The sequence below is a fragment of the Ambystoma mexicanum genome, chromosome 9 (genome assembly GCF_040938575.1).
Source record: "Ambystoma mexicanum isolate Mex_15411 chromosome 9, UKY_AmexF1_1, whole genome shotgun sequence".
NCBI lineage: Eukaryota > Metazoa > Chordata > Amphibia > Caudata > Ambystomatidae > Ambystoma > Ambystoma mexicanum.
Window position 1 is genome coordinate 559,124,521 of NC_090931.1, and position 1,153,433 is coordinate 560,277,953.

Here is a 1,153,433-nt window from a genome sequence, read left to right on the forward strand (position 1 = left end):
CCCAGGACCTCATCCCAAAAAATCTTTATCTGGGCACATCCCCACCACATGTGCCAATACTCAGCGTTTTCCCCACACCCTCGCCAACATTTTGGAAAGCTGGACAGGGTCATACTACCATCTGTGTAAGAGCTTGATAGCATGTAGCTTGTATTGATTTGAAATAGATGTGTGGGTGGCAGCGTCACATATCGTTTCCCACGTGTCTATACTAATCTGTGCGCCTAGGTCTCTTTCCCATCAGCCTTTGAGCGTTTCTGTGGACCCTCCACACGCAATAATCAACTCTTTATACTGTGCCGATATTAGGCCCTTCATTTCTGTTCTCATATCCAATATCTTCTCAAGGGGAGTGCGGTCTCTCATTAATTTGGGCTTCCATATTGGTTTCGTAAGGATACCTTTTATTTGTATATATTGGAATGTGGACAGAGGGCCTATTCCCAGAGCTTCTGTCAAGTCTGGTAATGTTATAAAGGAGTCTTTTCTTTGTAATTGCCCCACTCTCTCCAAGCCTGCCTCGTACCATGATTGAAATCGTTCTACATTAGGGATGTGGTTATTGATACCAGGAGACCATAAGTGGCTTAGGGGGGGATGGCCATGTGGTGATTTTATGCATGTTTGTGCCCTGTTTCCAGATGTCCCATATGACTCAAAATTGGGTGGCCTTTGGTTCTTATATGAAGCCTTTTCCTGGGGGACCATAGCCATTCAGATATTGTGGCAGGTAATGGTTGTCCATTTGAACCCACTGGATGTCTTTGTGGTTACATAAATGAGGGATCAGTACCCGGAGTTGGGATGCTTCATAGTATTTTCATAGATCTGGGAGTCCTACCCCTCCTTTATCTTTTGGGAGTGTTAGGGAATCATACGGGATTCTCGCTTTCTTCCCTTGCCAGAGGAAATTAAACAATGGTTTTCTTGGTTTCTGTAAAAAAGCTTCTCGGCATCTTAATGGGTAACATTTGGAAATGATATAGAAATCGGGGGAGTCATACCATTTTGATGGCGTCAAGTCGTCCCAGCCAAGATATCGTCCGTTTGTTCCATCTAGTTAGGTCTGCAAGAAACTTTTGAAGGAGAGGGGGGGGGGGAGTTTGCTTCGTAAAGATCGTCTATACGTCTGGTAATCTGTATACCCAGGTATTGTAATCTAGTATGTTCAATCTCAAGACCTAGTGTGGAGAATTTTACCTCATTTTCTTCTTTTTGTCCTTGTAAGGGAAAGAGTATTGATTTATTTTTATTTATTTTGAACCCTGAGAGCCGAACATATTATTCTAGCATTGATAGTGCTCGGGGGATGGATGTCATGGGGTTAGTGATATGCAGGAGTATGTCATCAGCGTAGAGAGCGGCTTTATATTCAGTCGTTACTAGACGAATACCTTCTAGCATGGGGTCTGTTCGCATGGCTTGTGCAAGGGGCTCTAGGGAGAGTGCAAAAAGAATAGCGGAGAGGGGGTATCCCTGACAGGTTCCACGTCCGAGGTTAAACCATCTGGAGTATTCTCCATTCACAAAAATAGATGCTTTGGGGGCCGTGTACACTGAGTGTATTGCTATTCTAAATTTGGGGCCTATACCTACTTTACGTAGCACTGCTTTCAGAAATCCCCATTCTACCCTGTCACAGGCTTTTTCTGCGTCAATCGAAAAGAGGACTAGGTCATTATTTAATGTCTGTGATGTGTGGAGAAGATGAAGGGTCTTACGCATTGTATCTGCTCCCTGTCTCCCTAATATAAACCCAACCTGATCAGAATGTATTAGCTGTGGCATTAATGTTTCCAACCTCGCAGCTAGGACCCTCGTGTATATTTTTGCGTCTAGGTTGAGCAGGGAAATTGCACGGGTGAAGGAATCAGGGGCGTTCCCAGTTTTTATTACTTCATTAAAGAGTTCTTTCATAAATGGCGTGAGTTGTGTGCTAACCGTTTTATAGAATCCCACTGTATAGCCATCCTCCCCCAGGGATTTGCCCAAGGTTAATCTCTTTATTGCGTCTTGGACCTCTTGTTCAGATATAGGGGATTCCAGCTGTTCTGAATCTAGTCTCGGTATTTTGGGCATATTGATCAGGGACAGGTATGAGTCTGTTTGATTGGTCGTGGTTTGTTTCTGAGGAATATAGGCTCTCATAAAAGTTAGCGAAGCATTCTGGAATGGTGGGGTGAGTGTGTGTGTTGTTTTAGGGTCATCTTCAACGATCTCCACCACTTTCAGCTCTGCTCTCGGAGCCTAGCAGCTAGTAGTGCATCCGCCTTATCCCCCTTTTCATAGAAGGTTTGTTTCAACATTCTGAGTTTTCGGATTATTTGTTCATGTTCCAGTAATTTCAATTCTTCCCTCTTACCCTTTGCTTCTTTGATTTTCAGATGGTCAATTCCCCGGCCCTTTTTGATGTCACCTTCTAGTTGACAAATTTCAGATCTTAATCTGTGCTCAATTATATTTCATTCCCTTTTTTTGTTGACCCTTCCCTTATTAAGATCCCTCTCCAAGTGGCTTTCCCCGCTTCCCACACTGTCTGCTTGGGGACTTCAGCAGTGTCGTTTGTTTTGAGGAATTCGGTGATTTCAGTCTCCATTTCAGCCTTGAAGGCTGCATCCTTCCAAAGACTCATTGCAGCACCATTTTCCCCCCTTAGTTGGTAAGTTTCCCATTGGATTTCAGCCAGCACCAGATCATGGTCAGACCGTGTGATCAGAGTTATTTCTGAATGTGTTGTCATGTTGGCGAGTTCTCTGGACAGGTATATGTAATCTATACGAGTGTATGTATTGTGGGGGGCTGAAAAGAATGTATAATCTTGTGCATTGGTGTGCATGTTCCTCCATACATCTATCATATTATATATTTCCATCATCTTTGCCATCTCAGTTGGATCATCTCTTCTCTGACATTGTACGTTCGGATGACCCGGCTTTCTATCTTTGAGTGGGTCCGCCCACTGGTTGAAATCGCCCCCAAGGATAATGTGGCCTGTGGCTTCTAAAAGTATTTTGGGGATTACTTTGCGAAGGAATCTATTTTGTCCTGCATTCGGGGAGTATAATGTTGCGATCGTTAGATTCACCTTGCCTAGGTTGCCAGTTACCAATAATGCTCGACCTTCTACATCTGATCATGCTTTCATCTTGACAAACTCTAATCCTTTTCTGACCAGAATACCTACACCTCCCTTTTTAAGTGGGTCCGTACCCCAGAATTCTGTTCCAACACGCTTTCCTAGGACTCTCCGTTCTATACCCTTCACAAATTTTGTCTCCTATAACAGTACGATGTCCATTTTAGACCTCTGAAATTCTCTGGCCACAAGTGATTGTTTCGTTGGAGAATTGAGCCCCTTCACATTAAGTGTCCCTACCCGTAAAGAGTCCCTCCCTCTTGAGTTAGTCTTTAACGCCATTAAACATTTTTCTGATAGAATGGCTCCTATTGCATGACCGACAGTATAGTTTCATTATAAATTGTGTGCTGCTGCGACTGCTTCGAGTTTCCATGAATGTTGCTTCGACCCTCCTTTTCCCCCCGCCTCCCTCCATCTCCACCCTCCTTCCTCCCATCTCCTGTCGATGGCGTTCGATCGAGCCCGGTTGACAGCACGGGATCTACGTCGAACAACCTGTGGGGACCGTTACGTCACACCTCTTAATCTGCTGTGATATCACAGTTTCAATTGAGCCCTCTTAGTTTCCCTTCCCCCAAAGTCTCATGTTGCGACTACTGGGATTGTCTGTGATTTGACACCTTTTGCAGTTGCATCTTCCACAAAAACTTTACATTTGAGTTCTATCTTACCAGGGATGCAGCTGATCAGTTGTCTGCCTCTGGGGAGAGGTTACCTCTCCTGTATTTCCTTGATCCCTTCACCCGCTTCCTTCTGGGGCCCTGGGTTCGCCATTCTCGATCTTCTCTTTTGGGTTCCTCATGGTTATTTCCTTCACCTTGGGGGCCGAGCAGATCAGAGATGCACGCCCTGATGTCTTTTCCGGTTCTTAGTCTGAATTTGGTTCCATCGTATTCAAATGAGAGAGAGAAGGGGTATCCCAATCTATATCGAATGTTTTTCCCTTTTAGATGTTTTGTGAGAGGCCCGCACATCCGTCTGAGGGCAAGTGTCAGCGCAGAGAGGTCTTGGAATATTGTAATATGGGCACTACCGAACGTAATAGTGTCGCTTTTCCTGGTCATCCTGAGTACTCAGGCTTTGTCTTGAAAGCGATGGAATCGGGCAAGGACCGACCGTGGTCCGCCTCGGTGGCCACCGGCCCTAAGAATTCGTTCGGTTAGAGGCTCATCAATGGCATCATCTGCGACCAAAAGTTTGATGATATCATGGAGTATTTCCTTCAAGTCTGCTTCAGTCTCTCCCTCTTTCGCCAGAATTCCAAAGATACGTATGTTGTTCCGTCTCTCTGTTTTCCAAATCGTCCAACTTGAGCTTAAAATCTTCTTCCCGTTGTTCCGATTCCGTCATCATGTGATCAAGTTGTGCTTCTAAGGTATCTATAGATGCTTGGTTGTTCTCCACTCCTTCAAGTCTATCCTCCATTTTGTCCAGTCTTTGCGTGAGTTTATCTATCTTGCTTCCTATATTGGCGTTCATGTTTTTAATTTCTCCCAGTAGGGCCGCAAGGTCTCCTTTTGTGGCGGCGAGTTCATTCTCTGTGGTTTCACTGGTTGCCATGTTAGGTTTGGAAGCTGCGGGAATGGGGGTGTAGGCAAACGGGGCCAATTTATGTTTCACGTCCATAGGAGGTTTATGGCAAGGCTGGGTAATGGAGCGGAGTGGGGTTTTACTATGTCCAAAAAGGCAGCATTCTATTTGTCGGGTACTCCACCTTGTACTTTTTCGTTCCCTTTGATTCATCGTGTGGTTACTGCGATATGGAACTCTGGGCGTTGTCGGGGTTGCCCTCAGTTTTCAGTGTGTCAGAGAAGTGCACGTTGAGTCTCCCTGTTTCGCGGCCTACATCGTTCGATGGGGGTGCAAGTTCCAGTCAAATGCAAGCAAAAATATTTAGTGTTCGCTTTCCTACCAGCGGAGGGGTGCCTGTGGGGTGTCCGGTATGCCGCTTTATCAAAAGGCTCTACTTCCGAGTCGCTGCCTCAAAGGAGATGCATCCAGAAAGAGCTGGGCCTCCTTTGGTTTTCTGGTACGTTCGAGGCGGGTTGCGGTCTTCAAAACGCTAGGCACCGTGCGTATGAGAACTAATCCGCTTGCTCTCTCTTCGGAAGATCTTGTGTTATTTGTGCTCGAGGGCCACTTCAGGGCCTGTTTTCCGGTTCGGGAGTCGCTCTGTGTCGCACCGCACGTGAAAGTTTCCTGAAGCTTTGCTGGGCCGAGGGGGGCTCGTGTTTCAGGGGTGGTTTCAGGACGAATTCTGATCCGATTTTCTTTGAGATTTCAGTCAAAGGATGAGGGGACCTTCCCATGTCAGTCGCTCAATTGCATCCAAGACGGGGCGTCAAGGGGGGGCTCAATCCACTTAACGGGGCCGCGGCGGCGGAGCTCACGCAGGGACCATGTTCATCTCTGTGCCCCTGTCATGACCACTGCTTCCAAGGAGTCAGGAGCAGCCCAACGCCCTTGGAAGCAGGCTCACAACATTCATTGCAGACGCCAGCAAGTCCCTTTAGGGACCTTTTGTGCCTTGTCCTGGCACCGGTGGTGCCAGGCTCATTGTGGGGACTGGTCCCGGCACAAGAAGCGCCGGGCTCATAGCAAATACAGAAGTGCTTGGGCGGACCTACCTGCAGCAGACCATGCTGCTTCCTTACCGACAAGATGATGTCTTCATCCTCTTCTGGCAGGAACTACTTTTCCTCTGGGTGGGGCTGGCACCACTCCCTAGGACTGGAACTCTTCTGGAAACTGGAACTCTTTTTCTTACCTGGGCGAGGCTGTGGAAGAAGCCGCCTAAGCACTCCTGTGCACTATTTAAACCACACCCGATTGGTGCAACGTGCTTCGCGTTATTCTGCATCAGCAGCAGGACGCTCACCGTGTCAGCTCCAGGGAATCTTCCTTTCCGGCTCCTGTGAACGCGAAATCTCCGGATTTACCTGATGAGAATCCAATCTTCAGTCTTCAGCAGCATCTGCAAAACAACAAAAACACAGATTAGCAAAGTCAAGGTCAGCGCTTCAACTTACCCGATCCACCGGAGTGTTTAAGGTATTTGCCGCATTCTTTCTCCGCCATGGAGCCCTGCAAAGACAAAAGAACATTGGTTAGTAACGTTCTGTTTCTGAACGGCTTACCTGTGCGACGTACGCTCCAAAGTCAGCTCGCACCGCACTCCGCCACCTGCAAGGCAAAAGAGAGGCATTAAGGTGCGTTTAAAGGCCTAGAACAGACTTTCTACTTACGTGCCTTCATATGCTCCATCATCTTGTTCACTCTTCGGCACAAACCTGGGCATCATCTCCAGCGCCTTCATCATTCTCCATCTGAAAGGAAAAGACATTAAGGTGCGCATTAAAGTACTGTGGCATTCATTCTACTTACGTGCCTCCACGAACTTTGGCATTGATTCGCCATCATTTCTTCTCAGTGAACCCTGCAGAAAAGGGACGTTAAAAGAGAACATTAAGGACTTTGATATATGCAAAATACGCTCGTGCAATTAACGGCGGCATCGCTCTCTACTTACCCTCTGCAATCAAGAGGCTGATCCCAAATCCAGTGAAGTAACTGGACCCAGAGCCCCTGCATAAGACGCAGGATGGAGAGCCCGGCATTCACCTAATTAAGACATCTCACCCTCCAAGTCAAGCTTTCGGTGAGAAGGGGGCCAAACCAGGGAGCCAAACGAACCCTACGCCTAACATTGAAGACGGTTTCACCGCCCAGCCAAGACCCGCGCCTCCGAGGGAACCAGGTGAGCGTTACAGCCCCCTGGTGGCCACTCGTCTTCTTTTTTAATGTCCGTTTGTCCCTTGGTGGTCGCTCAGCCATGACTAGCTGATCTCTAAAATTCCGTCCTCTTTTATACGCAATAATGGGCAGTTTTGGGAAAAATTCAAGGAGTTTGGATCCAATTATATGAGCTTCCAGTTCTTCTTTATGAGTCTCGCTATGTGATGACTTTGCCCAGAGTACCAAAAGGGGATATAGGAACAGAATGTCCTTTGACTTTGTTTTTGGGACTAAATCCTTCCTGTCCAAGGTCTGGGCCCTTGCTTTTTCAATAATGTCTTTCGGATATCCCCTTTTTCTGTATTTTTCAGTCGTTTTCAAATTTTCATCTCTTAATTTGTCCTCTGATATGATCCTTCTTAGACAGAGAAATGGACTACACAGTAAATAGTTTTTCAGGTGTTGTGGGTGATGACTTAGGTAATGTAAGGAGTTGTTGGCATCTGTCATCTTATGGTAGATGTTAGTAGTTATTTCATTTCCTCTAATTTCCGGCTCAACATTTAGAGAGTGCAATTTAGGTGTTCCCACTTCCATAGCAAATTTAATCTGCTCGTGGATGGAGTTTAAGTATTGCAAAAATTGGTTCAGACCTGATCGGTCTCCTCTCCAGATGACAAACTTTTCCAGGTAATAATGTGCTCATGCCATCTTTCATCAGAAAGTACAAGAGTTGTTTCTAAATAAAACATAAATAAGTTTGCATAAGCAGGGGCCATGGATGACACCATTGAGGTTCCTGAGGCTTGTAGATGGAACTGTGTTTTATGTCGGAAGTAGTTGTTGACCAATATGACATTGCTTAACTTCAGTATGAATATCTTATTGGCTTCAGAGTTATCATCCCTTAGTAATACCCATTCCAAAGCCTCTAGTCCATCTTGATGTGAAATTGAGGTATACAGACTTTGTACATCAAATGATACTAAAAGATCGGTCTCTTGTATGCATCAACTCCTGTAACAAATTCAAAAAATCTGTAGTGTCCCTGAGGTATGTAGAGGTTGTTTGTACTAATGGTTCTAAGGCTTTGTCTACATATACAGCCAGTGGGTTGAAAATACTGTATGTACCAGCCACTATAGGTGTTAACAGTGGTTTATTGAGATATTTATGTATTTTGCCCATCTACTCTACCTGGAACCTTCTGCAGTGAGTGGACATGCTCTCCCGATCGGAAGGGCGAGTATACCATCCAAACCTCAACAGCTTGATATAGGGAGTGGTATTTGTCGGATGATGTCCTGGAGATGCTCCCGTCGGCTCAGAAACCTGCCATCAAATCCATTTATCCTTGCCGGTGGTGCACATGTTCAACTTGGTGCCAGAAAAAGGATCTGGATCCCTTTACTTGTCCTACACCCTCTTTGTTGGATTTTCTACTTTCTTTGGCCCAGACGGGCCTGCAGGTTGTCACTGTGAAGGGGTACCCTTACTGCTATTTCAATCAGTTTCCACCGCCACAGTTTGTTGTTCCGGCGTGGCATTTAGATTTATTGTTGACATTTGTCATGGGCGCTCTGTGTGAGCCCCTAAATTCACGTTCTTTAAGATTACTCACCCTTAAAGTGATTTTCCTGGTTACCATCACTTCCGCTAGACGGGTGAGTGAGCTCTAGGTGCTTTATTAAACATTCCTATTTTTTTTCCTGCAAAGAGAAGGTAGTGTTGATGTGAGGCCGTTCTTTCCAAAGCTAGTCTTGGATTTTCGATCTCTTAAAAGATCAATGTCCTTTCTTTTTCTCCACCTCATGCTTCCAAGAGAGGAGCGATTCCATCAGTTGGAAACAGTGTAGGCCAGCAGCTACTACATCTCTCGGACGAGAGGTGGCAGGAAAGATGACCACCTTTTTGTGGGTTCTGCTGGTGGCTGTCCTGCAGGGCAATGACAAAACAGACTGACTGCCAAGGTTGATTATACTGTACATTTATAAATGCTGCGATCTAGCTGGTAAGGATATGCGTAAGGGTCTCAGAGCTCATTCGACCAGGGGACTGGCTACCACTGCGAGAGAGTCCCTGTCATGGACATTTGCCAGGCAGCAAAGTGGGCCTTGCTGCTTGGATTCCCAATCAGGGTAAGATGCTCCCTTTGGTAGAGCAGTCGTTCAGAGATTTCTAGTATAGGTTGTGTCCTGGCTCTTCTCTTCCCCCAGATCTCCACACTGCTATGGGAGTCTATCATAGATAGGTTTGGTGTACCTCTATACAGGAGGCTCTTATGAATAAGACTTGCATCCTTAAGCAGGCAATTTGTCAAAAACAAGCACTTAAACCCCCACCCCGCCCAATTGTAGGGCTTCTCCTCCCTTTGACTCTCCACTGTTTACATTTTCCAAGGTCAAGGAACAAGATGTCTCCATTATTAATTCTCTTGAGCTCACTGTCTGCAAAGGGGATTCCTATCCAGCAGCTATTGTAAAGGAGTGTTCTTCTACTTCTGTTGCCACTATCACCAAGTTTATAATGCCTCCATTAGTTCGGCTACAATTCTGTCATCTATCAAACAGGCTTTGATCACCCCGCTTCGCCTCTGGATCCCAATGTGGCTTCCAATTTTCAGTCCATAACCAATGTGCCTTTTCTGTCAAAGATCATTGATAGGGTTGCTTATTTACAGGTTCAGCTTTATCTTGAAAGGCACAATTTGCTTGGCTGTTGGCAGTCAGGATTCAGGGCTGTACATGGCACGGATACAGCCCTGTTAGAGTTTAGGTCTAGCATCCTACAGATCTTGGAAAAGGGTGGGTTGGCCTTGCTCATGCGCTTAGATCTCTCTGCAGCATTTTACCTGTTTGACTGCAACATATTGACTGATACATTGTGTTCTTCAGCTAACTTCATCTGAAGCTGCAAGCTGGGTTCATTTCTTTTTGTCCGAATGCATGGCTAGTATCTTTAGTGAATCTATTGCAGCTGCTTCAGTTAATCTGGAATGCAATGTGCCTCAAGGATCCTGTTCGACCCCTACTCTTTAAAACTTGGTCACTAAACCTCTGACATCCTGGACGATCCTGATGTTCTTTATACTAACTACACCAACAATACACAGGTATTGTTTCAGCTGGCAGGGGATTACAAGCTACTAACATTAAAAAGGTTTATGAGACCATCAACGGTTGGATGGTTTTTAATGGACTGGTGCTCAACGCTGCCAAAACAGAGCTTGCTATTGCTGGCCCAAAATACAGACTAGGTAGACTTCCGCCAGAGTCCAAGGTGTTTACCATTGCTGGCTGCGCTATCCCGATGGCAGCCTTAGGGGTCTACCTTGACGCCACCCTAAATATGAAAGCACAAACCACCTATATTGTCTGTGTAACATTGTACTATCTGAAACTGCACTGACATATTCACCCCTCCTCTTTAAAGAGAATTGTGCTCACCTGGCGCAAGCTATTGTTGGGGCAACACTTGACTATTGTTGTAACCTTTTACATGCCACCTCCCAGGGCAATTTACTTAAAATGCAGAATAGTGCGTTAGGATTGTTAATCAGCTTAAGCATAAGCGTAATTACCACGTCAACGAGGCACGTCATGCTCTTCACTGGCTTCCAGTGATGGAGCGCCTTGCATTCCAAGTCACTATTATTGCCAACAAGTGTCTGCATGGGAGTTCCCCCCCCTCCTACTTGAAAGCCAGACTGACCTTTAAATCCTGCCCTCGCTCACTGCAATTCAATAACACCAATCTGCTGATCACCCCACATGTCAAACTCGAAAGAGCTGGGAGATTGGCCTTCAACTCCACAGCTCCTTGTTCTGGAATAATCTCCCACGACATCCAAGGGAAATATGCTCACTGCCACTCTTTAAGAGGGCTCTTAACACACACACTTCTTCACTTAAACGGCCTCCTGCTTGGTTTAATCTGCCTGACATGTAATGTAAATCTGATCAATGGTACTACCTTTAAGTGTTTTTTGATGGATGCACTTGTGTGTCTGTTGTACTTATTTTGTTTGTTGTTCGTTGGTGATTGTTTTGTGTATGCCTCTTTGTCCATGGGCCTTTGGCACACTATAAATAAGTAAAAATAAGTTGAGGAATCTGCGCGTCGAAGGAATCCATTAGAAGAACAAACGACTTGCCTCTCAGTAATGTTTTCTGAGGGATGTTCCTCCCACAGATTCATTGTCCTCCCAACCTGCCCCTCTTGACAGATTTTCCAAGTCCAAGATTGTGCCCCTTGGTGGGTTTCTCTGGTATTGTGGTTTGTGTGATTTCATGGATGCATCTGTTTTTACATTCCTTTTCTTCTTCAGGGATCTACTCCTAGTGGCCATCTATAGAAGTGATTTTGCTCCGTTCCAAAGTGTGCGAGGACTCTCCTGCCCTGTGTCATTATGTTACATGTACTCTGCCTGGGTTTGTCTAAATCTCTCATCCTCCATGTACAGGAACAGGTAGGTGTACTGCAGCTTCTTGGGGTTTCAGATGGGTGAATGATCGGAATGTGCTTCTGCTAATATTTAAATTTCCAGGAGATACTTAATATGCAGGTCCTGGATGAAGGTGCAATTAAAACAAGAGAAGTTGATTGGGGGGGGAGGGGCAAAATGGCATGGCTGCATATGTTAGAGCTACCGTTCCTCCTCGCTGAATGTGACATTAGACGGCCTTTATCCACCTCATGAATCAGTGATTGTAGGTCCACGGGAGGCCTGGAGGGTCGTACCTGCCTGTGCAGCTGATCGGAAGGAGCGTAGAAGCTGAGGAGGGTGCAAGCCAAGTGAAGGCCTGGCACGCCGGTTGTCTCCAACAAGACCTGGGACTCAATTGCCTGTTGGAGCCCCTCCCCCAGGTTGACAATGGGACTTGTGCTGTGCAGCGGAGTCGCCGTTCGAGGAACCTGCCGAGAGCCTGTCAGTAGGGACACTGGGGGTACAAAGAAGGGACTAGGATCCTCTGGAACCCAGAATCCAGAGGACGGGCCTGGGGAGCAGGGCTGTCAGAAGATGTCGTGAGGCCTGTGGCAAAACATTTGGTGAGGCCCCCTTACAATTTCTTTGCACTGAGCCAGCGGCGGCACCTCTGCAAACAGGAGACTCAAGAAATCTCCCCTTGAGTTTGTGTGCAGGATCCCAAATATGGTTTATTAATACAACTCCAAATCAACTACTGCAAAGTTGGATTTTTCTACTGAAGAAAGGTTTATGCCAGACTAACTTCTGTATCATATGCATAAATATATATAGGGTGGCATGAGCTCTCCACTCCGCCACCTCCAACTCTCTAAGGGTCAGTCACTTTTCCAAGCAAAGACTTGAGGGCAGCTCTCTTTCTTCGGCTGAGGCCTCCCTGCCTCTCTGAAACTTGAGCAGAACCATCTCTGGTTCCAGAAGCAACTCAAGACCTGCCTCTTTGCTTCTGCCTTCTCTCTTCCTCTCCCTTGCTGATCACCTGCCTGATCCATGCACTGGTCACCTGGTTAAGCTCTGAATTCGGGCCCAGGTCCCTGCCTGTCCTGTAGCAATCCCACACTGCCTCTTGGCTCCTCTGCACTTGTGGTCTGTATCTGTAACCCTACAGTCCCCTCTCTTGCACTTATTCGCCACCCATTTGCTGCACTTAGGAGTACCCACACTTGCCACCCGTTGGCTACACTCTTGTTTCTCCTTTGTTCCTGCACTTCTGCATCCTACCCCACCTTTGGCACTTCTCCCCTCCCCCCTTGCCTGCTCTTGCGCGATCTGAATGAAACTAGGCCTAGTAATATCTGTGTTTTCTCCTACTCTTATTTCCCTCTCCTTGCCTTGTCGCGCCTAGAAACACTTGTGTACAGGCACGTTAAAAATGCCATATCATATCATTAAGGAGCACAATGCCCATGTGTGTGCATTAAAACACACATCATACACAGTGACAAATGATTTACAGTGGAGGATGGTACATTTCTGACCTTAAGAGGCTTAAATGTTTGTGCCAATTAGGCAGGATCGACAGAGCACAGTGAGGGATCCAAACGAAACAAGGGTTGCTTGAGGGGGGTTCTCACTCCCAAGAAAATGTTTGAAACATAGGGTTAAAATTATGCATTTTACAGCACTTTCTTTGCAAAATTGAGTAGAAATCCATACAGTTTGCAAATGGTTTTGTATGGAAAAACATGGAAAATCCCAATAGTTGCAAATCACAAACCGTGCACAGGAATATTTTCCAATAAATGTCATGCCGCCTTTCCACGCAAGATATGCTAGTATAAAAATATATTCATGCTGGTTGTTCTCATGTATGTCCATGCAGGCTGCATCAATATATGCCATTATTACCATGTACGCACTCCTAGCCAGTAAAAATGCCATGCCACAGAAAGTATATCCAGGCTGACTGTGTACCATAATTGGCCTGCATTAAATGTGGGCCAATTTAGCCAAGTAGTATGTTTGCTTTAACCTTGATGCATAGTCCTGTGCATCAAGGATAAAGCAAAAAGAGCATTGGCAATGCTAACAGATTGGGCATTCGTGTAGGCATGGGAAAGGCACTTCTGTATTGGCATTAGCTGGCCATTGAAAGTGCCGGTGCAAAATGGTTTGAGTTCCTGAGCAGCTAATATCAGTGCCTGGCAAATGGCTAATACTTATACACAAGCCAAAACTGTAGGCTTTGCCAATGCATGTTTTTAAACAGGACTTCAGCGAAAGACATGCAGGGTGTTTTTAAACAGATTGGCCAAAGGCAGACCTGATTAAGACATTTTTATTACACCATTTCTGTGTTTACAACTCCAATGAAGTCATGAACTCTCAGAAGACTCCTTGCAGGCACATTGAGGGCAAAGTTTGATGGCAAGGCGTGTTTAAAGCTAGCTCAAAGAGTTCCAGTGAGGAGGTGTTTTGGGTGGGGAGAGCAGGAACTGGGTGAGAATTGCCATAGGGATAAGCATGGCCATGAGAAGTCAATGGGTGGGCAAATAACTAAACAACATCTACAAATCCCTCCTCATATGGCATTTCTTCCTATCTGTACTCAATGCCATCATTGGGACGGATCTTCCCAGACCCAGGATCTGGCAAATAATTACTCACCAGATTAGAACTACAGCTCCACAATATGGGAATTCTGTGTACTCTATGTTTATTTTAGAATGCTATGGTGTGCTCATGCTTTGACGATAAATCCACTGAGACGAAGAGGCAAATGTTCATGAGGTGACTAAAATACCTGCCTTACACCCTCCTAATCCTCCCGTCGCTGGGCCCGGCCTCTTACACTGTGGAAGGAGGGATGCCCCAGAAAAAGTCTATTTCCACCACTGTCAGTTTGCTAAAGCAATAGTTTTGGCTTATTGGTGGCACACCTAACAACCCAAACAAAGAGAATGCCAAGCAGTGGCACAACACCATTGAGCAGATCGGGCTCTAGCCCCTTCCTGAAATGTCGGGGTTTGTTGACTCGACCTGGCTCCATGGGTGGCGCCCGCCCCTGGCCACTTTGAGGCAGAAGGCCTCTTTCGATGTGTCGCCAGCCAGTAGCACTCGTTAAGGAGCAGCCTCAGCATCAAACATGCAGAGCACAAAAACATATCCATGCAATATCAACAGACTCACTTTGATAAAGCCAAAGTCTTAACTTCTGGTCTCAGCTTTTAGATGGCCCACCTCTCCAGAGATTAGCATAGCACTATGAAAGTAAACAGCCTCTGAAAAGGGATGAAAGGTACAACTAGTGGCCAAAGGAAAGGTGAAATAGCTTTTCAACTTCCTAGCTGGGCTCAGGGAATTCAGAGGGAAATGGGAGCAAGGCTGGCTGAAGATGTGTCAGGGCTGGTGGGGTCCCATTTCCTTTTGATGTTTGGGGCAACCCTTACTGATTGGAACAATGGTTCAAGGTTCCTGTGGAGTGCTTAAATCAATAATGAACTCAAAATAATGCAGCAAGGAGGTTACAAGCTGCAGATTATCAGTAGGTTTATGTAGCATAAGACTGCCAACATGGGGGCAGCTACTTCGGGGCCCATTTCAACTGTAAAAGGTGAAAGGCCCAGATGCCATCCCTCAGGGGGGAGACCGAAAGTGCAATGGGCTTATTGGCCCCAATCACTATCCGCTTTCAAAACTGTCATCCAGCTCCTGTCGGGTTGACCAACAGAGCTGTAGTCAGATCGAACAGGACAAAAACGTTAAATGGTGTCTTGGCTCCGCTGTTAACATAGGCCCTGCAATCACTAACATAAAACATTTCACTGTTAGCACCTGCATTCGTATCTATACATTTTTAGGTAATTAAAATCGTGATGTGGCGTTAGCACTTGCATGCTAGGGGAGTGATTAGAAGGGGAGTGGTGACACGAGACATCTCATTCTCACAGCAGTCCTTAAGTGTGATGTTTCATAAATGAAGTCGAGAGTTAGCGGTTTGTAACATTGAAGCTTCACCAGAATAATCTCATTCGAATGTGGAAAGATGTTAGATGCCCCCACACAAGTAAGTTTGCCCCTCCCTCACAGCCTCTGATGTTAGCGCCTCTCCCAACATTTGAACAGTTAGTCCCCTCTCCCCGTGACATTTTAGCCTAGGTGCACCTCTGATGCCATGAACCCACCCCTTAATAAAGTGGCCCCGTGGGCGTCTACATTTAGGGGTGGGGCTGAACACAAACTCACATAAAGCACTTTTACCCATACATTCATCCACCAGTTACACAACTCCATACATGCATACATAAAACCAAACAGCATTGACACAAACACCAACATGCATGCATTCATACATACATACAGATATACATACTAATTTAATTTAAATACACATATATTCACATTTAATTTAAAATAAAAATAACTTACCTTACCTCCATGCACCCTTCCAAAAGCATCCACGTAGCCGATACGTAGACATGCTGCCTGACAAGAGAGAACTTGTATGGCAGAATCCTGTGCAGTGCCCTTAGGGACCACTACACACAATTAAGACTACAGGTGGCAATACAACTTTACCTTTGGTACAAGCCTGTACTACTAAGTTATAGTGGTAGCAGTAGCAGACCAGCCAGGCTTATATCAAGAGTATATGAACAGTAGCAGAGATTACACAAAGGGACCACAATTACTGTTACTCAAGCAAACACTGACTCAAGGTTTCAGGTAAAAAAATATAAGTACATTTATTTTTAAACCATCGGTTATAAACACAACACCTCTATTAAACTTTAAACAAAACCACACAATATACTACAACTAACCAATTCACTTTGTACAGTATGTCTCAAGGTAAATACCCTGTGTTTGAATGAACCGGTGTTATGAACAAAAACCGATTCCGAGGATACGGTTGCGATCACTTTGACAGTTCGGTCTACTCAAACACGTATCCGTGAAATGAAATGCTACCGGGGTAAAAAGCACACTTAGCACCCGAGATACCCAGAGGGAGTTGGAGGCAAAAATCACAGGCAATATTTAGGTTAGGCAGACAGTATTGAGAAACACTCAGAAACAGGAGTTCAAAAGTCAAAGGGTCGGAGCCAGGTTTAAGTGACACCGCAGACCTGTGCCGAAGATCACACCGTTAGACAGTTCACGATTCAGCGTAGCCCAAAAAGTACTTGGATATTGTCAATGTTCGGAAGCAAAAGTTATAAGAAGGAGGGAAGACAAGGACTAGCCTTGAGGATGAAGAAAAGGGATTCACCCAGTTTCCTCGAGTAGAATACAGTACCTTATTTCCACGATGCAGCTGGTGCCCTGGCAGTTTTTCCTGTTGGTTTGCGGCAGACCCACGATTCCTGCAGCTTTGTTGTGAAGGAGGACATCTGAAGGGGGTCTGCATCACACAGGGATGAAGCCGGCAGTAGCAACAACGAAAAAGGTGTGCTCCTTAAAAACAGGAGAGGCTCAGCAGGTGGCTATCCGGACCACTACAGCAGTGTGCAGCAATTTCGACCACGGCGGAGATCTCTGGCTGAAGATGATGAGCTGGTTATCCCCACCAGGTTCAAGGGAAGAAGACTCTTGTCTGGATCTCCTCTTGGTCGTCGAAGGGTAGATAGCTTAGGACTGCAGCAGGGCTTCACCGGGACGGGGTAGTTGCAGCAGCCGTCGTTCTCTCCGCTTCTCTTCGGTTCCTTGTAGTTCCAGAGGCGACTGACTTCTAGCCCAAGAGACCTGCCTTTTATGCGCAGAACCCCCATTCACACAGCCTGGCTGTCAATCACACAGCAGGGGGGTTGTCCAGCCAGGACAGCCACCTCAGCCAATCAAGGCAAAGTGCGACTTGGGTTTCCTAGACTACACCCCTTCCCCACATTCAGTCTACCAAGACACCCAGGTGCCAAGAGGAGAGCTTCTCTGCAGAAGACCGCCAAAAGACGGTGAACAAAGAAGGCAAATTAGTTTGCCGTGCAAAGTAAAACACAAGAAGGACTTTAACAAAAAGAAATGGCGAATAAAACCAACCGGAGCCAAAAGAAAGACGATTTGGTCAAGCGGGTTTATGTTCGAGGCTAATATAATAGCCAAGAACAGTACCACGTTTATCTAATATAATTGCGGTAGAAAAGTTAGGGTAGATACCACTGCCACCAGCCAAGTCTAAATGTTAAAAGAGCGAAACAATGCTCAGGGAGGTAAAGACAGAAAAGGGGTACAGATTAGCTCTTTCCAGTACTCCATGTAAGATGGGGTGTACTGGGTCTGTGGTAAAAATTACTATGTAAAGTAAATGGCAACTTTACCTTTCTCTGGGGGACAGTAGTCAGCCCCAGCAAAATGGAGTCAGAGGGAAGTCTTAAACACAACCCTGGGTTACTACACTAAAGGTGCTGTGTAACCCGTACAAGAACAGGGGACCTGGAGTGGTGTGCTCCAGTGCCCATGATCACACAATGAGTAAAAACACATAGGCCAAAACACATGTAAGAGTGGAAAAAGGATGTACACTCTTACCAGATGGAAAAAATAAACTCCAGAAATCCAGCACAGCTGCTGGGGGACTCACTAGGTGAGGGAAATTAGCCCTAGAAGGAGAATTCTCCCTAACAGAACTCCTCTCCCATCAGTCAGCGTGGTCACGCTGAGCAACGTGAACACACTGACTGACAGGAGAGGAGTCCTCTCTTGTCATTCAGCATGTTCACGTTGTCAGCTGAATAACAGGAGGCAGCAGAGCTCACTTCTGAGCACTGCTGTCTCCCATTATTATAGCCAAACGGCTTCGCAACAAACAGCAAAATCATTGCAGGGCAGACAGCGGACAGCACAGTCCCCCGTGTGAATAAAGGACACGGGAGACTGTGCTGCCTTCAATTTAGGAGAGGGGGCCGCAAGGCCTCCCGCAAGCGCGAGGCCCCGGGCATTTTGGCCCTCCTGCACCCCCCTCGTGATGGCCACGCTGGGGAGGGGGGTAACAGGTAGCATCCTCAGAACAAGAGAAGAACAGTGCAAAGGGCCCAGCGGACTGAAGGGAGCCGCTCTGGCAGGTGAAAAAGACTGAGTGTAGAGAATAGCTGACAGAAGACAAGTGGATGAGGACCAGAAGGGCAGAGACATTGAGGCGCATGTAGAGGACTACAGGTCAGTGGGAGAAGTGTTGGGGAGGAAGAACCCCTGAGTTGATTGCTGAGGGGTGGCTCGCTTCAAGGACAGAAAACAAAGAGCGTACTATAGCCCAGGACCTGGATTTGTGTACTTACGAGACCCCTGGATACCTCCTTATTGTGCAGTGTGAAATCGGGGGTTTTGGGGGGTGAGGTTGGTGTTAGCCTTGCTCTATTACCCAAACCGGGGGCAGTTAATCTTTTGTCAACAAGCCTTGGATGGTGTTTTAGCAATGGTTGGGGAACTACTGATTGGAGGTCATTTTAATTTATGGGCAGATCAGGCCTCAGAGAGAAGCTTGTTGACGGAACCACAGCGTGGGGCCACCTTAGAGCACAGAAGAGGATTTTGAAGGATCCTGGTGATCAAATGGATATCAGACATATGGAGGAAGGTTCACCCTCAGAAAAGGGGCTTTACTATTTATTTGATTTTTTTAAATTTTATATATAGAGTATTTATAAGGCGCACTGTACAGCAAAGTGTTTCTAGGTGCCACAAGGCAACAACGAGGGGGAGAGGCGGCAGGGGATGCAAAACAGTAAGGAACAAGTTACTTACCTATAACTGTTGTTCTCCAGCATGGGTCTGACATGGATTCACAAGATCATGAACATTCCCCGTCGTCAGCCTGGGAATCCTTGGTAAAGAAAAAATCAGTTTCGTTTCTGATCTGTCTTATCTTAGTAGTAACCAATCACTGGTCTCTGGGTCATACTGCCCCCAGCCAATGACTGCCCTCTCCCTAAACCCCGCCCCTGGCAGCCATCCTTAGATTTGGTAGCACGTAAAGTGGCAGTATGACCAAGTGAAGAGCCGCAGAGGGGTAGGAGGGAGGGTTTGCATGTGAATCCATGCCAGACCCATGCTGGAGAACAACAGTTACAGGAAAGTAACTTGTTCCTTCTTCAGCATGGGGTCTGGCATGGATTCACATGCTCATGAATATAAGAATACATAGCAGTACACACATGCACAACCACTGGAGGTGGCAAAGGCTCAACATTAAGCATTACATAGACTCAACATTAAGCAACTCTTACCTCCTCACCAGGCCCACCTTCAGGCGAACAGGTTGCGCAGCACTGCTTGGCAGACCCTGGATTCCTCCCTGGAGTCCCGATCGACGCAGTAGAATCTCGTGAAGGTGTGCGTCGACCTCCACGTAGCAGCCCTGCAGATGTCCAGCAGGGGCACACCAGACAAGAACGCTGTAGTAGCAGCGATCGCTCTGGTCGAATGGGCTCTCGGACGGCCGGGCAACGGTGCCGGTGACAGTGCATGATGCAGCCGGAGAGCCATCTGGAAATGGAAGCCTTCCAGAGGGCCTTCCCTTGGTTCACAGGTCCAAAGTTCACAAAAAGCTGTGATGTCTTCCGAAAACTGCTTTTGCGGTCCACGTAGAACTTCACCGCTCTAGCTACATCCAGCGAGTGCAAAGTCCTCTCGGCTGGTGACGAAGGCGACGCAACACCAAGGGCTTGTTGAGGTGGAAGTCCGACGGCACCTTGGGCATGAAGGAGGGGTGCGTCCTCAGCACCACCCTTGTCTCGTGGAAAGTCAAGTATAGAGGCTTGCAGGATAGGGCCTGGATCTCTCCCACTCGTCGTGCGGAGGTGATAGCCACAAGGAACGCTGTCTTCCACGACAGAAATTTCAATGGTGCCGAATGCAGAGGCTCGAATGGCGGCCCCATGAGCCTGGTCAGCACTACTTTGAGCTCCAACGCCGGGGCCGGAGCCTTCAACGGCGGGAATGATCGGAACAGTCCCTTCATAAATTCCTTCACCAGACGATGAGACCACAGGGATGACCGTCCCGTAGCTCTGGTGTATCGGGAAATCACTGCCAGATGTATCTTGCTGGAAGCATGAGCTAGTCCAGCCTTGGCCAGCGACAGCAGGTACGGAAGCACTTCAGGGGCCGTGATCTGCAGCGGGTTAATCTTCTGTGCACAGCACCAGACAGAGAACCTCTTCTACTTGTGTCCATAGCACTTGAGAGTTGAGGACGCCCTGGCCTTTGCAAGCACCTCCTTGCAATCTTCCAGGATATCGTACCCTCCAAACTCTAGCGCTGCAGGAGCCAGGCCTGCAGGTTCAGCGACTCCAGGTCGTGATGAAGGATGGCGCCTCCTCTGGAGAGAAGATCTGCGTCCGTCGACAGCTTGACTGGTGGGGACGCTGACATGTCCAGAAGGTCCGGGAACCAGATCTGTCTCGGCCACGCCGGTGCGACGAGGATCATCCTGCACCGGGACCTCTTGAGCTGGTTGACGAGACGTAGTAGCAACGGCAATGGAGGGAACTCATACAGGAATAGGCCGTCCCAGGGGAACGAGAAAGCATCGCCCATGCTCCTCGGCTGGGGAAACCTGCTGGCGAACTTCTGGCACTTGGAGTTTGTCGCCGTCACAAACAGGTCGATCTGGGATTTGCCCCATCATTGGAAAAGTCGATCCACCTGATCCTGACGCAGCTCAAACTCGTGGCATGAGCGCAGCTCCCTGCTGAGTGAGTCGGCAATGACGTTCTTTATTCCTGTCAGATGGAAGGGCACCAGGAACATCCCCTGGGCGACGGCCCAGTGCCACAGATCCTGGGCCTCCTTGGACAGGGTTAGGGACCTGGTGCCTCTCTACTTCCGGATGTAGAACATTGTGGTGGTGTCGGTGAAGATAGTCACCACCTTGCCCTTGAGAGACGGGAGAAACGACCTGATGGCCCAGAACACTGCTCGGAGTTCCAGGATGTTGATGTGGAGAGAACTCTCCTCCGGGAGCCAAAGGCCTCTCGCATGCAGATCTCCGGTATGCGTTCCCCACCCCTCCAGGGAAGCGTCCGTCGTCACCGGCTCCTGATGCACCGGGGTCTGAAAGTCCTTGCCCACCGCGAGTTGCGCGCGGGCGCCCCACCATCGAATCTCTCGGCGGAAAACCTTGTTGAGCGGGATCCTGTCCTCGAAGCTGCCCGTAGCTTGTATCCAACGGGCGTCGAGGAACTCTTGTAGAAGACGCATCTGTAGCCTGCACAGGCGCACCAGGTAGATGCATGACTACATCATTCAGAGTAGGGACTTGATGGATCTCACCCTGGCCATGTCCGTGGCCAGCAGGCGCTGCACCTTGCCCAAGATGGCCTCTGTCCTTTCCTCCGACGGCGAGGCCAATCGCGCCATTGTATCGAGCTTGGCTCCCAGAAACAGTGCGACCTGCGACGGGACCAGGTGGGATTTCGAGTAGTTGATGGCGAATCCCAGATCTGTGAGCAGTTGGACAGTTGGACAGTCTCGCTGTCTGTTCGACGGCAGTTTTCCTGTCCTTGCACGGATGAGCCAATCGTCCAGGTAGGGGTAGACGTGGATCCCCCGCAGGTGCAGCCGTGCCGCCACTGGTGCGAGGCACTTGGTAAACATCCTGGGTGCCGACTTCAACCCGAATGGCAGGGCCTTGAATTGGTAGTGCCGCCCCTGGACTACGAATCTGAGAAACTTTGTGTCCTTTTAGAAAGGGGATGTGGAAGTAAGCATCCTCCAAGTCTAGCAACGATAGGAAGTTGCCCTCCTCCAGCTGTCCCAGCACGTGCTGGAGGGTGACCATCCTGAACTTTTGTGCCTTGATGTATTTGTTCAACTGCCGCAGGTCCAGGATGGGCGCCAGCCGCCCGTCTTCTTTCTGACAAGGAAGTACCTTGAGTACACTCCGGAGCCTCTTCGGGACGAGCTCGATGGCACCCTTCTTGAGCATCGCCCTTACTTCTAACAGCAGTTGAGGGATGTGATTTTTCCTTCCTGGCCACGGGAGGAATGCGGGGGCACTTCTTTAGAAATTCGAGAGCGTCCCCGTGGGCCAGGGCATCCAGCACCCAACAGTCGGTGGAGATGGACTCCCTCACGCTGATGAACTTCGCCAGCCGGTCTCCCACCGGGGTGCTCAGGTGGGGGCCCGACGCTACGGCCGGTTCAGTCCTGCTTGGAGGCAGCCTTGCCGCCTTGGCCTCCGTGGTGACGACGAGATCCTCCTGACTTGCCGCATCCTCTGTAGGCCTCCTGCGACAAGGAGCGGCTGGCGAGGAGCCGCCACCGGATCCCTTGGAGGCACCTTGTCTGCCTCCGGCGTTCAGAAAGGGCGGCTGTCGTTGCTGCAATACTCCCAAGGCCCGAGCCGTCACTGTGTCGGTCTTGATGCCCTGAAGTGACTCATCCACTGTTTTTCCAAACAGCTTGTTCCCGTCGAAGGGCATGTCCAAAACTCTGGTTTGCACGTCCTGGCGGAAATCAGTTGCCTTGAGCCATCCCTGCCATCGAAGGCAAACACCGTTGCCCAGCGATGTCTGTGGCCACCGTTATGGCGTGGTCCGATGCCACCTCACCTTCCTGCAGGATCTCCAGGACCTCCAACCTCTTGTCGTCCAGTAGGAAGTCCAGCAGGGGGGCGATCTTGTACCACAGCTCCCTGTCGTAGCGGGCCACAATCGCTAGGGCATTGGCCGCCTTAATTGTCGTTGCCGCAGACGAGATGACTCGTCGTCCCATGGCGTCCAGTTTCTTCCCCCCTCGCCGTCGGTTGGGAGGTCGAAGTTGAGGATGACACCCCCGCCGCCGCCTTCTTGGCAGCGCCGAGACGACCGAATCCGGGGTCGGCTGTGCCCTAAGGCATAAAGGGGCAGAATTGGGGACCCGGTACTTCTTCTCGTACCGATCCCTCTTGGCAGGCGTTGTGGACGGGTTCTTCAGGAGAGCAAGTCCCTCCTCCCAGATATCGTCAATCAACAGTACAGCGAGGAGCGTCTTCCTCTTGGCCTTGCACCGCTGATAGAGGAAACCTTCCTTCTTCTGTTCCTCAGGGCAGAGCCGAAAAAGCTCGGATGCCCTGGCAATCATGGTGTGGAAGGAGCCAATTTCATCGGGCGGGGAGGCCCGAGGGAGTGGTGATGGAAGGCCCATCCTGTCGTCACCACTGTTGTCATCCGTCCCCTTCGTGGCCGTATCCGTTCCCGTGTCGTCCCTAGGATCTGGGGAAGGAGATGACGGCTGAACGGGCCGCATGGGCAGGAAAGACGGGGGGGTGAACTCTCCTCCACTTGTTTGGAGGGCTTCCCGACGCCCCCAGTTCTGCTGGGTCATCCGTTGGGATTAGGGGCAATCTCGTCCTTATCTCTGTGCATAAGGTTTGGATTGCCATCAAAATGGCCACTGAGTTGTCCTGAGGCTCGGGCACTGGCTGCGACGGGTGCGATGGTTGCTCCTCCTCCACGGGAGCCTCGTCGGCGCCACCGTCGCTCTCTTCGTCCGCCTCCTCGGGGTTCCCCCCGTGGGACCGGACCTCCTCGATCCTCTTGTTGCGGCTCTTCACGAGTTCAACCAGTTCCTCCTCAGAAGCTGTATCCGTGTCCGTGACGGCCACCGCCCCCCCTTCTTTTTCCACCGAGGTCTTCACGGGGGTCTTATCGATGGGCTGAAAAGAGGATTCCCTCCGTGGCAGCAGGGAAACTCTGGGCCCCGAGGTCGCTTCCACTGGGTTAGCCTCCATAGGCTTCGCCGGGGTCGCTGCGACTCCCTCGATAGAGGCCTTCACCGGGTGAATCAAGGCCTTCACCATCTTGGGCGCGCTTGAGGCCTTCAACTTGGGGGAGGGGTCACCGCCTCACTCCCCCTCGGCTGATCCCTTCGAGATCGACCGGGGCCTCTCCAGAAGGTTAGCCGGGTTCTCGGATTTTCTCTTCCCCAAACCAGAGCGTTGGCTCGTGGTTGATGGCGTCGGTGAAAGTGCGCCCTGCCTGGCAGTCGAGGAGCCCGACTCTTCGACGCTCCCGGTGCCCGCGGTGCTTTGCCTTCTGTTAGGCCCCTGTCGCCGGGGCACCCTCACAGGACTTAGAAGACCACTCGGACTTCTTCTCACCTGCTGGGCCCTTCTCCAACCAGCTGGCGAGGCGAGACCGACGATCCCTCATAGTCCGTTCTGACAGGTTCTTGCAAAACGCACAGTCCTTTTCCACGTGCGTCTTGTCTTCGTTAAGGCAGAGACATCTCAAATGCTCATCCTCCTTGAAAACATTTTGTAATCCGCATCCAGGGCAGTTCCTGAACAGCTTGGATCCAGGTGTCGAGCTTCCCTTGTCCTGGGCCATGTCCACGAGGTAGGCCTCAGATCTTCTGGAATCCTCCAAGAAGCGTAACTCGATGAAAACTTAGCCCTTGAGGGGCGTAGAAAATTCTGAAACCGGCCCCCGTTCATTGGAAGCAGATACGGTGGAGCTTGAGGCTCGATTGACTGAAAAAATGAGATTAAACTCTTGGAAAATCGCAAAACGCAGTAAAAGCTTGAGAGGTATAGCATGAGGACTCCCAATACTTGAACGTGCCGTAAAAATCTGAGGATGGCTGCCAGGGGTGGGGTTTAGGGAGAGGGCAGTCATTGGCTGGGGGGCAGTATGACCCAGAGACCAGTGATTGGTTACTAAGAAAGACAGATCAGAAACGAAACTGATATTGATTTTTTCTTTACCGAGCATTCCCAGCCTGATGACGGGGAATATTCATGAGCATGTGAATCCATGCCGGACCCAATGCTGGAGAACAGTCCTACTAGGCCATGTGGCATTCAGATTGTACAAGTGCAGAAAACAAGAAGTGCAAGGGGCGTGAAGAGGTGGAGAGGATGGTAGGAGGGGCAAAATTCAGGGGCATAGGATGCAGGGAGGTATGGGGGTGTGAAAGGGCCAAGCCTATGGGCCAGGCAAGTGCTCTGGAGGAGGGGGGGCAGTGGGGCAAGTGCAATGGGGATTTCAGGGGAGGACCACCCTCTAAGGGCAAAGGAGTGGGGGTTGACCATACTCAGGCTGTTGTGGGGAATGGGGGGGGCAATCCCATCAGGCTGGTCAAGGACGGGACCCCAGAGGGAAATGACGCTAAGGGTTGCTGGTTGAAGACTGGTCAGGGAGGTCCTGGAGCTCTATAGGACTCATGAGTGAACCAGGTTGCCAGTCGAGGTGGCAGGAGGGGCAGTAGGCAAGAGAGGCGGAAGGCGGTGCAGATGAGAAGGGTTGTGAGAAGCTTCCAGAACTTAAGGCGGTGCAGCTAAAGTCTGAGAGGGACAGGGAGGCCATTCCAGAGAGAGGTACCTGCTGAAGAGCGAGATCTGCCCCCACTCTCTGCTTGGAGAAACATCTGACCTGCGGAGAGATGGAGCTAGAGGACCGAAGGGCTCTAGCAGGGAGGTATTTAGGGAGAGAGAGTTGAATGTAGCCGAGTCCCCCGGCCCCAGACAGCCTTGTAGATGACGCAGAGGGTCTTGAATTTGAACCTTGCAGCCCCCGGGAGCCAAAGGAGAGATTTAAGGGCTGGAGAGAGTTAGTCCATGGGCTTGAGGCCAAGGATAAGTCTCACAGTCCTGTTTTGGATTAGTTGAAGGGGGCGAAGAGTGGATAGAGGTAGGTTGAGGAAGAGGCTGTTGCAGTAGACCAGCCTAGAGAGAACCAGAGCTCTGGAGACCGTTTGTGGGGGAAGTTAAGGAAGGGGAGAATGCCTCTGAGGAGGTTAAGCTGAAGGTGAACCTTCTTGGCAAGGTCCGTGATGTGAGTGCAGAAGTAGAGAGGGGCGTCAAAGATGATACCAAGATGTTTTGCCTCACTAGATGGGGAGGGGACCCAAGGAGGGTGGCCAGAGAGTGGGAGGGAAGCAGGCCGCAGGTGTCCCTGCTCCAATGAGAAGGGTCTCAGTCTGGCTGGCATTAAGACAGAGACCATTAGCCATGCACCATGTCTAAATGGCAGTCAGACAAGAGGAGAAGGAGGTAGAAGGGGGAAGATTGAAGGAGAGCTGAGTGTCATCAGCAGAGCACTGGAAATGAGGAGAGGGGGAAATCAAGTGGAACAGATAAATGTTGAAGAGCCACGGTGATGGGATAGAGCCCCGACGAATGCAGCAGGAAGAGAGTGAGGTGGAGGAGAGGAAGAGGAAGGGGCTAAGTTGCACCTCAGAAGGTCGATTAGAAAGGAAGGTGCTCAACCATTGCAGTGCAAGATCCGAGATACCACGTGTGTCGTGGAGCCGTTTTAACATGGTGGCATGATTGACCATATCAAGAGCAGAGGAGAGATAAAGGCGGATGAGAACAGAAGGAGAGTTGGAATCAAGGTTTGAAAGCAGGCATTCACGGGTGTTAAAGAGTCGGGTTTCTGTGCCTCTGGAGGCTCTGAAGTGAGACTGGTGGTAATGGAGACGGCCAACAGATTCAGTGCGGTGGGTCACTTGGGAGATAACCAACTTTTCAAAGAGTTTGCCCAGGAAGGGGGTAGTGGATATAGGATGGTAGTTAGCTGGGCAGGAGGGGTCAGCAGACAGCTTTTTTAGGAGAGGGTGCACAAGGGAGTCCTAGAGGGAAAGTGGAAAAGCGCCAGTGTCAAAGAAATGGTTACAGAAATCAGACAAGGCAGAAATGGGAGTGGAGATTTTGTCCTTGATGGTTCTGATGGTTCTGGAGGAGCAGGGGAGCACCTGTTTGGAGGAGACATTCATAAAGCAGCTAACTTTAAAGACCTCATCCAGTGTTGTGGGTGAGGAGGAGGAGAGTATAGGGGAGGGAGAGAGGTGGGACAAGGGAGGCCGGGGAGTAGGGGCATAGAGGAGAGTGAGGACAGGATGTCCTGGGTTTTGGTAGTGAAATGGGAGGCCAGCACAGTACAGAGGGCCTGGGATGGGAGAGGAGAGGTGAAGACTGCAATAGGATTGGCGAGTTCCTTACAGATTTTGGCGAGTTCAGCCGTATTGTTGGTGGCCATGGTGTGCCTGGTTGAGTGGGTCAGACCAAAGGGAAGAATAGGGAGGGAAAGAGAATCGCAGAGGTTGCAGAAGAGTACAGTGGTAGCTTCAGAGGAATCAAGATGAATGTTGAAATCACCAAAGGAAGAGAAGCTTGGAGGTAGAGGTAGTGAGATCAGCCCATTCAGAGAGGAAAAGGGAGAGTTGCCAGGGGGCCTGTAGATGGTGGCAAGAATAAGCGAGATGGTAGGAGAGATACCAATGCTGCAGACGAGGGACTCAAAGGAAGAATAGGACTGAATGGGTAGGATGGTAGCAGGGACCCACTCCGGGAAGACCAAGGCCACTCCACCACCTGATCAGTTGGGCCTGGGTTTGGATACAATCTTATAGCCCTCAGGAAGAAGAGTGTCAGGAGAAGTGTTTACTGGCAGAGCGAGCATTGAGAGTGAAGCTGATTTCCCCCTTTGAAGGTTTTCCGAGGAGGTGTACAGGGATGTGGTACATGCATCAGTGGTGAAGAAAGGGCGGGTGAGGTGGCAGAGGGAGAAATGGCAGGAGAAGGAAGGAAATTAAAGAGAGCCGGAAGATGCCTATCAAGAAGGAGGAGGTAAGGCTGAGAGGCCAGGGCCATGACGGTGCCACTTAGATGGACATTAACGATACACCTAGAGGATGAGAAGTGTGCCAAGAGAACTTCCCACCTGGTACCAACATTAAAGGGTGAGGAAAAGAAGGGCCCAAGGATAGAGACCATATGAAGGGTCCATAGGTCTGGGGAAGGGGTAACAAAGAGGATGTCATTAATAGTTTGCCTGGAGAAAGCATTGACCTAGCTGTCCGCTATGGGCAGACCTGGGTTGGAGACCAGGAGCGCTTTCTTAAACTTTTTCTTTCCAGACTTTGAGAGTTAGGATAGATGAAAGAGTAGCAATTAGAATAGATAGGAGAGATGGAGAGTACAATGGTAGCATGGGGGAGGGGAGTGGACAGAAGAATGCACAAGGAAATCACAAGGCGTCCTACAAGCAGATCAGGGAAGACAATTCAGGTGATCAGTAAGTCAGGCGTCAGGGGGATAAGCAATCAAAGTAACAGTAGATAGGCCTCACAATTTAAAGAGCAGCAGTGTCTGCAGAAAGTATTTGCATGTAACTTTCCAAATAAAGGTAAAGGCCTAACATTTGAACCCTGCCAGTACAATTCAAAACTAGATACGACATTCAAAATAAGGGTAACCATTCTAACATTTGAACACCGCAGTAGAATTCAGAACACCTAGATTGGGCTTTCAAAACAAAGGAAAAATCCTAACTTTTTAACACAGTGGTAGAATTCAAAACACCTATGTTTGACTTTCAAAGTAAGGTAAAAATCCTAACATATGACTGCAGCCATTTGTGAAATTCCTAACATTTGAACACAGTCAGTAGAATTCAACACACATAGATTTCACTTTCAAAATGAAGGTAAAAGTAGTGGGCAAACAGTTGAACAGTGCCTGTAGAAGCAAGCTGACTCGCAAAATTAAAGTGAAAAGGCCACAGAAAATTAAACAAAACAAGCAATTTGTCGAGCAGTACATAGATTTCAATTGTTCAGGCCAGTGATGGGTTACAGGCTGAGGTTAAGCGAGTAGTAGATAAAAGAAGAGTATGGAATCACGGCAGTAGAGATACAATCTCGGGAGGATAGCTCAGGGGCAACGTGATGGCCTTGGAAGCAAGACGACGCGGAGCAATGCCGGTTCGATTCATGGATCCACGCTTAGAAACCTCTGGGTATTAAGCGCGTTATAAATAAACACATTTTATATATATATATATATATATACACTTGTTGCTGATTGTACACCAGTCGAATGTGTGGCACTCTCTGCAGCAATTTCAGGATAATAATCAGGATACAGCATACCTCCTTTATTTTATTAATCATTCTGTGGAAATGGTCACAGCAGTCAATTTAAAAACCATAAAAGTATGGCACCAAATGCGGTGGCGTTGACGCGTTTCACGGCTGCCTCGCGCTTGTTCACAACAAATGACCCATTCAAATGTGCTTATTAAAATAACCAGTGAGTGTTAGGATTAGAGATAGACAGAGGACTTGTTTCTCCCATTTTACATTTCGGTCATATTTGACTAGTTACTGATATACATGTCTGGTCCTAGCAGATTTTCTTTAGAAATGCATTGTGCAGTTTTGCCAAGTAAAGATCTTTTGCTCATTCATATTTTCCTTTTTTAGCCCAAATGAGAATCAATATTAAGTGCTTAGTGCCCAACATATTTGTATTTCTGAACCCACCGAGAACCAGTAAGGTACACATTGCTCCATGTTTAAAGTGCATAGACCTAGCAGCATGATTATTCAGTGCATATTAGAACATACTAAAATGCATTCTGTCCCGCGGTATTAATATTGGGCACGTGAAGTTAAATAAATAAGACTCGCAATCACATGTATTGTAACAACAATATATAAAAGTGCATTGTATTTCACATATGTGCCTATTTATCAGCATCATTTTTCCTTATGCATATTCGCACATTATGACTAGCCTAGTGCCCCGCTACACTAGAGCAATGGGCACATAAAGTTATAAAATGATAAATGGTACAGCACCTCTCATATTTTATCATAGCTATACATGTTGTGAAATGCTAAGAGAATAAAGTGCATAGTGCCTGAAATTGTTTTCTGATATGTCACATTTCTATGAAGGCTGTACATATTTTATGTTGCTAGAAGGATAACGTACGTAGTGCTCAATGTTATTCATTTCTGGTATATGCTGGCATGGTCTACCTTTCCTGCTGCATAGATACTTGCATATTTGCCTCGCATATCTCAGCCCGTTTTTGTGCTTGGCGGTAACATTTAAGTGTAATGCTCCATTCATCCTTAAATGCATGCTAGCTGGCTACCAACGATCTTCCAAAGTAATAAGCATCTATCTAAAATTTCTCACAGGACACAAACTAATTGATAGTTTTTTCTCTATGATATCCGCACAGGCACCTTATTGTCAGTAACTATTTGACCTTATCGTCTATCACATTCTCAAATGGACTAAATTAACCAATTAAAATCATGTATACAGAGTGAAAGAAACAACCACCCATAGAAAAAGAATAAAAGTGAAAGCACATAGCAAAACATCATTACCAGAAAGGTATACATCTACATCTTTATTTCTTCATAAGGACACTGATCGAGGACATGCAGAGCGTAACTTAAATTGGTGAGGGAGACAGAATGATTGACACATTTCATTGACCTAGAAAAGTATATAGTTCTTCGTCAATGTTGCGGCCATTTGGATATTTGCTTTCAAAATCCAGAATGCAAGTTTCTTTTTGTCGAAGCACAATATTATATATAATATATACATATGGTGAAACAGGTAGCATGTTGACTGGTAGAAGTTAAAATGATCAGCGCAGGCCAGTGTGTAAAACAGAGTAAGACGGGTCCACCCAGGGATCATATAGAGTGGCAAGGTCAGCAGAAAAGTATCTTGTAAAGCTAGCAGTTCAGCAGAGGTAGGTGGTAGTTAAAGGTCACGCATAGTAGATTGTGCAGGGATAAGTCGGAAAATGATTCCAGAATGTTAAAATATGCAGTAGTCCTTTAGCAATAAAGTCTAGAATTGAAATCTTTGGGTATTGTGGAAACAGTTCAAAAGTTAAGGTTTCTGTAAAAAACATTACGTAAAAGGGGACAAGGTGGATGCATTGTTGGCCTCAAGGATTAGAGCACAAAAGGCAGAGAGGTTGGTGGACAAGATAAGGGATCTCGAGGGAAAGGAATGAGGAACTCCAGAAGGTATCACCAGGAGCTTTGCCAGGTACTACGCAGGATTGTATAACAAAGCGAAATGGGGATGGTGGTGACTCGATATCTTGGGATATTCCCCTTCCGAGCCTGTCCTTCGAGGAAGTGTCTCGCCTAGATTCCCTGATCACCACAGATGAGGTTCAACAGGTGATCAATAGGCTGCCGAATGGTGAGGCTCCCACGGAAGATGGGTTCACTATTGGATTCTATAAAAGGTATGACAGGTCTTTGTAGTCACTCTTAGCCAAACTATTTAAAATTATTCTGGAAACAGGGCTTGCCCCTCCTCCCCCTTCATTTAGTAAAGTATTGATATCGGTGATACCTAAAGAAGGTAGGGACACGACCATGTGTCAGTCTTAACGCCCGATTTCTTTATTAAATGTGATGAAAAAAATCTTTACCCGAACCCTGGCAACTTCCTCGAGGCACTGATGCCCCAACTAGTGCACTCTGAGCAGGTAGGTTTTATCCAAGGTCGTCCGGGGGAAAATACATTTAGGAAAACATTAAATCTAATGGAATCCATAAGAGGGGTTTGGGGAGAGCTGGGGTTATTGGCCTTGGAGGCTGAGAAGGCATTTGACCATGTGGACGGGTGGTTCTTATTGACAGTTTGTAAAAAGTTGGGTTTTGGGGTGGGAATCATGAGAGGCATTCAGGCCTTGTACTTGAACCCCACAGCCCTGGTGGTGGTTAAAGGTAAGGGGTCAACAAGTTTCAAAATTTGCAGAGGGACAAGAAAGGGTTGTCCGTTTTCACTGAGGCGGTTTGCTCTCAATAGAGCTGATGGGTGTAAAAATAAGGAATGACTGGTGGATAATAGGGCTGAAGGTGGAAGGCAAAGAATAGGAGTTGGGGATATATTCAGATATTCTCCTTCACCCGAGTAATTAGTCTACCTTGATCCCGCGGCCTTCCTCGTTGTTAGGCCATAGGGCTCCCTACATGGATTCAAGGTTAATTTAGAAAAATTGATCCTATTCCCTTATAGCAGAGGGCCAGAGATGGATGTTTATGATCTGATATCATTGAAGGTGACAATTCACCATGATGGACTTTAAGGTAACAAAGACTTTGGAGGAGCTCTATTGATGCCAATTACCCTTCTTTACTACTCAGCTTGCATAAGGGGATTGAAACATGGTCCCGACTGACTATCTTGAATGGGTAGATTGAATGCCCTAAAGAGGACTTCACTGTTGAAAAGCCTCTATTTGTTCCAAATCTCCCCACTAGGTTCTTGGATGGTGTCAGAACCGAAACACAAGACTTAAATTCCTCTGGCAAGGGCCAAAACAGGGGGTGGCATATGACACCTTGATTCTGCTGAATGAATATGGCAGGGTGGGATTGCCAGATTATAAGGCAGCTCAGATTTGAGCCATGATCCTGCATTTACGAGGGGACGGGGACAAACAGTGGGTGCAACTGAAGAATCATTGGCTATGGCCGCTGACAAATGAGGAATGGTTGTGGGTTCCAAAGAAGGACCTACAGAAGAGAATTCTGAAACACGGGTGATAGGCTTGTATTGGCCTCTCTGGGGGAAACAAAGTGATACGAAGGGTGTTCCCTCCTGGCCCTACCACTTCAGTCATTTTTGGGACCCTCCTGTGAGGGATGACATAGTGGGCCACCTCCACTTCCAGCCTTAGTTTGAGGCAGGCTTAGAAAGGGTGGGGCCGATATTGAAGGGAGAGAATTCTGTTACAATAGTGGTGTTAAGAGTATTGTCTAGTTATTGGAAAATGATCTATTTTTTATGCATTATGATCTATTTCTATGTATTTGCAGTTGAAGGGTGTCCTTATGGCCAATAAATGGAAACCATACCTTCAAAGAGAACGGACAGGAACTGAAGGCGTCCTTATTTTCGAGTCGTTGTCGGCACCGATGAAAAAGTAGATGGAGAGAAACTGAGAAATAGAGGCTTTGAGCGGAAAAGGTTGGAGCGCTCATATTTGTTGTTTTTCTGAAATGTATCTGTGTAATCAATGTTAAGTATTGACAGTCAATCAGGATTTGTCACAATGGGTGATATTAATCTACTGATGCATTTGTGTAAAACATTGCCAAAACATGTGCCTAAGCTCAAATAGTACAGTGCGGAATGGGTAAAGGGAACAGCACACAAAATGTTCATGCAATCACCACAAGGGGGATCGCTGTCAAGAGCGGTATTGCAACACATGACCACGTACTTGCACGCTGCGTATACAGGGAAGAAATTAGAAAAGAGGTTAGCTATTTTCGAGCTTTGGAAAATGTACCAGGAGGAGCGAGAGAATCCACTGGCTGAGGAGGGGATGGTTTATTTAGTGTAGGGAGTAAGGCGTTGAGCCTTCTTCTACCCGCCCTAAGTGAATGATGGCAGTTCAGAAGATGTAGGATTGCAGCTGTTAAATGAACTAAAAGCAGCGACAGGATATAGTAATCAGATATACGAACCGCCTGCTTACAACAGTGACGATAGTCCAGAAGAGACTAGAAGAAAGGAGGAGATCTTTTAAGATCTTACAGGACAAAGAGAAAAGTGAACAATCGAATGTGACCACAGACATAGAACGAGAGACTAAGAGATGGAAAGGAGAAAAGGATAGAGCTGACAAGGTAACGCTTGTACAGAATGTATGGATGAGTGGACAGATATTGCTCAAGTTCGATGGGAAAAGTATCAAGAAAGTCAGGCAAAGGGAAGATCAACACGAACAGGATAAAAAAGACAGGAAACAAGAAAAGCGACTGAAAGATGAGCATAAGAGAAAGAATCGACAACAACGAGAACATATGCATCAGGAAGAACAGCAAAAGAAGGAAGAAAGGGCAAAGGAAGTATGACAACAGAGCAATCGAAGAACGAGATAGGCAAGAAAGGAAGAGGAGGAAGCGCAGAAATTAAGGGATAAAAGGATACAGAGACAAAGGGAAGAAGAAGAAAGAAGGGCAAACGAAAGGGAGGAGAAAAGATGAAAAGGGAGGAAAGTTAGATGGGAAGTGAGAAATCGAAGATAATTAGATGAAGAAATTGAGTGAAAAAGGGGACAAAGGGAGCGCGATATTGATAGCATTCAGAAAGAGTTAATGGAACGGAGTCCAGAAATATCATGGGGCAATATAGAGGAGTTCCTCCCGTAACAGGGAGAAAAGCCAGGGATATCTAGGGTAGCCCTAGAGAAGAATTTTGACATAGGGAGCATCAGGGATAGGATCGATAAGGCCTATCAAGACTTAAGGGAAAGCAGCAAACCGGGACAGTCCCTGGTCTTCCAATTACGAAGCAAAGAAAGAGACCCAATTAGTCGCGAACACAGAGGCTTCTCCTTAGACAGGCTGACTTTAAATTAGGGTGAAGGGGACGAAAGTCATACCAGGTCATTACCAGGTAGAAGGCGATCAGGAAGGAACAAGTTACTTACCTGTAACTGTTGTTCTCCAGCATGGGTCTGGCATGGATTCACATGCTCATGAATATTCCCCGTCGTCAGGCCGGGAATCCTCGGTATAGAAAAAATCAGTATCAGTTTCGTTTCTGATCTGTCTTTCTCAGTAGTAACCAATCACTGGTCTCTGGGTCATACTGCCCCCAGCCAATGACTGCCCTCTCCCTAAGCCCCGCCCCTGGCAGCCATCCTCAGATTTGGTAGCACGTGAAGTGGCAGTATGACCAAGTGAAGATCCGCAGAGGGGTAGGCGGGAGGGTTCGCATGTGAGTCCATGCCAGACCCATGCTGGAGAACAACAGTTACACGTAAGTAACTTGTTCCTTCTCCAGCATTGGGTCTGGCATGGATTCACATGCTCATGAATATAAGAATACATAGCAGTATACACATGCACAACCAAGGGAGGTGGCAAAAGGCTCAATATCAAGCAATACAACAACTCAACATTAAGCAACTCTTACCACCTCATCAGGCTCACCTTAGGCGAACAGGTTGCGCAGCACTGCCTGGCCGACTCTGGACTCCTCCCTGGAATCCCGGTCGACGCAGTAGAATCTCGTGAAGGTGTGCGTCGACCTCCACCTAGCAGCCCTGCAGATGTCGAGCAGGGGCACACCAGACAGGAACCCCGTAGTAGCAGCGAACGCTCTGGTCGAATGGGCCCTCGGACGGCCTGGCAACGGTCGGTTTGACAACCGGTGACAGTGCATGATGCAGCCAGAGAGCCATCTGGAAATGGAAGTCTTCGAGAGAGCCTTCCCTTGATTCACAGGTCCAAAGTTCACAAACAGCTGTGATGTCTTCCGAAAACTCTTCGTGCGGTCCACATAGAACTTCAGCGCTCTAGCTACATCCAGCGAGTGCAGAGTCCTCTCAGCCGGCAACGAAGGTGACGGGAAGAAAACTGGCAACACCAAGGGCTCGTTGAGGTGGAAGTCCGACGGCACCTTGGGCATGAAGGATGGGTGCATCCTCAGCACCACCCGTGTGTCGTGAAAAGTCAAGTATGGCGGCTTGCAAGACAGGGCCTGGATCTCTCCCACTCGTCGTGCAGAGGTGATGGCCATGAGGAATGCTGTCTTCCACGACAGAAACTTCAACGGCACTGAATGCATAGGCTCGAATGGGGCCCCCATGAGCCTAGTCAGCACCACGTTGAGCTCCCACGCCGGGGCAGGGGCCTTCATCGGCGGGAATGATCAGAACAGTTCTTTCATAAATTCCTTCACCAGTCGATGAGACCACAAGGACGCCCGTCCTGCAGTTTTGGTGTAACGTGAGACGGCAGCCAGATGTACCTTGATGGAAGTGTGAGATAGGCCAGCCTTGGCCAAGGACAATATGTACGGCAATACTTGAGGGGCCGTAATCCGCAGAGGGTTAATCTTCTGTGCACGGCACCAGACAGAGAACCTCTTCCATTTGTGTCCGTAGCACTTGAGAGTTGAGGATGCCCTGGCCTTCGCGAGAACCTCTCTGCAGTCAGCCGGGATGTCGTATCCTCCAAACTCTAGTGCTGCTGGAGCCAGGCCTGCAAGTTCAGCGACTCTGGTTCGTGATGAAGAATGGCGCCTCCTTCTCTTGAGGGAAGATCCGCGTCCGTCAGGCAGCTTGACTAGTGTGTACGTTGACAAGTCCAGAAGGTCCGGGAACCAGATCTGCCTCGGCCACGCCGGTGCGACGAGGATCATCCTGCACCGGGACCTCTTGAGCTGGTTGACGAGCCTGAGTAGCAACGGCAACGGCGGGAATGCATAAAGGAACAGGCCGTCCCAGGGGAATGAGAAAGCATCGCCCATGCTCCTCGGTTGTGGAAACCAGCTGGCGAACCTCCGGCACTTGGAGTTCGCCGCCGTCGCGAAGAGATCGATCTGGGGTTCGCCCCATCGTCGGAAGAGTCGGTCCACTTGATCCTGGCGCAGTTCCCACTCGTGGCACGAGCGCAGCTCTCTGCTGAGTGAGTCGGCGATGGTGTTTTTTATCCCTGCCAGATGAAAGGGTACCAGAAACATCCCTTGGGCGACGGCCCAATGCCACAGATCCTGGGCTTCCTTGGATAGGGCAGGGGATCTGGTTCCGCCCTGCTTCCGAATGTAAAACATTGTGGTGGTGTTGTCAGTGAAGATCCTCACCACCTTGCCTGGACGGAAGGAAGGACCTGAGGGCCCAGAACACTGCACGGAGATCCAAGATGTTGATGTGGAGAGTCTTCTCCTCTGGGAGCCAAAGGCCTCTCGCGTGGAGACCCCCGGTGTGCACTCCCCAACCTTCCAGGAAGGCATCCGTCGTCACCGTCACCTGGTGGGCCGGGGCTAGGAAACCTGTTCCCGCCGTCAGATGAGAGCGGACACCCCACCATCGTATCGCCTGACGGAACGCTTCGTCGAGCGGGATCCTGTCCTAGAAGCTGCCCGTCGTCTGGATCCAGTGGGCGTCGAGGAATTCTTGCAAGGGCCGCATCCGAAGTCTGCAGTGGCGCACCAGATAAATGCAGGAGGACATCATTCCGAGGAGGGACTCGATAGACCTCACTCTGGCCACATCCGTGGCCAGCAGACGTTGCATTTTTCCTAGGATGGTCCTTATCCTTTCCTCCGATGGTGAGGCCCGCCGTGCCACTGTGTCGAGCTAAGCTCCCAGAAACAGGGCGACTTGCGACAGGACCAGGTGGGATTTTGGAAAGTTGATGGAGAACCCCAGATCCGTGGGCAGCTGGACGGTCTTCGCAGTGTGTTCCACGGCGAGCTCCCTTGTCCTTGCCCGTATGAGCCAGTCGTCCAGGTAGGGGTAGACGTGGATCCCCTGCAGGCGCAGCCACCGGTGCTAGGCACTTGGTGAACACCCTCGGCGCCGATTTTAATCCGAACAGGAGGGCCTTGAACTGGTAGTGCCGCCCTTTGACCACGAACCTGAGGAACTTTCGGTGTCTCTTTAGAATAGGGATGTGGAAGTATGCATCCTCCAAGTCCAACGACAACAGGAAATCGCCCTCCTCCAGCTGTCCCAGCACGTGCTGGAGGGTGACCATCCGGAACTTCTGTGCCTTGATGTATTTGCTCAGTCGTCGCAGGTCCAGGAGGGGACGCCATCCTCCTGTCTTCTTTACGAGGAAGTACCTTGAGTAAACTCCGGAGCCCCGAAGCCTCTTTGGGACGAGCTCAATGGCACCTTTCCTGAGCGTCACCCTTACTTCCAACAGCAGTTGAGGGACGTGATTTTCCTTCCTGGCCACGGGAGGAATGCGGGGGCACCTCTTCTGGAACTCGAGGGCGTGCCCCAGGGCCAGGGCGTCCAGCACCCAACGGTCGGTGGAGATGGACTCCCACACGCCGACGAACTTAGTCAGCCGGCCTCCCACCGGGGTGCTTCGGCGGGGGCCCGACCCGACGGTCGGTTCAATCTTGCTTGGAGGCCGCTTTGCCGCCTTGACCACCTTGGCGACGACGGCGGGATCCACCTGACTTGCCACGTCCCCTGTAGGCCTCCTGCGATGAAGATCTTGCCGCTTGGCGGTACGTAGAGGAACTGCTGCCGGCTCCCTTGGAGGCACCCTGTCTGCCTCCAGAGCTCCGAAAGGATGGCCGTCGCTGTTGGAGCACACCCAGTGCACGGGCCGTCTCTGTGTCCGTCTTTATCGCCTGAAGGGACTCATCAACCGCCTTGCCAAAAAGATTGTTCCCATCGAAGGGCATGTCCAAAACCTTGGTCTGTACATCCTGGCGGAAATCCGTCGCCTTGAGCCATTCTCGTCGTCTCAGGCAAACGCTGTTGCCCAACTGACGGAAACCGGTGTCGGCGATGTCCGTAGCCACCGTAATGGCGTGGTCCGAGGGAATCTCACCTTCCTGTAAGATTTCCAGGGCCTCAGCCCTCTTGGCGTCCGGAAGGAAGTCCAACAGAGGGGCGATCTTGAACCACAACTCCCTGTCGTAGCGGGCTACGGTGGCCAGGGCGTTGGCCGCCTTGATGGTCGTCGCTGCAGATGAGATGACCCGTCGTCCCATCGCATCCAGCTTCCTACCCCGCCGCCGAAACGACCAAATCCGGGGTAGGTTGCGCCCTAAGGCACAAGGCGGCAGCGTCGGGGACCCGGTACTTCTTCTCGTACCGGTCCCTCTTCGCAGGAGCCGTGGCAGGGTTCTTGAGGAGGGCGAGCCCCTCATCCCAGGTGTCATCAAGAAGCGATACGGCGAGGACCGTCTTCCTTTTAGCCTCGCGCCGTTGGTAAAGGAACCCTTCCTTCTTTTCTTCGGGGCAGAGCTGGAAGAGCTCGGATGCCCTGGAAATCATAGCATGGAAGGATCCAATCTCGTCGGGCGGGGACGCCCAGGCAGGGGGCGACTGGGGACACATCCCGTCGTCGCCCCCGTCGTCATCCGTACCCGTCGTAGTCGTGTCCATGCCTGTATCATCCCCGTGGGTAGTGGACCGGGGGGAAGGCAGAGAAGGCTGCAGAGGCGGGAGAGGAGGCCTAGGATGCATCCTCCACCTCTTAAGTGGTGGGCTCTCCGAAGGTCCTGGCTCCGGTTCCCCCGTCGGGTCTGGCTCAGGTACCTCCGTCGGGGGAAGGGGCAACCTAATCCTTATCTCCGAGCATAAGGGCTGGATGGCTGACAAAATGGCCGCCGAGGTGTCCTGCGGCGCCGGAAACGACGGGAGCGAGGGCTCTTGCGGAGCCTCGTCTGCGACACCGTCGCCCTCGTCGGGGTCCCTCCCGATGGGCTGGGCCTCCTCCACGACTTGGATGAGCTCCTCTTCAGAGGTCGTGTCTGTATCCACGAGGGCCACCAGCCCCTCCCCCATCCTTTCCAACGAGGACTTCGTGGGGGTCTTCTCGATGGGCCTGAAAGACGACTCCCTCTGCGGTGGCAGGGAGACTCTGGTACCTGAGGGCGCCTCCACTGGTGTAGCCTCCACAGGCTGAGCCAGGGCCGTGGCGACATCCTCAATCGAGGTCTTAGAAGGGTGAATTAAGCCAACGTCACCTTCTGTACGCTTGGGGCCTTCACCTTGGGGGGGAGGGTCCGAGCCTCGCTCCCCCTCTGCCGGAATCTTCGAGATCGACCGGGGCCTCTCCAGAAGCTTCGCCGGGTTCTTGGACTTCCTCTTACCCGAGCCAGATCGTTGGCTCGTGGTTGATGGCGCCGGGGAGGATGCGCCCTGCCTGGCAGCCAAGGAGCCCGACCGTTCGGCGCTCCCGGTGCCCGCGGACTCGCGGTGCTTAGCCTTTTGTTGGGCCCCCGTCGCCGGGGCACCCTCACAGGACTTAGAAGACCGCTCGGACTTCTTTTTCTTCTTCTCGCCTGGCGGGCTCTTACCTTCCAGCCAGTTGGCGAGACGGAGGTGGCGATCTTTCATGGTGCGCTCCGACATGTTCCCACAAAACGCACAGTCCTTTTCCTTGTGCGTCTTGTCCTCATGGAGACAGTAGAGGCATAACGAATGCTCGTCCTCCTTGAAAACGTTCTGAAGCTGGCATCCAGGGCAGGTCCTGAACAGCTTCCCGGGCGTCGAGCTCCCTTTCTCCTGGGCCATGTCCGGGTAGGCCTTGGAACTTCTGGAAACGTCCAAAAGCGTAACTCGACTAAATCTTCACCCTTGAGGGGCGTAGAAACTCCGAAACGGATCCCAGTTGATCAGATGTAGAAACGTTGGAGCTTGAGGCTCTATTTAACCGAAAAAATGAGAAAATCTCCTGAAAAAAAAGCGCAAAAACGCAGCAAAAGCTCGAGAGCTACAGCAAGAGGACTCCCAACACTTGAACGTGCGGTAAAAATCTGAGGATGGCTGCCAGGGGTGGGGCTTAGGGAGAGGGCAGTCATTGGCTGGGGGCAGTATGACCCAGAGACCAGTGATTGGTTACTACTGAGAAAGACAGATCAGAAACGAAACTGATACTGATTTTTTCTATACCGAGAATTCCCGGCCTGACGACGGGGAATATTCATGAGCATGTGAATCCATGCCAGACCCCATGCTGGAGAATCATTGTTCCCACTATGGATAGACAGACAATGGGAGCCGATTGCAGATTTGGGTTCACGCAGTTCACTTTATTGGAGAAAGGACGGGCCAGAACGCAGTATATTCCTTGGCCCCAGATGGATAAAGCTAATTTAAGGTGTAAACTTCCCAGTATAATGGCGGGTGTAGGAAAATGGTTTTATGAGCTAGAGAAAATGACAGGGGGAAATACGTTAGCAATAGGGGACATTAAGGGTCTCTTAGCAGACATTCTTGGGGAAAGGGCTGATGACATTTGGACGACAGCAGGATATTAAAGTGTCACAGCAGAGAACATAACGCACAATGGAGCGCCATTTAACAATTATAGAGCAGATGTCTGTAGAGCGCTCAGGGTACAGTATCCCGACACGTCAGATATGGGTTCAATTATGGCAAGTAAGATGAGAGAAGATGAAGATTCGCTTGCTTACATTCAAAGCATTCATTAACGGTGGACCCCTGAAACGCAGGAACCGTGGGGGAAGACAGTGGCAGTATTCTATCAAATTTTATGTCAAGGTTTGCCAGAACAGGTACAGAGACAGCTCAAGAAACTAGTGGGAATGGAAGCAAAGCCTTGGGCAGAAATACAGTTGACCATAGTGCATCACTGTCGGTTGTTGCAACAGGAAAAATAAGAAGGAAGATGCTAGAAAACTTGAGGAAGCCAAGTTAGTTTAGAGGAATAGTCAAAGTATGCCACAGAAGGGGCGGCATTGACCAGCAGAGAAGGATTGGGAATGCAGAAAGCAGTGGGTAAATCGCAGGCGAATAATCAGAGGAAAGGGTGGTTTTCAGAATAATCAAGGCAGTTTTCAGAATATGCAGAATGCTAATCAGAATGTACAAGGAGGATTCAAACAAGGGGGGCTAGTCAGAAGAGCTCCTCCTGTATGTTTGGCATGTGGGATGACAGGTCACATTGCGCGCACATGTGGAAGCCAAGGCTACCATGCCCCTGGGCTGTTTTGCGCACTTTATAAATGCAAATAAATAAAATATGTACGAATGGGCAATTCTCAAGAGGGGGGACAACTTATCCTCCATCATATAGCTCACAGACTAGGGACGGGTTCGCCCAAGATCAGACAGACAGTGTATCAAACACTAGCACTGCAAATGCAACAGGCATTGCAGCCAGAGCAAGCACCATTGAATCCGCTGCAAGGGCAGTCGCAGCACGCACCCATGCAGATAAAGCAGAATGCAAACACGGGACAGTTATGGACGAGTAGGGGGTGTAGTCCTTTCAGAGGTACAGGGATATGCATGTACCCACAATAGGACAGCTCACAGGGTGACTTGATGTGTTCAGTACTATCAGTGACACCAGACCCCCAAGAGGAACCAAGGGTTGATGTGATGATAGGAGGCAAATCCTTTTCTTTTTTTGTAGACAATACTCGTTCATGTATACGAGAGGGAAAATACCCAATGTCGGGAAATACCATGAATGCTCAAGGTTTCTCTGAATTAGAGTTCTTTTTAATGATTAATTACCAGTCTCTATAGGAGAGTGTGACACGCCCGTTCCATAATTGTATTTCAGGCAGACACCAGTTAACAACCTAGGACGAGATTTAATGACAAAGCTTAATTGACGATTTCTTTTACTGGTGAAGGCATAGGGTGTTCTACTCCAGGGATGCATTATATAAATGTGGGCAAATTTATTTTGGCGTTTACAGGGCAAATGGCTCTGCGAGGAATGTCACTAGAGCCAGAAGTTTTTCTTTATGGGGTACGCATTCCGTTGACATGGCAACCCGGATTAGTATGAAAGATTATGAGAATACCTGATGAATTTTTGTTCAGACCGCAGATACCCATGGACAAAGAGGGGGGCAGACTATTCCCCTAGAGTTAAAAGCAACCATAGTATGAGGGGAATTGGCCATGCTTGAAGGAAGAGATGACTAGGGCAGGCCATGGAGAACAGCGATTGCCATTGGATAAGGGTATAGATTGACTGACGAGGATATGTTTAGGGATAATCCAACAGATGAAGTAATATTCGAGATGAGCGTTACATATTGGATCAGAATAGAAAAAAGATCCCACAGCAAATGCTGATCATGCAGCAGCATCCAGCATTTTTCGATGAAGATTTGGAAAAGGTACCAAACTCTTTATGGACTACAGGCCCCTATGTCATAGAACTATTGAAGAGGGTAGGAGAGGTTAAGATTAAGCTGAAGCCAGGAGCAATTTAACCTCAAGCAAGACAGTACTGCATGTCTCAAGAGGCGGATGAGGGTATTTTTTAAGACTATTTTGGCTCTAATGGAACAGGGTATCTTAGTGACGTCAGTTACTGTGTAATACCGCAGTGTACCCTGTGAAGAAATCGAAGGAAGGGTCGTGGAGATTTATTCAATATATGAGACCGATTATCCAGATTGTAGAGGCAGAGTTTCCTTTAGTTCCATTTCTGGCGACGATAGCATGTAGTATCCCAGCAAAAACATGATATTTCACGGTGGATGACTTGAAAAATGCATTTTTCTCAATCCCGTTGCATAAGGACTCTCAAGACCTGACGTCATTTACGTTTCGACAAACTAAACTGAAGAGCACTTGTTTGCTCCAGGGGAACTGAAGGTCTCCATTGATCTTTATTAGGGTCCTACAGATGGATTTAGGCAATATTGATTTGAAAAGCGTTGTGCTACAGCACGTAGATGATATTTTGGTTTGTAGTATGACAGAAGATGAGTGCAGACAAGACTCGATTTAGTTAATGACTATTCTAGCAGACAAGGGATATACAGTGGATAAAGAAGTTGCAATATCATCAAGAAGAGGTATTGTACATAGGTCAGTTGATGTCACATGAGGGTAAGAGAGTCACATCTGAAAGAGCTGAGGCAATCATGAAAACAGCAAAACCGCACACGATAAAGCAAATGCAGCAGTTTCCGGGATTATGTAACTATGCTAGAGCATGGGTATTTGATTATAGGTCATACACAAGACCCCTTTTGCAGACTCGGAAAAAAGCACAAGCGAATAAGGAAAAAATGGAATGGACTGCAGAAATGGAGAGCGGATTTGAAGAAAGCAATTTGTACAGCTCCAGTTTTAGGAAATCCCAACTACGACGAGGAATTCTTTAATTTTCATACACGAAGGGGACAGTCATGACAGTGGTGCTTACACAGAGGACACTAGGGTACAAACCCCTGGCATATTACAGTGGGATTTTAGATCGAGTTGTGAGAGGGCACTTTCCTTGCGAACAGTCGCTGGCAGCAGGCGCGTTCGCAATAGAGAAGTCTACTAGTATTGTGATGGGGTGTTCTATGACATTGTTTGTTGAGCATGCTTTGTTTGCCATTTTGGAAAAACGTAAAAGTACATTGACATCTCAGAGGGCTTCTGCGTATGAGGTGGTTATATCGAATCCAGCAATTAAAATAGTTAGGTGTAAAATAGTGAACCCTGCCACGGTTGTAGCCGAACCTGTGGTAGAGGGTGAGCATGTGCATCTTTGCGTTAACTACGAGGAATTCTATGATGACATCCCGCAAGTAAAGGAAAATGCGTTGGCAGGGTGGGGGGGTCGCGCTATTGATGGTTCTTCAAAAATTGATCAAACTGATGGCGAAAGGCATTCAGGTGCTGCCGTGGTGAGGCATAGAGCAAACAGGACATTTGAGGTTGTAGCAAGTGCAAGACAACGTCTCACTTTTTAGCACAAGCAGCAGAATTAGTGGCACTTATTGTTGCGCTCGGAAATCATGCAGGGCGGGAAGTAACAGTGTACAGTGACTCCACCTATGTGACATCAACCATGCATGCAGGGTTAGCACGTTGTAAAAGGAGGGGCTACCTCCGAGCGGATGGCACTCCAGTGCAACATTGTCAGGCTTGTAATCCAGTTGGTTGTCCATAGAAGCTGCTGAACCCCCGTAGTCCCTCAGAAATGCAACTCTCTCAACTGATGGATTACAGCAAAACTGGGTGCACCTCAAAGGGAAAAGGGGAATTGGGACAAAATAAAGAGCAGGTCTCAAACTTTGGCTCTCAACCTAAGAAGGAAAGAAGAAACAACAAACCATGGTCACTAACCTTTCTCTATCATAGGAATTCCTTCACCCTCTTTCTCTTTAATCATTTATACCAAACCATACCTGGTTCTCCTCTGCTGAATGCTTAGAGGAGTTAACTATTCTTTAAACGGTGAACAGAGCAAAGTTCTGCAACTAGGACTCTCCAGGACTGGATTAGACTGAAAGGATTTGTTAGTGTCTATAAGCAGAAAGAAAGCTTCCTTACTTTCAGTCCATCTTTTCCATCAAGGAAATGAGTTCACTCTTTGCATAAATAATTTGCCTCCTTATTAATGGTTCCTGTTTTCAATCCAGGCTAATTTGGAGGCTGGAAAAAAATTAATTCTTAAATAGCTGTTGCCAATGCATGAAACACGTGCATGTTAGTCTTTGCACGGTGCCTTTAGAAACGGAAAGATCTGCTCATGCCCCGAAATCACGATATGCATGGAACAAGGGTGCGCTAGCCTTTCACATAGTCTTTTGAAGATAAAGCTCTGCGCATGCTCCGGAACATTTATTTAGTGTCCCAACATAGATATGTTTAGCATCTGCTTCTGTTGTGTGCACCAGTGCAGGCAGTGGAATGCTATGAGATGGTATGGAACCTTACAGGTGATCAGGGTTCCAAGACTGTCAGTTTGGATTCAGAATGGGAGATCTAGCTTGAGAGGATGCTTGTAACTTAGCTCCTGCCTCCCTTTCCCCAACTTGCCCTGTAACCGAAATAAAGCAAGTAACTTTTACATATACCAGCCTCCAGCGTGCTCTATCCTCCAGTATCCCCAATACTACAATATGATACTGCACACGCGCAAGGGGGTTAGTGTCTTGGGTTAGCTCACGCGCTCAGGTAAATGTTAGAAAAACACACGTCATCATTAAAAGGAAATATTTAAATGAACGAGGTGCTCCGTCTCACTCCTTTGATTCCCCTCTGTCATTCATGCGGTACGCGCTCCACAACTTGCCCTACTGTTGTTGACATTTGCGCAGTCAACGAAATATTCACTACTCGTAACGCTGCGAAAAGGCACTGTCAAGCACTTCGTTTATGTAGTACTCTTAAATACGGCAGGGCGGCAACGCGCATTACAAATAGGAAAGTCTCTTACTACGAACGACTCAACACGAGCACATGAAGGTTGCTAAGCAACAGGGAATGAGTTTCAACAGACGCTCGGTAAACATTTGCAGCTCCCATTAAAGGTAGTTCCCAAATCACAATCACATCTGATGAGTTTTCAAGGAAAAAAACTATTGTCAGAATTGTTTACTTTAAGAAAGAAACCTTTTAACTAGCAACTGGTCTGTTATTTACAGTTATGTCAAATAAAAATGAACCCATGAATTCACTTAGCTTATCTTCTTCCACTGAAGATCACTGGAATGATTTTCTGGAACTCCACACTCTCTCCTAGGTCCAAAGTTGACTGGAAGTCCCAGCCTTAATCACAAAACACAAGAGCTCTTGGCCACAGGTCCTTTCTGCTGGACTGCTGACAATGGCCCTCATTACGACCCTTGCGGAAAGCGACTGACCGGAGCGCCACAGCGTAAATAGCGTTTCTGCCATTGCACGAAGGAGCAAAGTGCGGCCCATTCCGACCCATCGGGCACGAGCACCACGCCACGGCGGAAGTGCAAAGTCCGCGATGGCGGAAATGACCCCAAAACGGCCCACACCGCCGCCGTACGGCGCCCTAGGTGCAATACCGCCACCCCTCTTAGCGGTCACCGCAGTGTGCGCCTACCGGAAAGTACGGTGACCGGAAATATACGGAAACGGAAGTTAAAACATGGGGCCGGAACGGGAAACATCCCGGCGTACACCTATAAAACCACTAAAACCACACAACCACTAAAATCACTACCCTGAAACACACCCCAACCCGTCACCCACCCTAGCGAAACCAAGACAAATGGGAAAAGTAGCGAAGAAAGCGTGCGACCGCAAGCGGCAGGTCCACTTCTCCCGCGAGGAACTCACCGTGCTAACAGAGACCCTCCAGGAGAATGCTGCCGTCGTCTTCTCCACGCAAATGACCAGAACGGCACTTTCAAACAAGAAGACCATATGGGCTCTGGTGGCACAGCGGGTAAGTGCGGTGGGGACCGCACCCCGCACCCCACAGCAATGCCGCAAGCGATGGGACGACCTGCGGATACGCGTCCGCAGCATACTCTCTGCCAACCGCAACATTGCCACAGCCACCGGGGGAGGTCCTGAATCACCCATCAAGTTGACCCCCTGGGAAGAAATCTGTGCCTCCACCATCGGAATGGAGAGCATAGAGGGAGTCGGAGGGATGGAGAAAGGAGTGCAGACATCCGAAGATTCAGGTAGGTGTACCAGATAAAACAATGCCAAATCCACACAGTCCATCCATGTGAAGTACCATGCGTCCACATAGTGCAACAGAAACACATGTCCAGGAGAACGGCCACACACATCGGCCTGATAGCGCACGTTAAAACCCACAATAAATACATAAATAATTAAAAACCCCTAATACACGCACTACACGTGCAGCAGGCACACCCTAACTGCAGGCTGCCAAACAACTGCACCCTCACTCCACACACAAATCAAAGCACCTCCAAGGACCCGACCCAAATCACCCTCAGGTACCACCCCAGAGCATGTGATACAATGCCATTCCAATTCCCACAGACCCATCATTAACCCTCGCCCTCCTTTACTCCACCACAGGGTCCGATCCAAACGACGAGCTACAGGACACCCCTACCAGCACACCTGCAAAGAGGGCCAAGACCAACGGCCAGAGACCCTCCACCTCAGCTGCACGCATCAAGACACGGCAGCAGCACAAATCAGGTGGCAGCACAGAGGAGGGAACATCAACAGGCACCCCAGCAGCCAGCATGCCCACAACACCACCACCACAGGTCCCCCCAATGGATGCCACAGAAGGCACTGCCTCTGGTGGCAGCAGCACCATAGGTGACACCCCATTGATGGCAGCATGCTCCGACACAGAAAACGGGGATGTCGAAGTCAGATCCATCCATGACCTGTCCCAATCCCCCTGTCTGTCCCATCCCGTACAACATGAGGATACCACGCAGGGGCACCCACAAGACAACGACTGGCCATCCCCCACAAGCCCTGTGGCAAGGCAACATGAGGACAACAGCCCCTCTGTGACACCCCCGCAAATGGGCATGGCCCAGCAGAGGCAACAGTCCCTCGACAAGTTAATCGTGCAACAGCAGCAAATGGCCACGCTCCTCAAGGACCATGCCGATGAATGTGGGGGCACTAAGGCAGACATAGAAACATCAACTGAGACACTTAGGGCAGAAATGGAGAGAGGCACAGAGACGCTAAGGGCACAAATGGAGAGTAGCACCGAGAGCCTGAGAGTCCAAATGGAGAGAAGCACCGAGAGCCTGAGGGGGGAACTGCATGCGACGTTCAAAGACGTATGTGCCGAACTTGCCGCAGTGCGCCGTGTGCTCACTGAGCTCTCGCAAACCCTTAGGGACATGCATGGACGTGAGCAGGCAGACACATCATCCGTTGCAAGTTCCGTCCAGGGCAGCCCCCAACGTAGATCTGGAAGGAACCTGCGCTCCACAGGCAGGGGTGCCCCTGATACCCGCAGAGGGGGCTTGCAATAGCGACAGCCCACTGACAATGAGCATCTTTGGACACTGGGGTTCGGGGGGGAGGTAGGAGGGTGGAGGGGGTGTGTTGGGCTCACTTGGGTGGCGGGTCGATAGGGTGTTCAACATGACATCACATATGCCATATAAAGTGCACGATCAACCAATGAGATGTGTGGACATTGATTTTTGTGTACTAGGCCATCATAGGCGTACAGTCCATATTGTGCATGTCCCAGACACGCACAGTGCCACGAGTCCCGTGTCCATGTATCAGCCACCAGGCGTGAGTGCTAGAAGCATACATCAATGAGATGCTGACGAATGTCACGGGCCTCCGGTGCCTCGCAGACTCCATGAGGTGCTGCCACATCCCCACCCTCATCATGACCATCATCAGGTGCTTGCAGTTCTGCGTCAGGGGGCATGGGCACATTTCTACGTACGCACATGTTGTGGAGCATGACACATGCCATCACCATCTTTGCAACCTTCTCATGGCGGTACAGGAGTGCCCCGCCAGACCTGCTGAGGCAGCGGAAACGAGTCTTCAGTAGGCCGAATGCCTGTTCAATGACTACACGGGTACGTGAGTGGGCATGGTTGTAGTCCTCCTCATGCTGGTCCCGTGGGTTCCGGACTGGTGTGAGGAGCCATCTCTTCAGTGGATATCCAGCATCACCTGTATGTGGACGAGAAACCTATGATGTGGAATGCCATTGCTACGTACGCACACCCCCCCCCTTCCTGCCAGGTCATTGCCAAATCACATTCCCCACATAATCATGCATGTAATGAGACTCACCGAGTAGCCAGGATCTGTTCCCTGCGTGTCGCTCCATGTAGCGTGGTATTGTAGAGTTCCTCAAGACCATAGAATCATGGGTAGATCCAGGGAATCGGGCACAACAATGTGTAATGATCCTGTTGGAGTCACACACCATTTGTACATTCAGGGAATGAAATTGTTTTCTGTTGCGGTACTGGGCCTCCATTGCATGTGGGACGACCAATTCCACATGGGTGCAGTCGATGGCACCAATGCAACCCGGTATGCCGGCAAGTGCATGGAATCCCACTTTTGTGTTGGTAATTTCCTGCTCCGAGCGTGGTAGAGAGATGTAGTCGTCTGCGTGCTGCAGGAGGGCATCGAGCACTTGCAATAGTGTCCGTGAGAACAGTGGCTGAGAAATGCCATGCAACTGTCCGACTGTGTGCTGGTAGGTGCCTGTGGCCAGGAAGTGGAGTACAGACACCACACCTTCAGTAGGGGTGGGATGGCGGTTGGGCTATCTATCATGCTGACAAGGTCAGCCTGTGTCATGTCCACAATGGCGGCTATGGTGTCCCGGTCCAGACGGTAGAGGGTGTGGATCTGCTCATCAGTGAGGTTGAACGGATGTGCTCGGAGGCGTGGGATTGCGGGCTGCCTGCGTGGTGGTAGTGGCTGTGCTGGCGGCCCTTGCTGGCCCTGCCTTGCCCTCCTCCTCCTCCTGCGTCTCCTTCGTGCGGCCGGTTGCAGTTGGTGTTCGTCTTCTTCTTGGAGTTGGAGTAGTTGCAGTGCTATCAGGTCCCCCAGGGCCAACATCGCGAGTCCTGCCGGTAGCATTTCGGTGTGGTTGTGGGAGGAGACTGGCTGTGCAATTTATGTGTTTTCAGGCTGTATGGCCTCCACCTGTGGTGATTAATTCCACCTGTGCAAGCTGCTCTCCCCTTTGGCCGAGCACGTCCCGCGCACAACGCTGCAAATCTGGGAATGGCATCTTGCTATTGCAATCATGTATTTGTACCCGATGGCCGTGTAACATTGGTTGACATGTTCATTCTGCTGTGGTCCCATTGTTGCACATACTATCTGTGCAGTCGCGAACAGACTTGTGAAGGGTCAGTGGAACGTAGTACTCGAGTAACGGTGGGCCCTCATGCATCACTTTACCGAGTTGCAATGACGGGCGGGGCGTCCCATTTGTGGGTGAAGGCAGTTGACATTTTCACACACAGCCGCACTCGATGGAATAATTAGTGATTTCAAACGGCCACAGATGCCTTTTCGGCGTGATGTTGCAAATGTGGAATTCCAAGGGCGGCGCTTTCGGTTTCCAGCTAGCGGCGAGGAGATGCCCACAGGTCTGACTGCAAATATAACGTTCTGTTGTTCAATGTCCTTGAGACAGGGCCCATGGCGAGGAAGCAATGATTGATATGAATAGTTTGGGATGCGCAATTGCTACGTGGGCGATGAGGCCGGCCGTTCCCAGATACATGTTACTTCACAACACTGGAATTACGGGCTGGGGCACTGTGGATTTTGCAGGCTGCATAACGCACAGACTCAATGGATGTTTCTAATGTTATGTGAGTAATTATTCAGGCGTTTTGATTCCGGGATGAGGGAATGATGAATGGATGCATGGGCAGGTGATTTGATACAGAGTTTGCCATGTACAGGGCTTCTTGGGATCTATCCGCCTCCCCTACGCTATGTGATGCAGGGCTGCCATGGTGGGACCATCGTCTATCTGGCCTTGTTGAGCCCTCCCTGTCTCGACACGCCCTCAGACACTTGTGTCCATGCACATTAACATTCCCATCTGATGGATTCTGTTTTGACAGACGCATGCACAGGTACACTCGTTTGTGATGGTGTTTGCACCTCGATATAGATGGTTAGGAGTCGCAAGTGGTTTTGGGGTGGTGATGATCCTTTGGAGTGGGCTAGCATGCATATGGCTGTGGATTTCGTGTGATCATTGAAGTGAGTTGTTGGAATGTAGTTCTGATGGCCATTCTGTTCTTTTTCTTTTCTTTTGGTTGACAGGTATCTCCTCCCCTTTTGCCACTGCCATCTGTATGCCACTCCTGCAGATGGGTTTTACTCCCGACACCTGCTGCTTCGTGTTAATCAGTGGAGCAGCATTACGATCTTATGGGACGATCGCCAATGGCCCACATGCCCTTACGCTGTACTGGTGGCTCGGAGCAACATTTCGGCCTTTCGGCTGGACTAGTGCCTCCCCATTGGGACGGCCCTGCGGTTCTGTGCGCTTCCATGTTGCCTTTTCGTACGTGAATGTGGCTCTGTGTACCATGAGGGAACAGGACGACACACAAGTAGTGGCTGGTCATTTCTTGCGGATGCAGCCCACAATGGTGATTGGTGTTTAGGAGTTCATGGCCTGATGGCTGTATGGGCTTGGTGACTTTGATGTGCATTAAATTTCTATTCTGATTTGGCCCGTGTAGCGTTTTTCTTTGCAAGTGATGTGGCATATGCCTATTTGGGGGGCGATGTATTGTGAGGAGATCTGCATTGGGTTCCAGCTTCGGAGTTTAGTTGCGTGGTACTGTACTGGGCGCGTTTGCCTACTAAGCCCGTGAGGTCAGGGATGGGGGCTGCCAATATGACAGTTTGAATGTTGTCATGCTCAGGGGCGGGGGATTGGGTTTTGTGTAACAGATGCCGGTCAGCCAGGTGGACTGGTGGAATGATGTGATTCTCGGAATATGGCTGGTCACAGGTGCCTGTGTTTGCGTGCGTTTCTTGGTGGGGGACTGTGGTCATGTCCATTGGGATGGCTTCTGTGTTCGTGCCATCTGTGCCCTGCAGCTCCCATTGGCCCCTCTTGTGTTTCTTTTGTTCGTTGCCATGCATGGGTGACTTGTACATTTCAATGGTTGCATTGTGGCTTCATTGCACCTACGGGGAGTTGTACTTTGTGGGCAGGGAGCGGTGTACAGGCACTCAGTGGGGCCGTTTACGGTTGATTCGCGATGCCGTACTTCTCACCATGGCGGAATGGTACATTACGCCATGCCTGATGGCGTTAGGTACATGTCCGCTAGGGTCGGAATTGGCGTACCGTTGCGCCATGGTGGTGTTTGCGGTTTCGCATGGCGCGCGCGCGCGTGCTTGGTGCAGTTAGCGTTGGCGTTCACTACGGTGTCGCTAATGGCTTCGTACTTTGCGGTGACGGGTCATAGTCGCACCGAGCGCTATTCGATGGCGGTATTGCATTTCCGCCATCGTTTTCCGATTCCCGCAAGGGTCGTAATGAGGGCCAATGAAAGGCAGTTTAGAATGTTCAGAACCTGCCTTTCATCAATTCCACGCCAATCAGGAAGCTTGCTGAAAACCTCCATTTTGGCTTGGGAAGCTCTCAACAATCTGAACAACAAAGTTAAGGCCCAGACCAAAAGCATACAAACACATTCCTACTGCACACCATTCAACCAAGACAACAGAACCTGGCAAACAGGCACCATTATTGGATAGGCTTATCAAGGCACTACAACTCCCAGTAGCTATAGTAAAAGTTAAATGTGCAGCACATACTAAACAAACTGACTTTCTCTCTCACGGGAACAAAGCCGCAGATGTAGAGACCAAGAAGGTTGCATATTCACCAGAGATTTCAAGTTTTGATACTCCAGATGTAAAGGAAAAAGTAGTCACAATTAAGATTGTAAATTAAGGGTTTAATCATTTGTCAAGAACACAGTTAATGGAAGTTCAATGTAGAGCAAGAATTGTGGAAACAGAGGGGGTGCTCCTTGTCCCCCTCTAAAGGATTATGGCGACAGGACAGCACTGGAAAGCTGGTGATGCCTGTAGCCTTGTTAAGGGTACTGCGTGAACAGCTACACTACCCTGCAAATGTAACTAGGGAAAGGCTTGCAGTAGCTATTGCAGAGGACTGGTTTGTACCAAACCAGTTAGAACATGTTGCATTTTATGTAGTAAATTGCATTGTAAGTCAAAAGCTTACCACTGGGCATACACTGCGACCGATTAGAGGAGTGATTCCTCGACCGAACGATCCTTTTCAGCATTTACATATTGACTATGTTGATATGCTGCAAGTATGCAGTGTATATAGGTATATGATAGTGGTGGTGTGTCCCTTTTCTAGGTGGATCGAAGCAGGTCCTTGTACACACCCTGATCACACTTGCACAGCAAATTGTTTTGTATGAGAAGTCTTTCCCAGATGGGGAGTGTGTGAGGTGTTGAGATCCGACAATGGGCCTCATTTTGTTAATGAAGTCTTTGAACAGATTACCTTATTAAGTATAAAACACAAGTTTTTTTCTGCTTTTCACCCGCACGCGAAAGGGATATGAGAGAGACTCAAAGGTCTCCTAAAGGAGAGAATTGCTAAATTGAAATTGACACTGAAGACGGGATGGCTGTATTGCTTGCACCGTGCATTGTATGCCTTGAGGAATCAGCCTGGGTACGACCACCACCTCACACCCCACGAGTTAGTGACAGGGATGCGAATGAGAACGCCTTTGTCTCCTCCATCGTGGAGCAGAAGTGATGCCCAGAAGACTGCAGAAATATTACGAAATGAGTTAAGTCCTTATTTGACATGTATGACCGCTAGTATCTCTGTCATTTCAGATCAACTCAAACACAAGGGGGTTGGTCTCAGGACACAGATGAAGATCATTCAGTAACCAGAACTCGAGAACAACTTCCTGCACCTAGACGATTTATTGGAGATCCAGTCCAGGTACGTAATTTCCCCAGAAAGTGGCACGAGCCACGCTTTTGTGGTCCCTTTATTGTGGAAAACATGACTCCTTCAGTAGTAAAAGTCCAAGAGAGACGCGCATGGATACATTTGAAAGACGTGAAGCCTTACACTGAGGAGACCGACGCACCCCCAACCGTCGATTCGGAAGCAAGACAAGAAGAAGTTGTTCAGCACATGCAGACTCGATCGATGACGAGGAAGGAGGACGCTAAGGTTGCTGACTAAATAAATGCAAGTGTGCATTTGGACTGTGGCTCAGCCCAGACACCCTTTATAGATAGTATAGCAGGAGTGCAAACTCAGTTCTTGAGTCGCAGGAATCTTTCTGAATTGGGCTTCAGACAGTATTGAAGCATGTAATGATTTGTAATGTCTGTCGCCCGCTGTCTCACGAGATTCCTCTCTTCATTCTGAGTTGGCTCGTGAGACAGAGGACGATGGTTGGGAGAGCTTGGTACAGCGGCTGTGTCTGGTGGTCGCTCCGCGCAGGACCGCAAATAAAGAACCTAAATCAGCACTTACTGGGTCCGCCGGTTCCTTACAAAGTACTGCAGATATGCCAAACCTGGAGTTTGAATTTGACGACTGGAAACGTGAGCAGTTTCCAGAACAGTTCTTCACTGAGTTGCTGTTCACATAAATTAATGGTCCTATCTGATGTCGATGTCCATAGGCTCCTTCTTGCTGTTTTTGTTCTTAGAGCTTATCCTGCTCTTGCTGGGCGCAGTACTAATATACATATTTTTCTGCACAATTCTAAAAATGGCCCTGCAATCAGAAGGCAGCGTGTGGCTATAGTTGAACAAATCCTGCAGTTACCTGACCATTTAACAGAGTTGCCCGATTAAAAAGGTTTTTTCCTTCCTTAAAGCAGTATACAGGCACAATGAGGACTGTCGAGAAAGGTCCAGTTTTGGAAAGTGAGCAAGCTCAACGACATATGGAGAATCGTAATTGGTGGAGATGAATGTATTGGTGTACAATATATGCATGCTAAGCATTTATCATTGTTTTTATGACTCTTTTGGTCCATACTGTTCACTTTATTGGTCCAAGCGAGGTAGAAGTCCCTTCCATTCTTCCCACGCCTAGGCCATTTGTGATTATTCCCACACAAAGTGACAGATGTAAGGGCACCCGTTTCTATGACAAGTGTTCCTAGGATTCCCCCTCTAGGAAGGACACTTATTCATATACTTCATGAGCATTGTACACGCACCCTCCTCATTAGAGGGGGACACAGGAAAAGCACAAGGAAAGACAATTATGAATTAATTTAGACAATACAGCACATGTGGGGAATACCATGTGGTATCAGCACATGAAAAAGGTAGGAGAGAGAACCTATAAGGAGAGTTGCTATGTTTGTGCTCTCATACCTTATGCCATGGGGAATTCCAAGATATTCATAGCTATAGAAGTAGCAGTGCAGAATGCTCACTGTCCGAGGCACCTTGCACTCTACCATATAAGAGGTCAGTTCCAGGGTCAAACGGCATCCTTGGTATGGGTGACAGAGAAGACAGCCCCGGAAAAAGATGATTATGTGAAAGATCTAAAGACGAGAGAGACCCCACACCAAAGATCACGTGATAAGATATGAACAGCCTGGAATTAATGGAGCAGGCATCAGATGGGAAGTAAACAAAAAGCTCAATTGTCAAGGAAAGGACCCTGAAGAAATATGAAGATACAAGGAGAGAGGTCAGCTGCAAATTAGAAGTACAGTACTGATTCCCGAGGGATGGGCTGAATGGCTGGTCATGTGCAGAGCAATAGCAGTCTCCGGAAAATGGAAAGGAACTGTGTCGATCGTGGAAGAAAAATGCAAGCATTATTGGCCTAAGATTGCAAAATTGCTGACATGGGTTGATGATAAAGGAGGCCCGTTGCAGATAGTGCCTCTGGCTGGTGCAGAACTGTGCTTCAGAAACAATGGCACAACAAAGATTGGAATGAACCAGCAGTGCAGCAGAATTTTCAATGTACCAGGCATGTATGGAACAGTAGTGATAATGGACCACTACTGGGCTTGTGGATCCAGAGCTTATATGAAGTTGCCCAAAGACTGGGGAGAGCTGTGCTCTATAGTGATCATTCATGTTCCAGTGTTGGTGATTCCAAAGAGTGACTAGAACATTGGGGAGTTTCCAAAAACGGATGTTCATCTAAGGAAGAGGAGATCACTTGAATTTCTCAATCGAACAAAGGGAGTATTACTTTTCAGCTAAATCGATAGAAGCTTTTGAAGCTATCCCGTATGAACACAGGTTATTCAGTCAGACTGCTGCGATATTCACGACTATGTTCATGCCAGGTATCCAGACGATGGCAAATGCAAAGTGGTTACAGATCACTTGCTGCAAGCTCCTGCAGACGATCAACGCTACCATAAAGGGATTAAATGCTATCAAAGACGAATTGAGAGCAATAAGACTGATGACTCTTCAGAATAGATATGTCCTGGACATGATCACAGCAATGGATGGAGGTGTTTGTGCCAAAATCGGAGAATCGTTTTGCACATTCATACCTTCTCACAACGACAAAAATGGGACCTTGACAGAGGCCATAACGCTGCTAACAAACCTGCATATCAAGATGGAAGAATAAGTAGAAGAAATTGCAGACAGCTGGTTTGCGGGAATCTTCTCATGGGTTCTGCAATGGATGGCGGATATTTTCAAGTTTCTTGGAGCATTGTTGGTGATGATCATGTTTGGCTTCTATGTGATCAGAATAATAATCACACAGTGCTAGTAAACGGCAAAGAAAGCAGTAGGAATGAAGATCATGATCAATGTCGAGTCAGGGTTTGGACCCAAAGAGCTGACAGATGAAGAGATCAGAAAGTATATAGAAACAAGCATTCTAACACCTTAGGGAACGAAGTTCCTGTATCCGGGAAACCACAAGAAGTATGTGGGAAGATGGAGCTACGGCAGTCCGAATGGACAATGTAGTCTAATGACCTGGAGCGTTGATGACCATGTAAAATCAGCAGGATCTCTGAAAGGAGTAATGAAGATATGGATTCCAAAGGAGCACTTTTTCAGAAGAGGATGTCTAGATATGGAAACGGGTGAGAGAGCGGTCGATGAATCAACCAGAGGGGTGTTGTGCTCTTACCTGACCCTCGTTGGGGAACACCTCGGACTTACCAGTTCTCGGTCGTTATTGCACAATAAACAGTTGGACTCAGATAGGCAAAACATAAGACTCAGAACAACCAATGAAGAGAATTCTAACAGGCTCGTTATAGGCTGATTATTATACCAGACACAAGTTTAGATATCTCTACATTTCTATATGCTTGTATACTTAGGAATAAGAATATAAGACACCAAGTCCACATGTAGTTAGTTACATTGGAAAATAGAAAGCAACGTACTTCACCATCAGCGCTGTTACTGAAGACACCTTCATCTTGGCCACAACAACACTGCTTAGTCCCACAGCAGGTAGGCAAAGAGATCATGTGCACTAATGGGGTCTGGAGCAGAGCGTCCTCCATTCCAGCAAGACTACTTCACCCGGGGATCTAAATTCAGACTCCTCTCCAGCTTACAAGCCTCTTTATTCTTATGGGGTCTTTTCCCCGCCTCCCTCCATTATGGCTGCCCTCAGCCGAAGAACAGATCATAATTGAAAGTGGCAAAGAGGGGAAAAAGCAAGTCAGAAGTGGAAAAACCCAGCCCTCTTCTCCTCGCATTAATTCTCTGGACTCCTTATCAATGCACCTGCCATGCGCTCTGACTACCTTTTCAGTTCGTCCTTCAGTGGACAATACCGTAACTATTCCCTGCAGTGAGTTTCTTCGAAAACAATCTTTATGTGAACTTGCTCTGCCTTCGCTATGAAGTTGTCTGTGTGTTCTGCTTAGCTCGCAAAACCTGCCAAAGGCCTATGCATTATTAGTCAGATGAAAAGTGATTGTCCAAAATAGCTGCGGACCGACGCCATGTTTTAGCGATTAAGCATTACACTCCACCCCTTGGTCAATCACTTTATATAATCTGCAGGGGGAAGATCAGGAGGCATCCATGATCCTTTCAGCATACTCCATAAATGTGGAATACAAGAAGCGCAACAACAAAGACTTCTTACCATAACAGAAGCACCAAAAATCCAGGCTAAGGCGGCCCGCAGGGCTTCCAGAACCCACGCAAACAATTCTTCCCACCAGCTGCCAGCCCTACTCTGTGTAACTCGGGCTGAAAATTCTTGCCGCCAAGCCCCAAATCCCAATTATAGAGATTGCTTATGCCCCAATACTTCAGCTTCAGAAAGTAAGTGTACCTCCGAATTACAATATGGTGAAAGAGCAGTATAGTAGGTGGCACGTATCGATCGCTTAACTGCAGGCTGCAAAGGGATCATCATTAGACAGAGGAGAGTTAAAGCGCAAGGACCACCTGTAATGTTAGCAGGATTATATGAATAAGTAAAATTACCACAAGAAAACAGACAATCGCAAGAAGTTTTACATGATTTAAGTGACTACCTGCTAAAATAGTAAAATTACAGAACATGTTAGATACATCCATACAAACATTTGTTGGTTTCGCACATAAAAGTTGCTCAATATTTACATCTTTCCCTCCATCCCCAGCTTTCGTTGCTGGCATTTACCAATAAACATCGGGCCACAAGTCATTTGATAGCAAACGTCTGCCGAGGCAATATCATGAGTCAGAATGAGAGTCATATTTTTCAATTTGTGGGAGGTTTCCACACAGAATTGACAATATTCGTATAAAGAGAAAAGACTCCTGATATCAGAATGCTCCACTAAAGAATCGTTATGAAATACTCCAAGTACTTGTAAAACTGCAGTGGGTGTCGGAATGGCTCTCAGGCAAGTCGTAATCAAATTAGCAGAATTATGCACGTCTGCTAAACAGAAATGTGAGATGTTCAAAACCTGCTTCGCCAAATATACCCAAACGTTTTCTGTTTGCTTAACAAAAGCAGAATAACCATGATGTGAAAAGAATGTTGAAATCCGTCTAGCACAACATTTGTGGCAAGGATTTCAGTTCTTCTCCATACCCCCCCCATTCAGTGGGAGAATAGAGACATCTGCCAAATCCTCTGGCATGTTCCCGGACCCTCCCGAAAGGACTCCACCGGGCTGCACAAAGGCACTCAGCATACTCGGGATCTAGAATAACATTATTACTCACGCAATAACATTTGTCAGCAGGAACGCGAGACCATTTCCTTTTCCCTGGTTTCATTACGAGAACTAACTGCTCCTCTCCATCTGCAATTAGTTTGTTTATTATTTATACAGAGCGCCACACCATGAGGTATCTGGAAGCTTTTTAAGACAGCTTAGTATACATATATACATATGAGACAGTACTGATATAGATTGCAATGAATTAAGAGCAATGCAGCAGAGAAATAACAAAAGAATCAAAAGGTTGCTGACGCAGACTAAGTGTACATGAATACATTTGTCAGTGAAGAGGCTATTCGTAATAGTATTAGTTGCAGGCGACCAAGTGTAGGTATAGGGCCAGTGGAGTCTAAATTATAGGCTCAAGCAGTGACAATTACATCCGCTGGAGCAGGCGGCCCATCCGGTTTCTCAACCCATACTTTTGCACCAGGAATCATTACAGCTGATGAGCCAAAACCTTTGTCGCCATTAATAGTCCAGATCATAGGTGGCTCTCCTTTTTGTACTGTGGGTAATTTGACGGCTACCAATATTAATTGGGCCACTCGATACCCTTTATGTCTTTATGTATAGGCAGCATATTCTCACGTTGTTAATCAAAATAACTGATTATGCCCCGATAATCGGCATCCACAATCCCTCCTAATACTTGAATGCCTTTCAAAGCTAATTCCGATCTGGGGGCAATTAAGCCCATATGTTCAGAAGGAATTTGTACTCCAATGCCTGTATCTTCCCTTGCATGCAAATCCACCCCAGCAGACTCAGGAGTATCACGGTAAGGGGCCAGTGCACCGGGAGAAGCTTCCCAGTATATCAATGTTTCCATTGCTCTATTGGGTCTCACTTGCAGGGCTGGGGTCAACATGCGCATCAGCAGAGTTTCACCATTCACAATGGGACGGTTAAATCTGCACTGCTTCTAGCACACATTCTCTCCATCCCTTCAAAGTGCCTTCACCTGTTTTGCATAGTTGTCTTTTCAACAATCCGTTCATTCTCTCAATCAACCCAGAAGCCTCAGGATGGTATGGGACGTGAAAAATCCATTCTATACCTTTTTCTTGACAATAATCCTGGACCATCTTCCCTTTAAAATGGAATCCATTATCACTTTGTATTTGTAAGGGAGCACCATAGTACTAATGTTATTCACTTGCGTAGCTCTTTTACACGGTAACACCACCAAGTAACCTGAATAGGTATCCACGATGGTGCACGCATATTGACAACATCGACTAATGGGCATGGGACCAATGTAATCAATCTGCCAAATTTGTCCAGGTAATTTTCCTCGCTTTAAGGTGCCATGGATAATGTGGGGAATAGGTTGTTGTTTCTAAAGGTATACCAATTCCTCTATCTTGCACCCACTTGATAGTAGCCTTCTCTCAAAGATGTCCACTTTTATGGTGGGCCCATTTTGCAATCCCCTCCAAATCATCTTCCTCATCCCTTGTGTCCATGCTTGCAATTTCTGCACGTTCGTCTGTAACAGAATTGAACCACTGTTCCAATAAATCCATTGCACAATGTGCGTCATATGATATACCATTGTCGTAGTATGTATTAACATTTCGGCAATGTCCTGCCACAATTCTTTTCCCCACACCCCCTTTGCATCAATTTTCCAGCCATTCTTCTGCCAAGTAGGTAACCATACCACCAACCCATTTGCCACGGACCATGAATAAGTGTAAAGATAACATTTACCAGGCATTTCCTGTTTTAAAGCCGGATAAACAGCATAGAGCTCTGCAAACTGACTGCTCTTTCCTTTGCCAGAACATTAACACCTTTCTCAATTTGGGATTGTACGCAACTGCCTTCCAATATCGTTCTGTACCTACATATTCAGCCAAGCCATCCGTGAACCATGCTTGCTCGATTCGGTCATTAATTAATTCACCGTAGGGAATTCCCCATTTAACTGAAGATTCGCCAACTATTGATTCACTTTCCGATAAAAAATCCACTAATGGCACTCCGGCCAACTGCTCATGTAATTTGGCCACTCCACCCTTCCCAGTTTTGGCACGATCTTGTATGTACCATTTCCATTTAATAATACTTGCCTCTGGGGCATGACCTATTCAATCTGTTTTAGGGGAGCTTAATACCCATTGCATAATTGGTATTTCAGGTCTAATCAGTACATCATGACCCATCGTCATCTGCTCTGTATCAATCAATGCCCAAGAACATGCTAACAATTGTTTCTCAAATGGAGTATAACGGTCATCAGCATCAGGTAACTTTCTACTCCAGAATCCTAAAGGCACACGTTGTCTATCCTGTTTCTGCAATAAGCTCCAGTTGGCATATGGATCCTGCACAGACACATTTAGTTCCACTTCTCCGTCCCTTAATGGCCGCAGATCAAGTATTGTCTGGATGGTATCTTTGGCCAGTTGGAACGCTTTCTCTTGTTCTTTACCCCATTCAAAATGCAATATTTTTACGTGTCACTTTGTAGAGGTGTGCTAAAATGTGTCCCAAATGTTGGGCATGTCTCCAGAATCCAAATAGTCCTGTGAACTGCTGAGCTTGTTTTTTCGTTCTCGGGATTGGGAACTCGAGAATCTTTTGATTGGTCTTCTGCAGCATTTTGCGATGTCTATTATGCCATTGTACTCCCAAAAAGATCACTGTCCCAGCCGGACCTTGTGTCTTAGCGTGATTGATTTCCCACCCCTCCCTCCGTAAACCATCTGTGATCAATTCCAGATGCACTCTCATACTGTCTGTTTTTTCCTTTAATTAAAATGTCATCAATATAATGCACAATTTGTGCATCCGGTTTACATGGCATTTTATCTAAATGTGCTGCCACCAGCCGGTGACAGATCGTGGGGCTATGCATATAGCCTATTGGTAGGCGGTTAAAATGATACTGCCTCCCATTCCAGGAAAATGCAAACTGTTCTTGGCATTCCTCCACAATAGGTACAGTGAAGAAAGCGTTCGCTAAATCTAACACTGCATACCAAGTGTCCTCAAATTTCTGTATATTTTCCACAAAAGTGACTATCAGGTACTGCTGGCACTAATGGAGGGGTATATTTGTTCAATTTGCGATAATCAAGTGTCATCCGGTAGATTCCAATCTGGCCTATCAAAAAAACAGATTGTTTGTTCCAGGCCGTGGTTACATGGCGTAATACCCTGGCTTCGACGTATTCCTTAATTGTTTCAGGAATGTCTTTTTGGCCCCTGGATTCGATACTGCTTCATAGATACTGTTTTGGTCGCAATTGGGACCCGTACCGGGGGCATATGCAGCTGTCCCACCATCACGAGTGTACAAGTGATCGCACTCACTCCAAACTGGTATAATTTACCTCCTAATCCTAGGGTTAATCCTTCCAAAATATCAAACCCAATAATGTATTCGGGAAGGGGAACAATCAATACTTGATAAGTATCTCTTTCAAATGACATTTTCATGTCAACTTTAGTCTGGACAGCGGGAGTCTCTTTACCCCCTAATCCTGTAATCATAAAGTGTCTTCCCTTGAATTTAGTGGGATTCCCATGTATCAGGGAGGCTTCCATCCCGGTATCAATTAAGGCTCAGACCTCTTGGATATTCCCTGATTACCAAAATAGTTTGACTTTTACATGAGGCCATCTGTCCACCTTAATATGGGCTGTTAGTACTGGAGTTTGGCCCTCATCCTATTCATACTTGGAGTGCATACATTTGTATTCTCTCTACACCATCGCACTCACCATCTTCCTCAAATCTGCATAAATTGGTAGAGAGGTGGCAGATTCAAACATACTCCCCTCATTATCTTTTCCAGAATGAGGTCCAAACGGATACTCCTGAATGGCCTCTTTCAATTTATACCCTTTTTTCTCCTCAGTCGGTCAATCTGTCGTGATTGAGTATTTACGATTACAACCCTGAGACGCAAATTGTAAGAGAAAAGTTTGCCCCTCATCTCCATTAGCATCACGGAGCGGACCTACACACAAAACCTCTTGTATGTGTACTTCCAGAGTAAAGGGTAAAAATGTAGGGGAATCTGTTGCACCAAGTAAAATACCTGCCGCCCCTCCATCAAACAGTCGAACCATCCATGTCAACAGAGATTCACCCGCTTTGTCTCATAACAGTGAATATCTCCTCAACCTCTTGCTGTGAATAATCTTCCAATGCGGTCATATTCACCACGCTTCCTCCTGGAAGCAATGGGCAACAACCCATCTTTCTGCGCACTATTTGTTTAACCGTTGCCTCCTTCTGAGCAGGACTCGGTATAGGACTACCTTCAGGTTCCGAACTATCGTTGGTACTGGTAGTATCAAATACATCCCCGTCCCATCTATCCATTCCTCCAGAGGCAAGCACCGGTACCAGCTTCTTTGAGTTCACTCTTCCTTGTCTTTTCCTATATTTATAGCGAGCCACTAACTGCCGCTCGCTCAACCACTGCTTGATATTCATCTGCTTTATCATGATACAATTTCATTTGAAGTTGCTGCATTAATGCAATCTGTTTTTCAGCTGCCACATCCTTTTCTAATCTATTCACTTCTGATTGCAACTGCACATTCTGCTGATGCATTTTATGGAAGGCATGCAGCAAGATCCAACCCCTCCTTCCTAGGGCTGAGCACTCTTTCCCTCTCTACACTGGCACTTGCAATAGGCACTTTACCACCTCTTCTGGGCTGGTCTCTCCTATGCTAATATCCCAGGTTTCACTCAGCCCAGCACCAGATGGCCACGTTTTTGCAACCTCATCATATGGACTTTTAGTCCATCCTGGGATAGTTACCTCGGGACAATTTCCGCTTGCGGAACCCCCCCTTTTTCCTAAAAAGGGAACTCATAATCTCAAATGGATGTTTCACGTCCCCAATGAACACCTTTAACACAGACTTATACTTACAAAAAGGGAAGAAAATAAAACACTCTTTTACAAAAAGAAATTGTTATTTAGTAGAGTTTCTTGGCATCCCAATCAGCACAAGAACCCTGCTCACAGGGCCAAAATGTTGTGCTCTTAGCTGACCCTTGTTGGGGAACACGTCAGACTTACCAGTTCCCGGTCGTTATTGCGCTATCCACAGTTGGACTCAGGCAAAAAATAAGACTCAAAACAACCAATTCAGACAATTATAACAGGCTCATTATAAGGCAGTTTATTATACCAGACAAGTTTATATAGCTCTACATTTCTATATGCTTGTATACTTAGGAATAAGAATATAAGACACCAAGTCAACATGTAGTTAGTTACATTGAAAGATAGAAAGAAATTAACTTCACCGTCAGCGCTGTTACTGAAGACACCTTCATCTTGGCTACTACAACACTGCTTAGTCCCACAGCCGGTAGGCAAAGAGATCACGCGCACTAACGGGGTCTGGAGCGGAGCGTCCTCCCTTCCAGCGAGACTACTTCACCCGGGTATCCAAATTCTGACTCCTATCCAGTTTAAAAGCCTCTTTATTCTTATGGGGTATTTTCCCCGCCTCCCTCCATTATGGCAGCCCTCGGCCGAAGAGCAGATCATAAGTGAAAGTGGCAAAGAATGGAAAAAGCCAGTCAGAAGTGGAAAAACCCAGCTCTCTTCTCACATTCATTCCCAAGACCCCTTATCACTGCACCTGCCATGCGCTCCGACTCCCTTTTCAGTTCTTCCTTCAGTGGACAATACCATAACTATTCCCTGCAGTGAGTTTCTTCAACAACAATATTGATTTGACCTTGCTCTGCCTTCGCTAAAAAGTAGACTGCGAGTTCGGCTTCGCTCGCAAAACCTGCCAAAGGCCTATGCAGACTGCGGTTCGACGCCATGTTGTTTTAGCGCATAAGCATTACAAGGTGGAAATGTAGAGCAGGAGCCAAGTGCCTCTACCGGATGTACCGCCCCTGTTTTGCATGTATGTGGGGAACCGGAAATTGCGACATGTAAAACACCAGTAATGATGCCTAAAACACAAAAAGCCTTTGAAACAAGATATCCGTTTAGAAAACCTTTCTTCATGTATCCTCGGAGAGCGGACGGCCTCTTTAGAGAAATCCCAGAAGAAGTGTGAAGATGAATAAAAGAGAAGATTGGTGACGTCACATGAAGCAGAAATGACGCACCCAGAAGAGATGCTAATGAAGGTGGATAGACCTTATAGAATCTTATGGAGAAGTAAAGAATCAAGTAACATTTAATGTGCAGAATGAAGATTGCACAGAGAGTAGTGAAGAAAATTGAAGCCGTTTTCTAATTGTACAGATGCTGAAACACAAGTAGACCAAGTAATCATGAAGGCTGGCTATACGTAGTGAATAGACTGCAGGCGGTGATGCCAATATATATATATATGTGTATAGAATCTGGATGTTCCACATCGTGTTTTAGCAAACTAAGACCCCATGAACAGAAGGGCTCAAAGTGTGGCACAGTAGAAGAAAACAATGGACAATGAAAAAAAAATTGAGAAAACTTGTCTGGCCCAGAGTCAAGGGTTGGGGCAGCCAAGAAACCAGTTATCTATTTGAGAAGATACAATGAAAGTGAGAAGCAAGGCGAGTTCCTGTTGAGGTGTAATGGAAAAACACTAGGAGTGCCAGGTTTTATTCATTTAAATCGTGTTAAATACAAAAGAAAGAGCTCAAACACAGTCTTCTGTCACATGGTCTAGATGAAAATAGACTTTGTGCAAGCTATATCGAGACTTGAAGATAAGACCATGCTGACACTCCCTTCTATTCACAGGTGCAGCGATACTTTGCAAGGCCGAGTTCAAAGACAATCCAAATGGCAGACAGCAGGAGTGATGATGGATGGTGGGCTAATTGGGTGGGCAAGCATGGTCAAGTCCAACCCACAAGCACCTGGGGTACCAGCTTGGGTGCTGCTGGCGATTGGAATATTCCAGGTGGTTACAAGCGTGCCAACCAATCAGAGGGCCAAATAGCAAACGGCCCTATAGTTGGAAAGCCAATGAAACGTGTATTTGATGACAGCGAAGATGACTTGCACTAGGAGTGGGCATAACTGTCCACTTGACCTTAGAGAACCAATCACAATCCTATCCCCCATTGAAAGTATACCTAGATGTTCCCCGTAGACCAACCACAATCCAACTTAGGTTTTCTTATTTGGCCATGTAGTATGACATCAATGATGACAAGTTTTTACTATACAACTGTTTTTTCATGTAAATCGTTGAGACTTGAGCGAACGTCAGTTGATGTCGGTTGTACTCCCCGTTTTAGATAATTGTTAATAAAACAGCTAGGATTTGCCAACTTCCTGAGTCGGTCTTATTATTAGTGTAAGAGGACATTCTGCATCCCCCATCCATCCCATATAGCGCTACCCCGCTTAAAGGGCCTACGGGTTCACTACTGCTATTTCTTTTGATGTAAAAGGGGATATGGCTACTGACTGCATATGACCGGTCCAGAACGACTTAATGCATGCTAGTTTGATGTTTCAGATTTAAGTCCTGTGAAGACAACTGAGGCGGATTGCACAGTTGACCTTGTCAAAAGCTTGAATAGAATGAAAGAACTGATGCCTCTAGTGAGCCTTCTGATGTCATCAGTTACGCCATGAACAGGTTCAGTTCCTCTGGCAGGGTGAAAACTGGGCTCTCTGGTAATGACGGTTGTTTTAAATTAATGGTGGTTGTTGGGACAATGCAGCTCTTTTAAGTGGATTTACTGAGGAGGTGATGGGAGACATAGGATGGACATTTTCGGGATCTGTTGGTACGAGAGTTTTTTTTATTTATTTATTTTTTAAATGAGACTGGACTCCTGCATGTTTAGTGCATTTGGTTGGTACGCTTGCTGTTAGGACAGCTGTGTTGACTAAGGTGCTGAGAACCTCCTATGTGAGGGATCAAAGAAGTCTGTTTCTTTTAGGATGGTGAGGGTCTCCGGTACTGTGGAAAGGATTGGCAAATATGTGTTGGTTAATAGGAGTGAGAGACATCAGGCTTGACGAAAACATTTTATTAGGGCGAATGATCACATCGGGACCTGGGGGAAGGGAAGAGAAGAGTCTCGGGAGGATAGCTCAGGGGCAACGCGCTCACCTTTGAAGCAAGACGATGCAGAGCAACACAGGTTCGATCCCCTGGGCAGCGCTTAGAAAACTCTGGGAATTAAGCAGGTTATAAATAACCAATTAAAATTTAAAAAAGATTTTTTGGTGAATGATGCAGACTTTTTGTGGAGAAGAAAGAAGCTAGCTTGTTAAATAGTTGTGCAATCGTTTGATGGGGTTGGCAAGGGTGTCGATTCCCTGAAAGCCATCGGGCATTGAAAAGTATTCGTGCCAATATGATGCGGTTAACAAAGTAGCATTTTTGGTCAAATATTAGTTTTTTTTTTTTTTTTAGAGTGGAGTTACTTCATTGTTAGAATTACTTTGGACAGTACCAACTGCTCTTTTCTCTCCAGTTGTAAAATGTTTTTTTTCATTTCCAGCAGCTGACATATGCCATTTATGTAAAGAGCGTTTTAAATTAGCGGTTTTATTTTTCACATTTTTTATGCTCTTTAATGGAGCGATGGCATCCAGCCCTGTGCTAAGACGATTTTATAAGTGACAGAACTGATGTACGATATGGAGGAATTGTTGAGAGATTATTGATTTGGGTATAATGTGGATTTTTTGGGCAGAAGAAATATGGAATACTGGAGCATCCTGCTCTCCCTCCTTCCAAACTGGTTGGGATAGCCACCAATGAAGGCTGAATGGGGAAAAAGCTTCTCCAAACGAGGATACTGTCACTAAAAGTATTTTCAGAATGGGGCTCAGAACGTGTAAGCATCCGTCCAGCCCCACCCCCACCATTGTGTCATCAACAGACACTTCCAAGTTCTTGTTTTTCCACCAGTGCATCTGGACATGGCAAGAGCTTCTCTGTGTTCCCTTCTTTGTTAGGGTGTTTCTTTTCGCATTTTTGCTGTCTCCCCTTTCTGAGAGGCGTAATTTCCAATTCGATTGGACATTTCTTTTCTAAAAATTGCCTCCATATCCGTGCATGCAGTTGCCAACAGGGTTTAAGCAGTGTACAATTGCCTGTCTGGTAATGCCCCCTGAATTATTGTTCACGCATCTAAAAGGGTCCTATAAGACGAACCTTGTGATCTATTAAAAACGGCACACGGGCTTGCCCGTGCTTCAGTCTAAAAAAGCTCGGAGGGACCAGCTTTGATGTCTGGTTTTCCTGTGATGTGCAACATGCTGCCAATGGTGCTGAGGAAAATACCACCTCTCTCCGTCTTTAAAAAGAGTCTGAAGACCTTTCTCTTTGAAAAAGGTAAAGACTAAGGAGATTTCGACCTAATCAGCTTCTACCTGGCCATGTATGTATGTCTTGTCTATGTCCTGTCAGCGCTCTGAGGCCTCTGGGTGAGTGGCGCTATATAAAAAATAAATATATTTATATTTACATAGGATAGTAAGCACCGTAACGGCTGACCCTCACAGAGCCTGCGTGAGACCAGGTAGCTGAAAACATGCTCAAGATGGGTCTAGTACCTCAGGCCACCATGGACTCCGTAGAGGGAGGAAAGACTTTTGCAATAAAGCGGTAAGAGGAAGTCTGAAACAGACATGGGGCCTCATTCTAAGTCTTGTGGCCCTGTAATAAGGGTGCCGGTAGCAACGTACCGTCACCCTTTCCTGATCTGCCGGGAGCACCGGTCCCCGCAGCCGTGGTTCTCACGGAAGCATCGGCACAGTTGGCAACGTTGCTGGTGCTTCTGTGTCCCCTTTTCCCATGGAGTCCTAATGGACTCCATGGGAATGGGGACTTAGTTTCCACCGCCTGATATCCTGGGCCACCAGGACTTGCAATGTCCCGGGGGCACCCCGATCTCAGGCAGCGGAACGGTGTCACGAGGTCAGCGGCAAACCCGTCGGTAGCACCAGCAGGTTACCTCCGACCTCGTAATGAGGCCCATATCCTCTTATTCAGCATTTCCTTTCAGTACCAGTGTTAGGATCGCCACATCAGATCCTAAGGGGCCTTTCACCGCCTGTTCAGGAGGTGCATGCACTTGCGATTTACCTCTGTTGGAAAGCACCAAATCGCAAGGCTTGGCCTTTGGTACCCAATGACCATTTCACTCCAGATAAAGCTCAGAGGGAAACGGAAAGGAACAGGCAGAAGTCACTTAGGGTTGCAAGGTCTCTAAGAAGGTGGAGTCCAGCTCCCTTCAGGGACCCAGTTTCACTAAGTCAGCACTGGGGGTTTCCTATGTCCGCCACTTTGGAACATGCAAAGCACAAGCAGGCTAATTCTTGTTCCCCCTTGGACTATCATACGAGGAATGATCATAGGCCTCATTCGGCACAGGCTTCAGTACTGAGTAACATAAGACTCAAACATAGGCGCCAACTCTCCCCTAGAGGGGACGAGTGCTGTATTTTGCCTTCAGAGTCTAAGGTGGCTGATCATTTTGATCCTTTGGATTACTTTACGGTACCACCTTAAGAACTTTTTGGTACTTCTGTGAGGGAAGAGGTTTGGGGTGTACTTCAGTTCTCTTCAGAGGCGGATCTCCCTTGTTCCCCCAATCTTCAGTGCAAAACTTTCCAAACAGCATTCAGGTGCCAAGAACAGTGGTGTTGAACAAATACCAGAATACAATTACACTTCTGGGGCTCCTTCTTTGCCAAGCGCTGATATTCCAGTTTTACTGGACACATCTACATCTCCTATGGCTTCACCAGAAGAGATGCCACCTGTTTCAAGGCCTTCATTCCCCTCTTATGATTTAGTGGATTCCATCACTACTACCGTCATGGAATAAGTCATGTCTGACCAGTTTTCAGAGGTATTTACATTTAAAATTTCTGACAGTGGCTTAACACCTATGGGACATTGTCCCCATGTTCCTCCTCCAGTAGATCCTTCCCATCCTAAATGTTTGTGTGCTGAGGAAGATTTTAACACTTCGGAGAAAGAGGAGGAGATACCAGTCCATTCCTCTAAACAATTTCACCTAGAGATGTCTAAAGCTATGCAAGCTTTGGATCCTCCTTCGCCTCGAAAAACATTGCTGCTGCAGGCAGTTTTTGAGGCTTTCTTATCCCACCAAACAGACAAATCTCTTCTGTAGATGGGCTTTTATTATGGAGCATGCAGTGCAATATTGGTCGAGACCTTATTTTCAGTCTGTAATCACAAATCTTTTGGACTCTAAGTATAAGACCCCAAGGACGAGCATTTTGTTACGCGGAACCTTCCTACTCAATGAGTGGATTCTGCCGCTCTGAGCAATGGCTCTATTCAGAATTCTTCTACAGTTCTTCACAGAGCCTAAATTGTTGGAATCTCAAGGCAAAAAACTGCATCAGAACGCTATATTATCATTCAAGCCAACACTGAAGCAGCTTAATTCAGCCTGATAAAACAGCCAGAATTGGGAGGCTCTGGACAATTTCAGTGATTTATTGCCCCAATGAAGCAGAGGAAAAATTCCCCTTTTGGCTATCTGAGAGTCATGAAACTGTTACAACAGTTACAGATCAAAAAGGATCTCTCTGCTACATCCCAGGCCATCAAATCTTTGCGTAAGCACATGAACCATAAGACCTTCTCTTCACCATAACATGCAAGTAATGGTTCTCCCGTTTGGCAGGAAAACTGTTTTCTCCGTCCGTAGACAATGACCTTCAAATCTGTAAAAGAGGTGCTGTAACTTAAATATCACATAGTACCATTTCTACACTCTCCAAGTCTGGATTTCAACCCCCCCTGCGGCCTTCAAAACTTTTAAAGCGGAATAAGCAGCAAAGGGGAAATCTGTTGGTTCCTCTTCTACCGTAAAAAAAAGAATAGAATTGAAGAACAAAAGCAGCAGTGTCCTCTCCCATCAACCAGGACTGTATCTAAAAGCAGCTCGACTCCTGGTCAGGAGTTCAGGTCCTGCCATACCATGCATCCCCATTGGGAATTAAAGCCTAGCTGAGCTTCACACAAGATCCTTATGTGCTCTCAATCATCAATGAGGGTCTTGATTTAAATCACTCTCTGTTACCATCTTCCTCGCCACCAAAGGTTTAAAGGTCTTCCCCAGTGCTCACCAGGAAATTTTTAATCTTATCCACCTTCTCAGTGCCATAGAAATCATTCCAGATAACAAGAAGTCTGTGTTTCTACTACCTGTACTTTAGTGTTGAAAACAGGGGTTGTCAGATGAATTATAGACCTCTCAGAACCCTCAGAATGAGTTCCTGCCCAGACGCTTTCCACATGCCCACAGACTTTAATGTGTACATAAATTATAAGTATAGCAGAAGTTCATTTATTGGTCAAATAAACTGTTCATAGATTAATTACCATAATGGAGACGTGAGCCTAATCGAAATGAATACGTCAAAACCAGTTAATGATAGTTTAGAAGTATATTTTTTCCAAAAATTGACAGCACTCTCAAGGAAGGTGCCCCATGTGTGATAAGTGAAGACTTCACATTGATAAATGAAAGCTGGATGCAATGCCTTAAATTGAACATTTGTGATTAGGTAGCAAACTTTAGAATGGATTTACATAATCCAGTTTGACTACTTAAAACTGATAGTGAAAAGAAGCTCCACTGTTACAGAAGTAATTGGTCTATAGTGTTGGGTTCAGGCAGATGAATTGATGGATAAATGCACTGTGAAATATTTTAAAGGAATTTTGGTAAAGTTGTGTATGTACTTGTATTTTAGTTATAGCGGTGTGTACGTATTTGATGAATATATTGCTACATGTTTATAACATTGTTTGCATGATGCAAGAAACATTCAAAAGGATATTTTTGAAAGAATGATCTGATTTATTCCATGTTAACAATTGATTTGTTTATAACTCTTGTAACATGGACACTTTTGTAAAGACTGGAGGGGGGAGGCTGTACTCCTGCTCTCTAAAGGGTAGAGGAGACGCACAGAGGACTCCAGCCAAGATTCTTCTCAGGAGGTGATGCAGGCTGGTTCTAAAGTACAGTGTAGTCCCCAAGCACCCACAAAGGAATGTCCACACACTATATTAGTGAAAATACAGTCTTTATATAATTAAGGTTCAAGGTTATATACACAATCACAATAACTCACTTTGTGCTCAGTTAATCTAAAATGGCAAATATATACACAGTTCTATGTGGTACCACAATTACTATCAAATTTCATTAAAGTGCATCAACTGGACTTAGTTTAAATGTCACAAAAATCAAGTAATAAAGAGGACCCACAATAGACATAGGAGGAAAGCAGTTGGTTAGAACAAATGGCAGAATACTGAGCCCCTACCACCAGGAACAGTTCTGTATGAGGATCCCTCCACCTGGGCAACCTGTAATTTAAGATATATCGTACAAGCACAGTCTATATAATGTTCACAAGAGTCTTATTTCCTTCTAAATAGTTGTACAACTCCAATGTACCTGGAATAGCAGAGTTATACTTCTTGAGCGGCTCCCTTTAAAGCAGGAGTCACGGATCGTCGATATCCCACGATAAAAAAGGGGTGAACACTGTGGTTGCGGCATCAGCTTCAGTTTTTGCGGTGCTCGATGATCGGTCAAAAATGTCCTACAAGCTGAGGCATGCGGTGCACCTAGATGACGAGTGTTCGTTGGCTCAAAGATTTAATGAAGAACTTTTGGCAAAGCAAGGTAGTTGAGTCGTCCGGCGTCTCTGCGGTCTTTGGGTGGCGGGAAACCCACTGGCGGATTCTCCTCGGTCGTCGACGGCCTTAACTTACTCCGGCTGACAAAAGCAGTCGACGATGAGGAGCAAAGGAATCCTTGTTTCAATGTTCTTATGCAAAGGAGCACTGCGGTGCCGGTAAGCGACAGCGGTTGTCGACGGCAATGGACTTTAATGTCTGGGCGCTTCGCATCGTGATTCCGTGGCAGTCCCAGTCTCCAACCTTTCCAGGGTCTGACGCCCAGGGAGCTTTGGCAAAGTTCAGCTGGTGCACGATGGTCCCTCGTAGCTCGGGACGAGGTCTCCTAGCCACGTCCCCTTTTGGATCAGTTCCTTGAAGGCACAGCAGCTTTCAGATTAGCGAAGGATAGCAGCAGCAGTTCTACTTCCAGTAGGCTTCAAAGTTAAGCATCAGTTTCAACTTCAGCTTCTGAACGAATTCTGGCAGTGAGAGGCCCCCAGATATACTGTTGATCTCCCATTCACTCTGCTGGGTCACACACAAGCAGCCAATCACTCAGAAGGGCAGTCAAGCAGCCAATCAGCTCACAGTGCATTCAGGCCATTCTTCTCAATCCAGACACTCGCAACACGGGATGTGGATTCAGACAAGTACCCAGCCATTCAGCACTATACACTGCATTCGTACCAGTTTCGGGCAAGGCTGTCTCAGTCATTGTGTCAACCACTAGATACTAGACACCCACAACACAGAATGCGTATTCGTCACACACTCCATTCACCCAGGTCCCACCCCACAGGCGTACCAACAACATACAGTAATTGGGAAGGCTCAAGCCAGTCTGGCCTGGACCTTCCTCACAACACCCTATATGGAACTTCCACCCAACAGCCATTCAGGGGGAAGGGACAGAGTCAAGGCTACCCAGGACTTCAGGAAAAGTAATGTAACAGCCGATAGAAAGCAAGAGGCCACCGGGGCGATCTTGTTTCCTATCAGGAATCCACTGATTCCAATGACAGGGCCTGTGCATCCCAAAATGGAGGACGCTCAGGGCACCTGTCAATTCAGCACAGAGCTGTCACCAGCCTGTACGCTGCTCTGTGGGCCACACACAGGTGCCCAAAAACATACACTAGGAGTACAGGGTCATACTCCTACCCATGGGTGCCAAAAGGGTATCCCAAGGGTCTATTCACCAAACCAAACAAAGGAAGAGCCGCACCACCAGGAGTCCCACATGAACTCCTGCGCGGAAAACAAGTCTGAACACATGATAAAACAATAAAGGACAAGGATTCAGAGGCCCTCTCCCTCTGATGCATTTCCAGCATCACAATTTTAACTTGGAATGTTTCCTTTTTAGCGGCCATTAACTCAGCAAGAACAGTGAGAAAGCTTCTTATATTGCCTTTTAAAAGGACAAGGTGTTTCTTTGGACTGTGCCTTCTTTTGTTCCAAAAGGTACCTTCTGATTTCCACTTGAACCAGGAAATTGTTTGCCGATCTTCCATCCAAGGTCTTACTTTCAGAGACTTCACGCACCTGGAGTGGTTTCTGGCTTTTTGAAGAATGGTAGCCAGGGTGCTACCAGTCTATACAGAACTGGGGGAAGAGTGACCACTAGGGAGGACACCCAAAGCGAAACTCTCACAGGAAAGAAAACCCTTCTCTACGGATCCAACCAGGTGGCAGGAAGCATCTTCTGGAAAATCCAATGAAGGAGGCACCCCTTTGCACAAGCAGGATGCAATGGGTAAGAAATCCAGTGAAGGAGGCGCTCTTGGCAAATCATCTAGAAGCGTGCAAGACAACTAGAGAAGGCAGCAGCAGCTGTGAAGGTAATGATACAAGGAAAGGCAGGCAGTGACAACACAGAGATGATCAAATGAAGAAAGGATGCAACCACCACGAAGGTGAGAAGGAGGCACAGAAGTAAAAATGGAAGAAGAGCAAGCCAGGAAGAGCATCCATATTAGAGGGGCATAACTGAGAGTTGCGACAACTTAGAACACTGATTTGAGATCCACAACAGACTAGCAACAGCAAGCGGATGTGATATCACGCGGCAACGTGGCCGCCATCTTGGAAGGGGCTAATATGTCCTACAGTGGATTCAATGTTGATTGGGGCAGTCAGCCCATCGTCTTCACAGGGGACTATGGCCATGGAACAGGTAGCTCGACGTAACACTTACATTTCCTCAGCAGAGGAAACTGCACAATCTCGACTTTGCAAGAACTGTTCTACATGAACACGACTAAGGGCCTTACTACAAGTTTTACCACTACCGCCACTTGGTCTGGCGAAATTAAAGCCGGAATACAAGTGGTGTTATGGCTGTGTTAGTCCCCATTTATGCAGTCCATAGGACTCCATCGAGATTTTCGGTGGAATTACCGCTGACAATGTTGCCATTTTTTTTGGCAGTAAGGTGGTGGAATTACCATTTTGCTGGAGTTTTTTCTCCACCACCTTAACTCCAAACCCACAGTTCAGTGGTGCGGTAATGTGGCAGTAATGCAGTGGTAACTCTTACCACAGCATTACCACTGTTTTTGCCCACACCGCAGAACTCATAATGAGGCACTAAGTGTTTCCTTCAGGAAATCTGACTTATTAACTTTGGTGGTCTTTCACCTGGAAACAAAGCAGCTAAGGCTACCATTTGTATAGGCGTGTTATAAATGCCATATCATTTGTTACTTGTTCTGCCGTATTTATGTACCCTTGTCTAAGTTTTTGCCACATTTTTCTGGGGTGGTTAGAGGAGACCACCGACACCAGTAGCTGCCATTGAGCGTTTTTCTTAGAAGTTTGCCACCCCTTAACCCAGTTTTTATATCTGTACTGCACTGCTCTCAGCATGGTGTCGTTTTCCTCTTATTACTTCACCGAGTTTCTTAAACATAGCTCTCTTGGCGTCCCTGATCACTTTGTCATATGGGCTGTTTACCAGAACATCTCCAATATGTTTGTGTCTATTAATAGCCCCCCATATTATTGAGCTTCAATTTTAACGATCGCGATTTTCATTCTCTTCCACAACCAGCTCATGTATATATGGGATAGCATTCTTACTCACAAAAATATAATCTACTGTAGCTGTTTTACCCATGCTTTTCCATGTCTTTTCCCCTGGAATATCTCCCTTTACTCTCCCGTTCATCATATGGCAGCCCCACCAGGCAATTCCCTGTTCATTTCAGCTTTTTTGTTCCATTATGCATTTACTCTGTACTTTGGTAGTTTCAGTGATTTCTCTTTTTACAAGCACAAGGTGCATTTAGGTCTACTCCTATAATCACTAATTCGGAGTCCTCATGTGCTTCCAGTTAAATCAACAGAGTAGACATGCGTTCCATAATGCTGTCTACTAGTTCACCGCCTCGGGGTCTCACAAGGATAGCTCAGGGGCAACGTGCTCAAGCAAGAAGACGCAATGCAACACAGGTTCAATCCCCAGGTCCGTGCTTAGAAACCTCTGGGTATTAAGCGCGTTATAAATGACCAATGATATTATACTATATTATGTCATATGTTGATTACAACCCAACGTTTACCTTTTTCCTGGATGGGTAGCCCTTGCTGTTGATATATTAACATCCATACCCCCAGTCTTGATTTTTTCAGCTTTGATGGTATTTTTGACCCCAGTTATTAGACCTCCACTGGGTCGGCCTATTTGACCCTTTTTTGCTACAGCTTGAAACAGCCAATAGCCATCAACAGTACACGGATCATGGACACCAACTCAACTGAATTACAATGTATTCTACTCACCACATAGCCCGTACATTTTAAGGGTTCAACATATTCAAAGTCTTTGGTGTCGAGAATTCTAAAGGGAACTATAGACCTTAGTATAGTCAAGAACTCTGTTCTGTTGATGTGACTTGTCCCCTTATTCATGTTCTTTGTTAGGCAGAATCATGTGCAGTTCCCTTGGGGACCACTGCAAGAAGATTAAGACTACAGGAGTAAGCAGTAAACCCAATTGGTAGCAGTCTGTACCACCCAGATTTACCTGGTAGCTGTGGCTGAGCAGTCAGACTTCTCTCAAAAAGAGTAGAGCAGTATATAGAGGATACACAATAGGGCTAAAAACACAGTAGAGCAAGCAAACACTGACCAGAGCTTTGTATCAAAAGTATATAATTATTTATTTAACACACACTTAAAGAAATACACTAGCACTATAAATCAAAGCAAGTTCAAACAGTCAGAAAAGTATACACACCTCCATTAAGAATTATTAGACAAGTCTAAATCAAAACACCACTATTTGTCAAAACAGATGCAAGCGTGTAACTTAGATGGCACTCCAATAATTAAGTAAAAGGGAGAGAAAAAGGCAAGTCATGAAAATAAAACAGTTTCCAACACTTTTATAAGACCAAAACAAGTTAGTGAAGGCAGAGTCTACTGTAGAGCCAAAGTTCATAGGCCAGGCCCACTTTAAATGGAGCAAGGTGAAATGTGCCCAAGATCACAATGTTTAGAAATGCATTCAAGTCTTTGTAAAAATGTTCAAAAGAGGTTGGGTTGATTCATAAGGTAAAGTTAGAAGGTCTAGGGCCAACCCAGTTGGAAAGCCAAGGATTTAAGGGTCACCTTTAGCAAACCGTAGAAAGGGAGGCCAGTTGGAACACCGTACCTTTAAAGTTGAGGAAGCTCCAGCGGTGGCAGTTGTTCCTGGCAGCGGGTGCAGTTTGTGGTTTCGATCAGGGCAAGAGAAGATCTCGTCGAGGAGGAAACGTGGAGTCCTTGCACTGCCCAGGGAAGAGACCAGCCACGGAGTTCGTCGGTTAAAAGGTGCATTCCTTTGATTCGCGGTCACACTTGCCTATCCGGCTGCCGCAGTGCTTGGCACGGGCGATTCGACCAAGAGACGTCCTGGAAGATGAAATGGCGAACTGGTTGATCCCACCAGCTCAGAGGAAGAAGACTCTTTCAGCAGAAGATCTTCTCTTGTCGTCAGGAAAGTGGTGAGGTTGTTGCCGCAGGGCTCCACCAGTGGTGTCGTCGTTGCAGATGGCTCAGCTTCTCCCCTCTTCGGATTTCTTAGGTCCTGTGGCGACTTCTGAAGTTCCAGTCCCAAAAGCCCTGCTTTTATGCAGAAAAACCCCCATTCAACAGCCTAGCTGTCACTCATACATGCTAAGTGATGAGCCGGGCGGCTCACCACTGGGCCAATCAGAACAGAGTGCGACTTGAGTTGCTAAGGCAACACAGTCCAGGGTGCCCATTCCCCCACCCACACATCCTGTGGAACCCAGACAGAGTGGCACCAGTTGGAGGGCTTCTGTGGAGAAGCCCGCCAAAAAGTGGAACAAAGGGCCCGACCTTGGTTAGAGTTACAGATACGGACACGAACGCCATTTTAGAAGAGAGTTCTGGCAAAAAGACCCAACCAGTGATTTTATATTAAATAAATAAACCGGCGGTATCTTTAACATTGCACCAAAAAGTGGTGCGTTTAAAATCAATGGGAAAATCCCATAGGAAATATTCCGGTGGAATATTTTGCGTGGTAACTACTGCCACCAGCCAGAAACTCGACAAGGGGGGACTGGACAGCCCCCCTTGGAAACAGACCCAGGGGCAATCGAATTAACCCCTTCCAGTACTTCCACAATATGATAGTTTGTACTGGTTCTGTTCACACTTTTGGACTAGTAAAGTCAATTTTGGACTGGTAAAGTCAATTATGACTTTACATGCCCTGGGAGACAGTAGTCAGTCCCAGGGTATGGAGTCTATGTTTGGGGGTCACTATGACACCTCTGTGTTACTGCACTGAGGGTGCTGTGTAACACATACACAAAAACAGATGATACCCTATGGAGTAAAAAAAAAAAAACATAGCCCATAAGCACACAAAAAGTCAAAGACATACTTCAAATCATGCCTAAGGGTGGGAGTAAGAGAGTCTCACCCTTAGCAGGAGAAAAAACAAACCCCAAAAATCCAGCAAAGCTGCTGGGGGACTCACTAGGTTTGGGAAATTAGCCTTATAAGAGAATTCTCCCTAACACTCTTCCGTGTCTTTCTTATCATACATTTTTGCAAGTCAGCTCCCTCTATCAGACTATTTGCGTGCAAAGTTCTTATTGTTGCTTTCACAGGAGTCTTTTTCTTGGGTTGCAAACCCCCCTGTTGCTGTTTTCCATGTGATGGCATGTCCAGAGTTACCTCCTGCAAACACTCTTCCATCGTTTGCTCAACATCATCCTCATTTTGGGTGACAGTATTGCTCGATGTATCATTTATTTGATCATCTTTGATCACCCAACTTGTTAGTGTCCCATGAGATCTCATTTTTGTCTTTTCTTTTTTAGCTGTTTCTTCCTGGGTTTTTTTTAGTGCCTCTTTATATTGGTCATTGAATGTCTCTTCTCTTACAAATTCCGAAAATTCCCCCTTTTTCCCCATGATTATTCTTCTCCGTTTTAACAATCTTTTCTGATTCTGTGTGATATATGCGTTTTCTGCCTCATTTACCTCCTCATCCTCCAGAATCATCGGCTCAGTTCCCGCTAAATGGCATTGGTGGTGATATACACGACTGATACTTTGTGTTTAGTTTTCTGGGCCCCATTTAAGGCACATCTCCTGTGATTTTGTGCATACTCTGCTCCTTATTCCTTTACTCTCTCTCCTTCTTGGGTTTATCCTCTATCACTATTTCCAAGATCTTACCACTCAATTTTAATAACACCTTCATTGCAAATTGGAGGGATGACAGCTGTACATACATTTCATTTCCCAGGCTCACCGACACCAAGGAATCGCTGTTGCTTTTATCTTCCTCACTCTCAAACAGCATGTTAGGTGATCCAGAGAGACTGTGTGCGTTTGTCGTACTAATTGTTATTAGTAATGAGTGGCTCATATTTTTCTGCATTTCTGGCTTATGAACCTGTGCTTGCACTATACAGTGGATATTGTGTGCCTTACATTTCTCAATTGATTTCTGAAGTGAATAACAGATTTCAAGCAGGGAATTATTGTTATCGATTTCTGCCAATGCTGGGTCTGTCACGTCTCCGTCCGTCAGTGTATCTCGCCTCAGGGCATGGTTCCACATCTTGCTCTGTTATGGCCAGCCTTTTCTGGGCATTCTTTTTTTCCATGGCTGGGAAGGAAGAACGAGATAATACAGCCAAGCCCCAGCTGCGTTCCCGTGGTGAGCTGACTTCCAAGGGGGGTACACGCAGGGGAGCAGACTTATGAATTTCCCAGGGGAGGGTCCAAATACAGGAAGTGACAGCACTGGCAGTTATATGACCGCAAATTTGCATGTAGCCGCCAACTTGGTGCAACGGCACGCGTGGTGGCGCGCGCAGAACAGTGGAAACATTGGCTAGCATGCACTGCATATACTAAAGTCAAGAAAGAAGGAGATTTAAGCCTTCAAGTTGCATTCCAATAAGACATCACTGCCCCTACTCCACCGCTCTATAATCGTCCAGCAACACAACTAGGATGAGAGAATGAAATGCTTGCTAAACAGAAGCTACAGCTGCAAGGTGGAGTACCACCACCACCACCAAAAAAAAAAGTTCCCAATTCAAGGGAAACGAGAAGTAAAGATGTTTCCCGTTTAAAAAGTACCAGGCAAGACGTGTGTGGTGCCATAGTTCAGTAAAACATCAACAATTCAAACTTACAATAGTGCTGCTGTAGATTGGCCAGCCACAAGGGACATTTGCTAAGATGTTACCGCTGGGTAACCAGATAGAGTTAGAGATGTACCTTAATCTTAAACCTTTCAGTGGACACATCAGATGTGCTGCTGAAGTATAATGCAATCCTGGCTGAAGTATAATGCAATCAAGTGTGGTTTCAGACTTGGGGGGAAGAGTGTTAACTGCTTTTAACATTGTAGTTTACCAGACATTCTGGTAAAGTAGTGTACAATGTTAAGAAAACAGTTACACAGGCTCACCCTGCACCCAGGTGATGTTTGGGACTGATGGAAGCACTCGCATCTAAATGTTGTAGCCATGGTTGTCTCCATGTTTTAAAAACTCCCACTTTCCGGGTTTTCAACATTCATTTGAAACACCCCTTATTCAAAAAATGAAGGAGTCAGTAAAAAAGCCAATGCTGAAAAGCCTATTTCGCACAAGTAGTAAGACCCAAAGGGTAAGAGCGACTGTATAGCAGACCATTCCAATGTAGGATACTCCAGGATTACCTTCAGTCAAAATTCACCCACTGCAATGTTCCTAAATTCAGATTGCAGAGTAGTGTCCGACTGAACCTCAATCAGCTCTTCCTGGGCATCAAATGGATGATGCACCACCTCCTCTGCCAGAAAAGTCTGCATCACCCAGTCATTAATGCCAGCATTTACTTCAGGGAAGAAAGCTGGACCTTAATGTTGCGAGGTGGCTTGCCCAGCTCCAACTGTTCTTTTGCAAAGGTCTAGCTTTCTCTTCAAGGCAAATGCTTTTTTATTCATTCTTTCCTCTGTGTTCCCATGTCCACAGGAATGCCCCCAAAGGTGGGATTGGGCGTTCCTGGGGTGATGAGTTCTAGTGGTCTTAGTTTCCTTTATAAAATACACAAATCACATAGTATGTCAACCAGACAATGTATCATTGTGTACAGCTTAAAGGGGGCCACCTGACCCAAAGCAGCACACTAGGTGATGTATTTTGGAACAATCAACATTGTAAACACACCTCTAATTTAGATTGTAAAGAGTGCTTGAGCTGCAATTACAAGCACCCAGTTAATAAAGTCCAGACTTAAAACACTTGATCAGCATTCAGTGAGTAAAATAACCTTATAAAAATAAAATGCAGCTTTGCATAAAATTAGAGAATTTTTGGATTATCAGGCACTGGCAAGCGGGCTCGGCTGTTGCTGTGGGAGAAGTGAGACTTGCAATGGCGACAAATTTAAGGTTAATAGCTGCCGTTTATCACAAGATGGCAGGCCAGCATAGATCTTAACCACTGAATGCCCACTGAACAGCTATAAACCCTTCTATGTCAGCAAGAGGCTGATGTAGAGGAACCAGTGTTAGAAAGCAATGAGGTAATTATACTGTACAATAGCACGTGGGAGGTGATGCCCCCCCAAGACTCAGTGAAGGCCCCTTGTGTCAAAAGGTTGAAAAGTCCTGCCGTCTCAGTCCCCACAGTCCTAATTTCTCCCACGCTTAGAGTGGAAGCAGTCTGCGGTACACAGCTTGTAATGCAAATCGCACATTTTAAGCGTCAGGACAAAAAACAGAGAAATGAATACATTGCTGAGGTAAATGAGTTCTGACTGGCAACACTGGTAATACCGTATAGAGCCACATTATCGCACCGCCCAACTATGAGTTTGAGGGCAAAGGTGGAGGAAAATCCTCCAGCAAGAAGCTGGAGGCATTTCCTCCACCATACTGCCCAAAATAGAACAATTTGGGATATTACCACCAGCAAAATTACTACCAGCAGTAACACCGCTGGAATCCACCATGGAGTCCTATGGACTCCAATTAATGGGGACCAACACTGCCTACCACCACTTGTAATCTGGCAGTAATACCACCAGACCAAGTGGCAGTAATGGTAGTACAGTTTGGTGGTATCTCGGCAGATTTACAGGCCACACAGAGACATTACCTCTCTCCATGTTGTCTTTTATTGTAAAGTGGATTACCAGGTGTCAGACCTGTAAGATACCCCTGTCTCCTCAGGTGACTCAGACCCCTACCATTCCATCCTACATAAACTTGATGCCCCCAGGCTGTTGATCTTCTAGTCTACTTTTATTCTACCCATGTAGATCCAGGAACGTCATACTCCGGTTACTTTCATTGATTATTTTACTTCCTGTTCCTTAAAGCCAGGGGTCTTAAACATGCGGCTCTCCAGATGTTTTGGACTACGACTCCTATGATCCATCACCACTGACTATGCTGGCTGGGGCTGATGAGCATCGTAGTCCAACACATCTGCAGAGCTAAAGGTTGCAGAACCCGGCGTCCAAGCAGAGGCCTGGAACTCCATACTGCCACAAGCACCTTATAATTTGACTCTGGCTCTGAAATAGAGACTTTATGCCGGCCCTTTACCAACAAACACTGGTTGTTAATATTATACCTTGGAGCTGCACGCGTTAATAGCACTAGTGCAAGAAACAGACGTTCAGGACGGGCGGTAAAAAGACTTCTGTGGGTCGTTTGCGGCCTATGAGTTCACAGGGTTTGGTTGAGCAGGGAATAGCACACAAGGCATGGAGTTGGGACAGGATGGCAGGTTAGCTGCTGGCAACCTTTCAGGTGGCAACCGTAAACTCATGAAGAGGGAGCGGAGATGTGCAGTGCTTCTTTGCCCCCCTGATTCTCTGATTTGTCAGAGCTACATTTTCAAAGCCTCTCTCTGAATGTAGAATGAGTGCATTCATCTCTCAGTTGACTCGCACAGTTATTGTTCTGTCTGCGTCTTTCATTTGTTATAAAACAGCACCCAAGGTTGGTAGCTCTCAGGGGGTAGGGAGCCTGGGACGCTCCAAGGACAATGAACTGGCAGCCAGGGGGTTTTAGCAATGCGCTACTTTTGTAAACAAAATGAACCCCCCAAAAAATCTTTTTTTTGTGACTGCACCAGTAAATCATCAAGAATCGATGACTGGGAGAGGCTGCAGGAGAGCGATTCACCCTTATTTGTATGGTACAGTAGCACAGATAGGAGAAAGAGGTTGGTTGGCTCTCGACTTATGTTCAGTAGCACACCTGGGAATGGGTAGTTGAACTGGCTTTGGGGTCCCCGTTTCTCTGTGATAGCATACTCTTGAGGGCATACTTTAACATTTAATTGCAACTGCATGTGTATACCAAGTGCTTAATTTGTAAAACAGTAGGTGCCTGTGCCCAAATATGTTCTAGCACTTCTGTGACACTTGGGCAGTTCTACACCACTGCTGCCACCCAGTGTCGGACTGGGACAAGAAATAGGCCAGATCACCCAAAAGAAAGTGGCCCACCCCTCGCCTCAAAAAAGTGGCCCACCCCTCGCCTCAAAAAAGTGGCCCACCCCTCGCCTCATGACACTTGACCTCTGATGATATCACCGAAAGTGATGTAATTTGACCCCACATGAAAGTGACATCCCGGGAAGCGATGAAACACAACCTTTCACCCCTTGACAAAATAGGAAGTGGCATCAAATAGCATTGTTCCTAAGTAAACTACATTACGAAAAATATGGTTATGATTTCACTAAGGTGATATACATTTCATACAAGAATGGATCACCATACGTATCATTAATATCTGTGTGTATAGATCCATATTGTCAAATTACTGTGACTACAAGCAGACGTCCAAGGCCACATGATAATATGGCATTATATAGCACTTACCATTAAGCTCTTTTTTATAGAACAAATATGCATACAATATCACCCAACCTGTGTTGGTACTCATATCGACCCAAGAAGGATGAAAGGTTTTTGAAGAATAAAAAATGAAAAAATAAATTTGAAAAAAATGAATTTTTCCGAAAAAATGTTTTCAAACCGGCCCAAGCATGGGCTGAAACCGGCCCTTATTCCCCAGGGACGATTTCAGCCTGGCCAGGGGCCAATCCACCCTGCTGCCACCACCCATAGTGCGACAGAGGCCGGGCCTTTGTGGGGCCTCGAGGCTCCATTAGGAGCCTATTCATGAAGACAAAAAAAAAAAGAAAACACATTCTTTTGCCGCGATGACCATCATCAAGGCAAAAGGTGGTGTGCTTTTTCTTTTGTCTTTATAAGTAGGCTCCTAATGGAGCCTGAGACCTCACAAAGGCCTGGCCCCTGTTGCACTAAACATGTGTGGCAGGGGCCGTGGATCGGGCTGCTGCTTGTTAATGAAGCAACAGCCGACCCTTTGGTCATTTAACCTCTTTTTTTTTTTTCAAACTGTGGATGCGCGCCCCCCCCCCGGGCATGAGGCTGCGGCCCACCAGAGGGGCGTGCCCCACAGTTTGAATACCGCTGCGCCTAAACCCTCCCCTCCAGGACCATACACCAATGAGTCCTAGAGGGGAGGGCTTAATCGCACATTTTCGTGATTATACCAGGCCGGAGAGAAGTGATGCAGTATCGATGGAAAGGGCCATCGATGCTGCATCACTTCTCTCCGGCCCGGGGGCAGGGGGCTCAGCCCCAACTTGATTTTGCCGGGGGGGGGGGGGGCCTCGGGCCCCGGAGCCCCCTACTCGGCGACCCGCCCCTGGCTACACGCCCTTTTTTTAGATCCTCCCCGGATTGCGGTCTTGTTTTTCTTTTTCAGCAGTTTACTGTGCAAATTGTAATTGTTGGATAGGTAATGGCTCTGTCCCGTAATTCTTGCAAACCGTGTCAGTTAACTGATGATTATGTGATCGCGTGCAGATTTCAAAGCAGGCACTCAGATAAAATGTTCGTGGTGCGTAGCCTTTTCTAGAGGGATAACTGCCACCTGGCGTGCGGGACTAAATGTTTTTACCACACACAGGCATGCCCTAATCCGCAACCGCTAACAGATAATTTACAGATTTTATAAACCGTGTTTTAGGACGGTTGTTAAACGGCGCGCAACCCTTTCTGAAAGGGTGGCTGTCTGCCGGTATTTTAACAGAATATTCTTACCGGTCTCGGGCATCTTCCTAGTCAGCAGCCTTCAACAGGCTGCAGAAGACTGTCCCTGAGGTAGGCGAGTAGTGTCAGGGAGAGCCAGGTTAGGGGGGTGAACAGTTTACAGAGGGATTTCGTCAGTAGTCCACACTGGTCCCAGAAGGCAAACTCAGCGGGTTTGAGACAACCTCTCAGACTTTGCACCATACACCCCTAAATACCAGAGCACTCGTGTGTTTAAGCAAAATCCCCAAAATACAGAAGAAGCCCAACAACACTAACCCACTTGCTCTCTCAACAAGCCGACCACTGGCCCCTATCATCCAAGCGACAGCCGGTCACATCAGCTATCAGCGTCACCAACACTGCAGTTGCTGTAGCAGGTAACATGCTGTCGAGCTCTCTTCGGAGCTTGCTTCCCCCACCGCTGCTCACAGCACACCTCACCGGATGTCGTGGGTGCAGTAGAGAACAAGAGCTGGTCTCCCCCCTGCTGCCAAAGAACAGATCCAGGAAAAGTCTCATAACCCGGTGATCAAATCAGGAGCAGCTCAGGGGCTTGGATTGTAGATTTAGGATCTGCAGCACTTCAGACCTTGGAGCTCTGAAAACTTTGAGGCGATGGCGAAGGGAACCAGCAGGCTAGAGTTTATGCCCACCTGTTTGTCTTGTAATAAAGACAGTTAAAGCCCACTGCAGCATCCTGTCGTCCTTTAAGGCCACAACATAACTGGCGACAAGGATATCAAAAGACCCACGGGCCCACAATGCAAGGCGCCACACCGCCCCCTGCGTTTCTCCCTTCGCCAGGGACCCCAGCAATTCCATGGATGCAGTGGGAGCCCCTTTTCTCCACCTATTTGGAGGCGGTGGGCGGCACGCGATATGCCCCCGTCAGGAAGAGGGCGATGCTACTAAATGCATTGGGGGTTGAAGGTCAGCACATTTTTGCCAGCTTGAAAGCAATACCTGCGGACGACAATGTCTACAAGGAAGCGACTCGTCGCATTGTGAAGAGGTTCACGAATAAGGAGAACGTGGTACTGCACAGGCTGAGGTTCTACACCTGCAAACAGGAAGGGAGCGAACCGTGGACGACTATGTCACCAGGATGAGGGAGCTGGCTTCTCTTTGCGCCTTTGGCGAAAAGACAGAACAAGTTATCTGCGACATGCTCGTCTTTCACACTAACTCTAGGAAAGTCCAGGACAAGTTCATCCAAGAAAAGGAGGTCACCCTCGACAAGGCCATCCAAATTGCCAGAGCAGAGGAAGAAACTTCCAGCAGACGCAAAGAGGCGGGAAGTCACCTGCCCGTGCCCGAACTTGCGGCGCTACAATGGAGAGGGCGCAGAAACAAGCAGTCCCGCGACAGCCCCAGAGACAAAGGCCCCAGGCAAAAGGAGGTGCCGAAATGTTATAGATGCGCCAGCACCAAGCACATGGCGAATGATCGCGACTGCCCCGCTAGGAATAAGGAGTGCTCCTAGTGCAGACGCAATGGTCACGTGGCCCCGGCATGTACATGGCGGGAGAAAACAGTTTCCCGCGTCGATGGCAACTGCGCTTCCAGCGATGATGACGAACTACAGGACAGACCCATGGTCGTCATGGTCAACGCCCCCCATGCCAGGAGGGAAAAGCCCCACTGCACCATTAAAGTGGACGGAATGGAAACACGTGTCATGGCAGATTCAGGACCTGACCTCACTATCCTTCCCATCAACACGTATAAGGAGATGATGGGACGAGCACAAGAAGAGATCAGAACGACCAGGCAAAAACCAACGGTGTTCGGAGGTGCAACCGTCGACCTACTAGGCTACATCAGAGCCCGGATCGACTTCAAAGGGAGGTCTACCTCTACCAAAGTGTACTTCTCACCCAAAGGCCCAGCCGTGCTGGGATGGGACGATCAACACAAACTCAGCATAAAACTAGATCCCAGCACTCCGGAACAGGTACTCGTGGTCTCCTCAGGAGCAGTGCAAAATTATAAGGAGCTTTTCCTGAGGCTGTTTTCCGAGAACCCAGGGAAAGTGAGAAACTTTGTCCACAAGATTCGCCTGAAACCCAACGCGGTCCCGGTGAAACACAAAGTCAGGGCAGTACCTGCCACGGCGAGACCCGCATTGGATGCCCACCTCCGGAAGATGGTCGAAGAAGGCACCATCGAGACCGTGGAGTCTTCAGAGTGGCTGACTCCAGTGGTGTTGGTCAAAAAGAAATCCAGCAACGACCTCAGAATATGCACCGACCTGAGAAGCCTGAATCTAGAGGTAGTCACGGATAGCTTTCCTCTCCCCAGCATCAACGAGATTGTCCTCATGATGAAAGAGGCAGCAATCTTCTCGAAGCTGGACATGCGTGACGCCTATCACCAGATTCCCCTACACAAATCCTCCTGCCCTCTGACAGCGTTCATCACTTCTTTCGGCACCTTTCAATATACCCGCATGCCATTTGGGTTGTCGTCGGCAGCGTCCGCATTCCAGAGGATGATGAACTCTCTACTTAAAGGACTCGCAAATGTTTCTTTCTTTCAAGACGATATTCTAGTAGAAGGAAAAGACAACAAGACCCATGACAAAGCTCTCAGGGCAGTCCTGAGCAAACTTCAAGAGGCGGGCATTCATCTACGCCACGAAAAATGCGTCTTTGGAGTGAGCAAGGTACAATACCTTGGGTACTGCATCTCAAGTGAAGGCGTCAGCCCCAAGAAGAACCTCATGGAAGCCATAACAGAAGCTGATGTCCGATGTCCAGAGAGGAACTATGCTCATTCCTGGGCCTAGCCGAGTACTATGCTAAATTCGTCCCGAGGTTCTCCGAGACCACGTCCCCCATGAAGAAGGGGGCAGCATACTCCTGGGGCCCAGAGCAAAACGAAGCGTTCAGTGAAATCAAAAGGAGAATTCTACACGCGCCATGCCTGAAATCGTTCAACCCTGAATGGGACACCTGCATTACTACAGAGGCCAGCGCATACGGCCTGGGAGCCACCTTGACCCAGAAAAAGGGAGACACTGAAAACATTGTGGCGTTTGCATCAAAAGTGCTATCATCATCGGAGAAGAATTACTCCACCGTTGAGAAAGAAATGTTGGCATGTGCCTGGGCCGTCGACTACTTCAGATCTTATGTTTGGGGCACGAGATTCAGGTTGGTCACCGACCACAAACCCCTCATTCACATGCTGAGCCCGGGCGGCACCAAGACCGCCACCCCAAGCCTGGGCAGGATAGCCGCAAAGCTTCAAGAATATACATACGAGATAGTGCACATTGCGGGTTGGAAAAACGCACAAGCGGACTGCATGTCCAGGCTCCTGAACCAAAACGCCCCTGGTACCACATTCTTGGAAGATGAGTGTGTCGTAGCCTCCATCAGTGACTTGAGGAACGGCGAGTACATGGACCTGAGTGAGCGCCACTGGCAGGAGGAATTCGAGCAGAACGACGGCCTACGGCGCGTAGGTGTCTGGGTTCGCGAAGGGTGGCCCGACGAGAGAGCGGTCTCTGAAGGCCTTCGTCCTTACTGGAAGGTGAACGAGGAAATCACCAGCATGAACGGTCTCATTTTCAGAGGCGATCAAGTCATCCCACCCAGCGGAATCCACAAAGTGATACTGTGCAGAGCACACTCAGGCCATCTGGGGTGCAACATGACCAGACGCAGGATACGCGACGCCTACTGGTGGCCGGGCATGGACCAGGACATACGACAAATGGTCGAAAGGTGCCATGAGTGCACCAACAGTGACAAGCACCGAGCCGTGAGGCAAGCTCCCATGCTGCCCACCGAAGTCCCCAAGGGGGTGTGGCGCAAACTAGGCTTGGATTTCATTGGGCCTTTGGACAAGATGCCCCCAGAACACAAATACGGGATAGTCATGGTCGACTATTTCTCCAAATGGGTCGAAGTTGACTTCACCGCAGACATCACCACAAGCACAGTCATCGAAGCACTCACCGCCGTATTCCAGCGGGAAGGCCTACCAGAAGAACTCGTCACGGACAACGGAGTCCAGCTGGTCTCTCGAGAAATGGAGAAATTCCTCAAACTCAACAACATTCGACAGTGGAGAGCAAGTCTTTACCACCCACAGGCCAATGGCCTGGTTGAGCGGGCAATCCGCTTCATCAAAGGGGCGCTGCAACTGGCGCATGCCTCGGGCCTAGACCCGTACAAGACAGTCAAGGAAGCTGTAGCAGCCCACCGCATCACCCCCAACGCCGTCACAGGTGTTTCGCCATTCCATCTGCTAAGGGGGAGAAGGGCAGCATCCACACTGGTACCATCGTGGCTCCACCAAGTGAGGGCCGATGAAGTGGACATGGAAGACGTAGTTTTCCGTATGCAGCGTAACCAAGAAGCCATGAAGACCCAAGGGGACTTGCGTCGAGCCGCTCGCCACACTGTAGTTAACAAAGGTGACTTAGTAAAGATACGCCTTCCCCACAAAGACACTTCGACTGGCTCCAGATACAGCAGTCCCATAGAAGTCTTGGAGAAAGGGTCAAACCACATTTGCACCAGCAACGGAAGGAAATGGAATCTAGAAAGGGTGGCCATGTACCGCAGGAAAGGATCCATTGAACAGCTACACTGGGAAGCCGGAGAAGATCAAGACCACCAGGAGACCTCTGAAAACTCTCACCTCTCAGAAAGAGACAACTCTGAGTCACACCACGGCAACGAGTTCTCTAGCCCCAACTCTTCAACCCCACTCAGGGAGTCACAGCAAAGAGCAAGACAAGGAGAACCCGAATCACCTGCACCCCCTCAAGAGCGTTCCTGCAGTCCTGCCCCATGTCCAGATGGGAGTAGACCACAGAGAGAGAGGAGACGACCCAGGAAGTTTGCAGACTTTGTCATGGAATGACCATCCATCATTTTTCCCAGTAAAAGAGGTGTGTGGGGACGTCATGCGATCGCGGGAGCATGGTCTCGTGAGATCTGGACATAACGAGATCTCGTGAGCCCGCGCTCTGCGAGACAACGTTCCCGCCAGTGTTGGCGAAGCGCCAGACCAGTCAGGTCTACCGAGAGCGCTGCTCCTGATGAGGAGTCATCGGAACTGAGGCCCTGAAGAGCCTAATGACACCAGCTTCCAAGGCATAAGTCCAAAGCCATAGGAGGCCACATGGGAGCCCTGGAAGCTTGCAGCGTGCCATCTTTGTGCACACCTTGCCCCCAGTGATGTAACTGGCAGGGCCCTGAACTGAACTGTAAGTAGTTCCCCTGTTGCACTCAGCCAAGTTTATGCCCACCTGTTTGTCTTGTAATAAAGACAGTTAAAGCCCACTGCAGCATCCTGTCGTCCTTTAAGGCCACAACACAAAGGCTAATATTCTGCTCAGTGAGTGAGGGTTTCAGTAACCCCTAGCGCCCTGGCGTAAGCAGTATACTTTAGGAGCTCAGACACGAAGCATCCCCTAATAATTTGGTGTTCTCATAAGGGTGAGAGTTCCGGAGAACCCCACAATCACCCTTACATGCTTTTTTTAATCAGGATGTGAGATTTGCAAAACCTTTAAAGCCTGTGCACATTTATTTTATTGCAAAACAAAAGCTGAGCTGTTTTACTGTCCACCTGCCCTTATTTTCGACTTTGACTCTCAATCAAAGGTGCCCCACAGGTGCACCATCTTACTCAGCATTCCCAATAAGCTACTTCCTCCACTCCACTCCCAACAAGTGATTATCGTTCTTTTACGGTTGTATCTGTGTTCTGCATCTAGGTGCTCTGCAGGTGCAATGATGGACTCGCGACACCGGTTTTCTGAAGTGCTGCACTACCTGGTGTTCGTTCTTGTCATTGGGTAGTATATGTAAGGCGCTTTGAGAAAGTCAGCACCCATCCCCCCCCCCCCCCCCCACTGCGTTTCAGAGCGCCGGCCTAGGGTTGAGAGCGCTCTAGGGCTCACACCAATGTATTAGTCTGGGGTTATATGTTGTTTATGGGTTTATTTGTATATATAATTGTGCACGTTTTAGGAACATTACTAAATGTGCATTTTAATATGTCTATTTGCGCACGGGCCCGGAGATGGAGGCCTGCTTGCGGGGGTCCCCAGGCACTGTTTTCAGGGTGCATTTATTCGTGCCCAGAGAGGATGCAAAGGTAGCCGTTTCTGGCTGGTTTTGCTTTGTGTGGCGGCGTATCGGGGCCATTACGGCCGTGACTTGGGTATACGGTTACTTGGCACGAACAATTCCACAAATGCGCACAGCATGCAGAAAAACTTGTGCGCGCAGGCTCGCGCTGAGTCGTGCTCGACGCGCTGGATTTGCGGGATCTGTACGCAATATTTCATGAATCGGGCCCTAAATAGAAATTCAAACCAAGGCACCTATTGCTTTTCTTCCAGAAAACAATTACCGGCGAAAGGCACACTTTGGTGGCCTAAACCATGGAACCTTGAGGTTCATAGTGGCCTGCACGGAAAAGACTTGGGCCAAATGTAAACTCCTAAAAAGGATTTTTTTATTTTGTTGCGTTTCATTAAATCATTCACACGTAAAACAAACTGTCCATTTTCAATGTCGTAACAAACAGAATATAAAACACATCAACATAAAGGCACATTTTTCTACAAGGAAACATTCTAATTGATATGAAGTCCCAAAAGTTTGGAAATGCATCTCACGACTACCTAAAATCCTATGCATATTTTTAATTGTCCGAGAAGAATGACTACCACTTAATATACAAAGCCACATTTGTATGAAAACGTAAGTTTATTGCTTACGAAACGAGGAAAGTATACTTCGCATACGGAGATTAAGTGAGGACATGTGGTAATTAAGTGCTTCCAAGGATTCCACACTCTTCTGATACTTACAGAATCTACAGTTCAGTGACAATCTCTAAAGGCCCCCAAAATCTCCAGTGTGGGAAGTAAACTCAGTTTTAGGCGTAACATTTTTAGTTGGACCTTTCTATTTGGAAATGTCATTAGGTAAGGAAAGACTGAATTTAACGGGTTCTCCAGAACACTAGTGTGTGTAAAAGGTTTGACTTGCATAAGTGTATTGTTACCATCCAATCCGCATGCCAACGTTTTTTGACAAGCCTCAGGTTTTCAGTCAGGTAGCAGAATGGAGAATGTGCTTTTGTGTATTGTGAACAAATGATTGAATGCCTTGGGCTAAATTAAGTGACGCACATGTGAAATGTGTAAACCCGACCCAATTGGTGCCTGGTTACTAATGCGTTGCAGACTTACCTTAGTGACAAGCAGGTAAAGATGAATGTGGAAAAATAAAGACACACACACACACCAGTTGTTATTTTTAAAGCTTTTTATTTAGTACATGTGTGCATTATACTACATTTGCCTGGTAATGGACGGTACTATACCATCTGGGGACAATTGGGATGTTAGCACTCAGGAACAATGGACTGGTCACTCCTGACCATGGACTACCCATGCTTGGCTGAAAAAACGAAGAGGGTAAGAAACTGTTAAAACGGTGAGGAGAAAGGAAGAGTGAGCACGAGAAGCATCTAGCGGCTCCCTGAGGGAGGAGTGGGGGGTGGAGGGGTGAGACATGGCCCCGGGCTGCCCCCAGGGTGTGTACAGACCTTTAGGCAGGGCTGTATATGCCAGGAGTGGCCTGGTGTGGAGACAAACCCGGGACTGCGTTTTCAAGGCAGCCGGTAGAAAGCCCGACCTGTGGGGCCAGCTGGCTCAGAAAAGCAGCAGACACAGGCCACATGATCAGCTATGCCGAGGAGGCCACCACAAACTGTGAACCATCATGGCCTGCCCATTGAGCAGAAATGGGTGGCTGATGAAGATCCAAGCCCTGAGTCACATTGGGGCGGCATCCCAGGTGAAGTAGAAGATATCCACCCAACCCACATAAGCAGGGTGACCCCAGTTCAGGTGGCAGCAGCATGAGAGGCAAGATGCCTGCTGTAGGGCCAGTTGGGGTGGGCATGCAAGAATGTCCCTGGCTGCCGGCAAGATGTGACCTAGGTGAAAATGCCAGTGCTCATGACAGATGCACCTGAACCAGCCAGCGCGCCCATAGAATTGGGGTGCACTCAAGCACAGAGGGAGGAGCAGAAGGGCCACCCACTTTCTCCCTGAGGGGAGCAGTCATACGCAGTCCAGGTGCAGCAGTGATGGTGCGGGGCACCCCTCTTCCAATGGGGCACTACATTGAATAACAGGAGAGTCCGAGCTCCAGTGGAGGTGATTGCAATCACCCCACATGGGCATGGGGCACCACATTTAGGATAATTGACCCAGCAGCACAGCTGTGACAGAGCGGCATCCCCTGGGGCAAGGGGGACCACTCCAATCAAGGACAGTCAAGGCGGTGATGAGGGAGGCAGCACCCCACTGAGAAGCACCAACACGACAGCAGCTCCCTCTGGGCCGGTGGCAGTGATTTGGAGCATGGGGGAGCATGCAGTGGACTAAGGTGTGGCCCTTGGGTGGGAGGAACATCAAGGAAACCAAGGTACTCGGGCCATCTGGGGGTTAAACTGGAACGGAAACGAAGGGATCCCGTTGAGACTGAGAATGGGTACAGGACATGGGCAGACTAAAGCTACCATTATTTTGGAAGGCCTTGCAAACGTACAAATGTGTGTATGTCTCCGGATATATATACATATATATTCACTGACAAAAAACATTGTTAAAGGGACGTTATGGTGAAGTTGCAATACTAAATAGCTATGAAATTCACTGACAAAAAACATTGTTAAAGGGACGATATGCTTCAGTTGCCATCATACAAGGGAATATTATGGACAAAATAAAATAGCACTGCCAGACCTGCACGTGAACCCCTTCCCCATTTCACAGCCCGCCATCCCCTCAAAATCTGTGTAATAGGAGACGTTATGGTGATACCTCAATCCCTTCCTCCCCTCACGACCAACTTGTGCAAATCCCCAATTCCCTGCAATAAGTATCCACTTCTTCTACTCCTTCCATTTCCGAATGGTGTGTATGAATGTGTGCAAGTAAATGTTGATATTTAAATTGTTGCCGAGTGTATATGTGGTATTGGTTTTTAAAAAAATGCTGTTACCACTCAGCGGTGCACATTCCTCGTAGGAATGACTGCAATTAAGCAAAAGGGAGGTGTCCTATGGACACCGCACCTGCCCGGCCTATCCGCAATGACATTGGAGGTATCCTTATGACGCCAGTTCCACCCGCATGTCCGGATCTTGTGCAGCACCTATAATCACGTGTGGGAGCTGACATTTGTTCGCATGTCTAGCTGTTCCTCTGTGTCCTGGTAACAGTGCCACCAGGCAGCATATGCAAACGAATTTTAATTAGTTTGAGCCGCCCACCTACGACCTACAGGTAGCTAGCTATACACAAACATCCCTACACAAACATCCCACCTGCTATACCCTATAAACACCCAGCGTGTCCCAAAATGTTCGGCGCATGTCTGTCGCACTATTAATCAGTACAGAAGTTGCAACGGTGTGTGCGCACAACGTATTCCACCCAAAATGTCCAAGGGAGAACAGTGGCGACGTCACCATGCAACCACACCCTTATTTCAGGGACATGATCCGGACGCTCGGACAGCGGAAAAGTACAATGTTGAACAATGTACAGAGTGTTTTTCAGAAAGTACACGCTTACAAACACCACAATGTGCCACTTTTCTTATGTATACATGTTTTTGAACAATGTAGGCCTGTTTATCGGGCGCAAGTTCTCCACAGCAGCCCTACGAAAGGGCACATCCTAGAGCTGATCCAAAATCTGTTTATAGATTTTCAGAACAGAGTAGCAGGCCACATAAGTTTGACCTCTAATTGATGTTGGACCGAATCTGCTGTGCTACATTGAATTTGCAAGTAATGGCAACCATGCCAGCCCGGCCCACTACGCACAGTAATGGAGAAAAGTATTAACGGCCCTTCCTGTGAACCGCACCCTCATTTGCGATAGTCCCCACTGTCCCATTTCCATGGGTAGCATACTGAAAATGGTAGTATGTGGCATGTGCGTTTCCCCAAGTACGGCCAGGGCCGTGCCCCAATAAAGCAGAAACATTCCTTCTTCCCTTTCCACTTTCTTCTTTCCAGCATTTTATTTTTATTTTATTTTATTTAATATTTATATTGCGCCGGTAGCTCGCGAGCCTCGGGGCGCAGAAACAAGGACACGAGAACGGACGGAACAAATAGTGATTAGACAGAGCAGACGGGACAGTCACATAGAATTAAGCTAACAGGCATATGCCGTGATGGCCGTTTATTTGAAGATATGGGTTTTTACCTGTTTGCGAAAACGCGAGTAGTTGGTTTCCAGTCTAAGGTGGTCTGGTAGGTTGTTGCCGTCATTGGGTACTGTTAAATAGTTCCAAACGCATCCAACAATCACATTGAAGAGATCTCCATGTAACAGTATCAGTTCTGTACAACAGTCATCTGCGTACACACCACACCCAGAAACGTTATTGCACAATCGTTCAGCCTCTACAGTCCCATTACCGTGGCCACCATCCTCAAAATCCCCGGATGTAGCTTTCGTGCTGCGTACGGGTGTGAGGGAATAAATTGTAACCAGGGTAGGAGAGTTTGTTTTTAGTGGCGGCTCTGAGAAGAGGCTTTTCTTTTGGTGCTTCTAGAGAAATCTCTTTTTCGGTTTTTATTTGATTTTGTGTTTTCTTGTGCTCACATTGCTACAGTAAACTCTTCAACAGATCCTGTAGATGGGGAAACAAAACAGCATTACCAATGGGTGACAACGAAATGCCATTTGCATGGAAAAACTCTGCATTTCCACAACTAATGAGGTCATTGTTGCAGAAGAACATTCCACCATCGGACCAAAAATTAGACATGCTTCTGTTGATGAGACACCTTCCAACCTCTGGCTGGGAACATCATGCATTAGCATTGTCCCATACTCTTCTTGGTGCTATGGATGAGAGAAGCACCTGAACAGTGGGAAAAAGCCTATTCACTACATTCAGGAACCTCTTCAGTCGACCGAACAAACCACGTAATCCAAATGCATGCCACTGTAGTGTACAATGACATCAACAGTAGCAAAAGTGGCCAGTTCTCTGCAAAGTGCATGCATATCGGCGAAACTGAAGTTATGGACAGGGCACCACAATGCGTCCACTCCTTCCAAACCGAAATTGCCATCAAAGTGTCTTTCCTGGGCATACTTGTGCAGATCTATCAAAGGCATCACCCAAAGTCAACACAATGCGTTTCTCCATGTCAGCCAGCCTCACTACGCAGAGTAATGTAAAACAGTATGAGCCCCTTCCTGTGAACCACACCCTCAGTACCTGATTGGATAATCGTCACAGTTCCGTTTCCATTGGCCAGCATGGTGAGAAGCGCAGAATGTGGCACGTGCGCTTCCCAAAGTACCACGAGGGCTGCACCCCAGTAAAGCAGGAACTGTCCTTCCCTTTCCACTATTTTTTGTCCACCACTACCTCATTGGGTACTGTTAAATGGTCACACACGCATCCACCAATGCATCCAAAACATTAGCATCTAACACTGTCAGTTCTGCACAACACTTCATATGTACCGTTACACATTCAGCCTGCAAGTGTCGTGTCATTCAAAAGCACGTCGACTAGCAAGTTCAGTAAAATAATGCAAGATTTGTGCATCCACATTCATCCACATGAGCACCCATCACCACAAAATAGAGGTATGAATACTTTTTCTGCAGTATGTTTACAACTCTTTTATAAGTGCCTCTGCGCACGGTATCTGCCACTGAGCGTCTATTACGTTCTTAAAAAGCATACTATTTGTTCTCCCATCCCCTACCATCAAGTGGCACTTCAATGGTATATGCTTGAAACATTTTCATTTACCCATATCTTCCATTGTAATATCGAAACATGAACTCTTCTTTCCTTCCGACAATGCTACGAATTCTTTTCCCCACTAACCCATCTCCTACATAAATTGTAAAAATATGGCACCAAAACCAGCACTGCATGTATCTTACCAACCTAAAGCAAGTTCCCAAAAGATCACTGTCTGCACAGCTGTGGTTCTCTCTAGGCTGGACTATTGCAACAGCCTCTTTTGATATCTGCCTGCTTCTAACTCTCCGTCCCCTGCAACTCATCCGGAATAGGACTGAGCGACTTGTCCTTGGCCTCAAGCCCAGGGATCGTATCTCTCCTGGACTGAAAGGTCTGCACTAGCTCCCAGTGGCTGCGAGGAATAAGGTGAAAACCCTCTGCATTATGCACAAGGCCTTCTGGGCCCTGGGACCTCAATACCTTCAACTCTCACTTCCTGAATATTTACCTGCTCGAGTTCTTCCCTCATCCGCCTCCAACTACCTCAGGATCAGTCGCGTCTGCAAGCAACCATTTGGTGGTAGATCTCTTTCTTCAGCTCGGGCCACCCTCTGCAACAGCCTCTGTGCCTGCCTGAAATTGGAGGAGAACCATCGCCGGTTCCAGAAGCACCTCAAAGCCTTTCTCTTTGCTTCTGCTTTTTCTTCTCCTCTCCCCTGCTGACTTCCTGGCTGAAACTAGTTACCTGGCCACACTCTGATGTCGGGCCCAGGCCACAACCCCCTACCAGTCACACCCCTGCACTGCCTTTCTGGCAAACCTCACACTTGGGGACTGTTTTCTGTAACCCTAACAGTTCCACCACCACCTGATGTCTGCACTTATCCTTGCACTTGCCATCATCGGGCCGTATTTTTACTTATTGTCATGTGTTGTTCTTCCCATGTACTGCACTTTTTCCTCCCCCTCCCCATGCACTTGGGCGATCTAAGTGACACCTGGCCTAGTAGGTTTGTTGTCTCCTTCTCCCCTCTGTTCCTCCTCTCTTGCCTCGTCGCGCCTTGAAAAACCTGTGTACAGGCGCATTATAAATGCCATATCATACAAATTCACATCATTATCATACACACATTGCATTCATAGCAGGATGTCTGCCACTTACCTTGTACACTTCACAGATTTTTTTTCCCACAGTACCCCACTTACTACAAGCTTTTCAAAAATGATCGCACAAAAGCAGCACTGAATGCATGTTAGGAACTTCAAACAAGTACATACAGCGCATGCATACAAACAGCACGCCCGCGCCTTAGCTTGCACACATCCACTATAGCCTTCTGCACTTCTCTGTACAAAGAGACCTTCTGCAACAGTTTTTGTGTACACACCACAACCAGAAACCTTATTGAGCAATGCCTTACCCTCCACAGTCCCATTTCCATGGCTGCCATCCTGAAACTGGCCGGATGTGGCACGTGTAATCCTGAAACTACTGTGGAATCCGCTGAGTTTTCATGCTAGGAGGGCAGGTGGGGGGGGGGTGGAACAGGGTAGGGGACTGGGTCTTTAGTGGTCCCTCTGAAAAGATCTTTTGGGGTTTTTTTGGTGGTTTTTTTGAATGCTTGGAAACAACCTTTTTGGTTTTTTCTCTTTGTATGAGTTTATTTGCTTCTCCTCCATCAATTCCTACTGAATTATGGTCAACGCTTCTTGTGTATGGTCAACGCACAGTGTAAAAGAAAATTGTATTACCAATGGCGTTCAAAGAAATGCCATTTGCATGGAAGCAGTGTATATTTTGCAACTTCATTCTCTCATTGTGGGTGGAGAACATCCCATCAGTGCACATAAATGCAGACATGCTTCTGTTTATAAGACACCGCTCGAGCTCTGGCTGGGGACAAATTACACCGGCATGGTCCCATACTCCTCTTGGTGGAATGGTTGAGAAAACGACCTCGACAGTGGGAAAAATCTGCATCACTGCATTCATCAACTTCTTCAGGTGACGGACCAAACATCCACATGACATGTAACCCAAATGTAGACCTCCATAATGCACCACGACAACTTGAACAGTAGCCACAGAGGCCACATATCTGCAAAGGCGAACCATCCCGCCGAAACTGCACACAGACTGGCCCACAAAACATCCACTCCTTCCAACCCGAAATTAGCAGCAACGCCTCTTTGCATGGCATACCTGTGCAGATTTCGTACAAAGGTATCACCCACGATCAACACTGTGCGTCTCTCCATCTCTACCAACCTCATTACACACAGAGTTTTGGGAAAAAGTAGTACAGCCCCTTCCTGTGAACGACACCCTTCGACACCCGATAATCCCCACAGTTCCATTTGCATGCCCACCATGCTCAGAATGGCAAGATGTGGCACGTGTGCTTTCCCTGCTACAGCGAGGGCTACGCCCCAGTAAAGCAGGGACAGTCCTTCTCCCCTCTCCACTGTATTCCAGCACAATATTCATGCACGCATGCAGCAATCACATCCATGACCTCTGCATCCAACACTATCATTTCTGTGCAGCACTCCATATTTACCGTTGAACACTGAGTACACGTCGCATGTAGTTCCAAAGAACCTCCAGTACAAGGGTCTTGAAAAGAGTCCACGATTTCAGCATCCAAAATCATCCAGAGCGGCACCCATCATGCCTTTGACCATGCACACAAGAGTATACTGCTTGCCCACACCCAGCACAACATAATGGAGCCATGCATGTTAACATGTGGGCAGAAACCACAATACACAAACATATCAGCCAGCAGCACTACCAACCCCAGCACCATAACACAGCGATGCATGGAAACATAACAGTTAGCAGATTGCACAAACATAGCACTGCCTCTGCCACCCCTAACCACTTCTATTCACAAAGTATTGTGTCACTGCCAAACAAACCACACAATCTTCACAACATTGGGCCTCCTCCCAGGAAGCTGCACAAACCAGAGTATCCAAGCACATAGAAGATTCACTTAAACACTACCCTCTTCTATACTGACATTGTTCCAACACTGCAACCACTGGGTACACTGCAGGACTTTTTACTGCACAATATCCAGCCATACACCGAAAACTGTAGGATATTCCAACAATGACCACACGCATGGAACCAACAATATATGCATGACAGCTCACTTCTGGTGATCTATAAAGAGTAAAATGTGCTCCTCAACCATTCTATAAAGGTGACCACCCGTTGAGAGATGCAGTCAAAACTGTATTGCTGCGGTGGGTGTGGTGAAGTCCTTGGCTTTTGGGTGCATGGCCTACGGCCTTTGGCCATGCACCCAATAGTTTAGGCCTTGCCCACACCCACCGCAACGTAATCCAGCCATGCATGCCAGCATGTGACCAAGTACCACAATGCACATACGTACCACAGCCACCGGAACTCCTACCCAACCTCTACACCGTTTTACAGCTATGGATATAAAGATGGAACATTTAGGAGAATCTACAAACTTAAAACAGCAACCAGCACCCCTAACCACTTTCATTCACATACGATGGTGTCACTGCCAACCGAACCAACCAACAATATATGCATGTCAGCTGACTTCTGGTGCTCTATCAAGTCTAAAATGTGCTCCACAACTATTCTGTAAAGGTGACAACCCTCAGAGATGTAGTCTAAACTGCATTGCTGCGGTGGGCTTGGGCAAGGCCTAGACTATTTGGTGCATGGTCTACGGCCTTTAGCCATGCACCCAATAGTCTAGGCCTTGCCCACACCCATTGCAATGTAATGCAGCCATGCATGGCAACATGTGACCAGGTACTACACTCCACACACGTACCACAGCCACCAGTACTGCTACCCAATCTCCACACCGTTATACAGTTATGCATGGAAACATGCAACAGTTAGCAGAATCTACAAACATAACAGCCTCCGGCACCCCTACCCAATTTCATTCACATAGTATGGTGTTACTGCCAACCAAACCAAAAAAATGTTCGCAACCATGGCCCAACTCCCAGCACTCTATTCAGTGCACAAAACCAATACTTCATAGTGCAGTACAGTAGTCAGCACTCTGCACAATGGCCACTACCCAATCCTATGAAATATGCAGTTTACACCTATCCACTTCTATGCACACACTATTTCTATTTTGCACCCAGTTCACACACTGCAGTATCCAAGCACATACTTTTTCTCCTCCTCTCCCCTGCTGACCGCCTGGCTGAAACTGTACTGGTTACCTGGCCACTCTCTGACCTCAGGCCCAGATCCCTTTCCCGCCAGTCACACACACCTGCACTCCCTGCCTGGCAACCCCCGCACCTGGGACTGTTCCTGTATCTCTACACACCACCACCACCACTTGACACCCGATTCCTGCACTTCTGCACTTGCCACCTGCTGGCTGTTACTTTGTGATTACTTTTCCCTGGTACTGCACTGTCCCTTTCCCCTCCCCCCATCCCATGCACTTGCGATCTGAATGACACCTGGCCTAGTAGGATCGTTTTCTGTCCTCCCTTTGTTCCCCCTCCCTTGCATTGTTGCGCATTGAAACACTTGTGTATAGGCGCGTTATAAATCCCATATCATACACCTCAACCCTACCCTCTTCTATCCTGACAGTAGGTCAACACTGCACCCAGTGCGCACACTGCAGAACTGTTCACTCCATTAGCTGCAGCCATGGAGTGAACACTGTAGGATGTGCTAACAATCACCACACCCATGGAATCAACAATGTATGCAATGCTGATGAACCATACACACAAGGCAAAAATGTGAAACCTAATTGCAACCACGGCACATAGTTGTTAGTGCAAGGCCTCCATCCGTGCATCGAATGGGCTACGGGTTTACTACATGCAGCACAGCACACGCTATCTTGCAAAATTAATTTCATATACAATGCACTCCCCTTTTGCAATTCAGCTCCCACGAGTCACCACGGTAAGAGGTCGCCGCACCAGGTCGGCTGTGCACAGACCTTCAAATTGGCACGGTACGCACGGATACTGCAGGCACACCAACGTCTTCTTCCACCTATTGACATATCTCAGATGAACCACTTCTCACTCCCCTACCCTTTCCATCCCTTCTTCCCACCACCACATGGCATAATGTATGTTTTGCAATGCACTCCCCTTCTGCAATCGAGCTGCCACCATTCACCACAGTAAGAGGTCACGGCACGAGCCATCGTGCCCTAATGAAGGCTGCCTGCATTCACCACACATGGTAGTCCCCTGTGCAGGGACTGTCAAATTGGTGCAGTACGCACAGATACTACAGGCACACCACCATCTTCGTCCACCTAATAATCACATATCTCAGATGAACCACTTCTCACTCCCCCACCCTTTCCATCCCTTCTTCCCACCACCACATGGCGTAGAGTATGTTTGTCAGTCCCTTTCGGCGCCGCACTGTCCTCCGATACACCATGGCGGCGTTTCCCCAAAAACTTTAACGCACAGCACGCTTCCCTCCAGCCAACCACCGGCCGTATCCAATGTTTGCCGACATCACAGCGTACTACAAGCCAATGAGACATTTGTCCGCGGAGCGAACAGGGAAATGGGTCCGCAGAGCGGAGCCAGATATCACTAATTCTTTGAGACGTACATTTCAGTTCTTTGCAACAAAAGTACTGGTCGGATTTCCACCAAACACACAAAAGCACGCTTTCGGAACCAAGCCCCCGCTCGTGCCGCAAATTTGGTTAAAATCCATCCAGCCATTTGGGCTGTAGCCGTGCTCAAAGTTTTTGCCCATTCAATCTATGGAAAGAAATTATGTTGGGACCCCCCCCTATAACTTTGCCCCTCCTGCACAAAATCTCACCAAACTTGCTGAAGAAATTCAAAGCGGGCCATATACTTTTCTTGCAAAGAATGGCGAGGATTCCTCCGGGGGGAGCTAAATTATAAGCCTCCCAAAAAGTGGTCTTCCTATGGGTTTAGCAACTTAATCATAATTACACAGGCCGTGAGCAATTTTTTATATATATATATATCAAGTCGAATATGGAATGAAGGGAAGCACCAGGCAATGTTGTCTGCATTTTGTAGTGTTTGAGGAGGGACAGTTATGGTGAAAGATGTGTGTGCGATGGGGTCGGAGAATGTGAGGGGCGGCTTGCTTTAGGCTATCATGGGTGCAAGGTGTCACCTTTGAAGCAGTCTCTTACCTTTCCATGTATGGGTGTGCAACAGAATGGGTAGTGAGTGTGGGGCGCAACCGTGCTCTGGGTGTTCCCCCAAAGGGTTCCCCTTCATCACTCACTTGGGGGTTGGGGTGCTGACACAACAAGTGGACACGTATTAGACACCTACACTAAACCAGGTGACGTGCATAGTAACTGTTCAGCGTGTCAATCTTTATTTGACAGAAAGAGAGACTCCCTTGGAGTATGGCAAATCCACTCAGACCGTAGGTGTGATCATTACTCAAAACACGGGACTGCAGCCTATCTCCTCTTCCTTTCCAGCTGGTCTGGGGTGGAGGGCAGATCCAGTAGTAGTCTGCCTTAGCCTTGAGGCTACACTTTTCCACATGCTGACGGTTAGTGTGTGATGGGGAAAACGTATTATCATGCACCGTCCCCCACACCTCCAAAACGTTAACGTAAATACAAGATAAGGGAGCTCACTTAAATGATTTTAGGCCTTTTCTCCTGACCTGCGTTCAATAGGCCTGAAAACTAGCAACACACTATTACAAGTAGAATAGGGACCAGTGTCTTATTATGTTGATGTTAGAATATAAACGGGTTCAAACACTATAGGTAGTTGTGCCACATTGAGGGAGTTCGTTGCAGCATACAATGGGAAGATCACTGAGAAATATAGGGTGCTGAATACAGTGAGAAGATTACTAAAAGATACATACACAAAGAGACAGTATTCCTGATGAACCATCAATGTAACACTGAGCAAAGGCCCAGCCATAATGCAGCAAAGGCCTTATGTGGAATGGCCCAACCTGCTATTTTAGAGCCACCGCACCGCAGTGCTTTGATTTGTTCAACTTCATGGAAAGCCCTTTCTCGCCTGACAGTATAAGGCAGCCAAGGTTATAGTGGAACCGAGCACTAGATAGTGCTTGACGCAGCATCAAAGATATTGTTCCCATGGCACAAGAACAGATATGTAGAAATTATCTTTGGCCCAAACAGTAATTGAATAAACAGACAGAACCTTGATCGCCAGATGTATGATGCCCCAAGATGAAATATTGTTGAAGCACCTAATTAAGTTGTAAACACAGTGCCCCCTATGGCCAAGTAGTGCCACTACACTCTGTATTAAATATAGTAAAATAAAAAGGAAATATCCCTGGCAGACAGAGCCCCATAAAGATTGTTGTTCATTCCGTGACCCAATTAAAAGATTATGTGCCTTTGTTGGCAGAAAGTATCGAGGCCACAGCTGAAAACAAGAACATTCAAGGTTAGGGAAGCAGCATGGGACAAATGAGGCCCTGGCATGTGAAATGAGATGGGAGTATCCTTTTGTTCATGGAAACAGGGGTTTGATCTCTCTAGTTCCAACAACATTAAATTCAATAATACTTGGACCGTCTAGGATAGTTGCAACTTTGATGCCATCCAATGGCAGAGAAGTATTCTTATCACTGTCAGTATGAAGTGTGCCAAACAGCCAGATCGTGTGGTAGTGATGCTATTGTAATGACGACTATGTTTGAGGGGTTGGGCCTGGGGGGGTTGTAGATAATAGACTAGCCAATGATAGAGGCCAATACACAGGGATCTACAGGTGTTGTGATTAGTGTAGCCAATTATGTTAGAAAATGTCATGTGTTCCGTTTTGTAACTATGCAAATTGTGCGGTTTCGCACTTTATAATCCTGAGCCCGATGTGGGCTCATTGAGGTTTTTGTATTTTGCTTGATTCCCGGCCGTCACTTTGTTAATAAAGTGAATAAAGCTTGCTTTTCTTGCATCTGGTGTACTTCCTTATTTTTGTTAATGGACTGGTTTTGTGGGCATTAATACAAGAGCCACCTCTCTCGATAAGCGGCATACAGGTCTGTTTACCTCCCTAAAATTCGACAAATGCTCCCAACAAAATTGGACAGATAGGCAGGTGTCTACGTTGCGGTTTTGTGTTCATATCAGAGGCATCACCACATGCCACAAGTAGGAGGTCTACGATTTTGTTATCTGATCTGCAGAGGGTTTAGGGAGTAAAAAGTATTTTCAATACCTTTAACGTTGCCATTTATGGTCATTACTGAGCACAAAGAACGTGTTAAAACAAAAAAACTATAATTTTAACATCTAAATGTATTTTTAACTGCCCAGAAATAGCCTAGTTGAAAAGCTGAACTTTTTTATTCCCTCGAAAAATCCTTTTACTCACAACTTTCAAAATGATAAAGTAAAATTGTTCCACCAAAAATCTTTTCTGGAGCCCCGATTAGACTGACCATATATGCCGGTGGCGTTTCCCTGTGCAAAATCTGTAAAGAAAACTTGACGACCTCATTTGTAATTCCCGTCAGGATTGCACTTTGTGGAGGCTTTTTAAGTATGTGTTGGCTTTCATTGTGTTCCTATTCCTGGCATCTAAAAGGCGTACAATAAATTATATGGCTGTGAGAAACTGCTTAAAGCAAGAAATCTAACTGGAGGGAGCTGAAGCTATTGGGGAGCTTTGCAGCTGGTGCTATTATGTGCAAATCGCTGAGCAACAAATGCGTTTCTGGAGTCTAATCTACTTCCGCCAGTTAGTGACAGGTGGACATTACTGCTGAAGCAGGGGAACCTGCTGGGCTGGATTTTCGTATCCTGTGCATATCGTGGGCGCTGTTTTGCTTGGCTCCGCAGAACAGGAGTATGAACCATAGATTATGGGCGCAACTGGAGTATAATCCCGGGTTACCGTCCAAAATGGGATCCTGTGCGCACTTTAAATCGCGCCGGCATGCTTCAAAGGACATAGAAGTGAGGGCTACAAAGAGAAGGTCACCGAGTATAACAAGGACATACCTTCAGTGCAGAGCTTTTCTTCAAATCATTTGTGCACTTTCTAGAACAGGAAAGTTAGTATGGATGATTTACAGGTCTTGTGTGTATGTATTTAACGCAGTTTGTAACCATATCACTAAAGGAGGCATCTTGGCACAGATCTTGCTGCTGAATTTCAATTGACTCGTAATAGAACGATAGATTTAGCGGAGTGGGGTGGCGGATACAGAGAGCAGTGTTACTTTGGTTTGCTACAGCCCAGTTTGGCGATAGCCTTCTGATAGCTCAAATGAATTTGATATGCAGTTTAGTGTTTGGCTTGATTCGAAGTGCCCTCAATGTTGGTAAAAATAAGTGAAACAGACGGAGGTGAAGTGATTTTCCAAAGATCGCCTTTTAATGCTTGCATTAAATGCAATATCCTTATTCCAGAGCCAATGCCATAACCATGCTTTATCTGGTGGCACAAGGTGACAGACATTTAATCACCAAGTGATCTGTCCATAAAGGTGGCAATGGTTTGAAATAATTGCAATCTGGCAATTGTTCATGACCCAAGATGGGATCTTACTCCAATTCGACTGGCAGCTAGCCACTTCATCAAACACACACTCACTGTTGGCTCTACCGATCACTCTTGGCTTAGAGAACACTGATTGAACGAGACTCGTGTGCCAAACTGCATTTCACCCCTCCAGAGCCCTATTGCTTAACAATGTGGGAAAGCTTGCAATTCTGCCACATCGGTTCTAAAACTCCAGGGACGGGTTAATGCACAGTGGTTGATAGTGTGGGGGTCACTGCTGCATACGTCTGGCCTATTCTGGGGTCAGGGGGTTATCATTGATCAATGTCTCACCTTTCACTGACGAGTAACATATGCACATTCCCAGATCACTCACGTCTACTTTGTCGTGAAGATGCTCTTTTACCAATGCAGCACTATTTGAAGTAGTGAACTTTCACCATTCACATTTAAAACGTTAATACGGAGTTAGTTTACAGGATGCGAAGGTCAATTCAGATTGCTTATACATTGCAAAGATGCAGGCAAAGCTATCTGAGAAGCAGCACAGCGACACACTGGGGTGCTCAATGCCGTGCAGGAAAAAAGTGGCAGTAATTCCCTGCACCGCAATACTCCGAGTTTGGCCCTAGAATTAATGATTTACCTCCAGCATCATGCTGGAGGTAAACCCTCCCACTTTCCGGCAGGACAATCGGTGGAACCACTGCCTCTCCAACATTACAATTTATCTCCTCCAGCTACTCTCCACTCTCACAATCGCAATGCCACACGCTCACAAATGCTTGCCATGCCAAAGTGCTACAAATCCTCTCAATATTGCCCACATATACACTCGTTACCAAGCCATCTCCAGCACTTGACCTGTCTTGCAACTTAATTCTTATTAATGCTGCTGACATTGCCCACCTCGTCACCACATATGAACTCAAGGTTATTTTGATCACACAATTGTGGCTCTCCCCACCTCAACCCATGTCTTTGACATCTTCATTCCAAGTGGATAACGCATCAAACATGCTGAATGTATGGTGAAGGAAGATTGAGGCATGTCGGATATCCAAATATCAGACAGGAACTGTACCTTACTCAGCCACACAGCCAATGAACTCTTAGGAGCTTATCTTGTGCCACCTTCCACTGTTGCATAAACAGACTGCTGCATTGCATCTGATCTACACGTGTGGGTCAATCTGCAATGACATTTTCAACCTCGGCATCAGACGCTCTCCACCACCTCATGGATTCCCCAAGTACTAAACCCCACCCACATCAAAGGAAACGTACTCAAGGTAGTCTTCTCAGCATTTCCCTGATGCAATGTCTTGACCCGATCTCTGTTGACTGGACAGACCACACTGCCATCCTTCTCCTTTCATACACCCTCTTGTCCAACAAGTGACAGCATAAGCTCACCATGTCCTTAAGGACTTCGCCTTGAAAATGCTGCAACACGAACTAGCAACTCTAACCAACCCTACCACCCCCAAAGTCAACTTTCAACTCGCACTCAACCATAAAGGAATTGGTTGATTTGCATGCCCCCTTGAAACTACAATGTATTGGGGTTAAATCCACTGCCCTTGGTACACTGAAAAACAAACCCAAAATAAGCAAACCACCCAGGCAGTGGAAAGACTAGTTTAAAATGAGGAGGGAAAAAGACCTCCTCACCGTCCAAATCTCAAGCAAAACCAGCTGAACAAAGCCAAATCTGCACATTACTCATTAACTTTCTCTGCAGCTGCCAAGAGGAGTTGAGCTTTCTTCGCAGCAGTCAAACACTGCTCAATCTAATAATCCCGAGTATACATAAACATACAAAGCCGTTTACTTTTTCATCAACATGATAGATAACCTACAAGAACTAGATGCCTCAAAATCTGTTGCCCCCCTCCATTCTTGTGCCAACATTGCATAATACAAAACTAGACTGCGTAACTAATGCATGGAGTTCGTCACCTCTCCCCAAGGGGGAGCCACTCCCTTTTGGACTAGTGAGGTGAGACTGCTATGCTTAACACCCTGCGAGGGATAGGGTAACTTGCATCCCTCTGGAGGGTACTCCCCTTTATGGGGTCATAATACCCCAGAAAGGAACTTAAGTTTTCATTCCTCCCCCCAGACACCAACACATTTATGGGGTTTGTAGGAACTAAGGTGTATAAAAATACTGTGACCCCTTCAATGTCTGGCTCTGCTTTTTACCCACACGCCACACAGTCCTTGTGGGAAACAGCAGAAAGTTGGGGAGAACAGCATTTTGGAGGAATGTCATCTAAAGGAGCAATCAGGATGGAGAATCCGCAAAACCTGTGGAATTCAAGAATGGCTCAGCACACACGAGAAGTGTGGCCCACAGGAGTGAAAGACCGCCAGACGAGATGTCCTGGGCCACAGTGTTGACTTGGTGAGTGCAGAAAAGACCTGGGGATGCTCACCCAGAACCATCTGACACTGCAACGCGAGGAGGAGCAGCGAACCTTGGCCGACCAAGGACATGCCCAGAGGAAGAGATGCCCACGGTTATCACACAGAGAAATGGCAAAAAGGTAGGCCGCCAACTGAAGCGGAGTCCAGTTGAGCTGTCGCGTAAGTGGCTCAGCGGAAGAGGAAAGCCAGCCTGTCTGCATAAGCCAACTGAGTCGCACCACACATCACAAGCAGGTACAAGGTGGCTCCAGCAGCACAGGAGGTGGGCAGCATGGCCAGAGAGAGAAAGACAGAGCCAAGGTCTGGAGCAGCGAAAGGACAGATAAACCTCAAGGAGGGGACGAGAACATACACCCTGGAGTGGGGAGAGATCAAAGAACCCCCAGATTGGTGAAAGAACCAAGAAACCCCAGGATGGGGAGAAAGACAGGGGAGGCCCCGGAGTGGGGAGAATACAGAGAAGCCCCAGAATTGTGAGAGAGACAGTGGAAAGCCATGGAGTTGGAAAAACACAGTGAACACCAAGAAGGAGGGTGCGGGGAGAGAAGGAGACAAGCCCCATGGTAGAGAAAGTAAACAAGAGTGTGGCAAGCCCTGGAATGTTATGTTATTAATATTTATAGAGTGCTGGTTCGCCCAAAAGCATCCTGGTGCTAAACCAGTGGAGGGACAGCAGTTTTAACAAGCCTAGTACAATAGAGTCTTCAGAGAAGGACGCAAGGTGAGATGATCAGAAATGGCTCGCTGAGAATAAGGGAGAGCATTCCACGCCTTAGCAGCAGCCACTGAAAAAGCTTGACCACCCATACGGGAAAGTCTGACCTGAGGGGGACAAACCAATAAGGCAGACAGAGCGAAGGAACAGAGAAGGAACTTAAGTCGGAAACTTAGCCTGGAGATATTCTGCCCTAAATGTGTAGAAAGCACGGTGGACGATGTACACGGATTTAATGAGAATACGCTTCTCAATAGGCAGCCAATGAAGCTGTTTGAGCAGGGGAGACATAAGCGCTCCAAACGGGGGTTGAAGAATAGACCTGGCAGCAGCATTCTGGAGCATCTGAAAACGATTTATAAGGTAGCGTGGTTGTTTAAAGTAAAGTGAATTTCAGTAGTCAACACTAAGAACGAGAGTTGCCACCACTGGAGCTTGGAATTGCGCTGGGATTAAAGGAAGAACTTTCTGCAGGATTCTCAATTTAAAATGACCAGCCTTACAGACAACCGCAACCTGTTATTCCATCGAAAGAGATGAAGTCATTTTTATTCCCAAATTCTTTACGGAAGCAGACGGCAGAGGAAGGGACCAAGAAAAATTTGTCAAAACTCAGCCGTCCAGAAAGAAAGAGGACTGGAGATTCCGACAACAGGAACCTTTGCTTTGTTGTTTAATGTTAGCCAATTTGCTGCCATCCAGGAGCTCAGGTCCTCAAGGCAACTCCTTAGCCGTGCCGCAGTATGTGATCAAGTGAGATCCAGACGAACCAGGATCTGCGTGTCGTCAGCATGGGAGTAGTACCTGAACCCATGAGATAGAATAAGGCGGAGAGGTGGCCAAATGTAAATATTAAATAATATTGTTGACAGCGCGGATCCCTGTGGGACCCCACACAACAACAGCACCAATTTAGAGTGGAAGGGAGAAAGAGAAACCGACTGGGAGCGATCGGCCAGGAAGGTAGAGAACCAGACCAAAACCTGGCCAGAAAGACCAGCTGCAGATAGCCGAGAGATAAGGGTGGGATATTTTCGCGGATTGTCTCATTCTTAGTGTGAAAGAAAGAGGAGAGTGAATCACAAAGGTCCTGAGAAGGCACCACCTAAGGGCCAACCTTTGTTGGAGAGGAAAGAGTTTGAACCAGATCCTTTGGTTGATTGACAGCATTTTCCACTTTCTGATTAAAAAAAAGATTTATTCGCAGATATAATCACTCTCTGATAGGCTAACAAAGTACGGCGGAAAGCGGCTTTATCTTCAATAGAATCGTTTTCTCGTCACTTCCTCTCAGCTTTTCTACATAACAGTTTAACAGTCCTAAGTTAATCAGAGAACCAGGGCTCAGAAGGATTACGTTTTTGTTTGCCAAGCCGAAGGGGAGCGAACAGGTTAGCAGCTATGGTGAAGGAGGCGTACAGTGTCGTCAAGGAACAGGGGACCTCTTGATCACACTGAGAACGAAAGGAGGCCACTAGCTCATGATTAGAACCCCTATGCCAGCTACGTTTAGGAACAGCAAGTTTAACCGTAGGAAGAATGAGATCCAGCTGAAATAAGGAAAATGGAAGCAGAAAGTGGTCAGACCACACTAATGGACTAGGAGGAGAGACAATAGTGGACAGACTGGGGGCACAGACAAAGTCCAAGATATTTCCCAGCCGATGGGTAGGCTCGGAGATCAACTGAGGAAGACCAAGGTCAGACATCAGGGCCGAAAAATATGCTACCTGACATGCATTTGTTGTATTACCAGAGAGATTAAACTCTCCCACAATCAACAAAATTTGAGTATTTAATCTGAAGCTCCAACGCAAAAGCAAGAACATCAACACAAAAAGGGCGAACCGCACCAGGGGGTCTATAAACTACCAGAATGGTTAACATCGAAGTGGTAGATAAGGAAATACGAGCCAAGAAACACACCATTTAGAGAGAGTGCTCTGGCACAGTACAAGACATTTTGTATTTAGCCTTATGCATAATGGCTACTCTGCCACCGGATGAACTGAGATTCGATTAACATGAACAAACTCATAGTTGGGGGGAAGAGCCTGAACAATAGAGGGCCCGATGTCTCACCCAGCCAGGTCTTGGTCAGGAACAGGCGACCCGGCATGGAATTTGCAACCAGGTCATGACACTCCATGGCGTGAGCCACCAACGAACGAGTATTAAGCAACCTACAATGGAGACCCATTGCCGAGATACCTTTGGCAGCTTTAGGTGATCTATCAAAGCCCACTAATGAGGGAGATGAAGGACAGACCGCGCGTGTCTAAGTGTAAATAACAGGAAGCCAGGCACCTTCCTGCCGCTGCAAGCAGCTGTTACAAGGAAAATAAAACAATAATCCTAGGAGTGTGCCCAGTGCGGGAGTGGGGAGAGAGACTGAGAAAAACTCTGGTGTGGCGAGAGAAACGAGATAACGGAGTGGGTATAAAGAAACCGAAAGGACCCAGAGTGAAAGAAAGCAAAACAGAGGCTAGACTCGCCTAAGGGAGAAAGACTGAGAAGCACCATTCGAAACAAAAACCAAAACAGACCTGGTTGGAGCCCAGGACAGCATCCTGCAGTATACACAAATGTGTGTGGGACTGTAGGTAAGGTCTATGAAAAAGAGACACGGTTGGAGGCCAGAAGCCAGCATTCATCCCTTTCATTGGGCAGGGCCCAAAGTAGGTCTTGGATGTTTTAACAAAGTTACTCACTGTGGTGACTACCTTACTCTTAGTCCATAGTCCCCTTTCCTCCATACTTGTGGGACATTCCGTTCTCCGGGACGGGACCGGAGCACTTTTGTAAAAAAGCATCAAAAAGGGTTTGATTTTGTCCTTTTATTGCAGGGCCACTGCACGTGGCCACAACCCCGCCCTCCTGAGCTCCGCCCCGTGCATTTCCTTTCAGTCCTTTTCCATCGCCAGGTCTGAGACCTTTTAAGCAATAATAGAGGATACTTTTTAGAGGGGACAGCGGGCGGGTGTATGGAGGAAAGGGGACTATGGACTAGGAGTAAGGTAGTCACTACGGTGAGTAACTTTGTTAAACTCCTCGGTCCCGTCCCCTTTCCTCCATACTTGTGGGAGATTCCCAAGCACACATCACAGGTAGTACGGTTGGTTGGAAAACCCCTTTACTGGAATAAGTTCTTAAGAACAGCCTGGCCAAATTGGGCATCAGTCCTGGAGGGTGTCCAGTCAAAGGGTCGACTACAAAGGATCGAATGAATGGTTAAAGGATCGATGCAATTGGGGCGAAAATAAAACGGATTGAATTTATTTTAATTATAATTTTTTGGGGGTTTTCGTTTAGGTAAAAAAAGTGTTTTTTACCACAAAAACGGGGATCGGGGGACTCCCTCCCCCCCAAAAAGATAAAAAAAACGTTTTTTTTTATCCTTTTGTTTTCGGCCCTATTGCATCGATCCTTTGATCATTCGATCCTTTGTAGTCAACCCTTTGACCTATAACCGTCCTGGAGCTCAGGTCTAAGCAGTAATGCTTACAAAAAGCTGATGGGGAAGCCCATGTAGCCGCCTAGGCGATGGACTCCAAGGGGACAATTTTGGAAGACAACAGCAGCCGCTTTGCCACATACAAGATGAGCATGGATGCCTTTCAGAGGCTGAAGGCCTTGAATGCTATATGCTTCTGAAATACATGAGGCAATCCATTGGGAGATAGTTGCTTTGGAAGCTCGTTTCCCTTTTGGGTCCGAATGTGACAGTTGTGAGGAGCTTCTGATTTCACTCGTTCTATCGAGGTAAAATTTCAGGACTCGCCTGATGTCCAAATTGTGTAAAACTCTCTCGGCATCCGATGCCGGGTTAGAAAAGAAGACAGGTAAGGAGATCGATTGGTTTAAATGAAAATCGTTAACCACCTTAGGCAGGAAGGAAGGGTGAGTGCGAAGCCCAACCCTATCCTTGTGGAAAGTGAGGAACAGATATTCCACGGAAAGAGCATGGAGCTCACTTACTCACCTCACCGATTTTACAGCGATCTGAAAGGAAACCTTCCAAGAAAGGTATTTAAGATTGGTAGTGGCCATGGGTGCAAATGGCTTATGGCATAACGCGGAGAGGACCACATTCAAATCCCATTTAGGATGAGGGGTGCGCACCGGCGGAAAGAGATGAAGACCCACAAAATGTATTTTAATGACCGGATTAGTCAATGAAAAAGAACAGCTGTCGTGGACAGGTAGGCCGCAATGGCAGATAAGTTCTGCAAGACAGAACATGAATGCTCGAAGCTGCGAAGTCAGACACAAAGGATAGAACAGTGTCAATCGTAGCGTGCCTGGGGTCAAGTTGTTTAGCTAAGCACCAGTGGCAAAAACAGGGCCGTTTGCTCCTATATTGAGCCCTCGCAGAATGCGCATATTGTCCTCCGACAGATTATACTGCGCTAATGATCTGAATTCAGGCACCAGGCAGCCAAGCTGAATGATTGTGGAGAGGGGTACCATAGCTGGTGATCGCTCTGGTGAAGGTGGTCGGGAATCAGCGGCAATCGACAGGTGCTGAAGTCCCGAAAACCAGAATCTGTCTGGCCACCAAGGAGCTATGAACAGGAGAGTGCAGTTCGATGCACTACTGAGCTTGTAGAGTGACCGATGAATCAGGGGCAATGGAGGAAAAGCATAAGCCTTCATGTTGTGCCACAGGATCTCGAAGGCGTCTCCCAAGGTGGACACGTCGAGGCCGTCCCTGGATGATAAAGAGGCAGTTTCACGTTTGTAGAAGTCGCAAATAGGCCCACTTCATGGAGTGCCCCATTGGCGAAAAATTTAGGAGAGGACATCGCTGTTCATTTCCCACTTGTAACTGGCCACCGACTGACGGCACAATGAGTCTGCAGTTACATTGATGTGAAACGGGATGTGTACAGCCTGGAGCCAGACCTTGTGCTGGATGGCCCAGTCCCAAATTTGCATGGCTAGGTCTACAAGGAGAGGTGACCTGGTGCCACCCTGCTTGTTGATGTAAAACATCGCCACAGAACAGTCTGTGCGTACATGGACTACCTTGTTGGTGATGGATGGTTGAAAAGCTTTGCGTGCCAGGAACATAGCCAGGAGTTCCATATAATTGATATGGAACAGCCTGTCCTGAGGTGAAGGAGGCGTCCAGTGTCGTCAAGGAACAGGGGACCTCTTGATCACACTGAGAACGAAAGGAGGCCACTAGCTCATGATTAGAACCCCTATGCCAGCTACGTTTAGGAACGAATACCTCGAGGTGAGATAGGGTCGCTCCCCATCCCAGAAAGGAGGAGTCCGTGGTCACTGTCAACAAGGCAGGGCTCCTGGAAGGAGGTCCCCACTGAAAGGTTGTTGGTTGAAAACCACCATGGTAGATCTGCCGTCATGCAGGATGGAACTGGGATTATCTTGGAATTCGGGTCAGTTGCCCGAGACCAGCAGCTCCGAAGAGCTAGCGGAGTACGCCTCATCTTCAGACGTGCAAGAGGTTGATCTAGCAGGCAAGAGGCCATGAGACCCAGATGTCTTTGGAACTACCAGGCTGTCATGTGCAAGGACTGGAGGAAGAGCCGACTCGTGGATGATAGGTCTGCAATCCTGTCCGCCATTAGGAACACCTTCGTACTGACCGTATTCCAACAGAAAACCAGGAAAATCGGGTCTTGTGAGACCGTCAGACAATTTCCGCCAATTCATTGATAGCCCAAGATGGAACAGGAGCTGAAGGAGAAACTGAAGATTGGTCAAGGCCGTCTGTGGTCAAGGACTGCGCAGGAGCCAATCGTCCAAATATCGATATATATGAATCCCCTGCAGCCTGAGGAAAGCTGTGATGACTGATATCTTCGTACAGAGAGACACAGCGCCGAGCTGAGACCAAAAGCGAGCACACAGAACTGGAAGTGTTTCTCTCCCAGGGAGAACCGCAGATATTTCCGATGTGGGCTCCAAATCAGAATGTGCATGAAGGCGTCCTGGAGCTCTACTACGCTGAGCAAATCGCCTTTCGAAGAAAGGACTTTGTTTGGCAAGGTGTGATCATCTTGAATTTTTCTTTGGGAAGAGAGAGGTTTAACTGTAAAGATCAAGGATAGTGCACCGGCCAGCCTTGTTGGGTTTGGGCACTGAACGGACGGGAGTAGTAGCCCTCCCCTTGCTCCCCGAGGGGAACAGGCTCCACAGCTCTGAGGTCTAGTATCTGTACCTCGTCTCTGAGAGAAGGTGACCCAGTCTGCTGGAAGGGAGGTGTGAAGCATGGGGGAGGGGCAAGCGGAAGCCCGCCCGAGCGATCGACAAAACCCATCAGTCTTCGGTGATGGTCTGCCATGCCTCTAGATGAGATGAAATTCGCCCCCCCCCCGGAGTCTCTTGCGACTGACAAAAGAGATCATTTGGATGATTTGTTGGCAGGGAGACTACCTGTCCATGAAGAGGAGGCTGCTGTGCGAGAGAAAAACCGGCCACCTTGCCAGGGCCCTCCAACTGGAGCTTCAGATCGGCGCACACAGCGATCCTGAAACCCCCTGAACCCAGAGAAGGACAGAGTTTGGGACCCTGACCTCTGTGTATAAGGGGCTTTAGCTGGAGCTTTCGCCAGGAACGATAAAGACTTGGCGGTCTGAGTACTCGCTTTAGTCTTTGTGAGTTCCTCATCTGTGGAGGAATGGAACAACTCCTTACCATCAAAGGGAAGGTCCAGCACTTTGTCCTGCACTTCCTTTGAGAATTCCGTCGCATGGAGCCACGCTTGGCCGGAAACGTCAACCCCGACCATAAGGCCCCGAGCAGAGGTATCTATGTGGTAAACCGCAGCTTCCAGTAGATCCTGTGCAAAACACTCTGGCGTCCGACAAACCAGCTTTGAAATCTTCTAGCCTATCTGCAGGTAAACATTAGTGGAAATCAGCTGGCTCCCTCCACAGCCTGACATTGGGCGCTGCCAGGATGAGTTTGGTGTTAGCCTGACGAAGTTGGAGCGCCAAATTGGAAAAGACTTTCTTGCCAATGGCATCGACAATTTTGTCCTTCTTGGAGAGGATTTGGGCCTTTGCAGTGGAGGATGTAGAGGTGGGTTTGGACTGGAGGGTGGCTGCTGCCACCACCTTTGACTATGGGAGCAGACAAGCAGACAAGGTTATATCTTCCCAGGTGTGAAGCTTATATCGAACGTCAATCCTCTTGTTGAGATGCAGCCCAGTGTGGGGTTTCTCCCAGACTTTGCGGGCCTCACCCAAGAAGTCCTTCCGGAGGAACAGGCCGGTGCGCTCCTGTGGTAACTGAGTAAAGGCTGCAGAAAGCACCCCTTCCTGTGAAGCGGGGGCCTCGGCATTGGAATATCAAGCAAAGCCATCATATTCAGCACCCGGTTATGAAATGCTCTGATAGAGCGGGGCTGTTCATCGCTGTCCTGTTCAGCCCCAAAAAGGAATCACCCCAGCACCAGTCGTAGTGAAGCTTGAGGTTAGAAGGGTAGACAAAATGGCCGTCGTGGACCGTGGAGGTTGAACCGCCATTTTGTCAACACCTCAGGTGAACTGCGTCAAAGCCAAAGGTGAGGCAACTGTCTCCTCAGGAGAGTCAGGGGTTTTAAGTGATATTTTAGCCTTGAAACAAGGATCCTAGGCCGAGCCGGTACTGGCAGGTCTAGGGTGTTTAATGGACATCCCAGGAACTGCCCCAAAATTATCATCCAATGAAGGAACCTCGGCAGAGCCGGTACTCTATGGCCTGAGGTTTATGACCGCCTTCTTTGCCACTCGAGAGAGAGATGGTATCATCACCACCACCCTGAGCATGGGAAGGTTGAGGAATGTACCTCTCCGACAGGACTCTCAAAGAGCGTCCCTAAACTCTGGCGGTATTGGATTTAGCCCAAGAAGGGGAACCTCGGGGTGGAACCGGGGACGTATAGCTTCCTCAAGAAGGGCCTTGAGACATAACTTGTTGTGGAAAGCTCCAGAAATGGAGACCTCAGGGCGAACCCCGGTATCCAGAGCCACAGAAGAACTGGGCTGAACTTTAGCCCCCAAATGGGGAACCTCGTAACAATGTCCGGTTTGACAGGCCCACTGCAGGAAACCTCGGAGGAACCTTTGTTGTGCCTATTAGGCCCTTTCCAGGGCACCTCAGGGATGCCCCTGGTAACAAAGCTACTCGAGCCTATCCTGGTCCTGGAACACCCCGGGAACGAGTCCCCTGGCTGAGGCACCCTAAAAAGAAAAGAACTTACCAGGCATTTCTTCTTTTTGTCAATGAAGAGCTGGAAATGCGGTGGAGGAACGCGTTGAAACACCTCCTCCCACCGAAGAAGACAGCGTTAGAGTGCCCAGATGGAGAGGGAATCACAATAAAAACAAGAGTCTCAACGATGTTCCAGGCCTAGACACTCCAGCCAAAGAGTGGGGAACCGCCCTCGCGAAATGACATTTGCATAAAAACAGGACACGAATCTCAGACGCTCCGGCATAGACGGAGGACTAGATGACCGTGGAACCGGAGCAGGAAGGAAGGACAAAGGGAATAAAAGAAAAAATTCCTGGTGATGCTAGTGCGTCCAGCCCCGACCGCGCGGAGAAAAGGACTGAAGGGCGATGCGCGGGGTGGAGCTCAGGAGGGCAGGGTTACGGCCACGTGCGGTTGCCATGTGTAAAAATAAAAGGACAACAAAAATAAAATATGTTGATGCTTTTTTACCAAAGGGCCCTGTCCCAAAGGACGGAATGTCCCACAAATATGGAGGAAAGGGGACGGGACGTAGGAGTATATGTTTTCTATTGAGTAGTAGGGAGAGAAAGTAGGTTAGAACTGGATTTCTGGACAAAGGATATTATTTATATTTTGCCATCTTGACACCCTGACAAGCACCCTTTTTGACCTTCATTTGGTCCAAGGTAGTGCTTAGTATTACAGCTTTAGGGAAAGATTAGGTTCCGTCTCCTGATTCTGACTTACCACAACTGCCTTTATTCAATTCCACTCCCCCCCACCTCCTCAACGATTTAACTGGTAACATTGCATCTCATATCTATTGTATACAAAGATGACACCCTCCTGTTACCATCCTAAAGCAAATCAAGGGGGCAGCCTTCACCCTGTCCTCAAAATAGTACATTCCTTACTTTTACAAGGCACCCCCAACAACATGTCCAGCACTCTGTTGTGCTGGAGTAAATTTAATGAAGACAAAATACGATTTACAAAATAAAAACTAAACACGATGCGCTTGGATTGTACCTTTCTAGTGTTAAACTGGAATGAGACTGCTTTAAAAGCACATTTGTATCGTTTTCACTTCTGTAATGTGCACCTCCATTCAGAATATGTAGAAATCGATGTTGTTTCATTTTATAACAGATTTACCAAAAGCACTGTCATTTTCCAAGATAAATAGGCCCTTACTTGCATGTTATTTGACAATAAGGATGAAGTTAAACTGCGCACACTCTTGAAATTTTTCACAGACACCAAACTGGATTGTCAGTGCAGTAAATCATTTGGTTTTAAACAGACTTGCATTACACGTGGGAGTGGAAAAAAAGCTTTACAATTGGCACATGCATCTCAAACAAGGGTTGCTTTCAGTATCAGGAATACCTCCCCTCTCGAGCTCTTTGCCCCTCTAACTCCCTCAGGGTCTGTCGTTTTTCAAAGAAACAAGCTGGGGGTAAATCTCTGTCTTCGGCTGGGGCTTCCCTCTTGAACAGTCTTCCTGCCGCTCTGAAACTCAAGGAGAACAATTTCTGGTTCCGGAAGTACCTCATGACGTTCCTCTTTGCTTCTGCCTTTGCCCCTCGTCTCACCTGCTGATCTGTTCTCTCTCGGCACCGTGCACCTGGCCTACCCTCTGACTTTCGGGTCCAGGTACCTGCTCACTCTGTCACCCCCCCGCACTGTGTCCTGGCAATACCTTGCACTGGGGTCTGTAACCATATAGTTTCCCCCCCCCTGCACTTACCAGACACACCTTGTCTGTTGCCTTAATCCCAGCACTAGCCACTTGCTGGACGCACTACCACTGTTTGTTGCTTTTTATTATTTATTTGTTATGTATCTGTTTTTCCTTTGCTCAGCACTTTACACTTTTCCCTCTCCCATGCACTTGTGCGTTCTCATTGTCACTGGGCCTAGTAACATCTTTGTTTTTGTTCTCCCTTGTTGCCCTCCCTTGTCTTGTCATGCTCTGAAACACTTGCGTACGAGAGCGATACAAATAAAATATCAATAACAAAGTAACACAAATCTATTCTAAGAGTACATGTTGATGAAGCTTGGGAGGTTTTGGAAGCCATGAGTCAGACACCTGGAAGATCAGGGACTGCAAAACCATGTGCTTATCTCAATAATACCGAAGAAATACATCTAAAACATTCAGTTAAAATTGAATTTGTGATGCCCAGGGTATAGCTGGGAATTGGTCAGCTGATGGCAAGGCCTGTTTTCAAAATCTGAGCTTGTAAAAACTTAGTTATACTTAAACTTTGATCTTTGAACTTCTAGCTCAGTCATTAATTCACCATCTGTTTAGCCTAATGGATGGCATCATACCTCAGGGATCAAGTCAGCAGTTCAAGTACATAGCTAAGCTGAAATGTAAGCTCCATGAAAAAGGGAAGAAACAAATCTTATGATCAGTTTCAAATTGTGCTCCAATTTCAAAACACCTTTTCACTTATATCTTTGCAACAATCTAGTCTAAGGTGAAAGCAAAGACCATTCTAGATTCACTGGCCAAACCCACAATATAAGACTAAAATCAACATTGATCAATCATTAATAAAATTATATAATTGTAATAGTTTTGCCATTGTTGATGCCTCAAGTACATGCTCCATATACCTGAATTCAGTATGACTGCAGTTCTGAAAATCCCTATGCCAATAATGGGGAACATTCCCATCAAGATTTATGAACAACATATGGTTTTGGGTCTGAAATTTAACCAAACCATCCCTTTTCACATTTCACATTTCTAAATATGATGGACGCATCATATCAAGGGGTGTTTTTTGCTAGGAGTGTCAATTTAAGGGTCCCCAGTGGGAAAGCCCTACCAATCAAGTGATTCCAAATGACATGATTTGGAAAATAATTACACTCTATTTAAGCTCAAACCCATAGAAAGTAGGGAGATGGGACTGTGGAAGGCATGCAGACAGGGGTCTATGCCTGAATGGATCAGTGCTGAAGTGGGCTAAAGCCTTGGAATGACTGGGGTGGGGGGCATCCATGGACTTTAGACAAAAGGAAGCCTGAAGCATACTTTGCCCTTCAAGTAGGCTCGATTCCCTGAGACTGATTGTAAGCACAGATCAGTGGGCCTAGCTGACTGGGTGAGTGCTGCCTGAAGCTGCGAGATGCCATGCCAATTCTGCACCTTAAAAGAAAAACCCAGAAGTGAGTATAAAAGCCCCAATGCAAAAGATATTTCCTCAAGTATCCTTTATCAGAAGGCTCACTGAAGGGGGTGGCACAGGGTAGGAAGTCACTGAGGGACTGATTTAAACTAGAATGATAGTTTTTTTCTATACAAAGCGTGCATATTAAATTAAAGTTTGTGTTTTCACAGGTGTAGTCAGAGACTGAAGCTGTAAACTGGTATACAATGTTCCATAGCTCTACAGTGGATAATACATTTCAACCTGTGGAAACATGACTTATTAAAAAAGAGATATGCTGAGAAAACTCACATTATAGTGGGGCGAAGGAACAAGTTACTTACCTGTAACTGTTGTTCTCCAGCATGGGACTGGCATGGATTCACATGCTCATGAGAATATTCCCCGTCGTCAGGCTGGGCATCCTCGGTAAAGAAAAAATCAGTTTCGTTTCTGAACCGTCTTTCTACTAGTAACAAATCAATGGTCTCTGGGTCATACTGCCCCCAGCCAATGACTGCCCTCTACCTAAGCCCCTCCTCTGGCAGCCATCTTCAGATTTGGTAGCACGTAACGTGGCAGTAGGACCAAGTGAAGAGCCGCAGACGGGTAGGAGGGAGGGTTTGCATGTGAATCCATGCCAGACCCATGCTGGAGAACAACAGTTACAGGTAAGTAACTTGTTCCTTCTCCAGCATGGGGTCTGGCATGGATTCACATGCTCATGAATATAAGAATACATAGCAGTAAACACATGCACAACTACGGGAGGTCGCAAGGCTCAACATTAAGCAATACAACAACTCAACATTAAGCATCTCTTACCTCCTCACCAGGCTCACCTTAAGCGAACAGGTTGCGCAGCACTGCCTGGCCGACTCTGGACTCATCCCTGGAATCCCAGTCGATGCAGTAGAATCTCGTGAAGGTGTGTGTCGACCTGCAGATAGCAGCCCTGCAGATGTCGAGCAGGGGTACACCAGACAGGAACGCCATGGTAGCAGCGATCGCTGTGGTTGAATGGGCTCTCGGACGGCCGGTTTGCCAACGGTGACAGTGCATGATGCAGCCGGAAAGCCATCTGCAAATAGAAGCCTTCGAGAGGGCCTTCCCTTGGTTCACAGGTCCAAAGTTCACAAACAGCTGTGATGTCATCCGAAAACACTTCGGAGGCCCACGTAGAACTTTAGCGCTCTAGCCACATCCAGCGAGTGCAAAGTCCTTTCAGCCGGCGACGAAGGTGACGGGAAGAAAACAGGTAACACCAAGGGTTCGTTGAGATGGAAGTCCGATGGCACCTTGGGCATGAAGGAGGGGTGCATCATCAGCACCACCCTCGTATCATGAAAAGTCAAGTATGGAGGTTTACAGCAGAGGGCCTGGATCTTTCCCATTCGTCGTGCAGAGGTGATGGCCACAAGAAACGCTGTCTTCCATGACAGGAATTTCAACGCTGCCAAATGCAGAGGCTCGAATGGCGGCCCCATGAGCCTGGACAGCACCACATTGAGCTCCCACGCCGGGGCCGGAGCCTTCACCAGCGGGAATAAACGGAACAGTCCCTTCATAAACTCCTTCACCAGGCGATGGGACCAGAGAGATGATTGCCCCGGGGTCATGGAGTAGAGGGAAATCGCCGCTAGATGGATCTTGATGGAGGCGTGCGCCAGCCCCGCCTTAGCCAGCGACAGTAGGTACGGCAGCACCTGAGGCGCCGTAATCCGCAGAGGGTTAATCTTCCGTGCACGGCACCAGACAGAGAACCTCTTCCATTTGTGTCCATAACACTTGAGTCGAGGGTGCCCTGGCCTTTGCAAGCACCTCCTTGCAGTCTGCCGGGATATCGTACCCTCCAAACTCTAGCACTGCAGGAGCCAGGCCTGCAAGTTCAGCGACGCCGGATCGTGGTGGAGGATGGCGCCTCCTTCTCTAATGAGGAGATCCGCGTCCGTCGGCAGTTTGACTGGGGGGGGGCGCTGACATGTCCAGAAGGTCCGGGAACCAGATCTGCCCCGGCCACACCGGTGCGACGAGGATCATCCTGCACCGGGACCGTTTGAGTTGGCTGATGAGGCGCACCAGCAACGGCAACGGAGGGAACGCATACAGGAACAGGCCGTCCCAGGGGAACGAGAAGGCATCGCCCATGCTCCCCGGCTGGGAAAACCTGCTGGCAAACCTCTGGCACTTGGCGTTCGCCGCCATCTCGAACAGGTCGATCTGGGGATTGCCCCATCGTCGGAAGAGGAGGTCCACTTGATCCCGCCATAGTTCCCACTCGTGCATGAGCTCAGCTCCCTGCTGAGTGCGTCGGCGATGTTTTTTATTTCTGCCAGGTGGAAGGGTACCAGAAACATCCCTTGGGTGACGGCCCAATGCCACAGATCCTGGGCCTCCTTGGATAGGGCTGGGGATCTGGTGCCTCCCTGCTTCCGGATGTAAAACATTGTCGTCGTGTTGTCGGTGAAGATCCTCACCACCTTGCCCTTGAGGGACGGAAGGAATGACCTGAGGGCCCAGAACACAGCTCAGAGCTCCAGGACGTTGATGTGTAGTGACCTCTCCTCCGGTAGCCAAATGCCTCTTGCGTGAAGATCTCCGGAGTGAGCCCCCCATCCCTCCAGGGAGGCGTCTGACGTCACCGTCTCCTGGTGGGCCGGGGTCTGGAAGTCCATACCCGCCGTCAGATGCGCACGGGTGCCCCACCACCGGATCGCTTGACAAAAAGGTCTCGTTGAGTGAGATCCTTTCTTCGAAGTTGCCCGTCGCTTGCATCCAACGGGCGTCAAGGAACTCCTGCAGTGGTCGCATCCGTAGTCTGCAAAGGCGCACGAGGTAAATGCAGGAGGACATCATGCCGAGCAGGGACTTGACAGACCTCACCTTGGCCATGTCCATGGTCGACAGCTGTTGCACCTTGCCTAGGATGGCCTTCGTCCTTTCCTCCGACGGAGACGCTAGTCGCGCCACTGTGTCGAGCTTGGCTCCCAGGAACAGATTTTGTGAAGTTGATTGAAAATCCCAGATCCGTGAGCAGTTGGACGGTCTTCCTTGTGTGTTCGACGGCGTGTTCCCTTGACTCTACCCGGATGAGCTAGTCGTCCAGGTATGGGTAGACGTGGATCCCCTGTAGGCACAGCCGCGCCGCCACTGGTGCTAGGCACTTGGTGATCACCCTGGGCGCGGACTTCAGTCCGAAGGGAAGGGCCTTGAACTGGTAGTGCCGTCCTTGGACTATGAATCACAGAAACTTTCGCTGTTTTCAAGATGAGGATGTGAAAGTACTTGTTTAGACGACGAAGGTCCAGGACGGGTCGGCAATCGCTGGTCTTTTTCCTTACGAAGAAGTACCACGAGTAAACTTCTGAGCCCTGGAGCCTCTTTGGGACGAGTTCGATGGCTCCCTTCTTTAGCATCGCTCGTACCTCCAGTAGTAGTTGTGGGACGTGGTTTTCGTTTCTAGCCACAGGTGGAATACAGGGAACACTTTCTTAGAAATTCTAGTGTGTGCCCGCGGGCCAGGGCATCCAGCACCCAACGGTCGGTGGAGATGGACTCCCACACGCTGACGAAGTTCGCCAGCCAGCCTCCCACCGGGGTGCTCAGGTGGGGGCCCGACGCTACGGCCGGTTAAATCCTGCTTGGCAGCGGCCTTGCTGCCCTGGCCTCCTTGGCGACGAGATCCTCCTTGCTTGCCGCGTCCCCTGTAGGCCTCCTGTGACCAGGAGCGGGCCGCTTGGCGGTACGTCGAGGAGCTGTTGCCGAATCCCTTGGAGGCACCTTGCTTGCCTCCGGAGCCCCGAAAGGACGGCCGTCGTTGCTGAGGAACGCCTAAGGCACGAGCCTTGATGGCTTGCAGCGACTCGTCCACTGCCTTGCCAAACAGGTTGTTCCCTTGGAAGGGCATGTCAAGGACCCTGGTCTGCACGTCTTGATGGAAATCGGTTGCCTTGAGCCAACCGCGCCGGAGATGGCAAACGCCGTTGCCCATCTGGCGGAAGCCAGTGTTGGCAATGTCCGTGGCCACCGTTATGGTGTGGTCCGACGCCACCTCTCCCTCCTGTAGGATATCCAGGGCCTCTGCCCTCTTGTCGTCCGGGAGGAAAACCAGTAGGCGAGCGATCTTAAACCATAGCTCCCTGTCGTAGCGGGCCACAATCGCGAGGGCGTTGCCCGCTTTAATGGTAGTCACCACCGACAAGATGACCCGTTGTCCCATGGCGTCCAGTTTCTTCCCTTCACCGTCCGGTGGAGATGTCGAAGTTGATGCCGTCGCTCCCGCCGCTTTCTCCTTGGCCCCCACTGAGACAACCGAGTCTGGGGTCGGCTGCGCCCTAAGGCACATGGGGGCGAATCCAGTACCCGGTACTACTTCTCGTAACGGTCTCTCTTGGCAGGGGCCGTGGATGGGTTCTTCAGGAGCAACAGCCCCACGTCCCAGATGTCGTTGAGTAACGGGATCGAGAGGACCGTATTCCTTTTGGCTTCCCGTCATTGATAGAGCAAACCTTCCTTCTTCTCTTCCACGGGGCAGAGCTGGAAGAGCTCAGATGCCCTGGGGATCATGGCGTGGAAGGAGCCGATTTCACCGGACGGGGAGGCCCGAGCAGGTGGTGATGGAAGGTCCATCCCGTCATCACCACCGTCGTCGTCACCACCGTCGTCATGCGTCGTAGTTGTCTCTCTTCCCCTACCATCCCTAGGCTCAGGGGATGGGGAAGAAGGCTGTGCGGGCCGAGAGTGGGTGGATGAGTTCTCCTCCGCTTGTTAGGAGGGCTTTCCGACGGTCCAGGCTCCACTGGGTCGTCCATTGGTGGTAAGGGCAACCTTGTCCTTATCTCCATACACAAGGCCTGGATTGCCATCGCCCCCGATTTGTCTTGTGGCCCAGGGACCGGATGCGATGGGCGCGACGGTTCGGGAGTGTAATCCTCCGCCTCCATGTGTTACTCATCGCCACCGCCGTCGCTTTCCTCGTCCGCCTCTTTGGGATCCTTCCCGTGGGACTGGACCTCCTCGAACTTCTTGTTCAGGATCTTCCCAACTCCTGCCAGTTCCTCTTCAGAGGCTGTATCCATGTCCGTGATGGCCACCGCCCCCCCCCCCAACCTCTTTTCCCACCGGGGTTTTCACAGGGTTATTATCGATGGGTTGAAAAGAGGATTCCCTCCGCGGCGGCATGGAAACTCTAGGCCCCAAGGTCGCCTCCACTGGGGTAGCCTCCACAGGCTTTGCCAGGGCCGCCATGGCTCCCTCGATAGAGGCCTTAGACGGGTGAATCAAGGCCTTAACGACCTTGGATGCGCTGAAGGCCTTCACCTTGGGGGGAGGGTCACCGCCTCGCTCCCCCTAGGCTGTCATCGGGATCGACCGGGACTTCTCCCGAAGCTTACCCGGGTTCTCCGCTTTCCTCTTCCCCGAGCCAGAGCGTTGGCTCGTGGTTGATGGTGTCGGTGAAATTGCACCCTGCCTGGCAGCCGAGAAGCCCGACCGTTCGGCGCTCCCAGTGCCCACGAACTCGCGGTGCTTAGCCTTTTGTTGGGCCCCCGTCGCCAGAGAGCCCTCAAAGGACTTAGAAGACCGCTCGGACTTCTTTTTCTCACCTGCAGCTGGGCTATTCCCCTCCAGCCAGTTGGTGAGGTGGGTACGACGATCCCTCATCGTGCGCTTGGACATGTTCTTGCAAAACGCACAGTCCTTCTCCACGTGCGTTTTGTCTTCATGAAGGCAGTAGACACATCGAGAATGTCCATCCTCCTTGAAGACATTCTGCAGTCCACATCCAGGGCAGCTCCTGAAGAGCTTGGGTCCGGGCGTCATGTTTCCTTTTTCCTGGGCCATGTCCACACAGGGTAGGCCTCAACATCTTCCGGAAGCCTCCGTGAAGTGAAACTCGTTGAAAATGTACCCCTTGATGGGCTTAGAAAACTCCAAAACGGGTCCCCGTTGATCGGAAGTAGAAACGGTGGAGCTTGAGGCTCGATTGACCGAAACATTTGATTAAATCTCTTTCAAAATTCGCAAAACGCAGTAAAAGCTCGAGAGTAACAGCACGAGGACTCCCAACACTTGAACGTGCGGTAAAAATATGAAGAGGACTACCAGAGGAGGGGCTTAGGTAGAGGGCAGTCATTGGCGGGGGCAGTATGACACAGAGACCAGTGATTGGTTACTAGTAGAAAGACAGTTCAGAAATGAAATTGAAACTGATTTTATCTTTACCGAGGATTCCCAGCCTGACGGGGAATATTCATGAGCATGTGAATCTATGCCAGACCCCATGCTGGAGAAAGGGAGCTTAGCTGGGCCACTTAAATTCCCTAGAAAATTATCTACTTAATGCAGAATGGCGAGGAACCTGTATTAGATGGACCTAAATTGTGAAGTTATTATACTTTCAGGAATTCATAATTCAATGTTCCTATGTTATGTAAACAAATCAATATTCTGTGTGCTCTAATATTGAAAGTACAGCTTCCATAAACCCAAGCCTATAGCTTCTTACTGCAAGCCACCACAATTTTTATTTTACTTGCATGTCCACGCCGGAAGCAAACAGCAGTATATATATATATATACATATACATACACACTACATAAACATTGGATATTATGTGTATATGTTTGATGTGGGAAACATTCTCTCTAATAAGATGCTCGAAAAAATAAATTGTATTAAATTGTCTATGGTAAATTAGTAGAAGAAATGTTGTGTAAGAAAAGAAGCATACATTCCTCATGATTGCTGAAACGTAGTCCCATCACCAAGTGTTTCCAGCTTTAAAAATGGCAAGATTTACACTTAGTAATAATGCCAGTAGCTTTCAGTTTGGGGGCCATGAAGAACATAGCGAAAGAGCAGAAATGGCAGGATATAAAGAGCATGTTGTTGAAGGGGGGGATTTTCCATAGCATACCCTCTACAACAAATGCTAGAGGCCTGTGACCAACTACCTAATTTACGTCCCCCTATGTCCACAGCGAAGCACAAATTGAGCAAGTTGGATATGAGCCAAATGTGTAGGAGGGAGACAACCCATAACACCAACAATACATACGCAACATCTGCTTCGGAAATTGGGGCCTCTGGGCAAACCAATTGCAAGTTATGAGGGTGGTTATAGACCTCCTGAAAGGGGCCTCAGATTCAAGGACCAAAACACTGAATCCAAGGTTTAACAGTTGACGCCGGGTTACAGAAACTCTACCTAGCCCTTGCCTAATGTAACTCATGGGAATTCTTATAGCCACCTTAACAGGAATGGTAGAGGAATAACTTCCTTGCCTACTAGCTCATTACATCCTGTAAGAAAAGGGTGATAAGGACATTGTTGAGGCTTGTCATTACTTAAGATCATGTCCTTGGATCACAGCAAAGCTTAGGCCAACCAAAAGATCTTCTGAGCTCGATTCGGTAAAGGAGGATACGGAGGCACAGAATTCTCTAGACAAGGCAACTAAGATGCATAAACCCTGCCATTTAGCACCGAAGGTAACCAATCAAAATAAAAGTGGTAATATTAGTAAATAGTATAGTAATCTGAGACTAACTGCAGTGAGGTAAGGGCTCGCCTGTTGCATCAAAGAGGGGCCCTGCATAGAGAGGCAACTCCAATCCTTTACCTTCAAGTTCTGTGTTTCCTCTTCCCCCAGCCAGCGGCAGCTTCGTTGTTATTTTAACCAAAGTGCCAGATCTAAGCTTAGGGAAAAATAAGTTGATGGTTTCTTTAATTTTTAAAGAGCGATTCCAGAACAGGTCTACCCATTTTGCCAAACAACCACATAATTATGCCAATATTCTCAGGAGTTGTGAAGCCTAAAATGCCATGTTCAAAGGCTAATTGTCTGACACAGAGCAAGAGTGATGATGGATGTCAAGCTAATTGGGTGGGAAGCTATGGTCAAGACCAGCATCTGGTGTGCCAGCTTGTGTGCTGCTAGCGAGTGGAATATTCTGGAAGGGTGCAAGGGTGCCAACCAATTATAGAGGACCACATAGCAAAGAGCCCTATAGTTTGAGAACCAATTAATCATTGTGTATTTTGTAATGATGTAGGTGCCCACATGACAGAGACCCAATCACAGTTTCAACCCCCAAAGAATGCATATGTATATGTTCTGTGTTAACCTAACACAGCTCCATTTAAGTTTTACAAGTTGCCAGGTAGTATCACGTCAATGATGATGAATATTTAGTATAGAAGTATGTTTTTTTATTAAATGCATTGAGATTATGCAGTGTGACATCTGCTGATGTTCATTGTGCTCCCCGTTTTAGATACTTGTTATTAAAACAGCGTACACCTTGCCAACTTGAGTCGACCTTATTATTGGGGTTTGAGTAATTTCTGCATCCCCATCCTTCCAATAAGAGCACTACCTCTTCTTAAAGAGCCCCTTTACCAGTGTTCAGCTTTGTCACATAGGCGTAATTAACTGGCAAAGACCAGAATAGATACTCAATGTTTAATCCTGTGCAGTCATAAATAAGTGAACCATAAGAGTCCACAACAAGATCCACTTGGAACTTTTGAGCTGCTTATACAAATTTAATAGCAAAAAAAGGGAAGCAGTGGAGGAGCAATGTGAGCTGCTTAAATGGGCCTTTGCGCACAAAGATTAGAAAAGCTTTTGGAAACTAATAGCAAAATATCTAGTAATTAGTGCTAAAGTAAATGGTTGAGTGGATGCACAGGTAGAAGGGGACTTTTGTTATAGTAATTTTAGTAAACAGAGTCCAAATCGATAATAGGGACAGAGCCTCTGAGACCCAGCTTAAATTGCAGTGTTAATATCACAATGAGCAAGGCTGAAGGAGAAAGGGCTTGATAGGTGCAAAAGAATTGCAAGGCTCCAACGCTGGGTAGGTTACCTATTCAACTGTTTAAAAATGAATGCCAAATGTGGGTGCCTTAACTGTTTAATATGATAAATAAATCTGGATCCATGAAAGCTGGAACCGTGTGGAAATTGCACCGGTTAAGAAGGGGGGATAGTCTGTTAGCATTTAATTATAACTATCTCATGGATTGATTGCCTATCAAATATTTGTGGTAAGATTCTATTGGGTCGTCTAGAGGATTGAGTATATAAAAATCATGTTTTAGATGGGCATTGTGCTTTAAGAAAGGTATGGGGACAACTGACCAAGCATTACATTTATATTTAATTTTAAGTAAGTCTGTACATTTTTGGCATAGAACACTTCATACTACTTGTATAGATTTTACAACAGCATTTGATAGTAGAGACTGCAACATCCTTTGGGATGTTCCATCACAGTTGGGTGCACTTGGCACCAATCAAAGAATTTTTCAGTGGTACAGCAGGTTGCTGTAAGATATCGACAAATGGGGGGAGTGACTAGATAATTTCCAATCACTATCAGCGTTAGGAAGAAATAAGTCTTAGTCCTATTTATTTATATAAATGAATTGGCTATAAGAATATTCAACTTAAATGCTGATACCTTCTATTGGCCAAAGAAAAATTGGCATTTTGCTGTACGCAGTCGATGTGGTCTTGATCTCAAAAACAGCAATTAGTTTGAAAAAACAAATGGCAATTTATTTTTGTAAGGAAAGCAAGCTTCTAGTTAACTTCGACAAATCTCCAATCAGACACGCAATTTTAAATGAAAATTACTCTTCAATGTTAAGATCCTAAAACAAGTAGATTCCTTTGATTATCTAGGAATCAGGTTTAATAGATCCGGAAGTTGGGCGCCCAATAGTAAGAGAAGAGTAATCTGGTGGTCAGTAGGCATTCAGGGGCTCTTTATTTGGTTTGGTAAAAGGGAAACATGCATTGTTCTAGGTGTTTAAAAAACACAAGTAGTTTCCGCAGGTTGGTATGGAGTATCTCAACAAATGCACTATTTTTGGAAACTGGGCTCGGGAATATAGATTTGGAAGCCGGGATTAGACCACTATTATACTGTGTTGGATTACACAAAGAAGAGGGGCTTCATCAGTATAAAGAAGCCTTTTGGGTTGTAATTTTCCATCCTGGAGGTGAAACTTTAAAATGGTTAAAACATTACTAAGGAAACCTGGTTTGGCCTATCTTGCAAACAATCCTTTTGGGACCACCATTAAATTGTGGTCTGATGTTAAGGCAGCTCTGGAATTAAGGCACATGGAGAAAGAAAACGATGATTAACTCTATGCACCAGGTAAGGTTTATGGGCTATCCTAGTGCATAAAGATTCTCCTTTTTCTAAATCATACCCCAAGTTTACATAACCCCCACAGAAAAAAAACACTTTACACTAAGTTTTGTTTTAATGTTTTTTCCAGTTGCTGAATTTAATTCCAGATGGTCAATTGACAACTAAAATATCTGCCAGTTTTGTACTGGACATAATGGACGTTGGGAGAAGGAAACCAGATGTAGTCCCTTTTCCCTTACTGTGGTGTATACTACCGTGAAGGGGAAGGGCCGAAACAGCAAGTGTTTCTGGAGACAGTAAGGGACAAGATGGCAACAGGTCAGTGGCGCTGGGGGTGGTGTGGAGAGGGGAGTGGGTGGGGGAGGTGAAAATGGCAAGGGGCGGAGGCATGGGGGTCACAGGGCACAGAGGGCCTACCTGCCGGGAAGGGCCGAAGTTGGCCTCCCACTTTTGTGAAGGCTCGGAACGCAGTAAATACCATAGTCTGCCTTCTAAGCTTTCCGATTTGCTAGATGGCCCCCTCCCTTGCCGATGCTAATACGGCTGAAACCCACCTTATACTCAGCAATGTGCTGAATATTGTTCTTCTGCAATTAACAAGTCTGTCTCCTCATCAGTGGATTGACTTGCACCACTCCATCTTGTGCACAATATTACCTACACCTTCTGAAGTTGTCTAATGGGACCATACAAACCATCAAATCTAAGGAATAGGTGTATTCTAGTACTTCTAGACTATGCCACAGGTAGGTTTTCTGAGAGACATATTGACTGATCAAGGGAGTACCTTTAGGTCATATTTGATGGCAGAAGTGAAGGGAAACCCTACGCACCTCTGTTTACCATCCACAGACAGATAGTTTAGTAGAGCATTTGAATAAAACCCTAAAGAGCATCCTAAAAAAGGTTCTACAAATGTTAGTGAAGCAGACGGACGCAAATGGGACACAATGATCCCTGGGCCCTTTTTGCCATCAAGAAAAATCCCTTTGCCTCCCTAGGGGTTTAATCTTTTGAGCTCCTTTGTAGACTTGACCCCCGAGATGTACTGGACATGCTCTGGGAGACCTGGAAATAAAGGGAAGAGGCAGCGTTACCCCTGTCCCAAATAGCCCAAACACTTAAAGAGCACATGCCTATCATACTGGACCTAGTCCAAAAACATCTAGGCCAGGCCCAAGAAAGCCAAAAGATCCATTTTGATAAGGCAGCACCACAGTCCTTTTCCATCAGTCAAAAGGTCTTAGTCCTCTTACCCACCTATGAGCACAAACTGCTTTTGCGATGGTATGGACCTTATGAAGAGAGTACAGGTCCCTGTAACTGTGAGGTCGCTCAGCCAATCCAGATCTACCACATCAACATCTTAAAGGAATGGAAGGAGGACCCGGTAGTCTCTTCTGTCCTAATGTCTACCTTGTTATCTGAAGAAATGGCTGAATGTAGTTTGCTCCCCTCTGATCTACCCGAGCAACAAGAAGATATTCAGGACTTACTTGATCAATTCTCAGTTGTCTTCAGTAGTGAACCCTGGCGAAAGGTGTTAAACAAAGCATTTGCACACCCCCAGGCAAAGTGATTAATTTGAGGCCTTATCACATTCTGGAGGCAAGAAAGGAGATAGTCCTCCAGGAGGTGGAGGAAATGCTAAACACAGATATCATTGAACCATCACAGAGTCTGTGGTTATCTCCAATAGTCCTTGTAGTTAAACCAGATACATCTTGGAGGTTTTGTATAGACTTCTGAAAGTTGAATGCTGTGTACCAGTTAGACAACTATCCGATGCCTTGGATCGACAACCTCATCGGCAGGCGGATTGGCTGTTTATATCTCCAAGATAAAGAAAGGGTGGCTTTCTTCACCTCAAAAGAAATATTTCAATTTAAAGTCCTTCCCTTTGGACTTCATGGGGCCCGAGTGACCTTTCAGCGGATGGACCTGATCCTGCAACCCTTTTCCTACTTCTGCAGTGCGTATCTGGACACATGATCCACAGCACAATCTGGAAGAAACACCTGTTTCACTTGTATGAAATCACCTGCGCTTTGAGGCAAGCCGGGTTTACTGCTAATCCCAGAAAGTGTCATCAAGCAGAAAATGGAAATGCAGTAGGTGAGAGTTGCCAGGTATTGGTTGAAAAGACAGGGCAAGAGGTTAGACCACTGGGAAGCACCACAGGTGGAGCTGGAGATAGAAGATGGGAAGAACCCAAGTTGTATCTGGGAGGGTCCATCAGAAAGGAAAGGGGTCAGCCAGGCCACAGCCTGATAACTGATACCTAGGTTGTCACGGAGACGATTGAGCTGGGTGATATGGTTGACCATGTCGAAAGCAGGGGAGAGGTCAAGTAGGATGAGGACAGAGGGAATGTTAGAGGGAATGTTAGAGTCAAGGTTGGAGAGCAGGTCTTGACGCATGTTCAGGAGAGCAGTTTCCGTGCTTCTGGCAGCTCTGAAAACAGATAGGTGATCATGGAGGACTATCTCCATTCTTGCCTCCAGAATTGGATAAGGTGCTCCTTCTATTCCTTTAAGATGTCCCCGCTCCCTCGCTGCCTCCCGGCTTGCTGATTCCCCACCTCCCGCACGCCCACCACGCTCTGATTGGGCCAAAGGACCCCCTTACCCAAGCCATTACTGACCCTCCCAGGGCAGCCCTCTGCCCGTGCAGCCCCAGCGGATAAGGTCCTCAAGGCAAAGGACGGCTCCAACTAGACGGCTCCTGATCGTATCTGCAGGTATCCGCAGGAGAAGCAAGAAGCCAACAATAAGTAAGTGTGGGAAGGGTGGGCCAGAAGCAATTACTTCACGCCATACTACCCAACCACTCATCTAACAAAGCATCACCACTGTAAACTCGTTATATCTAATATATTTTCATTTGGAAACTGTTCTATACATGTGAAAGTTGCATTTAGAAGTGTGCCCAATAGCCTCTCTGTGAATTTGGAAGTGCCCCCAATAGCCTCCCTGTGAATTTGGAAGTGCCCCCAATAGCCCCTCTGTGAAAGTTACATTTCGAGGTGTGCCCAATAGCCTCTCTGTGAATTTAGAAGTGTCCCTGTAGGAATTTGGAAATGAGAAGACCAGTCTTCAACACTTTAGACCTACTGACTTTTATTTACAGAAACAACAAGCTTCTTTAATTCTGGGGAAAATGGGGGACAACATGCCGTTTGCTTTTCTTTCTCAAAAAGGTGAAGATACTGTTCACAAATCATTCTGTTGAGGCTAACAGTGTTCGGGAGTCTTCTCCAGGAGATGAGACTCTATTGCCTTTTATTCTCTGGAAACTGTTTTCCTAGGGATCATTCATCATCAATTCCTTAAAGTCTCGTATTGTCTCTCAAGCCTCCCTATTCATTTCTCTATAGTTCTCCAGAGATGAGGTCTCCAGCTCACACCCTCACTGGTGTTGGTTGTACTCCAGCCTCCTTGGCCCAGCCCCTCCCCTTGTTGGGAAGGTTTCCTGGACAACTGTTAGCATGGTCCTCTGCCTCTCTGTTCATTCAGTCTTCCTCTCATTCACTCGACGCTCACCTTTGTTTCCGGATGACAGAGACCTCCAGCTGGGTCTCAAGTGCCGTTAGGGCCGTCAGCAGCAACTCTCTCACGGCTAACTTCTTCTTTGGGGATAAATGTCTTAGTAAGTCTCTATAAACGGGTTATAACGGGATAGGGCACAACGGGTGCGGGTTATAACAGGATAGGGCACAACGGGTGCAACTTGGACTACTGTTTCCACATGGTCGGACGTCAATAGGCCCACTCATAGGCCACCTCCTCCTCAGGCCCCCGGGCCCTCCTCCAACTCTTCTCTCTAATTCAAAAGACAAACACCAGAGACCTGTATCAGTATGACATCCTTGGAATCTTTCTTGTTCTAGAGCATTACCATTGGTCCAATGGTCTGTCTCTCCCAGGTTGTAGCCTCCCTCCATTATGACCTCATCCCCCAAGGTCTCCCAGGTTTAGCCTCCCTCCATTATGACCTCATCCCCCAAGGTCCGATTGGCTTCTTGCTAGAGGTCTTGTCCTGGCTCTGATCTTCCTTCCTTTCCACCGCCTTGTCACAGTCCCCAATAGCCTCTGTGTGAAAGTTGCATTTAGAAGTGTGCCCAATAGCCCCTCTGTGAATTTAGAAGTATCCCAATAGCCTCTCTGTGAAAGTTGCATTTAGAAGTGTGCCCAATAGCCTCTCTGTGAATTTAGAAGTGTGCCCAATAGCCTCTCTGTGAAAGTTGCATTCAGAGGTGTGCCCAATAGCCTCTCTGTGAAAGTTGCATTCAGAGGTGTGCCCAATAGCCTCCCTGTGAATTTAGAAGTGTGCCCAATAGCCTCTCTGTGAAAAGTTGCATTTAGAAGTGTGCCCAATAGCCTCTCTATGAAAAGCTAAATTCAGAAGTGTGCCCAATAGCCACGTTGTGAAAAGTTGAATTTAGAAGTACATTTAGAAGTTGTATTTAGAAACGTGCCTAACAGCCTCAGTGTGAAAGTTGAATTCGAAGTCTACCCAATAGCTGCTCATTGAAAGTTGAATTTAGAAGTACATCTAGAGGTTGAATTTAGAAGTGTACCAAATATCCTCTCTGTGAAAGCTCAATTTAGAAGTGTGCCCAATAACCTTTCTGTGGAAAGTTGACTCTAGAAATCCACCCAATAGCCTCTCTGTGCAAGCTGAATTTAGAAGTGTGCCCAATAGCCACGTTGTGAAAAGTTGAATTTAGAAGTACATTTAGAAGTGGTATTTAGAAATGTGCCCAATAGCCTCTCTCTGAAAGATGAAGTTGAAGAGTGCCCAATAGCCACTCATTGAAAGTTGAATTTAGAAGTACAATTAGAAGTGGTATTTAGAAATGTGCCCAATAGCCTCTCTCTGAAAGATGAAGTTGAAGAGTGCCCAATAGCCACTCATTGAAAGTTGAATTTAGAAGTACATTTAGAAGTAGAATTTAGAAGTGTACTCAATATCATCTCTGCGAAAGTTGAATCTAGAAGTGTGCCCAATAGCCTCTCTGTGAAAACTGAATTTAGAAGTATGCCCAATAGCCTCTCTGTGAAAAGTTGAATTTAAAAGTATGCCCAATAGCCTCTCTGTGAAAACTGAATTTAGAAGTATGCCCAATAGCCTCTCTGTGAAAACTGAATTCAGAAGTATGCCCAATAGCCTCTCTGTGAAAAGTTGAATTTAGAAGTGTGCTCAATAGCCTCTGTGTGAAAGTTGAATTTAAATGTGTACCCAATAGACTCTCTTTGAAAGTTGAATGTAGAAGTGTGCCCAATAAACTTCTGAGGAAAAGATAAATGTAGAAGGGCGCCCAATAGCCTCTCTGCGAAAGTGGAATCTAGAAATATGCCCAATATCCTAATAGTCTAATACCGTGCCGGGTTGAATCGACTAATCTCCCTAATAACCTCTCTGTGCAAAGTTGATTTAGATTCATGCTTAATACCTTCTCTGTATAAAGCTGAATTGAGAGAAGTGCGCCTATTAGCGTGCCCTAATTGAACTGACTAGTGTCCAGAATAGTCTCTCTGTGCTTAGTTCAATTTAGAAGTGTACACACCACCATTGAGGTTAAGAAGCGTGCCTAAATATCCTAATTAATCCTATTAGTATACCTAAATAGTATATCTGTGTAATGTAGAATCTAGAACTGTGCCTACTAATCTAATACCCCCTCTATACAAAATTGAATCTAGAGGTAGACCTAATATCTCTGTGTACAGTTGAACTTAGAAGTGTACCTAATAGTACCTAATGGCCTAATAACATCTCTGTGTACAACCGAATCTAGAAGTACACCTAATAGTCTAGTATCATCTCTGTGAAAATTGAACTTGGAAGTGTGCCTAAAGCGTGCCCCCACTGAATTCAGAACTACAATTAGAAAGCCCTCCTAAATCCTCCTAAAAGCTCGTACCAAGCATGAGTGCACCAACTCAACCAGCGTTTGTCGGAAACAACCACCGTGGACCTCCCCCACTTCCCGATCTGCCTTCCCTCCCGTCCCCCCCTTCCCAAAACAGCCCACCCTCCTTCGCACTCCCTGCCATTTCCCTCTCCAGACACCAAGCCGGAGGGGCACGATGACGAGCCAACCACCCTAGGACCACTCCTCCCCTGAACCCCAGCACCGACCAGCCAACGTTAACCATGCCCCCTCCCCTCAATATCCTACCTGGCACACCCCACCCGGCAATCATCCACCCCCCGCATTGCCCTCAAACCCCTGCCACCTTCCCCCCCCGACCGCACCCTTTCCCCTCCCTAAAAACTGCATGCCTAGCCCTAGCAAGAACTGAAGCCGCATCCCTCTCCCCCTCTGATCCCCCTAACACTCCAATCGCAACAAAGAAATTAAAGAGGAAACATACCTGGTCTCCCTCAATCTCTCAGCACTCTTCGCCTCCCCTGTCTCGACTCACCACCTCATTCCCCCACTCACCTCCTTCCCCCGTGGCTTTACCCTTCCTGAAACCCCTCTCCCTCGATTTCTCATCAACTGCAACTGAAATTCCTAAACGCCCACAGCCCACCTTCAAATCCCCCGAGCCAGACCGAATCATCCTAACACACACAGCCACTCAACCCTGCCAATACTGCTGCTCGCCCACTATTCCCATCGATCATCTCCCACCCTACCCCTCTCCCTCTCCCTCTCCAGCCTCTCCTCTCTCCGTCACCACCCCCTTCCGATCCAGCTCCGAGACCAACCTCGCCTGCCGATGTGAACTGCATCATATTTAATGCCCGATCCGTAGCAAAAAACAGACATTGCATCTTTGACCTCCTCGCCTCTAAGAAACCAGACCTGGCTTTCATCATCGAGACTTGGTTCTGCAATGACTTCGCCCCAATCGCTAATAAAACCTCCTCCCCCTCTCCCCCCGACTACTCCCTCATCCCATTGAACCGCCCCTCCGGAGGAGAAGTAGCACTCGTCTTCAAGTCTCTCTTCCATGCTTCAATCATCGACAACCAACCTTCCATTCCTTCCTGCGAATCTCTCCTCGTTAAACTATTCCTCTCCCCGTCGCTCTCACACAGCTTCCTAATAATCTACAGGCCCCCTGGCTACGATAGGCAATTTGCAAACAACCTCTGCGACTCTATTGCCACCCTTCAACTAAACTATCCCAACCTCATCCTTCTCGGAGACTTCAACGTATGGCTCGACATCCCCACCAACCCTATGACACTCTCTGGTTGACGGTTTAGACGCAATTAACCTCCATCCCCACATAAATGGCCCAACTCACTATAAAGGACACACTCTTGATGTCAATCTTTAGCTCCAACACCCGGATTCATTTAAACCCCCCCACCCCCATCATCTGGTCCGATCACTTCATTCTCTCGTTCGCCATTCGCTCACCCGACCCCCCCTCCCCATACTCGAATGTGAACCTCTGGATCTACGCAAATGCTGGAAAAAACTAATGATCGTCCCGGACCTAGCCGACGCACTCCTCCAGTCTCCACCACCTACTTGCCAACTCAATAAACTAACCCCTGACGCCTTTGACTCATGGCTCAACGCATCTCTGATGCGGCTCACACCCCCTTGCAAACCATCGACCCGCCGTGGCATCTTCCCCAAATGGTTCACTCCTGAGTTGAAGACCACTAAACAACTATATAAATACCTAGAACGCAAATGGCAGAAAGACAAAACCCAGGAAAGCAGGGCCACCTTGGCCCGATACCTATCAGTACAAGGCTGAAATCCGGAAAGCAAAAAAAGCCCACTACAACTCCCGAATCCTAAACTGCAAAAAGCTGAGCAAAGAACTCCACAAAATCATCTCCGAATTCACCAAACCGGCTTGCACCACGACCGCCCTGACCCCCTCACAATCACTGTGCGACTCACTCTCCCTCCACTTTTACACCACAGCTCTCGAAAGAACAAATACTCTAGCCACCAAACTGACGCTCTTACATCCACCAGGCAATACTCCCCCATACCGACCTGCCCACCAGATGCAACCACTACGCAACCAACGTTCGAATCCTTTAGTCCAATATCACCAGAGCAATTTCTCAAACTTCTATCTGACCGCAAACCAACTGGCTCTCCGCTAGACCCTTGCCCAGCCACAACCCTCAAAGAAATGTTCGCTTCCACCTGTGCAGGACAACACACAAGATCCATCATAAATGCCTCCCTTTCCTCTGGTATCTTTCCCGACGCATTCAAAACGGTTCATATGTCAAACCTCTAATTAAAAAACATTCCCTCGACCATCTCGAGCCCAAAAACTACCGGCCCATCTCAAACACCAGGTTCCTTGCCAAACTCACTTGACCGAACTGCCTACTCCCAAATAAATGCCTTTGTCGAAGCCAACAATCTCCTAGTCCCCGCACAATCAGGTTTCAGAGCTCGACACAGAACTGAAACCACCATAACCTCAATCTGGGATGACCTTAAAATGACAGCAGACTCCGCGGGATGCCCTGCACTAATCCTTCTTGACCTATCCGCCGCCTTTGACACAATCAATCACTCAATCCTCCTAGACCGCCTCCACTCCCTAGGAATTTGTGGAACCGCTCTTAAATGGATAGCTTTATTCCTCAAAGATAGGTACCAAATAACGATACTCTCCACCTATACCTCCCAAGCCGGACCGGTCGGCACGGGAGTCCCACAAGGAGCATGCCTATCCGCCCTCCTGTTCAATCTCTACTTGATTACCCTCCCACCAACAATTCGTTCACACAACATCCTGTGTTATAACTACGCCGACGACACTCAACTAATTCTAAAACTCCTGAACTCAAAACCCAACTCCCGACCTGACCTAGCCTCCTGCCTCCTTGACATAGAACTCTGGATGACCCAAAGCCACCTCTTGTTAAACCCCTCCAAAAACGAAATCATGGTTTGTGGCAACTCCGAACTTCTCCCGCACCCATTACCCTGGCCATCCGTCTTCGGCAACTCACCGACCCCCCTCCAACTCAGTGAAAAATCTTGGATGCACCCTTGACTCTGACCTAACACTCTCGCACCAAGTCAACAACGTCTCAAAGTCCTGCCACTACCACCTCAAAACCCTTAGGCGCATCTTTCCGTATCTCTCCTTTCCCAACAGACTCTCCGCGGTCCAATCAATCGTTATATCAAGACTGGACTACACAAACCCCCTATACCTCGGAATCCACACCTACAAACTGAATAAACTCCAAAGGGCACAAAACGCGGCAGCCAAATTGCTACTTGCGCTCGGCCCAAGAGACCACATCTCCCCAGCCCTTAAAACGCTGCACTGGCTTCCAGTAGCCCGAAGGGTGACTTTCAAAACCTTATGCATCCCCCATCGAGCACTGCATAAAACTGGACCTCAATATCTTCAAGACAAGCTAAAACCCTTTCATCCCCCACGCACCCTAAGATCAAGCTCAGCCGGCCTCCTGGTCATTTTGATGCTGGAAATGTATCGGAGGGACAGGGCCTCCGTATCCTTGTCCTTTACTGCTTTTTATCGTGTGTTATGTCGTGTTTTCCGCGCAAGAGTTCATGGGGGACTCCTGGCGGTGCAGCTCTCTTTTTTTTGGTTTGGTGAACGGACCCGGGGATACCCTTATGGCACCCATGGGTGGGGGTACAACCCTGTGCCCCTAGTGTATGTTTTTGGGCACCTGTGGGTGGCCCACAGAGCAGGGTATGGGCGGGTGGCAGCTCCATGCTGAATTTGACAGGTGCGCCGAGTATCCTCCATTTTGGGATACCCCGGCCCTGCCATTGGGGTCAGTTGATTCCTGATGGAAAACAAGATGGCCCCGCTGGCCTCTTGCTTTCTATTACCCATTACCTTGTTAAAGTCCTGGGGAGCCCTGACTCTGTCCCTTCCCCCTGACTGGCTGTTGGGTGGAAATGCCATATATGGTGTCGTTGTGAAGGCCCGGCCAGACTAGGTGGAGACTCCCCGGTGATGTATGTTGTGGGTACCTCCTGTGGGTGGGACCTGGGTAAATAAGAGTGTGTGACGAATATGCATTCTGTGTTGTGGGTGTCTAGTATCTGGTGGTTGACACAATGACTGAGACAACCGGTATGAATGCAGCTTGGAGTGTTTAATGGCTTGGTACTTGTCCCAATACACAACTTGTTGTGAGCGTCTGGAGAGAAGTGAATGGCCTGAATACCTCGTGTGCCTGATTGGCTGCCTGCCTGCTTGAATGCCCGTAGTCGTGATTGGATGCTTGAGTGTGACCCAGCGGAATGAATGGGATATCAACAGTATATCTGGGGACCTCTCACTGCTAGGAATCGTGTTCAGAAGCTGAAGTCCACTACGACGAGTAACTGGAGTAACTGACGCCCGACCTTGAAACCCCCGCTGGACGAGAAGGAGTGCTGTGGCTCTCACTCGCAATCTGAAGGCTGCTGTGTTTCCAAGGACTGACCCAGAGAGGACCTGGTAAGGCGCCCTCTTCCCGAGCTACAAGGGACCATCGTGCACAGCCGATCTTTGCCAACGCTCCCTGGTAGACAGACCTTTGACAGGCTGCCAACTCGATACGGGGACTGCTGCGGAACTCCAAGGAGAAGCACTCGGACTGTTGTCCGCCACTGTCGACGACCGCCGTCGCCGACCGGAGCCGCCGTGCTCCCGTTTGCCTAAGAACTTCAATTGATCATCGGACGCTCTCGTCTGCATCGTCACCCGCTGGGGAAGGCTCGACCGTCGACACACCGAGGAGCATCCACCGGTGGGTTTCCCGCCACCTAAAGACCACAGAGACGCCGACGACTCAACGCCCTGGCTGGGCCACAGTTCTTCATCAACTCTTTGCGGTCCAGAACTATCGTCACCGAGGTGCCCCGCACGCCTCTTCCTTGCAGGACGCCAACGCTCTGTCGTTGACGAGCACCGCTAGGAACGAAGCTGCCACTTCCCTGCCGTAGTTCAGCCTGTTCACCGTCAGACGTTCGACGACCCGTGACTCCTGCCTTAAAGGGAGGGCACTCAAGAAGGGCCGTCGATTCCCCGACACCGAACGCCAAGTTCCCCGACACCTCTCGACGATCCGTGGCTCCCGCCTGAAAGGGAGACACTCAAGAACGATCGGTCGACGCATCGTCGGAGAACTCTACTCCACCAGGTACATTGGGGGTGGGGGGGGGTAAAACCTTAATAGGAAGAAGTACGACTATCGAACATTATATGGACTGGGCTTGTGCTATATATCTTTATTTACAGATTGCCCAGGTGGGGGGGGATCGCCACACAGCACTGTGCCTAGTGGTAGGGGTCAGTATTCTGCCTATTGTTTCAACCATCTTGCGTTCCTTCCTATCTCTATTGCTGGTTTCCTAGTTATTAATCTGTGTGACATGTTAACTGTACAGTTGATGCACTTTAAAGAGATTTGATAACATTAGTGGTACCAATTTAGAATTGTATATATTTATCATTATTGACTTCCGAGTACAAAGTGCGTTATTGTGAGCGTGTACATATCTTTGAATATTAATTATATAAAGACTGTGTTTTCAGTAATACAGTGTGTGGACATTCCTTTGTGGGGGTTCGGGGATTACACTGTACTTAAGAACCAGCCTGCATCACCTCCTGAGAAGCTAGGCCTTGATTGCTCATCCATTGCTACCTTATAGAGAATCTTGGCTGGGGTCTTCTGTGCCTCTCCTCTACCATATAGAGAGCGGAAGTACAGACACCCCTACCAGGCTTTACAGTCATACCCAAGACAAACTCAGTCAGGTTAGGCGGATCATTATCAGCCTTGGCCCCCACGCTATGGAACTCACTCCCACCCCACATCCACCTAACTGATGATTTAACGTCTTTCTGCAAACTGCTGAAAACCTGGTTCTTCCCCTAAAACCAACCCATACCAAACTAACCCAAACAGACTACCAGCATCTGAATGTCACCAATCCAACAAACTACCTGATGCGAGAAATTGACACCTAGTAACCCCTAATATAAACTAGAAGTACAATCAGAATTAACCAAATTAAATAAGACCAAAGCAATGAAGTGGTTAATAAGAATAAATCATACAGAAACAGTAAAGAGACTTAAACTCCTGAAATGGACAAAGCATGAGGAGTGAACGAAGTGAATGGCGTGGATGAAATAGTTAAAATGGATGAAGCGTGTGGACCAGATGAATGCGCTGAGTGGAAGAATGCACGAGTGGAAGAACAGATGACTACTGCCCTCATTCCAACCCAGGCGTTAAGGGTTTAACGGCGCCGTTGGCGCCGTTAACCCTTAACGCCTGATTTCCACCTTAACGCCTGCTTTTAGCAGGCGTTAAGTACCAAGGCGCTAAGCATCCTTGGCGCTAATTACGGCACCGTAATTTACGGTGCCTTAATTAGCGCCTTCCCCACTCCCATTATGCCCTATGGGGCAAAAATGGGAATGGGGAAGGGTAAATGGGGATTTACCGCCCCACTCACCTTGGAATGGGGCGGTAAATCCGCCATCCACCATGGTGTAAACGGAGTTTACACCATGGTGGTAAAGTAGGGAACTTACCACCTGGGTTGGAATGAGGGCGTATATAGTTCAAATGAGTGTGTAAATCGAATGAGTATGTAGATTGGATGAGTGTATAGAATGGATGATCAGATTGAGCGGTTTGGGTGTGTAGAACGGACGAGTACGTAGAGCGGATAATGCATAGAGCACCTGAGTCTATAGAGCACCTGGGTGTAGAGAGCAGATGAGTGTAGAGAGCAGATGAGTGTAGAGAGCAGATGAGTGTAGAGAGCAGATGAGTGTAGAGAGCAGACGAATAGATAGAACAGGATTACTGCGTACTAGCGAATGACTTTGTAAGGCTGATGAGTGCATATTGCTGTTAAATGCGTGAGTACCGGATGAGCGCAGGGAGCAGATGAGCACGGGACGGATGAGTGCCGGGAGCGGATGAGTGCGGGGAGTGGACGCCCGTGGAGGGCGAATGCGCGCGGAGAGCTGGTGAGTTCGGGGAGCGAGCGAGTGCGGGGAGAACGTGATTGCGTAGGGTGGGTGAATGCATAGAGCAGATGAAGGTATGGTGCATACGAGGGGATAAAGCGGACAAATGCCTAGAGCGGAGGAGTTACATAGACCGGGTGAGTGCGCAGAACGGATAAGCATGTAGAACGGATGAGAGCAGAATGATCGAAAGAGTGCATGTGAAAAAAAGCGTGCGTAGAGGGGGCGGAGCGCATAGAGGGGGTGGAGCGCATAGAGGGGACAAGCACGTAGAGGGGGTGATTGAGCAAAACAGGTGAAAGCATAGTGCGTGTGAGGGCATAAAGAGGACGAGTGCTTGGCGCGAACGGGTGCGAAGAGCGGATGGAATAAGTGAAGTGGAGCGCGTGTGGCAGACAAGAATGCATGCGTGGGGCAGACAAGAGTGCATGCGTGGAGCGGACTGGAGCGCGCGGGGCGGACTGGAGCGCGCGGGGCGGACTGGAGTGCATGAGTGTGTCAAGCGAACCAGAGTGTCTGGAGCAGATTAGGATGCATGGAGTGGATAGGAGTGCATGGAACGGACTGGAGCGCATAGAATTGCGTGACATATATAGTATGGTTTTGAATGCAGAGAACGTTTTGAAAGAGCATATAATCCATCATATCACACCACCACTCTTACTCTCCTCTCTACACCACCACTCAACTAGAACACAGATACTATGACACAATTCGGTATAACTGTTCTCATACCAACATCCGCTGCATACTACACATCATTCTAAGTAAACACTGCTGATTACACCCCCCCCCCCCAGCCAAGCGTTCTCCTCAGGCCTAACGCAGCCACACTCGGTCTGGATAAATCCTGCCAGAACAAACACATACTCCTGATCTCTCAACCACCACACCTACCGCTAAGAAGCAGCTATTACACAAATACCGCACCAGCTGCACACATACCCGGTGCTCACACGCACGTTGACTCTCTACTCTCTACTGATCTGAACTTTCGTTTCGCAAGGGCGTTCAACCTACCAGCGCCTTCAGACCATACCAATAGTATATAAGGCACTATATAAATGCAAAATAACATAACATGTTGATGTGGTAGATCTGGGTTGGGTGAGTGACCTTATAGTTATAGGGACCTGTACACTCTTCATAAGGTACATACCATCGCAAAAGCATTTTGTGCTCATAGGTGGGTAAAGGGACTAACACTTTTTGACTGATGGAAAATTACTGTGGTACTGCCTTATCATAATGGATCTTTTGGCTTTCTTGGGGCTGGCCTAGATGTTTTTGGACTAGGTCCATTACGATAGGCATGTGCTCTTTAAGTGTTAGCGCTATTTGGAACAAGGGTAACGCTGCCTCTTCCCTTTATTTCCAGGTCTCCCGGAGCATGTCCAGTACATCTCGGGGGTCGCATCTGCAAAGGAGCTCAAAAGATGAAACCCCTAGGGAGGCATAGGATTTTTTCCTGATGGCAAAAAGGGCCCAAGGATCATTGTGTCCCATTTGCGTCCATCTGCTTCACTAACATTCGTAGAACCTTTTTTACAATGCTCTAAGGTTTTATTCAAATGCTCTACTAAACCACCTGTCTGTGGATGGTAAACAGAGGTGCGTAGGGTTTTTATATGCAAGATCTCCTTCACTTCTGCCATCAAATAGGACATAAAAGGTACTCCCCCTTGATCGGTCAATATTTTTCTCCCAAAACCTACCTGTGACAGAAGAACAAGTTACTTATCAACTGGTAACATTCTTTTGACTGGATGTTCCTCCAACGTATTCCACATCTTTGACATGTACTGTCCACTGCTGTGCACGTAGAAAACCTTTTCAGCAGAGGGCGTCCTGCGTCAATGACGTTGGGTCGATGTCCCTTGATGGCCTCAGTCGAGGACAACGTCACCAGATGTTATAAATAGGACACACAGCACCCGCAGCCTCAGTTTAAGTTTTTTCCCTCAGAACGTATGGCACCAGTCTCATGCCTGCTTGACTGCACATAGCCTTGCGGAAACGTAAGCTGCAATCGCATAGGAAATTCTCCAGACAGGCAGGCTGGGAGGGCGATGTGGAATACGTTGGAGGAACATCCAGTCGGAAGAACGTTACCAGTTGGTAAGTAACTTGTTCTTTGAATGGATTGTGCCCTCCAACGTATTCCACATCTTTGACAGACTCCCAAAGCAGTACCAGTAAATGAGGCGGGAAAAGAATTTAGAGTACCCAATCAGATTGCGGAGGAACTACCTTTCCAAAGGCCATATCCTGACCACGGATTGTATCCAGGGAGTAATGTTTAACAAAGGCGTGGATTTAAGCCCATGTGGCTGCATCACAAATATTCCTAATCGGAACCCCCCCGCTGGACGGCTGTGGAAGTAGCCACGCCCCTAGTGGAATGAGCTCGCAAGGCTTCATGAGGGTCCTTATCCACCAATCAGTAACACTCCGTAATGGTGAGGATAATCCACCAGGACAAGGTCTGTTTGGTAACAGCCTAGCCCAATCGGTGTCCAGAACATCCTACAAAGAGTTGATCGTCCACTCTGACCCTGGACATCCTAGAAATGTAAAGGCTCAGAGCTCTCCTACAATCCAACCGATGGAGTCGCTCCTCTTCCTTACCAGGATGAGGAGGATAGAAAGATGGAAGAACCACCTTCTGACCCAAATGATATTCAGATACTACCTTAGGTAGAAAAGAGGGACGTACCCTCAGTACAACCCTGTCCTTGTGAAACAAAGTAAAGGGTGGCTTAGATGAAAGTGCCTGCAATTCACTCACTTTGCGAGCGGAAGTAACCGCAACCAGGAACACAGTCTTGAAGGACAGTAATCTCAAAGGACAGGAGTTCAAAGGTTCAAACGGAGCACCCATGAGAAATTTCAAAACCAAATTCAAATCCCAAACCGGCACCTGGAAAGGGGGCGGCGGGAATACATTAGTCAGTCCTTTAAGAAACTGAGAAATCAAAGGAATCTTAAAGTAAGAACATTCCTCAGACGAGCGCTTAAAGATAGACAGCGCCGTGAGGTAACCCTTAATGGTACCAACTTGAAGGCCCCTGTGGGTCAAAGAAAGTAAAAGACAAAACCATAGGAATGGAGCACTGAAAAGGATCAACATTGTGACTTCTGCACCAGTCGCAGAACTTACGCCAATGGCAACGGTACAGGGATTTTGTTGCTCTAACAGACTGATGTGGAGGTTGGACTCCGACGGAGACCAATGACCACTGGCTGTCAAATCATTGGCATGAGCGCCCCCATCCTGTGAGGGAAGCATCCGTCACTACAGTCACCTCCGGCCATGGTTGCCAAAACGGTTCCCCCTCATCAGGTTCCCTTTGTTGGCCTACCACAGAAGATCCTGGGAGATCGAGAGTGGAATCTAAACGGGATCCGACATCTTGCATGAGAACTGATCACTGCATCTTGAGAACCCATTGCAGCGATCGCATCCGCAGCTTGGCCTCTGGCACCAGAAAAATGCAGGATGCCATGAGGCCGAGCAACCTTAAGAATTCGAAAGCCGGGAGACTCTGGGCATGCTGAAACTTTTCCACCATCTGCACAATGTGATGTGCCCTCACCTTGGGAGGCAAGCACTTCCCCAATGACGTGTCCAACACAGCCCCGATGTACAGGAGCTGTTGGGAAGGTGTCAGATGCGACTTCTTGAAATTCAGGGAGAAGCCCAGCCTGTGGAGGGTGCGGCAGATGAGACCGAGGTGATCCAACGCTTGCTCGGGAGAGTGCGCCTTTATCAGCCAGTCGTCCAGGTAGGGGAAGACGTGAATCCCCACCCCCCCCCCTCGCCTGAGGTACGCTGCCACCACCACCATTAACTTTGTGAAGACCCTCGGGCAGAGGTCAGTCCGAATGGCAGGACCCGAAACAGAAAGTGCAAATCGCCAGCCACAAACCTCAGGTACTTTCTGTGCTTGGGTTGAATCTGCACATGAAAGTAAGCATCCTGTCGGTCCAGAGACACCAACCAATCCTGAAGTTGAAGGGCCTGGAGGAATTGAGAAAGAGTATCTTGAACTTGTCCTTCCTGAGAAGTTTGTTCAACCAACGCAAGTCCATGATGGGTCTCAATCCCCCATCTTTCTTCGGAATAGAAAAATAAGGGGAATACTATCTCTTGTTCCTCTCCGCTACAGGTACAAGTTCTATAGCGCCTTTCTCCAGTGGGGTTAGGATTTCCTACGCAAGCTTCAAAGAGAGTTTCCCCGGTGGATTGTTGTGAGGCCGCTGAAGGAAGAACCTTCTGGTATCCAGAACCCACGCATCTGAAATAATGGCTCGCCATTCTTCGAGATGCTGAGACAGTCTGCCCCCAACCGGCGAACCATGGTACATGGCCTCATGACTGTTTGGACGCAGCTGCGGCTGTGCCTGAAGGCAAAGAGGCAGCTATCTGAGCGGCTTTGGAACCACGATTTCCCCGACCACCACAGGTAATTTTTCGCTGGCCCCTTTGACTGGCGGCAACTCTCGTTCTACGAAAAGAGGAGTATTAACGAAAATAACCTCCCCTTCATTGCTGTCCCATAGGACAAAAAGGCGGAGGTTGATGCACAGCTGCGTTTAAAGATTTAGCCGGAGCTTTCAAGGTCTGCAACCTCTCCAGACTCCTGTCAGCCTTGCTGCCAAAGAAATGTGCACCATCAAAAGGGATGTTCAGAAGACTGGCCTGCACATTCGGAGCAAAACCAGACTTCCGCAACCACGCAAAATCTGCATATAATGGTGCTCGCACCCATAGATCGGCTAACAATGTCGGCCGTATCCAAACCCGACTGAAGAGATTCGCACATGGCATCCATGCCGTCTTGCACGAGAGCAAGGAACCCATCCCTTTCTTCCCCCTCGGGAATATGCTCAGCCGCTAAAGAAACAGTTCCACAGTGTGTGTGAGAACCTTGAAAAGGCACAGGTACAGCTGGCCGATTTCAAGGCCATTCTCGCAGCAGAAAACACCTTCCGGGCCCAACCGTCAAAGCGAGTGTCGTCCCGCCTGCCTCGAGGTGGCTGTAGCCGCCTGAACCACCAAACTCTCGGGAGTGGGGTCAGTAGATAAATAGCTGGGGTCGCTAACGGAAGCGCAGTACTTCTTTGTCAAAGATTTATTAACAGCCGGAAGAGATTCCGGGGACTGCCAAGCAGCTGCTACCCTTTTCTGTAAGGTGGTGAGATGAAATGGTAAAACCGGGTCAGAGGACGGACCTTGATCTAAGATGTCCGTTAGATTATCCTGCACAAAGTCTTCAGGAGGACTGGACCAGCCCAGATACTCCGAGACCCTAGCCATGAACCTCCTGTATGAAGACTCTGTATGAGCCCCAGGCTCAGGCCTACCAAATTCCACTTCCGGAGAAGTGTCCAACACACTGGCATCATGGAGGGTCTACCTCAACTCCTCCAACTGACTGTCTCCAGAAAAAAGTGGAGCTTCATCAAGTTCATCAGGGTCCTCAAACTCAGACCTTTCTTCCTCTTCATATATGTCAGCCAGAGGGAGTTGAAACCCAGCCCTGGTGACAGAAGAGGGCCTGGTGTCCAAAACTGGCCTCTCAGACTTCGCCGTAGCCTTCCTAGGAGGATCCACGACATTGGGTACTCCAATGGCAAATTTCGGGCAAAAATACCCAAAGGCGCCAAAGGCTTCAATGCCGAGAGCATCAACTACCTCGACGTCGTGAGCGCGGAAGGCTTCGGCATCGACATCAACACTGGTGCCGATGGTGCCGTGGACTGATAAGATAGCAAAGCGTCAACTTCCGAGCCAGACGGAAACGGCGCCAACCGAGTCGACACCGGAATCGAGCCCTTAGTAGGTTGCAACGGTCTCGCTGGGGACGAGGACCGAGACCTAGAAGCACGTCTCTTTCGAGTCTCCGAAGCCTTGTCCGAATGGGACCTCAAAAGGTTGCCTATGCGAGTCACGGACCCAAGCCTGAAAGTGTGCGATCCACGGTACGAGATCGATCCTGGCCGGCTTCGTTAGAAGGCGCGACCGGACCCGTGCCTGCAATTGAAATATCGCTAACATTTGCTCTTTAAAGGCAGCCCATTCCTCCGGAGTCGAGGACTTCATCAGGCATGCCACTTTCCTCGTGGCTCTCTCTTCCGAGGAGGAAGGGGAAGGCGACTGGTGCCGGCGCTTCGGCGAATGCCGCGAAGAAGAAGAATGGCGGGAACCACTCCGGGACCGAGAACCCCAGGCCTCCACTTGACGCGGAGAGTCACCCCTCGAGTCATCGGTGGACACCCCTTTGGACGTGGATGTCCGGGACTTACTGGGCTTAGAACCACTACCTACCTGGAGCTTCCCCTTGCGCTCCCCGAAGCCCTTGGCAGTCAGCGGCTGGCATTTTGAACAGTTGTCTGTGTCATGCGACTCGCCCAAGCACCACAAACAAATGCGATACAGGTCGGTGATCGACATTTTTGACTTGCAGTCCCGACAGGTCTTGAAGCCAGATCGCGGAGTCGGAGGCGTCAAAGAAAAAGACATCTCAACAAACACACGATGCGCGCCGAGTTTCACGAAGCAACACGTTTGCGGAAAAAAACGGAACTGAGGTTGCGGGCGCCATGCGTCCTATTTATAACATCCAGTGATGTCGCCCTTGACAGAGGCCTTCGAGGGACATCGACCCAATGTCATCGACGCAGGAGGCCCTCTGCTGAAAAAGTTTCCGAAGTGCACAGCTGTGAACATTACATGTCAAAGATGTGAAATACGTTGGAGGACACAATCCATCCATTTGAAAAGGGATTAGGTGTTTAAGAATCTATTGTGAGGTATTATTTTTCAATGGGGAAGGCCTACGGATACTGTGTTGCATAGTCTAGAATTACTAGACTATACTTATTCCTTAGTTTTGATGGTTTGTATGGTCCCATTATATCCCTGGCAATTCTAGAGAATGCTACCTTTATTATAGGGAGTGGGGTGTAGTGGTGTCGACCGTGGAGCCGTTTTCTGGCAAAGGGGATACGCGGCTATGAAGTTCGTAATGTCAGTGTAAACCACTTGCCAATAAAACCTGTTGATAATCTGCCCCTGTATTTCTGCTGTTCCCAAGTGTCCCGAAGTCAAATGGGTAGGCGCCATTTCCAGGATAATCCTCCTATGACGTTGAGGAATCTCCTATGACGTTGAGGATCTGGTCTTGCCTATAAAGAAGAACTTGTTTTAGAAAACAATTGCCTGTCCTTAGATCTTCCTTCCTCTTCGGGCACTACTTTTAAGAAGGCTTCTGTCAGAATAGTATTCACAAAAAAAAAAAAAAAAAAAAGAGTACTGGTACGTCAAGGATTGGCCTATGAACGGTATAAATGAATTAGTACCATATCGGTCCAATACCTGTATAACCTCGTTGGTTGTGTAAAGAACACTACACCCAATTGTATATAACAGAGTCATAACCATTCATGACAATTGAAAACACATTTAATGTGGAAAATACATACATAGAATTAAATCAAACATGTAATTCACATTTTTAACAGTGGATAAAATCTTTCAAACCATATATTAACGAGTTGAACCTATGAGAAATGAAGAGAACAAAATAAAAAATTAAACCAAAAGGAGAAAGGTTTATATCCGGATTTGGTCCGGGTTCTTCAAGAGTTCCTTGTCATTTAGACATACAATTTTTCCTATACAAATAAGAACAGAGAAATACTCCGTGAATTTACTCTGAAAGTCAATGCAATATTTCTAACTGCATTATTGCCGCAGACTGTAAACATCAAATGTGCAAAAAGGAAGATAATTTTTTGTTTCCAATGAATAGTCTTATTAATTGAAAATCAAATCCCAGGCTAAAAGTATTGAAAAGCTGGGATTGGGTCTGCCAACGCATCCGAGGAAGAATAAGAACCCAACACAGCTTCACCACGAAGGAATGTCCTTGCAAATGGAGGACTGAAGACCGGGTTCTAAATCCAAACTGGGTGAGGTGTATAGTGGAGGACCTCCAGTATTCTTTAATCAAAAATGCGTTTCGGCGGCGAGAACTGAGTGGAGAAAATAGAATGTTCACAGTTGGATTGAATGTTCCACCTTCATCAGGGCAATAAGTAGCAAGACCCTGTTTTGAAAAAAAGGAGGAAAGAAAAAAGGAAAAAATACATGCCGGTGTGGAGAGAGTAAAAGAATTAAGTGCTAACAATTAAAATCAAGTGTAGTAAGCTATGAACAATTAAATACAAAAAGAAGTTTCAGGTGTAGGTGGGATGCTTTCATCTCAGTGCAGATCAGAGACCCTGGTCATGTCTGCAAAAAACTACTCAGTGCCATGTAAACTTAACCTATGAACAAGGGGTACTCTGACAACATGCAGATGAGTCCCTGTAGGGTAATGGGAAATAATGGCACATTGTCCCCTTCAACTATAAAGTAACTAGGCCCCAGATGACCATGTACGGTTCCGGTCCAATCCCCCGGTGCAGGAAAACAGAGAGAGGCGGAGAAGGGGTGCTGGAAAATGGGGGTGTCAGGCAGTGGGCTGCTTACTTAAGTAATAGTGCAAAGTGGAACCGCTGTGGAATGGGCAGTTCCCATGTTGCCAATAGGATGGATTGGTTGATGAATGATGCAACCAAAGTGGTCGCGTGAAGGAGCAAAAATCCGTATTCAGGACTGGTGTATATGTCAGAATCCTAAGGAAATGACATATGAAAGAAAACAAGTTATGAAATAGAGGTTGCAAGCCAAAACCGGTTGCTGGAAACTAATGAATATTAAAAAAGGAAATAAATACCTGGCAGAGTGGAGAGTGAAGCTCCAGTGAGCACGAAGAGCCGGCGAGGCTGGAAAGACAGCCGTGTCCTGTGAGCGGGCTGCGTTCGTGAGCTGCACTGACCGATTAGGCAAAAAAATACGAAAAGACGACGTCCGTCGCTATGGCAACGACGTCGCGTTGTGGGGGCTGGAAGCTGGGATTGGTGTCGATAGGTTGGGAGACAACCAATCGGAGGAGCCCTGAAAGGCAGTGCCAGATGGGGAGGTGTGTCTCAGATGGCCAATCTGAGCCCGTCAAGTCAGACTGCTTGGAAGTTCCTCGGGGAGCCCTAACAAAGGAAGGCGGGGAAATGGGAACCCGGTACAGGAAGTGATTAGGGCATTAACGTTAGTGCGCCAAATATGAGAGAAGTGCCTAGACCGGTGTAAGTAAGTGAAGTACACACCCAGAGAATGCTGAGCTATACAGATGTGTGGGGTGCCCAAATGAGTTGGGACCTCCAGACTCGTTGGTGCACAGATGTGATGGGGTGTACATAGAGCGATGTCTAAGGTGAGAGGGACCCCATGTGGAAGAGGGGCTGCACAAGCAGGCTGAGTGCCTAACAAAGGGGGGGGAGGAGAGCCCTGGTGAAAACCGTCAGGTGACGGCTGACTGGCGACAGTACCCGCACAGCTCTGCATTAGACAAGAGCCTGTTGAAGGCCAGGATGGTCAAATTAAAATGGTGATTGTTCGTTCAGGCCGTTTTGCAGGGAATCCAGTCTATAGATCCATCTTTTCTCTAGTTCGAGTCTATTGTGAATATTTGGGCCTTTTTGTATCCTGTCAAGGACCCACCAGAGGATATAATCAGGGGTGTGTTGGTGGGATAAGAAGTGTGAAACCAAAGGGGAAGTGATGTTCTTGCAACGGATCCTGGACCGATGTTCTGATATCCGAGTCGACACTCCGCATGGTTTGTCCCACATAACGGAGGCCACATGGGCACTCAATACAATATACAGCTTTGCTGCTTTTGCAGTTGGATTGGTTGTTCAAAACCCATTGTCTGTCACTGATTTTGAATATTTGAATTTTCCTGGTAAATTTACACACCAAGCATGTCCCGCAGGGATAGTTGCCGGTGACTCTGCGAAGATTCCAAATGCCTGTACGCGGTGGTACTCGTGTAAAAGAGGAATGAACCAGGTGTTCCCTGATATTTCTCGCTCTTTTGAAAGCGAACCGAGGAATGGGTTCGTCCGAGAGCTGTAATCGTACAATGGGCCAATACTTACGGATCACTTTTTTTAAAATCAAAGGTGTTGGGGCCATGTGTGATCACACATGTAAGTCTTTCCTCTTTGGGTTCATTAGTTCCTCCTAATCCTAAGTAATTGACCATACGGAAGGTTCTGTTTAATGTGTTGCGGATGGTCACTCTGGTAATGTAAAAGTGTATTGAGATCAGTAGTTTTCCGGAAAAGGTTGCAAATGAGTTTAATATTAAGACATGAGATTTCAAGGTCCAAAAAAAGTATCCGTGTGGCGCTAAATTCCATAGTGAATTGAATATTATTGTTCCGTGTATTGAGCCAGTCAAAGAATAGTTGGAGCGATGTCTCGTCCCCTCTGTCAGAATAGGACAATTTTGCTGCGCGAAAGCTAGGTCGGGAATTATCCGTCTCTTCTCCAGTGGTTCTTGTGGTTACTGGGGTTATAATAGAAGGGGTTCTTCATCAGCCTCTCCAAAACCTTTCATCCCTCTTTCTGCGAGCTTCTGTTCCAGCACCACTGTAGGTTTAGGAAAGAGGGATGGTTCCAAGATTCCCTGGGCGATTTTCTCCTCAGTTTTCACATGGTAGGTTTGCTTCCAATTATTCTTCATTAATATCTTTGTGTCACCCCTGTAGTCTGGGCCTATTACTTCAGCCATTACGTCCAAGCAGTAGTTCCAGGCTAGACTGGATTTGGATACTAGGTGGATGTAGGCACCCTTGGGAGGTGCCAGAATTAGTCCTGTGGGGGATCAACAGGTGGTCACCTACTTCTATAGAAATATTTCAACTACTGTGCAAATGAAAACCTACAGATTCACTAGTAGCTACAGTGGGACCAGTGGCCTGAATGGTCAGTTTGGAGTATATCAGTGTTCCTCAATTTATATCCGTCGAGTCAGACCCCAAACCTGACACCATATGTAAGGGTGTCGAAGAAGGAAGCTGACACAAAGGTGGCATAGTGGGGCTTATGGAATTTTATTTGTGCATAAAAAGGCCCTCACTATCCCTAATTTCTAAGAGGGGTTTCCCTGCCTCAAAACTAATGCTAAAAAGGGTTAATCAGAATGTCTGTCAAAACAAACTCCACTGTCCTGTGTCACAACCTACTTCTATCCCTCACCCTATAACTAAGGATAATCCAACAGAAGGTTCCTCTTCCAGAATAATGTCTCCTGATGCCGGATAATGTTCAAAGGAATATCCACCTGCAACAAAAATACCGGAGGGAATGACTCCCTTCCCCTGGCTTGCGGGGTTTACACAGTCTTTATACAATTCCACGTCCAGGAGACTGGCTCCCTTCTCCTGGTGTAGATCTATGCAGTTTACAATAAAACCAGGAAGAATAACTCCCTTTCTCTAGCATAACTCCCAGTACAGGACCAGGAGAATGCCTCCCTTCTCCTGGCATGACTTGACAGTTCACAAGGCCAGGGGGAAGGACTCTGTTCCCCTGGTGTCCTTAGAGTATGTTTCCAGAGCGTTGGGCCCTCCTCAGGGAGGAGGACTCCCTTCTCCTGGTGTCTAAAGAGTTCCATCACAATCTTCAGCTTGATGTACACTTTGCTACCACCCAAACCAAGTGGCAAAGTCTCAAATTTTAATATGTTGGTTACTGAGCTTAGTGTCACCACTATGACAAGGAAGCGCTTCTTGCTTGCTCAGTTCCCTTTTAGTCAGGTCCCAGACCCTTCTCTGGTGGTCAGTGGGCTTCTTACTGCCGCTGCAACGAATAAGTTCTCCTGAGATGCTTAGACCAATAGTTAGGGACCTCGACCTATTTTTGGTGGTCAGTGGACTTCGTCGCCACTGCGATGAGGAAGCTCTCGTCGGATGTTGGATTTGGAATTATGGTCTCTGACCCACCTCTGGTGGTCAATGGAATTAATGTTACACTCGGACCTAGCAGCCACACTTCCCTAGCCTCATGGGAAAGGGCTCCCCCTTAGGGAGAAGTGGCAACACCTTGTGAATCGTCACAGAGGGCATCAGTATTTTGGATTCTTAAAATCAAGCCGTTAACATCAATTTAAAAAGTAAGGGGTCGAGAACACCAACCCTGCCGTACTCCATTTATGACAGGGAATGGGTTTGTTCTTTCTCCGCCCTGCCCATGGCTGAGCTATTTTTAAAGAGCTTTCTAATCAGGCCTAAGATTTCACACGGTATGTTTTGGTCATTTAAAACGTTGCATAAAATAGTTTGGTCAACTGAGACGAACACAGACAAAGTATACAAAGACTAGGAAAAGGGTTTCCTTTTTTAGGGTTGCATATTTACCTCGAAAAGTGAATCAACACAAGTCCTGGTCAATTGTACCCAATCCCTATTTAAAGCTGGCTAGGAGTCCGAGATAATTTTCTCATCCTCTGCTCACTTCTCAAGAAAGGATAAAAGCAATTTCCCATAAACCTTAGGCAGACACCGGCAAACGATAGACCCATTATCTCGATTGCTGGCCTATCAACTTTTTGTAGAGAGGCACAATCTCTGCCTGCTGCCAACTAGTAGGTGTTACGGCACACAACACCAAGCCCAGCTTGTTAGTCAGACAACCGGTTCATCCCGCATCGGTATGGGGCAGATGGCGGTTTCCCTGGCGCTTGAGGGAACGTTCTTTAGGTACTTTCTGCCTTCGCTCCCTCTTGTCAGGTGGATTCCCCTGTTACCATGGATACCTGACATCAGGAGCCTAAGTTACCCTAATTGGTTTCCGGCTCTATTTAAGTAGAACGCTTCTAAATATCGGTGCTTCGGATTGAAGTTACACAGATACCCTTAGCGTTTGTTCCTCCTTCAAGCTCCAGCAACGTTCTACTGTTGCTATTCATTTTCCAAAACTGGGGAGACCCCCGGCCGGCCCATAAAGTTGGGGTTTGCTCCGCAGAACTTTAAGACAAGATAGCTGCACCTTTGAGATGGATGGGGGTGCAGGTATATTACTCCAACACCAATCAATAAGGACAACTCAATGGTTTGGCAAAGGGGAGTCCTTTAATGACAAGCACAAAAAATGGGGAAACATGGAAATCAACAGTGATGCGATAGCCCGTCTCGCTTCAACTCCCTCGAACTTCATACAAACAGTAAAATTTATACTCAAAAATCGTCATCGACATGTAACACTCAAAAGTTAACATGCAGTTCTATTGGTTAGGAAAAGGGAACTTTACCATAGGTACTATATCTATATATGGTAATGGAGTGGGCGTCTAAGCCCTTCCTTTTAACATTACTATTGTGGACGTCATTAAGAGTACGACGTCCCATTGGTTCTGCTCTGTATAGGACCCTAGATTATTTGGTCCATGGTGATTGGGTTGGCTTTAACCCCATGCATACATTTCCACTTTACTTAGCAGCACGCATAATGGTCAGCCAGGTGCAGGGTGCCCCAAGATTCACCCGCCCTTCCTTCAATCTATCATTACTTTAGTGGCTATGGGTAAATTAGTTGGCTGTGGTCAGCCTCGAAACTGTCTTGTCAGGAAAATGTATGATCTCTCTGTCTGGGCGGTGGCCAAGCGCAGGTGTGAATCTGTGCTCCTTCTCGCTCGGATGGTCATGTGCTACTCACACCGTGAATCTGCTGAGTTTCCCTCTATTTGTGCATTTAGTTCTTATTCGGCTTGCCACCTGCCTATGCCTCCTTATCTCGACATTCCTGAGATAGGCTATTCTGTTCTTAAGTTTCGATTCCGCAAAGCTACTATTCGCTCCTTATATTGATCTGACCTTGGCTCTTCCTGGCTCACGTTGCCTCTGCTGATTTTCGATTCAGCCATCTCTTCTCATTTTAGCTGGAATACGAATCCTGTCCTGTTTGGCCTCTAGTAACCCTAGTTGATTCTGCTTTTGTGTAAAGTGGACTTGCACTTACATAATGTGCTTCATTGAGGTAGATGTGTATAGGTGGCGCTTGCCGCGGTCTATCTTCTACTAAGCATAGCATGCTGCATTGTTTTCTTAGCTTTCTTGCGGTTTCAAGCATTTGTACAGGCATTAGCTGGTTGAATGGCTTCATCCTGCTTTACATTTTAAGCTTCTTTATATTTCAACATCGTCTCTTCTTCTAGGTTCACGATATCCTTATTCATGACATTTAGTCTCTTGTGTCATCTTTGGGTCGTCTTATCTTCTATCTGCAAGACTGTCCGGGCCTTTGTGACGTCACCATTCGTCTTCAATTAAGGCCTTTGTGGTTTCTTCTGGGACGGTATTTAGGCTATCTTCATTTCGTCCTATTTGTTGGTAGGGTTTTCTCAATGGATACCTTACTGTCCATGGTTTTCTAGGTATCAGTATTTCGATAGGTGGTGTTCTCCTGATAGGCACTGGGCAGAGCCTGACTGCGGCTCTGCTGGTTTATTTGCTCATCATATGTCACATATTTTGTTGTGAACGTTCCTGGTACTTCGAAATGGGCGATGGGAGTGCAGGCTTTTTCTGGGACCTCCTCTACACACATTGACCACTTCTGCTTCCTCCTTCGGATTCATTTTACTTGGTACCTCTGTATTCATCTTTGCCTTATCATCTGGGTTCATTCCTTCTTCATCTTCTTGGTTTGTACATGATGGGTTGAAGAAGTGTCTCTTTGGAGTCCATATTTTTATTACTCCTTTCAGGCTTTTGCTGTTTTTACATGTTCGTCTTTATTCCATGTCATTAATTGGCATTGTCCATTTGAGCTGCAGTAAATCCATTTTCCCTAATAATTTCTGCGTTTCCTGAGGTAAAGAAACTTTGTACCTTCTGGTGCATGCTCGCTGGCCTTCACAAAGTCTCTAATTTCATCATCAGTTAGATCTCTAGGCTTCCATCCTGGCTTGACTTCAATCATGATTTTCATCCCTATGGCTTTCTTTGCAGTTTTCTGGCATTGCGAGATTATTATCTTGATGAAAATCCTAGTAATATCAATAACAGTACTCCCAGAAACTTGAATATGTCTGCCATCCATTGTGGAAGCCATGAAAACAGTGGTTCTGCAGGTTTGTCAGCATACTTATGGCTTCTGTTAGAGTTTCATTTACTTTGTCGTGAGAAGGTATAAATGTGCAACACGATTCTCTGATTTATGCAAATACTCATCCATCCATAGCTGTGATCATGTCAAGGATGTATCTGTTTTGGAGAGTTATCAGTCGGATTGCTCTTTTATCTTCTTTAATCGCATTGAATCCTTTTATGGTTGTGTTGATTGTCTGTAGCAATTCCCATCTAGTTATCTGTAACCATTTAGTATTCACTCCATCTTGGATTCGTGGCATGAAGATCGTTGTGAACACTGATGAGGTGAGGCTGAACAGCCTGTGTTCATATGGGATTGCATGAAATGCTTCTTCTGATTAAGCAGAGAAGTAATTCTCTCTCTTCATTCGGGTTATCAGTTCCACAGAAGATTTCTTCCTCAGGTGAGCATCTGCTTTCGGGAAACTCAATGTTCAGGTCGCTTTTCGGGATCACTAATGCTGGAATGTGGACATTCACTATTGTGCATATGCCTCCCCAGTTTTTCGGCAGTCTGATGAATGCTTTGGGTCCGCATGCCCAATAATGATCCAAAATTACTGCTGTTCCGTGATCCATTCCTGGAGCATCAAAAATGTGTCCACAGTTCTGATTCTCTCCCATCTTCCTTGTGCCATTGTTCCTGAAGCACAATTTCCGGTTTTCTAGTGGCACTATCTGCAAGGGTCCTCCTCGGTCTCCAATCCATGTCAGCAGTTTTGCAAGTTTTGGCCATACTGGTTTGCACAGTCTTTGTGAGTTCTCAATTGCTTCCTTGCAGGCTCCAAGGACCATCCATGCTCGGCATATCACTACTCCTTGCTACCATCCTTTTGGTGAAAGTACTGTTCCCCAAATCTGCATTTGGCCTCCGTTTATCCAAATTTGAGCCTCTTCTGGAGTTTTCCCTTGGACATTCAGTCTCGGGTTCACTTCCCATCTTATTCCCGCTCCTTTAACTTCAGGTTTCCCGTACCTGATCACGTGATTCCTAGTATGAGCTCTATTTCTTGTCTTAATGTCCTGAACATAATCATCTTTCGGGATAAGCTGTTTCAGTTGCCCATATTAATGAGGCGTCACTTCCCATGGACTGGCCTCTGGTCTTGCACATTGCTATGTGTGAGAGACAGTGTGTTGTCGGGACATCAATTTCTACAGCTACGAAGATCTTGGACTTCCCCATGCTGTACGGTAGAAGTGCACAAACAAAGCATTCTCCTTCTGAACTTCGTCTTCCAACTTCTTTCATGTGCTGGTACCAAATATTGTTTCCCAGATGTGCTGTGCTGTCCAGGTAGTCGTTTAGTTCACTGTCATCTTCATGCATGCTTCTCTTGATTCTTAAGGTTTTTCTGTAGTTCGCTATAACTACATCTCTGAATGCCTCTGTATGGCTTTTTCTTGATGGATAAGGTATCCTAGTCCATGTTGCAGATCTCTTCATCTGCGCCATTTGAGTGGACCGGAGTGTGGCAGCTCCTTCCTGGTCCTCATGCATCTTTTTTCTGCTGCATGCAAATGCCCATGCCAACCAGCCTGACACTGGTCCGGTATATGGCTGTATTGTAGACCTGGTACTTGTCCCTTGTGTTAGAACATGTGTGCTTGGCAATACAGTCTCTGCCGTTTTGTTTTTCATTTCCTCTTGTAGTTTCCTCGCTCTGGCTACCTATGGGAATAATGAGTCTACTATCAGTTGTGTCCGTGCAGAGAGTTTCTCTGAGGCGGCTCCTGTTTTCTTAAGAGTTTCTGATATGACTGCTTCTGTTGGTCCTTCTCTTAATTCTTCTTGTTTTCTCACACTATCTTCTGTGAAGGTTTATATGGCAGTCAGTCCCATCTTCTCTGCTGCTTTCGTTTGTGGTTCTGCGGTCATTGATACTAGACCTGTTTTGTGTGCATTCAGTGTGTATCTGCGTGTAGTTGTCAGTGTTTTTTCTTCATTCATTTCATTCCGTCCCTGTCTCCGGCTTTCCTGCTCATTCATTACCATAAGTGTGTGTATATCACTATTAATCGCATTAATTTCAAGTTCATTTACTCTACCGTCAGATCTCCTAGGGACTGGAATGACTATATAAGGTCTGGGTGCTTTTGTGGGTTTCATGCATGCATCATCAGATGGGTGCACTGAAATTGGAACGCTTTGTGCACCAATAAAGAATGCAGTTCTGATCGTTAATGACAGCAAAATAATAATAAATATGATGCATAAGTACATTATGGTTCTATATGTTAGGCGACAGCATTTCCTTCCAGAGAAGCAAGGGTGCCTCTCTGCTTGTGGAAGGACCAGGTTGCTGCTCTGGACCCCCATCTCAATCATTCAACAAATGTCACCGTTATTATTCCTCCACCCAATATTGTCTTTCGAGTTCTGCGTCAAAAGTGTCAGTTGCTTCACAAGTGCCCCCCTCTTGTGAGTGACAAATTGTCTTTTGGTGTAGGATACAGTTCCTTTGTTAGACTATGGGAAAAAAGAAATCGAATTAAGTAATACTTCAGTGAGTCTCTTTAATGTGCATGTTCAAAGTAGGTAAGCTCCCAGTCCACTCCTCGAATCTGCTTCAGTCCCGAGGACATATTGGACACTGTTCAGCATGAAGAAATAGGGAAAATATAACAAGTATAACAAGTGAAGTTCTTGAATCTGCTCCTTCGATCTGTCCCTCAGCGGAAGGCTTTCCTAAAATCTCCTCAGATAATCTCTCTGATGGTTGGAAAGTTACACTTGGAGTACGATTCCATGCAGGAGCATTCCCATCTGTGCAACATTAGCTGGATCTCTGATGAACGGGAGGACGTCAACATCGATAGGTCTCCCCACTAGCTCTGGAAAGTCAGTGACTAGGCGAAAGAGGAAATTGTGTGCCAGTCTGCTGTCTTCTGGTGATAGAGAAATCTGTCCTGTCTTGCTGGGTTCAGGATTATATGTTTTTTCCTTGATGTAAACAATGTCTGCACTGTTCAGTCGCTTGGAGTGCGGCTAAAATGACGATCTTATTTAAAAGATGGTTTAAATGTTCGGTGTTTGCTGAGTCTCGAAGAAACGTTAAGTGTATCTGTCGTTCTTCCGGCAATGGTTGGACAGTCTTCAATTATGTGAAAGAACAGTGTGTTGACAAGCTCATTTATTTCCGCCTGTGTTGGGAAAATTTGATTCTTTCTCGTTGTACTCAGGGAGTATAATAAATTGTTCAGCAATGACAGTAAGCAGTTGTCTTATTTTTTCGTTTTCAGGATCTTGGAGAAAGTCTGACACTTGTGAGCCTCCCCACCAATGACGTGTATGATCTTAGCACTAGGTGAAAATAGGTGACCACGTCCTTTGTGATGACTCTACTGTGGGACACCATAAATGATTACGAATAAGGTCTGTGTGTGGAAGGAATCTGGGTACTGTATTTTCTTCCAATTTATGTGTCCTCGATCCAAATTTGGCATATCCTTTCTAATCAAGGTTTAAGCGTGCCTCAGTCCAAAGTTCAAAAAGTCAACAGACTATGTTGTAGCTTACATGCAATTTTCTTGTTCCCCCTGCAACTAGTTAGTTTTTATGTCCTTACACCCTTTTTTTTGCTTAGAGGAAGTGTCCAAATTAAACCACAACTTTGCAAAAAGTTCTTCGTCTTTACTTTGCTGGTCATGCGTCCTCCTTTGTCATGGATCTCGTCTGCATGTGCTGTGGTTCTTCCCCGTCGCTCGTCGATTCCTCTCGTTGGGGTGCATGCAGGTGGCCTTCTCTGATGTAGGGTTTGATATCACCGAGAAAAATCCATGCTCTCCTGCCCTGTAGCTTCACAGCGGACGGAGTGCAGTACTCTACGATAAAAGGACCGTTGAATCCCGGCTCATCCCACCTCTTCCTTGTATGGTTTTTCATGAAGACGGCGTCTCCAACGAAGATGAGTGGAACACGTAGACCTTGAACTGGGTCTGTATTAGTGTCTCCTTCTGTGTTTTGTGTCGTCGCTGCAGCTAGTCTGAAATTACAGTAAGGCAAGATGTCATCCAGTTCAGATAGTTTTGCATTTCAGACCCTAAAACCTCTCCTCCTGACTGGGCATCACATCTAGCTCTATCTCAGGGTATTAGGGGAGTTCTCATTCTTATTCCTGTGGCTATCTCGTGTGGCGTAAGGTGATGGTCAGAGCCTGGTTGGTCCCGAAGTGCATAGTGCCAGTGGAAGGCAGTGCAACCATCTCCTCCTTCGAGTAAGCTTCAATTTAGCTATTCTCTCCTTCAACAAGCCGTTGAGCTTCTCACAGATCCCATTACCTTGCAGATGATACGCCGACGAGAACGTGTGCTTTATACCAAGCAGCAAGATAATATGCTCAAATATTGAATTAACAAAGTGAGGGCCATTATCTGATCTCATGACTTCGCACACACCCCCCACCTTGGAAACACTTCCCTCACTAAAAACATGGCCGCACAGGTAGAGTTTGGGTGTGTACATGGACCTGCCTCCATCCATCTAGAGAATGGACACCACAACAATTAAGTATCTGCACCCGTTGCATACTTGAATCATGTCGACATAATAGACATTCAAGTGCTGAAAAGGCCCATTTGGCCGGGGGATGACTCCTCTCATGACTTTTAATGTGTGGCCAGCGGTGAATTGTTGGCAGATCATGCAGTTCTTCATAAAGAATACAACATGCTCAGCTAAATTCAGTATGAAACAGTCTTCCACGAGCGTTCCTGCTAGATTCTCCTTTGTCATATGCGTCGGGTAATGTAACTGCTCAAGCACTATTTTTAGTAGGGCTACAGGCATTACTGGTTTACCAGTGCTGTCTTGTCGCCACAAGCTGTCAGAGTGGTTTAAAGAACAACTGCGACGTTTCCACAAGTTCTTCTCTTCCTGTGGTGCCTCCCCTTAGAGTTTCATTAGCTGCGTTTGTCCAAGGCTATTATAGGCTTCAAGTCTTGTTCGTGCAACCAACATTCTTTCATTGGTACAGGCAACTTCCACTTCAATTGTCTCACTTTTGGATGCCATACGCTTGGCTTCCGTGTCTGCTGCTTGGTTTCCTCGTGAGATAAAATCTGTCCCTTTCATGTGGGCGGCACATTTCACGACTGCTATGCCCACTGGGAGCTGTAGTGCCTTAATCAGCCTGTCCAATAAGGCTGCATGCAGCACTGGCATGCCGTCTGCTCGGAGTTAGCCCCTCCTTTTCCATCGCGCTAGTCCTGCGTGCACTGTTGACGTCGCGTAGGCGGAGTCACTGTACAGCGTTACTTCCTGGTCTACGTGATTTTTAATGGCGAGTATCAACGCCAATAATTCTGCAGCCTGTGCTGAGTAATGGGATGGTATTCGTGCACTAACAAGTACTTGAAATTCTCAAATCGCTGTGTGCTTTATCACAGCAACGCCTATGTATCTTTGCCCATCACTTTGGTCGATTCTAGAAGACCCGTCAATAAAGACAATCTCTCCTCCTGCCAAAGCATTTTCTTTTACCCTGGGAATTTCCTCATAGAATTCTTCGTAATTTGCACAGTCATGTATCGGCTCTCCCTCAGTGACGTGCTCTGCTATAAACATGGCTGGGTTCACTATTTTACATGAGACTATTTTTATCGAGGTATTCGATATGATCACTTCATAAGCAGAAGCTCTCCGAGATGTCAATGTGCCTTTCGGTTTCTCTAGAATAGCAAATAATGAGTGCTTGACGTACAATGTCATTGAGCATCCCATTACAATGGTTGTCGCCTTCTCTATGGGGAACGCTGCGGCAGCTAGTCTTTGTTCGCATGTGAAGTGGCCTCTCATTACTGGGTCCAGATTCCCACTGTAATAAGCCTGGGACTTGTACCCCAACAAGCTTCTTTGAGCGAGCACTGCCGTCATGACGCTGCCATTTGAGTGTGAAAACAAGTTAAATTCCTCTGCATAATTGGGGATCCCTAGAACTGGAGCTGTGCAAATAGCTCTCGAGTTCGGCAAACCCTTTTTCCATGGCCTCAGACCATTAGATGTTTTCTTTCGTCACTTGGGCCTTCTTTAGAGTCTGAAGTAAAGGCTTAGTGTAATAGCTGTAGTCGAAGACCCATGCCCTGACATAGTTGCATAGGCCTAGAAAGCTCTGCATCTGCTTTATCACGTGCAGCTTAGCCGTGTTCAATATGGCTTCAGCCCTTTCTGGGGTCACTTGCTTTCCTTCATGCGAGATCAGCTGGCCTATGTACAGCACTTCCTGTTGATAATATTGTAACTTTTCCATGTCAACCTTATATCCTTTCTCAGCCAGTATAGTCAATAGCTGAACAGAATTGTGCCTGTATTGCTCTTCTGTTGTGCTCCAGATTAAGATGTCATCCACATGCTGCAGGACGACACTTTTTAATGCAATATTGCTTAAGTCCATCTGCAGGACTCTGTTGAAAATAGAAGGGGACTCACAGTACCCCTCTGGCAGCCTCGTGCTTTTCAGACGCATTTGTCTTAATGTGAATGACGTCAGATCTTGTGAGTCACGGTGCAGCGGGATTGAGAAAAATGCATTTTTCAAGTCAATCACTGAAATATTTTGCCTCAACCGGTATATTAGAGAGGATTGTAGACGGCTTAGGGACTAGAGGGAACTCGGCCTCAACAATATAATTTATTGGCCTTAGGTCCTGTACTAGCCTCCATGACCACCCTTTACTTTTTTTCACAGGATACACGCTAACATATGACATGGTGACTCTGACGTCACTAACATGCCCTGGTCCTCATGGCGGAAATTGTCTTGAAAATCCCTTCATCTGCCTCTCTGGACATGGGATATTGTTGGGATCTTGGTAGAATTGCTCCTGTTTCAGTTTAATCCTTACTTCTCCAACCCCCTTCAAGAGACCCACGTCATAGGGTCCGGTGGTCCACACTGAGACAGGCACTTTAACTATATTGTCATGAAAATATTCAGGACGTTTTAGTGCCAAAATCATTTTCTGAGGTACTTCTCTTTTAATCATCTTTACCCAAAAGGTGAGACTCACTTCCACCATTGTCTCTCCCATTTCTGCTTGTTCTTCGAACAGATCGTCATCGGTGACTTCAGTCACTTGATATCCTTCTTCAATAGCAATGATCGCACACCATTGTCTGCCCTTGTCATCGTAAACGTCAACCAAGACCGCTTTCCCTCGTATTGCTGCCGTGTGTATCATCAAGGGAAAGACTTGTCCCTTCTCCTCATGCATAGGTATTCTGGGTCTGAACAGGAACTCATCAGGGGTTCATGATCTTGTCCGCAAGGCCTGGCAATCCTGCCATAAGCACACACATGCAATATGTGAAGATTTCTGGCTCTAATGATATGGCCTCATGGCCGTGTGTCCCGAGTATGCTCCAACCATTTTGCATACATTTGAGTAGTGCATTCCTAGAGTGGAACATACTATGCCCTCCTCTGCAAACGAGATTGCCATGTTCAACTTTGTCATTAAGTCTCAATCCAAAATATTTACTGGGGTCTGCCGAGAATATAATAGGAGGTACATTCATTTCGCAATCTCCTTTAGAGACTGGAAGTGCCTTTGTAAAGGGAACTTGACTGGTCGCTCCTGAAACTCTGAGTATCCATGGCCTCCCCGGACAAGGAAAACTTGCCTTCACGTATGCACGAGCGTGTCGCACCCGTGTCAACTAGGAAGGAATATTCTTTATCCCCTATAACGACATCCACCCTGGTTTCCCTGTGAGGGTCTGGTGTCACCGATAGGATAGAACACATCGGGGTTCTCAGTGAGCTGTCCTAGCTTATATATAAATTCGGCCCATTGTGCGCTGGTGGATTTCCCCCATTCCCATTGTTACCCCCCCCATACAGGGTTCTGGGTCTGCCCTGTGTTCATCGTCTGCGATATTGGCAAAGGTGCCTGTTGGGATTGTCCTTGTGGAAAATTCCCCATGTTTTGTGGCTGCACCCCTTGCTGCTTTCCCTGTGCTTGTTGTTGCACCGTGTGATTCTGTGCACCACCCTGCTGTAAAACTGCAGGTGGATTTATTATGCCTGCTCCTGTTCCTTGGCAGTTCTGAATCATGTCTTGGTTTCTGCATGTGCGCGCCAAATGCCCGGTCATTCCACACAGCCAACAAACTGGCGGTGGTCGGATAATTTGCCCATTTGACATATCTTGGCTACCATTTAGCATATTTTGGAAGCCTCCCTGATTGCTCTGCCATTCTCTTCAACTGGGATTATTCTGTTGCAGACTAGCCACCTGCTGCATGCTTGGTGCAGCTGTGCTCGTTATCATAGCTCCCTCAAGAGCATACTTGGACAATTTCTTTTGCACCAACTTTGCTTCCTCACCCTTACGAGTCGCTTCCTTTTTGCTATTCTTTTCTTGTAACAGTCTACAATAATGTGCGATGGTCAACTGTATTTCAGACCAAGGTTTGGCCTCGATTCCCACCAATTTCTTGAGTTGTTTTTGAACCGGCTCTGGCAACCCTTGGCACAATATATGGTAAAACACAGGTATTGATTTCGTCCACAATTCATGCGTTTCGAGCACCCACGCGTCTTGGAAATTCTGTATATAAATCAACGGATCTTCCGACTCCTTCATTTTTCGAGTCATTATAGCTCCCATATCGGAAGTATCGGGATACAGCACTCGTAGCGCTTTCCATACTGCGGTTCTACAATTGTTAAATGGAGCTCTGTCATCCGAGGTATTAATTGTGGTTACATCAGGGTAGCCTGCTTGTGCCCACACATCATCTGCTCTCTCACCATGTATGGCGATCAGGATACCTTTGATGTCCCCTATAGCTAGGGTGTTGCCTCCTGTCATTTTTTGTAACTTGTGTATCCATTTTCCAGCTCCCGATGTCAGCAATGGAAGCTTGTTTTTCAAATTTTCTCGATTCATGTGTGGCCATGGAATATATTGTGATCTTATTCCCCCCTTCTCGAGCAACGGAAATTGGAATGCGTAGTTCTCTCTCTCTTCCCTCATTGTTATATCTATTGCCGGGGTAATATTCCTGCATCGCCGTCTATCTGGCAATGCCCTCAGTCTGTCCACATATGGCGATGAAGACACCCCTCTCTGGCCGTGAGATACTTCTTCATATTGGTCAGGCTGCGTGGCGGACTCTTATGCTCTTGGTGCAGACTCATTAGCGTCTGACCATCTTATTTCCCTTTCCCATGGCAGTCGTCTCATTTTGCCTCCCTTCTCCATGCGCTCTTCCCTTTCGGAGTCGGACATTGTCTGTCCCCAATTCACGCAACTTCTTGTGTCTTCATTGTTTTTATTGATTTCTAATCTATCTAGGGATAGTTCCCTATTCCCACTACTTTCAGGTGACATCCTCAGTGTCATACAACTGAGTGCTTTCCAGGTGCTCGTCTTCCCCCCTCCCCTTGGGGTGTTTGTTCTAGCCCCATTTCACCATCTATTCCATCGATCGTTTCTCTGATGCTTCTGGTGTCGAAGTCATCGTCAATATTTGTCCTGGATGTGCCTGGTACTGAATCTTACGCAGTTAAGAATTCTTCGATGTCTTCACAATCTACAACTGGAGCTGGTTTTTTAACCTCTCTCCCCACATATTCACGATCGCGCGCTCTTTGTCTTCGCTTACGTTCTATATTATCATCATATTCTTTGCGCTTCCTCGCCTCTTCTCTGACCCTATCTTCTTCCTTTTTCTTTTCATTTCTACATTCATCTGCCTTTCGAATTTCCTCATCTCTGTCTCCTTATCCTTTTTTCATGTACCCTTTGCTCTTCTAACCTTTGCTGTTTCTGTCTGTCTTGATCATAGGCTCGCCTTTGTCTTTTCTTCTGATCCTTTCGTCTCTTAACTCCCTTTCCTTCTCCTTCCTCTGTGTCTCATCTAACCACTCCTTTTGCCTCGCGTCATCGATGCATTTCCTATTTGTTTCGGGCAGGACAGGTGGCACGGTAGGCATCTCACACCCCTCTGTGCATACATTAAGTATCCAATCTGTTGGCAGCTCTTCCTCCTTTACCTGTTCGTACATTTTCCACAACTCGAGAACAGCAAGGCGTTTTTCTAACTTGCCTGTATATGTGACATGCAACTATGTCGTTGTGTGCTGTAATACGGCTTTAGATCCATTTTGTGGCCACGGCATAAACATCTTGTGGGTGGTACCTTTAATCAACTCTGTACTTTATTTCTTTAGCTTGGGTGCATGCTTGGCAAATGTTTGCATAAGTGTGCCAATGGAGTTATGTCTTGCATGCTAAAATCTGTTCCCTTTCCTCTTATATAACACTTGTCAATGCTTTCGTGTGGTTTCGTGTTGTTTAAACAGCTTCTAACAATATGAGCGAGCACCAAATATCGCAAGCTCCAATCCGAATTTTCTACAAAATTTTATATCTTCCGATTTGCTCAAAAAACTCAATTCATGTGCGATTTTGTCTCAGCTATCAAATCGCATGAAATTTTTAAATCAGTTCTCACAAAAAAATTCAATACATATGTGTGACGTCACAACAGAGAAACATGTAAGACAGACACTTAACAGACTAGACGGACATCAGCTGGACACAAATATCTCTGCCTCTAATCATTACCCGTTCATGGAGTGTAAACGTAACCCTTTCATAATGTCTTTAAACGTTGTGGTAGCCTAGTCGTTCCCCATTATGTGGGACTCTGGGTACACGTTTCTTCTTGCCGTTATATTAAAGCGAAGGAATAAGGCGAATCCTCTACCCCGATAACCTCTCCCTTCTCAGGTGTCTACCCCGGTAACCGGCTCACAGCAGCACTACTCCATCTAGCATTCCTTGAAAAAGTACACCACTCGTGCATTTTCCATCGATTAAAATGTCCTTTATTCTTTGGTATGGACTTTGAGAAAGCACACCCATGAAAAATTTCAATAACGTGTTTCACCCCAAACTGGGCTTCGTCAGATTGTAACTGACACCATGTTTGCATTGGATTATATTGTGTTCCATCAGTGAAGGCTTTGTACCAGTGTTGGCGAAACGACCACTAGATCGTCCCACTGACCACTTGCCTGAGACCACTGTTTTGCCAACCATTCCTGCATGGGACGCATGTGCAGGCGCGCGTGGGGGACCAGGTAAATACATGACGCCATCATGCCCAGCAAACGCATTGCCTTGCGTACCGTTATTTGGTGACCGGACTGATATTGCGGAATTTGCAGTAGTATATTCCGAATTCTTTCCTCTGAAGGAAATGTCAACCCTTCTTGAGTATCTAGGATTGCTCCTAGGAACTGTTTGGAGGTGCTTGGCACCAAGCTTGACTTTTTCTCGTTGATTGAGAAGCCTAATTCGTGGAGGAGGTCGATAGTCCTTTGAATGTTTGTCCTGCAAATTACTGGGGTTTCCCCCGTTATGAGCCAGTCGTCCAGATAAGGGTACACCGGGATTGCCTCACTGCGTAGGTGTGTAGCCGCCACCGCCAGTACCTTGGTGAATACCCTTGGTGCCGAAGCTATCCCGAAGGGCAGTACCTTGAATTGATAGTGCCGACTGTCCACCTTGAAGCGCAAGTACCTACTGTGGGCTGGGAACATGGAAATATGAAAATAGGCATCTTTCATATCCAAGGTTGCCATGTAATCCCCCTTTTTTAGGAGGGGGATTACCTCTTGTAGCATAGTCATTCGAAACTTTTGGGGCTTGACATACTTGTTGGCAGGCCGTAAATCCAATACTGGGCGCATTGTCAAATCTTTTTTTGACACAAGGAAGTAAGTTGAATAAATACCCATATTCAGCAACCCTACCAATTACCAGAATCCAAATGCTCAAGACCAAATAAAAATGTGCTCTTGGAACACCCGAGGTTTTCTTCATCTAACAGCCCCAGGATCCACGAACATAATAGACTATGACATCATTTGTCTTCAGGAGACATGGCTTCTTCAACCCCCTGTTCTTGACGGTTACGAGATCCACACAGTGTCGGCCAAGAAGGGCCATTTAGGCCGTCCAACAGCGGGTCTGCTCATCGCTATCCGCAGTGGACGGGGCCTAACCGACTCACAAAAAATAAAGGAAAATCACTTTATGATGATGGTAAAACTAAACTGGGTTATAATAGACGAAAAAGCTAACAAAACACTAACGAAGAAATTAATAATCATCACCATCTACTGGAACCCTGCAACCATCGAGTGCGTGAAATTCATCAAAACAATAGAACAAGAACTGGACTGGGTGCAAGTCACACAGCACCCAGATTACGTAGTCTTATGTGGAGACCTAAACATCACTAGCCAACATCGCGAGAAGGCAAAAGAGCTCAAACTGAAAAAACCTCCAATCGATCAGAGATCTATCAAATGGCAAAACCTCATGAAATCCAGATCTTTCGACAACTTGGATCAAGTTTTCCCTGACCCAAACAGACTACCTACATGGGAAGGAGCGAAATCTAATTCCACAATTGACTATATTTTGGTATCACGCCCCTTATTACTACACACCAACTCCTTTAAAGTGATCAAAACAAGGGAAAGCGACCATAACCTTCTCGAAACTACCTGGACCACAAACCCACCGAACATCCACACTATGAGTGCAGAAATTGAACTCAGTGCTCAAGGGACAAGACTCAGGATTACGGAAAAGGCTATAACAACTATTACAACGCTCTATAACGACCGTAGCAAACATCCACACAGGATGGCCGTGGACTACACACCTTTGTTGACCGTCTTTAGAGCCCCACACAGGAACAAAAAGTCAACTGCAGCTGACCAAAAACATACGTACGATATATTGGTCGCCGAAAGAAAAAGAGAGCTGAGAAAAACAAAAAGACAAGCTCGGAAACTCGACCTGCCACGGCCACTATTAAAGAAGCCGTTACAAAGTATAAATCTTGGCTAATGGGCCATCGGCATAAGCTTTACCAACAAGATGCAGAAGACATTCTGAAAGCTATAACAGGAAATTATGCCAGAGACTTTTGGTCCCTCCTCCACTCAACAACGCCAGGCGCCCGACCATGTCAACTGAACGGAATTGGTCAGTCGGACTGGGAAGCTCATTTCAGCACTCTCTTCAAGAGTATCACGACCACAGCTCCTATGATGGAAAACAACGACACCTCTTGGATCTGTTTAGATAACCCTGAAGACATCATAATGCTAATCAAAAAACTAAAACCATCACGTGCTCCTGGCCCTGACGGCATCACAAATTTTGATTTGAAAGCACACCCGGAAGCCTGGGCGCCCTTGTTGAGCCAAATCTTCAGACGCTGCTCCGTCACAAAATCTATACCCCCATCGTGGAAAAGGGCTAACGTGGTACCCATTTACAAGAAGGGAAATAGGTCAGATCCTAGCAGCTATCGTCCTATTGCTCTTCTTGACCCAATAGGAAAGCTGTTTGGGTCTTTACTGCTAAAGCATTTCACTGCTTGGGCCAATGAAGCTCCTTGCCAGGACAACCTACAAACTGGCTTCAAAAAGAATCTGGGGACAAACGGCAACATATTAATACTGAGTGCTCTCAAAAGTAAAATCTTGGAGGGACGTCCACGTCTATTCATCGCCTTTGTCGATCTGACACAGGCGTTCGATAAGGTGGATCGTGACAGATTATGGAAGAAACTGGCTCTATGGAAATGTCCCCCAGACATACTTAATCCTATTAGAGCCCTACATTCTAACACCTCCATGTGGGTACGCCTCAACCAACAAGGACTGTTAACAGAAGAGATAACAGCCAGAGGGGTTAAACAGGGCTGCCCCCTGGCCCCGGCCCTGTTTTGGTCCTATCTAGGCGACTTCCAAGAAACCGAAAAAGAGATTCGAGCTTTTCCCCCTAAACTTGGAGGAGATCAGATTAGTCGACTCCTCTATGCTGACGATTTAATCCTTTTGGACAACACCCCAATAGGCCTGCAACGCCAACTCACAAATTTACAACAATACATGATGGTAAAAAATCTGGAAATTAACCAATCAAAAACAAAAATGATGGTTATTGAGAAATTTGCAAAAAAGAAAGCCACATTATCCCTAAAACTAGGCTCGACTACCATCGAGAAAGTCTCTAGTTTTAAATATCTCGGGGTCATCTTAGATAGCTCGCAAAGAGAAAAAGCGATGAAAGAGGCATTATACGGAAAAACCACAAAATTAGCCACACAAGGAAAAGCTATCGACATCAAATTCGGCAGATTCTCAATCATCCCTGTACGAGACTTTTACAAAAAGAAAGTCATACCATCTTTGACATATGGTGTTGATGCAATGCCGAACCTCCCCCAAGACTTGTGGCAAAGCCTGGAAGCATCTTTTTGGAGAACAGTCCTAGGCCTCTCAAAAACCACTCCGATAACACTAATCAGACGCGAACTCACTCTTTCCTCATTAAAATCAACTATTGATTGTAACACTGTCTTGCTGTACCGGAAATGTATACAGAAAGACGCCCCATACGCTTACAAGTTGATAAGCAAAGAAATTCGTCTCGGCACCTGTCAAATGCTTACTTGCTGGGAAACTAAAATCCTATCCATCCTGGACTCAGTCTTTTGCAGCACGGAGGACCTCATTAGCAACCCAGTCAGAGTCACCGAAAAAATCAAGGAACTGGATTGGATTAACACCACCGAAACTGCTACTCGATACAAACTTACTACTCATCTTCCAGTTTTCTGTAAGAAACTTGATTCTGTTCAACCATATTTGAAACTATTCCCAAACAGATCCGCGCGAAATTACTTCTTAAAAATCCGACTTAACCTTTTGGAAACAAATGAAATCTTAGCGATTAGACACCTATCCGCGACCAGTAGCTGCCGGCTCTGCAAATCTACCACGGCAAAGGAATCCATACGTCATCTTCTTTTGAACTGCCCTGCTACGACAGACATTCGCCGCATTTATTTGAAAGACATTTTCACAAACTTTACCCTGCAAGACGAAGAATCGTGTTGGAACAAACTGATAGACGGTGACAAACAGTCATGGCAGCTCGCAACAACAAACATCATGAACCACATCTTCAACGTGCTTCTTCCGCTGCAGGCTCCATGTAATGTTCCACCAACTTGACCGGCAAATATGCAGGGCAGTTCTAGACGCTCTAGACGTTCTAGAAGTTTTAAGCCTCAGTACTTCGAAATCTTTGTTAAAAAATCTTTTAGATTAAATACAAAAAAAAAAAATAAATAAATAAAATAAAATAAAAATACCCTTGTTTACCTGGTGTCCCGGGACGAGTTCTATCGCGTCCTTTGCTAGCAGATTGGCGATCTCCTCGAGGAGAATCTTCTGATGTTCTAAAGAGTGTACTCTTTGTCGTGGAGGATGGTTCCAGGGACGCTGCAGTAGTTCTATACAGTACCCTGCGGATACTGTTGACAGCACCCATCTGTCTGATATGATCCCTTCACAAGCCTGGGTGAAGTTGGAAATGCGTCACCCGATTGGGGTTGCGTGAGAAGGGACCCTGAACTGAGCGTCACTGCTTTGGTGAAGGCGTGCCGCCTCCTCTACTGGGGCTGCCTCTGCCTTTACCAAGTCCTCTCCTATTACCCCTGCCGTAACCCTGCGTAGACTGTTGGCTGTTGTTCCACTGTGTACCCTGCCCCTGGGAATAGTTTGATCCTCTCTGGGAATTTTGGCCGCGTGGGCGATGAAAATTTCCATTCCCTCTCTGGTTAGGGGGTTTATTGGTTAGTTGGCCAAGGGACTTGAGTGTCTCATATTCGTCCTTGGCATTCTTCAGCGCGTCCTCGACCGCCTTACCAAACAACAGATCGGCTTCCACCGGTTTGTCCAACAATGATGCCTGGGTTTCTGCCTTAAAACCAGACTGCCGTAACCACGCATGTCTCTTGATAACAGTACCTTATGCTATCAATCTGCCTGCGTTGTCCGCGGCGTCAAAAGTTGCTTTTAAAATGCAACCAGCCACGGCTCTACCCTCTGCTGAAATTCGTGCTAACTGGCCCTTTAAGGGTTCTGGTGCAGACGCTATGAGCTTCCGCGACTTCTTCCCACTGATGGCAGTTGTAGCTGGCCAACAGGGTGGTGGAGTTTGCAATCCTTGCCTGATAGGCGGACGTTGAGGCTACTTTCCTGCCGAAACCATATAGTTTTTTGATCTCCTTGTCTGGAGGAGCTTCGGACGATGACAAGGGTGTTCCAGCCCTCTTACGAGTGTTGGTGACAATCAGGTAATCTGGCTTCAGATGTCCTCTTATATAGAGAGGGTCAGACTGGGCTGCCCTGAAAAGTTTTTCAACTCTGGGATTGACTGCTGTGGTGAGGTTCGGGTTCACCAGGGACGGGTCTATTCTTCGCTGAATAGACTTAAGGATAGGGATGGTCCGGGCAACAGGCGTCCTTTCTCCCACTAACTCCTCGGCGAAGTCCCTCTCCTCCTGGATGGACACCGTGGGTGTCAATATGGAAATGTTCTGCTGCTCGTGCGAGAACCTCGTTCAGGAGGGGTTGGTTATCGACAGGGGAGTCGGTAACCGGGGCTTCCTTCTCTACCGGGGAATCTACTCTGTAGGTTTCAGGGTCTTCCTCTTCCTGGTCCTCATCATCCCCATAGTAGCCCGTCCCGGTTTGCTCTTCTACCATGCCAAATTCTTGGTCCTCACCAAAGGAAGTCTCTCCTTGATACTGTGAGTATGGCCGTGAGTATGGTTGTACATCGAAGGGGTCCGAACTTGGGCTTGTCTGTCTGTTTAAGAGGAGTGGAGTGTTGTTTTACAGGTGTGGAAGAGTGCAGTGGCTGCTTCTTCTGCTGTTTTCCCCCCTCCCCGTGAGTGGAAGAGTGTTTTCCCTGTCCCTTTGTGGTTCCGGAGGTTTTCGACGCCCGGCGTCAAGGATCGGGGGTAGAGTCCCTGTCCTTCGAACGTGGGGCCGCGCTGATCTTGTCTGCGGGCTCCGACTCCTGGAGAGCGGCCTGGGGGTGGAAGTCGTCTTCGTCCTCCGACAATCGAACTTCCGTTAGCTTAGGGAGTGAGGCACTCTTGGCAAGAGTGGATGATTGCCTGGAGTCATGCGGCGATCTCGATCTAGAACGCCCAGAGGACACAGATTCGGACCGTTCTCTATGTGCCTCTTTCCGAGAACTCGACGTCGTCGAGTCTCGGTTGGACTTCGTGTGTTTTGTGTGAGTGGTGTGTGAAGCGCTTGTGTCGCCGGGGGTCTTCCCCATAGCTGCCCTGTCGGACGACCTTCCGAGGTCGGGGACTTGCGCTCGGCTGTCTTTAGACGCCGTAATGCCCTAGCCGTCCGAAAGCACGGCGTCGCTGCCATCGCTGAAGGCGCTTTCTGCCGCCATGGCCGCCTGCCTGGCGTGGTGGGCCCAACGCTTCGTCGAACGGTCCATAAGTGTCTTAGGTTTAAACCAACTACACGCTCTGCAGTTCGCCTCGGGGTGGTCCCTCGGCAAGCAAAAATTGCACGTGGCGTGCCTGTCGACCCAAGGGTATTTGCGATTGCACTTGGGGCAGAATTTAAAAGGGGTACCCTCCATACGCACCTTGAGGCAGCAGGCTGGTAAGTGTAGGAAATGTATAAGATGTACCTATATACCAAGAGTGTAGAGTATATGTCCAACCCCCCACTCTCCCTACTTGCAGGGCCGAGGCCAGAGGCCTTCCAAGGCCCGGGCCGAGGCTAGACGCCTTCCGAGGCCCAAATCCGTCGTGCAGCAGCCGACGGTCGAATTCTTCTCCAAGCCGGCGTCGAGTGTCGAAGATCGATGTTGGGGTGGGGAAAGGATGTAAAGTTATCGATATTTTAGCAAAAGTATGGCTAAGGCCAGGGGACTCTCAAAATGCTTCCGACCAGTATGGCGGAAAAAAACAATCTGAGGATCCTAGACGCGTGAGGGATCTTGGGTACAGTGGTGTCACACTAGGGATAGTATTACTGGCACGCCCTGTGTCGATGCCCATTTTCGAGTTTCGAAAAACAAACTAATACTGTGCAGCTTCCACTAGATGTCGGCCTATGCACAGCATGTGATCTAAGCAGATTCAACAAGCCTCATAAGGGATACATTACTCACCGTAATCGTATTTCTGATGCTTAATACTCCGCAGCTTCCACTAGATGTCGGCCTATGCACAGCATGTGATCTAAGATTCCACAAGCCTCAGAAATATATATATATATATCGTCTTCTCAACTCCTAACTATATTTTGTTTTCCCTCCTCCCTCCGTTACCTTTTCCCTTTACTTGTTCGAAGGCATGCACTACTTATCAAAGCATTCCATTTTTTGCTTCACTTACCATTCGTATGGTTCGTCTCCAGACACTCGGGATCACCGCCTGTGTTACCGCCTCCTTCAGTTTTTCGCTCGTACAGCTGCCCGTAGGAATGGGAAGGGATGTGTGGGAAAAACGGGTCCCTTCAGGCCCTTTCTGCAGACTCTTGCTTAAGCTACTATTGTCTACGGGAGCTTCACGGTTTACTCACCGGAATGGCAAAGGATTCGCGATATTGCCGAAGACCTAGAGTTAATTTATGTCAAAGGTCAAAAGGTGTCTTACTTTAGTCAAATAATCGATAGTCGATAACCATCCTCTGCTACCAAGTGTACTGGGGAGACCCCCGGCAGGCCCATAGAGTCGGAGTTTGCTCCACAGTATTTTAAGACGAGATAGCTGCACCTTTGAGATGGATGGGGGTGCAGGTATATTACTGCAACACCAATCAATAAGGACAACTCAATGGTTTGGCAAAGGGGAGTCAGTTTAATGACAAGTACAAAAAAATGGGGAAACATGGAAATCAACAGTGATGCGATAGCCCGTCTCGCTTCAACTGCCTCGAACTTCACACAAACAGTAACATTTATGCTCAAAAATCGTCAACACTCAAAACTTAACATGCAGTTCTATTGGTTAGGAGAAGGTAACTTTACTATAGGTACTATATCTGTATATGGTAACAGAGTGAAAGGATTGGATAAACACAATCAGGTGGGCATCTAAGCCCTTCCTTCTAACATTACTATTGTGGACGTCATTAAGAGTACGACGTCCCATTGGTTCCGCTATCTATAGGACCCTAGATTAATTGGTCGATTGGGTTGGTTTCAACCACATGCATACATTTCCACTTTACTTAGCAGCACGCAGAATGGTCAGCCAGGTGCAGGGTGCCCCAAGATTCACCCGGCCTTCCTTGAATCCATCATTACTTTAGTGGCGATGTGTCAATTAGTTTGCTGTGGTCGGCATCGAAACTGTGTTTTGTCAGGAAAAGTTATGATATCTGTCTGGGCGGTGCCAAACGTATTTGTGAATCCGTGCTCCTTCTCGCTCAGATGGTCATGTGCTACTCACACCGTGAATCTGCAGAGTTTGCCTCAATTTGAGGATTTAGTTCTTATTCTGCTTGCCACCTTCCTACGCCTCCTTATCTAGACCTTCCTGAGATGGGCTATTCTGTTCTTAAGTTTCAATTCCACAAAGCTACTGTTCACGCCTTCTATTGGTCGGACCTTGGCTCTTCCTGGCTCACGTTGCCTCTGCTGAGTTTCGATTCAGCCATCTCTTCTCGGCTTAGCTGGAATATGAATCCTGTCCTGTTTGGCCTCTAGTAAAAAGAGTTGATTCTGCTTTTGTCTAAAGTGGACTCGCACTTATATAATGTGCTTTGTTGAGGTAGATATGTATAGGTGGCACTTACCGCTGTATCTTCTACTAAGCATTGCAAGTCGCACTGTTTTCTTAGCTTTCTTGCGGTTTGAAGCATATGTACAGACATTAGCTGGTTGAATGGCTTCATCCTGCTGTACATTTTAAGCTTCTTTATATTTCAACATTGTCTCTTCTTCTATGTTCACAATATCCTTACTCATGACATTTTGTCTCTTGTGTCATCTTTGGGTCGTCTTATCTTCTATCCGCAAGTCTGTCCGGGCCTTCATGACATCACCATTCATCTTCAATTAAGGCCTTTGTGGTTTCTTCCGGGACGGTATTTAGGCTATTTTCATTTCGTCTCATTTGTTGGTAGGGTTTTCTCAATGGATACCTTACTGTCCATGGTTTTCTAGGTATCAGTATTTCGACAGGTGTTCTCCTGATAGGCCCTGGGCAGAGCTCTACTGCGGCACTCTGCTGGTTTATTTGCTCATCATACGTCAAATATTTTGGTGTGAACGTTCCTGGTACTTTGAAATGGGCGATGGGAGTGCAGGCTTTATCTGGGACCTCCTCTACACTCCTCATTGACATTTAGCGTTGTATTCACCCATGCCAACAATCCTCCAGTTGGTCTGCCTCTCTGGGCTAGGACAGCTGGCTTAAAAAAGTTAGCATATCCTGGCTTCAATGGATTTTTGACTGACCATGTTTCTTGAAAACTATTGGACTTGATCGAAAGAAGCATGCCAGTCTAAATCATAGGTTTTGGGTCTTATCCCTGCTATATTCCAGGATATGATTGTGAAATCATGGCAAGTCTCAGGAATAAACTGCAGACTTTTTGGGGCTGAGGAAATATTAGCAGGGGTTTCAATATGTCAGTCTACGTCGTCTGTGGAAGACTTCACTGTCCGTTCTGAAAGATCATCATTATAATAAGGTGTGTTCAGTTGCAGTGAATTGATACTAAGAGCTGCAGGTCTATGGGATCCAATTTGTTTTAGACTGTGAGCTTCCTCATAGAAGCGTATCCTATTTGAAGTCCTTCTGGAGGAAGTGACCTCTGCTCGATATAGAATAGACATTCGACTGTTTATTTTTAAGTGTTACCTTAATTTTATCCACCTCTGCGGTCCTTTGATCTATTGATCTTTGTACCTCAATAATATATTTGCATATGACTGGCAGACACCCTTTCTTGTGCCATAGCCCGCGAGTGAGTTTATTGGCCGTGGAGACGCAATTTCCTTAGTGCCATGCTTAAGCATGGGAACATTTCTCATAAAGAAGCAATTTCCCCGAGGACAAGTTTGGGTCAGCACCCTGTGTCTAGATGAATTTGGAATTTGGTTCTCATTATTCCTTAGGGAGAAAGGGCGAAGTGTATCTACTTCGTCCTGTGTTTGTGTCCCCCACAGTGGAATGTGTTTTTACTAGATTTAGTTGACCCATGTCTGTCAATTACTTTTAAGAGAGGAAGAATGGATGGTTCTGGTTTCTTATTATTTGGTGGGTAATTCAAGATAAACAGAGTGGGACCCCAGCATGGCCAAACTGAAATTATTTTGGCTTACAGAGGAGTATATGTTTGAACACGGAAGGGGGAGGACTTGAAACTGTTTCAGCTAATTTACCCACTACTTTTATTTTTAGATCTGATATTTTCCAAGATAGATTGGAGATTTCATCAATGAATGTTGTGGATGTATCAGAATGGATGCATCCACACCTAATCTCCGACCCTTTGAAAAGGTGTACAGGGCTAGTTTGTGTGCACTGATCTGCTGTATCGCTATTGGATTTCCTGTGGTGTCTGTAGCTGCCTTCTTTAGTGACCATAACCAGAATGCCTTGGGAAGAGGTGAAAATGTCAAAGTGGTCATACAAGGGTCTTGTAAAATCCTCTGTACCGTCGAAAGTCTTTGACCGACAAATGATTGTGAAGAAGGGAAATGAATCCCGCATTGGTGAAAATCAGTAAGGAACTGTGTTTTGGAAAGTTGGCAAGAGTGAACCCGGTGGAAGGATGCTAACGAGAAGGGGCAAAGTCTAAAGTCCCATAGTGTACTGTTTGGTAAAAGTTGGCGAGAGTGAACATGGCAGAGGGAAGCCGACAACCAAGGGCAAAGCCCGATGAATTGTTTAAAAAGACATTGAAACCCATGAATGCAAGAAAAACACAGTGAACTCAAAGGAGGGAGGCGAACGTCTAAAAGGGGTCCGACCCCAAAGGAAGGAGATCCAGGGGGGTGGGGGGGGCAGTTGTAACCCAAAGTGCATTGAAAAGGAACTTTTCAGTTGTTTTGTGGAATACGATTGGTGAGGGGTCTGCGCCCGGAAGAGGCGGACCCAGGGTTGAAGCAATCACCCAAAGTATATCTGGAACAGAACGTTGTGTTTGTTTGATGAATGCATCAGGCCCTTGATGGCAAGAGACTTATTAAAAAGAAGACTTAACCGTAGAAGAACCTGATCGCAGATACAGAACTGTTGGCTAGTGCTAAGAAGGCTCGAGTGTACTATGCTCCAAAGTCCCACCTTGTCCCATGCTAGAAAACGTGGGGAAGGGAGACCACTGGAAATCACACCCTGACTTATTATTTGTGAACACTTCTTTCTTTATTGAAAACCCTATCGCACACTCTTTCTGTAATTAGTTGCAAGAAATTGGCAATAGGTTTTTCTTAGTACAGGCCCGTTTATTTTAACACAACGCCACAAGGACTGCCTTATTTTCATTTGATGGCCGACGCTTGCACCCATCTTAGGTTAGACATTTTTCCACCCTGCATTTACAGTTTAATAAACACCCTTCAACTGTGATCACTTGTGTCTGTCTTTACTGTTGCCGCCATGAGTTCCTTACAGTACACAGTTAAAACAAGTTAAAAAGTCGGTTAGTTCTCAACGATCGTAAAAACACAATTAATTCTGTACAATAGGAATATATGACAGTTAACTAAAGAGGTGATCTAACATTAGCGAGTATTTAAAGACAGTGACACAGAAACACCCAGTCAGTTAATAGGACAACAAAATCTAGCACTCTGCCCCTTAGAAGTTGTAACGTACATGTGCCTAATGAAGTGTAAAACAGGACCGTACCTCTAACAAATAAATTGATTCCAAAAGCCTAAAAACATGGTTAATGCTACACATTAGGCAAACATATAAAAATCAATGATGTGAAAATAAAACAATTGGGTGTAGAGAATCTAGTGTCAGCTAATAATGGTGAGAAGCCTTAAGGGCACCTCTGACTGGCTAACAGAACGAGCCTGACACGCCGCCACTTCCAGTTTCCTGGTCAGTGGTTCTTGATGGTGGTAAACAATCGGCAAGTAATATATCTGATATGTTATGGGATCAACCACTCCACTGTGACACACCGCTCTGTTTTGATGCACATGCAGTGCACTGAGTTCCGTATAAGGTCCAACATTAGTAAGCATGAATTATGCCACCTTTCTGTGTTCATTATGGACTAAAAACGAAAATGACAAAGTCGATCTTGTGTGTTTATGACGGACCTGATAAGAATAGGAATCCAGTTTCTTGTTTATTTTTCTAGACATCATGGTAGCACTATGTTGCTTACCCTGTTTAATGTCCGCGAGAATTAAAAGCCCATTTTTTGTGTCTACTATAGACCGGACACAAATATACAGCAAGTCAATTTTCTGTGTTCATCACAGACCCGATGCAAATACAAATAAAGTCCTTTGTTTGTGTCAACGCCTTGAAGGTAATAGCCTGTCCGTGATCGACTCACTGTTGTATTGCAACGTGATCTCCCAGAGGAAATATTGGTGAGTTATTCGAAAAAGGCATTTTTAAAGCACCAAACTCATGTATTTACTCCTGTATTTAATATAAAGTTATGAGCATGGACTGTGCGGGCATTAAATATGTGGAGACTAGCTATAATAGCATTATTAAAAAAGACGTTGCGTACGGACCGTCTAATGTCCGGAGATAATATATCAGTAAGTTATATATACTGAGTATATTGTGGCTTCGCCAGTCACATGGTAGGTTTCCTAATGCTATAAACTAATTGCCACATATGTCCCCACTAACTTTACGTGACACGTACTAACAAATAGGCATCAGGTAGGTGAATTCATATTGAAGTTTCACAAATCACATGACACATCTGTTACTTGAAACAGGGTACTAGGACATGGCATAAAATCGTTATATGGGTAACAGAACAACGAGGAGGCTGAACCTAAAAGTAAGGCAATTTCGTTTGTCTGTAGGTATCCCAACATTCGAATACGATTGATGGCGTGTGCATTCAATGAAACCTGGAGGACACTAACCAGTACTTGTGCTGTCAACACAGTAACACACTGAATGTGGGCGAGTTGACATACAGTGCACCTGCACATGCAATAGATTTGCCCAGGCTGGAATGTCTTAAAGAAAAGCTAAAAAAGATACATTAGAATGTTTTTTACATTTTCTGTAGGAAATTGAACATTCAAATACCATTGATGGTGTGTGCATTCTACTAAGGCTGGAGGCAATTAACCAGCATCTGTTCCGTCCACATTGTAATACTCTGTATGTGGGCAAGTCTATACATATTGCATTTGCATGCTTAACAGATCTGCTAAATTTAAAATGCCTCAAAGAAAAAATATATTAGGATGGTTTTGTTCCTATAAGTTTTGAAGTCAGAGGTCGCTTACTAATGTCTGGGGACATCTAAAAGAAAATATGTCACTGCAGAAACAAGTGGATATTGTAAGTTCGACATCATAATTTTTACCTAATTTTTATCAAATGTATATGAGAGGCTGAGTTTAAAGATGCCTCACTAAAGGAAAAAGAGTATTTACATTTTACCCTGTTGATTCACAGGATCTTAACAAGGTTATAGATGCCAGTGGAGGATTTAACCCAACTACCTACTTGCTATGCCTAGAGTTGAAACGTGGGGGTGAGTAGGTCCTTATGTGTTTACTGATAAGAATGACACATGTGACAATACTAGTCACCGCTAATAAGAAATATGGATGACACAAGATCCTGGTGGGTTTTTCTGCATGTTTTTTTTAGATTTAAGATTGGCTTATTCGATTCCAAAAAAAGTAAAAAGGACAGATCAACTATATCTTGCCCTCCGTCCTGAAGAAGGTCTTTAAAGAAGAGAGACAGTAATTTCTGTCATATGTGGACCGAAACACGTGTCGACAAATACATTAACAATCTGGCAAAATAAAAACCAGATGAGATACGACACCTGATAATAAGACTGGGTCATAAATAATTGTTGCAACTGATGGAAATTTCTGTGTAGTATTAGACTATGAATACACAATGTATAATAGGCCAAATTGGTTTTATGGAGAAATGTGTGAATGAGATAGTGTGGGATTGAGTATGGATGCCAGAAATATGAAAGATGTGTTGTTTTAAGCAATACATAAAATGATTTGTGATATGTTTATCAATTAAAATTTGTAACTATTGAATTATTCGTGTCATCCTGATCCACTGGTCCACCTCTTGCTTTAGTTACACCTTTCTCTAGGACAGGGTGTTACGGCACAAGACTACTCTGGGCCAGCACGGAAAGCCCCCTTTGTCGCTCCTCAGTTGCAGCACAGTTTCAGGTTTGGAAGGTTTTTACCCTCCTTAACTTGTACCTTAAATTGCAGCCTGCTTCCACAGCATTTCATTACCACTTCTAAAAAAGTCAAAATCAATAACTCAATCATTAAAAGAATTTAGGAAAAGTGCAATAATTTAGACTAACCACTTGCCAAAGGGAAACCCGTTTGCCCAAGCTTTAATTAAGGTTTATGGATCAGCTACGGTTCATGGTTGTTATTCAAACAGATTAAAAAAGGATTTCATTTCTGCGCTTTAATATAGGACTCTGTACAGGGTCTTATATTGCGTTTTCTGTACTGTGGGACTGGACAGGAGTTAAACATGTATTAGGGGAACTTCGGTGCAACTCTGAAACCATGTGTAAGGAGGCAAGGGAGCTGCACACCTTGATATATGGTGCTTTAAGCTAAAAACTGCATGTCACTTGTACAGCCTATTGCTTTCACTTTGGGTCGTACTGCACCAGCAAATGACATCCATCCTCCTAAACTCCACCCCTGGTGGCCATGTTCAGATTTTGTAGTGCATGTAAAGTGGCAGTAGGAACCAAGAAGAGCCAAGAGGGGAAGGATGGAGGGTTTGCATGTGAATCCATGCAAGACACAAACTGGCGAGCAAGAGTTACAGGTAAGTAACGTGTTCCTTCTTCAGCACGGGGTGTTCGAAGGATCCACATGCTCATGAATACGATTACACAGCAGTCTACACAACCACGAGAGGTGGCAAGGCTCAACAGAAGCAATACACTTACCTCTGGAACGGACTCACCTCATGCACACAGGTTGCGAAGCACCCCTTGCCTGACAATAGACTCATCCCTGGAATCCCTGTAGACACAATCTTGTGAAGGTGTGGGTAGACCTGCACATAGCCACCATGAAGATATCCAGCAGGGGCACAATAGAGAGGAGCACGATCGTCGATGCAATGGCTCTGGTGGAGTGGGCTCTCTGCCGGCCTGGCAACGTCCTGTTGGACAGCTGATGGCAATGGATGACGGAACCGGAGAGCCACCTGTAGAGGGAAGCCTTGGACTGGGCCCTCCCATGCCCCATAGGTCCAAAATTGAAGAAGAGTCGAGCGAAGGTTCTTGTTGCGTGCAAAATAGAACTTCAAAGCACATGCAACATCCAGTGAATGCAAAGATCTTTCCGCAGGTGAAGAAGGGTTTGCAAAGAAAACTGGCAGAACCAAAGGCTTGTTCAAATGAAAGTCCAACGGGACCTTTGGCATTAAGGAAGGATGAGTTCATAGTACCACTTTACATGAGTGGAACAACAAATGTGGAGGCTTACGTGTGATAGCTTGTATTTACCGAACCCTCTTGGCAGAGGTGATAGCCACCAGGAAAGCGGTCTTCCAACAAAGAAACTTAAAGGAGGCCTGCTGCATAGGTTAAAACGGGGCTCCCATCAGTTTTCGATAGCACCACATTCAGATCCCATGCAGGGGCAGGAGTCTCCACCGAAGGGAACGTTCTGAAGAGTCCCTTGAGGAACTCCTTAACAAGCCTTTGAGACCACAGGGAGATCTTGCCCGGAGCACGGGTGTACCGGGATATGGCGGCCAGGTTTACCATAATAGATGCTTGAGCAAAGCCAGTCTTGGCCAGCGAGAACAAGTAAGGAAGAGGCTGCAGCGCAGTTATGTACAGGAGGGAGATCCTCTGTGACTGGCACCACAACGTAAAGCGCTTTCACTTGTTTTTGTAGCAGGCAAGCGTACATGGAGCCCTGGCCCTGGCTAGAATGCTCTGGCATTCTGAAGGCAGTGAGCAGTGTCCAAACTCTAGGGAGCCAGGCTCAGACGCACTAGGTCGTGGTGCAGGATGGACCCTAATTCCCTGGAAGGCAGGTCTGGAAGAGGAGGCAGTTTGATGGCTGGAACGACTGACAGATGGAAAAGATCTCAGTACCAGATCCACCTGGGCCACGCTGTCGCAATAAGGATACACTTGCATTGACATTGTCTGAGTGTGTTGATCACCCATAGCAACAGAGGAAACTGCGGCAATGCGTACAAGAAGAGGCCCTCCCGAGCGAATGAGAAGGCGTACCCCAGACCTCTGGCCCGAGGATACCTGCTGACAAACCTTTGGCACTTGGTGTTGGCCGCTGTCACAAAGAGTTTGATTCGAGGGTGACCCCACTCCTTGAAGAGACGGGGCACTTGTGCTTGCTGGTGTTCCCACTCATGGCAGGACTGCAGCTCCCTGCTGCGAGAGTCTGCAATGGTGTTTTGAATGCCTGCCAGGTAAAATGGGACAAGAAACATCCGTTCAGGTATGGCCCAGTGCCACAGACTCTGTGCCTCCAGAGAGAGAACATGGAGTGCATCCCACTCTGCTTCCCGATGTAAAACATGGTGGTGTTGTCCACGAAGACTCCTACCACCCGCCCCTGGAGCTGAGGCTAAAAAGGCTCGAGAGCCCAGAAGACTGCCCATAGTTCCAGGATGTTGATGTGCAACTCCCTTTCCTCCACAAGCTAGAGACTTCTGGCGTAGGATTGGCCTGTGTGGGTGCCCCAACCTTCCAGAGAGGCGTTGGTCGTGACTCTCTCCTGATACGCTGGGCTCTGAAAGGGAGCACCCTGCGAAAGATGAAGGCGAATGGACCACCCGTGCAGGGCCTGACGGGATTCCCGCTTGAGGGCTATCTTTTCAGTCCACGAGCCTGTAACCTGTTTCCAACTGGTATCCAGGAATTCCTGAAGTGGTCTCATCTTCAGCCTGCAGTGATGAACCAGATGAATACACAAGGACATAAAGAGGGACTTGATGGAGCGGACTGCTGCAATCTTGGCCACCAACAGCTGATGCACTTCCAATGGATGGCCTTTATCCGGTCTTCGGACAGTGTTTCCAGACACGTGACAGTACTGAGGCGTGAACCCAAAAACAGTGCATTCTGGGAGAGCACAGTGCTTGGGATTATTTATGGAGAATCACAGAGTGACTAGGGTCTGGATAGTTTCTGCTGTATGCCGTCCTGCCACGTCGTGAGAGCAGGACTGGATTAGCCAGTCGTCCAGGTGTGGATAGACAGATACCCTGCCGGTGATGAAAAGCTGCTACCGTAGCCAAGCACTTGGTGAAGACCCCGGTGTCTATTTCAGGCCGAAAGGGAGGGCCTTGAATTGGTAGGGCCATCCTTTGAAGATGAATCTGAGGAAATATCACTGTTTTGGATGAGTGGGGATGTGAACATACACGTCCTCCAAATCCAGTGACACAAGGAAATCCCCTCTTTCTAGCTGCTCTTGTTCAGACGTCTTAAGTCCTTAATGGGTCTCCACCCTTCAGACTTTCTCTGAACCAAGTAGTATCTGGAGTATACGCTGGAGGCCCAGAGTCGTAGAGGGACAGGCTCTATTGCCTCTTTCCGCACCATGGCTTGGATTTCCTTGAGGAGCTGGGCCCCATTTTGCTGCTGCCTTGAGATGGGGGGATGCAAGGGCATTTGGCTTGAAACGCCAAGGTGTAACCATGTTGGGTGATATTAAGAATATTTGTCTGTGGAGATATTGCGCCACTGGCTGGCAAAATGAGACAACCAGCCTCCCACCACAATGCGAAAGTGGGGGCACGGGCCCTGGGCCAGGTCAGACTTCCTTGGCTGTTGGCATCCTGGCTGCTGCGGCACGACATTGGGCATCTCCTATGTAGGCTTGCAAACATCCTCTATACGTCTCCTGCATGGTGGATTGAGAGGGCTGATGGTAGGCTGGACTGAGAACCTTAGAGGTTCTGGAGACCTTACTCTAAGTGGAGCGAGATCAATGCTTCCTCATCTGTAGCATGTCCAAAGAACGTGCTGGCTGAGTGCCTGTTTTGATAGCCATGAGAGAATTGTCCACTGCATTGCCCAAGAGGTTCTATCCATCAAACGGCATGAGCACCACCCTAGCCTGCACATCTGGGCCGAAGCTAGCAGCCTTGAGCCAGTCTGGTCAGTGTAAAGCTACTCCATTCTCCATTTGCCAGGATCCAGAGTTCACAACATCCAGGCAGATGGTGACAGCATGGTCTGGGCCAACTCGCCCTCATGGAAGATGACTAGAGCCTCTGCCTTCTTGTCATCTGGGAGGATTTCAAGTAGGGGGCCTAGCTTGTACCAAAGCTCTCTATCGTAAAGAGAGAGAATGGCTAAGGCTTAGGCCTTGATCGTGGACACTGCAGTTGCAGTGATGCGTTTCCCAGCAGCCTCTAACTTCTTCCCATCCTGAACCGGCGGGACTGTACAAGACGAACAAGCGTGTGCCAACATTATTCTTGGTCCGCAGGGACAACCGAGTCTGGTGTGGGATGGGGTCCTGAGGCATTTGGGTAGCATGTCCGAGACCATGTACTTTTCAAAACGCTCTTTTTGGAAGGAGCAAAGTAAGGGTTTCTCATCAACAGGCTGTCTTCCCAGACGTCATCCAGTAGAGTAACAGAGACTGCCGTCTTCCTGGAGGATGTTGAAAGAAAAAATCCTTCCTTCTTTTTCTCCTCTGGGTCGATGTTAAACAGCTTTGCAGCCCAGGAGATCGTGGTTTGAAAGGATCCAATCTCATCCGGAGGAGAGTGTCTGGCTGGGAATTCTGCATCTGGAAGATCGGCATCCGTGGGGATGTAGTAGCTTTACTCTTCCATCCATTGAGAACCATCAGTTTCCGGGTTGCTGTCATGTTTTGGATACATGCCTGTAAGATCAGGCTCCCCCAGGATAGGAGGGCATGGAACAGGTGGCTTCTGTGGAACAGCAGGAGTTGGACGGGGTGGTGTCTGGTGAGGTTGGGAAAGCCTTGGAGGACTTCTAGCCAGCGCTGGGTTGGGAACCACTGGTGGAAGACGTTGCTGAATCTACAAGACCAAAGTATGGAGAGTGGTAAAAATGTCCATTGACATCCCTGGGAGCTGTAGGTGCCAGAACGGGGACATGAGGCCAAGGGCTCAAAGGGCAAGGTGGATGCGCATCCTGCGGAGTTGGCTGCAGATCATTGTCACCATGACCACCTTCTGGGTCCGAAAAGACACCCTCCGGGAAGTCGTCATCTGACAGAGTGGAAGGCAGAACCAATGGAGCAGGGGGTGACACCCTGGGAGGCCTCACTGGAGACAAAGTGAGGAGCTGCGCAGGCCAGGTAGGCCTAGGGAGAAAATGGAGTGCTAGAGGTAAGTTTCTCCATACTGGATTCCCTAGGGAAGGAGACAATCACTTGGGATCATGGTGCTGTAAACTTTGGTGGCGCCGCCCCAGCCGTGGCTGATGGAGGCCTTGGAGGCAGGGCCTCCCTAGACATGGCCGTAGTCACTGTTGAGACTGGCACCGTTGCAGATGCTGTTGACGGGACGAAAACCGGCACTGCTTGGTAGACCATGTCATTGATGGGGTCTTTGGGGTCTTTGTGGACGAAGTCAATGATGATATGGCCGTAGGCAAAGGTGGAGACAAGGATTTGGAATACGAGATCTTATGTAGAGGTATGTAGTATGTTTTTGTTTTAGGTGAGTAAGCAGAATATCTGTGTGTTAGTGAGTTCCTGGACATGTATATCGTGTTCATCTAAATTCTATTCAATGGTAGCCCCCAGCAGAGATCCGAATTGGCACATTTACTGCCCTCAAAGAGTTTGGCGTACAGCAATGGGTAATCTAGTGGCATTTTAGATCATAGCGGGAAGCATTACGAGTTTGCAATTTGTAGATTCCAACCTACGCTGCTTGAAAGTGCACGTAGAATCAAAAACATACATTGTGTGAAAACAGAGCCCTAGATTGGGACATACACTATGTGCAAAGTACTCTTAGGTTTAAAACATACACTTTGTGAGAAGTACACCTAGGTTCAAACAAACATTGTGAAAACAAAACCCCTATATTAAAATGCATGCACTGTGTGAAAAGGCAACCAGATTCGAGACATGCACTGAGTGAAAGTTCATCTAAGTACAGAACATATACTGTGTGAAAACAAAGTTCTAGATTCCAAACATACACTGCGTGCAATATGCATCTGGGTTCGAAACATGCACTGTGCGAGAGATGCATACAGTTTCGAAACATACATTGTGTGAAAAAAATGCACATATGTTCAAAACAAACAGTGTGCGAGAGGATCCAACCATACAGGAGTATAATTCAGCCTGGAATCAGTCATTTGCCAAGTGAAATATATTACCCACCCCCACCTTCTCCCACCGCAACAGTTTGGTCACCCTACTGAATGCTCTAGATGCAATGTAGTAGCAGTGCAGTGGTCAATTTAAGAGCACAGTGTAGATAGCAGGAAGTAGTAATCTAGGAGTTGCAGGGTTTTCCAGAGCACAGTAATGGCTGTGCTCCCCGCCCATAACACCTTACCTGGTGGTTGCTGTAGGGTGCACCGTTGGGCATCCATGGGCGGACAGGGGCAAACGGGGAATAAGGGCTGCCCAAGCCCCTTTGCCTTATGGCTGCCCTGTGAAAGACATCCTAGTAGGGCATTCCTGGTCACATGGTGTCTTTCTGTGGTCTATCGGAGCACTGTTGGGACGGGCATTGAGCTGTAGAGGAGAGGGAACAGGCTCCGAGCACGAAGCGGGAAACCAGTGTTTAAGTGCATTTAAAATGCATTCCAGGCCTGGACGGCCAAGGGGCTTACCGCAAAACGTGTTCCTCTGTGGAGGGCACCATAAAGGGGGTCCTTGAAGTTGCCGGGAGCTAATAAGGCTCTGCAGTTAAACCAGGCATTCCCAGTCGCATGGTGTCTTTCTCCGGCCTATTAGGGCGGGCATTGAGCTGGGGAGGAGGGGGAACTGGTACTGGCCATGGAGCGGAAAACAAGCTTAAATGCATTCCAGGCCCAGATGGCAGAGGCGCTTACCACAAGACGTGTTCCTTTGTAGAGGGTGGCATAAAGGGGGTCCCTGGAGGTGCTGAGTGCCAATACGGTGGACCAGGCATTCCCGGTCACATGGTGTCTTTATCCGGCCTATCCAAGCACTGTTGGGGTGGCAATTGAGCTGGGGAGGAGCAGGAACAGGCTCTGTGCACGGAGCAGGAAACCAGCGTTTAAACGATTTCAAGCCAGGCCTGGATGGCAAAGGCACTTACCGCAAGACATGATACTCTGTAGAGGGCGGCATAAAGGGGGTCCATGTAGTTGCCGAGAGCTAATCAAGTTCTCCAGGTGGACCAGGCATTTGCGGTCACAGTGTCTTTCCCCGGCCTATCGGAGCACCGTTGGGGCGGGCAATGAGCTGGAGTGGCAACAGGCTTTGAGCGGAAAACCATGGTTTGAAATGCAATTCAAATCCATTCCAGGCCCGGATAGCAGAGGCACTTACCGAAAGATATGTTACTCTGTAGAAGGCAGCATAAAGGGGGTCCATGGAGGTGCCAGGCACTAATAAGGCTTTCCAGGTGGACCAGGCATTCCTGGTCACATGGTGCATTTCTCTGGCCTATCGGAACACCATTGGAGTGGGCAATGAGCTAGAGAAAAGGGGGGACAGGCTCCGAGCATGGAGCTGGAAACCAGTGTTTAAATGCATTTAAAATGTATTCCAGGCCTGGATGGCAGAGGCGCTTACTATAAACCGTGTTCCTCTGTAGAGGACGGCATAAAGGGTGTTCTTGGAGGTGCTGGGAGCTAATAAAGTGGACCAGACATTCCTGGTCACTTGGTGTCTTTCTTCAGCCTATCAGAGCAGCGGTGGGGCAGGTATCGAGCTGGGGAGGAGGGGAACAGGGTCCGAGCATGGAGCGGCAAACCAGTGTTTAAATGCATTTACAATGCATTCCAGGCCCGGATGGCAAAGGCGCTTACTGCAAGGCAAGTTCCTCTGTAGAGAATGGCATAAAGGGGGTCCTTAGCAGTGCCAGGAGCTAATAAGGCTCTCCAGGTGGACCCGGTATTGCCGGTCACATGGGGTCTTTCTCTGGCCTATCGTAGATCCTTTGGGGTGGACACTGAGCTGGGGAGGAGGGTAAACAGGCTTCAAGCACAGAGCGGGAAACCAGTGTTTAAATCCATTTAGCTTTTACTGCATCAGGAGAGAGAGGTGTCCATTATCTTTGTGTAAACCTACCTTTGCACCATCTATTTAAGGGTTTGGTAGAACAATTTTCTTTCAGCAAATCCCACCTGTGCCCAGGACTTTGAAAATTCGGTCATTGTGGCAACTGCCCATTAGTAGCTAACCACCAAAAAAGACATGCAGATCTCATCAAATAGGCTGGAGCTGGATTCCTGGATAGTGACAGATATAGTTGGGCAAGCTGCAACACCATGCAAAAGCTGGACTAGACTCTAAAGTGTGGTGGTGAAGCAGTGGCATGTGATGGACAGGAAACCAATAATTTAGATGTCCTGTTGGAATTCAAAAGACTATTGGGAGAAACGTGATGGTATTCTCCCACCTACTGCCTCGGGATCTTCCATTTAGGTGGCCAGTGAAGTGCCATCGCTTTTGGATCCCCGACCCTGGAGGTGGATGTTTGAGGGAGGATCACTTGATTGGAGGGTCAGGAGGGATTGGGAGGAGAATACCCAAGGGTGAGACTTGGTATTCCACCAGTCCCAGTAATACCCCAACCCATTCTCCCTCAGCCTTCATGGGGTATTTTCAATCTCACCCTATCTCCCCCTTCCCATTTCCAACAAATACTGCGACGAGGAGGAGGCAACTAAGAGCAGAAAAGATTACCCATAGAAACATGGGGAAAGTAAGGGAAACCTATTTTAGAAACAACTCAAGTTGTCCCCCTAATAGAGTCATGCAAAGTCAGGTATTTAATAATGATCACTCACACTTGAATCCATTTGACAGTTTTTTCAACTATTAAAAGATTTGGTTTTTCAAAAGGAAGAGAGCGAGCTGGGAATGCTGTCAGGACCCGAGAAGCCAAGGAGCTGAAAGCAACAGGAGTAGAAGCCTGGAGAAGAACGGCATGCTGAGACGCTGGCGTGGCGATTGTGAGGGGCTGCAGCATGGCTAGAGAGCCATGCCTCCAAGGAGCCAGAGTAAGGCAGCATGTTTCCTTCCGGTGGTGTTTTGGAAAATGCTTGTTCCCTTGGGATGTGTGGCAGTCCCAAGAGTGTCTGAGGGTCAGGTGGTGAGACCATGACCTAAACCCTGTGCATCCAGAGGAGCCGCTTGTCATTGCGACGCTACCCAGCAAAAGAGAGAGATATGGGAGCGTGCGTTTACTGAAGCGGAGCGGGAGAGAGAGACAGTTTTAAAGCGGCACAGAGCAGAAAGGTTTGAAAGTGCGTGAAGGAAAGAAAGCTTAAGAAATAAACAGACAAAGAGAAATAGAAGGCAGAAAAGGGGCGCGAGCGTCAGAGAAGAAACAAAAAAATGAAAGAAAGTCATGTAAAGAGTTTAAAGAGTGCAAAGCGTGTACGATGAAGAGAAGGGCAAAGCATGCACGGTAAAGAGAGGACAGTGTGTTAAGCGTGCAGGAAGCATGATAAAGAAATGGACAAGTGCAAGGGCGCACTGTGGAACAAAAGGGACGAAGCAAGTGTGCACAAGCAACAGCAAAGGGAAGGGGCAACTCTTCACGAGCAAGAAGCCAAGGTAAACAAGAAGGGGTACAGGAAGCACCTGAAAGTGAAAGGCTTATAGGGAAGAGCAGGGAATAAAGAAAGGGGTTGCAGATCAGAGTGGTCACGCCTAGGAGGAGCAAAGAACCAGGTGGTTTCAAAAGTCTCTGATTATGCCGCACAAGTAAGTGAAGTGTGTATGAAAGAACTGTGTTTAAAAGGCTGACAACTTGAACATGTATGTGAAACCAAAAAGGGGCCTAAGCCATAGGAAGGTAACGCTGAGTGGCCTAACAAATAAGGCAAAGTACATCCTGATAAAACTGAATTTGTGTTGGAAACTGAAAGGGGCCTGAGCTTGGGGAAGGGAACCTTGAGAGGCCTAACCAAGTTGGAGACTTATTGTTTTATAGTGTTAAAAGGATTGAAGCTTGGGGAGGGGAACCCTGAGGAGCTTCAAAAGGAACTGTGTTCCATTTCCTTTGTGGTGTTTGGAAATTGAACAAGTTGAAGGTTGGGGAAGAGAATCCCAAGGAATCCAAAGGCACTGAAGGTATTTGAGAATATTGCAAATGCTCAGTGGAGGTCTTACGAACAGCCTTTTTTGATTGAACTCATTTTTGTAACATTTACTAAACTATAGCTGGTGAGAAGACCACCTGAAACCAACCTTGGTTTCCTATTTTCTGTGTAACCACTATTGAAGACTTATCACATTTGTATACAGAGTGAGGGCAAGCGTAGGTTTAGACACAGACTTATTTTGGACAATTAGACATCAATGGCCGTTAGAAACTTCAGTTAAGGGAACCATCCCTTTAGAGTTAGGACCAGTCAGGCATTACACCAACCCCTAAACCTTAGTAAATGAAGGTTGTGAAACAAACACTTTTGTATTGTTTGAGTATTATCCATGAATAACCTGATCCTGGAAAACCTTGGGGTAAAAACAGTGCCTGGAAAACCAATGGATGTATAAGAGCCTAATCCATTAAACCAACCAAACCTCTGAAGATGTTGTGCTACTCCAGTGGATACATCCCAATAGAATACAGACGATCATGGTGTTGTGGGAAGAAACCATATGCTTTCTTGTTCCCAGAGTTTGCAATCTTCAATCAACTCAACTTATTTGACCAGTGGGATAGTATACAGGGTTGTGTTGCTAGCAGCCAACGCTGCATTCTCGGTCTTCTATAGGCATGGGAAGAAAGAAGCAACAATTCACAGGGTGGAAAAAAGTTGGCAAAACATTATACCAATATGTCTGCCATTTGTATGGGGGCACGATTGTCTGGTAGATCTGTCTACACCATAGGTGTACTGTGGCGATTCCCCCTAAACCTCACCAGGACCCACAACACATTTGGACCAAAAAATATCTTTCCTAAAACATTCTCTATCAAAATCTACTCTAGACAATCCAAGGCCTCAACTCCATGCATTGCACAAGATGAGTTATAATGTTTAGTCCATTGTATACATATAGCGTCTCCCAACATAGCCAAATGTCTTCTTTCTTTTGTTTTTGAAAACCTGCCTGATCAAGATGCAAGTGTTTCAGCAGTAGATCTTGTATCCAACCCGCCAAAATGTTTGTAAAGATTTTAATTTTGCAATTAAGAGGGTTAGTAAAACTGAGCAACGCAACTGGTCATTATCGGTCTACAGAAACAACAATATTTCTGCTATGTTTCTAGTTACTGAACCTGTATCTAAAAAGGAATAAAACCGCCTGAAGGGGAGAGAATAATTTTGTATATATTTCTCCTAAAACAACCCCAGAATACCACCTGTACCTTGGCCCCTATTCAAAATGTGACAGGGTCAAAGACCCGGCAATGTCAAGCATGGTTGGGGACCCCTCTAAGACTGGCGTGGGAGGGCTACCACGTGATTCCCAAAGCCTGTCATGCCCCACAGGCGGGGTGTAGGAGGGCCCCAGTCTCTGTCCCTTCTTTCCCCATACCTGTATTTCACAATTTTGGTCAGTCATTCTGTTTTCAATAGTGAACTACTTTATCCAGCTGTTCCCGCAACAGAGCAACCTGAAAGCAACCAGAGAGAGACGGTGAGGTACTGCAGAACCGCACAATGATCCACATCTCAAACAGGCAATACGAAGGCTCTACGCAACGAGAACTGCCAGCATGAGAATAGCTTCAGCACAACTGTTGAACGGTCCAAGTGCCAAATTCACAATCCAGATGCTCGGTACATTCTTGCCACGAATATGACAACTGGACACAGTTTAAACAAACCCCAGTCATTTTCCAACGCTAGTGGGCATGTGAACTCTAAAACTAACTTTGTTCAGAGCATGCCACCATTACAAAACACCGGCAGACCCGCATACGAAGAGGGGATGGGGCGTAAGGCCGTTTTTCTTGCCTTTCAATGTTTGTAACCCAGCCGTTGGGGAGAAGCAAGCCAGCAGTTGGCCCGGTGAACCAGCTGATGGGAGGAGCTCAAATCGCAGGGTCAGAGGGAGCATGAAAAGGAATGTCAAGATAGTGTGGGGTGTTTGGTTTCGGTCTAGGGTTGAGAAGGAGGACCAAGTGATGAGGAAGGATTTTAAAGAGGAAAATGTAAGGTGAGATATTGGTTGGTCGGAGGGAGTGGTACTTGGGTTGGAGTGTGTGCGAGCGGAACTAACAGAGGGCGATTAGAGAGTGAATGAACATGTGACTGAGGGCGTAGAATCAGAGTGAATGTGAGAGAAGGTGTGGGTGGAGAGTAGTAGTGCCGAGAGGGGAGACTAATACAGGGTAGAGTAGTACTGGCGGAAGGAGAGAGTAAGATTGGGGTGGAACTAGGCAGTAGACAGATGAGAGAGAGGAACATCAGAGGGGCAGAAGAGGAAGTTTGAGTAAGAGGGGAGAGATGGTTGGCAGAGGAGCTGGGAGGAGAGAAATAGGAATGGAAAGAAAGGACATATCAGGGAGCGGAGTACATGGGTCTGGAAGGAACAAGTGCGGTCTGATTGGCTGGAAGACACTTATCCTTATACTGAAATTGCATTGGGAAACCTAGTTTAGGTTTTTACCAGAGGGAGAGAGTATAAAAATGATTTTCACCCCTTGAGCCATCACCACAAAGCAGACAGAAGGATTTATAGAGAGTAGGTGTTACCAATTTCTAGATACTAACTGTCACAACTCGCCTGCCGTGGAGACTATACCTAAGATGGAGACTGAAAAGGAGGTAGAAGAAGGACTCCTTCCCAGGACTCGCTGTGCGCATTCTAGTCTTTTGACTTTATATTCCCGGAAGTTGCTAACGCACTCGCGTTGCAACTTCCAGTACTTTGGAAAGTGTTTCCCAGCGCTCGTGTGTAATTTTCCTTTTTTCCTCCTGGCCGCGTTCCGAACGGCTTCCCCTTTCCGTTTCCGCCGTTCTCGGACGGCTGTTCCTCTGCATGCTGTCTACTGCTTACCTTCTTGGAAACTCCGTCTTTCCTTGCTCGCAGTTCTTGCGCGGTACCTGCTACTCTTCTGCAACCTAGCCCCTCCGGACTCCCTACATCCTGCTGCTGCTCTCTTGAGTATTTATTTGGAGCTATTGTGTACTTTGCCTACTCCTTCAATTTCTCAGTGCATTCTGGGATCAGTAGTCCCAGCAAGATATCACAACCTACCAGGGTTTTTTCGGCAAGGCTTTTTCCCTGGTCTGGGGTGGGCTCCCTGGGGTCCCCACTGCCAGGCAAATTGCATCTCAGGCAAAGTGGCCTCTAGTGGAGCCCATACCCATCGCACCAAACCAGGGGTAAGGACGCACAAGAAGCCCAGCGACTTTTGGAGACAGAGAAGAAAGGAGATACCAACGGATGAATCCTGGGACTCTGATTCAGACGGTACCTCAGCCATAAAGACTTCAGGTGAGGAGGGGGTTGGTGGAGATAACAAGGATCAGACTGAATCTGAGACTATCCTGGAGTTGAGATGTCTGGGCTAGGGAGGAAATAGCCCATACTAGACAAAATAATGTTTGAATCTCCAAATAAAAACTTGAATTTGAGAGTTGGTCTGTTCTTTTAGCCATCTGTGACAACAGGCAGTGTCCTTGATCACCAATTCAACCTTTTCTGTAATGGGCTGACCTAACAATTCTATTTCATCGTCCTCCAAACATGCAAGCGGACTATGCTCCAAATGTCGAATTGTATCAGATTTCAAATGCCCTTTGGAGTGCAGTAATCCTGCCAATAGAAATCGTATCTTCCTCTTTGTAGTGGACTTGCCCAGTCTTCGATTGTAATCGCCCAGTATATTTCAAGCTAAATCCTGCCTTTAATTTGTAGGCCAGAATCCGGACTGCCTTACAACCTCTATCATTATGTAGCTGTTCTGTGCATAACAAAGTCTCTATTACATCATAGGCATCATAGTCTCTAGCTCGCCCTTAATCCTTTGTTTATATGCTCTCCACACCACAATATTTTTTTGTTTCTGATCCATTTCATTGAGCTTCATTTCCAGGTCCCTCTGTGGGCAGTCTTCGTAAGTGCAGGCAGCAGTTTAATACTCTGTCCTGGATCAATGTCTTGCATGGTATCCAAATATACCATATCTCAATTTCTTTTGTTATGATCTTCACCCCATAAAAAAATTCCCTCTGCATCCAGCCTTGAAGTCGACATTCTCTAACCTTCAAGAATGCCCTCTCCATTAACAATCCAATGTTTGACTAAAAGGTAGTTTCTGCTGTAAGCTCTGTGTGTAGGAACATAAGGTATACTCCTCTAGAGATTGCAGCTTTCACTGGCAATCTGGTAAACCTAAACGACAGCTCACAGTCGCCCTGCTGAAGCTTTTGATACCAGATAAAGCCCCTCCATCACCAACCTATCTTAAGCTTGAATCATTGGCATCTGCCCCGCTCAAAAAAAGATCCTTTATAAAATTTTGATACCCACAAAAATCCCATGCTGAAATACTGCTCTTGCCTCTGGTGGTAGCATACACATTAAACTGGTTGTCTCCTCTCCATCTAAGAAAACATGCATTCCCAAATATTGCCTGTGTGCATCTCTTTACTTATTTCCCAGTCTGAACTGCTCAAAATCACGTCTCTCATTTTCGTTTCTCAGGAGGAGGAAAACGACTTTCACATGAAACATTTAGACTTCAGCCTTATTTCATCCGCCAAATAGTGCCTCTTGTATGCAAATGATGGCAGCCCACATATCATGTAGTCTGAGCACCAATTGCCTCCTTTTAGCTGGGGAATGTGAAAAGGTTATTAATATGAGGTCGTCACGAGGGCACAGAAACCCCTCTCAGCCTACAGTGGGAGGCCTACCATCGCAGAAGCCAGAGCCAGTCCGACCCAAGAGGGGGATGGTGGAAGATGAGAGGGTCCCAAATCCTGCCCCCTCGCTTAGTGCTTACTTATACATGGGATGCACCAACTTGCATCACTCCCAGGACTCTTGCAGAAAATGCTGGCCAAGTATTCCCTTTCTTTCCTAGAACTGGAGGCAAGACCAAAGCACTGACAAGAGACCACCTGCAAGATTCCAACACGTTACTAGCCCCACTCAAATGGTAATTTGAGCCGCAAGGCAGGCTGGGGAGAGAGAAAGATAGAAGAGGAAGAGAAAGAGAAAGAACGAGAAAGAAGAGAAAGAACAAGAAAGAAGAAAACGAGAAAGAAGAAAACGAGAAAGAAGAGAACAAGAAGAGAAAGAGAAAGAAGAGAAGGAAGAAAGAAGAGAAAGAGAAAGAAGAAATTAGAGAAAGAGAAAGAAAGAAGAGAAAGAAAAAGAAAGACAAAGAAAGGAGAAAGTGAAAGAAGAGAAAGAAAAAGAGAAAAAGAGAGAAAGAGAAAGAAAATAAGGACCGTATTATGCTGCAACCAATTATACGGCACACTGCTTCCCTGTGCTGGCGCAGAGTTACCGGAACGCTGCGCCTACCTTGCTTCAACAAGGACTTATAACAGTGCAACAGTTGGTGGAGGGACCTACACTTACCATGGGTAGAGACACGTAGAGGCACTCAAAACGAACTATTTGGCAAAGCAGTCCACCATTGCTGTCAAACGGCGACTGTGCAGAGAAGGGGCGGGCTTAACCTGTTATTTGTAACTTCCTTTGTTTGTAACACCTCCTCGACTGGGAATACAGGGCCAGATTCGACAGAGGCAGTTTTCCAATGGGATAAAGAGGGGGGGAGATAACTGGGGCAACAAGAAACGGGAACGTGAGTTGTTCAGGTGAGGTCTGAGGAGGTGGCAAACCAACAAACCAGCAGGGTGAAGGACGGTGGAGGTTGGATGCAAAATGATAAAAAGGCAAAGTGTTGGTTGGTGAAAGTTGTACTGTGTTGTGAGTATGCGTGCAAGGTGGGCAAATGAGAGGTTTAGAGGGAGTGGAAAGAGCGAGGTGAAAATGCTTGTGAGTGAAAAGAGGGTGAGCGAGTGGAAGATGGAGGATTAGTATTACTGTGGCAGAGGTAGTAGTAGTGTGGAGAAGGGAGCAGTAATGTGGAGGAGGGAGTAGTAACATCAAAGAGTGGAGGCAAGTAGGAGGAAAAGACATCAGAGGGACAGAGGAGGAAAACTAAGAAAGGGAGAGAAGGTTGGTGGCTGGCGTTGGACACAGGAGATAAGAGAGGATAGCAAAACAGTCAGACAGGGAGATGAACGTCAGGACGTGAGAGAATGGAGTGTGTCCAGAAGGCCCGCTGCCTGACCTTTCAGTACTCACACCATCAATAGTGTAGAACTAGATTAGAAAGGCCCGGAGGGAGCTTAGAAAGAGAAGGCAATTGCTTTTAGGTTCTCCTTGATAGCAATCGAGAGACTAGACAGAATGGGTAAATGTTCTCTATCTACTAACCGGGGAACTAAGAACACATAGGTTAGGGCGGGAAATGCTAAATCTAGACAAGAGAGTGAGAGACAGCCTAGCGCTCTGCCAAAGAAATCAATAAAAACCCTTGAATCTTATCTGGGAGTTGGAGTGCTTTTGACCATCTGTGACACAAATGTAATCCTTTCCTATCCCATGGAATTACTTTCTATACTGTCATTTCACAATTGTTTGATGAGATGTTATGCAGTTTCAAGAGCTAATCATCAGCACCTCCATATTGTCTTCCCTCCAGGTTGTCCTACAGCAGGTAATCTATTTGCAAGCCAGAACCACCAACAGTTCACTTATACAAAGCAAGGTACATTCAAGTTCATGGGCATGTTATTCAGAGAAACATTCCAACAATTAAAAATACCATCCCTACCCTTGCCTTTCTTAAAGGCGTCCTACCACGTTCTCCCAATCCCTTTAAAGTCCATATTCATCAAATTCAAACTGCTTCTCCTTTCAGGGCTCACTCACCCAGTCTCCCAAAACATTATTATACAAGCTGTATAAAAGCCCTATCTATTCATGCCAAAATCCCAAGTGACCATGCTAGTAATCAATTAGGTTGCCAATATCAGCTGAATTAACCTAATCACCACCTCTGGCTCTCTGCTGCAATGAGATTCTTTACTGGCAAGCTTCAGCTAGATATCTCCTCTTGAACCAACACTGGGGCCTATTCTTCCTTTATAGATGTTTTGCTCCAATAGCTAATTTCCTTTTTGACTGCCTGACTTGCTCCTTCCCCTGGATTCTCCATTCGTCCAAAATTCTGTTTTCCTTGTTCAGTCTAGTAGTGCTGAAGGTAGGGTGGCCTTCATTAAAAAGAATCTTAAAAATGTGTCTCCATCTGTAGCAAATATATTTTGTGAGAGATTCTGCAATGGGGTTCATTTTACATAATTTATTCTCATTTTAGTTTGGGCTTCATCCTGAATAATCGGAATCTTGTGGCTATAGTATTCACTTGAGTGATATTCCCTTGATATATGCAAATCTCCACATTCTCTTCATAATAATTCACCCTTCTTATGTTCTGAAAGCAGTTCAAGACTCTCCTCTTTTCCTCCTCCTTCCCTTCTTCCCTCCTCTGCTAATCTCACAGTTGCTTTGATTGGTGTCTTGGACCCTTTGCATCCTCGGGGTCCCCAACCACTCACACCAAATCTCCCCAGCTTCTGTCTACCTTCAGCACTTGCCTCGGCACACCTTCCGCAGTGGAGACTCGCACTGTTCCACCTAACGCGGCTCCTGGCCGCATAGCACTTACCATACCTTACACTTCATCTGTGGCTCACCCTCCAGCACAGACAGCCCAGCACCTAACCCGCTGCCCTCTTCCTTGTTGCACTTGCATGTTCTGAATACTCACAAGGCATAATAGGTTTGGCCGTCCCTTACCCCACTGTATATCTGTAGATTTAATTGTACTACAATCCCCTGTTGCCCTTTGGGCACTTTTAAACAAAATGTTTTTGATGTATAAGCGCCTAACAAGCAAACAAATTAAACTTGATAGAACATCATGCAAAGACCCCTCCATTTTTGTTATGAAAACTGGATAGGATCTATTCAAGTCGAAATCCCGTCTTTTCGGTTCCTGCACAATAGGCTTACAAATGTCCTGCAAGTAAGGTGCCAAATCTTCTCTCTCTTCCCCACCCTCCTCCTTGAGAATCCCACAGACATGCAGGTTATTGCATTCAGATCGATTTTCCTTGATCCTCTTTATCTTGCAGAATGGTGAACTGCTCATCCATGAATTGAATTTTAGTAGGCATCTTGGTTTGATCATGGGATGTTTCCTATTGCAGGCACTGCTTTAGGTTCATTCTTACCAATTTCCTGTAAATACTTCTTAACCTCGGGTATTACTACTTTCAGGAAATTCTCAGCCAGACATGGCTGTCAGCAATGACATTTGTGATGTCATCTTTGATGATCTGCGTGTTAGTCGTAGCAATGCACATAGGTGGTGTGAGTTATGGTTGCTTAGCTTACCATAACTAGGCAATGACAAGGGTTTTTCAGTTTTACTTTGATCCATAATGTCCCTTTAACAAAGTTGTTTTAACTATATATATATATATATATATATATATATATATATATATATATATATATATATATATATATATATATATATATATATATATATATATATATATATAAATAAAGAAAAACAAAGGGGCTAAACATGTGATATTGCCAGTGATGTCATCAATGACATTTGTGATGCCATCTTTCATGTCCTCGGTGTTAGTGTTAGCAATGCACAGTGGTGATGGCAGGTATGGTTGCTTAGCCTACCATAACTGGCGAATTTCAGGGGTTTTTCGGTTTTACTTTGAACCATAATGGCACATTTGAAAAGTTTTTTTAGTGAATTTTACGGGTTTTTAGTAGGACAACTTAACCATACCGTCCTTTTAACAAAGTTTTTTTTTTTAACTGAATTTCACAAGTTTTTTGAAGGGGAACTTAATCATAACATCGCGTTAATAATGTTTTCTTGCTGAATATACACTATCATGTGATCTTGGGAGATATGTAGTATAATTTACTTACTTTATATACATGAAACATAGAACATACAGAACCCCCTCACTATTGATATTTGAAAGGCACGGACTGAGCGCCTGTTGGCGGACGGGCGCGGACGAGGTCAACAGTACCCAAACAGTCAGGGGGTATCTGAATTTGTACTATTGTCTTACACAAAAAATAGTCAACTTAGACAAAGGAACACATGAAGACATTGTAAGTACTAGTAAATAAGTAGGGAAACCTAAACGTGTGAAATAAAAACCATGCATTTAATGACCATGTAGAATGAAATGGATTATACCAATACAAAAAAAAGTATGCCTCCAACGTAATTACCTCAGAGAAACTCTGCAGCCAGGACCGCCAGATGCACGCAGTACAGCGAAGGCAAAATACAATAAAATAGTAAGTGAACTTCATTTTTCTTTTATGTGGGTGTACTTTTGTTAGTATGTGGGGCACTGTTAGGCAGAAACCTGTGCAGTTTCCTTAGGGACCACTGCAAAAAGTTTAAGACCACAGGTGTTAGCAGTAAACCCAATTGGTAGCAGTCTGCACCACCCAGATTTACCTGGTAGCTGTGGCTGAGCAGTCAGACTTCTCTCAAGAAGAGTTAGACAGTATATAGAGTATACACAATAGGGCTAGAAATACAGTAGTACAAGCAAACACTGCCCAGATCTTTGGTATAAAAGTATATAATTATTTATTTAAAAACACGCTTGTAAAAATACACTGGCACTAATATGTCAAGAAAGTTCAAACACAGTCACTAGAAATATATACACCTCCCTAATTAATTATTTGACAAGTCTAGGTTAATACACCACTTATTTAGCAAAACAGAGGTGAGCGCGTAACCATAGATGGCACTCCAATAATTATTAAACAAGGGAGAGAAAAGGCAGAATAGGAAAATCATACAGTACCAACACTTTTAAAGAACCACAGCAAGTCAAGAAAGGCAGGGTCTACTGTAGAGCAAAAAGTTCATAGGCCAGGTCCACTCTTGGAGAGAGCAAGGCGGAATGTGCCCAAGATCACACAGTGGAAATGCACTAAAAGTCTTTGCAGGAAAGTCAAAAAGTGTTTGGATCAAGTTAGAAAGGTAATGTTAACAGGTCCGAGGTCACCCCAGGATAGAGAGTCAAGGATTTACGGGACACCTTGGACAGTTTGTTGTAAGGGAGACCAAGCGGGACACAGTACCTGAAATGGTGAGAAAGCTCCAGCGGGGGCAGTTCTTCCTGGCAGCGGGTGCAAGCCAGGGAAGAAACCAGCCGCAGAGTTTCCCGGTTAAAAGGTACTACCCTTTTATTCACGGTAGTGGTGAAGCGTGGCTATCCGGCCGCCAGGGTGCTTGGCAAGGGCGATTCCACCACGAGACGATCCAGGAAGGCGAAAAAGGCAAACTGGTTGGTCCCACCAGCTCAAAGGGAAGAAGACTCTCCTGGAAGAAGATCTTCTCGGTCATCGGGAAAGTGGTGAGTTTCGTACAGCAGGGCTCCACAGGTGGTGTCCCCTCTTCGAATTCTTTAGGTCCTGTGGGGACTTCTGAAGTTCCAGTCCCCGCAGCCCTGCTTTTATGCAGAAAACCCCCATTCATCAGCATAGCGGTCAATCAAACATGCTAAGTGGTGAGCCGGGCGCCTCACCACTGGGCCAATCACCCAAGAGTGCGACTTGAGTTGCCAAGGCAACTCAGTCCAGGATGCCTATTCCCCCCCTCCCACACATCCTGTAGACCCAGACAGAGTGGCACCACTTTCGGAGGCTTCTGTGGAGAAGCCTGCCAAAAGTGGAACAAAGGGCTCAACTTGGGTTGGAGTTACAGAGGCGAACACAAACGCCATTTTAAAACCGAGTCCTGGCAAAAAGACCCAACCGAGGAATAAATATTAAATAAATAACCCAGCTGTATCTTTAACATTGCACCAAAAAAGTGGTGTGTTTAAAATGAATGGGAAAAACCCATAGGAAATATTCCGGTGGAATATTTCGCGTGGTAACCACTGCCACCAGCCAGAAACTCGACAAGGGGGGACTGGACAGTGCCCCCTTGAAAAACGGATCCAGGGGCAATCGAATGACCCCTACCATTACTTCCACAATATGATGGTTTGTACTGGTTCTGTTCACAATTTAAGAAAGTAAAGTCAATGGTGGCTTTACATGCCCTGGGAGACAGTAGTCAGTCCCAGGGTATGGAGTCTATTTTTGGGGGTTACTAGGACACCCCTGTGTTACTGCACTGAGGGTGCTGTGTAACACACTTACCAAAAACACATGAAGCCCTATGGATTAAAAGACCCCATAGCCCATAAAACACATTACAAAGTCAAAGGACATTCTCAAATCATGCCCAAGAGTGGGAGAAGAGAGTCTCACTCTTAGCGGGAGAAAAAAATAAACCCCAAAAAATCCAGCAAAACTGCTGGGGGACTCACTAGGTTTGGGAAATTAGCCTTTACAGAGAATTCTCCCTAACAGGCACAAAGAAATAATTTCTTTCCGTTTTGACACAGAAATGTGCAGTACTTTAGAGTGGCTGGAGGAGAATGTTCCACAAGGGGAAATGTCCGAAGATAGCGATAATAATGGTAGACACTGCTCTGCATAAGCAAAATAATGGTCAGTATTTTATGGGCATTTAACATATATATATTTATTTTTAACAGACCAGGAAAAAAAAGAAGAAAGGCCAACAAACGACGCAGAGGAAGACAGGCTGAAAAGGATGAACTGAAAATGGACACACTGAATGACAATTTTAATAGTTTACGGCAATTTGTGGAGGAGTTTGTTAGAGGAGAAAATATGTTATCAATGTCCCACCTGCACCTGCCCCCCCTTCTCCATTCCCTAGTGAACCTTCCCCAAACTTTCAAGAAGAAAATAGATGTTTTGATGAAACATCCATCCCTTCTTCCACTCACAAATCATCCCCTCACAATCAGCCCGTGTTGAATCCCAATTCCCCTATATTCGTGTCAGTATCTGCTTCCCCCTGTATTTCTGTTGATTGAAGTGTCTGTGTGTTTTTAGAAAGTTTTTGTATATTAGTTGTAGTTGAAGAGTTTGAGGAAAAACATTTTTTTTAAAAGACTTAAAATCTCGGCGAACTGCGCGCCTGTTCGAGCTATCCGTAAGCAATAGAATATGGATGTTCTAACGGCAATGCACCTACCCGTACCAATGCCAACCAAGATGGAACTGATCTTAGAGTACACCATCTGTGCAAGTTGTGCGTAAATTAACAGAATGGGGAGGCCTAAGGACATTATACCTCTTCGTACCGCTCACAAACAAGATAAAACATGTTCTTAGAACACACCAGGTGTCCGGGATGTCTGCAAATGAGCAAAATGGGAGTGTCCTAAGGACACTATACCTGTCCGTATCGTCCGCAGCCAAGATGGAACCGTCCGTAGAACAGGCGTGGTGGCTGGCATGCTCGTAGTCAAACAAAATGGAGGTGTCCTAAGGACACTAGACCTGTCCGTACAGTGATCAGATCATGTACGCACAAGCGCAGTACACCCATAAGGACAGCGAACATCGCGCCTGTCCCTAACTGTCCGTCTCACTTGTGTCGCACTTTTAATTAGTTCCAGGACCCGAACACTGTCCGTAGAACACCTGCGCGCATGCACACGTCTGTTACTCTTGCTGTCCAGCGGCCACGCATTTCCCTTGCGGATGTTTTCAGGACGTCATCATGTGACCGCACCCACGCTGAGCGTGTGTACTAATTTGCGCAGTTTGTCTGCCTGCGCAACATTGCAAAAGAAGTTATACATAAATGAGAAATTATTTTACAGCATAAAATGACCATTTCACATGTCCCATACAATCGCTCTACCTGTGAACGTGTCGTTTAGAAGCGCTTTTGAGTGATCAATATGGTCACAAGGCGCACCCCTCCACCCCTATAAATGGCCACACCCCCGAGCTCATCTTCATTGTGCTTCTGGCTATAGCAGTTTCAGTTGTGCTGCCTTTACTGCTGTAGGGACCATTTGGCAACTAATCTTTATGGCATCCATGTCTACTGTTGCTTCATTAGCCTCAGTACCACCCCCAAACCCTCCACCGCCACCACCTCCCCAAAGGCCTGCAGAGGGATATACGGGTGAGGATGTAGAGATTGAGGAAGAAGAGAATGAGGTGGAGGAACTCCACACTACAAACACTCGCTGAGAGCCGTGGGTGTGGCGGTTGTTTTCCGTTCATTGGAACGTACCGAAAGCACGTGCGAACCTGGTCAGGTGTAACCAGTGCCAGTTGGTGCTGAGTCGCGGGAGACCTGGTGCGTACAGCTTTGGTACGACAACCATGAAGCGACACCTAACTTCGTTCCACTATGCGGACATTCGCAAGGTGGTGCCATGCGAAGAACGTAGTAGATTGAGTTCCTCCACAGCATCCTCAGTGTCCAATCCTCTCACCACAAGAGACACTCCCTGTGGGGAGCGCATCCCTACAGCTGCCTCACATTTGTGATGCTGTTGACCCTTACCTTTCGAGGGTGACAATATTGTGTGTGTATTATGAAGCAGTACTCTGCAGGGGGGAGAGTCTTCGAAGTGCTTTTGAGGCTACGGTCACGGACCACCAGAAGAAGTGCTCCCTACCCAAGTAAAGCCCACCCTATATCTCTCTCTCTCTCTCCACCTGGCCCTTATTATCCCCATGGTTGGTGTCCCTTCCTTACCCTCCTTTACCCTCCTCTCCTAGTGTGTTGTGTCCTCAAAAGCAGTAAACTGGAAAATTACAAAAAAGTCTCTTTTCAGAGCCGCCTTTCTCAGTTTAACAATAGAACTATCAAGTGACCAGTGTAGGCCTCCGCGCATTTTTGGAAAAGTCAGCGGACATTCGTAGGACACACAAAAATGGAGGGTGCAAGCGTAGCAAATCCAATGGACACTTTTCGCTGGGAGTAAGTGGTGGCGTGTGTGCTTCAAAAAATGTAGGTTGGAAAAAATTGATTGCCAAATAGGTGACTATGATTCCAAAAAAAGTCGCAATGCATTTTGTACATTGCGAAGAAAAATCTGATTGCCAGCATATGTGCGATGGACTCCATCTCTGCGAAAAATGAAAGAGCTGCGAAACAAAATATTTTAATTGTGGAACGAGGACATGCCAACATCCCTTAGAAAGGCACAAACAGCCTTATTGACGTTGCACCACGCTTTCTCCATTTGTGGACCAAATGCAGAAGAACGCAGCCATATTTGTCTTTGTGCAATACGGGAAAAAATTATTTGGCAATTTGGCAACATGTCCATGACCTTTGCAAGTCCTTCCTTCATTGCAAAGAAATTCCAGAGACATGGCCTAAACTGTTTCTATGGCGCCTTTCTCCAGCAGGGATTGAATTTCCTGCGCAAGGAGCGGATCCGGACTCTTCCAAGAGAGATTCCCCGGTGGATTGTCTTGAGGCCTCTGCCGGAAAGGAAGACAGTAGCCGTGGGTTATGATCTCCAGAACCCACACATCTGAAGTAATGGCGCGCCACTCTGCAAGATGCTGCGCCAGCCTTCCCCCAACCGGCGAACCATGGGACATGGCCTCATGACTGAGCTGAAGCGGCTGCAGCATTGCCTGAGGGCAAAGAGGCAACAGCCCGAGCGGCCTTGGCACCTCGAGTACCTTGTTTTCCACCTCTGGCACTCCTACGGTGGACCCTCTGACTGGCAGCTCCTCTCGCTTTACCAAAGGATGAGTAATAACGAAAGGAACCTCCCCTCCATTGCTGTCCCCTAGGACGAAAAGGCGGAGGATGGCGAACTCCAGCGCCCAACGACTTTGCTGCAACTTTGGAGGTCTGCAACCTCTCAAGGCTCTCGCCAGCCTTGCTGCCAAAAAGATGGAGTCTGCACATCAGGAGCAAACCCCGACTTCCGCAACCATGCAAACCTGCGTATCACAGTGATTGCTGCCATGGACCCGCTGACGCAATCTGCCATGTCCAAACCCGACTGAACGGCCTCACACATGGCATCCTTGCCATCCTGAACCATGGCAAGTAAACCATCCCGTTCGTCCCCTGCGGAAATATGTTTAGCCGTTAAGGAAACACAGTTCCACAGAGTGTGCTTGAAACATGACAAGGCACATACAGAGTTGGCCGCCTAAAGCGCCATACCCCCTGAAGAAAACACTTTCTTCGCCCAGCCGTCAAAACGCTTGTCGTCCCTATCAGGAGGGAAGGTAGGATACAACGCCTGCTTTGTCGGGGCCGTAGCCGCCTGCACCACCAACTCTCCGGAGTGGGGTGCTTGGTCAAGTAGCAGGGGTCGCTACTGGCTGGGCGGTATTTTCGTGGCAGACTTGCCCACTGCCGAGAGACTCTCCGGAGCAGTCCAAGCCGCCGCCACCCTCCTCTGTAGAGCCATATGGACCGGCAGTACTGGGTCAGTTGGTGGACCTTGGTCGAGGATATCCGTAAGGTCACCCTGAAGAAAATCCCCTGGGGGAGTAGACCATCCCAAGTACTCTGTGACCCTGGACATAAGGCGCCGGTACGAGGAGTCGGCATGAGTGCCAGGCTCAGGCCTACAAAACTCCACCTCCGAAGAGGTGTCCAGTCCACTGGCATCTTCCACCTCTGAAATAAACTCAAGCTGGCAGAAAGAAGGCACAGAATGTGGAACAAAGCCATGCTTGGCCTTTGCCAGAGCCTTTCTAGGCGGTTCCACCGAGCCCCGGGGAACCCCCGTCGAAACAGCCTCGAAAGGCGTCGAGTGAATCAGCGTCGACGCCGAACGCGGCGCCGACAGCATCGATGGCGCTGACACAGTCCTCGAGGCCGGGGCCCCGATGGCTTGACGACTTCTTCAAAGGTGGGTCCTCGAAAGAGTCCGTCGACGACCTCGGCGTCTTCCTTGAAGACACCACAGGTTCACACGGTCTCCAGCGCATCGAGGACCGGGACCTGGAACGGGCATGCTGAGACCAATTCCCCTTGTCCGAGCAGGACCTCTCCCGCGAATCGTGACGACCACCCGAGCCCGAAGGCGTGCGAGCGGTGTCTCACGACCAACCACACTCGGAGGAGCGGACGGACCAGTGCCATGCGATTCGAGAATCGCCAATATTTTCTTCCCGAAGGAAGCCCATTCCTCCAGCGTCGCATGCTTGGTGGGGTAAGCGACCCGCCGACGGGTGGAGTCCTCGGAAGAGGACGGGGAAGGCGACCGATGACGGCGCTTCCGGGAGTGCCTCGAAGAGGCAGAGGAGTGGCGGGACCGACTCCGGGACCGAGACCCACTGGACTTCCGACAACGATGCGGAGAGTCACCCCTCGAATCGTCTGTCGAAAGCCCCGCAGACCTCGACCTTCCTTGGCTTGGACACCATACCTACCGATAACTTCTTGCGCTCCCGCAAGGCTTTTGACGTGAGCGACTGGCAGTTGACGCAGTCATCCGTGTCATGGGCCTCCCCGAGGCACCAGAGGCAGGCGTCGTGCGAGTCCGTAACCGACATCTTGGACCCACAGTCCCCGCACTTCTTAAAGCCCGGGCGCGGTGTGGAAGACAAGGTAGACATCTTCACGAAGAAAGACTTCACAATACTTAACAGGTTCGAAAAACCGAGAAAGAACAGGAACTCTAAAGAGTCGAGGCGCGCCGAGATCTCTGAAGCGAACACGTTAGCGGAAAAAACGGAACTGAGGCTACGGGCGTCATGCGTCCTACTTATAACATCCAGGGACGTCGGAGGTCGTCCTCGAGGGCGGCGTATTGACGTTATTGACGCAGACGCCGAAGATTTTCCGAAGCAGCACAGCTGTGGTGATTACTGTCAGATATGGAATACGTCGGAAGACCCAATCCCCTCTCGAATAATGATTTTTACAAGGAAATAAATATTGAAGAAAGCTTAAGGGAAACAACCGAAATAATTGAAGAGTCATCAGAAACTGGACAAATCGAACTTCTGAATCCTGCTGCAGTATCCACTCTTTTGGACCAGTACACAATTCATCCATTGCATTCCAATGAAAGCATAGATGATGCACTAGAAATTTAACAAATGCGACAAACCAAAGGTTCACCAATGAGCATATGGGAAAAAAGTATAGAAGCACGTGCTTTTCCACTGCTATCTCCTACTGGCAAAGGTGGAAGATACGATGATAGACCCACTCAGATTACGGCATCAGAATACCGCTCATTACGAATGTACTTGGAAGATCCCAGGTTTAGACATAATGTGGAATACATATTCTACCTACTCTTTGAAAGTGAACTAGCAACCCTATGTTACGGAGTTGCACACATTTTGAAATCTGGAACCCACTTTCTGTCAGCTATGCAATTAATACAAAAAATACAAGAACAAGATGATGTTTTACAATCCAGTATAACAAATTTGTTTGCAAACATGCGTGGTACAAAAGAATACTGGTTCCGACGGCACGGAGACGTACGTTGTATGATCAGAAACTTTGGACCACCGCCTTGGTTTGTTACACTAAGTTGTGCAGAATATGCATGGGAAGATTTACATGAGTTCCTACGCATATCAAACAGCAACAAAACCAACATACATTTATTAACACCTGGAGAACTTTGCTCTCTAGATCCAGTTAATGTCTCAAGATATTTCCATCATTGTTTCATTGTTTTGCTACATTTTATTTGCAATAAAACTATTCCACTCCTCGGAGAAGTGCAACACTTCTTTTGGAGAAAAGAATACCAAGCAAGAGGAGCACCACATATTCACATGCTTTTATGGATCAAAGATGCATGTAAACTTGGTCACGACACTAATGCAACTGTTTTGCAGTTTATCCAAAAATATGTCACTTGTGAAATCCCTTCACAACCGACAGTGACCTGCATGGGCAGATTTTACAATTTCAAAGACACAAATGTGGCAAAATATTGTCGTCGCAAATACAAAAACAAAGGGAAATACTACACCAAATGCCAGTTTGGTTTCCCTAGATCAGTTACAGAAACAGGTGAAGTGAACAACTTCATGTCTTCAGTTCGACATAGTGTTAAAGGTAAATCACCTAAGAACACGTATTACATAAAAAGAACCGAAGAATCAAAATATATCAATGATTACAATCCAATCATTGCCCTCTTATGGAATGCAAACATAGATGTGCAGTACATCACAGACAATTCCACTGCTGTTGCACGATATGTTACAGCCTACTTAACAAAAGCAGAAAAAACAGAGCTTCAAGACCTCCAGGATGACCTATCATCAGACAAAACACTATCTCAGAAATTGTACAGCCTAGGCATAAAAATGCTCTCTCAGAGAATGTGGCGCCTATGAAGCGGCAGATCGTTTAACCGGTACTGCTTTGTACGGAAAAATCAGACAACATAGTAACGCTAAGTCTTGGTCCTGCTAAATCTAGAAAAAAGAGTTCTGAAATCATATGAGGACATAGAAACAATTGCCAGAAATGATCCCAACAGCCAAGACATTTTAAAAAACAATTTACTGGACGCATACTATCCGAACAGGAGTAGCACTTTGGAAAGCATGTGTCTATACCACACAACTCAAAACTTTGCATACAAACATAATGTAAAACCCCATGAAAGCAAAGGCAGATAGAGTTACAGATGGTGAAGGCAGCTTAGTGAAACATATCAAACGATGCTTAATTAATCATGTTAAATTGTCATTAAAAACTCCTCAACAGAAACAACTATATTACATGTCCCTCGTACAACTTTTTAAACCATGGAGAAAAGAGGAAGAGATACTAGATATCTATGACTGCTATGAAGATGCTTTCAAAGCAATTGAAAGCGCCATCACGGATGTGAACTTTACGCAGTACAAAACAATGTTGCATAATTAACAGCAACATGAAGAAATTCAGGCCCAACTAGAGAAGGACTCTTCCGACAGTAGTCAACCTTCTGTAACAGGAAGCCAAGAACCACTAGGACAGCCACTAATAGCAAATGAGGCAGAATTAGCTATGACAGAAGTGGAAAACACCATGTGTCACTATCAAGAAAATATAGAAGACTTAACTGTACAACAAGCAAAACTTAAAGATCAGCGCACCATTTTTGAAGACATAAAACATATTGCACATGGTGTACAACACGAAAATAAAAGAATGTACCTGCCAAAATTACCAACCAATACTGCTGTACGTCAGTGGTGAAGCTGGGTCAGGAAAAACATTCTTAATCAAAAGCATCAGCAAGTTCCTTCAGCAATTGACAAACTGTCAGCTCCTGTAACTGCCCCCACAGGCTTAGCTGCCTACAACATAGGCGGTGTCACTTTACACCGATTACTACTTCTTCCAGTAGAACACCAAAACAAATTAGACTATTACAAACCTTCTGCAGAAGCTGCAATGGAACTACACAGAGTATTAAAGCAAATGGAAATGCTACTAATAGATGAAGTGAGCATGGTCTCCAACCTAATGTTGGCTTTGATTCACCTCAGATTGCAAGAAGTACTTAAAACAAACTACGAAGAACTCTTTGCAGGGAAACACATTATCGTTTTCGGAGATCTTCTACAATTGACACCAGTGAAAGGTGAACCTATTTTTAAAACCTTAGGACACAAACTCTGCCGTAAAACTGTTGGCAGCATAGGAAATGTCAACCTTTGGCAACATTTCCAATTCAGAGAATTAACAGAAAACATGCAGCAATCTGCAGATCTCACTTATGCCAACATCCTAAAAAGTATTAGAGTTGGTGTACTATCAAGAAGCACAAGCAATATTGAAAAACCGGCACATTCATGCACTTTATGGCGATAATGCATGTGCTACTGATGTTATGGAACAATTAGCGCACAAAAATTTCAATTGTATAGCGCACAAAAATTTCAATTGTATGGCCTGAATGCCAACTCTTGCAAGCTGTTTTAAATTCAATGAAACAATGTTAAATAAAGAAATGCAACCAATAATAGATATTTGTGCCACAGGCAAACTAGACGTACCTGGTATGACACTACCCATGTGTGAGCAAGCCACAACAAGACTAAATAGCTTAGAAAATTCAATCTCCAACACAGCTGGGTTGGAAAAAATATAAACATGATCCTTAAATTGTAGAGTAATGCTTAAACGTAACCTTGACGTGGAGCAAGGGCTAGTTAATGGGGCACTGGGTACAGTTGTTGGCTTTCAATCATACCCACCTGACAACATTCAGTTTGTCAATATTCACTTTGACAAACTTTCAGAAGTGAAAAGAATAGGGCGCTCAACTGCTCGATTCCTTCTGATCAAAGCATGGATGTACGTAGAGAACAATTTTCTCTAACTCTTGCATATGCAGTCACCATTCATAAATCCCAAGGTCTTACCCTAGACAAAGCATTGATAGATATAGGAAACAGCCTATAAAGAAGGCATGAGCTACGTATCACTATCATGCTTACGTACACTTGACAGTCTATGTCTAATCAACTTTGATGCAAGTAAAGTGAGCGCTGATATTCCTTGCATTTTATAATACAATAGACTACGTTCACTCTACACCCCCCATCTGAAAGAATATCCTGTTCCAGAAAAAGTAAAACGTGGTAAAAGAAAACTAATTCAAACAGAAATGCAACAGAAGCTGACAGCAAATCCTTCAAAGAAAACAAAAGAAGGTAAAAGTTCACCAATTATCACAAGCAAAGAAGAAAGTAAACCAGGTACTACTTCAAAGAAGGAAGAGAAACTCAGAGAAAAAAAACTCAGATACAGAACTAGCTGGTTCATTCAAATTTTCAAATTAAACTGGAGTAAGTTGCTATGCAAATGTAGCAATGAATATTCTATTTCAATTGCCACCAATTGTTAACAATATTTACTTACACAGTACAGACAAATTGTGTTTGCAAATGTTAGTCCTTCATAGAAACGCAACAAACAATCCTGACAACACGTACAGTGTTTACGGAATAAGCCAAGAATTGGACTACTGTGCTGGAATGGTGAGATTCACTATAAACTTACAAGAAGATCCACAAGAATTTCTAATGTACTTACTACAAGTACTGGAAAGCAAAAGCATACCTATAAATGAAATCTTCCAGATTTCATACATGTGGAAACATACATGCACTCTCTGTAGCAATGTCATACAATGTCTGTAGCAATGTCATACAGGAACAAATCCCAAATGATTTGTGTATGTATCCATACCTAATTGTGAATCCATTCCATTTAAGAAACTGGTACAGAATGCAAACCATGCCAGATCATGTACTATGTGCAATTCAGACAATCGCTCCACCTTACTGATACAAACTCAAAGTAAGTACATAATACTTATGCTGCTACGTTATAATGCAGATGGTACCAAAAACAACTGCAAGCTCACTGGATTCACACACGGTCAAGTGTCACTTGGAAATAAAACCTTTACAACAGTAGGTATAATCTACCATGCAGGAGCTACAACCAATGCAGGTCACTACACTGCATACATTAAAAAGAAATGTGGATAGGTGGAATGTAATGATAGCACCATTAGTCTAAAGCAGAGATTGCCAGCTAATCTTACAAATGCGTATTTAATCTTCCTAAAGCCAAAATGTAACTACTAATGTGTACTTCAACATTACCAAAAAATTAAGTGAAAGACTACAAACAGTTAGAATACGCCAACAGGTTTCTAACTGTTGTTAAAAATCAGCAACAAGGCAACAAACATAACATTAATCACAAAGAACAAGGAAACACTCAAAGAAAGCAAAGAAATAGTTTGTAGCATAGCAATTAAAGGTTTTTTTAATCCGACAAGGATTTCTTTCCCCCAGACCCAAGGATTTTAAAAACAAACACAAACTGAGCAAAATGCACAGTACACTGGCTTGTAAACTAAATATGAGGGTAAAAAAAAAGCGAAACTGTCTATTATGCTATGTAAAAAATCTGCTTAAAATGCAAACATTAACATGTTTTTTTCTTTTATCACAGAAATTAACAAAAGTCTATTTCTGCCAAGTACTACAGTCATGTAAGACATATATGGACTCTGAACAAAATAAACAGTAAGTATAATTACAGTCATTTCATACATATGCAAATCTACACAGCTAATCTATGGCAGTAATGTGGTGGAGTGGCTGTAGGCTGGGCCTAGCATCTTTGATGTATCACCTGCACCCTACGGCCAAGCAACCAAGAGTATGGAACAAGTTACTTACCTGTAACTGTTGTTCTCCAGCATGGGTCTGGCATGGATTCACATGCTCATGAATATTCCCCGTCGTCAGGCCGGGAATCCTCGGTAAAGAAAAAAACAGTATCAGTTTCGTTTCTGATCTGTCTTTCTCAGTAGTAACCAATCAATGGTCTCTGGGTCATACTGCCCCCAGCCAATGACTGCCCTCTCCCTAAGCCCCGCCTCTGGCAGCCATCTTCAGATTTGGTAGCACGCAAAGTGGCAGTATGACCAAGTGAAGAGCCGTAGAGGGGTAGGAGGGAGGGTTCGCATGTGAATCTATGACAGACCCATGTTGGAGAACAACAGTTACAGGTAAGTAACTTGTTCCTTCTCCAGCATGGGGTCTGGCATGGATTCACATGCTCATGAATATAAGAATATATAGCAGTACACACATGCACAACCAACGGGAGGTGGAAAAAAGTCTCAACATTAAGCATTACATCAAAACTCAACATTAAGCAGTTCTTACCTCCTCACCAGGCTCACCTTAGGCGAACAGGTTGCGCAGAACCGCTTGGCCGACCCTGGACTCCTCCCTGGAATCCCGGTCGACGCAGTAGAATCTCATGAAGGTGTGAGTCGACCTCCACGTAGCAGCCCTGCAGATGTCCAGCAGGGGCACACCAGACAAGAACGCCGTGGTAGCAGCGATAGCTCTGGTCGAATGGGCTCTCGGATGGCAGGGCAACAGTCGGTTTGCCAACCGGTGACAGTGCGTGATGCAGCCGGAGAGCCATCTGGAAATGGAAGCTTTCGCGAGAGCCTTCCCTTGGTTCACAGGTCCAAAGTTCACAAAAAGCTGTGATGTCTTCCGAAAACTCTTTGTGCGGTCCATGTAGAACTTCAGCGCTCTAGCCACATCCAGCGAGTGCAAAGTCCTCTCGGCCAGTGACAAAGGCGACAGGAAGAAAACAGGTAACACCAAGGGTTCGTTGAGGTGGAAGTCCGACGGCACCTTCGGCATAAAAGAGGGGTGTGTCCTCAGTACCACCCTTGTGCCGTGAAAAGTCAAGTATGGGGGCTTGCAGGATAGGGCCTGGATCACTCCCACTCGCCGTGCGGAGGTGATGGCCACAAGAAACGCAGTCTTCCACGACAGGAATTTCAACGGTGCCGAATGCAGGGGCTTGAATGGCACCCCCATGAGCCTGGTCAGCACCACGTTGAGTTCCCACACCGGGGCAGGGGCCTTCACCGGCTGGAACGATCAGAACAGTCCCTTCATAAATTCCTTCACTAGGCGATGGGACCACAAGGACGCCCGTCCTGTGGTTCTGGTGTATCGGGAGATCGCAGCCAGATGTATCTTGATGGAGGCGTGAGCCAGTCCAGCCTTGGCCAGCGATAGTAGGTACAGCAGCACTTGAGGAGCCGTAATCCGTAGAGGGTTAGACTTCTGTTCACGGCACCAGACAGAGAACCTCTTCCACTTATGTCCGTAGCACTTGAGAGTTGAGGACGCCCTGGCTTTTGCAAGGACCTCTCTGCAGTCAGCCGGGATATCGTACCCTCCAAACTCTAGTGCTGCAGGAGCCAGGCCTGCAAGTTCAGCGACTCCGGGTCGTGATGAAATATGGCGCCTCCTTCTATGGAGAGAAGATCTGCGTCCGTCGGCAGCTTGACTGGTGGGAACGCTGACAAGTCCAGAAGGTCCGGGAACCAGATCTGCCCCGGCCACGCCGGTGCGACTAGGATCATCCTGCACCAGGACCTCTTGAGCTGGTTGACGAGTCGGATCAGCAACGGCAACGGAGGGAACGCATATAAGAGCAGGCCATCCCAGGGGAACGAGAAAGCATTGCCCATGCTCCTCGGCTGGGGAAACCTGCTGGCGAACCTCTGGCACTTGGAGTTCATCGCCGTCGCGAACAGGTCGATCTGCGGTTTTCCCCATCTTTGGAAGAGTCGATCCACTTGATCCTGACGTAGTTCCCACTCGTGGCACGAGCGCAGCTCCCTGCTGAGTGAGTCGGCGATGGTGTTCTTTATCCCTGCCAGATGAAAGGGCACCAGAAACATCCCTTTCGCGACGGCCCAATGCCACAGATCCTGGGATTCCTTGGAGAGGGCTGGGGATCTGGTTCCTCCATGCTTCCGGATGTAGAACATCGTGGTGGTTGTGTCAGTGAAGATTCTCACCACCTTACCCTTGAGGGACAGGAGAAAGGACCTGAGGGCCCAGAACACTGCACAGAGTTCCAGGATGTTGATGTGGAGCGTCTTCTACTCCAGGAGCCAAAGGCCTCTCGCGTGAAGTTCTCTGGTGTGCGCTCCCCACCCTTCCAGGTAGGCATCCGTCGTCACCGTTATCTGGTGGGATGGGGTCTGAAAGTCTGTGCCTGCCGTCGGATGTGCGCGGGTGCCCCACCACCGGATCACTCGTCGGAAGGTCTCGTTGAGCGGGATCCTGTCCTCGAAGCTGCCCGTCGCTTGGATCCAGCGGGAGTCGAGGAACTCTTGCAGAGGGCGCATCCGAAGCCTGCACAGGCGCACGAGATATATGCAGGAGGACATCATCCCGAGGAGGTACTTGATGGACCTCACCCTGGCCACGTCCATGGCCAGCAGACGCTGCACCTTGCCCTGGATGGCCTTCGTCCTTTCCTCTGACGGCGAGGCCAGATGCGCCACCGTGTCGAGCTTGGCTCCCAGAAACAGTGTGACTTGCGACGGGACCATGTGGGATTTGGGAAAGTTGATGGAGAATCCCAGGTCCGTGAGCAGCTGGACGGTCTTCGCTGTGTGGTCTACGGCGAGCTCCCTTGTCCTTGGTCGGATGAGCCAGTCGTCCAGGTAGGGGTAGACGTGGATCCCCTGCAGGCGCAGCCACGCCGACCCCGGTGCGAGGCACTTGGTGAACACCCTGGGTGCCGACTTCAATCCGAACAGGAGGGCCTTGAACTAGTAGTGCCATCCTCGGACCACGAATCTGAGGAACTTTTGGTGTCCTTTCAGAATGGGGATGTGGAAGTACGCATCCTCCAAATCCAACGACAACAGGAAAATCGCCCTCCTCCAGCTGTCCCAGCACGTGCTGGAGGGTGACCATTCGGAACTTCTGTGCCTTGATGTACTTGTTCAGTCGTCGCAGGTCCAGGATTGGGCGCCATCCTGCGGTCTTCTTTTTCACAAGGAAGTACCTTGAGTATACTACGGAGCCCCGGAGCCTCTTTGGGACGAGCTCGATGGCACCTTTTTTTAGCATCGCCCTTACCTCCAATAGCAGTTGAGGGATGTGATTTTCCTTCCTGGCCACGGGTGGAATGCGGGGGCACTTTTTTTTGAAATTCGAGGGCGTGCCCCTGGGCCTGGGCGTCCAGCACCCAACGGTCGGTGGAGATGGACTCCCACACGCTGATGAACTTCGCCAGCCGGCCTCCCACCGGGGTGCTTCGGTAGGGCCCCAACACAGCTGTCGGTTCAATCTTGCTTGGAGGACGCCTTGCCGCCTTGGCCTCCCTGGCGGCAACGGCGGGGCCCACCCAACTTGCCTCGTCCTCTATAGGCTTTTCGTGACGAGGAGCGGGCCGCTTGGCGGTACGTAGAGGAGCCACCGCCGAATCCCTTGGAGGCACGCAGCTTGCCTCCAGTGCTCCGAAAGGACGGCCTTCGTTGCCGGAGAACGCCTAGGGCCTTAGCTGTCTCTGTGTCTGCCTTGATGGCTTGGAGGGACTCATCCACCGTTTTCCCAAACAGGTTGTTCCCGTCGAACGGCATGTCCAACACCTTGGCTTGTACGTCCTGGCGGAAATCCGTCGCCTTGAGCCACCCTCGTCGTCTAAGGCAAACGCCATTGCCTAGCTGGCGGAAACCGGTGTCGGCAATGTCCGTTGCCACCGTAATGGCGTGGTCCGACGCCACTTCGTCTTCTTGCAAGATCTCCAGGGCCTCGGCCCTTTTGTCATCCAGTAGGAAGTCCAACAGGGGGCGATCTTGTACCAGAACTCCCTGTCCTAGCGGGCCATGATCGCGAGGGCGTTGGCCGCTTTAATCATTGTTGCCGCTGACGAGATAACTCGTCCCATTGCGTCCAGCTTCTTTCCTTCGCCGTCAGGCGGGGAAGTAGACGTTGAGGCCGATGACCCCCCCGCTTTCTTCTTGGCCGCCGCTGAGACGACCTAGTCAGGGATCGGTTGTGCCCTAAGGCACAAAGGGGCCGTGTCGGGGACCCGGTACTTCTTCTCGTACCGATCCCCTCTTGGCAGGCGTCGTAGACTGGTTCTTGAGAAGGGTGGTGAGACCCTCGTCCCAGATGTCATCCGGCAGAGGCACGGCGAGGACTGCCTTCCTCTTGGCCTCGCGCCGTTGGTAAAGGAAACCTTCCTTCTTCTCTTCGGGGCCGAGCTGAAAAAGCTTGGATGCCCTGGCGATCATTGCATGGAAAGATCCGATCTCGTCGGACGGGGAGGCCCGGGCTGGCGATGGGCGCTCCGTCCCGTCGTCACCGCCGTTGTCGTCATCGGTACCCGTTGTGGCTGTGTCCGTTCCCGTGTCATGCCCAGGGACGGGGGACGCGGGTAAAGGCTGAGCAGGCGAGGGCTGAAAAGGCGGGGCTGGATGGATCCGTCTTCTCTTGTTCGAGGGGCTTTCCGCCGAGCCCGGTAATGGCTCCTGCGTCGAGCCTGGTTCCGGATCCTCCGTCGGTGGTAAGGGCAATCTCGTCCTTATCTCCGAACATAAGGATTGTATTGCCAACAAAATGGCCGCCGAGTTATCCTACGGCTCCAGAAGCGACAGACGCGATGGGTGACTAGGACCCTCGCCGGTGCCGCCATCACTCTCGTCGGGATCCCTCCCGTGGGGACGGGCCTCTTTGACGCCCTCGTCGAGGCCCTCTAAGACTTCTACCAGCCCCTCCTCGGATGCTGTGTCCGTGTCCACAATGGCCACCGCCCCCCACCCCCTCTTTTTCCGCCAGGGTCTTCACGGGGGTCTTTTCGATGGGTTTGAAAGAGGCTTCCCTCCGCGGAGGCAGGGAGACTCTGGGCCCCGAGGTCGCCCCCACTGGTGTAGCCTCCACAGGCTGCGCCAGGGCCGCCGCGACTTCCTCGATAGAGGCCTTGGCCAGGTGAATCAAGGCCTTCACTGCCTTGGGCGTGCTTGAGGCCTTCACCTTGGGGGGAGGGTCACCACCTCGCTCCCCCTCAGCCGAATCCTTCGAGATCGACCGGGGCCTCTCCAGAAGCTTACCCGGGTTCTCGGATTTCCTCTTCCCCGAACCAGAGAGTTGGCTCGTGGTTGATGGTGCCAGGGAAGGCGCGCCCTGCCTGGCAGCCGAAGAACCCGATCGTTCGGCGCTCCCGGTGCCCGCGGACTCGCAGTGCTTTGCCTTCTGTTGGACCCCCATTGCCAGGGCGCCCTCACAGAACTTAGAAGACCACTCTGACTTCTTCTTACCTGACGGACTCCTTCCTTCCAGCCAGTTGGAGAGACGAAGGTGTCGGTCCTTGATGGTCCGTTCCGACATGTTCCTACAAAACGCACAGTCCTTCTCCACGTGCGTTTTGTCCTCATGAAGGCAGCAGAGACATTTCGAGTGCTCGTCCTCCTTGAACACATTCTGTAGCTCCCATCCAGGGCAAACCCTGAACAGCTTTCCGGGCGTCGAGCTTCCTTTCTCCTGGGCCATGTTCGGGTAGGCCGCAGAAACTTCTGGAATCCTCCAAGAAGCTTAACTCGACGAAATTTTCATCCTTGATGGGTGTAGAAAAAAAATCCGACACGGATACCCGTTAATCGGATGTAGAGACGGTGGAGCTTGAGGCTCTATTTGACCGAAAAATGAGAAATTCTCTTTGAAAAAGCACGAAAAACGCAGCAAAAGCTCGAGAGCTAAACACGAGGACTCCCAACACTTGAGTGTGCGGTAAAAATCTGAAGATGGCTGCCAGAGGCAGGGTTTAGGGGGAGTACAGTCATTGGCTGGGGGCAGTATGACCCAGAGACCAGTGATTGGTTACTAGTGAGAAAGCAGATCAGAAACGAAACCGATACTGATTTTTTCTTTACCGATTCCCGGCCTGACGACGGGGAATATTCATGTGCATATGAATCCATGCCATACCCCATGCTGGAGAAAGGTCCTACCCACAACCATTGCTGCATATCAAAACCATGGTGCTTTTAATTTGAGTGCTTCTAAGTTTACTTTTGTGTGCAAGCCCTCCCCACAGCCACCTGAGTGATGTTCAATACTACGGGTGTATCTATAGCTGTGATATGCTGCAGTGGGTGTTGACAGGGCCTAAAGTCTTACGTGTATGTCCATACATAGTTCAATGTATGGGTGTTAAGTGGCTTATAGCTACAGTTCTTATAAATGTGTTCTTTGCTCCATGGCCTTCGGCCATGCAGCCAAGCCTCTACACAATCCCCACAACCATCTTATCGATAACTAATACTACAGGTGTACCCATTGCTGTGACATGCTGTGGTGGTTGTGGCCCGGGCCTAGAGTCTTGGAAGTATGGCCTACGGCCATGCACCCAAGACTCCAGGGCCTGGCCACAACCACCACAGCATTTTAAACCCATGGTTACTTATAAATCAGTAGCACACCCATAGAACGAAACATTGCAACTGTAGCATGTACTGAATTTGTAGGCAAGACTCTAGGCCCTGCCCACACCTACCAGATACATAGTCCATTGTATGGGTGTGATGTATGAATGTGATATGCTGCGGTGGTTCTGGGCAGTGTGTGCATACTTGGGTGTAAGGCATACAGCCTGCAGCCATACACACAAAAGTCTAATCTTGTCCACAACCACTGTCTTTAAGTTAAGAGGTTATAACTTTGTTGTTGGGTGCATGGCCTTCGGCCATGCACCCAAGAGTGCAGGACCCCACCACCAGGTGGTGGTGGGGAGGTGCAGGACCTCCCCACCACCACCCGAGTGATGTGCGATACTACGGATGTATGTATAGGTGTGGTATGCTGCAGAGGATGAGGCCATAGTATAGACTCTTATTGCTTTGTCCATAGATATTGCAATGCGTGGGTGTGCAGTAGTTTATAACTCTAGTGCTTACAACTATGTTGTTGGGTGCATGGCCGAAGGCCATGCACCCAAGTCGCTACACACTATCCACAACCACCCGATCCATAAGCAATACTACAGGTCTATCCATTACTGTGACATGCTGTGCTGGTTGTGGCCAGGGCCTAGAGTCTTGGAAGTATGGCCTACGGCCTATGGCCATGCACCCAAGACTCTAGGCCCTGGCCACAACCACCGCAGCATATTACACCCATGGTCGCTTATACATAAGTAACACCTACACAATGAAACATTATATTTGTACCATGTACTAAATTCGTACTCAGGACTCTAGGCCCTGGCCATACCTACCAGATACATAATCGAATGTATGGGTGAGATGTATGAATGTGATGTCCTGCAGTGCTTGTTGGTCTAAACTCTTCGGTGTATGGCGTACAGCCTTCAGCCATGCATCCAAAAGTCGACGTCCTGCCCACAAGCACTGCACTATGTAAATTCCACGTTGCCGTATAAATTTAGAGCATATAAATTTGATCTTGGGTACATGGCCTTTGGCCATGCACCAAAGACTGCTGGCCCTCCCCACAACCACCTCAGTGATGTGCGGTAGTACGGGGGTATCTATAGGTGTGGTATGCTTCAGTGCTTCTGGCCATAGGCTGGACTCCTTGCTGTATGTTTATAGATATTACAAGGTATGGGTGTGCAGTGGCTTAGACCTCCATTGCTTACAACTCTGTTCTTGGGTGCATGGCCTTTGGCCATGCACGGCCATGCATCCAAGACTCTAGGCCCTGGCCACAACCACTGCAGCATGTCACACCCATGGCGGTGTACTAATGAATAGCATACCCATAGGAAAAAATAATGTAATTACGGCATGTACTCAATTTCAATGTTCTCTAACACCACGCGTGTCCTAAGAACAGTTTCAAGTTCCCTGTGCACAGGACGGACTGAAATACTACCCTTATTAGACACCTCGTTTTCTGTACATACAAACATCCCAAACAAGGCGGGCATAGAAAATACATCATGAACACCTACCGCAAGAACAAATGCAGTTTTTCACCCATCTCTTACTGTCTGAACCTCCCCAAGCACTATGACCGCAAAATAGTTTTCGAAATAGCATGTTGCCGCTCCGCTGTCGGCGGATCCGAGATGTCGGGCGCATCCAAACAATCTGACGCAGAACATGTCTCACTGCAGCCAATCGGCAGAGACATTGCGTGTCTGCAGTCATGACGCCAGCCCCTTAGCCAATCGGTATCTTGTCCGCGGAGCGAACACGGAAGTGTGACCGCGGAGCGGACATAGATATCACTAATTTTTAGAGACCTACTTTTTGGTCATTTTTTTAAAAAAAGTACTGCACGGAAGGTCACCAAATTTACAAAAGCACACTTTTGGGACCAAGCCCCTGCCGCAAATTTAGTGAAAATCCATCCAGCGGTTTGCCCTGTAGCCGTGCGCAAAGTTTTTCCCCCATTCAGTCTATGGGAAAAAATGACGTTTTGGGAACCCCCACTATAAGTTTTCTCCCCTGGAACAACATCACCAAACTTTGCAAAACAATTCAGAGTGGCCCATATACTTTTTTTTACAGAATTTGGTGAGGATTCGTCCAGGGGGAGCGGAGTTATAGGCCGCCCAAAAAGTGCTCTTCCTATGGAAACAGCAACTTAAAACATAACTACACGGCCACTACCATGGCCGTGTAATTATATATATATATACACATTTTTAATTTGGGACTCTCGAAATTCGTTATTTTGTGCTTCAACATTTTTACATCCCTTATTTTGGTATGATCCCTAATAAATCACGCTCCGTTTATCATTTAATGCTTACTGATTTCCATAGGTGACTGTCCAGATTTCTTTCAAATTAGTCCCCCTTTGATTGCATAAAGCCCCAGATTTACTCTCCTTTACTAGATGTAGTAATCTCCCTGTTAGCGAGAACGCATAAAAAAGCAGCCTTTGTTGTTCATGGGCTCATATCATTCTGTTTGTTGACTAGGAATCTGTCAACCATCATCCAACTGAGGCCTTACTCCACATCCACAACATGAAATGTCCCAACCAAACCATTCTGATCTGTTTCCTAGTTCTCGTGCCAGATATTTAGGCCAGTCCTGTTTTACGGTTAGTCAAATGGATGTAAATCACATCCATAATATATTGACACCTAGCAGGCCTGATGAGGTCAGCCACCCTCGAAAGTGGCACAGTCTTTACAGTAAATCAGAGGGTCTGGTCTACTGCATCGCTCACCCTTCGAAGAAATACTCCACATAGTGTCGCCTGTGCCTCTTCCTACTTGTCCACTCCAACATCCACAGGATGTATCCCCCTGTGCCGCTCGGTCTCCATGTTCCCTACAGCCTTTGTGGGAAACGGTACCCAGAGTCTCCACAATTCTAAGCTTACCAGCAGTGTTTGGCAACCTGTCTTCTGAAGTCAGCCTTACTTCAGAGGAGTACCACAGCCTCTGCCTCGTCCTTGCCCAATGGGCAGACCGCCAGCTTCCTAGTCTTTAGCCGTCTTGCTACCACAAAGCCAAGAGGGAAAATTCATCATTGCTTCCATTTGTTTCTGCAGTATCCCTCTTTCTCTTTGCAAGGAGTCTGTAAACGCATGCCTGTAACTTCAGCCTGATGTTTGGGTAATGTAATGCTTTTTCTTGTGTGGTAAGAAAGAAAACAAGGATCACCCATCTAGCATGTCCCTTTTGTGGTCAAACCTTTCTAAAAAATGTTACCTTTGTTTTTCTACTCTGTACCATTGTGTACCATTTGTTGGCCTTGCAAAACATGATCCCATGTGGTAGGAATCCGTTTATTAAGTATAGCGTTAACTTGAGGCCCTTATTTTGACCAAAGGAAGAATGATTAGGGGATGTTTTCAGCAAAAGGGCAAGCACTTTCAGAACATTAACTTTTGTAGGATTTCGTTCAAGGCTTCAATCCGAAATTGTGCTTTCAGTAATTATTCTCCTCTGCCCAACACTCTTCCTCCCACAAATCCAGCGGTCAGGCACTATTTTCCCTTTCTTCAAATGTCCTTATTTTTACTTAGTAATTCTTTATTTAAATGCATTTGCTTGACTATTCCATCATTTATTTTTGAAGTATTTGAAATATGTTTATTTTATATACTAGCTTTCGACACTTCCTTACAGGAGTTAACACATTGTTATATAGTACTTCATATTTGATTCCTTAAGCTTCTGAATGCTGTAACAAGAACTGTTAATACCCAACTTAATAGCACTCAATTAATCAACTTTGGATAGAGGAAGGACTGCGTTGGTTCTAGCAGAGTCCCAACTTGCAAAGTGCAGCCTTGCCCCATGTCGGATGCCAACTCTTATCCCGTTAGCTAGCTACATGGGTGATGCAGAATCTCAACACAGGAGGTGAACAGATATGGTGAATCTAATGGAAAAATAAATCTGGGGTCCTAAATTCGATATGCCATACTTGTAGGTTCCATTCATGCATGAAGCCCTTAGCCAGGAGCAGAAAACACTAAACCATGCTTCCACCCAAAACAATGATTGAAGTATTTCAGGCCACTAGTGTAGCATCAAAGTGTTGTGACAGCAATTACTTTCATTGAATGGGGGCAATAACTAAAGATGTGTGCAAGACTGCCTTAGAACCGGACAACTGCTCTGTGGTTGTGCTATGAGCAGTAAGATTCGGTGTGACTAGAACAACGCAGCTGGTATTATCAGTGTTTGGAAGAGTTCCTATCTCGGAAAATTACAGCATTTGTCGACCACCATTTTTTCTTTTTGCTCCTATAGCAGCTGGCATGTGCCGAGATATTGACCTAAATAACCTGCCTAACAGGGCATCCCTTTTCAGAACTAATCTATCGCCAATCTGATGGCCCATGGGCGTTTATTGGTTGTCAACAAAGGCAGATCAGCTGCTGGATTGTATTGACAGATTGGCGTCAAACGGCGTCCTGGGAAATTGTTGTTGCTAGAGCCATCCGGCTCGCTCCACTTCCCTCGGTTTTCCCCCCTTCCTAGCCCAGGTTTCCGTAACGGGTACTAGTGCTATGGACAGGTACCACCTATTGTCATTTTTTTTGTTGTTTTCAGCTCTCAATTGTTTCCCTAAAATGCTGGCTGTCTGACTCTCTAGGGGCTTTCTCGATGCCCCATGCCTAGCCCCACTTCCTTTTCTAGGGGTATAGGGATGATGCCTTAGTGTGCGTGGTTTGAATTGCTCAGCAATCACGCCCAGTCTCACATTGCCCTCTTCTACACTGGTGTCCAACGATGGTTCTCTTACCCACCATGCCATTATCCCTCTGATATTTCACTCTGCCTTCCTGCCTTCACCCTTTGATGTTCCCTTCTTTCTTCCTCTTACTTTCCTCCTCTTCTACTTCTCCACTCACCACTACCACCTACTACTGCTCACTACCACTTCTCATTCCCACTACTTCTCCTCTGCTACCACTATTACCATTTATACCCCTACCACCTCTCCTCCTGCACTCCCACTACTTCAGTCACTCCTCACACCTATACACAATCATTCCAGAGATCCGTTATCTCTCCAACAACCTCCACACTTCTTTCCATACCGTTCACCTCTGGTCTCTCAGACCTCGTCCTTCCACCTCCTGCCCTCCCCCAACTAACCCACACTAAACTATTCCCAAGTTAATCTTTAAATGGCCCCCCTCCCACAATTGGCCAGCTCTCCCTGCCCAATCACGTTCTTGGTATTAGGGAGAGTGACAAGGGGAGACTTCAAAAAGGCTTTGAGCCCTAAACCCCCTTTTCTACGCGGCCCTGTCGTATTTCTAACTTGGGCAAATTAAGTGCCTGTAGCGACCTGCTGATCCCTATTAGTATGGCCCTCCCGGAGGCCTTTTTATAAAATACCTCATTGATGGTTTTGTGGACTGGCCTGTTGCACGCAAGGCTCTATCAGAGCCTTGGCAGTATGCTAGCAGTAATACTGCCGGGATACCGCCAACGCAAATAGTACTTCTCGGTCTGCCGCTATTAGCCGCGGATCATGAGCTGTGGTGCATCGGTAAGGTCCCATTCCCCATTGGGTCCATTCAACCCAATGGGGAATGGGACCTTACCGATGCACCACAGGTTGGGAGCACCATTACCGTCGGCGGCAATAGTGGCGAAAACTGCTGAAAACAGGGGGAAAGCTGGATTTTTACCTCCTGCAAAAACCTGGCAGTAAAACTCCAAATTTACTGCCCAACTCGAGATTGGGCAGACCATTAAATGCAGCAGTAATAGCTTTACTGACGCATTTATGGGCTACCGCCTAACTCATGATAAAGCACTGTCTGCTGGGTCTGATCCTATGTCCGTTGCCGTGTTGATTTTTGGCTCTTCCCACATCATCCATCTTTCTGCTGACGCTGCCCTTTCTCTTCTCGCGTCCGCTCTGCAGGGTTGCAGTGCCGGCCCGGCAGTGGACTGGCTCCTCCTTGGCATCCTGTCAGGTTCCAATGCCACCTCTTGTTCTCTGCCATCTCATGTTACCGTGCCTGTGTTTCGAATCAGGTCTCCCAGCTACAGCTGGGCCAGCAGGACACAGCTTCCACTCCTGGCTGTATACCAAGTAAGGTGGGGCTGGGAGGGGGCTCTGCCCGCACTCACTGTGGCACACAAGGGTGTTATGAGTTGGGCTCCCCTTCCTCCCCTCGAAAAGGCCAGATTAGCTGCATTGTCACACCTGCCCAAAATATTTTTAGGTTTTAATAACCCCAACTGCAGACTTTAGAATTTGGTATAAACAGCAGCGTGCACAGGTTACATCAGAAAAAGGCAGATTACTGTAAGAACATTTAGGTTTTAAGACAAGTAATCCAAAGATGATCGGACGACACCAGGAGGGATGATTTACTTAAACTAGGGATGCAGTAAAAGGGGTTTCTTGAGGATTTTGCAGAAGTTCTTCAGTTCAGGATTAAGGTTTGGAAACTGTCTCCCAGATTATGGGTGTAAAGCAAGAAAAGTCTTGTATTAGAGTTTTGGATTTCGTGCCTTTAGCAATCACCACGATTAAACTAGCTTCCCTTCAACTGAACATAGATACAATCAGTGATGCATTTGTCCTTCAGCTAGGTAGAGTGGCCTAATTTAAGAGTTTAAAAGATTGTGTAACACATTTTGTATGTGATTCAGTCACTGAGTGGGTGCCAGTGTGATGTTGACAGCAAGGTCGATATCAGATTTGATTTTCTAACTTCTACAATTAAACGAGATGCCAAAAGAAGTAAAATGGCTTTGAGAGAGGTGACGGGGAACTTCAGAGGGCCTTCTAATGGAGAATGACCCCATCAATGTGTTATAGTTCTTTGCTCCAGGCAGGAATACTTTAGAATTAGCTTGCTCTGTGGACTGAAGGGTGGAAATCAATCTAGAGAAACGTCATGGAGTAAATCCAGGAAAGAGGCTGCTAAAACTCGGTGCAAATTTCAACAGAAGATACCATGATGTTGCTTATAAAGCCAATTTTCCAACAAATCTTGAAGCAGCAAATCCCTTAAGTAAATTAAAAAATATCAATGAAAAAAAATACACTGACTGCACAAAAGCCACACCAGTTGTTTCTGACAAGCACCGCACGCTGCTGTATGAATCAGCAGTGCTTAAAATCCCTTGCCACAAATATATACCTACCCATCAATAAGTTCCTTACCAATGTGTAAGTAACACATGATTAATGAGGCAACTGCTGGCCTCATGGTCCCAGCCAATTACAAACCATTCCCCACCTTATATGCACGATCCTTGAGGGGAAGTCACAAATGAGATCCAAGATTACGTGGGCAAGAATGTCCACAACTGCCAATCATGTTTCTAACAATGTAGAGGAACCCTGCTGACCAACATCCATGATTACCTTATCACCTTGGAAAAAACATCCCTCCCCATCTCGAATTTATTGGGGCTTATCTGCTGCCTGTAATACATTAGATTAACAGATCTAGAAACTTCAGACTTCAAAATAAGGCAGCAAGAGCTTGGCTGCACATCAAAAATACCCAAGCATACAATATAATATAGTGCTGAATATATATTCTCACCATGATAACACTGATATGCATGTAGAAGGGAAAGGCAGTCTCCAACGGCTAATTTACCAGACCCAGGATTGGAGACATTCTTGTGGGCAATTCAACATTACAGTGAGCAGTGCCTTTTTGGTAAACCTTTCATGTGTAAACAGGGCCAATCCTTGTATCCATTTCGGGGAGTCTCTGGACAAGGACTTAGGATTTGCACCAATGTTGGAGGCCCTTGTCCTATAAATGTAACTGGTATTGCCTACAAACCAAAGTCCCTCGGAAGTCATGAGTAATCAGCAACGGACCCAGGCAGCACATAAAAAGGCAATCTAGCAAGTGCTCCTTCTCTCATCCAAAATCAAGACAGTGATGTGTGCGTCAATACACTGATGCTGAAGACCTGTGTGCATCTGTTGTCTTAGTTGCCAGTGGCGTATACTTGGGGGAAAGCATGTAGCATCTCCTTGGAAGAAGCAGTGTATCCACCGATCATGCTAGCTGCAGAATTCAGAAGGGTAAGAAGTCAGCCTACTCCAGTCCTGGTTGCGGTTCATCAGGAAAACCTTTACCAACCCTGCATACAATTCCTGTGATAGTTGGTGCCAAACAATGGAAAGGAAACTTCTGGAACAACTGCGGCATCAACCATGTGTTTGCTAAAGGACATTACCAATTATGAAACTTGGTCAAATCTTTACAAATGGTGAATGCAGTTATTTTACTTAAGGAAAACACCCTAAGCCACATAGGAATCATCACTCTTTACACGTTTGTTTTGCTGAGGTTGGCACACAATAGTCAAGAAATGTGACTAAAATGAGAGTTATTGTGCCCGTCACTGGTCAATTTTGGGCAGGCCTGGTTGAGATTACCAGAACAATCAAACTGCATGGAGCAGAAATCTCAGCTGTGTCCACACAAGGGAAGGGCTGAGGGACAAGAGGATGAATCTGTAGAAAGGAACCAGTTTGATTCAAACAGCTTCGACATCTGCAGCAGTGGAGCCGCAATGCAGCTTTATTCCATTTAATCAGCAAGCAAGAAAGTTGCCAATAGATTTTCTAGCTGAAATATCTAGGTAAAGATGGGCCCCCCTCACAGATGGAACCTGACAAGAACTGAGGGCTCCAACCTTTCTCCCTGGCTTGTAAACACCCATCTTGCTCCACTTGCACAACTAATTTCCACATTCTCCCCAAACTTCCAGTGCTATGCAGATGACACACAAATGTTCTTCAAACTTCCATCTAATTGCCTCCTTACTTACTACACCATTTCTGACTACTATCCAGTCCTGGTGTACTTCTAACGATCTCTACCTCAACACCAGCAAGACTAAGATCCTTCCTATTGGCACCTGCTGCTCCCTCTTTCTTCCCCTCACTCTGTCCCCTCTTCCTAAGTCAGAATCCTTGGTGTCATCTTTAACTCCTCTCTTTCCTTCCTCCCTCACATTCAAGAGTTTGCCAAGAAGACTCACTTTCAACTCCACCTCCTCAAAGGAATTCCTCCTTTCCTCACTTCACCCCAGAAGCTCAATGTCTCTAGAGCTCCGATTCCCTCTAGGCCAGACTACTGTATTAGCCTTTTCCTTTTTCTACCCTCTTCTTTTCTACGACCTCTCCAGCTAATCCAGAATAGGGTTGCAAGACTTAACCTTGGCCTCAAGTCCAGGGACCACATCTCTGCAGCCCTAAAATCTCTCCACTGGCTCATGGTTGCAGCATGGACCAAATTCAAATCCCTCTGCACCATCCATAAGGTTGACTGGGGCCAGGGACCACGTTCCCTACAACTGGCTCTTACTAAATACTCTCCTTCCAGATCTTTAATGTTCCTCTGGCACCACCTCCTTGTGTCTCAAGAGCGTCACTAAATAGGGAGCTGGTGGCCGATCTCTCTCCTCGGCCACCAGCTTACTCGGCTTCCCCCTTACTCTTCATCTTGAGCCGGATCTCCTAAAATACCGGAACCTCAAGACCTTCCTTTTCACATCCTCCTTCCCTACCTCCCTCCATTCCTAAACCCCAAAGTTACTGAGATTGGTGACCAGGGGCCTTGTGTCCTGCTGGGCCCTGGCCTCCCACACTCAATCACCTCAGCCTCCGCCGCTCACAGGAGTTGCCCTGGCACCCACTGGCCTGCACTTATTTATTGGCAGCTGACCACTATCACCAAGTCAATTAACAGCTGCTTACTCCCTAGCACTTCCCTCTTTTGTACGCCTAGCATTTACCCCACTTTCTCATTCCTTCGCTCTCTCTGCACTTGCACGTTCTGAATGCTCACAAGGTCTAGTAGGTCCGCCGATATCTTTCATTGTGATATTTGCTTTCTTTCCCATGTTCCCTCCCTGCTGCTGGAGAAAATGACTTGGAATGCGAGCATCCCCTGGAGGACCTTGCTGTTCTTCACTGCGAAGTAAACCTATGTCTGGAAAGGGAGTACCTAGCTGATCTGCCGCATGAAGCGGACCTGGGTATGACAGGGGCCTGCTATGTTACCACCGGTTGAGGTGGTGGGAAGGCCGGCATCACTGGTCTCATCAGAGCTCCATCAAACTAAGTGATGACCCTCTGCAGGGAAGAGAGCAGCTGCATGGATAGTAGGGCTTGTGGGTTCCTTAACAGTGCTCTTACTTCCCTTTGTTGGATTGAAGGTGGGTGGGGCCAGTGGGCGGGTAGGAGTCCTCTTGTAGCTGTCCAACTGTTAGGTCCCCTTCCTGAATAGGACTCCCTGGTGTTGATGGTCTAGCTGGAGTCTCCTCCTGAATTATTACTGTTTGTTTCGAGTCTGACTGCTGATGCTGTGTTTTGAAGTCAGTATCTACCTAGTACTGTAATATCTCCTCTGGTGTTACATTGGAGTATTGGATAGGAGAGACCTGGCTGATGTGTTGTGGTTGTGTGGGCTCGACTGGTTGAGGAGGCTACACCTCCTGAGAAAGTTCCCGTCCTTCCGTCGACATGGCTGCTGGCGACAGGCCCTCCCTACTGTGGCCGGGAGGTGCCTCTTTCCCCGTTGCTGAGGTTGAAGGCCAGGGTGACAGGGCCGTGCTTGTGCGGTCTTTGTCAACGAGTCCGATTTATGGTGTGTTGTAGACAAGCTAGTTTTGTGGAGCGTCGATGAGAGCTAGACTTCGTGGACGAGCTGGACTTGTGAGGTGTCAGACTTACCAGGTTACTCACCGTAGTGACCACCTTACTCCTAGTCCATAGTCCCCTTTCCTCCATACTTGTGGGACATCTCTCCGTCCTGTGGGACAGGACCGGAGCACTTTGTAAAAAGCATCAACATATTTTTCAAAAATGTGTCCCTCCTCTCTTTCCTGCACGAGGGCCCGGCATGCAGCCGTAACCCCGCCCACCTTGGCTCCGCCCTGCGCATCACCCATCAGTCCTTTTCTATCGCAGGGTCCAAGACACATTAACAATAACAGAGGAACCTTATTAGATGGGACGGCGGGTGGGCGTATGGAGGAAAGAGGACTATGGACTAGGAGTAAGGTGGTCACTACGGTTAGAAATCTGGTAATACTCCTACGTCCCGTCCCCTTTCCTCCATACTTGTGGGAGATTCCCAAGCACTCCTTACAGGAACTATGGGTGGATGGAAATACCCCTTACTGAAACAGGTTCTTTAGCACAGCCTGACCAAACTGAGCGTCAGCTCTAGAGCTCATATCGAGGCAGTAAGGCTTACAGAAAGCAGATGGGGAGGCCCAAGTAGCTGCTTTAGCGATGGACTCCCAGGGAACATATTTCTGAAAAGCAACCGCGGCTGCCTTGCCCCGCAGCAGGTGTGCATGGATACCTTTAGGAGGTTTCAGCTTTTGGACGGTGAAAGACTCCGTGATACAGGCGGCAATCCATCTGGAAATAGATGCCTTAGACGCCGGCCTGCCCTGAGGGTTACCGAAGGTCACAAAAAGTTGAGAAGAACTCCGAAGCTCGGAAGTCCTGTCCAGGTAGAACTTAAGAGCTCTTCGGACGTCCAGACAGTGTAGAACCCTTTCAGCCTCCGAGGCAGGGTTCGGAAAAAAGACCGGAAGGGAGATTGACTGATTCAGATGGAATTCGGTCACTACCTTCGGTAGGAAAGCCGGGTTTGTCGGAAGGACTACCTTGTCCTTGTGAAATACCAAGAAAGGATGCTCCACCGACAATGCCTGGAGCTCACTCACTCTCCTCGCTGACGTAACGGCGACCAGAAAGGACACTTTCCAGGACACGTACTTGAGGTCAACCGTAGCCATTGGCTCAAAGGGTTTATGGCACTGCGCCGTCAGGACTACATTTAGGTCCCAAGGCGGGTGCGGACTACGAACCGGAGGGTAGAGGCGTGTCAAGCCAGCAAAATGTCTCTTCACCACTGGGTTAAAGAAGAACACAGGTCTGTAGAAAGGTAAGCGGAAACCGCTGAAGAGATAAGTCCTGCAAGACAGAACATGAACCCCTGACTCTGCTAGGGAGGATACGAAGGACAGCACCGTGTCAATCGCCAACTCTTTCTCCAAACACCAATGACAGAACCTGAGCCATTTACTCTTGTATTGAGATCTGGTCGAGGGTTTACTGGCTGCCTGGATAATGCGCATGTTACCTTCAGACAAACTCAAATGCTCTAAAGACTTGAACTCAGGCACCATGCCGCCAAGTTGCGCGAATGTGGGGAGGGGTGCCACATCTGTTGTTCCCCTTGGTGAAGAAGATCGGGAGTTACTGGTAACCTGATCGGCGGACACACCGACAGGTATTGAAGTTCTGAGAACCAAAACCTGGCCGGCCACCACTGGGCTATCAGTAGAAGAGAACAGTTCACAGAGTTCTTCAACTTCCAAATTGCTCGATGAACTAGGGGCAGAGGCGGGAAGGCGTAAGCTCTCATGTTGTGCCATGGAATCTCGAGAGCATCCCCCAGGGAGGAGGCTCCCAGCCACCCTCTGGAGGTGTACTGAGGAAGCTTCTTGTTTACCGCAGTGGCGAAGAGGTCCACCTCCAGTGTGCCCCAACGCGAGAAAATCCATGAGAGGATCTCTGCCTTCAACTCCCACTCGTAGCTGACTACTATCCGCCGGCTGAGGGCATCCGCTGTGACATTCAGCTGGCCCGGGATGTGCACTGCAAGCAGCCAGACCCCATGAAACACTGCCCACTCCCAAATATGGATGGACAGGTCCACGAGAGGGGGAGACTTCGTTCCCCCTTGCTTGTTTATGTAATACATTGATACCACATTGTCCGTTCTTATGCGCACCACCTTGTTGACAATGAGCGGTCTGAACGCCTTGAGCACCAGAAAGATCACCAGAAGCTCCAAATGATTTATGTGCAGGAGGTTGTCCTGAGGCGACCAGAGATCGGAGACCTGAAGATGATCTAACGTCGCACCCGACCCCAAAAGGGAAGAGTCCGTAGTGATCGTCACCATGGGGGCTGGGTCCTGAAACCCCGCGCCCACTGACAGGTTGCTGAGAGAGGACCACCAGTCCAGGTCCACTCTCATGGAATCCGGAATCATCATCCGCTTGGAATCCGGGTCCACAGCCTGATGCCAGGAACTCCAAAGAGCCATCTGGGTCCGTCTCATTTTGAGACGAGCAAGAGGAAGAGCCAGTACACACGAGGCCATGAGGCCCAGAAGCCTCTGGAACCAGCAAGCCAACATGCTCTCCGACTGCGCAAACATCTGACACGTGGCCAACAGATACACTCGGCAGTCGATCGTGTTCCAACGAAAACCCAGGAAAGTCCGGTCCTGTGAGACCGTCATGGAGAATTTCCGCCAGTTCACTGACAGCCCAAGATGGAACAGGAGCTGAAGGAGAGACTGGAGGTTGCCCGCTGCTGCCAACGGACAAGGGCTGCGTAAGAGCCAGTCGTCCAAATAGGGATACACATGGATACCCTGGAGACGAAGATAGGCCGCAATCACAGACATCTTTGTGAAGACACGCGGCGCCGAGCTGAGGCCAAAAGGAAGCACCCGAAACTGGAAGTGCTCCTCTCCCAAAGAGAAGCAGAGGTATCTCCTGTGTGGATTCCAAATCAGGATATGCATGTACGCATCCTGAAGATCCACCACGCTGAGCCAATCGCCCATCTGCAAAGAGGAGCGAATCTGGCCGGGCGTGATCATCTTGAACTTCTCTTGGGGTAGGAAAAGATTGAACTGGGAAAGGTCTAGGATGGTGCGCAGGCCAGCCTGGTTGGGTTTGGGCACCGTAAACAGCCGGGAGTAAAAGCCCTCCCCTCGCTCCCCAAGGGGAACGGGTTCCACAGCTCTGAGGTGCAGAAGTTTCTGAACCTTGGCCTTGAGGGAGGGTGAGCCCGACAGCTGAAAAGGAGGGTTGAGGGGTGGGGTACGGGGTAAAGGCAAGCGGAAGCCCGCTCGAGCGACTGACAAGACCCATCTGTCCTCTGTGATGGTCTGCCACGCCTCCCAATGAGACGCAATGCGTCCTCCCACCAGGGTCTCGTGCGAGCGCGGAAAACCCTCATTTGGCAAGTTTATCGGTGGCAGTGCCACCTGAACCTGATGAGGAGGCTGAGGAGCGGGAGAAAAACCGCATACGCTGTTGTCTACGGCGGTTATTCCCCGCAGGAGTATCCACTCTGCGAGATTTGCGGTCGAGGAAGCCCCTAAAACCAGAGGAAGGTCGACTTTGCGACAACGGTCTCTGGTATTTGAAAGGAGCTTTAACCAGAACAGACAATGATTTAGCCGTCTGAGTGCCATCCTTGGTTTTGGTGAGCTCTACATCAGTAGAAGAGTGAAAAGCTCCTTACCATCGAATGGAAGGTCCAGTACCTTGTCTTGCACTTCCTTTGAAAACTTAGTGGCATGCAGCCACGCTTGCCACGAGGTATCAACCCCAAGCATCAGGCCCCGAGCCGAGGTGTCTGCGTGATGAGCCGCAGCCTCCAGGAGATCCTGGGCCAAGACCCTGGCATCAGAAAGGCCACCTCTGAAATCTTCCAACTTCTCGACCGGAATGTGCTCCTCAAACTCCGACAGACCTTTCAACATCTGCACGTTAGCTCCCGCCAAAATCAATTCTGCATTGGCCTGTCTGAGCTGCAAGGCAAAATTGGCAAAGATGTTCCTCCCTAGGGAGTCCAGGAGCTTGTCTCCCTTTCCCAAGACCTGAGTAGCCTTCGCGGAAGAGGATGCTGCAGGTCTGGATTGCAACGTAGCCGCAGCCACCACTGTGGAGGAGGGAGGCGGACAAGACGACAAGGCCACCGAAGAATGCAGCCTGTACCTCGTGTCAATCTTTCTTTTGGCTTTTCCCAAACTCTTCGGACCTCGGCCAGAACGTCCTTCTGCAGGTGCAGGCAGGTACACTCCAAGGGAGACAAGGTGAACGCCCCAGAAAGCACACCCTCCTGCGGAGCGGTTGACTCGGGCACCGGAACATCTAAGAAACTCATGTCCAGCACCCGGTCATGGAAAGCTCCGATAGAGCGGGGAAGGTCCTTGTTGTCCTGATCGCCTTGAGGGTATCTGACAGGTCAGGTTCCTGCTGAGCCGTGTCAGGCACTGCCTTGTCCACTGGGGACAATGGTGGTAAAGGCGGAAGAGCAGGGGGAGGCACCACGGGCAAAGGAGGTGCTGGCGGAACCACCGGTGGGACAGGTGGAGCCGGAGGCGCAGGTGGACATATCTCCTTGAAAAGCCCTTTAAAATATTCCCTCATGGGGTCGGTGCACATAAGCGCTTGAAATTTACTGAAAAAGGCGTCCTCAGGAGATTGTTTTGGAACCTGAGGAGGCCTCTTATGAGGTGGACAAATCCAGGGACGTAACGGAGAAGGGTGCCACACCGGCCCCTCCACCGACGTATCCACATAAATCATAGTGCGGAAGAGGCATCCGGGCGTTCCAATCATAAACCGGCCGGTAAGGATGCGCACAAGAGACCTTAGGTTCACCCAAAGGACCGAACCCTACACCAGGGGCCGATGGCGTAGTTGTAGGGGGTAGTACCTAAAATGGCCGCCGTGGTCGTGGCGGGAACGGCCGCCATTTTGTCTTCATCTGAGGGGAACTGCAGCACGTGAGGCAGGGGTCCCCGTTGATGGGTCATGGGTCTTAATTTTAGCCTTAACGTAAGGAACCTCGGCAGAGCCGGTACTATGAGGCCTGGAATGTTTCTGCAACATACCAACCGCCAACTGAGCCTTTCGAAAGAAGGGCCTTGGCACTGCCGGTAAAAGAAGAACCTTTCTTCTTTGCCCCCTCAACAGATCCGGCGTCACCACAAGAGCGGGAACAGTGAGCAACCGCTTTCACCGACAGGGCCTTGCCCGGCCCCTCAGAACTGTTGGTAGACTTAGCCTCTGTACGAGGGACCTCGGACCTAGGCCCGGTAAAAGCCTTATCGGCACATCCGTTCGGTAACCACAAGCCCAGCCCAGGCCTCGGGGCGCACCCCGGTTTTGTTTTTGAGGGAAGCCGAAAGAGAGGCCTCAGAGCAAGCTCCGGTACCGCACGACTCAGTAGAACTGGGCCTACAAACAGCCCCCACAGGAGGGGCCTTGGAGCGTACTCCGGTGTACACAGGCCCCTTACAGAGACCCTCGGAGAAAACTCCGGTAGAATTATTAGGCCCGACAGGCACCTCAGGGCGAACCCCGGTAACAGAGCGATCCATGCCCCTCCCGGCCCGAGAGGAACCTGGAAAGGTATCCCCCGGTCGGGATGCTCTGAAAAGTAAAGAATTTACCGGGCGTTTCTCTTCTCGTCGATGAACGCCTGAAAATGAGAAGGAGGAGTTCGTCGGAACACCTCCTCCCACCGCTCCAACCGACGTTGAAGTGCCTGGACTGAAAGGGAGTCACAGTAAAAACAGGAGTCCCAACAGTGTTCCGGACCCAAACACTCTGAACAAAGAGGATGGGGATCCGCCCTCGCGATGCGACAGTGACACGATGAACAGTCTGGAAAATCTAGTTTAAAAGACATAGACAGACTAGTAAATGAACGCTAGCGAGAGCCAGAGAGGAAAACGGGGAAGAAAATCTTCCGAGGAACCAAGTGCGTCCGGCCCCGATCGTGCGGAGAAAAGGACTGATGGGCGATGCGGAGCCAAGGTGGGCGGGGTTACGGCCGCGTGCTGGGCCCCGCACAGGAAAGAGAGTAGGGACACATTTTTGAAAAAAATGTGGATGCTTTTTACAAAGTGCTCCGGTCCCGTCCCACAGGACGGAGAGATGTCCCATAAGTATGGAGGAAAGGGGACGGGACGTAGGAGTATAGTTCGTTTTATGCATTGTCGCGGAAGGATCAGGTGCCTGGTGCTCCGTTGCCAGTGACGGGCTGACTTCACGCGACTTCTGCCGCTCCATCTCCGTGGTGCACTCCTTTCGCGACTCGACTGCTTTCATTGACCTGTGATATTCTTTGTGAGTCTTTGAGGTCCAACCTCGACAGTGTGGTGGGGGGTAGAGGAAGTACATGCAGTCTGAGTGCGGAGTGGTTATCTCCCTCATATACATTTTTGAGGCCACAAGTGTCTCCTTTTGCCCTCCATCCATAGAAAGCGTCCTCACATTGAATAATCCACCAGTTTTAGTAGAGAAAGTGCTTCCTTTTTGAAGTGGTTGTTTTTTGAAGAGTTTAACCTAAAAACATGACTGTGGAAAACCAGGGGACTCCTTCAGAGGAACACACAGTTAGAATCTGAGGGGAAGAGGAGAGTCTAGTCTAGGGCTACACGAGGTCCCATTCTTGGGGACCAAAAATACCCATAACAGAGTGTTTGGCTACACAATTTAGGTTTTTCTTGCCTAGGGCAAGGGGAATCAAAAAGTAACTGAGGATTCCTAGCCTGACGGCAGGGAATATTCACAGCATGTGAAACTATTTAAGATCCAATGCTCGAGAAAATGAAAGATGATCTGATCTGGACCAATAATACATTTTAACGGGCCCGATTAGAAGAGCCCTGTTTGAATGCCTTTTGTTAGGTGAAACCCTCAGCAAAATATCAAGCTGGCATATTCAGGTGAAATGTCTGATGTGCCAGGTAGAACCTCAAGATTTGGCACATTTCCTTTTTTTCTGTCCCGGTTACGGATTTACTGAGGAAAAGGTTGCTGGTTGCTTCATTAAAAGGAAATAGATATGCTCCTATTTAGGTTTGGATCTCCACTAGTGGCTTGGTCAGTGTCTTTGTATACTCAGAGACTGGAGAGTACAGGAAATGAAAAGGAAGATCGAAGTTTAAGATCTTTCTTCAATTAATGTCTCTAATGAAACCTTTATTGTCCTTTAAATGCACAAACACTAAATACGAGTCATTAATAATTTCTAATATTTTAGATATTGTTTTATTCTATAAACGTTGCTATTGGAATGAGTCTGAATGAATTTTTGTAGACAGTTGTGAAGATTGATTTCTAAACTCTGACATGGTGGGCAGAAGTTTAGGAGGCCACCCTCAGTTTAGTGAAACAGGGGAACCTTCTGGACAAGCCAGACCAAACTAGGTAGCTTGGCAGGCGGTCAAGACTAAGTCTCAGGAGGGGTGAGAGTGATCGGAAGCACACAATGAGCACATAAAGGAACAAATCACAAATTACTCTTAGACAAGCGTATAAGAAAAATATATATACATTTGTCGTCGCCTGGACCAATAGACACCAGTAACTTCAGCAATGCGAAAACAGTTATCACACAAAATCCCTATACTATATATATATATATATATACACACACACACACACACACACACACACACACACACACATACATTACGTTTCCTAATGCAATTCAGTGATAAAAATACAGCCACAACCTCAAAGAGAGGGTTGAATTAGCACATTAATAACATTAGGTAATTTGTCGGAGTCGTTCCCTAACTTTTGAGTTCAGCCCCAAGAAGAGTGGAGCCTTGTGCTCAAGAGTACAGTTGTGCGTAAAAACACACGATCGCGCAAGTGAAGCAAAAGCGGGTCTTCTTGGGAGGGCCCGTAGCAAGTCAGGAAGGTGCTTGAGGCGATGAAGAATTGGTTCCTACTATTTGAGTAGGCCTTGCCCTTGACGGCAACACAGTGTTGAAATGGCGGGAAAAGCTATGGAGTGCATGCTAACACAGCCAAGTTTGGATACCTAAGTGATGCAAGTACTCACTGACCCTCAGCACAGTCCAGACCAAACTTTGCCAGTTTAGTCGGAGTCGCCAGTAGGTTACAGTCCTGCAGTTTTGCAGCACTCTGGCCGTCAGCAGCTGCGTGGGAGAACGATCGTCCATGACGGGACAGTTGCCTTCTCTCAGCTTACGAAGGAGGTATGAAGAAAATTCCAGTGCAGCAGGCTTTAGGGCACAGGAGGGCAGAACGGCACGGGACCTACAGTGACTGTCACTAGCAGGTAGTGCCGCGGGAATCACAGGTGCAGGCAGCGTTATGCACTCTCCTAATTCGGGACCCAGAGGAGCTAGGCCTCCGAAATGTGGCGTGAGAATGCACAGGACCACAAGCAAGCGATATCACAAGTCTTGGGTTTGCACTCCAGATAGCAGCAGTTCTGCGGGATACCCAGAGGTGGAGCTGGACAGTTCACTGGATGGTCCAGGAACACTTCCGAAGGGGCTCGTTTGGTGGGTAAGCAGGTGGTGCAGAGAGTAGTTTTGTTCTCACTACTCCAAAGGGGTGAAGTGCGTTGGCAGGCCTTCTTGATCGAAGAAGAATGTAGGGGTCCGACGGGACAGCAAAGGGCAAACGGTGCCAAAACCTTCCAAAGAGTCTCCGGTGGTTTCACAAGTCCATTTCTTCGTGCAGGAGACTTGGCTCCTTCTGTAGTTTGGTGAGAACTCAGTTGATCGACCTGGAATGGATGCAGAGCCCCTTCTCTTATCCAAGATTAGGTTTGCACCAAAATCAAGGACTTCCAATTGAACATCTGCTCTCTTGCAGGCATCCCTGTCGTGGACCAATCACGGTCCACAGTGGTTTCAGTCATTCAGGCACTCCAGACATCCTGGCACCTGTAGGGTGGATTGGGACCAAAAAGTGCCAATCCGCTTCCTGGGCGCACACACGTGACAGGAAGATGCCTGCGAAAGATCTGTTTTCGCAGGAGGCTGCATGCCCAAATAAGGAAAACCAGGGTTACTTGAAATGGGTGAAGGCAAGGGACACAATGGCAATGGGACAGAACAAAAGACTGGCTCTGCCATTTCCAGACATGGCCAAAGTCTTGAACCAAACGCGGTAAACGCAATATGATTCAGTAAAAAGAAGTAAAACATTATAAAAAGTAACTGCTGCCACAAGGTTGTCCCAGGCACATCCATACAATCACCAAAAAATCCCTCGAGGGTCTCTAGGGCTATAAAACAAAAAAGGGACCCCAGCGCACGGCACTGGAAGGTACATTGTGCACTGTTAAAAAGTTAAGAAATGGAAATATAGTCAAAGACTAAGGGAAACAGTTTCCCAGTACTGACAGTCAGAAGGACGGGTCAGTTTCCCCATAACAAGTGAGCAAAAGCCCAGGTGAGTTCAGCTGTACGCTGGGCTCTACTGGAAAAAGTCAGGATAGGAAAGACAAACAAAAGCAAAACGTTTGGGGGTCCATGAATGGAGGGAAATTGGACATTACTGAAATCTTTACTAACAGTGATTCTAATAGGTTTTTTATTTCTTATATATGTATATTTTTACACAAATGTGTGTTTAAATTGTTACTTTTTATGGATATTATCCAAATTAAAGAATTTAACTAACTGCCACACTTCATATAAATAAAACCAATATTGCATCAATTTGAACTCCAGTTCCTCCTCAGATTACGGAAGGTTCTGGCTAACACGGAATCTTGTTTTAGATATAGCTTGGAACCAAGTCTTGGATGCATAAAGATCAGTGTTTAAATTCCAACTAGTTCGCGTTTTTTGGATCAAATGCCTCACTTTGGAAAAACGTGCAAGCCAGACACTCGAACTTTACTTAAAGAGTTTTTAAAAGTTTGAATATCAAGACATTTAACTATACACTGAACTCTCCCCATGGCACCTCCTCCAAGTGCCCTAGTGAAAATCTGTTTTTAATATTTAAAAGAGCTTTGTCACCTGATGGAATTATTTTCTATTGAACAAAGAAATATCTTGCTTCATGCTTTTATTTCTGCCCTGCTGGACCTCTGCAATTCAAAAGGACTGCTTACAGGTTATACAAAATGCCCGAGTTGACCTAATTTTTCATTTAAGTAAGCAAGACCATAACTCTTTTTAGAGCGACTTAATTGGTTGACAGTAGTAAGACGGATTGGTTTCAAAGGCACAAGGCCTCACTTACAAGGCATATCAGTTAGCCCCCTTTTTTTCTGAAGTACAGTTTCATAAAAATTCCACTTCCAGAAATCTGTGCTCATCGGATCTTCAACTGCCATTTATTCACTTGCCATTTATTCACCAACATCTAGGTGGTTGCTATTTTTCTAACTTCACCCCGCCGTTTGGGCAATCATTGCACAGATATTTCATATCAACTGAAGATCACGTATTTCACAAAAACGTTGCTTCTTCCTTAAACATGCTCCTTTTCTGATCCACATTATACGAGTGTGCCTCTAGCACCAAGATGCTTTTGGGAGAATGCTGCAATCCATAAGAAACTATTCTTAGAAAATAAAAGGAAATCTATTAACTGTGCAAATGATGTGTACGTTTTCACAAAATGTATCGGAGGTGACTAGTAAACCTGTAAATTACTAAGGGCTTGATTCACAGAACGTTTTCCTATGGGATTGATTCTGCCATTATAAAATGCTTCAGTGATTCAGGCCTTTAATATTGTACTTAACTGTAAATCATGCTTAACAATTTAAAGTACCCTGGACTTGTCAAGAGGGCACAGGAACCCCTCTCACATGGGGATGGGAGGCCAACCAGGATTAAATCAGGAGTCAATCCTATCCTGGAGGCAGACTATGGCAGCTGAGAGGGCCCCAATTCCTGTCCCCCTGTGCAAGTTTGTATCTGAGCAGTAGAACTGTCTCGCACCATGCTTCTAAACCAAAATGCTCAACATTGTCTCTTTCAGAGCCAACAACTAAGATTTGAGCGAGAACTGGCTGAGAGTAGCCCTCCAGTGTCACACTATCTGTAAGATGAGATCTGAGACTGGGACTAGAATGCCGGCAAGCAAGCTCCTGGTGTCCTCACTTCGCCACCCGTAGAGAAGGACCAGTGGGGAGAGAGGAACGCAGCAGCACAACTCCTACTCCGTTAACAGAGAAGCATCGCAGTGCCACCATACATGCACAGCCTCCATCCAGTATCCTACACCATCAGGTAGTTTTGGGGGACCCAAAACCCTCAAAACCATTGGACTTACCACCAGGAACAAGACCCCCTAACACGAACAAGGACAACAACAGCAGACTTCCCAGGCTGCTAGTAACACTCTGCAGTGGGACAGCACAGAGAAAGTGGATGGTGCCTAGCCCGCTACTTGCTACCTTTTCTTCCTTCAACATGTTCCAGGCAGGAAAGAGCCAGATGGCCAGGGCAAGAAAACAAATGGAGCCTGGAGGGGGCGGGTGTAAGAGAACAGGAAATTTAAAAGATGCGAGTTTGAATGAGATAAGGGGCAAGACTAAGAAACTGGAAGGACAGCTCAGGGGCAATGCGCTCGTCTAGGAAGCAAGAAGACCCAAGCAACACAGGTTCGATCCCTGGGTCCGTGCTTAGAAACCGCTGGGTATTGAGCACATTATAAATAACCCATTACAATTACTAAGACCAGGAGGAGTTAGGAAGGAACCAGTGTGGAGGCAATTTCTGCAAAAAGAGAGGCTAGTGAGTGCATGTGAAAGCGTGGCAAGTGTTAGAAGAAAAGAGTAGTGAGTGTTTGAAGTGTGTGTGCAAGCGAAGGTGAAGTGGCCGAGTTAAGGGTAGGTGGAGTGGTAGTAGTAGGGCAGAGGTAGGAGTAGAGTGGAGGAGGGAGTAGTGTGGGGGAGCATCGGGCAGTAGAGTGGAGGGTAGAGTACTAGGGCAGAGGAGGGAATTGTAGTGCAGAGGATGAAATAGTATTACAGATGGGGGAATACTGGTGCAGAGGAGGGAATAGTGTGGAGGGGAGAGTGTTAATAAGGAGGCTGGGGGAATAACATCCAAGGGTGGAGACAAGGCAGAGAAAGTGCGAGAGACGTCAGAGGGACAAACGAGAGAAGAGAGTAAAGGCAGGTGGGTGTAGAAAGGGAGTGAAGAGAGGGGTAAGGCAGATTGAGTCTGCAAGGCACACTCTCATACCCCTTTCAGTACATAGAAGAGTAAGATGCTTCACTGAACAAGCAGAGGTCTGAATATAGATCTAGGTTTTATGGAACGCTACGGCACACCGAGTACACAACTAGCAAGGCAGTAGCATCAACAAGGCCAGAGGGCAACCCTGCAGTACCAGCTCTCATTAACAGCAGCTGGACACTACTGTTCAAAACTCCCAATGGTAGAGGACAGGGGACATGGAAAATGGAAATCTTGGGCGTCTAAGCTCAAATTCATGGCACCTATTATCTAGCATGGGGCACATCGACAACCGCAGACATTTCACCATTCAAAAATAGGTAACTTAGTTTATATTTGCGACATTGTAGGACGAAAGCCATTTTGAAGCACAAGGGGTACTGAGGTAACATTGGACAATGCAACTGTTTAACCTTGAGAACATATTTTGCAGTGTCACATTTTAAACAAGCCAGTAAACTTTAGCAGCTGTACTAAACTCACTACATGGTCCTGACACTACATGGAGGCTGCAAAACACACTTTAAGACTACAAAGCAATTGTGTGTTTTTAAAACTTTCACTTAAATATATTTCTAAAAGAACATCAATATGTATAGAAAATTGCAGGGGCCCACTTTGTAAGACTGCCCGTGCCTAACTTTGAAAACCTATAACAAGTTTCAATTTCTTAAATTAGTTAGAATTGTGTGGGGGTTTTCAGTGAAAACGTGGTCTTTCCTGTTTCCAGCAGGTATATGGAGCTGTAGGTAACACAGCCATTCCAGACCTGTATTGCCTGCATACTATTCCTTCACCCAAAGGAGTTTAAACTGAAACTATCTTTCTTTGGGAATGAACTCAACAGTGGGCTCTGATTTTCCAACCATTAAACTGTGCACCATTTATGACTGTGGTACTATGGAAGCTAATGCATTGTTCCATCTGTGCATAATATTTCCAGTATTCCTATGAAAGGAATCAAAACCTGAATTTCGTTTGATTTTAAAACGGAACCAACATAACGCCAAACATTTTCGTTGGACTTATTCTAGGCCAGAAACTAACTGAAGTGATATTTTGAGAAATCACAGCAAATCTCACATCTACACACAAATGCCAAAAGGTTTCAAACTGCGCATCGGACTTGCAATTGAGGAGTTGGTGAACAAAGAACAAGAAGCTTCAACAACTCCCTGAAACAGCAAAATATTTCCAAACACGTTGCCTGGTACTATATAGCCTTGGTGCAAAAATCCAATGTGCCAACAAACTCCTGCTCATATCATCAACTACTTTTGGCTCACAAAGCAATTTTAAGAAAAATAACGTGTCCACTAAGTTTAGAATTCTCTTTCCAGATTAAATTTGTCTACGTCCGACCAGCTTTACCCATTTCCCCTGCCCTTCACAGAGTGGTGGTTTAGCATGTTGTGGATGATACACATTCTGCACAACTATTTTTAAGGAGTTATGCAAACAGCCAACGCCATCTTCACCTCAGTCTCATACCCCACCTATGATGAGCAAGCCACTTCATTTGGGTTCTCTAAGCTTTACTTGATTAAAACCTTACACGTTGGCGACTATGCCTACTGTGACAGCAACAGAAGACCCAGCCACCTATTTCAATTAGGGGTAAATTATTGGGTTTCATTTGTTGAATTTTGTATGATGTCGAGCATGTAGGAACATTGACTCATGCACATTACTCCATTTTGAGGCATTTCTAAGGCGTGACAGCTAACATTCTCAAATCCTGTTTCAGATCCATTGTTGACGCACTGACTGTGGTAACCAACAATGCATTTTTCCACATGAGAAAAGGTAAATCCACCAAGACTATCCGAGTTAAAATGAATACGCGTTAGGAAGTGTGGGAAGTTAAACCTAGGAATGATTTGGTAGTTTACACCAATACACCGGCTTCTGTATAACCATCACATGGTTGAGCAATGTTCCCTTAGAGAGAGGCAGGAACATCACATTGGGAAAAGAAAAAAAAGAAAAGAAATTCCGTAAAAGTAGAGCAGTATCTAAAAAGCCATGTCAATATTTGTTGGTGTAAAAGCGCCCAAAATCCATGCACAAGTATGGTCAGTAAAGAAACAATCTGCTTGTGTCTGTGAAATGAACCGACTTGGGATCATGAACAAAAAGGAAATGGAGCCTAAAAGTAAAGGTTATTTTAAAATATTTACATTATGCCCATTTTAAGCAAACAAAAATTCATGACATTTTTTTTCTCAAGTTTGTTTTGCACAGTTGCATATTTCTCATTTACACAATTATGCATTAAACTGTTCAATTAGTAACACGCCCAGTACACCAAATAACCAGCACTCTTCTGTGCTTGTGTTTAGATTAGGTAGTACCAGGTTAACTGGATGAACCGCCGATCACTTTTGAATAAGAAAGTCTGAATGAATATCGGATCAGTGTGGATCCTCTTCGACCCTTGGACGCTTGCGAGGATTTGAATTGGTGCTGGTTGACAGAATGTGTGGCTCAGGAGGTTGGGCATCTCGGAATCCCAGAGACTGAAGAACAGAAAGAAAAATAAGAGCAAAATGTTGGTTTCATTAAGTTACAACTCGTTTCATGAGATGACAACTTTGTATACCCACCCATCTGTGAACCAGATGCACCAATTTGCATCAAACTGCGACATTTGCCTACTAAAAGGTATTGCACCGCCATTATTTTATGATGCAGAGAAGCGAAGGTATAAACATTCGTAGAACGTGTGCAGCTTGCCGCTAAGAGCACATGGCATGCAAGTACAGAGATACAAGCTCAATGTGCTAGAAAAGGTTAGATTTGTATGGGCTTGGCAGGTAACTCCCAAATCCTATGCCATTCAGTTTAGATTGCTGTTGCTATTCGCTATTTTTTATATTGGATATACGAACTATTTGTTTATGTCTTGTGAAGCTGTAGGGGACGGTATAGCGCTGCAATTAAAATGCAGTTTATTATACATCAAACGATCAATTCTTGTGGATTACAAATTGCTATAAAAAAGACTGGGCGGGCCAGGGATGCAGCCACAGATGTGGTCCTTAGGTTGCACCCTTTTCTAATGCATTTATGTGGGGCTGTTCATGCTACCGGGGTGGACCATGGCATTACGTCCCAAAACACTTATATCAATGTATCTTTAACCCCTGAAATATTAACAGATAACCCACTTATTGCGGACATATTTTACCTATTTGATGGCACTCACACCAGAGTAGGTCAACAAAAATCTTACGACACCAGGAATCCAGAATTATTAGGACCATAAAAAATGGAAATCTTAAGGATCTTGGAATACATTTGAAAGCTGTATTCCCTAAACTCCTGACTAATCCTGCAGTCACATGAGTTAAGTAATAATCTTGTAGCACCTCTCAGCAATGTGGCACAAGTCTCCCACTATCCCTGGATGACTAATAAGCTCCGCTATCACTCGATGACCAGAAGGAGCAAACTAAATGTTGCGTGCCAATACCAGCAATACATTTTCACACACTGGTCAAAATTGCATTATACCACCAATCGCTAAAGGTTCAGTGACCTAATTGAACATATGTAATCTTTCTATGTATAAAATCCTAGCTAATAAATCTCATGTATAGGAGGTGTCCCCTGCTTTCTGATGGAAGACAGAGTTGATGAACGTTTTTGCGTAAATGTATTTGTTTTGAGTAGTCTTCAGATTAACTAGCTACCCATAGCAGGAACAGGTCATAACATCTGGCATGGTTCGTATTGTTTCTAACAAAGTATCTGCATCTCAAGGCCTACATTTTCGATAACAGGTACGCCATAGAGCTTTGATCCAACTCCCTCCTGCAACTTGTCCAAACCATTAACTTGGATACATTTTAAAGGACCATTTTTATGCAATTATGTGGAAGCCACTCAGCCCATGCTTAACTTAAAGAATACAATTGGATTCAGTGCATATCCAACAGCAGTCGCTGCCCAAAGGGGCTAATCAATTTAAGCTTAACCATCCCAAAACTGATAATTTGGGCATTGAACCAGATCATGACCAAAAATATCCTACCCTTTATCCACTGTTCCTTCAACTCTTTCCCAACCCCTCCTCTGCCTATCTTTAACAGGGGCCGGGAGTATTTATGCTACTACTGTTTCATATTGTTTATGCTAACAAGAAATGTACTGGCTCTGCACAGGGGTTATTTTGCCCTCTCCACTTTACAACTTCTATGTCAGACACATAGCAGCCCTTTTCGCATCTCCTTCGACAAACAGTTATTATTTTGATAGCAAACAGGAATTCATGATACAGCACATCTGACCATTGTTTGTTTTTAAAGCCGGACCGACTAGCCAGGCTTTACATATTACACGAAAGGTTGCTTAGAAAAGTATGCATCGTGTCTCATCTACGTAATACCTCAGTACCCATTTCACAAAAAGTCTGAAGAGACTGCTATGCTGGCGAATTTAGATTCTGAGAAAAAGACGATAGATGTACAGCAGAAGATTACTTTTGAGAGAAAGGAAAGGTGTACACTTATGACTAATCTGGCCTTGTGAAAGTGCATAAAAATGGGTGCTAGTTTTGGTGAAAGATCCAATCGTTATACCTTGGCTGTGGCAAATTGATAATTGATGTTTAATAAATGTAAATTTCCACACTTGTTAAGTCTTTGCAATATTCATTGCTTTTTATTTCTTGTACTGTGCTCCAAACAATGGTTGCCACTTGTGGGACTACAATCTACTTTGTCTGAGCTTCCATAGGTTTGTAAGAAAGTAACATGCTTTCGGTTTTACCAGTGCCGACACATACTTCAACCTTAAGGTTTTTCTGAAGGCTGTTCATACTGGTGATATACATGACATTGTGCCAAGAGAGTGGTGATAGATAACATGGGGGGGTCATTGGATTTACAAAAATTTGTTGATACAAAAAGCGAGACCATGGTGTACATATTATATATAAAAATACATATTAGGTCTGTGACAGGTGCCCGGTATGTGCAGTGTTCATATGACATTGAATTATTTTTGCATAGTCATTCACACATTGATGTTGAGGGCGAGGGTTAATCATATTGCTGTAAGTTGTTGTTTGACCAGAATATTAGCATACATTTATATTCACATTGCCCCAAACCATTATGCAAGTATTAATCAATTGACATGGTTGAGTAATGAGCAAGAGCAGGGCATGGCACCTTGGTGATTGCAGTGGGGAGAATAGGGAGAGAAGAAAAGGTAAATGCTGTTAGCATTTGTTATGGTGCTGTTAATCTGGTGCTCTTCTAAAAATGCTGGGGCACGCTTACCAATAACGTTGGATGCGTGGTCCCGGTTGTTAATGGTAGTTGTCAAAGGAATCTGGTGTACTGGATAGTACCTGCGGGAATAATTGAAAGTTTAAAAGGTGTAATGGTAGTTGGACAGAATTGGTCCGTGAGCTTTTGGTTCCGCTAGTAGGCTGCTGGTGGGTGAAAAAGAATGGTCTGTGGAGTGAGTGCTTAATGAATGGGAAGTGCATGGTGATGGGGCTGTTGCAGCTGGCTTGGAGGGCTCCCCTGAGAAATCAAGTGTTGTGTATGTGATGTTGGTGGTATGTCTGGGGAGGGTCATCATTCGTTCCGTGGGGTCATTAGTGTGCCTGTGGGTGAGTAGTAAAGTGAGCGTGTGTGGCTCCAGGTGGTTGTCTGGACCCAGGAGTCTGGTGGACAGTTGGCGTGCTTTGGGTGAGAAGCTTCACATGCGGGATGTTGTGTTGGTGGACGCTCTGTAAGCACTTCTAAATGTCGCCAGAATGCTCCATTGTGAGTAACAATCAAATGGTTGTGGCGTGGCGTCAATCCTGTTAAGTATCGCTTGATTAATTCAATTTTCTTAGGAGTTAATTCTCTGTTATCGTGATGGTAGTGAAATGCGGAGCCTGCTGGATAGTATTGTGAGATTGATAAGGTTTGCTGAAGGCACAAGTTGTGTCTAACTAGTGCTTAATTCTAGGTCCTGAAATGATGACTGGAATGGCCGTGAGTGGTAATGGCAGTTTATTAAAAGATTTATAGGCGGAGGGCCGAGGATCCTTACCTATTTCCGGATTGCTGTTGTCGTCAGTGGTCTCGTGGTGATCAGCTGTGTGAAGCGATCACGCGAGACTAGCATTGCTCCTCTAAGAAGAGTCAAGTGCCCTGTGATTGGCCCTTGCGTAAACTACCCGTGATTGGTCAGCTTACAATACGTAAAGTATTGACCTATATTATCTGGAATCATGCCAGCCTCGTTCTTGCAAGATAAAGTGCATTGAGCTGTGGTAACTGAATGCTGTCAATGGCAAAGGGCTGTGTTCGGAGATAGTAGAAGTCCATGCGTGTACGCTAATCAGTGCGTTGCGTGCATGAACAGTTCAGGTCTAATGTCGAGCTGGCATTTCAGAAATGTTCATAAATAGTTTAGGAAAAGGCTATAGCTGAGCTTTGGTTCCTTATCACAATGTGCTGTATTAGTAGAAGGTTAGCAATAATACAAGCAATGGAACTAATCACCAAATGGCACCAGAGAGGCATGATCACAGATGATGAACGCGAGTATCTAAAACCTAAACTCCCACGTGTACCAACAATATACTTTATACTGAAGGTACACAAGAAATATGACAATCCCTGAGGGCAGACCAATACTTAGCGCAATAGGCTGGATTACTGAGTCATTTGCTAAATACATCAATAATTTGCTGGGTCCAGAGGTAATCAAAATACCTACATATATTAGATACAGTATGCACACTCTAAAGATATTGGAGGAAATAAAATGGAAACAAGATTATCTACTCGTGACGCTGGACGTAAAAGCCCTTTACACGTCACTTGAACATACTTTGGCACTGAAGGCTGTGGACTTCACATTTCACAAAACATTGGCATCCCATTACTCTCACAATGAAATGACCAAGGAATTCCTAGAATTCACACTCAACACCATCTTCCTATTTGATGGGACTTTCTATCGTCAAATCAAGGGTATAGCAATGGGTGCAGTCTACGCACCATCGCTAGCCAACCTATTCATGAACCATTTTTAACGAGTACATATATTTGCCAACACAGATTTCAGAGTGTCTAAACACAGGTGGCACAGATTTATTGACTGCGTGCTAATGATTTGGTTAGGAACAGAGCAAAAACTTACAAAATTCAAGGAGTAACTGAATAAGAACAGGTTTGGTATTGAGTTCACAGGAGAACACAGTGCAAACCAAATGGAATTCTTGGATCTCACCATCACAGTCAACCAAGGAGAAATCCTAACCAGTACCTACAGGAAACCAACGCAAGTAAACTTGGTCTTACATGACTCAAGCTGCATCGACAATCATCAGCAACATTCCTAAGGGAGAATATATTAGAGCAAGAAGAAACTGCAACTACAAGGCAGCATTCACAGCTGAATGTGAATTGCTCAATGAGCGCTTTACTCAAAGAGGATATAAACAAGAGGCAATAACAACTGCGGTCAAGAAAGCCAGACACCTCAAGAAAAACCCTTCTCAAGCCAAGAGAGGGTGGATAACACCAACAGTATACTTAGAGATGCCACAGAATACCAACAAGACAGCCACAGAATTCAGAAGATGCTGGCAAAACATTAGCACTTACTCCTGATTAACAAGGACATCAAAACATGGATAGCAGAAAGATCCCCGATGGTTTACAGCAAAGCTCGAACACTAAGGACCATACTCAGTCCATCATACATGACAACTGAGGAACCAATGAAAGACAATTGACTAACATTAGCTAAACCTAAAGGCTTTTTTAAATGCGGTACATGTTCAATGTGCAAGCATGCCCTTGACACCAAGACACTCACCTTTCAGGATAACCAGAACCACAAAATCACTGACTTTCTGAACTGTAAATGCAAATATGTGATTTATGTGATTATATGCACATGCAAACTAATTATATAGGCAGCACTATAAGAGAACTGCGAATCAGGATATGGGAACATCTGGGATCACTCAAATCACAGGAGGCCAAATTCCCCATGGCACAACACTGGCAAAAAAAACATCAACTGGAACGGAAGGAAGACATCAGATTCGTCGGTCTGGAAACCATCAGGACTGAACCAAGAGGAGGAGATCGAGAGCTAAGACTGCGCCAAAGGGAAGCGAAGCTCATCTGCAAATACAGTAATGTACTCCTGGTCCTCAACACAGAGCATGAATTGAATGTATTTTTATGATACATGTATTACACTTATGGGGTAACGAACAATTTAGCATTTATGTGCCTTCCCTTGAGCACTTACACTGCCCTGTTAAAATGTGCTTTATGTACTGGAGACTACACCACAGGTGCCTACGGTCAGAATATTTACCAACCGCGGGCCCTTACCCATAGCATTTTCTAGGGCAGTTGTCCCAACCACTGATATCGCCCACTAATGGGCCAGGATATTTCCCTTTCTTCAACAATACACTGAGATAGACAAACATGTCCAGGCTCATTTCTCCCTACTAGTCACTTGCTTTTACTAAACTTCACTCGCGTTGCCAATGCAGTCAGTTATCATTAGCAACAGATAGGCATCACACTAGAGCACACTGGACCGCTGATTAGATTCAGGGTTATGTGACCTCGTCACACACCCAAGTCCCTCACATTGCAACCATCTCTCGTTACAGCCAACTTGCTGTTTTGCCATTATGACTAACCGCAGCATATTGCTCAGAACCATCTACGAGAAAGTCTGATATGCCACCCCGGCAATAGACTTCAACTTATATAAGCATTTGCATATATTCAAACCATATTCATGCATTACACAGGAACACAGACATTTTTCAGGTGAGTATGACCTTCGTCATACGCACTTTCTCCACCACACCAACCTTCTACTAATGCAGCACATTGCGATATGGACTCAATGTTTAACTATAGCCTTTCCCTAAACTATTTATGAACATTTCTGAAATGCAGGCTCGACATTAGACCTGAACTGTTCAGGCATGCAACGCACTGATTATCGTACAAGCATGGACTTCTACTATCTCCAAACACAGCCCTTTGCCATTGGCAGCATTCAGTTACCACAGCTCAATGCACTTTATCTTACAAGAACGAGGCTGGCATGATTCCAGATTATATAGGCCAATACTTTACGTATTGTAAGATGACCAATCACAGGTAGTTTACGCAAGGGCCAATCACAGGGCACTTGACTCTTCTTAGAGTAATGCTAGTCTCGCAGGATCGCTTCACACAGCTGATCACTGACAACAACAACACCCATCTGGGAATAGGTAGGAATAAAGATTTTCCATAATAACTTACTAGAAAGTCTTGATTCTATTAAAGACACGGAGGCGAGCATTATGCTTCTCTTTCTTTATTTACATATTTAAAGAAAGGCTCAGCAGCAAGGTATTTTTGTGCACCAAGTGTCGTATGAGTAAACATAGAAAAAGGGGGGTGCACTAAATATACAATATACCAAGTAAACATAATATAACAGTAGTATTTCCAGAGTTCTGAATGAAACAAACTCCATTTCCCAGAGTTCCCTAGTGTCACCAAAGAAACATCAACATGTGACTTAGTCCTCCAATGGGTGTCCTGATCCCTTCATAAACAGTCCTAAACATGATGCGACTTCCTCTTTCGAAGCTGCGAACTTGGCTGTCCATAATAAGGTAGTACTTGTAGTTGGTAGATCTGTTGAACAGCTGATCAAGCGGATTTGTCGGCAGGCGCTGTCGAAAAAGGAGATTGAAAGTAAAATTACTTCATGTATATAACCACCCTAGTTCCCTTATCGGGGTGGGAGAAAATGTCATTAGGTTATTTATTTATTTATTTCTTATAAAATGCAATCATTTCTTTTGTGAGTTTTAGTAACTTATAACAATACATTGTCACAATTAGGAGAGAGGTACAGTATTATTTTCTCTTTGGGTGGGATAATGCTCGCCTCCGTGTCTTTAATAGAATCAAGACTTTCTAGTAAGTTATTATGGAAAATCTTTATTCTATGTCAAGACCGGAGGCTCCCATTATGCTTGTTTAAAGCTTACTCACCACAATAGATGCCGGTTGATCTACTGGTTTCAAGTAGAATTGTTTAAATACTGATACGCTTGCCCAGTCTGCCATTCTCATGATGTCTTCTAGTCGAACTCCGGCCTGAAAGGCTTTGGAGGCCATAGCTCCTCTCACAGAGTGAGCTCCGAAGTGCTGGGTATCTATCCCGGCTTGAGTTAGTGTCCAGCGCACCCAGCGCGCTAAAGTGGGAGCGGAAACCGGTTTGTGTGGTTTACGCAGAGCTATCAGTAGTTGCCCGTTGGGGGAGGCCCTAAGGGGGGCTGTCTTTTCTTCATAAACTTTCAGGCATTTCACCAGACAAAGTTTAGGCTGGTCCTTGAAGGCGGGGTAAGAAATTACCCTAGAGTTACATTTCGTCCTTCTGTGTATGTGAAATACAATACCGTCAGGAGAAAAAGTTCTGCCCGCTAGGTCAAGGGCTCTGACATCAGAGACTCTCCTGCAGGAGACTAAGCAGAGTAAAGTAGTAAGCTTGCCCGAGAGGGCTGTACGTGATAGCTCCTCATTATGATGCCATGAAAGGAAAAGATTCAATACTTTGTTAACGTCCCAAAGTTTGTCATAGCGGGAAAGGGGCGGGACTGTAAGTCTGACTCCTTTTAATAATCTGCAGACGAGGTGTTGTTCACCAGCTGGTATTCCTTCAATGAGGTCGTGACCAGCTGAGATCGCTGAACGATATGCGTTCACTGTCCTGTAGGCGAGCCCTCTTTCTACTAGAGATGCTAAGAAATTCAAGATTTCCTCTACAGGTGCTGAAATTGGGTGTAAGCCTTTTCTCCGGCACCAGGTGCTCCAGGCGCCCCAAGAGTTGGAATATCTCTTAAGGGTGGTAGGAGCCCAGCTTTCCCCGATGAGACTGATCGCCCTGCGTGACATGCCTGGAGTTCTCCATCTTGATCTGAAATCCTCCATGCTGCCAGGGTCAGAGAACCGTTAAGAAGGGGATGCCTCTGCCCCGAAGGATCTAGAAGAAGATCCGGAAATTGGGGTAGTAGGATTGGAAAATCCGAGGAAAGTTCCAGAAGAACTGGATACCAGGTCTGAGATGTCCAGACCGGTGCTATGAGGACTAAGTCTGAATGTTCCAGACGGGCCTTCGCCAGGGTCCTCGCTATCATGGTGAATGGGGGAAAGGCATAGAGTACCCCTTGGGACCATTGTTGGAGAAAAGCGTCTGTTGCTGTTGCTGCTGGATCCGGTCTCCAGCTGTAAAACATTGGTAGCTGTGTATTGAGTCTGGAGGCGAAAAGATCTATGGACATTGGGCCCCAAATCTCCTGGAGGCGGAGGAAGACTCCTCTGTCGAGCTTCCAGTCGCTGTAGTCTGTGGAGTGGCGGGAGTACCAGTCCGCTACCACATTTGATAGGCCGGGAAGGTATTCTCCTGTAACTGAGATTCGATGTGCCAGACAGAAGTGCCAGAAGTCCTTGGCTAATTCTGCTAGAGGTCTTGATTTGGTGCCACCTAGATGGTTGATGTATTTTACCGCGGAAATGTTGTCCATTTTTAGCAAGATACAGCAACTCGCTCTGCCTCTGGCAAAGGAGCGTACTGCAAAGGAACCTGCCAGAAGTTCTAGGCAGTTGATATGCAGGTCTAGCTCTTGATAAGACCAGGTCCCTCCTGTGGCTATGGAGCCGCATCTCGCTCCCCATCCGGAGCGGCTGGCGTCTGACTCGATGATGATATCTGGAGCAGATCCGAAAATGGCTCTGCCGTTCCAGGCCTCCATGTGAGTGAGCCACCAGTTGAGTTCTGTCCTCGCTTGAGGAGATAATGTTAGGAGTTGAGAGTATGAAAGACTGTGTCTTAAGTGTTGGCCTTTCAGTCTTTGCAATTCGCGATAGTGAAGAGGGCCGGGAAATATCGCCTGAATGGAGGAGGATAGTAACCCTATCACTCTTGCCAGTTCTCGAAGAGAGAACAGGTCCTTCTGCAAGATCCTGCGTATCTCCCTTTTGGTAGAATGGATCTTGGCTGATGGGAGTCGGAGCTGACAATTCTGGGTGTCCACAACAAAGCCCAGAAATTCCATGCTCTTGGATGGAAGAAGAACTGACTTTTCCCAATTTATAAGGAAACCGAGACTGTGTAGCAAGTTTATGGCTAGTTTGGTCTGTTTCTGAACTAGTTCTTGCGACTGTGCCATGAAAATGATGTCGTCTAGATAAATAATAAGACGAACACCTTGCTCTCTTAGATGAGCTACTACAGGCCTTAGAAGCTTGGTGAAAACCCAAGGCGCTGAAGAGAGCCCGAAAGGTAGGCTTGTGAACTCCCAATCTCGATTTTTCCAGGAAAATCTCAGGTAATTTATATGTGCCTGATGAATTGGTATTGTTAAGTAGGCGTCTTTCAGGTCTAGACGCATGAGCCAATCGTCCGGTCTGAGAAGATCTCTGAGCATATGTATACCTTCCATTTTGAAATGGCGGTAAATGATGTATTCGTTGAGAGCTTTGAGGTTTATGACTGGTCGTACTTTTTCTTTCCTGCGAACTAGGAATATGGGACTGAAAAACCCTCCCTGGCTTTGACAGGGGCGAATTGCTCTCTTCAGACAAAGATTGTGTATTTCGCTGTCTAAGGCGATTTGATCTGTCTGAGACATTACTATTGGAGTAGGGCGACATGTCTGGATGGGCTGCTCGAAAAACTCTAGGCGCAGGCCCCGAGCTGTGTCCCTGACCCAGGCGTCTCCTGATAAGGTATCCCAAGCATTTATAAACATCATTAACCTCCCACCTATAGGAGTCAGTGGCGCTGGCGCTGCTATAAGTACACTGACCTGTAGATTGTTGTTGGGCTGGGTATCTGGCCGCTCTTCTCCAGGGGCGCCCTCTTCCACGACCTCTTGAGGGAAAGAAAGTGTCGGAGCGCTCTTGCCAGGAGTTATGCTGGCCTCTGGAGTGTTGAGATCTTTTGTCGAAAAAGTAACGGCCGGAGGAGCGACCTCTGCCTCGTCCGGCCCTGGTGAAAACCTTGGACACGAAGATTCTTTTTATGGAGGCCTGTGCTTTGTCCAATGCTGTAAATGTTCCCACGAATTTCGCCATTTCCTTCATAAAAGGATCTCCAAAAAGCAGGCCTTGTGCTGTTGGACCCGACTCTGTGTCTGCCAGTTCGCTCAGTTTGGCGTCTATTTTATATAGGATGCCTTTTCGGCGTTCTGTCGAAATAGCACAACTGGCGTTACCTAACAGGCAAATTGCCCGTTGAACCCAACCAGAGAGTATTACCGTGTCAATGGGATTAGAAGAGTTTATTGCTTCTTCCGCTAGATCTGAAATCTTGGCTAGTGGCCCCGCCACGTCTAGTACTTTGTCCTGACAGGACTTCCAGGCACGGTCTATGCCTTTCCTTGGGTCTTTTACGTTTTTACCTAGGAAGGTAATCATCTTTGAATCTAGCTCTGGTGTTAGAGCCACTTTGTCCGCAATATCTGGACGTGGACATTCCGCTCGAAGTCTAGCTCTGACTTCTTTATCCAGTGGCTTACGTAGTCTGAAATGAATGTATTTTGATGTCTTTGAAGACGGTTCCCAGTCTGTGAATCTGGGGTGCATAAGGTCTTCCGGAATGAACATCCCCTCTGCAGGAGGCTTGTTTCCGGTTGTGTTCTTGGGGATGGGGTCTGCCGCAGTCCCAGAACCTGAGGGCTTTGAACCCTCTATTTGAATTTCCTCTTCAGATGAGGATTGAGAAGGATCAGCGTCGTAGACGCTCTTGTTTTGGTCGTCCTCTGTGCCCTGTCCATATCTCTCCGGGCTTGAGGGTACATTTTCCCTCATTTCTTCCTCTGGGTAAGAGGGTTCATGGGAAGAGGTTACCTTCCTGTTCATAAAGGCTTGTTTCAGCCTGGAGAAGGCGTCCGAAACGGCAGCTGTGGCATCTGTTGGCTGGCTCGGGGGGTCGTAGAGCTTCTGCTCTTGCGAGCCGGTATACATCCCCCTTCCGTAAGGTGCTTCCTCTTTTGCGTTCTCTTCCTCCCAGGAGGGGAGGTCCCTCTTAAATGCTCTTCCATAGTTTCTAGGCGTTGTTGAATGGGAAAGAGCATGTCTGTTACTGCTTTTCTAATACTGGTCTCCACAGAGGATCCCAGTACCTTTTGTAAGCTGTTAGCCATCGCCACCTCATCTATATAGCAGTGATCTTCCTCAGTCTCAGACCAGGCCTGATCTGATTGAGGTGAGTACTGCGCTGCCATAATAAAGTTTAAAGCACCTTACTCACTTTTTTTTTTTTTTGGTCGTCTTCTGGGTTTTAGAACGCCTTCTCTCACTGCCCAGTAAAATCAGTTCAGCTTAGTGTTATAGTCTTTAGAGAATGCTGAACGGGAGATTTTCTCTCCTCTTTTTTTTTTTTTTTAATTTATGTAGATTATGTATTTAAATATATATTCAAGCACTCGTGTGCGAATTCTTGTTGATCCGCGATGAAATAAAGTGTGTATTTGCTGTCGCCTGAGGAGAGATTCCGGCGCTCGAGTTCGCAAAGACCGTTATAACTTAACGGTCATGCGCACTCGAGCGCCGGAATACAGAGGAAAGGACCAGGAAGAGCAGGAGCTCCCCTGGTGGTTAGTGGGCGGCGTTGCGGGCTGTAGTAATGCCGCGCCGGCCTCCCCGTGCCCGAGGAGAGTACCGATGGGTCGGGGAAGCCGACGCGAGCCCGCCGAGAGGTCCGCTTGTGAAGCGGAAGAAATAGTTGATAAATTGTATTAGCACGAAGCGAAGCTTCGAATCACGCAGTCTCCGACGCCAGCAGAAGGCAGCTGGCGTCGGAGTTAATAACGAAGGTAATGATTAAAAGGAAATCAATTCAATTTGAGGCAGAGTGCACTCTTAATAACAATTAAACATATATAGCAATGTCAATTACTATGAAAATGAAATAACATGTCAAACAGTGGTAAACATGAAGGTACTTATCTCTTGCTGTGAGCAGCAAAGAAAGAGGAAGTCGCATCATGTTTAGGACTGTTTATGAAGGGATCAGGACACCCATTGGAGGACATGTTGATGTTTCTTTGGTGACACTAGGGAACTCTGGGAAATGGAGTTTGTTTCATTCAGAACTCTGGAAATACTACTGTTATATTATGTTTACTTGTTATATTGTATATTTAGTGCACCCCCCTTTTTCTATGTTTACTCATACGACACTTGGTGCACAAAAATACCTTGCTGCTGAGCCTTTCTTTAAATATGTAAATAAAGAAAGAGAAGCATAATGGGAGCCTCCGGTCTTGACATAGAATCCTGGGCCCTCCGCCTATAAATCTTTTAAAAAAACCGCCATTATCACTCACAGCCATTCCTGTCACTATTTCAGGACCCAGAAATAAGGGAAGCACTACTTAGACACATAACTTATGCCTTCAGCAAACCTTATCAATCTCGCAATGCTATCTAGCAGGCTATGCATACACTACCACCACGGTAACAGAGAACTCTAAGAAAATGTAATGATTCACCTCAAGCGATACTTAACAGGATTGACGCCACGCCACAACCATATGATTATTACTCACAATGGAACATTCGGGCGACATTTAGAAGCGCTTACAGAGCGTCCACCAACACAACATCCCGCACATGAAACTTCTCACGCAAAGCACGCCAACTGGCCACCAGAACGCTGGGTCTAGACAACCACCAGGAGCCACACACGCTCACCTTACTACTCACCCACAGGCACACTAACGACCCCATGGAACGAATGAGGACCATCACCAGACATACCACCAACATCACATACACACTTGATTTCTCGGGGGAGCCCCTCTAAGCCAGCCGCAACGGCCCCATTGCCAAGCACTTCCCATTCATTAAGCACTCACTCAACAGACCATTCTTTTTCACCCACCAGCAGCCTACTAGCAGAACCAATAGCTCACAAACCAATTCTGTCCAACTATCATTAAACCATTTAAACGTCCAATTATTCCCGCAGGTACTAACCAGTAAACCATATTCCATTGACAACTACCATTACCAACCAGGACCACGCATCCAACGTTATTGGTAAGCGTGCCCCAGCATTTTTAGCAGAGCACCAGATTAACATCACCATAACAAATGCTAACAGCATTTCCCTTTTCTTTTCTGCTTATTCTCCTCACCGCAATCACCAAGGTGCCATGCCCTTGTTCTTGCTCATTACTCAACATGTCAATTGATTAACACTTGCATAATTGTTTGCTTGATCTGCATTGCGAATATAAATGTATGCTAATATTCTGGTCAAACAACAACTTACAGCAATATGATTGTACTGCATTAACCCTCGCCCTCAACATCAATGTGTGAATGACTATGCAAAAATAATTCAATGTCATGTGAATTCTGCACATACTGGGCACCTGCCACAGACCGAATATGTATTTTTATATAGACTTTGTATGCCATGGTCTCGCTTTTGCTGTACCAACAGATTTTGGTAAATCCAATGTCACCCCATGTTATCTATCACCACTCACTTGGCACAATGTCACGTATATCACCACTATGAACAGCCTTGAGAAAAACCTTAAGGTTGAAGTATGTGTCGGCACTAGTAAAACCGAAAGCATGTTACTTTCTTACAAACCTATGGAAGCTCAGACAAAGTAGATTGTATGTCACACAAGTGACAATCATTGTTTGGAGCATGGTAGAAGAAATAAAAAGCAAAGAAAATTGCACACTTAACAAGTGTGGAAATTTACATTTATTAAATATCAAGTTACTTTGCCAGCGCTAAGGTATAACGATTGGATCTCAGTCACCAAAACTAGCATCCACAACACTTTGACAGCGGGAGTTTTGTCCTTCTGAGATCCTTATACAGGCAGCAGGCTAGTAACAGAAGGCGCCTCCACAATCATTCTGATAAAACAAAACAATAGCGCTGCGATCCACAGTTTCCATAAACTCTAACACCTCTTCGCCATGCATAAAAATGGGTCCTTAACCCGTTCAGTGCCATTGATCCATGGGTAGATGAGCAAACTAAAAGCGTAAACAGGCTTAGCCAGCAGCTCACTCGTTCTCCTGGACCATGTGATCACTATGAGGAAAGCCAACATGCAGGTTATGAACATCTGACTAACATGGTCTATGGGTTCGTAGGCAAGCACTGTCACTTCATAAGAACTACATTTAGTTCCCAAGGGAAGGTAAAACCTACCACAATTCCTCACAAAATTCTTAAACCGAAAAGAAGAAGAAATGATCCAAAACAGCAGATTTCCAGGCAGGTAGCTTTTACAGAGACAGAACATCATGTGTTACTGTTTATTTGATAGTATGGTATCGAGCCCCATTTCACTATATTGATTGATATTTTATTTCTATCGCGCTCGTACACAAGTGTTTCAGAGCCCGGCAAGGGAGAGGAACAGGGGAGAACAAAGCAGCGATCTTACTAGGCCCAAAGACGATGAAAACGCGCAAGTGCATGGGAGATGGGCAAAATGCATGGAAGGGGGAGAGGTGGCAAGTACGAAGCAGAGGAGAAACAGATAAATAACAATAAATAAATAATAAAGGCAACAAACAGTGGTAATGCAGCCAGCAATTTGCAAGTGCTAGGTTTAAGGCAGCAGACAGGGTAGGTCTGATAAGTGCAGGAAGAAAAAGGGGGTGCTGTATGGGTACAGATACAGACCCCAGTGCAAGTGGTGGCCCGGAGGCAGTTCGGGAGGGTGGCAGGATGAGCAGGTACCTGGGCCCAAAAGACAGAGGGTGGCCAGGTGCACGGTGCCAAAAGGGAACAGATCAGCAGGGGAGAGGGGGAGCGAAGACAGAAGAAAAGCGGAAGGTCTTGAGGTTCTTCCGGAACCGGAGATGGTTCTCCTCAAGTTTTAGAGTGGCAGGGAGGCTGTCCCAGAGGGAGGCCCCAGCCCAAGAGAGAGATCTACCCCCAGCTCGTTTCTTAGAAAGACGACTGACCCTGAGTGAGTTGGAGGTAGAGGAGCTTACGAGGGGAGGTATTTGCGGAGGGATAGCTGAAGGTATTTTGGACCCAGGCCCCAGAAAGCCTTGTGGACAATGCGGAGGGTTTTGAATTTAATTCTTGCATCCACTGGGAGCCAGTGGAGAGATTTCAGAGCTGGAGAGATACGATCCCAGGGCTTGAGGCCAAGGACAAGTCTCGCAGTCCTCTTCTGGATTAGTTGCAGAGGGTGGACAGTAGAAGCAGGTAGATTAAGAAAGAGGCTGTTACAATAGTCCAAGCTAGAGAGAACCAGAGCTTGAGATACCATGAGCTTCTGGGGGAAAGGCAGAGTACCTCTGAGGAGGTGCAGTCGGAAATTTGACTTTTTAGAGACCTCAGAGATGTGGGCGGAGAAGGAAAGGGTGGAGTCAAAGATGACCCCGAGGTTCTTAGCCTCGCACGTGGGGGTAGGAGGGCCAAGGGAGGCCGGCTAGAGAGTGAGGGGAAAGGATGGTGAAGGTGTGCCGATGAGGATCTTCGTCTTGCTGGCATTCAGACAAAGATCATTGGCGGCACACCAATCTTGAATGGCAGTTAGGCAATCAGAGAGGAGAGAGGGAGAGGAGGTGGCCGAGAGCAGCCTGAAAATGAGTTGTGTTGTCAGCGTAGCACCAGAAATTTGAGCAGAGAATGGCAATGCAGTGGGCAAGAGTTGCCAGGTATTGGTTGAAACGCCAGGGCAAGAAGTTAGACCCCAGGGGAACACCACAGGTAGAGAGGAAGATAGATGATAGGAAGGACCCAAGTTGGACCTGGGAGGGTCGATCAGACAGGAAAAAGGTCAGCCAGGCCAGAGCCTGATGAGTGATACCCAGGTTTTCACGGAGATGGTTGAGCAAGATGGTATGGTTGACCGTGTCGAAGGCAGAAGAGAGATCGATGAGGATGAGGACATAGGGAATGTTAGAGTCAAGGTTGGAGAGCAGATCTTCACGGATGTTTAGGAGAGCAGTTTCCGTGCTTATGGCAGCTCTGAAGCCAGACTGGTGGTCACGGAGAAAGCCAACAGAATTGGAATGAAGGTTAAGCTGAGAGATGGCCAACTTTTCCAGGAGTTTGCCAAGAAAGGGAGTAATGGAAATTGGGCGATAGTTAGCTTGACAAGAAGGATCAGCTGCGGGTTTCTTGAGAAGAGGATGCACATAGGAGTGTTTCAGAGGGGAGGGGAAGGATCCAGAGGCAAAGGAGTGGTTGCAAAAATCAGCAAGGGCCGGAGCGAGGGTGTCAATGTGGTCCTTGATGGTTTTACAGGAACAGGGATAAACCTGTTTTGAAGAGGCTTTCATAGATGGGACTTGTCTAGCAACCTCGTCAGGGGTGCAAGAAGAAAGGACGAGAAGGATGGTGGACGGGTGGCTAAAGGAGGGTCAGCAAGCACAGATGGAGAGGGAAGAGGAAGAGTGTGGGTGGACAGGATGTCCTGGGTTTTTGAAATGAAGTGAGGCAAGGGCATTGCAAAGAGTCTGGGAGGCAACAGGAGGGGTCGAGACTGCGGCAGGGTTGGCCAGCTCCTTGCAGATTTTTAAAGAGTTCGGCCGAGTTGTTAGATGCCGCAGAGACATGAGCTTGAATATGGACTCTCTTCTTGGTGAGGACAGAGAATCGGTATTGCCTTTGTAGCAGGCGACAGGCCAGTTTGTCAGAGGATGAACAGGAAGTCCTCCATTTCCTCTCAGCTGCCCTACATTTAAGTGTAGCTAGGGTCAGAGTCCTACCAGGAATTGCACTTGGCTTTGGACTTCAAACGGATCCTCATGACAGGGGCAAGAGCATCAAGCATATCAGAAATTGAAGAGTAGAGCAGAGACAGGGCTGTATCAGGATGAGGGACAGCCAAAGGTCGGGGGGGGGAGAGAAAGTGACGGCAAAAGCCTCAACTGACACACACTTCATGGGCCGGATGTCCGAGAAGGTAGGTGGCAGTGTTGGGGTAGGCTTGGCTTGGGGGGGAAGAGAGGGAGAGATGAGAGGGGGGAGTGATTGCTCCAGGAAAGAGGAGTGGTCAGAGGGATGGACAGGGGGAGGTCAGAGGAGATCAAGACATTGAATGTGTGCCCTGCAGAGTGAGTCGGGCCAGAGGGGAGGATGGACAGGGAGAGGGAGTCGCAGAGGTCACGGAAGAGTACAGAGGAGGAGCAAGGAGAGTCTAAATGTATATTTAGGTCACCGAGGAGGAGGAGGAGTTGAGTGGTAGAGGCCAGGAGGGAGGAGGAGAGGTCTGCCCACTCAGAGAAATTAGGTGATTTTACCAGGAGGCCAGTAGATGGTAACCACAGTAAGAGAATGGGTAGGCGAGAGAGAGCCTACAGACAAGGCATTCAAAAGAGAAGTAGGTCTGAGTGGGAATGATAGAGGCAGGAATCTACTCAGGAAAGATCAGGGCTACCCCCCCACCGGACCGGGAGGATCTGGGTGCTGAGAGGATCTTGTAGCCATCAGGGAGGAGAGTGTCGAAGCTTGTAACAGAGCTGGCCGTGAACCATGTCTCATTAAGACCAAGGACATCAAGGTCTAATTCTTCAAGGAGGAGGCAGATGTCAGAGGAGTGTTTGACGGCAGAGCGAGAGTTGAGAGTGGCAATATGAAGAAGGTTGCCAGCCCTAAAGACCTTCCGGGGAGGGGTACAGATCAGAGGTACGCCCTGCGGAGGAGAAAGAGCCCTAGGAGGGGCAGAGGAGGAGGAGCGAGAGGGCAAGGTAGCCAAGGGGGGAAGAGGAGGGGACAGCAGGAGATTAGAGGAAATTGATGAGGCGAGGGAAGCGCCTATCAAAGAGGACATTGTCCTGAGGCCCTTGGACCATGACAGTGCCATTTAGGTAGACATTAATGATGACTTTAGAGGAGTCGAAGGAAGCCATGAGAACTTCCCAGCAAGTGCCACCATTAATGGGAGAGGAGGAGATAGGGCAGAGCACAGAGACCATATGAGGAGTCCATAGATCTGGCGAAGGAACGACAAAGAGGATGTCGGTAAGGGTCTGTCTGGCGGAAGCATTGGAGTAGGTGTCGGAGATAGGAAGACCAGGATTAGAGGCCAAGATATCCTTTTTGAACTTCTTCCTACCAGACTTGGTGAGAAGGGAAGGATAGTCCATGGAGAAGCAGTTGGAGAAGATAGGAGAAACAGAAAGCGCCATTGGGATGGAAGTTATTGTTATTGTTATTGTTATTTTGCATTTATATAGCGCCTTATATACCATTGGTATGGTCTGAAGGCGCTGGTAGGTTGAACGCCCTTGGGAACCGAAGTTCATGTCAGTATAGAGAGTAGAGGGAGTCCAAAAGTGCGTGTGCGCACTAGGTATGTGTGCAGCTGGTGTGGAAATCGAGTGGTAGCTGCTTTTTAGTTGTACGTGGTGGTTGAGAGGTCAGGAGTATGTGTTTGCTCTGGTCGGTTTTACCCAGAACGAGTGTGGCTGCGTTAGGCCTGAGGAGAACGCCTGGCTGGGGGGTGTGAATCCAGCAGTGATTACTTAGAGTGATGTGGAGTAAGAGGGAGATGTGGATATGAGAACAGTTATACCGAATGGTGTCATAGTATCTCTGTGTTCTAGATGAGTGGTGGTGTAAGAGGGAGAGTAAGCGTGGGGTGTGGTATGATGTATGTTTTCAAGTGTTTCCTTCATTCCAAAGCATATTAAGCATCGTCTGTTGTACAAATTCGTCCGTTCCTCATATTCGTCCGCTCCACACATTCGTTCAGTCATTATCATCATCTAGTTCACACCCTCGTACACTTCTAAACGCTGCTGGGAACAGTTCTGAATTCAACTTTCACAGAGAGGCTACTGGGTGCAACTTTCAAGTGTAACTGGGTACACTTCTAAAATGCTATTGGGTACACTTCTAAATTAAGGTGGGAACCGTTTTACAATCAGCTATCAGATAGGCTATTGGGTGCAGCTTCTAAATGCAATTGGGTATATTTCTAAAATGCTGTTGGATACACTTCTAATTGCAAGAGGGTACAATTCTAATTCAACTTTCTCTGAGGAGGTGCGGGGTACAGTTCTAGTTGCGAGTGGGAACAGTTCTTTATTCAACTTTCACAGAGAGGCTATTGGGTGCAAACTTTCAGGTGCAACTGGGTACACTTCTAAATGCAAGTGGGAACAGTTCTAAATTTCAGCTTTCACAGAGAGGCTATTGGGTGCAGCTTCTGAATGCAATTGGGTACACTTCTAAATGCCGTTGGGTACATTTCTACATGTAAGAGAGAACAGTTCTAAATCAACTTTCTCATAGAGGCTAACCGGCGCAACTTCCAACTCTAATTGGATACACTTCCAGGAGCAGGTGGGAGCAGTTCTAATGCGGGTGGTAACGGATTTAAATTCAACTTTCGCAGAAAGGCTATTGGGCGCAGCTTCTAAATGCAATTGGGTACAATTCTAATGCAGGTGAGGACAATTCTAAATTCGACTTTCTCAGAGAGGCTATTGGGTGCAGCTTCTAAATGCAATTGGGTACACTTCTAAATGCCGTTGGGTACACTTCTACATGCAAGAGGGAACAATTCTAATTCAACTTTCTCAGAGAGGCTATCCGGCGCAACTTCAACTGCAATTGGGTACACTTCTAGATGGAGGTGGGAGCAGTTCTAATGCGGGTGGTGACAGATCTAAATTCAACTTTCACAGAGAGGCTATCGGGCGCAGCCTCTGAATGCAACTGAGTACACTTCTAAATGCAGGTGGGAACAATTTTAAATTCAACTTTCACAGAGAGGCTAATTGGGGACAGCTTCTAAATGCAAATTCTAGTGTATCTTTCTCAGAGGGCTATCCGGCGTACTTCTAAATGCTAACATTCACAGTTCCATGTAAGAGTGGACATGCTAACATTCACAATTCCATCTAAGAGTGGACATGCTAACATTCACAATTCCATCTAAGAACATGCTAACATTCACAATTCCATCGAGGAGTGGACATGCTAACATTCACAATTCCATCAAGGAGTGGACATGCTAACATTCACAATTCCATCTAAGAGTGGACATGCTAGCATTCACAATTCCATCTAAGAGTGGACATGCTAACATTCACAATTCCATCTAAGAACATGCTAACATTCACAATTCCATCAAGGAGTGGACATGCTAACATTCACAATTCCATCAAGGAGTGGACATGCTAACATTCACAATTCCATCTAAGAGTGGACATGCTAACATTCATAATTCCATCTAAGAGTGGACATGCTAACATTCACAATTCCATCTAAGAGTGGACATGCTAACATTCATAATTCCATCTAAGAGTGGACATGCTAACACTCACAATTCCATCAAGGAGTGGACATGCTAACATTCACAATTCCATCTAAGAGTGGACATGCTAACATTCACAATTCCATCTAAGAGTGGAACGTGCTAACATTCACAATTCCATCTAAGAACATGCTAACATTCACAATTCCATCAAGGAGTGGACATGCTAACATTCACAATTCCATCAAGGAGTGGACATGCTAACATTCACAATTCCATCAAAGAGTGGAACATGCTAACATTCACAATTCCATCTAAGAACATGCTAACATTCACAATTCCATCAAGGAGTGGACATGCTAACATTCACAATTCCATCAAGGAGTGGACATGCTAACATTCACAATTCCATCTAAGAGTGGACATGCTAACATTCATAATTCCATCTAAGAGTGGACATGCTAACATTCATAATTCCATCTAAGAGTGGACATGCTAACATTCACAATTCCATCTAAGAGTGGACATGCTAACATTCATAATTCCATCTAAGAGTGGACATGCTAACACTCACAATTCCATCAAGGAGTGGACATGCTAACATTCACAATTCCATCTAAGAGTGGACATGCTAACATTCACAATTCCATCTAAGAGTGGACATGCTAACATTCATAATTCCATCTAAGAGTGGACATGCTAACACTCACAATTCCATCAAGGAGTGGACATGCTAACACTCACAATTCCATCTAAGAGTGGACATGCTAACATTCACAATTCCATCTAAGAGTGGAACATGCTAACATTCACAATTCCATCTAAGAGTGGAACATGCTAACATTCACAATTCCATCTAAGAGTGGACATGCTAACACTCACAATTCCATCAAGGAGTGGACATGCTAACATTCACAATTCCATCTAACAGTGGACATGCTAACATTCACAATTCCATCTAAGAGTGGACATGCTAACACTACCAATTCCATCAAGAAGTGGACATGCTAACATTCACAATTCCATCTAAGAGTGGACATGCTAACATTCACAATTCCATCTAAGAGTGGACATGCTAACACTCACAATTCCATCAAGGAGTGGACATGCTAACACTCACAATTCCATCAAGGAGTGGACATGCTAACACTCACAATTCCATCAAGGAGTGGACATGCTAACATTCACAATTCCATCTAAGAGTGGACACGCTAACATTCACAATTCCATCTAAGAGTGGACATGCTAACACTCACAATTCCATCAAGGAGTGGACATGCTAACATTCACAATTCCATCTAAGAGTGGACATGCTAGTATTATGGCACTCTATGTTATTGGTAGGTAAGATAGAGTGGCGGGGGTTTTCTGGAGTAGAGTGATTGCTCTACTCCCCACCCATGCCACACTCACGGTTTTTGTTGGTGTTTGTTGGCTTCCTTGGCGTCCCTTGCGGACACCTGCTGACACATCCTGGAGCCGCCTCTGTAGGAGCCGCCCTTTGCCTTGGGGCCCTTCGCCACAGGGGCTGCCGGGCAGAGGGCTGCCCTGGGAAAGTCGGGGATAAAGGGGAGGTGGACGAATCAGGGCAAGGGGAGGACAAAGGGGGCGGGACTGAGGGAGGAAAGCTGCCGTGCAGAAGGGAGGCAGCAAGGGCCTCCTGGCCCCAAAATGGTGGCATGGGGGGGCAGGGGCACAGAAATTCCTTTGTGGGGGGCATCTGGGGTCGGTTTGCCCTGCGCAGCACTCACCTGCTTCCCCATGGTAAAGGAAGCAGGGAGGCTGCCGCGGGTCGCTAGACCCGAGCCCACGGGCCCAGTTAGCCAATGGGGAACGGGGGGCGGGATGGGAGGCGGGAGCAGGGATCCAGGAAGGAACGGGGAGAGGGGACGCAAAGAGGGTACAGGGGCCTGGGGGCACAGAAATTCCTTTGGGGGGGGCATCTGGGGTCGGCTTGCCCTGCGCAGCACTCACCTGCTTCCCGATGGTAAAGGAAGCAGGGAGGCTGCCGCGGGTCGCTAGACCCGAGCCCACGGGCCCAGTTAGCCAATGGGGAACGGGGGGCGGGATGGGAGGCGGGAGCAGGGATCCAGGAAGGAGCGGGGAGAGGGGACGCAAAGAGGGTACAGGGGCCTGGGGGCACAGAAATTCCTTTGTGGGGGGCATCTGGGGTCGGCTTGCCCTGCGCAGCACTCACCTGCTTCCCGATGGTAAAAAAAAAAGCAGAGAGGATGGAGGTACTGGGGGGGCTAAGGCAGGTAGGTGTGAGACAAAAGAGTGGTGAGGTCACTGGGCTGGCAAGTTACAGAGAAGAAACAGTATACAAGCAAAATACAGAGAATTTCGCAATGGGCAGCAAGATTTGACTTTTTAGCACAAAGCAAAAACTGCAAGATTTGACTTTTTAGCACAAAGCAAAAAACAGAAAGATTTGACTTTTTCAATCTTGGAATCGGATGTTAGCAAAGGGTTTTAGGAAGCACTGCGCAGCAGGATGACAACATGGGAGCAACAAACAGAAAGAACAGTGATAGTCAAAGGCAGTAGAATTGAGTCCATAAGGATGGAACTAACCCATAGTTCTGGAGGTGGCTAAATCAAGGCAGTCCGGATTTCTTAGAGGAGTGAGGTGGAAGCATCATTGTGGTTAAGGTGCAGGGAGGACCCCAATTAGCGTTCCGGAAGCGGACAGGGAGCAGACAGGGGCCTTGGAAGTGGGCCTTTGCTGAGAGGGCCGGCTGAAGCCTGCCGGTCCCCGATTGGATGGAAGAAAACACTCAGCAACCAATGGGAGTGCAGCACAGGGAGAGGTGATTCAGCACAGCCTGCCTACACAACAAAGAAAACCACAACGGCCATCTTGGAAGGGCCAAAAACAGTCAAATAAGCAGCAATAGTAGGGAAAAACGAGTGCTTTCAAAATAGCAACGAAGCTCCAGGTACTAAAAAGCTCAAAAAATGGCTGCACAATGAAAATACCAAATAAAACAGTCCTTTCCAACAATATTATGCACATTTCCTCTTTTTCTTTTTTTTTCAAATTTCGATTTTTCAGGTTCATTAATTCCCCAGGAGGTGCAGTAATGCACAGAAAGTGCACCTACCTAATGGAATGGTCAGCAGCCAGGCACAAACTCCACATGTGCAGGAGAACAACAGATGGCCAGGATATAGATATATATATATATATATATAGTGAAATGGGGCTCGATACCATACTATCAAATTAACAGTAACACATGATAAGGATATATATATATATATATATAGTGAAATGGGGCTCGATACCATACTATCAAATTAACAGTAACACATGATAAGGATATATATATATATATACACACACACACGTGATCAAGCGCTCAGTGTAGCGCGAAACGCGTTTACTGCAGGCTGCACAGCATGGCGTCCTGCCTCTCTCTGTCTCTATGTTGCATTTTGTTTTTTGTAATACTATTTTTATTCTATAAACATTAAAGGCACCCGTATTTGTATACACGGTGTCCTTGTGTTTTTTCCGGATTCCTGGCATGCATGAAAAAACTTTGTTAAAGGGACGTTATGGTTAAGTTGCGCTACTAAAAAACATATGAAATTCAGTGAAAAAACGTTAATGGGACGTTTTGGTTCCAAGTAAAACCGAAACCCCCCTGAAATTCGCCAGTTATGGTAAGCTAAGCAACCATAACTCGCGCCCCCACCGTGCACTGCTAAGACTAACACCCAGGACATCAAAGTTGACATCACAAATGTCATTGATGACATCACATGTGCATTTACCTTTCATGAAAAGTCTGTACAAGGGATTCTTATTGTAATGTTAATAAAAAAGTGTCAAGGGTCATTCAAATAAATGTCATGAGATACGTAGTGCATTAAGTAATGCATTAATCCAAATAGCATTGTATTATGAAGTTTTTTCCAATATAGTAAGGTACACATGTAGTAACATAGGCATAGTGTGCAGCAGACATGATGGAGATGCAATATTAGTAACCTTTCCATGTTAAATACTAACATTATAAATGCTTTCTTATTAGAGTCTTGCATACTGTGAAACATTTAATACGTACCTAATCAAACCCACTGACTTACTGCACACAAAACTCAGACAAAAACACATACAAACAGAGCATATACAGGGAAAGTGAAGTAAACAAAAAAACAGCAATATTATCCGACAATCTTCATAACCTAACTGATTATCTTTGTGCACAGAAGAACAAGTTACTCTCTTACCTGGTAACGTTCTTTCGATGGGATGGTCCGACGACGTATTCCATATCTATGACAGGTAATGCCCACAGCTGTGACGCTTCGGAAAATTTTCGGCGTCTGCGTCGATGACGTCGATGCGCCGTCCCCGAGGACCTCCTCCGACGGCCGCCGTCACCCGATGTGATATACAGGACGCACGACGCCCATAGCCTCAGTTGTAGTTTTTTTCCCCCAGAACGTGACACCAGTTTTCTGCCAGTCAGACACACAAGGCCTTGCGGAACGCAAGCTGCAATCGCATAAGAAATTCTGCAGTGGGGAAAGTAGGGAGGGAGCGATATGGAATACGTCATCGGACCATCCCATCGAAAGAACGTTACCAGGTAAGAGTAACTTGTTCTTCGAGGGGATTGGGTCCTCCGACGTATTCCATATCTATGACAGACTCCCAAAGCAGTACCAAGAAAGGAGGTGGGAAAAGAATTTAGAACACAAATTTAGCACGCCCAATCAAATTGCGGAATAAAGGACTGCCTTGCCAAAGGCCAGATCCTGCCCTCGGATCGAATCGAGGGAGTAGTGACGTACAAAAGTATGTACCGAAGCCCAGGTGGCTGCTGTAACAATCTCGCCAAAAAGATGAGAACAAGCCACCACCTCAATGAGTATATATAATGAGGTATTCACTAACCTGGTCAGAATGCCGGGAAGGTAACAGCAACTGCCGCAAAGAAAAGCCTCCCTGAGGATCCTGAACCCCCTCCCGGGATAGTAACTCCCCCGGGGGAGGAGCACGAACCCCAGGGAAACCCTCTGGGGAATAAAACCCTGGATGTGTAGATAGATGGTCTTGCGGGTGGACGATGATCCTAGGCGAAGAGTCTCTGGAAGACTGTCACTCGGGTTCTACTGAGTAAAGAGAAGACAGATAAGTTACAAGGAAGGTGGAAGGACAGGACAGCAGAAACAAGTGTCGAATAGATCTAACGGGAAGATCCTAACCTGGTTAGATGCGGGCATAGATTAACGAACACTCAGCGTCATAGAGGAATGGTGACTGGTGCTCTGAATCCACCAGGGTGTTCTGCAGTGAGAAAAGTAGTGAATAGAGGAACAAGAGAAAGGAAACGGAAATATACCGAAAAGAGAAACTCACTGAATCAATAGAAACAGGGATCCTAATATTTGCTGCTCGTGAGGATGAGGGCAATGACTCAGGCAAGTAGAATAACCTGGAAGAGAGGTCTGGATCGGAAGAGTCATGGGAAGGAAGCACTGCAAAGGAATACTGGAGTAGAAGGCAAAGAGCGAAAAGGTGAGTACAGACAAGAATCTCTATAATTGGAAAAAGTACGTCCTAGAGTTCGAACTTAGGGAGTGTCTTGCACAACAATAGCGACGCAATGAGAGGCAAGTCTTCGGTCCTTAAATGATATCATGTGACTTGCCGTTGGCGTCAGTTGACCGCGTGATGTGATCACGTGGCTTGCCTCTGACGTTCGTTGACAGCGTGGAACAGCTAGACCGCTGAGATTCTTATCGTCAGAATCTGCCGTCTTTGAAGAAGAATAGTAAAATATAGAACCACATAATTTCCTTCTTTGCAACCAAGACCAACATCGAAAAGGTGTAACAGCTGCATCACAGATGTGACGAATAGGAACACACCTCTGCAGGGCCGTAGAAGCAGCCACTCCCTTGGTAGAATGGGCCCGCAAGCCAGCCAGAGGGTCCTTACCCGCCAAGCGTTAACACTCGGAGATAGCCAAAATAATCCAATGAGACAAAGTCTGTTTCATCACAGCTTGTCCCAAACGCTTTCCAGCGTAACCAATGAAAAGTTGATCGTCCACTCTGACCCGGGACATGCGCGAAATATAAAAGCTCAACGCTCTCCTAGGATCAAGCCTATGGAGCCTCTCCTCTTCCTTACCAGGATGTGGAGGAGGATACAACGCCGGAAGAACAACCTTCTGGCTCAAATGAAATTCCGAAACCACCTTTGGAAGAAAAGAAGGATGAACTCTAAGGACAACCCTGTCCTTATGAAACACAGTGAAGGGTGGCTTAACTGAAAGTGCCTGTAACTCACTCACTCTGCGAGCGGAAGTAACCGCAACCAAAAACACAGTTTTCAGAGTTAACAGTCTCAAAGGGCAAGAATGCAAAGGCTCAAACGGAGCACCCATAAGAAACTTAAGAACAAGGTACAAATCCCAACCGGGCACCAGAAAAGGTGACGGAGGGAACACATTAGTGAGCCCTTTCAAAAACTGAGAAATTAAAGGAATCTTGAAATAGGAACATTCTTCAGACGAGCGCTTAAATATGGACAGCGCCGCCAGGTAATCATTAATGGTCCCCACTTGCAAGCCCCTGTGGGCCAAGGAAAGCAAAAAAGACAGAACCATGGGAATCTCACACTCAAAAGGATCCACATTCTTAACTCTGCACCAGTCGCAGAACTTTCTCCAACGGCACAGAGACTTTGTTGCCGGCCGCCTGCGGAGAGCAACACCTCCATCACGTCTACAGGGAGGTCCCAATCCTTATACCTCAACCTTTCAGAAGCCAAGCGTGAAGGTTGAGGGATCTGACCTCTGGATGGAGAACCTGACCCCCCTCCCGTGAGAGCAGATCGTCTCGGTAGGGAAGACGACGTGGAGGGCAGATGGACCAGTCGAGAAGGTCCGGGTACCACGTCCTCCGGGCCCACGCCGGAGCAATGAGGATCATCCGGGAACCGAACCTCCGTAACCTCCACAGTACTTGCGGGATGACGGGGACTGGAGGAAACGGGTAGAGCAGTGGGAATGACCACTCCACCACAAACGCGTCTCCTAAGGCTCCTTTTCGAGGAAATTCCCGCGAGCAGAACCTCTCGCACTGGAGGCGAAGAGATTCACTTGAGGAGTCCCCCAAAGGGCGAAGATCTCCAGGAGAATCTCCTGAGCCAGCTCCCACTCGTGAGAGATCGTGCTCTGCTTGCTCAGAGCGTCCGCCGTCTCGTTGTCTCTGGCCAGATGAACAGCCGAGATCGAAACTTCCTGCTGGATGGCCCAGAACTCGAGCTGCATCGCCTCCCTGCACAGAGGAAGTGACCCTGCCCCCCCCCTTTTTGTTGAGGTAGTGCATGGCCACCGTGTTGTCCATTAGAATCAGGACAGTCTTTCCTCGCACAGTCGGCAGAAAAGCCTTCAAGGCTAGCCTGACGGCCCTCAGCTCCAACAGATTGATATGGAGTCTGGACTCCGACGGAGACCAACGACCGCTGACTGTCAACTCGTTGGCATGAGCTCCCCATCCCGTGAGGGATGCGTCCGTCACGATCGTCACCTCCGGCCAGGGCAGCCAAAATGGGGCCCCCTTCATCAGATTGCCTTCGCCGTCCCACCACAGAAGGTCCTGGGCGACCGAGGGCGGCACCTGAACAGGGTCCGACATCCTGCCGGAGGACTGAGACCACTGGAGCTTGAGTGCCCACTGCAAAGATCTCATCCGCAGATGAGCCTCTGGCACCAGAAGAATGCAGGATGCTCAAGAACTGGGACGCTGGGAGAGTCTGGGCAAGTTGAAACTTAAAACCATTTGCTGAATGTGAAGAGCCCTCACCTGGGGAGGAAAACACAGCCCCAAGGATGTGTCTAGCACTGCTCCGATGTACTGGAGCCGCTGTGTTGGCGTCAAATGGGACTTCTTTAAATTGAGGGAGAAGCCCAGCTTGTGAAGGGAGTGGCAGGTGACGGACAGATGATCCAGGACTTGATCGGGAGAGCTCCCCTTGATCAACTAATTGTCCAGGTAGGGGTAGACGTGAATCCCCCGCTTTCCGGAGATGCGCTGCCACCACCACCATGAGCTTGGTGAAAACCCTTGGGGCGGAGGTCAATCCGAACAGCAGGACCCGAAACTGAAAGTGCGAGTCGCCAACCGCAAACCTCAGGTACTTCTTGTGCTTGGGATGGATCGGCACATGGAAGTAAGCGTCCTTGAGGTCGAGAGACACCAACCAGTCCTGAAGTTGAAGGGCCTGGAGGACTTGAGAGTAACCATCTTGAACTTGTCCTTCTTGAGGAGTTTGTTCAAACCGCGCAAGTCCATGATGGGTCTCAATCCCCCGTTTTTCTTCTAAATCTAAAAATAAGGGGAATACCATCCCTCCGCTACAGGCACCAGTTCTATGCGACTTTCTCCAGCAGGGCTTGAATTTCCTGCGCAAGGAGCGGATCCGGACTCTTCAAAGAGAGGTTCCCAGGTGGATTGTCGCGAGGCCTCTGCCGAAAGGGAAGACAGTAGCCGTGGGTTATGATCTCCAGAACCCACACATCTGAAGTAATGGCACGCCACTCTACAAGATGCTGCACCAGCCTTCCCCCAACCGGCGAACCATGGGACCTGGCCTCATGACTGAGTGGTAGCGGCTGCGGCGTTGCCTGAGGGCAAAAAGGCAACTGCCCGAGCGGCCTTGGCACCTCGAGTACCCTGTTTTCCACCTCTGGCACTCTTACGGTGGCCTCTTTGACTGACAACTCCTCTTGCTTTACTGAAGGATGAGTAATAGCGAAAGGAATCTCCCCTCCATTGTTGCCCCCTAGGACGAAAAGGCAGAGGTTGTCGAACTGCAGCGCCCAACGACTTCGCTGCAGCTTTGGAGGTCTGCAACCTCTCAAGGCTCTCGTCAGCCTTGCTGCCAAAAAGATGTTCACCGTCAAAGGGCATGTTGAGGAGCCGGGACTGCACATCAGGAGCGAACCCAGACTTCCGCAACCACACAAACCTGCGTATTACGGTGCTCGCCGCTATGGACCGGCTGACACAATCTGCCATGTCCAAACCCGACTGAACGGCCTCACACATGGCATCCTTGCCATCCTGAACCATAGCAAGGAAACCATCCCGTTCGTCCCCTTCGGGAATATGTTCAGCCGCTAATGCAACACAGTTCCACAGAGTGTGTGTGAAACGAGACAAGGCACATACAGAGTTGGCCGTCTGAAGCGCCAGACCCCCTGAAGAAAACACTTTCTTCGCCCAGCTGTTAAAACGTTTGTCGTCCCTATCCGGAGGGATGGTAGGATACGACGCCTGCTTTGCCGGGGCCGTAGCCGCCTGCACGACCAAACTCTCCGGAGTGGGGTGCCTGGACAAGTAGCAGGGGTTACTACTGGCTGGACGGTATTTTCGCGACAAAGACTTGCCCACTGCCGGGAGACTCTCTCTGGAGCAGTCCAAGCCTTCTCTGCAGAGCCATATGAAATGGCTGTACCGGGTCAGTGGGGGGACCAAGATCAAGGATGTCCGTGCGATCATCCTGAACAAACTCCCCTGGGGGAGCCGACCATCCCAAGTACTCGGTGACCCGAGACATAAGGCACCGGTACGACGAATCGGCATGAGTGCCAGGCTCTGGCCTACAAACTCCACCTCCGGAGAGGTGTCCAGTCAACTGGCATCATGCAGTGACTGCCTCAAGTCATCAAACTGGCTATGGCCCGAGAGAAGCTCATCTGGCACCTTAACCGGAACCAGGCCTTCATCAGAGCCTTCATCACCCTCTGAAATGTACTCCAGGCGGTGAGAGGAAGACACCTGGGGACCAAAGCTATGCCTGACCTTAGCGAGAGCCTTTCTAGGGGCTTCCCCCGTGCCACGGGGCCCCTCTGACACCACCGCCTCGAAAGGCGTCGAAGGCGCCGAACGAATCAGCGGCGAGAGAATCGGCATGGACGTCGAGTGAATCGACGTCGACGTCAGCTGCAGCCAGCATCGACGCCGTCGACAAAGGCCTCGAAGCCGGAGCTCCGAGCGGATCTCTCGACGACCTAGCCGCCGACAGCATCTACGACCCCCTCGGAGTCGGAGCCTCGAGAGATCGTCGACTACCTCGGCGCCACAGGCGTCGACGTCTTCCTCGAAGACGGCACAGGATCACACGGTCTCGACCTCGTCGAGGACCGGGACCTGGAACGGGCATGGCGAGAACGGCTACCCTTGTCCGAGCGGGACCTCTCCCGCGAGCTGTGCCGACCACCCCATCCCGAAGGCGTACGAGCGGTGTCTCTCGACCGGTGCCGACCGACCCCACTCGGAGGCGCGTACGGACCGGTGCCCTGCGATTCGAGAATCGCCACCATTTTCTTCCCGGAGGAAGCCCATTCCTCCGGTGTCGCTTGCATGGTGGGATAAGCGACCTGCCCACGGGCGGAGTTCTCGGAATAGGACGGGGAAGGCGACCGATGCCAGCGCTTCCCGGAATGCCTCGAAGAGGCAGAGGAGTGGCGAGACCGCCTCCTGGAAGGAGACCCACTGGACTTCCGACGATGACGCAGAGAGTCGCCTCTCGAGTCATTCGTCGAAAGCGCCGTAGACCTTGACTTCCGGGGCTTAGACACACGACCTACCGACAACTCCTAGCGCTCCCGCAAGGCCTTGGCCGTGAGCGACTGGCAGTCGACACAGTCGTCCGTATCGTGGGCCTCACCGAGGCACCAGAGGCAGGTGTCGTGCGAGTGCGTGACCGACATCTTGGACCCACAGTCCCCGCATTTCTTGAAGCCCGTACGCGGGGTGGAAGACGAGGTAGACATCGTCGCGAACAGGCTTTTTTCACAAAAACCGAACAGGTTCAAAGAAACGAGAAGAGTACAACAAACTCCAAAGAGTCGAGGCGTACCGAGATTCACGAAGCGAACAAGTTCGCGGAAAAACGGAACTGAGGCTACGGGTGTCGTGCGTCCTACTTATCACATCGGGTGACGTCAGCCGTCTGAGGAGGTCCTCGGGGACGGCGCATCGACGTCATCGACGCAGACGCCGAAAATGTTCCGAAGCAGCACAGCTGTGGACATTACCCGTCATAGATATGGAATACGTCGGAGGACCCAATCCCCTCGAAATGATTGCTCTGCTTCAAAGCTACTACCTCCCTATGTATAACTATCACATATTGTGACTAGACCCTAAGGAAAGTAGTGTAAGTGCAATGTGTACAAATATGAGCATTTCCAGGGAAAGCACAGTAATAAAAAAAAACATCAGAACTATAAGACAGTGTTGATAACCTTACAAATCATCTTCATACATAGAAAGCATTGCCGTCTTCCAAGTTTGTGTTTTCCCCTTTGTATATGTTTCATATGCTTTGAGTGGGACCCTAAGTGAATTACTCTAAGAACATATTTGAAGTATAAGTCTACAAATATAGTACTTTGTACTATAATATAGTGAATTTTTAGTTCCTGACTGTTACTGGCCTAGATATATCAGTAAAGGAAAAAAGAGTGAGCCAGACATGTGATGTCATCAATGACATTTGTGATGTCATCTTTGATGTCCTGGGTGTTAGTCTTAGCAGTGCACGGTGGGGGCACGAGTTATGGTTGCTTAGCTTACCATAACTGGTGAATTTCAGGGGTTTTTCAGTTTTACTTGGAACCATAACGTCCATTTAACAACATTTTTTCACTGAATTTAATAGGTTTTTAGTAGCGCAACTTAACCATAACATCCCCTTAAAGTTTTTTCATTGAATTTCATAGGTTATTAGTGCATGCTATTTTCCTACAACTTACTAATATCATACTTACCCAATATAGCAATATTTGTGTCCAATTTCCAAAGTTTCACCTTAAAACTCTGCCATTTCCCACCATCTGGAATAGTTTTTAACACTTCGATACACTTCTTGCAACTATTTCAACTAGTTTTGCATCCGTAGACTTCTACGAACATCTGACTTCAGAGCAGACCTTCCAAACCGTGCCACATGACCATACGCTGGAGCGCGGCATGATGACGTGTCTGAGAAGCCGTCCGCACTTCACGATAAGATCTCTACTTTGCGGGCATTTCGGAACTGCATTTTCTACTAATCTAGGAACTTCCTACTTCAAAATTTCCCTTGCACAGCTCCAACACCTATTCCTACTCATTATCCATGAACAATCTAGTAAACAGTACATACCTTTAGCAAAACTGCTATTTATCTTAAAATGGCATCAGCTAATGCTATCCCTCCTCCCCAAGAACCGCCACCACTGCTGTAATCAAGGAGCATGAGAAACAGTGCCCCTTAACTTAGAAATAACACACGCTCAACATTTTCCCTTGTCCACCTACCCCTATATATTAGTGTTTGGTTGCTGTTCCCTCATTTCCCTCCCCACCTTTCGTTCTCAGCTCTCCTGCCAAAAAAAATACATCCAAAAACAACAAACATACTTTTAGGAACCACCTTTCACACTTAAAAAATAGAACTAAAAAAAAAAAAATGTATAGACTCCATCTACTTTATATTTCTCAGTAAAGTACATAGACTAAATAAGATTTTCCAACATTTCCATTTTGTGTTATGCTAATGGGAATATTGTGGCGTTCATCCTCTGTTCCAGTGGATACCGGCCCAGAAGCCCAAGTTATCAGCGCAAGCGAAGCGAGGGTGGATAACAAGGTCTCTGGACCATTATCCCCTCATTCCAGCCCCTGAAATGGGGGATGAAAGCCATTAGCATCCTAGGTTGCCAAAGCGGGAACCCGGGATGCTAAAAAATAGGATTTTTCTTACAACACCGGGACGCCTGCGGCTCCAAAGAGAAGGTGAGGGTTCCATACAGGACCCCTCTTCGCTTTCCATAGCAGCCTGCATAAGGCAAAAAGAGAACCCTATGACCATATTACCACGAGCACATTTTTTCTTCCCTTTCAAATCTATCCTAATTTCAAATAACTTTACCACAAAGCCAGTCCCAGGTGGACATGGCCACTTTAATCCTATGTTTTGTCCCTTGTTGTCATGGCCAGTAGCCAGATTGTCCGGATCATGACCTTATTCCATGTACCTGACAATCTGGCCACTGCCCATGGCCACAGGCTACCCCTCAGTCACTAAAGGTATACCGCTATTTTATGTAGCTACATTATGACACTTGTCAAATAATAAAACACTGGCACATTCGCAAAACCATGCTTGTAGGTCCTTGCCAATGTTCCTTATGCAAGTTTGCTGGAAATCCACCCATGTTTTATTTTTTCAAAAGTGTCAAATGTATGCACATACAATCGTCATATAAACTAGCCCTCACTTGACAAAATCGATTCAGACTTTACGAAAACATCTAAATCTAGATCTATAATCTTTTTGCAAACCTTTGTGTAGATTTGTCAAATGGCACCACATTTATAAGCCTCTACATTATTTTAGGACCCCCCCTCTAATTTTGCCCCCTCATGACAGAATCCCACCAAACTTTGCATCCTCACTCAGAATCACCCCAGGAATATTTCATGCAGTTCCATCAAGTGGCGCCAAAGTTAAAAGCCATCCAAGAACTGCATTTCAACAACCCTGTAATGCTAAGGTGTTAACAAACTTTCACAGGACTGTCCGCGAGTATCAGGACTGTTCGCGGACTTTTGTGGCAAAAAACACCCGTTTTTTTGCTTTTTGCAGCCATATCCCATCCCATCCCATCCTCATCACCCCTCAACTCCCCAGAGATTATTTGATAAGTTTGACAAGTGGAATGCTGTGTTTTTTCATATGTTTTTACCACGATGTCCGCGGACATCGGCCGCTGTCCGCGAATCCAAGATGGCGGGCGTTTCCAAAAATCTGACGCACTTCACGCTCCTCACCATCCAATCAGCGAACACGTTACATGTCCGCGGACATGATGTAAGCCTATTAGCCAATCAGGACACTGTCCGCGGACCTAACAGGTAAGTGTGTCCGCGGACCGGACATAGATATCACTAATTTTTTGTGACCTAATTTTTGATCATTTTTTTTAAAACTACTGGACGGATTTTCACCAACTTTACAAAAGCATGCTTTCGGGACCAAGCCGCGGCTCCTGCCGCAAATTTGGTGAAAATCCGTCCAGCTGTTTGGGCTGTAGGCGTGAGCAAAGTTTTTTCCCCATTCAGTCTATTGGAAAAAAAGAAATTTTGAATCAAACATTTTAACCATTAACATATATCCATACATCCATCCATCCCATTTATCAACTAACATCTAAATTTGTTAGCCTCAATTCCAAAATGAAGAGTTAATGATTTCCATCACCCTATCCCACTATTCAGAAGTGGACAGTAGTAAGAACTCCATAAATTTGAGAGCATCAATTGTCCGACCAATTTTATCGGCCGTCATAAGTGTCTCCCAGTATTCCTCTTCTGTATTAGGGCCATCAAAACCACATAAGTGCCCAATTAATTTTTTCTTTGAACACTTAATTCCGGGCAGGACAACATCAGGTGTCTTGTAGTCTTGAGTGTGGTAGGGTCTCTACAAAATCGGCAACTAGCCTCCTGAACTTTAATCTGCTTTCTTAATAGTTACACCTCCCTCGATGGCAGAATGTTCAATCTACAGCGCATTAGCAGATCCCTATAGTGAGATGACGGAAATTCTTTCATATACGGGGGTGGATCGTTCAATGTTTGACGCTCTCATATGATATTATGACAGAGCTTATTCTGTCTTTTGAGTGTTTGGGTATCATCCCAGTTCTTTACTTGAATAATGCTTTTCGCCTTGTTCAGATTTCCTTTTAGCATCTCGGGCTTGATGCCATGATACGTTAATATTTCCTTGCATTTCATTTTCCAAAGTTGGAAGTTTTTGTCAACCCTTGTCGGATCAGTATTTGTCAAGATCTCAAAGGGTATTGGTGGTGAATCAAGGATGCACTTACGATAGGAGGAGATGGTTTTCCACAAAACAAATTGATGCCAGGGACTGTAATCCAAGTTCCTGTCTTATTGTTGCTACTGCCAGACAGTTAGGCAGCCTAAGTATTTTCTGCCAAAACAAGGCTTCACATAAGCCCAATGTTTCCCACGGTAGGTTTAACAGGGCCTCTGCACCATAGGTCACCAATGCTATTACCTTTTGCTTGAAAAAGGATAATATTGGAATCATTGAGTAAGTGCCACATCTCCGGTAGAGTGCTCTACCCTTATTAGTAAGTTTCAATAACTTCTCTCTAATTAGTCAATATAGGCCATGTTCATTAATGTTTTTATTGATTCTTACTCAAAGGTAAATTAGCGATTCGACTACTTCCAGCTGCTGATTTTTGATCATCCAGGTAAAGTTTTTCTTCTTCGTTGGTTTCCCTTGGGCTGATTTCATGATTTGGATCATGGATTTCTTTATATTGATCTTCATGCTGTTTTCGTCAAGATACTTTTTGAATTCAGTGACTCGTCTCTGGAGACCTATAGCAGTTTCATCTATAAATACCACGTCATCCGCAAATAGGATCCAGGCTAATTCACCCCCCTCAACCTTGGGCGGGAAAGATCTCACATTCCTCTGACTCCACCATGTCAGCTAGGTATAATGCAAAAAGAAATGGTGCCAAGGCACATCCTTGCTTAATACACTTAAAGGTTAGGATCTTCACAGTCATATGACCCTCCTTTGAAATTTGGATGCAAACCGATGTATTTGTATAGAGTGCTTGAATGGCTTCTAGTAGGTCTTCCTGGTAGTGCCATGCTTTTAGCCCATAGAAGTTCTCAGCTAATCCCATCAAAGGCCTGCTCTAGGTCAATGAAACTCAGGTAGATCTTGTTCTTCTCAAGGGCTCTTAATTTTAATATATTCAAAAGGAATAGATTCAAAGAGGTGCCTACTCCACTAACAAAAGCGGTTTGTCGTTTGTCCATAATGCCAGCCTTACTAGCCCAGCTTTAGGAGTCCTGCAGTAAGATTGATGCAAATAGCTTCCCAATGGAATCCAATAGGGCAATAGGCCTATAATTATGTGGTTTACTGCGGTCTCCTTTCTTGTAAATAGGCACAATCAGTGCCTCTTTCCATGATTTCAGAATTGTTCTAGTTCTTATTATCGGTCGTAATACCAGCAGAATTAAGTTGGTCCAGGCTTCACAGTTTTCTTTTAGCATATGATTTGATATGCCGTCACCCTAGAGGAGATCAGTTTTCTTATCAGAGATATCTCCTCACAATCAAATTCAATGAGTTAAGGGGTCAAATTCTACATCTTTTTACTGCTAATTACTTCCGAATGCTGCCAAAAGAGTCTTGTATAATGTTTGACCCAGTCTTCGATCACCCTGTGCTCTTGATGATCTCAACCAGTTCTTACAGGACTGTTTACACACATATATATATATATATATATGTGTGTATGTGTGGGGGGGAGGGAGGGGGTGACGTTAATACAAAATGTAGCCGGGTATGGGGGCTGTGGCAGGGGTCTCCTCTCGCATTGGGGGGGCGCAAATTAGGTATTTTGGGATTCAGCATTTTATTTGACAATATCACGTAGATCTGGCTGGATATCATTTGCATGTATAACAGACATATTGGTTACTCTGGAGTATGTGCTACCTTAATCAAAAGGTATAATGTATACAACACTAGCAATATCATTTCAAAACCAGAAGTGAACGTTTAACTTTTAAAACATTAGAAAAGACTAATATGAACAAAGGACGGTCTGAATTAATTTTCTACAAGAATAGACTTTACAATTGTATTTGTAGTCACTGTGCACTGAATCATCCTGCTGGTGGTCTGGGTGGATTGCTTCTCTTTCTTTAAATAGCCATGATTGGTGCAATCCAAACTTTACCAACAACAAGGAGCTAAACCCTTTGTTTGCTGCTTCCTCTGCCATTTAGGTCCCAGGCACGAGGTAAGCATGGCTCCGGTGCTCTGTGAGACGGATTAAGCTTTTTTGTTTAATTGCCATCTGCACACGCCTCACGTCTCTCCCCGACCCTGCTTCCTAGTCCGTGTCCCGCACCCGTCCCCCAACCAATTTTGCCAGGTGCCCCGTAAAATTACACTTCAACAGGGCAGCCTTTCTGCCCGGGCAGCACCCGCGGCGTAGGTCCCAGAGACAAAGAGCAGCTCCTCCAGAAGCAACTCCAGACCGTGTTGGCCAGACTAGCCTGTGAGGCTTGCAGCCGTCAACCAGTAGCTACTGATAAAGTAAGGTAGGTTCTGGCAGGGGGTGCAGTCATTACTGCTCCCCGCTAAACTGACAAACTCAATCTAATCTGATCTTATTCTGTATTAGCTTGTAGTTCTGATGCGTATATAGCCCACAGTTTGCATAGTAATCTCTTCTCACATTTAGCCAGATTGTGTACGTCAGCTAGATCTCGCATTTAGCCAGATTGTGTATGTTAGCGAGATCTTGCATTTAGCCAGATTGTTTGGTAAACCATTAGTTCAAAGTGTTACTGCATTTACTGTTTTGCCCCCATCATACGTCATTCTCCCTCTATGCAGGTGTCCTAAATACAGGTACCTCATCTCTAGGCCAATTTCCTTCGATCCTGGTGTACCAAATCTAGGTTTTACTGAATTTACTGTCGGCCCCCTTTTTTTAGGCCACTCTCCCTCGATCCAGGTGTCCAAAACCTAGGTGTTACTGCATTAACTGGTGTCCCCCATCCTAAGCCGCTCTCCCTATATCCAGGTGCCCCAAATCTAGGTGCTATTGCATTTTTTTAAATGTATTTGTTTGCTTGTAAGGCGCTTATACAGGAATTAAATACTGTTTCAAAGCACCCACAGGGCAAAAGGGAGGGGTCAAGGGGATGTGAAACAATTGAACAATTAATACAATTAAATACATAAGAAATATTAAATACAGTGGGGGGGCACTGCTACTATGCCTTGTGAGTGTTCAGAACGTGCAGATGCACAAGGGAGGGGGCCTGGGATAGATGCTGCGTGCTCATGTGTTAGAAACAGGTGAAGTGCAATGTAGGGTAAGTGCGAGCCTCGAGGAGGGTGAACCGAGGAAACTGCTGAGGAAAGACAGAAGCTGGGGGTAATTTGGTATGGGAGGTCAGGGCCCTGCACACCAAAAAACCAACTGCAAGATTAGCAGAGGAGAGCGGGGGGAAGGAGGAGGTAAAGAGGAAAGTCTTGAGGAGCTTCCACAATTTAAGAAAGTCCTGCTCAAGACTAAGAGGGAGGCTGTTCCAAAGAAGGGAGCCAGCAGAGCAAAGCGATCGACGACCTGCCCTCTGTTTAACAAAATGCTTTACACACACAGAGTTGGTGCCAGAGGAGCACAGGCGCCTATAGGGGGGAATATTTAGTAAGAGAGTTGCAGATAGTGTGGTCCCGAGCCCAGACAGCCTTGTAGATGATGCAAAGCGATTTGAATTGAATCCATGAAACAAACAGTAGCCAGTGAAGACTTTAGGGCAGGAGAGATGAGGTCCCTGGGCTTGTGGCAGAGGATAAGTCTTGCTGCCCTATTCTGGGGAGGTCGCTGAGTGGAAGAAGGGAGATTCAGAAGGAGGTTATTGCAATAGTCAAGCCTAGAGAGAGCCAGGGCTCGGGTAACAATGAACTTCTGGGGGAAGGTGAGAAAACGTAGAATTCCTTTGAGAAGGAAGAGCTGAAAGTGGGACATCTTGGCAATATCCCGAGTGTGAGGTAGGAAGGAAAGAGGACTCCAAGGTTTTTGGCTTCAGAAGAGGGAGCGAGCCCATGGAGAAAGGTCAGAGTGAAGGGAAGAAGTCGGGGGCAGGGGTCCCAATGGGAAGGATCTCCGTTTTGCTGCACTGAGGCAGATATCACTGGAAGTGCACCAGGCCTCGATGGCAGAAAGGCAATCACGGATGATGGACGATGCAAGAAGGTCAGCAGGAAGTTTGAAGAGTTGTGTGTCATTAGCATAACACTGGAAGTTGGGGAAGAAGGAGGGAACGAGTGCCAGCTGAGTGAGGTAAATATTGAAGAGCCAAGGCAAGAGGCTAGAGCCCTGGGGGACGCCAGAGGTGGAGAAGGAAGTAGGAGAGGAGAAGGTACCCAGGATGACTTGAAAGGAGCAGTCAGTAAGGAAGGAGGTTGGCCAGTCCGGTGCCCGCTCCGAGATACCAAGGGTGTCGTGGAGCCTTTGTAGGAGGATGGAGTGGTTAACTGTATCAAATGCAGAAGAGATCAAGATGGATGAGGACAGCTGGGGAGTTGGAATCAAGGAATGCAAGCAGTACTTCACAGGTGTTTAAAAGAGCAGTTTCCGATGCTCAGAATCCAGATTGATGCCTGTGGAGACCACCAACTAGTTCAGTGTAAGAATTGAGTTGGCCCAGGGCCAACTTCTCCATCTATTTAAAATGTTTAAAGTGTGAACTAATGCCCAAAAGGCATCTAGGCGCTAAGGGAGTAAGTACAACAAGACCACCAGTAGAGTAGGAAGTAGAACCAGTTGGCATATCAGAACACATGGGTTTTCAGAGGCCTTCGAAAAGAAAAATAGCCCTCTATGGCTCATAAGTTCCACAGTGTAGGAGCCAAAAGTGAGAAAGACTGGCCCCCTAGCCGGGCCCATCGGTACCTTGGTACTTTTAGAAGCAACTGTGAAGCAGAGTGCAAACTTCTGACTGGACAGTATTGTTCAATCTTTTTCTTGAGATATTCTGGACCCGGTGAGTGACGCAAATCGTCTTAAACTCTATCCTTGTTGCCACTTTGAGTCTGTGGAGACGCTGCAAGAGCTCAGTAGACTGAGTCAGCCAGGGTGCCATTTAGGGCAAATCTGGCTGCTGAGTTTTGAAGAGCCTGCATCTGCTGAATTTGGCATTTCGGTTGACCTAGACAAAATACCATACAGTAGTGCAGTTACCCCATTATGGTGGAGGTAACCACCATAGTACGGCAAGCAGGAGGGAGCAATGGGAGAATTTTCCTCAATATTTTGAGCTTCTCAAACCTTGCACTGCAAATTGACAAGATCTGTGCTTCTCGTGAGAAATTTGGGAGTAGCTTCCCCCCAGGCTTTTCACCGATGCACAGGCAACTGGACAGGGGCCCAAAGAATCAAGCCAGTATTGGGCGTTCAAAAGGTGATCATCCTTTTGTGGGCCAAACACCAACACCTCTGTTTTGTTGCCATTCAGTTTCAACCAGTTCACTGCCATCCATGTACTGATCTTGTCAAGACAATCCCAGAGTTCTCCGGAAGGGTCAGTCTGAGGGTAGTCCAACCGAAACACTGTCATCAGCATAGGTATAGAAGAGGACTCTACATTCAGCAATAAGATTGGCAAGGAGGCAGACATACGAACACCACACGTCAGACCCAGAGTAGGTGCGAAGCAGCCCTGAAAAGAAATGGTCTGAGACCGCCCTTCAAGGAATGACCCAAACCAACCCAACAGGGAACCTGCCACCCCTGCTTGCTCCAGTCGGGTTAGCAAAGTGTGATGATCCACTGTATCGAAAGCCGCGGAGGGATCAGGGAGAATAACTCCTGACTCTCTGCAGTCCTGGCAGAGAGATAAGTCATCCAGTAAGACTATTATAACAGATGTGGTACCCATAGTGGGATGGAAACCACACTGAAAAGGATGTAAGCAGTGGTAGTCTTGAAAAAATCTCGAAATCACTCCCTCCATCAGTTTCCTGATAGCAGGGAGAAGGGAGATGGGGCGATAGTCTGCAGCCTCCTGGGGGTTTAGATTAGCTTTTTTGAAAAGTGGGGGTGGGCGACAACAGCATGCTTTAGGGATAATTGCTGTGGCAAAGGAGTATTGAAGGGCGTTTGTAAATATAAAGATCGCTCTTTGCGGAAGAGCTTTTAGAATCCGAAGGGGAACAGCATCATATGGTAAGGCCGATTTAAGGCCACCCAGAGCTCTCAGTACAGCTTCATCCACAGGGTCCAGCCAGAATTTTCTTAGCTGGAAGGGGGCTGAGCCCAGGTTGGAGGAGGAAGAAAGTAAGACGGAGCAGAAATCGGCCCATTCAGAGAGGAACAGGGAGGTAGTGCCAGGAGGCAGGTAAATTGTAGCAATGGTCAGGGTGGAGGAGGCAGAGATAACCAATTTGCAAACCAGGCTCCCAAAGGAAGTGTACTGCTGAGTGGGTAAATGGAGTAGGGAACCCACTGTGGGGAGATTAAGGCAACCCCACCGCCAGTACAGTGAGGTCGCGGTTTGTAGACCATCTTAAATCCGCCAGGGAGTAGGGAATCAAAAGCGGTAACTGAGCTGGTATTGAACCATGTTTCAGTAGGAGCGAGAATGTCAAGGTCAGTGTTTTCAAGAAGGAGGCCGATGTCAGCAGCGTATTTGTTGGCTGAGCAGGCGTTAAGAGTCGCCAGGTGGAGGCAATCACTGCCTTTGAAGGTTTTCTGAAGTGGAGTACAGGGGCATGGTAGTTCAGTCAGAGGGGTGGTGGGGCACAGAGGAGCAATTGGTGGCAGAGGCCGGAGAAGGAATAAAGTTAATGAGGGATGGAAGGATCCGGTCAAAAAGGAGGAGGTTGGCTGACCCGGAACAAGAATAGTGCCAGTGTGGTAGACGTTAATGATGCAGCGTAAGGAGAAGAAACCTGGCAAGAGGACTTCCCACTAGGTGCCACCATCATTGGGAGAGGATGTGAAAGGGGAGAGAGTATAGATGAGAAGTCCATAGGTTTGGAGAGGGGACAGAGAAGAGGATATCAGTGAAGATCTCTCTGGAGGATGCACGGACATAGGTGTCTGCGATGGAAAGGCCAGGATTTGCACTGGCAATGCCTTTTTGTGCTTTTTCCATCCAGGTTTCGAGAGAGGGAGAATAGGTGATAGCGTAGCAGTTTGAAAAGATTAGAGAGATGGTGAGTGCCATCTCGGTGGCAGAGGATAAATGAGAGAAGGAAATAGAAAAAGGGGGTGGGGGAGTCTGCACTGCACAGTCCAGGGGCCTTACTCGTAGACTGTTTAGTAGTTAAGGATGGCACAAAAAAATGCAGAGCAATAGGTGAGGTACAATACAATGCGGTGTACAACAAGAATGTGAGAGATCAAGCAAGGTACAATGCAATGCACACAAGATGGAAGTAGAACGCAAACCCACCTAGATTCTAATTTTTAAAAAAACAACACTATGCAATGCAAATAGGATGGAAGTAGAATGAAAACCCACCTAGAATCAAATTGTTTTTAAAAAGATTTTTTTTAAATACAATGAAATTCAATTTAATGCACACAATTTAAAACAAGCCACAATGCAGTGTACACAGAAAGTGAGGTGAAATGAGATTCCCCAAATGCAGGACACTGAGTGCTGGGAAGAAGGGATGAGGACCAGGGAGGAAGGCAGAAATGGGAAAGTGACCGTTGATGAACAAGGAGATAGCTGGAGGTGGCAATAGAAATAGAAATTTCAGCCTTCAATCACGTGGCCTGAGGAGATAATGTCCATGATCATGAAGCAACAGAAAGTGCACAGGAGGCTGCAGCATTATGCGTGGAGCTACAATAGGTGGGGCCCACGAGCCCAGGCAGGCCCCGACAGGCACAGACAGGGCCTTTGGAGAGGGGCCAGCTAAATCCTGCCAGCTGCCTAATAGGCCAGAAATAAGGCAGCCTGCCATATCACAGTGCAGGAGGCAGGAGTTGGTGGCCAACAATGGTGCCTTGGTGTGAGGTACTGCAGGTGGTGGCCATGTTGGAAATGGCACGTGGAGCCCCAGTCACCAGAGATTCACCGGCAACAGATCACAAACGCCTGCTGCACAGACCTTATTGCAACCCGGTAGTGTGGCCAGGTGGTAGATGGCCCAGAACATGTGCTTCCAGAGCAAATTTATTTTTTTAATATTAAAAACAAGGTTTCAATAAGCCCTCATGCCGGTTAAGGTGGTCAAAAGCCCGGTAGTAGGTGATGAGGCGCTTCTTTCGCTGAGTTTGCCCCCTCCATGCGCCCTGCATAGGAGAGGAGTCCTCTCCTTCCGTCCTCTCGTGTTGAGACCATGTGCCCCCATTTTTAGACCATTCTCCCTATATCCAGGTGTCCCAAATCAAGGTGTTACTGCATTTACTGTTGTGCCCCCATTTTAGACCATTCTGCCCCTGTCCAGGTGTCCCAGATCTGGGTGTTGCTGCATATGCTGCCGTGTCCCCCCTAGATTTGTCCTCCTCTATCCAGGGATCCCAAATCTAGGGTTGCTGCACTTGTTGTGCCTGATTTTGGGTGCTTCTGCCTCTGTCCAGGTGTCCCGGCTCGGGGGTTGGTGCATTCTGCTGCTGCTCCCCACTTTGGCTCCTTCTCCCTCTATCGAGGGGTCACAAGTCTAGGTTACTAGATTTGAGATAGCCACATTGCAGTTAGCCACATCTGGCATCTAGGCCAGCTGTATTTCTTAGCCATACCTGGCATTGCTGCTGGGCCCTCAACCTGAGGCTATCTCACACCTGCCAGTATCACAAAAATAGGTTTCACAGAGCTAGGTACCAACGCTTTTACGGCTGTGACCGCAATCCTAGGCTGTCACCCACTCAATCACTCACCGGGCATCTCTAAGCCAAGTACTAATGCTGTGCCCCAACTTGGGCCTCCGCCCCAACCCCAGGTAGTTAAGGTACAGGTGCCTTGTTGAGTAATCGCTGAGTCTCTAACCCAGACACCTCCATCCACTGCAGGTTTTGCACAACCCAGCTCTACCACCTAGCACCAAACCTAGGTTGTCCCCACCCCATCAGCAGTGTCCTCTTCACAACGCCCTCCGGCGCTGCACACAAACCACCAGGTCTTCTCCATCTCAACGGCTAGCTAGCCAGCCGCTCTTCTGCACTCTCTCTACAACACCAACCAAGGGCCCCCAAGACAAATAACAAAAACCACACAGGAAACAAAATTAAAACAACTGAACTGCGAGGGTCTACAATCCCTGGTTCAACAATCGCAACCTCACTATTTACAAGCAACAACTAACCACAAACAGCGAGGATTGTACCCCAGACCAGGAATCGCACCAATCCACAAAGGACAAAGCTCAAATGAATCCAAAAATACCATGCCTCGCCACAAGAAAAAGACAAAGACGCCAGAATGGACAACAGAAATAAGGAAACCCCAAACGCGCAGGAAGGTGCCGACCAGCAAAATCCCATAACTCTGAAAAAACTGGATAAAGAACAGACCAGACAGCCTGAGGACACATACAAAGAACAGAGCAGAAACAGGACTACATTGCTCGCTACCTCTCCACATTCAACTGCCTGGTAAGCAAAGACGGACCAGCAACAACAGACAGGCAATAAGCATTACCAATGCAGAACCCATCAGGACGCCAAGCGTAACATGACAATTGATAAACCACCCCAACCCGGAATACACCAAGGACAATACTCCAACCAGAATGAGAGAGAAACTTGAATCCAATACCCCAACACACCCTACATCACCAAAGACAGGAACGGACCAAAGCCAACCAACCCTGCCATCAATGTTATCAGTCTACTCGAAGAGACCGACCGGCAAATAACTCAACCTCACAACAGGCACAACCAGGAGAAACACCAGCAACGAAAACCCAACAGACCACACACCGAACCGAATCAACAAAAACAACCCAAAAGGGAAAATCAAAAACTATATTTCAGCCTTCTCGATGTTAAAACCATGGAAAAACACTCAATAGAAATCCATGAACACCTAAGCGAAGGAGGCACAGGCGTGCTCTTTCTTACAGAAACCTGGTTATCGGACAACAACAAAGCCATTGCGAACGAAGCCATACCGGACAACTTTAAACTAATACCTGCCAATAGAGAAAAACAAAAAGGAGGTGGCATTGCAATCATACACAAACACACCCGAGCCTCTCAACTCATCACAACTAACCAAGAAGACTGAATCCCTCCTCATCAATATAGAACTCTCCTCATCAAGATAGAACTCCACGACCAAACCAACATAGTATTCCTCCTGATCTACAGACCACCATCTCACAACCGCAACTTTGCAACAAAATTAGCAGACGCACTCTTCATTTCATCAACCTACTGCAACAACCAAGTCATACTGGGACACTTCAACATCTGGTTCAAAAAAGCAAACAAATCCACAGCAAACTCACTATGCACTCCTGGAAACTTTGAACTTCAAGCAAATAGTAAATTGATCCACCCACAATGCCGGACATACTCTGGATGCTTTTTTCTGCAGATAAGCACTATGCGCATCCGCACCACCTACACCAATGGTATAGAGCGACCACTACTTTATTCCATTCTACATCACAACCCCAAACCCCTCTACCGGCTAGAAGGAAAATACTCCATGCCAGCAAGAAAAGAAGCTGGAAGAACCTAGACATAGAGGCCCTAATAAACCTTCTAGACTCGACCCGCCCAAACAGAACAAAACCCACGGAGCAACTGTAGACAATGCAGAAAACACACAGTTGGATCACCAAGGCCCTAGAGCAGCTGGCACCAGCAAAAACATTCCAAGCAATAGCAAAAGGAGTACTGAAAGAACTAAAAAAAACAACCAAAATGGAAAAGAAATGTAGAGAAACAATACAACCGACTACACGAAATACCAAAGACAGCTCAAACTACAAATTAACAGTCTTCAAAGCAAAATAACACCATTACGCCACAAGAATATAGTCAGCAAAATATCCCCAGAAAGAACTCTTCAAAATCAGAGATTTCAAAATAAATCATCCTGCAAAATTTCCACCATCCCAAGACAAATATTTTGTGGCATCAACAACAACCTGAGATCAAAAATAGATACAATCCAGGAGACAAACAGCACGGGCAAATACAACCACAACTGACAGACCACAGAGACCAGACGAAATGCACACTACAGCAAAACTCGCCTGCCTAGAACCAATCACAGAAGAAACCTTTGCTACAGTTATCAAGGACACCAACCGTGCAGGATCCCCAAGGGACACCTGCCCCCTGACATCTTCAAAGGAATCCCCAACCAACCAAAGAACCCCGGCTACTCAATTCCAAAACATAATAAATCCATCACTCAAAGAAGGAATAGTATCGTCCGCCTTCAAATCAGCATTCATCAAACAACTGCTAAAAAAAGGAATCAGAAAGCACAGAAGACCCAACGAACTACAGACCGCTATCCAACCTGCTTTACACGGCAAAGATCCTGGAGAACTATGTATACAAGATCCTACTTAAATATGTCAAAACTAACGGAATACTCGACTGGTCACAAGGTTGCTTTAGACCAATGAGAGGAACAGAATCAGCACTCCTATCAATATGAAGAACCTGAAAATAAAAAGACACACGATCGGCCCTCATACTACTGCAGTATGACACAATCCGACACGCAACACTGATAAAAAGATTGATGGAATGTGGCATACAGGAATCTGCACTAAAGTGGCTTACCTCATTTCTAACAAACCGAACCGAAAGAACCTAGCTACCACCGGTCACCTCTAACAGCAAAAATATATCCTGCAGAGTCCCTCAGGGATCCCGCCTCTCACCTCTGCTTTTCAACATCTACATGTGCACACTGATGAAAATCCTTCAAACCCACAGACCTACCGCCCACAACTACGCAGACAACACACAACCAATTGTGAAAACAAACACAACCCAGGACCAAAATAACTGCCTCAACAATCGCCTCTTGGACATCTACAATTGGATGACGACAAACAACCTTAAATTGAACCAGGCAAAAACAGAAATAATGCCCCTCACCCGCAGGAATCAATGGAGGGAATCCACAACTGGACTGGCCAGCCGGTATGGGAACGCAACCGGAGACACCTTATGTAGTAAATACCCTATGAATACTAATGGACAACGGACTATGCCTGGAACGGCAAGTCAACACATTCACCAAAAAATGCTTATTCCGCCTAAGACTACTCACAGGATTATTCCTCTACCCCTCTTTCTCTCACAGAACTCTCACAATTATATCCCTGTTACTCACAAGAATTGACTATGCCAACAGCCTCTATCTAGGAATGCCAGAAAGACTCACCAAGAAACCTCAAAGGGTGCAAAATACAGCATCCAGGATCCTATTAAGACTAAACAGAAGGGACCACATCATGCAATCATTGAAAGTCCTACACTGATAACCATTAAAAAAAAATGCATCAAATTCAGAGCACTCTGCATCGCCCACAAATCCTTGCACAAACAATGAGAATACCTCCAACAACAGATTAGCTGGTACCACTCAAGAAGGGACCTAAGATCCAGCAACAATCTACAAATAGAGGCAAAACATTTTGAAAAAGGGAAATTCAGCGGTAAAGCGTTCTCACATCTAATTGGTAACCTCTGCAACACCATGCCCAAAGAAATCAGAACCACAGAAGACCACATCATCTCCAGGAAACAACTCAAAACCTGGTTATTCAACAGACAATGGATTCCAGATATATCTTGCACTCTTGTTCCTCTTGGGTTGCATTCACTTTTAGGTTCTTGCTTTAATTTGATGAAACTGTATTTTAGATTTGTTGAGGTGCAGAGGAGAGAATACATCCCTGGCACATGGGATGTTTACAGGAAAATTAAGAAAAAGAAAGTTCCCTAGTTGGGGAACTCGCGTCCCCTGCACACTGTAATTGACTCAGTTGATAAGCCCAACTTTCTATAATATTTTTGCACCCTGGTGTAGGGTCATTTATTGGTGATTATGTCCATATTTCACATAAAAGCTTGTTAATCCAATGTTCAAATTACTATAGTTTCAAATAAGACACTTTCAATTTGCTTTTTTCTTCAAATGAACAAGTTACTTACCAACTGGTAACGTTCTTTCAACTGGATGTTCCTCCAGCGTATTCCACATCTTTGACATGTAATGTCCACACAAATGTGCGCCATCAAAGGGCATGTTCAGAAGACGGGCCTGCACATCCGGAGCAAAACCCGACTTCCACAACCACGCAAATCTGCATACAACGGTGCTCGCAGCCATGGAGCGGCTGACACTGTCGGCCGTATCCAAACCCGACAGAAGGGATTCGTACATGCCATCCTTGCAGTCTTGTACAAGAGCAAGGAAACCATCCCTTTCTTCCCCCTCGGGAAAATGCTTCGCCGCTAAAGAAACAGTTCCGCAGAGTGTGAGAGAACCGTGTAAAGGCACAAGTGGGTTGGCCGATTTCAAAGCCATGCTCCCAGCAGAAAATACCTTCCGAGCCCAACCGTCGAAGCGCTTGTCGTCCCCATCAGGAAGGATGGTAGGGTACGCTGCCTGCCTCGAGGTGGCCGTAGCCGCCTGAACCACCAAACTCTCGGGAGCGGGGTGAGTGGATAAATAGCTGGGGTAGCTAACGGAAGGGCGGCACTTCTTTGTCAAAGATTTATTAACAGCCGGAAGAGATTCCGGGGACTGCCAAGTAGCCGCCACCCTTTTCTGTAAGGTGAAATGAAACGTCAACACCGGGTCAGAAGATGGACCTTGATCTAAGATGTCCGTTAGATCATCCTGTACAAAGTCTTCAGGAGGACTGGACCAGCCCAGATACTCCTGTTTTCTTTGTGTCTTGTGATTTGTGTCCACAGTAGTAAGATAGGTGCATGTTGTTAGGGGTAACAGTGCACATAGGGCCGGAGATACGAGAGCAGGGGGGTGTAGGGATCCACACACCCCCCCCTAGGGGATTGTCAAAGATTGTCTGAGACCGGAGCATGCTTGCCGGGGGGGGGGGGGGGGGGACGACGATGGTTAGGGGTTTTGTTTTCGAGACTGACAGCGCACCAACGTACTCCTAGGGAGAGACCCATGGAATAGGGACAGGGTGTTCACTTATTCTTCCTAAAGAAGAGCAAAATGACTGGCGAGTGCAGTGATAATCTTTTATAGGATCTGCCATTCTGTCAAAGCCAATGTTACTCTAGTTTCTTGGAGGGGACGATAGAGCAGCTGAAGGTTGCCTTTAAGACTTCATTTTTTTGGGAGGGTTTTTATTTGAGTCATTTCTAGATCTGGCTACATTTAGCTCTGTTTCAGTTCTTGCAGAAACATGTAGATGGGCCCTGATGTCAATCAGCTGCTCTGTTATCCAGAAAGAGTATCAAGGAGAAAGCTCCATTGTTTCATCCATTTTGTAGAAGCTGGTTCATCTGTAAGATGGGGAGAGAGTTGTCAAATGTTGCTTTAAAGAGGATCCCTGCTGCCTGGTAAACTAGTTTTGCTAGCACTCGTGTGCTGGATTATGTTTTTGCTGTGACTGCTGCTAAGTACATTGAGATTTTTGCTATTTTTCGTTATTGCAAATTGCCTTTCGCTTATGGCAGGGACTGATCGGGTGGTTAAAGAATCAAACAAAGCTCTTAATACAATCAGCTGTTTCATCATGCAGCATTTGTTTCATTGGCCTATTACATATTAGCTAAAATAGTGTTTTCACGGGCACCATCTTGGAAAGGAAGAACCGCCTGCCAATATTTACATTTGTAGGTCAGTTGCATAATCGTTTTTCAATTAACTGTCTACTTTCTTTATGTGCAACTATGGTGAGCTGCAGCATGAAATAAAACCATGCATTACAATGAATATCTGCATATTGTAGGTCAGGGTCTGCAACCTTGGGCTTTCCCGCTGCTTTGAACTACAACTGCCATTAGCACTAGTCAGCATAATCAATGGTGAGGGAAATGCGAGTTGTAGTCCAAAACATCTGAAGAGCTGCAGGTTGCAGATCTTTGTCCTTTACAGCTAAGTGTTTACTGCAGATGGTGTAATTGTATTGAAATTGTTTTACAAAGTTGCTGGGGTGGGAGATTGCTGCATGTGCAACGCTCTTGTTGATACAAATACTTCTCGTCAGCAATAAAGACAGCGTGTGTTATCTGGAGATAAGCAAAGAAGACCTAGTTGATTTCTGGACCAGCACAATAGGTGCTGGTCAGAGAAATAACAAGAATATGACTGCAGTGCAAACAGTGAGGTTGGAAATCCTGCAGTAAATATGAAGGTGAAACAATGGGAATAATCTTCAATAACAAATCTATAATAGGCAGAATTGTAAAAATCAATAGGTCTGGGTTTACAAATTTAGCGGATAAGCCTTTTTTGACTTTGGGACTTCACAAAAAATATTAGACACCATACCCATTGGCATTGGCAATCCCTATTCTAAGGATGAATATGCGACTTCCCAGCAATAAGAAGCCTCAATCCCTGTCAAGGGAATTTCCCCCGTGAGTAGCCCTAGGGGGCTGTCACTTTCCCATTCCAGGCATCACCTTGGTTTTCATCTGGAGTCCTTAGCCGACAATAATAAAAAGCATTTAGAAAATGTAATGCAACCACATCTTCTAAAGGACTAGCACATGGACACATAAATGAAAGAATCCTCTTTTTTGCCCTGACTGAGAAGAACAAGTTACTTACCAACTGGTAACGTTCTTTCAACTGGATGTTCCTCCAACGTATTCCTCATCTTAGATGTATTCGCTCAGCTTGTCAGATGTCGTTGAGTCGAAGTCCCTCAAAGGCCTCCGTTGAGGGTTACGTCAACGGGTATACAAGTAGCACGCGCGGCACCCGTTGGCCTCAGTTCTGTTTTTCCCCCTCTTGCTTTGCTGTATAGATAGTGTAGGTAGCCAGGTGTTAGCCTTGCGAGAGTTGAAGTGGTAATAACACCGGAAAATCTACAAAGGGGTATGATGGGAGGGTGATGAGGAATACATTGGAAAAACGTTGTCGAAAGAACATTACCAGTTGGTAAGTAAATTGTTCTTCGAATGGATTGTGTCCTCCAACGTATTCCTCATCTTCGATGGACTCCCAAAGCAATGTAAAAAGCTCTCTGGAGTAGAGAGTAGATTTTAAAAAAAAAAAAAAAAAAAAAAAAATATATTATATATATATATATTATGTAGGTGAATATAATACTGCTTTACCAAAAGCAAACTCTTTTGACTAAGTTGCTGCTTCACAAATAGATTTTATGGGAACACCTCTTTGAAGGGCTGTCGAAGAGGCGATGCCTCTGTTAGAATGGGCCCTCAAGCCTTCTGGTGGATCTTAGCCCGCCAATCTGTAGCTTTGTGAAATGCAAAGCACAATCCAACGTGATGGGGTTTGTTTTGACACCGATTGACCTAATTTCCTTCCGGTGTAGCCAATGAAAAGTTGATTATCCACTCTAAGCTTGGAGAGCCTAAAAATGTAAAAGCTTAGAGCTCTTCTCGGGTCCAGTCTGTGCAATCTTTCCTCCTTCTTACTGGGATGAGGTGGAGGATAGAACGCGGGCAGAATAATTCTGATTTAAATGGAAATCAGACAACTTTAGGTAAGAATTAGGGTTTAACCCTCAATGCAACTCTGTCCCTGTGGAACACAGTATAGGGTGGCCCAGAAGACAGTCACTCACTCTTTGTGCAGATGTTAAAGCAACCAAGAAAACAGTTTTCAACGTTAGTAATCATAATGGACATGTGTGAAAGAGTTCAAAAGGGGCACACATTGGTTAGTCCCTTTAAGAATTGTATTATCAAAGGAATTAGGAACACTCTTCCGAAGAGCGCTTGAAGATGGAAAGCGCTACAAGATGGCCTTTAATGGCCCCAAAATTGAGACCTCTATGAGCCAATGATAAGAGAAAGATAATACTTCTGGAATAGGACACAGAAAAGGATCAAAATTATTTTCCCTGCACCAGTTGCAAAACTTCTTCCAGCGGCAACGGTACAAAGATTTTGTTGCTGGCCTCCCGCCGAAAGCAACACCTCCATGACGTCATCCGGAAGGTCCCAATCCTTGCATCTCAGCCTTTCAGATACAAAGCATGAAGGTTGAGAGTCCTGACCTCTGGATGGAGAACCTTGCCCTCCATTTGGGAGAGAAGGTCCTCTCTCTGAGGAAGACCTAACAGAGGACAGATGGACATTTCTACAAGGTTGGGGTACCACGTTCTCGTGGCCCAATCCGTGGCAATTAGGATCATGCAGTTTCTGAACCGTCTTAATCTCCTGATGACTTGAGGAATGATGGGAATTGGAGGGAAGGCGTATAGCAGTGGGATGTTCCACTCCACCACGAACGCGCCCCCTAGGGCTACTCACGGGGGAAATTCCCTTGAGCAATACTATTCGCACTTCCGGTTGATTCCGGTCACAACAAGTCTACTTGAGGGGTTGCCCAAAAGGTGAAGATCTCCTGAAGGACTTCCTGAGCCAGTTCCCACTTGTGGGACACCATACTCTGCCTGCTCAGAGCGTCCGCCGTCATATTCTCCTCCCCAGCTAGATGAACTGCCGTTAAGAAGGTTCCTTCTTGAATTGCCCAATACCAGAGCCTCATTGCGCCTCTGCACAGAGGTGGTGACCCTACATCTCCTCTTATGTTTAGGTAATGCATGGCCACTGTGTTGTCCGTCATTATCAGGACATTTTGTCCCTTGACAGCTGGCAGAAAAGCCTTCAGCGCTGGTCTGATTGCTCTCAGCTCTAAAAGGTTGATGTGTAGTTTGGACTCCGATGGAGACCAACAACCGCTGATTGTCAGATCGTTGGCATGATTTCCCCACCCCATGAGTGAGGCGTCCGTCACTACTGTAATCTCCGGCCATGGTTGCCAAAAATGTTCTCCTTTTAGGATGTTCTCTGTGCAAGTACACCATAGAAGATCCTACCGAACCTTGTTCGGAATCTGAAGGAGATCCGTCAATTGTCCTGAGAACTGGGACCATTGAGTCTTTAGAGCCCATTGAAGGGATCCCATTCTCAGGTGTGCTTCTGACACCAGGAAAATGCAGGATGCCATGAGGCCAAGCAACCTCAAGAAGTCAAAGGCCTGGAGATTTTGGGCATTTTGGAATTTGGAAACCATCTGAAGAATGTCAACTTCTTGGGAGGCAAGCTCTTTCCCAATGATGTGTCTAGTACAGACCCTATGTACTGGAGCTGTTGGGAAGGTGTCATTTGTGCCTTCTTGAAATTGAGGGAGAAGCCCAGTCTGTGAAGGAAGTGGCAGGTGACTTTCAGATGATCCAGAGATTGCTCAGCAGAAGGCGCCCTTATCAACCAATCGTCCAGGTAGGGGTAGACGTGAATCCCCCCTCTCCTGAGGTGCGCTGCCACCACTGCCATCAACTTGGTGAAGACCCTCGGGCGGATGTCAACCCGAACGGTAGGACTCGAAACTGATAATGCGAGTCGCCAACCGCGAACCTCAGGTATTTTCTGTGCTTGAGATGGGTTGGCACATGAAAATAAGCATCCTGAAGCTCCAATGACACCAACCAATCCTGAAGTTGAAGGGCCTGAAGGATCTGAGAAAGAGTAACCATCTTGAACTTGCCCTTCCTGAGGAACTTGTTCAAGCCTCTTAAGTCCAAGATGGATCTCAGTCCTCTGTCCTTTTTGGGGATCAAAAAATATGGGGAGTACCATCACTTGTTCCTCTCTGCTACAGGTTCTGTAGCACCTTTCTCTAGCAGGGTTAAAACTTCCTGCTGTAGGAGCGGGTCTGGAAGCTTCAAAGAGTGTCTCCGCGGTGGATTGCTTCGAGGTTGCGTTAGAAAAGGAAGGCAGTAACCTTGGGCTATTATTTCTAGAGCCCAAACATCTGAAGTAATGGCTCGCCATTCTTGCAGATGCTGCGACAGCCTGCCTCCTACAGGTGTCTTGTGATGCAAGTCCTCAAAGTGGTTTTGTGGCGGTTGCTGCAGCTGCTGATGGCTTAGCATGTTTTCCTCGTCCACCAAGAGTTGCTTTTCTCTGGCCTCTTTGACTGGTCATTCCTCTGGACTTTCCATATGAGGAGTAATAACGATAAGATCGTCCCCTCCAAGATTGTCCTGATGCACGAAAAGGCTTAGTTTGCCCAATAGCAGCTCCTAAATATTTGGCAGCCGCTTTTGAGGTCTGCAACCTCTCAAGGCTCTTGTCAGCCTTGTTGCCGAAAAGGTAAGACCCGTCAAAGGGCATGTTCAAAAGACTGTTTTGCACATTTGGTGAGAAACCAGACTTTCGCAACCACGCAAATCTGCGCATCACCGTGCTAGTGGCCATGGACCTGCTCCCACTATCTGCAGTGTCCAATCCAGACTGAAGGGATTCCTGTATAGCCTCCTTTCCATCTCGAATGATGGCTAGGAATTCTTCCTTTTCTTCCCCTTCTGGTATGTGCTCCGCCGTCATTGCAATGCACTCCCACAGAGTGTATGAAAATTTTGCCAAGGCACATGTCGAGTTGGCCGATTTTAGCGCCATACTCACAGATGAAAATACCTTGAGTGCCCAACCATCCACACGCTTGTCGTCCCTATCCGGAGGGATGGAAGGGTACGCCACCTTATTTTAAGCGATGGCTGCCTGGACCACCAGACTCTCTGGAGTAGGGTGTTTGGACAGATAGCCGGGGTCGCTACTGGAAGGGCGGTATTTTGAAGTGAGGGACTTATTCACAGGAGGAACGGAGCCCTGGGTATCTCAATTTTTGGCCACCCTATTTTGTAAGGCTACATGGAAGGGTAAAATTGGATCTTCGGTGGGACCATGATCCAATGTGTCAGTCAGGTCATCCTGGATGTACTGAGTTGGTGGTTTAGCTCATCCTGAATAATCAACTACCTTTATCATCAGCTGCCTGTATGAGGGACTGGCATGTTCCCCTGGTTCTAGTCTGCCAAAATCTGTCTTAGGTGAAGTGTCAATTCCACTTGCGTTAAGCAAGATTTCCACTAGATCCCTCATTCTGCTTTCCTCAGAAATCAGACATTCTGGGACATTAGGGGTGCCATACTCTGGGTCAAAAGGAACCTCTTCCTCCTCCTCAGACCTCTATTGTTCTTCAAAAATTGAAGTTAAGGACTTAAAATATTCTTTCCTTGGCAGAGGTTTATACATTTTTTCTGGAGGAGGTGTTGCAGAAGAGACTGAAGGCTTTGCAGTCTTTGCAGCTTTTTCTTTTGCTGCTATTTTGACAGTTTCTGGCTGAATTGAAGCCTTTGAAACATTCGACGCGAGGGCTTCGGGGTCGACGTAGACAAAAGGCGTTGATGGTGCCGACAAAATAGTAGTTGTTGACAGAGCTGGCTTTGAGGGCATCGAGACACTCTTCAAAGGCTCGCCCTTCGAGGTGTGTCGGGTTCCAGACGGCGTCTGTGACCTCAAGCGGTCGACTCGAGAAATCTTTTTCGCTCGGGGTCCTGGATGGTTACCGATCTTTCCTCCTTCGATCACCCGGGCTCTAGGCCGCGTGAAGGTCAGAATGGTAACGCTCCCGGTCGGCTTCCAAGGAAGGCGGCGGACCGAGGCTTAGCCTTTTCAAAAACCTCCATCATTTTAATTCTAAATGCTTTCCATTCTTCGGCGGAAGAATGTTTTGTGGGGCATTTCATTCTCTTGGGGGATTCGTGCGAAGACGAGGTGGAAGGGGACCGGTGGCGTCTTTTTTTAGACTTCTGCATCAAAGACGGAGAGTGGTGTGAACCACTTCAGTACCTAGACCTATGCATTTGCCTTTCACGTCGAGGAGATTTCTCCTCATTCGATCTCGACTTGACGCTTGAGGCTTTTCAGTCGGGTTTTCGACCTACCTGTAATTTTCCCTTCCTCTCTCTCAAGGCCTTGCCCGTCATTGCCTGACACTTCGTACAGGCCTCCATGTCGTGACCTTCACCGAGGCACCACAGACATTCTCGGTGCGGATCCGTGATCGACATTTTGGACACGCAGGATTTACATTTCTTGAACCACGACAGCAGGGTAGTCGGGGTCGACGATGAGGACATCTCGAATATCTACTTCACAATAACTGCGTCACAGAACTATCGAGGCGCGCCAAGTCTCTGAAGCAACACGTACTGCGAAAAAAAACGGAACTGAGGCCAACGCGTGCTACTTGTATACCCGATGACGTCCCCCTCGATGGAGGCCTTCGAGGGACTTCGACTCGACATAGACGCACGGCGCCCTCTGCTGAGAAAAATTTCCGTAGCAGCTAAAGCTGGGCGAATACATCTAAGATGAGGAATATGTTAGAGGACACAATCCATTCGAAATGAAGTTTTCTGTTAGATGTTTCTGGATTAATATCATCAGAAAACTAGGCTTCTATATTTTATTGGATGCTTAATGAAACAATTGTAGAGTGTATGTAATGCTGTTTTATATAAGAAATCATACCTACATGCATAGTGGTATAAAAGCATCCCATCCCTAGGTACTCGAAAAAAACCACAAGTACATATAAAAACCGTGGCCCTTTCAGAGGAATGATAGCTAAAGAGGTGCGACTCATCTCACTTTACGATGATTTAGCAGACAGTATATATAGTTGAGAACCCATATTTTGAAGACCCAATAGACGTTAATTTTTGGGAGGCTATGCTGTAATGAGATCGGATCTAACAGTCATAGGCTTGCAGGTCAAGAGATATGAGCCACACCACAGGAGGACGTCTCACTTACCTTTCTTCTATAGTATGTTCAGCATTCAAATAAAGCATTTGCCTGTTTAATTTTGCAAAGAGATTCTGAGGCGTCTTCACAACTTTTAATGTGTGTGAGCTTTAACAGACTGCACATCTTTATTAGATAATACGAGTGCTCATCTCTCTCACTATACCACATTTCTGTATACTTGTTGATTTTCAAATACCCCCGACTATATCAAAGCCACAACTGTACAGAATAGTGGATTATCTCTTCATACAGAAGTGGGAGTTGGCCATCACTGTTTATTGGTCCAATACAGTAAGAGCTTAGTCCTGAGTGTTCCAATAACACAGGAGGCGTGAGTGTTTGCTACTGCAAATTAGTGTTGCAGGACTCTTTTCACTGCTTACCTCCTCAGATCCGTAGCCAAAAGGTTTGGGGTGGGTAGAATGGTCACATGTGCAACCAAGCCTTCTCTTTTTGGGATTCCACTCTAAAGCCGATTTGTTAACTTCTAGATCTGCCAAAATGGATACACATCTTGTTGAATTGCTTGTATGTTATTCCATTAGCTTCAGAATAAAAACACTCCTGCTACTCACAAAATGGAGTTGTGAACATGTTGTACTGCAAATGAGCCTATCATCACAAGGTATGCGTCCTCGTAGCACCCAAACTGAACATTTAAATATTGTATTTCCGGCTCTAACAGCCCGTACGGGTGCACTGCATGTTTAGTGAAATCTGAAATGGTCACTCAACATTTTTAAACCACCTGCCCCTGCACAACATGAAGGATAACAATGAAGGCTTTGTGTATTTTATACAAAGTCAGTGCAGTCCTCAAGTCACCAATCACCAATAGAGCTATTTATTCGAACTACTCTCTTTACCTTGATGACTTTCTATCATACAGATTTTCAGCATGGGAGGCTGGTCAGCATGGAATCATCAGAAACCGGGCGGCATTGATGGATTGCACAAATATGCACAGAAAGAAAGGGGACAACCTACAGCCCCAGTCACCAACACAAAAATCACAACGAGCAAGCCCAGCTCGTTGCATTCTAATTAACTGAGTTTTGAGCTTCTGGTCAGAAGGAAAGGAAGAAAGGCAGACATAGCGTTGGAAAAATAGTATACAGTTACTTATATTGCAAGTCTTACACATCTCTGTTTTAGAAGTATGTTCTTTAGTAAGATGTTTTTGGCAGAGACCATGTATCACAGAAAGGTGCCCCAGAGATTAGACATATCATCCAGAAGTTTGAACTTCATCTCACATTTCCAAGATGTGTTGAATAACTGTCTTGGAAACATAACCAGCAAGTTCTCGTCAACAAAACGGAATTGCAAAGGTGTGATGAAGTCTCCTGCCTAACTCTGGGAACATCCAGTGTAGCGTCGTGACCAAGGGTAACTAGTGACTCCCCCAGCAAACGGATGATGGGTATGAGATGATCCCTTGGTCACCCAGACATACTCTTCGTCCAAGACCGTAAAAGAAGACCATTTAATGACTTTCATTTAAGGGAAACAGCTACGACAACTAGGGGATTCAAACAGTATAGTAGAATGTTATAATATAATGCTCTCCCTGTTCTTATAAAGAAGTACTTTATATATTCCCAGCGCAGAGTAATTTTTGCCTTTTAAGAGTACCAAACAATCTAGCGAAGGAATTTAATCCTTTTGGTGATAACAAGCATCAACTTGATCAGATATCAAAAGCCCATCAGATTTTCTTAACGCACTCATTCAGAAAACCCACATAGACTCGCAAAGCACACCACACTTTCGTATAACTGCACAGCAAGACTACTCTAGAAACCAATGCCAAATGCGTTTCCCTGAAGTGCAAGCACAGAACTCATGTAGAGAAATCAGACTACTTTCAAAAATGTGTTCACTTCACATACCATTGGAGCAGGTGCACGCTCTTTTGTCACTAGGACACAGAGAATACTCTAGGCTGCCTGCAGCAGCCGCACCACACAATTAGTGAAAGTAAAATCCATTTGTATCAGCCTTTTAACCCCTTAAAAACGGTACCTCAAATGTGTGGGTGCACTGACCTGGGTGCAAAGGGAAAAGACTAAATCACTGGTACACCAAACGCCTGGGGAAGACTAGATTTGGCCTTATGGAAAACCTACAGATTTGGACCTTGCATTTCACAGCCACCAAGGAAAACAATGAACCCCATGCATTTCTGAAAAGACGCCTGTGGTAATCCAAAGAGGTCTCAAAATGGTGGAAAAAAGATAATTGAGACATCTGCAACCAGGCAACCACCGAAACATGCGTGCAACACCACTTGTCCTACCTTCCCATGTTCCCACAGGTTTCCCGATGAAAACGGTATCGCACATGTGTGGGCGCAAAGGGACAAGGCTAAACCATTGATACACTGAACGCCCTGGGGAAGACTGGAGTTGGCTTTCTGAAAAACCCACAGATTTGGGCCTGGCATGTCACAACCACCATGGTAAACATGGAAAAACCCATGCGACGTCTGTGGGAGTCCAAAGAGGTCTCACTTGCACATGTCGCGCTACAATTTATTACCCAGAATGCCTTGAAAAGTCCAAAATGTATGGAAAAAAGCAAACTTTTGAGACATTTGCAACCAGGTAACAACCAAAACATGAGTGGCAACATGTCCTACCTTCGTATATTCCCACAGGTGTCCCAATGAAAACAGTATCTCATGTGTGGGTGCACTGACCTGGGCACAAAGGGAAAAGGCTAAACCACTGGTACACCGAACGCCCTGGGGAAGACTTGATTTGGCCTTCTGGACAACCCACACATTTGGGTCTGGGGTGTCAGCCACCAAGGAAAACAGGGAACCCCGGCAGGGTCCCCTTCTCTCCCTGGAGGGAAAACCTGTAATGTAGCATGGCCAGAGCACCAGGACAGCCGGGGGTGTTGCCCCAGGCCTTGGGTGCCTGCCTCCAATGTTGGTCGACCGTCCACAAATCCAGCAGAAGTCCTAGGTAGCCCCGGCAGGGTCACCATCCCTCCCCAGAGGGAAAAGCTGGAACGCAGCCAACCAGAGCTCTAGGACCGCCAAAGCTCCAGGACAGTCAGGGGTGATGTCCCCGGCCATGGGCGCCTGTCAACAATGTGGTTCGACCGTCCCCAAGTCCAGCACCGGTCTCAGGGTGCCCCGGCAGGGTCACAAACCTTCTCCTGGGAAAATACTGCAACACAGCCCGGCCAGAACTGCAAAGCGGTTGGAGCAGCTGCCCCTGATCTTGGGTGCCTATCTTGCATGTGGGTCGAAGATCCCGAAGTCCAGCTACAGTCCCAGTGAGCCCCGGCAGGGCCGCATCCCTCCCCGGAGGCAAAAGCTGTAACGCAGCCCAGCCAGAGCTCTAGGATGGCCGGGGGTGCTGGTCCTGGCCGTCTGCCTCGCACATGGGTAAACCCCCCCCCCCCCACCCCCCCCCCCCCCCGAGTCCAGCAGCGGTCATGGGCAACCCAGCAGGATCCCTGTCATTCCCCGGGGAGAAATTCTAACGCGGCACGGCCAGAAGCCCAAACGAGGGTACTAGCCCCGGTCTTGAGCGCATTTCTCCTATTTGGGTCGCCCGCCCCCCCCCCCCACCCCCAGGCCCAGCGGTGGTCCCAGGGAGCCCACGGCACGGTCCCCATCCCTTCCTAGGGGGGAAAAACTCCAACGTGGCCTGACCAGAGATCCAGGACAGTCGAGGAGGGGGGGGGACTGTGATGGGCAACGGGTGAACCACCACCCCCCCCCCCCAAAATATTTTCTCTGTTGGCTTAGTGCTCCTTATTACTGCTTCCCATGGTTGGCAACAAATGGGACCAGACCCCCAATGAAGGCCACCTTCCAGGGAAGCAGCAAGGGATTGCCCCTCCCTGATGGGATTTCTGGGGGGGCTGGCCCACAGTCACAGGGCCAGCTCCCTGATGCCCCTAAGTGTGCCTCTGGCAAAATTGCCCTATGTTGTTTTGTCTTCCTTGGGGGGAAATGGGTGCAAAACAGCACTACAAAAAAAGCAAAATATTATGTTGTAGAGTTGCCATTTTTCATGGTTGAGGGCGGGGGCGGATTGGCCTGGAAGGGACCCACCCGTGGGGCCAAACCCCAAGATCATATCCCTGGTGGCCTAGTGGTCCTTGCACCTTCCCAGGGGTGGCAAAACAGGGCCAGGATTTCTGGGGGGCTGGCCCACAGGCACAGGGTCAGCTCCCTAATGCCCCAAGCGAGTCCCTTTGGCAAATGGCTTTTTTTTTGCCTTCCTCTGGGGCAAACTGGTTCAAAACAGCATCATCTGCCCCCAAAAAAGGCAGAATATTGTGCAACTTTTTCTTTGGGTGGGGCTGCGGGGGCTGTTCGGCTTAGCACCCCCACCCTCCAAATCAATTCCCTGGTGCTCCAGTGGTGATTGCTGGTCGAGGATCGTTCGATCCTGGACCAGCAATCTCCTTGAGTGAGGGCTTGTTGGAAAGGGGAGAGTTTTCCCTTTCCAATGAGCCCTCACTCAAGGACATCAGCATAGAAATGCCCAAACAGCACGCAAAAGCGTGGCTGCTAAAATTTGCATGCATGTAAATATCACTTCCTGATGACGTCAGCCCACGTAGTGTGCAACATCATGGTGACACCACCCCCGACCCCAGACCTCCAGACACGGAAGGGGAAGTCCCCCCCTTCACCACCTGGGGGTCGAGGGAAATTGGTGCTGCAACAGGGGGGGGCATCCACTCCCCACCCCCACAACCCAAGAGGTGAGTAGTGCAGAGGCGAGCTATATCGTCCTCTGCACTGTGAAGGTTGCGCAGAGGCCGATATAGCTCGTCCTCCGATCTGGCTCCAAACTTCAAAAATAAACACAGGTAAATCAATTTGGTACAGCCAGTCACAGACCCTCTGTCATTCTCACCCACAGTTGCAAACCCTCATGGGAAGATCAGCGCGCGGGGATGGGCTGCAGGGCTAGATAAACTCTGAATTACAGGAAGGCAGTGTGGGTGTTTGGAGTAGGACATGGTGTCAGAGGTTTGCAGTGACTTCAGTATGGGTAGGATTTGGGGGTCAACGTCAGGGAGAGGGTGTGAGGGCAACATCAAGGAGAGGGCGTGAGGGCAACATCAAGAAGAGAAGTGTCAGAAAGCTAGTGTGGACATTGCAAACAAGATTAGGAAGGTCTGAGGGCACATTTAACCCAATGCTGGGGCTACTGGCAAGACCCTGATCTGAAGCGGTGAAGCTCACAGTGAGAAGAGGAACAAGCATGCAACGTCAAAAAGTAGCAGGAGCAACAAGGTGGTTAAGAGGGAGGACAGGAACCGAGTAGGGGGGAGGTAACGAGCCCTTTTAAACTTCCCGGTGGAAATTGGGGGAGGATAACCCAGTTGGCTGCATTTGAAAGCTGAAGTAAAGCTCCATCCCCATCTAGACCTCCCAGAGTTCACCCAGTGAAGTCTACAACTACAAGGTAAACTGGAGGGGGTTATCCTACCAACTACCAGGAAGATGATGAAAGAAACTAAGACTACCCTTGAGACTAAGTGACAGGACAAACCCTAAAGCATGTGACCTTTATCGGGAAGCCCTCACAATATTGGAACTGTTAGAAAGAGACTAACCTGACATGCTTTCTGAGTTTGATGCAGCGGAGTTACGTTTGTAAGTAAAATAAAATCTGTTCTAACTTAAGAATTGCGTTCGCCCCCTTTGGGGACCCCCATATAGCTATATGCCAACTGTCACAAAGCAGAAAAGGACCCATACCAGGAAGATGGACGATTGCAACAAGCCTTGCACATGCTTCAACATATACCTCAAAATCAGTAAAGGCACAGTAGTCTGAAAGGTGGAGATGGGAAACAGCTGGATGAGAGTGGAAAACTCCCACCGAAGAGACAAATATAGAGCAGAGTTTCTTCTGGTCTATGAAGTGAATGTTGAGAAGGAATTAGCGTTATTGAGATTCAAAGCCAGAGCATGCCACAAATTGAACATAAACTCACTAAAAGCTCTTACTAGCGTTTATGAAGAGAGCTCTGAAAACTGGTCCAAAACAACCTCTTTTTATTGTAAACTGTCCAAACTGTCTCTATTAATTACAGATGAAATGAAAGGATGTAAAACTTGAGTATGTTACAGCACAAAAGCATTACAGATATTAAATACATGATAATGTCTAACCCATTTCAAATAAAACATTGGTAAATGCAGTCCACTCCATTTACAGAGCCTATGCAGCGAAGAAAGAAAAGGAATTGAAAGGAAAAACTTGCTTATGCTCTCAAAGAGAGTCAGCTTTTAGTTAAATTTCAAATCTTCATTTTAGTCTAAAATAAACAATGAGAGTAATTTCCAAATAACAAATCCGTGCAATCCAATTAATGAGCAATTGTGGATGCATCATTTTAGTCAACTTTATGACACACCCCCTGCCCCCGTAAAAAGCAATAATTTGGTCTATCATCTCTGAAAGTTAACTTTATACATCATTCTTGATAGGGAGCCGATCCATGAAATTATTCACAAAAGTAAACCTAGTCGTATCCCGGGACCGGACGGCCTTCCACACATTACTCTTAAGGGAAATCCTGAAAATTGGTCAAACATTTGACTAAATCTTTTTGACATAAATATAAAAATAGTACTACTCCATGGTCTTATTCTTCGCGAGTTGGAATGATGTTCCACTAATACTGCCCATATTGACATTATCCAATTGGGCTTTGGGACAAATTTGGGGACGATGCTTAATGGCTAAATACTTGGTTAAACTTGTGGCCAATTTTTTTGGCCTTTTTCGATCTAACCAACACATTCGATAATCTTCTATGGACCAAATTAGACAAATGGGGCTGCAGATCTTCTCTACTTAGTATTTAAATATATCTGCAGTCTGACACAATGGTACAAGTAGGGGTTACACCGAAGGGGGAAATGTCTAGACCTTTTTCCACATTTCCACTATTCGAGGTCTACGCCAGGGTTGCATCTTGGCGCCAGCACTTTCTAACTTAATTATGATTTGAAAGAAGCTTTTCCAGATGCAAGACTTTCTCCCATACCTTGGGACTAAAGCATTGAATTATTTAGCACATGCGGATGATCAGGTCCTTTTTGACCAGATCCCTACAGGGCTCCAGCAATCCCTCAATGCTTCATCTATTTATGTGCAAAGAAATTAACTAGAAATACACTGTTAAATCATCAAAACCTGTAACATTTTCTGCTTGCAAAAGAACCCTGTAAGTATCATTGGACAGTGAATAAAGAAAGACTTGAAGTGGTGGAATCTTTTGTCTATCTTGGTTCCTTTATAGAAACAAGGCCTTCCAATTATTATAAAACACACAAGATTGAAGCCAAGAAGAGAACATTAGCTGTCAAAGCAAGGAAGGTCCATGCAAATTTTGGATGCTTTTCAGTACTTCCAGTATTTAAATTTTAGAAGCAGAAACAGGTCCCGCGTATCAGCGTATGAGGAAGAGGAAGAGTTAACAGATCTTAAAGTGCTACCGATATGGACCATGCTTGAGGGTATATTTCTGAGATATGTCTTAATACTCCCCAATGAAAAAACACTGTAGGCTAACCTCTAGCATTCAAATTTAAATTAAGAAACAATGTTTATTTAAGAAAGTGCATAAAAACAGAACACAGCATTTTCTTTGTAGAGACCACTGCTCAGCATAATAAGTGCCATTGCATAACCCTCAAACATTCCCATCAACCACAATCACCACACTCATTCCACATATCTACAAAATACCTTGAATACAAGTCATAATTATAACTTGATTGACAATTCTGTAATTTAGGTCCACGTAGGACCTGGTGTGTCACAACCTATCACTTTAAATTCAACCTGCACTGTTAATTCCCTATTGTCAGGTAATCAAATAATAAAAGCATCTATCAAGAAACAAGGGAATTTTATGAACCAACTTTAGTTTGTTTTATCATATCGGCTCAAGTTTCAGCTATAGTGGTCCCCTGACTTCTAATGGACCAGCCTCTTCAGGACAAGACTATTTTGTGTTGACAGGGTAGCATCAATATTTCTACCAAAAGAAATTTAACAAAAAGCCTATAAATGAATAGCAATTCATTCCTATATATACATATTCAAATCTTGGCAACACCATTCGGAACCCACTAGAGTGTGTACTTGTGGTAAAGACTGTGCCCAGAACAGCCCCCAGTGTCACAGTAAGAGAAATGCCGGACTATTAATCATTTAACCCATTGATGTGGGTTCGCAAATTGTGAATCCATCTTTGTTCTAATTTAAACAGCCTGTAAAACCTGGAAGATTTGAATTTGTCCTGATTGACTTGATCAATGATGAGCCATTTTATATAGTCAGCACTGTGCTGTGCTTGCATTTAATGTTTAACTAATGGCGCGGTCAGTGTTTGCGTGCGGATGCGGGTCGATGTTCATTAATTCTGTTCACCGCTTTTATAGGGCTCATGCCAATATATAGCAAATTACAAGGGTATAGTATGGCATACAGCACATTTCTGGTCAGGCAGTTAGTAAATCTACGTAGTTGCTATGTAAATTTGTGATACATAAATGTGGTTGTCCCAGAGGTAAATTGACAGGCATTAGTTACCACATGTGTAATGTCCTGTCATAGGTGCCGAAACATGCCCACAAGATGGTTGTAATGTGTTTTGCCTCAGGGTAGGTGCTCTTGAAATAAATCTGGAATGGACCAAGCTGTCGCGTAAATTCCATCGATGCTTTAAAGCAAACAGAGGGGGAAAGATGGTACATCCAGTGCTTGTAAATAAATTCCAATGTTTGTTAATCCATTTTTTGATTTTTACTTTATGTCTGGACAAAGTTGTTACGCATCATTCGTTATTGTTCAAGGATTCTAACACGAGGGGACAGGAGAGAGTCTATTAGTAAAACATGCTCTTGGCTGCCTGTTTTACTGAATAGCGTGGGTAACCTTGGGATGTGAGTCTGTCCGCTAGTGATTGAGAATGTTGTGCATAATCATTGACATGGGCGCAATTCCTTTGGATCCACAAGAATTGGCCATAAGGTAAATTGTCCTTCAGTGATCGTGGACACTTACTGGTGTGTAGTGACAATGTATTCCTATCGGTCTCTTTTCTGAATAAACTGGTGCAAATCTTACCTTACTGATGGCCAAAGTTCAAGTCGAGGAATGCAAGTATCCCCTTTTGTGAAAATGACATGAAAAAAACAAATTAGGATTGCACTGGTTTATCAGCCCCGGCGGTGCCTGAAGCCAGGTGCCGGAAAAATGGACTCCCCATTCGAGTTGCATTGGACTCATTGTAAATGGGGAGGGCTGTAGCACTGGCACCATTCATAATGGTGATGGTGCTACTGTCAAAGTCTGCAAGTGGGTGCCTTTCCGCCTGCCAGGTCAGATGTGGCGGGGGAAAGGCACCCGGCCGCAAACTTGTACTCTGCTGGTCTGGTAACAGTGGTGCCGGTAAGCCTACCAGCACCATTGTTACCGGACCGGCATGGTTGTTATGAGGCCCATTGTCTATATAGCTCCTCGAGTGTACCAATTGCTGTACAAAGGGGTTATTCCAAATAAAGTATGCTTCAAAATCAGCCAAATAAATGTTGACAAGAGACAGCGCAAATGATCCGCCCATTGCTACTCTTTTTGCAAAAAAAAAAAAAAAAAAAAAAAAGGACATTGTCATACTCAAAGAAATTGCTACATAGAGCTATGTTCAACAACTCCAATATAAACCCAGAGGGAACTACATATGGGGCTGGTCGATTTTCCAATTTTCCTTGGATTGTTGTAAGCGGTTCTTTTTTAGGAATGTTGCTGTATAAGGCTGTGATGTCAAGTGACACTAAAAGATCACTTGTTATATCGAATTCAAGGCCTTCAAAGGCATTAATGGCAGCCATCTTGTCTTTAAGAAAAGAGGGAGGCTTTTTGGGAAAATCGTGCAAACAATATTCAACATACTTACAACCGGTTCCAAAATCGATCCACATAGGGAGATAAGAGTTTTGGATTAAAACGCTATATAAATTCAATAAAATACAAAAATGCAAATACAATGGGACTCCCTGGGGGATTTTCAGAGTCCTTGTGCATTTTTGGAAGGGCATACTTTATAGGAGTGCAGCAGTCACTGGGTGTAAAAAAAAAAAATGGGGCTCTTCTGAGGACAGAAAGTCCAACTCCATCGCTGTGTTACAGAGGGCCTGCAGTTGAATCATTAGCTCCTCAGTTAGATTCACAATAATGTTGACATAATGATCATTGTCATTTATTAAATTAAATACCATGTTCATGTACTGCTCCTTTCCCATAATCACAATGCCACCGCCTTTATCGGCAGGCTTGATGATTATGTCCTTGTTGGTTGACAGCATTTTAAGAGCCTCCCTTTCACTGATAGTCAAATTATGGTGTAGTATATGGTTCGGACGGTCGACCGCCATGGAAGGGAGCTCCCGAAGTACCATGTGTTCAAAAGTCACAATTTCGGATGGGATATCATTGTCACTGGGTGTAAAAGATTTGGATCTAAAGTTTGTGTTAGAATTGTCTGGCCGTCTTCTTTATCCATAAAATATGCTCTTAATCTAACTGACCACATTTATTTTATTAAATAAAATTAAATAAATATAATTTTAAAAAAAAAATAAAATAAAAAATCATTCGCATCAGCTCTATTTTCAAAGCATTCAGGAACACCGTCTGAGTGGGCACCAAGCCTAGTCCTTTGGTCAAAATGCTCCTTTCAGCATCAGTTAAAAAGTTGAAAATCGGGGAGGGGGACTACGGTGGGTACCCCCGTTGTCTGGTGTTGAATGTTTGCAGGAGGCTTAGATATGGATGATGTTCCGCCCTGGTCAGCGGCCAAATCCTTGTGTGCATCCTAAAAAAACATGGGAAAGATGATAATGATGTAGAGGACCCTAATGAGGTTGAACATTGATTTTGATGGATTGAATAGTCTCCTGACAAATTGATGGTGTCTGAAAAGGTAACCCATCTTTTGTTGTGTTGTTTATTGGAAATAGGGAGAAAAAAATAAATAGTTTAGGTGATTTGTAATCCGCCGGAGAATTGGTCCAGCTGGCCCCTCAAGGGAGGGGGGGGGGTAGGGTCACCCTCAGGACCTGGCAGCAAGAAGACAGACTCAGGAGACTGATCGATAAATCAAAGGTTTCTTTTGGAAAGTACAATGCAGAAATTGCAATAGGGAGGGAATGACAACTGAGTGGATCAGTTGCCAAACGGAGCGCTCTGCCCCCAATGGGTCAGAGCTTATGTTATATAGCATGGCGTAAGCATTATCACTAGTATATACTTATAGTTTCCTAATGATTCAATGAGGTGTGTTGACATTTAGTAATAGCAGAAAGCAGCTTGTTGCTCTGAAGCCCTGCGGTTTCATGCAGAGAACATTATGTTGAAATAACAGTAGGCAGCTTTGGCGTCAACTCTTATAGTCGTTATAAGGTGATATTGTGCACAGCTATAGAGAGGCTCTGGGGATGGTCACTGATGTGTCTTGCAAGGTGACACTGGGTGTGAGCCTTGCAGGGCTAAGGAGGGGGGTGGTCAAGGCAGAAGAGCCGGGTGCAGCAGGAGGCTTTAGGCTGAGACAAAGGCCTAATGTAGATGTCATGACCACAGGTTAAGTTCCCATTTTAGTCCTAGGAGATACAGGTTCATATGGGAATTCATGTTGCCTTAGCTGGTTAATTGATTCTAATTCCCTCATGTTAATGGTTGGTTGGGGTTTCCTTAATGGCCGCTAGGTGGTGCCTCTGAGTCAGTTAGCTAGCGGGTCTAGTTGTTTTCATTGCCGGCTATTTAAGCCCGCCCATCAGGAGACTTGCGCTTCGCGTCGTTCCGTCTGAGTACAGATGGAACGCTCGCCGGATACCTCCGATTTCTGTCACAGTTAAAATATTCCTTGTCCACAGACATTTACCGTAGTTCCGTTAGTAACTAATTACTAGTTCTCAGTTCCTTTCCTGTATTCCCTTTGCAGCCGCCTCCGCTTCCGTCACAGTCCGTAGTTTGGAGTCCTGTCATAGCGGTCTCCTCACCTCACAGCCTGTTTGCTCCGCTTCAGTTACAGTCCGTAGTTTGGAGTCCTGTCATAGCGGTCTTCTCACCTCACAGTCAGTTTGCTGCTTCTCTCACGCAAGTACTCCTAGTGATATACAAATGTATTTGCTTTGTTTTGTTGCCTTATCAAATACTTCGAATTGTGTATAATTGTTATTAGGCTACCTTACTCATTCTATGATATTACGCTGTCATTAGCAGGTTCTTGCCAGATTGTGGAGTTTGCCTTGAAGGTGTGTTCTAGTCAGAGATAATAGTTTGTCACTGCTCTCCAGTCTGCATTGTCACACACGCCTCACACCACAGCAAACCTTTCCCTTTCTAGGTTATATTAGGATAGGGGTAACCTTCAATTTGAACATTCCTATTCCCAGTGAATATTGCTCGCCAATATTGAGCCTAGTAGCCTCTTCCCCTATTCCAAATAATAAAATAGAAAAACATTCTCATGTGTCCCATCTTCAGGACTTGCGCCCCTGTATGAACAGGATGGAGAGCTCAACATATTAAATACCAAGGTGAGCCTTTGCTGGTCCTATAGTTACAAGTTTGTTCTTCCTGTTTAAGAAGAAAACTAAGGAAGGCAATATTGTTATTTTCTCCACAGAAATTCTGTGTTAGCTCCCAGGAAGGTAGAAGTCAGTTGGAAGTCCAGAAGGTCCCCACAGAGTTCAGGTGAGCGTTACAGTAGATGGCAAGGCCTACTGTAGAAAAACAAGTTACTTTCTTTCAATGGGATGTTCCGATGACGTATTCCACATCTATGACAGGAAATCACCACAGCTATGCTGCTTCGGAAAATTTTCGGTGTCTCCGTCCTGCGTCGATGACCTCGATACGCTCCTTCGAGGACCTTCTCCGACGGCTGATGTCACCCGATGTGATATGTAGGACGCACGACGCCCGTAGCCTCAGTTGTAGATTTTTCCCAGAACGTGTGGCACCAATCTTCTGCCAGAATGACTACAGAAAGCCTCGCGGAAATGAAAGCTGCAATCGCATAAGAAATTCTGTAGAGGGGCAGGTAGGGAGGGAGCGATGTGGAATACGTCATCAGAACGTTACCAGGTAAGAAAGTAACTGGTTCTTTGAAGGGATTCGTTCCTCAACGTATTCCACATCTATGACAGACTCCCAAAGCAGTACCAACGTTAGGAGGTGGGAAAATAATTTAGAATTTTAGAATGCCTAATTAAATTGCAGAATAGAGGACCGCCTTTGCCAAAGGCCAAATCTTGCCCATGGATAGAATCCAAGGAGTAGTATTTGACAAAAGTATGGACAGAGGCCCATGTGGCTGCTTCACAAATGGGAACACCCCTCTGCAGGGCAGTAGAGGCAGCCACACCTCTAGTAGAATGGGCCCAAAAGCCTACCGGAGGGTCCTTACCCGCCAAGTGTTAACATTCAGAAATTGTCAAGATAATCTATCTTTACAAAGTCTGTTTAGTAACAGCTTGTCCCAAACGCCTTCCAGGGTACCCTACAAAGAGTTGATCGTCCAATCTGGCCCGGGACATGCGTGAGATGTAGAAACTTAAAGCTCTCCTAGGATCCAACCTATGGAGCCTCTCCTCTTCCTTACCAGGATGCGGAGGATAGAACGCTGGAAGAATAACCTTCTGGCTTAAATGAAATTCCAACACAACTTTCGGAAGAAAAGAAGGACGAACCCTAAGGACAGCCCTGTCCTTATGGAACACTGAAGGGTGGCTTAACGGAAAGTGCCTGCAACTCACTCTGCGAGCAGAAGTAACCACAATTAAAAATACAGTTTTCAAAGTCAACAGTCTCAAAGGGCAGGAATGCAAAGGCTCAAACGGAGCTCCCATGAGGAATTTTAGAACCAGGTTCAAATCCCAACCGGGCACCTGGAAAGTTGACGGTAGGAACACATTAGTGAGCCCTTTCAGAAACTGAGAACTCAAAGGAATTTTAAAATAAGAACACTCCTCGGACGAGTGCTTAAAGATGGACAGCGCCGCCAGGTAACCTTTAATGGTACCCACTTGCAGGCCCTTGTGGGCTAATGAAAGCAAAAAAGACAGAACCACAGGAATGGCACATGAAAAAGGATACACATTCTTAACGCTACAGCAGTCGCAGAACTTCTTCCAACGGCAACGGTACAGGGACTTCGTTGCAGGCCTTCTAGCCGAAAGCAACACCTCCTTCACGTCTTCAGGGAGGTCCCAATCCTTATACGTCAACCTTTCAGGAGCCAAGCGTGAAGGTTGAGGGACTTGACCTCTGGATGGAGAACCTGACCCTGACCCCCCCCATCCCATGAGAGCAGATCGTCTCGGTAGGGAAGATGGCGTGGAGGGCAGATGGACATGTCGAGAAGGTCTGGGTACCACGTTCTCCTGGCCCATGCTGGAGCAATGAGGATCATTCGGGAACCGAACCTCCGTAACCTCCACAGCACTTGCGGAATGACGGGGACTGGAGGAAACATGTACAGCAGTGGGAAGGACCACTCCACTACGAACGCGTCCCCTAAGGCTCCTCCTGGAGGAAATTCCCGCAAGCAAAATCTTTCGCACTTCTGGTTGACACTGGAGGCGAAGAGATCCCAAAGAGCGAAGATCTCCAGGAGAATTTCCTGAGCCAGCTCCCACTTGTGAGAGACCATGCTCTGCCTGCTCAGAGTGTCTGCCACCGCGTTTTTGTCTCCAGCCAGATGAACTGCCGGATTGAAACTTCCTGCTGGATGGCCCAAACCAGAGCTGCATCGCCTCTCTGCGCAGAGGGAGAGACCCTGCCCCCGTTTTTGTTGAGGTAGTGCATGGCCACTGTATTGTCCGTCAGAATCAGGACAGTCTTCCCCCACACAGACAGCAGAAAAGCCTTCAGGGCTAGCCTGACAGCCCTCGGCTCCAACAGATGGATATGGAGTCTGGACTCAGACGGAGACCAACGACTGTTGACTGTCAACTCGTTGGCATGAGCTCCCCATCCCGTGAAGGATGCGTCCGTCACGATCGTCACCTCCGGCCAAGGTAGCGAAAATGGAGCCCCTTTCATCAGATTGCCTTCGACGGCCCACCACAGAAGATCCTTGGTGACCGAGGGCGGTACCTGAACAGGATCTGACATCCTACCGGAGGACTGTGTCACTGCATCTTGAGAGCCCACTGCAGAGATCTCACCCAGAGCCTGGCCTCTGGCACCAGGAGAATGCAGGATGCCAAGAGGCCAAGCAACCTCAGGAACTCGAACGCTGGGAGACTCTGGGCATGTTGAAATTTGTGCACCATCTGCAGAATGTGATGCACCCTCACCTGGGTAGGAAAACACAGCCCCAGGGATGTGTCCAGCACTGCTCCGATGTACTGGAGCCGCTGGGTAAGTGTCAAGTGGGACTTCTTTAAGTTGAGGGAGAAGCCCAGCCTGTGAAGGGAGTGGCAGGTGACAGACAGATGATCCAGGACTTGCTCGGGAGAGCGCGCCCTGATCAACCAATCTTCCAGGTAGGGGTAGACGTGAATGCCCCCTTCCCTGAGATACGCTGCCACCACCACCATGAGTTTGGTGAAGACCCTCGGGGCGGAGGTCAATCCGAACTCCAGGACCCGAAACTGAAAGTGCGAGTCGGCAACCGCGAACCTCATGTACTTCTTGTGCTTGGGATGGATCGGCACATGAAAGTAAGCATCCTTGAGGTCAAGAGACACCAACCAGTCCTGAAGTTGAAGGGCCTGGAGGACTTGAGAGAGAGTAACCATCTTGAACTTGTCCTTCCTGAGGAGCTTGTTCAAGCCACGCAAGTCCATGATGGGTCTCAATCCCCCGTCTTTTTTCGGGATCAAAAAATAAGGGGAATACCATCCCTTGTTCCTCTCCGCTACAGGCACCAGTTCTATGGCGCCTTTCTCCAGCAAGGATTTGATTTCCTGCGCAAGGAGCGGATCCAGACTCATTCCCTGGTGGATTGTCGCGAGTCCTCTGCCGGAAAGGAAGACAGAAGCCGTGGGCTATGATCTCCAGAACCCACACATCTGAAGTAATGGCACGCCATTCTACAAGATGCTGCGCCAGCTTTCCCCCAACTGGCGAACCATGGGACATGGCCTCATGACTGAGCTGAAGCGGCAGTGCCTGAGGGCAAAGAGGCAACTGCCCAAGCGGCCTTGGCACCTCGAGTACCTTGTTTTCCACCTCTGGTACTCCTACAGTGGCCCCTTTGACTTGCAGTTCCCCTCGATCTACCAAAGGAAGAGTAGTATCGAAAGGAACCTCCCCTCCATTGCTGTCCCCTAGGATGAAAAGGCGGAGGGTTGGCGAACTGCAGCGCTCAATGACTTCACTGCAGCTTTGGAGATCTGCAACCTCTCAAGGCTCTCGTCAGCTTTGCTGCCAAAAAGATGTTCACCATCAAAGGACATGTTGCGAAGCCGGGCTTGTACGTCAGGAGCAAACCCGGGAGGATAGCTGAACGGCAACGTGCGCGCCTTGGAAACAAGACGACACGAAGCGACATAGGTTCGATCCCCGGGTCCGCGCTTAGAAACCTCTTGGTGTTTAAGCGCGTTATAAATACGCAACTAAGACAAAAAAAAACAATTACACAACTAAAAAAAAAACGAACAATTCCTGTAACAGCGCCTTGATGCCCACTGGCTGTGTGAGCGTTTTAAAAATGCAAAAATGCCAAAAAAAACACAAAGTCTGCCATGTCCAGACCCGACTGAACGGATTCACATGGCATACTTGCCATCCTGAACGAGGGCAAGAAAACCATCCCATTACTCCCCTTTGGAAATATGTTCAGCTGCCAAAGAAACACAATGCCACAGAGTGTGAGTCAAACGTGCTAAGGCACACACAGAGTTGGCTACCTGTAAAGCCACATCCCCTGAAGAAAACACTTTCTTCGCCCAGCCATCAAAACGTTTGTCATCCCTATCAGGAGGGATGGTAGGGTACGACACCTGCTTTGCCAGGGCCGTAGCCCCCTGCACCACCAAACTCTCCGGAGTGGGGTGCGTCGTCAAGTAGCAGGGGTCGCTACTGGCTGGACGCTATTTATTCAGCAACGACTTGCTCACTGCCGGGAGACTCTCTGGAGCAGTCCAAGCCGCAGCCACCTTTCTCTGTAAGGCCATATGAAATAACAGCACCGGGTCAGCGGGTGGACCTTGGTCAAGGATATCTGTCAGGTCATCCTGCAGAAAATCCACTGGTGGCGCAGACCACCCCAAGTACTCCGTCACCCTTGATATGAGTCGCCTGTACGAAGATTCAGCATGGGTACCAGGCCCAGGCCTGCCAAACTCAACCTCCGGGGAGGCATCAAGACCACTGGCATCGTGGAAAGACTGATGCAGGTCTTCCAACTGGCTATGACCAGATAACAAGTTATCAGGAACCTCATCAGGCACCAAACATTCCTCAGTCGTAATCCAGAGGCTGGAACAAATCCCTGGATGAGTGCACAGAAAAAGGCTCAAATACAGGCCTTACCGACTTCTTCAGGGCCTTCCTCGGAGTTTCCACCGATGCACGGGGTACCTCCGGTAAAGCCTCCCAAAAAGGCGTCGAGGGCGTTGACAAAATCGGTGTCGACGTAGAGCGTGGCGCCGATGGCTTCGACACAGACCTCGAGGGCTGTGCCCCAAGCGTGTCCTTCGATGGCCTCGGCACCGATGGCGTCAATGACTTCCTCGGAGGCAGAGCCTCGAGAGAGTCCCTCAACGAACATGGCGCTGATGGCGTCGACGTCTTCTTAGAAGACGTCACAGGCTCTACCGGTTTCGAGGGCGTTGAAGACCGGGACCTGGAGCGGGCATGGCTTGGCTAGAGCGATCCACCTTGTCCGACCGGGACCTCAAAGGTTCCCAGTGATCACGCCGACCGCCCGAGCCCGAAGGCGTGCGAACGGTGGCCCTAGCGCATTCCATGCTGGCTTCTTCCGAAGGCACGGACGGAACGGAGCACTGCGATTGGCAAATCGCCATCATCTCCGTATGAAATGCATCCCATTCCGCAGGAGAGGAATGCTTGGTGGGACAAGCAACCTGCCGTCTGACGAAGTCCTTGGATTAGGACGGGGAAGGCGACCGGTGGCTGCGCTTCCGCGAATGCCTTGAGGAGGCAGAGGAATGGCGGGAACCACTCCGGGACCGAGACCCCCCTGGACTTACGCCAACGATGCAGAGAGCCGCCCCTCGAATCGCCAGTTGAAAGCGCAGCGGATTTCGACTTTCGGGTATTGGAAACCTTACCAACAGAAAGCTTCTTTTTCCGTTCCCGCAAGGCCTTCGATGTTAACGAATGGCAATCGTCACAGTCATCCGTGGCGTGGTCCGTAAGTGACATCTTGGAACTGCAGTCCCGACACTTCTTGAATCCCGACCGCGGAGTGGAAGACTAAGACATGAGATCTTCTCAACAAACACGTTCGAAAGAACCGACAGAACTCAGAAGAACCGAGGCGTGCCGAGATCTCCGAAGCGAACACGTTCGCTGAAAAAATGGAACTGAGTCTACGGGCGTCGTGCGTCCTACATATAACATCGGGTGACATCAGCCGTCGGAGGAGGTCCTCGAAGGAGCGTATCGGCGTCATCGACGCAGGACGTAGAAAATGTTCTGAAACAGCACAGCTGTGGTGATTACCTGTTATAGATGTGGAATACGTCGGAGGAACCAATCCCTTCGAAGTGTGATTACTGTAATGTATAGCAGCAGGACGATCCTGCCACATCAGTACAGAATCCTTTCTTTTTGAGACAAAGTAGTTTATCTGCTGTGATGGAAGTATCTAGTACGGTAGCAGTAGGTAAATGGTAAAAAAAAATAGACGGACCACTTATTTGAGCTTCCATGTAACTAAGGGTTTCCAACTCCAACATGTCAATCACCGGGGGCACAAGGGGGCTGTACTGGAGCAGTGCCAAAGAAATCGAATATTGCTAGTTGAATTAAAAAATACCTCAGCAGCCAAGGGCTGTGCAAAGAATCTTCCAAAAATGGCCGAATAACATGCATTATGCACTATGAACTGGGACTATCCTGTTTGGTGATGTTTGTAAAATGGAAAGTGCTCTTTTTATACCGATGGAATACGGTTCCCCCTTTCAAATTCCTTATTTCAGGAGCTTGCTGAAGTTTTACATTGGAAGGGGATTGTAGAACTGAAAAGTATCCTTTTTTGCTGTGACTTCTGGAGGACATTTTTCGGTTCATACAGTAGAATGTAAAAAATAAAATAGGACTATACGATTGGTGCAAAACAAGAGAGTTTATTACCAAATATTCTCTTTTTAGATACATAAATCTCAGAAAAACCTTTACATTCCTTGACACTTTACATTGTAAAATTTCCAAACCCCTGTTAGAATATCAATATATGAAAGTGCGTTTAAATCCGTTTCCTACTTTTGAGATCTGAGGAGCAAGGAAACGCATTCCTCCTGCAAAACGACTCTGTAAAAGCGCTTGCTTGAAATTCCCACATCACATTGACTGTCACCTACTAGAAGAATTAAGAGTAAAAATGTTCACCTTTTGTATATAAGGATGTTTTTTTAAAGACAACATTTCTACTATAGAATTTAACTGCAAATAAATGTTGCTAATTTTAGCTTTAACTCGTTTTGTAAAAGTGTATTTTCATGATTGTTTTTTATGTGTTCTATGTTGTATACTGTCAACATATTGTTTGTACAGTTGTGTTGGGCTTGATAAAACCATACATTTCTAAAAAAAATTCAAATCAAAATGCCAAACAGGAACAAAGATAGAGGCAAGCGGACAGATAAGCCTATGCGCACTTAAAAAAATGTAGTGTTGTCCTACTGTACTCTTAGTCCATAGGCCAACTACCCACATTTGAAATATAGCCCCAAACAAGTAGGATTAAAGTATGATGTAGAGCAGCATTCCAGAAAAAATAAATCACTGTGTGGCATGGGCTTATGCTCTGTGATCATAGCGTCCAGTGTTAGTGTGACGTTATAGGGTGCTTATTAAGGGGCACGAGGGATGGGGCATATGGAGGAAAGGGGAATATGAACTAGAGAATACAGTCGTTCCAATGGATTTCTTTGTATTGTTTGGAAGTTAATAAGCACCCTAATAAATTGTGAATGACTAAGGTTACACTAATTAATTGAATTTCACAATGCCTTTATCCAAAACTATTACGCAGTACTGCCTGCCTAGACAAACAGGCTGCCCTGTAATTTATGTCAACAGGATAGTGCTTGCCGAATCAGACACATTAACCCAACACTTCAATTGCAACATCAATACATTTATTGTGTTAGTTTGTAGTAGTCAAGCACACTTGACTTCTGAATTCTAAGAAACATAGCAATGATCCTATAAAGAAGTGTCAGACTAACACATCCAACGTGAAGCTGTAACAGACAGGATATTAAAGTTTTCTATGACAGAGAGCAGGTAAGAAGAGATTCTTTGCATTTCCTACAGACAAGGAAAGTTCAATCAAAAGCTCCTTTCTCCTCCATATTTATTTGTACTGCAGCCATTCTCTTGCTAAGTTCTCTTCTATGAATCACATCTATAGAAATATTGCCGTCTGTATATTTCAGAAAGCAAGTGGGTTTATAACCCTTTTCTAAGTTTCAAAAAGTCTTTTCAGGCGCAGATTAGGCTGGAAAGAATGAATACAGCCATGGCCATTACATTTGGATGGTCCCTTCAACTAAGTGGTCCATTTGTGCTGGGTTTATGGATATTCTGTTGTAGGCGTGCATGTGTTTAGCTAATGGATTAAGTTGGCTAATTGGGGGAAAAGACTTTATGGAGATAACCACATCTAACCCTTCAATTGCTTTGTGCCTATTGCACTGGATTTGAAATTTGAACACTGATTGATGGGGGCCGAGAGCATGGCCTTGAGTGAGAGATTTGGTTTGATTGTGTTGGACCCAACATCTAGCATGTGGTACGATGTACCGCTCACTGCAAATTGGTAACAATTATGTAGGAAGAGTCAAGTACATACCATTGCAACATACAGGTATGACATTACTACCACAAGCTACAAGATCATTTGATGCGCGAAGAACAGTAGTGGGTAGGAATCCCATGAGAAATTTCAGCTGTCAGCAGAAACCTTTGGTTATGGAGTTTACTTGGGATACAAAAGGGAGGCCCACGCCAAATGTGATCAGGCGTTTCTTACCTTTTGAATGGGTGTGGTTGGTGCCACCTTCAAAGCTTGACAAATGAAGAAGGGGAGGGGCTTGCCTAGCCTGATAGAATTTTCAAATATATGCAATGCTTAGTTTGCATTAGGCAGTTAATGATTGTCAGGCGACTTCCAGATGTAGTTTAAGGTGGATTAGTTTGTTCGGAGTCTAAAGCCAGAGGGTCACTATACTAGCTTCATGGGTGAAATGTTTGCATTGCTGATGGGAGTTGATTTGGTTTCAAACAGTTTACAGCTTTAATAATTAATGAAGCATGCAGCTCTGTTGAAGGGGCATTGTGACATTTCACATCACAACAGCGCTCTGAAACATCTTTTGTGTGTGAAGGTATTCAATGCACCATTTATTTTTCAAGATATTAGCAAATTTGGCTTTGTACTGGTTATAAGGGGCCTCATAGTTTGGCGATAGTGGCATATATCGCAAGGTGAGAGTTTCTGATGGACAGAGGTAATCTGGAATACTTACAGAAAGGTAGCAGTAGTTTATTTTTCGCTGAGGTTCCTGGCCCAAACAGAGGTGATGGAGCCAATGCTTTTGGCTTTCCACAATGACCTACTGCTATGTTGAAGAGTAACGCATGATTTAACCATACAAAAGAGCTGTAGACCACATGAGAGAGCCTAAGCATAGTCTGATACAAAGGTGGTATTCAACTATGTCTTTCTTTTGCAGCCTATGGCGACTGTGAGAAAGGTCCCACAGGAATGGAGCCAACTTTAAATTCTTGTCTGTAATTCTAAAAGCGGTGTGGAGAAGTCACCTTATGACTATAGCCTTGGAGCAGTCTGCAGTTGTTGCGCCTTGTCCTATGGAGAATGTATGCTCCTGCGGGGTCGGCCACTGCAAAGAGATCCGAAGAACATTGCTTTCTAGGAGGTGGTTCGGGGGTGGGTGAGGGCATAAAATGTGCAAGCATTTAGAGGTCCTGGGTACACGTCTATTTAACCTCTGATCTTGGCATATGGCAATAAAAATGACACTCATTGATAGTCCTGCCTCTGTAATGAAGTCAAAAGATTTTGTATTCCTAGATTGTGACCTTTGCTGAAATGATGAGTGTTAAAACTTACTGTAACCTGGTATGGAACGGTAGACTCTTTCTGGCTGGGAGATTTGTACAATGTTGCAAACCTGGGGAGAAAAAGCCATAGATTGTAAGAATGCCGACATAAAACTTTGAGAATATCCCCAAAAAAACAACAAGTATTTAGCTTGGAGAAACAAGGACTACTAATAAACATGCCCAAAAGAATAACATGACATACTTAAATCATATAAAAACATTATTCCTCCAAGATGCAGATCAAAGGGTGGCAAACACTCCATGATTAGCTCATTAGATGCCAAAACTTTTTTTTTTTTTTAAGACTTTTTTTATTGGTGGTCCAGCAAACACAAAACACAGTTACAGCTCCATCGTGCAAATTGGAGTTAAAATTGTAAGGTAAGAGAAAGAAAAAAAACAGTACATATATCATGCATCTTCCCGAGGTGGCGCGTCTACACATCGCCGTCATCATCAGAGATCATATCACAAAGAAACATTCTGAGGGGTCCCCAAATATCCTTAGGTCTGCATACCGAAGGGCGGGTGAGGACAAACTGTTCAGCCTCGTTTACATAAACCAGCTCCCGGAGGAACTGCTTAACAGTGGGTAGCGCCGGATTTTTCCATTGTTGCAGAATACATTTTTTAGCCACTGCACATGTGACATTGAACAGTCTTCTGACCTTTTCGGAGCATTTTCCTATATCTCCGAATAAATATTTCTGTGGAGTCAATACCGGGGGGATTTGTGTGATTTCCTCAAGTATATCCGCCACCTCCCTCCAGAACCCAGCCACCACCGGGCAGCTCCAATACATGTGAAGCGAGCCAGCGTAATCCGCTTTGCATTTAGGGCATTGACTTGGACCATCTGAAACAAACTTGGCTATCTTGGCCGGGGTATAGTGGAATCTGTGAAGAATTTTAAACTGGATCACACATAGTCCAGCATTCAGGGAAACTTTCTTGGTAAGAGAACAGTACCTGTCCCAAGTCTTATCGTCTATAAGGAACTGGAGATCTTTTTCCCATTTATCCCTGTTCAAATTAGAAGTGGGTGTGTGCGCTTGTACTATGGCATATAGGCTGGAGACCCTCAAGCGGTCTCCGGCCGTGATCATCTGCACGCAGGGGTGTGTAGGGGGTTCATCAGGGAAAGACACCCAGTGTTTCTGGAAGGCCGATCTCATACGATAGTATTGCAGAACCCTGAGTTGGCCCCTGCCAAACACCCCAGTTATCTGCTGAAGGGTAGCGAACTTTCCCTCAATAAACATATCCCCCAGGCGCATCTCGTCATTGGGGTCCCAGGCTGAACGTAGGCAGACATCGTGTGTCGGAGGGATAGCAAGGTAGTTCCAGAGGGTGACCTCCGGATTATACAAGGTCGACAATCCCAGTTTTTTTAATATTGCCCTCCAGGCACCAATCGTACAACTTACCGGGTTGAAATCGCATGTATCCCTATAATGAGTATCAAAAATTACAGACACTATGTTCGTGGGGGAGGTGGTGAGCTCTTCTACATCCACGTGCGGGGGGCCCCCAACCCCGGAATACCAATATTTAGAGAATTGGGCCTGGGACACATAATAATACAGTTCAAAGTCAGGTGCCGCTAGGCCACCCGAGGAGTATGGTTCAATTATCTTACCCCACCCTATGCTAGGAGTCTGCCCGTGCTATAGGAAGGCTGTAACCATTGGCCTAAGTTTAGTGAAAAAGAGTCTTCCCGGCCAAATCGGTATGTTCACGAACAGGTACAATCATTTAGGTAGAACTATCATTTTAAGAACTGCTATCCTGCCATGGAGTGATATGGAAGGCAGTCCCATAATAGCAGTTTAGTCTTCAAGGCCTGTAGTGTGACATTGGGCCTCATTACGACCCAGGCGGTAAGTTACCGCCTGGGCCGTGACTTTACCACCATGGCGTAAACTACGTTTACGCCATGGTGGTTGGCGGACTTACCGCCCCATTCCGACCTAGGCGGGGCGGTAAGTCCCCAATCCCCATTTACCCTTCCCCATTCCCATTTTTGCCCCATAGGGCATAATGGGAGTGGGGAAGGCGTTAATTACGCCACCGTAAATTACGGTGGCGTAATTAACTCCATGGTCCCTTAGCGCCATGGATTTTAACACCTGCTAAAAGCAGGTGTTAAAAGCACCATGGCGCTAGGGGACCTCGTAATCAGGCGGTAAGGGTCGGCGCTGTTAACGCTGCCGTAAACCCCTTACCGCCTGAGTTGTAATGAGGCCCATTGTGATTGTCAGTGTATAGCCTATTTTTCCCGTGCAAAACAAGTATTCCCAAATATCTGATGGACTCATTGGACCACTTCAGCCCGCCCAGAGAGCCAGGGCAGCCAGTTGCCGGTGTAAGAGGGAAAACCACTGACTTATCCTTGCTTATGGAGTAGCCAGAGTGTGCAGTAAATTCTTGAATCTCCGCCAATATGGGCGCTAGGTTGTTTTCCGGTTCACGGATGTATAAGAGCGTGTCATCCGCGTAAAGGGATATTAGCTGGGTGGCCCCTTTCAGGTTAATGCCCCTGTTGGAATGCCGGAGCCTGACCGCTATTGCCATGGGTTCTATTGTTAAGGCAAACAGTATAGGCGAAAATGGGCAGCCCTGCCTAGTGCCCCTCCCCAATAGGAACATATCTGAGATCGACTGATTGGTCAGAACCCTGGCACCGGGTTTCGTATAGAGCAATTTCACGTACCTAATGAAGTTCGGGCCTATCCCAAATGACTCTAGTACTGCTAGTAAGTAGGTCCAGGACACAGAGTCGAAGGCCTTCTCAGCATCTAATGATACGGCCACAGCGTTCCTGCCCGGGTCAATTTGGGCCATTATGCCAAAGAGCCTACGCAGGTTAAGTGCCGTAGATCTAGCGGGGATAAACCCATTCTGGTCAGGGTGAACAAGTGCAGGGACCGCCGGTAAAAGCCTGTTGGCCAGTACCTTGGCGAATATTTTGGCATCTGTATTAATGAGAGATAGCGCCTATAGGACGACATATCCTGAGGCGGGCGGCGAGGTTTAGGGTGAACAGTTATTAACGCCTCTCTCATGGATGGAGGCAATATGTTACATTGGAGGGATTCCTCCCAGATCCGCAATAACAATGGAACAAGCTCAGCGCTGTACTCCTTGTAGAACTCTGCACCCAGGCCGTCTAACCCAGGAGCTTTATTGGACGATAGATCTTTAATCGCCTCAGCAATCTCATCTGTAGTGAGAGGTTGGTCCAGTGCAAGAAGGGTCTCCTCATGGAGTTTCGGCATCGTCAGTGCCTCAAGATATGTCCTTATCTCAGTAGCCGATTTAGTGTCTCCATTTCTATACAGTTGTTCGTAAAACCCAACAAACTCAGCATTTATCCCGTTCTCATTTAGTAACACAGCGCCGTTGGGCGTATTTATGCTGGTAATACGATTAGGGTGTCGGTTCTGTTTGAGTAGATTGGATAGTGTCCTACCCGCCTTGTTGCCATCGCCATACCTACGGGCTCGGATCGGGGCCGCCATGTACTGTACTTCCCTAGAGGCTAGTTTGCCAAATTCCTGAAGATGTTGCTGTATGTCCGCTAGTATGGCCTTATCATGGGTGTGAGCATAAGTGTCCTCCAGTAATTTCAGTTCACCTTCAGTCTGGGTCAGTTCAGCCCTGACTCCTTTAAGCAGACCCACAGATTTGGACAGTAGTGTGCCTCTGATCCAGACCTTGAAGGATTCCCACACCGTGGAACACCTATCAACTGAATCGATATTAATTTCAAGGAACTCCGAGATTTCAGCGTGCAACCCCTCCACCACCCCGGGGTCCCTCAGCAAACCCTCGGGCATCCTCCATCTCCTAGGGGATCTAGGGCAATTGTGAAGTGCGACCTCAAGTGTTATAGGGGCATGGTCAGACAGTGTGCGGGACAGTATTTCACAAGTCTTTGTTCCAGCAATCAAAGAGGGGGAGACAAACCAGTAATCGATTCTGGACTCTGAATCATGCACCGATGAATAGAACATGTAACCCCTCGCAGTCGGGTGGAGAACTCGCCAGGCATCTTCGAGGGAGAGCTGGGAAAGGACACTTTGCATAGTGAGAACAGCCCTACTCGGTGCTCTAATAATCGTGCTGGATCTATCAAGTACCTGGTCCATAGCAATATTGAAATCTCCTCCCCAGACTATAGTAGGGATATCGATAGCAGTGATCAATTGGTATACATCTGTATAAAAGGCGGGATCATCAATGTTCGGACCATAAGTGTTGACCAGCAATATCGGCTGACCTGCAATCGAGCCCCAAACAAGAACATATCTACCCTGAGGGTCTAGTTTATGGCCATCAAGCCGGAGCCCAAGATTCGGGTGTATGAGCGTAGCGACACCCCTGGACTGAGACGAGTAGTTGGTACAGAACCTGGACTTACCCCAACCAGGCAACATGAACTCGTTATCGGTGCCAACAGTATGTGTTTCCTGTAGCATAACAATTTGGGCACTCTGCCTGACAATGTAATTTCCCACCTTCTTGGCCTTCAAACGATTATTCAGTCCCCTTACATTCCATGAGACAAGTTTAATCCTCAGAGCGTGGGCAGAGCTTTACAAAAAAAATGTACGGATAGTAACACAACCTCTCAGACGCAGTATCAGCCGTTATGGGCCGTGTCAGTGCATTCCAGACCACTTGCTTCAACAGTAACTAATAACCATTTCCAACAAGAACTTTCTCAGAACAGAGACCCATGCAGTGGGGGAACCTTCCCATTACAAACCATGGGGTTTGAAAAAAACAATCCCCCATTTTCCACCCCCAATCCCGCCCACCACCCTCACCGTCTCCCCCAACTCGACAGTGTCCGACCCCAAACTTGTGGAATACTCCTGGGGTAGCCATGTTGCCTCACATGACCGCCATACACGGCTTCCAGCGCCACCACTCAAAGAAGATGGCTGACTGTAATATCAGATCAAAGGGGCCCGTAAAATAGGGCCAGCAACCACCAGATGCCAAAATACTAAAGTATGTAAATCTTAGTCTGCCGGCCGAGGTCTACTGTTGTGGGCAGGCCGCTCCCCTGTTGGAGGGAGGGGTATGGAGGACTCAATATATGATAGGGCTTCAGATGGGTTCTCAAAAAAGTGCGATCTTCCAGCATGCTGAATTCTCATTTTGGCCGGAAACATCAAGGCGTATGTGACCTGCCGTTCTCTGAGGAGCTTCTTGACGGGTTCATAAGAGCGTCTAAGCTAGCCTGGACAGAGGCGGAGAAGTCGGGATAGATATGTATACGGTTGCCTTCATAGTGCAATGTGCCGGTCTCTCTGGCTAAACAGAGGATTGTGTCTCTGTCCCTGTAGTTCAGGAGTCTAGCAATTATTGTTTGCGGCGGTGCCCCCGGCTTGGGCGCCGATGCTAGGGTGCGGTGCGCTCTCTCAACCAGGAAGTGCTCGGACAGTGCCTCGGGTCCAAATAAGGATTTGAAAAGTTCTTCCACATGTTTCTCCATTTGGCCCTTGCCGAAGGATTCGGCCACACCAACCACACGAACATTGTTCCTCCTAGACCTGGATTGAAGGTCCTCACACTTGCTCTGAAGCTTGCTCATTGTGTCTTTGATGTAGGATATATCTCGACTGTGGTGCCCAATAGTATCTTCGTTAGCACTTATCCTGCCTTCAACCTCAGTGACACGGGCACTCTCCTTATCGATTCTGGCCTTCAAGGAGCCTATGGTAGCAACAATCTCATCCAACTTGGTATTCACAGCCAGGAATCCGTTCTGAACTAGCGTGGCCAGTTTATCCTCCCTGTCCAACACATCCCGTTCGCCCTGTTCTCCCTCATTGGGCTGCGTGCCAATTGTCACAGCGTGGCTAGCAGTATTGGTGAATGTGTCCATAGAGCCCTTCTTCTTGCCACCAGGGGTCTTAGAGGCTCGGTTTGACTTGCTCGGTTCCCCCATGTTTATATCGAGTCTGTGCGTATATTAGGTCCGTCGCAGGAACTCCGCAGGGTCGAGGTCCCCACTCCAGGGAGCGGGCAAAGGGAACTTCAACTAAGTGCGGCAGTACGCCACTGCAGGATTGCAAGATCATGATGGATTGTGTCCTCCCACGTATATGGTGTCCAGCAAAACCACCAGTATAGTGGTTCCCAGGGGTCTTCCCCAGCTGTCAGGGCAGAATCAGAATGGCCGCGTGGCAATTGTAGTGAGGGGGTGAGTAATCGTCCCAGCCAGCCAGGATCTGACACCGGCAACACGTAGGGTGCACTGCAGACCAATATACAAAGCGACTGTGGGTCTAGAGTGGCAGGTAGAAATCAGGGGGTCTGCAGCCCCAGATCAGGAGGTCTTGAGTGGTACTCTGCAACCCAGCACCAGATGCCGCCTCACCAAACGAGCGAGAGAATCCAGGAGTAGTCCCAGTTGTTCAGCCCAGTTGACAACAGCTGTTCGTAGGGTTTCCGGCATTCAGCAACACGGCAACCGTATATCAACCGAAGCACAACAATTCAATAGGTGAGAGCATGGGCTCATCGGACCATGTGTGTGGTATAGCCGGCCCCCTGCCGCCAAGCCAAGCAGAGGGGCTCAAAGGGAAGTAAGCGGCGCAACAGGGGCACCACGTTTGCTGGAGGAACTCAGAACCACGAGGGAGCGACCCTTGCGGCCCCGCCAGGGCACTGTGTCTCCTCCTCCGACTCCCGGCAGCAGCTTACTTGGCTTGTCGGGTCCGGCGTAGTCCGGATCCAGCACCGGCAGGAGTCGCGTACCACCAGAGCGAGGGAGGGAGGGAGGACAGCCCAGCAGCGATGGTTCGAGGCAGGGACCTGGACACTGTCAGACCATCCAGCGCAGCGACGAGTCACCCGCGACGTCTTCTCCGTAGGATATCAGAGTCGGGCGCCAAGGAGATAGCTCCGCCCAACAGCGGCCTTCAGCGACCAGCACCCACGCCAGTCGGGTAAGTTCCTCTGGAGCCGCGAGTCAGGCCGGGAGCGCCCCCCGTGTCGGTGGAACTTCTCGAGGGCAGAACTCAGCAATGCAGCACCGTGGGGGACTCAAATTTCCACCATCCGCATATGAGCCCGGCTGCAACCGGCACATCGAATTACAGCAAGCCAGCCAGCCTGTGTAGGGATCTATAAGCGCAGGATGTAAAGGTGACGCGGGAGCTTCGGGCTTAAGCGGCCATTTTCTCTGTGCGCAACAGCACCCCCGTCTTAGATGCCAAATCTTGATATATTGAGTGTGCATTAAATACAATTAGTAAGGGGACTAAGAAAATCAGTAGTCATCTGATCTAATAAGGTCCAGACTGTGCCCTCAGCTACCCTTTGGACAAACATTGGAGGATTTTCTATGAAAAAGACTAGTAAAACAAGCAGGCAGTAGTTTCATATACGGTTTAGTGGTTGTGAATACCTTCAGAGTGTTTACATAATACAGACCTAACAAGAAGTGCAATGCCTTTGGGCAGTGATGTCATCTTTTATGTAATGAGTGTTAGTCTTAGCAGTGCACAGTGGTGGCGCGAGTTATGGTTACTTAGCTTACCATAACTAGAAAATTCCTGGGGTTTTTCGGTTTTACGTAACCATAATATGGATAGGTTGGTAGTACTACAGAGTAACTGCAATGTGCCTTTAAAAAACTTTTTGCATGGAATTTGATAGGTTTTTCTCAGGGCAACTGAAACATAACATCCCTTTAACAACGTATTTTCACTGAATTTCATAGCTTTTTAGTAGAGCAACTAAAGCATAACATCCCTTTAACAACGTTTTTTCACTCAATTTGATAGGTTTTTACCAGGATACCCTTAGTTTGTAAAGATGTACCGTACAACATACTGAACCCGCGGGCACCATGTTAATGCGCATAGCAGTCGCTGAGTATGCGTCTGGTCGTGGACATCAGGTGGCATCCAACCTGCTTAGAAAGGCACAGGTTCTCGTACATAGTGGTACCATTCAGAAAACACAAGGAACATGTACAAACAGCACCATGTACATGAATTGCATGGCAAAATTGAGTAGTTCTGGAAACTGTGTACTATGAAAAAAACAGAACAAAGGCATTTGGGGTGCACCATAACAGAATGCACCAATAAGAGGAGTGACATCTGCCTTCAACAATCTTCTGTTGCTTTACATGGAAACAAAGAACGAACAGCCACAGTAAGGACTGGAAATTACTAAGACCAGAACGTCATCGCAACGTAGTAAGTACACTAAAGTTTGTCTGATATTGCACAGGTGGTGCAGTATACAATGGTAGATAAGCATAACGTTTCTTTTTCTACACCGCAATGTGAAGCACCTTAGAGTGGCTGGAATAGAATTTCCCTCATGACAAAATCACTTACGCTAGTACCCCATTGGTACGCACCGCAGACTGAAATGTGAAATATGCAATATGGAAGAATAGGGGAAAATTTTGCTGCCTTAAAACATTACGTACAAGGACATATTATGGACAAAATAAAATACCACTCCCCGACCTGCACGTGCACCCCTTCCCCATTTCATAGCCTGCCATCCCCTCAAAATCTATGTGATCACAGATGTTACGATGATACCTCAAATCCCTTCCTACCCTCATGACCAACTTGTACAAATCCCCAATTCCCCACAATATTGATCCACTTCTGCTACCCCTTCCATTTCGTAATAGTATCTATGAATGTGTGGAAATGAAGGTATGTAAATTGTTCCTGAGTGTATGTGTGGCTTTTCCTTTGTTTTTAAAATCCCGTTATGACTCAGCAGCACACACAACTGGTGGGAATGACTGCAATTAAACAAAAGGTAGGTGTCCTACGGACAACGCACCGGGCCGGCCTATCTGCAATCACAATGGAGGCATCCGTACCACGCCAGTACGAACCACATGTCCGCATCTTGTGAACCACTTGAAGTAGTTGAGGGAGTGGACGTTTGTCCGTTGCACAAGTACGCGCATGCATATTTCTTCCTCTGTCTCCTGGTAACACCGCCCCTGTCCAGCATATGCGAAGAAACTTGTGACGAACTTTAAGTAGTTTGAGGCGCTCACCCACGTCCTACAGGTAGCTGTATACAAAAATCCCAGCTGCTATATCCTACAAACACCCAGCTTGTCCCAAAACGGCCGGAGCACGTGTGTCGCACTATTAATCAGTCCAGAGATCCCAACCGTGTGCATAGGACATCTATGCACATGCGCACAAAGTATTCCTCCCAAAACGTGTCCTGCAGACAGCCGTCCCAATCGAGAACATTTGCGACATCACCATGCAACCGCACCCACGCACAGTGGGCCCTTATATCGCTCCGGACCATCAGACAGTGGTTAAGTACAATGTTCTGCAATTTATGAAGTGTTAATGGGAAAGTACATGCTTACAAACACCCCACAATGTGCCATTGGACATGTATGTATTTGGTGCAGTGATGTAGGCCTCTTTGCTGGTTGCAAGGTCACCACAGCAGCCCTACAAAAGGCCACACCCCAGAACTGCTCTGCATTCTGGTTGTAACTTTTCATAACAGAGTAGTCGCCCACATAGCTTTGAGGTGTAATTGAATTTGGAACAATTTATGCTATGCTTCATTACCTTAGTAATGGCAACCGTGTCAGCCAGACTCACTACGCACAGTAATGCAGAAAAGTATTAACGCCCCTTCCTGTGAACCACACCCTCAGTACTGATAATCCCCACTGTCCCATTCCCATTGCCAGCATGCCGAAAACGCTAGCATGTGGCACGTGCGTTTCCCCAAGTACCGCGAGGGCCGCGCCATAGTAAAGCACAAACAGGCCTTCTTCCCTTTCCACTAGCTTCTTTCCAGCACCCCTCATTGGGTACTGTTAAATAGTCACACACGCAGCCACCAATCACATTAAAGCGCTCTCCATGTAACACAATCAGTTCTGTACAAGATTCCTCTGCGTACACACCACACCCAGAAATATTACTGCGCAAGCCCTTAGCCTCCACAGTCCCATTTCCATGCCTGCCATCCTCAAAAGGCCCGGATGTGGCTTTCGTGCGGTGTGCAGGCATGGGGGAATAAATTGCAACCATGGCAGGGGCTTTCGTCTTTACGTTCTAGAGAAACACCTTTTTTTTTGTTTTTTATAGGGTTTTGTGTTTTCTTCTCCTGCTCACAATCTTACAGTAAACCCTTCAACGCATCCTGTAGATGGGCAAACAAAAGAGCATCACCAATGCTTGACAAAGAAATGCCATTTGCAAGGAAAAACTGTGCATTTCGAAAATTAATTATGTCATTGTCACAGAAGAACATCCCACGAGCGCACAAAAAAAAAAATAAAAAAAAAAAAATCAGACCTGCTTCTGTTGATGAGACACCTTCAGCCTCTGGTTGGGTACTGTAAAGGCTCACTCCCTGACTTACCAATGCAAACTTATAACGTATAACACATCCCAGTAAGGAATGAGACTAGGAGAACAGGTTGCGAGATTAATAATTTCATATAAAGTTGGCATCCAGAAAACTCTGCTGCCTCGAGTGCGCTCTGGCAAACAATACAGTTACATGCAAATATAAAGCAAAACAGCATCATCAATGACATAACTAACATAGGGTATTACATTAGTACACAATTGGTTGGGGAGCGATGTTACATGTTTCTTTAGGCGCTGCTTTCTCTGGATAGGCTGCCCAGTTGGCGGGAGGGTGAGCGTCACGAGGTCCAGCTGCCTGTGTCCGGGAGGGGTGAGGGTTAGGTCACGGCGAGGTAGAGTCGACACTAACTAAACTGGCATGAGAAACTACCACTAGACATAATAACCAACAATCATTAGTATACCTTTGAGTAAATCTTGAAAACCTATAAATTGCATACACGTGATTACATCATCTTTCATTGGGACTTTTATGGGGTATAGGGCTTAGGGTGTTTGTCCTCCTTGATAACCTGGCCGACTGGGCGGGTTTTAGCACAACAAGGCGAGTGGGGAGTATAAGGACATATGTTAATTTTAGGGCACAATATACTGCGACAGAGGTCTGGATTTAGTGAGGGAACTATGGGGTGGGCTGCACAGCAGGGTCACACTTCTGGTACTTCAAGTGAATACCTTAGGAGGGCACAGGGTTACATTGGCAGTCATTTTCGAACAGCGGGGGTAAGGGAGAAGGAGCAGGTTTGTGGAGATGGATGAGCTACAAGGTATGGTTCGAGCCGGTTCACACACAGGACAGTGATCACAGAGCAAGAGTGAGATGATACATTTTATTATTATTTGTTTGAATTATTCCCAACACATCCGTGAGAAAGGGATTTGTGAGGCTTTCAGAGAGTGGAGAAAAAGGTGGGGGCCACGAGCGCACTGTGTGCGGCGCTGTAGAGGGGAGAGAAGTCTTTTCAGATTATCGGAGTGAGGCCTAGTCCAAAGATGGAGTCGAGGGTGCACAAAATGGAAGCCAAGTGTAACCCGCAATAGCTCCAATTATGCTAATGTTAGCGTAAGGGCAATGGAGGCGTCCCCCGCTAATGCGTGAGCAAGAGGTCCATATCGTGCAGAATGTACGAGGGGGGCGCAAACGACCAGTCACTCCCACACAGTACAACTTACATTAGGATAGTCCTATACTCTTCTTGGTAGTATGGCTGAGAAAACCACCTGGGCAGTGGGGAAAAAAAAAAACGCTTCACTGCATTCATCAACCTATTCAGTTCATGGAACAAACGTGAACAAGCCACGTAACTGAAATGCATGCTGCCATAGCGCAGGACGAGAACATGAACAGTAGAGAATCTGGTCTCTTGTCTGCAAAGTGCAAGCATAGTGCCAAAACTGCAGACATGGACAACGCATCACAATAGGTCCACTCCTTCCAAACCGAAGTCACCATCAAGTCGCCATCAATTGTCTTTCCTGGGCATACTTGTGCAGATTTATCACAAAAGCATCACCCAAAATCAACACAATGCGCGTCTCCATGTCAGCCCGCCTCACTACGCAGAGTAAGGAAAAACAGTATTACCGCCCCTTCCTGCGAACCACACCCTCAGTACCTGATTGGATAATCCCCACAGTCCCATTTCCATCAGCCAGAATGGCGAGAAGCGCAGAATGTGGCACGTGTGCTTCCCCAAGTACTGCGAGGGCCACGCCCCAGTGAAGCAGGAGCAGTCCTCCTTCCCTTTCCACTATATTTTGTCCAACACTACCTCAATGGGTACTGTTAGTCTCACACACACACACACACACACACACACACACACACACATCTAACAATCACATCCAAGACGTCAGCATCTAACACTGTCAGTTCTGTACAACACTTCATATGTACCGTTACACATTCAGACTGCAAGTGTCATTTCATTCGAAAGCACGTCCAGTAGAAAGTTCAGTAAAACGAAAGATTTCTGCATCCACATTCATCCACATGGGCACTCATCACCACAAAGTAGAGGTATGAATACTTTTTCTGCACTATGTTTAAAACTCTGTTATAAGTGCCTCTGAACACGGTTTCTGGCACTGAATGTCCACTACATACTTAAAAAACATACTATTTTTGTCTCCCATCACATACCATCAAGTGGCATTTCAATGGTATATGCTTGCAACGTTTTCATTTACCCATATCACCCATTGTAATATCCAAACAGGAACTCCTTTTCCTTCCGACAATGCTACAAATCTTTTTCCGCACTAACCCATCTCCTACATACATCGTCATCTGGGACTGAAATGTCTGCACTGGCTCCCAGTAGCTGCGAGGATTAAGGTAAAAACCCTCTGCATTATCCACTAGGCCTTCTGGGCCCTGGGTCCTCAATACCTTCAACTCTCACTTCCTAAATATCTCCCTGCTCGAGCTCTTCGCTCATCGGCCTGCAACTCCCTCAGGGTCAGTCGCCTCTCAAAGCAACCAGTTGCTGGTAGATCTCTTTCTTCAGCTGGGGCCACCCGCTGGAACAGCCTCCCTGAAACGTGAGGAGAACCATCTCCGGTTCCGGAAACACTTCAAAACCTCCCTCTTTGCTTCTGCTTTTTCTCCTCCTCTCCCCTGCTGACTTCCTGGCTGAAACTGATTCTGCACTGGTTACCTGTGCACCCTCTGATCTCAGGCCCAGGCCACCTCCCCCTGCCAGTCGCACCCCTGCACTGCCTTTCTGGCAACCCCCGCACTTGGGTACTGTTTTCTGTATCCTTAACAGTCCCACCACCACCTGATGTCTGCACTTGTCATTTATTCTTCTTCCCATGTACTGCACTTTCCCCTCCCGCTACCCATGCACTTGCGTGATCTGAGTGACACCTGGCCTAGTAGGATCATTGTCTCCGTCTCCCATCTGTTCCCCCTCCCTTGCCTCGTCGCGCCTTGAAACTCTTGTGTGTAGGCACGTTATAAATGTCATATCATACACACAATGCATGCATATGCATAACAGGATGCCTGCCACTTACCTTGCACACTTCCATTATACCCTTCGGCATTTCTCTGTACAAATAGACCTTCTGCCACAGTTTTTGCATACACACCACAACCAGAAACCTTATTGAGCAATGCCTTAGCCTCCACATGCCTGTCATCCTGAAAAGGCCCATATGTGGCACGTGTAATCCTGAAACTACTGCGGAATACGTGGAGTTATCATGCTAGGAATGGGAGGGGGTGGGGGATGGGTAAAGAAATGTGAAAGGGTAGGGGATTGGGTATTTAGTGGTGGCTCTAAAAATATATTTATTTGTGTGTTATGTTTTTTTACGTGCTTGCAAACAACCTTTTTTGTTTTTCTCTTTATGTGAGTTTTGTTTGCTTCTCCTCCTCACATTTGTACCGAATTATGTTCAACGTTTCTTGCACAGCGTAAAAGCAAATATCTCTGCCAATGGCGTTCAAAGAAATGCCATTTGCATGGAACCAGTGCACATTTTGCGACTTTGTGATGTCATAGTGGGTGGAGAATATCCCATCAGTGCACATAAATTCACACATGCTCCCGTTTATAAGACACCTTCGGAGCTCTGGCTGGAGACAAATTACACCGCATTGGTGCCATACGCCTCTTGGTGGTATGCATGAGAAAACGACCTTGACAGTGGGAAAAGGCTGCATCACTGCATTCATCAACTTCTTCAGGTGACGGAGCAAACGTCCAGATGACATGTAACCCAAAGGTTGACTTCCATAATGCACCACGACAACATTAACAGTAGCCACAGAGGCCACATATCGGCAAAGGTGAACCATCCTGCCGAAACTGCACAGAGATGCCCCACAAAGCGTCCACTCCTTCCAACCCGTAATTAGCAGTAATGCCTCTTTGCATGGCATACCTGTGCAGATCTTGCACAAAGGTATTACCCACGATCAACACTCAGTCACTCCATCTCTACCAACCTCATTACACAGAGTTTTGGGAAAAAATAGTAGCGCCCCTTCCTGTGAACCAGACCCTGAAAACCTTATTGGATAATCCTCACAGTTCCTTTTCCATGCCCACCATGCTCAGAATGGAAAGATGTGGCATGTGTGCTTTCCCAGGTACAGCGAGGACTGCGCCTTAGTAAAGCAGGGACAGTCCTCCTTCCCTTTTCACTGTTCTTTTTCCAGCACTCCCTCATTGGGTACTGTAAAAAATTCACACACGCATGCACCAATCAGATCCAAGACCTATGCATCCAACTATCATTTCTGTACAGCACTCCATATTTACTGTTAAACACTCTAAGCACACGCGACGTGCACTCAAAGAACCTCCAGTAGAAAGTTCTGCAAAAGAATCCACAATTTCAGCATCCAAAATCATCCAGAGCGGCACCCATCACGACTTTGGCCATGCACACAAGAGTCTGGGCCTTGCCCACACCCAACACAACATAATGGAGCCATGCATGCGAACATGTGGCCAGATACCACAATCCAAAAACATAACATAGCCAGCAACACTTTTACCCAACCCCCATACCATAACACAGCGATGAATGGAAACATGTAACAGTTACCAGAACCCACAAAAATACCAGAGCCTCCGGCACCCCTACCTACTTCCATTCACAAAGTATTATGTCACTGCCAATCAAACCACAAAATCTTCACCAACGTTGAGTCTACTCCCAGCAATCTGCACAGAGTATTCAAGCACATAGAAGATCCACTTCAACCCTACCCTCTTCTATATTAACAGTATTCCAACACTGCACCCAGTGGGCACACTGCAGGACTTGTCACTGCACCATCTCCAGCCATACACCGGAAACTGTAGGATGTTCTAACAATGACCACACCCATGGAACCAACAATACACACATGTCAGTTAACTTCTGGTGCTCTATCAAGTCTAAAATGTGCTCCACAACCATTCTTTAAAGGTCACCACATTCTGAGAGATAAAGAGTCAAAACTGCATTGCTTCAGCAGGTGTGGTCAAGTCCTTAGCTCTTGGGTGCATGGCCTGCGGCCTACTGCCTTTGGCCATGCACCCAATAGTCTAGGCCTTGGCCATACCCATCGGAACATAATGCATGCCAACATGTGACCAAGTACCACAATCCACACATGTACCACAGCCATCGGCACTCCTAACCAACCTCCGCACTGTAACACAGCTATGCCTGGAAACATGCAACAGTTAGCAGAATCTACAAACATGACACAGCCTCCGACACCCCTACTCACTTTCATTCACATACCATGGTGTTACTGCCAACCAAACGAAAACATTGCTCACAACAGTGGCCCTACTCCCAGCACTCTATTCAGTGCACAAAACCAATACTTCATAGTGCAGTACAGCAGTCAGCACTCCACGCAATGGACACTACACAAGCCTATAAAATATGCAGTTCAACCCTATCCACTTCTATGCACACACTATTTGAACATTGCACCCAGTTGACACACTGCAGCAGTGTTCACTCAATCAGCTCCAGGCATGGACTAAACACTGTAGAATGTGCTAACAATCACCACACCCATGGAACCAACAATGTACGCAATGCTGACACACAACACACACAAGGCAACAATGTCAAACCTACTTGCTACCAGGGCACAGAATTGTCGGTGCAAGGACTTCAGCAATGCATTTAAGGGGCTACGGGCTTAATACACGCACACCATAGGACACGCTATGTTACAATGTTCATGTCATATGCAATGCACTCCCCATCTGCAATTGAGCCTGCCAACTTTCACCCTGGCCACATGTTTGCATCACATGGCTGCATGATGTTGCATGGTGTGTGGTGAACGGTATTTGGGTGTCTGTGTACATTGTCCATATTTTAAAAGTGTGATGCTGAGGACTTCCTTTCATGGCACAATATCGTAAAGCACTTCCTAAAGCAAGGTTCTTATAAGTGGCAAACCATAGCAAACGTAAATAGTCGCATGCGTCTCCCTAATGTGCAACACGTGCAATGACCTACACCATTTGGTAATGTACCCATATCACCTCACTTCGGGTGTTCTACCAAGTATAAAATGTCCTCCACAACCATTCTTTAAAGGTCACATCCCTCGGGGAGATGCACACTTAAAACTGCATGGCTGCATTATGTTGTGGTGGTTTTCGTCAAGGCCTAGGCTCTTGGGTGCATGGCCTACGGCCTATGGCCTTTGGCCATGCACACAGCAGTCTAGGCCTTGCCCACACCAAGCACAACATAACAGAGCCATGCAGGCGATCATTTGGCCAGGTACAACAATCCACAAACAAATCATAGGCAGCAGCATTTCTACCCAACCCCCGCACCATAATACAGCGATGCATGCAAACATGTTAGCAGAATCCACAAACGTACCGCAGTGTCCGGCACCCCTACCCACATCCAGTCATATATCACTGTATTACTGCCAACCAACCGGTACCCACGGGTCAGGCGCGCTATATAAATAAAATAAACCACAAAATCTTCACAACAGTGGCCGTGCTCCCAGCACTCTATTAAGTGGACAAAACCAATACTAGATAGTGCAGAACAATACTCACCGCAATGGACACTAGCCAAGCCTTAAAATATACAGTTCAACCCTATCCACTTCTATACACACAGTACTTCAACACTGCTCCCAGTACACACACTGCAGGACTGTTCACTCCATTAGGCAACAATGTCAAACCTACTTGCAACCAGGACACAGTTGTCGGTGCAAGGCCTCCACCCATGCATCAAATAGGCTACTGCCTTACCACACGCAACACACCGTAGTACACGCTATGCTACAATGTTAATGTCATGTGCAATGCACTCCCCTTCTGCAATTAAGCTGCCACCACTGACCACGATAGGTCGCCACACAAGCTATCGCGCCGTAACTAAGGCTGCCTGCAGTCACTACACATGGTAGTCACTTGTGGAGGGACCTGCGAATTGGCGCAGTACGCACGGATACTGCAGGCACACCACCGTCTTCTTCCACCTAATGACATATCTCAGATGACCCACTTCTCACTCCCCCACCCTTTCCATCCCTTCTTCACACCACCACATGGCATAAAGTATGTTTGCCAGGCCCTTTCGGCGCTGCACTGTCCTCCGATACACCATGGCAGCGTTTCCCCAAAAATGTGATGCACAGCACGCTTCCCTCCAGTCAACCACCGGACGCGTCCAATGTTAGCCGACATCACTGCATACTGCAAGCCAATGAGACTTTTGTCCGCAGAGCATACAGGGAAATTATTTTTTGAGACGTATATTTCAGTTCTTTGCAACAAAAGTACTCGTCGGATTTCCACCAAACACACAAAAGCACGCTTTCGGAACCAAGCCCCCGCTCCTGCTGCAAATTTGGTTTAAATCCATCCAGCCGTTTGGACTGTAGCTGTGCGCAAAGTTTTTGTCCATTGAGTCTATGAAGAAAAAAAAAGGAATTGGGGACCCCCCATATATATATATATATATATATATATATATATATATATATATATATATATATATATATATATATATATATATATATCATACATTACTCACGGTAATCGTATATCTGATTATTGTATCTGCTTAGATTCACATGCATGCTGTGCATATAGTCTGACATCTAGTGGTAATAGGGGAGTGGTGCATCTTTTTTTTTTTCTTCGAAGATCAAAAAGGGAAGTCGACCATGGGCGTGACTAACACTGTCCCCAACGTGAGTATGTACACAAAAGCCCTCACGCGTCGAGGTCCCATCGGTTGTTTTTGTTCTGCCATGAGGGAGCCTTACAAAGTGCATGAGTAAGTACAGAAGAAAGAAGGTGTAAGATGTCTATGTTCCTTCTGACCAGAGAGTAACAGTTTGGTGCATTTAACAACCCATTTGGAAATAGCCGATTTAGGGGCAGGGTCCCCTTCTCTACCAACTGCAACTGAGACAAAGAATTGTTTAGTCTTTTTCAGAGGTTTCGTCTTTTCAAGGTAGTATACTACTGCTCTCCTGACTTCTAGTGTATGGAGGCCTCTTTCAGCTGAGCTAGTGGGAGTCTGAAAGAAAGTAGGAAGTCCGATAGATTGGTTCACAGGGAACTTCTAGAGGAATTTTGGCCAAAGCGTGGGTGTGTGCGCAAAACCATCTCATCTTTGTGAACGGGCCCTGACCCGAGAGAGCTTGTAGTTCGCCAGCTCTTCTTTTAGAAGTAATGGCCACCAAGAAGGTGGTCTTTTAGGTGAGGGCCTTGGGACTAGCCTTATGCATTGTTTCAAAGGGAGGACCCATTAACCTTGTAAGAACAACATTCAAGACCCATCCGGGAGTTGGGTTGGAAATAGGGGGGTGAAGTAGCTTTACCCCTTCCATGAAGGCCCTAATTACAAGAATCTTCCACCATGAAACCATGCTCTGAGATGTGGTATACACAGAGGGTGGCAAGGTGGACCTTTACAGAATTAAAAGTGAGTCCCGAGTCTTAAAAGTCTGTTAGATAAAAGACTATATTTCTAGGTGAACAGCCAATAGGGTTGATGTTTTTAGTATTGCACCAAATGATAAAACGTTTCCACTTGTTGGATTAACAATGCCTGTTAGATTTTCGTGCCTCTAAGTAAGTTTGTATGTCCACACAACTTTGAGGTAGTGTAGGTGCCCAAACTATGACTTCATGAGCCAAGCTGCAAAGTTGAGTGTTTGGGGGGCACTGGTGCAGTGTCTGCCCTAGGTCTTGTGACAGCTTGTTGTATGGGCAGGGCAGTTTCCTGGGAGGAGAGACCGACATCCTCAGGAGATGAGAACCATGGCTGTCGGGCCCACATGGGAGCCACCAGGATTATTGTGACTTGTTCCTAGTGCCCCTTGTGCACTATCCTGCCAAGAAGGGGAAACGGTTAAAGCGTACGCAAGTCTTCCGGACCATGTTATCCAGAGACCGTTCCCTTTGGACAACCTCTGAGGATACCTGGAGGCGTAGTCTGGGCATTGGGTGTTCTCCAAAGTCGCGAACAGGTCGATGTCTGGAAAACGCCTATTCTGCTAAGCCATTGAGCAGAATGTGCTCTTGCAAACACCACTTGTGTTCTACGGGTAGGTGCAAGTCCCTGCTAAGCACGTCTGCTAGAAAACTGTGTTCCCCTGGAACATGTTGCGATAATAGGAAAATGTGTTTGAGTGCCCATTTCCAAATATTCTGGGACAATTTGGATAGTCCTAGACCTTGTGCCCCCCAGCCCCCGTTTGTTCAGATAGTAGACGGCAGTGGTGCTGTCTGTAAGACCAGGACGGTCGTCCCCTGATTAAGTGCTAGGAAGGCCTTCAGGGCTTCAAACACTGCAAGTAGTTCCAACAGATTGATGTGATTGTGTGCTACTGACAGGGATCACATGCTGTTCGCTGTATGTTGAAGGAGGTGAGCTCCCCACCCTGACAGATGCGTCCATGGTGAGAGTGGCCTGTATTGCGGGGGTCGGAAAAGGGTTTCCCCTGCAGAAGGTTTTTCTTTGACCACCACTACAAAGACTGAATGATGTCTGTCGAGATAACCACTAGATTGTCCCAGTGGCCTGACACCATCGACTAGCAACATGCGCAGATGGGTGTGTGGAACTAGGAAGACGGACATCATCATTAATGGCAACTACATGGCTTTACGTACCATTACCCGGTAACTGATTACATGAGGGATCTGGAACATGTTTGTAACACTCTCGTTAGAGCGGAAGACCAGCCAGTCTTCTGTCCGAATCAGGGCCCCCAGAAACTGTTTGACTTGGCCGGGGCCCAGACTTTACTTATTCCTGTTGATAGAGCACCCTAGACTGAAAAGGAGATTGTCTTATGGGTGTTTCCCAGACACATTCCCTACGAGTCTCTGGCTATGAGCCAGTCGATGCACGATATACAGGGGTGGAATGCCTGTGCAGGTAATAATAATTTGTGCACTGGCAACATTGAAATATGATAGTATGCATCTATCATGTCCAATGTGGGCATGCAATTCCCCTGTTCAACAGTGGCACAGTTCTTGAAGAACTGTCATCCTGAACTTTTGAGGTGTGACATACTTGTTTGCAGGATGCCGATCTAAAACCGGGCGCATGGTTAGATCCTTTTTGGGTACAAGGAAGTATATTGACTAAATGCCCTTGTTTAGAGGGACGACTTCGAGGGCTCCCTTTTCTAGAAACACCTTGATCTCTTCCAACAGGATTCGCAGATGCTCTGCCGACAATTGGCTGCTTTTGGGTGGATGGTAGCTGGCAGTTGGAGAAATTTAATGCAGTACTCGCGGGAGACGGTCTTGAGTACCCACTGATCTGAAGGGATCCCCTCCCATGCATGGTTAAAAGAGATTCGGTGTTCCGACCGGGTAAACATGGGAGGGGACTCTTACTGCCAAGCCATTTAGCGGTGGAGGCTGGGGAGCCTCTGGAAGCAGAGTTTTCCTCTGCCTTTTCCTCAACGAAAATCCCTGCTGTTGTGGGGCCTGAAATCCACCGGAAGTTCTCTGACCAGAGGACCAATGGGTTCTGCCCCGGACCATACTATGCCGAAGGGGACCAGGAGAAAGACTGCCCGTGAAAGGAACGGCATGCGTTAAATCCTCCTGGCTGGATGGTTTGGCCAAGATCTGATTGAGTGATTTTAAGGTCTTGTGCTCCTTCTTAACTGATTCCAACACCTCGTCGACAGCCTTACCGAAGAGGGGAGCCTCCTCCACTGGTTTATTTAAGAGGCTTGGGTTTCAGGTCTCAAACATGAATTCTTCAGCCAGGGATGGTGTTGGAGGAGAGTCCCTTGTGCCAGGATGCGTCCCGCAGTCTCTGCAGAGTCTAGGGTGTTTTAAAGAATATTTTGTGTGACCTGCCTTCCTTCCGCAACTACAGTTAGAAGCTGGGTAAGGGTGGGTTCTGGCACATTCTGGAAGCCCTCCTGGACAAGTCCCCATTGAACAGCACTGTAGCTCGCTAAGAGCGTGGTGTAGTTGGCAATCCGGGTACAAAAGGAGGCAGAATTGTTGATGTCTGCAGAGGGCATACAGCTTTTTACAATCCTTATCTGGAGTGGATTCCGATGAGGCTAGTGGCACGCCTGCCTTCTTCTGTGCTGTTGTGACAACAAGGGAGTCCAGAACTGTGTGGTTCCTTATATACAGAGGGTTGGATGGAGCCGGGCATAACATCTTCTCCACTCGAGGGTTGACTGCAAGAGTGAGTGAGGGTGTCAGCAAAGAGGTGGCCAGGTGCTTCTTCGCCAAATTCAAGATGGGAATAGCTTGACTGACTGGGAACCTTTCTTTAAGGATGTTCTCCACGAAGTCTAAGTCAGCGAGGGCTTCTTGGGTGGTGATTTTAAAATGATCAGCAGCCTTATTCAGAAGGCTGTTAAAAAGCATCTGATAAATGATGGGCGACGAATCACTGGGTTGAGTGACAGGAGAAGACCCCTGATTCCCGAGATCCAGAGTGGGACCCACAGATCATCAGGGCACATGGCACTCTACACCTCTTCATGATCCGGACCGTGTGAATATTGTTTTGTACCCGAGTAGCAAGCCCAAGATCAGTGACATAGTAGACTTCCTAGTCGGGGTCATCTGGGTCGTCCAGAAACACATCCACCTGGGGATCCGGAGGATGGTGTTCTTACAGGGAAGCAAACTGTGCACCTGGTGAAAGGAGTATCTGTTTGAGATCATTAGACTGGCCTGTGAAATTAATTAACTCTGCTGTTTTGTCCATACCAGCCTCAAATGTATCCCTGGTCCACATGGAGGAGACTGAATCATGAGGAGGAGGAAAGGGCTGGGCAGTGGGAGCTGGGCTTGCTGCAGAGCCCTAGAAAGTGGAGGAGAGGCCCAGAGAATAGCCCTCAGGCACAGGAGGAGCTTTTTGAGGGTCCGAAATGGGTGGTGGGGGGGCTTTAGAAAGCTTCTAGCGAAGCTTTAGGAGTGTTTGACAGTTGGATCCGTTTCACTGCGACTTTCAATGCTACTGCATCGAAGGCTGGGGATTTAGAAGGAGCACCCGCTGAAACAGAAGACTCCATGCGTAGGAAGTGATGGCAGGCGCGCACAGGCCGTTGAACTATGAGGTTCAGATGGCCCTGCCGAGGGTTTGGACGGGCCTGGGGGCGGTAAAGACTCTCAGTGGATCCGCTGAGGAAAGTGCATGGGTTGTGTGTTTCTAGGAAGGTGTTGCGTGTGTACCCTTGTTGCTGGGGTGCAACTTCCCTATCGCACTGCCGGTGGCATACTGGTCAGGGACGGACACTTGGAAACGCAAGGGTTCCACCGTAAGGTGAACGGCCTCTGAATTGGAGCATCAGCTGCCGACAGATTTCCCATCTGAGGCGACGGTGGGGGAGTGACTCTAGGCCTGAATGGCATAGGACGCCCACCCCTTCGTGTGCCTATCTTAAGGTCTTGGGCCAAAAAAGATTGCAGGCCTTGCACTGTCGCTCGTTAGGATCATGAGGGAGGCACAGCTTGCATTGGCGATGGATGTCTTTCCAAGAAAATTTGCTGTTGCAAGACGGTCAGAATTTAAAGGGAGTCCTCTCCATAGTAGAGGGAAAGGCAGCCAGCCCAGAGAAGAGCAAAGAGAAAGGGCAAGGCATTCGAGAGAAAGTGAGTTATAAAAAGGCCCTAATCTCCCTACTGTAAGGCCAGTTCTGAGGCCACGTGGAAACCAGTAGCGGAGCAGTCAGCAGAAGGATCGTCGGCGAGGCAGGATTAATCGTCGAGTAGCCATCGAGAAGATAAGTGCAAACCGCTTAAGAAATTAATTGGTAATAACTCTTACGAGCTCCGCATTTGTGCCACCTACTAGATCGGAGGAAAAAACAATCTATGGGACCTCGACAAGTGAAGGATTTTGGGTACACTACACATCATGTTAGGTATAGCATCACAGTCACGCCCATGGTTGATGTCCCTTTTTGATCTTCGAGGAAAAAGATGCAATACTCTGCGATTACCACTAGATGTCAGACTATATGCACAGCATGCGATTCTAAGCAGATTAAGCATCAGAAATATACATTTAGGAGGACAATTGGCCTATAGAGCACATATAGGTGGGTTTTTGCCTGATTTAATGATAAATGTTATGAGGGCCTCCAGCATGGATTATGCCATTTGCTTACTGTCTCGAAAGGAGTTAAAAATGTTTGTCATTGATGCACAATGTGTGGGGCCATCTTTTTATAGAAAGCGGCTGTCATACCATCAGGACCAGGACGTTTCCCAGGCTTCAACCGCTTCATCACCTCTAGCACTTCCTTCGCTTCTATGCGTGATGCCAACCAGCTTCTAGGGCCTTGAATTAACTTAGGTAGATTTGAGTTTAAGCATTACTCTTGGATCCCGCTGTCGTAGTCGCTCTCCTGAAATAAGGTTAAAGAACAGGTGTCTCCAATCTTTTGTGGTCAATGGGCAACACTGCTTATCAAATGAAATGGTGAGCAACAGATGTACCTCGATGGAATATAATGACTTTCAAGTGGTGGCAAAATGATTGCAACCCAAATTGCAACCGTAGTAAATGGAATTTTGCAAATGGAATATGTTAATGAACAGCAATATAAAAGTAAGGAGAGGTCCAAATCTTGGGCGAGGCAATTTTGTTATCATTTATACTGAATTTGATATTAAGTTGATGTTTTCAAGGAATAAAAGTGGCAAATGGGGCATTTGTAATCACAAAAGAACATTAACACTAGTCAAAACATATGGGATTTAAAGTGTATTTTACTGGAGCTTTAGGGTTATTGATAAAGATATATTTGCAAAATGATGTATCTGTAAATATGTTAAGCAGGTAATTTTGGTCAGAGTGGTTTGGTAGTTCTACCTTTGATATTTATAGAAATGTATTGGCAAGTTAATTTGCATATGCAATGCATTTAATCATGGACAATTTGCCAAGCCTCTTATTGTTCCATATCCAAATGCCAGATGGGCAAAGTATCAGATGACATTTTTTTCACAGGAACGCTTCAATGAGTAGTGGTGGCTGGTGAATTCTTGTATTGGAGGAGTGTAAATATTTGCTCCGAATATATGTGGGAGCCACCAGGCAAGGCGAGGGAACCAGAAGCAACCAAATGGGTGGGGGAGCAAGTAGGGGGCGGTGTATCCCCCAAACATTTTGTAAATAATGGGTTAAAAGGGTGCATTTACAGCAAACTTTATGTGAGAAATTGGGAAAACGGCAACACAGTTCGCACTTGGTTTTTTATGGAAGTACATGAAAAAGCCAAATTAGATGCAAGGCCCCAACAGTGCACATGAGCATTTTCCAACGTGATCTCTTGATGCTTTTACTGACAACATAATGCCAGTATAAAACACATTCTTATGTTTGCCCTGCCCTTGTATGTCCATGCAGTCTGTACTTATATATGCCAGTGTTACCATATTCAAACTCCCAGCTAGGAACAAAATTCCATGAGACTGAGAGAAAGTATATCAAGACTGGCTGTAACAATGTAGGCCAGTTTAGCAACGTAAAGACTTCTATTTTCTTTTCATCATTGATCCCCAGTACAAAAATGCCTTGTCACACTAAAAAATATATGGCCAGGCAGGCACCACCAATGTAGGTAACTCTTCCCTAAAACATTTATTATGTTTGATTTTAACCTTGATGCCCAGTACAAAAAAATGCCATGCCACAATAAGTAAGAGTAGACTGGAACCACCAATGTATGCTAGTCTTGCCATGTAATAACACTAAGAATGTTTGCTTTTCCTTTGATGCACACTAGAGAATATTTACTGTGCCTCAAAGGAAGACGAAAAAAACAATGCCATGCCCCCAGCAGTCCCCATTCCTAAATTTAGTGTCCTACTCTCCCTTCATGCATGCAGACTAAGATGCTCTCGTACACAGGCATTCATACAAAATGTACTCCTTCACCTGCACATTCATACATCATTCAAACAAGTCCTCAAACATACATGTGCACATACATACAAACATTCCCTACACAAAAGTCACTTCACTTACCCGCTTGCACATATCGGCATGGAGGACAGGATGGCATAACCCTCTTCTCCATAGTATGACCACGCTAACTGACAGGAAAGGACTACCAGTCATTCAGCCTGCCGTCAGCCATCGGAAACCACAGCTGCTCTCCACTGTAGTGGGAGGCTATAGGAGCAGCACATTTATCAGCATCCAGGAGGTAAGCCCTGATGAGCATTGTGTGCCTGGAAGTGCTTCTGCACTGATTCTGTGCGTCGAGCGCACTTGTTTTTGTGAAAATGGCCTCTTCTGTCCAGCATAAAAGAGCAGCAGCGCCACATTGCAGAATTCCACTCATTGGCCATGTACACACCGCAAAACCCAGTTGTGCCATTTGTTTTTTGGGCAAGCTTTGCCCATGCCTGAGGAGTGCCTGCCCTACCTCCCCCCATCGACCGCAGCCATTTGACAGCATTTCATTCTTCACTGCCCAATCATGGGAACCGACAGGCGAACACCGGCCCCTCTAACGCCCACACACTAAAGCCCCTGTCTGTAGCGAGGCCCACTTCATTCCGTTGCTCCAAACTTTCTCTGGCCCATGCTGCATAATGACCAATTTTACTGTCTGCCTGCAGTTTGGGACATTGGAAAATGTGCTACTGCTTGTAAACAGTAAGCACCCTGGATCACCATCTCCTGCACCAGTACCCCCCACCTGGCTGCCTGCTGAATCCTGCCTCCCGTGCCCTACAGCCTGACTGCAATGTGGGCCTTCTTCTCACTTGACATGTGCATCTGCTGTAAATTCCACATACAGCCTGTGTTCTGTTAGTGCAAAACCCATTATCCCTCTTCCAAAATGCCTTTATTATCTTATCCTCCATTTTGTGCTGTTTCTAGTGTTTTTGACAAAATTCAAGTCTAGGTGTGCTTTTATTTCCTGGCTCTGTTTACCCTGCCTGTACACCACCTCAACTCTGCCGGCCAAGCTGCTAGGCCATTTGGTGAATTCCTGCACTGTGCAGCTCCCCTGCTCATCTCTCTCTTTCCCCATGGCACGCACCATCTCTCCTATCTATTCTAACTGCTATCACATCACCTATCATTCCTCTCAAAATATGGAAGAAAAAAGCTCTCCTGGACTTGAATCCAGGCCTAGCTATCGCAGACACATCAATGCCACTTTCAGACAGGGCATTAAGGACATCCTCTTCACTGTCCCCTCTGCTGACCTAGGGACCCTCAGCTGGTCTCCACTCTTTCTGCTCCACACCCATTAATGGCGGCACCAGGTGGGAAGTACTCCTTGAACACTTCTCATCCTCTAGGTGAAGCATTAACATCTATCACGATGACACTATCATGGCCCAAGGATAGCAACCTGCTCTTCTCGACCGGCGCATGCCTTCTCTCATGAACTTACTCCCTTCTCCTGCCTCTCTACCCTGCTTCGTCTGTCCTCGCTACACCACCACGACCAATGGGAGTACCAGCCCCCTGTACACCCACTCGGAAAACCTTCAAAGATGGTAACCAGTTTCACTTAGCTACTCTGAATGCTCGCTCTGCTGTCAACACTCCTCTGACATCGGTCTCTTCTCGAAGACTTTGACCTTGACGTCCTCAGTCTTGCCGAGACGTGGTTCAATGCCGGTTATGTCACTGCTCTTGACACTCCTTCATGAGGGCTACAAAATCCTCTCTAAACCCACACCGAACAGACCTGGAGGTGGAGTGGCCCTGATCTTCCCTGAGTGGGTCCCTGCTTCCATCATTCCTACTCAATCCTATTCCTCTTTTGAATGCCTCGTCTGTAGGCTTGGGGTCTGGCCTACTCTCTCTCTCCCTCACCCCCACCACTATCTATAGACCCGAAGCCCCAGCTCCCTCGTCCGCTCTGAATGGGCAGACCTTGCCTCATCCCAGCCAACCTCTTCTTCCAAGCTTCTCCTCATAGTGAGTTCAACATCCACCTCGACTCTCCTGAATCTTCCACCTCTCAGTTCCGGGTCCTCTGTGATTCCCTCTCTCACTATTCTTCCTTTCGGCCTGACTCACCCTGCCGGCCTCACTTTTGATGCGCTCATCTCTGGCAACATCCCCATTATTTTCATTTGAGTTGTCTTAATAAAACTGGTCTATTTTGTATTAAAAATTATAAAACCTAAATGTGAGATTTACGTTCTCAATAATTACACTGTTAATATACCATTTGAAATTGAATTTCTTATCAAATTGGGAATATAATTGGGAATTCTTTTTAAGTGGTTATCCTTTGTAAAATTCTTTGTAAAATTCCCAAAATAATCCAGACTTCATTGTAGCCCTATCGGAGTGGTGGATTTCAGTACGAATGCTGCCAAGCGATGGGTTGAGTGAGGACGATCTGTCTCTTTTCTTTATAGATCGGAAAACAATTATGGCTTTGTGCCATGTTTCAGGAAACATTCATGTTGATACGACCTGATTATATAGTAACATCAACATTTCTCAGCCATAACCTGGTAACTGCCTTTAGGCTTACATGGCGTCAACCATCTGGACTGCACGCACTGGAGATTTTAGAACGCTGACAATTAACCTGCATGTCATCAATATCAAAATTCAAAACTCAGGCCTGTGAACAGTCAGGAGATGATAAAGGCAATAACTTCAGGAGCCTGAACATGAAGTTGTGAGAAATGCGCAACCCAGATTAACTCTGATGTATGGTTTATATGGCTGTTTCAGTGTCATGTAACAGGGCCGAAATGCCAGTTTTCTTTTTGCAATACTAATTGCATCATTTGTTGACGCACTCTTATACGTGCACTCATTTTATAAATGTTTATACAATTCTTACCTTTTTGCTTAACATACTTTCTAGTTTTAAATAGGTCCTCAAGGCTTAGTTCATACTGAGTCCGCCAGTTTTAGTACCGTTCTCATCTCTTTTCCTATTTTCTGACAGCTAGATCTGACTGCTATATCAAATGGATATCTGTTTTTTACGTGAAGGGTCTTTGATGCAAAGTTATAGAGTGAAATATCCGGACAAGTGGAGTCAATTGGTCTTGCAGTGGTCTGGCGAGGGGGCTGCGAAGAGCTGCAGATAAGTCCATCTACAACTTTTCTTTACTACTTCGGCTACTTGGCTTTGTATAATCCGCATGATCTCATTTTTTAGTCCAACTATTCTGATCCTTTATGCTCTTTTGTCTCCCCCGCCCCCATCACAAACAATTGCAGGACAATCATACGGTTCGAACTCTGCAAAACCTACAAAACTATGCAAACTATGCCGAAGCAAGGGGGCCTTAACTCCATCACATCATATGCTGCTATACGCAATGTAAGAGATGCATCGGCCTCCGTTTCACCAGAGAGAGACACTTGATGCTTGGGTATTACTAATGCATTGCAGCTCTCTAAATCCCTGGTTACAGCCACAGAGTCTAACGAAACAGAGGTGGGGGCAGTGGCTGAGCAGTCCCTTGACACTAGAGCCAATGGAGCTGCCGTTAACTCTAATCCCGCAGATACTTAACTCTAATCCGGAGGATACGCACAGCTCTCGTCCCTCTTATTATCTCCTTTACCGATGGCATGTCGGCAGCTTGTGGTGGCCTTAAAAAACACAGCCAATACTGCGAATGTGAAGTCCAACCCTAAAACTAAAATTAAAGTTCATCATGTTTCTAACATGACTGACCTTTTTCCCTGTGGCTGAAATTGAACAGAGAAAACTCACCCGTAATACTCAGGGCTACTGCATGAACAATCCCCGGGTGACCAGTCTGGGAGACTTTGGGAATGAACTTGTAAAGGTGGTGCGGGTAGCACTCCTGTGTCTTGGCTTCAAAACCATTGAGAATGTTGTGAAGGAGCTAATCACCCCTTGCATGGCCCAAGAGGTGCTTCTGGGTACCGGTACCGGCACCAGCTCTGCTACCGGCATTGGCACATCATCTGCGATACTGGCCAGCTCACCCATAAGTGGTACTTCGCATCTCTGTGCACCACCACAAAGTCCAGTGGTGGGCACTAGTAACACTGAAGATCGAAGTAGGCCTCTACGTTATGGAAGCTGGGTCCCTGACAAAAGAAGTGCAAACTGCTTGCGGCTCTGGCACTGATTCTGAGACAGTATTGTGAACCTAACCCAAACCTCTGTCTCTATCTGTATCTGTATCTCTTCCTGCTCCTTCGTGGAGGAGAGGGTGCATACGTCCCCTCTAGGTCCACAGAATAGCTTTCAGGTGGAAATGCCTGAACAACTGGAGGCAGGAACATCGATCCCATTCCTGGGGACAGGAAGACACATGGAGGACCTGAATCAGACAGCAGGGAGTGCAGTTAGGGAGTCCTCGGCTGTCATGTTTAACATCCTGGAAACGCTATTGGATCGTCTACATCTTAAATGCGACAGCAGGGCAGCCGCCCTGGGGAAGGTCCAGGTCACCATGTCCCACTCAAAGTCATGTGGTGAAAATCTGTCTAAGGCAGTTGGCATGCTCGCCAAAGCTCAAGACCAATCATCTGCACTCCTATCAGAGTTGGCAAGAAAATATGTTAGCCAACAAACGGATATGATTATCCAGAAGGAGGTGCCAGAAAAGGCACAACCTGCCGTTGATATCCAGGAGCCGAGTGTGAGTGCTACCAACGCAAAAAGGAAAAGCAGCTGAAACATGCCATTATGTATGAAGATCTAGCTATGGCAAAGAAAAAGAGGGACGCGAAGGTAGCTCTGAAATCCAGGTGTACTGCAAAAGAACCTGCAAACCACATTATAGGAGCAGGGATGTCTGGCTCTTTGGGGGCATTGCAAAGGAGCACACCTATCAAATAGTGCACTTCTGGCACCAATCCAAATAGAGCAAGCAACAACATAATGTGTTTGTTTGTTTTATTATTTGTAATGTGCACCAGACCCAAGGGTATCAGGGCGCAACAGATACAAGAATATGCAAAGCTTAGTTACAGTGAATCACAAGGTTACAGGCAGTCATACAAAGCAATACAATGCATTACTATACATTATTATACAAGCAGGATACACATATATTTACAGATATTACAGGTATTGTACATAAGAGTGAGGTTAGCGCCATGAGATTAGCAGGCAGGTGTTACGAGTTGCATTTTGGTTAGGGGGGTGGGGGCGTGGGGGGCAACTTCCATGAAAGAACCGACACTGCTCTACAAACGTGTCAGGTTGGGATCAACTAAATTCAAACCAAAATGGCCACACACTTGTCAAGAAGGCTTTGGCAACAAATAGAAAAGTCAAAGGAGACACCACCCTTAATTTGGAAGGTTTGTTTCAGGCACACTTGACCATAAATGTCGGTGGGCCAATGGCTGGAGTGTCTAATGCCGCAGTGAACTGACTTGGACAGTATTCTCCCTGTAGAGGCTGTGAGCAGTGTCGGCAACACCCGCTATGCTTCCCAAGCCCAAAACATCAGCAATACAAATCTGATCAAGTGGGCCTATTTGAACAGATGCCGGGTATTTGAACGTTTCCACTCTGTAATACCCCTTTGAGTCATCGACTCCAGTGACATACGCATTGTAGACATTAGCAACTCCACTGGCAGGGGCGAAACGGCAACATCTATTTTCTTCCATGCAAAGGGAACTCTGTCCTACATTCTGGAACATCGTCAAGCACTGCTCAAACTAGGCTATGACTGCTCTGCTGTGGTGGCCTACTCACAAATTTGTGGATAGCTTTGGCAATACTCCAAGTTTCATTTACACTTATTCAACAGAGAAATTGTTTTCGAACACCATTTCAGTCTGGTTTCTTCATTATTAATCACAACATCACTAAAGTTACTATAACTCATCTTTACCACATTGAAAGAATAGGATTTTAAGATATTGGCATGTTCACTCCTATACATTTATTTTAACCACTTACAAGGTTTGTGCATTATCATATAGACATGATGAAATAAAATTAATTGTTGAGTGGGAGGCCAATTTGGACCGAGTAGGCTGACTCGGAATATCTTTGTTTAAATTGCTGTTTGTTTTCACTAGATTTAGCCATAAATTCTATCTTCTGACTTCTAATTAGTGTTGGAATGCACACCCTCTACTGTAGATGTGGTAATGGGTGGGTAATCATCTGCCCAGTCCTTAGTCATGTCCGACCAATAACAATTAAAATCACCAGCACAAATATCATCAAGGGAACCACCCTTCTCTATCCACTGGGATAGGACACTATAAATCTCCTTTCTTAATTGGTCCTCACATTCAATTCGGATTACAATACAATTTAATTATTAAAATATACTTGTCTCCATCAACCCTTGTCACTAATGTGTACCACTGCTAAAATTGATGTAAGGTTGCATTTTTGAACAATGATGCACCAAGGTCTAGTATTATTGCTATCAAAATGCCACCAGATGGTCTCCCTGACCACCTTTTTTTTTTTGCTTTCCCCAGACAAGTGTTAGAACCATCTAACCTATGGCTCCATTAGCCACACTTAAGCAATATGCCCCGAGCGGCGGGGGCATTACTGAGTCAGGTAATGCCCCGGCGCACATAGTTATAGGCCCAAGCGAAGCGAGGGCCTTAACGAAAGCCCCGGGGCATTACCCAACTCGGCCCGCCTACACAGACTATACCCTGGGACAACAAGGGACTGTTGGAGAGGGTGTGGGGCAGTGTGGACTGCAGAGCACATTTGGTGGGGCTGCCCCAAAATAGCGCCCTTCTGGGACGAAATACGGAAAGCTCAACAACAGGCCTTTAGCCCAGGGGGGAGCAGATCCCCAGAGTTGATCTTGCTGGGCATTCAGCACGAGGACACGGAATGTGCATCGGGAGCTAGGGCAAGAGAGCAGGCTAGGCTCATCATTGCAGGAATGTCTTTGATTGCGCAAAACTGGAAAAGCCCGACAATACCTGCCTTTCAGGATTGGCTCCGGAAAGTCTGGGAAATAGTTGCGGTGGAATGGGCGACATACGCTCTGAACAATGCAACACAGAACTTTGCAAGTGAATGGGGAGAAGTGTTGGCCTTTCTCTGAGACGACTTTAGGATTGGTTGGCGCCCACAGCGTCTCAGACTGCTGGATTTACAGTCAGCAGAGGGGGAGATAGACTGCAGTTGGAGAGTTAAGGAACACTGCAAGTGGCTGGCTTGTTTTTCTTGGGTGGGGGGAGAGGAGGGCGTGGGGGAAGGGAAGGGGACAGTTTGGAATGTTCATGTTTGAAAATGTTAATAAAAACAGGTTTAAAAAAAAAACAAGCAAACAACAAATGTCCTACCTTCCAGCATTCCCACAGGTGTCCCGACAAACTGTACCTCACATGTGTGGGTGCACCTAACTGGGCGCAAAGGGACAAGACTAAACCACTGATAACCCCAAGTCTTTCGGCAGAGCAGATTTTGCGGGATTTTGCTCTTGTAGACAACCTACAGATTTAGGCCTAGGGTGTCACAGCCACCAATGAAAACAGGGAACCCCATGCATTTCTGAAAAGAAGACACCTGTGGATTTCCACTGATGTCTGACTTGCGTGAATCGCCACAGAATTTATTAGCCACAATCCCAGGCAAAGTCGGAAATTTGGTGAAAAACCCCTCACAATTTTCAGACATTTCCCTCTGCCAACCCAGCGAAACACGCCACCAACACCACATGTCCTACCTTCCCGCATGCCCACAGGTGTCCTGACGAAAGTGGTACCTCACATGTGTGGGTGCACCTACCGGATCTATGTGATTTTACCGAACCGAAAAGTTCGACTCTCAAAAGTCCGTTTTTTTTCTTCACTTTTCCACAAATATATATGTGGAGGGAGACACCCCACAGCCCCCCCACCTTACCCCTATACATTTTTTATTCACTTTAACCCCCCCCCATCACATATATGTGGAAAATTGGGGGGGGGGTCGAACTTTTGGGAGTAGGTAATTTTGTACAATACCACACCTACCTGGGCGCAAAGGGAAAAGGCTAAACCACTGCTATCCCCCAAAGGGTTAGGGGAGCCAACCTACAGATTTGGGCCTGGGGCATCACAGCCACCAAGGAAAACAGGGAACCCCATGCATTTCTGAAAAGAAGGCACCAATGGGAATCCACAGAGGTCTGACTTGCGCAAATCGCCCCAGAATTTATCACCCACAATCCCTGGCAAAGTCTGAAATTTGGCAGAAAACAAAACACAATTTTCAGACATTTTCCACCTGGAAAGTACTGAAACACGCTGCCAACACCACATGTCCTACTTTCTCACATTCCCACAGGTGTCCGGATGAAAACAATATCTCACGTGCGTTTGCACCTACCTGGGCGGAAGAGAAATTGTCGACAGTCAAGTCCAAAGGCATTCCCAGGGAGCCCCGGGAGGGTCCCCATCCATTCCCCGAGGAAAATTATGTAATGCTGTCTAGCCAGAGCTTCAGGATGGTCGGGGGTGATGTCCCTAGCCTTGGGTGGTTGTCCCTTATGTGGGTTGACCGTCAACAAATCCAGCTGCGGTTTCAGGGAGCCTTGGCGGCTCCCCGTCCTTTCCCATAGGGGGGTGTACCTCAACCCAGCCAGAGCTCAAGGATTGTTGGGGTGATGTCCCAGGCCTTGGGCACCCTTCTCCCATGTGGGTCGACCATCCCCAATCCTGGCCTGGAGCTCTGGCTGGGCTGCATTATAGCCTTTCCCTCCGGGGAAGAATGGGCCACTGCCGGAACTGCCACTGGACTTGGGGACGGTCGACCCACTAAGGACATCACCCTGACAAATACTAGAGCTCTGGCTCAGCTGCGTTACACAATTTCTCTCGGGGAAGGGATGGGGAACCTGCCGGGGCTCCCTGGGGCAGCCGGTGCACTTGGGGATGGTCGCCCCATGTGGGAGACAGCCCAACAAGGCCAGGTACATTACCCCTGACTATCTTGGAGCTCTGGCTGGCCTGCGTTGCAGCTTCTCTCGGCGGGAAAGGCCGGGGAGCCTTCTGGGGCTCCCTGGAACCGCTGATGGGCTTGGGGGCAGTCAAACCACATGGGCAACAGCTGCCCAAGGCCAGGTCGGGGACCAAGCAGGGTCCTCGACCTTTCCCAGAGGGAAATTCTGTAATGCAACCGAGCCAGAGCTCCAGGATTTGTCAGGGGTAATGTCCCTGACGGCCGTCTCCCATGTAGGTCTATTGTCCCCAATCTCAGCGGTAGTTCCAGAGGTGCAGTCTGGGCTTGCAGATGGTCAACCCACATGGGAGACAGCCGCTCCCAGGGAAACACCAATGTTATGCTGGCATGGGGGGCAATTTGTGGCCTGATCCTGCAATTGTTTCCCAACCCACCAAAATATCTCCCCAGACGGCCCACTCCCACCCACACCACCAAAAAATCCAGCCCCAGTACCACCCATCCCACCGACAATGGGCCCTAACCGTAGAATAAAAAAACAGTACTTGCATAACGTTGCAGCTGCTCACGGAGAAAAAGATGTAAATGCAACAGAAAACATTTGTTACCTATGGTCACCCCAGAAAAAACAAATCATAACTACTACTCTCCGATCACAGCCCCCCTTTCAAGCCATCCGTGGTGGTCTACTGACCCTCACCCCACAGTAAAAACACATTTGCCCCTTCCTAGGGGCAAACTGCAAGATTGCACTAGCAATCTGCCCTCAGAGAGGACTACATTAGATCCCCCCCATCCATTTGGGGTTGTGTTGTAGGGCCACCCCGCCCTTTCATTATATAAGTCGGTGGTGGTTCAGTGTGCACCCCACCTACAATGTAGATTTTTTTTGCCCCTACCCTAGGGGCAGATGGCAACATTACTATGCCCATCTGCCCCAGGGTGGGCAAAACGTACGGGGCCTGTGCCAAGATTTCTGGCGGGCCTCTCCCCCCCACCACAAATGAATGGGGGGAATCTCATGTAGCCCTCCCTGGGGGCAGATGGGGCAGAAATCTGCCCACAGGGAGGGCTACATGGGGTGCCCCCCATCCACTTGGGTGGGGAGGGCCACCCCACTTTTCATTCCATATATTCAGTGGTGGTTTAGTGTGTCCCCCCACCCAAAACACCCTTTTTAAATTATTTTTTTCCTCTTTCATATGGGCAGATGGGCACATTAGTGTGCCCATCTGCCCCGGTGGGGGTGCAAAACGTACTGCCCCATGATTGGGGGGGGCGTGTACCAAGATATATGGTGGTCCTCTCCCCCACCCCATACGGTTGGCGGGGCAGAAATCTGCCCCCAGGGAGGGTTACATGAGGTGCCCCCCATCCACTTAGGGTGGGAGGGCTACCCCCCTTTTATTACAAAAAAAGTGTGGTGGTCTAGTGGCGCCCCACCCAAATCTTAATTCGTTTTTTTGTTTGGTCCCATCCCTATGGGAAAATGGGCACCCATCTGCCCCCAGGGGGGCCAATACGTGCTGTCCCATGCTTTGGTGGCAGGGGGGGGGGGTGACACATTAAGCAGCCCCCTTCCCTCGACTTCACAAACAGATCCCTGGTGGTCTAGTGGCATTTCTGGGTGCGATCGAGCACTCTGTGCCCAATCCGCACCCAGCAATGCTTCAAAAAAGTTGGCGTTGGAAAGGGGAGAGTCTTCCCTTTCCAACGACACCTCCATCGATCAGAACGGCACAATAATGTTGCAGATCGGAGGTAGAGAAAAGTGGAGACTCCCCTTCTCATTTCACTGCGGCAGCCGAAAATGGCTGCTGCAGTGAAATTTTATTTCAGTTTCACGTCAGAATGCATTACCGCGTGCTGATGTGAAACTGAAGGAAATACAACACCTGGGCCGTGAGGAGGAACCTCCTCCTCACATAGCCCGGGGGTTGGAACGCACAAAGTGACGTGCCAGAAAGGACGAGCTAGCTCGTCCTTGGCACTTAAGGGGTTAAATTATCTTTAATGTTTTCCTTGTCTTGAGTGGTTAAATCTTCCGGCACTGGTGAAGTAACAATGGCCTCAATCCGTACCTTGAAATCACATAGAAATGTTCCCTGTATCTTGCTTTTCCATTCTGAGGTTACATTCTGGTGTTTTAACTACAAGAACTTCTTCATCCCCTTCCTGTCTCACAACCTGTCCTATCCCTCGAGCGGGCAGGAGCCCCCACCCCAGCGCTCTCATCCACGAGCGGGCAGGAGCCCCCACCCCAGTGCTCTCATCCACGAGCGGGCAGGAGCCCCCACCCCAGCGCTCCTCTCCGCGACTAGGCAGGAGCCCAGCAGTCACTGAGGCCCAGCCAGAAACCCTGCTGCCCTCAGCACCGTGGGACTCCACGTGTGCCATGTAGAAGGCAGACCAACAGCAGAAGCACCGCCCCGAGTCCTCCTGAGCTATTCCCTGCACACTGCTGTGCATCCCTTGCCTGTGTGGCCTGCACTTGTGCCCACGATCCGCTCGCGCCGACATTTCCCAAAAACAAAATGTCGGGTGCGATGCGGGATAAAAACGAGGCTCTGCCTCGGGCTCGTTGCTAGGCAACGTGTGTTTGTTTGTATTTAACAAACACTTCCGCCGGCAGGCGGAATAGCCGGCAGCCACTCCAAGGCCACTATAAGGCCAGCAACCCTGTTTGCCCCTGTTCGCCGCTGGCCGACGCAAGGAGCTACTGCAAATTCAAACGCCACTGTACGAACTGTACACTCATCTAATTCACAGACACCTGCATACCGGATGTAAGTACAACGATAAATGTACCATAACCCATACCTATGCCATACTTTATGCTTTAACACCATAGCACCCAGCCATAACCTTACCTGCTCAATTAAAGTCCTATCCGTGCTCATGTCTGTACACAAGCATAGTGCCTTCTGAAGCCCACCTAACTGTGCCATGCCCCCTACTACAACCCTGTACCAGGTGGCACTAACTTGCCTCATCTGTGTACCTCTCCGCTAACCACCTACGCTGATTGTCCTATGACGCTGCAATGTCCAAGTGACTCCTTACCAGTATTCTGTCCACTCCCAGATTGCTGCATTTAGCCTATTCTACCTCACAGTTGATTTCTGCATTTTGCCTACCTTGCCCAATGGTTGCTTGTTGCATTTTGCCTATTTTTTAACCCATAGCTGACTGCTGCATTTAGCCTATTTTGCCCAACAGTTGATTTCTGCATTTAGCCTATTTTGCCCAACAGTTGATTTCTGCATTTAGCCTATTCTGCCCAATGGTTGCTTGTTGCATTTTGCCTATTATTTAGCCCAATAGCTGACTGTTGCTTTTAGCCTATTTTTGGATCTATAATTGACTGCTGCATCGAGCCTACACTGCCTAATACTCAGCCTAATATCCAGCCCATGTTGTCTAACATTTGATCGATACACGCAATAGCAGGCTCTAGTTCTAGCACTAGCTATAACACTATGTACTCTTACCTGCCTACCTCAGTCTATCGAGCATCATTCACCAACCTGATAGCCCTATTTATTACCACTGCCTATATCACCATGCCTGCCACACTGCCCCCAGAGGGCGTAGGAGCCTCTCATTTGCAACTTATCTCTAAATCCCCTTGTATCATAGCACAGAGAAACCATAAACTCCGGGCACTACTACTCAAAATATTCGAACCCGTTAACAAATATAACATTAAAGGATAGTTCCGGGACTTTTTTTTTTATTGTCCCTACGGTTCGGCCATGTGTTTTTAAGCATAACTCGGTAGATCGTAGAAAACTTTCCTATGGACCTTACCCGACTTTTCGTCCATTAACGCACTCGAAATCAGCCGCCATTTTCTGATAATCCTATCATTTCCCCCCATCGCCCTGGCTTACCTGCTTTTGCGGCACTAAATCAAATCCCCCGCCCCTGAAACAGACTTTATCAAAACATTCATATTCCCCGCCTCTATCCGTGACGTGACTGTGCTGCGCAGGCAAACGCGCCCAGGCGTCTTCTACGCGACTCCACACAGAACCCGGAAACCAACACAGATCAGCTCACAACACAGCGCGCCACAATTCGCAATATGAAACTGTACTTTTAAATCAAACCGCAAGATTGTAAATTTGGTAAAGTACATTTATTTGACATCAAATGTTTAGAGAATATTCAGCGATTTTCATTTTTATTTGCTCACGTTCCAAAAAGTTCGTTTTGAGGCACGCGATGTTCCTTTGCTGTACACAGGGTCTTAGATCATCTCACAATACAGCGCCACAATTCGGAATATGAAACTGTGGTTTAAAAGCAAACTGCAAGATTGTACATTTGGCAAAGTACATTTAATAATGTTTAGAGAATATTCAGCGATTTTCATATTTCTTTGCTCTCGATCCAAAATAGTTCGTCTTGAGGCAAGCGATGTTCGTGTGCAGTACACAGGGTGTTGGTTTACGATAACATAAGCTCTTCGGTCGCACTGATAATCGCATGGCTGTTCCAACAACGAGGCACTAGGCCACCACAACGGTCTGTATGTTGCATCTAGCCGTTAGTACCGCGTAAGGGCATACTTGTACTTGGCGATCGTCCCATAAAATGGTCAGGGTGGTAACGTTGTTCACGCGGAGAAGCAACTGGCGGTTATAAAAGCCATCCGCCGGTGTCTGGTACTCGTGACACAGACAATAATGGGTGAAGTACCTGTTTGAAAAACATAAAAAATGAAATTAGTCTCACCATCAGATCTTTATTAAAATTATTCATTTTATATATTCGGTCGGTAAATTATTTCATAGCTAGGACAGTGCAACTGGGTTTTAAACGTCAAGGGGGGGCTGTAGGATACTGAGACAGTCCCCCAGTGCAGGGGTTGACAGGGAGTGCAGGTGGAGAGTGGAAGGGCCCAGGACCGAGATCGCAGACAGTGGAACAGTTGTAGCAGGGGAGAGGGAGAGAGAAAGCAGAAGCAAAGAGGAAGGTTTTGAGGTGCTTCCGTAAAAGGAGACGGTTCTCCCCAAGATAGTGCGCGGTACAAAACAATATGCCACATAGAACGAACAAGTCCAACTTAACCCGTCTTTAAAGCTACTGTATAGTAATTAAATTGCGGTATAAACTCATCTAAAGAGTTACTTACATTATATTTGCATTTTCCATTGTGTCTGTGCGTAGGGCAGCCCCGAAATACCACTCCTTCTATGCAGACGTTATTTCTTCTAATGAACGAACATGAAATGGCTTTCGTTTCTGAAATTATATTCATTATCGTTTCTTACGTGGTCCCGGCCTGTCAAGGTCAAATAACAATAGAACCTTATACTGAGTCGTGGGCCATTCTGGCACCCTAGAAAAAATCAAAGCAGCTGACCTTCACTTTGAACGAGCACACATTCCTAGTTAGCTACATTCAGTGTAAGGCCGTCTCACAGGACTTGAAATTTACACTCCATCTTTGCATTTTGTCTGCGTGCTTTGCAGCCCCACAGAACCATAAATACGGAGACATTCTATATTTTTGAAAAATGATTTATATTACTGTTTGGTTTAATTTAATGCGCAAATGAACAAGGGTGGAGAGACACATTGCATGTACACTGAGCAATCACTTATTTACACAATACATAGCTACACATATTCAATGGGCCTGCGACATGAGGAGACTCCAGAGCAAAGTCACAGGTGACACCCGGGTGGTTCGCACTACTGCACGGTGAAGGGAGGGGCAAGGGTGGAGAGACACATTGCATGTACACTGAGCAATCACTTTTATTTACACAATACATAGCTACACATATTCAATGGGCCTGCGACATGAGGAGACTTGAGAGAACAGACAATCAAATTACAATCATTTAAACCGTGATGTGTATTTCTCAATGAGTTCTTCTTTAGGTGGACATGGAACAGAGGCAATGTTGGGTGGCAATGCAGTTGTCCCCTGCACAGGTTCGTTCACAACTCCATTTATGTGCCTATCTAGGACGTCAACAATAAGTTTCTCAATAAACTCATATTGCATATCCTCAAACACTGGTTTGATCACCCATTGTTTACTTCTTTTAGTGAAGGCCTTATTGTAGCGAAGCGTCCCTAAAGTTCCGGTCGTCCTACTTTGTTGACGGCCAACATTATGGTTATGTGCCAAGACCGCTAAAAGAGTCCGATTTATCATGCCCTCCATGCCAAAATGCAATCGTTTTGGCCTGTACTTTAGGCACATATTGTGGAACACCTCCAAATCTCCTGTGTGGCAGAATTCCGTGAGTCCCCTCAAAGCTTTTGTTATAGTTTTATCAAATACAATCTTTTCAATGGCTTTGTGAGTGGGTGATGAAGGAATCAACCACTTCTTCTTCCGTGCCTCCTCTGTGGACAAATGGCCATGTTCACAATTGTGGAAATGTTGGTTCGTGTTCCATCGGTGAACGTTTGTACAGTGTGGCATTACTGACCGCCATTTTTCCAGTAGAATTTCCAACGACCCTCCACATGTTTTTGAGCTCCACCAAAGATGGTTGCTGATTGACTTGGACCACTGTGAAATACCTTGCAATTCTTTTTTTTTACCTGCAGCCGACAATTTTTTATTGATTGATTTTGCAAGATGCCAAACGTCAAATTGGTGATTTATATTTTTGTACTGTTCTCTCATTGTCTTGGCAATTGAAACGTGTCTGTCCGTGGCTATCAGGTCGATCACCATTCCCCGCGATTGTAGTTCTTGCAATGATGCTACAAAACCAACTTTCTCCATGGCCACTGAGGATGTACTTTGTGACACCTGCACGACCACCGAACTCACAATTTTCTTACTTTCCATATCCTGAAAGTGGTAGGTGCAGTACTTGGCTGAAAATCCTGGGCTGTCGCACTGTCCATCACCGGCTAGCCTGAACCGTTTGCCCGCGAATGTACTATCAATAGACATTTTTTCCATTCTCCAAGCTTCGCTAATGGCTGGAAATAGATAATCGGTTTGGTATTTGTAGAACTGAGTTTTCGCAATGAAATGGATTCCCACAAACTGAAAGAAAGACTCTAATTTTTAAAAACTTGAACCACTAAAAAGTGCAGCCGCTGCACAAAGTAGATTGCCTGCTGGCAGTTGTCCCAGCATAGGTTGTGCAGACCATGTGAACGGATGATGTTTTGTACAGGTGGCATGTATTTTAAGGTTAGTGCCTCGAATTGCACGAGTCACATTAATCAATGGCTCCCCACATACTTCCCCACCAACCGAATGCCCACATTTCATCCGAATAATAAGATCAATCAAACAACTAATCGAATACAATGAATTTGGCCTCTTTCCTTATACTGTCACTCTGCATCCCAGCTGGTTCGGCCTGTAATGTTGAGGACATGTCACTCACATGAAAGGTAGAATCTCTGATATCGTCTTCCGCTATGTTCAGTGATATTGATGGTGTTTCATTGTCGTCCACTTCATTCTCTTCCATTGCAACATCTGTTCCTTCTCCGGCGATGGGTGAATAAAACAATTTCTTCAACTTTCTCGCGGTCTTAGTTTTTGCGGGTGTGGATTCTGTGAATTGATCTCCGACTGCATCCGAACTACCAGGAGGACATTCACTATCAATGGCTGGTGGTGGTATAGCTCCGTTGTCAATCACTTCATATTCTTCCCATTGGCACGATGCATATCCAGTCTCAAGTCCCTGCCAAAAGGTTTGACAAGCAACATCTCTCGTTCGCTTCACTTTCTGTGTAGATCTAGTTCGTACACCCACTCGCAACTAGAGGACAGATTGGAAAAGGGATGTTCAGTTTAAACACAACTTACAGTATTGAACTATTAACAGTGAAAAACAACATAATATAGTGACCAGGACACTAACCTTCTTTTGCTTTCTTTTCTTTGAAACTTTCTTGCCTCGAACTTCAACATCAGGACGCTGTTGCTCCGACTCGTGTGTGCATGTCTCCACTTCCTCTTGCGCTGCAACGACTATGTTTTCCTGATAAGCACATCCATCACGCACTGACGCTCCATCGACTCCCTGAAACATAGAACTTTCATTAGTATGTATAATAATATCGAAAACACAAAATGTACTTGGGGACCAATACCCACGTACATCTCAATAGCAAAACACAATTGAACGCTTTGTGTAGAACATTCAAACAACAATTATTCACGCATTGTTGATCTAGTTAGATGGAACTGTCAAGATCCATACCTCGGGCTCCTCATAGACTTCCATTGATATTATTGAAGATGATGCTTCAGTGACTCCCTGAAACACAGTAATTGCATTAGTATGGTTTTCTATTTTGATAAAAAGAACAGAAACTTTGTGCAGGCGTGAACGGCTCATCTAAATAGACCTGCACAAATGATCAGTTGTCTAAAATAAATAATGGATATGTAAATATGATTCGATTTGCTCGATCGTTGGAAGTGTCACCACCCAGAGATCTGCATCAACTACTAGGGGTGATGTTCTTGTAGAAGAAGCTCCGTCATCTCCCTGAAACATAGTACTTGCGTTAATAAAGAAGGAAGTATAGCGGATGTAATCACGTCATATGATTTCGCTTGATTGAACTGTCAGTATCCATACCTCGAAATGCATAAGAACATCAAGGGACGATGTAACTGCGGTGCACACTTCTGCAAGCTGTTGCGCCGACCCGTAACTGCACGCTCCCCCTTCTTCTTGGACTAATGCTCCATTGACTCCCTGAAACATAGGACTTTCATTAGTAATGAACACAATATTGAAAAAAGAAGACACATAGGAGGGCGACGACAGAAGGACATATCAATGGCTAAAAACGAAAGAAACATTGTGTGTAACAATCACGCTACAAGAATGCAAGATCTGATGATCTCCATCGATGGAACTGTCCTGAAACGTACCTCGAGCATCTGAGTGACATCAACGGTAGTCGTCAATACGTTGGACTCCTCAGCATCTCCCTGAAAGACAGTACTTGAATTATTTCGGATAACAATAATTATAACTGAAAACAAAGACTAGAGGACGAGTACAAGGGTGTACCATTAGGTAAAATAATTACACGATAAATTAAAACTATTGATTTACATGCCTAAAACAAGTCAGTGGCAGAATAGCCAAGTAAGATTACCCGATAGGCGCTTGAAGTGGCTGATGACTGCAATAACGACACGGATGGAGAATCTTCCGCCTTCATATTGAGTGGATACATAAATGGGGAAATTATTGTTAGCTAATGCTACACACTACCGCAAGGCCGAGAGATAAATACGTAAACTTGACTCACCAGTGGAGGGATGTGGACGAATAGAGTGGGAATAGCGGTTGAGAGCAATTTTCGCCTCGCTCGCGGTGTGTTCTTCTTTATTAGCAATGATGTGGAGTACATGTCAGAGGTAAAGTGCCTGCTGCAGATGCGGTATCGATCACCCCTCTTGTCCGCAAAGACTTCTAGGACTCTACTTTCAAGCTCAGAGGGTGGATATCCGCAATATCGGACCCATTCTCTTATCTGATCTATTGTCTTAGGGAAAACATGCATTATAGTACCTTCAGATTTATTATGGGTCTTCGAAGGGCAACCGCCAATGGAACAGGCAGGCATTGTGGAAAGTTCTGAAAAGTAAAGATCAACAATTCTCTATGAATATCAATGTGTTAAAAAATTAAATGACACATAAAAGGTTCAATGCAAGGTATGTTTTGGTTCTTGGAACTACACACGTTATTCACATGCGGATAAGTATTTGAATAACTTTAAAAAAATAGAAAAATAATTTGACTAAACTCAGAACATGTGACTAGTTCCTTGCATGTACTGTCTTGAACGAAAAGAAATTGGACGCAAAATGAGTATGGTACATGGCCCTACCTTGACGAGCAAACAGTTAGATGCAGGGATCAGAGTAGTTTCTTGTCGTAGAACAGGGAGCAGTTCACAGGTTGCAAACTGACGAGTTTCCTCGAAGTGGTCACGGAAGTTCACAGAGACGAAGAGCAGATAACCAGCACCTTCACGGGTTGACTAGCAAAGTGCAAAGAAGTTCTCATTAGAAATATGAAGTGGGTTATAAAGAATTCGAAACAGGGGTGTGTTTGTGAATGAATGACGTGTATATGTCGTGGCATTATGCGGTTTGCAGGGGGCCGTCCAGCGTGAGGGGGGATGCTTGGCGGGAGACACGGGGTCTGGCGGTAGACATGGGAACAACAACCCATGCTCTATAGACCACTTTGAAGTGTACATGGTCTTTGGCACCTCTTGGCCTTTATCGCTCCCTGACAGCTCCACTTGCCAGCACAAGTACCCCGGTGCGAACTGCCTTTGATAGGGCGGGGGGTGGATTGGGGCGGTGGTCGTGCAGACAAGACACAGGAAGACTCGTGAATGGAGACACACTTATGTGGATTGCAGGGGGCCGTCCAGCGTGAGGGGGGATGCTGGCCGGAGACATGTGGTGTGACAAGACAAGGCACAGGAAGACTATTCAATGGAGACACACTAGATTCATTTAAAAAATCAAAACAACCATTGTTAAAATATATGTTGGGTTTTATTTTAGATCTTAATTTCAATTGAACATAAATAATAAACATTACACATTGTAAAGTTGCGGTTGCAGCACATCCAGGGAAAATCCGCGGTATTGTCCACTGTCGCTGGGGAAATGTCTAATGGCAAGTACCGCACAGGCAGGTATTACTCTCCGAACGCGGTGTCCGAGCCTCCCGTGAAGCCACCAAGTGAAGCAACGATAGGCCACCAGCCTGTACCACCTGTGAAAATGAAAGATGCAAACTGTATTAAAATGACAACTTTCTTATCACTGTCGATTCAGGTAAAAAATGTCATTCTGCTTTGAAAAAAATTCTATCTAGAAAATGCACAACATGGAACCAATTTACATGCATTCGAATGATGAGACGACCATGAAATAGTAGTGGCATCACTGACATCACAACCAGAGTATACTTACTCGTTACTCGGATTACGCGGACGAACAGTGCCGCAAAGTTCGTGCATAAGCACCATCATCATCCTCAACACGGTCCGTGAGAGGCAGGCTTCCCTGAACTCTGGCAGCTCGGTGATGCATTGCGGACTTGGCTCGCCTTCCGAAATGTAGGCCAAGCACCCGGAATTTTCACGGCAGCAGCAGTTCTCCTCCTCAGTTGGCATTAGCTCGCACCGATTGCACGTGCACCAGGTGGAGACGCCGTCCATGCGACATGGTCCAGGCTCTTCATCCGTTGACTGGTCCTCCCAACTGCCGTCCGAATCCCCATCGTTTTCGCGTGCTTGCCTTTCCAGTAGTTCTTCCTCGGTGTACTCGGGCTCGTACATATACGGCATTATTGTAGCCATTGTGTGGTAAAGAAAGTAAAATAATTTATAGCGGTGGTACTGGTATCTGTTCACACGGGCTACAATCAATGAAGGTAGCTGACCAGAGCACAGAAACGAGTCACAGAATACTCAAAAAAACACAGAGAGAGTAATGGAATCGAAAATCTGCTGCTGTGTGTTGTGAAACGGTGTGTTTATACTTATTGAGGAAAGAGGCGTCCTGCCATTTCCATGGCGACACGTCATTAGCTGAGGCGCAGCGATTGTTGACACGAAACGTGCTTTGGCGTTGGGAAATGGGCGGTACGCGTCTGCTGATGTCAGGCTCAGGGGCGGGGGATTTGATTTAGTGCCGCAAAAGCAGGTGAGCCAGGGCGATGGGGGGAAATGATAGGATTATCAGAAAATGGCGGCTGATTTTGAGTGCGTTAATGGACGAAAAGTCGGGTAAGGTCCATAGGAAAGTTTTCTACGATCTACCGAGTTATGCTTAAAAACACATGGCCGAACCGTAGGGACAATAAAAAAAAAGTCCCGGAACTATCCTTTAACCTGGATCACCTTCGACCGAAAGGTCCTCTGGAAACCACCATTCTTCCTAGCCGCAAACCCCTCCCTATAAGAAATAAGACCACCACCAACCGACTTGCCACCACTAACCGGAGTCCTACACCACAGCAAGAACCTGATTTGAAAGGTGCATTAATCAATGCTAGATCTATAGTCGCTCATGCTACAGATATAGCGGACACTATCCTGAACAACGACCTCGACTTCATCGCCATTACTGAATCCTGGCTCCACAAGGCAGCAGGTCCAGCACTAATGCTAGCAGTCCCGGACAACTATACTATCCTTAGAGCTGATAGACTAGATGCATGAGGCGGAGGAATAGCGATCATTGCCAAAACTAATCTTTCCATGAGAGTCACCTCTACACCCAACCTCAAATCCTGCGAGTCTCTCTCCATTAAACTACCCACTGCCAACTCTCAAACATTAAATATCCATCTCCTCTATAGACCCCCAGGCCCTATCAGCACCTTCAATGAAGATATTACCACTGTTATCGCTGAGAAGTTAAAAAACTCCTCACAAACCTTAGTGCTAGGAGACTTCAACCTAGGGTACAACGATATCAATGATCACCAGGCCACCGCCGTAGCCAACATCCTGACAGAACTAGGCTTCTCGCAGAAAGTGAACATGTCCACCCACACCAAAGAGAGAACTCTTGACTCGATTGCCAGTCACAACTGCAACCTCTTCATTACATCGATCGCCCCCCAAATATGGACTGACCACCACCTAATCTCCTTTACTCTCAATACTAAAAGACTCTCTGCTCTAATACCCCCCTTCGCCACACCTACACTAACCAGAAACAAGAAAAATATTACAGCAGACGGAATTTTGCCCCATATCCTACCGAATCTTAACTCTCTACCAGACCATACTGACCCAGGCCTTCTAGTGGAGGAATTCAATAAGGCTATGACCACGGCCCTCGACAGCACTGCTCCACTTAAACTTAGGAACAGCAAACCAAAAAAGCATCTTAACTCTTGGTTTACAACCCACCTAAAAAACCTAAGATTACAGAAAAGAAAATGCGAAACGGTATGGAATCTACATCCAACCATAGAAAATAAAACTAAGCTAAGAAATATCTCAACGCAATACAAAAAGGATATCATCCTGGCCAAACAAGAAACGTATAACAATAGGATTACCCAAGCCAACTTCAGTATGAAGGAGCTCTTCTGTATCTTAAAAGAATTGGAATCCCCCATTACAGTACAGGACGACTCCATAAAAGATAAAACTTGGTGCACAGATATACAGTTGGCACTAACCAACAAAGTAGCCAACCTCCAAACAAAAATTGCTCTAAAGAAAGCCTTATTATCTTCCCAACCCCAAATTCCCCTGATCAAAACACCAATACCTAAACCCAAAGAATTCACTCTATTCAACTTCTCTAAGGTCTCAGTGATCGAGGAAGAGAAAACCATTCTTGGACTCAAACCATCCTATTGCAAAGGTGACCAATGCCCAGCACAACTGATCAAGGACGCTGCTAGAGATCTAGCTCCCTTCATCACCAAACTCATTAATGCCTCCTTCACCACTGGCACTATCCCACGCAACCTAAAGGAATCCTGGGTACTCCCCCTTCTGAAAAAACAAACATTGGACCCCAACATTCCCACAAACTACAGGCCCATCACCACGGTGCCTTTCTTACAAAAAATACTAGATAAGGTAGCATACACCCAAATTCAGAACTTCCTTGAGGTAAACCACCTCCTTGGCGCCCGCCAATCTGGTTTCCGCCCTCAACATGGCATGGAGACTGCCCTTATCGATTTAAAGGCCCAAATAGACTCACTTAGAGACGAGGGTAAATTAGCACTCCTCCTCCTACTAGACCTCTAAGCCGCCTTTGACCTGGTGGACCATAGAGTCCTGTGTAATCACCTGGACTCTGCGGCCCACTTTTCAGGGGAGGCTATAGTCTGGATACAGTCATTCCTCAGTGACAGGACCATGAGGGTGTTCTCCCCCTTAGCGGCAGCAGACCCGATACCTATTACTTGTGGAGTGCCACAGGGATCATGTGTCTCGCCTACACTCTACAATATCTTCACCAAGCCACTCTTTGACGATCTTGACAATCTGGGTATCACCTATACTAACTATGCAGACGATACCCAGATTCTCCTACCTCTTTCCGGGGATTACGGGGAAGATCTGGCTTTGGTGAACCGAGTCTATAGCATCGTTCAGGCATGGATGGCCAACCATGGCCTTTGCCTGAACGATGACAAAACGGAGCTCATCATCTTGGGCACCGCTGCTCGCATTTCTAAACTCAACCCAAATTACTCTGCATTTATCATCGATGGTATCACTATCAAGGTCACCAGATAAGTAAAAACGCTAGGTTTCTACCTCGACTCGACCCTATCCCTCAACAAACAGGTAAACTCATTGGCTTCATCCACGGCCTATACATGTAAATTAATACGCGCCGGGAAACAATTCCTATCAGATGACAGCTGCCTAATCCTAGCTAGAGCCCTTATCTTATCAAAATTAGACTATTGTAATTCCCTCTACATAGGGGCAACTAAACAAACCATGAACAGAATACAAGTGCTCCAAAATAATGCACTTAGAGCGGCACTAAGTATTCCTAGAAGAGTACATATTTCAGAAATAAGACGGAAACACAAATGGCTCTCTACCCAGGAAAAAATCAACCTCAAAGCTGCCTCCCTCATCCACAAATGCTTAAATAACAAAGCCCCTTGTTACCTAACAGAACGTTTTACTAGAAAAATCTCCACTAGAACCAACAAGAACAGCCAGTCCCAATTGCCTGCTAGTGCCCAGATTTAAACTGACCACTATTGGAGGGTCCATCTTCCCAGTCAGGGTAGCTCAACTTTGGAACTCCCTACCTCATGCTCTTAGATCCGACCAAACGTTCAACAAATTCAGAAAGAACACAATAAAATGGCTCACCGAGAATGCTATGTAACCCGCATTTGCCCCACGTATCCTCTGCATGTACTGTACTTATATAGATTTGCTATAATGTAAAACGTCAGCTATATGATGACCTGCTTTCTGCACACTGTATTGCACATGCACTTTACTGCCTTACCTTCACCCTGTGGAGCCAAGAAAACTGTTTTTACCATGCTCTGTATATTTGTCCTCTCTTGTCTTATGCGCCCTGCTACCTCAGGGTCCGGTGCGCACAATAAATAAACAAACAAACCTTAGATGTTGGTAATAGAAATTTTCTAATATCTTTGAGGTTTTTGTCTCTTCTTCCTCTTACTGATTTTTTTTTAATTGACAGTTGAATTAAACAACTTTTCAATTTGTATACAATATAAAACTAATTAAAAATGAATACAAAGTACATAAACATTGTTTAACAGTATTGATATAACATGTTCATATTTAACTGTATAATATATACAAGAAGAAATTAAATTCTGATTGATACTCAAGTAGAACAAAACATCAGCTGGCACAAAATATCGAGGTCAATAACTTTGAAATGTTTAAAATGTTCTCAGGTATACATTTCGTACATTGATCAATTTAGGGCACTCAGTTACCAAATGTCTTAGGGATTCAGATTGACCTGTCACTTTGCAAAATCACATTATATTGGCAGACTGGGAGATTATTTTTCGTTTGGCTACCACCTCATTTGTAGTCTGTAGATTCAATATGAACCATACAAAAGCATGCCTATAAAAAGCTGCTGTAAACTTCACAAAATAGGACTCTGCGGTTCGGAATCTTTTGTGCGGGAAAGGATTATTTTTAAAGTCTTTATATGCAAGACATGCCCGTCGAGTATTGATCCAGTCGTGCAGCCAGATCTTTTGCTTGGCTCGCAATAGGTTGTAAAATAAAAGTTCAATCGTAATGCCTGCTGCACGTAACATGGTAGCGATTTTATTTTTCAAGGTAATTAGGAATGTATGACTTGACGTCTGCACATACTGTGATAAGATGTATAACAATGAGCCTCGTTTGTTTTTCTATATAATGAGCATAGTTTCCACACATAGGCTCCATAAAGGGACAACAACCCTAATTCATACCTAACTACGGCCATTGGTTGACTTGCTGGTAATGAGAGGACCCGCTTCCAAAACCTTCCTTCTATATTGAGCCAGAATGCCTCTGATCTCCAAAACTTGCTCTCTGCACCATAAAGTATTATGGGTACCACCTTTTGTCAATAAAAGGTAAGTATTGGGATGCTGGAGAATTTGCCATATTTGGCATTAATAATGCGCACTTGTGATATGGCTGTTGTAATCTTGGTTTTTATTTGATTAATACATGGAAGATTCAATTTATAACAGTACTCCTGAATAACTTCAATTTTTGTTCTATTCAGCGACCAATAATTCGTACTTCGATCAATCTTAGTTTTTCCACACCAAAGGATCTTAGTTTTATCAAGATTGATCGCTAATTGGTTTTCTTCGATGTAGTCATTTAAAGCGTTTAATAGGTTCTGCAAGCCTTTAGGTGTCTTAGCCAGGAGGACCATATAAGAGTCAGTGAACGGCCTTGGGCCCAATTTAGGAGAATCTGATCTGACCTTACTCATTTTATCTTTCACATCCGCAATAACAAAAATTAAACAGGGCTCAGGCTGAAATACAGCCCTGTTTCGGGCCTCTAAATGTAGGAATTGCAGAATACATATCACTGTCTAAGGTTAGTCGAATTTGAATAGACGCATTGGTGTGAAGAAGTCCTATCAAGGTGATAATCGATAGGGGGCATTTTGCCTTTTGAAGTTTTTGCATTAATAAGCCTTTAGAGACGGAATCAACCGCCGCTCTGAAGTCAATAAACGCCACAAGCACTTGTTGGTTCATTAGTTGGCAGTGAGCTTTAATGGTGCCAATTGACAACAGACGGAGAGCTGTACCCATGCCAGGCATAAAGCCCATTTGGTAGAGGTCCCGGCAATTATGATCAATCACCCAGTTGTTAAAATCCCGCAATAACAAGCAGGCAAATATTTTACCCGGAGCAGCAAGAAGGGTGATCAGCCTATAAATGACTGGCGATTGCTGATCGCCATTCTTAAAAATTGGGATAATGATTGACTGCAGCCAAGAAGATGGTAACACTTTCCTTTGTTAACAAGGATTTTGGCCCATAACTCAGGGTGTTATTTGAACTTAAAGTTATGCAAGCCATCAGGCCCATGCGCTCTAGAAGGGCTCAATCTGTGGATATAATATCCTCTTTAGTAACTGTCATATGTAAGGCTCTTGATATGGAATTAGGAATGGAAGGAAAACTAGACTTAGGTAGTGCATATAAGGCAGTGAAATGTTCTAACCATTGTTGTTCCATCATTGCATTGATTTGTAAAGGTGCCTGCGATAGGCAGTGAGCATGGTTAAGTAGCTGCCAGATTTGTGCAGAATTTTTATTTGCAATTTGAGTTAACATTTGTTCTCCATCTTGTTGAATTATTAAAGCTTGTCAGGCTTTCAGACAATTTTTGTACTGGCTCTTCAATTGTTTAAGAGAAAGAAACCTGGCATCCAGTGATAAATACCAGGTTGCACGCTTTGCAGAAGGCCATCTTTTTAGTGTGCAAATCCGGGTCATAAACATGCTTGTGTTTAAAGATTCTGTTGTTATGGGCTTATGTTCTTTAAAAATTTGCAGGGCGGCCACATAATTGTCTCGCCCATTAGCCATAGCAATATTGATGTCACTTGTTATGTTTTTAATGCAGTCATTAAGTTGCCTTAAAGTTTTAACTGACCACCGAAGGCGATTACAGCCCTCAGAGACTACAATCTGGGTATCACATCTGTTTTCTGCAATACGAGTGTTCTGCACAAGCCATGACCAAGTCAGTGAGAGTACTTCATGATCACTACGAGGCTGCGGCTTGATCATAAAGGTATCTGCTATTGCAAATAAATTATGAATATATATATAAAAAAATCGATAATGGCCTCTTGATGACCTCTTCGCCATGTGCTTTGGGGAATTGGGGGGGGGGGAAACAACATCTCCAGGAAGAGCTCCATTCACCATCATTAATTGTCTAACATTACTGCTTGTCACTTGTTTGAGGGCACGCTCCGTTGGGTTTTTATCCGTGAAAAAATGAAGGTGTAGATCACCGACCAGGATAGTATGGGCTAAGGTTGGATCGGTCGCAACGAGATCTAACATCAAATCCAGATCTTTAAAGAACTCGCTTGATTTAATGCCATCATGGGTCCAGTAAATATTGATAACTGCTACAGTTTTAGTTGGCCACTTAAGTTTGACTCATTGAATATAAAAATTAGGCACAGCCCATGCATGTAAAATGATCCCGGATGATATTTTGACAGCAATTAGCAGACCAGATATAAGTCTACCTTTTGGTAGGGACTTGGCTGGAACCGTTAATACTGTTTGGCCCATCCATACAGGGGACTCAGTTAACCATGTCTCCAGTAGGGCGACTAGGTCATATACATCTACGTCATTAAATGTTGGATTTAGGAGGTGCACAAATCCCCTCATATTCCATCTAGCAAGGGTAAAGGGAGATTTGATTGCTATCTTTTGCTGTTATGCATGGGAAACTTGCCACAAGTGTTGCTGATTTAAAAGAGCTTGTGGTTGGTGGGTCATCTTACGATCTGTCATGGAGCAAGCAATTCTAAGTGAGGGCTAGGTTTGCATAAAGCTCAGGGGCACATTAGAGGTTTTACTTTCAATGACAGTGGCTGTGAGAGTGCCCTGAAACAGAGAGAAGCCCAAGGCAAACAGCTCTGCTCTGGATTGCCATATTGTGCTATGAAGGACACCCGAGCTGACCCATAATCTTACCACTGATGAACCAAAATCTCTAAGGAATTCGACCTGGTTTATATCAGTGGACGTTATGTTCTCCAAACTCGGGATGTCGTTAAATATATTCAAAATGCTTGACCTAAACAGATCATATTGCACATGAGGACTCGGTTTGCATTGTATGAGATAAGGAAAATGTACGGGCAGACCTTTGAGGCGTAGATTAGAGTCACGCAAATACTTAAGAGTCTTTTTTGTACTGTTTCTCAGAAAGGCCCTTGGTTTCAAGACGAAGTGACGCCTTGTTAAAATTATTATCATTCTAAGGAGCTGCCAAAGGGGAGTCTACTCCCTCCGGTTGACACTTGGCCAGGTTATAGGCTCCATGTGATTGTAAATTTAAGGTTTGATTTACTTATTTTCTTTTAGAGGAAGCAAAATATAAAGCAACCGATTTTTTCATTTAACTTCATCTATGTTCAAGAGTTAGGAAGTTGTCGCCTTGTATGTCGGGCAGTGCTTGCAGCGGGGACCCAATTACAGCCGAAGAAGATTGTATTCCAGATGATATTTGCGACTCTTTCTTCATGCACACTAGCAGCTATAATTAAATCGTCTAAAGGCTTGTATTTGAGTTTGGATGTCAAAAATCTGAATTTATTATCTTTATTGTTCTGATTCATTTTTGCATTTTCTTGACAACAGCAGAAGATGCAGACTCGACCTGTTTGGTAAATTGATGGATCGTATAAAATGTTTGGTGCTGGAATACATCTGCAAAGCATTTGTTTTTGCATTCTTTGTTTTCTTCAATGCCTGTAAGGGTTTCAGGTTTTTTCTTCCATTCGGTTTAAAAATATTAAACACCAGCTTATCCGAGGTGGAGGCGGCTAATACGACAGCCGAGCTTCCTACTATTTGCGTTGATTCAACCTGAGGCTATATACTAATAGTATCTTTCACGTGTGTATCACTCTTAGAGTGATCACCCCTTGGTACTGTTTTACCCCAGCTTCTGTGGCGGCAGTCATTCCAGATGCTAATGTCGAATTAGTATTTTCTGAATTCAACAAGAGCGGAGGGAAAGTTATACTTGGTATTGTAACACAAGATGACTTATTCTTGGCATTAGTTTCTCGTTGGAGTAACTCAGTAATCAATGTAGTTTGATAATTGACTTTAGAGTCTAAAGCTTCAAACAATTGTGTTAGGGTAATAAGGGTTGTATTCATTGCAGTTAATGTAATGTCGATAGGTGAAATGACTTGCAGATTGTTTCAAATTTGGTAACATTGCATTTACAAGTTTTGTTCGTTTTTTTGGTGTTGGTTTAGTAAAAGATAGAGATAAAACTGCTGAGTTTTGTACAGAGTGTGCAATCATTATGGGTGATTGTGAGAGAGTGAGTCTACAAGACGGCGGTGGGGAGGCGAGCAAGAGATTGTCTATGTTTCTTGAGGCTGAGATAGGAACACTTAAGCCATTTTGTATTTGAAGTGTATCAGCATGATCCTGTCTCTGCCTGTCCAAACGCGGCGTCTCCTCCAGAGCTAGACCATCAGCAACTGACATCAGAGCTTGATTATGTGTTACATCAATGTCCATAGTAGGATCTTGCCTATCACTACCGGACACAATATATCGCTTATATAGGGATGTCACCGCTGACACCCTTAAAGGAGGATTATCCTGCAGTGTTCGTGTATAACCTGCTACTACCAAGGAATCGGAAGAGGGGGACAGGTGGTTAATGTCACAAGTTAGCTTAAAAGTTGTACTTGCGCCATGTCAGTTGCCATGTTGGCATGCTCAATCTGGGACACCGCCCTTGGAGGTCTTAGTTCCGTATGACAGAAATCACGAATATCCCATCTTCGGAGGCAGTGAGCCGTCTGTGGGTAGTTTGTGGGTTGCGCTCGCAAGAAGCATAGTTCTAACTGGCGTTCGTTTAAGTCGAATCGCCGGTTTGGTTCCCTCTTTTTGTGGTGCCATCGCTGACTTAAGAGTATACACGCCACTAGACATATTAAAACTAAACGTTTATCTAACGTAAATACAAAAAGTCAAAATAAGGAGCAAGAAGTAATTGACAGGAGATGGATTGCCTGCCGGCTGCCGATGTAGGAAGTATCAACGGAAGTATCAACTAGCTGGGTATAGGGAATCTGCTTCACAGCCAAGCAGCACTTCCTCAGCAATGTATTGGCATATAGTCTATTGCAATAGTAAAGCTCCTGAAGATGGGACAAATGCAGAGGTGTAATCAGACCGCAATCAAACAATGGTACCAGTCCACACGAGTAGCGTTCCTGTAATCTAAGCAGCACTTCCCAAATTTGTTCTTTAATCCCTCATCAGGTGGCAAGGCAGGATTCACCTGATAAAGCTTCACTATCTTTCTTAAAACTTTACCAGTACGTTGGTTTGGATTTAGAAATGATCTTTACATTTTTCAACTTTCTTCAGTTGCTCGTCATCAATCGCACAATGGGAACCCCTCAACTTCCTCTCCCCATTCTCAACAGGGAGAAAAGAGTCCGTGATGGGTGAATAGTATTCCGCTGCTCAATCAATGTAATTCAAGTAGCAATATTTTGGTTGGATTTATGCCCTGGTTTCTGATTATAGGACCGTCGCAGATTATGGTTATTCAGTGGTAGAAGCAGATTCTATTTATGCGAGTTGGTGACTCATGATTTCTGTTAATTGGGCAGCACGTTTCCAAACCTTGTAGCTTATATTATCGTATAATCTCATGATAGATTGGACCAAATTAAGGGCCAAAATAGAAGTCAAGCTCAATGTGGTTAGTGGAAACTCAAAATTAACATCATGATGCATAGCCAACAGATTATTCCTTTCATCACAATTCCTCTTCTGCTTCAGTCTCAGAGTTGGTCTAGTTTTGTTAGATGGCATGGTGAGGCACTGAAATTAGATGCTGTACCCCCCCCCCCCCCCCCCAAGACTGCCATTTCGTCTTTCAGACTGCAGCATGCTTTCAAAAAGCGTTTGTAAGAAAAATTGATTAGAATGATTAAAATCAGACAACCTTTTACCTGAGGTATTATCCCGAGCTACACCTTGATCACACATGAGACACGCATTATCCCCTGAAACCACTTGGCTGATAGTATATCATGTTGGGGGGGCTGGAAGTCATTTTCACTTGCAACCTCTTGCCATTTCTTTTGTCCAAATATCTTGTATTAGTGAAGTTAACAGAACTAATGCCTTTATTGCTCCTCCAATTGTCACACCTTTAGCCTCCTTTCATTGCAGTCTAAACGAAAAATTGTATTGGATGCCAATACAATAACCAGGCACGACGTCTCAAATGCTGTAGCACTAAAAAATAAATAAAATTAAGATTTATTTTAAAAAGGCGAATGGCCACTCGTCGTACTTGTAGGCCGATCAGAGACATCTTAAAATATTCAATTCCCAAAAGCTCCCGAAAAGGGAGGCCAGTCACAGAATCCTGTAAACTAATCGTGCATTGGTTCTCGGCCCAAATGAGACTCCGCTCAATTCTTCCAGACGACATACAATGTCACACTTTTAAGGCTACAAGGACCCACCGTCCCCGATATTCTGTTCACTAAATGTGGTCGCCGGGGTTGCACAGCTCTCCATGGCAATGGTCTGATCACTTAGTCCTTCACAGACCACAGTTCGGAAGGAAAATGCAGCACCCTCGGACTCGCGAGACCACACAGAACTTAGCAACATCTCTTTGAACATTCTCTCGACACCTCCTGGATAGGATCTTGTAATTCGTTCAGAACATACTTAGTTGTTGTTCCCTCTTTAGGAATAGGTTCCTTATACTCTGGGCTAAATTTGTATGCATCCGAGTTCTGTAACCCAGGATTTCTTCATTTGAGTATGCCTTGTTCCCATGCAACATTTCCCCTCTTCTGGGGTTTCTCACTCAGATTGTCCCTCCTCTTATCTTGTTCAAAGAATATTTTGATTTCCCATTCATAATTACTGCACTTAATCTCTGGCTTTCTCCACTCTTCACATCTTAAGTCATGGGGCACTTTCCCCTCTGACCATGGCATTCGTGCCCAGTCTCCAATTACTTTTATTTCTGGTTTGTTATTTTCCTCATCGTGTTTTCAAACCTCCAGTTAAGACAGTTTTATATTCAGTATCTAGTTTGTCTCAATGGGATGAGTTCTGCTCTTCATAAGTGTTTCCCGGCAGCCTCCCGCTTCTCCTGTTCTCCCCATTACCTCTTACTGTGCAGGGCAAAGTTGTAGGGCTTGGCACTCACTCAGATCCTGTCCTTAGGATTTTGTGCTTTTGGTGTCCCTGGCTTCCCGTTATTGGCCCCCTCTCTCGTTGCTGCCATGTACAGCAAACTGCCCATTGCGATGGTTTAGGTACGGTTTGCCAGACGGTGTGCCCACCGCGATGATGATGATGTGGCCACACAACCACCAGACCAAGGATTCTCTTCTCCTGTGTCACAACTGCTTCTCTGTTCTCGCAGGGCCTCCGGCGTTTTGGACTGGCGTCCTCTGCTTGCTTGAAAGCCGCACTCTGCAAGCTGTAATGTCAGGGGGCTTGCCCTGCTTCCCATCCTTTCTCTCTGCCTCACCTCACCAAAGCACACTGCTGTGAGGGGGGTGTCCCCCTGCTTGCAATCCTCTCTCAACCCTACTCGTCCCAGTTAAATATTCGTCCCTCCTTAAAGAGACAGGTTCCTAACCTTTTCCAACATAGTTCCAGCATTGTCTTCAGCCAAACACACCCAGATGTCAGTACTTTTCATAGTAGGTATTCCCCATATACGCTGCTATGGTGGAGGGTTTACAGAGTTCCTCACAGGAACGTGGGTCCTTGTCCTCTAAAGGGGGAGTCTCCCTCAGTAAGGTCCCACTTGCCCACACCCACTGGGAGGGTCTTGCGGAGCGGGCTCACCTCCATAGCCTCAAAGGGGGAGGCTCCCCGTTGGGGAGAAGGGACGAATACACTTGTTTCGTCACAAGAGCCATAGCAAGCATATAGCAAACTGTACAGCATGTGGCGACATGTTACATTGAACGCCACTAATACTGCTGTCAGAGCCACATGACCATTCTTATGGCTCCAGGTTTTGTCGCACACTACAAGGATCTCATTGACACAATCCAACATCTGTTTGGATTGGATAATGCTCTGTTCTTTCAAGGGGTCACTTCTGGGAAGCTAAAAAAAAATGAGACGTTGAAATGCTCTGTGACCATGCTCCACGCTAACTACTTCTGACCAGAAACAATCGGGAATCATACCAGAATAAAGAATGTAAACATTTAAAAGCCCAGAATACTGAATTTCAAGAACCCCATTTTTAAGGGGGTGTTTAAGTAAATAGAAAAGGTAGAGGCGAATCAGAGTCTGGGGGAGGAAAGAGTCCCTCCCCGCCCCCATCTATATTTATCAGTATTTAAGGATTCTACATTATTTTCTCGCAATAATCACAGATCCAAATAATCAAGTCTTCTGCATTTGCATTTAGCCCCGCTAAATCAATGTCACCAGCCGAGAGGTTTATAATGAATTTCCAACCAGCTCATTATTCTACAAACTTCAAGGATTTGGTAAACTCATCAATATTCTCTGCTGCGCCGATGGAGAGCGAGGTGGTGCTGACTGAACCCAAAGCAGGCCCATTGAAAGCCGACATCAGCCCCCCCCTCCTCCCCCCCGGCCCCCAGGAGGCCAAGCCAACGCACCCCCTCATTTGCAGCGGTTAGTGCAGAAAGTAATTGAGATACTCTGCCAATGATTCTGTTAATTATTTTTAGCCGTTTTTTTTTTTAAGGGTGTCATTATCATGGTGAGCATTTAATTATAGCCCGAGGAACATTACCACTGAATATTAGCTACACAGGGAATTCCTCCCCACATGGTATTGTGGGTTCCGCTTTACAGCACAGTGGAACGTTCGAGGAGCCTTAGCATTGGAAGTGTTTAATCTCTCACTAGGGGCTCCATAGCCAATTCGATGACTCAACACACACTGTTCTCGCAGTAACAAGGCAGTGTGTAACAATGGAATGGCATGCCTCCAGTGAGAGAAGGGAGGCAAGAAAGGAGAGGAAACGGCAAGTGAATGGCATGAAATGGGAGAAAAAGAAAACCGGAGCAAAGGAGAGAGAAAGCAGTGAAGGGCAGAAGAGAAGGGGGACATAAGGACACGTGGGAAATGGAAGAGGCAGGCACAGTTGGGCTGCAATAGAATGGGCAGGATAAGCAGGAAAGACGAAGGGGGTGTGCGGCCCAGAGGAGAGAGAACAAACACAGTTACAAAGGGATAGAAGAGAATTGGGAGAATTAAAAGAATACAGGGAAAGAGGTAGAACCTGCAATAAAGGGCCAAATAAGGATAGGAAGGAGACAAGAAAGAAGGAGTGGAAAATAAGAAAGGCGAGTATGTCAAGAAAACACAAGGGGCATGGTAAAATGCACAAACTTCAACTCTTTAAGAGAGTAAGACCGAAGAAGGGCGGGCGAGGTGCATGCAGGAGCTTAGGGACTGGGGCAATCAATCTAAAACGAGGACATGGAAAGGAAGGGGACAAAAGAGCTGAATCACGGGAGAGAAAATACGGAGGTGGTGACACATGGGCAAATGGAAGTGGCATATGCCGGGGACCAGGAAAGGTAAACCACAACAAGGGGTAGATACAGGAAAAGGGGGCAATTGGGCTGAGCTAAAGGAGAGCAAAGCAGTGCAGGTTGAAAGAGAAAGACGAGAACACAGGCACAGAGTACACGGAGGCAGCAAGGGAACTCGCCCGTACTCCTTTAACAACGGTGGCAGGAGTGTCCTTTCGCCCCCGTTGTGAATCTAAGCTAAACTTTTCTATAGCTACTACAAAAACAAAAAGGCCTTGCTTGAGTGCTGGGCGGCAGGGCCACTGCTCCTCTCCTGTGTGCGTGTTGGGTGAAGTGTTAAAATGAATCTTGCTAAATTAGCAAGTGGGAAGGCAGTCAGGCGCCAAAATGACTAATGGTCGTCAATGGACGACCTGGGCCTTGATTGGGAAAATAGGCCAATGCTGTTGGGCTGGCTTGTGAACAGCATTGTCCATTTTGTTCCCGAATAGGCCACCTAGTTGCCAAGTGATGTCCAATGTCAATTTAGAAGTGAGAAGCACACTGAAGGCCTGCACAACTCCCAGGCCTTTCTTGTGAAACCCACGCCTGAAAATGACATGTGCAGCTGCAGCTCCTTGTGAACAACAGCCTAGTGTGTTTATTTTTTCCAGAGACCCTGCTGTCAGATCCCTTAGATACGTTTGTGGGAAACGTTGGGTATTGCAAAATGGTAATTCTGAAGTTTATTTTTAGTTTAACATTTTCAATTGGAAGCTGGATTCAAATGAGAGCACACTTTTGTTTGTGCTGCTTTTATGATGATTCAATTTTAGGTTTTACGTCGGTTTTTATTCGTTCTTTAGTTTCTCCTTTTCGACATTTCCTTTTTCTCTTTAAATGTTCTTGCTTTGCCATACTACATTTAACTTTCTTCCCATTCTTTCTTTCCTTCCCCTTTCATTGTGATTAGCTTCTGTTCTGTCCATCTCATCTGTCAACTCTCCCTTTTTCTTAGCCTCTTTATTTGCTTCTCACTCTCCCATGATTTTGCGGCAGTCTCACTCTTCCTCTCTTTCTAAAACAGTCAGCCCACCCGCTGCTCCCATTCCTCAACTCTCTAAGGAGCGTTCCTGGTTCCCACTCTCAAGTACCCACATCTTCATCTGCAAAGGTAGCACACTGATATATAGATTATTGATATACTGCACAATGGAAAAATATATGGGTACAATTGAGTGCCCTCCAGGTCCCTTCCCCTTGCGGTATGCACCCCCCTCCCCCAATATCCTCCGCAGCTAGGGGCTGCAGCGCACCCTACATATAGCGAAACCCTCCCTTGCATCATAAATTGGGGAAACTCACATTTCAGGACAGAAGACTCACCTGTCCTCAATTCGCATGAGGACCAACTTCAGAGAGCACAACACCCCTGCAAGATGCCGTCCCATGCAAGACACAGTCCCCTGTCCTCTATCATAATGCTGTCATGCTATCAAGGATAGCAAGTCCTGTGCACGTTGGACGACAGTTTTGCGACCTGGTCCCAACTTTGTGATATTTCTCCTCCTCAAAGGAAGAGTTTAATTCTAGAACAGCCAGGATTTGTAGCAGCATTTGCCATCGGTAAGATGAGGGTATGCCTGTGGCAGGCTGCAATGATCTGCGCCTTAAGTACAAGTCAAAGGGACCAGTCACCATTAAGACCGCTCAGTATGTTAATATAAGTTAGCACCAGTTGCAGACATCAATATTAACCCAGAAATAATTTCCAATATAGCTTGGCATTTAGTTCAGAACTCTGTGTGCAAACAGAGTGGTCTGCTGCCTATGACAATGGGAGAAAGAAATGAGACGACAGAGTATGAGTGAAAGATGTATCGGAAGAGGATGAGAAAGGAAAAAGGAAGGGAGGTAAAGAGATCGAGAGGAAGGGAGGGCAAGAGATGAAATGTGAAGGTTAGATGAGGGTGGGAGGGCAGGTTGGGTGGGTGGGTGAAGAGAAAGAGCAGGTAAGTGGGCTTGGGAAGAGATGAGCAAGGGAGAAAGAATGAGGGGGGAATGGGGAATGACATGTAAAGAAAGAAGGTTGAATGAGAAGGGAGAGAAACTGAGGGACATTGAGGAGAGGGAGATGTGAAGGATGAAAAGGGAATCGGAGGGGATAAAGATCTACAGCATGAAAAATGAACATTGTACGCCGCAGGCCCCTGAAGTGGGGCCAGAGAGGTGAATTCCTTTTAATCACGCCTCGAGAATAAAAGGCGGGCACCATTTATTCAACATATATGAATTGAGCTATAATAACTGTACAGACCGAGAGCAAAAGAGAAACAAGACTAGTTTGCCAACATCAGTCTACCAATCTTCCCTTTCCATCTGCTGGCTGCTTTCTATTCCATCCACTCCCCTTCACCTTTGACCACCCCAGTCTCATTACATTCACTCCTTAGCACCCTTTCAGTTTGCCACCACTCCTAACGAGTAAAGGAACCACCCTGTCGTCTTTTTGGCCTGGCTGCGGAGAATCAGGGCTGGCGCCTCCTCTCCGCTTCGAGGTTTGAACAATGTGTCCTCCTCAGCTTCAGTGCATTCCAAAAGCCTATTTAGTCCACGGGAGTGGGGGGCCCTACTGTAATGAAAGACTTTCCCCTTCTCTCCCAGAGTACTACAGCATGAAATGGGACAGTTTGTTAAAGAATAACATTTTAAAGCACATTATATTTTTGCAGCGCATTTTTAATTTAATTGAGCGTGCAAGGTAATGCAAGTATGCAGGAGAGAGACAGGGTGCAACAGCAATAACCTGGGCATTTGTCCATTAGCTATGCCGTTTGTATCCAACATTACTCATTTTGTCAGCCCCTTTCGTTTCCCCTCCAGTAAGGTGCTGCATGAGACATTTCCTTTGGTTTGGCATAACAAGGCCGCAGATTTATTTTTACATATACATAACCACTGCAAACAGGTATTAAAAATTAGTTCCAAAAGGTGTGGCGACTGCTCCTCGTCCTGCTTCCCCCTTTACCTCCATATTGATTGCAGGCACAACTCCCCCAAGGCCTTCGAGTCTGAGAAACTGCCTGCCCCTGCAGGTCTTTGCGGACTGGGGGAGCGCCTTTTGTTGGGGGGAAGTTGAGCCCCAATTGCTACCGCCAGACACCCCCGCCGTTTAGGCTCCCAGGAGGCGCTGTCTAGAATGGGCGAAGCCCCTTCCGGTTTAGCAATGGCTCATTCAGAGTCTTTGTCTTATCATAGGTTGCCACAACCCGCCACGCCAAAGGTGGGTTACCGCCCACCGTGGCTCCCTCCTTTCCTAGCTTATAACTCCAGTAATTTTGTGCAGATATTCCAGAAAAACAAATCCATTCCCTGCTCCGACAAATGCACTCCGTCCTTCGAAGTAGTACTCCTTGTTTTTCAGATTGATCAAACCATGTCTGATATGCTGAAAGCCTCTCCCTTTGCAAAACTTAGCCATGGCCCAATTCAACTTCCTCCTTGAATTCTCCACGGCTGCCTGACTCTCAGCGCCCCTCCATTCGTGGCTCGAGATGCTTTCCGACCACACGATTTCCGTGTCCCCCATTTCCGCCGATAGCTCCTGTAATGAAGACATCATTTCCCTGAGCAAGATCCCCCTCCCCAGACCAGCCAAATCGTTGCCGCCGAGGTGCACCACCAACACATCAGGCCTCCGATGCTCCCTCAGGAGACTGCGTATGTGCCCCTGTAGCTGTGCCCATTTCATACCCGGCACTCTGTGCCACAGCACCCGGTATTCCCCGGCGGTCAACACCTCCTGCTTGGCTGTCCAGCTTGCCCTGGCCCTTGACACAAACGAATGGCCCACCACCCAGGCAGACCGCCGCCTTCCCTTCTTCGATGCTACTGCGAGGAGATAGGAGGGAGGAACCGTTAGTCTTACATTTTTTCAGGCCTGACATACCGTCTAAAACAACCGGACCTCCAACCCCCAATCTGTTTGATTGCCTCTGCTCCCAGGCCCATCCCTGCCGCAGACGTAGCTGCCCCTATCCTGAAGGAATGCGTCCCATAAACCCCAATTGAGAACCCCGCCTCCACCAGTGTCCTGTCCAACACCTTTTTAAACTGAAACAGGCTTAACGCTGACCCGTCGTTATGTACCAGAAAAGGGGCCTCGTCCCCGGTGTGAATCTTCCGACTCAAATACTTGCTTACGCATCCTACTGGACAAACCGGACTGTCCTGGGTACTCCCTAACGGAATCTTTCTGCCTTTCCCTGTCTGATCGGTCTTGGATCTCCTCAGAAATATGTATAACCGCTCCCCTTGCACCCCTATGTCACAGCTTCTAAGGAAACTCAAGCCTTTACCCTTCTTGTTGGCTGGCACCAACTCGCTTACCCTTAAAGCCCCAAAAAATGCCAGTGAGAAGGCTGCTGCGAACAATGCTTTTTCATACTCGTCCCTGCACACCACCCCCAAGCTCCTGATCAATTTGTGCAACTTCCCCACATCTATGGGCCGCCTCTCGTCCGGTTTCACTGTCACCCGTTTGGCCCAACCCCTCATTGCCATAACAATGTAATGCTCTTTAGTGGGGTCGGGCCTGCCCCCCAATTTATAGAAATGCGCAATCGCTGCCAGGTGGTAAGCCACCCAAGCCCTGGACCTTCCTTGGTGCCAAGACCATCCCACAAAGGTACGCACAGGCCTTTCCTTCTCGCTCTCGGGCAGGATGTTGTTTTGAAAGGCCACGAATCGTTCCCAGCACACTTTGTATCTTCGCATAGTGCCTGGTGCGAGAGCCGTGTCGATCAGTGAGCTCAGATCTCCCCAACCAATCCCCACCACTGTGTCTGGAAGGGGGTCATCCTTGCGCTCGCCTCTGGGTGATTTTCCCGGAACTTTCCCCACTGTAAACGAGAAAGAGAGTCAGCGGCCACATTCTTAACCCCGGGTATATGTCGTACCCTGACCTCTGCATACAGCTGTAGCAAGCACTTTGTAAGCTCCCTGAGTAGCCCCAACGCCCTACCATTCTTGCTTGTTCCTTGGTTGATAATCTGCACTATCGCTAGGTTGTCCGACCAAACCAGCACCTTTTTGTCTTGCATTTGTTCTGGCCAGAGCTTGAATGCCACCACTATCGGGAACAACTCCAGAACCGTAATGTCCCTGGAGATCCCCTCGGCCCGCCATTCAGCCGGCCACGCCTGCCCGCACCACCACTTGCCCAGGATGGCACCAAAACCTAAAGCCCCTGATGAGTCGGTAACCAGCTTCGGGCCATTTCCTTTCCCCAGGGTTTCCTTCCACGCCAACACCCCGTTAAAACGGTCCAAAAAGGTATTCCACATTTCCAGATCCTTCTTAACCTCCTTTCCCAGGCGCACATGCTGGCCCGCATGCTTTAAGCCCACTGTTTTCAACTCTATGCTTCTAGCGAACGCTTTACCTGCCGGGATCACTTTGCCCGCAAAATTCAGGCTGCCCGCTAGGGACTGAAGCTCATTCAAATTGGCTTTCTCCTTGCCCAACAACCCTGCAATTACCTCCTTCAACTTCTGTACTTTGTCTCCCGGAAGCCTGCACACCCCTGCCACAGAGTCAATTTCAATCCCCAAAAATACCAGTGACGTGACCGGACCCATAGTTTTATCCTTAGCCAGTGGAACCCCAAACTCTTCCATCAACTCCTGGAATACCGCCATAAGATCCTTGCAATCCTGCGTCCCTTTTCTCCCAATAAACATGAAATCATCGAGGTAATGGAGCATCCCCCTGACCTTGCTTCTTTGCCTTACTGAAAATTCAAGGAACCCGCTGAACCTCTCAAAATACGCACATGCAATTGCACACCCCATCGGTAAACATTTGTCGTAGAAGTACTCCTGTAACACCTTGAACCCCAGCAAACGATGGCTGTCCTTGTGAATTGGCAGCAAGCAGAAAGCCGACTCTATGTCGGCCTTCCCCATGAGGGCCCCCACCCCCACAGATTTTACCAACTCCACCGCATCTTCAAATGCTGCGTAATGAACCCTGCATTCTTCTCCAGAAATGCCATCATTAACTGACTCCCCCTCAGGAAAAGATAGATGCTGAATCAGTCTGTACTGCCCCCTCTCCTTTTTAGGTACCAGGCCCAACGGGGACACTACCAGGTTTTCCAGTGGAGGTGTGCGGAAGGGGCCAGCCACCCTCCCCAACTGCACCTCTTTCCCCACTTTCTGTGTCAAGACCTCAGGCATTGCTAACACGGATTTCAAATTACACGCCTCCCTTGGTCCTATTTGCCCGTGGAAAGGAATCCTAAAACCCCACCTGAAACCCTCCCATAACAATTTTGCATCACCCTAGTCACAATATGCATTCAGAAAAGGAATCATGGCCTGTAAACGTATTGGCGTTGGCAGCTGTGTTTTAATCATGCTTGTTTTTATCCTTGCTTTTTGCGCTGCCCCTTGCCTTACCCTCTCGGCTGGTGGGGCTGTGCCTCCCTGCGCTCGCGGCCTTTGAGTGCTTGAACCTGCATGCATTTCCATAGGAGCACCTCCCTTCTGCAAACAACCAACATTCTGGCAACTCCCCTTGGTAGTTGGAGCGGTTGTTCCAAGAGGAGTTCCCACGAAAGGACCCCCTCCCCTTTGAGTAGGACCCCCTGCCCTTGCCCTGGGCTGATCTTTCGCTTGTAACACTCATCTACTGGCCTGGCTGGGACCATTTTTGTGTCTATGCGCCCCCCCAAATCCACTTCATCCCAGGTCATTGCTGGCCATACCTGCATTTTGAGTCTAAAACCCTTATCATAATTGCTCCATGAATCTCCCCCATGCTTCAAGTACTGCTCATGAATATACTGCTCGTACACCATCAATGCCACGCCATCTTGTGGGAATTTCTCTAACATAATAGTGGCATAAACCCTGAACGCCCTCAACCAGGTATGGATATTGAGCTCTATTTTAGGCCTCTCCCTCTCCTTATTCTCCTTTTCCCTCTCAGTGGGCTCACTGAAACCCTGTCCCGAGGGGACCATCCCCAACAACTCCATAATATCCATGAACTCCTTCCTCCATACCCGCTCTTTGTATGCCAGCGGGATGTGCCATGCCAATGCGTTAATCGCCACTCTGGCTGGTGCAAACCCCGGCATGGGCCTCCCGTATATTGTGTTATTGCTGGCCAGCTCTTGCCCATGTACCTCTGGGGGAGCCTGTGCACCCCACCAAGGTGTTCCCTCTATTTGTGACGTATAGGCGGTGTTTTCCCCTTGCGTCGCCATCTGCCCTGGGTTCACCCCCACTACTGGCTGATTTACGCTTACCACGGGCTGACTCCCCCCAGGCCCCGCTGCTCCATGACCCCACTTCCCCCTTGCGCCCCTTTACCCACTAGGCTCAAGGCATTATTACTAAAAGGTAACTGACCATTTACACCAGTCCCCCCAAGCTTCCATACATTCCCTGAACATACCTTTCACCATCTCCAAGGTGGTTGGAACCTCAGCTGCTACCGCCGGTGTGGCTACAGGTGTGCCGCGAGGACCTCCCATTGGCTTTGGAGCCTCAGCAGGAACAGGTGCCGGTGTGGCTTCAACCTCCTGCGCCCTCCCCCTTCCCTTGGGGTTGGCTTTCCGCTTCTGCGCCGCCGCCGCTTGCTGCTGGCTGTCCCTCGCTTTCTTGGTCATCATTCTTTTCCTTTTACCGACCGGCTCAACCTCTTCCTCGAGCTCCTCGATGTCCAGCTCCTCCCCCTCCTATGAGTGCACTTCCACCCATGCCTCTTCGATGGGTGTTGGTGGAAACAAGAGCGGTGACTCGGACCTCTGGTTGCACCCTGCAACCTTAGCTCCCACCTGTGCTGCCATCAACTGCATCCAGCTGGTGCCATATTTGTCCCCAGCCCTCCTTGCCATCATCAAAAATGCCTCCAGTTCATCCTTCTGCTGGTCCTCCTGGCTTTTCCCTTGCATCTGCATGATTCTCCTTAGCCAATGTCCTCTCAAATTAATGTCTTACGTGCTCTCTTAACTTCAAATAGAGCCAATGCAGTTAAAAGGAAATACTTTAAAATTGTGTCCTTTCTTTGCTATCTAGCCCCCTGGCGGTCACGCCGTTAAATTCAGTCACGAACAATACTGTTTTTTCACACTTCCAAACGTGCCCCTCCTCGCAGGCTTCTGCCTTAGAACTGTACCTTATTTGCCCTTTGAGCTGGCTGGGACGTGCGCACCACAGCCGCCTCTTCGCTCCTATCCTCCGCAGCTGGCCGCATCTTCCGGATACTCCTGCGGCGCTCAGCTGTTGCTCCGTTGCACCGTGCGTCTCTCCCTTGCTGCTCCCGACCCGGGGTAGAGACCGCCTCTCTCCTCCGGCTTTCCTTGTCGTGGGGCACCGCCGCGAGCGTGCAGATCCCGGCTGCCTCAACGATCAGCTGACTGGTGTCTCCTCCGTGGAAAACCTTGCCTTCGCCCTCGGTGGCCGCGAGCGTGCAGATCCCGGCTGCCTCGACGATCAGCTGACCGGCGTCTCCTCCTTCCCGAACTTCCTTCTCGGTCGCCGGCGCCTCCGGATGCAGACCGCTCCTCTCGGTAGGCAATCCTTTCTCATGCGACGAAGTCCAACCGAAGTCACAACGAAGAGAACGAAGTCCAAGAAAAGCAAAACGAAGTCCTCCACTTTTGGCGGGCGCCCGTCTGCTGGAAGAGCTGCAAGTGCTCCTGCGCCGGGCGCCCGCCGCTTTTATGTCCCAAGCCCCGCCTCCTTCCTTTGTTGCCCTTCGCGGGCTTTCCCGGGCTCTTGGCGCCCTTTCCTCTGGCTCCTTTGCCGCCCTCTCCCCTGCCCCTGGGGGGGAGGGGCGAGAGAGCATAAAGGAGGAAGGCCCCTGCCCCGGTTATCGGGGTGCCTCCTCCATTCGCTGCGCTCCCCCTTCGTCACCTTCATTCGAAACGTAACCAATATTCTTAGGGTGACATACACATTTGCAAAGATCTGTAACTTTGTATGGTGAATATGAAGGGTCACTATTATATACGGAGAAATACTAGTCTAATAAACCATAAATGAGGCTTTTTTTTTAATAGCACGCACTGAAAATTGAAACTCTTTTAGGGCCAGGTAAGGCGCAATGAGATGGAATGATTTGCCCAGGATAACACATACTTGGTCAAGTCTCTGGAGGATAGCTCAGGGGCAATGTGATTGCCTTGGAAGCAAGGCGATACAGAGCAACACAGGGTTTGCGCTTAGAAACCTCTGGGTATTAAGCACGTTACAAATGACCTATGATATCGTATGTGGTGAAGCCAGTATCTAAGAGTAGTCTGAAATGTAGGTACTTGCCCAAGTTTCTTATTTTATTTACCAGCTTTTCTAATACGCCCAGCTTAAGTTGGTGCAAATATTTGTTGTTTGGTTTTGAAAACTGAAAATACTTTATTTTATACAGATGACTTTAAAATTTCACAAGATGACAAACCAACCTGACGATGACTACAGCATTGTAGAAACTTGAGGAAAGTGCATGGGGATCATTTTGTTTTGCATCCTAAATCCATGGACGGGTCCACCAATTGTGGGAGCCATCTAAAATGGATTCCTTTGAAATCTGCCTGCTTTAACAAGGTGTAAAGGGCCGGCAGATTCCATTGGTTGTCCACCAGGATTAAAATACATGCGTGTGGAAAATGAAGCAGATTTGGCAGTGGTACCTGGACAAGCAAGCAAACGTGTCGAGTCTGCTCTGATTTCCAAGTTTGCCTGCAAATCGTACAAAATCAATTGGGTGTAAGAAAATGGCGGGAAATTATTTTATTGCCAGTTTTTACAGGCCACATGCTTTGGAAACTGAGCCCCTTATGAGTATCTTTGTTTTCACCATTGTGAACGCTACGAGTTCCAGCATGCAAATTAACAAAATACTACAAAAAAATCTTCTACAGACACAAAGTGGGCAAGGCATGACAAGGGCATTGGATTCAAACAGCTTGTAGTTTTGTTCTGTAACCCCATCGATTCTAGTCACCCAACAATCCCACTTACATCGCTCGTATAATTATAAGGAAACAAGTGCCAGAGCAATGGCCCCTGACAGTTGCCTATGCGTTAGAAATGCTCCGATGTTGAGATATGTTTAAAAGAGAAAACTTCGCTGGATGGCCATGTGCAGCCCTGAGGGAGAGAGGTAGAGCAGAGGCCTCTGATCCCTTTTCAGACCGTGAAATCTGCCTCTGGTACAGAGGTAGTTTCGGCCAATTAACGCAGGAGGGTTTATACTTGTCTACTTATGCTCATTTTAACACCATACAACAGAATCAGATTGTACACACCTTAACGTTGTTGGCGAAAACAATGTGTTGTCCAAATCTTTATACTTTGATGGCATTGGGGTTAAGGATTTAGTATATGCAAATTTAAAAATATCGCCCCTTACTAGAAAAAAATCGCTGACCGGAAAAGACGGAATAAAGGAAAGGGGAAAAGTGATGAAAGGTCACAATGTGAATGGAACACGCAGGGTCAATAAAATGAGCATGCACTAAAATGACCATAAAGAAAAGAATGAAACACGGGTAAACCGTAAACCAGTAAAGCTATGAGAGTGAAAACGTAGGATAATCGAGGAAGCACAAGGACACGTAGAGGGCAAAGATAAAAAGGACGAGGGAACGTGTACACGTGATTTTAGACTGGGTGATGTAACGAGTACACATTTTAACAAAGGGAAAAGAGAAAGGGCGGTGAAAAATACGAACCACACAAAGATGGAGAGAGAAAACAGTGGATGAGGAGGCGGCGGATAGGAAGAATGGGAAAATATATAGGCAGAAGAAACGGCCAACAATAAAAAAAAAAATTAAAAAAAAAAAGAACAGTTGGAGAGAGAAACGAAGAGAGGAGAACTAATGGATGAGAGGCAAACGTGTTTCGAGAGAGTGCGGGTGGATTCCAAGTTGAGGTGTGGATGGCGAAAGTAGGTGGGGACGGGAAGGGAGAGAACATTGGCAACTGACAAAGGGCTAGTAGGGCTAACCAAGGTGTGCAGAATAGAAAGCCAGTGTGAATTAGGAACTGCCTACAGAAACTAAGAGTAAAGCGAACAAACGACCTAGGAGAAGCGACTCGATGTGCAGGGAGAAAGGGAGCACGAAAGCCAACAGCAAAAGGTAAGATTAAGCTGTGCGACGAGTTATCACTGATGAGTAGTGCAAGACCTACACGCGACAGACTGAAATCTCAGCACAGAGGGCTCAGCCTTTCATCATTCTGGAGGTTAACAAAACCAGTATCGGTTTCGTTAAAATAATAGTTACATATTCTCTCTGTAAATTGCTTGGATTAAGCGCCGTTAATACATTCGAAATATACTAAACAATAGATTTCAATAAACAACCAAAACCACGAAACAGGGTTACATTTAAAATGCGGATTCGAAAAGAGTAATGACCCTAGAAGTGTACAAGAACCGAGTAACAGGACGCGTCATGCTTTTCATGATCTGGGCTCGTCTCCATGCCGTTTCTGAGCAGGCGCCATGGCAACCGGAGCAGGCCCAGATGGGTCCTGTGTTGTGCATGGCTCCTCACCAGATGCTGTGCTTTCCACTCCACGGAAGCGAATGGCATTTAGCTGAAACGGTCACACCGATTAGCCCCTTAAAATCCATCCCCTTGGTGCTGAACTGGCTCAGCCGACCTCTCAGAGCTTGGCACGGCTCAGATTGGATTGTGCTACGCCAATTAATCTCCAGACGAAAAATCTGCATTCATACATTACTTTTCTCTCAGACTGCGCAGCAGAATCCTTCCTCCTCCTGCATTATCACATAGCAGGATTGGTTGCAAGTCATTGTTTGGTCAGAGACAAATACAAGGTCAAGCAAGCAGGGTGGAGTGGGGGGTATGAGCAATTAGTTGAGGGGGTCAGGCTGGACGATTTAGGAGAAAAACGACGTTGGGTTCGCACATTACCTCTAAAATGCACCGCAATTAGGCTTCTAGGGAGTGTGGGCAGCGACCGAGCAGACTTTACAAGGTCAAGGAAGGAAATCACGGTACGAATAGGACAAATATCAAGAAGATTTATGGAGACTGGTTCAAGACAAGACTGTAGCGAAGGCATATCCACTAGGAGCAGACCCTGAAGCTAAAGACCACTGCTGGTTTCAGGCGGTCCCACCTACAATTCTTGCCCACATTAAGAATTTGGTTTTCCATGTGCAAGTTACAGTATGTTATTGGAATTTTATATCGCGCACCCTTGCAGTTTGCATAGTTTCCAGGCACTTTGGTGCATCATAAAGAGAAACGAGTGTGCTAGGTTAGTGGGCAGAGAGGTGAAGATAACTTTGCAGCTATGTTGATGCATGCAGACCATACTCTAAGCCTGTCTCCGTGCAGGTCTGTTTCTAGGTGTCACACGACGAGCACATAGGCATTTGTGTCCAGATGGAAGCCATATATGTCTGTGGTACTAGGTTGGATTGGCCCAGACTGATGTGCAAGTAGATTGTAGAGGTGCTAGCATTCAGTTGTGTGATGTTTGCAGTGAGGGATATCCCATCAACTCGAAGTACTTCAATTCACAAATTGAACCTTATGGATCTGTTATGAATATTATTCTCCTGCCATGTGCGAGTGGCTTATTTGGTATGAATATTGTGTGCTTGAGCATAGAGGTTGAGAATGTTAGTGCACAGATGTTAGGGCTGGGCCCAGTGGTCAACTGAGCATCCATCGGGTCTGGCCATGGCTGCATTCTGGAAGTGGTTCCCTTCAGATAAGGTACTTGTGACAATATGTTCTGAGGCACCCTTTAGTGGGCTGGCATCTCTGGCAGCGGCTGAGATCCTGGATGAGAAACAGGGAACACAGGGAGGAGTGGAAGATACAGGCAGCACTTGGCGAACAATTAGACTCTGAAAAAAGTGTGAAGTTCAGAATAGCTATTAGAGAGAGGGCAAGAGTCCAGATGCTACAAGGTCAAGGTGTGATATATAGGACACAGTCACCCAAACTACCTTGGGCATCCAAGAGCAAAAATACAGAGGGGCACTAATTGCACTGGGCAACAGAGGGCCACATCACAGTGGGCCACCAGTGAGTCAAACTGCAGGGGGGGAGGGGGCAGGGGGAATTGGGACACATAGGGGCAAATCCCAGAAGGGCACATCGAAGCAATATAATAGAAGAAAGCAGAATGTAGAGCAGGTTAGGGAGGTGCTGAAACAATCAAGCTACAGAACAAGGTGCAACACTGGATAAGGATTTACTAAACCAAAGGATTAGAAACCGTAGCAGCATAGTCACCCGCCCCAGCCTCCCAACACTACCTTCTGCTATTTCACTTTCTCACTTTGCCACGGTCAATATCTCGTCTCTCTAATACATGCACTATGTACTGTGTACAACAATGAATTGGAAAGTGGCAGATGTGCGAAGGGCAGTCTGGTGAAGCCACTCATTACGATAAGTAAGCCACTCATTACGATAAGTAGAGTGATGAGGGTTATGGGAGGCAGACATTTGAGGCTAAGAGAAACTGGCCGCCAGAGATCTAGAAGGAACAAGTTACTTACCTGTAACTGTTGTTCTCCAGCATGGGTCTGGCATGGATTCACATGCTCATGAATATTCCCCGCCATCAGGCCGGGAATCCTCGGTAAAGAAAAAAATCAGTATCAGTTTCGTTTCTGATTTGTCTTTCTTAGTAGTAACCAATCACTGATCTCTGGGTCATACTGCCCCCAGCCAATGACTGCCCTCTACCTAAGCCCATCCCCAGGCAGCCATCCTCAGATTTGGTAGCACGTAAAGTGGCAGTATGACCAAGTGAAGAGCCGCAGAGGGGAAGGAGGGAGGGTTCGCGTGTGAATCCATGCCAGACCCATGCTGGAGAACAACAGTTACAGGTAAGTAACTTGTTCCTTCTCCAGCATGGGGTCTGGCATGGATTCACATGCTCATGAATATAAGAATACATAGCAGTATAAACATGCACAACCACGGGAGGTGGCAACAGGCTCAACATTAAGCAATACAACAACTCAACATTAAGCATCTCTTACCTCCTCACCAGGCTCACCTCAAGCGAACAGGTTGCGCAGCACTGCTTGGCCGACCCTGGACTCCTCCCTGAAGTCCCGGTCGACGCAGTAGAATCTCGTGAAGGTGTGCGTCGACCTCCACGTAGCAGCCCTGCAGATGTCCAGCAGGGGCACACCAGACAGGAACGCCGTGGTAGCAGCGATCGCTCTGGTCGAATGGGCTCTCGGACGGCCGGGCAGCGGTCGGTTTGCCAACCGGCGACAGTGCATGATGCAGCCGGAGAGCCATCTGGAAATGGAAGCCTTCGAGAGAGCCTTCCCTTGATTCACAGGTCCAAAGTTCATAAACAGCTGTGATGTCTTCCGAAAACTCTTTGTGCGGTCCATGTAGAACTTCAGCGCTCTAGCCACATCCGGCGAGTGCAAAGTCCTCTCGGCCGGAGACGAAGGCGACAGGAAGAAAACTGGCAACACCAAGGGCTCGTTGAGGTGGAAGTCCGACGGCACCTTGGGCATAAAGGAGGGGTGCGTCCTCAGCACCACCCTAGTGTCGTGAAAAGTCAAGTATGGAGGCTTGCAAGATAGGGCCTGGATCTCTCCCACTCGTCGTGCGGAGGTGATGGCCACAAGGACTGCTGTCTTCCACAACAGGAACTTCAACGGCGCCGAATGCATAGGCTCGAATGGGGCCCCCATGAGCCTAGTCAGGACCACGTTGAGCTCCCACGCCGGGGCAGGGGCCTTCACCGGCGGGAACGATAGGAATAGTCCCTTCATAAATTCCTTCACCAAGCGATGAGACCACAAGGACACCCGTCCTCTAGTTCTGGTGCATCGGGAAATGGCAGCCAGATGTATCTTGATGGAGGTGTGAGCCAGTCCAGCTTTGGCCAGCGACAGTAGGTACGGCAATACTTGAGGGGCCGTAATCCGCAGAGGGTTAATCTTCTGTGCACTGCACCAGACAGAGAACCTCTTTTACTTCTGTCTGTAGCATTTGAGAGTTGAGGACGCCCTGGCTTTTGCAAGAACCTCTCTGCAGTCAGCCGGATATCGTATCCTCCAAACTCTAGTGCTGCAGAAGCTAAGCCTGCAAGTTCAGCGACTCCAGGTCGTGATGGAGAATGGCACCTCCTACTCTGGAGAGAAGATCCGCCAGCTTGATAGGTGGGGACGCTGACAAGTCCAGAAGGTCCGGGAACCAGATCTGTCTCGGCCACGCCGGTGCGACGAGGATCATCCTGCACCTCGACCTCTTGAGCTTGTGCATGAGACGGAGCAGCAACGGCAACGGAGGGAATGCGTACAGGAACAGGCCGTCCCAAGGGAACGAGAAAGCATTGCCCATGCTCCTCGGCTGGGCGAACCTGCTGGCGAACCTCTGGCACTTGGAGTTTGTCGCCGTCGCGAACAGGTCGATCTGGGGTTTGCCCCACCGTTGAAAGAGCCGATCCACCTGGTCCTGGCGTAGTTCCCACTCGTGGCACGAGCGCAGCTCCCTGCTGAGTGAGTCGGTGATGGTGTTTTTTATTCCTGCCAGGTGGAAGGTAACCAGAAGCATCCCCTGGGCGACGGCCCAGTGCCACAGATCCTGGGCCTCCTTGGATAGGGCTGGGGATCTGGGGCCTCCCTGCTTCCGGATATAGAACATCGTGGTGGTGTTGTCGTTGAAGATCCTCACCACTTTGTCCTTGAGGGACGGAAGGAACGATTTGAGCGCCCAGAACACGGCTCGTAGCTCCAGGATGTTGATGTGAAGAGACCTCTCCTCCGGGAGCCAGAGGCCTCTTGCGTGGAGATCTCCGGTGTGGGCCCCCCATCCCTCCAGGGAGGCGTCCGTCGTTACCTTCTCCTGATACGCTGGGGCCTGAAAGTCCATGCCTGCCGAGAGGTGCGCACAGGCACCCCACCATAGAATAGCCCGAAGGAACTCCTCTTCGAGCGGGATCCTGTCTTCGAAGCTTCCCGCCGCTTGAATCCAGCGGGCGTCGAGGAACTGTTGTAGCGGATGCATCCGAAGTCTGCAAAGGGGCACAAGGTAGATGCATGAGGACATCATCCCGAGGAGGGACTTGATGGACCTCACTCTGGCCACATCCATGGCTAACAGGCGCTGCACCTTGCCAAAAAAATGGCCTTCGTCCTTTCTTCCGACGGAGATGGCAATCGCTTCACTGTATCGAGCTTCGCTCCCAGAAACAGTGCCACCTGCAACGGGACCAGATTGGATTTGGGGTAGTTGATGGCGAATCCCAGCTCTGTGAGCAGGAGGACGGTCCTCGCTGTGTGTTCGACGGCGAGTTCTCTTGACCTTGCACAGATTAGCCAGTCGTCCAGGTAGGGGTAGACGTGGATCCCTTGCAGGCGCAGCCGCGCCGCCACAGGTGCGAGGCACTTGGTGAACACCCTGGGTGCCGACTTTAATCCGAACGGCAGGGATCTGAATTGGTAGTGACGCCCCTGGACTACGAATCTGAGGAACGTTGTTGTCCTTTTAGAATGGGGATGTGTAAGTAAGCATCCTCCAGGTCCAGTGACGATAGGAAGTCGCCCTCCTCCAGCTGTCCCAGCACGTGCTGGAAGGTGACCATCCTGAATTTCTGTGCCTTGATGTACTTGTTCAACCGACGCAGGTCCAGGATGGGGCACCAACCGTCTGTCTTCTTTCTGACAAGGAAGTATCTTGAGTATACGCCGGAGCCCCAGAGCCTCTTGGGGACGAGCTCGATGGCACCCTTCTTGAGCATCGCCCTTACCTACAACAGCAGTTGAGGGACGTGATTATCCTTCCTGGCCATGGGAGGAATGCAAGGACACTTCTTTTGAAATTCCAGTGAGTGTCCGCGGGCCAGGGTGTCCAGCACCCAACGGTCGGTGGAGATGGACTTCCACAAGCTGATGAACTTCGTCAGCCGGCCTCCCACCGGGGTGCTTTGGTGGGGGCCCGACGCTATGGACGGTTCAGTCCTGCTTGGAAGAGGCCTTGCCACCTTGGACGAGGAGCGGGCCGCCTGGCGGTAAGTAGAAGAGCCGCTGCTGGATCCCTTGGAGGCTCCCTGTCTGCCTCCAGAGCTCCGAAAGGGCCGCCGTTGCTGAAGGACTCCTAGGGCTCAGGCTGTTTCCGTGTCTGTCTTGATGGCCTGGAGGGACTCATCCACCGTCTTTCCAAACAGGTTGTTGCCGTCGAACGGCATGTCCAACACTCTGGTCTGGACGTCCTGGCGAAAGTCCGTCACCTTGAGCCATCCTCGTCGTCAGAGGCAAACCCCATTGCCCAGTTGGCGAAATCCCGTATCGGCAATGTCCGTTGCCACCGTTATGGCGTGATCCGAAGCCACCTCTCCTTCCTGCAGAACCTGTAGGGCCTCCGCCCTCTTGTCGTCCGGTAGGAAGTCTAGCAGAGGAGCTATCCTGAACCAAAGCTCCCCGTCGTAACAGGCCACAATCGCTAAGGCATTGGCCCCCTTAATCGTCGTCGCCGCCCACGAGATGACTCGTCGTCCCATGGAGTCCAACTTCTTGCTCTCGCTGTCCGGCGGGGAAGTGGAAGTTGAAGCCGCTGCACCCGCTGCTTTCTTCTTGGCCGCTGCCGAGACGACAGAGTCTGGTGTGGGCTGGGCCCTGAGGCACAAGGGGGCGGCATCGGGGACTCAGTACTTCTGCCTATTGGCGGGTGTCGTGGAAGGGTTCTTGAGGATAGCCAGCCCCTCGTCCCAGATGTCGTCAAGCAACGGCACCGCGAGGACCGTCTTTCTCTTGGCCTCTCGTCATTGGTAAAGAAAACCTTCCTTTTTCTGTTCCTCAGGGCAGAGCTGGAAGAGCTCAGATGCCCTGGCTATCGTGACGTGAAAAGAGCCAATTTCGTCGGGCGGAGAGGCCCGAGGGGGGGGTGATAACGGGATGTCCATTGCGTCATCGCCGCCGTTGTCGTCCATCCCAGTCGCTGTATCCGTCGCCGTATCCTCCCGAGGGTCCGGCGAGGGGGATGAGGGGTCCACAGGCTTCGCGGGCACGAAGGGCAGAGCGGGGTGGACTCTCCTCCGTTTGTTCGGAGGGCTTCCCGACGGGCCTGGTTCTGGATCCTCCGTCGGGGTCCGTGGTAACCTCGTCCTTATCTCAGTACATAAGGATTGGATCGCCAACAAAATGGCCGCCGAGCTATCCTGGGGCTCGGGTAATGGCTGCGACTAACAGGATGGCTGCTCCACTGGGCCCTCGTCGTCGCTATCTTCCATCACATCAGCGGGAACCTTCCCCTGGGATCGAACCTTCTCGAACCTCTCGTTGAGGCCTATGAACCTCTCATTGAGGCCTTTCACGGTTTCCACCAGAGTCCGTAATGGCCACGGCCCCCCCCCTCTTTTTCCGCTGGGGTCTTCACGGGGGTCTTAACAATGGTCTGGAAAGAGGATTCCCTCTGCGGCGTCAGGGAAACTCTGGGCCCCGAGGCCGCCTCCACTGGCGTTGCCTCTGCCGGCTTCGCCAGGGCCGCTGCGACAACTTCGATAGAGGCCTTTGCCGGGTGGATCAAGGCCCTCACCACCTTAGGTGCGTCCTGGGCCTTCGCTTTGGGGGGAGGGTCATCGCCTCGCTCCCCCTCGGCTCCCTTCGAGATCGACCGGGGCCTCTCCAGAAGCTTAACCGGGTTCTCGGACTTCCTCTTCCCCAAACCAGAGCACTGGCTCGTGGTTGATCGTGCCGGGGAAGTCGCACCCTGCCTGGCACCCGAGGAGCCTGACCTTTCAGCGCTCCCAGTGCCCGTGGACTCGCGGTGCTTGGCCTTCTGTTGGGCCCCCGTCACCGGGGCGCCCTCACAGGACTTAGAAGACCGCTCAGACTTTTTCTTCGCCTTCTCACCTGCTGTCTCCAGCCATGCAGCGAGGCGGGAACGACGATCTTGCTTGGTCCGTTGCGACAGGTTCTTGCAAAACGCACAGTCCTTCTCCACGTGCGTCCTGTCCTCATGAAGGCAGTAGAGACATCTCGAATGCTCGTCCTCCTTGAAGACATTTTGCAATCAGCATCCTGGGCAGCTCCTGAACAGCTTGGATCCGGGCGTCGAGCTTCCCTTGTCCTGGGCCATGTCCGTTGAGGTAGGCCACAGATCTTCTGGAATTCTCCAAGAAGCGTAACTCGACGAAAACTTCACCCTTGAGGGGCGTAGAAGAATTCCGAAACGGATCCCCGTTATCGGAAGTCGAAACGGTGGAGCTTGAGGCTCGATTAACCGAAAAAATTAGAATAATCTCCTGAAAAACGTGAAAACGCAGTAAAAGCTTGAGAGCTAAAACACGAGGACTCCCAACACCTGAACGTGCGTTAAAAATCTGAGGATGTCTGCCGGGGGAGGGTCTTAGGTAGAGGGCAGTCATTGGCTGGGGGCAGTATGACCCAGAGATCAGTGATTGGTTACTACTAAGAAAGACAGATCAGAAACGAAACTGATACTGATTTTTTTCTTTACCGAGGATTCCCGGCCTGACGACGGGGAATATTCATGAGCATGTGAATCCATGCCAGACCCCATGCTGGAGAAAACCCAGGCCCTCAATTCACCTTGATTAGTATTTTGGTTGATGAACTGAATGTGGTCTCAAACTTTAGTCTATATCCGGTGCAGCGCTTAGTAGGCCCTGCTAGGACTTTCGCCTGTCAGACATTTGTCTGGGAATGTACAGCATTTGTCAGTTGTTCATCAGGCGATCAGGAAGTAATACAAAAAAGAGGGTAACTTTCAAAGCAAATGACAAGAAAAAGGAGTGTCAGATCTCAAATCAGAAGATAATTTGCAACATGTTTTTAAGCACTGCCTGTCCGAAAGCCGTATCTGACCTCACACTAGTGATGAGGCAGTAATGTTTGCACAGTGCTGAAGGTGATGCCCAAGTGGCAGCTCTACTTTTGACATCCCATGGAACAGGTCAGTGAAATGCCACTGCTATGGCTTTAACCCTGACAGCGTTTGCATGAATTCCTGTTGGTGGTCATTTACCTTGCAAGCTTCTGAAATAGCGGCTACCATCCATCTGGCTATTTATGGATGCAACCCTGGAGAGGAGCCCCAAAAGTAATGAAGAGGATGTTGGATCTTCGGAAATGGTTGGTCCTGTCGGAGTAGAACTTTAACACTCTACATGCCTCTAGGCAATGCATCACTTTGTCCGTCCCAGATGTGGGATTGGGAAAAACCGTTGGGTGAACCATCTCCTGGTTAAGATGGCATGCTGATACTACCTTAGGAAGAAAACCCAGAAGGGTCCCAAGTACCACTGTGTCTTTATGAAAGACTATCGCTCATTCACTGCTAGTGCCTGAATTTCACTGACCCAGTATGCAGAAGTCAACGCAACCAGAATAGTGGTCTTCCACGTGACGAACATCATGTCAATGGAGGCCATTAGCTCAAAGGGCTTATCGGCTAGTGCAGCAAGAACTATATTCAAGTCCCATACAGGATGTGGACGGGATACATTCTTGTGAGCCCTTGTAGATGTCTTAACAATTGGATTAGATGATGATGCAATAAATGCTCGAAGTTCCTGTAAGCTCATGGCCGCAAGATGGGTCCTGCATCTGTAAACCTGAATGAGCCAGGTGAGATGAAAATGATAATACATAGTCTAAAGAGCACTTAAGCGGGTTAAGATTGTCTTTAGCTCAGAAGCAAAATACAGCCCATTTGCTCTTCTGTTGGGCTTTAGTAGACTCCTTTCTGTCGCGTTTATCTGTACATTTTGCTGTGAAAGACCCAAGTGACCCAAAGTTAGCTCTCCAGGAACCAAGCCCTGAGTGCTAACTTTCCTGGGTCTAGAGTCGTCACCGGGGCTGCTTGTGTCAATGTGTGAGGATGTCCTGTCTGTAAAGGAACAGGCTCTGTGTGCTAGCTGAAGGAGATCCGAGTACCACCCTCTCTTTGGCCAATGTGGAACTATCAGTATCATCGTGCAATTTTCGGAGTCCCTGGTCTTCCGGAGGGCTTTCTGAATCAACGGTGTTGGGGGAAACGACACCAAATCCCCTTCCACAGGATATGGAAGGCATCTCCCGGGGATCTCATCCCCTTGCCCCATCCATGAGGCATAACAGGGCATTTGGCATTCTCGTGTGTGGCAAACAGTTCTACCTCTGGGTGCCCCCTGCAGTTGAATATTCTGAGCACAGTGCAGTTTAGTTCCCATTTGTATAAGTGGAACCCAATCGCCAGAGCTTGTCTGCTTCAGTGTTCTCTTCCCAAGGAAGATGCACTGCATGGAGATGTATTCCCGGACTCACCACCCAATTCCAAGTGTCTCCAGCTAACTTGCAGAGATAAGATGACCTTGCCCCCCCCCCTGCTTGTTTATGTAGTACACTGCAGTTGAACAGTCTGTCCCGACAAGGACCACATTTGTTGCATATGATACGCTAAAACGCCCTCAGTGCTAACGCAATCGCCAGTAGCTCCAGATAGTTTATGTGGAGACACTTCTCTTGATGGTTTCATTATCCATGACTGTCCCCAAAGTCGCACTCAAGCCTTCCATGGAGGAGTTCATGGTAATCATCGATGCATGCGTGGGCTGACTGGTCGGAGCCCCTCATGACATTGTCCTCCTGCTTCCACCATGCAGATCGTGGTGCAGAAAGGAAGGGCTTGAGATTCTGAAGGATTGATTTCCCTTTTCCTGGTCCCATGAACTGGCTAACTGCAACTGAAGTGCCATCCATCTTGAGTCGGGCTACTGGGACTGTGAGGAAACATGAAGCTAGCAGAGCCAGACTATGCTGGTACCACCATGCTGATGTGGGCAGTCTCATAAGGAAGTGATTTGCTGCTGAAACAATATCCCTGAACCTGACCTATGTTAGGAACATTCTGTCGGATACAGTGTCCCCTCTTATTCCTAGAAACACCAAATTTTGCGAAGCAGCTAGCTCCAGCTTCCTCAGGTTCATTGAAAACCCGAGTTCGAAGAGCATTTGCATTGGCCGTGGCATGAAAGTGCTGCATTCTGTGGAGACTTGAATGAGCCAGTTGTCCAGATAGGGATATATGTGGCGACTCTCCACCCAGAGAGCTGCAGCAATGGCATTCAGTATCTTCGTGAAAACCGAGGAGCCGTGTTGAAAGCAAACAGGAGCAATTTGTACTGAAATTGATGGCCCATTATCGTAAACCGCAACATATGCCTGTGCCGCTGCCAAATGTAGACATGCTGATAGGTGTCCTCCATCTCCAGAGAGCACAACCAATCTCCCGTGCAGAGCGCCTCGGCTGTGTGAGATGCTGTCACCATCTTGAACTTTTCTACTGGGAGGAAAAGGTTTAGGTAAAATAGAGCTAGGTCTATTCTCAGGCCAGTCTGGTTCGTCTTGTGAATAGCAAATATTCTCAAGTAGTAGCCCAGACCCACCTCCATCTGCAGGACTTTTTCCACTTCTTGGACAAATACCAGCAGAAATGATCCAGGGGTCTTGAAACCGGTGACGCCATGGTAGCACGTGCCAGGCTAATCTGCCCCCCGCCAGTAGCTTCGTGGTCCCGGAAGCTGGTATCTTTAGGATCTGTGGCTTGGGAATTGGAGGGGGACAAGAATAACTCCTTGGTTGCGGTACACTGCTGTTTTCTCCGGTGCATACTGTGCGAACGGTCAGGTTGCCTTGCTCTTCTGTCCTGAAACCCTGTAAAGCCGCCAAATGAAAGGGGCCTCTGCTCCGATCTCTACTGGGAGCTTGAAAATTGTTTTGTTGACGATTTTGACAAAATTGCCAAAAACATTGCAGTCTGTGTACTTGTCTTCATTGCAATTTCCTCATCTGTTGTGGAGTTGAATAGGTATGTGCCCTCAAAAAGGAGGTCTAGAATCCTTTCCTGCACATCAGCTGTACATTTAGTGGTGTGCATCTATGCCGGCCTCATGTCAGTAGTGACGTACAAGGCTCTGCTGGCTGTATCAATGTGCAAGACTGATGCTTCTAGAATATCTTGGGCAATAATATTAGCCTCCAAATAGCATGCTTTAAAACCTTCTTGCCTCTCTGCTGGTAAACCTGGCAGAAAGTCATCCATTTCTCTCGTAAACTTCCGATTAGCTGCCGCCAACAAAGCGTTGGCATTGGCCCAACAAAAGTGCAACCCTGCACTCATGTAGACTTTTTAACCAAAATATTCTAAAATCTTGACCACCTTGGATAAGCTGGCAGATGCAGAGGATGAGGAAGCAGACCCTGCTGATGGCTTCGAGTAAAGCGACGCAGCAGCTACCACAGAAGTGTGGTTGAGGGTGAGAGGCTAATAAGATGGCTTCACCCTCCATTTGCCTAAATTTGGCATTGAGGAGCTTGTTTGTAGCCAATGTAGAGGGCGGTTTAAGCCACATTTTCTTTACCACTGCTAAAATGTCCTTTTGCAAAGGGATCCCCAAGCAGCTTGTTTGCCTGATCGATAACATCTCAGACAGGAACCCTGCTTCCTGTTCTTGTAGTGGTGCAGGTACTCCCACGAACTCTGCTAGACTTTACATGCAGTCAAACGCTTTAGTTGAGTATGAAGTATCCTCTTTGTCTGTGTCGCTGTGTGGGGACTTTGCTCCCTGAGCCACCAGCTCGGGAACCCGTTGTGAACGGTGTCAAGTGGTACGGGCAGGCGCAACAGGAGTCAAAGAAACGGGTCGAAGATGCTGCTTGAGAAGCCGTCTCTGTGATGCAGCTGAAGCCGCCACAGCTTTTGCCGTATAAGTGGTGGAAGGCCTTGATGCATAAGTGGCAGCCACTGAAAGTGTGCAAGAGGAGGAAGCCATTGGGGGAGAAGTGGCAGAAACCCTGTCTGACATCTGCCTGGTGTGGTAGCCAGAACACTCATGCCTATACCTTGGCAGCAAAGGATATGTTGTGCACCACAGTGAAAGAGGCCGCTCTAGTCTTGAATCACCATAGCCTATCGGACGGTTGATTGGCTGTGAAGCCCACACTGAAGGGGAAGAACTCACTGAGCAGAGTGCCCCATCCCGTGGGGTACACCCTGGTGTATTAATTTGTATGGAAGACATAACTGGTCAAGATGGAATTGGGATGCTCAGAGTTGGTTTTTCTCGGAGTAGAGCCCAGACCAGAATACACTCTACTGCCCTCCAGATCTCTCCCGGTACTTTGAACGACCTCAGACGGGATTCTGGAATGCTTAGTGCCCACATATGTAGGCCTGGTAGTCTGATCGCGTACAGGTGCCCCCCTCTGGTGTAAACCTGGTATCATAGCTTTGCAGCCCCTTGGACTGTCATCCGATAGAAGGATCTTTAGGCCCCTCTGCGACTTGCCTGGTAAAGTCACATGACCCCCCCGGTACAAGTACCGGAAGCCCTAGCTGTCTCAGGCGCACCGCCAGTACGTGTCTCTAGGACCCCTCTCAGCCAAAGAACTTCCTGGGAAGGAGTCTCTGCGCGGATGTGGAGTGGAGAAGATCCGACTTACCTGCTTCTTGAATTTCCATCGAGTGAAGGCCTTGAGGTGCTCCAGAAGGGACTGCAATAAGTTTTCCCTCCAACGCGCCTGACGCTTCTTCAGAGAACGCAGAGTTAAGGCGTCCCATTCAGCGCAAGAGTTCCACTGGTGTTCAGCCCCCAGACATTCTAAACAGAGCGAATGGTGGTCTGAAGCCAGAAAAGACCTCTTGCAAGAGGAACACCTTGAAAACCCAGTAGGAGCAGACATACATCGGGGAGCAAGGAGCCAGAGGCCGGTGAATCGAAGAAAAAAATTTGGGAGAATAAACGTTGCACTGCAACAAATGCACGCACTATGTGAGGTAGGCCCAATCTCGTTCGAGCAGAAAAGTACACTGATGTGAGGTGCCGGTGGGCGGGGCTAGTGGGGCATGGTAACAGATAGATTGTGAGGAGATTGTGAGGAGCTTTGTAGCAACATCTTAAAACGCATCAGTACAATGCCAGCTTCTCTCAGACACTGCTATGGATTTCCTCTCTCTTAAGCAGTAATGAAAAGGATGTGCCATGACCTCTGCAAGAAGTAATATTTACATTGGTCATTGACGGACAGATGGCAGCCCCAAACCTTTTTTGGGGGCTGTGGGTTGAGCAGCTTGAAGACATGGTCAAGAAATCCTATGAGGATAGGACATATTCTCAGATTTTGAAAGGCAAACCAGCACAGAAACCATCCCAGAAAACCTTGCTTGTGTCCATTCATTTTTGAGAGTTCAGACAAGGTCTGGCTCTAGAACACTACCATAGACCGCTCAGCCCATTGTTACGCAAAAGGGTTTCTAAATCCTAACTATTTTTGGGAAGACACATCCGAGCAGTATACCACACAAGATAGACCTTTGGAGTTTGTTCATATCCGGAGCACAGTTAAGTATAGGAAACATAGGAAGCCCTCTAATTCTCACAGATTCCTTCGAGATGGAGAATAACCAGAGTGCAGACTCTGATAGATCTGGATTGCTACTTGGCAATACAAATCATACTGCAACAACTAGTTCAGAAGACAATTGTGACAGTTCCCATTCAAAGAGCAAGGGAAGGATTCTGCTGTAGAGACTTCAAGGCTCTGAAGACAAATGTATACACTTAACTAGAAACCTGAAGAGGCTTACCCGTTTGATTACCCAGATTCTATTCACAATGGACACATTGCATGCAATTCTGATGATGCTACATCAAGGAGTATTTATGATATCTCTGGAGTTTCAAGAACAGTACTATCATAGTGCTATACAGGGTACGAAATTGAAGTTTATAAGCAGGAGATTAACAAATCTCATAGGTATTAGGCATCAACCGGTAGGAGGAATCTACCTCTAGGGTACTAGGAGCCAGTACATAGTGTGTACCAAATCTAAGTGCCCCATAAAATGCAAATGTAAACGTCTTATCCTTTTTGTATGATCTATTGTGCTCGAAATGTGCCCTAGAAGTGCCCTAATGCTTCTGTATAGGCATGCCCAAATACAAATTTAATGGTGCATAGCTATGTTTGTATGACGCCAATGGGCATAGGGAGCTGAAAGTAGCTCCTGGTAGATCTTTGTGTCAATGTAACAAGGCTGTTCTAGGCTAGCAGGAGCTAAAAAGCTCCCTTCAATTTTGAATCCTGCATATAGTTACTATACCTCTCTCTGGTTCAGTGTTGAAGGACTACAATATCAGTATGTTGTCTTTCCATGACATCAAAACATCTCCCTAGTAACTTCTCGAAGCTCTTAAGATTAGTGATTGGATTATTCCATGTGGACGATATTTGCATACATTCCTACCTGGATGAATTGCACAACTTGGCAATACCTCTGGAATGTCACAGATCCATACCAACAGGTTTTGTACTTTGATGGCTACCTTGGGCTTCCCCATCAACAAAAAAGTTGCAACTAGAGCCAGTGCAAGGATTGCATTATTAGGCCAATTATCTTGCAGATGTGCGCAATTACACTCCTGCCACAATGTGCTCAGAAGCAGAGACCCTGGCCCCTTTGCATTTTGTCCCTTTAATGAACTTTGCCCGTATCAGCTAAACCATCCCGTGAATTATGTCATCCGGCACTGTAGGAATCTGGCCTTCATGAAATACCAATCCACAATTTCGGTTTCAGAGGGGATTAAGAAGCGTATTCAATGGTGGCTTGTCCAGAGGAAAATTGAAAGGGGATATGGACCATAGTGAGGATAGCTTTACTATAGATGAGAACAAAAAACAGGAATCTGCATGCCACATTAAATTGAGTTCACTACAGTGTCAACACAACAGTTCTGTACTTAATTTAAAAAATAGGATTCCTTTTTGGAGTTGGTAAAACCAACATACAATAAAATAATGCTATCAAGCGTGACCATCATACATTCATTCATATATCATGACATTCACAAATCTAATACATACTCTTACAATCATACATTTGTTCGATCACACATCACCTACATACAAATGAATCGCAATGCAATTAATTGTGCAAAATCGGCTAAGTATGTAAAACAGCACATAGACAATATAAACAATTATTATGGGTGCAATACAGTGCAATTAAAGTGCAAATGGTTGATATTACAATCTGATGACTGCAATTGGCCAGTCTACACTAGAAAAGTGCAAAAGTACCCGGTAGATTTCATAAACCTATTTCGCAGATTGAAGCTGCATCACTCTGGATTAGAACACATTCTAGATCTTCTGGAGTTGGCTTCAAATTAATAGTTGACCTACTTGAGTTTCGGCTGCCTGGCTCTATGTGTCAGCGAGACCAGCCATCTTCAGGGCAAAAAGGTCTATTTGGAGTGAGGGTTATGAACAAAGCCTGTTAAAATAGAGGAGTGAATCGCCAGAGGTGGTCACATCCACAAAGGCCACAATGTGCCTGGGCGGGGCAGAGACAAAGGCATGGGGCTGGAGAGAACAAACGCCTTAAATTAAGAAGGCATAGACATGAATCTGTTGGCTTTATTTTTTAACAAAGTAGACAATTTCGGTGTTAAGGTTCCCAACTCTCTACCAAATCCTGTAGGAAGAGCCCTTTAGTGTAAATGAAAACTGTCAAGCTGACAGCGAGTCTCGTAATTCATTCCTCTCAGGGAAGCGACTGGCCACTGAGGTTACCCATTGTGCTCTGATCTCAAGGCGGGCAGAGGACTGCTCAGCCATCAGCGAGGAAAATCCAGCAACAAAACATTTGGTCATAAATGCTCAATGAGTTGCCCACAAAAAGAGTGTGCCGTGCAGCAGTCCTCTGTCAGCACAGTTCTGCTACTAAATTATTGTAAATGACAGCCTGTTGGCCCAAGGTGCTGTGCCAAGAGACAGGTAGAGCCAGGGCCAACAATCTAATGGGAAAAGTGGGATGGTTTACAAAGTACAGCCAAAACTCTGCCATTATCAACCAGATCTATAGCATCATCCACACCTGGATGGCTAACCACATCTTTGCTTGAATGATGCAAGATATGCCCTTCTGCCATGTACCAAATCTGCCGCAAAGAAAAATGAAAATGCTACTATTTAATAAATATGCCAAAAAGCTTTGCTACCTTCTTATGACTGCACGATCTGTACCCATTTCTCGGTCTTATCATGACTGTATCTCTGTACTGTAATTCATATTAAGCGCTGTGATACCTCCAGGTCTGGGCGCTATCAAAAAATGCAATAAATAAATGGAGGTAGTCGGTAGAAGTACATCAAGCACTCCTAGCATTCTCCTCACAGATATCGGGAGATTGGTGTTAGTCACTGTTGTTGCCGGTACAGACCAAGACTTGTGTGAATGATTGGGGAGTAAATAATCAATACATCTGGCTTTTTGTTAGAACAGATTCAGTTGGAAGAAAATCTCATGTCCACCACAACAGTTCATGTCCATGGAACTCTGAAGGTGGTGGCAGGCATGCTCACACAGGTGTTCCTGCCCTCGGTCTATCCCATGAGTACTTCATTTCGATATAAAGGTCACTCATGGTTCCTAGGATGGCCTGGTTTTCTGCCCGGGTCAATGCAGAGGTGCCTCTCTGGCAGCAGGATGCAGAACCTAAATTATTAGGTCTAAATGCTCCGGCCATCTGTTGGCAGAACCTGCATGCCTTCTCCCACCTCCCTCCGATTTTCTGGTTACAAGCGAAGATCATGAACAAGTAGGCAGAAGTGATCCTAGTTCCCTGCTGACACAGGACGTTGAGAGGTTAACAGGATAAAACCTAAGAGAAATTTGGTACATTCATGCGATTCGTTTCTTGTTCGGAATGCTGTACAAGGGTCTCCATGCGAGTCCCTGGGAAATGTAAGGTCGGACTGGGTGTCGTACAGGACCTTGGGCCTCATCAGGAGGTTGGCGGTATCCTGGCAGTAATCGCGCCGGGATACCGCCAACAAAATTAGCATTACCGCTATTCGGTCCGATGCAGTTTGCGCTGGATCACGGGTAGCGGCACAGCTTTAATTCTCCATTAGGTCCATTCGAACCAATGGGGTTTCATGGTGCTATTAGTGTCTGCGCCATTAGCACCATGCTAATAGTGCCCAAAACAGGTGGTAAGTGGAGATTTTTACCTCCGGCAAAAAGGCTAAGGTAAAACTCACACTTACCATCCAACTCGTGATTGGGCCAAACCTTAAATGCGGCAGCAATAGCGTTACTGCCGCATTTAAGGGCGAAGGCCCAACTTGTGATGAGGCCCCTTGTCTTAGTAACATAGGTGTATTCAATGCTTAGGATATACTGGTGCCTTATGCCGTTAGTCACCTTGTTTTTGCATTTTTTCCAGATGTTTGATTTTGAGGCCTGGCCTTAGTTTTCTGATGGAGATCTTTCACTTTTATGAGGAGGTGGTTTTACTCATCTTGGGTTTGATTCCCGATTCGTCTCATGATTGGACCCAGTGATTACTTTATGTTAAGGGTGTTGTGTTCCTCTACATTGAAGAGACTGAACCTGCCATGCTTGTGATAACCGTTTTGTGATTTTTGGGGTCATAGTAAAATACTTTGTCCAGCCATCTCTAGCTTGATTAGATGGCTAGGAGATTGAGGTATGCAGTTCCTAGGTTGAATTGTGTTCTTTTGCAGAACATGGATTAGGGATGTTCGACTAGAGGTATGGAGGCATTACATGCAGCAGCATTGGGTGTCCTGTTTTCTAATATTTGTAGGATGGCTATTTTGATTAGTTTCTCTACCCTTTTGATGCACTAGAAGGTGAGAGGCCCCAGCAGTGACTGCTATATTAAGTTCAGTCTCATTGGGTTAAATGGTGATGGGCTCTTACACAAAATTGGTCATGCATCCTTTTGTGAGCAGTTCATGTCTCATTTATATCCTCATATAGTCAGGAAGGTAACGAGGGAGACGAGTTGAGGTTAATGCCTAGATGAGGTCTGTTAATTCCCAGCACTACTAGTCTCCTCCCTCGTCCCCTTAGCCTCACACCTCCCATGCAGCCACATCTGGGTTTTGTCTCCTGAAATTTCAAAGGATGACAGTGACGTGTTCCTGCTTACTGGCCCCAAAGGTAAGGAGAGGGGTTGGGGAGTTGGGGGCACTGCCTAGAAGTGTCTTAATGTAGTCTTTGGTGAGGTGAAGGACACCACCTCATATGGTAAGGTGGCGAGGGAAGGGAGTTGAAGTAAAGGCAGGGGGGTCACAAGATGTAAACTAGGCATTATCAAGCAATGCTAAACTCCACTGTGGACCTTAACACCTGGGAACCCGGAAGGGGGGTTGTAGAGTGATAATGGTGATAACTATAAAGTGTAGCAGGGTACTACAGATGTAGACAAACATGACTATTGGTAAAGCTTGTGTGACAACCCTGCTGACCAGACCCAAGATGACACTGGCTTTACCCTTACCTTTGCCGGTTCTCCCAGTGAAGGATTAAGCGGATGGTAGCTGCATGACCCCAGCTTTCTCCTGAGGACAAACAAAGAAGTCAATAACATTGTTAAATAGGATAATGCACATATATTGTATTTGAGGATCAATGTGATATTCACACAACCAATACAAAATAATTGCATCTACATATTTAATTCATCCTCCGAGGAATAAAAACAAGGAAGATGGATGCGTCCACCACTGGCTGCATCTTCAATTTGGAATGGGTCTAATTGTATAATCTTTTTGTTGTTCTTTTCATTTTGCTCCTACTATAAGATTAATGCAAACACACACTCCCCACAATCAAAGACCTTCCCCTTCAGTAACTGTATTCAAAAAGAGCAGAAATGGTACCCTTCGCCATCTCAAGATGCTCATACTCCATCTCCCCTTCCATGGTCATAGCCCCTCAAAACGATCTTTCCAGCGCCTGTTCACCACTCCATCCAATCAAATGATTATTACTACCATTCCTCAATTTTTGCGCTTTGTCTTGATCATTCCCCATCATTACATCCATTTCTACTGTGCTGCTACTCTTCCCACACTCTTCATCTTGGCCATCTTCCCACCCCGACCCCCCGCTTGTAATAGCATTCTTAAACGCATGCCTCCCCCTCCTTTCCCTCTTCCAATATTTAATTATCCATATTTCCTATTCTCCATTTCTATTTTATTGGAGGTGTGTGTGTGTGTGAAGGGGCCAGGGACCTGACCCTGTCATGGGTTGATGGGGACCCCTCTAAACCTGGTGCAGGAGGCCTGCCAGGGTGTTCCCCAGAGTCAGTCCTGCCCCAGAGGCTGAGTGAGGGAGTTGAGAGGCCCCCAATCTCTGCCCCCTCTACAAGTGCATTTGCATAGTACCACCTCCAATTTCCCCATGCCTTCTGTATCACATGCTTGACAGTGTCATGTCTCTTCCCTTTCGGGACCACTGTCTCCAGATATCCTTGTGGTGGAGGAGAGAATATGCAACCCACCGGCGAGAGATGAGGTGGTAAACACCAAAACAGCAGAACGTTGATTTGCAGCGTGCTGGCAATCAGATGCTCATCTGCTGCAAAACACGAACTCTGAAACTGTAGTGGGCCCCCTTTACAAAACACTGGCAGATATATTTGAAAAAGGGGGCAGGGTTTAAGGGACTGGGCTCTTCATAGTTCCCCATTTATGTAACCCGGCTCCTATGGGAGAGCAAAGAGGAGATTGGTACAGGTAACCAGCCGAGGCAGAGAGCCACTCAAAGGGGGAGGCGGAGGATAATAAAAGGTTGTCAGGAAGAACAGGTGATTGTGGGTTGTTCGGCTGAAGTCGCATGAGGAGAAAGCAGACAGACTAGACAGAGGAAGGATAGAGGAGCGGAGCCAGGAAGAGAATTACAGAGAGCTAGTTTGTGTGTAAGGGGAGTGAGACTAAGTGGGAGTGCAGGGGAGTGAGGTTGAATGGGAAAGTTGATAGAGGACAAGGAGGGTGACAACGTAGGAGTGAAGAGTAGTACAGAGCAGTGGGGACAGAGTAGTAGAGGGAGTGGACAGTAATGGAGCCAACACCAAATTTGATCGAAAAAACGGACTGTATGGACGTTTTGATCGAATTGGGGGTTACCGTTTTGTACGAATCCAAAAATGCCAAACATGAGGAGCAGGGAGTGCGTGGGTGTCCCCTACTCCCCATGTTGTTATAGGGGGTTTCGGAGGTGTGGGGGTGCCCCCCGCTTTCTTATCATTGGTGGCGGGGGACAAAATAAAAAACAATTACCATTCTAAACAGGGGGGGGGGGGGGATTACACTGCAGGCAGTTCACCCGCGAATAAAAACGAGCACAACCCAGTTTCGTAATGGAGGAGTGTAAAGAAGCAGAGGTAGAAATAAGTTGGAATAACATGAGGGACAGAGAGAAAGAAGAGGAAGAAAAGGGAGGAGTAGAACGGTGTGAGTGAGACCTGGGTGATTGTAAGGCATCAATTCCTGCTATCATTCTTCTTGTGGGACACTAGGTTAGGATCCACCTATAAGACTCTGCAGGGAGTAAGCAAGATTTTTAGGCCCTCACCACTAGCCAGCCACATTCTAGACAGAAGGGGTTACCCATCTCTAGTGACCACCTTTGGGTTGAGGAAAGTCTGGGCTATGGCAGAGGGAGACACTAGAAAGACGAGAGGGACCCGATTCAAGTACACAATAAAAACTCCTAACTTTCTGAGAGTTGGTGTGTTTGTGAGGTCATCTGTGACAGAAGAGAGAAAAGAACAAGTTACTTCTTACCTTGTAACGTTCTTTCGACGGGATGTTCCTCCGACGTATTCCTTATCTTTGATAATACGTTTCCAGCTTGCTGGCCTCGGACATTTTTCTGTAGAGGGCGCTGCGCGTCGACTTCCGCCAAATCGATGTCCCTCGACGGCCACCGTATCGGCGCAGACGTCACCATGCCCATAAATAGCCAACGCTGCGTCCGTTGCTCAGTTCCGTTTTGTAGCATAAGAAAAGTCATGCCTGAATTGGTTATTGACCTTGAAGGAGCGTAAGCTGCAACCACAAGGGAAGTATCACTGCGGGGATGGATGGGAGGGGAGATAAGGAATACGTCGGAGGAACATCCCGTCGAAAGAACGTTACAAGGTAAGAAGTAACTTGTTCTTCGAAGGGATTGTGTCCTCTGACGTATTCCTTATCTTTGATAGACTCCCATAGCAGTGGCATGTAATTGGAGGTGGGAGTGAGAATGTTATGCATCCCTTTAGGGATGGACCGAATGTAATACGGCCTTGCCAAATCTGGTCTCTTGACTAGTGGAGGAATCCAGGTTGTAAAATCTTGTGAATGTATGTGCAGACGACCATGTGGCAGCCGCACATATGTCTCGGACCGGTACCCCTCTTGGGAGAGCCGAAGAGGCTGCGATACCCCTGGTTGAAAGAGCCCTGAGATTTTGGGGTGGCTCTTTCCCTGCCAGTTTTAACATTCCAGAATGGCCAAAATAATCCACCTGGAGATGGTTTGTTTTGTTATGGGTAGTCCCAACTTGTGACCCGAGTATTCTACAACAGTTGGTCTGCTAGCCATTCTGCTGATGTAAAAGCTGAGAGCTCGCCTTGGGTCCAGCCTATGTAGCCTTTCTTCCTCTTTCCCCGGATGGGGAGGAGGGTAGAACGAAGGTAAGGTAATTTTCTGAGTAATATGAAATTCAGAAACCACCTTTGGGAGGAAATTAGGCTTCACCTGTAGGACAATTTTGTCCTTGTGGAAAATTGTATGTGGGGGTTTACAGGAGAGAGCTTGTAGCTCGCTCACCCTCCTAGCAGATGTTAGTGCTACCAATAGGACAGTTTTAAGCGTGAGAAAACTCAGCGAACAAGAGTGAAGTGGTTCGAATGGAGTGCCTATTAAGAAGTTTAAGACTAAATTTAAGTCCCATAAGGGAACCTGGAATGGTTTTGGAGGATAAACATTAGTTAATCCCTTGAGAAATTGTATCACTAGAGGAAGTTTGAAATACGATGGTTCCTCCGCAGTGCGCTTGAAGATAGAAAGCGCTGCGAGATAGCCTTTTACAGTGCCAACTTGAAGGCCTGAGTTTGCCAAGTAGAGTAGAAACGATAACACCGTTGGTGTACCACATGAAAAAGGGTCGATATTCTCTTCCCTACACCAGCTGCAAAATCTGTTCCAACGGCAGCGGTATAAAGACTTTGTTGCTGGCCTTCTGGCCGAAAGCAACACCTCTATGATGTTATCAGGGAGATCCCAATCCTTGTACCTCACCCTTTCAGAAGGCAAGCGTGAAGGTTGAGGGTTCTGGTGTCTGGATGGAGAACCTGACCTCCCTTCTGCGAGAGAAGATTCTCTGAGTGGAAGACGGATTGGAGGACAGATGGACATATCTAGAAGGTCCGGCTACCACGTTCTCCTGGCCCAATCCTGGGCAATTAGGATCATGGTTTTCCGGAATCTTCTCAACCTCCTGATCATTTGAGGAATAACAGGGACTGGTGGGAACGTGTAAAGGAGTGGAAACTCCCAATCCACTACGAACGCGTCTCCTAGAGCTCCTCTCGGGGGAAATTACCTTGAACAGAACAGATCGCACTTCCTGTTGGTGCTTGTGGCGAACAGATCCACCTGAGGGGTTCCCCAAAGGGCGAAAATCTCTTGAAGGACTTCCTGAGCTAGCTCCCACTCGTGGGAGACTGTGCTCTGCCTGCTCAGAGCATCCGCTGTCAAGTTCTTCTCACCGGCTAGGTGGACTGCCGATAGAGAGATTCCTTCTTGAATTGCCCAAAACCAGAGCTGCATCGCCTCTCTGCACAGTGGCAGTGATCCTACGCCTCCTCTTTTGTTGAGGTAGTGCATGGCCACCGTGTTGTCCGTCATTATCAGGACATTTCTCCCCTGTACTGATGGCAGGAAAGCTTTCAGCGCTAGTCTGATCGCTCTCAGCTCCAATAGGTTGATGTGTAGTCTGGACTCCGATGGAGACCAACGACCGCTGATGGTCAAGTCGTTGGCATGGGCTCCCCACCCCGTGAGTGAGGCGTCTGTGACTACTGTAAACTCCGGCAATGGTTGCCAAAACAGTTCTCCTTTCAAGATGTTCTCTGGATAGGCCCACCATTGAAGGTCGCGGGCTACCTTGTCCGGAATCTGGAGGAGATCTGTCATTCTCCCTGAGAATTGCAACCACTGACTTCTCAGTGCCCACTGAAGAGATCTCATTCTCAGGCGAGCCTCTGGCACAAAGATGATGCAGGATGTCATGAGGCCTAGCAACCTCAAAAAGTCAAAGGCTGGGAGACGTTGATCATTTTGAAACTTGGTGACCATCTGTAGAATATCTTGAGCCCTCACCTCTGGTGGCAAGGCTTTTCCCAGGGAAGTGTCCAGGACCGCTCCAATGAACTGGAGTCTCTGTGATGGTATCATCTGTGACTTCTTTAAATTGAGGGAGAAGCCCAGTTTGTGAAGGAAGTGGCAGACATAATCTAGCTGGGCCTGGGCTTGTTTCGAAGATACAGCCCTGATCAGCCAATCGTCCAGGTAGGGGTGGATCCCTTCCCTCCTTAGACTCGCCGCCACTACCCACATCAGCTTGGTGAAGACCCTCTGGGCGGAGGTCAGCCCAAATGGCAGAACTCGAAATTGATAATGAGAGTCAGCAATTGCGAACCTCAGGTATTTCCTGTTTTTGAGATGGATTGGCACATGTAAATAAGCATCCTGAAGGTCCAGATATACCAGCCAGTCCTGGAGCTGGAAGGCCTGAAGGATCTGTGAGAGAGTTACCATCTTGAACTTGTCCTTCCTGAGGAACTTGTTCAATTCTCGTAAGTCCAGGATGGGTCTCAGTCCTCCGTCCTTCTTTGGTATGAGAAAGTAGGGGGGAGTACCAGCCCTTGTTCCTGTCCGCTAAAGGTACCGGTTCTATGGCACCTTTCTCTAGCAGGTCTATAATTTCCTGCAAGAGGAGCGGATCTGGAACTTTTAGAGAACTGTTCCCCGGTGGATGACTCTGAGGGATGTGTAGAAAGGGTAGGCAGTAACCCTGGGCAACTGTCTCCAATGCCCAAGCATCTGACGTTATAGCCTGCCATTCCGTCAGCTGGTGAGTTAACCTGCCCCCTACCGGTGTATTGTGTGGAAAGGCCTCAGAGTGGTTTGGGGGCGGCTGATGCAGAGGGTAAAGAAGCACCTGCTGCTGCTGCTGCGGCGTTAGTACCTTTGACCCGTCCACCTCGGGTGGATCTCTTTTGGCCTCTTTGAGCCGGCTGTCCTCTGCCTTTCCCGAATGCGGAATAATAGCAAAAGGACTTTCCTCTCCTAGAGGTTCCTGAGGGGCGAAAAGGAGTTTGGCGGATAGCAGCTGCTAAAGATTTTGTTGCTGCTTTAGAAGTCTGCAACTTTTCCAGACTGTCAGCCTTTTTTCCGAATAGTGAAGAGCCGTCAAAGGGCATATTCAAAAGTCTGGCCTGTACATCTGGAGCAAAGCCAGACTTTCGCAACCACGCATGCCTGCGGATTGTTGTACTTTCCGCCATGGCCCTGCTGATACTGTCAGCGGAATCAATGCCAGTTTGAAGTGATTCGCACATGGCATCTTTGCCATCTTTAATAATGTTAAGGAAGGCTTCCTTTTCCTCTCCTTCGGGTATGCAGTCAGCCGCTTATGAAGCACACTCCCACAGTGTGTGACTGAACCTGGCGAGCGTACAGGTGGCGTTGATGGACTTCAACGCCATACTACAAGCAGAGAAGACTTTCTTCGCCATAGAATCATACCTCTTGTCATCTCTATCCTGTGGGACAGTAGGGTAAGCGGTCCTACTGCTAGATGAAGTTGGTGCTTGAACCATCAGGCTCTCTGGAGTCGGGTGTTTTGATAAGTATTCAGGGTCAGCAGCCGCTACCCTATACTTGGCTGACAATCTTTTATTGACCGCAGGGATAACTTCTGGAGTTTCCCAATTAGATGTAATTTTCCTTTGTAAGGCTGCATGGAAGGGGACCACAGGGTCCTTCTGTGGACCTTTGTCTAATATGTCTGTTAGGTCATCCTGTTGAAAAACAGGCGAAGGCGCAGACCCACCCATAAATTCAATAATTCTTGCCATAAGGGTTCTATAGGGTGTTTCGGCATGTTCCCCTGGGTCTGGCTTAACAAATTCCACTTCTAGGAAAGTGTCCAGCCCACTTGCCTCATGTAGCGACTCCTGTAGGTCCTTCAACCTTCTTTCCTCAGAGGTGAAATCCTCTGAAATAGGCAGTGTGGTCCTCTGTAACCGAAATGTTTCCTGGTCAGAATCTTCCCCATCTTCATAAATTGAAGATAGTCCAGGGTACTCCGACCTCTGAAATGGTGTAAAACCCATCTCTAAGGCAGAAGGAGCCAAACTCGTCATTTTTAAACGAGAAAACGTCAATGTCGTCGACACCGATGTGACAGGCTTCGAAGGCGCCGAGAACGGCGTCGAGAAAACTGGAAGAGGTCTCGAACAACTCGAGAGGATCGGGATCCTACTCGAGGACGACGACGGTCTCGGCATCGTGCCTGAGGCTCTTGGAATCACCGTTGGCTGTGGAGTAGCCTTGGTCTTCTCTTTCATCAGCGTCGATGTCGGCGTCGTCGACGATGGCGTCGAGTCGATCGACCGATGCGTCGAGGAACCCTTCGACAACGGCGTCGATGGCGCCGATCCATGCGAAGAAGGAATCTTCGACGACGGTATCGAAGATGGTGCCTTCTTACCCGATGGCTCGTGGCGCTCTCGGGTGGAATGTTTCGCCGGGTGCTGCTACTCGCGGAGTTTTGATTTTTTGGGTTTTTCACCCGGGGTATCACCCTCAGCTGTCTTCGAGGGGGTCGACGCCGCTTTCTCGAAGACGCTTAACATTTTCTTTCTGAATTGTTTTGTGGGACAGGAGACTCTTTCAGGGGAAACAGAAGACGAGGAAGGGGATCTTCGACGTCTTTTTTGAGTGTCTTGATCTCGACGAATGGTGGGAGCTACTTCGAGATCTAGAATGGGAATGTTTGACGGCGAGGAGACGAATGCCTCGACTCAGCCGAAGAAACCTTCGAGGAGGTTTTGACTGACTTACCTCTCTCGAGCTTCCCCTTGCGCTCCTTCAAGGCTTTCGCCGTCATCGACATGCAGTCCTCACACTCCGAACAATGGTGCTCGGCTCCCAAGCACCACAAGCAGATCCTGTGTGGATCCGTTAGACATTTTTTTACTGCAGTCTCGACATTTCTTGAAGCCAGATCGCGGCGGCGTCGGTTCCGATGAAGATGCCATCGTGAACGAGTAGGTATTTATTCAAGTATATATATGGTTATCCTGACTGAACTGAGCAGCGATGTTCCGAGGCCCCACAAAGCGCGGAAAAACGGAACTGAGCAACGGACGCAGCGCGCGGCTATTTATGGGCATGGTGACGTCGGCGCCGATACGGTGGCCGTCGAGGGACATCGCCTCGGCGGACGTCGACGCGCAGCGCCCTCTACAGAAAAAAATTCAGAGGCCAGCAAGCTGGAAACCTATTATCAAAGATAAGGAATACGTCGGAGGACACGATCCCTTCGAAATATATGTTTTGATCAAAAACAGAGGGACAAAGATGGACTAAAGCAGTCCTGTTACTGGGTGTCTTACACTTTGAAGAAGTGATGGGGGTAAAGAGTGAACTAAAACAGTGGGGGGGGTCGTGGATGGATTTGAGCACCACAAGGCTTAGGTAAAGGCTGAGGAGGTCAGGGCACAGTATAGTGCAGTGATGGCACCCAGGACAAGCGATGGGAGATTGGAGGGAGTTGGTTAGGATGAGGGGACACAAGGCCCGCTGGATGAACAGTGACCAACAGCAGCCAGGGAATGAGGGGCGGGGGAGGGATAGACTCCTGCTCCGACCAGATATACTTCCATCCTTCCCCTTGGATGCAGCTTCTCAGTTTTGACCACTCCCCTGTGCCTTAATGTACTCTCAAGTCTGCTCAAATGAAATTAGCTTAGTATTTTAGAAATCACCAAACACATTAATCAATGTCATTGTATATTGATGAAGTACATCGAAGTTAACCACACGATCATCACAAACCTGTTTTGTTTCACAATCTTCCTCCACACTCCCCGGTTGGGTCCAAATAACCAAGCATTGTATAAAGTTGTATGGGAAGTTTGATGTAACCTGCAGAAATTCTAACGATGCTAAAACAAATCCAATAGAAAAATATACTTTTAGCAAAATCGCACCCCATTGAAAAATAACTTACCTGCAAACGTAGTTCTCCAATGTCACCTGGTTTACGACCTTTAGTATTATACACAAGGGTCAGCAGATACAGGAACAACTAATTAGATTTTACAAAAATAATACAACTCTCACTGAATGTTTTATCAGGTCTGATTTTGAGCCCCACAGTGTCCGTTTGAATGCTGGTCCTTAAAAGCTGTGAGCCAGTGACACCTTATAAAAGATGGCGGCAGCCTGCAACATGCGACTCTGCAGACTGTTTGGACTAAAACTCCAAAAATCCATCGGCTTTGGCTACGCTGCTTAGAGCCAATAGGAGATACAATCCAAAACGTCTGGCGAGTTAAATGTTTCAGTCCTGCATTGTATAATCGTAAAATGTACACTGCACGATGGCATACTGTACATTGTTATATATTGTGCTCTCTAAGCCCTCAGATCTAGGTGGTCATAAGAAAGTGAACTGCATGCTCACATATTGTGCAGTGTTGCATATCATGCTCTGATATATATCTCACAACTAGGAGCCGATAGTAAAGAGTGCTTCATGGTAAGATATTCTGCTCCATTATATTTCACACCCACGTGCTCATAGAAAGTGCATTCCACGATAACACGTTGTACATTATTATGTATGGTGCGCTGTTGGTTCTCAGATCTGTGCATCCATAAGAAAGTACACTGCATTGATTCACCTTGCACCCCGTTGTATATTATGCCCCATTCACATCCAAGTGTCCACAAGAAAACGCGTTGCATGTTAAAATATTGAGGTCCTTTTATATTCCACATCTAGGTTCACATTGAAAGTGCTTTCTATGGTTACATATTATGCTTTAGTAGTTCTCAGATTTAGGTGCCCACAAGAAAGTTCTTTGGACCAACATATATTGCGCATGATTACTTAACGGGTTCCATCGGTGCTTATAGAAACTGCACACGGCATTGTTAAGTAGTGTACATTGTTAAATGGTATGTATTAGCAGGTCTCATGTAGCCCCCGTTTCCCAGCAGGGTGTCCACCTCCCTCACCCCGGACCATGGGCAGTTCCCATGGGCACCCCCACAACACCCACTGGGTAGGGAGGGGTGGCGCACTTGCTAAGAAAATCGCTCCTAACCAGAGATGATGGGATACACCGAGTTCTTAGATGACTAATGGACACGGACACCAGAGTGTATGCTACAGGGATTTCAATGGGGGCCCCCTTTTTTGTGATAAACACTTATGCTTTAAAGCACCCTTCCATTTCTCATTCCCCTGCGGTGAGCGCCAACTAAATGGGGGCCTGCTACGTCAGCTCCACTTCCTTGGAGGGGTTTCGGGGCCCCATCAGGGACATACCTACACATCCTACCCCTAACATTCCCTTCCTATCTAACCCCCATTCTACTTTTCACTATATATATATATATGAATGATACATTACTCACCGCAATCATATTTCTGATGCTTTTATCTGCTTAGATTCACATGCTATGCATAGGCCGACATCTCATAGGCCGACATCTAGTGGAAGCTGCAGAGTATTACAGTTGTTTTCGAAACTCGAAAAGGGATGTCGACAGGGCGTGCCAGTAATACTATCCCTAGTGTGACTCCCACTGTACCCATGGCCCTTCACGCGTCGAGGTCCCTCAGATTGTTTTGTTCTGATATGAGGTAGCATGAAGTGTAGCGTGAGTACAGGTGTATTAAAGCAGATATGTATCAGAAAATGCTCATAGAAACATCCATGCACCTTCTCTCCAAGGGAGGAAGGGTGGGCGCATGTGAATCTAAGCAGATACAAGCATCAGAAATACAATTACGATGAGTAATGTATCCCTTCTGAGGCTTGTGGAATCTGCTTAGATCACATGCTATGCATAGATTAGCGAGCAGTGTTAGGAGAAGGTGGTGGGTTGTGAGAAGGAACAGAAGCAAATAGATGTTTTAGAACCACTTGTCCCACCTGTGTATCTGCTTTGGAATGAGTGTCAATGCACTAGTGCTGAGTAAAAGTATGTACTGAGCTCCATGTAGCTGCTTTGCAAATGGGGTCCAGCAAGACGTTTGCGATAAAGGACAAAGTAGCTCCTGTACCCCTTCTGGAGTGAGCGCTTGGTGCGACAGGCAGAGTGTTGCTTAATAATGAGTAACAGAGCTGTATGCATCTGACTATCCACCTGTAGATAGCATTCTTGGAAATGTGGTCTCCTTCTCTGCCTGTTGCTACAGTGACAAACAGTTGGTCTGTTTTCCTAAGCGGTCTGGTCTTGTTTACATAGTAAAGGACCGCCCTCTTTACATCTAGTGTATGGAGTTTCTTCTCAGCTGAGTTTGTTGGATTCAGGAAGAAGGCCGTTAGCTCAATGGATTGGTTCACATGAAATTTGGAAATTAATTTAGGTGAAAACCGAGGGTGCGTACGTAAAAACAATTTGTCCTTGTGTATGACAAAGAATGGGTCCTGCACTGACAATGCTTGCAGTTCACTAACTCTTCTTATGGAAGTAATAGCCAATAAGAAGGCAGTTTTATGTGTCTGGTGTTTAAGACTTGACTTATGCATAGGCTCAAAGGGAGGTCCCATGAGCTTTGCGAGTACTACATTGAGATCCCAGCCTAGCGGTGGGTTTGAAATTGGAGGGTGGAGTCTCTTTACTCCCTCCATGAATGTTTTGATGACGGGGACTTTCCACCAAGCTACTTTACTCTGCGAGGTGGTGGAAGCTGATAAAGCCGCCACGTGAACCTTTATAGAGTTATATGCTAACGCTGAGTGTAACAAGTGGAACATGTAGTGAAGAATGTAGGATGAAGTACATTATACAGCGTTAATTTGTTTGGAATGGCACCAAATTACAAATCTTCTCCACTTGTTTAAGTAACAGTGTCTGGTGTTTGTTATGTAAGCCTCCTTGCTCCATACAGCGTTGTGGTCGATTTAGATGCCCAAACTCTATGACTTCAGGAGCCATGCTGCCAAGTTCATTGAGTGAGGTTGAGGGTGTACTGTTAATCCCCCGTGTTGAGTCAGTAAGTTGGTCTGGCACAGGAGCTTGATGGGATCGCACATTGCCATTTTGCGCAGATGTGGATACCATGTTTGTCTCGCCACATAGGAGCAACTAGGATGAGCGTCATCTGTTCCTTGTGAATCTTGTTCACCATCTTGTTGATAAGGTGTTGGGGGTAGGGGGGGACAGTAAGCAAATTTCCCCGACCAGCTCATCCATAGGGCATTCCCCTTGGAGTCTGGTTGGGGAAACCTGGAAGCGAAGTCTGGGCATTGCTTGTTTTCTCTTGTAGCGAACAAGTCTAGCGTGGGGTAACCCCACTGAGAGAAGATGTGGTCTAAGACATCTGTGTCTAGTTGCCACTCGTGTTCTTCTGGTAGGGGGACTCTGCTCAGCGGTTTGGCTAGAGTGTTGAGTTCCCCTGGAATGTATTGGGAGGATAGGAACCTATTCCGTCTGAGTGCCCATCTCCAGAATGTCTGTGGTAGCTTGGACAGATTTGGAGAATGTGTGCCCCAGTTTGTTGATGTAAAACATTGCAGTAGTGCTGTTGGTGAGGATCTCAACCGACTGATTTGTTAGCTGTACTTTAAATGCTTGAAGCTCTCTGAATACTGCCAGAAGTTCCAGCAGGTTGATGTAGTTCTGTGCCGTGGTGTGAGCCCACAGACCATGTGCTGTGTGATGTAGGTGATGAGCCCCCCCACCCAGAGAGTGACGCGTCTGTCGTAACTATCACCTACACTGCCGATTCGTGGGTTTCCCTTCAACAGATTTTCCCTTGTCCACCAGCGAAGGTATTGTACTAGTGTTGGCAAAACAACCACTAGATCGTCCCACTGACCTCTTGCCCGAGACCACTGTTTTGCAAACCACTCCCGCATGGGGCGCATGCAGAGACGTGCGTGTGGGACCAGGTAAAGGCAAGATGCCATCATGACTAGCAAACGCATAGCTTTGCGTACGCTTAGCTGGTGGCCGGCTTGATATCGAGATATTTGCAGTAACATGTTCTGAACTCTTTCCTTTGAAGGAAAGACTAAACCTTCTTCCATGTTTATGACAGCTCCTATGAACTGTTTGGTTGTGCTTGGCACAAGGCTTGATTTTTTCTCGTTTATTGAGAAGCCCGATTGGAAGAGAAGGTTGATGCCTCCACCGCCAGTACCTTTGTGAATACTCTTGGAGCAGACGCTATTCTGAAGGGCACTACTTTGAATTGGTAGTGCTGGTTTGCTATCTTGAAACGTAAGAATCCTCTGTTAGCTGGGAACATTGAAATATTAAAGAAGGCATCTTTCATATCCAATGTTGCCATGTAGTCCACCCGCTTTAGCAGAGGGAAACTTTGTGTAGCATTGTCAAGCAGAATTTTTATGGCTTGACATAGGTGTTTGCAGGGCGTAGGTCTGATACTGGGCGCATTGTTAGATCTATTTTTGGCACAAGGAAGCAGGTTGAATAAATACCCCTGTTTACCTGGTTCGCCGAGACGATTTCTATGGCGTCCTTGAGAAGCAGCGTTGCGACCTCCTCGAGAAGGATACAGTGTTCTTCCTTCAAGTTTGTTTTTTGATGCAGGGGATGGTTCTGGGGTCACTAAAGTAGTTCCATGCAATAACCGCCCGCCACGGTTGATAGTACCCACTTGTCCGAGGTGATCCCCCCCATGCGTTGGTGAAGTGTGTAATACGTCCTACTACTGGAGAGGCATAGGAGGGTAACAAGCATGTTGTCATTGTTTGGGCGGTATAGCTCCACCTCTGGAAGTGGAGGACCTCCCCGGGCACGAGATAGATGCTGGGCCCTCTGGAAACCCTGCGAGGCTTGACCCAGATTGTTTACCCAGGAAGAGCCCCGACTTTGTCCATAGCCTGATGCCCTTTGTGAGATTTGCCCACAAAATCTACGAAAATTGCTAATGCCTCTTTGGCCTGGTGGCTTATTTGTTAGCTGGCCCAGTGATTTTAAAGTATCCTACGCCTCCTTTCCGAATATTAAAGCATCCTCGACAGACTTTCCAAACAGGACGTTGGGATCCACCGGCATGTTAAGGAGTGTTGCCCGAGTTTCCCGTTTGAAACACTACTGGCGTAGCCATGCGCAGCGTTTAATTATTGTACCTATGGCGATAATCCTGCCAGCATTGTCTGCGGCATCTAAATTGTTCTTTAAGATGCAGCTGGATATTGCTTTGCCATCAGCTGCTGCTAGGGCCAGTTGCGATTTGAGGGGTTCAAGAGCTGAAGCTAACAGTGCTGTTACCTCATCCCACTTGTGGCAGTTGTAACTTGCCAACAGGGTTGTATTATTCGGAATTCTTGTCTGAAAGGTTGCCGACGTGGCCATAATTCTTCCCAGCGTGCACAATGTCATGATCCCAGTCAGTGGGCATAGCCCTCATTCAGGCTTCCAGGCCAGGCAGAGAACATTAGATGCAACAGCAGGCCGAAGGTGGGTGTTAGCCTGGCACGCATGGCATTTACATCATTCTCAGCATACACTTCCATAGATTGGAGATGTATTACAGTAATTCCATACACTTAACATGACCGCTGCAAGGTCCTTTTATAAGTTGCAGCACGTTCTATTCATATTGCAGAGGGAGCTATTTAAGCCCCGCCTCTGCTGGAACACGCGCTTCACATCTGCTTGGCTGACAGCGGGTAACGCTACCAGCGTTTCTCGTCACAGAACCTGTAAAAGGAGATAATAGAGACCTTAGTTAACAGCAAAACTGCAGAGTTCACTAAGTTAATAGAACAGGCTTACCCGTCTAAGGTCATCTACGAAGCAACTAGCTTCCGTCAGAAGTTTCACTCACAGCCACAGCATCTTCAGTCAGCAATCTTCGCTCGTAGTCGCAGAATCTTCTGCCAGAAAGGTTCACTCACCGCCACAGCATCATCTTCAGTCAACAGTTTTCTTTTGTAGTCGCAGTAATTCAAGTCAGAAGTTTCTTCTGCAGCCACCGCATCTTCCAAAGGTATGTTTCCTCAGCTTTCTGAAAACCTGCAGACAAGATAAGAGGTATTTAAAATATCAATAAACTAATTTAATAGTAAAAGAAGACGTTTACTAAGCATTTTACGCACCTAAAAGTTCAAGTTTTCACCTCACAGTTGTTTCCGCGCGCTTCCTTGTAGGTGGTAGTTGCTCCGTATAAGCGAACTTATGTTTTAAAAAGTTTTATCATCCTGAGTAACTCTGCAGCCATAATTCCTTTTCCTAGATTCAGAGAACCTGCAAAAGAAAGAAAAAAGAGCAAGTTATTAGAAAGAGATCTCTCCAATGTAGGAATCAATCCAAGCCCTAAAGATTACAGTATTTTCACCAGCTACTTACCCCAAGCCTCATTCTTAAAAAGAAAAGTTACTTGTGACAAGAGACTATAGAATACTTCAGCTACCCAAGTTACAATTGTTTCTTCATCTCAACACACCCCTGTAGAAAAGCAGGATGGCGAGCTTCACAAAAAAAAAATAAACGCAGGTGAGAAGTGAGGGATTAAAAGAGTACAGTTTGTTAAGGATTTCAATCGGGCATCACACCTTGGTCTTAGCCTAGCATGTAGCGCACAACAGGAATATTTTCTCTTTATATTCTACAAATTCAATTTGAGATGGTGCACAACCCGTCTTACACCCACTTTTTAAAATACCCCGGGTCACAATGGACCATGAACCAGGCCGGTTGGGGAAAATGCAATCTTTAAATTCAAAGGAAATCAAACAAATTTTAATACTGGACAGCAATCGCCAATGGGGTGATAATTACACTGTAGATTGAAGCAATACACTTGGTTAACCTTTTACAAGAACATATCTAAAACACAAATGAATAGGAACACTTTTTCTCTTTGGGTAGATAGCACCCGAGTTAAGATTTCCCACTGCAATGCCATCCCAAACCCCTATGAATCGAATTGGGAATGGACAGCAGGCAGTCAGGAATATCGTGCAGCAAACACAATCAAAATTCGACCTTCCCTCACAAAATATGAGGCAAAAACAGATTTGAAAGCCCTTTGCAATGGCATAAAATGACACTAGGAAATTGACAAAAATAATTAATGTGCTGTTAAATCTATGAGGCAAATATGATTTCTCACAATAGCAGGAATTTATAAACACTGGCAATCACAGGGCAAGTTCTCAACAAAAGGCCTCCAGTTCAAAAACAAGTTGAAAGTAAGAACACGATGCAGCCGAAATCACACATTGGAAAGTTGCATTTTTTTTCTCAATTGCGGTTTTAAATAACACAAACGGTTTCCATGAAAAAGAGGAATGTGGTTTTTGGGCTGGGGGATAGATGCACATCACAAGGACAATATAGGAATGAAAAGATTGTTGTAGCTGAAGATTTCTAAGAGATTTGCAAGAAAGAAGGAGGTTCGGTTTTGGCAAAATGAAGCCGTGAAAGAGAAAAATCAGCTGGGAAAGAAAGACAAGTTTTACTTAAGCTAAATTATCAAGGCTAGATAGCGCTGCCTATGAAACAGATAAAGTCGGCCGCATTAACCTGCTCCACGCAGCGTTTCTCTTTGCATGGAAATTAATTAAATTATTCAAAATGTTGCTAAGGAGTTACAAGATGGGGTGAATGAAAGCATGGCGCTAACACTACGAAATCATGGACAAAATGCACAAAGAATTCTGACAGTTGGACAAATTACCAAGTCATGGATAGGGTTGCTTAAAGAGTGGAACAAAGACAAAGGGTCAAGATGGGGCAGACTATGTGTTTCTATGGGATGTGGAAAATACTCGCAGTTCACGCTTCAATTTGGGATTTTGGAACAGTCAAACGGGTTCTGGTCACTGCACAGCTCGGGTCACCATGTAGCGAACAGCTGGGCAATTCTGGTCTCTGGATAACAAGTACAGCTGGATGGCAGAGGTACAGCGGGCATGCAGCTAGCGGGCAAAATGCCGGTCTGGTCTCCGGATGCCCCCACAAAAAGGGTACCGCAGTTTTCCCCAGGTTAATGGAATTTTAGTGGGATTTTATGAATCTAGACCTTGCTGGGATAGGGTCCGCTTTGCTTTGGCTTTGCAGTGGAATCGGAATCTGGCAAGATGAATGTAGAATATCAGGAATGCAGGTGCTGTAAATTCAGGAGAGAGTCTGTGGAGTTCTCTCAGCCACCCTTTATATAAAGCATGGTGACATCCCAGAATAATATGGTAGGGCAGGCTAAACTGATTACGCCCCTAAACAACTGGATTGGACAAGGGTGATTATTACCGCCTTCTTGTTAACTGATTGGACATCAGCTTTATAATGTGGGTTTGCTATGTTCAGAACGACCCACAGTTAATTTCGCCACAACCCAGTTTGACATAAATGGCACATTTTTACAGTTGTGGCATCTTAACTCATCACATGGGCAGATTACATATTTTATGTAGAGCATGGCAGTCCAAATCTCACAGTTGTAGGACCTCGTTTCGTCTGTTTAACAATTTTTCATCGTTTTCAGTGAGAAATATTCGGCCTAGAATTCTAAAACTTTATACATGTGTATAGATTAATGTTAGGCATATCATTATTGAATTTAACAGTGGCATCAAGTACAATTTCCTCAGAATGTCCACTTCTCTGCCATTTCTGTTCCCAACAGGGCAGTGAAGGCTACCACGTCTTAAACTAAAACCCACAAAATTACATTTAAACGGTTAACTTTTTACATTTTTGCGAGGTCCTGTTGCAAAGATAAAAGTCTTACAAGTTTATTTATAAAATAGTCTTTTGAGGCAAATGTTAAGCATTGTTCACCATATACAGGCATAGCTTAAAAGGCTGCTCTTGAGTTGGCTTTGCAGGTCCCAGCAGAAGTCGCAGGGGAAGTGTGATTTCCCTTTTCACATGTCCGTGTCCCAGAATTTCTATAGTAAGAGGCCTCAGCCCACACAAAAATCTGCAGAGCCCAGGGTGTTTAGTGCTCTTGGGTCCATTCAAGTTTTCAAAGGTGGCGATTAGCATGCATATGTCCTAGAAGTTTATGGTGGCTTCTTTGTGGGGGAAGGCCTCAGTTTGGCTAGCAGAAACCTGTTCTGGAGCTTGCAAAATCCAGCCAATATATTTTAATTCTTTATTTTCTTTATTTTGTTCTGAATCAAAAACAAGCCTTTTGAATAAAACATCTCATATGTTCCCCAGCAAAACCCCCTCTATATTGCTAGGCAAGGAAACATTTTTATTCAACATTGTGCTTTTAAAACAGGCATTTTTCTCTTTGGTTTGCAAAAGCCCATTTCGACACATGGTGAAAGCTGCTAGGATTTCCCTTTCAAATTCGGTTCTTCCATCTGACTTCCTAATATTGTTTTGCAGCCATAGTCAGTTCCTTTTATACAGCAATTTGCTTGAAACACAGATGCACTGAAATTGACATAGCCTATAGAGCTAGGATAGAGCTAGGATTTCTTTGAAGCATTGATCTTTTGGCATTTTGTGACTCAAAATGTCAAATGTTTTCTGCGGCTGAAAGTGAAGTTTCTTTTGCCCTTTTTTCAGATTTGGCTGGCACAGCCCATCAAGCAGGGATCATGCTTTCTTCTGCTGAAGCACAATGTGGTTATGGATGGGCCTGGCAGGGCCTTATGGATAATAGCACTGTGATGTGGAATAGATGAAAATAGCATCTGGGCAGCATCCTTTTCAGTGTAAAATATTCCCTTTTCAATGGGAACTTTTTGCATGCAGCAGAGCAGCGTTGCTTTGATTCGCTTCTTTTGGGTGCACCCAAGAACACACAGCACCTTTCTCGGTGTGCCTCCCGTTCCACTTCGCCCAATAGGTGTTTGGCAAGATGGTGCAGCCATCCTTTTGTTGCTGCAAAACGCAGTTTTGATGCAATGGTGCTTCAAGGAGCCAGCGCAGCCATTTTGCTGCTGACTGCAGAAGCGCAGCTTGGTTATGGATGGGAATTCTGCTGAGTGGGTCAGTAGTATCTTAGTCAGTAGATGTTATAGTGTTCACATTATTGTTGTTTAAACAGAAAGAATCCAAAAAGTATCAAGCACCAGGTCCACAGGCTGAGAAAGCATTACGCTCCCGAGGAGTCCAGGTAAGCATTACATACAATTATTTTACTCTCTTTCTCAGGGGGCACCTACGAGGAGGCTACAGGTGTTCCAGCCCTCTTCCGAGTTGTAGTTACCACAAGAAAATCTGGTTTTAGTTGCCCCCTGATATAAAGAGGGTCTGTGGGTGTGGAGTGGAAGTGTGTCTCGATGCGCGGGTTAACAGCCTGCATTTGATTCAGGGTCTCCAGAGAAGGCTATATCCTCCTTTGGATGGATTGCAGGATAGGAATAAATTGGGTGACGGCCTCTGTCTCCCAATACATCCTCCACAAAATCTTTGTCCAACTGAGTTTCTTGGGTCCAAATCTGAAAGCGCTCTTTAATGAGCATATCATTATGCAATGGTTGATTGTCCACTGGTGAATCAGCCACTGGAGGGTATTGGTTGACGGGTGAGGGAATGTTGTACACATCCTTATCGTAGTACTGGTTTCCTCCCTCCTGTATAGTACTGTCTTCATTGTCTGCATTAGGATCATACAGATTGATATAGACGGTGTCTGGGTCTTGCTGAGGGGAGATAAGGAGGGTTTTAGGACGTGGCTTTTTAGGTGGGGGCCGAGAGGGAGAGGCAGCAGTAGTGGGTGGTGTGGTCTGTAAACTTTGGACTGCTTGTGGGTTTTTCTCAAAGAAGTCTGCCATAAATTACATCCTCCTCATGACTATCAATGTCCTCGCAGGTCCATTGAGCTGAGCTAGGTATCGACATGGGATTCTGAGAAGTTGTCTGACCCTGAGGTGTAATTTGAACCTGCGGTATAGGCTGGCTCTTGTTTTTCAAGGCTGCTGTTATTGAGTCCCCCAGAAACCAGAACCCTTCTCTTTGTGTGTGTAGAAGACTTCTCCCGATGCGGGCAATACCTCTTGGAAGATTGCTTCTTTAAATTATTCCCCTTAAGGAGACTTTCAGGGACATGCTTTTGCACCAAGTGGGCTATTCCCGAGCTTTTGGTGCCTTTGGCCATTTTCGACGTGTAATGTCAAATTTCGGCAGTGGAGTGGACCAAAGTCTTGTCTTCCGGCGTTCAGTGGAGGGTTTGGACACAGTGTCTGTATTGTCTTTCGACTTTGGGGGGGCCTTTCGTGTGGTGATCGGGAACTGGAGTGCCCAGAGCACAGGGATTCAGTGGACCTACCCCTTGATGCCGTGTGTGGGTGGGTGGTCGACGTTCGCGTCGATTTTTGGTCCTTGGCAATGTGCTTAGTACGAGTGCTACCGCCGCCGGGTGTTGTCCCCATGACAGAGCCACCAGCCTGTCTATTGGGGTCGGGGGCTTGCACTTGGGAATCTAACTGTTCCCCTGTCGCCTTTGCTGTCCGAAGAGACCACGATGCTGCCATCCGCTGCAAGTACCCTCCACGTCCATGGCGGCCTCAGCCTGCATGGCGTGATGGGGCCAGCACTTAGTCTTACGGTCCTTGAAGAACTTTCAGGCTCAACAATGGCCCTCATCATGAATTTTTTATTACAAGTCAGGCAGAATTTAAATTGAGTGTTTTCCATAGTTATAGGATAAGGCAGCCAGGCAAGAAAAGAAAGTGTAAAGGGAAATATGCATTCTCTAATGTCCACCCCCCACTCTCCCTACTTTTTGGCCCGAGGCCCTGTGTGGCCATCCAAGGCCAAAGGGGTCCACCGATGCAGGTTCTTTGTTTGGCAGCCCTCTTTACCGCTGTCAAATAAGGTAACGAAAGACGTTGATAGAAAGGATAGGAAGAGTAAACTAACTAAATGAAATAATCAAGGCGTTAGCCAAAATTGGAACTCTGCGATTTAGCGTCCCCCTACCATGGCAGAAAAAAACAATCTGAGGGACCTCAATGCGTGAAGGACCATGGGTACAGTGGACGTCACACTAGGGATAGTATTACTGGCACGCCCGGTCGATATCCCTTTTCGAGTTTCGAAAACAACTGTAATACTCTGCAGCTTCCACTAGATGTTGACCTATGCATAGCATGTGATCTAAACAGAATCCACAAGCCTCAGAAATATATATACATACACACATACACCATATATACAATAACACTATTTATACAGTGTGTCACAATGGGAGGTGGGGGGACTGCTGCAGTCAGTCACCCCCTTAACAGTACCTTCAAGGGCCGTCTCTGGTGACTCTGGCACATTGAGGGTTGGCTGCAAAGCTGGATGAAGGGCTAGCTTGGGCCCTGTATATGGATTATGGATGGGGGCCTGTGTTGTAATGTGAGTCAGTCTTGTTATGTATCACTGGCCAGGAGTGCATGCTAATGGAATGTTGTATGCATGATAGACAGCTCAGGAGAATGTTGAGTGAGTGTTGTGTGTTTGAGTGTTCCATGAATGTCAGTTGGGGGACTGAGCTGGGAGTGAGAGGATGGCTGGTGGGTCTGTCCCTTTAATGTCTACCTGTGTCTAACTGATCCCGCTATGTACATACCTGCAAGTAACTGGAGTTTGTACATATGTTACTGTGTAAAATAAAGCATCCTGGTTTAACCTATGTGGCTCCACAACTGGTCTGTGTACTTAAGGTTAGAACCTACCTCACATCTTAATAGCCTGGCCCCTCTTTCTTCAGGGTGGACCCGTCCACCACAGTGGGCCACCCTGTGCTCTGGTGGTCTTCTGTGAGGTCCACAGTGGGTTGTCCGATCGCCATCTCCACTGCCTCTTTCCTTCTTCTGGGTGGGCCCCATTGGCTGGCATCCGCCACGGCCTCTGCGCAGCCGAGCTGCCCTGGAATAAGCAGTTCAGCCCTGTGGCTTACTATTCATGAGGCTCTAAACATGCCCACCCGCCCAGATGCCTGACGGGGCACTTGAGGCAGCATCCACCAGGTTAAGTCTTTCTTTTTCTTTGCTGTCTTTTTCTAATTCCCTTTTCTTCAATCCCATCGGGATTTGTTTTTCCCCTGCCAGGGGAGTTCTATTCCTTTGTTTTGCTTTCTTTTATTTATTAACATTCCATCCAGCCCCATGGTGGGCTGGATGGCTAGATCCAAAGCCAAACACTTTGAAAACACACACAAATAAAACATACACTGCACATTTAATAAAGTACTTTCATTACCCTGGTGTCTTCAGTCTTCAGTCTTTATTTTTAGTTGCTCCGTTAGGGCACAAGAACATAGCCCCCAATAGCCGGGTGCAGTGGGGCCACGGGCTACACTCCCATCTAGGTGTCCCTCAAAAAATATGCTACATTCATTGTTGCATGGTTACAAACTGCATTTTAGTTTATTACGGTACAGCTCACATCTAGGCGTCCATGAAGCAGCGTGTTGGGCTATCACATATTGCGCTCTATCAACTGTACATCCCTGCATCATCACATACTGTGCCAATTGGTGGTTCACATTCAAGAGTGCCCAGATAGAGCGCAGCACACCCACACCGCTTGGTACTGTGACCCATGGTGCTTACGACACACTGAAATCTCCAACAACGGATCACTACACAATTATATATTTCTATGTATTCTGTGTTTCATGGTCGCTGAAATCCAATTTGACACTGAAGAACACACCACACAACCCAGTACTGTGCCCTAGTGTCACCAGCCAAGACATCTGCAGGAAAATGCACCGTATTACTCCACATTCATACGCACTTTGCTGGTGTCCTCTAAGTTTGTAGGGGGCAAGTGACGCGGTATACAACTGAAATAATTTGCCCGTAAAAAAAAGCATTGCACTGCACAGTACATTAACAGTGGATGCAATACTAATGCGCGACAAAGGACACACTCATACAGAACCATAAACAATCCGCAAAATAACAAAAACCTGAACACAATACCATCAATGCAAGCGGGACAACTTTTCGAATACTAAACTTGTGCAAAAGGCTACCACACAACGCCTCACTACAAGAAAGATAAATGTGTAAGATGGGAGAAAATGATCTGCAGACAAGACGAGCCACAAGACCCCAATGGATCCAACGCACTTGAAATCCCCCACCCCCAATCAATACCCTCCCAATTAAAAGCATGTATAGGAGCTGTTGTGGGAGCTGATAAGCAACAAGCTTTTGTTTTGAAGGAACCATCACAAGGATCGAGCGGCGTGGGTACACATTAGCATTCAGCAATGTGCCCCAAGCCTGATTCTTTCTTTTGAACTATGAGCCGGCACTAGCAGTAATTACATAGTTACACCTGTTCGGAAAGGAACAAACCCAGTGTGTGTGTGTGTGTGTGTGTGTGTGTGTGTGTGTGTGTTGGGTGCTCGCTGACAGGAAAATAAAGGCATTTTATTACTGCCTCAGTGCGTTCTGCTTTTCCCTATAGAGAAATTTACCTGAAAAGTGCTGCTGTGCAACTTTTGTGTCGGAACTTCATTTTCACCAGCTAGCCATCCCTCCTCTGTCACAAATCTGGCTGCAGCCCCCAATTGTGCAGTGTTTACACCTGAAAAGATGAAGGGCGGAGTGCTCAGAGTGTTTAAGGTGTGAACATTTTGACCCTATCGCATCCCGCATTTCTACACTTAATCTACTTTGCGGCCTGTGACGGGGACTATAAAGTTCTCACAAAAGACAAAGGAGGCGAAAACACTGGAAACGGGACTGTGTGTGGGCTGCCTGCGGGTGGTGGTGAAACTGATAAATGTAATATGCTAGCAGGACTAGCTTCTGTTTCATTGCGGAGGAATACCCAAGAACTGCTACGTGCGTCTAAACGTGTGTGCGGACATTAAGCATTGCCTAAGTGCATTACAAAATGGCCTTAAAACTACGCAGTGTAGGGGGCGCTGTTGTGCGCCAAACAAGATGGCCGCCTGAAACATGAGCTCTGTGGGAGGCAGATCGCTCGATCCTGATCTTGGCCATTAACGATCTACAACTTGTATCAGACTGCTACGATTCACGAGCTGCTGGACCAGGGACCAACTGGTCCAAATGCCGAAGAAAATCGGCGCCGGTAACCCTGTAATCGGGAACTGCCGCGACCAACCCCCATTGCCCGCGAATCTGCATGCCGAAATCCAGCACTCGAGGAGAGCCAGACGGTCCGGGCCTTCGGTACCGTAGCGCCCCGCCACCCCTGTGGAGGCCCGAATGGCAGTGGAACACCTCTGAGTCGGAGACCGGTAGCGGACCATGGGATTGCTTGGGCCGTGCGGCGCTGGCGCAGAGCACCGCAGATACTAGAACTGTAACCATTCACATGCTGGACCCGCGCCCAGGCTGGGCGGCCCCAACTCAGGCCCTTATCGACTCCTATATCGGCCCTCACCCTGCTGTCTCCCCCGCTGGCCCGCCCCCTCCATCGAGATTCCAGCGCCCGGGGTAGAGCTGTGGCACACCAACGGACGCCAGGTGCTGCGCTCCCCCGCTGTCGTGGACTGGGTTTCCGGACCCTTGGCGCCCGTATGGAACGTGGGGGTTGGAGTTGCTGCTAACCCCTGGCCGTCCTGAAGCAGAGAGAGGGACAAATTGATGCGGTGCTCCGCAGGGGTCACCAACCATCCGCACCCAATAGAGGACGACCTGCTCCCGCCGAGCGACGTGCTGGGACCCTCTCGCAGACCGCACTAGATCCTTGCCGGCACTTGGAGGGGCCCGGACCCCTGGCAGCCTGGCCGCGGCCTGCTGGGACCCCCCCGTGCTTGGGTTGCATCCTGCCAGCCTCTGCCATTGAGGCCTGGATCCCCTGGGGGCTGCACCTCGTTGATCCTGTCCGTGGAGGCGAGGGACACCATCGGCTCTCCTTCCTCTCTCCTGAGTCACATCACTGCCACAATGACTAAAGGAACTGGGAAAAAACGGAGCTCCATAAACATGTTCACGAAGACTCCGGTCGGCCCTGCTGAGGAGGCCTCCGAGCAGGCCCCTGCCACTACCTCATCCCTTGCTACCTCAGAATCTCAGAACATGATGGACTTTATCCGTGAGGGGTTTATCACGCTCCACTCGAAGTTAGATGACATGAATGGCACTATCTCCTCGATCAAGGCCCACATTGAGAGGACTGACAGTCGAGTGCTGGAGGTCGAAACCAGGGTGAGCTCTACCAAGGATGGTCTGGGGGCGCTGCGTTCGGAGGTCACGGCTCTATCTAACCGTGTCCTTGAGGTGGAGAAGAAAAATGAGGACTTGGAATCTCGCTCGAGGCGTAACAACCTCCGTATCATTGGGGTCCCTGAGAGTGGCATCGGAGAGCCGATGGAAGACTTTGTGGAAGGCACATTACTGTCGCTTCTGGATTCACCGAAGCTCTCTCCGCAGTTTGCTATAGAGCGGGCACACTGGGCCCTGACGCCTAAACCCAAGCCAGGTGCACCTCTGCCACCCATTATAGGTCGGGTCCTTAACTTCAGGGACCGTGATGCCCTCCTTAGAGCCGCAAGACTCAAAGGTGAACTTCTACTGGACGGAGCAAGGATACACCTATACCCTGACTTCTCGGTAGCTGTCCAGCGGGAGCGCAAGACTTTCTTGGCTGTGAAAAGGAGGCTTAGGGATCACGGAGTCAAATACTCCATGTTATACCCCGCTAAACTACGAGTGGAGCACAACAATCGTGTGTCGTTCTACACAAATCCGGAGGAGGCCTCCAGGTTTATCGACGATCGTTTCCCAGGTTGACCTTCCTCCCCAGCTATTCCGCTACAACTACTCGGAGTGCCCGTTGGGGGGGCGCCGACACCGGCTTTCCCCCCCCCGACGCCAAGAATATACCACACTTGTACTTCTCAACAATTGTCAGTTGGATTAATCTATATGACTGTGCCAAGGTAAATTGTGCCAATTATAGTTTTCAAGTCACGTCCGTAGCATCATTGTAGGCACCATGTTCTAGCTGGATCTGCCACAGGCCCGGAGCGGCGTCATCAGTCCGGCCCACAGGCCCCCAGGCGTTGATGCCACTGTTTTGGATTTGGTTAAGGGGTTTTGGGGTTGTCATTCCTCGTGTTGGGGGAGGGGTGGGGGTGGGTGGGGATGGGTGTTTTGTTATAAAAAAGTTTGGCGCTGGCAGCGTGGACGGACCGCAGGGTAATGCAATGTTGATGGGGCTACAGGGCTGCAGCATCGGCCCACTGGACATTATCCCGGCGATATGAGCGTCACCCCTCCTTTGACGGAGGACAATCTGACCTTCATGAGCTGGAATGTGTGGGGACTGGGCAATTTTAAAAAAATTAGACAGATACAGCTGCACGCGGAACGGCATGGATCCAAGATCCTGTTCTTACAAGAGACACATGCGCGGTCTGAACATTGTTTGAGATTTGCTAGAACCTGGGGCCCCCACAGATACTTCACCAACGTTTCCACTCAAAGTCGTGGGGTTATGACTATTATTCATAGGAGTCTAAAATTTACACTCATTTCTTCACAAATAGACCCCCAGGGTAGATATGTACTTCTCCATGCAACACTCCAGAATAGGGAGGTGATCTTGCTGAACATCTATGGCCCCAATACAGATGACCCGGAGTTCTTCACACACCTCACATCTCTCCTAGATGGTTTCCCTTTGGTTCCTATCCTCTTGGGGGGGGGGGGGGGGACTTCAACACCATTTTTGATACAGACCTTGACAGATCTGGGTCCAGGCCCCGCCAACTCACCAGGGCAGCCTATGCTACACTGTCGCCCCTCCCCCGCCTTGCGGCTGTAGATGCATGGAGACTGCTCTACCCTGATTCCCGTGTCTTTTCCTTTTACTCTTCAGTCCATGATTCCTATTCCCGAATCGATAGGTGGGTGGTCTCTGATGTATTGATCAAAAATGTGGTACAATTAACAATCCTCCCTAGGACCCTATCTGACCACTCCCCGGTGACCATCACCATGGGCTGGGGACTAGACGGTGACCGTACCAGACGCTGGAGGATGAAACCTCATTCTCTCCTTGACCCTCTGTTCAGATCGTAGCTCGAGGTAGCCATTGAGGAGTACTTCGAAATAAACAAGGACTCGGTGTCCTCCCAGGCCACCCTATGGGAGGCCTTTAAGGAATATATTAGGGGCATAGCACTGTCCAAAGAGAGTGGCATACTCAGAACAATTCGAAGGGATATCGCTATCAGCGAAACCAAACTGTCAACCCTGGAGGCCCAGTGCTCGCGGTCCTCAACCCTTGCAGCTATAGGAGTAGAGCTGGATGTTTTTCGATCCCTTGCGGAACGGGAACAAAAATTCCTAGATAGACCCGGCCTGGCGAGGAGATACTGAGAGGGCGAGCGCCCTGGCCGCTGCCTTACTAGACTCGTCCGTCATGAGCTGGGTGCTCCACATATACCTGGGATTGTCCGATCGGATGGCTCCTTGGCTACCACGTCACAGGACATCAACTCGGAGCTTTTCGCTTTTTACGAAAGCCCTATACTCCAATTCAGACGAGGCCACGGAGGCAGAGGTGGACTCCTATCTTACGGCTCTCTCCCTAACGGTCCTCTCTCCCGAGACCGCTGGTTCCCTTGATTGTCCACTCACCCCTGAAGAGTTTGCGGAGGCCATGGACTCTCTCTCCTCGGGGAAGGCCCCTGGCTCTGATGGCATCCCGGTCGAATTCTATAAATGTTATAAGACTCTCTTACTCCCTCACTTACTAGCTCTCTGGGAGGAATCGGTGGAGGCGGGCACAATCCCCCCCATCACTCCGCGAAGCCACAATTACGGTACTGCTTAAACCTGGTAAACCTGCCACTCAGTGCAGCTCATATCGCCCACTTTCCCTCAAACTGTGACACAATATTTTTTGCTAAAATGTTAGCGAACAGGCTTGCTCCCTGTATGCCATCCATTATACACCCGGACCAGGCGGGGTTCATTCCAGGCCGCTCCACCGCTCTGAACATTAGACGGCTCTTTAATATAATCAGCAGGATCAGCCCCAATGGGCAGGCGGTCGCGGCAACCCTCGACATGCAGAAGGCGTTCGACTCAGTTTCTTGGAGGTACCTCTGGCGGGTGCTCGAACAATGCAAATTCGGGCCTGTGTTTCGCTCCTGGGTCAAGGTACTTTACTCAGGGCCTGTGGCCAGTGTCCGCACGGAGGACAGATGCTCCCCATTCTTCAATATTGCCAGAGGAACTAGACAGGGCTGTCCGTTCTCCCCACTGATCTTCGCGTTAGCGATAGAACCTTTCGCTGACATGCTTCGTCAACTTCACTCGCACAGAGGGCTTCGCTCGGCGGGTCAAGCCGATATTGTATCCCTCTACGCTGATGATGCACTCCTTTTTGTGCGGTCCCCCTCCACTAATTTACCACCGATATTGAAAGATCTTATCCACTTCGGGTACATCTCAGGCCTCAAGGTGAACTGCAGAAAATCTAAGCTCTTTCCGCTCACGGAATGCACCCTTCCCCCCCTGATACTATGGGGTTCCTGTGGGCGCCATCGAAGTTCACATACCTGGGGATTGAAATAACACTTCAGTTTGAGACGACCCTTGAGGAGAACTATCAAAACTACCTAGCGCATCTGGCAACTAAGATTCTAGCATGGAGCAAATTGCCGATCTCCCTGGCGGGTAGAATAGGGTTACTAAAAATGATAGTATTACCCCAACTACTATACAGGTTCACCAACGTCCCCCCCCTGTGGCAGGGCGAGGGTTTCTTCCAAGCATTGACACGCAGTACCAACTCTTTTCTGTGGCATTCGGGCGCGGTCAGGCTCAAGCTCGGGACCCTGTCCACCCCCAATGTCTGACGGCGGATTTGGGGCCCCCGATTTCCTTAAATACTGGTTGGTCTCCCAAATCCAATACACGTCTTACTGGTTTAACACAGCAGACCCTCCTCCACATGTTAGACTTGAAAGGCTGGTGGTCAGCGACCAAGAAATCCGCTCCCTGGTGATACAGCCCATTCCTTTTGCACGGGATACATTGGACCCGGTGGCCTGCACCTCCCTGGCGCTAATGAAAACGTGGAAATTGTTAGATACTCCTCATCCATTCCATGGCAATCTCCCCCTGTGGAACTTTCTCCCCGGGATCCCACGAGTTCCGCCGCCGACTGCGCGCAGATGGGCTGAGGCGGGATACGAGCTGCTCCGTGACGTATTCGAGCAGGGTAGCTTTGTTGAATGGCCCGACCTGCTGCTGCCCTTGAGGGGTGGCCCGAGTGCATGGCTTCAGTATTCAGCTTTACGTAAAACCCTTAAAAGAAACTACCCCATGTTTCCAGCAATGCCACCAGATGATCCTGCTATCGAAGAACTGACCTCCCCCACACCCACTAGAGGGAAAATATCTAGGCTATACACAATGATGCAATCCAGAACCACTCCGAAATGCACTGGGCTAAGGCGGGCGTGGGAGGACCACCTCGGGGTGGAGGTGACGGACGAGCGCTGGACCCACATGTGCGCCCATATACACCAGGTATCTTTCAATTCCCGTTTTAAATTGATTCAATTAAAGGTGTTGCATAGGTTTCATTATACCCCAAGCAGGTTGCATTGTATGTTTAGGGATCACTCCCCGAGATGCCCCAGGTGTGGGCAGGATGGTGCCGACTACATGCACATGATCTGGGATTGCCCCCGCCTCTCCCAATTTTGGGAGACGGTGTTCACAACTGTATCTGCTATACTCGATCAATCTATCGACACCTCCCCAATGAAGGGCCTATTCCATGACTTTCCAGAGCTACCCCGAAACTCCAGGAAACTGGCCGGCCTTTGCATGCTCCTTGCGGTACGAGCCATTCTGCTTTGCTGGCTTCACCCCGCACATGCGCAATGGCTCAGCGCCCCCAATTGGGCCTCAGACACTGAGGAGGCATGGACCTGTCTACAACCAGTCCACTCAAGGCCTAGGGATGTCTGGATCCAGTTTCGCTCCTATATGTCAGATCTAAATGCGACACCTGATACAACTTCCCCAACTACTTCACCCACCCATGCGGGTGATTCATCCTGAGCCAAGGGCTCTCTTATACTGCATTTGCACTGTATGCATCCTTGATGGAAAATGTTAATGCTAGATGTACTGCCTGTTAATGCTAGATGTACTGCCAGTATTGGTTCAACTGTTCCTACCTTGTGCTTACCTTCTGTATCGTTCGCCTGTGTTCTGCTGCCAAGCTGTTTAATAAAAAAAGGTTTTAAAAACTATGCAGTGGCCGGGAGGCCTGAATTACAGAAAAAGGAAAGGCGGCATCGAAAGCCTACCAGAAAGTTTGTGGGTGGGGGAAGGAGACGTGGAAACCCCCATAGAACTAGGGGCAAGCGCATTAAGCCAGGTTGACACCCAGGAAATAAAGTAACAGAATAGGAACCCTGCATGCTGGAGAAAAAGAAGACATTGTCAATAGGCCCCTACTATACCCAGAAGTAGTAGGTGGTCGGGGCAACGATATAGCTAATTCACTTGAAATTTCAAATAAATCAAATCAATTTCATGTTATCAACACCAATTTCAGAGCAAAAGGCCATGACACAGCACTCCAATGAAATGGAGAATTCAAATCAACTAACTGGACAAATTACTGCCACAGAACTCTTAAGTATGAGACAGTGGTCACAAGAAGGAAACCTTAACGAAGGGGATATAATAGACCACTCCTTCAAACAACTTTGCACTGACATCGAGGGAATAACGCAAAGATCGAATCGCGTGACCACGAAAGAAGGGGCCACCCATACAGAGGTGCACCAGCTCTTCTTGGGTGGGGCAGGACAACAAGACAGGCCTTTAAACAGTACCTTTCAAGATCAAACTAGGGGGCAGGCGAGCCAGGTTTCTAAACAGACACAGGTCAGCGAAAATTGCTTCAGACCAAAAAATATTGCAATGAGGAGAGAATCAAACATCATGCAAAAAAATGGAAACTTTGGGACCAGCATCCATTTCTGCATTACATCTGGTGTTGGAGTCATTGCTACGCCTGTATGACAATATAAAAGAAATTGTCCAAGGAAACACAGGCACATTGGAGGCAGTGGAGCAAGGTATGAATATTCTCCTAGCAGATAAAAAGGATAAGGCTAATACAGAGGACTTCTTGTGTAAAGAGAAGGAAAGCAAAACTAAGAGATGGGATCAGAATCAGCATACCACCTTGGAATCACAAATACCATCCAGTGACCCGACAGTGTGGATTAGAGACAACTACAGGGTGGCAGGAGCCTGAGAGGTCAGAGCAGTATTCGAACCACTAGATTGAACAGCCAGACTCTCCCTCACCCCTATGCGAGCAATTAGACATAGCAGAAACGCTGGAAAGGGAGGTGGAGGGAGTGGGACAGGAGCCACAGAGGAAATCTCGGGGGCAAATCAACAAGGCTAGGTGAAACTTAACAAAAGAGGAGAGTGAGATACCAAAAAAACAAAAAGACCACAAAAAATAAATCAGCCAGCACCAAATACGAATAAAAGGTGCAACTCAAGACACTTTTTGAAGGGAATTTCAATTGGAAGGAAAGATTTAGAAACTACCCGCAAACTGAAAGGGTTAAAGGCTCCGACGGAGCACCAAGAAATGGAAGGTACACTTTTAAAAAAGCAGTCCAAAATGACCACCTACTTGGATGATAAACAAGATACTCCCAACAACAAAAAGGAAAGCAATGAAACCCTCACAGAGAAGAGTAGTTGAGAGAAGGATTTCCAAAGGACCCCAACAATATCAGACGGCATACCTCCAATCATAAATAGAAAATGGAGATAGTGTCCTCCCAGTAGGGCCGGTGGCCGATACACTGGGTTGCTCTCAAAGTTGTAGACACATCAAGTGTGTCAAGATAACGAAAAGTGATACTTTTCAAGGTACGGAAATTGGGTGGAGAGCCGACAGTATGAAAACATGAACAGAGCAACTATAATAAGAGGCTTCAAAGCTGTTCCTCAGCTAAGAGACCTAAGATCTGAGGACATCTTGCGAGTGGCATTTCGAAATAAGGGGGCAGAAAGATCAGTTTGTTACTACGCCTCAAACCTTCTTGCTCAGATGGTATGGAGTAATAGAGCTGCCCTAAAAACACTAGGTTTTTGCCTGAAAGAACTGTTGAGTCAGGAAGAAATAGAAGTCTCATGGAACATGATATCATGGAACATCTGCGGCTTTCATAAGCTAATAGGAACTGCTTATGAGCCTTTTGAAGCTGTAAAGGTGATACTCTTACAGGAAACAATGGCCAGGGAACATCTTGAACTGAAAGGATATAGAACCTATTGCAAACCAGCATTATAATGAAAAATGGGCCGTCCTAAAGAAGGGCTGGAAATAGCCATAGATCTGAGTTGGGATACTAGCCACTATGAGTTGAAAGTATCGTCGCCCGACTTAATGGCCATATCTATTCAAATGACTCCTCCTGAGACAAATCTAATAGTTTATGGAAACCAATCCCATAGGCATACGTCGAGGCTCCAGAATGTGTTGGGAACGTTGTTTGAAGAGTGGTTGGAAAAAGAAGGAAATGGCAACATATTAGTAGCAGCCGACTTAAATGCGACCTGTGTGTTGATACAGCGAATTGAGGAGGTAACACAAGAACAAGAAGTGAGCAATTAGGAGCCTTGTGAAAGAACCTTATGGCACAGTGGGATCTGTGGCAGTGTATTCCAGCAGATGGAGAAACAAAAGACTTCTACACATGGACGGGGGCGGCGGGTGGACCTCCTGTATTGACCATGTATTTGTTTCTGCAGAGTTGAGCAGGAAGAATGAATTGTATAATTCAGGGGGATGCAATGGATAGTGACCATCTGCCTATATATTATAACCTCAATATATGTCTGAATATGCACCAAATCAATCCGGTAATGGCCTTTACCACAGAAACTAGGGGTGTGCGGGGGTGCAGTCACTAGAGGGAATAAAAGTGCAATTATGGAATTTATGGTGGCATGGGGAAATGAGTTGACAAACTTGGCAGAGATAGGTGTCCAACTAACAGTCTAGAATTACAACGATAAGTTGCAACATGCTTGAAAATGCTCACTGGGAAGGAGCAATTACAGGGAAATTTCACTCATCTAAAGCCCTTTGATGTTAGAATTAAGGAAGCTAAAAAACAAATAGGAAAGCTGATATCAGTTCATGTAGGATAAATTCTACTTCACACAAAATATTCCTTGAGAAGGAGGAGCATAGTTGCTCGATACAAACAGGTATTTAAGTTAATTAGGAGGGAAACAAATCAAGAGATTTGGCAAAAATGGATGCAGGGAAGTTTTGGTCTGTAATGGCAGGGGTAACAAAAAAAACATGACCATGAGAGAAGAATGTTCGGTCCCAACACAAGCCTGGGTACAATACTTCAAGGAGAAATATACTATTCCTTTTTTTAAATATTTTTATTGGCATTTCTTTAAACATTAACATCGGGACTCAACATTGCCCCCAAACCTCTTTTCCCTCCCCCCTCCCAACCGGTGTTAGCGTCCTTGCAGGTCCTTTGTGTCCCTTGTATGCTTCAGATCTAACTAGTAAACATGTCCAAGATGCGGATGTTGTGTGGGCACCACTGTATCATATAGTCACTTTGAAGGAATTCTATAACCTCTCCCCAGTCTGTAGCAAATCTTTGTCTGTCCCCTTGGAGATTATATGTGATTCTCTCCATTGCTACATAGGTCCATATCCTGTGAAGCCATTCTTGTGTAGTTGGTTCTTTTTTCCCCAATTCTGGGCTATTGCCAGTCACGCTGCTATTAGGAGCCCCATAAAGTTCTGCTTTTGCGTCTAGGAGAGAGTCCTATCTCCGGGGGCCCACATGCCACACATCCAGATCTCATCTGCTAGATTTGACGTTCCCTCGAACATTTCCTGCATTCGCGTTTTCACTTCCGCCCAAAATGGTTGTAGTTCTCCACAGTCCCACCAGATGTGTCTCCATGTGCCTGTGGTGTCGCACCCCCTCCAGCAGTTCCCTTGAGCTGTGGGGAACATTTTGTGAAGTCTTTCTGGGGTATAGTGCCATTGCACCATCACTTTGGTCCATGCTTCCCTTGTTCGAATTGCCCAGGTCCACTTGGGGATTATTTGCCACAGATATATCCACTGATTCCTCGTGATTTGTTTTCCCAATGTGGTTTCCCATTTTTTCATGTATTGCCATGTAATATTTTTTTCTTGTGCGTTTATAAATTTGTAGAGGGTTGATACAAACTTCTTTTCTCCAGTTTGGGTCAGTATGTATGACTCGAATGGGGCGAGATCCCTTGTCATGGCCTTCGTTATTCTTGGGGTTGTGAACTAGTGGTGGATCTGTTCATAGTGGTATCTGTCTTTCTCCGCGAGAGCCAGCAAATCCTGACATTCCGTGAAGGATCTGATCCGTTTCCGATATGTCTCCAACTTTTGAGCAGTCGGTGTCTCTCCATTTCTGGAATGACCCTTTCGCCATCCTTGGGGGGGGGGAAGTCCGGGTTGTCGAGCAGTGGTATGAAAGGGGCCGGGTCTATCGTTAGGGTTTCTCTCTTGGTGGCCCTATCCCAGATTTGCATGGTAGAACTCATGACTTCGCTGATCTTTATGTTTTTGTGCCTGTGCTCAGGTCTCTTCCACAGGAGGTGACGCAGGTTCGATCTTGTGACAGCTCTATCCTGTGCCTCCCACCATTTTTCTGAAGTGTCCGTGATCCATTCGTTGATTACCCATAGTTGGGCCGCCTCGTAGTACTTCCTGAAATGGGGGAGCGCCATTCCTCCATCTGATTTGTGAGCTGTGAGCGCCTATTGTGAGATTCTTGGTGTTTTGTTTTGCCATACGTATTTGGTGATGATTTTGGTGAGTGACTTGAAGAAAGATGTCGGAATCCTTATGGGGAGTGCTTGGAAGTAATGGAGCAATCTGGGCAAAATCGTCATCTTGATTACAGTTATTCTGCCCCACCAAGAGATTGTCAGCAGGTTCCATCTGTTTAGGTCTCTTTTCACAGCTTTTAAGATGTTTGTGTAGTTCCCCGCGTACAGGTTTTGTATCTTGTGTGTCAGTGTCACTCCTAGATACCTCACGCCTTCTTCTGCCGTTTGTAGTTGTAGGTCTTTTGTTAATTTGTGGATCTCTTCTTCGTTTCCAGCTAGTGCCATTACTGTTGATTTCTGCTTGTTAATTTTCATCCCTGAAATGTCCCCATATTTGTCTATTAGTTGGATGATGAGTGGGAGGGTTTTGCTTGGTTCTGTGATTGTCATCATCAGATCGTCGCCATATTCGGCTGTCTTGTGTGTGTCCTCCCATTTCTATACCCTTGATGTCTTGGGTCTCTCCGAGTTTCACTAGGAGGGGTTCTAGAAGAAAAAAAAAAAAAAAAAAAAAAAAAAAAAAACATCGCATACAGCAGTGGTGACAGGGGGCATCCCCGTTTTGTGCCTCTTCCGATTTTGATGGGATTCGAGAGTTCCCGGTTGACTGCTATCCTGGCCGTTGGTGCATTGTAGTTGGCACGGATCATGTTTATGAATTCGTTTCCCATGCCCATTTTCTTAAGGGTCGCGAATAGCATTGACCATTCGACGCGGCCGAAGGCTTTTTCCGCATCTAGCGAAATTATTGCCGATGGGATATTCATGATCCCTGCCTTCTCTATGAGATGTACTATACGTCTTATGTTGTCGTGGGTTTTCCTGCTGGGGATGAAGCCCGCTTGTTCTTGATGTATCAGTTTGGGGAGCAAAGGCGCTAGCCTGTTTGCAAGAACCTTTGTGTAGAGTTTGACATCGACATTAATAAGGGCTATTGGGCGGTACGAGCTCAGGTTTTTCCCTTTTTGTGGAAGACGAGTATCTTAGCCTCGCTCATTGAAGCCGTGATATTGTTCTAGGTCTTGAAGGTGTTGAATAATGTGGTTAGATTGGGGGTCAGTACGTCCGCATATGTTTTGTGAAGCCATCCGGACCTGGGGCTTTATTCTTGGGGAGATCTCTTATTGCTTTCCCTACCTCCTCTGGCGTGACGGACTCCACTTAGGCCTCTTTTTCAGATGGCGATACCGTCGGGAGAGTGATTTGTTTCAGGAAGGCTGCTTGTTCTTCTTCCCTCGGATGTTGCGAAGAGTACAGGTTCTGGTAGAACTTTCGAAATGCTTCTTTTAGGTCTTTCGTTTGGGTTTTCTCTGTTCCTTGTTCGTCTTTCAGTGTTTGCACCGTTTGCTCCTGTCATCTACCCTTTAACTGTCTTGCTAGTAGTTTGTCGGCTTTGTTTGATTTCATTGCGTACCAGTGTTTTGTGTGCATTAATTGCGTTTCTGCTCCTTTGGTCCTGATCAAGTCTAGCTGGCTCTGGATATGTCTATGTGCTCGCTTTACTTTCCTGGAGGGATTCTTGACCATTTCTTACCCTATTTCTACCAGTTTCTTCACCAGTTCATCTTCCCATATATATGATAACTTGTCTTTCTGTGCTGCCTTTAATGCGATTACATGGCCCCTCATTACTGCTTTGAATGCTTCCCATGTTGTGCTTATGGAGACATCCGGGGTGTCGTCGTACTCTAAGTATTCCTCTATCTTTTCTCTGATAGCTTCTTTTGACACTGGGTCTTGTATTATGTCTCTAGGGAGCGTCCATTGCCATATATTCGATCTTTTCATGAATTTGGGGAGTGTAATCCACAACGGGGGGTTGTCCGAGAGTGATATTAGGCCTCTTTCTATGTCCCGTATTTCTCAAACTAGGGTCCCTGATGCCCAAATATAGTCTATCCTGGAGCTGGTGTCATGTACGTGCGAGTGGTAGGTGTATCCTTCCGTTGATCCTTTAAGTCTGCGCCATACGTCCTCTAGGGCTTGGCTCTGCATCGTCTGTTTCAGCGCCTGAGAGGGAGATCCTACTTGGTTACTTTTGGGGTTCGATCGATCTTCTTTGTGGTTCCATGCTAGGTTGAAGTCTCCGGTGAGGATCACCTCCCCTTCTGTTAAGTTTTCTAATTTGTTGATTGTGTCCTTGAGAAAGCCCTCCTGTCCGGTGTTTGGAGCATACAGAGTGGCTATTGATATTTGGCGGTTGTCTATCTTGACCTTTGAGAAGACATAGCGACCGTTCTTGTCTGTCTGTGTCTTTTTGATCTGGATCTGTAGGTGATTTGTGAAGGCAATAAGTACTCCTTTCTTTTTTTCTTCATCGTTAGATTGGATGATTTGATTGTAGCCCCTAATCCGAAGGAGGCCTCCTTTTTTTCTGTATATGCGTCTCTTGGAGCGTGATTATATCAGATTTTTCTCTGTGCAGGAAGTGTTCCAGTTTTTTCCATTTTACCGGCGTGTTCAGTCCTCTGATGTTGTATGTTAAGACTTTCAGCCACATTCTTCCGGGTTAGTCTTTGTTTTCTTATTGGTTTTCCTTTGTGGGTCCCTGTGATGAGCTAACAAACCGGTGTTGGAGTCTTTTCCCCTATGAACATCCCCTCCACCCCTGTCCCCCCTCCCTCCTTCTCCCCCCAACTTTGACCCCGAGGAGGGCGCTGAGCCCTATGGTTGCTCCGGCGTCGCGCCTTTGCTCCATGCCCTCTAACATCTCAGGGTTAACTGTTCGCAGGGGATCCTAAACCCTGCTAGTGGTACGGATTCCATGGCCGTCCCATGGCTCTGCCGCGCCTTCTCGTCGGCACCTGCCCTGTCTGATTTGTGTGGAATCTTTGCCTCTCCCTCCATCTGATTTTGCGAGCGTGCTGACTGCTTGGGGTGTCTTCGCTTTTCTCCGGCTTGCGGGATTGGAGTCTTGTTTTTCGTTGCTCTGTTTGCCATCCCCTCGACTGTCTTCTTTGCCTTTGGGGTTCCCTGGCCTTTGCTGTCTCTGGTTCCTGTTCCCATCATCCCAATATCGTTCGGCCTTCCTCGCAGGGGAGTATTCAATGTTGCTTTTCTTCCCATGTGAAGAGAAGGCCAAAAGGAAATGTCCATTTGTAGCAGATTTGTTTTTCTGCGAGGAGTTTCGTAAGCTGGCTCATTTCTCTTCTTTTTCTGAGCATGGGTTGGGCTAAGTCTTGGTAAAGCTGGATTTCCTTATCGTTCATCCCGATTTGCTCCATTGTTCTGGCTTTATTTAAGATTTGTTCCTTTTGGGGGTACAGTGTCATGGCCACTAATACGTCCCTTGGGCGTGATCCGGGCTCCCCAGTTCTTCGAGGGCCTACTCTGTGTATCCTATCGATGTGGATGTCGTCCCCTGTCCCGTCTTGCAATATTTCTTGGAATACTTGCTGAATCGCTGTGCGTAGGTCTTTGTCGGCTACTGTTTCCGGCATATTTTTAATTCTGATGTTCGATCTTCTGGACCTGTTTTCCAAGTCTTCGCGTTGGGTTTCCAGTTCCTGTGCTAGGCGTGCGAGTCGATCTTGTGCTTCTGCATATTGGAGGACTTCTTCATCCATATTCTGGACCGACCTTTCTACATTGTCTGTTCTCTCCTCAAGGTTTTCTATGTCCTTTTTCAGTTTTTGGACCGCTTGTTTCAGTTCTCCCTTCATGTTGTCGAACTGTGGTTGGGTTGATGCGATGAACTGTTCCTGGAACTCCTTGAACCATGTCTTCATGTCGTCCCTTAAGGCCATTTCTGCGTCGTCTTTCTGATCAGCTGGGTCTACCCCCTTGTTTTTCTGTTCGTTTGATCGCTTTGGTATCCGATTTTCTAATCCCCAGATTTGGGTCAGGTCTTGGTCTAGCCTGCAACCGCTTTTGCTTGCTGCTGTTGCCTGGGTCCCACTCTTCGTTCTACGTCTTGACATGTGTATGTCTCTTGCCCCCTTCTGCCACTTCGTCGTTGGGTCCTCTGTAATGTGTGGAGTTGTTGTCGGCTGCGTATCTCTGACAGAGGACCAGCCGCACTATGGGTTGCTTGCTGGAGCTTAGGATCCTCTTTTTCTATCTTTGTGGCGCGTTCCCCACCGCGCGTTGGGCCACAGTCTTGGGGGCCTGAGTTTCTCCCTTTTGGTGTCTCTTCGTGTTTTTCTGGGGTCCCTTCTTCGTTTCTTTTGTGGTTTCAGTGTCCCTGTAACTTTGACCCTTGTGGGGCTTCTGCCAGTTCCCTAGGTTGAGGCCTTCACTCTCTTGGTGTGCCCTCTTTGCTGATGGAGCCCCCGCCGGCCCGCCTTGATGTCGCCAGGTGGGCCTGGGTCCTTATTTCTTGCTTCGTGGGAGGAGGCCGGGCTCTCGCAATCTCCGGCGTGGAGCGCCAGGTTCCCCGCCCCCCGATCTTGTCTGGGGGTGGAGGGGGGACGCTTCCTTCACTCCCCCGTCCCCTGTGCGCTCCCCTTTGCTCCTTGGGGGCCTGCCGCCTTTGTCTGTATGTGGCCCTCCCCGTCTGTCCCAGGATCTCGCCCCCGGCGCGTACCTGCGTTATGGGTGCACCTCTGCTGGGCTCCTCTGGATCCGGAGGTCCGCTGTGCTCAGACCGCTGTCTCCTCCTCCCTCCGATCGGCGCCGGGGGGCCTGGTATCCCGTCTCTCCCGCCGTGTGGGCCTCGCTCTCCTGCTGCGGCGTCCTCCGGCTCTCCTCTCCTCGCCGGCGCTGCGAGGTCTCCGGATTGGATTGACTCCTATGTACGCGGGACTCGCGGGCTGCCGGAGTTTCTGCTCGGCTCTTCGGGTCCTCCACGGATCGGCCCCGCGTGTTTCCCTCTGCCGCCGGTGGGCCCTGAAGGGCGGCTCTCTCCACGGCTTCCTTGCCGGCGTGGAAGTGGTCGCGGCTGGGTCTTCAGGGCCACGACCGCCAGGTGGTTCACTTCTGTGGGAGTGGTCTCCCCTGTCTCACCTTCCGGGGGGATGAGGCACCTCTCGGATGGCTCGGTGACCGCCTAAATTATTGTGCTTTGTCGCGGCCCGAGCTGGGAGACGGAGCTACGCTCACGCACGTCTGCCCGGCTCGGCCACCATCTTGGAATCGAAATATACTATTCCTGATGGAGAACCCACTATCAACAGAAGACGTCGAGTGTGGATGAGATATGCCCTTGGGACCAGGATAATGTGGTGTGGGCAATCGGTAGAGCTAAGCCCTCAAGGGCCCCAGGGCCGGACAATATCCCTCCAGTCATTATCAAGGAGAACATGGAGATGTGGGCATCTCCCTTATGGGAGCCGTTTCAACATGTATATTATACATTAAGGGTACCAGAGACATGGAAGCAATCCTACATCGTACCAATCTTCAAAATAGAGGATACATTAAATCCAGCAAACTTTAGACCAATAGCACTATTAGACTACTAGTAAAAATTCTTGGGACTCTACTACTGAGGGATTTTAAAAGGGAAATCAAAGCAAAGAGGCTATTATCAGACTGCCAAATTGGCTTTCGAACAGGAATGGGTACCCCGCTAAACGTGTTTATTTTAGCACATGTGAGAGTAGTGGTTAAGGAGAAATCTATTGGTACTGTATACATGGCCTCAATTGAAATGACCAGTGTATTTGACATGGTTAGTCATAGTCGATTGTGGCAAAAGCTGCTGTGGGTAGGGATTCCGACCAGACTGGTGAAACTGTTCACTCTGTTGCATACAGATACCTCAGTTAGAGTGCGGTTAGACAGGAGGGTGGGGGGGGCAATGACACCTCCAATTAACACATGTGGGGCTGAGACAGGGGTGTGTTGTTGCCCCAACCCTCTACCAAATGTACACAGCAGACATTGCAACAATCTGGGAGGGGGGGGGGGCGCACCAACTCAGTGAGATTGGGGTTGGCAACACTGGATTGCATAGCATTTGCAGACGATGTAGTGTTGTTCGACCTCACCTTGATTTGGCTGCAGCGCAAACTGTCGCTTTTGCACACATATGCTGTTGAAAATAGCCTTATGGTAAATGGGGCTAAATCAAGAGTATCTTCTCAAAAAAGAAAAGTCCCAAAATGTTGATGTGGAGGGTGGGGACGAGCCTATGGAGAGTGTTTTGGCTTTAACAAACATAGGGTATGAGATTTTCAATTCTACCTCCAAGTTAGGAGGGGCAAATTACCTCAACGCCATGTACGGGCCACTACTCACAAAGATGAGGCGAGTATATGCACAACTTTGTGGTTATTCGCCGACTCCACTGATACGGTTCTACCAGATGCAAGTGGAGCCGACGATTCTGTACGGGCTGGACATAAACTTAAATGATATGGTGCTAAACCTAAATACCATCCAAGGAACACTCTGGAAAGAGACATTAAGCCTAACAAAATCGGTACCAAACTCAGTAATACAGCATGAATTTGGCCTAGACTCTTTGGCCTCAAGGGCTTTTTGACATTTTGATTTAACTATGTACAAGTGATGGGATAAATGTGAGGAGAAATTGTGTAATTTTTCTTTTTTTTTAATGTTTTGTATTTACTTGTGAAAGATTCCTTTTTTGTTTACAGTTGGGATTCAAAACACAAGAGAAAAAAAAAAGCCTGCATGCAAGGACACAACCCAATACCATATATATCACATAATCTCTCGCCACCTATGACGTGCAGAACCCACAACATCAAGAAAAGAATAAACAAGAAAAAAACTGTGGAATTGAACGATAGTGCATGTCCATCTCAATATACATTAGAGCACACCCATAGAAGAAGTAGAAGAACAAGATCTGCTAAACACACCTTTCAATACCAGAGATTTGAGGAACTGCACCCGGAAAACAAATCTTTCCTAATACTATCATAAGAAAAACAGACTCCACACTGAACCTGCTATAATTATTCAACAATACAAAGCCAACCATGAACCCCACCACAACCCTCACCACCCAAGAACAAGAATTAAAATCCAACACCCACTCAAAACATGGTGAATTAAACACCAGGCCACAATTGCAATAGAACAAGGTACCCTAGAAATCTAATCAATGTACGGTCCATGGCAAAACACAAATGGAAATCCACAAAAGCCTGAACAAGGAAGTCATTGTCATCCTCTTTTTCAGAGAACCCGGACTATCAGACTACTAAAAAGTAGTGCAGCACAAAACCCCATTAGATCATTTTAAACTTCTATTGACAAACAGAAGGGAAGAAAAGGGGCAGGCCTGCAAGTGGCACTCAAAAAACACCTCACCATCTCGGCCGCACTCTCAGACTTCCAGACTGCAAATCACTCATCACCCTCACACTCCGCCATCAAATGAACCAGACCTTCCTGCTGAGTTTCAAGGGAAAACCTGCAGACAGAGCAATCAACCTCACTGTAGATCACAAAATCCTAATTATACTTGCGGGACTTAAAACAGATATGAAAGGCAGACAATTCCCTCAGTCCCTACATGAAAAGGCCCATCTAAAAGAAATGGTCAACAGAGCTACCCATTCCGGCCAACCCACATGGATGCTATTTTCTGCAAAGGACTTACCACCCCATTTCACTGATCTAGAGCAAACATCTCAAGATCCTCTTTTCAACAACACACCAAACATACATGCAGTACACAGACACCTCACAGCCACACTGAAAAGGAGCTGTTAAAACCTTAATGCAGAGAATTAAACAGACCTCATGGAAAATACCAAACCCAATACCCTCTTGGTGGACTTGATGCCACTTACCCTTTCAGTAAAACTGTAATTGGATCATAAATACTGGATACGCTGGCACCACATGAATCCTTTACCCCATCACCAACAAAAAAAATGTTTCAACCACAGCTCTGAGCATTCATGAAAACTAATGGATATTAGAGCAAACCTGGAGCAAATTATACAATCAGGATTACAAAGTAAAATTGTAATATGTGAGGCGTCAGAAAAGCGAGACCCGACAGAGTTTTCTCAATGTATGCCATTTATTAAAGTAAAAGGGTTGAGATAAAGGTCTATCTTTTCCTATCCTAACGAGGATGACCCTACCTAACAAACTAAAAAAAAAAAAATTCTGACCCCAACGCCAATACATACAACAAAATATGAGGAATATTTGTCTGATTTCAGTTCCACAAACAGGATAACAATTCAAACTTATATTTATTTTCTTTTACTTGTTTTGTTTTACTAGAAACCTTTACAATATATGCAATGAACTATACAAAGAAATAAAATAATCGAATGCACTTTTGTTTTAGTTTTGCAATACATTTTAAAACAAATTCATCAGTTACATTAATATTTCAAACAAGATTTAATTCCTTAATCCATTAACAATTATTACAAACAATGTTTTAAAAAAATGTTTAATCTTTATCAGTGACAAGTGCAAACTCACTGATGTTCCATGCAACTTATTTAACCATAATAAATCCAAGAAAACACATTCTGTGTTTGACACAAACTTACTGAAATATTGAATTCTAGACGTAAGTAATGCTCTGCAACATAGCACTATGTGGTACAATGTTGCATGTGTCTCCTTCATTTTGCAATATCGACAACTTGTATCGGCTTCAATGCCTCGAATATTTAAAATGTCTCTAGTTGGCAAAACATTCATTCTTATTCGCATAAAATCTAATTTTTTTTGTTGGAAACCTTATTAAATTTGCTTTTATAGTCCCCGGGGCCTCAATATGCGAAACCACCTGAGCATACAGTTTAGTTTCCAATGTTTTTGTCACGGTAAATCCCCAGTCTCTCGTTTGTACATTTTCATGACTTTAAGCGAGTATAAACGAAATACATTCTCGGATATTGCCGCTCTGAACAGTAGCTCTAATGATTCTTGTTTCAAATCGTGAATGAAACCCCTATTTAACTTCCCAGTCATAACTTCAGCAATCATCCTGTACTATAGGGAATTTTCATTGTTGATGTGTAATTTTCTAAACAGATTTCATCTCTTCCACTCAGTAATACTATGTAATGAGTACAAACCCAGATCATAATGTACAGCTGTATACGTGACGCTTTTCAGTATGTGAAATAGCACTTGTCTCCATATCAACGCCTCAGATATTAATCTTTTTACAAGCCCAAAAAGGAAAACATTCAAGCCCATAGCATAATTTGGGAATGATTTTAGCCGTGTAGAATCTAATAGCTAGAATCATAGAGGACTTACCAAATCTCATGTTAACAAGTCTTAGCTGGTTTGTCAATTTGAGAGCTTTATTTCTCATATAGTTTCGATAGAACACCTTTGATAGATTCGCCCAAATTGGATACCCCAAGTATGTCAATTTTGTTTTGGCTATTATCTTTGCTTCACCTACGTTCCAGACTTTTTTTTAAAGATAATTTTGGGGCTTTGGAGAATCTCAGAATTACTGTTTTCACCGGATTAATCTTAAAAGCATTCACCTCCATGTATTTATAGAAGGTTCAATCTGTTTTTCAGACCAAAATCAATTGCATAAGCTGTCCATGCCAGTCTCGATCCGCCAATTGTAGGTGCGACAAATGATGCTGCATCTAATACAACATCAACGTCAGCCACAAAGATTATACAGAGTTGGGGCCAGTAGGCACCCCTGTCGCAAACCGTTTGATGTTTTTATTTCTTTGGTAAGATGCCCTTCCCTCGATATCCTAACCTGTATTCATGTGTCCTCATGCAGATGAATCAGCATGCTTAAAAGGCCTCCCGGTATTCCTAAAGCATTGAGTTTATGCCAAAGCAGGCATCTATCCACTCTATTGAACGCCAACGACACGCATTATTTTCCCAAACCATTTCTTGCAAAATACTCATTAACAGGCCCCCACAGTCAGTTCCTGTAAATTTTCAGAAAACAATCCGCTGCCAATCAAGAATGTTATTTTCAGAGCTCCATGTCTCTATGTTCTAGCAATAATGAGGCGAAGATCTGCGTCCATAATTGCAATAGGCCTATAGTTATTAAGAGATGTTCTAAGGCCTTTCTTATATATTATATAGGATAGTTTCCAGCTCTCAGGTGTTTGCTTTGAACTAACGATATCCCAAAAAATAACAAAAAGGACCTTGGCCCATAAGTCTGGGCTACTCTTAAATAGAAGATTCGAAAGCCGATTAGGGCCCGCTCCTCTGGACGAGCTCAACCTCAATATTAGTCTTTGTATGTTTTTAATTGTTATATTTAATGACCAATTCACATTGGGCAAATCTTCTAACCTATAAACCCGGGTGCCTTCCCTATAGATGTTCTGGAAATGCTCGGTCCAATCATGCTCAGAGATCGGAATCACCTGGTCGACGTACTGGCCATTTTCCAATTCGTTCATTTTGGCCCAGAATGCTTTAGCTGAATAATCCTCAATGGCCACCATCATATTTTCAAAATCCTGCTGATACAATTGGTGGCAAAAGGAGTTCAGACCATTCTTATATCACATTTTTCCTGATTTGTCCCTCTGAGCATCTAGGCAGCTCTTTGTTGATGACTAATACTTCGACAAAGGGCTTTCTTCTTTATTAAGACAAGGTAACTGGACTTATGACTGTGCATCTTGACCTGTCTGACTTTGTTATGGTCAGCTTTCACCATCGTGTTAATAAGTGCCTCTATATTTTCTTTGAATTTCCTATGCAAATATCTGTTTATCTTGCATTCCATGCTGCTATTTTCAAAATCCGTAAGCATTACAGAATTAAACGTTCACATGTTTTTTACATTCCTGGGTTAATCAGGATTCCTGCACGTTTACAAGGGCAGATTAGGAGCAATCAAAAAGTCTTCAATGAAGCCCCTTACCAAAGTTGGCACATAACAGGGCGTGATCACTATATATGTTCAACCTCACTTTGGCTTTATTTAGGATATTGCAGAGAATTTTGTTAACAAATATATAGTCCATCGTGGATGAAAGTCCTCGGGCGTGCCAAGTTGGCAGACCCATCCAGACAATAGATATGCCCCAATTTTCCATAGCATATTTCCATTTGGCCCCTTCGATCTTTTTACATGAGTAACTCAAATCTTTATGCTCAGCTGCCGACATCTCAAGTTCAGTATCCAACAAAATCGTTTCCATATCATTTACATTAGTTATATCAGTTGCACAATCTGAATTGACGTCCCCTGCTGCTATAATGTGACCCACCATATGATCACCCAACCATTCACAAATTATCCCATCCAATTTCACTAGAGTCTCATCTATGTTACTCTTTGGTGACCAGTAAATGTTAATCAATAATAACCATTTCAAACTCACGTGAGAGGTGCTTTCTGGGGCAATAACCAAAATTCAACTGGAAATAGTCCAGACATTTAGTTTGCGCACGCCCAAACCATTTTTTATGGCGACTGCTAAATCACCAACAGACCTCCGCGCACTCCCCTGAATTGCTGGGAGACAAGTAACTTCATAGCCGTCAATCAACAGTGTAACAGACTGCTACATTGCCTGTAAAAATATTATGGAAGAAGAGTGAAGAAGATCGCACAGTTCGAGATAGGAGTGTAATTTTGATAAGTCCCTAACATTCAATGATATTAACGTAAGGTTTTCAGCGCTAGAGGTTTTGCTTCAAGTCCATTAGTTGTGTAATGGATTCTTGAGTGTTAGTGCAAGCCATCTCCAATTAATTTCCTCATTTTTACTCTTAGTTTCCAGAGGAATGTCTCGGGCCCAAAGGTTCTAGTCTAGATGGCTCTGCAACAATAATTTGTTCCCTATTATGGTCTTCCTTGTTGCAGGGATAAATAAAAGGGAAGATGCCATATCCAAACCATGGTAGGTTTTCGGTTTCACTCACTAGTAAATCATATACCAGTCTGGAGTGCAGCACTAATCTCACAAAATTGTATCGTGTGTTATGGATAAAATCCACCAGCCTAATGTCTCTAGATGAGATGAGCATGAACCCCGGAATCTCATTAAATAGACTCAGAGTTCTATAACGATTGAGAGAGGGCGGACCCCTGTCTTCGAACACATACGTCAGAATTAGGCTGCAGTCCTCCACAGAAATTGGCTCTCAAGTTCGCCATTTCCATCCCAGGAGCCCTTGTTAAATTTGGTCGAGTACTATACCCCTTCTCCTCTCTGTGGAAATCGGGGAGCAAATCATAACAGTCAGCATGTGTTCCATTCATTGCACATTCACCTTCCCCAACATTCGGGGTTGTTACTTCTTAAACTTCTTTGGTCTACTGGGCCCCCGAAACTCTTTCCTCCCTTGGGGTATGCCCCCCTCAACTCCTGACTCAGGCCCCTCTCTCAATACCCCACCCTGGGTTTGATCCCTCCAGGTCTCATGGATTTTGTTTGGCAACTACCTTCACGAAGCAGCAGAGAACCCTGAAGTTCATGGCTTATTATTTGTCTGACTAATTCATTAATTTCCTTTTTGGACTTAAAATCCGGGGTCTTTTCCACCCACATTTCCATGTTCATTTGAGGAGGACAGTCTTCTATGGGGAAGACGTACTATACAGGTCATCTTGGGCATTCAGTGTTTTATTGCCTATACTTGCATTTGATTTCCAAACAAAAATGCTCTTACAGACTCTTTCTTACTGCAATTGTCCTTAAATATGTCATAAGTAGACTTTTCTCTAATTCGTCTATTAACCCTATTGTGATTGTTAGTGGGGTTTATAGGACGCTGATTTTGTTTAAGGGTGTCCTTCAGGGACTCATTTTGATTCTCCATATATTTTGTCTTTACAGAGGTCATCTTCAATTCTATGTCAAGACCGGAGTCAAGCATTATGCCTAACTTCTTTATTAACTGCCTCCCACAGCATTTCAAATGTTAACTTTTCTTTTTTTTTTTTTATCAGCTCAGGAGCTGTAAACAAAAACCAGAACAAACTGGAAAACAGTGGCCTTCAAACCACCAGTCCCATGAGCCCTTGCCACTCGGTAGTCCAAGACTCTATGCCAATCCTGACTCTTCCCTCGGTACAAATGCATGCTCTCCTAGGTCCTTTCCTCTTCTTTTTGCTGCGCACCTACAGCTAAGTGTTATTACATACTGTTGCATTGCTTTGGTGTTAATTGTACCGTAGTATTGACAGATAGTGGATTTAAATACATAATCTTGGCCTATCATCATGTAGGTGTTACCTGATTCACGCATCGCGTGACTTGGGAACCAGGCGGCTCGTCTTTGTAAGCCGCTTCTGGAAGTGCTTTTCACAGTGTGTAGCCAGTAAACATTTAGTCATTTGAAGCAGACCGGGCCCGCAAGCAACCTCGTTGCCTCAGGGCTCCGGCCCACGTATTAGCACCATCCAGTGCAGCAGCCTTTGCCCTCACTCGCTTTGCGTTCAAGTAGCCGTGGCACACTAGGCAAACACTGCGCATGCGCGCATGTCAACATTAGAGAAACCATTACGGACAAACACTCACTAAGATTATCCTAATTCCCCCCGCGCTCCAGTTCCTTTTAGCTACGGAACTAATACACGCTATGACAGCGTGGTCTCAGGCCGATACGGGCAGATCTAGAAGTAAAAAAAAAAAAAAAAAACGTTTCGAAGAAAGGTCAAGGAGCAGTCTTTCAACACTGAACAAACTCCATTCATATTGGCCTCAAGACTCAGACAGTTTCTACCATGGCCTGTGATGGAGGTGAGGAAGCTTGGAGCGAGTATTTAGGAGAGGAGGAGATAGACCTCTCCCAGAGTTTAAAAAAGTATTAGGGGACTCCCTTGTACAGGCGGTGGCCCAGGGAGCACAGCCCCTGCAGGACAGGCTTCAAGTCCTAGAAAAAATATTGGGCAAAAGAGCTGGCACTCATGACGATCCTGGGGAAGGAACCTCCACGCAAAGACCGTACAAAGAGGGCACCTTGGGGAAGATAACAGCCCGGAAGAGGAAGGCCTCTTCTACTGACTCGTGCACAGAGCTGGGGACAAAAAAAGCCCCAGGAGGCAGCTGATGCCTTTAACAGGCTGAAGAACACTTGCTTGTCAAAATCGCCCATGCCCAGCCTCCCACCCTCTACCCCAGGGGAAAAAAAAAACACAGGGGACGCTCCCTCTTCTGCAGAAGTATATGAATGAAGAGTACGAACAGGATGAAGACAGTGTGAGCTTAGGAGAGGAGAGCATAAGTACTCAATGCAGAACTAGCAGCGAATCTAAGGCCAGCAAGAAGGTGGTTACCCAGGAAGAAGGCAATATGTCGGATATGTTTGAGCCCGACACCATCAGACATCCCAGATCCACAGAGTGGGTACCTTCTCCAAGAGTGGCTGTATATATGGCGCAGAGATGCGCAAGCCACCTAAGAAGGAGACTAAGTTCTGTCTAAAGGCGGAATGACCTAGGCCGGAGCTGACCGGAAAAGTGGCGGACACGCCAGAGCTGGATCCTAAGGTGCCGACTTCCATGACGAAAGCAGGCAAGGATGCCAGAAAAGGCATAGATCGGGCCTGGAGATCTTGCCAGGACAAGATACTTCCCCTAGCTGGGCCGATTGTGAAAATTATGGACCTGGCTGAAAGAGCCAGAGACACAGGAGATGCTAACAGGATGGGCACAACGAGCAGTCTGCATGCTCGGTAATACCAACTGCACCATATCAGCAAAGAGGTGCAGAACCATGCTATTAAGGATCGACACAAAGCTGGGAGACCTGGCATCCTACGAAATGGGCGAGGGTGCCCAAGGCTTGCTCTATGGTGAAGCCTTTGTTAAGGAGATGAATAAGTTCGTAGGAACTTTGACAGCACTAGAAAAAGCACAAGTTTCCATCAGGAAAGTTGTCCACGGAAAGGTGTTTGCAGGGGCCGGCTGAAACCGGGGCCGTTAGACTGCCCGCTTCAACAATCACAGAAGGTGCCAGGGTCCCAAAGAACAATACTGGGAAACGAAGCAGCAAGACACCTTCCCCTACAGGGGTAAAGGTTACAGAGATCGCAGAGGTTGAGGCTACTACAGACAACCAGGAAGTACCACAGGTGAGAGCACACAAAGTTTCATATTCCCCCAGGACAAGATATTTTATAAGCAACTGATGTGAGTGGTCTTCTGACGCATGGGTCTTGCAGAACATTCAAGGGTTCGAGCTGGAGTTTTCAGAGACCCCCCGAGCAGCACAGCCCACACCTGAATATAACCATAGCAGAAAGGAGTCTCCTAGACAGAGATCCAAGTGCTTCCGCAAAAGAATGCCATAAAGAGAGCGAACCCTCAAACTACCAGTTCCTTAAGCAACATGTTCTTAGTGCATTGCAAAGGCAAGGTGCGGCCAATTATAAACTTAAGAGAGCTAAACAGTTGGCTAGTGTACAGGCATTTCAATATGGAGGGAATCCATCTTCTAGGAGACATGCTCAGGAAAGACGATTGGCTGCCGCAACAAGATCTAAAAGGATGCGTTTCTGACAGTACGAGTAGCCGAACAATTCCGTCCTTTTCTAAGATTTACATGGAGGTCGGGGATCTTGCAATTCAAGTGCCTTCCCTTCAGCCTGGCATCAGCACTGTGGGCCGTTCCCTGGATAAATTCAGAAATAATCATGATTAAGTTCTGATTTAACCACGTTCTATTCAGCTCAACACAAAATGTCTAATCCCTCCACTGCGTCCTTCCAATTGGCAAATTAAATGTCCCTTTCACAAACCTTTGTTAAAACAAAACAAAAAAAAAAAACTGTTCTTATCCTCGCCAGTATCCTTCTTGATAAGGCAAACGTCTCGCTTTAAAAAAACAAGTTCATAAACTAAAGCAGTCGTTTTCTTCAGAATTCAAAACAAGTATCGGCATATCACAGTTATTCACTTGGAATACCTTTGTCAGGATAGCATAACAACTACCTTTGATGATACCACACTTTGTCAAAATGATATTTAGCTTCAACAAGTGCTTTCCACCACACCTTTCTGGCAAAACAACACCTCTTCAAAATATCTTCTTTCCTGGTATACTAGCCTGCCAGGACAAACTAATGGTTCCTTTACTAGTTCACTCTCATGCCAGGAAGATAACTCCTACAACTACAAGTGATTTCAGTGGCAATATCTGTTCCAGAGTTCTCCCCACCAGTATCCTTTGGGAGGAGGGATGAACAATGCTGCCTCTTTTTATAGTCTCTGTGTTTGTGGCAATGTGGGCTACAGGTTGCCCCAAGCTGGTGAATTAAGAAAGGAGGATTGTACTGAGGTTACCTCCTTGCTGCTTTTTGATAGCCCCATGGCTGTTGGCGACAAGTTTCCTCAGGTTGGTATCTCAAGAAAGAGAAGTTGAGCCTCAATTACCTATTTACTGCTGCTTCACAGCCCATTGGCAATGCGTTTTCCAAGTCTCCCCCAATTGGGATCCCATAAAAGGGGACTTGCGCCTTTGCAGCCTCTGCACTTTATGTATTTGGTATTGAAATGTATTGGGTACGACCCAATGTCCTCCTCGGAGCGCTCTGGGGTCACCGTTTGTATCAGACCAACTCACTAGTCTTCTGTGGCGTATCCGCTGCTTCTGCGGTGGACCTTCTGTTTTCTGCTGTCTCTGCTGCTAGCTCATGCACAGCTGTTCGTTGGAGCTCCGACAGGTCTGTAGGGTCTTTTCTTTGACTTCTTCACCGTAGCAACTCTTGTTGTGTTGGGAGCTTGTCTCCCATACGGCTGGAGTTCCCGCTTGTCTCCCATACGGCTGGACTTCCCTTCCCTTCCCCATAGCCATAGCCATCCAGAACGCTGCTTCCTGAAGCTCTCGCTCTGCAATGCTGCACGCCTTCTCGTCCCTCCTCAGCTGGTTTTTCTTCTGATTTCACGGCAAACCGTGCTTTCTGAACTGCTGCTGTCTCTGCTACTCTTTCAGCTTCAGCTTCTTCTTGGATTTAAACGTCCCGCTCAAGTGCCTCACACTACAACAACTAGACCGCTCATGATGGTCAATGGCACCTTTGATCCTCATTGACTGAGTCACTGCCTCGTCTCAGTATCACAGGCATTATGGATACTGGAGTCCATAGTGGTTTTGGTCTTTTTATATTTAGTTAGTATTGACTGCTTTGTAAACAGGGTTATCAGGGTTAGGGGATATTGCGTTTTACACTTGGGACGAGGAACTCTACCCAAGGCAGAATTATGAACATTTAAGGATGTCATATTTAATTCCTGAACTCCCAAGGTAAAAACGTTATTCTGTTTAAATGATTTTTCTTAATAAGTTCTTTGGATAGTTTCATGGGAAGGACTTCTGCAGTGACAGGATACCATTAGTTATTTTTGGAATTATAGGACTCATCCTCATAGGAAGATTAAATATGTGTCCCTCCCAATAGAGTCACCACTTCCCCGACAGCCATCTCCTTCCATGTGATCCTCCCTCATGTTATCACCCCCAGGGTTAAGATCAGGTAGCGGTTGCCTTCCCCTGGCCGCATGGGAGGAGATCTTAGGTTGGGGTTTAGTGAGGGGACTGCATGATTCATCACAAATAGCAAATTCAAAAGTACAAAGCTTCCGTGTCAAAAGCAAAAAACTGCACTACACAGAAGGAATCAAAACAGCAGCCGACCCGCAAAAAGGAGGCATTTTAAAAAGTCAACAAGAAGAGAAGCTCTGCCACATAAAACAATACCCAGGCACCTTCCCAGAAGCTATAACGATATATCAGAACATTTCAGTAACAAAATAAACATCCAGCAACCCTGAATACAACAAACAACCCCACACTTGGAGAACACACAACCACATGGACGGACGGACAGAGCTTTACCAGTTCAAGCCATTTAGCACAGAAACTTTACTTGAACTCATAAAGGAGAGCAACAAGGACGCTCACCGAATGACCCCCGATCATTGGACCTCTTCAGAATCCTAAAGAAGGAAACCACAGAAACCTATAGAAACCCACTAGAAAACCTTTATGTTTCGAGTGGTTCTTGGCCTTTTTAAGCATTGAGTGATTCGATGTCCCTTTTTTGTCTCCACTATTTTTGGAGCAAACGGATACAAATAAACGTGTTGTTTTCTACTTTTGGGTCGAGTTTGCCGATACAGGAACACTGAGAGGACGGAGATTTTCAGTTAAGAACCATCCTAAGAGAGGACGGACACATTACACAAATTTCACCCGAACGCTTTGGCAGCGGCTGACTTTGCGTTCCTTTTTCATCTATTAGATCTAAACAGCTCTCCACGTGTCCGTTATGGACGCCATTTCCTGAATTCGCCTCGAGCACGCACGCCATTAGACATGGGCCTACCAGCAGCAAGAAAGCAAACATAAGCCCTTTGGGTAAGCAGTTTTCCATCGGGTTTACTTAAACAACCACAGCTTCGGTCTGTGGGGCTTATATGTGTTTATTTTCTTTGATTCAAAGCAACATCTAAGCCTTGCCAATAAAATCTTTAACAACGTGCACGAGGGTTCTTAAAAGGATGAGATCATCAAATCGAGGCATAAGTTAAGAAAAGTAAGAAATAATATAAGGTACATTTCTCTTTTTTGATATCACACCAGCCACTAAAATTGCGTGTAGCTTGTGAGGAGTCAATGGCAGCTTTAATTAACTATTTCGACTATTGTGTGCATCCCGCACTTTGTTTATTCTGCTAACTTAACAGAGGGTGTCTATTACTCTGATCCAGTGATTCATTAGAGTATCCATGAATGGATTATTTAGCCTAATGGATCAACCATTATGTTTAGTGAAATAGTACTTTTTCCGACACCTCTCTAACAGTCGGCTAACTATGTTCACCTCCCTCTTTTTGTGCTTTAGTGAATACAACGACCATACCACTTCAACCAAAAAAACAGGGGTTCCGGGAACTTTTGTGAAAACTTACCAGCAGGTAGGGACCCAGAATGTTTTGTTTTTTTTAAAAGCAATTGTTCTGTATGGCTAAAGAGGGGACAACAGCCACAGGAGTCACTGATCTTATTTGTTAGAAATACTGACATGCCTCTATATTAGCTATAGAAGCCATGCAAAAATAATGTGCTTTAGTTTTGTTAAGACCTTGACAGAACCCATACATTAGGTGTAACAGAAATGGGCAAATTTTACTCAAATTTCGTTTAGCACATACTATGGGCCCAACTCAAAAAGGCTCTTCCTGAGTCTAGAAAATAGTGAATCTTGGTATGAGCTAGACATGACAAGTCGCTCCCTAATTGTAATATTTTATTTTAAGACGAATCTGGAGAATAGAAACATGAGCTGTTTTTAATAGAATGTTATGTTTGTTTTTAGAAAGTACATGTTCACATATCCTGAAGAAGACATACAGTTTTGGTCTGGAGAACATCTATCAGACCCTGTTGAAGTCGAAACTATTGTTACAGTGGAAGTCCTTCATAAATGAGAGAATTACAAATGGGAACACCTATAGTCGATGTTTATATTGTGGACATTGATCAGTGAATACCATTTGTTTTGTTATGAGTATATTGTATTCGAATAAGTTTATATGCAAACTTCAAGTTCTTTGAATAATGAACTTTTTTAGATTTGAATGGGATGTATGCAGTATGAATGAGTGCGTTTTTTAAATTGGAATTTATATATTTGTAAACTTTTTTATAATCAGAATGAAATGTAATAAAACAATGAATCAGTTCTTACAGTGCTAGTATCTATTTCACCAGTTTTTTTCTCTTATCTGGCACTATATTTGTTCTATTTGTAATTGCTTTAACTCAAAGTGCCAGTGTTATAGAGGTATCCACCTTTGGGTTTGGTTCACATTACTTGTCAAGACACAATAATAACTTCTTTCCCAGTGACTGCTGGTACTTGTAGTTCCTTTTGTTACTCATACAGTTCAATATCTTAGTATCAGGACCGTCTGTGCCAAAGTCTCTTTGCCATTCAAAGTCTTACTGCAGAGGGTCTGAAGTACCAAACAAAACACAAAAGTTACTTTCCTTTGTCAAGATTCTCACATTCATAAATTCACGATTGGTCTCCCTCATCCGGGCTCGGACCATGGATCCCCCTTTTCCGGACTCTGATCCCTTTTTACACCAGGATCGAAGATCTTCGACTGTACGCATGGTTTTGCTTGATCCTTCGCAGGACTACTTCGATTTACAATTCTTTACAACTTTTTAACTTTCACTTCCGCCACTTCTCACCTGGATACCTTACAGAGACCTACGATTGGGCGCACACCTGGTGCCGGACCACTGTCTCACAGCTTTGCCCTTTTGGACAAGTCCCAGAATGCACATTCAAGGTTTTTCTCCCACTTCGCCAGTTCCAGGCCCTTTTGGGATTTACACAAAGTTCTTGACACAACAGGTTATCCCGCCTTAGCTTCCCTCAAGTCACAGGGTCTCCACCTTTTACCCTCAGTGATGAAGTGTTAGTGGCTCCACAATGGGGATTCACTTGAGGTCAGTGTCCCAGCACCTGTCCCACAACTAACTGGGTTTCTGGAACTCACACAGGGAGCAATCACTGATTTAAACATTACCAGAAAAGTGTAGCTGGAGTTTTGGTTCCCTGGGGCACGTCTCCCCTGCCACACTGTAGCCCCCTTGGTACTCACAGGCCTCAGTGTCTTGTCAGTCCGTCCCTACTTCTGGCTTCCCAATGTTCTCCCAGCTGCCGACTTCTCCTTCTGGTCTTCACGGTTCCTTCAGCATCCCCTGCTCGCTCAGAGTGTGCCTGGATGGCTGACCTTTTATGCTCTTTGAAAGAGTTGGAGTCTGGTGTGAGTAGTTGTCCCTCTCTGCCTGACCTCATTATCGGGACGACATGGAGACTGCCCATAGGAATCCATGTCCGTTGATTTGTATGGGTAATCCTCATGACTGCCATCTGCTTCTTCTTCGTCCCAGTAGCTGGACTTCTAGAATGGAAATAGAGATTGAGGAAGTTGTAGGTTTTCCTCGAGATCATGGAAAAACCATGTAGGTTTTTGTCAGGATGAAGGGGGTAAATGTATTGTGATGAGTACATGGATTTTCTATTGGGTTTTAATTTTCTGGTTGTTTTCTCTTTTTTCTTACAGAAAGGTACTGAGGTATGATGGGACTGGGTATGGGTGTATCGGAACGGGATGAATACCATTTATCGCCCTAGGGTGTGTCTCCCATAGTCCTCCTGGACCCCCTGCCCAGGTAATCATCCCTCACTCGTCCGCACCCAGGGTTGGGTTCCAAGAGTGATAGCCTCACCTGGCCCCCTGAACACAGGATCCCTAGAATAGCCTGGGAGAAACGCCTTTGGTTTCTCAGACTACTAGGGTCACACAAATATACAGCCACAGCAATCTGATGCATGTTATGTTGATTTAGAACGCGATCGCTACCACCCACGGACAGTCTCCAGGTGCTACATACCAGTGTCAGTTCGGTGACTAGTTCTAAACTACGATAGAAATGTGTATTAGCTGTCTGGCCAGGTTGTCTGCCCACAACAGACATGTGGGAAAATAGCCAGGAAGCTGCCTTTTGATCTTCCTGTGGGAGGCAGAGGGCGGGGCACCTTCCTTCGGAGCACAAAAACCCACCTCAGGAGATCTCCTTGGAATCAGTGCTTCAAAGGCAAAACTGGCAAAGTCACTCTCACACCAGGGTGCGGACCACTGGAGTCCCTTTGAAGTCAGTAGACAATGGAAGGGGCAGAGCTAGAGTAGCCAGAGGAGAGATGGCAAAAGGTTCACATTCTTGTTTTCTGCCACAGCTCTCTAAAACTTCCCCTTCTTCCCATTTCCTGCAGACAAATCACTCTGGGTAGGATGTCAAAAGGCAAAGGATGCTTCTTACTACAGGTTGGATAGAAATTTACAGCAGGCCTGCTTTGGACCAATCCCCTGTAACATTCTGACTTTATAAGCCAAATAAACCCTCTCTGTAGCAGAGTCATCTTTAGATTCTTGCAAGAAGGATTCACTGGACCTACAGACTATTCAAAGTCCTCTGTTACGAGGTGAAAACAGGAGACCCCAAAGGCAGAGACTAGCTTGGCTCCCAAACCATACCCAGAGAACAGTGGGGGTGGCACTGCTGTGGACAAGGCCTGCCACTGCTCTGGAACCAAGATCATCCTCACTGAAGGTGAAGGGCCACCTATAGGTGCCAGAACACTTTCTGGCCTGGAAGTGCAGAAGTAAGGACTCACCCTATCCCTGGGGAGCCTGCAGTAAGCCTCCCAGAAAGCCCAAAAATCCACAATCAGCTGGAACACGGTTTAATTGCCTTGACACTTCCAGCCATAACAGGGCCTGCAATGCTGCTGTAGGGTCTCTGTGCATCCTGAAACTGCTTACCAGCCTTTTGAGCTGTCCAGTCACCAGCTTGAACCATTAAAGCCTCATCTCGACCCTATTGTCAGCTCAATTCTGCGAAAGCAACTAATAGGAATGCCATCTCGACCTGCCAAAAGCCTCCGACTCACCTATCTAGAAGGCCCACCCATCAGAAGCATGGTTTTATTTTATTAATTTGCATTTATAAAGAGCTCAAACAGGCCTGGGACATTGTGGCGCTGTTACATGGAAGCGACTTAGTTACAGGTGGATTTACATACTGTGATACATAATGTGCTACATAGAAGACTATTTAGTTACAGAGGGCTTACGTAGTCTAATGCATATTGTGATATTGGAACGTTACATATAGCTGGTTTAACATGATTGCACATCGCGACATAGCATGGTAACGGTGCAGGCTTTAATGAGAAGGTTTAAGTAAATAGCCATGTTTTGATGGCTTTGCGAAAGGCGAGGTGTGAGGGTTCGGTTCTGAGGGAGAGTGGCAGGGAGTTCCATTACCTAGCAGCAATGAAGGGGAAGCTTACACCACCCCCTCTAGCACGTTTCACTTTAGGTACTAACAGTCGGTTGGCGTAGGGTGTTCTCGTAGGTCTGGATGAGAGGGGTAAGTTTACTCTGTGCGATAGGTAGGGTGGGGCTGTGTGGTTGATGCACTTGTGTGTTAGGGCAAGTGTTCTAAAGAGGATCTGTTCTTGGATGGGAAGCCAGTGGGCTTGTCTTCTGGCTTTAGAGATGTGTTCCCTTTTGGGGATGCCTATGACGGCACGGAGAGCGTCATTTTGGATCGTTTGGAATTTCAAGGTTTTTAGCCGATGTGCCTGCAAAGAGGCTGTGTTTTGACGCAGATTCCACCGCCACCTAGAACTATTGGAAGTCTTCAACTCTACCGTATCTAACAGCGACTCTACTGAACAGGGCCCGCACATCGAACCAACCCAATGCCAACTACCCAGTGGAACAGCACCACTAATGTCTCTATTATTCTAGTTTATTATCTAGCACTGAAAACCCACAGGCATGAGGACGCACAGATACACAATCAGACATAAATAAGTAGGAAAAGGACAAGAAAGAGGCAGCCAGGTTGTAGTGGTCTGAGAAGAATCAGCATTGACTAAAAATAACCAGGTTACTCACATTAGTGACCACCTTACTCCTGGTCCATGGTCCCCTTCCCTCCATACTTATGGGACATTCCTCCGTCCTGTGGGACGGCAGCGGATCACTTTGTAAAAAGCATCACATTTTTCAAAAATGTGTCCTTTCTCTCTTTACGCGGGGGACCGCAGGCGGCCGTAACCCCACCCTTCTTAGCTACGCCCAGCGCATCGCTCATCAGTCCTTTTCTATCGCGAGGTCAGAGACCTTTAAGCAATAATGGAGGAACCTTATTCGAGGGTTTGGCGTATGGAGGAAAGGGGACTATGGACTAGGAGTAAGGTGGTCACTACGGTGAATAACCTGGTTATACTCCTACATCCCGTCCCCTTTCCTCCATACTTATGGGAGATTCCCAAGCACTCCTCACATGAACTATGGGTGGATGGAAACCCCTTTATTGCAAAAGGTTATTCAGCACAGCCTGCCCAAACTGAGCATCAGATCTGGAGCTCAAGTCCAAGCAGTAATGTTTACAAACAGCCGATGGGGAGACCCAAGTAGCCGCTTTCGCGATGGTCTCCTAGGGTACACACTTTTGAAAGGCAACGGCAGCTGCCTTGCCCCGTACCAGATGTGCATGAATCCCTTTACGAGACTGCAGGCCCTGCACACTGTAAGACTCCGAAATACAGGCAGCAATCCATCTGGAGATAGGTCGCTTTGGAGGCCTGCATGCCTTGCGGGCTGCCAAAGGTCACCAAAAGTTAAGAACTCCTAAGCTCAGAAGTTCTGTCCAAATAGAACTTAAGAGCTCTTCTAACATCCAGGCAATGCAAAACCCTTTCAGCTTCCAAAGCTGGGTTTGGAAAGAAGGCAGCCAGCGAGATTGACTGATTCAAATGGAAATCGGAAACCACCTTTGGTAGGAAAGAAGGATTGTTCCCAAGGACAACCTTTTCTTTGTGGAAGGCTAAGAAGGGATGCTCCACCGACAAAGCTTGGAGCTCACTCACTCGCCTTGCCGAAGTAACAGCGACCAAGAAAGCCACCTTCCACGAAAGGTGCTTAAGATCTACCGTAGCCATTGGTTCGAAAGGCTTATGGCACAAGGCCGCAAAGGACCACGTTCAGATCCCACGTCGGATACAGTTTACGAACCGGAGGGTAAAGACGCATAAGATCCGCAAAGTGCTGCTTAATCACTGGACTTGATAGTGAGAACTAGCACTGGTCCGTGGATAGGTAGGCGGCCACAGCCGAAAGATAAGTCCTGCATGACAGGACATGAATGCCCGACTCTGTAAAATGAGAAACGAAAGACAGTACCGTGTCAATCGTAACTACCCTGGCGTCCAACTGTTTATCTAAGCACCGGTGACAGAACCGAAGCCACTTGCTCTTATATTGTGACCTCTTAGAGGGATTCCTGGCTGCCTGAATTATGCGCATGTTGTCAGCAGACAGCTTGAGGTGTTCAAAAGATCTGAACTCGGGCACCATGCCGCCAAGCTGAACGATTGTGGGGAGGGGTGCCACAGTTGCCGATCTCTCTGGTGAAGCAGGTCGGGAAATAGCGGAAGCCTGATCAGAGCACACATCGACAGATGTTGAAGCTAGGAAAACCAGAATCTGGCCGGCCACCACGGAGCTATGAGCAGAAGAGAACAATTATCTTTGTTCTTCAGCTTGCAAATCGACCAATGAATCAAAGGTAAAGGCGGGAAAGCGTAGGCCCTCATGTTGTGCCATGGAATCTCGAGAGCGTCTCCCAGAGAGGAAGCTCCCAGCCCGTTTCTGGAGGCATACAGAGGAAGTCTGTTTGCCGATGTCACGAAGAGGTCCACTTCCGGAGTGCCCCAACACAGGAATATCTGTACGAGGACCTCCGCTTTCAATTCCCAGTCGTAGCTTACCATTGTTTGTCGGCTAAGGGCATCTGCCGTGACGTTCAGCTGGCCCGGGATGTGTACTGCCACCAGCCAGACACCATGCTGAACCGCCTATTCCCAAATCTGAATGGCCAGATCCACAAGAGGAGGAGACTTGGTGCCCCCCTGCTTGTGGATGTAAAACATGGACACCAAATTGTCTATGTGGACACAAACCACTTTGTTGGCAATGACTGGCCTGAACGCCTTGAGCGCCAGGAAAATCGCCAGAAGCTCCATATGATTTATATGAAGGAACTTGTCTTGTGGCAATCAGAGGTCGGAGACTTGAAGAAGGTCCAACGTCGCACCCCACCCCAGAAGGGAGAAGTCCGCCGTGATCGTCACCATCGGAGCGGGGTCTTGGAAACCCGCATCCACCAACAAGTTGCTGAGAGAGGACCACCACACCAGGTCTACTCTCGAAAGCCGGAATCGCTATTATCTTGGAGTCCAGATCCACAGCCTAATGCCAATAACCCCGAAGAGCCATTTGCGTCCGTCCCATCTTGAGCCAATACGCACAAGGCCATGAGGCCCAGAAGCATCTGGAACCACCAGGACGACTGCGTAAACATCTGACAAGTGGCCAACAGATCCGCCATTCTGTCCCCGGTCAGGTAAACTCTGCAGTCGATCATGTTCCAATGAAAACCCAGGAAAATCAGGTCCTGAGAGACCGTCATGGAAGATTTCCGCCAGTTCACCGACAGCCCAAGGTGAAACAGGAGCTGGGAGAGAAACTGAAGATTGCTCGAGGCTTCCAGCGGACAAGGACTGCGCAGCAGCCAATTATCCAAATACGGATACAGATGGAGACCCTGTAGCCGAAGATGAGCTTCGATAACCGACATCTTCGTAAAGAACGCAGTGCCGAGCTGAGGTCAAAAGGGAGCACTTGGAACTGGAAGTACTCCTCCCCCACAGAAAACCGTAGGCATCTCCGATGGGGATTCCAGATCAGGATGTGCATATACGCATCCTGAAGGTCCACCATGCTGAGCCACTCGCACTTCTGTAAAGAGGACTTTATCTGACAGGGCGTGATCATCTTGAATTTCTCTTGGGGTAGAGAGAGATTGAACTGGGAAAGGTCCAGGATGGTGCGCAGGCCAGCCTGGCTGGGTTTGGGCACCATAAACAGCCGGGAATAGAAGCCCTACCCTCGCTCCCCTAGAGGAACGGTTTCCACCACCCTGAGATCCAGTAACTTCTGAATCTCGGCTCTGAGGGAGGGCGACGCAGACTTCTGGAAGGGAAAATTGATGGGTGGGGTAGGGGCAAGGGGAAAGCGGATGCCCGCCCAAGTGACTGACAAGACCTACCGTTCCTTGGTGATGGTCTGCCACGCCTCCCAATGAGACGCAATGCGTCCTCCCAACGGGGTCTCGTACGAGCGCAGAAAACCCTCATTTTGTTGGCTTGTCGGTGGCAGCACCACCTAACCATGAGGAGGAGGAGCAGGAGAAAAACCGGCTCCGTTTCTGCCTTCGGCGGGAATTTCCCGATGGGGTGTCAACCCTGCAGGATTTCCGGTCTAAAAAAACCCTGAAACCAGGAGGGTTGAGGGTTTGACAACGACCTGTGTCCTGAAAGGAGGTTTAACCAGGACAGACAAGGATTTAGCGGTCTGAGTGTTGTCCTTGCTTTTGGTCAGCTCCACGTCAGTTGTAGAGTGAAAGAGCTCCTTGCCATCGAAAGGCAGGTCCAACACCTTATCCTGCACCTCCTTGGAGAACTTGGTGGCGTGCAGCCAAGCCTGACGAGAGATGTCCACACGAGCATGAGGCCCCGGGCCGAGGAGTCGACATGGTGAGCCGCAGCCTCCGGGAGATCCCGTGCCAAGACCCTGGCGTCCGACAAACACGCTTTGAAATCTTCCAACTTTTCAGCGGGAATCGACAAACCTTTCCACATTTTCATATTCGCCCCCGCCAGAAATCTACAGAAAATATAGCGGCTAAAAATAATTAACAGCAGGTTAACAAGAAAACAAAATGTACGGCCGCAAAAACATATGCTAAAGACAGGAAGTTTGTACAAAAATTATGATGCCTGTACTTTAACTGAAGATAACAAGTGAAAGAAATCCCATTCCTACGAGATTGCACGGGAGTCCAGAAGCTTATTCTCTTTGGCCAGAACCTGTGTAGCTGTCGTAGAAGAGGATGACGCAAGTCTGGATTGCAAAGTGGCTGCCGCCACTACCATGGAGGAGGGGGGCAGACACGACGCTAAGGCCACCTCTTCCAAAGAATGGAGCCTGTAACGCGCATCAATCTTCTTGTTTTAGAAACAGTCCAGAGTGTGGCTTCTCCCAAACTTTACGAACAAGCCGGTACGCGCCAAAGGCGATAAGATGAACGCCCCCGAAAGCACGCCCTCCTGCGGAGCAGGTGCCTCAGGTACTGGAACATCTAACATGTCTAGCACCCGGTCATGAAAAGCTCTGACAGAGCGGGGCTGGTCTTCGCTGTCCTGATCGCCCTGTACATCATCCGATAGGTCCGGATCAGGTTCAGTCACATCCGGCACCACAATAGCCTTGTCCACTGGGGGACAACGGAGGCAGGGGTGGGAGAGATCGGGGAGGCCCTGCTGGTAAAGGCAGCGCCAGCAGAGGCACAGGCACCGCAGCCGGGACCGGCGGCGCAGGCAGGCAAATCTCCCTGAACAAGCCTTGAAAGTACTCCTTCATGGGGTCGGAACGCATCAGTATTTGAAACCTGCCGAAAAAGAGGTCCTCCGCCGACAGTTTAGGTGCGACAGGAGGAGGCCTCTCAGGAGCGGAGTAATTCCAGGGGTGTAAGGGAGAGGGTTGCCAAGAAGGTGCTTCCCCACTGTTGTCTACGTAAATCAAGGGTGCCAATGCCGCAGGAAGCAAGACATTGTGCGTTAGAGGCATCCAATCGTTCCAGTCAAACTGGACGAAACGGATGTGCACAAGGAAACCGATGTGCACCTGAAAAAGCGCCCCCTACACCTAGGGCCGATGGCGTAGTTGTAAGGGATATATCCAAAATGGCCGCCGTGGTCTTGGGGGGAATGGCCGCCATTTTGTCAGCACCTGAGGAAAACTGCAGCACATGTCTAAGTGAAGCAGGGGTCCCCACAGGTGGGTCACAGGTCTTCAATTTAGCCTTAACACAAGGAACCTCGGCCGAGCCGGTACTGTGTGGCCTAGAATGTTTGTGACATCGTAACAGCCAAACTAGCCTTCGAAGGAAGGACCTCGGCACTGCCGGTAACAGAGGGATTACGGTCTAAGACCTCACTCCGTGCCCCCTCAACAGAACTGGAGTCTCCGCAAGAGCAGGAACGATGAGGAACAAACCTCACCGACAAGACCTTAACAGGCCTCTCAGAACTGTTGGTCACCTTAGCCCCTAAATGACAGGTCTTGGACCCTAGTCCGGTAAAAGTCCCCGCACGAGGGGCCTCGAACTTTCGTTTGGTGTCAACAACCCCAACCGAGGTCTCAGGGCATACCCCAGTGATTTTACAGGAAGCTCCAACCAAGGAGACCTCGGAGCAAGCTCTGGTACCCGATGCCTCAGTAGAACTGAGCCCACAGCCCCCAACAGGAGGGGCCTAGGAATGCAATCCGGTGTCGATAGGCCCCTTACGGATGCCCTTGGAGAAAACTCTGGTAGAATTTTTAGGCCTGGAAGGCACCTCAGGGCAAGCCCCAGTAATGGAGCTTTTGATGTTCCTCCCGGACCGGGAAGACCCCGGAAAGGAGTCCCCCGGCCGGGATGCCCTAAAAAGTAAAGAACTCACCGGGTGTTTCTTTTTTTCGTCGATGAAAGTTTGAAAATGCACCGGGGGGAGTACGTTGAAACACCTCCTCCCACCGCTCCAAACGACATTGAAGCGCCCGGACCGAAACGGAGTCGCAATAAAAGCACAAGTCCCACCGGTGGTCCGGACCCAAACACTAAGCAAAGAGGATGGGGATCCGCCCTAGCAATTTGGAAAGTCTAGCTGAAACGACATAGAAGGACTACCACGCGACCGCTAAGCCAGAGAGAGAGGAGGAACTGGAAGGAAAAAAATCACCCGAAGATGCAAGTGCATCCAGTCCTGAGCGAGCAGAGAAAAGGACTGATGAGCAATGTGCTGGGCGGAGCTAAGAAGGGCGGGGTTACAGCTGCGTGCGGTCCCCCGCGTAAAGAGAGAGGAAGGACACATTTTTTAAAAATGTGATGCTTTTTGCAAAGTGCTCCGGTCCCATCCCACAGGACGGAGGAATTGCCCATAAGTATGGAGGAAAGGGGACGGGACATAGGAGTAGAGAGGTTTTTAGTGATTGACGTAAAGGCCTTACGTTCGTGTCAAATCAAAGATTGAATGGTAAGGAGTTCCATAGTTGGGCTGCCAAGGTAGGAAATGCTTAGCCAAGGTCATTTGTGTGTTTAACCCTATCACAGCTAACCAGAGGCAAGCTAGAGGAGCGCAAGATTCTTTTGGGCTCACGTATAGTCAGGCCTGCTTTCAGGTAGGCTGGCGCATTCCTGTATAGGCATTTGTGGACGAGTGTGGCTGTCTTGAACTGTAGCCCATGCCAGCAATAAACATTTTGTCTCAGAAATAAGGGGTGTTATGTTTTATTTTATTTTTTATTAGTTTAACATGCATTTTGGTTAATTAAAACCTTATCCACTACAAGAGAATTATATCAGCAAAAACAATTATATATTAACCATAAAAGAAACCATTTGGAAAACATATTACAGTCAATTATTGTTTCCAATCTAAAAACACACATGAAAGGAAAAAATAAAAGGTAACATATTTAAAAGACAATTACAAATAGTATACTAACAAATTGCTTGCTTCCAAATATAAAAGGCTGCCCCAATAAAAACCTTAATCTCTCCGTCATAGATAACTGACCAAAATTGGTCAGATTCAATCATTTGAAGATCCCCAACTATATTTGTATACCCTTTAAAATAACATTCCTTTAATTTGATACACATGGTTAAAATATGTTTTACTGTCTCCACCTCTATTTTACAGTGCCTACACAATCTTTCAGCACGAGGGATGTTTGTCCGTTCCCCAATTATTTAATTACACGGGAGGGTATTCAGGCATAATTGCAAAATAAATCTTCTCAAAGCCCTATTTCCCGTATTTAACAGGTACTGTCTCGGAGTGGCAGGTTTAAGGCCTTGAAGAGCATAGACAACGTATCGAGACTTAGTATAAAGATAGGATTGATTTTCACACAGATCCCAAGTACATGCTTTTTCCTTAAGACTTTTCAAAATACACGCAATATTGTCTTTTCCAATAGGTTCCTTAAAGCCTAAGCCTTCAAGGAAGGATAATACTGTATTTTGTAGACTTACCATATAGGTATACTTGAACCTGCCTTCACTTTTATTTTTTCCTATAAGGTTAAGCAAATTTCCTTTCTCCCCTTCCCCCGATATTATTCTAAAATAGAGTTTACAACATCCAATTTTCCACAAAGTCAAAAGGGAAATAAGCCCCAACTCACATCTTATTGCATGTATTGGCACAGCGTTGGGTAGTCCAAGGAATGGTCTCCAAAGCTTCCCTTCAAGTTGATCTAGTTTACTCAAATATTTGCTCTCCACTGTTTCTAGAGCATACATAATACCGGGAATGATACAACTCATATCTCAAGGAATCCTTCAATGGAGAGGCCTCCTTTACTAGCCATATATTTCCTTATGACATTCAATTTCTTTAATATTTTTAAGTTAACTGCCTCTTGGAAAAAATTCATACAGGGATTGCTCAGAATGGGCATCCCCAAATAAGGGTAGGCCTCGACAACCTCCAGTTTAATAGAATTAATATGCCATCTAGAGGTAAGTCTTTTCTTCTCTTGCTTTGTGACTCCAAATACCATAACCTTAGTTTTATTTATATTAATGTTAAGGTTTTTCGCCTCAGAGTAAGCAAACAGGCCATTCAATATTCTTTGCAGTCCTACCAGAGTTTTATCCATAAGGATAGTATCGTCTGCATACATAAGGCCACATATTGGTTTCCCTGCCACAATAGGTGGGAAATTATTTAAGATATTAAAACTCTCCCACATATCAAACGTACAGGTTGTATAGGAGATGTAACACATCCCTGCTTGAGTCCAGTGTTAGTACTAATCGCCGATGATAATATCCCTCCTTTACCCAAACAGATGGACACTGTGGTATCCCTATACATTTCCTCCAAAAAGTGTAGTATTTTAGGACAGATCTTTTTCCCTCTCAGTTTCTCCCACAAAAGGCCCCTATTGACACAGTCGAAGGCCTTCGAATAATCTATAAAACACACAAATAGTTTTTCACCCTTATCCTTAGAACAAGCTATGATGTATTTCAACATAGTAAGATTATCCAGGGCACTATATCCTTTTCGAAAACCAGTTTGTTGAGCAGAGAGGAGACCCTTTTCCTCTATCCAGTTGTTCAAACTGTCCACTAAAAGGCAACAGAAAATCTTACAGCTACTATCGGCCATTGCTAGTAGTCTGTAGTTATCAGGCAATTTTCTGTCCCCTTTTTTTAAAAATAGGGACAACTATGGCTTTCCTCCAGCTATCCGGTATAATGCCTGTTTCCCATATACCAGTAAATAACTGTAGGAAAAGCACTGCCCATGTCTTAGGATTCTGTTTTATAACAATATTAGCCAACCCATCCGGGCCAGGGGCACGTGAAGATTTCATTTTTGTGATCACTTTAAGGATGTCCAGAATACCAAAGGGGAATTTAGCAGTGCCGTATGAGTTTATACAGATAGGGCCAGCAGATATGTGACTAGTCTTGAAAAAGAGATCAGTAATATAATGCTTCCAAACCTCCTGGCCCACGTCGTTGTTTTCCCTATTATCTTCATCCATCACGAATTGACGATGGATGTTATGTTTTTTACTAGCCTATGGTAATGTTGGCAGCTTCGACATCTGATTCACCTGTGTCTCTGCACAGAGTGAAGATTCCAGAAAGAGGTCCATCGTCTTCACTTTCCCCACAACCGGGATAATGCAATCCTTGATGTTGAAGCTGTAGTACTTGTTCTCTAATTTAGAGCTAGGGGGAATCCGAAAAACAGTAGTTCTGTTTTCCTCCATTCAAACACATCCAATTTTCGGTCATCCAGCATTCAATCATATTATTGATGTGTTGAAGGTTTGTGGTGTTGATGTCATAGTCGCCTGTGAGCTCCATGATCTGCTGTGTAGCGTCGGCATAGTTGGTAAAAGAAAATACGCCCAGTCCCTCTAAAAGGCTACAGAGTGGTCTAATATACAAGTTGAAAAGAGTGGGGGATAGGCAAGCACCCTGTGCACACCACAGTCGATTGGGGTGATTTAGATGAAGCATCTCCCCAACACAGGATATTTTCTATGCTTCAGTAAGGAATGTGTCCAACTGATAGATTTCTGGGCACAATTCCCCAGGTCTGACAATGTGTGGAGCAAGCGTTTGTGATCGTGAAGGTCGAATGCCGCCGATAGGTCTAATAGGACAAGTATTCCTGTTTTCCCTTTGTCAGAAAGCTCCAGCATATGGGACTGAAGATTGAGCAACTCTGTGCTATGTTCGCCTCTAAAACCCAACTGTCTGGTAAGTAATATGGAGGTGGCTACAAAAAAAGCCTGGAGTTGTACGGTTGCCATTTTATCCAAGATTTTCAGTAACAAAAATTGGGGTTAGTAATAGGTCTCGGGTATTTTGCATTTTGGATCCAACTCCATCTTCTTCAACAGGGATAATAGTCACTACTTCGATGGACGTCTCGGTCATGATTATGAGGGAAGAGTTTACAAATCTGGTAGGAAAGTGATAAAGATACTTTTATTATCCAAGATATATTTTGCTGGAATTATATTTTCTCGACATAAGGTAGGGGGGAGATGTATGGGATTTCTCTGAAAATATTTCACATAATGGAGATTTCACTGACAAATTAAATCTAGTCTTGACTTTCTACTTTTTTTATAATGCAGCGGGAAACCCCCCACAACCTCCCCCTCGCCCCTCCCTACCCTAACTTATACCCTTACCTCACAACCCACCCATTATGCATTACACATATACCATTTCCCCCACCATTTTCGGTGAAACAAATTCAGTGTAATCTCATTAGGTGAAATGGTATTCGAAGAAGTCTACGGCAACGGAGCTAGGGTCCATTGAGGCCTGGGTCTTCTCCATGTCAAGGCTTGTGATAGACTTAAAGTGAAATTCAGGTTGTTCCTTATTCGGTGGGCACTTGGTACAGTTGCCAAGAGGTGGAACTACTTGGGCCCCCGAGGCACATGCCTTTCAGATCATTCTTTATTTTATCGCGGGCCATAGCTAGTTTGTTGGCAAAGGCCTGCTGGACGTCCGAACAATCCTGATCTGTGGTGGAAATAGTTTTTTTTTTAAAAAGATATTATTTGCCATGTTTATTTGTTCATTAAAGAAGTTGTTCTTTGTGTTCAGAATGGCTAGTTTATACAACTGTTCGAGTATTCCAGGCAGTCTTATTAAGTGAGGTTGGGTGTTTTAGCTAGCATTGCACCGCTCATCTTTGTTCCTTTTTTGCGCATAGATCTAGAGTAAACCACCGGCTTGATCGCAGTACAAGCACCTAGAAACCTATCTTATCACTGTCGAGCACCCAAGAAATGAACTAAAGGTATTTTGAAGAGGCCATGTCCCCCTGGTCCACTTTAAAGGACTAAAGATACTTTTAAGCCCCCCCTCTTGCCTTTTAAAAATATATCCTTGAATACTGTCATTGCTGGTAAAGTCTTTTTGCCTGAACACCTGATTAGCAACCCATAGTACTCCTTTCTTTTAACCGTCTGTAATCTCAGCTTTTCTCTTAAAGGGGCAGGTCTTTAGTGTTTTAATTAGTTGGTGGCATTGATTTTTCTAAGTCCCCATTTTTTATAAAACCCTAATTGGAAATTATTTTATTTTGGGTACCACAGTACTATTGTTTGTGTTGCAATCGTATCCGTTCGCACCCCTAAAGATGATATAGCTTGACCTCGGACGGTGCGTGTTTCACCTTTATGATTGGGGTCATTGGTGGTTTAGTAGTGGTGTGGGGCTATGTAGGAAGTTTCTCCAAAACAATATCCCTGCACTCTTGCAGAGCAGTAGTTATTTCGATACACTGTTGGATGACCTTCAAAGAGGGAAGGTTCCAAGAGATGCATTTATGCACTCTCCTATGCCCTTACTGATAGGAAGTAAATATCCGCCTAGACAGAACTACATTAAAGGCCCCATACCAGAGTTGGTCTCCGACGTGATGTTGGGCAAGAAGGCATCTTTCACAGTGCTTCAAAAAGGTGAACATGTTTGGCTGGAATTCTTCCAGTAGGCAATAAGCCACTAAAATATGTACTCCTGACCTGGCTACATGAGGCCAACGATACACATTCTTGGCTTGTTGATTAAAACTTTCCTAGAGCTATTTAAGGAAGATATTTCACAATGTGGAAGCATTGGATATTCCAATGCAATGTCTTACCTAATTTCAAAGGTTTCATATTCATTGGGGTGGAAAGACAGGCAGGGGTCTGCAAGGACTTTAGGAATCCCGAAGTAAATCATATTGGAGTGGGCCTCCCTCTCCTGTTTCTTCCCCTTAAGCCTCAAAGAAAAGCAGCCGGGGTCACCTTACACAAAAGGTAACTATTAAAAATCCCTCTGATACAGCCAAAGTAAGGCTTGGAGGCTTTCCAAGTATCCAATGGAACTGTGGCAGTAAAGTGCAGAAGATGACAGCTTAAAAGCGCTAAAGCGACTATGGTTCAGTGCAGAATTCAGCAGACCTCAGACTGCACAAATAGTGTGGGTGAGTAGCGGCTGACAGCCACTTGCAGTGTGATTCCCCAAAAATGCAAGTGAAGCAAGCAGAGGTCTCTGCGGGTAGTGGACACCAGGGCCAAAGACCAAGAAAGCACTTTATGAGAGGAGTATTGTGGAGGAAGCAATCTGACCTTGTGAGCATCTTCGTGCACCTGCAAAACAATAAAGAAACAAACTGTACTTCTGACGCCCGTAGGCAAGAGCTCCGATTTGACCAATGATATATAAGAGTGCTGCATGGATAGCCAAGCTATATTGGGGATGGGGCGGTGTCAGGGATCATATGGTGCAACATAGATCCTCATTTTCATTGCATTTCTTTTATTTATTGTGTAATGGTTTAAAATAAAACCTTTCTCAACCCACAACTGATCAATTACTGGAATTACAATGATCTCAACCATATACAGTTCAACGTGTTTTCGCTGTCGTAAAACTGCAGGTTTGCATTTCAAACATGCAGTTTTCACCACCGTCATTTTCTGTATTTTTGTGTGTACACAGGGGGTGGAGGGGTGGCAGGAGGGTCTAACCCACCCCCTCACCCTGCCACCCACCACCCCCAAACCCTCCTCAAAACGTAGTTTCACGCCAGTGAAAACACGCAATACGCCTATAATATTATGGTATTTATTGATCGCGGCCCTAGCTGCGGGAAGCAACAGAGAGCTTTACCGAGGTATACAACAGTGCATCTGCACAACAGAGCGCTTTTCAGAAGTAACAGCTATACAGAGTGGGTAGGATACAGAGGGGCATAGACGAGAGGTACAGCTGTACCGGGGAGGACGTGATGGTCTAGGTGTTGAGGAGGAGACACTCCTTGAAGAGGTGGGTCTTGAGTTCTTTTCTTAATTGTAGGAGCTGGCAGTGCTTAATTTGTGCCAGTGTTTTTTGGGCACCAGCACTCCTTGAAATTTAATTAATAAAAACTCATGCTGCGCTGGCATATGCATATAATATCTATCTCTCTATATATATCTATCTCTCTCTATATATATATAGTTTTTTTTCCCAGGCGCTGTAGCTCCGGGGGCGGCAGCGCTTACTCTTTTTTCTTGTGTTGCACCATGGGTCATGTGAGGTGCTGCAGTGCCTGCCAACGTGCAGCATGCAGATCAGCAGGTCACGGCAGCACGGAGGTCACAGCCATGAACGTCATGTATTTGACACAGCCAGGCACGTGCGTGCCAGCCAGGTAGGGGGCGCAGACTCAGTGAGTCTGTGGCCACACCCTGGCGCTGGCTGGTGAGCATGGGCCAGCAGTGGGCGCACACACGGCAGCACTGGCAGTCCAATAATCATCCTCCTGCTGTCTGTGACACTGTGGCGCACAGTCTCCTGCTCGGCGCCAGCACGTTCGCCGATGGCGGGCTGTTGTAGGCCTAGCTAAGCTGTAGGCCGCTTGGCTCAATGCGGTACAGTGTGGCCTACCCGTCAAAAAATCCTGGCTCAGGTGTGTACCATTCCCCTAATTTTCCAGTCACAACAATCATTGTGCACGCTTCACATTTTTGTGCTTAAATAAGATCAACTTACATTTATGATTTAAACTATTGTACAATCAATCCCATGTCCCTGCATAGCGCACTAAAGAGACCATGCAATTTCCTCATGAAGGCGGTAGGCAGTACGTTTTAAACAGGCCGTATATTAAATGTGCATAAGCAAGGTTAATTCACAATACGTCGGTGAACATATTACCTTTCAAAATTCGTGAATGCAGTGGCAAACAGTGAAGGTCGAAGAGGGCCAGGGTGATGTAATCGTATCTGTGTAGACCCTTGATGAGGCATGTAGGAAATCAGGGAAGGGTTGTTTTTTGGTCCTTTCCTTTTTGCAGTGGCAGATTGAGTCCGCACATGTCCTGACTTCTGGTGGTGGGCTGTCTGACGGAGATAGAGTTTCTCCGCAATCTAGCAGGCTGACTTGAGGGCAGCTGCCTTATAGATGATGAAGCAAAACTTGAAGGTGATTTGTGAAAGCAGTGGCAACCAGTGAAGGTCGATGAGGGCCAGGGTGTTGTAATCGTTTCTGCGTAGACCCTTGATGAGGCATGCAGCCGAATGTAGGACACTTCTCAGGGGCACAAGGAAGGATGATGGGAGACCTTTGAGGAGTGAATTGCCCCCATCAAGGTGGGATAGGACCAGTGCTTGAAAGGTGGATTTAAAGCTGTCCGGAGGGAGGAAGGGCTTGACTTTCTGCAGGAGGTAGAGCTGATACCAGGCTGTCTGATTTTCCTAGCTACATGTGTCTTGAAGGAGAGGGGTTTGTCGATGTGGAACCTGAGGGACTTGGCGCAGGAGGCGAACTCGGGTGTGAAGCCCTCTGAGTTCATGGTTGATAGCCAGGTTTGTATGCCTGGGTGTTCAGTGTTGTCAGTGAGGAGTAGGAATTCACTCTTGGAGGGGTTGAGCTTCAAGCATGCACTGCACATCCAGGACTGGATCAGAGAGAGGCAGGTTTTGAGCCTATGGATGTCCTTCAATCTCGAGGTATCGTCGGTGGATGTGGATGTTGTGTGTGGCCAAGAGGCTTCAAGCGGCTCCATGTGTAGATTGAAGATCAATGGGAAGAGGATGGAACCCTGCGGGACTCCACAGGTGACTGGCAGTATTAGAAATCTAGAGACCATCTGAACAAACCGCTGGCAGTTGGCGAGGTAGGACTTGAATCAGCGTAGGACAAGGTTGCTGATCCCCATGCGCCGATGTAGGGTGTCCATAAGTACCTGGTGTTCCACTGTGTCGAAAGCGCCCAAGAGGTCAAGTAGAATCAGGAAGCCAGGGTGGCCGTTGGCAACGATGTTGAGGGCGCTGTCGACCACCTGTATGGTTGCCGTGTCCGTGCTGCATCTGGGTCTGAACCCAGATTGGTAGGCTTGGAGGACATTGTTGGTGTTGATGTGTTGCTGCAGTTGTGCAGCTACTGCTTTCTCAAAGATCTTACCTAGGAAGGGAAGCTGGATGATGTTGGGATACAGAGTGTGTTTCTTTAGTAGAGGGAGGATTTGTCCTGTTTTTAGGGTCGATGAGAAGGTGCCTTTAGTTAGGGAGATGTTGATCTCCAGGTAGGGAAGGAGAGCTTCTGCAGGGAGTGTCTTAAGGATGGTGCTGGGATAATGTCGTCTGTATACAATGTGGATTTGAGGGTGGCCACGGTTTCTACCAGGTCCTCTGTCTAGAGTGCCTTGACTGTTGTCCAGGGTGGGGAGATTTCGCAATGAGAGACATGAGGTTGGTCAGTAGATGCAGAGCTGGTGTCTATGTGCTGGCGAATCTTGATCTATTCCAAGGTCAATAATGGGCTATTATCCATGATCCATTGATCAAGAAAAGGGTATGAGATCCCATTGTCTAGACGAACCAGGAAAATGGCAAAAAGGGCTAAATATGGGTTCTTTAGGAGGCAGCATACACACAGGCAGACTAGCAGAGGTACACAGCCACTCGACTCTGGGAATTCAGTTTACCCCTTCAAGACGATTAAGGTTACTGCCCACATGCACGTATATCCACTAGACCAAAATAAAGGACACACCCCACTAGGGAATGAGACCAGGAGAGTAATTGCAAGTAAAACAAATTTTTATAAGCTATGGAATGCAAGCAGAGAACCCTGCTGCCAGAGAGCGCTCTACCACACAATACACAGGCAGCACATTATGAACCAAATAAGTCACTACTGATGTAACAACATAGGGTATGAAATAACAGTCAATTGGTTGGCCCTGAAGGCACAGCATACAGTATAGGTGATGTCAGGCTGCGATTGGCTGCTGTGTCTCGGTTGATCGGCTGGCACGTGGATCAGCTGGGCTCATCTCCGCAGTGTGAAGGTCGAACTTAGTTCATGAAAAGTTACAGTTCTGACTGATCTAAACTAAACGACAATCATTGTCATACAAAGAATAATGATGGACAAACTATTATGTGGATGGGGGGCCTTTGTAAAGTATAGACAGATATATGGGCATTCTAACCCTTGCATTGTATGGGGTTTGGGTGGCACTGGGTGCTTTTCCCAGGTGCCCTATCTGTGGGGTTTGAGCAATAATGTATGCTCCCTGGTGCCTCACGACTCAAACGACTAGATAGACAGATGTTAGTCTAGGAGAGAATATACCGCTGCACAGGATTAAATATATGGTGGGTACTCTGGTGTGAATGTTGGGAGGGGTCATGCAAGCAGTTACTTTCAACGAGAGTGGAGGGTAAGGGGCTAGTGGACCATGGCCTGGCAGTGAGGGAGTAGAGGGCATGAGCAGGTCAGCTGATGATACTTTTGATACAGCATTTGATACTAGCTAATTGCAACAATAAATGGCTGGACTTTCGTGAGCACAAGCCTTGCGTGAAGCTGGCAGGTGGTGGAGGTGTTGTGGGCTTCTGTACGCAGTGCTGGAGAAGGGAGAGCTGACATCTCAGTGGAGTGTATTTGGGCCTAGTAAAAGATGATGGACGACAGGACACAAAAGAGTTTCTAAACACACGCATTCAATGGGTTAGTGGCGTACTAGGTGGTGTTTTGGTGCGTGGATATGTACGAAGCGGGTGAGGGTGTGTCCCCCCCCTTTAGCTTTCACGTGGTCTGTTGAATGCAGGAATGCTAAAGGGGGTGGGACAATGCCACCTCTTCCCCAACACTGCCAACATCTGGTAACTGCACCTCCTCAGTAATGCAAGGAATTCGCACCACGGAAGGGTATTTGAACACTTGACGTTTCACACGCGACAGAGCACGCTGGGCACCACTTCCTCCACTGCTTAAAGGGACTGCTGCAGAGCTTCCTCTGTAAAAAACAGCCAACGTCCAAAGATAGCAAAACCTGCAGATCTGACACATATGCTCATAATTGCACTTCATTTCATTACTTGCGTCAGATAAACAGCAGTTTCAGGTTCAAAATTAAAACTCACCCCTCTGCAATTGCAAGGAAAATGGCATAGGCTTCTTGGCAGTAGGACATTCTCAAAAACAAAGGTTATTCTGTTATTTAAAGTACCAAATGTGGACCACCTGTGACCATGGGCTTTCAAATAGGAATGAGTGCACCTTGTATGCACAACCCTGTGATGTTGACTCAGGGTCATAGTAATTGGATATCCTGTGTAAGCACCAAAGGAGGGAATTCACACCAGCACTTGCACCTGGCAAAGCGCTACGCCACACCACAGGCTATGGAGGCATACGCTGATGCTGCAGCAGTGTAGAATTGGAGGGCTCAAAACATAACATGGCACAGGACCATTTCTTTCAGGCAAGATCACTTTTGTTCACCTAATTTATGCAGAACGATGCAACAAGATGAAACCCAACCACCTCAGAATACACTACTTGCCCAGGATGAAGAAAACGTTTCCCCCCCCCCCCCGATATTTAGAAGAACAAGTTACTCTCTTACCTGGTAACGTTCTTTCGATGGGATGGTCCGACGACGTATTCCATATCTATGACAGTAATCACCACAGCGGTGCTGCTTCGGAAAATCTTTCGGCGTCTGTGTCGATGACGTCGATACGCTGTCCAAAAGGGCCTCCGTCGAGCCGACGTAACCGGATGTTATAAGTAGGACGCACGACGCCCGTAGCCTCAGTTGTAGTTTTTCCCCCAGAAGTTGTGGCACCAAACCACTGCCAATATGACCACAGAAAGCCTTGTGGAAACGTAAGCTGCAATCGCATAAGAAATTCTGTAGAGGGGCAGGTAGGGAGGCAGCGATATGGAATACGTCGTCGGACCATCCCATCGAAAGAACGTTACCAGGTAAGAGAGTAACTTGTTCTTCGAGGGGATTGGGTCCTCCGACGTATTCCATATCTATGACAGACTCCCAAAGCAGTACCAACGCATGGAGGAGGGAAAAGAATTTAGAATATAGAAATTTAGAATGCCCAATCAAATTGCAGAATAAAGGACCGCCTTGCCAAAGGCCAGATCCTGCCCATGGACAGAATCAAGGAAGTAGTGACGTACAAAAGAATGGACCGAAGCTCAAGTGGCTGCATCACAGATGTTACAAATAGGAACACCCCTCTGCAAGGCAGTAGAGGCAGCCATACCCCTATTAGAATGGGCCCGTAAGCCTACCGGAGGGTTCTTACCCTCTAAGCGGTAACATTCAGAAATTGCCAAGATAATCCATCTAGACAAAGTCTGCTTAGTCACAGCTTGTCCAAAACGCCTTCCAGCGTAACCAATAAAGAGATGATCGTCCACTCTGACCCGGGACATGCGAGAAATGTAGAAACTTAAAGCTCGCCTAGGATCCAACCTATGGACCCTCTTCTCTTCCTTACCAGGATGTGGAGGAGGATAAAATGCCGGAAGAATAACCTTCTGGCTCAAATGAAATTCCGACACCACCTTCCAAAGAAAGGAAGGACGAACTCTAAGGACAACCCTGTCCTTATAAAACACAGTGAAGGGTAGCTTAACTGAAAGTGCCTACAACTCACTCTGCGAGCGGAAGTGACCGCAACTAAAAACACAGTTTTAAGGGTTAACAGCCTCAAAGGACAAGAATGTAAGGGATCAAACGGAGCACCCATACGGAATTTCAGAACAAGGTTCAAATCCCAACCAGGCACCTGGAAAGGGGCCGGCGGAAACACATTAGTGAGTCCTTTGACAAACTGAGAAATTAAAGGAATTCTGAAATAAGAACACTCCTCAGACGAGCGCTTAAAAATAGACAGCGCCGCCAGGTAACCTTTAATGGTACCCACTTGCAAGCCCTTGTGGGCTAATGAAAGCAAAAAAGCCAGAACAGGAATGTCACATGAAAAAGGATCCACATTCTTAACCCTTCACCAGTCTCAGAACTTTCTCCAACGGCAACGGTACAGGGACTTTGTTGCCGGCTGTCTGGCTGCAAGCAACACCTCCATCATGTCTTCAGGGAGGTCCCAATCCTTGTACCTCAACCTTTCAGAAGCCAAGCGTGAAGGTTGAGGGATCTGACCTCTGGATGGAGAACCTGACTCGCCCCCTCCCTTGAGAGCAGATCGTCTCGGTTGGGAAGACGGCGTGGAGGGCAGATGGACAAGTCGAGAAGGTCCGGGTACCACGTCCTCTGGGCCCATGCCGGAGCAATGAGGATCATCCGGGAACTGAACCTCCGTAACCTCCGCAGCACTTGCGGGATGACGGGTACAGGAGGAAACGCATACAGCAGTGAGAAGGACCACTCCACCACAAACACTTCTCCCAAGGCTCCTTGAGAGGAAATTCCCGTGAGCAGAACCTTTCGCACTTCCGGTTGACACTGGAGGCGAAGAGATCCACTTGAGGGGTCCCCCAAAGGGCGAAGATCTCCAGGTGAATCTCCTGAGCCAACTCCCACTCATGAGAGATCGCGCTCTGCCTGCTCAGAGCGTCCGCCGTCTCGTTTTCGTCTCTGGCCAGATGAACTACCGAGATCGAAATTTCCTGCTGGATGGCCCAGAACCAGAGCTGCATCGCCTTCCTGCACAGAGGAAGTGACCCTGCCACACCCTTTTTTGAGGTAGTGCATGGGCACTGTATTGTCCGTCAGAATCAGGACATTCTTTCCTCGCACAGTCGGCAGAAAAGCCTTCAGGACAAGCCTGACAGTCCTCAGCTCTAACAGATTGATAAAGAGTCTGGACTCCGACGGAGACCAACGACCGCTGACTGTCAACTCGTTGGCATGAGCTCCCCATCCCGTGAGGAATGCGTCCGTCACGATCATCACCTCTGGCCAGGGTAGCCAAAATGAAGCCCCCCTCATCAGATTGCCTTCGACGGCCCACCACAGAAGGTCCTGGGCGACCGAGGGCGGCACCTGAACGGGGTCCGACATCCTGTCGGAGGACTGTGACCAATCCATCTTGAGAGCCCATTGCAGAGATCTCATCCGCAACCTGGCCTCTGGCATCAGAAGAATGCAGGATGCCATGAGGCCGAGCAACCTCAAGAACTCGAACGCTGGGAGACTCTGGGCATGTTGAAACTTGTGCACCATCTGCTGAATGTGATGAGCCCTCACCTGGGAAGGAAAACACTGCCCCAGGGACGTGTCGAGCACTGCTCCGATGTACTGGAGCCGCTGAGTTGGTGTCAAGTGGGACTTCAAGTTGAGGGAGAAGCCCAGCTTGTGAAGGGAGTGGCAGGTGATGGACAGATGATCCAGGACTTGCTCGGGAGAGCGCGCCCTGATCAACCAATCGTCCAGGTAGGGGTAGACGTGAATCCCCCCCCTTTCCTGAGATACGCAGCCACCACCACCATGAGCTTGGTGGAGACCCTCGGGCGGAGGTCAATCCGAACGCCAGGACCCGAAACTGAAAATGCGAGTTGCCAACCGCGAACCTCAGGTACTTCTTGTGCTTGGGATGGATCGGAACATGAAAATAAGCGTCCTTGAGGTCTAGCGATATCAACCAGTCCTGAAGTTGAAGGGCCTGGAGGACTTGAGAAAGAGTAACCATCTTGAACTTGTCCTTCCTGAGGAGCTTGTTCAAACCGCGCAAGTCTATGATGGGTCTCAATCCCCAGTCTTTCTTCGAAATCAAAAAATAAGGGGAATACCATCCTTGTTCCTCTCCGCTACAGGCACCAGTTCTATGGTGCCTTTCTCCAGCAGGGATTGTATTTCCTGCGCAAGAAGCGGATCCGGACTCTTCAAAGAGAGATTCCCTGGTGGATTGTCGTGAGGCCTCTGCCGGAAAGGAAGACAGTAGCTGTGGGCTATGATCTCCAGAACCCACACATCTGAAGTAATGGCACGCCACTCTACAAGATGCTGCGCCAGCCTTCCCCCAACCGGCGAACCATGGGACATGGCCTCATGACTGGAGCTGAAGCGGCTGCGGCAGTGCCTGACGGCAAAGAGGCAACTGCCCGAGCAGCCTTGGCACCTCGAATACCTGGTTTTCCACCTCTGGCACTCCTACGGCGGCCCCCTTGACTTGCAGCTCCTCTCGATTTACTAAAGGATGATTAATAGCGAAAGGAACCTCCCCTCCATTGCTGTCCCCTAGGACAAAAAGGCAGAGGTTGGCGAACTGCAGCACCCAATGACTTTGCTGCAGCTTTGGAGGTCTGCAACCTCTCAAGGCTCTCGTCAGCCTTTCTGCCAAAAAGATGTTTACCATCAAAGGGCATGTTGAGGAGCAGGGCTTGCACATAAGGAGCAAACCCCGACTTCCGCAACCACGCAAACCTGCGTATTACGGTGCTCGCCGCCATGGACCGGCTGATGCAATCAACCATGTCCAGACCCGACTGAACGGATTCACACATGGCATCGATGGAAACGGCGTCGACGTCGAGTGCAGCGCTGACAGCGTCGACACAGGCCTCGAGGGCGTAGCCCCCAGCGTCTCTCTCGACAGCCGATGGCGTCGACGACTGCCTCGGAGGCAGAGCCTCGAGAGAGTCTGTCGACGACCTTGGCGAAGCAGGCGCCGATGTCTTCTTTGAAGACTTCACAGGTTCTCGCGGTCTCGAAGGCGTCGAGGACCGGGACCTGGAACGGGCATGTTTAGAGCGACCATCCTTGTCGGACCGGGACCTCGAAGTGGCCCGGTGGTTGCGACGACTGCTCGAGCCCAAAGGCGTACGAGCAGCGTCTCTAGAACGGTCACGGCCGGCGTCTTTCGACGGCGCTGACGGACCAGAGCCCTGCGATTGGAAAATCGCCAACATCTCCTTTTGGAAGGAATCCCATTCCTCAGGAGTGGAATGCTTGTTGGGACAAGCAACCCGCCGACGGGGGGAGTCCTCAGACGAGGACGGGGAAGGCGACCTGTGACGGCGCTTCCTGGAGTGCATCGGAGAGGCAGAGGAATGGCGGTACCGACTCCCAGACCGAGAACCCCCGGACTCACGACAACGATGCGGAGAGTCGCCCATCGAATCATCCGTCGAAAGACCAGTGGAACTCAACTTCCGGGGCTTGGCCACCTTACCAACCGACAGCTTCTTCTTACGCTCCCGCAAGGCCTTGGATGTGAGCGATTGGCAGTAGACACAGTCATCCGTATTGTGGTCCTCGCCGAGGCACCAGAGGCAAGCGTTGTGCGTCTCCGTCAGCGACATCTTGGACCCGCACACCCGACACTTATTAAAACCTGGACCGCGGGGTGGAAGAAGCCAAAGATGACATACAATATCGCAAGGAAGAAACGGGTTCGAAGAACCAAAAGGAACAGGATTCAGTAGAACCGAGGCGCGCCGAGATCTCTGAAGCGAACTCGTTTGCGGAAAAAACGGAACTGACGCTACGGGCGTTGTGCGTCCTACTTATAACATGCGGTGGCGTCGGCTCGACGGAGGCCCTCGAGGACAGCGTATCGACGCAGGAAGATTTTCCAAAGCAGCACAGCTGTGGTGATTACTGTCATAGATATGGAATACGTCGGAGGACCCAATCCCCTCGAATGACTGATTTAAGAGACTGAATTCTGAGGGATTCCAGTAACAGGTTAGGTTGTCCAGCGTTCCAATGGCTAACAATTTTTATTTTCAAAACCTACTCAAAACACAATGTGGATACATAAGTCTAAAGACAGACATACTGCAGTCGACGGATATAAGAATGAGTTTTGCCAATTATATCTCTCACCCTGCAGATGAGGCTGCTCTTGGTGCAGTTTTCAGACACAAAAAAACAGAGGCCCTTTACATGGGAAAGGGTGAGTTTTCAGTAAGGATATTATCTGTCCCGCAGTCAACTTCTATATCTCACTTGGAGACCAGACAGACCAACATAGGGGAATTTGTTCAAGGTAGACCGATTCTCCTTTGACATAGCAAAAGGACAGACTGTGGGGAAAATCCAACTAAGGCTCCGATTCACAATCTGTTGTCATTTAGCAGCTGTAGCAGAACAACGGGCTCCTTTACATCAAGTCTTTCTATCGCAGGCTGGTTTTGCAATCTTGCTTTGAAGACCACACCCAGTTGGCTGGAATCCTAAAAGAATCATGAAAATTAAGTTATAACAGTCTCTTGTGGCTACTATGGAGAATGGAATGTTAACCAGCCCATTCAGCCCTCTCACACTCCTCACCCGATGATGACGATTTCGTCGTCCCTTCATGAGGTCTTGTCTTTCTCCTCCTTCTGTTTCACCTTGACCTTGTCCCCAAGACAGTCCTTGTAGAGATGGGGCCTATCCTCTCCAACTGCCACCGCGACCCCCTGGGCTTACACACTGTGGCGGATTGGGGATGGGGTGGGGGAGCGTCCTGGAGTTGAGGGAAAAGCACTGTGGCACAAAAACCCTTGCAGACTGTAGGTTCTTCTGCAGCAGTGTCCTCAGATTCTCAGAGTATCCATCAGGAATGTAAGCAGGCAGACCTTGGTTAGCATTCGATAGAATCAAGGGACATGGAATGCTGAGGGCAAGGCCTGAGGGACTACAGATGGCCAGGCAATGGTGTGTGACAGCAGGAGAGAGAGGACATGACAGGCATCGCTCCGTAAGGCAAGGACGGACAGGCTAACGAAATCCTCAATGGACCGTTAAGAACAACCTGGGTTGCGCAGGTACAGAGAATGCTGCGCAGTAGGTGCCATTCACTGGGGTTGTGCAGGAATAGAGATTACAGCGTGGGAGGTGCCGTTAACTGGAAAGGCAAACAGGTCATCGTAGCCAATGGGACCAGAGCGCTCTGTAAGCAGAACAGGACCACCATTTTACAGAGAGAGCACAGTGGGATTTTCTTAAACGGAGAGGAGAAAGCCGGGGCCAAAGCCACAGAAAGGAAAAGATGAATAGGGAAAGCAGGAAACGTCCGGAGAGCCGTAAAAGTTAAAAGACGCTACGAGGTAGCGAAAAGAGGGAGGAAAGTGGGACCGAGGAAGCAAAGGACAGTGCAAGCAAGTGGCTTAACATCTTATCCGTGGGTTACAAAGCTGACGGGTTGCAACGCCCCCGAGCCGAGAATCCAACCGGCTAAATACCTTACGACTTTCTGGTGGCGGCCATCTTGGTAAAAGACTACACTGCTGCGCCAAGAAACGTAATGGCACTTTCTAGCATGGCGCGGTCTTGCAAAAATATACTTGGCCCTCGGCGCCAGCGTTGCCATAGGGACCACCTAGGAGTTGTGACAGCCCTATGTGGGCATCCCAAATTATTTCTGTTTTGTGACCAACCAACAGTATCGGACCATGCTCACCGGAGCAAGGTTCTTGGTTTTTTTTCCTCTAGCAGCACACACTTTCAGATGAAAAAGAAAGGGGGAACGAGTTGCTGTGAATGTGTGGGGCCATTGAGAGCTTGGTTCACTTCATTCTGTTCTGCCCCATTTATGCAGCTCTTAGGAAGTCTTGGTTGGCAAGTATACTTGGAGACAGTGGGTTCGGACATCACTGAGCTGCCCTCACTTTTTCACTTCTATGTATAGAGGTAAGACTCACCTTCGCCGTAGGCTCTATTTTTATGTACAGTGTGGTCATGCGGAACCAAAGCTATTAGAGCCTTGGAAGAATTATTGATGTGGGCCACAAATGGGTGGGGGGAAACATACTTACCATCTATTAACACTCTGTTAAGTGTAAATATACTCCGTTAAGTGTAAATATACTAGCAGCAAACATACTTTTTGGTGGATGCACTGTCTGCATTGTATTTCGTTGTGGATTGTGTATGTTCCTTTTATATGTTATGCTTGTTTTGATACTCAAATTGTGTGGTTTTCGATTTAGTCAACTGTATGTTGTCAGTACACTCTACTTTGTAATTTTTGACTGTTCTGATAGCCACAATGCGTGGGCTTTTGTGAAATCAATTCTGTACGCTGTCGGGTATTTTATGGGCGTTTGATTTTGTGTGTTAATCTTTTATGGTGGCTTCTGCCGAAATAAAGAAAGAAAAGTAAGGCTGTGAAGCAGACCCAGAAATATAATGCATTCTAGAGGAATGCCCAAAGGAATGAGGTCCTCAGAAGCCACTGCCCAAACAGATGTCAGTGTGGTGACTGAACATTCCTTACCTCTCTGGAAAAACAGCACTTCACTCTCAGCCTAACTTCAGGACTTTATATTTCCCTCTACTAATTATCTGTTTTCTTCTGTACAAAAGTAATTAAAAATTATAGGATGATTCCCGTTTGAGAGAAGCACTATATCAGCTCTGTAGGATTTGGTTATGAACTAGAGCTCCTGGAAAAAACCCTATTTTGCCCAGGAGGGCTCAATTGTTAACAAAAATACAAGTGAACGGGTCAATGCGACAAGCATGCCCCCTTACTGTTCATTCACAATTCACACAAAAATTCAAGTACCACACCTAAGTTTTTACAATACTTATTTTTGTACTTTATAGCATCTACTTGCGTAATGGTTTAGGTATAGTGCTGAACATCATTGGTTACATGGTAAAACAATATAGATTTGCACAATAAAACAGGAGCAAGTTGAATTTCTTGCACATACGTCTATACAGTTAACATAATACAGTTTCTACTGCCGATGCATAAAGAGAACGACAGGGTTCATATCACATGAACAAATGGAACAAGTATACAATATGTATATCGGTACAAGACAGTAAAGAACATTTGTGAAACTGTGGTTAGAAAAAGTTAGTCTACACCAAGGTGTTTCGGCCTTATGTAGGGGCTACATGAGCCATTTTCTTCTTGGGGCCTTCGTCAGGACAGGGAAGACTGTGTTGTCAGGATGTTCAGATAGTGCTGAAAAAAATGAATGAGGTACAGTAAGGGGAGTGCTAAGGATATGGTTTAAAAATGTGACTGAATCACTCAGTGTCTCCCGTGAGGCCGGTGGACACGGCTTACCTGTGGGGCGCAAGTAAAACCACAGGCGTAACAAGGGGAGAGTCCAGGGACCTGCAATGTCCCATAGATTGTGGTCCCAGTGGACACCTATTATATTAAAAAAGGATAATTTGAATAGGAGAGCTCAGTGTTTTATCCTATTCTATTCAAAAAGCACTTTTTAGTTGTGCAATATACAGTGTAAGGAAACAAAACACAAAGGGCTTACCTAAACATAGGTAGCCGTGGAGTTGCAGTCACATCAATTGCATCATTGGACTGGATCCAGAAAAGCGTGCCCTAGACAGAAGGCAGAGTCAGTTAGCAGGCTATTACTAAATGCTTCAGCCCGTGTGCGCAATCTGCTGAAATTGCTGCAGAAAAACAAAGTAATACCTGTTGAGGCACTCGTCTATGTGCCGGTGTGGGGGGGTTAAAACTTAATTCCCCAGGGATCCTGTAATGTATCAGGGAAGAGCGGAGCGTTGTCGCACAAGCTCCTTCTTCGATGCAGGCACGGCAATCCAGCAATACGGATGCCGTTGCTAGGTCACGTAGCTATAAGTACCGGTGGCCATCTTGGAATAGTGTGCGCGGCTAGCTAGGTTCTACAAGGCATATCTGCCTAGTGGGTGCAAAAATGCACAAGTTAATTATTGTAGGTCCTGTGGTCAATTGTATAAATGTTGTGGAATTAGAGCGGGGGTGTACGTCCGTTGCCATGGTAATGGAGCGGCGTGCACCCCGCGACATAATACAATAGTGTGGCAACGTCGCGTCTCAAGCGATGGGATAGCGGCTGCAAGAGAGGCCCCGCGCAGTAATGATTGTCAATCATATGATCTGATCGTGTGAGCTAAAGCTTGGTAATCATGTTATCTAATAGCAGAGCGGTGAATGGCGGGTGTGTACAGCTATTGCCATGGTGACAGCATGTATGCAGAGCCATTGTATAAGTACACAACGCCTCGTGTCTTGGCATATCTAGAATGTTAACAGTGCGAGCGCGTGTCCCATGGGGATCGCTTGGGGTGGGGGATAGTAAAAACAGTAACTAGTAGAATGGATCTAGATTGCGGAACAAAGGGAGTGCAAAATCACTGTATGGAGTCCTGGATCTAATGGATCCAAAAATCATGTATGTGAGACAATAACCAAATGGTTGCATATTCCTCATGGAAAAAGTAATACATACAAATATGGGCTCTATATATCTATCAAGAATGGGCATACCACATGATGTTCAACAGTAATACAAATCTGTAGGGTCTCATTAAAGGTCCCCAGTCTTATGGCACAAACACAAAACACTACATGATGTTAAACTGTCATATAGATCTTGTAACATGCAGGTTCTCAGTGGAGATCACAGATCCACTGGCAAAACCAATTTGGTTCGATGTGATCTAGAGGATTGCTCTGTGAGGGATCATGAAAAGGATTTCCACTCGACAGATATGTTAAGGCCAGATTGTACAGTGTCTAATTTATGGACCCATGTCTGTTCTAATTGGGTCAGGGTCTTGTTGAGATCCCCTCCTCTCACGGTTGCTGTCAATTTTTGAATGACAAACCACCTTAGGTCTGTGTCCTTGTGGTTCTTCTGGCTAAAGTGGTCCACCAGGGGTTTGTCTGGGATCTTATTCCTGATGCATGATCGATACTCTGATATACGCACCTTGATTGGATGGATGGTTTTACCTACATAAAGAAGGCCACAAGGGCATTCTATGATATAGATAATGCCTTTGGTATTGCAGTTGGTGTGTTCCTTCATTGCCCACTTAACATTCTTGTGTTCGAAGACTTTTTTCTGTATGGTGATAGTCAACAACAGCTAGTGACGCAGGAATCACAAGATGCAGGCAGCGTTAAGCACTCTCCTAATTCGGGACCAATAGGAGTTAGGCCTGTGAGATTTGGCGGGAGAATACACAGGACCACAAGCAAGCAATGCCCCAAGTCTCGGGTTTGCACTCTAGATGGCGGCGATTCTGTGGGATACCCTGAGGTAGAGCTCGCCAGTTCACTGGATGGCCCAGGAACACTTCAGAAGGGGCTTGTTTGGTGGGTAATCAGGGGGTGCCGAGAGTAGTTGTTCCCACTACTCCAAAAGGGGCGAATTGACTTGGCAGACCTTCTTGATCAAAAAAAGAAAGCAGGAGTGCAACGCAACAGCAGAGGGCGAAAGGTGCCAAAACCTTCCAATGCGTCTTTGCCAGTTTCACGAGTCCGGTTCTTTGTGCAGGAGACTTGGCTCCTCCTGTTGTTCGGTGAGAACTCAGGCGATTGACCGGGAATGGATGCAGAGCCCCTTATCTTATCCAAGAATAGCTTGGCGACAAAATCAAGGACTTCCAATCGAAGATCTGCTCTCTTGCAGGCATTTCAGTCTTAAACCGATCATGGTCCACGGTGGTCTCAGTCATTCAGGCACTCCAGACATCCTGGCACCAGTAGCGTGGATTGGGACCAGACAGTCCCAACCCGCTTCCTGGGCACACACACAACAGGCAGAAGCCCGATTTTCACGCGAGGCTGCATGCCCATAAAAGGAAAGCCCGGGTTACCCGACCTGGGTGAAGGCAAGGGACAAAAACAGCCATGGGGCAGAACAAAAGACTTTGTTGCTTGGTCATTTTTTCAGACCTGGCCACAGTCTTGCGATAAACGCGATGTGATTCAGTAAAAAGAAGTAAAACACTTTTAAAAAGTAACTGCTGCCACCAGTTTGTCCCAGGCACACTCCTACAATCACTGAATCTTCCTTCGAGGGAGTCTAGGGCCATAAAACAAAAATGGACCCAAGTGCACGGTACTGGAAGGTACATTGTGCACTGTTAAAAAGAAATGGCAACATAGTCAACGACTAAGGGAAACCGTTTCCCAGTACTGACATTCTGAAGGACGGGTCAGTTTCCCCACAACAAGTGAGCAAAAGCCCAGGAGAGTACAGATTAAGGCTGGGTTCCACTGGTAAAAGTCAAGATACGGTAGCCAAACAAATGCAAAAAGTTTGGGGGGCGGGAAGGGTCAATAAATGGAGAGAAAATTGCACATAAAGTAGATCTTTCCTAACACCCCCAGCCCCATCAACATCCCTTGGAGGAAACCCGTCCTGAAACATTCAGAGGCAGCGCACATGAATAAGCGAGGCTGCAGTGCTCAATTTTCTCCTGCTAAATTACTGGACACAAACTCTTCCAATCGCTTTGCTGCTGAAAGTCACCATAGGATGGCGAAGGTGACATCCTGCACTTCCTTTTAGAACCCTTTAAAATGAATTGTTATTTTCCCATTGCACTTCACTTATTCAAACAAAGCAGTAAAGAATCTACACCAATCACGGCAGTGTTCAGGCGTACCGACTCCAAACCATTAATTTATGCCCTCAGCTTCCCAAACCCGTTTTCCTAAAATAATGGATTCCACGATGCTAAGTGAGCCCCCTGACCCTGTATTGGGGATTTCCCATGGTACACAACCACTGCCGGTTTCACAACAAAGTCAGACAAGTGGCAAATCTGGTTGGAGAACGATTTGCGCTTCACAACAAATTAATATTTCAAGAAGAACAAGTTACTTACCAACTGTTAACGTTCTTTCGACTGTATGTTCCTCCAACGCAAACCACATCTTTGACATGTAATGTCCACAGCTGTGCACTTCAGAAACTTTTTCGGCAGAAGGAGTCTTGCGTCGATGGCATCAGGTCCATGTCCCTCGAGGAACTCTGTCACGGACGACGTCACAGGATGTTATAAATAGGACGCACAGCACCCGTAGCCTCAGTTTAAGTTTTTTCCCCCAGATGCCTGCTGGACTGCATTTAGCCTTGCGGAAACGGAAGCTGCAATCGCAAAGGAAATTCTCCTGAGGGGCAGGCTGGGAGGGCGATGTGGAATGCGTTGGAGGAACATCCAGTCGAAATAACGTTACCAGTTGGTAAGTAACTGGTTCTTCGAATGGATTCTGTCCTCCAACGTATTCCACATCTTTGACAGACTCCCAAAGCAGTACCAGGAAATGGAGGAGGGAAAAGAATTTAGAATACCCAATTAGATTGCGAAATAAAGAAACGCCTTCCCAAAGGCCATATCCTGACCATGGATTGTATAGGGAATAATGTTTCACAAATGTATGGATTGAAGCCGAATTAGCGGCATCACAAATATTCCTAATAGGAACACCCCGCTGGAGGGTGGTGTAAGTATCCACGCCGCTAGTGGAATGAGCTCTCAACTCTTCAGGGGGGTCTTTACCCGCCAACCGGTAACACTCTGTAATGGTAAGGATAATCCACCTGGACAAGGTCTGTTTGGTAACAGCCTGGCCCATTCGGTGTTCAGCATATCCTACAAAGAGTTGATTGTCCACTCTGACCCTGGACATCCTAGAAATGTAAAAGCTAAGAGCTCTCCTAGGATCCAACTGATGGAGTCGCTCCTCTTCCTTACCAGGATGAGGAGGAGGAGGGTAGAAAGATGGAAGAACCACCCTTTGACTCAAATGATATTCAGAGGCTACCTTAGGTAGAAAAGAAGGATGTACTCGCAGTACAACCCTGTCCTTGTGAAACACAGTAAAGGGTGGCTTAGCTGAAAGTGCCTGCAATTCACTCAAAGAGCGAAAGTAACCACAACCAAGAAAACAGTCTTGAAGGACAGTAATCTCAAAGGACAAGAGTGCAAAGGTTCAAACGGAGCACCCATGATAAATCTCAAACCCAAATTCAAATCCCAAACCGGCACCTGGAAAGGGGACAGCGGGAATACATTAGTCAGTCCTTTAAGAAACTGAGAAATCAAAGGAATCTTAAAATAAGAACATTCTTCAGATCAGTGCTTAAAGATAGACAGCACCGCCAGGTAACTTTTAACGGTACCCACTTGAAGACCCCTGTGGGCCAAAGAAAGCAAGAAAGACAAACCATAGGAATGGAGCACTGAAAAGGATCAACAGTGTGATCCCTGTACCAGTCGCAGAATTTATGGCAATGATACAGGGATTTTGTTGCAGGCCCCCTGGCTGAAAGCAACACCTCCATCACATCACCCGGGAGGTCCCAATCCTTATACCTCAACCTTTCAGATACCTAGCATGAAGGTTGAGAGTCTTGACCTCTGGATGGTGAACCTAACTGAGATCATCTCGGCGGGGAAGACAGCGTGGAGAGCAGATGGACATTTCCAGAAGGTCCGGGTACCACGCTCTCCTGGAGCAATCAGCATCATGTGGGAACCGAACCTTCGTAACCTCTGCAACACTTGAGGAATGATGGGGACTGGAGGAAACGCATACAGCAGTGGGAATGACAAATCCACCACGGACGCGTCTCCTACGGCTCCTCTTGGAGGAAATTCCCTGGAGCAGAAACTCTCGCACTTCCAGTTGACACTGGTGGTGAAGAGATCCTGAAGGACTTCCTAAGCCAACTCCCACTCGTGAAAGACGGTGCTTTGCCTGCTCAGAGCGTCCGCCACCGTATTTACGTCGCCGGCCAGATGAACTGTCGAGATCAAAATTTCCTGCTGGATGGCCCAGAACCAGAGCTGCATTGCCTCTCTGCACAACGGGAGTGACCCTGCACCCCCTTTTTTGTTAAGTAATGCATGGCCACTGTATTGTCTGTCATGGCCAAGACCCTCTTCCCCCGTACCTAGGGCAGAAAAGCCTTAAGGGCCACCCTGATGGCTCTCAGCTCTAACAGATTGATGTGGAGTCTGGATTCCGACGAAGACCAACGAACGCTGGCGGTCAAGTCATGAGCGCCCCATCGTGCGAGGGAAGCATTCGTCACTACAGTCACCTCCGGCCATGGTTGCCAAAACGGTTCCCCCTTCATCAGGTTCCCTTCTTTCACCCACCACAGAAGGTCCTGGGAGACTGAGCGTGGGATCTGAACAGGATCCGTCATCTTGCCGGAGAACAGCGACCACTGCATCTTGAGGACCCATTGCAGGGATCTCATCCGCAGCCTGACCTCTGGCACCAGAAAAATGCAGGGATCCATGAAGCCAAGCAACCTTAAGAACTTGAAAGCCGGGATACTCTGGGCCTGTTGAAACTTGTCCACCATCTGTACAATGTGATGAGCCCTTAACCTTGGGAGGCGAACACTTCCACAAGGACGTGTCCAACACAGCCCCGATGTACTGGAGCTGTTGGGAAGGTGTCCGGTGCGACCTCTTTAAATTCAGGGAGAAGCCCAGCCTGTGGAGGGTGCGGCAGGTGACACCGAGATGATCCAAAGCTAGCTCAGGAGAGCGCGCCCAGATCAGCCAGTCGTCCAGGTAGGGGTAGATGTGAATCCCCCTCGCCTGAGGTATGCTGCCACCACCACCATGAGCTTGGTGAAGACCCTTGGGGCGGAGGTCAATCTGAACGGCAGGACCCGAAACTGAAAGTGCGAGTCGCCAGCCGCAACCTCAGGTACTTCCTGTGCACAGGATTGATCGGCACATGGAAGTATGCATCCTTGAGGTTTAGAGCCACTAACCAATCCTGAAGTTGGAGGACTTGAGAAAGAGTGACCATCTTGAACTTTTCCTTCCTGAGAAGTTTGTTCAACCAAAGCAGGCACCAGATCTATGGCACTTTTCTCCAGCAGGGACAAGATTTCCTGAGCAAGGAGCGGATCGGGACTCTGCAAAGAGTTTTTCTTCGGTGGATTGTCGTGAGGCAACTGAAGGAAGGCAAGCCAGTAGCCATGGGCAATGGTATCCAGAACTCACACATCTGATGTAATGGCCCGCCATTCTTCAAGATGCTGAGACAGTCTGCCCCCAACCGGCGAACCATGGGACATGGCCTCACGACTGTTTGGAAGTGGCTGCGGCAGTGCCTGAAGACAAAGAGGCAGCTCCCTGACCGGCTTTGGCACCACAATTTCCTCGACCACCACAGATACTTTTTCGCTGGCCCCTTTGACTGGCGGCCCCTTTCTTTCTACCAAAGGAAGAGTAGAAACGAAAGGAACCTCCCCTCAACTGCTGTCCCCTAAGACGAAAAGGCGGAGGTTGACGCACTGCGGCGCTTAAAGACTTCGCTGCAGCTTTTGAGGTCTGCAACCTCTCAAGGCTCTCGTCAGCCTTGCTGCAAAATAAATGAGCGCCATCAAAGGGCATGTTCAGAAGACGGGCTTGCACATCCGGAGCAAATCCAGACTTCCACAACCACGCAAATCTGCTTATAACGGTGCTCGCAGCCATGGACCGGCTCACACGGTCAGCCGTATCCAAACCCGACTGAAGGGCCTCACAAATGGCATCCTTGCCATCCTGCACGATAGCAAGGACCATCCCTTTCTTCCCCCTCTGGAATACGCTCAGCTGCGAAAGCAACACAAGACCACAGAGTGTGTAAACCTTGCCAAGGCACACGTGGAGTTGGCCGATTAAGCCATGCTCCCAGCAGAAAACACCTTCCGTGCCCAACCGTCGAAGCGCTGGTCATCCCTATTTGGAGGGATGGTAGGGTATGCCGCCTGCCTAGAGGTGGCCGTAGCCGCCTGAACCACCAAACTCTCAGGAGTGGGGTGAGTAAACAAATAGCTCGGGTCGCTAACGGTCGGTATTTCTTTGTAAGATTTTTATTTACAGCCAGAAGAGAGTCCGGGGACTGCCAAGCAGCTGCCACCCTTTTCTGCAAGGTAGAATGAAATGGCAAAACTGGGTCAGAGGACGGACCTTGATCCAAGATGTCCGTCAGATCATCTTGCGCAAAGTCTTCTGGAGGACTAGACCAGCCCAGATACTCCGAGACTCGTGCCATGAGCTCCTATAAGAAGACTCTGCATGAGCCCCAGGCTCAGGTCTGCCAAACTCCACTTCCGGGGAAGTGTCCAGTCCACAAGGTCACCAGGTTCCTCAACCTCAGACCTTTCCTCCTCTTCAAAAATATCATCCAGAGGGGATTGAAGAAGAGGGCCTGGAGGCCAAAACCGGCCTCACCGACTTTGATATAGCCTTTCTTGGAGGATCCACAATGTCTGGGTACTCCAACGGCAAATTCCGAGAAAAAAGTACCAAAGGCGCTGATAGCGCCGTAGGCTTTGACGTTGAGAGCGTGGACGTCGAGATCGCCGAAGGCTTCGGCGTCTATGTCGACACAGGTGCCGACAGCGCCGTGGGCTGATACGCCAAATCGGATGGACATGTCGACACCGGCCCTGAGCCCTCAATAGGTTGCTGCGGTCTCGCTGGGGACGAGGACCAAGACCTAAAGACACATCTCTTGCGACCTTTCAAAACCTTGTCCTTATGGGACCTCGACGGCTCCCGATGTGTGACGCGTCGTGAACCCGACCCCTAATGCGTGCGAGCCACAGACTGAGACCAAACCAGGCCGGCTTCGTTAGACGGCGCGACCAAAACGCTGTGTCTTGCGATTAAAAAATCGCCACCATGGATTTCTTGAACGCAGCCCATTCCTCCAGAGTCGAGGACTTGGTAGGGCACGTAACCTTCCTCGAGGCACCATCCTCCGAGGAGGACGGGGAAGGCGACTGGTGACGGTGCTTCCGCGAGTGCCGGGACGAGGAAGACTAGTGGCGGGAACCACTCCAGGACCGAGAACCCTGGGATTCCTTCTGATGCAGAGAGTCGCCCCTCGAGTCATCGGTGGAAACCCCTTTGGACTTGGAAGTCCGGAATTTAACAGGCTTCGAGCCCCTAACTATCTGGCGCTTCCCCTTCCGCTCCGGCAAGGCCTTTGCAGTCAGCGACTGGCATTTCGAGCAGTCGTCGGTGTCGTGCGACTCGCCAAGGCACCACGGATAAATGTGGTGGGGGTCGGTGAGCAACAACTTGGTCTTGAAACCGGACCGCACAGTCGGAGGAGAAAGACATCCGCAATGAAGAAAACACACGAGGCGCGCCGAGTCCCACAAAGTTAACCCGTTTGCGAAAAAAACGGAACAGAGGCTACGGGCGCCGCGCGTCATTTTATAAAACATCCTGTGACGTCGTCCGCGATGGAGGCCCTTGAGGGACATGGACCCGATGCCATCGACACAGGACGCCCTCTGCCGAAAAAGTTTCCAAAGTGCACAGCTGTGGACATTACATGTCAAAGATGTGGAATGCGTTGAAGGACACAATCCATTCCAAAGCATATTAAATTCTTAAGTAAGGCTGCTGTTTTGTTGGGGAAACCTAGCAAATCAAAGACACTTTAGTTAAACGAATTGATAAAACATTTTAATGGCTCAGACACCCAACACCGAAAGATCAATTTGTTATAACCGTAAGGAGTTAAGTTTTTGGGTTGTATACGGCGCACCTGCCATTTTTATGATCTCTAAGCCCTTTGCGACCTGCAAAATGGGTTGGATGTGGTCAGTAGAAGTAGAAGGAACAGTGCAAGACTGCTTTGCAGTGGTGTTGCGAGCAGATTCGGACATGTTCTGTGTGTGTCAATAATGCACGCGAGGCACATGCACCTTAAAGGGAGCCACAGGTGTTGGTATCTTGCTCAGTTTGATGCTAACAAGGTCTGGCATGCAAAGTGGGTTTCTGCTGAGGTGCTGGAAGGAGAACAAGGTCGCTATCAATATCAGGATTTGTGCCATGCGTCTACTTTATTTGTGAAGCATGTGTCCGAGAAACGAAAAATCAGCCGCTTAGAAACGAAAAATCAGCTGCTTACGCAACTGAATCCAAGAACAATCCTCAAACCGGTAATAGAAACATGCAAAACATTCAAATTAGACTGCAGGGACAGCTTAATAAGGCTATTCTCTACTTTTCTGGAAAAATAAGCACCATCAAGACTAATAACAGTTATTCAACACCAGTAACTGTGTTGGCAAATTCCATCCTGCTCCTTCTAGCACATCTTGGACTAAGAGCATCAAACTGTAAATGCTTTCTCAAAGCGCCAAATTTCTAAATGTGTATGGCCGCGCAATCCAATCGACTTCCGCTTACTCTTCACGATTGTCAGTACCAAGACTCATCAGGATAATGTCCTTCTATAGAGAGCCGAATTTATGGGGCAGTCAAACTAACCTGTCCCAGGAGACATTTTATGAAGATGGACTGGCCTGAGCAACACTAATCCAATTAAGAGCCTCTTTTTCCCCCCCTTTACTTCAATCCATGGCAAGTCATGCAATTCCTGCACTCTCAAAATGGGGTGGAGGAAGATCGCATTAATTATCCTCATTTGAAATGATTTAATGTTCAAGGCCTTGTGTGTGTCTGGTCGCTGCTACTGGCTTGTCGGTTGCTTGGGAGGGCTGGACGCCAAAGCACAGCTTGCCTCACCCAGCATGCAACCTGGCACCAGACAGCCCTCGGTGGAACCTTTGACAATATCTATGCCTGGGAACATCTTTATGGAACAAAAACATTACTATAGCGTCAGAGAAAGGATCCCATTTGCATTGCTCTAGGTGCTGGATTTATGGTGGGCATAGTGCCAGCAACAGGGTTAAATAGGAGTCGGTTACGCACTGTAGCAAGTTAGGGCTTGCATGGTTGGAAGTACCAGCAAAATAACCACATAAGGAGACAGTAACAGCTGCAAAGATCTGGTTATTGCTGTACCAGCCCTACTGCACAGACAATTGCTGACTGTACAGCAGCACAGAGGCTGCATGTATTGGGTCCTAGCACCTGTATTCATGTAACATCAAAAACGGGTTGGGAAACCCTAATGCAATGACATCTTCACCAGGATTATTTATTACAATACTTACATACAGCTTTTATCCAAAGAGCTGGACAATAAAATGTAGCAGTACAATAATAGTGAACAATAATAAAAAGGCATGATCCAAGGAAGTAGCTCACAAAGACCAAATTAATTTTTTAAAAACCACCTATGGAAAAGCAATGTGTAAAACTGAGCTAAAGAAGAACAGAGCCGAATATCCAAATGGAGAAAATTCCACAATTTAGGGACTAGAAGTTGAACCGAAGAGAAACACAAAGGTCCACAGCCTGGTAGAGGGACGGAGCAGTGGTCGAGGGGGCAGAGCGGTGCTGCTCTAGTTTTTTTAATTAATGTTTACTGTTCCTATAGTTTTATTAAAAGAATCTCCGGGAATGGTTTTGTTTTAAAATAACAGTGTAGCAAGAAGTTGAAACTTGCACTGAATGTTCCCTTAAACAGCAGCCGCATGTGTTTGGGGCTTTGAATTGTGAATGGGAGGGGCATGGAGATGGTGTTTGTGGCGAGTGGGGGCAGCCCATTGGGAAACATAGTTCCACTACTTCTTTTTATACACTTCGACCACAGGGACAGAGAAGAAACTGAGAAGCAGAGCAAAGCTCTCCAGTAGGATGATATAGAGCGATATCAAGGAACAAAAGCAGGACCAGGCCAAAGCTTGAGAACTAAAACGAACACTGTTTGAACGGAAGCCACTCAAGGATATGTCGAATGATTTTAATAGTTTAGATTCAGAAAGGGTGATATGTCTAATCTCATGTCCTCTGATATACAGTCCCACTACATAATTCCAGGAAATAAACAGTGAGTTTCTCAAAATTTGAAATGTATTTAAAAGAATAAAATGTAATTTTAATGAAGGTTGTCTCCAGCTTTGCACCCTTGAGATCACCCCAATTTTATAGGCTCACATACAATTGGTCAATCAAATTAATTTTAGTTGCTTTTAAGAATCTTGCTGCTGGCTCTCAAGCAAGGATTACGAATAACTTCATATACATATTTTGAAATTCTAAAAGGATATTAGGCATGCTAAACATTTCTATTGCTTCTAAGCAACACAACATATTTCAATCATAAAGTTGCCGTTTTTCAGCCAGCGCATTTACTGATCTAAAACGGATCCGTTTTCAAAGGCTATGGTCTGTGGCCATCGACTGGTGTTACATTATTTCAGTTTTTCTAGGCCAGCACCCTAGCTGCACTCAGATATTAGGTTTCACAGCATATTTCCCTTTTATCATCAATGGCCTTTGGGGCAGCTGCAGGCTTGTAATATGTTTCGCACAGAGTGGGGAGAGTGTTAGAGAAGCAGAAAGCGCCCCCGATTGATTGATTTTTTTCGGGAGAGTCAGTGCTTGTGGTAAAGAGAGAGGGGGAGCTGAACTAAGTCAGTCATCTGTCAATGTGTGGCTGTTGGTGTTATTACAAGAGATGACAGGTCTTGGACTAGATTGGGATCTCTACCTGGTCTCCAACTTAACTCGGGAGGGTGGTGGTATGGTGCGACATCAAGGGTCATTAAGGCTCTAGTCCTTATTCTCCGGGGGGTTGTATAGCTTTACTGGGTACATTCCTAGTCCTTATAGGCTCCAATACAAAACAGACTATATCTAAGCAATCTCCTCCGTCTAAAGGGTGATTTTCGCAGACATTTATCGGCAATGAACCCCCTTCTTTGAGTACAAAGCTAGCACTTAGCAAGTCCTCCCTGCACTGCTGGAACCCACTGCCAACTTACATCTTTCAAGCTATTTCCCATCTCCTCTGCCGCCAGTTAAGAATGCCATTTTAATCTGGGCACGAGTGATGTTTCAACATCACTCGGTCTAAAAGGTAAAAGCTTCTACATTACAATATGTGTAATTGCACAGAATCGGCACAATGCACACATGATCAAAGCTGTCCTTATCTCAAAGCCCAGCAATCGAGGGACACTGAGTTTCTTACGACCTGTCTTTAGGAGCGAAGAGGGGATACGAAAAAATGCGAGACCTACAAATCTATAGATGGTAATTTATTTCAGGTCGACTCACGGCAGGGGAGAAGCTATTCATATTCATGCAGGAGCTCGCTATTCACTTGATCTTTCACTCACTGCTCGCCCAGCATCGTTTGCTGCAGCTGTGCCGGTCCATTTACATGTTTTTTTCAGAAAAGTAAACATTGCTTGGGGGGAGGGGTCTTTGGGCCCACAAAAGAATACTTTGAGGGGCAGCTAAGGAGGACCTAGCAGCAATACACTCGCCCTGCAGCAGTACAGGGGTTTATGTGCTCAGAGCTCAGTTTCTTAGGCATTCTGAGCCAGCCAGGACTAGACGTTGGGACTACCCAACAGCAGTACCTATGGCTCACGTGTCTTTTGGGGAGACTGAACTGGGTGTTTTGTGGATGCACTTATCTGGATTTTTGCACTACCACCTTTGCTGCCTGGGTGCAGACCGCTGCAGCTTGACTCCCGGAATTCATATGGGGGCTAGGCCATCTTTTCCTACGGCCCCACCTCATTCACCCTGCTTATATTTTCTACACGCATTCACCTTTAAGTGGCCTATCCTTGGCGCTGACTCTTCAGTCAACCAGCATGGCAAAACCACTGTTCTGCCCTGGCACATGGGCAGGATTGCAAACTGACTTGGTAAAAGTGTGTGCAATAGGGCATACCTCTCAAGTCTCACGCTTTAGGCAGGTGTCACGCGCCTTGGAATGAATTCATTCAACAGCCAAGCCTCCTACCCTCACCTGCCCAAAACCTTTTTTAATCCAACCTGGGGAATTAAAAGGCTGAGAGGTACGATAGGGTCCATTGTGAACCTCTCCTGTCCCATTACACAACCAATCACTAATTTGGTCTAGTACACAGATGTAGCTGGTCTAGATCATGCCATAATTATACATTCAACTGCACATACCCAAATCCTCAGTTCATGTATTACTGATAACCACCTCCAGTTATTGCACATGCACCTTTATAACCACACATCCCTGTTCCTTTGTGTATCTACCCTCAGAATTCGTCGTTTCTTTTAGCCTTTTTCGGTAATATGATTGATCCTTGCCCAATCTCTATTGTCATGATCACCTGTTCAACTTTATTCTAGCCTCACACTTCCATTCCCTCAGACAAAGTCTGCCAACACCTCTGGGGGGCACAGGGTGCTTTCTATTTGGACAGGGTTTGGGTGCCATGGGAATGCAGCAGTGGTGATGGGTGCGGTGTGAATGCCTTCCAACATAACATTTATTGGCAGGTTTGACCTATGTTCCTTAGCCAAAAGGTATAAGCAAGACAACTCGTTTGCCCGATGTAGATTAATCCTTGTACTACAGTTTTCTCTCAGATTGTACAAAGTAGGAACATTAGTCACTTATTGGAATTTACCATGAATCTTACTCTGCAGGACCCTAATACCTCAACCACAAAGAGGAGAACCACACAGTATGACAACCATGACCCATTGCGCATTTTCAGCAGCATTCAATAACTTTCCTTTCTTTTAAGGTAGTTTCGGCACATTTACCGGGAAGACTGAGCCAAGACACTAAAACACTCACCTATAGAACCTACATTGGGGCTATCCCATCAGGAGCCTGAAATAGGTGATCGAGGGGACACATGCCTGGGGCTTTAAATCAGCCTTGTCACTGTATGAAGACAGTGATGCCAACTGACCTGCAACAGAACTGATTGGACAGAGCCCTACTTCATCACATCTTCCCCTCTCTCTCGTCTCATGTTTTCCCCATGCATTCATCTTTTACACATCCCATTCTTGGCGCGGATTCCTCATTCAGCTGGCTTGAAAGACCAATGTTCGGCGCTGAAACATGAGCTGTATACGCGCCTAGAAACACTTGTGTATAAGCGCGTTATCAATGCCATATCATTAAAAACCGACCAAGCAAAAGCCACCAAAATAATAGGGCCCACTTGGTCACCTCTCACGTTTATCACACAGCCAATCAGCACATTGATCTTGTCCCCAGAGCAACTGGCTTGGATGATGCAATCACTGTAAATCAAACTACACCCTTTATCTTCTATTCAGTCACTATAGAGAACGACCTTCCGTTATCAAACATGCATCCATACAACCATATCCAACCAGCCAATTCCTTGCGTCTTGCCCATTTGAATGTGTGTCTTATCCTCGTTTAGCTCTTTCCTATTTCCCCCACCACCAATCACACATATCCCATTTTCTCTTCCAGCTTATTCTAGTTCCACCGTTCCCTACCCTCCTGTCAAAAGGTCCGATTACACATGTGCAGGGTCACAATACGCTTAATTTCCGGAAAAGGTTTAGGTGATGGTGCAGTTTAACTGCCTTTTAACGTAACACGATTTCAAAAGCACACGATTTTCTCCAGTATCAAAATAAGTATTTGAACCACCAACATATAAAAACAAATATTTTTTCCTAACTCCCCTATATAAATGTGGGATTATGAATGTATTGGAAATGTGTAGATAATTTAAATGTAGACAATGGCCAGCTTCCATTTGGCTCCTGCACATTTGAATTTGGAGAAGAATAATATCACAGATTTGGAGAATAATATCACGGATTCTTGCATTCTGCTCTTAACACGTGTGTGCAGTCTTCTCGGAATATGGATGTACATCTTTCTCTCAACATGTGGGTGCTGCTTTTAATCTATATAATGTACCTGTGTGTAAATGTTAGTCTGTGTTTTTGTACTGGAGATCAAATCATCTCCAGTAAAATGTACAATGATACAACTACTCTGCCCCTTCACCTTACACATAGTCTGCCTGTGCATTCAAAGACCAGGGACAGCAGTGTTAAACGGTTTTCACAATCCTCTAATATGATGAATTCTCAGGGCTTATTCCGTTTTTCACTGCGTATGCCTTGACTCACAGTGGGTGCAAATTTGCATACCATACCAGGCAATAGTGGGTCACTATGGTCTGTGTGGTTCTATGCCTTCCTGAATCAAGGATTCCATTTAGTGGTGCATACACTTAGGAAAACAGTCTGCATTTAAGTGGCCCCAAAATTGCATTGAGTTTTAAATTGCACCTCTCAATATAAAAAGCATTGGTCTTTAAGGGAATAACAGGTCACTTGGTACTAAATTTAAAAGAGACAAGGTACCATCTTTAAGACTGCACATGTATGTTTGTCACTTTAGCATTCCCGTCCTTAACCCTCTATGCCCTGGGGTTTTCTTATGGAAACCACTCTGGGCAATTTGGATTTACATTTGTTTTTTAAACTTTAAATGTGGCTTCTCATTTGGGGAAAATGGACTAGGACCCTCTGTGAAGTGGTTGCCCTTACTCTGCTGGCTACTTTAAACTCAGGCCTGCTCATCCTTCTCTGTAAGGACTTCGCCCCACAGCTTGCAAACTGGTCTCCAAAAAGTTTCAGCTCGCCCCAGTTGTATCCAGCAAATCTTCAATGTTCATCTCCCATCTTAATTTCCACTGTAATCCTCTCCCATTCTATGTGCATGCAATTATATATTGTTTGACTCATTTTCTGCGTTGTGAATAGATGTTTCACCAGTCTCATGACAGAGGGGGGAGGTGGTGAAACTCACTCCTATTGCGAAAAGGCAATTTAGGTGTTATGCCTTAACCTCCGAGATGAAAGTAGGAGATTCATGAAATCAATATCACTAATCTGTAGATCAGTGTGCACAATTGCATGCATGTCCTGTCTCTGTGATTCACATATGCAGAATTACTCTATTTTTCCATTACACCCCGGGTGGATTTTAAATGATTTAATAGGCATTTTCAACCCATCATTTGTAATTGGCCCCACATTGATCCCCTGCACCGCTCCTTGTTAATATGAATGAAATGTCAAGGCTTCTTTTGTTGTGTAATTAAATCATAGCCTCTCTAGTGCCCTGTGCTAATGCATTTCTTTATGAGAGGCCTTGAATGATAAATGTGTCAGGCTTCTTTGAAGTTGTTATTACCATGCACGGCCATCTGCTAATGTTCACCTGCTGGCCTGTAGAACTGGGTTGGACACGATGGATTTGGACCTATATTGTCTCCTATCCTGTGGCTGCGTTCCTGAACTGTGGCTACTTTCAAACAGATTCAAGTTCCCCTAAGCAACAAATATGTTTAAGCAAGCTGTTTTGACATATTAATCACAGACCTATTTGCAGTGAAGTAAAAACATGTTAAAATAGAGTGGTACGCAGATGTCAGGCTCTGACATTGGAATACGTTGATTCCAGATAGGAAACAAGATGGCCCCTGTGGCCTCTTGCTTTCTATTGCCTGTTAGCTTGTATTCCCGAAGTCCCAGGAAGCCCTGACGCGGTCCCTTCCACCCCGACTGGCTGTTGGGCGGAAGTTCCATTTATGGTGCTGTGGGGAAGTCCAGGTTAGACTGGCTGGAGGCCTCCCAATGACTATGTTGTGGGTACGCCCATGGGGTGGGATCTGGGTGCATGGAGTGTGTGACCAATACTCATTTCATGTTATGATTGTCTAGTATATGGTGGTTGACACAATGACTGAGATAGCCCTGGCCGAAACAGGTATGAATGCAGTGTGGAGTGCTAAATGGCAAGTGCTTGTCCGAATCCACATTCTGTGTTGTGAGTGTCTGGATGGAGAAAAATGGCATGAATGCACTGAAAGCCCGATTGCCTGCCTGCCTGCCTGAATGCCCTTCTGAATGATTGGTTGTCTGAGTGTGACCAAGCAGAGTGAATAGGAGATCAACAGTATATCTGGGGGCCTCTCACTGATGGAAATCATTCAGAAGCTTAAATTGATACTTGGTTAACCTTGAAGCCCACTAAAAGAAGAAGTATTGCTGCTGCTCTCCTTCGCTAATCTGAAAGCTGTGTGACTGTCAAGGAACTGATCCAAGAGAGGACCTGGCTAGGAGACCTCTTCCCGAGCTACGAGGTACCATCGTGCACAGCTGATCTTTGCCAAAGCTCCCTCGACGTCGGACCGCCGAAAGGCTGCCGAGACTGGGACCACAGCGGAAATCACCAAGTGAAGTGCCCGGACATTGAAGTCCATCACCGTCGCCGACCGCCATTGCAGACAGGAGCCACAGTGCGCCTTTGCCCAAGAACATTGAAACAAGGACTCGCTTGCTCATCCTCGTCGGCTGCTTTCGTCCTGCCGGAGAAAGTCAAGGCTGCCGACAACCAAGGAGAATCCGCCGGTGGGTTTCCCACCACCCGAAGACGACAGATGCCGGACTCCTCAACGCCCTTGCTGGGCCAAAGTTCTTCATTAACTCTTTGCTGCAACAAACTCTCGTCGTCGAGGTGCACTGCACACCTCAGCTTGCGGGACGTTTTTGACTGTTCATCAACGAGCACCGCAAGAACCGAAGCTGCTTCCGCAATGACAGTATTCACCCTTTTTCTTCACCGAATCTCGACGACCCGTGGCTCCTGCCTTAAAGGGAGTGCACTCAATAAGGGCCTGTCGACGACTCACTGGAAAACTACGAAACCAGGTACTTTGGGGTCGTGGAACCTTTTTAGAAGGACACGAGAATATATTGAGCATAATTGGACAGAGCTTGTCAAATACACTTTATTTACAGGTTGCCCAAGTGGGGGGATCCTCGCACAGAACTGCCTCTAGGTAACGGGAGTCAGTAGTCTGTCATTGCTCGATTTAACTTGCATTCTTTCGGTGGTCTATCGCTCATTCGTCTTACAATCTGATTCGTCTGCCATTTTGAACAACAGTTCAAATGTTAGCAGTTGATGCATTTTAAAGGAACCTATAGTTAAGAGTGGTACCACATAAACCTGTATATATTTGCCATTATAGTATTGCCAGAGTACAAAGTGTATTATTGTAATTGTGTATATAACCTTGAACCTTATTTATATAAAGACAGACTGTTTTCACTAACATTGTGTGGAAATTCCTTTGTGGGTGCTCAACGTCACTTCTGGATCTGCCCATCGGCTGTGCCCCACTGCAGGAGTTCAACTGCCGGGCGGGGATATCACCATATGAACTGTCAACAACTTGGGCTGTCCCAAATCAGCGCCCACCTGGAATGATACGGGGGACCCCCGACTCCTCTACAGACAACACCACGGAAACTGACTCGACAAACACACCGCTACGCTGCTCTACCCGGCGACAGCCCACGATGGAGGCCCAAACTCAGATCCAACTACAGGCGATCTTCTTGAAGACGAAAGTCATGGGGCAGAGAACACAGGAAACTAACAATACTATACAAGATATTAAACGTGACCTCCAAGAAGCCCACATACAACTCTCTGAACACGCTGACCGTACAACCGACAATGAGCAGTGCATCAGCTCCCTCGAAGATCATGTCGAGACGCCCACCAAGGATATCAATGGCCTAATCAGACAGGTGCAATGGCTTGGCTCAAAGATGGAGGACCAGGAAAACATGTTCAGGAGGAATAACCTATGCCTGGTGGCCCTGCTGGAACACAGCATAGGATCGGACCTGAAGGCCTATATCTATGGGTTCTTCCATGACAAACTGCTGATCCAAGAGCCACAAAACCTCATCCTAGAGCAGGTACACATGGCCCCCGTCCCCAAGCCTTCCCCCGGAGAACACCCGTGGGTCATCAAGATGCAGCTCTTAAACATTCAACATAAACTAACCATACTGAAGGCATACAGAGCCGCTGGTACAATACGGATAGATGGGACTGGTATCAAACTATTCAATGAATTTCCCATTAAGGTCTTGTAGTGGGGCAATTGTTGACTACAAATCAAGTGCCCCCCCGCCTTCCCCAGAAAAAACAGAATTACAAAATCAGAAAGGGCCCATTTGAAACTGCACTTTAAATTCTCCAAAGTTTTGCTACACAAGTAGGGACATATTAGGCATTAGCTTGCACAAGTAGTGTGTTTTTAAATAGAAAAGACTAGGTGACTGGTAGGCATGTACCAAGATAGCGACTCACAACAATAGTAGGGCAGTATTTACATAAGTAGGGATGAGGTTGCAGCGTACCTATATGTAGAAATGTTATGTGCCGTACATGCACCAGGTTCTCAGTAAGCAGCAAATAAATACAGAGCAAATGTGTCCTGCAGAAGAAACATAACGTGCCATGTTAAAATTACACCAGCAGAGAATTCAGCTTGCTGCCTTATGAAAACCCCAGTTGAGCACGCGTGAACAAATCAGGGAAAATGCTGCAGCCAGCTAGATTGTGGCTACCCAAAGGAATGTCAAGGCCGAGCCTTTGCAGGAAGTGTACATGGCGGAAAAAGATTTTATTGTGTTGGGTCAGCTGTCAGATAAATCAAGTTGCAAAGACAAGGCAAGTTTATGGGACGAACTGGGCAACCCAGGAAATCAGTAGGAGTTAGCAGTATTCTGCAACCGACTAGGCGTGAAGGGAAGACCCAAGAGGCGGCTAAAGAAAAAACAACTAAAATGCTGGGATGAAATCTTAGCAGGATGACTCACAAAATAATTATTCACAAATCTGTCAAGAGAAGGATGTCGATCACAGATTGCGAACAAGGCCTTGAGCCTTGACTCATGGCATCGGAGGTAAACATGGGCTATTTGATTTAATTAAAATAAGGCGATGCACTTCTCTATCGCTCTCTCACCTACATAAATGTGTCATTATGCAGCCAGTTCATGGATAGTGTGACCACATCGTACCCGATGAAGCACATTTCATTTTTCACTGCAGTAGTAATTTAGGGCCTACCAATTAATTTCCAGATATTAGGTAGCACTTTAGAGAAACGTCCATGGGTGGGATTTTAGATAACTATGTCCAATCCCTAGTTGTGCACATATGGGTTCCATATGTAGTTTAGTAGAGGGAGCCAATAATTAGGAGCAATAGGTTTTCATAACTGTGACATCACAATGACTCATTCATGTTATATACATTCCTGTTTTCTGATCAAACGTTGGAGTGAGAGCTTGGCTTTTATCTTGCTTTTTCACCCAATCTATTGCAATCAACTGGTTACCTTGCATTTAGCATAACACAACCACTGTGTTGTCTCTCTTTTGACAAATGCCAGTCAGAGGGCAATTTGGCCTTTTGCAACCCTCTTATCAGTCTCAAAACACAAGAAAGAGTTTAGCCCTATCTTTGAACCCCTGAAGAGCACAGCGCACAGATACTACTTGATGTTTCTAGCAGTGTGGTGCATTCAGCCGGACAGACAGTGGCACTCCTTCGAAGATCCAGAGGCGGCATGGCACTTCATGCAGCAAACAGAAATGGTCTCCACAGATTTCCCCAGCACAAACAACCCTATCCCTGAACCGGGCCGTTTCCACCTAGACCTCAACGCTGTAATAGACCACAAGGATGCTGGAGGAAAACAGGCAGATACCCAATAGACTAGGGAACCCGACAAGGGCCCCCAGTGAAATGAGTACTACAGACTCTGTACCTGAACCTGGTCTTATACACTAACAACGGCCTCATGGGCAATACACCCGAAAGATGAACTCTTACAAATCGGCCTCGACCAGAAGGGGCTTGCCCTCATCTCCCTCAAAGGAGACTGATGAGACAGAGCCCTAATGACCTGGAACACTGGCTCTTCAGCTATAGATGGGGTGTCGCCTACAGCTCCACTGCATCACCCGAAGCTCTTCTACCCCACACATGTTTTTATTGGTTGATTTTCTCATCGCCCCCTATGTTCTTGGTGTGCGATGAGAGGGTGGAGATAAAGAGAGTTCATGACACCACTGATACCCCGAGGATGGGGTCTTCGGTATGTGTGGAAAGTGCAGGAGACCCTCAGGCCTCCCAAGACCATCCCTACACATGGGTTTTCATCTTTTTGTACTGGGGCACAGTTCTACGTCCCCAGTGTTTTACTGTTTGTTCAATGTATGAAATGTTGTGGTATGTTTTGGGGCACAATCCTCCATATGAAATCAGGGCCCCAGTACGGGCACAAACCAGGGACGAGAAATCTGGTTCTAACCACTTGGGAGTGCTTCCCTCCCTCAAACTAAAATGATCACCCTCAACTGCATCACCCGTAATATCTAGGGTCTAGCCCACCCCATAAAGAGTAAACGAATGCTCAGCAATATATGCAAAATACAGACAGACATATTGTTTCTCCAAGAAATGCACCTCAACCCAATCGAGTCGGAGAAACTATGGGTGGGTTGGAACGGCGGTACACTCCCCATGTCAAGGGATAGGGGAGTATCTATCCTAATATATAAGAGGGTCCCCTTTCAGGTCCTCAACACGCTGGTAGATAGCAAAGGCAGATACCTACTAATACAAGGCCACATATTACACCAGGTTGTTACTCTTCTAGACATACATGGGCCCACAACCGACATTCAGGAGACTTTAAAAGGATATAACGGATTACAGACATGAGAATGCTTTTCGTTATACCCAAGACGGTTATGTGCCTGACCAATTGTACGATGGGGCTCCAAGAACTAAGAAGAAACATTTACGTTTTAACAATACTTCATATAGCTCACACAGTTCAGACGATGATGGTACATTAAATTATCCTAATTTTAGGAAACAAACACGTGGGTCTGGATTTGGACGTGGAAATGGTAACAGACGAAGATCACAACATTTTCATTCAGCAGAACGAAGCAGGGGCACTCCAACTGTTTTTTTAGACAGGGACATGATAGCTTGGGACTACAAGCCCTGGGTAACAAGAAGCAAGACAGCCTACTGATCAATTTATTTTCATATATACCAAGTGAAGACGAGAAGGCAGTACTAGAGAAAGGCTTCGGGTTTGTTCCCACCTCATCATATGACAGTTACAATTCCCGTCTAGAAATTCAGAACCTTTTTCTAAAGATCCACTTAAAACAATATTTTAAGGAGAACCCTTTCGAAATGCAGCAGAGTAATAATGAGTTCCATAATTCTTTGAATTTATCCTCCTACAACTAGCCACAGCCCAGAGTCTATCGTTTTTGAAAGCAGAGTTCTTTCCGATTTAGAACCTTTGGAAAAGACAGACATTGGAAAAACCTTTCAAAATTGCTCTAGGTTACAGCATCTGGCAATCATCACACTGGAATAACAAGACAATAGTTATTCAAAGTGCGGACAAGGGTGGTGCGATTGTTTTGCTGGATCGCAAGATTATATCGCTGAATATGATAGACTATTGGCAGATACTACCTTCCATCTACCGTTGCCAAGTGACCCGGCTGTCTGCCTCAAGTCCCTTATAACTAACTAAGTGGACAAGGCTAAAGAGACAGTGGATAACTAAAAAAGAAGCAGAATATCTGGTCAAAAGTGATCCAAGCATTCCTCAATTTTATATATTACCTAAGGTACACAAGACTGTGGTCCATCCTCCCGTAAGACCAATTGTCTCCGGCACCAACTTATTGTTAGAACCATTGGCAAAGTTTTTTCATTTTTGAAGGATATGTGAGTGAGATGACATCATACATACAAGATTCGATGAGTGTTATCAATCTCATTGAAAACTTCTGTTTAATAACAAAGAGGATATACTGGTTAATATAGATATAGTATCTTTGTATACCAAGATTCCTCAGGCAGCCCCGTTAGACATGATTGAGGAATTGCCTTTTGCTAAAAAGAGAACCTGGTATTACACCAAACTGTTTTATACTTTGGTGCACCATGATGTCACTAACAGAACATTATTTCAAGTTTAATAACAGGTTCTACCAACAAATCCATGGCACTGCCATGGGGTCAGCAGTGGCTCCAACATTGGCCAATCTGTATGTTGACTGTATAGAACAGAATAGCATTGTCGGTGCTACAAATTTATTCCAACACCACCAAACCCTCTGGAAGAGATACATCGATGATATGCTAATAATTTGGCACGGAGATGAAGATGGCCTTTTCTGAGCGGCTGAATGGGGTCAATTTCTTTATTAAATTTACTATCAATTACAGCAACCACAAGATAGATTTTCTAGATTTAACCATTGTGGCCAACACAGACACCAACATTTTGGAAATTTAACCGTTCCACAAACCAACAGATCGTAACTTGTTGAGATATGACAGTTTCCATCCAAAAATGCCTAGAGATAACTTGCCCTTTGGGCTAAAACGAAACTGTACCCACAGAAATGTGTTCCTGGATGAAGCAGATACTTTGAGCAACAATTTGATTTGCAGAGGATGCCCCAGGAAAATTGTGAAACAGTCTTTAAAGAGGGCCACCAATAACCATTGTGGTGCATTGTTGGGAGTATAAGAAAAAACCTCATCCTCAACACCCAGATGGATTGGTATTTGTGAGCACTTCTAATCCTCTGCCAAAATCATTAGTATTATAAAGAACTGGCATATCTTGCTTAAGGGGAAAAATCCTGTCCTTAGGTGTGCCTTCAAACAAGGATGTAATTTGACAGAAATGGTCACTCCTAATGGAATCACTAAGGTGTCCAGCCCACAGCAAACCATCACAGAACAATCAGGTTTGCAAAAACCAGGTGGTCATGTCCCTTGTGGGATGTGTAAATGTTGCCCATTAACCAAAAGAAGCACAAGTGTAGACATTGGCTTAGCAGACCATCGGAGCAAAAAGCATTTACCAATTGCAATAAGAGTGGTGTCGTTTATGCGATCTGGTGTCCATGCCCTAAATTGTACATCGGTAAAACAGAATGCAAATTTAAAATACCGAATCACCGAACATAAGAGCTGCATTAGAAATAGAGCCATGACAGCTCCGATGGTCGGACACTTTGTAACCAGCAAACACAGTTGCGAGGAATTGAAGTGGCCCATCTTTAAAAAAGTTTTCACGTCCAATAATGCAAATACGGATAAGAAAAAAACTTGGTTGAAAGAAGAAATGAGATTGATATTCCTAACTAAAAGTCATTGTACTAACTCCCTGAGTGCGCTGGATTTAGACATTCTAGTGCAGAATATTCAGTCTGACTTTTTTTTTGCTGTGCTGCTTTACCCGGTTAACAATGGCAGGCGAGAGATCATTATATTTTCTGCCCGCGGTTATGGTACAAATCAGTCATTCTAATATGGCCGCCTGTGAATCCATATGACAGTCAGTTTGTCCATTTGAGGAAGGGGACTATATATAAACCGCGTTTACAGTCTGTCCTTTAATTATCGTGACTGACGTGGATTTGCTTTTGAGGCTGGCGTTTGTACGACACCCGGTAAGAATCCTGCTACGGTTGTGTTTGTGATGGGGCCATGGATGGACAGGCGATTGACAAACGAGTGCAAGTTTTGTACTTTCTCTTATTCAAGGAACACACAGTGGCGTTCCAATGCGTACTAGACTAGACTGATATGTTAGGCAGATGCTGCAGGACTGTTGCTAGCCGTATCGGTACAGGACACTGTCCAAGAAGCTTGCACAGACGACGTGTACTTTTACTCAGGTTGAGCTAGCAAACAGACCATGTGTTTATTTTCTGATTGAATTAACAGTTTTTGAATGTTATACATATTACACGGTCTAGATTTACATCACACCCGATCGTGTGCAGTGTTCCTTTTTTTATAGCACTGACAGGATCACAAACACTCGGAGCACCAGAGTGAGAACCATTTAAAGTTTCCGACACACTGAGGATTATTGAGATTCTTTATTTCGCCAGACCTGACAATCCATTTAGAAGCAAGTTTATAAAAAAAAAATATGAGAGTATTTATGACAAAACAGCCAGTAATTACTACCTCACATGAATTATAGAGTTACTTATGGCCTGCTACTGCATGTGTTATCGTTACAGTTACCACCTGACCCAGACCAGGACTGACTATTGATGACATTTTTTACCAGTGTACACAACGCATGTTTTCTAAACCATTACCAACCTACTTTTGTGATACACGTGGCTGATGTGACACACTGTTGGGTGAGAGTATTTGAACTTTGGATATTATTTTGCATGGACGCGTTACAGTAGATGTGCTCCAGAGGTTAGATCGTGAAGATTTGACAAGAGGCAATTCTGATTTTATGTTCCTTCACAAGTTTGTAATCTTATCTTACTTTTCCCTGCATACATTTGTAGTCTTTTGGTTTGTATGTGTGCTTCATTTGCACTGTCCTGTCCTGTTTTGTTTATTAATTGGACTGTTTACTTACCCCCCTGGATATACTGTGACTCAGATAACATTTTGCCAGTATTACGAAAAACATTATTTTACTCATAATCCACCCAGTACGATTAATCAATTGTCTACAGGGCGAGTGTGAATTCCCTGATTAGGTCCTTTGACCTTCTGCCCATGACACATTAATAGTGTTATGTTGAGAAGACTGATTCTGCTAATTATTTCAGTTCAGTAATGTATGCTTCTGTTATATATGCAGGTAAAATCCAAGGTACATGACATCGGTGTACAGCAATTGTTAAGATTTCATGTCACCCAACCCCCGATTAATTTACACACAATTGACTACGATGACTGATATGGAAAGAAACATGTTGGGTTCTTTTGTTTCATTTCTAGTAATAATGACCTATTATAAATAGGTATTGATTTGGATGTCTAATCATATGAATTACTGCATTTAACTGTATTTTTGCTCTTTTGACATACCTGTTTAGTTTGTTAATTCTTGAATTTATTTTTCACTTCAGTGTTGATTTCTTTCTATTGTGTATCTTTTTGTGCAGTTGAATTTAAGTGACCGCTTGGAATGGTTATGCCGTGTGAGTGATGAGTGCATGATAGTTCTTTTGAGGTGTTTGCAGTGTCTTTTTGATTTTTTGCACACTCTTGATATTGATTGAATCAAAGATTTCATTGTTTATAACATTTGTTTTTTGGATACTTATTTTTGTACGAGACATTACATTTGATATATGAAATTTTACTAATTCATTAATGGATTTTTGTATGATAAAATCAATTGATTGTAGAAATGACCCTTTGGATGTGAAATTAATATTTTCATGTTCTACTTAATTGGTATCTGGCTGTTGATCAGAAACTTCACTTTGTGCCGGATAGTCTTGTTACCTTGCATTTTACTTCACAGAAGCATACCAACCCCAGGCCTTTTGTACCCCTATATATACACTGGTGCTAACCAGGTAAGACAGGAGTTTTGATCCACATGGTGTCCCTCTTGTGTCTTTTGTGGCCCACAACCGACATGCCATCTTTCTTCACCCACGCCTTCTCTGCATGTGCACAAAATACAAGCGCTATGACACTGAATGGGGGGGGGGGGGGGGGGGGACTTCAACGAAGCCCTAGTCCCATCAAAAGACTGCCAAAGCGCTTCTATGACTTCGCATCCGATCCCACGAAAACTCACCATCCGCCAATCTCTTCTGGAGGAGCTTCGTCTCCGAGATGCTTGGCGAACCACTCACGAACAACAAAGACTTCACATTCTACTCCAACAGATAGCAGCCACTCCAGGATAGACTATTGGTTCCTTCCCTCTAACTCCACTCACTTAATTAGAAAGTGTAAAATACTGGCCTTTTCTCAGATAACTCACCAGTACTACCCCAGTTAGATATCCCGAAAGTCCCACAAAAGAGACCTGTGATGCGCCTCAATCTGAGAACTCTGGGATACCCGAACTTCCTTGAACACCTAGAGGATGACACAGATGTATACTGGCTAACCAATATGTCCGATGAATTTACAGCTCTGAAGTGCTGGGACGCATGCAAGGCATACATTAGGGGGAAGTGTTTATCAAACTGGGATCACAAGCTAAAAATGTGGGGGGGGGGGGGACAGGAAGCACAACTGATGGCCGACATATTGACCAAGGAAAAGGAGTATAAACACTCACACGACCCACAAACACACGATAAACTGGTGGGGCTTCAATCAGAATTAAAAGTGGTCTCCTCTGCGCAGGGCCAGAAATCATTCACCGGCTGGTCACAAACGTATTTATTTTAAAATATTTTTATTGGCATTTATGATATACAGAACATTCTGCAACACAATTTGTTATCATCGCCATGTGCATATGTAAGGTTAAGTTAATAACAAAGAAATTTACAACAGTCTTCATCCTTAGCTTTTCGTTTAGGGCTATTTGGCTTTCTTCGTGAGGGAGGTTTGTTTCATTTAGGATGTACATTCACTTTTCTGTGGCATTAGTTTAGCCAGTTACAGTACGAAGTCTCTCGTGTGTGGTGCATCTCGTGGGGTAGCACCTGAGTCCCTGGGGCCTCAGCACTTGGGCTGGTTGGTGCCGCTGGGGCCTGAGTATTCAGTCACAATCCGCCATTCGGGAGGTAAATTTGTGTGTTCAGCCTGTCCAGTGTGAGATGTCTGTTTCAGGGGGGTTTGTCGTTGGACGGATGGAACAGTGTCTTCCAGGCCTCATACACCGGGCCCACCTCCCCCTCTGCCCTTGCAACCCCCCCTCGCCCCACACTTTCGTCTCCGCTCCTGCCCAGCGCTCCAGCTCTTTATACCATCTAGTGTAGTGCGGGCCTCCAGGTCTCTTCCATGCCATTGCAATGGCCCTTTTCGCTAATATACAAGCCATATCCATGAATTTTATAATATGTCGGCTCTTGCTAACTCTCGGGTAGGCGCCTAATAGACATTCCTTTGGTGTCCATTCATATCTTGACAGCCAGCCCTTCTGCATGTTTGCTCTATTCTATGCCAAAAACGTCTTACCTTGGGGCACTCCTAGAATATGTGTATTATGCCCGCTCCCTCTGTCCTACACCAGGAGCACAATGGGTCCATGGCACCATGAAATTTAGCAATTCTGCCAGGGGTCATGTATGTTTTGTAGAGAACATTCAGCTGGATCAGTCAGAACCTAGCATTTCTTGACACTTCCCAGGGGGTATTCCAATATCCTTTCCCACTCCCTTTCAGATATGTCAACGCCCAGGTCCCTCTCCCACCCTTGTTTTAGCCCACTGCTTTTGGGATTCGGTCTGTCTGCGAGCTGCTCATGTATCCTAGATATTGGCCTCCATCCGTCTCCTAAGCTGTGCAACAATGTTAGTATTGGTGTTGGCTCTTCCAGCCAGTCTGTCCAGACGTTCCTCGCTACTTTCCTAATTGTCTGGTACCAAAGAAACTGGCCGTTTGGCAGTCCTTGAGTCACAAGGGAGTCAAATTCTCTAAAGGCCCCTTCCTCATACATATCCCCCAACATATAGATGCTATATCCCTCCCATTGTCTGGACTTCCGCAAATCTGCTTTAGTTGTGCATACATTGGCCACCATCCGGGTGTCAGGTGAATAGGTATAGTCTAGCCTCATTAATTTCAGAGCTCTCTTCCAGAACTTTTTGCCTAATTGAACAATCATTGGGTGAGTGTCGAGGCACTTTGCCGGTACCAATAGCACCTCCTTCAGGTGCACCGGTGTAATTAGCTGTTTGAGCAATCTCGATTCTGAGGTTGTTTCGTCAGCCAACCATTTTGCCACGTAACTAAATTGTGGCGCTAGGAAATATCTCTCAAGATCTGGTAATGGAAACCCACCTGTTTTGTATGGCAGCGTAAGTGTGTCTAAAGACAGTTTGTGTCTTGCGGGGGCTCCACAGCAATTCCCTTAGCAGCCTCTCCAGAAGTTTAAAGAAGGAAGCAGGTATGAAGTAGTGAATATTATAGAAGAGGTATAGGAACCTTGGAAGGACTATCATTTACCACGGCCACTCTCCCCATTAATGACAACAGTAGTTTGGCTCAGAATTTCATAGAGTTCCATAGCCCTTGTATCGCTAACATTGTGTTACCCCGTGCATCTGTTCAGGTGCATGCCAGATGTTCACCCCCAGGTTTCTAATCATATGTTTTTCCCACCTGATCCCGACCTTCTGGAGGTCCCCTTCGTTCTTATTCGTCAACCCAGCTAGCGGGAATATGCACGACTTTTCCGCGCTAAAGCTGATCCCAGTTATTTGCGCAAAATTCTGCAAAACATCTAGGATCACCGGTACATGGAGGTGTGAGTCTCTTATGTAAAGCAGTACATCGTCTGCATGCAGTGATAACATGAACTTCCCCGCCTACTCGTATGCCCGCATCAAAGAACTGTTTCCTGATAAATATATATGGTGGCAGGTTCCAAGCCCAGAATGTAAAGCATAGGTGACAGCGGGCAGCCTTGTCTAGTGCCCCTTTGGATGTCCCACAAGGCCGATACCACCCTCCCCGTTTTTACCCTTGCCACGGGTGCGTGGTAGAGCAGCTTGATCCACCTTATGAACTGATCACCCAGCCCAAATTGACTCAGAGTAGCAATCAGCCACTCCCAATCTATGGAGTCAAACGCATTTATGGAGTCTAGCGAGATCACAGCATAGCTTCCCTGCTCCCCCATTTGTCTGTGCTATAATGTGTTGTAGTCTGCGTAAGTTCCCCGTTGTGTTTCTGCCTGGCACAAACCCATTCTGATCCTCATGCACTATGGACCCCATTACCCTCGACAGTCGTTTAGCCAGTATGGTCGTAAGAATCTTAATGTCGTAGTTCAACATGGCTATTGGTCTCTATGAACTACACTCTTTTGCAGGCTGCCCAAGCTCTGGGATCGGGACAACCAACGTTTCCCTCATGCTTTTCGGTAGTATCCCTGTGTTATAGGCCTCTTGGAACAATTTGTGTAGGACCAGAGCTAGTTCCTAACTGTATGCTTTATAGAATTCAGGGGGTAGCCCGTCGCACCCCAGGGTTTTGCCGTTGGCCAGCAAATGGATTGCCGCGTTCACGTCTTGAACAGTTAGTTCCGTGCCCAGCATTCCCGTTGGGCTGCATCTAGTGATGGCAACCCTATCTCCTCCAGCGTGCCCCGGATGATTTCTTGGGGATCCTGCTCCTCCTGACTGTACAGCTGGGAGTAAAAATCCATGAACACATTTATTGCTAACTGTGTGGTGTGCGTAGCTCCCGTGTCATCTTTGATGACTGTTATCAGAGGTTTTAGGTTTTCCCTCTTGCATAGCCATGATAGCAGTTTGCCAGCTTTGTCTCCTTCTGCATGGGCTCTAGTAACTTTAGCCATATAGTCAAATTTTGATAATCTGTCCCAGGCATTTCGGCACTCTTCTCCAACACCCTCCAGTTCCTGCTCTTCCTCCCTGATCTTCTGGCCTAAGGCTTCCAGCTGCTGGATCTTCTCTCCCCTTTCTAGTTCACCCCTAAGCAGTTTCCTTATTCCCCCTGCGCTGGCAATAGCTTCTCCCCTAACTACGACCTTCATAGCCTCCCATATCAAGTCCCAAACTTTAACACTCCCCACTTTAATTTCCACGTATTCCTCTATTTGCGCCTGAGGTCCTCTTTGAAGGCAACGTCTGTGAGGGCATCTGTTGGCATGCGCCACAGTGGTATGGTTGGTCTGGGTCCCTTCATCCTCCATTCCATAACTGAGGGTGAGTGGTCTGAGATCGATCTACCAAGATAGGATGACCATTCGATTTGGGGGAGGTGTATTTTATCGATCAGCAAATAGTCAATCCTAGTGTATAGGTTGTGGGGTGAATAATAATAGGAATACGTCTACTGGGTGCATTTCTCTCCATACCTACGCCAGATTCAGGTTCCTCATTACCTCGTCTAGTAGGGATGAGGACCGTGGGTGTTTGGACCTGTCCAGTATGGGGTCCCGGACACAATTAAAATCCCCTCCCCAAATAAAAAAGCTTCACCGGTAGGCCGCCAACTTTTCGCTCAGTTTGGTCAGGTATGCTGCCGTTCCGTGGTTGGGGAGGTAAGAGTTTACTATGCATATGTCTAACTGTTCCATGCTCCCCCTCAGTATCAGGTACCTCCCCTCCGGGTCTGCCTCTTTGGACAGGAGCCTAAAGGGGACTGTCCCATGTATCCACGTATATACCCACCGGGCGTAGAGTAGGGAGCCCCAAAACCCTGTCCCCCCACCCAACGGTTTGAAACTTTATTGTTGCCCACAGCGGAAAGGTGGGTCTCTTGTAGCATGGCAATAGACATTTTATTCCTCCCCAAGTAAGATTTAATCCTGTTTCTCCGCATGTAGGTGCACATCCCCCTGATGTTCCACGTCATCACTTTTATGTCACCCGCCATTATCATGTATCCCCATCCCTCGTTGCTTGCCTTATTTCTCATTTTCAGTCCACCTCTGAGGGAAGTGGACTGAATCCTTCACCTCGCAGCTCCTTGGCTGCAACATTACCCCTGGCAGGAGGTTGTTCGTCCCCTGTCAAGTGTCTCTTGAAGACCATATAACAAAATAAACAATTAGAACAAAACAGCGATGATATAATTTTATATCTGTGCTTCCCAGAGGAAAACCTACAATATGTCCTGGAGGTGATTGGGCGCTACGCCACCCTCTCGGGCATAGCAGTAAGCCCCAAGAAATCAAGCATGTTCCCTCTGGGGAGATACAGATGGACCCGGCTGAGGAGTCTACCAGTTTTGCTGATACCTTGGCGAACCGAGACATTCCGATACCTGGGAATCGACATATACCACACTACAGACGAGGAACAATACGGAAAGGGCATTTGAGGGTATCAAGAACAGCATGGGGTTCTGGTCCAAGCTACCCCTGGCCATGATGGGCAGAGCGGCCCTTATTAAGATGGTAGTCCTGCCCAGATTGTTACATTTTTTTGCAAACATCCCGTACATGATCCCCAAATATTTTTTTGTCAAGCTCCACAGTCTTTGCAGGGGCTTCATATGGCACAACTCCAGGAACAGGGCGGCCCTCTGGAAATTACAAAACTCATGTGATAGAGGGGGTATAAATCTACCCAACTTTGAGTTATACTATTTGGCGGGACAGCTTCAATATGTGGCCAGGTGGTTGTCCGAAGCCAGGCTATTGTACAGGGATACCGCCCCTTTCTTCCTTAGGGAGACGGTGTGGCTGCCTAAATCGAAAGTGCTAGAAATGGCAAGACTGCTGGTGCTGGGGTGGGAAATATGGAGCAAAGCATGGCAGTTAGCGAGTAACCAACCCCATTCTCCCTGCAGGTGCCTCTAGTGGCATTATGTGGGGAGAACTCACAAATGATGAGATCCGTAGATAATGGGAACCGATGGGCCTGGCGACCCTCGGAGATATATGGCAGGAGGGAGAGGCACTAGACTTACAGAGATTAATGGAGGACACCGGGGTGCACAAAGGCCAACACATTACTTAAACCAGAATTGTTAGAAGGGTGCGAAAGAGGTGGCCTGAGGCAGTGCTAATGGAACAACCCGATGCGGCCATTGAGACGATGTAGGATATTTTGGAGGGCGGGCACGAAATGTCTCGTTTATATGAGTTACTGGGGACGAGGGTGGGTAAGGAGGTGCTCCAACTGAGGCGATACTGGGAGGAGGAGGTGAGAGAACCCATGTCGGACGGACAATGGGATAGAGCTCAAAAAGGTACCATAAAAAGGTGTCCCGAAACGCGAGGTTACAGCAGATTCAGTTATATGTCACTCATAGGGCATACATGACCCCCAAGAAAAATCGCTAGGTTTGGAGGCTCGGTGGCACAGAAATGCCCAAGGTGCAGTGAGGGGGAAGCTGGGATGCTACACATGTTTTGGGCTTCCCCGGAAGTGGGTAGATTCTGGACAGAGGTGAAGACACACCTAGCGGAAAAAGGGATCACACTGGAGGTGGAGTCAGTCTGGGCATGCATGCTGGGGGGTTTTGCAACCTGAAGCACATCTGCAAGATGAAAGATCTGGCCTACATCCTGGCCAAACAGAGAATTGCAATGTGCTGGAAAGCAGCCCAACGACCTAGAATCGAGATGTGGGGGGCAGACCTCATGAAGTGGGCAGATGCAGAAACGGCAGCTTGGTACGAAGCAATCAGTAGGTAGTAGCCTCGATGGTGGGACCCTCCCAGGCCGACCAAAGTGTTGACAATACGAGAGAGATCACGGAGGTAGACACGCCTGGGGATAAGTAAGACAGTGACATGTAAGCAGGGGCTCGAGTTAAGGGGGCGGGTGGGGGGAGGAACGAAACGCTCAACATGTAAATATAATGTGAAACTTAAATGTGAAGGTCCTCAATGATTTTAATGTTTGGAGTGTTAACAAAAATAATAAAAAAATTGTTTAAAAAAGAAAGAAAGATTAGAACTAAACAGACTGCATCGAACATGTCCAGTGTACCAGTGGTAATTATCCAAAAACGCATAACTGCGCTCAGCAGCCGCGCTCCAGGTGCAGCGCTCGAGCGCCCTTGCACTGCCGTGGCCCATCCAGGTCGTTGTGTGCAAGTTTGTTTGGTGTATGCAACGTGCCGGCACCTAACTGTTCTTGAGGTGGGTCGTACTCCGGTGAAGCGTCCGGGTCCTTGTATTAAGTGTCACATATCAGTTTGCCTTGAGGTAATATATGTAGCTCTTGCCATGTTGAGGTCTCTCGTCATGCAGTTAGTAGGTGCCCTTCCCCTCCATTCTTCCGTTCCCAGCCTGCCCAGCTCAGGCGACTCGTTCTTCCTCTTGGTCTAGATTGTTATGTTCCATCCACATCCTGGCCGTTGTCGGTGTCTCCAGGAAGACCGGTCTCCCTTTGTATAGCACCTTGAGTCTGGACGTATATAGAAGCATGTATTTAAGCTGTAGTTGTCGGAGTCATGCCTTAATTGGAACAAAACAGTTCCTCGCTCGCTGGACCATTGGCGTGTAATCTGGGTATATGGTTATGCCGGATCTACCCACCTTCTCTTGAAAATCTCAGGATGGCTTCTCTGTCTCGGAAGTTGAGAATTTTGGCTATTAAGAGGTGGGGGTAGGAGCCAGGTGTTTTTTTTGCAGGGACTTGTGGGCTCTCTCCACCAAAAATCCTTGTGACCGCTTTTCTGCCCCTACTTCCTGCAGGATCAAGCTTTCGACAAACTCTGTGGGGTTCAGGCCCTCCATCCCTTCCGAGATCCCTAGCAAGCGCACGTTGTTGTGCCGAGCACAACCTTCAACGTCCTCAGCCCTGGCCTCCAGTGCTGCATTCCTTCTTTCCAGCTCAGTTAGTCTCTTTGAGGTCACTAGTGGTATCCATTGTCACCTTCAGGTCCTTCTCGGTAGTTGTAACTCTCTCCGTAAGGTTGCAATTGTCTTGTCTCATCAGTTGCATGTCGGATTTAACTTCACCTATTTTGGTGCCAATAAAAGTCCTCAGAGCAGCAATTGCTTCCAGCACTTGATTGTCTTTAGCCTCAGCCTCTTTGTCTGGTTGGGCTGGTTGTGATACATTGCATTTTGGTTGCCCTTTGAGTGTGGCCGCATTAAACAAGTCCACAATTGTGGCCTTGTCCTTGTTTTTCCCTCTGGATTGAGACATATTGTTGCAGCCAGTCAGCCTCTTTCTACCTAGGGTAGCAAGCTGCAAGTCGCGTATGGGCGCGAATATTTGTAGCGCTGTTCCTCGCAAGTTAAATTGGTCAATCCCTGGGTCCAAATTGTATGTGTGCTGTTAGATGGTGCAAGGAGAGATGTCTAGACTGCTGCGCAGTTGGTTGGCCCCTGATGCAGTTCAGTGAGTTTCTCCCGACGCCGGACTCCCCTCACCGCCCCAGCCCTTGCATCATCCGTGTGCCTCTTGCAGGCACTGAACTTGTTCACCCTCGGGCTTATCCCAGCAACGGGGCGGCTTACTGTCCTTGATGTGCCTGGTGCCCCCCTGTTTTGGCTGACTTCATTGGGATCTGTACCAAATCCGTCTCAGAGAGCCCAGCCCCACCGTTCCGCTTCAGTTCCCCTCTCTTGCCCTGTGCAGGATGCCAGCTGCCGTGAGTGTATGCCGTGTCATAAAAGGCTTGGGGCAGCAGAGCAGTTCGCTCTCAATATTGTTTCAGTCCTGGTGTTGTGCACTTGCCTTGCACGCAGGGGCAGCTGCTCTTAACTCGTCGGGGAAACTCTGTGCTCTGGGCCCCCTGCCCGTGACAGGTAGTTCCTCTGCTCTTCCCGCTGTGTGGTTCTGGGGCGTCTAGGTCCCCGCTGGACTCCTTTGTCTCATGGGAGCTGCCCGAGGGTGTTCTTGTGCAGTCCCGCGTGCCTGCGCTGCTTCTCACTCCGATTCCAATGCCGGGCTTACGCTGCCCCTGCTCTCTGCTACCTTCATCGCGTTCCTCCTCTCCGGGTGTGGCCACCCGTGCTTCAGCAGCTGCGGGCCAGGCCCCCCGTAACAAATCCACCGCAGTCACACTGGAGGTCGACCCTGGTATCTGTTGCTGGTTTGCCACCCCCGGTGTTTATTCGTATCTGGCCTCTGGTGCTCCAGCAGTCGCTGACAGAGGAGGGCTGGCTCTGTCTCACGCGGCCGCCTCCATCCACTGAGGGCTCAGCGGGCCCCTCCCCCATCCCTCTATGTGCTTCTTCTCAGGCCGCCATTTTCTCCATCCCCCCGGGGCTCTTTTATGGCGCTCGTTTGTCTAGATGCAGGGTCCGAATTGCGTCGGATCTTCGCTCGTGGGTGGTAAAAACGCTTGCTCTGCACTACGGTAGTTGTTTTAGCTGCCTAAATTGCAATGTTTGGCGAGTTAAAGGATCGTAACAAGGATCAGGACGGGAGCTCAGCCCCAGTGCAGCCTCACTCCATGAGCTCCAGCCACGCCCCCAAACTTATTATTGCGAGGGAGACCAACCCCTTCACCTTATGGCACTTGCACTACGCAATCGGCAGCCAGTGTAAATTATTTATTCCATCAAGGACAGAGACAGGAACCTGTTACAGGGAGACAAACAAATTAATGAGCGGTTTGCACACTTCTACAGCGCATTCTACATAGAACCAACCCAGATATACCCACAACGTATTCATGAATTCCTAACCACCATAGAGCTCCCAAAATTGAAGGCAACCCACATGGAAACTTTGGCCACTCCAATCACCACGCAGGAGATCCTCAGAGCGATCGGATCCCTCTACGGGTAAGGCCACTGGCCCCGATGGACTCCCCATCGACTGATAAAGCACTAGCTGATGGACTAGCACCCGCCCTCGAAGCTGTGTATGCCGAGGCTGTGAACACTGGCTCCCTACCAGGTTCCATGCTCTCAACTACTATAGTAGTGTTCTATAAGAAAGGCTGAGAACCAGTGGACTGCGGATCATACCACCCGGTATCTTTAATCAACGCTGATGCAAAGATCTTAGCGAAATGTTGGGCCCATCGCATTGAAGGACTACTCCCTGTACCTATCCACAAAGATAAAACCGGGTTCATTCTGGGTAGAAACTTGACTGACAACTCCTACACGTCATAGCAGGGGGCGGGAACCCGGATGAGGGGATCCTAACACTAGAGGCAGAAAAGGCATTCAACAAGGTCCAATGCAACTTTATGTTTCAAGTGTTAAGCACACTACGGCTTGCCACCAGAATTTATCTAACTCACAAAATTGCTATATACCAGCCCTACAGCATTAGTGGTAACGAATGGCATTACGCCTGTTCCTTTCGGCCTTCACTCGGGCACATGACAAGGATGCCCTCTGTCCCCCCTCTTACACGATCTCAATATTGTGCCGTTAGCGACCAAACTACGGATGGACAGGGATAAGACTCGAGACAGAGGAACACCGGGTGGACAACTTCCTTATATATTTAAGTGACTACAAGACTGCAATCCTGAGGCTGTGTCAACTACTACAATACCTCGGCCCCATGGCAGGCTACGTCATAAACTGGGCAAAGTCTGAGTTCCATCCATGAAGACTAGACATCCCATGGGACCCTGGCGGGGTGGCCCCATTTAGACTCCATCTCCGCTATATCACAAACCTGGGGGTTAAAATGCGTCTGACCCTGAATGAAATACTCCAACTAAATGATCCCCCGGTCCTAATAAAAATAAAACAAGATCTATTCAGATGGGACTCGCTCCCCCTGTCCCTATCCGGAAGGATCAATGCCTTCAAAATGAATGCCTTACCAAAACTGATTTGGCAATGATGCTTCTCCCCTACGAACCAGATGTTCATGGAATTAGACTCCTACACAACCAAATTTGTCTGGAGGGGCAAAAAAGCAAGGCTCACACTCAAAATCCTCCAGGCCTCTAAGGGGGACGGCGGCCTAGCGCTTACACTACGGAGAACATGTAACCAGGAAGCGCAAGTATGCTGGGCCAAACGCTGGCTCAATGAAGCAGACATGACCAGCTGGAGAAAGATGAACTGTCACCGGTGAATCAGCTTGCACTGATCGCGGTCTTGGCTATCAAAAAGCACCCGGTACTGGGACAAACGCTTACGCAATGGTATAGACTCCAGGCGTCACTGGGCTCTTCAGTGCAGGCGACTCCAGACTGGCGTAGTATCAGGGCATTGTTGTCATATGGGCTTAACCACAGACTACATCCCAATCAAGATATGTGTCAACATATCACGGTAATGGACCTCTACGAAGGTCAATCCCCGCTTAGCTTCCCAGATAGGGAGATGACTGCTTGGGCTGGACGAAGAGTGGCTCCAAAACATGACCCTACGAACAATAATTCGCAAACATAGCGCAGAACAATCCCTTACAGCCCCCAGGCGCCGGGTGAATCAGAAATAGAACAGAACACGGCAACGCACCCACACTTAAGTAATCTTTACACAATATGCACCCCCCAATAACCTAAGACGCATCCGCATCCTCGCTTCTCAATGGTCCGGTGATCTGGGAACCCAGTTCGACCCAGGTGATCTCCATGACTGTTTTGAAGCCATGCCAATGGTCTCAGTGAACATCTGCAACGCGGACATTCAATACAAACTCATCCAAAGGATGTATTATGCACCAAGAAAGCTGTTTCGGATGGGTCTCTTACACTCCCCGACAGCTGGGGACTGTGAGGGTCTTGGAACGCTAGGACATATTCAATGGTCTTACCCGAAAATACTTTCTGGGACAAGGTATACAGGCAGATCTCGTGCATAGACTGGACTGAGATTATGAGGACCCCGGGATCTCTACTAGGGGGACAAAGGGAGGACTGGCACCCCGACCCCATGCAGCGCTGGATAATACACAATGCTATTTTCAGCTCGTAAAACGCTGAATTTTAACTGGAAAGAAGTCAAGCCACCGACCAACTCCATGCGCCAGACACTACTCTCCAAACTATGCTCCCTAGAATACAATACCTACAAACGCCACGCTAGATCGGCTCAAACCGCACGATTTAAAGAACAGAATCATATATATGAACATTTGGAACACAACACAATAAGCAACCACCTGGCGATGTACATAACCAATATATAGACGCTAGACGAGGACGAAGATATCACGCTGACAAGCCCAATCAAGAAGACCATAGCACAATAATATGTGTTATGGTTGCTTAGCTTACCATAACTGGCGAATTTCAAGGGTTTTTCGGTTTTACTTGTAACCATAACGTCCCTTTACCAATGTTTTTTCAGTCAATTCCATGGGTTTTTACCAGTGCATGCTAATTTCCTACAACTTACTAATATACTTGCCCCAATATAGCAATATTTTTCTCCAATTTTCAAAGTTTCACCTTAATACTCTGCTATTTCCCACCTTCTGGCATCATTTTTAACACTTCTATACACTTTTTTCCACAGTTTTTGTGTTAGTCGAAAATCCACAAACATCTGACATCACAGACTTTTCAGACAGTGTCACGTGACCACGCGCTCGCGTGCGGCACAAAGACGTGTTCGTACTTCGTGATCGGGTCTGAGCATCGCTGACAGTTTAGAACTGAATTTTCTACTGATTTAGGAACTTTAAAGGTCAAAATTCTCCCCTTGCACAGCTCCTACACCTATTCTTACTCATTATCCCTCAACAATCTAGTACAGAGCATATACTTCAAAGAATATTAGCAAAACTGTTATTTATCTTAAAAATGGCATCAGCTATTGCCATCCCTCCTCTCCAAGAGCCACCACCACCAGCTGGAGGACCTACACAACAAAAAAGAGCAGTACTTCCAAAGACAATGAAGAGGACCAAGAAGATGCGGTAGATAACGTGCCTACCTCTAGCACCAAGAGAACCATGGGTGTGGCAGTTCTTTACCACTGTTGGGAATGTACCAAAGGCTAAAGCTACCAAAGTGAAATGTACAGAGTGCAACGTTGTACTCAGTCACGGACTACCTGGACAGTGCTCCTACGCGACCACCTGCATGCGCCGCCACACCCAATCCAACCACTGCAGTGCTCTCAGAAAGGCTGTTCCTTTCTTAGCAAGTAGTAGACTGTCTTCCTCCACCTCATCTTCCTCAATCAGTATTGTAACCATGCAGCCTACTTCTATGGGACACAAAATCAACCCTGCTACCTTGCAAGCAATAAAAGAGGCTGTCGATCCACGTCTTTTGAAGGTAACAGTCCTCTGTATATACTGTAACAAACCACTGCGCAATTTCGAAGTGCTTTTGAAGCTGTAATCAAGGAGAATGAGAAACACTGTCCCCTACATTAGATGTCCGTTCAACATCTTCCCCTGTCTAACTGACGCTCCACATTTGCGGTCGGTGCCTCTTCCCTCATTTTCCTCCCCACCTTACTTTATAACCTCTCCTGTAAAAAATGTAAATAATCAGAAAAGAAAAAAAGTTCCTTTAGTTAAATAGCACAAAAATAATCTTATAGACTCCACTTACATTTCTCAATAAACTAGACTCAATAAGATTGTATCACCCTAACTTCAAAAGCACTTGTGGCAATGATTATGTTAGACCGCCCATAACGCCAACATAACTGTACATTCAAAATGAGCTCCACCTATTTTAATGACGTTAGAGGGCAGAGTAGCCAAACGTACCCTGTCATCATCAACATCATAAGCTTATTTAACGCAAAACGAGAAACTCAAGCACACACATCTACAACAAATGATAGAAACTTTATTTTGAATAAAACAACAATGGTCAGGACCGCAACAAGTACTTTTCATTTTCACACAACAAAAAAACCATTCAATTAATTCCATGAAAACTTAGTTAACTTTTATGAATACAGTTCACAGCTACCGAACTTTGTAGCGCTCATTTTGAGTGAAACTGTCAACGGTGATCTTCTAATGCCAAATCCAATCATCGATCCAGTAATGCAAGTCTTTGCGTTCACTAAAAAGTATCTTCCATGACCAACGAGTAATGTATGCACATGGTGCTCCATTACAGAGGAGATATTAGTGTTTTAAAATTGAAATAAAAGCAACACTTTAACATCTGCACGTTTCTGGAACCTGTACGCCCCCATGTTGCTCCAAGTTACTGCTACCGCAAACTGACAGACTGTTGTCTGGCGGTCATCCCAGTTGATTGTTATTACCTATCATTTGTTGATAAGTATTGTCAAAATACTGTTGAAAAGATCGTCGGCCGCTAGGCTGTACTCATGAAAGGCGCACATCGGGATTATACAACCATATAAAATCAAGAAGGCAAAAACATATTTCAGTAACCACTTTACAGTCAAATATCCACAGCACATTCTTATTTTGGCTGTACATTTAAGTTTTAATTTATTATTTAGGCATGTGACAATGTGATGGCAACGTTAAGCTGTCGCATAGCTAACAAAAAAATGGGTGTTCCCGCGTACAAAGTTAGAGCGCGCAACAGCGATAAACCTGTGCCCGCGTGGGTCTTTACCATGGGGAAAGGCCTACAACCCGGGGATCGACATGCCGACGCAATACCCTTAACACAATTCACACGTACAAGGTCTATTCTTTGCGCCTAATTGAACATTCATCCGTTGGGACACAGTACACTTTCAATCCACACTACAATAAATATAATTTAAATTCTTGCTTACATTGCGTTTTGTGAATCCATTCTTACAATGTAGCCAAGGACCAACCACTGCAAAGCACAGTTTTCCAAAATATAAACTTTATTTTCCAACATCAGCTTTCAGTGTAGTGAATCTCATTTCTTTGTGGATGTTTGACACATTTACTCCTTCAAATTCTTAGTGCAGTGTATTCAAGGACACAACATTGAGACCCTACGTGTGCTGTTCATAGTATGCCTGAGTCAGTTTCGTTTTTAGAAAGGAGGAGGAGTTTAGATTTTTTCTCTTTTAACCCTCCCCACCGCTCCACACCTCCTTTTTACATTTCCTGTTGTCTTCAGTCATGTGAGCACCCCGAGGCCTGCGGGCGTGTTGGCGCTACATACACATTCTTTAGAATAGAAACACATGCCACAAAAATGAATAATACTGCCAATCAGTGTACTGAAAAAAATGTATATTTGAATTAAACCACAGCACAGTATTTACTTCCATGGGGCGTTCGACAAAGGCACTGAATTCCCTACACGTCAATAATAATCTGCCGCCTGCTTTCTGCAATGAGAAGCGTTTCCCCAGCAGAGACTTGCAGCAACAAGATCTAAGGTATCATGAAGAAAAGTAGTTTGTCAAAAAGATCTCCAGATAGGGCGTTCCCATTCCTCAGACAGACTTTTGGATAATGCAAGGGTCTCATCCTTAAACACACCACAAAAGCATCACACTTTGTCCGCCATAATTGCTGGAACCTGAACAAATAGTAATATAAATACCAGTACACTGATCACGTAAAAGTGTAGACACACAGTGGCGTACAGGCTTACTAGCTTCTGTGTACATGTATTCCTGCAATCATATCAATTTCTGCATTCATGCACACGCCCCGTGTTGCCCTCCCCAGCAAGATGTAAATGGCCACAGGCCACAGGCATATGTTCATTATGCACATTGGCAATACAAATTCCTTCGCCCGTTATTTCAATGTTGACTAACGCCGTGGCACAAACCTTTGGTGTATTGCAATCTGCAGCCACTTATCATTGTACCTACTTTCCCGCGTGCCCAATTACATCATTCCTTCATATTACAAACACGTTGTACTCCTACTACATTCCCTACAATTACAATACACATTACTACTGGGGTGGTTGTGCCCAGTGCACATATTATGGGGCCATGGCTTATGGCCGTGGCCCCCAGAATCTGGTCTCTGACCACAGCACAATTAACAATATAAAAAGTACGACCATACATCGTCAACTAATAAAACCCACCCTGATCCTCCTGCAATCGAAGGCATGACTGGGATAATTAAATAGGCTGCGGACTGGGTGGCATTTCCAAACCCTTTTTTCACCTATAAAAACAGCGCCACATTGCCTTCATTCCACTTGCCTACCATGGCTATGCCCTCTTCCAGTCATCAAATAACCCAGAATGTATTTGTATGTAGATGTGAGCAAAAACATTTTTCCATTGCGTCTATGGGAAAAACCACAAATTTTGGGACCCCTATAACTTTGCCCCCTAAACCCCCGACCCTTGAAGAAACCGCACCAAACTTTGCACGATCGAGTTGATGAGGTCATATACTTTTCTTTGCAAAGTTTCATGAGGATTTGTCTGGGAGGGGATGGGGGGGCGAAGTTATATGCTGCCCCAAAAGTGCTCTTCCTATGGGTTGAGCAACTTCACCATAACTACAGGGCCGCTACCGCAGGCCCTGTACTAATATCACCTATGATATGCTTGTTGGGTGAAAGTGAAGTCAAATAGGGGTCGACAGGGTATCCTTGCCGATCATGAGACCAATACCGCCGCCATTTTTGGAGAAATGAGGGGAGCCAGAGAATTAAGAAAAGTTAGTGTGAAAGACTGCATTGTTGTGAGAGTCTTGAGGGGGGTGCCAGGTTGCAGTGCCTGCTATCACCCAGAGCTAGGATAATGGTTATACCCCTCTTCAAGGGTGGGGATAGTCAAGCAGCGGCAAATTATCGCCCAATTGCCCTGCTCGACATCGAAAGTAAGATCTTTATGAAACTTCTGTTAAACGATATTTTAGACTGGGTAGATAGAAACATGATTCTGTCCCGGTTCCAGATAGGGCTTGTTAACAGCCCTGAATGGTGTGGTATTAAACTTGGCTAGTGAACATACAATGACAAAGGGAGCATTTCCATTATATGGAGCTTGGATCGACCTTTCTAAATCTTTCGACCAGGTCGACAGAGCATTGCTTTGGAGTAAATTAAGGAGTTGGGGTATTCCAGATACATTATTGGCAATGTTAGTGAAATTGCACTGAGATACTTCCATAAGGGTTCGACTGGATGAGCATGGTCATCTGCCTGAGCCTATCAGGGTGGAAAGGGGGCTCAGGCAAGGGTGCTTGGGGGGCTCCCCTTTTCTTTAACCTTTTTCTAGCAGACATGGGCATCTTTATGGAGTTGTCCGCATTGGCCAGCCCAGAGCTAAATGGAAAGACGATCCATTGGCTGACCGATGCAGACTACATAGTTTTGCTAGATAGAACAGCCATAGGTCTCCAGCGACTACTGACTAAATTGGTTGAATATGTAGGAGTGAATAATCTTTCCATAAATCCCCTCAAGTTGAGAATTGTGGTCTTCGGACATCCGCAGAAGATCTATTATTCAAATTGTTATTAGAGGGCCAAAAATGATTCAGAGAGTTGAGGAAGTGAAATATCTGGGATATGACATCTATGCCTCCCCCGCCCGTCAAAAAGTAGAAGCGCGTGTGGCCTCAAAGTCCTCACAGATTGCATCACAAATGCACAAGCTAAACTCTAAATACTGCAAGTTCTCCATCTTGCTGCTGATATAATTCTACCTAGCAAAAGCGGTACCTGTGATTCTCTACGGCTTGGAAGCCAAACCAACTCTGGCAGACAAATTGGAGTGCTATAGAGGGACAACTGTGGAAGAGGTCAATGGGTCTCCCTCCATGTACCCCGAGTTGGAGCCTCAGATTCAAACTCGGACTAAAATCGTTAGGATGCATGACAAACTGGAAACTGGTGTCGCTCTACCGGGAGATAATCACCGGGCAGGGTTCCTCCTTATACAGGGACATCAGATACCATTTAGAGCATGCCAAGTCGAGCATGCTGTTAGATCTAGAAAAAAGAGTGAAGGCGTTGCTGGCTAAGGTGGACCTGAAGGTACAGACCCTTATAACCAACCCATTAAAAGTTGGGTTGGTTATAAGAGAGCTAGAATCTAGCGATTGGATAGGTACAATCGCGAAAGTAAGACAGTCCTCTCCAAAAAATCCCTTCCTCTTAGCAGAGAAAAAACTAGGCTGCCTCTCTGACTACCTTATGAAATTTCCAGATAAGGTAGTGAGGAACAATTTGAGGATCAGACTAAATTTGGTACATTGTGGAGAGGTGTTGGCAAGGCGACAAAAAGAAGACCGAGCCAAAAAACTGTAGGGTCCGTGATGTACCCTCAAACCAAACGTTAAGGCACTTATTGATGGAGTGCGAGGGAACATGGTATGTTCGTCTGACGCAGTTCAGTAGATTTGTTCTTTGAGAGGAAGGGATTATCGCTGAATTTTTCTGGGCTAGATTGGTTTCTGGTCATGATGCCGTTTTAACACCATCGGCAGTTCGTGTCATAAAACTTTGTAAAATAATGGATTGACCAGTAATAGGCCCGGTACATCTAGGGGAGCTGATTTTGCTCATTTACAGATTAATTATGATTGTAATAATGTTTTTAATCCGAGATCTTTCCATTCTCTTTTCCTCCTCTTTTTTTGTATGGTCATTTCTTTTAATTTTTGTGACTGCAAGTTGTCTTTTATTCATGATGTGTGTTGCAAGATGGTCAGTGGGCATATGGAAAAGTGTGGGGAATGGAGTCCTGAATGAGCGCAGTGGTTGGCACTACCCTTAACAGGTAGTCAGGAGAGCAGTAGGAGGGGGTACAAAAGTTGAGGCTCCTGGACTTTACAGGTCTGATTGGGAAGGGTGTGGAGATGCTTTGTTGGTGACCAAAACAACAAAAAAACAGATCCAGAGGCAAGAGACAGAAAGGCACATAGGTAGTGGGAAGTCAGATCAAGTACTGAAATATTTACAGGACGATGGCAGCTTAGGAGAGCAGCAACAAAAGTCACTTCATACTGAATAAAAAATGAAAATTCATGTTGTAGTTTGTAGTAGGTTGGATGGGTGAAGGAGTATAAAATAAGGGGGAGGGGAATGAAAGCACAGAAAGGCGGATGGAGTGGCACACAAGAACAGAGGGATGACCCAAAGGACACAAAAATGCCCCAATAGGGCCAAACACACCTTGCCCTTTGCTGTGCAAACTTCAATCAGACACCTGCGGGACTGTAAATAAAGTGAGTCATGTAAGTATGTGACAATCACATGTGTGCCTGCCCAAGCAATGGCCAGTTAATGTTCCAAGGACAGGCAAATGGAGGCTTGGTTCATGGTGACCTTGGGTGTGTTAAGGGCAGGCAATTAAGTTCTTAATTGTGATAGGACTATGTGGAGTAGAGCATTGACAATCAACTATTCTGTTTCCTCTCCACTGCTCTCAAATAGATGGTCTAAAATCTTCCAGACATTTTTCAACTTATTTTTCAGGGAGGACAGAGATATGAAGCTCTTCACAATTCACAATCCATTCCAACTCTCTGAACCAGGTTTCAATTAAAAGGTGCAACTCTGGAAGTCCACAGTCGTAACAGCCAGTCTAAGACAGAAGGAAGGTAAATGAATGAAGCACTGTTAAACATGCCGTCTCTTTCCCAACTCACTCAAAATGCACTTCAAAGAATCTCTGGGGAGCAATAGCCCAGCCACCTTATTCACCTTCCCAGGAGGGAACATGCTACGAAGCAGAGAAAGATCAACATGAGGCAGACTCGGATATAAGGTTACACAAAGATTTATTTACAAGGCTGTGCCAAAATAAGGAAAAGGCAAAACACCTTCAGCAACAGGAGATGGCCACTTTAGAGTCACTCACAGTAGTGGGGTTTTTAACGGTATCTGCACTGTGTTCTGTTCTCCTAGGCCAAAGAGTTTTGATCCTCAGCCTCAACTTTTCAATGACTGGCTTGTTCATGAGAATCTTGATCCACTTGTGCCTGAACACTACAAAAGCAGTGACTGGGTATTTCCTCCTCTATGCTCCACCACACTCTTGTACCTAAGGGGGTCTCTCTCCTGAACAATCTGCTGCAGACAGTGTCTCCTGCTGTTCCTCCTTAATGTTTCGCCACAATCATGTACATCGACCTTTCCTTGGTTAACCCTTAGTAGTTATAGGGTTCATCTCTCCTGCCTTGATAATATTTCTAGCTCTACTTTCAATCCTGCTCTTTTGAGCCTTCAACCTTCTCTGGGATGTGTCTCCTCTTTGTTGTGCTCTTACGCCTTCTCCAGATTCTCAATTCCCTCCCTTATTTTAAACCCTGCTTTGATGCTCCTGGTCACTGCCTTATTTCTCTTCCCTCTTCCTGATGTTCTCATCGCCCACTCTTCATTCTCCTCCCACATTCACAGATGTACTCTTCACTCTCTAGTACCTATTCAACATTTTCTCCAGCGCCGATATCCACCTCCTGCGTCACCCCAAATCTTTTCATCCTCCTCCATCCAGTTCTCTTCCACTACTGCTCACCACCACCAACCAGTTTCAGTAGTCGCTCGCCATCTGCTTACAAACACACCACTTTCCAACTGCCCTGTCCCTTCATGAGGACCTATCTCTCAATCTGGTCCATCCTGCTCGACTACTGGGGACACATTCTAATACTCATTGGAGTAGGGTCCTTAACAGAGCAGCAACTCCACAATACAGCTCTCACCGATGTGCGATTCACTTCTGCAGCTGCATGTAGAACCGCAGACTGCACAGACTTCAGGCTCCGTCAACATTTAAGATTTCGTAAATGCATCGTCAATCCTAATGTGCATTTGGTGGGAGCTTGTACAGACAAAACTTACAATTTATAAAGGGCTTTAATTGTTTAATTGTTTATCAATTGTTACATTAAAAGAGAATAAAGTGATTTGATTGATCACAGCAGCTCTCAGATAGCAACTGCATGGAATCCTTCAATCAGTCCATAGCAGGTTTGGCATTCAACAGTGGTCTATGGAGACTAGAGTGCAAGTGCAGAAACAATTCAGTCAAACGATATTTCCAATATAGCATTATAGAGTTATACAAGTCAGTCTTCCCTAACATACTTTCACTATGTTGCAGTCATTACTGCCATCAAACATTGTCTAACTTGCTATAAACACACAATTCCATCAGAGCTTTCACATGCTTTCCTTCCTGCATCAAAGAGAACATACCTCTAGGTCCTCCACTACCAATCTCCATGTCTCTTTAACTTACTTTTTGCCTGCAAGATCTTGCTGAAAGCTAGTGCAGTCATCAAGCGTGCGTTGGTGGGGGGGTAGCATCATGACAAACCTCTCCTCCTGCTCAATGCAGGCATCAGCATTTCTCATTCATCAAACATATGTTGGGCACACTTTCCTCAACCATTTGATGCCCATACATCTTTGTAAATATGAGTGCCAAATTGCATAATCTAATCAGTGTTGTGTTGAGGCCTCATTCTGCCCCTAGCAGTGCTATTAGAGGACCCAAGTCTATCTGCACGCCTACTGTCACAAATAACCACCTTCACCAGTTTACAGAAGTTATTTACATCTTAGCATCTTCATAGAAGGTGAAAGAACATCACAAAGGAACATGCAATGCAGGCCCTTTGTGCTGTGATCTTGTTTAGTCAGGATCTGCTGTAGTATGGCATATAGATTGTGCAAGTACTTGGTAGTGCACCATGAAATATCTAGAATTAATCAATGTTTTGGGTTACTGTGCAAGCTGTCTTTCAGCCATTCTCTGTAGTCTTGTGCACTATGCCTCTCTGCCATTGTTTCCTAACATCTTGTATGCCCATGGTTGTGTCGTGTACCAGCAGGGTGTATATATGTAACCCCATATAATCTTAGGGTTCAATAGGCCATTATGGTGTCTCCTCAAATAAATGTTATGTCAGAAACATTTTAAATAATGCCCCAGGCGCATGTAAACATGTGAAAAAACGACGACATGGTAGATGTATTGCACTTTCCTTGAACTGAACTTGAGGTATTTTACTGTGTTTTATGTGACCCGCTGGTGTTCTGAGCACATTACCTCATTTTATAAAGCATCTTCTTTTCTTCACAGGAAAGCAAACCAGTAAACCCAGCCACCTTATTGGAGATCACCCTTAATTGATTGGCCACTTCACATATTGACCGCCTGTAGTGTGTTCGAGATGGGGAACATTGGACCATCACAAAAATCAAAACGTTTTAGGGAGCCTCTCCAGCCCCATCCCTGCGCTCCAGTACAGAAGAACATTGCTACCCCTTTCAGGGACAAGGGAAGGGGTCCGGGCCCCAGCTGCTTTGGCACCCCTGTGCTACATGTTATTGAGGTGCCCAGGCCCTGCATTACTACCTCCGAGTCCCAGGGGGCCTATTTAAGAAATGTGGGCGAAAAGCAAAGCGCGCTAATGCGCCGGCCATCACCTAGCGAGCATTTTGCAAAACAAATTCAAATTAAAGTACGTGCCTTTAGCACGCCCTGTGCAGTCCGCTAAAGGCGTGTGCTTCTTGGGTACAGGTTTGCAGTTTCCCTAATTACCATAGAGTTTTTTCTATGGTAATTAGGGAAGCAAGCGCTACGGGAGATTTCGAAAATAAAATGTGGTGCTGCGTATGCCTCATGTTTAACAACATTGTTTAGATGACGCAAAAACTGTGGCACATGTAAATTAACTGTGTGAACATCTTCGAGTTTCAAAAAATACACTCGCTTAGTAAAAATTAAAAGGTTATGTGGCGTGAGCATGGCATGGGAAAAATATGTAACAATTAGCTGACAGTCGGTATTGTACTTTTTTTCCAATTAAAGGAAAACTGAAAATCCTCTTTCCATTTGGTCTGTAGTGTTCTGGAACACGAGAGCCTAAAATTAAAGTTTTACACTACAGGACAAGGAAGCTATCAATCAGATATGTAAACATTATCCTGCCCCAACCAATTTTTACTCTACCTCCATATTCACCCGCCCCGAAGTCGGCCAATAGAAGATGCAAATTAGGCTGGTGCCAAGTTGGCTGCGCTTTGCGTGACACCTTTCACTTTTATTAAATACTGGGCATTTTGGGGCCTCTTCACAAGGGCAGCGCAGACTGAAAGTGCGCAAGGCACAGCCTGCTTTTAATCGGCCTCTCCTGGTGAACCACGTTTGGGTGCTTGTTTCCTCTGGCTACGGCTTTCCTTCTGGCTTGTGTCAGCTGCCCCAGTGCACAGCCCCCACTGTTCCTCAGAGGATCGCTCTACCACTTCCATGTCCCAGCTGAGCGGTTTTCAAACTCCTGCTTCGGATTGCTTTACTACTTTGAGCCAATCGCTTGCATTGAGAAGCTAGACCGCTCACTCTGCTTCTCTACAGTGATCCTTGAACTCCCGGTGATGATGATCTTCACAGAACCAGTTTTAAAACTGTGTGTATAACACTTTATTTTTAATTTTATCGGTTTATCAAAAAAAACACAACACATTGAAGAATCACAGTCCTTTAGAAATACCCCTCCCATTTGCTCTTCCGTGCGGTCTAATCACTATCCTCATTACTCATCAACCAACAGTAAATTCAAACGATTTTCAATCATCATTAGAAAACGAGTCAATGGTAGTATCAATTTCATGTCCGATCCTTGAAACATATTGGCCCACCAATCGTCAGCACAAAGGGAGGGGTAATTTAGGCCCCAAGGGCCCAGATGGATTGTCCTTTCTGATCGAAGTGTCGGGCAAAATACCACCAAATGCTTAAGGGTTTCCTTGTCTTTAGTGCATAGTCTACACAATGGATTTGTGATTTTATTCCATGAGGCCAACCGTTCTTTGGTTTTAAATATGTTTAGACGCAGCATCATTAATACTCTTCGTGCTTGAGGATCTGGAAACAACTCAATGTAGCGTTGTGGAGAATTAAATGCCCGAGTTTCGAGCGGCGCCTCACTCATCATTTTTGCTGCAGCAAGTTTGATCCCAATCCGGACGCCAGATTTTTAGTTTGGCGGCGTTCGGGTCATTATGAAGCATGTCCAAACTGATTCCATATTCACTCAGAATCTCTTCGCATCTCTTAGACCACAGTGACACCATGCTGTTTGTTGGTGTTAGATCGAGTTTTGCGAAACAGGCTCACCAGGGTCCAGCACACCCTAGCATGGAGCGATATGAGCGACAGTTCATATCTCACACATGCTGTCAAAATTCCCCTTGGGAGAGTCAATACCTTATACCAGAAACAATTCTCCAGCGATGTCCATGTTTCATGGGTACAACCCAAAGCGTTTTCAGCACCATATAATAAGACTGGGATTACTTTTTGCTGGTAAAAAGCTAGCACTGGTTTTATTGAGAATTTCCCAAATTTCTTTTGCATGATAGCTTGACTTGCCAATTGCTTGCATTTCCTTTTGGTTTCAGTAATCCATGGCCCATCGTTGACTGATTAATTTATTAACATTCCGAAGTATTTTACGCTCTGGGCTATCTGAATGGAATCCTGACCTAGGAACCTCTCTCTGGCCCCCAACGAATCAGTGCACCATTGTCAGAATATAACAATTTAATAGCATTACCAAGACTAGGAGCGATTCCAAATTCCTCCAGCATGGACCATAAAAGGTCCCTCGGCACAGTGTTGAAGGCGGTTTGGAGATCCACAATTGCCAGGTACATACATTGGGAACTCGGAGGCACACATCTTAAGAATAAGGTCCAACCTGATCTATTGTAGAAACCCCTGTCCTAATGCCCACCTGAGCATGCCATAAGATAGACAATGTGTCCACCCAATCCTCCATATGATGGAGAATCACGCTCGAGTAGATTTTTGCCAGGCAATCGATCAGCGAGATGTGACTATTTCGAAGGTTGATCTGTCACCTTTCTTATAGACCGGAAAAATAACTGCCTCTCTCCAGCTATAAGGCAGGATGTTCGTAGTAAAAACACCAAATATTTCGTGAGAAAGGGAATCCAGATTGCCAGTTAACTTCTGAACAAGTCAGAAGGAATAAAATCTGGGCCCGAGGCTCTACCAAAATGCTGCCCTAGGATAGCCTGCATAACTTCCAAGTGCGTAATAGGGTCATCCATTGCCTCAGAGGGCCATTGGTTATAGTCTAGCACCATACCCAACTGGTTCTCTCACCTACCTCAACGGTCCTCACTAATGGCTGGTCCTGTGAAAACATTAATTTAAAATAATCATGCCATACATCTGCAGAGATATTGTTTGACACAGGTTCATGGTCAGGGTTGATGTTTTCTTTTACCAAGCACCAAAACACCTTACTGTTATTGGACACTATTGAATTATCAAGAGCTGTCCAAATGCCCTTACAAAAAAACTCTTCTTACCCAACAGGAGTTTATAATCGTGTCTCAAACTCACTACCTTCCTAATCCCTCTAACCTTCCTGCTCTAGAGTGCTTTTACCAAAGCATCCGTCACCGCTCTACACTCACGATAGAACCAACGATAGATTGTGCGATTGGTGGATGATGTATTACGCCCTCTCCTAATAAAAAACTAGCCCATCCTCTCCACTACTGAAGTGTAAATATTGATGTGTGAATAGGTGGAATTGGATTCAGAATAGGTAGCCAAAGCTGGAAACAGTGCCTCAAACCTGCAGCAAAAGGTCATCTGAGGGCACTACTGTCCATCTCCAGCACGAGTTGTCACCATGATATTGGGAAAACTTACATTTCTTCCCCAATGTGCCAATACAAGGGAAGCCACCAAGGGGTCGTGGTCACTCTAAACTCTTCCCAACACACTGAATGCAGCTAAAGCCTCCCAATGGGTCATTGTTACTAACATGTAGTCAATTAAACTGCTCTTGTTCTGGGTGCGAAAAGTCACAGGAGACGGGGGGTTTCACCAAAAAACCGCCCATTACAGGCTCTCAGACCATATGCATATGTGATTGATCGAACCCAGCACACTAATGGATAAGAACGAGAGCTAGAAGGAAGTAACGGCAGCATGATACCCTCGATTTATCTTCCTTCGCTAGATACATTGTGCATTGGTTGGGCTCTTCCAAATGACATTTAAGATCGCCCATCACCAGCAAAATTGTATTTGGTTATCCAGCAATAAGTGAAGAAACTTTATTTAAAGCCAACTCCAATTGGGCAATAGCTCGCCGATTGTACCTTAAATACAAATTTATTTAAAAAAAAAAAAAAAAAAAAATTGTTGGACCACCCTTGTAGCCACACACCATACAGAGCATATTAGGCAAATCCAATTCCAAATATTTACAGGAAACCTCTAAACGGGCATGAATCTAGATCAACAGCCCTCCCTTGAGGCGCCCTTTTAGGGACCTTACTTCTGATATCAAAAACGACCGATAGCTCAGCTTATATACTGGTCCAGTCAACCATGTTGCCTCCAACTATACCAAGCTATAATTGTCAATCAAGAGATGCCAACCAAGATCCATGTTTATCTATTAAAAAGGAAGGGATCCCAACCCCCCCCCCCCCACCCTCCTCGGAATTCTAGATACAGGACTAATCAACAGCATTGAATCACATACAACCTCCCCCTAGCCTCCTTTTTGGTTTGCAAACAACAAACAGGGCGGTGGAATCACATTGATACAGCGATAAACAGTGTCTCGAGCACACCTTGAAATGAGTGCAGTCAGAGCCATCAGTACAGCTTCCAAAACTTCACTCGAACAATCCAAAATTTGCTCTTTATCTAACAATTGCTTGTCAGTGGAGTCCTAGTTCCAAAACTGGTATGTAAAGCTTCGCTTTGGCATTCTTGCTCTCGCCCACTTCACTGCCAAATGGAGCTAGGGTAGCTCTTCACCCGATTGCCCATTCTGCCTTGCCGTGGCCGAAGATGTACATCTTTTTTTGTTTTTGTCCACTTTATAATGCAGAGAGGTCTCATTGGCTTAATTCATTATGGGTTCAGTTAAATGTATCACCCGCCTCTTTGGCCCTGGATGTTTTAAAACATTGTGCTACCTACGTCACTGTGATGGCTGTTTCGGCCTCTTAGGTCTGCTTTTAAAAAGAGAAAAATTATATTAAACTAAAGGTCCCGAACTCCTCTCCCGGGATCAACCATGGGCGAGGGTAAAAGCAAGCATCCCAGAATTGGGTCATATCAAGTTTCATGAAGATGTCAAATTTTGAAATAGCGTTCATATAAACCATAATTTATTTGCTTGGCAGGGCTTCTTGCAATTCCATAGGCAGGTCCTGACATAAGCATTAATAAAACCAAACCTGGCATTACAACAGCCTCAAAACATACAGTGACTTTGGCAGGTCGTGAAGATACTCCCTGCAATGTCATTGACCTCCAATATCTCTAACAAAGCTTTGACCAGGGCACGCTTATATGCGTTCTTCCTCCATGCGTTTTGCCCTAAATGTGCATACAAGGTGCATAGATCGCCACTCCTGCAGTGGATCCGGCACCAACAGGCAAGGCCACACCGTCCGTCGCTGCTGAGCGAACTCTAATTCAACATTCTGGTGTTTGTGAAGTCCCATCCACCATTTGTCGACCAGTTTCCTCAACCCCCTTGGACTTCGAGAGACCCACAACATTTAGAAATCTGTCTATGATCGCTAGACATTTGCCCAACCTGCTATCATTACACTACCTTGTTTCATTCTGCTCCAAAACAGTCCTTTCTAAATCCTGCAAATGCTCAACTATCCTCAAATGGAGAGGAGTCCGCCCCTAATCTTAAGTAGGTCAGACCGAGATCATCCTCCCTGGCACTGGCAAGTGAGAGCTCTCTTGGCAATGACTATGCAACTCCATCAAACTGGAAGCCTCCAACTGAGACTCACCCACTGTCACACAACAGCCCCGGGCCTCCAAAATTATCTACAGGACCTCGAGAATCGCAGAAAATTCCTGCAATAAAGCTTACCCAACAGGACACAGGACAGCTAGTTGCGAGAGAAAGCAATGGTCTTTCCGAAGCTATAAAGTCCCCCATGCCTGGCCTTTCCATCTCAAACCCCAACTCTTGCTTTGTCCATAGCTTTTGCTAAACCTTGGATCTGCATGAACAAGCGATCAATAGAAGTTTACTATAACACAAAATTAAGCACTGAGCATAGTTGCTCAACCAGCACCTCTTATGCAATGATGGCCCTTTAAACTCATATTTCACCCAGTGTGGTCCAATAATCGGGCTCCCACGAAAGCACAGGTTTTGCATTCTCACCCTCCCAATAAAGGAAGCAGTCTCTTGAAAGCATGCATGCGATATACATAGATGTTGCTCCAGATTCCTCTTTGCCATCTGCCAAATGCACAATGTATTACTCTTACGTGTGCGTGCATGCTTGTGTGCGTCGGCCCTCGCACACTCTAGGTTTCTGGTATAACGGTCCACACATTTCGGTGCTGGACTGCCCGAGGGAAGGACAAAGACCGATATGTTTTGGATATTTCTCCACTGTGAAAGATGGTGAGCTTAAGACTCTGGGTAGTGCTCTCGTAACCAGGACTAATGTCTGGCATAGGGACTCCCAGGACCCCCCTTGTTATATACATATTTTAAGTAACTTTGGGTCTCACCCTACGTTACTAGGGGAATTCAGACGTGGACCCCTTGCTCATTCTTAGAGAGGCACAGCTCCACCCTACTGATTAGGTCCAACCAGACCGAAACGTGTCTGGGTTGCTGTTGGTACTCTTGTTCATAGGAAAATTGCCTAACATTTTGGTGCTGGACTGCCCCAGGGCAGGACAAAGACTGATATGTTTTGGAAAAGTCTCCTCTGTGAAAGATAGTGAGCTAAAGACTCTGGTTAAGGCTCTCGTAACCAGGACTAATGTCTGGCAGAGGGACTCCCCCTTGTTATTTGCATAAATGTCCACAAAGCCTTGCGTGTTGGTCTGTCCCTCTTAATTACCACATGTGGAGAAGCATTGCCATCCTCCATCCATCCAACATTGCACCTGAGTAGTTGGTAAATAAAATCCCATAATTGAGTGCGCTATGGACACCGGCCTCATTGCCAATATGGGTTTTTTCCCCAATATCAATTTCGCAACAAGGGCTGGCTGAAGAAGGCAAAGAAGGTTATCAATAGGTAGAGCAATGTGGTCAAAAAGACAATTTTGGACAGTGGTATTCTGCCCGTTAACGTGAGAAGTAGTTTGATCCAGCTCTGTTCCTTACACTCCATTTTATCTAGTCCCTTTACAGTGTTTGGTTTGAACATGTCTGAGAGTCCTATATGCATCACAACACCTAAATATCGAAGGACATCAGGTGCCGTGCAGGGCTTTCAATCTTGGTCTCCTTTCACCAACAGATTTCTGATTTCACCCAATTACATTTTACCTCCTAAATGTCATCAAACTGCTAGATTACACAAAACATTGTTTTCAGCCTCTCTTGGCCTCTTGATATACAGCAATATAACATCAGAATAATTGATATGGTGGACTCTCCTCCTCCTAGAGTGATGTCTCGGTCCTGCATTTCCTGCCTCATCATTATTGCTAGTGGTTCTGTTGCCATGACAAAAAGAGGTCAAGTGCCGATGCCAAGCTTGCATTCAGGGGCCAGTTCCCAATTGACTAACCAAGGCCCTTGTATTATTGAATAATAAACCAATCTGCCTACACACGGACTGACCCAAACCCATCCTTACTAAAAGAATCTCGACAGGTAGACCTGGGGGACACAGACCAATGCCTTTCCAGTGTCCTGGGCCACCAGCGGTTCATCTTGGGACAAGTCAACCCCCATCACATGTCAAAGAGGTGCCTTACGCTAAAGATGTAGACCTTACACATATAAACCTGACTGGTCCTGGTGAAGCCTGGGAAGATCTGGTTGAATTCTGCTTGCAATCATCTTCGCTACATTTTTGGCATCAGGGTTTATTAGGGAAATCAGAGGTAATGACCCACATTGTACTGGGTCTTGGCTGAGCTTCTAAAAGACTGATGACGGGTGAAATCCACGTTTCCTAAGCATTTTTGATCACTTCTGATCACTTCAGTGGTAATATGTTACAAAAAGGTTGATACAATTCTATCCCACGCTAGTCAGGGCATGGGGCTTTCCTTGCACCTTCACAAGCTCCGGTATTGCCCATTTAATCACCTTCAATTTTCATATGGGGTCATTCCGAGTAGGGCGGTAAGGGTTAACGGTCACTGGTAACGAGACCGGTGCCGTTAAACCCTTACCGCCCTATTCCGAGTTCCCTTTGTGGGTTGGTACAACGCCTGCTTTTTGCAGGCGTTAAAAAACCAACCCGCAAAGGGACCTAGGAGCCAATTACGGCACCGTAATTAGCGCCTTCCCCATTCCCATTGAGCCCTATGGGCCAAAAATGGGAATGGGGAAGGGCCCATGGTGAATGGGGAATTACCGCCCCCGCCAACCTTGGAATGGGGCGGTAATTATGCCATTCACCATGGCGGAGTCGGAAAGATAACAGCGTCAACCAAGGCGCTCATAGCGCCTTGGTTAACGCCAGGGTCGGAATGAGGCCCATAGTCTCCGTTTACGGTATATACGCGACCACCAGCCTATTCAGATATGCATTCATCTCATACTCCTCTTTTGGAAATCCTGCAAGTACAGCGGTTTTTAGAATGCACTAAATCTGTATGGTGTGTGCAAGGAACTCACGGTGGCAACAGTAAAGAGGCAAGTGATCACAGTTCAAGGGTGTTTATTGAACAATGAATGCAGGGTGGAAAAACGCATAACCTAAATCTAAGATGCGAGCAAGCGTCGACCATCAAATGAAAATAAGGTAGTCCTAATGGCATTGTGTCAAAATAAAAAGGACCTATACTAAGAAAAACCTATTGCCAAGTCCTTATGCTAAATACAAAGAAATGTGGGATAGAGGTTCCAATAAAAGAAAGAAGTGTTCTCAAATAATAAGAGAGTGATTGCTAGGGTTCTCCCACCCCCACGTTCTCAGCACAGGATAACGTGGGTCTCCTGAGCACAGTACACACCCAAGCTTTGCTCAGCACGAGCCAACAGTTCCGCTCCAGCTATCAGGTTCACCGATGGCTTAAAGTCTCTTTCCAATAAAAAGTCTCTTGCACTCGAGGGCCTGATAGTTCAACAAAAACGAACACACAAGTCTGTTCTACAACGGCGTCTGGGTGGTGGCTTCACTCCTGGGTCCCCCGATTGCAGGCGCAGACCTCTCACAGCCTTACTCGACTATTCAAACAGCTCCTTTCGACCATGAACTACGGGTGGTTGCTTTTCATCCCTGGATCTCCCTCGGCCGGGCACAGATCCCAAATGACAAGCGGGACAGTTCACTTCTGTGCCTTGCACCACTCCTTGCTTCATGAATCTTAATGTCTTTTTAAACCAATCTCCAGGGTTTTCCTTCTTAACCCTTTTCAATACACTGTTCATGAGCTCATTTCACCAGGCGGGAAGCCGGTCCTTTCGTTTCACAATCATCTGTCAGTCAAAGACTTTCGACAGTACAGAGGATTTTGCAAGACCCCTATAAAACCACTTTGACACTCCTTTCACCTTCTTCCAAAGGATTCTGGTTATTGTAGTTTTCTACTTTTGGGTAATCGCTCAGAGTCTCTCCAGTGAACACCCACGTGGTGTCCGACTTAGGGGTGTAACTGTATACCATTATAGATACTGTGAACAGCTTAATTGAACTATAATAACCGTCACGTTGTTTATACCGGTATACCGTTTTAGGGCCTGCAGCTATTAAGTGAGCTTTTCAATCTGATTTGGAAAGGCTGCAGTAAGCAAGCGCTGCACATTCTGGATCTTGCACTGGGATGTGGTGCTTGGCAGACAAGAGCATAGGGAAAGTGGGACACATTAGTAAATGCAGCTTTGATGCTGTGACCGCTCTTTCTCTGTGATCAGTAGAGTCGGGTTAAAAATCAGCCAATTTGTAGTTTTCCCACCAATTTGAAAGATGGGGACCTACACATCCCAGAATTCAAAGGGGGCAATGAACTGGATGCCCTTCTGATGCATGTCCACAAAAAACGTTAGCTCTGTAGACTGTATGAACACTGGGTCTATCATTGCTTTGTGCTAGTAGATAAACTGCCCCCCCACTGTCCTCCATGTAGATTTACACATTGGCACTAGAGTTGTTGCTTCGCTTTATCCTTCACCTGCCTTCTGTACATGGGACTGGAATCAAGCAGACAGGACAGATTCTACATTCAATTTGAAGAATCCAGAGCAATGGGTGATATATTTCTCAGGTCTATCCTCGATTTGTGACACCACCCATGAAAGCATTCCTCCATCTCAACTCACATGACAAGGGTCCTAATGCGCTCTGACCTGGGGAAAATGGTAATGATGGGGCTGTGGTGATGTGGTGGTCTAGGCCATATTTGTGCCAATATGTATTTTGACTGTCATTTTCAAAAGGTTTTTGTGCCACTATCTTTAAGAAGGTAAATGAACATGTATTGCAAGAATCAAGAAATAAATCAACAGTGCCCACTGAACGTTGTCCTGTTAGGATTACATGGTCAGTGGTGACTCCAACATCAGACCTTTATAATACACCAGGCAGATGGTAAACAAGCTATAGTGATTTGATCAATATGCAATCTTTCGGTGAGTGTGTGTTGGCTATGACATTTTGACTAAAGAAAAACAATGACATGGGCTTTCAGACCTCACATGACTGACTTTTCTCCCTTTAATGGGATAAAGCGTTATCAAAACAAACTTTTATGACTGATCACAGCGAGGGGTCATGATGCCCATGCCACGTGGTTCCAAAATCATGCAGGTCGAGGCAGATTTTCAAAGCGATGACATGTGACTGAGCAGCAAGCTCATTGCTCAAAATGTGCATTTTAACACTTCCACTAGACACTCTTATTCGAGGCGATCACCGAGTGAGCGCCATGAAAGACCAAATCTGCAGCCGCCTTAGGTTCCTGGAGGATCAGCTAAAAATGTGAAGAGACGTTTCAAAATGCTGACAATTTATGACCTTTAAGAAAATATGTTAAGATTAGTTGACCCCACCTGCTATACCATGATATACCGTCATTTGGCAAGAAAGTTATCATACCACCATTAAAACCAATACCGTGACACCCCTAGTCTGACTCCTCTGCGGCTGGCTTTCCCCCTTCAAATAAAATCTCTTTGTTCAAAGTTCAAAAGAGCCACTTGCTACTCTTCGTTTTACACATTTCTGTTTCTTTATCAATGCTCCTCTCGACTCACCGGCTGTGATGAACTACTTTGCTTTCTTTATCCTTCGAGTCAAGGTCGGTACCACGGAGACGAGCGCCTCTACCCAGCTTGGTTACCAGCAGAAGATGGTCTCTCATACATACCATTGACATCTATTGCAATACACGCTGGCTATTGTTCGCGGACTTATGTTTCTTTAGGACGAGGTTCCACAGGCCTTAATCCGAAAGGGCAAGGTCGATTCTCTCCTCGTCACCCTCTCACTCTGCGCCATCTTTCTCCTCTTCTTGAACTGCCGTGCTGAGTTAGCCCTTGCGTTGTGCGGTCTGCCTTGCTCGTCCCATGCTATTGAGCTCCACCTTTTGTCCCTGTGGGGAGGGAAAGGGCCACCAGGTGTATGTGATTCTGGTCAACTGCCCGACTTTGCCTGACCCTTTCTATTGGGACATGTCAGATAAACAGCTCTGGTGTTAGTCTGTTGTCTTTCTGTTGTGCGAAAGTGTCATTGCGGAAATAAGGGGCCAGCAGTGTTTTGGAATATCCTATCTAATAGGATGGGGAAAAGGTGTGAAAGGGGGGGATATAGTGTGTATCCCACTCCCCAAGGACCCCCCCCTCCCCAATCCAGGGGATCCTCCCGTACTGGTCCACCCCCAGGAACTGGATGCAAAATTCCTGGCTACCTGGATAACAAATCCCCAGGGACTAGACAGGGAGACACCTTCAGGTTTCTCACATAGGTCTTCAGGGGGTGTGCACAAATTCACCATTGCTTGTATGTAGTTCCTTCACCACTTTGTTTCCACCTTCCTTTTTTGATCAACCAGGTAATCGCGAGGACCGTCACCTTGAACATATCTTTGTGCAAGTATATGCCTGTCTCTGTATTGCATCTCCCATCCAGCTGTCTCACCAGGAGGCACTTTATCAACCTTCCATTATTTCTTTGAGCACACACACACACACACAACTATTGCCAGGTCCATAGGTTTCCCTCTCAAGACCCTCCCCCAACTCCATTGGCCTGTAGCTCCCACTCATGTTTCCTTAAAAGCATCCCAGGTCATCCTCATCCCCACTTTTCCAATCAAGTGCCTCTGCTCAATATTTGCACCCTATACCTCATCTGGTTTCTGCTCTAGATTTCCAACTTGTTAGTACTGGGGGTAGTTGAGACATTCTTCCATATCTCCTCACTTGCTACAATAGTATCCATTCTGGATGAGAAACATACAATTACAAAAAAGTGTACTATCTAGGGGAAATATCCAAATGACAAGTTATCCAAAATAGTGCAGTAACTATGGTTGAAGGTATGGGGAAGAGTATCTCACAGGCCAGAAGAGCGCTTCACTAGTTGAGTCGAAACAAGGATTTCCTTTCAGATCCTTACTTTGACACATAAAAGCCTATGTGGTTACAGCCTTGGCTATTTGTCAGAAAGGCTCTTAGTACCCCACCCGCGAAATGCCGAGATCCAAGTTCACCAATTTACTGATGATTCCAAGAACCAAGTTGCCTGTAGTGGGGCAGAATGCGTTCCATTGCGCAGCTCCAAAACTCTGGTGCATTCTCCCCCTAGACTTGAGGGGTTGTGTCTCCTTACCTCTGTTTGTGTACCTTGAAACCATATCTATTTTGTCGAGTTATCCTCAAGTTTATTTTTTTTGTAACAGGTTTCTGTATTTATATTTTTGGGTTTGCAGAAGATAGTATTGTTTGTTTGTCCTTGTGAGAACCCTGATGCCCCTGGGCTTGTTTTATTTGGCGCTATACAATAAATAAATAAAAAAGAAGATTCAGCAGGCCGCAGAAGGTTTCCTGGACTTATAAATTAAAAAGCCCAGGACTTAATCACCATGCCATGTTGCCAGAAAGTGCACTTGTGAATTCGAATATGACTACCCACAGGGCTGGTTAAGATATTCTATATTCTCCCATACATCTCTTCACTTCCTAACATCCATTTGGCACGATATACACGAGGACCAAACAGCGTACTATCTAGTGTCAATGTATGATCTACATACATCCATTAACCCAAGGAAATGCATACACTTATATAAAGCCGGCTCCTCTGGTTCGCCGACTACCTCTTCAACCTGTCTATATGTGGGATCAATGCAATGCTGAAGTTGCCCATTATCACAATGGCAAAGTCGAGTGAGGCCTGGAATATATCAAATATCTGTGCATAGAAAGCTGTTGCATCTAGATTTGGCCCATAGACTTTTATAATGAGCATTATCCAGTCGCCCCTTCACAACCACAACTTTGTGTGTGGGGAATTATGGGACCAGGTGCGATTCCCCTAAAGTAAACCGAACATGGAATATCTGAAAGAGCGAGAGGCGCAATGCCCAAAAGAGTTTGTGGTGTATGACAATTTTGCATCTTGCTCGATGCAATGATGAAAACGGCACCTGTGTAAATGCGGCCTTTAAATTGAATCTAGAGACTGGCTGGACAATGTGAAGGATTTGCCAAGAACCAACAAACTTTTGCCACATGTAAAAAGACAAGGCCTAGACCTTTGAAGTGTATTTACATCCAAAGGAATTCAGCAGGCTCCAGAAGGTTTACTGGAATTATACATTAAACAGTCCAGGGTTGCATCACCATGCCATGTTCCTAATATTGTCAGAAATTTCTAACAAAGTAGTGTTATGCAGAAATGAGATGTGTCCAAACATATAGCTGGATGTTGACTTCAACGGACCTAGAATCCACCTCACTCCAGCAGCCCAGACCCTTAGGAATCCGGTCTTAAGACCCTGATCTCCAGTTAAGACTTAGTTATTGTGTTCATGTACGATTTCCCTGCTGAATCCCGTTTTAACTAGTCTCAAAGATAATGCCTGTCACAAGACAAACCACAAGTGTATTACATTGAAAAGCACAGGTTTTAAACTTCCCATTTCAGTAAAATGTAAAGGCCCATTTTCCATTCACCGCCAGGTTGAATTGTGTATGATTTGACTTCTAATCGTCAAACTGAAGAAACAGTTCTTTGTGTGCCTCTCAAACAAAAAAATGTAATCATTTGAAAGATCATATTTTTAGAAAGGAAGGTCCTACAAACTTAAAACAAATTGCACTTTGAAGCTAAACATATCTTCCACCCAATCAAAAATTCATCTAGGGCGTAATGGAAAAAATAGAAAATGGTAAAAATCATTCTCTGCAAATATTTACCGCAGGGCCACCAGAAAAGGGATCTTGCTAAGGCAACAGCTCCAGATTGAGGGTCTACGATGTGTCCCAAAATGAGAAGCCACACTTAAAATGCAAGAAATTCCCCCTCAGCCCCAATAAGATATGCATTACTTACTGTAATCGAATTTCTGATGATTGTATCTGCTTAGATTCACATGCTGTGCATGGTGTCCAGTCATTTTTTCGAAAACCTATTTTGGAAACACCATTTTTTCAAAAACATTTTGCCGATTTTTTTTTCTTCGAATTTTCTATTTTATTTTGGTTTTTTTTGGTTTCGTAAGTAAAAATAAGTGTTTTTTAAAAAAAAGGGGGATTTGGGGGGACCCCCCCCATTTCAAAAATAAAATTAAAAAAAAATAAACATTCAAAAAAAAAAACTCGGCAAAATTGTGTCGAGAAAATGGCATTCGAAAATATGCCAATCGAAAAAGTGACTATAAACCGCTGTGCATATAGTCCGACATCTAGTGGTAACCGCAGAGTATTGCATCTTCTCTTTCAAGGATCGAAAGGGGACGTTGACATGGGCGTGCCTGTAACACTATCCCTAACATGACGTGTAGTGTACCCAAAATCCCTCATGCGTTGAAGTGACTCAGATTGTATTTTTTCTGCCGTGAGGGAGCCTTATGACTATCGTGAGTGAGTACAGAAAAGAGAGTAGAAGAAGTAAGAAGTCTACGTTCCTTCCATCCGAGTGGGGAGGAAGGGTGGGCACATGTGAATCTAAGCAGCTACAATCATAAGAAATGCTATTATGGTAAGTAATGCATGTCTTCTGATGCTTGTTAATCTGCTTAGAATCACATGCTGTGCATAGACTAGCGAGCAGTACCCAGAGTTGGAGGTGGGATGTGAGAAGGAACAGTAGTGAAAAGATGTCTTAGTACTGCTTGTGCCACCTGGGAATCGGACCTTGAATGAGTGTCAAGGCAACAGTGTTTTGTAAAGGTATGTACAAAACTCCATGTTGCGGCTTCGCAAATGTACTTGAGGAACATTTGCAATGAATGCTATGGTAGCCCCAGTGCCTCGCATAGTGTGTGCTCTAGGCTTGAAGGGCAGATCTCCCTTGGCAAGATTGTAGCACAGTGTGATGCAATTGACAATCCACCTAGAGATAGCTGATTTAGAGACAGCATCCCCTTCTTTACCAGCTACCACTGAAACAAAAAACGGGTTAGTTTTCCTTAGTGGTTTAGTTCTTTGCAGGTAATACATGACTGCCCTGCGCACATCCAGTGTGTGTAGGCTTCTTTCCATCACATCAATGGGGTTCTGGAAGAACGTTGGTAGTTCGATTGACTGGTTCACATGGAACTTAGAAATAAATGTGGGCACAAACCGAGGGCGAGTGCGCAGAACCATCTTATCTCTGAATTGTGACAAAAGGGTCTACAACAGAAAGGGCCTGCAGTTCATAGACTCTCCTTATCGAAGTGACTGCCACTAGGAAGGCAGTCTTGTAAGTAAGAGTTTTGAGACTTGCTTTATGCATTGGTTCAAAGGGAGACCCCATAAGTCTGGTTAATACCACATCTAGGTCCTATCCGGGAGCCGGGTTAGAAATGGGGGGATGAATTCTCTTAACCCCTTCCATGAAAGCTTTAATAACTGGGATCTTCCAATCTAACACTTCACGTTGGGATGTGGTATAGACAGAGCAGCTAAGCGAACCTTTAGGGAATTAAAAACCAGACCACAGTCTAGTAGGTGAGTAGGGTATAACACAATATGAATAGGAGCGCAGTCAAGGAGATTGATGCTCTTGAAATTACACCAGATGATGAAGCGTTTCAATTTATTGGAGTAGCAATGTCTGGTGTTAGGCTTCCTTGCTTCCCTAAGTATATCCATGTATCTCTCAGGAAGTTGGAGATGCCCGAACTATGACCTCAGGAGCCAGGCTGCTAAGTTCAGAGTATGCAGGCATGGGTGAAGTGTTTCCCCCTTGTCCTGAGATTGCATGTTGTATGGGCAAGGTAGTTTCATCGGATGAGAGAGTGACATCGCCATCAGATGGGAGAACCAGGGGTGGCAGGCCCACATCGGGGCCACCAATGTCATGGTGACTGGTTCCTGGTGGAACTTGTGCACAATCTTGTTGAATAGGGGAGTCGGAGGAAAAGCGTAAACACATTTCCCCGACCATGTTATCCAGAGACCGTTCCCCTTGGATCGATTCGGAGGGTACCTGGAGGCGTAATCTGGGCATTGTGAGTTCTCCAGAGTTGCAAACAAATAGATCTCTGGGAAGCCCCATTCTGCGAAAACGTTGGAGACAATGTCTTTGTGTAGTCGCCATTCTTACTCCAAGGGCAGCGGAAGTCTCTGCTGAGCACATATGCCAGAAGATTAAGTTCCCCTGGAACGTGTTGAGACAACAAGAACATTCTGTGTTTGCCAGCCCATTTCCAAATGTTCTCTGACAGTTTGGACAGCCCTGGAGAGTGAGTGCCCCTTGCTTGTTCAGGTATTATGTTGCTGTGGTGCAGTCTGTTTTCCCCTGCAATTGTGTCTGAAAGGACCTTCAGTGCTTTAAATACTGCTAACAGCTCCAACAGGTTTATGTGGTTGGATGCTACTGCTGGGGAACAAACACTGTGCGCGGTCTGTTGAAGGTAGTGGGCTCCCCACCCCATGAGAGATGCGTCCGTCGTGAGAGTGGCTTCTACTGCAGGGTGGTGAAGGTTTTCCTTGAAGTGGTTTTCCCTTGACCACCACTGCAGAGAGAATGAGGGCTGCCGCGACAACCATTAGATCAACCCATTGTCTGCTGGCCGTTGAGCCACTCTTGCATGGGGCGCATGCGCAAACGTGCATGAGGGACCAGGTAAATGCAGGATGCCATCATCCCTAACAGTCGCATGGCCTTGCGTACCATCACCTCTCGCCTGGCTACATACTGAGGGATCTGAAACAGCATGTTTTGAACCCTCTCTTTGGAGGGGAAGACGAGGCTGTCTGTCCAAATTAGAGCCCCCAGAAACTGCTTCCCTTGGCTGGGGTCTAGGCTGGATTTCTTCTAGTTTATGGAGAATCCCAGACTGAATAAGAGGTCTACTGTCTTTTGAGTGTTCGACAGGCATGTTCCGTAGGAGTTCCCTGTTATGAGCCAGTCGTCGAGGTAAGGATATACTCAGGTGGATTGCCTGCGCAGGTGTGCTGCTGCAACTGGCAGTACCTTTGTAAACACCCTTGGGGCTGAGTCAATGCCGAAGGGAAGGACCTTTAACTGATAGGGTTTGTCCTCTATCATGAATCTTAGGTATTTTCCTGTGTGCCGGCAACATTAAAATATGAAAGTATGCATCTTTCATGTCCAATGTTGCCATGTAATCCCCCTGCGTCAGTAGAGGAATTACCTCCTGCAAGGTTACCATTCAAAAGTTTTGTGGTTTCACAAATTTGTTCGCTGGGCGCAAGTCTAGCACAGAGCGCATGCTGAGATCCTTTTTAGGTACAGGTACGTAACACTGAATACCCTTGTTTACCTGTAGAACGGGGACGACTTCGATTGCGCCCTTTTCCTGCAGGATCTCAACCTCTTGCAGCAGGATCTTCAGGTGTTAGACGCCTGGTCTTTGGAGGTCTGAATCGAGGTGGGCGGCTGAACTCATGCAATAACCGTGGGTGACAGGCTTGAACACCCACTGGTCTGTGGTAATCCCCCCCCCCATGCGTGCAGGAAAGATGTTATACGTCCCCGACCGGGGAGGGAACTCGGATTTGAGGGTCATTTCTGACTGGAGGCCGGGGTGGCGTTGTGACCCCTACCTTTCCCACAGCGTTGTCCTCTGGGTGGATATGGATTTGTGGAGGCAGACCCCTGTCCTGAGGACCAATTGTTGCCCGAGCCATATTGGTTGTGTGGGGAACAAGAATAGAACTGCCCACGAAAGGAGCAGCAAGACCTTCCCCCTCTGTTGAAAGGGTCTTTGAGTGATTTGATACACAGTTTTCAAAGTCTTGTGTTCCTTCTTGGCCATTTCCTGCGCCTCATCAACAGCCTTGCCAAATAGGTTTGAATCTTTCAATGGTTTGTTCATTAACGACGCCTGGGTTTCTCGTTTGAACCCAGTTCTTCAACCAGGTGTGGTGTTTCAAAAGGCTAAGGTCCTCGTCGCCGTTACAGCAGCATCTAAGGTGTTTTGAAGGATGTTGTGGTTTACTTGCTAACCCTCCGATACAATTTTAAGCGGGCGAGAACGCACTGGTTCAGGTACCTCCTGTAGACCCTCCTGCAATAGGTTCCAATGGACATCTGAATAGCTGGCCAACAGCGTGGTGGTGTTAGCTATGCAGGTGGAATATGCTGCTGCAGCAGTGATTCTATTTCCAAGAGCATACCATTCTTTTACATTCTTTGTCCGGCCGTGCTTCGCCTGTGGACAAGGGGACCCCTGCCCTTTTCCTCATCGTCGTGACCACAAGAGAATCCGGGATAGTATGACCCCTAATATAGAGGGGGTCAGAAGGTGAAGGGCAAAAACGTTTTTACACCCAAGCGTTCACCGCCCTGGTTTGAGATGGTGTTAATAAGGAAGGGGCAATGCGCCTCTTGATGGAATTAAGTAAATGGATAGCCTGGCTTGTAGGAGGCTTCTCATTCAATAGGTCCTCCACGCAATCCAAACCCAACACCGCCTCTTGCGTGGCTATCTGGAAGTGTTCTGCTGCCTTCTTCAGAATGGCGTTAAACGTCATCTGGTCATCTACAGGTGATGCCCGATGCAGAGGAGGGGAAGAGGGACATATGGTATCAGGGTTTGGGGTATGGTTAAGGGCCTTCCAAGGCGGGTTATCCACCTGCTGGTCACCCCCCCCAATCCTGGGTCTGATCAGTGGGATCCACAAAGGGATCATCCTCCTGCAAATAAGGGTCAAGAGGCTCTTCTTGATCTTTAAGGTCAAAGACCTCCTCATGAAGAGGGCAAGATGTCTTCTGAAATTTGGTCACTGCAGGATAAAGGTAGTCTTCAATAGGCCTTTTAGGAGTGAATCTCTCAGAGAAGTCCACAAATGTAGCCAACCTGTCCATGCACCCTTCAAATTTCTCTCTGGTCCATGCAGATGAGCCAGAGGGTTCAAGAGGGGGGAAAGGGCTCCTCCTGTGGATTTTCCAGCCTAAGACACCGAGATTTGTAAAGGAGGGTCCTAGATAATGGCTGTGGACTTAAATAACCCTCCTGCTCTTCTGGGCGTTTAGACGTGTCTTTCGACATATCTTTAGACCTGTCCCTTTGTTTATTGTCTGCCAAAACGATTTTAGCGAGACTCTCGCTGATGTTTGGCAATTACCGGGAGGGATTTAGGCTGTTTACAAGGTTGCGCTAATGTACCGACGCAACCAGAGCTTTATGCGTTGGCACGCTCTTAGGAGGCGTCTCGACGGCCTTGTGTGTTTTGGTGCTGGCGCCCTTACACGTAGAATACCAGGACGAATGCCGCTGAGGCGGTTGCAGGGAGGGCTGCCGATCATGCGATCCGGCAGGTGCCGTCGAGGAACTCTACGTACCCTTTGGCGCCTTGGCCCCCTTTGACCGATCTGCCGAGGCGCTACCGGGGGTTGTGTGTTTGGTTCTATGGGTATCGTGTACGTCCCTGTCGCCGGGGTGTACCTTTCCCATTGCAGGACTATCGTTGTGCCTGGTGGGGCCCAAGGACGGACGTTGTGGAGCGCGAGCGGTCCGATGTGAGGTCAATGGCAGCCGATCGGAGCCATGAACGTCGCTTAGATCCTCATCAATTTCGGCGGCTGTGGTGGCGGGGGAGCTACCCTCGGCCTGCGACATGGCGTATGCCGCCCACCGCTTCACTCAACGCTACTTGAACGTCTTAGGACGCAGGAGCTGGCAGTACTTACAGGATGCCTCATCGTGATTGAGGGGAAGACACTTATTGCACTGTCGGTGCTAGTCTTTCCAGGGGTATTTTCCCTTATAAAAAGGGCAACATTTAAATGGTGTCCCGTCTATAGCTCAGGTGTGTGAAAGCGATGGCAAAACCAAAAGGGCAAAGAGAGGGGAGAAGGAAAGACATTATTGAAAAGAATAGAAACCCCCAGGCCCCACTCTCCCTCCTGTATAGGCCGGCCAGAAGGACCGGCCACACGGTTGGCAGTGCCGACCGGAGCACCAGCCGTCGAAGTCTGTTCTTTTGCTGTCTTCGGCAGTGGTTACGAAGTAATCGAAGAGGGGACAAATAATATCTAAACGACTGGAGGTCGGGAAATAACAATTTTGCAATAAGTAGGAGCTCCGAATAAGGCGACCAGCTAGCTGGGAGGAAAACAACAATTTGAGGGACCTCGACGCGCAAGGGATTTTGGGTACACTACACGTCACATTAGAGATCGTGTTACAGGCACGCCCATGTCGACGTCCCCTTTCGATCCTCGAAAGACAAGATGCAATACTCTGCGGTTACCACTAGATGTCGGACTATATGCACAGAATGCGATTCTAAGCAGATTAACAAGCATCAGAAATCCAAATGATCCCTATACCGTCCATGTTAAAATCGAGGGAATAGAGGGTGGGGGAATCAAGGGGAATGCTAATTTGACAATGATACAGGTGGAGTGTTAATACAGTGCCCTGTGTCTCCCATTAGTGTATTTTGAGGGGCAATTTATAACAGACATTTTTGTGCAACTTCAATTTAGAAATGTTTTTGTAAAATGAAGCACCATTAAATAAAATCCTTGGTTCATGCAGATATAGAATCATAGGCCATATTCTAGTCATGACACATTATTGTCTAATGCAAGATCATGCACAATTTGCCGCTGGTGTAAGCCTAGTCATCAATTTCATGTTTGTACGATTTTCTATGAGTAGAATGAATTCTCTGTGCTAACTTCGGTTGCACAAAGTGATAAACCTCTGCAATCCCTTATGTTCAAATGCACAGGCAGGGCTATGTGCAATATGAAAGGCCTACGATGTTTTAGCATGGTACCCGTTACTGGAGAATACTACATCTCCAGGCCAAAAATGCATGTTCATTGAAAGTTGCGCACATAGGTTGAGAGTAACAGATGTTATGAGAAAGCCGCACATATACATTGAGAAGATTGCACAGTATTCTCTGAACATGTGTGCACAATCTCAGAGTTTTATTTTCCTAAGGTAGGCAGGTAAAGTCTCATGTTACTGACCCAATTGTTTTGTACATTAACATTGTAGTGATTTCCTTAGTGCAAAGCTGGAGATCATCTTTGTTTAAATTGGATTTTAATTCTTTAAATATATATAGAGTTTTGAGAAACACATTCTTTTTCTTACCCAAAATGGTCGGGCGGGATTGCACATCAGTAATGTCAAGTTAGTTGTGCCGTCCTATTAAATCCCTAAACATTTCTACATATGTCCACTAGTAATCATACATTCCTTCAGAAATGGTAGTGATTTGTGAATCAGTAGCATCATCACCCTTTGATCCCAGAGGTGAAGAATCCTAGCGCATGCCAAGCACATTTCTCATTTTCTTACTTGGGTTCATTTCTCAAGAGATATCGTGTGTGCCTGAAAATATAAAAGACCATTACACAGTTTGATTCTGTTATTGAGCCGAGTTATGATCTACGTCAGCGTCCGGACCGCTTTACCTGTAGACATTGAAACTGCATTGCCTACATAGAGGTAGCGGATTGTCAACTCCCACAAATCCGCTGGTCCAATCTTTGTCAGCCAGCAAGGTTCTCCCCGCAAACACAGCCATTTCCTGATCGATGTCTCCTTGTCTGCAACTACTCCCTTTCATAAGACTGAGTAACCCAATTAAGAATCGCAGACGATCCCACAATAAACATAATAGGTGTATTTGTTCACCCCCAGAGGGACATCTTGGCGCTATTGACAGATAACAGATGTTTGTTGTTACCCAACTTACTGGTTCTCATTTTATCGACCGCGGAAAGATGAATGGCTAAGCGGACCTGCCAGGATTCAAACCAATGACCATGAGGTCAAACACAGACCCCTGCAGTTAATGCATTAGTTCACAGAGCCACAGACACGGCAGATTCCCTAATTTACAAATACATCTTTGCCCCTTTCTCCTCCCAGCTCTCATTCATAACTAATGTGGATGGTGGTACACACCTGAACACACCATGACATATGGAGCACCCCGTCTTCCGCTCTCTCGCTTTTAACAGCACCCACCACAGATCACCCATGTCCAAGTTTTGTTGTGTGCGCCAATTCTTGCATATCATTTACCTGCTACAAATGTGTTACAAAAACACAGCGCTGTGTAGCTTGTTGACATTTCGTTTGCCTTCAGGTCTAAGGCGCTTTATAAATAAAATGCATCTAGCCCACACATCACCAATTCCTCTCAACCCTGTTCCCTTCGTTGCTCCAGAGCTCCAAGCAGGTCTGAGAACAAGAGTTTCTCTATAAACGGCCAAGAAGCCATGTTATGCTCTAATTTGTGAACCAAGTCTCTTACAGATATGCAGATGAGAACAAAACATTTTACTTCCATGAAAGACCATATATAGCAAAGAGACAGTTACAGATGACAGACAACGGGAAATTATACCAACAATTTAAGATATTGGGGTCAAAGAACAGGGGCAGTTAGTGTTGGAGCAAGAAATTAAAACAAAAAAAATCAACATGACAAACTGAACTTTTGGTTGACAATCAAGTCTCAGTTTCATGTGACATTGGTAGAATCATTTCCAGTTTATCATAGTAAAACATCCTCCACAAACATAGTGCCTTGTATTCATGATTATTGAGGAGGAAAGTGGGCATGTTCTTGTAGTCTGAATTACCACCAACCTCCTCTGGCAGGGGCACAACCTTTTGTTAAAGAGGATAAGAATTGCCCGGCAGGGGAGTTCTTCCAGGTATCATTTTGGATTCATCACATGTCCAGTGTTCAGATTGATACCAACATTTTTATTGTCCTTCGGTTGCTGTATGGCTGCTACTCTTGCAACCCCAAAACTTGCCCCCACACCTGGGTACAGTGAGATAGAACTTTGTCTCTCCTCTTTTTGCTGGGCATAATTTACTTTCCTGCTTCACCGCTGCCCGTCCTGGAACATCTTGAATCCACAGGATCTCTGCATTTGACGGCGTTTACTCAGCCATCCCTTACCTGCAACTGGTCTGTTGCGTGTAGTTCTGTTTCTTCCGTAGCCATTCATCAGTGTTTTCAGAAGAAACTTTACCCTTCTCTTGAGTGGCAGGCAGATCTACACATACAAACTGGTCTTTTTCCAGTCACCTCCATTGACTAGTGACATCGCCCCTCAAACCATGGGGTTGGCAGATCCCGACTCAGGTCTTTGCAGCTACCAAAAATGCCCACATACCTTGATGTAGTGCACCCTCCGCAGCCCCCCCCCAATCACAGACTGCATGGTGGGCACCATTTGTATACTCTGGGATGGAGTGCGACACATTGTGCACTTATTAGTCTATGCACGATCAGGTCCCCAGATCACCCTACATATCACACCTCTTAACCACATGCTGCACTTTTCTGTATTGTAGTTTACACATAGGATATTCGGCATGCCAAATGGGAGCAAGCGAGGCCGCCTTGATGAAGGTTCATGAAATTGAAAATCATCTAAATCCTCTATCTGACCTAATCGTGTTTATACACATCTATTACCCATTAATTATCACTGTCCCAGTTCACCTGAACATTAGTTTTCCCCTACCCACCACTATGCTGCATCAGGTTGCTGAGGGGGTCCCACTCAAACGTACCCATTAGGCGAAATAAATGTCACAGGGTTGTATGCTGCTGGCAAGTCGTCATGAGCTTCCAATGCCAGAGTTTTTCAGGGCTATCTGACACCGTCAGAATATTTTGAGGGACTGAGCCACATAAGACTCAGAACAAGTTACTTACCCCTGGTAAAGTTCTTTCGACTGGATGTTCCTCCAACATATTCCTCATCTTTGACATGTAATGTCCACAACTCAGCTGCTTCGGAAATATTTCAGCAGTGGGCGCCCTGCGTCAATGGCGTTGGGTCAATGTCCCTTGAAGGCCTCCATCAAGAGTGACGTCATGGTATGTTACAAGTAGCATGCACGGCGCATTCTTGCCCCCCCCCCTCCTCCTCGTGTAGCAGAAGTGGCGACAAACCAGGCCTGGCCTTGTTGGAAGGAAAGCTGTAATAGCATGGGAAATTCTACAGAGGGGCAGGTTGGCAGGGCAATGAGGAATACATTGGAGGAACATCCAGTCGACACAATGTTACCAGGAGTAACTTGTTCTTCGATTGGATTGTGACCTCCAACGTATTCCTCATCTTTGACAGACTCCCAAAGCAGTATCCCTATTTGGAGGATGGTGAAGAATTTAGGAATTTTTGAACTTAAAGGGCAGAATAAAGAAACGCCACATCTTGAGCATGGGAAGTATCCAGGGAATAATGCCTGGTAAACTTGTGTATTGAAGACCACGTTGCAGTATTACATATGTTCTTTACAGGGACACCTTTGTAGGGCTGTCGACGTAGCCATGCCCCTGGTCGAATGAGCACGTAAGCCCTCCGGAGGGAACTTGCCTGCTAAAGTATAGCATTCAGAAACAGTGAGGATGATCCACATAGACCAGGTTTGTTTAGACACAGCCTGGCCAAGTTTGTGCCCGGTATACCCCACAAAGAGCTGGTCATCCACTCTCACCTTGGAGATTCTGGAAATATAAAAGCTCAAAGCTCTCCTAGGGTCCAACCTATGAAGCCTCTCCTCTTCCTTACCAGGATGCGGAGGAGGATAGAAGGCAGGTAGCACAATTTTCAGACTCAAATGAAAGTCCGAAACTACCTTGGGCAGAAAGGAGGGTCTGACTCTCAACACAACCCTGTCCTTGTGGAAAACAGTAAAGGATGGCTTGGAAGAAAGTGCCTGCAACTCGCTCACTCTTCTTGCAGATGTAAGAGCAATCAACATCACAGTCTTAAAGGTTTACAGTCTCAGTGCAATGGTTCAAATGAAGCACCCATCAGAAACTTTAAGACCAAGTTAAGGTCCCAAAAAGGAAACAAATGGTGAAGGCGGGAACACATCTGTGAGCCCTTTTAGAAATTGAGTAACCAAAGGAATCTTAAAATAAGAGCATGGGCGCCAGGCTCATTACAGAAATCTTACCTGTTGCAGACCATGCTGCATACCTACCTGATGCAGACCATGCTGCACGAAGCCACAAGCCAAATGAGGCTTAAAGGGACTACTTTACCTCCGGGACTCCTTTCCTCTCGGGTGGGGCTGTGGAAGAATACTTACCTGGGACTTCTTCCAAGGCTATTTAAGCCACACCCGGACAGCCACACGTGCTTCGCGTTATTCTGCTTGCTGCAGCGTAACGCTCACCGTGTCTTCAGCAGCTCCAGTCTTCAGCCAAGCCCACTTCAGCCCTGGAACACCTGGAACAAGAAAAGGAGAAGAAGGTCAGAACAAAACCCTTACCTGAATCCTTGATCCAGCACATCATCGATCTGGAAGAGAGAAGCCTTCTCAGGTGCATAGCCACGCACCTCGCAGAGCCGCGCTGAACTCACCAACAGGGGCTGCATTCCTTTACTCCATCACGAATCCAGCATCTCCAGGCCATTCTTCAACACCTGGGGGAGACAAGAACTGATAGGTGAGCAAGGGCAATACAAACCACCCCCAAAGACTTACCCGATTACCACAAGGGGGTACTCGCCTCATTTCAGGTCCGCGCAGTTAATTCTGCATCATCGCTGTACCCCGGCCCCAAAGGGGAGAACCACAATAGACTTACCAGGATCTTACCAATTGCCACTTGGAACTCTCCTGGTGGTTTAAATCCGCAACCTGCAAGGAATCTGGCGGAGTGAAGATCAGACTTTTGAACTCTTACGAACAATTGGACTTAGAGTCAATACTGGAACTCACCAATTCCTCCACGCCAGTGAAGTAACTGGTCGTCTACGCGCCCCTGCGCTCGACGCAGGATGGAGAGCTCATGTTTCCAAATCTTCAGGTGAGATTTAGAGGGAACTTCAGGAGTGTTCTGTGGGCAGACAAGGGGAGTGGGAAGGCGGGTTAACGCTCAGATTACGGGAGGTTAATTCCCTTTCTCCATTGCAAAAAGATATTCGTACGAGTCCAACAAACGAAGCTATGTGGGTCTGTCCAGTCTGTCATCTCAGCTCTACGTGTTACTCTGGTGGAAGCAACAGCGGGCCAGTCCAGATTGATGCCCCCGTGGGAATCAGGTGAGCGTAACAGCCTGATTGCTCTCAGCTCCAAAAGACTGATGTGAAGTTCGGACTCCAACAGAGACCAACGACCGCTGATGGCCAGATTGCTGGTGTGATCTCCCCACCCTGTGAGGGAAGCATCCGTCACTACAGTTACCTCCGGCCAAGGCTGCCAAAAAAGTTTCTCACTTAATGAGGTTTTCCTCGCAGGCCCACCACAGAAGATCCTGTGAGACCCTGACCGAAACCTGAAAGCGATCCGACATGCCTGAGAATCGGGACCACTGAGTCCTGAGCGCCCATTGCAGGGAACTCATTTTCAGATAGGCCTCTGGCACAAGAAAAATGCAGGATGCCATGAGGCTGAGCAACCTTAAGAATTCAAAGGCCGGAAGACTGGGCATTCTAAAATTTGGTAACCATCTGGAGAATGTTCCGAGCCCTCACCTTGGGTGGCGAGCACTTTCCCCAAGGACGTGTCTAAGGCAGCCCTGGTGTACTGGAGCTGTTGGGAAGGTGTCATATGGGACTTCTTGAAATTGAGGGAGAAGCCCAGTCTGTAAAGGGAGTGAGAGGTAACGTTGAGATGATCCAAGGCTTGTTCGGGAGGATGCGCCCTGATCATCCAATCGTCCAGGTGGGGTAGATGTGAATTCCTCCCCTGCTGAGACACATTAACACTACCACCATATGTTTCGTGAATACCCTCTGGACAGAGGTCAACCCGAATGGCAGGACTCAAAACTGAAAGTGTGATCCGCCAACAGTGAACATCAGGTATTTCCTGTGCTCAAGATGGATCGGCACATGAAAATAATATCCTGAAGGTCCAATGACACCAACCAAATCTGAAGCTGAAGGGCCTGAAGGATCTGAGAAAGAGTGACCATCTTGAATTTGTCCCTGCTGAAGAACGTGTTCAAGTATCTCAAATCCAAGGAGTCTCAGTCCCCCGTCCTTTTTGGCAATCAAAAAATAAGGGGAGAAACAGCCCTTGTTCCTCTCTGCTACAGGCACTGGTTCTATGGCGCCTTTCTCTAGCAGGGTAAATATTTCCTGCACAAGGAGCAGATCTGGAATCCTCAAAGAATGTACCCCGGGTGGACTGTCATGAGGCTTCTGTAGAAAAGGAAGGCAGTACCCGTGGGCTATCGTTTCCAGAGCCCAAGCATCCGAAGTAATGGCTCGCTATTCTACCAGATGCTGAGACAGCCTGCCCCCCACTTGTGAGCTGTGACCGAATACCTCAGAGCGGTTTTCAAGCGCCAGTAGCAGAGCCTGATGGCAAAGAGGCTGCTGCTTGAGCAGCTTTGGCACCTCTATCTCGCCCACCACGAGGAATCTTACGTTGGCCTCTTTGACCGGCCATTCCTCTCGTCCTTCCAAATGAGGAGTAGTAAACAAAGGACCTACCCCTCCATTGCTGTCTGCTAGGACGAAAAGGTGAGGCTGCCTAACAGCGGCGCACAAAGACTTGGTGGCTGCTTTAGAGGTCTGCAGCTTCTCAAGGCTCCAGTCAGCATTGCTGCCAAAAAAGTGAGACCCGTCAAAAGGCATTTTCAGAAGTTTAGCCTGCACATCCTGTAAAAAAAAAATCAGAATTCTGCAACCACTCAAATCTGCGTATTACGGTGCTCGTAGCCGTGGATCTGCTAACACTGTCAGCAACTTCCAACCCAGACTGAAGGGACTCACACATGGCTTCCTTGACGTCCTTAATAGTTAGGAAGCCTTCCCCTTTCTTCCCCTTCGGGAATATGCTCAGCCGCCATAGATATGCAATCCCACAGAGTGTACGAAAATCTTGCCAAGGCACAAGAGGAGTTGGCCGACTTCAACGCCATAGTCCCAGCTGAAAATACCTTGCGTGCCCATCCATCCACGCGTTTTTCATCCCTATCCGAAGGGATGGTAGGGTAGGCAGCCTGTTTCGAGGTAGCTGTGGCTGTCTGGACCACCAGACTCACAGGAGTGGGGTGAGAGGACAGATAGCTGGGGTCGCTAATGGAGGGACAGTATTTTCTAGTCAGAGACTTGTTCACCGCTGGATTAGTCTCTGGGGTTTCCCAATTTTTATCCACCCGATTCTGCAGAGCCACATGAAATGGCAATATGGGATCTGTAGGCGGACCCTGATCCAAAATGTCCGGAAGCCCATCGGGATCATAGTGGACAGTAGACCTGGCCCAGACCAAATACTCCACCACTCTCGACATAAGGCGTCAGTAAGAGAAGTCAGCATGCTCACCAGGGTCTGGTCTGCCGAACTCCAGCTCAGGAGAAGAGTCTATACCACTTGCATTATGCAAGGTGTCAAAGATCCTGCATCCTACTTTCCTCCGAGATGAGGCATTCTGGCATATTAGGAGTCCCAAACTGGAGACCAAAAGTAGCCTCACCTTCAGAGTGTTCCTCCTCCTCAAATGAAAAAAAAAAAATATATAATAAGTCTTTCTTGGGCAGAGGAGTACACGTTTTCTCAGGAACCACAGCCAGAGGCTTCAAAGTCGACGACCTGGACTTGGACACTGCCTTTTTAAGTGGTTCGACCATTGGCAGTGACTGCGCCGGTACAATTGGCACGACGGCATTGACAACGGCACCGAGGCATCGAGGGCCTGATCAGGGTGGAGGACGCGACAGGCACCATCAACTGGCGTGGCTTCGATGGCATTAAGGGTTTGGACTGTTTCGATAGAGACGAAGACCGTGACCTCGCTTCAAGTCTCGAGCGATCCTTACCAACCTTGTCCGAACGAGTCCTTAAAGGCTCTTGATGAGGATTGCGCTGTTTACCCGGGCTCGAGGGTACACGAGTATCCGGCCGAGACCGCTTCCTGCCGGCTTCAACAGAAGGCACAGGACCTTGACCTTCCTTTCAAAAATGTCAAGCATTTTCACCTGAAAAGCTTCCCACTCCACTTGCATCTAATGTTTGAACAGGCAACTCACCCTCTCAGGGGTTCCGCCTGAAAAAGACGAAGGCCACAGGCGGTGCCTTCTCCTCAAGAGCTTTGACGAGGCGGACGAGTGGCAGGAACCATTCCTGAACCGTGACTGCTTCCTCTGAGGAGAATCACCTCAACTCAGTCGAAGGCCCAGCAGGTCGGGACCTATGGGGCATGGACATCTTGCCTACCTTGAGTTTCCCCTTTCGTTCCTGCAAGGACTTTCCAGTCATCGACTGGCACTTGGAGCACGTATCCGTGTCATGGACCCGCCCAGGTACCATAGGCAGACACAATACGGATCCGTGATGGACATCTTGTATCCGCAGTCCCGGCATTTCCTAAACCCGGATCGAGATGTCGTCGGAGTGGAAGACGAAGACATATACAGCAAATACTAGAAAGTATGAGGCGTGGAGTTTCACAATGCAAACACGTTTGCTGAAAAACAGAACTCAGGCTAGAGGCGCTGTGGGTACTACTTATAACATCCGATGACGTCACCCTCGATGGAGGTCTTCGAGGGTCATCGACCAGAAGCCATCGACACAGGCCACCCTCTGCCGAGAAATATCCGAAGCAGCCGAGCTGTGGACACTACATGTGAAAGTAGAGGAATGCGTTGGAAGACACAATCCATTCGAAGTTATTACATAATTCATTGCTGCCTAGGGATTAGCAATGAAGAAAAATGTATCCAGATATATAATTCAGCTTTGCTGGATGCAGCATGGCATAGGGGATGTTGCGTGTCTGCAGTGCCGCTTTGATTTTTATAAATTCTCTCCTTGCCTTTTGCACAGCACTTGTTGGGTTAGCATAGAAACTCACCCTGGCTACGTTGCATCAGGAATGTTGCTTACCAGTAGCTCCAGTTCTCCAGCATTGGTATATTTTACAAATTCAAATGCGTAGAATATTGATCTGCTGTCAGACTGGCAAAACTCAGCATCTGTAGAGTAAAGTTTGATATAAAACTAAAAGAAAAACACTTAGGCTACCTATCCGCTTCACTATGTTAGCCCACTCTCCCACCAACGTGACTGTAGGCATTTACTACACCCACTTGCGACTTGCTCGGGTTCTTTTAACAGCAACCCTAAAATCACCATCACACTGCCTCAGAGAAGGAGGCACAAGTGAATCTGAGAAAAATAAAGCTGGAGAACCGTAGTTACAGGTAAGCAACTTGCCAATTCGCCAGCATTGGATTTTTCACAGATTCTCATGGTTAGAATTGTTAGCAAAACGTTTATATATAAAAAAAAAAAAAAAAAAAAAGGTACGAGAGAGTAATTTTCAAAATGAAAAAGGTAGCAATACAGAAGTACATTCTTGCAATGATTTTATAGAAACATGAAGCATCACACCCCTTTTTCGTTTTAAAAAGACACTTTTTTTTTTTTAACCATGGTAGAAAAGGTGCCTCAGATCGTCCTTTCCAACAGCAGAATCTGCCCTGGCATTTAGGTCCATGTAGAGGTGCCGGGTAAAGGTGTGCTCAGTTCTCCAGGTGGAAGCAGTACGGATTACCTTGAGGTGCACAATGGCATGAATATTAGTGGTAGCTGCTTGTCCCCGCATGGAATACACCGTGACTGTGCCAATGAGAAGACCCGAGGAGCTCTGACACTGCATGACACTACCAACCTTGCTTGAAGAGTGCTAACCCATATTGGCTGGGCTAAAGTGCTTGAACAATTGATCGGTTTTGTAAAACAGGGTTAGTCCAGTCTAGGTTGTAACGCTGGGCCGTTAAGACGTCCATGGTATGCAAAATCCACGCAGCCGAGGTGACAGCCTCAGTAACAAAGGCAGGCAATGACAAGGTTTGCGTCATATGAAATGTGACAAAAACTATGTGCAGTGAAAAATGGTAAACAGCTCCTTACGAGAGAAGACTTGTACATCCACTGATGCTTTTGGCAGAGGTCATAACTACCAAAAACGCAGTCTTCCAGGAGAGGAATTTTATTTCTACTGATTTCATCGGCTCAAACGGGTCTTTCATTGAGAGAAGTACTGGGTAATTGAGAAGATGACCCTCAAGGACATATGCACTAATCTCCATCTGACCAGCTCCCAACAGATTTGGCAAAATCTGCACAGGCCGAGCAGTAGTGGGGTCGATGCATACAGTTGTACATCAGAGCACAAATTCTTTGCACTTCAAACTATATATGCTTCTTGTGGATACAGTTCTTGATTGTACCAGAACACCTCATGTATTCCTGAGGAATATTGAAGTGCTAGTAAAGATGCCTTTCAGTCTTCAGAGATGCGGGTTGTCTGAACCGGGCACAATCTTAACATCTTTCAATATCTGGGGATTGCTAGGGTACACTTAGATGAGGTATCTGCCTTTAGGCCCTCACCGCTAGCCAGAGAAGCTAGTTGACGGCAGAAGTTACAGATGTTTGGTGACCATCTTGGGGATTAGGGAAGCCTGCGCTAGGGTGGATGGAGCACCAGGGAAGAAGAAAAGGGAGGAACAGCCATTAGAAATCTTACTAAAAACCCTTAGACTGTCTGAGAATGTTCTCTTAAAACTTTCTTTGGACTGGATGTTCTTCCCACGTATTCCTTATCTTAAGATATTTCCAATATCCAGCTTAGCTGCTTTGGAAATGTTTTTCCGCAGAGGGCACTGCGTGTCGATGCCTGTCGACTAGATGTCCCTCGGAAGCCTCCGTCTCGATGTCGAGGTCACTGAAGGCATATGTAGCGCAGGCAGCGTCGTTTGGATTCAGTTCAGTTATTATAAATGTAGCATCTATCCCATACCCGACAGTTAATCCGCCTGAGAGAGCAAATACTGCAATAGCAAAAGAAATTCGACTGCCGGGTAGGGTCGGAGGGGCGATAAGGAATACGTGCGATGAACATCCAGTGGAAAGAACATTACCAGGGGTAAGTAACGTGTTCCTCGAATGGATTGTCCCCTCCAAATAAGCCTTCCAGGCCCAAAGAAGAGTCCTAAGTGTAATGTTTGTTATAAGTATGTACGGACCACCATGTGGCAGCCGCACACATTTCTTTTACTGGTACTCCCCTCTGTAATGCAGAGCAAGTCGCCATACCCCTGGTCGAATGGCCTGAAGGCCATCTGGAGGATCTTTTCCCGCCACTTTGTAGCTTTCAGATATTGCCAGTATTATCCATCTGGATAATGTCTGTTTAGTGATCGCCATACCCAACTTGTGGCCTGAGTAGCCAACAAACAGTTGGTCATCTTGTCTTATTTTTGCCATTCTGGTGATATAGAAGCTTAGTGCATGTTTAGTATCACGCCTATGTAGACTCTCCTCTTCCTTCCCAGGGTCCGGAGGAGGGTAAAATGATGGTCATGGTAATTTTATTTTCTGAGTCAGATGGAATTCAGATACAATTTTGGGTAAAAAGGTGGATTTCACCTTGTCCTTATTTTTTAAAATAAATAATTGTGTGGGGGCGTGGTCTGATGCTGCGGAAGATGGCCGGCTAGCTCTATCGCTCCGTTTCACACATTCAACATTGCATGCATCATTTGTCTTTTTTTTTTTTACATCCAGTCAGTGCCGAGCGGCAGCTCCTCTCCGATACAGCCGCGCAGCGTGAAGAAACAGTCGGTGCCCCGTCCACTGCAGAGCGCCGGCTGGGCCTGCACAAACTCCTCACGGACAACGCCACCTCTGGGGGCATTCGTATTTCTCTCAACACTGGTTGTTATATAAAGCTAAGTATTTGACGCAACTTTACATTGCTTCATACTTGCCGACTCTCTGCTCTACGTGTGGTGGATATTAGAACTGCAGTTTCTTTGCATGATTATAAACTGTGCTGCTTGTATCTGATTTTGAGGAATTCGGATGAACGGAAACTTAAAGAATAATTACACTCCATTCAACGTTGCATTTTAAATAATAAATACAGCCTTTTCGGTTCAAGAGAGTGGGGTGGAAAATCCATTGGATAATTACAGAAGTGGGCAGTTGAAACTAGTGGCGTACCCCGTATTTTATCCATAACTGTGTCCAGACAATCTAATTTTGACATCCCCATACATACCAGGATGCAACCCTCATTTTCTGTCCAACCCTGCCATTTGAATGTTTTCAGTATTTGCTTATACTATCATTTTCTACCTTTTTAATATACAGTGCAGCCCCAACATCCACCTCCAACCTCTTTTTACATTGTGCTCTCCCTAGTACCAAACACCTTTTCCTCTGCTGTACTATTGTTGCACTACTTGGGCTCTTTCTACCAGGCGCCTGTGGCTACAATGTCTACTGGTTAAGCCAACCAAAAAGCAATTTCTGCCAACAGAGACCCTGCCTCTGTCGCTATTATCCTTAAAAGGCCCAAAAGCGACTCACCTCCACCACAGTGTGCAACAGATCCAGCCATTGAGGCCATCTTGCTAGAAATCAGAGCACTCAAGCCTTTCATCAAAACCACAAATCAAAAACATCAACAATTAGATGATCGTTAAAAAGGCTTTAAAAACAGAATGGAAGAGGTGGGACGAAGAATTGGTTTTATGGAGGAGGTTTCCCCCAGGGCTGCACACCTTGAAAAAGCGGTCAAAGATCTCCAGAAACACAATGAGGACTTGGAAAATCGCAGAAGGCGCAATAATCTACGCATTTCTGGTCTGCCTGAAGCTTGGGAAGGCTCTGACCCCATTGCTTTCATACAGAAACTGCTGCCTGCTATACTTAATCTTCCTATGGAAACATCTTTCAACATTAAGCGTGCTCATCGAATTGGCCCACTAAAAAACTCAGCATCCCCTCGCTCCTCTCCCAGAACTCTGATATTCTACTTGCTCGAATATACCCAACTTCAGTTCATAATATCTACAGTTCAAGACGTGGCATGGAAATAGCATATCTCTCAAGATGTAGCGAGAAGCACAGCCCTTCGCAGGAAAGAATTCCAATCGCTCCGCCCAGTTTTGAACCAGCTTAACGTTAGATATGGTTTATATCATCCATGCTCCTTCAAAGTCACTCATGAAGGACGCACTGCCATGTTCGACGACCCTGCAGACCTGAAAGCTTTTATTCGCTCCATCAAGACTGAATGAATGGACACATCACCAGCAATTCCCCCCCCCCCACTTCGTCTGGAACTTGAAGTTCTTGCATCTTTCGTTTTCTCTTCAACTCATTTAATGTTACATCTAACTTTTTATCAAAACACGGGTGAGACAGATGCGGTCGTGGCGTCCCTCTCCTGTTAGGAGTCGTCCTCTTTTTCCTCTTGACAGCTCTATCTGTGTCATCCATCCTATTGGCTTTTGCTAAGCCTTTTTTTTCCTTTTTTTCTCCCACTTCCTTGTCCGGTCTTTTTATTCCAAAACCGAACGTGCAGTGGCTTTCATTTTCCTTTTTCATGAGTTTTTTTTTCCTCACTTTTGTCTTTGGATTTAATTTACCACGATCAAACGTCCCCTTCCTAGCCCTTTACCATTATGTGTATCCCTCCTCTGTCTTATCCCTGTTATTGGAGGTTTCTACAGTAGAACAAGTTACTCTCTTACCTGGTAACTTTCTTTTGATGGGATGGTCCGACGACGTATTCCATATCTTTGCCAGTAATCACCACAGCTGTGCTGCTTTGGCAAATTTTCGGCGTCTGCGGCCTACGTCGATGACGTCGATGCGCCGTCCCAGAGGACCTCCTCCGACGGCCGACCTCACCCGATGTGATAAGTAGGACGCACAACGCCTGTAGCCTGAGTTGTAGTTTTTTCCCCCAGAACGTGTGCCACCAGTCTTCTGCTAGTCAGACACACAAGGCCTTGCGGAAACGTAAGCTGTAATCACATAAGAAATTCTGCAGCGGGGAAGGTAGGGAGGGAGCGATATGGAATACGTCGGACCATCCCATCGAAAGAACGTTACCAGGTAAGAGTAACTTGTTCTTCGAGGGGATTGGGTCCTCCGACGTATTCCATATCTTTGACAGACTCCCAAAGCAGTACCAAAGCAAGGAGGTGGGAAAAGAATTTAGAACACAAATTTAGCATGCCCAATCAAATTGCGGAATAAAGGACTGCCTTGCCAAAGGCCAGATCCTGTCCTCGGATGGTATTGAGGGAGTAGTGACGTACAAAAGTATGTACAGAAGCCCAGGTGGCTGCATCACAGATATTACGAATAGGAACACCCGTATGTAGGGCAGTAGATGCAGCCATACCCCTGGTAGAATGGGCCCGCAAGCCAGCCGGTGGATCCTTACTCGCCAAGCGGTAACACTCAGAAATAGCCAAAATAATCCAATGAGACAGTCTGTTTCGTCACAGCTTGTCCCAAACGCTTTCCAGCGTAACCAATGAAGAGTTGATCGTCCACTCTGACCCGGGACATGCGTGAAATATAAAAGCTCAACGCTCTCCTAGGAGCAAGCCTATGGAGCCTCTCCTCTTCCTAACCAGGATGCGGAGGAGGATAGAATGCCGGAAGAACAACCTTCTGGCCCAAATGAAATTCCAAAACCACCTTCGGAAGAAAGGAAGGACGAACTCGAAGGACAACCCTGTCCTTATGAAACACAGTGAAGGGTGGCTTAACTGAAAGTGCCTGTAACTCACTCTGCGAGCGGAAGTATCTGCAACCAAAAACACAGTTTTAAGAGTTAATAGTGTCAAAGGGCAAGAATGCTCAAACGGAGCACCCATAAGAAACTGAAGAACAAGGTTCAAATCCCAACCGGGCACCAGAAAAGGTGACGGAGGGAACACATTAGCGAGCCCTTTCAAAAACGAAGAAATTAAAGGAATCTTAAAATAGGAACATTCTTCAGACGAGCGCTTAAATATGGACAGTGCCGCCAGGTAACCTTTAATGGTACCCACTTGCAAGCCCCTGTGGGCCAAAGAAAGCAAAAAAGACAGAACCATGGGAATGTCACATTCAAAAGGATCCACATTCTTAACTCTGCACCAGTCGCAGAATTTACGCCAACGGCAAAGGTACAGAGACTTTGTTGCCGGCCTTCTGGCCGAGAGCAACACCTCCAACACGTCTTCAGGGAGGTCCCAATCGTTATACCTCAACCTTTCAGAAGCCAAGCGTGAAGGTTGAGGGATCTGACCTCTGGATGGAGAACCTGACCCCCCTCCCGTGAGAGCAGATCGTCTCGGTAGGGAAGACGACGTGGAGGGCAGATGGACAAGTTGAGAAGGTCCGGGTACCACGTCCTCTGGGCCCACGCCGGAGCAATGAGGATCATCTGGGAACCGAACCTCTGCAGTACTTGGGGGGATGACGGGGACTGGAGGAAACACGTACAGCAGTGGGAATGACCACTCCACCACGAACGCGTCTCCTAAGGCTCCTTTTGGAGGAAATTCCCGCGAGCAGAACCTTTCGCACTTCTGGTTGACACTGGAGGCGAAGAGATCCACTTGAGGGGTCCCCCAAAGGGTGAAGATCTCCAGGAGAATCTCCTGAGCCAGCTCCCACTCGTGAGAGATCGTGCTCGGCCTGCTCAGAGCGTCCGCCGTCTCGATGTCGTCTCCGGCCAGGGCAGCCAAAATGGGGCCCCTTCATCAGATTGCCTTCGACGGCCCACCACAGAAGGACCTGGGCGACCGAAGGCAGCACCTGAACAGGGTCCGACATCCTGCTGGAGGACCGAGACCACTGGAGCTTGAGTGCCCATTGCAAAGATCTCATCCGCAGCCTGGCCTCTGGCACCAGAAGAATGCAGGATGCCATGAGGCCGAGTAGTCTCAAGAACTCGGACGCTCGGAGAGTCTGGGCAAGCTGAAACCTGTGCACCATCTGCTGAATGTGAAGAGCCCTCACCTGGGGAGGAAAACACAGCCCCAGGGATGTGTGGAGCACTGCTCCGATGTACTGGAGCCGCTGTTTTGGCGTGAAATTCCACATGTGTACAGTCGATGGCCCCAATGCAACTTGGGATGCCTGCCAGTGAATAGAAACCGACTTTGGTGTTTGCAATCTGCTGGGCAGTCCGTGGCATGTATGTGTGTTTGGGCGCATGCTTCAGGAGGGCATCGAGTACCTGGTTCAGTGTGCGTGAGAATACTGGTTGGGAGATGCCATGCATCTGCCCCACTGTATGCTGGTAGGTGCCTGTGGCCAGGAAGTGGAGCACAGTCACCACCTTCAGTAGAGGGGGGATGGCAGTTCTGATGTCTATGAGGCTCACAATGTCGTGGTGTATCATGTCCACGATGCTGGTATCCCGGTCCAGACGGTACAGGGTGTGTATCTGCTCAGGTGTTAGGTTAAATGGACTGGCTCTAATCCTGGGAATTGGTGGGTGCCTCTGTGGTATGATTAGGTGCCGTGGTGGTGCTTGCTGTGCCTGTCTTGCCCTCCTCCTTCTCCTGCGTCTCCTCTGTGCTGCCTGTTGCAGCTGTGCTGCAATCAGGTCCTCCAGGCCATGTAATTGGAACCATCTTGGTGTGGGAAGGGGTGTGGTGTGCTCCTTTTGAGCAGCCACAGTGTCGAGTCGCCAACCGCAAACCTCAGGTACTTCTTGTGCTTGGGATGGATCGGCACATGGAAGTAAGCGTCCTTGAGGTCGAGAGACACCAACCAGTCCTGAAGTTGAAGGGCCTGGAGGACTTGAGAGAGAGTGACCATCTTGAACTTGTCCTTCCTGAGGAGTTTGTTCAAACCGCGCAAGTCCATGATGGGTCTCAATCCCCAGTCTTTCTTCGAAATCAAAAAATAAGGAGAATACCATCCCTTGTTCCTCTCCGCTACAGGCACCAGTTCTATGGCGCCTTTCTCCAGCAGGGCTTGAATTTCCTGCGCAAGGAGCGGATCCGGACTCTTCAAAGAGGTTCCCAGGTGGATTGTCGTGAGGCCTCTGCCGAAAGGGAAGACAGTAGCCGTGGGTTATGATCTCCAGAACCCACTCATCTGAAGTAATGGCACGCCACTCTACAAGATGCTGCGCCAGCCTTCCCCCAACCGGCGAACCATAGGACATGGCCTCATGACTGAGTGGGAGCGGCTGCGGCATTGCCCGAGGGCAAAGAGGCAACTGCCCGAGTGGCTTTGGCACCTAGAGTAACCTGTTTTCCACCTCTGGTACTCCTACGGTGGCCTCTTTGACCAACAGCTCCTCTCGCTTTACTGAAGAATGAGTAATAACGAAAGGAACCTCCCCTCCATTGTTGTCCCCTAGGACGAAAAGGCAGAGGTTGTCGAACTGCAGCACCCAACGACTTTGCTGCAGCTTTGGAGGTCTGCAACCTCTCAAGGCTCTCGTCGGCCTTGCTGCCAAAAAGATGTTCACCGTCAAAGGGCATGTTGAGGAGCCGGGACTGTACATCAGGAGCAAACCCCAATTTACGCAACCACGCAAACCTGCGTATTACGGTGCTCGCCGCCATGGACCGGCTGACACAATCTGCCATGTCCAAACCCGACTGAACGGCCTCACACATGGCATCCTTGCCATCCTGGACCATAGCAAGGAAACCATCCCGTTCGTCCCCTTCGGGAATATGTTCAGCCGCTAAGGAAACAGTTCCACAGAGTGTGTGTGAAACGAGACAAGGCACATACGGAGTTGGCTGCCTGAAGCGCCATACTCCCTGAAGAAAACACTTCCTTCGCCCAGCCATCAAAACATTTGTCGTCCCTATCTGGAGGGATGGTAGGATACGATGCCTGCTTTGCCGGGGCCGTAGCCGCCTGCACCACCAAACTCTCCAGAGTTGGGTGCTTGGACAAGTAGCAGGGGTCGCTACTGGCTGGACGGTATTTTCGCGACAAAGACTTGCCCACTGCCGGGAGACTCTCCGGAGCAGTCCAAGCCACCGCCACCCTTCTCTGCAGAGCCATATGAAACGGCAGTACTGGGTCAGTGGGGGGACCAAGATCCAGGATGTCCATAAGATCATCCAGAACAAACTCCCCTGGGGGATCCGACCATCCCAAGTACTCAGTGACCCGAGACATAAGGCGCCAGTACGAAGAATCGGCATGAGTGCCAGGCTAAGGCCTACAAAACCCCACCTCCGGAGAGGTGTCCAGTCCACTGGCATCATGCAGTGACTGCCTCAGGTCTTCAAATTGGCTATGGCTCTAGAGAAGCTCAACTGGCACCGTATCCGGAACCAAGCCCTCATCAGAGCCCTCATCAACCTCTGAAATGTACTCCAGGCGGTGAGAGGAAGGCACCCGGGCACCAAAGCTATGCCTGACCTTAGCCAGAGCCTTTCTAGGGGCTTCCCCCGTGCCACGGGGCCCCTCCGACACCACTGCCTGGACAGCGTCGACACAGGCCTCGAAGCCAGAGCTCCGAGCGTGTCCTTCGACGACCTAGGCGCCGACAGTGTCGACGACCCCCTCGGAGGCGGAGCCTTGAGAGAGGCCGTCGACGACCTCGGCGCCACAGGCGTCAACGTCTTCCTCGAAGACTGCACAGGATCACGCAGTCTTGAGCGCGTTGAGGACCGGGACCTGGAACAGGCATGGTGAGAACGGTTACCCTTGTCCGAGCGGGACCTCTCCTGCGAACCGTGCCGAGCGTTGTCTCTTGACTGATCACGACCGACCCCACTCGGAGGTGCGGACGGACCGGTGCCCTGCGATTCGAGAATCGCTAACATCTTCCCGAAGGAAGCCCATTCCCCCGGCGTCGCTTGCATGGTGGGATAAGTGACCCGCCGACGGGCAGAGTCCTCGGAAGAGGACGGGGAAGGCGACCGATGCCGGTGCTTCCGGGCATGCCTCAAAGAGGCAGAGGAGTGGCGAGACCGACTCCTGGAAGGAGACCCACTGGACCTCCGACGATGATGTGGAGAGTCGCCTCTCGATTCATCCGTCGAAAGCCCCGCAGACCTCGACTTCCGGGGCTTAGACACCCTACCTACTGACAACTTCTTGCGCTCCCGCAAGGCCTTGTCCGTGAGCGACTGGCAGGCAACACAGTCGTCCGTGTCGTGGGCCTCACCGAGGCACCAGAGGCAGGTGTCGGCAAGTCTGTTACCGACATATTGGACCCACAGTCCCCGCATTTTTTGAAGCCTGGACGCGGGGTTGAAGACGAGGTAGACATCGTCACAAACAGGCCTTTTCACAAAACCGAACAGGTTCAAAGAACCGAGAAGATTACAACAAAAACTCCATTCACGATTCACGAAGCAAACACGTTCGCGGAAAAAACGGAACTGAGGCTACGGGCATCCTACTTATCACATCGGGTGACGTTGGCCGTCGGAGGAGGTCCTCGGGGACGGCACATCGACGTAGGACGCAGAAAATGTTCCGAAGCAGCACAGCTGTGGTGATTACTGTCAAAGATATGGAATACGTCGGAGGACCCAATCCCCTCGAAACAGTATTCTATTACTTTATTTGTTTATGGCATTGCCTAACAAATTTGGGTTAGATTGTGTGCTCTGTTTTTCACAAGCTAATATCCAGTCCTTATATTTACTTGACTGTTTCAATGGTATTTAAATGCGCAACTTGGAATGTTAAAGGTGTAACAACCCCCTAAAGTGGAACAAGATAATTTCTCATCTTAATAGACTCAAGCCATCTGTAGCATGCATACAGAAAACTCACCTCTCTAATGCAGAGGCTATGAAGCTCAAATCTCTGTGGATCAAGGAAGTCATCTCTAGCCTGGCTGTAGGCAAGAAAAATGATGTGGCTATAGCCCTCAGCAAAAAACGACCATTTAAAATACTGGACCAAGGAACTGATGCCAATGGTAGATGGGTATGGGTCAAACTATTGATTGGTTCAGTTCATGTTTCTATCCTTAACCTCTATGGCCCTACTCTGCCTGATCCCGGCTTCTGGTCCTCTTTGGAACGAATGACTCTCAAAAACAATTTCTCTAAACTCATTGTATGTGGAGATGTTAATCAAGTTCTTGACCTGTTCCTAGACCATAAATCTAAATGTTCAAATCTTCTAAAACCCAAAAAACTTCAAACTTTCTTTCGGAGACTGGTCCACCTTCCATGCCAGCTCGATAGACTTCATCAGTTTTCCCTAGTATCAGGATACAAATTTAATAAGGAAAAGTCTGAGATCTTACCCCTCAATTCCTATGGTTTTAAGCATGATCTGGATGTCTTTGGCTTCAAATGGCACAGTGAATCAATCAAATATCTAGGCATCCTTTTGGCCTCTTCAACGCACGACTAGCAAACTCAATAAGCTGAAATTGCTCGACAGGCTCAACAAACTCACCTCGAAGTGGACTCCCTCTATCTTTCCTGGTGTGGCCAACTAGACACCATAAAAATTATGCTACCTCCCATGGTTTTATATTATTTACAACTTCTCCCGGTTCGACGAACTTCCTCATTCTTTAAAGCTATTTCCGCTATTATTCTCATTCTCAATTACCTCTGGGGCTCTGGCTATCGCAAAACTAAAATCTCTATACGAGATGGGAGGGGTGAGATTTCCAGACTTTAAATTATACCATTCAGCTTTGCTAATCGAACAATCCCGCTGCTGGTTTGCCTCCTCCAATTACCCGGATATTCTCTCCTGGTACGTTTTAGAAAAACATCTTGCTCCCCCTATGATGTCGCTGATCTTATTTATGTTTTCAGCCATCTTTCTTAGGCGCAGTCTGATCCCGTTAAAGCCAATGTCTCTGCCCTTAGACTTTCTCTTCCCACACACCACGGCCCCGGCCAAGAATCTTTCCCCACTGCTCTGGCACAATAAAAACATTACTATTAAAAATAGAATTATATGTCGCAAATCCTGGTTAAAAAAATGGCATCAGATTCATTCAACAAATTGTCAATGGCCCCTCCATTCCCCCTTTCCAACAACTTGGCAATCTCTTTTCCATCCCCGTATGACCTTAATTTTCATAATAATTTGGTTAATGTATGTCTGGATGCACTCCATCTTTTCTCTAATGCCATTCTTTCACCTGATGCCACTAGACTTATTAACCATGGTTTCCTTTTTATAATGTATTGTCATCCAAGATTGTAATTTGGCCTGTACGCTCACTATGAGAAAGGGACCTGGGATGTTCTTTAACAGATCACACATGGTCCCTACTGTACTCGAGAATCAGGAGCATATCCACCTCTGCCAACTTAACTCAGCATCAGTACTGCTTTATTCACAGAGCATTTATCACTCCAGTCAAACTATCCAAATCCAGAAAAAATGTGCATGATAAATGTTGGTCTTACAGCTATGCTCCCGCCTCCTTCAAACACATGTTTTTTGATTGTGCATATGTATTTGCGTTCTGGCAGGAAGTTTGGAAGCTTCTTAAACTCATTTTCTCTGTTGATGTTCCATTATCCTTCTTTAATATAGTCATGGAGAGCCTTGCGTCATCAATGTTAACTTGTATTCCTTTGCCAAGTTGAAGTTAATCACCTCCAACTGGAAAGATTTTCATAACCTCTCAGTCAAAGGATGGTGGAATAATATCTATCACGTGCATAGAATTGAGTCATGTATGGCCACGTGCTTGGATAATAGTCCCAAATATAACGGCAAATGGGCTTTTTTTATTCGCTATATGGACTGTTTTAATGCATCATTGCACGGAACCTAAGATCCTGCCCTTGCTTCCGCTATGTAGGATATCTTGTAGTTCCATATGCCTGCTCACCGTTGTTGCCAATGTATTACATCAAAATAACTCTTACTACTATATTGCTTTCAATACCTCCCTCCCTTGCCCCTTCCCTCCTCCCCCCACATCCGCCCCTGTGTCAGTACTTTGTCTGCTCCCCTGTCCTGTCTGTCCCCCTGTTAGTCTTGGCACATGATTTATATCTAGTATGCAGACTTCAACATTGTTGGACCTACTTTATTATTAACAATCACTCCAATGTGTCTTCCTAAAATGCCTCTAATCCCACAATTATTCTTTCTTGTTCTTCATGTTTAACTGGTTTAAGATGTTTTATTCCTTAGAAATGTCTGTAACAGTCTTACTATGTTTTGCTTTTATGTGCTAAAATCTAATAAAGATTAATAAACAAAAAACAAAATTGTGTATGGAGGTTAGCAGGATAAAGCCTGAGGTTCACTCACCCTTCGGGCAGATGTAATTGCTAAGAAGTTTAAGGTCAGCAGCCTCAAAGGACAGGAGTGTATAGGCTCGAAAGGAGCACGCATGAATTTCAATACCAAGTTGAGATCCCAAAACGGGACTTGAAAAGCAATCAGAGGGAAAACATTTGTCAATCCTTTTTTGAATTGTATTAGAGTAATTTTGAAGTAAGATATCTCCTTCCGAAGTGCGCTTAAATATAGAACGTGCTGCAAGATATCCTTTAATAGCATTAATCTGGAGACCCAGATTAGCTAGATGTAACAAAAAGCGTAACACCATAGATGTATTACATGTAAATGGATCAACATTTTTATCTCTACACCAGCTGCAGAATTTGTTCGACGGCAGCAGTAAAAAGACTTAGTTGCTGGCCTTGTGGCCGAAAGCAAAATCTCCATTACGTCATCCAGGAGGTCCCTATCCTATCTCGGCCTCTCAGAAACCATGCATGAAGACCGAGTGTCTTGATCTCTGGATGGAGAACCCGACCCTTCTCTCATGAGAGAAGTTCCTCTCTTTGTGGAAGACGTATTGAAGGGCAGATGGACATGTCCAGAAGGTCTGGGTACCATGTCCTGCTGGCCCAATCCGGAGCAATTAGGATCATGGATTTCCCAAACTTTCTCAACCCCTGATGACTTGAGGAATGATGGTGACTGGAGGAAAAGTGTACAGGAGTGAAAATTCCCAGTCCACCACGAACACCTCTCCTAGACCACCTCTTGGGGGATATTCCCTGGAGCAGAACAGCTTGCATTTCCGGTTGACACTATTCCCAAACAAATCCACTTGAGGAGTTCCCCAAAAGGTGAAGATCGCTTGAAGGACTTCCTGAGCTAGTTCCCACTCGTGGGAGACTGCTCTGCTTGCTCAGAGCGTCCACCGCCATATTCTCCACTCCGGCTAGGTGAACTGCTGATGGGGAGATCCTTTCTCGGATTGCCCAGTACCAGAGCTGCATTGCCTCACTGCACGGTGGTAGTGACCCTACATCTCTTTTGTTGAGGTAGTACATGGCAACTGTGTCGTCTGTCATTATCAGGACATTCTTTCTTTCCCCGTACAGAGGGCAGAAAGGCCTTCAGCGATAGTCTAATTGCCCTCAGCTCCAAAAGGTTAATGTGTCATTTGGACTCCGATGGATACCAATGACCGCCGATTGTCAGATCATTGGCGTGGGCTCCCCACCCCGTGAGTAAGGCATCCACCACTACCATTATCTCCGGCCATGGTTGCCAAAAAGGTTCTCCCTTCAGAATATTCTCCTGGCAGGCCAACCACCGAAGGTCCTTTGAGACTCTGCTCAGAATATGTAGGTGGTCTGAATTCCTTCCTGAAAATCGGGACCACTGAGTCCTGAGAGCCCATTGGAGAGATCTCATTCTCAGGCGAGCCTCTGGCACCAGAAAAATGCAGGATGCCATGAGGCCGAGCAACCTTAGAAAGTAGAAGTCTGGGAGATGCTGGGCACTCTGGAACTTGGTGACCATCTGCAGAATGTCTTACGTCCTCACCTCTGCTGGCGAGGCTTTTCGCAGGGATGCATCCAGGACTGCTCCAATGAATTGGAGCCTATGTAATGGCATCATGTGAGACTTCTTGAAGCAGAGGGAGAAGCCCAGTCTGAAAAGCGAGTGACAGGTGGAGCCGAGATGTTCCAGGGTCTGTTCGGGGGAACTAGCCCTGATCAGCCAAACGGCCAGTTAGGAGTAGACGTGAATCCCCCCTCTCCCGAGACTCGCTGCCACCACCACCATTAACTTGGTGAAAACCCTTGGGGGGGAGGTCAGCCTAAATGGCATAAGTCAAAACTGATAATGAGAACCGCCAACGGCGAACCTCAGGTACTGTCTGTTCTTGTGATGAACTGGCACATGAAAGTAAGCATCCTGAAGGTACAATGCTACCACATCCAGTCCTGAAGCTGGATGGCCTGAAGGATCTGAGAAAGGGTAACCATCTTGAACCTGTCCTTCCTGAGGAACTTGTTCCAAGTATCTCAAGTCCAAGATGGGTCTCAAACTTTGTCCTTTTTTGGAATTAGAAAGTACGGGGAGTACCAACCCTTGTTCCTCTCCGCTACAGGTTCTATAGCATCTTTCTCTAGCAGGGTAATATTTCCTACATAAGAAGCCGATTTGGAACTTTGAAAGAGCTGTTCCCTGGTGGGTGACTCAGGCTTTTTTTTAGAAAGGGAAGACAGTAACCCTGGGCAACTGTTACCAATGCCCATGCATCTGAAGTAATAGCCTGCCATTCTGTCAGATGCTGTGACAGTCTGCCTCCCACTACAGTCTTGTGAACAAAGTCCTCAGAGAGGTTTTTGGGGCGGCTTAACGCAGTGGCTGATGGAAAAGTAGCCGCTGCTGAGGCGGTCTTAGTACCTCTTCCCTGTGCACCATGGGGGAATCTTCTTTGGCCTCTTGAACTGACTGTCCTCTGCCTCTTCCAAATGTTGAGCAGTCACGAAAGGACCTACCCCTCTGTGGCTTAACTGTAGGGCAATTTGGAGGTTGTCAAATCGCAGCACCAATGGATTTGGCTGCTGCCTTTGAAGTTTGCACTTTCTCCAGACTTTCATCAGCCTTACACCCGAACAAATGTGTGCCGTCAAAGGGCATGTTAAGCAGTCTGGATTGTACATCTGGAGAAAATCCTGACTTCCTCAACCAGGCAAACCTGTGCATAACTGTACTAGCCGTCATTGCTCTGCTGATACTGTCAGCGGAGTCGAGACCAGCCTGGAGGGATTCACACAGTGTCCTTTCCATCCTTGACTATGTTCAAAAACCTGTCTCAGTCTTCCCTTTCGGGGATATGGTCAGCTGCCATGGATATACACTCCCAAAGGGTCTCAGTGAACCTAGTCAATGTGCACGTGGCATTTGCTGACTTCAGTGCCACTCTTCTAGCCGAAAAAACTTTTGGCTAGAGTGTTGTAACGCTCTTATCATCCCTATCAGGAGCGAGCGTAGGGTAGGCATTTTGTCTAGTGGTTGAGGTGGCAGCTTGTACCACCAGGCTCTCTGGAGATGGGTGTTTTAACAAATAGGGATCACTGCTTGACACCCTATATTTAGAAGTCTGTTTCTTGTTGACAGCCAGATTCAATTCAGGCACCTCTCAATTGGTAGTTACACGCTTTTGCAAAGCTGCATGGAATGGAACAATTGGGTCTTCCTGAGGTCCCCCATCCAGAATGTCGGTCAGGGCCTCTTGTTCGAAAACTGGACTTATTAATGATTCCAGCCAATGAGCACCAAACTGTGGTTTTCTTCGAAGCAGTATCTCAGTCAGCCGTGGTTGTTTATTACCGCAGCAGTTACTGTCAGAAGTTTTTCACAGTCACAGCATCATCCGACAGCAGTTTTCGTACAAAGCTACAGTATCTTCAGTCAGAAGTTTCTTCCGCCGCCTCCGCACCATTCCGAAAGAATTTCTCAGCTTTCCGAAAATCTGCAGATAAAACAGAGGTAATTAACTAACAAACTGAATAGAAAAATACAAAAGAAAGTTGAATAAGCTTACTTATCTGAAGTACTGCACGTTTCTCTCAGCGCAGTGGTTTCTGCACTTTTCCTGAAGACTGCAGTTATCCGTATGGTTGAACTTCCGTTGTTTAGCATTTCCTCAGCCTAAGTAACCTCGTAGTCATCCGCAACCATAAACCTTTCCGAATTCTGAGAACCTGCAACAGAACAGTTAATTAGGAAGAGAGATCTCTCCAATGTAGGAATAATTACATGATATAAATACAGCGTTTTCTCCCAAGATACTTTACCCAAAGACAAAAAGTATAGGCATTTTCAAAGCCAACAACTATTGAGTCCACAGCATTCCAAGACTCCATTGTATTCCATTTCAACACGCCCTGTAGAAACCAGGATGGAGAGCTTCATACATAATAAACACAGGTGAGAGGGGAGAATACCAAAGTATATATATTAAGGCAGAACCTTCTCATTAATTAGATGCAATAGCCATTCTATTTTTGTTATCGTTTTTACAGAAAAGGAATACAAAAAGTGCCCAAGTGCAGGTTCACAGGCTGAGAAAGCATTACGCTCCCGAGGAGTCCAGGTAAGCATTACAACTTGGTCTAGTCCATCCCGTATACTCAACTACCCTTGACATCAACTGTCTATAGTTAACTTCTACATGATCAGATGGATCTGATATGCCAAGCTCTACCTCTGGTGAGGTGCTCAAACCACTGGTATCATGTAGACACCCTTGAAGATCCTTTATTCTGGATTCTTCAGAAATTAGGGCCTCAGGGACTGATGGCGTACCATATTGGAGGCCAAAGGGTCTTGATTAATCTGATGGCTCTCTGACCTCATAAATCGAGTAAAGAGACTTGAAAAAGTCAGTCCTGGGTAAAGGGGTGTATGCTTTTTCCATACTACCCGAAGGGGTCATAATGTTCGTCAACAAAGGTACCGAAATTGTCGATACTGTCAGCGGGCTTTGATGCCTGCATTGACGACTTTGACGCTTCTAGCATCAGAGCTTGAAGCCTGATGCAATAACTTTTGCTGGGCTGTTGGCGCGGATAGTGTCGATGAAGTCTCTCTGCGACTCGGTCCTCGAAGGAACTTTTCCTTGACTCGAGGGATCCTTAGACCGCTCTCGAGGAGTTTTGCCTGCCGGCTGGAAGGTGCACGGGTTTAATGCATATCAGGCTTTTCAACCCGAGCATCACTTGAGTACTTGGGCAGGGGGGAGGGGGGGGGTCAGTGGGGGGGAGGTGGGTGATGGGGTCGAGGCCGCATTCTTCCCACTCAGCTTGGGAGGCTGTTTTTGTTGGGCATATGACCCGTTACGGAGAGTGTTAGGCAGACTCCTGTGCAGTTCGCTTAGGGAACACTGCAAAAAGATTAAGACTACAGGAGTAAGCAGTAAACCCAATTGGTAGCAGTCTGCACCACCCAGATTTACCTGGTAGGTGTGGCTGAGCAGTCAGACTTCTCTCAAGAAGAGTAGGGAAGTATACAAAGCATACACAATAGGGCTAAAAACACAGTAGAGCAAACAAACACTGACCAGAGCTTTGTATAAAAAGTATATAATTATTTATTTAAAACACTTTAGGCAATATACTAGCACTCTAAATCAAAAGCAAGTTAAAACACAGTCAGGTAAAGTATACACAGCTGCCTTGATAACTATCAGAAAAGTCAGAGTTAAAACCCCAAGATTTGTTAACACAGATGTGAGCGCATAACCTCATGGCACTCCAATAGTTCAGTTAAAGGGAGAGAAAAAGAGAGAGCATAGAAATAAAACAGGTCCCAACATTTTTTGGAGGTCTCAGCAAGAGAAGAAAAGGCAGTAGACACTGTAGAGCCAAAGTTCATAGGCCAGGCCCACTTTAAAGGGAGCAAAGCGAAATGTGCCCAGGATCACACGGTTTAAAATGCACTAAAAGTCTTTGCAGAATGTTCAAAAGAGGTTGGGGTGATTGAAGAAGGAAAAGTTAGAAGGTCCGGGGCCAATCCAGTTAAGCCAAGGATTTAAGGGTCACCTTGGGCAAACCGAAGAAAGGGAGGCCAGGCAGGACACAGTACCTTAAACAAAGAGGAAGCTCCAGCGGTGGCAGTTGTTCCTGGCAGTGGTTGCAGTTCTTTGTTTCGACCAGGGGGAAGAGAGGATCTCATCGAGGAGGAAACATGGAGTCGTTGCACTGCACAGGGATGAAACCAGCCGCGGAGTTAGTCAATAAAAGGTGTGTTCCTTTTATTCGCTGTCAAAGTGGTGAAGCTTGGCTATCCGGCCGCCGGGGTGCTTGGCACAGGCGATTTGACCAAGAGAAGTTGTTGGAAGACGAAAAGGGCGAACTGGTTGGTCCCACCAGCTCAGAGGAAGAAGACTCGTCCAGCAGAAGATCTTCTTTTGTTGTCGGGAAAGTGGTGAGGTAGTTGCAGCAGGGCTTCACCGGTGGTGTCGTCGTTGCAGATGGCTCAGCTTCTTCCCTCTTCGGTCTTGTGGCGACTTCTTAAGTTCCAGTCCCAAAGGCCCTGCTTTTATGCAGAAAAAAACCCATTCAACAGCCTAGCTGTCACTCAAACATGCTAAGTGGTGAGCCGGGCGGCTCACCACTGGCCCAATCAGAACAGAGTGCGACTTGAGTTGTTAAGGCAACGCAGTCCAGGGCTCCAATTCCCCTCCCCACCCATCCTGTGGAACCCAGACAGAGTGGCACCATTTGGAGGGCTTCTGTGGAGAAGCCCGCCAAACAGTGGAACAAAGGGCTTGACCTTGGTCAGAGTTACAGAGACGGACACGAACGCCATTTTAGAAAAGAGTTCTGGCAAAAACACCCAATTGTGAATTTAATATTAAATAAATAAACCAGCGGTATCTTTAACATTGCACCAAAAAGTGGTGCATTTAAAATCAATTGGAAAATCCCATAGAGAATATTTCGCGTGGTAACCACTGCCACCAGACAAACTCGACAAGGGGGGACTGGACAGTGTCCCCTTGAAAACAGACCCAGGGGCAATATAATTAACCTCTTCCAGTGCTTCCACAATATGATGGTTTGTACTGGTTCTGTTCACAATTTAGGACTAGTAAAGTCAATTGTGACTTTACATGCCCTGGGAGACAGAAGTCAGTCCCAGGGTATGGAGTCTATGTTTGGGGGTCACTATGACACCCCTGTGTTACTGCACTGAGGGTGCTGTGTAACACACACAAAAAATAGATGATACCCTATGGAGTAAAAAGAAAACCCCATAGCCCAAAATCACAGCAATAGTCAGAGACAAACCTCCAATCATGCTTAAGAGTGGGAGCGAAAGAGTCTCTCTTAGCAGGAGAAAAAAAGAAAATCCAGCAATGCTGCTGGGGGGCTCACTAGGTTTGGGAAATTAGCCTCATAAGAGAATTCTCCCTAACAGAGAGGAAATCGAAGACGTCGAAGATGGCGATTTATGGCTCAATTTCTTAGAATGTTTTGATGACGAATGGCGGGAATCACTTCGTGATCGGATTAGTTTACTTTTATTACGGCGAGGAGAAAGTTCTCGACTCGTCCGAAGTCTGTCTTTTCGACAGTCGATGGGGATTGATGCGTCCTACCTGCCGCAAGCTTCCCTCTGCGCTCTCTCAGGCATTTCGATGTCATGGACAGGCAGTCCTCACACTCCGATGAAGGATAAGCGGATCCCAGACACCACAAGCATATTCTGTGAGGGTCTGTAACAGACATCTTCGAACCGCAGTCACAGCATTTTTTGAAATCCAACTTTGGAGTAGAAGACGCTGATGACAACGCCATTTTCGAAGATTTCTCTCAAAGATGTATTCTTTCACAAAGGAACAAAGCATACCGTATCCGAAGCGTTGGCGTAGAAAAACAGAACTGAAGCCAACCGATGCTGCGCACGCTATATATGCCTCCGGTGATGTCGACATCGAGACGGAGGCCTCCGAGGGACATTGCGTCGACAGGCATCGACGCGCAGCGCCATCTGCTGAAATTGTTTTCTGAAGCAGCTGAGCTGGATATTGGAAATATCATAAGATGAGGAATACATGGGAGGACACAATCCATTCAAAGGGGTCTCCTTCCAATCAGCAGTCGAAGAATCTGCTTGCAAATTGCTCATGTTTCATATTTGAAGGTATCACAAATATATTGTTTCCCACACCCCACATCTCAAAATAGTTGGCTACGGATTTGGTCGTCCAGTTTCTACTCATGGTCCAGCAGGGTGCTTCTGCTCAGTGAATCACCAAGGTTGTTTGCTTATGATGGATATGCGCTGCCATCAAATGGACGTCCTTTCGGATTTCCCAATTCACTATGTCTTGTGCCTCCCTGGACAAAGTGGATGTCCTAGTTTGCCTTGTTTTCGGACATAAAAGGCGGACGTGTGGATGTCCTCCCAGATCCTGATGCACACTCTCGCGAGGTCAGTAAAAGACCTTTCGAAGCCAACCCAATAGCATAGAGTTTGAAAGTGTTTGTGTAACCTTTTGTCTCTGCTGCCGACCAAGTTCCCTGTCCCTGGAGTGCCTCTAGATGTGCCTACCAACCAGAGTGGTGCATTAATAGTTGTGGTATGGGATGCTTTTTGTACCTAAAATGGCATTCTGGTGTCTGGTTCGCACACTGCCTCCACCACAGTAGCAGCTTGCGGCAAACAGAGCCTACCACCGTCACCTCACCCTGATCCCCACCCAATTGATTCCATCAGGTGTCTTGGAATTCCTGGATCAGGATCATATGTAACCTGCTTGTGGAACCAGTCCCATTCACAAGGATATAACTTCCAAGAGGGACTCTTACTTTTACAGTGCAGTGCGCCTGTCATTCCAAGTGAAACAGGAGAGCATAGATTGGAAATTAACAACCCTCTCCTGCAACAGTCGGTCCCTAGGGAACGTGGTGTTGATTTCTGCGCCAAGCAACATTATGTAGGGGACTCAGCGCAGTTTGGACTTTAGGGAGTTGACAGCCTGAGGCATTTCATTAGGTTTATAGTGGCCACTTCTGCCTCCTGTGCTGGTCTCTGAATGACCACTGATCAGCCCTCCATCGAGATGGAGAGATATACAGCCAGATTTTGTCTCCTTAGAAAGGCAGCCACTGGTGTCATACATTTGGTAAAAACTCTTTGGTGTGGATTTTAGACTGAAATGCAACATCCTGAATTGAAAGTGGTCTTGTTCTATGCTGAAGCTCAGTAACTTCCGAAGCACAGGGATGAAGCACAAAGTTAATTTCCTCTAACTACTATTGTACCACATTGGCATCTTCCATAGATTCACGAGTTTTGAAAATTCCCATTAGCACAGCTGGACTATCGGCTGCGCTGGAGTAAAGTCATCCATTCACTTATTTTTTTTTATCTGCCTTTCCCCCTATCTTCAGTGAGTGGAGAAGCCGCAAGATTTTATTGAGTGGCATTTTAATCCAAATTGTTTTGGCTTTTTGCCTTTTTAAGTTTCATTACTTCTGCATCTGGAGGGGGAGCTTGCAGAGGCCTAGCATGTGTTGAATTAATATCACTTAAGAAATATTCTGTTGACTAAAGAAATGAGAAACCAGGACAACCTGGCTAATTTAGCTGCCATCACCTCCAGGTACTGCCCCAAATTCCCTCTGATAAAATCCTCAACCCCACTCGACACTAATTCCCATATATACAAACCCTCATCAGCCCACCTATAGCCATTAATAACCTCTGGTTGCCTAGTCGGAAGCATCAAAGGTTCGAACTTGGAGCAGTTCAACAGGAAGCCAGAATAGCCACCCAAAGCGGTAACCACTACTAGAATGGTAGCAATATTGATTTCTGAGATACAAATTAAGAGTAATATATATTTGCTTGCTTATAGAACTAGAATCTATTTTAAGGTCTTCGTTTTACTTTCAAATACCTGAAAAGTGGTTGCCTGCCTAGACGGTATTGCAAGGCCAAATTTTGCAAATTTCCGAGGCCACAGCCCTGTGCTCTGTTTCCTGTATCCTATTCAATGCTTGTGGGAAATGTGAGGTGGGCTTGTATGGGGTTATTCTGTAATTCGTGTTGGCCGCGCTGCATGAGGCTGTGTAAGAAAAGATAGAGGGAGTTTGTTAGTGGGACAGCTGGAGGGGCAGATGCAAAAATATGTGGTGTTGATGGGTGCAGTTTGGAAGTATCCAGGGTCCAGGGTCCAGGTGGCCAATCTGCTTTCTAGGTGTTTGGCAGAAACACTTGAGGAGAAATGTTATGTAAAGGGGATAGCCCAATATCTTACAGACTACTTATGCTTTAGATCTGGTTACCCTCAGATAGGGGAGGAGTGTGATATGGCTAAAGAGGAGAGCTTTGTCATAGCTCGATGATGGTGGATATGGTAACAGATAGGACTGTGGCAGCCATCTAAGGGTGTTTGTGTAGCGTGAGGTTGTAGATCTTAGAGGAGTCTTTTAATTGGGTGGGGGAAACGGGAGCAGACCTTACAACGCAAAACAACCAGCTGTCCTCTGTGCACTCCGCCAACTGGCGTCTTGAAGACCAGTCCCATTTCACTTTCTCACATTGCACTCACTCCCACCCTCCCTCTCAAATAGATACATTGTATCCCATGCACAACAATTATCTGGTCATTGGCAGATAAAGGAAGGGGACAGTCTGCACTTATTACCATATGGTACATGCGAATAGTTACGGGAGGGAAAAGGTTTTGGTCACAAGAAGGGGCTACCTGAGATATCAGGACAGCAGGAACCAATTTTGTTTTTGTTATGTTGCTTAGCAGCCTGAAATCTGCTTCGAACCTCTCTGCAAATTGCTCAGGTGTTGGAGTCAGTGGACTTCTAAGGCAATACCAGTCGGGGCTGGAAAAGCATTTGTCAAGACTGGGGCAGGGGCCAGAATCCCTAGTTGCCTCTCCTAGAGGTCCATCGGTCCCCACTGCCATAATGTTTTGAGAAGCACCATAACTTTGGTTTCAGAATGATGCAGAGAAACTGGAGGGGATTCTTCACAAAAAGAAATGAGAAGCAGGAAATATAAAAAGGTGGGTTGCTGATTCCTCAAAGGACCCTACAGGGGGTGCCACAGCTGAAAGAAGGTAAAGAGCAGTGTGCTAACCATACGAAAAAGAGTGCTTGGGTTGGGGTGATAGCCAGGGCAGTACGATAACCCTAATCTTGCCACTTTCTACGCAATGATTTCTGACTGAGCACATTGAAAAGCTTTGAGTGACAGCTGAAAAGAAAATAAAACCAGGTATTGGCAGGTATGCCATATTCCTCTTAAGGGATATCCTTCCCGAGAAAGCAAGGGCTGTATGGGAGTATTATATGCGCACAATATAAGTGGTTTTCAACGTGGTCTCCTGAAGACGGGAAGCCTCCAACGCACGATTTAAAAGTCATTTGAACTACAAAAGGGAGAGGGTCTGCCTTTCTAAAATACAGTAGGTAGAGAACACGGGGGCTTTTCTGTGCAGATCCTAAAATGTTCAAGCATAGTCCTTGAGATCAGTTCAGGCATTTTACAGGGCATTTCGAATCCAAAGTGAGTCGGTGATATAGATGCATTGCTTCAGCTAGAAATATCTGATGATGCTTTTTAGAATTAATAAATTACGTGGGTGGGGTCTGGCACCTAAGTGTAAAATAAAAGGAACAGATCATAGGGATATTGAACCCTGGAATCTGCAGTCAACTTTGTTTGCAGCTCTATATTTTAGGAGAGGTGGAATTTAAGATGCAGGCTAATTGAACAATTGCACGCAAACTCACCTAGGGCAGGTACTAACATGGCTTGGCTTGGCCCAATGCGAGTTGTCATCTGGTTTGTCAAAACAACCTACATGCAAGAAACAAAAAAGGCATCCCATACATTATGGACGATATCTGAATTCACAAGCGAGTCCTGTGACAGAGGGAAAGGTTTTCCAGTTATTAGCCTATCAATGCTTATATCACAAAATAAAAAAATGGAAGAATTAAAAGAATAATGATTGAAAAATAAAATGCAAAACAACGCAAATTCACATTGCAATTTACAACATATGCTAAAAACTACAGTAATTACCTCAAACACCTGACATGGAGTTAATTGTCGTCCTCATTGTTTACCAGATGCCAAATTTGGTAACAATGCACATTTTTATTAAACACATTTCCTTCCTCCTAAATCTGTACAGCCCCATTCTGCACGGTTAATTCCCTTTCTTAACCCGTCCTCGCCCGCTCCAAACCCATCATCGCACTCTTTACAATCTTTCCTTCTCAAAATGTTAACTACACATGAAGCAAAAAAAGAAAAATGCAAGGAAAGTCACAACCATAAAATGCAACTTTTCGCAGAAAGTGAGATAAGTGGCATACCCACCTATTCTACGTCCCCTAAAAATCAGACTGGCTGAGCAGTGCCTTTTGAGTCTTATCTAGCAAAATGCCCTGCCGTTAGGTTGGAGAAGGTTAGTTTCAATAGAACCTTTCAGAACGTTTTTTGGGACCAACAGATGTTGATAGTTAATAGCATCTCTTCTTGGGTTCACATTGACTCAATGAAGGCGTCCTCTTCTATGAAATGTGGGGTATTCATTGTTCGGCTCTCGACCGCTGAAATCAGGGTCTTATGAGCTTGATCCAGGAGCGGATTTGACCCCTCAGCTTCTGCAAATTCACTAGGAGCAGGTCCAGGGAGGTCTCAGGTTTGAGCTTCTGCTTCTCTGGTTTCCGTCAATTCCCAAAACCCTGCTTCAGCTTCGTCGGTAGGTACCAGCATTTCGCCGACCAATATCTTATCGCATACAAGTTGGGCTATGGGTTGCCTTGTTTCAGCACCAATATTCAATAGGATTACCTCAACCTCTCCACGATAATCCTGGTTTATCACTCCAGCTCCCATCTTCAGAGAATACTTTTATGCGAACGATTTCAGAGCCAATCTTCCATACGTCCCTTCCAATATATCCATTATATACCAGATCTGAACCATGGCTTTCTCTTGGGGGAGGGATAGTTACTTCTTCGTCTTCATATAGGTAGAAGCCTGCTGCTCCCGGTGTGATACCGAGCTATACTGTTGAGTCGCAAATTTCTTTTCATCTCAGTTGGCAAAGGGTGACTACTGTATCTGGGTCTACAGGATCCCACAATGACACCACTCATCAGATGGCACAAGACTCATTCTACGGCGGCCACTCTCTTGCTCATCTCCAAGCACCTCCCCCTCCCTAGCCCAGATGTCCTAAACCACTAAGTTAATACATAGCAATGTTTTCTCTCCCAGTATGCCAATAGCTAAATTAACTGAGATGTTAATATAAAGGCCCTTCGTCTTATCTCACTAAACTCCCTCAGTTACTTCCTAGCTTTCTCTGCTCTAGCCAGTGGTTAGTGAGAGAAGTATGCGTTGCGGATGCCCTGCTCGAGTAAGGCTTTCTCCATCACACTTGCTCTTTGATCCCTCCTGGTCTTTTCTTCTACTGACCTCCTTCAAACTCAAACTGCCTCTCCTTCCTCCTCGTCCACTTTCCTGTCTTTCCGACGTCTCATTCCTTTACCTCACGTCCATCCTTTGATCTTACTACCTTACTGTCTGCACACACCACTACCTTGGACTACCTAGTACTCTCTCCACCACACTACTTCTCTTCAGACACCCACCTTTCACTCGGTACCTTCCATACACTTCAGTGTTACTCCTTACACCAACGCTCCTTACACTAACTCCCAACTGCACTTGCCACACCAACACTCCATAGCCAATACCTTACCTTCTCCAGAAATTGCCTCCACACTCTGCCGCTCCTTCCTTCTGTTCTCTTGGTCTTTTCCCCTCCTCCTCCTTTGACCTCACCCAAAGAATCCATACTTTCTAGCTCATGTCTCCTTTTATCTTCTTTCTCCTACCTGGATTGGTTCCCTGTCCAAAGCCAATTTGGCCCAGTCTTCTCTGCCAAGGGTGTGTTGTATTCAGCAAAGGTTACAAGTAGCGGGTGACCCTCTGCCCACTTCCTACACAGGGGCCCACCTCGAAATAGCAATGGCGGCCGGGGAAGTTTAATGTTCGAGTTTTTTGTGGTAGGGAGCTTCACCCTGGTGCCCCAAAGTGAAGTCTCATTGGTTCAGGGGTGGGGCTCTGCTCCTTGAATTAGGTTCTGGTAGTCTAGGGTTATCGTAGCAGCTGTGTTTTTACTTGCCACAGTCACACGGCAGCACCATGCAACTTCCTTGTTTGCAGTATATGTAAATTGCTGCAGTTCTCTTCCCTGGTAGGTCTCTGCCTGTGGCCGATTATAGAATCCTGGGGGCATATGATTCCTGCTGGTTTCTAGTTCTGATGTGCCATAACTATCAGAAATAAGAAAATACTTGTAAGCAAGTCAAGGAGGCATGGCATGAGACACAGGTGGATTGCACAAAAATAGACTGGCACAAGGGGGAGGGGACAGGAATTGGGGCGCTCTCAACTCACACCGTCCAGCTCCGGTGTAGAGCTGGTTCTTGATTTCTCCCAGGTGGCCTGCCACCCCGGCTGAGAGGGGTTCCCATCCCCTCTTGACAAGGCCAGGGTACTTTTGCACGAACTGCACCAGATCACACAGCATTTCCATTTGCTGGTGTAGCAGGGTCTGGTTTTCATACTTCTTTCGGGGCCAGCAGAATCATAGTGACTGGTTCCTGATGCATCTTGTGCACTTCTTGCTCAGTACGGGAGTGGGGGGGGGGGGGGGGGGGGGAAGAGCATAGACAAATTTCCCTGACCATGTTATCCAGAGTCCGTTCCCCTTGGAGCAGTTCTGCGGGTACCTGGAGGCGCGATCTGGCCACTGAACGTTCTCTAGAGTTGCGAGTAAGTCGATCTCTGGGAAGCCCTATTTTGCCAAGACGGAGATTATGTCTGTGTAATCGCCATTCGCACTCTGAGTAGAGGGAAGTCTCTGCTGAGCACGTCTGCTAGAAGAGCGAGTTCCCCTGGAACGTGTTGAGACAGGAACAACCTGTGTTTGAGAGCCTGTAAAGACTGGAGGGGGGGTTATCTGTACTCCTGCTCTCTATATGGCAGAGTCGAAGCACAGAGCACCCCAGACAAGATGCTCTATTGTTGGTAGCAATGGACGAGCAATGAAGGCTTAGCTCTCAGGAGGTGATGCGGGCTGGTTCAGTGTAGTCCCCAAGCACCCACAAAGGAATGTCCACACACTAGGTTAGTAAAAACAGTGTTTATATAAATAAGGTTCAAGGTTATATACACAATCACAATAATAGAGTTTGTACTCAGGAAATAATATAATGGCAAATATATACAGGTCTACGTGGTACCACGCCTAACTATCGATTCCTTTGAAATGCATCAACTACTAACGGTTCAAATTGTATACGAATCAGATTATAAAACGAATCAACGATAGAGAAAGGAAGCAAGTTAAATCAAGCAATGGTAGAACAGTCTATCCCACTACCATGAGACGGTTCTGTGCGAGGAACCCCCCACCTGGACAACCTGTAAATAAAGCGCATTTGACAAGCCCAGTCCAATTATACTCCTAGTATTGAGTCCTTCTAAAAGGTTCCAAAACTCCAAAGTACCTGGTGTCGATGAGTCGTTGATGACCTTCTTGAGTGCACTCCCTTGAAGGCAGGAGCCACGGGTCTCAAGAGTCGGTGATGAAAAAGGTGAACACTGTTGTTGCAGCAGCAGCTTCAGTTCTTGCAGTGCTCGTTGACAATCGGTCAAAAACATGCTGCAAGCTAAGGCGTGCGGTGCACCTCGACAACGAGTGTTCGTTGCTGCAAAGAGTCAATGAAGAACTTTGGCCCAACAAGGGCGTCGGGTCGTCAGCGTCTGAGGTCTTCGGGTGGCAAGAAACTCACCAGCGGATTCTCCTTGGCAGCCTTGACTTTCTCCAGCAGGAGGAAATCGGTCGATGATGAGTAAGGGAGTCCTTGTTTCAATGTTCTTGGGCAAAAAAGCACTGCGGCTCCGGTCGGCGGTCTTCGACGGTGTTGAACTTCAATGTTTGGGCACTTCACATCGTGATTCTGCAGCGGTTCCCTTCTCCGGTCGGCAGCCTTTTGAGGGTCTGACTTCCAGGGAGCTTTAGCAAAGATCAGTTAGTGCATGATGGTCCCACGTAGCTCGGAGAGAGGTCTCCTAGCCAGGTCCTCTCTTGGATCAATTCCTTGACAGTCACGCAGCTTTCAGATTAGAGAAGGTCAGAAGCAGCAATTCTTCTTCCGGCAGGCTTCAAGGTTATGCATCAAGTATCAACTTCAGCTTCTGAACGACTTCCATCAGTGAGAGGCCCCCAGATATACTGTTGATCTCCCATTCACTCTGCTGGGTCACACTCTGGCAACCAATTATTCAGAAGGGCATTCAGGCAGCCAAATCAGGCTGAGTGCATTCAGGCCATTCTTCTCCATCCAGACACTCACCACCTAGAATGTGGATTCGGACAAGCACTCTGCCATTCAGTACTCCACACTGCAATCATGCCAGTTTCGGGCATGGCTTTCTCAGTCATTGTGTCAACCACCAGATACTAGGCACCCATAACATGAAATGCATATTCGTCACACACTCCATTCACCCATGTCCCACCCCAGGAGCGTACTCAACAGTCATTGGTAAGGCTCCAGCCAGTCTGGCCTGGACTTCCCCACACCACCATATTTGGACCTTCCACCCAACTTCCACCCAACAGTCAGTCAGGGGGAAGGGATAGAGTCAGAGTTTCCCGAGACTTCGGGAATACAAGGTAACAGGCAAAAGAAAGCAGGAGGCCCCAGGGGCCATTTTGTTTCCCATCATGAATCAACTGATTCCAATGGCAGGGCCTCGGTATCCCAAAATGGAGGATACTCCAAGCACCTGTCAAATTCAGCATGGAGCTGCCACCAGCCCATACCCTGCTTTGTGGACCACACACAGAAACATACACTAGGAGTACAGGGTTGTACCCCTACCCATGGGTGCCATAAGGGTATCCCAAGGGTCTGTTCACCACAACCAAAAAGAGGAAGAGCTGCACCGCCAGGAGTCCCACATGAACTCCTGCACGGAAAACAAGACAGAACATACATGATAAAGCAATAAAGGACAAGGATATGGAGGCCCTGTCCCTCTAATGCATTTCCAGCATCACAGAGCCCACTTCCATATGTTTTGAGACAGTTTGGATAGACCTGGAGAGTGCGTGCCCCTGTTTGTTCAGGTAATACATGGCCGTGTTGCTGTCCGTGAGGACCAGTACTGTCTTTCCCTGTAGTATTGTCTGAAACGCCTTCAGGGCTTTGAACACTGCTAACAATTCCAACAGGTTTATGTGGTTGGATGCTACTCCTGTGGACCAAACGCTGTGCGCCGTGTGATGGAGGTGAGCCTCCCACCCCGTGAGAGATGGGTCTGTGGTGAAAGTGGCTTCTACTGTAGGGGTGGTGAAGGTCTTCCCCTGAAAGAGGTTTTCCCTCGACCACCACTACAGAGAACGAGGGCTGCCGAGATAACCACTAGATCGTCCCATTGTCCGCTGGCCTGGCACCATTGGCTGGAGAGCCACTCTTGCATGGAACGAATGCGCAAGTGTGTGTGTGGAACTAGATAAATGCAGGAGGCTATGATCCCTAACCATCGCATGGCTTTGCGTACGGTCACCTCGCGGCTGGCTACATAGTGAGGGATTTGGAACAGCATGTTTTGAACCCTCTCGGAGGGAAATACAAGGCCGTCTTTAGTCCGAATTAGAGGTCCCGAAACTGCTTGACTTGACTAGGGTCTACAGTGGACTTTTTCTTGTTGATGGTGAATCCCATACTGAAGAGGAGATCTACCGTCTTCTGGGTATTTGATTGGCATGTTCCATACAAATTCCCTGTTATTAGCTAGTCGTCGAGGTACAGATAGATTGGGATGGACTGTGCGCAAGTGAGCCGCTACTACCGCCAGTACCTTTGTAAACACCCTTGGGGCTGAGGCTATGCCAAAGAGGAGGACCTTGAACTGATAGTGCTTGTCCTTGATCATGAACCTTAGGTACTTTCTGCGTGCTGGCAACATTGAAATATGAAAGTATGCATCTTTCATGTCCAATGTTGCCATGTAATCTCCCTCTGCTAGCAGTGAGATTACTTCCTGCAATGTTGTCATTCTGAACTTTTGTGGCTTGACAAACTTGTTCGCTAAGCGCAACTCTAACACAGGGCGCATGATGAGATCCTTTTTGGGTACAAGGAAGTACACTGAATAAATACTGTTTTTAAAAATGTGTTTATGGTTGAACCACAACCTTAACAAAAAAAACATTTCAAGATTAAAATCACAAATACATATTTTTCTTTACAGTATTCATCTATTATTGTACATTTTGCTAAAAATAGAGATTTGACAACACAAAGAAATGTACCAAAGCAGAAAAGTAATACCAAAGTAGGAAGAATACTAAAACGTGTGGAATTTAATAGCTTGTGGCTGTGGAATCCAACTTTGCTGCGTAGCCCTCCTGCGTCCAATATATTTTTCCAAATACATCATTTAATCATTTTCTGTGGGTTGTGAGGATTGGACATTTATGATTCCATTCCTAATTAAAACATGTACTACTGCTATCGTTACAGCTGTGTTGTGACCTGCAATCAGCAAGTTCCAAAAGCTTTCAGAGACAACCATTCTTTTTCCACAAATTTGGAAAACAAAAAGTGTAGCCTTATTTCCCATGTGCCCTCACAGTCCATCAAAACATGCTTCAGATTCTGCATGGCTGGATTCTCACAAACACTACATAATTTAATTGCAGTCTAACCTTGTTTTCTTATGTTCAGGATTTCCCCAGTGTGTACTACATTAAGGCGCGCTCTCAGGAATATATTTCTGAATTCCCTATCTGGGAATTTTATTAAATAGTCCGGCAAGTGGCTTAATTTCTTGTCGACCACCATAAAGCTATTGCAGGGCTTCATTTGGCGCAGCTTCTCCACTGTCGAGATCCAATCCATTGTTTCAATCTCTTTTTTTTAGCTTTCAATGGGTTGGATATTAACATCCCTACAGTTGTATCCGCCTTCTCCAAGACTTTCTGAACCTTTTGTTCTAAGTGGGTCAGCATCTTAGATTTTTGAGCTATTAGATGTAGTTTAATCTCTTCATATAGAGATTCTTTCTGCTGCAAAATTATGAGTCTATACAAGGAAGTCAGCCTCCAGTCTGCCATTGATCCCAAAGATGTCAGGCCCAATTCAAATCTTAAGCATGACATTGGGGGGCTCAGGGGGAGCCCAAGTACCCTTTTCTAGATCAACCCTTTGACTTTTTGCCAATCCATATCCCACAAGGCAGTCTTGGCTTCTAGGCCATACAGGATCACTGGTACTACTCTTGCCACATAGAATGTAACTGAAGGTTTAATGGAGAATTTGCAAAGTGTATAAAGGATCTCCTTCAACTGCGGCACTAACTTGTCCACTTTCTCTTATATTTCGTGTTCTGCTTTGCCTCTTGATGGTGAGGCATGAACTATGTAGCCCAAGTACAGTACTTCATCCACTTTCGGGATAACCTGATCTTCTAATACCCAAGTTGCAAATTTAACTTGTTTACGAGGGTGTTTGAATACCATCACCCTAGATTTCTTTGGGTTAATGATTAGGCCGTTAGTTTTGGCATATTCACGCAGTCCATTCAAGAGGCGTTGCAGGCCCACTGCTATCCTATCTAACAGGACAATATCATCGGCTTATGCGAGCCAATGAGCCTTGGTTGTATTGATCCTTGGACTCGCCAGCGCCCATGATGACAAATAGGGACCCATGACTGCTAAATACAAATTAAAGATGAATGGTGCTCCCAGGCATCCTTGCCTTACTCCTTTCTCAACCTTAATTGGATCTGTGAGGTGTCGAACCTCATCTAAGCAAACTCTTAATGATGTACCTCTATGTAGTTCAATTAAGATGGATAATAGTCCCTTTGGGGCGGCCCAGCTCCTTAATAAGGCCCATAAACGTTCTCTATTCACTAGGTCGAATGCTCTTGAGAAATCTACCCAGGCTCCATACATTTGGTCCTCTCCCAATTGTCTTGTATACTCGGTCGTCAAATTAATTGGGATTTTTTCCTTCATGGCCCAATCTTCCAATTCCTTCACTAGGACTCAAAGATTTTTGTCTAGGAGGGCGATCGGTCGATAGTCCTATGGTTGCGACCAGTCGCCCCCCTTATAGAATGGAATTACTATAGCCGATTCCCAGGAAGGTGGAAAGGTACATCTCGCCAGAATCTCTCTAAACAGCCTGCATAGTAATTCTGACCATTTTTTTTAATTGTTTTTTAATACCTGGGAAGTTAGACCGTTGGGTCCTGTCACCCTTGATGTCAAGGATTTTGTTATGAAGTCCTCTATTGTTAGTTCATCAAAGTTAAGGGCCCAATTGGCCTTTTCTTGCCTACTTTGCTTATCTTTATGTTGGCTTTCAAAATGTTTAGAGAGCTAATCTGACCAGCTTCTCCCTGAAACTAGATTGCATTGGGCATCATTATTGTTCTCCAGTCGATTTATCATCGACAAGAAATTTCTAGAACAGTCTTCACAGAGTGCTTCCAACATCATCCCACTGTCTCGTTGATAGCACTGAAAGAGGGACCACTGCTTGTATATTCTGGTGAGTTTTTTAACTCCTTCCTGTAACACATTTGGATCAAGTTTAAGGGTCCTTAAATGTCTAATTTTGCTCCTATGCAATTTTTTCTGTAACCATGTTTCTTCGTCGAATGAGTGGCGATACTGGGAGCTTCCTGTCTCTTCTCCTAAATTGGGTGCGCAGACAGACCATATGAAGTTCACAAATTCTATGGGGTGGCAGTTTTCCTGCCACACTCTTGTTGAAAAAGGAGAGAGGTTGTCATTTAATTCCCCCCACCCCCTCTGTCCTTTCTCACTGCCAATTCGTGGGTATATTTGTCTATTTGGGCAACATTGATGCATTGATGTTTGTTATTGTTGATTTTAACTGGGCGTGATCGCTCCCCCCATCCCAGCTAATTCCGACCTGAACATTTTTTGCCAGAAGACTTTCTGTAACAAAAACATAATCCAAGGTGGATGCCGATTTATCTCGTGTCCATGTCATACCTGGCGGGATGTCCCCTGACACTGCCCCATTCAGCATTTTTAGTCCCCACAAATTAAGGAAGTCCATCCATTGTTTCCCGTTCCTGGAGATTCCAACACATCTTGTATTGTCATTGTGCCTCGGGCCTGAATGCACTGGGCATTCAGGTCCCCCGCCAAGACTACATAAGCTCCCCCAAAGTCCAATTTTATCTTCTCCAATACGGTTGATAGGATGGAGAGGAAAGCGTGGAGGTTGATCCATGCGTGGTTCCAATAGACATTCACAGCTACTATTTGGGCATCTCCTGTGGACGATCGCAGGTCAAATTTGCATGCAAGGATGCCTTTGCTATTACTAAAAAGTAATGTTGCATCCTTGGCCAACGAGTTTTTACTTGCCAAAAGGAGCCCCCCGATGGACGGCCTCTTGCTTTTTGCTGGGCTGGGGCTGAGAAGACTATGTACCGCTCTGTATAGGATGGATTAACCATGTTTCCTGGAGGAGAATAGTATCTGTACTACTGAATAGAGTGCTCCTCGTTGAGCTGGAAGTGAATGTCTTTGGACCCCGTATGTTCCAACTCAAAAAAAGACTTTGTGAGCCCAGTCCTAACTTGTGTAATATTTCAGATAAGATAACTGGGAGAGCTGCAATCACATTAGCATGAGGCTCTCGCTGAGTCATATTTAGATTTTGTAAATTAGGGCCACCTTGGGCCCCCCTCTTGGATCAATAATGTCCCAGGTTCTAAGGACTTTTCATTCTGTCAATGTTTGCCTCATTTGCAGCTGTCAGGAAAACCAAGAGGTTATGCTTCTCCAGTTCTTTTTTGTTGGTAACCACAGCCTTATGTGCTTTTCTAGACTTAAGTCCAATTTCCACCAATTTCATGTTACTTTTATCTGGGAATTTCACATATTCTATGTGCCCTGAATCAAATAATTATAAGTTGGGTGTTTTGTTTAAGTGGCTCAATATGGCCCCTCTGCACAATGAATTAAACTGCAAGGTTTTGCCCACTGCTTTGAGCCACAATCTAGAAACAGCATACTCCAGTCCAGCCGTTTAGTCAACTTGCGATTCCGGGATGTTTCTTAGGCTAGCCTTTGGCTTCTTGTTCCTAGGGCTCTGTCTCATTAGCGTGCCTGTTTTTCTAGTGCCATTTGTTGTTTCCTGGTACCGTCTTCCCTTGTCCATTTTTTGTTTCCTCACCCTTTGTCTTTAATCTCTTCTGGATTTAAGTGCTTCTGGAAGATTGGTGCAATTTTCTTAGTTGATTTATCTATTGATTCGTTAGTTGTTTCCTTAGGGACACTTGAGCCGTTCGCCTTCATAAAGATGGGCGCCAATGGTGGACCTTTGTATGACTGGCCCAGCTGTCTTGCACCATTCTTTCCCTTCTTTTCTCTTTTATTTCGTACATTTGCCAAATTGTTCATTTCGATGCCCAGTTTACATGATTCTTCCATTTGCAAGGTTTGGGGCTCTGTTTGTTGCCCCACACTCATATTAGTGATCTCAATCTGATCGGATTGCTCTCTCCTGCCGACTGAGTCCCTGGGCTTCTGTTTGCGCAGTTTTGTGCCCTGCAGGGGTTTTTGGTGAGGAATTCTTGCCCATTTCACTCCTTGTCCTTCCCGTGGAGGGTAGTAGCTCTTGATCTTCTTGCTCATCTTCTTGGGATAATTCCATTGGGGTTTTATACTTCGTGATTATTTCCAAGGTTGTTATCTTGCCCTTTTGCATTGCAGGAATTATTGTTGCCTCCTTTTCAGTTGCAAAATTTTTCTTACTTTTTCTAAGAATTATGGGGAATGCCGTAGTACTGTTTTTTTTGCAGTGCTTTTCTTAACTTTCCTTCTGCCTTTGGAGTGGTGCGTCCCCGCTTCTATCCATGCCGAGATGTGTGCAGCCTGTTCCGGAGTATTTGCGTTAGCTTGCAGGTGGCTTACTTCTTCAGCAACTTGTGCTAACCCTATAAATTCTTCCAGAACCGATTGCAAAAGAGGGTTGTCGTCAAATAGGTTTTTAAGCATCTCTTCTTTCCTTCCATCTTTCTTTGGACCATTTCTTTCCGGCAAAGGATTTTTCAGCAAAAGGAGGACTTCTTGGAGCATGTTTTGCTCTTCTTCTTTACCTTTTCTTTCAAGAGCCACTTGTATGGCTGAGAGGTCAAGTCCTTGTTTCATTGTCTCCAGCCTCAAATCTTTTAGGGTTGGTGAAATGAGCGTGGTAATTGTATTGGTAAGCCCCACTAAAGCTGTTTCAAAGTTTGATGTCTCTCTTGTCAATTCTATGAGACATCCTGCTTGAGAGTGAGCTTCTATTTTGAGGTGCTCGAACACTGTTACTAAAGAGTTGAGAACGAAATTCAATGCCGGGAGAGTTGCTAATCCCAGTTGGTCGCTCACCTCCATCTTTGTCGTGACCTGGGGATCTGACTTAGATACTTGGTCATCATTTCCCTGTTGTTCTTGTTCTGCTGCCGTTCGTGTTATTTCATTGTCTGTAGAATTCACTCTGATTTCCTGAGACTGATTTTCTTTGTTTCCTTCTTCAATCTCATCATCATATGAGGAGACTTCGTTCGGTGATGTCCGGCACGCAGGAGTCTCCCCCAATACGGGTACAGTTGCCTCTTGTTAAGTCATTTAAGCTTTTATTTCTTTTCTTGCCGAAGTGGGCATCTATTATTTTGTAGTAGTAGTGTACTCTAGCCCCCGCTTCCATAGTTGTGTTCTTTTGGAAGAAGAGTTGCCCAGATTAGGACTTTGCGCTCTTCTGTGTGTTGAGGGGATAGATGTTGAAATAGTTAGATTGGTTGTATTCTGCATTGAAGTTTCTATCCCCTGTGCCATGGACCCTTCTACATACTAGCCGTACCATTCTGGACTTCTCATGTAATCAAGGAAGGCCTTGCTACGTAACTTAATTCTGATTGGGACACCTAGATTACTCTACAGCATAGTAGTGGAAAAAAAAATAAGTGAGGGGAAGGTCCTTCCTCTCGAGGATCTAGGTGCTGGAGCTGTGCTCATCTCAATCCTTGTAGTACGCTCAGCCCAACTTGCTCCCTTATTGGACAACTCTGCCAGCTCTTGAGTAAGCGAGTGAATGGGGGATTCACTCTCCGGTCAGGATCAGAAAATCAATGAATCCATTTCCCGCAGACTCCCGACCGGGCGTGTTACTTAAATACCCCTTTAAACCCTGTGCTGTGTGCTCTTGCACGCGTGACTTTGTCTATAGTAGCGTAGGTAAGTTGATTAATGCTTCCCCACTTGAGGGGCTCCAATGATTCAGAGTTAGCCCACACACAGTCAAACACAGCCGGTGACTTCTACAGCACTAGTGCGTAGAACGTTTTAAACGTTCTCCGCGATATCCCTGCTGTGCCTGGCGCTGGGCTGTGATCTCAACCTTACCCATGTCCCTCTCCCGAGCTCCAGAGCTCGTACCTGGCGCACGGCACCCCCTGCAGGCTCCCCTCTTACTCCCCTCCGAGGCTCTAGCCGAGGCTCTATCCAGACACCCAAGAAGCCAAAGAAGCAGTGCTTCAGCTACGCCTTTCTCCTGGGAGGCAGAAGGGAAAAATGGAGTTAGAGGAAGGAACTGTGAATGTGGAATGATGCGTGAATCAAGCCGCACCTCTCTCTGTCTCTCCATCATAGAGGCTGCTTCCGATTCGTGCCCCGGTTATTTCGAATCTCGAATCAGGTTCGAAAAATAATAAATACGCTTGTTTACCTGTTGAAAGGGGACGACTTCTATGGCGCCCTTTTCTTGAAGGATTCTCCACCTCTTGTACCACAATTGTCAGGTGTGCTGGCGATAGGCGTTTAGATGTTGGTGGACAGTATCGAGGTGGCCGGTGGAACCCGATACATAACCGTGGGCGACTGTCTTGAGCACCCACTGATCTGAAGTGATCCCCTCCCATGCGTGAAGGAAAGAAGTTAATCGTCCCACGACCGAGTTCCTACCCCTGCCTTCGCCTCTTCGCTGACCCCTTTGTTGGTATTGACCTGGAGCAGTTGCGCCCTGTCTGGAAGACCATGGTGCACTCCCACACTGGTTGTAGGGGGGTACGTGGGAAGGATTGCCCCCGAAAGGATCGGCGAGAGTTGCCTCCTTGCTGTTGATAGGATTTTGCTGTGATATGATTCAGAGACTTAAATCTCTCATGCTGCTTTATTTGCTGTTTCTAAGGCATCATCTACTGCCTTCCCAAATACATTAGACTCCTACACTGGTTTGTTTAAAAGGGAGGCCTGTGTCTCTGGCTAAAAGGCCACATTTTTGAGCCAGGCGTGCCTTTTGAGAAGGGTACCCTGTGCCAGGGCCTGCCCTGGTGTTTCTGCTGCATCCAAGGTGTTCTTCAGGATATTTTGGTTGACCTGTCTCCCTTCCGCGACAACCGCCAGCAGGCATGATCGTACAGGTTTCGGGAGTTCTTATAGGCCCTCCTGAAGTAAGTTCCATTGTACGTCACTATAACTTGCCAGCAATGTAGTGTTATTGGCAATTCTAGTGGCATATGCCACAGACGTAGTGATGCGCTTTCCGAGTGTGTACAACCTTTTACAGTCCTTGTCTGGTGGTGTCTCTGCTGTAGACAATGGCACTCAGTCACTACTACCAGGAAGAGAGCCAACCAGGGAGCCTGGAGTAGCATGGCCCCGGATATACAGCGTGTCAGAAGGGGAGTGGTATAAACGTTTTTGTACTCAAGGGTTGACCGCTCTTGTAAGAGATGGGGACAACAATGAGAGTGCGAGGCGCTTCTTGATAGAGTTAAGCAGTAGGATCGCCTGACCGCCCATTTAAACCCCTTACCGCACCTCCCAAATCTATTTTAAAAAAAGGTTGATTTTTTTTTCTCTCTGTTTTTGTTTCTCGGTTATAGCACTCTAATTGTATTCTCTATTATCACTGGATATCGGTTCAAGCACTCCATGCAATATAAAAACTAAAAGAACAGGGCATTTCTGGCTGGTATTTTCAGGTGGTTGAACTTGCACTGCAATGCCCCCCAATGTGGGTTTTATATAGTCCCAAAAATTATTTAATTATTGATGCTTTGAGTCCACATACTGCAGCATATGTATGCAACATGAAAGAGTAAAGCAAACTGTGGGCAAGAAAGGGGGCAAAAGAATCCAGGATTTACGCCAGTGGGGACAAAGCAAAACAAAGGGGGCAACCCTCCAAACCATTGTTCTTTGCCTGACAAGCCATTACAGAACGGGGAAAACCCATATTCAAAACAGATGTGGTCCCACCCCCAAAGGGCAGTCCGGCCCGAATTGCTAGGTCACATCCCTTCTGCACAAGACCACAAGCATCCCCAGACATGTTTTGGTCTCATTGGGCGTCACCAGTGGGGAGTAGCTTGTGTCTCTAGACCCAGCGGGCACAGGGACCACGTCTGGGAATACCGTCACACTCGGGGTGACAAAGCATAACAAAGGAGGTGATGGCAGCAGTTAAGCCATTTACTCAGTAAATATTTCTAGACGGTAATTAGAGCACAAAGTCTGAAGTTACTGCTCGAAAAGGTGAGCTCAAAGAGATCCCAGAAGGTTATCTTTTAGGTGGGTAGGGGCATGTAGTGGGTAGGAATGATCAGAGGGATTAGCATGGGTACGAGCAGTCAATGGCTGGGTAAATTGCCGAAAACTCCCCAGCAAGCTGTGAATCCCTCCTCACATACCATGCCCTACTGAGCGTTACCGTAGCGCAACAGTTATGGCTTATAGGCAGGACTTTGGCACCACTTATTAGCTAAAAAAGAAATGGGTGACTGAGCATCCTCCAAATGAAATGCATCATGTTGGAATGTATGGAAGCTTGCACTGCTGCCGCCTGTGCGGTACCTGTTCCATGTGAATGAATTCTGCACTGCTGCCGTGATTGCACTACGGTACATCAGTTTGTGCCGTGAGTAAATGGAAGGGGATTTACTCCAGTTACATCTACTGCACGAAACATCAAATGATTACTTGTTTAGTATCGTGGGAACATATTCGTACGTTTGACGATTGAGGGGTCGAAGGGCTGGGCCTAAACTATTTTAACTCAATGGGCTGTCTCAGTTCAAAATGTTTGTTGACCACTTTCTTAGATGGTCCTCTGGGGGAACTAGCACCGCAGCCTATCTGGGGATTTGGACAGTTGGGAAGATGAGCTGGCTAGCACATTGAAGAAGGGGCTACAAGGAAAACGGTTCTGCTGCAGGACTTCAATCTGGCCATCATGCCACAACTGGCTGCAAATTCTTCTCCCCGGATGCATCTGAATGTAATATTTTGATTTATTCCTTCAGAATTTGTATATAGACAACTGTACAAGATTCAGAAGCATCCATTTCACTGATCCCCCTCCCTCCCCAATCATCACCTCTCACATACCACCAATATCATGCTATCAACAAAAAAAAAGAGCAAGCCCCTGAAAGAAGTTTGGGGGGCAGCTAGTAAAAATCCAGTGTTTGGTAAGGCAATACCACCCCATCTAAGGTCTTCTTGGTATTCACTGTTTCAGTCCCAAATCTTCTGTGGATAAAGGTGTTCAAAACAATGCAATTGGGAGGGCCATCCTCCTATCACCATCGTGAAATCCTCAAGAATTTAATTAGGACTATGGGCGCAGCTACTAGCCTCCTTTTATCCTCATTTGAATGCTTGCCATTTCCCCAATATGCCCAATTCTGGGTTGCATGCAGTTGCATGATGTACCATGCCAGACTCGGTACGCTGTGTTTGGGTGCAGCACTTTAGGCGCCTGCCGTTTCAGTGCAGCACCTTGGCTCAGGTCCCTTTTAGGCATGCCATGTTCGCCGCAGCCAGCTAGGCGCAGGGACATGTGCACCTGGATATTGTATTCATTTATAAAGCGCACAGCAGTCCGTGGGCAGCTGGTACAGATCATATACATAGTAATACATAGATACAAGAGGAAGGCATATACATACATTGTCAGCTGACAATAAGGCTTGTGCGAGCATACCTTAATCGAACAGTCACATTTTGAGGGCTTTGCGGGATGCACCGTAGGAAGGTGGGTGGGAGTTCCAATGCTTAGCAGCAATGAAAGAGAAGCTAGCTCCTCCCACTTTAGCCCGTTTGACTTTGAGAAGCAGTAGTCGATGGGCATAAAGTGTCCTGGTAGGTCTGGCCGAACAGGCTCCTACTACCTTCTGGGAGAGGCTGTGTTGGCCAGGCACTTGTGTGTGTGTGTGATAGCCAATGTTTTGAATAGGACACGCTCCCTGATGGGCAACCAGTGGACCTCCTGCCTTGCTGCAGAGAGGTGTTCTCTTTTGGGGATGCTATGAGCTGCTTGGAGCGAATTATTTTGGATAATTTGTAATTTGTGTAGATTTATGGATGAGGTGCCAGCGAAGAGGACATTGCAATAATCCAACCTTTTGCCTAGGATGGCTGCGGCAATGGTCAGGCAGTTCTCTGTGGACAAAAATGGTTTTCCTGCATTCAATAGCGTGGTGGAATAAGCTGCAGAGGACACGATGGAGCCAACTTGTGACAGAGAAGGTGGTGCCTAGGTAGACCCTTAGGGTCTTGACTGAGGAAGATCCGGGGTTTCCGGATTGGTTTGTTTAAATATATTGTCAACAGAAGAACTGTACATCGCAATGCTTCGGCTGACGTTATATTTAAGCAAACACAAGCAGCTCAGTACATGGAGCTGTACTTTAACTTGAAAAAATAGGTTGCTGTATCTAGGGCAGTTTCTAGCCAACTTGGTGCCCAGGGTGTAACACTAGAATGCACCCCATCCCTCCCCCAATGACTTGCATATGTCACTAGCAAACTACAACTCTGTTATGCAGGACAAAACACCTCCTCAATATCAATATATTATTGCTATGGAAATAAAGCTGGTTTTAGCACATTGTAATTCAAGTACTTTACAGAAGAAATCTTATGTGAAAACACAGCTGCTGCTGCCCAAGTAAATGGTCTTCCCTTACACGCTCTTAGGGAAGGCTTTGCCTGAATGCAGTTTCAAACTGCCAATACTGACACAGCCTGCCAGGGTCCGAGAGTCCACTGGCCCTGTGTTGCAGGCGTTCTGTTCATACCACCTCACTTATTTCGCAAGGGGCAACACTAGACTAACCATATTAATTATTTCCTGATAAAAGGTTATCATTCCAAGATGGACAGTCTGGTACACTCCTTGTGTACTCTTTCAAAATACCTCTACGAGAGTGGTAAAGGGGACAAATAGCACCATTGAGTGTTCCTATCTGCTTTGCATTAAATCACAAGAGCATTTCAGGAATAGAACGGTGATCAGAGATCTCTATAGTTGATAAAAAAAAGTGTGTGATAAAAGGATTGCATGTGTGAATCTCTCAATACATAAAAAACATAGCTTGGTGCTCACATCACTGTTCACAACACACACCCTAACATTAAAATGTTTGTAACCATGAACCATACACTCATTCGAGCAGCTTACGTGTTTGGATGAGAGTATAAAATGGCTTTTTTGCTTCTTGTTCCTGGAGAATTTTAGATTAGGAGGGACTGCATCTCAGTGTGAGCATGCCCAGCCCGTAATACAGAAACATCGTTAGAGAATATCTATAGACAGGAAAGGATGCCCTACTGAGGACGCCCAATAAACTATGCACAGAAAGGATACATAGAAAAGATACCGCCACTTACAAACTTTAGCCTGACCAGTAATAAGCTGAAGCATTTTGAACAAAACCTTCTAATGCATCGTAAAGAGTCCACAGTTCCTCAGCCACTACCTCCTCGCATTACGCAGGCCTCATGGGTTATTTCTGCAAAAAGAGCAGGCCCATGTTTTATCTAAAGGAGCTGGCATTATCATCTCCTATTAGCGCTAGACTGCAGCTAATGAAAATCATGGTGTGGCAATGTAGAACAAGGTACTTGCCTCTGGTAACGTTCTTTCGATTGGATGCTTGTCCCATGTATTCCTCATCTTATGATATTTTCTCTCTCCAGCTTTGCTGATTTGGAATTTATTTTTCGACAGAGGGCGCTGTATGCAGTGTCGTCGAGTCGATTTCCCTCGAGGGCCTCCGTCGACGTCATCAGCATAAATAGCGCATGCAGCGCCCGTTGGCTTCAGTTCTGTTTTTCTTTTCCCTTCTGAAGAGGAATTACCAGGTGTACCCAAGACCGTAGGCTCACAAAAAAATCATACCGTAATAACAAGTAAATTGTACAGCAGGGTAGGCTGGGATGGGTGATGAGGAATACATGGGAGGAACATCCAATCGAAAGAACGTTACAAAGGGTAAGTAACTTGTTCTTCGATTAGATTGTGTCCTCCCACGCATTCCTCATCGTATGATCGACTCGCAAAGCAGTAACAACTTGGGGGTGGGAGTACCAATTACATTTATATCTAATCATTGACCGAATGGAGGATGGCTTTTGCAAAAAGTCCTCCCTAACTGGAGGAAGAATCCAGACAGTATTGTTTTACAAATGTATAGACGACCAAGTGGCCGCTGAACAAATATCCTTCATTGGGACACCCCTTTGAAGAGCCGCAGAGGTTGCCATGCTCCTTGTAGAATGAGCCCTTCAGCCTTCCGGCGGGTCCTTACCAGCTAGTCTATAACATTTGCCAATAGCCAGTATAATCCATCTGGATATTGTTTGGTGACCGCAAGGCCCAATTTGGGACCAATATATACAATAAAAAGTTGAGAAACCTAGCAAAATTTAGCCATTCTGGATATATAAAAACTTAGAGCCCTTTTCGGGTCTAGTCTATGTAGTCTCTCCTCTTCCTTACCTGGATGAGGAGGTGGGTAGAACGTTGGCAAGGTAATGGTCTGTGACAAGTGGAAGTCGGAGACTACCTTTGGTAAAAAAGAAGGTTTTACCCCGAGAATGACATTGTCTTTATAGGAAGTGGTATGTGGAGGTTTGCAAGAAAGAGCCTGCAAATCGCTTACCCTGCGGGCTGATGCTATTGTGCTATGCAAAACAGTCTTTAATGTCAAGAGCCTTAAAGGGCATGAATGTAAATGCACAAATGGAATACATGTCAAAAACTTTAACACCAAACAGGTACATTGAATGGAAAGTATACATTAATAAGGCCCTTCAAACATGGTACAATCAAAGGGATCTTAAAATATTAATACTCTTCTGAGGAGCGCTTAAAAATGGCCCCATAATGGTTCCAATGTGGAGCCCCAGATTGGCCAAGTGTAACAGAAAACAGAGCACCATGGGTGTCACATAGAAATGGATCCACATTCTTATCCTTGCACCAGTTGCTGAACTTATTCCAACAAAAACAGTACAAAGATATAGTTGCTGGCCTTCTGGCCAAAAGCAAATCTTCATTACGTCATCCGGGAGGTCCCAAACCTTGTATCTCAGGCTTTCAGAAACCATGTGTGAAGGCAGAGTGTCTTGACCTCTGTATGCAGAACCCGACCTCCCTCTTGCGAGAGAAGATCCTCTCTTTGTGCAAGACGTATTGGAGGGCAGATGGACATGGCCAGACAGTCCGGGTACCACGCCCTCCTGGCCCAATCGCAATTAGCATCATGGATTTGCCAAACCTTCTCAACCTCCTGATCACGTGAGGAAAGACGGGGACTGGAGGAAAAGCATACAGGAGTGGAAATTCTCAGTCCACTGTGAACACGTCTCCTAGAGCTCCTTTTGAGGGGAATTCCCTGGAACAGTACTGTTCGCACTTCCGGTTGACACCATGAGAAAGTGAAAATCATATGAGGGGTTGAAGTATATGAAACCAGGGGATGTTATCTGATAACATATGGCCTCACAGCACCTCACAGCATTATTCTGAATATGAAGGAATGAGTGAACGAGGGCAGGACATATACATGATAAAGGACATTTTAACTGGCGAATGGGGAAAAAGAGATTAACTTTGTAGGTGCTTTTATCTAAGCTAGTATCCGGTGTGTTCCGGTTGCCAGGTCACAGAGGAAGAAAGAGAACAGTTATGCCTGGGTTTATTGGAAAGTAGCCCTGAAAATTATCTCCAGTTAAATAGTTTTTGTAAATAGTTAAAGGAAGAAACATTGATCGGAGTGCGAGGTCCGTGAAAGGAGAAGCTCCACGAACAGCTGATCACTGACAGCTGAGTTTCCAGGAGCGTGAGAGAAGTGAAGCAGAGATCGGGGAAGCTGAAACAGCTGATCTCGCTTCCTGAATGTAGAGAAAGGAAAGGCCCGGGTAGCAAGGACCTCTAGGAGCCATCAGTGGAACTGCAGCTAGGAAAAGAGACGAATGAAAGGATAAAGAGAAAGTCAGACTTTAATAATAAGAAATAGAGTGCAAAGTGGAAGGAGAGAAAAATAAAAACAAGAAAAGAAAGAATGCAAAGACTTAAGATGTGATTGAAAGTGGCTGGAGAACATTCAAGTTATATTTAGTAGATAAGAAAAGTTCTGTCTAAGTGACAAGTTGAGAGACTGATTCTGGCACACCTTATGGAAGAATTTAAAGACATATCACTTCAGCAGTGAAGAGAAGCTAGTTTTCTAAACAACAGAGAATCTTTCTTGCAGTTAAAATTTCGTGTTCAGTTTGAATAAAAGTTGACCGTTTTTACAGACTATCTAGAGTGATTGCCTTTATTCCCATTTTGAAACTTGACACACCTGTAGCGAACAGATCCACTTGAGGGGTTCCTCAAAGGGTGAAGATCTCTTGAAGAACTTCTGAGCTAGTTCCCACTCGTGGGAGACTGCTCTTCCTGCTCAGAGCATCCGCCACTGTGTTGTGCTCAGCGGCTAGGTGAAATGCAGACAAATTCCTTCTTTTATTGCCCAGAACCAGAGCTGCATTGCCTCTCTGCACAGTGGTTGTGAACCTACACCTCTCCTCTCTTGTTGAGGTAGTACTGTAAGTGATTTCAATCCGGCACACACCAAAGTCTCGCCCAGCGTGTAATGCACAATTGAAACCCTTATTTATCTATAAGTTCAATATTCTGAACGATATACCACTCGTATCAGACCCTTCTCCTGGACCCCCCCCTCCTCCCCAGTCACACAACCAGGAATCAGGCTAGTTTGCAAAGGTAAATATTTATTTGGGTATTTAGAATTTTAATCACAATATATTTTAATAGGTAAACAACAATCACCAATGGGATGACAGAACACTGGATAGTATCTTTAATACACTAGGAATCAAGGAATGAGCACAAAAACAAATGCAGCACAGACAGAATACTTTTGTGTGGGTTTGGAATAGATAGCACTTTGGCTAGAGGTTCTCCCTGCAACACCCCTCAATCCCCCCCCTATAGGCAATGTAAAGAGATGGGAGGAGAGAGCAGGTATTCAGGAATAGCACAAATCAAAACAGAATATCAGTCCCAGCTTCCACCTTTCAAAAACAAGAGAAGAACGGAATTGACTTTTCAGCTGTCAGGATGGCTTTGAAATCGTCTTTGGAATTGACTGAGCAAGAACACCAAATGTGGTCAAAAATACTTAATTTGTTATAAATTCCTATGGGAGCCGCTTTGAACAGTTGCAAACAATCACAAGCAATGATTTAGTCAGAACAACACTTGAAATCTCAATACATTAAAGCCATTCCACATGTGTAAAATGTCTCAATGTAAAATCGCGGCAAACTTTTCCTTGCGCGATAGTCGCGATAACGGGAGAATCGCACTGTTTTGGGTTCTATGGATACCTAAGGATGTTAAGTACAAGTAGGAGTTGAAATTTCGTTTCTATCATAAAGACTGAGGGAATTATAGAGGTTTTAGTAAAGGTCGTTTTTGAAAATTAGGCGCGAAAATGGAAAACAGAAATGCACTTTGAAAATGAAAGATGGGTTGAATACAATAGATTATGACTATGAAAAAGCGAATGCCACAGATGGATCTTACAGTCACGTGATCAGCGTAACCCGCCTGGTGTGGATACTCTACTTCTTCAGGTGAGAAAAGAGTCAGTGCAAAGATAGTTCAAGCAACACTATGGTTCAGAATTAAAAATGGGATGGGTTTGATATTAGGATAAGAACGCAAATATACTATGGGTCACAGTTCTTCCTAATAATACTCACAGGATAAGTTATTAAATTGGACTGTCAGTCCTGGTCATGGATTGGATCTGGTCTAGGAAAAACAGCACATCAGGCATAGGATCAGGTCAGCTAAGCCCTCCTAGTCTGTGGATATTTCAATTAGCTGGATAGCGAGTTCCTCAGGCAAGCCTAGTGGTAGCAAGCTAGAGAATTTCAGGATACTGGTTCAAAAGGCCTTCTCACACCACGGCACTTCACGGGTTGCAAGATTAAGTGTGAAGATTTAGGCCTTGCAGAAAGTCAATAGTTCTCTACTGTTTGCAAGAGTCTTGGCATCTGAATCTGTTAGGATGTTAAAGCTGGATGTATAATGCTGGATCAGAGTGCTTCGCCGGAACCAGGAAAGTGAGTGGATCTGTGAGTCCTTATGTGTTGTCAGCTGTCTCCATTTATCCTTTCAAAGGACATCACAAATGGGTGTATAAGCCGGCTTAGCTAAGCTTGCCCCTGTGAGCTGGGATTGGATCAAAAATTCATCTCCGCCTTGCATGAGTGATTGGATCAGGGCCGGATGATATCACATTTTATGGTTTGCTTTACAGTTCTCGGAGACCTCCCTTTAGCTACTGGTCTCAAAATCAGATTTTATACTAAATACACGTTTCTACATTGTTCATTTTTACACAAATCACACACAAAGATGCCATATTTTATGTAGTAGCTGCTCATCAAAATCTCACAGCTGTAGGATCTTGTTTCAACTTTCTAATGAATTTTGCTATGAACACAATTTCCAAACTTTATGCAAATTACCACAAATGTGTGTGGAACATAGGGATGTTTGTGTACATTTTCACAATTCTAGGATTCATACCTTTCACATAAAACCACATATTGCCATTCCTGTCCAGAACATGCTGCACGGTTCTGCCGCCTCTTAAAACGTGTAGCCAAACATTAGACTAACAGATATGTCCTTGGTATATTTTTCACCATTTTGAATCACAAGTTATGAGTCTTTTAAAAATTGTTCTTTGTTCATGCTTAACAGTAAATGGTATGCCCCTTTTTCTCCCCCTTTAGTCCAGGAGCATCCCAATCCTTGTTTGTTCCTTCCAGGAGCCATTTGTGACCCTCTCACACCTCCGTTTCCTGGGCTGAAGGGCCTGCTATTGTTCATTCTCTTTCTATAGACAAAATCCTGGTATAACCCACAATTAGCACCTCCCCGTGAGTTTAAGCTAAGAGGAAGGCCATCCTCTTGGGAGAAACCGATTTGTCCACTTCCAAAGGGTTGCAGCTCAGCCAAACTAATTTATTCTTAATTAAAATCCAGGAAAAAACATTTATTGCATCAAGCATAAATACATTACTTTCCTAGCTTTAACTCTGTGGGATAAAAAGCAACTGAGATCTGTATTCCTTTTAGCCACAATCCTTTTTGTTTGCTGATCCAGCAGACTTTTTAGTTTAGATCACTTTAAAGTTTCATCAGTAACTCATCGGACAGCTATCATTCAGGTAGCCCAGGGTACTGCATCCCGATTCTAACGGGGGCTGTCAGTTAACAAACAATCCAGTTTATCTGAAGAAATGTTTTGCTCTTTACATTAGGACTTTGTATGTTCGCAATGCTTCATAAGATTACATGAATTTTAGCGCTGAGCAAGATTTTGGATGTTGGAAAGTGTTGTGTTATAGGCATTTTGGAGTTTTTAGCACCAAAGCAAATGTGATTTATAGGCACATTTTGGCGTGTCATTTGTGAAGTGCTGCTTCTCTCTCTGCACTCTGTTTGCTGGTCATGGAGCCCACTGGCACATTTTCTGCAGGGTGTGCTCTATTCCACCACACATGCACCATGAGTGGCAGGTGGTGCATCCCTCTTTGTATGCTGAAGCACACGTTTTTTGGAGGTTTTTGGTGCACACAAGAAGTTTGCTGCCATTGTTGCAGTTTCTTGCGCCATAAGTATTAGAGTGATACCGCATAGCACAGCAAAGTGGGTCAATACATCCCACAGTACATGGCCACTGTGTTGTCCGTCATTATCAGGACATTTTTTTCCTGTACAGAGGGCAGAAAGGCGTTCAGCACTAGTCCGATTGCCCTGAGCTCCAAAAGGTTGATGTGTAGTTTGGACTCAGACGGAGACCAACGACCGCTGATTGTCAGATTGTTGGTGTCGGCTCCCCACCACGTGAGTGAGGCGCCCGTCACTAAGGTTATCTGCAGCTATGAGAATATTGTCTTTGCAAGCCCACCACGGAAGGTCCTGAGCAAGTTGGTCCGACATATTGCCTGAGAATTGGGACCACTGTGTCCTGAGAGCCCATTGAAGGGATCTCATTCCCAAGCGGGCCTCTGGCACCAGAAAAATGCAGAACGCCATGAGACCGAGCAACCTCAGAAAATCGAGGGTGGAAGATGCTGAGCATTTTGGAATTTTGTTACCACCTGCAGAATGTGTTCAGCTCTCACCTCGGGAGGTGAAGTTTCCCTGAGGAAGTGTCCAGGACTGCTCCAATGTATTGGAGTCTTTGGGATGCTATCATTTGGGACTTCTTGTAATTGAGGGAGAAGCCCAGTTTGTGAAGAGAGTGGCAGTTTACACAGAGGTTCCGGGGCCTGCCCGGGTGAACGAGCCCTGATCAGCCAATCGTCCATGTAGAGGTAGACGTTAATCCCCCCTCTCCTGACACACGCTGCCACTACCGCCAACAACTTGGTGAAAACCCTGGGGCGGAGGGCAGCCCTAATGGCAGAACTCTAAACTGATCATGAGAACCACCAACCTCAGGTACTTTCTGTGCTTGAGATGGATTGGCACATGAAAGTAAGCATCCTGAAGGTCCAATGATACCAACCAGTTTTGGAGTTGGAGAGCCTGGAGGATCTGAGAAAGGGTAACCATCTTGAACGTGTCCTTCCTGAGTAATTTGTTCAAGTTTGTTAAGTCCAAGATGGGTCTAAATCCTCTGTCCTTCTTGGGAATCAGAAAATAAGGGGAATACCAACCCTTGTTCCTTTACGCTGCTGGTACATGTTCTATTGCACCTTTCTCTAGCAGGTGCTAAATTTCCTGCAGAAGGAGCAGATCAGAGTTTTGACAGAGTTGTCTCTCGGTGGATGATCCCAAGGTCTTTTTTGAAAAGGAAGGCAGGAACCTTGGTCCACTGTTTCCAGTGCCCACACATCTGAAGTAATTCCCCCGCCGTTCGTTCAGATACTGAGAAAGTCTGCCTCCCACCAGGGTATTGTGGGTCAAGGCCTCAGAGTGGCTTAGAGGCGGCTGCAGCAGCGGCAGAAGGGAAGGTTGCAGCTGCTGGGACTTATTTAGCACCACTTCCTCGTCCACCACGAGGGAATATTCTCTGGCCCCTTTGTCCGGCTTGTCCTCTTCCAACTGAGGAGTAGAAACGAAAGGACTTAGCCCCTCCAGGAAGATGAGCCCGAATAGGGTTGGTGAGGCTGTCTAATGGTGGTGGTAAGGGATTTACCCGCCATCCTGGAGTTCTGCAGCTTCTCCAAACTCTCATCAGCTTTGCTGCCAAACAACCTCGAACCGTCAAGGGGCATGCTGAGCAGTCTTGCCTGCACGTCTGGTGCAAACCCAGACTTCCTCACCCACGCAAATCTGTGTAATCCTGTGCTAGCAGCCATTGATCTGCTGATGGGGTCTGCAGTGTCCAAACCTGACTGGAGACATTCACTCATTGCCTCTTTAGCATCTTTGATGATTGCCAGGAGGTCGTCCCCTTTGCCTTCCGGGATGTGTTCAGCCGCCATAGCAACAGTCCCACAGGGTAAATGTAAATCTAGACAGTGTGCAAGTCACATTAGTGGATTTTAAGGCCAGACTACCTGCAGGGATACGTGCCCAGGCATCTACCCTCTTGTCATCTCTGTCAGAGGGGTGGAAGGATAAGCCGACTGCCTGGTTGACGTAGCTGCCTGAACTACCAAGCTTTCAGGAGTAGGACCCTTGGTAAGGTATTCCAGGTCACTGCTGGAAGACCTGTACTTGCTTGCAAAAGTTTTTGTTAACTGCAGCCGCAGCTTTGCGGGCCTCGCAATTAGCAGAAACTTTTCTGCAGGGCCATGTGGAATGGTAAAATCAGGTCTTTGAGGACCTTGGTCCAAGAGGTCAGTCATGTCATCTTGTTCATATGATGGAGTAGGCCTACTCCATCCCATAAACTCAAACACGGTTACCATCAGTTTTCTGTAGGATGAGTCAGCATGCTCAGAGGGGTCAGGCCTGCCAAACTCTAGTTCTGGCGAGCTATGCAAGCCACTAGCTGATTGGAGATTATCATACAAATCTCTCAGTCTGGATTCATCAGAAATAAGTTTCTGACAGTGGGGGTGCCAAACTGCAGCCCAAAAGGTGGTGAACCCTCATTCGAGGGTTTATCTTCCTCATATGTAAAGAACAGCAGATGTCCACAATCTTGTGGAACACTCCCGTCCCTATCACACCCTATTTTGTTGAATAAACAACCACATTTTTATGAAAAACTTAAATAAAATCAAGTAATATTCACCACCTGTTACTTATTGTGATATTGTTTATATAAATATAGAATAGTAATTTTTGTACAGAAATGTAGCAACACCAATGTCTGTGTAAACAACTTAACAACAATAATTGAAAATATCCTTCTAACATAAATTGTCCAATGGTTATCTAGACATATTTAAAGGACTAGAAACAATTCTCATCCTTATGTGGTTAGTGTCCAATATCCAATGTTTAATTGACTATATTAGCTCAACGCGTTTCTGGAATTCTTTCCCTTCTTCAGGAGCTGCTAATTCCTTCCTTTTGTGTTTCTTTCATCTCTACAATTGATTAAACCAAAGATTATATGTCAGTTAAATCATTCTATACTCTCAAATCATACATATGTTTGTCATAGGTCTTATTGAGGCTGATAATCACCTGGTTGATGATCCATGGGTTGTTCTCTTTATTCAAATAATTAAAGCGCTGTTCCATAATCTACGGTCAAATTCTGTAGTCATCTTCCTTTGGCAGTAGCCTATAGGTATGACCATGCATGATTTGTCTTTGTAAGCGGAGGTAAATTATGACATTAAAAAGCTATTTACAAATGAAAAGGTCGTGTTCAGAGGAAAGAGTACCAAATTCTAATGTGTACCTATCAGTAGATGATCCTTGAGTGGTCCCATTCTTTCAATAGTCTCCACTTGCCATCTTCTATAGTGTATTCTTATTCAATATACAGCGTGGTGTATTGAAGTTGCTCCTAAAACAGATAATGGTATTATCACTCTCCATTCTAGTCCCAGATTCGAAATGGTAAAATACCTAGGGAAACTATTTCTTTTTATCTCCCATTGGAGTAATCAAAGTCTGTATGCCCTTCAATATCTACATCCACTCTTAGGCGGTCAGTTATTTCTATATTTATCCTGTAATTAAATAGGGGTATAGTTTTTAGAAAAAAGCTCCATCAAAGTGCAGCATTACCACTCTTCCAGTTGTTTACAACGAAACTCACCTGTCTCCGACAGCCATTCTCCTAAACAGTGTCTGCTGCGGGTATGCGAGGAAAATCACATCCAAAATGGCCGCTATTTACGATCGCATCATCACGTGAAAAACGTGATGACGTCATCATTGTTTACATGACGTTGTGCAATTTTCTTTAGAAAAAAACGAAAATAGAAGTTTCCAAACTTACTTATTTATTGTCATGGTGCATACTCCCAAACCTCTGAAACTGATGGGCCCACCCCAGCCACTGGCACCCATAAGGGCTTATCAATCCCCAAAGGAGTGTCCTAGGACTTCCTGGACTCAGTACTGGCGCCAGGCTCATAATATGTGCTGAACTGCATGGGACTACATACTCAGCCGAGTGAGGCTGAGCCTTTCTGCCTAACATGGGTGTGGCTGAGGGACTACTTTACCTGAAATGGCAGGGTATGGCTAAGGGACTACTTTACCTGGAACTACTTGCAAGGCTATTTAAACCACATCCTGCATACAGAACACGCTTCACATTATTCTGCACTCCTGCAGCGTAACGCTCACTGTGTCTGTCCTGACTCGAACTTCAACAGCCACGCCCGTCCAAGAGATCACAATCCATCGGCACCTGAGAAGAAAGGAGAGGAAAAAAACAGGAATTAACACAGCAATTTGGGCCTTACCTCAAGCATACCATCTAGAAGGCCGCACTTTCCGCTGCTCTCCGGACCGCCGCACCCACTGAGAGAAAGGTATCTGCATGGACAAATAATACTTACCTAGAGTCTTCATTCTTTTGGGACTTCCTCTGAAGCGGTCCATCCAATCGCTGCTCCGGAGCCGCGCCGCACCTGCATTGCAGAAAAAAAGACAACAGCAGGTTAGTCGCGCATGAAAAGAAACTATATAAAAGCCATCAACGCCATCCGCGCTAATACTCACCGGCAGTAATCCTGCTCCGCGTTTTTAGGAAAAGGCAAATCTTCATCTGAAAACTGCCCAAGGCTGCACCTGAAAGAAAGGTTTGACAAGTCAAAACTTGGGCAATAAGGAAAAAAAGGGGGGGGTTTGTTCCTGGCTATCTTGCTTCGTGGGTTTACAAGAATAGTTCTTACATGTTGTTTGGCTGCGATGTGATTTGCTTTTATTTTTGCAAGTGGTTGGTTTATATTGTCATATGCATATAATACATTGGGGGTTCTTGGTCCCCTTGTTGTCAGCCGACACGTGTTTCGACCCGAGGGTCTTTATCAAGGCTGATACATTATTCAAAACCATGCTTGTGAAAAACCGTGACAATGGTTGTGACGTACATCCTAAGTGTACAGGTAAGGTGAGTGGTGTTGGGTGATAGTGACGTTTGAGAAAAACATTAATTTGTCATAGAATGGGCAATAAGAACATTTAACAACTAAACTTACTTGATCCAGGGAAAACTGAGCATACCACGCCCCTGCTAGATCGCAGGAGGGAGAGTCCACCATTAAAAAACCCAAGGTGAGGCAGGAGAAGGGAGGGGAATTAGAAGGTTATAGGAGGTGGAACCAAACCCATACCTCACGGCTGGCTAATATCTTGTTTGACATTTTAGGCAAAAGCCCCTGGGAAGTGATAGTGAGGGAGAAGACGCACGCACAAGCACCCTATTCACCCGTGCAACACCAGAGAAGACTTCATTTGTGCAGCTTCGAGCAACACCCCCGTGGAGACCAGGTGAGTTTGACAATTATTCTGTTGCAAAACTCTTAATATAATTTTAGAATGGTGGGTCTGATTGTTAAAAATTCCGAATCGACCATTCTTAATAGTTTCTAAAAACTACATGATTACTTCTACCTTGGTCCTTTTATAATTTTGTGATTAAATAGAGGCACACCCTCTACTGAAATCGGCAGTGACGTCATTAGCAAATTAGAACTCTTATGTAATGTAAAAACTTCTTAATTTAATTATTAACCCCTTCAGTCAAACCATGCCCATGTACATCATCCTGATGGTCATCATTCTCAGCACATGCTCCCATTCTGGCCCAGATAGTTTCCAGTACCACTTCCCATCATCCGTTCCCACATCAAAGACATTAATTCATAAATCAGTATATTAAATGTTATTAAGATCAACTTGGGTAGTCAATATGTCTCATATTATTCAGAGAAGAGATACCTATTTATCCCACCAGCCATGCTAGAAGACTGACGGGTTTTTTGAGTAGTGTTCTACTGATTCTGATGTTAATGACTACTATTCCTGTCCATATTAGTCCTTCAGGGTCTAATGGTTTCTGTGGGCATAAAGTTCAATCGTAGCATCCATCATATTATAAGGGAATCTTTCAATTTTTCAGAGGAAGGCACTGAGACTAAAGTCTTTGTTCATCCCGTCTGGTGATAGACTACTCAAAGTCTCTATCCAATGTATTTCTCTTGGATCTAGTCGCCTAGCGTGATTTCCTCCTTTAGGTGCGTTTTTCAACACTTCTAATATGACAACTTTAAGTTGCGCAATTGTGTGTCTGTTTGAATTAAAGTGTCTGGCCACTGCATTGTTCGTTCTGATGACACTCTTATGTTCATTCCATCTTTCTTTGGCTTTCTTGGTGGTTTCCCCTACGTAGAAAATACCACACGGGCAACTTAGGCCATATATAATTGATTTAGTGTCGCATGTGGCAAAGTCCTCGAGTCTGATCTTGTTGCCCCTTATGGGATGTCTCACATAACCACCCTTCATCACGTTGTTGCAATTATTGCAACTTAGACATGGAAATGTCCCTGTCTTTTTTGTACTCCGCGTCATTTGTTTATCCCTTGGTTGTCTTTCAGCCTTTACCAATTGGTCTTTTAGATTACGTCCTCTTTTATAGGCTATTATCAGTGGTTTAGGAAATAGCCGATTTAGTTGTGGGTCCAGCTCTATGAATTACCAATTCTTTTTAATTAGCCTTGTTATATGATGGCTCTGTCCTGAATATCTGAGAGCATATAAGAAAGGTATTTCTTTTGATGTACTTTTAGGTACCTATAAATCAGTCCTTTCCAATTGCCTCGATTTTGTTTTTGCTTGCTCGATTATTCCTTTGGGGTATCCCCTCTCCATGCATTTCTCGGTCAATTTTTCATTTTCAATTTCCAATGGCTCCTCCGTCGAAATGACCCTTTTTAACCTCAAAAATTGGTTGTAAGGTAGATTGTCCTTCAAGTGTTGCGGGTGCTGACTTAGATAGTGTAGTGTGTTGTTGACATCCGTCTTCTTATGATACATGTTAGTTACTATAATACCATTCCTGTTCTCAAGTTCCACATCAAGAAAGTGCAACAAAGGGGTTCCCACTTCCATAGTGAATTTAATCCTGCTGTGAACGGAGGTGATGAATTCTAAAAAGGAATCCAATTCCACTTGATTTCCTCTCCAAATGACGAAAATGTCGTTAATATATCTCTTCCAAGTAAAAATCTTCTTTTTCCATTGCTCATTGTTCAGAATATTCGTCATTTCCAGGTGGTGCATGAATATGTTTGCATACGCTGGGGCCATCGAGGAGCCCAGGAGCACATTGATGTGCCAGTCGCTTGTAGGTAAAATTGATTTTTATATCTGGAAATAATTGTTGACTAATATGATCTTGCTTAATTCAAGAATTAGTACTTTATTAGCTTCACAGTTATTTTCTTTCAGTAGTGCCCACTCTAATGCATCTAATCCAACCTGGTGTGGAATAAAGGTATAAAGGCTTTGTACGTCAAAAGATATTAGCAGGTCAGTTACTTCAATGTCCCTTAATCCCTGCACACAATTTTAAAAATCTGTAGTATCTCTTAGGTAAGTGCTCGTATTTTGTACTAGTGGTTGTAGCGCCTTATCCATGTAGCTAGCCAATGGGTTAAAAATACTTTCTGTGCCCGCAACGATTGGTCTTAATGGGGGTTCCTAAGGTCTTTATGTATTTTTGTCAATCCGTAAAAAAATCGGAGTAATTGGATAAGTGTTTGTCAAAAAGGTGTATGTTTTCTGGGATATCCAGTCTTGTTCTCGTGCTCTTTCCAATGAAGAAATAGTTTCGCAAGGTATTTTACCATTTGGAATCTGGGACTAGAATGGAGAGTGAGAATACGATTATCCATATGTTTTAGGAACCACTTCAATACACCACGCTGTATATTGAATAGGAATTCACTATAGAAGATGGCAAGTGGAGACTATTGAAAGAAAGGGACCAGTCAAGGACCATTTACTGATAGGTACACATTAGAATTTGGTACTCTTTCCTCTGAACACGACCTTTTCATTTGTAAATAGCTTTTTTATGTCATAATTTACCTCCTCTTACAAAGACAAATTTTGCATGGTCATACCTATAGGCTACTGCCAAAGGCAGAGGACTACAGAATTTGACCGTAGATTATGGAACAGCGCTTTAATTATTTGAATAAAGATACCAACCCATGGAGCATCAACCAGGTGATTATCAGCCTCAATAAGACGCATGACAGACATATGTATGATAGAGTATAGAATGATTTCACTGACATACTTTAATCAATTGTAGAGATGAAAGAAACACAAAAGGAAGGAAGGAACAAGTTACTTACCTGTAACTGTTGTTCTCCAGCATGGGTCTGGCATGGATTCACATGCTCATGAATATTCCCCGTCGTCAGGCTGGGAATCCTTGGTAAAGAAAAAATCAGTATCAGTTTTGTTTCTGATCTGTCTTTCGTAGTAGTAACCAATCACTGATCTCTGCGTCATACTGACCACAGCCAATGACTGCCCTCTACCTACAGCCCCGCCCCTGGCAGCCATCTTCAGATTTGGTAGCACGTGAAGTGGCAGTATGACCAAGTGAAGAGCCGCAGAGGGAAAGGCGGGAGGGTTCGCATGTGAATCCATGCCAGACCCATGCTGGAGAACAACAGTTACAGGTAAGTAACTTGTTCCTTCTCCAGCATGGGGTCTGGCATGGATTCACATGCTCATGAATAAAGAATACATAGCAGTACACACATGCACAACCACGGGGGGTGGCAAAGGCTCAACATTAAGCATTACATCAAACTCAACATTAAGCAATTCTTACCTCCTCACCAGGCTCACCTTAGGCGAACAGGTTGCGCAGCACTACTTGGCCGACCCTGGACTCCTCCCTGGAATCCCGATCGACGCAGTAGAATTTCGTGAAGGTGTGCGTCGACCTCCACGTAGCAGCCCTGCAGATGTCCAGCAAGGGCACACCAGATAGGAACGCCGTGGTAGCTGCGATCGCTCTGGTGGAATGGGCTCTCGGACGGCCAGGCAGCGGTCGGTTTGCCAACCGATGACAGTACATGATACAGCCGGAGAGCCATCTGGAAATGGAAGCCTTCGCGAGAGCCTTCCCCTGATTGACAGGTCCAAAGTTCACAAAGAGTTGTGACGTCTTCCTAAAACACTTTGTGCGGTCCACTTAGAACTTTAGCGCTCTAGCCACATCCAGCGAGTGCAAAGTCCTTTCAGCCGGCGACGAAGGCGACGGGAAGAAAACAGGCAACACCAAGGGTTCGTTGAGGTGGAAGTCCGACAGCACCTTGGGCATGAAGGAGGGGTGCGTCCTGAGCACTACCCTCGTGTCGTGAAAAGTCAAGTACGGGGCCTTGCAGGAAAGGGCCTGGATCTCTCCCACCCGTCGTGCGGAGGTGATGGCCACAAGAAACGCTGTTTTCCACGACAAGAACTTCAACGGAGCCGAGTGCAGAGGCTCGAACGGAGGTCCCATGAGCTTGGTCAGCACCACGTTAAGCTCCCACGCCGGGGCCGGAGCCTTCACCGGCGGGAACGATCTGAACAGTCCCTTCATGAACTCTTTCACCAGACGATGAGACCACAAAGACGTCCGCCCCGTGGTTCTGGTGTATCGGGAGATCGCAGCAAGATGACTCTTGATGGACGCGTGCGCCAGTCCAGCCTTGGCCAGCGTCAGTAGGTACGGCAGTACTTGGGGAGCCGTAATCCGTAGAGGGTTAATCTTCTGTGCGTGGCACCAGACAGAGAACCTCTTCCATTTGTGTCCGTAGCATTTAAGAGTTGAGGACGCCCTGGCCTTTGCAAGAACCTCTCTGCAGTCGGCCGGTATGTCGTATCCTCCAAACTCTAACGCTGCAGGAGCCAGACCTGCAAGCTCAGCGACTTCGGGTCGTGATGGAGGATGGCGCCTCCTTCCCTGGAGAGAAGATCCGCGTCCACTGGCAGCTTGATTGACGGGGACACTGACAAGTCCAGAAGGTCCGGGAACCATATCTGCCTCGGCCACGCAGGTGCGACGAGGATCATCCTGCACCGTGACCTCTTGAGCTGGTTGATGAGCCGGATCAGCAATGGCAATGGAGGGAACGCGTATAGAAACAGGCCCTCCCAGGGGAACGAGAAAGCATCGCCCATGCTCCTCGGCTGGGGAAACCTGCTGGCGAACCTCCGGCACTTGGAGTTCGTCGCGAACAGATCGATCTGGGGTGTGCCCCACCGTCGGAAGAGGCGGTCCACTAGATCCTGTCGTAGTTCCCACTCGTGGCACGAGCGTAGCTCTCTGCTGAGCGAGTCGGCGATGGTGTTTTTTATCTCTGCCAGATGAAACGGCACCAGAAACATCCGTTGGGCGACGGCCCAATGCCACAGATCCTGCGCCTCCGTGGACAGGGCTGGGGACCTGGTTCCGCCCCGTTTCCTGATGTAGAACATGGTGGTGGTGTTGTCGGTGAAGATCCTCACCACCTTGCCCTTGAGGGACGGAAGAAAGGACCTGAGGGCCCAAAACACTGCACGGAGCTCCAGGACGTTGATATGGAGGGACTTCTCCGTCGGAAGCCAAAGGCCTCTCGCGTGCAGATTTTCGGTGTGCACTCCCCACCCTTCCAGGGAGGCATCCGTGGTCACTGTCTCCTGGTGGCCGGGGGTCTGGAAGTCCATGCCTGCCGTCAGATGCGCGCGGGTGCCCCACCACCGGATCGCTCGTCGGAAACTCTCGTCGAGTGTGATCCTCTCCTCGAAGCTGCCCGTCGTCTGGATCCAGCGCGCGTCCAGGAACTCCTGCAACGGGCGCATCCGGAGCCTGCACAGGCGGATGAGGTAAATGCAAGAAGACATCATTCCGAGGAGGGACTTGATGGACCTCACTCTGGCCGCGTCCGCAACCAGCATCCGCTGCACCTTGCCCAAGATGGCCCTCGTCCTTTCCTCCGACGGAGAGGCCAGAAGTGACACTGTCGAGCTTCGCTCCCAGAAACAGTGCGTCTTGCGCGGGCACCAGGTGGGACTTGGCGTAGTTTATGGAGAATCCCAGGTCCGTGAGTAGTTGGACGGTCCTTGCCGTGTGCTCCACGGCGAGCTCCTTCGTCTTCGCTCAGATGAGCCAGTCGTCCAGGTAGGGGTAGACGTGTATCCCCTCTCGGCGCAGCTGCGCCGCCACCGGTGCGAGGCACTTGGTGAACACCCTGGGTGCCGACCTCAGTCCGAAGGGAAGGGCTCTAAACTGATAGTGACGCCCTTGGACCACGAACCTGAGAAACTTTCGGTGTCCCTTTAGGATGGGAATATGGAAGTAGGCATCCTCCAAATCCAACGACGACAGGAAATCGCCCTCCTCCAGCTGACCCAGGATGTGTTGGAGGGTGACCATCCGGAACTTCTGTGCCTTGATGAATTTGTTCAGTCGTCGTAGGTCCAGGATGGGACGCCATCCTCCCGTCTTCTTCTTCACGAGGAAGTATCTTGAGTAAACTCCGGAGCCCCGAAGCCTCTTTGGGACAAGCTCGATGGCGCCCTTCTCAAGCATCGCCTTTACCTCCAAGAAAAGTTGAGGGACGTGATGTTCTTTCCTGGCCACAGGGGGGACGCGCGGGCACCTCTTTAGAAACTCGAGTGCGTGACCCTGAGCTAGGGCGTCCAGCACCCAATGGTCGGTGGAGATGGACTCCCACACGCTGACGAAGCTTGCCAGCTGGCCTCCCACCGGGGTGCTTCGGTGGGAGCCCGACCCCACGGCCGGTTCAGTCCCGTTTAGACGAGGCTTTGCCGCCTTGTCCACCTTGGCGACGACGGCGGGGTCCGCCTGACTTGCCTCGTCCCCTGTAAGCTTCCTGTGACGACGAACGGGCCGCTTGACGGTAGGTGGAAAATCCGCCGCTGGAACCTTTGGAGGCACCCTGTTTGCCTCCGCTGCTCCGAAAGGGCGGCTGCCGTTGCTGGAGAACCCCAAGAGCCCGGGCCGTCTCTGTGTCCGCCTTGATGGCTTGAAGGGAATCGCCCACTGTTTTCCCAAACAGGTTGTTTCCGTCGAACGGCATGTTCAAGACTCTGGTCTGCACGTCCTGACGGAAGTCAGTAGCCTTGAGCCATCCACGCCACCTAAGGCACACGCCGTAGCCCAACTGGCGAAATCCAGTGTCAGCAATGTCCGTCGCAATCGTAATGGCGTGGTCCGACGCCACCTCTCCTTCCTGCAAGATCTCTAGGGCTTCCGCCCTCTTGTCGTCCGGTAGGAAGTCCAGCAGGGGGGCTAGTTTGTACCACAACTCCCTGTCGTAGCGTGCTATGATAGCCAAGGCGTTGGCCGCCTTAATCGTCGTCGCTGCAGACGAGATGACTCTGCTTCCCATCGTATCTAATTTCTGTACCCGTCGCGGCCGTGTCAGTCCCCGTATCATCCCCACGTGTCGTGGACGGGGAGGAGGGCTGAACAGGGCGCGATGGCTGAAAAGGAGGTGGAGGATGAATCCTCCTCTTAGGGGGAGGGCTCCCAGAAGGGCCTGGCTCCGGGTCCCCCGTCGGCAGCGGTTCCTCCGCTGGTGGTAACGGCAGTCTCGTCCTTATCTCCGAGCATAAGGACTGTATAGCCAACAAAATGGCCGCCGAGTTGTCTTGCGGCACTGGTTGAGTGGAGTCCGACGGGCGGTCAGGAGCCCCGTCGGCACCCTCGACGTTATCGTCGTCTCCTACATCGGGGTCACTCCCGACAGGCTGGTCGTCTTCCACGCCACCGCCGTGGCTTAAGACTTCGATCAGCTCTTCCTCAGAGGTTGAGGCCGAATCCACGACGACCTCCTGCCCCCCCCTTTTTCTTCTCCGCCGGAGGTTTCACGGGGGTCCTGTCGATGGGCATAAAAGAGGACTCCCTCCGCGGTGGCAGGGAGACTCTGAGCCCCGAGGTCGCCACCACTGGTGTAGCCTCCACAGGCTGAGCCAGGGCCGCCGCGACTGTCTCGATAGAGGCCTTGGCCGGATGGATTAAGGCTTTCACCACCTTAGGTGCGCTCACCGCCTTCTCCTTGGGGGGAGGGTCACTGCCTCGCTCCCCCTCCGATTGGGCCTTCGAGCTCGACCGGGGTCTCTCCAGGAGCTTCGTCGGGAGCTCGGCCTTCCTCTTACCCGAGCCAGAGCGTTGGCTCGTGGTTGATGGCGCCGGGGAGGATGCGCCCTGCCTGGCACCCATAGAGCCCGACCGTTCGGCGCTCCCGTGCCAGCGGACTCGCGGTGCTTGGCCTTCTGTTGGACCCCCGTCGCCGGGGCACCCTCAAAGGTCTTAGAAGACCCCTCGGACTTCTTCTTCTTCTCGCTTGACAGGCTCTTCCCTTCCAGCCAGTTGCCGAGACGTTGATGGCGGTCCTTCATGGTCCGCTCCGACATATTGCCGCAAAACGCACAGTCCTTCTCCATGTGCGTCTTGTCCTCATGTAGGCAGTAAAGACAAAGGGAGTGTTCGTCCTCCTTAAAGACATTCTGAAGCTGGCATCCAGGGCAGACCCTGAACAGCTTTCCGGGCGTCGAGCTTCCCTTCTCCTGGGCCATGTCCGAGATGGGCCTGAGAAACTTCTGGAGTCCTCCAAAAGCGTGGCTCGACGAAATCTTCACCCTTGAGGGGCGTAGACGAATCCGACACGGGTCCCCGTTGATCAGATGAACGGTGGAGCTTGAGGCTCTTTTGACCGAAAAATCGAAGTTTTTGAGAAAAAAACGTTAAAAAAAGCACCAACGCTCAAGAGCAATAGCACGAGGATCCCAACACTTGAACGTGCGGTAAAAATCTGAAGATGGCTGCCAGGGGCGGGGCTTAGGTAGAGGGCAGTCATTGGCTGTGGTCAGTATGACGCAGAGATCAGTGATTGGTTACTACTACGAAAGACAGATCAGAAACGAAACTGATACTGATACTGATACTGATTTTTTCTTTACCGAGGATTCCCAGCCTGACGACGGGGAATATTCATGAGCATGTGAATCCATGCCAGACCCCATGCTGGAGAATTAGCAGCTCCTGAAGAAGGGAAAGAATTCCCGAAACGCGATGAGCTAATACTTGTCACCTAAACATTGGATATTGGACACTAAACACATAATGTCTAGATAACCAATGGACAATTTATGTGAGAAGGATATTTTCAATTATTATTGTTAAATTTTTTACACAGACATTGGTGTTGATGAATTTCTGTACAAAAATTGTATATGTATATAAAAAATAATATCACAATAAGTAACAGGTGGTGAATATTACTTGATTTTATTCAAGTTTTTCATAAAAATGTGGTTGTTTATTCAACAAAATAGGGTGTGCTAGGGAAGGGAGTGTTCCACAAGATTGTGGACATGTGCTGTTATTTACTATTGTAGACCACCCAGTGTCAGGTTTGGTTCATCTCCCTTGCACCCCACGACCGATCTTAAAACATCTGATTAACCATTAGCGTAAATTAAGGTGTGCTACCAGCTACATAGGTAATTAGTTTTCCTCATATGTAGCCGACAGACTTAAAATAGTATTTAAGGTACAGGTTTATAAACTTTGTCTTGTACAATCAAAGGATCGACACTGTCGAAGTAGTCATCTAAGACGGCTTTGGGAATGGTGCCAGTTTACTCGGCATCAACAGCTCGACTCGGACGAGTCGGCAAAATTATCAAGGCCTTCGACGCTTTGTGCTTTTTCGTCAGAACCACAGTTGGACTCGGTTCTCGACTCGTCAATACTCAACTTCTCGTCGGATTGCAAACTTTCTCGATGCAACGCCGGCTTTGAGCTTGGCTTCGAAGTTTTAGCTTTCGACTTCCCTTTGTCGTCCTTACTCAGAGCTACCGGGGCATAGCTTTTTTGCTTTTCTTTCGAGGGGTTCGAGGCCACATTCTGGAATATTTTCAACATCTCCATATCAAATGCGTCCCACTTTGTCGGGGATTCGGACTTCGTATGGCATCTGATTACCTCCGTGGAGGAATCACATGAATTTGAAGGAGACCTATGGCATCTCTTTGCTTCTTAGAGGAAGACGAAGAATGCCTCTATCGACTCCTCGAATGGGACATTTTTGACTATTTGCGCCGGGAAGAGTCTCGACTCACCTGATTTTTTTTCTCCCTCTTCAAAGATGACTTTGATACTAACCTCCCCACTGCTAGTTTACTTCTATGCTCCCCGAGAGCCTCCTCGGTCATGGCCTGACAGGACCCACACTCAGCGGTACGGTGCCCGGTGCCCCTACAGGAAGACGCGGTGAGGATCAGTAATCGACATTTTAGACCCACAGTCCTGCCATTTTTTTAAACCCGACTTGGGCGTCGATGGTGTTGAAGAAGAAGGCATTCTCCTCACGAAGCGCGCTGTAATTACTCGAAGCGTAAGCTCGGAAAAACAGAACTGAAGCCAACGAGCGCTGCATGAGCTATTTATGCTGAGGACGTCGCTGGTCGACGGAGGCCCTCGAGGGACATCAACTCAACAGCACTGCATACAGCAGACTGTTGGAAAAAAAAAATCTGAAGCAGCAAAGCTGGAGAGATAATATAAGATAAAGTTACTCACCGTAGTCACTACCTTACCCTTTGTCCATAGTCACCTTTCCTCCATACTTGTGGGACATTACGTCCTTCGGGACAGGACCGGAGCACTTTCGTAAAAAGCATCCAAAAGGTCTCATTTTGGTCCTTTTATTTTTACGTGGGGTACCGCACGTGGCCGTAACCCCACCCTCCCGAGCTCTGCACCTCGCATCGCCCTTCAGTCCTTTTCTATCGCCAGGTCCGAGACCATTTAAGCAATAATAGAGGATACTAGGGGACGGCGGGCGGGTATTTGGTGGAAAGAGGACTATGGACTAGGAGTAAGGTAGCCACTACGGTGAGTAACTGTTATACTCGTACGTCCCGTCCCCTTTCCTCCATACTTGTGGGAGATTCCCAAGCACACACCATAGGTAGTACAGGTGGGTGGAAAAAGTCCTTCACAGGAATAGTTCATAAGAACAGCCTGGCCTAATAGGGCATCAGCCCTGGAGCTCAGGTAAAGCTGATGGGGAGGCCCATGAAGCCGTCTTGGCGATGTACTCCCAAGGGACATCCTTTTGGGAGGCATCAGCAGTCGCTTTTCCAAAGACTAGATGTGCATGGATGCTCTTCGGTAGATGAAGGCCTCGAATACTTTAGGTTTCTGAAAAACATGAGGCAATCCAGCAGGGGATAGTTGCTTTGGAAGCTGTTTCCCCTTCAGGTCTCCGAATGTGGAAAGAGTTGTGAGGAGCTCAGAGTTTACTCGTTCTATTGAGGTAAAACTTCAGGGCTCGCCTGACGTCAAAGTTGTGTAAAACTCTCTCGGCATCAGATGTCAGATTAGGAGAGAAGACAGGAAAGGAGACGGATTGGTTCAAACGAAAATCGGCAACCACCTTAGGCAGAAAGGAAGGATGAAAGCGAAGCACCACCTTATCCCTGTGGAAAGTGAGCAACGGATGTTCCACGTAAAGAGCTTGGAGCTCACTTACTCGCCTCGCCGATGTTATTGCGATCAGAAGGCAACCTTCCAAGAAAGGTACTGAAGATCGACAGTGGCCATGGGTTCAAATGGCTTATGGCACAACGCCCCGGCAGGAAGAGATGACGAGACCCGCAAAATGCCTTTTGATGACTGGATTAGTCAATGAAAAGAACAGCTGTCTGTGGACAGGTATGCCGCAATAGTGGATAAGGAACAAGTTACTTACCTGTAACTGTTCTCCAACATGGGTCTGGCATGGATTCACATGCTCATGAATATTCCCCGTCGTCAGGCTGGGAATCCTCGGTAAAGAAAAAATCAGTTTCGTTTCTGAACTGTCTTTCTACTAGTAATCAATCACTGGTCTCTGGGTCATACTGTCCCCAGCCAATGACTGCCCTCTACCCAAGCCACTCCCCTGGGCGCCATCTTCAGATTTGGTAGCACATAAAGTGGCAGTAGGACCAAGAGAAGAGCCGCAGAGGGGTTGGAGGGAGGGTTCGCATGTGAATCCATGCCAGACCCATGCTGGAGAACAACAGTTACAGGTAAGTAACGTGTTCTTTCTCCAGCATGTGGTCTGGCATGGATTCACATGCTCATGAATACAAGAATACATAGCAGTACACACATGCACAACCACGGGAGGTGGCAAGGCTCAACATTAAGCATCTCTTACCTCCTCACCAGGGTCACCTTCAAGCGAACAAGTTGCACAGCAGTGCTTGGCCGACTCTGAACTCCACCCTGGAATCCCGGTCGAAACAGTAGAATTTCATGAAGGTGTGTGTCGACCTCCACGTAGCTGCCCTGCCGATGTCCAGCAGGGGCACACCAGACAAGAACACGTAGTAGCAGCGGTCGCTCTGGTCAAATGAGCTCTCGGACGGCCGGGCAACGGTCGGTTTGCCAACCGGTTATAGTGCATGATGCAGCCGGAGAGCCATCTGGAAATGGAAGCCTTGGAGATGGCCTTCCCTTGGTTTACAGCGCCAAAGTTCATAAACAGCTGTGATGCCTTCCGAAAACTCACTGTGCGGTCCACGTAGAACTTCAGCACTCTAGCCACATCCAGCGAGTGCAAAGTCCTCTCAGCCGGCGACGGGAAGACAACAGGTAACACCAAGGGCTCGTTGAGATGGAAGTCCGACGGCACCTTGGACATGAAGGAGGGGTGCATCCTCAGCACTACCCCAGTCTGGTGGAATGTCAGGTACGGCTGTTTACAGGAGAGGGCCTGGATCTCTCCCACTCGTCATGCAGAGGTGATGGCCACAAGAAACACGGTCTTCCACAATAGGAATTTCAGCAGCGCCGAATGCAAAGGCCCGAATGGCGGGCCCATGAGCCTGGTCAGCACCACAATGAGCTCCCACGCCGGGGCCGAAGCCTTCACCGGCAGGAACAAGCAGAACTGTCCTTTCATGAACTCCTTCACCAGGCGGTGGGACCACAGCGACGACCACCCCGGAGTTCTGGTGTAGCGGGAGATAGCCGCCAGATGAATTTTGATGGAGGCATGCACCAGCCCCGCCTTGGCCAGCAATAGCAAGTACGGCAGCACTTGGGGGGGCCGTAATCCGTAGAGGGTTGATCTTCTGTGCACGGCACCAGATAGAGAACCTCTTGCATTTATGTCCATAGCACTTAAGAGTTGAGGGAGCCCTGGCCTTGGCAAGTACCTCCTTGCAGTCTACTGGGATGTTGTAGCCTCCGAACTCTAGTGCTGCAGGAGCCAGGCCTGTAGGTTCAGAGATCCTGGGTTGTGATGCAGGATCGCGCCTCCTTCCCTAGCGAGAAGATCTGTGTCCGTCGACAGCTTGACTGGAGGGGACGCCGACATGTCCAGAAGGTCCGGGAACCATATCTGCCTCTGCCATGCCAGTGCAACGAGGATCATCCTGCACCGGGGCCGTCTGAGTTGACTGATAGTTGCAGGAGCAACAGGAACGGTGGGAACGCATAGAGGAACAGGCCTTCCCAGGGGAAGGAGAATGCAACCCCCATGCTCCCTGGCTGGGGAAACCTGCTGGCGAACCTCCGGCACTTGGTGTTTGTTGCCGTCGCGAACAGATCGATCTGGGGATTGCCCCATCGTCGGAATAGGAGATCTACTTGATCTTGCCGAAGCTCCCATTTGTGGCAGGAGCACAGCTCCCTGCTGAGGGAGACAGTGACAGTGTTCTTTACTCCTGCCAGGTGAAATGGTACCAGGAACATCCCCTGGGCAACGGCCCAGTGCCACAGATCCTGTGCTTCCTTGGAGAGAGCTGGGGATCTGGTGCCCCCTGCCTCCAAATGTAGAACATCGTGGTGGTATTGTCGGGGAAGACCCTTACCACTTTGCCCTTGAGGGATGGAAGGAAGGACCTGAGGTCCCAGAACACGGCCCGAAGCTCCAGGACGTTGATGTGCAGTGACCTCTCCCCTGGGAGCCGAAGGCGTCCGTCGTCACGGTCTCCTGATGCACTGGGGTCTGGAAGTCCATGCTGCCGCGAGATGCGCGCGGGTGCCCCACCACTGGATCGCTTGACCGAAAGTCCCGTTGAGGGAGCTCTGGTCTTCGAAGCTTCCCGCCACTTGCATCCACCGGGCGTCGAACTCCTGCAGCAGCCGCATCCGCAACCTGCACAGTCGCACGAGGTAGATGCATGACGACATCATGCAGAGCAGGGACTAGATGGACCTCACCCTGGTACCTTCCGTGGTCAACAGCCGTTGAACCTTGCCCAGGATGGCCTATGATCTCCGACGGTGAAGCCAGCTGCGTCACCGTGTTGAGCCTGGCTTCCAGGAACAGGGCATCCTGCGATGGCACCAAGCAGGACTTTGATTAGTTTATCGAGAACCCCAGTTCCGTGAGCAGGCAGACGGTCCTCACTGTGTGGTCGATGGCGAGTTCCCTTGACTTTGCTTGGATGAGCCAATCGTCCAGATAGGGGTAGACGTGGACCCTCTGCAGGGGCGGCTGCGCCACCACCGGTGCCAGGCACTTGAAGAGCCTTGGTGCCGACTTCAAACCGAAGGGCAGTGCCTTGAACTGATAGTGTCGCCCCTGGACCACGAAGCGCAGCATTTTCGATGCTCCTTTTGTATGGGGATGTGGAAATATGCATCCTCCAGGTACAGCGACAACAGGAAGTCCCCTTCTTCCAGCTGTCCTAGCACATGCTGAAGGGTGACCATCCGGAATTTTTGGGATCTTATGTATTTGTTGAGGTGGCGGAGGTCCAGGATAGGCCGCCGGACTTCTTTCGGACGAGGAAGTACCGCAAGTATACTCTGGAGCCCGGAGACTCTTCGGGACGAGCTCTATCGCCCCCTTTTCCAGCATTGCTCGTACCTCCAGAAGTAGCTGTGGAATGTGGTTTTCTTTCCTGGCCACCGGTGGAAAGTGAGGACACTTCCTTTGGAACTGCAGAGTGCGTCCGTGGGCCAGGGCATCCAGCACCCCACAGTCAGTGGAGATGGATTTCCACACGCCGTCAAAGTTCGTCAGCCGGCCTCCCACCGAGGTGCTCGGGTGGGGGCCCGACGTCCCGGCTCGTTCAGTCCTGCTTCGCCAAGGCCTTGCCACCTTGGGCCCCTTGGCGACGACTATGTCCACCGGCCTTGCTAAGGCCCCTGTAGGCTTCCTGCGTGGAAGAACGTGCCGCCTGACGGTACGACAAGGAGCTGCTGCCGAATCCTTTGGAGGCACCATGAGACTTGCATCCGGAGGTCTGAAAGGACGGCTGTCGCTGATGGAGCGTGCCCAAGGCACGGGCAGTCTCAGTGTCCGCCTTGATGGCCTGCAGTGACTCGTCCACTGCCTTGCCGAACAGTTTGTTCCCGTCGAACGGCATGACCAGTACCCTAGTCTGTACGTCCTGATGGAAATCGGTGGCCCTGAGCCAACCACGTCGGCAATGTCTGGCTACCGTGATGGCGTGGTCCGAAGCCACCTCGCCCTCCTGCAGGATTTCAAGGGCCTCCGCTCTGGTCGTCAGGGAGGAAGTCCAGGAGGGGGTGATTTTAAACCACAGCTCCCTATCGTAGCGGGCCACGATAGCGAGAGCGTTGGCCACTTAATAGTCGCTGCCGACGAGATTACCCGACGTCCCATGGCGTCCAGTTTTTTTCCCTTGCCATCCGGCGCAGAAGTAGAAGTAGATGCTGTCGCCCAGCCAATTTCTTCTTGGCCGCCGCGGGGACCACTGAGTCCGGGGACGGCTGCGCCCTGAGGCACATGGGAGCGGAATCTGGGACCCGGTACTACTTCTCGTACCGGTCTCTCTTCGCAGGGGCCGTGGACAGGTTCTTCAGAAGGGACAGAAGAGACAGTCCCTCGTCTCAGATGTCATCAAACAACGGGACAGAGTACGGTCTTCCTCTTGGCCTCTCGTCGCTGATAAAGGAATCCCTCCTTCTGCTCTTCGGGGCATAGCTGGAAAAGCTCCGAGGCCCTGGCGATCATGGCGTGAAACGAGCCAATTTCATCAGGAGGGGAACCCCGGGGGGTAGGTGGGCGATGGGAGATCTGTTCCGTCATCTTCGCCGTCGTCCGTCCCCGCCGTCTCCGTCTCCATCTCCATCTCCATCTCATCCCTCGGCGGAGGGGATAGAGGTGAAGGATGGAAAGGTGGGAGTGGATGGACTTGCCTCTGCTTGGCTGAGAGCTCCCCGACGGTCCAGGCACCGCTGGATCGTCCGCTGGCGGTAAGGGCAACCTCGTCCTTATCTATGTTCACAGGGTGTGCAGTGCCAGCAAGAGGTCTTCCGACCTGTCCGACAGTGTTGGCATCGGTTGCGACAAGAGCGTCGGCAGAGACTCCTCCAGTTACTCGTCAACCTGCCGTTCTTCGTCGGCTCCACCCTCGCTCTCCACGTCCGCCTCGTCGGGATCCTTCCCGCAGGCCCTGACCTCGTCGAACCTCTTGTCCAGGACTGCCTTGATGACCGACAGCTCGTCCTCGGAGGAGCTATCTGAGTCCGCTAGGACTACAGCGCCGCCCCCCTCCTCCTCGGCCCAGGGCTTCATGATGGTCTGTTCAATCGGTTGGAAAGACTATTCCCTCCGGGATGGCAGGGAAACTCTAGGCCTGGAGGCCGTCTCCACTGGGGTCCCCTCTGCAGGCTTCACCAGGGACGCCATGACTCCCTCAATCGAGTCCTTAGCCAGGTGAATCTGGGGCTTCACAGCCTTATGTGCGTCGGAGGCCTTCACTGTGGGGGGGAGGCGGAGGGTCACCGCCTCGCTCCCCCTTAGCTTTCTCTGTCGGGATCGGACGGGGCTTCTCCTGAAGCTTACCCGGGTTCTCAGACTTCCTTTTCACCGAGCCGGAGCATTGGCTTGTGGTTGACGGCGTCTATGACATCGCGCCTGGCACCCGAGGAGCCCAAACCAATGGCGCTCCTGGTGCCCGCGGACTCGCAGTGCTTTGCCTTCTGTTGGGCCCCCCTTCTCACCTGCTGCCGGGCTCTTCGCCTCCAACCAGTTAGCGAGTCGTTCACAACGGTCTTTCATCTTCCGGACGGACATGTTCTTGCAGAACGCACAGTCCCCCTCCATGTGCGACTTGTCGGAGTGCAGGCAGTAGAGCCACTGGGAGTGCTCATCTTCCTTGAAGACATTCTGTAGTCCACATCCTGGGCAGATCCTAAACAGCTTGGATCCAATAGGCATCGAGTCTCCTTTGTCTTAAGCCATGACCACGAGCGGTAGGCCTCAAAGATCTTCCAGAATCCTCCAAGAAGTGAAATTCGATGAAAACTCACCCTTGAGGGGCGTAGAAATTTCCAAAACGGGTCCCTGTTAAATCGGAAGATGAATCGGTGGAGCTTTAGGCTCGAATTGACCGAAAAATAAAAGTAAACTCTTTGAAAAAAACGCAACTCACAGTAAATGCTTGAGAGCTAAGCTGTAACGCTCACCTGATTCCCGCAGAGGCGCCGGTCTTGACTGGGTGAATGCCGTATCTTCAAAGGTGATGTGTAACACACGGTTGGCTCTTTGGGCTGGACCTCTGTGCACTGTATGTCTGACTCGAAGAGTAAGATGTCTGCAGATAGAAAATATGGGATTAATGAACTGGGGTTATTGGGTGCCTCTCTCCTCTTCCCTTTCTCTTCTCCTGTAGAACCCCAAAGGTTAACACCCTCACCTTAGGTAAGTGAACGCCGAGCTCTCCATCTGCCTCGGGGCAGGGTGCCGTAACCAGTTTCTTCACTGGATAAGGGTGCAGGCCTCTTGACCTCAGAGGACTGCTGTCCGTCGTTAACTGCACGAACGGTAAGTTCTGGGCACTTCAAATGTCTTAAAAGTCTTTTGTAATGATATCTCTTGTTTTGCAGGTTTCGGCGATGGCGGATGGCGGGCTGATGAGAGTTGAGGATCGAACCCGCGTGAGGAATAGAAGCGCCTGGAAGCACGTAAGTAAGCGCTTGTAGCCTTCTTCACGATGCGCACTAACTGTCCCTTTTATCTTGCAGGTACAAGTTCGGAGCTTTAGAGAAGCTGAAGGGTGCTGGAATACCCACTGGATTCGGCGTGGGAAGGAGTAATGGCACGTGAGTAATAAAGTTGCCCAATGTCTTTAAACGCACCTTCTTTTGCCTTTCAGATGCGGGATGCAGCGCCGAAGGCCTCCGGAGCGTGCGAAGAGCTGGTAAGCTTTTGTCTTTCAGATGCCGGAATGCAGTGCGAAGACCTCCGGAGCATGCGAAGAGTAGGTAAGCCTTTGTCTTTCAGATGCCGGAATGCAGCGCGAGGCGTTGGTGACAGCCGATGGACCAGGTAAGAGATGCGCTGCCACTGAAGACCGTAGTGCTAACCTGTTCTTCCTTTGTCTTTACAGGTGCTGCTGAAGACTGGATTCCAGGATGGTAAGCCTTTGTTCCCTTAGGCCCAGGATCAGAAGCAGAAGACACGATGAGCGTTCTGCTGCAGAGAATGCAGAATAACGCAAAGCAAGATTCATCGATCGGGTGTGGTTTAAATAGCCTCCTGTAGTGCTTAGGTGTCTCCTTCCACAGCCACGCCTAAGAAAAGAGTTCCTGCTTTCCAGAAGAGTTCCAGTATTCTGAACCTAGGGAGTGGCTCCTGCCCCACCCAACAGGAAAAGTAGTCCCAAACAGAAGAGGATCAGGGGTTCAACTGGCAGGTAAGTAAGCAGCATGGTCTGCTGCAGGTAAGTCCACCCAAGCATTATGAGCCCGGCGCTTCCAGCGCTGGGACTGGGCATCTTTATGAGCCTGGTGCCACTGGCGCCAGGACAGGGTCCAAAAGGTCCCAATTGGGACTGGCTGGCACTCGGAACCGGGGTTATGGGTCTGCTTCCAAGGGAGTCGGGCAAGTCCTGATCTTTTGGAAGCAGAGATCATGACAGCACGAGGACTCCCAACACTTGAATGTGCGGTAAAAATCTGAAGATAGCTGCCAGGGGAGGGGCTTAGGTAGAGGGCAGTATTTGGCTGGGGGCAGTATGAACCAGAGACCAGTGATTGGCTATTAGTAGAAAGACAGTTCAGAAACGAAATAAACTGATTTTTTTCTTTACCGAGGATTCCCAGCTTAACGACAGGGAATATTCATGAGCATGTGAATCCATGCCAGACCCCATGCTGGAGAATTAAGTTCTGCATAACAGAACATGGATGCCAGAAACGGCCAGATGAGACAAGACAGAACGGTGTTGACCGAAGCTTGCCTGGGATCGAGCTGTTTAGCTAAACACCAAAGGCAAAACCAGAGCCATTTGCTCCTGTACTGAGCCCTCTTAGAAGGCTTCCTAGCTGCTTGGAAAATGTGCACATTGTGCTTGGACAGATGGAACTGTGTTAACGATCTGAACTCGGGCACCAGTCCACCAAGCTGAACGATTGTGGGGAGGGGTGCCACATCTGGTGAAGCAGGTCAGGAATCTGCGGCAATCTGATCGGGGGAAGTACCGACAGATGCTGGAGTTCTGAAAAACAGAATTCTGGCTGGCCACCAAGGAGCCTTCAGCAGGAGAGTGCAGTTCGATGTGCTCCTGAGTTTACAGAGCGACCGATGGATAAGAGGCAATGAAGGAAAAGGATAAACTGTCATGTTGTCTCACGAGATTTCGAGGGCGTTGCCCCCCGCACCACATCCCTCCCAGAGAGGACACCCAGAGCTCATCCCTGGATGCATAAAGAGGCAGTTTCTTGTTTGAAGAAGTTGCAAAGAGGTCCACCCTTGGAGTGTCCCAATGACGGAAAATTTTGGAGGACATTGCTGTTCATCTCCCACTCATAACTGATGCCGACTGGCGACTGAGTGAATCTGTGGCCACGTTGATGTGACCCGTGATGTGTACAGCCTGGAGCCAAACATTGTGCTGGATGGCCCAGTCCAAATTTTTATGGCAAGATCCACAAGGAGAGGAGGCTTGGTGCTACCCAACTTGTTGCTGTAAAACACTGCAACCCTGTAAGGGCGTTATTCAAAATGCCCGCCGTTGTCAGCGGAGGTTGGGCTGCCATTTTGACAACACCTGTGGCGAACTGCATTACTGGAGCAAGTAAGGCAATAGTCTCCTCAGGGGAGTAAATGGCCTTGCGTGCCATCTTATCCTTGAAACAAGGAACCTCGGCAGAGCCGGTACTGGCAGATCTAGGGTATTTAATCAACACGTTAGGGACTGCCCCAGAATTAGCCTCAGCAGAGCCGGCACTGGAAGGCTTGTGGTGCGTGACCACCTTCTTTTGCCCCCTCAACAGAACTGGTATCACCATGGCCATGCGTGTGGGAAGGCTGAGAGATATACCTTACAGCCAAGACCCTCGATGAGGGACCCTCCATTCTGTTGGTGCCCGATTTAGCCCCAAGAAGGGGAACCTCAGGTTTAACCCCGGTCCATATAGCCACCTTGAGAGGAGCCTTGAGCCAAGACTCGGTACAGTTCGTTCCAGATGCGGAAGCCTCAGGGCGAACCCTGGTATCCAGAGCCACAGCAGAACTGGGCTCAACCTTAGCCCCAAACTGAGAACCTCGGAAGAAGATCCAGTTTTGGCAGACCTGCCGCGGGCCCTCAGAGGAGTCTCTGGTGCGCCTCGCCGAGCTGAGACCAAAAAGGAGAACTTGAAACTGAAAATGTTCTGCTCCCACAGAGAACCACAGATATTTCCCAAGCTGACTCCAAATCAGAATGTGCATGTACGCATCCTGTAGGTCCACCACACTGAGCTAATGGCCCTTCCGAAGAGAGGACTTTATTTGGTAGGGCGTGATCATCTTGAATTTCTCTTGGAGAAGCGCTAGATTGAACTGCGAAAGAAAGAGGATAGTGCGCAGGCCAGCCTGTTTGGGTTTAGGCACTGAACAGTCGCGAGTAGTGTCAAACTGAAAACAAATCTAACTTTGGCTTAGCCCCACATGGGCGATCATTTGTTAGTTTCCAAAACGACCTCAGTGGGGTGTGGACCACTACGGCCCCCCTGCTAATGTATCTCAGGGCGATTGTGCACTGTGTTACTGCCAAATTGCTATACTATGGACACACAAAAATACCCACTATGCTAAGTATAGACACAAGATGCAATTTACACGACAAACCAAACACTAAGAAATGACACGAGAAATAAGATAACAATGGACACAAATGAAAACACACAAGTCAGTCTCAATTATAACAATGAAATACATTTATTTATGCACAGCAAGGCATAATAGGCACTTCTAGCAAAACATACTGGTTTCTATGCAAGCAATCTAATATCAATTATCCAGTCCTGTTGGATCTATAATGCTAATAGCAAAATACATATGGCAAGTGTCAGCATTCAGCATTCCTCTCCAATCCACAACACACTCTCTCTCTAAGACAATCCCCGTCTGCATTCCCCTTCTATCAAACCAAACGCTCAGTGTGAATGTCTGTCCTAATTCCCCATTGGCACGTGCCTTATTCAGATCAATTAGGCCTCATAATCAATCAGCAATACTCCCCTCTGCATGTGCAAGCTTCCCAATCTCGAATGTGTCCCATCTCTCTACTCTCCAGCTCCCTTGCAGCCAGTCAGGGCCTCTCTCCTTGGCCTCTCAGTGGTCTGTTCTCGAGCCAAAGCTCTGCCAGTCAGCCTGCTAGATCGATCTCATCTGCTCTCATCAGAATGCTTCCCCAAGCTGCATGTCAGCCGATTCTCCAAAAGCCTCTATGCCAAACCGTCTCTCAATGCCTCCGCCAATGCCACACCAAACGTCTCCCTCAATGGCACCGCTTCCTTTCATTCCCAAACGCCTCTTTTTCTCATACCAATTTCAGGCTTCCAGTTATAGTGTCAAAATGACGCACTCTTTCTCCATGGTTACATGTCTCTAAGCTAAGATTCACTCTCTTTCTGTCAAACAAGCATTTCTTCAAGCCAAGTGCCTGAAAGTCTGTGTACGCATGTCTTGCTCTGTACTATTCCAGTGTGTTCGGTCATCGTGACATTGTACATCATATCTTGTCTGTGTTCTATGGCCTTCTCCTGTCTGCGTTACAAAACACCACCCTCTCATTTCTGTCATTCACTGTCAGCTACTAGCTTACTGAAATCCCTTTTTCTCTCCGTTCATGTCTCTGTGCAAAGCAGTCACTCCCTTGTGCGAATGCCCCCACCTTCCTGTCTGCAGCAACCCAGTGCCTGCTGATAAAGCCTCCTGCTCCGTTCTCTACTCGGGCAAGAGTCACCTACTCTCTGTCTGCCAAGAAACTGTTTACACATTCCATTCTTTCACAGTGTAACTCAAAACAATGTCTGCGGAGCCCAATGTGGAGCTGCTCTGTGTGTCTCTTCAGAATGGCTTGGGAGCCAGCTACAAGCTCTATAGTGTCTAACACATTCACTAAAACCAAGCGCTATACCATGGCTCAATGCATACTTCTAAGTGCATACATTTATGCGTGTCTAAATGCATACATAATAACATATGTCTTTCTAAACATGTCTCTACAAGGCACTTAATATAACAGGGCCTCTTTCGCTAGCAAACCAAATGGCTGAATAATATGGATAGTGGAATGCTTAATGTCACTACTAATCAGAATGAATGATGGATAAATGAATCCCTAAATGAGTAATGAATTTCTAATGATAACATACCAGGCCTCTTCATAAAATATCTGGTTTTACAGTAGAAGCCCTCCCCTTGCTCCCCGAGGGGAGCAGGCTCCACCGCTCTGAGGTCTAGAAGTGTCTGTACCCGATCTGTTGGAAGGGAGGGTCGAAGAAAGGGCTTGTGGGGAGTGGTAGCGAAAGCCCGCCCGAGCGATGGACAAAACCCACCGGTCTTCGGTAATGGTCTGCCACGCCTCGAGATGAGACGAGATGCGTCCTCCCACCGGAGTCTTGTGTGGCTGACAAAATATATCATTTGGATGATTTGCCAGCAGGGAGACTGTCACTGGAGAAGAGGCTTGTGGGTGAGAAAAAAAAAACAACTACCTTGCCGCCGTTGCTTTTGGCGGGTGCCACCAACCGAAGCTTCAGTTCGGCGCGCACGGCGATCCTGAAACCCCCTGAACCCAGAGAAGGACAGAGTCTGGGACCCTGACCTCTGTGTATGAGGGGGTCTTAGCTAGAGGTTTCGCCAGGACCGATAAAGATTTGGCGGTTTGGGTACTTGCTTTTGTCTTTGCGAGTTCCTAGTCTGTAGAAGAATGAAACCGCTCCCTGCCATCAAAAGGAAGGTCCCGTACTTTGTCTTGCACTTCCTTTGAGAACTTTGTCACGTGTAGCCACGCCTGGCGGGAGGTGTCAACCAGACCATAAGGCCTTGATCCGAGGTATCTACATGGTGCTACATGGTGTGCCGCACCCTTCAGTAGATCCTGTGCCAACACTCTGACGTCCGACAACCCGGCTTTAAAATCATATAGCCTAGCTGCAGGAATACACTCCTGGAAGTCGGCTTAACTCTTTCCACAGTCTCAGATTGGCTGCTGCCAAGATGAACTCGGTGTTTGCTTGAAGTTGGAGCGCCAAATTGGCAAAGACCTTGCCCAAGGCATCCAGAAGTTTTTCCTCTTTGGATAGGATTTGGGTCATTGCTGTTGAAGATGCAGAGGCCGGCTTGGACTGGAGAGTGGCTGCTACCACCACCACCACCATTGAGGAAGGGAGCAGGCAAGCCGATAAGGCCATTTCCTCAGAGGCGTGAAGCTTGTATTGAGCGTCAATTCTCTTGTTGAGGTATAGCCCTGTGTGGGGTTTATCCCAGACCTTACAGGCCTCAGCCAAGACATCCTTCTGGAGGAACAGGCCAGTGTGCTCCTGAGGTGACAGGGTAAAGGTCCCAGAAAGCACCCCCTCCTGAGGAGTGGGGACTTCAGGTACTGGAATATCAAGAAGGGCCATCATATCCAGGACCCGCTCATGGAATCCTCTCACCGAGCGTGGCTGCTCATTGCTATCCTGATCCGTTTGAGGATCATCCAACGAGGTGGGAACAGAAGACTGGTCCACCACGCATACCGCCTCAGGTTTTAAAGTGTTGTCCCGGTCTGCCAGTGTCTTCTCTATAGGAGACAACAGGGCAGAGGAGGGAGGGATGGAGCAGGGCCACTAGGAAGCTGTCGAGGAAGTGGCACCACCGGAACCTGCATTCCAACGGCTGGGACAGGAGGTGGGCCAGGAGGTTCAGGGTACATTTCCCTGAAAATACATTTGAAATACGCCTTCATAGGGTCAGAGTGCATGACCATCTGAAATGTCCCAAAAAACTCGATCAGCCGCAGGTTTTGGCGCTGGTACAGAAAGAGGCAGCTCGTGACAGGCATACCACCCTGAACGCAAGGAGGATGGTTGCCAGGAGGGCCCATCATCGGCCGGATCCACATAGATCAGTGGAGCGGAAGCAGGAGGGAGCTAGACTGTATGAGGCAGCGGTATCCGAGCACATCAGTTGAATGATTGGCGGAACAGATTTTTGTTGTCCATATATCGTGTAAAGGCTGCTCAGCCCCAAAAAGATTGCTCCCAGCGCTCGACTACGTGAACTTTGGTGTAAAGGAGGTATCCAAAATGGCCACTGCAGACCATGGGGGTTGGGCTGCCATTTTGTCGACACCTGAGGAGAACTGCGTTGCATGTGGAAATTAGGCAGTTGTCTCCTCAGGGCAATCAGGACACTTTAGCAACACCTTAAGCCTTGACACAAGGATCCTCAGCAGAGCCGATAATGCAGGGTCTCGTATTCTTACTGGACATCTTAGCAACTGCCCCAGAATTAGCCTCTAGTAGAGGAACCTTGGCAAAACTGGTAGTGGAGGGAATATGGTCGGTGACCTTCCTCTTTGCCCCCTGACAGAACCGGGACCACCACAAATCTGACCGTGGGACGGTTGAGGGATGAATCTCAGACAAGACCTTCAAAGAGGATCTCTTGGTTCTGTCGGTGCTGACTTTAGCCCCAAGAAGAGGAACCTCAGGTTTTAACTCGGGACATATAGCTCCCTTAAGAGGGGGCTCGAGCTGTGACTCAGTATGAAAAGCTCCAGAAACGGGGACCTCGGGGTATACCCCGGTATCCAGAGCCACAGATGAACTGGGCTGAACCTTAGCACCGAAATGGTGAACCTCGGAACGGCATCCGGTTTTGGAGGTCCACTGCAGGAACCCTCGGAAAACACTCCAGTGCGCCTATTAGGCCCTTGAGGCACCTCAGGGGAAACCCTGGTGACAGAGCTACTCAAGCCCCTACTGGAGCTGGAAGACCCCGGGAAGGAGTCCCCTGGCCGGGACACCTTAAAAAGTAAACTTACCAGACATTTCTTCTTTTCGTCGGTGAAAAGCTGAAAATTAGGTGGAGGAACGCGCTGAAACACTTCCTCCCACCGAAGATGACGCTGGAGTGCCCGGACGGAGAGGGAGTCGCAGTAGAAGCACAAATCCCAGCGATGTTCCAGGCCTAGACACTCCTAGCAAAGCGTACACATGAAGAACAGGACACCAATTCCCCCGACACTCCAGCATAGACGGAGGACTAGATGACTGAGGAACCGAAGCAGGAGGAAGGACAAAGGGAATACAAATAAAAATTCCCAGTGATGCTAGTGCATCCAGCCGCGACCACGTGGAGAAAAGGACTAAAGGGGGATGCGCGGGCGGAGCTCAGGGTTACTGCCACGTGCGGTACCCCACGTAAAAATAAAAGGACAAAAATTCCAAATTTGTGATGTTTTTACAAAAGTACTCCAGGTCCGTCCCGAAGGACGGAAAGTCCCACAAGTATATAGGAAAGGGGATGGGACGTAGGAGTATGAGGAATATGTGGGAGGACACAATCCATTCAAAAGGGCGTTTAGCCTAGTAGATGTACAACTTGAGGCAACTTCTTTGATTGATTTATGTGTTTTAAGTGTGGGCACAGTATGGCATACTCGTCAGAGCAACATACACAAAACGCTCCAGTGTGCTTCTGTATGGACATGGGACACATACAAAAACAGGCATATGTCCCGTTCACCTGAGGACTCTGTGGAGGCTTTTCACCTGCCTCATCATGCTTCCCCACCTTCAAGTTCTATTGGGGTAAGCCTTTGATAAATTATGGAGCACTCGCTGGCGCGATCAGAGCACATTGGGGAAAAAATAAAAAATAAAAATAAAAAACAAAAATCGGAAAAAATGCATTTAAATATGCTTCAATGTTGCGGCTTGCAGAGAATTCTATTTTCCACAAGTGTTTCTTCAACTTGACTTCCTGTGTGTGTGTGTGTGTGTGTGTGTGTGTGTGTTCTTTGGGCATCTTGTAGCCCTGACCCATGTACTTTTGCCATTTCAAAATGGCCTCATTGTTCCACCTTTCTTCTGTTGCTTTGGCCTGGCCCCGCTCCCCCCTCCCATTGGTTGCACTTGGCTCATTAGCCAATCGAAGCAACCGGGAGGCGGGATGTCTGTGTGCCCCCCCCCTATGCCCCTGTGAGTGCCCAAATGCTCCACGTGTCTGTGCCCCCCCATTCACCCTTTGAGTGTCTGTGGGGCCCCCACATGCCCCCTGTGAGAGTCTGTGGGGCCCCCATGCCCTCCGTCTGTCTGTGGGCCCCCATGACCCTGTGAGTGTCTGTGTGCCCCCCCATGTCCCGTGTGTGTGCCCCTGTGAGTGTCTGTGTGCCCCCCCATGTCCCCTGTCTGTGTGCCCCCGTGAGTGTCTGTGTGCCCCTATTACCCCGTGAGTGTCTGTGTGCCCCCTATGCCCCCGTGAGAGTGTGTGTGCCCCTATGCCTCCCGTGAGTGTCTGTGTGCCCCCTATGCCTCCCGTGAGTGTCTGTGTGCCCCCTATGCCTCCCGTGAGTGTCTGTGTGCCCCCTATGCCTCCCGTAAGTGTCTGTGTGCCCCCTATGCCTCCCGTAAGTGTCTGTGTGCCCCCATGCGTGTCTGTGTGCCCCTCACCCTCCATATTTTCCCTTCTGCCCTCCCCTTCCCTCCTCCCGTTAACCTCTGGCTCTACCGCAATTGCCGTCAGGCATAGTAATTGTAGCCTCCCTGCCCTCCCCACCCACTACTTTTTTGTCCACTAGCACTTACTCTTATCATTTGTCCTGTGACCTTTGATAGCAGCTTGTCTGTCTCCCCCGTTCCCTCCTTGTCTTCTCCTCCACCTCCTTCCCTCCCCAGTACCGGTCTAATTCGTCTTGACTTATTATGATAGTCGCTTGTTTTGTTCCTCTCCTTCGCCCTCGTTCCTCACCCCTCCCATTGTATACTCATGCACTACATCAACTGTCAGGCATAATAATGTTACTGCTGGTTTCGTCCCCTTTTTCCCTTCCCCTCTTCGCCTTAATTTGTTCCTTGCACTTGCACTTGCACTTGCACTATCTGAAATGTCGTCAGGCTGATTACGATAGTTATTTTTCACATTCTGTATTGTTTCAAGGACTTGTAAGAATTACCAGGTTACTCACCGTAGTGACCACCTTACTCCTAGTCCATAGTACCCTTTCCTCTATACTTATGGGACATTCCTCCGTCCTGTGGGACGGGACCGGAGCACTTTGTAAAAAGCATCACATTTTCCAAAAATGTGTTCTTCCTCTCTTTTTACGCCGGGTACTGCACGCACCCGTAACCCCGCCCTTCTTAGCTGCACCCATCGTATCGCCCATCAGTCCTTTTCTATCACCAGGTCAGACCTTTAAGCAATAATAGAGGAACCTTATTAGAGGGGACGGCGGCGGGCGTATGGAGGAAAGGGGACTATGGACTAGGAGTAAGGTGGTCACTACGGTGAGTAACCTGGTAATACTCCTACGTCCTGTCCCGTTTCCTCCATACTTATGGGAGATTACCAAGCACTCCTCACCAGGAACTACGGGTGGATGGAAACCCCCTTACTGAAAAAGGTTTTTCAGCACAGCCTGCCCAAACGGAGCATCAGATCTGGAGCTCAAGTCCAAGCAGTAATGTTTACAAAAAGCCGATGGGGCGCAAGCCCCCGCCCACCCCAAATAGCCGCTTTCGCAATGGTCTCCCAGGGGACGTACTTTTGAAAGGCAACAGGAGCTGACTTGCCCCGCACCAGACGAGCATGAATCCCTTTAGGAGGCTGTAGATCTTGTACAGTGTAAGACTCCGTAATTCAGGCTTCAATCCATCTGGAGATAGTAGCTTTGGAGGCCTGCTTGCCCTGCGGGTTACCAAAGGTTACCAAAAGTTGAGAGGAACTCCTAAGTTCAGAAGTTCTGTCTAGATAGAACTTAGTTGCTCTTCTAACAAATGCAAAACCCTCAGCTTCCGAAGCCGGGTTTGGAAAGAAGACCGGCAGCGAGATTGACTGATTTAGATGGAAATCAGAAACCACCTTTCGCAAGAAAGAAGGATTTGTCCTAAGGACAATCCTTGTGGAAAACCAAGAAAGGATGCTCCACCGACAAAGCTTGCAGCTCACTCGCTTGCCTTGCCGAGGTCACGGCGACCAAGAAAGCCACCTTCCATGAAAGGTACTCAAGATCTACCGTAGCCATTGGTTCAAAAGGCTTAAGCACAAGGCCGTAAGAACCTTGTTCAGATCCCACGTCGGATGCGGTTTGCGAACAGGAGGAAAAAGACGCACAAGACCCGCAAAGTGCTTTTTAATCACTGGGTTCGACAGTGAGTAAGAGCACTGGTCCGTGGATAGGTAGGCGGCCACAGCAGAAAGACAAGTCCTGCATGACAGAACATGAATGCCCGACTCTGCAAGATGAGAGACGAAGGACAACACCGTGTCAATCGTAGCCACCCTGGGGTCCAGCTGTTTGGCTAAGCACCAGTGACAGAACCAAAGCCACTTGCTATTATACTGTGACCTTGTCGAAGGCTTCCTGGCTGCTTGGATTATGCGCATGTTGTCAGCAGACAGGTTGAGATGTCCTAGAGATCTGAGCTCAGGCACCATGCCGCCAAGCTGAACGATTGCGGGGAGGGGTGCCATAGCTGTCGATCTCTCTGGTGAAGCAGATCGGGAACTAGCGTAAGCCGATTGGTGCACACACCAACAGATGTTGAAGCTCTGAAAACCAGAACCTGGCCAGCCACCACAGAGCTAGGAGCAGAAAAGAAAAATTCACTGTTCTTCAGCTTGCAAATCGTCCAATGAATCAGAGGCAGAGGTGGGAAAGCATAGGCCCTCATGTTGTGCCATGGAATCTCAAGAGCATCTCCCAGAGAGGAAGCTCCCAGCCAGTTTCTGGAGGCGTACAAAGGAAGTTACTTGTTTGCCGATGTCGTGAAGAGGTCCACTTGCGGAGTGCCCCAACACAGGAATATCTGCAAGAGGGCCTCCGCTTTCAAGTCCCACTCGTAGCTGACCATTGTTTGCCGGCTCAGGTCATCTGCCATGACGTTCAGCTGGCCAGGGATGTGCACTGCCACCAGCCAGACACCATGCTGAACCGCCCATTCCCAAATCTGAATGGCAAGATCCACAAGAGGAGGAGACTTGGTGCCCCCCTGCTTGTTTATGTAAAACATGGACACCACATTGTCCGTGCGGACACTAACCACTTTGTTGGCAATGACTGGCCTGAAGGCCTTGAGTGCTAGAAAAATCGCCAGAAGCTCCAGATGATTTATATGAAGGAACTTGTCTTGTGGCGACCAGAGGTCAGAGATCTGAAGAAGATCCAATGTCGCACCCCATGTTAGGGAGAATTCTCTGTTAAGGCTGATTTCCCAAACCTAGTGAGTCCCCCCAGCAGCGTTGCTGGATCTTTGGGGTTTAATTTTTTTCTCCTGCTAAGAGGGAGACTCTTTCTCCCACTCTTAGACATGATTTGAGATATCCTTTGACTTTGTAATGTGTTTCATGGGCTATGGGGTATTTTACTCCATAGGGTTTCATGTATTTTTGGTAAGTGTGTCATACAGCACCCTCAGTGCAGTAACACAGGGGTGTCATAGTGACCCCCAAACAGACTCCATACCCTGGGACTGACTACTGTCTCCCAGGGCATGTAAAGTCACCATTGACTTTACTAGTCTTAAATTGTCAACAGAACCAGTACAAACCATCATATTGTGGAAGTACTGGTAGGGGCAATTAGATTGCCCCTGGGTCTGTTTTTTGAGGGGGCACTGTGCAGTCCCCCCTCGTCGAGTTTCTGGCTGGTGGCAGTGGTTACCACGCGAAATATTTCACTGGAATATTTCCTATGGGATTTTCCCATTCATTTTAAAACGCACCACTTTTTTGGTGCAATGTTAAAGATACCGCCGGGTTATTTATTTAATATGTATTCCCCGTTTGAGTCTTTTTGCCAGGACTCAGTTTTAAAATGGCATTTGTATTCGCCTCTGTAACTTCAACCCAAGTCGAGCCCTTTGTTCCACTTTTTGGCGGGCTTCTGCACAGAAGCCTCCAAAAGTGGTGCCACTCTGTCTGGGTCTACAGGATGTGTGGAAGGGGGGGTTTAGGCACCCTGGATTGAGTTGCCTCGGCAACTCAAGTTGCACTCTTGTGCGATTGGCCCAGTGGTGAGCTGCACGGCTCACCACTTAGCATGTTTGAGTGACAGCTAAAACTGATGAATGGGGGTTTTCTGCATGAAAGCAGGGCTTTGGGGACTGGAACTTCAGAAGTCGCCACAGGACCAAAGAATCCGAAGAGGGAGAAGCTGAGCCGACCTGCAACAACGACACCACCGGTGGAGCCCTGCTGAACCGTCTTACCACTTCCCAACGACAGAGAAGATCTTCATCCCGGAGAGTCTTCTTCCTCTGAACTGGTGGGGATAACCAGCTCGCCCTCTTTTCGCCTTGCTGGATTGTCTCTTGGTCGAATCGTCTGTGCCAAGCACCCCGGTGGCCGGATAGCCACGCTTCACCACTACCGCGAATAAAAGGGTAGTAACCTTTTAACCGGGAAACTCCGCGGCTGGTTTCTTCCCTGGTAGTGCAACGACCTCCAGCTTTGCTCCACGTCGAGATCTTCTCTTCCCCTGGACGAAGATCCGACTTGCACCCGCTGCCAGGAACAACTGCCCCCGCTGGAGCTTTCTCACCATTTCAGGTACTGTGTCCCGCCTGGTCTCCCTTGCAACAGACTGTTCAAGGTGTCCCGTAAATCCTTGACTCTCTATCCTGGGGCGACTTGGGACCTGCTAACTAACTTTTACTGAACTGATCCAACCCTTTTTGAACTATCTGCAAAGACGTTTTAAAGTACTATTCAACTTTGTGATCTTGGACACATTCCGCCTTGCTCTCTCCAAGAGTGGGCCTGGCCTATGAACTTTCTTGCTCTAACAGTAGACTCTGCCTTTTTCTGACTTGCTGTGGTTCTTTTAAAAAGTGCTGGTATTGTGCTGTCCTAATTCTACCTTTTTTCCCTCCCTTTTTATCCAACTTATTGGAGTGCCATCTTAGGTTAAAGCGCTCACCTCTGTCTGCAAATAAGTGGTGTTTTAACTAAGACTTGTTCAATAAGTAATCAGGGATGTATATATATTGATAGTGACTGTTTGAACTTGCTTGCCATATTAGTGTTCGTGTATTTTACAACTGTGGTTTTTAAATAAATAATTATATACTTTTATACCCAAGCTCTGGTCAGTGTTTGCTTGTGCTACTGTACCTCTGTACCTATTTTGTATACTGTATATACTGTCTAACTCTTCTTGAGAGAAGTCTGGCTGCTCAGCCACAGCTACCAGGTAAATCTGGGTGGTACAGACTGCTACCAATTTGGTTTACTGCCAACACCTGTAGTCCTAAGCCTTTTGCAGTGGTCCCTAAGGGAACTGCACAGGTTTCTGCCCAACACCCAACCCCAAAAGGGAGGAGTCCGTTGTGATCGTCACCATCCGAGCGGGGTCCTGCGAACCCACCCCCACCGATGGGTTGCCGAGAGACGACCACCACATCAGGTCCGCTCTCATGAAAGTCGGAATCAATATTATCTTGGAGTCCGGATCCACAGCCTGACGCCAAGAACTCCGAAGAGCCATTTGCGTCTGCCTCACCTTGAGTCAAGCAAGGGGAAGAGCCAATACACACAAGGCCATGAGGCCCAGAAGCCTCTGGAACCACCAGGCCGACATGCTCTCTGACTGCGCAAACATCTGACACGTGGCCAACAGATCCGCCATTCTATCCCTGGTCAGGTAGACTCTGCAGTCGATCGTGTTCCAACGAAAACCCAGGAAAGTCAAGTCCTGAGAGACCATCATGGAAGATTTCCGCCAGTTCACCGACAGCCCAAGGCGAAACAGGAGCTAGAGGAGAGACTGAAGATTGCTCGAAGCTTTCAGTGGACAAGGACTGCGCAGCAGCCAATCGTCCAAATACGGATACACATTTATACCCTGTAGCCGAAGATAAGCTGCAATAACCGACATCTTTTCAGCTTGGCACTGCGTGTCTTTTACGGCCAAAAGGGAGCACTCTGAACTGGAAGTGCTCCTCCCCCACAGAAAAACGTAGGCATCTCCGATGCAGATTCCAGATCAGGATATGCATATACGCATCCTGGAGGTTCACCACGCTGAGCCAATCGCCCTTCTGTAAAGAGGACTTTATCTGACCAGGCGTGATCATCTTGAATTTCTCTTGGGGGTAGAGAGAGATTGAACTGGGAAAGGTCTAGGATGGTGCGCAGGCCAGCCTGGTTGGGTTTGGGCACCGTAAACAGTCGGGAATCGAAGCCCTCCCCTCGCTCCCCTAGAGGAACAGGTTCCACCGCCCTGAGATCCAGAAACTTCTGAGGGAGGGCGATCCCGACTGCTGGAAGGGAGGATTGAAGGGTGGGTTAGGGGGAAGGGGTAAGCGGAAGTCCGCCCAAGCGACTGACAAGATCCACCGGTCCTTGGTGATTGTCTGCCACGCCTCCCAATGAGACGCAATGCGTCCTACCACCGGGGTCTCGTGCGAGCGCAGAAAACCCTAATTTTGCTGGTTTGTCGGTGGCAACACCCCCTGAACCTGAAGAGGCGGCTGAGGAGCGGGAGAAAAACGGACTCCGCTGCTGCCTTTGGCGGGAGTTTCCCGAAGGAGTGTCAACCCTACAGGATTTCCGATCTGGTAAACCAGAGGAAGGCCGAGGGTTTGACACGACTTCTGTGTCCTGAAAGGAGGTTTAACTAACCAGGACAGACAAGGACTTGGCGGTATGAGTGCTGTCCTTAGTTTTGGTCAGCTCCACGTCTGTTGATGAGTGAAAGAGCTCCTTGCCATCGAAAGGCAGGTCCAAAACCTTATCCTGCACCTCCTTAGAGAACTTGGTGGCATGCAACCAAGCTTGACGAGAGGTATCCACACCAAGCATAAGGACTCGGGCCGAGGTGTCGACATGGTGCACCGCAGCCTCCAGGAGATCCTGCGCCAAGACTCTGGCATCTGACAACCCTGCTTTGAAATCTTCCAACATTTCAGTGGGAATAAACTCCTCAAACTCCAACAGACCTTTCCATATTCACCCCCGCTAAAACCAGTTCGGCATTGGCTTGATGCAGCTACAGAGCTGAGTTAGCGAAAATCTTCCTCCCAAGGGAATCAAGAAGCTTATATAGCCGTTGAAGAGGAGGATGCCGCAGGTCTGGATTGCAAAGTGGCTGCCGCCACTACCGTGGAGCAGGGGGGCAGACACGACGCCAAGGCCACTTCGTCTGAAGAATGGAGCCTGTAGCACGCGTCAATCTTCTTGTTGACAAACAGTTCAGAGTGTGGCTTCTCTCAAACTTTACGGACCTCGGCCAAAACGTCCTTCTGCAAGAACAAGCCGGTACGCTCTGAAGGAGATAAGGTGAACACCCCCGAAAGCACACCCTCCTGTGGAGCAGGTGCCTCAGGTACTGGAACATCTAACAGACACATCATGTCCAGCACCCGGTCATGAAAAGCTCTAACAGAGCGGGGCTGGTCTTTGCTGTCCTGATCTCCCTGTAGATCGTCCGACAGGTCCGGATCAGGTGGAGTCACATCAGGCACCATAACAGCCTTGTCCATTGGGGACAACGGAGGCGGGGGTGGAAGAGTAGGGGGAGGCCCAGCCGGTAAAGGCAGCACCGGCGGAGGCGCAGTAACTGCAGCCAGGACCGTCAGCGCAGGCGGGCAGATCTCCCTGAACAAGCCTCGAAGTACTCCTTCATGGGGTCGGAACGCATCAGTTTTTGAAACTTGCTGAAAAAGGCGTCCTGCGCCGATGACTTAGGCGTGATAGGAGGAAGCCTCTCATGAGGGGAGTAATTCCAGGGGCGCAAGGGAGAGGGTTGCCAAGAGGGCCCTTCCCCACTGTGGTCTACATAAATCAAGGGGGCCAGTGCCGCCGGCAGCGAGACATTGTGCGGTAGAGGCATCTGAGCGTTCCAGTCAAACTGGACGAAACGGTTGTGCACAAGGAAACCGATGTTCACCTGAAAAAGTACCCCCTACGCCGATGGCATAGTTGTAAGGGTTGTATCCAAAATGGCCACCATGGTCTTGGCGGGAACGGTCGCCACTTTGTCGGCACCTGAGGAGAACTGCGACACGTGTGGAAGTGAAGCAGGGGTCCCCACAGGTGGGTAAGGGGTCTTAATTTTAGCCTCAATACATGAAACCTCGGCCGAGCCGGTACTGTGTGGCCTAGAATGTTTCTGTGACATCGTAACAGCCAAACTAGCCTTCAAAGGAAGGACCTCAGCACTGCCGGTAACAGAGGGATTACGGTCCAAGACCTCACTCCGTGCCCCCTCAACAGAACGGGGTCTCTGCAAGAGCGGGAACGATGAGGAACACACCTCACCTGCAAGACCTTAACCGGTCTCTCAGATCTGTTCGTCACCTTAGCCTCTAAATGACGGGCCTCGGACCAGAGTCCGGTAAAAGCCTCCTCACGAGGGGCCTCGAACATTCGTTCGGTGTCAACCTCAACCGAGGTCTCAGGGCGTACCCCGGTGATTTTACGGGAAGCTCCAAGTAAGGAGACCTCGGAGCAATCTCTGGTACCCGATGCCTCAGTCGAACTGGGCCCACAAACAGCCCCCACGGGAGGGGCCTAGGAATGTAATCTGGTATCAATAGGCCTCTTACGGATGCCCTCGGAGAAAACTCCGGTAGAATTTTTAGGCCTGGAAGGCACCTCAGGGCTAGCCCCGGTAATCGAGCTTTTGATGCTCCTCCCGGACCGGGAAGGAGTCCCCCGGCCAGGGTGCCCTAAAAAGTAAAGAACTCACCGGGCGTTTCTTTTTTTCGATGAAAGTTTGAAAGTGCGCCGGGGGAATACGTTGAAACACCTCCTCCCACCGCTCCAAAAGACGTTGAAGCACCCGGACCAAAAGGGAGTCGCAATAAAAGCACGAGTCCCACCAGTGGTCCGGACCCAAACACTAAGCAAAGGGGAAGGGGATCCGCCCTAGCGAAGCGTCGCTGACAAGAACAACAATTAGGAAAGTCTAGCTGAAACGGCATAGACGGACTACCACGCGACCGCTAAGCCAGAGCAAAAGAGGAGGAACGAAGGAAAAAAATCTTCCGAAGATGCAAGTGCATCCAGTCCTGAGCGAGCGGAGAAAAGGACTGATGGGCGATGCACTGGGCGGAGCTAAGGGCGGGGTTAGGCCCGCGTGCGGTACCCCATGTAAAAAGAGAGGAAGGACACATTTTTGAAAAATGTGATGCTTTTTAAAAGTGCTCTGGTCCCGTCCCACAAGACGGAGTAATGTCCCATAAGTATGGAGGAAAGGGGACGGGACGTAGGAGTATAACTATTTTTCCCCCCCCATGTTCCCTCCTTCCTTGACGCGCTTTGAAACACATTGTGTATAGGCGCTATATAAATAATCAATTCAATACATCAGGAGAACCACAGATGCCATTTACCAACAGGGTGGCGACTTGTGCAGCGCACAAATCATTGCCGCACACTTATCACAACATTGATTTGCTACAAGGTGACACACAACCCTGCTTTCCTAATCAAGGGGCAATCCGGTGTGCGCTAGGCAGTGGTTGGCTTGTTAAGAAAATGGAGAGCTTGGATGCTGAGCAGATGCATTTAGACCATATCCCAAGCAGCCACTAGAATAACTAAAAAGTAATATTAAAAAAGGTTCGTGTGTCAAATAAAGCGACATGAAAATAATGAACACAGTTTAAATCGTTTTCTGTGTGGAAAGTTAATGCTCTTCGAAGAAGGCATAGGTTTGGTCAGATAGCGGATGCTTTCTGCTGGCCCTCAGAATAAAAATGCCCCATGTTCAGTTCTAACACTGAAATGTTAAGCACATACTGTGTAAAAACAATGGCTCGTTAAACAAGCCATCACTTATAAATGACCCCCACTTTAAAGGATCTGTCAACACAAAGGGCAAGGGGCACAGGGTGTATGTCTCCAGAGCATCTCAGAGGCTTCATTCGCAATATACATTCCTTTGTTTGTAACAAAGGAATGCTTAACTTTTTCACCGGCGGCGGCTCAGGGCAGCAGTCTGGGTGGGCTCCTTCCCGTGTCCCCCACCCTCCTTGAGCTATTTAGGTGTGCTCCCTGGGCAGTTACCCGCTTAGCCTACCCCAGGAAACTGGTATGACTGTGTCCTACCGGATCAGCCCCACCCCATGGTCTTGGCTGCCTACAACACAACAAGAAAATAAAGGTAAGCACACTCGCGGGCAGGCTGTGGAGGAGGGTAGCATGTGCCTACAATAGTGGACAACTTAACCGCATCAGCAGTTACTTATCAGTGTGTTAGGGAGAATTCTCATTCAATGAATAATTTCCCTTACCTAGTGAGTACCTCAGCAGCTTTGCTGGATTTCTGGAGTTTATTTTTTCCACCTGGTAAGAGAGTGAGCTTTTCCCCCACTCTTACCTGTGTTTTTCCCATGAGTACTTGGCTGTTTTTGTGATTGTGGGCTCTGGAGTACACCACTTCTGTTGCCCCACTCCTTTTGTGTGTTACACAGCACCTTCAGTGCAGTAACACAGGGTTGTCTCTTAGGCTTCCACCAACTCCATTTTCTGGGGCTGACTACTGTCCCCCAGAAAAGGGTAAAGTTGCCATTAACTTTACATAGTCACTTTTAACCACGGATCCAGTACACCCATCTTATATGGAATATTGGAAAGGGTTAATTCTTAGCCCTTTTTATCTGTGCCTCTTGGAGCATTGTTTCGCTCCATTAACATTAAGACTTGGCAGTGGCACCTACCCTAATTTTCCTACCGCGGTTATATTATATAACGTGGTAACGTTTTAGGCTATTTTAGTAGCCTCGAACTTTAAACCTGCTTGCCCAAATACTTTTTATTTCGGCTCTGGTTGGGTTTAATCTACATTTCTTTTTGTTAACATCCTTCTTGGGTCTTTCTTTGCGCGGCAAACCAGGTTTGCCTTCTTTGTTCACTGTCTTTTGGCGGGCTTCGGCAAAGAAGCCCTCCTTTGGCGTCTGGGTGTCTAGGTGGGCTGAATGCGAGGGAAGGGTGTAGTCACCCCCTGCACTGGGTCTGCTTGGAGACCCAAGTCGCACTTTGTGGTTATTGGCTGAGATGGGTGTCCGGGCTGGACAACCCCCCTGCTGAGTGATTGACAGCCAGGCTGTGTGAAAGGGGAAATTTTGGCATAAAAGGCAGGACTCTTGGGCTAGAAGTCAGAGTTGCCACTGAAACTGCAAGGAACCGAAGAGAAGCGGAGAAGACGGCTGCTGCAACCCTGGATCCCAGTGAAGCCCTGCTGCAGTCCTGAGCTATCTACCCTTCAACGACAAGAGAAGATCCAGTCCGGAGTCTTCTTCCCTTGAACCTGGTGGGATCAACCAGCTCACCCTTTCTTCAGTCAGAGCATCCTCTCCTGGGTCGAAATCACTGCTGTGCTGTAGTGGTCCGGATAGCCATCAGAAGAGCCCTTTCCAGATTTAAAGGAGCGTACCTTTTATTCATAGTTCTCTTTTTCGCTGCTGCTGGCCTCCTCCCTGGGTAGTGCACATCGCTCCAGACGTCGTCCTTCTTGTCCCCACGACTGAAGCCGCAGGAACCGTGAGTGTGCAGGAACTACCAGAAACAACTGCCGTGGCACCAGCTTTTCTCCAACGGAATAAGGTACTGTGCACATTTGGTTGTTCTCTCCGACTGACTATCCGGAATCGGCGTGAACCCTTTTCCTCCACGAAGATTTATACTTTTTTCCCTCCATCTTATAACTTTTCCTTCCATCTGACAATATCCAATTACTCTTGGCATCTCGAATTGTTCAACGTGTGATCCTCGGCAATTGAGCATCTGCTCCATAGACACTGGCGCAGGCCTATTGACTTTAATCTGTATCTTTGAACAAGTCCTCTTATTACCTTGCCTAGACAAAAAGTATTGCCTATGATTTTTCCCCTTTTCCCTTGTTTGAAATTCTAAAGTACAAAGTGTGTTTTAACTTTGTGAGCATTTCTATCCGCGGGTATGCGTTAGTATCGCAACACCGGTCTGTCAAATCTTACTGTACTTACCTTGAATTGTTGGAAGAAGTGGAAGAGGTTGTGTGTGGTGTATTTTACGTGTAGTTTTGAATTTGTAGAAGGGACAGATGGTTTTAAATAAATGTACTTCTATTTTTTACCTGAAACCTTGAGTCAGTGTTTGCTTGAGTCACAGTAATTGGGGTCATTTGTGTAAACTCTACTAATACTCATTTACTCTTGAGATAAGTCTGGTTGCTCTGCTACTGCTACCACTTTAACAGTGTAGTAGAGGCTTGTACCAAAGGTGAACTTGTATTACCACTTGTAGCCTTAATTGTGTTTAGTGGTCCCTAAGGGCACTTCACAGGATTCTGCCTAACAGTGTTTTTATTTAATTGATATGCCACTATACTATATACCCCTAGGCAGCAAGCTAAAATAGTAAATACTTCCTCGAGTGTCAAACTACTGCAGCCAAAGGTGAACCGCAGATGTAAATAGAACATTGTATTTATTATTTTATTTCGGATATTTGTTGAGTTTAGATCTAGCATCAAGAAGAAGCAGATCAGTGTACATCATAATTAATAGGATTACGCATGAATGGGAAAATGTACAAGAGTCCTTTGTTGCATTACAGCTGATCAACAGGAGCTGTAATTAGGAGTGATGTGGGGTCGCCTGGGAGGTGGGGATCAGAGGTGTTATGATTGGCGATGAAGGTGCTCCTTTAAGAGGAATGTCGTGGGCTCCTTTCTGAATCACGTGAGGGAGGTTCTAGAGCGTGGATCTGGAGATCGAGAAAGCAAGTTTCCTGTTTTTTGGTAGCTCTAATCTGCCCAGGTCCAACAAAACAGCGAGTACAAGTAGTTGCCGACTGAGCCAGGGCTAAAGAGCTGACAAGAGTTAAATATTTCCTAAACTTGACACATCTGAAAAAAACTGGGAAGGGTCAAAAGGTAGCAAGGAGCCAAAGTCAGAGTAAAAAGTGGTATGGGTAGGCACCCCAACCATGAAAGGCGTCTCTTCTTGGTAACTTCTGGATGGGCTGAGAGCATACCCCTTGTGAAGAATATCCTCAACACTGGAAGTGAAATGGGATGGTCTTCAGACCCAGCGACTTGCCAGGCTACTTGCCTCTCCAAATTAACTTTTCTCATCTACCTCCACTTACGTCAAATGCCTCTTGCAGGATCAGTCGTTGGTAGAGCATGTTAGGAAGTGAACATATTTGCCTGGTGTCATTGGGGGTTTTCCTTCCTTTTCTCCACCCTGTACGCGAGCTTTGTTTTTGGTGTGGCCTCTAGAAGAGACCCAAATTTGCCACACAAGTTCAGAGACAAAAGAGCCTTTTGTTTTGGAGGCCTCCTTCCATCTGTTTCGCCAAGCTCAGTCTGGCCTGGGAGTCCAGTAGCCACGCAGCTTCATTCTCGACCCAGTAGAAGGCTGTAAAACATAACCAGTTCACCCCCAGTTTAGAAGCGCTCCTCAGCACCTTGCAACCCAGATGACAGGCGCTTAATTTAAGCGTAGTTTAGAGCCAGGTTTGTTTTAACCCCCACATATTACCGCAATGGCCAAAGAGAATTGATCTTGGCCTCACCCGTCAGTAAAACCAATAGCAGCTGCTTTCTGAGGTCGATTATGGGAATCTGTTTTTTTGCCACCTTAGATTTTTTTGAGGGTATAGACATTGTGCTGTGGTAGCAATCTGCATTCAAATGCAATAAAGGATGATCACAGCACTGTCACAGCAGCTCGTAAGCTAAAAATTGGCACCTCCATTGAGGGCATGATTATGAATTTAGTATATTTAAAAGAAAACATTTCGTCGAATTCATAATCTAGAATTAGAAAATGTCGATTCATGTAAACTATTCTGTTTTCTTGCGTGTTATTCCATTAAACGACTTTGATCGAAAGATAATTCTAATATGTGCTGGCCAGTCTACGCTCAGTGGCGGCTGATGGCTGAGAAGCAGTGGGTGACATTTTACGAAGATTTAATAGAGGGCACAATTGTTAGAAGCTAGAGAAATTGTGTACACAGAGCACTTGGCATTCACAATCCAAGTTAAAGTACATGACGATTACATTTTCAAAACACTTAACAAATAGTTGCGATGAGGGGGCCATCTAGTGCCAACATCGGAATATTGCAGCCTTGCTTGGAGTCAGAGGTAAACACTTAGACAAACCCTTTTCAATCTCTAGCTCAAGGACTGTCTGCCTTACCTTGATAGAGGAATCCCAGGCCTCTGGTCGGAAATTGGTGGGTTCAGAAATGAACTCCCGACTATACATAGATGACCTGGTCATAGCACCACAGGGGAAGGACTACAATACAATCGTAACCTCCTTCAAGAAAACTTACTGGGGCTGGGGCCCTGCAGCTGAACCTAAAGACCAAAGTCATGGTTTACCAGAATAAAGTAATAACAACAGCAGCTATACATTCAAACAGAAGTCGATCATGTTACAGACGACAAAAAAAAAAAAAGCATGCTGTACATTCTATGCCATCAAAAAGCAACTATCATACCATAGGTGAGTGGGGGGGGGCGCGGTTGAGGACAGTGCAGGATACTGCCTTGGCCAGCTCCACAGCTCAAGGCATCCCCATGGGCCACAGGCCCCCTTAATTAAGACCGATTTGGCCCAAACTTGCAGTGAAGGGGTCGGGATACCCCTGGAGTAGCCCCTCCAAGTTTTCTCTCATTTGGCTCCAGAATGATGGCGATCGCACTGTGTGAAGGCGCCGACGAGGGCTACCAAAATGGCAGGTGCGCTCACCGAGTAACGGCCTGTTGGCCCGGCTTGTGGCAGATGCGCTTCGTCCCTTGGTCCCAACTGCGACCAAGCCATAACCCCTGCAGCCGTCCATTTGCCTTTACTGCCAATTATTCTTTGTGCATGCACCCCAATGCATTTCTCCATATCCCCCATAAATTGGCATGACAGTATTTCAAATGGCAAACTTGGCCGCAGTTTTATTTCCATGACAACAGAATTATTTGTACACATTTGTGAACTTCATTCTGTACGTGTGGCGCTTGCTTGCCGGATCTCCTTTGCTTCCCCCTATACTTGGTATAGTAGGCCCGCAACTACCCCGACCCATTGTACCTGTTCCTATCCTGCCCGTGCAGGTGTCGGTGGGTGGGGAGAGCACCGTTTGTTTTGGGGGAAGCTGAGCCTTATTTGTCCCTACCAGACGCCCCCGCCGTTTAGGCCCCCAAGAGGCGCTGGTCCGGAAGAGCGAAGACCCATTCCGTTTCCTTCTGGCTCGTCCGGAGTCTATCATTTGTGCTTGGTTGCCCAAACACCGCCACGCCAACTAGTGGGTTCCCGCCCACCGTGGCTCCCCCTTTCCTCAATCCTTCTCACAACTCCAGCAATTTGGTACAAATGTTCCAGAAAAAGAGCTCCATTCCCTTTGTGGGCAGGTGCACCCCATCCGCTAAGAAGTACTCGGGTGTCTTCCCGTCAATCAGGCCATGTCTGACCTGATGGAAACCTCTGCCCTTGCAGAACTTGGCAAAGGCCCCGTTCAGCTTCCTCCTTGATTTCTCTACTGCTGAATGGCTCTCTGTCCCTCTCCATTGCGCCCGGGGAATCGCCTCAGACCAGATCTCCGTTTCACCCACTTGTGCCGATATTTCCTGCAGTGAGTTTGTAATGTCTTTCAGCAAGACCCCCTCCCCCCCAAGCTGGTCAGGTCGTTCCCTCCTAAGTGTATCACCAACACCTCCGGCTTCCGCCGCCTACTCAGCAGCTTTTGCAATTGCCCCTTCAGCTGCGCCCATGTCATCCCTGGCACCCCATGCCACTCGATCCTGAACTCTCCAGCCGTCAAAGTCTCTTGCTGTTCAGTCCAGCTCGCCTTTGCCCTTGAGATGAATGAGTGCCCCACTACCCACACCGTGCATAGTTTCCTTTGGTGTACCGCTGGGAAAATGAAATGGAGGGAACGGCATGGTTACCTTTACATTTTCTCTGGTCTGACATAACGTTTATAACATCCTGAAGACCAGCTACGCAGCCTTTTGATGTCCTCCGCCCCTATCCGAAATGAATGCATCCCAAACTGGCCCTCTGCCAGCTCCATCTTATCCAAACCTTGCGCCATCACTTTCCTGAACTGAAAACGGCTTAATGCGGACCCATGCCTGTGCATGAGCCACGGCGCCTCTGCCCCTGATGGCCGCCGCTGCTGCATAAAGTTTGCTGCCGCCGCCACCGGGCAAACCCTGCTTGTCTGAATGGCCTGCAAGGTCAAAGCCGCCCCCTTTCCTTTCTGATCCGTTTTCGACCTCCTCACATAAATGACGACTTGAGCGCTTCCCACTTGGACGTCCCTGACGTGCAAGAACCCATTCCCTTTGCCGTCCTTGTTCTCCGGCACCAATTCGCTGACTCTGAGAGCCCCAAAAAACGCCACCATGAAGGCGGCCGTGAAGAGCAACCTCTCTGCCTCTTCGCTACACACTGAACTTAGACATTTAATTAACCCGTGCAATTTCCCAATATCGATTGGCCGCCTCTCGTCTGGCTTTGCTATGGTTTGTCTAGCCCAGCCTCTCATGGCTAGCATGACGTAGTGCTCCTTAGTGGGGTCCTTCTCCCCTTTCACTTTTGCGTAATGTGCTATGGCCGCCAGGTGGTAGCCTACCCACGCCCGGGTCTTCCCTGTCTTCCAGCACCAGCCTATGAATGCCCTCACCGGGTTCTCACCCCGGCCACCTGCTAGCACCTCCTCCTGGAATTGCATGAAACGATCCCAACAGGCCCTGTACCTCTTGGCTGTACCTGGTGCTAGGGCAGCCTCTACCAATGAGGTCAGATCACCCCAATCATCCCCCACCACTGTTCCTCGAATGGGGTCATCTCTTTCCTTGCTTCGGGGCAGCTTTCCCGGAACCGGTCCCACTGTAAAGGAGACAGAGAATCAGCGGCCGTGTTTTTTACCCCTGGAATGTGCCGTGCCCTGACCTCGATGTTCAGTATTAACAGACTTCTGTTGAGTTCCCCGAGGAGCCTCACCCCCCTCAGATTGCTGGATGACCCTGTGTTAATAATCTGCACCACCGCCAAATTATCTGACCATAGTGCGACCTTCGAATTCTGCAGCTGCACCCCCCACAACTTAAATGCAACCACTATGGGGAATAGCTCCAGCAGAGTAATGTCTTTAGTGACCCCTTCCTTATGCCATTCCATCGGCCATGCCAATGCCGCACCATCTGTCCCCCAGGATCGCCCCAAAACCCAGGGATCCAGATGAGTCGGTAAACAGTTTGAGCCTCTGGCTGCTTGCCCAGTCAGCCCTCCAGATCGCCACCCCATTGGAGTCTGTCAGGAAGCTATCCCACATCCTGAGAACCTCCTTCACCTCTGAACCCAATCGGACGTGTTGCGAGGCGTGTTGTAAGCCCACAGTTTTTAGTTCCACACTTCTGGCAAACGCCCTACCAGCCGGTATCACTCTGCCTGCGAAATTGAGGTGCCCCGCCAATGACTGAAACTCCCGCAAGGTCGCCTTGTTTTTTCCCCCCCCCCCAACAGCTCCTGAATCAGGCCCCTCAACTTTTGTACCTTGTCCTGCGGGAGCCTACATTCCCCTTTAACTGAATCAAGCTCAATCCCCAGAAATGTCAATGTTGTAGCTGGACCCATGGTCTTCCCTGGTGCTAAGGGGACCCCTAGCTGCTCCATTCGTTCTTGGAATTCCTCCATCAGGGCCCGCACTCCTCCGTCCCCTCTCTCCCAATGAAGAGAAAATCATCTAAGTAGTGCAATATTCCCCCTCCCTTTTTCCCCCAGTTTTACTGTAAACTCCAGGAAGGAGCTGAATGCCTCAAAGTATGAACAAGAAATAGCGCAACCCATGGGTAGGCATCTGTCGTAGTAGTACTTGTCCCCCACCTTAAAACCCAGAAAGTGGTAACTATCCTTGTGGATTGGTAGTAGTCGGAAGGCCGATTCTATGTCTGCCTTTCCCAACAATGCCCCTTCCCCTGCTGCTTTCACCATTTGTATCGCATCCCCCAGGGAGGCGTACTGCACCCTGCACTGCTCCTCAGGGATGCCTGACCCTCGGGGAAGGACAGGTGGTGTATCAGGCGGAATTGGCCCTCTTCCTTCTTTGGCACCAACTCCAGTGGAGATACCACCAGATTGCTCATGGGAGGCCCCGTGAATGGGCCGGCCACTCTCCCCAGCCCCACCTCTTTCTCCACCTTCCTTTCCACCACCTCAGGTTTCTCAAGTGCAGACCGTAAGTTGGCCGCCTCCACCCACCCCCCTTGGGCACCTGCCCCTGGGATCCGAAAGCCCCACCTGAACCCTTGCCATAACAACTTTGCATCGGCCTTGTTGTGATAGATATTTAAAAAGGGAGTCATGGCAAGGAGGCTAACTGGTGTGGGCAGTGTCCCTTTAATCACACATTTGTCATTCACCAGTTCCCCAACATTGCCTTGTTTTGTCGACGCCTCACTCAACATTTGCTTTATCTTTTGGTTTACCACTTTCCCTGGGTTTAGCCTCTCCTGGAGTGGCTTTGCGGGGGCCCGCGCCGCCACCCCTCTGGTGCTTGTATCTGCATGTCTTCCCGTATGAGCAATACCCCTCTGCAAACCTCCTGCAGATTTCTTGCTCCCCCTGGTGGGCTGCTGCCCGGTACACCCAGGCGGAGGGCCCGCGAAAGGACCCTCTCCCCCGTTGTGAGTACCCACCCCTGCCTCTCCCCCCCGGGACCTCTCCCCTTGTGGCTTGTCCTCGGGTTCCCTGCAGGGGACCACTTTGTCCATATACCCCCCAACATCCATTTTGTCCCATGACATTGCTGGCCATATTGCATCTTTAATTTAAAGCCCTGGTCATAATCCAACCATCCCTCGCCGCCATATTTCTGGTACAAATCATGCACATATTGCTTGTACGCTATCATTGCCAGTGCATCCTGCGGGTACCTCTCCAACATCACTGACATGTACATCCTATAAGCTTTTAGCCAGTTGTTAATGGAGTGCTCCACCTTGGTGCACTCTCTGTCCCTCTTCTCCTTCTCTTTCTCGGACAGATCATTCAGCCCTCCCCCCCGTGGGCACAATCCCCAATAAGTCAAAGATGTCAATAAATTCCTTCCTCCACAACCTCTCCTTGACCCCCCCACGGAATGTGCCACACCAAGGAATTTACTGTAGCCCGTAAGACCGTCCCTGGCCCCGGCCCCCCTTCCTTCTGAGCCACCTGTGCCGCCGTTGGTACCCCTGTAGCAAGCTGCTGTGCCATCCCTGCGTTCATCGGAGCCCTTGGCTCCCCCATTCCTGTCCCCACGGAAGCCCCACCATCTGTGCCTGTTGACCGCCCCCAATAGGTGGGCCCACACTAGGCAGCCCGACAGATAAACCCCCAGGTGGGATCCCGCTCCTCTGTGGCAGCTGACTTACCCCCCCTGTCTGGGACCAGCCTACCTCCTACCTCTGCACCACGGCCCCCCTAGCCCCTGAGGTGCCCCCGGTTGCGTGGCTATACCCCCATTAAACACCATTCCTTCCAACATACTAGCATTGGCAACAACATTTGGCATTTGCCCATTCTTCCCCCATGCTTGCATGCATTCCATCACCATACCTTTTACCATCTCCAGGGATGTGGTTCCTCCACCAGCGACTTCCACCGTTCTGGTCACAGGAGTGCTGGGTGGGCTCACTCAGTTCCCTGGAGCCTCAGCAGGTGTAGGAGCCGTTAAGGCCACATCCTCCTGCGCCCTCCCCTTTTGTCGCGGCCTCTTGGTGCTGTTGGCCTGCTCCTTGCTCGCCTTAGCCTTGGCCATCATTGTCCTTTTCCTCACTTGGATCTCCTCCTCTTCATCCTCCTCTACGCTGTGAATCTCTGCTTCGACCACCGTGGCCTCACTGCCGCTGTCCTGAAACATCAGAGGGGAGCTCTCCACCCTCTGGCTGGGCCCTTCCTGGCTAGGTTGGGCCAGCATCTTTGTCATCCAGTCCGGGCCATGGGTTGCTGCTGCCACCCTGGCCATTTCCATAAATGCCGCCAGATCCATTGCCTGTTGCCCACCTGCTGAGGCAGCCACCCGCTTCCTGTCCCTCCCGGGCAGCCTGTTGCTGTTGCCCGTGCTTCCTCTGCTCCCTAGGCTGTCCTGGTGCTTCCTTTCCTGCACCCTCTCCTGGCGTGTGATCACACAGCCCCCCTCCTCCTGCCAGCCGCCGTTCACCCGGAGGCTGCTGCCTCGCGGCCTGCGTGCGCGTTCACGGGGGGGGGGGGGGGGGGGGGGGCGGGTAGGGTGGGAGAGCCCGTGTGCTGTTGTGCCACTGCACAGTGTGTCCTCAAGGCCCTCGCTCGTGAAACCTTCGTCCGGGGGGGGGGGGGGGGGCTTGCTCGTGTCAGCCGGGGCCTTGACGCAGGTTGTTGCCCCGTGTGTCCTCGCTGTGCCTCCTTGCTCCCTGGGCCCCTTAACTGCCTTGGCGCTCGTTCGCGCTGCAGCCGCTCACCTAGCCGCCTCTCCGGCTGTTCCTGAGCCGAGCGGGCTCCTTTCCTGCTTTCCTCCGCCGCTCGCTGGCCCCTCCTTCTCTGTCGTGCCGTGCCGGTCCGCTTGTGGCTCTGCTCCAACCCAGCGCTCCGCTGCGATCCTTGGTCCTGGGCTCCCGTCCTGCCTTTCCACTGTGCTTTGCCTGTTCCGCGCTTCCTCCTGCAGCGACTCCACTCACGGACCCGATCAGCTGGGCGATCTTCCGGCTGCTGGGCGGTCCTCTGGAGTAACAAGTCCGTTCCGTCACCGATCAGCTGGGCAATCCTGCTGCTGGTCCTTCTTCCTGCAAAACGAAATCCCTTCCACTGGCGAGACGGCGACCGGGACCAAGTGCAGGAGCGAGATGCCTGGCACCCCGGTCCTGCCTGCTTATAACTTGGTGTCCCCGCCCCTTTTCCTTTGTTTAGCCCTCCGTGGGCTTTTGGGCTATTTGGCACCATTCCGCCCCTTGACCTCCTGTCCCCAGGGGGAGGGTCCGAGGTTCCTGGCGGCATGACCCCGCAGGGGTTAACCTGCTGCCTCCTCCATTTTAGGCTGATTTTTCCGTCGTCAGCTCCAGAACTGCCTGCTGCAGTACCCTGGTGCCCCCGATGGAGAGCTGGTGCACAGAGGGACGAGTATGAGCCATTGGCGTTTACCCACTGAGGGAATGCAGGAGGCGTTGGATCCCGCCGAAAGGCGAGCAGATGCCGGATCTCCATCGAGTGACAGTGGTGGCCCTTAGGAGTCAAGGACGGAGGGCCACGCGGTGGACAATCTTGGCGGACCGGCCCCTCCCTCCCTCCCTCCCGTCTTGGGCAAGAGGGGTGCCGCAGATTCTTAGGAGCTGCCATCTTGGCATTGGAATAGTATCCAGCAGTGCTCTGCTATTTCAGCACTCAGCCCAGCGGGGCATTGAAGAAATGTGATGACGACCACTGGGCACCCCTACGGTAGGACTACCAGGGGTACATTGGGACGCAGCTACTCTCTGGCAAGTTGGTGCAGACGGCTGACCCAGTTGTCAACAGAGGTGTAATCAGTGGAACTGTGTTTACAGCGGAGAGGGATTTAAGGGACTGAGAAGAGGTGCAGCTGCACGCAAGTTTTCTGTCTGGAAGGACCAGGGCTCATGGGTCCCACCCAGAGAGGAGCAGGGGATCCGCAGATCGGAAGGGGGCAGGTGAGCTAATCTCCCCCCCTTCATCCCCCCCCCTCCGGGGCTACTGGGACATATCTTGGCAACCAACCTGCACCTACAGCTGAAGGGGACTGCGCAATTTGAATATCAGATGAACAGCGGCGCCGCAAGCATTTTTCTTGGCAGACCTGGTTCTCTGTGGTTTTATGGACGCCTCTTCGAGGGGCAACTGCTTGTGCCGGTGGTGGACAGCGTTAAGATAGAGGAACCCACCCAGTACACCTGCTCAACACAGGGACATCACCTGGCTCCGGGCTGACAGACTGTGCCTCTGCAAGCCGGACGAGCGACACCACACATTTCCCACCCTAAGACACAAACAGCTGTGCAAGTAGCTGAAGTTCAAATGGGGGACGAGGTGTAGAGCTGCTGCTGGGGGCTTATACAGTGAGAAGGCGAAGGCAGGGTGGACATGCCTTCGAGTAACACACTGGGAGTTGGCGAAAATGGGCAAGTAACCAGGCTAACAAAAGGGTCCTCTTTCTGGGAACATAAAGGCCATTATACAGGGATAGGACTCCTTCAAGCGCCCACAGCAGACAGCGGTGCAAATCCACTTGCCCCCAATGCGACTCTGGTGATAGAAGAAGCCCCCCCTGCAAGAGATGTTGGCGGAGATCAAGAAAGAGATACAAGACTGTGTAGTCAATCTAACCAAATCAATCACAGACCTGAACAAGTAAATGTTGGCAGCGGAAAAACGGGTCGATGAGACCGAAACGGCCCTGTGTGGGCAGGATTGCGAGCAGGAGGTGCTGACCAGGCAAATTGAGTCTCTCGAACGGCAAATGGAATGGGTCGTAAACAAGAAGACTCAGAAAACAGATCCAGAAAAAACAACATCAGAATTTGGGGATGCTCACGGGGGTCTCAGACGCTGACCTGAAAGACTATGTCCTGGCCTTGTTCTAACAGTTGTTAAACGAACCTCAGGGATACAATATCATATTGGACCAAATGCACAGAGTCTACACTTCCCACCAACAGAATAAAAATGATGTGCTCACAAGAAAACATCTCTTTCAAACAAAAGAGAATTTTTAAAGTGGCGCGGGGACAGGAACCTGTCAAGTTTCACGCCTCCCCTATTAAGTTGTTCCAGGATGTGGCGCAGGCAACATTTATGAAACAAACATCTGACAGTGGTTATGAGATAGCTACAAGATAGAGGGATCCCCCACAGATGGACTTTACTGTGTGGACTCAGGTTCGACTACCAGGACAAATCATACCATATATCGAGGGAGGAAGAAATGCTGCAATCCAAGGAGGTCTCGCCAGCTAGAGAAAAGGGGAAGCGCCCTGTGCGCAGGGCTGAAAGGGAAGGATGGGGACAGGGGAGTCCTTACCCAACGGGGAGGAAGCGGGGGATTGCGAACAACTGAAGCGACCTGATGTACTGGGGTTCTTCAAGGGATGATTATCGAAGCATGTTGATGGTTAGGGCGGGGAGGCAGCGGTTGAAGGATTGAAGGGGGGGTTCCACAAATGGATGGGGAAGGATCCGGAAAAGACTAGGTTGCCTACATATCCGGATGGTCTGGAGTTGGAATGTGTTGCAGGTGGTCTCTGGGGAAGGGGAGAGGGGATGGCAGGTCGATGGATCATGGCCCTATAAACCCAGGGATGTTCTATAGTCCTTGGTGGGGATCACAACGATGTAGTGTGTTGGGGAAGCGACAGTTTGTTTTGTTGGGATGAGGATTTCAGAGTTTGGGTGCATTTGTTCTACGGCTAAGACCTTGAGGGATTCCGGGACAGATGTAGCAATGGGAATTAAATGGAAGGTGTTATTGCCCCAGGGTAATGGTTGGTATAAATATGGTGACCCTAAATGTCCAGGGTCTAAATTCACCAGTGATACGACGTTCTATATTTAAATGCCTAGTTGAGCTCAAAGCCTCTGTGGTTTTTGTTCAAGAGACCCATATGCTCCAGAGGGATGTAGTTCGTATGAAACAAAAAACATTCCTTAAACAATATTATGCTTCCAGTGGATCGAAGAAAAAAGGGGTAGGGATATTGATGGGTGCCTCCCTGAGATTCCAGAAGAGATTCCTTTACAAGGATCCCGATGGGAGTATTTCTAGTACTTCGAGGGACATTGGGATCTCAAAAATTCACTGTGGTTGTTGTTTATGCCCCAAATGAAGGGCAAGATCAGTTTTTGCCATGTTACTTCAGAAGATAGCGACTCGACCTGGTGTGAAGGGCAAGTGGTGGTGGGTAGTGACTTATATTGTGTTATGGATCTGGCATTGGTCAAAACGTTAACTCCCACGTACAACGACCATAAATTCCGGCAGGCTCTGGGGAAATTGTTTAGGGATTTGGGTCCAATAGAAACCTGCCGTTCTTCCATCACACCGAAAGGGATTATATACACACTATTATGCAGCACACCGGGGATTCTCGAGAATTGATATGGTTTAGTCTCTGCCGCATTCATTCCCCAAGTTTTGGCAATAGAGATAGAAGTCTATTTTCGAGGGAATTGTGTCCTCCGATGTATTCCACATCTATGACAGTTAATGTCCACAGCTGTGCTGCTTCGGAACATTTTCGGCAGAGGGCATCCTGTACAAGACTACAAAATCTGTTACAGGTGGTACCTGACCTCACAGCGTATGCATAACATGAACCCACAATTCTCACCCCTATGTTGGAGGAAATGTCGAGGTCTGGGTGATCTCGGGCACATGTGGTGGACCCGTCCTAAACCCCGGTTCTTCTGGAAAGAAATTCTGAGGAATATGAAAAAAGATAACATGGGTGCAACTCCCCAGTGGTGAACCTCTTTGGGGCAATTGCAGGAGATTTATACCCTATAAGTGGAGCCACAGCGACCCTTATAACATTTGCTGACAGTGGCCAGAATGATGCTGGCCCAAGGATGGAAAACCGAGGAGAGACCATTGGTGGCCTGTTGGTGGGTTAAGATTTGGGGGATCCTGGCAATGGAGAAGGTGTGTGCACTAGCCACTGGGGCACACCAGAAATTTCTTAAAAGTATGGTTTACCTTTCATGAACATGTCAGATAGGGAGCAACACTTCCATAAGCCTGGGGTGAATAAAAGCTTCGCCATATTATGAGTGGAATGGGGGCCCGAGGCTAAGCAATGTTTTATTTTAAAAAAAACATTTTTAGGGGTTTGTTTGTTGTTGGGGAGGGACTTTTTTTTTTACTGGTAATTTACTGCTACTTTACAAACCTTCATCGTCAAATGCAAGTTTACTGATTACTTGTGTGGAATGGGGCCCAACATTGAGAAAAAAATAAGCAGAATGGGACACATTCCACACAGAAGTTCTGCACCTCCAGCTCTGCAAACAGACAGTGACTGTACATAGAAATTGCCCAAACCCCTTGAGCATAGCAGAACTAGGGAGATTCCCCCTGCCGCTCAATATCCAAAAGTGCATTTTACCTATGGTTGCTCAGCAGCAGCGCCACAGTTTGACAGCATAGGAAACCAAACACAGGAGGAGAAATTGGCAGGAGAATTAGAACAGGTGCTAAAGAAGCAATACACAATGTACTGGAGAGCAGAAATAGGACAGCACAACAAGCTAAAATGCTAGGAGTCATTTCGGTAAAACTTAAAATTAGCAGATTATGTAATTTACGTTAAAAAACCAGAAGCACAAGCTAACACTCTCAAATGCAGACTGAACGACCAAAAGCTGGCAATAGAGTCTGGGTGACAGCTCAAACAAGAAACTCACGGTGGACAGAATCGGTCAACAATTTGACTTAGGAGAAGTAGAAAATTAGAAACTTGCTCCTGTATGGTCCTCAGTACAAACACTTTGGCACACTTATTTGTGGTCTCAGCGACCACACTTCAATCACGTTTTGATCTCCATTTAAACTAAAACGACATACAATCGACCAAAATGTTGTCAAAGATAAGCGTGGTCAATTAAACCACACAGAACGCTACTTCACCACATTCTGCAAGAAAAACTGGACAGCTCTGCTTCATCCTCTGGCAATGACTAGAATTAGCGGCGAAAACAGCAAAATAGGTCATGCATACAACCAAAGAAGACAAAGTGCATAAAGCAATACATAGGTTTAGAAAAAAAGCTGAAAACCACAACTATCACTATTGAAGAGCATCTAACATGTATGTACCCCATGTATTTCCTTTGGCAATATCGGTCTAACTTGTCATGCCAAAAAAGTACCTTTCATTGTATTGCTCGTCAGTGGTGGGGCCTTTTTCAGAACAGTACTCAGTAAAAATGGACTTTAACCTGTGACTGATCAGCCCAAGGTTTACCCTAGTCAGAAAACGTTATTTGTGCGTGCGGAATGAACATTAAATCTTCTGCACAAAAGGGTATAAATGTGTTACACCTTCCTATAGCTCATTCACCTAGCTTTTCTTCTGGTCCCTTCTCGGATGTTCTCACCTCGCCAGGCCCTCACTCTCAATCTTCACACCTCTGACCTTTCCAGTCTCCATTTTGCTTGGTATCATGCTCTGCGCCTTCCTTCTTTTCAGACCCTCTCAAACATTCTCTCCTGCCACCCTGTCGATTTGCCACTCCCATTTATCTCTCTCAACACCCTGTTATTGCTCTCCTCACTCCTCTGCCTTTCGCACATCCACCATCCCCTCTCCTCTGTATTTAGACTGATCAAGATATGAATTACTCTAGTCAACCACGCTCCTTTCCTTTTTTGCATAGATGATAAAGGGAAAGCTACTCACATGAGTTTATTTCCTACATCATCCAGAACAAACAGGTTGTTACTTGTGGAGCAGACTCAGATGAAGCAACCAATTTTGAATCAAAAGAAACAAAAATACCCTCATTTCTTTGCAGCTCAGTTTATGTGCACTTTTGATTATGTCCTTTTGGTAGCGTTTAGAAAGCTTTTTTCGTACCAGTAATAACTTGCACAGATTTGATGACATTTGATTGAATTGCCTACAGATATATGCTTCGCTAGACCAGTTGTGACTAAGCACTGTGGCACCCTGCCCACACTTCCTTCATCTTCGGATCCTTTTCTGCCTGCCCCTTTGTCTTACAATTTTTACATATAGTACAGCAGGTAGGTGAGACAAGGTTTAAGTTACTTACCTGCAACTATTGTTCTCCAGCATGGGTCTTGCATGGATCACATGCTAATGAATATTTCCAGTCAGGTTGGGAATCCTCAGTAAAATTAAAAAAAAATGTTTAAAACTGTAGTTCTCCTCTAAAGCAATCACTGTCCTCTGGGTCATACTGCTTCTATCCAATGATAGTCCCCTCCCTAAGCTCCACCCTTGGTGGCCATCTTCAGATTTCTTAAGCACGTAAAGTGGCAGTATAAACCAAGAAGAGCCACAGAGGGGAAGGTGGGATGGTTGGCATGTCAATCAATGCCAGACCCATGCCAGAGAACAATACTTACTAAACTTTCTCCAGCATGGGTTCTGGCATGGATTCACATGCGCATGAATAACGATTACACAGCAGTACATATACACAACCATGGGAGGTGGCAAGGCTCTACAGAAGTAATAAACACTAACCTTTGGAACAGACTCGCCTCAAACAGGTTGCGTAGCACTGCTTGGCCGACTCAGCACTCCTCCCTGGAATCCCTGTTGACGCAGTAGAACCTCGTGAAGGTATGCGTGGACTTACTCGTAGCAGCCCTGCAGATGTCAACCAGGGGCTCACCAGAGAGAAACACTGTCGTAGCTGCGATAGCTCTGGTGGAGTGGGCTCTCGGCCGGCCCGTCAGTGGCCTGCCAGCCAGTCAATGACAGTGAATGATGCAGCCAGAGAGCCAGCTTGAGATGAAAACCTTTCACAAGACCTTTCCTTGACTTACAGGTCTAAAGTCGACAAACAACTGAGAAGTCTTTCAAAACTCCTTCGTTCGTGTCACGTAGAACTTCAAGGCATGCGCAACATCCAGCGAATGCAAGGCCCTCTCCCCCAGCGACGACAGATTCGGAAAGAATACAGGCAACACCAAAGGCTTGTTAAGGTGGAATTCTGACGGTACCTTTGGCATAAAGGTGGGGTTTGTGTATGCAGTACCACCCTTAAGAGTGGAAAGACAAGTAAGGCTGCTTGCAAGACAGGGCCTGAGGCTCCCCGACCCGCCTGTCCGAGATGATACCACGGGGAAAGCCGTATTCAAAACTTGAGCGGACCCTGATGCATACGTTCAAAAGGCTCTGCCATGTGTTTAGTTAACACAAAATTGAGCTCCCAAGCGGGGGCAGGAGCCTTCACTGGCGGCAAAGTCACGAAGAGCCCCTTAAGTAACTCCTTGACGAGCCTTTGAGACCACAGTGAAGGTCTGCCCTGGGAACTGGTGTACATGATATGGTGGCTAGATGCCCCTTGATAGAGGCGTGAGCCAGTCCTGCTTTAGCCAAGCAAAGCAAGTGGGGCAGAAGTTGCAGAGCCGTGATACGCAGAGGGGTAATCTTCTGAGTCCGGCACCACACAGAGAAGCTTTTCCATTTAGGTCCATAGCACTTCAACGTAAACTAGGCTCTGGCCCTGGCCAGGATGTCCTTACATTCTGCAGGTAAAACATAACCTCCAACTTCTAGGGCTGCAGGAGCAATGCCCTCAGATTCAGAGACTCTGGGTCGTGATGCAGAATCCCCCCCCCCCGCCCATTCTCTGGCGAGAAGGTCCGGGGACAGCGTGATGGACTTGACCACCGACAGGCCTAAACCTGGATACTAGATCTGCCTTGGCCACGTTGGGGCGACGAGTATCATCCTGGAGTTGCACTGTCTGAGTGTGTTGATAACACATAGGAGGAGTGGAAACAGGGGCGGGGGGATGGGGAGAAAGTATAGGAACGATCACTCCCATGGGAACCAGAACGCTTCAGTTGAGGGAACCTGCTGGCGAACCTCTGGCACTTGGTGTTTTCTGCTGTCGCGAAGAGATCGATCTGGGGTCGTCCCCATTCGTCGAACAGTCAATCCACCTGGTCCTGGCGAAGCTCTGACTCATGGCAAGAATGCAGACTCCCGCCAGGTCAAACAGGACAAGGAACATGCCTTGACGAATGGCCCACTGCCACAAGTCCTGGGCCTCCTTTGATAGTGCCATAGACCAGGGACTCCCACCGCCATGCCCCCATTTCCGGATGTAGAACATGGTTGTGGTGTGGTCTTCACCACCTTGTCAATCGATGACGGTAGGAAAGACTTGGAGGTCCCAGAATAGAGGCTAAAGTTCCAGGATATTGATGTATAGGTCCTTTTACTCCGGTTGCCAGAGGCCTCTGGCGTGCAACTGTCCAGTATGGGCTCCCCATTCCTCTAGAGAGGCGTCCGTGGTGACAGTCTCCTGGTAAGGAGGCACCTGAAACGGAGCTCCCTGGATGAGATGCTGTCTGACACCCCACCACCGTATTGCCTGACGGAACTATTCGTTGAGAGATCTTGTCCGTAAAGTTCCTCAACACTTTCATCCATCTCACATCCAGGAACTCGTGGAGAGGTCTCATGTGCACTCTGCAGAGGCAAACAAGGCTTATGCAAAGGCAAACAAGGCTTATTCAAAGGCAAACAAGGCTTATGCAAAGGCAAACAAGGCTTATGCAAAGGCAAACAAGGTTTATGCAAAAAGACAACATGCCCAGAAGTGACTTGATGGATCGCACCGTCGCTGCCTGGACCGACAGGTTCTGCACCTTGCCTTGTATGGTTTTCACCTTCTCTAAGGGAGATGCTAAGCACGTCACTGCATTGAGTCGTGCACCCAGGAATAGTGTGTCCTGAGATGGCTTCAAGCAAGGACTTTGGATAGTTTATGGAGAACCCCAGCTGTGTGTATGGTCCTCGCAGCGTGCTCGCTTGATAGGGACAGTGAGGGGGCAAGCACCAGCCAGGATTATACGTGGCTGCCCTGAAGACGACGATGTGCTGCCACTGGGTAAAAGCACTTCGTAAACACCCTCAGGGCCGACTTCAGGCCGAAAGGCAGAGCCTTGAACTAGTAGTGCTGACCCTGAATTACGAATCGCAGGAACTTGCAGTGCTTTTTGAGAATGGTGATGTAGAAGTAGGCGTCCTCCACGTCAGAAAATCTCCTGTCTTCTTTCAGACAAGAAAGTAGCTGGAAGATACTCGAAAGCCCCAGAGTCGCTGAAGGACGGGCTCTATTGCCTCTTTCCGTAACATGGAGCGCGCCTCCTGTAGAAGCTGCCTCCCCTGTAGTTTGTGCCGCTGAATCAGAGGGATACGAGGACACTTTCGTTGGAACTCCAAAGTGTGCCCCTGTCTGAGCGCCCTCCACCCATCTGTCCGTGGTGATCTTTCCCACGTGCTGATAAACTTTGCCAGCCGTCCTCCCAGTGGGGTGCGTAAGTGGGGCCCCTGGAGCAACGGACGTTTCAGGCCTGCTTGGGTGAAGTGTTCTGCCTTAAGGATGGCTCCTCCGCTGGCCTCTACTGCCTTCAGAGCGCCCCCCTGTATGCTTGAGTGGAAGAGCACGGGGCTGCCTGTAAGGGATACTATAACCCTTTGATGATCTTCCTGGTTTTCCTCAGGAGGAGCGAAAGGACGAGGACCGTTGCTGCTGCCAGGTTCCTAAGGAACATGCGTCTCCATGTCAATCTTTTGCGCCTGTAAAGACTAGTTGATTGCCTTTCTAAAGAGGTTTTTCCCAATCGAACGGCATATCCAGCATCTTTGTCTGAACATCCCGTCTGAAGTTTGTAGCCTTCAACCAACCTTGACGGGACAGACACATCCCATTCCCCATCTGGCGAAAACCTGTGTCTGTGATGTCTACTGCCACCATGATGGTGTGATCCAAGGCCACCTCTACTTCCCGAAAAAGTTAGTGCCTTGACCTTATCCTCGGGTAGAAAGTGCACGATAGGGCCCAACTTGTACCAGAGTTCCCGGTCATAACGGGACACAATTGATAGTGCATTTGGTAGAGATTGCGTGTATATTATCCTCTTGCTCATCACATCCAGCTTCTTCTCCTCCTAGTACGGAGGTATCATGGCTGCCAATGACTGGTTCGCCGAGCGTTTCCTAGCTGTGGCCGAGACCACTGAATCCGGCGAGGGCTGAGATCTTAAGCACCTGTGCGCTGAGTCGGGTATCCTGTACTTCTCCAATCTGTCCTGTTTCGTCAGGGCCGTACTTTTATTCTTCATAACGGCTAGGCCCTCTTCCCAGAAGTCGTCGAGGAAGAGGACGGACATAAAAGTCTTCCTCCTCGACTTGCGTTGTTGGTACAGTAAGCCTTTCTTCTTAGTCTCCTCAGGGGTTAACTGAAACCGCTCCAAAGCACTCGAGATGACCGAATGAAAAGAACCGACTTCGCCCAGAGGGGAGTCCCTATGGGGCTTGTTCCCGTGCAGAGTCTCCTCGTCCGCCGCAATGAAATAGTCGTCCTCGTCGGTGCCAGTAGCCATGGTAGCTGTGTCCGTGTGTGAATCCAGAGCTCTGGTAGCAGTCTTATCCGGACGAGGTGGTGGTGGTGGTGGCGGGGGTCGGATGATGTCAAGGACCTGCGCCCCCTTGGACTTTTTCTTCCAGTGGGGAGAGTTTACCTTCTCAGGTTCTGGAGCTGCCAGCCCGGACAGCAGCATCCTCAGTTAGATTTCAGTGACCAGTGTGTGCAGGGTGGATAAAATGTCCAGAGACACGTCCCTGGGTCCAGGGGTACACCCAGCCAACAAAGTCAGATCGGGCTAATTAATTAGTCTCCTCTTCCGCACCACGGGATGAGGTCCTTTCTCAGGTTCTCCCCCTCCGTGGTCCAAGCAGAATCCCTCGTGAGAATCTTCCTCGTCAGCACTAGAGTAGATCGGCTGCAGTCTATCCTCAGTAGCCTGCCAGTCCGCATACCTGGGAGGCTCCACAGGCGAGACCGCTTCCCTCTCAGGTGGTTGTTATGCCAGAGCGGCCGCCTGGTTTGTACCGGCACCGGTTCCTTCGTTGCTGCTTCTGCAGCCGTATCTCGCATCGGGGCAAGGATTCCCACTGGGCAGCCGCCACCTCCTTCCTGGACCTGCTCTCTTTCAGGGCCGCGGTGGATGTCGATTTAGACGACAAAGTGCTTGTGGCTGCCTTCGTCGACTCCATTGACTTGACCTTGGCTGAAGCCTTTGCTGGCTTCGATGAGTCCTTTCCGGACTTTTCACTCTGACTTTCCACGGACACACAGAAATTGGACAAGGTTACTGACTTTCTCTTCAAAAGACGCTCCCTAAATCGGCAGGCTCACCATGGAGGATGGTGATGGCGAACGCCTCTTGCCCAACTCGGGAACCGCATCAGCAGCAAACCCCTCAGAGCTAGCATTGAAGAGGTTGGCATTCTCTTGGACCACCGCACGTAGGGCATCCTCAAAGGATCTCAACCTCGTCCCAGAGGGAGAAAGCTCCACGGACAGGCCAGACCAGGATGAGGCTTGATCCTGCCTCGAGGCTGCGACAGAGGCCTTACTTGACTTGAGCCACGCCAACAGTCTGCTGTATCGGTCTTTCTTGGTTTTCCCTCGATAAACCACAGCACACCTCGCATCCCTCCTCATTGTGGTCCAGATGCATGCAGTACAAGCATTTGAAGACGTTTCTTAGCCCAAACGTCGCGGAGAGTTTGAAGAGGCTCTAGCCTTCCTTCTCAGCCATGCTGAAAGGACACAAGTAGGCCCCAAGTCCGGGCCTTCTCAAAACTTCAATGGTTCAACGGTGGATGAAGATCTTTGCCAGTAGCGGAGCCCCGCTGTCGGTCTATCCTTCGTCAAAGACGATAAATAAAAAAAAACTGTCAAAATCCAACTATTTTGCAAAAACTTTATGAACAATACAAAATATGCTGAGAGAGCAATATGAGGACTCCCAACACTGAAGCATGCAGTAAAAATCAGAAGATGTCCACCAGGAGTAGAGCTTAGGAGGATGATTGTCATTGGATGGGGGGCAGTATGACCCAGATGACAGTGATTGGTTTAGAGGAGAAATACAGTTTTAAAGTGCAAGTAAAACTGTTTTTGAAGGGAATGTAAATCCATGCTGGAGAAGTGTGCCTTTGATAAAAGAAGCATAAACTTGGCACACTTTATGACATACCATCTTTTTTTATATCCATTTATTCAAGTTTTATTAACAGTACATCAAATACAATAGCGATCAATCAGTGACATGCAATTTCATTCCAGCAGAGCGCAATCAAAGCAAGGTTTTAAAAGAAACAAACTGTGCAATGGCATGACCAATACAGCTTTTGTTCATCCTCTTCACTATTTCATTAAGGTTACCTCAGTGCAGATCAGATGTCTGTTTAACATGTACTTCATTCTAAATACTTACTGCCAAACGACATTTAAAGAATTCCACAGTTCACTGTGGCATTAAATCAATTCTAGGTGAAAAGATCTTTTTCCTGAAGATCTTTTCACCTAAACCCCGATTTTGAAATACCGCTCTGTGACGTTTCTAAATGGAACGGTCATGCCCCTGCCGCACACAAGTGCGCGCAGGGGCTGACAGCCACGTTGGGACCCGGAAGCGCAGGACAAGGAGAACAAGTAGGGTAGTGTGTTGGGGTGTGTGTATATGTTATGGTTTCAGGTAGGGGGCTGGGGCTGAGAGATGGGGAATCCCGCTTGAGAGGGTCAGGGCGTGGAGGAACAATGGGAGGTTCGCGGTGAACCCTGCCCGAACCCCCCAAACCCTCCCCAAATATATATATATATATATATATATTTTTAAATGCCATTTAATGGTCTCATGAGAAAAAAAACTTTTACAATGCTGGTTTTCTGATCAATATAAAATTAAGCATTGTAAAATCAGAATACGAACGCTGCAGCAGTCGGGTAAAATTGAAATCAAAGCAGCACCAACATGTGTGCTAACGGGGAGACATTGCATTTAACTGAATCGATATGTATATGACTATGTTCACAGAATACGGATTGATTCCGTACATACAGATTGAAGACTCCAAGGTAAAACCTTTTGATACATTTTAAAATTTGACTATCTTTTTGACTAGAGTACAACTATTACGACGACAGTGGTGTTTTGATTCAGTGTCACGGTTTTAGAAATAAGGTATGACGGTTTCAATTATTCACAGACTGCATGATATGGAAATATCTTTTAATATGTTCTAACTGAAGTTTATGCTCTTACTTTCTCTTTTATTTTTTTGACATATGAAATTGACTGAACTGGTTATGTATATAACGTTGCATGTAACAATATATGTTTGTATCACCTCATGTGGCGTTTGATATGTGTAAAGCCCTAAAGATGGAGCAAGGCTCCGAAATGCCTGGGCTTTTGAGCCATATTGTGATTTAGGAAGTGTCTGTCTTGTGATGCCAAATTAAAATATTGGTCCAAATTGGATGAAAATTGAAATTTTTTTTATAATTTTGTGAAGGATATAAGAGCATGAAATGAACATAACAGCAGAGCTTTCTATGAATTTGAATAATTGTTAGAAAACAGCACAAGAATCATTACAATTACTGCTTTGTTGAGCCAGATGGGAGAATTGGGTACTACTAGGTTGACATACCTAGATTTTGGCCTTTAGAATTTTTGTGGATCCTGGTGTTTTAGGATCGACTATGACCCGATAGCGCCTCTTAATTTGGAATCCTTTTTTACATTGTGAATAATATTTGATGAACTCCTAACGTGGCACCCTCCTCTCGCTTTTTTTGTCTTTTCACATAGAACCATCAAGTCAGATGGGTATCGCAACAGACTTCATCCCACCCAGAATGTAGTCTTTTTTCTTACCCCGATAGCCCTCTGACATACCATCTTGAAGATTAAGCTATACGGTTATCTCAGATTTTGCCAGTAAAAAAGGTTGTATACTAATTGACCTTTTCACAATTGACCTCGGGAGAATTGACCCAATTCAGAAGGTCAATTAGGACATATATGCAGGGGGAAACCCCCTGCAACCCCTCACCCAATTCCCTTATATTATTTATAATCCAAAACCAACACAATACATATATAAAATAATTTAAATAATTAAGGTCAATTGTGCAGAAGGTAATTGTAAAAGGTCAATTTGGGTAATGCAGTAAAAAACTGGCAGCCAATTTTGAATGATGTCCACCAATTGCTATTGTGCTTCATTTTCTGGCAGATCATGCATATTTGAGTTTGTTTATTTTATTTGTATAGCGCTCCAGACCCAGGGGCAGAAGGGCGCTTAAGAGGATGGTTACAACATTGAGAAGTATCTTGGAGTTGCATACTTCGTACATACATACTTAGAATATATATAAAATAAAATGAAGTACAGTTTCCAGTTTGAATAGAATACAATTATCAATATACAGTTTCAATGTACAGTCATACAATCCATGAGCCAGTTACCGAGCAGGGGTGTGAGGTCGGGTGTTAGTGGAGCTACTCTTGGTTTAGGAGCCAACTGATTACCTGCTTCCTGAAGATCTGGAAAGACTCGATAGTTTTCATGTTGAGAGGTAGGGTGTTCCAGAGTTGGGAGGCAAGTACTGTGAAGCTGGCACCTCCAGCTCTTTTTAGGTGGAATCTGGGCACTGTCAAGCATAGAGTGTTGGAGGATCTGGTGGTTCTGGTATCAGGTTTCATGGTAAATTTGTTATCTAGATATGGTGGTGCTAGGTGATTGAGGGACTTGTACGTGAGGCAGATGGTTTTTAAATCAATTTTCTGGCATATGGAGAGCCATTTGCAGTCTTTCCTGGTAGTGGAAATATGCTCTCGTCTGGGAATGTTAAGGGCTGCGCGCAGAGCGTTATTTTGTAGTACCTGTAGTTTGTTGAGTACGGATTGGTTGGCACCTAGGTGCAGGCTGTTGCAGTAGTCCAGTCTGGATTATATGAGGGCTCTGGCGAGGGTGAGGCAGCCGTTGGGTGATAGGAAAGGTCTGCTGGCCCCAATGAGCTTGCCGGTGTAGGCAGAGGCTGAGGCGATCATATTGGTTTGTTTGGAAAGGTTGGTGTTGGCATCCAGATAGAAGCCGAGGGTTTTCACGCTTTTGGCAATAGGCATGGTGTGGCCATCGATCGTGATGTTGTAGCTGGGATTGAGTTTAGTTAGGGTGTTAGGGTAGCCGACGAGAAGGAGCTCTGTCTTCTCATCGTTCAGGCAGAGGCCATGCGAGGCCATCCATGCCTGAATGATGGGAGAATATTTTGTTGATCCGGGCGACGTCTGCTTGGTAATTGCCTGTGATGGTGAGGAGCATCTTGGTGTCATCTGCGTAATTTGTGTAGGTGACACCCAGATGGTCCAGTTGGTCAAATAGAGGCGTTGTAAATATATTGTACAAAGTGGGGGCTACACAGGATCCCTGTGGGACTCTGCATGTGATGGGGATGGGGACTGCTACAGATGTTGTTGAGAACACCCGCATGGTTCCGTTTGCCAGGAAGGATTGTATCCATGTGATGGCAGAGGAAGAGAAGTGGGCTGCGGTGGCTAGGTGACTATAGAGTCACTGTACACATGAGCATGCCCCAAAAGAGTGTTTGTGATGCCGGATATATGTGGCAATTTGACCACATTGACCTGGGTATGGTATCCCGAAGTGCACAACAGCAGCTGTGGATAGCTAAAACCTATTCCCAGGCATAGACCAATCCATTTGAGAAAATCAAAACGGCAAAAACTACATACCCCGTAATTCTCCTCGAACAAAATCAATACTCAACTGGATCCAACGAGTGGAATTTTGACCAAGGAGGGGTTAAACTATATAAAAGACCCAGCCAGGACATCCAGGCCAGGAAGAAGTTTGGAAAACACATTCCTGGCCAGATGGCCTAACCCATGTTAGCAAAAACAAGAAAGACTGTCTCCCATAATCAGTGGTTACCAACAAAGAAAAACCTGGACCGGTCAACCAAAACACTTACAGATTTGGACTCAGGAAAATAATAGGAAGACCGGGATAACCGATAGAAGTGTTTTACATGCCCCAGAGGGGGCCTGTCTAAGGGAGTCATATCCAGGGTCGCAGCAGGAAGCCCAGTTCTCCACTGTACAGTTGGACACAGAGACAAAGCCCCACTTACTTCCCAAACTACCAGGAAAACTGCGATGGGGAGACAAAGTCTCCTTCCCGAACAGCAGCATAATGGAAAATGAAACACCTGCAGCCTCCATTGAAAGCAAGGAAAATGATGCCAGTACTGCACCGAACAAAGGAAACATGTTATTTTCCAAACTCCCAACAAACTGCAGTAATTTTCAATGTGTACCCTGGGCTGTTTGACACAAGAGGAAACCAAAATGAAATTCAAAGACATAAAACTCCCCAGCCTGAGACGGGGGAGCAAACCAGCAGGGCCTTCCCAGCCAGGAACAAATGGACTGAAGTAGGATTCAAGATTCTGCCTTCCCTATTTAAATATTCCCCCCCCCCCCACCGCCCATGAACAGAGTACTACAAAGCATCTCTTTCATGGAGCATGCCCAGAATGGGGATGTGATCCCTCTAGCTAATCAGCTGGAAGCTAGCTAGTCAGTCAAAGCACTATATAAGGGCCAGCTCACATGGCCAGTAGAGAGAGTTTTGTGATACAGAAGAATTGTGGTCTTCAAGAGAAAGCATATTTCTGGTGCAGAGAGAAAGACTGCTGAGTTGGCCGTTACTTGGAGTGGATGACCAGACCGTAAAACCCAGAGAGGCAAGGAAGGCTGCTGGTCTGGATGTAGGATCTGTAGTGGTAAAACAGATTGCAAGACCCAGAGAGATGGTGAAGACATGCTCTGCTCTGGCCAGGGGGAAGGTAGTGCAGAAGAAGGGCAGAGGCCCCAACAAGGGAAGGGATGGAGCCTGCGAAGAGTGAGCAGGACACTATATCCCTGCATGTGAAAGGGCAAGCAGAGCACCATATGAGGAGACAAAGTGACAAGGAGGAGGTGAGGACAAGAAAAGGTTCCCTGTGGACTAACCGAGGAAAGAAGGCTCTGCAGTATCCTTATTAATTATCAGGGAACACACAAAAAAACAACCATCCCGACACATGATGATATGGCATTTGTAACGCGCTTATACACAAGTTTTTTAAGGCGTGACGAGGCAAGGAACGGGTAACAGAGGGAGGACAGAGACAACGATCTTACTAGGCCAAGGGACACTGAGATGGCGCAAGTGCAGGGGACGTGGGAGAGGAAGTACCAGGGGAGGGGGCAGTGATGTACATGGGATCAAACAATAACAAGAAGTCCGGCCAGCAAGTGGCAGGTGCAAGGCTAAGTACAGACAGCAGGTGTCCAAAAGTACAGGTAGGGGGACGGTAAGTTTACAGATACAGACCCAAGTGCAAAGGTTGCCGGGAGGCAATGTGGGTGTGCAACTGGGCAGGCAGGGACTTAAGCCCAAAATCAGAGGGTAACCAGTTGACAAGTGCAGTATCAGACAGGAAATCAGCAGAGGAGAGGAAGAGAGAAGGCAGAAGTAAAGAGGAAAGTCTTGAGGTGCTTCCAGAACCGGAGATGGTTCTCCTCAAGTTTCAGAGAGGCAGCGCCACTGTTCCAGAGGGAGGTCCCAGCCGAAGAAAGATCTACTACTACCTCATTGCTTGGAGAAGCGACTGACCCTGGTGGAATTGGAGGTGAAGGTGCAAAGAGCTCAAGTAGGAAGGTATTTACGAAGAGAGTTGGAGTTATTGAGCACCCAGGCCCAAGAAGGCCTTGTGGACAATGAAGAGGGTGTTGAACTTAATCCTTGCAGCCACTGGGAGCCAATGCAGAGATTTCAATGCTGGAGAGAGATATGATCCCTGGGCTTGAGGCCAAGGACAGGTCTCCCAGTCCTGTTCTGGAAAAATTGCAGACATTTAATAAAAAGGCTTGAACTTTAATCTCCTTGTTGCGTCCTTTGTTACAACTTGTAACATTTAGAGCTTAGAAGTGTAAAAAGGATTAATGGTAGATAATAGCAAATTAAATGTGTCCGTTTTTATAACAAAATGGGTTTTTATTGTTTTCAGTGGTTAGAGATTGTAGGGAAAAGGGAATGAATGTTTATTCCATGTAAAAAACGAAGTTGGCATTATTAAGCTTTTTTGAAAATCAATGTATGACAATGCATTACTTACCGTAAAATCATTTATGATGGTTGTATCTGCTTAGATTCACATGCTGTGCATAGTCCGACATCCAGTGGTCACTGCGGAGTATTGCATTTTGTTTTTCGTAGTCGAAAAGGGGACGTCGACAAGGCGCGTCTGTAACACTATCCCTATAGTGACGTGCGGTGTACCCACAATCCCTCACGCGTCGAGGTCCCTCTGTATTTTTTCTGCCCTGAGGGAGCCTTCTAGACGTGAGTGTGTACAGAAAAGATATATAAAAAGATGTCTATGTTCCTTCCATCCGAGCGGGGAGGAAGGGTGGGCGCATGTGAATCTAAGCAGATACAACCATCAGAAATGCTTTTACGGTAAGTAATGCATTGTCTTCTGATGTTTGTTAATCTGTTTAGAATCACATGCTGTGCATAGACTAGCGAGCACTACCCGGAGTTGGAGGTGGGTTGTGCGAAGGAACAGTAGAGAAAAGATGTCTCAATACTGCTTGTGCCACCTGGGAATCAGATCTAGAGTGGGCATCTAGACAGTAGTGTTTTTTAAAGGTGTGAACAGAACTCCAGGTTGCCGCTTTGCAAATGGACTCCTAGGGAACATTTGCAATGAATGCTATGGATGCCCCAGTGGCTCGAGTAGAGTGTGCTCTTGGCTTGAAGGGTAGTTCTCTCTTAGCAAGAGAGAAACAGAGTGAACAACACACATTGAACAATCCATCTAGATATAGTGGACTTTGAGACTGCATGTCCTTCTCTTCCTGCTGCCACAGAGACAAAGAACTGATTAGTTTTTCTCAGTGGTCTAGTTCTTTCCATATAAAAGATGACAGCTCTGCGCACATCAAGTGTATGCAGGCTTTTTTCTCCCAAATTTGAAGGGTTTTGAAAGAACATTGGTAGTTCTATAGACTGGTTGACATGGAATTTCGAGATGAATTTCGGTGCAAACCTTGGGTGTGTGCGTAGAAGCACCTTATCTTTGTGAACCGTTACAAAGGGGTCTAGAACAGAAAGAGCCTGTAGTTCACCTACTCTCCTAAAGGAGGTGATGGCTATTAGGAAGGCGGTCTTAAGAGTGAGGTCTTTAAGAGTTGCCTTGTACATGGGTTCAAATGGTGAGCCTATGAGCCTGTTAAGTACCACATTTAGGTCCCAGCCGGGAGCTGGGTTTGCTATCGGAGGGTGTATTCTCTTTACCCCCTCCATAAAGGCTTTAATAACTGGGACTTTCTACCATGACACTAAGTTGGGAAGTGGTGTATGCAGAAAGTGCCGCTAGGTGGATTTTAATAGAATTGAATACTAGACCTGAGTCCAGTAAATGGGTCAGGTACAGAACAATTTGTGTGGGAGAGCAGTCAACAGGGTTGATGTTTCTTCCTCTACAGCAGATGACAAATCTCTTCCATTTGCTAGAATAACAGTGACGAGTGTTAGGCTTTCTAGCCTCCCTGAGGATGTCCATGCATCTCTGTGGGAGTTGTAAATGTCCAAATTCTATGATCTCAGGTGCCAGGCTGCTAAGTTCATGGTCTGAGGGCATGGATGCAGTGTCTTGCCCTTGTCCTGTGACAGCATGTTGTACAGGCAGGGAAGTTTCACTGGCGGAGATAGACATATCTCCATCAGGTGAGCGAACCATGGCTGCCGGGCCCACATAGGGGCCACTAGTATCATGGTAACTTGTTTCTGGTGCATCTTGTGCACAATCTTGTTGAGAAGGGGAGTCGGGGGGAAAAGCGTAAACAAATTTCCTTAACTATGGAATCGATAGACCGTTCCCCTTGGATTGGTTCTGGGGGTACCTGGAGGCGTAATCTAGGCATTGTGAGTTCTCCAGGGTTGCGAACCGGTCCATTTCCGGGAATCCCCATTGTGTGAAAACGTCGAAGACGATGTCTGTGTAAACGCCATTCGTACTCTGAGGGCAGAGGGAAGTCTCTGCTTAGTTTGTCTGCTAGCAGATTGAGTTCCCCTGGTACATGTTGTGACAGTAGGAACATGTGTTTGAGAGCCCACTTCCAGATGTTCTGGGACAGCTTGGACAGTCCCAGAGAGCGAGTGCCCCCTTGTTTGTTGAGGTAGTACATGACTGTGGTGCTGTCCGTGATGACCATCACTGTCTTCCCTTGTAGGTGTATCTGGAAGGCTTTTAGTGCCTTGAACACAGCAAGTAGCTCCAGTAAGTTTATGTGCTTGGAAGCTACGCTCGGAGTCCAAACTCCGTGAGCAGTCTGATGGGATAGGTGAGCCCCCCATCCTGTGAGGGATGCGTCTGTGGTTAGAGTGGCTTCCACTGCGGGGGTGGCGAATGGTTTCCCTATTACCAGGTTTTCCTTCGACCACCACTGTAGCGAGAGAACCAAGGCCTGCGAGACCACCACTAGATCGTCCCATTGTCCGCTGGCCTGACACCACTGGCTGTTGAGCCACTCTTGCATTGGGCATGTGCGCAGGCGCGAGTGGGATACCAAATAAAAACATGACGCCATCATTCCTAGCAATCGCATTGCTTTGCGTACCGTCACCTCTCGACCTGCTACATATTGAGGGATCTGAAAAAGCATGTTTTGGACCCTCTCGTTGGTGGGGAAGACGAGGCCGTCCTTTGTTCGAATTAGAGCCCCTAGGAATTGTTTGACTTGGCTGGGGTCTAGGCTGGACTTCTCGTTGATGGAGAAGCCCAGTTGGAACAAAAGGTCTACAGTCTTTTGGGTATTTGAGAGGCATGTTTCGTAATAATCCCCTGTTATGAGCCAATCGTTGAGGTAAGGGTATACTGGGATAGACAACCTGCGCAGGTGGGCCACTGCCAGTACTTTCGTGAATACCCTCGGTGCTGATGCTATCCCGAAGGGTAGCACTCTGAACTGGTAGGGTTTGCCCTCCATCATGAACCCGAGTTATTTTCTGTGCACTGGCAACATTAAAATATGAAATTATGCATCTTTCATGTCCAGTGTTGTCAAGCAAACTCCTTGTGATAGCAGGGGGATCACTTCGTGTAAGGTCACCATACGAAACTTTTGAGGTTTGACAAATTTGTTCGCTGGGCACAGATCTAATACAGGGCGCATGGTTAAGTCCTTTTTGGGTACAAGGAAGTACACTGAATAAATACCTTCCGTTACCTGCGATAGAGGCACGACCGCTATAGCTCCTTTTTCCAGTAGCTGGTCCACTTCTTGTAGAAAGATGTGGAGGTGTTCTGGTGTCATGCGTCGTCCCATTGGGGGTCTGTACGTTGGGTAACTGTTGAATTCTATACAGTAGCCGCGGGCTATGGTTGATAGTACCCAGCGGTCTGAAGTTATTCCCTCCCATGCTGGAAAAAAGGAGGTTAACCGGCCCCTGACCGGCGATGCATGGGAGGGGACCCGGATCTTCGAGTCATTTGGTGTTGGTGGCTTGGGAACCTCTAGGGGTAGAACCCCGACCTCTCCCTTTGCCACGGCGTTGTCCTCTCTGGTTGTATTGGCCACTGGTGCCTTGGTTAGAGGACCAGTTGTTTGCAGAGTATTGCTGCTGCCGATTTTGCTGCTGGCGTTGGCCTCGAAAAAAGCGCCTATTGCCATAGCCACGTTTGTTAGGAGGCCTAGAAATCTAGTCTAGGGTTTTGATGGTGTCAAACTCTTTCTTTGCCGTTTCCAGTGCCTCATCAACCGGCTTTCCAAAGAGGTTGGCATCTTCTATAGGCTTGTTGATTAGAGATGCTTGTGTTTCAGGTTTAAACCCTGAATTACGCAGCCAGACATGGCGTTTGAAGAGTATTCCTTGGATTGGGAACGGCCAGCCGTTTCTGCAGCATCCAGAGTGTTTTTCACAATGCTTTGGTTGACTAGGGTCCCTTCAGTAATCATGGCCAGAAGGCGTGTACGTAGGGGTTCTGGTACCTCCTCAGCGTCCTTACATACCTTGCTCCATTGTGCGTCTGCGTAACTTGCTAGCAAGTAATTGTTGTTTGCAATCCTTGCGGAAAAAGCAGCGGAGGCTTCCCCAGGGCATACCATTTTTTGCCCTCCTTATTTGGTGGTGCTTCGCTGGTAGACAGCGGGACCCCTGCTCTTTTCCTTGTATTTGTCACCACTAGGGAGTCTGGTACAGAGTGGCCCCTGACGTACAACGGGTCTGAAGGGGAGGGACTGAATAGTTTTTCTATCCCCGGGTTGACCCCTCTGACCAACGCGGGTGTAGATAGTGAAGGGATAATTTGTCTCCTTACTGAGGCGAGGAGGGGAATGGTTTGGCCGACAGGGGGTTTCTCCTTTATTACCTTCTCCACAAAGTCAATGTCAAGAGAAATCTCCCCAGTGTCTATTTCGAAATGCGCTGCTGCCTTGCGTAGTAGTGCATTAAATGTAGGTTGATCGTCAATAGGTGACGTGTTCCTATTAGGCGAGTCCTCGGGAGGGGACAGGTTTAGTACATCAGGGTCCGAAAACGCTGATGGGGACTGCCAGGGCTGTGAAGCATCTTCCTCTGGGTCTTCTCTGAAGCCCCCCCACCTATATCTGGATTTTATTCAAAACCTTATTCCTCTAGGTTTTGTTCCTCTTCGTTGCCTAAAAATTAGTCATCCTCCTGAAAGTGGGGGTCCTCTTCAGTGAGGTCATATAAATTTATATCCATTTGGGAGGGATTAAACAGCCTAGGGAATTTAGCCCTGGGGTCCATCTGAGATCCCTCTTGGGTGGTGGTAGGTTTTGGGTCTCCATAAACCTCTCCATCTTCTCCATACAGAACTGGAGTCTCTCCAGGGTCTCATGAGGTACCCCTGAGCGGTCGGGGGGGGGGGGGGTGGACGGGTCTTTGGCCTGAAAAAGGTCTCCGTCTGAAAAGCCTTCTGGTAGGCTAGGAGTCCCTTTAGATGAAGGGGGCAGTTCCTGCCTTCCTTCAGGCCTTTTCGGCGTTTCTCTAGCCTTCTGAGCGGTATTCGGCGTATCTTTCGCCATCCGCTTCCGGCTATCATCAGAAACGATCCTCGCCAGGCTCTCGACGACTAATCTGTCTGTGGAGGGCTCTGGTATTGACATTACGGGCGTTGCGCGTTCTACGGCGACGGGCGCTCTCTGACGGAGCGCTTCGTCTGGCGGTTTGGGGGTAGCGCGCTTATCTGGGGGAAGCCCAGTCGCTGGTCGCGTCTGCGAGGGGGGCTTAAGACTCTTAGGGTCTGAGGACGCTGCCGGTGGAACCTGCGTCTCCGTTGGCGCTGCTGGTTTCTTCGTCTTCGACGAAGAAGAGCCGTGGATTATGTGTTTATGGGAGTGTTTTTTGTGTGCGTCAGTGTCGCTGGGGTGTTCATCCCCATAAGCAGGGCATGAGCCGAACTTGTCGGGGCCGGGGACAGACTAGTAGCGCGAGCGCGCCTTAGAGAGGTCTACGACTTCCGTAACGGATGTCGGGTTATCACATTCCTCGTCACTTTCTGCGGCGGCGGGTGAGGAATCGGACCTCGACATGGCGTGGGCCGGCCACCTTTTGACCTTGCGGTCCTTTAAAGTCTTAGGCTTAAGAAGCTGACAAGCCGCGCAGCCGTCTTCCTTGTGGTCAAGGGGCAAGCAACGGTTACACCGTTTATGCTGGTCTTTCCAGGTAAACTTGCCCTTGCAACGCGGGCAAAACCTAAAGGGTGTCCTCTCCATAGCAGCGGAAATCTTTCACTGTGATAACAACCCCGAGGGAAAGGGAGGGGAAAAGGAAAGGCATTCTCAGAGAGAAAGAATTGTCCCACGACCCCACTCTCCCTACTGTTTTATGGCCGGCGAGGCCAGGCCACGTGTTTGGCAGCGCCAAAGGATCTCCTCCGTCTCGTCCCCGCTGTTGAAGTTCTCACTCCGCAGAGAAAAGGCTTCGCAGCTACGTCGAGGGAGGGATCTTATGTAAATCTATATTAATAAATAATGACCAAAGGTCGAGTAAATGAATTTGCAATGTCTCTCGAGGAGCTCCGCGTAAAGGCGACCAATATGTGGGCGGAAAAAAACAATCTGAGGGACCTCGACGCGTGAGGGATTGTGGGTACACCGCACGTCACTATAGGGATAGTGTTACAGACACGCCTTGTCGACGTCCCCTTTTCGACTACGAAAAACAAAATGCAATACTCTGCAGTGACCACTGGATGTCGGACTATGCACAGCATGTGATTCTAAGCAGATTAACAAACATCAGAAATTTTATTTTATTCTGTACAAAGTGTGCAAGAAGGAGCAGAACTACACTGTTGAGCAAGCAGCCATCCGAAATTTGCAAGCAGCCTTCCTTGCAAACACATCCGAAGTATTTGCTAGAAGCTTGTGTGGCCTCTGGGAGGATTGTGCAGCACATTTCCAATCCTTATCCTCTTACCCTCCCACCCCACATCACTTGACAGCATACAAAATAAACACAAATGTGTGTATATTATATCTCTGCAGTGGGGAGAATTGTATTTGGGGCTATTCAGAATGCCATGGTGACTACATAGCGACCGAATATAAACAACTTAACTTACTGCTAGTTTGTGGTCATTGGCAGTGCGGATCAGCTGCTGAGCCAAGCCATTCAAGATCCGAGTCCGCAGGGAGAAGTCTTCGAAATCATGGCGAAAAGGGAAGGCGATACTGTCAATGACAACTAATTTGACCTGAGACAGGAAAAAAAAAAAAAAAGAAAAAAGGTATTAAATGCCTCGCCCCAAAACACTCCACAAATGTTACCATTACAGGAACCAATACGTTTTCGGAATCAAAATAATCAGATCCTCATAATGATGTAGATCTGCTTCATACATACATCTAGGGCTGGTCCTTAGTTGTTCCGGGCTACATCAAGGCCAGAGTAGTTGTCCCTCAATGTTACAGGGCATCCGTCTCTTAAAATGGAAACTCACTATGTTCCCTCCCTCTCAATACTAAGTGAGGGATCTGGACTGTACCAGTATGCTCCCCGGGCTCCTGGCCACATGCCATTCTGGTCCCGGTTTAAATCCACTACTCAAGTCACCCACCTGCCTCATTACTTTCCCACACTTACCACCTTGTGATGTTATGACTGTGCACAGGAGAACATTCATTAACTAGTGACCTTTCCACAATTCGTTGCTGAAGTGGTTATTTTATTATTTATGGCACAAACAACGATGTTAAACGGTCACCGACAGCTTCAAAATACCCACCATTTTGCTGGGAATGGCAACCACGTGCAATCCTACCCAATCAACATGTTTACGTAATCAAATAGTTTGCCGACAAACGGAAAAATGATTGGGACCAAAAGCCGTACATGTGTGCCCATTCGCGCACAACGTCGAGCCCGCATCTGTGCTTCTCATCACCGTGAACTACGCTTGTGGTCTGCAAACACTAGTGCAGGCTGAAGGCATCAGCAAACCGGTTCGCCGCTACCATCGCTAAGCGTGCATGCATCCCCAAGGAAATTCTATGCGCTAGATAAACTCCAATTCCACAGACAAATAAAAAAAAAAACTGGTCAGCCTTCTGTGCCATTAACCGCAAATGAGAGTATATTTCAGTGGCGGTTGCTATTTTGTTATTTTTTCCTGTCATTGGTCTTTGAATAAAACATGACAATATTTTTCTCCGTTACCTGAATCTTCAAAGATATTACCGTGAGGTAGGAAAGATATTGCCTATACAAATGTACACGCCACACTGCACTCTTGCTGCCATTCGTGCAAGAATATTTTTTCGGGATAAAGTCATAAGCAGAAGCTCTGTTTTATCCATGGGCCCCTGAAGGTGGTGTACATTTTTTGTTAAGGAGAACCAAAGCATACGTTCCGAATACAATTCTAAAGGCAGCGTTGAAGCGTGGCAGCCAATACCCAACCTCTTTCATGAACGGTCAACAATCTGATGCATTTTGCCCAGTTTGGTTCTCGCGAGTATCATGCAATGAGAGAAACCATACTAACCGAAGTAAGTTTAAAACGGGAGTGGGCAGAGCCTACAATGATTTTTTGATGTGAATTGAGGAGGAACACGCTGGCGCTTGGCACTTAAGACCAAGGGCACGCTTTGCACACTGAGCTATTCCTCCCAAAATACCAAGCACCCACTTTAGATGTGCAATTTATGCCCAAGTAAAATGTACCTCATTCCCAAAAGGAAACATATGTGCAAGTCAGACCCATTTTCCTGAACTTTTGTCATTTGATGCCCCTTCGGTGAGCGAAGGTTCAGGGAAATTAGAGTAATTCGTATTTCTTCTCCTTATTGTGAATTCGGCATATGTTGCCCCTTTTATCAGCTCTGGTTCCTGAGGGGAAGTTGCCCCCTCCTCAGATTGCCCAAACCTTGCACTTGTAAAGTAATTATGATGAAATGGATGTTGCTCTGCAGGAGTACAGTGATGGGCAATGGTTTCTATACTACTCAGGGCCACACTACTACTACTAGTTAACCAGCAGTGAAATAGGCACAACAGGAACCGTCCACCTCCACGGCCTCTAACGTAGCATGAGGCGAGGAAAGGCTATGTTCTTAAAGAGTTGTGTGAGCCAGCAATTAAGCATCCAAAACAATAGTACTGCGGTATCAAAATAAAAAATGTCCAATCAAGGTTTGATAAAATAGGGGTATAAAATATAAACACTATGAAAACATTAACAAACCATCCTGTAACGAAAACCCGGATATGCAGACTTTTTAATGAAGGGGTATGCAGGCAATTGTCTTTGTATTAAAGTTAAAGGGCCACAGGATCAAAGAAAAGCTACCTTTGGCTCCCCTCGCACCTTCAAGCTATTGAGTCATCTCGCGCGCCTTTGATACCGCACAGGTCACTGCATCTGCTTTTGACACTAAGGATTAAACGCGCTTCAACCTTCTAACCCGCTGACTCGATGCAGACCGCCTCTCTCCTAGCTTGAGAATGTACAGAAAGCTAAGGGATCTTTTATTTGATCTCGTGGTGCTGCGAGGTCCTGTCAAGGGTGTCAGAGCTCTGCCAAGACAAGACCATTACCAGGGACACTTGCAGGTCTACTACCCCTGCAGCAGGCAGAGTCCTAGGTAATACTAGTGTCTAGGCAGCAGGCAGGCCTTGTCCAACAGCGGGTCACTACAAATGTTGCCCTGAAGTCGTGGGGTGGGGGATGGATGTTTTTGCTCTTTCCTTGAAAATCCCCATCTTCAACAGAATGGCAGGGGATTTTGGGAAAGCCAATATCCCAATCCGGTTCCAATCAAATTCTTCTCGAGACCAAAGGTGATTCAACTAAGTGAGGGTCTCACCCACTCAGTCATTTTTACACAGAAGATAAACTTTCTGCAACAGGCCAATCCCAGCCGTTGTAACAATAGATTTTGCCTTTCGATGTTGGCTCCTAGAGTGCCCCCGTCTGCAGCAGGAAGTTTGATCGGGGGGGGGGGGGGCAAGAAATAAAATGTAGGGTAAGCATTTTCAAGAAGCAGTGACCCCCTCACCTGGGCTACACTATACTCTCCCCTGTCTGCCCAAGATCAAAGAGACTCAAGTCATTATCACCTTGGTGTCATCCCTTTAGTGTGGCTTAAGCTTCATTTGAAGCATCAGCTTCCACTCCAGGCCCGGGAGAATGTCCTGTTCCTACAGGGAGGTGTCAATCCTTCCGAGGCAGAGAAAGGGACCCTTGGGTGAATCCTAGCCCAATACAGTAATCTGTGGAGGTGAAATATAGCCCATGGATGCCAGAAATTAAGAGGCCAGAGTCATTTGTAAAAGCCCACAGAAGTATAAAGCCAGCACAGAAATGGTGATGTCAGACATGAGGCCTATTGAACCAATAACAGGTCAACGGAAAGAAAGTGGGTGAATTACAAAAGTGTGAAGATATGCGCAATGCATTTCAGCAAGAAAAAGACAGCCATGTGACTGACAAAATGCCATTTCACTCAATCCATGTAGAGTTGCACGGTTACTTAGAGACACCCGTGCGTACATGATCTTCAATTTAATACCAGATTGTGCTCCAGTCATCTAAAGTGAAACAGAGCTCATTACAATTTACAAGAAAGAAAAAAATGTCCTTCTTGTTTTTCCCCTCATGCAAATGACAGTATGCTAAGATAAATGCTCACTAGACTTACAAAGTTTGAACATGGCTTTCTCATGCGACTGCCCTATACATATGGACAATCAAGAAGTGATTATTTTGAAACTGGGAAATTAAAAAACTTATGGATAGGGCCCAGGTGCCTCATAAAATGTCATGTATAATGCATTTGTGTGCGAGTTTAAAAGGCCATTTGCTTGCAGGGTACACAAGCCGGCCATTACTTAACCTCCAAGGCCTTTCCTCTATTGCCCTGAAGACAGGGGTCTGGTGTCAACTATCAAAGCTATTACTTAAATATTTAGAAAGAAATCCACGGCTTACATCGAAACCACGGTGAAAAACAGATAAGCCCATGCCTGTTCTTTCAGCAGAAGTGACCTTGAGGTCACAATTCCCATTAAATGTCCATTAGTGTTGCTATCAGGGCCTCACAGGCCTTGAAAAGGGATAGGCTAAGATAAACACGAGCCAGCCTCTGCCTGTCACATGCTTAAGGGAAAATGAAACAAAGCGAATAAAGAAAACTGCAATTTAAGTGAATGGAAAATTAAATATTATTGCATACAAAGGGCAGCGTAGATGCCACAACGGTCATTCCAGACTTTTAGTAAAAGGTGACAGTCGCCCCCTTTGAACCATGCTAAAACGATTTTTGTGTGATAAACAGGACTTAGGTTATTAATGAAAATTTGATTTGGGCCTTCCCTTGATTCCGAGAAATGTAAAAGTTGGTGGGGGCATGAAGGAAATAATTAACATGGAAATTATGAAGTGGCATATTTTTCACTGATACGGCTCATGAATGAATGAAACGTATCTCTGCATAGGGAGGGTGTGCCGACGTCAGACTAGCCTTATCTGATTTGCCTTAAAGTGTAGTTCTGAAAAATATATTCATACATGTAAAGATTTGAAAATTTAGGTTACTTCCCATGTTGATAGTTTTTTAGTTTTAAACATGCCGGGCACAGCTGTCCTGACTCACTCAACTCGCCCCATCTCCTTGTCCTATTAGCACATAGGTGGGAGGTGGGTAGAGAAAAAATTAACCAATCCCTTTCATGGGAATCATGACAAGTTTTTGATGTCATTTGCCCTATAAGTACACCAGTTTGTATTAGAAATGGGCTTTTTGTCACTTATTCCGGGAGGCAACCTGCTGCTGAACTCTTGCGAGAAACATCCCAGCAGAGAGGCCTAAATCTTGCATTGGAGACAGGAACCAGTAGACAGAAGCTGACTGGGACCCCTTGGAGGATTTAGAGGTGCCTCTCACTGACCGACACCATAGCTGTCTCAGCGGTTCCCAGATGCCCATTCCAAGGCCTCTCCTGTAGGTAAAACTATCCTCAAAGCCATAGATTGTATAGGCCCTGCATTTTTCAAGCATTGTTGTAGGCATTTCCCCATAGCAAAATATCCTGTCTGTGTAGATCCTTAGCATATTTAAAGGAAATAAATTAATTCTCCTACTGAAATCACATGATCGGTTTGTTGGCATTCGAAACCAACAAGCTCTTCCCAGTGTTTTTTGAGCCAGTATAGACAAGATTTGCCAAAAGAATTAATTTGAAAACCCTGTAACTGCACGAGTGTGTAGGGTGCAAAACGAAATTCCCCATCGATGCCCTTCATTTTAAATCAAAAGTGTGAAGCCCGGTATTGCCTTTGCATGTGCAGGGTTCAAAATGAAAATTGCCCCCTTGGTCCTATTGTGCTCTGACCAGAACCACAAAGCCCTGCCTGTTCTTTTTAGGTGTGGCAAAACGAATTCCCCATTGCTTTTCTCTCCCCTCACATTGCATCTGTGATTAGATTCCCAAAAACGATTTTCCCCATTGGGTTCCCACTCTCTGCCACTGGCCTTCAATTCAGAGGGGTCAAGTCTAATTAATGTTGGAGGTGGGAGTTGCTGGGAGAAAAGTATCAAAGTATCATAACCAAATCAGCAATCGCTGTGTGTCTTCAATTGTTCTTTTTCTGTATTGGTGGGGGATTTCAAAAGAAATAATTGTGACTGCATATCTCAGTGTTATCTCTGTGTTGGTTACTTTACGGAAGTAATTTTTCTACTTGTGTTGCCACAGCACTGGTGGATGATGTTAATCCATTTGTCAAATTTGGTTTACATAAATTAATAAATATATATATATTCCGACTACACACTGGCCTGGTTCTTAGCACATTGTGGCACCGGGTACTACTTGGGGTTGGGTGCGAGACGGGTTGGAGGCCTTAACAAACTGAACCTTGACAAAACTGATAGTGCTTTATTGTGCGCCACATTCTTGGGGCGAAAGGAACTCCGAGTTGACTGTGACCGCGTAATAAACCGTGACAAATACACACGTTCTGACAGCTGTAGGAGGTCATTCGAAACCATAAGATAATAAAATGGCATGAGATGGTTTTGGCAATGCAGAACTATTTTATTAAGTTTGATGTATCAAATCAGATATAGCTATATATTTAACCAAAATGCCACAAGGCTTTGGGGTTACACAGTTCTAGACAATTTGGATCATGAGAGCCCACAGTTAAAGGCAACACAGAGCTGTTGGACTAGGATTTCATCATGCCGTTTTCAGAAATGCATATTTAGCTCACATTTTGCCAAAATGCAGGTCAGATGCTAGCATCTTAGATAGGGCCCATGCAAGAGAATACCTGTGTACTATACATTTTCAGCATGAAAAATGTAGAAAGTGATGCCTCATTAGCAGAGTTTACTTTCCGAGAGAGAAAAAACAGCATAATTATACCTCGTAAAAAAGTTAAAAAAAATATCTGCCGTGCACACTTGCGCAAAAGGTATTTCTGCTCAATAATGTAATCTGCATTTATCCAGCACTCGTTACCACCGTAATGGGCTCCCAGCATTGAACCTTGTCCGAGGGGAAGCGGTTCGTCTATGTAGGCATCTCCAAACTCAACCATTATAAGGAGCTCTACACTGGTGGGGCGGCAAAGACTGCCAAAGTTAGTAGTTAAAAACGGGGCCGTCTGCCATATATTTGTCTTGAAACGCACTTACCACATCTCTGTAGCATGAACTTCCTTCATTGACTGTTGGCAAACAAACAGGTTGACTAAGGTCCTTTGTTTTGCTCACAAGGCCTTCCTCAGTCCAGTGCTAGGATAACTCTCCAAGAGACCACTTACAAATGCCCAAGTTTGACATCCCAAAACTGGTCAATCACTAATGATCCCGAATGCATATAATTTGGTGCTGGATTTCTTAACTTTCAAGGTTTCTCCTTCTGGAACTTCCTTGCAGCCTACCCCTACCTCCCTCAGCTGCAACCCAACCACACAACAAATTCACGTTCCAAGGACTACTCAGGACTCAGCTGTTGGAGTAAGTCTATGGAATCACCAATACACGACCAGAGTTAAAAATTGAGGGGAGCTATTTAGCTCCTGCTTCTAGCATAGTAGAGCCTGGTTAGCTTGAAACGAACAGCTACCTGGAGCTACTTTTGGCTCCTGGGTCCAATTGGTGCCTTACAGGTATTAGCATACTTGATTGAAAAACATTTGGCCTTTTTAATTTGACCGAATTATTTAGATAGTTTTTTCGTTCAAATTAAATAAATATATGAGAAGGGATAAGGTTAGTAGGTTAAGGTGGGTTTTGGGGGGCAGAGACGGTAAGGGATTGCGGGGGTCCCCCACTCAAATTTTCAACCAAAAAAAGACCACAAAAAATTAGGTCAAATTGGAAAAGCTCAAGTATTTTCGATCAAGTAGACCTAAACCACCTTACAAACATGTAAAGGAGACATTCACTTAGAGTATTTGAGAATGTTAATAAAGAAGAATTGGGACACATCTAATACACATTTAAACACAATGGTTCTACATGGTAATGCCAGAGACCAAGGAACTAGTTTTAGCTCCTGCTCCTCGAATCTCAATTTCGAACCCTGCATGACTCCCTCAGCACTCTCAGTGTTAAATATATCACCTTAATATGGACACATGCCACAGTTCGGCAGGTTTATCACAGCACTCCACACCTCTGCTGCACAGTTTCCCGTATTAAGGCCCCAAATGTCATTTCACCTCCATCCCCTCGGCATCACACAAGTACTGCACACGTTTTGAAAACCCAGCAATTAGAATAAAGAATACAATCTAAGCAGGTGTGGGTGCTTTTGGCAGCAAGCATTTCTTTTGTTTTTGGCCCCATAGTGGCCAACTGGTCGCATGCCATTGGTATCCCCTGTGGCCAGCATCCTGGGACTAGTAAGTCCATACTTATAATGAAGTATAAACTAGAAGCCCCAAAAAGCCAAGCACAGTTTGCCTGACAAGCAGTGATCGAAGTAGGCGGAAACGGTCGAGAGCGCTGTTCCACTACTTTTATTTATTTCCGTTTGCCATTCCTCTAATTTTTACGACCATATTCACCAATCTATATGGATAATGTGTTCATTCATGTCCCTGTTCAAGTATAAAGTTGTAATAGGAGCCTTCATTAAGTTAGACTATTGCAATGCCCCGGCTGCACCACCTTGTCACATGTTGCACTATGCTCCTGTTTACTCTCTTGCATGCTGAGAACACAATTCCACTACTTTTTTCGGCACACTTCTACCACTGCTTACAAGGCATGACTGGCGAAAGGCGAGTCACAGGAATCGGGGCCAGTTGGGAACTATGAAAGAGCAAACTAAATATCAATATACGGGCACACCCCTTTACCTTTCCTGCTGCAGACTACAGTGTAGATAGCTAGGGAGGAGCTGAAGCACACCAACTTCAATGTGCTCTACGGTGATGATTTGGCGCAGAGTTTTGGCATTTCACCCATAAGCAAGGCGCAGTACGTTTCCTCACACCTTCAAGGGGGTGGGGGGGAGGGAGGACAGGACCCTAAATAATGTGCAGCTAAGGAAAGGGATGATCAGGAGAATTTAAAACTTGTAAACATTCTGCAGTGACAGAATACGCGGAGACGTCAGCCAATCGAACCATAAGCAGCTCCCATTATACATCTTTCTGCGCTGCCCCTCCCTTTCCCAAGAATGGAGGTCATCGTGAGCTTTCAAAAGTGACCCATACCTTGGAGTGCTGGGCGAGGAAGCCTGGGAGCAGGTGGATCTGTGCCAGCAGCTCCACGTAGTCATGGCAACGGAAGTAATACATGTGGGCAAGGATGCCGTCAAGGGAAAAGGTCTCCATGGCTTTCCTGTGCTCTGAAACAAGCAAACGGCGCCCGTTATATACATGTGAAGCAAGTTACCGCCAAACCGCCCATTAGATGTAGCATCTCTAGCTTAGTCCGCTCTGGACACTCGAAAATGCACCCAGCTCAGTATTCATTGACATTCGTCAGCACCCTTTCCACTGGCGCACAGATAAAACAAAACAATACAATAGGTAGACATTATTCAACAACGAAAATAAAAAGATGTTCACGGTTCTAAAATACCACAGGAAATCGTGTGCTAGAGTGGCACCACACTAGCTGAACAGACATTTAGCGTTCATGCTCCCTGGCATACATGCCAATACACCCTAGTCCATTACGGAGATATCCCCCATCCATTTTTGTATTTGTATAAAACGCGCTAAAAGGCCGCAGGCATCAAAGCGCACATCAACACAAGAAAACACGGGACAAATGCATACACCATAAAGCCCTATTTGGACTAAAAATAGTATCAAGAGGTCAAGTTACACATATGGCAAATAATACACATCACAAAACAATATGAATTTTAGAGTCAAAGTAACGGTTCCCAGAAGGACGTGCAACAATTCAAAAAATTCCACAGCCCACAATAATACAATCACGGTCAACCTCAGTGGCCCACTCCTTGACTTGTATCCTGCGTAGAAATCCAAGGTCCTGCATCCGAATACATCCCTGCCCCATTCTTAATGCAGCCAGTGAAAGACCTTATTATTTAAAGATTATCTAGATTCCCACTGCTCAATTCCGTTTACATTGTGTTGTTAGGATAACGTTTCTTTGATCCATAATGAGAGGTCTCAAGTTAGGGTCCAGAATTTCAGGCTTGTCCTGTTTCATAAGATGGGGGTTTCTCTTCACTACCGGGCCCCTCGACTAACCCTCTAGATTCACAGCATTCCCATTTCCAGTGGGTAATGATTTACCAACACAGAGGTTTTAATAGGGCTATAGAAGGAACATCTTTCTGAGCCACCTTGGAAATACTAATTCTGCTGCAGCTCCCAGCCGGTGTAGCAGGAACAGCTCCCCTTATTGGACATGCTAAACCTTCATTTAAGGAGCAATTCTGAGAAGCAGAAGTTTGGCAGTGTTTATCTACCCTACCGGAATGATGTATGTAGTGTAGCTCTGTAAAAAGATTCAATGCAGCGATTTCAGTCGATGCTATTGTGGCACTGATTTAAACCTAGGATGATTTTCTCCTTGATTGCCAGTTCTCTCCCTGGCATCCTTTGCTAACTGGCTTAGTATTCATCCCGGAACATCGTAAACAGCCGTCTACTTCCAGGCTACCAGTGGGTGACGTGGGGTTTCCTAAGTAAGGGACCTTGGACAGATTCACATCATCCTTCCGACGAGGGACCCCTTTCTTATCAGGTTGTTGACTAGCCATAAGCCCGACCAGGGGAAATCCCCAAATCAATATACATTTCCATGTCAAGTTCTTCCTGTCAGGCAGAAACCTGTGCAGTTCCCTTAGGGACCACTGCAAAAAGTTTAAGACTACAGGAGTAAGCAGTAAACCCAATTGGTAGCAGTCTGCACCACCCAGATTTACCTGGTAGCTGTGGCTGAGCAGTCAGACTTTTCTCAAGAAGAGTTGGGCAGTATATAGAGTATACACAATAGGGCTAAAAATACAGTAGAACAAGCAAACACTGACCAGAGCTTTGGTATAAAAGTATATAATTATTTATTTTAAAACACTTATGAAAATACACTGGCACTAATATATCAAGCAAGTTCAAACACAGTCACTATAAGTATATACACCTCCCTAGTAAATTATTCGACAAGTTTATGTTAAGACACCACTTATTTAGCAAAACAGGTGAGCGCTTAACCGTAGATGGCACTCTAATAATTCGTTTAAAAAGGGAGAGAAAAGAGAGTAGGAAAATAACACAGTACCAACACTTAAGAAACCACAGCAAGTCATGAAAGGCAGGGTCTACTGTAGAGCAAAAAGTTCATAGGCCAGGCCCACTCTTGGAGAGAGCAAGGCGGAATGTGCCCAAGATCACAGTGGAAATGCCCTCAAAGTCTTTGCAGAAAAGTCAAGAGGTAGGATCAGTTCGAGAAAGGCAAAGTTAGCAGGTCTGAGGTCAACCCAGTTAGAAAGTCAAGAATTTACGGGTCACCTTGGACAATCTGTTGCAAGGGAGACCAGGCAGGACACAGTACCTGAAAGGGTGAGAAAGCTCCCGCGGTGGCAGTTGTTCCTGGCAGCGGGTGCAAGTCGTGGCTTCAACCAGAGGAAGAGATGATCTCGACAAGGAAGAAAGCTGGAGGTTGTTGCACTGCCAGGGAAGAAACAAGCCGCGGAGTTTCCCCCGATTAAAAGGTTCAACCCTTTTATTCGCGGGAGTGGTGAAGCGTGGCTATCCAGCCGCCGGGGTGCTTGGCACGGGCGATTCGACCACGAGACGATCCAGGAAGGTGAAAAAGGCGAACTGGTTGGTCCCACCAGCTCAAAGGGAAGAAGACTCTCCTGGAAGAAGATCTCCTCTGTCGTCGGGGAAGTGGCGAGTTTCGTACAGCATGGCTCCATCGGTGGTGACGTCGTCGTAGATGGCTCAGCTTCTCCCCTCTTCGGATTCTTTAGGTCCTGTGGCGACTTCTGAAGTTCCAGTCCCCAAAGCCCTGCTTTTATGCAGAAAAACGCCCATTCATCAGCCCAGCTGTCACTCAAACATGCTAAGTGGTGAGCCGGGCGCCTCACCACTGGGCCAATCGCACAAGAGTGCGACTTGAGTTGCCAAGGCAACTCAGTCCAGGGTGCCTAATCCCCCTCCCACACATCCTGTAGACCCAGACAAAGTGGCACCATTTGGAGGGCTTCTGTGGAGAAGCCCGCCAAAAAGTGGAACAAAGGGCTCGACTTGGGTTAGAGTTTCAGAGGCGAACAAAAACGCCATTTTAAAACTGAGTCCTGGCAACAAAAAAAACAACCAGGGAATAAATATTAAATAAATAACCCAGCGGTATCTTTAACATTGCACCAAAAAGTGGTCCGTTTAAAATGAATGGGAAAATCCCATAGGAAATATTCCGGTGGAATATTTCGCGTGGTATCCACTGCCACCAGCCAGAAACTCGACAAGGGGGGACTGGACAGTGCCCCTGGGTCTGTTTTCCAAGGGGGCAATCGAATTACCCCTACCAGTACTTCCACAATATGATGGTTTGTACTGGTTCTGTTCACAATTTGAGACTAGTAAAGCCAATGGTGACTTTACATGCCCTGGGAGACAGTAGTCACTCCCAGGGTATGGAGTCTATGTTTTGTTACTGCACTGAGGGTGCTGTGTAACACACATACCAAATACACATGAAGCCCTATAGAGTAAAAGACCCAATAGCCCATAAAACACATTTACAGTCAAAGGACATACTCAAATCATGCCTAATAGTGGGAGAAAAAGTGTCTTAGCAGGAGAAAAAAAACAAACTCCAAAAATCCAGCAAAGCTGCTGGGGGACTAACTAGGTTTGGGAAATTAGCCATAACAGAGAATTCTCCCTAACACTTCCACTTTATCTTGATGGAGACGCGGTCTTCTCATGGAGCTTTTTGCCAAAACCATAGAGAGACGGCCCAAGGAGACACTTTGGGTCGTACTCGTGCTTGAAAGGCTCAGATCAGAAAAGGCCAAGTCTGCGATCCTCGTGCTCAATAAAGGTTGTGGAGGCCATAAGGGAGATTCAAGGATCGTACCTTTGCTTTGTATAGGAGACTCCATTAAATAGACATCTTATTTACAGCCCCCGTTAGAGCACAGGCTATGGTAATGACCATAGTGTACCAAAAAGGAGAAACACTTTGCCACCTGCGTTGAGACTCGTGCCAACACAGGCACACCCTTCAGGCATGGACTGCCAGACAGGAACGCAAAGGGACTAGCAAGGAACTCCAGCAGATGCAGTCAGGTGGCACCCTCCGCTGGCTTTCGGGATTCTGTGGCAAACTCAGCACGCCCACCCGCAGGACTCAACGCCAAGCCCCGCAAGAAAACCCCCCTCTGTCAATTCATGGAATTGCCAGCACAGGACTTTTTCGTACTTGCGGGGACTTTGCGCTGGCTCGGCACACCTCTGCGAGCAGCCGAGTGCCTTACGCGAGACACCACGCAGTGGGCGTGGCCTGCGCAGAGACCAGAATAGGGTGCAGAGCATGCAAAATGAGTAAGAAAATGAGGGCATTACGAGGGACGGCCCACAGGCAGTCCATTTCCCCCCCCCCAAATGTGCACAACCAAGCTTATTCATGGATCTGACCAATCAACCTCTCGTCAGGGAATAGCCCACGCAAAGCTCTCAATCTGTCTTCCACCCGAAGGCAGGCATACAGACACCTGCACATAGGAATCACTGCGCAGAGGTGAGATTGCATGTTGGATTTAGGTGTGCGTGAACGCAGACAGGGTTCCGATCTAACTTAGGGGTGCGCGTATGCAGTTTACTGGGTGCAGGAACAGTTTACAGGGGTTCGCACGCAGATTGACCAAAGTATTCCCAGAGTTACAGGAAATGGTACGCATGTTGTTGGGGTGCCGGTAACAGTTCGGGGGACCCGATTGAGTGTTGCCGAGGTCCATGAGTTCACGCCTGGTGTACCAACAAAGTAGGACTATGTGGCTGGATTTGCTTTGCGTGGGGGTTTGTCAGGGCATTCCAGCCGCGACTTGCATATAAGGGAACAATTCCATGAATATGCAGAACAATTCCATGAATATGCAGAGTACTCAGAAAACCGTATACACGCAGTCATTCCCGGCACGCAGGCTTTGCGGGATCTATGTGCACTTTTCCATGGATCGGGCCCTAAATGTCAACTAAAGAAGCCATTTAGCACCATGTTGACAAATAACGAGTACTTAGGCGAAACCAGAGAAAAAAGGCAATAAGGCGACAAGAAATTAAAATTGATATTTTACTTCTATCGCGCTTATACACAAGCGTTTCAGAGCACGGCAAGGGAAGGGGAACAGGGGAGAACAAAACAACGATCTTACTAGGCACAGTGACATTGAGAAGGCGCAAGTGCGAGGGGGAGAAGTGCATGGAAGGGGGAGAAAAGGAGAGTGCAGAGCAAGGAGAAAACAGATTAATAATAAATAATAAAGGCAACTAACAATGGTAGTGCAGCCGGCAAATGCTGGGTTTAAGGTATCAGACTGGGTAGGTCTGATAAGTGCAGGAAGAAAAGGGGCGGGCGGGGACTGTATGGGTACAGATACATACCCCAGTCCAAGAGATGGCCCGAAGGCAGTGCGTGAGGGTGGTAGGGTGAGCAGGTACCTGGGCCCGGAGGACAGAGGGTGGCCAGGTGTACGGTGCCGAGGGAGAACGGAATCAACAGGGGGGAGGGGGCCAAGGCAGAAACAAAAAGGAAGGTCTTGAAGTGCTTCCGCAGCCAGAGATGGTTCTCCTCAAGTTTTAGAGTGGCAGGAAGGCTGTTCCAGGGGGAGGCCCCAGCCGAAGACAGATCTACCCTCAGCTTGTTTCCTTGAAAAAAGACTGACCCTGAGGGAGTTAGAGGTAGAGGTAGAGGAGTGGAGAGTTCGAGAGGGGAGGTATTTGCGGAGGGATAGCTGAAGGTATGTTGGACCCAGGCCCCAGAAAGCCTTGTGGACAATGCAGAGGGTTTTGAACTTAATCCTTGCAACCACTGGGAGCCAATGGAGAGATTTCAGAGCTGGAGAGATACGATCCCAGGGCATTGAGGCCAAAGACAAGTCTTGCACTGCTGTTCTGGATAAGTTGCAAAGGGCGGAAAGTAGAGGCAGGTAGATTTAGAAAGAGGCTGTTGCAATTGTCCAACCTAGAGTGAACCAGAGCTTGGGAGACAGTGAGTTTCTGGGTAAAGGAGAGGAAAGGCAGAGTACCTCTGAGGAGGAGCAGTAGGAAGCTTGACTTTTTTGAGACAAGAACATTGCTGGATACTGCAAGAGGCTGAGGTGACAGCTTGAGGGCACCAGCAACAGTAGCCTCTAAAGTATGTGCTGCAAAGCGCACATTTAATGTCCTGATTTAAAGATGTTCCTCTATTTTAACACTACCAACATGTGGGTAGCTGTTCGTGGCCCCCCTGAGGCCTGGGCCCATTATAACATAATGAAAGGCCAAGACACCGTCCCACACAGGTGTTTATAACAAGAATCGAGTACCATTTTCCAGGTGGTAGGGATGGGAATGACCATTACTAGCCTTTTGGCTAAGAAAGGGGAGGTGTGACTTCAGGCTACCCAGTAAGCAAGAATTATGCGTTCAAAATAAGCAATGGCAAAAGACAACGAGAACAAACTTGGTGCTCTCAACCCAGATCAGGCAGTTGCATTTTACCAGGAAGACAGCCCAGGCACAATGCCCTCACCTTGAAAACAAGACAATGCCGTGCATCATGGGTTCAATACCCCAGTCAGGTCGACTCGGCCTTTCGCCCACCCCCCAATCCTCTCTGGTCGATAAATTAAGTATCACATTGTGGGTAACAATTAAGGCATTCGTTAAAATCAGCTACCAAGCACACTGCAACTGAATTCCCTGTAGCACTATATAACACACTAGCGTTATCATCTGGACCTCCAAAAACATGCATTTACCATCCAATGTTGCAGAAAATACAGAAAACCATTAGCAATACATTCTTTTAATTAAAGAGCTTCGAATTCCTCCTCAAGCCAACGTATTTAAGAGCGAGTAAAATGAGAGAACACGCGCACGAAATAAAGGTTGGGCAGAAGACCCTGGACTAAAAGAGGTGCAGCTTTTTCTGAAGGATCGTAAGGAGTATGTACAAGAGGTTTAGAAAGTTAACTGGCTCACAGTTCCACAGAAGGAGAACGTCTAGTGCTTTATAAGTAGGGTCCTATTAAGCCCGTCAGCAGGACACTAGGGGATCTCACTTCGACTTTGGCGTTTTTAGCTAATACTCCAAACTGAATTACTGTTCCCGCCTGTGGTAACGGTACCTGTAAAGTGTTAAATCGCCAGTTAATTATGCGTTTTAGTTACTCTCCAATGTGAAGTCTTGTAGGATTTAATTGGGCAGTGGGAGCATTACCACACGTGGAAATAACACCATACTTGCCAACCCTACAGATTAAGGCAGTAGGCTACTGCTTTTTAAGCAGTCCTACAGATACGTGACTCTGCCCTGCACTCTTGCCGGGACATTAGGTGAACCACCAGTGAAGGCAAGTGGCAGAGTAACACCATCACACAGAATCTGCTTATCACACTGAGCGGGGTATCAGTCTCCATGTCATTCAGTATTCAACTTGCACTGCAGGAATACATATGTATTGCCCAGGCTGCTGCTACAGAGCACTGGCAAATGTTGCCTACTAGCTCTGTGTGATTACCTTCTGTGTAATTGAATTTGATAACTTACCATTCAGAATGATACATTTTTAACATTTGAACATCTTTCCATGTTGTGTTTTTTGATGGGTTGTGTATTTTAGAATGCTTCAATGCTGCCCACAATGTATGTTTTGTATTTTTCTGTGATGTCATTGTTATGGGAATTATTATTTTTGAAACTTGAAAAATCCTACATCTTTTCGGTCACAGAATGTTGGCAGGCATGTACCACTTGCACTATTACCACCACTGTGAGAGAAGCGAATTCCTCCACTCACAAAAACAGATGGTTTTCACACCCTATGGGTTTCCAAATCAGGAGTGGTAAAACAAGCAGTCTTTGGAAAACCTACATGTTTTACCATTGCTACCATACTTATGAGCACCAAAGTCGCCACCTCACAAAAAAGTCGTGTACTTGGCTCCATTTGGTTCACCTAAAAACAAACCAAGACGACAGCTCCCAGAATACATCCGCTTACCAATTGAACAGGACTGGTAACATGCTTATGGAACATGACGCCATTCGCAACTCTACGCATGAGTCGCTGAGTCTATATGGATATCAAAAACTACACATCTGGGATGTGCAAGGTTCCCAGCCATATTACTTAAAGAACCAGGTGTACCTCACCTTCCTCTCCCCTGCACTTCCTCTCCTGAGCCAGTTTTCATGTTTCAGCACTTGCACGTTCAAAATCATCTCACGACCTAGTCAGAATGTTTTTGCTGGTTTTCGTCCCTTTTTTTCCCACTCTCCCCTGCTCTCATGCTTTTACACTTGCACTTTCCTAATGTTTCATGACTTTTTAATAACGTTTTTTATACCTTCTTCCTCATTCCTATCTCCTCCCCCCACCTTGTCTTGATACACCTTGAAACACAATTTTGCTGTATAGCGCGCATTACAAATAACCAATAAATCAAATATGGCCGAGCAAAGAAACGCATGACCCTAGGGCTGCTCAGTACCAATTTGTTTTACACTGCAGCAGATAGGTACTCTTTTCTCAGCGAACGCTAAGCATCTAATTGGGAACAATGTATTTCAAACATCAATATTATCGGGCGAGGAAGACACATGGAGCAGCTACTACAGCATATGAATGCAAAGTGGGAAAACAGTTTTTAAAAATCAGACTTATTTAAAGGGCATGTTAGATGGTTACGTCCTGGACACTAGCGAGTGAGCTGTAGTGTAGTATAAAGGGCATTGCCAAGTTTTAATATGTGGTAAATAGTCCACGCTTGAGTTCTTGTGTACTGTGAATGATCGGAAAGTTCCTCCTCGTATCTTGGGTTCCTTTCCACTTTGCCACTAGTGGCTGATCAGTCCATTCTACAGTCAGCGATCTTTGACTGAACCAGTAGAAAGGTTCCACATGGGCAACGTGTTCGCCAATTTCTACTCTAGAAACCCCAATCAACTGTTGCATGTGTCTGAGCCCCGAAGCGGATGCTAGCACCAACCCCACAATCAGCCAGTCTAGCTCTCTTCCCCATAGGTCTGTCTAATTCTACCCTAGGATGAACCATTCACTGGCCATCACCAGAGCGCTTGCATCAAGTTACCCGACCCACTATGTAGCTCATGAATATGTCCCCAATGAGCTTCTACTACTGAATCTTCAATGGATTTTCCCAATTACCAAACGTGTCCCCATTCAATTAAATACTACATGTGTGTGCCATCACATGCAGTAATGGCACTCGTCTTACTATTACTCCAGGGATCAGGAAGGATATGTATCTGATGAGGTGGATTTATAATTGAGAACAGTTTGGGCAATCGATTATGGTTTCATCTAATGGTCTGAAATATAAATCTTATTTGGATGTCTTTTTATATTCAATGTTAATAGTTTTGTGCATGTTAGGACTGTTTTATTGCATGCAAACTCAATTTTAACTTTGTAAGAGATGTTTTCGAAATAAAGTTAATGATTGAAACATCATGTCATTTGCTTAATCAAGTGATCCTTCTTATCAGGACTTCGATTTCAATCTCAGTCTAATAACATTTTAGATTTGCAGTGTGTTAAATACGGGAATAACCTAGTGTTTACAAACTTCACATATCCGAAAAGGCACTACTGTCCCTTGTTCCTCCCCACAAGTAGCTGAATGGATTTTCGATTTCCTTGCCACTTACTCTACTCTCAGTGCCACTCAGCCTTTTCAGGTCCTCTAGATTCTTTTACAGGCATTCCGTGTAACCCTATTGCATTTGTTACCATCCCAATGTCACATGCCGTCCTCTTGAATCCCCTGAATGCTCTGCACTAGGATCACCTACTACTGTGGAGAGCAAGACAAATGTCACTCCAGTATGTCAGGCTTTCTTTGTTGAGCCACATCTTCTGTAAGATGCCCATTACACAGAACCCAGGCAGATGGAGTAATCTCCAGAAACCGAAGAAGAGCTCTACAAAAAAACTTGGCATTTGCGTATGTAAATTACTTGGGTGTATTTGTCGCCTGAGTATTTCAAATGGTGAAAATGCACACCAGTTTAAGCCATGCAATTTGGTTTATTAATAATAATACGTTTTTGTAGAGTGTGTCGTGCCAAACTCCTCCTGATCTTAAGCATTGCAATAGCTGCCACCATTACCCGAATGTAATGGTAGTCAATTTATCAAGTTCGGAAAGATGAAGTGCAGAATTGGTCCTGCTAATCCCATGTCAGGGGTGAAAGCTTAACTCGTGAACTTTCCTCCTGAACATTACTGACGACAACTAGAAATATACAAACGTTATTCAGGTTACTGCACCAATTGTCAGCCATAGGTTTTCACTAAAAGGATGAACCTTCCGTACCTCTTCATCTTAGCACATGGGTAGTGCATTTCAGATGTGTGACAAGGCCTTGTCAAGAGGACGAACACAAACGCCACCAGGGGTGGGAGGCACAAGGAGGAATCCAGAACCATCCCCAAACAGGAGGGCGAGATCAACTGACGGGGCCCCCATTCATGCCCCTGGCCCTCTCTTGCCAGCATATCCATGTGCTGTCCACCTGTAACTCTTGCCATTCCGCTTAGACGAGATGTTTGTCAGTGTTTTTTGTTTATTCCAGAAACACAGCAACTGAAAGCAATAAAAAGCATCAAAGTGCCAGCCACTCGCCTGCACCCAACATCAGATGCAGAGGAACCAGACAACCAGCAACCAAATACAGTCAATCCATTCACAGACGCTGGAGGAAAAAAAAACAGGCAAGAAATGCAACCATTCAAAAAGGATATATTCTTAGTTGAAAAGGGTGCAAAATAGTCTTAGCCTGTCTCTGGGGCCCCAAAAGTTGAACTGCGGTACAGGATCAGTTCTGAGTATCAGATTCCAATGTTAGGCCGTTTGCTCAAAGCCTGGCTCGATGCTGTCAGTTGAACTTACGGGTTGAATCTGGTTCGGACGTGGCTAGTAGCGTGGATCTCAGGTGGCGAGTGGGATTCAAGTTGGTGCTCTGTGTGGTTTGAGGTGGTGTCCATCGATGCAGATTGAAAGGGCCACCAGGAGTGGCAAGACTATCAAGCGTTGTTCGAAACAGTAAGTACTGCTTTTTTGGTCGATGAGTGATGCAATGGCTCAGTAGTTAGCGTACAGTTGCGGTGCAAAATCCTGGTGGTTCAATGCAGCAGTATAACGGCTAATGGCCCAAAATGTCTCCCTCGCAATTACAATGGGCGAAAATGCAGACTTTCTATTTAGACCCCCCTTTACACATATATATATATATATATATATATGGGTATGTAAGGGATGCAGGGGGTCTCCACCCGCATATGTATGTGGTGTAAGAGGGGGGTTTAAAAAAAATGAACAAAAAAAGTCCGCATTTTCGGCCGTCGTAATAAAAGTGGTCGCAATAATCACATAGATCCGTATGAAGTAGCAGGATTTGAGATTACCAAGAGCTGGGAGCTATTTAGCTCCAGGTTGTAGCCATGTGGAGCCTGCTTAGCTTGAAGCCAGCAGCTACCAGGAGCTACTTTTAATTCCCTAAACCATGTGGTACCTTTCAAACAGTTGTGTAATATTAAATGTGTAGGTTTAGGAATGTGTATAAAAGAGAATGAAAGCCACACAAGGGACATTTAAAGGATATTGGATAATATATAATGGATCTTGTGCACAAGCGCACCGTGTACTAGCTGCTGACTCCCTAGTGGTAGCTCCTACCTAACAGGTGATGGCCAATACACAGGATCTGCTTTTAGCTCCTGGTCAACAAATCCTAATTTCGAGCCCTGAGTAGTCTGCATGGGGGGCTGGTACTCGAGCCGGACATGTGACCGGAGCTCTGTTGGAGACATGCTGCGTCGAGCCAGTTTCATAATGTGAGCACAGTGGTCGAAGACAGCGAGTGCCTAAGGAAGCCCGGCAGACCCTTCAGGTTCGACTGTGGCAAACATGGCTCAATGCGTAGAACACGGGGATCTAGCCCTCAGAATGCTGCAAACATCACAGGGGGGCTCAAAGACAGGGCGAGTCCTTTGAGGTTCTGCTCTCCCAGCCTAGGGATGATTATAATCAGATTAGCAGGACCTGGTCCACAGCAAGAGTCCCCAGCAATGTGCCCTGGGAGCAGGTACAGAGCAGAGCTTGCCTCTTCCTTGGAAAACTCTACTTCAATGGCTGAGGGGCTTTGGAAAGCAACAGTCTCAAAAGAGGTCGACATTAACTCTTTCCAAAGTTTTAAAAAGCCCAAAACCGAATCAAAGACAGGATGGGAGACTCCCCCCACCCCCGTCTTTTGAAGGCAATCCCTATCCTTGCAACACATGGTCTTTGTCTGATTGCATAAGTCCCAACGTGTTTAAAGGAAGTATAGGGGACAGGAAGGAAGGAGAACAGAGAAACAAAATGGGGGAATCCTTCCCAGACTGTGCTGAACTTCCTGACTACACTAATCACATCCCCTTTCTGTGCCCACTGCATCAAAGGGTGGCCTTTTGTGTACAACGTTCATTCATCCCCCTTTTTCCACTGCACTTTTAGCTGAAAACATTTTGCCGAAAAAATATAGTAAAATATGGGGCACAGGGTGTTGAATACAAATAGGGGCAGGGAGATCCCCCCCCCCCCATCCCCAAACTATAAAACAGGACAGCTCCTGCTGAGGGGCTGTCCTGCTGTAGAGAGGTGTTACCTGGCCTCAAAGGATCAAAACAGACCGCCAACGCTGGCTGTGGTGCTGCTGGGTGCAGCAGACCGGTCTAGGGGGAATGCACAAAGTAGGTGCACGCTGGCCTGGGCCAACATTGTTGACATATGTATGATACCGCTCAGATATGGGTTTTAATAAATATGTGAATTAGCAGCCACCATACCCCAACTCAGTTATGGATTAAGTAAAGTGCCACCAAGATGATGATCCATCATAATGATAGTTTTGAAGCAGAGGTGCCCATTGACACAGAATCTGTGCTTAAGTGGCTTTGTTAGCATTCCAGCTGTCATGAAGGCATGCACCTGTGACCTCATAAAATGCTCTATGCCACTGGAGAGCAGGAGATCAGATCAGGATACTGATGCAGCATGGCATATGTGTACACGCAGGTTTTGACATGAATTTAATTTTGATTAACCAGGGGCCTCGTAATCAGGGCACCCTTTCCAAGATAAAATGATGTGGGTAATTCTATCATTAGTAAAAGTAAAAAAGCCATGGCATTTACACCCTTACCAGAAGGCAATTCTTCACACTAGTGTTGGGACCTCAGCGTGAAATCTGCATCGTCCTTTGGACATGGTTGAAGTTGTCGGATTAGATCTTCAACCTTGCACTTTGACACGTTGGAAAGCCAGAGTGTGTATGCCACAACCTAACATTCAACTTTGAAATAATGACCATGAACAAATGTAGAATTAAGCAGACCATGCACACGTTTTGTGTGCGAGTCTCACTTACAGCAACAGCAGGTCTCAAGTACCTCTTATTCATAAACTGGTCTCATTCTTACAAGCATACACACACACAAAAAAAAAAAAATCTACAATAACTGGTATAGAGGGGTACAGACAAAATTGCATTTGGAAGTGTGGCCGACCAAAAAAGGCTTGAAAGGAGAAACTGGGAAACTAACCAATCCTAATGAAATGTTCCCAACTTTGTCACGCAACTGTTCCTTCATTCCCTTACATAATCAAGCAAATAGTAAATGATTCTAGATTGGTGGTAAAGTTAGCGGAATAATGTCCAAGTTGCTTACCTCACTCTACCGGCCAATTTGTACATTATTCTCCTAACTTTACCAACCAATTTTCATCAACATTGTCCCAAACAATGAAAGAAGTGATCGCAGAAAACCCACCTTCCTGCTGATGTGTCTCTGCAATCAGTCTGCAGTGCTGTAGGCAGGCATCCGCAATGTCAACCGCCCTGTCCACCATGAAACTGCCTTCTGTGTCAATGTAAACTGCTTCACCATCCACTCCCCCAAAGCATTCTGGGATCTGAACATCAACAGACAGCTGCATACTGTTAAAAAATAAGGAACCTGGATCAACCTAAACGGAGGACTGAGCAGTTCTTGAAACAAATTAATTAAATCTTTAAATCATATTTTAACAAATTGTTTTACATTCATTCACAAAAGCCATAAAGTCCAATGTGTTGTGTTGCAGTAGGAAACTCACAAAACTAATGAATGTTGCCATTATGTGTTGATCAGTACTACTGGGTTTATTCACTGGTATTCAATGATCTATATTTGTTGTAAACCATCATAAGCATCAGTGCAGAAAACAGGAAAAATGAACTCTTGGTGACTTAGCTCTGTAAAAAAAAAGATGCACTTGGTTGGGCACCAAAGAGCTGTGGTAAAGATGGTTGTCTAGCTGATCTGCCCCCAGCAATTGCAGGCCCATCTCCACCAGAGTTTTGATTTTTGTCTAGAGCCTTCCGTACCACGAGGGGCAGGGGTGGGGACAAGATCCTTATCTGCACCTGCTGGACTACTGTGGTCAGTCCCTCTGCCCGTTCTGGCCACCATATTGGGGGTGGAGAGCTTGCAGAAGGGAGTTTGGGGATGGAGATGCGGTGATCTCTACAAATGCCCAAAGTACTACTCGAATCCTTGAGTGAATGAGCTGCTTGGGAGTGTGTCAGTGAGCTTCAGTAGAGTCTACTGAAGCATGCATCAGATTTCCGTGGGGACCTGGGCAATGGAACACATTGGTCCTGCGGCTAAACCTATGTCAGTGATAGTGTTCCAAAGAACAGGGAGAAGTGCTGAGGAGTGCCTTGCGCTGTTCAGTGTCAGAGTGATGGGGATCGCCAGGTGTGTTGGCTGCCACAAAGGACACATTGAAACAAGTTGGCAACAGTGCTCAGTGGCTCTTCCATGTCATATGGGGGCTGGGAGTTGAGGCCCCTGCAGAGCCTAGCTTCATGCACTCCATAGGCCACGATCTCTTAATGTCCTGAGTGTCAAGCCCTAGGTGATTTTATTCCATGAAGTTGTGGCAATTTACTTGATCTTTCTGTGAAGTGACCTGCTGAAACTCTACGTCGACTACTGGGTGGTAGGCCTGGACTCCGAGCAAATACTATATGCAAATTGGGCCACCTCCTGGAACCCTTGCTGTTTACACTGTTTTGCGCATCAGCACTTCGAGACTGTTTTTTGCAAACTCCCCTTCTTCCCATTAACTGGCTGTCTTATTGAACATCCATGGTGCTGCGGTCTTGATAAAAGGAATAAAACTGCTGGATGCATTGGGCATCTAAGCATTTGTTCAGATGGCAAGGGGTGGAAGGAGACCAGTCATGCCATACTTTGCGCAGTGCATGCCCCACTCCTCGCTGCCAATTGTCCATTGTCCTCAAGCATGCCAACAGGGGCAGGGGTACAGTGGCCTGTATGCCACAGCCCCGTGCCTCATTCTGTAGGTGACCAGCCGCCCTTTGAGTCATATCTGAAAGAAAAAAAAATGAAAATCAGGATTCGACTATGAATCCCAAGCCCAACTTACTGGCCTTACCAATCTCCTCGGTTTGAGCTGTGAAGAGGTGAAGCCGATCCTTTCTCACAGCCACTGCACCCGCAGTCGAATACAGCTGGGAAGGACGGTGATCACCAAAGGAGCACCTTAAATGGAAACAAATATGTAGGGAAACCCCATCTTCTGCTGTGTTACTGCATGGTCCCCGGCAAGATTGGAGAAGATATGAAGGCGCTGAATGGCTGAATTGATCCTAGGAGGCTGGCTGCGTGAATTATGGGATCATTGAAGACTATGTCAAGAGAGGAAGACTAGACACTGAGGTTTCTAGGAAAGGTGGAACGAGTAGTATTAGAGCGACAGAGATGCAGGATGAAAGGAGGGAGAGGAGCACAGGTAGCAGGACGATTAGGACAGGCAAGGAGGAAACCACCATGAAAAGGGTCAGGCTGCAGGTAAGGGCCACTGCTGTCGCCATAAACCCTGCATTGGGCAATATGTCCCTTCGGGACCTGGGTGCAAGTATATAACTGTTTACTGACAAACACTACACTAGCCTCACTGTGTTGCTGATCTGTAAATTCTATGAAGTCTCATTTTCCTCCGAGATATTGTGGGTATTGCTGGTTGAACATACATTATGCTGGCCTCTGCTGGGGCTTCCCAGTGATGGCCTGTTGGGTTTAATTTATTTCCATTCCCCCAAAGTGCTTCCACATATGCACTATTGTGGTTTTAAATCTCTCACATTATCTGCTGCTGCACTCCGAATGGATTTTGGAAGATATTTTATTTATTTGTGTGCATCGCCCGTACCAATCCTAGAGCCAGGTTTAGCACGCTGGGCAACTATTGGACTATTTTTACCTCGAGACGGGGCACTAGTGAGAGCTGCGTTAGAAATGCATACAGTATTAAGAAATATATTCAGCGCCAACTGTGAATGCTATAAAATGGAGAAGAGTGATGAACACCCGCTGTTGGAATCAAGTGTAATGTCGGAATAGCATGAAAGTAATGATCCAAGGTTGAAGCATGGACAACCGCACTTTATTTAAGCATAGCATGATTATCATTATCAAGCTTCTGAGCATGCATCAAATACAATCCACAGAGTGGGACCCGGAAGCGCTGCAAACCTCTGGCTCGGTTCTCTTAATATGCACTGAAGTGAAGAAGGTACAGCTCATGCAGCTCTACAGCCTTCCTTTTCTCAATAGAAGTTGCAGTAGCCTATTCAACACAGAATCTCAATCACAAAATCTGCTCGTCAGATTTGTGTCACGCACATGGTGGGAAGCTTTGATTTGAGTGACTGTTGCGGACCTTGGCTGTTCTGACTGGGCTATGTGCCAGGTTTCCTTTGACACACCGTGCCAACCTTGTGAAAAGATGTTGGAGTCAAAGATGTTGCTTTACAGCACAATCCAACCATATCGCACACATGACCCCTACCATATTTAATGTGAGTACATTCAATATAAATCACAACAGGAATCTTTTGTTCGTGTAAAATACATTTTTTGTAGGGGTCATTTACCCTTTTGGAGTGCCGTTAGGGACCACCTGTCAGCAGATGACAGGTTCTGTTTGTTTATATTAGTTTGCGTGTCTCTGGTGGTCTTGAGACACTTTTCAGTCCCTGTGCACCTGAAATATATTCACCAGCTAAGAGTGTGAACACTTAATTCTTCCTTTATGTTCTTGGAAGCATAGTATACTTACTATATTTACCATTGCTTTGTACTTTGTAGTGCCCCTCCCCCTCCCTTTATTTGTTAAGTTCTTTTTATAATCACATAAAAAATTAGTTTTTTAGCCTATGTGTCTGCAAAAAGTGTTGTATGAAGCACCTTTTACACAGATTTATAAAGAATTGCAGTGTTTGGGAAAGGGGAAATTCCTTTCCCAACTCTCTTCAAAGATGGTAGCTCACTAACTATGCATGCTCCCAAATTGTCTTACCTCGTTAGCCAGTTGTGCACATGGAAATTAAAGTGTGCACAAACATCGACCAGTTCCGCACTGGTTGGGGCCGTGGTGCTGTGTGGTGCATATAGATTGCAGATTTGAGTGATTTCTCGTATAGCACTCACTGTGAATGGAATCATTTCGAGGTAGTATTTAAGGTGTTGATTTGGTTCTCAAAAAGGTTGTCCGTTTGAGAGCATAAGCATCTTCCTTCAACTACCAATGTGGATCTAACCTGCATAGATAGGTTAAAATGCAACTATGCATCCGAAGCTAGGCCTTTGGGAATTCTATTTTAGGAGGGAGAATAGTGGTACACTAGTTATTCAGTCATCAAGTGGTGGCACATCAGTGCTGCATGAACAGAAATGAGATTTTCCTTGAAATGTATAAAAGAGGGATTAGGAAGTAAATTGGGAAAGAGGGTTCTGTGTAGTTTCAGCTCCACAACATTAAAAGGGGCAAGCCAAAAATATGGTGGCATTTTTCATCTTTTTTCTGCCAATCGACTTCCCGTACCCCTGCATATATTTTGTAGATACAACTCCTGCATACCAAAACAAAGCTCCAAATCCTAGGAGTCAAATCACAGCAAGCCTGTGTTTGAGTGTTTTTACTTTCTCGCACTTGGGGATATCTAGGCTGGCAAGTAAATGGAGGCGCCAGGAGATAACGTGTTGCTGAGGTAGACTGGCATCTTGATAGGGAGGAACTTAAATATCATGCAACAAGTTGAAGTGGGTGCAGTGCGTTAGCCAGTGGACAGTGCTAGTGGAAAATAGGAGTTGATGTGGCTGTATTTGAGAGTGGCTGTAATGAAAAGATGCTGCATCACAGGTTCCTTTTAGGTGTCGCAGATGGCCTTAAAACACACCAACTCCCACAGATGGCTGAAGGGTCTTTATTAATAAATCTTGGAAAGGCTCAAAGGACCATTCTTCACAGTCTCTAGAAGCAGTACCCTCCCTAACCCAGGTGTCCATACTCCCCAGGTTAGTATCTAGCCAGTGACGGCCTAGGTCTAACATCTCTCTGGGACTTCCTAGGTTGGACCTACATTACCATTGAGTGTGGTTCTATAGGGATGTACGGTTGTGCCTTCCAGACAATCAAACTCCACCATCTCCTTTCTTTCACACCCTGATGTTCCTCTCCCCATCTCCCACCAGTATTCGACCCACCCCACAATACTCACATTCCAACTACACCCTGCCTTCTCTCCGGGTACTTCCTCCTCCGATGTGTTGCGTTCTTTCTACACAATAGCTCCACCCTTCAATGTTTGATACTCTCTCCTGCTGTTCTCCCTTCTCCACTACTACTCTCCTCCAATACTACTCCACCCCACATTCTCTTCAGTCTTCCCTCCTTTCATTCTCTCAATCACCTTCAACTCAATCTCTATACTTTCTCGAATACTCACACTCACAAAACAGCACCACATGCTCTCAACAAACAATACCTCACCTTCTCTCCAATATGCCTCCACAGCTTACCCGGGCAACCCCAAACTTTGTGTCACCACTCCCCCCTTCTTAACCTCCCTCTCCTTCTCGCATTGGTCTTCTTTCCCTAGCAAATCTCGCCCTTACTTGTCTGCCCAGGAAGTGTTACAATCGCCAGAATTCATAAAAAAGGGGGTCAAGCCATGTCCCTTTTTTCCACACAAGTCCACTGTGCCGAGAAGATGGCAGCCCATGTTGGGAAGTGCCCCAGTTCGTGTCACGGAAGCACGTGTTTACCGAGGTAACAAAACTAATTTGGAGGCAGATAAGGGGACCACCCCAGTCATAGGTGAATGCAATTGAGCACAGAGTTTAATCAGCCCACACTGTAATATCCCTTTAGTATGTTGTCTGGACCGGATGCACTGGAGATACTCTTTGGTGTTGGCTCTCTTCCCCCGGAGGTCGGGAGTGCAGACTCTGGCATAGCCACGATTTAGCATTCAGAATTGGGGCCACCCCAGGTCGAGCGGGGGGTGTAAAGGCAAATAAGATACTTGTGCACTGGAATATCTTGCAATGGGTAAATCTGATAGGCCAAGCTCTCTTTCAGTCTTGGTGGAGGTAATGGGGAAGAAGGGTGACCCCCCCCCCCCCCCCGAGGAGGGAGCAGTGGGCCCCTCCACAGGCCCTTCCCCAGGAGCGAGCTTGAACCCTGAATTCAGAGGTCAAAATGGTGTCTGCATAATTGAAAAGGAGTTTGGAGTCACTGGGCAATAGGATTGACAAACTCAAGAAAAGTTAATTTCATGCAAGGGATACTAATCAACGGGGAGAGTCCTTAAACGAGACAGAGAGGCACATATCCACAGCATAAAATGATAATTCGACAGTTACAAAAGAGGTGTCTCAAATGAAAGTCCTGCTTAAAGTTATCCCATCCAAGAATGAAGAGTTAGAGGGCCGCACAGTAAGAATTAACACGAGAATCACAGGAGTGGCTGAATCTACGGCTATGGTGAATGTGGAAGTATTTGCCGAGAATATCTTTAAATACATTTTTGTTGTGGATGGCTTCTCTCTGGTCTTAATTGTGGAGAGCACCCATCAATCGCTGGCACTGTTGCCGTACCTGGCGCACTCCCACCCCATACCCCCACTTTTAAGCAATGATCGCCAAAATCCTCAACTTAAGGTAAAATGGCAAAAGAGAAGGATGCGCTCAAATATCAGGATAAACTATTACCTATATACCTGGTTTCGACATAGCAGTTCAGTCATTGCGTAAATCCTTTATGGGGGTGATGCAACAACTGCGTAAAATGAAACTGCACTACTTCATGATGTATCCCGCGAAATTGAGTGATCCAGGGTGGCAAGACTCTTTACCACACCAATGAAGGTCATGTTCGGGAGTTGCTGTGGTTGGCTGGGGGTAGATGAAGGAAGGGAATATGGTTTGATTTATTCTGTTTACATGATATTTGGGTTTGTGGGTTGTCTTCTTGGGTACAGGATCCGAAGAGGTTGTGCAAAGCTGCATAAATGAAGTAAATTGCAGTTTTGTAATGATTAAACTGGAAGCCATAGTTTGTTGGTTTATTTATTTGTAGTGCGCGCCAGACCCGGGGGTATCCGGGCGCAAGAGACATCAAGAGGGTTGTTCAGCTTAAGTTACAGTGCTGCGCAATATCGTACATTTATATACAGTAGAGGTAATAAGGACAATATGTACAGGAGATGCATGAAAATTGTTACACAGCAGAGGCGCAAGGTACCTAGTAAAGACGTAACAGGTAGTATATACAAAGAGAACCAGAAGGTGAGAAAATTCAGGTGAGTCCAAATGGTGATACTGGGAAAGAAATGGGGAGTGTGGCCTTAAAGTAATTATAAATATAATGGAACTTTAGTTGATTGAACCATCCCATTAAGACTTTCAATGTGCTGCTATATACGGAGCCATGGAATTAATAGAGATATGGTAACTCTGGCGAACCAGAAGGTCTCTACTACAGTGTGCCATGTTGACTGGATGTTGTATTCAAATAAAACGCTTATCTAGCTCTACTGCTGGAGGGATGTTCCCTGCCTAAAGAAAAAACAAGGGTGCTCCTCAAAGTCCAAAGAAATAGTCCAGAGTGCAAATCCAATTCAGCTAACTGGCCCTACCACTTAGGAAAACTAGGAATTTAGGAAAACTAAACAAAAAGGAGGTTGGATCACTTAGATCTCTTTTCCATAGGTTTTTAAAAGTTCATAAACGTTGCAAACCAGCTCACAACCTCTCTGTGGGTTTTTTATGTCAAATATCAGATACAGTAATTTCGACCTGCTTCTGGACAGTTTTCTTGTTTTATACTTAATCACTGGCACCCTCCAGGTTTGCACGCTTCCCAGCTCGGTGGCACTTGGATTTCCCAAGGTTACTTTATCTGTGTCGGGTGTCTGTCCATTTGGGTTTTCTCAGTACCGTAACCCTTGTGGCTTTTCCAGCCTCTAATATCTGTTGATTCCCCCTGCCCCCCCCCCCCCCCCCCATCAACGACGTTACCTCTTTGGGAGCGTCTGCGGCTTGGCAGCCAATAAGCTTCTTGTTAGAACTTGGCCTTCCGGACTCTTCTACAGTCTGCTCTGTGTTTGCCAACAGTCCCCAGGCACACCACGGCTTCTGTGTAGCTGAGCACCAAGACAAGACGGTTGCTTTAGCAACACGGTTGATTTACTGTCTCCATCTCTCTTCCAACCTTCCTCCATCTTGTAAGCGTTTCCACCACCCACAGCTGGAGCCACGGTTTAGCATGACTCTGCCCCTCCAGGATGCTCTCTGTCAGAGGCTCGTCTCTGCGCAGGATTCTGCCTCCTCGATTCAAAGTTCCTCGCTGTTTTATGTATGTCATCAGAAACAAAGGCAGTGTGTCATTCCTCCGACTGGAGTTCAGGCAAGATCCAGCATTACCCGCAACTAGAGAGTTTGAAGAAATGTCACTGTTTGGTGGATTCACAACAGAAGCAAAGGTCTATCCAATTCCCATTTAGGGAGTAAATATGTTCGGGCTGGACCAGGAGTTCCAAAACAGGAATGGGAGTCCTTGTCCCCTAAGTGGGGGTTGAGGGGGCGCTTGTCACTCTGAGGTCCCACTTGCCCAGACCCCCTGTCATCAGGTAGGAGCCATTCTGCCCTGCAGGGGGTAAAATAGCACACGAGATGCCATTTCATGTCAGCATTCCCCTCATTTAGGGCCTTAAAGCAAATAAGCAAGCAAGGTGCTATATGCTTAAAGGGCAGTGCAAAATAAGTTAGAAAATAGCACCTAGACAAAAGGCCAGTTCGTACTGCATAGCAATATAGTGCTTTATTCAGCAATAAGTACTCAATGAGCTATAGGCCTGCAGTGGCCTATACAAGTCTCGTTTTGTAGACGCAGCCATGTAATGGGTTTACATTAATTCCTACATATAATCCATTCATTTTGGTATAAAGATATACCTAGATGCCAGTGCCATGTTTCTTTCAACTCGTGTTACAAGGGAGAAGTGAGGAATCGTGTATGTTACCCTGCATAGAAAATAATCGAATTATGGTTTTTGATAAACAATTAGCCAGAATAGTGCTCAGTAAGGAGTATGATGTGTTTTGTGTTTGTTTGGGAGATGCAGCCATATTATAAAATAGCTTTGGGAGAATCTGCAAAAATAATTGAAGACACATTTTGTATACAGGTGAAACCAAAATTTGAAAAATAAAAATTATAAAAAGTAATTCCGATACGAAAGTTGATAATATATCAGTTTCAGTTGTGTTACGTTGTTTCATCAACAAGGGAAATGCAACTGGTTTCTAGGGTGCATTTAGTATTGATAGCATTTTCTTTGCAAGGTTTTTTATCTTTGCTGGTGCATACTTTATATAGGGGAGACTGCATAACAGGCTCCTTTACAAGTAACCAATGGATGTTCAGCCGCTACAGCTACGAATGAAAGTCTGAATTATCACACTAAATGAGGTTGCATGCACCAAGGCAGACTGGAGGATGATTTGCAACCAACCTTTTCAGTGTCAAAAAAGTGCAAGCAATCAATAGTTGATTAGCACTCAGGATCTAGATTAGGTGCCTAAAACCACTTGCTCTCCGGATGATTTGGATTGCAATTTCCATCAGCCCGAGCCAGCCAGTCCAACAAGAGGAATCATTTCAATCGCTGTAAAAAATATCTGTAGAGCCACGGCGAATCCTTAGCCTAGATTTTAAGTAGAAGGAAGAATCTGACTTGTTTTCAGGAAGGGGAGAACACAGCGTGTGGTTATAAGATGCTATTGGTTGTAATAAGACATTGCCAATGTGTAGAAGTGAAATGAGTGATTAGGAGGAGCTGATAAGTTCCTGAAGCTACCTTTATGGGAGGAGATGAATGGCCACAAGGTAGATGGGCAAGTAAAGGATAATATGGAAGGGCCGACCATTGGCAAGAAATTAACTAATGCATACATCACATGATTCGTTATACAGCAATACGATTGGTCACAAAACATTTACAAACTGAAACTCACATTAATACACCTTCTAAAACGTGTACATTTCAATCGAATGAGAAGAATAAATACAGTTTGATGAAACGGGTTCTTTTTATTTTGGTTTAATATGGCTCAGAAGAGTTTTATGAAGAGGCTGCCTGTTCTGTCCCTTTAAGTTGGGGCTATTAGGTGGCACTTCAGCGCCACCTATAAGCCGACACTATTGAATTAAAGTACAAATAGGGAGCAATGGCATACGAGGGGGGACACAAAGGTTTAAGGTGTTTGGTTATTTTCCCACCCATTGCCATGTTAAACCCTATGGCCAGTCCCATCCTTCCCGACTAAAACACCTCCTCATGGGAACTCCGCTTAAGCAAGCCATACCATCAATCTTTGCACTGAAGTGCCGGCCAGTGTTTTTTCAAAGCAGACTTCATGACTTAATTGGAGTTATAAACACGCTACTGGTGTGATAAAAACATCTAACTAGATCTGCCTTCAGCTACTCGATTTATAAGCACTATGAGTGTCCTTCACAAGCATTGGCTAATCCAACAGTTTTGGCTTGTATACAATTATACAGCATCTGTCAGGCACTGCTGTTAGATGCCCAGGTGGTCATGCCATTTTACACTCGCTACCATCAATAGCCATATAATACAACTACAGCAGTACCTGGCAAGTGGCTTTCCCATGCATACACAAAAGCCCAAACGGTTGGCATTGCCAAGGCATGTTTTAAGTGAATGTAAGGTTGAGAAAGAAGTTTTAATACGAATCGTTTAGCAACCAATCACGTTACGACTGTCACCACTGTTGTTAAACATTACTGGAGTCCCTGATCCTTTTCATCTTCTAATTTTCCCACAGAATTCAAGAGAGAGATGAGCGAATGTGTGTACATGCTTGCAAAGTGTTGATTGTAAAGGAGTTCTTATTTTCACAATATTGAGCACTATGCCCCACAGATGAGCTCTAGACAGCCCTATAATACAGAAATATGTAAATAACAGCACTGTACAAAACATGGTGATTAATACAGGGAGAGAACATTGAAGAGAACCATGGGATGGGAGAACAATTAACAGGGTTGATCCCCATTGGCTATGTACACAAACTGGGAGATCTACAGAGATCGGTGGGGGAAGACTGTATGCATATGTTCAAATTCTGGCAGAGGGTTTCCTTTCAATACTGGGCTGAAATGGTGCAATTTAGGAACACCGTTTTTATTTTATTTTTTAAATGGGCAAAACACCATACATTTTGCAAGTAATTCTTTACAAATTCCAATATGTCAGAGAGCTGTACATGTGCAAACCAAGCATGTCAAATTGGTCATGCACCAGAATGACCTGCATGATTCTTTCACGGAGAGGCAGCGATCCCGTGAGCCGTTCTCTGTGATAACTGCCTCCTTCATAAAAGGGCAAATGGAATGCCAGATACCACCCATTATGAATAAGTCGGCCCTTTCTACAACCATACTCCCTTTACTCAAACTGTTAATATAATGATTCATAAATTGTCTGGTTGATTTGGGCACATTTCAAGTCTTCGCTATAAAAGTCAATGTTATTTTAGCATGTAACTTGATCACATGTTTCGACATTATTTTTTTCAATCTTGCCAATTATTTTGACAAAGTATTTCATGGTAGTCCACAAAATAGTCTCTGGCTTACTTTTCTTTTCGCTGAATTCTGTGACCTGGCATGAGAGCAATTTGCATGAATTGGGGATATGCTACACTGACAGTGGATTTTATTTTTTGACAAAGAACGTAGTACATGGTTTTAAAACAATTCAGCATATACAATTGATTGAAATACTCAAATTGTTTATGCACATGCAACACAAAAAAAAAAACAGAAGCAGACACATTATCCGGCAAGAGATACATAATTTGCATCTAGAATGGTAAACCTTTTTTATTCCTTCTTGCAGCATAAAACGAAAATGTGCATCTTCAATCTACGGTGCCCAAGTTATAGTGGGGGGGGGGGGAAAGTAACATTGATCTGCATTTTGCAATAATACACACATTACTACAATAATTGTCCCAAAGGACGCTATCAGCGATCCTAAAAAGTAGGAAAACACTGCAATGCAAATGTTGTTAGAGACATCCTTCAAAGTTGCTAATTATTTGATGAAAAACGAATGTACTTTTACAGATGTGCAATTGTAAAGTGCACTGGCACTGCCGTGGGCGAGTGTGTAAGATTTAAAAAAACTGTCTTGAATTATGGCAGGTGTGCAGTAGGTGAAAACAATATGGCAAGGAGGGTATCTGCACTATCAGCCAATGTGATTGTCTGACAAAGGCACATTCGCAAAGATAGGCAAACTATCTGAAAACAAAATTTTGATCCAGTCTGACAGCATCCGAGTGCTGTTTCAAGCTACATACCAGATTGCTGAACACTGGAGGATAGCATGCAGTGTCAGCCTTAACATTCAATGTCCCGATTGTTTCCTACATTTTGATAGGCTGGACAATTTTTAAGAGACTGCTATTAATACAAAATGATGAAATAAAGATGTTTTTTAAAAAAACATGTCTATTAGTTTTCAGATATCAACGTTCACCATTGTAACAACTCCCCCCCCACCCCTCCTGGGGCACACATGTTTTGATTTGGATAACATTATGCACTAAAAATGTCAGTTACTTTAATGTTGTGTGGGCACCATTGTTCAATAAAGTCTGACTGGAGATACTCTAGGACTCCTCCCCATTTCTTTGCAAACTTGTCCCTCGTTCCTTGGATTGTGTGAGTGACTTTTTCCATCGCCAGCTGCGCCCAAACTTTTTGTAGCCACGTGAAAATCAATGGGGTATCTTTCTTTTTCCAATTCTGGGCTATTGTTGTCCATGCCGCAATGAGTAGCCCCATAAAGCTTCTCCATTGTGCTTTTTTGTATCTTCTAGCTGTTTCATCTCTTATTCCACACATTCAAACACCCTCTCCCATGTGTCCAACATCTGGAAATATTTTCCCCATCTCACCCTTAACTTCTTCCCAAAACGGCTGTATTCCTTTGCAGGCCCACCAGGTGTGTTCCCACGTCCCCACCTCTCTGCATTGCCTCCAGCAAAGATTTTATGTTTTTGGGAACATTGTGTGGAGTCTTTCTGGGGTATAGTGCCACTGTGTAACTATTTTAATCCACATTTCTCTTATTTGTGCTGATCTAGTCATTTTGGGGATCAGTGTCCATAAGTCCACCCAGTTTTCTTGTCGGTTCCTTCCCCAGAGTTCTGCTCCATTTGGTCATGTATGTCCACTTAATTTCCTCCTCCTGAGTGTTGATAAAGGAATATAGAGTCAATACCCATTTCTTTGCCCCCAAGTTGGTTGTAACGTATTTCTCAAACGGAGTGAGGGTTCTCGCTGCTGCCTTCGCAATATCTGGGGATTTTAGCCAGCGTTTGAGTTGTTCGTATCTACATTTATCCCGTTTGGACAGCGATGAGCATGGGTGGCAGGATTCGTAAGGTCTAATTTCATTGTTAATGAACATTTCCCCAATTTTCGTTATTCCTGCCTCCTCCCAACTTTCATATGCCCCCTGCTCCATCCCCGGTGGGAACTGCGGATTCCTACAAATGGGGGTGAATGGGCCTAGCATGGTGGTCATTAAACCTTTTCGTGTTTGGATGTCCCACGCCTCCATAGTTTTCATTATTTCACTAATCCCTATGTTGGGGTGTCTGTGTTGTTTCTGTTTCCAGAGGAGTTCTACTAGCAGGGGTCTTGCAACTGCTCTGTCTTGTGTTGCCCAGATCGGTTGCGGATTGTCGCCCAGCCATTCCCGTAGAACCTTTAACTGGGCCGCTTGGTAGTATTTCTGGAAGTGAGGGAGCGCCAGCCCACACTCCCTGGTTGGTGCGGTTAAAATTGCCCTGGCCAGCCTCGGCGTTTTCCCCTTCCACACAAAGGATGCGATTATTTTCGATAATGTTTTAAAGAATGTTCTGGGTATCCCAACCGGGAGCGCCTGGAACTAGTATAGAAGCTTTGGGAGGATGGTCATCTTCACTGTTTGAATTCTTCCCCACCAAGAGATCAACAGGGGATTCCATCTTTCCAAATCTCTGCGCACACTTGCGAGAAGCTAGGGGTAGTTATTACCATAAAGCTGCCCTAAACTGTGTGTTAATGTTATTCCCAGGTATTTAATGCCTTCCGCTGCGATCTTGAGGTTCAGTGCTTTTGCTTCTCTTGGTCTCTCCCGTCTCCCGCCAGTATTAAGATTTCAGATTTGTTCCTGGTAATTTTTAGGCCCGAGATGGCCCCGAAGTCCTCCATCTCCCCAACCACTGCCGCCAATGTTCGGTCCGGCTCCTCAAGTGCTATTAACATATCATCCGCGTATGCGGTTACCTCATGTTGTATGCCTGCCATATCTATCCCTTTAATATGTGTGGCTTATCTTAATTTCATTAGTAGGGGTTCTAGAAAGATAGCGTATAGTAGTGGGGAGAGCGGACATCCCTGTTTTGTTCCACGGGATATAAATACCTTTTCAGTAACCTCCCCATTGACGGCCACTCTGCAGGTTGGGGAGTTATAGTTCGCTCTTATTATTGCAATAAAGTGTTCCCCAAAACCCATGAATTGCAGGGTCTTAAATAGCATGGACCAGTCTACCCGGTCAAAGGCTTTCTCTGCATCTACTGCAAGTAGAATTGCCGGGGTTTGCGTTATGCATATTTTTTTCTACCAAGTGAATGATCCTTCTAAGGTTGTCGTGGGTTTGCCTTCCTGGGCTAAAGCCCAATTGATCTAGATGGATTAGCTTTGGTAGAAGCGGGGATAGTCTTGCTGCCAATATCTCAGTGTATATTTTGGCATGTATATTTATTAGGGAGATTGATCTATATGATGCTGGGAATGATGGGTTCTTCCCTGGTTTGTGAAATACTAGGACCTTCGCTTCGTTATTGTGGGGGTCACATTGCCACTATCTTTAAATGAGTTTAGTAGCTTGGTAAGGACCGGGATTAGCAGATCCGCGTATTTTTTATGAAATGGGGCAGTGTAGCCATCCGGATCTGGTGCTTTATTTATCGGAAGCTCATTTATTGCTTTTTTAACTTCCTCTTCCCTTATAGGGTTCTCTAGGGCCTGCCTGTCTACTTCTGAGATTTGCGGACAGTTGAGGGCTTTTAGATATGTGTCCTGTGCGTCTACCTCCGGGTGGTCTGTGGAGTAAAGTTTCTGGTAGTATTCTCTAAACACTTCCCCTATGTCTTGTGTGCGCGTGAGGTGTTCCCCTTTTGTGTTTATGATGTTCTTTATCGTGGTGTCTTTCTGCTTCGCGCGGAGTTGTCGTGCAGGCAGCCTGTTTGCTTTAATGTAGTATTTTTGTCTTGGGTGCAGTAAGCTCCTCTCCGCTCCTTTTGTGCGTAGCATCTCTAGTTGGCCCTGTGTGTCTTAGTGATTTCTTTAGAGCTCTAGTGGGCTGTGTCAAGATTTTCTCCTGTAGTTCCGTTATTGACCTTTCGAGTTCCTTTTCCCACATATACCTCTGTTTCTCCATCGTGATTTTCAGTGCCATTATCTTCCCGCGGATAACCGCCTCCCAGACTGTGCTCGTAGATACTTCCCCAGTGTCATTTTGTGTGAAGTATTCTATCATTTCCCTTATGGATTCCCCCGTAACTGGGTCTTGGATTATGTCCCCTGGTAGCCCCCACCTCCAGAGACCATTAGTTTTCCCCGGGAGTTTCAAATCAAGCCAAAGGGGCGCATGGTCGGATAGTGCTATAGCACCCAGTTCCAGCCCCTGGATCTTGCCCATCAGCCCCACTGATACCCAGAAGTAGGGTAGCGCACCACCGCAAGTACCAGCAAGTACTGTCGGCTGCACGGCGGGTCCTGCTGTTTTTGCTGCCCCTGGCTGACTATTCGCCTGCCTGCTCCATTGGATTCACCAACGGTTGTGCTTCGGTTATAGTCACGCCCACAACACTGCGTGCCTTTAAAAACAACCGGCAGCGCTCGTGCACCACCGCAAGTACCAGCAAGTACTGTCGGCTGCACGGCGGGTCCTGCTGTTTTTGCTGCCCCTGGCTGACTATTCGCCTGTCTGCTCCATTGGATTCACCAACGGTTGTGCTTCGGGTACAGAAACCCTCTATCATCAGATGCTCACGGACTCCTAATACGGACTTATAACTTGTCCACAATTGCTAATTTTGTCCATTTCCTCATCTCTAGTTATAGCCACGCCCCCAACACTGCGTGCCTTCAAAAACAACCGGCCGCGCGCACACCACCGCAAGTACCAGCAAGTACTGTCGGTTGTCCGCTGTGCCGCGGCGTTGTGAGTTGCCGTAACACTCTTGCCTCTTCTCACCTAATTCACCACTGACCGTTCTCAACTTAGTGACCCTCCCGTAGCCCGATGCCGATAGCCCGATCATCGTCTCATGGTCTTGTGAACGCGCTCGAGGATCCTCCAGCTTTGACCCCTCCTTCAGAGGAAATCGCAAAGCCCTCCACAATTTGCCCTGAAAAATCAAATGACTCCCCTTCAGTGATCTGCATGTCCGACAAAACCATGCACGAGTGTTATGAGACCCATCGCCCTACTTTCGATGAACGAGCCTTTTTCACCTCGTGTCTTGCTACGCAATCTCTACTCATTCCAGCTCATGATTTAAATCCTTACCACCCCCTCTTTATTCAGAGGTAGTGGGTAGGTCAAATCACTGAGCCTATACCTCTGCCTCTGACAAAGCTGATTCGAATGTAGCAATGCCAAGAAACGATTAAAAAGAAATTGAAAAAAATAATTCTGAACCACCCCGACAATGAACCAATTGCACACTCAACACAACATCCCCCATCGGCAAATGTTGCCGCTCATTTCTTATCAAGCAGAAAGGTCACCCTGAACGACCTCGCTGACTCAAGGCTTTCCAATTCTCCGGAAATGTTTCCAACCGACTGCCCCAACAATATTATCTCCTCTCCAGAGTCCGATTCATCATGCAACACTGAAGTCCCATCATTTCCCACCCCACGTCCATCTTTTGGCTTCCCTTCACTTCCCAACCTCATTATAGAACCTGCCCTCATGACTATAAATTCCTTGATGTTAGCACTCACCAAACTTTTTGAACTCTTAGACTCCTGTGTATGCTCACAGGAACTTTTGCTAAATAACTTAATTAGCAAAATTGATTGGATAACAATAAACTTTCCAGCATATGTGAAAACTGAGTTAAGCACTCTCAGTACATTCTCTTCCTCTGAGAGAGACATTACACCTGCCGAGGAGCTCTACATGACTGTGATCCAAACTCCAACTCCCCGGATCCCTGACCCTCCAGAGACATCTCTGGTACCGGTGGCGGACCTATGTCCTGAGTCTGAATCATCCCCCTCCCCTCCACCAGCCCATAGTCCAATTTACGAGATCTTCAATCGCTGCTCACAGAATAAGAGAAGAAAACGTAAAAAACATAACAAATCATCATTACTCCAAAGTCTGAACAACATCGCAGACCAGATATTGGAAAATCTGCAATAAAAAAAAAAAAAACAAGAATCAACCTCTGACCAAAAAAAAAACAAACTACCGGCTTCTAAAGCTAAAAAGTTTGTAGAAAACATTTTACTACCGCCTGAACAGAAAGCACAGCCTAGAGGCGCGGTGGCCCAAGCGATCCTTGCTCTGCCTTCCAAAGAACCCACCTTGAATCCTGAGCTGCCCTGTGATGGTGTGATGTCTCTCGCAGGTAAGAAGCCTGTATCTATATTTTCATGTACTGTGCCTGTATTACCACTATGTGAAGCAGAATCCTCACACAAGGTCAATACAAATGATGACTTAATGAATCTATCAGTTTATCCAAATAATATATCTATCATGGAAACGGTACACCAAAGTCTCCATCATGACGGAGCCAGATCTCAGCCTCGAGATCCAATGTTCTGCATTGTATTAGACCATGATGCAAATCCCTTCATGACCCTTGAACAAAAAAGAAGAAAATTAGTGAAGAGAGCCCCTTTTCCTAAAGACTCCCCCATGAGAGACCAAGAGTGTATAGCCCCGAACGATGCTTCCTCTTTCCCCAGCATTGAAACCATAAATGTAGACGACCCTATCAGTGCAAATTCTCCTGCTGATCAGTCCGACTTAAACCGCTATCATGTGACTGCCTCCCAAGAAGCTGAATGGCTACCCAGAGCTCCATCAAACGAAACTCTGAGGCTTACCATGATTGACAGATTATTTGAAGATCCCTTTCCAAACAGGACTACCATACTTACAATATTTCACTCCCAACCCCAGTTAAAACACATTAACTCAGAGGACATTGACGGTGTCTCCTATCCCATACCAGCTCACCAAGACATTGTTGATGTCAAAATTCGATCTTTAATTGCAAAAAACCACGTCTGGGACCAGCGCCAACTACTTCTTGAAAAAGGCCTCCTTCTTGAACCTATTGCTCCTCTGGCTCCTGACCTCCACTCCTCTTTGGCCGGATCACCAACTTGTAGCAATTAACGCCTCTAAACCAACTAAAGGGAGACCTGCTGCAGGCCTGCTTATAGCAGTAAGAATTGACTCAACTAACCATATCTGCATGGAAAAGTCCAGATCCTGGCATCCAACCAGCCTTAATTATGACTGAGAATAAAAATCATCCTTTCTATCCTAAAACTGCGGTTATTAACATATTTTGGAATCCAGCCTCTGATGCTCTACAATTCGCTGACAAAGTTGAGCTTATACTGGACCAAATTCTTCTCGAACCTGACATAACCAACACAATAATCGCTGGCGATTTTAACATGAATCTCCTACAGTCCTTTGAAAAACTAAATACTAGACCAAGCAAATGGCTCTCTCTAATGAAAATCAGAAATTTTACATTACTAAATGGAACATTCCCTATGGATGTGCCTCCGATACCAACTTGGAAACGAGACAATACTCAATCAACTCTAGATTATGTTTTCATTTCCAACAACTCAACGAAAACAATAAATAACTTTCAAATCCTTGAAACCTCCACCAGCGATCACAACTTAGTAGTAACCTCATGGAGTCCATATACTAAATTAAACAATGAGTACTACAAAGTCCCGCTTGCAACTAATAATGCAAGGAAACACTCCGGTGGACCCCACCTCGCATAAATTACCTAACACAACTCTTGCATCAACAAGAGCAGTCGGCCCATACCCACTACAACGATTTAATTCAAATTATTCATGAATCGAGCAACAAATACACCAAGCCGACCTTTAATCATAAATACAAATGGAACCCTGATATAACTGCCCTCAAAGCAAAACTAAGATCTGACTTAAGATCATTCTCGACTTGAAAGAATACACCAGCAAAACAAAAAATTAAAAATAAATATAGAATTCAAATCAAGCAAATAATAGCGTCTACAAAGCAACACAACTCAGAAACTATGCTAAAAGCAATTTTATCCAAAAAAGCTGGCGAAATATGGGAATGAATAAACAGATCAGACAAAACAGCTGAAAAAACCATCTTATTAAACTGCGTCGACAAAAGGACCTGGGTAAAACATTATGGAAACCTTCTATTTAAACCGCAAGAAGGTAATCCTGCTACAAATCAATGTAGTTTTGTTAACAAAGCACTGGCTTTTGATATCTTGGATATAATCAAAAAACTAAATAATTCACGTGCCCCCGGCCCTGACATGATAACAAATGCTATTCTAAAAGTAAACCCATAAGCATGGGCCGAGGTTTTATTCCTCATTTTTAAAAATATCATAACCCTAAACAAATTTCCACCATCATGGCAAACAGTAATCATAATCCCTATTTTTAAATCGGGCGACAGATCTTCCCCTTCTAACTACCAGCCTATAGCTCTTTTAGATGTGCCAGGGAAAATTTTAGCAAGACTTGTACTCTGTGACTTTACAAAATGGCTCTGCGAACAGGATCTAATGGATCAATATCAATCTGGCTTTGTACCATGCATAGGTACATCATTAAATTTAATCACTATTGAGATCCAAGATGGCCGCCGGGGTGAGGAGTCGCAGCTAAACCGCGCTCCGCCCGGGCCGCCGAAAGAAGCACGACCGAAGCCGTGACGGGCCGTCCCTCGGCCCCCCCCCCCCCCCCCCGACTACCAAGCTGCCCCCATACACCCCCCCCCCCCAGCGAGGAAGCAGGCGCCGTGAATAGAAGTGCGCCGCCGAACACACGAAGAGCGAGGCAACCGCCCCCTCCCCCATCGGGACTGAAAGAGTTTCTCCCGCGTCGCAGGGGGCCCTCCGGCGCGGCGCCGGGAGATTGCGAGGCATCGACCAGCGAGTGAGCGGGATCGTGGAACGGAGCCGCCCTCGCGCCGCCCCGAGGTGAGGGGAGAGCGGCGTGCAGCGGAGCAGCTGCGCCGCCGGGAGAAAGCAGCGCGAGCAGGGCGGACCGCGGGAGAGAGGCCGCGGGGGCCGCCCTGCACGGAGCGCACAGGAGGACACAGAGGCAGAGGTGAGCAGGCCCGGGGGGGGGCCAGGAAATGAGCGCCAGCCCAGGCGCACATACCCCAGGGGGGGGGGGGACTCACAGGAAGGAAAAAAAAAAAAAAAAAAAAAAAACACACCTCTCCCAGGCACCAACCAGATTCCCCCTGGGACACAAGGACTCACCTCACAAGTCCCCCAACAAGACAGAGGGTGGAAAGGGGGGAAACCCAGGAAGGTGAAACAGAATACAGCAGGACCCCCAACAGTGAAGAACACCTCGGAGGACAAGAAAGCGAGAGGCCCCATCGAAGGGTTACAAGAGGGCGAAGGAACCATATAGTCTACTACACTGAGCGCCCTATCATGTCTAGGGCAAAAGGAAAGGGGAACCCCATCCAGCAAACTCCCCAAACAGTGAAACAAGGGGCCGACATTCTGCAGATGTGGTCAACAGAGGGGACACCACAACCAAGAGGAAGAACCCAGGGAGACCCCACGGGAGAAGCAGAATCACTATCCCAACAACAGCAACCACTGACCAGGGAGGACATGCAAACCTGGTTCATGGACCTGCAGGAAAAATTCATGTCCACAGTTCAGGAACAATTTACATCCATGAAGAACGAAATGAAGCAAGCGGTACAAGACATGAGAACAGACAAACAACCTAGAAGAAAGAACAGATATAGTGGAAAAAACGGTGCAAAGTCTTGAAGAAGACACGAGACAAACAAGCGAAACGCAAGAACACCTGGTGACACTCACTCACAACTTGGAACTACAATGTGAGGATTTAGAGAACCGCTCTAGACGCTCCAACATCCGAATCAAGAACATGGTGGAATCAGTGCTGGACAAAGATCTGAAGGAGGCGGTGAAGGAGGTGTTCAGAGACATCCTGGGAACACAAGATATCGAGGATATCGGAATCGACAGAATCCACAGGGTGGGACCGAAAAGAGCGGGGGCCCCAGGGGAAAGACCACGTGATGTTCTGGTGGCGCTATCCTCCTACCCGCAGAAAGAACAGATCCTCAGGAGAGCCAGGGAATTGGAACATATTAAAATGAATGGGCAAGACATCCAACTGTATCAGGACCTAGCACTAATAACCCTCCAAAAAAGAAGAGCAATGGCCCCACTGGTGAAAGTGCTAATAGGAAAACAAATCCGCTACAAATGGACCTTCCCGTTTGGGCTGCTGTTCACATGGGAAGGAAAACAGAAGAGAGTGACCACGCTGGAAGAAGGCCTCAGCACGATGGGACTACAAGATGAAGAGATGGAGCAGATGGACCAGGGGGAGGCCACAAACAGGAGAGAATGAACGAGAAAACCTATGGGCTGGGAATCCAGCAAGCAGAAGAAGGCAAATCCAGGGAGAGACACCCGGAGAAAGGTACCATGAGGAGTATAAGAAAAACACATGCCTGGGGAACAGACATGGATACGCTGCCACTGAAGACCCAGTCGGGGGGGAACATGGGAACGGACCGGAACGGACAATTCAAGGAGGGCGGCCTGGTCGAGACCCAACGGTCGGGAACCAGGTAAAGACAAATGGATCAGTGGGGTTTAGAAATCCCCATAACATACCCCCCGAGGGTATGGAGGGCAGGGAGCGAAGGGCGCAACGCCCTAGCGTCAATAGGAACCCTCGCCCTACTCGGGGGAAAGTTTGATTGGTTTAAAGTTCAAAGTTGGGGGGGAAGGGAAGTTCAAGGGAAGGGAAGGGATCGGAAGAAACAAAGAGCGAAATCAGGAACAAGAGGGGACCAGAGGCAATGGCATACAAACAAAATAGAATGGGGATGATACGCTTTATGACCTACAATATCAGGGGCATGAACCACCCAACAAAAAGAACGAAACTGGAGAAACAATTCAAAAGGGAGAAGGCGGATGTACTACTCCTCCAGGAAACCCATATCAAAACTAAAGATAAGCACAAAATGCGGATAAAAGGATATAAAATATGGGCGCAGGCAACGACAACAGAAAAAAAAGCAGGAGCCCTGATAGCGATAAAAGAAGGAAAGGACATAAAACCAATAGACACTATGACTGATAAGGAAGGAAGGTACGCCTTTGCCAACGTAGAGATCGAAGGATGGCGCATAACGCTCGCCTCAATATATGCACCCAATCAGGGACAGGATGGCTTTCTCAGAAACGCACTATCGAAACTGGAAGATTTCGCTAGAGGGGAGGTGATACTGGGGGGGGACTTTAATTTGGCGTGGAACCCAAAGCTAGATAGGAGCACAGGAAACACACATGGACAGGGGGCGCCATCAAAACGTTTGAAACAGCAAATGGACCAAATGGCTCTGAATGATGTCTGGAGGGAACTGAAGGGTGAACAAAGGGGGTATACCTATTTCTCACATGTTCACAGCTCTATGTCCAGGATCGACTATCTATGGGTGTCAGTGGGACTACTGGGAAAGATACAAGGACTAGATAAGGGCTCTATAGCCCTCTCGGACCATGCCCCTCTATGGTTGGACGTGACTCTCCCAGGGAGGAAGAGCGGGCTATGGAAATGGAGGTTACCGCAGGAGTTGATCCATGACCCAGTGGCAGGGGAGGCCATAAGGGAAATGATAGCGGAATACTTCTTACAAAATGACACGGGGGAGGTCGCAATGAGCGCAGTCTGGGACGCGTTTAAAGCAGTCTTGAGGGGGAAGATGATAGCGATGAAAATCACGAGAGATAAACAAAGGGATCGGTGGGAAAAAGAGCTGGAAAAAACAATTGAGATCCAAGAGAAATTGACGACTCAACCCACAAAGATATTGAAAAAATCTCTGAAACATACACAAGGCCAACTAGAGATGTTACGTACAAAGGGCGCAGAAAGGAATCTACTCTATCTGAAACAGAGATATTATATAAGAGCGAACAAAGCAGACAGACTCCTGGCGCGACAACTAAGGGCGAAACAAAAAGAAACAATTAAGGCCATATGCGATACGAAAGGTGCCACTCAAACCTCTACGCACGACATGGGGGAAACAATGAGGCAATTTTATCAAACGCTCTACTCCACAGAACACCCCGATACAAACGCCCAAACTTCATACTTAGAGGCCCTAAAGATCCCGAAAATCTCAGAAGAAGATAAACAGTCACTAGAGACCCCTATCAGTGAAGAAGAAGTCAATAAAGCCATAAAAGAACTCCCAAGTAACAAAGCTCCAGGCCCGGATGGGTTTACGGCACCATTTTATAAAAAATATGCAGACATACTAACCCCGATCCTAACAAGACTCCTAAACTCATTCAAAGACACCGGTAATGTGACCCCCACAATGAACGAAGCGAAGGTGCTGGTGTTTCACAAACCAGGCAAAGATCCAACTAACCCCGCATCATACAGACCAATCTCCCTAATCAACCTAGATGCAAAAATATATACCAAAATCCTGGCAACAAGGCTATCCCCGCTCCTCCCTAAATTGATTAGCGAGGATCAATCAGGCTTCATTCCAGGCGGGCAAACCCACGATAATACTAGGAGGCTAGCCCACCTGATCGAAAAAATAGGGATAACCCGCACCCCAGCGATACTACTGTCAGTAGATGCCGAGAAGGCTTTCGATAGAGTGGAGTGGTCCATACTGTTTAGGGTTCTGGAATCCATGGGGTTTGGGGAAAAATATATCGCGAGTATTAGAGCAAACTACAATTCCCCATCCAGTAGAATAGCCATTAATGGCGAACTCACTGGCAAGGTAACGATAACGAGAGGAACGAAACAGGGATGCCCCCTATCACCACTACTATACGCTCTTTTCTTAGAACCCCTCCTAATTAAAATACGGGAATCAATACACATCAAAGGGATAGAAATGGCGGGTCAGCAACACAAAGTAATTGCGTATGCAGATGATATGCTAATAACCTTAGAGGACCCTGAATCCACTTTATCGGCCACAGTTAGAGAACTAGAAAACTATGGGACCATCTCTGGCCTAAAAATAAATAGAAAAAAATCAGAGATCCTCATCCTGGCAGGGGATAGAACGAACATAGAAAGGCAGGCAAAAATACTGGACCTCAAGATAGTACAGAAAGGCATTAAATATCTAGGAATAAATGTACCCCCAAAAATAGAGCAATTCTACGGGGAAAACTACCCGTCGCTAATAATAAACATCCGAAGGGAATTAAACAGATGGAACCCACTACAGATATCCTGGTGGGGTAGAATACAATCAATCAAGATGACCATCCTCCCAAAGGTACTATATTATTTTCAGGCTCTCCCAGTGGGGGTCCCAGACACGTTCTTCAAAACCTTAACAAAACTGGTATCGTCCTTCATATGGAAAGGGAAAACACTGAGAATAGCCAGGAAGGTCCTCACGGCCCCAACCAGAGAAGGAGGAATGGCGCTACCCCACTTTAGAAAATACTACCAGGCAGCACAGCTTAAAGTTCTAAGGGAGTGGGTGGGGGAGGATCCGCAACAGATATGGGCCAAACAAGACAGAGCAGTAGCAAGGACCCCACTGGTAGAACTGCTCTGGAAACAGAGGCAGCACAGGCACGAAAATCTAAGGTTAAGCGAAATTATGAAGACCACGTTAGAAGCATGGGATAGCCAAACAAAAAAAGGCATAATGACCACAGCGATTGGGCCCTTCACACCCATCTGTAGAAACCCACTATTTCCACCGGGGATGGAACAAGGGGCATATGACACCTGGGAGAAGGCGGGCATTACTAAAATAGGAGAGATGTTTATGGACAAGGAAATCATCCCCCTGGAGTCGTGCGTGGCTGGCACGAGAATCCTTAAAAGTGATAGATACAGATATGAGCAGCTAAAGCACTGGCTAAACTCTCCGACAATCATCGAGGCAGCAACCAGGGACCTTACAGGGTTCGAAACATACATCACATCCAACACGGGGGAGAGAAAATGGGTATCAACTTTATACAAATACATAAACTCACAAGGGGAAAGCATTAAATGGTCATACAGAATAAAATGGGGCAGAACATTGGGGGAGGAACCAACGGATAAACAATGGGAGGACCTATGGAAACAGATCCCCAGAATGACCCGCTCGGCACAAACTAGGGAGATGTGGGTCAAAATAATGACACAGTGGCACTACACCCCAGAGAGGCTCCACTCAATGTACCCCAACACGTCCAACCACTGCTGGAGAGGATGTGACGAAGTGGGAACATGGAGACACATATGGCATGACTGTAAAGGCATCAGACCCTTTTGGGAAGAAGTGAAAAACGAGATGGGCAAAATATTCCCGGATGTGGGGCTGATGGGGGAGGAGGTGTGGCTCTGTGGAATCAAAGACGACACAGCAAGGCAATACACCAAAACGCAATGGAGATCATTCATGGGACTACTCATTGCAGCCTGGACCACCATTGCACAGAACTGGAAAAATAAAAATACCCCATTGACCTACACCTGGCTACAGAAAGTATGGGCCCATATAACAATGGAGAAAATTACCCACAAACTTCAAGGAACAGGAGACAAATTTGTAAAGGAATGGGAAGGGACCCTGCAATACCTCCAGTCAGACTTTATGGAACAATGGTGCCCCCATAACATAAAAATCTCAGATATATTCAACGCATAAAAGAATCCCTGGACAAAAGACTCCATCCGTCCCGTGGGGAGGGAGGGGGGAGGGGGAAGGGAATGTTACAAGATTCAATGTTAACTTCTTCATGTATTATTTATGTAAAACTAATAAATACAAGTTTAAAAAAAAAATTTAATCACTATTGCCACATTGAAAGCTGAAGCCATTCGATTATAACAACCAATCTATCTTGCCCTAGTCGACTTCAAACAAGCCTTCGACTATTTCTCGCACCTTGCAATGGGAGAAACTTAGTAATGCCAAGTGCCCGGCACATATTCTTGACTTAATTCTATTGTTCTACTCGAACACGAGTGCAAGAGTAAAACTTACTACTGACGGACTGTTGTCTGATATAATAAGAACAAATACAGGTCTAAAACAGGGATGTCCATTCGCCTCAATTCTTTTTAACTTTTAGATCAGTGATTTTTTTAAAGAAATGTTGACCGTCCGATCCTTCTCACCACGGATAGGTTCCTTAACAATCCCCTACATATTATATGCAGATGATATGGTCCTTTTTGACAAAACACCCATAGGACTCCAGAGGACACGAGGTGCGTTATCAAAATACGCAGAAACAAACAAACTTGAAATCAATATAAAAAAAAACGAAGATTTTAACTGTCCAAACATCCCCCAAAAAATCGAAAATCAAATTCAAGTGGTACATTTCTAACTGTCCACTCGATATAATATATCAGTATACATATCTAGGAGTTAACATCAATGCAAGTATAGCCGACACTCCATACAAAGATGAAATCTCCAAAAGAATGAAACTCTTGGCAATTCAAGCTAAAGCTTTACAAAGAAAATATGGTTGGTTTTCCTTAATACTTGCTCGTATGTTCTACTTACAGAAAGCAGTTCCCATTATAACATATGGAAGTCACACCAAGATCATGAAGAAACAAATAAATTGGGACTACATTGAAGGTATATATTGGAAAACATTACTGCCAGTCCCGCAGAGTTTCCCAACCACCATACTCTGATATGAACTTGGGCTGTCTTCTCTAGCCGTGACAGTCTCATGGGCAATGTTAGCACTTTACCGGAAAGCCCTACTTACTCCAGATAACGCCAAAAATGTACTTCCGGCAATAAGAGACTGGATGAAATCCTCAAACAATACCTCGATCTCTCCATGGGTCGAGGAGTGTAAAAAAAACTCTTGATAGAGCTGACATTTCTCTCAGTGACCTTGCCCTCTTCCCAGATAAAGCAAAAATCAAGCTTCTTAGATATGACTGGATCACCACAAGGGAAAAATGTCTTCAATACTCCGCCTTTAAAGCAGGCCCGTTTATTGTAAAAGCACTGAATGACATTCCGAAATACATTTCAACCTTCCCTGATCATATGCGGATACATTTTTGCGCTTTATACTGGACCTAACTCCAACTAAGATCAAACTGGCCCAATACTCCAAAACTCTAACGCTAAGCACCACCTGCAGATTCTGCAAAAACCCTTCCATCTAATCTCGGAATGCTCTTCTTTACGCGATCTAAGGATAAGATATTTTTTCAAGTTCTTTAAACACAAAGTACTATTCACGAAAGAACAATTGTGGTATGAAATATTTAACACAGCAAATGTCTCCTTAATTATAGCAATGGTGCAATATCTGAATTCTTTGAATTTAGTGGGAACCCAATGCAACTATCATACCATGTAATTGTTGTGATGTTTTTCCATCGTATCATAGTACACAAAATATCACTTGTTTTCTCTTTGATCCATGTGACTCCAAATTGGATAGCTTATATGTAATGAAATATATGACCTGATACATGTCTGTGTAAAAAGAAAGAAATGTAAACTTGATGCAAAATATTGAAAAAGTTGATTTTTCAACTAAAACAATTTTGAATAAATAAAAAAAAGTAGTCAATTCTTGACATGGAGTTATGCACATGAGAAATACGTATACCCTATTTGCTTCCCTTTCAGTTCCCTCCACACATCGTTTAGGGCTAGTAGGTCCATCTGCTGTTTGAGGCGTTTTGACAGTGCCCCATGGCCATGTGCATTCCCTGTGCTTCTATCCAGTTGTGGGTTCCATGCCATATTCTGGTCTCCCCCCATAATCAACTCCCCCCTTGCAAAGGTTTCTAGTTTTCCCGGGGTATCTCCAAGAAAGCCATCCTGTCCCACATTGTGCGCATATACTGACGCGAGGGCGATCCGCTGCCCTTCCAGCACCACGTTTGCGAACGCATACCTTCCCTCCTTAACTGTTTGGTTGTTTATTTATAGCGCGCGCCAGACCCGAGGGTATCCGGGCGCGTGTTCAAGAATACTTTAAGCTTACATGTTACAGTTACACATTTCAGGAAGGTTACAGGGTGCATTAACAGTAAATGATGACAATATACATGGTTACATACACAGGTGATTGTACACAGAGGTGTGTACACAGTATACATTGAATGTCAAGGAGCAAGGTGGGTTAAGCGGGGGTGATGAGCGAGGTATGCGTTCGGCTGCAGATTAACAGGTGGGTCAGACGTGAGTAGTCCTAGTCTAGTCATTTATAGGTCATTTTCTTTGAGCCATTTAATGCAAATAAGTCTGAAGTGTGGATAAGATTGGTCAGACCTTAAGGATGATGGGAGGGATTTCCATAGCTGGGCCCCTTTGACAGGGAAGCTGGTGCCTCCGTCTGTGCTCAACTTGAATGGGGGCACAGCTAGTTGGTTGGTGTATGCTTCTCTGGTAGGTCTGTTAGAAGTTCTTCTTTTGAATCTTTCTGTTAGGTATTTGGGGGCTAGGTCATTAATACTTTTGAAAGTCAATGATGCTGTTTTGAGTTTAATTTTGTCAGCTGTGGATAGCCAGTTAGATTGTTTTCTGACGTCTGAGATATGCTCTCTTCTTGGGATTCCTAGGGCTGCTCGAAGGGCGTTCTGCAGGGTTTGGATCTGTAATTGCGCCCTCCAGTTTGGCATCCCTTCCATCCCTCACCGCTATCAGGACCCCCAATCTTTTTTCTGTTGTATTCGCCTGAGCCCATATTTTGTATCCCCTTACACGGGTTTTCTGTTTGTCCCTTGCTCTAATATGAGTTTCTTGGAGGAGTAGCAGGTCCGCCATTTCCCTTTTGATTAGTTTCTCCAGTTTCACCCGTTTCGTGGGATGATTCATCCCCCTGATATTATATGGTACAATGCGTATCTTCCCCATTTAGTAAGGAACGTGCACCTAAGCATTGAGTCCCCTTTCTTTGCCGCTGCTCTGGTTTTCTTGCCCCCATCCCAGTTTCCCCTTCCCTTGAACTCACCCCCCCCAACAAATAACCATAAACCAAACATGTTGCCCCGAGGAGGGCGAGGGTTCCTACTGATGCCAGGGCGTTGCGCCCACAGCTTGCTAGCCTCCATCCTATCGGGGGGAATTTTTGTAGGGGATCCTAAACTCGACATTCCGGTCTGTCCGTACCGGATTCCAAGCCGGTGGGTCCCTCCCGAGCCACCCTTGTTGCCTTTCTTGTGGCAGTTCATTTTTTTTCTCCGTCCCCCCTCAAGGGTGCCTTGTGTGGCTGTCGCCAGGGATGCCCACAACGTTCCTTTTCTCTTAATCTGTTCATGGTAGCTTCTTACGGCTTTCCCTTCCAGAGATTGGCCTTTTTTGTTTAATTGTTTCCCAGCCTCTTGGTTTTCTCATTTGCTCCCCTCTTGATGTTGCTTGATCCGCTTCCTCCCCGTCGTCCTGGAGCCCAGTAATATTGAAGTCCTCTTCCCATGTGGTCGCTCTTCTCCGTTTCCCCTCCCATGTGAAGGTCAGTCCAAACGGGAATGTCCACATGTATTGGATTTCTTTCGCCATCAAAGCCTTGACTAGTGGGGCCATCACTCGTTTTTGCAATGTGACCAGGGCCAAGTCTTGGTAGAGTTGAATTTCTTGTCCGTTCATTCTGATATGATCCATTTCTCTAGCCTTCCTCAGGATCTGCTTTTTGTGGGTATGAGGAGAGCGCCACCAGAACATCCGTGGTCTTTCTCCCAGTGCTCCAGATCTTTTTGGTCCAACCCTGTGGACCGTGTCCACTCTGATTTTATCTGTCTCTGGTGCATCTAGAATATCCCTTAACACCTCCTTCACTGCAGTCATAAGGTCTTTGTCCAGTACTGTTTCCGCTATGTTTTTGATGCGTATGTTAAACCTTCTGGAGCGGTTCTCCAACTCCTCACATTGTATTTCCAGGTTATGGGTGAGTCTCACCAAGTGTTCCTGAGTTTCGCTAACCTGTTGCGCTTCCTCCTCGACCCCCTGGACCGCTCTTTCCAATATGTCTGTTCTCTCCTCCAGTTTGGCCACGTCGACCCTCAGGTCCTGCACCGCCCGTTTCATGTAGTTTTTCATCGTCGTGAACTGCTCCTGTACTGAAGACATGAATTTTTCCTGCAGCTCCTGGAACCATGATTGCATGTCATCCCTAGAGGGTGGGTGTTGGGGGTTTGTCTGCGTCATGCCTTCGCCTTGTTGGTTCTCCTGGGGCTTCCCTTTAGCTTGCGTTGTGGTGTCCGTTGACCACAGTTGTAGGATGTTTGTGTCGTGCTTCGAGGTCTGCGGGGCCTGTTGGGTAGCGTTATTTTTGCTTTTTGCCCTGCACATGTTCCGTTCGATGCCGACGTGGATCACCTGATGCCGACCCCGTTTGTTGAGCCTGTGCCTGTTAGGGCCTTCTTGAGTGGCCCCTTATTTAATTGTGCAGGTTTCTTTTCCTGGTCAGGGTTTCCTATCTCGGCAGCAGGCCACCCCGCTTGGATCCCGTCGTTCCGATGGGTTCCCCAGTGCTTCTCGTAAAACAGCCGTTGGCCTGGTCTCTATTTCCCTTCTCTGCTCCGCTCACCTCTGGGGGGTGGGATTTGAATCCGGGTGTCTGCCTCTCCGTCTCCCCGCTGCTATCCGTGGGGCCCGCGCAGGGCAGGAGCCATTCCCCAACCTTCGGCGTCGTCCGCGCTCTACCCACGGTCAGTGCCTAGCAGTCTCTGGCCCCTCGCTCCTTGTACTTCTTGCTGGTTGCGCCTCCTGGCCATGTGTTGGGGACCCTGCCGCCAGCGCTGCCCCTCCGAGTTCCTTGGCTCAGGGAGTGGAGGGGGGGGTGACGAAGGGCCGGTTCGCCGGCTCCACCGCCTTGAGACCACCCCCGCACCCGGTCCGATTCTTTTAGCTTGGTATGCCTTGGCTGGGTGCAGGGACGGGGTATGGAGGGATTCGCCCCAGCCCTTCCAACTCACTCGTGTGTTTTGCTGCTGAATCGTGCTCATTTCGGCGGCCCGGGGAGAGCGCGATTTAGACGCAACTCGTCACCCCGGCGGCCATCTTGGAATCCAATAAAGATGTTTTTAAAGTTATCATAGTAAATGCAAGTTATTCCTTTTATAAAGAGCAAATAAACAACCTAAATAAATCTTAGTATAAATTCTCATAATCAGGGACACCACCGCAGGAGCTCCCGCCTATTAGCCATTAACTACAAGTAGGTCTTGCCAACTTAAAGGTTGGAGACCATTGCACTAACGCATTCAGAGAAGTGGCCGCCTGTGGAGGATGAGGAACCAGATGTACAGGCTGCGTTTGATCCCAATCTACCTCTGAATGCCATTATCTCTAGATGAATGCAAAGGTAAAATTAATCAGCTAATGTTTTCTGCTTTTAATGAATGGCAAATCTAATCCACATGCGAAGGACAGTGCTGCAGTATTTTTGGGAAATTCCTAGTTTCCCAGAACAACTGGAACCAACCACAGAGGTACCTTTTAGCCCGCTCCGGGCTCATACGCTTCACCACTACATATGGCAGTCAGGGCAATTCTTGTTAAAGAGTGAAGCGTTTCTGCAAGTAGTAAAGGTTGAAACATTTAGCTAGTCTAGGGGTCCACTGAACCAGAGGATGCCATTCCAACAGATGTGATGGACAGTTAAGTGGCGATCGCATCAAAAAGATGGAGTTGCAGCATTTGAACAGGTGCGTATGCTGCCCATATGCCTGAAAGAATTTTCAGAAGCTTTTTGAATCATCTCAAAAGTGGGGAAAGTGCCCCGGGCTGCGTGCAGCTATGGAATTACAAGCAACATTCCTTTCAGGTGTAACATTTAACACCATATGTGGTTCTGCGTTAGTATCAATAGTTGTAGCAAGAAGATGGGTTTTCGTGAGAAAATGGAAGTCCAATAGCTCAAAAATGGCCAGATTCTACACTGCCCCATTACTGGCTCCTCACCGAGGTCGGGTTGGGGGCGATTTCAGCTCAAATTCTGCCCATTAACCCAGACTTCTGAACCCCACAACCCTCCCAAGGCATAACTTTTTATTGAATGGCTCCTATTCCACTTTCCGGCAGGAGAGCACCTGGCCTTTTTTCTATCAAAATGCGAATTCTCTATCTCAGACTAGTGGCTGCCACAAATAGTCAGGAAGGGTATTCAGTGAACTGAGACAAAACTCCAAAAAAACAGGTATTCATAAGACAAATTCGAAAGTGTCCAGAAAAATGCTCAATGCTGTGGCAAGGAGTGATGGACTTTCTTCAGAAAGGTACAATCACCAGGTTCTCTCAGGAGAAGGACACATTCTTCCCTATTTCTAGGAAGAGAAACCAAAGGAAGGATGATCTAGACCAGTTGAAGGAGATGAAGTAGGTAGTTTGCAAGCAATTCTGAAAGGTTGTCCTTAAAATAATCTCTTATTAAATGTATTGATAGCCCTGTATCTGCAAGACAACCAACTCCATGTGGCCTTCGAGCCCTACCAATAATACCTATAATTCTCCCTGGTGCCGTGGTATTTTCAGTTCTGTGCAGTGCCATTTGAGGATCTACACATCCCCCAGATATTTACAAGAGTTCTGGCTTCTTGGATATGAGTGTTACATGGAAAGGGTGCAAGAATATTTCCCTACTGTAGTGATTTTCAGACCCTCCAGTTTACCGCGATCATGCAAAATGCCCCGAAGACTGACGTTTTTCTAAACTGCACGTTTTTTTGTTTTTAAATAACTGACAAAAGGACAGCATCACAACACGTTTTTTGGTGGAAGTGATGAGGTGCTCCAACATGACTAGAGCCAAAAAAAGGAGCAGCCCAATCCACAAAGGGCATCCAAATGGCTGCACCCATTCATTTTTGTTTTTTATTTATTTAAATGTATAGAGCACGTAAAGAACCCGGGGGCATCGAGGCGCAGTTACAAGGAAATGACTTAGGTAAATGAAGCAAACATCAAGCTGAAAAAACATGTGGCAGATATTGTAAAAACCTTACATATATAGTTTCAGCAGACTGGGATCAGGTGAATAGGAGTGTTTTCATGGCTTTGCGGAAGGCTAAGTGGGAGCTTTCTGCTTTCAGGTGCGGTGAAAGGGCATTCCATTGCAAGGCTGTGATGAATGGGAAGCTAGCGCCACCTGCACTGGCTCGTTATTTTTGGGTACTGTGAGAAAATTGGTATAGGGTGTTCTAGTTGGTCTGGAGGATGTTAACCTGTGTATTTCTGGGGTTAGGTATAGGGGAGCTGTGTGGTTGATGCATCTGTGGATTAGAGCCATGGTCTGAAAGGGGACGCCCTCATTAATGGGTAGCCAGTTGGCCCATTTCCTGGCAGCAGATATATGGTCCCTTTTAGGAATGTGAAAGTCAGGACGGAGTGCACTGTTTTGGTTTGTTTGGAGCTTCTCCATGTTTTTTTACAGACGTGCCTGCAAAGAGGGCATTGCAGTAGGCGAGTCGGGACCCAGTTATAGCTCTGGCTAAGGTGAGGCAGTTATCCTTGGACAGGAAGGGTCTGGCTGCATTGAACAGCTTTTTGTGGTATACCACGGCAAACGCAATGGCGTTGACTTGCCTGGACATTGAAAGGTTGGAGTCTATGTAGACTCCTAAAGCTTTTACTGTCTGAGAGACTGATATTGATGTTGTCGTTCGTGAAGTAGTGGAATTGGTTGCCTAGTTTCTTTAAGGTTTCAGTGGAGCCAATCAGGAGGAGCTCCGTCTTGTCACTGTTAAAGCACAACCTGTTCTCCGCCATCCAGGCTTGTCCAAAGAATTGGCAGACGAGTCTTTGGGGTCGTTGAGACAGAGGTTGAAGTCACCTAGGAGGATGGACCTAGAGGGTTTTTTTTTTTTTTAGGTTGTTAGAGAGGTGTGTCAGGGCTGCTTGGAAATCAGCTGAGGGGTCTGGGGGTCAGTTGAAAAGGTGGAGGGTGATGGTGCAGTTCAGGGATAAATTAAGTTTAAGGAGAAGGTAGTCCCTGTTGCTCTCGATAGTTTTATTAATCTTTCTGATGGAAATGGTTTCTTTAGCTATGAGGGCAACACCCACTCCCTTAAAGTACGGGCGGTCCTGTCTGAATATGGTGTAGCCTGGGGGAAGTGCCAGGGAAAGGGCCGGGTTGGAGGCTTCATGGAGCCAAGTTTCAGTGATCATGAGAAGGTCATGTATGTCAAGGGCATGCGCATGAAGGGAGCAAGGATTGATAAGGGCGCAGCTCAGTGAGGGGTTCTGTGCTGGTGTGGTGTGGCCCGTAATGGCAGATATCGTCATAGGAATATCATTGGGTACAGTATAAGGCATAACCACAGCGTTGGGCAAGAGCTATGCTGGCAGGTCTAAGCAAGGGCACATCCTTGGGTTCAACAATAGGTATGTTGACTGCTTTAGCAGAACTGAGCTAGCAGATTTAGGCAAAAGCATGTGATTGGGCACAACATTCAACATAGCATCATTAGGCATGACAATTATGCTAGAAGGTCTAGGCAGGGGCACATCATTGTGCACAACAGTAACCGCACCTTTGGGTAAAACAGATCTAGCACACCTAAGTGTGAGGGTGGGAGGGGTGGTGTTAGCGGTGTGGCAAGTGGTAGCAACAGTGTCAATACAAGTGGGTTTAGTGGCCGGAGTAGGTATTGAGGTGTAGTTGGGGCGTAAAATGGGAGTAGCATTGTTACAGGCGGGCATGGTAGGCAGTGTAATGGGGCATACAAGTGCAGCAGCATCATTACATACAGGTAAAGTAGGCATTGAAGTGTTAATGGGGCATACAATAACAGTATACTTCGGTGCAGGCATAGTAGGCAAAGTGATGGCATCAGAGCATACAATAGTAGCGGTAGCATTGCATATGGGCAAGGTACGTATTGTTGTGGTAGTGGGGCATACACTAACAATATACTTCGGTGCAGGCATAGTAGGCAAAGTGAGGGCAACAGAGCATACAATAGTGGCAGTAGCATTACAGATGGGCAAAGTCAGCATTGCACTGGTACTGGGGCATACAATAGCCTGAGTATACTTAGATGCAGGCATCGTAAGCAATGGAATGGTGTCAGGGCTTGCAATAGCAGCACCAGTATAACGAGTGGGCATAGTAAGCATTGCAGTGACGTTTAAAGTTGGGCTGGCAACAACATCATTGCCAGCGGACATGGCTGGGGTAGGCAGTACTGTAGCATTGGGGCATATAATGGCGGCGACTTTGCAGACGGGCATAGTGGTCACAATAGGCGGCACGGAGGCCATGTGATAGAGGTATTGGGGTAACAAGCAGCGTTAGTTACCTGCAGAAGGTTTGTGTGCGTTACGGGCTACATGGTGGAATGGTGGACCAGGATGGCTTGCTGGATGGCCGACGGGAAAGTTAGTGTTCGAGTGCGCGTATACTGTGCATCTTCATAGAGGTCACCGACTCTGTTGCAGAGCCTGCGGTTGCTGTTGGAGGTGCTTCTGGGTCGCATGGAGACAGACGGCCGGTGGGTACATGCGCGGGGGAGCGCTGATCGGCGAGTAAGGGTTGCAGATTGGGTGCAGCTTTGGGCAGGAGGAGCGAGGTGTAGCGTAAGGCCTCTGCAAGGCTGTAAAGGAGTGGGTGGGCAAGTCCCTCATGTAGAGCGGAGGGCTTATCCACATTGTACTCACGTGACGAGGCGAAGGATAGGGGTGAAAGTGGGAGCGGCATCTTCGAGCGAGAGCTCGAAAGACCTTGACTAAGGGGCTTCACAGCGCGGCTTCACCTGCAGCCTGTAAGATAGCCCATTTATAGGCCGGCTGCATTCAGGGAGGAACGGGAGGCTATCTGGTCTTTCGCCCCTTTGCGCACATCAGGCGGTGTTTCTGCACATTTAAAAGGGCATCCTGAATGTATAAACAGGGTGTGCTTTTAAAATGCACAGAAAAATGATCTAATCCCATGCACCTATTTGGAACTGGCGCAGGGGGTGCATATTACATGACCTGGTCTTTGCTGACCCTGTCGTGCAATTTTATTTTTGACATCTTTTTATATTTAATTTTTTAAGTGTGCCAGCAGAGGTATGAACCACTGCTCTCACTTGCATTTCTATTCCTCAAACGAAGATAGAAATGTTGGCCCATCACAGTGAATGTGCTCTCAGCACCTACTAGGGTGCTGGAGCATGTGGGAACATTAGTGTAAGGAGAGTGCTAGCCAGTGCATCATTTGCACTGGAGCTCCGCCCCCTGGAAATGAACAGGCCACCTTGAAGAATAAGGGCACCCGCACATTTCCAAAGATGGGGCATCTAAAATAGGACATCCTCTGCTCCATTTTTATTTTTAAAAAAAGCTGTCCCAAAATCTACATTTTTGAAAAATTCCCAAAAATAGTCAACAGTAGGGAGCGGCAGATTAGAGTGGGATCTCTGGGCCAAAAAGGATAGCCCAGCGGCAGCGTGCGCGTCTTGGAAGCAAGACGACACGAAGAAACAACAGGTTCAGGGTCCGCGCTTAGAAACTTCTGGGTGTTTAAGCGCGTTATAAATACGTTACTAAGTCAAAAAAAAAAAAAAAACACAATTACGCAACTAAGAAAAACAAACAATTCCTGTAACAGCGCCTCGATGCCTGCGGGCTGTGTGGACGCTTTATAAATGTAAAATAAAAAAAAAAAAAAAAAGCAGAGAGGGAGCGGTTGGCCAGAATGAGGCAGCGAGCTGTAGATTGGGAGTAAGGATGGAGGAAGAGTGATCGAATGTGAGAAAGGATGCAAGATGCAGCAGGAGCGAGAAAGAATGAAGGACAGACTGCAGGAGGAACTGGGGAGTGCAAGACGTGAGTTGGGAGTGTGGCAGTGACTGGGATGTGCTAGTTGTGACTTGCCAGTGTGACAGATCACACGAGTATGCACATGACTGGCAGTGTGTGAGGTTTGGCAGTTTAAGGTAGGATGGGGACTTGGCGAGTGTGAGGGATGTTGGGTAGTGGGGTGTGTAGGTGCTTGCACGTTTGTAGGAAAGAGGGAGAATATTTTCACCATTACAATTGATAATGGTCAATAAAGTTATTAAATAGGTATGTACATGCAACCAAAAAAGTAGAGCAAAACAAAAACTGTTCTGTCAAGCCAGGGACATCAGGTACTCTTTTCTATTAAAAACCAAAGGTGCAAATAATGACAACTTGGCTCTCTAGTGGACTATCAGATTTCCTCTTTCTTGCAACCTGTCGATCTCACCCCACCCAGTCAATAAGAAATGTGCTGCAAAAATGCTGCAATAAATGCAATATTGTGCCAAATTAGCTTTTTAATGCTGCAAAATATGTAATTTCATTCCACAATATCCTGGAGGGTCTGATTAATCTCTGCCTCTTGTCTATCCAAGGGTCTGAGACAGCCAGCTGGTCGCGACTATGCCGATAAACTTGAAGTCTAATATAGTATCACAGAAGACACTGACATTTTGGAGCACATTTTATAACACATATGGAAGAATCATTTACCTCCAAAAGACAGGATTGGTCTACAGATTCAGCTTGCAAATCTCTGAAGATGAGTGGTTGCTCCTTCAGGGATTCAGGTCTACAGCAACCTGTGTGGCCCCTTGAGAGCTCCTCCATTCGGGAACATTGGTAAAACAGCTGCTCAGTCTCAGAATTACAGAGTCTCGACTGCTCAGATTGGACCAAATGTGGAATGGTGGTTGGAAGGATCATCTCCCTGCAGGTATACTTTCCTCCAGAAACTCCGATACAGACAGCAGATGCAAGTGAGTTGGGAGTGGTTAGCAACCCTACAAAATCAGGCAGACTGTGACAAATGGTTCTGAACAAGAGGAAAACTCATCCAACTGGGCTCTGCTCCACTTCAATTCAGAGCTACAAGGCAGTTCTCATTCGCAAGGACCATCAGGTTGCCAGAGCCTATAAACAGGCAGGAGGGAGCACAGAGGCCTTCTCTAGCAGTAATCGGACAGGCAATATCCAGCTTGTCGGAAGTCAACTTACAAAACATGAATGCAATGCATTTTTGGGGGAGGGAGAAGGGGCTTGCAGACTAGTTGAGTCCTTCCACTTGAGAGAAGTCTTCATCCGCAGGTATTGCAAAAAAACAAGCGAAAAGGTGAGGGAGACTCCCTGTGTCAAATATGTATGTTTAAGAAGAAAATGCACCGATTCCAATCGCTCACGCCACCAGACATGGCAGAAGGATGCTCCATCCTTCCTGTGGCAGTCTGGCAACATCATTCATTCCCTCTCATTCCACCATTTCCCAAAGTCCTCCTGAAGATCTAGCGTGAAGGTGGGGATTATTCTATTAGCAGCCACAAATTTGAACTGTCCTCCCAAATTGCTATTGCTTCTGCTCCTGGCAATCCTCTTAGATTTATATTAGCATTCTAAAAAACTAAAATGTGCACAGTACTACAACTCCCTGGACTACGCTACCCCTACAGCCACCATTGCTTCACCAATTCCCAGTTTCTTTAGTCCACAAAATTCACCCTCCCCTGCATCACTTATTCTTTTGGGAGGATCGACTCCAGAACATACCACCAACTTCAGAACAGACCAAGAATGTCAGAAGAGTCCAAATCCTTCTCTGAAAAACAAACCAGTCATGCCTCAGATATCCTCCTTCAACAAAGCTACTGCCCTGTAAAGGCTTCAGGGGTTGCAGAGGGTGACATAACAGAAAAGAGGTGGGTGAAAAGTATTAGGAAGGAGGATACTTACCTGTGTGCCCTTAACAGAATACAGACTGTCATAACAAGGAGCAATCAACATCCGATGGCATGACAGATTTCTATTATGCAAGTTTCAGAGCTGCAAAAACTTCATGTACAACAGGATTACAATAAAAGGTGTCCCATACATGCTTGTGCAACAAGTATGCAGATATAAGAATGTTTTCCAGCCTGGCATGAGGCTAAAAAGCCTTCGAAGCAATAGCATACCTAGCTCAAAGGATCTCAAATAGACATGTACACCCACTCTACAGAAATAAAGCACAACACAAAACTGGATATAACAAGGACCTCAATCTAGGATAACCCAGTCTTAGCCCTATGTGAAATCCTGAACCAAACCTAATCTGGTGTAAAGCAGTTGTCAGAAATATCACATAACCTCACATCGAAATCCTCCTGAAAGGACAGCAAATGCATCAACTCCTGCATGGATAAAGCAGCATTCTTTGGTCGAACCACGAAATAAAAAAAGTAGCACATTAACTTCACAAAGAGTGGAATGTTTGGGCCACAAGTCGGATCCCCCACAACTGCATACCATGGATTGAGAACCCACAGGCCACCCGACCCACCAATCTGTGAAAGAGATTGTCGACCTATACAAATTAACAGTGCGATATGCAGATGGATGGGCCAAAGTAGCCCAAAAAAATTATAAATTTTAAAAAAACACAGAACAATATCTGCTTGAAAGAAGTCCACATTAGGTACAATGAGCAAAAGACTTGATGGTCCTAGGATCCCAAGTTCGTTGAATGAAATCTCTAGCCACAATAGTAAGTCCTGCTGCTGCCCACCTGCCCGGATATCCTCCACGACCCTAAACGATGGGAATCTGAAAGAATCAGAGGGTGAAATTCATCATTCCTCTGAGAATAAACACCAACAACTGCACTGACATTGACAGGGCCCAGGTGAAACCAAATCTGAGCTACCACTAGGAAGTAACTAGTATGAGAGAGGACAACTGAACCTATGGTTGCAGGATGGTACGCGCAATCTTGGTGCATGGTGCAGAGTTCAGGGGGACGGCGAGGCAGCATAAAGAACTTGCACTCCCTGCACCTGAAATAACGTATTTTAGGCCTTCACACATCAATTCAGCATTCAACTCAAATACCTGGGCAATTGTGTGTTGAGAAGAGAAACTGGAAAGGATCCCCATTAAGAGTCGCGTTTAAGAAAGATTGCCCGGTGGAGATGGCAATCACTCCTTTCCACCCAATGACTGGGAGACCAGCCTATACAACCAAATTGTGAGCCAACTCTAACCTCGATCTGAAAGTGAAGGTAAAAAATCCCAAAAGTGAATCACCAGGTCTAATAGCTTTTTGGACTGATGACCTTTTGGACTATATGCCATCCAGTTTGTTTATCCAAAGAGTCTCTGAAATACTGTCCATAAGACGGCAGACTCTGCAGTGCAAATAGGAATATGGATTGGGGAAACGGTGCACCATAAAGGACCATGCAAGAATCTCCAAAGTGTTGCTATGCCAAAGACTCCTGCAGCAACCATGCCTCCTCTCTTCCCCCAGTCAGACAGACCTGCACCTGGCTCGCAACCTGCTTAAGGTGGCATCGCATTCTAAACGTTGAACTGTTAAGAAAGTCAAAATGGCTAAGTCTGTTCCAAGCACTCAGATTGGCAATCCACTTCTCCAACTGTAACCTAACGTCTCTGGAAAGCACCACTCAATCAGAATAATCCATCCCTTTTTGCAATGGTTTAATTTATACCCTTTGGGGTGCCCAGGAACTGCAAGGACCCGGGTAGATGGCAGAAATGTAGGAGGGAAAAAAAAACCTACAACACTAGCTAGATATCTGAGAAGGCACCAGCATCTGAACCACCTTGCACATTTCCTTTCTGATGGATAGGACCTTGGACCCGCGGAGCTTCAGGACTGAATTTCTGCAATCCATTAGAATACCCAAGAAGTGCAGAATATGAGAGAGAACCACCTCATACTACTCCCATTTGATGTTAAACCCCAACCACTGGAGAAGACCTGTGTCCTGGAGATTACTCAAAGCCAAATATGGAGCCCACTCCATAATCAAAAGGTCATCCAGATGGATCACAAGACACATTACCCTGATCCTGAGAAGGGCTACGACTGATCGCAGGAGCTGCACAAAGCACCAGAGTGAGCTGACAATGAAGGAGCTTTAAAAAAGGTAATATTTCCCCAGCACTGAAGTAAGGAAACAACCTGTGCACCAGTCCTGCAAGCATCTTTTAGTTCCAGCCCCACCAACCAATCTGCATGCCTCAGTAAGCCTTTCCATAAAATAATCGCCTCCATCTTTAAACAGTGATAGACCGTGAACGTTTTAATATCTCCTAGCTTGATAACCAGATTAAAACCAATCTTCTGAAATAAGGTGTTGCGGACTGTGCCTAGAGTATGAAAAGAGACTCTGCTCCTTCTCGAGCAGACCTTGTACCGCCTGAGAGATCAGAAGGCAACCCTCATGAGATAGACTGCTCTCCCGCCTGTGAACCACCAGATGAGGAACCACAATGAAATCCAACCTGAAACCCAGCAATGTCTAAAGGACCCAATGGTTCTGGGAAATGCAATATTTTATTTTATACTGAACCAAATTATTCCGCAAAACAGTTCTGAGCCCAGATCTACCCTCAAAGGTATAACATCCACGCCTTGACCTTGAAATTAGTGTACCCAATGAGGGAAGAAGCACTCATGCTGGTGCCAACTAGTAGGAGGTGCTGAAGACCTAGAAGCCTTGCGGGACAAGCTGCTTCTTCCAAGTTAAGGCCCTGGGAGGAATGTGGGAAGTAAAAATATGCTCCAGAGATGCCTGGGCCTCATCCAAGGAGTTGAAGGCATTAGCGTTATCGCGCTAATTCTTTTACAAAATCCACCCCCAAATAATTGTGTTCCCCAGGAGGCAGAATTCCTGGATTCGTTCAAGACCACCACTTTGGGCCGATAATTATAATGTTACATTATAACTCACTTGCATCCCAAGAACGCTACTTGCCCACTGAGTCAAACTATGGAGGCCTGCAGGGTCAGGGGGTGCTCCAAAAACCGATCCTCCTCAGCAAAGTTCAATATCTTAAAAACTTGCCCGACCACATTAAGGATAAAGTCTTGACAGGTACCTCAAGCCTTGACAACCCCGTTGGAAACTATCATTCCCATACTTAGTGAAGAACAGAGCAATCTTGTGGTCTATGACCAGGGTAAACACAGTAAGCCAGGCTAGGTTGGGGACAACCTGCCTTAATCTTGCTTTGGGGAGAGATGTCCAACATAGATCTTTAAAAAAAAAAAAAAAAGATCAGCATAATACACTACCTGTTGCAAAGGAATACATTACCTAGAATGTGCATGCGATATGAACAAGGGATCAAACATCTGGACTCACAATGTATTCTGAATAACTGAAAGAAGTATTACTGTCTAATCGCCATTACTTCGATCTTTGCCAGAAAATAGAGGCTGGGGATTTACCACACATAAGTAACCCCATTGGAGAAAAGTGTGATAGGAGGAAGAAAAGTACATCAGTCTAGCAAGGGGAGATCTGGGGTCACCTTGGCTTTTACAAAGGGCCAAATAAATCATCATCCTCGCCATCTAACTTAGAGAGCAACAGTATCTCTAACTGGTAGCAAAATACCTGCCCTGTGGCCAAAAGGAGTTGCAACTGTTTTTCCTGCTTCATCCACCAGGAGAATATTCTTCCATGCCTTGTCCGGGACCTTTGTAGCTAAAGGCACAGGAGTGGAATATGGGGCTGAGGGGTACTTCCCTCGCCCAGAACCTACCCCCATGGACTGCACAGGAGGTACAGCGTATAGTGTTAACCTAGCCACTGCCCTGTTAACATATTCCTCAAAGGTATTAGTCATGACATCCATTTTCTTTGCAAAGACCCAATCAATAGAGGCCAACACATAGGAGTCCATGAAATCTTAGACTTCCAGCCTGACAGGCTCCATATCATCTGGCTAAGTGTTAGGCTGTTCTTCTATACCGGAGGTTTCCTTGAATGTATGACAGAAGACTCGCGCACCTTAAGGTGTCAAGCCCCGAAATCGCAACTATTATAAGAGAAAAGCCCCAGCTTGTACATTACTGCTGGAGCACCGCCCACACTGCAAATGATGCCCCTCGGGAGATCAAGAACCAGAGACACCGAGGTCCTTTCCTCTAACAGTTACTTGTCCTATGTATCTCACATACGAGTCAGCTTACCCCATCACGAGAAAAACCCCAAACACCAACAAACTCAATACCACATTAAGCAACATCAACCATCCGGAAACAAAAAGAACCGTAACTTAACTGAAATCCATAGCAGTAAAAAAAATAAAAGAAGAAACCAAAAAAAGATCCTGTGGAATAAAGAGACCGGGTATTTGTGGAGCAGTGGTGGCTCACAAGGATAGGGTGACCATGCACGTTTTTGCATTGCAAGTTCTTCTGTGTGTTTATTCCGATACAATAAAACATAAGCATAGAGGTGGTCATTTTAAGACAGGTCCTGAGTTCTGCCCAAAAATAGCCACTCCTTTTTATATGTCGTAGGGCAGTTTGCCAGTACGTTGTCACACTTTGGAATGTCATACTTTGGAATTTAGCAGTGCAATTCTGGCACACGCAGACATTTTTGCAGACGCATCTCATTGATGGAGTTGGAAGTGCTGCAAAACCTACAGTAAGCAGCTTAAGTCAATGGGTTTGACCAACCATCAGTAAAGAAAACTGGCAAGTGGGGTAGAGTTACTTGTTGGTATCCAAGGGCGGCCAACTAGAGGCATTTCTGTCTCTTAGGCTGTTGAAGCAGGAGCAAGTTTTTCTTATTTTAGCCTTTAGCACCCACGTTTGCTTAAAGGCTTCATGGGGAAGGAGGGCGAGCAAGGGAGGCATAGGGCGAGGTGCGCTCAGCATATGATAGGTTATTTATAACATGCTTAATACCCAGAGGTTTCTAAGTCCAGACCCAGGGCTTCCAAGGCGAGCACGTTACCCCTGAGCTATCCTCCTGAGATAACTGGATGATGTCAGAATGCAGGTTTACACCAGAAAAAACAGCACGCTTTCTGAGCTCCAATTGGCTGGCGCCCCCGCTCACAATGCTAATGGTATTTAATGACATTGTATAGTGGCATACATGAGTCTTGTCTTTAAACAATGGTGCCATTGCTTGGCACATCGTCAAATAAAAGGGCTTTGACTAGGATGGCTGATGAGGAGGTATTGTTTACATTACTTAGTCCAAAACCTTCGAGTCACAGTTTTGCGGGTCACCTATCTGAACATTGAGATGTTTCACGCCATTGTTTTTGCTTGGTATAGACCGTAAGAGTTAGGTGTGTGTGCTAATCTTTCACAGTAATGGCCAGCCACACAAAAAAGGTATTGTGATATGGTCCTGGCACTAAAAAGAAAGAAAAAAAACATTTGATAGTTTTTCAGACCATTCCTAGCAATCAAGGAGATGCTTGTATGGAATTAATTCCTTAGTTAAAAAAGGTACGTTTGCACTGCCACACTGGGATAATTACTGGCAGTAATCAAAACAGTGCATGTTGAATGTATGCTTATAAGATCTTAACACAATCTCCTAAATGAATCGAAATGCTGCTAGACTCTCCAAGATGTGACAGGATTACAGTGCTCTTGCTGGTCATGAATTATTACTTCCACATTATTAAGGAAAACATGGATTAGTCTTGCTCTCAAATAAACATCTATTATTACATTGCTTAGGAGGAAGAGAAATGTCTAGAAATTTTAGTCAGACTGGACTTTTACCAAAGCTGTGTCTTCCCTACACCAGGAGCTCCACTGATGTCGGTGACTTTGGTAAGTGGTACTCCGCCCCCCAGAAGGTCGTCCAGTGCCGAGCAGAAGGTGACGATGGAGCTTTGGCTCTGCTCCTGCTCAAGAAGTTCGAGGGCTGTACACTTGCGAACAAACGGCGAGGCTCCTCCAAAAGAGACATCACTGCTAGATTCACGGCGGACTATCTGCAAAGCTTCAAGCGCTTCCTCTTTGGGGATTCCAATTTCTAGAAGAGAAACCGGGACTGTGTGTTAAAGTATAGCCTTTAGAAACAACAGATACAGCACGTAGAATTACACGGATGTTGTGAGCATTCATGTTACAAAGTTGAAAGGTTTTTAATTGTACATGGACCTGACAACACGTTGTTTTAAGTTATGGCCTTATATTTTGTATAAGAGATTCATACCTTTACTCAGCGCTCATGCAATAGGAGAACATGTTTGTCATTTATAGGACTGCTTGCTACAGGTTATGCCTGGTTAACCCCTTGGCAGCTAGTATGGCTGACCTCCTGGCAGCCAGTATGGCTGACCTCCTGGCAGCCAGTATGGCTATGTGCAGCAAGCATTTCATAATCTAATTTAGTCTTCATCATTTTGCTTTCTAACACCCCATCTAAATGAAAGGTCAAAACCATTTCCTTTGGGGGGAGGGCAGGGAACAACTTATTTTATTTAATAGGGAAAGGCACAATTAACATTTAGTTAAAAAGTGCTTGATGTCTATATATTTACATAGAGAACATCTACGTAGTTTGGATTGTATAAATAAAACAAGATTTTCTTTTCAAAAGATATTTCTTACAAAGCACAATGTACGCCATTACCAATTTACGCCACTGAGGTATAGAAAAAGCTTAGATCTAATTTGTAATAATACAAATGAAATGGTTCTCCCCCTTTCCAAGTTGGTAGGTTGCTCCAGAGGATAGTATACCGAAATGTAAAGGAGTAACCTCCCCATCTGGAAAGTTTAAAATGAGGAAGGGCATCAGGTGAGAAGAATGAAACATTTCTGGGGGGCGTGTACCGTACAAATATACATCTAAATGAGGAGTTTGACTTGTAAAAGGTCCAATCAAAACATTTTATAGATTTAAATAGGATGCACTTCAGATAGGAGCATTCATTTGCAGTTTTAGTGGGATCATGGCTACTGTAGTTTTGATCCTTTTGAGTTTCCTTTTTTTTAATAGGACGACTATGGTTTTCTGAAGTAGAAAGATTAGCATTAATCTTTTCTGGAGCTTATGTAAGTCTACAATAGGGTGATGAGGAAAAGAAAGAGTAGTTAGAGTTTTCATTTGTGAAAAATATTTGAATTTATTGTTGATTTTACTTTAGTGTCATCTGTTTGATGATATCAATATGCCAACATTATTAACTTGATAAACCTTTTGAGGACAAGGTCTCAAGATGCCACACCAAAAGCCCAACATTGTCTGTAGATTTGCCTCGCAGGAAATGGATGGATCATACCAATGATGGATCAGACCTGCTCTCCAACCTTGACTCTACCATTCCCTCTGTCCTCATCTTACTTGATCTCTCCTCTGCTTTCGACAGTCAACCATACGATCCTGTTCAATAGTCTCTGTGACAACCTGGGTATCACCGATCAGGCTCTGGCCTGGCTGACATCTTTCCTCTCTGACCGGCCGTCACAGTTACAACTTGGGTCCTTCCCATCGTCTACCTCCCTCTCTACCTGTGGTGTTCCCCAGGGGTCTAACCTCTAGCCCTGGCTTTTCAACCAATATCTGGCAACCCTCACCTACTGCATTTCCATTTTCTGCTCAAATTTCCAGTACTATGCTGATGACACCCAACTCATTTTCAGGCTTCCTTCAGCCACTACCTCTCCTTCCCTCATCTCGGATTGCCTAATCGCCATGCGAAATTGGTGTGCCGCAAACAATCTCTGTCTAAATGCCAACAAGACCGAGATCCTCCTCATTGGTACACCTCCACCATCCTTTCCCCTCACTCTCTGGCCGGCCTCTCATGGCTCTCCTCCTACCCCTACCTGTGAGGCTAAGAACCTTGGAGTCATCTTTGACTCCACACTTTCCTTCTCCGCACACATCTCTGACATCTCTAAAAAGTCAAACTTCTTACTGCACCTCCTTAGAGGTACTCTGCCTTTCCTCTCCTTCCCTCAGAAGCGCACTGTCTCCCAAGCTCTGGTTCTCTCTAGGTTGGACTACTGTAACATCCTCTTTCTAAATCTACCTGCCTTCACTCTCTGCCCTTTACAACTAATCCAGGACGGGACTGCAAGACTTGTCCTTAGACTCAAGCCCTGGGATCGTATCTCTCCAGCTCCGAAATCACTTCATTGGCTCCCAGTGGATGCAAGGATTACATTTCAATCACTCTGCATTGTCCACAAGGCTTTCTGGGGCCTGGGTCCAAAATACCTTCAGCTATCCCTCTGTAAATGCCTCCCCTCTCGAGCACTTTGCTCCTCTACTTCTAACTCCCTCAGGGTCAGTTGTTTTTTCAAAGAAATGAGCTGGGGTAGATCTCTGTCTTTGGCTGCGGCCTCCCTTGGGAACAGCCTCCCTGCCACCTTGAAACTTGGAGAACCATCTCCGGTTCCAGAAGCACCTCAAGACCTTTCTCTTTGCTTCTGCCTTTGCCCCTCTTCTGCCCTGCTGATCTGTTTCTCTCTAGGCAACATGCACCTGGCCCCCCTCTGTCCTTCGGGCCCAGGTACCTGCTCACCCTGCCACCCTCCTGCACTGCCTCCGGGACACCCCCCTGCACTGGGGTCTACATCTGTACCCATACAGTCCCCCACCCACTTTCTTCTGCACTTATCAGATACACCCTATCTGACAAACCTAGCACTTGCCACTTGCTGGCTGCCTTGCCACTTTTTAAAAATCACCTTTATTTATTTATTTTACATATTATTTATTGTGCTCTCTCTTCCTCATCGCACTTTCCACTTCTCCCCCCTTCCATGCACTTTCCCATGCACTTGCGCATTCTCAATGTCACTAGGCCTAGTAAAACTGTTGTTTTTGTTTCTCCCCTGTTCCCCTCCCTTTGCCTGGTCGCGTTCTGAAACAATTGTGTATGAGCGCGATATAAATAAAATACAATTTCATTTCAATGTCTATGCAAATGTTCTTATAGTACTAATACGTTGGTATGCGTCGATCCCACTGGGAAAATGTACTGACTTATAGTTTCTACTAAGCATCAGCAGGTGCACAGGGTAGAAGACATCTGTATCTAAAAAGGGAATAGCTCAGTGCGATCTTTGTAAAAAGCAGCATACTGAACCCAAGAGCTTTGGCAGTCTGATTTCTGTAATCTTAATTTCCATCAATGGGGTATTTGAGTGTCCATCTTTAAGATGGGTGAAGTACCCACTGTACACAGTATTCGGCTACATACATGTGCAATATTGTACTTTTGGACTCTCGATTTACATGAGGAGTGGCACGATCGCAGGCTGAACGTGATCATAGTGTAAATTTGGATTCTCTGCTGGAGTATGAGTAAGGTAAAAACAGCAAGAAAAGCTCCTGCATCTCAGGGTACAACAATCGCCCTAAAGATTTGCTTTACACATGAAGCAGACAACCTACAGCGAATGATACGTTAAGTGTGGTGTGGGCAGAGAGTGCAGCCATTACTGCACTCCAGTAAAGCCCCACCACTCGTATTACCTAATTATCCTGTACCTACTTGCATCCAGCCAAACTGCGTAACTGGTATTTCATCATACTGCCAAATCTTGAATCTAAGAGGTTTTTCATCTATGAAGGCATCATGATGTATACACAGACAACAGAATTCAAGTTTGGACTATAAACCTTTATTCAACAAAAAAAGAAGGTGGGGAAAAGGCCTAAGGTGCCCTATGCTAAGGTGGGATTTCCCCACGTAAATAAAACTACGGATAGTCTATGTGAGGAAGTCCAAAGTAAATGTACGTGTGTCCAAAACCTGTACTTGCCCTCACATCAATTTGTATACAATGTGTAGGGATGTCAGCCTCAAAATAGTAAGTGTTCAAATAACAGTTCAGAGCTTCTTCCAGCTCTTGGATTGTAAAAGGTGTACCTTCTCCAAAGTTCAAGATAGTTCACAGTGCAAAAAGGGGTTCCCCTTCCCCAAGCATTCAAGTCAATCAACAATTCCAAAAACAATGCCTTGGGATACTTCCCAGCTCTTCTCCTTTGGTTATCTTTCACCAAGTTCAGTTCCTCAATGTCAGTACACACAGGATTTCCTTTCTATTCAATCTCAAGATTATTTGCAAGTTTAGTATTTTAAGTGGCTTTTCCATAGGTAGGTGTCCTCCGACGAGGTGCAGCTGTTGGACCACACGTTCCACCCATTACAGGTGATGCAACTGACGCACCTTATTTTCTTATTCCTATGAACATTACCACTGTTTCAGCTCTACAGCAGGGCTTGATTTATTCTCATTTCGCATCCTCATGGTGCTTTTCCATTGCTCGTTTCACCACTTCACTTGATGCATTCATATATTCTAAGGGCTCTTGCCAAGGCTTGTTCTCTCAAGTTACACAGTTCCTTTATGGCTTTTGCCAACGCTTGTCCTCTCAAGCTGCACAAGTCATTGGGCCTCATTACGAGTCCGGCGGTAGCCGTGCCGGTAAAGCCGGCAGGCTGCCGCCGGACTCGTGAAATTTTCTGGCACCTGGCTTCACAGAAACACCAGGGGATTACGACACCGGTGTTTCTGGAAGTCAGGCGCCGGAAAATTGTTAATCCCCATTCCAATTGAGTCCTATGGGACTCAAAGGGAATGAGGATGACTGAAGCACTGGCACCGATGCTTCAGTGAAAGGCTGCAGGCGCGTACCGTCCCACCCGCTAGGTCAGACCTGGCGGACGGGACGGCACCTGCCACAGACTCGGAGTGTGCCGAGCCAGAGACTGATGGGAACAGGCGGGCAGGGGAGCCCAGGGACTATACTGGGAGCAGGGGGCGGCGGCGGGCGATAGTTCATTTGGCATTTTGGGGGTGGGGTTATATCCGCCTGCCCACATCTTGCGCAGGGGGGCCCAGGCTAAAAGGTTTGAAGACCACTGGATTAGATGGATTGTTGGGTGTAGGAAAAGTGGCGAATCTAGTTGGATTTTTGGGTTAGGAAATGTGCCGTATTCAGATGGAATTTGGGGGTAGGAAATGTGTTAAGCTTAGATGGATTGCTGGGTTATGAATGCGTTTGCACACAGATGTACTGCTGAAGCAGGAAATGCATTACACTCAGATGGACTGTCAGAAAAATGTGTCATACCTAGATTGTCAGCGAGGGACTGGAATTGTGTTATACCTTTCTAAGTAACACATTTCACACCTTAGCAACCAATCTATGAACGGCCCTTGCGCACTGTTCTTAGAGAGTCACAGCTCCAACTCACAGACGAGGCCCAACCAGGTCGAAACACGTGTCTAGGGTTGCTGTTGGTATTCTTGTTCAAAAGAGAATTGGCAGGCATTTCGGGGCTGGAATGCCCTTGGGACAAAGACTGATATGTAGTGGACATTTCTCTTCTGTGAAAGGATGGTGAGCTAAAGACTCTGGTTGAGACTCTAATCCGGGATATTGGCCGTTAGTAGAGAAACTCCCAAAACCCCCTTGTTTATGAAAATCTATTACACTCAGATGGACTGTCAGAGAAATATGTCATACCTAAGCTTGTCAGCGAGGGACTGGAATTGTGTTATACCCAAGTGTAACACATTTCCCACGTTAGCAACCCATCTATGAAAGGCAAGCAATGAGTTACATGAATATGGATTGTTAAAGGAAATGTGTTACTCTTGAATTGTGACGTTTAGCACATACTTGCATTAGACGACAGAGTGTAGTTTTAGTAAGCAAGTTGGTCTGGAAACCCTGTTTGTATTGGCGCAGGGGTAGATTCACATCTTGTTGGTAATAATTGGTTGAAAAAGGTAGAAACACCTGTTTAGATTTATTGGGCATGTGAGTGCTGATGGTTGGTTTGGCACGTATAGTGCTTGGTCACATCAGAAAAGCCAACATGTGTTTCGACCAAGGTCTTTATCAAGGCAAATTGGTGATGGATGTTGGTCCTTGAATAAGGAGGCCGAGGAGCGTGGGTAGCTCTGAAGGACTGTGTGCGCGGAACTACACGTGCCAAACCAACCATCAGCACTCACATGCTCAATAAATCTATCCAGGTATTCCTACCTTTTTCAACCAATTATTACCAACAAGATGTGAATGTACTCCTGCGCCAATACAAACAGGGTTTCCAAACCAACCCGTTTATCTTAGCTTTGGGAATCAGTGAGTTTGTCCCAAGCAAACCCTGTACTCGGCAGCAGGATCTAATCAACCCCCCAATTGGACCAAGCGTAGCGCAGGGGTCTGCCTTGCCTCTAACTCAACCTTAACTAACAGTTTTATTAAGCTAATTTCTCTTTAAGAACTTGGGCTGGCACCCGTCTGGCCAGTGTGCATTAAATCATTAAATTAATCTGGAAATGGCCATTTATGCCGTGTCCATGAGGCTAGCCCCCCGCCCGAACTATGCTGGTAATCCCTCCATTACACTTAAAAAGCCCAACTCGTCCTTTGTATCCCGATATCGCAGTTAGTAGACGGCTTTTAGGAGCATACAAAGAACCAGGAAGATATCTAGTAAGACTATAAAGGTAGCCTGTCCTTAGTTCTTGGAGAACTCTACTATACTAAATCCTATGGCAGCCTCCTAGTAGATATACTAAGTCAGCCAGTCAATTGTGCCATGACAACTTGAGGATAGACCCTCCATGATGCCTAGAAGAATCTATGAGGGTAGGTTTTTTTTTTTTTTCCCCCACAGACTTTCGCATGACAGCAACAAAGACGAGCCCCATCGGTGCTCTTGGTACATATAAATATAAATGCGCCACTTCGGGGGCATTCTGCTGCAGGCACGTCCATCCATCCACTCACAGTCAAATGCAGCTACGACCCATGACAAAATTTGGGCATGCTGGACACAGCGACTCTCGCACACACACCCTCTCCTGACCTCTCAGCACCCATCCACCTGCCGGATCTTCGTGGGTTGTTTCGACCGGAGTTTAGCCAGCCCGCTAAGGCTTATCATGGCCAAATGCTCACACGAATTCTAATCCTACTAGGTGATCCCCAACACTCTGCACTTCAATCCACTGAGGGGTTCCCACTACCAGCACTTGACAGTAATGGTAAAAGGTGCTAATTAAAGGACAATTACAATAATTGGAATGGATTACACCTCCTGGTGTAAAAAAAAGAAAAAAAAAAAAGAAATAAAATCCTCCTGCCCAAACACACAAGACCTCCCACATGTACAAGTCAGAAGATTTTATTAGTTAACCAATATGGGAGAAGTTACTCTATAAGGCCCTTACAGAGTGCCTCTCTGCAGACTAGATTTTAGAACTGCACTTGCCTCTGTCAAAAGAGCATGTCACTGAGCCAATCCATATTGGTCTAGTTGTAGATAATTAGACTGGTCAGTGATCTAGGTAATCTGAAGATCTTTTTCAGGAAAGTGTTTTCTAGGTGTTCATACCAACCTCCTACATAGGAGGAACCTCACCTATACGCCAAATAATGCCCGAGCAGCTGCTCTCCCCCTATAGCACCGGGTAGCGGCTTTGATTGAAATGCTGCCCGTATGACTATAAAAAAGAAAGTTGCTCTGCCAATTGTTTGAGATTTTGCTGAGCCTTTATATACTGGGCAGCCCAAAGTAGATTATGCGCATAGCACATACCAAGATAATCTTAAATCATCAACTACTCCAATACATTTTTTTAATAGTATTTATTAAACGCTCAATACCCAGGGGTATCACAGTGTTTGGAACAAGAACAATAAGCATCAAGTATTCAGTACGTTAAATCATAGAACGAAGACATAGTAATACAAGTAAGGTGGTGGGAAGTAATAGCATAGTCAGTCATACTTATCAAACAGCCATTTTTTCACAAGTCTCTTAAAGGCATGATAGGAGGGCTAATTTGGGATGGCAGTGAGTACTAGAGAGTAGACGCTGTGAACATGAAGCTCACACCGCCTGATCTGGGCATGTTTGAATCTGGGTGTGACCAAGGAGGTGTGGTTTGATGAGCAGAGAGACCGTGACCGACGTCTCTTGGTGAGGCGGTTGTTCAAATAAAGGGAGAGTGGGGGTGGGTTCTTTATAGATGCATCCGTGGGCAATGCAAAGGGTTTAAGTCAATACAGGCTTTGATAGGCAGCCAGTGAGCTTCTTTGCGTGCTGCTGTGATGTGATCAGATCCACTGAGTCCCTGTGCAGCAGGTAGTGCTTTATTTTGTCGGAGTTGCAGTTTAGAGAGGTAGGTGGCTGTCGTGTCCTTGAAAAGTATCAGAGCTCTGGCGAGCGTGAGGCAGTTATTAGTAGAGAGAAATGTTCTACTCAGTGCAAGCCGTTGAAGAAGCAAGGGTGCTGATGTGCTTAGACATGGCGAGCCCTGCGTGGAGATAAACCCCTAGTGTTTTAACCGGTTCGAAGACTGGGATGACGAGGAATCAATGGTGAAGGAGGGTTAGACAGGATAAAGTTTGTTTGAGGCGGTGGGAGCAGCCAACCATGAGTAGCTCTATCTTGTCATTAAAGCAGAAGTTATTGTTGGCCATCAACTTTTGGATAGTCCTGTAAACATTGTTAATTGTGACAGCGTCTTCCAAGTATATGCCAGTGAGAGGGACAAGGATTTGCGCGTCATCAGCAAAGTTGGTGTGGATGATGCCAAGAGAGTCCTGGATGTCAAACAGGGATTTAGTATATGTGTTGTACAAGGGTGGCCAAAAGACAGGAGCCTTGGGGAACTCTGAAAGAGACTGGAATGGGATCAGTTGCAGAGTTTGCAATGAAGATTCTGGAATATCGCTCATTAAGGAAAAATTTGATACAGTTGACATCTGTGGAGAAATTAAAATGGGAGCAGAGGTGTGAGCTGAGAACGGCATGGTCAATGCGATTCAAGGCTGCAAAAAGGCCAAGGAGAAGGAGGATGGCTAAGTTGCCTGTGCCGCAGATGCTGTCGAGTTGCATTTTCAGGTCAAGTAGTGCAGTTTTGGTGCTATGTTCGGTCAGAAGTAAGATTGTCTGGCTCCCAGTAGTTGATGGTGATCAATGAATTGTTGCACCTGCAGGTACACATTGCGGTCAAACATTTTGAGTAGGCAAGTTCCAGTGGTAATAGGGTATTAGTAGGAAAGGAGGGGTCCAAATAGGGGTTTTTGAGAAGGGGAGTAACCCAGGCTGTTTTTATACTAATGGGTACCACGTTAGTCTGGAAGGCGGCGTTCACAAAATCTGTGAAGATTAGGTGGTTAAGGTGGGGGCGCAGAGTTTCACAACATGTGCAGGGCATGAGTCATCCTTACAATTACAGGGTTTTAGAGACTAGATAACGTTCAATACAAAAGCTTGGGTAACTTGTGAGAAAGAATAGTGGGAGCAGGACAGGGTTGGCCGGGATGAGGGGTTCCAAGGATTGTGGAGGTAGAGATTTGGCAGCTAGGAGAGTTTTCTTGGCATCGATTTTGCTGCGTAGTCGGTCGATATTCGAGAGTGCAGCCTTAATAGTGGTATACCATGCTTTGTCGGAGCTGGTCTGGGCGTTGGGAGGCCAGGGTTTTCCAATTCTCTTAAGATAACAAATAATTCCTTAGAGTTGGAGCTTGCATTGGAGATTCTAGTGTTGCAGGGGCTTGTGTGATAATGGCTTTCTTGTAGTACTTAGTATCATTGGAAAGGTTAGCACCATTGATCAGTGTAGAGTACCTTCTGAACAGGAGTTCAAACACTCTTTAATCCGCGGAGGCTGATGAGCTTGTCCGAGAACCAGCAGATATTGTCAGGTGGGTGTGCAGGTTTATATTGTGGAGGCTGCTCTGACGCGGGAGGTGGTGCAGAGGTGAGGCTACGCTGGAGTGTGGGCTTGAGGATCTCATGTGTAATCTTCCTAGTGCGTTCTGTCCCAGATGTGGTTGGGCACAGGCAGTAGGTTGGACTGGTTTGGTATAAAACAGACTGAACTCAATTAGGTAATGATCTGACCAGGGCACTGGACAGAGATTTTGATGGAGTTGGTGGTCCAGATCCAATCAAGAATTCAACTCAGTGTGCATAGGAAGGAGACCAGTTGCGTGAAACTCATGTCTTGGAGTGAATGTGTGAGAGGCTGCAATGAGATTGGACTGGTTATTGTAACCAAGGTTGAAGTCGCCAAGTAAGATACATTTGGTGTCAGGTTTGATGAAAGGAGTAATGTGGAGGGTGATATCAGATTCGGGTAAGCCAGAAGAATTGGGTGGCGACAGAGGAGATAAATGTCTGTGGGTTAAGCGAAAGTTTGAGTAGCAATGTTTCGTAACCCTTGATGGGAGAAGTGGAAGTGTTTGAGGTTAATGGATGTTTTAGCAATGAGGGCTACATATCCTCAAGAGTCTAAGCGGTCTGCTTTGAATTTGGTGCATTCGGGACAGAGCCATTGAGAGCATAGGGCTGGAGGCGTCATGAAGCCAGGATTCAGTCTTAACAAGCATATCAAAAATGAGGTAATGGATGTCAGTAGTGTGTGCTCCAAGGGAGCAGACATTGATGAGTGCACAGTTAAGCACAGTGTCTTGTAAAGTAGGCCGAAGGGGGGTTGAGCAGGCTAGTTGGGAGGAGGTAGTGGTAGTATCTTGGGGGATAAGGAAGTGGACAAGTGCATGAGGAGATTCTAAGTCATCTAGAATTGCCCACACGAGGGTAGGATTTTAGCGGTGAACCACCAACTGTGCCGACTTTGGCACAGAGGTTGTGGAATCTTTGGGTACCCAAGAGGACTGGATAAGAGGGATGGCATTTTAGGCAGTCAGGAGTACACCAGTGTGGACGTGTCTGCAAGAGGGAAGGTCACTGGTACTAGAGCGGGTGCTGGCATAAAGATAGTTTTGCTTAGTGTCATGGGATACTATGATGGGTGTAGTGCAGTGGAGGGCTGGCAAGGCGATATCATCAAGAGTGGGTGGGTAATTAAAGATAGGAAGGAAGATAGTGGGTAAAGGGTGGTTGTGAGGAAGAGGTGGTGCCGTGTTAGAAAATGGTGGAAGATCGTGGTTACGTTTCTGGGTGTTGTTGCTAGGAGGGCTAGGATGTAGGTGTGGTAGGAAAGGCATGGGGTGGGATGTAGGCAAGTTGTGTTGGGGAGAACAGGGTAAAGGAGGGGCAGGTGAGGCAGACAGCAGGCTGTAAATGGTAAGAGATTAGGAAATAAAGTTGGTACTTGCACCGCTCTAATACCTAAGGGGCGGATTATAGTTGGTAGGAGCTGCATGAGCATAGTGGAGGACCTGGCTGAGGTCTGGGAAAACCAGCAAGTAAAGTATGCATGGCAGCGTCTGAGCTGGGCAGAGCGGTTGCAGGCTAGTCGGGCAATACAAGTTAGGCGGCTTAGGGAGGCGCACAGAGATGGTAGCGGGCACTGTGTTCAGTTGGTGAGCAATCACCACATTAGGTGCTTTACCCTGCTGGTTACTAAGTGAGGACCTGCAGTTAACTTGGCAACCTGGGTTGGTGGCAAGGTGTAATGTTGAAGGGTAGGGTAACGCATTGATGGGAGGGATATCATTGTTGAGGTCTGCGCATCTGCCTGCGCCTCACAGAGCCAGGCAGGATGACCGATTCTAAAGGGGGTCCTTCAAGGGTGGGCCCGCAGGCAATGCCGGTTCCCCAGGCCATCATCATTTGAGGCCAGGCAAGGCCAGTGGGCATTGAGCAAAGGCGGGACAATGGATAAACAAGGCCCTTGAGGAGACGTTGCTGCAGCGGCTGCCATTTTTACAGGGAGTCGACGCTCCATAGAATTACTGTGGTACCCAGCAGGTCTTACCGTACCTTGTTTCGCACAGAGCTACGCTTAGTGTTTTCCTTTTGCCCAACCACAATTATCCTTGATTTGTATGCATTGATGACCTAGTTAAGCTCCTCACAGAATCCTGAAAACACCAATAACCTATAGGGTCCACACGATTTTTGCTACCACTGTGTAGCCCCTCTCCCCCCCCCCGACCTTGGTTAAAGCAAGGGTGCGCACCTCTCACTCTGAACCAGAGACAGTCCGCATGGGGGCAACCCCCCAGGCCAGCTGACTATGAAGGGGGCACCAACTCAAAACTAAAATTGCAAACAGGAAATGGGCTACACCCTTCATGAAGGGACACAGATACCAGAGTGATTTTTATAAAGATCCCAATGAGTACCCCCTTTCTTTTTTTATAAAATACTCTTCTCCTTTAAACCTTTTACCGGACCTAGTATTTCCAGGTGTGAGCACAAACTGACTGGGGACCTGCTATGACCACTCACCCTTCCTGGGAGGGGTCTCAGGGTCCCTTAAAGTGAGGCGGCCTCAACTTACCCCTTTTCTAACTCAGGTACCAATCACCCACATGAAGTATGAGGACAGTGGATGGTCTCTGTGGATGGTCACATCTCACTAGGCAGCCTCAAGCAGGCCGTCACCCTATCCGCGAACTGGGAGGATAGCTCAGCAGCAAAGTGCTCGCCTTGGAAGCAAGACGACACAGAGAAACATGGGTTTGATCCCCAGGTCCACGTTTAGAAACCTCTGGGTATTAAGCGCATTATAAATAGCCTATCATATCATATCCCACCCCAAGGTACCTGCCCTCTACCCCCATTATCTAATTATCATTCTTATAAATACTTACTATCCTTGCCCTACTTGGGGGGTGTGGGTGGGGGGGAAAGGGAAAGAGAAAGAGAAAAAAAAAAGACAGTGTGCAAACTGTCCACTCATACATGGCGGGTAACAAACTAGTCCACAACCTACTTAATGTCAACAAAATAAATAAAAGAACTTAGGTGAAAGGGCCTAGAAATCCTGAAGTGTGCAAAATAATAGATGCTGCAGCAGGCACAGCAAGCGTTAAGAGTTATCCTGCTTTGCGCAAGTATCTTGTGAGAGACAAAATGGCAGGATTCAGTCGCCAAACAAAATACTTTTCATAACCAACTGAAGATGATGTGCCTTATAGTGATGGTTCAGAATAGTGGCAAACAATGTTTTCTTTGCCTATTATCCAATCTACCATGCGTAGCAAAATAAAAATCTAGTTTAACTGTACAAAGATGAGAAGACTGTAAATACTGCAAGGGTTATCTGTACTTCTGCCCTCTGTATGGTAGGGTAAAGGCACAGAACACCCCAGCAAGGCTCTCAATTTGTTAACAATGGCGAGCAGCCAGGCTTAAGCTTTCAGGAGGTGATGCAGGCAGGTTCTTAAGTGCAGTGTTTCCCCAAAGCCCCCAAAAAAGAAATGTCCATACACTAGGCTGGTGATAACACAGCTTCTTTATATAAAAGAAGGTTAGCTACCTCTACCATATAAATAATAACACTTTGTACATGGAATACTTATTCAGAGAATGGTAAGTATATGCACTCTATGTGGTACCGCACACTATTTAAACTCAGTAAGAACTGCACTAACTGCAGACAGTTTTAAATGGCAGGTGAATTCTTAAGTAAGGTGTAACCAGCATGTGCTTTCTTTTAAAAAGGTCCTACCACCCCCAAAATACCAGAGAGGCCACAGGAGAACAGGATCCAAGACGAGTCTGGGACCCCTGAGGCTAGAAGATGTTCTTCCTCGTCACAGTACCTTTGGTGCCATGGCAGGCAAAGTGGCAGCGTTTCTTGGCTTTACTCGACGATTCCCTCAGAGGATGGACCCCCTTTGGAAGGAGGAGCCACTGAGATGCTGAGCCCAAGAATTAAAAGGGACCAAAGGCTTTCGGAAGTGCAGCAGTTTTACTCTTCGCAGTGCTCGCCTTTGGTCGACGATTTCTCGGACTGTAGATGTCCTGTGGAGGCGACCATTGCTATGGTCTCCTTAAAGGCTTGGCAGATTGAAGTAAGACCCCTGGGACACTTAAATGACTTCTGGTGGCGACGGGTGCATAGGTCACTTTTGGTGTCGGGTCCGACCTTCGGTACTTCGGTGCTGCAGCCGCAGCACAGTAATCTAGACAGCTTCTGGCGACCTGGACTCCACTGGAGTGGACTTCAGATCCTCACCAAGTCTGGACCCTCAGGATGACTTAGATAACTTTTGATGGTTGGAAACCCGACCGCCTTCCATTGCACTGAAGGACTCTGGGCTCTTTCCAGCTGGAGAAGTGGACAGTAATGACTGCAAGGATGTCCTTTCAAATGTTCTTGGGCAGTTTAGAACTACAGCTTTGGGTGTCCAGCAACAATATGCCAGGGTGCCCCTTCATCTGGTCGGTAGACAGCAACGGCTTGCAGCAGTCACGAAAATGCCCCTCCGGACCCCGGGCGACACCAATTGCCTTCTCTGGCCCAAGGTTTCTGGCATTGCTCTTCTGGACTGGAAGACCCCTTCTCCAGACAGCAGGCACACAGGACTGGCTTCCAGGATACTTTAATGAAGAGCAGCAGTTTTACACAATGGTCCCTCATAGCTCGGGGAGACATCTCCTTTGAAGGTCCTCTCTGGATCAGTCCTTGGGAAGACACGACAACTTACAGATTGTTGAAAAAAAAAGGCAGCAGCAGACTTCTCGTCCAGCTGGGCTTCAATGAACAACTTCTTGCTAAGCTTCGACTTCAGCTTCTAAACAAATTGGTAAGCGAGAGATCCCCAGACATACATATCTGTCCCTCATTCACTCTGCCTGAGCCAGGCTCAGTCAGCCAATCTCACACCAGAGCAGGCAGGCAGCCAATCAGGTTCACAAGCATTCAGGCCATTCACTCCACCCAGACACCCATAACAAAAGATGTGGATTGGGGCAAGTACCCACCCTTTCAGCACACTTCACTGCATTCATGTCAGTTTCAGTCAGAGAGGCCTCATTCCTTAACTCACACACACAGAAACCAGACGCCCACAGCAGAGAATATGAATTTAACTCCCAACTCCATTCACACAGGTCCCACCCATAGGGTGTACCCACAACACACACCTGGGATGGCTCCAGTCAGTCTGACAGGAGGCAGCCCCAGAGCCAGTCAGGCTCACAGAGTTATATGTTGCTTTCACCCAACAGCCATTCAGGAGGAAGGGAGAGCGTCGGGGCTTCCCAGGACTTTGGGAAACAAGGTTAAAGGCAATAGAAACGAAGAGGCCACAGGGACCATCTTGCCTTCTATCAGGAATCAATTGTTTTCTATGGCAGGGCCTGGGTGTCCCAAAAATGCTGAGATCCATTGCCAAATCAGCATGTAGCTGCCACACGCCTATACCCAGCTCTGTGGGCAACACACGGGTGCCCAAAAACACAAGGGGTACAAGGGTGTACCCTCACCCATGGGTGCCATAAGGGTATCCCATGGGTGATGTTCACCAAAAGATACAAATGAAGAGCTGCACTGCCAGAGGGTCCCCCTCAGATTCAAGCAGCCCGAGCAGAGTGAGAGCGGGGCTGAGGCGTTTGTGCTGTTCCTCATCTCTCCAAGCAATTTAATGATGCCACACACGGGCTGGGCTCATACATTGATGTTTTTAGCCCAGGCCGGGAGCTTCTTCCTCGCCCGCATGCTGTGCACCGAGCACAGAGCTTAAAAGGCACAAACTTCAATCTGCTCTGGAAAACACATTGCAATTGGTGCAACATGATTATTCAAATGAACAGCAAGCCAGCAGTATTACATCGCAAATTGCGGTGCCAATATATAAATAAAATATTACATAGCCTGCAGTAGCGGCCGTGAAGGTGCTCAACCCATACGAAGAGCACTTTTTGGGCGGCTTATAACTTTTCCCCACCTGTACGAATCCTCACAGAACTTTGCAAAGAAAGTATATTGCCCCGTCACATTGATTCTGCGAAGTTTGGTGCGGTTTCATGCAGTGGGGCACAGTTATAGTGGGGGGTCCCAAAAATTGTGGATTGTCCCATAGACGCAATGTAAAAAACCTTTCGCTCACACCCACAGCCCAAACCGCTGGACGGATTGTCACCAAGTTTGCGGCGGGAACAGCAGCTTGATCCCAAAAGTGTGCTTTTGTAAATTTGGTGTAAAGCCATCCAGTAGTTCTTCTTAAAACGACCAAAAAGTAGGTTAAAAAAAAAAAGTGATATCTGGGTTCGGTCCGCAGACTTACTTCCCTGTTCGGTGCACGGACGGTCCTACGATTTGTCCACAGGGCAGCATGATGTCCACGGGCATAGGACGTGCCAGCTCATTGGATAGTGAAAAGCGTGAGGTGCATCATTTCTGGAAACGCCCGCCATGTTGGATCCGCCGACAGCTGCAGGTGTCCGCGGACAGCGCGTGGGGGGCAAAAGTCTGGAAAACATATTTTGGGTTATTTGGTGGTGGAAAGAGGCTGGGAAGTGTGGGGCAGTGCAAAAAAAGATATGGGCCTATTTTTGTAGGTGGAAAAAGGTCAAGCAGATGTCGTAGCGGTCCACGGACACTGCAGCAGTTTGTGGACAGCGCCGTGAATGGACAGCTTGGAAAAGACATTTGGGGTTATTTGATGGCTGAAGGAGGGCATAGAAATGGTAGGTAAGTGGAATGAGGGTAATATGGAGCTGTGTTTATGGGTGACAAAAGGGTATGGAAATGCCACCAAGTCGGCTGTCTATTTCGGTGTCTGCAGAAATCTTTTGATTGCAGGGGGTTTAGGATGAGTTATTATTTGACGGTCTATTGTATTTACTTTTTATATGGTTCATTGTATTGTGGTGGTTGTGGTCAGTGGCCAGATTCTGCCCACAACCACCACAGTACTAATGTGTGTAGTAATTATAGGTAATGTAGTAGGAGTAGGGCCAGAATTACCACAGTAATTATGTGTATAGTAATTGTAGGTAATGTAGTGGGAGTACAACGTTTTTGTAATATGGAGGAATGATGTTATTGAACTGTATATGGTACTTATGATTGTAGTACAATTGAGGAGATTGCTCATAGCATATATATTTGATTATACGCAGTATGGTTACTTAGTTTCATAGCATTATGAAGCTGGAATCTCTGGTTCATTTTCTGTGGGGAAAAAAAAACAGTACAGTGTGTTAAACAGGATAGTTTAAAAGCTCTAGTTGAATACAATTTTACATATACTTTTTTTTTAGACCCTCAAACTGGCTTTTTAAGTACCATGTTTGGCACAACGTTAATGTATGACACACTGCTGTTGTATTGACATTAAATAATCGTGGTATGCGGCCTTTATAACAAAAATGTTATGAAGAATGCATATAGCAAATCTTTTATAATGAAAAATATCAAAAATGTATGTGGCGGTGGGGTAAAGGGTTAAATATTGTTGATAAACGGTTGGGGTGGGATACGGTGGTATGGGCGGGGGAACCCCCCAAAATATATTTTTTTTTTAAATGGTTATATTTTTCATTATAAAAGTTTCATTATGAGTGCATTCTTCATAAAATGTTTTGTTCTAAAAAGACATGTACCCATAATCATTGGAGAAAAGAAATCCATACTGGAATAAAAAAATGAATTACAATTACATGAGTAAAAGTCTGATGATAGGTTTGTTTGAAGTATGTTGTGATTAAGGTAATGCTTGAAGTAGTTGGGTACCTGTTGGCGTAGTCTAACTACATTAGAGGTTATAAGATGTTTTGTCATAACAATTGAGGTGGCGTATTTGAAGTGTTTTGGAATGAAGGGTATTTTTCAAGTAGTTAGATACCCGTTGGCATATTCTAACTGTTAATTGTGCTACAATTTAGTGACAAAATTTGGATTGAAGGAATATTAAGTAGGGATTTGTTAAATTGGCTGTTAACCTATGTTTTGGAGTAACAGACGTATTGTTACATTCAAAGCAACCACTTCTTTTTGTTGACATATGCAGTGTAGTGCCCTGAAGTGGTTGTGGCACCAGTGTGGTATACTATACCTACATTTGTCAAGGTTTTCTTTCCAAGAGATACTTGGCTGTGTGTGAATCCTATAAGATTACCATTATGGTACCAACTGCATTGTACCTTAGAAGCAGCATTAGTATGGCATTGGCTAGCGAGTTCATTTGTATGGTGGAACGATTGTCTAAACTGCAAAAAGGTCATACTATGCCAGGATTTGCATTCTGCAGGAGCTGGTAAAATGCAATGTATTCAAAATGTGGTATGATACATATCCAAATCGTTCATTAGGGATGTGGTCTTGTGAAACATGGTTGCAGCGAGTGCATGCATGTTTCCAGTGTATGAAATTTGGAAGATTATTTATGGGGAGGTTTTTGGTTTGCAGTACTTTTAGTAAGTACATTAGGAATTCTTGTGGATCATCCTGTGCATTTATGGTAAATTTTACCATTCCTGCACAGCAGTCCAATTCTTGCCTTATACCCGAGACACTAAGTGTCAGGATTATTTGTGGCATTTCTATGAAGGACGAACATTTGCAAACAACTGGAGCAAATCGTTTATGTAAATGTGAACAATTGGTGACAATTGAAAGAGAAGATTAATTGTTACATTAGCATAACAATTTACACCAGTTGTGTTGCTGAATTTAAATGGACCAGAGAGTACCGTTTGTGGATCGTTTGATGGGCCTGCAGAATTTTCTGGAGAAGAGGCATTTGTCTCAGTTTACTGCTAGACGTGCAGTTGACTTTGTATTAGATAGTTTTGTGGTTGTATTGTTTGATGCCAGAAGGAGTTGGTTGTTTCTTTAGCGGTATTGTTGGGTGATTCGTTATAGATTGTATTACTTGTCTTGTTAAAGGTTTCTTTTTTGAGAAGGAGGGTACATATCTAGAGGGGGGTGTAGTGCCCATAGCCTGTTGTAATCCAGGATGCAAGGAATGTCAGCGTTCACTTTGTTTGCATCAAAGTTAACTAGGAAGAGAAAATTGAGTGTATGCAGAAGTGAAAGTGCTACGTAACATACCTTATTTATTTAAATACTGTGCTGCCAATGTCAATCAATGATTGATCTAGGGTTAGACCTTGTGATTTGTGAATAGTGACAGCATATGCAAGAGATAGAGAAAATTGCTCTCTGCACAAGTACAGGTCTACAAAAAAGAAGGAAACGTACTATTGTCCGGCAATTTTTTAAAAACTTCTGCAAGGTTGTCAAAGGAGGTTGACAAACTGAATGTTGTCGTCATGTGGCTATGTTTGGAAGCTAACAACTGTACCAATTGCTCCATTGACTAAACCGTGTTCCATGCGATACACTTTAGAATTACTGCGCAGTTTAGACACAGTCAATATTGTCTCAAATCCAGCTGTGTTGGAGATACATTTTTCTAAGCTTTTTAGTCGTGCTGTTCCTAGTTGACACATATGAAGTGTCATGCTGTGTACTTCTAGTTCATCTGTGGAGCCAATAGGCAGTATGGGTTGCATTTCTTTTTTCAACATGGTCTCGTTGAATTGACTACAGCTTGCAAGGGTTGGCACTAAGGACATGCATTTTAGATTTTGTTGAGTTATTGTTCCATGACATCAGGAGCAGATGTGTTTCGTCCATATGGCTCACGGATTAGTCTACTATTTAAGATGGATTTTGCATCTTTAGTAAGCAGACCAGCTCTAATGCTTTTGAATGAAGCAAAAATAGCCATGACTGAGGTAGAAAATACCATGTATCAATATAATCAATCTGAGGAAGACTTGCCATTGCTTGGATCAGAGTTAAATGATGAGCAACTCACCCTTTATCTACAAGTCCCTCATGAAATTGAGCATGGTTGTAAACATTTCTTTGTATTGTATGAAATATTCATTGGTTATACTGCTTTCATTTGCTTTGAATGCAGCTTCAAATGAGCCAGCCACCTAACATTCTTCTTTTCTACAAGGTTTAAAAAGTTGGAGTAGGGCCATGTAATACAGTTCTCTATGTTGTGGAGATTTAAATGATAACTTTATATGATTAGACTGGGTTTAATGAGTTTAACTAGGTTTCCCTCACAAGTTGAGCCTGAATATTTCCCAGTTATCTCATTTGGTGTTTCATTGTTTTTGTAGGTGTAGTTTTGGTCAATGTCGTACAGACACATGTTTTCCAAAGCAGTACTTTTTTTTGGGTAGTATGTGTCAAATAAATTGTTTATTTTTTATTTCCTGGCTGTTGGGATCATTTGTGGCATATATGGTTTCTACCTCTTGGTAGGATTTTAGTATTCTTTTTGGGATGAAGCTGGACCAAGGTCCAGCCAGACAATGGGCCTCATTACACGGATGGCGGTAGGGATTTACCGGTAAATCCTTACCGCCTTACTACGAGGTCCCTTTGCGGGTTGGGGGATTTAACGCCTGCTTTTTGCAGGCGTTAAAATCCAACCCGCCAAGGGACCTCGGAGCTAATTACGGCACCGCAAAATTGCAGTGCCGTAATTAGCGCCTTCCCCATTCCCATAGAGCCCTATGGGGCAGAAATGGGAATGGGGAAGGGCAATGGTGGAAGGGGGGGATTTACCGCCCCTCCAACCTTGGAATGGGGCGGTAAATCCCCTTTCCGCCAAGGCGGTGCCGGTATTTTACCGGCATGAGCCATGGCGCTAATAGCGCCATGGCTCACCGCCTACCGTGTAATGAGGCCCAATGTGTTCAGATTTGCCATATAAGGCTGTACCTGTTAAACAGTCTGCAACTTTGTAGCACCTGCATTCTCTATGGGAGAGCATTTTTATACCGAAGCTGTAAAATGTTTGTTATTGTGTTTTGTCAGATATATCATCCCAGAGGTCTTTTTGTTCGGTTTTCTGAGTTTTGGCGAGCTAGGCTGTGACATCTTGCCACTGCAGTGGAATTGTCTGCAATGTACTGTATGTTTACGTTTGCATTCCACAAGAGGGCAATATTTGCAGTGTAATCAGGATGCTTCATCCCTTTTAATGTTGTATGTATTTAGGGGGATTTGCCTTTTACGCTGTATTTAACAGAAGACATCAAGTTATTTACTTTTTTTGCAAACTGGTCTAGGAAAGCCAAAGCGACATTTGGTATTTAATTTGCCTTTGTTTTTATAGATACTTCAGCTCTATTTGCTACACTTATGTTTTTGGAAGCGTAAGATGTGTATGGAGGTCACATCTGGTTTCTGAAGGGATGTCGTATTTCATTCATTTTTCAAATAACCTTAAAATAGTGGCATCACTATCATGGAGAAATTTAGGGGCATGTGTGGTGCTGCTCTGGATTGATATTCTTTTCTCCAACAGAAGTGTTACACTTCTCCAAGCAGAGAGGTAGTTTTATTGCAGATAAAGTGCAGCATAGCAATGGTGAAAGTACCTTGACAGGGTCAAGATAACAGTTCTCCTGGTGTTTTTATAACTATTGTCTTTATTTTGGTTTGCAGTGCGTAAGAAGTCATGCAAGTCATCCCATGTGTACTCTGCACAACTTAAAGTAACAAACTATATGGGTGGGCCTATGATCCTTTGCATACAACGTACATCTGAGTGACATCAAAACCAGTATGTTTTGCATCATGTATGTTTGCCAAGAGATGTGGGATACGTGACTGCAAAGCTTCATCTTTGTCTTTTATCTTTAGAAGTAGTTGGGTAGAAGAAATGTTTAAAAACGTTAGAACCCGTTTTTAATGTGTGTGCAACTCCATAACAGAGTTGCTAGTTCACTTTCGAAGAGGAGGTGGAAAACATTCGACATTTTGTCTTAATCCAGGGTCTTCAGAATACATTCTTAAAGTGCGATATTCTGATTTACTCGTTTGTGTGGACCTTTCATCATATATTCCTCTTTTTCCTGTAGGAAAAAGAGTAGAGGAAAAGAATGTGCTTCTACACTTCTTTCCCATATGCTCATTGGGGATCCTTTGGCTTGATACATTTGATATGTTTCCAATGCATCGTCAATGGTGTCTTTGGAGTGTAGTGGGTGAATTGTATATTTGTCTCACATGTTGACTGCACTAATAGGATCTACACTTTCAAATTGGCCAGTTGCTGGTGAGTCTTGAATTATTTGGTTTAATATATGTTAGTAGTATATGCATACTTGCCAACACAATGCCTTCTAATCTGTAGGTGTTTATGTAGTTGTAGATTTGTTTGTCTTCTGGGATTTGTAGTTCCACTTTTCCCATTATCAATGTTGGACTACAAGTCCCAGAATGTCATGAAAAAATTTGGACTGCATAAGCAGCTAAAGATTGGAATGGATTATGTTAGGAAGTATGCATGTACTGTCAATATATTAAACTGGCACAACACTGAGTGCCAATTAAAAATGGTGTACAAATCAATTTTATCTGTTTTTATGCAAACGTGACAGTGCGACTATAAATGCACATATGCATTTAACTTTCTTCAAAATACTTCCCCAAAGAATATTTTTAAAAGCACAGCGTTTTATACGTTTATTTGATCTACATGCCACAGTTTTGAATCTTAGTTGTGTTTTTTTCCTTGCATTCTGGTACTTGTAGTTTGAGTTTTATAATGGGAGAAGTGGAATTTGAACTGACAGAATGCAAAGGAAAAAATGAAGATTCAATAAGCACCTATGGATTGGAATGGGTGATGTTGGGAAGTATGCACGTGCTGCTAACATAGTAGACTAGCAGACACCAAGTTCCACTTAAAAATGGTCTGTAGATCTATTTTATCTGCCTTTCCAGTGCTGCTGTACATGTACATATGCATTTTCTAACTATCAAAATGCTTGTAAAAAAACATTTTGAAATGCAGAGCATTCTAATGGTTTGCTGCATCATGGGATCAGGTGATGAATGCTGCAATGCATGGCATTTGCTAGAGTGGTTAAAAAATAAAATATGCTTATTGATAAGCTTATTACATGCTAAGTAGCAGGAACCATATATATACATATTTGTGAAGAGTTTAAGAAAACTTTCATTTAAAAAAAGCATACATGTACTACGTTTTGTTAAATGCAGATCTTGTTCAATCTGGAAATAGAAATCTGGGACAGATGCACAGTAGTTTTTGATGTGGATGCCTTTCATTAACAGGAGATCTGTACTCTTAAGTGTTCAAGTGTACATCCGAAGTGTTGGACTCCGATAACGGTGTCATGGGTAGAGGATTTGGATGCGATTGGTGCATGGATGTGTGACTCACTGAACACAGCCAATAAGGGAGTGTTGAGAAGATGAAAGTAAAAAGGGTAGAAGGGCTGCCCCTGTGTTAAGGGGACCAGGGACACCACAGTAGTCGCGGACGGCTTGTGAGACATACAGGTCTTTTGAGGATGCCTGGCATGGAAAGGGGACTTTGGAGATTAGCCAATCGGGTTTGCTGGGTGTGGTAAACAGGAAGAGAGAGTTGTGAGAGCACTGGAAATGGCTCTGGCTATGTGTTTGAGAAGGCAGACTCTGTGGGTTTTGGGGAACTCAATTCAGTCATTGAAGGTGTATGCTGAATATCATGGCATCTACAGTCATTGAAAGTGTATGCTGAATATCATGGTATCTTTAGAAGTATTGGGTACGCATAAGTGGATGTTTTGTGGCTTAAACTGGGCAAGCTTGTTTTCATTCGGAGAAAGTATGGCTCACTTTAAATGTCCAGACACTGTATCTGTGCATTGTGGAGGGGGCAGTTTGGGGTTTGTGATTCTAGTATTTGCAGGTTGCCCTGAAGGATTTCTTTAAAAAACCTAATGGAACGGTTTCCTGCTGCCAAAATACTTTTTTTCTGAAATAAATCAGAGGCAAACATGGAGATGTCCAACAAACGTGTTTAGTCCACAAATGTAAAAATCAAGGTAGCTTGTCAATAAAGGTGTATCTGCTTGTTTATATGCTACAGGAATGTCATCTTTTGAGAATTACAATACAAGGTCCAATGGTGTGATTTAAAAAATGTTTTAAAATCAAAATAGAGTTCATTTGACAGATGTTGGAAATGCAATTTTCCTTTACAATGTTAGGAATGCATTGAAAAGGTTCCTATAAGAAAATTGCAAGGGAAGATTTAGAGTGTACAGTACTACTGTACATAAAAGCAAAGAAAAGGGAAAAAGTGTTAACAAATCCCCCCCCCAAAAAAAGGTTCTTTTCAGAGCCACCACTAAAGATTAAATAACTTAAATTATTTTTAATTTCCCCCCACATAACTGCTTTGAGTGGCCACGACGTTCGCGGACACCGCAGTAGTTTGCGGATGTCACGTGCCACATCCAGGTCTTCTTATGTTGCCTGGCATTGAAAGGGTACTGCGGAGACCGCGGACAGTCGTGGGTGTCCGCAGACATCAGAAGGATCAGCCAAGCAGGTTTCCTGTGTGTGGTGTAGAGGAAGAGAGGGTAGCAGGATTTTTGATAGGAGTCGAGGACTGAAAATGGCCAATGGCAAGGTCTTTCAGAAGCCAGTGTGTGTGGATTTTGGGGGACTCTTGGGTCCATTCGTTAAAGGTGTATGCTGAGCACTGTGGAATAGCCAGGAAATCTTGATTCCCTGAATTGGAAGTGTTCTGGTATGGCGTGCGAGGCACGAAGTGGGTGGACTTGCGACCATTTTATGCAAATATGGTTGAATTGAAACATCTGGACATTATTATTGTTCATTGTGGAGTCAACAGTTTGGGGTACGTGACTAGAATTTCATTGCAGTTTGCAATGAAGGAGACATTGGGAAAGGTGAAGGAAAGGTTACCCAATTCGAAAATTATTTTTTAACCCATTTCCCAGAGACAGATGTGGATACTCTCGAGTTTATTTGGTCCGCAAAGGGAAAAAGTGAGGCGCAACGTCAAAGCTGTGTATGCTTTTCTGCGTGATGTTGGCATGACAGTTTCATAATCAGAACATGAAATTTGATATTGCAAACATTTTTCATGGAGATGGATTCCATCTAACTGATGTGGAAAATCAGATTTTTGTGGAAAACATTCAAAATGCTTTAAAGCAGTTTTTGTGAAAATAAGAATTAAATTCAGTAAAATGTTTTAGTTCAGTTTATAAAACCAAAAAAATATATAAAAGCCAAAAACACAAAAAAGGTTCTTTTAAGAATCACCATTTTTGAATGCTAAACAATTAAAATGATTTCAACTCTCCCACCCCACGCCTGGAATGTTTAGATGTTCGTGGACTACCGTGCTGTCTGTGGACTATACAGGCTCCACAGGGGCATGTGACTTTCCTCACTTCTATTTTTTAATGGTGAAAGGTGGCTCCTAAAAAAGAATTTTGTGGGGTTTTTTCCCCCCAGGAGAGGCAAGGTATGAGAGGGAAGAGAGGCAAGGGGCACCAACCACAGGGATGAAGGGGCAGGTTGGACAGAGGAAGATGTTTGGCAGGCCTTACGTTTAAGGTGGAGGGGCAGGGCTTCTCGTGTTCTGAAACCGGAGCCTCGAAAGCACTCCAAAACTGCTCCTCCCTACAGATTAGTGCTTCACAGTACAATTATAGTGCTGTGACTCTCGAAAGGTAAGGGTCAACAGCGTTCTGTATGGCGTGTGAAGCCGCTGCTGGAATCCTGTGCCCCAAAAGGTGTATCCTTTATGATAACAGGAGAAGATTAAGATGATGGGGTGGAGGAAGTCAACCTACTCTTACCTGAGAAAGGAATCGCCTTTCTCAGAGCAGTCGGGTGGTTAGATTTAGTGTGGCACCTCATGGAAGTTGTCCCATAGGAATACAAGCCAGGTTTCCCGCGACTGAGAGCAGCACTCAGCACATCGAATCTTGTTTGCCCAAGCCTTTGGGACATTACAAACGGTAGTAAAAAATTACCACATCTAGGACTCACTCAGCGTACTGGTGATAGTGACTTCCTCCACCTCATCCACTGCTTCCTCTTAATTCTCATCTGTATCTCTGCATCTATTCCCCTATCCAAGCCCTCCAAGTTGTTGAGGTCTCCACAGATTTACAAAGCAGCAATACAGGTGCTCTCTCCAGGATAGCCACATTAGGAATGAGTAAAAGTAGGGGCGTGGCCGGTAGCCGACCGTGCGGCCTGGCTCCTTAGGTGCTCCTGGACGGCTCAGTCATCGGAGTGAATTCCCTGCCGTCTGGGGCTCCCACCGAACCGATCAAAAAATCCACAGCATTATGAAGTCCTGCTGCATAGATCGTGAGGGGTTGGCAGCGAATATATGCCATCTGAAAGCCTGGTGAGCCGTGTTCGCTCCCGTCAGACATGCGTTGGAAAATCTAAAATGGCGACCGGGCGCCAGTAGCACTTGAGGCCTCGGTGGGGGATGGGCACCCCTCTGCTCCATCTTCTGCACCCCCGTGGGCCCTGAGCCTGGGGGAATCCCCGCTCTCAACCCCCACCAGACAACGCCGACAGCCACGCTTCCGGCGAGGCACCGGGAGAAATCCCATCGGACGGAGCCTCCTCCCCAACCCGGACACATCATCGTCCCGCGGAGGGCTCCGCCTAGAGAGCCCCCGAAAATCTAGATCTACATCGGGGGGGCATTCCTTCATCTAAAGCAGCACCCTCGCCCGACAACAGCAGCCCTCGATCAGGCGATCTTCACCTCCGCTCCTCCAACCTGGCTCCGGGGGGTCTTGGCCCCACTCAATCCACCCAACGCTCCTCTACCCCGCCGGCAGAGTCTAGCCCACCGGTCCTGCAAACAACAAATTGCCGGGCAGCTTACAAAACCACTCTGTACTCATTACCATCACCCGTGACGGTCTGAACTGACCATCAACAGAGGGAGGCTCGCCACTCTCCCCCGGATACTGGACCTGTCTGGCTGGGTTGGACCCGGGATCTACGAGTGGATTCGGCGGTACAGCAGCAGCTGCTCTTCCCCCTACTCCCACCACTCGGCAGGACCATGGCAAAGAGTGGTAAATCAGCGAAACAAGCAGATATTGCAGCAATGATGTCCAACTCTGGCCAGAACAAGGCAGGCAAAACCGACCAGACCATTACCCCGACACCCAACGCTCTTCCTTCACCGGAGCAACCACAGGTCAAACATTTCACCACCAAAACAGACTTAAAAGACCTTCTAGCAACCCTTACCAAGGAGATCCATAAGGGCACGGAGGACATCACCAAGAAGATCGCATCTCTTGACAGAAGGGTGGAGGAGGTGGAAAAGCACACACAGGTGGTGGAGAACAGCCTTTGTGACAACGCTTTCGAACTACAGTGCGGCCTAAACAGAATCACAACCCTGGAAGCCAGATGCGACGCACTCATACACAAACAGGAAGACAGCGAGAACAGCTCCCGGTGCAACATCCGCATCCGTGGGATCCCCACCTCAATCACTAACACAGACCTTGAGAGCTTCGTTAAAGACCTGCTCAGGTTCATTATAACCCTCCCTGACAGTGCCCCGCTGGAGATCGGCAGAGTGCACCGTACGGCACCTAGGCAAGCTTCATCCTCCCCTCCTGATGTGCTCACCCGGATCCACTTCTTCAGGGTTAGAGAGGAAATAATGAGAGAGGCCAGATCATCAAAACAAATCACTTTTAGAGGAGCAAACATCGCATTATTCCAAGACCTGGCGAGCATAACCCTTCAAAAAAGGAGAGCCCTTCGTAACCTTACAGAATGGCTTCAGGAAAAGAAAGTTCAATATCGATGGGGCCACCCCACATCTCTGTGCTTTGAGTGGGAGGGTGTGCGCAGGCAAATCCGGAACCTCAAGGAGGCAAGCCAATTCCTAGGAAGAAAACCCACAGACGAGGACTCTGACCATGCTACCTGCTCTCAATCCCAGCCCGGCTTGCCTATATCCAACCGCTGGTCCCGTGCTGGTGGGCGGCGCAGGCCCCGGGGCCCCCGGAAGCAGCATAACCCGGACTGATTGGCGGTCTCCGCTCGTCCTTCGTTTGCCGACTCTCCAGACTAAGGTCTTTCTTCTCTTGGTGATCCCTGCAACCCCCGATTTTCATCAGCTATCCAGCTTCGCCACATCTTACACGGGAAATACTGTGATAACATCCAATACCCAGGGGAACAGCAATAGGCACATATTCTAGTACACACCCCCAGGCCCATATGCTCTACACAGCCCCTGGATCCGTTATTCCACGACCCGGGTGGCTTCTCTGTTCACTTAGTGGGATGCAACTCCCGACGGCTGGGTCCGCCAGTAACCCCACGAATGAGCTTTATGGTCTCATTCCCAAAGTTTTGGGGAGGGGGCAGTTTTGGGTTTAAGGAACTGTTCAACTCTCCAAAAACCCCAGTTAATGGTTATAGTTTTATTAGTAGACATCGGTAATTGCAGCACAATACCACGCTCACTCGTGAAGGTTCCACAGCCCTGCAACCCTTACATACCTTGCCTGCACAATTCATGCTATGCGCCCAGAAGTAATAGACCCTAATAACGCTATAGAGGTCCGCATCCTGACCTGGAATGTCCAAGGTCTTAATTCCCCCACGAAGCGCAAATCGGTGGAGCACAGGCTGGCAGCTCTAAACGGAGATCTAGTAATTCTCCAGGAGACTCATCTCCTGCCAGCTGACGAACACCGAATTAAAATCAAGCGCTTCAAACAGGGCTTTTTCGCCTCTGGTGGGGAGAAGAAACGAGGGGTGGCAGTTCTTTCAAGCGACAAATTCCCTTTATCCAATCCCACAGTTAAAAAAGACCCATTGGGTAGATACCTTCTCATCCGAGGTCATATTGCAGACAAACCAATCACAATCGCTGGGATCTATGCCCCAAATGCAAATCAGGACAAATTCATAGCCGAGCTATATCCCCCACCCCCACGGTCCTAACTTTTACCTTAGGAAATCTCCTAGTCGGTGGAGACTTTAACTTGGTTCCTGACACCCATAAAGGACAAGTCCCTACCCCCATCCAACCCTGACTTCTCTTAAGCCCTTGCATTTGCTAGATTTCTCAGGGAATCGGGCACGGTTGACTTATGGAGGGTAGCCAATCCTGACACCCATGACTACACGTTCTTTTCAAATGCACACAGAGGTCATTCCCGAATCGATGTGTTACTGGCCTCCAGTACCTTATTCCCTTGCTTTAGCAACATCGAAATCCATACAAGGACGGTGTCTGACCATGCACCAGTCTCGGCAGACCTCTCTATCTCGGGAGGCCCAGACCCCCCTCCTAGATTCTGGAAGCTCAACGATTCCGTTATAGGACCAGGTGATCAGTTGCGAAGCAGAAGACTCGTTGGTCAACTACTTTAAAGAAAACCAGAACCCCGAAACCCCAATTGGGCTGTTATGGGAGACCATGAAACCGGTTATAAGAGGGGTATTTATTAGCGCTGCCTCTAAACAATTTCGAGTCTCCAAACTCCTCGCACAATCTCTAGAGTCCAAACTTTCCTCCCTAGAAAAAGATCTAAAAACCCAATATTCTAGAAAGGCGGACAGGGAACTAAAAAAGGCGAGGAGGGCTCTGGAGATGCACTTGGCCGACCGCACTGCGAAGGCGCTGGCATACACGAAACAATTTTATTATCACAAAAGCAATAAGGCGAACCGGCTGCTAGCGTACAAATTATGAAAAACTCACACTAGAAACAACATCACAAGTCTTACGGGGGCTTATGGGATAAGTAAATTTGCCACCTCAGACATAATTGAAATCCTGCTGGACCACCATAAAGCGGTCATGCAAGGTCCCCCCACATCTCAAGAGATTAGAGTCCAACAACAGCGTTATTTGGAATCTTTTCACACCCCCACGGTCTCTTCCCCCCTAAGCTCCCTGGAAGCCCCGATATGCGCTGAGGAACTTCTAGATGCCATTAGATCGCTTAAGAACACCGCCCCAGGCCCTGATGGGCTAACGCCCAAGTTTTATAAAACCTAGGTCACAACTTTATAACCTGGTTAATGGCATGTTATGTACACCCATCAACGCAACTCTGAGTCAATGGGAGGAAATCGACGAGCATCCCTATGTCCAGGGGGACTCGCTAGGGGTGCCCGCTATCTCCCCTGGTGTTCGTCCTCTCGATGGAGCCATTCGCAGCAAGAATCCGCCTCAATCCCAACATCAAGGGGATCATGGTGGGCGGGTCTGAACACAAGGTTGCACTCTACGCCGATGATGTTCTCTTCACCATCACTGACCCAACCAGCTCGCTGCAGCCCCTACTCGATGAATTAGAAGCGTTTGGAGCATGCTCTGGGTTCAGGGTGAACTATGACAAGTCCTCTGTCCTTCCGATCAACCTCCCGCGGCGCCAGGGAAACACCTTATGTCCTGAGTTTCCAATCCCATGGGCCAACACCTCGCTGGAATACATGGGCGTCCATATCCCCAAATCTAGCATTCTTATCTACAAACACAACTTCCCTCAGCTGTTTAAATCCCTACGCGCAGACCTGAAACGGTGGGACAAACAAGAAATCTCGTGGCTGGGCCGGGCAGCCACGGTAAAAATGAACTTCCTCCCCAGAGTGCTGTACCATTGCCACCCGCTCCCAACTCACATTCCGGAAGTGGATCTTGCCTCTCTACAACGGGATATCATGAAATTTATCAGGGGGGTGAGGGGGGGGGAGACCTTGCATTGCCAGGAAAATCATGATCCCCAGCCGTCAACTCGGTGGTCTGGGGGTCCCTGACATCTCTAGATATCGGGCGCAGCACGACTCGCGCCCGCTTAGACTTGGACCCGCCAAGTAGATCGCCCAGCCTGGCTGCAATTGGAGAAAGCATGATGTAAATCCCCCTTTCTGACTTGCCTCACATCCAATCTCAGAAAACCCCACCAGCAATGTCTCCGCTTCCAGCAACTTGTAACACAATGGACAGTTGGAAAGCTGCAAACAGAAAATGGGGAATCAAAACCTCACTGGGCCCACTAACCCCTATGTGGAGTAACCCAGGCTTCTCCCCTGGCCTTTGCATCTGTAGCTTTGCCAAGTGGCCGGAGGGCGGCCTCCACAAAATCTCAGACTTTTTAAAGGAAGGCCAGCCGCGTACCTTTGAGGACTGCAATGCGAAGTTCAATATCACCGAGGAGGAACGATTCCGGTATACTCAGATCCGGCGCTGGATCTCACAATACTCCGTTAGAGAACGTGGCTCCAGGGACCCAACTCCCCTTGAACTATCACTGACAGCATCCCCTCCAAGAGGTAAGATCTCCACCCTCTACAAACTCCTAGAAAAAGCTAACCCTGAAGCGAAGGACAGGTACATACTGAACTGGGAGAGGGACTTGGGACGCTCACTGGAGCCCGATGTTTGGGACAAAATTTGGTCAAGACTCCATAAGAGTACCCAATGTGTTACCAATAGGAAAGGGGGATATAAAGTATGCTTCAGGTACTATATTACACCAACCCAACTGCATAAAGAGGGCGCGAGGCCCTCATCGAACTGTTGGAGGTGGTGTACGCAAGAGGGCTTGCTTTTCCACCTCCTATGGGACTGCCCTAAGGCGGCGCACTATTGGAAGGGGGTCCTGACACATGTCCAAGCAATAACAGGCCTGAACATCCCGTGGGACCCCGGAATAATTTTGCTGGGTGACCCGGGGGAGGCGGATGTGCCGATGTCAGGAAACGCTGCTCGCCTTTGCACTCATCTATTATTGGCAGCCAAAATTGCCCTCGCTTTGGTGGGACAAGTGTTGGGACATGGTTACTGCGGAAAATAAAATCACTGCAAATCGCCTGGGCAACGTCAATCCCTTCCAGAACACTTGGGCCCCATTCATGGACTACACAAACCGTTACCCGGCCCTTACACTAAAGCCGCCTATCGTCCGCTGGCTGAACTGAACTTCGCATGGACGCGGACTGGTCCAGTATAAAGATATTCCCCCCTCTCGCCATTTTCCTGCCCAAACACTGCTATGAATGAGTTGCATACTAAATTCCCTCTCCTATTATCTATTCCTTCCACTGTAATGAACTATTCCGCCACAATCATGCACTAACTCCGATGTCTACTGTTGCATTTGTTTCTTTCTTGTTGTCACTGATTATTACTTGAATAAAATGTTTATTTTGAAAAAAAATAAAAAAGGAGTAAAAGTAATGGGTGGGTCCCTTTAGAGGAACTGTCGGCAGACAGTCATGCTGTCCTCGGACTACCGAGTAACAAAAAGGCAAGACTCAAGAAGGGGTCTGGGATCTGTGGAAGGGTGAGGTTTCTGCTTGAAATTACCTAGATTGGATGGAAAAGCACTTTTAAACAGTCTGTGGTCACGAGCACCCTTTGCGGACAGTCACATGACGTCGTCCGTGGCCGTCCGCAGACACCCATCAGGCGGGAATCACAGGGCGCATGCGATGCGTGTCCGGAGAACAGGCATGTATCCGCGGACATTAAAAATGCTTCATGGAAACCGTACATGTCTAGACATTACGCCTGTCCGGGGGCACCTCCATTTTGAGTGCAGACACCCCAGACAGTCGTGGTGTCCGCAGACTCGTAATTGCAACAACATACAAAACATTTATAGTATAAAAATATTTATTCAAGAAAGGGATGGGGTATCGGAATGGGAAACAAATGGGAGAATTAGGAACCTTTGTACAATAATAATGAGCGCAGGAAGGGAGTGAGGTTTCAAAGCGTCTGATTAAAATGTTCAGAATTTGATGGGGAGGATTGGTGGGGAGAGTTGCAAGACAGACAGTGATAGGGAAAATGTTCAATGACGTGATTTTTCACAAATTCTAAAAGCATTTTAAAATCATTACTTAGTTCAAATTATTTAGAGAAGGTCATGATTTGATGATTTACAGTTGGGGAATAGGGACTCTGGAGATTGTGGATAATTACAATGGCGTGTGGTTTCTTCATGAAAACTATGTTATGTAAGAAAAACGGAAATTATTTTAGTAAGGTGTGTACAAAATACATTTGTTTACATTAACATATGTATTGTATACTATTTGAGATGTTATCGTCACTCAATTCCTCTTTTTGAAAGTTCTCCTCTAACTACGCATGTCATTTGAGGGAGAAAAAAAAGTGTGCGTCTTATAACAAGTGTTTATATAATTAAAGCTAATGGAGAAATAAATACAATGAACTTACTTTTTAGTGAGAATTTGTTGTCAAATAAGCACCTGGTGTTTCTCAATCTGTATGATGTAGTGAGGAGATTAAATGACGTGTACAGCTATGGTTTGTGATTGGTGCATTCTATTGGAATGTGTGCCAAATAAAAAAAAATATATTTTATGTACATCTGTTTGTTGGTTGATGGGTACTTTTTTTGGTCTCACCTATGATTGAGCCTTGTGTAGGTTGTCCGATGCGGACTACCGCACCATTCACGGACACCTGTAATGTCCGCGGACTCCATATCTGCCACAAGTGGGCATTATAATATAAAGAACTTGTAGCAGATTAAAGATGCACTAGAAAATGCCCATAAAATTTAATGAAAAAAAAAACATTTGTTAAAGGGACATTATGGTTACAAGTAAAACCGAAAAACCCTTTGAATTTACCACTTATGGTAAGCTCAGAAACTATAACTCGCGTCACAACTGTGCACTGCTAAAACTAACACCCAGGACATGAAAGATGAGATCACAAATTTCATTGATGACATCACATAAAGGGGCCAGTTGTTTACTGACATGATTACGCTAGTTTTTTGGTTTTACTGACAATGAGAATTTCAAAAGATTCAGAAGGTGCTATATATCTACACATTAACATTTTTATATGTTCTTAAAATACTTTCGTTAGGGTTTAATATGAGTTCATAGTGCACATACATGGAGTAATAGGCACGCCTCAAACACAATGTGTGTAAATGATGATTACCTCAGTCATTTTTTGGTGAGGTTTCTTTCTTTAGTTTCCCCGTCAGGCCTCGCAAAATCAACGCGCCCACTAGCACAGGCGAGTACTTTCTATGAAGGACAAGCAACATTTGCTTGGTACTCGACCTTCCTGGCGAGACAATATTATTCTCAGATGTAAAGTTCAACTATAGATTTCACGTGTATGGCCTTTGGCCGGCAGCAGCGAGCAAAACATTATGCTCTTCAGTTTGTAAGGCCTGATCAGCAAGAAAGCCTCGGGCTTTCTTTACTGTCAACCAGTGGCAATCTTGTATCAAGGCTCCAGAAAAGCGCTGCTCTGTAAATAGAAAAATCTTTCAATGTGAAAGCAAGAGACTTTCGCGCGAGTAGGGAGACTCGTCCTGCCATGGGGCATCATGCAGCATTGTTAGGCAGAAACCTGTGCAGTTCCCTCTGGGACCAGTGCAAAAGATTTAAGACTACAGGTATTTGGCAGTAAACCCACTTGGTAGCAGTCTGTACCACAAAGATTCACTTGGTAGCTGTGGCTGAGCAGTCAGACTTCCCTCAAGAAGAGTTAGGCAGTATACAGAGTATTCACAATAGGTCAAGAGCACGCAATAGAACAAGTAAACACTGACCAGGGCTTGGTGTAAAAGAGATATAATTATTGATTTAAAACCACATCTAGAAAAACACACAGGCACTAATAGTAAGCAATTCAAAAACACGTTCACTAAAAGATATACACTCCCTTAAAAGAATAGACAAGTCTTAAGTAAAGCCCCACTTATTGTCAGACAGCGGTGAGCGCTTCACGTAGATGGCACTCTAATAGTTTGTTTTAAAAAGGGAGAGAAAAGCAGAGAACAAATTGAAACAGACCCCCACACTTTTATAAGAACAGAACAAGAGAGGAAGGCAAAGTAAAACCGTGAATTCAGAGTCAGTAGGCCGGATCTGCTTTAAGAGGATCAAAACGAAATGTGTCCAAGGTCACACGGTTGCAGTGCACAAAAGTCTTGTAATGGTTCAAAAAGGAGTTGGATCAGAGAAAGGGACCAGTTAGAGGGTCAAGGCGGCCAGCCCAGTCCAGAAGGTTAAGGAGTTATTATTACCTTGTTGCAATCTTTAGAAAGGGAGACCTGGCGGACACGGTACCTTAAAGTGGTGAGAACGCTCCAGCGGGGGCAGTTGTTCCTGGCAATGGATGCAAGTCGGTGCTTCATCCGGGGGAAGAGAGGATCTCGTCGTGGAGGAAGACAGGAGTCCGTTGCACTGCCAGGGAAGAAACCAGCCGCGGAGTTTCTCAGGTACAAGGAGCGGTCCGGTGATTCGCGGTTCAGTGGTGAGTGGCGATCCAGCCACCGGGGTGCTTGGCACGGGCAGTTCGACCACAAACCGGGCTGGGGTGCGAAGAAGGAAAGGTAAACTGGTTGTGCCCACCAGTCAGGGGAAAAAGCCTCTCCAGCCGGGAGATCTTCTCTGTCGTCGGGAAGTGGTGAGTCGGTTCTGCAGGGCTCCACCGGTGGTGTTGTCGTGGTAGGTCAGCTCAGCTTCTCCCTAGTCGGATTCTCAGGTCCTGTGGCGACTTCTGAGGTTCCAGTCCCGAAAGCCCTGCTTTTATGCAGCACACCCCCATTCACTCAGCCTAGCTGTCACTCAAACATGCTAAGTGGTGAGCCGGCTGGCTCACCCCTTGGGCCAATCACACAAGAGTGCGACTTGAGTTACCAAGGTAACTCAATCCAGGGTGCCTAAACCCCCTCCCAACCCCCTGTGGTACCCAGACAGAGTGGCACCACTTTTGGAGGCTTCTGTGGAGAGGCCCGCCAAAAAGTGGAACAAAGGGCTCGACTTGGGTTGGAGTCAAAGAAGAGAACACAAACGCCATTTTAGAATCTAGTCTTGGCAAAAAATACCAACCGGAGAATTAATATTAATTAAATAAACCGGCGGTATGTTCGAGGCTATGAGAATTAAATAATTAAAGTTGGTAGCCTCGAACAATGGGAAAATCCCATAGGAAAATATTTGCGGTCGAATATAAAAAGTCGTTTCCTCTGCCACCAGCCAAAACTCGATCAGGGGGGACAGAGACGTGCCCCCTCGACTAACAGACCCCGGGGCAATCGAATTGCGCCGACCAGTACGTCCACAATATGATGGTTTGTACTGGTTTCTGTTAATAATTTGGGACTAGTAAAGCCAATGGTGACTTTACATGCCCTGGGAGACAGTAGTCAGTCCCAGGGTATGGAATCTATGGTGGGGTGTCACTATGACACCCCTGTGTTACTGCACGGAGGGTGCTGTGTTACACACATAGGAAAAACGCATGAGACCCTATGGAATAAAGGACCCCATAGCCCATTACATTACCAGTCAAAGCAATACCACAAATCATGTCCAAGAGTGGGAGGAAAAGAGTCTCACTCTTGGCAGGAGGAAAAAAACAAACTCCAGAAATCCAGCAAAGCTGCTAGGGGACTCACTAGGTTAGGAAATTCAGCCTAAAGAGAATTCTCCCTAACAAGCATAATGCTGCCAAGTCTGAAAGTCACAATAATTGATCAGATTTATTGATGGCTACACATCGTGCTTCTCATGGAGTCATCCAAGTGTGACCTCAATCAATCAACATAATAGCAGCACACAGTCAATGAGTGAGTTGGTCCGTTTGCGTTGTTAACATTACAGAGTTCAGTCTGCCAGAGCAGTCGGAGAAGTTGACGCTCCGCTGGATGCTCATTCTCTCTCCAATCTGGGGCACGGGGTTTAGATCAAGCCGACTGGTCTCGACTGTAGACAAATGTTAAAATGATTTAAAACCAGTGTGAAAATTGTGAAGTTGCGCTTTTAGTAAAAGCTTTCGATTACATAAAATATCCCACAAATGACAAATAATTTGCACGCCTAAATGACAAACTTGAACCAGCTAGATATATATCTCTGATATTTCTATAGAGAAATCTTCATCAAGCCGATTGCAAGCAAGGTTCTCAAAAAGAGGTGCATGAAAGTGCTGCGGGACGTGACTAACATCATTGACATGTCAACCGAATCCCACAGTATATTCAGGTACCTCTTTATACCTCATGTTGAACTGTAAATCATGAACAGATGCATGACTGCAAAGTGCACAGGTTTTAAAATAAATCCTCCTCATTCGAGTTGGTTATGAATAACTTAATAACATAACACAGCAGAAGCAACACATTAATTTGTGCAAATTCTATAATTGTACTTTCACTAAACTTTTTTTTTTTTTAAACAACTTTATTTCGGTTACAGCGTTATCTATGCATTTCATGAGACACTGTGGTTCCCTTTACAGTTAATATGCATGCAGCATGTCCTTTACTCCCCCCCCCCCGCCCATTGGTCCCACCTCCGCCACCCCTTTAGTCTGTAGCGCTCTGATGGGTAGGAGACCCGTCAGGGCTTTGGGGGCCCGGAAAGCTCAATACCAGGCGGGATTGAAATGTTAGCGCCGGGAAACAGTAGTGGTAGTCCAATACTGGTGCCCAGCAGTCGGTGAAGCGGTTGAGAGCCCCTTCCTTCACCGCTGTGACTTTATCTGCCACCAGGATCTCCCAAACTTTTATCCACCAGAGGGCTAGAAGAGGACCCTCCCGAGCTTTCCATTTCCACACCACTGTAATTTTAGCTGCTAGCCGTAGGTGTGCGAGCAGTTTGGCAGATTGGCCCATTTAGGGATAGCAGCCTGGGCTCGCCACCCGAGCAGGACAACCTCCGGGTCCATCGGCAGTTTGCGTTGGGTAATGTCTTCCGCGATCTGCACGACTTCCCTCCAAAAGGTCTGTACTGTCGGGCATCCCCACCACATGTGGAACAAGGATCCCCGCTTGCCGCAGCGTCTGCAGCAGCTCGGGTCAATGTCAGCGTTGCAATGGTGCAGGCGAGCTGGGGAATAGTACCAGCGGTGAAGGAGCTTCAGGGCGCATTCCTTGTTTGTAACGCATCTGGATGTCGAGTTGATCCGGGACCATATCTCCACCCATGTCTGATCTTCTATGGTGTGTCCCAAGTCTGCTTCCCATCAGGACATGTATGGCGGTCTAATTTTTAGCATGTGCTCCTGAAGGAGGCGGTAGTTTGGTGATCTGACCTCGGCCTGTGCTTTCCTCTGTTGCCTGTTCAAGAGGGTGGAGGACCCTGTTGAACGCTTTGGTGGATCCAAAGTCAAGACCGCCAGGCCCCAACGTTCTTGGGTTGCGATTTCGAGGAGATTGAGCGCTCGGCAGATGTTGTCCCTGGTGCTTCTCCCTTTGATAAACCCTGCCTGGTCCTAGTCTATGATGGTTGGGAGGATTTGTGCCAACCTATTCGCCAGTACCTTTGAGTATGTATTACCGTCCACATTGAGCAGCGATATCGGCCTATACGAAGAGCACTCCTTTGGGTCCTTGCCAGGTTTCAATAGCAGGATTGTGGTAGACTCTTGCATAGAGGGCGCAATAGTGCCCGAGTTCTGAAAAGAGTTAAATAGCTCTGTCATTGGGTGCAGCAGTATGGGGCAAAAGAGTTTATCACTAAACGTCATTTAATAGAAGCACAATTTGCACACGTTTTAAGTCACTTTAATCCTCAATCAAGTCCAGTTGAGGATTCATTCAAATGGTTTAGATCATGTGTGCTAATTGTGCTTTTAGTAAAAGGGCGATTTCGCAATAGGTACAGCCATAGTAGATTCCTCTCAAATAGTGCCTAGATGTCACATCATTTGCCCACGCAAAAGTAACCCTGTGACTGACTTGATAAAGATCTCATCTCTCTGTGTCACCACACACAGATACATCTTTATCAAACCAGTTGTAACTGAAGTTCCCCTTAAGAGGTACATGATGATGCTGCAAAAATCCATGGACATCTTTTCATTGCTATGCCACCCACATCCCATTAATATATTGATGTACCTCTTCCCTTGTCTTGATGAACTGTTCATCCAGAACAGATGCATGACCAGTGGAGACTGGCCATGTAACCCATAGTCATGTGCCAGTCAGACTGGATCAGACCTTACTTTACAAAAGTGATCAGTAACCGGCTGCCATCTGTTTTCTGTGTTCCCCAATTCAAATGTAATCTTTCTTTGCATCTATCCCTTTCCACTCCTGCACCACACATCCTTAAAATCCACAAACCCTTTCCTGCACACACACTTTCTCTGTAGTCTCGAAGGAAACATCATTTAGGCTTCCCTTCTCTCACTCATGCTCACCTACAGCACCCTTCCTTCTTTGACTACCCATTTCCTTCAGTTGCCCCTTGCACTACTGTTCAGAATTTTAAAAAAAATGTAAACCTGCCATTTTTTGGGTTTACCCCCAAATACCGATGAGAAAAAAAAGGCTGAATGCACATTTAGTGTGCATTCGACTGGGTTAGAAAAGACTGAAGCCCATAATACCGAACAAGTGGAGCGGGGGTTGCGGGAGGTCCACTGCTCCCCTAGATTGGCATTATGGGCTGCGGGGGTGTCCCCTGCATACATTAACTGCCCAGCGGGGGACAAACAGACAATCGGAAACGCGTGAATTACAAAATGTGATCAAGTGGGCGTGGAAATTTTGTAATACAAGCTTTTGATATTCGGGTTTTATAACGTAGATTCCCACTTCTCTCATTAGTAGGAAAGGCCTAAGGCACATAATGATGATGTTTCATTGCATCACCATATCTTTTCAAGAAAAGGTGCTTGCGATTATATACTGAATAGTTCCTATTACTGCTATGAAAAGGCACATCAACAGCACTGGTAAAGTTGGTCACCCGTTGCCATGTTTTTTTCAACTAAAGTGTTTATCTCATGAGTTCATGGTTTGAGGGCATTCCTCGTAGGTCGACTAGATAAACTAAATTACTCGACCTGCAGGTCTAGTGGGATTTTTTTTAAAGAATTTGCAAGGCCTGCCTTTATGTGCCTCTAAGTTTTATGCATTTTGAGATTTTACATTCATTTGTTCTACCACAAGTGTGCAGTACATTTAAAATTGTTACCCATTCATTCCATGATTAACATTACTCAAAATTCTCACAAGGCTGCATTTATTTTACTATCGGAAATTACCAGATTAAAAATATTGGACTTCTGTGGTGCATACTGCAACCATTGCCTATATGTATGAATTATTAGGTTCATCAACAACTGGCCTGTTACAGCTTTTCCCCAGGGAGCCCTGGCAGTGTGCCAATACCTCCCTGAAGGGAAAAGCTGTAAAGCAGCCCAGCCAGAACTCCAGGATGGTTGAAGGTGATGTCACCGGCCTTGGGCATTCGTTTCCCATGTGGGTGTACCGTCCCCAAGAACAGCAGCAGCTCCAGGGAGCCCCGGCAGGGTCTCCTTCCCTCCTCAGAGGGAAATTCTGTAACGCAGCTCAGCCAGCGCGCCAGGACATTCAGGGTGATGTCCCTGGCTGTGGGTGGCTGTCTCCCGTGTGGTTGGACCATCCCCAAGCCCAACAGCAGTTCCACGGAGCCCCGGCAGGGTCTCAGACCTTTCCCAGAGGGAGAAGCTGTAACGCAGGCCAGCCAGAGCTCCAGGATAGTTAGGGGTAATGTCCCTGGCCTTAGGCGGCTGACTCGCATGTGGGTTGAACGTCCCCACTGGTTTAGCCTTTTCCCTTTGCTCCTAGTTAGGTGCACCCACACATGTGAGGTACCTTTTTCATTGGGACACGTGTGTGAAAAGCAAGAAGGCAAGACGTGTTGTTGGCAGCGTGTTTCGGTGGTGTGAATTTCTGAAAATTGAGTTTTTTCCCTAAATTTCAGACTTTGTTGGGAATTCTGGGGCGATTCACGCAAGTCGGACCTCTGTGGAATCCCACTGGTGCCTTTTCAGAAATTCATGGAGTTCCACGTTTTACTTGGTGGCTGTTACACCCCATGCCTATATCTGTAGGTTGTCCACAAGAGCAAATTCCCACAAAATCTGCTCTGCCGAAACACTTGGGGTTACCAGTGGTTTAGCCTTTTCCCTTTGCGCCCAGGTAGATGCACCCCGACATGTGAGGTACCGTTTTCGTCAGGACACCTGTGGGAATGTGGGAAGGTAGGACATTTGTTGTTTTCTCTTGATTTTCATAACATTTACATACATTTACTGCTGCACTTGGTTACACAACCCTTTCATTTCCCAAATGTGACCCACATTTAGTCACTGTACAAGTCACCAACCCTTCAGAAGATCTGCCTGTGCTCTTTCAACAAATGTATGCTTGCCATTCCTCACCACATTTGTTTTCCTTATTTACACATGCTACGGACGTCTGTTTAGGTGTCAGCATAAAAATCCTGTACCCTGGCTCAGCTTTTGGCTTGTGGGTCATGGGTGTTTTCCTAAACATTACGAAAAATATGTTATTTCCTAACTGGAAGTGTCGGAGGAATGTAGCGTGGCATTGCTTTTCTCAATATTCACAGAAGCCATTACCTTACAGGTCCAACCATGTCCAGCACATACCTTTTTTATCTATCATTTTTCCTATTGTTCCCCAAATAATGGGAATTTGATACATAGTTGTTGCCTGATCTGCGCAAATTACTACTTCATAAACTTGGAATTTTGTCCAATTATCAGGAATGTATGCCGTTCTGTCTTCCGATTCAGCTTTCCTACCCTCCGCTTCCATTCCGTCCACACATGTTCTAATGGAAAAAAGGGCACAATTGCCTACCCCTAACAAAACTGATGGTAAACATATGAAAATATTTTTTTTTTGGTTTACACTCAACCTGTTCTTGAAAGCCTGGTAAATGGCGAATTCAGCACAGCAAACCATTTGTTCCTGGATCCTACAAGGAAAAACCCACAGGCTTCTTTCCATATCATTTTATTGGCATTTTCTGAAAAACACATTTGCTTGCTTTTTGGTTATTTTCTCTCACCCTCATACAGCAAACTAGGATTCCTAGGTGCCGTTAAGACCGCTTACATGTGGGAAGAAAAGGGGCCAAATTTGGCAGCGATATCACATGTAACAAAAATGTTACAAGGGATTGAATGGTGACATACTGAAACCACCAACAAAAAAAAAAAAAGGGCTTGGTACTGGGGGGGTGGAAACCATTGGCAATTAAGGGGTTAATATATTAACTAGTTCATGATAGGTCTCCCAATCACCCCCAACATCTGGTTTCCAACATTATAAACTAAGCCCCTTGCAGGGACTTAGTATTAAAATGAATTGAAGTGATGTGATCAATTACATTTGTGATGTCATCTTTCATGTCCTGGGTGTTAGTCTTAGCAGTGCACAGTGGTGGCATGAGTTATGGTTCCTTACCTTACCATAACTGGTGAATTTCTGGGGGTTTTCGGTTTTACTTGTAACCATAACATCTCTTTAACAATGTTTTTTCAGTGAATTTTATAGGTTTTTACTAGTGCACCCTTAATTTCCTATAACTTACTAATATCATACTTGCCTCAATATAGCAACATTTTTGTCCAATTTACAAAGTCTCAACTTAAAACTGCCACTCCCTAACTTCTTGCATCATTTTTAACACTTCTATACATTTTTCCCACTGTTTTTGTGTTTGTCGATGTTCGCGAACGGCTGACGTCATCTCAGACTTTCCGGACAGTGTCACGTGGCATGACGTGTTCGTGAACGAGTGCGTGCTTTGCAAACAGTTCGGAACTGCATCGCTGATCTAGTAACTGAAGCTCAAAATGTACCCTTGCACAGCTCCTACACCATTTCTTATTGATTATCCATTAACAATCTAGCACAAAGCACATAATTGGAAGATTATTAGCAAAACTGCTATTTACCTTAAAAGTGGAATCAGCTATTGCCATCCCTCCTCCCCAGGAGCCAACACAACCACCAGCTGGAGGACCTACACAACAACAAAAAAGCGTAGTACTTCAAAAGACAATGAAGAGGACCAAGTAGATGAGGTAGAGGAAGTGCCTACCGCTAGCACCCAGAGAGAGTCACGGGTGTGGGGAATGTACCAAAGGCTAAAGCTACCAAAGTGAAATGCAATGTACTCAGTAGCGGACTACCTGGTCAGTACTCCTATGGGACCACCTCCACGCACCGCCACACCAAATCCAACCACTGCAATGCGCTCAGAAAGGTTGTTCCTTTCTTAGGAAGTAGTAGGCCATCTTCCTCCAGCTCATCTTCCTCAACCAATACTGTAACCAAACAGGCTACTTCTGTGGGACACAAAATCCCACCAACTACATTTTAAGTGATAAAAGAGGCTGTTGATCCATATCTTTCAAATACAACAGTATCTGTATATACTGCAACACAACACTCTGCAGGGGGAACCATTTTGAAGTGCTTTTGAAGCTGTAATGAAAGAGCATGAGTAAAAACTCCCCCCTACCTTAGATCTAACCCCACACGCAACATCTTCACCTGTCCACCTGCCCCTCCACATTTGTGGTTGGTGCCTCTTCCCTCATTTCCCTCCCCACCTTACTTCCTGACATCTCCTGCAAACAAAATGAAAAAAAAATAGAAAATAAAGTTCCTTTAGGAACCCCCTTTTGCTGTTAAAAAAATAGAGCTACAAAAATAATTAGCTTATAGACTCATCTACTTCAAATTTCTCAGTAAAGTAGTTAGACTCAATATTCTCAGACATTTCCATTAGCATTTTGTGTTATGCCAATGATAATGGACAATTGTATACTATGCAGAAACAATTTCCAGTCCCAAATACTTTTCTCTAGCATACAATAAGGACCATAATCGATGAATATTTATAACTATCCGTGATCTCCACAGTCCCCTTTTCAGGCCAGGAATCATTAAAAGACCCGGATGGCACGTGCACACCATCGCACAGGGCAGCCCTTCCACCCTTTTTTAATTTTGTATTTGCAACACTCCTCAAGGCCTGCTTTCAAACATCCATCCACTATCACTTCCAAAAACTATACATATAATCCTATGACCATATTAAGCTTCAACACACCAACTACCACTTAATCTTCTACAAATCTTTTGCCTCTGCATTTCCCTTACTTATACAAATACAATTGTACACAGTGGTCCTATAAATTCACATGTGCATTGTGCAGTGAGAGAAGCGCACAAATAGAAGGGGCAGAATGGATGGGCAAGTGTTCATGAGAACCCAGGAGGGCGATGCTAAGGTGGGACGCAACTGGCTAACTACTGAAGCAGAGGAGTCCCAAAGGTGGGATGCATCTTAACCGTAACATCCCTTTAAAAAAGTTCTGTCAATTTGATAGGTTTTTATAAGTGAACATGTTTCATTGTGTTACATCGTTTTATATAATTTATTAATAATTCCTCTTTTCATATGTATGAAAACTAGAAACCTCCTTTAAGAAACATTTTTTGCAACACATACTTATGTCTGTCGTGATCAGCAACGCATGCTGGGGATGCAAATAATCATTCCATTTCCTTACGGCATAAGGCTCAACCATGACCCCAGCACAATCAAACCACCCCCATTATTCACTACACCTACCCTGCCTCCTAGCTCAGTGTCCACTATACCCTAATAATGTAACCAATAGCCAGTGCTCATGGTTTGCAGCCAGGGCCAGTCTCCAAATCCATGGGGCATGAGCTTCGGCCATGCCGCATTGCCCAATAAGCAAATCAGAGTACACATTTGAGTTTACCGAAGGCCGCGCCCACTACCTAGGCACCAAATGTATATCACTAGTTTTTCTACTTACATTCTAACACTTTAGAAAAATAAAAAACACAAGACATTTCCAAAAACATGCTTTCAGGTCCTTGCGAATGCTCATCGCGCAAGTTTGTTGTAATCTAGTCCACCACCTCAGGCTGTAATCGCAAGTAGAATATGTTTTCCCATTCAAACCTACCGCTTCAGCCATGCTGCATGCCCCAATAAGCAAATTACAATACACATTCCTCCTTGCTGGCAACCAGGCCCATTGCCAAGACACCAATGGTATATCACTGCTGTGTACTTATATTTTCAAACATGCTTTGAAGTTGTTGCTGAACCTCCTCACGCATATTTGCTACAATCCTATCCAGCACTTAAACCTGTACCCACAAGAAGATTTTTTTTCCCCATTCAAACCTATCCCAATTTTGGAAACCTTTACCACATAGCTGGTCTCTGGTTGCCATGCCCACTTTAACCCCATTGCTGGTCCCTCTTGGTCATGGCCAGTAGACAGATTGTCCGAGTCGTGGATCTGGCCACTGCCCATGGCCACAGGCTATACCTCAGTCACCAAAGGTATATCACTATTTTTTCTACCTACATCATGACACTTTCAAAAAATAAAACAGGCACACATTTGCAAAACCATGCTTTCAGGTCCTTCCCAATGCTGCTTACATGAGTTTGCTGCAAATACGCCATGTTTTATTTTTTGAGAAGTGTCAAAACGTACGTGCATAAAATAGTCATAACTTAGGCCCCACTTGACAAAATCCATTCAGACTTTGCACAAACATTCAAGGTTGGGTCTATAAAACGTTCTGAAAACCTTTGTCCACATTCGCCAAACGCCAACAAAGTTATAAGCCATTTAGAAATGGTGAGCCCGTCTCCAATTTTGCCCCCTCTTGACAATATCCCACCAAACTTTGCAAACACATTCATATCTAGGTCTAAAATCTTTATTGCAATCTTTTGGGCAGATTCGTCATATGGAACCACATTTATAAGCCTTTAAAATATTTTGGGACCCACCCCCAGCCCCCACTAATTTTGTTTTTGTTCACTCTTGACAGAACAGCACCACACTTTGCAGAACCATTCAGGGTCAGGTCTAGAAGACATTTCCCAGGTTTTATGCAGTTTCATTGAGTGGTGCCGAAGGTATAAGCCATCCAAAAACTGCTTAAGTAATGCAGAAATAGGCATATATTTCCCCGAACATCTCATGTTTGTGAACATCACAGGACTGCCACGGAAATCTGGACTGTTTGCGGACAAGGGAGTTGAAAAAACACACGTTTTTGGAGCTTTTTAAGGCCATGTACCGTCCCATCCCATCCTAATCACCACTCACCGCTCCAGAGATTGTTTCATTAGTAAGTGCAATGTTGTTTTTAATATGTTTTTACCACGCTGTCCGTGGACACCGGCGGCTGTCTGCGAATCCAACATGGCAGGCGTTTCCAAAAAATATGACTCACCTCACGCTTTTCACCATCCAAACAGCAGGCGCGTCCAATGTCTGTGGACATCACGCCACCCTCTGGGCCAATCGGAGGCCAGTCCACACACCGAACAGGGAAGGGAGTATGCGGACCAAACCCAGATCTCACCAATTTCTTTTGCCCGTTTAAAGAAAAAAAAAATAATAATTTTACTGGACTGATTTACAAAAGAATGCTTTTGGGACCAAGCCGCCTCTCCTGCTTCAAATTTGGTGAAAATCCATCCAGCGGTTTGGACTGTAGGCGTGAGAACATTTATTTTTCCATTACGTCTATGTGAAAAACCACAACCTTTGGGACCCCCCCCAAATAACCTTTCCCCCGCCCCCCCCCTGACAAAACCGCACCAGATTTTAAAAAAATAATCAATCTGACGGGGCCATATACTTATCTGCACGGTTTTGTAAGGATTCATCCTGGGGTGGGGGTTATAAGCCGCCCAAAAAGTGTTCTTCCTATGGATTGAGCAACAGAGCAATAACTAATCAGCCATTACCACAGGCTGTTCAATTTAAAAAACAATTTAAAAACATAAGTATCTAGGAGCCCTAGGGAGGGCTGCATGAGATGCCCCCCCCATCCATTTGGGGTGGGGGGGGGGGGGGAAGAGGACCACTACAAAACGTGGGGCAGGCCCCCCAATGGATGGGGCATCTGCCCCAAGGGAAGTTCGGTAAACAAAAAGAAAATTTGAAAATGGTAAGATGCATTTTAGGGGGGCTGAGGGGCACCCTAAACCACCAGGGAATGTTGTAATGGAAAGGGGTGGCCCTCTACCCCCACCCAAAGTGGAGTGGGGGCCATCTCATGCAGATATCTCTTGTAACTAAAGAGTTACAAGGGATTGAATGGAGACATACTGAAATCACCAAAAAAGGCCTGGTCACTGGGGGGAAATACCCATGGCAGTTAAGGGGTTAAAATAACCTTTTTTCTCGGTTTTGATTTATTTTTTGGAGCTTCTCGGTTTTTTTTCCTACAACTACTTAGAAATATTTTCACATGAACTCTACACCATTTTTACAGGAACTTTGAGTGCATTGTGACTGTTTTAGAGAAAGATTTGATTTCCAAAGTCAGTTAAAGTCATGCCAACACTCAAGGAATTGTGTGCACCATCCAGCACAATGTTCTCATTTGCTAAAGACGTCATCCCAACACCATTAAAAAAATGTACAAACCCATGTGTTTACAAAGCGCCTTCCTGCTTCTTGTTTGGGACAAAACACATTTGGTGCATCTCCATACCGCCATAGGATGCATGTGTGAAAAGATAATCTTTCCACGTTGAAATAGTTCCATTAATTTTTTAAAAAGGTAGCAGGCGCTCCTCTCCAGAAAAAACATGGCATAATAACCTGTTCTGAGATGAGAGTTTGCAGCACAAACTTTTTGCTCACTGTACCTTTCACAGATGGGAAATACCCATTTGCATATCAGTCTTTGTCCCGCCCACATGGGCAGTCCAGCACCGAAATGCTATGGCAATTCCTCTCTGAACAAGAGTACCACTAGCAACCCCATACACGTGTTTCAGCCTTGTTGGGCCTCATCAGTGAGGTGAAGCTGTGCCTCTCTGACCCTGAGTTACCTGGGGGCAACCAGACGTGGACTCCCTGCTCACTGTGCTAAGAGAGACAAAGCTTCACCTCACTGATGAGGCCCAACAAGGCTGAAACACGTGTATGGGGTTGCTTTTTTTGGTACTCTTGTTCAGAGAGGAATTGCCATAGCATTTCGGTGCTGGACTGCCCATGTGGGCGGACAAAGAACGATATGCAAATGGATATTTCCCATCTGTGAAAGATACAGTGAGCAAAAAGCGTGTGCTGCAAACTCTCATCTCAGAACAGGCTATGATGCCATGTTCTTTCTGGAGAGGAGCGCCTGCTACCTTTTTTGAAATACTTCCATTAACGCTTGCAGCCTATCTTTCCATTGACTGATTGATATTTTATTTTTATCGCGCTCGTACACAAGTGTTTCAGAGCGTAACAAGGCAAGGGAGGAGAGGGGAGGGGAACAGGGGAGAACAAAACAGCGATCTTACTAGGCCCAGTGACATTGAGAACGCGCAAGTGCATGGAAGAGAGGGGGGGAGGGGAAAAGTGCATGGAAGGGGGGAGAGGTGGTAAGTGCGAAGCAGAGGAGAAACAGATAAATAACAATAAATAAATAATGCTAGGTTTATTTTGCAATCAGCAAAGATATTGCACTAATGGAGCCCAACTTATGTCCTCTACAATGTACCAAAATCAAATCTGGACTTTGAAAAAAAGAGACATGCTTTTGCTAAATGCAAATAAACTCTCCCAGATTTGGCCAGGCACACTATACCAAGAAACCTCCACTCCCCCCAATCCAATGTTACCAGCAATGCCACACACTTCTGTGTGCCTTTTAAGATATCCCATCCAAGAATCTCCCACCAGCCACACAGTATATAAACCACAACCAGAACACCCCTTTGGTTAATCACCACAGTCCCCTTGCCATGCCAGCCCTCCTTAAAGACCCGGATGTGGCACGCCCTGTCCGCAGACTACTGCGCTATCAGAGGACCCCATAACACAGAGCAGCCTTTCTTCACTTTAATCTGTGTAGCACTCCCTCATTGGCTACCAAGCAGTCACACACCCATCCACCAATCGCATCCAAAAACTCTACATCTGTCATCTTAGTTCAACACTTCAGAATTACTGTTGAAATACACAGTACATGTCTCCTATTACTCACAAGCACCTGCATCAAAAACTACTATAAAAATCTCCAAGATTTCCATTTGCAGATTCAACCACATCTGCATCTCAAAGTACAGGTATGCTTATATTTTTTAAAATTATATTTCCAACCCATTTACAAATGCATATAAACAGGGTTCCTGCCACTTATCCTGCATTAACCTACTCAATCATACTCTTTTGTCCCACCTCCTGACATCAAGTGGCAGTTACTTACAATGCTTTCTGGTTACAATGTTTCCTTTTAATGAGCATTTTCATAACAGTTTAAAAATACATATTTGCAATTCCAGCAGCACTGTCTTTTTTATGAAAGAAAACATTAAAAACATTTCTACAGCATTTGTAAATGACAGATCCTGTGTGGAAGTTCAATATGTTGACAGTGCATGCATACTAGCTAATAAGACCCATTAAAATCTATCAAGTGCTTTTTTCTTTCATTCTGTCACTTTTAATACCACTTCTCCCACTAACAAAGTTACATTGAAACTCGCAATCCAAAGTCAAAACGAAAACTGTATGTATGTTACTACAGCAAGGCATCTACATGGAATGAAAAATGGCAAAATAAAATGTGTCTTCTTTATTTCAGCACCATTTCAAGTACAACTAAAAATGCATGTATACATTTACAGCAGTACTGTGTAATAAAAAAAAGAAATGAAAGAAAATGGAGAGGATTTGTGCAAAACTTTGAAATAATCAGTGTGTGAAATGTTATTAACTTTGACGCACATGCATACTTGCTAACATTCCCCTTTCTAATCCGTATGTGCTTATTGGCTCCTACATTTTTGTCTGCATTCTGGGACTTTAAGTGCACCTTTTCTAATGCAGAAAAGTGCACCACAACTCCCAAAAAAAAAAAAAACATTTAATAAGCAACTATACATTGGAATGCATCACATTGGCAAGTATGCATGTACTGACAACATAATAAACTTTCCCTCAAGTGCCACAAAAGTGTTCTACAAATATGTTCCATCTCCATTTCTTTTACGCAGTGATGCTATAGATCCACAAAACAATTTTTTTTTACTTCATGTACAGCCTCCCATCACAGGACCAACGGCCCCATTAGCAACAGAACCAGTGCTCCTGTGTCCCCATTCCCATACAGTCCTATGGTACTCCACAGGAATAGGTACTAAAATTTCACAGCACCTGACTTTCCAGGCCAAGGGGACTTGTAATGTCCTGGTGGCACCGGGAAGCCTGGTGACGAAAGATTATTAGCAATCTGGTGGCAACCCACCTACAGCCCCGGAAGGGTTATCACCATACTCGTAATGAGGCCCAATGTTGTTAACTTTCTTCCCAACTGCTCCTCCTACATTCATAAATAATGTCTTCTACTAAAATTACTTCACCATTAGTATATTTACCCACTAATTTTCTTCTTTTGCAATTGCAGTGAACAACAACCTCCAGGAAGACGACCTGAACAAAACTACTATTCACATCCTACAAATTAAGATCATTACTGTAGTAGTATTCTTTGTTACTCTTACAGTATAGTTTAGCCGCATAGTAGCCTACAAAATTCCTTTCAAAATCAACATTTATTTTGCTCTTGCTCACATGTACACTCTTTCTAGTCTCACCTAAACACCATTATTATAAAACCCACTATTATCCTGAAAATATCGTAATGTCCTGACTTATTCATTCACACTACCACTCTTACGCACTAACCCAAGCCCTTCACACATATATACACCCACACAGCTACTCTTACTATCTTCCCAACCACAACTATCAACCCATTACACAATCACACAGCCCTCTATTTATGTCTGCCATCATATTCACACACATTCACAATACACGCATAATATATATATATATATATATAGAACAACTTTCAAACCCACCCTTTTTCCGACAGAACAGAATGCCTTCTAAAAAGGAATTCCGTAGAAAACAAAGGAAGAACAGAGCAGATAAAAATAAAAGCATACCAAATACTCAAATCCACCTCTAGCAGAATGTATAGCAAATATTCAAACAAAACTGCTAACACAATCAGTCAACAAAACCAGCAAAACAACTAGGGCCCCCCCTCTTGCAAAAAAAAAAAAGTATAAACAAGAAAAAACTGCTAATGACCCTACCACTATAACAATGTTAAACGCAGCCACAGTTAAGGATTCTAAAAAAGTGTTCCACAGTTGAGCACATCATAATCTTATGAAAACAGTTGAAGTCAGTCTAGCCTTATAAATTACCACAGAAGACGAATCCTGGAAGCTCCAATTGACAGCACAATTTAGCTTAAAAGAAAATTGTTTATATTAATTTTAAACAGAATGAAACCACTAACAAAATTGATCAGTTAATTACAAAAAGTACTTCTCAACATGCACAATGTCAACATAGATACCTTTTCAAACTTCTGTGAAGGTGAATGGATTCACACAAGCAGAACATAGCCATATTTCAATGAAGAGGCTTATAAACAAGAACAGAAAAACCCAATTGCCACACATAGTAATGGGCGAGGGGATGAAATGGTAGAAAACGCCATTATGGCGCAAGAAACCCTTATCGAAATAAAATCCCCAACAAACTTTCAATCAACTGTTCCTTTCACCCAACCAATCCATCCAGTCTACAAATGGCCATGCAGCTGAATATGTAACATAAGCCAACAATCCTTTAAATCTTTACGACAATTCCTCAATCACTATGTGAAAGTAAGAGACACAATTAAGAGTAAAAACTTTAAACCATGGACTCCTGACCAGTGCGCATACACACTTGACTGCAAGGACATTCATAAGCCTGCATTTCGTGAACTGCTTGCAATGTTAGGAACACACCATTCCACTATACAGAATCTTCTAAAGAGACTGTAAAGTGCAAAATGTTTGCAACCTTTTAATAACATTCTCCTACATGGAACTGCCAATGAACTTCAACCGATGGAACACATCCAAAGTAATTATTTTGGAAGTGAAGACCACTTTGAAAATTCATTAACTTTAGAAAACATTGGTGTTTGGGAGGTGTTCACTAATCTTCTAACAAACACATACAAAAAAGAAATAGCAAAGTTTAAAAGCACATCTGCTGAAATACAAAACCAAGTATGTGTGTGTTGTAGATATGAATTACAAAATAGAAGACAATGAGGAATCACAATGGTTCCAATTAGCTTCATATTTTATAACCAAAAATAAATACTAAATAAGTGACCATTCAATACTTTGCACATACTGCAATACAAAGCATGATAATAACCAAATGCCATCACGTGCCGTCACTAATAACTTGGAAATATTCCCACTTCTAAAAGCTCTCCAACATCTTTATTTGTATGAGCATTATAATCCAAAGAGTACACCCATTTCAAGCTATAATACGCCTTCAATCCAAAACACCCAAATTGCCTCCTTCTGAATTATTAAAAAGGCATTTGTGGCAAAGTAGTATATTTGCCATTAGATACTGACCAAAAGGTAGAAACTCTAAGAGTGCAAAGGCCAATAGATCAATCTTTGATTACCCTAGTTAATGGTGTACCAACAAAAGACAGAAAAGGTTTTCCAACAACTAGTAGACTTCAAAAAAGTTAGAAAACCCTGACAATATCTAAAAGAAAACAATGGATACTACAAAGATATAAACCTATAAGAGAACTTAAGAGAAACCACAAATAATTCAGGATTCATCACCAACTGGCTAATTTGAACGTGTAGATCCTATTACTGCAGCCAATATTTTGGACCAGTATACAACGGCACTCCAAAGACACTATAGAGGATACATCCAAAAAGCATATGGGAGAAAAGTGGAGAAGCATGTTCCTTGCCTCTACTCTTTCCTACAGGAAAATGAGGAAGATATGATGAACGGTCCACACAAATAACAGCATCATAATATTGCTCTATACAACCCAGGATTCAGACAAAATGTAGAATACAAATTCCACCTCCTGTTCGAATGTGAACTAGCAACTCTGTTACAGAGTTTCACACACATTAAAAAAGGCTACAATTTCCTTTTAAACAGGTCTGCTACCGAACTGCTTCAAAAGATGAAAGACAAAGATGAAGTTTTGCAGTCAAATATCACAAACCTCTTGGCAAACATGCGTGGTACAAAAGAATACTGGTTCCGACGTCACGCTGATGTACCTTGTATGCCAAGAAACCTTGGTCCACCTACATGGTTTGTTACTTTAAGTTGTGCAGAATATGCAAGGGATGACTTGCACAACTTCTTACGCATAGCAAAACAAAATAAGGAATAGACATAAAAACACCAGGAGAACTCTGTTCTCTTGATGCTGCACTTCATCTGCAATAAAGGTACCCCTCCTCTGAGAGAAGTGGAACACTTCTTTTGGAGAAAAGAGTATCAAGAGTATCAATCGAGAGGTGCACCAGATATCCACATTATTTTGTGGATGAAAGATGCTCCTAAATTTGGTCATGACAGTGATGCCACTGTTTTGCAGTTTATTCACAAATACATATCCTGCAACATCCATTCAGAAACCACACATACTGATATATGTATCCAAATTTTACGCTTCCAAAAAAGGTTTGGCAAATACTGGCAACGCAGATATAAAGACAAAGGTAAATACTAAAACCAAATGTCGCTTTGGTTTCCCTAGACCACTTTCAGAAAAAGGACAACTAAAACAGCTTGATGTCTTCTGTTAGACACAGTGTGAAAGGCAAATAGTCTAAAAAGACATACAACATTAAAAGAAACAAAGCTTCAAAGTAAATCAATGACTACAATGCAATCATTGCCCTCTTGTGGAATGCAAAGAGATATACAATATATTGCAGACAATTCCACTGCTGTTGCAAGATATGTCACAGCCTATCTCACCAAAGCCGAGAAAACAGAGCTAAAAAGACCTCTGGGAGGACATTTAATCTGACAAAATAATGTCACAAAAAAAAAAATGCTCTCCCATAGAGAATGCGGATTCTACGAAGCTGCAGACTGTTTTATAGGCACAATCCTCCATGGCAAATCTGAACAGAGTCAGGTTAAGCCTTGGTCCAGCTGCATCCAGAAAAAGGGTGCTGAAATCTTACCAAGACATAGAAACAATAGCCAGAAATGATCCCAACAGCCAGGACATTTAAGAAAAAACTATTAGACACATAGTACTCAAAAAGAAGTACTGCTTTGGAAAACATGTGCCTATAACACATAGCCCAAAACTACTATTTCGAAAATAATGTCAAACCAGATGAAAAAAACTAGAATATATGTTTCAGCTTGTGAAGGAAGCCTTGTCAAACTTACCAAACCCAGCCTACTTAATCATATAATATTAGCATTTAAAACACAACATACAGAACTTTATTACATGGCCCTATTGCAACTCTTTAAAACCATGGAGAAAAGAAGTATTATTAGGCAGCCATGACTCATTTAAAGCGGTATTCAATGCAAATGAAAGCAGTATATGTCAATTTCAAGCAATACAATAAAATGTTGGACAATGGAACGCCAACACGAGGAACAAGTTCAAGCACAACAAGATGGAGACACTCCCGAGGGCAGTCAACCTTCTCTTACAGGAAGCCAAGAACGACTTGGAGAGCCACTCATTCTAAATGAAGCAGAAATAGATATTTTCTACTTCAGTCATGGCTATCAATATAAAAAGTGAAAAGAAAACTCATCAGTGCCGAAATCACAGCTAAATGATGAGCAACTTAGCATTTAATTAGAAGTCAGGGTCGGACTGGGACAAGAAATAGGCCCGGACACACAAGAAAAAGTGGCCCACCCCTCGCCTCACGACCCTTGACATCACCTGAAGTGATGTCATGTGACCCCCCCCTACAACATGGGAGGCGTTAGTTTACACCGACTACTGCTCCTTCCAGTAGAACACCAAAACAAATTAGACTACAAACTATCAGAAGAAGCGGCTACTGAAGTACGCAGAATTCTGAAACAAATGAAAATGCTCCTAATAGGAGGAGGTAAGCATTGTTTCCAACCCAATATTGGCTTTAATTCACCTCGGATTGCAAGAAGTCCTAAAAACGGACTACGAAGAACTCTTTGGAGGAAAACACATTATTGTTTTTGGTGATCTCCTACAGTTAACACCAGTGAAAGGTGAACCTATTTTTCAAACCTTAGGACACAAGCAGTCCCGCAACACACTTGGCAGCATAGGAAATGGCAACATTTCCAATACAGAGAACTAACTGAAAACATGCCATCAGTCTGCAGACCCCACCTTTACTAACATTTAAAAAAGCATTAGAACTGGTCTTCTTTTTATAGATTCACAATCCATCTTAAATAGTAGCCTCATACATGAGCTATATGGGTGCAACACATCTTCTCCTGATGTCATGGAACAATTAGTACAAAAACAAATGTAAAATGCCTGTCCTTAATGCCAGCCCTAGCAAGCTGTAATCAATTCAACGAGACAATGTTAAAAAAAGAAATGCAACCAATATTGCATATTAGCTCCACAGACAAACTGAAGTGCACAGCATGACACTCCCTATGTGTCAACAAGCAACAGCACGACTAAATAGCTTAGAAAAATGTATCTGCTACGCAGCTGGATTGGAGAAAATGTTAATGTGTTTAAACTGCAGAGTAATTCTGAAACGTAACCTTGACGTAGAGCAAGGTTTAGTCAATGGAGTAATTGGTACAGTTGTTGGATTCCAGGCGTATCCACATGACAACATTCAGTTTGTCAACATACACTTTGACAACCTTGCAGAAGTTAAAAGGATAGGACGCTTAACAGCACAATTAATTCTTTTCAAGGACATATGTTTATTTATATAGCGCCTAGACACAATGTGTTTTAAAGCGCATGTGTATGTACGCAGAAAACAATTCCCTGTCTCTTGCATATGCAGTCACTATTCACAAATCACAAGGTCGAACCCTAGATCAGGTATTGATTGACATTGGCAGCACTGTCTTTAAAAAAGGTATGAGTTATGTAGCACTTTCACGTGTACGTGCACTCTGACTATTTCAAGTCAATTTAGATGCAAACAAGTCAAAACTGACGTTCCATGCAGCCTAGATACAACAGACTATGTGCACTCTACACACCACATCTAGATATGTACACTGTTCCTCAAAAAGTTAAAGTTTCAAAGAGAACATTCATGCAAACAGAACTTATAAGAGATCTCCCAACAATACCACCAAATAAACAAAAAAACTGCTACTCCATCAAGCAGTACAACCACAAAACTATCTAGTGCAAAAGCAACTGCACATCCATCAGCAGATATAAAGAGAAATATTTATTCTTAAATTGTCCAACACAACCAGTGTAAATTGTTATGCAAATGTAGCAATCAATCTTCTGTTCCAATTGCCACCAACTGTTCAAAACATTTACTTGAACGGCTCAGACCAGTTGTGTTTGCAAATGCTCGTACTTCATAGAAATGCCACAAATAACCTTAACACTTACACTGTCTCAAGAATAAAGGCAAGAATTGGACTACTGTGTAGGAATGGTAAAATTCACCATAAACACACTAAGATCCACAAGAATTTCTAATGTACTTACTGCAAGTACTAGAAACAAAAAACATGCCTATAAATGAAATCTTCCATTGCAGTCTCTAGCTGCCATTCGCCCGAGAATCTAGCCACAACTCGTCCTGAACCTCCCAATTCAAATGACGTCTGCAGACATCGAAATGGACCACCAACCATATTTTTCACCCATGTAAATATCCCCATATCATCGATATTCCACTCCCACACCCTGACCAGCCCTCTTTCAGTCACCAAAGAACCCCAAATAAGTTCTCAAGCTGTCCGCCCAAGACTCTGTCCGTGGACTAACGCAGTGCCCTGGACTGCCGTGCCACTGTACGCTCTTTTTCCAGCTATACAAAGAGCCGCATATGACCTTTTTTCCAATAGTCCACTCTTCTCAGCCCCTCTTTCCAACACCAAATGACTCAAAGGGTGTTTGCGGTCAGTTGCGGCTGTCCGCGAATCCAACATGGTGGGCATTTTGGAAAATATGACGGGCCTCGCGCTTTTCCCCGTCCAATCGATGAGCGCATACAGAGTCCGCAAACATCACGCCGCCCTCTGGGCCAATCGTAAGCCTGCCCGTGGAGCGAACAAGGAAGTGGGTCAGCGGACTGAAACCAGATATCAGTAATTTATTTTTACCTACTTTTGAGCCATTTAAACAAAAATAATACTGGATGAATTACACCAAATTTACAAAAGCACGCCTTTGGGACCAAGCCGCCGCTCCAGCAGCAAATCTGGTGAAAATCCGTTCAGCGGTTTGGGCTGGAGACGGGAGCACAATTTTGGTTCCATTGCATCTTTGGTTTAAAAAAAAAATGTTGGGACCCCCCTCTTAATGAAACCTCACCAAAGCAGGATCAATCTGACAGGGCCATATACTTTTTTCGCAAAGTTTGGTGAGTATTTGTTTGGGGGTGCGGAGTTATAAGCCACCCAAAAAAGTGCTTTTCCAATCGGTTGAGCAACTTAACTATAACTACACACACACACACACACACACACAAACAGCCTGCCCAAGAAATATCCAACACCGTCGCAGACTTGAAAGAAAAATCTCGGCAATCCTTCTCGAAGGGTGCTGCAATGCAGTGCAAATATTTGAAATCTAAACAACATCAATACATTAGCTGGAGACAAGTACATCCATGGTCCAAACAAAGAAAGCCAGTGAAGCGGGTTATATATTGCCACACATTCCGTCTATCCTAGTAGTCAGGCATTTTCAAATCCCTAAAGCTCAATATTTTAGAAGGAAGGCAGAACCCTCACTTTCTATCACGTAAATTATAGGTCAAGTGACTCAAAATGAAATATACCATTTCCACAACAAATAAGAGCTCCATCTTCGAATAAGATAGCAGTTTAGCAGCCATAATGGAGTCAAATGAATTCACAATTATATACATGGTAAATAGTCACAAATACAATCAATCATAGGTGATTCTGGAAGGAGAGAACCGACAACAAAAATAGAACAGCAAAAATGTGCTAGCTAAAGTGCAAGTACAAACTAATTACTAATCACAGGTACCACCCACATGGAGTGTGAGGCCAGAGGAAGGCTAGTGGGACCAAATGAAGACTATTGGTAGAGCGTGTGCAGTGGTCATGGCATAAGGACAAGGCCAATGGGCCCTGAGGAAACTAAGGTATAATAAAAACCTTGAAATTCAATTAAAAACCATTTGTTAAGAAAGAGTTAAGGTGATCAGATGTTATGCAACAAAACCTCTGAAATTCAGCACTCGCATTTCAATAAAGTCCACCTCGGAGAACAAAAATATGTCACACGTACCAAACTGTGATAAGGGGCACGGGCCAGGGAGGAAAAAAAAAAAGCAGTTGAGGGGAGTGGAAGGACCACAGAAAGAGGAGGGGGGGGGCACTTGGCAAGTGCCTATAAGGACAGGAAAGTAGGGTTTGCAAGCATTATCGGGGGAATACAGGGAAAAATATATATCCATCTATCTTGCACAGGAAATCCTATGGGCATGGTTAGCTCAATGCTGCTGTATGTGTGGTTTGTTGGGAATATCAGGGGAAATCGCACAGGGAGGAGTGAGTGAGAAACTAAGTTATTTTACACCTGCTTTGATTACATCTTCTAGGCAGGGGATAAGGACAACTACGAGGACGACACGCAGGTAATACTCCCACTAACTGGGACCTATGAAGAAGATGCGACAGCCCTAGCCAAAATCTATACAGCCATCCAAACCTGGATGGCTGCCAATGGCCTCTGTCTAAACGGGGACAAAACAGAGATCCTCCTACTAGGTACTCGCAAAACTCTTAAACTCCCACCGCAATATAAAACCTTCAACATTGACAACTCCACCATCACAGTTTCCAAGACCGTCAAAACCTTAGGTGTCTACCTAGACACCTCACTATCAATGTCCCGACATGTCAACGCCATAGCCTCCTCTGCAGCACTCACCAACAAAGTGATCAACGCAGTCAAGCCCTTTCTCTCCACCAAAAACTGCCTATCCATCGCCAGAGCCACAGTAGGCACCAAATTGGATTACTGCAAAAAACTCAGTCACGCAAAATAACGCACTCCGGCAGCGCCAACCATCCCAAAAAGGGAACATATCCCTCAAGCCAGTAAAGAAGCCCATTGGCTACCGGTAAAAGAACGTATACTCTTTAAAGCCATGGCCATCACACATATTTGCCTCCCATCAGAAGCCCCACCCTACCTTTCTGAAAGAATCACCCTCAATTCTTCAAACAGACCCACCAGATCCCACCTCTCCAATCAGATAGATGTACCTACTTTCAAAAGAACCAAACGGGAGGATCTAGCTTCCAACACCTCGCACCTAAAAATTGGAATGCCTTGCCAACCACACTTAGGAATGAAAAATCATACACCACCTTCCGCAAAACCCTAAAAACCCTGCTGTTCTGCTAAATGTACACAATTAACCTGCATAGTCATGCTATTGCACTGCAACCATAGCAAAAGCATAACACACCTCTTTCTGTGCCATCATTTCATTCCTGTCTTTACTACTGTGTTCAATACTGTATATATTTCTGTAACCGACTGTTTCATGTTACTTATGTAAGTTCAAGCTCGCTGTAACAGCGCCATGATGCCCCAGGGCCGCTTGTGCGCTTTATAAATGCAAATAAATAAAAAAAATTATAATGGATCTCTGTGCCCAAGGGCATGGCTAGTGGGACCCAAAGAAACCTATTGATGCAACATGTACAGTGGCCACGGCTGAAGGCCATTGCTAGTGTGCTTGAAGAAACTATAGCATTACAAAGCCCTTGAAATTAAGTGAAAATACTTTAGTTAGGAGAGAGTTATAGTCATCAGATTTGGCGTTAAAAATACAGAGTAACAAAACATTGGAAATTCAGTGAAAAAAAACATATGAAGAGAGTGGTAAGGTGATCAGAATTAATGCTACAAATCCCCTGAAATCAGCGATCGTATTTCGAGCAAGTCCACCATTTTTTTTTTTTTAAAAAGGAAAAAAACTTTAGTTGCATGGACGTTAAGATGAGAACTTAATGCAACAAAACCCCTAAAATTTAGCTAATACCACCTTATCTCTGCACCCCCGCTGCACAGCCTATGACCACAATAATGACATCACAGATCACATCACTGATGGCGATGACATCACTAATTGCATGTTCTACGAGAACACGGATGACCTAAATCCCAGTACTGTGACAACATTGAATATAACTTATTACATCAATAATGGAATTAGACATAAGGGAGTAGTATCTTACCTGCAACTCCATTTCTCCAGTGTCGGTATCTTTCATTGATCCACATGCTGTGAATATTTCCCGTTGTCAGGCTGGGAATCCCCAGTTACTTTGAGTAATTTTCCTATGGGAAAAGCTGACACATTGAGTGTCCAATCGACGTTGTGGGTGCTTTTAATCCCCACTAATAGGATGTCACATGTATAGCTCCGCCCCAGCAGCTTCCCCTCAGATTTTAACCACTCCACCTGGAGGATAACCCCCTGTAGAGGATGTTTGCTTGTGGGGGTAGGCCGGAGGGCGCATGTGAATCGATGAAAGATACCAACGCTGGAGAAATGGAGTTGCATTTAAGAAACTACTCCAGTCTCCAGCATTGGATATTTCATGGATTCACATGCTTTGAATAGATTTTATAGCAGTGTACATGTTATGAGATAAACCAGGCAAACAAAGTTTCGAAACCTTTAAATTTTTCTGCGCTCATGCGCGAAGTATACATAAGAAAGTACAAGAAAATACCCTGGAAGCTGCGGGGCTTACCTTACTGGAACAGCCGTTAAAGGACTGCCTGTCCCATCTGCACATCTTTAGCGTGCTGCTGTTGAAAGCAGTAGTGCCTGGTAAATGTGTGAGGCACTGCCCATGTTGTCGCCTGGAAAATGTCTTTGATGGGCATGGTGATCCTCTTCTCCTTGGAAATCGAGATTGCGGCCAAGTGCACCTTTATAGAGGAGACTGCTAGACCTTCTTTTGCCAATTTGGGCAGGTAGGCAAGAACCGGTTGGGGTTTTATGGCCAGTGGTTGAAGGTTGGGCTGCTGTGTACACCATGTACAGAACCTTTTCAATTTGTGGGTGTAGAAAAAGTTAGTGGACGGAGGCCTAGCCGCAGCTAAAATGCGCTGGCAGTCTTGCAGGATTTTTAAGCAGCCGAATTCTGCGTTCTCAGGAGCCATGCTGTTAATTTGAGGCAGCCCGGGTCGTCATGTAGAATCACCCAGTCATTCTACGATAGGAAATTGGCGCGAGATCCTAGATGGATTGGATTATCCACCACCAGTTGAAGGAGGTCCGAGAACCAAGTTTGTCTGGGCCAGTACGGTGCTATCAGAATTATTTTTCTGTGGCATCCGAGTATCATTTGGATTGTTTTCCTGAAGAATGCATTCCATTGAGAGTCGGGATGTGGGATCCTGCTCGCAAATATCTTTCACTGCTTGTTGCTCTGAATGGCGAAGAGGTCTAGAGGAGGATGACCCCATGTCGAGAAGATTTTGGGTACTTGGTTGTTGTGTAGTTGCCATTCGTGGGACTGCAACAAATCCCTGCTGAGGGTATCTGGTTGTTTGTGCATCACCGGGAGATGGAAGACTTGCAGCAGAATGTTGTGAATGGACCAGTGCCAAATGGTCTGTGCTTCTTGGGACAGGGTGTTCGACCTCCATCGTTGGAGAGGAACTTCTCCACAAGTCTGATGCGGTTTTAGTCGACAGGCATGAGCCTTTATCCCTCTGTTTTTCCGATGGCGTCTTCGTCGACAGGAACTTGGACATGTGCTTAGACCCAGTATGGGACCCCTCACTGCTACCTGGTGTTTTTTTTTTTTACAGGAGGGAAGCTTTTGGCCTCATCGCAGCTCATTGAGGGTATGCTCCTTCATTAAGCCAACAAATGAGGCAACTGTTTCTGTCTTTAAGGGTTTTTTGTTAAAAACCCTGGCAGATCCCACATTCCTCCGGGGAATGGTTAAGTAGAGGCAGTAAAGACAATCTGAATGCCAGTCACCTTCATACATGTGTTTTAGCTGCAGGTGTCACAAGGCCTGAACAAGGACTCTCGGTCCAGAGGTCTTCATGGTCGTAAACGGGATCGTAGAGGAGTCGTCGGTTGCTCCAGTTGGAGGATAAACTGAAGAAATGTTAATTCTGTGAAAAATTATATTTTCTGTCAGGAGAGAAGAACTCGAGGAATCCCACCAGTTTGTAACACGGTTGAAATCTGAGGGAAAGCTACTGGGGCGGAGCTATACACTCGACGTCATATTGGTGGGGACCAAAAGCACCCAATACTCTTCGATGGGACACTCAAGGTGTTTACCATAGGACAATTACTAAATCAAAGTAACCAGGGATTCCCAGCCTGACAATGTGGAATATTTACAACATGTGAATCCATGAAAGATCCAATGCTGGAGAACATCATTTATAAAAGTTAGCTCATAAAAAGTTTGCGTACCATAATAACAATTTAGGCCATGGACTTGCCATGACAAAGCCAGTACCAAAGGCCATAGCTAGTGGTCGGTTAGTGTTAAAAAAATACCAATGTGCACAGTTAAAAGACATGTCTAGTAGCCCATCACCGTTTTAAAATATACATTGGGCAACATTGAAAGCTGTAGTCAGTAGCCATGGCTAAAGGCCATAGCTAGTGCCCATTAATATGTTAGAATACACAGTCGGCACAGCCAAAGGCTGTGGCCACTGGCTAGTACTGTGAGGAGGACCATGGCTAGTGGCCGGTTAGTGTATATAATATTATATATAGTGGGCACGGCCGATGGCCATTGGTTATTTCATTTTTTTAATTTTAAAATATACAGTGGACATGGCCAAAAGATGTACAGACTGCTCAATATCAAAGGCAATGGCTCGTAGCCCATTTATATGTTAGAATATATAGTGGGCACAGCAAAGATAGTGGCCATTATCGTGCTAAGTCCATGGCTAATCAGTGTATATAATAATATACAGCAGATACAGTTGAAAGCTGTATCCACTGGTAAAGGCTAACATCTACAGTTGGTAGCCTGTTAAGTGTTTACAAATATTCAGTGCACATGGCTGAAGGTTGTGACCACTGTCCATACCTGAAGGCCATGACTAGTACCCATTCATGTGTTTAAATATATTCGGCCATGCACACTGACTATGCTAGAAGGCCATGCTTACTGCCAGTTACTGACATAATGTAGTTAGTGGTGTGATCTGGGATGTCATCATTGTGGTCAGATTAGGTGGCTTTAGCGGAATTTCAGGGGTTTTGTTGCATAGGTTCTCACCTTCAAGTGTTTTGTTATTCTATAGATTTTTCGAATGCTTCCAGACCACTAAAATGGTCTTTGGCCATGGTCAGAGGGTAAGGGTTTTGGCTATGCCCACTGTCCATTTTAAAATGCTACTAGACCACTAGCCATGGACTCCGGATTGTAGGCTTTGAAAACGCAGAATATTTAGGCACTGTGCAGTGAGATTAAATTATTTGCCATGTAGCACACACTTTGTTTAAGCAGCATGCTCCAAGCGGTATATTCCTTTTCAGCACGGGGCGATTTGGCACGCCCATTCCACCACAGCACCCAATTTGGTGCACACTTTTTGGCACAAAAGCCATTCTGCCACTGTTATTTTGGCACAAGGGATGTTTGAAATTGGCTGATATGGCAGCCAGGTCTAAACGCTCTCATGCAAAATAAGATCATAGGACTGCACTGCATCAAACCTCGTCGCCTACCAGTTGCGTTGCTTTTCTTTCAATTCAATTAGTTTTTAAAAAACATTCAGCCTTGAACCATGGTCTGCCAGAGTTTAAGGCCTAGTATTTAACCACTAGGGAACAATGGATGTGTGCTTCATGGGGCATACATGTCATACTTAACCTATGATTTCATATGTTCAATGATAAAAGGCTGGGTATGAAACTTGTGAGAATCCAAACAATAACATTGTTGTAGCATAATGGTTAAGTTCTGCATCTCAAATTCCTTCTGGACAGGGTTCTCCAATTTCAGTATAAATATGATTGTTTATTTTCTGTTTTATAATGTTACCCAGAGATGGTGTAGTCCTCTTTTTGAATATATGCGCAGTGTAAGGGGTAATGTGTGGTGTGAGGGTGTGCAGGCAACGTGTGTTTGATGTGAGTATGTGTGTCATGGTGTGAAGTTGTTTGTGAGGGATTGTGCATTTGCACCCGTGTATGCATGTGAGCATTTTAACACGTGAAGTGTGTGAAGTGTGCGCGCACACGTCTCCATGTAATTCGGAAGATGCCCATCCAGTTCTCGTTTTTTGTGCATTTTGTGACTTGTAGTTTTGTCCATCAAGTGTCCTGTAAGTCCCAAAATGCAAAGTAAAAAGGAAATCTGAATAATGATCTTACAAAGAACAAGGGACGTGTGGCAGAACACAAAATATACAAGAGAAATAACTTGGGTATATTCACAATTTCTCCTGCACCACTATTTGTTTAAGTTGAATGGCAGTAGGGGATCTGTAAATTATTGAAGGAGGAGGTACATAGAGTAGCACCAAAGGAGGGTGGTGGGGGGGAGGGGCGGGTTAGTAAAATGTGTGTTTTCTTAGCTGGCGAAAGTGAGAATAAGGGGCTGGAGAAGAGCAATGTCTACTTGCCCCTGCCGTTTTCCAGGCATAAAAGTAACGCAATATATTAAAGGGAATAACGGGACTGTGTGGCAAGCCCTCCATTGAGCTGCAAAGAAAGTCTTGTTTGCACTGGCTCACATGCAATGAAGACGCGCAACTATTATTAACCCATTAGTAGTGCAGCTCAATAGACCACCTTAGAATCATGCAGAGATTGGGTGAACGTTTCCATAAAAGGAGGCCACATGGATCAAAAGCATGCCAGTTAGACTACAAAGTACATCACAGAGTGTTTAACAAAATATACTGTTTTAAATAAACATTGTTTTAAAGTCTTGATCCCTGGTCTGCCAGAGTTCAAGGACCAGCATTCAACCACTTTTCCACAATGGCTTAGTGCTTCGATTGATTGAGGGATTTATATTGCACACGCAACAAACCTAATCGAATCCAGGCGCAGTTTACATACATCATAATATGAATAACCCATCATCAATCATATCGACAGTGACCTACAATAGTAAAAGGTGCATACATTTCATACTTGGCCAACAATTCAATTCGTCCAATTGTAAAAGGCCAAGAAGGATAGTTGTGAGAATTCAAACAATAATGTCACTGTAGCATAATGGTCAAGTTCTGCGTCTCGAAGTCCTGCAGGCCACGGTTCTCGAAGGCAGTGTTCAGCATAAATGTGTTTTTATTTCGTTTTATAATGTTGCCCAGAAATGGTGTAATAAATGTTCTATTCCGTTTTATAATGTTGCAGTAAATAAATGTGCTTCTTGTGTAATACGTGTTCACTTCTGCAACAGTGCAATACATGTCCCATCCTGTTTCACAATGTAAATAAATGTTTTTCACGTTTAATCCATATTACAAAATGCAAAGGGCCTGCAGGTTCATGCCAATTGCGACCTCTCACACCAAAACATCCTTGCGCCGAGATATACAAAAAGCGAAGTGCTTGCAGGTTCATGCCACGCCAATTGCGACCTCTCACACCAAAACATCCGTGCACCGAAAGGTCCCTACGCCCAACTGGCTGCGTATAACTGGGCGCACCCAAACGGGACCTGCAGAAAAACGGCTGCGCCACAATGGCGAGCACGTAACTGGCAGTGCCGAAATGTCCTGTCCCACGCACCAATCCCCCTGTGTTATGTCCGGTCTCTTGGGATGGTGCGATGTGTCACAACAGTCACCAACTAGCCACATTTAAGCAGCACGGAAACGGGAAAAGAAATGACCGGCTCCAAGAATAGCATATGGCCAAATATTTTCTACACATGCAGGGAAAATCAAAAGCTGGCACCAATGAATGTAGGCACAGTACTGCTTAGCTTCAAAGTGAGGAAGGGGCCAGCCCCCTCAGGCCATATTGCTCTAAGTGGTGTTGTAACTTTGCCTCACTTAATAGGCACTATGGCCTTAGGGGACTGGGCTTTTCCTCACTTTGAAGCTAAGCATGGTCGGTTCTTGTTACTGCATGGATGGGAAAACCAGGTCACCATGGATTTTTCCACACTCAATTTCACTGTAAAAACATTTTTTTGTTATTATTTATAAAACATTGCAGGGTTGGAGAACTCCCAGTGTTTTTAGTTAAGGTACCTTTGTGATTAAATGATTTGCAGAGGATCACACACTTTGGTTAAGCAACGTGCTACAATCCCTTGTTTTATGGCCGGTCTCTTGGCGACTGTTGCTATACATCGCACGACCATTTAAGCAGCATGGAAAAGGGTAAAATCAGCTGCAAAAAGAACATATGCCCAGGTACTTTTGCCCCATAGCAAAAATCAAAAGCTGGCACCCATGAATATACGCACAGCTAGTGACCATACATTTTAAAGTGATATATACAAATGTAGTTCCATTGACCTTCTCCTTAGAAGAAAGTTTGCAAGACAATATAGCATTGGACTTTTTTTTTTTAAGTAATGAACACCAGAAAAATAAACAGAGGAAATATTCCAATAAATGTCCTGTCAAAGTAGAAAAGGTGCTCACCTTTTAAACCCAGCAAGCTGTAGTGAAATTTTCCATGGAAAACAAAATCCCAATATGAAGCAAGTGCTTGGGGTCATGTGGGTAAGCATCTGCACTGGGAACATGACAACCCAAGTAAAACCCGGGTATCGAAATACTTGACAAAGCTCACCAACCTCAAAAAACCCAAGGGGTTGCCTCTGCCCTTTAAAAGTAAGTTATGCTGTCCACCCAGAGTGTCCTTTACTGGTGCCCTGAAAAGCAGCCACAATCAGGGGGAAATAACTGCACCAGTGTCCAAAACTGCAAACTCTCTTATCACATTGTGGGCAAAAACTCACAACTTACTAGCCGTCTCACGATTTCCCCTCCTCACCCCCTATGTCTGGCTTGCTGCTTTATAAAGCCAACTTTAAAAGTACACACCCCACAGTGTCAGTCAAATGTATAAATCCTTATTGAACTTGTAAGGCAAAAAGTGGACAATCGTGGCATTATCTCCCCCCCACCCCTATCTTCACTCTGAGATTATACATATCAGAATGCAATTCAGTAAAAGGCAAAAAAATTGTCTCTCCAAGCAAAACTTTCAAGGACTGACAGTAGCATGGTTTAAAAAACATTATTCATATGTCCATTCGGTCACCCATCCATGCAGTAACCGGGACTGACCCTGCTTAACTTCAAAGCAAGGAAAGGACCGACCCGCTCCTCAAATTGGTCTTGTAAGATTGGCTCATTTATCTGGCAACATGGCCCTTCGTCACTATGAAGCTAAGCAGAGTCTGTCCTGGTTCCTGCATGGATGGAAGACCTGGATGACAATCGAGTTACTGGCCATGGGCAGTTATTTTTCACTCCGAACATCACTATAGCTGTAAAAATACCCTAAAAAATAAATAAATAATAAAAGAAATATAACCGCAGGTACTGAACTACACATAGCCGAGGACATCAGTAGTCCTTTGTAGCCTCAAATATAGCCACAAATATCGGCAAAATGTCTGACCCCCCCCCCCCAGCAACACATCAAGTGCCCCCCCCCATCCTTACCAGCTCCTCCCACTCCCCAGATGGCCTCCTCGCTTCCCCTGTCTTCTCCCCTTCACCCCAGAACACACCCTGCTTCTGTGACACAGTTTGCTTTCCTCATCCTTACCAGCTCCCCCCACTCCCCAGATGGCCTCCTCGCTTCCCCTGCCTTCTCCCTTTCACCCCAGAACACACGCTGCTTCTGTGACGCAGTTTGCTTTCAGATGTCAGCTATCCAAGGCTACAGAAAGCTTTGTACTGTAAACACAGCTCTTTGACTCCCTCCAACTCCCAAATTTCACTCAGTGCCCCTAGACATCTCCCCACATCTATCCTGATGGCATTTGTATGTTTGTGACCTGCAAATAGCTTTTTAACTGTTACATTTTCCCATAACGTCGCCTATAGCCGCAAATACCTCTCGCATAGAGAGAAAAACAAGATGGCAGTCGTTTCATTTCTGAAAACAATGATCCTGCAATGCACCATGGGAGATTGCTATTGGGGGGGCGGTGGGAGGGGTTGGCACCCCCTTCTCCATCAAATACTGCACGGAATAACCCCAAACCAAGCAAAGCACGTTTTTGAACGCTTCGTGCCCAAGTTGTTTCATAGCTGGTCCAAATCCGTCCAGCAGTTTGGGCTTTAACAGAAATGAACCTTTTTTCACCAATGGGAAATTGAATGGGAAGTAGGCCACACTTTTGGAAAAATAAAATTTTGACGCTTAATAGCTTTATTATTTTTTCATGAAACTCTGCAAAACTTTGCAGTCTGGGGGGCACAGACTTTTTTCTGAAATTTCTGTGAAATCCGTTACTTAAATCAAATGTTAATAACAATAGAATTTTGAGAGATTCCTATGTGTCTACTACTCACCTCAACTATAGGGTGGCTATCGCCGCCCTATAGAATATATAATTTTGTTTGTATATAAACAAGATCATAGAGGGACTTGTGACTGGCTGTCTTGACGCACCCAAATTAGGCTCAGACAAGTTTCTGGCACTATTCTATGCCGACGATGCCATGATTTTATCAACCTCCCCTATTCGATTGAAACACAATTTGAAGCTCTTTTTAGAGAAATGCAAGGAACTCTGTGGAGCTCAATATGGAGAAGACCAAAGTAAAGGTGTTTGCCCAGAAATCCTCAAAAAAGTGTAACCTGGCAATAGAAGTTAAGAGGTGTGTGTTGGAGCAAGTCTGCCCATATGGCTATTTGGGGACAAGGTTCTCGGAAGATCTGAGATGAGCGGCCCAAATCACAAAGGCAGTGGCTACACTTGAAAAATACAGCAGGGGGAGGGGGGTATGTCATTTTCAACACAGCCACGGCAGAAGAGCAATTTCACCAGCAATTCAGCTTTATAAAACCTAAGAACTAGCAGCCACAATGTACGGTGCAGAGCTGTGGGCAGTAACTGAAGCCCCAGCACTAAAACGGCAGATGACAATTTCCTTAGAGCACCCAAAAGTGCACCCATCGCTAGCCTTCACTGGGAATGTGATCTAAAATCAATTTATGAGGTGCTGGAGACAAAACCACTACTGTATTGGTGTAGATTATGGAGTACCCCGGAACTTGAATTTTACAGAAATGCACTTAGAGGTCTGCTAGATGTTCCCGGCTCAGGCTCCTTGCCTTGGTTGAGATTTGTACACAGAGGACTAGAAGAGTTGGATATGGCAGGCTTCTGGCTCGCTCCACAGAGTATGCCATCTGATGTGAAATCAAGGGTCAAGTTAATTTGCTGTATTGCGTTAAATAATGGCAGGAAAAAGGCAGGTCGTACACTAAGCACAGGCACTTTATTCCTGGATCTGAAACTAAGGGAAGGGTTTGAATAATATCTGGATTGGGTAGGCCCCGACTATGCTCGGTCATTATTCATCCAGCTGCAGAACAACTTTCTAAAATGTGCGCTATTTAAGCCCTTCCAAACCTGACACAAGTGGCATTCACATGGCACAGTGTCATAATTCACTTCAATGGGCCCAAGGTAACAACCAACCTCTGGTGTACCACAATTGCTCATTTAATGAACAGCTTACCTCTTTAGCCAGAAGCGTGCAGTGCTAGATAATGAAACTGTATACGAATAAGAATTTCACCTCGACACCTGCAAAACACAAAACGGCCTATTTAAGGATAGCAGGCTTGTTTTCGTGGTGGTGGCAGACGACTAGCTAACAGAATAGCATGCGATTAATTTCACAAACTCTGCTCGTGGTGACTGACAAGAAGGAAAGACGAACTGCAACATCTGAAGATGGTGCTTCGGAGACTTCAACAACATGGAATAAAATCTGAACGGCTATTAAAAGAAACTTTTTCCACGTGCCTTTTTCGCTTGATGTCATTGCTCAAATTGCGAAAGGTTTTCAAAGAAAGCCACTATTTGTCTTTGAAACCCGGACCATATCAGTTCAGATGTATTTCTCTAAAGAGAAGGTGGCTTTCTTAGGACTGCACACTATTCAACTCTTTGTACCTGTACCCACGGAAATGAAACAAATATGGTAAACAAACAGTGTTCTTTTACTGTGCATCTACTTTCAGAGGAGTGTACGGGTCTTCAAAAGCTAAACAACTGAAATTAACAAATATGCTAAACTGGTACAGTGCAATTTAATGAATGCTATCAGATATTGGATTTTTGTGTTAGCAACTTGAAAAAGCGGGGCATTACCAAACCCGAGCCCCCACTCGGTCCATGATCTGAAGCGCACTTTCCCATTGAGGCCTTGCTCAAGTGCAGAATCCAGAGACAGCAAAAATAAACACCAGATGAGACAGAAGCAATACAACGCGGACAATGTCAGGTTGTAAGGAACTAGGGACAGGTGTATAAAACTTGCCCACGGGCATGAAGGTCAGTCCCCTGCATGCACTTAGCACAACATTTTATGTCAGCAAGAGTTAATTATCACTTGCTAGTGGCAAATGTACGTTTTGTGGTCTGAGCTGTATCCGTGAAAAATAACAAAATTCGTTAATTTACAATGGAGGCAGCGGGGTGTGACATAATGGTCCTCTTCAATCCTCTCCGAGGAATATTAGTTTTTGGCAACCTGAGCCAACCAACTATGAAGTGGCCACAATGAGGCATATCAGCGCTAAATAAAACATCTACAATGCTAAAATGTTTTACCTGCATGCTTAAACATATTGAACTCCTGTTTTAACACATTCCTGTTGAAGTGTACCCTCTGAAGCAATTTTCACTGAAAGGACCCCATCTTCAAAGGGTAGAATTCTGTCAGACTCAGGATAGGCCTTGCATTAGGACAGCTGTAATGCTTGCACAATGGCAATCTAACAAAGACGCAAGACTTAATTTCAGGAAGAACACAGTGACGCGTCCACCTGGGCATGTGGAAGTAGGTACTGCACATCCAACCCGGCGAGCATGCTCAGTAAAGCCCAAGTTCATGCACACACACTGCCCCTAAAGCAGGACCATTTTCACTTTTTCCAGGGGAAAAACATAGGTTTGTAGTGCTTGTGCACTGCATTTAACAAACCTAAACTTTAAAAGGTGGGGCCCTTGTCTCAATAAGTAGCATACAGTGGATGGGAGGAAAAAAACTTCCTACTTTCCTTTCCCCAACATTATGGAGTGCATAATGTAGCAGAAGCCTCTCATTCCCCTTACCCATACTATGTTTTATCAGATCAACGCATAAAATAAGCAGTGATGCATAGCAATTTGCTATGCAATTCTGTAGGTTTACTAATTAAATTGGCACATGTGTCGCAAAGCTAGCTATTTAAGAGAACCCTGTTCAATGAAAGCATAGCTCGGCCTTCTTTCCTCTTATCTTCAGGGCTCATTCCAAAGTCCTTTCTCTGTTCACTACAAGTTTAAAGGGTCTAATGTAGAAAAGTGCAGCACTAATTACTTGTACGTTCTTCAGTGCTAAAGGCCTTTGTGGGAGTGCTAGGCAGGTTTTTGTTTTCTTTCTTTTACTAAGCAAACTATAATCTGTTTGGCAAAGATTTGTCTTGCAATTCCATTCCTAAACATTTGAGTTGTTAGATAACAGTATTGCTACTGTAAAACACTGCTTTCCCTCCATGCATTGCAGTTAAGCGTAGGTTAGTGTATCTAAATCTCATAGGGTCAACTATATTTAATTTTGTAGGGGAAGATACATGATAATGAAGAGTGAACACTTGAAAATGAACATCACATGGCCAAAACACTTGATGGCAAACCTCGTTCTGTAACTTGCTGGTTGCATGCATCATGCAACTGCTGCTCATGAGCAAGTCCCATGCTCCCCGACATATCTGATTGCAGCAAACGAGAATATTCCAACTAGTTTGCCTAGTTCTCTGCCTGCTACGCCATCCACTCTACCGAGTGTCTTACTTTCATTCCCCTTATATATTGGATATACTAAACTAATGTTTACACAAAGTAGTGATCAAACGTTCCATCCAGTCTGTAGATCTACTGCACTAACATACACTGTAGTTAGCCTACAGAGGTCGCTTTGCTCTAGTATTGCATTATATATTAGCATATGTGTGAGCAAGCTAGCCAAACTGCTTTCAGAGCCTTATCATATCCATCTATTTGTCTCCATTCATGCGGCTAACCTTTTAAATTTTACAGACATCCATCCAGGGCTTGTAAAGTCACTGCACCCACTTACATAGTTCAGTAGATTTTATGAAGGGCGGCACCATTTGCAAAGGATGTTTGAAACTTTTAACATTTACTTTATTTGCAGTAAATGTCAAATAAAGGTTTAACTGTGCATGACTGGCCTCTGGGTGGCAGCAGGGTCCCAAACATCAAGTAGGTTTGTGGTGACATGCACCATTTTACAGAAAGCCTATGGGTCGAGTGCATTTCTCTTAGGTTGAGTAGGTAAACTAAAATATTCTACCAGCAGGTCTAGTGGAATTTTAAAGAATTTGAAATGCCTAATGTTGTACTTCAGCGGTACACAAAACTGCTGTATTCTTACGTATTTTATGTCTTGGGTACAAATAACTTCTGGTGACATTAAAAATATTAGTACAAGATTGCTAATCAAATGGGTTTGTTTGTTTGCTAATCAAGAACATTTTCATTAGCAAACTCTACTTATCAATTTAGGAAATCTCATTTATGCTTTGCAGAATAAACGGGAGATGGGCGAGAAGGCAGACAGCCATCACCTGGCCCACTCCCCACAACCCACTCATAGGACCTTGAGGGAAAATAACTTCTAGTGCCCACCTTTCGACCTTCAGTTTAATGGACCATGTAACCTTGGATGGGGAAGCCACCTAGTTCATTCTACTGGCCTTAACATTAGATGCATGCCAGGGTCACGCGGGCAACATACAAGAAATAGGTCTATGCTCTTGAGTGCAGAGAAATGTTCTCCTCAGGACGCCAGGCTATGACGACTGGGCTGTTTCTGGACAACTCTGATTTTTACATGCCTATCCATGCATCCCAACAGTTCGTATGATTGAAAAAGCATTTAGGGAAGTGGTTTAAAGATGGTCGAGTCAGCATACACACACCATCGCTTAGGCACCTAAATCTGTTTCCGCAGTGTGGGTCAGATTCGCCTGCCTCGGGATTCCCAGCAAGAATCTCGTCCAGCTGATCCTTATGTTTATTATGGTCTATCTTGAATGAAATGGATTAGAAGAACCCGCTGTCACATGGCCGGGGCAATACACAGATACTCATAGCGGAATATTGTTAAAGAGGTTTTATTAGGCAACAGTAAAACAAAACTAGTGCATGGAAACAAAGGTTTTTGGGAAACTTAGTACTTGAACTCAGGATTATATATGAAGGACAGCAACCAAAGAAGCATTCAGAACATTCCAGACCGGAAGATACCTTCCTTAGTTTGCTCTAACACTCAGTCCCTATCCCTTCTTGTTGGAAACACCAGGCTGCTCAGCCTCTCTCAGAATTCAGGGCTTCCTCCCTTTGGGCAAGTGTCCCAAAGGTCCTCCCCTACTTGGGGCTCTCCTTCTCTGTTACTTAATCTCCCCCTCTAGGACCCCCTATAACACATCTCCTATTCTGGGGATCATAATGTGACAAGGCCACTGACGTTGTCAAGAGAGGACAACACCCCTTTCAGCAGGGGTGGAAGGCCTACCAGGGAGAAATCATGAGCCAGTCCTACTCCTAAGCGAGACGGTTGCAGTCGAAAAAGTTCTAATTTCTGTTGCCCACCCCTTTCACCAGCCAGTTTCTAAGCAGTACACCTCTTGCTCATGTCATAACGCCATTGCAGGATACTTGCCAGTGTGTCCGTTTCTTTTAGAAACACCTTATCCAGTCCAGAAGCCAAGAAGAAACATAAAGGGCAAAACCAGATAAAACACCTCACTTTCCTGATATGCAACTGAAGCCTGGTCACTACCCACCCCACTTAGACAGCACGGTGAAAGAGACCCACAGTGAGAAGCTGCAACATCCCTGAAGACGGGGGCCACAGGCATTATCGATTATCACCAAGCTAGGAGAGAGGAGCATAGAGAATCAAAACTCTCAGGCAGTTTGATGTTACTCTTTTTTATACAAAATACATTTAAAAAAAAAAATCAAAACACACTGGTTTAATGATAAAGTTTATTAAGAAAGGGAAATATGCGGGAACTGCATAAAAATAAACCCAAGACCTTTATATTGGAGGGGAAGAAATAAGAACAGTATGGAAATGTTATAATCCGTACAAAAGACTAGACCAAGTGAAAATGGATCATTTGATTAATGGTGCCAAAATGCCAGGGGTGTAAAGGGGTTCAGGGACTATTATCTCAAAAGGCCTTTGGAAGCACGGGTTGTCTCCCAAGTTAAGAAGAAACATCGGTAAACTCATGTCTACAGAGGAATTGTACAGCACAGAGTGATATGGCCACCCACCTATAGGCAGTGTTTGACTCATGCAGATCGTTATTATGCTGGATGTCAAGAATGTGAAGTTCCGCAACAGATAAACATTTGTGTGTGTCAAACTTAGAGGTCATTGAAATTAAGTAAATCTGTTAAAAAGTGGGTGGTTAGGTGGCACAGTTTGTCTTGAAAGAAGGCATACGTTTGGGCACCGATACGGAGATGTGTGAGGCTTTGCCAAACACATGCCCCCGTTGTAGTTCTTGTCAATAAGCATGTACCTTAAGTATCATTTATAAGGAGCTTCTGTCCTGGTGAATGGTCACTCAAACAATCCATTGCCAGTGACGACATTGGCCGAGGCAAGTAAGTAGGGACAACATTTTTAAGGGAGGTGGCAGCCCATGGTGGGGGGCAGCCGAAGACAATGATTGCAGGCGTTGGGGGAAAATGTTAGAAAAGCAGCCTTTTTGTATATTTTCTTTGTTTTAGGTGTAGATGGAGAAGACTGCCCGTCTCTGCATCGTTTTAAAAAGCGAGGGTTTAACAGGGATTGCAATAGCAGCATTTGGCAAGCGTTGAGGGCTATTGCGTCAGTGTCAATGAAGTGGTATGGTTTTAGAACCAGACTGTGGGAGCATTTCGTTTAACTACTTTGTTTTTTCCAAGCTTGCATGGCTCAACTCATGTTTTGCCTAAGCAATGGCTTGACACTTGAGAAAAGCTGAAGCCAGGCACTGGCTGGCCAAGGCCTCACTGTGCTTCCCCACCTATACCCTAAAATGGTGGCAGAAAGTAAAGCATGTTCATAGAACGTCACTTGTGCATTTTAAAAAAATATTTTGGATTTCAAGCAATGCTGGCAAATGTATACTTTCATAGGCAGAGACTGCTGTAGCAAAATGCATCGTTTAATTTAACCACTCACTGCCCTCCAGGACCCTATCCAACAGTTTCTCTCGCTCTCCCCCAACCCTGAGCTCCAATCTCAGTGGCGGCTGGTGCATAATGGACAGTGGTGTATGTTCCTACAGGGGCAGATACTGGCATATTGGGGCAAAGCCATCACAAGTGGACTCTTACAGGGGCAGATATAGGCATGTAGTGGCAAAGCCATCGCAAGTGTGTTGTTACAGGGGCAAATATTGGAATGTTGTGTCAAAACCACTGCAAGTATGTTCTTAGAGGGGCAAATTTTAGCATGTTGGGGCTAAGTCATCTCAAGTGTCTTCTTACAGGGGTAAATACTGCCATTTTGAGACAAAACCAGTGTTCTTTCAATGGTTAAGACTGGCATGGTGGGCCAAAGCAAACACAAGTGTGTTCTCACAGGGGCAAGTACTTCCATTTTGGGCCAAAGCCATCATGGGGGTGGCCTTGACGGCGTTATTGGGCAAATCCAAGATCATGTGTTCTTACAGAGGCAGTGCTGGCTGTTGTAACTTTGCACCACAAAGTGGCTAACATGCAGGGGATGTGATGTCATGTTTGGGAAGAAAGGGCCACATCAGTTCTGAGGTTGGGCCAATTACACTACCATCTCCAGTGTGTGTGTGTGTGTATTCATCTGGGCCTGCATAACATTTGGCAACAAGGTGGCTTGCTACCCAAGCGACATGCGCACTTCTGTGACGTCCGCTGATGTACCACCAGTGCCTTTCATGGGTGCACCGGCGATCAAGATCGAATAAAGTATGACATCTGCATGGTGCCAAAGGCGAGGCTACGTGTCGACCCGGCCTGAGACAGTTCTCGTGGGCGCCGCTCACTCGGCGGTGCAGCTCGCTTCGCAACGAGACACTGAAGAATTCATTGCGAGAACCGGAGCTCATTTAAGGTTCCAAAATGACCAGTGTGAGAGACCAAATCATATCTATATGCATTCTCCATGCAATCCGAGTCAATTTGCTGACACAACTCAGTGCCTATTACAGGTGCACCATAAGAGGAAGGCTCTTTTCTCACATTCTGACCGCCTGCTGAGGAGAAGTTGGTACCTTTGCCTGCGCATCAGAACAGTCTTGATTTGGACTGTCATGTTCTGCAGCTCTGGCAGCACGCAGTTATTTCCATCATACAATGATGTGTGCAGACAAAGGAGTGGGGAGGAAGACGCAAGCAGGGATGATACAACCTATGGGACAAAGGGCGCAGGACTAGTATAGAACATCATCCGCCACTCCATCCATTTCGCAGCAGCCAGTTGACGGAATTTGTCCAGTCAGGCACGCCTGTGACCGTAGGCCCACGATGGGCTCTCCGGTGCGAAATACTTAAAATGTTGTTTGCGGGTGTGTGTGGGATAACAACGCCCCCAAATGCTCAATGAGGTTTTATGCTGAAGTGAGGTCCACACACTACAAATTTCTCCCTCAGGATGAAGGGTCATACGCTGCTACAGGTGCTAAGTTAAACTATTCCACCCTGATGGTCAATGTAGACTATGAAATATTTCAATTACGCCAGGCACAGCAGAATCTGACTGAGTCGCTAGATGCGTTTTACACCAGATTGCGACAACTAAAGTCCATCTGTGCATTCAGAAACAATGAAGTAGAAATCCAGGGACAAATAATTCAGGAATGCTTCTCCTGCCAACTGCAAAAACAGATTTTAAAAGAACCATGGCTACTGCTGCTGATCCGCACATTAGAATTGGGAAATGCTTAAAAATGTGCCAGCTCAAGGGCAACTCACGTGAAGGATGCCATTAAAAGGTTGAAACTTTAATCAGTGTAAATGGTTAAGGCAACACCATCGAAAAACTTCAGTAGCAGAGGTAAAATCGAGGTCACAGCCATAGCTGCAACAAACAACCAGATAAGTCGAAAACGTACTGTGAACAGTGTGGATGGTTCGTTTCACTTTCTCGAGGGTGCCAATCCACCGGTTAACAATGCAGAAGATTAGGTCAAATGAATCACAACGCTAGTATGTGCAGAGGGGTGTGTCCTCCACCACCAATTCCGAATACCACTTAAAGCAAAAGGAGACCCGGCCAGAGTTTCTGTAATATACCAGAGAATACTGAAAGGAGAAGCGAACCTGAAAATGTTTTGACACTGAGGATGTATTTGATATCTCTGCAATATCGAACGAGAAACCAGGAAAACACAGACAGCCACGCTGTGCAGTACAAATACTCTCCACCAATGTCCCAGTACTCATTGACATGAGATCATCCGTTAATGTAATGCTGACTGAGCAAATTCAGAAGCTATCACCCCAGCCAACACTAATGACTTCCAAAACTTGAATATTTATGTAGGAGGGTAAGACTCCCTTACCGTTGGAAGGTGCATTTTACATGCAACTCTACACCTGCAACGTTCTACCTCACGTCAGCAGCTACTGACGTTACTAAGCTACATCACATTCAAGGCTTTGGGGCTAGTGCATTTTACATTTAACATGTATGCCATAGACAAGGACAACCTCGGTCAGAATTCCACAACATTTTCCAAGGTAAACAAGTGCGACTGTATATTGATACGATTCAGACAGTCGCCCTCAGACATAGACGCATCCTCTTCCATTTGAGGAAAAAAGTGGAAGAGGAGATAAATATGTTGGAGTCAGATCACATTGAGAAGATTGGAGTCCCCAGAGCATAGATATCTCCAATAGCGATGGCAGCAAACCCCAAAAACATGCTGCCGTTTGGATATGAGGATCCCGAATACAGCAATCAGAAGAGAGCATCATTGCACCCTGACTCTTGAGGATATACTGACGGATCTCTGGGAGGCCAAGATATTTTCTACCAGAGATTTTTGTTGCACATCGGTTTATTCTGATAAAAAGAGATGGAGTTTTAAAGTGTCACAAGTGGCAGAGGTTTTCCAGCACAGCGAGAGGAGTGCTAGCTGGTCGGGAAGGAGTGATACATGTGAGCAAGGGGGTACCCATACATGCAACAACATCTAAGGAGGTTGAAACCATTTTTCCTGAAATTGCATTTGAAAAGTCTCACCCTCCATGAGAGTAACCATAGATTTCTGCAAAGAAAAGTACATTTGCTCAGCTTTGTCTTTCAGGACACTGGCATCTCTGCAGACCCTGAAAAGGTAGACGATATGATATTACGATTCCTGTATAGATGGCGCACTGTGGGACGATTTACCTGGGGAGATGAGAACAGTTACTAAGGATTATGGTGATGTACGTCCTGTGTATGTAGCTATATCATGGGGTGGGCCAGTTGCCAAAAAGATGCCCAAACATCTACATGATGGTGACTATTGACTGGTTAAGATTGCTAGTTGGAACACACAAGACTTTAGGCACTTATTAGACCAGCATGGTCCCTTGACTATCTTAACAAAATTTGATATATTGATGTTACAGGAGACCTGGTTGTATAGCTCTCTCCAGGTGGTGGGCTACCATATTTACCAATCCTTGGCTAAAAAGGTCCCGAAGGGCAGACCCTTCTGGGGGTCTTAGAATTGGGGTTAAACACAACTTTCGCTCCCGCCGGTTGCTGGCCTCCTCGGCTGATGACATTGTGATGGCAGTGGAGGAGTGGCAGGAGGACATTGCAAATGATTGGAAACGTTTGATGATTTAACGTGTATGTACCCCCAAGCACTAAAGTATTGGATGATATCCATTCAGGCCTTGAAAAGCTCTTGTTAACATGTGAAGGGAAATTAGCGGACTACTCAGTCATTTGGGGGGGTGGGGAGGATCTAAATGCCAGGTGCATAGATGATAATGTGTGTGTGCAGCCTACTGGAAAGTTAAAGAAAGGTGTGTGATGACCCAAGAAATATGCAATCCTAAGAGTAAACTGTGGGTTGCTTTCCTACGGCAGTGGGATTTAATTATGCTAAATAGCAGAACCGAGGGAGATATCCCGGGGCAATTAACTTTGGGGGGGGGGGGGGGTAATGACTGAGGTCACGCAAAATTATTTCTTCGGAAATAATGCCTGCTTACTTATGGCTGAGGAGCTAAAGGTCGTCCCCATAGAGTTCAGCGATCATAATAACTTATCACTTCACATTAATCGGCATCATACTAGATTTAGAGCAAGTGGATTTGTTGGTATTCATACTAACCATGCCAGCAACTGAGTTTGCTGGACAGCGAAGCATTTGCTTAAAATGGATACCAGGATTTCCAGATTGTGTGATGATATTGGCATGGATTAGAACATTGACTTCTAACATTGCTGCTGGTAATAAAGTCTCAGGGCAGATTTGTAGTAAACACCTACATGCATTCGATCCTGCTATAAGAGAATGCTAAGAGATGCATGCTCAGAGAAATAAGTTTGATAAGTAATTTGGGGTTTCCAGACCCCTTAGTGGCCAAACGTATAAGAGGCGCCAAGGAAAAGTATCAAGGATGGCTTAGAAGGTGGAAGTGGTCCTCCCTTAATGTAAGTTGGCAGGAACTGTTTGCGGCCCTTAGGAGTGCCAATCACAGGAAGATCCGGGGTATGTTGGCTAAGGCTAATGGGGACAGTAATAAACGAATGCTGAATCCTATACAAGAAACTGAATAGCTCGGACACGTCAAAAGACATAGTGGCGACAACAGTGTGGTTTCACATCCGGAATATATGATTGGAGGGTGGCCGTTGACCTTCGATGAAGTCAACATTCGACTGATTATCCTGAAAATTAAACTTTACAGGGACTTCCTGTCCAAATGGACTTGCAAATATGGTATTAAAACAAATGGTCTTTCCTGGCAGCAGTCTGTTCTTATCACGGTGTATAAGAAAGGCAACCGATTGATGCCAGAGAATTACAGGCTTCTATCATTATTGGACGTGTCTGGGGAAAAAACATTCTAATTTCGTTCTGAGGGCGCTTCAGTCCTGGGCTGAGGAGTCCCATGTGCTGCAATTTATGCAGACAGGGTTTCTTCCTGGCTGTTGCACGACACATAACCTAAGGATGCTTGACTTTCTGATCAGGGGAACATTGGAACCCGCAGGGTGCAGTTTATACATTGTCTATTGCTGCTTTAAAGTCAACGAAGGCAGAGTTCACCATACGATACTGTGGGGTAAATTGCTTGCCTGGGGCTGTCCGAAATGGATCATTAATGTGCTTGAAGGCTTACATTTGAATACCCAAGCACGTGCGCGAATGAATGAGGAGGGTGTGGGCTTTCAGCGCCAGTCATGATCGGGAAAGGTGTGACGCAGGGCTGTACTATCGCGCCATTGCTCTGCAACCTCTAACAGCTGATCTCTCGGCTCGACTTATAACTGATATGGGGTGTTGTCCCAAGGTGGGTGGTAGGACTATCACCTGTATGCTCCATGGCAATGATTTGGTTGTGCTGAATTATACTTGTAGGGGAGCAAAAGCTATGTTCGACACCCTGATTAAGTATGCAGTGAAAAATTAGCTGAGCATAAATATGGGGAAGACACAAATGTTGGCGGTCCACACTTGTCTCAGTAAGGTTGATTACGTTGCAGGTTATCCTTATTTAGGATTAGATATGAGCAGTAGCAGAACTTACATGTATATAGTGTCTGCCAAGAAGACTAAGGCGCTGCGCATGATTCAGTTAATTGGCAACTTCGCAAGAAATACTACAGGGTTTCCCATGGAGTGGATTATTACCCTCTAGAGACAGTGCTTCTGCCCATTGGTCCTATATGGTATGGAGTCGCTGGCGATGGTGGATTTGCGCTGGTTAGACCAGTTGGAGGGATCTTTCTGGAAATGTATTTTCAAGACGAGTGTCTCAACTTCAATAGAATATATTCAGCTTGAGTTGGGGTTGGTCTCGCTTAACAGCAAGTTGCTTATCAGAAGAGTTATAATACTGATTAAAACCCATACGCAACCAAAATGCCAATTCCTCTCTTTATTAGAATCAGACGTAAACTCGACCTAAGGGAGTATGAACAAGCAGTTTGACAAGTTAATTGCCAGCCTATACAAGAGTATTGGGTGGCACCCTTATTTTCTCAGAGAGAATATCTTTAAACGTAAAGTTAAACAGTGGGACTCGACTAAAAATTATGCCCACTTGGCGAAGATTAGATGTTACTGCTATTTATCCAGGGTGGTGCACAAATATCTGCAACCTCAGATACTTGAGACAATGTCTGAATCCTTCGGTCCAGAGTTTTCGACTTAGGCTGCGCACAAATCAGTTGCCAACATATGTTTCTCTGGGTGCACAGTTGAGGATACCTCTTATGGATAGATATTGCTGTATATGCAAAATACCTGGGAAACTGGAGAAGGCAAAAACATACGGAATGCCCAGCTATAGGTATAGAATACATGACCATCCTAGGAGGCATGGTACACGGTTACGATTCCATAAAGAAAGACTCGTTTGGGGACTACTGTCAAAACTGAGACTGAAAGTATGCATATTGCACTTTAACGCTTGTGGTGTACTATAGAAAAATGTCTACTAGTGATAATGGACCAAGGGTCAATAATGTAAGCAACCAATTAATTTTATTTGCATAGTTTTATGGGTTTTTTTAGAATTTTAATTATTTATATGTAAAAAAAAATTATATAGTAGCAGCATTATAACTATTTCGATATGGCTTAACACTTGCGACTAATACCAAACTACTAACATCTGTAAACTTTACATATTCAACACCTAATATTTATATTAGATATTTAATACTAAATGTTAAAAACTGTATGTGTGTGTTGAGGGACTTCGGGGAGATGCTGGGGGTCGGGGCTCGCGATCGGTAGCACTTGTGAATAGGTTCTTGGTAAAGTTTAGTAAACCTCTGAGGATTCTTTCAAGAATTTGTTAAACATTTTGTGATTCTGTGTCAAAGCTAACGTAATTGAAATTGATGAACTAACTGTGATTGTGACTTAGTTATAGGAGAATTGTAACTGTGATTTACACATTCATGTGTATTGAATATTGTGATTTTATCATACTTTGTAAAAGTTCATTTAGAATTATATACAAATAAATAAAATAAGATGTCAAGTTCTTTTCCACCTCCTCTATCCCCCGGCCCCTCGACTTCACCTGCTGAGGTGAGAAATGTAATGGGAAGGATTAACTTTTGTGAGAGATTCATTCCAAATCTGGCAATCTTTACGGAACCTCTGTGAAATCCAATCAGCAAAGATACTGATTGGAATGCAATCACCCACAAGGCTTTTGAGGACGCCAAGGCTGCCCTGGCCAAGGAAACCACAATGGTGTTTTCCGATCCACTTCAATGATCCGAAATCTTAGTCAATGTGAGCCCAGTGGGGCTAGGGGCTGGGGTAGCCCAAGTAGATGCAGATGGAATGGGACACCTCATTGCATTTGCCAGCAAAGCTTTGACTCTCACAGAAAGGCAATACTTCAAAATAGAGGACAAGGCCCTGGCAGTGTTATGGTCACTTGCACATATACGTTTTGGCCACCCCGTCAAGGTGATCACTGACCATGAGCCATTGCTGCCGATACTTCAAAGTTCTGCACTGTCCCTCCAAGATTAGAAAGATGGATGCTGCAGCTCAGGACTATGGGCTCACTCTCGGAGGCTGGGGCAACCAACCTGGCCGACTACTTGTCACGCCATCTAACAAAGGGTGTACATGGATCGACAGAAGGTGAAAGCAAAACTGAAGAAATGGTAAACATGATCACCACGTCATTGGTACCCAAGTCCATGTCGCTCATTGACATAGCGAAAGAGAGGTGTAATTGGTAGGTATTCAGCCGTCTCAGAAGCGGTCAATGGAAGACTCTGCTGGCTGACCTAGGGCACTGCATGCCAGAAACACAAGCATTTGTAAATGGCCTCTGGAGGGTTCGGTCAGAACACTTGGTTGGAACCATAGGTGTGCTACTCTGAGATAACAGAATCATGGTACCCCCGACACCGGTTCTACAGGTCCTAGCAAGATCCCACACCGCACACAAAGGGGCAAGTGAAACTGAATCCTGCTTTAAGGAAACAGTGCGGTTCTCTGAACTTAAAAAAACAAGTGGGACCATGAACATTTTTAAGTGGTGCCAGGCAGCAGGAAACACCCCAAAAACACCACCAATAGAATCATCCACGATAGTGAACAAACTATGGCATGTGTCAAGCGTGGAATTGGTACAGTTCAGCAGAATAGGCATGTGTTGGCCAAGGGCAAACAGGGATGTGGAACAATTTATGTGCACTCTCAATGAAATGTTCCAAAATGCGCTGAAAGACGTCACACCGCTGTAGAAGACTATGTTCATGAGAGCATATCGAACAATGCCACAGATGGCCTGATAAGCACAGTTGCACCATAAGGTCCAATGGACAATACCAGAAGATTGATTGAGGGAGACCGCAATTGTTGGCGTGACGGAACTGGGTGACATACAGCGAGAAAATCATGAAAGAAAATCCAGGCGTAGACGTCTCATACCATCCCAAGTACATGTGGGAGATGAAGCCCTCTTGAAAAAGAGGAAAGTGATTAAAAAACTAAACCTCTCTCATAAGGCCACAACTTGGACAATAAAAAGAAGGGAAGGATCCATGATAAAAGCACAAGGACACTATGAAGAGGTGACACACAACAGCAGCTGGTTCAAACGGGTGTCATCACTCGGTCAACAGTGATATGCAATGAGAAGATGATACTGTGGTGCCCACGGACCAAAATGTGGATGACATGGACATACCTGAAAAAGATATTGAAGAAGAGAATGCAATAGGTGACACACCCATCGCAGAAGGGCTAGTAGAGTGCCACAGGGATGGTAGATATCCCTAAAGTGAACACAGAAGATTGCCTCCCAGACGGGATGATGTTGTAGACTAAAGTGAAATAACATTAACAAGATATTATCCAGAACAACTATACCAGATGTACATCAGGTTTAGCATTACTGGGCTAAGCCATAATGGGTGTATACTTACGGTTGCAGAACTGGCTTTATTGAGCAAAGTCAACACAAGTGTGTCCCTACAGTGGCAGTTCTGACCTTACAGGGAAAATGCTGATATATTGTGGGCACTGCATCATAAAAACGTAATGGAAAAAAACTCCTGCATGCTGTTGGGGACCGAGCATATACTGGATTATTTGTCACGTTACCTTCCACAACCAATTGTAAATTGTATGGGTTTTTACCCACATTTTCACAATGTATGCTGAAAATGCTCGACTTTAACCCATTATTTTAAAAAAATGTCTCAGTGGGAATACCCACCATACCTCCCGTAGTGCGTGCTCTCCCACTATGCTTAAGGACTTGCTCTAATTACTGGGAAATATTTACGACCCCCTCATTGCAAAGAAGTCACCAGACACCACTGTCAAATTTTAAAATGCCATAGTGTACTTTTTAAAATCCTATGTTCACCACTGATGTGATGGGCATTTAATTGCTTGTTTTGAACGCTCCTCTATATGCCACAGGGCTTGGTTTCCTGTTACTTTGAACAACGCCGACACTGAATATTACAGGCAGTGTTCACACCACCACTGTGATAAGAGTTGGTAAACGAGCTGCGCGGGTCGCAAGTTAGAAGGATTTAGACTAGTCTATAGTCCACTCCAGCCACGTACGTCTGCGCAACTAACGCACGAAAGGTGCATATTTTCGACAGAAATTGGTCAGTACAACCCGAGACGTACGGTCTGCTTCCAGTACTGTGTGTTTCGGTCTCTGTCCTAAGCTGCCTACTCTCTATATATATTACAAGCAGACAACGCCATCTCACTCTGATGACAGGATTCGGTACATAATGAAGGGTACCTTTGCTGAGCTCGTAGGGGCTGACCTCCAGCAGGTCTTGGACAGTCTGGAAGCCAGCGCTGATGAGTTTCACCTTTACAGCTGGGGGCAGGGGGAAGCTTCCCACGTCTCTCTGCATAACGCACTGCACTTTTTTCCCCTTTGGAACTGCATATGGCAAAGGCACGCCAACCCGCCAAACTACGCTTCAAACCAAACATTTTTAACCGTGGAAATTAAAGACGGACTACAATTCCCAGGACTTGATGACTAGAGCAGTTCCTGGAGTCTAAATAGGGCGGCCATCTTGAAAATAAATATCAACCGAATGTGTACACATACATGGAATGTTTATTTTGCACGCTGCTCAGGATGCAGGAAATCAATGTTTAGCAAGTGCTACTTGGTACGAGCTTTTAAGTTTCCCTTGGCCATACCGAGAATTCACTCGAGGTGTGTTTTTGCCTGGAAATCTGGACCTTGTAGTTTCACCAAATTTGAAGTATGACAGACAAAATTAGATCTCCTTGAACCCATTGGGAAATACAGGCCCGGATGGCCCTCGTGCCCTGCCCACTGGAAGCTTGAGAATTCTGCTTCATGGTGCTTATGATGCTGCACCTTTTTAAAGCTAACGGGTCCCTGCTTAGGGCTCGTGATTATGTCACATGTCTGTGACCATGTCACCAAGGTAATAAAAGCAAGGAGCGGTTTCCCGCTCATCAGTCAGTTCCATCAGATTCCTGCCTGCTGTGTCTCATCGCTGCGCCACAGGCAGAGGGCCTGCTCCTGCATAGCTCCCCACCATGTCAGTGCCCAAGCAAGGCAACGCTGCCCCATTGTAATTAGCAGAGCCCCTGCTGGGCAACTCTGCTCCGTGTGCCAGAGCCCCTGCTGGGCAACTCTTGTGTATGCAATAGCCTGGGTGCCCCCACGCCATGATCCGACTGTGTCCTCACAGTCCAACAGGGTGATTGCAACTGGGTATGTCGGCTGGGTGCCCCCCAGCAACCATCTACCTCGACCCTGTGCCCTGGGTCTAGACACAACAATGGCGACAATGGGTTCTGAGCCCATACATGCCAACTCTCCCGATTTAGGCGGGAGACTCCCGATATTTCAGTGAAAAATATTGCTATATTTCACAGTCTCCCACCTAAAATAACCGTAACCCCAGTGCATTCCTAAGGGAAAATGCATGTCTCCCAATTTCCTTGTGGAAATTTCCCTCTCAGGTGCATCGCAATGTTGGCATGTATGTGAGCCCAGTGATGGTGATGCGGCCACCCGGCAGCGTACAGTGCCCTGCGGCTGCCAGCAAATCATGTGTGCTCCATGATCAGAGTTTCGGTGAGAAGGTGGGGCGCTGTTGGTAGTCTCCTTTGCTCTTGCACTATCCGTGTTGGTGTGGAAGAAACTGCCCCAGGTCTTACCCATGGGCTGCTTATGCTGTGGGTGTTGACTGGCTCCGTGACTGCGCTGTGGCGAAGAAAGGAAGTGAGTGCCGGAGACTCCAGAGTGAATGTGGGGCCCGGCAATGAGGGCTCCGTGCTCCTGTCATCAGAGCTCGTTTGAAAGCAATGAGAGAGAGCCTCCAGCTGCAATGCTGCACCGGCTGCCACATTACTGTGTTCGCCTCTTGCCTGTGGTTGGGAGGGGGAGAAAAGAAGTAGAACGTCTGTCCGCGCACCTCCAATTGTACCCGGGCCCTGGCGGTGCAATTTGATACGCTCCGTGTCGGAGCAGGTAATACAATGTACATGGCCCTCCTGCTATGAGATCCTGGGCCCATCGGTGGTGATCTGTCCTACTCCGAGTTCAGAGTTTTGGAAGGAAGAGTAAAACAACCAAAGGAATCCCACAATGAGGTTCCCGGGCCGACCAGCAGTGAATAATGCAGCACTCTGTCTTGGAGTGTGAAACAAAAATGGAAAACACGAGCCACCTTCATGGGAGGAACCCTCCAGTGCCCTGCCTGTATTCCACTTTACTGTTCCTATACTTTAATTTTAAAATTAAACCGTTCAGTAATGGTTTTATTTTGAAATAAAAGTGTAGGAAGAAGGTGAAACTTGTACTTTTAGTGCAGTGCGCGTTCCATTAAACAGCAGGCGCATGTGTTTGGGGGTTTGTATTGTGCGTGGGAGGGGCGTGGTGATAGGGTTTGTGGAGAACAGGGGCAGGCCGGGTTCACTACTTCTTTTTGTACACTTCGACCACTGGATACTTGGAGAATGAAGGATCACATTTTCATGTGCGAGTGTAACGTTACCAGCATGTGATGAGGGAGGTTGCTGACTAATAGATGCTGACATAGATTGGACTTTTTGAAAGGCTGTGGGTCAGGCGATGGGTGTGTGTCATCGGACTAGTACAAGTACAGAGAGGGAAAGTAGCAGGTCTGATTTTCTGAGGGGGAGCGAAGCATATTCCCAGAGGCTGACAATGTGTTATCTAAGAGGTTAGTTTCCTTTTGTCACCTTCTTGATAGGTTATACAATTCGGGTCTTGGGCGGGGTGCTACGGCTGCTGGAAGGTATTCAGGTGGATGTTGTCTGTTCTTCTATTGTGTTGCAATGCAATGAACTGTCTCTGTCCTTGCTACTTGTCAAAAATATATTGTGCAAGCCTAGTTTCTCAGACAGTCTGAGGAGGGGGGTGTAAAGGTTTTTCTTTCGGACATGATGGGCAGGGCATGCAGACACAATGACCAGGACACAGTGGGGAAATTGGGAAGGGATGCAGGAAGGGCAGGAAGCGACATATGGGGTGAAACTCCCTAATGGAGTCAAATAGGGAGGACTGAATGTGGCAGGGGAGGCATGGAAGAGGAAGGGAGGGGCAGATGCATATGCCATGTGGAATTTGGGAATTTGGGAAGTAAAACTGCCCGATAGTGTCAGAATCTCACCTGTTGGAGGCCACACGAAGGCAGCCAAAAAAGCAATCTTTTTTTTGGAGCTGTCTCCAATGGGTAAAACATAGAACCCGTGCAGGAGGATGGCTCTTGGGCCACACGCTGGCTACCAGAACTCGGAATAGGGACTTATGCACCGGACATGCCCTGGATTAAACTGGTAGGCAACAGGATGGTTCTGGAATGCTTACAAAAGCTTTTTAGGGCAGGATCTTTGTGCGCTGTGCAAACTGGTCGGTCCCACCATCTCAAGGGTTGAAGCACTGACAAGGTTCTTCAGGTGATTTATCAAGAGAAGCAGTGCTTCCCCAGGACTTCACTGGAGGCAACTATGGACATCTTCAATAGTCATCCTCAGGTCTTTAGCAGGCTGCAACTCTTTGTAGGAGTCTTGGCTCTAATAATAATCTGAAGAACGGCTCAAGGACTTCTCCTTTTATCCAAAATTGGAGCTAGGATTGCCCCCGCCCACCAAAGCAAGGATCTGCATCATTCAAACAGACATGGTCTGTTCAATCATGGAAAGCCACTTGCCTCACATCTGCCCTGCAGCAGACATACCAATGGCCAAAGTGTGGATTGGGATTAGACAGTCCAAGCCCCACATTTTCCAGGGAAACTGAAAAATGTATCCACACAAAGGGCTTACCTTTTATGGCATTTCCTGACCTGAGAATGCAGGAAGAAGGGCAAAGGACAACACAGCCACACAACAGGGCAGAAAACGTGTGGCACAGCCATTGTGAGTTTATGGTTCTTGAAATAGCATTATGTGATAAAATGCAAAAGTGCACACAAGAAAAGCAAAACATGTGGTAGAAAAATATCTGCTCCCACCCGCTCCTCTTGGACACATCACAAAAGTAGCAGAAATGTTACCAAACCAAATGAAAGGGGATACAAAGTATCCATGCAGCACTTTGCTGTCAGGTGACACGTGCTGCATAAAACAACAAGGAATGTCTCAAAGGAGTAGGGTCCCCATGCACTGGTAGCCATAGAGGCTGGCCAGTACACCGAAAGGAAATGAGCTAAGCAAGGAAAGTAAAGCAAAAAGGCTTTACTTACTTCCAAAAGTCATGACAGGAATCAAATCATCCAAAAAGTGTGGGGTTTCCATTGATGTCAATTGAGAGAAAGCAGCACAAAGAAAACCTTTCTTAACCTGACAATCCTTGCTGAACATGAACCTGACATTGACACCGTGACCAGAATCGTGAAAGTGAGTTTTTATTCAATGAAGGTAAAGCTTTTCGTCTGTGTCCCAATTTGTCAGCATAGTTCATTACGGTTAGCCAATACTATCTATTCTTTGTTTAATTATTCTTTTCTATCTTTTGGCCTCAGGTGAATAGTCTCATTGAGCGATTCATAGGAAGCATTAGGAATGTCACAATCATGCAGCCTCACAAGAAAACCTCTAGTTGAAGGTCTTTACCAGTTCCTACAGGAACACCTCTCAAGGGACCATCAACAGATGCCCCCAGCACTCAAGTTAGGACACATTGCCAGTAAACAAATTCCTCACATTCCTCTAATAAACAGATTGCGCTGGGATGCAGCCAATGTCAAAGGATTTTTGGTTGCGTTGCAAAATAATTTCATCTATGCATAATCATAACATTTTCTTAAAATGCTGATGATATCATGGGGAGGATTTAAATATTTAAGTGCATGCAAGGTATTGTAAATAAGCAAATATCCCTGTGTGTGGTCTTCTGCTACAATCTCCCGATGAGCCAGCCTCACTTTTTACTGAGCCTTATCAATTAGTAGGGAGGCCAGTGCAAGACCCTGAGGGCACAGGAGCACATTTCCCGCAGCTAAAGGACAGATAAGCCACTTTCAAAATCCAGGTCAGATATTTCAGCAGTACAGAGAAAACAACATGCTGCCTGTTTGCATTGAAAGACTGAAGCCTCTAGTAATAGTCTTGGAAACCTGACCTTCTGTTTCTTTTCTGTGATCAGCTGCTAAGGGTTTTTCCATATAAGCACTTATTTTGTGTTTAGAGAATCGAGAATTGTCTCTATCATGATTACCTGTTAACAGTGTATCGCAGAAAGGGGACAGAAGATTCTCCATCAGTTATACCTCTGGGCAGTGCTTATATATATAACATTTTTAAAGCTGCTTTCTAAGGAACCTTAGTGAGGCTCTTATTTGTTTCATTTTGTTTATGCTTGGGTAAGTAAGGAGGAGCAAAACAACTATAGGCTAGATTCTGTGTCCAGTTGTTTCATTTCCTACTATTCTGCTGCATAATTCTGGAAGTTTGAAGTCAAATGATTTTTTAGGAAGCAAAAAAAGTAATTTGCATTGCTATGGAGATACTACTTAGGTGGGTCAAAATATACTTTATCTCAGACTCTCATACTTGGACCTGAATACCCAAGGTGGGGTATGACACTTTTCTCCCAATCGACCAGCCATAGAAGATGTGCAAATACCTCCCTAGCCTGCCAATTAGACAAAAGGTTGGAGGATTGCCACGTGGATCTCTCTGGGGCTGTACGAAGGATAACAGGTCAGAGCAGAAAAAATAAAGACTACATCAATTAAATGCTCTTCCTCTCCTAATCACCCCACCAAGTTTCCCCGTTACCTGAATCTCCTGTTGATGGCTGGTCAGTCTAGCTATACTGAGAGCAAAGAGGAACCGCCCAGATGAACGGAAAAAAAACTCCAAAAAGAGATGCAAGAGGACCTATCCTCGTTGGCACAAGGATGTTACTAGCAGGGAGATGGAAAAAGAAAACCAATTTGTAGCCCAAACAGTTGTCAATAGTTCTCCAGATCCTTTACTTTAGGACATTTCTATGACACTTCTCGTGAACAATGAATCCAACAGTCCAAAGTCCCGAATCCAGATCAAAACACCAAATCAGTCTCACACTGGTACCACTGATCAGTAAACAAATCAGTGGAACTTCATGGGTAGAAGCAGGGTATTGTCTCTTATATGTCAATTAGTTCCCTTTTCCGTTTGGCATATTTTATGTCCCAATTTGTGGGAGTGTTTGCTTGTCTGTCGGAAGTAAAAGTGGCTGGTATTCCTTTTATCTGTAAGAATGCTTAACATGTCATCACTGCTTCATTCTCGGTGCAATCTAATGGTAATCACCAGGAGTGGCACAGTAATACTGATTGTCATACTCTATGCAGCAGCAATTCTGATGCAATCATTTCACCGACACGTAGATTATGAGAGACATGTTCTCCTGGCCCCATTCTAGTGGCACATGAACTCTTATGGGCATGTTTTATGGCAAATGTTGTTTGTTTGCCATTATTCCTTCTGTAAAATAAAGTATCATGTCTGAATTTTTAGGCAGCCATATATAAGTGATATTTGCTCTTTGTAACACACTTAATCTTTTTTTCTCAATAATTTAAAGACATAAGTGTGATGAATTGGATTCTGCTCCGCAGGAGTACAAGGATGAGTAGGAGTAAACTGGCCCACTCAGCTCTCACACTTCTACAAACCAAAACAGAACACAATCATAAAGGTAAAACTGGGGCAGTTAAGAGATATACTTCCTTTGCCTTTTGTGGTGACATGGGCCAAGGGAAGGCTATACTCTTAAAGAAAGTTGTGAAGCTGAACCAGTAGTGACCCAAACAACACAGTATCACAGTCCAAAATAAAGGGAATGCCCAATTAAAGTTCTATAAAAAAATATAAACTTTAATTAAGCACACCACCTGCATGTAGAACAAAAAGAGATGACTATACAAAAACCCATCCCAAAGGAAGAACAGAGAAGATGCAACAGACTGGAGAAAGTAGCACTCTGAGCATAGTTCCAGGGGTGGTAGGTAAGGTACTACCATAAAAAGCATATCATCTTGTTGAAAACAGGCGCGATTGTGACCTAACTAGTTTCTAGAGTCCATGTGGACCATGGGGGCAGTTCAAAGCCAACAGTACCCGGATTCAGTTCTTGGTGGGCTGACGCAGTCAGACCCGGGTTTGAATGTTGATGTGACCTGATCAGGCTCAGTTCAAGCACATAGGATCGTGGACACCCCAGCAGCAAAAGTGTGTCACATAGGGGCGAATGCTGGTACTCTTGTGGTAGATCGCCAACTCTTCAATGATCCAGGTCAGGGGCGGCCATAGGAATTCTTCGCAGTTGGCGAGGCGAAGTTAGTCTTTAGCAGCTGGGAGGACTGTATGAGGGATGCTCCAGTGGTTTGAGTCAGTGGGCGATAGCCGTTGAATTGGTGATCTTGGTGCATCAATGTGCGATGAATCTGGCAGCATTTCAAGGGGTAGCTTCACCAAGCCGTGGTTGTAAATCCCAGTAAGAGTCAGCAAGTAACTCTCCAATGATTCGGTTCAGGGCCCGGCAGGCATAGCAGGTGACTTAGTTCGCTAGGACACAATACAGTGTAGAGCTAGTTGAGATGCAATCAATAGTTCTGCTGGTTGGAGGAACACAGACACCAGCGCCTGCTCCTTCCCTTTTCTATCAGATGCTGCGAACACAGATCGACCGGTTCAGTGCAATAGAACAATGAGCTTTGGCTGGTCTGGCCCTCCAGTTGCTTCGAGGCCTCCGCAGAGGACTTTAGGACAGGATGCTTCTATTCATGGTCTGCTCCCCTAGGTTAGGAGATCCATTACAGAGTGGTTGGTCCTGGTCCACAGCACTGGTCACTCCCGATGCGACCTAGGAGTGGTTAGGAGACAGATCCTCCTTCCGTCTTGAATGGCTCCATCCTCCCCTCAGGCCGAGGTCTCTGGGCAGTACAACAATCCCAAAGAAAGTCCAATGAGTTCTTCAGGTCGACTCTGCGGCCTTAAAGGATCTGGGAGGAATCTGCTGAAGGGGTGAGAGACCTCTTCTTTTAAAGGCACAAGTCTCCAGGTGATTGGTCTAAAGCTAGCCTGCTTTAGCGGACCAATCCCTACTTCTGGCCGGAGTGGACTTTGCCCTGTTGATTTTTTTTTTTTTTTGCATTTATATAGCGCTACAAACCCTCAGGCATCTGAACGCTGCTTACCCACAGTGTGCTTTGGGTGTGACACGGTTTATGTCACACCCAAAGTGCAAATAGGATGGTGGAAGGCTAATTCCAGTGAACAGAGCCCTCCTGCCTATCCTACTCCCACTACCATCCTTCTTTACTGACAAGAAAGGACTTTACACATACAGCACATTGGTGTGAGGCTACTCCTTCTGAATGGGTGTGCTCCTTTGATACAAAGGCCCAGGATAGTGGCCTGCTGTGCGGCTGTCTCTGGGGGAGGGTGTTGCAGGCCCTCACAAAGGGGATCAAAGAGAGTCTGGGTCCTCTGGGTTTCTGTGCTGCACATTCCCTTCCACAAAACAACCCCCCCAGTAAATTTAGCATTAGATCAGAAGAAGCACAGCTGATATTGAAAGTTTACACTTTGGCTTCACCAGTTTAGTGAAATTGTGCATTGTAATTCAAACCAGTAAATACATGAATCTGTATATCTGTGCTAAATGTATCATGCAAAAAATTGATTTGCTGTTTTCAAAACCTGTAAATTACTAGGGGAAAATTCAGCAAGTAGAAAGTTTCTAGAAATGTTCTCAGTAAAATAACTGAAATGTGTGTTCACTTAGTTTGCTAAGAAAATCTGCAAAACAATGTTATCTATAGTTTTTTTCTACCAAAGTGGACAACTTTAGTAAATTGTTTTAATCTAGAGTTTTCTACTTAATTTGCTGACAACAATTCCTTCAGACTAAGTGGAAACTCTTTATGACAGTTTTGCTGAAAACACATTCTGCTCATTGGCTTTATTCATGCATTGTTTTTTAAGAAGTTTCATTAGAGGCATAATTGGAAAAACTGCCATAATTTAGTGAAGTGAAAATTAGGAATTTCACCCAATTACACTAGCACCATTCAAATGTTACACCTTCCTACTTTCACATTCACCATAACACCAATATTTATTTCTAATATATATTTTTCATTTATTTAGCATAATGATCATAAAAATACGACCTTTCATCCAGTTTCAAAAATAAATGAATTTGAATAAATCCCAAAAATTCACACTAATTAATATTGTAAAAGATAAAAATCTTAATATTGAATCACGTAAGAAATAAAAGAAAAGAGTAGGGGCGGAGCATGCTGCTTGATTTATATAATTCGCCTAGCTTGGCAATAAGTATTATTAGCACACCACATCATTCAACCTATCTCTGCTGTCCCAGAAAAATATATGGTAGATCTTTTTCAATGTCCCACCAGAGTTTTGTCAGATGATATATTATAGGTATATCATTAACTGTCATGAATCTAAACCATATCAGCTCATGATCAACACTGGTAGCATGACCCCCCCATAGACCAGCAGATGTTTTATGCGTTAGGCATCCAGAGTGCTGCATTCAGGCCGTAAGTGTCTTTAACACTTTCCACGGCACAACCAGCTGTTGTTTGTTATGCATCTTTCTATTTTAATGTAACTCCAGTAATTTACCTAGACAAAATCATGTTAAATGTAATCTTTAAGTATTCTCTTTTAATGCCTTGATTGGGGAACTCCGAGATATATTGTGGTTGAAGGCCCAGTTTAGGGATGAATTGTAAGTATTCTCTCGATGGTGCCTTAGTTGCTAAATCCACCCGGTTTTGCTTGTGGTCAATGAGTGTAACATTTTTCTGGACCAAGGTCTAGATGTTACTCTGGCCAAGCAAGCAGAGAAGTTGTGTGGCCCAGTAAACTACCCCCAATGTCATACTTCCCTAATCAACCAACTCATAGTACAATTTTTATACTGATTTTCCTATAAAGGATCCCAAATTAACTGATCTGTATTCGTGTACTGGGTTTCACTGTTTGGTACTTTCTAAGCAACATATATCTATGTTGCATAACCATGAGTGTTGCAGAGGGTATGGTTAGTTCTGCCCATACGTATTAAACTGGTAGGCTCTTGGGTAAACTTGTAATTGCTCTCAGACAGTAATTTTCAATCTGGTAAGATCTTTCTGCTTTCCAGGAGACCATATTTCAGCTTTGATATGATATGATAGATTATTTATAACGCGCTTAATACCCAGAGGTTTCTAAGCACGGACCCAGGGATCGAACCTGTGGTGCTCTGTAATGTCTTGCTTCCGAGGCGAGCATGTTGCCCCTGAGCTATCCTCCCGAGACCTGTGTATCCTGAGTTGTGCTTTGAGTTGAGCTTTGCAAAAGATGTTAGAGACATAATTAACTGTTCTGTTTGTTGTCAATCTGTGAGCCAAGACATTTTGCTGTCTATCAGTACCCCAAGAAACGTTTATCAATAAACAATTTCAACTATGCTACCATTTAATTTCCAGCTGAATCTCATACCTTTCCTGTCCCTCTCACTAAAGTATAATCTCTTTTAGCAAAAAGGGACAACCAAAAAAGTGATGGGTGAAGATTTTGAATACATCTGAACCACTGGCAATGCTCTGGGCAGCACCTCTTTTGTTTTGCATAATATATTTTAGCGACATTGATTACTAACTGGCTTTCATATGTATAAATAACAAGAACATCCATTTGGGTTTGTAAGCATATAGGAGCAGTGTGTAATAATTAAGTCAGCTGTGTAGCCAAGCAGTGGCGTAACACAACATGTCAGTGCCTGTCTGCAAGCCATGCTTAGGCATCCCCTTCTGCCCCCAGCCTCTCCCCTGAGCTCAAGAACAAAGCACAGCTGTGCTACACTCCAGCCGGCATGGGCCATCATGCATGCGCAATACCCATGATGATAAGGATGCTGCAGGGCACTCCTCGCGCTGCACTGGCTGAAAGATATAAATATGTATTTTAATCAAACCTTAAATCTTTCACCAAGCATATGAACAAAGGGGCTGTGCCTGGCTACGGGCACTGAAATGTACCAGCCAATTCTGTGCGTAATCAGTAATCTTATGCACTGTAATGATACCGTAAGAACATTTTCATGCTGGTTCTGCTATTATATGCCAGTATTCCCATGTACGAACATTCTCTTGTTGCCTTTGCCATTGAAACCAGTAATAATCTCCTGCCAAAGAAAAAATATGCATTATTACTGGCCTAGAGGCTCCTGTGCTCCACACAGACAGGAACAGTTCCTGTTATGGGCAGAGCAGAGGAGCTGGAGGCCTACTATTTCTGGTAGGATTAATTTCTTTATGAATTCAATGTTACTTTAGAAAGAAATTGAGTCTGAGACCCCCGCCACACCTCGGGTCTGCAGGGTGCCCTGCTATGCCAATGTAACCATGCCATTTTAAGTCTCCCATGCACCAGTCCAGGAGGATATTCGTTGGACATTCATCAAAATATGGGGGGGGGCAAATAATTGAGTTCACAGGGAATACCCTGGCTTAATCAATTGTGTAACATGAAAGTTTTGGGCAATTGCCAACTGTATTGAATTTTACGTGAAGATAACCAAAGCCATGTCTGTTTTCCAAAGCTAGGTTAGCAACCTATTCTTTGGAATAAAACCACCGTGGTTGAGGGCACAGTTATTAATCACAGAAGAAGATTCTGCTGTAGGTTTTAACACCCACAGTAGCAAGGCTGTGTAGGAGGACAGGAAAGGATAGAGTTAGATTCTAAATATCCCTTCCTACTCTTCTGTCCCTGTGTAGCGCTGATGCACCGCCTACAAAAAGGGGAAAGAATAAGAAGAAACACCATCTACTTCGAGGTGTTATACAACATCCAGCCTTGCGTAAATACGCCCTGCAACCACTCTCTTCCCCTGTGTGTTTGTATGGGAAGAGACAAGTACCAGAAATAAAAACAGTGCTTAAATGATGAGGTGTACATCCATCCACTGGATTGTACACAAGTTTAATTGTCCAGGGATTGTTTGTAAAAACCCCATCCACTATGATTTTAAAAGGAATGTCACAAAGTCAGGTTGCAAGCACTCTGAGTTTGTGTTTAGACTGACATCAAAAGACAAAAGATACAACACTCTCCACTATGTATTCTTCTAGATCTTCCTATTGCTATAGCAGGTGGAGGGTGGTAAAATATTGCTCATGTATAGAGGGTAAATTGGTGTCTATCCATAGTAGCAATCAATGTCTACCGGTTTCAGCGGCTCATGTTCATTATGGTCGCTTTCTTCAGGACAGTCTTTTTGTATTGTCAACAAAAGGGTAAGTGAGCTAAGTACTATACCACCATGTTGAGTTTCTGGTTGGGAAAGTGGGTAACCAATACTTTACCACCTCCTCAGTGTGGCGGGGCTGACACAGACGGGTGACCTGTGTAGAAACACAAAAGATAAATACCCATGTCACCATTGGTTGTTCACTGCCAATGGATGGCTTTCAGAATTAGCGGTATTACTAGCGCTAATCATGTTCTAAAAACACTACGCTGAGCGTGGTGTGATTTACCTCTTCACATAGTTGTTACTGGAATGTTAAACATTTTTACCGTACTAACCCATTTCCTCAAAGGCCCATTTATCCAAAGCCCATTTGTTCTTTATTATAAATATACATAGGGGGTTAGGGTTAGGTATTTATTAAGGTGGGGGAATGTGGGAAAGTGGTTGCAGGGGTTCTCCCCCCTCATTTTGTTGAAGCCAAATGTATATAAAAAAAGAACATTACATCAAATTGTCCTCAACATTTTATTCTTCTTGGAAACATTGTAGATCCACAAACAGCAACCAAATGATAAACAAGACTTAAGGCAGCAACCCTCTCACCTCCAGTCACTGAGTCACTGAGCTTCATACAAGAGAGCACACATGCATTTCAATGGTGAGGGAGGCTCCAGACATAGCATATTATCGTAACAGTGTTTTAAGTGAATGAACAGTGTCTCAGCACACACGTTTTAGGTAGAGGCTGCATTGTCACGCTCCGGATGACATAATTAGACTGGAAGGCAAACAGTGATACATTTGTAGTTCTGCTGTGCAAGCGACTTCTACAGTTCACACACAGCTCAATTACTACATGACAACTTTCGTCTGCTAAAGTCGCCTTGCTTAGGAAAGCAGGGCTCTAATGCACGCTTCTTTATGCCAAAAGGGAAACACGTCAGGCATGAGAACTGAGGAAACAAGCACCTCTAGGTACTAGGCAGTAAATCCTTCGATGTTAGGACATGCCCATTAGAACATAGGACTCGCACAGCAATGGCAATGAGGCACTTGTTAAACATGGCAGTTAGCATCGGCTAAGTATTATTGTAATGCAGCAAAGTAAGCAAGGAGCTCATTAAAACTATTTCAAAATCCAGATTTCCCTCCACAATTTCCCCCTAAGAGACCTTCACTCCAGTCTCATCCATTACATCTTTGGGGGAACAAACATCATGTCCTGGCAAGTCATAACACTTTACTTCTTCCGCAGTAGGACAGTAGAACACCTGAGTGGTCTGGGGAGCCTCGGAGAAATGGACATGTGCATGATATTAAAGACATCTGCAACTCATCACTAGGCAGGACACGCTCAGCATTAGAACCAAGATTATGAGTAGGATTTGGAAGATGGAGGCGCCCAGTGGTCCCGGAATACTCAATACCCAAGGAACTGAAGAGCCAGGTGGACTCAAGGCTGATGTGGAGGTGACTTATTGTACCACGTATGTGTGAGACAATGTCTGAGATGTTACTGGCATAACTGGCTACGAAAGTGCAGCACTCAATCTTCAAGATTACCCAAACCCCTCCTTGTGAGGCTAGGAGGGTGTCCAGCGCAATGCAGTTCTGGAGAACCATTGTTTGGATGACTATTTGCTCAATTGACAGTAGTGTTATGGAAGATGGAGTAGCATTTGCAATATCCTCAATCAGATGTGACAATCGGGTCAAGTGGTCCCGGTTCAACTTGACCCCAAGATCTTGTATAAGGTAACCCATTCCAGCAACAAACCCTTCAACCACTGTGCTTCTTTTCGGATGGGGCTGTGTTGGGAAGGTGTGGGTATGCCAGACAACAGATAGGACATGTCTAATGCTTCCTCCCCAATTAATGGGCAACTAGGGATGCATTTTGTCCCTTGTGTGCAAGAAATGCTTGCACTGGGGTTGCCTATGCTATACCTGCCTGCACCGCCTTGGCCTGTACCCCTAGAAAAGCTTGCACTGGTTCCGCCCATACCCATACTATACTGTTTGAGGAAAGCATGGACTGCCATGCCAATGTTGTACCTATACCTGTTTGTGAATAAGGCTTGCACTACTGGTCATAGCCTAGCTGGTAGTAAAGCTTTCAGTGAGTGTGCACGTCCCACAAGTACACCTCTTTGTTATGGAAACCTGTGCATCTCCTGCCCATGGTGCACCTGTTTCTGAGGGAAGCATGCACTGGCCCTGACAATGATTGTTCTTTGCCTATTATGAATGAAGCATGGACTGGCTCGGCCCATTTTCTGTTAGATTTGCTAGGGGTGCACTCCGTCCCTCTGGGTTGTGTGTGCTGAAGAAAGGGAGTTTGTACACACACTTGACAGAATGACCATAAATGTGAAGAGACCGAGCTCATTTGTGGGCAGGGCATGTTATATTCAGGAGCACATTTAGAAAGCACAGCAAAATTACCTTTTTCCTAGGGTAATAATCCTTGCACCGGTTCTTCCACACTGCTGTCGTCCTCTTGTTTCTGTAACAGCAGTTCCAAGATGTTGTATGTGACAACTGTCATGTCTATTAATTTAAACTGTCTCCGAAAACCCCACACATCTACCACAGTGCCCTGCAGTCTCAGAATCAACAATAACGACCTCAAATGCAACAAACTGCTGGTTTGGAAAGTTTACTGAAATAGGGCCCGATTCATGAAATCCGGGAATCAATCCTGGAAAAACAGCCCACGCGCTGAAACCAACTCTGTGCAGCCCCATGGGAAAACTTTTCTCTGCGCGATACGTGTATTCATGGATTCCAAAGCGCATTTTGACCCGACCCGCAAAGAAAACCGAGCAGCGCGAGGAACGCCTACAACACTCCCTCACGTAAACCAAAAACCAAGCCATATCCCAAACTTAGCGCAAACCTCCGCGTCCACCCCTGACCCACCATCCTGCACCCCTGCAAAACTGCACAAGCTCCCTCATGAGTCAAGGGTGCACCCCTGTGAAAATGCACAGCTCCCTCATAAGTCAAGGCGGCACCCCTGCGAAAACATGCAAGCACCATCGTAAGTCAAGGCTGCACCAATGAAAAACCACAGAAGCTCCCTCGTTAGTCAAGGCTGCATCCCTGCGGAAACGTGCAAGCTCCCTCGTAAGTCAAGGAGGCACCCCTGCAAAAACATGTGAGCTCCCTCGTAAGTCAAGGCTGCACCCCTGCAAAAATTCACAAGAACCCTCGTAAGTCAAGGCTGCATCCCTGCGAAAATGTACAAGGCCCCTCATAAGTCAAGGCTGCACCCCTGCGAAACCAAGCCAGTTCTCGCTTAAGTCAAGGCTGCATCCCTGCGAAAACCATGCTAGCTCCCTCGTAAGTCAAGGAGTCACCCCTGCAAAAATGTGTGAGCTCCCTTGTAAGTCAAGGCTGCACCCCTGCAAAAATGCACGAGAATCCTTGTAAGTCAAAGCTGCACCCCTGTGAAAAGGCGTGAGCCCCTTCGTAAGTCAAGGCTGCACCCCTGCGAAACCGAGCGAGCGAGCTACCAAGTCAAGGCGGTACCCGTGTGAAAATGCATGAGCTCCCTCCTGAGTCAAGGCGGCACCACTGCGAAAACATGAAAGCTCCCTCCTAAGTCAAGGCTGCACACCTGCGACAAACACATGAGCGCCCTCGTAGGTCAAGACTGCACCGCTGCAAAAACATGCAAGCCCCCATGTAAATAACGGCTGCACCCCTGCGAAACTGTGAGCCCTCCCACCCTACTCTCAAGGCATCCAAATTGCTCGCATATACCCCTACTGCACATCAGCCAGCATCAAGTCCAGACACCACCTCTGCCACCACCCATTCAGCCCCCTGATAGTGCACCCCCTTCACTCACACCACCCTTACCTCTGACACTACCCCCAGTCAGTGCCCTCAAGTCCCGACACAATGCACTAGCCCCCCTCACCTCTACCATCACCCCAGGCAGCCCCCTCAAGTCCTCACACCACCTACTAGCCCCCCTCACCTGTACCACCACCCGAGTCAGCCCCCTGACAATACACTCCCTCCCCACACTGCCCTCTCCTCCGCAGCTACCCTCAGTCAGCATCCTGGCAGTCTCCCACCCTACCAGTCCAATGCATGAATGCAATTCACCTGAACCTCTGTGGTTGGGCTCCACCATGAAGCAGACCTCCAACAAGCCCACCAACAACACAATCTATTGGAAGCACTGAAGATCAATCCAGGACCGGAGCAACCCCAGTCACTCTCTGGCAGACGTGAATCTGCAGCACCTCAACGAGACTGCACAATATTGCACCAATAACACTGTAGCCATCCCATCTACATGTGACAAGTGAATGAAATGCTAAGTGGCATGTGCATATTGGCCATGGGTGATTGCGAAGGCATCAAAGCACAGCAAATGAATATGAATTGAGGACAGAAGTAAACAAAATCAAACATTGGCCAGATCCACAAATAATGACTAGACGTGTTAAAGCCTGAGCATAAGTAACGCGGGTAGTAGGGGTGGTAAAGTCCCTGTCAGGGACAACAACATGACAGGCGTATGCATGGGTGATGGGAGGTCGTCAGAGATTGCATGACTCAGCGAGACAGGAAATGTGTGCTGCCACACAGAAACGGCAAACATGGGACACACATGTATTAAAGTGGCAGAGTTGGAGAAAGACATGAGAGCAGGCAGTGTGTGACTCACATGCTGGAGGGCGTGAGAGAATGACATGGGAGTGGCACAGCAATGAAATAACAAATGTGCAAGTGATGTTCCAGGTGACCTATTCACAGTGAACCCACCTCCCTCCGCAGCACCCACAATCCCAAATACATACTACAGTGAATAGAGTGTGAGCACATACACAATCCCAAGCATGTGCAAAGGGGACACATAAACATCAGTGGACCTGAAATAAAAAAGATGTGAAAGAGTGCAAACACACATGCACAGGTGGCATTCCATCCACAATGAGAGTCAAACAATAAATAGATAACACATTGATACATCACTACAACCATACCCGTATGTACATAATCACACACACAACAGAACCCTCCACGTCAACCACACTAAAGCAAAACCTGCAGTGATGCTGCACATGTAATGGAAAATGAAGGCATCCAGTGCAGCCTCCAGTCGTCTGATGACCCACCCCACGTGTCAGGCACATGTGCATCCCTCGACCCTCAAACATCACAGCAACAACATGACACAAACAGGAACGCCACAATCCACATGACCTGCAATGAAGAGATGCACTGGGTGAAATGTAAACAATCAAATATGCAAACACACAAACTGCATGAAGCGTGGAATGTAACCAGATAAAACCTGCATTCAATAAAACTATATACAACAAAAACTGGGAAGGAACGTTCAAGACGTCTGGGTAAATGAGGAAAACTGAAATGAACCCTATACCTAAAGAACTATATACATGAAAAACAGGGAAGGAAAGTCACTGAGGTTTGGGGCAAAAGAAAAAACATAAATGAAACCTATGCCTAAATAACTATATACAACAGCAGCGGGCTAGTCCTCCTCACCGATCTCTGACAACCTCTTGACCAGGGCTGACTCACATGCCACGTCCTCCCACCTCAATTGGGCCTCCGTTGCTTCCTTGAGGGCTTGCAGGGAAGACAACAACTTGTGTTCTGCATCCAGCGCAGATATGGCGTTCAACGCTACCACGTGGTCCTCCTAACTCATAGTTGCCACCTGCCTCCTTGGGGTGGTTTGCCCTGCAACAATCTGCCTCCTGGTACTTGCCACATGCTGCCACTGTACCCAGTGCAGGCTCTGTCGGTATGCCCTCCAACATGATGACAATTGTCGGGGGCATACGGCACCTGCACTGCCTTGAGGTGCCTACTGTCCCTCCATTGCCTATGCCCCTGTGGGTGCCTGGGTAGACATGGTGACCACCTCAGCTGACATACTTTGGACTTCCACCTTGGGGCGGGGACATTAGCTCCGGCAGACGGGGCGTTGGGGGTGGGACTGGTGCACAGGGGGCTGTGTTGGTATGTGGGCTGGACGGCACCCTGAGGACGACTGGCGCACAAAGGAGGAAGCTGAGGGGGGGGTTGCAGCAGTGAACAGCCAATGGAGCCCACCAGAGAATAGGCCTGCTGCCACCAAGCCCATGAGGCGGCCCAGCTTATTGTGATGATGGGCAAGCATACCACAAGTAGCCTGCCCATTCATCACAAATGACTACGGTCCGCCTCATAAGGCCAGCCAGCAGGGGCAGCACCTGATCCCTGATGGACACATCAGCTGGTAAGGGGATGCTGGTCTGGGTGGAGGCATCCCAGAAGGTGTGCACTGCTTCATCCAATGACCCAGGGACAGGATTTTGAACAGGCACCTCCACGGTGGCCTGCAGAGCCTCGTGCCCCTGGGGCAGGGTTGCACCATGTACACCCACCTTGGCACCCCACCTGACCCCATGGGTTGGGCTGCAACAGCCAGCTCATGTGCCTTCCCCTCCACCTTCCGGGATGACTCCAGGGGTCTTCCGCCATGGATGACCCCTGTGTGGCATCACCCTGTCCCATTGCTGGGGAGAGTCCTCTCCCACCGTCGCCTCCTGGGACTTACCCACAGCAGCCACGCCCGATGGTCCTAGTGCTATCTCCGCCACATTGCTCCCCAAAGATGAGCTGTTACAGGGTTGTTGCTGGAGCCTGCGCCTTGGTCTGGTGGATTGGTCCCTGCTTCCATGCTCCACAATACCGCTTCCGCCCTCTTGTCCAGCTGCAGCAACTGCAGTAAAGGAGACACAGAACAGCGACATCATTGTACAGTGTTAAAGCCTGTGTGACATATACAACAGTTACAGTAACATGAATTGTCCAATGTACAACCAGCAACATTCTCACTCACACACATGGACATGCAATTCACATTCAAAAAGACACAACAACCCAGGCTCAATGACAACCACAGGCATGATACATCCACATGTAAACACAGCACAATGAGGGCAGTGTGCAAACACATAGCAAGGGAAATTACATGGCACAATGGCAAAGGCAACGTGACCAAACTGCAACCTGCTGCATTGCCATGGGAGACATGCCACAGGGGTGTGCATGGAATAAATGGGTAGAATGGCCAAACACGGAAAGCATGGAAGCACAGACGGGCTGGGCTACCGCTGTGGACACTTTGTTGGCAAGACACACAGTGCAATGATGCCCACCAATAGACACTCATGATTGCACCACTCACAGCATGGCCATGTTTGTTTGTTTGTTTGTTTTTATTATTTATAATGCGCGAGGGTACCCGGAGGTATCAGGGCGCAGCATTTACAAGAATTTTCTAGGCTTAGTTACAATCATCATAACATATACATAAACGTGGGACAATAAAGTAAACCAAAGTTATATACAAAGCAGCAGTGGGGTAACGCGTCAAGCATTATATACAAGTAGACATGTAGGCACATATGGTTAAGCTGTGTGCAGGTATTACCTGCTTGGGCATCTGTCCACACAATCATATCAAACAACATGCCTCCCTCACAACCCAACCTGTGAGCATGCAACACATACATAAATCAATCGCACAGGCACACATGAGTATGCACTAGCCCCAAGCACATACACATGGCATGCACACACATTAACTCAGAGTACACAAGCAGCGCCATGACAAATCACATCAAAGTCCCTGAAATTACAATGCCACAACTTGACTTTGCCAAACATCCAAACGCACGTGTCTCCTGCAGATGTAGAAGATGCATAGCCATACATTGCAATTGTCCGCACAACATCATGTCCAGCATGCATGTACCTGAGATGGGCACAACATCCTCATCTGACACCCTTGCCGTCCAAGCACTTGTAACCAATACGTGACATTGCATGAGCATGGTTTGCGTAACTGTGCAACTACACACACACAGCAAATACCAGCGCATGTCCAATGAACAGGTGTCACAATTCACACATGGGGAGAATTGTCTGGGGATTGCATGCCGCTGTTGTAAGGAGTTCAACCATCCGCACGGGAGTGTGCGCACGCTTGGGCTTTTTTTTAATCTTTTGTAGTTAAAATGAATGATAGGAGAACAACCTCAGAACATGTGTGCAGCTACTCTGCACACATTTTCCTCTGTTCACCGTACAACAAACACATAGGGCCTCATTACGAGTATAGTGGTAGCCATGCCCTTAATAAGGTCATGGCTGCCTCCATACTGTGTTCCAGCACCGGGTTCCTTCAATGAGGAATAACCGGGTCATTCCAACATAGGAACCGATCCCCATTCCCATTTGAGCCCCCATAGGGCTCAATGGGAATGGGGATGGAGCTAATAACCAGACATCTGTTCCGGGTCCCGCAAGGGAACCTCGTAATTGCGCATCCCATAAAGAACGGTGCCGGTCCCGTACCGGGACCCTTCATTACGGGAGCACAGGCCTCGTAATGAGGCCCATAGTCAAGTGTACTCCAGGGGGATACAGCCTCCAGGTGCAGTCCTCTCTGTCACATTTAGCTGGAATGGGACAGACACGGGTACATCAAAGCATCTCAGGAAGGGGGAAGGCAACATCTTCCTCTGGCCATGGCCAGCCTAATTAAAATATCAAAGGCCCGGCCCATGGATCTGCCCTCTCTACTGTCTATGTTCTGCTGGTGGCGCATACTGATGAGAGTTAATTGAAACAGGCCTTCGATAGGCCTGAGCGCAGAACTGACAACAGGGGCAGGACCCTAACACCTTTTTGATATGCAATGTGTCAACTTGAAGCTAGCTTCCACCCACTGTGTGAAGGGTAGTGAATGGCATGTCTGGGGCAACTGTTTACTGCTGGGAACCCCCTTTCACAGGGAATAAGTATGTGATTTGATGGAGACAAAGGTCTGTTCTCGCCACAAACTTCAAGGGAGACCTGCACTTTGATCAAGAATCACAGAGAGCTGAATTATCCAGATAGACACTTTGATCCACAACAGAAAGGAAGATGGGTGGGATTTAGTAGTGCATGTTGTCACCCCTTACCTTTCCTGTTGCAAAGCAACCTGGTTATGACCTCACACATAACAGAAGATTGTTGGTGGGGACGCCGGGTTAGTTAATTAAGGTAGGCTTAGCCTGCACCAATCACTGGGGCCCATTTGGCTTTAAAAGAGGGCTGATCCCCTCACTTAGCAGATCATCCAACGACTTCGAAAGGAGTAAGAAGAAGGACTCATTTGGACCCTGGTTGAAGGTACAGTCTGCCTTACATCTTCTGTCAGTGAAGGAAGGCCAGGATTTTCAAGAGGGAAGCAAGATCTCTCCCCTAAACATCTCCCAAGGAACAGAGGGAGATATCGGACTCAGAGGTCCCAGCCAGCACCCACTCTGATTGACCAAAAACGTTCTCCGTGCAACTGCAAGTTATTGGGAGCCCACGTAATACCATTTAAATCTATTTAAGGTTCAATACCTGCACGAGATTTGCAGATTGACCAAGATTAAGCCTCAGTAGAAGAGCATGAAGCTCGAAACACATGTCAGGCTGCAACGTTGTTGATTAAAAATCACTCAATATAATCAGCAAATTATGCTTCTATTTTGATTTTGTGTGCGCAGTGTGAGAGCAAACCCAGTCTTCCTACATTTAGAGTGCATCCCTTTTCTTGGTAAAACTTTGCCCTCTGTGTTCCGTTACGTGGTGCGCTACATTTTGTAGTGTGCTATAACTGTCTGTTATAATAATAATAAAGTAGATATTTGTATACAACCTTGACTGGACAGTCCCTTTTATCATTGTGTAATTATTGTGTTTTAACTGTGTTGCAACTAACCAACGATCCACGACCTTGCGGAGATATGCCTGTCATTCCGTCCAAATTCTCAAAAACTGGACAAGGAGGTTTATAATTTACTTGTTTTCCAATCTGTTCATATCCCTTCTGATGTACTAGAGTGTCAAACTGCAAATATCTCTCAGGGGGGTGGTGCAAACTGTATTACTGCCAAATTGTTATGCTAGGGACACACAACAAACCAAACACTAAGAATGAAACTAAATGACACGAAAATGAGATAACAATAACATGAGACAAAGAAAACACACACGAATCGATTCAACATTAAAACACTTTATTCATGCATAGCACTGTATGATAAAACACTACTAGCAAAAACTAATTTGCAACACTAATTTGCAACCCCATAGCATGGGTGCAATCTAAAATGCAATCTACAATGTATGCAATTTACAATTGCCTCTCTTCTGGCTTCTATGCAAGCAGCCTAATACCTTTACCCAGCCCTGCTGAATCTAAATGCATTGCAGCCTAGTAACAACAATGTGGCCTAGTAACAATGCTAATAACAATGTGTGGCTAGTAGCAACAAGTGGCAAGCTCCTAAATCGTCAGCATTTCTCTCACTCGCCCCACACACGTTGACACTCTCTAATGAGACAATCCCTGCCTGATGATCCCCTTCTATCAACCAAACCCCTGAAAGTGTGTGTGCCAATTCCCTGTTGCACCTGTCTTAACAAACAGCTTTCTAATCAGTAGGCCTCAAACCAACCATACTCCCCTTCGTGTGTGAACAATCTTCCAGGCAGCCTCACTGCTTTCCCCGCATCTCATCTAGACAACCAGGTCCCAGCAAGACTCGAACCGGCCTCTTTCTCTGCTCCCTCCTTGGCCCCCACTGATCTGGTCTCCTGCCAGCTGCTCTCGGACTGTTCTCCCAAAATGCTCTGCCAAGCCGATCTGCTGACTGCTCCCTCTAGTGTCTACCAGATCTGCATCTCGATCTCCTGACTGCATCTACTGGGTGCAAAACCTCACTCATGGATATAGTATTCTGTGACGCAAGTCATCACTAAGGTTACATGTATTTCACTTAGCTAGCATTCTCTAAAAGCAGAAGCGCCATGGAGTGTGATGGCGTATGTGCATTATCTCTAAGTTCACTGTGACATTAACAAGATGGAACTGGCAAGCATATCGTGTCTTCTGCTCAATACAAGAACTGTCTCTTACTGCGAAATCATAACATTTCTCCTCTGTCGAAGCTTAAGGCCTTGTACTGCAAAGCTAAGCTAAGGAAAGCACTCCTTCCATATCCCTGCCACCTTTTCTGCTGTCTGCACATTCAAGGGAAGGCCAGATAAGCTACCGTCTCCCTTCCTTCTACTCGGGCAAAAGCCAAGGTCTCTCTGCCTGCCTTTGTTTACATTCTTCGAACTTACAGTGTACCATGAAGAAACCCTTCCGCGGAGCGAACAGCTTTCAGTGTGTGGCTCAGAATGGCTCAGTGCAGCAATTTCAATCTTTAGCATCTAGCAACATTTCTCTTCAACCTAAGCACTACATAAATGGCTCAATGTGCATTCTAAGTGCATGCACATGCGTGTCTCTAATGCAAACATGGCAACATCATACTAAGCAAACCCTTCACATGACAGGGCCTATTTCTCTAGCAAATGCATACAAAATGTGGCTTTCAATAGCATAACAAATATCTGGAAATGTAGATCTGAAATTATTCTGATGATAACTCATAACGGGCCAGTATATTATCTGTCCCCCTGGTCCTTCTCCGAAGGCCCCTAGTGACATTTAGGACCCCTTGCTCCCTTGGTGCTGAAACCAAAGAACCTTGAACAGTTAGGACCGATTACTTTACCGACTACCCTCCTGTCAGTATTCAGAGTGCATCCCTTTCCTTCGTGAAACTCTGTCCTCTGTGTTCTGTTATATGATGGGCTGCATTTTGTAGTGTGCTAGAACTGTCTGTTGTAATAATAATAAAGTAGATATTTTTATACAACCATGACTGGACAGTCCCTTTTATCATTGGGTAATTATTGTATTTTAGCTGTGTCGCAACTAACCAACGATCCACGACCTTGCAGGGATATGCGTGCCATTCCATCCACGTTACCAAAAACTGGACAAGGAGGTGTATAATGTAATGTACTTGTTTTCCAATCTGTTCATATCCCTTCTGGTGTACTAGAGGTGTGGGGCTGATTGATGGTTTAGAAAACGATATTCATCCCTGGACCACTGGTGCCCCAGAAGTTGATTTGCAGCGCTGTGGATTGCTGAAACACGCATGCTGAATACATGAGGGTGTAACTACAAACATGCAGGCACATGCTGAACACACATGCAATGTAGAATAGTGCACCACATGGCTACTCACCAGCAGACTCCAGATGCTATCTCCAATCGCTGATCTAGTTATAGAGCTCCGGGTAGAACTTCGCCAGGACATGCAAGTTGTTAGATAAAAGCCTGCACCTGCCCCCACTGTGCGCCTCCACGGTTGCACCGGCCTTCAGGGCACACAAGGCCTTGGTGTGGGTCCTGGTGGCATTGGTGGCAGCCGTTATGTCCCCCCATATCTGCTTGCATTCTTCCTTGCTGTGTTGGTTTGCTGGGCCAAAGAGGGCATCATAGTACTCTACGACCTTATCCACCAGGATGCCACCTTCCTTGGAGCTGAAGTCGACAGCCCTCTGCCTCGCTGCCGTGGGGTTGCCTCTCTGGTCAGATGAAGATGGTGCAGACATGGCAACCCCTGAGGCAGGTGTGGGTGGGTAAAGTGGTCCTGGAGATGGGATGTGGAGCAGTGGTGGTTGAATGGAAAGGTGGGAATCTGACGCGACAGCTAAGGTGGTCACAGGGCCTGAGACAGGAGCATAGGCAATGGCTGGTCAGCAGGCACTCCCAATGCAGTGCAGGTGGGCAGCAGACACTCACACTGGACAGGCAGCAGCATATGGCAAGGTGGGAGGTGGCACAGAGCAGGCAGAGGCAGGCAAACTGGCACAGAGGCAGGAGAGAGAATCTTCCGTGTCTAGCTACAAAGGCAGATGAAAACAGAGCAAAGGCCTTTAGCTTTTAAAGGACCTTAGTGTGTATGGTACGTGACACGTGCTGAAAGCAGCATGCCTATGCGTCTCACAGCATTGACGGGGATTCACATTCGTGCTCTGAAACACCTGTGTATGGGCGCGATATAAATAAAATATCATATCATATATAAGAACATGGATGCAGAAGACTGGTTGCGTGTTGCGAAGGACCGGAGAGGGACGAGCATCGTCGTATTTGTGGGTGCCAAATAATCCGTTCTGTTTACTTTTGGGGGCTGCGTCTGCGTATACGTGCATGTTTTTTTTACCATTTTGAGGCCTGTGGTGTGTCACGTACGCAATTTTTGTGTTTCGGGGAGTGCCTATGTGTACTGCTTTTTTCACTTTTCGGAAGCTTTCTGGGTATTGCGTATGCAATTTTTGTGTTTAGGGGTGCCTCTGGTATCACGTACTGTGTTTTGCTTTTGGGGTACATTGGAGCCATCTACGTCGCACATCACATAGACTGTTCCCTTCCTTATATTGGCCATTACAATAACTTGGTGTGCCTACCATTAATCCTTTACACCATGAACATGAGTGGAAAGGTCCCAAGAGGGAAAGGGTGCAGCTGGGGTCAGGGGCATGGTGAGGACATATCTGCGCCAGCCCCAGGAGGACGTGGAGGGCCCTATGGCACATGTGATCTGGCACCTGGACGCCAACATGGTCGCAGACAAACAGGTGCAGCACCACCACTTAGAGTCCCTCGGGCCAAGAAGGGACGCCCTGCAGAGCAAGAAGAGGGTTCAACCCAAGACATGGCACAGGATATGGGTCCACTGAGGAAGAGGCGCTTCATGATGAGCTCCAGGTCCTCATTGAGTACCTGAGCGATAACTATCGTCAGTTGTGCCAGTATGTGGGGGAACACTGTAAGAGGATTCAATTCAACACTACAGCTAAGTCAATGCCTAGTCTGGGATACTGAATGGAAACCCTTATTGATATATCTTTATGTCCAGTTCATGCGTTCTGGATGACTACCCCTATATAACACCCCTCTCTTGGAATCCCCCTGACCCCACTGAGCCAAGAAGTAGTTCTGTTTTGCAAGTTAAAAGGTTTATTTGATAATTTAAACAATAGATATATATATCACACTTTATAATAAATTAATAATTGAATATGACACTTAATCTGAGCAGTAATCAATAATGGATAGTCTGGCACTAGCACACTTGTGAATAGGAACAGAAGAATAAGGTGGTAGAGAATGCTTTATATAAGTTCAGATGGATGTAATGTTGAATAAAAATGCAATACAGAAAATACTCAATATGATTTCAACAAAACAATGTAATCACTTTTCTCTGGCAATCCCCTCCCCCCTTTATGCAATGCAAGGAAATGGAAGGAAAGCACACAGTTCTCAGAAATGCAGTCAAATGTAATTCAGTTCACCCCAGCAACCTTAGACTACAGAAGTTTGAAACACAGGCCCAAGATGCTTTTATATGTGCTGGAAATGAAGTGAAACATTTGCTAAAATGCTTTTAATTCCCTCTAGAGGTTCAGGGTGAGTGGTATCTAGTTAATATTAGTCCAGACTCACTCTAGCAATGATTCAGGGATGGTTCTTAAGAGGCAAACGAATTTAGCATTTCAGGCAAAACAGCTATCTTTTTACAAGTAAAGAAAGTGTGTTTTTCGCGATTGCGGCACAATATATAGGGAGTAGGAATGCGGTTCTAGGTTCGTTGAAAAGCCAAGATTCCCAGCTTTCAGAGGAAAGTTACTGCAAGTCTCTAAGACAAACGGTCACAGAGATATGAGCGATATGGTAAAGGTCGTTTTTCAGATTTGAAATTTTAAAAGTTCAAAGTGACAAGTTACAGCTAGCAACTAGAAATGACAGGTGACAGCTTTGCAAATGACAGGTGACAGTGAGGAGACAGTTCTGGTTAGATTAAAATAGATTGAATTATATTATTTTAACTAAGAGATTGGTTCTGCACAGTTCTGCTAGGTACTCACAATATATTTTTTAAATAAATGCGCCTCGTCACGGATCTGGTCAACAGGTTTTCTTCACTCGCCACGGACGGTTTCTGCGCACAGCGTCGGGGTCAGCTCTACTCTGCTGGTCTGGTCTGGGTCTCTGGTTCTGATCAGGTATGTGGGTCCGGATACAGCGGTCTCCGGTTCAGCTGGTCTCTCTCTGGATACAACACTGCTCTCTGGCAAATGGCAAGAGTTCTTGCAAAGAATTCAAACAGCTCGCCTGGCTGTGATAATGGCAATGATTTGAGGCCTGCTAAAGAGGGATTTAGCTTGTAGTTGACCTCTCTGCTACAAATTCTGAAGTAAAGTCTTGGTCTCTGAAGGTGGATAGATTGAAGTCTCTATGTTGGCTCTCTGGAGGTTGATGGAGGTAAAGTATGGATTTTCCCGGCAGAGCGTCCCGCAGCAGATGGAATTGAATGTCCCTATCTGTCCTGACTGTCTGCCTTTATGTGTTTTGAAAATGGGTGGAGAGGCTAGCTTCCTAGGCCCTACCCCTCTCCACTTGTCATTGGCCACTTCCTCCTCTTCCCCTTGATTGGGGGAATGAAATGAAGTGTCATCATGATGAAGTCTGTTTATGATACAGAGAACCCACCCCTGTCAACTTTACACACAATCTATATTTGATCAAAAAGACATATTTCATAGATACACAGTGGTTTGAAATTACATGCACCCATCATGCATATCACATGAGATATACCCTGTTCAAATCTGCTCTTCCTGAGAGCTTGCATTGAGAAATGGCAACATATTTCACTTTTTGGTCAAGTTACCAACATCAGATTCTTACTCAAATTTACCCAAATGTGTGCAAGGCATGCAGGCATTAATTGATGAAGTATCAGACTTTTCACATGCAGACATTTTAAGTATTACCCTCTTAACTGCTATTTTGCCCCCAGATCATGCCACCGGTTCTAAAAACCTCTTAAAATGTGGGCAGAAAAATCACAAGAATTATGGTATCATTTAAATAATTATGACAAGTCCTTACTATGAATTATTCATCTTTTTCTAAAACCATATTCTGGCTACAGGGGTGTGTCTTTTCAGGTCACATGGTACAGAAACCAGTCTTTCCACTTTCTTCAAGCTCAGCCTCTGTCTCCAGTTTCTCCCCCTCCCAGTTTCTGCCAAGCCAGCTTGCTCTCACATGCAGTGCTCCTCCCCTTTCCTTCCAGGAGGAAGCCACATTTACGACTCCCACCAATAAAACATTTGCCTGAGTCAGGACAGGGCTTTGTTCAATTTCCTGCAGAGCCCAGGTAATTCAATCAGAGAAGTGTCAGATCCCTTTTGGTGGGAGCAGCAAAAGGCAGCTAGGCCTGGGAACTGCTGTGGATCCAGTTTCACTCCAATTGGGGGAAGTTGTCAAGCAGAATCCAGTTCCTTAAGCCAGGCCCCAGCTAATGTCACTTTTAGTTACCCAGTTTTCTACATTCAAATAAAACTAACCATTTTTACATATGCAGCTAGAATGCTGATTCTAAGTTTAAAACTATGACATTTAAACAATTGAAACCTATGTGACACTCAAAAGTAGGTCACTCATTTCTTTTAAACATTTATATTTTTAGTGTTTTACAGTCCAAATTTACTTAAACTGCTGAAATCCACAGCTCAGCCAGTCTTGTTATAAACCTTCAAGTCACTTCAGAATATAACTTTACATTGGATCCACCTCTCAGTAAGTCTTTCTTTGGCCTGCTTTGGGTTCATTTATTCAGTTTTACACAAAGTCTGGTGGTTTTAAAACGCCGGCTTTCTGATAGTGGTGAGTACTGGTAATGCAACCATTTTTGGGATTTTTCTTGGATTAATGCATTCCAAACAGGAATGGTTCTTACATGGTAGTAAATCCTTGCTTAACATTGTTTTGATGGGGCTCCTTACAGTAAAATGGTTATGTGGAACCCCACCAAAGGGTTGAATCTTTAAAGTGGTCCAATGAGTCACGATTTCAGCAACTTTTTGACATCAGTAACAGTGGATTTTGTTAACAAAGATCTTTCTTTACACTGGTGGGTGGCAAGTTAGGTAATCATTTTGGTGTGCGCACAAACTGCGTGGTTCTCCTGGATTCTGGCGCACTTGTGGGCTTTTTGGCCATCTTGGATTTTCTAAGCCCACAGCACCAAATGTTGCAGCATGATAGCTCAAACGTGGGTCAGGACACCCAACAACACCCATACACACCGCACAAAGGATGGTGCATTGGCAGTGGGTCACATACCTGACCAATACCTTAAGTGTGGAGATACACACTGCTGTACAGGTTCAGAAGCAGTGGAAAGATCTCACACATAGGACCATGCACAAGCTCAGTGTCAACCTGGCCTCCACACTGGCCACTAGAAGGGGGCCACCAGAGGAAGAGCAGCTGACACTGCATGAAGAGACCACAAGCCAATTCATCCTCCTGGAGCAGGTGCGAGACGTGTGAGGCCTGGAGAACTATGAGGACACATCTGTTGAGTGGCATTTCATGTGTATCGTATATTCAGCCAGTCAAGTAAGACACAGTATATATGTGTACTGGTACATGTGGCTGCAGTTGTCAGACATCCTTGGGTAATGCATGCTTGGCAATGTTAAGACTCATGTCACATGGCCATCACTCTAGGAGTATCCTGTGTGGCACATTTCTGTGTGACAGTACATACAACACACAGGGTACTCCTCTGTTTCATGGTCAAAAAATGACACACCTACATGTACTGTTGTTTGCTACATTCATGCAGCATGTCATTTTGCACTGCTCAACGGGGACATGCCATGGATGTTGATCAATCACATCATTTCATGCTGATTTGCATGTTCAAATTGTCACCTGCGCCTACGGGAGGCCTTGTCATGATGCATATCAGAGCTGTCTGTCATCAAACCCTGTGGTGTTGACAGAGTGATGGGGCTTCAGTGCCCACATACCACTGCCTTAGTATAAGGCTTGATGTTGATGCAATAACACCTGTATAGTGTAAGGGGTCACACCCTACTTCCCAGCGCCTCTGCAATGCACTGGCCTTACACTTTGCCACCAAAACTCAGGACATTCGTAACACTTTTTCTACACTCCCTCACAACCAATCCCACTCCCCCCACGACTCCCCCCTCCCTCCTCCTTCCTTCGCCTCCCTTGCTCCTGTCACACCTGAAGAAGTTACCAGAGTTGTCAGCTCCATGAAGATCTCTTCTAAACAGGTCTTCCCTTGCTCATCCAGGACCATGAAGGATAACATTGGCTCTCTTGCCCTGCTCTCGCTGATTTCTGCAATCACTCCTTTATCACTGGATCTTTCCCCTCCCCCCTTAAGCACTCCCTTGTGCAATAAATCATGAATAAAACATCCTCTGACCCTAACTGCCCTGCCAGCTATCGACCAATCCTCATGAACACCTTCCAGGGGAAGCTACTTGAGAAGCTGGCCTTGCCCCAACTTAACTCTCGCACTGAACTTGTATGTGGCCTCCACGACCATCAGTCTGGATTCTGAGTATCCAGAGGCACGGAAACTGCTCTTCTGACCACCTGTGCAGAACTGATTGTATCTCTAGACTCCGACTCCCCAGCTGTCCTTATCCTTCTCAATCTCTCCTCTGCATTTGACACATTTAACTATTCCATCCTCAAACAAAGGTGTAATGATGTCATCTTTATGGTGCAAGGGTTAGGTTGCTTTAGTGAGTGATGCAACATGTATGGAATGTAAGCTTAGGTGGAATGTTGCATGATGGGTGTTCTACTGTGACCGTTGGTGAGAGAAGAGTACCATCTTATGAAGGGGCTGGTGGATGTCTTATTTGCTCTAACCTGAATCTCTGGAATTACATCTGTAACTGGCACAAATAATTAAATAGAAGTGCTCAAACAAACTGAGGCTCTGGACTTAATGTATGTGAAACGGACATCGTTACATTGGCGACGAGGATGGCTTCCAGATGTCGGGTGGCAGTGGTGCGCACAACAGGTGTAAACAGCGGCACCGTGAGGATAGTGTGCCGTTCGGTTTGAGAGGCTGCTGCTGCCCAGGGAATGCTGTAATAAAGCACCGCTGAGAGAGCATTGAGGAGACATCCACCAGCCCTCCCCCCCCATCTACAGGGGACCCAGGTGAGCGGGGTCTTGTCCTGCTTTCATATAAGTTTAGACGCCGGGAGGACACTGTGGAAGCTGGGGGGAGTCCAAAAGGTTAAGGAGAATTGGGACACATTGCTTAACCAACGGCGCCCCCTCTGAGACTCTGGGTGATTCTTTGGATGTAGAAACGGATAGCTGCAGTGGCTCTGGTTTGTACACAAGGCGTGTACATGAGGTGTGCTTATTTTGTGAAAGCATATCGGTAGCCAGATTGGGCTATAGTAAAGGCAGCAAGTGTTTTTATTAGTACACAGGAACGGTGAAGCAGATGTCTTTATAATGTGAAAATGCAGGAGACTTTAAACTGAGGAAATGTTCCGGTTTGCCTCCAAAAGTGCAGTGTTAACTGGGCCTTTCAGTGACCATTAGGCAACTGGAGCTCTGAAGTGCTCCCCTGCAGTCTTGCGACTGGTGACGTCATGCTGCGGGCTGGGGGTAATGGCAAGAAGTAGAATGCCATTAAAACGTTCTCTGTCAGAACTTTGCAGCAAGGAGAACTGTTTGCATGGGCGTTTCAATAAAATCACCTTCTGCCATCATGAGGCTTTTCTCGCCGTGCGTGAGGAAAAGAAAGTATTGTTGAGTGTGGCTGTGTAGGAGTCAACGAACCAAAGAGTTTTAGTTCATTCCCTTGCATGGAGCGTGATACTACGGAAGTCGCAGTGCAAAGGAGAAATGAATTCGATATCGAAGCATGCCCAAAGGTTTACAAGTTTTTGCGACGTGTTGTGTTCAAACAAGGGGGGTCATTCCGAGGTTGGAGTTAAGGGGAAAACGATGCCGGTAAAGGATTACCGGCATCGCTTAATGCTATGGGCTATTCTGACCAACCAGACCGCTATTTACGGCACCGTACTTTACGATGCCGTAAATAGCGGCCTATGCGTGCGCGGAACACACCATGCCGGCATTAGCGGCATGCCATAAACCAGAGCTGATCCCAAGTAATGCAGACATGCAAATAACGGCCTCCTGAAGGCCGAAAAAGAGTTTACCGGCATGGTGTAAATACCGGCATCTCCGAGAAGGTGTAAAGAACCCTGAGCAGTGTTAAGAAGTGCCACAGGTGCACACAATCAACACAGGTGGAGGCAATGGAGTGAGCGCTACTACAAAAGGAGCACACCCACACACCCCCTCCCACACCAAGATGATACCAAAAGTAGTAGCATTACTGGAGCTGGAGGCCCTGCTTGCAAGGCCGCAACAACAACAACAACAGCCCCCACCACAGAGCCTTGGTGTAAAGCGCTTTATAAATCAATAAATACAAATACAAATACAATACAAATACACAGAGGAGACACAGGAGGAGAAGGAGGGTGAGACAGGCCCAGCATGCTCCACCAGTGCAGCCACCGTTACCATGCCGGCAGCCCCCGAATCCCTCGCATCAGAGCCACCCCCTTCAACCTAACACCTGAGCAGATCCACACCCTGTACCGGCTTGACCGTGACACCATCACCACCGTAGTGGACCTGATACACAACGACCTAGTGAGCCTCATAGAAATACGTACCGCCATCCCCCCTCTACTGAATGTAGTGTCTGTGCTGCACTTCCTTGCCACAGGCACCTACCAGCACACAGTGGGGCACATGCATGGCATATCACAACCCTTATTTTCCCGGATACTGAACCGAGAGCTGGATGCCCTCCTCAAGCACACAAGGGACTACATATCCCTACCACGGACTCCCCAGGAGATATTCAAAACAAAAGTTGCATACCATGCACTGGCAGGATGCCAAGTTGTGTAGGTGCCCTTGACTGCACCCACGTGGAGTTGGTAGTCCCGCATGCCATGGAGGTGGTGTATTACAACCGCAAGCAATACCACTCCATCAATGTGCAGATGGTATGCAACGCCAGCAAAATCATCACACATTGCTGTGCCCGATATCCAGGATCAACTCATGACTCATTGGTCCTGCGGAACTCCACGCTACCACGCTTCATGGAGAGAGATGCTTGACGACGTGCCTGGCTGCGTGGTGAGTTGCCTGACTGGCCCATGGCAGTGCATCAGGGTTGTGAGGCGGGTGGCTGCATACTCCACCTGGTTGGGAAGGGGGGATGTATACTCCACCTGGGTGGGAAGGGGGGGATGCATATTCCACCTGGGTGGTAATGTTGACTTGAGTGCACAATGTGCACATCACCGAACACTGTGCCCCAAAGCAACTGAAATGGCACATGACTAACAAATTCCATAGTGATGAAGTAAGTCCGACACCTATCACTACATGACTAACAGTTAACCAGCCCACATCCCACAACACATGCACCACTCATCGGCGGCCCTCACACACCGTAAAGGCCATCCTGCACTATGCACTGCATATGCACTATGTTGCTATATCCAGCATATCACCACTCATGACAGTCATCCCTGGGAGTGCATTGAATTGAGCCAACCAGGGATACCACAGTGTGTCCCTGGTTCCGCACACCCATAGGAGCGCTGAAGGTCACCATGGAACTGATCAGTGAAGAATGACGAATATGGTACTGACTACAGCCAACACTCCCTACTAAAAAATCTCGCAGGACACAACACATGAATGATTTTACTCCAACACTGCTGCATGTATATACGATGCACGTGCAACAAGATGTCAGTGCACACCATGACCCATCTCGAAGATGCAACCCACTCCATCAGTCCATTGCACAGGACACATAGCGTGGCCAGAAATGGGGTAAATGCATCCAGGGACATGTGCGTGTGGGAAGAAATTACCTGCTGCCATGTGAGACTAGTACAGTTGTCCACCATGAATGTACGAACACTTACCTTCATTCCCCTCTCATGCAGGTGATGGTGGCTATCCCTTGAAGCCGTGGCTCATGACCCCTGTCCAAAACCCACAGAACAGGCACAAGGAGGACTACAATCATTCCCATACCCCTACCCGTGTGGTGATTGAGCAGACCTTTGGCCTGTTGAAGGCACGATTTCGCTGCCTCAGCCGGTTGGGTGGGGCACTCCTCTACAGCCATGAGAAGGTGTCCAAGATCACCATGGCATGTGTAATGCTGCACAATATGTGCATCTGTCAGAACGTGCCCCTGCCCCCTGACATGGAACTGCTCGCACCAGATGATGATGAAGGGGAGGAGGAAGATGTGGCAGGACATCATCAGGGTGCCGATGCACAGGAGGGACGTGCCGTGCGCCAGTCATTGATTGGACAATATTTCTGACACACAAGTCAGCAGAGGGTGCCAGAATTTGAGGACATAGGGCACTGGGTGTGGGGATACATGTACACTATGCACTGTTATATATTAAATGACACATGCGCAATGATGAATGTCCACTCTGGTTTTTCTTTGCAACATAACCGGTGTATTAAAAGTGAAAATGTCTAAGTGAAAAACAAACCCTCCACCACCCTCACCCCTCTCCACCTCCCCCCCCCAACTCCCCCACACACCCTCACCTCCCTCCCCCTCCCCCCACAACTCCCCCACACACCCTCACCCCCCCAACTCCCCCACACACCCTCACCCTCCTCCCCCTCCCCCCACAACTCCCCAACACTAGTCCCATGGGGTCCACGTAGCCCACATGTGGCTGGCAGTAAAGTCACTCTGTGCTCCCGGAGCCAGGGGGAGGCATGTCCCGGCGGCGCTGGGCATGGAGCGACCGACGGAGTGGGCTGGTCTGGGTGGAGTTGCTCGTTGAAGGGGTGTCCTCATGCTGAGGCTGTTGGCCAGGATGAGTAGCCTCCAGAGCATCGGCTATGTGGCCGAGCACCTCACAGAGCCGGTTGGTGCTGTCCGTTATCACCTGGCCCAGTGCCCTCAATTCATCACGCCACTCCTCCCTGGCCTGTCGATTGTCCTGCACAAAATCTGCGATCAGGGCTGTGAGCTTTTCAGCCCGCTGTGCATCGGCAGATGAGGTAGTGGCCCTGTTGGGGATCGGGCTAATATGTCCTGCCTGCGCTTCCTCAAAGGAACTGGGCACAGGACTGGCATGTCCCTGTGTTGGCCCTTGGCCAGATTGCTCAAGTGTGTCGGTCTCACCCGAGTCACTAAAGGATACCTGGGGGTTAGAGTAAGCTTCAGGGGTGTGCACGACTTCAACTGTGTCGTCCTCAGTCGCTCCACATATGGAATCGGGGCTGTCCGCAACTTCGAGGGGGGCCGTGGCTGCCACCTCCCCAGCCACACTCGACTCCTCAGACCGTGGCGTTGGGTATGTGTCTGCAGCCAGTGCAGGGAGGGGTGAGGGTGGGGGTGGGAGTGGTGCACCCTCCACGGGCCTTGCTGGAGCTGGTGGTGTACGTCCAGGTGTTGTCTTCCTCACTGGGAGACGGTGGCCCCTGCCTTGGCTCCTGGAAGTGCTGGGACGGTTGCTCTCCTGCTCCTCACTGTCATGCTCACTGCCTGTGGGGGTGGAAGAGAGGGACGGCATGAGTGATGATTTGAGAGCCAGCATTTATACATGGCTAAAATAGCACATTCAGATATTTGTGGGTTATCGGCATTTGGGTAGGGAACGGCACATCATTCAATACTTGGGTGGTAAATGCATGCATATGTCTGTGTCACCCATGTTGGCCGGGCACTGTGCTGTCTAACATGCACACTGTTTACATAAACTGCCCTGTGTGCCTCATGGAATGGGCCACTTTGTGTGGTATGTGTCATGTACGTTACGGCCTTGCACCTGGCACTAGCTTGGGTCTCACTTGCTTCGGCATGATTTACAGGGGGGGGCGGGTGGCCAACCATGTCGTGACTCCTTGGCCAGACCTTATCAGTGACTTTCATAACATTGGCGCTGGCAGTATTGACTTTGGACACTCACCTCCATCAGCGGATGACGTTGCACCACACTCCATTTCTGCGACCCCTTCAATGGATTCGGAACCTATCATGGCCGCACATGTCTCCTCCCGCGGCATGAGTTTCATAGGCGAACTATAACTATAAATAACCTATCATATAACTTGGGCCTCCTCCAGTCTCCAAGGCCTGGTTCTATTTGCAGAGAGGATGCTCTGCACCCTCAGCCGCAGGTCGTCCCATCTTTTGCGGCAATCCTTTGTGGTGCAGGGGGTGTTGCCCACAGCGCTCACCTTCTGGGCCACTAGTGCCCAGATGTCTTTTTTTTTTTAAGCACCGCCAACCTCCGCATGTCGTTGCTGAAAACAGTTCCTGCATGCTCGTGGAGGGTATCCACAAGCATTTGCAGCTCATCTGGGCTGAACCACTACTTTCGGAGGCGGGCAGGTCACTACTTTGGCGCTTTGGGCATTCCTCGGTAGTAGTGGTAACTTTCTGGTAGGTCAACAGTGTGCCAGGGGTCCTGTCTGGTGAGGATGGCAATGGATTGTATTTTTAAAGATGTCCGCCGTGCTCCTTCCAGTTCCTGTGCGATGACGCTATTTCCGGTTCCTCATTTTAACGGTGACCGGAAATAACGGTGACTGCTATTTACGGTCACCGCTTATGCCGCGTTGCTCTATGGCGGTAGAGTTCGCTACAGTGCGGTTCCTGCTGGTAGGGTTTTTTTTGGGCATTTTTGCAGCATGCCGCTACGTTCATTACCAGCATGGTGCAAAGCTTGTGCCCGCAAACTCGTAATAGTGCGCTTTTAGCGGTCTATTGCCAGCTCGGACACGCTATTTGCGCCAGGCCAGTAATGGATGGTACTTACCTCCAAACTCAGAATGAGGGCCAAGGTATTGGGAAACAAAGGGCCTCATTACGAGTTTGGAGGCAGTCATGGAGCTATTAGCTCCATGGCTGCCCCCAAACCGGGCTCCATTACTGGGTTCCTGCAATGAGGAATAACCGGGTCATTCCGACATAGGAGGACCCAGTAATTCCTCCTTGCAGGAACCATTCCCCATTCCCATTTGGGCCCCCATAGGGCTTAATGGGAATGGAGTTAACAACGGGCACATTACAAGTGTCCAGTTGTTACCTCCCTTTTACCCTTGCGGGACCCGTAAAAGATGTCTGGTTTTACCAGACGTCTGATCTGTGTCCCACAAAGGCAACCTCGTAATCGGCCCTGACGGAATGAAGGGGGTCAGCCCCCTTCATTCTGTCATCGCCAGGGTCATAATGAGGCCCAAAGTGTTTGGAATGGAACAAGCAGGTTAGCAAGGCATTTGTCATTGTTGTGGCAAGACTTTGAGGTACTTTGAACTGGAGGTCTAGAAGTAGTATGTGATAACAGAAATGCATCCAGCAGAGTTTTTTTTTTCTTAGGCACAACGATGTTGGAGATTATTTGGAGGCAGCCATGGTGCTATTAGCATCATGGCTGCCTCCAAACCGGGCTCCATTACCAGGTTCCTGCAATGGGGACTTACCGGGTCATTCCGACATAGGAGGACCCGGTAATTCCTCCTTGCAGGAACCATTCCCCATTCCCATTTGAGCCCCCATAGGGCTCAATGGGAAGGGGGTGAGAGGTAATAATGGGCACATTACAAGTGGTCCATTATTACCTCCCTCTTCCCCTCAGGCGTAAAACCAGACGCCTTTTCCGGGACCCGCAAAGGGAACCTCGTAATCGGTGCTCCCGTAATGAAGGGGGCCGGTCCCGTACCGGCCCCCTTCATTACGGGAGCGCCAGGGTTATAATGAGGCCCTATGTGCTTTAATGTGAATGCCAATTTCAGCTAGTATGGAGGCGGTGCCGTATGGTTGGGGAGATTATTTTACAGTTGCAATAGAAAATATTTATAGTGTATCTATGCTGCACTCTTGATGCATAAATAGGTTGATATGTGGTGTAAAGGTCGGTGAATGTAGATGGATGTATTATTATCTCTGAGTTGCTGGAGTGAACAGTAGCAGGTCCTGGCCTTTGGGAGTTAGTAAAATGAAAATTGTCATAGGCATAAAAGCTTGTTGTTTATGTCACCATGAATGCATGTTTTTGAAAAGTGTTTGGAAGATCATGTCTGCATGCTTAATTTTTTGCTTTTATTCAGGTTAGCAGACAATTTGGGACTATTTGGGGTGAAGTCATGCAAAAATATAACTTCAATTTGGTTTCAGGTCATCGAGAAATTTATGGACTTATTTGGGAGAGTTATGCAACTATTTTAATCTCTTATGTAGTTTTGTTCACCAGTGATTTACATATCTACTTTATCGAATATCTTGCAACTGTCTAGGTGGTATGGTGTTATGAGGAAGGTTGCATGGTTGCCCTGAGCACAATTTAGTACTGGAAGTGTTAGTGGTGAATTGTGAAATGTATGTATGGTTGTGTATGCAGAAAAAGGTGCAGGAAATTAATATTGAGTAAAACATTTTGGTGGAGGTTGTTAGGAGGAGTATGTACATATACTCTCTTAATGTTCATGGTAGTGAGTTTGGAATGTTGAGGCTATTCATAGCTACAGTGTGTTTTAAGGGAGTTTTAGAACTCCGGCTTTGTTCAATTTGGCCATTGTGTGGATGAGTTGAAGGGAGTTTGGGAATTCCGATGTTTGGCAATCTGGTCAAGGTAAATTTGTTGAAGGGAGTTGGTGAACTCTGACTTTGGCCTTTTGGCCAAAGTGTGTCTAAAGGGGGTTTGGGAACTCCAGTTTTGTGTTTTGTGAAGTTTAGAAGCTCAGGATGTTAGTGTGATACATTTCTGAGACTATGGGGTGAGTTTCCCTGGGCACAGGGTGAGTATTTCGGACGTGTATTGCTGTCTGCATCATTGCTAGTTGTTCTGAGCGATCTCGGTTAGCCCCATGGTGTTAAGGGCAGGCATAGTTGAAAGGGTATGATTTTGCTCTTATATTTGCCACTCTGTGGGTGTAGAGGAGGGTGGTGTTTGTTAGGAATTATTGATAGTTGGGGTGATGGATGTTTGATGCTGGTTTAGTTTTTAGTTTGAGGATTTTGGAGCTGGTCTCCTTGGTTTTGGTTTACTGCAGGGCCTGCAGTTCTGTTGGTTCAGTGTATTAAGCACTAGGGTTATGGTCTTAGTTGAGGATAAATGTTTGGCAGTTTTTGACTATAGGTCGCTCTGATTGGTAGGTTTATTCTATTTGTGTCAATTGTTTTAAGGGAGGGAGATATGTATTGATCTCATCTTTATGGTGCAAGGGTTAGGATCCTTTAGTGAGTGATGCAACATGTATGGAATGTATAGACAAAAAAGCTGGGCTTAAGGTTACAGCTTGTCTGTTGGGCGACTCCTTCGACCTTAATTAAGTGCAAAAAGATCCAAAGTGTAAACAGGGATCAATAACCCCTCTATCACGGACATTCAATGATCTGTCGCAAATCACTGGACCGACGGTAAGCCACAAAGAAACCTGTCAAAAATAGTAAAGAGAAGATGCAAAAGCATAAAAGAAGATCCAGAACATTGCGCCTTATTTAAGGTGATTGTAAATGTATTTTATTATCTTTTCTCAAAAAAGTTGCCCTTATAATATTACACGTGTTTCGGCCCCTGACAGCCTTTTTCAAATTAGGGCTAATATGTTGAACTGATAAAAAGCATATACACAACAATGTATTACATCATGCATATTCAAGGTGGAAGTAAATCAAGAAACAGTAAATGCATTGCAAGAAAAAACCCATAATACGAAAGTATCAGTGAAATTGAGTAGATAACAAATCAAAATATTCAATAATGAGTTCAAAAAAACAATAATTACACAGAGAAAGGTGGAGAGGTGGGGAGAGGAGACATACAAACAAAACGGGAGACAAAAGACAAATGTAATATTAGTCACGGTTATTACCTATTTGCTGTGTGCAGTAAAAGAACCACGGCTACTTCAGGCCAAAACTTACCCATACTGGGGCTCACTGACTTCTTATTCACGAAAAATGTATTGGGTCGAATCCCATTTTTATCTGCTCCATTACCAAGAAAAGAATATAAAATTGTCTTTCAATTCCAAATTCATCTATGTGATGAGTATAATACTACACTCGTGTTGCATTACCTTAAAGCTTCATTTCTATATGCACATTGTTGTCCACGTTAAATGTTGCATTGGTAACTTCGTTTCTAAGCACGTATCATATTCCTGACTAAATGGTGTCAAAGTTGTATGGCTCCTTCTTTTCATAATATTGCTGTATATATCAGCTGAAATAAGACACGTTGTTCTATCAGTTTAGACTTAGTTACTATGCGCGTGTCATGCAGAATGCACTGTAGTGCAAGCGCAGTATACTTCTCCATTATGTAGTATTTTCTTTTCCGTTATAACATGATAGAGTTTACAATCTATAGGTTTGGATTGTCTTGTAAAGTTTAGCAAATCCACATTTCAAAAACGATCCTCATGTGAGTCGCTAATGTGCTAAAGCAACAAACGCCACTTACTTGACAAGGGAAGTAGTCACTCGCATCGGCTTCACTGTTCTACATGGCTGCCATCTTGGGACTAATTTATCTGTTCCCATGGATACCTGACGCCGTGTGTGCCGCTTCGCCCTTCGCCCAATGGACTGCCAGGGGTAGGGTGGGATCTTCACTCCCAATTTTAGCCAAGTGTTCCCGAATTCTGGTTCTAAGCTCTCTTTTGGTACTACCTATATACAATTTTTTACAAGTACATCTAATCGCATAGACCACATATTTTGATCTGCAATTAATTGAGTGTTTAATCAATTCCCACCCTACCCCTGGCAGTCCATTGGCAAAAGAATCACCAGTTAGATGATAACTCTGACATACAATTTATTGGCTTGAAGCACGTTACTTTGAATAAGAGGGGAGGGGATAGAGTCTGGGCATTACGCCAAGCAGAAGCTAAAATCATCTGTTTCTTTAACACAACTGTGCTTGGTTTAAATCTTGATACTGAAATGCCATCATTTTCATAATTACTCAAATGTATCGTACGTTACCCATTCTGTTATAATTGATGGAAATGCTGACAATGCTGTTTTATCTATTATGGTCCAGGCGCTATTGCATTACTTACAGCTGTAATGTTATTGTTTTTGAATTGTAAGCCAACATTGAGTTGAGCTTTAGTAATCATCAACATGCTTATTCATTGAGAACTCACTCCTTTATTGTTCTTGAATAGATAGCAACTAACTAATCCGTTCTCACCAAACATTTGTATGTACGATTTTGGTGAGTATAAACCTTTAAGGCATTTTTGAAACAATGAAATGGCGTTTAGTCTTGATCTTCCATAAATAGTTTGACTAAAATAGCCATTGAAGGACATATTTGGATTCACAATTCACTAGTTGGATAACGAGTAAATGTAGACATTCGCCTCACGTGCATGTTGCCAAGCAACAGGGCGTAGCAGCACACACGGCGTTCACAACACGAGCAAATGCAGACAAAGGTTACTGAGCTCATTAGATTTAGAGCTTCGCGCGCACGTTGCCAAGCAACAGGGCGAAGCGGCACACACGGTGTCAGGTATCCATGGGAACAGATAAATTAGTCCCAAGATAGCGGCCGTGTAGAACAGTGAAGCCGACGCGAGTGACTACTTCCCTTGTCAAGTAAGTGGCGTTTGTTGCTGTAGCACATTAGCGACTCACATGAGGATCATTTTTGAAATGTGGATTTGCTAAACTTTACAAGATAAATCCAAACTTATAACATGATAGAATTTACAATCTATAACGGAAAAGAAAATACTACATAATGGAAAAGTATCCTGCGCTTGCACTACAGTGGATGCTGCATGACACGCACATAGTAATAAAGTCTAAACTGATAGAACAACGTGTCTTATTTCAGCTGATTTATACAGCAATATTATGAAAAGAAGGAGCCATACAGCCTTTACACCATTTAGTCAGGAATATGATACGTGCTTAGAAACGAAGTTACCAATACAACATTTAACGTGGACAACAATGCACATATAGAAATGAAGCTTTAAGGGAATGCAACACGAGTGCAGTATTATATTCATCACATAGATGAATTTGGAATTAAAAGACAATTTTATATTCTTTTCTTGGTAATGGAGCAGATAACAATGGAATTCGACCCAATTCATTTTTCGTGAATAAGAAGTCAGTGAGCCCCAGTGTGGGTACGTTTTGGACTGAAGTAGCCGTGGTTCTTTTACTGCACACAGCAAATAGGTACTAACCGTGACTAATATAACATTTGTCTTTTGTCTACCGTTTTGTTTGTATGTCTCCCCTCCCCACCTCTCCACCTTTCTCTGTGTAATTATTCTTTTTTTGAACTCATTATTGAATATTTTGATTTGTTATCTACTCAATTTCACTGATACTTTCATATTATGGGTTTTTTCTTGTAATGCATTTACTGTTTCTTGATTTACTTCCACCTTGAATATGTATGATGTAATACACTGTTGTGTATATGCTTTTTATCAGTTCAACATATTAGCCCTAATTTGAAAAAGGCCGTCAGGGGCCGAAACCCGTGTAATATTATGAGGGCAACTCTTTTGAGAAAAGATAATAAAACACATTTACAATCACCTTAAATAAGGCGCAATGTCCTGGATCTTCTTTTATGCTTTTGCATATTCTCTTTGCAATGTATGGAATGTAAGCTTAGTTGGAATGTTGTATGCTGGGTGTTCTACTGTGACCGTTGGTGAGAGAGAGTGCCAGCTTATGAAGGGGCTGTGGATGTCTTATTTGCTCTAACCTGAATCTCTGGAATTACATCTGTAACTGGCACAAATAATTAAATATAAGTACTCAAATAAACTGAGGCTCTGCACGTAATGTATGTGAAACTGACATTGTTACAAAAGGCTCCATGAAACACTTGGTCTCTCGTAATGGGCATTGGATTGGCTGTCCTCTTTCCTCACAAACTGCTCTTCCCAAGTTATCCTGGACCCCTTCTCTTCTCCTACCTCCATCTCCACCTGTGGTATCCCCCAGGGCTCTATACTCTCCACCTGGCTCTTTAACATCTAGCTTGCTCTCCTTGCACACCTCACCAGTTCTTTCTACTACAACTTCCAGTGTTAGGCAGACGACCTGCTGATCCTCTTGCACCCCCCATCATCCCTGACTACCTATCTGCCATCCATTCCTCGTGTGCCTCCAATGATCTCTGCCTCAACACCTGTAAAACTGAGATCCTTCCCCTTGGGACCCCTGCTCCCTCCTTCTTCCCTTCACTCTGGCCTTCCTCCTCTGGCTCTCTGCTGCACCTTCAACTGAAGCCAGGAACCTCTGAGTCATCTTTGACTCCTCCCTTTCCTTCCTCCCTCATGCTCAGGACATTGCCAAGAAGTACAACTTTCAGCTCTTCCTTCTCAAAGGAATTCTACATTTTCTCACTTTCTCTCAGAGGCTCAATGTGACTCAAGCCCTGGTTCTCTCTAGACTTGACTACTGTAAAAGCCTTCTCCTGAATCTTCCTTCTTCAACTCTGCAACCCTTGCAGCTTATCCAGAATAGGCCAGCAAGAATTATCCTTGGCCTTTAGGGGACCGCATCGCTCCTGCACTAAAAAGTCTTCACTGGCCCCCGGTTGCTACACGGATTAAATTCAAATCCCTCTGCATCATCCACACGGCTGCTGGGCCCAGGGACCACACTATCTTCAACTTTACTTCGCTAATTACTCTCCCTCTAGACCATTTCGCTCCCCTGGCACCAACTCTTTGTGTGGAAAGTGTTTTGCTAAACAGAGGGCAGGGGGCCACTCGCTTTCCTCTGCAGATTCCCTTTGGAATAGCCTCCCCCTGCCCCTGTGCCTTGGGCAGGATCTTCTCAAATTCCAGTAGCTCCTTAAGACATCCCTATGTTCCTCTTCCATCCCTCCTTCTCTCCTCTGTTAATCCCACAGTTACTGAATCAGTGTCCTTGGCCCTTATGCTTCTTCAGAGCCTGGACCTCCCACACCAATTCTTACCAGCTCCTATCTTTCCACAGCACTTTGCATCTGCACAACCTCCGCTCTGAAGACTCGCACTTACACCTCCCATGGCTCAGGCCATGTAGTACTCAACGTTCCTAGCACTTTGTCCTTGGCTCTCCCATGGGCTCGGACTCCCCAGCACTTACTCCCTCTTCCCTCCTCCTTTCTGCACTTGCACATTTTGAATACTCACAAGGCATAGTAGGTTTGTCCCCTTCCCTCTTCTCCCTCTGCTCTTAAATATTGTATTTTAACATTGTATGTATGTCCCACTCTCCCTCCCTCCCTGCCCTCTGGGCGCCTTGAAATAGTATTTTACTATTGTATGATCGCCTAACAAGCAAACAATAACTGAATAAATAGCTGATGGTGGGTGGTCATGCAGAGGTTTTCATTCTTGCAGTCTGAAAATGGCATGTCCATTGATGGCCCATGTGAACTGTTACGGGCATTATGAATGCAATGAGTATGCCTGTCTGCATACCATTTCATGTATGTGCATGGTATTCGTTCAAGCATATCAATCAACTTCAAATTAGTAGCACATGTCTGATATTAATGGACTGTAGGTGTCCATCAGTTTACACATGACAGGTGCATGTGGTACATGACAATAGCATCATTGTGCTGTACACTCGCACCGACATTGGCCTGTCTGTGTACTTGATACATGCATACTTGTCCATACTTATGTCATCTGTTTGATCATCTGTTTCATAAGGTAAGACATGCAAATCATTGTGGGATGATGTAAATAGACAGGAACTACAGCAGAAATAGGAACATATTTGCCAGAGGCAATACTGTAAGGATTTATTAATGCACCCACATGCTACTCCTGGACCTTGTATGACCTTCATCACTATGTCTAACAAAGGTGTCTCAGGATATGTTGTATGGGCTCCACATTTGCACATACATGGCCTCCCCACCAGCATGGGTGGAGTATGAGCAAAATGGCAGGGCTATGCTACTGTTATGCAGATGACACACAGCTCTCATCCAAGCCCTACTCCTGTGCCTCCCCCTCTTCCTTCCTCATTCATGACTGCCTGTCTGCTGTGCTGGCATGGTGTACTGCTAACTATCTTTGCCTCAATGCCTGTAAAACAGAGAACCTTCTCATTGGCACCCCTGCTATCTCTTCCCTCCCCACACTCTGGACGCAATCCACGTGCCCACTCCTGTCACCCTACGGCTGCAAGGTCACCCTCCCATGAGTTGTCATCAGGTTCTGGGGATTATGTCGAACCGAGGGCTGCAGACCTGCAGCCAACCACAGGGGCACTGCATCAACAGGCATGATCCATTGCACCAGGCCGCTGTGGGCCCTGCCTATGTGGTGGACAAGTGCAGGCTGGAGAGACAGTGTAGGAACAGCATATGCAGTGTGCAGCCATCTGACATGGTAATACGAGTGGGCGCTAACACAAATAATGTTGGATGGTATCCCAGCTGGGATACTGCCCAACTCATGATCGGGCCCACAGTGTTGTACAACGGGGGGGTGGGGGTTGGTGTTTGGTGCAGGGTATGGGTGTGTTGTTGTATGCACTTCTTTGCGGGTATGTTGCATACATGGGTCTCTTTCTGCTTTGCATGCAATGGTGGGTTGTGCATGTTGTTTCTTTGATGAAGAGCTGCTGATTGACCTTTCACAGGTGGCCATTCTTTGCCAGTCTGCCCTTCTCCATCACCCACTTTTGTCCTTCATGGCCCACTACATGTGATACTTTTCCATCTATGTGCCTTCCAGGTTCTCTGACCAGGCTGCTTCTTACAATAGTGTTCATGTCTCTGTCTTCCTGCCTTAGCCAACTTCTCTCTGCTCTAACCCACTGTGATGCCAGATATATCCACTCTTATCTCCCCACAAGCCAGTCTCCTCCTTGCACCGCTTTTCATCTCTCTCTCTCTCTCTCTCTCTCTCTCTCTCTCTCTCTCTCTCTCTCTCTCCCTCTATCCACTACACTGCAAGACAATCGTCACTCTGTGTCCAGTCTACCTCTTGCCCTCAATCTTCCTTCAACACTGGGTGGTCCGTGCATAGTTCCTTGTTCCATACAGGAGTTGTCAGGACTGTCCAGTATCTTTACGTCGGTGAAATGCATGTCTTTGGGAGTTGAAAATGTTTTTTCTGGTGGGATGCAGTCGATGCAAGCCAGTTGGGTACCTTGTGCAGGTAAGTCAAAGGCACTCAGGGTGTCACTTGTGTTGTTGTTGATGGCAGGGAGTCCGGCACTGTGTGGGGTTGGTTTTCTTTTCCTTGTACTGAGGTCAGTGGGTCCAGCTTCACGGGTGCATGTGACACATTATGATGGTAGGCTGGTGTGTCTATGCATGCTGTCTTATCCAGACAATCAGAGTGGCACTAATTGCAGGGTGATTGTTGTGAGGGAAGCTATCACTGTAGGCCCTTTGTTGGTGAGTTGTCATGAGGGTGGCAGGTTTGGCTATATGTGTGCTGGGGCACATGGTTATGGGTGTGATGGCGAGTGTTTCCTTGCAGTTTCCTTGCCACCAGGCATCACGTTCACTGGGCTTTTCTAATAATGTCTACCCACCCAGGCAGTCCACTCTTGGTTCTTCCGCCCCTTCTGGGGATGCTGTCCTGAGACATATCCACACACAACACAACATGGCCATTTGGGGGATGTCATAGTCACCACAGGCACCATGCACATGCCATTGGCCAGGTGTTGTTGTTTGCCATTGTGAACATGTACCATGCACGGTACACCGGCAGATATTTCGCAGCATGTTGACAGCTGCTTAGTGCATCTCAACACTCACTTCAGTTTCAAGCACATTGATCCACATTAAATCCAGTCCCTGTGAAGTCTTCCTTCCCTTCCTCTTTCCTGTTGCCTGCTCTTTTGTTTGGCAGAGTTCTTGGCCGTTGTTTCTCATTCCTTTCTTGTTTCTGCTTGACTCTGTCATGCCAGTTGCCTCTGTGCCCTGCCTTCCGTTATGACTGCTGCCTCTGTGAACAGCTGCCTTCTGGCGGATCCTGTCTTCTATGGAATTTTTGATCTTTTTCCATCACATCGTCTTGGACGTTACATCATCGGCTCCCCTGCCAGTGCTTGCTGCACTGTTCTACTGCCACGTTACTCGGGGGATGTCATATTGTGGCATTGGGAGTGCTTCCAAGGTGATCCTGGGTTTCCAACCTCTCAGTGGTCTCTTTTTGGGAGTCCTCTCAGTGTCATACTGACTGTGGCCCAATCAGAGTGTTCACAATGTGCCATCACCATGACATGGGGTAAGTGTTACCTGGTCCTTCACTGCATGGCACTCTGGGGGCGGGCAGTGTAGGTGTTGTGGGTGTGTAAGGTGTCACTGTGTGGGGTGTTCATATTGCATTGGCCTGAGGTGGGCGGATCTGGCTGCATGGGTGCAGAGACACATGGTGATGGGTGGCTGGAGAGTTCTTGTTTGCATTTGTTGCATGGCACCCAGGGGGCACCTGGTGCTGTGTAATTGGGTGCATGGATGTGTTGCCTACCCTGACCATGTGTTGTTTTTCTCTACAGAGGCATTCTGCAGGGGGAAGATGGTTGCTGCAATTGAAGGGGATGTTGCTTTTGTATTTGTGTACGGGACACATCAGAGTATGGTGGTTTGTAGGCCTACAGAGGGGGACATCCATGGATTCCAGGGTCCGGCTGGTGCAGGCCCACAAGAGATGAGGTGTGAGGTGAGATGTGCATCTTTCTTGCAGTGCACTTGCATTTTTCAAATCGTGCATGACTTTTTTGATGTGACTCTGTAGTGGGTTGGCCACTCGACCTGTATATTATTGTGGAACATACGTAGGGGGCCCGGGGCAGTACTTGCATGTGTTTTTCACTCATTTCCATTTTGTACTATGCATTCCTATTTGTGGTTTCATGTGTGTAGTTTGGGGTCTACGTGCAGAATAGTTGTTGGTGTCCATGTGTGGGTGGTCTGGGACTTTGTTGCTTGTGCTGTGTGCTTTTGGGTGTACTACATGGGCACTGTTGGTTCCAATGGCTATGGCTGTGTTGGTAATTTGTGCACAGCCATACAGATTAGGGGTATATCAACCACTTTTGCTCCCTTACAAATTGACATTTACTCACTAATAATTAAATTATGGAGTACAAATACTCCTGATACACAGTATGGAAATGATATGTTGAATCCTGCACCCCTGCTTTCACCCTCACAGCGACATGCATAGGTTTGGCATAGTAGTGCACATATTACCACAGGAAGACATTAGTATTTTCACTGCCTGATTGGAAGGAGTAAATATGTAGCTTTTGATGAGCACACATAACAAGGTGCTAAGAAATTGTTATTGCCAAGTGAATGCAGTTTTTCAGTTGCAACATATTTTTACTTGCTTATGAATTTCTCTCATTTGGGAATTGGACTTACATTTGTAATGCTTACAAAATCATTTTACTCCCAAATTTGAACAATAGGGAGTACAATACTCCCACCTACGAAGCTTATCTGGTACACGGTTTGTGCATGTTGTTTTATGTCTAATGGACACACACAATTTGCCTCTCACAGACACATTCTCAGGGTGCTGTTATGGGCACAGAGGATGGGCCCCAAATCATCATTGAATGGCGCCTGGGATGTAGCCTCACTGTGTGTGCTTCACAGGGCAGGATTGTATGTCAAGTATGATTGCACCAGCTGGATGCGTGCAGCCTCGCCACATGCCTTTTGGCCAACCAAGGGCAAGGGTGGTGCTTGTGGATGCGGGCGTTGGCCCACCAGCATTTGCACTGGCACACCATTTTGCAGTACACATGCGGCCACTATGATTTTACATACTGCCGGTGGTGCACATAGCAAGACCCCACCAGAGTGGTCATTGGAGCGGAACCGTGACTTCAGCACTCCGAATGTGCGCTCCCCTATGGCCCTAGTGGCTACATGCGCTGAATTGTATCTCACCTCAGCTGGTGTAGCAGGATTCCGAATTGGTGTCATCATGAATGTTGACAGCAGGTAGGAACTGTCCCCTGGAAATGTGTACATGCATGTTATTGCCATTTATTTTCAGGCTCTGTTATTCAGTGTGTCACATGCATGGATGTGCATGACAGTTCTTACTCACCAATGAAGTATGCGCTGCAATGTTTTCCAGATACCAGGGCCCAAATCAATGAGCAACGTTTGTTTTCACTTATATGTCTGCTATTTATTAAATCGTTTTTTGTATAGTTACAATATGACTTGTACATGGATAATGAGCAATAACATACATGCTACCTTTCACTTAAAGTCACCTGAGTGTCTCACTGAATTCACCAATCTTCTCAGAGCACCAATGTTAGATACGGTCGTAATTGCTTCAACCCTTCTCTCACACATTATTTTGGTCTGGTGTCAGCGTTCAGTTCAGGTATGGAAAATGTTCACCTTTTATTCATCAGTTGCAAGAATCATCAAGACAACAAGGGTACACGCTATTCTTTTGACTTTTCTCTGTGAAAGGGAAACATCAGGTTAGTCCAGAATATACATTTACTTCATCATTTATGTTGTCTGGAACATCAATGATCTTATAAGCATTTTCATTTGAGGAGAAGATTTCGCAGAATAGACCACGTCCTTTAGCACTTCTGTAAAAGGTCACCTATGTGCAATTTACCTCATTTCCACCAATTAGTGGAAAACTGAAGAGCAAAACAAAGGCAAAATTACCTTTATTCTTTATTTCTCCAAAATGCTGGTGGAAAAGAGAGACTCTCGCAGCTACTGATTGCGAGAGACATTTACAATGGATTCCTCAAAAATCTGTGTGCTTTTACTAGGTGGTGATTTTAGAAGGATTGCATAGCATTAGCTTGGGCATGAAAATCCATGTTGAAAGTAAGGCAGCCGTGTTTGTCTGGTGGAGCAGGATATGGTGGCACATATGCAGTGTCCACCCTAACGCTGCCTATAAAAGGCGCAAAAATGAGACAGGTCAGAAAAAGTGACGGAAACAGTGTTCTCTGCCACTTTTTATAATCAGGTACAACTTAAACAGGTGCCCGTCATTTTCTTACATGGAGGAATGGGCAGTATTGCATTAAGCAAATCAAAAATAATTTAATAGAAATAAGGAGTCAAGACCGGAGGCTCGGATTATGCTCAACTCTTCTCTTTACTTCTCAAACAGCTTCTAACAAAAAAGCTGTCAACAGCACAATACAAAGAAAAACTACAACACCCATGAAGAATGAGTCCTTTTGTAGTTTTAACTTGGTAGGGTTTAAAAGTCCAAGTGACCCTGCCATCCAATCCCAGTCCATATGAAGCTAAACCATCCCGGACTGGCTGAATCCCTTCCTCGTTCTTTGATTTTCATATCATATAACTTTATTTCAACCCGCCAGATCATAAAAGTCACATACAAAATGAATCGCATAAAACAGTCAACAATGAGTAAGATTGGTAATAATAGAATACATGCTCAAAGGGATTAAAATATAAGCAATTCCTTATCCAGAACTAAAACATCAGACGTCAAACAGCTCATATGATTTAATCTCTTCCTCCATGCCTGGTATACATAATTCCCCATACAATGGGTCACTAATTCACTGCCCGCGCCAAGCACAGATGCAAAGCCTCACTTAATCTTCTTGTGCAAGATTGTCTAGTGAGAGGAATCAGATATTTATTTCTAATATAACGATATTCAGGCCAAAAAAAGATAAAGTGCACTGTGCTTTCAACAACGGTTGGACAAAATGGGCAAATTGCAGAGTTTCCCGCACTCCATTTATGCTTAAGATTGGCTAAAGGGAGAATGCCAAAACGCAGCTTCGTGTATAGGATTCTCATCAGTTTTGGCCGCATTTTGTCTAAGTGGCATTCAAAGCCAGGCTTTGGTTTCCATGGTGCATATGAAGTTAAACTAATCGAATTTGCTAGTTTTACACCAATTTCATTCACATATCTTTTCTCATACAACTTTTTTAGTTGTATCTTGAATTTTTTTGGGGATTGAATCAGGGTAGAGCCAGTAGCTATCCCACCCCATAGAGAAGAGCTTGTTTCTTATGGCCACCAGCCAAGGCAGGTTTGCGCTTCCAGGCTTGGATAGAACATCTTTCACTGCTTTTCTATATTGCCCAAGTTAGAATTGGTCCATAAACGAACCCATAGGAACACAGGCCGCGCTCCACAAATAAATCCAATGCTTTGCAGATCCATGTCCGAAAAAACGGGCCAAAAATGTGTGTTCCACAACCTGCAACATGCTAATGTTACACATGCCCCAGAGCTCTGCCCCATATATGGGCCCTTTTCTAGCTTGACTCTTATAAATCTGCAGGGGGGCGCTAACCGGACCTGTCCCATGGTCTGGATAAATCTCGACATAGCCCTACAACGCCTTGTCAACTTAAGTGCCGGCCTATTTACCTGGTCACTCCACACGCAATTGGCCGTCATTCTGACACGCAAATAATCGTACTGATTGACCTGCTCAATTGGACCATCTCTGAGGCTTCTTGTGAGAGGCGGTTTGCTCTTGGCCCTACTTTTAGCAAACACCAATGACTGAGTTTTCTTAACATTTATAGTCAAACCATTTGCCTCGCAGACATTTTCAAAAATGCTAAGTTGCCTCCGGAGACCTTGGGAGGCAAGGGAAAGCAAGACTGCACCGTCTGTAAATAGTAAAATTGGGATTTATTCATTCGCCAGAGATGGTGCATCAGTTGACTCTGCCAGCAGCGAGTCAATAACCCCATTAATAAAAAGGCAAAACAAACTGGGGCAAGGATGCAGCTGTACCTCACGCCCACATACATTTTTATTTTCCCTGTTGTTTGGCCATCCAATGCGTATCTACCGCCTCATTATTAGTATATAAGGATTGGATGGCTCGCAGAATACCAATCAGAATGCCCAAGCCCGACAAAACCTCCCACAGTCTCGCCATAGGCACACTGTCAAAGGTAGTTTTAAGATTGACAAATAAGGCATAGACTTTCATGCTCCTTAGCGTAGCAAACTTCTCCAGGATCAGGTAAAGCCTCATAACCTGATCAATTGTGCTAACATTACGCTGGAAGCCGGCCTGAAGGAGATTCAAGGCTCTCACTTCCAGAGTCCAAACTTCCTGATGACCCGATACTGCCTTTGCAAACAATTTACCCCATGCATCAAGAAGGGAGATGGGTCTACAGTTGGAAGGGGACCTCCTATCTCCCTTCTTGAATATGGGGACAAGTACCGCTCGTGTCCATGAATTGGGACTATATGTGCCGATAGTAAGGCATTAAAGAGTTTCAGCAAATAAGGAGTCCATATAACCACTTCCTGCATGTACCAGTCAATAGAGACCATATCAGGGCCAGGCGATTTTCCCAGTTTTTGTGACCAAAGTGCCACTTCACGTCTTTAGCGGAAAGCACCATAGGAGTAAAATCCTCCTACCCCGTCTCTGCCACAGTGGTTCCATCAATCACACTTGGGGCCCGGTTAACATCTTTATTTACAAGCTTCTACGCATAGCCAGAACCCCCAAGAGTCTCCATTAATGGAAACCTGGAGGAGGCTATCCCATAACAGGTTAGAGTAGCCAACCTTTTTCAGCTTCAACAGTGTACGATATGCGCCTCTGGCTGCAGCAAAGCCAGTACGCCCCCACCTCATGCTCCTTTAGCATGCACAACCAATATCTTCTTTGCTGCATGGTATTCGCCACCGTGCCATGGATTAATACGCACTGCCTTTACCCTGGCAGCGGTCCGAGGCCTGCTCACACAATCTCCCAAAATGTTTACCAGTGCTTTATGGACTGATAGCAAATACTTAACAGCCTTCTCCTCGCTCTCGCTAAAAGCCCCAAGTAACGGGAGAATACTTGTATAAATGCCCGGAGGTTTAGGCTTCAAAGCAGCTGAAGACCACTTGATGGCATGTCGGGCTTCACCCTTGATCTCAATAGAGACCACACACTGATCATCAATGACCCCCCTCAAAACGAACAATGACTCTAAAGCTGTTTCTACAACAATATTATGGTCACTTTCCGTTTTTTTCAATACTCTGAAATCCTGTAGATGTTTCCACGATTTGATGTTTATCAGAATGTAATCGTTTATTTCTTTATTTTTTTTAAAACTTTATAGTGTATTTGGTTAAAAGAAAAAATAAACCGTAAGCACATTTTATAGAATCTTCTTTGTATATATGTATAAAAACACAAGAAAGAATAAAAGAAATACAATCAGTAAAAGTGCAATGATAAAAGAGAGAAAGAGAAAAATAAAAAATAAATCAAGTACTAAAATCACTTCCCTTTAAAACAATTGCAATTAGTCTATTTGATGTTTTACTCATTATATAATCAGCTTTTTTCTCTGTGTTTAAGCGACTACTACCAATAGATGAAGTCAGTTATTAATGTCATGATATTCATTTTCCCTCAGTCCGTTTCAATACTTCCTTCCAAATATGGTAGGCTGCAGCAGTAATCACGATAGCTTCTGCGCCAAATAAGGTGCTCCAAAATGGATCCAATTCAATGTGAGCAATACCGCTGACCAGGTCTTTATAGCTCTTCCAATATTGGGTCTGTAGAAAAGGGCAAGCGGTCAATAAGTGGCGGCCTGTCTCCAATGGTTTCAAGCACAATCAACATGTGCGCTCCTCCAACGATAGCCCCTGCCACGCCCCTTGATACTCCAATGGTATGCAGGATATTTAGTCGGAGGTGTTAGGTGCGCTATATAAATAACTAACTAAATAAATAGAATGAAGCATTTCAGGTCCTTAGAGCAATGTTTTTTCAAATACGCCATAGGGATGTCAGGAATAAAAGGCCTGTCGAGAGAATTTGTTAGATTTCTTTTTTTGAGAGAGATGGTCAATATTTTTGATTCTATCCCATTGCTTTGTTTGCTTTTTTTAAATGGATTCCACAGCAGGCGAACTGTCCAAGAGCACATTGGGAGATGTCATTTTTCAAAATGGTGGGCTGTACATTGTCGCAGCTCCTCTATGAATCTGTTTTTAGCCCGATGGGCATTCTTTAGCCCAAGTAATTTCATCAGGTCATTAGTATTGACATATGGTGATATCAATTTACAGTATAACAGAGATCGTTTGATATGCCAAATAGACAGTACTTTCTCCGATTTTGGGTTTAAGAATTTTTTCATAGTATTGGTTCAAGGGCTTGCTTTTTATTGGGAATCCCAAGTATTGAAATTCTTCAACTAAGTCAAGTTTGTTGTCATTAAGAATCAATTTGAAAGAGGGATTATTTGGTACTCTTCCAGACAGACACATGATTTTTGTTTTAGGTATATTTATAACCATATGATTTTCTCTTGCATACTGCGCCAATGCGTCCAGAGAGCGCTGGAGACTAATATGTGTGCTGTCAAAAATGATTGTGTCATCTGCATTTGTCATACTCAATATAACCTCTCTGTTGATTTTTAGGGGGAAGTTATGTGCAGAGCTGAGTGCCTTGCCCAGGTCTGCAGTATATAGATTATAAAGCAGGGGAGCCAATACACATCCCTGCTTTAAGCCCTGGTTGCTTGTCATATTTTTGCTGAGGCTTCCCCCCTGGATCAGGGAATTGAGACTGAGGTGTTAGTATGGAATATCTTGATGGGATATGAGAGCTGGGCTTCTATGCCCCACTTCTCGAGTTTAGCCCAGAGCAGGGAACGGTCCACCAGATCAAAGGCCTTGCTAAAGTCCACAAAGCAGCAGAATAGATTTTGCTTTTGACCATCCAAGGCCTCGGCCATGAGGAATTGTAGGGTGGGGATGTTATAAGAAGTGCTGTTGGTCTTCCTAAAGCTGGTCTGAAAGGGTGTTAAAATCCCTTTTTCCTCTGCCCATACTGTGAGCCTTTTAAGCAATATGGTTGCAAATATTTTCTGGCTGGCATCGAGCATAGCCATTAATCGGTAGTTGGTGGGGTTCGATCTTTCAGCCTTCTTAAATAATGGTTCAATTACTTAATTCAATCTCAGTGAATAAGGTCATCAATAACTTGGCCCAAAGTTGTGGGTTATCTTTAAACAATATATTTGGGAACGGCATCAGGTCCCGGAGGGTTGCCAGACATTTGGTCAAAAAAAATTGGTCGACCAGACAAATGGTCGAACCAATTTGATCGAAAACCAAATGGTCGAATTTTTTATTTTTTTTATTTTAACCCTTTTTTTTTTTTTTGGGGGGGTCCCCCCCCAACCCCCTTTTTTTCTCTAAAAACCCCTTTTTATATTAAACGAAAACCCGAAAAATAAATATATAAATAAAAAAAAAATTCAACCATTTGGTTTTCGACCAAATTGCGTCGACCAAATTGCAGTCGACCAGTTTTTTTTCGACCAGTTGACTGGACACCGACCCGGAGCTCTGGAGGCATTTTGATGATGTTTTCTATCTCCACTATTCCCAAACCCAGTCCTCTCTCCAATTGTTTGCACTTAAGCCTGCTATTTTCCATCAGCGCTGCCTCCTTTTTTGTTAGATCTCTTGAATGTGAGTGGCCCATGCTGATTATGATATAGGATTTAATTTGATAGCCATAGGAGCTTTTTGATATTCGTTGAACCTTGACCAGAATGTATGACTATTGTGGGATCTGAGTAAGGCAGTCACTTTTTGCCAATTGGCACTCATGAGTGAGCGTTTATTTAATTTTATCTAGTTTTTCTATCTAGTACAGAGGAGAATGAAATTGACCACCTTCTTGGATTCTGTTTGCATGCGGTCGCTGCGAATGGCTGCTCTGTCCTTGCGGAACTGTATTTTCCGTTGGAGGATGATGGAATCGAAAGGCGCCGATAGAGTGGGACCCAGCTTCCCAAATAGATTCCTACTAGGTATTGGGAAGCAATGAGTTGTCCTCATCACTAGCGCCTCCAAGTCCTAAATGTCCTCCCCGGGCCCATGCAGAGACTGCTTTGTCTGTAGATAGTTGTTGATGTCTTTTATTTAGTCACCTGACCATTTTATGCAATTCTTTGAAGCATTAATGATGATGTTTTGACTTATTTGACCCAACTTGCTACTGACAGTTGGTACTATATCTATCTATTGACCGGGTCAGCATGGCATGGTCACTAAGGGAGCCGGGAATGCAGACAACTGGGCTACAAAGCGTGGTCATTACGGAGTCCACTGCTACATAATCTATGTGTGATCTGACATTAGTCCAAGGGCAGCTTAGCTCCTCTGGATTAAGCATGGATGTTGAAAGAAGGGTCATGTCGTGCAATGTCAAAAATTGTTTCCCTAGACAGTCCTTACATCCACCCCATTTGTTCAGCAAGTGGAGGTTGTTAACATTTAGATCGCCTATTAGCATGATGGACACTTAGAGTATGGGCCTCATTACAACCCAGGCGCAAAGCGAAAAACGATGGCGGTAAAGGATTACGTCCGATTAAGACCCATGACCGTTAGCTACGATGCCATTAGCGGCATCGTAGTTAACGCTGCCGCTAACTGCACCAAGGACGCGCGCACGCGACCCCCCACACCGTAATTACCGGCATGGCGGAAAGGTACACGAATGCGACCCAAGTGGACATGCACCTAACGCCATCACCCAGCCCGTTAAGTACCTTACCGCCAAGCCGGTAATTACGCCATCGCGAACCAACCGTGAAGGGCCTTGTGCAGTGAATCCAGATGCCAAAGGTGCACAGAATCAGCACAGGTGGAGGCAATACAGACTCAGGAAGTACAGAAAGAGCACACCCAACCCCTTCCCAGACCCAGTCACACTCCACAATGATACCAATAGGACTATCAATGTTGGGGCTGGAGGACCTGATAGCAATGCAAGTGCTACAACTACAACAACAACAACAAAAACAACAACAGGCTGCACAGAGAAGATGCAGGAGGAGGAGGAGGGCAAGGCAGGCCCAGCAAGGACAACCAGCACAGCCAGTACCACCACGCAGGCAGCCCACAATCCCACGCATCAGAGCCAGTCCATTCAACCTCACTGCTGAGCAGATCCACACCCTGTACCGTTTGGACCGGGACACCATCACCGCCATCGTGGACATGATGCACAACGACATTGTCAGCAAGATAGAAACACCAACTGCCATCCCACCCCTACTGAAGGTAGTGTCTGTACTCCACTTCCTGGCCACAGGCACCTACCAGCACACAGTGGGGCACTTGCATGGTATTTCGCAACCATTATTCTCACGTACACTGATCCAAGTGCTCGATGCCCTCCTCAAGCACACAGACGACCACATCTCATTACCCGGTCTGCCCAGGAGATTGCAAACACCAAAGTGGGTTTCCGTGCACTAGCTGGCATACCTGGTTGCATTGGTGCCATCGACTGCACCCATGTGGAATTGGTGGTCCCACATGCCATGGAGGTACCGTACCGCAACCGTAAACAATTTCACTCAATCAACGTGCAGATGGTCTGTGACTCCAACAGGATCCTCACACATTGTTGTGCCCGATTCCCCGGATCAACCCATGATTCAATGGTCCTGAGGAACTCCACAATACCACGCTACATGGAGCGACATGCAGGCCCAAGATCCTGGCTACTCGGTGAGTCTCACGTCATGACCTTGGTATGGCAGAAAGGGGGGGGTGATGCATACTCCACCTGGCAGAAAGGGGAGGGGGAATGATGCATACTCCACCTGGCAGAAAGGGGGGGATGATGCATACTCCACCTGGCAGAAAGGGGGGGATGATGCATACTCCACCTGGCAGAAAGGGGGGGGGTTGATGCATACTCCACCTGGCAGAAAGGGGGGGGTGATGCATACTCCACCTGGCAGAAAGGGGGGGCGATGATGCATACTCCACCTGGCTGTGACTAGCAGAGACGATCATACCCCAAAGCAGCACTAACGTAATCTCACACCTGTAGACATTATGCCTGACCGAAGCAGCCCCACCATGTCAAAGAACGTGTGTTCCAACCATGACACAACCATCTGCAAGTGCATTGTGCCAATTTGGACCATTGACTCCAACGAAATGCACCTACATGCATGTCACTATACACCATCTACTGAAAGGCGTGTCCCACATGACAGCGCACAAAGGAGGCACATGACGGACAGAAACACCACAACGCCACAGCACAGACAGCAAGGCCCACTAAATGTCCCTATCAACATCCGGATAGTTCACTGGGGTCATAATGATGCAGACAGCAATGTAGCAATCATGTGAGCATTGACATCACAGGACACGTGCCAGGTCACCTGAACATACGGCATGGACGGACACAGTGGATGGGCACTCACAAGTCACTCGACCACCCTGCAAACATGGTTTGTTGGCATGCAAAACTGTCCATGAGAGCCATGGACATATACCGTTTGCATAGCGTGAATCCATCAGCGCAACTGAAAGTGGTCCAAAGTAACAGTTCAATGTGCATGTTGGCACGTCATGTTGGGAATTAGATGTAATGACTGACACATACATTGTTTCCTACATACAGGTGATGCTAGCTATCCCCTGAAGAGGTGGCTCCTTACACCAGTCCGGATTCCACAGAACCAGCATGAGGCGGACTTCAACCGTGCCCATGCACGTACCCGTGTGGTGATTGAGCAGGCATTTGGCCTACTGAAGGCACGGTTTCGCTGCCTCAGCAGGTCTGGCGGGGCACTCCTGTACTGCCATGGGAAGGTTGCAAACATTGTCATGGCATGTGTGATGCTACACAATATGTATGTCAGACGGAATGTTCCACTGCCCCCTGACGCAGAACTGCAACCACCTGACGATGAGGATGATGAGGGTGGGGATGGGGCAGCACCTCAAGGAGGCAGCTATGCACAGGAGGGCCGTGAAATGCGTCAGAATATCATTGACCAATGCTTCTAGCACACACGGCTGGTGTGTGTAACATGGAGAAGGCACTTGGGGCACTGTGTGTGTCTGGGACATGCACACTGTGGACTGTACACCAATAAAGCACACATACGCAATGAGCAATGTCCACACATTTGATTTGTGCAAATCAAAAAAGTGTATTATCAATGTGCATAGGTCAGAAACACCCTATCCCCCCTCCCCCTACCCCCTGAACTCCCCAACACACCCAATCCCCCCTCCCCCTCCCCCCTGAACTCCCCAACACACCCTATCCCCCTCCTCCTCCCCCCTGAACTCCCCAACACACCCTATCCCCCCTTACCCCCCCTGAACTCCCCAACACACCCAATTCCCACTCCCCCTCCCCCCTGAACTCCCTGCAAAGGTGTGACGGTGACCGTGGTGAAGGGCTGGGTAATGTTCCATTGGTGCACTGGACGGCCACTATTGGCAGCCCCCTCTGCCGGCACCTGGGGCCCCCCTGCCTGTGCTCCTCAGGTTCCTGGATGACCTGCGGACTGGGCTGGCTGGGGCAGAACTTGCTGCGGAGGAGGTACTGGCCTGCTCGCTACGCTGTGTGTCCATGATTGTTTGTATGAGTTCACTTATCATGTTCCGCACCGCGGCTAGTTCTGCACAAATGTCCTTGCTTGCTGATTGGATGGCTGCCTTGATGTTCTCAGCACATCTCTCCATGCCTGCACTTGCGCCTCCACAATCAGCAACATGCTGTGTCAGTATTGAGGACAATTGTTGCCTCGTTGATATTTCGTCCAGCGATTGCTGGAAATCAGGGGCAATGGAGGTTGCAATTGGTGGCCCAATTGGACTACTCCCCTCCTCCCCGACTCCCACTGTGCTAGGAGTGGCTGGCCATGTCTCTCCAAGGGCTAGCCCCTGTGTGTCGTATCCGTGCAGGCTACATGGGGACAGGTGTGGGGTGTGAAGGTGGGCGTTGGGGGAACCTTCAGTATCATCCTCCATATTCCCCACGTCGCTGTCGGAGCATGCAGCGACGGCAGCAGTCTCCCCAATGCTCCCCGCAGACACATTGCCCTCAGTGGGCAGCAGTTGTTGTGTGTCTCCAGTGGGTGCTATCATGGCACTTTCGTCGGGGGTCATTGCTGCCCTGGGCTGTCTTTCGACAGGGATTTTGGCCTGGTGTGGTTTGGGCATGGGTCCAGCAGAGGTGGTGGGTTGTTGTGCTCTTCCCTCTGTCCTGGGCTTCTTGGCTGGGGTGGTGCCACTCTCGTCCCTGCCGGTGTCCGATTGTGAGCCTGTGGTGGAGCAGAGGAGGGAATGTGTTATTGATGGGTCAGCGAACATTGAGCAGGCATGAAGATTGCCATGGTTTTGAAGGATAGATGGTGGACTTTGTAGGCTGTGACATACAGGTTGTCTCCCTTTTGGGTGGGTTGAGCATGCAGAAATGTGTGTGTCTGCTGTGGAGTGTGCATGCTGCATGTGTGCAGGGTGTGGGTCTCCTGCTGATGTGTTGTGTTTCCCATATGGGGCGACATTGTGATTCCCATGTAAGTGTAATTCAGGGTGTTTTGCATGGCTGAATTGGAGGCACCTACCTGTGTCTCCTGATGTCGGGGCTCCTCTCTCCATTCCACCAACGCCCTCAATGCACTCTATGCCAATCGTTGAGGCACAAATCTCCTCCCATGGCTGCATCTTGATTGGGCAGTCTGCTCCCCCGCCAGTTGCCAGGGCCAGGTTTCGATTGGCTGACAGTATGCTCCTTACTCGGAGACGGAGGGCATCCCACCTTTTGCGGCACTGTTTGGAGGTGCGTGGGGTGGTACCTACGGCACTGATCCGTTGTGCCACAAGTTCCCATATTTCCTTTTTGCGGGCTATGGCTGCTCTTGTCATTTCTGGCGAGAAAACGATGTCCGCAATTTCCTGCAGCGTTTCTGCCAACATCGTTAGTTCTTCCTGACTGAAGCGATCCTGCCGCTACCGATCGCAGGCTTTCTTCAGAACTTTGGGCATGTTTAGGTGGGGAAATGGGTGAGTGATGGGTTTTACAAGGTCTGTGGGTCAAATGTGGTGTGGTTGGGTAGGATGGCAATGGATTGTGTTTTCAAAGATGGCCGCCGTGCTCTTTCCCGTTCCGCCGCGATGACGCTACTTCCGGTTCTGCTTATTTACATTGACCGCTAATTACGGTCACCGCAATGATCGGTGGCGGTAGTGCACCTTGCGCGGCGTACGATGCCAGTAAGGGCCGTTTTGGGGTCATTTACGCCATGGCGTAGTTTACATTACCGGCATGGCATAATGCTCGTGCACGATGGGTCGTAATTGCCGCACTTTACGTCATCGGACCAAGGCGTTAACGCTAATTACGCCATGCCGGTAATGTTGGATACTTACCGCCTGGGTTGTAATGAGGGCCTATGTATCGTACCACTTCACCATTATTGCTCCAATCGTTTTTTAAGTGTTTTTGTGTGGATCCCCGTGGGTGGATCATATACATTTATAATCAAGATTCTTTTCCTAGAGGGGAGCGTTACAAATGCACTTAGCACATATGATGAATACATGTAAGTCTCAAAGGGCTTGAGCAAATAGTTGGCTTTACCTCCTGTCACCAGCCCCCCCCCCACCCTCACTGGCTCTTCATCGCTGCAACGGCACTGCTTGGTTAAATGCTAGTGAATAGCCGTCAATATCAAAGGGTTTTGTGAGCCAGGTTTCTTGCAAAAAGAATACATCATGTTTTAACAATGTGGCTGGGCTCTGGGGATTAGATAAAAAGGTCTGATGGCCCCTCGTATTCCATGAGAGGCATGTCAAATGGCTTGCCGGGGCAGGTGCCCAATAGGCCCCTTTCTGGACATGCTCAGGAGCCCAGTATTCAACATTAGAGTGCATTTTTGTTTTTTGGTCGTTTGTATATTGCAACGCTCGTAATGTGTCGCGCTCCGAAGCTAGTAAATCCATTCTTAATAAGGGGGATTGGATGCACTGCGAAGAGTTTGCCGGTGGAATTTTTTGTCTTTGTTTCCAACAAATTTTGAGGGCAAATCCCCATTCTTCTAAGGTGCCGACTTGTGTCTTTAAGCATGCAACCAGAAGCGGGGTGGTAAATTTGATCACTGCCCAATTCTTTTGGCTTCCTAGCATTGGTAGCTCTATACTTAGAATGTCTGCTGAGGTAATTACTTTTAAGTGAGTTTTTTCTTTGGATATGGCTAAAATGTGAGAACGATTTAAGAATGGACTGGAATTTGTGGGGTAGACTTCTTCCAATGTCACCCTTTTGCCCAGATCGTTAGTTTCCTCAAAGGCGATGGCTTCAGAAGGAAGGGCCTGCAAGACCCTATGATCTGTTTGACACAGTACTTGAGTTTTTGCATTAGATGGCGTGCTATAGTTGCGGCTTTGTTCTGCACAGGAAGGCAGGGTGGAGATGCACTGTTGCTGCCGTGGGCTTCATGGTTTACCCTGTCTGCTGGAGCGGCTTACCCAGGCAATTGTACACATTTATCCATGGGACCATGTAGGCTCGTGTGTCTACAGGCACCGTCTGCAGCAAAGTTGGTGCCTGTAGTTCTGATGTTTCTTTGACAGTTACATTCATCCCTATTTTGTTGAGTTTTAGGCTTAGCTATTTGTTTCAAAGAATGTACTTTCATAGCCCTTTTCCTGTTTACTTTCACTGCTGCAGCCATTGCAGCTTCCTGTTCGAGGTTTCCTGCCAGCGTTATGTCTGCTAAGTGAGATGGAGAGAAGTGTATTTCTTCGAAGTCCCAGTCGTCTGCCTGGGCTGGTGAAGAGTGTTCAATATTGGTTTGAGTTAGAATGCTGGAGGCTTACATACGCAGGCTCTGCAGGTTATGCACAAGCCCGTGTGCACTCGTCTATTTGAAATGGCAGAAGTAATGTGTTTGCTCAATGTTTTGGGCCACAGGCTCAGTAGGGTTTGGCCGGAGCTTCTCTACCAAGATTGTCAATATTTGCTTAATTGCCAACTGCTCGTTTTGAAGTACTTCAGCATTTGCATCTATGTTCGCAGTCAAAGGGTTAAGTGCGAATGATCCGGCGAGAGCATCTATTTTCACTCGCAGGGAATTGAGTACTTGTGAGGGCGTGTGTTCATCTCTTGCAAGTGGATAGTTTTCACGTGTGGCGCCTTCCTCTTTGCTAGTGCTGTCTGCGTCATCAGATTCGGACGAGCTGAAGACATCCGAGGGGTCAGAGGATGATTGAAGAGCTGATCAATCTGGAGTTGCTGACAAAGCAGTTTCGAAAACGTTTTCCCTTAGTGTTCCTAGCGGAAGAGTTTTCTCCCTACTCAGGGAGGCACGCCTGAGGCCTATGCACATGTTTAGAAGGGAGTGGTTGTTGTCAATGCTAGGTGCTAAGACTGGATCGGAGTTCTGTGGTGAGCAAGGCCATTGTTCAATATTCGTGCTTTTGGCTGCAATGCTATCAATGGACCCGGTAATTTCCAGTTGCAGGTCTGCTATTCTAAAATGTCTATCTTTCTCAGCATTATAACAGGATCATACAGTTTCTCTGTTTCCTCAGGGCTCCTCTGCCTTTTACCAGCTCTGGCCGTGGCGCATCTAAGGCCATATTTCTGAGGAGCAGCACTTGGCATGTAGAGCTGTTTTTTTATGCTTTTTACTCTTATGGTATTGATCCTTAAAGACTATGGTAATGCCGGCACATATATTCACTGCTTGCCGGTGGTGTCTTATCACGCAAGGCTCCACAAGGCAGAAATATAATAGGGTACAATATGAGAAATATCACAGTTTTATTTACTCAGTCGCTTGTCTGAAGGGAGTTTCTGCCGCAGTTAACTACCCAAAATGCAAAGTTGGTTTTTCCCTGTAGCAGGATGCAGCGCCGCCAATCCGCCCGCAACCTGCTGCACTTCGCTCCGCTTCGCGGGTCGGTGGATTTTGAGATGAAAAACGAAAATCAAATGCAGAGCTTTACTCCAAAGCAGTAGAGTATCCACAGAACACAAGAGACGGCCAATTCAGCCGCACACTGCCTTTACTTCACAGAATGTAATCAATCCGACTATTTTTGAGGTTGCAAAAACTAGAGGGGGTATCTGTACTCCTGCCCTCTATATGGCAGAGTAGAAGCACAGAGCACCCTGTTAGGCAGAATCCTGTGCAGTTCCCTTAGGGAGCACTACAGAAGATTAAGACTACAGGTGTGAGCAATAAATCCACTTTGGTATCAGTCTGTACCACAAGGATTTAGTTGGTAGCGGTGGCTGAGCAGTCAGACTTATCTCAAGAGGGAGATGAGCAGTATTCAGGTTTTACACAATAGGCCTTCAGTACTATGGAACAAGGAAACACTGACCAAAGCTTTGTAGTTAAAGAATATATATATATATTGTATACAATTCTAGTTAAACACATCTATCTCAGTTATCAAGCAAGTTAAATCAGGCCAAAGAAAGTATACACAACTCCCTAGTTAAATTGTAGACAAGTTTGCGCAATAGTGAAAACTGAGCAAAACGGCACAGTGCAAACCAAACACAAATGGCACTCTAGCAATTTCTCACAAGGGAGGGAAAGCACAAGTTATACAGAAATATCTTCTTACACCCCCTAGCAACACTCTTCATACGTTTGTGAACCAGTTTAAGCATGACAGTGCATCAGTATAGGAACTATTTACATGAAAACTGAGCAAAATGGCATTTCACAAGGTTTAAAAGTGGGAAGGAAAGGGTGATCATAAGAAGTAAGTGCACCAACACAGTTCTAGTTGAGAAGCAATCTAGAGAAGGCAGTTCTAACAAATTTAGCCAGAGTCAGTAGGCCGGTGCCAGAGTCAGTGGTACAGGGCAAGGGCCCAGGAGCAAATTGTTCTTGTAGCTGCAGTCAAGTCTTTGATCAACGATTTTGAAAAGGTGAATGCAGAAGGTGAAAGACAATGTTAAGAGAGAGGGGCGGCCAACCCAACAGGTAGGTAAAGGATTTAAAACACCTTTAGCTCTGCCGCGAAGAAAGGGCGGCCTGGCGGAACAGTGTACCTTTAAAATGAAGACGTGGCTCCTGCGGTGGTGGTTGTTCCTGGTAGTTCCTGCAGTTCGGGGGATCCAGCAGAGGAAGAGAGGCTCTCGTCGTGGAGGAAGGTTTGAGTTACTGCACTACCCAGGGATGAAACCAGCCTCGGTGCTACCCGACGAATAAAAGGTATGCTCCTTTAAATCGCGGTCCGGGTGGACTGGTGTCTGGCTATCCGGCCTCCGAGTACAGGGTACTGGCGATTCGACCAAGGCAGGTCCGGGAATGCAATTGCCAAACTGGTTGGCCCCACCAGCTCAAGGGAAGAAGGCTCTTTTGGATGAAGATCGTCTCTCGTCGTGTGGAGAAAAGTGGTGAGACGCTGCAGCAGGGCTTCACCGGTGGTTCAGTCGTTGCAGGGGTCTTTGGCTTCTCTCCTCTTCGGCTTCTTAGTTCCAGTGGAGAAGTCTTGCTCTTCCAGTCCTCAGGACCCTGCTTTTATGCAAAAAAAACCCATTCATACAGCCTAGCTGTCACTCACACAGTGGAGTGGTCATCTTGGCGGGAGACCATCCAGCCTATCAGGATAGAGTGCGACATGGGTTGCGGAGGCAACCCTGTCCAGGGGTCCTACTCCCCCTCCCACACAACGGACCCATCCCAGACTCAGTGGTGCCGAAAGGAGGGCTTCTTGGCAGAAGCCCGCCAAAAGGACGAACAAAGGATCCCGGACCTGGGTGAGGAGTTTAGAGAAAGACACGAGAAAGAAGTTATATTAAAGTTCTGGCAATAAAAACCTACCGGAGTAAAGTTAATATTAAAATACACCTGCAGTATGTTAGAGGCTGTCAGAAAATGTGGTAGCCTCGAACAACGGGAAAATCCCATAGGAGAATATTTGCAGTCGAATATTTATGGTAGTAACTGCCACCAGCCAGAAACTTTTGAGAGAGGGACTGTACGGTACCCTCTCGAAAATGAACATAAGGGAAAAACTATTAACCCTTCTCAGTACCTCCATAGTAAGATGGTTTGTACTGGTTTAGTTCATAAAAATTGACCAGTAAAGTCAATGGGGACTTTATATGCCCTGGGAGACAGTAGTCAGTCCCAGGGTATGGAGTCTATGTTTGGGGATCCCTACGACACCCCTGTGTCACTGCACGGAGGGTGCTGTGTAACACATGTGAATAAAGATGGTTCCTATGGAGGTGAGAAAAACCCCATAGACATTAAACACAAAACTAGCCTATAACACACATAGCAAAAATGTCTAAGAGTGGGAAAAAGAGTCTCACACTTAGCAGGAGAAAAAAACAAACCCTTCAAATCCAGAAAAGCTGCTGGGGGACTCTAGAGGTAAATGAGAATTCACCCTAACACACTCCAACCAAGATTATTTATGTAGTAACGATGGTCGAGCAATCAAGGCTCAGCGGTCGAGCGGTCAAGTGGCACAGCGAGTAGAGCGCTCGCTTTGACATCGGTGCAGAGTCTGCTAACGCAGGTTCGAATCCCGGCGGGGCCAAACTCAGCCTTTCATCCTTCCGAGGTCGATAAATGAGCACCACACACCGTGGGTAATAATAAGCAGCGCTCAGATACCTGAGGGTTCGTAGCGCTATATAAGTGCCAAATTAAATTAAGCTCTCAGCAGGTGATGCGGGAAAGTTCTTAAGTACAGTGTAGTCCCCAACCCCCCAACAAAGGAATGTCCACACACTATGTTATGTGATAACACAGTTCTTTATATAAATAAAGTTCAGAATATATACACAATCAATAAAACACTGTGTGCTTTGGCAATACTAATATGATAAGTATGTACAATGTCCATTTGGTACCACAGTAAACTCTTGACTCCTTTAAAATGCACCAACTGCTGGCAGTCTCAATGGCATACAAATCAATTAGTAAAGTGAATCAACTTCAGACATAGGAAGGAAGACAAGTTGGGCTAAACAAATGGCAGAATACTTTGTCCCTACCCAAGACACAGTTCTGTGGGAGGATCCCCCCACCAGGGCAACCTGTAAATAAAGTGTACTAGCAAGCTCAGTCCATATATGTTTAAAATAGTCTTGTTTCCTCCTAAAAATGTTCCACTACCCCCAATGTTCCTGGTTTAGCAGAGTTTCTGCGACTGTTCGTCGACGGATCCCTCGTGGGTTAACTCCCTTTAAAGCACGAGCCACAGGGCATTGAGATTCCTCGAAGGAAAGATGAACAGTGTCGTCGCATTAGCAGCTCCGGTCTTTGCGGTGCTTGTCGACGATCGGTCGTGGATGTCCTGCGAAGATGAGGTGTGCAGTGCACCTCAATGACAAGAGTTTGTTGTTGCAAAGCAGATCGGTGATGAACGTAGACCCAGCAAGTCCGTCGGGTCGTCGGCGTTGACGATCAGGACTTTACCACGGCTGGCTTTTGGATCTTCGGCGGCGTCTTTGTGGACTTCGGGTGGCGGGAAACCCACCAGTGGATTCTCCTCTGTCGTCAATGACCTTGACTTTCTCCGGCAGGACAAAGCGGTCGACGGTGATGGCAAGGAAGTCCTTCTTTCAAATGTTCTTAGGCAATGGAGTGGTGCGGGTCCGGTCGACGAGGTTACAGCGGTCCTCCGAACCTTGGTCGACGGTGATGGTCCTGGTGCTTTACTTCAGTGTTTCTCGGCGGACACCGTCTCCAGTCAGCAGTTGTTTGATACTGACTTCCAGGGCGCCTTGATGAAGATCAGCTTCTGCACGATGTTCTCTCGTAGCTCGGGAAGAGGTCTCCTGGCCAGGTCCTCCCTTGGATCCGTTCTTGGAGACACGACAGCTTTCTGATTGTGTCAAAGGAAAGCAGCAGCAGAACCTTCTTCTTCCAGCTGGGCTTCAAGGTTAAGCATCAAGTTTCGATTTCAGCTTCTGAACAATTCTGGTAAGTGAGAGGTCCCCAGATATACTGTTCTGTCTCTCATTCACACTGCTGAGCCAAGCTCAGGCAGCCAATCATTCAGAAGGGCATTCATGTAGGCAGGCAGCCAATCGGGCTCACAGTGCATTCAGGCCATTCTCTTCCATCCAGACACGCATAAAAAGGAATGTGGATTGGGGCAAGCACCAAGCCTTTCAGCACTACACACTGCATTCATGTCAGTTTCGGGCAGGGCTGTCTCATTCTTTGTGTCACACACACAGATACCAGACACCCATACCATGAAGTGCATATTGGTCACACACTCCATTCACCCAGGTCCCACCCCAAGGGTGTACCCACAACATACAATCACTGGGAAGGCTCCAGCCAGTCTGGCCTGGACTTCCCCACAATACCATACATGGAACTTTCACCCAACAGCCAGTCAGGGGAAAAGGCCAAAGTCAAGGCTTCCTAGGACTTTGGGGTAACAGGTTATAGAAACCAAGTGACCACAGGGGCCATCTTGTCTCCTATCAGGAATCCACTGATTCCTATGGCAGGGCCTGATTATTCCAAAATGGAGGATACTCAGGGCACCTGTCAAATTCAAGGAGCTGCCACCAGCCCATACCCTTCTCTGTGGGCCACACACAATTGCCCAAAAACACACACTAGGGGTACAGGGTAGTACCCTCACCCATGGGTGCCATAAGGGTATCCCAGGGGTCTGTTCACCACAGCCAAAAGGAGTAAGAGCTGCACTGCCAGGAGTCCCACATGGACTCCTGTGCAGAAAACAACACAGAACACACATGATAAAAGGAGCACAGGACAAGGACATGGAGGCCCTGCCCCTCCGATGCATTTCTTGCATCATAGTTCCCCCCCCAGACTGAGGTTAGGGTGGTCTAATCTCCCACGCGCAAGGCTACAAACTATACTGAAACATTCCTTGTCAACGGTAGCCCACCTAAGTTCTCTATCTTTGAGTTGCCTATGAATGAATATAATAGGATGTCCCCCCCCTTTATCTTCTAACTGGGACAAGACAGCTCCAATTCCGGTGTCAAGGGCGTCAGTTTGAACAATAAAGAGTTTCCTGTAGTCAGGCGCACACAACACCGGTGCCCTACACAGACTTTCTTTCAAGCCAATAAAGGCCTTCTAACAGTCTTCCATCCAATTAACCTTCCTCGGTTGTTTGGGCGAAGTCAGAGCAGGGGCAGCTATGGTTTCATAGTCTACCATGAAGTTACGGTAATACCCAGTGAGGCCCAAAAAAGCTCTCACCTGCGTTTGAGTAGTGGGAGTCTCCCAGTCATGTACATCCTGTACTTTACCTGGGAGAGGTTGGATTCGACCCCCTCCTACTTCATGACAAGATAAGTGACTTTCTCTTGAGCTACCTGGCACTTGGTGGCCTTGATAGTGAGGTTATCCCTTTTCAAGTCCTGCAACACCTTATCCAAATGAGTCAAACGCTCTTCCCAGGTGGAACTGTAGACAGCAATGTCATCTAAGTAGGCCACACAAAAGGCCTCCAGCCCACTAAGTGCATGGCTGACTAATCCTTGGAAGGTGGCAGGTGCATTCTTCAACCCAAAAGGCATGACTCTAAACTGGTAGAGCCCCTCAGGTGTTGAGAACACAGTTTTTTCCTTGGCATGGTCAGTCAGAGCTATTTACCAATAGCCTGAGGTAAGGTCAAAGGTGCTCACAAATTTGGCAGCACCTATGGTGTCCATGAGCTCATCAGCCCTGGGCAATGGCAGCGCATCAGTTTTGGTGACGGCATTGACTTCTCTATGGTCCACACAAAACCGCCAATCCTTGGTACCTGCCTGGGAATTTGCCTTGGGGACAAGTACCAATGGACTGGACCAGGGACTGGTTGAGGGTTCAATTACACCCAGATCCAACATCTTGGAGATCTTAGCCTGGATGTGGTTCTTCACGGTATCTTACATTCGATAGCACCTGCTTTTGACAGGTACACTGTCACCAGTGTCAATTTAGTGCCTGCATCACGGGTTGAGGCCTGGTGTCAGTGAGAACAGAGGGACATACTGCCGGAGCAAAGCCCTGCAGGCCCTCTGCTGCTGTGGTGTCAGATCTGGAGAGAGATGCACTCCCTCCACTGAGCCATCCTGAGGGATGCTATGCAGCAAATCAGGAAGGGGCTCACTCTCATCTCCTCTTGCTCTGAAGCTAGCAAGAGGCATTAGACATCCTCTCACCTGTGGAAAGGCTTGAGCCTGTTAATGTGGAATACCTGAGGGGTTACCTCAGGGACTACCATGTCAACCAGATAGTTGACTTCACCCATCTTGGAGAGTATCCTGAAGGGTCCAGTCCACTTATCTGCCAAAGCTCTAGGCTTGGTAGGCTCCATCACAAGGATCTCCTGTCCTGGAGTCCAATCCACTTGTGAGGCTTTAAGGTCATGTCAGTACTTGTTCAATTCCTGGCTGGCCTTAAGATTCGCTGTCGACTGGCCCATCATCTGTGTCATCCTCCGTCTGAGGCCTAAGACATAGTTCCCCCACTTGCTTGGCAGGACCTGGAGGGGTGGCTTCCAAACCTTCTCTAATCAAGGCAAGGGGCCCCTCACGGGATGTTCAAAGAGCAGCTCAAAGGGGCTGAAACCAACACCGTCTTAAGGCCCTGCTCTATAGGCGAACAACAGGCATGGAAGGAGGAGATCCTATTTCCTCCTTAGGGGCTCTTCCAAAGCACCCATCATGCCCGTGAGAGTTTTATTAAATCTCTTCTCAACCAGACCATTGGTCTGGGGATGGTAGGAGGTAGAGGACTTATAGGTTACTCTGCACTCCTTCCACATTGCTTGCATATAACTCGAAATGAAGTTGGGTCCTCTTTCAGAGACCACCTCTTTAGGGAATCCAACTCTGGTAAAAATGCCCAGGAGAGCCCTAGCAACCACCTTGGCTGTAATGGTCCGAAGGGGTATAGCCTCAAGGTACCTGGTGGCAGGCATGATCAACCAGGACCAGGATGAACCAGTTTTCACCTGATGTGGGAGGGTCAAAGGGACCGACAATGTCAATGCCAACCCTCTCAAATGGTGTGCCACCGACTGGCAAAGGCTGTAGTGAGGCACTGACACTGCCTCCAGTCTTGCCAGACAAGTGAAAAGTAGGACAGGTCTGGCAGTGGGACTCCACGTCTATTCCCAACAGGGGCAGTAGAAAGGTGTAGAGAGCCTTTGCTTAGCCTTCTTGGTCCCAAGATGACCAGCTAAGGGCACCTCATGCACCAACTGCAACACGAAGGGCCTGTAAACCTGGGGTACCACCAACCTCTTGAGGGCACCAGGTTCAGGTTTAGCGGGCTCACTACAAAGAAGCTCACCCTCCCAATATATTTTGAAACATGTAGGCACTTCACCTTGTGCCTGGGCCTGTTTTCTGAGACTCGAGAGAGAAAGAGAGAGAGAGCGAGAGCGAGCGAGAGAGAGAGAGAGGGGCACTTTCTCTGACCCTTACAGAAGTCGCCTCTAGAGGGTCCCCCTTCAGCCAGCAGGCATTGAAGGTTGGGGTGATCCTCTGGGTTGAGCACCTCTCCTGCAGGAGGGTCTGCTGGCTCTTCTCCCTCAGGAGTTGAGTCTCGGGTTACCACTGGACACAGCTTGTCCAGAGCCTGAATCCCAGTGGGTGCTGCTGAAGCAGCAAGAAGGGAAGGAGCCCCTTCATAGAGGTGGCCTTTTTGCTCTTCCGTCTTCCCTTGGGTCTCCCCTTTGGCTTGGGTACCTGACTAGCAGTCAGACCCGGTGTGACCTGTGATCTAGTGACTGCAGCAGCAGTCAGGGGTAGTCCATCAGAGATCAACCCCAACTCGACTAGATCGTTCCCCAACAAAATGTTAGCAGGTACGTTGCCCTGAACCAGGACAGGAAGCTTTGCCGTCTTGTCCGCAATAGTGATGGTGACTCAGGCAACAGGAGATAATTTGGGAAGCACACCAGCTAACTTGGTAGTTCTCAGAGGAGCACCTAAATACTCCTCTGGCATGAGCAGGGTCCTGTCCACCACTGTCATACTTGCCCCAGTGTCTCTCAAACCAGTAGAAGGCTGGCCATTCAGGGGGACACTTCTCAAAAATCGGAGGGTGTTTTGAAGGATTGTAACCAGTACTTCTGTGTACTGGTCCCAGGCCCCAAGGGACACTAGGGAAATCTCTGCAGGAGCACCAAATGAGATTCCTAGGAGGGGGGGGGGCAGTGGCCTCCACCTCAGGCATGACGTAAGGGTAGGTCAGGCTAAAAGCCTGGACTCCAAGCGCCTTCCCTTTACACTTGGAGTTACCCTTCTTATGATCCAGAGCCCCACAGTCCCAACAAGTGTCAGGAATGCGAGGTACGGTACTGGACCACCTGGGAGCCTGCTTTGCAGCAGGAGGACCACTTCTCTTACTCCCACCCACATAAGACTTATCCCCACTAGATTTTTGGGTCTTAGGAGAGGAAGGTTTGGATTTATTTGACTGTGAATGCTTTTGAGACTCCCTAGACAGTTCAACAAAAGTATTCACCTTGTATCCATCAATCCACCCCATCATGTTCATATGTGCAGCACTCACCCTGTCAACCCAAGATACGTTCTCTCTTTTCTTATATTCCCTGAATATTCCCTGAACCTTTTAAGGTATTGGGTAGGTGTGTCTTGCCAAACTTGGCAATCAAAACAGATTTCATGCACTCATACTGACCCCTTTCTTTCACACTCAGTTTCAGAATACAGTCATAACCAGTCTGCAGCACTCTACTTAATAAACACTTAGCCCAATCTCTTTTATCAACATCATGGATTCCACAAGCCATTTCAAACGCTTCAATCCATTGGAGGATATCAGAACCTTCCACATACACACCAACCAAATCGTTCATAAAGTTGATGGCAGGGACCTGGCACTCTCAACTGGTTTGGCTGAAGTCTCCACTCTAGCTTTCTCTAGCTGGACACTCTGACATTTAGTGTCCTTGTTTTTAAGTTCAAGATCCCTGTCCTTGAGTTCAAGATCCCTATTTTTTAATATCAATTGCTGTGCCAACTCCTCCTTCTTAAGTTCAGATTCAGTTTCCAACTTTTTATATTCAAAGGCCAATTTCATCCTCAATAATTAATGTTCTAAGGAATTCCCTGAAGAAACAATTCTGGGTTTCGGAATAGAGGCAGCAAGCGTGGTGGCACCCCCAGAGACATATTCAATCACAAACCCAGGGGCAGGGTCCTCAGTGGTTGCATCCCCCCTTCATCAAGAGCATCACATTCAGTCTGGTAGTCTACCAGGGCAGCTATCAGCTCAGCCCTAGACTTACCTTCAAAGTCTAACTCCCTGGCTTCACAAGCGCTCTGAAGAGCCTCTAAGCTCATCCTAGTCAATTTACTGTTTGCAATAGATTCCATTGCTTGTAATGTAGTTATTTTAGTACACAACTAAACCTCAAATTAACAATGTGTGGATAGTTTGTAAGTGACTAGGTTACACACTGATTCTTAAAACCATTAAAATCCCACCGCTGCCACCAGTGTACAGACTGGAGGGGGTATCTGTACTTCCGCCATCTATATGGCAGAGTAGAAGCACAGAGCACCCCAACCAAGATTCTCTGTACGGTAGCGAAGGTCGAGCAATCAAGGCTTAAGCTCTCAGGAGGTGATGCGTGCTGGTTCTTAAGTACTGTGTAGTCCCCAAGCCCCCAACAAAGGAATATCCACACACTATGTTATGTGATAACATAGTTCTTTATAAAAAATAAGGTTCTGAATATAGACACAATCAATAACATACTTTGTGCTTTGGAAATACTAATATGATAAATATGTACAATGTCTATATGGTACCACAGTAAACTCTTGACTCCTTTAAAACGCATCAACTGCTCACAGTCTCAATGGCATACAAATCAAAAAGTAAAGGGAATCAACTTCAGACATAAGAAGGAAGACGAGTTGGGTTAAACGAATGCCAGAATATTTTGTCCCTACCCAAGACACAGTTCTGTGTGAGGATCCCCCCACCTGGGCAACCTGTGAATATGGTGTATTAGCATGCCCAGTCCATATGTGTTTAAAATAGTCTTGTTTCCTGCTACAAAATGTTCTACTAACCCAATGCACCTAGTTCAGCAGCGTTTCTCTGATGGTTCATCGACGGATCCTCATGGGTGAACTCCCTTTAAAGCAGCAGTCACAGGGCATTGGGATTCCTCGAAGGAAAGAGGAACAGTGGGCCTCATTACGACCCTGGCGGAAATCGTGGCGCCAAATGCACCATGGAGCACGGCGGAAAGCTGCCGATAGCGCCATGGGGGTTGGCGGATTTACCGCCCCATTCCGACCTTGGCGGGGCGGTAAATCCCCATTCCCCATTTTACCCTTCCCCATTCCCATTTTTGCCCCATAGGGTATAATGGGAGTGGGGAAGGCGTTAATTACGCCACCGTAAAATACGGTGGCGTAATTAACAACAAGGTCCCGTAGCGCCATGGATTTCTCCGCCCGGAAAAACCAGACGGAAACCGCTCCATGGCGCTACGGGAACTCGTAGTGGGGCGGACGGGTCCGCCGCGAATACCGCTGGCGTAAACCCACTCCGCCAGGGTCGTAATGAGGCCCAGTGTCTTCGAGTTAGCAGCTCCGGTCTTTGCGGTGCTCGTCCATGATCGATCGTGGATGTCCTGTGAAGATGAGGCGTGCAGTGCACCTCAATGACAAGAGTTTGTTGTCGCAAAGCAGATCGGTGAAGAACGTAGACCCAGCAAGGGCGTCGGGTAGTCAGCGTTGACAATCAGGACTTTACCATGGCTGGCTTTCGGATCTTCGTCAGAGTCTTTGTGGACTTCAGGTGGCGGGAATCCCACCAGGTGATTCTCCTCGGTCGTCAATGACCTTGACTTTCTCCGGCATGACAAAGCGGTCGACGGTGATGGCAAGGAAGTCCTTCTTTCAAATGTTCTTAGGCAATGGAGTGTTGCGGCTCCGGTTGACGAGGTTACAGCGGTCCTCCGAACCTCAGTCGACGGTGATGGTCCTGGTGCTTTACTCCAGTGTTTCTCGGCAGACCCTGTCTCTGGTCGACAGTTGTTTGGGACTGACTTCCAGGGCGCCTTGATGAAGATTGGCTTCTGCACGAAGTTCCCTCTTAGCTCGGGAAGAGGTCTCCTAGCAAGGACCTCTCTTGGATCAGTTTTTAGAGACACAACAGCTTACGGATTGTGGAACTTCAACCCAACAGTCAGTCAGGTCAGGGGAAGGGACAGAATCAGGGCTTCCCAGGACTTTGGGAAAACAAGGTAACAGGTTATAGAAACCTACTCAGAGCACCTGTCAAATTCAGCATGGAGCTGCCACTAGCCCGTACCCTTCTCTGTGGGCCGCACACAGGTGCCCAAAAACATACACTACAGGGTAGTACCCCCACCCATGGGTACCATAAGGGTATCCCAAGGGTTTGTTCACCACAACCAAAAAGAGGAAGAGCTGCACTGCCAGGAGTCCCACGTGGACTCCTGTGCAGAACACAACACGGAACACACATGATAAAAGGAGCAGAGGACAAGGACATGGAGGCCCTGTCCCTCCAATGCATTTCCAGCATCACAGAGGTCCGAGCCAAAGGCTGTTCTAGCGGGCCGGTCACTCAAAAATCTTCCATTACACACCCTAAGACTTAGGGACAGAAACACACGTGCCACCACCTGGGCCTTTCTGCATTTCCTCTTAGGGGGATCTGCCATCAAATCATCAATGCCCCATCTTGAATCTTCCTCATCAGTCAGACCCAACATGCTTTCAAGTGGTTCAAAGTGAACGTTCAGAAAACCCATTACAATTGTTTTACCACACCTTTTTGATTTTTCATCTGTTTAGCAAGACTTTCCTCCAGCAACAAAAACAAGGGACTACCAACAACATTTTCCTTTCGGTTGTACAGGTTAATAAGCAGGGAATTGCAAATTAACTTCCATGTAATCCCTTGATTCAGTAGGATACATACATATTGATGTAAATACATTTACTCTGACCCAGAGGATGAGGCCACCACTAGGGCGACCCCCCCTCCCTTTTGCTGGAGGAATAAAAAAGGTGGAGTAACCCTACAGAGTATGGGGTACCAAGGACCATGTTTCTTGGAGGGCCACTAGATCATGAGTATGCACCATATCTAACCAAGGGGTATCAACCTTCTATTTCTGAAGGCCAGTAATGTTTCAGGACATCAATCGCAATACTCTAAGTGATACACTCAAATCAGTAGCAGACTCTCATTGGAAAGGTCCTGGGCGGTCTCATTATTAGATATTAGAAGGCCTACTCCTAGAGCTGCTTTTTTTCAATCGATTCTTCCTGTCACTGATAGGTTTAACTCAGCTGCAGGGTCCCTCATGATTGTACACCCCTTCCCTACATTTCTTGGAACCCCCTGTGCTCCAAATGTTCGGCCTAATGCTAGAGCACTCAGTCTCTCACCAATGACTGCTTTGGATAAAACTGTAGGTTCCAATAATAATTCCCCTCTGGATTGAGTTTGAGACCGCACAGGGAGGGTACCTGAACACAAGTCTACTGCTGGGCTAATGCCCATTGGGCTAAGTGCACCAGCCATGGGCAGATTAACCACCGTAGGGGGAGGCAGTGGTGGAGGGGGTGATAGGCTTGGCAGCATAGTCCACTGTTCCGTACCCAACAGCCCCTCCACAAGTGAGTTGGATTTTAAGTCTACTCTAATGAAATCCTTTGAAAACGAATGGGGTGAGCGTGTACACTGGAGAATGTGGTTCCTGATAATTATCAAGCAGCCCCTCGTCCACCTCAGTCGATGCCATACTTTATTAGTCAGTCCTTCCCCGGATTCCTTACATTGGGTGAGGACTCTGGGTGAATTGGTAAAAAAAAAGTAGGAGTTACAGCACTGGAAACTAGGGATCTGCTGGGGTCGTAGGTGATGGGTGTTTTCTAACTAGCCCTCCCCTCATGGGCAATCACTTCGATTTTGCCAGTATGGTTGGGGGTAGTTTACAAAGGCAAGACTGGCCTACAAGTACACCCACTTCTTGGTTAGTTTCCCCAATTAAAGACTTTAGTGCTTCCACCTCCTTTTTCAACAGCGTTGGAGCAATATTAGCCTGTTCCACGCTACTGACAATATTTGTAACCTCCCCACATTTACAAGAAAAGCTAGAGAAAGAATTCACCCTACTTATGGGAACCTCCCCAGTCCTCATCAAACTCATATCCCAGGCCTCATAATCTACCTGAGTTCCAACTAACCTTGAACATACCTTATTCTTAGAAATCGCTCCCTGGGCCCCTACCCTATACCTGGGTTCGGCCCAGGATTCACCCTTCGAGGCTTCCGATCTTTGTATGATCCCCCCAAACCCATTACACACCGGGTCTAGGGGAGGAAACCTATTGGTCCATGGAACCAATATTATCATCCGTACTCCCTCTTTGCCACTACCACCAGGAGACTGTAAAAGGTGCACCCCACATTCTAGGTTACCTTGAACAAGATCATCACCACAAGATAATACATTGCATTCCACAGGTATAACATCATTTTTTCCTTCACTTTGCGCATGGGAGTTCGGCACCTCATAGCCCGGCAGAATTGTGCCCACCTCCAATAATGCAGGCAATGGAGCATTGGCTGCATTTAAAAACACTGTTTGCTTTTTCTCGCATCTCAGCATGAGTGAATGGTTTATTGGGGGTGTGGGGAGGGGGTGCAAGCCTTTTATCTGGAGGCGAAGTGTCAATATTGTCCAAAATCGCATTGTCCATGAATACACAATTCCTTGCTAAATGAGCTTGGGTGGTCAACACTCAAAGCGTTCATGGCCGAGTCATCAGGCCTATATCCTATAAAAGTTGATACATTTCCTTAATCATTACATTTGCCTAGTCAATTGGATCAAGTAGCTTCCCCATTTTTTTCTCCTGATGGCTCGTGGGGTGGGGGCAGCGGGGTGTGTGGAGTTGATGGCTTTACGCTTCGCCATTAGTCAATGGTGGTAGTACCAATTTAAACACCTTTCCCCAAACTAACTTGCATCCAACTAAGAAACATTTGATAAAAATCTCTTGCACTATATTCTAGATAAAAAAATTATTAAAAACAATTCCAATATGCTAAAATCTCATAAAATTCTACAAATACATCAGTAACCGGCATACAGAAGCATGTTGTTGGGGGTCGCTGGCCATGGTCATCCGGCGGGCGCCCCTGGGCGCTATCTCTGCTAGCGCCGTGCAGTCCCACTATGTGTGGGGGTGGGGGCCTGCCGTGGATGTCCGGCATGGCCCCGGGTGCCATGGGCCTCGGCACCCTGGCGTGGGGTCACAGCCTGCCAGGCCTCTGACTGAGTGGACCTCGGCTGCCATCCTGGCAGGCGGGTCCCTCAGTGTCTGGGCGTGCAGGCCTGTGCCTCCACGTGTAGGCCTGTGGCCTACATGGATAATGAGACACGGACTCAGTCGTTCCTCTTTGGGAGTCTGCAGCCGCTCTGTCTCACGTGCCTGCAGAGGCTCCTTTTATTAGCTTGGGCCATGACACAGTCATGGCCCATCTTAAAGGGGCCATACACGTGAGGAAAACACATCCCCTTAAAGGGGCAACGCAAACAGGAGGGTCCCACCTAACACTCCTCCTTTTTCATAACAAACAAACAAACAGTGCTGAGACATACAGGCATCCCTCCTGTTATAAACAATAGAACACTTGTCGGTTCCGATCTTGTGGGGTAGGCAACTAACATACGCCACCGCTACATACTTAGCTTGCTCAAACAGTTACAGACCTAGCACATACTAACTAATTCTAGGCATAATTCGCGGGTGGCCATCATGACCAGTGAGCTGCCAGTGAAATCGCCCCCACACCTTAAAACCTTTATTAACCTGGGATTTGGAACTGCAACTCCCGACCAGACGCCAAAAACGGCGACCAGCACTACGTGCACACCCCGCAACTGCAGGACCACCGCTTCACCTCATTATTCTTTACCGAGACTACTTTAAGCATGGGCCTACTAGGCAGGTGAACAGCATCAAAACACACAGGATTACAGAGTCATCTTTACGCAATTGCCTGACCGCCGGAGACCAGTTCGTCTTCCATCAGCGTCCGCTCAGGAGCCGCTTCCCCACATCCAGGCCCATTTACGGTACAGTTCATGGCCGGCAAAGCCGCACCTGGGAGGTACCAGGGGCCACATCGGCACTGTCCTTTGATGTGCAGAGCAGCGAGACAGAACTTACAAGGCGCCCACGCTGCTCCATGTGCTGTTGATCGGGGTGACAGGCAGCAATGTTCCCCAGTCTGGAGTGTCTCTTTCCTCGATGACGTGGCGTGCAGGGTGTCATTAGTGCCAGGCGGTCCGGGCCACCACTATGGCAGGCAGGGAGGCTGGTGTTCCGATGGGGCTGTGCCAGGAGACGCCCGATTCTGTGCTGGTAGGTCTTCCTTTTGCTATTACTGGCACAGACCACTAGTCCCTGGCTGACTGGCAATACCAGGCTGGATTGGCGTCCCAGATGCGTGGCAGGCGTCACCCTTTTGGACCACCTGACAGCGCCTAGCACCTCTTCCTCGGAGTTGGGGCCACTCACTTTATTCAGCCCAGCGCAGGCAGCACCACTTGCTCATCCGGTTTGGTGGGGTGAGCGGTGCACAGAATGCAGAATTGCACGTGGCTGTGAGCCTTGAGAGAAATGAGGGGGAGGGTCCCACGTCGGCCGCAGTGATCCCATTGTTAGTGCCGGGTCACTGCCATACCACAATTTCACAGGGCAGTCTTTGAAGTACAGAGCCAATCGTCCATCACGTCCAGCCTCTTGGGCATTGTGCTGGTGGTGAGGTGCGTGATGCGTGGAGTGTAGTGCGCTCAGGCACCCTGGCCTGGGAAACACGATACCGTGCTGGAGCTTGTAAAGCAAACTTGCCTCCTCATTGTCCTTCTCCAGACTGGAGCACGTCCCCGCTTTCCTGGCTAGTGGTTGGCAGTCACGTCCCCAGAGGGCAGGCTAGGTGACTGCAATGGCTCGGTGGTGGGGGCCACCTCACGGGGCAGGCAGTCAGGATGGCCTCCATGGCATTGTGTTAGGGCACCTCTACCACAAGGTTCTGAGGCCACTGCTCCCTGCAGGTATAGAATTGTGCAGGATACATATGGTAGTGGGGCCCCGTTGACCCACCAATGATGCCCTCTCGACATCTCCCCCACACCCCAGGCAGGGGAAAGGCATCTCGCAGGGGAGGTCACACCTCTGTCCTCCGTGATTGTGTGGCCACCAGACCGCAGTGCAGATTCCCACAGGGGCGGCACTTCTTTCACGGCTCCAGGCCAGAGCCAGTCCTTATGTGGCCCGCCGGGTGATATTAGCAGGCCGGCAGGGCCACCAGCTCCTTGATCCTCAGATGGTCCAGTAGGGGACTTTGGTGGGAGGGTGTCGAGACAGTCTGCAGGGCTGGCCATGAGCCCTCCTTGTGAGGGTGACCTATTTGACTTCCATTGCTTCCCCTTTTGCTTTCCTGGTGGCACTGTGCAGGGAGGTGATCACCGGTGTAGTGCACCGCACTTCACAGCATTACTTATGTTCTCAGAGTTCCATTAGGTACCTTTGCGTTTAACTTTGAAGCATCTCACCGCCACTGGGGGCCCAGAATCACTACTGGGGCTGCATATGCTGAGTGGTTGGAGCACGTTACCTGCCCTCAATCATTACCAGCTAGGCCTGGGATCGCTGGAGGGCCCTCCCTTCACGGCCCGCCTGTTCCAATGGCAGGCGTAGCAGTCGTCACCACTGGCGCCCCAGGATCACACTGGGGGCGCCGGCATCCATCGTGCCCACACGTGTGGGCCTCTATTTTCCTGCTCTAGACAGGAGCCTGTCTCCATCATCCCGCCCAGCAGCCCGGGACCTCCCGCAGTCGCTTTCTGTTCCTTCATGGGGGCGGAGGAGGCGGGTCAAGCACGGCCTCCCTTTTCGCAGCCGATGCCACTCATGATCTTCTTCGCTGGGGGCCGGCCATGGTCATCCGGCGGGCGCCCCTGGGCGCTATCTCTGCTAGCGCCGTGCAGTCCCACTATGTGTGGGGGTGGGGGCCTGCCGTGGATGTCCGGCATGGCCCCGGGTGCCATGGGCCTCGGCACCCTGGCGTGGGGTCACAGCCTGCCAGGCCTCTGACTGAGTGGACCTCGGCTGCCATCCTGGCAGGCGGGTCCCTCAGTGTCTGGGCGTGCAGGCCTGTGCCTCCACGTGTAGGCCTGTGGCCTACATGGATAATGAGACACTGACTCAGTCGTTCCTCTTTGGGAGTCTGCAGCCGCTCTGTCTCACGTGCCTGCAGAGGCTCCTTTTATTAGCTTGGGCCATGACACAGTCATGGCCCATCTTAAAGGGGCCATACACGTGAGGAAAACACATCCCCTTAAAGGGGCAACGCAAACAGGAGGGTCCCACCTAACACATGTATCAAAACAGAAAACAATGAGTTAAAAAAGTGATTAAATGTTCAGCTCGTTTATCATCAACCGCCACGTGCAATTAGCTTGAACAAAAGCCTGTCAAGAATCACCAGCACAGAGAGAGGAGGCACGCCCGAACAGCTCCTCCCTCTCCCCTGCTGTGATCTGCTTATCCGTGTAGAAGTGGGATGGTGCTATATTGCCTTCAGGAAGCGATCGGGACAAGAGAAATAAACTGTCTCGTATGCACGCACGTGGGCGCTTTAGGTGTGGAAACCTGATAGCCTGATAAATGTAGGTGAAGTTTGACAGGCCTAGGCAGCTTTGACTCTTCCAGATGCCGTTCGTGATCCTTTAGAATGTCTTGTTTATTTTGCTCGTAATGAGGCCCTGTGTCAAAGGAAATACATTTTTTAAACCAAAGGCAGCATGAATATTTCAGGGTGCAGTACCACAGGCCGTTACTAGAGGTCCCTAGAGTCCAATAACAGCATTAGAAAATGTAAGGGCGGAGCCTGTAATGATTCCTTATGAGAATTCCGGACGAACATATAAGATGATGTCAGATACTGGCATTCATCATCATCATGATTAGCTTTAATTCGGGGCAAAGTCCATTAAAAAAACATAATGATCATATAAGAACCATCAAAAGTGCAATGAAAATGTAGTCTAAAAGACTGCACATAAAAATGTACAACATATAACACAAACAATGTTGCTTATTGCTTTACTGCGGATGTAGTTGGTGTCGGATCAAGGAGATTCTAATGACAGGCTCTGGTACTGTACCTTGGTCTGCTTGCAGGGACCTCTAGTAGAGACATTTAGAACTGCACCCTTGAATGTTCTACGTGGGTCCTCTAGGTCCTTTGGGAAATCTAGCAAGTAATTGCCTGATCTATTGCACGCATGTATCTTCAAAGTTGTTCGTGTCTAACTTCAGGGACCTGTAGCAACGACCTGGTGTCCGACACCATGGAGTCTTGTGATACTGAACCCTTGAAATGCCTGCCGCCCTATCTCTCCATTATTAAATACACTGCTGCAGTGCAGCAGGCCATTATAAGAGATCCTTGAAGTAATGAATAACTTTGGAAATACATGCGTGCAGGAGATCAGGTAATTAATTACTAGAAGTCCCAAAGGACCCAGAGGACCAATGGCAACTATGAAAATTCAAGGGTGCAGTTCCAAAGGTGTCTGCCAGAGGTCCCTGGAAGCAGAAACCAGCAATGGAAATACAAGGGTGCAGTACCAGAGGTTGTTACTAGAGGTCATTTGATCCGGCACCAACTACACCCACAGCAAAACAAACAGTAACATTATTTGTCTAATGTGTTTGCTATCTGTTAACTTCTTTGCACTGAAAAAGTGAATGCCTACATGTTACTCCATGAAAGAAATTAGCCGTGGTTGCTTGCACAAACAGTGTCTTTCACTTAAAGTGCACCTAGCCTGTAGTGTCCTCTCTTAACGTTAATACAGGGGAGGAAGGAAAGAACGCAGGAAACAGGAAAAGGAGAGGAAGAGTGCTTGAAGAATAGGATCTGTACACCATTGTCAGTCAATATGTTTATTCGGATACAGAATCCATCAAACACATATAATATACATAACACAGAATCAATCAGAATCAATAAAATCCCATCCCTAAAGATTCCACATAGATTCAATCACATCACATTACATGTCAAATTACAATACATAAAATGTCAATACAAAAAGTCCAATACTAAAAACATAAAACGAAGTATAAAGTGACATTCGAGACAGCAGCCATAAGGAAGACAAAGATCAAATAATCAATTCCCCAAATCTTCGGGGAAAATACTATAGCTGGGCAGATAAAACATACTAGCCATGTAGGTTCATTCGCATAACAGCCCCTTCCTGTAGTGCATGGCTCTTTAAAAAAAAGATAATACCAACGCTATTAGGACAGAATCAGCGCTCAAAAGAAACAAGCTAGCAGGCCTATAGGAGCGGATGTTAGCTTCCCTTTGGACGGGCAATAAGGTTGACCGTCTGATCAGACTATATCCAGGACATAACAATTACAGGTGGGCCAAGTCCTCTTTTATGTGACCACACACTGGGCATCCCGCCAAATTGGGGATACACTCTGCATTTAGCTGTGGTTCCCCTCAAGAGGAGGCAATCAAATCTTGCACGTGTGATTAGCCAGTGATCTTTCCTAGTGGTGCCCGGCTAATCACTGCGTGCTCTTTATCTGAATTAGTCACATGCTCCAAAAAGGTCCTTTTCGTTGGAAACACTTCCCCCAAAATGCACTTATAACTCCTCATCGGAACTTTAGTCAGAAGTGCATTTGGGGGAGAAAGGACCCTTATATTGCCCTCAGACAAAACTTTGTCAATATAGTCGAGCCACAGGATTCTTCTCTAACCATCCCTAGACATTAGAGACCTGATTATAAAATGGCAGAGGGAAGCACGTTCATTTGCCCAGATTCTGGTCCAAAAAATGATTGGGGCCAACGCTCACTGGTCCTCCCAAAATTCCATACCCATTTCTCTATGAAAGGAGATACAGGGAGAGGAACTTGGAGTCCCAGTAGCCTCCTAAAAAACGGATTCTCGTACACTTGGGCTTTTTGAAAATCCTCTCCCTGAAAATCCCATAATGGTGCTCTACACAGGGTAATAGCTTTTGTCTGTGCAGAATATATTTTAAGCACAACATCTAACGGTTGGTGGTCACAGCGAGACAGAAAGCGTGATATTCCCCCTACTTGTTGGGGAAATATGATCCCCAGGTAATCAATCTCCTTCACCCTTGGAATGATATTCCCACTACACAACATAGGATGCATTTTCGCTGTCCGCTTTCTGCCCACACAGGCTATTACAGCCGATTTCTTAGTGTTAATCTAAAGCCCCAGGTTTCTCATAAACGTCGAATACGCGTTAATGAGAATCTGTAGTGCTCTAGGAGTCCTGGCTAGCAACACAGTATCATCCGCGTATTCCAGCACAGGAAAAGCCCTGTCCCCCAAAACCAAATAATCAGCCTTTGTGTCAACCAAATAGGAGCCCATTGATATACATGCAGAAGCAGATAGGTGCCAAGACACATCCCTGCTGGACACCACACCCAACCTTGAAACAACTTGTGCAGTGCCCCATGGGCCACTGCACACACAGGCCTCATTTTCTCTGTGTATTTCCTCTAAAACCTTCAGGATGTCCCCCGGGCATCCCATGGCCCCAAGCACGGGCCACAGATTTCACCTATCTACTTTATCAAATGCTGTGCTCAGATCCATGATCACAAGATACATCCCCTCGCCCCTACAAAAAACGGAATTGGACACCAATAGGTACAGATTGAGGCTCTGCTCCATGGTGCCCAGACCGGGGCAAAAACCAAACTGCACATCGGAAAGGACCGACTCCTCAGAAAGCCAGGCCTCTATTAACCCCAGCAAAGCCCTACTGACAATCTTAAAAGACGTATCTAAGAGTGAAATCGGTCTATATGATATAGGGCTCGCTGGATTCCCCTTCTTAAAGATGGGGAAAATAATGTCCCTTTTCCATGAAGATGGATAACGCCCCGTCTCCATACAGGCCTTAAATACTACTGTCAGCAGCGGGGCCCAAAAATCCAAGGGATCTTGAAATAAGTCTGAAGGGAATCACACCAGGACCCAGAGCACAATTAAGTGCTTGCTGGATGATCGCCCGGGACACATCCTCCAGCTTAAACTTCAAGCAAGAGTGACTCTGCCCAGGTCTGTCCACTAGAGTTCCTCCGCTAAACAAATTCCCGAAGTGCTCAAACCATGCTGCCTCTTCCACATGGATCTCACTCGACCTTTCCAATATGGACCGGGATGGACCACCCTTCACATATTCCCAAAAGGCCTTCTGGTCATTACGTTTTGAAGCATTCAGGAAGCCCTCCCAGGCTTCTCCTTCAATTTCCATTTTCCTTCTCTTTAGCTCCCCCCGATAGTTTGCTCTGGCATGAGCAATCTCACTCCTACTGCAGACCAGAGCCTTTAAGGCCCTCAGCAGTGCCTTCTTAGCACCTTTGCAGGCCTCATGAAACCAGCCATCATTTGGAGCCTTCCCATTCCTCTTGCTGAGTACCGTGAAGCTTTTAGTCAAGGCCCCCAATAACTCAACAAAGTAATCCACAACCAACCCAGGGGTTGAAGGGCCATCCAAAATACCAAGAATTAGAGAGACGTTCACAGATATAGTAGATATGTGCAAATTGGCATCCCAAATGTTATCCCATTTGATTCTCCTAGTACAAGGAGCTATCATATTTGTCAGACACACCGAGATATCTCGTGGGCCAGCCTCCCCCAAGACCCCCTTCACTGTCAAGCAAATTGGATGATGATCACTATTGACATCCAGCAGTACTTCGAAACCCACTGCGCTATCCCAGAGATCCAATGAAATGCAAAAATAATCGATTGTAGACAAACCTTTGTGGTTATTAAAAGTCAAATGGCCTGGTATGTCAGGTGGTAGGCGACCATTGACTGTACGTAATCTCCATTCTGTAAGCCATGAACACATTGGAAGGCCCTTAGCACAGACCCTTTCATCCTTCATTTGAGGCTGTGGGATTCTTAACAGCTGATCCTGTAGCGGGTCTAATAAATCCTTGGGAAAATCAACACCCATTTTGAGGTTGAAGTCACCTCCCCATGTCCAGTTCTCATTACGATTCTTCCTGTTTTCTAATAGATCATCTATGAACACCTTCACCCTTGATAGCCTGTCCGCCTCTGCTTTATGGGAAATATTATACAAATATATGATTAAAAGCAGATCACCCTTTACAGGGGAAATACGGATCACCTGTAGGAAGTCCATATTAGTTTCCAATACTCTGACCCTGCAATCAAGAGATATCTTGATTAGAGTTGCCAGGCCCCCATAGCATCTTCCCCTCGCATTTTTCTTTGCAGAAATCCTCCCCCCCCGCCCGGAGTTTCCACACTGGCCTTTCCCTGGGGAGTCCTGTTTCTCTACACCCAGATTAAAATAATTCAGAGGAACTAGGCTACTGTAGAGTCTGCAGCCATTAGGTTTAAGACCTCTCGAGAGATTGGAGCTGGTCAGATAACTAACCACTGTGGGGTCTGAAAATGACACCACGACACAGCCCCCCACCATTCGTTTAGGCTTTGGGCCGACCCGGCCTACCCTTCTTGCCATGAGAATGATGCCTGGGTCAGTATTCGGCCCAATCAAATTAGTGTTTATACAGTACATTGCTTTATTCATTAGGGAGACGGTTGACTCAAAACCACCCTGCGGAAGCCCTGGTAAACCTGTAATTATCTCCACAAATGGGGCTGCTGCAGGTGGTAGATTCAAGATGGTTTTGTCCGACAACCCTGGAGACAGTTTAGCTCCAAGAACCCCCTCCCCACTTGTAGAGCTTAGCTCATTTCAACTGCCCCTCCATGTATTACAATTTGTGATTGCCCTATTAGGCTTAGGAGCCATCTCCTTCACACGGGCAGCAGGCACTACCTGCCCAACCACTTCCCTGTGCTCACCGCTACTCGCTTTGAGTACATTGCTCTCCAGATCAGCCTTCCCAATAGTCTCAACCCCCACCCCCACTCCTACCCCGGTCAAACCCCAATCTGACACTTTTTTAGTTAATGCTCTAATAGAGTCGTCCATAATGGCCAATGTACTCATAACCCCACCTTAAATGCCTGTAGTGAATCAAGAACCATCTAGAGAGGCTTAAGCTTTGCATCCAGCAGGGATTCCGACCAAAGCTTATCATCCTCCCCAGCAGATAAGGAATCAAAATCATGGCTTGGTTCACTTACCAAACACCCACCCATGGGGCTACTCACCAGGGGCCTACATCCCACACTCTCTCCCATTCCAAAGGCTAACTTCTCCCTCACCATGGCCCCCTCCCGAACACAACCATCACGACCATCTGTTTCAACTATACACAAACTTTCTTGCTGGGAGCCCTGTACTTGGCAGGACCCACCCTGCTATTCCTTAGGAATGGCAGCGTTAGATGAATTGTTTACTGAGCCCCATCTCCTATCAAACTGGCCATCTGACCACTAGTGGGGGATATGGGGCTCCCTCCTATAGCAGGGACACCCTCCCTAGTAACTTTTTCTGACGCATTGATGCAACTCACTATTTTACTAGCAATTACATCCAAGTAGGAGTCCAGTGACGGTTGCGGAAGGTTGGACTTACATTAGGGGGCTCTCGGCCCGGTTTTACATGTTTTGGGGTTTTTGCACCTTTTCCTAATGCCCCCAATCTCCCCTCATTCCCTGCTTTCCTTTTCCCCATACTAAGAAATAAATAAAATGATATACACAATTGTGAATTAAGAGGTAAACGAAGAATAAAAGCAGGTTAAACCAACTACACACAATACCAATCGATAAAAATATTTTTAAAAAGCTCAGTCTTACACTATATATAAATCCTTAAAGGACACTTAACAACATTTGATTCCTTATAACAGACCCACAAAAACAAGAAACATAGGGAAGGTAAAAGAGAATGATTAAAAGAAATCAAAAATAAAAATTATATAAAAATCAGCATGTCCAAGTGTCCAAACATTCCCCACACAGAGAGAAAAAGCCAAAGTTAACAAACTGCGGCCACTTTAATCCTTCGACTCATGGAGGACAGGGAACGCCTGGCAGCTTAAGGAGCAGCGTAACTCCGTCTCACCCCTCTCCCCCACTCCTCCCCGGTGCACCTACTCTTTCGAATGTTAAATGTTAAAGGTATTTGTACCACGCACCGTCACCGACGGAATTGGTCCCCAAGCGCTGTGGCGGATCTGTAAACGATAAGATGGGATGGGTTAGTAAGGTGAAGAGGGAGTAGGATAGTGAGAGGAGTGGTGTTCTGTTGGCAGCTTCAACTCGGTATACACCGGGTGCTAAGCTTTGGTGCGGGTATTGGATCGGTGTCAGTCCGCGTGCGCTGTTGCTCCGGTTTATGTGTTGTTGCAGTGTTGTGAAGTGCATGCGGCTTGTAGTGCGAGAGATGGTTCTGTGAGCTTTTGAGTGAGATAAGTATGCAGAGTTTGAGGTTATATTGGTTAGTGGGTTAATGTGTAAGACAAACGTTCCAGAAGCCAAAACAAACAGTATGCAGGAAAGTTCAAATCCGTACAATCCGTCTGAAGCGGATAAACAATAAAGTTAGAAGTTAAGTTTAAAGTTAACCATTTCCAGGAGGAAAATGAAAAAGAAACGCAGAGCCAAAGTATAAATGACAAAACAGCTGATCGCGATTCTCATTTGCTGCAGCCCCCTTTTTTAGTTGTTTTCCTCTGAGCACGTTACTTCTAAAGTTGACCGTATCCACAGGCCGTCAATGCCGACCATGAAATAAGATGAAAAACAGAGGTGAAAGCTAACGAGCTGACAAGTAGCTGCACCCCTGCCGATTTGTTTGTTACTATGGTTGCACAATGCAGTGTATTCTTCCAGACCAATAGAAGTGGCCGTCACAAACCTTAAATGCTGCTCACAATGCTACCTGCAATGTTATGCCCTGCAGACTTTAAATGGGGGAAGCAGAATATTGAACACTGGTTGCACGCCGTTGATGGCAAATAGAGTTTAACGTGGCTTAGCTAGCGTCCCCTGCACCCCACCACGAACCACCAAAAACCACTTCACCACCACTTCTTGCTCCGTGCATATTAGGGTGACTAGATTTACAAAACAAAAAACCGGGCCGGCCAACAACATAAAAGAGGGACTACCCCATCGCAGCCCACCAATTACCGCCCCTCTCCCAACACGCTCCCACAACCACCCCCCAAACATATGTCCCGTACTTCTCCTTTCTATAAACTGTTTATAATCTCATTTGTGCAGTTTTGTCTGTGAATCATGGCATGTTGATTCAAGACGAGCGTTAGCTCTAATTGATATTACACCACCTGTTGGACAACCATTTGCAAGCCAGGCTCCGCGGCACAGTCAGTAAGTGTTCTGACTTGTACCTAAGAGGTTGGGGGTTCGCGCCAAAGCTGAAAGTGTTGTGGAAAATAATTACGGTTTTTATTGTAGCCCCCAAAACATGCAAACCCCGGACGGGGTTTCAACCTCGGACTGTCCCAGGAAAACCTGGACGTCTGGTCACCCTAGTGCAAATGAGTGACTTTAATAGCAAATCCAGTTAGAGCAGACCGGTGCTCCTCCTCCTCAAATGGAAAGGATAAAGATACTCAGGGGCTCAACCACCAAAAACCACTTCACCACGACTTCTTGCTACATTGATTTATCGTGTGTGTCGGGATTGGCGTAAGGTCCCAACCTGGGTGTCATGCCAGTTTGCTTGAATAAATGGAGGCGGACACAAACAGGCCTTATGCAAACTTAATTTTATTCATGGACTGAGGACTTCCCGTCCTACTCCGTCACTTCCCCTCGTAGGGGGAATATGGCCCCAAACACCTCCTCATACATAATGAGGCTGATAAGTAATGGCACACAACACGACCTCTCCCCTTTCTTAAATACTAACATATAAACATCAGCCCATTTCTTCTATGAGTCTTATTGGTTTAATTTTCACTTGAACTGGCCTTCCTTCTCTCTGGCCCTCCATGCTGTGTGTTGGTGTTTCCTGTTCAGACACTTCCCCCTTCCTCAGATGCTTCACTACCCCCTTGACATGAATCTGCAGAGTCCCATCCCCTTCGACTACTCCTAAGAGCCTTCCACTGCTCCTGCTCTCCCACACATTCTTTATAGTGGGGTGTTTCTCGTGATGGTTCTCCCCTCCTCACTTTCTGCCGTTAACACTGAGCCAGTCTTTCTCGTCACCCTCAGGATTTCGGGGAGCAAAGGTGAAATCTTTCTTGTGCTGTTGAACCTGTCGTGCTACTACCTGATTGCCCACCTGGATGACCCTTTCCGGGGCCCCTCTGTTCTTATCTGCATACTCTTTCATCTTCAGCTTCTCCCTCGTGTCTTTGGCATTGACTTGCTTGTCACAGACCCTCCTCTCATCGGGGCGCCGAACCCTGAGAGATCCTGGTTCTGATTTTCCTGCCAAAAATGAGGTCAGCCCGGCACATCCCTGTGGTGCTGTGAGGTGTGTTGCGGTAGTCTCTAAGGACTTGATAAAGAACTTGCTCAAATGGCTTGCCCACCACCTGTGCCATTTGTAGGGACCTTTTGATATTCGCCAGGAATCATTCGACTATGCCATTAGCTTGGAGCAGAGTGGCGTATCTAACAATGCCGAAAACCCATGCACTGGGCAAAATTTGCAAAATCATCACTTGTGAAGGGCGGGCCGTTATCCGATTTGATGACTTTCGGAATGTCATAGGCCTTGAGAATGTGATCCAGTGCCGGGATGACAGTCGTGGCCGCGGTGGACAAGATGAGTTGCACTTCCGGGAACCAGGAATATTCATGTACCACGACAAGGACATACGACCCACGGCTTGTAAAGGAGATATTTTTCCAGCATAATTTTTCAAGGAATTCCTTACTACCATTGTGCCGTCAGTCACGTTATTTATTAACCGCTCTTTCCAGGAAGGGCTCGTTCCTGATTACATCAAGGAGGCGTGGATCTTCTCTCTATTAAAGAAGGAGGGTCTACACCCTAATGAGCCTGCTAGCTATAGGCCTATGAGAAATGTGCCTTTTCTGCTAAAGGCCATAAACAAGATGCCTGACCAAAGTATGATGCTTTTGTTGAAGAGAGGGCAATTTTGGCTAAAGGACTTTCGGGTATTAGGAAGAAGCACAGGACCGAAACTTCCTTGGTGGACTTTAAATCTTGTTTGGCCGAGATTGTGGATCAAGGCAGTCTGTCCATGCTGCTGCTGCTAGACCTGTACGCCGACTTTGATTTGGTGAATCATGATATGTTGGTGGACAGGCTGGCCAAGGTCAGTAACTGTTCAAAGGTGGCAGTGAACTGGTTTAGATCTTTCCTCGGACCAAAGAAGGCTAGGGTTGTTAGGGGGGACTCTCAGTCTCAACAGTCTCAACTTATCTGTGGAGTACCACAGGGTCCTTGTATTTCGCCTCTGCTATACAATATCTTTTCCAAGTCTCCGTTTGATATTCTGTATGGTCTGGGTGTCAAGTTCGTCAATTACGTGGCTCATTCTGGAGCTCTCCGGATCTTATGAATCAGATTTACAGAAAGGGGGCAAGGCTTTTGATGCCGTATAAGCATGGATGGGGGAGAATTTTCTTGCTTTAAATGATAAACAAAGAGATGTTCTGATTCTTGGGACAGCTGCAAAGCTGAAATAATTGGATGATCAGTATGAGGCCTTCTCAATAGGGGGTACCAGAATACAGGTTTTTCGCCATGTGAAAACTCTAGGGTTTATTTTTGAACGTAACCTAAATTTTAGCAAACATGTGTCTTACCTGAGCTCCAGCTGTGCCTATATGACACAGGGTATGACGTTCTTTCATAGTCAGGCATTACAGAGGCTACAGTATAAACGTCTTTGAAAGTTCATCAAATTTTTTAGGGGGGAGGTGGGAAAGAGCAGATAAGTGGTTGGAGGGGGTTGGGTATAGGTAAAAATAGGAGCAGGAGGGGGGATTGGGTGGGGGACCCCCCCCAAAAAAATGTATGAACTGTCAAACACGTTTAAATAGCAGGCTTTGAAATGCCTGATGATGAAATGACATAGAACCATGACACAGCTGCTCTGCAAGATACATATGTATCTATCAGAGGAAAATAGGGTCCTGATTGCAACAACTACAATAAAATCTAAGCTGCATTAGTGCAATGGGCTACTGGTCGGCTCCTTGTAAGCAAAGGTAAAAAGGCTGCAGACCATTCAAAATGGTGCAGTCAGAGCTGTATGTGACCTGAAGTGTAGAGATCATGTCACCTCCACGTGCAGGCAGCTGCATTGGCTCCCTGTTCACCAGAGGATTCTCTTGAAAGCATCATGTCTAGTCTACAAATGCTCCAGGCTTCCTCAGCACACAAATTATGAGGCTACCGCTTATGTTTACCTTACTGTCTAACAAAAAGGATCCGCTGATGCAGCCAAGAATTGCTTTAAAGAGATTCAGAGGTTTGAGATTTAATGTATGAGCCCCGAATGTCTGGAATGACCTTCCACAGTCACCTAAACAGCTCCTGTCAATTGCCCAATTTAGGAAAGCTCTGAAGACATATCTGTTTGACAGAGGACGAGCTTGAGAACTTAATTCCCATCACACTGACTCTATAACACTGACCTAAGACGACTTCCTTTGTGTTCTCTGTCTGTTGTTGTCACGTGAGCTCCCCAAGGCCTGAGGGCATGTTGGCGCTATATAAAGATTTTCTAGAATAGAATAGAAATCTCTGACTGGACTAAAAGAATCGATGGCTAACTCCTCCCATATCCCTGCAGGTAGAAGTGACATGAGCAGCTGGTTGGGCCTTGGACTCTGAGCTATCACACAGCACGTGGTGCAGTTCTTTAGAGTTCCCTTGATCCCTGCCCAGATGTGGGAACCAGATCTTTTGCCAGAGTATTCTCTTTGTGGACACAATGCCCCCATGCCCTTCATGTGTCAAATCGATGACTTGCTGGCGTAACGATCTCGGTAGCACTATTTTTCCCCCTTTCAACACGTTGTGATCTTCTGTCACAGCCAGCTCTTCCTGTAACGGTGGCATACTCTTGATGTCCTCTTGTATGCCTACATCAAGGTGTCTGGCCATCTCCTTGGCATGCCACATTTTGCCTGTCCTCATACATTTTGCAATTATGATTCGTGCCACATCTGCTTCCGACCCTGCTTGCAGCGTGTTCCATGCAATCAGGAACGGTTTCATCTGATGTCTGACATAATTAAGGTATGCATATGGGTTTGAGTGCTCGCCTGTTGGAAGACAGGACAAATAGTCAGTCAGGTTTTTGTCTTTCAACGGCCTGTGACAGATGGTGAATGTGTATTCTTGCAGCCTCAGCCCCCACCTTGCTATCCTCAGTGGCATTCTCGCTTTCGGGTTCCCAAATATGGTGAGAAGTGCAAGGTGATCCATGACAACTGTGAATGCCTTCCCATAGAGAAAAAGGTGAGAAGTACTCACATGCTCAGACCACCGCCAGGCTCTCCTTCTCTACCTGGGAGTATGCCTGTTCCGAGCGCGACAGACTGTGACTGGCATATGGCACAATCTGCTTGATGTGTTGGGTTTCCTTGTCATACTGGGTCAGGATGGCCCGCAGATCCATCGGACTGGTGTCCACCATCACCTCTGTTTCTTTCAGTGAGCTGAAATATGGCATATTCTTAGCGGAAGACATTTTTGCTTATGTAGTGTCACAACATGCCTGGCACTCAGGTGTCCAACAAAAAGTGTGTTTGTCCTTCGTGAATTCACACAGTGGGGCAGATATTGAGCACAGTAACTGGCTAAATCCCAAAAAGGATCCCAAGTCAGAAAGATTGTTTGGTCTTGTTGTGTCATTTAGCACTGCCACTTTTTCGGGATCTCGCAGCATGCCTTGTTCAGAGATTATGGTCCTTATTACAACTCTGGCAGTAGCCGTGCTGGTAAGACCGGCACGGCTACTGCCGGAGTTGCATTATTTCCAGCACCCGTCAATGAGGAATTACTGGGTAATTCTGACATTGCCGGACCCGGTAATTCCTGTATTGCCGGGTGCCGATGCCTATCAGTCCCCATTCCCATTGAAGTCCCCATTCAATGGTAATGGGGATGCCGGATGCACCGGCACCGTCAACGACGGTGCCGGTGCATCCGACATGCTGCGCTCGCGGGTGCCGCTCTGCCTGCCAGGCCAGACCTGGTGGGCTAACAGGTGCCCGCGAGCACAGCTCATAGTATGGCGGTCCGGGAACTACGGTACCAGCATGCTTACCGGTACCGTAGTTACCGGACCGCCATGCTTATAATGAGGCCCTATGTGTCTGAAGAATTTGAGAGTTTGCTTGCAAAATTTGCATTTTCCTTTGTTTAGTGTCAGGCCAGCAGCTTCCAACGCTAGACAGACACAGTGCAATGTGTCATTGTGTTCTTTCACTGAGGCACCAAATACTACAATGTCATCACTATAGTTCAAACAATTTCATTATGCTTGATGACATGGTGGATGTGTTCCTGAAATATTTCTGCGGTTTAGGATATCCTGAAACTCAACCTCTTGTATCTGTATAAGCCTAGGTGGGTTACAAATGTGGTGACATATCTGGATTCCAGGGCCATCTCAAGCTGATGGTAGCCCTTGTTGAGGTCTAACTTTGAAAATACAGTTGCCCTATTGAGAAAATGATTCACGTCCATGATCCTTGGTACCCGATGTCTCTCCCTCTTGATGGCTTCATTTGGTCTGCTCATGTCCATACAAAACCGTATGGACCTATACAGTGTTCAATTTTGGAACGGGCACTATCGGGCACACCCATGGTGCAGGTCCTGTCGCTGGTTCTCTGATGTTCTGATCCAGCAGACAGCATATCTCCTCTTCCACCTGCTTCTGAATGTGGATGAGGATTCCCCGGTAGTGCTGGGCCACTGGTTTGATGGCTGGATCAATGTGTAATCGCACTTTGCAGTTACAGAGTTTGCTCAACCCTTGGAATAGCTTGGGGAATGCCTTCACCACAGCCCCGTCTCCGGCTATATACTTTTGTGTCATGAGATGATATAGCATGTGAACAAAACCCATATCCAATGCTTTCTTAAAACTTAAGATGAACCCACTGTTTGTCTCTGTGGTGAGTATGTGCATCTGTACACAGGCCATGTGTGATTTGTGTGTGCACACAGCTGTAAATGTTCCCTTGCAGGGTAGAGGTGTGTTTGACCCATAGGGAAAAAATGTCCACCTTTGACGGCTTCAGTTTGGGAAGATGTGGTTGATGTAGGTAGGCCTCCTCACTCAACACGTTCATTGTTGCGCTGGTGTTGATCAAGAACTCGGTTGGTGCATTGTTGACCTGTAGTATGGGGCTGTGCTCCTTCGCTGTCTCATTTCCCAACACCCATAAATATCCTTTTTTTCTCTGATCATCCGATGAGAAAGATCACCCACTGCCAGATGACGATTGGACCACACGTTCCTTCTGGTCCGATGCAAACTGACACATTCTGGAGATCTTGGTGGCATTCTGGAGCAGTATTTTCATTGTCCTGATCTGGCTGCCTGTGTTTCCTGTACTTTGGGTTTGATCTCTGGTCATCTGCCTAAAACTTCTCGTACCTTCTTCCCACTCTTGGTGACCCGTGATGGGAGGTGCTCGCAGAGGCATTTCTACAGACTGCTTGGAAGTGGTCATCCCCCCCACATGCCATGCATTTCTGGCAAATCGCTGGACATGTGCCTTCATGTGAGAACTCAAAACTACATCAGGAACATGTTTTGTCAATCTTTCTGCTGCCCTCACTTTGGCTAGGAGTCATTTTCATGATGGTTTGATGATCTTTCACAGTCGGCGACACCTTGACTTTGCTCATGCTCAGGACTTGCTGAGCAATTGCTGACTCTGCTCGCGCCAAGGCCAGTATTTCATCCAATGATCTCTGTTTCTGCAAAAGTTTCTAAGCTCTGACGATTCACAGCCTGCAATAACTTGATGTCATAATGCCTCCTCATTTGAATAGCGTTGGAAGGCACAATGTTTGATGCGTATGCGGAGCCGCATTACAAAGTTAACCAGTGTTTCGCCTTTGTCTTGTGTGGTTGTGTGAAAAACCTGCCTCTCGTAATCAACATTAGTGTGTGGTGCAAAGTAATTTGATAGTGTTTATTAAATTTCCTTAAATGTTCACCTACTCCTCGTCCAACAGTTCATACAGCAAATTATTTTTTCTGTCATAGTCTATAAGACCCATTGCCCACACATAGACCTTGAAATCCTTGTTCCAGCAAACCCCTTCTGGCCCCAGGTTGCTGGCATCTGTGAGATAAAACGCTGTGGGTAACTGCCAAGGTACAGCCTCCGCTTGTGCCACTTGAAACATATCAGGTGGCCGCACTGACACCATTGTGGGATGACATCTTGGCTCACTCATCCTTGTCTGCTTGCTCAGCGTCACTCTGGGCGACCAGCTGCTTTTCTCACTTGTTGCCCAGCACCGTGGGCAGTCTTGCTTTCCTCACTGCCGCTGTCAAAATGGAATTTACAACGCAAAGTAACCGTAATCGCAAGTCGTTGCCAGAACGCCCCCCGACAAACCCACATGCAAAGCATAAACTGCCAGAACAGCTACCTTTGCGCGCTCCACCGGGTGCAAATACACGCACCCTTCAAACAGTCCGTGGGGTTCCCTGCAAGCAGGCTTGTATCTCAGGATCCCTACACAGGGTCCCCCGTAAGTATAGCCACCACCCCGACAACATACGTATAAAAAAATCATAACTCACTAATTAATCAGGAAAAATGCGTGTGAACTCCCGTAGATCATTCCTGCACCCTGCTAAATGCGTACGCACAGCCCAAAGCTAGATCCAAACCCTGGTTGAGTACACACACCCCAATATCCGGCATGCAACCCCACCTCCATGCTGCAAATCCTATGTGTAAGTGTACTTAAGCCTACCTTCGGGTGGCGGATAGTATGAAGGACTTGCATGGCCATTTCCCAGCCGAGAGGTTGCGCAATTGAATCCATGAATACGTCTTGTGCTGCGCAAATATGCACGTGCGAGGGACTGCCTGCAGGCTCTCCTTCGGAATGCCCATTTTTGAGCTAGTGCTTCCCCATTTTTGGTGTTCAGCCCCCTTCCCAGCCCTCTGCGCATGCCAGGCACTTGACTGCTCGCAGAGCGTGACGAGCCTGTGCGAACTCCATGCAAGTCCAGCGCATTCGATTCCATAAATCGACGAACAGGGATTTGAGCACAGAATGGCACACAAGCACCCTATTTTCAACGCAAAAAATGCCATGATTCAGGGCCTTAATCTGTGACTCGAGGTGTGCAGCAGTGCCGCTCATGCAGCATGCACACGTGCCTGCTGTGAACCTTTGGGCCACTATGTGCCCCCACAGAGCCTCTGGCAGTGGCGTGTGTGAAGCTGTGGTGCCGCACCGGCAGCATTTCTACAGGCCCGCTGTGAACCTGCATCTGCCGCGGCTGTCGGGTCACCAGACCCAAGAGATGCCTTAAGGAATAAGGTGCTGGCATTGCTGCGCCTGAAGACCGGTCCGGGTGTTGTACGAATGTCTGACCTTAAGGTTATTAGAAGGATTAAAATGGACTAATGGTGCATTCAGAGGAACAAGGACTGTATTTTGGTGGGGTGTGGCAGAAGTAATTTACCATCCTGGCTGGTCCATTGTGTTAATCTTTATAAAACTCCATTGGACCTGAAATTTATAGTAGACTTTGTTCACTAGTGAGGGGATGTCCATGTAATTTGCTTTGGTTGTTTTATCTTTGTATGTTTTGCATGTTGCGCCCTGATGCATGTGGGCTCTGATGCGATATAAATAAATAAATGAATAAATAAACGACTGTGTTTCCGTTTAGCATTCATTTTCTAAGGTGCATCGGGAAAAGTAACAGGACTTTTTACGTGGCTCCCCCCCACCCCTCCCAGTCTTGCAATGTTTGATTCTGCCCTGGAATACACCTTGCATCGTACTCTTGTTTCAGTAATAGCAGTACCAAGACTTTGTACTGGGCGGCAGTCATGACCTCACAGACTTCCCCCATGCATCTCTCACACCGCCCAGCATCGACTGAGTCAAGGGAAATACAGATTTTTAAACTAAATGCAGCAACGGAATGGGATGGTCATTGATATGGAACCGAAGTGTAGTGTCATCTACAGTGTGAATAGCTCAGGGTGCAGTACCACAGGCCGTTACTAGAGGTCACTGGAGTCCAATAACAGCATTAGAAAATGTATGGGCGGAGCCTGTAATGATTCCTTATGAGAATAACCGGACGAACATACACGCTGACGTCAGATACTGGCATTCATCATCATCATGATTAGCTTTAATTCGGGGCAAAGTCCATAAAAACAACATCAAATATTGTATTTGATCATATGAGAACCATGAAAAGTGCAATAAAATGTAGCTAAAAGACTGCACATGAAAATGTACAACATATAAGACAAACAATGTTGTTTATTGCTTTGCTGCGGATGTAGTTGGTGTCGGATCAAGGGGCCTCTAATAACAGGCTCTGGTACTGCACCCTTGTATTTCCAATGCTGCGGTCTTGCAGTGACCTCTAGTAGACACATTTAGAACTGCACCCTTGAATTTTCAACGTTGGCGTGGGTCCTCTAGGTCCTTTGGGAAATCTAGCAAGTAATTGCCTGCTCTATTGCACCCCCATGTATCTTCAAAGGTGTTCGTGTCTAACTTCAGGGACCTGTAGCAACGACCTGCGGCACTGCAGCCGTGTATCCGATAATGGTGTCTGATACCATGGAGTCTCATGATACTGAACCCTTGAAATGCCTGCCGCCTTCTCTCCATTATTAAATACACTGCTGCAGTGCCGCAGGCCATTATTAGAGGTCCTTGAAGTAATGAATAACTTTGGAAATACATGCGTGCAGGAGATCAGGTAATTAATTACTAGAGGTCCCAAAGGACCCAGAGGACCAATGGCAACTACGAAAATTCAAGGGTGCAGTTCCAAAGGTGTCTGACAGAGGTCCCTGGAGGCAGAACCCAGCAATGGAAATACAAGGGTGCAGTACCAGAGTTTGTTACTAGAGGTCCCTTGATCCGGCACCAACGACACCCACAGGAAAGCAATCAGTAACATTATTAGTCTAATATGTTTGCTATCTATTAACTTCTTTGCACTGAAAAGGTGAATGCCTACATGCCTGTAGTGTCCTCTCTTAATGTTGATGCAGGCGAGGAAGGAAAGAAAGAACGGAAGAAACAGGAAAAGGAGAGGAAGAGTGCTTGAAGACTAGGCTCTGTACACCATTGATTTACCATGTGTGTCGGGTTTGGGGTAAGGTCCCAACTCGGGGTGTCAGGCCACTTTGCCCAAATAAATGGCGGCAGACACGAACAGGACTTATGCAAACTTAACTTTACTCATGGATTGAGGACTTCCCGTCCTCCTCCGTCACTTCCCCTCGTAGGGGAGATATGACGCCTGATATAGCGCCATGACTACCTCCATACTCGGAATGAGGCCCTATGTCTTGGCGTTTCCTGTTCAGACACTTCCCACTCTTCCTCAGATGCTTCACTACCCCGTTGACATGAATCTTCAGAGCCCCATCCCCTTCGACTACTCCTAGGAACTCCTTGGAGCCTTCCACTGCTCCTGCTCTCCCACACATTCTTTATGGTGGGGTGTTTCTCACATTGGTTCTCCCCTCCTCACTTTCTGACGTTAACATGGAGCCAGTCTTTCCAGGATTTCAGGAGCAAAGGTGGAATCTTCCTTGTGCTGTCAAGCCTGTTGTGCTACTACCTGATTGCCCACCTGGATGACCCTTTCCCGGCCCCCTCTTTTTTTATCTGCATACTCTTTAATCTTCAGCTTCTCCGCAGTGTCTTTGGCAGGGACCTGCTTGTCACAGTCCCTCATCTCATCTGGGCGCCAAACTCTGAGAGATGCTGGTTCGGATTTTCCTGCCAAAAATGAGGTCAGCCCGGCACATCCCTGTGGTGCTGTGAGGGGTGTTGCAGTAGTCTCTAAGGAATTGATAAAGCACTTGCTCCTATGGCTTGCCCGCCACCTGTGCCACTTGTAGGGACATTTTGATATGCACCATGAATCAATCGACAAGGCGTACCTAATGATGCTGAAAACCCATGTACTGGGCAAAATTAGCAAAATCCTGACTTGTGAAGGGTGGGCTGTTATCCGGGTTGATGACTTTCGGAATGCCATAGGCCGTGGGAATGCGATTCAGTGCCGGGGTGACAGTCGTTGCTGAGGTGGACAAGATGAGTTGCACTTTGGGGAATATTCATCCACCACAACAAGGACATCTTGTAAGGGAGATATTTTGTCCAGCATCATTTTTTAAGGGATACCTTACTACCACCGTGCCGTCAGTCAAGTCATTTATTAACCGCTCTTTCCAAGGTCAGTAACTGTTCAAAGGTGGCAGTGAACTGGTTTAGATCTTTCCTCGGACCAAGGAAGGCTAGGGTTGTTAGGGAGGACTCTCAGTCTCAACAGTCTCAACTTAACTGTGGAGTACCACAAGGTTCTTGTATTTCGCCTCTGCTATACAATATCTATTCCAAGCCTCCGTTTGATATTCTGTATGGTCTGGGTGTCAAGTTCGCCAATTACGTGGATCATTCTGGAGCTCTCCGGATCTTATGAAGCAGATTTACTGAAAGTGGGCAAGGTTGTTGATGCCGTAAATGCATGGACGGTGGAGCATTTTCTTGCTTTAAAAGATAAAAAAACAGAGATTCTGAGTTCCATATGACGCAGCTGGCCTGGCAGATACATCTTTATTCATCAGAGGAAAATAGGACCCTGATTGCAACAGCTACAATAAACTCTAGGCTGGATTACTATTACTGCAATGGGTTACTGGTCGGCTCCTCGCAGCTAAACGTAAAAAGGCTGCAGTCCATTCAAAATGGTGCAGTCAGAGCCGTATGTGGCCTGAAGCGTAGAGATCATGTCACCTCCGCGCGCAGGCAGCTGCATTGGCTCCCTGTTCACCAGAGGATTCTCTTTAAAGCATCATGTCTAGTCTACAAATGCCTAGCAGGTGATGTTCCAGGCTACCTCAGCACACGAATTATGAGACTACTGCTTAGGCGTACCTTACGGTCTGTCAAAAAGGACCTGCTGATGCAGCCAGGGTTCGCTTTAAAGAGATTTGGAGGTTCAGGTTTTAATGTATGGGCCCGAATGTCTGGAATGACATTCCACAGTCACTTAAACAGCTCCTGTCAATTGCCCAATTTAGGAAAGCTCTGAAGACATCTGTTTGACCGAGGATGAGTTTAAGAACTTAATTCCCATCACACTGACTCTATCACACTGACCTAGAACTTCCTGTGTGTTCTCTGTCTGTTGTCACATGAGCACCCTGAGGCCTGAGGGCATGTTGGCGCTATATAAAAATGTCTAGAATAGAATAGAAATCTCTGACTGGACTAAAGAATCGATGGCTAACTCCTCCCATATCCCTTCAGGTAGAAGTGACATGAGCAGCGGGTTAGGCCTTGGACTCGGAGCTATCACACAGCACGTGGCTCAGCCTGTTGGATGACGGGACAAATAGTCAGTCAGGTTTTTGTCTTTCCCTGGCCTGTGACAGATTGTGAATGTGTATTCTCGCAGCCTCAGCCCTCACCATGCTATCCTCAGTGGCATTCTCGCTTTCGGGTTCCCAAATATGGTGAGAAGTGCCAGGTGATCCATGACAACTGTGAATGCCTTCCCATACAGAAAAAGGTGAACATACTCACATGCCCAGATACCGCCAGGCTCTCCTTCTCTACCTGGGAGTATGCCTGTTCCAAGCTTGAAAGACTGCAGCTGACATATGACATAATCTGCTTGATGTGTGGGGTTTTCTTGTCATACTTGGTCAGGATGGCCCCCAGACCCTCCAGGCTGGCGTCCACCATCACCTCTGTTTCTTTCGATGAGCTGAAATACGCCATATCTTCGGCAGAAGACATTTTTGCTCATATAGTCTCAAAACATGCCTGGCACTCGGGTGTCCAACAAAAAGTTTGCTTGTCCTTATTGAGTTAACGCAGTGGGGCACTCGCTGTAGTATAATTTTTCAGCTTTTGAGCATAGTAGCTGGCTAAACCCCAAAAGGATCTCAAGTCAGAGGGCCTCATTATGAGTATGGCGGTAAGGCAACAACAGCGCCGGTATCGCTACCGGCACCGTTGTTACCATACCACCATACTACCAGTTCTGCTCGAGGGTGCCCTTGCAGCCACCTGGTATGACCAGGTCGACGTACCAGCACCTGCAAGCAGAACCTGATGGTAATACCGGTACCATTATTAATGGTACCAGTGCTATCACCCTCCCCATTCCCATTGAGCCCTATGGGGCCGAATGGGGATTGGGAGTCCCCATATTACTGGCACCCGCAAATGGGCAATTACTGGGTCCGCCAAACTCGGCATGACCCGGTAATTGCCCATTCGTAGGTCTTGAAAAAAAATGCATACCGGCAGCAGCCGTGCCTGTACTACAGGCACAGCTACCGCCAGCCTCGTAATGAGGCCCATAATCCTTGTTTGGTCTTGTTGTGTCATTTAGTGCTGCCACTTTTTTGGGATCTGGCTGCATGCCTTGTTCAGAGATTATGGGCCTCATTACGACCCTGGCGCTCCCGTAATGAACGGTGCCGTACGGGACCGGCACCGTTCATTACGGGATGCCCTATTACGAGGTCCCCTTGCGGGACCCGCAGAACGTCTGGTCAGACCAGACGTCTTTAGCGGGTCCCGCCAGGGCACCAGGGAGCTAATAACGGGCCTGTTATTAACGGGCCCGAATGGGGATGGTTTTTTTCAATGAGGAATTACCGGGTCCTCCAAGATTGGAATGGCCCGGTAATTCCTCATTGAAGGAACCCGGACCTGGAACCCGGTATGATAGGCAGCCATGCCTACCTCCATACTCGTAATGAGGCCTAATGTGTCTAAAGAATTTGAGCGTTTGCTTGCAAAATTTGCATTTTCCTTTGTTAAGTATCAGGCCAGCGGCTTCCAATGCTAGACGGAAACAGTGTAATGTGTCATTGTGTTCTTTCACTGAGGCACCAAATACTACAATGTCATAATGTCATGACTATAGTTCAAAGAATTTCATATATGCTTGATGACATGGTGGATGTGTTCCTGAACTATTTCTGCGACTGAGGATATCCTGAAACCCAAGCTCTTGTATCTGTATAAGCGCAGGTGGGCTACGAATGTGGTGATATACCTGGATTCCGGGGCCATCTCAAGCTGATGGTAGCCCTTGCTGAGGTCTAACTTTGTTGCCCTATTGGGAAGATGAATCTTGTCAGTGATCCTTGGTGCCGGATGTCTCTCCTGCTTGATGGCTTCATTTGGCCTGCACATGTCCACACACAACTGTATGGACCTATCCAGTGTTCTTTTCAGCACAGGCACTATCGGGGACACCCATGGTGCAGGTCTGGTCATGGTTCTATGATGTTGTGATCCAGCAGCCGGCAAATCTCTACTTCCAACCTCTTCTGAATGTTGATGGGGATTCCCGGGTAGTGTTGTGCAACTGGTTTGATGGCTGGATCGATGTGCTGTTACAGAGTTTGCTCATCTTAAAGGGCCCTAGGTCTATGGGTTCACGTGGTGGAAGAGGTAGGATGGTTCAGAATCCGTTGACCCAGTAGGCTTTTATGGGTCTCGGAAATATCGGATGTCCTCTGCCAGTTAGCTGGAGGACCGTAAGGCTTCCTGTGGATAGCGGCCGAGAACCAAGATCTTGCAAGACAAACAAAGAGGTGGGACGGGTCCCTCTTACACAGAATTCCCCCTCCTGGTTTCTACAGGCAACTGAGCGGACCAAAGGCTAATGTGGCCGGTTGAGGAGGAGACGATCCTGAGGGTCAGGGGCTGAAAAGTGAATGGTGAGTAGATTGAGAGAGGTGGCAGAAATAATTGTGCATTAAATAGGGAAAGTGATAATGGGGAGAAAGTAACAGAGGGTTGGTGGGGTATTTGAGGTAATGACAAAGAACATCAGGTGAAGATATATGGACGAGGACTGATCCATAAGATAAGCCCAGAATTCTACATCTAGGGACATATAGAAGGAGTTGTTTTAGAATCCAAGTGGATGTTTTAGGTTACAAACAGATAGATCTGTTAAAGAGAACAACTCACACTCCGATCAGAGTCATTTTAGGGGCAAGAGTAGCCATGAAGAGTATATGTGGGCCGGCCAGTTTGTCTGTCTGTATATCGTATGTGTTATATGTGTTAAGAATATGATGAAAATGTCGAAGAGCGACAACCAATAGATTGTGGTCAAAAGCTGAGAGTAGATTATTTATTTATTTAGTTGTCAAAAGTATTGACTGAACAGGTAGACTGAAGTAAAGTGAGACACAAAGGTTTGGAGCTGCGACGAATGCTGCATGCTCATATTGTGATATTTTTCTGAAAAGTATTTTCTGTGTAAAACGACAGTAAGTATTGACAGTCAAGTGTGGCTAGTCATGATGGAGGATATTACTCCGCTTATGCATATGTGCAAACAGCTGCCAAAACACGCACCCAAGCTTAAGCAATATAGTGCAGAATGGGTTAAGGGCACGGCAGATAAAATGTTCATGCCATGACCACAAGGGGGATCACTGTCAAAAGCAGTTTTACAACATATGACCCCATACCTGCACGCAGCGTACACAGGAAAGGAGTTAGAAAAAAGATTAGCTAGTTTAGAGCTTTGAAAAATGTATCAGGAGGAAAGGGAAGACTCGCCTACTGAAGACTGGATGCTTAACCTATGTAAAGAGGGGGGTGTCAAGCCTTCTGTTCCCCCTACCATGCCTGAAGTAAATGGTGATAGTATGAAATATGAGAGAGTGTATCCATTGAGAGAGCTTAAAGCAGCAGCAAGATACAGTAATCCGACGCATTAGCTGCCTGAGTATAGTAGTGACGAAGGTCCAGAAAAAACTCCAGACAGGGATGTCTCTCTAAAGTCCAAAGGGACAAAGAGAGAAGTGAACAACCAAGTATGTATCTAGATATAGAACAAGAAAAGGTAGAAAGGAGAAAAGCATAAAGCTGACGAGATAGCGCTCATACAGAACGAATGGATGGGCAGTCAGATATTGCTCAAACTTGATGGGAAGGGCATCAAGGAAGTTAGGCAAGGGCAAGATCAAGACGAGCAAGATAAAAAGGACAGAGAAAGAAAGAAGTGATTGAAGGAAGAGGAGGCTGAAAGAAAGAGCAGACTAAGACGAGAGCAACTGTATCAAGAAGAACAGTTAAGGAAATAGGAAAGGGCGGACGAGGAAAGAAAATATGTCAACAGGCAGAGAGCAATCGAAGAACGAGACAGGCTAGAAAAGAGGACACAACAAGAGGAAGAGAAGAAATTAAAAGACAAAAGAATGCTAAGACCCAGAGATGGCGAGGTGCGTATGCCAAATGAAAGAAGGGAAGTGAAAAGGCAGGAAGAGGAAAGGATTAGGGAGGAAGCAAAGAAACGAAAGGAATTTGATGAGAAAATGGAATGAAAGAGAAGGCAGACGATACGCAACATTAATTGCATTGAAAGAGAGCTGATGGAACCAAACCTAGTAGTGGCATGGGAGAACATAGAGGTGTTCCTCCCACCACAAGAACTTATGCCAGGACCCTCTAGAATAAATCTAGAGGAGAATTTTGACATGGGAGATATTGGAGACAGAATCGAAAAAGCCTATAAAGAGATTGAAGGCAAAAGGTGAATTGAGAAATAGAGGAAAAGTCTATCGATCTGAAATTGTCCAGTTGCGAGGCAAGAAGGGAGGCCTGCTCAGCCTCGAGCATAGAGCCCTATCTCTGGATAGGCTAACACTAAATAGAGACTAGAAGGAGGATAGTCATACGAGTTAGGGACAAGATATATCAGACAAAGGAAGAGAAACCTTCCGTGGGGAGGAGGGTGATGCTTGTGGTCCTGAGGGGTGTTTTCAGACAGACAAGGAAGTGAGGTGGTCAGATTTGGACCTACCTAAAGAAAGGACCCCAGAGCCTATGGCACAGCCAGAGTGACCCAAAAGGTGACCTCTTAGTGAGAGGGGGAACTCGCCACCTTATGTGAGCAGGCTGAGGTCATTTCCAGGAAGAAGGCGATCAGGAACCATTGTCCCTGCTATGTACAGGCAGACGATGGGAGACGATTGCGATTTTGGAATTTCGCAGTTTCCCTTGTTAGAAAAAGGGGGAGCCAGACTGCAATATATTCCGTGGCCCCAGATGGATGAAGATAATCTAAGGTGTAAGCTCCCAGGTTTGACTTTGGGTGCTGGGAAATGGATCGATGAATTAGAAAAAATGACAGGAGGAAACACGTTAGCTATAGGGGACATTAATAGGCTGATTCATGGAATTTGTGCGCCGAAAAACAGGGATTTGTGCGTCATTCTGCCCGCAAATCCCTGTTTAACAAATGGGGATTTGCCGACAGAATGGCGCACAAATCCTTTTTTTTCGGCACACCAATTCCATGAATCAGCCCCTTAGGCTCTTCTAGCAGCTATCCTTGGGGAAAGGGCTGATGACATTTGGACGAGAGCAGGATACGCAAGTGTCACAGCACAGAACACAGCGCATGACAGAGCGCTGTTTAATAATTGTAGAGCGGCAGTCTAGAAAGTGCTTTGAGTACAATATCCTGATACATCAGATATGGGAGCTATAATGGCACGAAAGATGCAGGAAGATGAAGATCCGCTTGCTTACATTCAGAATTTTCAAGAGCAGTGGTCTTTGGAAACACGAGAGCCGTGGGGGAAATGTATACCTGTATTCTATCAGATATTAAGTCAGGGGTTGCCGGAACAGGTGCAGAGACAGCTCAAGGAACTGGTTGGTATGGAAGCAAAACCGTGGCCATAAATACAGCTGACCATTACGCACCACTGCTGATTGTTGCAAGAGAAAAATCGAAAGAGAGAGGATGCTAGGAAAATCGAGGAAGCTAAGTTAGTACATAAAAAGCTGTCGAAATATGCTATAGAATGGGCAATGCTGACTAGTGGAGAAGGGCCAGGAACACAGCAAGTATCAGGTATTCCACAGGTGAATAACCAACGGCAGTCGGATCAAGGAGGGAACGGATTTATGCCAAGAGGCAGAGGAGACATCTGCAGAAGAGGAGACTTTCAGAATAATCAGGGAAACTTTAAGAGTAACCAAGGCAGGTTTCAGAATATGCAAAATGATAGTCAAGGCATGCAGGGAGGGCAAGTTAGGAGATTCCCTCCTGAATCCTGGACATGTGGAATGACAGGGCACATCACACAAACATGTGGGAGCCAAGGATATGTGCAAACTGGGCAATTTTCAAGAGGTCAGGGACAGCTTATCCTCCAGCATATAGCCCACAAAACAGGGACGGGTCCGCCCAAGCACAGGTACCGCAAACACAACAGGCTTTGCAACTGCAGCAAGCACCATTTAATCTGCTGCAAGGGCAGTCACAGCATGCACCCATGCAAAAACAGCAGAGTGCAAATACAGGACAGCTATTGACTCCTAGAGTAGGGGCTGTCACTGTCACGGGAGGGAATCCTTTTACAGGCACAGGAATAAGTATGTACCCACAATAGGAAAGCTCACAGGGTGACTTCATGTATTCAGTACTATCGGTGACACCCAATTCTCAAGAGGAACTGAGGGTTTGACGTTACCATAGGAGGCCAATCCTTTTCATTTTTAGTAGACACTGGGGCAACTCGCTCATGTATACAAGAGGGACATTTTTTGTTATCGGGTAATGCCATGAATGCTCATGGGTTCTCTGGAGTTACAAGTAGAGTTCCTTTACTGAGAAATTGCCAGTCTCTGTAGGAGAGAGTGATATATCTGTCCCATTGGTGTATTCAAGACAGACACCAGTTAATATACTGGGCAGGGATTTAATGATGAAGTTAAATATGACAATTTCTTTCACTGATGAAGGCATAGAATCCAGCACAAAAGCAGCGCAAACGCCACCCACCGAGAAGGAGCAAACCAGCAATTACGCGGCACACGTATTCATGTTATGTTATGTTATGTTACTTGCCATTTATATAGCGCCTTATATATCATTGGTATGACCTCAAAGCGCTGGTAGGTTGAACACCCTCGTGAACCGCAGTTCAAGTCAGTAGAGAGAGTGTTGTATGGTGCGTGGGCGCACCGGATATGTGTGCAGCTGGTGTGGTTGTTGCATGATAGCTGCTTTTTAGCGGTAGGTGTGGTGCTGAGGAAATCAGTTGTATGTGTTCAGTCTGGAGGGTGGACACCCAGACTGAGTACTGGCTGCGTTAGGCCTGAGGAGACGCCTAAGCTAGCCGGAATATGCTCAGCTAGCTGTGTTTTGTTAGGATGATGAGGTGTTTGGTGGGGTCATGTTAGTATGAGAACCGCAAGCCCGAATTTATCATGGTTTAGTTGTGTTCTAGTTGAGTGATGGTGTATAGGAGGGAGTAAGCGTAGTAATGTGATATGGTGGTTATCAGTAAAGCGCCTGCGACCAGGTATGAGAGCAGGACAGAGGGGCGTACATAGTGGCATACGTATATAAAGCAACAGGATGGATATTCGTGCACACTCAGTGATATTGGGCACACTTTGTGAATTCAAATTGTAACACAGTCTCGATGCAAGTTTCAATACAGTGACGCTTTTGAGGCACATTCAATGATGTTGGGCGCACTTTCTAAATTCAATTGTAGCACAGACTAGATGTAAAATTCAACACAGTGAGGCTATTCTGGCACACTCAATGATACGTGGGCACATGCTATCCGTCACAATTCCGTCCAAGTGTGTTACATGCCATCCTTCACAATTCCGTCCAAGTGAGGCGCATGCCTTCTTCACAATTCCATCCAAGTGCGGCACACGCTATCCTTCACAGTTCCGTCCAAGTGCAGCACATACTATCCTTCCCAATTCCATTTAAGAGTGGTACCTGCTAACATTCACAGTTCCGTCTAAGAGTGGTACATGCTAACATTCACAGTTCCAGCTAAGTGTGGCATGTGCTATCCTTCACAGTTCCATATGGGAGTGGTACATGCTAACTATCACAATTCTGCCCAATTGTGGTACATGCTAACATTCACAGTTCCATTCAAGTGTGGTGCATGCTATCTTTCATAGTTCCAGTTAAGTGTGGTACATGCTATCCTTCATAATTCCATCGAAGTGTGCCGCATGCTATCTTTCACAGTTCCAACTTTTCCCGAGACATCAGTAGCCATGGCGCAAAGAACAGCAAGCAGCTCCAGTAACGCCCCCAACACAGCCCCGCCAGTGAAATGGCCAATACGGTGCAAGGCCCCTCGCCATCCATGGGGCAGCACACAGTCCTCCCCCTCTCGTAATCGTGTAAAAATTCGGAGCGTACCCCGCTCGCGCCAGGCAAATTGTGTGGAAAGGCCTGCACATACCCTGTCAGCACCCCAGCGAAATCGCGTACCCTGCTCGCGCCAGCCAAATCGCATGAAAAGGCTTGCGCGTACCCTGTTAGCACCCCAGCAAAATCGCATACCCCGCTTACGCCAGCCAACCAAATCGCGTGGAAAGGCCCACAGTGACCCCTGCCGCACCCCAGCAAAATTTCGTACATCGCTCGCGCTAGCGAAATCGAGTGGAAAGGCATGCGCGTAACCCAGCTGCACCCCAGCGTAATTGCGTACCCCACTCGTGCCAGTTAAATCGCTTGGAAAGGCCTGCGCATGCTGCCATCAGCTGCAAACACATCCCGCAGGCAGCCCACACCACATGGGACCCCCCCAACACCTGTGACCATAACCTGTAGGCAGCCCACACCACATGGCCCCCCCATCACCTGTGACCATACCCCAAGGCAGCCCACATGGGACCATACCCCGCAGGTAGCCCACATCACATGGGACCCCCCCATCACCTGTGACCATATCCCGCAGGCAGCCCACGCCACATGGGACCCTCCATCACCTGTGACCATACCCCGCAGGCAGCCCACATGGGACCATACCTCGCTGGCAGCCCACACCACATGGGACCCCCATCACCTGTGACCATACCCCGCAGGCAGCCCACATGGGACCATACACTGCAGGCGCCAACACCACATGGAACCCCCCATCACCTGTAACCATACCCCGAAGGCAGCCAACACCACATAGGACCCCCATCACCTGTGACCATACCCCGCAGGCAGCCCACATGCAACCATACCCCTCAGGCAGCCCACACCACATGGGACCCCCATCACCTGTGACCATTCCCCGCAGGCATCCCACACCACATGGGACCCCCCATCACCTGTGACCATACCCCGCATGGAGCCCACACCACATGGGACCCCACATCACCTGTGACCATACCCCGCAGGCAGCCCACATGGGACCATACCCTGCAGGCAGCTCACACCACATGGGACCCCCCCCATAACCTGTGACCATACCCCACAGGCATGCCTCGACTCATGTCCCCCCCACCAGTGATGGCAACCTGCAGGCAGGCCCCGACTCTTGTCCCCCGCTCCAGAGAAGGCAACCTGCAGGCAGGCAGTTATGCAAAGATAGCGGGCGCCCCTCTCTCGAAAGAACAGACTTGATAACCTGTTCAGTGGTTATTAACCACTTGAGAGTTCGCAGCCACTGCTTTTACTCACTGTGCCTTTCACAGATGGGAAATATCCATTTGCATATCAGTCTTTGTCCTGCCCAGGGGCAGTCCAGCACCGAAATGCAATGGCAATTCCAACCTGAATGAGAGTACCACCAGCAACCCCATACACGTGTTTCACCCTTGTTGGGGATCATCAGTGAGGTGAAGCTGATGCCTCTCTAAGCACAGTGAGAGGGAGACCACGTCTGGTTGCCCCCAGGAGACCTAGGGTTACCAATCCCAGGTTCCTTGAAATTTGGTTTGCAAGGGTAGCGGGCGCCCCTCTCTCGATAGAACAAGGCTTGATAACCTGTTCAGTGGTTATTAACCACTGGAGAGTTCGCAGCCACTGCTTTTTCTCACTGTGCCTTTCACAGATGGGAAATATACATTTGCATATCAGTCTTTGTCCTGCCCAGGGGCAGTCCAGCACCGAAATGCAATGGCAATTCCAACCTGAACGAGAGTACCACCAGCAACCCCATACACGTGTTTCACCCTTGTTGGGGATCATCAGTGAGGTGAAGCTGATGCCTCTCTAAGCACAGTGAGAGGGAGACCACGTCTGGTTGCCCCCAGGAGACCTAGGGTTACCAATCCCAGGTTCCTTGAAAAAGAGTTATGCAAAGGTAGCGGGCGCCCCTCTCTCGAAAGAACAGACTTGATAACCTGTTCAGTGGTTATTAACCACTTGAGAGTTCGCAGCCACTGCAGGCAGGCCCCGACTCATGTCCCCCCCACTACCACCAGTGACGGCAACCTGCGGGCAGGCCCCGACTCATGTCCCCACCACCACCAGTGACGGCAACCTGCAGGCAGGCCCCGACTCATGTCCCCCTCACCAGTGACGGCAACCTGCAGGCAGGCCCCACCACCACCAGGGACGGCAACCTGCAGGCAGGCCCCGACTCACGACCCCCTCACCAGTGACGGCAACCTGCAGGCAGGCCCGACTCATGCCTCCCCCCACCACCACCAGGAACGGCAACCTGCAGGCACGCCCGACTCATGTCCACCCCACCACCACCAGGGACGGCAACCTGCTTACAGGCCCGGCTCATGTCGCCACCACCACCACCAGTGACAGCAAGCTGCAGGCAGGCCCCGACTCATGTCCCCCCCACCACCACCAGTGATGGCAACCTGCAGGCAGGCGCATGTCTGACTAACCTGACACCACACACCCCAAAACACATTGGACCAACACTCAATCATGCAGTACATGGCAACAAAAAGTGCCACCACACGCTGCACACCCCCGGTGCACCTCAACACCCATCCCTTGGTCATGCCCCCCAGCACATGCCCCATGACATGTGAATCCTGATATCACACATGAACCACATTGGTGAACAGCAGGGACACACAAAAGAAAAGAGTCAAGGAAGAGTGAAACATGTGATAAACCATTGAGACCAGACACCACTTAGATTTCAAAGGCCAAAAATATAATGAAAAACATGTATCAAAGTCACACACTGTGGAAACATCAAACAGAACATGCATGAACCAAATCAAAAAAGAATAGAAAGTGAAAATCAAAACCAATGGGATTCAAAAAATGAAAAAGCTCAAAATATGGTCCATCTCCATCAATGTATGTCCAAACAAAACACAAATCATAAGAAAACCATTTCTTCATGGTGAAAAAAAGTAGTTCCAATGAAATCCAAACTATTTACAATGGTCCAGGGTCCTGGTCCCAACACATGTTGAAATATCATAAAAATCCAATAAAATGTTTTACTATATACAAGATGCGGTGCAAAGTCCAGTAACTCCAATTAAAAAAAAAAAATGAAACCTACTCCTAAAGAACTATATACAAAGGCAGCAGGCTAGTCCTACGACTCACCATTTCCCCCAAGAGTTTCGACCAGGGCATCATCGAACTATGCGTCAATTTCCCTGAGGCGGGCCTGTGCTCTCCCCTCGAGGGCCTGCAGGGACTCCATCATGCTCCTTTCAAACTACCTGCGAGACTCCTCGAGGAACTCGGCCCGCCTCTCCACCCGACGGAGGGTGTTCTCCACCCTGGTGATGGTGAGTCGTGCCCCCTGTGCCTGCTGCTGCTCTGGTCCGATCTGCTGTCCTACATGCTGCAACACGGAAGACATCCTTGTGTTAAGGTCCACGTTTCCCTTCTACCCGATGGCCGATATCTGCCCCTCTGATGTTGAAAGCCCCGAGTCCTGCCGCCTCCTACGTCGAGCCTGCTGCCTCTGAAAATCTGATGATGACAACCCCCGGGGCTGTCGTGCACGTGCCCTGCTGCTTGGTGCCTGTACTTCCTCCATTGCCATTGGTTCTGTTGCTGTATTGACCACCTCTGCTGATCCTTCTTCGACTCCCGACTGTGGCAGGGATGTGCTCTCCACCAGACTAGCTGCCGGGGTTGGGACAGGTCCACAGGGGGCCCTGGTGGTATCTGGGCCGGAAGACGGCAGGGAGGACGACTGGCGCACAGAGGAGGAAGGGGAGGAGGGGGTCGCAGCAGTGGCCAGCACACGTAGCACATTCATGACCATGAACTGAGCTAGCCAGTTCATGAGGCGACAGACCTCGTGATGATGTGCAAGCCCTGGATCGGAAGCCTGCACATCATAACGAATGCTGCCTGTGCGCTTCGCAATACCGGCTAGCACCGGTTCCACCGGGTCATGAAATGCTTCATCCGCAGGTAGTGGAAGATCCGTTAGCGTGGATGCACCCACCACCTTTGGATGGGTTCGGCTTGAGGCATGCCCGCAGGTGCATACTGGTGCAGTCGCAGTTCCAGGGACAGGTTCAGTCACAGGCCCCTCCACGGTGACCTGCACTGGCTCCAGCCCCTGACCCTGGACTGCACCAGTCACACCTACCTCATTAGCAGAGGGTGGGTGATGTGAGGTCATCCTCCCACTCAGTGATCAGGTCTAAGATCTTATGAGGTGGAAACCTATACCTGCCATAGACCTGGTCATCAGGCATCCCAAAAAGGCTGGTCCTGGGTAAAAAAAAATGCGGGGCCTGGCTATCCTCCTCCTCCTGCGATGTCCTACAATCACTTCTGCGAGGAATGGTACATTCATCGTAGCTGTATATGCGCGTTTGTGTTTGCGCATGCTTTTTATGCATTGTTTTAGGTGCGCAGTGACGCTTACGCCTGCTTTCGCTTGGCGGACATGTTTCCGGATCAACACGTCTTTTCCCACATGCAGGAGAGCCCTGTTCAATTCCATGAATACGTGTTCTCAGCGCGTGTGGGGGCATTGCAAGTATTTTACTGTGGTACTTCCCACATAACGCCCACATTTACGCTTGTTGTTCCCCATTCCACATGTTCCGCCCCTTTTTAGGTGTGTGCGCTGGACGGTGTGCGCCTTCACTGAGCGTCTTGTGCAAGGCGTTCATGGGGTTGCAGTGACGTGTTGGACCCGCGCGGATTCAACACAGGTCTCCGGTAAGCCACGCGCAATGTATTCCATGAATCGGAAAACAGGCGCTTGCACGCGTTTTGCACGCATGCGCCCAGTTTTCAGCGCAGATTTATTCCATGAATTGGGCCCATTGTGTGTTGCCAGGAATACATTATTTAAAGGTGGGTGAATTTATCATTGCATTTACAGGGCAAGTAGCTCTACGAGGAACTATGGGGTATGCATTTTGTTAATGTGGCTACCTGGTATAGTGGGCAAGATTATGAGAATAGCTGATGAATTTTTGGTCAGGCCACAGATATCCATAGACGTAGAGGGGGGCAGGTTTTTCCCTTGGATTTGCAGGCAGCCATAGTGCGACGAGAATTAGCCATGCTCAAAGGTTGGGATCTAGGTAGGCCATGGAGAACAGTGATTGCTATTGAGTAAGGATATAGATTAACTGACGTCACAGATGAGGATATGTTTAGAGACGACCCGTCAGATGACGAAGTGGTGTTCGAGATGAGCATTACTTATTGGATCAGGACAGAAAGGCGAGAGCTCTCACAGAAAATGATAGTAGTGCAGCAGCGCCCCACATTTTTTGATGAAGATATGGAGAAAGTGCCCTTTTTTTATGGACTACGGGCTCCTATGACATAGGCCTGTTAAAGGGAGTGGGAGAAGTTAAAATTGAATTGAAACCAGGTGCAATTTTACCTCAAGCAAGGCAGTATCCTATGTCTCAAGAGGCAGATGAAGGTAGTTTTAAGACTATGGCCCTCATCACGAGTTGGGCGGTAACGCCGGCGGTAATTAGCCCTACTGCAAAACCCCCCAGAGCTATTAGCGCCGGATCACGGGTTTGGCAGAACGGTTAGTGCCCATTCCCCATTGGGCCCATCCGGGAATTCCTCATTCCCAATTGGGCCCAATGGGGAAAATTCACGTTATTACCGCCGGCGGATTTCCCGCCAGCGGTAATAGAGCCTAAATCGGCAAATCTGCGGCAAATGATTTGGCGGACCCTTAAATGCGGCGGTAATAGCGCTACCACCACATTTAAGGGTTACTGTCAAACTCGTGAAGAGGCCCTATATCAGCTATGATGGATCAAGGCATCTAAGTGACGTCGGAGTCACCATAAACTACTGCAGTGTATCCTATCAAGAAATCAAAAGGGGGGTTATGGTGTTTAATTCAAGACATGAGGCCGATTAACCAGATTGTAGAGGCAGAGTTTCCTCTAGTTCCTAATCTGGCGACAATATTATGTAGTAATCCCTATCTCACGGTGATTGACTTGAAAAGTCTGTTTTTCTGAATCACAGCCCATCACCCCAAACCATGCCCCGCAGGCAGCCCATTACCCCTGGGCATGCCCCGCAGGCAGCCCACACCACAGGGGACCACCCCACACCCCTGGCCATGCCCCGCAGGCAGCCCATCACCCCATACCATGCCCCGCAGGCAGGCCACATGGCACCATGCACTTGGGAACCCCGAATCATGTCCCCCACCCGATCCACCCACCCACCATTGACAGGCACCAGCCAGCAGGCCCCGACACATGAGCCCGACAATCCAAAGGAAACCTAACAAAAAACCTACCTAATAAACAACTATTTATAAAAAGGCGGGGCATAGTCCATGCGCCCCAAAGAAAAAATAAGAAAGAAAGGAAACCTACACCAACAAAACTAATTACAAAGGTGGCGGGCCAGTCCCACAACTCATTTAGTGATGTTCCGAGCCAGGGCATCATCGAACGCCACGTCGATGTTCCGGAGACGGGCCTGTTCCCTGGCTTCGAGGTCTCGCAGGGATGCAGCCATGGAATCCCTCAACTCCCTGCGAGTTTCCTCGAGGCCCCCCGCCATCCCCAAAGCCCGGCGCATGGAGTTCTCCTCCCTGACCATCCTAAGCCGTGCCCTCTCCGCCCGCCGCCTCTACGCATCTATTTGCCAGCCCAACCACTGCCACACAGAAGACACTCCTAGTTCGGTGTCCTCCTGCCCCTCGGCCAATGCCTGCCCCCGGGTTGTTGATGGCCCCAAGCCATGATGCCTCCCACGCTGGGCCTGCTGCTGCCTCCAATGCAACTGCCTCTGCCACCACGACGGCATCCGGGATTATGGAATCTCCCGGCACCATCGTGCACGTGCCCTGCCAGATGATGCCGGCACATCTTCCATCTGCTGGGGTCCAGTTGGTGGGGTGGCCACCCCTGCTGGACCTCCAACTTCTGACTGCGGCAGGTATGGGATCTCCACCTGACTGGCTGCGTTGGTTGGGGCAGGTCCACAGGGGGCCCTGGTGGCATTTGAGCCGGAAGACGGCATGGAGAACGACTGGCATATAGTGTGCACAGAGAAGGAGAGGGCCGCAAGACTGGCCGACACATGGAGGAAACCCCCGACCATGGCCCCTCCCAACTGGGTCACGTTGGCACACAGCTCTTCGTGATGACGTGCATGGTCCCCCCAGGAAGCACGCACGTCATCACGAATGTCACGTGTTCACAACGCGACACCAATCAGGACGGTCTCAATCCGGTCACGGGTCCCCTCGTCCGCAGGTAGAGGAGTGCCAGATGACGTGGACCTCCCTCCTACCTGTGGACAGGCCCCTCCGAGGCGACCTGTGCTGCCTCCTGCCCATGCCACTGGACTGCACCACTTGCACCAGTGGTACCACCCCCACCAGGCCCCATGTGCGGCTCTGTAGCGGCCTCCTCCTCCTCCGTACACACCACCAACCTGGATGGCTCTGCACCGTCTTCTGCCGTTGCAAGCCCCTGTGGGGGCTCACCCGCCCCTTCCGCTGCAGCCGTAGTGGCGGACACGGCACCAGTCCCCTTGCTCCTGGATGATGGAATTTCCTGCGAGCGTGACTGGGCCTTGCGTCGCCAGCCGGTGGAGGCATCCGTGCCGCTTTCCTCCACAGCGCCGTCTCTGCCCTCTTCTTCACTCGCCGCTGTGTAAAGGGAGACATTGAACACAAGCATCAGGGTACTGTACAATAGTCCCCTAGACAGAAAGCAATAGCACATGAGTGGCACTGTCAACTGTCACTTCCATCATGTCCATCCACAACACATGGGTCATTGCAGGCAACACACATGCAGGAACAGGCATGGCACATGCACCAAACATTGGCATCCATGTCCAAGGCACCGTAGATACATCCAATGATGGGCTGATACTCACATGCATCATGGGACATGCTGGTCACATGCACACACATCACCGGAGGGTCATGCATCTGGCCCCGTATACCCCCAGACAGAGTGGATACAAGGATGACTAGGCTGTATCAGTGAATCAACAGATCGTCACGGACATGTCTCATGCATCCATGGCGCACACACTACTCAGACACACAGACATGTACACCATGCATGTCCATGACAGCAGCACACCTGTCTCATACCCCAAACATGTCCAAGTACAGACACAGGCATGCATACATGTGTGCATTCTGTACACTTCTCTGCATGATGGATTGTAACACATACACCATCCATGTGGGTGACGCCTGACTGGACTCACATGCAGCACCATCATGTCCCTGCACACACACATCCATACTTGACCCATGTCACACATGCAGCCAAGTAGCTAACTACCACCACACTGCAACATGCACTGTTTTAAACGTGAATGCATGGGCACTTACTTCTCGACTCCAGACGGACCTGCATCCTGAGGATCTGGTGGTGAAGCACTGGGTGAATGCGCTCAAGGACCCTCATCTGCTGGGTGGTAAGCTGGACCCACTGCATCTGCTGCGTCCGCTGCATCCAAGAGGCACCGGGCCTTCTTGAGGGTCCTGGACTTGTAGTCCTCCCAGCGCTTCTGAACGTGTTTGATGTCACGGGTGCCATCCCCTTCGCGTTGATGGTACCCACCATGTCCTTCCAGATCCTCTTCCGTCCTTCCTTGTCGGCGCACGGTGGTGTGAAGAGGGCATCATAATGCCCCAGAACTTGCTCCACCAGGATACCAACTTCCTTTTCACTGAAGCTGGTAGCCCTCTGCCTCTCTGCTGGGGGGTTGCCACTGGTGCCGGATGGTGTTGCGTCGGACATGGCAACCCCCGAGGCAGGTGTGGGTGGGAAACTGGGTCCTGGGGCTGGGCTGTGGAGTGATGGAACACCAGTCGGGAGTCTTCTGTTCCAGCAGGGGTGATCACAGCAACTGGACCCCTGCAGATGGCAGATGTGCAGGAACCAAATGGCAGGGCACGGTGGCAGCAGGCAGGCAGCAGCAGATGGCTTGTAGGAGGCTGCTCGGGGCTCTAGGGGGCAGTAATTCGGCCTTCTGGGCAGGAGCGTGGTCTTCCGTGTGTTGTCGCGTGGCCAGCTTGATACGGAGTGATTTAGCATGTGAAAAAAGCATGTTTGCGTGATTTCCGAGGAAAGGCCCTTAGCGCATAAGCGCGTAGGTGATGTAACGTGCACACAGGGGTTTCCCTCGACACAGGTTGAAGGGCCCACGTGGGTTTCCATCGCTCTGTACGTGCTTTTCGCGGAGAGCGGTGCGTGTGTTTTCTTGATGTTGGGGTTCACACGCGTTTACTTCACAGCGGCTACAGTGCGTACTTCTTCTTTTGGTGTGGGTGTTGGCTACGTGTTCTTCTTCTACACGCAAGCCAAACGGTGAGTCGCACACGCTATTTTTCCCACTGCGGGTGTCCCTGTTAGTCACGTACCCCTTTTTTTCGGGCATACTAGCCTGCCTGTTTATCACGTAGCATTTTTTGTGTTCCTGGCTGCCACAGCATACTGCGTGTGTTTTTTTACATGCACGTGGGTTACAGGGGTCCCGTATCTCTTTTTCTTGCTTTTTTGGGATGCCTGAGCGTAGCGTGACCCATAATTTTTCCTAAGGGGCCACAGGCAGCCTTGCAGGAGCACAGGGGGGCTGTTTGCATCACATACCTTGCCCCCTCACCCATGTTGCCCAGGACAATTGTTGTGTGCACCTCCCATTGGTACTATTACATCTGTGCCATGGTTGGGAGGCCACAAAAGGTGAGGGGCGGCTCAGTTGGGCTGTCTCCATGTGCCCTTTCCCCTCCCATGTGCAGCACCTGTGCGTGTGGTTGGGGATGTGGGGGCACCACCATGTCGACCGGTACGCCACTCCGTCTTGCAACATTGTGCAGGACACATGCTGCCACAATGATCCTGCACACTACTGGGGTGCATACAGTAGCTGCCCGCCAGAGCGGTAAAGGGACCAGTAGAGTGACTTGAGCACTCCAAATGTGCCCTCCACTATGGGCCAGGTTGCAATATGGGCTGCGTTGTATCTTACCAGGGGTGGGATGGTGGTGTTCCGTATTGGCGTCATCATGTGGATGCTCGGAGGGTCGGCACTGTCCCCTGGGGAGGTGATAATGGTTGTCATTAGTTTGGTTTGTGTGTTTGTCTGTGTGTGACATGTATGCATGTGCACAGGCATTTGTACTCACCAATGAGCCATGTGTCACCATGCTTCACAGCTTCCAGGTCCCGGCTCAGGGCGGACATTCTGTATATGAAACTGTTATGGGTGGACCGAGGATAGTTAGCATAGACAGAGGTGATGATCCCCTGTGCATCGCATACAACCTGCACGTTGATGGAATGCCAGTACTTGCGGTTGCAGTGGATGTTCTCCATGGCCCTAGGTGGACCTGGGGCCACATGGGTGCAATCTAGGGCACCAAGCACTTTGGGGAAGTGTGGCACCCTGTAAAAGTCCTGGACCATGGCCTGCCTTTCTGCGGGTGTTCTGGGCATGTATATGTGCCCGCGGACTGAGGGTCGCTCAGTCATAATTGCCAACACCTGGTATAGGCAACATGACTGTGTGGGCTGTGAGACCCCCCCCCACTATGGCAGTGGTCTGCTGAAATGACCCAGTGGCCAAGAAATGCAGTACATTGAGCACCCTTTCCAAGGAGCTCAGTGCTTGGGAGCACAACGTGGGTGATGTGAGGTCATCCTCCCACTCCTGGACCAGGTCTAGGATGGTATGAGGTGGAAACCTATACTTGCCATAGACTTGGTCATCAGGCATCCCAATAAGGCTGGTCCTGGGCAAAAAAATGCAGGCCTGGCTATTCTTCTCCTCCTGCGGTGTCCCATGATCAGTGCTGCGAGAAATGGGACATTCATTATAGCTGTATATACGTGTTTGTTGTTTGCGTTCACTTTTATAATGCGCGGTGACGCTACCGCCTGCCTTTGTGTGGCAGACGTGTTTAGGCCTGTGTGTGTCTTTTGCCGTGCGCGGGTTTGCCCTATTCGATTCCATGAATATGTGTAGTTCGCATGCGTGTGGGTGTTACGTGTACTTCCACAACAGTACTTCCCCAGTTACGCCCTTATTTTCAAGCGTTGTTCCCCATTCCGCGTGTTTCGCCCCGTGTTCTGCCCCCTTTTTGGTGTGTGCGCTAACGTTGTGCACTTTCGCTGTGCGCGTCGTGCCCGGCATCCGGGATGTTGCATTGACGTGTGCGCATGTGAGCGCCACGCACGGATTTAGCGCACGTCCTGGGAAAAACACGCGCAGGGCCTTCCATGAATCGCACCCGTGCGATTCGCACGCATGCGCCGGCTTTTTCATGCTTGCGCCAGCTTGCGGCACAAATTTCGCACATTTATTCCATTAATTACCCCCAAGGTGTTGGCATGACTGCGCCTGAAGACCGGTCCGGGTGTTGTATGAATGTCTGACCTTAAGGTTATTAGAAGGATTAAAATGGACGAATGGTGCACTCAGAAGAACTAGGACTGTGTTTTTGTGGGGTGTGGCAGAAGTAATTTACCATCCTACCTGGCCCTTTGTGTTAATCTTTATAAAACTCCATCGGACCTGAAATTAATAGACTTTGTTCACTAGGAAGGGGAAGTCCCTGGTATTTCATTTGCTTGTTTTATGTTTGTATGTTTTGTTTGTTGCACCCTTATGCCTGTGTGCTCCGGCGTGATGTAAATAAATAAATAAACGACTTTGTGTGGAAAAGTAACAGGACTTTTTACGTGGCTCACCCCTCCCAGTTTTGCAATGCTTGATTCTCCTCTGGAATACACCTTGCAGCGTTGTCTTGTTTCAGTAATAGCAGTACCAAGATTTTGTACTGGGCGGCAGTCATGACCTCACAGACTTCCCCCATGCATCTCTCATAGTGCCCATCCTCGACTGTGTCAAAGGAAAATCATGTTTTTAAACCAAAGGCAGCCATCGGAATGGATCGCCATTGATAAGGAAACTAAGTACAGGGTTATCTACAGTGTGAATATTTCAGTGTGCAGTACCACAGGCCGTTACTAGAGGTCCCTGGAGTCCAATAACAGCATAAGAAAATGTATGGGCTAAGCCTGCAATGATTCCTTATGAGAATAACCGGACGAACATATAAGCTGATGTCAGATACTGGCATTCATCATCATCATGATTAGCTTTAATTCGGGTCAAAGTCCATAAAAACAATATAGAACAATACATTTGATCATATAAGAACCAACAAAAGTGTAATAAAATGTAGTCTAAAATACTGCACATAAAAATGTACAACATATAAGACAAACAATGTTACTTATGGCTTTGCTGCCGATGTAGTTGGTGTCGGATCAAGGGGCCTCTAATAAACTCTGGTACTGTACCCTCGTATTTCCAATGCTGCAGTCTTCTTGCAGGGACCTCTAGTAGACACATTTAGAACTGCACCCTTGAATTATCAACGTTGGCGTGGGTCCTCTAGGCCCTTTGGGAAATCTAGTACTTGCCTGATCTATTGCACGCATGTATCTTCAAAGTTGTTCGTGCCTAACTTCAGGGACCTGTAGCAACGACCACAGCCGTGTATTCGATAATGGTGTCTGATACCATGGAGTCTTGCGATACTGAACCCTTGAAATGCCTGCCGCCCTCTCCATTATTAAATACACTATTGCAGTGCAGCAGGCCATTATTAGAGTTCCTTGAAGTAATGAACAACTTTGGAAATACATGCTTGCAGTAGATCAGGTAATTAATTACTAGAGGTCCCAAAGAAGGCCCCAGAATAGCAACTATGAAAATTCAAGGGCACAGATCCAAAGGTGTCTGCCAGAGGTCGCTGGAAGCAGGACCCAGCAATGGAAATACAAGGGTGCAGTACCAGAGATTGTTACTAGAGGTCCCTTGATTCGGTACCAACTACACCCACAGCAAAGCAACCAGTAACATTATTTGTCTAATATTTCTGCTGTTAACTTTGTTGCACTGAAAAAGGGAATATCTACATGCTACTCAATTAAATAAATTATCAGTGGCTGCTAGCACAAGCAGTGACTTTCACTTACAGTGCACACCTAGCCTGTAGTGTCCTCTCTTAACGTTGATACAGGGGAGGAAGGAAAGAAGGGAGCAAACAGGAAAAGGAGAGGAAGAGTGCTTGAAGAATGGGCTCTGTACACCATTGACTTACCATGTGTGTCGGGTTTGGGGAACATCCCAACCCGGGGTGTCAGGCCAGTTTGCCCGAATAAATGGAGGAAGAAACAAACTTAACTTTATTCTTGGCCTGAGGACTTCCCATCCTTCTCTGTCACTTCACCTCGTAGGGGGAATATGGACCTAAACTCCTCCTCATACATAATGGGGCTGATAAGTTATGCCACACAACACGACATCTGCCCCTTTCTTAAATACTAACATATAAACATCCGCCCATATCTTCTACGAGTCTTATTGGTTTTATAAACCCATCCTTCTCTCTGGCCCTCCAAGCTGTGTCTTTTCAGACACCCCCCCCCTTCCTCAGATGCTTCACTACCCCCTTGACATGAATCTGCAGAGTCCCATCCCCTTCAACTACTCCTAGGAGCCTTCCACTGCTCCTGCTCTCCCACACATTCTTTATAGTGGGGTGTTTCTCACACTGGTTCTCCCCTCCTCACTTTCTGACGTTAACATGGAGCCAGTCTTTCTCGTCACCCTCAGGATTGTAGGAGCACAGGTGGAATCTTCCTTGTGCTGTCGAACTTGTTGTGCTACTACCTGATTGCCCACCTGGATGACCCTTTCCCGGGCACCTCTTTTCTTATCTGCATACTCTTTAATCTTCAGCTTCTCTGCCGTTTCTTTGGCACAGACTTGCTTGTCACAGCACCCCGCTCTCATCTGGGTGCCGAACCCCGAGAGATCCTGGTTCTGATTTTCCTACCAAAAATGAGGTCAGCCGGGCACATCCCTGTGGTGCTGTGAGGGGTTTTGCGGTTTTCTCTAAGGAGTTGATAGAGCACTTGCCCAAATGGCTTGCCCGCCACCTGAGCCACTTGTAGGGACCTTTTAATATTCGCCATGAATCATTGACAGTGCCATTAGCTTGGAGCCAGAGAGGCGTATCTAATCATGCCGAAAACCCATGTACTGGGCAAAATTTGCAAAATCCTGACTTGTGAAGGACAGGCTGTTATCCGATTTGATGACTTTCAGAATGCCATAGGCCAAGAGAATGCGATCCAGTACCGGGGTGACAGTTGTGGCTGCAGCAGACAAGCTGAGTTGCACCTCCTGGGAACTGGCAATATTTGTCCATGCCGACAAGGACATAAGACCCACGCCTTGTAAGGGAGATATTTTTCCAGCATCATTTTTTAAAGAATAACTTACTACAATCGTATCAGTAACGTCATTTATTAACCGCTGTTTCCAGGAAGGGCTAGTTCCTGAATACATCAAGGAAGCGTGGATCTCCCCTCATATTAAAGAAGGAGGGTCTACACCCTAATGAGCCGCTAACTATAGGCCTATAACAAAAGGACCTTTTCTGGTAAAGGTCATAGACAAGATTGCCTGCACACAGTATGATGCTTTTGTTGAAGAGAGGGTAATTTTGGCTAAAGGGCAGTCAGGTTTTAGGAAGAAGCACAGGACCAAAACTGCCTTGGTGGACATTAAATCTTGTTTGGCTGACATTGTGGCTCAAGGAAGTCTGGCCATGCTGCTGTTGCTAGACTTGCCCGCCACTTTTGATTTGGTGAATCATGATATGTTGGCGGACAGGCTGGCCAAGGTTGGTAACTGTTCAAAGGTGGCAGTGAACTGGTTTAGATCTTTTCTCGGACCAAGGAAGGCTACGGTTGTTAGAGGGGACTCTCAGTCTCAACAGTCTCAACTTAGCTGTGGAGTAATACAGGGTTCCTGTGTTTCGCCTCTGCTATACAATGGGCCGCATTACACGGAATGCGGTAAGGGTTTACCAGTATCGGTAAGGGCACGGGTACCGGTAAACCCTTACCGCCTTACTACGAGGTCCCATTGCGGGACCCGACCTCAACGGAACGGGCCTGCAAAGGGACCTTGGTGCTTATTACGGTACCGCACTTTGCGGTACCGTAATTAGCTCCTTCCCCATTCCCATTGAGCCCTATGGGGGCAAAAAGGGGAATGGGGAAGTGCCTTGGTAAATGGGGAATTACCCATTACCGGTGACAACCAATGGCACTAATAGCGCCATGGTTACCGCATACCATGTAATGAGGCCCAATATCTATTCCAAACCACTGTTTGATATTCTGGATGGTCTCGGTGTCAAGTTCGCCAATTATGTGGATGACACTCAGATCTTTCTGGAGCTCTCCGGATCTTATGAAGCAGTTTACTGAAAGGGGTAAGGTTTTTGATGCCGTAAAAGCACGGATGGGGGAGAATTTTCTTGCTTTAAATGAGCAAACCAATAGGAGATTCTGATTCTTGGGACCGCTGCAAAGCTGAAAATATTGGATGCCCAGTATGAGGCCTTCTTAATAGGGGTGCCAGAATACAGGTTTCCGACCATGTGAAAATTCTGGTGGTTATTATTGACCATGTGTCTCACCTCAGCTCCATCAGCTCTGGCAGATACGTCTGTATCTATCAGAGGAATATAGGACCATGATTGCAACCGCTACAATAAACTCTTGCCTGGATTACTGCAATGGGCGGATCCTCGCAGGTAAATGTAAAAAGGCTGCAGACCATTCAAAATAGTGCAGTCAGAGCTGTATGTGGCTTGAAACGTAGAGATCATGTCACCTCCGCACGCAGGAAGCTGCATTGGCTCCCTGTTCACCAGAGGATTCTCTTTAAAGCACCATGTCTAGTCTACAAATGCCTAGCAGGTGATGCTCCAGGCTACCTCAGCGCACAAATTATGAGACTACCGCTTAGGCGAACCTTACGGTCTAACAAAAAGGACCTGCTGATGCAGCCAAGATTCGCTTTAAATAGATTTGGAGGTTGTCGTTTTAATGTATGGTCCCCGAATGTCTGGAATGACTTTCCACAGTCACTTAAAGACCTCCCATCAATTGCCCAATTTAGGAAAGTTCTGAAGACATACCTGTTTTTTGGAGGAGGAGTTTAAGAATTTAATTCCCATCACACTGACTCTATCACACTGACCTAGGATTTCCTATGTGTTCTCTGTCTGTTGTCGTCATGTGAGCACCCTGAGGTCTGTGGGCGTGTTGGCGCTATATAAATGTTTTCTAGAATAGAATAGAAATCTCTGACTGGACCAAAAGAATCGATGGCAAACTCCTCCCATATCCTTTCAGGTAGAAGTGACATGAGCAGCGTGTTGGGCCTTGGACTCAGAGCCATCACACAGCACGTGGTGCAGTTCTTTAGAGTTTCCTCGACCCTTCTGTCCAGATGCAGGAACCAGATCTTTTGCCATAATATTTTCTTTGTGGACACAATGCTCTTCATGTGTCATATCGGTGACTTGCTGGTGTAACGATCTTGGTAGTACTGTTTTGCACCCTTTCAACACGATGTGAACTTCCGTCACAGCTAGCTCTTCCTGTACCGGTGCCATACTCTTAACGGCCTCTTGTATGCCTACGTCAAGGTGTCTGGCAATGACAGAAAAGGGTGAAAATACTTGCATGCCCAGACCACCGCCATGCTCTCCTTCTTTACCTGGAAGTATGCCTGTTCTGAGCACGACAGACTGTTGCTAGCATATGACACAATCTGCTTGATGTGTGGGGTTTTCTTGTCATACTGGGTCAGGAAAGCCCCAAGGCCCACCGGGCTGGGGTCTACCGTCACCTCTGTTTCTTTCGATGAGCTGAAATACGCCATATCCTCGGGGGAAGGCATTTTTGCTCGTACAGTCTCAAAACATACTTGGCACTCAGCTGTCGAACAGAACTTTTGTTTGTCCTTTGTGAGTTGACGCAGTGGGCCACTCCCTGTAGTATCATTTTTCAGATATCGAGCACAGTAGCTTGCTAAACCCAAAAAGGATCTCGAGTCAGAATCATTTTTCGGTCTTGCTGTGTCATTTAGCGCTGCCACTTTTTTGGGCCTCATTACAAGTTTGCCGGTCTGGGAACTACGGTACAGGTAAGCTTGCCTGTACCGTAGTTCCTGGACTGGCAAACTATGAGTTGTGAGCGGGTGCCTTTCTGACCGCCAGGGCGGACCTGGCGGGCACAAAGGCACCCGCGAGCACAGCATGTCGGATGCACTGGCACTGTTCTAAACGGTGCCGGTGCATCCGACCTCCCCATTCCCTCCCCTATAGGGCTCAATGGCAAGGGGGAGTAATGGATTGCAGAGCCTGGCAATGGGGACATACAGGGTCCGCAAAGGTCGGAATGGCCCTGTATGTCCCCATTGCCAGGGGCCAGAAAAAATGCAACTCTGGCGGCAACCGTGCCCGTGTGACCGGCACGGCTACCACCAGGGTTTTAATGAAGTCCTATGTGTCTGAAGAATTTGAGAGTTTGCTTGCAAATTTTGCGTTTTCCTTTGTTTAGTGTCAGACCAGCGGCTTCCAATGCTAGACAGACACAGTGTAGTGTGTTATGGTGTTCTTTCACTGAGGCACCAAGTACTACAATGTCATCCCTATAGTTCAAACAACTTCATATATGCTTGATGACATGGAGGATGTGTTCCTGAAATATTTCTGCGGCTGAGGATATCCTGAAACTCAACCGCTTGTTTCTGTGTAAGCCCAGGTGGGTTACGAATGTGGTGATATATCTGGATTCCGTGGCCAGCTCAAGCTGATGTTAGCCCTTGTTGAGGTCTAACTTTGTTGTCCTATTGAGAAGATGAATCATGTCCGTGATCCTTGGTGCCTGATATCTCTCCCTCTTGATGGCTTCGTTTGGCCTGCGCATGTCCACATACAACTGTATGGACCTATCCAGTGTTTCTTTCAGCACAGGCACTATCGGGGACACCCATGGTGCAGGTCCTGTCACTGGTTCTGTGACGTTCTGGTTCAGCAGACAGTGAATCTCCTCTTCCACCTGCTTCTGAATGTTGTTGGAGTTTCCACAGTAGTGTTGGCCCACTGGTTTGATGGATGGAACGATGTGTAATCACACTTGCAGTTACAGAGTTTACCCAACCCTTGGAGTAGCTCGGGAATGCCTTCACCACATCCCCGTCTCCGGCTATATACTTGTTTGTCATGAGATGATATAGGATGTGAACAAAACCCATATTCAATAGTGTCTTAAAACCTAAGATATAACCACTGTTTATCTCTGTCGTGAGTATGTGCAGCTGTACACCGGCCAAGTGTGATTTGTGTCTGCACACGGCTGTAAATGTGCACTTGCGGGGTAGAGATGTATTCGACCCATAATATTATTATTAGTTTTGGCAGATGTGGTAGATGTTGGTAGGCCTCCTCACTCAACACGTTCACTGTTGTGCTGGTGTTGATCAAGAACTCGGTCGGTGCGTTGTTGACCTGTAGTATGGAACTGTCCTCCTTCACTGTCTCGTTTCCCAATGCCCATATATATACTTTTTTTCTCGCGTCATCTGATGAGACGGATGCCTCACTGGCAGATGGTGATTGGACCACTATGTACCACACGTTCCTTCTGGTCCGATGCAAACTGCCATGTTCTGGAGATCTTGGTGTCATTCTGGAGCAGTATTTCTCTTTGTCCTCATCAGGCTGCCTGTGTTTCCTGTACTTTAGGTTCGATCTCTGGTCATCTGCCTAATACTTCACAACCCTTCTTCCCTCTCTCGGTGACCCGGGATGGGAGGTACTCGCTGAAGCATTTCTACAGACTGCTCGGAAGTGGTCACCGCCCCCCACATGACGTGCATTTCTGACCAATCGCTGGACATGTGCCTTCATGCGGTAACTCAAAACTGCATTGGAAACATGTTTTGTCAGACTTTCTGCTAATCTCACTTTGGCGAGGAGTCATTTTCATGATGGTTTCATGATCTTTTACAGTCTGCGACACCTTGACTTTGCTCATGCTCAGGACTTGATGTGCAATGGCCGACCCTGCTCACGTCATGGCCAGTATTTCATCCAATGATCTCTGTTTCTGCAAAAGTTTATTTCTAAGCCTTGACGACTCACAGCCTGCAATAACTTGAGATCATAATGTTTCCTCATTTGAATAGTGTTGGAAGACGCAATGTTTGACGCATACGTTGAGCCGCATTACTAAGTTAACCCCCCAGAAGCTCACTGTCTCCAGAGCCCTGGTCCTCTCTATGCTGGACTATTGTAACAGCCTCTATCTAAATCTGCCTGCCCCTACTCTCCGCCCCCTGCAACTTATCAAGAACAGGACTGCAAGACTTTTCCTTGGCCTCAAGCCCAGGGATCGTATATCTCCAGGACTGAAATCCCTGCACTGGCTCCCAGTGGCTGCGAGGATTAAGTTCAAAACCCTCTGCATTGTACACAAGGCCTTCTGGGGTCTTGGGCCGAAATACCTTCAACTCTCTCTTCCTAAATATCTTCCTTCTCGAGCTCTTCGCTCATCCGCCTCCAACTCCCTCAGTGTCAGTCACTTCTCCAAGCAACGAGTTGGTGGCAGATTACTCTCTTCGGCTAGGCCTCTCTCTGGAACAGCCTTCCTGCCTCCCTGAAACGCGAGGAGAACCATCTCCGGTTCCAGAAGCACCTCAAAACCTTCCTCTTTGCCTCTGCTTTCTCTCTGCCTCTCCCCTGCTGATATCCTGAATGCAACTGCTCGGGTTACCTGGCCACCCTTTCTGATCTCTGGCCCAGGCCCCGTCAATTTCCCACTTGCACTGCCTCCCTGGCAACCCCTGCACCTGGGGACCATTGTTCTGTATACCTACAGTCCCCCTACCAGCACTTTTATCTGCACTTCCTTGCTCTTGCCACCAGCTCGCCGTTTATTTATTTTCTTATTTATTCCACTTTTTCCCATTTACTGCACTTTCCCCTCTTCCTTCCCCTGCGCACTTTTCCTTTTTCCCCCCTTCCCATGCACTTGCGCAATCTGAATGACACTTGGCCTAGTAGGATCGTTGTCTGTCCTCCCTCCCCCCGTTGCCTCGTCGCGCCTTGAAACACGTGTGTATAGGCGCATTATAAATGCCATATCATATCATATCATAACCAGTGTTTCGCCAATGTCTTGTGTGTTCGTGTGAAAAACCTGCCTCTCATGAGCAACATTAGTGGGTGGTGCAAAGTAATTTGATAGTGTGTCTTAAATTTCCTTAAATGTCGCCTTGTGTTTGTCCACCAGTTCGTACAGCAAGTTCTTTTTTCTGTCATAGGGCCTCATTACGGCCATGGCGCTCCCGTAATGAAGGGTGCCGGTACGGGACCAGCACCCTTCATTACGGGATGCCCTATTACGAGGTTCCCTTGCGGGACCCAGTAAGGACGCCTGGTAAAACCAGGCATCCTTAGCGGGTCCCGCAAGGGGACCAGGGGGCTAATAACGGGCCCGTTATTAACAGGTCCGTTATTAGCTCCCTCCCCATTTCCATTGAGTCCTATGGGGGCCCAAATGGGAATGGGGATGGGTTTATCCAATGAGGATTTACCGGGTCCTCCATGGTTGGAATAGCCCGGTAAGTCCTCATTGGAGGAACCCAGTACTGGAACCCGGTATGGAGGCAGCCATGCCCTTACCTCCATACTTGTAATGAGGCCTTAAAGTCTATGAGACACATTGCCCCCACATAGACCTTGAAATCCTTGTACCAGCAAACCTGTCGTGGCCCCAGGTTTCTGGTATCTGTGAGATCAAACGTCCTGGGTAACTGCCAAGGGACAGCCTTTGCTTGCGCCACTGGAAACATGTCAGATGAGCTCACTTACACCATTGCGGGAATGTCCTCTCATGACATCTTGGCCCACTCACCTTGTCTGCTGTGCGCAGCATCACTCAGGGCGAGCAGCTGCTTTTTTCACTTGTTGCCCTGCCCCTGCATGGGCCTAGTCACCAGCACCATGGGCAGTCTTGCTTTCCTCACTGCCCCTGTCAACATGGACTTTACAGTGCAAAGTAACCGTTACTGCAATTCGTTGCCGGAATGCCCCCGACATGCCCATACGCAAAGCATAAACTGCGCTACCTTTGTGTGCTCTCGCGGACACAAATACACACACCGTTCAAAAAGTGTGTGGGGTCCCCTGCAAGCAGGCTTGCATCTTGGGAACCCTGCGCAGGGTCCCCTGTAACTGTAGCCGACACCCCGACAACATGCGCATAAAATATCGAAACTCAGTAATTACTCAGGAAATGTGCATGTGAACACCCCTATATCTGGCATGCAACCCCACCTCCGCGCAGCGAATCCTATGTGCAAGTGTACTTATGCCTACCTTCGGGTGGTGGATAGTATGAAGGAATTGCATGGCAATTTCCCAGCTGAGAGGTTGCGCAATCGAATCCATGAATACGTCTGGTGCCGTGCAATTGTAGGCGTGCGACGGACTGCCTGCAGACCGTCCCTCGGCATGCCCATTTTTGAGCTAGTTCTTGCCCATTTTTTGTGTTCCACCCCCTTCCGAGCCCTCTGCACATGCCACACCCACTCTGCCTGGAGTGTTGCGAAGGGCTTTGACAGCTCGCAGAGATGTGATGAGCTTGCACGAACTCTACACAAGTCCAGAAAAAATACAGCGCATTCGATTCCATGAATTGACAAACGGGGATTTGAGCACAGAATGGTTCGCAAGCACCTTATTTTCCAGGAAATAATTCCTTGAACCAGGGCCTTAATCTTTGATTCAAAGTGTGCCGGGATGCCGCTCCTGCAGCATGCACATGGGCCTGCTGTGAAACTCTGGCACTCTATGTGCCCCCACAGGGCCTCTGGCAGTGGTGTGTGTGGAGCCGTGGCACCGCTCCAGCAGCGTTTCTACGAGCCTGCTGTGACCCTGCATCTGCCGCGACTGTCGGGTCACCAGAACCAAGAGATGCCTTAAGGAATAAGGTGATGGCATGGCTGCGCCTGCAGACCGGTCCAGGTGTTGTACGAATGTCTGACCTTAAGGTTATTAGAAGGATTAAAATGGTCAAATGGTGCACTCAGAGGAACAAGGACTGTATTTTGGTGGAGTGTGGCAGAAATATCTTACCATCCTGCCTGGCCCTTTGTGTTAAGCTTTATAGAACTCCATTGGACCTGAAATTGATAGTAGACTTATGTTTTGTTTGTTGCGCCCTGATGCCTGTGGGCTCCCATGCGATCTAAATAAATATATAAATAAACAACTGTGTGTCTGTTTAGCATCCATTTGCTAAGGTGCATCGGGGGAAAAGTAACAGGATTTTTTTCGAGGCTCGCCCCTCAACCCTACCAGTCTTGCAATGCTTGATTCTCCCCTGGAATACACCTTGCAGCGTTCTTTTGTTTCAGTAATAGCAGTACCAAGATTTCTTACTGGGCGGCAATCATGACCTCAAAGACTTCCCCCATGCATCTCTCGCAGTGCCCAGCATCGACTGTGTCAAAGGAAATACATTGGGCCTCATTATAAGTTTGCTGGTCTGGGAAATACAGTACCGGTAAGCTTGCCAGTACTGTAGTTCCTGGACCGGCAAACTACGATTTGTGCTTGCGGGTGTCTTTCTGCCATGTGGGATGCATGTCGCATGTTGGATGTCAGATGGCGGATGCACCGGCACCGTTATGGGGCCGAATGGGATTGGGGAGCATCTTTTTTTCCGGCACCCGTAAATGGGCAATTGCTGGGTCCATAATAACCCGGTAATTGCCCATTCGCAGGCGCTGGAAAAAAATGATGGCCCATTGTTTTAAACCAGAGGCAGCCAACGGAATGTGGTGGTCATTGATAAGGGACCGAAGTGCAGTGTTATCTACAGTGTGAATAGCTCAGGGTGCAGTACCACAGGCTGTCACTAGAGGTCCCCAGAGTCCAATAACAGCATTAGAAAATGTATGGACGGAGCCTGTAATGATTCCTTCTGAGAATTCCGGACGAACATACACGCTGACGTCAGATACTGGCATTCATCATCATCATGATTAGCTTTAATTCGGGCAAAGTCCATAAAAACAACATAAAATATTACATTTGATCATATGGAAAGCATCAAAAGTGCAATAAAAGACTGCACATAAAAATGTACAACATATTAGACAAATAATGTTGCTTATTGCTTTGCTGCCGATGTAGTTGGTGTCGGATCAAGGGGCCTCTAATAACAGGCTCTGGTACTGCACCCTTGTATTTCCAATGCTGCGGTCTGCTTGCAGCGACCTCTAGTAGGCACATTTAGAATTGCACCCTTGAATTTTCAACGTTGGCGTGGGTCCTCTAGGCCCTTTGGGAAATCTAGTACTTGCCTGATCTATTGCACCCCATGTATCTTGTTGTTCGTGTCTAACTTCAGGGACCTGTAGCAACGACCTGCGGCACTGCAGACGTGTATTCGATAATGGTGTCTGACACCATGGAGTCTTGTGATACTGAAGCCTTTAAATGCCTGCCGCCCTGTCTCTCCATTATTAAATACACTGCTGCAGTGCCGCGGGCCATTATTAGAGGTCCTTGAAGTAATGAACAACTTTGGAAATACATGCGTGCAGTAGATCAGGCAAATCATTACTATGAGGTCCCAAAGGACCCAGAGGACCGATGGCAACTATGAAAATTCAAGGGTGCAGTTCCAAAGGTGTCTGCCAGAGGTCCCTGGAAGCAGAACCCAGCAATGGAAATACAAGGGTGCAGTACCAGAGTTTGTTACTAGAGGTCCCTTGATCCGGCACTAACTACACCCACAGCAAAACAAACAGTAACATTATTTGTCTAATAGGTTTGCCATCTGTTAACTTCTTTGCACTGAAAAAGTGAATGCCTACATCTTACTCCATTAAATAAATTAGCCGTGGCTGCTAGCACAAACAGTTCCTTTCACTTACAGTGCACACCTAGCCTGTAGTGTCCTCTCTTAAAGGCATGGGGCCTCATTACGACTCAGGCGGTAAGGGGTTTACGGCGGCGTAAACAGCGCCGACCCTTACCGCCTGATTCCGAGGTCCCTTAGCGCCATGGAGGTTTTAACACCTGCTTTTAGCAGGTGTTAAAATCCATGGCGCTAAGGGACCTTGATGTTAATTACGGCACCGTAATTTACGGTGGCGTAATTAACGCCTTCCCCACTCCCATTATGCCCTATGGGGCAAAAATGGGAATGGGGAAGGGTAAATGGGGATTGGGGACTTACCGCCCCGCCAACCTCGGAATGGGGCGGTAAGTCCGCCAACCACCATGGCGTAAACATAGTTTACGCCATGGTGGTAAAGGTACGACCCAGGCGGTAACTTACCGCCTGGGTCGTAATGAGGCCCATGGTCTAGTAAAAAATGTTATTTAAAAAATAGATAGGCAACATAAAAAAATACTAGAATTCTCTTTTTTAAAACTTCCTATGTAAAATTTTGAGCTATTCAAGCTCAAAATTCACAAAAGCAAGCACATGGGCGCATCCATTTTGTGAAATGGATGCCCTCCTGTGCTGGCTTTTGCTTTTGCGGCACTAATGAAGGAAAAGCCAGCCAGCTGTAGTAGACAAAAGCTACCGCTGGGTGGCTTTCCCTTCATTAGTGCTGTACGTGGAGGACGGGGACCGGAGACCAGAGCAGGAAAGCTGCAGCTGAATCTCGGTAAGTGCTATTTATTTAAAAAAAAAAAAATAAGCACTAGCTGTGGTTTTTTTTCCAGGTTTTCTGGGCTGGAGGAGCCCGGAAAACTTAGAAACAAAACCGCAGCTTTAAAAACGTATTTATGTTTTTAACGTATTTATGTTTGCGGTAAAAAATAAATAGCACTTACCGAGATTCAGCTGCAGCTTTCCTGCTCTGGTCTCCGGTCCCCGTCCTCCGCGTACAGCACTAATGAAGGGAAAGCCACCCAGCGGTAGCTTTTGTTTACTACAGCTGGCTGGCTTTTCCTTCATTAGTGCCGCAAAAGCAAAAGCCAGCACAGGAGGGCATCCATTTCACAAAATGGATGCGCCCATGTGCTTGCTTTTGCAAATTTTGAGCTTGAATAGCTCAAAATTTTACATAGGAAGTTTTAAAAAAGAGAATGCTAGTATTTTTTTTTATGTTGCCTATCTATTTTTTAAATAACATTTTTTACTAGAACATGCCTTTAACGTTGATACAGGGGAGAAAGGAAAGAAGGGAGCAAACAGGGAAAGGAGAGGAAGAGTGCTTGAAGAATAGGCCCTGTACACCGTGTGTCGGGTTTGGGGTAACTTTCCAACCTGCGGTGTCAGGCCAGTTTGCCAGAATAAATAGAGGCAGACACAAACAGGATTTATGCAAACTTAACTTTATTCATGAGGACTTCCCGTCCTCCTGCGTCACTTCACCTCGTAGAGGGAATATGGCCCCAAACTCCTCCTCATAGATAATGAGGCTAAGTTATGCCACGCAGGATGACATCTCCCCCTTTCTTAAATACTAACATTTACACATCCGCCCATATCTTCTATGAGTCTTCTTGGTTTTTTTTTCACTTGAACTGGCCTTCCTTCTCTCTGGCCCTCCGAGCTGTGTGTTGGCGTTTCCTGTTCAGACACTTCCCACTCTTCCTCCGAGGCTTTCCTACCCCCTTGCCATGAATCTTTAGAGCCCCATCCCCTTCGACTACTCCTAGGAGCCTTCCTCTGCTCCTGCTCTCCCCCACATTCTTTAAAGTGGGATATGTTTCTCGTGATGGTTCTCCCCTGCTCACTTTCTGCCGTTAACATGGAGCCAGTCTTTCTCGTCACCGTCAGGATTTCGGGAGCAAAGGCGGAATATTCCCTTTGCTGTCGAACCTGTAATGCTACTGTCTTTGGCACGGACCTGCTTGTCACAGTCCCTCCTCTCATCTGGGCGCCAAACCCTGAGAGATCCTGGTTCTAATATTCCTGCCAAAAATGAGGTCAGCGGGCACACCCCTGTGGTGCTGTGATAGGGTTGTTGCCGTAGTCTCTAAGGAGTTGATGGAGCACTTGCTCAAATGGCTTGCCCGCCACCTGTGCCACTTGTAGGGACCTTCTGATGTTCACCATGAATCGTTCGACAGTGCCATCAGCTTGGAGCCAGAGAGGCATATCTACCGATACCGAAAACCCATCTACTGAGCAAAATGAGCAAATTCCTGACTTGTGAAGGGCACACTGTTATCCGATTTGATGACTTTCGGAATGCCATAGACCGTGAGAATGCGATCCAGTGCTGGGGTGACAGTTGTGGCTGTGGTGAACAAGATGAGTTGCACTTCCGGGACCCCGGAATATTCATCCACCACAACAAGGACATAAGACCCACTCCTTGTAAGGGTGATATTTTTCCAGCATAATTTTTTAAGGAATACCTTACTACAATTGTACCGTCAGTCATGTAATTTATTAACTGCTCGTTCCAGGAAGGACTAGTTTCTGATTACAACAAGGAAGCATGGATCTCCCCGCTATTAAAAAAGGAGGGCCTACACCCTAACGAGCTTGCTAACTATAGGCATATAAAAAATTTGCCTTTTCTACTAAAGGTCATAGACAAGATTGCCTGCACACAGTATGATGCTTTTTTTGAAGAGAGGGGATTTTTGGCTAAAGGGCAGTGAGGTTTTAGGAAGAAGCACACGACCGAAACTGCCTTGGTGGACATTAAGGGGGTAATTCATAGAATCCAGCGCACAAGTGGCGCACGCGGCTGGCGCACAGTGTGCGCGTGTGAATCCCTGCGCCAGCCGCGTGCGCTAAAATCCAATTCCGCGCACAGCGTATTCATGGATTCCAGCCACCAAAACCAGCCGTGGCGCACAGTGGCGCAGCGACCCTGCAGCAGCGCCAGTTACGCCCCCAAGAACGCCTCTCGCGCAGGGAAAAGCCATCAATATACCCAATCCAGCGCAAAGGGCTGCGCTAACCCTGTACCAGCACAGCAAGTGGGCTACGTGTATCACTGGGGTGCGTGGGAAGTACCTCACGCGATTCCATCAGGGTACGTGTATTTCGGGGTGGGCGTGAAGTTCCACACGCGATATCCGCAGGGTACGTGTATTTCAGGGTGCATGGGAAGTTACACATGCGATTACAGCAGGGTACGTGTATTCCAGGGGTGCGCGGGAAGTTCCACACGCGATTCCATCAGGGTACATGAATTACAGGGTGCGGGGGAAGTCTCACACGCGAAATCAGCAGGGTACTTGTATACCAGGGGTGCGCGGGAAGTTCCACACGCGATTCCATCAGGGTACGTGTATTTCGGGGTGCGCGTGAAGTTCCACACGCGATATCAGCAGGGTACGTGTATTTCAGGGTGCATGGGAAGTTACACACGCGATTTCCGCAGGGTACGTGTATTTCAGGGGTGCGCGGGAATTTCCACACGCGATTGGGCCCGTGCGAGCAGGGTACGCGTATTTCAGGGGTGCGCGGGGAGCACCACACGTGAATTGCACGTGTGGGTCCTCCCAGGTGTTCCCTCTACACCCTCCACGGCCCCTGCAGGTGGCTCACACCACAGGGGCCTACCCTGCACATGTCCTGCAGGCACCCCATCCACCATGGCCATGCCCCCCAGCCAACCCACATGTCAACTTGCACTACTGCCCACCAACGCATGTCCCCCTGCACCCCCAGCCACCAGGGGCACCCTCCACAGGCCCCCACCCATGTCTCCCAGCACCCCCACCCACCAGCAGTGCAGGGGCACCCACCACCAGGCCCCCACCCATGTCTCCCACCACCCCCCCCCAGCCACCAGGGGCAGCCTCCACCAGGCCCCCCACCCATGTCTCCCAGCACCCCCACCCCCCAGCCACCAGGGGCAGCCTCCACCAGTCCCCCACCCATGTCTCCCAGCACCCCCACCCCCCAGCACTGTGGGGCACCTGCCAGCAGGCCCCCACCCATGTCCAACTCATGTTCCCCACCCCCCAGCACTGTGGGGCACCTGCCAGCAGGCCCCCACCCATGTCTCCCAGCACCCCCACCCCACAGCACTGTGGGGCACCTGCCAGCAGGCCCCCACCCATGTCTCCCAGCACCCCCACCCCCCAGCACTGTGGGGCACCTGCCAGCAGGCCCCCACCCATGTCTCCCAGCACCCCCACCCCCCAGCACTGTGGGGCACCTGCCAGCAGGCCCCCACCCATGTCCAACTCATGTTCCCCACCCCCCCCCACCCCCCAGCACTGTGGGGCACCTGCCAGCAGGCCCCCACCCATGTCCAACTCATGTTCCCCACCCCCCCCCCACCCCCCAGCACTGTGGGGCACCTGCCACCAGGACCCCACCCATGTCCAACTCATGTTCCCCACCCCCCCACCCCCCAGCACTGTGGGGCACCTGCCACCAGGCCCCCACCCATGTCTCCCACCACCCCCACCCCCCCAGTCACCAGGGGCAGCCTCCACCAGGCCCCCACTCATGTCCCCCTGCACCCAGGTCCTCACAATCCCCAATCATGTGCGTTATGGTCAGCCTCCACAGCCAAAAGGCCCTACCAAGTAACCCATTCACCCACATGGAAATGGAAATTACATGTTACACCCCCAATGTTCAAAAAGCAAATGAACCCATGTCCGTCACACACAATGGTTGCAAATGAATGGGAAAACACCCAACATGACATGCATGAAACCAATGAGATGATACCACACAGTGAAGTATGAAAACAAAATTGTATTAAAAAAAATTGAATGCAAATGAAATGAAACAAACTACAATGGCAATGAAAAAAAGATAAGCTGCATTTCCGTCCAAAAAAATCAAAACTACAAATCCAAATCCAAAAAAAAGTTGTTCAAAGTCACATTAAAAATAAAATCAATCCAATGAAGAACTATGTACAAAACATCCAAGGGTCCATGAGCCCAACTGAACAAAGGAAACCTACAAAAAACCCTAACTAAAATGCAACTATATACAAAAAGTGGAGCTGTGTCCGTCGACTCCAAATCATAAGAAGAAACAAATGAAACCTAAGACTAAAGAACTATATACAAAGGCGGCGGGCAAGTCCAGCGGCTCACTCCGTGGTGTTCCGGGCCAGGGCATCATCAAACTCCTCGTCTATGTCCCGGAGGCGGTCCTGTTCCATGGCCCCGAGGGTCCGCAGGGACGACGCCATCTGCTCCTCCAACCCCCTGCGGATTGCCTCGAGGCACTCGGCCCGCCTCAGGGCCCTCCGCATGGAGTTCTCCGCCCTGACCATTGTGAGCCGCGCCTCTTCCGCCCGCCGCCGCTCCGCACCTATATGCTGGCCCAACCGCTGCCACACGGAAGACACTTCCCGTCCTGGGTCCTCCTGCCCTCCGGCCGATGCCTGCCCCTCCGATGTTGATGGCCCCGAGCCATGATGCCTCCCACGTTGACTCCGCTGCTGCCTCCGACGCCACTGCCTCTGCCAGCACAACGGCATCCAGGCTGATGGAATCCACCGACGCCGTCGTGCACGTGCCCTGCCTGATGATGCCAGCACATCCTCCATCTGCTGGGGTACAGTTGCTGTGGTGTCCACTCCAGCTGGACCTCTGACTCCCGACTGTGGCAGGGATGGGATCCCCACCGAGCTGGCTGCATTGGTCAGGGCAGGTCCACAGGGGGCCATGGTGGCATCTGGGCCGGAAGACGGCAAGGAGAACGACTGGCGTATAGTCTCCACAGAGGAGGAGAGGGCCGCCAGATTGGCCGACACATGCAGGAAACCCCCGAACATGGACGATCCCAATTGGGCCACGTCGGCACGGTGCTCTTCGTGATGACGTGCGTGCTCCTCCTGGGAAGCACGCACGGCATCACGAATCACAGCCGTGCGCATCGCGACCCCAATCAGGACCTTCTTCATACAGCCAGGGGTCCCCTCGTCCGCAGGTGGAGGGGAGTCAGATGACATGAACATCCCCTCTACCTGCGGACGGGCCTGGGACGGGGCATCCCTGCTGGTGCATGGTGGTGCACCCACAGGGTCAGGGACAGCGACATGCACAGGCCCCTCCACGGTGACCTGTGCTGCCTCCTGCCCCTGCCCCTGGACTGCACCACTTGCACCAGCAGGGATGCCCCCACCAGGCCCCATGTGCGCCTCAGTGGCGGCCTCCTCCTCCTCTGTGGAAACCACCAACCTGGATGGCTCCTCACCGTCTTCCGCCGTAGCAGGCCCCTGTGGGGGCTCACCCACCCCTTCCGCTGCAGCCGTGGGGGCATCCCCGCCGCCTTGCTCCACAGCGCCGTCTCCGCCCTCTTCTTCACTAGCCGCTGCGTAGAGGGAGACATAGAACACAAGCATCAGGGTACTGTACAATGGTCCCCTAGACAGGAAGCAATAGCAGATGAGTGCCACTGTCAAAGTACACTTCCATCATGTCCCTCCACAACACATGTGTCAGTCCAGGCAAAACACACACAGTGACAGTCATGGTGCATGCCATGGACATTTCCATACATGTCCAATGGACTCTCGAAACATACAATGTAATGGAACTCACATGCATCATGGGTCATGCCTATCACATGCACACACTTCACCTCAGTCACATCCATCTGGCCCCGTACACCCCAATCACAGTGGATACAAGGATGACTAGGCTGCATCAGTGAATCTGTACATTGTCACAGACATGTGTCATGCATCCATGGCATCCACAAGTCACAGACACGCAGGTCAGGCACACAGACATGGACACCATATATGTACCTGGCATCAGCACCCATCCCTCACCCCCACCCATGTCCAGGAACAGAGACTGCCAGGCTCTCATGTGTACAATCTGCATAGGGCTCCCCATGTCGCATTTAAACACATGCAACAACCGTGCGGTTCACACATTACTGGTCGCACATGCATTACCATGATGTCCCTGCACACATACATGCGTACATGGCCTATGTCACACATACAGGCAAGTATCAGACAACCAGCACACTGCAACATGCCCTGTCTCACACAGCAATGCTTGGCCACTTACAGCTCAACTCCAGACGGGTCTCCCTCTCAAGGACCTGGGCGTGGAGCGCTGGGTGTACGCGTTCCAGGACCCCCATCTGGATGAAACTCATGCGGCCCCGGCCCCCCTCCACGAGGCGCCGGGCCTTCATGAGGGTCCTGAACCTCATGTCTTCCCAGCGCTTCTTGACCTTCTGGATGGTGCGGGTTGCCACACCCTCCGCGTTGATGGCAACCACACAGTCGGCCCAGATCCTCTCCCGTCCTTCCTTGTTGGCGCGGGACGATCCGAAGAGGGCATCATACTGCCCCAGGACTTGCTCCACCAGGACACCAACTTCGGTGGCAGTGAAGCTGGTGCCCCTCTGCCCCTCTGGCCGGGGGTTGCCACTGGTGCCAGATGTGGATGTGCCCGACATGACAACCCCAGGGGCAGGAGTGGGTGGGCAACTGGGTCCTGGGGCTGGGCTGTGGAGCGATGTTATCTGAGTCGGGAGTCTTCTGTTCCAGCAGGGGTGGACACAGCAACTGGACCCCTGCAGATGGCTGATGTGCAGGCACCAAATGGCAGGGCACGGTGGCAGCAGGCAGGCAGGCAGGCAGCAGCAGATGGCACGTGGGAGGCTGCTCGGGGCACTGGGGGGCAGTAATTCGGCCTTCTGGGCAGGAGCGTGGTCTTCCGTGTGTTTTCGCGTGGCCAGCTTGATACGGAGTGATTTGGCACGTGAAAATCCTGCACGTCAGCGTGAAAAACGAGCAAAGGCCCTTAGCGCGTAAGCGCGTCAGCACGCGTACGCGATTTCATTGGACCAAAGGCCCTTACAGCGTAAGCGCGTCTGTGACGTTTTGCGCACGGGCGTTGCCCTGGCAGGGCTTGGAGATCCCGCGTGCCTTTACACTGTTCTGTACGGTGGGCAGTCATAATGTCGACAGTCAAAATGTCGACAAATAAATGTCGAAAAACAATAATGTCGACAAACAAAAATGTCGACATTTTTTCGATATTTTTTTCGAAATTTTGTATTTATTGTAAGAATAAATAAATAAATATATATATAACTAAGATGTGTTGAGTATGAGGGGTGGGAGGGTGGTTGGGGAGGGTGTGGGGGGTGGCAGGGGGGTGTTGGGTGAGGGTGGGTTGGGGGGGACCCCCCCCATTAGTAAATGATACTCTTTTTGGTTATTTATGTATTGAAAAAATAAATAAATAAATAAATATATAATTAGAATGTGTTGAGTATGAGGGGTGGGAGGGTGGTGGTGGGGGGTGTGGGGGGGGGTTGCAGGGGGGTGTTGGGTGAGGTGTTGATAGTTTTAAGTGACATTTTTTTGTCGACATTTTTTTTTCGAAAAAATGACTTTTTACATTATAAGTATAGGATGTCGACATTATTATTTTCGACATTTTTTTTTTGACATTTATGTTTGTCGACATTTTTTTTCTCGACATTATGACTATAAACCGTTCTGTACGTGCTTTTCGTGTGGTGCGTGTGTTTTCCATCCGTTGGGGTTCACACGCTATTACTTCACAGCGGGTGTTGGCTACGCGTTCTTCTACACGCAAGGCAGACGGTGAGTGGTACCCCGCTCCCCCAGGCCCGATCGCGTGAGAAACTTCACGCGAACCCCTGAAATACACGTAGCCCGCTCCCCCAGGCCCGATCGCGTGAGAAACTTCACGCGAACCCCTGAAATACACGTAGCCCGCTCCCCCAGGCCCGATTGCGTGAAAAAGTTCACGCGAACCCTTGAAATACACATAGCCCGCTCCCCCAGGCCTGATCGCGTGAAAAAGTTCACGAGAACCCCTGAAATACACGTAGCCCGCTCCCCCAGGCCCGATCGCGTGAAAAAGTTCACGCGAACCCCTGAAATACATGTAGCCCGCTCCCCCAGGCCCGATCGCGTGAAAAAGTTCACGCGAACCCCTGAAATACACGTAGCCCGCTCCCCCAGGCCCGATCGCGTGAAAAAGTTCACGCGAACCCCTGAAATACATGTAGCCCGCTCCCCCAGGCCCGATCGCGTGAAAAAGTTCACGCGAACCCTTGAAATACACGTAGCCCGCTCGCACAGGCCCAATTGCTGTATGTAGCCACTTTTGTAATGCGCAGGGACGCTACCGCCTGCCTTCGTGTGGCGGACGTGTTTCGGCTTGTGCGTGTCTTTGGCTGTGCGTGGCTTTGCCCTATTCGATTCCATGAATACGTGTGGTTTGAGTGCGTGTGGGCGTTCCGTCTGCTTCCCTGCAGTACATCCCCAGTTACGCCCTTATTTTCGCGCGTTGTTCCCCATTCCGCGCGTTACGCCCCGTGTCCCGCCCACTTTCTGGTGTATGCGCCGAGGTTGTGCGCTTTCACTGTGCGCGTCGCACACGCCTTTCGGGATGTTGCAGTGACAGATGCGCCATGCACGGGTTTGGCGCACATCCCGGGGTGTACACGCGCAGGGACTTCCATGAATCGCACGCGTGCGCGTGCGCCTGTTTTTTTCCGCTTGCGCCTGCTTGTGCGTAGATTTTCGGCGCACGTTTGTTCCATGAATCGGCCCCCAAATCTTGTTAGGCTGAGATTGTGGATCAAGGCAGTCTGGCCATGCAGATGCTAGACCTGTCTGCCGCCTTTGATTTGGAGAATCATGATATGTGGCGGACAGGCTGGCCAAGGTCGGTAACTGTTCAAAGACAGCAGTGAACTGGTTTAGATCTTTCCTCGGACCAAGGAAGGCTAGGGCTGTAAGGGGGGACTCTCAGTCTCAACAGTCTCAATTTAGATGTGAAGTACCACACGGTTCCTGTGTTTCACCTCTCCTATACAATATCTATTCCAAACCTCTGTTTGATATTCTGGATGGTCTGGGTGTGAAGTTCGCCAATTATGTGGATGACACTCAGATCATTCTGGAGCTCTCCAGATCTTATTTATTTATTTTTATTTTAGTATTTATTTTTAAAATTTATAAAGCGCACTAGCAGCACGGAGGCATCGAGGCGCTGTTGCATGAAAGTGTCATAGTTACAAGAAAAAAGGCTCTGCTCATGGTTACAGTGAGCGTATAATCTTACAATGTACACCCAGATGGTTACATGGGGAGGTTAAAGGTTACAGTGTTATACAGTCAAGGTAATAGTTATGCCACAGAGATAGTGGCATACAGCTCCGGATCTTATGAATCAGATTTACTGAAAGTGGGTAAGGTCCGATGCAAACTGCCATGTTCTGGAGATCTTGGTGGCATTCTGGAGCAGTATTTCTCTTTGTCCTCATCTGGCTGCCTGTGTTTCCTGTACTCTAGGTTCAATCTCTGGTCATCTGCCTAGTACTTCAAGAACCTTCTTCCCCCTCTCGGTGACCCGTGATGGGAGGTGTTCGCTGAAGCATTTCTACAGACTGCTCGGAAGTGGTCACCATCCCCCACATGACGCACATTTCTGGCCAATCGCTGGACATGTGCCTACATGTGGGAACTCGAAACTGCATCGCAAACATGTTTTGTCAGATTTTTTCCTGCCCTCACTTTGGCTAGGAGTCATTTTCATGATGCTTTCATGATCTTTCACCGTTTGGGACACCTTGACTTTGCTCATGCTCAGGACTTGCTGTGCAATGGCCGACTCTGCTTGCGTCATGCCCAGTATTTCATCCAATGATCTCTGTTTCTGCAAAAGGTTATAAGCTCTGACGATTCACAGCCTGCAATAACTTGAAATCATAATGTCTCCTCATTTGAAAAGTGTTGGAGGGCACAATGTTTGATGCTTATGCGGAGCCGCATGACTAAGTTAACCAGTGTTTCACCTTTGTCCTGTGTGTTTATGTGAAAAACCTGCCTCTCATAATCAACATTAGTGGGTGGTGCAAAGTCATTTTATAGTGTGTCTTATATTTCCTTAAATGTCACCTTCTCCTCGCCCACCAGTTCGTACAGCAAGTTGTTTTTTCTGTCATAGTCTATGAGACACATTGGGCCTCATTACAAGGAAGGCGGCCGAGGAATGAACGGTGCTGGTAAAGGACCGGCACCATTCATTCCGGGCCACCTCATTACAAGGTCTGCAGTAGGTCCTGCTCTGGATGCCTGGCCAGACCAGGCGTGCAGAGCGGGACCCGCTAGCAGACCAGGATGCTAACAACGGGCCTGTCCTTAATGGGCCCGTTGTTAGCATCCTCCCCATTCCCATTGAGCCCTATGGGGGCTCAAATGGGAATGGGGATGTACCGGGTCTGGGTCCAGCAAAAGGGAATTACCGGGCCCTCCAAGGTCGGAATGGCCCGCTAAGTCTCCTTTTGCGGGATCCGGTACCCGGTTTGGGGATAGCCATGCCGCTAAAAACAGCATGGCTACATCCAAACTCGTAATGAGGCCGCTTGCCCCCACATAGACCTTGAAATCCTTGTTCCAGCAATCCTGTCGTGGCCTCAGCTTGCTGGTATCCGTGAGGTCAAACGCTGTGGGTAACTGCCAAGGTACAGCCTCTGCTTGTGCTACTTGAAACATGTCAGATGAGCGCACTGACACCCTTGCAGGAATGTCCTCTCATGAAATCTTGGCTCACTAACCCTATTCTGCTGTGCTCATCGTCACTCTGCGCGAGCAGCTGCTTCCTTTACTTGTTGCCCTGCCCCTGCATGGGCCTAGTCACCAGCACTGTGGGCAGGCGTGCTTTCCTCAATGCCCCTGTCAACATGGAATTTACAGCGCAAAGTAACCGTAATCGCGAGTCGTTGTCGGAACGCCCCCGACATGCCCACACACAAAGCATAAACTGCCAGAACAGCTTCCTTTGCACGCTCCCCCGGGAGTGAATACATGCACCCTTCAAACAGTGCATGGGGTCCCCTGCAAGAAGGCTTGCATCTTGGAAACCCTGCGCAGGGTCCACCGTAACTCCAACCCCAGACAACATGCATATAAAAAATCGTAGCTCAGTAATTACTCGGAAACCTGGATGTGAACCCCCGTAAACCGTTCCTGCACCCCACTAAACTGTGTACGCAACCCCAAACCCCGGTTGAGTATGGGTATGCTATATCTGGCATGCAACCCCACCTCCATGCAGCGAATGCTACACACAAGTGTACTTATGCCTACATGCGGGTGATGCATAGTATGAAGGACTTGCATGGCCATGTCCCGGCCTAGATGTTGCGTGATCGAATGCATGAATGCGTCTTGTACCGTGCAATTGTGGGCGTGTGAGGGACTGCCTGCAGGCCGTTCTTTGGAATGCCCATTTTTGAGCTAGTTCTTCCCCATTTTTGGTGTTCCACACCCTTCCCAGCCCTCTGCGCATGCCACGCCCACGCCCTGCGTAGTGTGTCAGGCAAGGCCCTCGACAGCTCGCAGAGATGTGATGAGCCTGCGTGAACTCCACGCAAGTCCAGGAAAAGTACAGCGCATTCGATTCCATGAATCGACGAACAGGGATCTGAGCACAGAATGGCACGCAAGCACCCTATTTTCCACACAATTAATTCCATGAATCAGAGACTTAATCTATGACTCGAAGTGTGCCAGGGCACAGCTCCTGCAGCATGCACACAAGCCTGCTGTGAACCTCTGGGCCTCTATGTGCCCCCCACAGAGCCGCTGGCAGTGGCGTGCGTGAAGCCATGGTGCTGCTCCTGCTGTATTTCTACGTGCCTGCTGTGACACTGCATCTACCGCGGCTGTCGGGTCACCTGAACCAAGAGATGCCTTAAGGAATAAGGTGCTGGCATGGATGTACCTGAAGACCGGTCCAGTTGTTGTACGAATGTCTGACCTTAAGGTTATTGGAAGGATTAAAATGGACAAATGGTGCATTCAGAGGAACAAGGACTGTGTTTTTGTGGGGTGTGGCAGAAGTATCTAACCATCCTACCTGGCCCTTTGTGTTAATCTTTATAGAACTCCATTGGACCTGAAATTGATAGTAGACTTTATTCACTAGTAAGGGGATGTCCCTGTAATTTGCTTTGGTGGTTTTATGTTTGTATGTTTTGTTTGTTGCACCCTGATTCCTGTGGCCTCCGGTGCGAAATAAATAAATAAATAAACAACTGTGTGTCTGTTTAGCATTCATTTTCAAAGGTGCATCGGGAAAAGTAACAGGACTTTTTACGTTGTTCTCCCCACAACCCTCCCAGTTTTGCAATGTTTGATTCTGTCCTGGAATACACCTTGCATCGTTCTCTTGTTTCAGTAATAGCAGTACCAAGATTGTGTACTGGGCAGCAGTTATGACCTCAAAGACTTCCCCCATGTATCTCTCAAAGTGCCCATCCTCGAATGTGTCAAAGGAAATACATGTCTTTAAACCAAAGGCAGCCAACGGGATGGTCATTGATAAGTGTGAATAGCTCAGGGTGCAGTACCAGAGGCCGTTACTAGAGGTCCCTGGAATCCAATAACAGCATTAGAAAATGTAAGGGCGGAGCCTGCAATGATTCCTTGTGAGTATTTCGGACGAACATATACGCTGAAGTCAGATACTGGCCTTCATCATCATCATGATTAGCTTTAATTCGAGGCAAAGCCGATAGAAACAACATAAAATAATACATTCGATCATATGAGAACCATGAAAAGTGCAATAAAATGTAGCTAAAAGACTGCACATGAAAATGTACAACATAAAAGACAAACAATGTTGCTTATTGCTTTGCTGCGGGTTTAGTTGGTGTCGGATCAAGGGGCCTCTAATAACCGGCTCTGGTACTGTACCCTCGTATTTCCAATGCTGCGGTCTGCTTGCAGGGACCTCTAGTAGACACATTTAGAACTGCACCCTTGAATTTTCAACGTTGGCGTGGGTCCTCTAGGTCCTTTGGGAAATCTAGCAAGTAATTGCCTGATCTATTGCACCCCCATGTATCTTCAAAGGTGTTCGTGTCTAACTTCAGGGACCTGTAGCAACGACCTGCGGCACTGCAGCCGTCTATTCGATAATGGTGTCTGATACCATGGAGTCTCATGATACTGAACCCTTGAAATGCCTGCCGCCTTCTCTCCATTATTAAATACACTGCTGCAGTGCCGCAGGCCATTATTAGAGGTCCTTGAAGTAATGAATAACTTTGGAAATACATGCGTGCAGGAGATCAGGTAATTAATTACTAGAAGTCCCAAAGGACCCAGAGGGCCAATGGCAACTACGAAAATTCAAGGGTGCAGTTCCAAAGGTGTCTGACAGAGGTCCCTGGAGGCAGAACCCAGCAATGGAAATACAAGGGTGCAGTACCAGAGTTTGTTACTAGAGGTCCCTTGAGCCGGCACCAACTACACCCACACCAAAGCAATCAGGGACATTATTTGTCTAATATGTTTGCTATCTGTTAACTTCTTTGCACTGATAAGTGAATGCCTACATATTACTCCATGAAAGAAATTAGCCGTGGTTGCTAGCACAAACAGTGACTTTCACTTACAGTGCACACCTAGCCTGTAGTGTCCTCTCTTAACGTTAATACAGGGGAGGGAAGAAAGAACGCAGGAAACAGGAAAAGGAGAGGAAGAGTGCTTGAAGAATAGGCTCTGTACACCATTGATTTACCATGTGTGTCGGGTTTGGGGTAACACCCAACCCGGGTGTCGAATAAATGGAGGCGGAATTAACTTTATTCATGGACTGAGGACTTCCCGTCCTCCTTGTCACTTACACTCGTAGGGGGAATATGGCTCCAAACTCCTCCTCATACATAATGAGGCTGAAAAGTTATGACAAACAACACGACCTCTCCCTCTTTCTTAAATAATAACATATAAACATCAGCCCATTTCTTCTATGAGTCCTATTGGTTTTATTTTCACTTGAACTGGCCATCCTTCTCTCTGGCCCTCCAAGCTGTGTCTTTTCAGACACTCCCCCCCCTTCCTCAGATGCTTCACTACCCCCTTGACATGAATCTGCAGAGTCCCATCCCCTTCCACTACTCCTAGGAGCCTTCCACTGCTCCTGCTCTCCCACACATTCTTTATAGTGGGGTGTTTCTCACACTGGTTCTCCCCTCCTCACTTTCTGACGTTAACATGGAGCCAGTCTTTCTCGTCACCCTTAGGATTTCGGGGAGCAAAGGTGGAATCTTCCTTGTGCTGTTGAACCTGTCGTGCTACTACCTGATTGCCCACCTGGATTGCCCTTCCCGGGCCCCTCTTTTCTTATCTGCATGCTCTTTCATCTTCAGCTTCTCCCCCGTGTCTTTGGCATGGACCTGCTGGTCACAGTCCCTCCTCTCATCTGGGCACCGAACCCTGAGGGATCCTGGTTCTGATTTTCCTGCCAAAAATGCGGTCAGCCGGGCACATCCTTGTGGTGCTGTGAGGGGTGTTGCAGTAGTCTCTAAGGAGTTGATAGACCACTTGCTCAAATGGCTTCCCTGCCACATGTGCCAGTTGTAGGGACCTTTTGATATTCGCCATGAATCGTTCAACAGTGCCACCGGCTTGGAGCCAGAGATGTGTATTTAAAACCATGTACTGGGCAAAATTCGCAAAATCCTGACTTGTGAAGGGTGGGCTGTTATCTGATTTGAAGACTCTCGGAATGCCATAGGCCGTGAGAATGCGATCCAGTGCCGGGATGACAGTCGTGGCTGCGATGGACATGGTGAGTTGCACTTCCGGCAACCAGGAATATTCATCCACCATGACAAGGACATAAGACTCACTCATTGTAAGGGAGATATTTTTCCAGCATCATCTTTGAGGAATACCTTACTACCATCATGCCGTCAGTCACATCATTAATTAACCACTCTTCAGCAAGAGCTTGTTCCTGATTACATCAAGGAGGCGTGGGTCCCCCCTCTATTAAAGAAGGAGGGTCTACACCCTAACGGGCCTGCTAACTATAGGCCTATGACAAATGTGCCTTTTCTGTTAAAGGTCATAGGCAAGATTGCCTGCCACACAGTATGATGCTTTTGTTGCAGAGAAGGGAATTTTGGCTAAAGGGCAGTTTGGTTTTAGGAGGAAGCACGGGACCGAAACTGCCTTGGTGGACATTAAGGGGGGTAATTCATGGAATAAATGTGTGCCGAAATTTCTTCTCGCACACACACCTAAAAAGGGGCCGGAACACGGGGAATGGGGAACAATGCGTGAAAATGTAGGTGTAACGTGGGAAGTACTGCTGGGAAACACACGCAACGCCCACACGCTAGTGAACAACACATATTCATGGAATCGAATAGGGAAAACCTGCGCAAGTCAAAACACATGCACAAATACGTCCGCCGCACGAAAGCAGGCGGAAGCGCCCCCGCTCAACATAAAAGTGCGCGCAAACAACAAACAAGCATATACAGCGACGATGAATGTCCCATTCCTCGCAGCAGTGATCGTGGGACACCGCAGGAGGAGGAGAATAGCCAGGCCTGCATTTTCCTGACCAGGACCAGCCTTTTTGGGATGCCTGATGACCAGGTCTATGGCAGGTATAGGTAGCCACCTCATATCATCCTAGACCTGGTCACTGAGTGGGATGTTGAACCCACATCACCCACCCTGTGCTCCCAAGCATTGAGCCCCTTGGAGAAGGTGCTCAATGTACTCAATTATTTGGCCACTGGGTCATTTCAGCAGACAACTGCCATAGTGGGGGGCGTCTCACAGCCCACACAGTTACATTGCCTACACCAGGTGTTGGCAATCATCACTGCACACCCCTCAGTCCGTTGGCACATATAAATGCCCAGAACACCCGCAGAAAGGCAGACCATGGTCCTGGACTTCTACAGGGTGCCATACTTCGCCAAAGTGCTCAGTGTCACAGATTGCACCCATGTGGCCCTACATCCACCTAGGGCCACTGAAAACATCTACCGCAACCACAAGCACTGGCATTCCATCAACGTGCAGGTTGTATGCGATGCCAAGGAAATCATCACCTCTGTCCATGCAAACTATCCAGGAACCACCCATGACAGTTTCATGTACAGAATGTCCAGCCTGAGCTGTGCCCTGGAAGCTGGGAAGCATGGCGCCACATGGCTCATAGGTGAGTACAAATGCCTGTGCACATGCTTGCATGTCACACACAGACAAATACACAAACCCAACTAATGACAACCATCATCACCTCCCCAGGGGACAGTGCCTACCCTCTGAGCACCCACATGATGACGCCAATACGGAACCCCACCACACCACCCCAGGTAAGATACAATGCAGACCATATTGCAATCAGGGCCATAGTGGAGCGCACATTCGGAGTGCACAAGTCACGCTTACGCTCCCTTGACCGCTCTGGCGGCCAGCTACTATATGCACCCCCAGTAGTATGCATGATCATTGTGGCGAGGCAGCCTGGACCCAGCTTGTGTCCATATTATTCACCTAAACTCCCACCCCTGCGGAGTGCAGACAGGCCTGGCACATACCAGATGACAATCGATGATGACAAAGAGACAATCAACTGTCACAACCTTACCACCCTGAGAATGTTTTCATGGAAGTGCTACATTGTGTGCATCCCTAGCTACTTAAACATAACCAATCTGATGTGACCAAAAGGAACACATGCAAGGTGCATATCCCACCACCCCCCTGCAAAACAGGCCATGTAAATCACTGGTATGTCACCCAAACCCCCCCAACTCCCATGACCCCTGTCCTCCATGCCATGCCATGGCATGCAACAGTTAAACAGCCAACCAAATGCACAACACATGACACTATCATCATTAAGTGCAACGTAGAAATTTAAACAGGCATGAGACATTCACACCTGACATGGAACCTGATAAACTCACTTGGCAAAAATCTCCCACACATACAAAGGGGGTCATTATGAGTATGGTGGTACATCATAGACGGTGCCGGTACGTCACTGGCACCGTCCATACCGTACCGCCATATTATGAGTAACCCTGGCGGGTGGTGGACTGTGTGGTGGTCGCCACAGCTGCACCTGCAGCTACCACTACCGGTGGGCTCGTGTCAGCACATGTTACTTATTGTTGGGTCGCAAGGGTGCCAGGGTCGGATGCAACAGGGGGTAGGGGCATGGCTGCACCAGCACGTGGCTGGACATCCTGCCCCTGTGGAGCACCCCTGCCTCTTCCCGCTCTATGGCCACCCTGGCCCCCCTGGACTCCACGTATTCCCTGGTCACCTCGGCCACGTGCCCGACCACTCCCAACACTGGCAGGATGCCCAGCTGAGCCCCCCCTTAACCTTTGGTGGCCTCCCAACCATGGCACAGATATACTAATGCCAATGGGAGGTGCACTGAACAATTGTCTTGGTCAATTGGGGTGAAGGGGGCAGGGCACGTGATGGTAGATGCACCCCTGTGCTCCTGCAAGGCTGCCTGTGGACCCTGGGGATAAATGACGGTCTCGCAACGCTCAGGCATCCCAAAAATACAAGAAAAACGCATACGCAACCCCTGTAGCCCACGTGCGTGTAAAAAAAACTCACGCAGTACGCTGCGGCACCCAGGAACACAAAAAAGCAGACGCGATTAACACATGGGCTACTATGACCTCAATAAATGGGGTACGCGACAAACAGGGGCACCCGCAGTGGGAAAAATAGCGTGCAATAGCATGCACGACTCACCGTCTGCCTTGCGTGGAAAATAAATATACGTTGGCACTGTAACCGCTGGGAAGTAATCGCGTGTGAACCCCAAAGTAGGAAAAACAAACGCGTCAGTCTCCACTGAAAGCACGTACAGCACGCTACAGACCCGCGCTGACCATTAACACATGCAGAAGGAAACGCCTGCACGCGTTACATCACTTACACACTTACGCGTTAAGGCCCGTTCCTCAAATTACACGCTGACGTGCTGTTTTTTCACGTGCCAATTCACTCTGCATCAAGCTGGCCACGCGACAACAAACGGAAGACCACGCTCCTGCCCAGAAGGCCATTTTCCTGCCCCCCAGATCCCTGCAGAGCCTCCTACAAGCCATCTGCTGCTGCCTGCCTGCCTGCTGCCAACAGTGCCCTGTCACTTGGTGCCTGCACATCAGCCATCTGCAGGGGTCCAGTTGCTGTGACCACCCCTGCTGGAACAGAAGACTCCCGACTGGTGTTCCATTGCTCCACAGCCCAGCCACAGGACCCAGTTGCCCACCCACACCTGCCTCGGGGGTTGCCATGTCTGACACAACACCATCCAGCACCAGTGGCAACCCCCCAGCAGAGAGGCAGAGGGCTGCCAGCTTCACTGCAGGAGAAGTTGGCATCCTGGTGGAGCAAGTCATGGGGCATTATGATGCCCTCTTCTCACCATCGCGCGCCGACAAGGAAGGACGGAAGAGGATCTGGACGGACATAGTGGGTGCCATCAACGCGGAGGTGGTGGCACCCCATGACATCAAACACGTCCAGAAGCGCTGGGCGGAATACAGGTCCAGGACCCTCAAGGAGGCCCGGTGCCTCTTGGCCGCAGCGGATGCAGTGGGGCACCGGGGCCACCTTACCACCCAGCAGATGAGGGTCGTGGAACGCATTCGCCCAGTGCTTCACCACCAGATCCTCAGGATGCAGGAGTCGAGCAGTAAGTGCCCATGCAATCACGTTTAAAACAGTGCATGTTGCAGTATGGTGATAGTTAGCTACTTGGCTGTATGTGTGACATGGGTCATGTATGGATGTGTGTGTGCAGGGTCATGATGGTGCTGCATGTGAATCCAGTCAGGCGTGACCCAAATGGATGGTGTATGTGTTACAATGCATCATACGCAGCAGCATGTGGAATGCACACATATATGCATGCATGTGTCTGTACTTGGACATGTTTGGGGTGTGAGAGATGGGTGCTGCTGTCATGGACATGCATGGTGTACATGTCCGTGTGTCAGAGTAGTGTGTGAGTGACTGGTAAATGCCATGGATGCATGACACATGTTCGTGACAATGTTGATTCACTGATACAGCCTAGTCATCCTTGTATCCACTGTGTCTGGGGGTATACGGGGCCAGATGCATGACCCTCCAGTGAGTGTGTGCATGTGATCAGCATGTCCCATGATGCATGTGAGTTTCAGCCCACCATTGGATGTTTCTACAGTTCCTTGGACATGGATGCAAATGTTTGTTGCATGTGCCATGCCTGTTCCTGCATGTGTGTTGCCTGCACTGACCCATGTGTTGTAGAGGGACATGATGGAAGTGACGTTTGACAGTGCCACTCATGGACTATTGCTTCCTGTCTAGGGGACCATTGTACAGTACCCTGATGCTTGTGTTCAATGTCTCCCTTTACACAGCAGCGAGTGAAGAAGAGGGCGGAGACAGCGCTGTGGAGGAAAGCGGCAGGGATGCCTCCACCCGCCGGCGACGCAAGGCTCAATCACCCTCCCAGGTAATTCTATCATCCAGGAGCGCGGGGACTGTTGCCGCGTCTGCCAATACGGCTGCAGCGGAAGGGGCGGGTGAGCCCCCACAGGGGCTGGCGACGGCGGAAGACGGTGTGGAGCCATCCAGGTTGGTGGTGTGTACGGAGGAGGAGGAGGCCACTTCTGAGCCGCACATGGGTCCTGGTGGGAGTGGTACCACTGGTGCAAGTGGTGCAGTCTAATGGTAAAAGGGGCAGGAGGCAGCACAGGTCGCAGCAGAGGGGCCTGTGCATGTCACTGTCCCTGACACTGTGACTGCATCACCATGCACCAGCAGGGATGCCCCGTCCCAGGCCCGTCCACTGTTAGGGAGAATTCTCATTCTATGGCTAATTTCCCCTACCTATAGAATCCCCCAGCAGCTTTGCTGGATTTGAAGGGTTTGTTTTTTTCTCCTGCTAAGAGTGAGACTCCTTTTCCCACTCTTAGTCCTCTTTGCTATGTGTGTTCTAGGCTATTTTTGTTTTTAATGTCTATGGGGTTTCTCTCACCTCCATAGGAACCATCTTTATTCACAGGTGTTACACAGCACCCTCGGTGCAGTAACACAGGGGTGTCATAGCGACCCCCAAACATAGACTCCACACCCTGGGACTGACTACTGTCTCCAGGGCATGTAAAGTCCCCATTGACTTTACTAGTCAATTTTTATGAACTAAACCAGTACAAACCATCTTACTACGGAGGTACTGGAAGGGTTAATAGCTTTTCACTTATGTTCATTTTCGAGAGGGTACTTTACAGTCCCTCTCTCAAAAGTTTCTGGCTGGTGGCAGTGGTTACTACCGTAAATATTTGACCGCGAATATTTTCCCATGGGATTTTCCCATTGCTCGAGGCTACCACATTTTCTGACAGCCTCTAACATACCGCCAGGGTATTTTATGTTAACTTTACTCCGGTAGGTTTTATTTGCCAGAACTTTAATATAACTTCTTTCTCGTGTCTTTTTCCAAACTCCTAACCCAGGTCGGGAATCCTTTGTTTGTCCTTTTGACGGGCTTCTGCCAAAAGCCCTCCTTTCGGCGCCACTGAGTCTGGGGTGGGTCCGTTGTGTGGGAGGAGGAGTAGGACCCCTGGACAGGGTTGCCTCCGCAACCCATGTCGCACTCTATCCTGATAGGCTGGAGGGTCTCCCGCCAAGAGGACCTCTCCACTGTGTGAGTGACAGCTAGGCTGTATGAATGGGGCTCTTTTTGCATAAAAGCAGGGTCCTGAGAACTGGAAGAGCAAGACGTTGCCACTGGAACTAAGAAGCCGAAGAGGAGAGAAGCCAAAGACCTCTGCAACGACTGAACCACCGGTGAAGCCCTGCTGCAGCGTCTCACCACTTTTCTCCACACGACGAGAGAAGATCTTCATCCGAAAGAGCCTTCTTCCCTTGAGCTGGTGGGGCCAACCAGTTTTCCAATCGCATCCCCGGACCTGCCTTGGTCGAATCACCAGTACCCTGTACTCGGAGGCCGGATAGACAGGCACCAGTCCACCCGGGCCGCGATTTAAAGGAGCGTACCTTTTATTCGTCGGGCAGCACCGCGGCTGGTTTTATCCCTGGGTAGTGCAGTAACTCGAACCTTCCTCCACGACGAGAGCCTCTCTTCCTCTGCTGAATCCCCGGAAATGCAGGAACTACCAGGAACAACCGCCACCGCAGGAGCCACTTCTTCATTTTAAAGGTACATTGTTCCGCCAGGCTGTCCTGTCTTCGCGGTAGAGCTAAAGGTGTTTTAAATCCTTTACCTACCTGTTGGGTTGGCCGCCCCTCTCTCTTAACATTGTCTTTCACCTCTGCATCCACCTTTTCAAAATCGTTAACCAAAGACTTGACTGCAGCTACAAGAACATTTTGCTTCTGGGCCCTTGCCCTGTACCACTGACTCTTGCACAGGCCTACTGACTCTGGCTAAATTTTTTAGAACTGCCTTCTCTAGATTGCTTCTCTTTTTTTAAAGTTTTTTTAAAAACCTTTATTTTCAAACTAGATTGCTTCTCAACTAGAACTGTGTTCATGCACCTACTTCTTATAACCACCCTTTCCTCCCCACTTCTAATATTGTGAAATGCCATTTTGATCAGTTTTCATTTAAGTATTTTGTATACTGATGCACTGTCTTGCTTAAACTGGTCCACACACTTATGGGAAGTATTGCTAGGGTGTGTAAGAAGATATTTCTGTATAACTTGTACTTTCCCTCCCCTGTGAGTAATTGCTAGAGGGCCATTTGTGTTTGGTTTTCACTGTGCCGTTTTGCTCAGTTTTCACTCATGCGCAAACTTGTCTACAATTTAACTAGGGAGCTCCGTATACTTTCTTTGACCGAATTTAACTTGCTTAATAACTGTGATAGATGTGTTTAACTAGAAGTGTATAAAATAAATATATATATATATATTCTTTTTACTACAAAGCTTTGGTCAGTGTTTCCTTGTTCCATAGTAGTGAAGGCCTATTGTGTAAACCCTGAATACTGCTCATCTCCCTCTTGAGATAAGTCTGACTGCTCAGCCACAGCTACCAACTAAATCTTTGTGGTACATGCTGATACCAAAGGGAATTTATTGCTCTCACCTGTAGTCTTAATCTTCTGTAGTGCTCCCTAAGGGAACTGCACAGGATTCTGCCTAACATCCACAGGTAGGGGGGAGGTCCACGTCATCTGGCACTCCTCTACCTGCGGACGTGGGGACCTGTGACAGGAGTGAGTCCGTCCTGATAGGTGTCGCGTTGCGCACATGTCTCATTTGTGATGACGTGTGTGCTTCCTGGGGGGACCATGCACGTCATCACGAAGAGATGTGTGCCAACGTGGCCCAGCTGGGAGGGCTCATGGTCGGGGGTTTCCTCCATGTGTCGCTCTGTCTTGCGGCCCTCTCCTCCTCTGTGCACACTATACGCCAGACGTTCTACGTGCCGTCTTTCAGCCCAGATGCCACCAGGGCCCCCTGTGGATCTGCCCTAACCAATGCAGCCAGGCCACCGTCGGGAGTCGGAGCTCCAGCACAGGTGGTCACCCCAGCAACTGGACCCCTGGCAATGGATGATATGCAGGCACATACAAGCAGGGTCCTGCACGATGGCCCCGGGTGTTGCCATCTACCCGGAGGCAGTCGTGGTGGCAGCGGCAGGCAGCAGAAAGGCGGCGGCAGGCTTGGCGTAGGAGGCATGTGGGCTTGGGGCCCTCTACATCATCGGGCAGGCATCGGCCGGTGGGCAGGAGGACCCAGGATTGGAAGTGTCTTCCGTGTGGCAGCGGTTGGGCCAGCGAATAGGTGCGGAGTGGCGGCGGGCGGAGAGGGCACGGCTCACAATGGTCAGGGCAGAGAACTCCATGCACAGGGCTTTGAAGCAGGCTGAGTGCCTCGAGGCAACTCGCAGGGAGTTGGAGGAGGCCATGGCTGCATCTCTGCGAGACCTCGAGGCCAGGGAAAAGGCCCGCCTCCAGAACATCGACATGGAGTTCAATGATTCCCTGGCCCGGGACATCAATAAGTGAGCCGTCGGACTAGCCTGCGCCTTTGTATCTAGTTATTTAGGTTTAGGTTTCATTTGGTTTTTATTATGATTCGGAGTTCACGGACTTTGCTCCACTTTTTTGTATATAATTGTATTTTCGATAAGGTTTTAGGTAGGTTTCCTTTTGTTTTTGGATAATGGACCCTTCAGACTTTCGTTCACAATTTTTCTGGACATGTACATACTTTCTTTTTTAGATGTTCACATGGATTCATTTTTTTTATGCTTTTCAACTTATGATTTTTTTCTATGGACTTTGGGTATGCACCACTTATCTTTTTTCATGTTTTGGATTTGTTTTTTTCCTTGGATTAGACTTTCTTTTTCTTATTGCACTATTTATTTCCTCATTTGCATGTGTGGTTTTCATTTTGACATTTGTTTTACTTTTTAATACATTTCATGATTCAACAATATTGGTGTGGTGTATTATGATTTATTTTGTGCATGTCTCCATGAGCATTGGCTAAGTCATGTGTTGCCACTGTGTGGCTCTGTAGGACATTTGTTGATGGGCATGCTGGTTCTTTTCAGACTATCATGGAATGGGTAATTTACTATGGAGTGAGTGCAGTGGATCGTTGGGTGTTTGTACTGGGGGTGGGTGTGTGAGATTTGGGTTGCCATTAGGGCCATGGGTCTGTATAGTTATGACGTGGTGTTTGGGGAGACATGAGTCGGGGCCTGCTGGCAGGTGCCTGTCAATGGGGGTGAGTGGGGGGGACATGAGTCGGGGCCTGCTGGCAGGTGCCTGTCAATGGGGGTGGGGTTGGGGGTGACATGAGTCAGGGCCTGCTGGCAGATGCCCGTCTATGGGGGGTGGGTGTGGGTTACATGAGTCGAGGCCTGCTGGCAGGTGCCTGTCAATGGGGGGTGGGTGGGGGGAGATGAGTCGGGGCCTGCTGACAGGTGCCTGTCAATGGGGGGGTGGGGTGGACATGAGTCGGGGCCTGCTGGCAGGTGCCCGTCAATGGGGGGAACGGGGGGTATGAGTCGGGGCTCCCAAGTGCATGGTGCCATGTGGCCTGCCTGCGGGGCATGGTCAGGGTGGATGGGCTGCCTGCGGGGCATGGGGAGGGGTGTAGGGTGGACCCCTGTGGCGTGGTCTGGCTGCAGTGGGTGCATGTGGCTTCTCACCACACTGCTGCATGAATCTGTGGGTACGGGAGTGAGAACTACATGAGATTGGGCTGGCACAAGCGGGGTATGCGTATTCCAGGGGTGCGCGGGGAGTTTTACACATGATTTCTCTGGCACGAGTGGGGTACGTGGATTCCAGGGGTGCGTGGGGAGTTTTACATGCGATTTCACTAACGCGAGCGGGGTACGCGTATTACAGGGGTGTGTGGGGAGTTTTACATGCGATTTCGCTGGCATGAGCGGGGTACGCGTATTCCAGGGGTGTGCGATGAGTTTTACATGCGATTTCACTGGCGCGAGCGGGATACGTGTATTCCGAGGGGTGCGTGGTGCGTTTTACATGCAATTTCACTGGTGCGTGAGGGCTGAGTGGCGTTTTTAGCGTGTTTTCGTGGTTGAGGGGCTTTATGCTGGTCCACTGGCCTTTGCGCCATGTAGGGGATTTGTGCAATGTTTTTGGCGCACAGGGAGCTGTTGGGGGCGTAACTGGGGCTGCTGCAGGGTCGCTGTGCCACTCTGCGCCACAGCTGGTTATGGATATAAGTATCCATGAATACGCCGTGTGTGAAAATGGGTTTTGGCACACGCGGCTGGCGCACGCTGGCACACGCTCCCTCTCTGCGCCAGCTGTGTGCACTACTTCTGTGCTAAATTCTATGAATTACCCCTTAAATATTGTTTGGATGAAATTGTGGATCAAGGTAGTCTGGCCATGCTGACTGCTGTTGCTAGACCTGTCCACCGCCTTTGATTTTGTGAATCATGATATGTTAGCGGACAGGGTGGCCAAGGTCGGTAACTGTTCAAAGGTGGCAGTGAACTGGTTTAGATCTTTGCTCGGACTAAGGAAGGCTAGGGTTGTTAGAGGGCACTCTCAGTCTCAACTTAGCTGTGGAGTACCACAGGGTTCTTGTATTTCGCCTCTGCTATACAATATCTATTCCAAACCTCTGTTTGGTATTCTGGATGGTCTGGGTGTCAAGTTCGCCAATTATGCGGATGACACTCAGATCATTCTGGAGCTCTCTGGATGTTATGAAGCAGAGTTACTGAAAGTGGGCTATGTTTTTGATGCTGTGAAAGCATGGACGGGGAACAATGTTCTTGCTTTAAATGATTACAAAACAGAGATTCTGATTCCTAGGACCGCTGCAAAGCTGAAATAATTGAATGCCCAGTATGACGCCTTCTCAATAGGGGGCACCAGAATACAGGTTCTGAACAGTGTCAGGCAAGGCCCTCGACAGCTCGCAGAGACGTGATGAGCCTGCGTGAACTCCACGCAAGTCCAGGAAAGTACAGCGCATTTGATTCCATGAATCGAGGAACAGGGATCTGAGCACAGAATGGCACGCAAGCACCCTATTTTCCACACAAATAATTCCATGAATCAGAGCCTTAATCTATGACTCGAAGTGTGCCAGGGCACAGCTCATGCAGCATGCACACAAGCCTGCTGTGAACCTCTGGGCCTCTATGTGCCCCCCACAGAGCCGCTGGCAGTGGCGTGCGTGAAGCCATGGTGCTGCTCCTGCTGTATTTCTACGTGCCTGCTGTGACACTGCATCTACTGCGGCTGTCGGGTCACCTGAACCAAGAGATGCCTTAAGGAATAAGGTCTGGCATGGGTGTACCTGAAGACCTGTCCAGGTGTTGTACGAATGTCTGACTTTAAGGTTATTAGAAGGATTAAAATTGACAAATGGTGCATTCAGAGGAACAAGGACTGTGTTTTTGTGGGGTGTGGCAGAAGTATCTAACCATCCTACCTGGCCCTTTGTGTTAATCTTTATAGAACTCCATTGGACCTGAAATTGATAGTAGACTTTGGGCCTCATTACGACCCAGGCGGTAAGTTACCGCCTGGGTCGTACCTTTACCACCATGGCGTAAACTACGTTTACGCCATGGTGGTTGGCGGACTTACCACCCCATTCCGAGGTTGGCGGGGCGGTAAGTCCCCAATCCCCATTTACCCTTCCCCATTCCCATTTTTGCCCCATAGGGCATAATGGGAGTGGGGAAGGCGTTAATTACGCCACCGTAAATAACGGTGGCGTAATTAACATCAAGGGCCCTCATTACGACCCTGGCGGAAAGTGACTGACCGGACCGCCACAGCGTAAATAGCGTTTCCGCCATTGCACGATGGAGCAAAGTGCGGCTCATTCCGACCCATCGGGCACGAGCACCACGCCATGGCGGAAGTGCAAAGTCCGCGATGGCGGAAATGACCCCAAAACGGCCCACACCGCCGCCGTACGGCGCCCCAGGTGCAATACCGCCACCCATCTTAGCGGACACCGCAGTGAGCGCCAACCGGAAAGTACGGTGACCGTAAATATACGGAAACGGAAGTAAAAGCATGGTCCCGGAACGGGAAACATCACGCCGTACACCTATAAAACCACTAAATCCACACAACCATTAAAAATACTACCCTGAGACACATCCCAACCCGTCATCCACCCTAGTGAAACCAAGAAAAATGGGAAAAGTAGCGAAGAAAGCGTGCGACCGCAAGCGGCAGGTCCACTTCTCCCGTGAGGAACTCACCGTACTCACAGAGACCCTCCAGGAGAATGCAGCCGCCGTCTCCTCCACGCAAATGACCAGGACGGCACTTGCGAACAAGAAGGCCATATGGGCCCTGGTGGCACAGCGGGTAAGTGCGGTGGGGACCGCACCCCGCAACCCACAGCAATGCAGAAAACGATGGGACGACCTGCGGATACGCGTCCGTAGCATACTTTCTGCCAACCGCAACATTGCCACAGCCACCGGGGGAGGATCGGAATCACCCATCAAGTTGACCCCCTGGGAAGAAATCTGTGCCTCCACCATAGGAATGGAGAGCATAGAGGGAGTCGGAGGGATGGAGAAAGGAGTGCAGACATCCGAAGAATCAGGTAGGTGGCCCAAATAAAACAATGCCAAAACCACAATGTCCAATCATGTGAAGTACCACGTGCCCACATAGTGCAACAGTAACACATGTCCAGGAGAACGTCCACATACATAAGCCTGATAGCACACTTCAAAACTCACATCAAATACATAAATAATTAAAAATCCTAAAAACACCCTCTACACGTGCAGCAGGCACACCCTAACTGCAGGCTGCCAAACAACTGCACCCTCACTCCACACACAAATGAAACCACCTCCAAGGCCCCGACCCAAATCACCCTCAGGTACCACCCCGATGCATGTGATACATTGCCATTCCAATTCCCACAGACCCATTAATAACGCTCGCCCTCCTTTACTCCACCACAGGGTCCGATCCAAACGACGAGCTCCAGGACACCCCTACCAGCACACCTGCAAAGAGGGCCAAGACCAACGGCCAAAGACCCTCCACCTCAGCTGCACGCATCAAGACACGGCAGCAGCACAAATCAAGTGGCAGCACAGAGGAGGGAACTCCAACAGGCACCCCAGCAGCCAGCATGCCCACACCACCACCACCACAGGTCCCCCCAATGGATGCCACAGTAGGCACTGCTTCTGGTGGCAGCAGCACCATAGGTGACACTGCATTAATGGCAGCATGCTCCGACACAGAAAACGGGGATGTCGAAGTCAGATCCATCCATGACCTGTCCCAATCCCCCTGTCTGTTCCATCCCGTACACCATGAGGATACCACGCAGGGGCACCCACAAGACGACGACTGGCCATCCCCCACAAGCCCTGTGGCAGGGCAACATGAGGCGAACAGCCACTCTGTGACACCACCGCAAATGGCCATGGCCCAGCAGAGGCAACAGTCCCTCGACCAGTTAATCGTGCAACAGCAGCAACTGGCCACGCTCCTCAAGGACCATGCCGATGAATGTGGGGGCACTAAGGCAGACATAGAAACATCAACTGAGACACTTAGGGCAGAAATGGAGAGAAGTACAGAGACACTAAGGGCACAAATGGAGAGTAGCACCGAGTGCCTGAGAGTCCAAATGGAGAGTAGCACCGAGAGCCTGAGAGTCCAAATGGAGAGAAGCACCGAGAGCCTGAGGGGGGAACTGCATGCGACGTCCAAAGACGTATGTGCCGAACTTGCCGCAGTGCGCCGTGTGCTCACTGAGCTCTCACAAACCCTTAGGGACATGCATGGACGTGAGCAGGCAGAGACATCATCCGTTGCAAGTTCCGTCCAGGGCAGCCCCCAACGTAGATCTGGGAGGAACCTGCGCTCCACAGGCAGGGGTGCCCCTGATACCCGCAGAGGGGGCTTGCAATAGCGACTGCCCACTGACAATGAGCATCTCTGGACACTGGTGTTCGGGGGGGAGGTAGGAGGGTGGAGGGGGGTGTTGGGCTCACTTGGGTGGCGGGTCGATAGGGTGTTTAACATGATATCACATATGCCATAAACAATGCACGATCAACCAATGAGATGTGTGGACATTGATCTTTGTGTACGAGGCCATTATAGGCATACAGTCCATATTGTGCATGTACCAGACACACACAGTGCCACGAGTCCCGTGTCCATGTATCAGCCACCAGGCGTGAGTGCTAGAAGCATGCATCTATGAGATGCTGACGAATGTCACGGCCCTCCTGTGCCTCGCAGACTCCTTGAGGTGCTGCCACATCCCCACCCTCATCATGACCATCTTCAGGTGCTTGCAGTTCTGCGTCAGGGGGCATGGGCACATTTCTACGTACGCACATGTTGTGTAGCATGACACATGCCATCACCATCTTCGCAACCTTCACATGGCGGTACAGGAGTGCCCCGTCAGACCTGCTGAGGCACCGGAAACGAGTCTTCAGTAGGCCGAATGCCTGTTCTATGACTACACGGGTACGTGAGTGGGCATGGTTGTAGTCCTCCTCATGCTGGTCCCGTGGGTTCCGGACTGGTGTGAGGAGCCATCTCTTCAGTGGATATCCGGCATCACCTGTATGTGGACGATAAACGAATTATGTGGAATGCCATTGCTACGTACGCACCCCCCCCCCTTCCTGCCAGGTCATTGCCGCATCACATACCCCACATCATCATGCATGAAATGAGACTCACCGAGTAGCCAGGATCTGTTCCCTGCGTGTCGCTCCATGTAGCGTGGTATTGTAGAGTTCCTCAAGATCATAGAATCATGGGTTGATCCAGGGAATCGGGCACAACAATGTGTAATGATCCTGTTGGAGTCCCACACCATTTGTACATTCAGAGAATGAAATTGTTTCCGGTTGCGGTACTGGGCCTCCATGGCATGTGGGACGACCAATTCCACATGGGTGCAGTCGATGGCACCAATGCAACCCGGTATGCCGGCAAGTGCATGGAATCCCACTTTTGTGTTGGTAATTTCCTGCTCCGAGCGTGGTAGAGAGATGTAATCGTCTGCGTGCTGCAGGAGGGCATCGAGCACTTGCAATAGTGTCCGTGAGAACAGTGGCTGTGAAATGCCATGCAACTGTCCGACTGTGTGCTGGTAGGTGCCTGTGGCCAGGAAGTGGAGTACAGACACCACCTTCAGTAGGGGTGGGATGGCGGTTGGGCTATCTATCATGCTGACAAGGTCAGCCTGTGTCATGTCCACAATGGCGGTTATGGTGTCCCGGTCCAAACGGTAGAGGGTGTGGATCTGCTCATCAGTGAGGTTGAACGGATGTGCTCGGAGGCGTGGGATTGCGGGCTGCCTGCGTGGTGGTAGTGGCTGTGCTGGCGGCCCTTGCTGGCCCTGCCTTGCCCTCCTCCTCCTCCTGCGTCTCCTCTGTGCGGCCGGTTGTAGTTGGTGTTCGTCTTCTTCTTGAAGTTGGAGTACTTGCAGTGCTATCAGGTCCCCCAGGGCCAACATAGCTAGTCCTGCCGGTAGCATTTCGGAGTGGTTGTGGGAGGAGACTGGGTGTGCAATTTATGTGTTTTCAGGCTGTATGGCCTCCACCTGTGGTGATTCATTCCACCTGTGCAAGCTGCTCTCCCCTTTGGGCGAGCACGTCCCGCACACAACGCTGCAATTCGACGAATGGCATCTTGCTATTACAATCATGTATTTGTACCCGATGGCAGTGTAACATTGGTTGATATGTTCATTCGGCTATGGTCCCATTGTTTCACATACTATCTTTGCAGTCGCAAACAGACTTGTGAAGGGTCAGTGGAACGTAGTACTCGAGTAACGGTGGACCCTCATGCATCACTGTACCGAGGTTCAACGACGGGCGGGGCGTCCCATTTGTGAGTGAAGGCAGTTGCCATTTTCACACACAGCCGCACTAGATGGATTAATTTGTGATTTCAAGCGGCCACAGATGCCTTTTCGACGTGATGTTGCAAATGAGGAATTCGAAGGGCGGCGCTTTCGGTTTTCAGCTAGCGGCGAGGAGATGCCCACAGGTCTGACTGCAAATATAACGTTCTATTGTTCAATGTCCTTGGGACAGGGGCCATGGCGAGGATGCAATGATTGATATGAATAGTTTGGGATGCGCAATGGCGAAGTGGACGATGAGGCCGGACGTTCCCAAATACATGTTACTTCACAACACTGGAATTACGGGCTGGGGCACAGTGGATTTTGCAGGCTGCATAACGCACAGACTCAATGGAAATTTCACATGTTATGTGAGTATGGAAACAGGCGTTTTCATTACGGGATGAGGGAATGATGAATGGATGCATGGACAGATGAATTGATACAGAGTTTGCCATGTACAGGGCTTCTTGGAATCTGTCCACCTCCCCTGCGCTATGTGATGCAGGGCTGCCATAGTGGGACCATCGTCTATCTGGCCTTGTTGAGCCCTCCCTGTCTCGACGCGCCTTCAGACACTTGTGTCTATGCACGTTACCAATCCCATCTGATGGATTCTGTTTTAACAGACGCATGCACAGGTACACTCGTTTGTGATGGTGTTTTCACCTCGATATAGATAGTTATGATTCGCAAGTGGTTTTTGGGTGGTGATGATCCTTTGGAGTGGGCTAGCATGCATATGGCTGTGGATTTGGTGTGATCATTGAAGTGAATAATTCAAATGTAGTTCTGATGGCCATGCTATTCTTTTTCATTTCATTTGGTTGACAGGTATCTCCTCCCCTTTTGCCACTGCCATCTGTATGCCACTCCTGCAGATGGATTTTACTCCCGACACCTGCTGCTTCGTGTTAATCAGTGGAGCAGCATTACGATCTTATGGGACGATCGCCAATGGGCCACATGCCCTTACGCAGTACTAGTGGCTAGGAGCAACATTTCGGCCTTTCAGCTGGACTAGTGCCTCCCTATTGGGACGGCCCTGCGGTTCTAGGCGCTTCCATGTTGCCTTTTCGTACGAGAATGTAGCCCCTGTGTACCATGAAGGAACAGGACGTCACACAAGAAGTAGCTGGTCATTTATTGCGGATGCAGCCCACAATGGTGAAATGTGTTTTGGAGTTCGTGGCCTAATGGCTGTATGGGCTTGGTGAATTTGTTGTGCATTAAATTTCTATTCTGATATGGACCGTGTAGCGTTCTTCTTTGCAAGTGATGTGGCATATTCCTATTTGGGGAGCAATGTATTGTGAGGAGATCTGCATTGGGTTCCAGCTTCGGAGTATAGTTGCGTGGTACTGTGCTGGGCGCGTTTGCCTACGAAGCCCAGTGAGGTCAGGGATGAGGGCTGCCAATATGACTGTTTTAATGATGTCATGCTCAGGGGCGGGGGATTAGCTTTTGTGTAACAGATGCCGGTCAGCCAGGTGGATTGGTGGAATGATGTGATTTTCGGAATATTGCTGGTCACAGGTGCCTGTGTTTGCGTGCGTTTCTTGGTGGAAGACTGAGGTCATGTCCATTGGGATGGCTTCTGTATTCGTGCCATCTGTGCCCTGCAGCTCCCATTGGCCCCTCTTGAGATTCATTTGTTCGTTGGCAGGCATGGATGACTAGTACATTTCACTGGTTGCATTGTGTGACTTCATTGCACCTACGGGGAGTTGTGCAATGTGGCCAGGGAGTGGTGTACAGGCACTCAGTGGGGCCGTTTACGGTTGGTTCGCGATGCCGTACTTCTCACCATGGCGGAATGGTACTTTCCGCCGTGCTTGATGGCGTTAGGTGCATGTCCGCTAGGGTCAGAATTCGCGTACCGTTGCGCCATGGTGGTAATTACGGTTTGGCATGGCGCGCGCGCGCGTACTTGGTGCAGTTAGCGTTGGCGTTCACTACGGTGTCGCTAATGGCATCGTACTTTGCGGTGACGGGTCATAATCGCACCGAGCGCTATTCGATGGCGGTATTGCATTTCCGCCATCGTTTTTCGATTTCCGCCAGGGTCGTAATGAGGCCCAAGGTCCCTTAGCGCCATGGATATTATCACCTGCTAAAAGCAGGTGTTAAAACCTCCATGGCGCTAAGGGACCTCGGAATCAGGCGGTAAGGGTCGGCGCTGTTTACGCCGCCGTAAACCCCTTACCGCCTGAGTCGTAATGAGGCCCTTTTTTCACTAGTAAGGCGATGTCCCTGTAATTTGCTTTGGTGGTTTTATGTTTGTATGTTTTGTTTGTTGCGCCCTGATTCCTGTGGCCTCCGGTGCGAAATAAATAAATAAATAAACAACCGTGTGTCTGTTTAGCATTCATTTTCAAAGGTGCATCGGGAAAAGTAACAGGACTTTTTACGTTGTTCGCCCCACAACCCTCCCAGTTTTGCAATGTTTGCTTCTGCCCTGGAATACACCTTGCATCGTTCTCTTGTTTCAGTAATAGCAGTACCAAGATTGTGTACTGGGCAGCAGTTATGACCTCAAAGACTTCCCCCATGCATCTCTCATAGTGCCCATCCTCGACTGTGTCAAAGGAAATAAGGCAGCCAACGGGATGGTCATTGATAAGTGTGAATAGCTCAGGGTGCAGAACCAGAGGCCGTTACTAGAGGTCCCTGGAGTCCAATAACAGCATTAGAAAATGTAAGGGCGGAGCCTGCAATGATTCCTTGTGAGTATTTCGGACGAACATATACGCTGAAGTCAGATACTGGCCTTCATCATCATCATGATTAGCTTTAATTCGGGGCAAAGCCGATAAAAACAACATAAAATAATACATTTGATCATATAAGAACCATGAAAAGTGCAATGAAATGTAGCTAAAAGACTGCACATGAAAATGTACAACATAAAATACAAACAATGTTGCTTATTGATTTGCTGCGGGTTTAGTTGGTGTCGGATCAAGGGGCCTCTAATAACAGGCTCTGGTACAGTACCCTTGTATTTTCAATGCTGCGGTCTGCTTGCAGCGTCCTCTAGTAGACACATTTAGAACTGCACCCTTGAATTATCAACGTTGGCGTGGGTCCTCTAGGCCCTTTGGGAAATCTAGTACTTGCCTGATCTATTGCACGCATGTATCTTCAAAGTTGTTCGTGTCTAACTTCAGGGACCTGTAGCAACGACCACAGCCGTGTATTCGATAATGGTGTCTGACACCATGGAGTCTTGCGATACTGAACCCTTGAAATGCCTGCCGCCCTGTCTCTTCATTATTAAATACACTGCTGCAGTGCCGAAGGCCATTATTAGAGGTCCTTGAAGTAATGAACAACTTTGGAAATACAGGCGCACAATAGATCAGGTAATTCATTACTAGGAAGTCCCAAAGGACCCAGAGGACCAATGGCAACTATGAAAATTCAAGGGTGCAGTACCAGAGTTTGTTACTAGAGGTCCCTTGAGCCGGCACCAACTACACCCACACCAAAGCAATCAGGGACATTATTTGTCTAATATGTTTGCTATCTGTTAACTTCTTTGCACTTAGCGGGGAGATCCCCATTGGACACCCCCACCTCCTTAGGTCATTATCATAACACAATGAAATGAATAAATGAATACACAGACAACTGTATTAAAGTTCTTTGGAAAAACACAAGGTCACAGTTTATTTTGGAGCAAGACAACTTGGGACGGTCCCAGCCACATTACAAACAGTCAGATACGGGTGAACCATGTCACCACTTTAGCCACTGGCCAAACTGACAAAACTGCTGGTTATTCCAGCTACACTGGCACAGCCAGCAGGAATCAGGGGCACTGACCAGGATGATTGTTGGCCTAAAGCCCTAAGGAAGGGAGTCAGTGCCCGTCGAGGGATCGGCTCGAGCCCGGCCAATCCCGAGCCGCTGCAGCTGCAGCGTGAAGTACCTCATTGGCTAGGACCGCCCCGATACTCCGCCTGTAACAAGAAACGAAAATATTAGGAACAACTCAAACAACACACTAACTTATTTTATCAATATTTCTACTATGGCACTCTACTAATTCTACTGATGATGCGAAAGCGTCACCCTACTCCTACCACCGGTCTGCACGTATTGCTCCAGTTTTAAAACTTACCAATCTTCAACCTGTTTAACCTCAGCATTATATTCTCAGGTGTGGGTGGGTGGGTGTCAATTCACACTGGGCGGGAGCTGCTGGGCAAAGAGACTGATGGCCAGCAGCTCCCGCCCTTATAAGTGTCCGCAGGGGTACCTGACCGGAAGCCAGGTCCCCCTGGGAACACCTCTTCCCCTTCAGAGGAGGAGAGGAAGAGGAGAGAGGCCTGACCAGCGACCGGAAGGGGGTGGCCAGAAGGGACAGCCCGCTATGTAGGCTGTCCCTCTAGCGCCCCCTGCGGGGGCCGGTCAGCCTCTTAGCGGGGAGATCCCCATTGGACACCCCCACCTCCTTAGGTCATTATCATAACACAATGAAATGAATAAATGAATACACAGACAACTGTATTAAAGTTCTTTGGAAAAACACAAGGTCACAGTTTATTTTGGAGCAAGACAACTTGGGACGGTCCCAGCCACATTACAAACAGTCAGATACGGGTGAACCATGTCACCACTTTAGCCACTGGCCAAACTGACAAAACTGCTGGTTATTCCAGCTACACTGGCACAGCCAGCAGGAATCAGGGGCACTGACCAGGATGATTGTTGGCCTAAAGCCCTAAGGAAGGGAGTCAGTGCCCGTCGAGGGATCGGCTCGAGCCCGGCCAATCCCGAGCCGCTGCAGCGTGAAGTACCTCATTGGCTAGGACCGCCCCGATACTCCGCCACGCTTTGATGGTGGCTGACGCTGCCATCAATGCCCCCAAACCCTAGAACCTTGCTTCTCCTTCAAATTTACTAGACAATTACAGCTTACCATACTCACCATTGAATTCATCTGCAACCTGCCCTCTTTAGCTCGCCCAATAAAGCCGTTAGGAAAACATTGTTGCCTTTATCAGATAGGAGGACCCCATCCGCTTCAAAATGGGAAGGCAAGGAGCTCAAACAGCAGTGCCCTATGTACCCCAGGCCCTCTGCCTTGGTGAATTTCGCAACACTTCTGCTGAGGCGCTTTCTGGATTTCTCCATGCCGGCTACAGAAATGGCGTCTCTCCATACTTGCCTTTGCACGACTTCTGACCAGAATATTTCTGTGCCTGGCAACTCGTGCGCCATTATATGCAAAGTAACCTGTATTTGTACGAGCAAGTGTCCGCGACCCAACTTGGCCAGATCGTTGCCCCCCAAATGAATCAATAACCACCTTGGTGCCCGCCGCCACTGGAGTCGCCATTGAATTGCCGGCAGCAAGGAATGCTACCTCATGCCAGGAGTGCCCAGCCACACGCACACGGTACCCTTGAAACCCAGGTTGTGGCCGATCGTCCATTGCCTGGCCCTTTTTTCAGCGCGTGTCACAAATGAGTGGCCGATCAGCCATACTGCATCATCTAAGGGGAAAAAACATACCATACCATAAATTCTTTGATCCGCCCGGATCCAACACACACATTACTCCGCCCCGCCCTTGAGTGCCCTCTGTATCTAGTATTATTCAGGGGATGCATTATGCTGGGGGCGGACATACAATCGATAATGGCCCGACTCCCACCTCCCCACCTTCATGATCGCCCGTGGAGACATGCCCTGCTGAAAGGCAGTGGTAGCTGCGCCTATCCTGAAACTATGGGTGGACCATCCCTCCCCTGAATTCCCAAGGCCTTCAAGGCCATTGTCAGCACCTTGCGAAATTGAAATACAGAGAGGGGGGAAGTGTCGGCGTGGGTTAGCAGGGGGCCAGCGCTTGTAGCTCTTATTTGTATAAACCTCTTAAAAAAGGTGCACAGGTCAGCAATCCGCCAGGGGGGCCCCATGTAGGCATATGTGAAAACCTTTTCCCTGCTGATCCGTCTTGCTTTTCCTCAACCATATACTGACCCCTTCACCTGAGTCTTTGTGGAACAGGGATACATCACCCAAAGCAATGGCCCTCCCAGATGTGTCTTTCTTGGATGCAGAAACTAGCTCACTAATCCTAAAGGCCCCAAAAAAGGCCCATGCGAACGCCAACCTGAATAGCGCCGTTTCGTATTCACTAAAGCATATGCTAGGTAATGTGGCCAACAACCTCACCAATAACCCAAAGTCAATTGGTTTGCGCACATCCTCAGACCTTGGCTCCGAACGGGCCCAGCCTTTCAATGCCGAGCGCACCAAAAACCCCTTTGTGGGATCACCTCTCCCCTCCAATTTGGAGTGGAAGGCAACCGCCGCCAGATGCGACGCCGCCCAACTCTTTGACAATCCTTCTGAGTGTGCCCAAACCACAAAAGTGCGTACCTGTTCCTCCGCGGTCTGTTTTTCACACTGTAGATAAGAAATCACGCTCTTGAACTTACCATAACCTTGCTGGTATCTGCATCTTACTCCGGGCGTGAGTGAGCGCTCACTCAACTCTGCGAGTGCCCTGTCCACACCACCAACTGCCACCATTCCTTTTTGAACTGTGCTCCCTCCAGCTTGCCCTCCGGGTGGGCATTCCGGAACTTGGACCACTGAAAGCAAGAAAGAGCGTCAGCAGCAACATTTGCCGTGCCCGGCACATGTCGAGCCCTAAATTCAATGTTATGATATAAACACACTTCCACTAGTTTTCTGAGCAAGCTCAACATTGCTGGGCAAGAAGCAGACTGTAAGTTAATGGCTTGTACTACCGCATTGTTGTCGGACCAAAAACGTACCCTCTTGTTGGCCAGAATCGTAGGCCATAACAACAATGCGACAACAATGGGGAACATCTCTAGGACCATTATGTTTTTTGTTCTGCCCTTCTTGTGCCACTGCTGCGGCCACTTCTGAGCACACCACTCAGGCCCTAGGATCACACCGAAACCTTCGCTTCCTGCAGCATCCGAAAACATCTGTAGCTCGGCGCTGGTTTCCCACGGGGTTCGCCACATCTGAACCCCATTGAAGCTATCTAAGAATCTGCACCACATCTTTAAGTCCTCTTTGAGGGCAGCACTTAATCTAATGTGGTGTTGCTTCTGAGCCACACCAGCTGTTGCCCTGGCCAGCCTCCGTGCAAAGACCCTCCCTGCTGGGATGACTTTGGCCGCAAAATTCATCTTACCCAGGAGTTGCTGCATCTTTTCCAGGGTGGTCCTGTCCTTCGACAAATTATTCATAATCTCAGCGTTTAGGCCTTTGACTTTATCCTCTGGTAACCTGCAAGTCCCCTTAACAGTGTCAATCTCAATGCCAAGGAATGTTAAAACCCTACATGGACCCTCTGTCTTCCCAGGCGCTAAGGGAACCCCCATCTCTCCCATCAATTGCTGAAAGCCAGACATTGCACTTGAACAGTCATCGGACCCATCCTTGCCAGTAAATAAAAAATTGTCTAAGTAATGGACCATAGCCCCCCGCTGCTCTCTTCTGCGCGCCGCCCATTCAAGGAACGTGCTGAAATCTTCGAAAAAGGAACAAGACACTGAGCACCCCATGGGCATGCCTTTATCCACAAAGAAACCCTCCTTCCAATGGAATCCCAACAAATGAAAGCTGACCGGATTTACAGGTAATAAGCGAAATGCAGATTCTATATCCACCTTGGCCATCAGAGCCTCTTTCCCCATATTGGCAACAACCAGCATAGCCTGATCAAAAGAAGCATAGTGGACAGAGCATGTCTCAGGGCTCAACCAATCGTTGACAGACTCTCCTTTTGGGTATGAAAGGTGGTGGATGAGCCTGTACTTACCTTTTTCCTTTTTGGGAACTATGCCCAGTGGTGACACAATGAAGTTAGGGAGGGTTGGGGCATCAAATGGCCCCGCAATCCTGCCTAGTTCCAGTTCTTTGCTCACTTTTCTATCAACTTCCCCCGGCAGGTCCCTTGCTGAAGGTAGGTTCTTGGCAAAGCAACAGGTGTGGGGTGCCTCGTAAGGGATAACAAACCCTTCTGTGAAACCCCGAAATAGCAAATCCCTCTCGCGCTGTTTGGGGTAGTGGTTTAGATGTTCACCTAAAACCTGTAAGTTAACTGGAGAGGGGCCCTTAGTGGACAAATTCAGTCTCTGTGCTGCTGCTCTGATTGCCGGGGGCGGGAGGGAAATGGTAGTGGACTTACTGGACTTTCCGCTGACCTCTGCCAGCGGAGAAATCTTCCCGCTTGAAACATTTGACCAGGGGATGGTTCCCACTACATATCCCACACTCGTGGCTGTACCTACACTTCGGATCCCAGTTGCAGCTGCCTTCATTAAAATAACGGCATGTTCTGTTCCCTGTTTTCTTCTCCTCTTTAGTTCCCTTTGCAACACCAGATCCTGTGGCTCCTGACTCTTGACCCCCCGTCCCTGGGGGGCATTGTGAAAGGGTTGCCCCTTACCCCCACTATTTTGCTTACCATACCAATTACTCTTACCGCTTTTTTGGACATCAGCCCATCCAATGCTCTTCCTTTGCTTACCACCCATGAAAGAGACCCAAGCATCCATCATCTTTTGGTCCCAAGTCATCTCGGGGCATTGCTCCATCATAAATCTAAATTTCCTGTGATCGATCCACCCGGTAGAACTGTACTCTTTTGCCTCCTCTACAATGGATTCCCTATATTTGACCAAACCTGGTCCATGCTCAGGGTTCTTTTCCATCACTATTACTGACAGTATAGCGAACTCTTTCTCCCAGTTAGCGATGTTCTCCTCTGGATGATACTTACGGTGCCTCTTATTATTCTCCTCCGCACTTAAGGTGACATTGGGACCGGCATCTTCTATTGCCAAAAGGCTGAATATGTCAATATTCTTCCTAGCCCATATCTGTTCTTTAATGTCCTGTGCTATATGCCATGCCAAGGATGACCTGCCCGACAACAAAGGTGCAACTGTCACGGGCTGCACAGCACCCGAAGGTACAGTAGGTGGGGGAAGAGGTGGGATGACCGGGTTGATGCCTGGCCCCAGGGCTGTTGCAGGGGCGGTGGGTGTGGAAGCGGTGGGTGGATTGTTATTAGTAGTGCCCACATTGGTACCCTCCCACACGCTCCTAGCCACTGGTAATTTGTCCGCTGCCACCACAGCAGGCGCCCCACTGCCCCTAACTAACAACAACAATTCCTCCAAAATCATCCCAAACCTTTCATTCCCAACTGCACCGCTGACTGATGGTGTCACCTCTGAGTTAGCAGCAGGCACCTGTAACAGGGCTGGTGCTATGGTCAATTGCGCTTGATTTATACTCATAACCCCTGGCCCCGCCATCGCCACTTGCCCAAGTTCGCTTGTAGTTTGAACAGCAGGCGACACCTGCAACACATCTGTTTTCTTACCCTTCTGCTGGCGTTTGCTTTTTGCAGGTAAGGGCTTTAGTGTGATTTCGCTGGGGGGGGTGTCAACCACGGGGGTTGGACATATTTGCGCCTCTACCACCACTTGTTGGGGGGGCAGCGGTTGCTTCCTGGCAAACACTTTCTTAGCCCAGCCCTTCCCCTCACTGCGCATCCTTTCTTGGAATAACGCCCATATGGCCCCTTCGTCCTCTTCCTCACTTGAACCCTGGGTGTTGGGCACTTCTTCAATTGAGTGGAACAGGTCCTGAGAATCCTCCACAGACGACATCCTATACTGGAAATGGGAAAGAGTTCAATCAATACCCTCTTTAGTGTATTAAACGGTGCTGGGCCCAAGAAGTGCCTTGACTAGCCCCCTGTCGCCAACTTGATGAAAAAACAGTATTACATGCCCTGTACCTTACCACTCTTCTGTCTTTTGGAAAAAAGGGGGGGGTTAGATCCCTCTTATCTGCAGCTTCTTTGCCCGACCTGTATTCAAAATAAAGCATGAAGTTCAACATAATAGGCAAAACAGAATAAACATGAAAACACCCTGAGAGGCTTTATCCTGTTAAATTATTCCATCATCAATTCACACTGGGCGGGAGCTGCTGGGCAAAGAGACTGATGGCCAGCAGCTCCCGCCCTTATAAGTGTCCGGAGGGGGACCTGACCGGAAGCCAGGTCCCCCTGGGAACGCCTCTTCCCCTTCAGAGGAGGAGAGGAAGAGGAGAGAGGCCTGACCAGCGACCGGAGGGGGTGGCCAGAAGGGACAGACCACTATGTAGGCTGTCCCTCTAGCGCCCCCTGCGGGGGCCGGTCAGCCTCTGATAAGTGAATGCCTACATGTTACTCCATGAAAGAAATTAGCCGTGGTTGCTAGCACAAACAGTGACTTTCACTTACAGTGCACACCTAGCCTGTAGTGTCCACTCTTAACGTTAATACAGGGGAGGGAAGAAAGAACGCATGAAACAGGAAAAGGAGAGGAAGAGTGCTTGAAGAATAGGCTCTGTACACCATTGATTTACCATGTGTGTCAGGTTTGGGGTAACACCCAACCCGGGTGTCGAATAAATGGAGGCGGAATTAACTTTATTCATTGACTGAGGACTTCCCGTCCTCCTTGTCACTTACCCTCGTAGGGGGAATATGGCTCCAAACTCCTCCTCATACATAATGAGGCTTAAAAGTTAAGCAAAACAACACGACCTCTCCCTCTTTCTTAAATAATAACATATAAACATCAGCCCATTTCTTCTATGAGTCCTATTGGTTTTATTTTCACTTGAACTGGCCATCCTTCTCTCTGGCCCTCCAAGCTGTGTCTTTTCAGACACCCCCCCCTTCCTCAGATGCTTCACTACCCCCTTGACATGAATCTGCAGAGTCCCATCCCCTTCAACTACTCCTAGGAGCCTTCCACTGCTCCTGCCCTCCCACACATTCTTTATAGTGGGGTGTTTCTCACACTAGTTCTCCCCTCCTCACTTTCTACCGTTCACACTGAGCCAGTCTTTCTCGTCACCCTTAGGATTTCGGGGAGCAAAGGTGAAATCTTTCTTGTGCTGTTGAACCTGTCGTGCTACTACCTGATTGCCCACCTGGATTGCCCTTTCCGGGTCCCCACTTTTCTTATCTGCATACTCTTTCATCTTCAGCTTCTCCCCCGTGTCTTTGCCATGGACCTGCTTGTCTCAGCACCTCCGCTCATCTGGGCACCGAACCCTGAGGGATCCTGGTTCTGATTCTCCTGCCAAAAATGCGGTCAGCCGGGTACATCCTTGTGGTGCTGTGAGGGGTGTTGCAGTAGACTCTAAGGAGTTGATAGACCATTTGCTCAAAGGGCTTCCCTGCCACCTGTGCCAGTTGTAGGGACCTTTTGATATTCGCCATGAATCGTTCAACAGTGCCATCGGCTTGGAGCCAGAGATGTGTATTTAAAACCATGTACTGGGCAAAATTCGCAAAATCCTGACTTGTGAAGGGCGGGCTGTTATCCGATTTGATGACTTTCGGAATGCCATAGGCCGTGAGAATGCGATCCAGTGCCGGGATGACAGTCGTGGCTGCGATGGACATAGTGAGTTGCACTTCCGGCAACCAGGAATATTCATCCACCATGACAAGGACATAAGACTCACTCATTGTAAGGGAGATATTTTTCCAGCATCATCTTTGAGGAATACCTTACTACCATCATGCCGTCAGTCACGTCATTAATTAACCACTCTTTTCAGCAAGAGCTTGTTCCTGATTACATCAAGGAGGCGTGGGTCCCCCCTCTATTAAAGAAGGAGGGTCTACACCCTAACGGGCCTGCTAACTATAGGCCTATGACAAATGTGCCTTTTCTGTTAAAGGTCATAGGCAAGATTGCCTGCCACACAGTATGATGCTTTTGTTGCAGAGAAGGGAATTCTGGCTAAAGGGCAGTTTGGTTTTAGGAGGAAGCACGGGACCGAAACTGCCTTGGTGGACATTAAGAGGGGTAATTCATGGAATAAATGTGTGCCGAAATTTCTTCTCGCAAACACACCTAAAAAGGGGCCGGAACACGGGGAATGGGGAACAACGCGTGAAAATGTAGGTGTAACGTGGGAAGTACTGCTGGGAAACACACGCAACGCCCACACGCTAGTGAACAACACATATTCATGGAATCGAATAGGGAAAACCTGCGCAAGTCAAAAAACACGCACAAATACGTCCGCCGCACGAAAGCAGGTGGAAGCGCCCCGCTCAACATAAAAGGGCGCGCAAACAACAAACAAGCATATACAGCTATGATGAATGTCCCATTCCTCGCAGCAGTGATCGTGGGACACCGCAGGAGGAGGAGAATAGCCAGGCCTGCATTTTCCTGACCAGGACCAGCCTTTTTGGGATGCCTGATGACCAGGTCTATGGCAGGTATAGGTAGCCACCTCATATCATCCTAGACCTGGTCACTGAGTGGGAGGTTGAACCCACATCACCCACCCTGTGCTCCCAAGCATTGAGCCCCTTGGAGAAGGTGCTCAATGTACTCAATTATTTGGCCACTGGGTCATTTCAGCAGACAACTGCCATAGTGGGGGGCGTCTCACAGTCCACATAGTTACATTGCCTACACCAGGTGTTGGCAATCATCACTGCACACCCCTCAGTCCGCAGGCACATATAAATGCCCAGAACACCCGCAGAAAGGCAGACCGTGGTCCTGGACTTCTACAGGGTGGCACACTTCGCCAAAGTGCTCAGTGTCACAGATTGCACCCATGTGTCCCTACATCCACCTAGGGCCACTGAAAACATCTACCGCAACCACAAGCACTGGCATTCCATCAACGTGCAGGTTGTATGCGATGCCAAGGGAATCATCACCTCTGTCCATGCAAACTATCCAGGGACCACCTATGACAGTTTCATGTACAGAATGTCTGCCCTGAGCCGGGCCCTGGAAGCTGGGAAGCATGGCGACACATGGCTCCTAGGTGAGTACAAATGCCTGTGCACATGCTTGCATGTCACACACAGACAAATACACAAACCGAACTAATGACAACCATCATCACCTCCCCAGGGGACAGGGCCTACCCTCTGAGCACCCACATGATGACGCCAATACGGAACCCCACCACACCACCCCAGGTAAGATACAAAGCAGACCATATTGCAATCAGGGCCATAGTGGAGCGCACATTCGGAGTGCACAAGTCACGCTTACGCTCCCTTGACCGCTCTGGCGGCCAGCTACTATATGCACCCCCAGTAGTGTGCATGATCATTGTGACAGCATGTGCCCTGCACAATGTCGCAACACGGCGGGGCGTACCGGTGGACATGGTGGTGCCCCCACATCCCAAACCACATGCACAGGCGCTGCTCATGGGGCGGGAAAGGGTATATGGCGAGGCAGCCTGGACCCAGCTTGTGTCCACATTATTCACCTAAACTCCCACCCCTGCGGAGTGCAGACAGGCCTGACACATACCTGTCATGCTGAGAACCTGGTGTCTGCAGAAGCTGCTGAACCCCCGACAATCCACCCAAAATGTGGCACTCTGAGCTGACATATATATAACTGCTCAGTTTACCTCACTTTCAGGGGAAACGGGGAAGGGACAAAGAAACAAACACCAGGCTGGAAGCTATCAACTCGCTGGTTCTTCACCTGTAGTTAAAACATAAACATGCAATACACCTCATTACTCATGGGTTACTATACTAACCTTAAACTCTATATCCTTCACCAAAATAGTTTAAAAACCATACCTGGTACTTCTCTTCAGAATGCCCAGAGAAGTGATAAGCAGACAAGACTTCCTTACTTGTGAACCAGAATCTTATAGATCATTAAGCCTTCTCAGTAGGTCCATGAATGTAATTTTTAACTTTGTAGTTAGTCTGCTCAACCCTAAGATTCTTGAACAAGGTCTTCAAATAAGTTTAAGGAAGTTCTTTTAAGTTCTTGTATTTGTTTTAATATTTTCTTTGTAGAGTGTCTTTTACTCGGGAACACATTTTTAACTTGCGATGGAATCTTCACGTGGAAAGCCAGCACACGCGCTAAAATCCAAAACCGCGGGTAAAACGCAAACACGCTGAAAATCCAAACCGTGGGAAAAATCACACGCGCTTTTCTCCAAGATGCAGGAAATTCGCACACGCGCTGACAATCCAAATCGCGGGAAAAAACTACGCACACGCGCTGACAATCCAATTCGCGGGTAAAACGCACTCGCACTAAAGTCCAAGACGCGATAAAAAATTACACGCGCTTTTCTCCAAGTCGCGGGAAATACGCACACGCGCTGACAATCCAATTCGCATGTAAAACGCACTCGCGCTATAGTCCAAGACGCGATAAAAAAATTACACGCGCTAAGTCCAACCCACGAATAAATACGCATACGCACAAAAAACCAAATCGCGGGAAAAAGCATACGCGCTTTATTTTATCACGCAGAAAAAACCCTTGCGTAAATGAACAGTAAACGCGAGTCCAAAGTTCACGCTCGCGCTTCACTCTCACACGCAGAAACACACGCACGGGCTCAAAGTAACGGGAAAAAACTCACACGCTAGTTTGAATTGACACGTAGCGATAAAAACAAACGTACGCGCTTCAATCTTTTTAGATACAGATTTGCGATTTCAATCCCTTAAATAAATATAACCTTTTTACAAAGTTCATCTTGCAGAGCTGGGAGAAGGATCTTTTTCCTGGCTGGGGCATTCCTGCTGCAAAAGCTGAGAGCTCCAGAAAATAACACCGGTTTGAGAACGGCAGACGCTTGTTCTCACTGGGGTTGATCTTCAAGGGAGCCAAATTCAGAAAGAGAATAGCCGGAGAAAACTCATGCTGAACAGATAAGGTAATTACAGAAGCGAGTGGGAGCTGTGCGAAAGTGCGTGAAGCTGTTCAGTCAGTGTAGAGTCTCAGTCTCTTATCAGCATATTTAATGTTACCAAATTGAATATATTCTCGCAGCTCTCTGTTCATTTTATCATAAATAATGTTGTACCATTTCATTTATTTCTGTAAAAAAAATTAAACTGTGTTTAAAAGAAATTTCTATAATACAAAAATATTTGAAAACAGATAGCTAGTGTGTATTATTTCTCTCTTTCATTTTGCATGGGGAAAGGTTTAAACGTGGGTAGATTTTTAAACAGTGCAATTGTCATTTTAAAGCAGATGTGTGCATGATTCTATTCAGTATGGACAGTTGTGAGTGGGCCTCATTACAACTCAGGCGTTAAGGGTTAACGCCACCGTTAACCCTTAACGGCTGATTCTGATTTTAACGCCTGCTTTTAGCAGGCGTTAAAATCCATGGCGCTAACCTGCCATGGTGCTAATTACGCCGCCGTAATTTACGGCGGCGTAATTAGCGCCTTCCCCACTCCCATTATGCCCTATGGGGCAAAAATGGGAATGGGGAAGGGAAAATGGGAAATGGGGATTTACCGCCCCACTCACCTTGGAATGGGGCGGTAAATCCGCCATCCACCATGGTGTAAACGGAGTTTACACCATGGTGGTAAAGTTGGTGCACTTAGCACCAAGGTTGTAATGAGGCCCAGTGACTGTTTGTAGCATAGCATGTTGGAGGTACATGAGTCAACGGGAAGAGAGACTCTCTGGACATAGTTCCCTACCGTATATAAGGTAGTGGAAATTACCACAAAAATACGTGTCAATTCAAACTAGCGCGTGAGTTTTTTCCCGTTACTTTGAGCCCGCGCGTGTGTTTCTGCGCGTGAGAGTGCAGCGCGAGCGTGAACTTTGGACTCGCGTTTACTGTTCATTTACGTGAGGGTTTTTTCTGCGTGATAAAATAAAGCGCGTGTGCTTTTTCCCACGATTTGGTTTTTTGCGCGTATGCGTATTTATTCGTGGGTTGGACTTAGCGCGTGTAATTTTTTTATCGTGTCTTGGACTTTAGCGCAAGTGAGTTTTACCCGCGAATTGGATTGTCAGCGCGTGTGCGTATGTCCCGCGACTTGGAGAAAAGCGCGTGTGTTTTTTCCCGCGATTTGGATTTTCAGCGCGTGTGCGAATTTCCCGCGTTTTGGAGAAAAGCGCATGTAATTTTTTCCCGCGGTTTGGATTTTCAGCGTGTTTGCGTTTTACCCGTGGTTTTGGATTTTAGCGCGTGTGCTGGCTTTCCACGTGAAGATTCCATCGCAAGTTAAAAATTCGTTCCTGAGTAAAAGACACTCTACAAAGAAAATATTAAAACAAATACAAGAACTTAAAAGAACTTCCTTAAACTTATTTGAACATACCAGATGACAATCGATGATGACAAAGAGACAATCAACTGTCACAACCTTACCACCCTGAGAATGTTTTCACGGAAGTGCTACATTGTGTGCATCCCTAGCTACTTAAACATAACCAATCTGATGTGACCAAAAGGAACACATGCAAGGTGCATATCCCACCACCCCCCTGCAAAACAGGCCATGTCAATCACTGGTATGTCACCCAAACCCTCCCAACTCCCATGACCCCTGTCCTCCATGCCATGGCATGCAACAGCTAAACAGCCAACAAAATGCACAACACATGACACTATCGTCATTAAGTGCAATGTGAGAAATGTAAACAGGCATGAGACATTCACACCTGACATGGAACCTGATAAACTCACTTGGCAAAAATCTCCCACACATACAAAGGGGGTCATTATGAGTATGGCGGTACATCATAGACGGTGCCGTTACGTCACTGGCACCGTCCATACCGTACCGCCATATTATGAGTAACCCTGGCGGGTGGTGGGCTGTGTGGTGGTCGCCACAGCTGCACCTGCAGCTACCACTACCGGTGGGCCCGTGTCAGCACATGTTACTTACTGTCGGGTCGCAAGGGTGCCAGGGTCAGATGCAACAGGAGGTAGTGGCATGGCTGCACAAGCACGTGACTGGACATCCTGCCCCTGTGGTGCACCCCTGCCTCTTCCCGCTCTATGGCCACCCTGGCCACCCTGGACTCCACATACTCCCTGGTCACCTCGGCCACGTGCCCGACCACTCCCAACACTGGCAGGACGCCCAGCTGAGCCCCCCCTTAACCTTTGGTGGCCTCCCAACCATGGCACAGATATACTAATGCCAATGGGAGGTGCACTGAACAATTGTCTTGGTCAATTGGGGTGAAGGAGGCAGGGCACGTGATGGTAGACGCACCCCTGTGCTCCTGCAAGGCTGCCTGTGGACCCTGGGGATAAATGACGGTCTCGCAACGCTCAGGCATCCCAAAAATACAAGAAAAACACATACGCAACCCCTGTAGCCCACATGCGTGTAAAAAAAACTCACGCAGTACACTGTGGCACCCAGGAACACAAAAAAGCATACGCGATTAACACGTGGGCTACTATGACCTCAATAAATGGGGTACGCGACAAACAGGGGCACCCGCAGTGGGAAAAATAGCGTGCAAAAGCATGCACGACTCACCGTCTGCCTTGCGTGGAAAATAAATATGCGTTGGCACTGTAACCGCTGGGAAGTAATCGCGTGTGAACCCCAAAGTAGGAAAAACAAACGCGTCAGTCTCCACTGAGCATGTACAGCACGCTACAGACCCGCGCTGACCATTAACACATGCAGAAGGAAACGCCTGCACGCGTTACATCACTTACACACTTACGCGTTAAGGCCCTTTCCTCAAATTACACGCTGACGTGCTGTTTTTTCACGTGCCAATTCACTCTGCATCAAGCTTGCCACGCGACAACACACGGAAGACCACGCTCCTGCTCAGAAGGCCATTTTCCTGCCCCCCAGATCCCTGCAGAGCCTCCTACAAGCCATCTTCTGCTGCCTGCCTGCCTGCTGCCAACAGTGCCCTGTCATTTGGTGCCTGCACATCAGCCATCTGCAGGGGTCCAGTTGCTGTGACCACCCCTGCTGGAACAGAAGACTCCCGACTGGTGTTCCATTGCTCCACAGCCCAGCCCCAGGACCCAGTTGCCCACCCACACCTGCCTCGGGGGTTGCCATGTCTGACACAACACCATCCAGCACCAGTGGCAACCCCCCAGCAGAGAGGCAGAGGGCTGCGAGCTTCACTGCAGGAGAAGTTGGCATCCTGGTGGAGCAAGTCATGGGGCATTATGATGCCCTCTTCTCACCATCGCGCGCCGACAAGGAAGGACGGAAGAGGATCTGGACTGACATAGTGGGTGCCATCAACGCGGAGGTGGTGGCACCCCATGATATCAAACACGTCCAGAAGCCCTGGGAGGAATACAGGTCCAGGACCCTCAAGGAGGCCCGGTGCCTCTTGGCTGCAGCGGATGCAGTGGGGCGCCGGGGCCACCTTACCACCCAGCAGATGAGGGTCGTGGAACGCATTCACCACCAGATCCTCAGGATGCAGGAGTCGAGCGGTAAGTGCCCATGCATTCACGTTTAAAACAGTGCTTGTTGCAGTATGGTGGTAGTTAGCTACTTGGCTGTATGTGTGACATGGGTCATGTATGGATGTATGTGTGCAGGGACATGATGGTGCTGCATGTGAATCCAGTCAGGCGTGACCCAAATGGATGGTGTATGTGTTACAATGCATCATGCGCAGCAGCATGTGGAATGCACACATATATGCATGCATGTGTCTGTACTTGGACATGTTTGGGGTGTGAGAGATGGGTGCTGCTGTCATGGACATGCATGGTGTACATGTCCGTGTGTCAGAGTAGTGTGTGAGTGACTGGTAAATGCCATGGATGCATGACACATGTTCGTGACGATGTTGATTCACTGATGCAGCCTAGTCATCCTTGTATCCACTGTGTCTGGGGGTTTACGGGGCCAGATGCATGACCCTCCAGTGATGTGTGTGCACGTGATCAGCATGTCCCATGATGCATGTGAGTTTCAGCCCACCATTGGATGTTTCTACAGTTCCTTGAACATGGATGCAAATGTTTGTTGCATGTGCCATGCCTGTTCCTGCATGTGTGATGCCTGCACTGACCCATGTGTTGTAGAGGGACATGATGGAAGTGACGTTTGACAGTGCCACTCATGGGCTATTGCTTCCTGTCTAGGGGACCATTGTACAGTACCCTGATGCTTGTGTTCAATGTCTCCCTTTACACAGCAGCGAGTGAAGAAGAGGGCGGAGACAGCGCTGTGGAGGAAAGCGGCAGGGATGCCTCCACCGGCCGGCGACGCAAGGCCCAGTCACCCTCCCAGGTAATTCTATCATCCAGGAGCGAGGGGACTGTTGCCGCGCCCGCCAATACGGCTGCAGCAGAAGGGGCGGGTGAGCCCCCACAGGGGCTGGCGACGGCGGAAGACGGTGTGGAGCCATCCAGGTTGGTGGTGTGTACGGAGGAGGAGGAGGCCACTTCTGAGCCGCACATGGGGCCCGGTGGGAGTGGTACCACTGGTGCAAGTGGTGCAGTCTAGGGGCAGGGGCAGGAGGCAGCACAGGTCGCCGCAGAGGGACCTGTGCATGTCACTGTCCCTGACACTGTGACTGCATCACCATGCACCAGCAGGGATGCCCCGTCCCAGGCACGTCCACTGTTAGGGAGAATTCTCATTCTATGACTAATTCCCCTTACCTATAGAGTCCCCCAGCAGCTTTGCTGGATTTGAAGAGTTTGTTTTTTTCTCCTGCTAAGAGTGAGACTCTTTTTCCCACTCTTAGTCCTTTTTGCTATGTGTGTTCTAGGCTATTTTTGTTTTTAATGTCTATGGGGTTTCTCTCACCTCCATAGGAAACATCTTTATTCACAGGTGTTACACAGCACCCTCCGTGCAGTAACACAGGGGTGTCATAACGACCCCCAAACATAGACTCCACACCCTTGGACTGACTACTGTCTCCCAGGGCATGTAAAGTCCCCATTGACTTTACTAGTCCATTTTTATGAACTAAACCAGTACAAACCATCTTACTACAGAGGTACTGGGAAGGGTTAATAGCTTTTCACTTATGTTCATTTTCGAGATGGTACTTTACAGTCCCTCTCTCAAAAGTTTCTGGCTGGTGGCAGTGGTTACTACCGTAAATATTTTACCGCAAATATTTTCCTATGGGATTTTCCCATTGTTCGAGGCTACCACATTTTCTGACAGCCTCTAACATACCGCCAGGTATTTTAATGTTAACTTTACTCCGGTAGGTTTTATTTGCCAGAACTTTAATATAACTTGTTTCTCGTGTCTTTTTCCAAACTCCTAACCCAGGTCGGGAATCCTTTGTTCGTCCTTTTGACGGGCTTCTGCCAAAAGCCCTTCTTTCGGCGCCACTGAGTCTGGGGTGGGTCCGTTGTGTGGGAGGAGGAGTAGGACCCCTGGACAGGGTTGCCTTCGCAACCCATGTCGCACTCTATCCTGATAGGCTGGAGGGTCTCCCGCCAAGAGGACCTCTCCACTGTGTGAGTGACAGCTAGGCTGTATGAATGGGGCTCTTTTTGCATAAAAGCAGGGTCCTGAGAACTGGAAGAGCAAGACGTTGCCACTGGAACTAAGAAGCCGAAGAGGAGAGAAGCCAAAGACCTCTGCAACGACTGAACCACCGGTGAAGCCCTGCTGCAGCGTCTCACCACTTTTCTCCACACGACGAGAGAAGATCTTCATCCGAAAGAGCCTTCTTCCCTTGAGCTGGTGGGGCCAACCAGTTTTCCAATCGCATCCCCGGACCTGCCTTGGTCGAATCACCAGTACCCTGTACTCGGAGGCCGGATAGCCAGGCACCAGTCCACCCGGACCGCGATTTAAAGGAGCGAACCTTTTATTCGTCGGGCAGCACCGCGGCTGGTTTCATCCCTGGGTAGTGCAGTAACTCGAACCTTCCTCCACGACGAGAGCCTCTCTTCCTCTGCTGAATCCCCTGAACTGCAGGAACTACCAGGAACAACCGCCACCGCAGGAGCCACTTCTTCATTTTAAAGGTACATTGTTCCGCCAGGCTGTCCTGTCTTCGCGGTAGAGCTAAAGGTGTTTTAAATCCTTTACCTACCTGTTGGGTTGGCCGCCCCTCTCTCTTAACATTGTCTTTTACCTTCTGCATCCACCTTTTCAAAATCGTTAACCAAAGACTTGACTGCAGCTACAAGAACATTTTGCTCCTGGGCCCTTGCCCTGTACCACTGACTCTTGCACAGGCCTACTGACTCTGGCTAAATTTTGTAGAACTGCCTTCTCTAGATTGCTTCTCTTTTTTTAAAGTGTTTTTAAAAACCTTTATTTTCAAACTAGATTGCTTCTTAACTAGAACTGTGTTCATGCACCTACTTCTCATAACCACCCTTTCCTCCCCACTTCTAATATTGTGAAATGCCATTTTGCTCAGTTTTCATTTAAGTATTTTGTATACTGATGCACTGTCTTTCCCTCCCCTGTGAGAAATTGCTAGAGGGCCATTTGTGTTTGGTTTTCACTGTGCCGTTTTGCTCAGTTTTCACTCATGCGCAAACTTGTCTACAATTTAACTAGGGAGCTCCGTATACTTTCTTTGACCGAATTTAACTTGCTTAATAACTGTGCTAGATGTGTTTAACTACAAGTGTATAAAATAAATATATATATATATTCTTTTTACTACAAAGCTTTGGTCAGTGTTTCAAATTTCCATAGTAGTGAAGGCCTATTGTGTAAACCCTGAATACTGCTCATCTCCCTCTTGAGATAAGTCTGACTGCTCAGCCACAGCTACCAACTAAATCTTTGTGGTACATGCTGATACCAAAGGGGATTTATTGCTCTCACCTATAGTCTTAATCTTCTGTAGTGCTCCCTAAGGGAACTGCACAGGATTCTGCTTAACATCCACCGGTAGGGGGGAGGTCCACGTCATCTGGCACTCCTCTACCTGTGGACGTGGGGACCTGTGACAGGATTGAGTCCGTCCTGATAGGTGTCGCGTTGCGCACATGTCTCATTTGTGATGAAGTGCGTGCTTCCTGGGGGGACCATGCACGTCATCACGAAGAGATGTGTGCCAACGTGGCCCAGCTGGGAGGGTTCATGGTCGGGGGTTTCCTCCATGTGTCGCTCTGTCTTGCGGCCCTCTCCTCCTCTGTGCACACTACACGCCAGTCATTCTCCGTGCCGTCTTTCAGCCCAGATGCCACCAGGGCCCCCGGTGGATCTGCCCCAACCAATGCAGCCAGGCCACAGTCGGGAGTCAGAGCTCCAGCACAGGTGGTCACCCCAGCAACTGGACCCCTGGCAACGGATGATATGCAGGCACATACAAGCAGGGCACCTGCACGATGGCCCCGGGTGTTGCCATCTACCCGGAGGCAGTCGTGGTGGCAGCGGCAGGCAGCAGAAAGGCGGCGGCAGGCTTGGCGTAGGAGGCATGTGGGCTCGGGGCCCTCTACATCATCGGGCAGGCATTGGCCAGCGGGCAGGAGGACCCAGGATTGGAAGTGTCTTCCGTGTGGCAGCGGTTGGGCCAGCGAATAGGTGCGGAGTGGCGGCGGGCGGAGAGGGCACGGCTCACAATGGTCAGGGCAGAGAACTCCATGCACAGGGCTTTGAAGCAGGCTGAGTGCCTCGAGGCAACTCGCAGGGAGTTGGAGGAGGCCATGGCTGCATCCCTGCGAGACCTCGAGGCCAGGGAACAGGCCCGCCTCCAGAACATCGACATGGAGTTCAATGATTCCCTGGCCCGGGACATCAATAAGTGAGCCGTCGGACTAGCCTGCGCCTTTGTATATAGTTATTTAGGTTTAGGTTTCATTTGGTTTTTATTATGATTTGGAGTTCACGGACTTTGCTCCACTTTTTTGTATATAGTTGTATTTTCGATAGGGTTTTAGGTAGGTTTCCTTTTGTTTTTGGATAATGGACCCTTCAGACTTTCGTTCACAATTTTTCTGGACATGTACATACTTTCTTTTTTAGATGTTCACATGGATTCATGTTTTTTTATGCTTTTCAACTTATGATTTTTTTCTATGGACTTTGGGTATGCACCACTTATCTTTTTTCATGTTTTGGATTTGTTTTTTTCCTTGGATTAGACTTTCTTTTTCTTATTGCACTATTTATTTCCTCATTTGCATGTGTGGTTTTCATTTTGACATTTGTTTTACTTTTTAATACTTTTCATGATTCAACAATATTGGTGTGGTGTATTATGATTTATTTTGTGCATGTCTCCATGAGCATTGGCTACGTCATGTGTTGCCACTGTGTGGCTCTGTAGGACATTTGTTGATGGGCATGCTGGTTCTTTTCAGACTATCATGGAATGGGTAATTTACTATGGAGTGGGTGCAGTGGATCGTTGGGTGTTTGTACTGGGGGTGGGTTTGTGAGATTTGGGTTGCCATTAGGGCCATGGGTCTGTATAGTTATGACGTGGTGTTTGGGGAGACATGAGTCGGGGCCTGCTGGCAGGTGCCTGTCAATGGGGGTGAGTGGGGGGGACATGAGTCGGGGCCTGCTGGCAGGTGCCTGTCAATGGGGGTGGGGTTGGGGGTGACATGAGTCGGAGCCTGCTGGCAGGTGCCTGTCAATAGGGGGTGGGTGGGGGGGATATGAGTCAGGGCCTGCTGGCAGATGCCCGTCTATGGGGGGTGGGTGTGGGTTACATGAGTCGAGGCCTGCTGGCAGGTGCCTGTCAATGGGGGGTGGGTGGGGGGAGATGAGTCGGGGCCTGCTGACAGGTGCCTGTCAATGGGGGGGTGGGGTGGACATGAGTCGGGGCCTGCTGGCAGGCGCCCTTCAATGGGGGGGGAAAGGGGGCATGAGTCGGGGCTCCCAAGTGCATGGTGCCATGTGGCCTGCCTGCGGGGCATGGTCAGGGTGGATGGGCTGCCTGCGGGGCATGGGGAGGGGTGAAGGGTGGACCCCTGTGGCGTGGTCTGGCTGCAGTGGGTGCATGTGGCTTCTCACCACACTGCTGTATGAATCTGGGTGTACGGGAGTGAGAATTACACGCGATTGGGCTGGCACGAGCGGGGTACGCGTATTCCAGGGGTGCGCGGGGAGTTTTACACATGATTTCGCTGGCACGAGTGGTGTACGTGGATTCCAGGGGTGCGTGGGGAGTTTTACATGCGATTTCACTAACGCGAGCGGGGTACGCGTATTACAGGGGTGTGTGGGGAGTTTTACATGCGATTTCGCTGGCGCGAGCGGGGTACGCGTATTCCAGGGGTGCGCAATGAGTTTTACATGCGATTTCACTGGCGCGAGCGGGATACGTGTATTCCGAGGGGTGCGTGGGGCGTTTTACATGCAATTTCACTGGTGCGTGAGGGCCGAGTGGCGTTTTTAGCACGTTTTCGTGGTTGAGGGGCTTTATGCTGGTCCACTGGCCTTTGCGCCATGTAGGGGATTTGTGCAATGTTTTTGGCGCACAGGGAGCTGTTGGGGGGGTAACTGGGGCTGCTGCAGGGTCGCTGCGCCACTCTGCGCCACAGCTGGTTATGGATATAAGTATCCATGAATACGCCGTGTGTGAAAATGGGTTTTGGCACACGCGGCTGGCGCACGCTGGCACACGCTCCCTCTCTGCGCCAGCCGCGTGCACTACTTCTGCGCTAAATTCTATGAATTACCCCTTAAATATTGTTTGGATGAAATTGTGGATCAAGGTAGTCTGGCCATGCTGACTGCTGTTGCTAGACCTGTCCACCGCCTTTAATTTTGTGAATCATGATATGTTAGCGGACAGGGTGGACAAGGTCGGTAACTGTTCAAAGGTGGCAGTGAACTGGTTTAGATCTTTGCTCGGACTAAGGAAGGCTAGGGTTGTTAGAGGGGACTCTCAGTCTCAACTTAGCTGTGGAGTACCACAGGGTTCTTGTATTTCACCTCTGCTATACAATATCTATTCCAAACCTCTGTTTGGTATTCTGGATGGTCTGGGTGTCAAGTTCGCCAATTATGCGGATGACACTCAGATCATTCTGGAGCTCTCTGGATGTTATGAAGCAGAGTTACTGAAAGTGGGCTATGTTTTTGATGCTGTGAAAGCATGGACGGGGAACAATGTTCTTGCTTTAAATGATTACAAAACAGAGATTCTGATTCCTAGGACCGCTGCAAAGCTGAAATAATTGGATGCCCAGTATGACGCCTTCTCAATAGGGGGCACCAGAATACAGGTTTCTGAACATGTGAAAACTCGTGGGGTTATTTATGACCGTAATGTAAATTTTATCAAATATGTGTCTCACCTGTGCTCTAGCTGTGCCTATATGGCGCAGCTGCTCTGGCAGATACGTCTGTTTCTATCAGAGGAAAATAGGGCCCTGATTGCAACAGCTACAATAAACTCTAGGCTGGATTATTGCAATGGGCTACTGGCCGTCTCCTCGGAGGTAAACGTAAAAAGGCTGCAGACCATTCAAAATGGTGCAGTCAGAGCAGTATGTGGCCTGAAGCATAGAGATCATGTCACCTCCATGCGTAGGGAGCTGCATTGGTCCCTGTTCACCAGAGCATTCTCTTTAAAGCATCATGTCTAGTCTACAAATGCCTAGCAGGTGATGCTCCAGGCTACCTCAGAGCACGAATTATGAAACTACCACTTAGGCGTACCTTACAGTCTAACAAAAAGTACCTGCTGATGCAGCCAAGATTTGCTTTGAAGAGATTTGGAGGTTCGAGTTTTATGTATGGGCTCCAAATGACTGGAATGACCTTCCACAGTCACTTAAAAAGCTCCTGTGAATTGCCCAATTTAAGAAAGCTCTGAAGACATGTGTTTGATGGAGGAGGAGTTTAAGAACTTAATTCCCATCACACTGCCTCTATCACACTGACTTCCTATGTGTTCTCTGTCTGTTGTTGTCACAGCGCTGGCCCTGAGGCCTGCGGGCGTGTTGGCGCTATATAAAACATTTCTAGAATACAATAGAAATCTCTGACTGGACCAAAAGAATCGATGACTAACTCCACCCATATCGCTCATGGTAGAAGTGACATGAGCAGCGGGTTGAGCCTTGGACTCAGAGCTATCACACAGCACGTGGCGCAGTTCTTTAGAGTTTCCTCGACCCTTCTGTCCAGATGCAGGAATCAGATCTTTTGCCAGAGTACTTTCTTTGTGGACACAATGCACCAATGTCCTTCATCTGTCAAATCGATGACTTGCTGCCGTAACAATCTCAGTAACACTATTTTGCACCCTTTCAACATGATGTGATCTTCCGTCACAGCCAGCTCTTCCTATACTGCTGCCATACCCTTGACGTCCTCTTGTATGCCTACGTCAAGGTGTCTGGCCATGTCCTTGGCATGCCACATTTTGCATGTCCTAATACATTTTGCAATTTTGGTTAGCACTACATCTGCTTCCGACTCTGCTTGCAGCGTGTTCCATGCCATCAGGAACGGTTTTCTTTCATGTCTTACATAATTAAGATATGCATCCATGATCAAGTGCTCGGCCTGTTGGATGACGGGACAACTAGTCAGTCATGTTTTTGTCTTTTTCCGGCTTGTGACAGATTGAAAAATTTGTAGTCTTGCAGCCTCAGCCCCCACCTTGCTATCCTCAGTGGCATTCTTGCTTTCAGGTTTCCGAATATTGCGAGAAGTGCCTGGTGATCCATGACAACTGTGAATGCATTCCCATATAGAAAAAGGTGAAAATACTCACATGCCCAGGTCACCGCCAGGCTCTCCTTCTTTACCTGGGAGTATGCCTGTTCCGAGCTCGACAGACTGCAGCTGACATATGACATAATCTGCTTGATGTGTGGGGTGTTGTGGTCATACTGGATCAGGATGGCCCCCAGACCCACTAGGCTGGCGCCCACCGTCACCTCTGTTTCTTCGATGAGCTGAAATACGCCATATCCTCGGCAGAAGACATTTTTGCCTCTATAGTCTCAAACTATGCCTGGCATTTGGGTGTCCAACAAAGTTTGTTTGTCCTTCGTGAGTTCACGGAGTGGGGCACTCACTGTAGTATCATTTTTCAGATATTGAGCATAGTAGCTGGCTAAACCCAAAAAGGATCTCAAATCAGATGCATTGTTTGGTCTTGTCATATCATTTAGCGTTGCCACTTTTTCGGGATCTGGCCACATGCCTTGTTCAGAGACTATGGGCCTCATTATGAGGTGGGTGGAATGGGTTTAACGGCGCCGGTAATGGTGCCGTTGCCGGTAAACCCATTCTGCCCTATTACGAGGTTCCCTTGCGGGACCGCTCTGAACGTCTGGTCAGACCAGACGTCCTTTGCAGGTCACGCAAGGGGACCAGGGAGCTAATAACGGGCCCCTCCCCATTCCCATTCAGCCCTATGGGGATGGGTTTTTTGAATGAGGAATTACCGGGTCCTCCAATGTTGGAATGGCCCGGCAATTCCTCATTCAAGGAACCCGGACCCGCACCCGAGTTTGAAGGCAGCCATACCCTTATTAAGGTTGGCGGTAAGGGGTTAATGGCGCCGGTAAAGGTGCCGGAGCCGGCAACCAATTACCGCTGCATTACAAGGTCCTTTAGCGGGTCCCGCTAAGGGCGCCTGATTTTACCAGGTGCCCTTCGCGAGACCTGCTAACGGACCAGCATGCTAACAACGTGCCCGTTTGTCACAAACCGTGGAAGCTGGCGGTTGTGGCCCCGTTGGCGTATGAGCCGCCATTGAGTTTGCCGCCACGCTCCCACGCACCGTATTGTGACGGTCTAGCCTTTCAGGCTACGCAGTCGCAAGCCTTTTTTTTCTGGCGTTCAACCCGGAAGCCGACGCGTTGCAACCCTTCGCGTTCAGGCTTTCGGGTTGACACGCTGTTTTTTCCCTTGCTCGTACTTGTTTCCTTTCCCCCCCTGTTCATCTTTCTTCTGCTCTGTCCCAGTGCTCCTTTCTCTCTTCCGGCCTTCTACTCCATGTTCTCACCGCACTCGCTTGCCTGCATACCCCCTACTTACCTTCCCACCGCCTTGTGCATGATTGCTGGAACGACCAGGGCACTCCTACATCGGAACACACGCATCCCATCGGATCTCCTCTACAATACACCAAAGAAAGCGAGGACCGCCGAGTGGCAAAGGGGTTTTTTATGCCGTAAGGCTTTTTCCCCGGACCGGTCTGCTGCGGAAGGAGTGCCCCTCCTAGACCTCTTTTCAAAAGGGTCAGGGTGGCTTCCTCTCGCGGCCGACCTTATCTGCACAGCAAAGAAAAAACCTTGTGGCGAAAGAGGTTCGGAGCAAAACCGGAATCTGAAGCATCAGGTGAGGAGGAGGAGTGGAAGCGGGGTGACCAGGAGTCGGGGCCATCTAAAACCGGGCCTGATAGTTTGCAACGCCAAAGTGTAGCAATGGCCACCCCTGAGCAGATCCAAGAACTGATCACTGCAGTTCAGGCTATGAACGTAGAACTACAGAATGTTAAGGCCCACAACGCCGCTTTAAGACAGACGATAGCTACCCGAGACACTCGTGAGATCGACTTATCTCCTATGACCTTGTCTTCAGGCAAATTTGACGGGAGCCCCAAGAAGTTGAAAGAATTTATGGAAGCATGCTCCATTTATTTCGCATTTCGCCCCCAGACCTTTTCTTCTGATCATACCAAGGTCGGATTTATGGTATCCAACATGACCGGAAATGCCCTAGCCTGGGCAACACCGCAAGTCCTAAACAACGATCCCGTCACCCATGACTATGGGGCTTTCTTGACCCGGCTTAGGCAAACCTTTGAGCAACCCGAAATCACGCATGTAGCAGCCGAAGAACTCCTAGATGTTCAGCAAGGCTCTAGTGATTTACTCACGTATATTTCCACTTTCAAGAGACTTGCCACAGAAGCAGGTTGGCCAGAATGGGCTCAATATACCATATTTCGTCGTGGTCTCAAGGAGGAGATCAAGGACGAACTAGCCCGCATTGCCCGACCTACCACCCTATCGGATTTGATGTCTCTCGTGCTCCAGATTGATTACCGGCTGAATGAACGAAGGGTAGAACGAAGGAAGCATAAGCCCCCCGTGCCCCACACTCCTGGTGCCTCCTCCCTGCCTATGTTGCCGCCCCGAAGTAATATGGAAGAACCAATGCAGATAGGGGCTGCTCGAGCTCCTTTAACTTCAGATGAGAGAAGAAGACGGAGAGAGTCGGGCCTCTGCATGTATTGTGGGTCAAATTCTCACCTGCTTCGTAGCTGTCCGGATGTACCCCCTAGGAGAGCTGGAAACGATCTACCTCGGAACTAATGGGGACGAGTCTCCGAGGTCTAACTCCAAGTCCCTATGTCACGGTAACCATATCCTCGCCCACTGACACCATGGATTCCCGTCTCATGGTGGTGGCCATCCGACTGGAAACTCCAACCTCAGTACTCTATACCATGGCCCTTTTGGATAGCGGCGCTGCTGGAATTTTTATGGACACCCAGTGGGCACACCAACAAGGGCTCACCCTGCTGAAGCGGGAAGACATCCAAAAAGTGGAAGGGGTAGATGGGTCACCCTTGTCATCAGGTCCCATAACCCATTCTACTGAACTTCTCAAGGTGCTCATACTTCAACACACGGAGCAACTACAGTTTGATCTTATCCGGGCCGCCCATTTCCCCATCATCCTGGGTATCCCCTGGTTTAGGAAACACAATCCAGCCATCGATTGGACCCGTAAGACTATTTCCTTTGAGTCTGTATTCTGTAGACAAAATTGTTTATCGCGGATACTTAAAGAGACTGTGCAGATCCTGACTCCCGAACGCAAAGAAGCATGTGACATTTGTAGTGTACCCCCTGATTTGGCTGACTTCCGGGAAGTCTTTAGTGATAATCCAATTTTGGAATTACCTCCCCATCGTCCGGAGGATTGTGCCATAGAATTGGTACCAGATGCCTTAGTGCTTTTCGGGCGCATGTTTCCATTATCCATCACGGAAAAGAAGGTCCTGCGCACCTACTTGGATTCCCATTTAACCAATGGGCTTATCCAGCCTTCAATATCCCCAGCTGGAGCCCCTCTTTTCTTCATTCCAAAACGTGACTCATCTGAGCTACGACCTTGCATTGATTATAGGGGTCTGAGTAGGGTCACTGTTCGTGATCGCTATCCTATGCCCCTGATCTCTGACATTTTGAAGGCCGTTCAAGGAGCTACCATCTTTTCGAAATTAGATCTACGGAGTGCCTACCATCTTCTATACATAAGAACAGGGGATGAATGGAAAACCACGTTCAGAACTCCCTTTGGTTTGTTTGAGTACAGAGTCATGCCATTTGGGTTAGTCAACGCCCCGGCAATCTTTCAACGGTTTATGGACCGCCTGTTTTCTGATCTGTTGTATGTGAACACTATTGTCTACCTCGATGACATCTTGGTATTTTCATCTTCTCCACAAGAACATGCCCAACATCTGAAGACTGTTCTCCTTCGTCTTCAATCTCAACACCTCCTGGTCAAACCCGAGAAATGTGTATTCAGTACCTCCTCAGTTCCTTACTTAGGTTACATCCTCTCCCAAGAAGGCATATCGATGAATCCCAGGAAGGTGTCGGCCATCCTGGAATGGCCCGCTCCCTCCTCCCAGAAAGATGTACAAAGGTTTTTGGGTCTGGCTAATTTTTACAGAAAATTCATCAGACAATTTTCCCAAATTGTACTGCCTATCACAGCTTTACTCAAGAAAGAGGCCAGAAACTTTGTCTGGACTGACCAAGCCAACCAAGCTTTCCAGAGTTTAAAGAAGATGTTCTGTACCGCTCCTGTCCTGCATCAGCCAGACCAGACCCAACCTTTTGTAGTTGAAGCTGATGCCTCTGCAAGTGCTTTGGGAGCCGTACTCTTACAATCTAAGGACGGAGAAGAACACCCAGTGGCCTATCTCTCCAAGACCCTGCCAGCGAGCCAAAGGAATTACTCAGTAATAGAGAAGGAATTGTTGGCCCTCAAGACAGCGTGTGAAGAAGGGAGACATCTGTTACAAGGAAGTGCTCATCCGGTTATATTGCGCACTGACCATAAGAACTTGCAGGTGCTCAGAAACATGGAATGTGTCAATTCCAGACAGGCACGCTGGGCCCATTTTTTCAGTCAATATGATTTCTCTATCACGTACATTCCTGGCACCCAAAATAGTCTGGCAGATGCTTTATCCAGGCGAGACTCACAAGCTGCTCAGTTGGTTCCGCCCTTAGAGTACATGTTTCCCCGTAACCGGATAGTGGGGGTTATTACCTCCTTCCTCCAGGATGTTAGATCTGTTACCACACCGGAGCTGGAGATGAAGGTGCCCCTCAACCAACAGAGACTGGTTAGATGGTCTGAGGGTCTATTATTCGTAGATCGGAGGCTATGCATACCTTCAAAGCCTTTACAACAAAGGATCCTGAAATGTGGTCATGACCACGTTACTTCAGGTCATAGAGGCATACTAGGCACTTTTGACTTAATATCCCGTTCTTTCTTCTGGCCCTCTCTCACTCGAGACGTTAAGAAGTATTGCCGTACCTGTCAGGTTTGTGCCAAGAGTAAAAATCCCACTCATAAACCTTACGGCTTGCTTGTGCAATCTGAGACACCTGTTCGTCCCTGGTCTCAGATTTCAACAGATTTCATAGTCGACTTCCCTCCGTCTCAAGGGTTCTCTTGTTTTATGGTTACGGTGGATTCTTTCTCCAAACTGGCTCACTTCACTCTGCTTCCAGGGCATCCATCCGCATCGGAGATGGCAGAGGTATTTCTCAAGGAGATATTTAGGTTACACGGTCTGCCTGATAAAATAATATCCGATCGAGGTAGCCAGTTTACTTCTCGTTTCTGGGGAGCCTTATGTCAACGGTTAGGTATCGAGCGGGCACTCTCCTCAGGTTTCCACCCTCAAACCAATGGCCAGACCGAAAGACTCAATGCCTCCCTTGAGCAGTATCTTAGGTGGTATACCAATAGCTTGCAGGATAACTGGGTAGCCTTATTATCGACAGCAGAATTTGCATATAACAATGCCATACACACTGCCACAGGCCTTAGCCCTTTTTTCTGCACTTACCGAATGCATCCTCGTGGCATTCTTCCAGTGTGTAATCCCCCTACCACCATCCCTACTATAGAATCCACTTTGGCAGACATAGCCTCAGCCCACAAGGTTGCTCAGCAGAACTTACTTCTGTCTCGAAGGAGATATAAGGGACAGGCTGATCGATCTCGAACCCCCTGTCCCGATTGGAAGGAAGGGGATCGGGTATGGCTATCTACTAAGTTCCTGCCTCGGTGGCTCCATCCATCCAAATTAGCTCCTAGGTATTTGGGACCTTTCAAGATTTCTAGGAGGGTTAACCCCGTGTCATATAAATTGCTGCTTCCTAAGATTATGCATCGCATACACCCAGTTTTTCATTCCTCCCTCCTTCGTCCGGTGGATCCGGACACCCCTTCTATTAGTAAGAAAGGGATACCGGATCTTGTGCCATCCTCCCCAGAGGAGTATGAGGTAGCGGCCATAGTGGATTCCAGATACAGAAGGGGCCGGCTGGAGTATTTAGTATCCTGGAAAGGTTATCCTCGTTCCGAGGATTCCTGGGAGCCTGTCTCCCACATTCATGCCCCTATTCTTACCCAACGCTTCCATAGACTCCATCCGGGTAAACCTGGTGGTATAGGTATGGGAGGGGGCTCTACTGTCACAAACCGTGGAAGCTGGCGGTTGTGGCCCCGTTGGCGTATGAGCCGCCATTGAGTTTGCCGCCACGCTCCCACGCACCGTATTGTGACGGTCTAGCCTTTCAGGCTACGCAGTCGCAAGCCTTTTTTTTCTGGCGTTCAACCCGGAAGCCGACGCGTTGCAACCCTTCACGTTCAGGCTTTCGGGTTGACACGCTGTTTTTTCCCTTGCTCGTACTTGTTTCCTTTCCCCCCCTGTTCATCTTGCTTCTGCTCTGTCCCAGTGCTCCTTTCTCTCTTCCGGCCTTCTACTCCATGTTCTCACCGCACTCGCTTGCCTGCATACCCCCTACTTACCTTCCCACCGCCTTGTGCATGATTGCTGGAACGACCAGGGTACTCCTACATCGGAAAAAACACGCATCCCACCGGATCTTCTCTACAATACACCAAAGAAAGCGAGGACCGCCGAGTGGCAAAGGGGATTTTTATGCCGTAAGGCTTTTTCCCCGGACCGGTCTGCTGCGGAAGGAGTGCCCCTCCTAGACCTCTTTTCAAAAGGGTCAGGGTGGCTTCCTCTCGCGGCCGACCTTATCTGCACAGCAAAGAAAAAACCTTGTGGCGAAAGAGGTTTGGAGCAAAACCGGAATCCGAAGCATCAGGTGAGTAGGAGGAGTGGGAGCGGGGTGACCAGGAGTCGGGGCCATCTAAAACCGGGCCTGATACCGTTATTAACGGGCACGTTGTTAGCATGGTCCCCATTCTAAGGGGGCTCGAATGGGAATGGGGATGTGTTCCCTGAATGGGGAAATATCGGGTCCTCCAAGGTTGGAAATAGCCCGGTATTTCCCCATTCAGGGAACCCAGACCCGGTATGTGGTATGGGGGTAGCCAGGCCGCAAATAACGGCATGGTTACCTCCAACCTTGTAATGACCCCCCCATGTGTCTGAAGAATTTGAGGGTTCGCTTGCAAAATGTGCATTTTACTTTGTTTAGTGTCAGGCCAGCGGCTTCCAACGCTAGACAGACACAGTGTAATGTGTCATTGTGTTATTTCACTGAGGCACCAAATACTACAATGTCATCCCTATAGTTCAAACAACGTCATATATGCTTGATGACATGGTAGATGTGTTCCTGAAATATTTCTGTGGCTGAGGCTATCCTGAAACTCAACAGCTTGTATCTGTATATGCCGAGGTGGGTTACGAAATTCGTGACATATCTGGATTCCGGGCCAGCTCAAGCAGATGGTAGTCCTTGTTGATGTCTAACTTTGAAAATACAGTTGCCCTATTGAGAAGATTTAATTTATTTATTAATGTGTTATAGCTTAACATAAGCTTTTCACATATCATAAATTGATACCAATTACAAAAATAAATACTATTATAATTTCATTAAACATATTCACAAAAGAAAACTGCATTAAGAATAATAATTAGCCAGAAAAGAAAAAAGATAACAATAATAGGTAGAATGAATTACATTATACCAAAAATACCAAAAATGACAAAATAAAATTCCATCTTAACGATGTTTGAACAGTAGCTTAGCATTGTACATTGTTTACCTGTATGCAATACTTTTGCAACAATTTCACATCCTAAAATGAGAAGTTCTAGATGACAAATTGCTAGTACAGACACTTATTAATTGACAAATGAGGTTTAGACCCAACAATAGATTGGAGGAGAAAAGCATCTATATAGTTATGTCCAGTAGGTTCTCTACAATCAACCACATGTTATACAATGCAATATAAAGTTTCATCCCGGTTGCATTGATCACCCTTAACCAGAAGTCATTGCTGCTAATGTGGTCCATTCTATGGACAAAGTCACCATAACATGTTGAATAGGTCTTTAGCATGGTAGGTTAGTTAGAACGTGTTTACCAGTTTCAGTATCAGATCTATTCATATAGTGCCGGCAGAAGCGTTCTGGTTTGGTAAGATTGCTCATGATCCCGCTGATAGCCAGTACTGGTAACTGATCAATCCTCAGCAGAAGGATAAATCGTCTCAGTCGAGGTGAAGGGCACAGAGACAAGTATGGTAATGGCTTCTTAAAGGTGTATCTCATATGTTGAACAAATTTGTAGCGCTTCAGATCTTCCAAGTGTGCAGGATTATCAATCCAGTCATCTAATTCAGACTTTTTAGACAATGCACATAATGAGGTGGCTCGATCCCCATTAGGCCTATTGGTCAAGCCGATCTTCTCCAGGTAACCAACCATCTGTTTTTTCATGAATGGAAGTGTGGAAGATTTATTGATTTCACTGTACATAGCATTCAGCAAGGGGTTTTCTGCATACGGTGTCATTTTTAAGTTAAGTTCAGCCCTTTTTCTAAGTACTTAAGATTTCCACGAAATGAGACCCAGTTCCAGTCTAAGGATGGACATGGGTATACAATTCGGGAGTCCAAGTATTTTCTTCCAGAATTTCCCCTCAAGTGTCTTTAGCCATCCCAGGTCCATCAGATGTAAGGCTTCTAGGCCATAGGTGGTCATGGGTGTTATTTCCTGCTGATATGATTGTTGTGCAGCCCAGATAGTGTACCCACAGTGGGAAGTAGAAAAATGGTATATTAGGGCAGTAATTTGGGCCACTCACGTGATTCGAGCTTGCTTACACATAGTGTAATGACCTTTGGGCTCGATCTCGATGGCCAGGTATCTGTAATAGGGTGGATAAAGGATTGTAGACCCATGTATTTTAACACTCACTCGTGCTATCTTCTTGCTGCTGAGGACCATCATCAGGGTTTTGTCCAAATTGATTGTATGGCCGTTTCTTTGGGCATAGGACCATAATGCCTCTGCTGAATTTCGAAGTCCACTAATTGTATGGTCCATGATGACTAAGTCATCAGCATAAGCAAGCACCGAACAGTGGGTTGGGCCTATTTTAGGGGGACTGTTATGTTCTACTGATAATACTTTCGGTATATCGTGGACAAAGAGATTATATAATATCGGTGCTGTCACGCATCCCTTGCTTTGCGCCACAAGTTTGTTCAATCTTATTGGTCATGTTCCCCTTAGAGTCTAGTTTCAAGGAGACTGTAGTGTTGCAATGTAACAGTCTGCGATAATATAGTATTCCTTTAGGGCAGCCCAAGATCTCAAGTTTAGCCCACAGCAGGTCTCTAGGGACTAGGTCAAAGACCGCCTTAAAATCAATAAATAATACATATAGTGGTGGATTACCAGAGGTTCTGGCCTTATTACGGAGCATGCCCATTAAGTCAAGTTGTGCACTGTAGAGTATCCACCCCTGAAGCCGCATTGGAATTGATCTAAAATCTTCTCTCTATCCACCCATATTTGAAGTTTGTGTAGTAAGTACGTCGCAAAAAATTTGCCAGTACAATTCAGCATGGATAGTAAACGATAGTTGGAAGGGTCTGTCCGGTCTTCCCTCTTGTAAATCAGGACCAGAATTGCTGTCTGCCATGATTCCGGGATAAGCCCGTCATTCAGAATCTTATCAAATAATATTTTCAGGACCTCTGCCCAATATTCCGGATTGATTTTTAGTATGACATTGGCCAGGCCATTAGGTCCGGGTGCTCTCGATGATTTGAGCTTTTTTATCATGGCAGTCATCGATTCAACTGTCACCTTAAAAGGGGGAGGAGGTTGATCCAAAGTTATCATCTCCTGGGTCAGTCCAGGGGGACTATAGTTGCGACTTCTCAGAAATTCCTCCAATTGGCCCATACTGATCGGATTATTGAGGGAACTACTCGTATCACCCCGTGCCTGTTTCAGCAGGCCCCATATAGAGCGGGAGTTCCCTGTGCGGAGTATCTGAACCGTCTTTTGCCATTTAACTTATTTGGTTGCGTAGCGTTTCTGCCTAAGCCATGATCTAAAAGTGTTTTTACGCTTCTTACTTGAAATCTGGTAACTGTCCCATATGATGGAATTTTTTCGAAGCTTCTTGAGCCAGAGCTCTTAATGTTCTTTTAGCGTCTCTGATTTTACGTCAAAGACATTAGTTGGTTTGGCTTATGGGGCTAGCATATTTGTATTAACAGTAGCATAACTGTATGAGAAAGATGTTATCCACTCTTCAATCTCGCTGCAGGACATAGCAAGGAGCACATCACGACCCATACTTGTCTTGTCTATCGTGGCTTCTACTGCTTTCTTGATGTTTTTGTCAGACCAGTCAATATTTGAGGAAGTATGGTTCGTCCTCAGGTCGCCAATAGATCTGGGCCGAACATGCTGTACCAAAAAGTTGAATGTAAATGTAAGTGAGGCATGGTCACTCCAGTCATTGTTGTTGACCCTCATATCAATGACCCGTTTAGCCATTGAGGGACTTACAAAGATGTAATCGAGTGTACTTCTGGATTTGGCATTACTCCATGTAGGTTGCCCTGGATAGTCACAGCTGGTTCTTCCATTTAGGATTTCAAAGTCCCATGTATTAAGGATGTTGAGCCATAGTAATCCCTCTGGGTTCGCATCTGAGTGCCACATCCTGCCTATGCTCTTTAATGAGGGGTTGTTACTTCTGCCCACTTCTCCCACAAAATGACAGTTAAAATGACCTACATTTATTACAAGATTTTTTTCTGTGTCTATCATCCAATCTATCAACAGATCGTGACAAGCTTCCTGAATAAGGTCTCTGTAAGAAGATTCGGGTGGATTGTAAAGATTGATCAATAGCATTTTGTCGACTTTGTCTTTGCCGAGGATTTCTAGCTCAACCGCTAGCACAAATTTGTGAATATTAGAATGGATCCGAGTTGACTTTAATGGATGTAAAATTCCAATAAGTAGTCCCCCACATGGTCTTCCCCTAGGACCCTTTTTGGCTAATTCCTGGTGGATGGTATAGCCATTTAAAAGGGCTGATAGGTAAGCCACGTCTCCTGGAGGCATATGCAGGTATGACCTGCTAACAGGGGGGTTTAGCCATCTGCAGATAATAAATGGCTAAAACCCCGACAATTCCATGTAACTAAGCTTTGATCTCATTGGCTTAGTGTCAGTCCAGGAAGGGACTCAGTGAGCCCTTTGAGAACATTCTGTACATCTGCTAACTGTACTGAGTTGCCTTTAGGTAACTGCAGAGCCATCATTTCTTCAGTTTTGGTGCTCGGTGATTGCATTGGCCATTGTGGATCAGTTATGTTTGGGTCAGCATCTACTTCAATGTCCACTTCCCACAAACTGGCTTTAAAGTTACGTATCAAATTAGCTGTTGCTAAAATTTTACAGTGTATTGCTGATGTATTGGAGTTCCTTGCTTTCAACGGTTTGACAAATTCAAAGCCTACCGATCTCAGCACTCTCAGCTGTGGGATAGAGTGTAGTCTGGTCATCAGCGCTGATCTGCTGATCCAATCATGGTCGCTATTTTGGTAAAAGTTCTTGATAATGCAAGTCCTTCCGCCTTGAGGCAGTATAGTGTTACCTTTGTCATCATATGGCGGTACAGTTGATGGAGCAGATACGATGTCTATTTGAGGTGGAATGATTGGTTCAGTATTTGTGGCATTCGGAGCGGAATTCGCATCCTGCTCACTTAGACAAAATGATGGCTCCAGATCCCCCTCATCAGCTGGATATGAGGTGATGCTCCTATTCAGGTCCACCTCATCAGCTGGATGTGAGGTGGTTCTCTTATCGTGGATGAGCCAACTAGTCAATTTGCCCTCTTTGCCCATGGTACATTTGCGTGCTTGCGCCGCTTTCCGTTTTACTTTTCTCTGACCCTGTTTGGGGCTACTACCTTCTGTGGGTCTGGATATTTCCTCCTCCGGCTCTGCTGTGTCAGGTAATGTTATGGTCGCAGTCTGGCGCTTTTTCCTCGCAATCACTCTTCTGGCCATTTGTTGCTGTTTTGCGTGAAAAATAGACATCCACATTGGTTGTAGTGTTTAAATCATGGTCTGCTGTTTCCAGGCATTCTGGTAGAGTGATGTTCCCTTCCTTCTGCGCAGGCTCCAGATTACTGTTGTTAACTATGTTTCCTGCCGGTAAGGTAAGGGTGACTTCCAGTATCCTCCCGCACATCTTCAACAAAATATTTAGTGCAAATTGTAAAGATGCAACCGGGGATTGCAGGTCCCCCAGGCTTGTATGACTTTCCCCTTGCTCTCGGCTGCTGTCTGGTTCCGATGACTCCAAGTTCACGTCCAGATTGGGAGAGGCAGATAGTCTGTTATAAATTTCTCGTTGTGAATCGATAGGCAGATGTTGATAGCTGTCGAACTGATTGCCAGCATTGCTTCCTAATAGGGGGGTCATGGTTCTATGCATAGATAAGCAGAGTTCCAGTAATGAGTTGTTATCAATTGCACTTTCTCCTAGTACATCAATGGTGTTGTTCATGCTATGGCTGCCAGTCACTTTTTCCGCGGGTGGCGGTGAGATTATTGTATTTGAGGTGCCGGGGAGTTAAAAAAGTCAGTAATTGCACCTTTTTCCACAGGTGCTGCTTTAGATCCTTTACATCCGTTCGTTTTAGATGTGGGAGTTCTGCTCCTCTGATTGCGAAGATTATATCTCATCGCAGAATACTTCTTGACTGTAAGCATTGTAGATCTTGTGACACCACTCAGTTTGGTGGTCTCTCACAGTTCAGTGCAACGTGGTTGCTAATGGAGGGGCTAGGTTGCGGGGAAGTATTGCAGACCATTAGTTTGTGTGCCCCTTAGCCCAGACATGGTCAGGCAGTACTGATAATGGGGATCTACTCACTTTTGTCGTTGTATCGATATTGCGATTAGGCAGTAGGGCGACTTGTCACTAATTCAAGTACGCCTAGCGCCAAGTTCCGGGATCAGAGGTGGTGTCTGCGGTCTACCAGGTGAGGGAATTGAGTGCTTGTAAATATAACTGTTAATGCCTTGTACGTAACTACGGGATCAAAGGCGTTGCCCACAGTCTCCCGGGAAAGGCAGTCAAATGGCACCAATGACTTTTGCAGGTATAGGTCATCAAGGTAGGGATGAGATTATAGATAGTTGGACAGGTTTGTGTAATTTTGTCCAGGCAAGGGTTGTTTATATGACAGCAGCCCTGTCATAGCCTAGTATCTTATACACTGACCCCTGCGCTGACCCCTCTCTTCCCCTTACAATAATGCAAAGTAACAAGCCACTCCTTCTTATTCCAGTTTATGAAGGCACTGTGCCTTCTTCCACGCAATACTGCTCTTATGGGAGCTTGGGGGAGTTGAGGGGGAAGGAGGAAGGGGCAGGAAACATATCTATAGGGCACCAGGTACCAAAAAAAAAAAAATATATATAATGGCTCAAGCACAAGGCATCAGGGCAGCCTCCAAGCCTCTGCCTGGTGAACCACTGGGTTACTGGTGCCCCTAATAAAAGGGATTACTGGTCACAGTGCTAAGTATACGGTCCACGTACACGTACACGTCCGGCACTGTCGTCGCTCCTCACCTTCTCCAGTTTACTGTCGCCGGGGGAAAGCGTGTTCTCTCGCTTCCTCTCGCTTCCTAGTTGACGGCTCGGAAGGGTGAGCATCGCGTCCTCTCCATGATGGCAGCTCCTGCTAGCGGTTTTCCGCTTCCTCCACCTCTGAGACAGTTAGAGGAAAGCACCCGGCAGCACGACACGAAGCATGTAAAGATCGTCAAGCCGCACCAGCGTAATCAGCACTGTTACGAGCAGTGTGAACAGTGGCCGCTTCCGACAATCAACCTCCTGTTTCGGAAGATGAATCATGTCCATGATCCTTGGTGCCCAATGTCCCTCCCTCTTGATGGCTTCAGTTGACCTGTGCATGTCCACACACAACCGTATGGACCTATCCAATGTTCTTTTCGGCACTATAGAGGATACCCATGGTGCAGGTCCTGTTACTGGCTCTATGATGTTCTGAACCAGCAGAAGGCAAATATCCTCTTCCACCTGCTTCTGAATGTTGATGGGGATTCACCGATAGTGTTGGGCCACTGGGTTGATTACTGGATCAATGTGTAATCGCACTTTGCAGATGCAGAGTTTGCCCAACCGTTGGAATAGCTTGGGGAATGCCTTCCCCACATCCCCGTCTCCGGCTATTTGTGTGTCATGAGATGATATAGGATGTGAACAAAACCCATATCTAATGCTGTCTTAAAATTTAAGATGCACCCACTGTTTGTCTCTGTGGTGAGTATGTGCAGCTGTACACAGGCCGAGTGTGATTTGTGTGTGCACAAAACTGTAAATTTGCCCAGGCAGGGTAGAGGTGTGTTGGACCCGTAGGGAAATATGTCCACCTTCTTCGGCTTCAGTTTGGACAGATGTGGTAGATGCTGGTAGGCCTCCTCACTCAACATGTTCACTGTTGCACCAGTGTTAATCAAGAACTTGGTCGGTGCGTTGTTGACCTGCTGTCTCGTTTCTCTGATTATCCGATGAGAGGGACGACTCACTGCCAGATGGCAATTGACCTATATGTCCAGCACGTTCCTTGTGGTCTGATACAAACTGCCACATTCTGGAGATCCTGGTGGCATTATGGAGCAGTATTACTCTTTGTCCTCATCTGGCTGCCTGTGTTTCCTGTACTCTAGGTTCAATCTCTGGTCATCTGCCTACTACTTCACATACCTTCTCCCCCCTCTCGGTGACCCGTGATGGGAGGTGCTTGCAGGGGCATTTCTCCTGACTGCTCGGAAATGGTCATCCCCAGCAAATGCTGCACATTTCTGGCCAATCGCTGGAAATGTGCCTTCATGTGGGAACAAGAAACTACATCGGAAACATGTTTTGTCAGTCTGTCACTTTGTCTAGTAGTCATTTTCATGATGGTTTCATGATCTTTCACCATTGATGACACAATAATAATAATAATAATAATAATAATAATAACAATTTGACTTTGATCATGCTCAGGACTTGCTGTGCAAAGGCCGACTCTGCTCGCACTGTGGCCAGTATTTCATCCAATGATCTATGTTTCTGCAAATGTTTCTTTCTAAGCTCTGACGATTCACAGCCTGCAATAACTTAAGATCATAATGCATCCTTATTTGAATAGCGTTTGAAGGAACAATGTTTGATGCATATGCGGAGCCGCATTACAAAGTTAACCAGTGTTTTGCCCACGCAAATCAAAAAACTAAACGAAATCGACCAAATCTTCACGTGCTTCCCGGACAAACGCAGAATAAACACCTTAAGGGCTAGGTTAAATCTTCTCCACACAAACGAAATAAGAGCCTTAAGAGGGCTATCAACAACGAACCAGTGCTGCCTGTGCAAGAACACCGCCGAAATTGAAACAGTGAGACATCTCCTGATGACATGCCCCGAAACAGCCCAACTAAGGAAAGCATACCGAACCCCGCTGCTGGAATCCGCCGCACTGAGAGAGGAGGACACTTGGTGGTGCCGTTTGATAAGTGGGAAAAAACCTGTTGGACGATAGCAGCCACAAAAATTCTGGAAGCTGCTCTGGTAGAATGTTTGAAAAGTACAAACTTACCATCCTAAGTCATAAAGCAAGAACGAAGAAAGACAGAAACTAAGAAGAGGACAAGAAGAAGCAGAAGTAGAAACTCGGAAGCAGAAACAAAGAAATAAAGAAAGAAATAAAGAAACAAAGCAAAGAAGAATGTACGACAAACAGCTCATGATCAGCAATCTGCAAACAAGCAGTTTGAATCTACAGACTGTCTTTGTAAAACCAATACATTTTGATAAAACACAAAGTAAAATAAATAAATAAATAAATAAATAAATATAATAACAATTTGACTTTGATCATGCTCAGGACTTGCTGCGCAAAGGCTGACTCTGCTCGCACTGTGGCCAGTATTTCATCCAATGATCAATGTTTCTGCAAATGTTTCTTTCTAAGCTCTGACGATTCACAGCCTGCAATAACTTGAGATCATACTGCTTCCTCATTTGAATAGCGTTTGAAGGAACAATGTTTGATGCATATGCGGAGCCGCATTACAAAATGAACCAGTGTTTTGCCTTTGTCTTGTGTGGTCGTGTGAAAAACCTGCCTCTCGTAATCAACATTAGTGTATAGTGCAAAGTCATTTGATAGTGTGTCTTGAATTTCCTTAAATGTCACCTTTTCTTCGTACCTTTTCTTCGTACGCCAGTTCGTACAGCAAGTTCTATTTTCTGTCATAGTCCCATTGCCCCCACATACACCTTTAATTCCTTGCTCCAGCAAACCCATCGTGGCCCCACGTTGCTGGTATCCGTGAGGTCAAATTCTGTTGGTAACTGCCAAAGTACAGCCTCCATTTGTGCCACTTGAAACATGTCAGATGAGCGCACTGACACCATTGTGGGAATGCCCTCTCATGACATCTTGGCTCACTCACCCTTGTCTGCTGTGCTCAGCGTCACTCTGGGGGAGCAGCTGCTTCCTTCAGTTGTTGCCCTGCCCCTGCATGGGCCTAGGCACCAGCACTGTGGGCAGTCTTGCTTTTCTCATCGCCCCTGTCAACATGGAATTTACAGTGCAAACCAACCGTAATCGCAAGTCGTTGCCAGTACGCCCCCGACATGCCCACACGCAAAGCATAAACTGCCAGAACAGCTACCATTGCACACTCCCCTGGGCGCGAATACACGCACCCATCAAACACTGCGTGGGGTCCCCCGCAAGCGGCCTTGCATCTTGGGATCCCTTTGCAGGGTCCCTCATAACTGTAACTGGCACCCCGACAACATGCATATAAAAAATCGTAACTCCGTAATTACTTGGGGAATCTGTGACCCTGCACCTGCCGTGGCTGTCGGGTCACCTGAACCAAGAGATGCCTTAAGGAATAAGGTGCTGGTATGGCTGCGCCTGAAGACCAGTCCGGGGTTGTACAAATGTCTGACCTTAAGGTTATCAAAAGGATTAAAATGGACGAATGGTGCACTCAGAAGAACAAGGACGGTATTTTGGTGGGGTGTGGCAGAAGTAACTCACCATCCTCCCAGGCCCGTTGTGTTAATCTTTATAAAACTCCATTGGACCTGAAATGGATAGTGGACTTTGTTCATTAGTAAGGGGATGTTCCTGTAATTTGTTTTGGTTGTTTATGTTTGTATGTTTTGTTTGTTGCGCCCTGATACCTGTGGGGTCCAGCACGATATAAATAAGTAAATAAACAATGTTGTGGGCCTCATTATGAGTTTGGAGGTGGCCATGGTGCTATGAGCTGCCTCCAAACCGGGCTCCATTACCGGGTTCCTGAAATGAGGATTTACCGGGTCATTCCGACATAGGAGGACCCGGTAATTCCTCCTTGCAGGAACCATTCCCCATTCCCATTTGAGCCCCCATAGGGCTCAATGGGAATGGGGAGGGAGGTAACAACGGGCACATTACAAGGTGTCCCGTTGTTACCTCCCTCTTCCCCTCGCAGGACCCGGAAAAGACGTCGGGTTTTACCAGACGTCTGATTTCGGGTACCACAAAGGGAAACTCATAATAGGCGTTCCTGTAATGAAGGGGCCGGTCCTGTACCGGCCCCCTTCATTACGGGAGCGCCAGGGTCGTAATGTGTCCATTTAGCATTCATTTGCGGGAAAAGTAACAGGACTTTTTAAGTGGCTCGCCCCTCACCCCTCACCCCTCCCAGTCTTCCAATGCTTGAAACTCCCCTGGAATATACCTTGCATCGTTCTCTTGTTTCAGTAATTGTACTGGGTGACAGTCATGGCCTCAAAGACTTCCCCCATGCCTCTCCCACACCGCCCAGCATCGACTGTGTCAAAGGAAATATATCCTCATTACGAGTTTGGAGGTAGCCATGGTGCTGTTAGCACCATGGCTGCCTCCAAACCGGGCTCCATTTCCAGGTTCCTGCAATGGGGACTTACCGGGTCATTCCGGCATAGGAGGACCAGGTAATTCCTCCTTGCAGGAACCATTCCCCATTCCCATTTGAACCCCCATAGGGCTCAATGGGAATGGGGAGGGAGGTAACAAGGGCAACGGAATGGGGTGGTCATTGATAAGGAACCGAAGTTCGTTACTAGAGGTCCCCAGAGTCCAATAACAGCATTAGAAAATGTTTGGGCGGAGCCTGCAATGATTCCTTATGAGAATTCCTGACGAGCATATAAACTGAAGTCAGATACTGGCCTTCATCATCATCATGATTAGCTTTAATTCAGGGCAAAGCCCATAAAAACAACATAAAATAATACATTTGATCATATAAGAACCATCAAAAGTGTAATAAAATGTAGCTAAAAGACTGCACATGAAAATGTACAACATAAAAGACAAATAATGATGCCTGTTGCTTTGCTGCGGATGTAGTTGGTGTCGGATCAAGGGGCCTCTAATAGACTTTGGTACCGTACCCTCGTATTTCCAATGCTGCAATCTTCTTGCAGGGACCTCTATCAGACACATTTAGAACTGCACCCTTGAATTTTCAACGTTGGCGTGGGTCCTCTAAGTCCTTTGGGAAATCTAGTAAGTCATTGGGCCTCATTACGACCTCGGCAGTAGCCATGATACTGAACCCTTTAAATGCCTGCCGCCCTGTCTCTCAATTATTAAATACGCTGCTGCAGTGCCGTGGGCCATTAGTAGAGATCCTTGAAGTAATGAACAACTTTGGAAATATATGCCTGCAGTAGATCAGGCAAATCATTACTATGAGGTCCCGAAGGACCCAGGGGACCAATGGCAACTATGAAAATTCAAGGGTGCGGTTCCAAAGGTGTCTGCCAGAGGTCCCTCGAAGCGGGAATCTAGCAATGGAAATACAAGGGTGCAGTACCAGAGTTTGTTACTAGAGGTCCCTTGATCACTCACCAACGTCACCCACGGGAAAGCAATCAGTAACATTATTTGTCTAATATGTTTGCCATCTGTTAACATCCTTGCCTTAAAAAGTTAATGGGCCTCATTACGACCCTGGCGGTAAGGGGTTTACGCCAGCGTTAGCTGCGCCGACCCCTTACCGCCAATTACGAGGTCCCTTAGCGCCATGGAGCTTTTAACACCCGCTTTTAGCGGGTGTTAAAATCCATGGCGCTAAGGGACCATGGAGTTAATTACGCCACCGTAATTTACGGTGGCGTAATTAACGCCTTCCCCACTCCCATTATGCCCTATGGGGCAAAAATGGGAATGGGGAAGGGTAAATGGGGATTGGGGACTTACCGCCCCGCCAAGGTCGGAATGGGGCGGTAAGTCCGCCAACCACCATGGCGTAAACGTAGTTTACGCCATGGTGGTAAAGTGACGGCCCAGGCGGTAACTTACCGCCTGGGTCGTAATGAGGCCCAATGCCATTAAAGAAATTAGCCGTGGTTGCTGGCACAAACAGTGACTTTCACTTACAGTGCACACCTAGCCTGTAGTGTCCTCTCTTAACATTGATACAGGGGAGGAAGGAAAGAAGGGAGCAAACAGGGAAAGGAGAGGAAGAGTGCTTGAAGAATAGGCTCTGTACACCATTGATTTACCATGTGTGTCGGGTTTGGTGTACATCCCAACCTGGGATGTCAGGCCCATTTGGCCGAATAAACGGAGGAGGACACAAACCGGATTTATGCAAACTTAACTTCATTCATGGACTAAGGACATCCCGTCCTCCTCCATCACTCCCCCTCGTAGGGGGAATATGGCCCCAAACTCCTCCTCACACATAATGAGGCTGTTAAATTATGCGACACAACATGACATCTGCCCCTTTCTTAAATACTAACAAATAAACATCAGCCCATTTCTTCCATGAGTGTTCTTGGTTTTATTTTCACTTGAACTGGCCTTCCTTCTCTCTGGCCCTCCATGCTGTGTGTTGGCGTTTCCTGTTTAGACACTTCCCCCCCCCTTCCTCAGATGCTTCACTAGCCCCTTGACATGTCCCACCCCCTTCCACTGCTCCTAGGAGCCTTCCACTGCTCCTGCTCTCCCACACATTCCTTATAGTGGGGTGTTTCTCGTGATGGTTCCCCCCTCCTCACTTTCTGCCATTAACATGGAGCCAGTCTTTCTCGTCACCCTCAGGGTTGCATGGAGCAAAGGTGGAATCTTCCTAGTACTGTCGAACTTGTTGTGCTACTACCTGATTGCCCACCTGGATGACCCTTTCCCGGGCCCCTCTGTTCTTATCTGCATAATCTTTCATCTTCAGCTTCTCCCCGTGCCTTTGGCACAGGCCTCCTTGTCACAGTCCCTCCTCTCATCTGGGCACCGAAACCTGACAGATCCTGGTTCTGATTTTCCTGTCAAAAATGAGGTCAGCCGGGCACATCCCTGTGGTGTTGTGAGGGGTGTTGCGGTAGTCTCTAAGGAGTTGATAGAGGACTTGCTCAAATGCCTTGCTCGCCACCTGTGCCACTTGTAGGGACCTTTTGATATTTGCCATGAATCGTTCGACAGTGCCATCGGCTTGGAGCCAAAGATGCATATTTAAACCTTTGTACTGGGCAAAATTCACAAAATCCTGACTTGTGAACGCGGGCTGTTATCCGATTTGATGACTTTCGGAATGCCACAGGCTGTAAGAATGCGATCCAGTGCCGGGATGACAGTCGTGGAATATTCATCCACCACGACAAGGACGTAAGACTCACGCCTTACAAGGAAGATATTTTTCCAGCATCATTTTTTAAGGAATACCCTGCTACCATCATGCCGTCAGTCAAGTCATTTATTAACCACTGTTTCCAGGAAGGGCTAGTTCCTGATTACATCAAGGAGGCGTGGATCTCCCCTCTTTTAAAGAAGGAGGGTCTACAGCTTAATGAGCCCCCTAACTATAGGCCTAAAACAAATGTGCCTTTTCTGCTAAAGGTCATAGGGCCTCATTACGACCCAGGCGGTAAGGGGTTTACGCCAGCGTAAACAGCGCCGACCCTTACCGCCTGAGTACGAGGTCCCTTAGCGCCATGGCGGATTTAACACCTGCTTTTAGCAGGTGTTAAAATCCATGGCGCTAAGGGACCATGGAGTTAATTACGCCACCGTAATTTACGGTGGCGTAATTAACGCCTTCCCCACTCCCATTATGCCCTATGGGGCAAAAATGGGAATGGGGAAGGGTAAATGGGGATTGGGGACTTACCGCCCCGCCAAGGTCGGAATGGGGCGGTAAGTCCGCCAACCACCATGGCGGAATTGCAACCTTAGCGGCATGGACCATGGTGCTAATAGCACCATGGTCCTCCGCCAAGGTTGTAATGAGGGCCATAGACAAGATTGTCTACCACACAGTATGATGCTTTTGTTGAGAGGGGAATTTTGACTAAAGGGCAGTCAGGTTTTAAGAAGAAGCACAGGAACAAAACTGCCTTGGTGGACATTAAATCTTGTTTGGCTGAAATTGTGGATCAAGGTAGTCTGGCCATGCTGCTGTTGCTAGACCTGATTTGGTGAATCATGATATGTTGGCGGACAGGCTGGCCAAAGTCGGTAACTGTTCAAAGGCGGCAGTGAACTGGTTTAGATCTTTCCTCGGACCAAGGAACGCTAGGGTTGTTAGAAGAGACTCTCAGTCTCAACAGTCGCAATTTAGCTGTGGAGTACCACAGGGTTCCTGTGTTTCGCCTCTGCTATACAATATCTATTTCAAACCTGTTTGATATTCTGGATGGTCTGGGTGTCAAATTCGCCCAGTATGCCGATGACACTCAGGTCATTCTGGAGCACTCCGGAACTTATGAAGCAGATTTACTGAAAGTGGGCAAGGTTTTTGATGCCGTAAAAGCATGGATGGGGAAGAATGTTCTTGCTTTAAATGATAAAAAAAGAAGGTTCTGATTCTTGGGATCGCTGCAAAGCTGAAAAAATTAATTGGATGCCCAGTATGAGGCCTTCTCAATAGGGGGTGCCAGAATACAGGTTTCCGACCATGTGAAAACTCTGGGGGTTATTTATGACGGTAACCTACATTTTAACAAACATGTGTCTCACTTGAGCTCCAGCTGTGCCTTTATGGCGCAGCTGCTCTGGCAGATACGTCTGTATCTATCAGAGGAAAATAGGGCCCTGATTGCAACAGCTACAATAAACTCTAGGCTGGATTATTGCATTGGGCTGCTGGTCGGATCCTCACAGGTAAACGTAAAAAGGCTGCAGACCATTCAAAATGGTGCAGTCAGAGCCGTATGTGGCCTGAAGCGTAGAGATCATGTCACCTCCGCGCGCAGGCAGCTGCATTGGCTCCCTGTTCAGCAGAGGATTCTTTTTAAAGCATCATGTCTACTCTACAAATACCTAGCAGGTGATGCTCCAGGCTACCTCATACCATGAATTATGAGACTACTGCTTAGGCGTACCTTACGGTATAACAAAAAAGGACCTACTGATGCAGCCAAGATTCGCTTTAAAGAGATTTGGAGGTTTCAGTTTTGATGTATGGGCCTGAATGTCTGGAATGACCTTCCACAGTCACTTAAACAGCTCCCGTCAATTGCCCAATTTACGAAAGCTCTGAAGACATATCTGTTAGATGGAGGAGGAGTTTAAGAACTCAATTCCCATCACACTGCCTCTATCACACTGACCTAGGACTTTCTATGTGTTCCTATGTGTTCTCTGTCTGTTGTTGTCACAGCACTGGCTCTGAGGCCTGCGGAATGTGCTGGCCCTATATAAAAAATGTATAGAATAGAAATCTCTGACTGGACCAAAAGAATCGATGGCTAACTCCTCCCATATTTCTTCAGGAAGAAGTGACATGAGCAGCGGGTTGAGCCTTGGACTCGGAGCTATCACACAGCACGTAGTGCAGTTCTTTAGCATTTCCTCGACCCTTCTGTCCAGATGCAGGAATCAGATCTTTTGCCAGAGTATTTTCTTTGTAGACACAATGGGCCTCATTATGACCCTGGCGCTAATGGGTTAACGGCACCGTAAAAGGCTGCGGCGCCGTTAACCCATTAGCGCCTGATTACGAGGTCCCTTTGCGGGACCCGACCTTAACGGCTGGTCTACACCAGCCGTTAAAGTAGGGACCCGCAAAGGGACCTTGGTGCTAAGTACGGTACCCTATGGGGCAAAAATGGGAATGGGGAAGGGCCATGGAGGAAGGGGGAATTACCACCCCCCAACGTTGTAATGGGGTGGTAATTCCCCCCTTTCTCCATGGCGGAGTCGGTAAGTTACCGGCATGGACCATGATACTATTAGCACCATGGTTTTCCGCCTGGGTCGTAATAAGGCCCAATGTCCCAATGCCCTTCATGTGTCAAATCGATGACTTGCTGGTGTAACGATCTCGGTAGCACTATTTTGCACCCTTTCAACACAATGTGATCTTCTGTCACAGCCAGCTCTTCCCATACCAGTGCCATATTTGTGACGTCCTCTTGTATGCCAACGTCAAGCTGTCTGGCCATGTTCTTGGCATGCCACATTTTGCATGTCCTAATACATTTAGCAATTATGGTTAGCACTACATCTCCTTCCGACTCCGCTTGCATTGTGTTCCATGCAATCGGGAACGGTTTAATTTGATGTCTGACATAATTAAGATACGCATCCACCATCGAGTGCTCGGCATGTTGGATGACGGGACAAATAGTCTGTCTGGTTTTTCTCTTTCTCGGCCTGTGACAGATTGTGAATTCGTAGTCTTGTAGCCTAGCCCCCACCTTACTATCCTCTGTGGCATTCTCACTTTCGGGTTCCCAAATATGGTGAGAAGTGCCTGGTGATCCATGACAACTGTGACTGCCAACCCATACAGGAAAAGGTGAAAATACTCACATGCCCAGACCATTGGCAGGCTCTTCTTCTCTACCTGGGAGTATGCCTGTTCCTAGCTCGACAGATTGTGGCTGGCATATGACACAATCTGCTGGATTTGTGGGGTGTTGTCATACTGGGTCAAGATGGCCCCCACACCCATCAGCATTGTGTCCGAAGGCATTGGGCCTCATTCCGATCCTGGCGTTAACCAAGGCGCTATTAGCGCCTTGGTTGGCGCCGTTATCTTTCCGACTCCGCCATGGTGAATGGCGGGATTACCGCCCCATTCCAAGGTTGGCGGGGTCGGTAATTCCCCATTCACCAAGGGCCCTTCCCCATTCCCATTTTTGCCCCATAGGGCTCAATGGGAATGGTGAAGGCGCTAATTACGGCACCGTAAATTACGGTGCCGTAATTAGCTCCTAGGTCCCTTTGCGGGTTGGTTTTTTAACGCCTGCAAAAAGCAGGCGTTAAGTACCAACCCGCTAAGGGAACTCAGAATAGGGCGGTAAGCGTTTAACGGCACCGGTCTCGTTAACGGTGACCGTTAACCCTTACCACCCGACTCGAAATGACCCCCATTGTGTCCGAAGGCATTGTGGCGCTGTCCAAGACAGCATACTTAGTTACATAATCAGTACAAGTTACCATCCTATCAATCCGTGGTAAGCCCTCGCTCCACCTCCCTCTCTAATTGACTTCCAGCAACATCACTAAGCCTTTCATAACACTATCATTGGGGCGCATGACTCATATCTTTCTGTCCGTTGCTACCACCCCTCGCTCGTGGCACATTAGAAACGGCAGACAGTGCGCCATAATCCTGTTTACTGTTGGTTTGTCCTGCAAATTGCATGTAGACTGTTTGAAACAGCCTGGTCTAACAGTTACATTAGCAAATTACATCCCGTGTAGCCTGCGCGGCACCCCTAGAACTGCATTTAGTCTGTTGTCACCTGCTTGACTCTTGGCAATACTAACCACTCAGTAACTGCATCTAGTCTGTTGTAATTTGCCTGACTACTGCCTCTTAGCTGCATATTTATCACCTAAATGCCTTGGTTGCTCAAAGTTGATTCTAGACGACCCATATCCTGCGCATATAGCAACTGACCTCACCCTCAGATCCTGCATGTCACTGCACTGAATATTACTGAATCTCATTCTGCTTTTTGTGCTGTACATTGTACCTCCCACTGTCACCAGTGCTGTAGGCCTTTCTTGTGCTCTCCAGTCACCAGCGCTTTAGGCCTCTGTGCTAAAGTCGAACCTAGATGTTAGCTTGTTTGACCATCCTCACTGCACCTTTTACAACTTAAATGCACTAAAATGCACTAAATATTAGCTCACTATACTCCCAGTCAGTGCTCTCCAGGCATTAGTGTTTTTGGTCTCTGTGCTAAAGTCGAATCTAGATGTTAGCTTGTTTGAACATCCTCATTGCACCTTTTACAACTTAAATGCACTAGAATGTACTAAATGTTAGCTCACTGTACTCCCAGTCAGTGCTCTCCAGTCATTAGTGTTTTTGGCCTCTGTGCTAAAGTCGAACCTAGATGTTTCTTTGCTTGAATATCCTCATTGCATCTCTACAACTTAAATGCACTAGAATGTACTAAATGTTAGCTCACTGTACTCCCAGTTAGTGCTCTCCAGTCATTAGTGTTTTTGGTCTCTGTGCTAAAGTCGAACCTAGATGTTTCTTTGCTTGAATATCCTCATTGCATCTCTACAACTTAAATGCACTAGAATGTACTAAATGTTATCTCACTGTACTCCTAATCAGTGCTCTACAGTCATAGTGCTTCAGGCCTCTGTGCTAAAGTTGAACCTAGATGCTAGTTTGCTTGAATATCCTCATTGCATCTACATCTTAAATGCACTAAAATGTACTAAATGTTAGCTCACTGCATTTCCCAGTCATTAACGACTCAGGCATATCACTGAAGTATGTATCTACGGCCTAACTTAATATCTAGACCCCAGCTCACAGTATGGTCCTGGCATAGTCAGAAAATGTCCCCCACTTGCCTCACTAAAGTCACCTTGACCCTAATACTTCTCACCGCTATATCAAGCATAATGGCCTTTACTCTCAAAACCATCCCTCCCAAGGATAGAATTCTGAGACTCAGGTCCAGACTACCTAGTATCTATGAACATGTAGGAAACCACCAGAATAACGCCAACAGACGTACCACTACCCAATCTAAAAACCTGTACTGTTCAGTCAAGCAATCCACCTACACCGGTGATCAAACCTCTACTATAACTTGCACAACTACAGATACCCTACCACTTAAAACCTGTCAAACTAGCAAACCCAATAGCTCCCTAACACTACTAGGATCTCTCATTAATGCGAGGTCAGTGGTGGCCCATGCCGCAGAAATTGCGGACATCCTAAATAACGACAATTTGGACCCACTGGCCATAACTGAGACTTGGCTGCACGAGGCTGCAGGACCAACACTAATGCTAGCAGTGCCCGATAAATACCAAATTCTCAGAGCTGACAGGCCAAATGCCAGAGGCGGTGGACTAGCCATCATCTGCAAATCTACCCATCCCATCAGACTTGCCACATCAGTCTCCTATTCATCCTGTGAAGTACTTGCAGCCAAAATGCCACTCTCTAACAACCGCACGCTCTCAATCCACTTAATATATAGACCCCCAGGGCCTCTAGGCACTTTTGAAGACGACTTAACTAGCCTTACAGCCAACAACACTAAAGACCACTCCCAAACCCTACTATTGGGAGACTTTAACCTCGGCTTTAATGAAACTGACAATAAAAATGCAGAGTCAGTTGCAGCCCTGCTCAAGGACCACGACCTTGACCAAAAAGTCCTCTCCCCTACCCACATCAAAGGAAGGACCCTTGATTGTGTATCGGAACTGAACTGCAACATAAGTATCACCGATATTGTTCCACAAACATGGACTGATCACTATCTAATAACCTTCTCTGCCACTCTAGATCTCCTTAGCCCCAAAATCAACAACATGGTTCCCCCTCTCCCGACCAGAAGTAAGAAGGACATGACTGCTGAAAACATTATCCCTCTCCTCCTTCCAGCCATATTGGGATTGGAAAGCAACAACCCGGACACCTTGGTAAATACTTTCAATGATGCTATGACCAAAGCATTAGACGCAGTTGCTCCAGCCAAATTACGTAAAGCTAAACAGGAAGCCCACTTAATTGCCTGGTTTACGCCCCACCTCAAATCTATGAGACTACAAAAAAGAAAGCTCCAATCCATCTGGCGCCACTCACCCACTGAATACAACAAAAACAACCTAACCGAATTTGCCAAATCTTACAAAAAAGAAATTATCAAAACCAAGAAGAACACCTTTAATGACAGGATTGCAAAAGCCAACTTTAATACTAAAGAGCTCTTTGCCATCCTCTGCGAACTGGAATCCCCTATTCAACCAATAGACAATGCCCCTAAAAATAAAGTTTGGTGCACAAACATAAAAAACGCCCTTGCGAACAAAATTTCCTCACTTCAATGTAAAATTGCTAAAAAAAAAGGCCACACTGCCACCACTGGACCAACAAATACCCCATTAAGACTATTGCACCGTTTAGATTCAAGGCTATCTCCATAATTGACACAGAAAAAATAATACACTACCTTCAAATTGTAAGGGCGACTCCTGCCCAGCACAATTAATAAAAGACGCAGCTAGGGATCTAGCTCCCTTCATTTCCAAGCTCATAAACTCTTCCTTTAAATCCAACACGGTACCCACCAACCTCAAAGAATCATGGGTCCTTCCATTACTGAAAAAACAAACTCTGGACCCCACCATCCCCACCAACTACAGACCAATCACCACAGTGCCATTTCTACTTAAAATCCTAGACAGAGCTGCCTACATACAAATCCAGGATTACCTGGAAGCTAACCACCTGCTTGGTTCACGGCAATCTGGCTTCCGCCCACTCCATGGCACGGAAACAGCTCTGCTAGACCTCAAGACACAAATCAAGGAACTTAAGGATAACGGGAAAACAGCCCTGCTTCTCTTACTGGACTTGTCGGCTGCTTTCGACTTGGTGGACCATGCAGTTTTATGCAACCACCTCGAATCTGCTGCCAACTTCACCGGAGACGCCATAGCCTGGCTCCAATCCTTCTTAGCAAATCGCACCATGCAAGTCTTCTCCACCTCCGACTCAGCTGACCCTATCAAAATAACCTGTGGTGTCCCACAAGGATCCTGTGTCTCCCCCGCCATGGACAATATCTTCACCAAGCCTTTGTTTGACAAATTGGACAGACTGGTTGTCATCTACACGAACTACGCAGATGACACCCAGATCCTCGTACCCCTCTCGGGCGACTACGAGACAGACTCAGCCTTGGTGAACAAGATATACACCCTCATTCAGGCATGGATGGCCTCACATGGCCTCTGCCTGAACAACGATAAAACAGAGTTACTAATCCTAGGCTCTGAAGCCAACATCCAAAGATTATGCCCAAACTACACATCCTTCAGCATTGATAACAACCCTATCAAGGTGATGCCTGTGGTTAAAACCCTTGGATTCTATCTGGACTCCTCCCTCACTCTTAAAAAGCAGGTCAACTCCCTCGCCTCTTCTACCACCTACACCTGCAAACTCATCCGCGCATTTAGACCATACCTTTCCAGTGCCAGCTGCATCACCTTAGCTAACGCCCTTATCATGTCTAGGTTAGACTACTGCAACGCCCTGTACTCTGGAACCAATAAATACATCACAGACAAACTTCAAAGACTACAGAATAATGCCCTGAGAGCAGCTCTAAATATCCCCTATAGAGAGCACATCACTAATTTCAGGAAAGAGGTTAACTGGCTAAACATCACGGATATAATCCTACTTAAAACAGCATCCCTCACACCTAAATGTCTTAACAACCTAGCCCCCACGTATCTAACAGAAAAAATCAATAGGAAAATGTCCACGCGACCCACGAGATCTGCCAACACCTTCAAACTAGAGATCCCAAGGTTTAAACGATCCACCGCGGGAGGAACTAGCTTTCCTGTCAAAGCTGCTCACTGCTGGAACAAATTACCACTTGACCTTAGAACTGAACAACCATTCCCAATATTCAGGCTCAAGATAATCAATTGGCTGCGAGCCAATTACACATAACATGACTTACACCTAGCTTACCCCCACCTTAGCCACTACTTACCTTTTGCCTGGACACTCCAAGTCATGCCCTGTTCCTGGGCATATGTTTGTATATATTCTTGTATAGTTTTGCTTTTTTTTGCCGCTTGTTTTACAGGCATATGCTTGTATATAGTCTTACATATATTTGCTCTCCTGCCGTTGTGTTGTATATATTCATGCCTAATACTGTAACAAGCTTAAGCCATCATGTAAACTGTTGCGCCCGGCTACCCACAGGTTTGGCGCGCATTACGAAATAAACAAACAAACAAACAAACAAACAAGTAGGAGGGAGGAGGAGTAGGGTGAGGGAACAATAGCAGTGCGAGGTGGAGAGGGTAGAGGGTGAGACGGTGTTAGTTGAAAAGTGTTGTTTTTAGCATTTTCCGGAAGGCTAGGAGAGATGTCTCTGCTCTGAGTGGGTTAGGTAGGGCATTCGATCATCTGGGGGGTTTTCGTGGGAAACCGATACCTCCTGCTTTGGCCGTCTTGATTGGTGGGATACATAGTTGATTGGCGTGGAAAGTTCTTTTGGGACAGGAAGAAGTGGCTCAAATGATTTTCTCTGATAGGTTGGGTGGGGCTTTGAGAGCTAGGCACTTGTGCATTAAGGTAAGCGTCTTAAAGGGAATCCGTTCCTTAACCGGGAGCCAGTGAGATGCACACCTGGCCTGTGCAATGTGGTCTCTTTTAGGAATCCTTAGTGCTGCTCTGAGGGCATTATTTTGGATGACTTGGAGTCTTTTTAGATTTGCTATGGTAACTGCTAGGAGGACATTGCAATAATCTAATGTGGCCCCAATGGTGGCTCTAACTATTGAATGACAATTATGTTTGGACAGGTAGCGTTTTACTGCATTTATTAGTTTGGTGGTGTGAGCAGAGGCGGAGGCAATCGAGCTTACCTGTCGCGTCATGGACAGAGTGGAATCTAAATATACACCTGAGGTCTTTACTGCGCAGGAGACAGGGATAATGGAGTTATCAATGGGGAAGTCGCAATATTGTTTCCCAAGTTTGGTTAGGGTTACTTTAGGGCCAATTAGGAGGATCTCGGTTTTGTCTCCATTGAGTCATAGCCCATTTGCCGTCATCCAAGCCTGAATGGTGGCGTATATCTTGTGGAGGGCTGTGGCGTCTTGATCATAAGATCTCGAAAGAGGTAGGAGTACCTGAGTATCATCGGCATGGTGTCACGACCCTCGCCCAAAACCCTCATTGGCCAGGTGGAGTCAGGACTCGGGCCTCTAGAGCCTGGCATCCTCTTCAAAAGCCCTCATGGGGCCAGTCCTGGCGCCAATGGCGCCAGGCTCATACACCATGAAAAACAATGTGCTTGGGAACTACTTTATTGTATTGTCAGCCAACATGGAGGCATCCACATAGCTTGGTTCCTAGGAACCAAGCTATGCGGTCTAGTGTTTTGGGTGTGGTAGCCTAGGGACTACTTTACCTGGACTATTTTGTTGGGGCTATTTAAACCACACACGAGCAAGACAACACGCTTCGCGTTACTTTGCAGCTTGCAACGTGACGCTCACCGTGTCCAGCTATTCCATCGAACCTCGGAGAAGCAGAACCTGCAAGGGGACAAAAGGAACATCATTAGCAGCAGTATCTTACCTGCAGTCTTCATCTTTAAACACTCGCAGCTACTGAGAACAGCTTCCTCGAATCTGCACGCCTCCCGGACAGAACGACCTGAAAGAGGAAGATAGAGGCAACATTAAAGAAAACAGTAGAGACTTTTACAAATTACGAACTGCTCAAAAGGCTTACCTGGCTGGTCACCTCTCGGCTGGCACCACTCTGGACATTCCACTTGCGCTGAAGAACACTGCGACCTACAAGGAAGGAAAACACAGGTTAGCAAAGGCAAGACTTCGCAGCGCTGCGCATAACGCTTACTTACCGCATCATGGCGCTCTTAATGCGCCATCATTTACCAGCGGGGCTCAACCAAGCCAGTTCACCGCGCTGAAGCTCTGCATACCTAAGGGAGAAAAAAGAGACATTTAAAACAAAGAAAGGCATGCAGGATAGCAACAAAACTAAAGAACATCAATAAGACTTACCTGAACAATATCAAACGGGCCAGCGTCAGTGAAGTAACTGGACTGCACTCGCCCATGAAAGACAACGCGCCCCTGCAAAGAAGGCAGGACGGAGAGCACGCCTAATTCTACCACAAGGTGAGGAGAGGGCGCCAGAGGGACTGAAATCATACGGGGTGGAGGGAGGATACTTACCCCAATCGGTCAGTCTTGAACACAGTCCTCCTGTATTTTCAGGCAGAACCTTCCCCGCAGACCACATCAGGGCAAAGCTGAGAAGCATACCAGCGAGTAACCCGGCTGGGTGGCGTCCCTGTGGATACCAGGTGAGCGTAACACATGGTTTGTATAAGATATGCCAAAGGTATCCAATTTGTCAAAGAGCGGTTTTGTGAACAGGTTGTAACGAGTAGGAGCTGTACATGAGCCCTGCGGGACTCCACAGTGGATTGTAGTTGGTGATGCACTCGGCTGGTTTGAGAAGACCTTCATGGCTCTTCCTTTGAGGAAGGAAGTGATCTATGAGGAGGCTTCTTTGGAGAATTGCGCTGCATGAGTGAGATGACTAGTGACAATCTTATGATCCACAAGATCAAATGCGGCCGAGAGGGCCAGCAGTAGGAGAAGAGCTGGCTTGCCTTCATCCATAATTTCTGTTATTTGGTTTTTAAAGTTGAGAAGGGGAGATTCAGTGCTGTGATCTTTACGGAATCCTGATTGCCTTTTACCAATGATGGAGTTGCACTCGAGGAAGTGTTGTATCTGATTGTGAGCCGCTTTATCCAGGATTTTTAGGAGAAACGGGACTGTGGTGATGGGTCAGTAATTATTGGGGGAGGTGGCATCGAGGGAGGGTTTTTTAGTAAAGGGCACGCCCACGCTTCTTTGAGGCTAGATGGGGCAGTGCCTGAAGTGAATGAGGCATTAATGAAAGGCATTAATGAAAGGTGCAAGGGAATCCGCGCATTCTTTAATAATGTTAGGAGGACAAATGTCTCCTTTGCAGATAGATGGTTTCAGATGTTGAAGGAGGTTTAGGACTTCCGATTCGGTGACGTCTTGGAAAAAAAAGAGCATGTTGTTAGGATTAACAGTGGAGAAGCTAGGTGGGGGAAGCAGGTCGCAATTAGGTAGGGCTTTGCATTGCACTTGGATTATTTTTTGGAGTAGTTCTATTTTTCTGAGCTGGGCTGCTTGTATACTAGAGCACCAAGCTTCATCTTTAATGATCTTGTCAGATCTAGTGGAAGGGGTGAATAGGTCTCTGAATATGGCAAACATTTCCTTAGACATTAGCATTTGATATCTGTGTGTTAAATGAATTGGACTTGGCTTTAATGATAGCTTCTTTATACTGAGCAGATAGCCTTTTGAATTCTTCCTTGGTAGAATCGCTTGGCTTGGATTGCCATTTGGATAATGCGTTACGTTTACTGGTATGTAGGGCCTGTAGTTTGGTTGTGAACCAAGAGTTAACATGCATACATTATTTCTCTTTTTTTGCATTCAAGCGGGACAATAGCGTCAATTGCTTTGGCGAGGGTGTCTGGGTAGATATCTGCTAGTATGCCAGGGTCACTAGAGAAAGGTGGCCTGAGCTCTGGAACTCAGGAAAGGAAGAAGGTTGTCCTTGGTTAATTTTCTAGAGCTTCTAGCCTGTGCTGGTGGTGAATATGTGAGTGATTTGGTAGTGTGGGCTCTAGGAATGGTAAATTGAATACAGTTATGGTCAGTCCAGGGGTAAGAGGAGTTGGAACTGACAGGGGCGGCACAGTTATGGTCAGCCACCCAATCGAGAGTGCGACCTTTGCAGTGAGTGGGGCTATTGACTTTTTGTATGAACCCCATGTCTTTGAGTTTCTTTGCTAAGACTGAGGATACTTTATCTTTTGGGTCATTTAGGCCCAGGACGCCGAGCATAATGGTTTTGGTGGAGCACTTAAGGTTATCGCTTAGTAAATGGAGATGTCCCTGAAAGTCTGGGGCTAGGCCAGGGGGCCGGTAGATCAGATGTATTTTTATGGTGCAGTTAGGGGACATGGTAATTTGGGCTGAGATAATGGGCCTCATTACTAGTTGGCCGGTAAAAAAAGCAAATTACTGGCATGCCGGTGCTACCGTGTCCATGTAACACTGCTGCCGGAATCTAAAGTAGGTATCGGCAGTACTGGCATGCCGGTAACGGCCCCCAATCCCCTGATAGCATCATCATCGATGCCGCAGTCACTGACTCCAGCACCAATGAGGCCGTAAACACTGGTACTGGCACTACCGGGACCAGAGACAATGTCACTGCGCAGGAATGGGAAATCCACTGTTGCCCATCTTTACAATCAGAATTCATTGCAATCCTCGCCGACAGGAGTGGAACTGGACTGCAAAGTGTCCAGCTACACTGAGGACCATGTCAGGGACACGAGGAACCGTCCAACGCCGTAAATCCTGCTTCAGTGAGGCAGAGCTTAACATGCTTGCGGACACTCTGGTGGAGCACGCGGATGTAGTGTTTGGAGGAGACTTGCACTGCCCAGCACAGATCCAGAAGAACGCAGTATGGACAGAAGTGGCCTCAAAAGTGTCTGCAGTGGGTACAACAGCCAGGACTGTGAACGACTGCTGCAAAAGGTGGGACAACCTGCGTCTCCGTGTCCAGAACCTCCTTGCAGCTGAGCACAGCTAGGGGCAGGCCACACGAGGCAGTGCACCTTCCCCAATCAAATTCCAGCTATGGGTAGAAACATGTTGCACAGTCATAAACATGGAAAGCATCGAGGAGGCCAGAGATGCGTAGGCCGTAGCATCATCGTCTGGAGATGCCGGTGAGTGACCATGACTTAGATCCCAAATCACACAAATGTCCCCCCAATGTCAATGGTGTTTTCCGAATAACAAGTCAGTGCTACCAGATACCTGCTGCCTTGCCACACACCGACAGCCCCATAGCACAAAAAAATGTCCCTGGCAGGAAGACTGGCAACAAACCCTACAGACACACCCCACGTGTCCCCTGTAATGCGCACACAACAACCATCAGCATGCACACACATACATCACTGTCCACAACCTGCCCTCAGAGCCATACCAACATGTTAGGGAGAATTCTCAATTTATGGCTAATTTCCCTTACCTATAGAGTCCCCCAGCAGCTTTGCTGGATTTGAAGGGTTTTTTTATTCTCCTTCTAAGAGTGAGACTCTTTATCCCACTCTTAGGCATGTTTTGCTATGTGTGTTCTAGGCTATTTTTGTGTTTAATGTCTATGGGATTTCCTCAACCCCATAGGAACCATCTTTATTCACATGTGTTACACAGCTGCCTCTGTGCAGTGACACAGGGGTGTCGTAGCGACCCCCAAACATAGACACCATACCCTGGGACTGACTACTGTCTCCCAGGGCATGTAAAGTCCACATTGACTTTACTAGTCCATTTTTATTAACTAAACCAGTACAAACCATCTTACTATGGAGGTACTGGAAAGGGTTAATAGTTTTTCCCTTATGTTCATTTTCGAGAGGGTAACGTACAGTTCCTCTCTCAAAGGTTTCTGGCTGGTGGCAGTGGTTACTATCGTAAATATTCGACTGCAAATATTTTCCTATGGGATTTTCCCATTGTTCGAGGCTACCACTTTTTCTGACAGCCTCTAACATACCGCTGGTGCATTTTAATATTAACTTTACTCCGGTAGGTCTTATTTGCCAGAACTTTAATATAACTTCTTTCTCGTGTCTTTCTCTAAACTCGTAACCCAGGTCGGGGATCCTTTGTTTGTCCTTTTGGTGGGCTTCTGCCGAGAAGCCCTCCTTTCGGCGCCACTGAGTCTGGGGTGGGTCCATTGTGTGGGAGGGGGAGTAGGACCCCTGGACAGGGTTGCCTCAGCAACCCATGTCACACTCTATCCTGATAGGCTGGAGGGTCTCCCGCCAAGATGACCACTCCACTGTGTGAGTGACAGCTAGGCTGTATGAATGGGGATCTTTTTGCATAAAAGCAGGGTCCTGAGGACTTGAAGGGCAAGACGTCGCCACTGGAACTAAGAAGCCGAAGAGGAGAGAAGCCGAAGACATCTTCAACGACTGAACCACCGGTGAAGCCCTGCTGCAGCGTCTCACCACTTTTCTCCACACAACGAGAGAAGATCTTCATCTGCAAGAGCCTTCCTCCCTTTGAACTGGTGGGGCCAACCAGTTTTCCAATCGCCTTCCCGGACCTGCCTTAGTCAAATCTCCCGTACCCTGTACTCGGAGGCCAGATAGCCAGGCACCAGTCCACCCGGACCACGTTTTAAAGGAACTTACCTTTTATTTGTCGGGCAGCACCGTGGCTGGTTTCATCCCTGGGTAGTGCAGTAACTCGAACCTTCCTCCACGATGAGAGCCTCTCTTCCTCTGCTGGATCACCCAAACTGCAGTAACTACCAGGAACAACCACCACCGCAGGAGCCACATCTTCATTTTAAAGGTACATTGTTCCGCCAGGCCGCCCTTTCTTCGCAGTAGCACTAAAGGTGTTTTAAATCCTTTACCTACCTGTTGGGTTGGCCTCCCCTCTCTCTTAACATCGTCTTTCAACTTCTGCACCCACCTTTTCAAAATTGTTAACCAAAGACTTGACTGCAGCTACAAGAACGTTTTGCTCCTGGGCCCTTGCATTGTACCACTGACTCTGGCACAGCCCTACTGACTCTGGCTACATTTGTTAAGACTGCCTTCTTTAGATTGATTCTCAACTAGAACTGTGTTGGTGCACCTACTTCTTATAACTACCCTTCTCTTCCCCTTTCTAAACCTTGTGAAATGCCATTTTGCTCAGTTTTCATTTAAGTATTGCCTATACTGATGCACTGTCTTGCTTAATTTGGTTCACAAACTTATGGGAAGTGTTCTTAGGGTGTGTAAGAAGCTATTTCTCTATAACTTGCGCTTTCCCTCCCTTGTGAGAAATTGATAGAGTATCCCTTGTGTGTGGTTTTCACTGTGTCATTTTGCTCAGTTTTCACTCTGGTTCACTTGGTCTACATTTTAACTAGGGAGTGTGTATATTTTTCCTTTGACTTATTTAACCTGCTTGATGACTGTGATACATTTGTTTTATTAGAAGTGTATAAAATAAATATATATCTACTTTTTAATACAAAGCTTTGGTCAGTGTTTCCTTGTGCCATAGTGCTGTGGGCCTATTGTGTAAACCCTGAATACTGCTCATCTCCCTCTTGAGATAAGTCTGACTGCTCAGCCACAGCTAGCAACTAAATCTTTGTGGTGCAGACTGATACCAAAGGGGATTTATTGCTCTCACATCTAGTCTTAATCTTCTGTATTGCTCCCTAAGGGAACTGCACAGGATTCTGCCTAACACAACACATGGTCAAATCCACCCAGGGCAAGACGCATGCATCATTGCCACCATTCGCCCACATGTCACCACACCATGTCCCTTCCCGCAGACTCAACCTCAATGCAGCAACATACAAAAGTCGACCACGCCCCATCACAGTGAAACTGCACATGTCCCCGAGCGATGGCCGCATGGCCACAACACCCATGCCAGAACACACCAGCAGCCCAGCCAACAGACACTGTGCCATCCATGTCCACACTGCAAAATGTCTCCACACTGCTCCCCCCACACTCATGTGTGCACCATGCCTTGTCCTACACCGTGAGCATGACAATGCAAAATAACATGAATGTACCAGTTTTGATGCATGTCACATGGGTTCACACACATCAAAAATGGGCTGCTGCACTGTCCCCCACAGGCACCTCATCAGGAAGCGAGGGCGAGCTAGATACAACACCCACCTCCACTGCAATACGTGGCCGGAGCACCAAATCTACCACCAGCAGCCAGGAGCCATGCACCAGCAGCACTAGAACAGAGCGTAGCTCAACATCGACTGCTCATCCACCCTGCCAACACCATACACCTGCCAGCCAGCAGCAGCACAGCAAGTCTAATACACCCGCAGACAATCATCCCTGCAAACCGACTGCAGCAGTCTCCAAACCAGCATGTCATCAGAAAACACTTGTTCGCAAGTGAGCACATCACCATGCTGATCCAGTGTCACCAGTCAAGAGTCTGCCCGAAGACCCACCATCCCCTGAGCTCAGCACGGCCGGAGAGGCACTATCCCCTGTTCGGAGCATGGCCGAACATCTGGATTTATCCACACCCAGCCATCTGCGCCACCCAGCAAGTCCAATGGATGACGCAGGGGCACACAGCACTGTTGAGGCCACTGGGTCAGGCACACAGTGTAATGTGCCACAGGATGAAGAGTCTGTGTTCAGTCCACCAGGCCCCTGCAGTCCACCACCCTTGCCAATGCCCGGACTGCGCCACAATCGTGACACTGAGGGCCGCCTCAGCCGAACGGAGGAACGGCAGGAGGCTATGCTTGCCCTGGTGAGCTGCTACCTCACCGAGGCAGAGCTGACATGGCAGACGGTGCAAGACAACACCCGCAACACTGTGCACATGCTTGGCAGGGCAACTGAGGCTGTATATCAACTGGCTAGGCGTGTGCATGAGGGCAATGAGGTGATGTCCACAATAGCGGAGTCAATAAACATGCTTGTGACTGCAATAGCTAAGCAACGGCACAACATTACACCACCGGCCCAATCCACCAGCGCAACGCCAAGCAGCTCCACCCAAGGAAGCCCTGTGCCCCACTCGCCGAGACAGACTCGGTTGCAGGGGCCTCAACCCCATGCACCAAAAAGGGGCCGCGAATAGTCCACGATCACCAGTGCATGTGTGGAAGTAGTGGTTGGGGAAGGGATGTGGGTGTCACGGTGGAGGTGGCAGTGGACGTGGGGGTGGTGTTTGAGTGGCGGGGGAGTTTGGATATGGGTTACTGGGGGAGGGTGTTTTGGGGCATTGTATGTGGGGATGTGGGGGAGTAGTCTGGGCACTTATCAGGGGGATAGATGTGTACGTTTTGACACTTATATTCTGTACATAGTTCACAAACCTTCAATACACCTGGTGTACCAACAAATCAATTGTCTGGACATTCATTCTTGAGTGTGTCATAATGTAATCATGCACAGTGTCCAGCCCCCAATGTGACCCACCCCCATTTCCAGGTCTCCCACATTTCATCAGTAATCATTTGCAATCAATGCTTGACATTTGGCATGCCTGCCAGTGCATAGTATGCTATTTTGGAGGCATTCTCCTCATCCACAGTCTGTGATAAATATGTGTGGTCCCTTCCATGTTTCAGGGGGGCAACTAGCACCTGGTTGAGCACACGGGAGATACATGGTTGTGAGTTGACATGCAGCTGCCCCACTGTTTGCTGGTAGGTAACTATGGCAAGGAAGTTTGGCACAGACACTACCTTCAACAAGGGGGGGGTGCCTGTCCGGATGTTGATGCGGATTACCAGGTTGTCATGGATGAGGTCCACTATTGTGCATATGGTGTCCCTGTCCAGGCGGTACAGGGTGTGGATCTGTGCAGGGGTTAGGTCAAATGGACTGGCCCTTAGTTGAGGGATTGGTGGCTGCTTGCGGGGTACAACTGCCTGTACTGGTGGTATGTGCTGGCCTTGTCTCACCCACTTTTGCCTCCGCTGCATTCCCTGGTTCATTCTGCTGGAGTAGTAGCAGTGCACGCATGTCCTCCAGCCCCAGTATTACAACTGCTAATGGTAGCATTTTGGGTTTAGAAGGGGTGTGGTGTGTGGGTGTGCTCCTTTTGTGTTGTGCCAGACTCCATTGCCTCCACCTGTGCTGATTGTGTACACCTGTGGCAGGTTTCAACACAGCAGATTGCTATTAACGGCTGCCCCGCGATGCCGGTGTTAACAGCATCATGGTACCCGTTCTTACCAGCATCTGGATGCCTGTAAGTGCATGTCCGTGAACCTTGTAATGTGCACTTGCCTAAGGCAGGCCAGTGTTACTGACACGGCTGCTGCATGCCCGCGCCCATTCCGGGAAGGAGCTACCCGGTCACAACGGGTCCCTGCAGATGTCGGTAGCACCGGCATCATGAGTCGTAATGCATTAATCTGGATGCCGGTATTCCCTTACCGATAACGTTAATACCGGACTTGCAACCTTGTAATGAGGCCCAATGTCAGCATTACCTTCCCATGGGAGGTTGTGCAACCTGATGGTTATAAAAGCTACTCCTCCTCCTTTAATCAGCTGTCTGTCTTGTTGGAGAATGGAGTATCCTGTTGGGAGGGCTAGCTAAATGGCAGGACTGGACGTCTCATGGAGCCAGGTCTCAGTGATGGCAAGCAAGTCAAGATCATGGATAGTGAGGAGGTCGTGGATCTCACTGGCATGGGCGGGGAGAGAGCTTGCATTTATGAGGACGCATTTGAGAGGGGGAGAGGTGAGCTCTTATTAGTTGAATGAATGGCAGGAGATGCTGTGGAATGATGGTGAGCGGTACCAGGAGGGGAGGGTCTCGCTTTCGGGTTCCCAAATTTGGTGAGAAGTGCCTGGTGATCCAAAACAACTGTTAATACCATCCCATACAGAAAAAGTTAAAAATACTCACATGCCCAGACTACTGCCAAGCTCGCATTCTCTACCTGGGAGTATGTCTGTTCCGAGCTCGACAGATTGGGGCTGGCATATGACACAATCTGCATGATGTGTGGGGTGTTCTTATCATACTGGGTCAGGATGGCCACCACACCCATCGGGCTGTCGTGTCCCATCACCTCTGTTTCTTTCGATGAGCTGAAATACACCATATCCTTAGCAGAAGAAATGTTTGATCGTATAGTCTCAAAACATGCCTGGCACTCAGGTGTCCAACAGAAGTTTATTTGTCCTTCGAGAGTTCACGCATTGGGTCACTCACTGTAGTATACGTTTTCAGATATTGAGCACAGTAGCTGGTTAAACCCAAAAAGGATCTCAAATCAGAAACATTGTTTGGTCTTGTCATGTCATTTAACATTGCCTCTTTTTCGGGATCAGGCCACACGCCTTGTTCAGAGACTATGGCCCTCATTACGAGCATGGTGGTCTGGGAAGTACGGTACTGGTAAGCGTACTTCCCGGACCGCCATACTACGGGCTCTGCTCGCGGGACCTGTTTCACCAGCCATGTTTTTCCTGGCAGGTGTAGCGGCACCCGGAAGCAGAGCACGTCGGATGCACCAGCACATGCAGAGTTGTGCCGGTGCATCCAACGTCCCCATCCCCATTCAGCCCTATGGGGCAGAATGGGGCTGAGGAGGCCCTTGATTCCGGCACCCGGAAATGGGCAAGTACCGGGTCCGCCTAACTCGTCATGACCCGGTTCTTGCCCATTCAAGGGTGCTGGAAAAATGCAACTCCAGTGGCAGCCGTGCCGTTTTTAACGGCATGGCTACTGCTAGGGTTGTAATGAGGCCCATAGGGATTTGAAGCGTTTACTTGCAACATTTGCATTTCCTTTGTTTCGTGTCAGGCCAGCGACTTTGAACGCTAGACAGACACAGTGTAGTGTGTCATCATGTTCTTTCACTGAGTCACCAAATACTACAATGTCATCCCTATAGTTCAAACAATTGCATATATGCTTGATGACATGGTGGATGTGTTCCTGAAATATTTCTGTGGCTGAGGCTATCCTGAAATTCAACCGCTTGTATCTGTATAAGGCCCGGGTGGTTTACGAATGTCGTGATATATCTGGATTTCGGGGCAGCTCAAGCTGATGGTAGCCCTTGTTGAGGTCTAACTTTGAAAATACAGTCGCCCTATTGGAAAGATGAATCATGTCTGTGATCCTTAGGGCTTGACTTATCTCCCTCTTAATGGCTTCAGTTGGCTTCAGTTGGCCTGTGAATGTCCACACACAACCGTATGGACCTATCCAGTGTTCTTTTCGGCACAGGCACTATCGGGGACACCAATGGGGCAGGTCCTGTCACTGGCTCTATGATGTTCTGAACCAGCAGAAGGCAAATCTCCACTTCCACCTACTTCTGAATGTTGATGGGGATTCCCCGGTAGTGTGGGGCCACTGGGTTGATGGCTGGATCGATGTGTAATTGCACTTTGCAGGTACAGAGTTTGCCCAAACCTTGGAATAGCTTGGGGAAACTTGTGTGTCATGAGATGATATAGGATGTGAACAAAACCCATATCCAATGCTGTCTTAAAACTTAAGATGCCCCCACTGTTTGTCTCTGTGGTGAGTATGTGCAGCTGTACACAAGCCGAGTGTGATTTGTGTGTGCGCATGACTGTAAATGTACCCTTGCAGGGTAGAGGTGTGTTTGACCCGTAGGGTAATATGTCCACCTTCGACGACTTCAGTTTGGGCAGATGTGGTAGATGTTGGTAGGCCTCCTCACTCAACACGTTCACTGTTGCGCCGGTGTTGATCAAGAACTCCATCGGTCGTTGTTGACCTGTATTATGGAGCTGTGCTCCTTCGCTGCCAGTTTCGCAATGCCCATAAATATCCTTTCTTTCACTGCCAGATGGCTATTGGACCTCTATGTACAGCACGTTCCTTCTGGTCTGATGCAAACTGGCACGTTCTGAAGATCTCGGTGGCATTCTGGAGCAGTATTTCTCTTTGTCCTCACCTGGCTGCCTGTGTTTCTTGTACTCTAGGTTTGATCTCTGGTCATCTGCCTAATACTTCACGTACCTTCTTCGCCCTCCCTCTGACCCGGGATGGGAGGTGCTCATGGGGGCATTTCTACAGACTGCTCAGAAGTGGTCATCCCCCCACATGCCGTGCATTTCTGGCCAATCGCTGGACATGTGCCTTCATGTGAGAAATCGAAACTGCATTAGAAACATATTTTATCAGTCTTTCAGCTGCCCTCACTTTGGCGAGGAGTCATTTTCATGATGGTTTCATGATCTTTCACAGGCTACGACACCTTGACTTTGCACATGCTCAGGACTTGCTGTGCAATGGCCGACTCTGCTCGCGCCATGGCCAGTATTTCATCCAATGATCTATGTTTCTTCAAAGGTTTCTTTCTAAGCTCTGACGATTCACAGCATGCAATAACTTGAGATCATAATGCATCCTCGTTTGAATAGCATTGGAAGGCACAATGGTTGATGCGTCTGCAGAGCTGCATTATGAAGTTAACCAGTGTTTCAACTTTGTCTTGTGTGGTCGTGTGAAAAAACCTGCCTCTTGTAATCAACATTAGTGTGTGGTGCAAAGTAATGTGATAGTGTGTCTTGAATTTGCTTAAATGTTGCTTTCTCCTCATCCACACTTTTGTACAGCAAGTTCTTTTTTCTGTCATAGTCTATGAAACCCATCGCCCCCACACAGACCTTGAAATCCTTATTCAAACCCATTGTGGCCCCATGTTGCTGTTATCCTTGAGGTCAAACGCTGTGGGTAACTGCCAAGGTACAGCCCCCGCTTGCACCACTTGAAACATGTCAGATGACCGCACTGACACCATTGCGGGAATATCTTCTCATGACATATTGGCTCACTCACCCTTGTCTGCTGTGCTCATCGTCACTCTGGGGGAGCAGTTGCTTCCTTCACTTGTTGCCCTGCCCCTGCATGGGCCTAGTCACCAGCACGGTGGGGAGTCTTGCTTTCCTCACTGCCCCTGTCAACATGGACTTTACAGCGCAAAGTAACCGTAATTGCAAGTGTTGCCGGAACACCCCCGACACGCCCCAAGCAAAGCATAAACTGCCAGAACAGCTACCTTTGCGGGCTCCCCCGGGCATAAATACACGCACCCTTCAAACAGTGCAGAGCTTAGTAATTACTCGGGACATCTGCGTGCAAACCCTGTAACCCATTCATGCACCCCGCTAAACTGCGTACGCACACCCCTAAGAAAGATCCAAACCCCGGTTGAGTACATGCACCCATATATCTGGCATGCAACCCCACATTTGCACTGCTAATCCTACACAGAAGTGAATTTACGCCTGCCTTCAGGTGGCGGATAGTTTGAAGGACTTGCATGGCCATTTCCTGGTTGAGAAGTTGCGCGATCGAATCCATGAATACGTCTTGTGCTGTGCAATTGTGGGAGTGCGAGGGACTGCATCTGCTGCGGCTGTCGGGTCACCTGAATAAAGAGATGCCTTAAGGAATAAGGTGCTGGCAGGGTTGCATCTGAAGACCGGTCGGAGTGTTGTATGAATGTCTAACCTTATTATCTATTATTAGAAGGATTAAAATGGATGAATGGTGCACTCAGAAGAACAAGGACTGTATTTTGGTGGGGCGTGGCAGAAGTAACTTACTATCCTACCTGGCCCTTTGTGTTAATCTTTATAAAACTCCATCGGACCTGAAATTGATAGTAGACTTTATTCACTAGTGAGGGGATGTCCCTGTAATTTGTTTTGGTTGTTTATGTTTGTATGTTTTGTTTGTTGCCCCGTGATGCCTGTGGGGTGCGGCACGATATAAATAAATAAATAACTGTCTGACCGTTTGGCATTCTATTTCTAAGGTGCATCAGCGAAAAGTAACAGGACGTTTTACGTGGCTCACCCCTCAACCCTCCCAGTCTTGCAATGCTCGATTCTCCCCTGGAATGCACCTTGCATGGTTCTCTTGTTTCAGTAATAGCAGTACCAAGACTTTGTACTGGGCGGCAGTCATGACCTCACAGACTTCCCCCATGCATCTCTCACACCGCCCAGCATCGACTGTGTCAAAGGAAATACATGTTTTTAAACCAAAGGCAGCCAACGGAACGGGATGGTCATTGATAAGGAACCAAAGTGCAGTGTTACCTGCTGCGTGAATATTTCAGGCTGCAGGACCACATTCCGTTACTAGAGGTCTCTAGAGTCCAATAACAGCATTAGAAAATGTATGGGCGGAGCCTGCAATGATTCCTTATGAGAATTCTGGACGAACATACACGCTGACGTCAGATACTGGCATTCATCATCATCATGATTAGCTTTAATTCGGGGCAAAGTCCATAAAAACAACATACAATAAAACATAATTATCATATAAGAACCATCAAAAGTGCAATAAAATGTAGTCTAAAAGACTGCACATAAAAATATACAACATATAAGACAAATAATGTTGTGTATTGCTTTGCTGCGGATGTAGTTGGTGTCGGATCAAGGGGGCTCTAATAATAGGCTCTGGTACTGTACCCTTGTATTTCCAATGCTGCGGTCTTCTTGCAGCGACCTCTAGTAGACACATTTAGAACTGCACCCTTGAATTTTCAACGTTGGCGTGGGTCCTCTAGGTCCTTTAGGAAATCTAGTAAGTAATTGCCTGATCTAGTGCACGCATGTATCTTCAAAGTTGTTCTGTCTAACTTCAGGGACCTGTAGCAACGACCTGCGGCACTGCAGCCGTGTATTCGATAACGGTGTCTGACACCATGGAGCCTTGTGATACTGAAGCCTTTAAATGCTTGCCGCCCTGTCTCTCCATTATTAAAAACACTGCTGCAGTGCCACAGGCCATTATTAGATGTCCTAGAAGTAATTAACAACTTTGGAAATACATGCCTGCAGTAGATCAGGTAATTCAATACCAGAGGTCCCAAAGGCCCCAGAGGACCAATGGCAACTATGAAAATTCAAGGGTGCAGTTCCAAAGGTGTCAGCCAGATGTCCCTGGAAGCAGAACCCAGCAATGGAAATACAAGGGTGCAGTACCAGAGTTTGTTACTAGAGGTCCCTTGAGCCGGTACCAACTACACCCACAGCAAAGCAATCAGTAACATTATTTGTCTAATACCTTTGCTATCTGTTAACTTCTTTGCGCTGAAAAAGTGAATGCCTACATGTTACTCCATTAAAGAAATTATCCTTGGTTGCTAGCACAAGCAGTTACTTTCACTTACAGTGCACAACTAGCCTGTAGTGTCCTCTCGTAACGTTGATACAGGGGAGGAAGGAAAGAAGGGAGCAAACAGGAAAATGATCCTGGGCCCTCATTACAACTCAGGCGTTAAGGGTTAACGCCACCGTTAACCCTTAACGCCTGATTCTGATTTTAACGCCTGCTTTTAGCAGGCGTTAAAATCCATGGCGCTAACCCGCCATGGTGCTAATTACGCCGCTGTAAATTACGGCGGCGTAATTAGCGCCTTCCCCACTCCCATTATGCCCTATGGGGCAAAAATGGGAATGGGGAAGGGAAAATGGGAAATGGGGATTTACCGCCCCACTCACCTTGGAATGGGGCGGTAAATCCGCCATCCACCATGGTGTAAACGGAGTTTACACCATGGTGGTAAAGTTGGTGCACTTAGCACCAAGGTTGTAATGACCGCCGAAGAGTGCTTGAAGAATAGGCTCTGTACACCATTGACTTACCATATGTGTCAGGTTTGGGGTACATCCCAAACCAGGGTGTCATGCCAGTTTGCCCGAATAAATGGAGGCAGACTGTTAGGCAGAATCCTGTGCAGTTCCCTTAGGGAGCACTACAGAAGATTAAGACTACAGGTATGAGCAATAAATCCCCTTTGGTATCAGTTTGTACCACAAAGATTTAGAGCCTCATTACGACCCAGGCGGTAAGTTACCGCCTGGGCCGTGACTTTACCACCATGCCGTAAACTACGTTTACGCCATGGTGGTTGGCGGACTTACCGCCCCATTCCGAGGTTGGCGGGGGCGGTAAGTCCCCAATCCCCATTTACCCTTCCCCATTCCCATTTTTGCCCCATAGGGCATAATGGGAGTGGGGAAGGCGTTAATTACGCCACCGTAAATTACGGTGGCGTAATTAACTCCATGGTCCCTTAGCGCCATGGATTTTAACACCTGCTAAAAGCAGGTGTTAAATCCGCCATGGCGCTAAGGGACCTCGTACTCAGGCGGTAAGGGTCGGCGCTGTTTACGCCGTCGTAAAACCCTTACCGCCTGAGTCGTAATGAGGCCCTTAGTTGGTAGCTGTGGCTAAGCAGTCAGACTTATCACAAGAGCGAGATGAGCAGTATTCAGGGTTTACACAATAGGGTTACACACTTCTAGTTAAACACATTAATCATAGTTAATAAAGCAAGTTAAAATCAGTCAAGAAAAGCATACACAACTCCCTAGTTAAATTGCAGACAAGTTTGAGCAAGAGTGAAAACTGAGCAAAACGGCACCGTGAAAACCAAACACAAATGGCACTCTAGCAATTTCTCACAAGGGAGGGAAAGTACAAGTTATACAGAAATATCTCCTTACACACCCTAGCAACACTTCCCATAATTTTGTGAACAAGTTTAGGCAAGGCAGTACTTTAGCATAGAGAATACTTAAATGAAAACCAAGCATAATGGCACTTCACAAGTTTTGAAAGTGGGAAGGAAAAGGTGGTTATAAGAAGTAGGTGCACCAACACAGTTCTAGTTGAGAAGCAATCTAGAGAAGGCAGTTCTAACAAATTTAGCCAGAGTCAATAGGCCTGTGCCAGAGTCAGTGGTACAGGACAAAGGGCCCAGGAGCAAAATGTTCTTGTAGCTGCAGTCAAGTCTTTGGTTAATGATTCAAAAAGAAGGATGCAGAAGTTGAAAGACAATAAATGTGTAGAGAATAGGGGAGGCCAACCCAACAGGTAGGTAAAGGATTTAAAACCCCTTTAGCACTACCATGCAAAAAGGGCAGCCTGGCAGAACAATGTACCTTAAAATGAAGAAGTGGCTCCTGCGGTGGCGGTTGTTCATGGTAGTTCCTGCAGTTCGGGGGATCCAGCAGAGAAAGAGAGGCTCTCGTCGTGGAGGGAGGTTTGAGTTACTGCACTACCCAGGGATGAAACCAGCCGCGGTGCTGCCCAACGAATAAAAGGTACGCTCCTTTGAATTGCGGTCCGGGTGGACGGGTGCCTGGCTATCTGGTCCCCAAGTACAGGGTACTGGTGATTCGACCAAGGCAGGTCCAGGAAGGTGATTTGCAAACTGGTTGGCCCCACCAGCTCAAGGGAAGAAGGCTCTTGCAGATGAAGATCTTCTCTCATCGCATGGAGAAAAGTGGTGAGACGCTGCAGCAGGGCTTCACCGGTGGTTCAGTCGTGGCAGATGTCTTTGGCTTCTCTCCTCTTCGGCTTCTTAGTTCCAGTGGCAACATCTTGCTCTTCCAGTCCTCAGGACCCTGCTTTTATGCAAAAAGATCCCCATTCATACAGCCTAGCTGTCGCTCACACAGTGGAATGGTCATCTTGGCGGGAGACCCTCCAGCCTATCAGGACAGAGTGCAACATGGGTTGGCGAGGCAACCCTGTCCAGGGGTCCTACCGCCCCTCCCACACAATGGACCCACCCCAGACTCAGTGGCGTCGAAAGGAGGGCTTCTGGCAGAAGCCCGCCAAAAGGGCGAACAAAGGATCCCCGACCTGGGTTAGGAGTTTAGAGAAAGCAACGAGAAAGAATTTATATTAAAGTTCTGGCAAATAAAACCTACCGGAGTAAAGTTTATATTAAAATAAACTGGCAGTATGGTAGAGGCTATCTGAAAAGGTGGTAGCCTCGAACAATGGGAAAATCCCATAGGGAAATATTTGTGGTTGAATATTTTTGATAGTAACCGCTGCCACCAGCCAGAAACTTTTGAGAGAGGGACTGTACGGTACCCACTCGAAAATGAACACCAGGGAAAAGCTATTAACACTTCTCAGTACCTCCATAGTAAGATGGGTTGTGCTGATTAAGTTCCTAAAAAATGACTAGGAAAGTCAATGTGGACTTTACATGCCCTGGGAGACAGTAGTCAGTCCCAGGGTATGGAGTCTATGTTTGGGGGATCACTATGACACCCCTGTGCCACTGCACTGAGGGTGCTGTTTGACACATGTGTATAAAGATGCTTCCTATGAGGGTGAGAAAAACCCCATAGACATTAAACACAAAAATAGCCCAGAACACACATAGCAAAAATGTCTAAGAGTGGGAAAAAAGAGTCTCACTCTTAGCAGGAGAAAAAAATAAACCCTTCAAATCCTGCAAAGCTGCTAGGGGACTCTATAGGTAAGGGAAATTAGCCATAAAATGAGAATTCTCCCTAACACCCTTCATGTGTCAAATCGATGACTTGCTGGCGTAACAATCTCGGTAGCACTATTTTGCACTCTTTCAACATGATGTGATCTTCCGTCACAGCTAGCTCTTCCTGTACCGGTGCCATACTCTTGACGTCCTCTTGTATCCCTACATCAAGGTGTCGGGCCATGTCTTTGGCATGCCACATTTTGCATGTCCTTATGCATTTTGCAATTATGATTAGCACTACATCTGCTTCCGACTCCGCTTGCAGTGTGTTCCATGCAATCGGTAACGGTTTTATCTGATGTCTGACATAATTAAGATATGTATCCGCGATCCAGCGCTTGGCCTGTTGGATGATGGGACAAATAGTCTGTTGGGTTTTTGTCTTTCACCGGCCTGTGACAGATTGGGAATTTGTAGTCTTGCAGCCTCAGCCCCTACCTTGCTATCCTCAGTGACATTCTCGCTTTTGGGTTCCCAAATATGGTCAGAAGTGCCTGTTGATCCAAGACAACTGTGAATGCCTTCCCGTACAGAAAAGGTGAAAATACTCACATGCCAGACCACCACCAGGCTCTCCTTCTCTACCAAAGAGTATGCCTGTTCGGAGCTCAGCAGATTGCAGCTGGCATATGTCACAATCTGCTTGATGTGTGGGGTATTCTTGTCATACTGGGTTAGGATGGCCCACAGACTCACCAGGCTGGCGTCTACTGTCACCTTTGTTTCTTTTGATGAGCTAAAATACGCCATAACCTCGGCAGAAGACATTTTTGCTCATATAGTCTCAAAACATGCCTGGCACTCGGATGTCCAACAAAAAGTTTGTTTGTCCTTTGTGAGTTCTTGCATTGGGGCACTCACTGTAGTATAATTTTTGAGATATTGAGGACAGTAGCTGGCTAAACCCAAAAAGGATCTCAAGTCAGAAACATTGTTTGCCCTTGTCGTGTCATTTAGCACTGCCACATTTTCGGGATCTGGCCGCATGCCTTGTTCAGAGACTATGGGGCTGATTCATGGAATTATTTGCGCTGAAAAACGGGGATTTGTGCACCATTCTGTCCGCAAATCCCTGTTTAACAAATGGAGATTTGCGGGCAGAATTTGTCTGAAGAAAATGAGGATTCGCCTGTTGAATATTGCATTTTCCTTTGTTTAGTGTTAGGACAGTGGTTTCCAACGCAAGACAGACACAGTTTAAGGTATCATCGTGTTCTTTCACCGAGGTGCCAAATACTACAATGTCATCACTATAGTTCAAACAATTTCATATATGCTTGATGACATGATGGATGTGTTCCTGAAATTTTTCTGCGGCTGAGGATATGCTGAAACTCAACCGCCTGTATCTGTATAAGCCCAGGTGGGTTATGAATGTGGTGATATATCTGGATTCCGGGGCCAGCTCAAGCTGATGGTAGTGCCTGTTAAGGTCTAACTTTGAAAATACAGTTGCCCTATCGAGAAGATGAATCATGTCCGTGATACTTGGTGCCTGATGTCTCTCCCTCTTGATGGCTTCATTTGGCCTGTGCATGTCCACACACAACCGTATGGACCGATCCAGTGTTCTTTTCGGAACGGGAACTATCGGGGACACACATGATGCAGGTCCTGTCGCTGGTTGTATGATGTTCTGATCCAGCAGATGGCAAATCTCCTCTTCCACCTGCTTCTGAATGTTGATGTAGATTCCCAGGTAGTGTTGGGCCACTGGTTTGATGGCTGGATCGATGTATAATAGCACTTTGCAGTTACAGAGCTTGCCCAACCCTTGGAATAGCTCAAGGAATACCTTCACCACAGCCCCGTCTCTGGCTATATACTTGTGTGTCATGAGATGATATAGGATATGAACAAAACCCATATCCAATGCTGTTTTAGAACTTAAGATGCACCCACTGTTTGTCTCTGTGGTGAGTATGTGCAGCTGTACACAGGCTGAGCGTGATTTGTGTGTGCACACGGCTGTAAATGTGCCCTTTCAAGGTAGAGGTGTGTTTGAACCATAGGGAAATATTTCCACCTTCAACTGCTTCAGTTTGGGCAGATGTAGTAGATGTTGGTAGGCCTCCTCACTCAACATGTTCACTGTTCTGCTGGTCTTGATCAAGAACTTGGTCGATGCGTTGTTGACCTGTAGTATGGAGCTGTGCTCCTTCGCCGTCTCATTTCCCAACGCCCAATAACTTCCTTTTTTTCTCTGATCATCCGATGAGACGGACGACTCTCTGCCAGGTGGCGATTGGACCTCTATGTACCGGATGTTTCTTCTGGTTCGATGCAAACTGCTATGTTCTGGAGATCTTGGTGGAATTCTGGAGCAGTATTAATCTTTGTCCTCATCTGGCTGCCTGTGTTTCCTGTACTCTAGGTTTGATCTCTGGTCATCTGCCTAATACTTCTCGTACCTTCTTCCCACTCTTGGTGACCCGTGATGGGAGATGCTCACAGAGGCATTTCTACAGACTGCTCGGAAGTGGTCATCCACCCACATGCCGTGCATTTCTGGCCAATCGCTGGGCATGTGCCTTCATATGGGAACTCAAAACTGCATCGGAAATATGTTTTTTTTCAGTCTTTCTGCTGCCCTCATTTTGGATAGGTGTCATTTTCATGATGGTTTCATGATCTTTCACCGTCGGCGACACTTCACTTTTCTCATTCTCAGGACTTGCTGTGCAATGGGTGACTCTGCTTGTGCCGAAGCCGGTATTTCATCCAATGATCTCTTTTTCTGCAAAAGTTTCTTTCTAAGCTCTGAGGATGCACAGCTTGCAATAATTTGCTATCACAATGACTCCTCATTTGAATAGCTTTGGAAGGCACAATGGTTGATGAATGTACGCAGCCGCATTACAAAGTTAACCAGTGTTTCACCTTTGTCTTGTGTGGTCGTGTGAAAAAACCTGCCTCTCGTAATCAACATTAGTGTGTAGTGCAAACTAGTTTGATAGTGTGTCTTGAATTTCCTTAAATGTCGCCTTCTCTCCGTCCACCAGTTCATACAGCAAGTTATTTTTTCGTCATAATCTATGAGACTCATTGCCCCCATATAGACATTGAAATCCTTGTTCCTGTGAACCCATTGTGACCCCAGGTTGCTGGTATACGTAAGGTCAAACGCTGTGGGTAACTGCCAAGGTGCAAATTCCGCTTGTGCCACTTGAAAAATGTCAGATGACCGCACTAACACCATTGTGGGATGACATCTTGGCTCACTCATCTTTGTCTGCTGTGCTGGGCGAGCAGCTGCTTCCTTCACTTGTTGCCCTGCCCCTGCGTGGGCCTAGTCACCAGCACATTGGGCAGTCTTGCTTTCCTCACTGCCCCTGTCAACATGGAATTTACAGTGCAAAGGAACCTTAATCGCGAGTCGTGGCCAGAACGCCCTGACACGCCCACACTCAAAGCAGAAAACTGCCAAAACAGCTACCTTTGCACGCTTCGCCGGTCGCAAATACACGCAACCTTCAAACAGTGCATGGGGTCCCCTACAAGCCGGCTTGCATCTCGAGAACCCTGTGCAGGGTCCCGCGTAACTGTAACTCGCACCCCAACAACATGTGTAAAAAATCGGAACTCTGTAATTACTCGGGAAATCTGCGTGCGAACCCCCGTAAACGATTCCTGCACTCCGCTAAACTGCTTACGCACACCCCTAAGTTAGATCCAAACCCCGGTTGAGTACACACATCCCTATAACCGCATGCAACCTCAACTCCGTGCTGCAAATCCTACCGGCAAGTGTACTTATTCATGCCTTCAGATGAAGGATAGTATGACATACTTGCAGGGCCATTTCCCGGCCGAGAGGTTGCGTGATCGAATCCATGAATACGTCTTGTGCCGCGAAATTGTGGGCATGTGAGGGACTGCATGCAGAGTGTCCCTCGGAACGCCCATTTTTGAGCTAGTTCTTGCCAATTTTTTGTGTTCCGCCTCTTCCCAGCCCTCTGCGCATGCAACGCCCGCGTTCTGTGTGGAGTCTCGCACAAGGCCCTCGACGGCTCGCAGAGACGTCATGAGCCTGCGTTAACTCAAAGCAAGTCCAGGAAAAGTACAGCGCATTCAATTCCATTCATTGACGTACAGGGATTTGAGCACAGAATGGTACGCAAGTTTCCTATTTTCCACACAAATAATTCCATGAATCAGGACCTTGACCTGTGACTCGAGGTGTGCCTGGACGCCACTCCTGCAGCATGCACGCATGCCTGCTGTGAACCTCTGGGCCTCTATGTGCCCCCACCGAGCCTATGGCAGTGGTGTGTGTGTGAAGCCGTGGTGCCGCTCCTGCAGTGTTTCTACGAGCCTGCTGTGAACCTGCATCTGCCGCGTCTGTCGGGTCACCTGAACCAAGAGATGCCTTAAGGAATAAGGTGCTGGCATGGCTGCTCCTGAAGACCGGTCCGGTGTTGTACAAATGTCTGACCTTAAAGTTTTTAGACGGATTACAATGGACGAATGGTGCACTCAGACGAACAAGAACTGTATTTTGGTGGGGCGTGGCAGAAGTAACTTACCCTTTGTGTTAATCTTTATAAAACTCCAACAGACCTGAAATTGATAGTAGATTTTGTTCACTAGTAAGGGGATGTCCCTGTAATTTGCTTTGGTTGTTTCATGTTTGTACATTTTTTTTGTTGCCCCCTGATGCCTGTTGGCTCCGGCGCAAGATAAATAAATAAATAAACAACTGTGTGTCCGTTTAGCATTGATTTTCTAAGGTTCATCGCGGAAAAGTAACAGGACTTTTTACGTGGCTCACCCCTCCCAGTCTTGCAATGTTTGATTCTCCCCTGGAATACTTAGCAGAGTTTTCTTGTTTCAATAATAGCAGTACCAAGATTTTTTACTGGGCGGCAGTCATGACCTCAAAGACTTCCCCCATGCATCTCTCATAGTGCCCAGCATCGACTGTGTCAAAGGAAATACATGTTTTTAAACCGAAGTCAGCCATCGGAATGGGTTGGTCATTGATAACGAACCGAAGTACGGTGTTATTATATGCAGTGTGAACTGTTCAGGATGCAGTACCACAGGCCGTTACTAGAGGACGCTGGAGTCCTATAACAGCATTAGAAAATGTATGTGGAGCCTGCAATGATTCCTTATGAGACTTCCGCCCGAACATATACGCTGAAGTCAGATGCTGGCATTCATCATCATCATGATTAGCTTTAATTAGGGGCAAAGTCCATAACAACAACATAAAAATATATATTTGACCATATAAGAACCATCAGAAGTGCAAGAAAATGTCTAAAAGACTGCACATGAAAATGTACAACATATAAGACAAATAATGTTGTTTATTGCTTTGCTGCGGATGTAGTTGGTGTCGGATCAAGGGGCCTCTAATAACAGGCTCTGGTACTGCACCCTTGTATTTCCAATGCTTCTGTCTTCTTGCAGCGACCTCTAGTAGACACATTTAGAACTGCACCCTTGAATTTTCAATGTTGGCGTGTGTCCTCTAGGTCCTTTAGGAAATCTAGCAAGTAATTGCCTGATCTATTGCACCCCCATGTATCTTCAAAGTTGTTCGTGTCTAACTTCAGGGATCTGTAGCAACGACCTGCGGCACTGCAGCCGTGTATCCGATAATGGTGTCTGATACCATGGAGCCTTGTGATACTGAACCCTTTAAATGCCTGCCACCCGGTCTCTCCATTATTAAATACACTGCTGCAGTGCCGCGGGCCATTATTAGAGGTCCTAGAAGTAATGAACAACTTTGGAAATACATGCATGCAGGAGATCGGGTAATTCGTTACTAGAGGTCCCAAAGGACCCAGAGGACCAATGGCAACTATGAAAATTCAAGGGTGCAGTTCCAAAGGTGTCTGCCAGAGGTCCCTGGAAGCAGAACCCAGCAATGGAAATACAAGGGTGCAGTACCAGAGTTTGTTATTAGAGGTCCCTTGATCCGGCACTAACTACACCCACAGGAAAGCAATCAGGGACGTTATTGGTATAATAAGTTTGCTATCTGTTAAATTCTTTGCACTGAAAAAGTGAATGCCTACATGTTACTCCATTAAAGAAATTATCCTTGGTTGCTAGCGCAAGCAGTTACTTTCACTTAAAGTGTACACCTCGCCTGTAGTGTCCTTTCTCAACGTTGATACAGGAGAGGAAGGCAAAAAGGGAGCCAACAGGAAAAGGAGAAGAAGAGTGCTTGAAGAATAGGCTCTGTACACCATTGACTTACCATGTGTATCGGGTTTGGGGTACATCCCAACCTGGGGTGTCAGGCCAATTTGCCCGAATAAACTGAGGCAAACACAAACCGGACTTATGCAAACTTAACTTTATTAATGGACTGAGGACTTCCTGTCCTCCTCCATCACTTCCCCTCGTAGGGGGAATATGGCCCCAAACTCCTCCTCATGCATAATGAGGCTGATAAGTTATGCCACACAACACATCTCCCCCTTTCTTAAATACTAACTTATAAACATTAGCTAATTTCTTCTATGAGTTTCATTGGTTTTATTTTCACTTGAACTGGCCTTCCTTCTCTCTGGCCCTCATGGCTGTATTTGTATTTGTATTTGTTTGTGTTTATTATTTGTATCGCGCACCGAACCCTGAGGTAACTGGGCGCTGGAAAAGACTTGTGAGTTACATACATGGAAACAATGGATACACAGTTGAAGTTATCAGAACCTGTGGTTACAGAAGGTCTGGAAACAAGAAGCTTATAGAGCATAACATAGGCAAAGTGCAAACGGGGAACATAAAGAGTAAGTTCTGGCGGGCGCAAAGTACAGACAGTGGTCCTTATTGGAGCGGCTTGTTGCTCAGCCAGTTTTCGATTCCAGATTTGAATGTCTGGAGGGATGTCTCTTGTCTGTAAGCACTGGGTATGGAGTTCCAGCGTTTGGCTGCTTGGACTTGGAAGCTGGCTCCTTCAGCAGTTTTTAGGTTCAACCTAGGTACTGTAAGGCAGTGAGATAGGGCAGATCTGGTGGTGCGGGCTGAATGGTGCTTACAGATTTTGTCAGACAGGCATTTGGGTGCTGTGTTTGCAAGGCACGTGTGTGTGATTACTAGGGTGCGGAGAGTGATTCTGTCATGCACTGACAGCCAGTTTGCATTGCGCCTAGGAGTTGAAATGTGGCTGGATCTGGGTAGACTAAGTGCTTCTCTTAATGAGATATTTTGCAGGACCTGGAGTCTGTTTAGGTTATGTTCAGAGGAGCCTAGAAAGAGTGTGTTACAGTAGTCCATTTTTGAGTGTGCTAGTGCTCTGGCTAGCGTTAGGCAATTGTTGGTGGACAGGTAGGCTTTGCAGCTGTAGATTAGCTTATTGGTATTGGCTGTGGAGGCTGCCACCAAACTGACTTGTTTCTTGAGGGACAGTGTTGAGTCTAGATAGACTCCCAGTGTTTTTATTTCCTTTGACACCTTAATCGGGTTACCGTCAATGTTGAAGGATGTATACCTATGGTCAAGCTTGTTTAGGCGTGCCTGAGTGCCGACAATCAGGAGCTTAGTCTTATCGTCGTTAAGGCATAGGCTATTGGTGGCCATCCAAGCTTGGATTTGTAAGTAGATGTCATTCAGAAGTTTAGAGTTTTGATCATAGCAGCCGGTGAGGGGGATGAGGACTTGGGTGCCGTCTGCGTAGTTGGTGTAGATGACACCCAAGTTGTCCAGGCGATCGAATAGGAGCTTTGTGAATATTTTGTATAATGTGGGTGACATGCACGAGCCTAGGGGGGCCCCACAAAATATAGGGCTAGGGTCTGCGGAGGCTGAGGGAGGAAAAACCTCTGCTGGTCCTATTGGAGAGAAAGGAATTAATCCAATCAGATCCACTGGTGGAGAAGGCTGCAGCCGTCGTGAGGTGCCCGGTTAGAATTTGGTGGTCGACGAGGTCGAAGGCGGCTGATAAGTCTAGGAGCAGGAGGATCGCTAGCTTGCCTTTGTCCTTCACCTCGTCCATTTGGATCTTCAAGTCTAGGAGGGCTGTCTCAGTTCCATGCCTTGGCCGAAAGCCAGATTGTCTGAGTCCTAATAGGTTGTTATCCCCTAAATGCTTCTGTATTTGCAGATATGCCACTCGTCCAGAATTTTTAAAAGGAAGGGGACGGTCGTGATGGGCCTATAGTTTGTTGGAATGTTTGGGTCTAAATTGGGGTTTTTCAGGAGAAGCATGACCCAAGCTTCCTTAGGATTGTTAGGGACTTGATTGGAGTTGGAGGAGGAATTTATGAATGTGGCGATTAAAGGGGCCAGGTCTTTAGCTCCTTCCTTGATGATGGAAGCTGGACAGATGTCACCTTGGTAATGCAAGGGTTTTAGACTTCTAATAATGTCTTCCACTTCCTTTGGTGTTGAGAATCATGCAAAAGGAGTGCATTGCGGGTGGGTTTTCTCTAACGCAGGTTTAGGGCAAAGGCAACTGGAGAGACCAGTCTTTTTAGATTCAATCTTACTTTGTAATAATGTGATTTTGTCAGCTAGTGCTTGCTGAATTTTTGTGCACCAGACCGCATCCTTAGTGCAATGCTGTGAGGGAGGTGCTGGGGATTCGAGCTTCTTTAGTATATTAAAGAGATCTTCAGAGCTTGATTTAGCATTAAGGATTCTTGTGTTGTAAGCTTCTTTTTTGGGGATACAATAACTGATTTACAGGTGGCTCCTGCTGAGGTAAACAGAGTTTTATTGTGACTGGTAGGTGATTTCCGCCATAGGGTTTCCGCTGACCTTTCGGTATTCCTAAGGATTTTTAATTCTGGTGTAAACCATTTGTTGAGGTGGGCGGGTGGTTTAGCTTTTCTTAGTATGAGAGGTACAGAAATGTCTAGGGATGACTTAAGTGTAGCATTGCATAGGTTGACCATCTTATTAGTTTCAAAGTTCTTGAACTTGGAATCATCCAGGATATTGTTGATAAGAGGCCGGAGACTGTCAATTGAGATGTTTCGGCAATTTCTAGATAGGGTAGTGGGGGCTAAGGTAGTGCTGGCGGGGGTAGTTTCCTGGATGGAGAATAGAATGAAATGAAGTGGTGGTGGGACCAAGCACGTGGAGATCGTTGGGGTCCTGCAGGCTTAGGTTAAGGTCTCCCAGGAGGATGGTTCGGATCCTAGTTTAGTGTTGGTCGAGAAGAGGTTAGTGCTGTGTCTTGTTGTTTCCTGTTCAGAAACTTCCCACTCTTCCTCAGATGCTTCACTACCCCCTTGACATGAAACTTCAGAGTCCCATCCCCTTCGACTACTCCTAGGAGCCTTCCACTGCTCCTGCTCTCCCACACATTCTTTAAAGTGGCCTATGTTTCTCATAATGGTTCTCCCCTCCTCACTTTCTGTCGTTAACATGGAGCCAGTCTTTCTTGTCACCCTCAGAATTTCAGGAACAAAGGTGACATTTCCTTGTGCTGTCGAACCTGTTGTGCTACTACCTGATTGCCCACGTGGATGACCCTTTTCCGGGCCCCTCTTTTCTTATCTGCATGCTCTTTCATCTTCAGCTTCTCCCCCGTGTCTTTGGCATGGACCTGCTTGTCACAGTCCCTCCTCTCGTCTGGGCGCCGAACCCTGAGAAATCCTGGTTCTGATTTTTCTGCCAAAAATTAGGTCAGCCGGGCACATTCCTGTGGTGCTGTGAGGGATGTTGTGGTAGTCTCTAAGGAGCTGATAGAGCAGTTGCTCAAATGGCTTGCCCGCCACCTGTGCCACTTGTAGGGACCTTTTGATATTCGTCATGAATCGTTCGACAGTGCCATCGGCTTGGAGCCAGAGAGGCATATTTAAACCCATGTACTGGGCAAAATTTACAAAATCCTGATTTGAGAAGGGTGGGCTGTTATTCGAAATTTGATGACTTTAGGAATGCAATAGGCCATGAGAATGCGATCCAGTGCGGAGATGACAGTCATGGCTGCGGTGGACAAGATGAGTTGCACTTCCGGGAATGGGGAATATTCATCCACCACGACAAGGACATAAGGCTCACACCTTGTAAGGGAGATATTTTTCCATCACAATTTTTTAAGGAATACCTTACTACCATCATGCCGTCAGTCACGTCATTTATTAACCGCTCTTTACAGAAAGGGATAGTTCCTGATTTCATCAAGGAGGCGTGGGTCTCCCCTCTATTAAAGAAGGAGGGTCTACACCCTAACGAGCCTGCTAACTATAGGCCTATAACAAATGTGCCTTTTCTGCCAAAGGTCATAGACAAGATTGCCCGCACACAGCATGATGCGTTTGTTGAAGAGAGGGGAATTTTGGCTAAAGGGCAGTCAGGTTTTAGGAAGAAGCACGGGACCGAAGCTGCATTGGTGGATATTAAATCTTGCTTGGCTGAAATTGTGGATCAAGGTAGTCTGGCCATGCTGCTGTTGCTAGACCTGTACTATGCCTTTCATTTGGTGAATCATGATATGTTGGCGGACAGGCTGGCCAAGGTTGGTAACTGTTCAAAGGTGGCAGTGAACTGGTTTAGATCTTTCCTGGGACCAAAGAAGGCTAGGGTTGTTAGGGTGGACTCTCAGTCTCAACAGTCTCAACTTAGCTGTGGAGTACCACACTGCTCCTGTGTTTCGCCTCTGCTATACAATATCTATTCCAAACCTCTGTTTGATATTCTTGATGGTCTGGGTGTCAAGTTTGCCAATTATGCGGATGACACTCAGATCATTCTGGAGCTCTCCGGATCTTATGAAGCAGATTTACTAAAGTCGTGCAAGGTTTTTGATGCCGTAAAAGCATGGATGGGGAAGAATCTTCTTGCTTTAAATGATAATAAAAACAGAGATTCTTATTCTTATTCAAGCCAGGGCCCTGATTGCAACAGCTATAATACACCGTAGGTTGGATTACTGCAATGGGCAACTGGTCGGCTCCTCGCAGGCAAAGGTAAAATGGCTGCAGACCATTCAAAATGGTGCAGTCAGAGCAGTATGTGGCCTGAAGCATAGAGATCATGTCACCTCAGTGCACAGGAAGCTGCTTTGGCTCCCTGTTCACCGGAGGATTCTCTTTAAAGCATCATGTCTAGTCTAAAAATGCGTATTAGGTGATGCTCCAGGCTACCTCAGTGCACAAATTATTAGACTACCACTTAGGTGTATTTTACGGTCTAACAAAAAGGGCCTTCTGATGCAGCCAAGATTTGCTTTAAAGAGATTTGGAGGTTGTAGTTTTAATGTATGGGCCCAGAATGTCTGGAATGACCTTCCACAGTCACCTAAAGAGCTCCTGTCAATTGCCCAATTTAGGAAAGTTCTGAAGACATACCTGTTTGATGGAGGAGGAGTTTAAGAACGTAATTCCCATCACACAGACTCTATCACACTGACCTAGAATTTCCTATGTGTTCTCTGTCTGTTGTTGTCACATGAGTGCCCTGAGATATGCGGGCATGTAGGCGCAGTAAAACAATGTTGTAGAATAGAATGGAAATCTCGCACTGGACCAAAAGAATTGATGGCTAACTCCTCCCATATCCTTTCAGGTAGAAGTGACATGAGCAGCGGGTTGAGCCATGGACTCGCAGCTATCACACAGCACGTGGTGCAGTTCTTTAGAGTTTTCTTGACCCTTCTGCCCAGATGCAGGAACCTGATCTTTTGCCAGAGTATTTTATTTGTGGACACAATGCCTCAATGCTCGTCATGTGCCAAATCGATGACTTGCTGGTGTAACAAACTCGGTAGCACTATTTTGCACCCTTTCAACATGGTGTGATCTTCCGTCACAGCCAGCTCTTTCTATACCGGTGCCATACTCTCAACATCTTTTTGTATGCCTGCATGAAGGTGTCTGGCCATGTCCTTGGCGTGCCACATTTTGCATCTCCTAATAAATTTTGCAATTATGGTTAGAGCTACATCGACTTCCGACTCCGCTTGCAGCGTGTTCCATGCAATCGGGAATGGTTTCATCTGATGTCTGACATAATTAAGATATGCATCCATGATCCAGTGCTCAGCCTGTTGGATGATGGGACAAAAAGTCAGTTGGGATTTTGTCTTTCACTGACCTGTGACAGATTGTAAATTTGTAGTCTTGCAGCCTCAGCCCCCACCTTGCTATCCTCAGTGGCATTCTCGCTTTTGGGTTCCCAAATATGGTGAGAAGTGCCTGGTGATCCATGACAACTGTGAATGCCTTCCCATACAGGAAAGGTGAAAATACTCATATGCCCAGACCCCCGCCAGGCTCTCCTTCTTTACCTGGGAGTATGCCTGTTCCGAGCTCGACAGACTGCAGCTGGCATATGACACAATTTGCTTGATGTGTGAGCTTTTCTTGTCATACTGGGTTAGGGTGGCCCCCAGACCCAACGGGCTGGCGTCCAACGTCACCTCTGTTTCTTTCGATGAGCTGAAATACGCCATATCCTCGGCAGAAGACATTTTTGATTGTATAGTCTCAAAACATGCCTGGCACTCGGGTGTCCAACAAAAAGTGTGTTTGTCCTTTGTGATTTCACGCAGTGGGGCACTCACTGTGGTATTATTTTTCAGATATTGAGCACAGTAGCTGGCTGAACCCAAAAAGGATCTCAAGTCAGAAACATTGTTTGGCCTTTACGTGTCATTTAGTGCTGCCACTTTTTTGGGATCTGGCCCCATGCCTTGTTCAGAGACTATGGGGTTCATTACAATCCCGGCGGTAGCCGTGCCATAATAAACGGCAGTTGTGTTTTTTTCCAGCGCCAGGTCAGAACTGGCAGGCTGAACGGCACTCGCTCCCAGAACTCGTAGTTTGCCAGTTGGGAAACAATGGTACCGGCAAGTTTACCAGTACCGCTGTTTCTGGACCGGCAAACTCGTAATGAGGCCCTATGTATCTGAAGAATATGAGGATTCGCTTTCGCAAAATTTGCATTTTCCTTTGTTTAGTGTCAGGCCAGCGGTTTCCAACGCTAGACAGACAAAGTGTAAGGTATCCTTGTGTTCTTTCACTGATGCACCATATACTGCAATGTCATCCCTATAGTTCAAACAATTTCATATATGCTTTATGACATGGTGGATGTGTTCCTGAAATGTTTCTGCGACTGAGGATATCCTGAAATTCAACCGCTTGTATCTGTATAAGGCCAGGTGGGTTACGAGTGTGGTGATATATCTGGATTCCGGGGCCAGCTCAAGCTGATGGTAGTGCCTGTTAAGGTCTAACTTTGAAAATACAGTTGCCCTATTGAGAAGATGAATCATGTCCGTGATACTTGGTGCCCAATGTCTCTCCCTCTTGATGGCTTCATTTGGCCTGCACATGTGCACACACAACCGTATGGACCGATCCAGTGTTCTTTTCAGAACGGGAACAATCGGGCTCACCCATGGTGCAGGTCCTATCGCTGGTTCTATGATGTTCTGATCCAGCAGATGGCGAATCTCCTTTTCCACCTGCTTCTGAATGTTGATGGGGATTGCCCGGTAGTGCTGGGCCACTAGTTTGATGGGTGGATCGATGTGTAATTGCACTTTGCAGTTACAAAGTTTGCCCAACTGTTGGAATAACTCGGGGAATGCCTTCACTACAGCCCCGTCTCTGGCTATATACTTGTGTCTCATAGGATGATATAAGATCTGAACAAAACCCATATGCATTGCTGTCTTAAAACGTAATATGCACCCACTGTTTGTCTCTGTGGTGAGTATGTTCAGCTTTACACAGGCTGAGTGTGATTTGTGCGTGCACATGGCTGTAAATGTGCCCTTGCATGGGAGAGATGTGTTTGAACCATAGGGAAATATATCCACCTTTGATGGCTTCAGTTTGGGCAGATGTGATAGATGTTGGTACGCCTCCTCACTCAACACGTTCACTGTTGCGCTGGTGTTGATCAAGAACTCGGTCGATGCATTGCTGACCTGTAGTATGGAGTTGTGCTCCTTCGCTGTCTCGTTTCCCAACGCCCATAAACATCCTTATTGTCTCTGATCATCCGATGAGACAGATGACTCACTGCCAGATAGAGATTTGACCTCTATGTACCGCATGTTCCTTCTGGTTAGATGCAAACTGCTACATTCTGGAGATCTTGGTGGCATTCTGGAGCAGTATTAGTCTTTGTCCTCATCTGGCTGCCTGTTTTTCCTGTACTCTAGGTTCGATCTCTGGTCATCTGCCTAATACTTCACGTACCTTCTTCCCCCTCTTGGTGACCCGTGATGGGAGGTGCTCGCAGAGGTATTTCTATAGACTGCTCGGAAGTGGTCATCCTCCCCACATGCCGTGCATTTCTAGCCAATCGCTGGACATGTGCCATCATGTGGGAACTCGAAACGGCATCGGAAATATGTTTTTTTTCCAGTCTTTCTGCTGCCCCCACTTTGGCTAGAAGTCATTTTCATGATGGTTTCATGATATTTCACTGTTTGCGACACCTTGACTTTGCTCATGCTCAGGACTTGCTGTGCAATGGGTGACTCTGCTCGCGCCAAGTCCAGTATTTCATCCAATGATCTCTGTTTCTGAAAAAGTTTCTTTCTAAGCTCTGACGATTCACTGCCTGCAATAACTTGATGTCATAATGCCTCCTCATTTGAATAGAGTTGGAAGGCACAATGGTTGATGCGTCTGCAGAGCCGCATTACAAAGTTAACCAGTGTTTCACCTTTGTCTTGTGTGGTCGTGTGAAAAACCTGCCACTCGTAATCAACATTAGTAATGCAAAGTAGTTTGATAATGTGTCTTGAATTTCCTTAACTGTCGCCTTCTCCTCGTCCACCAGTTCATTCAGCAAGTTCTTTTTTCTGTCATAGTATATGAGACCCATTGCCCCCACATAGACCTTGAAATCCTTGTTCCTGCGAATCATTTGTGATCCCAGGTTGCCGCTATCCGTAAGGTCAAACAATGTGTGCAACTGCCAAGAAGCAGCCTCCGCTTCTGCCTCTTGAAACATGTCAGATGAGCGCACTGACACCATTGCGGGAATGCCCTCTCATGACAACTTGGCTCACTCACCCTTGTCTACTGTGCTCAGCTTCACTCTGGCAAGCAGCTGCTTCCTTCACTTGATGCCCTGCCCATGCATGGGACTCGTCACCAGCAGAGTGGGCAGTCTTGCTTTCCTCACTGCCCCAGTCAGCATGGAATTTACAGCACAAAGTTACCATAATCGCAAGTCGTGGCCCCAACGCCCCCGACACGCAAACACACAAAGCATAAACTGCCAGAACAGCTACCTTTGCGCGCTCTCCCAGTCGCAAATACACACATCCTTCAAACAGTGCATGGGGTCCCCTACAAGCAGGCTTGCATCTCGAGAACCCTGTGCAGGGTCCCCCGTAACTGTAACCAGCACCCCAACAGCATGCGTAAGAAAAATCGTAACTCAGTAATTGCTCAGGAAATCTGCATTCCTGCACCCCGCTAAACTGCGTATGCACACTCCTAAGTTAGATACAAACCCCGGTTGAGTAGACGCACACCTATATTCACATGCAACCTCACCTCCACGCTGCAAATCCTACACACAAGTGTACTTATGCATGCCTTCGGATGAAAGATAGTATGACATACTTGCATGGCTATTCCCTGGCCGAGAGGTTGCGCGATCGAATCCATGAATACGTCTTGTGCCGCGCAATTGTGGGCGTGCGAGGGACTGCCTGCAAGGCATTTTGTGTTAATCTTTATAAAACTCCATGGGACCTGAAATGGATAGTAGACTTTGTACACTAGTAAGGGGATGTCCTTGTAATTTGCTTTGGTTGTTTTATGTTTGTATGTTTTGTTTGTTGCGCCCTAATGCCTGTGGGCTCCGGCGCGATATAAATAAACAACTGCGTGTCTGTTTAGCATTGATTTTCTAAGGTGCATTGAGGAAAAGTAACATGACTTTTTACGTGGCTCCCCCTAACCGTCTTGCAATGCTCGATTCTCCCCTGGAATACACCTTGCATCGTTCTCTTGTTTCAGTGATAGCAGTACTAAGATGTTGTACTGGGCGGTAGGCATGACCTCAAAGACTTCTCCCATGCATCTCTCACAATGCCCAGCATCGACTGTGTCAAAGGAAATGCATGTTTTTAATACAAAGTTAGCCATCGGAATGGGATGGTCATTGATAAGGAACCAAAGTGCAGTGTTATATACAGTGTGAATAGCTCAGGGTGCAGTACCAGAGGCTGTTACTAGAGGTCCCCAGAGTCCAATAACTGCATTAAAAAATGTATGGTCGGAGCCTGCAATTATTCCTTATGAGAATTCCGGACGAACATACACGCTGAAGTCAGATACTGGCCTTCATCATCATCATCATCATTAGCTTTAATTTGGGGCAAAGTCCATAACAACAACATAAAATAATACATAATTATCATATAAGAACCATCAAAAGTGCAATAAAATGTAGTCTATAAGACTGCACATGAAAATGTGCAACATATAAGAAAAATAATGTTGCTTATTGCTTTGCTGCGGGTTTAGTTGGTGTCGGATCAAGGGGCCTCTAATAACAGGCTCTGGTACTGTACCCTTGTATTTCCAATGCTGCGGTCTTCTTGCAGCGACCTCTAGTAGGCACATTTAGAACTGCACCCTTGAATTTTCAACGTTGGCGTGGGTCCTCTAGGTCCTTTGGGAAATCTAGCAAGTAATTGCCTGATCTATTGCACCCCCATGTATCTTCAAAGTTGTTCGTGTCTAACTTCAGGGACCTGTAGCAAAGACCTGCGGCACTGCAGCCGTGTATCCGATAATGGTGTCTGACACCATGGAGCCTTGCGATACTGAAGCATTTAAATGCCTGCCGCCCTGTCTCTCCATTACTAAATACACTGCTGCAGTGCCGCGGGCCATTATTAGAGGTCCTAGAAGTAATTAACAACTTTGGAAATACATGCGTGCAGTAGATCAGGTAATTAATTACTAGAGGTCCCAAAGGACCCAGAGGACCGATGGCAACTATGAAAATTCAAGGGTGCAGTTCCAAAGGTGTCAGCCAGATGTCCCTGGAAGCAGAACCCAGTAATGGAAATACAAGGGTGCAGGGTTTGTTACTAGAGGTCCCTTGAGCCGGTACCAACTACACCCACAGCAAAGCAATCAGTAACATTATTTGTCTAATAGGCTGAACCCTTTAAATGCCTGCCACCCGGTCTCTCCATTATTAAATACACTGCTGCAGTGCCGCGGGCCATTATTAGAGGTCCTAGAAGTAATGAACAACTTTGGAAATACATCCGTGCAGGAGATCGGGTAATGAATTACTATGGGTCCCAAAGGACCCAGAGGACCAATGGTAACTTTGAAAAGTCAAGGGTGCAGTTCCAAAGGTGTCTGCCAGAGGTCCCTGGAAGCAGAACCCAGCAATGGAAATACAAGGGTGCAGTACCAGAGTTTGTTACTAGAGGTCCCTTGAACCGGCACTAACTACACCCACAGGAAAGCAATCAGGGACGTTATTGGTATAATAAGTTTGCCATCTGTTAACTTCTTTGCACTGAAAAAAAAGAGTGCCTACATGTTACTCCATTAAAGAAATTACCCTTGGTTGCTAGCACAAACACTTCCATTCATTTTTACAGTGCACACCTAGCCTGTAGTGTCCTCTCTTAACATTGATACAGGGGAGGAAGGAAAGAAGGGAGGAAACAGGAAAAGGAGAGGAAGAGTGCTTGAAGAATAGGCTGATTTACCATGTGTGTTGGGTTTGGAAAACATCCCAACTCGGGGTGGCAGACCAGTTTGCCCGAATAAATGGAGGCAGACACAAACCGGACTTATCTTTATTCATGGACTGAGGACTTCCCGACCTCCTCCATCACTTCCCCTTGTAGGTGGAATATGGGCCCAAACTCCTCCTCATGCATAATGGGGCTGATAAGTTATACCACACAACACATTTCTCCTTTCTTAAATACTAACATATCAATATCAGCCCATTTCTTCTATGAGTCTTCTTGGTTTTATTTTCATTCGTACTGGTCATCCTTCTCTCTGGCCCTCCGGGCGGTGTCCTTTCAGACACCACCCCCCCCCCTTTCTCAGATGCTTCACTACCCTCTTGACATGAATCTGCAGAGTACCATCCCCTTCGACTACTCCTAAGAGCCTTCCACTGCTCCTGCTCTCCCACACATTCCTTATAGTGGGGTGTTTCTCGTGATGGTTCCCCCCTCCTCACTTTCTGCCATTAACATGGAGCCAGTCTTTCTCGTCACCCTCAGGGTTGCAGGAGCAAAGGTGGAATCTTCCTAGTACTGTCGAACTTGTTGTGCTACTACCTGATTGCCCACCTGGATGACCCTTTCCCGGGCCCCTCTGTTCTTATCTGCATACTCTTTCATCTTCAGCTTCTCCCCCGTGCCTTTGGCACAGGCCTGCTTGTCACAGTCCCTCCTCTCGTCTGGACGCCGAAACCTGAGAGATCCTGGTTCTGATTTTCCTGCCAAAAATGTGGTCAGCCGGGCACATCGCTGTGGTGCTGTGAGGGGTGTTGCGGTAGTCTCTAAGGAGTTGAAAGAGGACTTGCTCAAATTGCTTGCCCGCCACATGTGCCACTTCTAGGGACCTTTTGATATTTGTCATGACTCGTTCGACAGTGCCATCGGCTTGGTGCAAGAGAGGCACATTTAAACCCATGTACTGGGAACAATTAGCAAAATCCTGACTTGTGAAGGGTGGGCTGTTATCTGATTTGAAGACTCTCGGAATGCCATAGGCCGTGAGAATGCGATCCAGTGCCGGGATGACAGCCATGGCTGCGGTGGACAAGATGAGTTGCACTTCCGGGAAGCAGGAATATTCATTCACCATGACAAGGACATAAGACGGTTCCATGTGTTAAAATTGCGGCAAAAATGGGCGTGGACACAAAATATCGTGACAAAAATGCTGTGGTTTTCCCGCCGCAATCCATGTAAAGGCTGAGGGGGACACCCCCGCAACCCACGCTCCCCTTAAATGGTGTAATGGGGTACACCTTTAATGGGTCAAACCACAGCATTTTTTACACGATTTTTTGTACAGGCTACATTTTTGCAGTGATTTTATCACTGCATACCCATAAAACTCACGCCTTGTAAGGGAGATATTTTTCCAGCATCATTTTTTAAGGAATACCTTACTACCGTCATGCCGTCAGTCACATCATTTATTAGCCACTCTTTCCAGGAAGGGCTAGTTCCTGATTACATCAAGGAGGCGTGGATTTCCACTCTATTAAAGAAGGAAGGTCTACACCCTAACGAGCCCACTAACTATAGGCCTCTAACAAATGTGCCTTTTCTGCCAAAGGTCATAGACAAGATTGCCTGCCAACAGTATGATGCTTTTGTTGAAGAGAGGGTAATTTTGGCTAAAGGGCAGTCAGGTTTTAGGAAGAAGCAAGGGACCGAAACTGCCTTGGTGGACATTAAGGGCCTCATTACACGGTAGGAGGTAAACCATGGTGCTATTAGCACCATGGTTGCCGCCGGTACCATACCGGTACCACCATGGAGGAAAGTGGAATTACCACCCCATTCCAAGGTTGGCGGGGCGGTAATTCCTCTTTTCTCCATGGCCCTTCCCTGTTCCCATTTTTGCCCCATAGGGCATAATGGGAATGGGGAAGGAGCTAATTACGGTACTGCTAATTGCAGTACCGTAATTAGCACCAAGGTCCCTTTGTGGGTCCCAACTTTAACGGCTGGTCTACACCAGCCGTTGGTCAGGTCCCACAAAGGGACCTCATAGTAAGGCGGTAAGGGTTAACGGTCACCGGTATCCTTACCGGTGACCGTTAACCCTTACCGCCTTCAGTGTAATAAGGCCCTAAATCTTGTTTGACTGAAATTGTGGATCAAGGTAGTCTGTCTACCGCCTTTGATTTGGTGAATCAAGATATGTTGGCGGACAGGGTGGTCAAGGTCAGTAACTGTTCAAAGGCGGCAGTGAACTAGTTTAGATCTTTCCTGGGACCAAAGAAGGCTAGGGTTGTTGGGGGGGGGGGGGCTCTCAGCCTCAACAGTCTCAACTTGGCTGTGGGGTACCACAGGGCTCCTGTGTTTCGCCTCTGCTATACCATATCTATTCCAAACCTCTGTTTGATTTTCTGGATGGTCTGGGTTTCAAGTTCGTCAATTATGCGGATGACACTCAGATCATTCTGGAGCTCTCTGGATCTTATGAAGCAGATTTACTAAAAGTGGACAAGGTTTTTGATGCTGTAAAAGCATGGATGGGGAAGAATTTTCTTGCTTTGAATGATAAAAAAACAGAGATTCTTGGGACCACTGAGAAGCTGAAAAAATTGGATGCCCAGTATGAGGCCTTCTCAATAGAGGGTACCAGAATACAGGTTTCCAACCATGTGAAAACTCTGGTGGTTATTTTTGACTGTAACCTAAATTTTAAAAACATGGGTCTCACCTGAGCTCCAGCTGTGCCTATATGATGCAGCTGCTCTGGCAGATATGTCAGTTTCTATCAGAGGAAAATAGGGGCCTGATTGCAACAGCTACAATACACTCTAGGCTGGATTACTGCAATGGGCTACTGCCCGGCTCCTCGCAAGTAAATATAAAAAGTCTGCAGACCATTCAAAATGGTGCAGTCAGACCGTAGAGATCATGTCATCTCTGCGTGCAGGAAGCTGATTGGCTCCCTGATCACCAGAGGATTTTCTTTAAAGCATCATGTCAAGTCTACAAATGCCTAGCAGGTGATGCTCCAGGCTACCACAGCGCACAAATTATTAGACTACAGCTTAGGTGTTCTTTATGGTCTAACAAAAAGGACCTGCTGATGCAGCCAAGATTCGCTTTAAAGAGATTTGGAGGTTCGAGTTTTGATGTATGGGCCCAAATGTCTGGAATTACCTTCCACTGTCACTTAAAGAGCTCCTGTCAATTGCCCAATTTAGGAAAGCTGTGAAGACATACCTGTTTGATGGAGGAGGAGTTTAAGAAATTAATTCCCATCACACTGACTCTATCACACGGACCTAGGACTTCCTATGTGTTCTCTGTCTGTTGTTGTGACGTGAGCGCCCTGAGACCTGCGGGTGTGTAGGCACTGTATAAAAATGTTCTAGAATACAATAGAAATGTCTGACTGGACCAAAAGAATCAATGGCTAAATCCTCCCATATCCCTTCAGGTAGAAGTGATATGAGCAGCGGGTTAGGCCATGGACTGGGAGCTATCACACAGCACGTGGCACAGTTCTTTAGAGTTTCCTTGACCCTTCTGTCCAGATGCAGTAACCAGATATTTTGCCAAAGTATTTTCTTTGTGGACACAATGCCCCAATACCCTTCATGTGTCAAATCGATGACTTGCTGGCGTAAAAATCTCGGTAGCACTATTTTACACCCAGAGGCGTTGCTAGTAGGGGGCTAAGGGGGCTATAGCCCCTGGACTTTTGGTCGTAGCCCCGGATATAATCTCAGGAGCTACAACCAAAAGGCTAGCTAGCCTCAAGTCCTGACAATCCCGACATTAGCGTAGCCCTGGATCTTTTACAGACCTTGCAACACCCCTGTTTACACCCTTTCAACACAATGTGATCTTCCTTCACAGCTAGCTCTTCTTGTACCGGTGCCATGCTCTTGACGACCTCTTTGTTAGGCAGAATCCTGTGCAGTTCCCTTAGGGAGCACTACAGAAGATTAAAACTACAGGTATGAGCAATAAATCCCATTCGGTATCAGTCTGTACCACAAAGATTTAGTTGGTAGCTGTGGCTAAGCAGTCAGACTTATCTCAAGAGGGAGATGAGCAGTATTCAGGGTTTACACAATAGGGCTATAATACTATGGCACAAGGAAACACTGACCAAAGCTTTGTATTAAAAAAAAAATATATATTTATTTTACACACTTCTAAGTTAACACATTAATCACAGTTATTAAAGCAAGTTAAAATCAGTCAAGAAAAGTATACACAACTCCCTAGTTAAATTGTAGACATGTTTGAGCAAGAGTGAAAACTGAGCAAAACGGCACAGTGAAAACCAAACACAAATGGCACTCTAGCAATTTCTCACAAGGGAGGGAAAGCACAAGTTATACAGGAATATCTTCTTAAACACCCTAGCAACACTTCCCATAAATTTGTGCACAGGTTTAGGCAAGGCAGTACTTTAGCATGTATAATACTTAAATGAAAACCGAACAAAATGGCACTGCACAAGTTTTAAAAGTGGGAAGAAAGAGGTGGTTATAAGAAGTGGGGGCACCAACACAGTTCACAGGGCAAAGAGCCCAGGAGCAAAAATGTTCTTGTAGCTGCAGTCAAGTCTTTGTTAAACGATTCGAAAAGGTGGATGCAGAAGTTGAAAGACAATGTTAGAGGATAGGGGCGGCCAACCCAACAGATAGGTAAAGGATTTAAAACACCTTTAGCACTATCACGGCGAAAAGGGCAGCCTGGCGGAACAATGTACCTTGAAATGTAGAAGAGGCTCCTGCGGTGGCAGTTGTTCCTGGCAGTTCCTGCAGTTTGGGAGATCCAGCAGAGGAAGAGGGACTCTCGCCATGGAGGAAGGTTCGAGTTACTGCACTGCCCAGGGATGAAACCAGCCGCGGTGCTGCCCAACGAATAAAAGGTACGCTCCTTTAAATCGCGGTCCAGGTGGACGGGTGCCTGGCTATCCAGTCTCCGAGTACGGGGTATTGGCGATTCGACCAAGGCAGGTCCAGGAAGGCGATTGGCAAACTGGTTGGCCCCACCAGCTTAAGGGAAGAAGGCTCTTCCAGATGAAGATCTCCTCTCGTCGTGTGGAGAAAAGTGGTGAGACGCTGCAGCAGGGTTTCACCGGTGGTTCAGTCATTGCAGATGTCTTTGGCTTCTCTCCTCTTCGGCTTCTTAGTTCCAATGGCGACGTCTTGCTCTTCCAGTCCTCAGGACCCTGCTTTTATGCAAAAAGATCCCCATTTATACAGCCTAGCTGTCACTCACACAGTGGAGTGGTCATCTTGGCGGGAGACCCTCCAGCCTATCGGGGCAGAGTGTGACATGGGTTGCTGAGGCAACCCTGTCCACGGGTCCTACTCCCCCTCCCACACAATGGATCCACCCCAGACTCAGTGGCGCCGAAAGGAGGGCTTCTTGGCAGAAACCCGCCAAAAGCAGGAACAAAGGATCCCCGACCTGGGTTAGGAGTTTAGAGAAAGACACAAAAAAGAATTTATATCAAAGTTCTGGCAAATAAAACCTACCGGAGTAAAGTTAATATAAAAATAAGCCGGCAGTATGTTAAGGGCTGTCAGTGAATATGGTAGCCTCGAACAATGGGAAAATCCCATAGAGAAATATTTGCGGTCGAATATTTTTGGTAGTAACCACTGCCACCAGCAAGAAACTTTTGAGAGAGGGACTGTACGGTACCTTCTCGAAAATGAACGTAAGGGAAAAACTATTAACCCTTGCCAGTACCTCCAAAGTAAGATGGGTTGTACTGATTTTGTTCCTAAAGATTGACTAGTAAAGTTAATGGGGACTTTACATGCCCTGGGAGACAGTCGTCAGTCCCAGGGTATGGAGTCCAGTTGGGGGGTCGCTACGACACCCCTGTGTCACTGCACGGAGGGTGCGGTTTAACACATGTGGATAAAGATGGTTCCTATGGGGGTGAGACAAACCCCATAGACATTAAACACAAAAAGAGCCTAGAACACACATGGCAAATATGCCTAAGAGTGGGAAAAAGAGTCACACTCTTAGCAGGAGAAAAAAACAAACCCCTCAAATCCAGCAAAGCTGCTGGGGGATTCTCTAGGTAAGGGAAATTAGCCATAGAATGAGAATTCTCCCTAACACTCTTGTATGCCTACGTCAAGGTGTCTGGCCATGTCTTTGGCATGCCACTTTTTGCATGTCCTGATACATCATGCAATTATGGTTAGCACTATAGCTGCTTCCGACTCCGCTTACAGCATGTTCCAGGCAATCAGGAACAGTTTCATCTGATGTCTGACTGTATTAAGATATGCATCAGAGATCCAGTGCTCGGCCTTTTGGATGATGGGACAAATAGTCTGTTGGGTTTTTGTCTTTCCCCGGCCTGTGACAGATTGTGAATTTGTAGTCTTGCAGCCTCAGCCCCCACCGGGCTATCCTCAGTGGCATTCTCGCTTTTGGGTTTCCAACTATGGTCAAAGTGCCTCTTGATCAAAGACAACATGAATGCCTTCCCATGAACAAAAGGTGAAAATACTCACATGCCAGACCACCGCAAGGCTCTCCTTCTCTACCTGGGAGTATGCCTGTTCCAAGCTCGACAGATTTCAGCTGGCATATGACACAATCTGCTTAATGTGTGGTTTTCCTGTCATACTGGGTTAGGATGGCCCCCACACTCACTGGGCTGACGTCCACCGTCACCTTTGTTTCCTTCGATGAGCTGAAATACGCCATATCCTCGGCAGAAGACATTTTTGCTCGTATAGTCTCAAAACATGCCTGGCAATCGGGTGTCCAACAAAAAGTTTGTTTGTCCTTCGTGAGATCAAGCAGTGGGGCACTCAATGTAGTATCATTTTTCAGATATTGAGCACAGCAGCTGGCTAAACCCAAAAAGGATCCGAAGTCAGAAACCTTGTTTGGTCTTGTCGTGTCATTTAGCACTGCCACTTTTTCGGGATCTGGCTGCATGCCTTGTTCAGAAACTATGGGCCTCATTACGACCCTGGTGGTACGGAGTGAACGGCGCCGTAAAAGTTGCCAGCGCTGTTCACTCCGTACCGCTGCATTACGAGTTCCCCTCGCGGGCACGGTAAGCACACCTGGGAAAACCAGGGGGGAAGAGGGAGCAAACAACGGGCCATCTCGTAATGGCCCGTTGCTTGCTCCCTCTCCCATTCCCATTCAGCCGTATGGGGGCTGAAATGGGAATGGGGAAGGACCGTGTCCGGGTCCTTCGAGGGAGGAATTACCGGGCCTTCCGAACTCGGGATGGCCCGGTAAGTCCTCATTCCGAGGACCCGGACCCCGACGCGATTTCGGCAGCAGCCATGCTGCCAATAGCGGCATGGTTACCGCCAAACTCGTAATGAGGGTCTATGTGTCAGAAGAAAATGAGGGTTCGCTTGTGAAATTTTCATTTTCCTTTGTTTAGTGTCAGGCCAGCGGTTTCGAACGCTAGACAGACACAGTGTAAGGTGTCATTATGTTCTTTCACCAAGGTGCCAAATACTACAATGTCATCACTATAGTTCAAACAATTTCATATATGCTTGATGACATGGTGGGCGTGTTCTTGAAATGTTTTTACGGCTGAGGATATCCTGAAACTCAACCGCTTGTATCTGTACGAGCCCAGGTGGGTTAAAAATGTGGTGATATATCTGGATTCCGGGGCCATCTGAAGGTGATGGTAGCGCCTGTTAAGGTCTAACTTTGAAAATACAGTTGTCCTATCGAGAAGATGAATCATGTCCGTGATCCTTGGTGCCTGATGTCTCTCCTTCTTGATGGCTTAATTTGGCCTGCACATGTCCACTCACAACAGTATGGACCGATCCAGTGTTAGTTTTGGAACGGGAACTATCAGGTGCTGGTCCTGTCGCTCGTTCTATGATGTTCTGATCCAGCAAATGGCGAATCGCCTCTTCCACCTGCTTTTGAATGTTGATCGGGATTCCCAGGTAGTGTTGGGCCACTGGTTTGATGGCTGGATTGATGTGTATTTGCACTTTGCAGTTACAGAGTTTGCCCAACCCTTGGAATAGCTCCAGGTTTGCCTTTACCACAGCCCCGTCTCCGGCTATATACGTGTTTGTCATGAGATGATGTAGGATGTGAACAAAACCCATATCCAATGCTGTCTTAAAACCTAAGATACACCCACTGTTTGTCTCTGTGGTGAGTATGTGCAGCTGTACACAGACTGAGTGTGATGTGTGTGTGTACAGAGCTGTAAATGTGCCCTTGCAGGGTAGAGGTGTGTTTGACCCATGGGGAAATATGTCCACCTTTGACGGCTTCAGTTTGGGCAGATGTGGTAGATGTTGGTAGGCCTCCTCACTCAACACATTCACTGTTGCCCCGATGTTGATCAAGAACTCGGTTGATGCGTTGTTGACCTGTAGTATGGAGCTGTGCTCCTATGCCATCTTGTTTCCCAACGCCCTTAAACATCCTTTTTTCTCTGATCATCCGATGAGACGGACGACTCACTGACAGATGGCAATTGGACCTCTATGTGCCACATGTTCCTTCTGGTCCAATGCAAACTGCCATGTTCTGGAGATCTTGGCGGCATTCTTGAGCAGTATTAATCTTTGTCCTCATCTGGCTGCCTGTGTTTCCTGTACTCTAGGTTCGATCTCTGGTCATCTGCCTAATACTTCACGTACCTTCTTCCCCCACTTGGTGACCCGTGATGGGAGGTGCTCGCAGAGGCATTTCTACTGACTGCTCGGAAGTGGTCATCCGCCCCACATGCCGTGCATTTCTGGCCAATTGCTGGACATGTGCCTTCATGTGGGAACTCTAAACTGCATCGGAAATATGTCTTTTTTCAGTCTTTCTGCTGACTTCACTTTGGCTAGGAGTCATTTTCATGATGGTTTCATGGTCTTTCACCGTCGACGACACCTTGACTTTGCTCATGCTCAAGACTTGCTGTGCAATCGCTTACTCTGCTCGTGCCAAGGCCAGTATTTCATCCAATGATCTCTGTTTCTGCAAAAGTTTCTTTCTAAGCTGTTATGATTCACAGCCTGCAATAATTTGGAGGCCGATTCATGGAACAATTGGGCGCCGAATTCGTTGGCGCAAGCGTGAAAAATCCAGTGCACGCGTGCCATTCGCACGCAAGTGATTCAAGGAAGTCTGTGCACGTGTTTTCCCAGGGAGCTGCGCCGAAACCACGAGTGGCGCACACGGGTGCACACTTCACTGCGCAATCCCGAACGCTGTGTGCGATCCGCACAGCAAAAGCGCACAACGTGTACTGCAAACACCAAAAAGGGGGCAGAACATGCAGAATGGGGAACAACGTGTGAAAATGAGGGCGTAACTGGGGATGTACTGCTGGGAAATACACGGAATGCCCACACGCTCGTGAACTACACGTATTCATGGAATTGAAAAGGGGAAACCCGCGCACACCAAAAGACACGCACAAGCGTAAACACGTCTGCCACACGAAGGCAGGCGGAAGCGTCCCCACGCAGTATAAAAGTGCACGCAAACAACAAACACGTGTATACAGCTACGATGAATGTCCCATTTCTCGCAGCACTGATCGTGGGACACCGCAGGAGGAGGAGAATAGCCAGGCCCTGCATTTTATTGCCCAAGACCAGCCTTTTTGGGATGCCTGATGACCAGGTTTATGGCAGGTATAGGTTTCCACCTCATATCATCCTAGACCTGGTCACTGAGTGGGAGTATGACCTCACATCACCCACCTTGTGCTCCCAAGCACTGAGCCTCTTGCAAAAGGTGCTCAATGTCCTGCATTTTTTGGCCACTGGGTCATTTCAGCGGACACCTGCCATAGTTGGGGGTGTCTCACAGTCCACGCAGTCACGCTGCCTACACCAGGTGTTGCCAATCATGATTGCACGCCCCTCAGTCCACAGGCACATATACATGCCCAGAACACCCGCAGAAAGGCAGGCCGTGGTCCAGGACTTTTACAGGGTGGCATACTTCCCCAAAGTGCTTGGTGCCAGAGATTGCACCCATGTGGCCCTACGTCCACCTAGGGCCACGGAGAACATCTACTGCAACCGCAAGCACTGGCATTCCATCAATTTACAGGTTGTATGCGATGCCCATGGAATCATCACCTCTGTCTATGCAAACTATCCTGGGTCTACCCATGACAGTTTCATATACAGAATGTCCGCCCTGAGCCGGGACCTGGAAGCTGGGAAGCATGGCGACACATGGCTCATTGGTGAGTACAAATGTCAGTGCACATGCATGCATGTCACACACAGACAAATACACAAACCCAACTAATGACAAACATCCTCACCTGCCCAGGGGACAGTGCCTACCCTCTGAGCAACCACATGATGACACCAATACGGAACCCCACCACACCACCCCAGGTAAGCTACAACGCAGCCCATATTGCAACCAGAGGCATAGTCGAGCGCACATTCGGAGTGCTCAAGTCACGCTTCCGCTCCCTTGACCACTCTGGCGGGCAACTACTATATGCACCCCCAGTAGTGTGCAGGATCATTGTGGCAGGATGTGTCCTGCACTATGTTGCAACATTGCGGTGCGTATCGGTGGACATGGTGGTGGCCCCACATCCCCAACCACAAGCACAGGCGGTGCTCATGGGAGGGAAAAGGGCACGTGGCGAGGCAGCCTGGACCCAGCTTGTGGCCCCATTTTTCACCTAAACTCCCACCCCTGCGGAGTGCACACAGGCCTGGCACATACCAGGTGACAATCGATGATGATAAAGAGACAGTCAACTGTCACAACCTTACCACCCTGAGATTGTTTCCATGGAAGTGCCACATTGTGTGCATCCCTAGCTACTTATACATAACCAATCCTGTGTGACCAAAAGGAACACATGCAAGGTGCATATCACACCATCCCCCTGCAAAACAGGCCATGAAAGTCACTGGTATGTCACCCAAACTCTCCCAACCCCCATCACCCTCGTCGGCCACACCATGACATGGCATGCAACAGCAAAGAGCAAACCAAAAGCACAACACATGACAAATCAGATACGAAGTGCCACGTGATAAATGGAAAGAGGCCTGAGACAATCACACCTGACATGGAATCAGATGAAATGACTGACCAACAACCTCCCACGCATACAAAGCCATACACAAATGCATGCCACCAGCGGTACCATCAACAAAAGACAGAATGCCTTTTGGCATGCACATTGGCCAATCCAAATCCGCAAATCCCAAAACCGTGTGCTGAGTGTGTCTCCTGCAACTCACCGCTCATCACACAGCACAGCGAGCAGCCATTGTGTTGGGGATACACCTTGAGCATCATATAAAAAGGGCAAGTAACACAAATAACCCAGTGACACATGTACACAATCCCCAAATGGTAAGTGATCATGCGCTGCAGGGACACAGCATGGCAGAGAAGGCAATCCGTGTGCATTTGTGGGCATGGAAGGGTGGTTGTATGTGTGGTAGTGCCTTGTGTAAGTGTGTGTGTCAGTAGGGACATGCACTCAATACATGAATGTGAAATGAAGTGACCCTCAGTGTCCTGTACAATTCACATGTAAACATTGGCCATGTGGACATCCCAATATGTCAAACCACACCAATCCCCTGACACCTGAAAAGTAAACCCAACACAGGAATCGCCATTGACCAGCAGAACACATCATGTACATAGTACCCCACATTGACAATGTCAGAGAGTGCCCAATCACTGTAGCCTAAGTGTACTGTCTGACAACAAAAGCCCCGCCCTCATTTCCTCATCACCATGACCTTCAGAAGAACTGTGTCTGGGGTCCGTCGGCTTCGTCCTTCTACTCTACCTGGCTTCAGGATCCCCCTTCCCCTTGGTTTCCTTGTTCTTCCTTTTCGTGTAAATAGGGTCCAGCCCCCTCAGAGGCCACCTTGACCTGTAAAAATACCAAATCGCAGAGAACTCCATGGAGCCAAACCCCCAATCCAGGGAAAAAGTCTCTAGTAGATGACTTGAAGTCGCAGAATATGGCCAAGCACATGTCCAAGCTGAATAATAGAAGAACTACCAAGGTACACTTGAACAATGGTTCAACAGGATGGGTAGGAATTTGAGTACATAATAATCAATGAGGATGTCACAACTGATGGGTAGTGCTGGAACTTGAGTAGAAAATAACCAAGGAGGCTGGCACAACTGGATGGTAGAGCTGAAACCCAATCAATTCTTGATAGCGTGAACGAAGAAAGGCAGAGATAGCACAAGTCTGGAAAGGCATAGTGAATGCGAGATAGCCGGAAACAGCAGACAGCAAGTTAAGAGCCACAACAGTTGAATAGCATTGGTAAAAGGCCAAGGCCAACATAAAGGTATGGATGTAATAGATGAAAGACAGGAGGAGCGAGAGAGAGATGCTGTGGAACAGAAGTGTACTGAGGAAAACCGAGGCAGAGTAAGATTATGTGGAAATAACTGCCTGAGAGACGGGGGGACGGATTTGCAACAAGGAAGAAAACCAGGGACTAAAGGCACCAGAGTGTGAAAAACAAGTAGAAGAGCTGTAGTCCAGTAGGAAAACTGCGCCATCAGGCAGCAGCAAAGTCCAAGAGGGAAGAGAGATACAAGGTTTCGTCCAAACGGAACAGAGCGGAGTAGCAGTATAGGCGGACATCTCAGGTGAGGACTAGACCGTGAGTTGTGCTTCTTGGGTCACGTTCCTAATTCATCCTCCTTTGCCACAATCCCCAGGGGCTGAACTCAACATGTACCAACTTGACATCGTCACCACCCAGCCCCCCCACCATCAGTGTGACTTTGACAGCCAAAGGGTGCAGGCTACCGTCTACAGCATGAAGTGCATCAAGGACGTATACCGGAAAGAAATGAAAATACATCACAATAAACTTCAATAAATGCGCAGTTCAAAAATGTACTCACCAAAATTGATTGCAGACCTGCCGTGGAAAAAACATCCATAATCCACACTAGGGATGTAAACACAAGTAGTACAGCAGCAGAATGGCCACAGATATGACGAAAGTCCAATGCCCTTGTGTAAATTGTTGTCACACCAAACCATCCTTGCAAGCCCATGGAAAGGGGAAGCAGGAGTGGCATATGTGTTTGGACCCCAAGCCACAAACTCATACACGAGAGAAGCTTGAATTGGCCCAGCTGCGGCAGACAGTGGATGCTTTCAAAAGCCACAAAGCACCACACCGTCACATGAATGCACAATAGACAAACAATATGACACACATAAAATAAAAATGGCCACATACGACCAGGGGAGAGGGCACCCAGGAAGGTGGAGGTACAGGCTGCACCTCAACACCCACATGCGATGATGTTGAGATAAAAAAAAACCTCCATGGGCTCAACAGAGATAAGTTGTCGTACTGCTCACCCTCTGGATGGAAATCAGAAGGTGGAGGTGGCACAGTACCCTGATCACGCCTATGCGCAGCTTGCCCCTTGATGGCAGCAAGTCTGCGGGACTGGTAAGCCCGGTCCTGTGTGGCGATGGCACATAGGTCAGCATGCAGCACCTCATGTGATACGCGTGCTTCCTCTTGCAAGGTAGCACGTGTAACACAGAGTTCTGCCTGCATGGCCTCGCATGACATCTGGAGCACCTCCCGGCATGCACTTGGCTCAGCCGAGATGGTATTCCCAAGCTGCTCCAACCGCCCCTCTGACCGCTGCCTCTGGGACATGTTGCACACACCGAGAGTAGATCTGAGTGATTGATGGTCATTCTCAGGGCCTCCATGTGTGCCTCTGTGTGAGCAGCAAGTGCTTGACGCAGAGACACCATTTCAGCCCGGCGTGCCCTGTCTGAGGCCGCCATGCCCAGCCTGCGTGAGCAGGCCGTGGACTGTGCTGTCTGCTGCTGGAGCTCAACCTGCTTAGCAGGGGGAGCAGGGATTGGGCCACACGCTCCATGCTCTGAGCGATCTTATCAATAGCTGCCCCCTGTTGTTCTGAATTGGCATACATGGATTGCTCCCGCTCAGTATACCCCGGTGGCGCATGGCCACTGCGTTGCTGGACTTGACACCCGCGGGGCCCAAGGAGCCATGGTCCTCGCTGGATTGGCACCGCCCGCAGCTGCAGGACTACATCCCTCTGTTGACATGATGCCCCAGGCACATCAGCAACTGCTGTGGAGTGTGACCGTGTGTCCCGATCCACCACATGTGGAGGTTCCAACACTGTCTGGTCCCTCAGTGCAGGTGTCGCGGACAGAAGATCGTCCACATCAGGATCACTCACCGTCGACGAATGGACATAATGCACATCCAACTCAACATTGTTGTCAGAGTGATCATCAGAGCTATACTGATTGCCAGCCCTGGACACAATGGTTTGGAGCACAAGTGGGTTCTGATGTAATAGCAACCCTGTGTCTGGAATGACATCACCATCCTCTGGCTCCATTGCGTCATCATCTGTAATGTGGAAAAAACAAACATGAGTACACATGTCAGAGGCACATAACACACACAAACATAGACATCACATCGACAGGCAACACATGAAGCAGACATGTCACACACAATTGAAATTCCTCCATGCATCCAGTGGCATTGATATGCAAACGCATCCCAAAAACAGAAATGGATGTGTGTAAATAGCGAAGCCTACACATGTACTGAATATATTATATCACCTCCATCACACACCACCTCTGTCAGGCACATGTCACAGGCAGAAATGACAGATGGCTACAAAGGGATAGCACATACCATAAGCATGTCTGAACAGCCAAATGGCCACAGCTGCAAGTGAATCCAAACACACCATGATACACATAATATGCATGTACACATGCATCACTAAATCATCATCACCAATATAGCTTCATTCATCTGCAGCTCGGCCCGTACTGGGCGTCATGGGCCATGTAGACATAGTGAATGTTCTGAGCAAAGCGATGGCCTGCAACCAGCCATGAGGGACCATAACTCCCAGTTCGGTCCAAGCTGCCATCCATGAAGCCTCCAGAACACCCATCAGGGCCTGATTGTGCATTGATTGTGCCCTAAAACATTATTCTGTGTGTCAAATCATCACGGCCAGGCCCCACCAGATTAGCTAAGTGGGCCTGGGCATACACATACTGCACGACAGTGCACGTTCAGGATTGTGCCAGTTGAACATAATGGGCGCAATGCTGAAATCTCAGCAGCATTAACGTTAATCAACTACATATTAGTCTTTCAACAAAAAAGCTGCACAGAACACATGTGTAAATGAACACTTTCACACAAACATAAGTGAGTAGCTGCAATGTTGCACTATACAACATTGAAGCTTCTTGCATATGTACATGTGAAAGTGTTCAAAAACACCCGTGTTCATATACACCTGTATGGTGATCATGAACAGCATCCTATACAGCAATGCAAGCAGCTACAGCGCTGTTTGCTTTGATGTATGTGAAAGCGTACACATACACACATGCACACATGCAGGCAGCTCCACAGTCATTACAACCCGATTGGCAGGCTACATTCAATCTGCGGCCTATAGCAGTTAGTGTAGGCCGCAGATTGACCAATCAACTTTGCTAAACACCCGCTAGGGTGTTCCAATACTGAGTACATGTGTCACAGGATGCACCTGTGCACATGCCTTTCATGACAGTGAAGAGATGACAATCTGACCATACATGCCAGATCACTGTGATGTTGCAGCAGTGAGTAGACATGTAGAACGGTGTAACATGGCTCTGAAGTGGGTTGGTGCAGTGCAGAACATGTGTATGTTACCGACTATCAATAAACATGAAGGCAGTGTAAGGGCAAGTACAGGCATCATGTGCAATGTGCATGCAATGGGTTGCATGGCTACAGGCCACCCCCCCCCCTTAGTGAAAATGCAGGGAGGCTTTGCATGGCAGTGAAAGGTTGACCAGAGAACTGTGTATTGGCAGACAGTGTTGAGTAGCTTCAATTGCATCATCTGAGTCAACAGACAATATGGCAGATGAGAATGGGACAGTAAGCAGGACACATGATGAACCCTCAGTAGTACACCCATGTGTGCAGAAGCCACTACACCAGTTGAACAGAGTCAGGGGGCCTGAAACGGGGGGAGGCCTGTGCCCCAGACAGACTATGACGCCCTAAACATGTGCGTGATGCAGGACTGAGCCAGAGTGAGCATGGAATGGATGATCAAATGCCATTAAATGTATGTCATCCCGAACACGTGCGACAATGATCATCCTGCCAAGGACACATAGGGGCATGCATGGAATGCACATGGAGCATGAATGGGCACTCATGTCTCTGTGGAGCATCTGCCATCTGCTCAGTCCGAGTGAGACATCCTGCATCAAGGACAAAGGATGTACCCCACAGTATGTGTCTGGCAGATTGGCAGGGGGAAGTGTGCATGTACACAGGAGCGTTGAACAGGCCATTGCAGTAGTCCAACATGTTACCCACCAATGCCATGGTGAAATTGGGGTGCAGGAGGTGGAGGAGCAAGAGAGCATGCCTACGTGGAGTACCCGCATGCAGACAGAACACACATGCACGTCAGTCATGCGATGGCATAGTCTGAGTGCTGAGTGGAAAGACACCCCAGGCTACATGCAGAAGGACCAGTGAGCTGGAACATGGACCGGAGGGGCAGCCGGGTGACTAGCATGTGAGTAGGGTGCAAGTGTGGTGATGAGGACAGTCCCCGTCTGCTCTGCATGTCCAACATGCAGCACAGCAGGCACGCATTAGTGAAGCATATCATGACTTGCACATGAGAACCATGTACACATAGCATGTAGTGGCAGTCAAGCACAACACATCACACAAGCAAACCACACATGGGCTGGACAAACACACAACAACACTCACCGGACAGGCCATCAAAATCCAGCATCTCTCCCACTCCTTTGACCAATTCTGCCGGGATGAACTCTGCAGCGATCACCTCGTGCGTAGTGAGTTCTTCCTCCTCAGGTGGTGGCCCACTGCCAGGCACCCCAAGTGATGGCATAATTGGAGCACAGCGTCGGAGGTCATCCCAACGCTTTTGCACTCCTGAGCTGTGCGCACCTCATGTTCAAATGCACTAAAACCCTCTGCAACATGCTTCCAGTGGTCCCAACGCTGGGCAGGCGTAGTGTGACAATTGGGCCCACTAGCATATCACGGTCGTAGCCCAGAAGGAAGTCCAGTTCCTGCTTGCTGAAAGGCTTCTTCCTTGACGTGCCAGAGGCCGGAGCCGTGTCTGTTGTCCCAGCCTCTTGTGCAGGAGCAACCGTCCTCCTCTTGGGCAGTGGTCCGGACCCTGACTGGCAAATGCCGCCAGGATCAGTAGGGGCAGTGGCGCTGGTGGACTGGACCAAGGGAGTGGTAGGTGGAACTAGGATGGAAGCCCTGACTTGCGTCAGTGGCTGCTGGGTGCTCTTGACTGGACCCAGCGTAGCAACAGCCACTGTGCCAAGGTCATTGACCGAGACTGTCCTGACTGGCAGACTCACAGCCGAGGTGGTGTCGGCTGCATCTGCCCATGCAGTTGCCAACACCCGGCTGCTCTCAGGGCAGCAGATGACAACACTGCCCCAGGGACATGTGCCTCGGTCAGAGCAGCCCTGCGTGCACTTACCTTGTGCCTCCTGACCACCTGAAATTCTGCCTGGGAATCGTCAGGTGCCAACGCATCATGCGCTGGCCGACCCTGAGCCTGGGTGGTGGTTGCAACAGCTGCACCTGCAGCTACCACTACCATTGGGCCCGTGGCAGTCGATGAAACTGACTGCCAGGTGACATGGGTGCCAGTGTCAGATGCAAGAGCTGCCTCTCTCGTAGCCGCAGGGGGTGGTGGCATGACTGCACCAACACATGGCAGAACATCCTGCGGAAGTGGTGTAGCCCTGCCTCGTCCTCCTCTGCAGCCACCGTGGGCACCCTGGACTCTCCCTACTCCCTGGTCACCCCGGCCACGTCCCTGACCACACCCACTACGTGGATGACGCCCAGCTGAGGCGCCCCTTACCTTTCATGGCCTCCCATCCATGGCACAGATGTAATAGTGCCAATGGGAGATGTACACGACAATTGCCCTGGGCAATTGGGTGGAAGGAGATGCGGTACTAGATGTAAAAAGCACCCCTGTGCACCTGCAATGCTGTAGGTGTCCCCGGTGAGATAATGACGGGTCAGGCAACGCTCAGGCACCCCAAATCTGCAATAAAACTGTGTATGCAACCCCCGGTAGCCCACGTGTGTGGAATTAACCTCCCAGTGGCACCCAAGGACATGAAAAACACATACGCGTGGGTCACACAGGCTACTATGACCTCAAAAACAGGTAAGCGATACACAGAGGGACCCGCAGTGGGAAAAATAGTGTGCGCGACTCACCGTCTGACTAGTGTGGGAAAGAAAAACATGCTTCGGCAAGACCCCACGCCAAATGAAGAGGTACGTCCTCAATCGCTGTGAAGGGATGGCACGTGTAACAACAAGAAGTAGCAACACATGCGTTGGTCTCCAAGAAAAGCACGTACAGCGAACTGCTGGGCCCCGTTCACCTTTAACCCATGCCGAGGGAAACGCCCGCGTGCGTCATGTCACTTAAGCGCTTAGGCCCTTTCCTCGAATTACACGCATTCACACGCGGACGTGCTGTTTTTGCACATGCGGATTCACTATGCACCCGTGCCGAGGGAAACGCCTGTGCGCGTCACGTCACTTACGCGCTTACACGCTAAAGCCCTTTCCTCGAATTACATGCTGACATTCTGTTTTTTCATGTGCCAATTCACCCTGCATCAAGCTGGCCACGCGACAACACATGGAAGACCACACTCCTGCCCAGCAGGTCATTTTCCTGCCCCACAGAGCCCCGGGTAGCCTCCTACAAGCCGTCTGCTGCTGCCTGCCTGCCTGCCTGCTGCCAACAGTGCCCTGCCATTTGGTGCCTGCACATCAGCCACCTGCAGGGGTCCAGTTGCTGTGACCACCCCTGCTGGAACAGAAGACTCCTGACTGGTGTTCCATCACTCCACAGCCCAGCGCCAGGACCCAGTTGCCCACCCACACCTGCCACAGGGGGTGCCATGTCCAACGCAACATCATCCTGCACCAGTGACAACCCCCCAGCAGAGAGGCAGAGGGCTGCCAGCTTCAGTGAAAAGGAAGTTGGCATCCTGGTGGAGCAAGTCCTGGGGCATTATGATGCCCTCTTCACACCATTGCACGCTGACAAAGAAGGACGAAAGAGGATCTGGAAGGACATAGTGGGTGCCATCAATGCGGAGGAGGTGGCACCCCGCAACATCAAACACGTCCAGAAGCGCTGGGAGGACTACAAGTCCAGGACCCTCAAGAAGGCCCGGCGCCTCTTGGATGCAGCGGATGCAGTGGGGTTCCGGGTCCACCTTACCACCAAGCAGATGAGGGTCCTGGAGCGCATTCGCCCAGTGCTTCACCACCAGATCCTCAGGATGCAGGCCCGTCTGGAGTCGCCCGGTAAGTGCCCATGCATTCCCGTTTAAAACAGTGCATGTTGCAGTGTGGTGGTAGTTAGCTACTTGGCTGTATGTGTGACATGGGTCATGTATGGATGTGTGTGTGCAGGGACATGATGGTGCTGCATGTGAGTCCAGTCAGGCGTGACTCACATGGATGGTGTATGTGTTACAGGGCATCATGCAGAGCAGCATGTGGAATGCACACATGTATGCATGCCTGTGTCTGTACTTGGACATGTTTGGGGTGTGAGAGATGTGTGCTGCTGTCATGGACATGCATGGTGTACATGTCCGTGTGTCTGAGTAGTGTGTGAGTGACTGGTAAACGCCATGGATGCATGTCACATGTCTGTGACAATGTGTTCATTCACTGATACAGCCAAGTCATCCTTGTATCCACTGTGTCTTGGGGTGCACAGGGCCAGATGCATGACCCTCCAGTGATGTGTGTGCATGTGATCAGCATGTCCCATGATGCATGTGAGTTTGTAAGGTGCCTTGGACATGGATGCAAATGTTTGTTGCATGTGCCATGCCTGTTTCTGCATGTGGTTGCCTGCACTGACCCATGTGTTGTAGAGGGACATGATAGAAGTGATGTTTCACAGTGCCACTCATGTGCTATTGCTTTGTGTCTAGGGGACTATTGTACAATACCCTGATTGTGTTCAATGTCTCCCTTTACACAGCGGTGAGTGAAGAAGAGGGCGGAGATGGCGCTGTGGAGGAAAGCAGCAGGGATGCCTCCACCGGCCGGCGATGCAATGCCCAGTCACCCTCTCAGGTCATTCTATCATCTGGAAGCGAGGGGACTGGTGCTGCGTCCGCCACTACGGCTGCAACGGAAGGGGCGGGTGAGCCCCCACAGGGGCTGCCGACGGCGGAAGACGGTGCAGAGCCATCCAGGTTGGTGGTGTGTACGGAGGAGGAGGAGGTTGCTTCAGAGCCGTACATGGGGCCTGGTGGGGGTGGTACCACTGGTGCAAGTGGTGCAGTCCAGGGGCAGGAGGCAGCACAGGTCGCCACGGAGGGGCCTGTGCATGTCACTGTCCCTGACACTGTGACTGCATCACCATGCACCAGCAGGGATGCCCCGTCCCAGGCCCGTCCACAGGTAGGGGGGAGGTCCACATCATCTGGCACTCCTCTACCTGTGGACATGGGGACCCGTGACAGGATTGAGTCCGTCCTGATTGGTGTTGCATTACGCACACGTGACATTCATGATGATGTGCATGCTTCCTGGGGGGACCACGCACGTCATCACGAAGAGATGTGTGCCAAATTGGCCCAGTGGGGAGGGCTCATGGTCGGGGGTTTCCTCCATGTGTCGCACTGTCTTGCGGCCCTCTCCTCCTCTGTGCACACTATACACCAGCCGTTCTCAGTGCTGTCTTCCGGGCCCAGATGCCACCAGGGCCCCCTGTGGACCTGCCCCAAACAACGCAGCCAGTCTGGTGGAGATCCCATCCCTGCCACAGTCGGGAGTCGGAGCTCCAGCACAGGTCACCCCAGCAACTGGACCCCTGGCAACGGACAATGTGCAGGCACATACAAGAAGAGCACCTGCACAACGGCCCGGTGTTGCCATCTACCCGGAGGCAGTCATGGTGGCGGCGGCAGGCAGCAGAAAGGCGGCAGCAGGCTCGGCGTAGGAGGCATGTGGCCTCGGGGCCCTCTACATCATTGGGGCAGGCATCGGCCAGCGAGCAGGAGGACCCAGGATTGGGAGTGTCTTCGTGTTGCAGCGGTTGGGCCAGCGAATAGGTGCGGAGCGGCGGTGGGCGTAGAGGGCATGGCTCACAATGGTCAGGGCAGAGAACTCCATGCACCGGGCTTTGAGGCGGGCTGAGTGCCTCGAGGCAACTCGCAGGGAGTTGGAGGAGTCCATGGCTGCATCCCTGCGAGACCTCGAGGCCAGTAAACAGGCCCGCCTCCAGAACATCGACATGGAGTTCAATGATGCCCTGGCCCGGGACATCAATAAGTGAGCCGTCTTTGTATATAGTTATTTAGGTTTAGGTTTCATTTGGTTTTTATTATGATTTGGAGTCCATTGACTATGCTCCACTTTGTGTATAGAGTTGTATTTTTCAATAGGGTTTTTGGTAGGTTTCATTTGGTTTTGGGATAATGGACCCTTCAGACTTTCGTTTTCAATTTTCCGGACATGTACATACTTTCTTTTTTTAATATTTACATGGAGTAATGTTTTTTTATGCTTTTCATCTTCGGATTTATTTCAATGGACTTTGGGGATGGGCCACTTATTTTTTTTTGTGTTTTGGATTTTTATTTTTCCTTGGATTACACTTTCTTTTTCATATGGCAATCATTATTTCTTCATTTGCATGTGTGGTTTTCATTTTGTAATTTGTTATTATTTTTAATACATTTCATTATTCTTCATTATTGGTGTGGTCTACTATGATTTCTTTTGTGCATGTCTCCATGAGCATTGGCTCAGTCATGTGTTGCCACTGTGTGGCTCTGTAGGACATTTGTTGATGGGCATGCTGGTTATTTTCAGACTCTCATGGCATTGGTAATTTACTAGGGAGTGGGTGCAGTGGTTCGTTGGGTGTTTGCACTCGGGGCTGGGGGGGGTGGGATTTGGGTTGGCATTAGGACCATGGGTCTGTATAGTTATGACGTGGTGTTTGGTGGGACATGAGTCGAGGCCTGCTGGCAGGTTGCCGACAATGAGGGTGGGGTGGGGGGACATGAGATGGTGCCTGCTGGCAGGTTGCCGTCAATGGGGGTGGGGGGACATGAGTGGGTGCCTGCTGGCAGGTTGCCGTCAATGGGTTGGGATGGGGGGACATGAGTGGGGGCCTGCTGGCAGGTTGCTGTCAATGTGGGTGGGGTGGGGGGACATGGATCGGGGCCTGCTGGTAGGTTGCCGTCAATGGGGGTAGGGTTGGGGGACATGAGTCAGTGCCTGCTGGCAAGTTGCCGTCAATGGGGGTGGGGTGGAGGGACATGAGTTGGGGCCTGCTGGCAGGTGCCCGTCACTGGTGGGGGGGGCTTGTGTTGGGGCTCACAAGAGCATGGTGCCATGTGGGCTGCCTGTGGGGCATGTGCAGGGGTGATGGGCTGCCTGCGGGGCATGGGGAGGGGTGATGGGCTGGCTGCAGGGCACGGTCGGGGGTGTGGGGGGAGTGGCCTGTGGTGTGGGCTGCCTGTGGGTTATGGGGATGAGGGAGGGCACACCTGGGAGGGCACACACTGCCAAATTGCATGTAATTCTCACTTGCGTACCCCGGAATACACGTACCCTGCTTGTGCAAGTGTAATCGTGTGTTATTCTCACTCGCGTACCCCCAGATTCACGCAGCAGTGTGGTGAGGAGCCACATGCACCCCCTGCAGCCAGACCACACCACAGGGATCCACCCTCCACCCCTCCACATGTCCCGCAGGCAGCCCATCACCCCTGCACATACCCCGCAGGCAGCCCATCACCCCTCCCCATGGCCCACAGGCAGCCCACACCACAGGCCCCCCCAAACCCCTGACCATGCCCCACAGCCAGCCCATCACCCCTGCACATGCTCCGCAGGCTGCCCATCACCCCTGCACATGCACCACAGGTAGCCCATCACCCCTGCACATGCCCCACAGGCAGCCCATCACCCCTCCCCATGGCCCACAGGCAGCCCACACTCCTGAACATGCCCAGCAGCCAGCCCATCACCCCTGCACATGCCCCACAGCCAGCACACACCACAGGGGGGACTTTTTCCATGCTATTTGCCTGGCGCAAGCAGGGTACGCACATTACGAGGGGTGCGCATGGAGTTTTACACGCGATTGGCCTGGCGCGAGTGGGGTACGCGTATTCCGAGGGGTGCGTGGGGAGTTTTACACGCGATTGGCCTGGCGCAAGAGGGGTATGTGTATTCCGAGGGGTGCGCAGGGAGTTTTACATGCGATTGGCCTGGCGCGAGTGCGGTATGTGTATTCCGGGGGGTGCGCGTGGAGTTTTACACGTGATTGGCCTGGCGCGAGCCGGGTATGCGTATTCCGAGGGGTGCGTGGGGTGTTTTACACACGATTGGCCTGGCGCGAGCAGGGTACATGTATTCCGTGGGGTGTGCGGGGAGTTTTACACGCGAGTGGCTTGGTGCGAGCGGGGTATGCATATTCAGAGGGGTGCGTGGGATGTTTTACACGCGATTGGCCTGGCGGGAGCCTGGTATGCATATTCCGAGGGGTGCGTGGGGAGTTTTACACGCGATTGGCATGGCGCGAGCATGGTACGCGTATTCCGAGCGGTGCGCGGGGAGTTTTGCATGCGATTGGCCTGGCACGAGTGGGGTACGCGTATTCCAAGGGGTGCGCAGGGAGTTTTATATGTGATTGGCCTGGTGCGAGTGGGGTACACGTATTTCGAGGGGTGCGCTTGGACTTGTACACACGATTGGCCTGGTGCGAGCGGTGATACGCGTATTCCGAGGGGTGCGCAGGGAGTTTTGCACGTGATTGGGTTCTTGCGTGTGGGCTGTGTGGTGTATTTAGCGCGTTTCCATTGTTTGGGGGCTGTATGCTGGTCCACTGGCCTTTGCGCCATGTAGGGGATTTGTGCGGATGTTTTTGGTGCACAGGGCGGGGTTAGGGGCGTAACTGGCGCTGCTGCAGGGTCGCTGCGCCACGCTGCACCACTGGCTGGTTATGGATGTAAGCATCCAAGAATATGCTGTGTGTCAAAATGGGTTTTGGCGCACACGGCTTCCTCTGTGCGCCAGCTGCGTGCACCACTTCTGCGCTTGATTCCATGAATTACCCCCTCAATATCATAATGCCTCCTCATTTGAATAGTGTTGGAAGGCACAATGGTTGATGCGTATGCGGAGACACATTACAAAGTTAACCAGTGTTTCACCTTTGTCATGTGTGGTCGTGTGAAAAACCTGACTCCCGTAATCAACATTAGTGTGTAGTGCAAAGCAGTTTGATAGTGTGTCTTGAATTTCCTTAACTGTGGCCTACTCCTTGTCCACCAGTTCATACAGTAAGTTATTTTTTCTGTTCTGTCTATGAGACTCATTGCCCCCACATAGACCTTGAAATACTTTTTCCCGTAAATCCATTGTGATCCCAGGTTGCTGGTAATCCGTAAGGTCAAACGCTGTGGGAACTGCCAAGGTACAGCCTCTGCTTGCGCCACTTGAAACATGTCAGATGACCGCACTGACACCATTGCGGGAATATCCTCTCATGACATCTTGGCTCACTCACCCTTGTCTGCTGTGCTCAGCGTCACTCTGGGCGAGGAGCTGCTTACTTCACTTGTTGCCCTGCCCATGCATGGGCCTAGTCACCAGCACAGTGGGCAGTCTTGCTTTCCTCACTGCCCCTGTCAGCATGGAATTTATAGTGCAAAGTAACCATAACCACAACTAGTAGTCGGAACGCCCCTGACACGCCCACACACAAAGCATAAGCTGCCAGAACAGCTACCTTTGCATGCTCCTCCGGTCGCAAATACATGCACCCTTCAAACAGTGCATGGTGTCCCCTACAAACAGGCTAGCATCTCAAGAACCCTGTGCAGGGTCCCCCGTAACTGTAACCGGCACCCCAACAACATGCGTAAACAAAATCGTAACTCAGTAATTACTCAGGAAATTTGCAGGTGAACCCCCGTAAACCGTTCGTGCACCCGACTAAATAGCATACGCACACCCATAAGTTAGATCCAAACCCTGGTTGATTACACACACCCGTATATTCACATGCAATCTCACCTTTGCGCTGCAAATCCTACGCACAAGTGTACTTATGCATGCCTTTGGATGAAAGATAGTATGACATACTTGCATGGCTATTTCCTGTCCGAGAGGTTGCGCGATCAAATCCATGAATACGTCTTGTGCCACGCAATTGTGGGCGTGCGAGGGACTGCCTGCAGGGCATCCCTCGGAACACCTATTTTTTAGCTAGTTCTTCCCCATTTTTAGTCTTCCGCCTTCTGCGCATGCTACGCCCACGCTCTGTGGGAAGTCTCGTGCAAGGCCCTCGACAGCTCGCAGAGACGTGATTAGCCTGCACGAAATCAACGCAAGTCCAAGAAAAGCACAGCGCATTTGATTCCATGAATAGACGAATGGGGATTTGAGCACAGAATGGTGTGCAAGTATCCTATTTTCCACACAAATAATTCCATGAATCAGGGCCTTGACCAGTGACTCGAGGTGTTCCGGGGCGCCGTTCCTGCAGCATGCACACATGCCTGCTGTGAACCTCTGGGTCTCTATGTGCTCCCACAGAGCAGCGTTTCTGCGGGCCTGCTGTAAACCTGCATCGCGGCTGTCGGGTCACCTGAACCAAGAGATGCCTTAAAGAATAAGGTCCTGTCATAGCTGCGCCTGAAGACCGGTCTGGGGGTTGTACAAATGTCTGACCTTAAAGTTTTTAGAAGGATTACAATGGACGAATGGTGCACTCAGAAGAACAAGGACTGTATTTTGGTGGGGTGTGGGTGAAGTAACTCACCATCCTCCCAGGCCCTTTGTGTTAATCTTTATAGAACTCCATTGGACCTGAAATTGATAGTAGACTTTTTTCACTAGTAAGGGGATGTCCCTGTAATTTGCTTTGTTTGTTTTATGTTTGTATGTTTTGTTTGTTGCGTCAGATGCCTGTGGGCTCCGGCGCAATATAAATAAATAAATAAACTGTGTGACCGTTCAGCATTGATTTTCTAAAGTGCATCGGGGGAAAAGTAACAGGACTTTTTACATGGCTCCCTCCTCACCCCTCTAAGCCTTGCAATGCTTGATTCTCCCCTGGAATACACCTTGCATTGTTCTCTTGTTTCAGTAATAGCAGTACCAAGATTTTGTACTGGGCGGCAGTCATGACCTCAAAGACTTCCCCCATGCATCTCTCATAGTGCCCATCCTCGACTGTGTCAAAGGAAATACATGTTAGGAACCGAAGTACAGTGTTATCTACCGTGTATAGTTCAGGATGCAGTACCACAGGGCGTTACTAGAGGTCGCTGGAGTCCAATAACAGCATTAGAAAATGTATGGGCGGAGCCTGCAATGATTCAGTATGGAAATTCCAGACGAACATACACGGTAGTCAGATACTGGCATTCATCATCATACAATTGGCTTTAATTCGGGGAAAAGTCCATCAAAACAACATAAAATAATACATTTGATCATATAACCATCAAAAGTGCAATAAAATGTAGTCTAAAAGACTGCACATGAAAATGTACAACATATAAGACATTAGTACCCAGCGAGGGTCAACCAGAATGCAACAAGCATTCTGATTGGCCCTCGCCGGGGAATTACCAGGCAGGGAATCGTTTGTACCTGGTGGGTGGTGTGGCAGCCTCGTAGCCAAAGAGGCTCGAAACGGACAATCCCCGCTCCAAGCCTCCTCATGGCTGGAGGCTGCCTTCGTCCCCTGCCAGGGACTCAGGTATGTTTTTTTCCCTCCTCCCCTAGCTATCCCCTCCCTGCCATCCCAACCCCACTTACCTTCTTTTTTCTTCTTTTTCTTGGGAGCGAACGCGCTGGGAACACTTCTGTTCCCAGCATGTCTTCTCCCGATGGCCGCCATGTAAAGGGGAAATGGACTACGTTTTCCCTTTCCCGGCGGCCATTTCATTTGACTTTATTATTTTTTTAATGATTTTTCCTAAATGCAGCAGCGTTTCTGAACAGAAAAAAATGCAATTAGTACCCCGGTCTAACGGCCGGGGTACTAATGGCAATAACCCCTCGACAGCGGGCCAATACCGCCCGCGATAATGCCCCTGGGCCTCGTTAGGGCCCTCGCTAAGCTCGGGCCTGTAACTATGGGCCCCGGGGGCATTACCCGGGGCAGTATTGGCTCGCCGTCTCAGGAATTATTGCTACAATGTTGCTTATTGCTTTGCTGCAGATGTAGTTGGTGTAGGATCAAGGGGCCTCTAATAACAGACTATGGTACTGAACCCTTGTATTTCCAATGCTGGTCTGCTTGCAGGGACATCTAGTAGACATTTGAATATTAAACGTTCGGTGGGTCCTCTAGGTCCTTTGGGAAATCTAGTAAGTAATTGCCTGATCTAGTGCACTCATGTTTCTTCAAAGTTGTTCGTGTCTAACTTCAGGGACCTGTAGCAACGACCTGCGGCACTGCAGCCGTGTATCCGATAATGGTGTCAGACACCATGGAGTCTTGTGATACTGAACCCTTGAAATGCCTGCCGCCCTGTCTCTCCATTATTAAATATACTGCTGCAGTGCGCAGGCCATTATTAGAGGTAATTAACAACTTTGGAAATACATGCATGCAGGAGATCGGGTAATTCGTTACTAGAGGTCCCAAAGGACCCAGAGGACCAATGGCAACTATGAAAATTCAAGGGTGCAGTTCCAAAGGTGTCTGCCAGAGGTCCCTGGAAGCAGAAGCCAGCAATGGAAATACAAGGGTGCAGTACCAGAGTTTGTTACTAGAGGTCCCTTGATCCGGCACTAACTACACCCACAGCAAAACAAACAGTAACATTATTTGTCCAATGCGTTTGCTGTTAACCTCTTTGCACTGAAAAAGTGAATGCTTACATCTTACTCCATTAAATACATTAGCCGTGGCTGGTAGCACAAACAGTTCCTTTCACTTACTTTGCACACCTAGCCTGTAGTGCCCTCTGTTAACATTGATACAGGGGAGGAAGGAAAGAAGGGAGCAAATAGGAAAAGGAGAGGAAGAGTGCTTCAAGAATTGGCTCTGTACACCATTGATTTACCATGTGTGTCGGGTTTAGGGTACATCCCAACACGGGGTGTCAGGCGAATAAATGGAGGCGGACACAAACAGGACTCATGCAAACTTAACTTTATTCATGGACTGAGGACTTCCCGTCCTCCTCTGTCACTTTCCCTCGTAGGGGGGATATGGCCCCAAACTCATGCTCATGCATAATGAGGCTGATAAGTTATGCCACACAACAGATCTCCCCCTTTCTTAAATACTAACGTATAAACATCAGCCCATTTCTTCTATGAGTCTCATTGGTTTTATTTTCACTTGATCTGGCCTTCGTTCTCTCTGGCCTTCTGGGCTGTGATTCCCAGCCCCTTCGACTACTCATAGGAGCGTTCCACTGCTCCTGCTCTCCCACAAATTCTTTAAAGAGGGATATGTTTCTTGCTATACTTCTCCCCTCCTCAATTTCCCAAATCTGAGCTTACCTCACACGTCACTGCGACTTTCCAAACGCTGTGCGAGACGCGCACAGCGAAAGCACACAACTTCTAGCGCACACACCTAAAAAGAGGGCGGAACACGCGGAATGGGGAACAACGTGTGAAAGTGTGGGCATAACAGGGGAAGTACCGCTGGGAAATACACGCAACGCCCACAAGCTCGCAAACACCACGTATTCATGGAATCGAACAGGGAAAACCCGCGCACGCCAAAATACATGCACATGCACAAATACGTCCTCCACACGAAAGCAGGAGGAAGCGCCCCTGCGCAGTATAAAAGTGCACGCAAACAACAAACAAGCATATAAGCTATGATGAATATCCCATTTCTCGCAGCAGTGATCGTGGGACACCCAGGAGGAGGAGAATAGCCAGGCCCACATTTTCTTGCCCAGGACCAGCCTTTTTGGGATGCCTGATGACCAGGTCTATGGCAGGTATAGGTTTCCACCTCATATCATCCTAGACCTGGTCAATGAGTGGGAGGATGACCTCACATCACCCAACTAATGCTCCCAAGCACTGAGCCTCTTGGAAAAGGTGCTCAATGTCCTGCATTTTGTGGCTACTGGGTCATTTCAGTGGACAACTGCCATAGTCGGGGGCATCTCAGAGTCCATGCAGTCACGCTGCCTACACCAGGTGTTGGCAATCATGACTGCGCGCCCCTCAGTCCGCAGCACACATAAATGCCCAGAACACCCGCAGAAAGGCAGGTCGAGGTCCAGGACTTCTACAGGGTGGCACACTTCCCCAAAGTGCTCAGTGCAATAGATTGCACCCATGTGGCCCTATGTCCACCTAGGGCCACAGAGAACATCTACTGCAACCGCAAGCACTGGCATTCCATCAATGTGCAGGTTGTATGCAATGCCAAGGGAATCATCACCTCTGTCTATGCAAACTATCCAGAGTCCACCCATGACAGTTTCATATACAGAATGTCTGCCCTGAGCCGGGACCTGGAAGCTGGGAAGCATGGCGACACATGGCTCATTGGTGAGTACAAATGCCTGTGCACATGCATGCATGTCTCACACACAGGCAAATACACCAGCCCAACTAATGACAACCATTATCACCTCCCCAGGGGACAGTGCCTACCCCCTGAGCACCTACATGATGATGCCAATACGGAACCCCACCACACCACCACAGGTAATATACAACGCAGCCCATATTGCAACCAGGGCCATAGTGGAGCGCACATTCGGAGTGCACAAGTGACGCTTCCGCTCCCTTGACCGCTCTGGCGGGCAGCTACTATATGCATCCCCAGTAGTGTGCAGGATCACTGTGGCAGCATGTGCCCTGCACAACGTTGCAACACGGCTGGGCATACCGGTGGACATGGTGGTGCTCCCAGATCCCCAACAACACGCACAGGCGCTGCGCATGGGAGGGGAAAGGGCACATAGCGAGGCAGCCCATACCCAGCTTGTGGCCACATTCTTCACCTAAACTCCCACCCCTGCGGAGTGCACACAGGCCTGGCACATACCAGGTGACAATCGATGATGACAAAGTGACAGTCAACTGTCACAACCTTAAAACCCTGAGAATGTGTCCACGGAAGTGCTACATTGTGTGCATTGCTAGCTACTTAAACATAACCAATCCCATGTGACCAAAAGGAACACATGCAAGGTGCATATCCCACCACCCCCTACAAAACTGGGCATGAAAACACTGGTATGTCACCTAAACCCTTCCAACACCCTTGACCCCCGTCCGTCACACCATTCCATGGCATGGAACAGCAAAACAGCAAACCAAATTCACAACACATGACACAATCGTCATGAAGTGCCACATGAGAAATGTAAACCGGCACCAGACAATTACACCTGACATAGAATCTGATTAAATAACTGACCAAAACCTCCCACCCATAAAAAGTGTGGCACAAATGCATTCCACAGCGGTACAAGCAACAAAAGAGCAAATACCTGTTGCCATGCACGTCGGCAATACAAATGTGCCAATAGAAACACTGTGTGCTGCGTGAGTGTCCCCTGCAACACACCGCTCACCAGACAGCACAGTGAGTGTGCTTTGCGTTGGTGAAACCCCTTGAGCATCATGAAAAATAAGTACAACCAACCAAAAGCACCCTGTGATGCATGTACATGATCAAGGAATTGAAAGTGATCATGCCCTGCAGTGACACAGCATGCCTGAGAAGGCAATCTGGGTGCACATGTGTGCATGTTGTTGTCGTTGTTGATGTGGGGGTGCGTTGTCTAAGTGTTTGTGTCAGTAGGGACATGCACTGAATACATGCATGTGAAATGAAGTGACCCTCAGTGTTCTGTACACAGCACGTGTGACCATTGCCCTCGTGGACCCCCCTTGTGTGTAAAACCACACCAAACCCCTGACACCTCAAAAGCAAACCCAACCCAGGACCATCCATTGACCAGCAGAACACATCATGTACAGAGTACCCCAAATCGACAATGTCAGACAGTGACTAATCACTGTAGCCAAAGTGTCCCAATGTGACAATGTCACCACACGGACCCCTCCCATTGTTAGGGAGAATTCTCATTCTATGGCTAATGTCCCTTACCTATGGAGTCCCCCAGTAGCCTTGCTGGATTTGAAGGTTTTGTTTCTTTTTACCTGCTAAAAGTGAGGGTCTTTTTCCCACTCTTAGGCATTTTTGCTATGTGTGTTCTAGGCTATTTTTGTGTTTAATGCCTATGGGATCTTTCTCAACCCCATAGGAACCATCTTTATTCGCATGTGTTACACAGCACCCTCAGTGCAGTGGCAAAGGGGTGTCGTAGCGACCCCCGACTCCATACCTTGGGACTGACTACTGTCTCCCAGGGCATGTAAAGTCCCCATTGACTTTACCAGTCAAATCCTATGAACTAAACCAGTACAACCCATCTTACTATGGAGGTACTGGAAGGGGTAATAGATTTTCCCCTATGTTCATTTTCGAGAGGGTACCGTACAGTCCCCATAAATATTCGACCACCAATATTTCCCTATGGAATTTTCCCATTGTTCGAGGCTACCACTTTTTATGACAGCCTCTAACAAACCGTCGGTGTATTTTAAAATTAACTTTACTCCGGTAGGTGTTTATTGCCAGAACTTTAATACAACTTCTTTCTCGTGTCTTCCTCTAAACTCCTAACCCAGGTCGGGGATCCTTTGTTCGTCCTTTTGGCGGGCTTCTGCCGAGAAGCCCTCCTTTCGGCGCCACTGAGTCTGGGGTGGGTCCATTGTGTGGGAGGGGGAGTAGGACCCCTGGACAGGGACACCTCAGCAACCTATGTCGCACTCTATCCTGATAGGCTGGAGGGTCTCCCGCCAAAATGACCACTCCACTGTGTGAGCGACAGCTAGGCTGAATGAATGGGGATCTTTTTGCATAAAAGCAGGGTCCTGAGGACTGTAAGAGCAAGGTGTCACCACTGGAACTAAGAAGCCGAAGAGGAGAGAAGCCAAATACATCTGCAACGACTGAGCCGCAGGTGAAGCCCTGCTGCAGCGTCTCACCACTTTTCTCCAGATGACGAGAGAAGATCTTCACCTGCAAGAGCCTTTTTCCCTTGAATTGGTGGGGCCAACCAGTTTGCCAATCGTCTTCCCGGACCTGCCTTGGTCGAATCTCCCGTACCCTGTACTTGGAGGCCGGATAGCCAGGCACCAGTCCACCCGGACCGCGATTTAAAGTAGCGTACCTTTTGTTCGTCGGGTAGCACCGCGGCTGGTTACATCCCTGAGTAGTGCAGTAACTTGAACCTTCCTCCATGACGAGAGCCTCTCTTCCTCTGCTGGATCCCCCAAACTGCAGGAACTACCAGGAACAACCACCACCGCAGGAGCCACTTCTTCATTTTAAGGTACATTGTTCCGCCAGGCCGCCCCTTCTTCGCGGTAGCACTAAAGTTGTTTTAAATCCTTTACCTACCTGTTGGGTTGGCCACCCCTTTCTCTTAACATTGTCTTTTCAACTTCTGCATCCACCATTTCCACTTCGTTAACCAAAGACTTTACCGCAGCTACAAGAACATTTTTGTTCCTGGGCCCTTGCCCTGTACCAACTGACTTTGGCACAGGCCTACTGACTCTGGTCACATTTGTTAGATCTGCCTTCTTTAGATTGATTCTCAGCTAGAACTGTGTGGTGCACCTATTTCTTTTAACTACCCTTTCCTTCCCATTTGAAACCTTGTGAAAGGCAATTTTGCTCAGTTTTCATTTAAGTATTGCTTATACTGATGCACTGCCTTGCTTAACCTGGTTCACAAACTGATGGGAAGTGTTGTTAGGGTGTGTAAGAACCTATTTCTATATAACGTGTGCTTTCCCTCCCTTGTGAGGAATTGTTAGAGGATCCCTTGTGTGTAGTTGTCACTGTGCCGTTTTGCTCAGTTTTCACTCTGGTTCACTTGGTCTACAATTTAACTTGGGAGTGTGTATATTTTTCCTTTCACTTAATTTAACTTGCTTGATGACTGTGGTACATGTGTTTTATTAGAAGTGTATAAAATAAATACATATCTACTTTTTAAATACACAGCTTTGGTCAGTGTTTCCTTGTTCCATAGTCTGGTGGGCCTATTGTGTAAACCCTGAATACTTCTCATCTTCCTCTTGAGATAAGTCTGACTGCTCAGCCACAGCTACCAACTAAATAGTTGTGGTACAGACTGATACCAAAGGGGATTTATTGCTCTCACCTGTAGTCCTAATCTTGTGTAGTGCTCCCTAAGAGAACTGCACAGGATTCTGCCTAACACCCATCATCAGTGTGTGTTGCACAGGCAAAGGGTGCACGGTACTGCCTACAGCAGGAAGTGCATCAACAACATAGACAGGCAAGTCATAAAAAACATCACAAGCAACATGAAATGCACAGTCAACAAAATACTCAACAAAATGAAGTGCAGACATGCATTGGAGAAACCATCCGGAATCCTTTGTGTATGCCTCATTATCCATCATCCCTCCCACTCCAAGGATTCGTTCTGCCTCGATGAACTCTGCAGCAATCTCCTCATGATAAGTGAGTGCATCCTCCTATGGTGCTGGCCCACTGCCAGTCACCTGAGTTATGGCATAATTGGAGGCAAGCTTTTTTTTGCACAGCGTCGGAGATCATTCCTACGCTTGTAGGAGTCTTGAGCTGTGCGCACCTGAAATCCCATGGCATTCACACCATCCGCAATATGCTGCCAGTGGACCCAATGCTGGGCAGGCGTAGTATGGCACCATGGGCCCACCAGTATATCGCGTTCATGTGCCGGCATGTAGCCCACAAGGAAGTCCAGTTCCTGCTTGTTGAAAGGCTTCTTCCTCGACGTGCCGGAGGCTGGAGCCGTGTCTGTGTTCCTAGTATCTTGCACAGAAGCAACCTTCCTCCTCTTGGGCGGTGGTATGGACCCTGAGTGCCCATTGTGGCCCTGGTCAGTAGGGGCAGTGGCGCTGGTGGACTGGACCAAGGGAGTGGTTGACTGAACCAGGACGGAAGGCCTGACTTGAGTCAGTGGCTGCTGGGTGCTGTTGCCAAGACCTAGCGCCACATCTGCTGCAGTGCCAAGGTCTGTGACCGACACATTCCTGGCTGGAAGACTCACAGCCGGGGTGGTGGTGGCTGCATATGCCCATGCAGTTACCACCACCTGGCTGCTTGGGGCAGCTGATGTCACCACTGCCCCAGATACATGTGCCTCGGTCACAGCAACCTTGGACACACGTGGCCTATGCTTCCTGACCACGTGGAATTCTGCCTGGGAGTCCTCAGGTTCCAACGCATCATTCGCTGGCCGACCCTGAGCCTGGGTGGTGGTCGCCACAGCTGCGCCTGCAGCTACCACTACTGGTGGGCCGGTGACAGCAGATGTAACTGACTCTCGGGTCATATGGGCACCTGGGTCGCATGCAACAGCTGCATTTCCCAGAACCTTAGGGGGTGATGGCATGGCTGCACCAACACGTGGCTGGACATCCTGCCCCAGTGGTGCACCCCTGCCTCTTCCCCCTCTGCGATCACCCTGGCCACCCTGGACTCCTTGTACCCCCTGGTCACCCTGGCCACATGCCTGACCATGCACAACACTGGGAGGATGCCCAACTTTGCCGCCCTGTACCTTTGGTGGCCTCCCAACCATGGCACAGATGGTATATTGCCAATGGACGGTGCAATCAACAATTGTCCTGGGCAATTGGGGCAAAGGGGGCAGGGTACGTGATGTTAGATGCACCCCTGTGCTCCTGCAAGGCTGTGTGTGACCCCTGGTGATAAATGACGGATCACGCAACGCTGGGGCACCCCAAAAAATGATAATAAACGTACACGCAACCCCCAGTAGCCCATGTGCATGGAATAAACCTCCCGCAGTACGCTGTGGCACCTAGGGACACAAAAAACGCATACGCGTGAAACACGCAGGCTACTATGACCTCAAAAACGGGTACGCGATGCACAGGGGGAACCAGAGTGGCAAAAATAGCATGCACGACTCACCGTCTGCCTTGAGTGGAAAGGAAAAACACATACGCTTGTGCCCTTAGGCAACACCCCCACCAAAAGAAGAAGTATGAACTCTATCTGCTGTGAAGTAATCGCGTGTGAAACCACAAGAGAAATAAACACATGCATCGGTCTCCACGAAAAAGCACGTACAGCAAACTGCTTACTCCCGGGACCTTTAACCCCTGCTGAAGGCAAAGGCCGCGTGCGTAATGTCACTCGCACGCTTACGCGCTAAGGGCCTATCCTCGGATTTCACACAATATCGCGCTGACGTGCTGTTTTTGCACATGCTGATTCACTCTGCATCAAGCTGGCCACACGACAACACACGGAAGACCACGCTCCTGCCCAGAAGGCCATTTACCTGCCCACCACAGCCCCACGGAGCCCCCTACGAGCCATCTGCTTCTGCCTGCCTGCCTGCTGCCAACGTGCCCTACTATTTGGGGCCTGCACATGAGCCATCGCCAGGGGACCAGTTGTTGTGACCACCCCTGCTGGAAAAGAATACTCCCGACTGGTGTTCCATCGCTCCACAGCCCACCCCTAGGTCCCAGTTGTCCACCCACACCTGCCTCGGGGGTTGCCATGTCGGGCCAAACTCCATCTGGGACCAGTGGCGACCCCCCGACAGAGAGGCAGAGGGCTGCCAGCTTCACTGCAAAAGAAGTTAGCATCCTGGTGGATGAAGTCCTGGGGCATTATGATGCCCTCTTCGGACGAGCATGTGCCGACAAGGATGGACAGGAGAGGATCTGGTTGGACATTGTGGGTGTCATCCACGCGGAGGAGTTGGCACCCCATGACTTCAAACACGTCCACAAGCACTGGGAGGACTTCAAGTCCAGGACCCCCAAGAATGCCCGGTGCCTCTTGGACACAGCGGATGCAGTAGGGTCCTGCTTACCACCCACCAGATGAGGGTCCTGGAGCGCATTCACCCAGCGCTTCACCTCCAGGTCGTCAAGAGGCAGACCCGTCTGAAGTCGAGTGGTAAGTGTCCATGCGTTCTCATTCGACATAGTGCAGCTTGGACATATATCTGACATGGCCCATGTATGGATGTGTATGTGCAGGGACATGACCGTGATGCATGTTATTCCAGTCATGTGTGCTGCACATCAATGGTGTATGTGTTCCGATGCATGATGTACAACTGCATGTGAAGACGCACACGTTTGCATGCCTGTGTATGTACTCCACCATGATTGGGGTGTGACACATGGATGCTCATCCCTCCTTCATGTACTTCATGTACGTGCATGGTTTACATATGTGTGTCTCTGTTTGGTATGTGTGTGACTGTGAGACGCCATGGATGCTTGTGACACGGACATCTAGGTACTCGATTGGTAGATGTGACATAGTTGACGATGATTGCACTGTGACAGGAGGTAGAGATGGCCAGATGCATGTCTGTCTGGTGGCGTGTGTGCATATGAATGGCATGCTCCATGATGCCATTGACATCATGCCACCCTTAGGATGTTCATGCAATTCCATGTGAATAGATGCAGATACCTGTTGCACGTTCCCTGCTTGTTTGTGCATGTGTGTGGGTGCAAATGACCTGAGTGATGGGGAGTGTGATGCCGTCTGTGATGTTTGACACTGCCACTCATGTGTAATAGTTATGTGTCTAGCAGTCCATTGTACAGTGTCCTGATGCCTGTGTTCTGTCTCTCCCTGTTTGCAGCGTCGACTGATGAAGAGGGCGGAGACTTCGCTGTGGAGCCCAGCGGCAGGGATGCCACTGCCAGCCGGAGATGCAAGGCCTTACCCCCCTCCCAGGTAATAATATCTTCCGGGAGTGAGGGGACTGGTTCCGCGTCCATGGCCGCAGTTGCCGAGGGGAGGTCCAAGAGGCCAAGGTTGGATGTGGACTCCTCGGCAGAAGAAGGGGCAGGTGATCCCCCACAGGGGCATACTACGGAAGACGGCACAGAGTCATCCAGGTTGGTGGGGGGTGTGGTTGAGGAGGAGGCCGTATCAGACCCACGCATGGGGCTTGGAGGGGGTGGTTCCACTGGTGCAAGTGATGCAGTCTAGGGACAGGGGCATGAGGCAGTACAGGCCGCCGTGGAGGTGCCTGTGTGTAATCCTGTCCCTGATCCTGTGACTGCATCATCCTGCACCAGCAGGGATGCCTCTGTCCAGGCCTGTTTGCAGGTAGGGTATGTGTCTACATCAACTGACCTTCCTCTACCTGCATACATGGCAATCCATGATAGGGTTGAGCCTGTCCTAGTCAGTGTCGCATTGCGCACACGGTGGATTCGGGATGATCATTTCGAACACCTGTGTGCCCCTGTTGACATGCTAGGACAGGTTGTTGGCACAGGGTTCCCCCGTGTGCTGGGCGCTCTTCCGACCCCTTCTTCATCTGCCAATGGAGGATGAGCAGGCACCTCCGAGCAGGGCACGTGCACAGCGGCACAGGGGGATTCCATCGTCCCGGAGGCCGTCGTGGTGGCACAGGCAGATGGCATTGGGGCAGCAGCAGGCTCGACGTGGGCGGCGTCAGCACTCGGGGCCAACAATATCCCGGGGGCAGACATCGGCCGACGGGCAGGAGGACCCGGGACTGAGTGTGTCTTCCGTGTGGCAGCGGTTGGGCCTGCATATAGATGCAGAGGGGTGGCGGGCGGAGAGGGCACGGCTCACGATGGTCAGTGCAGAGAACTCCATGTGCCGAGCATTGAGGCGGGCAGCGTTCCTTGAGGAGACTCGCAGGGAGTTGGTGGAGACCATGGGGACGTCCCTGTGAGCCCTCGAGGACAGAGCCCAGGCCCGCCTCCGGGACATCAACATGGAGTTTGATGATGCCCTGGACAGAGACATTAACAACAGAAGTGAGCCGTAGGACTAGCCCGCCGCCGTTGTAAATAGTGCTTTAGGTATAAGTTTCCTTTTTTATCATTTATTTTGGAGTTATTGGACATTGCTCCACTTTTTGTAAATAGTTGGATTTTTTAAGGACCTTTTTCCTGGATTGTTAATTTCTTTGGGGATCATGGACCCTTGTGGACATTAACTGTACGTAGTTGGATGTTCAGTGGATTTCCTTTTTATTTTTTCCATGAGGTAATGGTTTTTTAATGAAATTTTTCCTTGTGGATATGCGGAAGAGGTGAAGGACAATGGACCATATTTTTCTTTGTCATGTTTTTCATGGATTTCTTTTCACTTTCTGATTTTGTTTTCATTTACATTTTCATTATTTGTTTATTCATAGTCATGATTCTTTTTCATTATTTGTTTATTCATAGTCATGATTCTTTTTCATTTTGTCTTATTTTTTATATTTAATACATTTCATTCATGTCCAATGTTGGTGTGGTCTGCTATTATTTGCTTGATGCATGGGTCAGTTGGCATTGGCTCAGTCATGTGTCACTGCTGTGTGCCTATGTTGCACATGTCTAGGGGTGCATGCATGTGTGCTTCTGTGATTGACGTGGGATGGGGCATGTGCTGGGGAGTGGCAACAATGGATGGTCGTAGATTTGCATTATGGGGGGTTGATATGGGGTTACATTTGGGTGTGCATACGATGCTGGGGTCTGTGTTGCCATCACTGGGGTGGGGGGACATGAGTCCGGCCCTGCTGGCAGGTTACCGTCACTGGTGGGGGACATCAGTCGGGGCCTGCTGGCAGGTTGCCATCACTGGTGCGCATGGGGGGACATGAGTCTGGGCCTGCTGGCAGGTTGCCGTCACTGGTGAGGATGGGAGGACATGAGTCGGGCCTGCTGGCAGGTTGCCGTCACTGGTGGAGGTGGGGGGACATGAGTCGGGGCCTGCTGCCAGGTTGCTGTCGTTGGGGAGTTCTGTTGTGGTGTGGGCTGCCTGCTGGCATGCACACAGGTGATGGGAGGCTCATTTGTGGTGTGGGCTGCCTTCTGGCATGCGCACGTGTGATGGGAGGCTCCGTTGTGTTGTGGGCTGTCTGCTGGCATGCTCACGAGTGATGGGGGGCTCTGTTGTGGTGTGGGCTGCCTGCTGGCATGCTCACAGGTGATGTGGGTCTCCGTTGTGGTGTGGGCTGCCTGCTGGCATGCTCACGGGTGATGGGGGGGCTCAGTTGTGGTGTGGACTGACTGCTGGCATGCTCACGGGTGATGGGGGACTCTGTGATGGTGTGGGCTGCCTGCTGGCATTCTGATGGGGGATGGGGGGCTCAGTTGGGGTATGGGCTGCCTGCTGGCATGCTCACGGGTGATGGGGGGCTCTGTTGGGGTGTGGGCTGCTTGCGAGGTGCGTTCACGGGTGTTCCGAGCACATGCTGACTTTTTAATGCGATTTTGCTGGCGCAAGCGGGTTACGCGTATTCCGAGGGGTGCGCAAGGAATTTTACAAGCGATTTGGCTGGCACGAGTGGTGTACCTGTATTACGAGGGGTGAGCAAAGAGTTTTACATGTGATTTGGCTGGTGCGAGCGGGGTATGCGTATTACGAGGGGTATGCAAGGAGTTTTACACGCGATTTGGCTGGCGCGAGCGGGGTACGTGTATTCCGAGGGGTGCGCAAGGAGTTTTACATGTGATTTGACTGCCACAAGCAGGGTACATGTATTCCAAGGGGGGCGTGAGGAGTTTTACACGCGATTTGGCTCGTGCGAGCGGGGTACGCAAGGAGTTTTACACATGGTTTGGCTGGCGCAAGTTGGGGTATGTGTATTCCGTGGGGTGTGTGAGGATTTTTACACGCAATTTGGCTGGCGCGAGTGGGATATGTGTATTGCGAGGGGTGCGCAAGGTGTTTTACACACGATTTAACTGGCGCGAATGGGGTAAGCGTATTCCGAGGGGTACACGAGGAGTTTTACACGCGATTTGGCTGGCACGAGCGGGGTGCGCGTTTTCCGAGGGATGCGCGAGGGGTTTTACGCGCGATTTGGCTGGCGTGAGCGGGTTACGCGTATTCCGAGGGGTGCACGAGGAGTTTCACAAATGATTTGGCTGGCCCGAGAGGGGTGATTTTGCGTTTTTGGCGCAATTATGTTGTTGGGGGGCTGTATGCTAGGCCACTGGCCTTTGCACCATATTGGGGATTTGTGTGGCTGTTTTTGGTGCAAGTGGCGGGGTTGGGGGTATAA

At 47.2% G+C, this 1,153,433-nt stretch overlaps 1 protein-coding gene across 2 annotated transcripts; it reads right to left on the minus strand.

Annotated features, from left to right (window-relative positions):
* Positions 1-248,026: 248,026 nt before the first annotated feature.
* On the minus strand, positions 248,027-857,281 carry RAD51C (RAD51 paralog C). 2 transcript variants are annotated; one of them, XM_069615161.1, is made up of 9 exons: positions 857,078-857,281; positions 772,198-772,453; positions 727,710-727,876; positions 713,890-714,023; positions 705,277-705,408; positions 604,509-604,575; positions 417,733-417,793; positions 327,849-327,909; positions 248,027-248,389 (listed from the first exon to the last, which is right to left on the minus strand). In XM_069615161.1, exons 1-9 carry the CDS (start codon positions 857,193-857,195, stop codon positions 248,285-248,287), a joined length of 1,101 nt encoding a protein of 366 aa, XP_069471262.1. In that variant the 5' UTR covers positions 857,196-857,281; the 3' UTR covers positions 248,027-248,284. The 2 variants fall into 2 exon arrangements, with proteins under 2 accessions (XP_069471262.1, XP_069471261.1); XM_069615160.1 differs by lacking the exon at positions 248,027-248,389 and adding an exon at positions 255,331-255,594 and having other exon boundaries at positions 857,078-857,269.
* Between the last annotated feature and the right edge of the window lie 296,152 nt (positions 857,282-1,153,433).

Bases quoted from the DNA above. Each gene is read 5' to 3' on its own strand.
- RAD51C (XM_069615160.1), bottom strand. From the start codon at position 857,195: ATGCAGAGAGACGTGGGAAGCTTCCCCCTGCCCCCAGCTGTAAAGGTG. The intron at 727,877-772,197 runs GTAAAAGTCCAG...ATTTTTTAACAG, and splicing joins GTAGGGAAGACACAGCTTTG to TATGCAGCTGTCTGTTGATG. The intron at 417,794-604,508 runs GTGAGTTTGCGT...GTTTGTCCTCAG, and splicing joins CATGTTAGTACCTGCCCTAG to GAGAAAGCTGGGGTCATGCA.